We start from the raw sequence: 1,153,433 nt of genomic DNA, 5'->3' as shown, positions 1-1,153,433 counted from the left end.
CAGCTGGGTGTCGTCGGCGTAGGAGATGATGTTCAGGTTGTGTTGGCGTGCGATGGCCGCGAGGGGGCTCATGTAGACGTTGAAGAGGGTTGGGCTCAGCGAGGATCCTTGGGGTACGCCGCAGATGACTTTGGTGGCCTCTGACTTGTACGGTGGTAGGCGGACTCTTTGTGTTCTTCCGTCGAGGAAGGAGGTGATCCATTCCAGTGCCTTCTCCTGGATTCCGATGTTGCTGAGGCGCTGTACTAGGGTGCGGTGGCAGACAGTGTCGAAAGCCGCGGAGAGGTCCAGGAGGATGAGGGCCGCTGTTTCTCCGTTGTCCATCAGAGTTCGAAGGTCGTCGGTGGCGGCGATGAGGGCGGTCTCGGTGCTGTGGTTTGCTCGGAAGCCGGACTGTGAGGGGTCGAGGGATCCATTCATCTCGAGGAAGGCGGCCAGCTGTTTGTTGACGGTCTTCTCGATGACTTTGGCCGGGAACGGGAGGAGCGAGATGGGACGGTAGTTCTTGAGGTCGGTGGGGTCTGCTGTGGGTTTCTTGAGGAGAGCGCTGAGTTCGGCGTGCTTCCAGCTCTCAGGGAAGGTGGCGGAGTCGAAGGAGGTGTTGATGATGTCCCGCAGGTGGGGTGCGAGGACAGCGTCGGCCTTGTTGAAGACGTGGTGAGGGCAGGGGTCAGTCGGAGATCCGGAATGGATGGAGTTCATGGTGCGGATGGTGTCTTCGGTGCTGATCGGGGTCCAGGTGCGGAGGGTGGTGGATGGTGGCGTCGTTGCGGTTGTGGCTTGCGTTGGTTGGTTGTTGAAGCTGTTGTGTATGTCCGTGATCTTGTTGTGGAAGTAGGACGCAAGGGAGTTGCAGAGGTCTTGCGACGGTGTGATGTCGTTGTTTCCGGCGTTGGGGTTGGAGAGCTCTTTCACGATGTTGAAGAGTTCCTTGCAGTTGTGTGCGTTGTTGTCCAGCCGGTCCTTGTATGCATTTTTCTTGGTGGCGCGGATCAGTTGGTGGTGTTTCCGGGTGGCGAGCTTGAGGGTGGTCATGTTGTCCGTCGTTGGTTCCCTTCTCCAGGCTTTCTCGAGGGCTCGACAGTTCTTCTTGGAGCACTTGAGTTCGTCGGTGAACCATGGTGTTTTTCTGCTGCAGGATCTGCTGGGCGGGGTCCTTAGAGGGGCGAGTTCGTCCGCGCAGTTGCTGATCCACTTCGTGAGGTTGTCGGCGGCCTGGCTGGGGTTCGCTGAGTTGGCGGGAGGGTGCTGGCTCAGGGAGGCGGTGAGCTGGTCGGCTGTGATCTTGTTCCAGCTTCTTCGAGCAACCTGTTGCTGGAGGTGGTGGATCGTCGTTCTTCTGAAGGTGAAGTGGACGCAGCTGTGGTCCGTCCAGTGGAGTCCTGTTGCGTGGCTGAAGGTGACGTCTTTGCTGGATGAGAAGACGGCGTCGAGTGTGTGTCCGGCGAGGTGGGTGGGGGTGGTCACCAGTTGCTTGAGTCCGAGGTTGTCGAGGTTGTCGAGCAGGGTGATGGTGTTGCGGTCGTTGTTGTTCTCCAGGTGGAAGTTGAGGTCCCCCAGGAGGATGTAGTCGGCGGAGGGGAGAGCGTGCGGGCTGACGAAGTCGGCGATGTCCTCGCTGAATCGTGTGCGCGGTCCCGGGGGTCGGTAGATTGAGCCCAGATGTTTCACCTGACACCATCACAACCTTTGTTGGGCAGATTGATCCAGATGAAGCTTTTCTTCTTCTGGTAATTTTTATGGAGTACAATCTTGAAAGAGGTTGCAGGCAACTCTAAAGGCTTGGTGCTACAGCAAGATAGGATCCACATTCATTGGTTGCTTCTTCCTCCATGTTGATCAACCCTGTTGCCCAGGATGGACTCTTCCTTCTGTTTGGATGATGTGCTTAAAAACAAGGAAGATACACAAAAGAAGGTCAACCTGTCCCCAATGGGAGGGAATGGAGTTTGGTCCCCTCTTACCTGTGCCCGTGCGGCCCCACATTCTTCAACCCAGAGGTGCACACCTTTACACAGTAAAAGAGGCTGTAAATATTGGAAGAGCCTGCCAGACCAGGACAAAGGTAGTTCAGCCTCTAGGCATACAAACATGAGCAATATAACCTCTGTACCGCAACCAGCAGAATCAGGTTCACCCACCTGAGGACAACTTAAAGGTATATGGAGCATGACTGAAAAAATTGCAGGGGATGGAACAGAGATTCAGACATTATGCTCTATCACTACCCAGTCCATACATCTTGGAGGGTTGAATGTAAGCCAGCAGTGATTTTAGAAAAATCAAACCCACCGATCAACCTGGGCAGTTTGTTCTCTTTTGTACTAACTGTACCCTTACCTAGTGGGAACAGTCTAAGCCAGTACCAGTTGGTTCTCCAATACAGTGACTATGCCACCTGTATAAATGTGTGCATTGTTGCGGCCCTCTAATATTTATGGGCAGTATTGAGTTGTGTGTTGCAATCAATTAACTTTTTCTTTAAAATAAAAAAACACTGGTTGTTAATGTAGTTAATTACCTTGCAATGACAAAAAGTACTTATAGTCACCGTCTAGTCTGGAATACATGTTTTGCACTTGATTGCATTTGTCGAGTTTGTTTTGTGCTTTATCAAATATGAGGATGGAACGCTTTGTAAATCTCTCAAATAGACTGTTTGTCTGAGGATGCAAATCACTGGGGAACTTCTCAGCAAGTCAGCACTCACCAAGCATGAACTTCATGCTGACAGACATAGCTGAATCAGTTGTCAGGTGTCACGTTTTTGCGGATCCCCATTGGTGCAAATATATCTCCCAGGCATCGAAATATAACCAAACCTACCCACTGGAGAACCAGTCAAACTCAATCAGCGGTATATAGTTGGCTTCTACAGCCAGTCTCCCTTTGGGAGTACATCAAACCACTTTCCTGGCTCCACGCCAGCAAGGTATAATAGAAGCCATTTAAAGTCATCCACCAGATTAGTTTGCAAAACAGTTGCACAAATACATTGCAGCGAGAAAGACAGCCAAGACTTGTCAGTTATAGAACTACCTTCATTAACTCACACTTCTGGAACTCCTCCAATTAAATGCTTTCCAATCAACACAGTGTGCACTGTATCACCCTAGCAGTTTCACTCTGGACGAGACAGATGCCCAACATCTAGATGGTTTGGTGCTAATCATTGTCTTCCATCTCAAGATTCACCTAACGACTGGTCCAATCCTAACACTAACACCTACTGTTCAATTAACGCCTCCCTTTACAGCCATCAATGCCTTAAATGTGCAATCTCATATACTTGACCTGTAAAGCGATGCATTACAATCCCGCGATTCCTGAGAGGGACGGAGTGACATGTTCTAGGATGTCTAATCATTAGTAGCTTCGCTGTAGTATGGAGAACAAATGAGACACTATAGCTAGTCGGATTGGGGTTCTGGGCACTGGGGTGTGTGGTTGGTACACCACTATACATCGAGGTCCTGGTTTCCTGCGCATAGTTCTGTATATGTGCAGAATCCCTGCAACATGGTGCACCTAATGTTTGGTCTGGTTCTTATTTGCGAGACACTTGAGTAGTGCTTGTGCTTGTCCACAATTCCCTCGCTTCTGTTTCCGGAAACAGCTGTGATGGTGTAACCTACCCATATTGATGTTTTATAGGTTGTTTTCAAGCTTGATATTCTTGAAAGTTTTTTTTCTTGTACTGTTAACCCCTTATTGCACTGCCATGCATTTAGGTTGTTATTATTTCTTTCTCTGCATGGCTGATGTTGATATTGCGGCACATAGCCGCCCTTCGCTCTGTCATCATTTGATGGAATATGGAGTGCTTGATGCGGGTCTCAACCTTATCTTTGTGGTTGAAACTGATCCAGCTTACCGGTTTGAGGTGTTTTATTCTTGGGTCACTTTTCCGGGCTTTGGATGGAACAGACAATTTGTTCCATGTCTACACTCCTACGGCCCTTCCTAACGTATATCGGCCTCATAGGACTCTTGAAGTTCCGCTAACAGCATGGCAACACCACATTTGGTTTAATGGTGCCCTCCCCCATCCAGTGACTCCGGTCAGTTTGGGCCCTTTATCTATTGATGGAGCCACTTGGCCAGTTTTGGCCGGATACACACCACATCCACGTTATCTAGCAGTTCCAATTGTGGAGCACCACGTATTGCACACCTCCTTAGTTCGGGTGTATAGAGCTGTTGTACAATATGTCTCACACAACCTTCAGATGGGACCACCTGGAGTTGCTGCGCAACCAGCTGGACCTGGCGGAGTGACTATTAGTCCCTTCATGGATAATTTGGTTATGGGCAAGCACCCACAGAATAAGGAAGATTTACCTTATTGGCTTGCTGAGAAATTTGACCATTTGGAGGCGGTATTTACGAATACAACACCTGTGGAAAAACACAGGATTTTGACTATAAGTTTGCAGAAAAACTTAATTCCAGAGATAACCGATTGTAACAATTGGAGTAGGGTGTTCGCAGCGGTGTATGTGGAAATGTTTCGGCACTCCCTCAATGACCGTACTCCTCTCCGTGATTAAGGTGTGTCCAGGATGAGCACGGCCCTGAAGCGGCAGTTGAATTGGGGATGAGGATGGTGGGAGTGTTCGACGTAGTTGCTGATCTCAGATTAGTAAACGTGAAGGGAGATGCAGTGAAATTTCAAGTAGCTAATGCTTTGGCTCTCGTTCCAGAGCATGAGAAGCCACACAAATTGCCAAAAATTATTGCACAGGCTTATAAAACCATTGGCAACAATAGTTTTGGTGTTAAGCCTTTTGCTTAAATACCACCACAAACGCAAACACAACAGAAGTCTCGGTTCCTTTAAAAAAAGAATTGGAAAAATAGGAAACCGGGAAGGCAGCAACAGAAACAGGAGTCACGTGCTGCGTCACCAGCACCCGACTCTTCTCAGCGCACTTATGATTTATACGACCGCGTGAGAATTAGGTCTCCTGACAGGTTTCAGGTTCCTCATCAGCATTCTCCTCGTTCATTACAGGAAACATCAGGCTCACAAGCCGGTGGAGGTGAACGCCAGGATCGCAGCAGAGGTCGGGTGCACCACTAGAACGCGATCAGCCTCGGCAGTCTGACGGCAAGGGAAAACAAGACAACTTTCCTCGTCAGCGCCCACAGTCTCAGAAAAAGAAAGTTGAATCTTTAACAGCGAGATATGCCACAGACGGTGAGAACCCGGCTCCAGAATGTAACATGGGCGGTGGACAGCGCGGCGGAGGTTACCATAGTTCGGCAAGCACTGCGTCCATTTCTGGATGCAGTAGCAACGGACACTTTCATTACAGTTGGAACTGCTGACACTCGAGTGGCTCCCCCTGACAGACTATATAACATAGTTCTTTTACTTGAAGGTGACGTACAGCGTGCCATTAACAGGATTTTTAAAACAAATCTAACTTCTGCATATGACATTTTATTAGCGGAGACTGATCGGCCCCACCTTTTGTGCTTGCAGCTCCTAAAGGGGAGGAGGTGATACTTCCGAGTTTTTCTAAGAACATCTCCAAGGAGCATACAGAGGCTTTTGCAGGAGAGTGGGCTTTGGTGCGTGCACCAGCACTGTACCGTACTCATGTGGGCTAGGATAAAAGATTCTCCACCGCATGAGATACCATTGCGGTCTATGCCACAGCCTCAACCCCAATATCCCCTCGGGCGGGAGGCGAAAGGTCCCGTTTTGGAGATTCTCACTCAATTAGAGTATCAAGGACCAATTGAGACATGCGTGTCACCAATGAATAACCCTCTTTTTACCAACCCGATGGGTCGTACCCCATATTTTTGGATTACACACATTTGAACTCTCATTGTCGCACTTTTGCAGTACAAAATACCCACAGTTCTGCTCTTGTAGACAGTCTTATTCGTAAAAAATATAAAACTACCCTTGACATACCAAATGGCTTTTTTAGTCACAAATTATCTCGGGCATGCAGTCAATGGACAGCATTCACAGTCTGTGGTAAATAAAAACAATTTAGGTGACTAGCTATAGGCTACAAGAACAGCCCTGGCGTTTTCGCCGCCGTGTTGTCTTTTTGTTAGACAGCATAGACCCAGATGCGTACTCGTACGTTGATGATATTTATCTCATGGACGACGAATTTTGCCGCATCTGTGCTGAGTTGACCGCATCATTATTTTGTTTGCGGACTACTGTTACAAATTCAATTAGCAAAATCACACATTGCAGAGTACACAGTGTTGTTTTTGGGCTATGAGCTCAATAATGAAGATAGAGGCTTGGCACCTCACTTCCTGGAGAAATGCCCATGTTTACGCCCTCCAACAACCCTGAAAAAACTTCAATCATTGCTGGGGTTTTTAAATTTTGGTCGTACTTATATTCCCAAATATGCCAAGCGTATCAAGCCTCTTCATGCTTTGATACAACCAACATTTTCAAAAGCCTGCTGGCTTCCGGAACATTCAGCTATTCTGCAATCGTTGCAGTCTGATCTTCTTGAATCTAAATACTTGTTAACACGTGGTAACCACACAAACCTGGTGTTAAGAATTGTACCAGGCACGGTGGGTTTTACTTACTTGACCTTTAATTAAGGTGACACAGTACCTATTGCTTATAAGTCACATTTGTACACTTCTGCAGAGTTGCAGTTTTCCACAGTTGAAAAAGTTTGACAGATGTGCAGATGGCGATCCTGAAGGAACACGCCCTGGAACAGGGGAAACGAATTTTGGTGATGACACCATACCCTGCACTTGAAGCAGTGACAAGGGCAAGTGTACCAAACTCAAAAGCTTTGCATCCCAGGTGGAATAAATGGGCTACTTTTTTGACGTCTCCAAATGTCACGGATAACTTTGACTCGTCTCCTCAGACACAGGAGTTTTTGCAGCATGAATTTGTTCGTCCTCCTCCACGGTCTTTACGCCTGCTTGAGGAGTACCTTTGTATTATTTACAGCGATGGCTCAGCGCAACCGGCCACCGGGTCTAAGCATTCTTATTCCGCGGCCTGTGCTATTGTGGTGGGTTCTATAGTGAACGGTGAGTTCAAGTCCTCTGTTATTCATACGCAGGCACTGGGTGACTGCACCGCCCAATTGGCCGAGCTGCGCGCTTTAGTGCTAGCCCTCGAGTTTGCAGATCCTAATGTAACTACTCTAATTGTAAGTGATTCCTATTACTGTGTTCAGCCTTTCAATGACATCTTAATCTTTTGGTCTCGGAATGACTATTGTGATTCCAAAGGCAGCGCAATTGAGCATAAGATGCTTTGGGTTTGAGTGGCAGATCTTAAAGAATGTCTGCCTCTCACACAGGTGATTCACACTCTTGTGCACCAGCGCGTGGGAGCACACGCTGTCGGTAATGGTTTGACTGATGAAGCAGCTAAATCAGCAGTCGCCACATGTTCAGTTGCAGGCGTTACAAGATCTATGACTCAGATTGATAATGACATTTTGGCAGCTATTGCTGCTTCTGAGAAGGGTGGTAAGTACCCGCAAGGGTTCCCTTCGAAGTACTCTTATCATTTAAGTCCAGATAGAATACCTTATGTAAGAAAATATAACGTTGGTCACAGGTTAATTCCCAATGCGGACCGCAGACTTTCTTCAATCACAGCCGCACACGAAGGCATGGCTTCAGCCCATGATGGCATGTCTTCAACAGTTTCTATCTTGCAGCAACGTTACTGGTGGTGTGGTTTATATAAACAAACCCGTAATTATGTACTTTCTTGTGACATTTGTCAGCAGATCAAACCATCTACGGTTGCACGTCCACCACAAACTCCGCTCTGCATCTCTAATAAGCCTTTTGGTTGTGTATATATTGACCACTGCAGTACTTTTTCTTCAGATAGTGCTTATAAATACATCTTAGTTGCAGTTGATTCTTGCACATGCTTTGTGTGGGTTTAGCCACAACGCAGTGCTGACGCTCGAAATGTCATCAGGGATTAGCGTGTCTTTGTGGGAATTTTTGCAAGTGGCACCTTCCATTCTGACCAAGGTCCGTCGTTCGCCTCTAAGGCGTACAAGGATGCGATGCGGTCTTTGGGGGTGCCAGTGAAATTTTTGTCTCGATACAGGCCTGAGGGAAATTCAGTTGTGGAGCGAATGAACTATGACTTAAAGCAATCCTTGACAGCTAGAGTCTTAGGCACTGGCAGGGACTGGCTATCCCACTTGTATGGCGTTCATCGTGCACTAAATAATCTCCCTAGAAGATCTCTTGGTAGGCGGACCCCATACGAAATGCTCTTTGGCATGAAAATGTTTGTGCCAGACCTTGATGGTCTAGACAATCATTCTACTATGTTACAGGACTTACAAGAGACCCGTGAGCCTTGCAAAAGAACATTTACTCTCTGCCACTGATGCTGCACTGCAGATTCAGGTAGTCGGAGACCTGGTCCGAGAGCAGGTGGAGAACAAAACATATTTTGACCCCTCTTATTGTGCACCGGTTCCAGTGCTTGGCATGACGAGTGCTCGTACAGTCATTTTACCACCACTAACTGGTTGCGAAGATAACGGATACATCTTGGTGGACAATGTCAAGCTACAACATCTGGCCGATTCTGAATAGTATAATACCAGCTGCTTCATGTCCAGAAAAATCCAGGAATCCTGTGTTTGGCGCACCTGACACCACGCAATGTGACACTGCCATTGAGATGGAATCCGTTACTAATGCTTTGATTATCCCACCAGCTTCCACTTGTAATGATGAAACTGAATATTCTTATCCCACAAGCGAGTCATTGCCTGGTTTGCAACCAACTACACTTAACCAGTCACGTTTCTCCTTTACCTCGACCTGCACATCAGAAATTGGCCCTACTAAATTCAATATTTTTGTTTCCTGGTTTAAACAGACATATTTGGTCCCTCCTTGGACATATATCTGGATGCTGCTGATCATAATTTTCCTGTTCACGTCCATTGGATTTGTGACAGTTTTTTTCCTTCTCATCAATGGTCACTACCTCTCAAACACTCTGCTGTTAAATTGGTTGATGGAACTTTGGCTCTGCACTCATCTTCTCAGATCATGAAGAGAGACCTGACCTTTGTTAACATCTCCACCTGTCCAGTCGCTGATGGCATAGTTTAGGATGCTGTGGATTTCCAAATTCATGGTCCTACAGAGATTATTAATGTACCAGAAGGACTTATTGTTTCTATGGGTGATGTAGTGAAACATAACATTCATTCAGATGATTCGGATGTGCAGGCCATACAATCTTTATTTTCAGATCTTTATTATTATGCTGCATTTGATGCTGAAGATTTATATTTAAATACTGCAAATTATGCTGATTTGTATTGTTACCAGCATTATGGACACCATTTTCTACTTAGAGCTAATACATTTAGAAATATTTTAGTTATACACAGTGGGGACATTGCCTTCCTCCAATAGCACCTAAAAAAACCCTGTTAAATAAATTTACATATTTTACAGATTTTGATAGGTCCAACCCAGAATCATACTATTTTAAATTGAACATTTCATCTGCTCCCAAGGTAATGTTAACCCACTCTAAATTATTATACTCCCATTCCTTTATCAATAAATTGTCGGTTGGTGGCTATGAGCAGTGGAAGGCCACAATTGATTTAAAGTCAGTTCTAGACACTGGCAGGTACAGTGCACAGAAGCTGTACATCGCTTGTGCCTTATCCCTTCACAAATTCAACTTTTTTTGGCTTGGCTACTGCAAAACAGATGGATGTCCCTACCATTCCTGCTCTGGCAACATATCCTGACTGGAGCATGAATGCCAATTATTCCATTGATGAATTGCAAGCATTGTTTGAAAATATTACGTTTAATATCTCTAGTTTAGAACCACTACGATGGTTGCTCTGGCAGACAAGTTCGTATGCCTGCCAATTACGTTTTCATAACACAGCCCCTGGCTACACACAGGATAGACCTGATCCGCGTTTTTCTAACACACATTCGGTTACCAACTATTCTGTTGGAAAGTTATGTCAAAATTGGTTACAGAACTCATCTCTATCGTCTGTTAAACAACATTTGTCTTTGTTATCCAGTAACAGTGATTTAACCGACTTTATAAAAGGACCTACAGGTCCTAGATCGGAAAGATTTATTTACGCAGCTTACAATGAAATATGGAAGAATTCTCAAATTGAAGCTGCTTCTCGTTTAAGGGAAATAGATCAAGCAAATCTAGAAAAAGTACTTGCTGTTGTTGACAATAGTATAAACACTCTGTCTTCCCACATTTACACATTAGATAATATTGTTTCTTCTGTTGTTGATATTGTACAAGATGAAGTATCTGTGTTGTATCATGGTCAAAATCAATTGTGTTCAGTAATGCAGTTTGCATGGACTGTGCAGACTTTGAAAATGGGTAGAGTGCCATGGGATTATTTAAACACATCTGCATTGTTTTTTCCTTTTAATTTGACAAACAGTAGTTTATGTCCATGAAAGATGCAACATACACTCTTTTACATACCCTTTACCATTCTCCGTGGCCGAAACGGACTCTGCTGTTTGACTCATCCACGGGGTAATCACTTTACCGCTCTCTTTGTTTAAATTTAGCTCCTGCATGAAACATTATCCACTAGTCTGCCATGAACCCTTAGGCAGCGCTTTCCTGCATGAAGTTTGGTCTTTGCCTTTCACATACAGATGCTTGAGGGATGACAAAGAGGTGTACCTTACTGGGGAGTCCTGTGATTCGTCAATAGGTTGTTCACTTGTTTGTAAGAACATACAGTTACATGGGGCTTGCAACCCTACAGCTCCAAATCTTGCATGTATTTTAAAAGGTATTCCAGTGCCAGCTATAACACCTACTTTTACTCTGCTGGCAAACAGTAGCTATCTACCTCAATCCGGCCTTCCAGTCCAACCTTGAAGGTAGACTTCAATAGGTTGAGCAGAATAAGAGCCCTATTGTCACAAAAAGAGGTTTCACTCACTTCTGTGTGTGAGACTTTCGTGCTCCAGGTGGCAAACACCTGGACGGAGGTACAAGCCCTTCTTAATACTGACCTCCCACTACATTTCGGTGAATTAAGTCATACCATTTTTAATGCTTCTCATACTGAAGGCCTGGAATATTTTTTGTTTGTTTTGGGGTCTGGCCTTGTGACCTCCTTTCAAACTATATTTGGTGTTACACTAGCTTTTATTCATTCTATGTTTTCCAGTATCTTCTGTGGTTTACCACTTATACTTGCGACTGGAATCCTGCTGCTGCTTTGCCTGTTTCCTAATGGCTGCTCCTCTTGTGGTCCTGCACGAGCCGGGCCGCCTGCAAATGCTCCCTGACCGTACGATTCAATGCTATGGTACACTGCCACTGGCAACACTCAGCGTGGCTTATGGATTATCTTTTCGCTTTGCGTACTACACTTGTGTGCAACCAGTTTTCACTTGCTTGAAATGTTCCTTTCAATGGGCATTTGATCTCTGCCTCTCCAATACGTCATCTCCTGACCCGGATTTCAACCTGTTGATGAGTCCCTTAGTGGCTCATGAGCAAGAATGTTCCAGTGTTGGTTTCATGGCTTGTGCGGTGGCACTTGGAGTGTTGGCACAATGGGATACCTGGGCAGCTGCATCTAGTATCACGCAAGTTGTCCCACGATGGTGCTAGAGGCACCCATTTGTGAGGAACAGGCATTTTCGTTCTGTTTACTAAATTGGATGGCATCGCTTTTTTCTACCGATGACAATGATTTTCTATTGGAGGCTGTTGCCGTTTATTGCTTGTACACTCTGTTGGATTAACTTGGCTGGTGCCCATCTCTGCCGGATTTCTTTTTTTTTACTATTATGCTTTGACGCACTATTTTTTTCCTGGCTCTTGCATTCTGCCCCATCTTCCTGAACTCTGCGTCTGATGGACTTACCAGGTGAGGGTGTAGTGAGGATATGTGTTTAACTGCGGACATTGCTAAATTAGCATAAGTTAGTATGAGCTTATAGGCCATGCTGCCGCTTTTGCACACGTTACTATATGGCTTTGTTTTTTAGAATACTCTGCTTGTGCGTTTTCACATGAGAACTGTCTGCCTTTCACTTTTTTTTTCTACTCTGTGGTCTTCGTCTGCACATAATGTTCAAGGTAGAAAAACAACGTCCCTTATTAATTTGCTTTGGTCAGCCCCACGCACATAGACACAATACGAGAGCACAGCTGCACTAATGAAAATCGAGGGCTTTTAATATTGCATTGGATGCATGTTAGGGCACTTGGGAAACACCTTTCCAGAAGAGAAGAGCTGCGCTTGTCGGGAGATGTAAACCTTTACATCTAGACTCTGAGGTATGGGGTCCCCCATGACAAAGCCCATAGGTCTTCTATCATTATAATCAACTAGCTCCTAGCACGGGGAGGGTGGTAAGGCGCTTTAGTCCTTCTTCCACTATTTTTATAACATGATATTCCCGTTTGTATTCTATGGAATTGTAACAATGCTCACTATATTGTGTTTATGCTTATTGCTGCTAGTATTGGCTTGTATACTGCATTATAGAGCACGTTAGTTAAAATAAACATTTTAAACTATACTTTGTCTCTGATTACTCATGTTGTGGACAAGTATGAGAGACTATGCGAAAGAGTGTTCTTGTTCCCTCGAGTCCAGATAGGTACGGAGGGACATGTTCTAGGATGTCTAATCATTGGTAGCTTCGCTGTAATACGGGAAACGAATGAGACACTATAGCTAGTCAGATTGGGGTTCCGGGCACTGAGGTGGGTTGTTGGTACACCACAATACACCGAGGTCCTCGTTTCCTGCGCATAGTTCTGTATATGTGAAAAATTCCTGCAACAAAGCATTCAATGCAAGGGCCAGTTATGCCAGCTCCAACTATAACATTGTCAGCAACTGAAATTGCAATAGAAACTAGAACCAACGTTTTAGTTATTGAAGTAGGCCCGCAAACAAAAATACAATTTATGGCACAATAACTAATTCATCTAGATACAATATGTCTAGAGAATTAGTTAAGCCAACAGGGAATTCTTACTCCAGCTTCACCCTGTCTTTGAATAACTCCAATCAAACTGGGAGCTCTAGCAACATTATATCTCACTCAGCATCCCAGGACAGGAATACAAGTTCCTTTCAGGCTGAGGAATGGCTAACCTCTGAAGACGGGCATAAAAATGTTTACAACCTGAGCCCTCAGTGGACAAATTGCCAGATTCAAGCATAGACAACTTCATGTCAAGTAGCTCAACCTTATTTTTCACCCAGAATACCCTTTGAGGGGGAACCATGATATACTAAGTAGAAGCACTATCTTGCGACTAACAGTCCATATCTGTGCTTTAGGGGCATTAACCTCTGATGACATCATCAGCATTCATTTTATTCGGTGCCAAAGCTCTACTGGGTCAGAGGCAATGTAGGTAATATGAAAGTCACCGAAAATAGTTGAGTCAGAGTAGAAGGCAAACACAGACTTTGAGAATTGAGGAATGTGAGTCAACATAAAAGAAACTAAAAACTTAAAACTGTCCAGACATTTCATTCAAAATCAGCAGTCCCCCTCGAGGTCTGCCTAGGCACCCCCAACAATCAATTCTAAAAGGCTGCCTGGGCCCTTTAACTCTGCTATCAATCGTCAATGGAGCAGTGTTGATCATGCTCCTGAAAGACAAGGATCGGGAGTGCAAGAACTCCCATTTCATTAACCAAGAATATTCAGTCGACTGCAGCTGGCTACCAGAAAATGTGGACTCTAGACCCAGCAGGCAATCGTAACCAGTTTATATAGCACAGCAAGCCACTTTGTCAGATTCATGTCTAATCTGCTCACAATCATCTCCTGCATGGATACTCACAAACATTTTCCTGGGGGCTGCAAAGTTTGGTCTGAGGGCCGCACTAATTGTAGCTGGGGTTGTAAAGTAGGTATAGGGGAAGCAAAGCATGCATATCTAGTGGCTGTCTTTAAAAATGAAGGTGTTCCTAAATCAAAGGGCCTGGTTACTTCCTTTTTAACTGCAATTAATCTTTAAAGAGTAATTGCCCTATATTTTACATTTTTTTCCATGTTAGTGCTGAGTCGAGGAAACAGCAGCCCAATGCTGCTGCTGTCCAGGGGGCCACATGTAAAGGTCAAGAGGGCCGTACTTTGAGTATCACTGATCTACTGGAACCTCGCTTGTTTGCATAAGCTCCTCCAAATCCAGGCAGTGGCAAATTCTTAACCCATTTATACATATTTGCCTCTGAGAAACCTGTTCCACGTTACCAGCTCACCTTAACTACTTCCAAGAATTTGTCAAGCCTGAGATTGAGGCCAAGACATTTATGTTCCTACCGCCATTAAGGCCAGGATAGCACAGCTGAACACTGCATGTAATTTGTTTTTAATCAATAATCATCCATAACTTAAGCTTCATGAAAATTAAAACTGATATGCTTTTAATAAATATTTATTTAAAAATCCAGAACAAAGACTGATAGGTGTCAGTCAAAGAATTAATCTCTGAGCTTGAGCTGATAATTTTCTCACTCCTTGGCAAGGAGCTTATCAATCATCATAGGAGATTCCAATTTGAGCCTGCTAGAGGATGATGATTCTTATGCGTATTCAGTCAGCAGCAAGCAGTCAGCAATATCACATTTACAAATGCTGAAACAAGATCCACTGGGTAAATCAATCAATTTCTTATTCCTTAACCTCCAACTAGCCTTCTATTTGTAGCAAGTTCAGATCAGCCAGAAACATTACCCATAATTCGCATGGCAGATGCATCATTTTGGACTATACTTATATTTCTCATCTTATCTTTTCAATGTGTGTCCGGACTACTCGATCATTAATAAATGTGATAGCGATCACTACCAAGCAAATATTACTAGGTGTCTCCCTTAATTACATGCACTGAGAAACTGCCCCTGAAAGGGGTTTGCACTCCTCTGTCAACATTTAAGAGACTCATCTAGAAGGCTCCAGAAATTGGAAGGTTTAAGCAGTATCAAAGCTGTCCAGAGTCCCCGAATCTACAAGCCGTTTTTTTATTGGAAAGGGTCCTGGCCTTTTATTAGTGTGGACAATGGTAATACAGTCCCTGCAGAATATTATGAGCTCTGGTAATAGTAACTCAAAAATGTTCAAACAGAGCACAGCAATTCATAGAACACCCCAGAGCTAAAACACTCAAAAAGGGAAATCAACAAATAAAACACTTCATGTCTAAAAAGACAATGGATCCTTTCCCTTTTTTGCAATACCAAATAAAGCAGAAGATTTGGAAAGAAAAAAAAATACTCTGAAACCCAGTGGCGAATTTCGTACAAGATATCCAAGTCCAAAGACCACAGCAAATTTTGGAATTTCATTAATAGACGAGATTAATGTCTGGGTCTGGCAGTAGAAAGTAAAGTCAGCCCCGAGGCCTGGGAGCTTGGTAGAGTGCAATTATATTCAGAAGAGAATCGAAGAGTCTTTGCACCGAGTATCATACAAGACCAAAATTTAAACCACGCGGGGGTATTCATTAATACTCAGAGCATTAGTTTTGGTATGATCAAGTTGTGATCCAGCGGCATACAAAATGCTGTGTTTAAGGCCAACCTTGACTTTTGGGCAACCTGGTTAACCCCTTTATATAAGGTCTCATTTCAATTGCCCTTAGTCACTGATTCCTGGCTAGGTTCTATTCTCAGTCCATTATTCAAAAAGGGTGATTGTAGTGACACAACGTGTTTCCATCTTATTGTCTGTTAAGATGTAGAGGGGAAGGCATATCTACGAATTCTATTAAAAGAATTAGAAAGATGGCTTGAGGAAAGGCAAATCATTCCTTTTTACCAGTCGGGCTTTAGGAGCGGGTGTAGGACTGTAGATAATATAGTGACAGTGTTGTTCCTGCTCAGTAGGCCATTGTTAAGATGACCTCTTCCCTCTTTGCCAGCTTCATCAACTATTTAGCGACCTTCAACACAGTCAATTGACACATCCTTTGAAAAAAACTACAGGCATGGGGAAATGGAGTATTACAACTGATCTATTACGGGCTCCAATATCCCTATACTCAGATTGCTGGGTGGGGATAAAAATTGTGGAGGGCATGGAGTATCAATGAAAATACCCACTTACAGAGGTTTAAAATAAGTGTATGTTCCGGACTCTGTTCTTTTTAATCTTTATTCACCGACAACTGTAGCATTTAGGGTACGGCTAGATAATTTCCTCCAAAAATGTATAACCACTGAATTCAACAACTGCAGTGCTCTGATGACATTATACTATTGGAACAAACTTAAATTTGCCCTTCAAAGAGTACTTGATAAGCTATTTTAATTTAACCTGGAAAATAAGCTGTCCCTCAACAAATCAAATTCTAAGGTAATATCTAAAATCTAACGCAGTAGTCCCTAATTAGAGGATTGGCTAAAAGATGTGACCTACTTCCAGGGGAGGCTAGAGGACCATTTGGACTTGATGCCTGCCTGATCCTGCCCTAAGGACATTTGGAGTCCCTTGGGGGCCTACTTAGCCCTCCAGGCTGATTAAGAGACATCCTCACTGACTCTGGACTGGCCAACAACAATATCTTAAAGACTGTCATAACCATAGGCTTTACAACTGGCCGAGAGGACTAGCACAATTGAATTATATTCAAAGTGAAATGCTCTATGTAACCGTGGGAACATCATGGGGTATCTTTGTTTTGTTTTTACACTTGTTATAAAGTTCTGATTTTTTTACAAAAAAGGTAATGGTCTTTGAAAAATGTGTAAATAAAGTTTTTTTTAAATGGCACACTGGCCCCACCATTTTGAGCTACACAGCCATATATAATTAGCTTAGCATATGGTTAACTGAGAAATAGAAGCCTAGACTTCATTTGGAAAACATGAGGAGTGGAGGGGGTAATCTCACCTATGGGTTATTTAGACTACAAGCTAATTCCACAGTCCATCAGCCTCTCCAATTTTAACGGTAACCAGAGCCAAACTACTGCCAGCTTTGATTTATGGCCATCAAGGTCTTCCAGGTTGGGTAGCTTTTACTATCGACCAGGTTCAATATAAAACATACAGGAAATTATTCCAGTAACCAAGTAGCTATTCTAGGGCTTAGCTGTGACTAAAGTCAGGCCTACTGAAGCAAGATCTCACCTATAAGGCTGATTTTTTTTGTAAATACTGCCAATGGGTCTCCAGTGCAAAACAAGGCAGTTTGAAGTCCATGGGCCAGATTCACAAAGGGAAAGTTAGACCAAAAGTCTAACTTTACTACTTTTCGATTTTCACAAAAGTAAGTTACTACTAGTAAATGTACTGCTAGAAAAGTTACAACTAGTAAAGAAACTACGAGTAAAAATACTAGTAGTAAAGTTACTAGAAGTAACTTACCTTTGTGAATACTGAGAAGTAGTAAAGTTAGACTTTTGGTCTAGGTTAGACTTTTGGTCTTACTTTACCTTTGTGAATCAGCCCCTATAACTGGCTTATTTTTTAAAAGGAGAGAAAATTGCAATTCATCGTCTAATTATTTAAGGGATGCACTTCAGAAATAGAAGATATGAACGATGACAAATTAACAAGACTGTCCCTTAGATCGGTACTGAAATTCAAGTACTGCTAATAAATCAAACAGAAGACATAACATGTGTATCTGTAAAGCGCATGTCCACCCAAGGGTATCTTGGCGATGACTAACAGATGTTTATTGTTACCCAACTCAAGGGTACTCATTTTTGACCTTATAGGGATGAAAGGCTGAGTGGATACACCAGGATTTGAACCTGTGACCATGAGATCCAACACAGGCCCCTACAGTGGACATATTAGTCCACTAAGCCACCAGACACAGCAGAAGACATGGCAGAGTAGTCAAGAATACATTTTCATCATTAATCCTAGAATCTTACAATTAACTTTATTGGGAAATACTATTTACATGCAGATATTTGTAAATCCACACAGCAGAAAATAGTGTGAATCAGATTCATTTTGGTTCCTTTATAAGAGCATCTTGCATCGTGGTCTTAGGAAATCTATCGTACTCTAAGTTACAGAGTGTACTCCTACAAACATTTGTCATTCCTCCATGACCTGAATTGCTGTCAGGTGATGCGTACAGAGAACATTTATAAAAAAACAGATTCTGCTATTGAACAATCCAAAAATTGTAAGGAAGCAGCAAGACACTTTCTGAACACAAAGGATATAACTGAAATCTGCCGAAATGCAAACTTTCTACACATTGTTTTAAAGAAGCTCCTTGATTTCACCCTGTTTGTCTATCATGGCTAGCAGCAAGGCATTGTCTGAACACACAGGCTATAACTGAATTCTGTCCATATGTAAACAGTCTACGAATTGTTTTGAAAAAGCTTTTGGGTTCCACTGTATGTTTGTCCATTCCACCTTTCTTATTCTTTTAAGTTCTGGATGAATTTTCATGTGTTAGTTTTATTGCTGGTGTTTGTAATTGTTTTAATTGATCAACGTAAAGTCATTTACATATCCCTCAGGGATTTTGCTACTCTAGTTTCAATGGTGTTCTGAGAGAGCCATGATCTTTGTATCTTCTGTTAAAGTCCACGGCACTAGGATACAACTGTTACCAGCTTTAATTAGTGAGTACAGGTAATGTACTGTGAAAAGGGGCACTGTCCACTGACAATGGTATCAGTAGATGGTTGGAACTTTTTTATTTTCTACTAGCTTAAAAGATGTAGCAACACTGTTTCACCTTGTTCAAGATCTGGTGCCAAAGAAAGGATTAAAGCAGCCTCTGCTTTGTCTTCTTGGACTGCAGGTGCCATCTTCAGTAAGACTTACCTTTGGTGTTTGGAACCAAGAAGATGCTAGTTATGTTATGTTATGTTATGTTATGTTATGTTAACAAAAGCTTGTAAAGCGCACTGTCACCAAAAGTTTCCTGGCGCTGGATATGTATGATGATGAAGCGGTGGAACATGTTAGCAGGCTTGTGTGAATAGCCACGTTTTTAAGGCCTTTCTAAAGCTCAGTAGGTTGTCGCAGGTCTTGATGGAGAGGGGGAGAGCGTTCCAGAACCTCCCAACTCTTTCAACTTAATGGTAGGAGTGGAGAGTAAGTGGAGGTGGGCTGAGCGAAGATTACGGGCCGGGACGTGCTTTACGATCAGACTGTTCAGAAATTTGGGGCTGTTGCAGTGAAGTGCTTTGAAGATTAAGCAACCTGTCTTGAAGGCAGCTCTTTGTGCTATGAGCAACCAGTGAAGTTTTTGCAGCGAGGGCTTAGCCGATTGGCTTCTTGGTGTTTTATGGATTAGCCTTGCCGCCTGATTCTGGATAATTTGGAGGCGGTTGAGCAAGGTCCGGGGTAATCCTATGTAAAGGGAGTTGGAGAAGTCGAGGCGTGAGAGCACAAGAGCAATCACTACCTGTACAAGGGCTGCCTGAGATAGCAGATGGGAAAGCTTCCTGATTTTCCGCAGTTGGAAAAGGCTGGCAGAAATCATGGCCCCCACGTGTCCCTTGAGTGAGAGGTCAGAGTCGATAACCACCCCTAAGCTTTTCACAGAAAGGGACAGAGAGGGGGGAGGACCGAGTTCGCTCGGCCAGAAGTGTGGTCCCCAATGCACAGCGCTGTTCCCAGGCAGTACCAGTTCCGTCTTTCCTGGGTTCAGTTTTAGCTGGTTGAGATTCATCCAATGCTGGATATGAAGCATCACAGATTGGAATTCAGCCGCGGCATTTGGGGAATCCAAGGGAAAAATGATCTGAAGGTCGTCGGCGTAGTTAAAAACCGTTATCCTCCTGGTTTTAAGTGAGTGGATTAGTGGACGGATATAAAGATTGAACAACAGTGGGGACCAGTTGGACCAAGGCTCAGGGTTGGTTGGCTTACTGTATTATAGGCCACCCATTAGTGATTCTTCAGCAGTTCTGAGGACTCACAACTTCCTGAAATACTTTGGCTGTTCATGCGTATATACCTTTTGTGGGCAAACAAGGAAGAAATATGTTTTGTGTGTTCCTCTGATCCTCTGATCCTCTTTTTTTAATGTCTTACATGACTTAAAAAGCATGGCACAGAATATTTTCTCACTGCTTGTGGACTTATTTGATACTCCCATTAGAGCTCCCCAAGAAACCTGCACGTCCTTCTCTAATTCTGACTCACAGGGCAATGCATGATGGAAAATATCCAAGCTACGAGAACTGATCTTGGCAAATGCTTTGTTTGCCCATATCTTGGCGGTGCTGCAGCGGCATTCAGCATATTAAAGATCTCGGACTGCTGGAAGAACGCCAGGGATTGAGATTCTATGGCAGTAGCAGCGGTCCTATGGCGGTCCGACAGCCAAACTAGTAATACGACAGTCAGACCACCAGTGCGGTGGTAGCCACACCACCACCGCAGGTTTGGCGGTCTGTCAGACCATGACACTCATAATGACCTACATACTATTGAATGTTTCTACAAAATTTCTGCTTACCACCTAGAAGTATCGATAGGGTGTTAGGATGATAGTTAGGAATGTTCATATTGTTTTCACTGGTCATGTCATGCATTACTGTATTTATTTTTGCATTCTGTGTGATTACCGTACATATTTTATGCACTGGACTTGGGTTTTGAAATTAACATTTATAAAGTTTTGCCCCATGTTTGTTTGTGCTATTTTGAGAGTAGTATTCTTTGAGTAAATAGGATTTGAAGTTCCATGTCCATGAACTCATTTTGTGACAACTAATCGTGACCAGAAATACGACATGCAAAGTATTGCTTAGAGGGTTGTGTATGGCTTACAGTCTGACTGCATTTTTAATTCGTGTTAGTGCATTGAACTAAGTCCTTAGACCAGGGGTGAAGAAATGTTACCCCTTTGGCTTTGGGTGGGGGGGCAGATCATGACAGTGCAGTCCATTCAACTGTTTTCAGCTCATTTATGCCACTGCAAAAGAAGACACATACATACAAATCACCCTTGGTCCTGCTCTAAAGGAAATGTTTAAACCATATATTCTGGCCAATTTTCTTGTAATGAGAACGCAAAAGTTCTAGATGCATTTCATCTCTATTTGTTGCCTTTGTTATTTTTCAGTGGGGTCATCTAGGTGTGATGGTATGCCCATGCATTAGAATTGATGCTGACTTTATGAATAAAACATAAGATGCACCTCACTGAGGCAGCCCAACAAGGCCGAATCATGCCTTTGGTTGTTTGTTATCCCAGACAGAGCATGTCTTTAAGGGAAAGGACAAAGAGTGTTTTTTTATATGGTTGATCAATATTTTTGTTAACACAGTAAGCAAAATGATGAATTGAAATATTGCCCAGAAGTTGCATACCATTAATACATAACATTGTGACTAACAATTCATAGAGAAACTCCCCTTTTACTATCCTTCCATTTATGAGTTGGAATGGATATCAAAAGTCATTTTGTGTATCTGCAAGACTTTTTCAATTCACAACATTCCTTTTTGCATTTTATGACCAGTCATTTTGCGCTCTCAAATCTTGGGGTTTTTATGTATCATCTGGTTTGACACCGCAAAATCACTTAGTAAAAGAAGCCCCAAATCGTAATCCAAACTCGTTGCTAAAGATGTGAAAGCTGTCTGCTAAACCTTCTTTATCAGTAAGGGTGGCCTGATCATTCACACATATGTGTCGTGTAAATATACGTGTGCGATTCTAAGAAGAACCTCCTTGCATATTTCGCGCAAAATGATGTAACTCGTTTGCTTTCGAAGAGTCAGTGCCCTGGGTACCATTTTATAACTTTCAGATTTTAGCAACTCGGTGACATCTCGCTCAATCTTTGATCTCAGAGGCGTTGCGTTTTGACCTGGACTTCAAAGTTTTACAATCCGAATGAGAAACTAAAACCCCAGAGACCTCTGCAAATATTTGCAGTTATTGGTATTCATTTACATGCTTCGTGTAGCACAGAAGAACTACTAGAATGCACTTTGAAGTATAAGTCAAGTTTGCGAACTCCCACATTCCTGAAAAACCTAAGAGGCAGGCAATGCTTTGCAGTTAACTGTTTCAGACACCACCAGAGTTTGCAGCAAAATATGACATCTTTTGTGAAACAGAGTATTAATATCATTCTCACTTTGAACATGGTTCACAAACTATTTTCCTCACTTAACTTTAAAGACGATGTGTGAAATAAGTGAGTAAATTCACACTTGGTATCTTTTTAGGTGGGCAAATTGCATCCGCAAATGGGGAATTTATGATAGTTAATGAGTCATGCACTGGTAACATCTAGGGTGTTGTTGTGTGGCTTTACCCACTACCCATCAATTTGACTATTTACATACCTCTAGCAGATATTTACCCACGCAGGAAACACACACATTTACTCTTGTCAAGTGTGTGGGAATGAGTTAAAAATAATTCCATATTTAATGTGGGCGCAATGGAAGGGGTCTCTCTACGGTGGGAGGGGGCCTGTCAAAATGTGTTGGCAAGTATAGTTAAGGCCAAAATTTACAAAGAAATGACGCAAAGCAGCACAGCAAGTAAAGTTTCTAGGCTGCATTGGGTGAATGGAGGGAGAGCGGAATAGTGCAATTTCTGAGATGTGGTGCTATTCTGCTCTCTCCCTGCGCTGGCACACTTTAGGATGCAATACGCCAATGCAGATACCCTTCAACCACAGTGCAAGGGTGTACCATAGTGCAAGGGAGGCTGAAGTGCGGTAATCATAGTTTATGTGCAGGAATGGGCCCCTACTGCACCAAAACTATGCTTTGATGGATTTTCCTCTTTGTATGTGTGCTGTAGAAGGCAGCACATGTGCAAAGAGGGAGAAATGAGAATATTTTGCTTAGTTACACATGCCTGAGGGAGACGCAGGATTTTAGTGCAAATCCCTGTCCACGATTATTTGTAAATAGGGATTTGGATCAATCCTATGGGTGGATGAATAGGAATGCCTGCGCACCACCCATTGAACGCCCCTTTTAAGCAAAGTAATGCAAGATAGTGCATTGAGATGCTTTGCGTTACCTTTGGTTACAATCCAACTCAACACTTTGGATTGAATTTAATGTAAAAATTCACTCGATGCAAAGTCTTTGTAAAACTGGATCTGCATGTCGAAATGAAAATTTGTAGTAGAGCATTTCTGATTTTTGGTTGAACTTTTTCTTATGATTTTCTAGAAAGCAGGAACACATAAATGCAACAAAAAATACTTTCCTGGTGTTGACAATGACAGGAACAGCAAATTTACATTTTGTCATTGTTAGACCTGGCACCATTGGGGTGGGTCTCCCTTCCATTTTTGTTGTTGCCGCATGTATTTTTGCTGGTGTTATATGCTTTGGGCACTGTGCCACTGCTATTCAGTGCCACAGTGCAAGTGCTCTCCACTGTAAATTGATGTACTAATCAATGGTTCCATGTTTGGCTATTTGGTTTAATTGTCAGACCCTAGTCTAATGAGTGCACTGAATGTGCCCAGGGCGTGTAAATTCAAATGCTGCTGGTGGGCCTGCATCATTGGTTGTGCCACCCACAGAAGCAGCCTTGTAAAATGTGTCTAAGGTCTGCCATTCCAGATCCTGCGTGCAGTCTGGTACTGTCATGCTTACTGAGCAAGTGCACCCACTTGCCAGTCCCTAAACCGTCCCTTTTCTTCATATCAGTCCCCCCCTATGGTAGGCCCAAGGGCAGGGTACATTGTAAGTATAAGGTAGGACAAGCCCTGGTGTGTGTGGCATGTCCTAATAGTAAATTACAGCCATTTTCGTTTTTCACTATTGCAAGGCTACCTGTTCTCCATAGGCCAGAATTGGCTGTTAGAGTTATTACATTTTAAAATCCTAACAGACTCAGAGAACATGGTAGAAATTCGAGTTTAGTATGCCTGAACTCAGAATAATAAAATACATCTTTTAGTGAAGTTTATTTTAATATTCTGTGTTTGCAAATAAATACCACTTTTAGAAAGTAGGTATTTGCTTGTCTAACCATTCAAACCTGTCTCTGCTAGGTTGTGTATTCCTATGTCTGGTTTTGTGAGTGACAGGGCTGGGGAATTCCAGGAGACAGGCTGAATCACCAAGTGGTGAATAGAGAGATCTGCATCTAGATGGGAGGGAGGAGTTGCACCTGAACCTTGAATAGGGCTGTGTCTGCCTTCCACAATGCTGGCTCCACCCCCTGGGGAGCGGCTGATGTCTCTGCCCTGCACCCTGAAAGAAGAGAAGGAGTCCTGTAACCAAAGTGCTCCAGGACTGTACTTGCCTTCCACAATGCTGGCTCCACCTCCTGTGGGGCGTCTGATGTGCCTGCCCTGCACTGTGAAAGGAAAAGAGAAGTCTGGTAAACAGAGTGCTTCATAACTGGTTTGGACTGGGCAGAGGCCCCTCTCCCCTCAGAGAACAAATGATTTTGGGGTATAAATATTGGGACCCTGATCCCATGAAATTAGATCACTTTGGACTACAAGAAGAAACCTTTACTGAGGAGAGGAACCTGAAGAAACTGAGGAGAGACTATTCCCAAGCCGAAGTGCTGCCTAGGGAATTGGCCTGCAGTGGTTGCCTTACTGCCAAAGGAAGGAGAAAGGAACTTTGTGTACTTTACTTTCAACTTGTGAAGGATCTCCAAGGGCTTGAAAAAGAGCTTGCCTCCTGCTGAAGTCTCAGGGACAACATACTTCACCCCCAGCTCCCCAGAGTTCTTGTGGAAGTGCCTGCTGCTGTTTTGAGCATTCTGAGGAACTGCGTGTCGCAAGGATCTGGAAGCGCGACTCAACGAGAAGAAGCGTGTTGCCATCGCTGTGCCTGCCGTTGCAACTCCGAAGGAGGGTGTCGCCGCTGGAACTGTTGCACTGCACCGCATTGGAGAGAAGCATGCCGCAACGAAGAGGAAGCGTGTCACAGTCGCTGCTGCTGCCGTCACAACTCCGAAGGAGGGTGTCGCCGCTGTAGTTGTCACACTGCCCCGCATCAGGAGAAGAATCTCGCAAAGAGGTCGGAGCGTGTCGCCGTCGCTGTGCCAGCCGTCGCAAACCCAAAGGAGGGTGTCGCTGCTGGAACTGTTGCATTGCGCTGCATCAACCCAGAGCACCTCGCATCCCAAGAAGCGCGCCGCTGTCGGAGCTTCTGCCGTCGCATCTTTGATGTCGCCGCTGTAGTTGAAGCTTCACGCATCGTGGGAGAAGAGCGTCGCCACTAGAGCTGTTGCAGTCGCATCGTAAGGGTGTCGCCGCTACAGTTCACGCATCGAACCGAGAACTTCTCGCATCCTGAGAAGCGTGCCGCATCTGGAAGATCTTCACGTCTTTATTTCTTTGTATCTGAACTTTGCCGCATTTCCCATCGCTGCGACATTGCTTGTCGTGGAAGCACAACGTAACTTAAGGTACATTGACACAGAGTGTCGCATCTAAGAACTTAACTGAATTAAGCTTAAATCTACCATCTCTTAAAGTAATCATAGTGTGTATTTTTGTCATTCATGGTCTTGTGGTAACTCTATATAGAGTCTACTTATTTTTTATATAAAACCTGTGTGGTGTCCATTTGTAGTGTTGTCACTGGGTTACTGTATGTGGTCACAACTGCTCAACTTACAACGCCTCTGAAGTAAAGCCCTTCTGCTCGTGCCAAGCTACCAAGGGGGTGAGCAGGGGTTATATTAGGAGTGTAATCCCCTTATCCTGACTAGAGGCGAGGGTCCCTACTTGTCACAAGTACCTACCTGTGCCAACTAGTGACCCCCAAATCTAACAACCATATGCTGTGAAGGAGCATGCGGAGATCGAAAAGCACAAGTTATCTTTGCTGCAGACGATTCCAAGGCCCACATATTTTTTAATACTACTGCTTTTATAGGCAGGCCTTTTAGCAGCCAGACAAATCCACATTGCTACACTTGTTGCTTGTGGAGATTGCTACAAACATGCAAATAAATGTATGGGAGCAAATTTCCAACATCTAATCCAAGCTGTTCATGATTTCATGGCCATATGTACAAAGGGTTTTTGCTGTCACAAATGCACCAATTTGGAACAATATGGAGTTAAATACTGCAGAAACCCTTTTACATATATACTAAACCCACTTTGCAATTGAGAAACATTTTTGCAAATCTCAAAATGGTTTTAAAAATCATTACAGATTGGCAATGTGGAAGGTGCTAGTTAGGGATGTTACAACATTGCAAATTGCAATTTGGTAACTTATGTATCAATGGTTTGCAACCAGAATTCTTGCCACAAAGCATCAATTAGTTATTGATTCCCAAGTTGGGGTGGTAACTAATTCGCGCAGACGAAGAATTCCTCTTTGGGCACCTTTTCCTTTAATTGGGCTGACAGCTTCAGGTACAGGCACTCACAGTCTGTGGTTGCCGGTGGGGCACACCATGCTAATGTTTGAGGACAGGCACTCTTTTTTACCTCATCAGATATTGACCGCAAGTAAGAGTGTCAAAGATACAAATGGGAAAGACAAAGTCAGATAAAGATGGAAAAACAGGCACAAAGAGAGAAATCAGGGGCTGGCAAGAGTGAGATAAAGGGGCAGCAGTGCCTCGTAGTAGATTAAAGAGGCCTGAGGTGAATTCAAGACTACGCAGCCTTGGTATTCTGCATGATGTTTTTTTAAAGCACCACAGGACCAGAGATTTGTGCACCATCACTCATTCTTTTACAAATGAAGCACTGGGCACTCATGCACACTGTAAGGAAGCAGATTGTTTAACTGTGAGTGAGAAAGAGTAAGAGGGTCCCTATCGCTAATGTGAGCAGTGACTGAGCTTCCACAAGGCCCAAACTATCTGAACTACAAAGATAAATTAGTTTATTTCAGGAAAATCTGGCTCATGCCTAGCAGGTTCATTCAATCAGCAAGACCTAAATCAGGGAACTTAAATGTTCTATAGGTGCAAAACTAACCAGTCATTTGAAAAAACTAAAGTTGTATTACATACGCTATATATATATGTGTATGTAAGCAAGAGCAATTTGACGGTTAAAATGCATCACGATGTGTGGATTTATGATGGAATAAATCCTTTTTTGATACCGCTATCCTTGTGGACTGAGTCCTTGAGAGCGCACTATGGGCCAGATGTAGGTAATCTCGATTTACCTACTCTTAAATACCGAATAATACCGATTCGGTATTTAAGAGTAGGTAAATGGGTTGTAGGTAATTTCTCTTTTTAAATTACCGAATCGGTAAGATTCGGTAATTACCGAATCAGTATTTACTGATTTGGTAATTGCCATTCATTCCTATGGGCCTGGAGGCCCATAGGAATGAATGTCAATTACCGAATCGGTAAATACCGATTCGGTAATTGGGGTAAACATTGAAGGGTGGCAGGGTGTCACTTTGACACCCTGTTGCACCACTCAATCGTGTATGGGTGCACATGTTGCAGACATACATGCCCTAAGGGCATGTATGTCTGCAACATGGCAGCGTTTGAAAAGCAAAAAAATGCTTTATCAGGTCTTTTCATTATTTACCACCAACTTCTAGTTGGTGGTAAATAACGAATTCTTAAAGCCCTGTAGCACTGATTACAGTGCTACCTACATCTCATAATACAGATTCGGTAATTTTACAGAATCGGTAATTTTACTGAATCTGTAAATTTACCGAATCTGTATTTTAGGTGGCCCTACATCTCAGTATCCAAATACCGGTCGGTAACGGTCAGAAATCGGTATTTTCGGCCGTTACCGACCAGTATTTGGATACCTACATCTGGCCCTAAGTATGCAATTTTCTCTTTGGATTTTATTACCGGTGGCCTCGCCGAGCGTGCCCCCTCCCACGGGTTTCCTGGTGCCGGGAAGGAGCGATTGCCTGCTGTGGATATTTATATATATCGTGGAGTCCATACAGGACTTGATTGTGTGCTTTCCGCACTACACTTCCCAGAAGTCTCATTGGAGCCTCCCATTGGCGGGTGAGTTATATGTAATTGGAGAAGTGTAACAGGTGCGCACACCGCTTCCGTTAAAGCCCCTGAAGAGAAGCAGATGGAGCTTCGAAACGCGTCGGGCAGATCCATTACGGAGCGGCGTCTACGAGCGGATCCCCGTCCTCACCTACACATAAATAAAGCTGCTGCTCGCGTGCTACTCATAAGGTGGACAACCTTGGAGCGTGAATCTATATGCGGCAGTCCAGCCGCAGAGTATGCACCACCCCGTTAACGTGGGGGTCACGGCAGTGAAGTAGCAGCCGTACATGGGATCGAGGACGGGCCCACTCGTGGAGTCCATACAGGACTTGATTGTGTGCTTTCCGCACTACACTTCCCAGAAGTCTCATTGGAGCCTCCCATTGGCGGGTGAGTTATATGTAATTGGAGAAGTGTAACGGGTGCGCACACCGCTTCCGTTAAAGCCCCTGAAGAGAAGCAGATGGAGCTTCGAAACGCGTCGGGCAGATCCATTACGGAGCGGCTTCTACGAGCGGATCCCCGTCCTCACCTACACATAAATAAAGCTGCTGCTCGCGTGCTACTCATAAGGTGGACAACCTTGGAGCGTGAATATATATATATATATATATATATATATATATATATATACATCATGTTACTAGATCTTGCCACAGTTCCTGCACTCGTAGGAGGTACTGAAATGAACGAGGGCAAAAACAAGCTAAACATTGCAGCTACAAGGTATAGGAAATATCAGCACTCGCGGGAGCAGTTCACCCAGATTTTATTGGGTACACACAGGCACGTTTCGGCAACCGCCTTTCTCAATGACAGCCGGTAGCCCGAGACGACTTCATTAAATACAAAATGTATTGGTGCAGTATAATTCATCAACATCAAAAACGGTTATGGTTTCGGCCATTTTAAAACATACATTGTTACATATTCAATTCATGTAATCCCACTGTTATATACTAAAAAGAAGCCCAATATTAAGCTGTGTATGGGCAAATGACACTAGATGATTGTGGTGCCACCCGTATTGCATGTGCTAGTTAATTTCATAATTCTGCCCTGTATGGGCATAACACGTAGATGTACCTTTGCTTCAAAAATAGGTCATAGACAATATGTACACAATGAAATATTATGCCTCCCCATTCCAACTTATTAACAGTCCCCATAGTTTTTCAATTGTAATGTGCATGTTAGAGTTCTTAATCTTCTCAAATTATAGATGTATTGCCATTTCCTCCCCACTATTTAGTCCCAAAGATATCTTTGTCTGAGTGTCTATAATGTATCTTGATTCTACTCTGCGGAGCATAAGTTATCTACCGCCTCGAATATCCTCAGGTACATGGTCCATACAAAAAAATTTCAACAGGTCCCTGTAGCTTCCATGATGACTTTCAAAGTGCCTCACTACTGGATATGTAACATCCTTGGTGGCGATGGTCCTAACATTTTCCAAAATCTGCATCGAATGTGTGGTGCTGCCTATGTACCTTAGTCCACACGGACATACTAAACAATATACTGTGTGACTGGTATTGCAATTCATGAACTTACCAAGTTCCTAAATCCTAAATTGTCAGGTTATGCCCAGACGTGGGTCCCTTGCTCACTTTGCCAGTGGATTCAAGCTAGACGGCTGAAGAGGGTTGTTAGCCTGAAATTGGTCCCAGGATGCTTGTTTCTGGTCCAGGGAAGACATGGCTTGGCAGTTCAGGCTGGACTGTTCCCATGAGGTACAGGGTCAAGACTGATTTGCATATAGCTGCGTCTAAACTGGGGTGGCGAAGTGAGCTAAAGAAAGATGATGGATTCAACCAAGATCTGTGTCTGGGGGTCAGTGTCTGAAAAGTTTCAGCGCTCCATCCATCATCTCCTTGTGTTTGCTTTGTTCACCCTAAGTTGGCAGGGTATGCCCAGACGTGGGTCCCTTGCTCACTTTGCCACTGGATTCAAGCTAGCCTGGCTGATAAGGTCTGTTAGCCCAAAACCGGTTCCAGGATGCTTGTTTCCGGTCCCGGGAAGACATGGCTTGGCAGTTTGGGCTGGACTTTACCCATGAGGCACAGGGTCAAGCAGGGCTTTTAGTGGGAAAAAACTGTGGGTGCTCTAAACAATATTTTCGAATTCTGGGGAACCAGTGGTGCTCAATGTTTGCCTTGATTTCCCTTCGGCGGGCTGTTCAATCTTTTCATTGGCAGTGAGAGCATTTTGAAAAAGATGAATGGCGCTTTGCGGCGGAATGAGAAAGCTGCGGGGAAGGGGAATAAAAAACGGGCATTAAAATACTCACGTTGCGGACTTGCAGGCTGGGAGGGCAAGTCTTGTGTGGCTTCAGAAGGATCCTGTCTGAGGCAGCTCTGATGCGGAGGCAGGGTCCTGACGGTGCTGGTAGGGCTGGGGAGGCGTCACAAAGGTAAGTTTCCTTTTCCTTTTCACTGCTGCTGGATTCTGTTCTAGTCCCTCGTCCCTCTCTTGCTTTAAGGCAGAGCGAGGTCACACTGGTTGCTGGAGAAATCTTGCTGCAGGCCGTGAAAGCAGGGTCGTGCCGGTTCTAACCAGCTGTTGTTGTGCCGAAGGCTAGCACAATGACGTAGGTGGCGCTGCATGTTCAAAGAGAAGGGAAATCCCGAGAGAAAGAGTCTCTCTTCAAAGGATTTCCCTTCCTGCTACAACGACGTCACACCTTTCGAGGCCCCCCAAAAACAACGGGGGGTGCTCTGACCCCCACAGACCCCCCCAACTTAAAGCCCTGGGGTCAAGACTGATTTGAATATAGCTGTGTCTGAACTGGGGTGGCGAAGTGAGCTAAAAAACGATGATGGATTCAACCCAGATCTGTGACTGGGGGTGAGTGTCTGAAAAGTTTCAGCACTCTGTCCATCATCTCCTTGTGTTTGCAAATGGTTAAAAGTGCCTTTAGTGTGTTGACCCTGTCCTGCCAGATAAAGCGCATTTGCAGAATCAGGGATGGTGTTAGACCTCAAGCCAGTATGGGTGCCCCTAAACAGCACCCAAATACAAGTTCAATAAATAGCATTTCAAGGGAATGCGTTTTCAAGAGCCAGAATTAAAATGCAAACCATTAAGGTTTAATAATTTAATTCAGTGTGTAATACAGAAGACAGAAAGTAGAAATGAATCAAAATGCATAATGTTATTATGGGGAATTAGGATAAGGATCAATCAAATGCAACTGTAAATGACATTAAGTGTAAATTACATGAATTCAAAACAAAATAGCATAAAATGAACCGACAAGGGTTCAGGCTCTAAAGTCAGGGAGTCGGCAGACTGACTCACCTTCGGATATTACCCTTTAGAAAAGAAAATTCACTATAGAAGCCTATAGAAATTGCAGTCAGCGTAAAGTTAAACAAATCACATTTCAGAATGATAAAATGTCATCTTTCGCCACCTGTTAGAACTGGCACTTTCTGGTTGGCTGAGGCGATGCCCTAGTCAGGCATAACCTGCCACACCCATCAGGGGAAGGTGATTACACACACTTTATAACCTGCGCTCAGCCTTGGGCAACTTGACACCGAGCAGTTTGGCCTATCACAGAGGCAATATGTAAAGCATTAGCACAGCACTCAATCACGATAAATAAATTGAGCATCACAAAAGAGACTTCAGACAGAATGCATGTAAATAACCTTTGTATTCAACACACAGAATAATCAACACAACATGAACAACATGTATTTCTGGGCATAAATCACATTTGGAATTATAACTAGTAGTACTAGGATCAACAATGTAAGACAACATCAGAAATATGAGCAAGATCCGACTCTACAACCCCCATGCACCGTTATGCTGTGCAACACTTTGTCTATCCTCTGCCCACCCTAGATTTCTTATAAATTGATACAACACAGTTTTAGGGTGCAGCCCTGGGCACAACGATATCAGAAATATGTACATACAAGAAATTAAAACACATACTTGCAGGACTGCAGGCTGAGGCTATACGGGTAAAAAACGCATTGCTATTCTAGCAAGGAATCAGTGTGTAAGGTAACACTGCCAACGAGTGTCATGAATCACAGACGGTCCACAGACTGTCACTCCCACTTACTCCGCAGTGATACACGGTGCAATGGGTAACAGGCCGGTTCGTATGGAAAGCGCTTGCATAGATACTCACTCAGCACCCTAATGCGGTGCACTGATACCCAGAAGGTCAATTGATAATACTCTGCAGACCCTGTGGCCTCAAGCACCCCTTCACCCTCCAACTCACCCCAACTAACCTACACGCACAGATTGAAGATAACCCGTCCTCAGCCCCCCGTACACTAGGCCAAAGTGATGGTACGGCCAAAGTTATACGCAGTCAGGGTCCCAGGAAAGCAGATGTTGGTAGGCAGCAGGACTAATTAGGAGGCAGCCAACAAATGGAGATTGGCTACCACTCAGGAAGTTCACCCAAAGGATGCGGATCAGACCCAGGCTGAGGGCGATAGATGGTCACATCACAGGGTTCCACAAGGGCCTTCGGGCACCAACCCTAGTTCTGCCAAGCACGGTGGGGTCACGCAGTCTCTTGACCCACTTTTGATCATTTTCAGAAGCACTCTTCCTGCCCAGTCGCTTACTCTCACCACCCAGGCCCTAGTTGGGCAATACTACCTGACAACATGAGGTCTTGGGGGGGCTGGGTGAGGAGAGGGCAGTTGGTCTGCTGAACTGAGGGCCAAAAAGGGATCAATCATTGAATGGAGAATGAAGCAGAGGCAGACTCTTGGAAGAATGAGGCACCCCGTCAAATACACATCGTTCAGAGTCGCAGCCAGGCAATCCAGGCACATTGTCTGGTGCACGCTGATTTGGGTCACACCAGACCATTCTGTTTACACACAACAGAGTTGCAAATTCCATACCTCCCTGTAAATGAGGCACAATGCCTGGTGCCCGTTGCTACTGGTTGCAGCAGGCAATTCTGGTCACACACAGGCGCAAGTTCAGCAATGCTTCATGAGGTAGAATGAGGCACTACTACGGTCACACCCCCACCCCAGAGGGCTGCATCCTGGGAGCATGCAGTCGGTGTGTCGCAAGAGAGATATGCGGTGCGATCGACAAAGCGGGCCATGCTGGATACCGCAACTGGTGAATCCGCACCCCCACAAACAAGATGCTTATGTGTGCCGAGGTCGCCACAATGCATGGGCCACACACCTTAGATGCAGGCACGCTTTGTGGGGCTCCACGCAAGGTACGCTGGTCACAAGGCACAATTCTTAGTTCTGCGCTCACTCCGAATACCAACTTGAATCCAGCAGACGACGTGGGCACTTAAGAGGTGTCACAAGTAGACGGTGTGGATCCCTCATAGGAGATCTTGATGTCCCTCAGACCTCTGAAAGAAAAGGGAGCAAGCCAACAAGCCCTTTGAGAGCACACTTCAGGGTGCTACACAGCAGCAGGTAGTCAGCCCAGGCTAGCCACTATTCAGGGAGGGCACTCAGTCCCTTTCAATGGCAGTAATCCTCCTTGTGCACAACAGATTCCTGTGGCAGTGTGCACCACGCAGTTCCAGGTTCACCTGTCCCAAGTTCCCACAAGTGTATCCCTGCCCTGCTGAAGTACGGCACCAGTAGTTTTACTGTAGTGTGCCTTTGAAGTTGGGGGTGATTAGACCATGGACGACTTGTTAATAAAGCAACATGGCATAATTCTACTGCTTGTTCCTGTAAGCTCTCGATTGCTATCTATTAAGCCTAATTTTTCTATCATAAACAATCATGGCATGAACTGCCATTGTTCTTCCGTTGTTTTTCATCTAGGGTTTTAGGATTACTTTTTCTTCCGGAAATATGAAAGATGGTTTTTCTCCACCCGTTCGCCATAACCATGGCGAGATAAGGCATTCACTTTATCGTACCTGGATCCTGGTTGATATTATTTGACAAAGTTAATTAAAGAATTGCGACAAACACAACTGTATTGAAAAAATGCCCATTCTGACGTCAAGATTTGTACATTCCTCTGTTCTAGCAATATTTTTGCAATATGGCAAGCACCCAGTAGATGATGTCTGTACTGTTCATATATCCTCTGTGTGGCACGGGGTGTCTGTGTCACAAAAGGAGATGCACAGCTGTATGCACATGTGTTGAAAAAATTCACGCGTACTCCATAGTTTTATCGAGTCAAGTTTATCCAAATTTATTCCAATGTTTCAATATTTAATCAATTCTTCACCATCACGTCAGAGACATAAAGTTTCCATATTTTATGCGTTTTGAATACTCTGAGGATGCCCATACAGGCTTATCCACAGGCAATTACTTGAAACTTCATGGTTCCCAAACATTTGAATCTACCCAATGCATTTCGGTCCCAAACGACCTTCTTCGGGGGTATCTATGGTATTAAAAAACATGTTTCAATGAACGTGTACACTAAGCATTTCTTACCTGCATTAACTTTACAAAAGCCATTAAACCAAAAATCCCCTTTGTGACCTACAAAAATATAACTAAATCATGTGTGTAACTCTTAAACGCAATGTTCACTTCCCCATCCTGCAATTTAAACGCTCCCCGCTGAAACTGCCCCAGTTCACATAGCACATAACTAGATGTGCCCTCCTTGTTAGCGTCGCGCTTAAGCCCCTTTCAAAAATAATAAGTGAAATCACACTGCTGCAACCCCTGCTCCCCAATGAGTAATTAAATGAAAAGGGTGTTCTTCAGGACTATTTCAATTCATGTACTGTTCATATGCCATCTTTATGGCCAATAGTTCTCGATCAGCCATTAAACAGTTACATTCAGCAGGTAACAATTTACAAGACAAATATGCCATTGAGTGCAATTCTTCTGTAGTAGGATTAAAGAGGTTTGTCCTTGTGTGGACCTCAGGCATCAATGACGGTCTTGCAAGGTTGTTTCAAGGGGAAACAACCATCACAACGCAAATTTCACAACGCTCTACCATTATAACAAAACTTTTACAAAGCAAGATCCATTACAGCGCATGCTATTACAACGCATGCCATTGCAACGCAAATGCTATTACAATGCATGCCATTACAACGTAAGTTTGGGTAAGTATTTAATTTAAATAATATTCATTAAATTTTAATTTTATTTTCTTAAATTAATGTATTTATTTTAATTATTTTTAATTTATATTTAATTTCATTTCATTTTAAATATAAATTAATTAACTACAATTAATGTTAACCCCTACACTATCCAACACTTACCCTACTATTACACCCCCTGGAGTTAGAATAGTAATTTTAACCCCTACACTATCCAACACTTACCCGACTATTACACCCCCCTGGAGATAGAATAGTAAATTAAAATATATTAAATAAAATTAAAAATGAATTAAAAAAAATAATACACATTTTTAAAATTAAGTTAAAATTAAATTAATATTAATAAAATGATATACTTACCTATACTTACGTTGTAATGGCATGCGTTGTAATAGCATCTGCGTTGTAATGGCATGCGTTGTAATGGTATGCGGTGTAATGGATCTTGCGTTGTAAAAGTTGTGTTGTGATGGTATGCGTTGTGAATGTATGCGTTGTAACGTCATACATTTGTTTCAAGCATTTTAATGATGATGGGGGCATGACAGTTTCTGACAGCTTCAGTTTGAAGTCCCCAACAAAATGTCCTGTTCAAACTGGTGCACTGGCATTGTTGACAGCGAGCAGAAGCTTCCTCTGTTCTCTGGACCTTCTACGCACTTCAGCCAGAGGAAGGAATTTCCACTTGTGCAAGCAGTTATCACTGGCTTGATGTGGATCCACTTAGCCCAGGGGTCACCATGCACTTTGTTCAAGGGCCCTCATAGAAAAATGAAGGTCTAGAAGTTTAAGATAGAGCTGAGACACATTTTCCCAGACATAAGCATAGAAGCCTTCTCTTCTCTTCAATACAAGATAGACTTTCACTTTGGAGTTGATCAGAAAAGGTATTTTAAAGCGCAAACCAGCAGTGATTGATGATAAGTATTGGCCAAACCTAATACGTTTAGCAGGCATCTCACTTGATTTTTTTCAGTGCGATACGTTACCTTTTCGTGGAACATGCTTGCTGAAATGCTCCAAAACTAAGGAGGTGGACCTGTAACTCAGCAGTGTGGCGCTGTTGTCTGTCCACCAACTCAACTCTGTTTAGCCCTCTATACCTCAAAGTAAATCCACACCTGTGAGCCACCATTTGCTGTAGGTTTCCAGTACTGCTTGGCTCCAGTAAAGCAGGAAGATCCCTTTTTTGAAAAGACAATGTGTTGCAGAGATTTTATATAAACCTAAATCTCCACTCAAAAGTGCAACATTCTCCACTTGGCAGCTCACTGAAACTTAACCTCTCCAGAGCCAAAGTTGATCTACAGCATGGAGAGAAGGTGAAGTATATTTAAAAAAGTAGTGATATGCGTAAAGTATGGCAACTCCAATGAAACGTAATCAAGAGAGAGAGGTAGGACCAGAAAGCTAGTCCATGTCCCCGGTTAATATATGATTAAATCAAAAAGAGACTAGCTCAAGTTACTTTTAGGGGAGGGGGAAGACTCTGATATGTTTTGTCACGGAGTGTGAACACCCAGCAGGTGTGTTCAAAAAGCCCTCACCCACCAACCTGGTTGGTGGCATGCTTCATCATCGGGCCCACCTAGTGGCACCTAGCGTGCCCCGGGTGTGCTTCAACGCCTGACTACAGCGGAGCTGGTATTTTACTGAGTGTGCGGTGAAGATAGTTAAGGAAGTGATGTTAAAACGGCTGAACGGTGGTCCCAGTACCCGAAGGTAAAATTAGACTTTAATACCTGGGCCTCCGTCAGCGGTTAAAAATAAGGCAAGGGGATGTAAGAGGCGAGTTACGACCTCTCACATCCAATGGGTCAACATGTTTCAGACCTTCATACCGGTATGCGAAGGAGGCACTACAGGTCCAGAGCAGGCTCAACCCAGAAGTACTGGTCAAGCCTTTTGCCACCTCCCAACCTTGAGGTCAGACTGAGCAAATAACTTGCGTGGTCTTGAGAAGGGAATCCCCCTCTCACACGTAGATACACTTTAGGGCGTGTAGACACATAGTCTCCCCTACACCCCCACTAGGTAATTTGCACTCACTTATTTTAGGTCCTGAAGAAAGCCAGTCTAGTCATAAGGCACTGGCTGAAACATGTTGACCCATTGGATGTGAGAGGTCGTAACTCGCCTCTTACATCCCCTTGCCTTATTTTTAACCGCTGACGGAGGCCCAGGTATTAAAGTCTAATTTTACCTTCGGGTACTGGGACCACCGTTCAGCCGTTTTAACATCACTTCCTTAACTATCTTCACCGCACACTCAGTAAAATACCAGCTCCGCTGTAGTCAGGCGTTGAAGCACACCCGGGGCACGCTAGGTGCCACTAGGTGGGCCCGATGATGAAGCATGCCACCAACCAGGTTGGTGGGTGAGGGCTTTTTGAACACACCTGCTGGGTGTTCACACTCCGTGACAAAACATATCAGAGTCTTCCCCCTCCCCTAAAAGTAACTTGAGCTAGTCTCTTTTTGATTTAATCAACTCCAATGAAACCCCACAGAGCAGCGCAGAATGATGCACCTCTGATTAACACCAGGTAATACTCCTAAGGAGGGCACAGAGTAAGTTGTGTCCTGGAGGTTATTAGTTGGGGTGGGTGGTGGTCCACCACAAGTAATGATGTCAGTATTCTCCTTAGGTCCAGTAAAGGTTTCAGTACTTTAAACCTTAGCTCTACCCATGGTAGCTAAGTCACGGAGTAGACAGGCTTAGATTAAGAAAATATGTAAAACATTTAGACATACCAATGCAGTTAAAAAAAAAACACAAAAAAATCCTACACTTATAGAGAATAATTTAATGAACAAAATGACAATAAAAGCTTAATAAGGGAACCAGAGATATGAATTTGTAAATGTTTAAATAAAAATAGAGCCAAAAAGCCAAAATAACCAACTGCGGGCAACTGGTCATGCTAGACCTGGACAAGGGTAAGATTCCGGGCTGGCGTGAAGAAGCGCAGGTCATCTACAAGGACCAGGTTCCTCCCAGTGGAAATATTATCTTCGTAGAAAGCATCCAGTGGGCTGGCACTGAGAGAGGGAGTTTTGTTGTGAACGAAATCTGGCATTGAGATAGAGCTAATACGAAACCGTTGATTTAGTTGAGAAAAGCTCTGATGGGATACTTTCAAGTTTTCGTGCCTCGGAGATCTTTAGCTCGATCAGGTCTTCTTCAAATGTGGCATAGGGAGAGCTGCAAGATGGAGTTGAAATGGCCTTGGTGTTGATGTACTTCAATATTGAGCCAAAAAGTAGCTGGAGCTACGGAGGAATCTAGCCTACCAGCGATGCACACTCAGCCAATCGGCAGGCCATTTGGTTACAGTTCTTCGACAGTTCTCCAGGCAAAAAGTTTGTAGGAAGTTTCTAAGTCCCAACATTTAGGGTTATGCAAGAGAGGTACACTCTGGCACCAACCAAGGGTTCCATGACCTCAGGAACAGCACTTTGTGCTAAACTCACTCAGCAAACAAATGATGGACGGAATGCTGACAATGCAAACATTCTCTCCCATTCAAAAGATCTGGGTTAAAACCATTGTTCTTTTGAACACTACGCCACCCCAGTTTGGACCCAGCCATATGCAATCAGTCCTGACCCTATGCCCCATGGGAACATTCCAGACCAAACTGCCAGGCCATGGCCTCCCTGGACCAGAAACAGGCATCCTGAAACCAGTTTCAGGGTATGTCACCCTTCTTCAGCCAGGCTAGCTAGAATCCAGTGGCAAAGTGAGCAAGGGACCCACGTCTGGGCATACCCATCCCACTTAGGGCGAAAAGTGTTACGGTAAACAAATCATGGACGGAATGCTGACAATGCAAACATTCTCCCCCAGTCAAAAGATCTGGGTTAAATCCATAGTTCCTTTGCCCACTACACCACCCCAGTTTGGACCCAGCCATATGCAAATCAGTCTTGACCCTGTGCCCCATGGGAACAGGCCAGACCGATCTGACAGGGTCAGGGCTGATTTGCATATGGCTGGGTCCAAACTGGAATGGCATGTTGAGCAAAAAAACTGTGGATTTAGGCCCAGATCTCTGTACTGGGGTGAATGTATGACATTGTACTACATTCTGTCCATCAATTGTTCTTTTTGCACTAAACTCACTCTAGCACAAGCCACCATCAGGGTCCAGGGCAGGTCCAATTGAAATCGGTCAGTGGGATATTCCAGGAAAGCAAATATCTTGCAGCGTTTGTATCCCTGTAGCTTAACTGGAGGTCAGCCAACTGACCCTTGAAGTCCACTTCTTTGTATTGGGTACATGTGGGAACAGGACCAGCGCTTTGGGGTCTCCTCACAAGTCTCGATAGCTCATGCAGTCCTTCTTCTCTCTATTCTACAGGCCCAATAGTGTTCAGAAGAGGGTACCCAGAGTTGCCACATTTATGAATGGCACTAGCCCATGTGTGGGGTGATTCCTGGCCCCTCCATCACCAACAGGGAAAAAATCTCACGGTAACCCAAACCAGCAGTTCCTGTGTACCCTCCTGCAAACAATCCCACAGTGCACCTCTCTACCCAAAACCAAGATGGCAGAACTGATTTTCCCCCGTGCAGAGCTCCTGTGCCTGCCATAGAGGTGTGGCCAGGAAAGTGAGCAACCCCGCCTCTGTGGTTACTCAAAACCAGTTTTGGGGGCAGTTCCTCTCCCACTGAGCCTGGTGCCTGACTAGCTAGTAGAAAGAAAGATGGGACAGGTCCAGTTGTTAGTTACATCTGCATGTGATAGGGTATGCCTTTTTGAAGTTGATTAAGTTCCTGTGCACTGCTCTGATAGCCCACCTGTAGGAGGAAAAGAACACTTCCCCACAACCAATGCCTTTGTCTCGGCTCTAGGAGCAAGTTCACCCCACATCAAGGAAATATTCACCTCCTGGGTGGCAGTTGGCAGATTGGAGGTGACTTTTTTTAAAAGTATCATTTGTAAAATATTTAGTACAAATCCGACATTACCAATGAATTTGGTTTGTAATAAATATTTTAAAAAGTCTAAGAATCAACAATTTAACTGGTTCCTAACTTTAACTTTAATTATGTATCCCATGGCTTTCCTTTGAAACAGCTAACCCATCTATAGTAAAAATAGCTTTTAGGGCCTTACACTGGAATAACATGTTTAACATTAAACGTTTACATGTACTATTTCTAAGTACCATGCATCCTGCCTTATTGTCATTAAAGATCTAATTAAGAGTGACTTATGTATATTTAAAGGGAGGATTTAGGCTTCATCAAAAGAGGATATTTTGGTGGTCAGATACGCAGTCTAAATCTGCACAGCCAGGTTACTGGTGACAGGCCTGCAGTCATGTTTTGCTCTGTCACTCTTGTGGGGGCACAATGCATTCTGCAGTCCACTAGTGAGATTTAACTTACAGGCCCTGGGTACACTTTGTACCATATACTAGGGACTTATAGGTAACTTAAAAGGTGCCAATTAGGAGTGTAGCCAATTTTTTTTTTTTAAACAATTTTTATTGCAGACATTCAATACAGCAGTTGTCCCAGAGGACCAAAACCCCCTAGCTCCCTCCGTCTTTCATTTTCATCAGTTTCTACACACAGCCTTAAGGCCCACAACCCGGGGGTCGGGCGGCGATAAAATTTATAAAGTCTCAAGATTCGGCAAGTTGCAGCAGGTGCAGGTCATCCCCGGAAAACAGCTTAAAAGTAAAGAATAAAAGAAAATTTTCCGTCTGCTTTTCTTCCACACCCTCCAATAGGAACTTCCAACATTAATTAACTGTTCCCAACGTCTCCCCCCTCCCCTCCTCCCAAATGTCCACCACCCGCTCAGAAGTACTCAACATTATTTCTTCTATGTGTTCAATCAGGAGTTGGTGTCTAGTGTCTACCTAGGCTTGCGATGTCCCCGGAGTGCCGCAAGGGCCGTTCTCGCCTTCATCCAAATCGGCCTCATCCTCCTGTATTGTGCTATCTCTCAGGGATTGTACCAGTGCCTCCCACGCTTCCGCCGTTTTCAGCGCTCTATCATTTGGTTTACGGCGCACCATCTGGTATCGGTGAGCACTGTCACAAGCGGCCCACTTCAAGAACTCACCAACCCATCTCCTATGTGTGGGGCCTACTCTCGCCTTCCAGTGTCGTGTGATTTCTCTTTTAGCTACGACCAGGCCCATGTCTATGAATTTGCTTGTGATTTTATTTTTGGGCGTGTGCGGAAACCAATGTAATAAGCAGACCGCTATATCGTATTGCACTGTCCTATCCATCACTTCCGTCAGAGTATCCCCTATCGCCTGCCAATATTCCCGGAGGTCCGGGCAGGACCACAGCATATGGTCCAGCTCCGCTCCTTCTAGAGCGCATATCGGGCATGTCGCAGTGGCCGCCCCGAAATATTTCTTAATTTTCCCCGGGGTCAAATAAGCTCTATGCAGCACATAGAAGTGGATCTGTTGAAAGCGCGTATTTCTCGTGCTGTTTCTAGCTCTCCTTACTATTTGGGCCCAGGTCGTCTCGGGGATCTCCCTATTAAGGTCTGCTTCCCTTTTGGCCTTTAGCACCGACAGCGGCGGTAGGTTCTCCCGGAGCATTCTAGGGTATAAGCATGTCACTGCTTTATAGGTTCCGGCTGCCATCATAGTGTACTGGCAGGCCATGGTCGTCGTTGGCTCCGCAAGTCCCCCCTTCCAGTGTGTCTGGATGGCTCTAGTGATCGCAGCATGCAATAAGTATCCCCCTCTAGGTAGTCCAAATTTCTCCTGTAGCTCCTGATATGGAATCAGCACCCCGTTCTCGTAAAGGTCGCCCATCATTTGTATACCCGCGTCCTCCCACTCCAGCAATTGCGACCAATCCCCTCCATGAGGGAGCGCTGTTAGCATACCCAAGGGTATCTCAGGGGCATAGGGGTGTTGCTCCCCCGCCCGACGTTGGGATCGGTTCCAGCAAAGTCTGAACGTCCGTTCCTCAAGTGTCAGATCTCTAGAAGCTATTCTCTGTTGTAGAGCTATATAGGCTAGCACATGGCACGGGGTGCCCCCGTCTCTCTTGCTCTCTGGACCTCGATATACCCTCGCTATCTCCTGCGTAAAAATCTGTAGTTGAGCAGCCAAGTAGTACAGTTCGAAATCGGGGGCTGCCATTCCGCCCTCATCTTTCGGGCGGATGAGCGTCGCCATTGCTACTCTACATCTGCCCGACCCCCATATGAAGGAGGTCATCTGAGATTTCAGTTGGGAGAACAGGGATCTGGGTATCCAGACAGGGAGGGTGCGAAAGTAATATAAGAGGCGCGGCAGGGCGATCATTTCTTTCAATAAAGAAATGCGCCCAGTGACTGTCAGCGGAAGCGTGGCCCAAAAGGCCATGCAGCCCTTCAGCGCTCGCATGCAGCGGCTTACATTACCCTCTAGCATGTCTACCGCCGTGTGGTAAATATATACCCCTAAGTACTTCAAGCAAGTGGGCTCCCAGCTAATCTCCGGACGATGGTCAGGCCGCGCTATATCACGTCTCAGGGGAAACAAGCAGGTTTTAGACCACTTAACCTTCAGCCCTGATAAATCTCCAAATCGCCCTAGCAATTCCTCCACACCTTTCAGTGCTTTTGATCCATTTTCTATAAATAATAACAGGTCATCCGCGTATAAGGAGATGAATTGCTGGCCACCTCTACTATCTATGCCCCGAAAATATGTACCCGTTCGGGCCGCGGCAGCGAGGGGTTCAATCGCCAGGGCGAACAGAAGGGGGGACAGGGAACAGCCCTGCCTGGTGCCCCGCTCCACCGGGTACTGGTGTGATACAAGGGGTCCCACCCGCACTCTAGCCACCGCCTCTGTGTACAGTACTCTCGTCCACTTGACATATCCTTCTCCCAGTCCAACGTGCTCCATGACCCTGTATAAGTAGTCCCACTCCAAACTATCGAACGCTTTCTCTATGTCTATTGATAGGACCAGAGGCGTCTGGGTCTTCATATGTGGACTTTCCACCAATCGCAAAAGTCTCCTTATATTTATTGTCGTGTTCCGAGCAGGGATAAAACCTGACTGGTCTGCATGAACCAGGGCGGGCATGTGCTGTAGGAGCCTCTCAGCTAGTATGGCACTTAATATTTTGTAGTCCGTGGTCAGCATGGACAACGGCCTGTAGGAGGACGGGCGTTCGCTCTCCCTCCCCGGCTTGAGCAGCGGGATCACCAAGGCCTCGCGCATAGATTGGGGTAGACGGCCGAGCTTCCTGGCCTCGTTGTAAATCGTCTGTAGTCTCGGCGCTAGTAAGTCCACATACCTGCTGTAGAATTCGATGGGCAGCCCATCCAGGCCCGGTGTTTTGTTGCGAGCCATCCGTTGAATCACCCCTTTAATCTCCCCCAATTCTATGTCCCGGCCCAAATCGTTCGCTTGTTCCAGCTCCAAGTGCGGCAGGTGAAGGTCCGCAAGAAAAGCTTGGATGTTGTCTCCCTGCTCCGCCAGCTCACTCCTATACAGATTCGTATAGTATCTCTGAAAGCTATTGAGTATCTCCATCTGGGAGTACTGTATTCGACCCTCCTCTCCCTCAATTGCTAATATCGGGGAGCATCGTTTAGAAGGATTGTCCAGCCACGCTAACAGTGTTCCAGCTTTGTCCCCCTCAACGTGGGTTCGTAGCAGATACGCTTTGTGATCAAAACTGCGGAGACGTTCCACCTCCACTGCCACCGCCTCCCTAGCCAAGTTAACCTCCTCCTGTAGCTCGGGGTGCCCCGGTCGCGTCCTCTCAACTTCTCTCAGCTTAGAGTCCGCTCTTTGTAGGTCGTCTAATAATACCTTCCGCACCCCTACGCGCTTTCCTATGCACTGCCCTCTAACCACCACCTTAAAAGCGTTCCATTCCATAGCCCTGGAAGTCGCTGACCCCTCATTTCCCGTAAAGTACTGGGTTAGACCCTCCTCCAGCTCCGATTGAAACAGCGGGTCCTCCAATGTCTCAGGCCATAATCGCCATGTCGGGACCCGCGACAGCTCCCTGACCCAGTTCAGAGCCATCAGCAGTGGATTGTGGTCTGAAATGGTCCTGGCCAGGTATTCAATCCGTGTTACAGCCTGCATTACAGTCTTCGAGCACAAGATTGTATCAATTCGGACATGGAGGTCATGGAGACTCGAAAAAAACGAGTAGTCGCGCTCAGCTGGATGATGTGCACGCCACGCGTCCGTCAATGCCCACCTCTCTTGCCATTCCAGTCTCCCCTTCGTGAGGCGGTGTACAGGGGAATCTCCCAGTGGTGGATGGGATCTATCTAATGACGTGTCCGCTACTGAGTTAAAATCACCCCCAATTAGCACCGGGCCCGCCAGGAAGTGTGCTAGTGACCCCGAAAGTCCTGTAAAGAAGGTCAGCTGGTCTATCTTAGGTGTGTATACGCTACACAGCACTATATCCCTGCCTCGCAACCTGCCCTCCACTGCCACATATCTGCCTTCAGGATCTACTATGTGTCTGGTTGCCTGGAATGGAGTGCCCGCCCTTATCCATATTAGAGCCCCCCTAGCAAACGCTGAGTAAGTGGTGTGGAATATCTGGCCTCTCCACCTCTTTTGCAGCGCTACTCCCTCAGGTTTCGTAAGATGTGTCTCTTGCAGCAGTGCTATGTGCACCCCCCTGCGAACCAGGTAGGCATGTATTTTGTGTCTCCTAGCCATTGAATGTAGCCACCGCACATTCCAGGTTATACATCGCAACGTATCGACACTAGCCATTGTCCCATAGTGTACACTGCAGTTTCTTCTTCAATTTGCTGGCATCATGAGTGGTGGTGGCACCCCAACTAATTAACAACCCTCCCGATTTCACAGGACCCATGTTTCCAGGAACTATCCAATGCCAAAGAAACTAAACAACCCCAACAATACCCTCTACCGCCCCCCCCCCCCCCCCCAGAATAGGCCCCAATACCAAGCTACTAGTACCCATCCAAACTCAGTCAATCCCCTTAACTCTCCAACTAGTTCACGGTCGTTACCGTGAGTGCCTTAAGGGCAATCGGGTTGTGGCCTAGATCCGAAGGTGGCTGCTTTCTCCCTCCCCGCACCCACCAGCAGCAGCAGTCCAGCATCCTGGTCGATGACTCCCCGCCGCAATACCTCACAGTTCTTAAATCAGTTCCTCCGACGGGATGACCTTCGATCGTCATCTTCATATCAGAGATTTAGGATCTCGTCCGATGTTTGAGGTGTCACCAGCGGGCCCTCGGTGCCGTGTGTGTCTGAGTGTCTTTGTCCTCCGAATTCGAACCCCGCTGTGTCGGGGGGACGCCTGATCGTGACAAGGATTCCACCGCCTGCAGTGCGGCCTGTCGCTCCTTCTCCGTCTGGGACTCCGACGGTTTCCTCGATCCCTGCCGTCGCCAGTGCAGCCTTTGTGACTTACGTGTCTGTGATTTTGCGCGCTCCCTCTCTTCCTGGGCTCTAGCGCCGTCCGTGCCCGCCTTGTACGTCTCCCACCACTCCCAGGCATCCGCCGATGTAGGGAAGAAGTGTGTTTTGTCATCCAGCACCACTCTCAGTTTCGCCGGGAAGAGCAGGGAGTACCGAATACCCTCATTCCGCAACTCACGTTTTATGGATAAAAAGGAGGCTCGTAATTTCTGCGTTTCAAAGGTGTAATCAGGGAATAGGGTCACTTTACTGTTCGCGACATGGAAGGGTCCCGCATCCCGGGCTCTCTGCAGCAGAAGGTCCCTATCTTTGTAGTGCAGCAGTTTGGCCACCACTGGTCTCGGGGGCAGGCCTGGTTTGGGGGGCCGAGCCGGGACACGATGAGCTCGTACCAGAGTGAAGAATGGCGACAGGCCTTCTGGCGCCACCGTGGTTTTAAGCCAATTGTCCAGATACTCTATCATATCTCCTCCTTCCGTTTTCTCCGGCAGACCTACTATTCGAACATTACTGCGTCTGCTTCTATTTTCGGCATCCTCGGCTCTCCTCTCTAGCGTGTGTATCCTGCCCAGTGCGTCCGTGAGCCGCTCCTCCATGTTTTTGTGGGCAGGGGCCAGCTCACCCAAAGTGTCCTCGGCCTCCTTGACTCTGTCCTTGAGTTTGTCATGATCAGCTCTCAGGAGACCTAACCCCGACACTACCTGCGCAATATCATGTTGCAGTGCATCTCTTGTTGCCGCAATTGCTTCCAATATGCGGTCTTGTAGCTGTTGCAGATCCGAAGGCCTCGCAGGACCCCCTCCGACGTCTCAGGGGTCACAGCCTCTCCGGTCTTCCCTTTGTTTTTCACCATGGTGGAAACTCGCTATTCGCTCCAATGTCCGTATCTCTCTGCGCAGCAGCTGGGCAGGTCCAGTAGTCTCCGCCAGGTCGCGAGGTCGCGGCCTCTATCCACTCCAGGTGTCCCGCTCAGCAGCCGGCCGGCCTCCAGGGGAGTCGGATTCAGTTTCGTCACCAGACGGGGGATCCACAGCCTCCCTCCGCCATTAGGCTATCTCCACCGCTTGTCGTCGGCCACTTCAGTCGATGAGCATCCTCTTCGGTCCCCTATCTCGTCGCGTAGCTGTCCTGGGCGTTAATGTCTTGTCTACGTGGGGCCGGCAGCCTCGCCCGCCAACCAATAGGGGAGGCTCTCGAGGTACAGGTCTAGCTCTGACTACGGCTAGGAGCTTGTCCCCTGGAGGGGGTCCTCTCAGCAGGTGGGCCCACTTCCCAGCCACCGGCCGCATTGTTCTAGGGTCAGTTTATAAGTCCAAGGGTGTGCCGGTGTCGTCCTCAGACCAGGATGCCTTCTCAAGGACACAATCCCGCCTAGGTTTCCAGGTCCGCCCCCATCGGGGAGAGTAATCTTCCGGCACGGCTCCTCTGGTCCGTCGGGCCCCTCTGTGCCCCCAAATGTGGGCGAGGATCAGCTAGTCGACGTTGGCGGGAAGAGCGGAGTGTAGCCAATTATGATAGGTTTTAGGGGTCAGAGTACATGCACTGGGGCCTGGTTAGCAGAGTCCCAGTGCAGAGTCAAAAAACAGGAGCATCAGTCTAACAAATGAGTTGATCAGGCAAAAATAAGCATGTTACTACAGGGGTACTGATTGTTTCTAAAGGAGTACTAGGTGATGTGCCCTATGAAAGCATGTGGTGCTTTGCATCCTGGAAGAACTGGGAATTGTGCATTAAGGTAGCACTGAGTAATGTGATAACAGGCACTGGTCCAATAGCATCACTGGTGTTTAGGATGATGAATAGCAGGGGGGAACAGAGTCACGAGATGGACAGTATAGGCACAAATCAGTCTGCAGTAGTTGGGTGCAAGGCAAGATGTCTTCGAGCTGTCCAATGTCAGATATAATAAAAACATATACAGTCTGTCTCTTTCTTTTCATTCTTGTAGCACTCCCCCATTACATTTCACAATGCAATGTAATGGTAGTGGAAACTGATAAGCAGGACATGCTGGATATTTTGGAAGACAAAAAGGGCTTCTTTTTTAATCCATTTGAGCTCTTGGAAGCCCTGGAACGAATCAATTGGGCCCAATAGGAAAGGGAGTCAAAAAGTGTTTATATAAAGTTTTATTTATTTATGTGAGGAAAATGAGTACTTTGTTCATCCATCTGAGTGGAATACATCCTGTAACATTGTATTGCAATGTCCCATATTTATTCTTAGTAGATGCACATGGCACTTCAATTATTCTTGATATTGGTGCACATGGCACTGGCTGTACCTGTACGTGTTCATGCGCAAACCTGGGCCTTGTGTTCCTTCAATAATGCGGTCTAAGGAATCTGTCTGCCTTAGAATTGAGAAAGGAAAAGCCAGCAGTGTAGATGTTTGAAATAGCCAGACTGTCTGGCTATTAAGTCTTTTACATGAAGAACAAGTTGATCTTGGAAAGCCAGGATACACTTTTCTTAAAATGTGCCAAGGGGATTTCCAGTAAAAAGCCCTCTTAAAACACAGGTCTGTCTGGGAGCTAAGGCATCCATCACCAGAGAAAGAGGAGGCTTCCTGAATTGGTGAAGCAGTCAGTGTCTACAGACAACCGCTTACACGAACTTGTTAATTGAACTTCTTCAGGAAGAAGTGCAGAGGGAGAAGTGGGAAGGTTGTGACTGCCTATGTCCTGGAAAGCTGTTGCTTAAGTCATCGCAACAGGCATTGGCAAAGCAAGTATGACTGTGTGATATCTTGTGTGAGATTGAGTCAATGGTTGGATGGAAGAGTAAGTGGATGGATGGATGAGTTAATGCTGGAGGGCTGGGATAATTAACCAGTGAGTGTTTTTATACAGCAATATGATGTGTGACTGGATCAATCTTACAAATTATCTAGAGATTACATTACAAATATGAAACAGACAATTAGCGAACAAATGCACAGTAAGTAAACACAGGTTTTTCGTAGGAGATATAGTTGAAAACCGAAGTGAGAGAGTTCTATAAGTAATGCTGTAGACTGTAGTGCTGTACTTTTGTAATCTAGCAGCGGCCCGGTGCTACCTAGTGGCAGCCTGATGAAGTACACCCTCGTCATTTAGAAATGGTGGCAGGCACCCAACCACCACCTAACCATAGATTCTGGTACTGCATCCCTCTTCATCCATCAATGGCTCTATGATTGGTTATGGTTTTACTAGGCAGAAGTGGAAGAAGCAGTGGTGGAACTTTCAAGTGGTCATCAAGGAAACGGATATATTAAAGAATACATCGTAGAACAGATTATCCTGCAGAACTCCACAAAGTTGGGGTGTTTATTGAAAAGGAAAGAGGTTTACAAATGAACAGTTTGTTGGAGAGTCAGGGAAATCAAGGGTGCAACAGTTCTTTGCACTACAGCAGAATCAAAGCAAGTGAAGAGGATGGTTTGGTCCATTGTGACATGTTGGTAACAGGTAAAGGAAGATGAGTGTACCATCTCCACAGTCATCAGCTGGATCTCAGAGGAGTAATGCATCCACTCCAGGCATTTGTGTGTGACCTCAGTTTGAATCCTGCTGGTTCGACTCAGCCTTTTATCCTTCTGAGGATGATAACATGAGTTAAATTAAGTCATGTAACACTAAACATGTGTTAATCAGTGCCAAAATGCTCCAAGCTGTAAACATGGACCTTACTTGTACATATGTTATCAATAGCATAGAACTAAGATAGTAACCATTTAATTGCCTATCTCTGAGCATAAATCCGGCGACAATTGGTGGATTATGATACGTTCCAGAAGTTTTTTTTATTAAAAAGAAGGTTAGACATTCAATACAAATTTCTGGGAAATCTTCTAAAGTGGTGAGATTGTCTCCTGGATGTAGGGCTCAGGGTTGGTACAGTGCCAAAAGCAAAGTAGCAGGTCATTTGGTGTTTCAGGTGGTTAAAGAACATTTTGGCCAGCTGTTTGAAGAGAAAGAGAGGCCGAGGTCGTGGAGGGGTGTACCATAATAGAAGCTGTGCTGAATTGGCTGTTTTGAGATACTGACCCTGTTGGAAATGAAAATAAGTTGTGCAACTCTTCAAAATCATCAATCATAGAGTGGAGTGGAGTAGAGCAGGATAGAATAGAGTGGAGTAAAGTTTTGCAGAGTGAAGTAAAGTGTTGTAGAATGGAGTACATTGGAGTTGCGTAGTGTAGAGTGGAGTAAAGTGTTATATAGTGAAGTGGCATTGCGTGGAGTGGCAGAAAGTGGAGTAAAGTGGCATAGACTCACGTGGCATAGAGTGGGATCATGTCATAGAGTGGAGTGCCATAGAGTGGTGTGGCTCAGAGTGAAGTGGTGTTGGGTAGAGTGGACTGGCATAAAGTGGCATTGAGTCGAGTGGCGTGGAGTAGAGTGGAGTGCTGTTGAGCGAAGTGGAGCAGAGTTGAGAGGAGTGGCATGACGTAGAGTGGAGAGATGAGTAGAGTGGAGTAAAGTGGCAGAGAGTAGATAGGTGTAGAGTGGAGTGTTGTGTCTTGGAGTGACATAGATACAGTACGTAGAGTGAAGTGGCATAGAGTAGAGTCGCATTGTATGGAGAGAAGTTGGGTAGAATGACATTGCATGGCACCAAATGAAATGGGGTAGCATAGAGTGGAGTGGTGTAGAGTGGAGTGGCATAGACTGCACTAGCATAGAGTTGTGAAGAATGGAGTGGCATAAAATGAAGTTGCATAGAGTAGCCTATAGTGGAGTAGAGTAGTGTAGAGTAGAGTGAACTGGTATAGGGTGCAGTGGCATAGAGTAGATTGATGTAGAGAAGAGTGGCGTAGAGTACAGTGGCGAAGAGTAGAGTGGCATAGAGCGCAGTGGCGTAAAGTGCAGTGGCGTAGAATGTAGAGCAGTAGATTGCAAAAGTGTTGAATAGAGTGGTGCAGAGTAGAGTAGAGTAGAGTAGATTGAATGACTAGATTGTGTTGGAGTAGAGTGGTGCAGAGTAGAGTAGATGGGAAAAGAGTTGAGTAGAGTGGAGCAGAGTAGAGTAGAGGTGTGCAGTGTAAAGTGCAGTGGCATAGAGTGCAGTTGCATAGAGAGTGCAGTGGTGTAGACTAGAGTGGCATAGGGTTCATTGGGGTAGAGAGCAGGCGGAGAGTAGACTGCTGCGGAGTAGAGGAGAGTGGCATAGAGTGTAGTGGGGTATATTGCAGTGGCGTAGAGTGGAGTGGTGCAGAATAGAGTAGAATGGCATAGAGTGCAGTAGCATAGAGTAGAGTGGCATAGAGTAGAGTGATGGAGAGGAGAGTGGGTGGAGTGGAGTGGTGCAGAGTTGAACGTTGTAGAGTGTAATGGGAGAGAGGGCAGTGGCATAGAATAGAGTGAAGTGGCATAGAGTGCATTGCTGCAGAGTGCAGTGGCTGAGTGGGCAGTGGTGCAGAGTAGAGTGGCATAGAGTGCACCAGCAAAGAGTAGAGTGGTGTAGAGTGTTATAGAGTAGAGTGGCGTAGAGTGGAGTGGTGCAGGGTAGGGTGGCGTACAGTGGAGTGTGTTTCAGTTGAGTGGTATTGATGCCTTGGTATAGGATACAGTGGTGTAGATTGAAGTAGCACAGAGTGAAGTGGTGCAGAGTAGAGTGGAGTGGAGTGGCCTAGAGTGGAGTATTATAGAGTGCAGTGGGATAGAGTGCAGTGGTGCAGAGTGGAGGAGAGTGGCATAGAGTGCTTTGCATAGAGAAGGTTGGTGCAGAGTAGAGTAGAGAGATGTAGAGTGGAGTAGTGTACAGTGAAGTAGTGTAGAGTGCACTGGTGCATAGTAGAGTGTAGTGGTGTAGAGTGCATTGGAATAGATTGTTGTGACATAGAGTGCAGTGCCATAGAGTAGAGCAGGGTGGGGTGGAGTGCCGTAGAGAAGATTGGCATTATGTGTAGTGGAGTGTGGTAGAGTGGCTTAGAGTGGCGCTGTGTGGAGCGGCGTAGAGTGGAATGGCATAGAGTGTCATGTTGTGGAGTGGCATAGAATGGAGTGCATAGAGTGGCATACAGTGGAGTGGAGTGACGTATGTAGAGTGCCTTAGCACAGCATGTTGTAGAGCAGAGTGTATAGAGAGTGTGGGCATAGCGCAGGGTGGAACACAGTGCAGCATTGTAGAGTGCAGCAGGATAGAGTGCAACAAGATAGATTTCATCATCATACAATGCAGCATCTTGCAATGGAGTGGTGTAGAACGTAGTGGCATAGATTAGAGTGCTGCAGAGTGGAACAGAGTGGCCTAGAGTTCAGTGGCATAGAGTGCAGTGGGGTAGAGAGCAGTGGTGCAGAGTGCAGTGGTGCAGAGTGCAGTGGTGCACAGTGGAGTGGAGTGGTGCAGAGTAGAGCAGACTGGCATAGAGTGCAGTGTCATAGAGTACAATGGTGTATAGTGCAGTGGCGTAGAGTGGCACAGAGTAGAGTGGAGCGGCATAGAGTGCAGTGGCATAGAACAGAGTGGTGAGAGTACAGTAGAGTGAGTGGCATAGAGTTGAGTGCTGCAGAGTAGAGTCCCATAGAGTGCAGTGGCATAAAGAGCAGTGGCATATAGTGGAGTGATGCACAGTAGTGGTGCAGAGTGGAGTGGTGCAGAGTGAAGTAGAGTAGCATAAAGTGTAGTGGCGTTGAGTACATTGGGGTATAGTGCAGTAGAGTGGCATAGAGAGTAGTTCAGAGAAGAGTACAGTTGTATAGTCTGCAGTGGCATAGAGAGCAGTGGTGCAGAGTAAAGTGGTGTAGAGTGCAGTGGCGTAGAGTCCATTGGTTTTGAGTAAAGTGCTGTAGGGTGCATTAGCTAAGAGTGAAGTGGCATAGATTGCATTGTTTTAGAGTAGAGTGGTAGAGAGTGCAGTAGTGTAGAGTGGTGTAGAGTAGAGTGATGTAGAGAACAATGGCAAAGAGTGGATTTGTGCAGAGTTGAATAAAGTGTTGTAGATTGCAGTGGTACTGAGTAGATTATTTCAGAGTACAGTGAAGTGGCTTAGAGTGAAGTGGTGTAGGATAGAGTGGAGTGGTGCAGTGTAGAGTACAGTGGCATAGAGTGCAGTCGTGCATAGTAGATTTGAGTGGTGTAGAGTGGACCAGCATGCAGTGCAGTGGTGTGGAGTGCTAAATAGTAGAGTGCATTGGCATAGATTGTATTGGCGCAGAGTGCAGTATTGCAGAGTAGAGTGGCGAAGAGTGGAGTGGCCTAGACTGTAGTGGTGTAGAGTGCAGTGGCAAAGAGTGCAGTGGTGCAGATTAGAGTAGTGTGGTGTAGAATGCATACAGTATAGTTGTATTGAGTTGAGAGGCATAGAGTGAAGTTGTGTAGAGTGCAGTGGCATAGAGTGGAGTGGTGCAGAGTAGAGTGGAGTAGGTAGCGTAGAGAGCTGTAGCATTGAGTACAATGATGAAGAGTAGAGTGGAGTTGAGTGCAGTGACATAGAGTAGAGTGTTGCAAAGAAGAGTATGGCGGTATGAAGTACAGTGGTGCAGAGAAGATTGGTGTAGAGTGAATTGGTTTTGAGTAGAGTGCTGTAGAGTGCATTAGCGTAGAGTGAAGTGGCATAGATTGCATTGTTTTAGAGTAGAGTGGGAGAGAGTGTTGTGATTTAGGGTGGTGTAGGGTACAGTGGCGTAGAGTACAGTGGCATAGAGTGGAATGGCGCAGAGTGGAATAAAGCGTCTTAGAGTGCAGTGGCATAGAGTAGATTGTTTCAGAGTATAGTGAAGTGACCTAGAGTGAAGTGGTGCAGGATAGAGTGGAGTGGTTCAGGGTAGAGTGCAGTGGCATAGAGTGCAGTGGTGCAAAGTAGATTTGAGTGGTGTAGAGTGTATCAGCATACAGTGCAGTGGTGTGGTGTGGTAAGGAGTAGAGTACATTGGCATAGATTGTATTGGCGTAGAGTGCAGTGACGTAGGGTGCAGTTTTGAAGAGTAGAATGGCGAAAAGTGGAGTGGTGCAGAGTGGAGTGGCCTAGCCTGTTGTGGTGTAGAGTGCAGTGGCGAAGAGTGCAGTGGGGCAGATTAGAGTAGAGTGGTGCAGAACGCTTACAGTATAGTTGTGTAGAGTTGAGAGGCATAGAGTGAAATCGTGTAGAGTGCAGTGGTGTAGAGTGGATCAGCATACAGTGCAGTGGTGTGAAGTGGTAAAGACTAGAGTACATTGGCATAGATTGTACTGGCGTAGAGAGTGGTGACATAGAGTGCAGTATTGCAGAGTAGAGTGGCAAAGAATGGAGTGGTGCAGAGTGGAGTGGCCTAGACTGTAGTGATGTTGTGTGCAGTGGCAAAGAGTGTAGTGGTGCAGATTAGAGTAGAGTGGTGCAGAATGCATACAGTATAGTTGTGTAGAGTTGAGAGGCATAGAGTGAAATTGTGTAGAGTGCAGTGGCGTAGAGTGGAGTGGTGAAGAGTAGAGCAGAGTGGTGCAGAATGCCTTGACACAGAGTGGAGTGGCGTAGAATGGAGTTGTTCAGAGTAAAGTGCAGTGATGTGGAATAGAATGGTGCAGAGTCAACTGGAGTAGCATAAAGTGGAGTATGCATGGTGTAGTAGCACAATGCCATTGAAGACAGCACATCTTCAATTACATTTACACAGACATACTGTTTACTGATAAAAGTATACAGCACACAAATGATAATGTGTGAAAATGTCATCACTTTGTGCTTTGAATTGTTTTGATTGTATTGAAATATGTGTTTATACAAACCTTCATAATTACAAAAAAAGTGCTTCATTTGTGCTTTCTTAATTCTGATATATTCTGAAAACCTGCACAGTTCATTTACAGCCATTTAAATTCTGTTGTGTGCTAGAAAAAAGTAATTCCTTTCGCAGCAAGATTGTCACATAATTCCTCTTACTTTGAAGTCAGAGAAATAAAAGTAAACACCTCCTGACATTTGACCTCTATCTTTGAATGCACAGCAAATGTGACAAGATAAGAACACAATTTAAAGGCCTGTTTACAGAAAGTGAGTTCTCGTGGGAGAATACGGTAAACAGGGTATGTTTTACAAAGCGACAAACTCAAGCTGGACAGCCTAAAACAAAGAAAGCCAGCAAATAGAAAGCAAGCAAATGTATATTACAAACCACAAAGCCAATGGTAAGCAATAGGCAGAATGCATTCCCAGGTAAGCTTTCCGAATGTCGACTGTCGTTTAGGCTTCAAGCTAATAATACAAGAGAAATGTTCTCTGCCCTATTTAAAAGATATTAATAAACTGGTCCCATTCCGTTCTTGGATTACAAATCAGTCAAAATGCCTAGCAATGTTCACATTCAAAACACTTATGGATATCTGACAGAAGATCTGAACAATGAATATGTTGTTACCCAAATATTGAGTAAAAAGTTTTGATGGCAAAAATTTCGTCTACCTACACTTATATCTGTAAGTACAAAAATATCAGAACAAAAATATCTTTTACACTAATATTTTAAAAAATAGTACAAAATATTAATTTTCAATATATATAAATATATATATATATTCACTGAAAAAACACAGGTTTCAGGGACGTTATAGTTAGCTGGACTTTTCACTCTTACATAATCATAGAAATTCCACTGTTATAGTTAGTTCGGCTAACTATAACTCGTGCGTCGCAAGGCACTGGTCATGACGTCACATATTACATTATTCATGGCATGGTCAGTGACATCACTGATGACATCACTGACCAGCACTTCTTTTCTACTGACATCACTGACCAGCACTTCTTTTCTACTTTATCTAAAAGTAACTGATGCGCTCTTATATTAAGAAGAATATGGGGCAACACTTTTACAAACTATAGGCGATAAAAAAAGGAGGGTGTGGCCACGCTTAAGGGATATTTTATGAATTGCGTTTTTATTTGTCACCCCTCTGATATATACAGCTACACTTTCCTAAGAAAGTATATTTGTGACTGCTTAATAAAAACTGTTTCAAACCTAGACTTAATTTTTTGCAGCACAACCACACCTACTATTTTGTTGCAAGGAAATAGCACTACCCGCAACAGAAGTAAGCACCGTACTATAACTATACATTATAAGTAAACATTGCTCCCAAGAAGTAGGTTACTCAGAATCTTATTTAAATGAAGACCGCAACAGCGCGCTTTCTTTTTCAACCCCCTCCTCCATATTATAATATTAGCTCCAAAGATGTAGCACCCCCATCAGAAAAGTAACCACCACATTATAAGTAAATACTGGTCCTGTGAAGTATCCCACCCTCTGACTTAATAAAAAGAAGACCGCAACACACTGTTATTTTCCTGACATGATTCGTAGGCCCCACGCAAATTATATAAATGGCCCTTAAAATATATAAAAAACATTTCCCTTCACAGTCCCTGTCCACCACCTTGTGACCACTGTACAGTGTTAACAGTGTTCCTACACTCCCCTCTACTACTTCGTTTCCCGTACTCCTTTGATGTGCGTCACAAAATGGCTGACAACAATGAACCGTTCCCACCCAATAAGGAGCAAACATGTACTCTGAACACTTTAGTCAATAACATGTCCATGATGTTCCGCAGAAGGGGATGGAATGGCTGTCAACACTTCGACTTTTAATGCTTCACAACCAAAGAACATTAAGCTTGGGAAGGTCCCGCTTGGAACACGTTACCCAATGAGATGTTCCTAATACTCCGTGGACGGGGAAGGAATCGCTGACAACACTTCTACTTTCAATGGTTTACAGCCAATGAACATTACACTTGGGAAAGTCCTCCTTGGAACACGTCAGCCAATCAGAGTTCCCTCCTACTCCGGGGAGGGGAAGTGAATGGCTGGCAACACTTCTAGTTTCAATAGTTCGCAACCAATCAACATTAAGCTCTGGATGCTCCTCCTTAGAACACGTCAGCCAATCAGATATCCCTCCTACTCCGCGGAGGAGAAAGGAATAGCTAGCAACACTTCTACTTTCAAGGGTTCGAAACCAATGAACATTAAGCTCTAGAAGGTCCTCCTTAGAACATGTGAGCCAATCAGATGTCCTTGCTACTCTGCGGAGGGGAAGTGAATGGCTGGAAACACTTCTACTTTTAATGGTTCGCAGCCAATGAACATGAAGCTTGTGGTTGGAACACCTCAGCTAATTAAACGTTAATTTTATTCCGTGCACAGATACAGACCACGCCTTCCCTCATATTATTAAATTTCCTGTAACAAAGTGACACTATCCATGATAAAAGTGAACACTGCATTATAAGTAAACATTATTCTGCATTATATTAAAGGAAGGCTGCAATATGGCGCATTGTTGTTTTCCCAATATAATTTCTACAGCCTACGGAATCCCCCTCCCAACATGAGTAAAGCCTCGGGGCTGCAGGGGCCCTAGCGGACCCCGCTATAGTTTTTTAAGAAATGCCCCCGGGACCTAGCCCACCCAAGGGACTCATTAAAATAAAACGCGGGAACTCATGACCGTAGCGTGAATTGCTCCAAAATGTTTATTTAAAAAAATGCTTTTTTTGGCCCTGGGGGTCCTTCTGGGACCCCCTGAGCAGGATTAGGTGGTCAGGGTGTTTCTACCCTACCCCCTTCTCTTGTTTTATATCTTTGTTTCTCTGCTTTTTGGTAACTCGCTTCTACCGAGTCACAAGATGGCAGCCAATACTTCCTCGTTTGGAGTGTTCGCAGCCAATCACAGTGAAGCTCGTGCTCGGGGCTTAGGTTCCGCCAAGATAGCAAAACTTTTATTTTTCTAATTTCTCAGCAACTACTGAACGGATTTACACCATTTAATAAAAAGTTAGCGTTGTAATCTAAGCACTACCTTTTTGCCAAATTTGGGGTCATTCCGTTCAGTAGTTTTGACTGTAGCCTTGCACAAAGTTTCCTATGGGAAATTGATTTTTTTTTTTTTTTATTTCTCAAAAACTACTGAACGGATTTACACCATTTGACAGCGAGTTTACCCGTGAGCAAGACGAGCTTATCGTCGAAACGCGTTGGGTGTTTTTGTTACTCGATACATCATGCTGAAACTTTACTAGAATAAACCTTCATTTCTGCAATACCAACTTGATGCGGCAAACCTTTTATTGGAGTGGAGTGCATCGGCACATTTGTTTTGTGCTTTGGGAAATTAACGATTGAAGGACAGGGCGACCTCCGACCCTGGGGTGCACCGCTGTTATGGAGTCCTGGCAACCTCGGAGGAGGTGTGGATTGTATATATATATATATATATATATATAATTAAAATAATGTAAAAGAAATAATTTTTAATATTTTTATATATATATAAATATATACTTCGCACAAACAGAAATCCAAGAGACAGGAAATCAGGCAAGCCCACACGATAGATACAGCAGGTAAGTTTATTCCTGGCAGGAAAGACGACGCGTTTCGACGCGTTTCGAACACGTCCGTGGTCTTGGTCACATGACCCACGTCTCCACAATGCAGTCATTTTAAAGATACACTCACAGAGTGTTCATAGACATAGAAGAAAACTAAACGTTTCTTTAAAGCATGTTAATGTCACATTTTAACAATAAAAGTGTAAGTGCAAACATTATACAGGTTGTGGCTGATGTCTCAAATGTTACTAGTACATTAAAATATATACTTATATAAAAACGCACACACATATGTATATAGACATGTTTATGTATACATATATATTAAATGTAACACTATTAGTATATTTTAATTTATATAAAAAAGTATTATTGTTTTCTAATTTACTACTACGAAACGCAAAAATATATATACAGTATATATATTTAATGAAACATGAAAAATATTATAACACACAACATTTAACTTACTTACCAAATTACTTAAATATAAAAAAACTATAGAATGAAAAAAAGTTTATTAAAAATAATTAACAATTTTATAAAAATATCTATATATCAATATATATATAAACACATAATATACAATTATACAAACAAACATATAATAATCATTTATATATTTCAACAATTTAAAAAAATATGCATTTTCAATTAGAAAATAAAAGATACACTATTCACTCTCCGTGTGTGCAACAGTAGGGAAAGCACTGGACTTCAGAGGGGTAAAATGCACTATTCCCAGTCCATCTGTGCAACAGTAGAGAAAACCTTGGACTTCGTAGGGGTTACATTTACAATTCCCACTCCAGTCTGTGCAGCAGTAGGGAAAGCGTTGGACTTTGGAGGAGTAAAACTTACTATTCTGAGTCCAGTCTGTGCAACAGTAAGGAAAGCGTTCAACTTTGTAGGGGTTAAATTTACTATTCCCATCCCAGTCTGTGCAACAGTAGGGAAAGCGTTGGACCTCAGTGTGGTTCGATTGCCTATATTTCCACTCTAGTCTGTGCAACAGTAGGGAAAGTGTTGGACTCCAGAGGGGTAAAGTTTACTATTTCCACTCCAGCCTGTGCAGCAGTAGGGAAAATACTTTACTTCAAGCACATAGCATAATTTAATAATCCTGTCAGCTGACCAGAATTGTAAAACTCTTAATATAAAAATGATATATATAAAATTAAAAAACTATTAACTATTAACACTACCTTGACCCCCTTCTTCCTGACACCGACTTCTCTCCCCCTACCCAAATACTCACGTTCTCTACCGTCCTTTCCCCTCAATCCCCTAACACAACTCCTCACCCCCCATCCTCTTACCCGTCCTGAACACTCTCTTCTCCTCCCCATCCCCCACTATCCTGCCCTTTCAGGCCCTCCTAACTCCGCCTCCCAATCCTTTATCCCAACCCCGATAAATACACAACCCCTCCACCCCAATATATCCGCTCTCCACTCGCTCTATGCCCTTTTATCCCCTCTGACCACTTCTCCTGAAGTTCTTAACCTCCTGTTTAACCTAGCCCAAACCCTCACACCTAACAGCCTGACACCCCTCACTCCACACCCACTACCCTATCTCCCCCTCACACATCAGTCCACCCTCTGCAACTAGCCCAGACCATTCCCTACCCCAGATCATTCCCTTCCCCCGTCCACGCCCCTTCAGTACCTTTCTTTACCCTAATTGCCCCAAGCCTACACAACATTGAACTTGACCTATCTAATTCGATTACTGAACCCCTCTCACCTAACAGCCCTGTCACCCCTCCTTCCACCTACACTACCCTATCTCCCCCCCACACATCAGTCCACCCTCCGCAACTAACCCAGTCCACACCCCCTCGGTACCTCCCTTCACCTTAATTGACCAGACCCTGCACAACATTGAACTTGACCTATCTAATTTGATTACTAAACTTTCTCAATTCAGGAAAGATTTTATCTTCTTCAGCTCCAGAACCCTCCCTCACCATAAAATCCCCCCACCCCTCCAATAATCCCTAACACCAAACACAATCATTGGAGATCGACTCATCTCCGCTGCGGTATACATAGACCTCGCCGCACCTCGAAATCATCTCTCCCCGTCCGACCTCTCCGACCTATGCAACTCTTACCTAACCCTGGGCGTAGTGGGCGTAGTGGGGCTCCGCGGAGCTACGCGGAGTGGGCGAGAAGCTACGCCCACTCCCGCACTCCGCGTAGCCCCACTACGCACCTCCCTCCCGCTCTCCTCTACATATATTATTTAAGGAAAATACCCTTAATAAAACAATTTTAAAGCACTTACCGTGTCCGGGGCACGTCCGGGGCTCCCTCTTGGAATTGCGTCGCCATAGATACCAATGCGCATGCGCGGGCGGCCGCGCATGCGCATTTCTCCCGAGAAATGCGCATGCGCGGCCGCCCGCGCATGCGCATTGGTATCTATGATGGGACGCTATTCCAAGAGGGAGCCCCGGACGAGCCCCGGACAAGGTAAGTGCTTTAAAATTGTTTTATTAAGGGTATTTTCCTTAAATAATGTATGTAGGGGAGGGCGGGAGGGAGGCGGGTGGCGGGCGACTCGGCTACGCACACGGAGTGGGCGTAGTGTTGCCGGCTACGCTGTCTACGCAAAATGCGTAGGAGGCAACACTACGCCTACTCCCTGGGCGTAGCCGATTCGGACGCCCAGGGTTACTCTTATCTTCCTAGTTTACCAACCACCAATCCTCCACTATCCTACTCCAACATCCTTGTCATCCTAGGGGCTAATAGAATCCCCTCCTCCCCCAGACCACCGCCCCAACTCACGTCGATCCACTCTTGCTCTCCCACCTTATGCAACCCCACACCACTTACATGTATGCTTGTCAATTGTCGCTCCCCAGTCCAACATGCCACGGAAATTTCGGAAACTATCCTGAGTGAATCCATTGACATTGCATTCCTCACAGAAACCTTGCTCAATGACCACTCAATGAGCATACTTGATCTAATCTCCGCCAGGAATACTCTATTCTTAGAAAAGATAGACCTGACAGAGTTGGGGGTGGTCGAGCCATTATCTTTAAAAATTAACTTCAGCTATCCCTTGTCAATAATTCTGGCTCCTCCTCCTGCGACTACCTGAAAGCTGAAGTGACAACTCAAAATTCCCACCCAATTCTTCTACACAACATCTATTGTCCTCCGGGACCCCCCCAGCCCTTCATCGAGGACTTATCTGAGCTCCTGACACAATCCTCATCATCCAACTCAGAAAATCTCTTTCTTAAGGATCTTAACCTCCATTGGAACAATACCAATGATCCGACTATCTCCCTCCTCACTAATCTACTTGAGATCAAAGAACTCAAACAACTATGCCTGTCCCCGACCCACCCCACTCCACTGGCTGTGTCCCCACCTCCCTTCAACTTGGACAAATCTCTCCCAAAATCAAAAACCCCAATGTTGACACCAATGACCTAAATAATCTCCCCCATCACTAACCTCCCCCTTTTCTCAAAGGTCCTTGAAAAATGTGTCCTACTACAACTAGACAAACACATCGAAAACTTCAACCTACTCGACACCTTTCAATCAGGCTTCAGGAAAGGCTGCAGCACCGAAATGGCATTGCTCAATGTCGTCGATGACATCCACCACTCATGTTCGATACAGTCAACCATTCAGCCCTACTAAATGTGCTTAGGACCCGTTTCGGCCTTATTGGTACTGCCTACAAATGGGTTGTCTCCTACCTACAACACCAAACTCAGCAAATCAAAATTCAAAACTGTCTTTCTAACCCACTCCTGTCTCCCTTGAAGACCCCAAGGATATATTCTCTCCCTCCCTCTTTAACCACTATGGAACCCCTCACCCTCATTCTTAAACAAGCAGGCATCAACTACCACCTCTAGGCCGATGACACCCAAATCTATTACAAGATTAAAACTCATGCTGACATCTTACACCTGAACAACACCCTCACCAAGATTCAAACCTGAGTCCCTTCCAATCATCTCAAACTTAACCCTAATAAAACCAAAATCATTCACTTCTCCCCTAAAAATAACACTCTCCCCGTTCAATCCTGGATGTCTGGCCTTAACGCACTAAACTACTCACTCACCCTGTCCAACTCCGTCAAATCTCTTGGTATTTCTATCGACAACACCCTAACCCTTAACGTCCACATCAAAAACTCTGCTAAAGGAGCCCTCTTCACTTTCCGTTACCTCAAGAAAATCAAACTCTTTATACCTACCGATGACTTTAAACTTGTAGTTCAGTCACTTGTTCTTTCACGCATTGATTATGGTAACGGCAACCTCAACGGAATCCCCAAGGTCCACCTTTCTCCAATCAAAGCTGTGCTCAATCTTGCAGCCAGGCTCATCACAGACTGCAAACGCTTTCATCATATATCCCCAGCTCTCAAATCTCTTAAATGGCTCCCTATTGAAGGCAGATCTGCCTACAAAATTGCCTGCATTACTCATAAAGTCCTCCACCAAAACACTCCGCAGTACCTCTCAAAGAAACTCCTCATTGCAGGCACCACCCGACCTGTGAGAAGCACCAACACCCTCCTCCTAATGCCACCACTGCATAAAAAGAAATCCACACAATCACGCTCCTTCTCTGGTAATGCTCCCATCATTTGGAATGCCCTCCCAATAAACCTGCACTGTAACCCCTCATATTTCAGCTTCAAAAAAGACCTACAAATCCATCTCCTCAATTATTATTGGGGATCCTAACCTGTGGCCTGCACTTGATCTCCAATGCATCATGTTATATTAGTCCAGTAATATTTGTCCATTTCCTGAACACCATCTACCTAATTACTTGATATATATAACTTTTGCCCTTGTTTATCTATTTGATTTGTAAATTTCGCTTGTTGTTTTTATTATCTCTTACCTACTTGTATGCCATGTTTGGCCCAATTATTATTGGGGTTGCTAACCTGTAACCTGCACCTGATCTCCAATCACCATGTTCTATTTGTCCAGTAATATTTGTCCATTTCCTGAACATCAATTACTTGAAGTGTATAGCTCTTCCACCTGTATATCTATTTTGATTTGCATATTTCACATGTTGCTTCATTATCTTTTTATCTACTTGTATGCCATGTCTGCTTTATATTATCTTCTCATGTAAAGCGCTCTGATACTTCTGGGTCTAGCCAGCGCTATATACAACTTTAAAACAAAAAAAAAAACAATTGAAATGAATAGTTAAAAATTTAATAATTAATTTTGAATTAAAAAAGTTATTAAAGTATTATTTAATTAAATTCCCATACTATACTCCCACAAACCTAGCATCCCACACTTCAAATATAACTAAAAAAATAAATATAACCCAATTAACATATTTAATAATAAATTAAATAAGTATAACTAAAGGAATAATTAATTTTTAATTGATTATTACTTAAATACATTCCCACCCTATGCTCCTACAAGCACAGCAGCTTGCACCTAATATATAACTAAAAGAATATAATTATTAAACAATTTACATAATTAATAATCAAATAAATAGTTAATAATAAATTAATATTGGTATATTAATCAAGTATTACTTAATTAACTTAACTCCCTATGCCCCTACAGACCCAACAACCCATACCAAAAATATTTGTTTTAAATATATAACAATTACTCAGTTTGCATAATTATTAATCACTAAAATAATTAATACAAAATGTAAAGTTCTTTGTTAATTAATTATACTTAATTAACTTCCCACCATGTACTCCTATAAACCTCACAGCCTGCTATGACACTATAAATACTACTTACAATTAAATTAAAAAATATGAATCACTTAAAATTACAAACTATAGATAAAAATATTGTCAACAATTATACAAACAATATCTAACATATAAAATTAATATATGAACTAAAACACATAAGATAATTAAAAAACTATATTTTTACAACTATAATATTGAAAACAATATTAACAACACAGATATTCTTGAAAGCTATATTACTTACCGAAAAAGTCAATATTCTTGTCAACGATATTTCTACATCAAAATATGTTTGTATTACGATTTTTAAAACTTGATATTTCAGTATCTTGATATTTCTAAATTAATATTTTGTCCAAACACCACGCTTATAGATATATTGTTACTGGACAAGCCTGTGCCAATCCCATAGCCACCTTGCATTAAACTAACATTTAATAAGTTAGCTTTTCCTACAGTTTTTCTGCTCCTGCAATCATGACTACTCAAGACTCAAGGCAAAGTGTAGGTAAATAACAAGATTCTTGATTTCCAATCAGCTAGAGGGAATTGTTGAAAGTTCTGAAATCTTCAGACCAGGGCTAGGGAAGAGAGGGTAAACGTCTGTGAACCACAAAGGAATCAGAACCGTATTATAGGTTTGAAACCCTGCCTCACCGGCACTCAATTTTATAATTGGGACTATGGGATAGGAAAACAGTGGCAAAAAGAAAGCTAGAGTGAGATAAAGAGAAACAAAGTGTAGGGTGATGAAAGAAAGAAGCAAGAGGTGGAATCAACATAAGGCAGCCTTGGTATGCTGCAATTCTGGAATTCTGTAGCGCCCCCAGCAGACTCATAACATTTTGGACCACTGCAATTTGTTTGCACGCAAACTGAGCAATTGAAGAAACTCTTATCACAGAAACACAAACCATGTTCAGTTTTTGATTTCTTGCATTTTTGCCATGTTTCCCTCTTTAGTGGGGGCAGGACCCTTACTTGTCAAAAACTCCCTGCAAACATACATGCACTTCGTGTGTTCTTGTAAATTCAGCCAAGTATCAAGAAGTATGGTTTAGCACCAGTCCTGAAAATTAAAGGCTAGAGACAATGCAGACAATCTTAAGCATACCTAGTAAAGTTGCAGAATTATTTGGTTTTTGGGGGTAGGGGATACTTTTGAAGGCCACAGTCCAACTACGAATAATACGAGTTGAGTGGACAAGTTACTATGACATATGCACCTGATATTTTTAATGGGATGTAAAAGGAAATATTGCTATTAGTTGCAACATACAGACTATGAATGTGTAGGTATTGTGGTATTGTCGAAACAGAATAAATTTAAATTGAATATGAACGTCGTTAGTTAAAAGTCAACTAAATATTATTTGCATACAGCATATGTGAAGTGAGCACTATAGTTTCCAACTTGCAAAGTGTGGTAGCATTCAGCTAAGAGAAAACCTGTTCCTGCTTTCTTGTTTGTCCCTGTTGAATCTGTTTTTTTTAACAGATTATATAACGCATGTCATTTGTAGTACTACCCTTAGGAATAGTCAGTTACGGATTTTTCATGGCCACATCCCTGTGCTGCTCAGTGAAACACGGATTGCAAGTGTTAAATATGCATTAACAACCAGACACCTGGCATGTAACATCTGTTTGCAGCCATTACTTACATGTCGGCTTTCTCTGTTGGCAGTTGGATGTCTTCAAGCAACGTTTTTGTGGTTCTGTCACTCTGAAGACATATTTACAAGCTTCCAAGAAAAGCTAAAAATAAATGCCAAAAACGCGGCCTTGCACTAAATTTAACTTCACTACTAGTTTGTCTGCCGTGAGTTCTGTCAACAGAACTACACAGGGATTCGACAAAAACACTTTATACGTTTGATGGGAAATTTCACGAAAATTCCGAGAACTCCTGAGTCTACAATGGAAACATGCTTCCAACTTACTTCTCAAGATTGCATTAATGCACAGCTATTGCATTAATTCCCATTAACTTAATATACGTTTTCCATATTGGCTAATTTAATTACGTTTTTTCTGGGGCGATAAACTTGCCACCTTGCAGTCACTTCTCAGCTTTTTGCAGTACAAGGCATTGTTTGCGGTTCTTTAATTTAGAAACTCCTTGGTTCAATATATTGAGGGCCACTAAAACTATGAGTCCGTGGAAGACAAAATTATGTGGCTGGGTTGTGTAAAGGATGCAGCAAAAAGAATCAGATTATGAGGTATTTACCCAGCATCGTTTTTCATTAAATAACAACTCGGTGGTATAGTACATTTCATACATGTTATGCACGTCTCATTAAGGGGTAGTTTAGGATTCAATACATGGAGAATGAAGAGATTTCACATATCTATGATTCTATTAAGCAGTGATTTCCCTGCTGAAATAACTGCACCTGTGAGACCATGTTTTATGTGAACAAGAAATTGATGTACAAGTGGAAAACATTGTGACAAAGACGGAGTCCTATTTTCATTGCATTGAAGTATCTACGTTTTTTTCCCCCTGCTGCAGAATGAAAACTGGTCCATCCAATAGGCTCGTTTACAGTGTATGAGCAACCTTGTTACCTCCGTGATTGCCTAGTTACAGCATGCAACTTCTGAAGATGGGGAGTCTGGCGCTACATAGCACCTTGTGTGAAATAATTCTAATCATTTTTGATCCTCAGGTGAAGAATTTCTTTTTTTGCTCAAATCTGCAAATCAGGCTTCCAGTAATGGATTAAGTGGCAAATTATGTGGCTAATATGGTTAGATTTGTTGTTTCAACACTGTTCATCCCCTTTTGTTCTCTTACCTGGAGGTTTGCGGCATGACAAGCACCACAACTGTGTTACATTCTTGATACCTAAAGCTTGCAAAATGCTGGCCAGCCTGAGAGGAAGGGGGACACCAGCCACAGGTTTTCTTTCTTTAAGACACTCTCAGTAGATGCTGATCACGTGAGGGGTGTGGGTTGTGGGTGGTGCTATGTCTAAGCACCTAAACCATATGTAGGCTCAGATTGCTCTTAGCACTCTTTCCAGGTCACCGTTTTATTTTAGAGGAGTTTTAATGTTAGCCCATCAACAGTCAGATGCTCACATCTGCAATTGAAAGGCGATCGTGGCCATTTCCCCCAGTGGACCGTTTAAGCATTGATTTCCTCCCAGAAAATCATGACCTGAATGAAACCAAGTGGTTTGACGTGATATCATCAGCCATATCTGGTTTTCAGTCAACAGCTTGTAGCACTCTGAAGTTTTTTAGTTTTCTTTTTTGTTTTTGTTTTGTTTTTTTTAACACTATCATTATGGGCTTCAACAAATTTACATACAAGGTGACAGTCACTAAAAAGACAGGATAGGCTAGAGATGCCACATATAACATGAAGTCATATACATAGATATATGCAAATTAAATAAGGACCCCTGGGTTGTTTGAAGTTTTAGACGGAGAGCAACTCTTATATATGTAGTAATCTACAATACTATCAGCTATATACATCTGCTCACCTCCAATGTCTATTTTTGGTTTCCTACCATGTTGGATAAGCACAGTGCCATCCACATTGAACTAAAGAAGCTACAAAACATGTTGCCATCTTTGAAGCAAAGTCTTTAAGCATAGTATTAGCTAGTGCTTTCCACAGTGAGTGGAAAATGCAGAAGTATTTTAACATTCCAGGCACAGTATAACAGCTTTAGAATGGTAACACATTACCCAAGCCAACCTGGCATGAATAAAGGCAGCTCCTGATGTGTTTTATCTAGAGTCGTCAGAGACACATAGGCTTGTTCAGACACAGAGGAGCAGCCATTATAAGTCCAAACAATGAACTTTCAGATTTAAAGTGCCACACAAATTATACAAAACGAAACTGGAAAAATAGGGTAATTTCTAAATTTTAGACGGAGACCAACTCCTTTATATGGAGCACTCTACAAAACCACCACCACTCTAAATCTGGTCACCTCAAACGTAGCATTTTCTAGTAGAGTTTTAAAGCATTGGATTAGTACAATTACATCCACACCAAGCTAGAAAAGTGACAAAGCCTTTTGACATTTTTGCTGCAAAGTCATTCAGCATAGGATGAGCTAGTGATAGTTTAATTGAAGAAAAAGGGGTGGATACGCATGAAGTTTTGGTTCCTTTTCAGTAAGGATAGAAATATTATTACATGTACATTTAAATACTGGACTCTGGTTAAGAAATAATCAATGTCCCTGTGCTGTTGTAGAGAAGTCCGCTCTGTCATGCTCCCTTTTTCTGCACTGCTGTGTTGCAGAAGGGGTCTGTGTGGGTCTATTTGGTACCATTGATGCATACAATAACTCAAAATATCTCTGAGTCAGTGTATGTTTTGCTACCAAGTGCCAACATACTTCAGAAACAGGGTAATTATTGCCTTGTTTGTGTTTCGGACTCTGCTGTGAGCAGTAAACAAACTATCACTGAGATATTGAGTTATTGTTATCACAAAAAATGAAAAAAAAGAAGTGCATAGACCCATTAAGCTCCGGTGCATCACACAAAAAAGGATATTGGTGTGTTCTCTGGAGTTTATTTTGCCAGACAATTCACTATAGTCTCTATGTGGTGTCAGCACCTGATGTTGATGTTCGGATTTGGTCTATACATCAGTGGCACACGTCTGAAGCCTAATGATATCTGAAGGCTCAAGAAATCAGGCATGCATTTGATGCTGAGATTTACAGAGAACGTGTGCTCGTCTCCAGTGAATTGTAGGTTTATGTTGATATAGCCAAGGGATTGCAAGATATGCTCAAAACTGAGGAACTCCAGACTGTCCCATTGACTGTAGAACCTCTTCATGAACATGGTTTAGGTGTCTAAGCGGAACGGCCCTTAGGCTAGTTCCACCTGTCAAGCATATGGAGTGGCTAAGATTGGAGTCTTTTAAATCAAGGTTATATTTAGGACTTTGGTAAAGGGGATATTAAAGAAGCTGCAGTTGCACAATAATTTGACAGGATTCAAATCTGACTCTGTTGCAATGGAGTGGTCTCCATGATGACTAGCATAGTGAACTTGTCATCAGAGATAGGTACTCACCAACTGGTGTGAGACTCTTGATAGAGTGGTTCCCTCTGCTGCTGTGTGCACATGTTTTCTGGAACCTTCAATGTTTGTTGCATTTACTAACACTACATTCGAGGTTTTGGAATTAGCAGTGCACTTCTTAACAATGAGCCTAGGCTTCTGACAATGCAGGAATTGATGCAGCATTCACATATTTTTTCTTCTTTTGTTGTGGTCCTTGCCTGCTCGCCTTTTCCATAGACATGGACCATCTAGTACCCTTGGTGGGTTGGTCCACCTTTTTTTCTTGTTGTACCACTCTCACATTGGAATCTAACCTATGTCGCTTGACCCTTTTGGTCTTTGACGTATTGATCCAGATTGGTAGCATAGGGCTAGATGTACGAAAGATTTGCGACTTCCAAATCGGTCACTAACTGGTTTGCCAATGTAAAAAGGGCCGCACACCACGTTAAAAAGTAATTCGCAAACCAATATTAGCGATGCGATTCACAAATTTTAGAGAATGGAAATAGCGAGTCGGTAATAGGGAATCGTTAATACTGACTTGCAAGCATAATGTGTGAGTGAGTCCCGATTATAGTGTGCACATGCAATTTACCACCAATTCAGACCATGTGGTAAATGGATGCAAACTATAAAAGCACTCCCCGAATGCACCATGGGTGTCCACAATGCCTGCCCTGTACATGATAGAAAGTAGGATGAGCATACTGGCTGCTCAGCAGAGGAAGGGGCCTTCCAAGAGAGGATTTTCCGGGTCAGACTGACCATTTTTGACCTAACAGAGGAAGAGATATATGGCAAATACATAGGCTAAGTAGCACTGTCATTTTGGATTGAATTGCCCTCTTAAAGCCACACCTAGAAAGCAATACTCTGCGTAGGAATTCCATCCCAACCCATGTCCAGGGTTTGAGCTTGTTACATCTATTAGCCACTGGTAGTTATCAGGATGTGATAGCTGTTGCAGGTGAAGATTTGCAAAGTGCACATTCACGTGTCTTCCACTCTTTCATGAATGCCATTCTTCTCATATACACCACCACGTATACATGCCCAGAAATGAGGAGAAAATATGGATTAGCAAATCTCAATTTTACTGCATTGCTAAATTTCTCCGGGTCATATTGTGTATAGATGGAACACATGTCCCCATATGTCTCTCACCCCATCTTAAATACCTCTTTAGGAGCCGGAAAAACATGTATTCCTTTAATATACAAGTGGTTTGCAATGCCCACAACATAATCACTGACATTGTATCACAATATCCAGGTAGGACCCATGACTTGTACGTGTTCAGGCACAGCAGAATATACAGACAACTGGAAAGTGTGGAGTTGGATGACATATATTTATTAGGTACTGACAAATAATGTAAATGCTGATATGTAAGTGCCCAATCCAAACAAAATGTATGTTGACTCAAATTTATGTATGTGTTTCAAGTGACAGTGCAGATGTCCTACGTCCCTGGATCCTCATAACCTACTTTTCTGCCACCACCCAAAGTGAAAGGTGATACAACACTGCACATCACGCACCACGCCGTGGTGGCTCCTGCAAAAGTTTGTTTGGGGGAGGAGGGACGGGAAGAGGAAAATAATTATAATAACATTTTTAAGTACCTGTTCTAATGCACCCAGCTGCCTCGCTGCTCCTCTTCTTCCGGATGGTGTCCTGGCAGTTCCTGGGACACCAGGACAGGCTCCCCACCCAATACTGGTTTTGCTCAGACAGTGCCTGGGAGTATGTGCTGTTTCTCCAACCCAGCTGTGAAACCTAAGTGTGCATGACAGTTTGGTCGGCATAAGACCGCCGACCAAACCGTCCATCATACGCACATAGGTTGTGCACTACTCTCCTCCCCTATTTACTATCATATTATTTTCCAATTTCCCTCAGCAGGGGAAGGGTTGACGCTCCTCCGTCATAGCGGAGGAGCTGCTGCTGGCACAAGGACTGTGATCGAGCGGACATTTGGACATCTGAAACCTCATTTTAACTGCCTCTATAAGAGTGGGGGGTCTTGCAATACAGATTAGAAGCCGCTTGAAAGATAGTAGCAATGTGTGCCATTCTACACAATATTGCCCGCAGGAGAGGCCTACACATTGTGGTGTCTGAATCAGTGGAGAAGGATTTTGGTCCACCTGTTCATCAGCCACCAGAGCAGAACAGAGCAGTGGAGGGGAGAAAGCACAGGGACCACATTGCTACACTTTACTTCACAAGGTAAGACATTTTCAAATCCATAATACTGTCAAATACTGCTACCACACTTGATTGAATCCTCAATGTAAAGCTACCTTTAATGGCAGGTGTCACCAAACCTTTGACAGACACGCTGTCATTCTCCATAATTCTGATACTACGAGGTCAACATGTAGGTCTGTTACAACACCAACAACATATGGATAACAAATATTTCCACTCCCTGAGTGACACACTTCAGTTATTTTCTGGGAGTGTGTTCAGTTTATGAAGTTCCACCATGTTGAGGTGCAGGATTGCGACTGGTACTGCATCGCATCACACATGCCTACGTAGCAGAGATGCTGCTGCCACTGGACACCTCACAGTCAGGAGCCTTCTGCATCCCCACTGAAATGGCACATCTCCACCTGTACCACCACAGTACTCTTGGATAGTGTGGTGGTGGCTGAGAAAGTCAACAAATGGCCATGGTCTTTGCATCCATTCACACAGCACTGCTCCTCTCCCTGATTCAGTCAGTGCTCCTATCCTCTGAAATCTCAGTGCAGATTTTCTCTATTGCACCTGTTGGTTGGTCCATTTTTGTGTCCCTGCAAGCCTGATGGTTTGCCAACTGATTGGCCTCTGTACTGAACCGCACTGTTATGGATTGTTGCATTACCTGCAATTTGCGGTTAACCATTCTACTTTAATTGTGCTGCAGGTGCTGAACCTGCGGCATCGATGCCTCAAGCCCACCAAACACTGCCTTTTGTTTGGCAGTCGGCTGAGACCCAGAAGTCAGCAATATGTGACGGTGCCTACAGCTATGCAGAGTTGAGCGCTGCAGTAGGGACCTGAGGACTGGCTGCAGGGTTGGAGTGGGTGGCTGTGTGACTGTGGCATCCTCACCCGCTACTGATGGTGGCTGTGGGGAGAAGGACACACTGCTGGAGGGGTCATGAGATGTAGTGGCACACTATCAAGCACTGCAGTTTCTTCTTCCTACATCTGTGACTGTTCTTCACCCTCATCTGTTGGGTCTTCGCCAGGTGCATCCAATTGGATAATAGAGATACGATAAAGGTTTTACATGTGAAACACATTCTCATTAGTCATACAAAACTTAATCTACAAATTGCTGACACTGACTACACTGTTTCTGTCTAAGAAACCATAATGCACCATGTTGGATATTTTGGTCATGGAATAATCCCATCTCAGGGGGGAGGATGTGTGGCCTGAAGGCTATGGCGGTCGATCTTGAAGCTGGGGATCCGGGCTCAAGTCTCAACAGGGACATTCAGCATCTTTTTATTCCGGGCAAATCACTTAGGGGCCGATTACGATGTTGTTCAGAAAGGCTCTGAATGGTATTCGGAATCTCAGAATCAGAATCAGATTCGAAACCTATGTTTCTGACCGAGTCAAACGCATTTCCAACCGACCGATTACAATGCATGGAACTGTTCGGGCTGCCCAATTCGGTTCTGAAAGGCATTCGGACAGCGCAAGTCTTTCGGAGCCAAATTGCACAGTTATATGGACAAGGTTTCTGAGTGTGCGATTACGATCACTGATTCAGACAGCCATTCAGATTCGGTCTACCCCACTTGAAGCGGCTGTCAGAATCTGACTTTGGGGACCTGTAGCAGGCCCCCCATTACCATGAGGTCTCCGGTTAGGGCCCATGGGGGTACCCAAGGGACACATTGTGCATGTTAAAACATGCACAGTGTGGCAGGCACCATGGTGTACCCGTCACAGGGTACATGGTTATCCTGAACCACCCCTTTTTTCAATAGGAGCCTGTGTTCTCGTTCGGAACACAGGCTCTCATTGATGTTAATGTGAGTCCAACCAAACAATGTGCTAATTCTAATTGGTAGGTTGGACTCGCAGAAACCGATTCAGTCAGAAACAATTCAGAAACCCATTCGGACTGAAGAGTTTCCGAACAACATCGTAATCGGCCCTTTAATCTCTGCATGCCTAATGAAATAATTTTGTGTCCCTCTGTAACCCAGCTGGTGCTCATGTAAAGTGCTCTGATTCCTTTCAGGACTAATTTGCTCTATATAAAACTCCCAAACAATAACAAAAGATATTTTTGTTTAAGTTTGTCCTACATTCATGTGGACACCAGGTTCAAGCCCAGAAATCTTGCTAAAATTAAAGCTTTGCACTTACTTTGCGAGGGTACAGGCAAAGGCATGTCCAGGTTGGAAATTCTTACGACAGCATCTGGCTCCAGGGTGGCTTCCACCATTGCCTCCAGTGTCGTGGGTGGGGGTGTAGTGGAGGGTCTGCCTCCTGTGACGTGGGACTCGCTCAGGCACATTGCGACCTTTTCCTTTGTGTGGGATGGAGATAGTACCACCTTTTGCACATCTCTTTGACAGATCAAAAGTATGCTAAATAAAAATGTGGAATGTGCTGTCTAATAAATGAAATGAGTACATGGTTTCATTCCCTCCAGATACTACTGGTCAAAAGCCACTTTATATTGCTTATTGGGAAAGAAGCCCAATTAGGACAGAAATGTATCTGGCATTGGTTTATGGTCTCCACAAAAACGCTTAAATAGATCAAGTGGAATTGAAAGCGTAAAAACAGTTAACGCTGCGGGTCTGATCTGGTCTTTCCTTCAAGCCATTTAAAAGCAACCTAAAGTCAATATGTTTTTGCTAGAAATAACTTTTTTTTTTAGCTTTACAATAATGGGAAACTGTGTACAGTCTCACAAAACAAGTGTCAAAAGAAGGCAGTTAGTCTGTCTTTCATTAATCCAGATTGGTTCAACCATCTATGTTACTTAATGATTACTGCCATCAGTACTAGGCAAAAACAGTGGTTAACTCCCTCAGCAGAGGTCATCAACCACTGTCAAATGTTGGGTAAGCACTCATGGGGCCATTGCAAAGGCGAGGTTGCAAAATGAGGGGAATTATATTCTGGTAACATATTCTCAACAAAGAAAATTCAATGTTGACTGATATTTTTGTTTATTAAATAATGACACTAAATTTCGAGTGTGTAATTTGTCACATGAGGTTAGATGTACCTGGTTTTATGACTTGGTGAGTCTAGATGAAGAGCTGAAAGGTGCCAACATGTAAAACATATTCTTTATTTTGACCGATCGTTTATCTAATTTTTATTGATATGCACAATGTCATGTATCTGTAAAGGTTTTTAATAATCATGCATAAGAAATGTATCATTATTATTATTCTTTATATGGTATGCTTTCTCTTTTTATATCAATGTATGGGCGTAATTTTCTCACAGGTTCTTTAAAATGTTATGCCAGTTCAACTGTTGTAATGTTTCCAGTTGTGTACTAACGCTAAAACTTTAAAGCACCCCTCTGAGCACAAAACAACCACTCACTGGCACAAATAAGCAACAACCTGCTCATGAAATGCATTTATATGAGTTCTCCTTATCTGAAATGTCACAGTCATTGGCTGGGCAAGAAGACTTGCATGGTCTTCTATTTGGTAGTCTACTAGTGAGAATTAAACAAAGAGTGTATGAATATATTTATATGTAATTACATATGTTTTGAACATAGTGTGAACATAGTATTCAAATGATTTCCATTAAATGATATCACAAAATTGAGTGGCAAAATCTCCTGCTGGCATAATAATGAGTGCAGAATATCACTAATTCATCACAATTAATATATATTTATTAGCAAAGTGTGAAAATCTTTGAATGGAATCTGTTGCAACTGTTGTTATTTGCTAGATTTCTATAGGTTATGAGCATGTGAGCCATGTACTACTGTAGTAAATGTATGAAGCTTTTATCTAACTCTTTATAAAAGGGTGTGATTTCTCCATGCTAGGAAACCCCTTCCCCATCCTTGAATGCTGGATTTTGCTTAGAACTCTACTGAGTTTTCCTTTATTTACTATTGAATTGAGTGCTTATGGATTTAACCTTGATGACCCAGCATTTTTGTTTCTGTACTCTAATTGAATGAGTAAATCTTTAAACTGTCGTTCTTTACCCGAAATGCTCTATTCTTGCCTTCAGCACACTCCTTACCGACCTTACTGATCGAGACGGGCCCAGCAGGGAGCACCAAAGTTTAGCAGGGACCACACCACTCCCGGTTTGGTCACAGTGCCCTCAGGGGCAAAAATAATGTTTGGTTTGCACTGACATTATATATTAGACCATGTAAAATATCCCCTATCATACATCAATAAAGATTCCGAGTCACTCCATAATTCTGTGGTATTGCAATTGAAATAGACATAAATCTCAATCCTTCACCTAATGACAGAACACCAGAGTGACTTTCAATATTATCCTAATGTACGCCATGGGGCACCTAATCGAACACATGACCATCACTTTCTTGTCATCCCACATGAGATTTTTCAAGGCAAGTGCTACTGGAAATCTTAAGAGGAATTTGGTTTGTCAAGGGCTGTAAGATGGCTTGCCTAGATTATATGTACATGATTTACAGTCTACTCTGGAAGGCTGCTGTCACATATAAGGTTAGTGCAGCAATCACTAGTATTATTGGTATCAGATTGAAGCGAAAGTATTTGAAGATAAGGGATGTGGATCCATTTTGGTAAGTATTGAGTCTTAATTGGAAATACGGACAGGTAGTAAGCAAAACAAATGTATTGGATAGCTTTTGCCAATTAAAGCATATATCAATCAATCAATCAATCAATCATAACATTTGTATAGCGCGCTACTCACCCGGAGGGGTCTCAAGGCGCTGGGGGAGAGGGGTCCGTTACTGCTCGAAAAGCCAGGTCTTGAGTTGCTTCCTGAAGGAGAGATGGTCCTGGGTTAGCTGGAGGTGGATGGGGAGGGAGTTCCATGTCTTGGCTGCCAGGTAGGAGAAGGATCTTCCTCCGGTGGTGGCTCTGTGGATGCGTGGAACGGCGGCGAGGGTGAGGCTGGTTGATCGTAGCTGGCGGGTGGGAGTGTAGAAGGTCAGGCGGTTAATGAGGTACTTGGGGCCCAGGTCGTGGAAAGCCTTTTGTGCATGGGTGAGGAGTCTGAGCGTGATCCTCTTGCTGACGGGGAGCCAGTGCAGGTCTCTCAGGTGGCCCAAGATGTGGCTGTGTCGGGGGATGTCCAGGACGAGTCGTGCGGAGGCGTTCTGGATGCGTTGGAGTCTTTTCTGAAGTTTGGCTGTGGTTCCGGCGTAGAGGGTGTTTCCGTAGTCCAGTTGGCTGGTGACGAGTGCCTGGGTGACCGTCTTCCTGGTTTTGGTGGGGATACACTGGAGATCTTACGGAGCATGAGCAGGGTGTTGAAGCACGATGATGAGACGGCGTTGACTTGTCTGGTCATCGAGAGGGAGGAGTCCAGGATGAAGCCCAGGTTACGTGCGTGGTCCGTTAGCTTGGTAGCGGTGCCCAGGGCAGGGGGCCACCAGGAGTCGTCCCAGGCGGAGGGCGATGATCCCAGGATGAGGACTTCCGTCTTGTCTGAGTTCAGTTTCAGGCGGCTGTTCTTCATCCACTCGGCGACGTATTTCATCACTTCGTGTAGGCTGGTTCTGGCGGTGGCGGGGTCGTTAGTGAGGGAGAGGATCAGCTGGGTGTCGTCGGCGTAGGAGATGATGTTGAGGTTGTGTTGGCGTGCGATGGCTGTGAGGGGGCTCATGTAGACGTTGAAGAGGGTGGGGCTGAGTGATGATCCTTGTGGTACACCGCAGATGACTTCGGTGGCCTCGGATCTGAATGGAGGGAGGCGGACTCACTGGGTTCTTCCGGTGAGGAACGAGATGATCCACTCCACTGCCTTGTCTTGAATTCCGATGTTGCTGAGGCGCTGCACTAGGGTGCGGTGGCAGACAATGTCGAATGCTGCCGAGAGGTCCAGGAGGATGAGGGCCGCTGTTTCCCCGTTGTCGAGCAGGGATCTGATGTCGTCAGTGGCTGCGATGAGGGCGGTCTCGGTGCTGTGGTTGGCTCGGAAACCGGACTGCGAGTGGTCGAGGGATCCGTTCGTCTCGAGGAAGGCGGCAAGCTGTCTGTTGACGGTCTTCTCGATGACTTTGGCGGGAAAAGGGAGGAGCGAGATGGGGCGGAAGTTCTTGAGGTCGGTGGGGTCCGCTGTTGGTTTCTTCAGGAGGGCGCTGAGCTTGGCGTGCTTCCAGCTCTCTGGGAAGGTGGGGGTGTTGAAGGAGGTGTTGATGATGTCCCAGAGTTGGGGTGCGATGATGGAGTCGGCCTTGTTGAAGACGTGGTGGGGGCAGGGGTCGGTTGGTGATCCGGAGTGGATGGTGTTCATCGTGCGGGTGGTGTCTTCGGTGCTGACCGGGGTCCAGGCACAGAGGGTGGTGGTGGGGGGCGTTGGTTCTGCGGTTGGGTGCGTGGTCTGTGCGCCGAAGCTGTTGTGTATGTCGGCGATCTTGCTGTGAAAGAACGTGGCGAGTGAGTCGCAGAGGTCTTGCGTGGGAGTGATGTCGTTGTTTCCGGCGCTGGGGTTGGAGAGCTCTTTGACGATGCTGAAGAGTTCCTTGCTGTTGTGGGCACTGTTGTTCAATCATTCTATGAATGCTGTGTTCTTGGTGGTGCGGATCAGCTGGTGGTGCTTGCGGGTGGCGTGCTTGAGGGCCGTCATGTTGTCCGTGGTCTGGTCGTTGCACCAGGCTTTCTCGAGGGTGCGGCAGTTCTTCTTGGAGTTCTTAAGTTCATCGGTGAACCAAGAGGCTATCTTGCTGCCGGGTCTGCTGGGAGGGGTCTTCAGTGGTGCGAGGTCGTCTGCGCAGTTGGTGATCCACTGTGTGAGGTTGCTGGCTCCTTCATTGGGGTCCGTTGTGCTGGCGGGAGGGTTCTGGCTGAGGGAGGTTGTGAGCTGGTCGGCGGTGATCTTGTTCCGGCTCCTGCGAGGAACCTGTTGCGGCTGGTGGTGGGTCGTGGTTCTTCTGAAGCTGAAGTGGACGCAGCTGTGGTCAGTCCAATGAAGTCCGGTGGAGTGGCTGAAGGAGATGTGTTTGCTGGAGGAGAAGACTGGGTCAAGCTTGTGGCCAGCGTAGTGGGTGGGGGTGTTCACCAGTTGCTTGAGTTCGAGGTTGGCGAGGTTGTCCAGCAGGGTGGTGGTGTTGCTGTCCTTGTTGTTTTACAGGTGGAAGTTGAGGTCCCCTAGGAGGATGTTGTCAGTGGAGGGGAGGGCATGCGGGCTGATGAAGTCGGCGATGTCTTCGCTGAATTGTGTGCGTGGTCCCGGGAGTCTGTAGATGAGGGTGCCTCTGAGGATGGTCTTGGGGTCGGTGTGTATCTGGAAGTGGAGGTGTTCGGCGGCGGTGAAGATGTCGTCGGAGTTGGTCGTGATGCGGATGGTGTTCTTGTGTACGATGGCGATGCCTCCTCCAGTCTGGTTGACGCGGTCCCTCCGGGTGATCTTGTATCCATCCGGGATGGCGATGGCGATGTCGGGCGCTGAGGAGGTGTTCATCCAGGTTTCCGTGAGGAAGGCGACGTCTGGTGATGTTGTGTTGAGCAGGTTCCAGAGTTCGACGGCGTGTCTGTGGACGGAGCGGGTGTTGAGCAGGATGCACTTGAGGTGGTTGCTGCTGGTGATCGGCTTGGCGGGTGCGGTGCAGGTCCGGAGGCAGGTGAATCGGCAGGCTAGGCCGGTGAAGGGTCCGTGGGTGCGTTTCGGGGTGGCTCGGTAGCAGGCAGGGTTCCGGCCGGCGTTGATTGCGTTGAGGGAGGCGGCGTCGTAGGTCCGTCGTGTGGTCTGGCGTCGGCGGGGGTCAGGGGTACTTGCGCTGGGCGTGGTCCAGACGCGGACGGGCGCAGACGGGCTTGCCTTTGGCGCGCCTTCGGCACACAATCGGCGCGCCCGGTGCGCGTGACCGCTGCACGTCCACGCGGTCTCCATTTAAGGCGAAGTGGGAGGGAGGAGCAGCTGGGAGGCGGGAGCGGGGAAGCCACAGAAGAAAAGGGGGCAGGGCCGCGATGTCACAGCGGGGTGAAGCGGGGAGCGGAGGGGGGGTCACCCCAGGGTAGCTAACGTACCAAAAGGAAAACCGAGAAACAGTGCGAAAACAAAGTAACACTCAGAGGCACAGGAGGGCAAAAGACGGTACAACGGGCGGCAGCCAGGGGCCACAGACAAGTAGCAATCAGAGGCACAGGAGGGTAGAGAACGGCACAACGAGCAGCAGCAAGGGGGCACAGACAAGTAGCAATCAGAGGCACAGGAGGGCAGAAAACGGCACAACGAGCAGCAGCGAGGGGGCACAGACACACCTGCAACTGGGGGCCGTGCGGCGTGGGGGTGTCCTGAGGTCAGGTCACTCCGAAGTAGTATAACTCCGAAGATAAAATAGGAGTCATTATAAATGCCACTGTATGGACCCAGTACCCTTTCTTCTAGAGTTACTGGTTCCGAGGATATTGGTAACTCGAGGACTATGAGGAATACTGTGTGGGTACCCTCAGAAATGAGGTGTCATAAAAGAACTGGTAAATCTGCACATATTCCACTGTAATTCCTCATTTTTCCACATAATTTCACCTAGAGAGTTTGCGGATTACACAAGTGAAGTCCCAGAGTGAGAAAAACAGGATATACAAGAACTCTGTGAATCTGTTATGAGGAGCACTCATAATTAGGCTACATATTGGCTGTGATCTTTTAATATTGTTCAGGAAAGTGGGACATAGTCACATTTCTCAGATTTCACAATGCAAATTTACTATGGGCTGACCTTGAGAGTATGGCAGATGGTCTAATAGCAGCTGGGGAGGCGAAGGACGGTTGGAGTTACAGAGTTAATACAGATCAGCACTTCCAGGGCAAGGTGGTAAGTGCCTAAATATTCAGGAAGAGGCAGAACATTCTGGAATAGCCAGAACATTATGGAAGGAGCTAGAGGGTTACAACTCTTCCTGGTCAATAAGAACTAGAAAGAGTTAAGCATCAGTCACAGTACTCCTCTTTGTCTGCAAACAGCGGTTGACAGGTTCTCCAGTTGCATAGTTTTCATTTCATGCTTTCCCTGCACCCTTTTTGTTTTGCTCCCCTTCAGTCCCTCGGATGGTAAGGGCAGCTGAGGTTAACCTTTCCTTCAAGAGATGCTGAGCTCTGATTGCTTCCATTCTAGACTTCCTGCTCCTATTTGAATCACTCACAATCATACTGGCATCTTCACTATTGAAGTCTAACTTTTTTGTTTGTTTTCCAACCTGTATCATAGTCATGGTTTCTCCACTTCTGTCCCCAGGAAAACCATTTAACTGATACTCACAAGACATTGTATCCTGTTGTACAAAAGTATATTTAGATTAATTGAACCTTGTCTTATAGAATAACAGGGGTTACCAGTTAGTTTTTTGCACACCAATGAACCTTGCTACACACTTCCCACCAGCTCCGGGTTCCCGAGTTCAGTGGACTGAAATGCTTATGGACTGTTTATTCTTTCTCTACCTCCCTTTCCCTTTTACCTCCTGTACAGGCACTTCAGATTCTCCAAAGTCATTACAGATCTTATATGACTGGCCACACACTCCGTTTTTCTATTTAAGGACAAAGATCACAATATTTCCAGGGGCATAACTCAAGCCCCAAGGGCCAATATTGTCAATCATTGGCTCAAGTTACTCCTTGTGGTGAGGTTTTTAAAGGGGGCACTCTGCGGGTAGCTGGTTTTCCTGGCTCCTGCATCAGCCTTCCCATCTCCTAATTCCTTATCTTCCCCCAACATATCCTCAAGGTGTGTAAGGAGGCCATCGCCATTGGCCCTAGACAGACCCAGTTGGTCCTGGGGTCAGCTGCAGTCAAAGGCAAAGTCCTTAGTCCATCATTGTAGGGCATCAAGTGGCTTCTCCTTCCAGCTGTCCATGGTTTTTGTGCCATCTGCATCCAGGTCCAGGGTCTTGTTCTCTGTCTTTCCTTTATGCAGGGGTTAATAGATGTGGGTGGAAAGTTCTGTAAGCAAGGAGCCCCCTAACCAATTCCAGATGCCACATCATAACCCCACCCCTGTCCCAACCCTTCTGCAGACCATTTCTGGACAAGCCAATGTAGCTCAGTCAGGTTTTTGCAGTGCAGACGTCCTCTGAGAGTCTCAGCTCCACTCCTAGCTGCCATCACTGCCAGCTACTTTCCCACCAAAACCTCAAATGGGAATCTCTCCTGTGCTGGCTCCAAATGTCTGGTAGATAAAGAACAGATTTCTCCTGGGAAAATGATTTCACAGCACTAGAATCAATAATACTAATTGATTTTGACCATCCATACTAATTCACTCAGCTTCATATAGCCACGACAACTCTAATGCCACAGATCGTAAACAAAAAGAATCAACCAGGGCCCCAACAGTCAATTATGTAGAACAATACTCAAAAACAGTTGATATGCAAAAGTAAACACATTTTAATACAATATATAGAGTTCACACAAAGGTTAAAAATACTTTCATAAACAAATTCATATAATGCATAAAGGTTAAAAACACCAGTATATTGACAATACAGAAAAATAAAAATTTGAGAGAACAACAAACACCAATGTCTAATCATAAAAACATAAAAAATGTGTTACTCCACATGGAATTCATTGTCATAATGTTTCATGGGTGTCCATAAATCATTTCATCTATTTAGCACCCAATTTGATCATTGGATGTAACTTGAAATTTGTTCTTTATCTACCTGTGGTACCCCTTCTCTAGGGTGTGGGGTCGCTCCCATTCTCTCTTTTTTAAACCTCCAAATGTCTGGGCCTCCTTTTTTCATTGGGCCTGGGTTGTCCCAACCCATGTGCAGTGTGACAGTTATTTACAAAATGTAGATTTTTCTCTCCACCCCTTTCTTCTCTGTAACTGAGCCAAGCACTGATAATTGCTCCCTTTGTGTGGAGACCACTGTTTCCTCTGATGGGGTGCATAGTAATTAACTTGGCCCAGCAGAGGGACAAAGGCATATTTGACAATTTTGTGTGACCCGTAAGATGTACAGCTATTTTACTGGGACCTGCATATTCAAACTCTGTGTGCATTTTTCTACCCCACTGTACTGAGTAGGCCTAAGTGGAGTAAAACTGACCTTTAAGCCAGATTTCTCCTATGTGTACAATACAGTGACACTACAGATAATCCAGTAAACCCTCTGACCTATCTATGAATGTCCACTAATATTATAAGGCTTACCTTAGGTCAGCACATACACTGACAGGATTACTTCTGCACCAGGCTACCTCTGAGTAATTACTGGGCTGCACTCAATGGTAGTCTCACATGTAAAGTCCCAAACGTATGCACGTATGTGTGCACATATAACCAGCCTAGTGCCCCTTACCCTAGCTATGTCACAGTAGCCTTACCTTAAAAAGCAAGCACTGGGGGTAAACATGCTTAGTATAATTAAAAACCCCTTTGACGCTCATGACGAGCTGAGCTCGTCATGGAAATGACATTCATTTCAATGGAAATTACATGGCAAGGATGGAAAAGGCCTTAGCATCCAAGTGGTTAAGAGGGAATTACTGTGAGTGAAACTCAAGTAGTGAGACTCACCCACAGTAAATGTCTATAAACGGGGGATGAAAAGGAAAACATCTGGATTAACTGAGCGGAACCCTTTTTTCTACAGGGACCTGCACTTATTTTCAAACAAAAGAGAGAAAGAGAGAGAGGAGGGAGAGAGAGAGAGAGAGAGAGAGAGAGAGGGAGAGAGGGAGAGAGAGAGAGAGAGAGAGAGAGAGAGAGATTCACAAGGGCTAAAGAAGGAGGAAGAGAAAGATGGAAAACAGTGTTGAATGGAGAAAGCAGGGATGAAAATGAACCAGTAAGACTATGATAAAATGGCTGGGCTGTGTGGTGGTGAATGAAAGAGACATATGGCCTTATTATGAGTTTGGCTGTACCCGACTGCGGCACCTCCAAACCTGTGGTTGTACTGCCTGCCAGAACAGGAGTTTTGAGTACAGCTGCGGTCTGACAGAGGCAGTCTGTCAGGCTCATTAAAGAGCCTAACAGGTAGACCTTGCTCTCACAGCGTCACCTACACCTTCCTGCATGGTGTGGCACACATGCTACACTGTGCAGGAACAGGCCGTGCAGATTTACAGGGGGGCACTATGTGTGCCCCCTGCATGGACCCCTAGCTAAAGAGGCAGACCCTTTGTTGCCTCACCGCCACCCTTTTCATGGTGAGGCTGCGCCATGAAAAGGGTGGTGGTGAGGCAACTCAAAATATGCTTGGTAGTCCCGCTGCAGCACTGCCAGCATATTTTGGCCTCGACTTCTGGAGACTGCCACAGGATCCTTGATCCGTGGCGCGAGCAGCGGCTCAGTGGTGGTTGGACCACCACACTTCTAATACTGCGGACAGTACCTCAGTGTGGCGTGGTCAGACCACCACCATGATTACAGCAGTCCCATGGACCGCTGTAGTCGTTAAGAAGGCCCATAGAATGGAATCAAGAATATGAAGTCTTGGTGTCCACCAGCCCCAGCATTCAGTGGCACAGGCCGGGGGCTTCTGATAAGAACTTTGACCACTTTCACTTATTCTTTTATGAATTAAGAACTGGTGTAACATATCTGATGGCTGCTGATATTTTTTATAATAAAAAGGTTGATGACATGCAGTTTTAGTTCTTGTGTTCATCACATGCTGAAATCACTGCTTTCTGGCACGTAATCTCCCAACCAATGTAAAGTCCAAGATCTGATCTACTTTTGTGACCTTGCCAGAAGTAATTTCCTGCAGTTCCCATTGTTTGCCAAAGCACACTACATCTGTAGGGGAGAATGGACTGAAAGGCAAAAAGCACTGACATCAAACACGATTCATCTGTTCAGGAAAGAGAACGTGACTAAGAATAGAAAAGCGTGGGAGCAGAGAGAGAAAGGATGACAAAAAAGACTGGAAAGAAAGAAGGAAGCAAAGCTATATAGAACGGAAAAGAAAGAGAGAAAGAAAGAAGAAAACTACCTTTGATCATTGGTCTATTCCTGAAAGGAACACATATTCAAGAATAAATTGTATATTATGTCATATTGGAATGAAAGATATACACATTGTATTCCGCTACAACTTGGTGGCTTACACAAAGAACTCTGCAAACGTCTGACCATCGTAAAGATTGCAAAGTGTAACAAAAAACTATTGAAAAAAAATGTGGAGTTGTTTTGTGCAAGACAAAACCCTAGCAAACACAACTTGTTCTGAAATTGTTCCTTTATTAGTTTTTTGAAGTATAATTGTTCGAAAACTTTAATCTCCAGGCAGAGTTATGGAAAGCGCCCAAATATATAAGTGAAAGTAATCACACATTACACTATGAAAACTCTATTGTAAGCAGAAGCCTGTATTAATCGTATACAATGTTGCCACAATAAACACAGCATTTTGTTAGACCCGTCAATGCAAAGATTTTAGTTGCCCTAGACAAAGTGAAATTCTTCTATAATACAGGGACAATACTAAGGGCCCCGTTAGGATGGCGGGCGGATCGCCCCTGCCAGGCCGGCGGTAGCCACAGCCGGCCAGGCGGGGACGATCCGCCCGCCATCCTTGCTGCAAAACCCCCCCCGCCATATTACCAAAGACGGAAAGACTGTCTGCCGCTTTTCCGCCCGGTCGACTGGGCGGAAAAGGGATCAATATGGTGGTGGTGTCTGTTAGACACCGGCAGCCACATTAAGATGTGGGCGGGAACATGCCTTCCCGTGGCGGAAACAAATTTCTTGTGGGGCATGTTGCGGGCCCCCAGGTACTCTGGGGGGCGGGGGGTGCACATGGGGGGTACCTATGGTACCCCCTTGAATTTCAATGTACAACGTGGCAGGCACCACTAATTCCCTTTAGGTATTTGAGGTTTTTGTTTCCTGTGGCAGGCAAAAGCCTTCCCGCCAGACCTCAAACGGGGATGTTCACACTTGAGGACTTCATTGTCACTCTTTGAACGCCTGACTACTCATTAAACAGTTGAAGGTAACCAGTTAACTTTGGTAAAATGTCTAGCTTCTACCACTGAAACAACTTAGCCAGCAATAATATCTGCAGGATGCGGCAGCATGGCTCAGGTAGGCCTTGGCTAAAGGACCCTAATCACCGCTGTTCATGCTACTTTTTTCTTTCTGACAAAAACCTGATGGAGACTACAAAGAAAAAAACTGAAAAAGCTGGACTAGACATCATGTATTGTGTACAGAGCTTTGATGTGTATGGGACCACTATCTTTGAGTGCAATGAGCCAGCACTATTTAATATGATTAATTGGCACATTTATAGGAAGCAATTCTACCGTTAGTAAGGCCTTTTCGTAGTACTTTTTGGTACTCAGGGTAGGACTTTCCAAAAATCTCCTATCCAGACTTAAGTCTAATTTTTGGTGGGGGGTTTGTGAGTGGGACTGGTCAGGTATCCCAATTAGCTTATGTGTTTCTTTTGTTACTCAAACATGAAAAACCACAAAAACAAGAGACAATTTGTTTAATTAAACAGTGTGACTGAGAGCACAGGCATAGGGTCTGAGGACTGATTTACAATCGGTCTAACATAGACTTCTATACAGTTCTTTGAATGTAATAAAATGTTTCTGGTGATCCCTTTTTGGTAAGGAATGTGTACCTCCCGTCTTTGAACCATAAATTAAGGTATTGATAGAAATCCAGGTGGGCATCGACCATGTGTGGATACAATGCAGCCAGTGGGTAACGTGTCTAGATGTCCGGCATGGGGAGCACGTGATAACTGCTTGTATTGTGTGTGCTGTGTCTTCATTGGCTAAGTGTTCTTAACTTAATGTGGCATCTGACTTTATGGTGTTTTGGGAACACGTGCTCTCCTCTGGCCGTGTATGCTTTATTAGAGCCAATCTCCCTGGATCATTGTGGTGTCGCTGCGCCTATCTGTGGGATAGATTAGGGGTTTCCTGTTCCAGTGTTTGTCTTCTGGCTACTTGCTCCCCCACCTGTAAGCTGTCAGTCAGTGACCTCAGGCCTAGGACCCAAGGGTTGCCTAACTACGAATTTCTGATGTGGGTTTGATGTCTAGTTCACAACGGGCGAATTTGTCAATAAAGATAAGATTTAGTTTTTATACATGAATGTATCATTTTTATAATTTTTCATATTGAAATTGACTTTTTCAATATTAACACTTTGGTTGATACCAGTAGTGATGTCCGTAAACTGTACATGAGTGGTAAGTAGTTAATAGTAGCAAGTAAAGAACACCTTGTATTCTGAGGTCTTTCTATGGTGGTAGTACTTCAGTTGTGGCAGGTGGCAAAGAAAGCAGAGCCCTTTCGGTTTGCTGGTGCCCCATTTTTAATTCTCACAAAGCACACCCATCTGATGTTTTATAAGGACCCTGATTATGTGATAGTTTCAAGAAATAATTTATATATTTATAAATTATGTTGTTTTTATAGACACTCTTAGGTCAGCAGTGCCACGTTAAGCTATGTTAATCTAAACTGAGCTTTACAGTGGAATTCTGCGCCCATCATGATGAAAGCATATTTATCATAAAATGTCCTGGGGCACACAAAACAAGTTACTTAACTGTAGACTGCAATTCTCCAGTATTGGTATCTTTGAAAGATTTACTTGCTTGAATCATCCCCCTCTTCGATGTCGGAGTCTCATGTTATAATAATAAATAAGCAATATGAAAGCTAAGCTTTAATAGCTCGGAAAGGTCACTTTGTTAGCCTATCCTCATCATTTGAAAATAACCAAATTCAGCCATTCATATTCAATGAGGCTCAGCACAATTCCCCTCAAGGGCCATCTTCCCTTTAATTCTTTCTACATAGGACTGTGATTTAGGTTGTGACTGATGTGAGCCTGTACCGAGGACGACGGTGAATCCATGAAAGACAACAATGCTGGTCAAAAATAGTCTTTTTTTTTTTTTTTTATTCAAGAAGTTTTTTTAAACATTTTACCCCCCCCCTGCCCCCGGCACAGGACATATTGACACAAATGTAAGTATTCGACATAATTATACATACATTTGTTGTTTACTGCAAAAACGTCTGTAGAAAAATAATAATAAAAAAACAACCAATAAAACCTGGATATCTAACATATAGAGGTCGGAAAAGACCCGGCCCTCTTCTTCCATTCTATAATCGGGCTCCATATGCGTAAACCTAACTCTTTTCCCTTTTTCCCCTTTCTAGCATATATTGCTTTTTCCAGATTATGATTATGCAACATCTTAGCCATCCATTGCTGCATGGTGGGTGGGGATCTGTCTCGCCATGCTGAAGCAATACATAACCGCATCACTGCCATAGCCACAAACAGAAAATATTCGTATGCGGGTGGGGAAATGCACTGCCCTACGCCCAATAGAATCACATCTGCTGTTAGTTTTATTTTAAAGTTCAAGGATCTTTCAAAAAAACCTCCCATAGCTCCTATCAGGGGGTGTAGGTTAGGGCAATCAGCAAACATGTGTACTATATCCCCTACTGTACTATCGCATCATGGACACGTTATCCACTGTGTACCTCCCCATTGTGCAATTCTAGCCGGTGTATAGTACAGCCTATAAAGAGTTTTAAAATGTTGGGCCTGTAAAGCTGCCGAGCAAAGAATCTGCTGGCCTACCTGTAATGACTTTCCAACCACCCCCTGTGCTACTCCTATTTTATTCATCCATTTTAGTTCAACCTTACCTAGATCATCCTCTCTATTCGATATGAGTTCCGCATACAGTCTTTTAATAGAACTCCCTTGTTCCCCCTCAACAATCGTTAATATTGCGTTATTCTCAAATCCGTGAGATCCTCCTCTCTTGCTTGCTAAAAAGTTTCTAGCCTGCAGATACTTGAAAAAGCTCCTTGAGTTAATACAGAATTCCTGTTGTATTGCCGTAAATTGCAGCACTCCTGACAATCCTCTCAAATCTCCCATTTTTTTAACTCCAACTCGATTCTATTCCCTAAATGTTGTGTCCGCAAAGATCTCTTGCGGTAATGTAGGATTATTACATAATCTAGTGTATGCGTTAAATCTTCCCAAACCTGCACTTTTTGTAAACGCCTTCCATATACGGTATGCTGCATCTACTGTTTTCAATCTTACTTTCTTAAAATAGCTCGGTTCCGTATATTTCAAAAAAATATTCTCTGCATCCTTCCCTAAAACCAGTCCATATATAGCTATTGAGCTCGCATGTGACTCTCCTTCCAATTCTGCTCCCCAATAAGACCTGACATTTGCTGTAATGCTACTGCCCAATAATATAGTCTCAGATCTGGTAGAGCCCATCCCCCCGTCCCTTGGTAATGACATGTATCTCAATGCTCTCCTTGTTTTCCTCTGTGACCAGACAAAGCGGTTGATCATATTTTCTATTGTATTAAACCATATGGAGTTTAAAAAAAAAGAGGAATCGTGCTGAATAAATATAAAAATGTAGGCAATAAATTCATTTTAACAAAGTTTACCCTACCTACTATTGAGATATGCAGATTATGCACAGTATCCAGATCTTTCTTTGCTTTCTTGACTATTGGATTTATGTTTATTTCGACCAATCTGTCCAGATCTGCTGTGATAGTTACTCCTAAATAAACCCCAGCCGAAACCACACGTGCATCTGTACAAACCGCCTATGCATTTTTTATAATTTGAGTTTTCGTCTTATTCTGTGCATAACCTGACACCCGGCCAAAGTGCTCAGCTTCCTGTTCTATTGCCCTATTAGCCTCTGTCGGTGAAGGTGTGATAACCGCGACGTCGTCGGCATAAGCAAGAACTTTGCTGGGACCCAGTTTGGTGATCAGTGGTTGGATCATATTGTTTTCTTCTAGTTTATAAATCAATGGGTCTATGTACATTGCAAACAGTAGAGGGGAACACGGGCACCCTTGCCGTGTACCACGGGTGATTGCAAAGGGAGCTGTACGGCCCGCATTCACCCTAATACATGCAGTGGGAGCCTTATACAGCGTCTGAACCGATTTCAAAAAGCCTTCCCAACAACCCGCTCTCCTTAAAACTGCCCAGAGGAACTCCCATGATACACGGTCAAATGCCTTCTCGGCGTCCAGTAACATCGCTGCCATTGGTTTCCCCGCTACCCCTTGTAAATCAAATAAGGTGATCACCTTCCTAGTATGCTGTGTGGTTCCCCTATGTGGAATGAACCCATGTTGATTTATACTGACCAAGTTTTCTATAACCCTAGAGAGTCTTGCGGCTAGTGCTTTTGAGAAGATTTTAACATCAGAGTTTATTAGGTTTATTGGACGATATGAGCCTGGGTCCGTTGGGGGTGTTAATGCGGGATTTCTAGTCTATAGTTATAGATCTAGATCCCAACTCAGGTCGACTGAACCGTTGGTACCTGTCATTGAGTAAAAGGCAATCCACTACTAGGTTACTCAGTTAAAGACTTACTCCACTCTAAAGAAACCACTGAAACTTAGAAGTTTTAAAAGTTTATTATAAAGCCAAACTTAACTGGAGATACAAACATCTCAAAATGAGATTCAAAAGATATACGGGTATCAATACAAACATGAATTTTCTGAATGCTCTCAGTCGGCAAAAGAATATCACCAAAACCAATTCTAGAATTAGTAAAGTTACAAGGATGAACACAAGCTGTAGCTTATGAGTCATTTACAGAAAAGAAGAAAACAGATTAGTCTGTCCCTACTCTAGACTAAGTGACATCCCTACTTAGCAAGATCTTAACCTAAAAAGGTGTCAGCAGTGGTGACTTCCAAAGAAGATCACACACTTCCCTTAGTCTTTGTTTCAAAGTCGATGTCTCGCAGCTCCCTATCTGCCTACCCATCCGCTCTCTTAGGTTCCTCAGATCATCTGCCTTGCCTCCACCCAGGGGTGCTGTCCCTAATACCAAATCACATTTACATTAGAAACGCCCCTAGAGACGCCCCTCACGTGGTGTTGGTTCTGGCGGCAACTTCCATGCTGGTACTCCTTCTAGGCCCATCGTTAGCGTTGACCTTGCTTCCCAGGCTTCTCTCCGACAAGAGGGTACCCCCAGGAAATTCCTGAAGACTCCTCCAGGCCTGTGCCAGGCTCTCTTGAACAAAAGTCTATTCATCACTTTCCTGATAAAACCCCCTCGCACCTGCAAAAGACACTTTCTCTGTGGCCCCAAATTCCGGCCTCCACCAAGTCGTAAACCATTTGAACAGGCTCTACAGTTTGTGCCTAACACGACTTTTCTATAACGAGCACATGCAGATCAAAAGGAATGACTTTGTCCTTTTAGGCTTATTAGGATTACATGAAACAAGCCTATGCACTCTGTAAAACACTTAATTTCTTTGTTAAACAGTATCCTAAATTACTACACACACGAATTATATGGAAACACTTCTATAAAATATATTTCAGTTCCATGATCAATAATACTTGAACCACAATAACATTAAAATCCAGATTATGTGGAAATGCATCAGCTTCATGTACTCTTTGTGAACTGCCATGTGGCCTACACATTTCTACGCTTAGCAGAATTACATTTCCCTTTCCACAGCCACATAACGTAGGATTCCAACCTCATCTTATTATTTCTACACAATTCTACATTCGTTCTCACACAGATATATGCATTCTACATTTAGTTAAACACTCTTATGTATTTTCACTCTCTTAAATTGACACTCATATAACATGTTTACTAGACTAATATGACGTGCTTGTAAATATGGTACACTTCTACAGTTTTTCTTAACTTGCGCTCTCTCAATCCCCCCTTTGATGACTTTCAGTAGTCATCACCCTCAAAACACCATCCCTAAGGTATGGACTGAGTCAGACTGAGGTCGTTTCGGTTCCCCCTCGTTTCATCGTCTCTAGAGCCTTTAGACTCCGGTACTGATTATCCTGCATTGCAGTCAATCTCCTCTCTTGCCTTCTCATGGTTCTTTGCAACCTGTTTGATCTATACCATTGATACAGCCGCACCAATCCCCACAAAGTGATTATACAAATCACTATTATGATAATAGGTTTCAGTATGTACCAAATGATATTCTTTCCTAGGTTGGCAAACCAACCTCCAACTTTACCCATTCCTTGACCTACCTTTTCCCACACTGTTACCTTTGTCAAATCCTCTATTTCATGGTGTATTTCAGTAATGTTTCGAATGTACTTCTCTAACGGTTTTGAATTGTCTGGAATGTAAGTGCAACATTCCTGGACCTTCAAAGCCTTACAGACTCCTCCCTCTTTAGCCAACAGAACATCTAGAGCAAGTCGGTTCTGAAGAACCATTGCCCTTATCGATTGCATTTCTCCTTCCACCAGCATTAGTGATCTAGCAGTACTGGCGGACAACCTATCTACAACTGTTGCCAATCTTCTAATCTTGACATCATTTAGTGCTATTCCTAAGATAGGAAACATAGCACCAAATACGTCTCCAACTACCTCCTCAGCGCTTACATCCCTTCTTCCTCTAGCTGGTGTTCCTCCCTCTATGATTTTCAAATCCTCAGCATGGTATATTTTGGGAAAAACAATTGCCAAATAACATGATCCATACCAGTTATCTGGTAGTTTCACGTATGCATTTCTCCCACAGACAAAATATACATTTGGGATCACCTGCATTTCTTTCAAGAAGTCCTTAGAATAGTACTCTAATTGGAAAGCATGTTCACAACTTACTTTTCCTACAAACACATTCTCGTAATAAGTTTCACTTCTGTGTATGCACAGTTTCCCCTTCTTTTCTCTATCCAGAGCTATTGGACCATTGCTACCCTTTCTTTGATGTGCCCTTTCTTCTTCGGTCCAATCCGTTTTCCATTGACCTGAAGATTTTAAAATCTTTTGTCTCCTGTATCGATCATCCACCTGCCCTACAAACTTTTTCTCAATTTCTGACACTTACAAGTCAAATTATTTCTTCGGGCATGTGAAGTATCTAATGTTTTCCAAGGAAGGAAAAATTTCTGTAATCTGTCCTCACTCTTATAATAATCCCATTTATTTAAATGTTTGTAATTTGGAACTTCTGGTAACACTGAGTCAAAGTTCGAAAAATAGTATTCGAACCCATCTCGTTCATAAAATATGCTCAGCAACAAACTACATGTGATTCCATAAGTCAATGGAAGATGATGGTATCTGATACCTTCGTCTACAGAGGCTGGTAGCCTCATACAGACGTAACAATTTTTAGCCTCCATAGCATCAACATATTTGTATAATAATTTAGCATATGCATTCGATTTAAAGTTCCCCTGTGACTCATCTATATGTAACCTACGAGTCTCTGCTGCTAGTAAGGCCTTATCTTTCTCTGCATTGTCCCCCTTTTTACTAGCAATAGTAGGTTTCTGTGTCGATATAATTTTTGTCTTTGTTGTTGCTTTCTCTTCATTTTCATGTCCCACTACATATGATATAGTAACTACTAAAGCTATAAGAAAAATCACTCCCACTAAAAGTGTGCCTATTATACATTTGGCCCTGCGGTTCGGGTTGCCAGCCTCCATGATCTCAAACAGTGCAGTTCCAGTTTTCTTTCACAGCACAATGTCTCTTGTCGAACCACACCTGGAAGCTGGAAATCTTCTCCGCAAGATCAGTCTTTGTTTTCTATAGCAACAGACAACCCTAGCCCTTCTCCGTCCACTAAATGGAAGCCCCTAGTTTCTTCTTCCACTCGGCGCTAGGTTATATCTTCATTAGTTTATTTACAAAGTCTTTTATAGATCCTTTAGCAAACTGGAATTATACGTGTTCCAACGACTCTCATCACTCCTTCTAATATTTCTAAACGAAGAAGGAGCTCCTCGAGTATTGGACTCCTTGAACAACAAATCGGAAATTCTACTGTGTTTAAAACCAAGTCTCTTATTCCACTCAGGAGAGGAGGATAGACAATATTGAGAGTCAGCAAGCCTTCGACCTCCAATCCTGGTATCAGCAACTCTATCTCCACTGTTATGATGGGGTCAGTTCTGGTCAGGGTCACTTGCCTCACCCTCCCAGTTCTGCGTGCTTCGGACATCTGTAGCGAGGTAGGTCCACTCAGGAGTAGAGTATCTTCTGCAAGGCACTCGCACCCTCCTTGATCTCCTTGGACCTTCCTGTTCCTGTCCTTGTACACCTTCGTCCAGATCTGAATCTTCAGATATAGGAGAAAGAGTTTCTTCTCGAGCTGGCTTCAAGCTTGACCTTTTTTTTCTTTCAGGCCAAGTAGCTGCTCCACGCCTTGTCCTCCTATTTCTTGTCCATTCACTCTGTTTTTGATCACTCTGGACTTGTTCTGTGTCTGAGTTGTTTTCACAGCAGCTTTCTCCTTCTGTGGCAACTTCAGTTTCATTGCCGTTCTGTCCTTCTTCTTCTGGTTCTGTAGCGCTCCCAACTTCTTCAGACACCCCCACAGCTTGACTGATCCTCTCTAGTGGCTCACCGTCCACAGCTGAATCTTCATCTGCGAGAGGAGCTGTTTCTTGTAGGGGTGCTGGAACTCTTTGAGTATGGGAAGCATGGATCCAATTTGGCAGCCCTCCGCACTTCACAGCGGTATTCGTGGTAAGGATGACCTGGTAGGGCCCCTTCCAGCGCACGTCTAGGCAGTTCTTCCGGACATGCTTCTTCACCAGCACCCAATCTCCTGGGCACAGATCATGACACAGGTCACTGGAAGATGGAACCTCAGCAGCCTGCACCTGGAGGGACACAGAATGAATGGCGTCAGACAGTCCCTTGCAGTAATCCAGGATTAGGTCATCTGTAATGTTCAACAAAGCAGTGGTTTGGACAGTTGGAAGTCTCATTGCCCTCCCCGTCAGGATCTCATGCGGAGAGAGGCCTGTCCTCCTGTCTGGTGTGCTACGCATACTCATAAGTACCAAAGGCAGAGCATCAGGCCAACTTAAGGAAGTCGATGAACATACTTTGGCTATTCGGGACTTCAGCGTGCTGTTAATCTGCTCCACGATACCTGAAGCCTCTGGTCGATAGCTACAGTGCAACTTCTGATCAATGTTCAATGCAGAGCAAAGCATCTTCACAACTTCACTGTTAAAATGAGTTCCTCGATCTGATTCCAGGGAGTTTGGCACTCCGTAGCGCGGGATCAACTCTCTAAGCAACAACTTTGCTACTGTGAGTGTGTCGCACCTGCGTGTAGGGTATGCTTCGACCCATCTGGAAAATATGCATACAACCACCAGAACATACCTGAGGTGGTTGCTTTTTGACATTTCAATAAAATCTAATTGCATTCTGTTGAAAGGCCCCCCAGACCTCCCAATGTGACTCAAGTCAAAAGTCAAAAATTTATTTGTGTTGGTACTCGACAGAGGACCACAAAAGAAATCTACATTTTACAAAAAGTGCAATAGTATTAATACAAAGATAAAAATTGTTTTAAAAACCTGTACAAGTTGAAACAGATGAATTCATTCAAAGGTAAACCACACATATCTAAAAGTTCACTCCCCTTAGTAATTCTGCAGCAGCGGAATATAGGATTAAGGTATCTTGTACGAGCTATGGTTACTTTTTGATTGGGACACACAAGTAATAAATGTTCAATAGTTTGGTCACCCCCGGTGCACAAAGTACACAGAGGAGATCCTCCTGGAAGCCATCTGGAAGTAAATGCTAATAGTGGTAAGATACCCAACCGATACATAGTGATCGCTCTTCTTACACCATGTGTCAGGGTAAACCCAATATAAGGTCGAGTTTGCTTGAATTCAAGTTTCTCCACAAATGGCTTATAGATGGTTAATTTATTGCAGTGTAAACAATCCAATTCGTAGCTCAATTTAGGGGTAAAAGTTTTTAAGAACAATTTTAAATGCGCTGGAGACCAGGTACTCAACATTTCAATTTTAATGTTTGCCAACCGAAGTGCAACAGCCAAGTTTTCCAGAAAGATTTGCTTATTAGGCACTGCCCCAAAAGACTCCTTTTTCAACACTGACCTTAGAGTGTTCTCCTTTGCGTGTATCAGGTTGTAGGCCCACCTTATTACATTAGCAATAGCTATAGCATAAGAGCTTATGATAGATAGTTCTAATCTCAGTGCCTGTACAGGTACAGCATCGGAAACTTTCATGATCCTTCTTAATATTTTCCCTTCTTTTTGATCCATGAAAACCCATTGTTTTAAAGGGATGTATTCCGTCGCATATGATAATACAGGTGGTATTTTTACTCTGTATGTGCCTAACAGTGCAGAGAAATGTCTATTCCCAGTTGCACTGTAAAGTTTCAGGAGAGCAGAGGCATGTATATCGGCTTTCCTTTGTAGGTTTAATACCTGTGTTGAATTTGTTAAATTTTTGGAGAGAATTCTTCCGAGATAAGGATAGTTGTCTACCTCTTCTAGTTTTTCTTCACCAATCTTCCAGGTATATTTGGCACTTTGTTTTCTTCCTGAAAAAGCAACCACTTTAGTTTTCTTTATATTTGGTATTAAGTAATTTTCCTTCGAATATCTATACAAAATGTCCAGTGATGCTTGTAGTCCGAAAGGGGTTAGATCTAATAATACAATATCGTCAGCGTAGAGTAATGAGATTATGTTTTGCTGGGCGATCTTCGGCGGTAGATTAGAACCAAGTTGCAATTGGTGAGGCAAGTCACTTAGATAGAGGGAAAAGAGGAGCGGGGCTAAAAGGCACCCTTGTTTCAGTCCATTCTCTGTTTGGATTCTTTTTGTAAGTCCTTTTTCTCCCCCCATCTGGACTTGGCACCAGGTGTTGGAGTGGAGGCTTATGATTGCTTGCAGCAATTGTTCTTGGATTCCAAGCCTCCTAAGTTTTTTCCATAGGGTAGATCGATCAACCCGATCAAACGCCGTTGAATAATCAATGAATGCGGCATAAACTACCTGGGCTTTTAGAGTAATGTACTTGTCAAAGATAACCTGAATGACTGCTATGTTGTCTGTGACCGAGTGTTTAGGCCTAAAGCCTGCTTGACACATGGGTATCAGACCTGACGAAAAGGCCCATTCTTTCAGGCGATCTAATACCTCTGCCGCAAACACTTTGCCTGCTGCATCCATGAGTGCGATCTGACGGTAATTTCCAGCTTGGGTTTTACTTCCCTTCTTATGAATAGGGATGATTATGCTTCCCTGCCAAGATTTTGGAACATGTCCACTCTCAAAGATGTAATTAAAGAGAGGGCATAATAGCTTACTCCATTCTTTCGGTGCTACTTGTAATGCCTTAATCGGGATTTGATCTGGTCCAGAGGCACCTGTGGTTCTTGCTTTGCGTATATTGAGTTCAACCGAGATGACTGTGGTTTGTATTAAAGAACTCTCGTCTTTATCATGATTCATATCTTTACTATTTACTTTAGGTTTTATTGAATTTACTTTGTAAAGATCAGAGAGGTATAGTTCCCAGTCATTCGGGGGAACCGGGATGGCTTGTAAATTTTTCTTTGTACCAGTTAATTTCGCAATTAAGGACCAATATTTACGTTGATTGTAATTACTTGCAGCAATCTGAATATCGACCCAATTTCGATCTTCTATGGCTCTTTTTTCCTTTTGGTTCTCCCGCCTCAATTGATTCTTCAGTCTGTTTATTTCCTTCTTTACACTTGCTGAAAAGTTCATGTATTGAGCACGTAAGAGTTTATTTAATTGTTTCTTTACTTCAGAATGCTTGTGTGAACATACATTTTTACCTTCCTTCTTTTTAGTGTTTCCTCTTGCACCAGATGATATCATACTTAGGATAAGTCTTTTAAAATCCTTAATGATGAATTCAAAGTTTTCTGTAGGATTATTGGAGAAACTCTGCTCCAGGAACTTTGAGTGATCAATCTTCGTCATAATTTTATCAAGGGTCGAGGAATTCCAGTAGATACATCTCCGTTCACTTTCTATTTGAACAGTACTTTCAATGTAAATAATATGACTAGGTTGGGAGGTTTTAGGTATCCAATCTGCTGTTAATTGCATAATCGCATGATCGCTCTCCAGACAAAATTGATTAGATAAAAGCAAAGCAGTATCAAGCAAATCCATACTACTTATGATATAATCTATGATGGATGAAGACCCATTGCCTCGCCTGGTATACTTTGCTGGAATGTCTCCTTCAACAGCTCCATTCAATGTTAGTCCATTAAGGTGCGTTATTGCTGATAATAACAATCCGCCTCTTTTATTGGTTAGAATACCCTCGGGGAATTGTGGAATTATAATTTCCTGACCTTCTTCTGCATATGTATTTGCCCACCTATTAATTTCAGAATTGGAAATTTTACTATTAAAATCCCCCGCGATTAAAAAAGATGAATGAGTATGGATCTCAGTAATTTGCGTAATCTTTTCAATTATGTCCAAAAATGTACTGTCGTTTTCTTTCCCAGGGGGAGCGTAGACATTGAAAAGTAAGATTGCCTGTGGTGAAGCAGTGCTATGTTTTTTTGCGAATATTTTAATGCACTGTAAGTTGTTAGATTTTGTATCTATTATTTCCTGTTCCCATAGGTAATCTTCCCTTAGCATTATGGCTAACCCTCCTTTAGCATGACCTCGATTGGTGGCTAGTGCTAGTTTTTCATATATGAAGTACCCTTTAAGATTGAAAGATGCGGTATCCCATGTTTCTTGTAGAAGCAATATGTCGGGGAGATTTCTCATAACCATGGACAGTTTGTTTTTAGTTCTGCCAGTGATATTCCAAGATGTAATCCTTAGTCCCGTGCTAAACAGAATTTTGTCTGAAGTTAGAGATTTTGTTGCAATTCAGAGTCTCGGAGACCCAAGCCCAGGACTCGATAGTATTATGCTCTTCAGGTTCCATGTCAGCTTTGTACCAAACTGCCCTATGACCTTTATTCACCAGAATTTTTAGGTTTGTAATGTCACGATCTTCAGTTATACCATTTTTTCGCTGGTATTTATTGACTTGAGAATTGGTAATTGCCTGTATTTGAGCATTATACCCATTGGGAGTATTATAGTCCTTTGGATCTTCTGTTTCCATTACATCATATCCGTGCTTGTATAGTGTCTCTTTCTCCTTTAATATTATGCCTGGAAGAACTGTTGACCAAAAGGTTACTATTGTCACTTTATTGTTCTCTTTTTTGGGAAAGGATACAAGATCAATTTCGTTACTAGTCATAGTATCTAAAGGCCTTATATGTCGTAATAAATTGATAATCCTTCCTCTATTGAGTGGTGCCGAATCAGTAGGAAAAAGTTCCTCAATTTGAAGAGTTTTGGAAGAAGGCCCTTCCACCTTTTCATAGTGGCTACTGTTTCCTTCTATAAAGATGTTTTTATTTTGATCCAATTGCTTAGGGTATTTCGTGGGGATATACTCTTTTACTGTCGGGTCAAGTTTAGGAACCATATTTTCATAGTTATTACTGGAAGTACCTTTTTCAACATTTTGAGACTCTATTTTAGTGTCACATTGTTTTTCTTCAGATTTATGAGAGATTACAGATTTTTGGAATTTTAGTTTACGATTTTTCCGTTTTTGGATCCTTCTCTCTGGCTTTCTTCTCCTTTTTTTCCCAATTGCGATGTTCTTTTCCTGGTTCTTATTAGTAAGCGTGTCTTTGTTACCTTCACTCGGTGCATTACTGATGTTAATTCTTGATTCCTGTATTTCAGGAACGTTAGCATTGGTAGACTTATTCTTTTCATGAGTTTTTAAAAATACTGGAAAGTGTTTTATTTTCTGTTGATGTTTTTCTTTAAATAAGTTTTTCAAAGAATATGTCACTGGGTCGTTCAAGTTTTCAATTTTATGTTTTTCTTGTATCTGAATGTCTACAGTTTGAGTACCAAAGTCACGCGTTTTTTCCTCCTGAATTTTTTTGTGATCTTTTGGTATGAGTTGTTGATCAGAATTGGTTTTATATAACATTTTGATTTTATCTACTTCATGGAAATCCTTTTTCTTCTTTTCTTCTACCAAATACTTTAAAATGCCTATTTGAACGTCCAATGTTTGATCGGAATTTTCGAGTATATTTCCAAGGAATGAAAGAACAGATTCCAATATCTCTTGTAGAGAGAATAGAGCTTTAGATATTGGAGGAGCATTATCAGCAGTGTTATTATTATTTTTAAGGTCGAAGAAGTCCATTGAGGGATCACACAAAGCAATAGGTGAAGAGGTTTTTAACTGGATACTGTTAGTTGTTCCTAGATCCTTTTTCTCTGTTGCAATAATTTGATTACTATTATTTATATCGTCGAATAAGGTTACGCTCCCACTGCTTTTTATAGGTGTTACCGTTTTCAGATGGATCGTTTCATGATATGACAGAAGAAAGTCTTTCGGAGTGCTAGATAATTTATTGCTTAGGTCTAATTCCAAACATTCCTCCTTAAGTTGTAAGCTAAGTTTCGTTGGGGTAGATTTTGATGGAGGGATATTAGTCTCCCCAGCAGAGTCTATTACGTTGAGATTAACATCCTTACTTAGCGATAGTGTTTCTTGACTTTGTTTGGGCGGAGTAATAAGTGCGGAGAAATAAGCAGTGATGGCTGGTGTAAGAGTTAAACGACCTTGTTTTATAGCTTTATCGCTGGTATTTCGCACTGCATTTTCCGTTCCCATTCTTTTCATATAGACTGTCCGAGATCTCAATTTCTTAAAACCCATTTGTGCTCCAATTATCGTCAGGGATAAAGAATCTCTTATAACGTCACTGGTATCGTTGGAGATTTTGGTGTTTTAAGGAAATCTTAGTTAACCCCAATATATTCACAATGGGCAGAGAAGAATATTTACCACTGTTAGTAGCGTTTCAGTGACGGCTGAGTAGATATCAGGAACCTGAAATGATGACTGTCAGTGGGGTGGCCCGTTCCGTCCTCAGTCGACCACGGACGGCCACAGACGGCCCGCCCTTTGCCCGGGCTTAGCCCGGCGTCCCGCACGCGTCCCGCTGTGCGTCAGTTGGATGTATTTATAGGAGGAGCAAGGGGCGGGAAGAGACTCCAGGTGCGCTCTGTTGGTCCTGCGCTGCAGCCTGGGTCTCGCAGTCCCTGCCCTTGCTATCGAGCAGCCTCACAAGCGCTGACAATCTCCTTTGGTTGGCAAACAAGCAGGAAAGCAGTGGATTCACGAGAGTCACTCAGCAAGGTTGAGCTCCGAGCGGCACCCGCGAAGCGGGGGCCGCGAGCAGTTGAGGATAGCAGCAGCCAATCACAGGCCGCTTGCAAACACACAGCCAATCAGTGAGGAGCAGGGGCGGGAAGAGACTCCAGGTGCGCTCTGTTGGTCCTGCGCTGCAGCCTGGGTCTCGCAGTCCCTGCCCTTGCTATCGAGCAGCCTCACAAGCGCTGACAATCTCCTTTGGTTGGCAAACAAGCAGGAAAGCAGTGGATTCACGAGAGTCACTCAGCAAGGTTGAGCTCCGAGCGGCACCCGCGAAGCGGGGGCCGCGAGCAGTTGAGGATAGCAGCAGCCAATCACAGGCCGCTTGCAAACACACAGCCAATCAGTGAGGAGCAGGGGCGGGAAGAGACTCCAGGTGCGCTCTGTTGGTCCTGCGCTGCAGCCTGGGTCTCGCAGTCCCTGCCCTTGCTATCGAGCAGCCTCACAAGCGCTGACAATCTCCTTTGGTTGGCAAACAAGCAGGAAAGCAGTGGATTCACGAGAGTCACTCAGCAAGGTTGAGCTCCGAGCGGCACCCGCGAAGCGGGGGCCGCGAGCAGTTGAGGATAGCAGCAGCCAATCACAGGCCGCTTGCAAACACACAGCCAATCAGTGAGGAGCAGGGGCGGGAAGAGACTCCAGGTGCGCTCTGTTGGTCCTGCGCTGCAGCCTGGGTCTCGCAGTCCCTGCCCTTGCTATCGAGCAGCCTCACAAGCGCTGACAATCTCCTTTGGTTGGCAAACAAGCAGGAAAGCAGTGGATTCACGAGAGTCACTCAGCAAGGTTGAGCTCCGAGCGGCACCCGCGAAGCGGGGGCCGCGAGCAGTTGAGGATAGCAGCAGCCAATCACAGGCCGCTTGCAAACACACAGCCAATCAGTGAGGAGCAGGGGCGGGAAGAGACTCCAGGTGCGCTCTGTTGGTCCTGCGCTGCAGCCTGGGTCTCGCAGTCCCTGCCCTTGCTATCGAGCAGCCTCACAAGCGCTGACAATCTCCTTTGGTTGGCAAACAAGCAGGAAAGCAGTGGATTCACGAGAGTCACTCAGCAAGGTTGAGCTCCGAGCGGCACCCGCGAAGCGGGGGCCGCGAGCAGTTGAGGATAGCAGCAGCCAATCACAGGCCGCTTGCAAACACACAGCCAATCAGTGAGGAGCAGGGGCGGGAAGAGACTCCAGGTGCGCTCTGTTGGTCCTGCGCTGCAGCCTGGGTCTCGCAGTCCCTGCCCTTGCTATCGAGCAGCCTCACAAGCGCTGACAATCTCCTTTGGTTGGCAAACAAGCAGGAAAGCAGTGGATTCACGAGAGTCACTCAGCAAGGTTGAGCTCCGAGCGGCACCCGCGAAGCGGGGGCCGCGAGCAGTTGAGGATAGCAGCAGCCAATCACAGGCCGCTTGCAAACACACAGCCAATCAGTGAGGAGCAGGGGCGGGAAGAGACTCCAGGTGCGCTCTGTTGGTCCTGCGCTGCAGCCTGGGTCTCGCAGTCCCTGCCCTTGCTATCGGGCAGCCTCACAAGCGCTGACAATCTCCTTTGGTTGGCAAACAAGCAGGAAAGCAGTGGATTCACGAGAGTCACTCAGCAAGGTTGAGCTCCGAGCGGCACCCGCGAAGCGGGGGCCGCGAGCAGTTGAGGATAGCAGCAGCCAATCACAGGCCGCTTGCAAACACACAGCCAATCAGTGAGGAGCAGGGGCGGGAAGAGACTCCAGGTGCGCTCTGTTGGTCCTGCGCTGCAGCCTGGGTCTCGCAGTCCCTGCCCTTGCTATCGAGCAGCCTCACAAGCGCTGACAATCTCCTTTGGATGGCAAAGCAGGAAAGCAGTGGATTCACGAGAGTCACTCAGCAAGGTTGAGCTCCGAGCGGCACCAGTCCCAATGTGACTCATTGTAACTGGTGTTCTTTTCCCTACGTTCAGTTGCTGACATGTGACACATCTCCTACACACTGCTTCTGCTGCAATCCTAAACTTAGGGCAATACCAAGTCTGCCTAAATACCCTCAGCATGGCATCTCTTCCTAGGTGTACTGGACCATGTATCTGTCGTGCCATTGGACTCACTAATTCCTCAGGTAACACTGCTCTTCCATCTGCTGAAACCCAGAAATCCATTTCACTTTTCACACAACCTGCTGTTTCCCATGCCTTTTTCTCAGAATCAGGTGCGTTTTCTTGCATGTTTTTCAAATCCTCCCAAGTATCCACTGTTTCTAGCATCATATTTAATTCGGTCTTTTCCTGAACCCCACCTACTTCCACCTCCGTGAAAGAATATCCTTGCTCCGCACAATAGCGGGCAACTTCATCTGCATATCTATTACCTTGTGACACAAAATCAGTATTCTTAGTGTGGGCTACACATTTAACTATTGCGATTTCAGCCGGACCTTGTAATGCTTCTAACAGTAAGCGCACAAATTCTCCATTTCGAATAGGCGAACCAGAGGAGGTCATGTAACCTCTCTGAGACCACAACTGCCCAAAATCATGAACTACACCGAAACCATATTGGCTATCCGTATAGATGGTGACTCTAATTTTGTTTCCTGCTATACAGGCACGTGTCAATGCAATGATTTCTGCTACCTGAGCGGAGTGTACTCCTTCCAGGCAAGCGGCTTCCACAACTCCAGTAATGGTGCAAACAGCATAAGCTGCTCTCAACCGACCAGTATCGTCTCTTAAACATGAGCCATCAACAAAGAAAATTTCGTCGGGGTCAATCAATGGCTCATCCACGATATCCGGTCTTGGTTTTGTGCATAGTTCAGTCACATTAAGGCAATCGTGATCTTCACATTCCTCGCCTTCTATATCGTTAGGAAGTGGCATCAGAGTAGCAGGATTCAAAACAGAGCACCTCTTAAGGGTCACGTTCTCCGCAGCAAGAATCACCTGCTCGTAGCGCGTGAGCCTACTGTTGGTCATGTGCTGTGTCTTGGTCCTGGTCATTAACAATTCTACAGAATGCGGTACATACACCACTAACTGGTGTCCCATTACGATATTTTCACACTGTTCAATGCTGACACCTGTTGCAGCAACGGATTTGAGACATCCGGGCAACGCTGCGGCTACTGGATCTAAGGTAGCCGAAAAGTAAGCAACTGGTCTACGGGCATTTCCATGAATTTGCACTAAAACTGATAAAGCACAACCCTCCCTTTCACAACAGAAGAGTGCAAATGGTTTCTCATAATCTGGCATTCCCAAAGCTGGAGCACGACACAAGTCTTCTCTCAGCTGGAGGAAGGCCATGAAACAATCAGTGTCCCATGGTACCGGATCACTCACCTCCTTGTGCGTCAGTTTTTGTAAGGGTTTTGCTTTCAGTGAAAAGTTAGCTATCCACTGTCGGCAGTAACCAACCATTCCTAGAAACATCCTGACTTCTCTCTGCGTCGTAGGCGCATTCATTTTCATTATCGCCTCTATCCTATCTGGTGACACCTTACGCTTTCCTTTTTCTATCCGGTGCCCCAAGTACTGTACTTCTGTCAGACAGTACTGCAATTTGCTCGGAGATACCTTGTGTCCATTTTCAGCTAAATGATTCAGCAAGGCAATGGTATCTGTCTTACAAGCCTCTTCTGTTTCTGACGCAACAAGTAGGTTGTCTATGTACTGGACCAGAACCGAGTTCTGGGGCAGTACCAGACTTTCAAGATTTTTCTTCGACAACTGGTTGAAAATTGATGGGCTATCTGTAAACCCTTGGGGGATTCGACACCATGTTAAAACGCGATTTTCCATTTTAAAAGCGAAAAGGTACTGGCTCTCTTCATCCAATGGGATTGAAAAGAAAGCCTGACAAAGATCTATCACTGTGAACCACTCAGCTTGGAATGGTATCTGAAACAATATCACTGATGGATTCGGTACCACTGGACAACACGAAACAACTATGTTGTTAATTTTTCGAAGATCCTGCACTATTCTGAATTTCCCACTAGGTTTCTGCAAACCCATAATCGGAGAGTTACATGGACTTCCCACGATTTCTTTCAGTATTCCCTGTTGGATCATAGAGTCGATTACAGGTTTTATCCCTGCAATCGTCTCCGGGGTCAGTTTGTATTGGGGAGTTTTTGGAAATTCAACATTTGGTTTAACCATAATCTTCACTGGCTCTACTCCTTTGATCAATCCTATCTCTTCTCCAGTGAAATCCCATACCTCTGATGACACTGCCTCTCGTAAATCCCATGGGAGCTCCTCCACTGTCAGTGTAGGATACAGTTCTATGCATGTTCTCGAATTTACAACCTTGAAGGTAGCGTCATCATCTGTCGTCTCTACCTCTACTCCCTGAGGTGTGCAGTATATGGTGCAATTCAGTTTGCACAATAAGTCCCTTCCTAACAAACACACAGGACTAGAATCACATACTACAAATTGATGTTCATCCGAGTAGTTTCCTATTTTCACTGACACTGGTTCCGTCAAAGGGCTATTCATTCTCTTATTTGCAACTCCTACCACTTGGATCGTTTCCCCGGACATTGGTAGACCTGGAACCACTGCCGATCTCAAAGTTGATCGAGTAGCTCCAGTATCCACCAAGAATGTTGTAGGACACCCTGCCACTTCTGCCTCAACAAACGGTCCTCTTTGATCCACTTCTAGAACTGCCCCGAGGGTACAGTCCTCCTCTCTACTTACACGCCGTCCCGTCAATGGATCAACGTAGTAACACTCTTCTTTACCTGTGAACAAAGGCATTTGTCTATAGACCTTCCCTCCTGTGGCAAGCTTTGGTGGCTGAGGGAACTGAGCTCTTGGAGCCGAAGTCCCCCCTTTGGCCACATTACTTCTTGACACCGTCACCCTTTGAACTGGAACTTCCTGAACTTCCTCCTCTACTTCTATTTCTCCATTTTCAGGGTTATAGGGACACTCGCGTCTCCAATGTCCCACCTGGTGACACTGATGACACTTTGTTGTTTTCTTCAACGTAGCAAGGTCTATTCTAGGTCTCGGGTTTTCCTCGCTGTCTCTATTCTGTCCGTTTGGTTTTCGTCCCATTGTCCCTGTTCCCTGTTGGCGCTGTCCACCCTTTCCAACTGACTGCATCTGCACTACCATCAATTTTTCCTTTAATTTCTTTGCTTTGGACTCTATCTCATCACTACAGTATCTTGCGTATCTCAAAATCTCATCCAAGGGTTTGTTTTGCCAACAAATTAGATGCTGCTGAATCATCAGACAAATATCAGGTCTCAACCCCAAAACAAACTTTGATACAAACTGTCCTATATCCTTGGGGTCCATTACATCTAGTCCACTGTATTGTTTGAATGCTTTCAGCAATCGCTCATAATACTCATGAACTGTCTCCTTTGGTTCCTGTCTTGTTCGATCTATTTTTACCCAATCTATGTCTTGTGGTGGCACCTTTTCCTTCAGCCATGTCATTACCCTATCGTATTTCAACATTACTGTTTCTGACGGTCCATTAGTAAGGGGATTCCTTTCTGGTTCTGCATTTGGCCACTCGACACTAACCTTGCATGTCATCCACAAGTCCCCTGGGACCACAATATCAAACAAGGTGTTCAAATCAATCCACAATACTTTCGAGATCTTCACAAACCTCTCTACCTGCTTGTACCACTCGACCGGGTTCTCCCTTAATTTCGGAAATGAGTTGGTAAATGCAGCCAAATCTCCCCTACTCCAGGGCACATGTACATAATTCCCATTCGATATTTCCCGCAATGGGAATGCCTCCATCTGCATTAGCCTTCCCTCCGGGGACATCCCATTCGCGCACCGCCTAACAGTTCCCTTCTTGGACCACCTCTCTTCCCATTTGTCCAGATCTCTCCATGCTCTTATTCCTGTGATCAATTCCCTTATGTGTGTTTTTAATCCAGTTGTACTCCTCTCCTCTAAGTCCTGATCTGAATACTGCAATCTGTGGTTACCCTGTAATGGCTTGGTTCTGGACAAATCTACCATATACTTGTCTGCCAGTTCAGACAGTTTCTCATGAGTTGCTCTAGCCTTTCAGGTGATGTCCTTTGCTATAAACAACAACTCATCTTGCTCGTACATCTCAATCCTTTCTAAAGCCAATGTGCCATCTATTATATCTTCCAGATCAGATCTTAAACTGGACACGTCAAGTCTTTTGGCTTTTATCACAGCTTTTAGTACGCCATCTCTAGAGAGTTTATTTACATCTCTCCCATCACAGCTCTGAGTCCTACGTCTAGGCTCAGGCGAGTTGTGGGGAGTCCTCCCATGTTCCCATCTCTCCAGGTCCCATGCAGTTCCATCCTCTCTGGGTGTATGGTGAAACACTTTCCCATTTCTCATAGTCCCACAAGTCCCATCCTGCATGGTTTCCCTAGATGCATGGTAAGACATTCCGTTATTCCCCATTTCTTCAGGATTTGCCGGTGGACTCTGATCTCTCGACCCATGGCAAGATCCTTCACTGTTCCCTATGCTCCCACGACTCCAATGCTGTACGTTATCATTAGGTGCATGGTGAGTACACCTAAACCTATCTCTGTATTCTTGTGTCCTTCGGTCTCCCTCACTTTGAATGATGCGAGACATCTTTCCACATCCTGTACTTCTCTCACTTCTCTCCTGCCCATTTCCACCGTCAATATGACGTATAACTCCTCTACTCTCCTGACTTTTACCGTCCCACTCCTGACTGCTTGCGCTAGCCCCGCAGTGAGACAATGTTCCATTGCCTCGACTTCCCCATTCTGCTTCTGCTCTTGGCCTATTGTTCTGTGCTTCTGTCGACGCATCCCATTCTCGTAAGTCAGAACTCAGCTCTTTGTAAGATTTCGGCCGTGGTCCCCTCAGGTCCATCGGTCCTCTCTGACCCCCCTGTTCTACTACGGGACCCACTGCTGAATCCAATGGGGTGCTCCAAGTTACTGGTCCTGGCAATTGCCTCCAGGCATTGGTCGTGTTATTCCTTCCTTCCATCTCAATTCTGTCTCCGTCTATCTGTACCTGTTTTTCCTCCCTCGCTTTCTCTGGGTTATAAATCGACCGTATAGGACCTATGGTAACAGGTACTTGAAGAGCATCTGGCAATCCATGAGACTCAACCCTTTCTGTTTCTGGCACCTTCTGCACCACAAACCTTCCGACCACTCTCTGTACAGGACCCTGTTGAGGTGTCTCCTCACCTTTGGTAGGTACCCAATCCGCTATAGGGAGTGGCCTATACCCCTCTATGTCAGCCCTGTCTTCCTTCGGGAGCCCCGTACCTTCTGTCTCCCTATTGTCTGGAGGTGGTCTATCTATCAACAACCTATTTATGAGTCCGTCCTCCGACTCACTCTCATCATCCTCTTCCATGGGTTTCTTTTCACCTGTAACCTCTCTCATGGGGTACAACTTGTCTACTTCAATCGTCCGTACCCTCCATTTCTTGGCTTCCTCATCCCATTTAGCATCTTGGACTGCCCTTACTGATCGCCTTACCCTTTCTTGGTGTCTGTTCTGACTCCTATCGTGCACCGCCCTAATCCACGCATTAAGGGCCTCAAACTGTGTTGGTCTAGGCAAAGGTCTCAGTGAGGACATGACTGCTTTCAACTGATGCAACACCTCTAGTCTAAACGTTCCGTATTTCGGAAAGGTCAATTCCTCTTTCCCTTCTGTAATCTTACTCCAAGTCCCAAGCCACACTATAGTATGCAACCCAACATTCGTTGCCATATAATGAGCTGGTGTACCCTCCGGCGGCGCCTCTTCCCCGCAATAGGATTCTCTTCTCTTTCTCTTAAAAATCCCTCTCAAACATTTAAAACACTTCATGTTCCAAATCTACGAATTTCTATTTTCCCCGCGTTCGTTTACTTCCTGATGACGATCCACCAATCTCCGTGCGGTTTTCGCTAACTGGCCTATCACAGTGCGGCTCTTCGCTGACGTCACACCAACCGCCCTATCACTGCGCGGCTCTAGCCGTCGTCACGCCAACCGCCCTATCACTGCGCGGCTCTCGCTGACGTCACTCGTCCCAGCGCAGCTTCACACTGACCGACCTATCTCAGCGCGGCTCTCGCTGACGTCACTCGTCCCCCTTTGCAGCAGTTCCCCTCCTTTCTCCGCTCGTCTCCCGGTCATGCATGCGTCCCATTCATACTCTGGAAAAAATTATTACTTCCGACCAAGCGATCACCTTTCTCTGACTGTACGTCCACAGTCTAACTGTAATTGTCACCTTACCCGACGAAATGTCTTTTCTTGTACGTCCAGACAATCGCCTTCTCTGATAGGTTACTTACACACGGTAACTTACGACCTGCGTCCGTTACCCACACACGCACTCTTGCATTCCCCCTATCTCGGTCCTGCGGCGGTCAATGGTACCTCATGACCTCCTTGCTCTGGTCGACAATTACTCTGGATGTTCGATACACCCGAACCACTTAAGCTCTACCCCGAACTTAAGATTTTACCAGGTTGCGCGCGCTCACAACCTTCTCACAATCCCACTACAGGCATTCAACTCCGCATGACATTACAATACAAATACAACACAAAACACCGCAATCTGTTCACACATGACCCTTGTTATACTCACTCTCGTCCGATACTGCTGCTTTTCTCTCGCGCCGTCAGTGCCTTCTTCGGCAGGCCACCTCTCGAGCTCTAGGGACCTTGGGGTAAACTAACCTAGTCTAGATCACCTTCCTCAAGAAGGTAACCATCCTCTGCTACCAACTGTTAACGCGGGATTTCTAGTCTATAGTTATAGATCTAGATCCCAACTCAGGTCGACTGAACCGTTGGTACCTGTCATTGAGTAAAAGGCAATCCACTACTAGGTTACTCAGTTAAAGACTTACTCCACTCTAAAGAAACCACTGAAACTTAGAAGTTTTAAAAGTTTATTATAAAGCCAAACTTAACTGGAGATACAAACATCTCAAAATGAGATTCAAAAGATATACGGGTATCAATACAAACATGAATTTTCTGAATGCTCTCAGTCGGCAAAAGAATATCACCAAAACCAATTCTAGAATTAGTAAAGTTACAAGGATGAACACAAGCTGTAGCTTATGAGTCATTTACAGAAAAGAAGAAAACAGATTAGTCTGTCCCTACTCTAGACTAAGTGACATCCCTACTTAGCAAGATCTTAACCTAAAAAGGTGTCAGCAGTGGTGACTTCCAAAGAAGATCACACACTTCCCTTAGTCTTTGTTTCTAAGTCGATGTCTCGCAGTTCCCTATCTGCCTACCCATCCGCTCTCTTAGGTTCCTCAGATCATCTGCCTTGCCTCCACCCAGGGGTGCTGTCCCTAATACCAAATAACATTTACATTAGAAACGCCCCTAGAGACGCCCCTCACGTGGTGTTGGTTCTGGCGGCAACTTCCATGCTGGTACTCCTTCTAGGCCCATCATTAGCGTTGACCTTGCTTCCTAGGCTTCTCTCCGACAAGACGGTACCCCCAGGAAATTCCTGAAGACTCCTCCAGGCCTGTGCCAGGCTCTCTTGAACAAAAGTCTATTCATCACTTTCCTGATAAAACCCCCTCGCACCTGCAAAAGACACTTTCTCTGTGGGCCCCAAATTCCGGCCTCCACCATATCTTGAAGTCGTAAACCATTTGAACAGGCTCTACAGTTTGTGCCTAACACGACTTTTCTATAACGAGCACATGCAGATCAAAAGGAATGACTTTGTCCTTTTAGGCTTATTAGGATTACATGAAACAAGCCTATGCACTCTGTAAAACATTTAATTTCTTTGTTAAACAGTATCCTAAATTACTACACACACGAATTATATGGAAACACTTCTATAAAATATATTTCAGTTCCATGATCAATAATACTTGAACCACAATAACATTAAAATCCAGATTATGTGGAAATGCATCAGCTTCATGTACTCTTTGTGAACTGCCATGTGGCCCACACATTTCTACGCTTAGCAGAATTACATTTCCCTTTCCACAGCCACATAACGTAGGATTCCAACCTCATCTTATTATTTCTACACAATTCTACATTAGTTCTCACACAGATATATGCATTCTACATTTAGTTAAACACTCTTATGTATTTTCACTCTCTTAAATTGACACTCATATAACATGTTTACTAGACTAATATGACGTGCTTGTAAATATGGTACACTTCTACAGTTTTTCTTAACTTGCGCTCTCTCAGGGGTTACCCTTTTTTAAGAATTATTATAATGTCTGCCCCTGCCCAGCTGACTGGGGTGGATGTCCCTAACTGTGCCTCAATGAACGCTGTCATCAAGTCCGACTTGATTGACTTAAAAAATACTTTATAGAATTCCCCCGCGATCATATCCGGCCCCGCTGCTTTGCCTGATGGTAAGCTTAGCATAGCCTCCCTAATCTCGTCTTCCTCTAAAAGGGCACTCAACATTTCCCTGTCTTCCTCCGGCACAACCTTACTAGGTATATCCTGTAAATATCTCTGGATTTCTTCTGGGTCTCTGCCCTGCTCTTCCTTGTACAACTTACAGTAAAACTCCATGAAAACTTCCATAATTCCCCCGGTTTCCATGATAAGATTTCCCCTACTATCTTTTATTTCTTTAATTTCCCCTCTAGCTGCCAGTTGTCTTGTTCGCATTGCCAACGTGCGCCCCACCCTTTCACTATATTCATAACATTTTCCCTCTGCAGAGAAATTTGTAGCCGCCTTGATCGCTATAGTCTCTTCAGCCGCTGCTTTGACCAACATAAGCTCCAACAGTCGCTGCTCCACCTCATGCCCACTTATAGTGGCAAGAGCCAACCTCTGCTCTGCTTCCAGTAAATCAAGGCTTAATTGTTCTGTCTTAGCCTTCTCCTTTCTTTGTTTAGAAAATCTAAAACTAAGTGTCTCGCCACGGATCCCTGCCTTAAAAGTGTCCCACAAGTTCCCTATGCTAGTGCTCCCCCTGTTAATATCCCAAAACCCCTTTATCCAAGTGTGCATGTACGTGACATATTCCTCGTCCGACAATAGATCCCTTTCAAACGTCCAGGTCCTTGTCTGCCTCTTGAGCCCGCAGCCCATAATTGTCAAAATTAAAGGATTATGGTTGGAAACAATGCGTGGCAGCCTTTCCAACTGTAGATTAGCAAGCAGTGATCCAGAAGCAAAAAAATAGCCCAGTCTAACGCATTTTTTATGTGGGGCTGAGTAGTAAGTGAAGCCGGCCTCATCTGGTTTCAATTTCTCCCAGACATCCACCAATGCATTGTTACTGGCCATGCTCAGAATTGCTCTACATACTCTCTTCTTCCTTCCTTGATATTGTCCCTTAGAATCCATACCTAATCCAGAAGCACCATTAATAATAAAATCCCCTGCTAAAATAATCCTCGGTGCCCATGTGGCCAGCTCTATATCTACTCTCTGGGTCGTCCTCCGTTGAACCATAAATCGACCCCAATGTAACCCATTATTCCCCGATCTTACATTCAATCAGGGCCCATCTCCCCCCATTGGTTTTTCCTTGTGGAGATATTGTACAATTTAGTGAGAATGGCAACACCCCTAGTTTTAGCCCCCTGTCTTGAATGAGCTAGCAGGCGGAACCCTAGTTGATCCAGCAAGAAAGATTTATTACCCTCTATATGAGTCTCCTGGAGACAGATAAAATCTGCGTGTGAATTTTTCAACAATAATGCACCCCTTTGCCTTTTTAGCCTGTCATTAATCCCGCATACATTCAATGTAAGAATCTTAATATTCGTAGTCATAGTTTCTTATTTTCAGAAAGCAACAACCTCTTTAGAGCAGCCCTACCATACCTATCCACCGTTCGTTTCATAACAAACCCGGCCCATTCCTTTTGTCTAGCCATCTTTGGCGGCGTTTCCCCCCACAGCTCCGCTTTCATCCAACCCTCCTGTATTGCCTCTCTGACCTGTTGTGCCATAAGCAGTGTTCTTAGTCCTGTGCCCCCATTCCATCCAACACCCCCCTCAGAGTCCCACCCCCGACCCCCTACACAGCAGGCAAATAGGTCAATCCTGACCTATGTGCGGCTGCTTCCTAGCCCCTGGGTGTCGCGGCCCTCCCCCTCCCCGACATATATATATCTATACAAATAAGTCCTAGACTGTGCATTTTCAACCTAATTAGTGCATAAAGCAGAACCCCCCTCTTACAGTGTACCTAATACATGTCAAAACCTAAAGCTATACATCTTTAACCTTTAGAATTATCTTGACCCTTGTCCAGCTAGCAGGGGATCTCCTCGGCCCCTTCTCTTCGACAGGTCAGTCAGAAAAGCATGGGCCTTCACCTCTGAAAAAAACATCCGAGTCTGACCGTCCAATAGAACTTTCAACCTAGCAGGAAACAGCAGATATGCTACACAACCTAGTTTCTGGAATGGGTCAATCATCTGCCGTAGCCTCCACCTCCTCTCCAATGTGACATGACAGAAGTCCGGACGAGCGAAAAAAGATATTCCATTAAATGTACGACGGGCCTGGGGTTTAGCTCTGTCCATAATCTCGTGCCTGGCCAGAAAGTTCCCCACAAACACCAACATAGCTCTAGGCCTGTCTTTCTGAGATGCTACGTATGTCTTTTTTTGTGTCAGGGAAAACCTGTGTGCATCCCAGTTCCAATTTACAACCTCAGGAAATGCGCCTTTTAGAAGCGCGATCACAAAGGACCTAGCGTCCTGCTCCTCTGCTCCCTCCGGAATACCAAGGAGCCTGATGTTATTGCGCCTCTGCCTATTCTCGAAGTCCTCAAGCTTCCATTGCATATCCTCTGTTGCTTTCTCCTGGGCATCCTTGAACTCCTGACAGCGTGTCACCTCGTCTTCCAGTTTTCTCATTCTTTCTTCCACTTCTGTTACACTTCCTGCCATCTCAGCATATAGCTTATTCATTTTGCTTAGTGATCCTTGAATTTTCTTGTTAACTTGTTTAGCCCTTTTGCTCTCTGTTCTGGCTTCCCCCTGCATCTGTCTTAGAGTGGCGTATAGCAGGCCCATTGTGGGAGCTTGATCACGTGCATTATGTGGGTTCCCATGCTGGTCTCTTATATCATCCTGCTCATGATATAGATTGGATGTGGCAGAGTAGTCCCACACCAGTTTTTTGGCAGTTTCTGTTTGTAGTGGATTGCCGGGGGTTTTATGCCTGTGTCGCAGTTGGCTCCTCTGCCGCTCTTTTCTTTGCTTTGAGTGGGCCCGTTGGACTATACCCTCCGAAACCGACTGGCCTGAGTGAGAATCTGTAGCAGAGCTATCCACAATACTTTGTTCTGAGTCCCCAGTTCCTGATGAGGACCCTGTCTCATCGTTAACAGAAAAAAAAGCACTCGTCATTTGGAGAACCTGGCGCCAAGAGCCCTATTTCTGAAATGGCCTGAGGTCCCTGGACTTCCCAACCCAATTTTAAATTCCCCAGGACTGGGTCAGTCTCCTCATCCGTTAGCTCTATTGCCTCTACATCATCAATCATTGGGTCCGCCATCCCTGCCTCTGCCAACTCATGAGGTGCCCCTGTCCGTCTTGTGTCACCTTCCAGTGGGTTTTGATGATCTAGAGATATGCTTGGCCCTGTGGTACCACCGCCATTATTACCTGCTGGGATAGCTAGCGCACCTTCCCCTTGCTCCGTGGCATTTCCTGTAATATGCTTAGCAGATTCGCTTCTGGCTTTATCAATGTCATTAATGCCCGCGCGGCTTACCTTATTGCACGCATCATTGTCCTTCTTTGGGTCTGTTATGTGCTGTCCATCATGCCATTCTGCCGTGAGTCCTGCTCCATCTGATGAGCTAATCTGTTCTGGCAGCAGCACATCCGTATTCGCCCTGCTCGGCGTTCCCTGCATACGCTCCGCTTCGGATGAGTCATCGCAGTGCCTGTCAGGATTGCTGAGGCTGCCGCCATGAACCACGCGATCCACTGATTTACCGGGTGCCCCTGAGAATGCCTCTAACAAGGTAGTTTGTCTTAGAACGTTGCCCCGTGTTGTCTTAAGCAGAGCATCTTTCGGTGTAACTTTTGTGTTTCTCCTCACAGCCGCAGCCGCAGCCTTTTGTTCAGCCTTCTGCTTGGCATCCCTTTCTTTGGCTGTTTTACTTTTAGTAGTCGAGTCAGTGACTGCGCCTGTGTTTCTCTCCGCTGCCTGTTTCCTCGTTACAGTGTGGGCATCGGACGATTTCCTTAGGTCTGCCGATGAGTTGATGTCCTTTGTCGTGTCCTTGGTTTCCTTCGCCTCTTTAATTTCCTTTGGTTTGGCCCTGCGTGGAGGCATAGCGGCACTCGCAGCACTGCCGTGGAAAGTTTTTAAAGTTTTTCTAGAGGCCGGCCACGAGCACTGAAGTAGCTTCTGCGAAAGCTTATGATGTAATAGTGTCAGGAGGTTAGATAAAGTAAGTCTTAGCCAGCCAGGTTTCTTCTGCATTATTCCAAAAAACTACAGTCATCTTCCTCCGTCGGGAGAGAGAGGGGAATGCGACTTACTCCCACGACTGGTCCGCGGCCATCTTGCCATCACTGGTCAACAATAGTCATAGGTAAACAACTTGTTTCTTCTTCATTGTCCATTTCTGGATCAACAGGCTTGAATCAGAGTAGCAATCAGTATGTCCAAAATATATATATGTAAATATTATAAAGGACAAAAACATTGGCTTTACATAACAAATTCCTTAGAGTAAATGTATCGAAGTTCTTCCATGTAGTATGTCACCAAATATCCAACAGAGGGACTCCTGCAAATAATGCATTATATATTGCCATAGACCATGTGGAATGAGTACTTATGGTTCCTTGTAAGGGACATCCTGCTTTCAGATGGCAGAAGATTATGCTTGAAGAAACCCATCTTGCCCTGTACCCTTTTATCCAGGGACCAAATGAAAACAGGAGTTGGTCAGACTTTCTAACATTCTGTGTTCTGTCAATATAGAATTTGAGGCAGTGACATGCATTCATAGTACGGAGTGTTATTTCTGTGGATCTTTGAATAAAGTCTTAAGCACCACTGGTTCATTGAGGTGGAAATCTAAAAGAACCTTAGGAATAAAACGAGGATTTGTCCTTAGGATAGCCCTGTCATCTCCAAACGGTTCTTTGAAGGTAAAGGCTTGTATCTCACTGGCACATCTTGCTGAGGTGAGAGCAAGTAGAATGGATTTTTTCCAGGATAGATATTTCATGTCCACTTTATGAATAGGCTCAAAAGGATGTTGCCATAGCTGCGCTAAAACAGCATTCAGTTGCCATAGTATTGAAAATGTTCTGATTGAAGCAAAAGCGCTAAAATATCTTTAAAAACATTTCTTTATAATCTTTTGTGACCATAAAGAAGATTTTATATTGCTCTTCTGAATTGAGGAATTACTGCCAAGTGGACTTTGATGGAGAAAAGTGATATACTTAAACGTGGCTAGATGAAGCAAATATGGAAGAATGTGTTCAGAAGGTGAGGAGATAGGATGAATATTCTGGGTAGAGCACCAAGTACAGAGGTTTTTGTTGGCGGAATCTGCTCTGACTTTTGCAAATATATATCTGAAGTCTTCAGAGATGTCTAGGAGATGGTATTCATTTGTGTTCAGGAACTAGGCTGATTAATACAGCGACTTTGGATTTAAATGCAACACATGGCCATTTTGCGTTGCCAATAGCGTTATTATAGGTCTGTGAGGAATTTCTGAGAAGAGCTGAATTGTCTGGGCAATTGTGGGGCTATCAGAATGAGACAGCATGGCTTTCGTTTCATTTTGTTTATTACCAATGACAACTTAGAGAAAACATAGTCAAGAATACCCAATCATGCTATGTGAAATGTCTTTCCTCATGATCCAGTTTGTGGAAATCTTGTCGCATAGAAACAGCATTTGTTGTTCTTGTTGCTAGCAAACAAATCCAGATTAGGAGTTCCCAATCTTTGAAGGATATTTTTCATTAGATGATCATCCAGCTCCCATTTGGAAACCCCTTTGAAGTTCAACTCAGGGTGTAGGCCCATTGGTTGCTGATCCCTGGAACATGTTCCACTCTCAATGTGATATTGTGGTTGATTGTCCATTTCCAAAATTCTGAGCTTTCTTGGATAATAATCATTACCTTGTTCCTCCCTGTTTGCATATGCAGAACACAGCAATTGTTTTGTCCGTATGGATCAGTATTGCTGATCCTCAAATACTCAGGAGGAAAATCTTTAAACCCTAGGCTACCGATCGCAGCTCCAAAAGATTGACATGCATCTGGGACTTTTAGAAAGACCCTTTTCCGATTACTTCTAACTCCTTAATTTGGGCTCCTCAACTTTCTAATTAAGCATCTGTGGTCATTACAAATTTGGGGGTGAACAAAGGAAAGTTAAACCAAGTTAACATATTGTCTCGTTTTATGCACCTGGGTATTGCTTCCTTTATTTTATTTTTTAGTTTCATAATGTCCTCAAAAGATCATTTGTCTTGTGACCATTGGTTGAGCAGTTTCTCCAGAAACAATCTCTTTCATAACCTGAAATTTGGTATTAAGGGCATGTAGGATGGCAGAATTCCGAGCAAGATTTGATTTTGTACATGCATTCTGAATTGAGCATTTTCTTAGAAGATAGTGTAGATATTTTTTTTTACTTTCTCCATTGTAAGAAAGGCTTTGCCCCTTTTTGTGTTGAGGATTGCTCCCAAACAGGTAATTGCCTTTTCTGGTGCCATAGAAGATTTGGCTCTGTTCAAGGTTAAATGTAAGCTACTGAAAAATGTAAGTCAAACTGTAGTACATGTTTTTGCATCTTCAAAATATTTGCCTTTGACCAGCCAATCAAACAGATAAGGGATGATATGATGGTTCAATCTTCTGAGGTATGCTGCCACTGGTGCCATGAATTTGGTGAAAATTTTGTGGCTGATTTGAGGCTGAAAGGTAAACTCTGAATTAGTATTGGCGACCCGTCACTTTGAATCGCAAGTACTTTCTATGGGCTGGAAATATGGGGACGTGAAAATAAGCATCTTTGGAATCCAGTGATGTCATGTAACCTCCCTTGTTCAACAGCTGGAGTATTTCCTGAAGAGTTACAATTTGAAACGATAGTTTCTTTAAGAATTTCTTAAGCTGCCTTAGATATAGGTCTTATTTCGCCTGATTTCCTTCTTATGAAAAAAAATTCAAGTAGAAACCTACGTTTCTCAGGGAGTAGGGCACATTTTTTATTGCATCTTTCTGAAGTACTTGTTTAATTTCCAACTGTAATTGTGGGTATTTAGACAAAATATTGAAAAAGAGATATTGTCATACCAAAATATTGTGTCTAAAATTTCGTGATGTAGAAATAGTCTGCAAGAATATATATTTTAAGGTAAGTTATATTGATTTTGAAAATATCGAAATCATTATTGTTTGCAAAAATATAGTTGTTTATAATATCATTTTTTAATTATTGTTATGTTTTTCAGTATATATTTTAAATGTATGTTATAAATGTTTTGTATAATCATTGTTTATGTTTTATAATATAATTGTTAATGTTTTTTGTAGCTATTAAATTTAGTTTAATAAATGTTTGTGATTTGTAGTACCGTAGCGTGTTGTGGGGTTCATAGGGGTACAGGGTGGGAAGTAAATTAATTATAATTGGTTAATAATTAATTCTTAATTAATAATAATTACTTAATTGATAAATATTTATGTCAATTAGATACTTAATTTTTTTTAAAGTTATGTTTCAGGTGCGGGTTGTGGGTTTTGTAAAGGTACAGGGCGGGAAGTAAATTATTTTAAATAACATTTAGTTTTAAATTAATACCAATTATGTTATTGATAATTAATTATGCTAACTGTGTAATTTTTTTTTTTAATGTTACGTTTTAGGTGTGGGATGCGGGTTTTGTAGCGGTATAGGGTGGGAAGTAAATTAATTATAATGAATTCATAATTAATGTTTTAATAATACAAATATGTTTATTGGTAATTAAATATGTACAATGTGTGATATATACAATGTATTTGTTTCTTCAACAAGTGTGTTATTGTTTTTGCATGGCTAAAGGATGAGTAGGTAAATAATTATATTAATTAAAAATATAATTTACATTTTTAATAAATATATGATAAATATTTATGCTAAATGTGTCATTGAGATATTGTTTAAGTTATAAATTAGGTCTGAGTTGTTGCATGTGTAGGGCTAAAGGATGGAAAGTTAATGAAATATAATACATGTATTATTAGTTAATTATTACAAATATTTTTAATTGATGAAAAAATATGAAAAATATGCAATTGCCTCCGCCCAACATCCCTGCGCTTTGGGAACCAACCGATCTCGGGTCGGAAGTCCAAAATCACAGTTACGATGAGCAGACTCCCAATTCGCTATAGGACCTTGTGTGGCGGTCAGATACCAGCCACAGCACAAGATCCCATAGAGAAATGGGAGTCACTGTAAATCCCTGCACTGTGTGGCAGGCACCGTTAAAACCCTGCATCGTGTGGCAGGCAGCTTATGGTGCCAGCTACACGGTGCAGGGATTTACTGGGGGCTCCTATGGTGCCCCCGGTCCCCTACCGGAGGACATGGAAGCAGGGTGGCCCGGCTAGGGGCCCCCAAAGTTGCTTTTCGACAGACTTTCCATGTCAGAAAGCCCGACATGGGAAGTCTGTCGGAAACCAACATAATAATCCCGATGGCAGAAACGCCGTCCATAAGAGATTATGTTACGGTTCCAACTGGTTCATGGGCTCCTTGAGCCCATCAGAAGCCAGCCAGATTGACCAACCAGTTTCAACTACGACCGCCATAATTGTAATACTGCGGTCGCAATTCAAACTAAGGATGTCAGTCGGAAAGCCTCCGGCCTGTGGCCTGGTTGGAAATTAACTTTGGGGGCCTTTAGCAGGGCCCCCTTTTACCCCTGGCCCTCCGGTATGGGGCCTGGGGGCTGCTGTGGTGCCCCCCTAAACATCCCTGCACCAAGTGGTGTCTGCCACATAGTGCATGGATATTTAAAAACATCCATTTTACAATTATAGCTTGTGCTGCGGGCCTTTTCCACCCGTCGGACAAGCTACAATTGTAAAATGGATGTTTTGAACCACCCATGGGGAGATTGCATCAAAATTCAGCGGGTGGAACCGCCGACCTATGGTCGGGCGGTTCCAGTTCGCAGCTGTGCCGGTTGGACACAAGTCTAACCAACATTGTAATAAGGCCTTTTGTCATTTAGGGCACTGATTATCCTTTGCTTTATGCAGAGCTCCTTATTTTAGCACTTATGCAAATACAATGTGTGGTATTAATGCTGAGGATATTTTTAACTTACTATATGATCATTTTCTTATCGTTTTAACTCATGGTTTTAAACGAGCCCACGCTGTATTTTAAACATGTTTGCTTATTGTCTGGGTTTATGTACTGTACTTTTGAACTTTGACTTTATGGTCAAAGACCAAAATAAAGTCTAAATTGATTGAACAAATGAGGCTGCACTGTCAAGGAATGACCCAGCAAAACTGAGTCTACCAAGGATGAAATACCAACCTTTACTGAGAATATGATTAAGACTGGTGGTTAGCCCCATCACCCACAGGGTGGCCTCAGCAGGGGTAACCCCTTATTAGTTCCTCCCTCTGCAGGGAAATTGTGTTTTTCCAGTTGCCATTTCGCATCTCAGGTAAGCCACAACCAGTACAAGATCTTTTTACCTGTACACCGTGGTGACATCATATCTGTGCTAGGAATGAATATCTAGGAAGTCTCATCCTCCTGCTCACACTCTTTTCATCAGCAGCAGGTGGAAGTAACGCCCTACCCACTCAGCACAGAATGCAAAGAGTAAAGAATAATCTATCTGATGGTGACTTAGTTATTGCATAAAGGACAAAGTTGGTATCTGGACAACTGGGGCTTGGCCTTAGTTCGCTCCGTGTTGGCCTGGGTGCAGAAACTTGAGGGGAATGAAGCCGCAGTCACAATGCAAAATGGCGCAATCTCAGAGGTCCAGGGCAACCTCAGAGGTCTGGGAGGAAGATGGCGTCTGAATAGCTCACCCGCTCCACGTCTCTCCTTACCTCCACGGCTGTATGGCGGATTACAAGTAGGGAGGCATGTAGCCCCCACCAGTAGTTTGGTCAAATGCTGGAGAAGTGGTGGAGCTTTGATCACCCTCGACGAAGTTTTGACCGCCATTACAGAGGGAGCACCAGGCATAGTGAAGCCAAGAAGCACAGACTGATTCTGATTGTCGTAGCGCTCCCGATCTCGTTCAGGGTGTTCAGGTGGATTTTCAGCACAGCTTGTCAAGTGGAGCTATCCGGTCCGATGGCGGGAGAGGCGCAAGGGGACCAAAATCAAAGTCATTAGCAGCGGCAACAGTGGGCTCACTCCCAGCTGGCAACTCCAGGGTGGCCACGCACATAGAGCATTCCTGAGAGAGCAATACAGAGGGGAGGGGCAGGAAGAGAGTAAAGGACCCAACCGGGATAGAAGTGAAACCTGCTCAGCATTCTGTTCGTGGGAACAATACCATTTCACTCATTGAGTGATAACCGGTAATCTCTGATTTATTTGCACTCTCCCATATGAAAGGCATGAAAAATCAGGATGATAGTACAGCTGCTCCATTGCCAATTACTGTAGCTGCGCCCGTTTAGGCGACTGCTGCCTTGGTTGAGGAATTGCATTCCACTCAATATCAAAGAGTAAGTGGGGACCAAAGAGCAAGTGGGGACAAGGAGCTTGTAATTGGTTCAAATTTGGCCGCAGTGGTTGAACCACATTCAGAGCAACTGGTGACTAAGCCCTCAACCAGTGAGAAGCCCGAACTCGGGGTGAGGGAGGACCACTCTGGCATAGGTAAAGTGAGCTCTACCCCGTTAGGTCAAAGATCCCTGGTGGCTGTGAATCCAATACCTTCCCCTGAACCCATAGGGGGTGACGAGAAATGTTTCTTGTTAACTGATGATTCTGACTCCTCAATGCGAGAATTAGAATCCTCATCTCCCACACTGTCAACCAGTAGTAGTTCCCTGGATGAATCCGTTCTTCACACCAGACGAAAGAGTCAGTCTGCTGGAGTAAAGGCAAAGAGGAAAGCTATGAGCCTGATAAAGAAACAGACTACAAGCAGCAAGAACTTAAACCTATGACAAGAATGCTCATATCCTAAAGATACCCCCATGCTGAGATGGGACTATTCATAAATACAACTATTAGATCAGAAAGGGGTGAGAGTGGAAGGGCTAACTACAGGGGAGCTTCCATGACCAACTGAAGATTTAGTAGGACCAGCATACAGCGGTGCGAGTGAACCCTCACCTTCCGTTATCCTGGCCACTATCAAGCAGATGCAAGAGGAGGTCAGGAACGACAATCATTGGGCTCGCCAAGTTTAAAAAAACAAACTACTGGGCGCTGTCGGAAAGATAAGCAAAACCAGCTCTAATACTTCGGAGAGAATGACTATGGTGGAGGCATGTGCCGAAACTCTTGAACCTGAGGTTGCGCGAATATCCCCGGATCCTAAGCTCTAAAACCTGGTATGGAAACTTGAGGAGCAAGAGAACAGGCAGAAGAGAAATAACCTGAGATTATTGAGAATCCCCAAAGGCATCAAAGGAGGGGATCCCAGAGGCTACATAGCCAAACTATTGAAGGGTGCCTTTCCAGAACTTATACTCTGGAAGTGGGGGAAAAGAAATCCAGGGGGCACACCGATTTCCCCTAACCCTCAAGAAACAACCGGGCAATACTGCATACCCTCAGGCAGTGTTGCGATTCCCAATGGGGTCGCAAATTGCGAGGCTCATTATTGCTAATGAGCCTCTTGCAATTTGCAAGCCCAATGGGAATGCCTGCCCTTCCAGGGATGGTGGCCCGCTGGGCTCAGCAGACCACCATGTCTGGGACTGCTTTTCAATAAAGCAGTTTTTTTATTTTAATGCAGCCTGTTTTCCTTAAAGCAAATGGGATGCATTAAAAAACGTTTTTCTTCCATTTTTTAAGGGCAGGCAGTGGTCCCTAGGACCACTGCCTGCCCCCTCTAATCCAGTTGATGATGTGGATACAGACTCTGATGACACAGGTGGGGGTGCACACGACCAGGCAGGGACCAATAGTCCGCCTCAGTCACCTAATCCTTGGGATGATTATAACACCCCTGATGTACCTTACATCCCACAAGATGATGTATACCCTTCCAGACCTTCCCCACCAGAGGACACTATAGGTTTTAACCTACTAGTCCAAAGAGCTGCCCAATACCATGGGGTTGACATACACACTGATGCTGTGGAGAAAGATTTCCTTTTAGACACTTTTGATAACACACAAAGGTCTACTGCCATTTTGCCAATGCTTAAAGGCGTCATTAAGCACGCAACAGAGGTTTTAAAAGATCCTGTCAGGGCTCTGGTCCTCAACCCTCGCATTGAAAAGAAATATAAAGCTGCCCCTACAGACCCTGTTTACATCAAAGGTCCAGCACCACTAGATTCTTTAGTAGTGTCTAATGCACGTAAACATGCTAATTCACAAATATCAGGTGAGGCCTCACCACCAGATAAATAATCTAAGCTCCTTGACGCCTCTGGTAAACGAACAGCATCACAGGCAGCTAACATTTGGCGCATTGCCAATACCCAAGCGTTGTTGGCAAGATATGACAGGGCACTTTATGATGAGCTTGAGTCCATAATGCAGCATCTCTCAGACAAATATAAAAATAGGGCCAATTAACTCATACAGGAAGGTAAAAATATTACTAATACTTCCATTCGTTGTGCCCTAGATGCTGCTGATAATGCCTCAAGGTCAATCAATAACAGTACCCTTTTGCGGAGACATGCCTGGCTACGTATTTCAGGTTTTAAACCTGAGGTACAAAATTCCATCCTCAATCAGCCATTTGATGAGACACATTTATTTGGCCCTAATGTCGATGTGTCTTTAGAAAAAATGAAAAAAGACACCAACACAGCAAAACCTATGGGAGCCTTGCAGCTGCAAGCTTCCAGGCGTTATTTTTGTCGCTCATCATACATAGGCAACACAAGAGGCTACTCCTCCGAAAGCCCCTCCACTTCCTACAAAATCCCTAGTCAATCCACATACACTAAGGGCTACCAGAGAGGGGGTTACATGGGTAACAGCAACAAAGGCAGAGGCAAAACCAACAACTCCCGCTCTGCCTCCACCCCTACCCAATGACTTTCCTCCCCTTCCCCCACAACATTCCACTCCTGTGGGGGGAAGACTGCAGCAATTCCTTCCTGCCTGGATCAACATCACATCAGACAGGTGGGTGTGACAAATTATTAGTCAGGTTACTGTCTAGAACTAACATATACCCCCCAAAACATACCACCCAAACAGCGTCCAATGTCACAAGTCATCTGTCACTGTTAAAGCAAGAAGTAATGTCTCTGCCAGAAAAAAGTGCAAAAGACCCAGTTCCTCCGCACCAACAAAATAAGGTGGTTTATTCCCTATATTTTCTTATTCCAAAAAAGGACGGCTCTCTAAGGCCTATTCTGGACCTCAGACCGCTAAACATATACATACAGTCAGACCATTTTCACATGGTCACACTCCAACAAGTCCTTCCTCTCCTGTTACAAAACGACCTCCTTGCTACTCTAGATCTTAAGGACACATACTTCCACATTCCCATTCACAAAGCTCACAGGAAGTATCTCAGATGTGTAATATACGGGCAGCACTATCAATTCAAAGTACTCCCATTCGGAGTCACAACGGCACCAAGAGTATTCACCAAGTGCCTAGCAGTAGTGGCAGCACATTTACAAAGACAGCACATCCATGTCTTCCCGTACCTCGACGACTAGCTCATAAAAGCCAGCTCATACAACCAGTGTGTGGAACACACTCACGCCACCATCCAACTGCTCCACAACTTGGGGTTCAGAATAAACTACACCAAGTCTCATTTGCAACCATCCAAAGTACAACAGCACCTCGGTGCTACAATAAACACCTCAACAGCGCTAGCTTATCCCACTCCAGTAAGGATACCCAGCATGCAAACTCTTCTCACAAAGTTTCAGCCACAACACTCCCGTTCATAGTGCCCCATGCAAGACTTCAGATGCGTCCTCTACAAGTGTGCCTATCACGTCAATGGAACCAGGCTCAAGGTCAATTAACAGACCTAGTGTTGGTAGACAGTCGGACTCATCGCTCCCTGCTGTGGTCGAACACCAAAAACCTTTCCACGGGGCGACCGTTCCTAGAGCCAGTTCCCCAAATAGTCTTGACAGCGGACGTATCGCTCTCCGGCTGGGGAGCCCACCTGCTGCAACAGACCATGCAAGGCAGGGGGACACCACAACAAAAGTTACTTCATATCAATCACCTGGAGTTACTAGCTATATTCCTAGCGCTAAAAGCTTTCTAAAAACAAGTATCAAACAAAGCTGTGTTAGTCCGCATGGACAACATGACAGCCATGTACTACACTCAGAAACAGGGCGGAGCACACTCCTGCAACTTTCTCGACTAGCTCAGGAAATATGGTGCTATACCTCAAAACATATTCCTTCTGAACGGAATCCCAGGCGACTTACTAAGGACTAACACACAAGAATGGAGTCGCCTTATTGCCGCACTTCTGAATGCTGCTATGGAGGGTGGAGCACTCCCGGACTCATGGAAGGGAGCGGAGGTCGTCCCCATTTTCAAAAAAGGGTCTCGGGACGACCCCGCAAACTATCGTCCAATTAGCTTGCTTGACTCCACGCAAAAGATAGCTGGTAAAGTAGTCCTAGGAAGGATCCAGCAGTGGATGGAGGACAATAATATCCTCTCGGACTACCAGGCGGGGTTTAGATCAGGCACTGGTACCATTGAGCAAACATTTCGGCTCTTAATGATCCTTTGGAAAGTGGTTGTCCAGGGTAAAAGCAGCTTGTACCTTGCGTTTATTGACCTACGCACTGCATTCGACTTAGTCCCACGAGACCAACTGTGGCGTGTACTGGACACAATGGGCATCCCTCAGTACTTACTACATATGCTCATCCAATTACATGAAGCTAACTTTGCTCAGATCAGGTGGGGAGACCAGGGCCAAAAAACACCTCGCATTCCTGTGAATAGGGGAGTCCGCCAGGGCTGCGTCCTTGCCCCCACTCTATTCTCGTTATATGTCAATGGAGTGGTGGAGCACCTTCTTAAACATCCAGCCGACGCACCTTCCCTGGCTGGTAGGAAAATTCCTACTCTCCTCTTCGCAGACGACACCCTCCTGATCTCAAAAACACCAGCAGGTTTGCAACGCCTCCTTACCAGCTTTAAGGACTTCTGTGACACAAGGGGCCTATCTATAAATGTTACCAAAACTAAGTTCCTGGTAATGAACGCCCGGAAGAAACCTGTCACTCCACCATCTTTGGATTCTGTTCCACTCGAAAGGGTAAAGGAATTTGATTATTTGGGCATTCGGCTAAGTGACTCAATGAGCTGGCAACCTCACCAACAAAAGGCATCACTGGCCCACAAGAAGGTGGTAGGGGCACTCATGAAAGAACAACGAGCATCAGTTCTCAAACCCATTGGTCCTGTTTTGGACAGTTACAGGGCAAGGGGAGTGAGTGCCGCACTTTACGGATCCGAATTATGGGGCTTTCAAAAAGCAGACCTTTTGACCAGAGTGGAAAACAAATTCCACAGAGACCTCATGGGATTGCCGCACAGCACCCCTGCTCTTCCAATCCTTCTAGACGCAGGTACTCGTCCAATAGGAGACCAGGCGAGGTTGCGCCCTCTTCTCCTTTGGGCACGCATCTGGAGGGTACCTGAATTGTCTAGTTATGCTGATGGTCTAAAGGAACTGCTCTCAACCCCAGGTTGGTCCAAAATTCGCTGGCTTAAGGAAGTTAAGCATCTTCTTACAGAATTGGGCCTTGAGGATGCGTGGGCAAATAGATCTGCCCCACCTAAGCAGACACTCAAGACGCTGTATTGGACATGGGTGACGAACACCAGGAATTGCAATCCCACCCTTTGTAGAACCTCTGTTGAATTCCTTTTGTTCAAAGATGTCCCTTCCTATGAACCATACCTGGATCAAATTAGCAAATCTTGGGATAGGGCACTTTACATCAAATTCAGGTTGGGTTTATTGCCAGTGGGTAGACTGATTGCCAGCTGGAGGTCATCATCGCATTTATCCTTAAACTGCCCTTTTTGCACCAGCCGGCCAGAGTCTGTGCCCCACCTTCTGTTTGAGTGCCCAGCATATATTGCCCCGCGCAGCACCTGGCTAAAGCCTTTGTGTAGGAGTCTCGGAACCCGATCTCACCTTGAGGCACTACGCATTTTAAGATCTGACCCTCGCCCCTTGTTTGCTTTTTGTCTAGCTAAATTTCTGGCTTGGGCCTGGCGAATCAGATCTCTAAAGTTAATAGCAGAACACCATTAGCAAATTGCATACCCTGTTTTATTGCCCATATTGGTTGCATGTAGATTTTGAAATGAAATGTTTTTATACTGTATCTTTTTAAAAAAACATATATCTGTGTTTGTAATGCTTTTTAAGATATGTATAAATATCGAAATAAAGCTTGTTTCTACTTCTTTCTACTTATATTCCTTCTAGCCCAACATGCTCCAGGAGTACAAAACACCATAGCAGATCTGTTAAGTCGTCAGACACAACAAAGCCACGAGTGGGAACTTCATATGCAAGTTCTTCAACCATTCTTTCAGATGTGGGGACAACCTCAGATAGACGTCTTTGCCGCTCACGAAAACGCCAAATGCCCAAGCTTCGCTGCCAGATATACACACCCACTGTCCAAAGGCAATGCAATATGGATGAACTGGTCAAACAGATTTGCGGACGCTTTTCCACCTCTACCACTCATGCCACTAGTAGTACGCAAACTACAGCATCATTCTCTAACCCTCATCCTAGTTGCTCCAACGTGGGCCAGACAGCCGTGGTACACAACACTGCTACAACTGTCTGTGGTACCGCACCAAAAATTATACCTGTCTCCACACCTTTTAACACAGAACCATGGAGAGATCAGGCACCCGGACCCAGCTCAGCTCAGCTCAACCTAGCGATCTCGCTCCTGAGGTCTTAGAATTTGGATATCTGAACCTTCCTCCAGACTGCATGAATGTCATAAAAGAAGCTAGACGCCCAACCACTAGAGCATGTTATGCAGCCAAGTGGAAACGCTTTGTAATATATTGTCACAACAATAATATTAATCCTCTAGACATGTCTATTCAACACATCATAGGATACTTACTGCACCTCCAAAAATGTAACTTAGCCTACACGTCTATTAGACTGCATCTTGCTGCAATAGCAGCATATCTACAAAACAGACAGCATCTATCTCTGTTCAGAGTACCTGCTATTAAAGCCTTTATGGAAGGTCTTATGAGAATAATTCCTCCCAGAGTGCAACCTTCACCTGTGTGGAATTTAAACATTGTTCTCACACGGCTAATGGGACCTCCCTTCAAACCATTACATAATTGTGAACTACAATTTTTAACATGGAAGGTTGCATTCCTAGTAGCTATTACTTCTCTGCAAAGAGTTAGTGAACTACAAGCACTAACCATTCAAGAACCCCCTTTGCAAATGCATCATAATAAGGTTGTTGTACGTACTAATCCAAAATTCCTGCCCAAAGTCATTTGCCACTTCCACTTCAATCAATCTATGGTACTGCCCGTTTTCTTCTCGCAGCCACAGACAGTAGCAGAAAGAGCTCTTCATACCCTGGATGTCAAAAGAGCATTGCTATACTACATCGAGAGAACACAACCCTTTCGTAAGACAAAGCAAGTGTTTGTGTTTTTCTCACCACCGCACAAGGGTAATCCCATTTCAAAATCTGGGATAGCTAGATGGATTGTCAAATGCATACAGATTTACCACAAAGCTAAACGTACGTTATCTGTTCCTCCTAAAGCCCATTCGACAAGAAAAATAGGGTCTTCAATGGCATTTTAGGGAACATTCCCCTAGATGATATCTGCAGAGCAGCTACATGGTCTACACCGCACACATTCACAAGACACTATTGTGTAGATGTGCAAACCAAACAACAAACTAATGTAGGCCAGGCTGTTCTCAAAACATTATTTCAAACTACTGCAACAGATAGGGGTGGTCGCCGCTAAGAGTGGGTACTGCTATACAATCTATGCACAGTGTGTAATCTGCAGCTCATATGAATCAAACGGAAAATGCTACTTACCAGTGTGCATCTGTTCTTGGCATGTAGAGCTGCAGAGTTACACACGCCCACCCGCCTACCCTTGTCTGTTCCACTATTATCTTAATTAGATACTGATTACATGGGCATCCTTCCATTTCTTGCAAAGCTCCATCATTTCCCTAATGGCGAAAAAACAATCTGAGGATGGAGCCGATGCCCATGCGCAATGTGGTCCAAAGGAGGAGTCACCTATCTCGTGACTTCCAAAGAACTTTTCAGGACAACAACAAACTGCAAACATCCGGGCCCAACACTAGGTGGCGATCTACGCACAGTGTGTAACTCTGCAGCTCTACATGCCAAGAACAGATGCATACTGGTAAGTAGCATTTTCTTTTTTGGTAGGCACATAGAGATTAAATGATTCATCCAGAATCACAGGATGTTGAGCCAACACCAAGACTCAAACTTGGTTTCCCAGCTCCAAAGTCATCAGCTCTGGCCATTGGGCCACATCCTCTTCTTACTTGTAGGGTTTGTTGGTGCTGTGTTAGGCAGCGCTAATAGGAGAAATGGGATGGTCAAAGCTGCCTCCCGACGAGAGCCCTGGCACTTCTTTTTTTTTTTTTTTTACAAATTAACCACTGGTGCTTCCATCGGGGCTCTGCCCCCACCATCGCCCATTTTCCAGAGCATGATGCATGTCTGTCAGACTGAGCAAAGATCAGCCTGCACTGCTGGACAAATACATAATTAGTCCAACAGTCTTGTGTGGACCCTCCTCCCCGACGACGACGAGGATCAGTGAAACCTCGCAATAAAGTTTCCTTAATGGTAACAGAGTGGCAGGCCCGGACTGGCCGTTGCAGGCACCGGGCAATCCCCCGGTCGGCCGCATGGGTGGGGGCCGGTTTTGGGCCCCAGGGGGCCGTTTCTGTTACAGGGCCGTTTTTTGCAGCATAGCTGCAAAAATGGCCCTGTAACAAAATCGGCCGAAAACCGGCCCTGGCAAAGAGTGCGGTCGCACCCCCAGGGTAGAGGGGGGCCGGCTGAGCACTTTGCCAGGGCCGATTTCGGTTCCCAGTCCGGCCCTGCAGAGTGGGGTAGGATCATTAAGCCTCACTAACTCCGAACCACTCTATAACAAGTTAGAGGAGAGCCCCCTCTCACTGGCTGACCATTGAGATGGTTAGCCAATGAGAGGAGATGGCAGGATCCTCTGGTTCTCACTTCCCTGCTGAAGCCTTCAGCTCTTTTCAGAGTCACCATGCTTCTCCCTCCCTGCCACCCGCTTGTCCTGCTTTCTACCACTGTGGCCCAAAAGTTAAGTACTTCATTCAATATTTAGTGCATGCACGAATGTGTGTGTATTTGCATGCGTGTGCTTCTGAACGGGTGTGTGTAAGTATGTCCGTGTGTGTGAGTGCATGTGCTTGTGAAAGGGTGAATATGAGTACCTAAAATATCATCCTCATCCCGCATTCATCCCACAGCATCCATTCAAGGAAGTATCAACAATGAGCATTGCGTCGAGGGGGCGCTAGGTGGCGCCAGACCAAGATGGCCGCACTGGAGTGAGGCTCCCGCCCGACCTGGCACTTATCTTGATCCTGCAACATCCTGATCGATAAAATTGGACTGAGACCCTCCCCACCGGCTCCATTGCGGTGTCCTGCACGCAACGGTGTGAAAATCGCTCATTTTGCTCATCAGACTGCCTTGGTAGGCGCCGTCGCTTCTAGAGCGGGAGAAGGTGACGGAGCGAGAGCTGCTGCTAATCGGACCTGCAGACTAGGAAAGACCGGGGATCTGCGGCCTATCAGAAATTGCTGACGGACGTTGGCTCGAGGGCTTGGCCCTCGCCCCCCCCTCTCCTTCCCCCCGGTGACCGGCCTGAGGAAACACTGCAGCGACACCCCCGGCGCGGTGCTTTGGCGGCGAGCACTGCCGGCGGTCGGTTACCAGTTCTGCCGAGGGCGGCGCTGTACATCGCTCGCACCCGGGAAGATTCTGGCGGCACTGCGGAGCATGTAGAAGGTGAGGGGTAGGAGCGACTGCACTCCGTGCTGCCGTTGTTCCATTGGACTGGCCAGGTAGGGGGGATTCGTGGCTGCACCCTGCTAGCCTACCGCATCACGCACATCAGAGCTGCGGGGCCTGCACCGGCTTGGTAGGCCGCACTGGCCTGTGCCGCAGATGGGACTTGCCTGCCAACCTACTCGCTTGGGGCTGATGCGCTGGGGAGGCGAGATCCTCGATCCTATGCTGCCCCGCGTTGCCGTACACGCGCTCTAGCGCGGAGACTGTCTGTGGCCTTCTAACTGCGGCCAGCGTGCCTCGGGCCTGGTGCTACTCTGCAGGGCCACGGAGGTGCGTGAATTTCTGGCCTAACCGGAACTGACGCGAGGCATCGAGAGGCCGACTCCTAGGAGCAGTCATTGAGTCCCTAAGAGGACGTGAGCTTACATACAACGCTGCACGAGATCCTAGACCGGGTAGCGACGGACCCTTTCTCCAAAGAGATCCGGCAGACACAGATCACGCACTCCCTGCATGGTGGAGGATTCTGTCGCGCCAGCTATCCCTGAGTTTGGCGATTACCACTGGAGGACAAGAATAGTGGGAAGTGGGACTCCACAGCGCGACCGGCACCCCTACACCCAGCTCCGGCGACACGGTAAAACAGAAGTACACATCCTGCACAGAGTGTCTGCTCGCGCCCACCATAATCAAATCTCCTCTAACTGAGATACTGGCGGCCTCTTCCCTGGGGGCGGCCCGGACCCCGAGGCGCGACATGGGACGCAACGATGCCAGACAGTCCAAAATACCATTTGAGTCCACAAAACCAGCCAAAGGGACGCCGGATGCGGAGGAGAACCCCGCCGCACAGACCCCCCAGGACGACGATTGGAAAACGCTCCTGCTCGGCATGAAGCAAAGCCTATCGACCATTGATGCCAAGATTGACACCATTAACACACGCATGGATAGTGTTGTGACGAGACTGGAGCAACATGACACTCGCATCAAAGAAACCGAGGACAGGATCTCTGTGCTGGAGGATGGGGCATCGAAGACCACCAGGCAGGTCACACAAATGGATAAACTGCTCAAAGTAATTGCTGATAAAAATGAAGACTTAGAAGCGAGGTCCAGGCGCAATAACATCCGCGTCCTGGGCCTTGCGGAGACCACAAACACTGGAAAAATGGAGATCTTCATGGAAAAACTGGTGGTGGAACTGTTCGGGATTGAATCTTTCTCTCCTCATCTAATAGTGGAAAGAGCGCATAGATCTCTTGCTGCACCTCCTCCTCCTGGGCTGCCCCCGCGTCCCATCATCGCCCGCTTTCTGAACTACAGGGACAGGGATGCAGTTCTTCGTCGCGCAAGAGAGCTGGGCACAGTAACGTACGGCAACACGACACTTTCCTTCTTTCCTGATTTTACCCCCTCAGTACAGGACGCGAGACGCAAATTCGCCGTGGTAAAAAAGAAACTACAAACCCACGAAATCCCATATGCCATGCTTTACCCTGCGAAGTTAAAGGTCACTCATCGTGGCACACAACACTTATTTCACAACCCTCAACAGGTGGAAGATTTTCTAAAGCAGCAACGGAAGGAACGGCTCCGAGATGAGAGGGAGGAACGTCGGTCCAGATCACACTCTCCTTTATCCCAACAAAACTGAAAAAGAGTCCTGTATTCATCATGGTACCGCCACCGGTAGCGGCCCTCCTCTGGACTTGAAGCAACACTTTCTGGTGAGGTAACACTCCTGATTTTTTTCTAACCGATCTACAACATTGACAAGTGCCGGATCACCCACCTCCATCCCACGGCCGCAGTCTGGGCTGTGTCCCAGATGCTCGTGGGTGCAAGTAGGGAGGTGGAGGGCAGGTCTGGCGCCCTTAGGTTACGCCTCCAATGGGCGATCCCCACAACACCTCTCCCCCTTCTGGGGTTAGGGTGAATGTAGTTCTTGCATTGCTTTTGTTTCTTTTTGGGCTGAGGGAGGGGGGTGGGTACTGAGTGCCCGGCAAGTTGGGGATGCCGGTGTGGGTGGATGGAACATATGCACTGCCTCAGCGATCATTAGTAGGCTTGATACAATGGTAAGGGGTGGGCATTTAAGAGTTGCGGGGTGGGTGTTGATCCGGCTAGTTGGGGATGCCGGAGGGAGGGTGGGAAAGGGAAGTTGGCTAGTTACTTATACTGTTCTCTACTTGTCGGCGGTGCGTCCAGGGGGGCAGAGGTCCTATGGAGGGGGGCTGGGAAATGTCCTAATCTGTAATTATGCTGTTGCTGGTCTGATGTTAACTGCTACACCTACATGTCAAGTTTATTTGCCAATACGGGGATGGGTGACGTAACGAACTCACCGCCAGTGCTCCAAGTCCAGGTGTTGTCATGGAATGTGCGAGGACTTAATAACCCTAGAAAGAAGCGACAAGTATTGGGATACCTGGACAGACATGGAGTGTCTATAGCTCTTCTACAGGAGACTCATTTGGCGCCGGCTGGGTCCCCTCTTTTCGCTTCCAAATGGGCCTCGTGCAAGGTCTTTTCATCTTACTCCAGCTATGCCAGAGGGGTCACGGTCCTCGTGCGTAGAGAGGTGGGTTTTACCCTAGCAGGCACGGACATTGATAGTGGGGGAAGATATTGCATGGTCTGGGGGAAATTGTACTCGCACACAGTGCTTATTGCATGCTACTACGGCCCAAACACAGATGACCCATCTGCACTTCTCACGATGTGGGGCAAAATACAGACGCTGGGTATCGCTCATGTAATACTTGGGGGGGACTTCAATACAGCTGTACAACGTGTTCTTGACAGATCGCACCCACAATCAACACCCAGCGCTCCCTACTCGGCATTATGGAGGACCGCCATTTGACTGATGCCTGGAGACACTCACACCCCTCCTTGCGTCAAGGTACTCACTACTCAGCAGTTCATTCCACCTGGGCTCGCATAGACTACATATTCCTTACTGCAGGCCTTACACCCTGGGTAGTTAACACTATGCATCTTGCTCGAACTTTTTCGGACCACTCACCTGTCCTCCTCTCCCTGCGCGTCCCTCATGAAGTCTCCCCTTATTTAAGCTGGCGCCTCAATCCTGCGCATCTTGCAGATTCTGCCTTCAAGTCGGAACTGGAACAGGACATACAAGACTTCTTTGATCGCAATATTAACTCAGTGGACAGCCTTACTACCGTATGGGAGGCCTTCAAAGTCACCGTTAGAGGCTGGTGTATCTCCAAGGGTGGAGGGGTACTCAAATCCCTTCGGGGGGAGCTACGTAAGTTAGAATCCGAAATACGCATGCTTGAGAGAGATATTGCGCGTGGCACAAGGGAATACGGGGCACGTGCTCAGCTCAGGGAAAAGATCAATGAGTATTCTGAAGCGGCGGAAAAAGAGGGTCAATTCCTAGGGAAGCCCTTCATGGCGCGAATATATGGTGAGGGAGACAGGCCGGGTAGAGCTCTGGCCTCGGCTGTAAGGCCCCCTAGACATTGCAATTACGTTACCTCTCTGTGTGATGACCAGCAGGTGCCACAGAGAGACCTACCTGGCCAGCTCCGGGTGCTCACGAACCACTACAAGACGCTGTACACCTCACAAAGGCAGATGCCTCTGGACCTTAATGCATACCTTGATGACACGGCAATTGCATGGCTTGGCCCGACGCAACAGAAGTTCTTACACCTCGAGCTTGAGTTGGATGAAATAAAGGACGCCATTATGTCCATGAAATCTGGCAAATCTCCAGGGTCGGACGGTTTGCCGATAGATTTCTATAAAACGTACATTCATCTACTCACCCCCATCCTGAAGCAGGTGTACTACTCAGCTCTCGAGGAAGGAACATTGCCTACTAGTATGAGAGAGGCACTGATAGCGTCACTGCTTAAGCCAGGTAAGCCTCCTGAGCTCTGTGACTACTACCGACCCCTGTCACTATTAAATACTGACGTTAAAATACTGGCAAAAGTACTAGCGACTCGTCTGAATCTTTTGATGGAGAGGCTGGTCCTCCCAGATCAGGCGGGGTTTGTCCCGAATCGTGCGACTTCGCACAACCTACGTACCTTGCAGGCGGTCATGCAAGATATTGATCCCAAATGTGAAGCGGCTGCGGTATTCCTCGATGCTACCAAAGCATTCGACTCCCTGGAATGGGACTACCTTTTGACGTTACTGGAACGGATGGGAACTCCATTTAGCTTCTTAGATTGGATCAAACTTCTGTACACCAAACCACGCACCTCGGTACTCCTAAATGGGTCCCGCTCGGCACCCTTCGAGATACATAGAGGAACCCGACAGGGTTGCCCATTATCCCCAGTATTATTTGCCATAGCTATCGAACCCCTTGCAGCCAAGCTTCGCCAGCATCATAACCACAGGTCCCTGATTTACCCGGAACGTCAGCTGCTTATTTCATTATATGCTGACGATATGACTTTATATGTCCATAAACCGCAGGAAAATCTCAATCCCCTACTGCGCGAGATTACCAAATTTGGAGCGATAGCGGGGGTACAGATCAATTGGTCCAAATCAGCTTTGTTCCCCCTCACTGACAACACTCCCCAGTTCCCCCTTGACTACCCGCTAGTATGGGAACATGACGAGATAAAGTACTTAGGAGTCAACGTGACCAGGAACCGAGAAGCTCTGATCAGGGCAAACTACGGTACGGTCCTAGACAAATTGACGGACAGTATAACGAAATGGATTCATCTTCCGTTGTCCATGGCAGGGCGCATATCCATGATTAAAATGGTCATTCTCCCTAAGCTGCTGTACCTTTTCACCAATATTCCTTATAGTCCAGGACCGCATTTCTTTAAGGCATTGGAGTCCCAGCTCTCCCGCCTTATATGGGGGGGGAAACAAGCTCGGCTAAAACTTGCGACGCTTATGTTACCCTACCATCAAGGCGGATTTGATGTCCCGAACTTCCGGCTGTACTACGACTGCGCACAGGGCCACTTTGCTGCCTACTGGCTTCACCCTCTGCCCTTTATGGCGCACCTTGCTGTGGAGGATGGGTATATGCGACCAGAAAAACCGTCGGGGTACCTTTACAAGGAGGTCAGTGTAACGGATCGGGACCCATCTACGGTAGATTGTACCGTAAGGGCCTGGCGTAGAATTGCGGAGCGTATGGGGGTGACCCTTATGTATTCCCCGCACATGACCCTTGCGAATGACCCTAGAGTGAGTATGGCACGAGAGGAAATAGGCCGTAAACTACTCTCCAAACTAGCCCTTTATACATGGGGAGATTTATACGTACATGGTCAGTTTCGTACAAAGGATCAACTTTTCGGGGAACACACACCTTCTATTATGGACACATTCCTCTACACGCGGCTCCGACAGAATATCAAATCTGTAACACCAGAGTTTCCGGATGAACCGGAAATCTTTACGCCCTTACATGTACTGCTTCAGCAGGACAGCCCGAAACACGTGGTCTCAATGCTCTACAAACACGCGTATGTGTCCTCTGCATCCCCGGAGCTGCGAGCTAGACGGGACTGGGACGCGGACCTAGATCCTCCCCTTTCAGACGAACAATGGGAGGACAGCTGCTCCCATACAGTCACTGTGACGAGAAATGCTCGCCTTAGGCTGATCCACTATAAGTTCATACACCGCCTCTATTACACTCCCGCCAAGTTGTGCCGCTTTGGTCTTCGCGATGATGACCGTTGCACCAGATGCAAACAAGTAGGAGCGGACTTTATGCACTTGGCGTGGTCATGCCCAACAGTTGCGCTATACTGGGCGCAGGTGCATGAGGCCATATCCACAATGATAGGGATGGAAATAGAAATCTGTCCCAAGATTGCATTATTAGGGCTCCCTACCGCAGCGAATAACAAATACCGGAAATTCACTGCGCTGGGCTTCCTGCTTGCGAAACGCCATGTGGCGTGCAGATGGGGCCGGGGCCGCGCCCCCAAGTTCAAAATATGGCTGGCGACAATGTCAACCTGGCAAGACCAACTACATAATTATGCCGAATTGCTACCACATAAATCGCGACCCAAAGATCTATGGGGCCCGCTATCTGCCTATTTGCTCCGGACCCAATCTAATGCTGAAGCTGGTACTGACGAACGGGAGGATGCTAGGCTAGCTGGGCAACCCTGTGAACTGCACAACGCCTCCTATCGATCGCCGTGTAACGCCACGGCACGTCTACCGCGCACCCGCTAGAGGAACCCTAGCAGGGAAGTATTGCCTTTAATGCCCCTTCAGGCGTGATCCTTGGAGCCAATATATGAATATAGATGGATACCCTCAGACCATTCCCGGACCGAGCAGGCGACGGAGTTCTGAACCACGGACGTCGGAGTTTGACCCAGCTATCCTCCTCCCCCCTCCCCTCCCCCCCCTTCCCTCCCCCCCCTACTTTCCCTGGCGCATTGCGCATGTCTTAGCACATCGTGGTGGGCTATCGCCCCCATTCCCGGAGACAGGCACAGAACATACACATAGCCCCCCCCCACGCCCCTCCCCCAGTGAGATGTACATGACTGGCCCTTACATCTAAGGCAGGCAATCACTCGCTCACGCAGGCCACTGCTTAGAGACGTGCCACGCCGGACTTGGCGATAGGAGACCCTGCCCACCGCATCCCCCCCCGACCGGGGATTCCACATGGGAATTGGACTGACCGCCACAGTTCTGTATTGAGTTGTTGTTAGTGTTTGAAGTGCAACAAAACGAAAATAATGAGACCTTAAGGGTGTAAGATTTGATATTGACTGATAAGTTGCCTGCGGTATAACGCCTCCTTTTACAGCTTTAAATAACAGACATCGCGGCCGGCCCATGTGGGTTGTAGGCGACATGCTGTGTACGCTTCTTGCTCCCTGACCATGGTTGTGGAGCATGCTTGTTCTATACACTATCGCTGCCGGCCTGATCCGTTAGGTTGTAGGCACAAGAGCTGTGTTTTACCTCTGTAACATCAATAAAGGTCTTCAAAAATAAAAAAATAAAAAAAATAAAATAAAAAAACAATGAGCATTGCGTCGCTTATCATTTACTGTTAAATGTGGCATTTGCTCTGACAGTTCAGTGAAATTCAGAAATGTTAATCAGAAAGTGTAGCCACACAAGTACAATCTGAGATGTCCAAATTCCGATGTTCTAGCATCAGTAAGAAATTGTACAATTTGACAGTCACAGGTATTTTTTGCCACCCGACATATTTACTTTAAATTTAGTCATCTGGGATGCAGTGGCCAAGTTGAATGAGTTCCCCAGAATTTCTGTTTGCCAGGTGCTTTTTATGTCAAAAGGAATGGCTTCACAGCTAAAAATACAGCTGTGCTGTCATTTGATTAAGTGATCATCGATCTTTTTCAAATAAATTGTGGGTTGAGCTGGAATGGTTCCCAGAAGTCTGACGTGAGAGGTCCATGAATACAACTTTATATTTCACGTACCCGTTGAAACTGGAATTCCAGAGCGAACTGCGAAATAAAATACACAGACCTAGGCCCATCAGATATATAAATTGGAATTGTTAATTTTGCTAAACAAAAAACTCACATACAGTCATCATAGCTCTATGCAAATATCTCAACAAGTCTCCTATCACCTCTACCCACATATCTTCCCTGAGACCATTTTGGACTTAGCTTGACAACTTGTTTTGCTAGATCTCATCAGCACTACATACAGCCTATGACGTACCACCCAAAAGAAAGGGTTTCGATGAGCTGGTGTTAGTGGGCACTTGGTGATAAAAAAATGAGTAGTGTACCAGTGTGTTGCTATAAATGAGTGCACATGGACGGCAAAAAAGCCATGAGCATTAGTGTAAGTTTGGAGCTAACTGAAAATCCACCAATTTCTGAAGGAAACTATAAATATGGAGGATATTACATTGACCAAATATTCTCCTCAAAACTCCTCTAATTATGGTGCATACTACATGTCGGCCATCTTGGAACGGATATAGGCAGTAGACTACAAAATGCTTTCAAGTTACCTAAAAAGACTAGTGGAGAGAATAAAGATCACCTAACACTTTCAGTTTAAGAGTAGCCCAATTAATGGTGATCCAAACACTAGCGGCTGCTACTGGATGGGGGTGAGGTTGGGTGAGGGGTTAAGAAAAAAAAAGAAAAAAAGCCCTTACCTTCATCTTCCTTCTTCCTATTTCCAGTCCCGGAAGCAAGAAGCACCCAGGCTCTCATAAGCCAATTGGTCTGAGTGCCGTGGTTTGGTGTTCATACGGGGACAAGGAGCCTGTGCATGTTCCCTGCAAGGCTGTATATTACAGCCTGGTGAGGAACATACAAACTGTCATGCGCACTTAGGGAGTACATACCACTGCTCTGGCCTTCCCCGACCCACATGAAACAGAGCCACTGACTGCAATAGGAAAAATAAAATTACAATAATGATACGGTATTGTCATTTTCTTTTTTCTTTTGAGCAGTGGGGGGACACTCCTCCGCCTTAGTGAAAGAGCCGCCACTGGATCCATACCTAATTACTGGCAGGGAATGCATTTGAAAGCCATTTTAAGTTAAACAGAAGGTATGGTATGTTGTGTTAACAGATTGTACCTAAGCTATTTCCACAGTGAATACTTAAATTACTCACTGGTGTCTTTGTGCAATTTCACAAACCATAATTTATTTTGCTCATTTGGGTAGCGTAATAATCTTAAATCTAGGAACTTGTACCTGAATTATGCGTAAGGGCCCACATTAAACATAACAATATTGATATATAACAAAGAAAAGAGGGAAAAACAATTGCCTAACTTGTGAATACATCAAAACTGAGGCACAATAAATGTGACAGCTAGAATCTGGCTTCAGTCTTCCAGTTGGTTCGCGTGATGTGGATGTACTCCTTATTTGTTGTACAGTCCACATGGGAGGTAGTCCTTTGGGTGGTCTCACATGGAGGACAATCCTGATCTCATTTTTTAGATGTGTGTCCAAAGCATTGCTTAATGTGTTTAATGACTCCCCCATAAGGTGGTGTTGATTCGTTTTGGCCCTTGTAACTTTGGGCCTCATCAGAACATTGGAAGAAAGGAATTACCTTTTAAAATGATATATATACAATTTCACCATATGTACATGTGCTTAACATTTTTACTGTGCACCAGGAGTTTAAAAAACCAGGTACAGGTCCCTGAAGCCATAGAACATGCAGAACAAGTGGTGACAAGTAAAATGTTTATGTGGGTTGTGATGCGCAAAATGCGATGCAGGCCGCGCTACGAAATTCGTTTTATTTATTTAATTGTTTACTTACCCCCAATCATCCATATTCCGATGTTTACTACCCCCCACCCTGCCCCTCCCCCGCCCCACCTTTCCGCCCCACGGAACTCCCTCCACGGGCTGCAACTGCGCATGATCCAATCCATCCAGTTGCACTGAGATACACACACAGCATTTACCTTTTACTTCTAGCACGCTCCACCTAAAGAAGACAGCGCATAGTAGACAGATCCCACTAGCTTCTTCTTTCCTGGCCAGCTCAACCCCCAGCGCCCAGCGCCCAGCTGTCAAAGTAGGTCACCTACCGCTCCGGCCCATCTCCTGTCAACCCCTGGTGCACCAGACACAACAGAAGACACTGTCCTACTCACATAAGAGGTATTGACACCCCCATCACTGACAATCCATGTTTCCTCCCTTGCTCCCCAGAAGCCAATGGCTTCCGCCACATACTGAGTGCACCCATTACCCCTGCGGCAGTGCACCCCGCACTCCATGACTCCAAGCAACCCACACTAATGGACGTAGGCCTCCACCACTAAGTACCCAGAAGCTGACCAGAGTTGAGATGGCGATTTAAGTTTCCTCAAGACACTCCATGCGCTTCCTCGCCGGAGAAACCTTGCTTTTAACCCCAGCTCACGCTCTCTCCCCCAGACTCATGCTCCCAAGCAGTCAAAGTCTTTCAATGCTACCTGGGTGTGACCACCTCTCCCCAACTGGCATACTCGGCATTTTCCTGTTGCCCTAGAAAACTGCAAGGCACACTCCAGTGGACTACAGCATTCGTAGCATCAACACACACCTGTGTTGCCAACTTAGCAAGTTTATGGACAATGAAACCCTATTCACAGTTTGTGCACCTCTGCATGCAGCCATTCAATGCCATTATGGCAATAACCTTGGACATCTGCAAAATTACTGAGACATAGATGCAGGGCATGATCTCAGAGTTTCAAAAGACTATGGATGGTAATAACAGATACACCCAACCATGTGTCTATGATGCATGTTGCTTTTCATTTTTTATGTGCATGCATGGCCCAGTCAAGTGGTGAACATGCAACACATTTGCTAGACCTCATAGTCACTGTTAATGGCACCCTTCACCCAGCTGGATCTTTCACCAGAGCTGGGACTGCATGACAGGCAGCTTGGCCCTCAGGGTAAAAACGGTTTCAGAATCATTGACAAATGTAATATCCCACAAACACATTTTTGCATAACCAAAGTACCAGTACCTAGAGTGAAGATTATTACGCTACCCAAAGAGAAAAATAAGTTATGGTTTATGAAATTGCACCAGTGAGTAACTTAAGTAGTCACTGTGGAAATAACTTATGTTCAATCTGTTATCACAACATGCTCTAGCTTCTCCTTAACTTGTTTTCATGCCCAGGTAGTGTGGGGTCAATGTGACAAATGTTGACACATGAAAGCCATGCTAAAGCTATACTTAACCTGCCCTACAGCTGCTGCCCTTGCCGGTATGGAAGATCGTAGCCTGCTCAATGAGTTCAGAGACACAGATAGAGCATGTTCAAGCAATTTTTACCTCTAATCAGGATTAGCAGAGGGATGCACTAAGAAACCTGCCGCTTAAGGTGCTGGTGATGCCTGGTAAGCAGACTGTTTTCTGGACCACCTTTTTTATTCTCTGTCATTGAACCTGTTGGGCATGGTGGTCCAGCACCATATTTGCTCATCAGATAGTTAGACCTAAAGAGACCCTAAAATGTATTTTGGGATTGTACCCATCTGCTTCGGGCCAGAGAATCTCTCTCCCTTTTTTGCATTCTTGCTGGTACTCTTCACCAGTAAAGAAGCTACTGACCCTGAGCAACTTGGGTCTCCAGATAGTGATCTGTACCTTTGCCCCAGGCTTCCGACCGCCCACTAATTCTTAAAAATGAATAATTTAGTCTTCTCTGGTTCTAGTAGACTAGCACTTACACTCCGAGTCACTGCCTCCTTCCAATCCAGGACATCAAATAGATTGTGAATTTCCATTGCTTTCACTTGTTTCTGAGATGTTTCAAATATTCTCATACTTCTTTGGACACAAAACGTAGTTATCACTAACTTGCTAAAAAAAGTAACTACTATAGTATTCTGATCGTTTATAGCTATTTTTGCAAACATTGCCTGCTTAAAAACTCTGTCATACTGTATTCATTTTGGAATTCAGCCTCCTGGTCTAGTTTGCATTGGAGCTCACAAACATTTGATCTCTGTGACCATCAGAGCTTTATATATTGGGCTTGATTATCTTGGAAATATATTTCTGGATATATTAAGATATTATTAATGTAATGTGTTAACACATTATCTGGTTGGCCGCTTACACTGTTATTAGAACTGTAATGACTGTGTTGTACTTTACCTAGACCTGGCCAAAACTAGCTCCTTTGATATATTCCTTGACTGCTCGTGCATGTGTAGCCAGAAACTCAAGGAAGCTTCAGAGGCAAATGTTCTTATGTTGATTCAGGACCCATCACCAGGACAGATTTACTATTTGAACTCCAGTTCTAGCCAATTTGGGTGCTAGAGTCATGTAGTGGTAATGGCCAGTGTTTGGTATTCAGACTTTCTCTTTAAATTAAACGTTTTCAAAATAGTTTTTTTTAACTAAAGATTTCAAATGCTTTTGAAACTAAAGATCTTCAGCTACTTGCCTACCTCTATCATCATCATCACCTTCCATAATTTTAAAAGAAATGTATTTCTTTCAAAGAGCTACACTAAAAACGGAAACCTGATTCATATTTTTACTGTTCTGTTTAAATGTTCTCCTCACTCGCATTGCTTTTAGATGTGGCTGACTCATCTACTTGAATTGACAGGGAACAGCAATTTCATGGATGTTTGGAAAATCATACGTTTGTCATTAGAATGTGTATAAACACGCCTGCCCTTAGTATGACCTTGCAGTAATATGGTCAGTATGGGCTGTGTAGAATGTGTTCCCAAATGGTTTTGGATTTCTTTGCGAACAGGAGTGTGGGTTGTCATATGAGGAGGTGTTTTGATTTTTTTTTTGTTCTGTTTCGCTCCTAAGACTGTTGTTCAAAATCCGTGAAGGAAAGTTTGTGCATTGGGTTGCAGTGCAGGAGGTCATTAAGTGGCCATATTAGTTTGGTGTCTCCTGTTGATTGAACTATGTGTGCATAATTTGAGTGTGGTTGGAATGCTTTACCATTTGTTTATGACTATCTTCCATCAGAAGTATACACATTGCCTGGGTTAGGTATATTGTGTGTGCTTGTGCTGGTTATGTGGTGTGTCTGAGCATTTGTGGGTGTGTCGGTGATGCTCTGTCTAATGCGTTCTTTTGTGTTAGTGATGTGTAGGTCTACTTAGCTATTAATGAAGCTATGAGTTAATGATTTATGTTGTTGAGAGTTATGTGTTCACTCGCATCTGGCAAATCTGTGACATCTTGACTTTGTGTGATACACATTCCAAAGTGACCTTGTGCATTGAGTGAATGAATACTTCAGTATGTTTCTTGTCATTCTGGTTAGTGTATCTTGGAGGCTAGTGCTGTTTGGGATAGTGGACAGTTTGATGTTCCTGTACTGTTCTAATTGCATAACAGATTTTATGCTTAATGGGTTATGTTGCTTTTCTGCGTGGCCTCTCTTTGCGCTTGGATTGTTGGGAACAATGTATGGTTGACGTATTTGGCAGTCCTGTGCTGATGTGGAGGTATGTCGGATTTGAAAGTTTATAATAAGGGTACTCCCAAATTTGCTTTGTAGGTCTAGAGGGGGAGAAATAAACAACAAATACATATGCAAAACCTCTAATCTGACCTGTTAATCATTCAAAGTGGAATTAATTCCACTTTGAATGATTAACAGGTCAGATTAGAGGTTTTGCATATGGTATGTCGGATTTGTACATATTTGTAGTTAGTGCTGTTAGAAGCCAAAGGATTGATAACTACATACCTGTATTTGCTGCACCGGGTGTTTGTGTCTAATATGTTCTGTCTAAGAGAAACTCGTGCCCGATTGAATTGCTAAATGCGGGGCCCACCTCAGAGCCAAATTCGTGCTCTCCAATAAATGAAATGTAATTGCAGAGCACATCTCATGGTTGAGAAAAGGTGGTTCCAGGAATAAGCAACTTTTTTGCCTGGGAAATGTGTATTTGTTTTAACTGATGCATAGTAAATGTAGTTGCACATTTTTTTGTAATATACTGTGACTACATGATAAAAGTGGTGAAATGCAATCTACCCCCGTAAGTAAACTGTACAGACTGAGGTTAGTGTTCAATATAGCAGCTTATTTTTGGTGCAGTCTATGATACTAATAAAAGGGTTCGCCTTATTATTTGCACTATCAGTTACATTTAGGTATGATTAAAAAGTCTGCACTTTACTTTTAAACACCGGGCACGTTTACAAGAGAACCCCTCACTTTATACAAATTATGGATATTCATATAGTGAGCATTGTGCAATTTTTCTTAGAAATGATACACACCTTTACTGTTTCTAGTGTGAATATTTCTTTATAATATGGTACATATCAACAGTATTATGGGGGGCAGCCTTTCTCTCACACATCAGAGAGGTGGAATAAAATGGCAAAAGTTTAACAGCCTCTACCATTAGGAAGAAATATAAACGTTGCTGTTTTAAGTCTCCCGTCTCCTTTCTGGTTTCATCAGCGCTTGGAGACCATATTTTGTGCCATTGGCGCTTTAAGAATCCATGAGGAATGAAATGGAATGTAGGGCACAAAGCACTATAGTCTATTTAAGATAACCAAGTCCAGTGATGATAGCTATTTTTAGCTACAATTCTGTTCGGGCACTGGCCATGATAGAGGTAAAAGGTCAACAGAACAATGAACAGACGGGCGCCATTGTTATGGGTTAGTATATGGCATGAACCTGCGTACGTTTTCATTCTTTCCTTGTTAGTGGAATGTTAAGTTCGAATAAGTTGCTGACGTTTCTCAAACCTTTTATGCTGACTGTCAGAACAAAAGGCCACGTTAAGACAACCGAAAGGGCCCATTTTGTTCATTCATTCAGCACTAAAGAAATCCTTTTCGATTGTCTCATTGGCTCATTAGGGAGGGCATGGAAACACAACCTATGACGTCACCGCCATTGTCCTGGGCTTGTTCCATTCACTGCTAATGACTGAAGAGCGGAACTGAAATCTGATGTCTTGTCTGGTCTTTCATCAATTTTGTCTGAGCAATTGTTGTCAAAATATATTAAACCACGCATTTTCACAGTACAGCACTAGAACAAAAAATAATCGTCTTGTAAGCGTGCTTAATTGTACAACGACTTTATATTTGTTTTGTTTTTCCACAAGTGCCAACATTTCATCTTTTATCCACTTCCAAGCGCATCTGTTCGTATTGGGTGCGATTTTTGAGTGGATACATCTAAGTGTGACATGGTGTGAAGTGAAGAATTAGTGTGATTAACTAGATTACTTCTATACTTCCAAATTGTCTCCTTAAGTATAATAGTAACTTTTTTATGCTTGCTACTAGAGTTTTTCTCCTTCATAGCACTTTAAATAACTTATGATGCTTTTATCTAGCGACTCAAGATCCTACATTTATCAACTCGCCAGTATAAACGGGCTGCCAGACTTCAAACTTCTATGCGCATTTTAGTAGAGAGTGATTAACTGCCACAAACATTTTGCTGGTAGTTTATGGGAAGAACGTGAAAAGAAAGACATTAGCAGAGGGGTGTGCAGAGCAAGGTCCTGGAAGTTAGGATCTAAGAAGTTAGAAGTTATTTGTTTACTGGGTCCAGTGCATAATTTGTAAAAAAAAAAAAAAAATGTATATGTATACACACAAGTGCTTGGCCCAAAGATTTTCTTGGCCAATGCTGGTGTTGCAGAATAACAAGGCTGCTGGGTTTTAAATCCATCTCATGCCTATTTCTTCCACCACCCTACACCCCTGTCTCTCAATCTTACTCTTTCAGTTTCCTTTTCACCCCTGTGTGACTCATGGACGTCATTTAGAGGTTGCCAGGGTTCACCCTGCCACCGCCATTGTGACCACTTACCTCAAAGGTGGCAAAATTAGTGCCAGGAACATAGTGGCGGTTCCATGTTCCCTATTTTCATCCACATTTTTATCATACTGAGAGTGAAAAGCATTTTATTATTCTCTATTAGTGTAAGAAAAAATGGAGCACACTTAGGGGGAATGAGACCTTTGTTGGCAGTTCTGGTAAGTAAAAAATGTGTAAAGAGTATGTGTTGTGTGTGCTTGTTTGTGCTTGTGGGTCAGAGTGTGTTTATATGACAGAGAATGTGTATATGTGAGACTGTGTGTCCTTATGTGTAAGCATGTTTTATATGACAGAGAATGTGTATATGTGAGACTGTGTGTCCGTATGTGTAAGCATGTGTGTGTTAGTGAATGAGTTAGAGACAGTGACAGGTGGAGAGTGACACATTTACTATTCTTTGGCAACTCTGCACCTGCTTGATGTGCTGTCGTGGTTCAAAGTGAGAGAGAACAATGTGTCATATGTCAGCCATGTGCCAACAAACACACACCCCTGCACCATAGTGTAGGGTGTGTGCGTTATCTGAAGCACAGGTTGTGTACTGTACAAAACTATGCTTCAAACCTTTTCCCACTTTATTTATTTATTTATTTTATTTGCGGGTTTATAGAGCGCTTGAATCTACTCCCAGTGGAGTATCTCTGCGCTTAGGAGCCAAGAACAAAGAGAGCAGAATGACAACCGCAGAATCTAGATCTGATTACTGAACAGCAGGGTTTTGAGCTGCTTTCTAAATTTTAGATGCTCTGAGCACTGTCTGAGGGACAAAGGGAGTTTGTTCCACAGTGAGGGTCCCGTTATAGATAAAGCTTTACCGCCATGCCTGGCCTTTCTAGCACGGGGTACCACCAAAAGAAGGTGGTCGCTGGATCTGAGAGAACGGGTCGGAATATATGGGGTAAATTTCTTTTGCAGGTAGGCAGGCCCTTGTCCGTTAAGACTTTTATGTATTAAACAGCATATTTTAAACTTTGTATGTGTACTATACAGTAAAGGTTAATTTGGAAAAACAAGGTGAAATTAAACCATTTCTCCTTGTTAGGCCTGCCTCAATGAGGCATATGATTTTGCACAAATTCCTCACTACCAATGTTTGTGGATAGGGATTTGCGTTAAAACCCATGAGTGGTTGCATGTGACTGCCTGAAGGCTGAAGTGCATAAAAACATTAATGGAAACTGTGGTTCTGCATGCGGGGGGGGGGGTTCAGGGTAAGTGAGAGTGGGGACAGGGTCAAAGGTATGTCTAAAACACAAAATATTCTGTACATTTTTCAATTTTTCACCTTTAGGTAACTACATATGAAATAATGCACAACTTAAATGAAAAGTAAATGCAAGTTAAGTTAGTCAGTGGGAAACTATGAAACCTCTATTAGTTAATACACTGTAGAGGTTTGTGTGTATAACCAGAGAACCACAGAATTGAAACCTGGTTAGTGCAATGGAGAATAGTGACTTGTGTATGTTCAGTGCTACGAGGTCCCAGTCTGTAACAGAAAGCATGTGCAAATGCAAGTCATTATTTTAAACTTGCATTAGACACAGTATAAAATAGGCTGCTATAAAATGTGATAAAAGATTTCAGATAAACAAGTGAGCGAGGATGTGGTCTAAGGGGTAGGGCGGTCGGTCCCAAATCTGGGGAACCGGGGTCGAGTCTCGGCAATGACGCTCAACATTCTGTGATTCTGGGCAAATCACTTAATCTCCTGGTGCTCATGTAAAGCGCTCTGATACCTTTGGGTCAAGTTTGTGCTATGTAAAATCAGAAAAAGAAGTGCTTCTAAAAATATGGATTTTAGAAAGGCCCAGACTGTACGTATTGCAAATGTTTGTCTAACTGGCTTTTAAAATCACACACTTCACAACTCAGCTGGAAACTCCCTTGCAATACCACTCAAATAGAATTCATATGTGTCAGCAGAAAGCTTTAAGTGATTCCATCATTTAAAGCGAATACTGGCTTCCAAGCACCTTTCACTTTTGCAGATTGACCAGTTTGACACTTTTACATTTCTTTCAGGCTTGCACCCTGAAAGAAGGCTTGTTTAGTTGTCTGCCCGTCCCTTCATTTAACAGCATAGGAGACTTGCTGCTCTACACTTCAGCTAAAGCCTTTCAGCTGTTAGAACTAATCCAGGACAGTTGTCTTTTCAAAAAAAGTAGAGGACCTGTTTTTCTTAAATTAAAAAGGAAAGGGCGTATTGTGCCCCTCAGATGCCACCCACTTAAACCACTGGGATTGCCCACGCACCACTCATGGAATTCCCCCCTTGATGCAAAGTAATGCAAAGCACGGTATAACACAACATTGCATTATTTTGGGATACTATCCAATGTTTGTGTTGGATAGTAAATTCTACCTTAACGCATTGCGGTAGTATTACATCCAAAAAGTGATGCAAACCTGGTGCAAAGATTTAGTAAACTTGGGCCTGAGTTTCAAAGTGAGATAGTGGATTATTAATTAGGCTGGTTGTGAACCCTCACCAAGTGAAAATGTCAATATTCTATTTCAAGTCTAGTTATGTGTTTTTTTAATCAAAACTTGCTTTTCGCTTGTAATGCTTGTCTATGAGCCTTTTATGCCAACTGAGATGGAGTGTGGGTTGGATGCAGAGGCCGAATTGGTCCCCTTTTAAATTTTACCTTTGCATATAGAAATATTTCAGGTTTTTTTCTGGTTGACTGGCTAGTTGGGGGTCTTTAGCAGCTTAAATCCGAAGTTGGGATCAACGTCATGGGAACAGATGTCTTCCAACAGTCCAGTGGGAAACTTTGTTCTCGATGGGAGTTTAAGGTTACCTGCATACCAGTAAAGCTACTCTAGTATATGAGATTCTGATTCTGTGTCAAAAATGTTTATCTTTTATATTTAGGTTCACCATTGCAGTTCTGTTGGAAGAATGAGTGCACCAGGCGCGGCCCATGTAGGTAAGAGCAATAGGGTAGGGGGGCGGGGTGGGGGGAGTTGACATATGACGATGCAGGAAAATTAAATAAAAAAAAGAGGGAAACCACTTACCTTTGATGCGGCAAGTGCAAGGTAAGTGGTTTCCTTTTTTTTTATTTAAGTTTCCCTCGTCATCATATATGTCCAATTAACCCTCAAACCCACCCACCACCGTTCTTAACTGCACGAGCTGCACCTGGAGTACACTCTAGCACCAATCAAGGGTACAGTAACTGGGGGCGCCTCTTGGGTGCTAGAACCTGAATTCACAGGCTGCACCAGCAGAGTCCAGGGCAAGTTCAGTGGTAACTGGTCAGCTGGGCACTTGCAGGTGCAGGACTTCTTCACCTTTTGTGCCTCAAGAGGCTAGTCCACTCACTTGTCATTGGCTGAAGTGAGAGCAGGTCCAGCCCTGGGGAGTCTCTTTCTCCATGAAGTTAACAGCAGGAACACCTCATTTCTTTCTAGAATCCTGTCTTGGTTCAGCAAAGTGCACCTTCCTTTCTAAGGTCCACAGGTTCACCATGTGCTGTCCTACTTGTGCTCTTCGGAGTCAGTAGTGTTCTGAGGCTGGTAGCTAGGGGTGCCACTTTTAGGCCAATTTCGAGTTTGTGGGTGGGGATGACTCCATTGAAAATGAGGTAAAAAAAATTCCATGGCCAACCCTAGCCATTTTTACATCTCTTCCTGGGAGATGGCAATTGACAATCCCACAGTGCATCTCTCTGCCCAAATCCAAGGAACCTTTCTTTAGTTGATCATAGTACGGGCACACCCAAGAGATGTGTCCAGTTAATGGGCAATGCCTCCTATAATTCCAGTTCAGAAACAGGTTTTCCCATCTGGAATAAATGCCATTCTGTCTACCTACACAAAGAAGAGGGAAAGCTAAGGTGCGCCTTGCATTTGCCTGTGACAGGCAGCTAGCCCACTGAAGCTTGACCATTTGTGGCCCAGCTCTCTAGCATCTTATCAGGAGGGGGACCACACCTCCACCCACCAATAGCCCTTTTGATCCCCTTTCCTGTGAGCCTTTGATACCTTCTACCAGGAGTGCACCAGGATGTATTGGTTGACAACTGCTGCTGTGAATCAGCAACAGCTATTAGAACTTTGGGGCAAGAAAGTAGTGACTTTCTAAAGTCACCTTAGTATTACAAGTTACCTTAACACTGACTTCAGCAGTATGATGAGTTTAATGTAACATATATTTAATACCTTACAGTAATATATTTAATGGTCGCAAATGGAGTTAGCACTTAGCTGTTGGGCTAGTGTAACCCCATGTTGGCCAATGGGAAAACAGCCTTGCTAAAGTGATTACGACAATGGCAAGTTTATACAGTCAGGCCATGTAAAACAGAAAATAAACATATCAATATTTAGCACCGTGCCTTATGGGCTACTAAGGGGGTGACTTATAATTATTAAAAATGAATGTTTGGACTTGGCAAAGGATTTATTTTGCCATGTTGGGTTGACAATTTAAGAGCTGCCCGACTAGTCTGCAGTGGAAGACCTAGAGACATGTTTTTACCTTGCTACTGCACTGAGGGCACAATTGAATGCTGCTGTCCGCTAGTGACATTCAACTTACCTGCCCTGGGTACAGTTTGGACAATATAATCGGGATTTGTAGGTAAGTTAAATATGCCAATAAGGGATTAGCCAATTGAGCAAACACTTTGAGGGATACAGGCACATGCACTGGGACCTGGGCAGCAGAGTCGAAAAACCAGCAGCATCAGTCCAGAAATGTTGGGGAAGGGGTGATCACACAAAAAGAGGCCTTTCCTTACAGCCAGTAAATATGTATGAGTGAGCATTCATGAGAATAAAAGTGAATGCACGTGACTGAGTAAGAATGAATGAGTATAAGGGGGTGTAAGAACTGGGTATTGAGTTTACAGTGGGGGGTGTACTAGAATATCCATCTAGGGTTTCCAGGAGTCATGATTTAAACTATAGCAGTTACTCTTTGTGCTTGATGCTCAAGAGACAAGGCCTTATTTACATTTTAGCAAATAGGAGTTGTCCACTGTGTCATGCATTTGAAGCTGACAACCCCCACAGGGTGTGGAATTGCCCGAAATAATGTTTTATTGGAGCACAGTGTTCGCAGTGCTGAAGCGTATTCTAACCAGAACATCCATGCTAGATCTGAAATATTGTAAATTGGGAACATTTTCCATGGAGAAGAAGCTGGGGAATAAGTTCTTAAGCCTAGCATTGTTCTTAGCAGAACAAAGTATAGAAATGTCATGGAAGACACCACGGGCCTGATAGTGCAGAAATGGCCAGGGCAGTGACATATTGGGCAGAATTAGAGTTAGCATAAAAGATGACTGTGACAAAAAAAATGGCACTGACACACTGGGGCTAATTCTCGGCATAAATTGTGAAATACTGGCACAAGCATACTAGAAGTAATTCATGTCATATTGTGCATGAATGAAAAAATACTGGAATTCTTGGTATTTGGACGCCAGTGGCAAAATGCTGCCACTAGCACAACGTAGGTAAATTACTGGCATAAAAGTAGAAAACCGGCCCAGGGGAAGGTGGCAACCATGCCCAAATGCTGACCTGACATAATGAGGACATTTTTGACATATGGATCACCTATTGTATATGGATGTCATAAATTGCAATATTCTGACAGTGGGACATTTTATCTCATTTTTTTTAAATAAGGGGAACGCATCAAGTATGGGGGCACCCATGATAAAATTCTGGCCCTAATTAAATGGAGGTAATTTTTTTATATGGGTGCAACCATGCCACTTTTTTTTTTTTAAACTGGTCAACTCCTGGTGAACGTCAGGTTTCAATGGCTTGGTACACCATAAAAGGATTTGAATAGTTAATGAGTGCCAATTCAGAGCCAATAGAATTTTAGCAAATGTGTGTGAAAATTGTGTTGTAAATTGTTATTTTAAAGGCACTATTTCACTCAATTCTTTTTTAAAACATTTCAGGGGAGAAACCTCCTAAAAGAGGTCTGGTTTCCTCTCTTTTCATGCCCAGAAATGTCAAAGATCAAGTTGCCATCATAATATTTGTTATGCTACTAATCATGCAGATATTATGTTACTTCAGTTAGTCAATTGTAATATCAGGGTCATGTGACGCGCTATTGGGAAAATCAGGGTTGAGGGTCAAATTATGGCACTTCTTGTGATGTTATTTTGGTCAAAGAGCATGTGATGTCACTTCCACTACCCCTGGCATTATGGTGAATCATTGCTTATGTTCTATCTGCCTTCTTCCTTTGTTTTCCCTTTAGAGCCTACCTCTCTACTGCTCTTGGTCAAAGTCTGAGGGTGTTAAATCAGGGAAGGGGCATTTGACAACCATTGTAGCCATAGGACGGCATCTGTAACACTATATCGCTTCATTGTTCTTGTCTATTTATAAACACAGCACAAACCCCTGTAGGTATCCTAGCGCAAGGGATCAAGTGCCCAAGAAATAAAGCTGGAAAAATACTTTACAACTTTAACTATCACAAAAGAAAAAATGTGGCTAATACTGAAAACCAAGGATATTTCATAAAAGAAACTTGCCATTACACTCATCCCTCATCTGTGCAGCCATTGGTCTAGAAGTCTTAGTGAAAGTTTAATCAAAAGCATATTTTACTTTTTTCTCAAATGTAATAAATAAATAGAGATAGAATAACAGATTTTGTCTATCTGTATTTATAGGGAGAAATCAGTAAAAATGAAAGCTGCAAGTAATCAGTACTGGGGCTTAGATCTTAGACCAATCCGCTCAAAGGAGAATTTAATCCAGGCTGTCTACTATGGAACTCCAGGTTCCTTACTCCCTTCCTCAGCCTGGATTATATAAAATTATCTGAGTACTTCTGAATTTCTAACTGGTATTTGAATAGTTAAGACTGCAGGCAACACTGATGGCGCTAATGAGGTAATTACTCGAAACAGTAGACAATCAGTGGTCGTGGTAAGGAGGTCGTTTCTTGGGGCAACAGTGGTGGTTGTAGCCTGGATGGATGGAGTACATGACAAGGAATCCTTTGCCCATATGACTTAAGTGACCCTACCCTGGTTAGCTCACTGTGGTTAAATAAGGGAAACTTTTCAGTTCCTGAGACTTACGTCTCTTCGCCTTATCGTAGATGTCACTGACAAATGGGCAATCAGATTCCATTTCATTGTTTAATCAAAAGGGGGTGGTATTGTATAGTGACTTCCAAAGAATTTAGTTCTGAGCCACAAAAAGAGGTCCATAATAAGAAGTCCAAAAAACAAAAGTTTAGGGCCATTCACTGTTTGAATCAGAAAGTAGAGATGATTGCGTGCATAGGTGAATGGGTAAGTACGCTATGTGGCACCATATAGCCTTCAGGCCCTCTTTCAAGTTGGGCTGGAAATTCTGATGATGACAAAAAAACAACAGCATTCTCAGTGTCAAGCATCAGGTATTAATGGATTTTAGCGGCAGAACAGAGTTGAGGACGTGGTTTATGCACCTGCAGTACATAAAGTGAATTAATTTTGACTGTTTTTTTCTGAATTTGTGTTTAATTTTAAGCTCAGAAACAACCAGAAAGGTTTGTCTGTCTCTGCAATGCGCTTCTTGAAAATAAAGCACTCCGATAACTATCAAGTTAAATTAATTCACTTTACACACTACAGGCGCCTAAAATAGGCGCTGAGGGCTAGATAAGACCATAGTCATGCAGACAATAGTAATTTTTTGCATACAGAAATGTACTCACCTCTCCTTTTTGTGACCAGTCACTTCGACATTTATCTATCCATATTTACCCACTCACCTAACCACCGCATTGCGTGGCTCGCCCATCTCTCCAGCCCCCAAACAAACACATTCTTGTCTAACTTTCATCTCTCTCCTCTGCGCCTCGCGCACCGCTCGCAACAAGCGCGGAAACCTTGGGCGCCCGCGCGTGTCAACAGAGACGAGCAGTAAATCACCAATGAGGAGACGCTCCCAGCGGCAGCGCGCGCCGGGGGGACGAGCCAAGGATGCACGTTTTGCGTCAGATGTTCCTGACAGAAGTGCTCGAAAGAGGCTCGGCTCGACCTCTCTGCCACATGTGTCCGACCAGGCTGCAGGCGAAGGTCGTCCCAGTCTCCATCCCGCGCAGCCCAGCGGCTCTTGGCTTCTGCAGCGAGGTACGTACAGCCGGGACATCTGTTCCCTATTCTTCATAACTTTAAACGCACAACTGCCAGATTTCTATTAGGGCTTCTTCATGCATGCGAGAAGTTGAAAACTCGTAGTATTTCTATTCTATTTCATCTTGTAGTTTTTCTGGTAATGCACGTTTCCTCTGAAACCTTAATTTATAGGTCCTTTAAAGTTTGAGAGTTTAATTATCAATGGGAGATTCTGTCTGACTGCATTTATGTTCCTGTATTATAATAAAAAAATGAGCACCTATATAATGATGGCAGTTATTAAAAAAAACTATATACCATCTTGATTTGCAGTGGTATGTATTAATGTACACATGCAAGTTCATTCAGGTTCCATTTTTTCCACAGGAAATCCTTTTAACATATTTGTTTCACTGAAACGTGTTTTACCAATATTTAATAGATGTTTTATAAGTTTATAGAATGCAGCTACATCAAAGTATTTCAGAAATATAAAATGTGTCTTTTTTTATCATTCGTTAGCAGCACTAGAGTGGAGCAAAGAAGATCTGCAGCACTGCGAAGACAAAAACAAAAAAAAGATTAAAAAATGACTTTGCTGCACATCCATCTGTACTTGACTGGCTTGGGACTCTGGGTCATACAGAAGTCCAGTTCGCTGGTGCTCACCAATGCGAGTGAACTGCTCTATCCAACCAACAGAACTGAAGCAGACCTTACATATGGCAGTGGGTTTCCACGAATCAGACGAAGGCGCTACATTTCTCCGCGGGACATGAGCGCTCTCTTGGACTACCATAACAATGTGAGATCACAAGTCTTTCCCCCGGCAGCAAACATGGAGTACATGGTGAGTAAAGAGTTAAAAATGATAGTAATAGCAATGATAATCTATTTTTCTGTAACACTCATCAAACTGAATTTTTTTCAAAAGTTTTCCAAATTTGCTAAGAGCAAAGTTGATGGATAATCAATAAAAAAATTCAAGCTGAAAAGATGGTGTTGTGCTAGGGCGGGAACTTTCCCATTGCCTTACAAGACTCTTTCCCCTAAATCTGGTCCCAGGGAGAGAAGGTGATACATCTGAGCAGCTTGAACTGTCGTTTTCCGCTGTCACCCGAGTGGCTCCAGGGAAAAATCAGGATTCCTTAACAACAGAAGGATGAAAGGACTTGAATTTATAAAAAGTGACCTGCAGGTTTCTGTGTAGTTGATGAAGCTTCCTCACCAACAAATCACTGAGACAATGTGCATGGTTTGAAATGGCCAGAAAGGATGGATTCATACCAGAATGTCTAGATTTCCAAACGAAATTCAATCTGAATGGAAATCTTTTACATGCTCAGATCTCTCTAAACTGCAGGCAATGAGTGATTATTTGTCCTACAACTGACTTTTCAAGACCGGATGTCTATTTAGGTTTAATCATATTCTCTAAAATACAGATCTCTTTGTAAAACTGATAAAAAGTTAATTTGAAATATTTTGGGAGTGGGATACATGTATAGTTTTACGGTATTTCAATGCTCCAGGGTACTTTGCTTGAAATTCGGTCTCTCTTACGAAGACCTGTAGATTTTTAATGGCGATTACTCTGTCTTTGCTTTACCGTGGATGCTTTTTAACTACCTATGTGTTAACCCACACTGCCTTAATCATACGTTTGTATGTGAGTAGGGGAAAGATACTGTCACTTGTCAGAGGTCTCGAAATGCATCATAACTCATCAAAATCTGATTTACTAATTGTACAAGCCTGGGACTCCACCCTGCTTTTATGTTCTTTGACTAATCGTCTATAGTGTAGACACAGTCAGCCTGAGTGCTATCTAGTGGCGGTGCCTTAAGGCTGCTACCGACATTCTAGTATGGAGGCGCTGGTTCTTTGCATCAGTGTGTGTTGTGTTGTGTGTGTTTGTGTGTCCAGGTGTGATAGTGCAATAGCATCAGGTGCTGCTGCATGTTTGCGCTGATATACATATGGGCAGCTATCTGTTTACCTACCTACTGGAACAGCAATGGGTTTTAGTAGTATAAATGAGGTGCTTGGACAGAGCTCTGGCAGAGGTATACAATCTACAAGACACAGACAGATGTGGCCCTCATAACCAATGAATATATTTACCCTCACCATTACCACAGAGCAAAGAAAATGCTTCTTGTATTTTAAAAACCATTTAAAACCGGATGAGTGTGCGATTCATGCAGATGTGCACTTTTGTACAATGCTCTGCAATGGAAGTACTCATTAGTAGAGGCGGAAAATATGAAGTTTAATGTCACTTTATGTTCTAGGATCCACTCTTGCGTCAAAGTGTGTGTCAAAATCACCAAGCATTGCCAAAGCCAACAGGTCTGCCTTTTTATTTAGTGAAACGTGATTGGTATCTGATAGGCAGACTGTCTTGTGTTTGTTTAGGTATTTATGGGTGAACCAATCACGGAAACAGGTGTTATCTGAGTTAATATATAGGGATGGATGAATGCTAGGTGACTGTGTGCATGGATGGATGAATTAATGAGAATATACTGCTAAGGCACATTCATCCACCCAACGATCCACTGATCAATTTATTCATGCACCCTATCACGCAGTTTCACATTCCCCACTGAAATATCCACACAGATACACACACAAATCCCTCATCAATGCGGCAGTACATTATTTTTTTTTAACAGATCAATTGATTTTACCTGTGCTTTTTTACTGCTTTGCCTTCTCTTCCCTTTTTCGCTCCTGCTGCTCTGCAATTACTTGCTTTGTAGTCAATGTCTCCTCAAATTGCCTTTGCCTCTTGCCCACTGGTCTTCTCATCACCACCGCTTCACGTCTGCTGTCTGTGTGTCTGTCAGTGTGTCCTTCAACAACCGACTCAAGAAATAAGTAAAAACAACTCAGTAAAGCAGCTGATCTTTAACTTCTGGGAGAGTTGATCTACGATGCATTTGCCCATGTTCACTTCATATAGACACAGCAAATATCCCCTGTGTTAAAAGTGTACGATAAACAGCTGCAAACTTCAAGATGTATTTCAGAGTTTCCAAACTATGGGTCTCCTGTAGAGTTCGGCGGACGTGTTACTCGCCACAAACGTGACGGATGTCCCGTCAGCCTTATGAAGAGGGCCATTGAATATCACGCACTTGTAATGCGGCGTATGCATTGCACCTGTTTTGATACTAAGAGTAGCACCCTGCAGAGAAAACACCCTCTTAACACCTAAATAACATACATTAATATTTGTTTTAAATCAACGCAGCAGGCTCAGAAAATAGTTATAATCGTAAAAATAGTTTTGACATTAAAAAACAGTGTTTAGAGATTTAGGTAGGTGGGGTGTCTTTATACTTTTTTGTGACATGGAACTAACCCACGTCTCTGAAGTGCTAGTTACGACCCCCACTTCTCCGAAATGCAACATAAATAATACTAAATAACGTGTTTTAAAGTAGAACAGACACGTGTGAAGAGATTTGTTGGTACACATAATCGCATTCTGGACGTGCTGGCTCTGCACCTGAATTTTTTTCAGGATTCCTTTTTATAACAACCTGATGTGTCTGCTTCTGCATCTAATTTCCAATGAGGCTTCTATGTATTTTTGCCTTGGATTTCGTTTACACTGGTATAAGTATTTTTGTGTTTGAGCTGTTGTGGTTTGGTGTCTCACCTGGAAGCTTTTGCTCATAGAAATCATAAAATAATTGCTTATTGGGGGAACAGATGTTGAAATGTCAGTGACGATATCTTACACATTTTTACTATTTGCCTACAAAATATGAAGTTTCCTTTTTTTTAAACAATAGTCAATGGAGGTGATAACATTTTCTAGTGATCCGATAAAAAACTGTGGCTAAAAATCAAACATGTAATCCTTTGATGAACAAAGAAGTATTGTAAAGAAGGAAGCACTCTGAACATACTAATAGTTTGTTTTGAAATATCTTTCACACCCTAAGCGTGGTAAATAACAGGTGTTCTATAAAATTACCTAATTGAATAGGTCTCAATGTACCTACACACAAGATGGAAGGCAGAGTAGGCCGTGCTAAGATTCAGACTTGATATGTGCAGGTCACACAGAGGCGCAACTAGAGACAAATTTCGGGGGGGAGGGGAGGGGGGCTGCAAATAATTTCGAGGGGGGTCTGATTCTTCCAGCAATATGAAGAGTAGAGATGCAGGGGCTCTAAGAATGGATGAAAACACAACAAAGCCTTGTTAGTAGGTAAATGCTCTTCTAAAGACCTGTGAAGTACTTGGGTGTGACTGTGTGTGTGCCCGGTAAGCTGTCTCTGCCGGGCTGACACACACAACGGGGGGGGGGGGGCTGAAGCCCGTTTAGACCCAATGGGCATTGCGCGCCTGAGGCCATAACAGATGTCAGTGTGTTTAGTCACTGAATCCCCTTCCTGATATACTAGAACACAAACAAAGTCAGTGTTGGCTTTGGCAGTGCTTCCAGACAGCCATGGTCCGTGCAGGTAACAGCGGGTGGGGCCGGGTAAGGGGGGATTTCGAGGGACGATGCAGAGGGAAAATTATTTATTTATGCAATTTTCCCTCAGCATCGTCCCTCGAAATCCCCCCTCACCCGGCCTCACCGCCTCACCACTGCTACCTGCACCGATCACAGCTGCTTCCAGAATTCCAAAGCAAGCATCCCAAAGCCAATAGCAGTTTGAGCCTATCTTAAAAAAATATTTTGTTTACTACCAGGATTCCAATCACATGCGTCATATCGGTCCCTATTCACAAACTGCTTTTTGTAGTACATTTAGCAGTGCTAAAATACAGTGGCGGCTCCTCGAGGGAGTGCTGTGAGGCGGGGGAGGCGCAGGGTGGGGGGTAGCAAACTCCGGCGTACAGCAGAACGGAGTTAAGTAAATAAATAAATAAAACAAATTACATTGCGCACACTGCATTGGCATTTGGCGTTGCAGCGCGCACAATGTTATTTGTTTTATTTATTTGTGTATTTACTTAACTTCATTCGGACGTATGCCTGAGTTTACTACGCCCTGCCCCACCGCCCCGCAGCACTCCCTCGAGGAGCCACCACTGCTAAAATAGTACAACTCACGTAAGGGTTGTAGGGAGTGTTAAGGAGGGGGCTTAGGGGCATATAAACACCCCAACAAAAGAGTTAGTCCATTTCGATTCACAAACTGCGCTTCTAACATTAATACAGCTGAAAATGTCCCAAAACAGTCTTAAGTGTACTGCAGTTTAGACCAGGAATAAGTCTAGCCACTAAAACTGAAACACACTTCTATAGAAAATAATGGAGGCAGGGACTTAAAATAGGAAATAATGTAAAAATAAATTAACTTATTTCAACTCAAAAAAATATATGTAAATTTTATTTATTACTAAAAAATACATCATATTAAAAATGAATATTATTTTACTATAACTTTAAATTTGCCGCGGCACGTGGAAGGAGTTAGGGTGGGGCAGGCAGGCGGGGCAGGGGAGGGGCAGGGTTGGGGAATGCTAAAAACCGGATTATGGATAATTGGAGGTAAGTAAACAATTTAATTAATAAAACAAATTTGGTAACGCGCCCTGCATTGCAAAATGCGATACAGTGCACGCTACGAAATTCGTTTTATTTATTAAATTGTTTACTTACCTCCAATTATCCATATTCTGGTTTTTAGCATCTCCCACCCTGCCACTCCCCGGCCCCGCCGTCCTGCCCCACCGTAACTCCTTCCACGGGCCGCGGCTGCTTAAAATGTAAAAATAAATTGAACTTTTATTTTTTGAGGGCATTTTTTTTAGTTCAACTTATTTTATACCTAAGGTTTAATATTTTTTAATACATATTAAGCAAGAAATAATCATTTTACTGTAGGTGGATAGTTTTTAAGTAAAACTTTAAATACATTATTATACATTAACCAAATATATTTAAATGAATTATTTTTAACATACTTTTAAGATAATAGTCCTGTAACATTTTTGCCTATTTGTTCTAGGTTTAAAACAATATTAAATGATTTTACCCATGTTTGTCAATGAAATATTTTATTAATTATTTTAAAGCTTAGTAAATATTTGTACTTTTCCCTATAATTTACCATAGGGAGCTGTCCAACCTGGTTGTGGAGACCTCCACCTATCTGTGGAAAGTTATTAATAGTCATCGTACACTGATAAACATTGCTCTACCTCTGGTTTCAGGGCGTGGGAACATGAAAGTCAAAGTTACTACTAAGAGTAAGAATCAGTTCACACATGGGTGTATCTACGCAAGCAAATGTACCTTTGTGAATAAGGTCTATTCATGGACATCATTTAGGGGTCACCAGTGGTCGCTGCTACTACCCCGGGCTTGCCTCTTGCCACCCCTGGCACTGCGTTTGCGACCCCTGGCCTCAGAAATGGCAAAATTAGTGTCTAGAACACAGGGGCAGCTCTTTCTAAAGGATGATGGTTGGAGCTACACTTGCCTGGTTTCTGTCAATGTTTTATCATGCAAATAGTGAATAATTAATATTATTCACTATTAGTGTAATAAAACATGGAGTACAATCACTGGAATATGACCATATCTGGGAGCTAAGGTATGTAAATGCATGTTGTATGCATGCTTGCGGCTGAGAGTGTGTTTATGTGAGTGAGTGTGTGTGAACGCGTTAGTAGGTGTAAGCATGTGTGCGTGATTCAAAATAAAGGTCGAATGGCCTGAGATGTCGCTTCCGCTGCATGAGGCATTTTGGTGAATTGACGTCAATGGGCCTTTTGTGTTTAAATGCGATGTGACGGCCATCTTAGAAATTATAACAAAATAACATTGTTATCTAGTTAAAAGATGGCCTTCTATTTCCTTCTTTAAAACAGTGTAGCTTCAACAGACTCTACTTGTAGAAAAGCAGCTATGGTACAAGACTTGTTTGTGGTTATTTATTATTTGGTACAGCTGAAGACAAAACCCAAACAAAATAAGTTATGATATACTATGCAAAAATCCAGAATAAAAATATCTACTGTCATAACTTCCTTATTATAAATAAGTTAATTATGGTCAGAAAATTGTAAGGGTACATTAGTATTCCATGTAGTTTGAACAACGTTTTTGGCGCTGCAAGGATAACATTTTTTTCCATTACATATATCCCACCCACTAATAAGGCAGTTTTATTGTATTAAGTGCAACCTGGTAGTGCCACCATGAGGCTTTTGGCTTATATTACCTTATTAAAGTGCTGGCCTTAATTATAATTTTGTTATGGCAGTGAAAGTGGGAAGTGAGTCGTGCCATAGCAACGATTTTTCAAATAGATTTAGTTTGCAGCAAGGCGATTTACCTGACACCAGAAATACTTAACAAAAATCTTCAATTATAGCTTATAGAAGTATGGCTGGGTACTTCTGAATTCCAAGAGTAAGCCAGGAATTAGACAGGCTTACGCATGAATCTCGTGAGTAAATCGCAAGCACTATAAAGCACACTAAGGACCGGATTACGATCTTAGCGGATGGGATACTGTGTCACAAATATGATGGATATTCCGTCTTCCGTCTTACAAGTTACATCATATGCTATGGAACTTGTAATACGGCGGACAGGATATGTGATATGTTTGTGACGAAGTATCCCATCTGCCAAGATTGTAGTTAGGCCTTTTGTCATATATCAGTTTTTGTGAATTGGAACTAACAACTCTTGTTGCACGCAAGGGTGGGGCGTGCCTAGGGGTTGCACGCGACAACTTCAAGCCTTTGAGCTTTACAAATACATTTGGTAGATTAGATGTGCATCCTACCATTTTTGCAGTTATACTAACAACTCTTATACCTGCTTAAGTGCCACTGGCTAACATTCTTTTGCATCAGGCCCGGTGGTCCCTGCCAATATGAGTAGCAGCTCTCCAAAATGGAGCAGTAGCAGAAGCACTTTGGTCACTGATGACATCAAAGAGTGTTCCTTTGACCCAGTCTTAGCCACTCAACAGCCCACTGACATAAAGGAAAATGAGGGGGCTCCCCTGCAAGGTACGTGGATGGGGACCCTTCAGGAATCAATTTGGAGCTCTCGACCAGAGTACTGTGCTGAAGGGGGACCCTGGAGGCTGGGGGTCCCCCCGCATCGCGGGTGTTTCGGGAGCCTGTGTTACGCCATCGCATCTGCCGTATATTTGCTGCTTAGAGACTACTGAAATGGCAAGGAGTGCAAAGCAAAGACATTGAACGCTGTTCTTATAGCCCTGTTTGATTTCTATGGCTTCTGTTGCCTCCATGTGCTCTGATACCAATGGCATCAAGAGCAGAGGCATTTATTTGTACGAGAAGGCAAGCCAGGGATGACCCCAAATTCACCCCCTTGTCCATCATGCTCTACTTGCTAAACTGTTGAAAGATTTTTGGCCCTGATGGGTTGCGAGTTCATATGCTTTGACTGCCCTGTGGTGAAACCTTTAAGATGGAGTCTTGACACTTATATCTAGTATCTTCTAGCTATGCCATACCATTGTTGACTATTTTAGCTCTTTTACGTCAATAAATCCTGTTGTATTTGCTCTATTTGACCTCTCCCTGACATTCAACAAGGTTTTGATTTCTCTTCCTTGCCAACATAATGTACTCAATTCACATCAGAACTTTGTTAAACTAGATTCATTCTTGTAGCCTCCGGCCAGCCAGCTGCTTCCTTCGCATAGTTCATGTAATACCAAGAACACATAACAGAAAGAAAACATAAAAATTCCGAACACACTCACTAAAATGTGTCACTACAGAATGTCAGCAAAGGACACACATGTAGTAGAGGAAGTTTGGTTTCTTTTATTGTAGGTCTACATTGTAAAATACTCTTCATTTAGAAATCAGAACTGACATAGAAAACAAAGTCAGTACATCCGTCTTGTTAAATGTTTTACAACAAAACTTTTCACTTGATGTGGACCTTACAGTCCATTCATGTGACATGGAAATCATGGGTTATGCATAGCGGGTTTTAACTCGGGATTTAAGGTGAAGACCCTCTGACTCAGTATCTTATAATATACTCTCATAATATTTAATGTCTTTAAAAAAAAATTTATGACACATGAATTGCCAATACAGTGCAGTAAATATAAACATTTGCCTTCTATGGATGTCCTTACAAAAGCAAGAATACGATAAGTGAATTGAATGAATTTCACCCACTTATAATTACTTGGGCTGATTTCCAGTCAATTGTTGTCTTGACCACCATGTCACTCTAAACAGGAACCATGTGTATGCAAATCAAACTTGGTCGTGCTCCAGTAGGAACAGTCCCACCAAACTGCCAGGCCATGCCTCCTCCAGATGGGACCTCAAGTTTGGTTTCTTTTATTGTAGATCTACATTGTAAAATAGTCTTCATTTTGAATTTAGAACTGACATAGAAAACATAGTCGCTACATCTACCTTGTTGAATGTTTTACAACAAAACATTTCATTTGGTGTGGATCTTACAGTCACATTCAGGTCACATGGAAATTAGTGGTTATACATAGCGGGCTTTAACTCGGGATTTAAGGCGAAGACCCTCTGACTCAGTATCTTACAATATACTCTCATATCAATTTATGTATTAAAAAAAATGTTTATGATACATGAATTGTCAAAACAGTTCAGTAAATATAAACATTTGCCTTCTGTGGTTGTCCTTATAAAAGCAAGAAAGCGATAAGTGGAATTATCGAATGAATTTCAGCCACTTATAATTTCTTGGGCTGCTTCCCAGTCCATTGTTTTCTTGGCCACCATGTCACTCTAAACAGGAACCATGTGTATGCAAATCAAACTTGGTCCTGCTCCAGTAGGAACAGTACCAAGAAACTGCCGGGCCATGCCTCCTTCAGATGGGACCTCAAGTAACTCGTATTTATCCCATTTTAGTCATATTTAACCTCATCGGTAAGGTACAGCTTGAGTCCAATGGCACTCAGAGCACAACTAGTATGACCCAGATCTGGGTCCAGTGATGGAAGCTGGAGGATGCCAAGTCAAGTCAAAATGTATGTTTATTATGACCGTAGTCTTTAAACAAAGCAGTGAGCATTACACAATAAGGGGTGTATACAATAAATACCTATACTTATTTTTAAAATGTTATTCTTTAAAAGACAGTTCTATAATTCATTTTCAAGTACAAATTCCACTTTATAAAACACTAAGCGCCGGTTAAAAGGTTCAATACCTAAAAGCATATTATAAAAAGTTTAAAACCTATTCAAGTTCCTAACGTTGTGCAAATTTTAAAGAAAACAAAAAAGGAAAAAAGAGAAGTTCATACAGTACTACATGTTTCCTTGGGCCACCATGCACTCTGGGCCACCTTTAAGAATTTCCCTAGGGCAATCACAATATCAATGAAGGGTATTTCTGTTAGGAGGCTGGCTGCCTGCCTCCTCGTTTTTATTTCATATTTTAAGAAGACCGGGCGCAGCCATAGTTTCCTCTGCTCCAGGAGGAACAGGCAGTCCAATAGAATATGCGGCCAGTCTCCCTTGGTTCTCAACTTACACTTACAACAGCCTTCATGGTCTAGCATTTTGGCTTTTAGCGCTTTATTTATTATCCACGGGTTAATCCCAGTTCGACACCTCAGGATCTCTTGCCTGAACCCTCGGTTAGGGAGTCTATCGAGGTAGGGGAACCAATTTTCATTGGACCAGGCTTTCAACATGTGCGTCACTGATTTTTTATAAGTTAGATAGCCTATATCAGTTGCTTTAGAGACTTCCTTCCCCCTTTGCTTCAGCTCCCCTTTAGTACTAAGGATCCGAAGCGATTCTTGGTCCCAATCAATCTCCAAAGCTTTGCAAATTCCTTTCAGTTTGTCCCTACAACCTTTTGCCCATTTTAGCTCGCTTCTCAGTATTTCATTGCGACACCAACATGCTACTTTTTGGTTTTCAGGGTCTTCCATTCTCTTCCAAAATCTAATCACAGCCATCTGGGTTTGAATTTTCCAGGATTTTGTTGCTATTTCTAACCTGATGGCTTGTATCATTGAGGATTTAGGAAGGGATAAGAGTCTTTTTAAGCAATTCCCCTCTAACACGTCCCAGGATCCCTTACCGCTCAAATAAAGGATCTCAGCGCCATATAACATTTGCGAAGGTATCATTGCTTCAAAAGCTCTCAGCATAGGACGGTGTGACATCTCTCCATATACCCCATTAAATCTTTTTAAGCCACATATGGAAGAGAGTGCCTTAGCTTTTTGGGTATCCAGGTGGGAGTTCCAATTTAAAACTCTATCGAACCACAAACCCAGATATCGATATTCATTGACATTTTCCAGTTTGAGATCACCTATATACCATGTAAATTTGCTTATCTTTTTCCCGAAGCATAGGGTTTTGGTTTTATCTAAATTAATTGTTAATGATTTACTGGTACAATATGTATGGAAAGCGTTAAGCTTCCTTTGTAGGCCCCTCTCGGTCTGGTCTATTATCACCAGGTCGTCTGCGTACAACAGGCAGGGTATTTTATTGCCATCCATTTTAGGGCTGGCACTGCCCTCCACCTCAAGCTGTGCCGGAAGGTCAGACAGGAAGATCGAAAAGAGTTGTGGGGCCAGCACACAGCCTTGTCTTAGTCCATTTGCTATGGGTATTTTTAAAGTTAGAGAACCCACCTTATCCTTGATTACTTGGCCCCAGTTTTCCCTGTGGAGTTCTTTTATTATAGTGAGTAGATCCTTAGGGATCTTCAGTCTCTCTAGTACTTCCCATAAACAGGCCCTATCCACCGAATCAAAGGCTGCTCTGAAGTCGACGAAACAGCAGCATAACTTGCCGTTCTGTTCCGTCGACTTCATCGCCATCGCCCATAGAGCAAATCCGTGGTCTATCGTAGAGTGGCCTGCTCTAAAACCACCCTGTTCTGTGGGTATTATTTGAAACTCGTCTACCCATGCATTCAGCTGTTTCAGCACTATTTTAGAGAACACCTTCTCACCTATATCTAGTAAGTTGATTAGCCGGTAATTTTGTGGCTCCTCTTTGCTCCCTTTCTTGTGAATTGGCCTAATTACGGCCCCCTTCCAAGTTGGTGGCATTACCCCTTCTTTTAGGACTACCTGGAACATCTTGGCTAGAAATCTTGCCCACCATTTAACATCAGATTTCAATATTATCGCAGGGAGATTATCCGGCCCTGCTGCCCGAGTTAGGTTGAGTTCTCTTATTGTGAGCTCAACATTATCTTCCTTGAATTGGTGCAGTAGGACATCCGAGATTTCTTGCCTTAGATTAGACTCCACCTCCTTTCTAGGGGTTCTTACCCCGTATAACTCCCTTATATACCCTTCCCATGCAGCCTCACTCACCACACAGTTCATATCACCATCTGATGTACCCGCTACAGACTTTACTAGTCTTCAGAATTGCCTTAGGTTTTTATTCTCTATGGCCTCTAATAATTCTGACCAGCATTTTTCTTTATATTCCCTTTTTGCATTGGTTACCATTTTCTTAAATTCTTTGTTCAGCTTGACTAACAGGTCCTGTCTCTCTAAAATAAAATTCTTTTTTTGTTTTCTTTGTATTGCACGTATCTCCTTTTTCTTATTTTGGCACACCACAGAGAACCCTTTACATCTAATTGTAGGTTTAGCCATTGTAGGATGGTTCCATTTTAGTTTTATCTTTAAACATTGAACCACCTCTTCTAATTTCCCTATAAACCATTCCAATTTTTTATTCTCACAGTTTTCCGGTGCTATTTTTAATTGCATAGACTTCAATTTTTCCATGTATTCCTCGGTGAGGCGTGTCGTCACCCGTTTGGGATACTCGACCTCCTGTGTGATCACCCTTTCTCTCTGTTGATCTTTTCCCCCTACTATAGTTATATACAGGAGTTTGTGATCACTCACTTCTTTTTGAACCAACCTAAAGTCCCTGATCAGACCGAAGCTCCAAGCCTGCAGGAATATATAATCGATTGGACAATTCTGTTGCCCTTGAATAAATGTCTTTCCAGCTGGGCAGTCTGTCTCTACTCTCCCATTTACGCAGTGAAAACCCCTACCTCCTAAGGTATGTGCTAAACCAAGATCTTGTTTCGAGATTTCCCCGCTTGGGAACTTGGCCGGATTTATCCCATACACCTCTAACTGTTCCCTATTCCATAAGTCAACTTTCTTTGGGTTCAGTTTGTGGTTAAAATCACCCATTATTAATATTGTCTCTAGGGGAAATTTTTCTAGAGTACTATCTACATCCTCCTTAAAATACTTCATTTCCCTTTCATACTCCTCCCTATTATCCCACTGCATATATACATTCATTAAAATCAACGTTTTATGTTTCTGTTCCACCTTCGTGAGATCAATTCTACATGCTTGTACCCATTTGCATTTTGTAATCAACCTTTCAAAATCTCTCATAACTTTTGTTGATATCAGAGTCAGTAGCCCCCCCGAGGGCCGTCCATACTTTTTCTTTATGGCTGGCTGCTGTATCTGAGCGTATCCATCAAATGTAGGGGTGTTGTCGCATGACCAGGTCTCTTGCAGGCAGGCAATGTCCACTTTATTTATAGTTTCTTTTATGTACTCACATTTTTGCCCATTGCCTAACCCGTTAATATTCCAAGTTAAGAGACCTATATCTTGCGACCCCCCTCCATCCTATTCAACGTCACTCAGAACCCCTACTTCCTCCATATCCAATGAGTTACTTAAGATGTCTTCTCCCATTGTATTATTATGTAACGACCAGTTACCCCATGAGGAGTCATTCCTTGTGTTGTCTATTATGATGTTCAGGTGGCTTAAATCCTTTTCCGTTTCTCTACAGAGTATCACTTGTCTCTTCTGAAGGCCGGCATGGTGATTTAAAAACTTCTTATCTGTGAATGATTTTATTTCACTCTCTGGGACAATCCTTATTCCCTGTTTAGTTATCTCAGTTGATGCTTTCAGGATTGCCCTTTTCACCAGATCTGAGTGAAGGGTAACTTTTGTTACCTCCTTTCCATACCTATTTTCTACAAATCCAACTTGCTGTAGGTCTTTAGTACCAATCCCTATCAGGCTGCCGCATTTTTCAAACGCGTTTAGAATCAGTGCCCTATTGAGGGGTCTTGGATTTCCTGTCGACTTCACTTTCCTCCCGGCTGGTACTAGATCTAGAAATAACCAACTGTTCTTGTCTCTCTCAGAAGGATTCGTGTTTGTTAGCAGCGCCTGATGATAAGTGATTGATCTCGCTGTTTGCCGCCCGTTCTTTCTCATATTGGGGTCTTCATAAATCTGGGATATTGCTGTCCTTTGTTCCGTACCTCGATCGTCCATTTGCCTTACTTTCTGTTTGGTCCTACTAATGGGAGGGGGGTTCTCGATTGCCTCCTTGCCTCTCTGCTTTTTTCTTAGTACTCTCGGGGTCCTTCGGGTCTTTTGGTCTTTTACCTCTACATGCACGGGTCTTCTTGTTTTGAAGGTCGCAGCTGATGCGTTCAAGATTGACTGTATCACCCCCGTCTCTGTTTCCTTCCCTTTACTCTTCACTTCTTGTTTTGGATGCCTGTTTTTTCCAATCCTGGACGTGGCTCCTCGTGTGACATACCCCCCACGCCTCTTTATCAGCATTGGTCTTCTTGATATATATACATTGTCTGCAGGCTCTTCTGCCTTCTTTGCTGATTGTTTTACTGGTTCGTGTTCACTTTCCAAAGATACTCTGCTTTCTTCTTCTAGTATTACCATGTCACTTTTCTCCTTTGACGGGGTTGGGACTATTGTCGTTACCTTGTTTGGCATTTTGCTCTTTATTTCTCCTAGTTCTTCTTCTATTCTCTTTAGATGTTGTTTCTGAGCTTTCATCAACCCATTATTTGAGAGGCTCACTTCCAGGATCCCTTGAAGAGCCTTCTGGAGTAACAAGATTATCTCTATTAGCGATGATGTTGGCGTTTCCGAGATCGCCGAATCCTGAATTGTATTTCTGACCGGATTTAATGGGTTGCTAGACCTTATGCTCTCTTGATGCATTGGTATTTTTTGCAATTGATAAAGCTGCTGGAATTGATCTGGTGCCCCTCCCCAGATAACGCTTTGGTTCCGATCTTCATTTCCCCTTTGATCATCGTTTCCTGGGGACAGCTGTGAGAACAATTTGGGAGATGATGATAATCTAGGCGCCGAGATTTGGTGATTTTGGCTTTGGAGAGTCAGATTTATCGTATTACGGTTCTCTCCCTCCTCTTTGCTGCCCGGGCTGACTTCTTCATGGATTCCTCCCTTTTCTAACCGACTTAGACTTTTGTCCGCCTTTTCTGGGTTTTCATCCATTTCTCCGCCAATTTCCACTATTTCTTCATCTATTTCCGATGTTATCGCTGGATTCAATGATTTATAGTGTTTACCCACAAACTCCTTTATGGACTTTGTAGCTCCCATGTTCTCTTTCTGTTTGCTAGTCGTTTGATTGCCCCCTCTTTTTGCCTTCTGTACATTCTTCGCTGCTTTTTTAACTTTCCTTTTCTTTCTTTTACCCTTACTATTATCCAAGGATGACACATGACTTTCTTGGCTCTCTTCCGGCGATTTTGAGCCCTCCATTAATTTACTCCTCCCTTGATCGTCCCCTGTATGTAGATTTGTCCCTTTCTTGGGAACCATTTTCAGGGTGCAAGCACTGTTGTCCTAATGTAGGTGTAACAACAATGTTTTACTTAATACAATTACAATTACAATTGACCACTTACCTCTGTTCTGCCTTGATGCCTTAATGCCTTCCGCCTGCTTTCCTTCCGTTTTGAATGCCACAATTGCCCTTTCAACCGTGTTTTAGGTGGGTCGCCTGCTTCACAGTAGATTCACAGTAGATCACAGTAAATCCTAGCCTCCTTTGGGCTTGTATTTTATTTTACTAAGCCCTTCCTTGGTGCCTTTAAGTGCCTCTCTTGCAAATTGGGGGCAACTATTTCCCTATTTCCCCTGCAGACTCTGCTGGTTGCTATTCCAACTATATGTCCAAGTCTGTCATGGGGTTAATTGGGTCTGAGTTATGCTGGTTCGGGGTGAATGCTGCATTAAGTGTTTGCTGGCGATGAATATTCGAATGTTTGCAGAAGGGGTGGGGCTCGCGGCCGTTGACCTCCGCTGCCGCTTTTACACAGGTGCCCCTTTCATGTGAGCCTTTCGTGACTCTTGGCGGCTCTCCGGCTTGTGCCTCCTCCTCCCCTGCGGGCCCCGCTGTGATCCCAGGCGGGGCGGGGGGGTGGGGGACGGGGTTTGCGGCAGTCCGCAGTCGGCAGTCCGCTTCTTTGCCTTTCCTTGCTTCCCGTTACCCGCTTACCGCAAATATAAACAGCGGTCTTCCAGTCCTCCGGCGATAGTCCTGCCCTGGTTTATATCTTTAACGCGCCACTTTCTCCGTGCCTCTCCGCTTGTCTCAGCACAACTCGGCACGGCTCCTGCTTCCTATCGATCTGCTCGGACTTCGCACTCAATCTGGCGTGGGCGTGGCGTGGCTCAGGCAAGGCAAGGCTAGGCGAACAGAGAGCTGGAGGATGCAATTGTTGTCTTCTATGAGCCACATCCATCTTTTACACACCATGCTTTCAAACAAGTAAGTGTTCATGATCAGTTAAAGGTAATGATAACATGTGGGCAGGTATTAATTTCAGTGGATTTTCTGTAGGCACATGTTCAATATTCATGCTCACTAATGGCAAAAATATGAAATGACAATTTTTGGAAATTTGAAAAGTTGACAACCATTTAACACATAGGGGCCACCATCTACCCCAAGTTAATGGACTTAATTACACATTGAAACCACTGCATTCAAAATGCTCTAATAAAAATACAGTTCCCTGGATTCCCAGGCGACTTAATCCCTCCCTTGGCTTCTAGCATTTCCAGCTTCCTTTATTTATATTGCTCTTTCTAGTAACTGAACGAGCCACAGCATCGGCCACTCTGATCCTTGTGTGTGGCGCTTACATTGTCCTGCTTTAACTTTAATTGAGCTACCAATGAGAGAGTCTGGAGCATACAGAGCTAAGCCAATACTTTGACGAAGGACAGCTAGCACTAGCCTGCCAATCTTCTGTGCACATCTTCTCTAGATAATGGGGAGACACGGACGGAGTAGGGGGTTGCTTGTGCTCCCATCTGGAGAGGACCTGGCTAGCAGTTCCGAGGAAAACCTAGGCTGATTTGCAATTGGCGGGTCTCTCTCCAGAGCGCTATAATGGATGATACACAATGGAATGGAACGTGACCATGAGTGATCATCAGTGGCTGAGAATAATTTAAACATTACACCCATCACCTTGTTGCTTGCTGCAGTTTTCCATATAGAAGCCTCAAAATATTCCTCTGAAATTGTGCGTACCAATCACAATCATGCTGTCCCTTCTTTCCATTTGCCTTTACAAATATAGAGCGCCTACTTTATCATGCACCTCGTTGATTACGTTACTATATCTTCTCTTTTGTAAATTGGGACTATTACATTGTTCGCTTTACCAAAGAGTCTATAGATGCTTGTATAATCGATAGTAGGCTCAGAAATCTATTAGCATACTTCCAATATCTTGATGAATGCAGAGTAGTATTTAGACCTTACTCTTTTATCAGTTTTGGCCCAGCAGTGGCGGGTGATGTTATAGGTGGGGTAGGATGCGGTGTATTTATGGACATGGAAGGTCATGTTCAGGCCAGATCTTCCTGTTCTCCAATCATGTCAACATTTTCAAGTTGGGGATGTTTAGTAGTAGTCATAAGACTTATGCGATGCACTGATTTGTCATCCTAGTCCTGAGACATTCAGGGGTCTCCCACTATCCACACCATTCTCTCACAGTGCAATGCCATTCTGCCTTGCAGTATCAGCCCAGGACTGAGGCATTTACTGGGTTTACACATTAGACCTCCACAATGACCTCCTCCATGCACTAATAATCCAGTGCTGAGAGGGTAGAACAAGGTGGCAATTGATGAGTGAAGCGAACACATATTGCAGAGAACTTTGCCTCCTTCAGGCTGCAAGGTAACTCTTAATAAAACAGATAAAGGGACTGAACATTTGCCAAAGATATTTGTATGTGTATATGCTGGGCATAGACTACAACTTGAATAAGGAAGCTTTAGGGTCAATACACCAGCTGCAGAGATTTGTTTGTGTGTGAGTGCTGCGCATGTGTGTATGCCCATGTACATCATGCAGGTTATAGGGTGCAATCTATGTACAAGAACATGTCAGGTTAATTTATCAGCTGTCGATGTTTGCATTTACTGATTAGATAGCATTTTTCAAAGCTAGTGATACGGTGAAGATGGTATGTGTGCTTCACTACCAATAAGATGGCTTAGATCGGACGTGCTTAACCTGAGATCCACAACTGTTTAGAAAAATAAATAGTAATATATAGTGTCATGCATATTGCTTCGTCTTTTAGAAATAAAACTAAAATTTCTTACCTTCCCACTAAATTGAAATTCGATGTTTGTATATTTGTGTTGGTGAAATAAATACAGTATTCCATAATTTGTGCATTTGTTTGATGTAAACTGGGTATTTTTGTGTATTGTCATGACGTTCAAATTGTAGAAATTGCTTATGCGGAGTCCTCAGCTTCCAGTAATGATTCAGTGGGGGTTCATAGAAATCTAAATGTTAATTACCGATGACTTGGATGTTAACCTCTTCGATGCGGGGGTAATTACCCTGCGGTGCGCGGGGGGGAGGGGGCCGTAGGCGCCGCTGCGGTGCTCATGACAAGCTCAGCTCGTCATGCAGCACGGTGGTGCTGAGCTCGTCATGACCACACCCATTTTCATGGAATGTTCAGCACAGCAGGCGAATTATCCCAGCGTGTGAGCACCACGACGGTCATGACGAACTCAGCTCGTCATGAGCACAGCGCAACCGTGCCTCATGACGAGCTGAGCTCGTCATGAGCATGGGAGGGGTTAAATTTCCCAAGGAAAGGTGTGTGTCTTATTTTGGGGTGGTCACATACTCTCTTACCAATAACACAGTTCCTGTTTTTCATTTGTCTGTTGCGGTGTCTGCTTTATCCTGCAGGTGTCAGTTTTTTTTTGCAGAGTTTTATATAGCGCGAACTTGACCCGAATCCGAATCGGGTATCAGAGCGCTTTACATAGCACCAGTTATGTTACATGAGGACACACATTAATTTTTGTTAGGCACAGGGAGATTAAGTGATTTGCCCAGAATCACAGGATGTTTAGCGTAATTACCGAGACTCGAACCCAGTTGCCCAGGTCAGAGGTCGAGCACCTTAGCTGTTAGGCCAACTAGGTTGTAATGTATTCAGTAGTGACCTGTCCCCTGCCAAAGTGGCGAGGTGAGAGGTCGAGGAACAAACTAAAAAATCAAAGAAATAAACGTGCCTGATCGCCACCGTCTCTAACCGCATCGCGCTCTTCTGGGAACAGGCTCCCAGAATGCCCTGCGGTCAATCCTGACGCTGCATGAAAGTAGTGTCAGGACTGGCTTGAGTGCCAGCAACTTGCCCCCCAGGAAGACTGGGAGCCTGTGCCTGCTCTCTCCAAACCCAACGATGCAGCCGGAGAGAGCGTCACTGTGTATGAGAGTTTGGCCCGCCCGGGCAACCTGGCCAAACACCTCTAACACAATGATGGAAGTGCCCACCACTCCCCCACCTGCAGTGTCACCCCCTGGACCCTTCCACAAGACTCGTCAGAGTCCTGGGTGCAGGTCCAGGGGATTAAAATAAAACAATAATAAAACGGGTTTAAAACCCGTTTTATTAACGCCTTATTTGGTGCTGGTGGCGGGGCGGTGCTCCTCCGCTCTAATGGAGCAGCAGCCACTGAGTATATATCAAAGCTTAGAGCAGTGTGCTGGAGATGGTGGTGCCTGATGCAGAGGTCTGCATTAAATCTGAAGATCATCAATTTCAATATCCGTTTGCTCATCTTTTGAGAGTTGTGTGTGCATAGTAGGTCGACCGTACTAAGCCTTTCAGAAGCAACTCACCTCTTTACAGCTTCTAGGTGGAGAAACTGAGGACATTTTCATGTGATGCTAATACATATATGTTTATAACATAGGTCTCACAAAACGTTTGTGTCTTTAGTCTGCTCTAGGTACGTGAATGTGAAACACAAATACACATTCCCTGTTTCAACCTTTTTAAAACAAAAAAATTATGGGCCATATTTGCCCTAAGAGCAGAAAACATGCTGAATTTAAAGAGAAATATTAACTCATTGCTCATCTCTCCCATTACAGCAAAGCTGTTTTGGCAATTTACTAAGAAACAGATGATAAAACAAAACCTGATAATGCCACTTTTGTTCTGTGAAGTGCAAACATTTTTGCCAGTCTTCATTAATACACAAAGCTGGCACAGCATGGATAGAAATAGTGCAAGCTATTTTAGCAAAACATCAGGTACAAATCTAGTAACCGCAGCAGCAGGACTGCAAAACTCTATTACACCCACACACACAAACACACACACACCTGCGCAATGACTTCCCTAGTGGTCTTAGCATTACATGCATGTTCAAAGAGAAAGGTACATGTCTAACGTGGTATCAGTGCAAGTTTCCCACACATGCATATAGAAGTAACGCAATAGACACCCATAATGCATGCATCTTAATACACAGAATGTGCACAACACGATAGAAGCATTAAGATGCTGTTGCATACCCAAGGTGGTTTATAGTACAAGCAGGCGAGGTTCATGGTTCCTCACATACATGCACACATGGGAGAAGTACATCACAGCGAGTATCATTATACATTTTACACTCACACATAAAGAAATACACACAAGCAAATCAGGTACCACATGGCATCAGCAGTGGAAGATTGTTTTTACAACAACATGGCACAATTGCAGCCCAGTCAGGACCAGCACATCCTTCTCACACATACAAAATAGGTGTAGCACAAGCAGCAACAGCAGAAGTGCCAAACACATACATACATGTTGAACAGGTACTACTTTGGCATGAGCAGTGCACGCTTACCTCGCACAAGCTGGGCAAGTTCATCACAACCGGCCATGCAACTGTTCCACACTAACAAAGGACACCTGTCTCGTAGGAAGCACAAATGCAAGCTTATACTCCCAGTCAGATGTAGAAAAGGTACCAGTGGTTGTAAAGTTGGGGTAACTGCGCAGAGTGGTGCTCAGTTGAGTGTCCCTCACTCTCAAAGGTCACTCACCATAAAGACAACAGTCTCTGCTTTGGTCCATAAGATCAAAAAAAAAGGCCATTCAGCCACAGCCCGCGGCACCGCTTTGCAGCATAGGAAGGACCCTATGATGTGCAGACATGATCTATTGAAGTCACAGTGCCCATGCATGGCAACACTGCAGTGATTGCAAACATAAGGGTGTAGGCCTAAGTATGGAGTTATGGCAGAGAAGGGAAGAGAGGAGTATGTAGTATACTGCATTTATATTGTAAGGTGTTTTACCACCCCAGCTAAGCCAGTGCCTGTTCGCTGACTCATTAGAATGTTGGAGTCTGATGATGCCTCGGAATGTTTGGGCTGAGAGAGGTGAAGTGACAGTTGGTCATGGGCTGAACAGCTGACAGACAGCTCCTGGTGGGGCTCTGATCTACTACCTTAACTACTTGATGTTCTCAACTTCATTACTTGCTAACTATGTGAATAAAACATTCCCAAAATATGTAGTGATGAAGGTCCACACATTGTGTGTGCTACAGCACTACGGTGACACGCACACCCTGAGCTTTCTACAGTAAGCAAATTAAATGTTACAGTGATTTGTATTTTAAGCCTAATCCATTGTGCTTTGCACGTGTGGGTTTGTATCCCATCCTCATCGACAAAATATGTAGTGATGAAGGTCCACACAGGAAGTTTGTAATCCAAGATGTTTTATTCATGAAGATAACAGGTAGTAAAGTAAAGGGAAGTTGCAGCAGACCAGAAAGCCTGGATTATGGTGTTTAAGAGTAAAACATACTCAATGCCGGACCAACTGTATGTCATGCAAAAAGGCAATAACGTTTGTTTTAAAAAAAAAAGAGTAAAACATCCTCCTCTGGATATTCTTTCTGCGAGTGGTACAACCGCTTATTTACAACAACTCGAGCCTTAGTTGTTACAGTGTTCAGTATGCAAATTGATAACAGGAATTCAGAATTAGTGCAGGATGACCCGTTGCAGATCAATCACACATTTCTAAACCGGTTTCCCACACTAATGTCTTCTTTTATAAGTGTTGCATGGTAACGTGCAAAGCTTGAATCCTGAACCTATTTAAACAGAGCAGAACAGCTGCTTCTTCCACTAGATTTTTTCTCGTAAACGTTGCTCTTGTTCCTGGGCAGGTTCAGCTGACAGTTAAACGCTTTACAAGAGGATAAACTACAAGAATATGTGTGATCTAGTTGAACGCTAGTGATATATCAAAATGCATTAATAACAGCTGCAAAGGCCTCAGTCAGTGTAATGTGTGCGATAGAGCTGCATATCTGAAGTGTTTGTGATGCCAAGAATAAAATGATCTATCCTGTAATGCATCTTAATATATTCCAGTGTTTTTAAAGCGCTTGGCTACCCCAAGGTTTTTTGGCACTAATTAAATGCTTTTAATTGTGACTGGGAACTGATCCATGCTCAGGTTTTGCAGACTAGTTGAGGATCTTAACTACCCATAACTTCCCATCTGTATTATACTCAAATCGAGGGTGCAAATAATTGCCTGGAATTATGATAATACTATCTAAAACAAAAATGAATGTGAACATAAATGAGAGGCCTAACATTTTAGGAGTTTAGCAAAGGTCTGCATTATAACCACTACCGTTTTTTGGGAAAGTATCCCCAAACCCTTCTTAAAGCACTAGCTGGGAAAAGGACAGTATCGACAAAGTAAGTTACAGGTGCTACAATGATGCCAATTCAGTGGTTCTCATTATACCTACTACCAAAGGATGAAAGCACGAAGGACTTTTGAGATTGCTTCCTTGTTACACACAACCTTCAGGAGCAGGCCACGTCATTCTATGACATTGATAGGAGAGGCAGTGGTGCAACCACATGCTATTTGCCTGCCATAAAGATCTGAGACTTTAAATCTCATGAATGGCACCAGAATTATTTGCAAGCGCCCATGACTGAGTGCAGAATTAGCCCCTTTAATTGCTAAGAAACTAGTTTGTCTTCATAAGAAGCCTACGGACCTAAGAGCTGACAACCAAAGCAAAATAATGTAGCATTTATTCTCCCTTCTGTCTGTTGGAGACTTTGGGCTAGATGTATGAAGCAAATGAAAACCTATTCGTAAATTGGGATTTTTACCAAATATACATATCGGTATTTGGTATGTACGAATGTGTTGGACTGGCCATTACCGATTCGGTATGAGTCACATTTGTAATTTAAGGAATCGCAATTAGCGATTCAGTAAATCGCGAATCGAGACGCAAATAGCTAATTTTTACCTGGCATTGAGTGATGAGCTCACAAACAGGAAGTAGAGCAGCAGCAGGCTTTAAGAACACAGGAGAGCATTGAGACTGCTGATTGCCATATCAATCCAATTGGGATCAGCACCAATCTCAGCCACCCATCTTTGGAAAGCAGTAAAATACCCCAGCAGAATCCTGAGAAGTGTGTATCCCACCATGATGCCTTGTTTGTCAAAACATCCCTCTCTATACCTGAATCACAGCTGAAAAAAATATGGCTCAACATCCTGGAGCGCATTAACCTTTTGGGGGTCTTACAGAGATCAATAGATGAGATCCGTAAAAGGCAGTATGATCTCTAAGCCAGAACCAAAGAGAAGTTGGCAAGCCGCAAAAATGAGGTCCATGCAACAGGACGAAGACCTCCAACTCAGCCACCGCCAACACTTCTTGAGGAATTGATCAACTCCACCCTGGAGCCACAATCTGTGTCTGGCCTCAGCAATATTGACACTTTGGATGCTCCTGCTAGAGTCATACATACACTTACAGTGCTACAGTAACATGTTTGCAGCAGTGTGTGAGGTAATCTTGTAACATTGTTTGGCTGGGAAGTGTTTACCTGCAACATAATACATTAAAACACCATTAGAAGCGCTAGGCCTACTCTAGTTGCAAAGTTGCAGTCCTGAATATAGCATTCCTAAACTGCCTACTGATGAACTGGATTATGCAGGGAGTCCAACTGTCTCAAAAAGACCTGCAGTGAGGTGCAGACATCTGCACAGGAGTAATCGTGTCCAACAACGCAGTAGTGTTAGGAAACCTAATCCTAGATCAAGGTCCACAGAAGATATAGGCATACCACACAGTTGTTTGGAGGTCTTGAAGCCTCTATGTTGAGGGTACAGCACCTACAACACAAGCAAATGAGAATAATGAGCAAAAGAATATCTGGACTAAAGGGAATCATCAAAAGTGGTTTCCAACATCTAGCAACAACCATTAAAGAATCCCACAAATCCCTGGAGGCCAAAGTGGACTCTGTGACAGAGGCTATGAACAATTTATGTGGCCAGTAACACACTAACAATGTAACACACAAACATATTCACCATCATTTACTCTCACTTATGTTAAGTGAGATCAAGTGGAAGAGCAAGCCTCCTATAATTATCCAGGTATGAAACTGGGGTGCGTCAATTCATACAAGGACCACAAACATGATCTAAATGCTAAAGCCCAATAATTAATTTTTGCTTTTCGACTGCTGAATAAAAAAATGAGTTGTCCGCTTATACCCACCTCCTAAATGTGATGGCAGCACAAATTTTACCTACCTTGTCTTATGGTTTAGAAACATGGTATGGCAAGCAGGTAGAGTTATTGAACGAGCTCCAGACCAAGATATATAAAGCCGTTTTTAATCTTCCTAAGTCAGCATCTCCCGAACAGGTACGGCTAGAATTTGGCCTTCAAAATCAGAAGTTCCGGAGCATGAATTATTTTGCGAAGCTCTGCCACAAATTGCGATCATCAGAGCCTGGCACACTGAACAACCTATGCTGGGACGAGATAAAATCACAAATGGTGCAAGAAGTGCCTACATCTTGGGGAGCGTATTTGAGGAAATCATTGGTGGAACTATAGACCCAAGAAGCATGGAAGAGCATGGCAGACAAGTCAACATTAAACAAAGTTAGTAATCGGTCCGCCAAGAAGAAATCGTTCCTGGAAGAGAAAAACATCTTGTCCAAACTACGCCATGCATGGACAGTAATACATTCCTAGTCTCATACAAAACCCCAAGCCTACCTAGCAGCCCATTTTAGCTCAGAGATTAAAAAGAGCTTTATTTACTATAGGTTGGGAAATCATGACTCGAAGGACTTAATGCCATCCTGGAAACGTAACCATCAAGTTGAGAACTGTCGCCTATGTGGTTATTCGGTTGAAACACTAATACATTTGTTGTGTGTGTGCCCAGCAGTAAAGGAATTAAGGAAATCCTTTTTAAAACTGATTTTTAACGAGCTAAATATTCGCACATGCAGACAAGTGTGATTAGATGGATGGAGGGCTCATCAATCATTCTATCTTGTCAAGGTGTAAAATATTTTGCCCAAATCAGGAAACTACTCGGACAAGCAGATCAAGCAAATGCACTGGTTGAAAGAAATGATGTTAGTGAAATACAAAAAGACATTTTTTGACTGTAGTCAAAGCACCCTGTATTTAAAATTGTATTATGTACCGATGAGGCTTTTTATGTGATACCACGGTTTTATTATGAAACTTGTTTTATGCAATTTTGTAACGATTTTAAATAATCACGCAATGAACTATTACTTACTTATGGATATGTTGAAAGGGTCAATTAATCGCCTTGCACAGGCTACTTCGACACTGTCAGGTCATCCTATAGGGCTGCAGGTGGAATTAGGACACTATAGTGGTGATGTGGCACAGGGCCTTGTGCAAGTAACCACAGCAGTAGAACGTGTATAGACCACTCAAATTGCACGAGTTGCAGCAGTTGGGCCAGCCAAAAGTGAGGAGCTAGCCAGTATTAGCAGTGTCTATGTGAATGAGGCAATGAGTGTGCGTCGCAGTAGACCATGAAGTAGTGTTGTTGGTACTGAAGGCTCCTCTACACCCATGTGACAAAGTTCAGTTAGTAGTAGGCACAAACAGTAATAAGTCTTACATTTGCACTACATATTGTTTTTTTATCATTGTTGCTATTTCAGTAGCGTGTGTGCACTGATGTTTTTATTTCCATTTGAACATTCTGAAGAGTGAAAATGATGTTACGAATCCATTTACAACTTGAAAAATAAAGGTTATATTGTATAGCACAGAACTTCTTGTGTTTAGCCTTGTGCAAAATGTAGAAAACATCATCATTTGCTTACCTTAAAAATATGGTTTGTGATGGCCGTACATCTGGCTCTTCCTTCTTCTACCAAGGAACCATCCCGTATTGCCTGTTCTGGTGGGATTTTGGGTTCATCATTATCAGTTTCTGAATCAGACATAATTTCTAGCAATCCTTTCCGCGTTGCTACATTATGAAGTATTACACAAGTAGCAATGATCTTGCAACTTGTTTCTGGAGAATACTGTAGGGCACCCCCACTTTTATGGAGCCGGAGAAATCTACTTTTCATTAATCCAAATGTCCTCTCAATGACAGGCCAGGCTTGTTTGTGTGCTGCATTGTAGCGTACCTCAATATGGTTGCAAGGATGAAGATATTGTGTCAAAATCCATGATCTCAGAGCATATGCACGGTCACTTACAATACATTTGGGAAATGTGGTTACCATAGCTACAATTGAGAAATGTAGGCCATTTATGTCATATTCATAGCCCTTATTTAGCAAGTTGAAAGTCACCTTCAAGCTCTCTGAGAAAACGTGAATATATGCCGCTATGACTTAACCATTTTGCATCATACACTATTTGACTAGAGTGCTAATTATTGTTGTTCCTGTTTCTAAATATGTACTCATTGTAAGATAGAGGACATATGGGAACATGAGTTCCATCAATACATCCTATTGCATGAGGAAATAGGGCAATGGGATAAAAGTTCAATTTGGCTAACTGCAATTCCTGAGCTGTGCTAAGGAAGGTATATGATTATGAGTTTTTTTGTACAATCACATCCAGGAAAGCCTTTAAAAACCTAGAAAGGTTATTATGTGCTATCCGACTTACAGCAGCAATGACACCTTGGTGACTCCCAGAGGCTAAAATAGATTATGAGCAGTGGCGTAACACAGACCCCGCAGCCCCCATTTCACGGGGGGGGCAAAGCTCCAGGGGTCCCCCGAAGCATAGTACTCTGGACGGTGTGTTCTCAATTGAGTCCAAAGGGGGCCCCTCTATGTACCTTGCAGGGAGACACCCTCAAGTTTTGTTACATCAGTGGTTGTGAGCATAGGACCTGCACATGGGTCATTATGGCCTTTCTTCTGAGAGTGTTTCTCTCAAGGTGTGGCCTTATTTCTGCAATTAGATCTAAAATAACAACACTACTCTGCCTGTATTTTATTGTATATTTTCTCTTCTGTTTGTTGGAAAAGTGTAACCCTCACTCTGAATATCAGTTCCTGTCTCCTCTTCCTTCTTTGAAGTCCTTTGAGAATCCACATCATACTCGCAATTACGTACAGCAATGCCATTGTGGAACACGCTGATGCATTTTGGGCCTTTTTATATCCGTTGCACCTGGCTAACACCTGATCAGAGCTGGTGGTAATTTGCATGTGCAAAATCCACATTTTTCAATTTGTCGGTCTTTGCGAAAGGTTGATACATACAATTTATGAATCAGTATTAAGAAATTGGTAAAAGCGACTCGCAAACTCTGGTCCCTAAGATTCCAAAGCGGTAACTTGTTGGTTAGGTAAAATAGCATAACAAGTGCTATTAGTACATTTGAAAATGACACTTTTGCTATCGGTAACCATTTTGCCACTGGTTACCGATTCGCTAATGCTTTGTAGATCTAGCCCTGAGTTTACTCCAAGTGGGGACCACATCGAAGTGATGCACTATACACCCATCTCTGAAACATGTAATCTGATTCAGCATCTATTTGCAATTCACAGAACCGTAAAGTTAGTCACAAATGGAATCCTAAATTGACCACCTATTTATTGACATTCTTTACATGACTACTAGAATCCTAACAAGGGTTCAAGTTAACAATACATACATCAAACCTAAATCTAAACAGTAAAAATCACAGAAATACCAGTTGAAAGAATCAGTGACGAGAACAAAAGAGAGAGGGGAAGGAGAAACCCATGTACAAATAAATACAAATAATGAAAAATGTATTAACAAAATTCTTTAAATACTAAAACATGTAAGACCATGGCGCTCAAGACAGTACACAAACAGCAAAGAGAAACAGTACAATGTGTAACCAAACAAGTGGCTGAGGGAAGGGATTATACATAAATAGGAAGTTCAGGACAAAACTGAAACAACACAAAACATAACAATGCGTCCTTCTTCAATTGCGGCCACATATGTGTGTCGATGATGTTTGGACCATTGTAGAAATACACGGTCATCATCAGGACAGAGCAATAGTTACCTGAACGTCCAAGATAATTGAATAAAACATATATTCATGAAAAAGAATCCAACTAAAAATTCCACAATTGTGTTGGATCCACCAAGGATTAGGATCAAGAATAAGATAATTCAAAAACGGAATGTGGAATGTATCATTGTGTCCTTTAGATTATTAGCTCAATAGTCCCACACAGAAGATTAAAATGACCAACTAATCAGTCAGAGAAGTTGACAAAGGCAATTTTATTGGCAAAAAAAGTATCCAAATCTTGCAGCATGTGATCGCCTTAAATATAGATCATGTACTCATTACTGAATAACGTAATTAATTATTAGGCACACCCATGGAAATGAATATAGGCAGTGCTCAAAAAGTCCATTCATGCCCGCAGGGCTCTCAGTCACCCGTTGGCCTCACATTAGGTCACATTATGTTAAAAAGATTTCTAGAGCACAGGGTGCCCTCAGAATGAATCTTCCCGGCACTAGTTGCAGGTAGGATGACAGGAGTAGCAGAAAAGCATGTTAGGCTTAGGAGAAGAACAACTATGTGTTTAGTTGTTTCCGAAAACTTCATGGTGTTGAGTTTCTCTTAGAAAAGGCGGCATAATGTTTCATAAAGCTGGGGATAGGACTCAGAAGGAGTGGCCATTCTGGCTCATCTGTGGTGAGGTATAGAGGCCAGACTCAGGTCTGCTACACATAAGGCTGTCATAGGGGCACAAAATTGCATCAAAGAAGCAGGACTTGGCACTCCTTTTTATAGAGAAACTTACGGTAAATGCATAGTGCTTTAAAGCCTTGTGCGCTTCTCAACAGGAAAGGAGCTTGGTTAGGAGCTAAGAGGCCAAACAGAATTTGGGGAGGGAGACTAGAAGCCTAGCAGCAACATTCTGGATGACCATCCCGTATTGCCTGTTCTGGTGGGATTTTGGGTTCATCATTATCAGTTTCTGAATCAGACATAATTTCTAGCAATCCTTTCCACGTTGCTACATTATGAAGTATTACACAAGTAGCAATGATCTTGCAACTTGTTTCTGGAGAATACTGTAGGGCACCCCCACTTTTATGGAGCCGGAGAAATCTACTTTTCATTAATCCAAATGTCCTCTCAATGACAGGCCAGGCTTGTTTGTGTGCTGCATTGTAGCGTACCTCAATATGGTTGGAAGGATGAAGATATTGTGTCAAAATCCATGATCTCAGAGCATATGCACGGTCACTTACAATACATTTGGGAAATGTGGTTACCATAGCTACAATTGAGAAATGTAGGCCATTTATGTCATATTCATAGCCCTTATTTAGCAAGTTGAAAGACACCTTCAAGCTCTCTGAGAAAACGTGAATATATGCCGCTATGGCTTAACCATTTTGCATCATACACTATTTGACTAGAGAGCTAATTATTGTTGTTCCTGTTTCTAAATATGTACTCATTGGAAGATAGAGGACATATGGGAACATGAGTTCCATCAATACATCCTATTGCATGAGGAAATAGGGCAATGGGGTAAAAGTTCAATTTGGCTAACTGCAATTCCTGAGCTGTGCTAAGGAAGGTATATGATTATGAGTTTTTTTGTACAATCACATCCAGGAAAGCCTTTAAAAACCTAGAAAGGTTATTATGTGCTATCCGACTTACAGCAGCAATGACACCTTGGTGACTCCCAGAGGCTAAAATAGATTATGAGCAGTGGCGTAACACAGACCCCGCAGCCCCCATTTCACGGGGGGGGCCCAAAGCTCCAGGGGTCCCCCGAAGCATAGTACTCTGGACGGTGTGTTCTCAATTGAGTCCAAAGGGGGCCCCTCTATGTACCTTGCAGGGAGACACCCTCAAGTTTTGTTACATCAGTGGTTGTGAGCATAGGACCTGCACATGGGTGATTATGGCCTTTCTTCTGAGAGTGTTTCTCTCAAGGTGTGGCCTTATTTCTGCAATTAGATCTAAAATAACAACACTACTCTGCCTGTATTTTATTGTATATTTTCTCTTCTGTTTGTTGGAAAAGTGTAACCCTCACTCTGAATATCAGTTCCTGTCTCCTCTTCCTTCTTTGAAGTCCTTTGAGAATCCACATCATACTCGCAATTACGTACAGCAATGCCATTGTGGAACACGCTGATGCATTTTGGGCCTTTTTATATCCGTTGCACCTGGCTAACACCTGATCAGAGCTGGTGGTAATTTGCATGTGCAAAATCCACATTTTTCAATTTGTCGGTCTTTGCGAAAGGTTGATACATACAATTTATGAATCAGTATTAAGAAATTGGTAAAAGCGACTCGCAAACTCTGGTCCCTAAGATTCCAAAGCGGTAACTTGTTGGTTAGGTAAAATAGCATAACAAGTGCTATTAGTACATTTGAAAATGACACTTTTGCTATCGGTAACCAGTTTGCCACTGGTTACCGATTCGCTAATGCTTTGTAGATCTAGCCCTGAGTTTACTCCAAGTGGGGACCACATCGAAGTGATGCACTATACACCCATCTCTGAAACATGTAATCTGATTCAGCATCTATTTGCAATTCACAGAACCGTAAAGTTAGTCACAAATGGAATCCTAAATTGACCACCTATTTATTGACATTCTTTACATGACTACTAGAATCCTAACAAGGGTTCAAGTTAACAATACATACATCAAACCTAAATCTAAACAGTAAAAATCACAGAAATACCAGTTGAAATAATCAGTGAAGAGAACAAAAGAGAGAGGGGAAGAAGAAACCCATGTACAAATAAATACAAATAATGAAAAATGTATTAACAAAATTCTTTAAATACTAAAACATGTAAGACCATGGCGCTCAAGACAGTACACAAACAGCAAAGAGAAACAGTACAATGTTTAACCAAACAAGTGGCTGAGGGAAGGGATTATACATAAATAGGAAGTTCAGGGCAAAACTGAAACAACACAAAACATAACAATGCGTCCTTCTTCAATTGCGGCCACATATGTGTGTCGATGATGTTTGGACCATTGTAGAAATACACGGTCATCATCAGGACAGAGCAATAGTTACCTGAACGTCCAAGATAATTGAATAAAACATATATTCATGAAAAAGAATCCAACCAAAAATTCCACAATTGTGTTGGATCCACCAAGGATTAGGATCAAGAATAAGATAATTCAAAAACGGAATGTGGAATGTATCATTGTGTCCTTTAGATTATTAGATCAATAGTCCCACACAGAAGATTAAAATGACCAACTAATCAGTCAGAGAAGTTGACAAAGGCAATTTTATTGGCAAAAAAAGTATCCAAATCTTGCAGCATGTGATCGCCTTAAATATAGATCATGTACTCATTACTGAATAACGTAATTAATTATTAGGCACACCCATGGAAATGAATATAGGCAGTGCTCAAAAAGTCCATTCATGCCCGCAGGGCTCTCAGTCACCCGTTGGCCTCACATTAGGTCACATTATGTTAAAAAGATTTCTAGAGCACAGGGTGCCCTCAGAATGAATCTTCCCGGCACTAGTTGCAGGTAGGATGACAGGAGTAGCAGAAAAGCATGTTAGGCTTAGGAGAAGAACAACTATGTGTTTAGTTGTTTCCGAAAACTTCATGGTGTTGAGTTTCTCTTAGAAAAGGCGGCATAATGTTTCATAAAGCTGGGGATAGGACTCAGAAGGAGTGGCCATTCTGGCTCATCTGTGGTGAGGTATAGAGGCCAGACTCAGGTCTGCTACACATAAGGCTGTCATAGGGGCACAAAATTGCATCAAAGAAGCAGGACTTGGCACTCCTTTTGATAGAGAAACTTACGGTAAATGCATAGTGCTTTAAAGCCTTGTGCGCTTCTCAACAGGAAAGGAGCTTGGTTAGGAGCTAAGAGGCCAAACAGAATTTGGGGAGGGAGACTAGAAGCCTAGCAGCAACATTCTGGATGACCTGCAGTCTGTTCAAGACTGACCTTTTAGCGCTCAGGTAGAGGCTATTGCAATGGTCTAGGCGTGAGATGACACAGGATTGAACAATCAATTGGCAAACTTGTAAAGTACAGAATCCTTTGATGGATTTCAGGCTTCTCAAGATGCCAAAGCAGTGACAGTTTTTTTAAAGTTCACTTTCACCGGCGGACTCAGAGGACAAAGCAATAATTAACTGAGTATCATTGGCATAGGACACTGCTGGCATGGAAATAACTTTCATTTAAATAATTTCAACCTGTGACTTACAAAGGTGGTTGCCAACTCCACACCTTGTTTTTCTTCAGGTGAACTGGATCTTTGCCACCATTTTAGAATGGAGCATGAGTCAACATTATCTAAATGAACAATACTTATTATGTCCAGTCTATAATGAAAGATTTAAAGTAGTTCAAAAACCTTTATTTGTCAATAATAGTTTAGTATTTTAGTATCTTCAATCAGATTAGCAATGAAATAAATCAGTTTACAGAAATATCAAGAGAGGTTTGGTTAGAAAATTACAACGTGTTCCATAAAGGAAATATTAGCTATCTATACTCTACTCTAGCAGATCTTCACCTACCAGAACTCACGGAGAGTCCTTTCAGGAAAGAGCAAGATTTCAAGGAGCATTGAAATAGAATCAGATTGTAGTTGAACTCCAATTGAAATAGAATCAGACTGTAGTTGAACTCCTCATGAAGAGTAGTTATGGAAACTTGTCCGAGTCTCCTCTTCCGAATGGTATCAGCAAACAGTCATAGTAACAATTGTTCAAAGGTAATCTAGTAAAACAGTCAATCACCGCCTGCAGTAGCTCACAGTAAATAGGGCCAAAGCCTAAAGGAAAGGATGATCACAGAGCAAATAGCCTGGACCAGACTGGGCAGCATAAAGCTCTCAGAGCGTGCTCAAAGGAAGAAGTGTTGAGAGTGCGTACAAGTCTAACTAGTAACACGTATATTAAACACAAAAATGCAGCTATCCATACAAACCGGCGTTAGGACATCTCAAACCAATGGAAGAGGATCTTTCGATGGTCCGCTGCTATTTTCTTCATTCCCATGGTCAACATATGAAGTCTGCAAGGTATATTCTACAAAATGTCTACTTAGTTGCTGACATTCATGTGTGTTAGATCCACTGCGACTTACTACAAAACCCTACAGTCTAAACTATTAGCTATTCAGAATTCCACTGCGTGATATTGAAATATTCTAAAGCAGAAACATTCTAGTTACAACTTCACTGAATTAAGTCATGGAAACCATATTTTCTTACAAAAATCATTATTATAATATTCTGTTTAGTATTGTTGATATGTGGCAGCTAAAATCTAGCCAAATACAATGAAACATGTAGCTTAGGAAGGAAAGAAATACATTCTTAAAGTCAGCACATTCTACTAATATAACATGTTTAAAGACGTCTAACGTGAATTGTTTATTTAATACAGCATAGTTCAGCATTTACTAAAAGCATTTATTTATTTAAGAAGAAAGTTATAGAAAAGAAAGATAGGGTATGGAAAAAGTAAAGGAGGCCTAGCCTGTCTTGACAATGTAATTACAATAGAAATGAGTGCTTACTACACAACGGTCACGCTACACGTTAATTTGCACGTTTAAAGAAAGACACATTTTCTTTTATTTCAACCTTTAGGCATTTTCATGTTAATATATTGCACAATTTAAGACACTTATTTTAAGTAAAATGTTCCTGCTCTATCAAAACCAATGAAATTCCAAAGGATTTTACTACATCAGCCAAAGGTCTGACGCATATTTTGAAAACAGCGGGGCTGAGCGCAGAGCCCTAGGGGACACCGGTAAACAACCTTTACACCGCAACTTGTGAAAGGTCTCTGTTACTGACAGGAAAGCAGTTTTTGTGCTGTGTTCTGGCCGAAACCCATTCTGTGAATGATCTAATTTGGTTTTGTTCTAAAAAGATGATTGTTCATGTGCTTCTCCACAAACTTCAATAGGAAAGGTAATAGAGAGATGGAGCAGTAGTTTTCTGGCTGGGCAACTTCTAGCAAGGGTTTTTTAGAAGAGTAATAACTTTTGCATGTTTCCATTCCCTTGGCACCACTGCAGTACTTAGAGAAAGATTTGCCAGTTCCAGGAAAACCGGTGTGATGCTCTTCTGACATTTTAAAATATATTCTGGCTTCAGTGTATTCTGGCTTCAGTGGATCTTCTGGGGATCCTGATTTAACATGGTGCTTTATGGCAGATATAAAATCTGTCTCTACTAGTGCTAGTTGGTCCAGGGTGGTCCCTTGTGCCAAATTAGTCATCCTAATAGGAGAGTAGGGCCCCTCTGTAACTTCCTTTATTTTGAAATGGGAGTCTAGATTTCATTCACCTTATTAACAAAATTATCTGCACGTTTATTGCAGTGGCTGTTGGAAGCTTCAGCCAGCCCAGAAGTCACCTCAGGCTTGATTAATTTGTTGAAGATAGAAGACAAAATTTCCTTAGAAGCATTGCAACTATTTTTGTTTTTATCAGCAAAGAAGTTGGCACGTACCTTCTTAACAATTTTGTGATAGCCTTTGTTCACGTCCATCAATATTTTTTTTGCTGTGGCATCATAGATTTTACTCCAAGTGCTCTAAATTTTTTGGCATCGCTTTTTTCCTGTGATTAATGGTTCATTGAACCAGGCATCTGAAGGCTGCTTCCTAGCTCTGGATGGCCTAATGGGGATAAAATGATCCAGAGCTGAGTTAATGATACTCTGCACGATCAATGTTGGAGTCTAATTGGGGAGTGCTCTCCTCGAAAAACAAGAAAAAGTCGAGGTCAAAGTGTACAATATTTTTCTACTCATTTTGTTACCCATCCCAAGGGTCTCCTCAAAGGTCCATCCTAATCAGAGATGCATGTGCAGAAGGACACCAAGCTTGTACAAGGGTCTGAATTGCAGAGGTGAAAATAAGGCCAATGTTTGCCATTTGTGCTTACTTTGCACAAGGCTGGCAGACTGAGGGCAGGATTGGCACTGCATTGTACCATCAGAGAACAAGTTCACTTCAGGACAGGCTTCACAAAAGGCTGGAGGAGATAAAGAATGCAGTTAGGCTGGCAGCCAGCAGCCAATTCAGACATTGTGCGACTTTCGGAGTGTGCAGTACAAACGTAATTTAAGGCTTTCTTCAATGCTGCCAGTACAAATAGCTGGGCGAAAGCGTGTAGTGATGGTAGTTCACCAGACAGGAAAAGTGCAAGGCTGCCCCCGGTGCTGGCAGTGCAGAGAGTGATAGGGACAGACATGGCAGTGTGCAAGCCTGTATTCAACCATGGCACTTTTAAAATGCAATGCCACCTTTAAGATTGGCATTGAGAAGATATCACAAGCAATGTGCAAGCAGTGTGCAGGCCTGGCAAACGGTGTGGAACTGTCTTCAGAACTGACAGGTTGAAAGGCTGGCATAGCACACTGATGCAGATTGAAGGGCTGGCAGAGTACACAGGAGTGGTGGCTGATGACATTTGAAAGTGGGGCCGTGTAAATGTTTGGGATTAGTGACCTGTGGCGAGCGAGCGTAGCTGTGCGTCATCAGGTGGGTTCGGGAGGGTTCTACCTCTGAGAAAAGTTTTTAAAAAGAGTGGGCAAAAGGTGCATTTTAAAGTAAATTTCATAAAACTAGAAGATTAATAAGGCAATTGTGAAAGTGTAGGTATGACATCAATAAAGAGATTTCATAGGATAATAATGTAGGTAGCTGCTTATTCAGTATAACCACAGAACTTCATAACAGACTTTGAGATAAGAATGCTGAGTACCGCCACACATGCAAAAAGAACAATTGATGTACGGAATGCTGAACAAAGTCAAACATTCACTCCAGTACAGAGATCCAGGCATAAATCCATTGTTTTTTTGCTCAAAATGCCATTCCAGTTTGAACCCAGCCATATGCAAAACAGTCATGACCCTGCTCCCAATGGACACAGTCCAGGCCAGGGCCTCCCTGGACCGGAAACAAACATCCTGGGACTGGTTTCAGGGTATCACCCCTCATCAGCCAGGCTAGGTTGACTCCAGTGGTATGGAGAGCACAAGACACACGTCTGGGCAAACCCATCCCACTTAGTGCGACACGTGCAAAAAGAACAATTGATGGACGGAATGCTGAGCAATGTCAAATATTCACCCCACTACAAAGATCTAGGCCTTAATCCATAGTGTTTTTGCTCACCATGCCATTCCAGTTTGGACACAGCCATATACCAATCACTACCTCACAAGGGTACATCATTACTCACAAAGTGCACTTAGTCAATGTTGCTATAAAACATTGCACACTAATCATAGCTATATTATTGCATTTTATTTATTTGAGGTTTACTAAAGTGCAGGGAACACTCCGTAAAGTAACAAAGTGCTTTACGTGGTGGTTTGGATCAGAAAAGGTATAAAACATGTAAAAGGTATAAATAACGGTATACAGCTGGTATATACTAGAAATAATAAGTTGATAGCGTGCATAATCATATTTATCAATTGGTGGGAGACGACAGCGTTAAAGTATAGTTCTGACTGAGTAACAAGAGACTCGAGGAAGAGAATGTTGGCTGGTAAACATGGATTTTAGGGTTCTTCATATATTTAATGTTCCTTAAAAGTGAAGCCAAAAGAGTTAGATCTTGAGTTATCTCTAAAAAGAGCTGCAAGGAGATTGGAGCAGCTTTGGCACAACCAAGATAACCAGTTTCTGACTGAGCTCTGTGACCCTGCGATGAAGGCCTGAGGATGGGCACGGTTGGAAATAGGCCAAGACAACTCAACGGGGCACCGGCGCTGGATGGCTCGATGGGTTTCTCAACCCGCCCGGAGGGAGAGCAGAGTAAGGGGCAGCCAGGACGCATTAAGTGGCACCGATTACACCTCGGGCCCGAGGCCCAAAGCAGCTAAGCAGAGATGGCAAAATCACAGACGCTTATTCTTCCAGGTCAGGGGTGAGTGAGAGGCCTTTTGGAGTTGTAGGGCCCTGGGTGAGGTACAGGCAGGATTCCTGCTGTCCTATCAGACTCGGCGCTAATGAGACTCAGTGCGAAGCAGGCCCTTGTGAAGGTCGAGAGGAGGGCTTTTTTAGGCCCGGTATGCCATGGCAGTGGGGGAGATCCTTGGGCTGGCCACACCACTGATGGGTGCAATGAGGACGCCATACCTATTTACTGCTTCGCATGTGATCAAGAGCCACCATGAAACCTCTGGAAATGCTCCTGCTCCTCTAGTCTGAATTATACTTAATCTCATTTGTAAGCACCACAATTTAATACAGGAGGCAGACTGACCCATAATATAATTAAATCATGAGAATTCTGGAAAGCTTCTGCCTGACATGTGTCTCTATTTGAAATCTGGATGATTATAGGTGGCAAGTGGCTGACTCTTACTTAGCTATGCGTCAGAAGCACCAATCCCTACTCAATAATCAATTGCACATACATGTTCGTGTAGGAGAGTTCATGCGCAGCAGCATGGAAAAGGAATCCGACCTATAGGGCCGCTTGACCAGCTTCTCTAATCAATGTTGTACCCCCAGGCGTGGCGTGCCTCAAACTTGTGAGTGATCCGTCCACCAGCTAGGCCCTCATCCACACCCCCCGCAACTACTGAGCTAATCTAGATGCTGCTCCCTTCTGTTTATGTTAGGAAACATCATGAGAGCAGCATGAGCATTGGCTTGGCCAGCCTGTGCCAACGCTCCAAAGAAGACTTGGGGGCTGTGGCAGCAATCCCCTGGGCTCCCTGCATTGTGCATATAGGTGAGGGTTCAAGTGCGCATGTTGGGCTGGGCAGAAAAAACACCCGTCCAATCCAACATGCGCACTTCACCCCGGGAAGGCTCAGCAGCTGACCTGTCACTCAAGCTCCCAGTCCCCCCCCCCCCACAGGTCTGCCCACCTCACTCTCCTGTTTAAGGAAAACTTGCTGCGGCCGTGCACTACAGCTAAAACAAAATGTGAACAGTCTCAGCAAACATCATTGAATATGGGGCAAACAGACTGGTGTGACGCCCCCATACCCAAATAAAGAAAGCGCCTCTTGTACATAGTTCTCTTCAGAGCCAGCATTTGATTAGGGCTGTCGGTCAATGGCTGGCATACACCACAAAGCTGTCTTTAAGGGTTACAGTAAGAATACTTGGTCAACAGTTTGCAAGGTAGCTAGCAGTATGAAAGTATGGCACTGTTCAAGTTTCCGTGAGCACAGGTGCAGAAGTTCTCATTTTGGGCAGACAGGCGGGTATGACTGTATAAAACATGTCAGACAAGGCAGACGTCTGCATTCAGGATTGGCACACCATGTTGGCAAGTGATGTGCAATGCTGGCAGGTACAGCGCTGCTAGACACCCCGCACAATATTGGCAGTGAATGCAGCTTTAGTCTCTGCCCAGAACATGCCCATGTATCCAATCTTTGACCCACATCAATACGATAATCTATCTATCCAACATATTCATACATTCATCTAGCCACCCAAACCCATGCATTCCTCTATTCAGTTACACACATCCATCCATGCTTATATACACCTATATACCCATCCTATTCACTGCATACTGCCCCTGGGTGGCTGGACAGTGACTGGTATCCCCCAGAAGAGAATATCCACCTGCCACTCGTTATTCTTACTGTATTTTCTCCCCATAACTGTGCTCTTCAGTTAATTAGATTAAACCTCACTCCTCTCACCTCATCCCTGTATTCTCAACTCTGCCTTCCCTTCAGTCCTACTGTCCTTTGTGTTGCCCCAGTTATCCGGTATAAACTTCACTCCTGTACAGCACCATGTTGCTTTTTAGATAGGTTTGAGCTGTGAAATTCACATTGGTATAAGTCCGCATATTTATCTCTGTATCTATATGTCCCGCCAATTCATGCATATATTTATCCGTCAACCCATGCAACCATGTATCCGCTGTCCACTGTGTGCACATGTGTCTATTTGTATGTGTTGTATGTCAGTAATTATGAACTTGTGTTTATTGAAATGGGTGAGATAATAGGTGTGTTCCGTGTGTGGCTATTGGTGCCAACCATGTGTAGTCTATGTGTTCATGGGCATGTGTGCATGTGTCTGTGTCTGTGTGCATGTGTACCTGTATACCTGCTGTTCTGTGTGCATGAAGGACTGTATACATGTTGATCTTTATTAAAAGGTGCACACATTTGCGTTAGTGTGCGTATGTGTGCATGTATACCTGTAGGTACACTGTTCTGTGTTTGTATTGTACTGTATTGTAATTGCATTTATATAGCGCTTACTACCACTGACGAGGCGCCGAAGCACTTTTTCGGCGAGTAGCACGCTACTTCAGGACCCATAGAGGATTAGTGTTGAATTAGTATAGTGAAACATGCAAGTACATTTTAAGTGGTGGATAGGTTAGTCAGATATTTGGATTCGAAATGATAGCAGAAGGTAAGAGGAGGAAAAAAGGTTTGTATTTATATAGCGCTTGTTACCCCTGATGGGGTGTTGAAGCACGCTACTCCGGAAGCCCATAAAGGATTAGTGGTGAATTAGTATGGGGAATATGAAAGTGATCTCAGTGGTGGATATTAGTCAGTTATTTGGAGTGAGAAGGATAGCGGAGGGATAAAAGGGGAAGAATGGTTTGCATTCATATAGCACTTGTCACCCCTGATGGAGTGTTGAAGCACACCACTCTGGAACCCATAAAGGATTAGTGGTGAATTAGTATAGTTGAATATGGAATTTGAGAAGTGAACATGTTAGTCTGTTAATTTTGATTGAAAAGGATAGTGGATGTGTTGTGTGTGTGAGAGAGAGAGAGAGATGTGTGTGGGTGGATGTTAATCTGGGCCTATATGTCTGCTGGTCTATACACACGAATGTATGTATTTTGGTCTATGTAAATGAGTGCAGAGATCTGTGTTGGCATGTGATACCCGTAGGCACATCAGTCCATGTCTGTGTGTGGGTGTCTTTCGAATATCTATCACTAGGTATGTATTGCTTTCATGTGTCTGTTATCTTTTTCCGTTTAGATGTGGGATGAACGACTCGCAAGGTCTGCTGAATCCTGGGCATCAAAGTGTATATGGGACCATGGTCCTTCCCATATTATGAGGTTCTTCGGCCAGAACCTGTCCGTCCAATCTGGAAGGTAACAGCAGCATTTTCTTAGAGATCACATTTAAGAATGCCTCTGATTTGTCTATGACAGGAGGACACAACAAAGATTGCTAAGGAGCTCTTAACCAGATCAGCGTGATGTCAAGGATGTAATACAAAGTTCAGTATAACACCTAAACATGTGGTGTAGACAGGGCCAATGGAATTATGTAGCAGGATAGGACCAAATTATGCGACAGGGCTGACTAAATTATGTGGCAAGAAAAGGCAAATTTCGCAGCATAATGCAGCACATGTTATGTTAAAATTTCCTTATTTTGGAATTTAATTCTTACACACTTTAACGCTATATGGACAAAGGTTTCACTTGATTAGTACCACATTGACGTCCAAAATCAGAAATAAGCTACAGCAAGGTGACCAGTAAATCTTTGCGAAGGGCCTTCCACTGCGCAGCAACACCTGTTGCAGTCCCTTTAGCAACTTTTGATCTTTGAATTTTTTTTGTGTTAAAACGGGATTATTCACTCTTAACTCAAAAGAATATTTTTTTTGACATAGCTTCAGGTGGCAGATCTTGTAATAGGCCTAGAGGCGCAGTAGTGTGAATAACACTGACAAACCAAAACATGCCTATAACTAGGGCCACTGTATTATGCAATTTGTGATTGCTGCATTTTCTGAATAATTATTGATTTTCCGAATTTGCCACATAATCCATTATATGCTGCATTATATGTGGATTATGAAATATACATGTTAGCCTCTACATTTATCTAGCAGCAGAACATAAAGGTGATCACATTTATATAAATGGATACATTTTGGGTGAATAGTATCAACAAGTCAAAAATGAATTCCACAAACTATGCAATATATTTGAGCATGATGAACATTTTACACAGATCTTAACATAACCAGAATAAAAAGAGGTAGTGAGAACAAATGATCTTCACACTTAAAGACTTTCGCTTAGTAAAATTCTCTCAAGTCAGAATGGGGCAAACAGTGAGGGCCTGATTTAGATCTCGGCGGACGGGTTACTCCATCACAATGGTGAAGGGTATACTGTTCACCAAAATATAAATCCCATTATATCCTATGGGATTTATATTTCAGCGGACTTGGTATCTGTCACTGTTGTGACAGACTAACCCGTCCACCTAGGTCTAAATCGGGCCCTAAGTTTGGAAAAAAAATAAAGACCTTGGACTGATATGGAAAGTGGTCCGAATTTGGAAGCTTGAGTGTTTCGAAAAGTTTGGACCAAGAGCTGTTGCAGGCAATGTCCAGAGATGTATTTGACAGACTGGTATCAGATCAGCTGCCACTCTCAGTTCATTTAAGAGCACAACAAGTCCTCTGAATGGCATGTGCAGTGAGTTTCCCTCCATTTAAGTTTTGCCCAGGTTGGGGCCTAAAGGTGCTTAATAAACACATTCTTATCAAAACAGTTTTTTCATAAAGATTTATTCCAAATTTCTTCTAAATACTATGGTTTGTATGGCACAGTTGGCACTTGTTTTTCTCTCAAAATCACTTGAAGCTTTCACAAGATACTGTGATAATCACACTTCCTTTACCCAACTCAGCAGACACAAATCTCATATAGCTATCATTTATTCACAGTACTAAATATTCCAGAAAACAGTTGATCCTAAGCAACTATAAACATTGGTTCCAATTTGTGCAACATTGTTTCTAGTTTAGCCTTTTGAACTGCAGAGCACAAGACATCAAGAGGCCTTTCTGAAATGTTTTCTAGCAATGCTCCACAAGGAGGCAAGGACCATATGGATATCCTGTTAAGTAGAAGGATTTGGGCTTCAAGAGATGTCTTTCACTTATTTCACATAGACCACGCCCCCATACAAATTAGGGGGACACAGATACCGCAAGAGTTGTCCTACCATAATGTTTATTACAGAAGGGGCTAGACAAGTGCCTAAGGATCATATTTAGTGTTCAGTGAGAAGGTTACTCAGTCCGCCGAACTCGAAATCAGGCCCAAGGATCACTTCCAGAGTATTCAGTAATGTGACTCCAAGAGCCGGCCCATACCATGGTTTGATAACATTTGTTTTGTACATTTCATGTGTTTAATAATAGTCACGTGATATTATCAACTGTGCAATTGATTCTTGTTTTATCATTTTCAGGTATCGATCGATTATAGATTTGGTTAAAGCTTGGTATGAAGAGAGGCAACAATACTCCTTTCCTTATCCACGGGAATGTAATCCCAGCTGTCCGAGCAAATGCAGTGGTTCTGTTTGTACCCACTACACCCAGGTATTGTAACTGGAAATACTTCTTAATTATCTGCCTCATAACCAATTTTATATAATCTCACAGAAGCAGAAAAAGGCAGGAGTCGCGCTTGTAGCTGCATCCACCGGCAATGCCGAAATGCAGTGCTTAATTTGTGTAGTTGATTGCAGGCGGTTAGCGCCAGCACTCAGTTATTAGATATCAGGAATTACTTTTCATCATCAGACTTTGGCCCTGTACATGAGAGTGAAAAGCATGTATCACGTTCACAGTACTGTCACCTTTTAGGAGCACCTTGTACAAGTATTACATTATACTGTTGATATTGATTTACATATTCTTAAATGAGATATGTATAAATACATGCACTAAACAAATAACTGAAACTTACTCATTTATTTCTGGTATAACACTATTGTCGTGGAAGTCCAGGGCTACACTTCCCCCACAGGGACCACTTTATTGTTGCATACTGAGAGAAAATACACTGGTATCCTCAACAGTTTCTAACCTAAAGTCCAAACTGGGAGACACATTCAATGATATATGCTCCACCAGTGCAGATATTGGGAACTGACAGGCCGAACTTGAGAAGCCGGGGAAAAGCAGTGGCTAGTTTAGAATCCATGCTACACAGCGCTCACAACTTGGGACAAGAAGTGTGGCATCTTATCAAATTGTCACAGACTTAGAAGACAGGGCACAAAGAGACATCTGCTTCCATTGCATTTTTGTAGGCTTGGAATGGAACATCATGGAGGGCTTCCTGATCAAATCTTTACCTTGGTGGCCTAAAGGACTTCGCCTAGGAGTGCTTAGCAGCCTTCCCACGTGACCTATCAGTCCCTGCTTCTTGGACCTAACTTCCTTTATCTGTGCCTAATGGCCTTTGCTTACTTCTGATCTGACTGAAAGGTCTGTCTTACAAACTTGTCTTTGTAACTTGTCTACTTACCTGGAGGTTTTGTTGGTAAATTCAACAAATATTTCCCAGCTGCACCCAAGCAAATAAAGCCAAACAATTAATTATGGCTCAACATCACGTCAGTAATGCCAAACACCTTTGCATTGGCTACAAGAAAAAACTTAATATTTCTTTTAAAATTCGGTTTAGCTCACAATACCTTCACAGCTCAGGTTCTTCTTTTTGGGCATAAGATAGAGAAGGTCTTTTTTGGGCAAAAGATTAAGAAGGTACATTTCTGGTGGTGCTTTTCAGTTATCAAATACATTTTTGTTTGGTTATCCCCCTCAATCGAAGAACAAGAATAGGGGTTCCAGCTTTTCCTTTGTTAACTCCGACCGTGTGATATTCTCTTCCTACAGATGTACTAAGTATTTCCCATTTTTCAGAAAAACAATAATAATCCCCTAGTTCAAACAAATTAAGGGTTTCGGTTTTGATCCGGAAGCACCAAGAGACCTTTCTGTGACAGTGTATTTAGCAAAATCCCATAAAGATTCCATGCCAAAACATTGTTATCCCAGATCGTCTACTGACAATCCAGCAAAATATCCCCCTGTTGTATTATTTTTGCATTACTAGCCACACAGTATTCAAGCCGATTCTGATACTCACTCCTGGGAAATTTAAAAGATGATATAATTAGAGAGAGTGTTGGTAACCACCACCCCCTTACATGACTTCCTTTTCTCCATGTTCACTAGTTTCTTAGGTGTCTCTGTTGTTGTTAGGTTTATCCTCCCTCACCAAACATTCTCATTCCCGCCATAATATCCTAAAGTACAGAGGTCCATCTTCATTCTCTTTATTAATTCGAACCCTCTGCCTAAAATTAGCACGCGCTGCTCCATGTGAATATCTACTACACCTGGGTGAGTCCTGCACTCTTCTAATTTAATCAATATGGGCATTAGCTTGTCCCACTCATACTGTCTCTGCCTTCCAAATGGACTGACATTTCCTAGGAAGTATTCTTCTGTCTATGTACCATACCCAGGAATCCTTGGTTCCAACAGCACTGCCCCATTCCATTCTAGTCTTGATTCCATCTCTGTGCTTTCCTCTCAATTGTTCTGTCCAAGGAATCTGTTAAAACCTTTAAGTGAGGCCATGGCCATTTCATTGGCCCCAAATGAGACACTAGCTAGTCTCAACTCTTAACACCTCTTCTCATCGAGTCGATTCATATTTCGTTTTTACTTAACTTTTGTGTCTTCTACATACTAATTTCTTGCATGCACTTCAGCCAATGTTTCAAAGAAATGGGCTTACATACAAATACTATTTAGTTCCAGCATCACTGCACCTCTTAGCCTCAAAAACTAGAAGAAAAACAAATACATCCGGCCCACCGCTCTTACCTGCACGAGCCACGCCTGGGGGTAAGGTTCCTGAGTCACACAGCATATTAAAGCAATCCTCACTGATTGGTCATAAAGTGCTGGAAGCCTCTTACGGAATGTTTGGGTAAAACAATGGCTCCATCCTCTTGTGGTCCTCCCTCTGCCTCTTCGCTAGGAGCAGACAGACCTTCAGGCTCCTCCCTTGCATGTGTTGAAGGGAAGTCTGATCAGCCAAAGAAAATAGGAACAGGTTTGTTTACATTTTTCTATTTTTCTTTGGCTTATTGGGCTTCCGTCTTATGAAGAGCAAGGAGAGGATCCCAGGCAGCTCTGTGTGGACCGGCAGGGTAGAGTTTTCCCGCTAAGCTGTTACAAATGGTTGGAAGGTGCAAGATTGTGTCAGCTTGGGGAATTCTCTATGGTTAACCCAGGCTTAACTAGCTTCATGGACTGCCCTTGCCTTCACTTTATGTACACACACACACGCATGTGCACACACACACACTGATGCACCCGCACACACACATAGATACATAGAAGTAAAATACTTCGGACACAAGTGCTACAGAAATGTACAATGGTTTATTGTTATTATGATAATAATAACAACAATAACAAAAACAATAATAATAATAATTATTATTATTATTATTATTATTAGTCTATATCATTGGTATTACTAATTTAATTTTTTTCCGTTATTATTAATATTAGTAGTAGTAATAGTAATATCATAGATGATAATCATAATAATCATAATAATAGCAATATTAATGACGTTGCTAATAATACAAATAATAATAGGGAGAAGAAGCCATTGGAGACATATACTAGTAGTAATAGTACTCTAACAAGTTTAATTTTGTGGCTGTTACTGATTCACTTGATATTCATATTATAATAACGCTGTTCTTACTGCTATCATGATTATGAGTTTGGAAGCATAATATAAGAGAGAATAAACATAAAAAAAGAAGAAACCGGCAAAGCGCATGTAATTTGTCCGGTTGCATGAGAGGAAAAAATCAAGTGAAGACTGGGAGCTCCTCATTGTCAACGCAATAACAACAAACGCTCAGACTGTTCCTGGCTTCTAGATAGTAATAGCAGAAACATCTGTTTTTAATAGGTGCTCCTGGGTTTCCCGTAAGTGTTGTTTTGGGACAAATTCCACCCGAGGTCACCATAATAACAGCAAGCGGTGATGCCTTCGACGAGGGAAAAGGCATGATACTCATGGCACCAGGACTAGTGCATACATACCCTCAATTTCAGTGGCCTAGTTCTTCCTCTTTGTCTGTTTAAGATACATTGTCCATGTGATTTGCTCACATTTCTATGATACCTGATCCAATCATCTCACCACACCAAAAGAAGTTGGTTCAATACCTGCTGCCTTTACATCTTGAGCTTCTCTCTCTCTCTTCTGCATGTGATTGGTCTCAGAGCACCTATTCAACAATCTGCTCCACCAATGAGGATCCGATAATGTTTAAAGCCGCGGTTGTGCAATATAGCAAACAAAAAACATTAATTCAACCACCTTTCCAATAATCTGCTTATATAGTTGATTGTTGCCGCCTTTGGCGTGGGTACATGATTGGTCACCATTTCTAGGAGGGAACAAATCAGCTACAAGATCCCTCTGTGCAGAGCTTAAACGGGATGAAAAAACTGGATGGTCTCTTGAAGGGGCGTGGCCAATGTAATTAAGAGCGTGGCTCAAAAACATGAAAAATAAAAATCTGTGCCTAGCTTAGAGTGCCACCAACTGGTATTTGGCTGCTTCTGTCATTTCTTCCACATATATAACACAACAAATAACATTACACCTAGAACAAGCCAAGACTATTGGCTTTGTCAATGGTTGTTAGTTGCATAAGATAAATAACCAACAACTATGGCATAGCCCCACTGAAAAAACCAACCCTCAAAGACTCCAGCAAGAGAGCCAACGGGTTCACCCCGGAACTCCTAGCGTCAAAGCGCACCTGTCGGAAATTGGAGAACATATGGCTCAGCGAGAAGTCGCCGCACAGCCCACAAAGACGCCATCCTTAACCACCACCACCTCATCAGGACCGCCAAGAAAACCTCTTTCAAAGATTGCCTTGACAACAAAGCACACAACTGGAAGGAGCTCTTAAATGTCGTGAAGGAACTCTCCAACCCCAGCTCCAACGACATCCCACCGTTGCAAGCCCTGTGGGACTCCCTCGCCTCCTTCTTCTACCGCAAGATCACCGACATCCACGTAAGCTTCAACCCCCGGATGTCCCTAACAGGCCCCAACGCGCCGGAACAACCTCACCCCACCGACGACGACCCCCTGGCAACCCGGGCCAACATGAGCATCGAAGACACAATCAAGCCCATGGGCACAATCCACTCCGGCTCGCCGTCTGACCCTTTCCCACACCACATCTTCAACAAAGCCGGCAGCTCCATCGCACCCCACCTACGCAACATCATCAACCTCTCCTTCAAAACCGCAACCTTCCCTGAAAGCTGGAAACACGCCGAGATCATCGCCCTTCTGAAGAAACCCAAGGCGGACCCGAGCGAACTGAATAACTTCTTGCCCATCTCCCTGCTTCCGTTCCCAGCTAAGGTCATCGAGAAGATAGGCTACATCAAACTCACCCGCTACCTCGAAGACAACAGCATCCTGGACACCTCCCAATCAGGGTTCCGCAGCAACCACAGCACCGAGACCAACATCAGGATACTACTGGACAACGGCGAGACGGCGGCCCTCATCCTCCTGGACCTCTCCGCCGCCTTCGATACCGTCTGCCATCGCACACGACTCCATGACGCAGGGATCCGAGACAAGGCCCTGGACTGGACCTCCTCCTTCCTCTCAGGCAGAACCCAGAGAGTCCGCCTTGCCCCCGTTCCAATCTGAAGCCTTCGAGATCATCTGCGGTGTCCCGCAGGGATCCTCCCTCAGCCGGACGCTGTTCAACGTCTATGTGGAGCCTCTCGCACTCATCGCCCGACATCACAACCTCAACATAATCTCCCATGCCGACGACACGCAACTGACCCTCTCCCTCATCAAGGACCCCCTCACTGCCAAAGCCAACACAGACAAGACGGAGATCCTCATTGTTGGAAACGGGATCTCTGGCTGGCCAAGGCTTGCGCCAACGTCAGTCAGAGACCATCCCTTCCACGTCAGGGCAAGGGAGTCACACACCAAGATAACCCCTGCTCACCCTCTAGGTAACGTGACGCGAGCAGCCAGGCTAAACTTGGAGGCTATGTAGGTTAAGTGTTTGCGCGAGCACCCAGCAACAACTCCCAAAGCCCACCACAAAGGAACTCCACACAAGGTTATATAAAAATAGCCTTTGTATTATAATAAACATACATTAGATAAAACACACATATTGTTACACTGTGCCAACAGGCACGGGCAGAATTTACAAGGGATATGTACAAGACAGGGCCACTTGGACCACTGTCAGGAATCATCACTTTTTAGGAATAGTAATTTAGCACATAGAACACTTTTTAGAATAAATTAGAAAATGTATGTTTATTATAATACAAAGGCTATTTTTATATAACCTCGGCCAGCCAGAGATCCCGTTTCCAACATTGGTGGCAGGCGGTGAGGATCCGGATTTGTGTTTGCGTTGTACCGCAGTGTCAACGGGCCACACTACAAAGCTCTGCATTTTAGATAATTACATGTTGGGGATTATTGTCCTTTGAAGTTCTAGTATTGCTTCTCCTGAAGAGTGTCATTTGATAATTGTGTTCAGTACATTTTTCCCCTGCCCTGCTCCCAGAGTTTGGTACCTGTGTCACTTTTGGTCAGGTTGAGAAGTCAGGGGTGGTAGAAACTGCCTTACCGATCCGAGGGGAGGGTGTGTGTGGATGAATGGTGTGTTTTCCTGGACGCATGAGTGAGTTCTCTTTGATAAGGAGAGTGTTGAAGTTTTGGAATTGTGTACTCCTACTTCGGATTGCAAGGTCCCTTGTGTTGCACGTGTCTGTGAGCATCCTGTCAAGATGGAATCTCCTTTTAACCTCTGTGGCCTGTTTAGGTACAGTGTGCCTGAGTTGGTACGGTTTTGTGAGGAGAGAGACATCCCAGTGAGTGAGTCAGACACCCAGTCCAAGCTTAGGGATAACATGATCCTGTGGCAGAAGAGTGACTGGGAGCGTGAGCACAGTGAGAGAGAGAGGGCCCGGGCCGCACACCAGGAGGGTGGTGGGTCTGAGGGGAGCCCTGAAGAGTCTGATGTGGAGAGTGAGTTTGACAGTAGATGGGCGCCAGCAGAGAGCGAGTACCCCCTAGATAGGGAGTCCCTTGCTGGGTCCAGTGTCAGATGTAGCACCCCATCCCTTTCCCTGTCCCCAGATGAGTGGTTGGATAGGAGAGAAGAGAGGGAGCACCAGCTGGCTATGGAGAAGCTCCGGTTAGAGTATGCCAGAGAGATGGCGCAGCTGGGTGTGAATGAGCGGATTGCAGAGGCTGAGAGAGCCTGGGCCAGGGAGAAGATAGCCCTAGAGGGTAGGGTATCCCCTGACCACAGTCCTAGTTTTCTGGATTCCCCAGGGAGGGTTGGATCCAGTGGTGGCAGCAATAGAGAGTTTGGTGCGGGAAGTGCCATGCCCCGTTTCCAAAGAGTGGTACCTTGTTCCCGAGAGGACAGGTACAGATTGAAGTTCAGGGGCAGTAGGAGACTGCCTCACCAGGATTGGACGGACTATGTGGATGATTGTCATGATGCCCTGCTTGATTGGCTAGAGGTTCATGGGGAACCTGATTTTGAGGGTCTGCTCAACCTGGTTATCAGAGAGCAGCTGTTCCATTGTTTTGTGCCAGAGTTGCGCAAACACCTGTCAAGAGGTGACTATGTTAGTCCTTGGAAGCTTGCAGAGGAAGCAGACCGCTGGGAAGGTGCTGGAGGTTCTGACACGTCATGGGTGAGTGAACCCGAGAGTAGTGGGTCAGGTATCTTCCAGACCAGTGTGGTGGAAGAGGCTCAGAGTAGCCCAGCTAGGTCCCAGAGTAGCGAGAGGGGTGTAGGGGCTCACGTCTTGTCTCAGTGGAGTAAGAGTGAGTGGGGGACTGAGTGTTCCCAGGTGCCCGAAACCCAGTCTCAGAACTTGGATGGTTTCTTGAGGGAACACCAGGTTGGGGGCCTAGGCTGTCCTGTTAGGCCCCTTGAGGGGGATCTCCTAGTGTCTAGAGAACCTGGAGTATCTTTAAATAGTGTTCCAGTGGTTCTGGTGTCCGGCAGTGCCGCTCCCGTTGGGGAGGCACAGAAGTCCAAAGTGACGAGTGAATGGGGGATGTGTTCCCCGGTGGGAGAACCAGTGGGTCAGGGACTACCCAGTTGGGCGAAGTTCCCGGTTAGTGACCATGGTGACACCACTTCTGTTCTGGGGGATCTTCCCGCACTGTCAGGTGGACAGGGGACGGGAGATCTGCGCCAGACAGACAGTCACACAGCACATGAGTCATGTGTTAGCCTCAGGGGGATGGTGAGTGAGTCCCCAGAAGTCCTGGAGTGCCAGGCAATTATCCCACCTATCAGTTTAGACCGAAGGTTGGGAGGCCAGGTTCAGGATCGGCCTGACCTGAAGGGTGGGACGTCTGTAACCAGAGTCTTAGCCAGTGCTTCTTCCAGGGGTACCTCTCCAGTTGGGAGGGTGCAGAACTCTGGAAGGGGGTGCAGAGGGTGGGAGAGCCCGCCTCTGACCCCGGTGCAACCTAAGGGGTTAAACCCTGGGTTGGAATGGCGTTCTAGGTGTCCCCCTCGCACGGGGAGGAGGAACCCTAAAAAAAGAGGTAAGGGGAGGAGAGCCTTCCCTGAGACTCCTAGTCCGCCTGAGGGTGTAGACCCTAGGTTGGAGAACCAGTGGCAGTCTAGCCCTGTCTTGCAAACAGGAAGAGTGGAGAGTGGCTACTATGTGCCAGGGGTTACTACCCCCCACTCTGTGAATAGGCAAGGACCGGTGGCAACTGGGTGGCCCAGGGCCTGGTCCTGGCCACGGACAGCTAGGGAGTACCAGGGGGGTAGCCCAGTTGTTCCAGATGGTGGTTTGAGAAGGAATCCCAGGGGTTCACAGTGGCGTGGAACAGGACGGTGTCCCGGTAGTGGCGGGCCCGTGTCCGTGTTCTTTCGCCCAAAGCAGGGAAGCCCATCACGGTGGTGATCGGTCTACCCTGCGTTTTGGCTGGAAGGGGGTTGTGTTGGACCCGGGCCTTGTGGCTGGTTCACCCCTGAACTTTTTGCTTTTGATGGCGTTCATGATTTCTGGCTTGGTGCACTTTTTCCCTGGGTCCCAGAGTAAAGTGCGTGCGTGTAGTATGGCTGGCCTGCCCTCCCATAGGAATGCATGGGGAATGTGTGTGTCCCTGGTACTTCCTGATGCGTGGGGAGTGCAGGCTCGAGTTTAGTATGTGTGAACTCGTGAGAGTGAGTGCTGCGCAATGGTATGTGTGGCTTGTATGTGTCTAGAAGGGAAGCGCCATTTCTAGACATGGCTGTACGTGTGCAGTGAGGGTGCTGGAGTGTGATTGGCTGGAGCTGGCTGGCATGCCAGGCTCCAGGAAGTCTGGATGGGTCTGCCCGGTGGTGAGTGTGAGATTAGCATGAGTGATGTGTGGGAGGAGTATACCTGTGTCCTGGATGGGCTGGGTTTTCCCCACACAATGCTGACTCCGCCCCCCTGTGGTGTGTCTAATGACCCAAGCCCTGCCAGTGAATAGAGGGGGTGGTTGAGGTAAACAGACTACTCAAGAACCAGCTGCGACTGGTTCCGCCCCCACCCTGCACCTTCAGACAAAGGGAAATACTGTATAAAAATGGGGCTGTGTCCCCACTGAAGTTGTTCTCTTCTAGGATCCTGAGGGGGCTGTTGCTGCTGCTGGGCCAGAGGACCGCCACTTGGGGTGTCTCCCTGCCTGGAGACCCAGTGTGCTGGCTCTGGGCCCAGCCTTGCCCCCCTGCCTGCCCAAGGACTTGGTTGCTGGGGCTCTGTCCTTGCCCCTGGGAGCGCTTTATCCTGTTTGTAGCGCTAGGAGCGCGCTTTCTGCCCTCTAGCGCTTGGAAGCGTTTTGTTTTTGATTATAGCGCTGGGAGCGCTGTGATTGTCTGTCTAGCGCTTGAGAGCGCTTATTTCGTCCTAGCGCTGCAGTTTGTGCCCACAAAGCGCTTGGGAGCGCTTTTGTAAGGCAGGTGCCCACCCTGCATTTTGCTGCTCTAGCGGCTGCCCACGCCGCATATTTGCGTGATTTATTGAAATTATCGGGAGCTCACCCCGTGTGGAAATCACCGCCGCAGCCCAGGAACCCTGCCGGGCCGCCGCGCTGCCTACGGCGACCCGGAAGTCCCGCCTCCACACCATCGGACCCGCGCTGCCATTGGCGGCCCCGAACCGGAAGTCAGGCGGAACAGGTGGGACAACCGGAAGTCGACAGGAGCCTACCCTGCGCTCCGGTCCCAGGAAGTGCGGCGAGAGGAACAGGGCGGCTGCAGAGGCAGGCGGGGCTCCGGTGCCGGAAGGAGAGCCCCGCGCTGCACACAGAGGAGTGCAGGAGAGAGAGGAGAGCTGCAGCGCCAGAACCCGGTGAGTGCTGGTGCTTTGGAAAGGAGAGGGGGGCGTCGGGACACATTGCCGGTGTCCGCCCCGCCCCCTCTCATTAGCACGACCTCCGGGGGCATTGCAGGGTCGCTTGAGCCCCGAGAGGCTCCACTCGGGCTGCATTCTTGTTTCCGAGCCCAGAGAGGCTCAGTGGTTACTCCGAGCCACGAGGGCTCCAAAGGGGGCATTGGCATTTCGAGCCCACAAGAGGCTTAGGCGGCCTCTGTTGTTGAGGAGCCCAGAGAGGCTCAGGGGGCATCTTGCTTATGCAGAGCCAGGAGAGGCTCCAGGTGCCCCACTTGTGCTTCGAGTCCCCAGGAGGGGGACTCCAACGGCGGCCAGTGTTGCTTTAGAGCCCGGAGGGGCTTAGGGGGCACAAGTGATTTCTGCAGAGCCTGCGAGGCTCCAACATTGGCCCCATCATTGTGCTACCCAGTTGCCCAGCACTTTGTGGGCAACTGCCACGTTTAGGACCCTGACACTTTGGACACAGGGCGTCCTAGCCCCAACAAGGCCAGAGGGCCTAGGGACAGTCACAGGTGGTGACTTACGTGAGTTTGGCGCAATTGTACTTTCTATGCACCTCTGAATGTATTGTTGATGCATCATGTGTTTTCCTCTTTACACCTCTGAATGAATGTTATGCATTGCATCATGTGTTCTGTTCTTACACCCCTACAGGTATTGTGATACATAGGTGGTTGTTTTCTCCCTAGTACAGGTGGTGCTAGTGAGGTCCTGTTACCAGTGATTACTGGTTGTGTGCTCTATTTTTATATTTTTGTGCTACAGTGATTTACATTCTAAGTGCTATTTTCTGAAAGTGTTACTTCTGATTCCTGACAGTGGTCCAGGTGGCCCTGTCTTGTACATATCCCCTGTAAATTCTGCCCGTGCCTCTGGCACATTGTAAAGTGTGTGTTTTATCTAATGTGTTTTGGTGTAATACAAAGGCTATTTTTATATAACCTTGTGTGGAGTTTCCTTTGTGGTGGGTCCTGGGTGTTGTTGCTGGGGTGCGTGCGCAAATACTTAACTTACATCGCCTCCAAGTTTAGCCTTGCTGCTCGCGCCACGTTACCTAGAGGGTGAGCAGGGGTTATCTTGGCGTGTAACTCCCTTGCCCTGACTTGGGAGAGGTGGTCTCTGACTGACTTTGGCGAAAGCCCTGGCCAGCCAGGGATCCCATTTCCAACATTCATCCTCGGGTCCAATTCCTCAGCCTGGGACGTTTCCTGGGGGCCCACATCTCTGGGGATCCCCACCCACCAACCACGCACACAACCTGGGATTCATCCTCGACTCGAAACTCACCATGACCAAACAAGTCAACGCTGTCTCCTCCTCCTGCTTCAACACCCTCCGTATGCTCCGCAAAATCTACAGATGGATCCCGACAGACACAAGGAAAACAGTCACCCAGGCCCTAGTCAGCAGCAGACTCGACTACGGAAACGCCCTCTATGCCGGAGCCCGGCCAAGCTCATCAACAGACTGCAAAGAATCCAGAATGCCTCTGCACGCCTGATCCTCGACGTCCCACGCCGCGACCACATCACCCCCACCTGAAGAACCTGCACTGGTTCCCTGTCGACAGAAGAATCTCCTTCAAGCTTGTGATCCAGGCACACAAGGCACTCCACAAGACCGGCCCAGCCTATCTCAACAGTCGCCTCTCCTACGTACTCAACAGGAATCTCCGCTCCCCAGACCTCTCCCTGGCTACCATCCCACGCATCCTCAGAACCACAGCCGGAGGCAAATCCTTCTCCCACCGCGCCGCCAAGACCTGGAACACCCTCCCCCTCATCCTACGACAAACCGAAGACCCTCTAACCTTCAGGAGACAACTCAAGACCTGGCTGTTCGACCAGTAGCAACAGCACCCCCTTCCTCCCTACCCCTCAGCGCCTTGAAACCCTTGCGGGTATGTAGTGCGCTTTATAAATTATATGATTGATTGATTGATTGATGGCTTTGTTGTATAAAATATGGAAATCCTTCAGTTCTGAAACGACAATTCTGCAAAACTAACTTTAACAAGTCTCTTTGAAGTTACCTCAAAGGCAGTGAAGGGTGGTACCGCTGCAAAGAGAAGATTATTTTCCACCCTGGTGGTGAGGGTAAAAATGGAGAGCTCGATAGGGACCTGTCTCAGCACCTGCTTTTTAGAACTGAAGGAGCTCAGCACCGGCAGGACCCGCCCACTTAAAGCCCTGCCTCTGTGACAAACATCCTTATGTGAATAGCAAATGTGTGCTATCTGCTTCAGAAGGCTGCAGTTAGCTGCAGCTCTAGAGCACTTTTTGCTATTGTGCCACAAGGAACAGAAGAAGCAAAGCACACAATGCTTCTTCAATAATACTTAGTGCACATCCTATACAATTTTGCAATGACATTCATTAAATTAACCATGTCAGGAGCGGCCAGTGTAGGTAAGAGTGGTAGGGCGGGGCGGCGGGATAGTCGACATATGACAACCAGGGAAACTTAGATAAAAAAAGAAAATCATGGTTTTCTTTTTTTTAAAGTTTCCTTTGTCTTCGTATGTCAACTCTCCGCACCCCCACCCCACCGCGACTGCACACGATATGTTCATGAAAGTGGTACCAACCAGCACTTTTGTAACCAGTATAGAATATTACAAACCAACCTATGCATTAATAGTTCAGTTTCTATAATTTCGATTTAGAGTGGATAGTAATCAGACCTACCTCATGAATATTAATAAGGTAGGTCACAAATTGCGACTCACTCTGATTTATTGCCCATCACACAGATGGTGTCAAACTAAGATTAGAAGACCATCATGTCTGTGATTGCCTGTAAATAAAGTAAACCTTTTTTTTAATGCACCATGTGTTCCTTAAAGGAAATAGTGCTGCGATTACAAAAGAAAGTTGACTTTTTCATAGTTTGTTTGAGAGTTGGCAGTGGTCCATTGGCCCACTGTCTACATTCGAACAAACTTTTTTGCATTCACAAAGGGAAGGGGCTCCCTTCCTTTTTGCAAATTGGTTACCATGCCAGCTCAGGAGTCAGGAACGTTTCATTACGGTAGCTAAAGATTGGCACATCAAATACAAATTGCCATTTAGAAGGAACCCCCCACAAGGCCCCGCTTCACAATACTGAATGGGAATGGGGTCGCAATACATTTTAATAGTCTGTAAAAGTATAAACGCTTCAAAAGGGGATTGGTAGAAAAAGCATTTTTGCATTCACAAGCTCGAAATCGGAGTGTTTATAACTGTAAAAATGTTTTGCACATCTGGCCCTTAATTTCTTCCTTACTATGGTTCCTTAAAATATATTACTTTCCTTTGTCTCACATAATGAAATGCGACCATTGGCTGTGCCTAGAAACTGCAAACAACATTAAGGGCGATATGTATCAACATTCCGTTTTGCGATTCCTAAATAGCGAATTTTAAGGAATCGCTATTTAGAAATCGCAAAATGGTATGTATGTACAAAATCGCTTCTTTTTAGCGATTCCTTAATATTCCTTAATTGCGATTAGCAAATTGCTAATCGCAATTAAGGAATAATTTCCCATTCATTTCTATGGGCCAGGAGGCCCATAGGAATGAAGGGGAAATTTGCGATTCGCAATTTGCTAATCGCAAATTGTGAATATTTTCAAGGTGCAGGGGTGTCCAAAGGACACCCTGTTGCACCCCTAAAATCTGCATGGGTGCACATGTGGCGCACATACATGCCCTAAGGGCATGTCTGTGCGTCACATGGCACTTAGAAAAATTAAAAAAATAATTATTTTGGAAGGAATTCGCAACTTACCACCAACTAGAAGTTGGTGGTAATTTGCGATTCCTTAAGGCCAATTTGCTATTTTTTTTTGCTTCTTACATTGCATTTAAGGAATCGCAAAATTTGCGATTTCTTTAATACAATCGCAAAATAAGGAATCGCAGATTTTGCGATTCCTTATTCTGAACCACGTTTTGTTTAATACATTCCATTTAGCAAATTCGCATTCGCAAAGGCCGAATTTCGGCCTTTGCGAATGCAAATTTGCTTGATACATATCGCCCTTAGTATAAATCTCTTCAGCGACAAACAGTGGCTTTCCATACGCCAGAGCTATCTATAAGAAACATTTTTGTGGAAGAAAGTGTTGGCAGATTCTTAACATAAAGAGAGGGACCTGCTTTCAAAAATAAAAGTTGACTTCAGGGAGTGGCTATTGGAAGCATGCAGCAGTGGGAATTCAGTCCAGAATTGCGGGAATGTTAGTGCAAAGAAAATGCTACTGTGCATGACTGTGAAATGTGTATTCTGCTCAGAGGCGCAGGTGGTATCTGTTAAACAGCTATTGCTGCACTGAAGGATGGAGGCCTTTTTCATCAAAATGTCTGGTTTGAGTTAGGACGAGCTAGACACAAATGCAAGGTTTGCATTCCTGGTAGTAATACGGTTTGCTTACTGCTGAATTCATTGGCAGTGTACTGCTTCCTCAGGCAGACTTATCCAGCATTAGTCGCCATATGATGGAGCATTTTACTGGCACACTGTCTGAAAGAAAAGTAAAATGACTGTTCCAAATGTTCATATTTCTTCCACGTGACTGTTTTTTATTGCCTCTATGAACTTTGGCTTGGTTTCAGAAGAAGTTTACCTTCTGGTGCGCAGATGCACAGTATTTAGATTGAACAGCACCACCTTTGCTTCAGTTTTCCCATAGTGTGTATGTTTCTATAAGGTTTTTTATTGGCCATAACAATTTGGCCCTGCATCACTGAAGACAATCCGGCTGTGACAAAACTGTCAGATCAGGTGTGCAGTTTGCAAATGTTTCTGTTTGGAAGTCTGTGTGGATCCTTGCCTTCTCTCTGCTAAAAATCAGTTAACAAACAATATATTATCATCAGCGTTCTCTGCAAAGCAAAGGGAAATTAAATGTCAAAAGGGATCAATTACAAAAACTGCTTATTTACCCCCCAAAAATATGATCGGTGGGTCCTGCATGAAAAAACATACAATTGATCTCTACCTCTAACAAGCCATGGAGAGAACGAAAAAAAGAATGAAGAAGGGGTCCTTTGGAGAAACTTCACATACATGGACCTCAGTTTCAAAAGAAACACGTTGTGCTGCCTTACCTTCAAGGGTGGAGACTTGATTTGGAAATGAATAGATACAGATAATGTGTGAAATTTTGTGAGTCGCCATTGTGGGCAGCTCTGCCTTAGAGCATACGATTCCCATGAACCAAGGAAAAGCAGTCATCTGAGTCAGTTGGAGTCACTGCTATTTTCAGGTTTCTAAGGAATAAGGGACAAGTAATAATAGTCTGTCTAATGGCCCAAATTATGCATCCAAAGTGAAGTCCCTCAAAGTCCCTTTAGTCTAGCAAAAGCCCAATTGCCTCTGGACTACTGCTTTCCGGGCACAGTGAAACAGTGGTTCTCTTTGGTGAAGGCTAGTGTATGCCTTAGGCAACAAAACTGCACTCTGGTGACTCTCCCAGGTACAGTAGACTCATGTGAAACATTTTGAGTGTCGAGACTTTGTCTCCCTGACTGCGTGTCAGTGGTCAGTGGTGATTAAGCGATTGTGGCTACTGACTTGCCAGAATGGGCTTCTTCAGTTTTTGAGGCACTGGGATTCTAAAAGGAAATCAGTCAGCTCACTCTTGCAGACCACCTCTTCTGTCTGGAGCTTGTGAGCTACATGTCCTCAATCCAGGCACCAGAAACACAGTCTTCTATTTGCTAGTCCAAGGATCAGCAAGTGCAGTCAAGCGGTTGGTGCAGCCTCTCTTGCCAGGTCCCAGGAACAGCTTTGCAGTCCTTCTTCAGTTCTCTCTCCAGTCCAGATGTGATCTGAGGTCCAGGTGCCAAGGGTGCCCTCTTTATACCTGGAAGGTGCCCTTGGGGGATGTGGCAATTATTAGCCAATTGGCTACCAGGTCATTTCCTGTCTGATTAGGACTTCCTCCAAAGTATGGTATCTAGCTATCCTACAGTGAACTATTCTGCCCACTCCCTAGATGGGTGCATCCATCTCTCGGTGTGTGTGGGGCTTGGCTGCCCACCCTAGAGGTGTGGCTACCTGAGGACTACCGAAAAAGCAGTTTGGCAACTGGTCTCACCTCTCTGTCTCTGATGCCAAACTGTCAACCTCAACAAAAGAGCATCCCCCCTTCCCATCTGCCCTTCAAACGTGGCTTCCCCTTTGAAGCTCACGTTTTGGGCTCACACCCTGTGTGGCTTCCTGTCAGTGAGAGGTAACAATTCTTCCAACGGCAGGCCTCTTGTTCACACTTCTCTTAAGGAGAGCAGAAACCTATATTGTGGCCTGCATCTGCAAATGGCCACTGGGAAACCTGGCTAACTGTGGCAACTTTTTATAAATTGCTTATGTCACATTAACTTTGACTTGTCATCAAATTGGGTTTAATGCAGAGATTCATTTGATACCTTGAAATGCCAACTTTAGTAGTCCTATTCAGATGTTAGCACAGCTGATATGTCAGTGTGTAACCCTGTACTTGATAAAAAGCTACTAGCCACTCTAGAGGAAAAATGACAATGATGTTTTTTTACTGGTAGGACATATGAAAATACTTGCCCTACTTTTTAATATAGATTACCCTACTTTAGGACTAAATAGGCAGGCTTTAGGGGTGGCTTGGAAGTTTCAAAAAGTGAAGTTTGGACTTTGTCATCACATTAATGGCAAAATCGAGTTCAGCAGTTTAAACTACTCTGCTAGTCTGCAGTGTAGTGGCAAGCTGGGAGTCATGTTTTCATGTTGTCATATCCAGGGTGGCACAATAAGGTCTGCAGCCCTGGTGGGACACTTTAACTTACAGGCCCTGGGGACCCCTTGTGCCATGTACTAGGGTCTTATAAGTAAGCAAAGGTATGCCAATTGGGTGTAAGCCAATCACACATATACTTTTAGGAATCAGAGCACTGAGACTGAGGTCTGGTTAGCTGGCCTCAGTGCACTATCAGAGTCGAAAAATCAGCGCATCCATCCAAAGTTTTTGAGGGTGATCATACAAAAAGAGGCATTTACTTATATAGGTGATAATGCCAAATCTGTGGCTTTTATAGCTGATGAGCTAAATGAGTCATTGTGATTACCACCGATGTAGTTATCATGAGGGGTTTCAACTGATGTTCCTGCAACCTTGAAAATGAAGAGCTTTGTTCAAGCTCACTTTTTGAGGAAACTGTAGTGGGCCTTCCTTTGGGACATGTCCCACTAAAACTTTACCCTTTGTTTATTAAGAGGAAAAGGGGGGCTGGTGGAGCTATTGAGGAATCAGAGAAAATCGAGGTAAATGTTGGGCAAAAAGGCGGGGGAGGGATAGAGGGGTAGGCCCTAACTACATCTGCCCCACAGGTCCAACTTTCAAACTCTTTGTCGAACGCAGGAATTAAAGTAGGGAAGAGGGGAGAGCCTGCAAAAAAAAGCAAAGGGGAAAATAGGAAGAAGAACCAAAAAAGGAAAAGATGATTCCCTAAACGAAAAATTTCAAAGTTACATTTTCAACAGATCCCAGATAGCCATAATGCTGCGCAGACTGTAATGGAGGAGGGTGGTTCCAAACTGTTAATTAGGGAAGGTGTCCCTAGGATCCCCGTCACAGTACTTACGTCCCCAAAAGGGAGAGCAGGGGTCACCGGAGCAGTAGTGGCGCCATCAAGTCCTCCGTTGCAGTCCCCTATAATGCCCCATCCTCTTCAGTCCAGTGAGGGGAATGATCTCTTGGGGAGGAGAAAAAGACAGGGAGGTGGAGACCATGTACCTCTAACATGGTCTATAGAACGGGGGGATAGACCAGACGACAACCTAAAGGTAGGGTCTCACATGCCGATCGAGTTCAAGGCGAAAGTACAGACGGTTAACTATGGAGATAGGGTGCCTCTATGGATTCCCCAAAGAGATGCTGTAAAGAAAGATAATTTGGTGCAGACTGCTTTATCGCCCATAGTGGACTTCATCTGGCTATTCGAGACTGAGTCTGATCCGATAAACAGAGGACTCATTCTCAAATTTTTCTCTGAAATAGAGGCATTGAAGTTGATAGAAAGTAGGGATATCCTAAATGTGAATATCATTGAGCATGAGAATGTTTCCTTTTCTAGAGTCACCTTCTGCTCTTTGCTTGTGGCCAATTGGGCCATACAGAATTGTGAGCACTATTTTAAAAGAGGGCTGGACATAACTTATGTATTAAACTCTGAGGATTATTCTACCAGGCGCAGTCCAATCCTACGCCCACAAGATCAGAGGCAGGGCACTTCTGTGGTGTGGGACGCTATGGGCCCTGACCTAGAGTTCCCTATGGGCAATGCTAAAAATGTTACAGTCTCATTAAATAAAAAGGGCTGATCAATAAATTTGGTGTCTGACCCTGCAGTCGCACATCATTCTCCTAATAAAGAAGATGTCTTAGCCCAGTGGAGTTGGGTAGCAAAAACCCTGAACACCAACTGTACAGAGGTAGAAAGAAGCGCTCCTCTAAGGTAGCCAGGGGGGGCTTCTTCTGTCCTGGAATATGGCGGGTCTGGGGCATGATGAGGAGAAATTTAATTATTTAAAATCTTTAGACCCTCTGATTATATGCTTACAAGAGACCTGGGCGTGTAAAGATTGTAATGGGGTTTTTACCTTCTCTTGCTATGCTAAGCATTCTGAAAGGGGTCATGCTAGTGGCCGGGTCTCCATTTTGCTTAAGAACAGTATTAATTGGAATCAAAAAGTCTTTTATCACCCGTCTAATCTTTGCATCTGCATGAAGTTGGCATGTCTAGGAGAGTTTGGTAGGTCTTCCTCCTTCCTGGTGGCAAATCTCTATGTTCCCCCAGGTAAAAACTTTGATTCTCTGTTGCGGTTACTTTTTTTTATATATTAAGGAAATAGCCACCATGGAAAAATGCCCTTTAGTGGTATTAGTGGGAGATTTAAATGCAAAAATGTCCAATTCATCGCAGGCAATATATGCTAACCCAGACAAAGAGGAAATTTGGCATATTCCTGAATCCTTTTTACCGGATAAAATAAAAACGGATAAACGGGACTTCCTTCTGCTTGATAGTATTAGAAGTACAGATTTGGTTATCCTAAATGGGAGGATGCCAATTGATAAACCAGCTCAATTTACTTTTCTTTCTTCTCGTACACAAAGTTTACTGGATTACGTAGCCATTTCGTATCAAATGTTTGGGGCCTGTGAAAATCTAGAGGTTATCCCGTCAGTATGGAGTGATCATAGTGTAATAGGCTTGACTTTGGCCTTTAACTTACCTGCACTGAATCAAGGGCACTTGTGCCAGGACTCAACTGATTTTAATAAGTCTAATGGCCGTTCATTTTGGACACAAAAAAATACAGTCGAGGTAGGTGCGATAGTGAAAAAAACTTTCCAAGAACAGCACGGAAACGCTTACGCTAATATCATGCAATTTTTTGAGGCACAAATGAGGAAGATAAAAAACTTACGCTCAGTATCCTCTGGCCGATGCAGAGTAAATCAGGTTTCCCCTATCCTGAAGGCCTTAAACCTTGAAATCAACAATTTAGTGCGGAAGCAATACAAACATTTTTCCACAGCCATGGAACAGGAAATTAATCGCCTAAAGCGAATTAGAGGCTGCTTTAAATTAAGAATAAGGAGAGATGACATGGATAATAAATGTATCGGGTTGAGAGAAGCAGCAAAAGCCAAAGATTAAAAAAAGTATTGGCACCTGATCGCAGAGTGTTGTGACTCCAGACAGAGGGCACTCCCGATCCTGATCCCAGAAAGTGAGTGGGTGGACTATATTTCTTTATTATATAAACTGAATAGCTCAGTCCCATTTAAGATGCCTGTAATAGAGGAGGCTGGTTGTGGCGATTACGGTCCCCCATCAAGGGCTGAAGTGATGGGTTACATAAAGAATGCTAGAACCTCCGGTGCTCAAGGCCCTGATGGTATACCGATCATGCTAATTAAACGGGATCCAGTCGCATGGGGAGCTTTCCTGGTGCCACTGTTTAACTTTTGTTTTCAATCGATTAGCATTCCCTCATCTTGGAAGGGGAGTATCATAGTCCCGCTGTATAAAAAGGGCTCAAAAAGGTCACCTACTAGCTTCAGACAGATCACACTGCTGGACGCTGCGGGCAAATTATTTGCAAAAAGTATACCTCAGCATTTGCAGCAGTGGGCCCAAGACCAGAACATCTTACCGGCAGAACAGGCAGGCTTCAGAAAGAACCACGGAACACTGGAGAACATCGCGGTCGTTCAGACTATTGTGGAGAAATATGTTTTTTCAAAAGGCATGTTGGTCTACACAGCTTTTATTGATTTCTCCACGGCGTTTGACAAAGTGGATCGTCAGACGCTGTGGAGAAAGCTCTCTCATCTTGGTATGCCACACCATCTCCTGGGCCTCATAATAGAATTACACACAGACACTTGGTGTCAAGTGATGATGGGTGGCTCGCAGGGGCTTTCCCGCAGGATTAATACACATAATGCAGGGTTGCCTGTTGGCCCCTCTTTTGTTCTCTTTTTATATCTATGACCTCCCCAAGAAAGTAAACTCAGCGAAGGGGGATGCCCCTAGAATTGGTACAATGTCTATTGGCACTCTACTATATGCAGATGACGTCGCAATTTTTGATCTAACCCCCATTGGTTTGCAGCGTCATCTGGATGCCTTGACTAATTATGCGGAGGAGCATTGTTTGAAAATCAACATTGCCAAAAGTAAAATTTTAGTCTTTCGCAAGAAAGGTCTTAGAATAAAGAAAGGGTATAAATGGCTGTTGGGGCAGGAAGAACTTGAATTGGTCAATGCGTACCTGTATTTGGGGAAGGTTTTTTCAAAAAACGGGCGTGACTCAGAGCACATCAACCGGTGTGTTGGTAAGGCCGCCTCCCAGGCTGGAGCTCTAAATAGATTTTATAAGACCTTTGGGAGACGACATTTTAATCATGTTCTGTCAGTGTTTAAAGTTGAAATTCCCCCGACTTTAACCTATGCTGCAGAAGTTTTGGATAGGAATTACTGGCTCTCTTTCGATAAGGCTGAAGGCCGGTTTTTCCGTCAAATTTGTAATTTAAATTCCATGGCAGCCCCACATGTTCTTCGTTTGGAATTCCATTTAGTTTCTTCTTACACTTCTTCCCTGGCAGCGGTTCTGAGGTGGGGGAACTCTCTCTGCTGGGGTGTTGAGGGCACTTTAAGGGCCGCTCTGAAGCTGGAAATTTTTGTAAAATTAAATGAGAAATCTGCTTTTTTTAGATCTTTTGCCCATGCAAATCATCTATTTGGGCTCAATTTAAATAGTGACTCACCCATGCCAAAGTCTGTACTGAAGTTGTTTTTAAAGAGGTCTGTAAGCACGATTAGTACAACAAGAGATATAGCTTTAAGTCATCCTAAAGTTCGTAACGAGGTGATCCGTGGGAGTGCGACGGGGAGCAGACCCCAGCCCTATCTCTCATGGAATGTTCCACATGGTATCAGAAGATTAATGCTTCTTTTAAGAATTAATCTATTGCCCTTGAGAGACGTAACGGGCATCTGGGAAAAAACTCCTAGAGATGAGAGAATCTGTGAATTATGCCGCTCCCAAATACAGGATCTCAATCATGTGCTATTTGTGTGTCCAGAACTTTTAAGGGCAAGGCGTATGTTTTTGAGACCCTCTTTTATTAAATTTAATATTCGTTCCGCTGAGGAGGACCGATCTTTTGTGTTGTCACCTCCTAATGAAATGATCTGCCATAGAATATTTCAATTTTTTAAAACATTTCTGGATATTTATTAGAATTTCTGAATTGTAGTTTAGTTGGTATGTGCAATGTTTTGCTGATTGCTTAAGGTAGATTTTTGTATTTGTTATAAAGCATGCTTTCTTTTTTTTATTGTATTGGTGTATTTTTGTGGACCTCCGTTGGAGTTCCGTAACAAATAAACTAATTGAATTGAACTGATGTTGTCATGTATCTTATAGTTATAATACTGCATTTCCAAAAGACCTCACGTTTTTGTCCATTTACATGTTTGTCACAACATTAAGCATGGTATTTGGTGCTCTAGCGGTACCTTACATATTTAGATGTGGGTATACTGCTATGATTATAACAGAAAGGCCTTAACCGGCTTTCCCATTGGAAATGTATGACCCAGAGGCCCACATTGGGCAGCCTGCCTCAGTCACGGCAGCCATGCCAATATATATTTTTCCTGACTGGGATTTCTAGGTAAGGCTTGCTTAATCGAGCCAAGTGGTGGCGGAAAGCACATATGGCAATCGATTTTTTTGTTTTTTTAATTTTTCAAATTAAGCCTTAACCTTCAGGGGTTGTGTTCGAGATTGATAAAATATAACAACTGACTGCCAAGCCATGTCACTATATTTGGATTTTCAATATGACTAAAGTAGTTCTCACCGGAAGGTAGCAGAGTTTTAGCCATAATGATTCTCGCCAACATAATGGGAATATCTAAGTAGAGCAGGTGGATATCTTTGAGGTGTTGTGAGCCAAGGGACCCATCTGCACCACCATCTGGAGGGCAGCCTGCCAATACCTAAATGAACATCGACAATCCAAAGTTCTTTTACTTGGCTTCTTGCTTCTCACTGCATATTTTGGATGCTCATTCTCAAATCTCTTGCAGTTTATTTAGCCCTTTCAGTGAATAGTAGGGCAATCCATTTCTCTGAATGTCTTAATACTTCCAGCATATCCTTCTGTACTTTGCCAGGGGATCCTCTAATAACACTTACTCGGCAATTCCCTCACCTTGGTCATATTCTACCCCTTCTCATTTCTCTTGTACGTACGCAACCACTATTATCATCTTATGTGCACAATATCTTACATCACCTTTTCTTATTTCCCTCCCTCCAGTTACTAGCCAAGTGAGTTTTGTTCACTTTCCGTTAGAGAGGTGACCTCCAGTAATGGCTTGCTCCCTCAGTTGATCTCAGTTTTACTCTTACTTTTTATCCCCGGCACTCAAAATTCTGCATTTTCTTCTCCCTTTCTGCCTGTTTCGAGGCCTTGGGTTTGACTATTTCATGTGATTGTTTTACAACGTGTCTTTCTACCTTTTTCCACTCTTTGTACAGATCATATGTTCTCTACTGTCTTTTATAAGGCCTGTTATCTGAAAATTGAACTCAAGCCCACAGACCATTCCTTGGGGTATCTGTTGTGTAATTGTGATTCCTACTGTCTGCCTCTTTTACAAACTCATCAGAAAATATTTCCTAAATGCAAAAATATAATCTCTTCAAGACATTGAATTTCAAAGCCAGAAAGGTGATCCTAATCTGATGGAAACGAAGGAATCTAAGAGGAAAACCAGAACTATTTAAAAATTAGTTATTGATACTAGATAACTAAGAAGATCAGATTCATAACTTTTAAAATGTATGAATGCATGTCTTCTGTAGCTGCAATGAAAAATCGTTGTCTTACTGAAGTCACCAATGTAAACAATCTATTATGCAAAGAACCCAAAATTTTGATTTTTTTCAGAATTGAGACAACAGATAATTTTATCCTGAATGCTGTCATGAAGCTGCAATCCAGATCGAATGCCTAACATAACAAAATAAGTCTTAACTAGATTATAGGGTTGGTAGTATGGGGTAAAGGCAATATACTTTGACCAGGAGGGAAAACAGTAGCACCTACCTGCACAAAGAGCATTAAGATGCAAACCAGAAACACGAGGCTGTTTGATGATATTCATAAATTCATACATGGGAAGGCAAGATGGGTTCCCCACCTTTGGCCAAAGTGACTTTTGACCTTATTGAATCTAAAACAGTAACTGAATTTCTCATTGCTTATTTTGTAACAAAAATGAGTGCAGGTTGTACTGGGCCCCAGTATGATGTCAGACAGTTGGCAGGGCCCGGTACTGATCATGAAATAATGCACACTGGGGTCTCAGTATGGGTGGAACACCATGTGTGGTCCCAGCCCTTTTATTTGTAGCCTCTGGCTACGCCTGGCCAGAGGGTGACGTGTGGGTACATCCGGGACACAGGTCAGCCCCGATAGTGGCCAGGTGGCTCACTTCATTCTCAGCTTTGGGTGGGGTTAAAGATCATTTATGTTTATTTTGGGAGCTGCTTGAACCTCCTTCTTGTGACTCCATCAGGGGCCCCTCAGACATGCCCTGTTTACAAGACAAGTGACCTCTCTGTTGTTCTGGGGTTCCCTCTGTCACGGTGAGGACTCCTGTCTCCCAGACTCCTACCTCCTCACCTTCCTCGTGGCCTGAGATTTTAACCTTCTTAACCCAAGAGATGTTTTGAGTTGCTGTCTCTTCCCCTTTTGGAGCAGTCACCATCGTGCTTGTGCCTGTGACAACTTTCTATATGCCTGATTCAAATGGGGTTCTGAACATCTAGCCAGGCCTGCAAAACTTCAGTAGCACCTGACCTCCCAGTGTGAGTCGGCAGTGAGCTGCTCTCCTCCTGGCACTGGCTCTCATGTTGTTTTGCACCCGCCTATTTTGAGAGACCTCAGAATCATACTCAGATTGAACCCATTCCGTGTGCACTGGAACTATGTCCCACAAGTAGTAACCCTTCAGCATAAGTGTCCACGGCGGGCACTGAGTGGTAAAAATGTGGCGTGCCTTGGTACTCCTGCAGGAACGTTTAGTGTCCGCATTAATTGATCAGTCTACCCATTAGATTGCGGCCACAGCAGTGTAATTTGGCAGTATTATATCCCCAGTTGGCTTAGCAGGCCTTGGAACTCGCTCCCCTGAAACCGTGGCCCACTATCCATCTTGATTTCTTCTGGAAGGCCGAACAGGGCCAGTATCTTCTCCAGCGCTGGGGCTACATTTGTGAACGCCATCGACTCGATGAGTTCCACAATGGGGTACTTCGAGTGGTTATCCACAAGGATCATTGTCATCCATCCATCCATCCAAAAAACAGCCAAAGTCCATGCTAACTTTTTTTTTTTTGTTTGTAAAAACAATTTTTATTGGCAGTTAAATCCAAAATGAAAAAGATACAGGTAGCAGGATGACGAGTCAGATACTGGCAATCGAGGATAATAATGCAGTTCGTAATGTATGCCATTTACAAAACAAACCCACAAACTTCCACACCCTCCACCCTCCCCACCCCTGTCAGTGCGCCTTCCGTCCCTCCCAAGTTAGCATATCGTCAGTGGATAGTCACCCTCCAGTTGCCACTGGATAAAAATAATCATGACAGGGAAACCGACTTATGGGGATGGGGTGTCGCATGGCTCCCCTATTATGATGGGTGCAGGCGCCTCGGGCTGCTAGTGACTTGACATGCTGCAAATTGCCATACAAGGTCATCCACCATCGCCACCTACCCTGAGAATACCACCTTCCATTGCAGGTGAGATTTCATTTTTGCTGACCCTTGGTGTCAACCATAGGCCCGTACAGCAATCTGCCTTGTCAGGCTCTCTGGAATGACTACTCTGTGGCCCTGCAGAATGAAACCCTCTTGCATGGCACAAAGTGTGTGTTGGACCCTCCCAAACTGCTTGAGCCACTGTTTGTCTGGACCACTCCAATTGTTCACATCTTGTAGAAATGAGTTCCTTGACACATGTTGCAGTGCCTCCAGAATCTAAACCAAAAGCACAGGTGCACCACACAACAAACTTAGGTCAATAAGAACAATTATGAAGTCCATATCCAAAAAAAGAGAAGGTTCCTCAATTTATTCTCTTTATTCCATTTTCATTTTACGTAGAAAAAACAGAAACCTGGATCCCTGTCTGTTTACCATTTTGAATTGGTAGTGCTGCAGCTGTGTTTCCCAGCGTTCAATCCACAGCGATGGATGGGTTATAGTTCCTTGGACAGCAGCACTAGTGGTTGATGATCGGTGACAATACTTAATGAACGCCCACATAGATATTAGTGAAAATGTCCACAGGCCCACTTTATGGGAAGGGCCTCCCTCTCTATCTGTGCATATCTTGCTTTTGCTTCCAGGCTTAATTTCTTGCATGAGCAATGCCAAGAGTCCTACCGGGCTTGCTTTAACCACCAGCTCTGGCCTTTTCTTGGGATCAAAGTAGGACTTGGTCAACTTGCTCAAAAATGCAGATTTCACTTTCTAAAATTCCTCCACTACCTTGGGGCCCCAAACCCATTGGGGTGCTTTTGTCAGCACCCTCATGGGCTCTGCAATGGTTGCCAGACTGGGGATAAACTGTCTACAATAGGTGGTAATCCCTGAGAAACTTCATACCTCTGAGGCATTGCATGGCACTGCGGCTTATTTGATGGCATGTGACTTCCTTGGGTTGACTTGCACTCCTTCCTGTGTGAACACATACCCAGAGAACTCAATGTTCATCTGGAAAAAAGAACATTTCTCCCAGTGAAGAGTGATTCCATACTCACAGGGGTGTTTCAGGGTGGCCCTCAGGGACTGATGATGTTCCTCCACAGTTGCGGAGCATATCAAGATGTCATTGCTGACATTCACTATGCCTTGTAAGCATGATAGCACTTCCCTTATTGCGTTTTGAAATACTTCCACGTCAGACGATATCCCAAAACTTAGGCATTTGTAGTGTCACAAGCCCAAGTGCGTAGAGATAGTGGTGATTTACTTGCGCCCTTCATCCAGCTGGAACTGGTGGTATCCAGCAATGAGATCCAATTTGGAGAACCATCTGGCCCTATTAAGAACCGCTATAATATCATCAATTGTGGTCGTGATGTGCCTCTCCCTCTTATTGGCCTTGTTCAGGAGGCGCATGCCGATTCATAGGCATAACTTGCCAGGTTGTTGTGGCTCCTCGATGATCATCATTGGTCCCACTCATGGTGTTGGGCCAGATACTTTTTCAATCACCCACAGTATCTCCAGTTTGTCCTGCTCTTGTTCTACCAGCGGCTGCAGGTGGAAAGGCATACGGGATGATGTAGTGCCACTGGTTTGACTTTTTTGTTGATGTGCAGGCTAATTGGCAGTGCTCACAGACAGTCTAATCCCTTGAGCAGTCTAGGGAATTGGTCCAGCAGCTCATCCAATTGGCATGCTTGCACGTTCTAGGTGAATGACACTAAGCCCAAGTCTTCGGCTGTGTGACATCCCAGCAGGGCGTCTGCTTCCTTGTTAGCAACATGAAAAGCTGCAGTGATATCCTGGTTGTTTGATCGAACACACACCTTCTTGAGTTGCTTGAGCGGCAGCAGTGTTTCCCTACTTTAAGTGTAGATCTTCATGTTTGACGGTGACAGGGCAGGCCTCAGATGGAGGCTTCAGTACTGTTGCACCCCCATTACGTTCACGGAGGCCCTTGCGTCAATGAAGGCCTTGACAGATGATCCGGCTATTTCGATCACGCAGGGGGTTGTGGCCTCCAGTGCCATTTGAGATGCTTCGTGACTGAGATGAGGAAGACCTCCTTCTCTTCTTCCGAGGGTGATTCATTCTGCTGGCCACTCTCCTACACGTGGTGGCACTTTGCCACTCCCTGTTGTAATGGGCCATTCAGTGAGAGCTGACAGATGGCTTTTATTGCTGTTTACCACCAACGGACTCCTCAGCGACTTGAGCCTCCCCTGCACACCATGGAAAACTGGTTAGGCTTACCACAGCTCGTACCTGTCCTCCTCTGGGACAGGCAATTTTCCAGGGGGTGTTCCTCTCAGCCGCAGTTCGTGCATTACACCCCTGATGGTGCTGACACACCCACCTTGGGCCTGGCTGTTTTCATTCTTGCTGAGAAGGCATCCACATGCTCTACTTTAACACTGTACGTCTTGCTGAGTAGTTGTGGCATGTCGATGTCCATCCTAGTGGTCCTCACGACTGAGAGATCATGTGACCTCGCCATGATGAGGATGTCATCCAAGGTGATGTTGGGCTGTCATAATACTAGGCATCTCAGGGTCTTGTTTCTGCATCCCTAGATGATCTGCACCCTGATCTCCTTGGGCTGATTGTCCACTGCATGCATGCTGTCCAGCTTGCAAAGGTGGGCATAGAAAGTGTTAATTGATTCTCCTTTACGCTGGTGTGTCTGGAGGAGCTTAAAGCATTCAAATTTGGGATTTAGGTGTGGGGCAACATAAGTGTTGAGGCATTCACTGCCGCTTTGTAGTCATCCGCTGCTCCTCTGTTAGGGAGACCTCAAACAGTTTGTAGATCTCCTCTCCCGCATAGAGGAGTAGCAGGGAACACTTGACTGCACCATCATTATTGCTGGTGGACATGAAATATTTGTTCAGCCTCCAACCCACATCTTCCACCTGGGCGCTGCCGTTGCTGGATCAATCAGTTCACGGAATGGCTGCAGAAAACCCTCCAGGGTGTGTTGTTGAGGTGCAGGTCACAGAGGCAGGACTTGAGCACACTCAGCTTGTCATCATCTGCCATGGCACTGATGAAGTGAATGCAGATCAGCACACCAAATGGTTCTTGACCAGGCAGTACCCATTGGCACTGTAAATGCCAATAACGTATTGCCTCCCCCCCCCAACCCCCCCAAGTAGGCCATGTGCCAGGAGCTCCTGCCGTCCTGAACAGATCAAGACCCTCCACAGCTTTGGCTTAGCCTTTCCAGTCACTGGTGCCCTTAGAAATGGCCCTGGGTGAACTAGGACCTGTAACAAGCTCACCTCCCTCCAGACACAGCCTTTACTGGTCAGGGTGTGGTTGCAGGGGGCCACCAGGGCCTTGATGCCTCTGGATAGTGACCCCTTCTTTAGTTGTACAGGTGGGCCACGTCAGCACTCTTCAGCAGGCCTGACGCTGTCACAAGATTCGCGGGCCTCGATAAACACACCTCCACGCCGAAAAGGAACCACACGGTGGGCCCGCAGGTTCCAAGCAACTGACACTGTCGCAGGAGTCTGGCTGCTCTGCATGTGTAAAGCCCTCATCGGCAAGTGTTCCGGGCTCCCAAATGATGTCAGGCAGCTGTCAGGGCCTGGTACTGATCATGTGAAATAACGCGCACACACACTGGTGTCTCAGTGCGGGAAGAAGACCACATGTGGTCCCCGTCCCTTTTACTTATAGCCTCTGGCCGCACCCGGCCAGAGGGTGATGCACAAGTATCCGGGGCAAAGGTTAGCCCCGATAGTGGTCAGGTAGCTCACCACAGAGCTGTCTAAAGTTTTTCTTAGGAGCCCTTAGCCGACACAACTAAATGCCTGGGCTGCTGAATCCCGGGGTTTCAGAATACCAAGACTTCAGTCCTCTGAATGCTATCTTCTCCACCAATCTACCCCTCCTGATACTTTATCTTGCTTTGTAGATTTTTTATATTTGTGCTTTCTCCCTTTGTCAATGGTTTCCTATTGTTCCTTGCTCTTTTTTTCCCCTTTGCTGCCTTTCTCTCTCTCTTGTTCTGGGTCAAAGTAAGATGATGAAAAATCCGGCGACCCCAAAACTACGTGTTGGTGGCCACCGCATACAAATAACCACCACAAATTAAGCACTTGTTCTACTAAGTTTAAGAACCACACTATTTATTTTCTTTTGTGGGAGCAGACATTCTTAAACATAAAAAATAGAGCCTACAGCAAGTATTTATTTTATAGTAATCCCCAAGTAAGTGGAAATTTATTTCTAGAAAAGAAAACACTCATGTTGCTCAGAGCAATAAGATAAATGCTGCACTAAAACCAAGTATGATGACTTTTAGCTACCTGGAATCTCCAAAGGTTCTAAATGATAGATAAAAACTACAGATGAGTTCTTGTATCCTTTCAAATAGCACGGATTTCGAGGTATTAAGATAACATTTCCCCATTATATGTCATACAAGGTTGGGGATCGGAGCATAGATACCTGCACCAGTCATGACGTCCCTATGAGTTATGTCAAATAGAAACAAGGTGCAAAGAGCTTGGGACACAATCCCTTAAGTCCAAATATAGAGAAACCAGAAGGAACCTACCTGGTCTCTCTAGTACCATAAAACGAAGTAGCCCAGCACACTTTTGAGTAACAAATGTGTTAAATACACAATAAATGGATTTTTTAGAGCCAGATGACCGCATGGAGACGGGTGTAATATTCACCGACACACTTTTATCAGCGAGCCCTTGAACTGATACAATATAATTGTTTGGACATGCGTAGTTTCAAATCAATTGGTTTAACACACTGGCAACAGCTTTACGAATGAGCATAGCATATATTTTGAGCCCTGATGAAGTCCGATTGAGGACGAAATGCGTTGGCGGTTGCAAATTTTAAAAAGAACATGAATAAAGAATGAACTTCAATATCAAAAGATCACATTTACTTTTTTCTTGGGAAAACAAGTGTTTGTTGTAAATCCATTTCACTGTGTATTTAACACGTTTGATACTCAAAAGTGTGCTGGGCTATTTTGTTTTATAACATTTCCACATTACTGACTTGAGTATTACTGAACTATTTTAGCACATTATATGATACCATGCACCATGGCACCTGACCGTGGGTGCACAGATCTGAAACTATACAAAATGCTTAGCTATTTCAGATGAACGTTTATAGATATGTTAGAAATAATTTAAAGATATTGGAGACGTGGGCTCCTGTCTGTGCTGCACATTGCAGGGGCGGCTCGTCCATTTGAGCGGAGGAGCATTGCTCCACTAACCAAAATGCACCAAAAGAGCCCCAGAGATTAAAAATAAAATATTAATAAAGTTAATATATTACCACTTTATTTTTCATCCTCCCTGTTCCGAACCGAGTATAAGGTCGGGTGGGACTTGTTACGTAGTACCAGCAGGGAGGAGGGTGGGCTGCCTGTGTGTAGCATCCTGCTACCAATAACCACAGACACCATTGCTTAGGATCACTGGAGCTTTATTCTATTGCATCTAGCCTGTACCCTGTCCCTACTCTAACTGCCCTCATCCTGTATTGACCCCTCCTCTTCCCCTCAGCCCACCTAGCTCCGCCCACCCCAGCTACTAGACTGTCAACTATATTACATCTCCCCCTTTCTTAACAAAATGAGCTTAATGTCTTCAGTATTCGCAATTCTTCAATCCACCACACTGGTCGGCGGACGGTCGGTTCTTCAAACCTCAGTAGTGTCGAATCAGTGGTGGGCTTGGCTTTGGTCAGTCTTTCTGTTGTCTGGATCAGGGTATTCCTGACCACGTTGCGTTTGAACTGTTTACTCTCACACTCCGCAGTCATCATGTTTCCTTCCTGCGGTGTAACGGTTGGTTCAGATGCTCGATCGTTTTCATGAGTGGATAATGTTCGGGTCCTCTTCTGAGCACCAGCATCTACTTTTACTTCCTTTCGTCTTGTCCAGTCGAGGGCAACACTGCTCTCCAATCCAGGGTCATACATACCAGACAGTACGGTGTGGCTCGATAACTTGTTCACGGCCTCGGGTTGTCTGGCGAGCTCGTGGGCTATCTGTGCATGGGCATGTTTCTCTCTTATCTGATGATCTCTCTCTGCCGACATGTCCAGTTTTCTTTGCGGAGTGGATGGCTGGTCCTGTGTCTCTGTTTTCTTTTTGTAGGTCCTTTGGGTCAGCTTCGCGGACCCCTTCAAGGGTGACGGTGTCTGATCTATGTCCAGATGTACTTGTGACTGACATGACAGATTGTCTTGTGACATGATAGAGTATTCAGAGTCCTTAGTGTGTGACGTGTTGCTCTTGACGTGAAGGATGTCCTTTGGTTCCATGGTGCGTTTGGGTGGTTGACGCCATGACTGTTGTCGGGACCATGACTCGGTCAACTCACGGGATTGAACAGGCGAACCCTCTGGGTCAGAGAAGTCTCTTGTCGACTTCCAGGATCGGACAGACGTGCTCTCTGAACCAGAGGAGTTCCTGGCCATAAGCGTGTTTTCTAGGTCAGAGAAGTCTTTTGTCGACTTCCAGGATCGAACGGACGCGCTCTCTGAATCAGAGGAGTTCCTGGCCATACTCCTTTTGAAGCGTTCCTTTGAGGGTGTATCGGGTGCTGGATGTCTGAAATAAGTGGGCCGTGACGCGTTGTTCGGTGACTCAGGGTTGTCTTTAAAACGATTCTCCGGGCGCCTTCGTCGACTTGTCTTTGGCATTGTTTCATCCGAGAAGTTGTTCAGCAACCACGTGCTTGTTCTTTGTGTTTGCTCTTGAGATTTTCCATCTTTGCCTTTCTCACATGTCAACGACGTCTTCTCAGTTTCTTCGTTGTCCCCGGTGTCATTGATGCGTTGGTCTTTTCCTGTTCGTTGTTGGGGAGGGTCGGTTTGTCTTATGCGACCTATTTCGTCTTCACACTTACTTGGTGCTCGGATACCCATGATGTGGGTGTGATGTGTTCTCCTACTGGATGATGTTCCTTCAGACTCCTCTTCACAACTTGACGAAGAGTGTTCCTGCGCCGACTTCCAGTTTTGACCATTCGGAGCTCTCCTTCTATAGTTCGTCTTCCTTACTCTCTTGTTGTGTAGGTTGCCATTTTGTCCAGGGGTGCTATCTGTCCCACTGGACGCTCCCCCCTCGTCAGACTTTGAATGACATCCTGAGGGTGAAGAACTCCTTGAGGTTGTCCTTTGACTGATTGACTTGGAGTATTTCTTGTCACTGTGTCTCTCCCGTTGGCCAGACTTTGGATGATACCCTGAGAGTGAAGAACTCCTTGAGGTTGTCCTTTGACTGGACTCAGAGTACTCCTTGTCATTGTGTCTTTCCCATTGTCTTTTCATTGGTCTGCCTTCCCTCTCTCTATTTTTTGTTTTGTCTGTTTTCCGAGTTTCATCTGTCCGGGCGACTTGATAATTTGCCTTCAGATTCGGGTCCCTTGATTTGTCTCTTGCCTTGACGTGCATTCCAATTTCGGCCTTCCTGATTATTTCTTCTAGCGACCACTTTCCTCGCAAGATCTTGAGCTTTGTGTCGGGGTTTGCGCAGCCTTCAATTATCCGGAGTCGAACTGCGTCCTCGTTCGTAAAGGTGTTGAAGTGGCAGCCTTGCACCAGGTTTTGCAACCGAGCGATGAAAGGTGGCAATGGTTCACCTGGTTCCTGCCGAGCTGTGTTGAAAGCGATGCGCTCTTGATCCACTTCCGCTTGTGCGGAGAGACGGGCACATAGCTTTTCTTGGAATCTTTTATAGATTTCTGTGTCTTCTTTGGAAAATGTTTCGATTGGGCATCGGCCCTCTGGACCCACCAAATGGAGGAGCAACATTAGACATTTCCTCTCTCTTTGTTCACCATTGGCGTCCAGGAAGTCACCCAATGTCGCCAGCCATCGGTTCTGTTCAAGACACAGACTCCAGGTATCATACTGCATTCCTGGGGGTGGTGCTCTGATGCAAGGGTTGCGTCGTTGTGCTACTTCTTCCTTCGCCATGAGAAGAGGGTTCTGATTGATTGTATTCAGGCGGGTTGCTCACTCGGCTTCTCGTAGTTTTTTTTTTTTTTGTTAATCCTCTTTGGTCAAGGCCTTGGGTCTGGTCATCTGCTGGGGCGTTACTAATCCTTGCAACCACCACCGTATGCGCCAGTGACTAGAACTTGGATTTCCTGCGTTCCGAGATGTCCACTACCCAGCCGCACTGTGCCAGTCGCAGGGCTCCTTCTCCGCGGTGAGGCTAGTGCAAGTCCTTTAGTCACCTCCGTGTATGTTGTGCTTCTTTCCGGGACCGTCCTTCGCAGTCTTGCCTTCCTCTGAACCTCGTGCGGTTCTGTCCAGCAGCTCCTCCCCTTTACGCTCTTCGGTATGTGTTCACCATCACCTTTGGAGGTGCTCGTGCCGGTTCGCTGTTTCTCGCTAATGTGTGTTTATTTGCTTTTCCAGTGCTTGTTGGTTTCTACTCGCCACTGCTTGTTTGTTGGTTCTTGACAGTGCTTGTTTCCTTCTGTTGGCCAATGTTTGTTTTATTTCTGTCGCCAATGCTTGTTTTATTTCTATCGCCAATGCTTGTTTGTTATCAATGCTTGTTTCCTTCTGCTGCCAGTGCTTGTTCACTTTGCTTAATGCCTGACTTCAAAATGGCCGCCTATAGTTTGCACAGGGAGGATGTCCCAGAAGTCGCCTGACTCAAAGATGGCCGCCGTGGATGTCTGCAGGCACTACTTTCTCTCTCAGCATTCAGCTCCTCTCTTCACTCGGGACTCACCGGCCATCGTCTCTGGGAGCAGTATCTTCCTAATTCGGCTCCCCCAGGTCGCCACTGCAGTCAGGTGAGGTTGGGGTGGGCTCCCGCCGTCCCTTGCAGGGTCCTCGGCGGCGACAGGCCAATGCTCACGCATCCAGCGTGAGATTCTCCGACATCGGAGTCCAGGCTCCAATTATTGCGCACTCAGCAGCGCGCGACAGCAGGCCTTCGTGGGGCGATCTACCCCAGGGTTTACTCGTCTCTTGGCCACCACAGTCACCAGATCGGGTTGGGGTGAGCTCCCAACTCGATTCCTGAATTCCCGCTCTCTTATTCCGACAGCATGCCAAACCTCACGCATCGGGCGTGAGGTTTTCCGACGGCACCCAGGCTCCGGTTCCAGCGCGTTCAGCCGCGCTTGGCAGAAGGCTCTCGGGGACAGCGTCCTCTTCGCCAGGGCACCTCTTCTGCACTTTGGGGGCACTGGACAGGTCGGAGTGGGCTCCCGACTCCTGTTTCCTTTGGGATGCTAGGCACCACGTATCCGGCGGGACTCGCGCTTTCGGCGCGAAATGCTTTCATGCACCGAGCGTTTCTGCGCTCACGGTCGTGACTCTCTCGGGGCTCCCCAGCGTCTATGGGGTCGGGGTCACTCGCTGCCGACTTCCTCTTCTCGGCGCCAATTTCATTCAGCAGCGGAGCTCGTTTCTCGACGCTGCGGGGACAGGGTGGTTTCTCGAGGTGCTGTGGCTTGTGGGTTTTACTCTATCCCACCCTCGTCGCCAGTTGTAGCATCCTGCTACCAATAACCACAGACACCATTGCTTAGGATCACTGGAGCTTTATTCTATTGCATCTAGCCTGTACCCTGTCCCTACTCTAACTGCCCTCATCCTGTATTGACCCCTCCTCTTCCCCTCAGCCCACCTAGCTCCGCCCACCCCAGCTACTAGACTGTCAACTATATTACACTGTGCACTTTTCAAAGTGTGCATGTCCCTTTGGCCGGCTGTCTTGCGACGGCCACCCCGACATGCACACTTTGAAAGCTCTAACCTAGCTGTCTTAAAACAGTTGGGTCAGAGCAAGTGCAGGGATCCAGTGTCCTCGGGAGGCTGCTCCCTCCAATCCTGGTGCTGCTCTCATGCAGCATGAGAGCAGCACCAGGATTGGTTAGGGGAGTTGTTGAGGGTCCTGCGCTGGAGGAGAAGACAAGAAGATGAAAACCGGAGTGCGGAGGACGTTTGTACAGTTAAGTATGTTTTTTTCTTTATTTAATGTGTCCCTCACCCATTTGCCCGCCCAACCACTCTCTAGTGGTGCCAGCCATGACTGACAGTGATGTGAGAGGACACGCATAAAAATTGAACATTTGTGGCTTGCGAAACTGACTGTAGTTTTCTTTCAGAAAGCCCTATCTCAACTATCTGATGGGAGCTTGAGGTTCATAGCTCAGTCTGTATTATCTGCAGTGTGATCCCGAGAGAGAAAAGCCCCGGAATTGCATTGTCCGTACTTAATTCACAAAATAAATAATTGCAGGGCCCCAAACATTTTCTTATGAGCTCACTACCAGTGCTGATTAAGCACTGCGTCTCCAAATACAAAGGCTGCCTCGCCTTGATTTCATCTAATACCTACTTCTTCCACTATTCTGCACTTCAAACAAAATTTATCAACAAGCAAGCACTAATACGCCAAAGGGGACACAAAGTAACGTTAAGTGTTGATTCGCGAATTACTTTCCAGTGCAAAACGTTTTGGGAAGATGGAAAATTACGTATAGTAATGCACAGTAGTACGTTGCGCTGCTTTGCACTACTTTGCATCAAGGTGCAAATAATAATCACAACTGTACACAATTTGTTAAAGTTCAGGGGTTTTATGCACCTCTAGGATTTTTTGTGTGTAGGTGAAACCTGGGCTTTAAGTAGGCCGGGTCTCACCGGTGCTAAGCAGATGCAGGTTTTTTTAAAGTGGATCCCGAAACTGCTCTATATCGGGCGCTGTTTTGTGCCCTGGCACAGGCGGTTCGTTTTTTTCTGGACTGCAGTTACATCAGGCACATCGATGTGCGCGTGCTCACACTGCTCACTTCTCACTTCTCACTAGTGGAGAAGTTACGGCATGACGTCCTGCCAGGTGAGCGTTGGAGGGGGAAGGGAAATCCTTTTAAGAGAGTGATTTTCTCTCTGGATTTCCCTTCTCTGTTTGAAACTCAGGAGCAGCAACATTGTCGTGGTGTCACCATAGCTTTAAGTGGAAGCTTTTTCAATAGTATATACAAGCCATAGTTGCTGCCTATTTATCTTATGCAACTAACAACCATTGACAAAGCCAATAGTCCTGACTTGTTGTAGGTACACTCTGCTAAGCACAGATCTTTAGCTTATGTGTTTTAAGCCACGCCCTTAATTACATTGCCACGCCCCTTTGAGAGACCCTCCCGTTTTTTCATCCCACTTAAAGCCCTGGGTGGAACTGTTTTTGCAAGGAAATAATAAATTCTCTTTTGAACACCTATGATATGAAAATATACATCTTGGTTTTTTTCAATTTTTAAAATAATTGTAGATAGAATTTTGTAGACAGAATGAACCATGTAGTTTTTAAATTGCATCTGCTGTTTCTAAATAAAATAAAAATACAATAAATCATGAATGTGTTTTTTTTGCAGATGGTTTGGGCCTCAACCAACCGGATGGGCTGCGCGGTTCACACCTGCGCTAACATGAACGTCTGGGGAAGCACGTGGCGCCGAGCAGTTTATTTAGTTTGCAACTATGCCATCAAGTAAGTTCACATTCAAATAAAATATGGTATGGCAGTGTATACTACTTTAATACCCCGGCCGACGCCTCCAAGTCCCTGCATGCTCTTTTGGATGTCTGTTGTTAAAAGGGTGGTGGACAGAGTAAGGCCAATGAAGGAGCTGTTGGCTGAGGTGCGTGAGGTTCAAAGACATGCTTCAAAGATGTATAACTTCTCCTTGTCTAGATCTTCCCATTTCCTCAGGTAATCTGTGTCTTCACAGATATCCTTAAAAATGACGATTATATGCAAAATCTAATGGAGAAACAGGTGACTATCAGATATGCATACATTCTGTGTATTTTTGTTTAAAATGTTTCATTTACAACTGGTCCTAGACAAATGATGTCTTTCATTTAAGCTTAAAAGCTTGCAATATATTAACAAATGTTCTGTAGAAATAATGGGGCTGATTCAGAAAGAGGCTCCACATTGGTGGCAGCGGCCTCACCTTGAGGATTCTCATTGTGTAGATTCCGCCCCATGTGCGGACGCTCCCCTGCGACTGCAGGCCCACCGCCACCAGCGTGGAGGTCCTTTGTACATCAGGCCCAATGTATTTATCTCATTTACCTTTGTATAGTTCAAAAAAGGACATCTATCACTACATGTAAGCACCTCAAAAGCACCGTATATCGTGTCAACTGTTGCAAATACAGCCGTGTGCTTAGATGGTTTCCATGACCTGTCTGCCCATGCTTGGAGATTTATTTAGAACACGACACCTTCAGCTCAAAAAGCGGTAAAAGTAAAATGGATGACCACCAGTGGTCAGCACAACACTGCACTAACTTTTTCAACAACGTATGTACTGGCCCACTGGGGCACACGGTCATTTTTGTGTTGGCCACTTGGTTCAAAAGTTGTTTTTTGTTTTCTTTTAGCTGGTGTCCTTGCAACCCAACTCCTAAACCAATGCAATTTAGTTAAATTGGAACTGCTGGTGAAACATTGCACCACTACCTGGGCAATAATCCTTCCTAAAATCAAAACAGTCATCATTAATGAATGACTCCAAAATGCATTCAGGAAAACTAGCTAAGATTCGGAGTGCTTCAAGAATTAATCCTAGGAGTGTCATTAAATAACTAGCTAAGATTCGGAGTGCTTAAAGAATGAATCCTAGGAGTGGTATAATAGAACTAGATAAGATTCAGATGCTTCAATAATTAATCCTAGGAGTGTTATTATAGAACTAGGTAAGATTTGGAGTGCTTAAAGAATGAATCCTAGGAGTGTTATTAAAGAACTAGCTAAGATTCAGAGCACTTTTAGAATGAATCCTAGGAGTGTTATTAAAGAACTAGCTAAAATTCTGAGTCCTTAAAAAATGAGCCCTCGTGTTATCAAAGAACTAGCTAGGATTCTGTGGGCTCTAAGAATTGGCCAAGGGGCGCTATTAAAATGAACCTGTTTCTTAGCAGTCTAACCGCTTAAAAGTATGTTAGGTTCCCATAACATTAAAGTGCTGCTAATACAAAACTTCACAGTTGGCAAATTTGGTTTATGTTTACTGTGTGCAATGTATGCAATATTAGCAGAGTACAGAAGAAGCAAGAAGACCCTCCTGTAGTTGCAAATGTACCAGGCTAATTGGCATGAGAGCCTTTCATTCTCGTACAGAAGCTTGATACTTCTGCAACCTATTCTTGAAATTGCGATTCCCAGTGGTCAAGTGGGTACCCTGGACCCTCATTGTCACTTCTGTACAGAGATAATCCAGCTCTTAATTGTAGTAGTACATTTCTTTTTTAAGGTTTAAAAGTTTTATTAAAAATAAAATAAAATACAGAGAATATGCCATACAAGTTATAACCAGTTGTATTTACAAGAATAAATAGGCAAATATTTAACAAGTAAAAAGCATTTTACATTTTGAGATTTTGAGCGGGGGGGGAGAGAGAGGAACATAAAATCTACAACTAAAAGGAGCGTGTAACATTACAAAATAATAGTAATGACTAAATGTTAATATAACTAGAAAAACAGCCTAACATTGTGAAACAATCTAAGATAGATAAGCAGAGAAAGAAGCAATTTACGGCGGTTTAAAAATTTCAGAACAATTAAACCAAGCCTTATTTCAAGCAGCATTATTCAGATAAGTAGTTAATGGTAACCAGTATGAGTCTCTATTACCAAGTGGATTGTAAAAGGAGGCAAAAGCAATATCCAATCTATTATAATAACAAACATTGTTCCACCAGGATTTAAGGGAAAGATTGGTGGAGCATTTCCAATTAAGTGCAATTTGTTGAAAGGCTAAAGTCAACATAAGATCGAACAAGCCTTGTTCATGGAATGGTAAAGGCAGGGACTCCATCAGACTACCTACAAAGAGAATGTCATTAGAAAAAGGAGTGTTTATTTTAACATTTTTGGATATAGTGGACCATTATTTTTAACCAGAAAGAGGTCACATTAGGACAAGAAAATAAAAGATTAAATAAATCCGCCATAGGAGATTTACAGGACCAACAGGAATCATTAGCATCATGTGAGAATTTAGCAATTGATAGAGGAGTAAGATACAATCAATGATAAATAAAAAACAAGGATTGGGTAGTAGAAGCGGATCTAGAAATTTTTATAAGACGCTCACAAATTTTATTCCAGAAATGAATGCTCCACACACAACCCAAATCTCTCTTCCAAGCCGATTCCAATTTAGTTTCAGAGCAGATCGGGTCTGGGGTAGAAAGGAATTCATAGATCAGGGAAGCCCTTGGAACCAAATATAGAATTTTTAACAATGGATCATCTGAAGAAGCAGAATAGTCAGAAGCAAAATTAACTCCATCAGGGTTGAGAATTTGAGCCAGAATGAGCGTGCACAATTATAAAGACCCTGAAAATGTGTGACATCACCATATTTCGAAGAATATGGTGCAGCCCTGCATTTCCCCCTGCACTGGTACTATGTTTAGCAGCTTAGCACCAACGCAGGCACCCTTGCACCAAAGTGCAAGAGTGTCTGCGTGCAGGGGAAGAATGTTTATGTATAGGAAAGTCCCCCTTCCTTCACATAAACAACCTTGAAAGGTGGTTTTGCAACCTCTATGTGTACTACTTAATGCAGCACACACAGAAGTTGCAAAACAACATTTGAAAAAATTATTGTTTATGTGCAGGAAGCGGGACCTTCCTGTACATAAACAATCATTGGCCTTTTGCTGTTGTCAAGTGTGCTGCACAACACAGCACACATGAAAACAGGAAAAACAAGGAGAAATTAAACATTTCTCCTCGCTTTGCCATGTTAAGACCAGGTTTTCCCTGGTCTCAATTCTTGCGCTGCTTCCTATTTATGCCTCTTTTGTAAATAAATAGGAGGCAGCGTCAGAATCAATGGGTGTTGTGGAAGAACGCCCACGACAACACCCATTGCCCTCCCCTTTCACGCTAAGCATATCGTGAGAGGGGGCCTTATTTACAAGGCAGAGTTAAGCCACGTTAAGTGGCTTAACACTGCCTTGTAAATAGGTGAAGCCCCCATCGCCACAGGAACGTCCTAAAAAGTGATGTTCCCGTGGCAATAGGGGCTTGTACATATACCCCCTGGATTTAAAGACACCCAAAAATCCTTAACTTAGAAGCAGGGTAGTTTAAGAGATTTTCTCTAGATGGGAAAATAGTTTTCAAGTAAAAAAGCAGAAGAAAATACGTCTAGAAATCCATATCAAGGAGAGTGGCTATTGCCTATAATAAATATAGTTCCACGCAATATCAATATAGCCAACAGGTGGGCAGGATATTAGCTTATACAATAGCTGATAATAAGGCTAAGAGCTTAATTACTGCAATTGAAAGGGTGGGTTATGTTTTTTATACAGAAACTCATACAATTCTTACACAATTTGCTTCTTTTTATGAAGATCTCTATGCCCCGTCAGATCCAAAAATGGTAGAGGAGGTCTCTAGTTATCTAGCTAGGGCAAAACTCCCCTCATTATTAGCTGAGGATGTTACCCAGCTCAATTCAGAGATATTGTCAGAAGATGTACAGACGGCTCTGTCTTCACTTCCTTCGGGTAAAACCTCGGGTGAAAATCAGATACAGGTTGAATTTGACAAAATCTTCAAGAGCATTATAATCCCACTTTTCATTAAGGTCATCATAGAAATAGGTGAATCGGGTATTGTGCCACCACCATGGGATATTACTAATAAAGGGGCCGATTAGGATCGCGGACGGACCTGCGCCCGCCCGCGACCCTGGAGGTGGAGGGAACATCCGCAGGGGCTGCGGCGTTCCCTCCAGTGCAATTAGGATGTGACCCTCAATATTTAACATTGCGGCGGGTGCTGCTTGAAGCAGCACCTGCTGCAAGGTTAAATATGCATGCTTCGCATTTGTATGCACAAAGAGGAAGGCAACGCGCGGTGCATGCCGCTTCGTGCATGCAAATGCAGGGGGGTACCATAGGTACCCCCCATGTGCAACCAACACCCCCCTTCACCCCTGGGGGCCCGCAACGGGCCCCCAAACAAAAGTCTGTATGCCTTTCCACGGCGGAAATGCCGCCGTGGCAAGGCATAGACATGTAGACATCCTAATATGCCTGCCGGTGTCTGATAGACACCGCCAGACATGTTTGAGCTTTTCCGCCGCGGTCAGAAGGCGACCGCGGCGGAAAAGCAGCGGACGGTCTTCCTGACCCCCCAGCCATCATAATCTCGCGGGGGGTCTTTGAAGGCTCCGCAGCGGTTTTTCCGCATCCTCCGGGCCGGCGGACACTTCCGCCGGCCCGGAGGATGCGGAAAAGCCGCAATCCTAATCGGCCCCATAGTTCGTTTTCTTCCTGAAAAAGGGAAAGCCATCTGAAGACTGTGGATTAGCCTTCTCCAGCGCTTGGATTTCCCCAAGTCCTTGCAATGCAGTGGAATGGTGGGCTATTGTTATGGACGTCTTTCAGAGGGAGAAGGCTTTGGCTAAAGTTAGAGGCTTAAAGTTGATGCAGAGATTTAATGGGGTTTGGCATGGAATGAGTCAAGATTGACTGTTAAATTCTGTGGCACTTTAGTATGCAATCAATTTTCCCTTTTTTCTTTCTTTTTTCCCTGTTGTGCTCTACTCCCCTGGTGATAAGACTGAATGTGTATTAAAAAAATATAATATGCTGATGTATCTGCTTTTGTTTTGCATCCATTGCAAAAAAATAAACAAGTATAAAGAAATTAAAATAAAAAAGATTAAAAACTCTCCTCTAAGCATTATTATTTAGCAGCAACACTAACTATGTACCCATTTCTGTATTTTTCAGAGGCAATTGGATAGGAGAAGCCCCTTACAAGATGGGAAGACCTTGTTCAGCCTGCCCTCCGAGTTATGGTGGTGTTTGCAGCAACAACCTTTGCTTCTCAGGAGCGAAATCCAACAAAGTCAACTGGTTTTAGTAGCTTAATTATGTTTTTGACTTATGAAGAATTAACATGTATTCAATTGTAGCACAATTTTTTAAGTATTGTGAATTTTCATGAATTTATATGAAATAGCATTCTATAAATTCCAACTCATGCACATTTCAAATTAACAGTTAATTTAAAGACACTGGTGATCCCAAAAGAACCATACACACACCAGTTTCTTCATTTTGTTTTGGGTCAATCAATGTATTTGTATTGTTCCATGATCTAGTTTCTCTTTGAGAGAATTTAAATGCTACCCTATATATAGATATCAGTATTACACTGATTTTGAGTTATGCACGAAGAAGTAATTACAGTATTTACCATGTATAATACCTGTAAAAGCTAGGAAATATTTATATAAGATGATTCATCTATTTTTCATTTGTGTTAAAAAAGAAATATGCTTTAATGTCAAAATGTGGAGTCAGTTCGTAGAAGTTGTAAAAAGACTGACTTGCACTGAGTTCTTATGTTTTTTTGTAGTTTTAGTATCACATAGAGGTAGGCATACATAGGGTTCCATTTGAGATAGTATCACAGAGTGGTGGATATAAAAACAGTGCTTTGGAAAGGGTATTATTTTTGTATCTAATTTATATTATTAAGAATAATTTCAATTCTAGAATTATGAAGGGGCAAACATAAAATGCTGCATGATGACTATACACCATTGTCAATGCATGTCCCACCTCACTGTGAAGAAGGTAGAACACCCATTTGATATCAAAACTATGGCAGTAATGCAGTAAATCTGCTGCCATAATCACAGGTTTTCTCACTGGCTGTCAATCGACAAGTAAACTATTGACAATGCTCAAAATTCAAGGCCGGGCACCTGAAATGTACTTCCTATGACCAGCTACATTGTGAGTACCCACATGTCTCATCCCATGAACACACAGACCTGTCTCATCATGCCTACATTTGAATACAATTTTCACAAACATTTCAATGAAGCGCTTTTCATAACACAATTCTTTTTATATCACAAACAGTGTTCGCCTCAGTGTATGTCAGATTTACCTTATCCATTTTAACAGCTTTCCATCTGCTCACATTAGAAGAATTGGGGGTTGTAGAAGAGCCACCACAGTAATGTTTATTCTGACCAGGTAAATTCATAATTGGTAGATTTGCCATTTCTGGGAAATTCATTGCATCTGCCACTTTGTATGTATTTTCCATTATTGCTCGGCTCTGAATCAGTCTGCCCGACAGGGAGGCTCATTTCTTGTGGTGGACTATCCAAACATTGTCGGGCTGGTGCATTATGCACTCCAACTTACTGGGTAACATTCACTATATGACATCACATTTAAGACTCATTCCAACTCCTTGCAAATCCCAATTTGGGTACAATGTCACTTTAATGATGAAATCAAGTTTCTAAACAATGTACTCAATGTATTGCTTATTTCAGATAAAATCCTTAAACCACAGCAAAATGAATAACATGAAAAAATAAAACACAGACATTTCATTTGCCAATAAAACTATAAAAGCAAATTCATCAAAGCTCATCAAGATCAAGGGCAGGCCAATACTTAATAATAGTGCAAACATAGAACCAATGGAGCCATGTAAGAAAATGTAGTAAAGAAGAAGACCTAAGTTATCAACTGCTTCTGCAAACATTCTTCCACATTATCCACACCACACAGTGGTGGAAAATGTGGCCATGCTGTGGACTATAACGTCATCTGTGCATGTTCTAAGAATTTTAAGTGCCTTTAAGTGCTGCCTGACTCCTTGCTGATGGCAAAATTGGTAAGATCCATGATTTTCTACGCAGAGTATTATAGACTTTGCGGAAGAAAAACAGACGCAGCACCATTTCGGAAGCTTTCCCAGATGTCGGGGGCTGCAATCACTCCTGGTATTTGCTCTGCCCCAATTCAAGCAAAACACCATTGATAACAACATTCCATGCCTAAATTTGACATTAAGCTGTTCAGACACAAAAGAGGATATATTACCTAGAAAAGGCTCAAAAGAAGGGGAACACTTGTGGTTCAGATATGTGTCTGTTGTTGAACCATGTTTGCGTTTGTTCAGTTCATCTTCCCATAGAAAGCAATAAAATCTTTATTTGGGAACAAATGTTGATCAAGTCAAAGCCTTTTAAAGCTCTACCAGCCCTACTTGATGCAGAGAATCTTTAATGTGCACAAGCCAAGGAATGGTCTGGTGGTTGCTGAGATAATTGAGATCCTCCAATGTTGTTTTAATGTTGCTAGTTCAGGTATGTGATGTAATCTGCACCAATATAGCATGGATCTCAATTTTAAGACGTGTGCAAGAGGGCGATGACCCAGATCAATAAAAAACAGTATAAGATGTGCACTCTGAGGGAGATTCAAAAGACACTATGGAAATGTATTTTCCATTACTGACAGCCTATTGGCCTTCTCATTCTCCCACACTTCTAAACGTAAAGAGTGGACTACAGTGGTTTTGACTTCTGAATTACCAGAGCCAGGTTCACAGTTAAATTTTTAGTTTTTCTTAAAGATTTTTGCGATAGCTGCCGATTCATGCTCTAGTAAACCTGAGTAGTGAACTCTGCTCCGTTTGAGAAGTTTTCTAAGTTTTCAGCACACGGAGCTTGCGAAGTGCAAAAAACTCTGCTCCGCATAGTGGAGGTGAGTGTTTCCCCCGCTCAAGATCACCAACGGTAAGTTGGTAAGCGAGATCTGCCACTCAGGTAGAATTTCTACCCGAGATGCAGGAAGATCAGCTGCCCAACTCACGATCGCCAACGGTAAGTTGGCGAGCGCGAGCTGCCACTTGGGTAGAATTTCTACCCGAGCAGCAAGAAGATCACCTCTTACTGAGCTCAGCAGAGTTTTTTGTCACTTTGCGGAGTTCCGCATAGCGAACCATATTGAAAGGGATATGAAGTGACTGATTTTAATGTGCAAAACTCCTTGCAGAAAACTTCCTAACGCACATGTAGTAATCGAAGTATTTCAGAGAATTACGTTCAAGAGAAAAGCTTCAAACATCCCTAAAGTAGCAATATTGATAGGTAACAGATATATTTATTTATGCCATGGCCCAAAACTCCTGTTATTTAGAGCAACTGTACCAATACAAACACATTCACACATTTATTTCCACAGTGCAGAGATCGAATTACAGTTTAGTACCACAGCAGCCTAAAATACCGATGATAAAAATCATTGTTCATTGCCCCAAAGATTGTGTGTTACAAATGGTTTACATTAAGAATTACTCTTCTCATAGCAATAATGTGGTTTTTCCCTACTGCACAATTGTAACCTCCTGCATCTTGGTTTTGTTGAAATCCATTTTGTTTAAACAAGTAAACATGAAAAAATGCCATGGCATAAACAATATATGCAGGTACGCGGAGTATAAGAAGCTATTACCATTGTTTAGATAGTGGAGGGGCATTGTGACCAACATGAGGCTTCACCCCTGGTGGCTAATGGCCACTTCCCTTACCTTTCATTATATATATATATATATATATATATATATATATATACCTTTCATATATATATATATACCTTTCATTATATATATATATATATATATATATATATATATATATATTCCTAAACAAAGCCTCCGCGCTTTAAAGATGCACTCCATAGGGGCTTGGTTCACAGAACTTTTAATTGCAAGAAACGGTTGTGACGGCCCAATTAATAACAATCCCGGACGCGTTTCAATAAACCATGTTATGAAGAGTAGAATTTATTGTCACAGTGGAGAAGGCTTTTGCCATGTTATACCTAAAGTATGGCCTGAGTAACTTCAAAACTCACTGAAGTCCACTGCTCTAAACACCTTATATCAAAGCCATCATTCAAAGCTAAACATTCATTAGCTAACTGCCAATTGGTCATGAATCTTTCCAGAGGACTGCCAGTGCCTCGTCTTGCAAAGTTTGTAGCTTTCAGAACTACTAATAGTGACAGAAAGCAAAAGGAATTCATTTGAGGGGGAAATACAAGAGTTGCTTGATTTATTTTACTTATATACCAGATTTATGGGCCAATATAAGGAAAGAATTTAGATCATAGAGCCAAAAGAAGACCTCTTTTCATTTAATGGATGCCCTTTCAGAATATTACAGTACTCTGTAAGTAAAACTAAAGTTGATCAAGTCCTTAATAAAATCATAAATACAATTTCATAAGCAAACATGGATGTTCCAAATATTCACATTTCTCTGGAAGAGAGGCCCAGTGTATTAAAGGAGCTCTATAAACGACTCCCAAAACTATTAAATTACTATCCCGGACTGTTCTTTCTTCATTCCTCAGTAAAGACGTGCAGGGGCATATTTCCAAGGAATTAACTCCACCAGTACGTCACTTTTTCCGATGTTCTTGTGGCAATAAGTCCTTTGCCTTATTAACATGGCTTTACGCCGCCTTGTAAATAATGCCCCTATTCACTCAGCACTTAGCATGAAAGGGACATGCAATGGGTGTTGCCGTGGGTGTTCTGCCCAACACCCATTGCTTTTTGACACTGCCCCATATTTAAGGTATGGAGCAGCACCAGAAATGTTGCCAGGGAATACCTGGTCTTAAGCAGGAGATAGGAGGAGAAATGTTTCATTTCTCCTAGTATTTTGCTCTTTCCATGTGTGCTGCATTCTGCAGCACACATAGAAACAGGAACTCACCTGTAAAGATTGTTTAAGTGAAGGAAGGTGTTCCCTTGCAGCATAGGCTCCCTTGCAACATGGCACAAGGGTGCCTGCACTGGCACTAGGCAGCTTCTTTAGTTCCAGAGATAGGGGAATTCCAGGGGTGTGCAACATTCTTGTAAATACGGCGCATACCAGCGTATTGATAATGACGAAGCACAGTGTTACCAATTTTGCCATAAAACCTTGCTCCACCTGTTTCTAGAAAATATGCTCTGCAGTTTCTTACTAACTTCTTAGAGTGAAGTACTTTTCTCAGAGTTGAGCAAGTCTTCCAAATAAACCAATGTCTTTTAGCCTATAGATCTGCAATTTCTGATTATGGTAAATATTGTTTCGGTACCTCCTGTACATGTAAGCAAACAATATGGCATAAACCATACCTGTAGATGCACAGAGAGTTTTCATTGTTGAGGGCGGGAATTGGCATCATGATTCACTTGAGGCTTCGCCTCTCGTAAGTCATCGCCCATCCCAACCCTGATAGATTTGATATCTATCTGTCCATCTATCTATCTATCTATCTATCTATCTATCTATCTATCTATCTATCTATCTATCTATCTATCTATCTATCTATCTATCTATCTATCTATCTATCTCTATCTCTCTATCTATCTTGCTAGCTAGCTATCACATATACAGTTTCTCACTTTATATTAGCTTATTGGTCAGAAAATGGTATGCTTCGAATACAATGGTACTATAAAATGTTGATGTCCTCAATAGGTGTATAGTTGAACAGATGTCATCCACTGTATATTTTAGTGATTTTTATTGTCACCATAAACTCAGTGACATGTACTGAATGTAATGGAAAAATTCAGCAATGATGGTGTTCACTGAATTTAGTGTTAATTTTAAGGTTAATATGAAAATAAGCTCAGTGACTAAAAACACTGGATGGAATACGACTGTGAGAGGATACCTTGCACTCCGCTGCATATTTTGATGTGTGTAATAATCTGTGTTATGTATTTGTTAAATAAACAATAAATCTAAAAAAATTATTTGAGTTATTGCCTGGGCTCTGATGATTGCTATTACCGCATGTTGAGCAATATGTAGTGAAGCACATCCAATAAATGAAAACTCTCTGATCAAAGCAGGGTGGCAACTTACTGCTGCTGAAGGTTAAGTCTTTAGGTCTGAGACACAGAAATGCAATATGGGAGAAAGCAGTTCTACAATGTGCTTGTTAATGCAGCCTATATGTTAACAGTAAACACTGTCTCTGATTTCCACCACCAGAAACTACAGGAGTGGCCAAGCTAATAAGTCTGCCTTTTTTTAAAAAATGTGGAAGTTCTTCTTAATGATAAGTGAGCGTGTTTATGTATGCTTGTGTGTGTGTCTGCAAAGATGTGTGTGTGGCAACATGCTATAAGGGCAGTGAGATGGGCAACACAAGTCTGTGGGGCATTTGGGAATGGGCTGTCTGGCCACCAATCTGTTAGGGAGGGGCAGTGTATAGTGGATGGGGCAGCGTATGGGGTACAGAGAGCAAAGGGGGCAGCTGAGGCTTGCACTGCAAGCCTGGTACATCACAGCTCTCTCCCCAGGGGTAACGAGCATGCCATGGAAAGGTGCCTTTGCATCCATCACCACGATATCCTATCTATTATACACTACTCTAGTGTAGACAAAATGACAAGCAATTTTGGTGATGATTATTAAAGAATTAGCAGAGGTCAGTAATAAAACAGAGAATGAGGCGAATATCCCAACAGTCGATAAGTGAAAAGTGAAAAATAAGACAAGATTCAGTTAGACTGTTTAGTCTAACTGAATGAATCTTGTCTTATTTTTCACTTTTGTGGGGAAATGTTACCAGCCTTACATAATTGTTCCTGTGTGCCTGCTGTGAGCTTAGCTCTCACCCTTGTTCAAAGTTCAAGTCATGAACAAGGAGAATAAGTGTTTGTCATTTCGAGTGTATCCCAAGATAGCAATTTTAATTGCACAAATCTCATCTTTCTACCAGCTACATTTTTAAGCTTATTATACTGTGCCACACTGAATAGAAAACATGTGAAAAGGTAATAGCTGTGCCCCACCATAAACTTGACAGCTATCCCATCCGTATTATTAGTAGCGCCATAGAATAAATACAGTGCACCGGCTCTTCTTCATCAACACCAGTGCTTTTAATGAGCACCAGTTAAGGACACATTAACTTACGGAGCAATAAGTGATTTGCTCAGAATCACATAATGTTGAGCTGATAGGGAGATTGAACCTGGTTCCCCAGCTCCAAAATCTGCAGCTCTGGCCATATTACGCCACATTCTCTCCCCACTTTCATGGTCAGCAGTTGGTTCTGTTTTAGGCTGTGCTAACAGGAGAAATGGGCTGGTAAAAATTGCCGCCTGACAAGAGCCCCAGCACTTTTTTTTACAAATTAACCACTGGATATAGGGAACTTGTAATAAGGCATACAGGATATCCTTCACGATTTTGAATGGAGGAACTCATCCGTCGAACTCTTATCAGGCCTGATTTAGAGTTCGGCAGAGGGGCTTATACATCACAAACTTGAAAGATATCCGGTCCACATTATTACAAGTCCCATAGGATGTAATGCATTTGTAATAAGGCTGAGGAGATATCAGTCATGTTTGTAATGGAGTAACTTGTCTGCTACACTGAAAATCATCACTAACTAAAGCTCTGTCACCTCATGGGCCCAATGAGTTAGGCCATTGGCAACCAGAGGAAGGGTGAAGCTATTTTGAGAGAGGCAGAAAGGTGGATCTTCTGAAACTTACTCTTTTTTTAGTGAAGCAATAACCTGCCAAAAATGAGCAGTGTGACCCAAAACGTAATACAGTTACCAATGTTTCAGCTACATCTAAGGGCCCGATTCCGATCTCGTGAGGAAAGCATCCCAACCGATTCGGATCTGGGATGCTTTCCATACAATTCAGTGGGCAGGTGTCCGACCGAGCGAGTACCTTGCATCCTTATGCTTACGGACTCGGTTTGCTTTTACTTCTATTAAACTCTATGGGAGCCTGTATACTGGACGCGTACACAGGCTCCCATAGCAAAAAGGGGTTATTGGGGAAAAGCGTAGACCCTGTGGCGGGCACCCCATGGTGCCCGCCACACTGTGCATGCTTGGATCGGGGGGGGACCCAGGGGCACCCCCACAGGCACCCCCACGGGTCTGATTCGGCGGGCTCCAGGTGAAGGGGGGCCTGCTACGGACCCCCGATTCCGGCAGCCTCTTCAATCCGGACATACCGTATCATGAGGGCTGTCCGAATCGTTCATCGTACTTGCTCGCTCATAAACAGAGTCGATAGAGCTGTAAGAATCGTCCCCGCACGAGTCGTACAGACTGGGTCGGGTTTGTAAACGATTCGGTCAACGCGGACGCAATATTCACATTGTACTTGGTCGTGCGGAATGGAGGACGATTTGGTCAGGAACAAGGACGCCGTAACGGTTTAGGCAATTCTGTACACTATTCGGACTCCTTCCTTACGAGATCGGAATCGGTCCCTAAGTATGGAATGCAAATCCACGTAAGACAACCCCAGGTATGCTGGGGTCTTAATAGAAACATACTGGAATTAAATTTTAATCAAGGCAACACAAACGTTTCATGCACTAGATTAGAGTTAAAACCTCCATCCACAATGGTAATATTCCTGTCCTACCCAGCCAGGCAAATGACAGCTCTAACTGGTCAGCATTGGTACACTAAGCTGGAAACTAACTGTAACCATTATGTGCTATTCTCTTGAGAGCCTCTTTACAAGCAGCATGTTAAAAATGCTGTATCTGCAGTAACTTCTGTTACATCACATATTGGAATCAAATGTTTTCTCGTTAAACTTGCTGAAGTTTACCTAAGGAAAAATACTCAGTAATTACTGGAACACGTGGATTTTGCTGCACTAACCAGCAAACCCTGCATGTTCAATATCTTACTCAAATAACTTTTTCAAATAAGTATAAACACAAACGTTCTCATTAGGCCAAAAATGTACTCACCTCACACACCTGAGAAGTAAATTAGACTTTACACGCTTGCTTTTAAAACTCAACTTTATTTTCTTAAGTCAAAAATATTTAAACTCTATACACATCTTGTACTGGACCCCAGCGAGGAGAGGTGCAGGACAGAGTCTGGATAAAAGTAATGAGTTTGAGCATGGGGGAGGTGCAGATTGAGTGGAGAACACTGTCAAAAAGAAAGTGTGTGTGGGGGGGGAGAAAGCAGGTAGTGGGAACAGTAGGAACACCATGGCTAAATATCTGGTGTTAAGATCACGGTAAACAGGGAGGTGTGGGAGAGAAATGAGCTAAAAAGGAAAGGCGGGAACAGCAAGAGCAACAGGGAGGAGGATTTAGGATAGAGGGCATGGGAAAGAGAGGAAGGTGGAAGAGAGCAGGGAAAGGAGGGGGAAAGCACTTGGGATGACAAGGCGGGTTAGGATGAGCGGGGTAGCAGGGCTGATATAATGGTACACAACAGTACGCAGGCAAACTAATGGATGGAGCGTAGGACATACATTCCCATTGAGTACTAAAAAATTCTGTAGAAACATCCAAATGAAAAAGAGTTTTCTGACATTAGCAATGGAAGGGTACAAATCTTCCAACCAAGACAGCGGTAAACCGAAAAAACTCCCAACGAGCCTCTCAAATTCGGGAATAGGGAGTAAAGCCATATACTCAGAAGGAGGAATCTAAAACAGACAAAAAAGGAAATGAAGTATGAGCAAGGGCCAAGGGGCAGACTTAAAGGTAACTCTCAAAATATGTGAAAGTATTGGTTATAATATGATTTATACGACAGAAATCGGAGACTGACAAACATGTATATACACACACACTCATGATCAAGCAGGGACCAAGAAAAAGGGGATACCAAAAATGTAATTTCTCCTGTTAATTGCCAGAGGACACACTGCTCATGGATACAGAAAAAATGGTTGAACAGAAATGACCACATTTGGCAAAAGTTAGAACTGTGCCCAGAAAGTGTGCTTTTTGTGATTTGGTGTATATATGTTCAGCCGTTCTAAAGAAATTGGGATTTAAAGAGGGCCTCACATTGGTATTTAAAGAGTTATAACGTTAGGTATATCAGCACTCTTGGAGGCCAGATATGCTCTGGCTGGCCAGGTTAAGGGGGCTAGTCAATCCTGAATGGCTGGCCATAACAGACCCAATTAGGTGGGGCTGACTGCATTTAAATGGATGCCAGGTTTTGAGGAATACAAAGAGGACATATAAAGGGTGACAACAGATTTGTTTCACAATATAAATCACTGAAGTTATACTTAATTCAGGAATTCCATTGCGTACTCAAGGTATTATACCCTGTGAAAAATTCTGAACCCTGTGGTGGGATTTGATGAACCATGTTTTAGAGAAATCTGTTTTCTCTCATGATCTCATAGAGGTTATGGAAATTGATGTAGAAGCTAAAATGAGAGCATGTTTTCTACAAGTTCACACTAACTTACACAGCCATGTGAGAACAAATTTTGATATACGGATAAAAGCATGTACTTCCTCAGCAGCAGAAGACTGTCTGTTGACTCCCTGGTGTTTTATTGCAACTTCACCACAGTTTTCTAATGAACAAGTATTGTGCTAACATTCTCCAATTATGACAAAGGTTTGACACACCTGAACGCCATCTTGAAAATTGTAACCCTTAAAGCATTTCCTTCAAAAATGAACAAATTGAGGGGCAGATTTACAAGTCCCTTGCGTTGTACCAGTGGCGCATTTTACTGCTCCATATTTACAAGGCCAGGAAAAGCCACCCTGCGTGACTTTTCCTGTCCTTGTTAATATGGCCCCTTTGCACGCAGCACTTTGTGTGAAAGGGGCGTTCCATGGGTGTTGCTGTGGATGTTCCCACGCAACACCCATGGAATCAGACACATTTCCTGATTTACGAGGAATTGTAAATCTGTCAATGCGTGTGAATGATACGCTGAGGCGTAGGGAGGCTCAACGAGAGAAATGTATGCATTTCTCCTCGTTTTCTTTTTTCCTTTCTGGTAAACAACCTTTACAACGAAACTTTTACAACGCACTACCATTACAATGCGGTCATTACAACGCAAACCATTACAACGCATTGCGCTGGGGGGCGCTCTAGGATAGGGAATAGGTTAATTTACTATCCAATAACCTTCCCTAGTGTCCATGGGGACTGGAGTTGGAATAGTAAATTAAACTATTCACTATCCAACACCCAAAAGCACTATGCGTTGTAATGGATTGCGATGTAAAAACCACGTTGTAAAGGCAGGCGTTGTAATAGCCTGCGTTGTAACGTCATACATCCTCTTTTTCTATGCGTGCTGCATTCTGCAGCACACATGAAAAGAGGAAATCACCTCTAATGATTGTTTATGTGCAGGAAGGGTTTCCTTCCTGCACATAAACAATCATTGAAACAATGACATTTTTTTCAACTTCTATGTGTACTAATGCAGCACACATAGAAGTTGAAAATCTGCATTTCAGATTGTTTTTGTGCAAGAAGTGAACCCTTCCTGAACAAAAACAATATACCCACGACGCAGGAATCCTTGCACCATGGTGCAAGGGTGCCTGCGCCCGCGCATGGCAGCAGTGTCTGGAAAAGGAGAAAAACCTGCATGCAATGGTTCATAAACACGGATTCCCGTCGTAAATCCTCATCCCTGATGAAACATTTTGAAATATGGCAGAGTTACAGAACCCAGGAATTACCGTCCCATCTTGTATTCATAAAAGCAGATGCAGAATTACCATTGGAGGTTCCTTCTTAACTTTTAATGAGCACCCCAGGATTATAAATTCAATGCAGCAGGAAATGTTGAAGGATCCAACGGGTAGTCACAAAGTTTGAACAAATTAGAGTCATGATGGATAAGTTTCCAAAACGGAGGATTGGTGCTTAGGTTTGAAATATTTAAGTATATGAAACTAGAGGCTTGAAGCTTCGATAACTAATATCATCATAAATGCTTAATTATAAAGATGTTTCATATTCACATTTAGTTTAAATTCACAACGATTCTTTAATGTAGTTTTTCACTGTTACCTTGGTGCAATTTAAAGTTATAAATAATTCGTGGGCATTACGTTTATTGGGGAAATCTGCCATCTAGTGGACATTTTGACAATTTTCATCTTGGCCAAATTTAAGTCTATACTTTGAAAATCATTTTGTGAAAAACTGTTTATGGCTTTAGTAAGAGGTAATGATTTACAAGCAATATTACACAAACTTTACGCTTGAGCAAACCGTCAAATTCATTTCCCGCTACTGAATAACACGGTAAAGTTCAAACATATATACCATATTGCATACTTTTTTTTTGTGCTGGGGTTAAAATTTAAAAATGCATATTGTTTAATTTACAAAAAATAAATTTTGCTTGATGATAGCTTATTAACACATAAAGATCTGATCTATGAACAAAGTTTATTAAGAATATAAATCAACTCGATGTTATAATGATTATGCTGCTTTTTGTGATAGGAAATTGGACAAACTGATGTTGCCCACATTTAGTTCCATCCATCACATTTTAAGTGGAAAAATATATATTCGTTCTAGTCTAACTGATGAAAACACAGTAAAAATATAGCAACATCAATTTGTTCAATTTTTTGGCGTGGTGCAAAATCTTTAGGCGATATAGACTAGAGCTTCGCTCTCTATTACATAAGAAAATGCAAAGAACATTTGCTCCATTTTTGCTTTAGTCCGTAGTGGATAGAATAGTTTATAACAATTATCAACAATTCATTTCAATTAATTTGTATTCAATTTCAAAGAAACTATAAAATAAAGCAGTAGAATACATACTTAAAATGCAAAAGATAAAAATTCCTTAAATATATATAAAAATACAACTGACAGTACATTAGAAACTTTACACTTTTAGCAACACATTGATTCACTAGCTGATGAGAATAATTAAGGTTAGTCTGCTATGAACGTTTTGAAACAGTGATAATACTATGAGAGAGGTCTAACCCTAGCATGTGTTGGACAGGAGCAGCTGTAAGTTCCTTGCAGGTGGAGCATATTTTTTTAAGGCATTTCTTAAAAATGCTTACATGTAACAATCAAATACCTTATTGTCCCAAGAGAACACCGGCGAGATTTACTATTATTTAGGCACCTCACTTCCACAACGCATCTGGTAAAAAGGTGGAAGAGGGAAGTCTGTCTTCGTCCAGCTTTTAACGGCAAATTCTCTACCTGTTGCCTATTTGGAGACATAGTTAGGAGGGAAGGGATTGTGCCATTTCTCGTGTACAAAGCATGGAAACGACAACAGAAAACACCGGGATGCTGGTTGCTCACTGGGGGGCATATTTATGAGGGCCGTGCATCATGCTTGCACCACGCAATGTGGTACTTGCCCAACGCAAACCTCTCTACGCAGAATGGCTTCACAAATATGGAGTAATGCAATGCCTTAATCTGAGCAAGGATGGCATTCCATGGGCATTGCAATGGGTGTTCCCACACAACTCCCATGGTTTTTGATGCATTCCTAGATTTACAAGGACTGTAAGCCTGGGAATGTGTCAAAATGTTACGTCTCGGTAGGTGAGGCACAACGAGGAGAAATATCTTTACTTCTCCTCGTTCTTTCCTCTTTCTGCATGCGATGCATTCCTCTGCACATGTAGGAAGAGGAAAACAACTTTATGGATTGTTTTTGTGAAGGAAGGTGCCACTTCTGACACAAAAATATTGGTGCAAGGGGGCCGGCATTGGCGTTAATCTGCCAAAATGGTGCTAGCACAGGGGGAAAGGACAGGAATGCCCAGTGTTGGATGAATAAGGTGAATTCTTCCCTTTTCCTGATACGCAGGGTAGCACAGCAAGGTACCACAATTCCAGCAGATATGAGTAAGTAGAGCTGCATTTCCTTATGGTGGGTAGAAATCCACAGTAATCCTTGATGCATCCCTTTCAACAATTGCCTATGGTAGGAATTATTCTCTTTAATAAAGGTGGGCAATGTAGCATAATATTAGGGAGTGCAAAGTCGGTGGTCATGCTTGGTTCTAAGAGTCAAAGCACAAGCTGAGTCAGCGTTATCTTCATGTAATGATGCAACAGAGGGCAAAACAGACACTGCAAGAGTTTCACAGTTCTTAGATTTTCTCACTCCATCTGTTCCCTTCTATATTGTTCCATATTCTTTTTTACCTTTATAATTTCGTCTTTTGACGTTACTCTTTGTACATTAACCCCTTCTATGCTGGTGACGGAACCACTCCATCACCAGCCTCAGACTCGCTGTGCTGGTGACAGAGTGGTTTCGTCACGGCCCACCCGGCACGCCTGCGCGGCAGCGATTTCGCGTCTGCGCTGAGCATTCCATTGAGCGGGCGGGGCTGTGACGGACCCACTCCGTCACAAGCAAAGCGCCCGAGGCTCGTGATGGAACGGTTCCATCACGAGCATGGGAGTGCCGCGTGCCCCCCCTCCCCCCTAGCGCTGCGGCGGAATTACCGCCCCAGCCAAGGGGTTAAAGTTTTTTTCATTGTATTTAACTTCCTTTTGTACCAACTTGGAATATACAGTGCCCTGAAGTCCTTAAATAGTGCTTGTGTACTGCACACTGCTCCAAGCAAAGCAGTCCCTCATCCTAACGCCAGTACTCTACTACTGTATGGAGCAGCTGTCTGCGGATACTTAAACCAGGGAGCACTCAGAAGTGGTGGCAGGTATAGAAACAACTACAGGAACTGAAGAGAACAGCGTGATAGAGGGATGAGGGTAAGGTACCCAGGCAGGGGCATCGTCAACCCCCAGCTTTAGCAGCTATAGCGGGGGTAGTGTGCTTGACATGCCTCTTCTTTCTGGAACTCATCAAACAAAGGCTCATAAATGAAATTAAAGGGTGAGGGAGTTAGTTAAAGGGTGGATGGAGAGATGGATGAGTTAAAGGATGGATGGATGGATGGCTGGTTGGATGGATTGGTTTCTAGAAGGTTGCCTAGGTTTGGTATGGATGTGCGGATCGTGAAATATTGAAAGAATAAATGATAGAATGAATGAATGACAGGTTTTAAAGGTGAAAATGTGGATATCGGCAGGTGGATGGAAGCATGAATGGATGAATGGATAGATGCCCGGATGGAAGAGACAAGCAAGTTCTTCTGGGGCGGGTCATTATAATGACTTGCTTCATTTGCTTAGTGCCATGAGAGAGTTGGTTCGAATTGGGGAGTAATTTAATTGCCTTACTACTTATTCCCTTGTACCCAGGGCTGCTTTGTTCAGGGCCCTCCTAGCGGTAAGGAGTAAGAGAGGATGAATCTACTTGCACACTCTCGATACTGAAGGCTAAACAGCTCCTGTTCCTGATGGCAGTCTAACCACCGCCTCCTAAATGTATCTTTTTCTTCATTTTTAAGCACCTTTTAGGACACTAGTATTTTGTTTTGGAGACTAGTGAAAGGGGTCGCTTTACTTAGGGGCAAGTCGTTAAACTGTGCAAACACGGCTGAACATGAAGCATTGCATGCACGGCGAGTGTGCGCTGCTGCATGTGATGGGCCGTGTGCATGCACCCACGCCTGGTCCACTGGCGTAACGAAAACTGAGGGGGCCTCCCTGCACGGTACGTAGAGGGGCCCCCTCCGGGCTCAATCAAGAGCTCTCTGGCCAGAGTGCTGTGCCGAAGGGGCCCCTTGGAGCTTGAGGCCCCCCCCCCCCCGCACCGCGTGGGTTGCGGGGGCCTGTGTTACGCCCCTGACCTGTTCACAAGCTGGAGCAGTTGAGGCCATCATTCAGTAGTAGCCCGTCCACTGCCAATGTGGCGGGGTGGGCCGGAGGAGGGAGCTGGGGACGGGGGGGAGGTCTTACAGTCAGGGGACAAAATAATAATTTTGGATTGGCCTGTGCACTGGGAGCCTGTGCCTTCTCTCTCCAGCCCCAGCAACGCAGCTGGGGCTGAAGGGAACTTCACTGCACATAACGGTTGTGCAGGCCTGAGACGGCCAGCCAAACCCTCATGTGCAGTGAAGGGGAGTACACTACCAGTCCCCCACCACAGGGTCATCGCCAGAGTCCTGGGTTCTGGTCAAGGGGGATTAAAATAAAACGATAATAAAAACAGGTTTAAAACCAGTTTTATTTGAGGGTAGTGACTGGGGGTGGCGCTCCTCTGCTCTAATGGAGCTGCCATCATTAATTGGAATACTAAATTTGCGCGCAGACACACACTGACTGTATTCAAAGAAGAAGGGCACCGACTTTTTTATTATATAGATTTCTTTGGCAAGATGTGACCTGAAAGTATGAGTAATTTTTACATACAGACCTTGGGGGAAGATTTATTACTCTTTCATGCAGTGCAACGCAGCAAGCCACCTCGCTGTGTTGTGCTGCATGAAAGGCACAGAGCAGAAATGTGCTGCAATTACCATTATATGGTGCGTTCCTGTCCTTTCCTAGCACTGGTGAACTTTTGGATGCCTAGCACCAATGCAGGCACCCTTGCATGATGGTGCAAGGGTGCCTGATTTGTAAGCAGGATTGTTTTTGTGCAGGAAGGGACACCTTCCACAACAAAAGCAATCCTGAGAGACATTATCCTCTTTGTGTGTGTGCTGCAGAATCCAGCCCAGGTCGAAAGAGGAAAAAGTGAGAGAAATAAAGATATTTCTCCTCATTATGCCCCACCTGGGGAGGCGTAGCATTTTGATGCATTTCCAGCTCTAACACTAATGCTAAATCTGGGAATGCGCCACAATCTATGGATGAATTGGAACACCCATGCTCCACCCATGGATCGCCTCCATGCTGCAGAGTAATGCAAGCAAAAGACACACTATTGATGGACAGAATGCAGAACAAATCAAAACATTCACATCCAGTCAACAGATCTGGGCTAAATCCATCATTCTTTTGCTCACCATGCCACCCCAGTTTAGACCTGGCCATATGCAAATCTGTCTTGACCCTGTGCCTCATGCGAACATGCAAGGCAGCGATTTGCGTGGCTTGATAAATCTCACTTTGGCTTTGCGTCGCCCTTGCCCCCTAACATGGTGCAAGGCTGATGCAAAACATTGATAAATATGAGCCTTATTGTGTGCAGTGGTCATACCACGGGAGACACATGTTTATATAGGTTAAGTGGGTATAACTTGAGGGCAAGCTAGGTGTACAGCATTGTCATTAAGGAGGTCTTTTTGACAGTTCATAAAATGGATTTACAGGTGTTGAAATAACACCCTCAGGGTGACTGCAGAGGCAGCGGATCGTTACACGGAGCAGTGCCCGTCTTTGGATATTATACGAAGTGATCAGCCATGCCGGCACTTGAAACGTTGTGTCTGTTTGGACCGCTGTAGGAGTGAAAGCACATCCCTGAGACATTTTTTGGATCATCGCCAGCTATTCATTAGCTGTCATTTCGACTTTGATCACATGATTTTTAACAAACCAGACTGCATCAACAATTCTATAATTTCCAATATAGTCCTCTTAGGGTCAATCAACCTCGACTGTAACGTTGAAAATTACACCTATTTTCTCTGTGAATTGTTTCACTAAAGGATTTGTTTTCTGCATAATCAGTCACAATTTCTGTTTGTACATATTGTTTGGGATAGGTGTCCACATCAGTGTATAATGAGATGCCTACAATAACAAATACTTTTTGAATCTCAGTCACAATGTGTTGATGTATGTTCATATATGTAACAATTTTCTTTGCTCTCCAATATATTTTCAACTTAAATTTGTGTTTCAAAAAGCATACACCCGTTTGAAATTTTTTGGGCCGATTTGTTCATTTTGAAATAAGTAAATTAAGCTTCTGAAATAACTTGATGTAAGATACTGTATCGAGCTTACGGCCGATGTTTGCTTGATAACATTAGATTAAGTAAAGAAAAGAATCCCTTGTAGGCACATTTACCTGTTGAAGTTAGGTGTACAGCATTGTCATTAAGGAGTTATTTTTGACAGTTCATAAGATGGATTTACAGGTGTTGAAATGACACTCTCAGGAGGTGGCTATCAGTTTATGAGTCAGTCATTCCTCATTGAAGGGTGTGAAAGCTCCTGTAAGGTGAGTTATTGGTCTCAAGCCAGAGGCCTGACAGTAGCTTTTCATTCCACAGTAAATCTGAACTTTTTATAGAATCCTGCAGACAGCAGAACTGGTTTGGGGTGGCTTCCTTTTCCAAGAACCTCTCTAAGCAACTCAGCAGACACATTCTTTGTGTGGAGTGATGCTCCTCACAGTAGGCTCAGTGAACTTCCGACTGGAGTCTTGGGCTCGTCATTACACTACGGTAGGGTGACCAAACTTCACAAGCCCAAAATAAAATGTGACATTGCACAAAAATTGGAGTAGGACTACAATTTCACATCACAGAGGGGCACAGAATGCCAGGAAGATGGCGCTCACTAATGGAGCAAAAATTGACCCCTAGGTGCTTCAGGACATTGACTGCCTATTGGTGCAAAAAAGGCTAGTTTGGTGTGGGCTCCAAAAAACCACACAAAATCTACTGGGACAGATGACCAAAAAAGAAAAACAGGGACTGTTCAGGCAAATCTAAGATGTCTGGTCACCCTACACCAAGGCCTCTAGGCTTATTGACTCCTGCATGTGGAGAGGGGCCCTGTGGCGTTTTAAGGTCTTAGCATCCTAGGTGCAAGAAGAACATTGGTTCCTGTGACTGAAGATGACTTCATTCATAAATGAAAAGGTGGCCTCCTTTGCATCGGAGGCCTTTGGAGCATTTTGGGGGCACCATAAAGGAAATGTCAAGCTTGGGCATGCGGCCTGAGGAAATGAGAACATGTTGGTCTAGTGATTGGCATACATTCCATTAGCCTTTGACTATAGGACCTGGGAACCGGGTTTATTTTTTTCTCTGCCACCCCCTCCATGGGGGATTAGCAGCAGAGTGGGGACTGGTTTCTGTAAACGATTTAGACAACCTTATTACTCTGTTCTTCCACTGACTCATCATAAATGCCCGACCTAATGTGGACACCTCATGACGCAGCCCAATCAATTAATCAATGAATCAGGGTTTGTGAAGCGTGGCTACTCACCCGTGAGGGTCTCAAGGCACTGAAAGGGGGGCCTCTGACCCGTCTCCGCTAAGCTGTCCAGTCGAAGAGCCAGGTCTTGAGGTCCTTCCTGAATTGGGTCAGCAACAAAGATTGTCTGAAGTGGGTTGGAAGAATGTTCCAGGTCTTGGTGGGAGGTTGTAGAAGGATCTTCCTCCGGTTCTTGTCTTGTGGATCCAGGGGACAGTGGCAAGGGCCATCTCAGCAGAGCAGAGGTCTCTGGTGGGGACGTGGAATGAGAATCAGTGGTTCAGGTATGCTGGTCCTGCATCATGGAGGACTTTGCAGGCGTGCGTGAGGAGCTTGAAGGTTATCCTTTTGTTGACTGGAAGGTAGTGAAGTTCTTGGAGATGTTCAGAGATGTGGCTGCTGTGAGGGATGTCGAGGACCAGTCTGGCTGCAGTGTTTTGAACATTCTGAAGGTTTCTGAGGAGTTTTTGGGTGATACCGGCATAGAGTGCATTGGCGTAGTCAAATCTGCTGCTGAAGAATGTGTGGGTGACTATTTTTCTAGATTCGGTGAGGATCTATCTATGTCATTCAAAGCAGGCAGAGTGTGTGGAAGCAAGATGAGGTGACAGCATTGATCTGATGGTTCATTGTAAGTGAGGAGTACAATATGATGCAGAGGTTCTGTGCATGGTCTGTGGGGGTAGGCGGGGTTCCCAGAGTGGCAGTACACCAGGAGTCGTTCCATGCTAAGGGTGATGGTCCTAGGATGAGGACTTCCTTCTTGTCCGAATTCAGTCTGTGGCAGTTACTCTTCATCCAGGCAGCAACGGCCTCCATTCTTCTGTGAAGTTGATTCTGGCGGTTCTTGGTTTGTTGGTGAGGGAGAGGGTCAGTTGGGTGTTGTCGGCATAGGAGACGATGTTGAGTCCAAAGTTCCTGACAATGGTTGCGAGAGGGGCCATGAAGACTTTAAAGAGGGTGGGGCTCAGGGAGGAAACCTGGGGAACTCCGCAGCTTGTCTTTGTGGGCTCGGAGAGAGACGGAGGTAGTCTGATTCGCTGTGTTTGTCCGGTGAGGAAGGATTGGATCCAGCCCAGGGCCTTGTTGCGGATGCCAGCGTTGTGGAGTCTCTTGATTAGGGTAGGCTAGGAGATGCTGTCAAAGGCGGCCAAGAGGTCCAGGAGGAACAGGGCTGCGGTTTTGCCTCGGTCGAGGAGGGAGGGGATGTCTTCTGTGGCAGTAAGGAGTGCAGTCTTGGTGTTGTGGTTGCTCCTGAAGCCAGATTGGGAGATGTCCAGGATGTGGTTAGCTTCAATGAAATCAGACAGTTGGTTGGGTATAGATGGCCTTCTGACCTTGGCTGGGAAGCGGAGCACTGAGATGGGTCTGAAGTTCTTGATTTCTGTCTGGATGGTAGATGGTTTCTTTAGTAGAGGCAGTGCTTAATTTGAGCCGGTGCTTTCCGATGCTCGGCACGAGCACTTAATTGTCAACACCAGGGCTTAAAACAGTCTTCCACATGGTGGCGCTGTCTGTCTAGTTTAAAGATGAGCACAGGAATAGTTGTTTATTAATTCAATATATATTACAAATATATATTGACTGTCGCCCAAACCATTCTTATAGCTTTGAGGGCATGGATTAGGCTGCACTGTCATACTTGTAGGAGTGTGATCTTTAGTAATTGTGTTGGTACTGCAATTAGCAGCGCTGGGAGGAGCAATGTGTGGTGCAAGCAGTAGTAGCCTCTTGACCAGGGCCCTATACTTATTTCTTTACAAATTAAGCACTGAGTAGAGGGTTGATCTTGGCATATTTCCAGTCATCGGGGAAGGTGGTGGTCTCGAGGGAGCAGTTGATAGTACGACAGAGCTCGGGGGTGATGGCGGTGGCTGCTCTGTGGAAGATGTGGTGCTGGCATGGGTCCGAGAGAGCTCCAAAGTGAATACCTTTCATGTCTTGGGAGTATCGTCCATGGTGAGCGGAGTACAGTTGTGCAGGATCTGTTGGGGCGCAGCGTGGTTGGTGCAGTAGTGTCGGGCTTGGTGGGAGGGTCTTGGGTGTTGAAGCTCTCATAGATAAGCCTGATCTTGTGTTGGAAGAAGGTGACAAATTTGTCACAGAGGTCTTGGGAGGGTGGTACATTCGTGGTCTCGCTGTTGAGCATGGTGAACTCCTTGATAATGGCAAAGTGTTCTTTACTGTTGTGTATGTTGGTGTTTATTCTGTCCTTCAGGGTCGTCTTCTTAGTGGTTTTGAGGAGGAGGTGGTGTGTGGAGACCGCGGCTTTGAAGGCTGTGTGGGTTTCTCTAGTCATCTGCAGGTGCGTCTGGACTCGTAGATGGTGGGGTGAACCAGCTGAATTTGTGGAGGGCTACCCACAGAAGCCCTGAATTCATGGAAGTGAGTAAAAACGTTTTGAGCCTCCAATGCTATTTGTAGCCCTTTCTCTTCTGAAACAGGGGCAAGGGAGATGCTGTTTATCTTTACTATTGAAGGTGAACTAAAAGGGTTAGGTCATTGGTAATATTATTATTTCCTGTCTTTATTTACTATTTTACTGTGTATCTTGGCTCTGTGATTGCGTGAAGGTACAACCTTCCCACACTGTCATCCCCCCCTGCTGGGGTGGTGGACCTAGTCCCTTGTGCGCTCGTTCCCTGTCTGTGGCTGCTGCTGCCAAGTGCTTCCCCAGTAGCTGGATCCCTGCTGCCATTGTGTATCAACCGACAGGCTTCCCTGCGACTGTGCACATGGTACGTTCTGAGATTACCCTGTGCTTGGTACTCAGGAGGGCACCCATAGGGGGTTGTGGTGGCTTGCCATGGTTCATTAACTTCTGCTGCATTGGCTTCTCGCAATATGCCTTTATCCAGCACCTCACTACTAGGTGACCCCACCTTTGGCAATTGTAGCATTCTCTAGGGCCTGGCTGCGGCCAGCCTTCCTAGTCTTCACTACCATAATCTAGTTGTGCTCCTAGACGGCCTGTTTGGAACCCTATAAAGTTTTGCAGTGGATCCCCCGTTGTGACTGGTGCCATCTACATGGTTGTGGCCATTGCTGCCCCCTCAAGGGCAGTCTTTTTTAACTTGTGTTGAACTAGTTTTGCTGTGTCTCTTTGGGCCTAACCCTGCTTCTCTCTATCTTTCTCTTGCTTTTTCTTAAGGTAGTGGAGCATATGAGCTTGTAGCTTCTGCCAGAGTTTGGTATCTAAACCAACTACGATGTCCAGCCCGCTCTGTATCTCAGTGGGTAACCCTTTCTTGAGAATATTGTAGAAAAATGTGAGCCCATATTGGTCCACTGCTGTCCGGTTTCATTTCCCCTTCTTTCCCTCATTCTATTTCAGAAATCGTTTATGCTTTCCTCTGGCTTCACGGTCTCTACCATTAACCCTCTTACATCTGGGCAGTCAGGGAGTATTTCTCCCAGTACTTCCAGATCCAGTGTATATGCATATTAAATGAAGCCTGTCATTCTGGGTATCTGTTAGCATGATGTATAGAATGTGAACTTGGGCAAACACTGTGTTGGTCTGCTCCACAATATGACTGTTTAGTAAACTATTAATGTATCCTATTGCTAGATTGATACCTGCGGTGTTTTTCTTGAAATATGTAATTCATTTCCCTGCCCTATCCAGCAATGACCGTAACTTTGTCCTCAACCCCTCTTTATCCATTTGGGACCATGGCACGTACATAATCCCTGCACACCTGTAGTAAAGGGCACACTCTCATGCTAGGTGACACTATGGGTTTTCCTTCAACATAGCGCTCCCATCTTGTGAGGCATCGCTGCATGTAGAGGAAGTACCACTAAGAGTTTCCTCCTTCAAACATGATGCAGTCGTCTGCTACTGCTATGTCCTCTGGCTCAAATGATCTCCATTGGCCAAGACCTGTCATATTGGTCCTTCTCCTCAGTACAATCTGCTAGTTGGTCGCAAAAAGGGAACACGAAGGTCTTGCCTTCACTTTTAGCTATTATCTCCCTCTGGGTTTGTCTATCTTTGTCATGCACCCATGAGGAGCAACGTGTACACTCGTCGCTGCTTCCCTCCTGAACACGCACTGGTGCCATTTTGATCTTCCTGCATCACAGGTGGGTACTTACCTGGTGGACTTGCTCCTTTATCTCATGGTCAGCCTATGTGGACCGAACAATGTGGCTCTGAGCTCAACTAGTAACCTTTCATTGACCTCCGATTCTTCCCAGGACGGCACCCTGTACCTGACTTCACTTTCTTCATGAGGAGTGTGTGCTGTCCTATACTCTCGTTCTAACTCCCGGGTGCGCGCTCTCCCTCTCTCAAGCCTCTTTTCATGGGTTCTTCCTTGCACCGCCTGGCCTGTCCCTTTTGCTCAGATCTACGCGCTGCTTTAGTTAGCCTGGTTTCACCCTCAAATTTGCTCTCTCCTCGGCCACATGGGCAAATCCTATAGCCTCACCCTTATCATTGGTTCCCAGGGACTGGAGCTCCCTTCATCTCCAGAGGTCACTGTGTCGTTAGCAAGAACTGTCACAAACTTCCCGGAAACTCGTTTGCGCTTGCCTGACCCAGTGGGAATGTATATTTTACCCACCTTTGAGGTGTCACATGTTGAGTTTGGTGGACGGGGAATCGAGCTGATGGGGACCGTCCCTCGGAACGTGGGCTACACTAATGGCAATGCTAGCTTGCTATTAGATTTCTTGGGCTTAGACCTGACTGACCTTTTTTTAGTGGGGGCCTCATTGTGTCTATTATTATTGGTTTCTAATATCCTAATGTAAGGGGAGCTGGTGTGAGTACATCCATCCCATATGGTGGGGAGGTGCCAATGCCTCGCTCACTATTGGCATCATGCGGTTATCAGATTGAACTTCTTCAAAGATATCCCACAATTTTAACACCAAATCCCTTTTGTCTCTCTTCTGTCCTGTATATCTAGTTTTTATATGTGTTTTTGTGTGCTCAATTATATTTGTGTCAAATGTTCCAGGGAAATGTGTGTGCCTTTGTGTCGTAAATTTTACTTTATGCAATACTTACTACATTTTGTATCTGTTTGGGGAAACTACAGTGCTACAGTGAGGAATCCATGGCAATATTTAGTAATTTGGATGATACAGTTTAAATAACATTTTCCTAGTTTTGTTTGTCGAATCATAGGTCAGTAGTGCCAGGACAGTAGTGCCAACCAGCCAGTTCCATCATGGCTACTCAGAGCTTAAACTCCATGGAAGCCTGGCGCTCAACTATCTAGCGGGGTTCTTCAACCCTCACAAAACCAGCAGTAAGGGCTAACTCCCGACATCTGAAGATTGGGAACGTCTGCCGCAGTGGCCGCTGTTCCACCTGGCTGTTGCATTGCAGTGATATCAGCTTTATTCTCACCAGGCGATCGCTCCTCAAGATGGCGCCTGGGATTGAGCGGACTCGCGCTTGGTAATACTAGAGCGGGGGCCGCAACATCGGGAGCGGGCCCCTGGGAAACTACTCTTGACCGTGTGGCAATCAACCTTTGCTGCCGCAATGAAAATCCAACATCCGGACTCCTGGACCCGGACCCTTACATCGCTGTTCCCGCTACTGCCGCACTCTGAACACCCAAATCCCTGACGCCGAGTCCGTGCTTGGGCCCTCAGGGTGGGTGACCCCGTTTAAATTGGGTTCTTTGTGGTTAGGTAAAATCTATCTAAAATGTACCTCTGATAAGGTAAAATCACCTTTGCGGCAGTTTGAATGATGCTTGAATTTGCGAGGGAATTTATCGATGCAGCCTGACCCCAAGATGGCAGCCGCTCGATGGGATACGGCAAACACCTCAACCTTCAACTAGGTGAGCGACGGTGACTTGGGCACGCTGCGGGGAGCAGCATCACAGTCCCTGGCGAGAAGTGGCAAGGAGGGGTGACATCAGCCTAGAAAACAGGGCACCTCTACCTCAACGTGTCCCACAGAAAGAAAACTCACTGGAGCGGGCAGCCTGATTCCTACATGGCGCCCATTTTGGTCAATAATAACTGACAACTCCAGCTACAGAGCAGGACACCCAATATCCTGCTGCCTGAGGTTTTGAACGGACAGCATCCAGGGTTAAGGAGTCATTTTGAGGAGGCATGTGTAGGAGTGGACCGCCGTGAGGACCTAGGCGCTGTTGAGGAGGAGGGCCCATGCCTGACCCCGAAATGGAACTGGCCTGACTCGAGGGAGGGTATCTACAGTTATTTCACTTCCAAAGAGACCCAAGTAAGCCCTTTTTTGGCTTTCTTACTTTGCCTAATGCTATCAAGCCCTTTCACCTCACCAACCTCCGTCCTGCCTCACGTGCCCGACCTTAATATGGCTGACCTACCTGCAATCGACCACCACCAAATTGGCCTCCACCCACCCCCTTCTCGCTACACAGGTCGGCAGCAAAGAGAGAAGACCCTCCAACCACACCGGACTACATGTACTGGCTCTCCGAGCTTACACCAGCTAGGCTAGGGATGCTCGCTCACCTTCCTCCCCCACTCAGATCACTTATCATAACACTGAATATGTGATTCATCTATTTTCTTTAAATGTTTTACTAGTAACTGATGTAACTTATTACCTGATGTTAAATTTGTAACTTTTCGGAACCTCATGTACAGCGCTCTGATACCTTTGGGTCTAGCCAGCACTATCTCATAACCCTAACACCCACCTACCTTTCACCCAGCAGCTCCTCAAGACTTGTCATAATTTTTGTTGTGGATAATTTATTATTAATTGAAGAGTATGAGGGATATACTGGGGGCAGATTTTTCCCTTCGTCTTTCTGTCGTATCTTCCCCCTACCCTGTTATCCCACCCCTTACCCCTCTACATTTCCTCTGACCTTGTCGTCAAAGATCTCTATATGTTCTCCCTTCAACCGAGGTAACTTGTAACTGATGTAATTTTGAAACAAAAAGGATGTCATGTAAAGCACTTTGATACCTTAGGGTCTAAGCTATTTTAATCCTGAATTCTGAGACCTGAGCAACATGACTGATGCCCGGTGGAGCTGCTGAACAGCTAATGAGGAGATTGGCCCTGGTTTCCCCCTCGACCTTCACCTACCCAGCCGGACATTGAACACAGTTCTTTCTAGTCTCCCTGCTATGGCTCCTTCCTCCCCTGCTTTTACTTCGAATTCTTTCAATGTTTGTTTACTGCACCTTACTATGTAACTACGCTATGGTAACTGCTTGTAATGCAAAGTCCCTCTGGTAAAGCGCTCTGATACCTCCGGGTCTAGCCAGCACTATATAAACTTTTCAAATCAAATTAACTCAAAACTGGTTCCCCGGTTTCGCTGAGACCTGAGCAACATGGCTGATATCCGGTGGAGCTGCTAGACAGCTACTGAGGAGATGGGCCCTGGTTTCCCCCTGACCGTCACCTACCCAGCCGGACATTGGGCACAGTTCCTCCTCGTCTGCCTGCTACTGACTCCTTCCTTCCCTCCCTCCTACGAATTCTTGCAACATTATTTTTGTGTACTGTACCTTTCTATGTTCTTGTAACTGATGTAACTTTTAACGTAACAATCCTAAATGCAAAGCGCTCTGATACCCTTCTTGGGTCAAGTTCGAGCTATATCAAACTTTAGAAAATAAAAAAAAAATAGGGCAATTTATACATGGCACACTCTTACAAATTAGGTATTGTGAGCTCAGCACTTACAATTTGTATATCAAACAAGAGAAGACTAGCATTGAACAAGTTCCTAAGTGAACTGGATAGTCTGCCACTACCCGCTTCCAGACAAAAGTGGTAATCATAGAAACCATTTGGTACCAACTCTGAAATCACTGACCCCTCTTGGCCACACACGTTACTCTCAGTTTCCTGGTTCCAAGTTTTCCCTATACGGATTCCGCCTTGTAATTCCCTGAGTCAAGCTAGATGCACCTCCCACATTCCTGCCCAGATTAAAAAAACCTATGAGTCTGAAGTGTCAACACCGCCCAATCAGGATAGCTAGGTCACAAAAAACAGCATTTTGGAAGTTTATCAAGGCCTATACACATTATTAAACTATGTTCACTCAGCTTTCAAACAAATGTGACTTCAATGGGAATGCCTCAGAGGCCGCCTTATGACTGATACAATAAGGACATATAAATAGGTAATAAGACAGACCGTGTCAGTGGAAGGGTGCACCGACTATCTTTTTATGCTTCTCCCTAGTTTACCACACGACAAATGCTTTAGACTATGTTTTAGGTTTGGATATAGTCTCTTACCCTCTATGACTGCTGCTTCAGGATGGACCTCCGCAACGGGTATTTAGCAGAACTTCCAATCATTTGCGGTGTATGCGCCCATTTATCTTTGCATAACGTAATATTGCTGAACCTATCTGTGGGATTGATCAAGAGTTTTCTGCCCTTGTGTTTGCCTGCCAACTATGCACCCTCTCACCTATGACCTATCAATCAGCTATTGCCGGGCCTAGGTCAAAGGGCCTGCCTAACTGAATATTTGCAAGTCTAGGTTGATGTAGATGGAGAGTTCACAATTGGCAAATCTGTTAATAAAGATATTTCATTTACATCAATGTTTGATTTGTTTTCCTTATTAACAGCAGAACTGCCTGAATCATTGCAAACCAGGGAAAAGCAAAAGCTAGACTTTCCAACCAGTTCTTTTGGAATGGATCCACTGATGCTGCATCTGGATTTTAAATCCAACTGTAATTTTTTTCTATATGAAAAGTTAACCTGCTCACAAAGATATCCACTTCCAGAGGACCCCTCTCTATGTCTATCCTCTAAAAACAATCTGATCTAGCTTCCAATCACTGAAATCTCTCAAATAGTTTGAATTCCCATCTGTGATAACATTCTCCTGTCCTAGAAAGTACTCTCCTTTCAGATTTTCCTTGTACTCTAAACAAAATACCCAAAGATTATTTGCCAAATCCGATAAACAACAGAAACTACCCCACCCTAATTGATTTATATGTGCAACTGCAGACATGTCAATTTTCATCAACACTGCACTTTCCTTCTTGCATTCTTGAAACTTTTCAATACATAAAATCCTGCTGTAAAAACACAGTAAGGTGCACCAAGTAGCATCTGTAATCAAAATCAAAAGTCCCAAAGGAACAGATTTCGAAGTAGTGTACCAATCTTCTAAAGAACTGTGCTTGTGAGACACCATCAGCCCACATGGGTTTTACTTTGTACTTCCAGTCCCAGAATGCTTGCTGATTTACTCACCTGAGTTTGATCTTGCTGAAAGAAATAAAAGGAAGTGGGAAGTACTGGATTTCATTTGGTGGTGTTTCTTGTACAGTATGCCTTTGATAAAGGGCGTGGCCCGAAACGCGTCAGGCGGCGCAGCAACTGTGAGCTCTTCCATAGTCGGAAATGGACCTCCTGTGAGTGCCTCTCAATCGTTGGGTAAACTTTTCTTTCCATATACATATATATATATATACGCACTCAACTTCTTCATTGCAAGGTGCGACGTAAGCAATGTCACAGCTAGTGGTATCTATCTGTATATCAGTCTACAGTTCAAAATAGCTTGCGGATCTCAAGCTTCACTTCGAATGTGTCCTACAAACAATTTGCTCGCAAAATAATACAGTGTACAGAGTTTACAGTACTCATATATCAACCAATAGCCTAATGCAGAGAGTTCCAAAATAATAAACAAGGGGGGAGCAGACCCCAAACGCAGCACCGGAATTAGTACCCAGAGCAACAACGTAGCGGTCGGGTATCACCCAAACACTAGCATTCTGTGGCCGATACTCAACTACTATATTGTTGTCACGGACTGATTCCAGTGCTGCATTTGGGGTCTGATTCCCTCGTGTTTATTATTTTAAACAATCAAAGGCAATTTGCTGTTTCTATGTGTGCTGCACAATGCAGCACACATGGAAACAGCTAAAATGAGGAGAAATAAAGCATTTCTCCTCGTTTTGCCTGTTTAAGATCAGGTTTTACCTGGTCTTACTTTTGTCGCTGCCTTCTATTTACGCCACCCTTGTAAATAGGGGATAGCGTCAAAATCAATGGGTGTTGCGGTTGAACACCCACCGCAACACCCTTTGCCCTCCCCTTTCAGGCTAAGTATAGCGTGAAAGGGTGCCTTATTTACCGGAGCGTTAAGCCACGTTGTAAATAAGGCAAAGCCCCTATCGCCACCATAATGTCACTAAAGGTGATGTTGTGGTGGCGATAGGCAGGCCCGGACTGGCCGTTGTGGGCACCGGGCAATCCCCCGGTCGGCCGCAAGGGTGGGGGCCGGTTTTGGGCCCTGGGGGCCGTTTTTGTTGCAGAGCCGTTTTTGCAGCATAGCTGCAAAATCGGCCCTGTAACAAAATCGGCTGAAAAGCGGCCCTGGCAAAGCGCTCGCCCCCCTTCCGCCCGGGGGGCGGTGGGGCCGGCCGAGCACTTTGCCAGGGCCGGTTTTGGTTCCCAGTCCGGCCCTGGTGATAGGGACTTGCAAACATGCTCCTTAGTGCCATTTTCTGTCTTGAACCACGGTTTCCATCCGCTAGAACTCCCTCTCCAGTGTGGTCTGAAATTTGCTGCCAGGGAGGATATCCTTGAGGAACACTACTTTTTGTTGACCCGTTTTTCAAACGCACACTACACCTTCTCTAGAATTGAGCATCTTTTGATTAGTAAACAACTCCTCTCTATGTACACAAATGCAAAAATGGAACTCCTTCTGATCTCACATCATTCTTGTGTGTCATTGGAGCTTATGATGGGAGACTCTGCACCCCCACCTAAACAATGGTGATTTAATGATGATCTCCTTGAATACACTAACTTCAAATATAAAACAGTCAAAGTGATTATCCAGTTCCTACACAATAACGCAGCAACTGATATAACTTCCGTGACTAGATTGGATGCTCTTAAGGCTACGATCAGAGGATAATTGATCAACTTGTTGATTATCAAAAATAAAGCTGTATCTGAACGACTGACAGTGCTAGAAAAGGAAATTAATAATGTAAATAAGAAACTGATACACAAGAAAGGTTCTGCAGTATTGTCAGATCTACGTAGTTTATATTATAAAAACAGCAAGATAGTAAGAGAACTTAAAAATGGGTGAATACCTCTTAAGTGGATAAAATATGTGCTAGAAACAGGGCTTGGAAGTCATTAGTGACTTATTTGAAACACATTAAAAACAAGTCCATTATACACGCCATCAGAAATGTTTTGAGGTAATTAGTAACTTCCACGCAGGATATTCTTTATTCTTTTGAGCCTTCTTCTCTAATCTCTAAAACTCCAAAATGCCTATCTCCTCAAAAGAGTGTGCGGAATACTTGGATTCTATAGCAATTCTACATATAGATCACGCAGATTAGTTATGCCTTAATGCCCTGGGGAAATATAGAAATTGCTCCAAAGTTTTAAGAGGGGGAAGATCCTAGGTCCTGATGACTATTCTGGCAAATGTTATAAAGCATTTCAAGACTTCATTGTGGACCCATTAAAAGAGGTCTTTCATCACTTTGCAGATACAGGGGCAGCTTCATGTACTGCCACCAGTCACTATATCCTGAAAGAAGGGAAAGATAACTTGGATGTTTAGAATTTTAAACCCATATTTCTGACAAATCTTGACTGTAAACTATATGCAAACAAGGTGGCTTTTAGACTCAAGACAGTCATATCTAAAGTCATCCCGTCTTCTCAAATCAGATTTCTCAAAGGTAGACTGCCCGGCGATAATATCACGTTATTTGCGATATAATTGATAAGACTGTGCCCAGGATCAAATTATCAAGAATGGGAGGCCACTCCTTTTCTTTTCTCGGGCCAACGTTGTGGAATTCTCTACCTGACGCAATGCGGAAGGAGAAGCTTTATTCCAATTTCCGCAAGCAATTTAAAACTTGGCTGTTCACTCAACAATTCTAACTTCAGAGTCTTTTTCTGGCCTGCGCTGCGAAACCCTTGGTTGGGTAGCTGTGCGCATTAGAAAATTAAATCAACATAACATAACATAAATCACTCCTCAACAGCTGCATTGGCACTCAATGCAGAAAAAGACTTTGATAAACTCTCTTGAACTTTTCTACAATACACCTTACAGAAGTATGACTTTGAAGGTGACTTTATACGTATGTTTTTGGCTCCTTAGTTGAACCTGATGGTAAAGGTCAATGGCCATTTATCCCAATAATTTTTTTTGTCACAGGGCACACGTCAGGGCTTCCCTCTATCCCCACTCCTTTTTCTGTTAGTCATTGAACTATTGTTCTTGGCCACAAAATAACCAAAATAAAAAAAAGGATCTTGTTTCATTTGGAAGACAATTAGTCATTGGTCTCCTTTGTGTTTTGCTCGAGCAGCCTCCTCGTCCAAGGCTGCTGGCCTCCAACAGTGGCTGGTGGGGATGTTGTCACGGGTGGGGTGCTTTAGAAGAAGGTCCACAGGGGGACACTCTCATGCTGTGGGGAGTTTTCTAGTTCTTCATCAGCAATCTTTCTAGGCATGCTTCTATGTCTTCATCTTGATCAACCCTGATTCATAGTGCTTTATTAAGGATCTGTAGAAATTTCTCAACATCCACATTTTCCTGGGGCCATTTGTGGTATGATTTTTCTGTGTCACACTCCCAGGTTTTTGAGGTAGTCCCTAAAGTCTTGGCCTTAAAATGGGGGGTCGTTGCCCATTTTGACCTCTTCAAATCTGGATCAGATGTTCTTTTCTTGTAAACAGATCCAACCATTTTGGTTTAAAATGCAATGGAAGATACATAAAGTTGTGTAAGTATCTTTTAGTATCAACTTCCTGACAATTGCGCTGGGAATATCTGCAAACTCAATTTCATCATATCTACCCACTAAAAATTCATTATTCCCTGATCTATTTCTAACCCTTGGTACTGAAGTCACCCTGATTGAATGGGAATCAACATCCAAGATCTCTTTTAAAAAATGGTGATCTATGCTTTGCGACACTAGAAGTGTGGACAACATAATGTATTCAAAACTACACTTACCTCATAGCGCAAGACAACTATGGGACCGTCTTGATGAATACCTACAGAAGTGCAAGCCCCCATAGTCATATCCTTCGTTAGAAACCCCAAACTTAAGGTTGCTGATATATGATAGCTATTATCAGACCAGACTCACTGACATTACATTAGTTAGCTCATAAGAATTTGTAAGCTTTGTTTAAAAGATAGTTCCTAGGTGGACTGATTACCAGAGCATAACACACTTTCTCCATCTCCCCTACTTTTATTCTTGTCTGACTTTCTTTCACTTTATATATTTTTGGTGTACTTCTAGTGAATGCTAAGATCGTCTAGCTATCGGTGGAATTTGCTTCCTATACTGAATCCCTATTGTATATTGTACAGTTCTTCCATATCTGAATAACTGCTTTGTGGTACTCCACTTATATTTGTTATTTTGTAGCAGAATGTGATACAAGCTCTAACCTAACCCCAAAATGCACACACTGATGTATGCTGGTCTATTTTAAGTGTATCCTGCATTTTGGATATAAAACTTAATAAAAATTGTAGAACATAGACTATTTCAATCCAAAATCCTTCCAAGATCGCACATTTCCAAATTCTCATGTTTGCAGATCCTCTTCTCGACAGCATACCTTGTGCACAGAAACAGTAGTAGCTGATAATTCTTCTCACAGTTCTCTCAAAATGTGATATTAAAATTAATATTTTGTCTGTGTCCAAATTAAACGAATTTATGCCAATGTAATTGTGACGATCGTGTGAAATTGAACCAAATTCCTATAAAACACGAATCTTGAATTCAACTTGATGATTGGCTGAAAAGTCACTCCAGGTCCACGTTATGCTGATTTTGATGGTACTGAGATGAAACACAGAATGCATCACTTAGTCAAGCGTTTCCAAACAAAAATTAGTAGTAATTTATTTTGCATCAATGTTAGCTCTAATATATTTGACATTGAAACTATGTGCCCCCTAGTTTAGTCTTGGGAGTTGCAAGTGACAGAGAAAACGTGAATGATAAGTCACACTTGTGTAAAGTTTTGCAGAAACATTGTATACAGTCTGTGTTGGCCTTTGGCTAACCCTTTTACTCCTAACCTCTGGCAGGTGTTCCACTTTAACTGTTTATGACACAGCAACACAGACTTAGATTACAGATAAGGCCTTCCAGGCAACCACACCTAGGCTAACTTTTGCTTCTCTGGTATTGACATGGCTTAGGATCTACTCCTATGTGGTATTGCTCACATCTTTATATCCCAGGCTGTTCTGAGTGTTACTCCAGAGCCATACACACTCCTGTCTCACAATTTGCAAGATGCATGGGTAATTTGAGTGTGATTCACTAAACCTTTGCATACCGATGTTCAACTTACGTGAGCTAAAAGTACCCTCCGAGGGCACAAATGGTAGAACCTGATTTATGGAATGAAGATATGTAGATAGTTATGCCTGAAAATTGAACCTACCATCTTAGGAAACTCACCAGTATTGAGGAACATCAGCAGTCAGGCTTCGGGTTGGGAGTTAGAGGGCTTGTCACAATACCCAGGGAAGGAGCAGGCAGTGGCCGTTGTCAATGAGCGTAACATTTAAAAAGTCATATTTTTGTGGTCAGTCATCAATATTCCCAGTGATTTTCATACCCAATGTGCTCACTTAACTTTAGGGACAGTAAAAGAGAGTTGCAAAATTGAGAAACATCCACACAGACCCAAATTTACTGGGGGTGGGGAAAAAAGGAATTTCACCACCTGGAAAAATAGTTTATATGTGGAAAAGATAGAACAACCTTAAGGCACCTTTGCACTTAAATTCTCATCGGAAAGCACTCAGGTTTGCCAGGTCCACGTGTTAATAGCTCATCCAATGCAGGCTTTGTCTTTGCCTTTTGATACTTGTAGTTTTGAATTTCCAGTTAGGATTTCGTGGCTACAAACATCCGATTGCAAATAAAAAAAACTGCAAATCAGCTGTTACTCACGCACCGGCCTGGGAAACGTGGGGGCTCAGTCACGTGAAGATGATTAAAACGGTAAAAATTGAATTACATATATTTAGATGTGCCTGTCCTCCTAAAGTTGCTCCTTTTTTGAGAACGTAATTTTTCGGTTCTGATGTAATCCAACATTTCAGCAGATGTGTGCGAAGTTTTTGCACGGACTCCCAAAAAAAAGTCTTGTGCGGGCCCCACAGTACACGATCACCTGTTTCTAAGTTTAAAAATATCCTCCAAGAAGGAGAAAACATAGACGCTCTAGCATTTTCCGCCATCTAGTGGTAGAGCCATATTATCTGACTCATTATTATTAACTAGAGCAGACTTGGTTACAATACTCTAAATATATTTTGCAGCGCAAGCAGGGGCCCTATAAACGCACAGTACCTTTGGACTAAAACCCCAAATGCCCCTTTGCCCCCACTTCTGACGTCCCTGCAAGTCACCTGGACTTGAAGGAGGCTGCAGCACCCGAGCCCTGTTCTGACTGCTCAACCAGAGCACCTGTTTAGGGAAGCATGAATCCAGTTAGGGCCTGTTAGCTGGACCATAAAATTACCTGACACGCAAGGCGAACGACAACCTCAATCGGCAGCGAGAGAGAGGCAAGCAGACATGGGAACTGTCATAAGAACTTCCTTAATTGCAGTGTGATTGCAGGGCAGCCATGCAATTCACACAGGAAAGGAGAAGTAGGGTTACTTTGTTAGTAAGCTCCAGTGAGCTTATAAATAATACCACCTGAAAGCAGAAAGTATTCTAAAGATGAAAAGACAGATAGAGAAGCTGTCATGTCTGGTCTCCTTGCTCCTACTGGCATTCATTTGTTGAAACAAGGTGTGAATTAAACCTGAAACACTGCAGTAAAAAGTCATGTTTGAGTTTCTAGCCTGGCAGTTACTATAGCTACGGCTACCTTGCAGGCTGGTTTCCATAAGAGATTGGTTACTATTTAACATCTCCACCCACATTAGTCCTGATTAGGAGAATCAATAAGATAACAGGCGGCTCACGCTTCCCTCCCTTTTTTTATAATACCTGGCCTCTTTTCCGCAGAACTTTTTTTGTTATGCTTTCTCAGTTTTCGTCAAACATTTTGGTGGATTGGCAGTTGAGACATGGTCAACGTTAACGCGCAAGTCAATTCGAATATGGATGTTCCATATGGTGAGTACGATTCCTCCTTCGCGATTGCTCTTTTTTGTACTGGATCTTTTCAGCTGTTGTGGTTGGTGTACGTGTTAGAATTCAGAATGAGAAAGGCTTAGAAGGGACTTGGATGTAAAATATCTTTAAATCCCATTTTAAGGAAGAGTTTGTAGCAATTGATATTCAAGTACAATATAAATGTTCAAATTCTCTATGTGGATCTGGAATCACACCAAACTGACATATTGTTCAAACAACAACGCTTAATGATGTTTGTGTTTTGTTGCTAAAGGTGTAAGCGCGGCTTCCTACAGGCAGCGTGGTCAGTCAATGTCTAACTTAGACTTTGGTCGGTTGTCATACTGTGGGACTGTTCCAGGTTGCTATCAGACACACGCGTAGAAAGCGAAATATTAGTTGTGGCACTTGTAGTTCAACAACTTGTGTGGGCACCTCATATGTCACTTACATTTTGCCTTGATAACACGTGTTGTTAGCTGAGCTACTGATATGAGAAACCAGGTGGTAGTAAGCACTACATAAAAGATTTAAAATAATTACCACTGCCCGAAAGGTGAAAGCACATTAACACTACCTCTCGAGTTTTTAAGTTTTTTCAAAATCTTTACATGTTTCTTAAACTAACATAGGTAGCCATTGTGATCCAAAGTTTACAGTGTTATACATGTGCTGCAGGCCTCCGAAATTAATTGAAAAATCTAATAGATTGAGTTATCTTTCATGTTCCACGAATTCATTATTTGTTAGATTGCAAGTAACCACCCCTTCTTAGGCTTCTTTATTTTCCCAATGTATAGTATTCATAACTGTGTGGTAAGCAGAAAGATGTCTAATGCAAAAGACAAGCACTGTTGAACCCTCCCGACTTCCGAAGGCTTTTTTTCAGGAAGTTGAGATTGTGTTTTGTATTAGTGAGAGATAGAGTTTTCCATGCCAGAAATGTAACTTTAGGACACTTTTATTTTAGTGCTAAATATTGCATGTATTATTTATGTTTCTTCTGTCAGCTAATTTGTTATTTGTTTAATGCCCATTAGATTAGACAAATCGAAGGTCTACATTAATCAGAAAATATTTGAAAATCGTTGTCATAGTTTGGAAATGGCTTAGTTGTTGTCTGTATTTGTTTCATTATGTAGAGGCTGTTTTTTAGTTTATGTCATGTTCTGTACTATAAGGCTCCTAGATGCTAGGTTAAGGTGTGGCATTTTGTTTACACCAGATAGATAGCTGTAGAGACAATATGAAAGTGTGTACCTAATTATCACATATTAGAACAGTGCCTTGTACCCCAGTTTTATGGAGCGGTGGGAATAATATAACAATGTCAGAGGCCAGCACACACACGATGCAAAGCACACATTTTGTGATACAGATAAACATAATCTGGAAAACAAGTTAAGGAGGGAAACAGTAATTCGAAGAATAATTGCTGACAAACGAGGGAACGCCACTGAAGGCCACGGTGCTCTCTGTTTCTGTAAAAGCAGAGGTTTTGGTTTGCTATATCATTGCAATATTAAGTGTAACTACTGGGAAAAGTTGAATTTGTGCTTGGAATTTCTAAATCCGAATTCACGAAATTGGCATTTGTGGATTGTCCTGACTTTAGTTTCCACTCTAGTGTAAAAATGTATCAGTATGCTGGATTTTCTGTAATGTTATGTTCTATTGTTAGGGGTGAAAGCAGCAATGTTCCCACATCAGGAGCAAAGGGAATTACCTGAGAATGTTATGCAAGTAGAACAACAGGAATGAGCTCGATTTTATGATTAGTTAAATGCAAGATCTGGAAAAGAAACGTGGGTCTCCATCACATACATTTAGAACAGTGCCAGAGAGTTTTGCCCTGGCCGACCTGTTCAAAACATAGCTTTTCAGCCCATAAGTGCATTTATTTGTTGGTCTTGCCCTCATCCCTGCAAATGTCAGGGCCACATTGTCTGGCACTGGTGCAGATTTCTGTTCTGTGACTCTGGGTTTTTGTAATTCATTAAATAATAAGCAGAAAATGGGCTGAAGTTAATAACCAGTTTCCCTACCTATCCCACGGATTTTCCAAAAATGTATTTGTGAGTAGTTTGCGCAGTCTTATTCAGTACCAGATCTACTGTAATAGCTGGACCCAAAATGTCCAATGCTTATTAGAGTTAGCTCATACATCAATATTGCATTGAGTTATCAGAAAATATTTCACCGTCTTGGGGAAGCAACTATCTTTAAAGTACATTTAACAGTCCCAAACTCAAAAACCATGAGTTAAATCTAGTGTCTGGAAAATTCACTTGTTTGTCTGAGTTCTAAGGTTTCCAAATGTAACGGCACAATAATCTCAAAAATGGTAATAGTTTCTATTACATTCTTTCTAATACTCAATAGAACTTTTACCACAACTTTTACTGGAAGTGAGTGAATGGCTGCCTCTCTTTCACTGCCTCCTTTATATAGAGAAAACCAGAGAAGACATTTTTTCAATTTAACTTTTGAAGCTATTTAATACAGTGCATTCTCATTTACAAACTTTTTTATATGTTGAGAATATTTCTATTTGTGGTCCTTTGTTTAAAATACATTTCTTTCTGGGTGGACATATGTTATAGTGAGGCAATGGGTTAGTGTTTGAAATCTGAAAAAACATCAAAATGCACAGTGTAAATATTATCACAGTTTGCAATAATTTACTGATTAATGTATTTGGTGGGAGGATGCTAATGGATCATCAGTACCAATCACCCATCACCCGCCCCCCCCACATCAAGTGAGATTGGTAATGATGCCCAGAAACTCCTACTACCACCCATGTGTACAGGCCCTAAATAGAGGGTCTGTAGGCAATAGATGACATGGAGATGAAATACTGCCGTACTAATTCATAAACGTAAGAAATCCAAAAGGAATACTGAGGTGGGAAAAGGATTTATGACTGAAATTATAGGCTGTGAACATTAGAAAATATGAGGAATAGGTTAAAAAGTAAAATTCATGCATCACCAATGAAAGCAATTGACACCAGCCACTAAAAGGGAAGTCTTTGAAGGTCTTCTACCACAATATTACATTTGAAATATTGTCTGGCCAAAATCTGTTCAGAATATCAACTACCACAATTTTGTGAAATTAAGTATGGAAACAGATGTATAGATTCAATATTCTTAACTCCACAAGTATGTACTGTGAGGATATAGATATATCATTGTTTTATATAGACTTGGACTTAAGTATAAAAAACTTACCATCTCCTCTGTATACTTTCCTTCACAATATTTATGCAGTAGATATACTGGATAATATTATTGTAGAACAGTAGTTTGTAACTTAACATTGTAACAGCCATCCATCACTGGACCTATTTTAGTGTACGGGAAAGGTAAATGTAAATGTCAGAATTTGTAAAGCGCACAGCTACCTCCACCAGAGGTGTCCCGGCGCTGTCCGTATACCGCTTAGGAACCCTTCCTGGCTTTCCTGGGAACCCCACAGGTGCAGCCAGGCATCCCAGCACTTTTGGGGCCGTTGTGGAGAATAAGCAAGCTATTGCCCAGAGTTGCAGTGTGGGACCCATGATCAGAACAGGCACGGAGGCGAGAATATCCAGTCAGGGGAATTAATGAGCCGGAGCCCCGCTGAGGCAGGAATCGAACCCTGGTCCCTGGCCAGAGTTCTGCATCAAGGTCTGCCTGCTCTAACCATTGAGCCACACTTCTCCACATTGAGCCGCACTTCTCCACGAACATGTGAACAACAGATGCCTAATATTGTGCTGATGATGTATGAAAATTCTCCAATCTATGGTGTAGACTCTGCCAGAGGAGGTTTGCCGGAATGCCTTTTGGATTGAGACACCATGCTGTCTTGTGCTCCTCTTCTATCACTCGACAATAATGCTCATAGAGATAACAGTGCCAAGTCCTATTTCTGTCACTTGTACCATGTCCAATTTGGGAAGATGATGCGGTTGTGTTGCAGTAATAAAAAGTTCACTTGGAATCTAGTACTGCTTCTCTCTTTCTGCTGCCACTAACAATTCTTAAGTTTGTCAATGAGTACACAGTACCGGGCTTGGGCCAAATTTAAATGATAGTATTTTGCATAATTTCAGGAATTTCCCATTACACTTGTTACACGAAATTTCCAACTCTACACTACTAAATCTTTACAGCAAATACACAGAAAGAACAGAACGTGAGCAGCTGTTGTCCCTGGTGATTGTGTTATTTGGCACTATTTATCAGCTCAAAATGGGTTATAAAAAATTGACATGAGGATATATTTAAATAATAATATAAAGCACTGAATGGCAGACTCACATTTTACCTAATTATGTGTAGTTTTGCTGACATTTTGAATAATTACAGAAAAGGAAATTAAGTGAATTTTGCACACCCCTACTCAGAACCAAGGGAGGGGGTGAGAAAAACGCAGAGGGGCTTATTTATAAGCCCCTTGCGCCGGTCGTCAACTTTTTGTGACGCTCCGATGGCTCATGAGCCTGCTCCATATTTTCCAGGTATCACTAAGCCACTTTTTTGGGCATAATGCTGCCTTGCTCGTTCCCTTTAATGCTGTTTTCTGCATCAAAGAGGTGTGCAATGGGTGTTGCTGGGGGCATTCCCAGCAACATCCAGGGCTTTTTGACACTGCCCCAGATTTACTAGGAGTCGTAACTCTGACGCAGAGCTAAAAACTTATGTCTCCCTAGGGGAGGCGTAAGGGAGGCACAACAAGAAGAAATATCTTTAATTCTCCTTGTTTATCCTTTTTCTATGTGTACTGAAGAGGAAAAAGCGTCTTGTGATTGGTTTTGTGCAAGAAGGTTTTTGAATGTGCCGTATCTGGTAGATACAGCGCATTCCTGCCCTTTTCTTTTGCTCTAGGGCGGCACTGCCCTTCAGCAGAAACTCATAAATGAGGCCCAGAGTTCCAAGCAAACCCCTGACCCATTAAAGCGGATGCATGACGTTACAACGCATGCTATTACAACGCATGCCTTTACGACGCAAGTTTTACAACGCAAGTTGTTACAACGAGTTGCGTTGGGGGGCGCTGGATAGTGAATAGTTTAATTTACTATTCCAACTCCAGTCCCCGTGGATAGTAGGGAAAGTGTTGGAAACTATTCCCTATCCTAGAGCGCCCCCAGCGCAAGTCGTTGTAAAAGTTGCATTGTAATGGTTGCGTCGTAAAGGTACTTCATTGTAAAAGTTGCGTTGTAAAGGATGTTCCCCCATTAAAGCACGTATCTCCTGTTGTGTGATGCAGCTAGGGGCATGTGAATCGTCCTTGAGGGCCTGGCCGCTGCTGGTAAAGCATGCTTTTTTGGGGGTAGTATGTAGCACTCTGGAAGGTTATTTGCAGAGGAGGGTTTACATTCAGGATAGGGCTGACATGCCCCACCAATTAAAGGAAAAGGCTCCTGTCACTGACGAAAAACAGATGTGCATTTAAAACCAGGAAGAGCCACCCACCCAATGAAACGAGCGCTGACTGGGATGAGCTGCAACATCAAAATTAGAGGCACATCACAGAAACACACTTACTAAAAGGACAAAGGGAGACCTATTTAAAGATTAAAGACATATGATGCACCTTATGACAAAATGAAACTGTTAGGATATTGTTTAAGGAAAAAGTGTGGAAAACTGGGAATAATTTTAGATACTTAATTGAGATTGTGATGTATTCCTATAGGTTCTGTATCGATCCCCCTGTTCCTGACCCTGTTCTGGTTAACAAGTTAACTAGCAGCCATCCCATGATGCAGAAACCGTTATCTGATTAAGCCACACCACGGCACAGGAACGCGTTATCTGATTAGGTCATAACGCTTGCCATCTAATTAGGCAAGCAATATTCCTCCAGCCCCTGATAAGGCATACGGAGTTCTCAAAACAAATCAAACCTATGACAACCTGGGAAAAACCCTGCGGCCATTGTTTTGATTTCACCGAGAACTTCAGCAAAAGAATGTGCTAACGACCAGTTCGTTTGACATCCTTATTGACGTATCTATGTCCATCCTTACGTCAATCTCGGCACCTTACAGGTATAAATATTACCGATATTGCCTTAAGCAAACACACGCGGTGGTGACGAGATCGGAGCAGCCAGACTTGCCGAAGCCCAGCACAGAGCGGACCCCGCTGGCGCAGCCCCGCCTTCCTGACGCGCTGAGAAGCACACGCTGCCTTTCTCCTGCCGAGAAATCCAGCTCCGGCGCTTCCAAGCAGCCCTTGCAGGCAGCCTGGAATATCGAGACCAAAGACGAGAGATACCATCCCTCAACCATCCTAGATTCCAGGTACAGAACTGAATAAGCCCTTGCAGAGAATTCTTGAGTCAGTCACTTGGCAAAAACAAACTTAACTTAAACTGCTACTTTCTATTCCCGCCCACGTATTAGGCTTAGGTCAGGTACACCGGGGTAGGCGTGGTTAGAAGCACCAGTTGAGTACGATTAGTCAAATGTATATCTGTATGTATCTATTTTATCCATTTTAAACCACCATATGGCTTAGAAACCATATAAATGTTTTTACAGTATTATTTTATACTTCTGCTTTTATTGTATGCACTTTACTTAACCATAAGTATTGCGATAATATCGATCCATTTCTCTTGTACGAGAAAAGAGACTGATCAATAAATAACATCTTTTATTGAACACACCCGTCTCTTCCTTTTCTCTACAATCTGGTGAAACTAAGAATGCACATACTGACTGAGTAAAATAAGTTGTCTTTTGTTTTCACACGACTCTAGAGATACACTCTTGATTAGGGGAGAGCAAAGTTGTCATGTTCTATGGTTGTCAATCAATCAATCAATCAATCAAGACATTTATATAGCGCACTACTCACCCGTAGGGTCTCAAGGCGCTAGGAGGGGGGGTGCCGTTACTGCTCGAACAGCCAGGTCTTGAGCTTCTTCCTGAAGGCGAGGTGGTCTTGGGTCAGGCGCAGGTCGGTCGGGAGGGAGTTCCAGGTCTTGGCGGCTAGGTAGGAGAAGGACCTTCCTCCTGTTGTCGCTCTTCGGATGCGTGAGACTTCGGCGAGGGCGTGGCTGGTTGATCTGAGGTGGCGTTTGGGAGCGTAGAAGTTGATTCGGTTGTTGAGGTAGCTCGGGCCTTGGTCGTGTAGGGCTTTGTGTGCGTGGGTGAGGAGACGGAAGGTGATTCTTTTCTTGATGGGGAGCCAGTGCAGGTCTCTCAGATGTCCGGAGATGTGGCTGTTTCGTGGGAGGTCGAGGATGAGTCTGGCTGAGGCGTTCTGTATCCGCTGGAGTCTCTTCTGGAGCTTGGCGGTGGTTCCGGCGTAGAGGGCGTTGCCGTAGTCCAGTCGGCTGGTGACGAGGGCCTGGGTGACGGTCTTCCTGGTCTCGGTGGGGATCCACCAGAAGATCTTCCGTAACATGCGTAGGATGTTGAAGCATGATGAGGAGACGGCGTTGACTTGTCTGGTCATGGAGAGGGAGGAGTCCAGGATGAAGCCCAGGTTGCGTGCGTGGTCCGTTGGTTTGGGTGCGGTGCCCAGGGCGGGGGGCCACCAGGAGTCGTCCCAGGCGGAGGGCGAGGAGCCCAGGATGAGGACCTCCGTCTTGTCTGAGTTCAGTTTCAGGCGGCTGGTAGTCATCCACTCGGCTACATCTCTCATCCCTTCGTGCAGGTTGGTTCTGGCGGCGGCGGGGTCGTTGGTCAGGGAGAGGATCAGCTGGGTGTCGTCGGCGTAGGAGATTATGTTGAGGTTGTGTTTGCGTGCGATGGCCGCGAGGGGGCTCATGTAGACGTTGAAGAGGGTGGGGCTCAGCGAGGATCCTTGGGGGACGCCGCAGATGACTTCGGTGGCCTCTGACTTGTACGGTGGTAGGCGGACTCTCTGTGTTCTTCCGTCGAGGAAGGAGGTGATCCATTCCAGTGCCTTCTCCTGGATTCCGATGTTGCCGAGGCGCTGTACTAGGGTGCGGTGGCCGAAACTAAATCCCTTCTTGTCTATCCAGGGAGGTTCAACTCCTCCTTGCCTATTCGAGAAAGTTTCTAGTGAACTCTGAGCTAGCTGGCAAACCCAAAACTTTAAGTCTAATATCGACAGTAGAAGACCTAGTTAACGTCTGGTCTAGGCCTATACTATTGAAGGTATTATTCCAATGCGCAGAGCCTATTGGGATAATAGGAACTACACTACATGGCGCCCAAACGTTTGGAAAGGCGATAAAACTAACGCAAGACATTAGAGTAACTCAGTCGTGCTTTTTCACTCAGACCCCTTTTTTCCCCATAATACTCCAAAGATGTCTGGAGTGGGTGAAAGGTCATATCCGCCAAACCTCGCAGGAGGAAACTCCTATGTATGGTTCTTGGTTCAATCAACGTTGAAGGATACACTGTTCCAAAATATTGTGCATCTAATCTTTGTTTCCATAAGAAACCTGTTCTGCAAACAAACGGAATAACCTTCTGGACAGTACAATGTCAGACAGTGAAGGAGAAAGAGAGACAGCTAGAATAGCAGCTGAACTAGAAGCAGCTGATAATACTATGCAAGAAGCAGACCCGGATATAATACTCATCCCGGTCAACATAAGAAAATCTATAACTTTAAAACTTATAGAAAATGGACTGACACCTAGAGGTGGCACAGTCATATTCGTAATAGAGGCACACGAATATCGGCAGACAGAGGTATTCTATTCATGGATACACTTTCCAGCAGCAAACGCTGTAACAAAGCACTTCCACTATTACAAAACAGAGGAACCTCCTAATGAGTACACTCCTTTCGAGGAGGTGGAAGTACCACTTAAATTTCAAGAGCACCTGCTCTTGTTTAATGGTGCCCTAAAACACAATAATCACATCACCAGGCTCGGTCCATTAGGTAGACCAGGAGCAACGTGGCCGGTCCTAGCCGGATACACACCACATCCAGACATCGAAAGAATGTCTGCAGCAGATCTTTTAATACAACTAAAACAATTAATAAAAGTACATAGACAATTAGTCCAATATGTAATGCGGACTTCAACAATCCAACCAGCAATTAAAATTCCACAGCTGACCCCTCATCAGGGGAACACAAATAAAATTACACCACAGAACATACAGTCCTGCCTAGGTAAAGTACCAGCTAAACGGGAACAAATACCATTCTGGTTAGCACAAAAAATCACCCAAATAGAGGCGGTGTTTCCAGACACCACCCCGTTAGAGAAACACAGGATTCTGACTATCTGTCTTCCAATGGGAATCGCACCACACGTGGAGGACTGTGACACTTGGGGTACAGTCTTTGCTTCCATTTACACAAAAACGCATGGTGTTCCATCCATCTCAGTAATACCAGATGTGCTAAAACAAATTCAAGATGAATACGGTCCAGAACCCGCTTTAACTCTTGGTATGAAATTACTAAAAGACTTCAAGCAGGTCTCGGCAATACTATTAGCCAACATAAAGGGAGAAGCAGCAAACGTGGCGATCCGCCAAAGGTTAAAAGAGACAGATATAGCAGACCAACCAGCTGAAATTGCCCGAATTATAGAAAAATCCTATGAGGAACTAGGTAGGGATAGTTTAGGTGGAATACCTGTAAAACCCAACTGATTGAAAGTCCTGAAAAAGTATTTTTTTAAAATAATTTAACAACACAAAAAAAGAGCTGGGATGGAAACAAACAATCCAATCCTAAAGAAAAGAAATTCCAGTCCAGAGGAAGGTCTCCTCGGCGGAGAGAAAGATCTCCTGACCAAGGACGCAAGTCTCCCCAAAGTGAGCCCTCTGGGAAAAAATACAACCTTAGAAATAGGGATAATATAAAGAAGCCTGATAGATATCAAGAAATTGATACACGTCCCTCTCAATCTTTTCAGACTTCCTCGCAGAAATCGGAAAGAAGAGGACGATCAGAACACAGGGAAGAGCACGTCAAGTCCAAAGACAAGGAACCTGCTCATCTAAAAAAGAAATTACAATTTCCAAAAAGAAGGTAGCCAGTATTAAAGTAATTAACAATGCCGAGGATACTGAGGACACAACTGAAAAACGGAGAATGGGCTCAGACAATGCTAGACAGCGCAGCAGAAGTGAGCATAGCTCGCAAAGTCCTTATGAATCATCTGGAGACAGTGGACACGAATGAATACCTTCAAGTGGAAACTGCAGACACCAGAGTTAGCAAACCTCACAAAATATATGAAATAACGTTACGTATAGAAGGGGATAAGACTAGAAAAATAAGGGGCCTATTTTGGGATAATCTCTCCAAGGGCTATGACATCCTTCTAGCTGAAAAAGACTGGCCACCAGAGTTTGTCAGGGAGTGCCCTCATGGCGAAGAAATAATTATGCCTGCCTTCTCAAATCATATTCCAATTCATAAAAAATACACACTTGCTAGGAAGTGGGCAGTAGCTCAAGCTCCTGCTTTATATAAAAATCATGTAGGATGGGATGAGGACTCCCCTCCTCACAAAATCCAGTTAAAATCACAACCTACTGCACAAAGACAGTATCCAATCAAGCAAGAAGCTAAAAAACAGGTAAAAGAAATCCTAGATCAACTAGAATACCAGGGGGTGATTGAAACTTGCACCTCACAAATGAACAACCCTTTGTTTCCTGTCTCCAAACCAGACAATTCATATCGTCTAGTTTTGGATTACAGACACCTTAACTCATGTTGCAAAACTTTTGCAGTGCAAAACTCGCATAGTGCTGCACTAATGAATAACATAGTGCGCAAAAAATACAAAACAACATTAGACATCTCTAATGGATTCTTTTGTCAAAATATAGCACCAGAGAGCAGATACTTGTCCGCGTTCTCAATAAATGACGCTCAAAAACAATTCTGTCGGTTACCCCAGGGGTAGAAAAACAGCCCAGGATTATTCTCAGCGAGAGTAACAGAGTTACTACAAACATATGATGACGAAGCATTATCTTATGTCGACGACATATACCTAACAGATGATGACTTGGATACTCACTTGAAGAGAGTGAACACCATAATACTTGGGTTCGCAGCAGAGGGTTACAAATTCAACTTTAAAAAATCTAGAATTGCCCATCTAACAGTCCTGTTCTTAGGATATGAATTATCAAGTGAAGGCAAAAGCCTGGCTGACAATTTCCTAGAGAAATGTGCCGTACTCCAAGCACCTAGAACACTAAAAAACCTACAGTCAATTCTAGGCTTCCTAAATTTCGGAAGAACATACATTGTAAATTACGCAGAAAGGGTCAAACCCCTTTATGATCTAATAAAACCAGATTTTAAAAGAACCAATTGAACTCAAATACACACAGAAATTCTGAGATTCTTACAAACAGACATGTTAATTAAAACAAAATTAGAAACACGTGATAACACACGCAATCTTGTGATTCGAGTCATCCCAGGAAGATGCGGATTCACATACCTGACCTCTAATGAGGGAGAAAAGGTACCGATTGCATTCAAATCACACTTATACACTAAAGCTGAAATGAAATTTAGCCCAACGGAAAAAATTCTTACTGCAACACAGACAGCTATAGCAAAAGAACGAGCCCTGGCACAAGGTAAACGAATAATAATCGTGACACCGATACCAGCCCTAGAGGCGGTAACAAAGGCAAGCATTCCGAATGCGAAAGCACTACATCCAAGGTGGATACAGTGGGCTAATTCTCTTGCCGCAACAGACGTGGTATATGAATTTGATCCCAACTTAAAAACACAAGAATTTCTCCAATACGAATTCGAATGTCCTCCGCCGACCGAATTTCTGCCTCTAGAACATTACGGCTGTATAATATATATACAGACGGATCAGCACAACCCGCAGTGGGGGGTAAACAAGCTTACAGTGCTGCGTGCGCGATTGTTAAAGGTCGCTGGCACGAAGGGAAATTTAAATCAGCGATCACTAAAACACAATCTCTAGGAGATTGTACAGCTCAGCGAGCAGAACTACTGGCATTCAAGATGGCGCTTGAAAATACCGATCGAGAATTCCCCACACTCATAGTGTGCGATTCGTATTATTGCGTTCAGTCTTACGATGAATACTTGCAGATCTGGCTTCAGAATGGTTTTAAGGATGCAAAAGGAGGCACAATAAAGCATAAAATGCTCTGGGAACAAGTAGTTCTTTTACAGAAAGAACTACCAAAGACTCACGTGATACATACACTGAGTCATCAACGTGATGGCGTTCACGTTGCAGGGAATTCATTGGCTGATGAGGCCGCGAAGGCAGCTGTGCAAACGGCTTCCGTAGCTGCCATCACACGGTCAAAAACAAAAATAGACAGCGATATATTACAAACTGTCAGCGCTACAGAAAAAGATTCGATAGAAACACTCCCGAAAGGCTTTCCAGTGAAGTACTCATACATAACTGATGCAAACAATGTTCCGTTTGCTCGAATCCCTGGAGTGGGGGATAGGGCAATTCCAAACATGGAACATAGGTTAGGACTAATCATAGCGGCACACGAAGGGCTTGCTTCTGTACATGCTGGCGTCTCAGCCACAGTATCGTTATTAAAACAGAGATACTGGTGGCCACAAATGAGAAGACAAACACGGAACTATGTTCTAGAATGTGAAATATGTCAAAAAATGAAAGTATCAACAGTGAGACGACCAGCGCAGACGCCCCTTCTAATCTCGGATAAACCATTAGCCTGTGTTTACCTGGACCACTGTGGTCCCTTACAAAGGGATGGTAACTATAAATATATCTTGGTTGCAGTGGATTCATGCACGAGATTCATATGGATGTGGCCCCAGCGATCGGCTGACGCCAGAACTGTTATAAAAGATTTGCGAGTCTTTATCGGCACATACGCAATTGGCATGCTGCATTCTGACCAGGGTCCTGCTTTTAGCTCTAGAGCTTATAAGGAGGCCATGACCAGCATGGGCATTGCATTGCGGTATTCTTGTCCATTTCATCCTGAGGGTAACGGAATTGTAGAAAGAAAAAACCGTGACATAAAGCAATCTATAACAGCGAAGGTATTAGGTTCGGGAGCTGGGTGGGTCAAACATCTAATAAGTGTCCAACGTAGTCTAACCAACCTGCCAAGAAATTCTCTGAAGGGATTCAGTCCGTACGAATTGTTGTTTGGGACTAGGATGATGGTCTTAGATCTTGACAGTCAGACTTCAGTGGTGAAGGAAAAAAGCTTTGATATCAAAGATCGTTTGGCTATTTTGCAGGACTTAAACGAAACAAGAAAAGACCTGAGCAACATAAAGTTGAAACAGCAGCCAACAACCACTGAAGAACCACCACCTGTCCCAGCAAGACCTGTCTGGATTCCAAAAGTCGGGGATCTAGTCAGAGAAAAGATCGCGGTAAAGAAGGAATTTGGGCCTTCTTACAGAAAAGCAGTTCCTGTCTTGTCTATCAACGGGACAAGATCAGTTGTACTACCGCCGCTTGCTGGTAAAAAGGAGAACCGAGTTGTATCCATCGACCTGGTAAAACCACAATCATGTGGCCGATAACAAACAGTAGGCCAAGTGGACTCCCGATAAGTAGTAGAACACCAAGGTTTGCTACAAATACAGAGGTCCTAACTAAGAGGCTAATCACATTCGAAACGCCTTCAGAACAACAACAAGGACTATGCAACAATGCATTGGAACTCACACCTCTAAAAACCCAAATAAAAACACTTAGTAGAGACACACCAACCTACAATGAAGTAACAGACGAATATGCAAGAAACAGAAATCCTGAAGCAATTGGAACAATTGACAGAACGGCATCCGGCTACTTCATAAACTTCAATGATTCCTCTGAAGACCTCAGTGAATCAAAAACACAGCCATCAACAAAAACCTTTAAAGATAAAGCTAAGGAACTTTTGAAACAACTGAAAGAAACCTATCTGATTTCTCCATGGATTGAATTTTGGGTGGCCTTTGGTGCATTTATCCTCATACTTTGGCTCATCATGGTACTATGCTTGGGACGCTTCATTGAGGGAAAATATGCTAAAATGGACACAGCAAGCCAGAAAATCAACTTGATCCTCAAGCCACACACGTCTTCACACGTCGAGAAAAGAGAACTTTCTTCAGTCAACTTCACAGCCAATCCTATACCGGGTGGCGTAGCATGGGACAACACTGACTATGAAATTTATGGTCCGGTTGAAATCCTGAAATATCCACACCAAATCAAGATCTCGTTGAGTGACTTTGTAAAACCAAGCTCATTTGCTGATGATTGGGACTTTGAAAGTATAAATGATATGATGTCTGACCTAGTGATGTCTGCTAAATTTACCAAACATGATTATTTGCAGGGTTCGTCTAATTATGATAGTATGTACTGTTACAACCACTATGGTAACCATTTTCTACATAAATCTGCACAACCTAGAAATGTTTTAAATTATAATCAATGGGAACATTGTGCAACCCCTCCAAAAGGAAGCTCAAGAACCTTTTATGACAAATATTCATATTTTTCAGGGTTCAACACAAGTAATGCTGAAACATTTTATTTCAAATTGTCAAATAAGACAGGAACAAAAACCATGCTTACAAACACGAAATTGATATATTCGGACTCATTTTTTGAACAAATGAATACATTTGGTTTTGATTATTGGGACAAAAATGTTGAAGTAAAAAGTGTTTGGGGTACAAAAGAATGGCAAGTACAAGGTATAGAATCATTGTTTAGAGCCTGCATGATCCCAGAACAAATTATATTTTTGAATGACACTGTTCAACAAACTACCTGTCTTGGCCTAGCCAAAATCAAAGACTTAAATAAACCGTCTATTCCAAAGCCAACAATGAACAGCAATAGCTCTACAGATGAAGAGATAGACGTAAACTATGTATTAAACCAAAACAGAACACATCCTGATTGGAAACAATGGTTAATCTGGCCCACAGATACTAATAACTGTCAAGACAGATTCCTGAACAAAACACAGGGGTTCACATTGACCAGGCCAGACCCTAGATATTCCCAAAGACAACACCCAGGGATCATTACCACCTACAGTGTGGGCAAACTCTGCCTTCAATGGCTACAAACTTCCACACTGACAGAAATTAAGCAACACCTAACTTTACTTACTGATGGTGCTGACTTGCGTGATTTCATTATGGGACCGCGCAAACAGCGTCAAAAACGCTTCATAGCAGCCTCTATATATGCAGCTTACAACGAGGCCTGGAAGGTAACTCAAATTGAGACAGCAGAAAGTATAGGGGAAATTGACCGTATTAATTTGGAAAAATCACTTTCTGTAGTGGACAATGGGTTAATGACTCTGTCCTCCAGAATCTTTTCATTGGACAGCATTGTGTCTTCAGCAATCGACATAATATCGCAAGACTTACTGTTGTTACAACACGGTCAGTCTCAATTGCGTTCTATTGTACAGCTTGGCTGGACGTTACAAAATCTGCGTTCAGGCTATGTGCCTTGGCGTTTAATCAACACAACATCACTATTCAATATCTTTAACCTTACTGATAAACAAATCAGTATGGCACAGAAGGGTGATGATTATACAATCCTGAGCATTGAGAAACTCGAGAGATTACCAGTGACAATGTCAGAACGACCTGTCAGTGAATGGATAATACATGGGATAATTAATATTCCAATATCTACCTTCAGGGTTCAATACTGCCAAAAATATATACAGGCTGGCATGTACGAAAAATTGGGAAAAGGGTACATTAAGTCAACTTGGAACTTGCCCTATTCACATGCATGTGTCAGTAATAAAGGACAGAAAGTGTTTCTTAGTGGCAATAATTGTGCGATGTCACTAAGCGGTACACTTCTGTGTAATGGAATTAGTTTGCATGGAGCCTGTGAAGGGAACTCAAATAACCTTTCATGTCACCAGCTAGGCACACCTGCAACTCAGATAGAACCATTCTTTAAAAGACTCTATAACGGGAGTTACATTCTAATTGTGGATCGCAGATGTTGTAGTTTACTGCCCGGGGTTCCTTATCTCATAAGTACGACTGCGAAGGTCATGTGCTGTGGACGCTTATTGTTCCCCAGCTCCTTTCCAGACAGGGAGGCAAGGACATGGCCTAACTTAAAAATTACTTCTATTCGAATTGATACTTTAAGCAGAATGAAAACAGTGCTTCTTCAGACGCCGACTAGGCTCACGTCATCAAAAGAAACGTATGATCTCCTAGTCGCAAGGACGACTGCAGAGATTCACTCATTGTTATCAACTAATTCCCCCATACATTTCGCAGAAATCCTGAATGAAATCTTAAATATTTCTGATACCAGTGGAGTCTCAAATGTATTTAAGACAGTATTTTCGATGGCATTAACACCATTCAAAGCCATACTGGGTATTTTTCCAGACTTCGTCCATTCGATTTTTGGCGGACTTCCCCTCATTTTGGGACTAATTGCAGGAATCCTATTCTTGGTCCTTATATTTCGTTATGGCAAACCATGTCACAGACAAAACACCTGCGACAAGGGAAGAAACAATCCGAGCCATTGGATACCGGGATCGGATATCAAAAATCCTGGGACTTTCCCGGCTTAGAGACCTAAACATGACTTGGTTTCTTTCATTTCGACCAATGTGGCATCGATGTGTTTTACCTGTATTAAGGTGCATGCTGTGCGGAGAAGAATGCGTGTTAGACACCTGTCTGACGCTACAATCGGATGCGCCAATGGATGCAGAAACATTGTTGGGTCCGGTAACGGCTCATGCATTGTGCTGCCCTCAACGGCTGCCAATCCTGATGACGGTATTCGTGGAAACTTCACCACTACGATTGAGGGGTAGTGAAGTTCAAGATGAAAGCAGCATCGATCAGGTACGACCTTCTGTCAGCAATACTAATCAAAACGTCAATGGAGACAATCATGCACATGAATGCATGGTTACATCTTTTTCCGAGTTAGTGGAACTTTCGCAGGAAGCTGTTGACAGCTTTTTCGACAGTCTCAATGATATGATGTTCTCACCAGAGCAGAAATAACGACTTTTGAGCAAGCTAGCACACGGCGTTCCCAACACCCTGAATTTGGCCTTCAACTTTAATAATAAAGTAGCATGAACAATTTTCCCTCCAGTTCACGGACAGCAATTTTTTCAGCAGCCCCAAAATATTTTTACGATTTTTCGGGACACTTATCTTCTGCTTAAACTAAGAACTATTCTTAGAGAACTAAATTTCTATTTTTAGAAACTTTATAGACATTAGCTGCCCGCTGGTATGTTCATAATTATTTGTATTCTGTGATGAAGTGGTCTCGAACCTTTTTCTTCTGTATTAAGAGCCATTTCATGTGTAATTCTCATATTCGATTAATACTAATGTATACATATGCGTGATTAATTTAGCATTGTTCTACAGCTTGAGTGCATATGGTACATGTGACTATTTTTTTTCGTATATTACATAATTTCGAAATGCATTATATGTATTTTGGGGTGGTAAGGTATACACGATACTCTACAGTATGTTTTACTATGCCTAGATTCGTAAATATGGCCATAGTTAGCGTGGAGTGGGTGTGATGTATTCCTATAGGTTCTGTATCGATCCCCCTGTTCCTGACCCTGTTCTGGTTAACAAGTTAACTAGCAGCCATCCCATGATGCAGAAACCGTTATCTGATTAAGCCACACCACGGCACAGGAACGCGTTATCTGATTAGGTCATAACGCTTGCCATCTAATTAGGCAAGCAATATTCCTCCAGCCCCTGATAAGGCATACGGAGTTCTCAAAACAAATCAAACCTATGACAACCTGGGAAAAACCCTGCGGCCATTGTTTTGATTTCACCGAGAACTTCAGCAAAAGAATGTGCTAACGACCAGTTCGTATGACATCCTTATTGACGTATCTATGTCCATCCTTACGTCAATCTCGGCACCTTACAGGTATAAATATTACCGATATTGCCTTAAGCAAACACACGCGGTGGTGACGAGATCGGAGCAGCCAGACTTGCCGAAGCCCAGCACAGAGCGGACCCCGCTGGCGCAGCCCCGCCTTCCTGACGCGCTGAGAAGCACACGCTGCCTTTCTCCTGCCGAGAAATCCAGCTCCGGCGCTTCCAAGCAGCCCTTGCAGGCAGCCTGGAATATCGAGACCAAAGACGAGAGATACCATCCCTCAACCATCCTAGATTCCAGGTACAGAACTGAATAACCCCTTGCAGAGAATTCTTGAGTCAGTCACTTGGCAAAAACAAACTTAACTTAAACTGCTACTTTCTATTCCCGCCCACGTATTAGGCTTAGGTCAGGTACACCGGGGTAGGCGTGGTTAGAAGCACCAGTTGAGTACGATTAGTCAAATGTATATCTGTATGTATCTATTTTATCCATTTTAAACCACCATATGGCTTAGAATCCATATAAATGTTTTTACAGTATTATTTTATACTTCTGCTTTTATTGTATGCACTTTACTTAACCATAAGTATTGCGATAATATCGATCCATTTCTCTTGTACGAGAAAAGAGACTGATCAATAAATAACATCTTTTATTGAACACGCCCGTCTCTTCCTTTTCTCTACAATCTGGTGAAACTAAGAATGCACGTACTGACTGAGTAAAATAAGTTGTCTTTTGTTTTCACACGACTCTAGAGATACACTCTTGATTAGGGGAGAGCAAAGTTGTCATGTTCTATGGTTGTCAGAAACTAAATCCCTTCTTGTCTATCCAGGGAGGTTCAACTCCTCCTTGCCTATTCGAGAAAGTTTCTAGTGAACTCTGAGCTAGCTGGCAAACCAGGCGCGGTGCGTCCATTGGGGCGTAGGGGCGAAGCCCCACTAAGCCCCATGGACCCACCACGTCGTCACTAGAAGCCAAACACAATTATTTAAAAAAATCGCGCTATCTGCCGGCCGGGAAACCGGGAGACGCCCGACCTTCCCGGAGTGCGCAAGGGGGGGGGGGGGGGGGGGGGGGGAGGATCGGGCTGCTGCAGCTGCGCAAGTGTATTTTTGGGCACAAACATGCCCGCGCATGCGCAGATCGTTTTCTTGTGAATTCCCCCTTAGAGAGAGGACCAGGGGGCGGGCCGCAGCCCCCGGGGTTACACAGGGCCCCTGGGCGAGGAGTCATGGTGCCCCCCCCAGCCAATCCTGGCGCAGGATTGGCTGGTCAATACATAGCCGGGTTACATAACCCCTGACGGATAGCACGGCCGACTTTGGTGCTGGGAAACCAGGTTCGAGCCTCTTATCGAACCATAAAAATGTATACATGACTTACTTTGGTGTTAAATAAATAGATATTTTAAAAAAACAAATAAAAATGATGTTCCGACTAAGGTGTGAAATTGGTGTCGAATAAATACATGTTTTTAAAAACAATTAATATTATTCATGTATCATTGGTGCTGGAGTACAAGGTTCGAGACTGGTATTAAACACTGACAAGCTGTGTGCAAGTTATATGGTCATAAAAATACATGAATGATGGATGCAGGATGGGTGGATGGATGAATGGATGCAGGATGAATGATGGGTGGATGAATGGATGGGTGGATGCATGAATGAATGATGGATGCAGGATGAATGCAGGATGGGTGGATGGGTAGATGAATGAATTATGGATGCAGGATGGATGCAGGGTGGATGGATGGGTGCATGAATGAATGATGGATGCAGGATGGGTGGATGGATGGATGGATGATGGATGAATGTTGGGTGGATGAATGGATGGGTGGATGCATGAATGAATGATGGATGCAGGATGGATGCAGGATGGGTGGATGAATGAATGATGGATGCAGGATGAATGCAGGGTGGATGGATGGGTGCATGAATGAATGATGGATGGATGGATGGGTGGATGCAGGAATGGATGCAGGATGGATGGGTGGATGGATGGGTGGATGGATGGATGCATGAATGAATGAATGATGGATGCTGGATGGGTGGATGGATGGGTGGATGCATGAATGAATGCAGGAATGGATGATGGATGGGTGAATGGATGGATGGGTGGATGAATGAATGATGGATGGATGGGTGGATGGATGGATGGCTGGGTGCATGAATGAATGATGGATGCAGGATGGGTGGATGGATGGGTGGACACATGAATGGATACAGGAATGGATGCAGGATGGATGATGGGTGGATGGGTGGATGGATGGGTGGATGGATGGATGCATGAATGAATGATGGATGGATGGATGCAGGATGGATGGGTGGATGGATGGATGGGTGGATGCATGAATGAATGATGGCTGCAGGATGGATGGGTGGATGCATGAATGAATGATGGATGCAGGATGGATGGATGGGTGAATGCATGAATGAATGATGGATGCTGGATGGATGGGTGGATGCATGAATGAATGATGGATGCAGGATGGATGCAGAATTGGTGGATGGATGGGTGGGTGGATGGATGGATGGGTGGATGCATGAATGATGTATGGATGGATGCAAGGTGGTTCGGGCTCGCTCGCTGCGCTCGCTCGCTGCGCTCGCTGCGGTGCAATATGCAAATTAGTTTACGCCTCACCACTTTCAAATGTCACCAGCCGCCCCTGTGGCAAACCCAAAACTTTAAGTCTAATATCGACAGTAGAAGACCTAGTTAACGTCTGGTCTAGGCCTATACTATTGAAGGTATTATTCCAATGCGCAGAGCCTATTGGGATAATAGGAACTACACTACAAGATAAGTCCTCCAGTCATACAAAACTGTGCTCTAAACATTAACCGAAATTGCATTAATGTCAGACATTCACATAGTAAATAAAGTAGGGTGGAAACAGTGATTGAGTGGGAGCAAAACCATACCCCAAAATTTGGACACCCCAAAATCTATCTCATTTGATTCTCTCACAGTTTATTTGGCTGGAGACAATGTTAAACCTCGGTTTGAGGCAATGTGTCCCGGCGTTATGGCACCTCCTCAAACATACATTAGCAGAGAAAAATAGTTCATTAAGTACTATGGTCCACTTAATAATTGAGTTCTAGACCAACGAGCAGTTACAGGGCTTTATTACAAAAGTTCAAAGTGGCAAGCTTAAGCAGTACAGAGTAAATGCTATAAAGGCTCTCAGATAGAGATGGAAAGCAGTCATTAACCTACATTAATGTTTAGGTCTAGCTTGACAGTGCAACTGTCACCTGACCTTTTAACCAACATCAATGTTATTCTACAGTTCATTGCTTCCACACACATACCTGTTCATTCCCATGCTATTTACTTGTAATGCTTCACATTATGATACGACATTCCTTTAAAGCCTAACCGATTGGCATTGCCTATGCATGTTAATTATTAGTGGGTCTAACCTTTCTACACTTTTTAAGCTACATTGCATTTAAAGACATATTTATTGCAGCATAGATATTGTCATTACTATTACTCAAAAGGAGGAAAATAGAGTTAGAATGAGTGTGCCATTTCCACCTAGACATGGCTTTTTTTAAAATTTAGACTGTAAATAGGGCTGACCTTTTATCGAGCAAACAATATGAATACTATCAAAATCATTACCCTATCACTTTTTTGTTCGGAGGTATGTGCCCTTAGAGAAAATGAATAATAGCGGTATTTCTGCTCTATTGTAAAAAAAACTTGGTGAAAGTTGGTGCTACAGTATATGTGATATATAGGTATCTTCTAAACGCTTTGATATTGTGCATTGGAGTAGGGCAGAATTGATTTCCATGTTCTAAAATAAAATGTCAGTATGCATAAAAAATATTGGAATTGGAATGTTACATTTTTTTCTATATTAGTTAATTCTTGAAGTACTTGTTTATACATGTTTTTAGTGAGGTTCTGATAAAACAGCCAGTGAGCTAAAGATGTGTACTCCCTGAAGTGAGTATATTATATTATGAAACATATGTTAGCATGAGGAATATATGAGGCTGAGGAACTTGGGGGCATATTAGCAAGAACTTTGTTAAAATTATCGCCGTTTTAGCAGCAGGAAACTGCCTCTAAAACAGCGATAATGGGTTTGCTAATATGCGTTATAGAATTCCAATAGAAGCCCAAGTTAGATGTGCAGGACATCTAACCTGGGCTTCTATTGGAATTCTATAACGCATATTAGCAAGCCCATTATCACCATTTTAGCGGCAGTCTCCTGCCACTAAAACGGCGATAATTTTAACAAGGTTTTGCTAATATGCCCCTTGGACTTTTAAAATTATTATTCTCCGGAGACGCATTCATTTAACTTTACGAAAAAGAATATACAACATGCTAGTTGAATTAATTCATCAGTAGACCCTCTTAGTACGTGTACCCTTCAATCTCTCTAATTGGTTGTTTGTCTCCTGGATTTTTGAGGTGTGTGCTACCTTTGATTGCAAATGTAGGAGCATTTCTTGACCTTTCTAAAGCAACAACCTAATAACATATCACAGAGCAAAATAATAAAACAAAAACATAACAGAGCAAAGTCAACACCACAGTGTAAATGCACAATCACAAGACGGCACAATAAAACCACACTACATCACCACAAGACAAAAATACAACCTAACACAACACAATTGTAAAAGTGTGCTGTTTTGTTTTGGTATGCCCCTACGATGTGCAGTTGTGTTGGTGGTTATGCTGTGATTGAAATGCTTTATTGTATAGGTGTTTAATGGTTTTTTGTTGCCATTGTGTTGTCTGTGTGTTGTTTTGTTGCATTTCATTGGTGTATTGGTGCTATTTATTTATTATTTGGGTTTGTTGTGTTATAGTCCTATAATGAGGGTTCACAGACTTCTCCTCGTTAGCAGCTAAAACGCGGATCTCTCTATCCTCCTCTACATGTTCGATTGATAAACACCTATCCTACAGAAAAGAAGTAAAAATAAGTTTCTTCTCCCAATGCACTATATAGGACTTAATACCATAAATTCATCCTTCTGCTTTTTTCCCTTTTACAGCATGTTTTGCTACGGTTTGCCATCACAGAATCTTCCTGTGCCTATATACCCATTTGGGTGCCAGTTTTGCACATTACAAATTATTATTATTATTGTTGTTGCTTTTGTTGTTATTGTTGTTATTATTATTATTAGTAGTAGTAATAATAATAATAGTATTGTTGTGGTTTTTCTTGTTGTTGCTGTTGTTTTTATTTTAGGTTTAAATGGGGGCCTCGGAACACTGTAGATGTAGGAGCACACTGAAGGAATGGCAAACTATTATAAGTTGGTGCAAGAGTTGGTAGTGTGGGCCAATCAGGCATTCACATGGGATGAACAATGTAAAACAACAGTCTCAACAATAGTTTCAAAGACAGCAAAGCCTTCAGCGTACAAGAGTCTAGACTCCAGTTAGAAAGCACTAGCTGGTTTAAGTATCTGAGTGATAAAACTGGGATAACGACGAGGTAGTCTGTTGCTACAACACTATCCAAACGCCATCAGTGAAAATTGAATCTTTAAGGATTTGCCAGATTGGACATGGTCCTTTTCAATTCTCAGGTGAATGGGTTTCAAAAGGGAGAGCCATAAATTTGGAGGGTCACCGTATCTTTTGTACCTTATTTATCAGGGTGAGAACAGCCTCTATTAGCTGACCTGAAACTCCTGGTCAGTTGGTAAGGAACAATGTAGTTCAGAGTTCAGACATGTAGCAATATTTGGAAAGAGACCTTCTTTACTGCGTCTTATTGTATTTATGCCTTATTTAGTGTTTGGCCAACAGGATACCCAGTAAATTTGAGGCAGATGTCCGGTTCACCATATTGTAAGTGCTATAGGCTATAATGCACGTGTAATACTGTGGATGCGACATCTGCCACATTTGTGATGAATTATCCCATCCGCCAAACTCTAAACAAGGCCCAGAGTGTTTTATATGACATTTTTTATTTTACAGGGAGCTGCATAATTTTGTACTCGAAGGTTTAATGAAGGTTGAGTGGGGAGAGGCTGGTGTAAAGATCATCACAATAACTGATGCACAACATGACCACAATGAAGAACATTTATAGTTGCAAACTGCATTTATCTGAAGGGAAAATAACTGGTGAATATGACAGGCAATGCAATTGGTTGCAAAGATTTAGTGGGTCATCATCAAGCTTCAAAGGAGCTGGACAAGGTCCACATACATCTGATATTCAATCTTATTGGAATCCAGGCTGACTGCCAATGGTCCGTACAGGCCTTGAATAGGATGGGAGGCAATGAGGAGCCTTGTTGAATGCCACGGTGGATACCAGCTGTTTTTTAGTCGGTCGGGTCCGGTTTTACTTCATACATATGGTTATGCAAGAAGTAGGTGAACTGTATCACTGCAGTGCTGCTGATCCAAGCTGATAATCAGTAGTCTATTGTGGTGTGTTAATGTAATGTTGTGATGTTGTGGTAATGTTATTTCTAATCTGCAGCCTCTCTGCTTAAATATGCACAAATACTCTTGTCACACATTACCATTGCAAGACATTTTATTAACTAATAACCACTTAAGCCTTGCCCTATTTAAAACCATATATAGGCAATTGTGCAGCCAAAAATGTTTTGTAATTTGTATTCAGTGCCTCATTCAGAGGATTCCTGTGTTCTGACACATCAAACTAGGAACACAATCAGTTTCAGAAAGGAAGAGTATGGTGCACCACCTATTGAGTGTCCATTCGAAGGGAGGTATTGTTTTCCACTCAATTTTCCAACGTCTTATGAGGGAAGTGTCTGTCAAATCAATCATGCTACTTTTCAAACCCTATGTGAAGCAATTTAACCGCATGATAACTAAAACATTCATGGATAACGCTCCAAGTTGCTTGAATTTAAAGTTATTAGTCAAGAGCTACCATCATTGACACATCCTAAAAAACATCTTCAATGTAATACAATTTCAGCTTTTAAATGGTCCTATGAATCTTTGGCAACTACGATTAGCGTCGATTTAATACATATCTTTGTTGATTTGAAAATCTCAAAAGCAATTTGTGTTAAGCCTGCAACATCTGAAATAAACCTTACTTGTTAGTTTAACTCTATTTCTCGTAACATCAGTTTGAGTTTTTTACACCTACGTCCTTCAAATAATTTTTATTTGTGGAAAATGTCTTGTGGCTGTTGTAAAACTACATGTACAATGGTGGAACCACTGCGCATTGTGTACACTAGGGTATATTGTGCATACCATTTTCATGCCGACGACTCTCATGCCTTGCATAATACCCAGACTACATGTTATTCTCGCAAGAATTTACAGCATTATGTGATAAAAGAATTTTCAATTTTGCCCACCCTATTTCAGAGTGCACTTGCTTTTCTCCGATCCTAAGTTAACGCCTTTTTCTGTCTTACCTCACATGAACGTCAATTCACCAAAATGCCAAGGGTACCGGAAGTAATATCACTCACACACTGACCTCAATGGCATCACAGGAAATGTCATCATATGACCACTGAGCCTGATTTTTTCCAGGAATGTATGCCACAAAACACTGTGCCTGATGATATCACCATAATTGCACATCTGTAAAGTTCCATAATACCTGTGTGATTAATATAGCAGCACAACACGGATACATGTCTATTTTAGATGCCACCTATAGTTTAATTGGGGTGCAGACATGATATTGCAAGGGAGAATTGCTGATTTCTTGTTTTCTTACATGAAAATGTACCTAAATTAGTTGTACCACAAACTGTCCTTATTTACTTGTTTCACTAGTGTAGTCCTCAATGAGAAATGTACTGATAATACATAGTGAAAAGGCACAGAAAGAGATTTAAAAAATCAATAGTAGTTATATTTCCATGAATTGGTTGATATTGACCATGGTCTTTTCACAAAGGTAAACTCATTTGTAAACTTAAGTTTGCAAGTGAATTGGCCTCACTTACACCCACAAGGAACTCACAATGCGATTCCTGACAGACGTTTACAGATGTGGAGAAGTCTGCTGTGAGTGCAGAGGTTTCCGCAGCTAAACTCCCAACCATGGGATGAGATGGAGGGTGATCCTGTATGTTTCAAGGCATGGTTTGTTTTGGAGGTTTGTGTACGCCCACAAACTAGAACTTTCATTTGCATTCACAAATTTCTACTATTCTCCTTTCCAGTCTGAAAAGAGTAATAATTTTACTCCAGCCAACTGCTGATGAATATCCATTTCCCAGAATGGAAGGGGAAATCAAAAAAGTGCATTTCGAAAAGGGGACTTCATGAACCCTCCACGGGGTTCTCTGGCAAGGCACCTCCACAAAGAGAGAATGGATTCCAAAGTTTAAAATCATGTGATTTCCCATGGAATCTTCATAGAACACAGTGACAAGCGTAGTTTTCTTGCTGATCTCAATCATCACTCGGGAGTTCCAAAAACTAGTAAAACTGCACTCGGACTTAGGTTTAAAATAGGAGTGCAGTTTTACTAATTTTTTGTGAATCAGCTCCATATTTGAATATAGATATGCTATTAGCTCAGATTTGTCCCTATCGTTAGTACATTTTGATTTATGATCACTTGCAACCCAATATCAATCAAAAAGCATTGTCTCAAATTCTCAAAACTGTCAAACAATGGAGCACAGCAACCAAAGTTGCTGAGCTGCAATGCATGCGAGGGAGAGAGCAGGAAAGAGCCTTATCTAGAAAGATTTGGTACTCTCCTGCTCTCTTCCTACAGCTGGCACACAATTAGTCTGTTGAGTGCCATGCACCCACCTTGGTGTCACAGTGCAAAGTTGTGTGTGTGAGTCTAGCATAAGTTTTGCACGGGAGAGATATCCTTCCGGAACAAAATAATATGTCTAGACTAACTTTAAAGCTTTTAACACGTTAGATGTATGCTGTACATTGCAGCACACATTTAACTATTTTTATTAAGCAATTGTTCACAGTTATAACAATACAATTCGACAGGAAATACAAGCATGTTAGGCCCCTCGCAGGGGGCCTGTACATTTCTTATCTAGATTCTAACCCACAATCGCCCAACCCAGTTCACAGTGTGTTTTATATGACAACCTCCACTGCATATATTCGGGCCTGCTCTTTCCCTACCTTAGGTTCCCCTGTACTGTATCCAGGATCACCAAATCAAATTAAATTTACGGTGGCATCCTCAAGCTCAGTATACCTCGCGTTCTGCCAGTTGACACCAGTCAAGACCGTCTTCCCATTCCAATATCATCGGGGTCTGCTCACTCCCCAAAGTCGCAGCTGCTGTGGTGAGCCACTGAGTAGAGTATTTGGGCCATTTCTCCTCCCCGGTGATACCCAGCATCAGCCATTTGGCCTCCAGTGGAAGTGGCATTATTTTGGTGCATACCTTGTATACTACTGTTAGTAGACAGGGTAATGTGTCAAAAATCATGATTGGTTGCACAGGAATGTCGTGTACCACCCATGGAACGGTCCCTTGACATTACTTTGAGGCAACTTTCCAGGGCAAAATAAATAGAGTAAATTTAAAAAAACATTTTGCACAGGTTTCCACCACTTTTGTGACACAAACATAGTGCAAAATGTTTGTAAATCTGCTCCTATGCTTTCATTTGTTTGATTTTTTACATATAAGGGTGTGCTTTACAATACTGAAGTTATATATTTTGCAGGAAAGAAATGATATTGCCTGGGCTTCAAGGAGCTGCTGCTGAAAGTAAACAATGCTAATTGGAACACTGTTCACATCCGTTCTTGGCACTGCCTTTGCCACCTCTGAGGCCAGGGGTCGCATGAGCAACCTCTAAATGACCTCCAAGTCTCCTCAATGATGTGTTGCATCATTTAATTCCAATCGCATTTGCTGCTGTCCTTCCTTCTCTACCTTATGAAAAATGCCCTTTTCCCACCATCTTAATGGTGCACTCCCTTCACAATTTAATTTTATTTTTAAAGGGAGGAATTTTTTTTTCCTCACTGTTGATGTTCACAAAGTACTTTACTTTGAGTTTGGTGGTTTCCCGTAGTTTTGCCGAAATTTCAAATTATTACGTGAAAGAAAATACACGAATTCTACACACCCCTAATTCCAACTCTTAAACTTGCCATTAAGCATGTGTAAGACATTTAGTACGGTGTCTTCAAGGTCTGCATGCCCAAAACTCAATATATCGAATAATAATCAAATAGAGGTTCTGCCCCTGGTATTATACTGTTGTTTTATATTATATTCACCTTGTTTCGGGGTCCGTCTGGGATTGGGGCACCTGGTGAAAACACTGAACTAAAATCAGTCAATAAAGGCGTTGGGAAGGAAATGTTATGCAAACTGGCCGGAGTGATTGGAAAAGCATTGTTCAATGTTATAATGACAGCAGGACAGAAAGCCAACATTTGCATAGTGCCCTGGGTGACAAATGACTGCAGAAATATGTACTCAATTGTTCGACTAGAGAGTGGCCATTGTTTAATGGAATGTGACGCGCCACGACTGCGGATCTCGGAAACCACTGTCTCCTGATATCGCCCGCGCCTATGTGTCTATGTGGTGCTCCGGGTTGTGTGTCAGAATATCAAGGCAAAAAATAATGTGTTATAAAAATATTGTAGCAAAAATATTGACTACTATAATATTGTGAAGCTATTTAAGTAAAGATCAAGGGGCAGATGTATCAAACTATTTTTTTCTCGCAAACGCTGCGAATCGCTAAAAAGCAGCGTTTGCGACAAAAAAATAGGAAAATGGAATGTATCAAGAAAAAAGCCTCGCAATATTAAGGAATCTGAAATTTTGCGATTCCTTAATATTGCGTAAGCATTTAAGGAATCGCAAATTGCAAATCCTTAAATGCTATGTATGAAGCATTTAAGTTTTGCGAATTTAGGCTAAGAAATCGCAAATTACCACCAACTTGTAGATGGTGGTAATTTGCGAATTCTTTTAAAAATGCACTTTTTGAAAAGTCTAAAGGTGCCATGTGACGCTCATACATGCCCTTAGGGCATGTATGTGCGCCATATGCGCACACATGTCAAATTCAGGGGTGCAGCAGGGTGTCCTTAAGACACCCTTGCACCCTTGAAATTATTCTCAATTTGCGATTAGCAAATTGTGAATCGCAAATTGAGAATAATTTCACATTCATTCCTATGGGCCTATCTGGCCCATAGAAATGAATGGGAAATTATTCCCTAATTGCGATTAGCAATTTGCTAATCGCAATTAAGGAATTTTAAGAAATCGCAAAAAAATTGCGAATTTCTACATACATCCCAATTTGCAATTTCCAAATAGCGATTCCTTAAAAATCGCTATTTGGGAATCGCAAATGATGGGGATGATACATTTGCCCCCAACTATTCTTAACTATAAGTACCTGAAGATATGTATGTCGTGAAGGTACATATTTTTTAGAATTAAATATATTTAATCTACACTTACTGATATATATTCATCTTCATGATATTGTGGTGGTTGAGATCTTAGCTGTGATATTTTTGGAGCACAATATTCAAAAGCTAAAGCTGTGCAGTGTGGTTCCACCTGGTGCAATTCAGCATGCATGCTTAGCGGATAACCAGACCCCTTACCACAGCTATTGGTCCACTATTCTGGAATGATTGGAATGCAGAGCTTAACAGAGCAGATCCATGAAGGGAAATTTCAGATCAGGCCATATATCAGTGCAGGCAATATTGTTGTGCTGTGATTTACATAGAACAGAATGGTTGTGTTGTGAATGTTCTATAATGCTGCAATAACTAATTGCTTGAACTATGCACAGATCTGTCTCTATAACAAATGTTTCGTTCCTCATACGCTTTCAAACACTGAGGGGCATATTCACAAGAAAATGTTAAATTTGGCAGCGCCGTGCTCCATTTTCAAAATGCAGGGATGTGCCATATTCACAAGAATAAGGCGCACCCAGTGTTTCTGCTAGCGTGGGTGCAAAAAAGGCTGCTAGCGCCAGCGCAGGCACCCTTCTGTTATGCTGCAAGGGTGCCTGCGCTGCGGGACAATGCTTTATGTCAATCAATAATGGCGATTTTCAACTTCTATGAATCCTGCAGAATGCAACACATATGGAAAGAGCAAAAAACGAGGAGAAATGAATAATTTCTCCTTGTTGCGCCATTCTAACGTCTGGTATTCCATGACAGTAGTTTTTGGCACTGCCTCAGTCTTGTAAATCAGGGGCAGCATCAAAAAGCAATGGGTGTTGCGGTGGAACGCCTACAGCAACACCCATTGCACGCCCCTTTCCCGCAGAGGTGCGGCGGAAATGGGCATGTTTACAAGGTGGCGTTAAGCCACGCAAAGAGGCTTAGCGCCACCTTGTAAATATGAAAAAATGGGGCTGCATCATCAGTGCGCTGAGGGCTTCTAAATAGCCCATGCTATGTCTTACTCCATAGACTTAAGTTCATAGTTACAGGATACTACATAGAACGCTGCCAATCCAGAACCCCATTGGTCTCTCAAAGCTTTAAAGCAAGTGCACACGCTCATCTTGGTGCCAGCCCCTACAGATATACAAGAGATTACATCACAATCATCACACACTTCCACCCAACACCTCTATTCTCTTATCCACAACAAAATAAAATATTCATGCAACAGAAGCTTTTCCCGAAATGGCAGATCATTCAACACCATTCACAGATTAAGAAGGCATCTTGTAGCAGAAAACAAGACTTCAAGGGGTTAAACCTACAGACAGAATGCAGTATCTAGAGTTAAAGGCATGGGCAATCAAACAATATAACGGACCAGGGGCCGTATTATACATGCAGTGCATTTTCCTTCATTGCGCTGGGTGCATCTTTTAAAAATAAAATTGCAAATAAAATTCATAAAAATTCCAGAAACCTATGCACAGCCTGTTCTCCCTCCCCACAATGTACCCATCCTTTCCAACTGTGTATTGGTTTTGTTTGCCACTGTACGCTTCTACCTATAAAAGTTTAATAAAATACTTTGAACTAAAAAGAAATCCAGAAAAGGAAAAATAACTTAATTACAAAAGCCTCAAGGTCATCAGACAGCCATTGGCAACAATATGTATGATCCTTACACATGAGAAAACCAAGAACAGGGTTTCAGATCTGTAAGTGTGACTTACTCCTAGAAATTTGGGAGTATTACAACAGCTCCGAAGTATACCACACTTAGTCACTGAGAAAACCTAGTGACTCAGGAAAGGAACATACTGGACAAATGAGGAAATATGAACTTGTGCAAATGTGCATAAATATGCATGCTTTTTATTTTATTTTGCAAGCATTTGTGACACTGGGTACTAGAGGGTTGTTAAACAGCCATCAGTGGACATGCTCTGGCCCCTAAACGTGGTCAAATAATTGTCTAATCCCTATTGGCATAGATAAGGCCATGGGTGCGAGAATGGCACGAGTGGCTTAAAAGTTAAGTGACTCTAAAAGTATGTCATCAGATCTGCATTTACTCTTTGAACTACTGTGACACAGGGTACAAACTCACAATTCCACTGCATGGGCTGTTGTAGCTTTGCCTATTGTGAAATGGGGATTTTTCAAACTTCAGCAAAGAGGAAATCTAAGATTTTATTATAGACATTGAGTCAGTATAACATGCACATTTCATGTAATACTGTCCCTGAAACAGCAATACAGAGTTTCTGAGAAAGGCAACACCTATAATATAACTACTGGTATATAAAGAGTAGTCAAATCAGAACCCTCCTCCCATGTTGCCACCAGGTGAAAGAGATGGAAAAACTAAACATCAAGAACAGCAACAGGTTTAACGTGGAGAGCAAAACATGGAGGAGGTCATCTGAGTGAGACTGAAGAAGAAGCCCACCATATGAAGAAGGACAGGAATATGTACTTAAATATTCAGCAACACACCTCAAAGTGCAATAGTTGGTACAAGGGCAGCCAGGAATGAGATTAGCCCCTAGTTGCATAATTCCTGCAACAAAAGGTGATAGATTAGAATATGTCACAATTTCTCAAGGGACACAACCTCAGAGAGAAAGCAGTGCATAAGATTTAATTGAATAAGACAAATCTACACCCAGTGGAAAAGTGGGAGTGGATATTATACCCGCCTACTGTCCTTAATAACATGTTAGATTTCCTCTAGACTGAAGCTATGAGCATCCCCATTCCATAACAAGACATTGAGGTAGTACAATATCCATCTTCAAAGCCCAGTAATGTCTAAGTCGGCACCGTGTTTGGCTGGCTTCAGGAAAATTATCCTGGAGCTTGCTGCACAAGACTAACCTGCAACTCTAATACCTTGCAAACTCAAGCTAATGAAAAAGGTTTAAGAGACAATGGCCGCACAAGGGGACAGAGCGCCAAAGGAGGAAACGTCAATCCCGACAGTTGGCGAAGAAAGAGAACGGAGGGTTGAGGTACTAGAAATGTACTCTTGGAGAAAAGTGATCACACAGAGAGGAAGAAAGAGGAAACTGTTTATAAAAGAAGGACCTCAGACACCACCTCTTCAATGCACTTTTGGACCTGTGGATACTCTGGCAGGAAGAAGGACTGCTGTCCTGTTACAAGGACTGCCACTCTACTGGACTGCTGCACCAAAGAAACCGCTGCCCTGCTTACCTGCTGCCCTCTTGCCTGGGGAAGAAGAACTGGACCTGCTACTCATCTTGTAGAGAGGCTACTGGGGCAGCAAGAGGTGGAAGACCCACTGGTATAATATTTAATGCTTGCTTGGAGGAGCATTCCATAATGCCTCAGGTGAAGCGCATATGCCTGTTTGCTTCTTGTGGTGGTCCCAAGAGTACAGGGCCACCACCAATGCACCATAAGAAGTGTTAAGCGGGCTGTAAGAGTTACAGCAGCCCCCCAGAAGTAATTTTTAAAGGTATTGACCCCGTGGTTGCGGAGTCAAGAAAACCTTGACAGACTGGGATATTTCACATAATTTTTAAAGCACTCCCAAAGCTGGGGCATCTGCTCTACAGCTGGGAGTGCAGTGCCCTCCAGGGGCTTGTTCTATGGCTGCATTTAATGTGGCATGAAGTTGTATAAGGAAGGTACGTGTTGTGCAGCATCCTCTAGGGGCTTAATCTATGGTTGCATTTGAGATCAGAAAGTGAAGTCTCTAGGGGGTGTTTTTATGATTGCATTTTATGTAACTTGAAAGAATACAAAAAGCACAGACAAGCTTTGTTAATTTTAAAATGCCTTATTGAAATAATAATGCTGACAGTGATTATTGATCAAGGTGAATATACTTGATTAACATTAATAAGTGCATTGGCGCATGGTTATGATTGATAATCCCACTTACATACAGGATGATGGTGTTTATAACATGTGGTTTGTTGATCTTGATCCTTTGACCAAGCCAATAGACTTACCTTATATGTTTGTATGACCAATGTCATCTATGGTATTTTCAATTCAATTAATGCCTAGTAATTGGTAAAAAAAGTGTGCAATAAATGTACTTTTCCTTTTTCTAAAGAACAAATACGCATTGACTAGACAATCATTTATTGAGTGTTATTATTGTGTGCCAGCAAATGGTGATTACTAGCCCACACCAGTAGACCATGGAGTACTCTGCTTCTCTACTTTGAGAGTCAAGCACTACAATGGGGTGTTTGGTTCCCAGTAAGGAGAAATTGTGGACCTATCACTGAACAGGCGGCACATCCTGCACAATGAATAACACCAGAGCCTCTCTGAACCACGTCTGTTTGACGCCTAAAAACTAAGTAGGTTACTCATAAATTTCTGTTTGTGAAAAAATGTTGTTCAGTTCTGCAACTTCATTTCTTGAAACATCCATTTCTTGAAAGGATTTTTTTTCGACATAATTTGGGGTGCAGATGGATTAAGAAGTCTCAAGAGTGAATGTATTGTGTGATATTTGCATTTTATTTTTAGTAACTCTAAAGAAGGCATGTAAAGCTAGAATTGTATACTACATCACCACAACATGGCAGTTTTAGAACCTTTTTTTAATTAATAAATTGTACTGCAATAAATTGTTTCAACCACCGAAACAAAACTAAATGCTGCAGAATAATTAGAGATCACTCGAACACTATTGTGCAAAAAATGTAAAAGGTACATAAAAGGGCCATTAATAATGAATCAAAAAATAAATTAAAATGTGTTTAGGAAAGCGTGAGAAATACTAAACTCAGAAACATTACGCTCGGCTAAATTAAACATACCTTGGAGAAGCCAGCTTCAAATTGAGGTTTTAGAAATCTGCAGAAAGGTTTGGTTGCGGCAAACATTCTGTTTTTAGAAACAATTCTAGAAAATAAGCTACAAGTGATACACTGTGAAACACATATCCCCAGTGTCTCTTACAGTGCTCTGTACAAAGGAGTTCATGAAAAGCACCGCAGCCAAGATAGTAAGGACAAGGTTTAATTGAGTACAGATGCGAAGCTGCTTTCCAAGCAAAGCAAAGTCACGTGATCTGCTCAGCATTTCCTGTTTCTGTTTTTCGTATTTGCCATGTTGCGCATACACCTGCTTGTAAAGTGTCTTGCTCCCGTTTACTAGAAGCAAAAAGTTATCTCGAGTGAAACCCAAATGAAAACGAAAGAGTGCATTTACCTCTAGAGAGCTAATATTTAAGGAGGGGCTAAATGACCTGGTCTTGCCTGGATGGCATAGTTATTTCTCCTTACATTTTACAAATATATGTTACAAGCCTGAGATTGGTATTTGAAATAATTGTGTGAGAGACACTGAACAGTTTCAATCGTCCCCACCTCCAGCAAGGCAAGCAGTGCCAGGGATGGGAGAACAATACTTTACAAGTCCAATCTTATTTCTTTCTACTCTTTAGCCTTCTTTCATCATCCCTGTGTGTTTAACCCCTTGGCCGCGGCGGTAATTCCGCCGCGGCGCTGGGGGGCGGGGGGCGCGCGGCGCCGCCATGCTCATGACGGAACCACTCCGTCATGAGCCACGGGCGCGCTGTGCTAGTGATGGAGTGGTTCCGTCACGGCCACGCCCACTCAATAGAACGCGCGGCGCAGCCGCGGAATCGCTGCAGCGTGGGCGGGGTGGGCACGCCATGACGGAACCACTCCGTCACCAGCACAGCGCGCCCGTGGCTCGTGACGGAGTGGTTCCGTCACGAGCGCTCAAGGGGTTTAACTATGTCTTAGGGTTAGAGTAATTCAAAGTCAATATTACCTCTTCATTGCCCCAATAAGAATAATATTTTCATGTGATTTGTATTTCATTACCTCTTTTAAGTCCATGTGCCTGCTAAAAAGGATCTGTGCTGTTGTATTAAAATTGGACAGTATAGGTTTTTTATATTTAAAATTGTTAACGCAAGAATATGGTACCTAGTTTAGGAGGCATGTTTTTGTCTTTTCATATTTGTGGTATATATTGCAATAATAAAAATAAAATCATCTGCTTGCCAAGGCCAAACATATAGGCTTTGCCAATGCTTGTTTTTCCTTTGTTTTTATGTATTCAAAATAATGAAGCATGGCAACACATTTAAAAGCAAATGCATATTGTTTTCATTCCTTTCATTTTATACTATCTTTTAAAAAGTGCTGCACAGATGAATGCACCTACTTTACCAAACAGAGGGGCCGATTCACAGAACTAATCGGAGATAAAATCCTTAACTTACTACTTTTGGTATTCACAGAAGGCATTTAGTAGTAGTAAAGTTAGGACTACTAACTTTACTACTACTAAACGAAGACAATATCCTAACTTCACGACTTTCGATATTCACAAAAGGCATTTAGTAGTAGTAAAGTTAGGAGTCCTAATTTTACTACTACTAAATGCCTTCTGTGAATACCAAAAGTGGTAAGTTTAGGATTTTATCTCTGATTAGTTCTGTGAATTGGCCTCAGAAAGTGTAATGGGACCTCCAGAGAGCATACTCGGCTCATCAGGGCACATTTATCTTTTGGTATTTACACTGCTTTTGTCACATGCCATGGGTCATGAAGCCACAGTTAGTGAGGGTGTCAACATAAGGATTTTGGGGGCCTGGCAAAAAATTCTGGGGGCCTGATGTTAGGAATAATTTAGATTTTTATTACCCGCTTCCTGTAAATCCTGTAGGATTCCAAACAGAAAGTCACAAAAAAACAGTACAAATATGTCTTGCCCGGGACCTCAAAAATCCTTAAGATAACACTGCACAGACAGATGGAGTCAGAGGTAGAGGTAGGCAGAGCAGGTGAGAGGTTTAGATAGAACAACAGAAAAGACAGAGGTCACATAGAGATAAGGTTCACTTTCCAAGGATGGCCCCTTGGAACGTGTGGACCCTGGGAAAACAGGGTCTGCTCTAGGGCGGTGCGATCGGTGCCACCGCGCCGGGCGCTGACTTGTGGTGGGGGCGCCATGTTTATTGTTTTAAAAGCACCAGATGCCTGGTTCCTTGTCCCAGAATTTTTCAAGCATCAATAATAACGTCTCCATAACTCCGGTGATTAATGTAACTCTGGTGATTAATGTTCTTCCTCTAGAGAGACCGAGCTATGACGGGTAGAGGAAGTTGTGACTCATCACAGCCCAGAAGGTTACTATGCCTGCTGCAAAGAACGTGTCCCATTCAGATCACAAAGTGCATAGGCTATAAATAGGTCAATGGGTCATCCTTTAGTAAGAGAGATCCTTTTGTTACTTGCAGTTTAAACATTAAAATCCTAATATAGAGTAGTGAGCTATTAACTGTGATCAAAGAACTGCATGCAAACTGCAAGTAATATATTACAGCTGCATGTCTTTTGCCAGTCTTTCCTTTTCCTAATATTGCAAAAAGGATTCATTTGGGTAGAAATCAATTCTTATTATTAACTAAAACCCCTAACAATGGTGTTACATTTGAGATTCAGAATGTGTGCTTTTCCAGACCAAGGACTCTTGCACTATACTGCCTACCAATATGGATGACATGTGACTCCTACACCTTGTTGGCCTCTATCTTATATAACATTTCCTATACACTGAGTTACACATGTATGATTGTCTCCGTGAAATGTATGCGTGATGTACAGTGTTCTGACTCCGTAAACTGGTATGAGTGTCGATATTAAAATAAATAAATCTAAGACAGTGATTATGGAGACTTGGGGGGCATTGTCAAATGGTGGTAGTGAGGGGATCCGTGGCTAGGTAGTCATTCGGGAAGGGGGCGCCAACAAACCTTTTCACACAGGGCTCCACTTGCACTAAAACCGGCCCTGTGGGTAAATGCCCACTTTACCTATGCCTTAAAACTTTTGTGGTAAGAAAGGGGGTGGTGATGGACGGAGCATCTGAACCAATCAAACACTCACACCCAGTCAAAAGATCTGGGTTTAATCCATCACCGTTCTTTAGCCCACTCTGCCACCCCAGTTCAGACATGGCTATATGCAAATCAGTCTGACCCTGTGCCTCATGGGAACAGTCCAGCCCGAACTGCCAAGCCATGCCTTCCCTGGACCGGAAACAAGCTTCCGAGGACCGGTTTCTGGCATTACAGCCGTCTTCAGCCCGGCTTGCTTGAATCCAGTGGCAAAGTGAACTGGGGTGGCAGAGTGGGCTAAAAAACGGTGATGGATTAAACCCAGATCTTTTGACTGGGTGTGAGTGTTTGATTGGTTCAGATGCTCCGTCCATCACCACCCCCTTTTGTACCGCTTTTGGCCGCCATAAGTGTGGCAGGGTATGCTCAGACGTGAGTCCCTTGCTCACTTTGCCACTGGATTCAAGCAAGCCGGGCTGAAGACGGCTGTAATGCAATCACAAGGAGCACAGTTGATTAATTAGACTTGGAGCCACTAAGAAGGAGTGCGCCTATTAATTAGGCTGTTGGGTCGACCCCCGGTTGGTTACAAGGACTCCAAATTGCATGGATTCTTCAAGCACTATTCAAATCTGACAACCAGTCCTGATGATGATCCGAAATCGCCCGGATCGAAACGCCGTCGACCCAACAGCCTAATTAATAGGCGCACTCCTTCTTAGTGGCTCCAGGTCTAATTAATCAACTGTGCTCCTTGTGATATCACTATGTCACACGTGCCGCTTTTAGCCACTCACTGTATATAACTTGCACTTTATCCACAGTGCGCCGACCACGCTGTTCTCTGTTCTCCTTCACTTGCGTCGCCACTTGCACTATTTATCACGTTTGTTGCACCAAGTCTCATGCGGTTGTCCTTACATTCTATGCAGTGCTGTTTTTAACTGTATACTTCCAACCATGAAATGAATGTTATAACATAAAGATGAATAACTATTTTTCCATTAAAAAAAAAATTGAGTAATCTCCTTCCTGTCTGCCTAAGTAATGCTATGTGCATGCTATTTATAACTGCCTACTAACTTTTACCTTTCAGGACACTGTGTGATAATTGTATCTTAACTACCCAGTCTTGGCTTGGTCTATGGGTTATACTCCTGTCTTCTTTACAAAAACTTCATTTAATGAAGCAGCATGAACAGCGGAGCCTAAACACTGGATATAATGAAGTTGGAAAATATGAACTTTATGATACACAGCAACATTGTCCATAGTCCAAAGAAAGCCTACAAACAAAGGGCTCTTTAAACCAGGGTTCCCCAAAGTCGGTCCTAGAGCGCCGGATCCATACCAGTTTGTAAAATGACAACATATTCTATCTAAATAGGGATATCCTAAAAATCTGCCATGGATTCGGCATTGCAAGACCGACTTTGGAGAACCCTGCTTTAAACCATGAACTGCAGCAGTAAGGGATATCATGGTATGCGCACCCAAATCTATTGTTTTTGGACGGATCCAAAACATGCTCAAATCTCCTGTGAGACTGACTTTGCTCTAAATAACATCTGTGCAGCAACATTCCCCACATTGTTCTTAGATCTTCAGTGGTCAACCCAAACAGAAAACCTCCCAAGAAGCTGCTTGACTGTCTACATTTAGAACACTGTAACTCAAATCTGAAGATATTTCTGTCTTCATGGCAAATGCCTTACTGTGAGCCATTCCCATCTGTAATTTGACACTTAAAAACATTAGGCTCTAGGATTTCAACGTGCTTAAATCCTTTAGAGAAACTAGAAACAGCATAATATGTGCTATATGAGATGATTTACAGATTACATAATATCTGAAGAATTGAGAACAATTCCAAATGATCAATTTAGGCATAAATATTTATTTCACAGACAAAAAATAAATGCCTAAACCAATAATAATATTATTCTTTTTTACTGAGTGCAAATCTTGCCTAAAACACATTTTGACATGGAGACGTTGTATAAGTCTACCCCGAAATAACTTGACATTTGTACCTTAATGCTCAAAGTCTTTGAATTTGAGTTGGCCCTTAGAGCTTGTCCATGCCCCTTTTTGGAGTCCATGGCGTTTTTCAGGTGGACAAAGGAAAAGCGTTAGTTTGACAGCCTTCGGCCCGCGCAGTATCCTTTGACATGGGGCAGCGTTCTTCACCAGTGGGTTAATACAAAATGATGGGCCACCCTTGCAGAATGTGATGTAGGACCCCAGTGTCTCTCATGTTCATTGGTCTTAGGCTCAATGCCCCCCCCCCCTGAACGCAGTGGCAGCTCCTCTGCTAAGACGAAGAAGCGTCGCCCCACTGCTGTGTAGCAGTGAAATAATAGAAAAATAAAATGAAAATAATTCTAGGTTATTATAATTTTATTTTGTCCTGCTGTGGCAGCTTTGCAAGGTGGGCGGGGCTGCTCTGACAGCAGGAGCAGGGGGGGGCAGTGCGCACACTTTGTAAGGGCACATGAATGTTTGGCCAGCCGTCTGGGGCCGGCCAAACATTCATGCACACTTTGCGTGTTCTCCATCCATGCTGCATTACAGCCTGGATGGAAAAAATGCCCAAAATCCCATTCCCTGGCTGAGCGCCAAATTACGGTACTCAGACCAATCACAAAACTGCATTGCAGCATTGTGATTGGCTTAGGGGAGCCTGGATGTGCTTCCTGGTCCAGCAGTACAGAGAGACGAGAAGGAGAGATGCGGCGGTAAGTTGTGCTTTTTTGTCCTACTTTAGGTTCCCTTACCCCCCATCCTCCAGCCGCGGGCCGTGGAGGGAGTTACGGTGGGGCAGGGAGGCGGGGAGGGGGAGGGGCGGGGTGGAGGGTGCGAAAAACAGGCATATGGATCATTGCAGGTAAGTATCCAATTTAATTAATAAAACGAAATTCGTAGCGAGCACAGCATTGCTTTTTGCCATGCAGTGCGCGCTACGAATTTCGTTTTATTAATTAAATTGTGTACTTACCTGCAATGATCCATATGCCTGTTTTTCGCACCCTCCACCCCGCCCCTCCCCCCCCCCCCCGCCTCCCTGCCCCACCGTACCTCCCTCCACGGCCCGCGGCTGCCATCCTCCCACACCGCCACCCCCCGAACTGTGCCGGCTGCCACTGCCTGAATGGCTGGGCCCCCCCTAAGCTGTAGGGGCCTGTTCGGGAAAGCAGATTATTCGAAGCCATTGCATGCATTCTACAAGGTATGTAATGGCATGACTTAGGGAGTGAGAGGGGACCTCTTCAATAAAGGGAGACTTGGGGGGGGGGATCCGGATCGGAGGGGCTTCAGGGGCCATCGTTACGCCCCTTCTCCCTACCTAGTGCTAAAATTAGCTTGTGCAGCACCCCTCCATGTGGCCATGAATTTGGTGATTCCAGGACGGCTCAGGCAGTGCAAGCGCTCCTCCTAAGAGTATCCATAGTTATGACGCCTGTTTGCACGTGCTGCATTTCCGCTTCTTCAGTTCATGTTCAACAGATGCTGAGTCTTGTCTTATGTCTCTGAAGAGTTACAACAGAACATTTGGGAATATTGGCAAGTACCAATAAGTTCTAAATCTGCACCCACATTTAGACGTAAGTCTAGGGGGGCACATTTACTACTTTTTTCGTGCATGTGGTTCTTTATATTTTACTTTTTTCTTACATTTTAATTCTTACCTTCCTTATAATAACACCTGACTCACAAGGTGTGGTAAATGCGTCGGTGTACTCCACTAAGGCCTAAAAGTAGCCTTGGCAAAGTCAGTTCTTCACGGCTGCCAAACTAACTTGAGCATGTTGTTTTATCATTAAAAACGAAGGTCAAAGGTACATTTTACAGGCCACAGCACGTTTTCAAGCACGTGTGACTAAAAAGAGGTGGCAGGTGGTTGTAGAGGTGGTTCCGCAGTACTTCAAAGGGTATGCTACCACTATTACATCCCAGTTTGTTTTACTTCATGGGATTTTGCATCACAAGTAAGTACATCCCGGTCTTTACGTCCACAGGTAGGGTTTTCAGTACTCAACTCCACAGGTACATATTTTTTAATAGTTAAAAGTCATATATATATTTTATATATATCTCCACTAGCAATATCCTCGTGCATGCACGCACAAACAGGACACCAATATAAGAATAGGTGAATTCAATATTTTAAAATTAATACTTTCTAATTAGTCGGTTGATTAATGTGCCCTTAATTTGAATATTTTAATTGACAGATAAATGGATTTAATTAAAATTAATATATTAATAAAAATGTATGTGAGTTACTTACCTATAAATTGCTGAATAAAAATGTAATATTAGGTCAAAATAAGTATGAAGTAATGTTGTATTTATAAATATTTATATTAAAATATAGGTATACCTTACTAAAAATTAAATATATACTTTAAAATTAAATTCAAAATGTGGGTTTTAATGGTGGTAAGGAAATGTTTGGGTACATGGATATGTAGTCATTCAGGGTGTTTTGCGTTTTTAGGGAAGTTTCTTTTTCGGAGTGGGAAGACATTTTTAAGGTCCAGGAATGTGTAGTGTACAGGTTAGTGATGATTTTTACAGTTCAGGTAAGGGAGTAAGGAGTTTTTTTGGGCTCAGAGATGGTTAGTACATACTGTTAGTAAAGAGTTTTTAGGTCTCAGGGGTGGGTAGTGCAAAGGGGTATTAAGGAATTTTTAGGGATCAGGAAATGGTAGTGCATATTCATAGTAGAGTGTTTTCAAGGTTCAGGAATGTTTATTGTTTGGGGTAAAAATTCATTTTTTTAGCTCAGGTATGAGCAGAGAAGTTTTTTAGGAAGAAGCGTTAGGTAGTTTAAAGTATCAAAATAAAAGTGATTTTAAAATAATAATTAAATATTAATGCTACTATTTATAATTAAATTACTTAAAATAATTAGAATACATTTCGAAACTAATAACCTGCGAAGTAAAGGTACTCCTAACATAATGGCCCAAATGTAATGACTCTCAATGTAAAGATCGCGAAGTAAGGACTTCGACTCATGTTAAAGTCTACCACAGTAGTGACACTTTCTTCAAATAAGTAAATCATGAAAGTGCCGGCGATAAAAGTTTGCTCCCATTGCCAGATACTGTGCGCACAACAGCAAATACATTTGTGGCACAACAGAAGCAGTGCTTATATGATACAATGTGTGTCAAGAGTGAAAGAATAAGCCATTAAATTGTTTTTGGGAGATGAGGACTCACAATATAGAAAAAGAAAAAATGCCTTGTATTATTACCATTAACAAAGTTTTACTTCATTTTTAAAGTTAGTACCTAGATATAAACAGGTAGAAATCAATAGAACAAGCAACCGAAATTGTAGTGATCCCTGACAAGGGCTGTTAAGCACTGTTTGCTTCTACATTCTCCACGGTGATGTTTTGACAATCTGCTGTAATGAATGTTATCTGAAGGTGTTTATCCTCTGCTCTGAGTGTTTTAGGTGCCAAGTGAAGCACTGGCTTCGGACATGGGGCCGCAGGGGCGGCTCTTCAGCTATGGCGGAGGAGCGTCGCCCCACTGCTTTTAAGCAGTATGAACAAGAGAAAACACAAAGTGATAATAACTTTAACCCCTTCCATGCTCATGACGAGCTGAGCTCGTCATGAGTTGCGCCGCTCGCATGCTCATGAGCGGCACAGCGTGAGAAGAGCCGCCGCACGCATGCGGTTAAGTTATTATCATTTTATGCTTCCTGACGTGTCCTGCTGCTTTTCAGCGGGCTGGTGGGCAGGGCTCCTCTGCTCTCCGAGCATGATAGGGTAGGAGTGGTTTGCCCACTCCAAAGTGCACAATGACTGTTTGGTCGGACCTCTCGGGCCACCCTAACCAGCCATTCGCACTTCCCTGTTCTCTATGCAGGTTGCATTACAGCCTGCATGGAGAACATGCCCACCCCTCCATCCTCTAGCTGAGCGCTGTGTCACGGTGCTCAGACCAATCACAATGGTGCATTACAGCATTGTGATTGTCTCAGTGGAGGTAGCCTGGATGCCTGCTCCAGGTTCCTGTTGGAGGCAGGAAAGCAAGAGAGCCGGAGCTCGAGATAAGTTCAGAACTTTTTTTATTATTTCAGCCCCTGCAGCGCAATACCACCCATGAGCCCCCCTCGCAAACCCTGCACCACCTCCCCCCACCCGCGGCCATACCGGCCGCCGCTGCATGGGGCCTCAGTTATATACTTAGACTGAGATTCTGTGACTCTTCTGGGGATAGCCGAGGCCCTGCTGAGAGGGCTTCATCACATTTAGAAAAAGCACAATCTGATGATCGGGGTCCATGCCTCCATTTTAATTCATAGATGGCAGTATGGACTTCAGTACGCTGTTTGATGTGTGATGTTAGCTGTTTTACACATGGCAGGACTCTAGTTGCTCGGAGGAGTCAGAAACACATTATTTGTGTGTCCTTTGCTGGTGGGACCTTGTCTTGGTGCAGTTGGGCCGTGGCACAGGAGAACAGTGCAGACATGCTGCTTATGAGCCCCCTGGGCCTCTGCTCTTCATTCAGTTCTGACCTGCCCATCTTGGCATGCCAATGCCTGTGTAAGGGTCAAGTTAGCTGCTTCATTCCTTCCCGGTGGTCCCAGAGTGAACACGGCAGCGCTGCAAATTTGTACATATTTTAAAACATCACAGCTATCTCAGGAAAGGCAGTGTGTTCATCGTGTCCATACCCTGAGGAGAACCAAACATGGATTCATGCACAATGATACCCCACATACCCCCAAGCAGCAGCTGTCCACCCTTAAGGGCGAAGGATCCCTGCCCTGCACCTTTTGGACATAAAGAGTGTACTGTCTATCAAGCTGAGCAAAGGTCAGCCAGACAGACACTTTATTTTCAGTTCAGGCAGCCAGGAGCTAGACATGAGCTAAATGCGCAGGCTCTTGGCTGTCTGAGCTGAACTTTGCTGGGCTGAGGAAGTCACAGCTCCAGTGGGCGTGACCTCCTCAGCTCAGCAAAAGTCCTCGAGGCCCTCCCTCTCCTGACGAGGGAGAGTGTCAGTGATACCCTCGCACCTGGGCACTTCAGTTTTAAGCCCTGAAGTGCCCAGGGCTGAGTGTCTATCACTGATATGACGTCACAGAGTGGGTGCTGTCAGCGGTCTCTCTGACCCCATCCTACTTTGTGACAAGGTAGGGACTGCTGCCTCCAATGAGGGGAGGCAGCAGTCAAAACCTTCCTCGCTCCTCAGTGGGTTTTTCTCCCCTATAGCTGCAGCAGGCAAGTGTTGTTTTTAGTGTCTATTTGGTACGTGTGTGTGTATGAATGAATGTGTATTTGTGAGTAGGTGTTATGAATCGGTGTGTGTGCGCCTTTGCATGTGAATGCATGGGTGTAAGTGAGCGTGCATGTGTGTGTGCCCCCGCCCTCCTCTCAGTTGTACTTACTGGCCACCACTGCCCCCCACACATGATCTATCTACCCTCGTGTGAAGGAGGCACAGGTGCAAAGTGCACATGCCACATTATTGAGACAACTCCTTGGCAGTTAGGCACTGACTGCAGGCCAGGTGGGGATAGTCCAGCCCTTTTCATATGCTGCCTCTGAACACAGTGAAGGTGCTGGATTTCAGAGCTACCTGCCCTTGCAATAAAGTGCATTTTCGTGTACAAGCCTCCACCTTCCATGTTGCTGATTGTGCCACAGTCACTTGTGCGTAAATGTGTCTAGCTACACCACTGCTCTCATTACAGAGCTGTGAGCTTACTTGCCCTGTCACTCTCTCCTTCAGTCACCATGTGCCACGGCCCATAAGCTAACAGACAAAGACATTCACATTACTATTACTAGACTTAAATCACATGACAGAACTATGCAAAAGAAAAACGACTGTCAAGAAAACAACATGCTGTAAAAATGCAGCAAAAACATAAATGCTCTCTTCAAAATTTACATTGTGGTGCCACAAAATGTCCTAATCCATATCTCAATATCCTGTGCGGGGGTGGCTGCTCCTGTTGATCAGACTCTCAATTCTGATGGGGCGATATTACCAGCCCCATTGGAATTATGAGACACCGCCTATCTCTTAACTTTCAACTGGAGTTTTTGATGGCAACATGCAGACAAAATCTCTAGGTGAATGTCTGGCCCAAAATCCACAAGGTTCATTACGATTCATGATGGGCATTACGAATCTCAGTACAAGCATTGGTTATCTGTGGAGCACAATAGAATGAGGTGGCCCCAATGGCTGTTCTTCTCGCATCACAATGCACAAGGGAGTGCATAACTGCTTTGCAACAGTTTGTGAGTTGCAAAACATGGAGTTTCTGAATAGGACAGGTGCTAATCAATGGCAACAGCCTGAAGGGAACTGCAAAAGGCAAAATGTTCGCAAAGGGCCCAAATCACTTTTTGGCCATCCATGCCCCTTTCAGGGGCAGGAAGACTGGCAATCTCGAAAATGGTAATGCTCCCGCGCCTACTCTATTTCTTCACGAACCTGCCAGTGGTGTTCCCTAAAATCATATTTAAAACATTGAACACGTTGCTGATTAGTTTAATATGGGGCACAGGCCGCTCACATTTAAGCTCAACGAAACTACAACTCCCATCAGATGCCGGTGGGATGGGGGCCCGGACTTTTATGCACATTGTTTATCAACACAACTGGTTTTAACATTTTGTTATGATTTTTAGTAATCAAACAATAAAAAATTGAAATTTGAAAAATTAGAAATGTATCAACACAACTGCAGTGGCTTTCATGTTGGTTAGCAGGCCGCAAGCTACAGGAAATAGCTTACACAAAGCAGATGATTGCACAGGATATTTTACTTAGACTACTTTCCTCCGGTGGCACAATTCCGCCTTCGTCCGGAACGCTACTTAAAACTGCAATTACATACTGGAAGCAATCATTGAAGTACACTGTCACCACCCCAGCATATGCCCCCAACATTCCGTTAGTGGGTATCCCCACTAATATGGGATCTCTCACATACCGTAAGTTAGCTCCCTGGACGCAGGCCGGCGTTAACACAGTGAGACCACTTTGGAGAGAGGATGCTATTACCACATACAGATTTCACGAACGAACATGGGAGCATATTAGCAAGAACCTCGGTAAAATTATCGCCGTTTTAGCGGCACGAAACTGCAGCTAAAACGGCGATAATGGGCTTGCTAATATGCGTTATAGAATTCCAATAGAAGCCCAGGTTAGCCCAGGTTAGATGTCCTGCACATCTAACCTGGGCTTCTATTGGAATTCTATAACGCATATTAGCAAGCCCATTTTCGCCGTTTTAGCGGCAGTTTCCTGCCGCTAAAATGGTGATAATTTTAACGAGGTTCTTGCTAATATGCCCCATGGTGCCACGTAAGTACTGTTTTTTGACACACGCAAGCTTGCTGCATTATGTAAACAAACACTGGGAACCCCAAGGATCCGAACCCGACACAAATGAGTTAGTTCATCTAATGTATCTTATGGGGACAGGTAGCCACCTCACCCGTTGGTTCTATCGTGGGATACATGCTCCCCAACCATTCCGATGACTTTAATATGCACCGAATGGGAACAGGATATCAACAGACCCCTACTAGATAAGGAGTGGAAGACGATACTGGAGTATACAAAAGGAGTATCCCTGAATACACGATTTAAATTTATACAATATATGGTAACTCAGAGGGAATATTTAACACCGCACAAACTGCACGCCATCTTCCCTAGTGTTATGGTATCTTGCCCCAGATTTACTGAACAAGATGCAGATCTCATACATATGATATGGTCTTGTGTCTGGCCGAGGGGATACTGGGGAGGAATAACTAATGTTTTGGAGGAAGTTGTGGGAGACATGGGTTGGCAAACAGCAGAAACATGTGTATTGGGACTATATCGACAACGAAAAGAGTACAAAGTTCAGGCCATATTTATGGATTTGGCTGTTATACTTGCAAAATGAGGTGTCCCGAGGAGGTGGAAATCACCTTTAGCCACCATGATACCATGTTGGAAAGAAGAAGTTGAAAAATGGGAACTGGCGGAAAATGTAGCTATTCGGAGAGAAGAAAGAAGAGGACTAAGAAAGGAGCCTATTGCAATGAGCTGGGACCTCCTGTTAGAATCTTTTAAATCCACTGACATATTAAATCCTTGAAGATTCTATAAGCTCACAGCATATTTATACCCCTTCTCATGCCGCGGCACTTACTCTTCATGGTAAGAGCTGGTGAAAGACACAGCCATGACCCCCAAGGTTTCCATTCCCTCGAATCCTAGTAGCCAAACTAAGGCGTAATATCAACACGCAGTATATGTACAACCCTCAATTCCAGTGCTCACAAAATTAACCAGGCACATAATATCTAGCTTTCCCAATCCAGTCCCTTGCCTTAATATTTAGGTTTTTCTTTTCTTATCTAAGGGCCCGTCAGCAGGGGTGGGGGGAGGGGAGTTTAAAATGTGAATATTTGTTTTATTCTCACCCGGTAAGGTAGTACTATTTATGTATTAGCAGCGAGGATAGGTATTGTACACTTGTACATGGTTATAATAGCCATGTCCCAAACACTATACGCCTGTAAATACTGTGAAAGGACGAAACATTATGTAAAAGCTCCAATTTGTATCGCTTTTATGTGCATATTCTTGGTCCTGCTATGCAGAAGTAATTATTATTCTGTGTTGTAATTAGAGGAAAATAAATAAAATTAGTTTAAAAAAAGGACATCTAATAAGGTATGGAATTGTAGCAAATGTTTTTCAGAAATGAAATGAATTCCCTGTTGAAATTTGAACTATTGACACCTACACACTACCAAATTGCATTTCTTTTTTTCCATAATTAGGATTTACCTAATTTGCAGATAATCCTAGAAATATGTCAATTCAAATCATGTAGTGGTGGTGTGTAAACAAGTTCTGTCATCGTATCACATCAACACCCAAGTGTTTTACATATGTGTCTGTGAAATAAATTATTCATTAAGAAAAAAAAAATCAATGGCAACAGGCAAGTTGTTAAAATTTGCCAGCCTGCACAACACTGGTGCAGGCTGGAGCCATTAAGGGAAGCAGACAGAAGTCACAGGGAGCCCTGAACGCACACACATGTGCTTAATTTGAGCTGGTGGTTTGCAGTGCTCAGCACCCTCACTGAATTGTCAACACCAGCACTTGTACAGCCTGCCACATGGTGGTGCTGTTTGTGTAATTTGAGGATGAGAACAACACCAGTAGTTTATTAGTTCAATACATAAAAATTACTAAATACATGCCGCCCAAGCCCTTCTTTTAGCTTTGGGAACTGGAATAGGCTGAATTGACACACCAGTAGTAGTGTGACGGTTAATAGTTGTGTTGTTATAGGCACTGGCAGCACTGACTGGGACAGTGGGTGGTGCAAGCTGCAGTGGCTCCTGATGAAGGCCCTGGCACTTTTTATTTTCTTCTTTTTTGCAAACTAAGCACTGCCAAGGTCATATTCACAACTGGCTACAGTTTGTAGCATTGTGCTGTTTGTTCCTTTAATGAATAGGTTCACAAGTCAAGTTCATTTAAAAATTCAGATGGTGTAATGGAGGTCTGCTGTCTCATGCAGGCTTTGATGATACCTTACACTCCAAAGGAAGAGTATGGTCACAATGCAATGCAAAACTTGCACTTTGACCAGCTTTTACTGAGTATCAGGTGCCATATTCTTGCCTGCTATTGGAGCAACAGCAGAGAACCATATGCATATCAAGGTGCCTCAATTAAAGGGATCGATACAATATTACATCACTGCAGACCCATTCAATTAAGAACCAAAAGAAGCTTGTATGACTGCAAATACAGGATGGATATTTAAGAGAACATTACAACTTGCCCAATCCTGCCATTCTACAGCGGTGTACCACTGACTATGAGATCGTGTTGCATCAAATGTAAGTCATGCGTAGACATCGATCTCCATAGTTGCAGTGTTTCCAACTTTACCCTAATCTAGTAGGCGCGTAAAGAACCAACTTGCAGAAACACCTACGTGATTTAAATATTCAAGAATTCATATCTATGACCCAACAATGAGTCCATTTGAGTCAAATATATAAAGGCTTGTACCTCCAGACGGTCATTGTAAACATAACTCGGCTGCCTCATGTTACCATGGTCGGACTGGCCAATAAGGCAATCACGCAGTTCCTGATTGTCTGGTCTGAAAGGTTATGTTATGTTAGTTTAACTTATAACGCGCACAAATCACCCCAGTAAGGGTATCTCGGCACAGCTCAGATAGCAGGCAAATAAACAAAACTATTGGATCAAAAAGAGCTCAGTCTTCAGAATTATTCCAAATTTAAAGTGATCAGTGCATTTGCGCACTTGTAAGGGTAGCTCATTCCAGTACAAGGGGGCAAGATAAGAGAAATATCTACCTCCAGAGTGAGATTTTCTGATCTGTGGGACTGTAAGCAGAGCTTTATCAGTTGATCTCAGGAGTTTACCTGGCTGGTAAGGTATAAGCTTCGAAGAACGATAACTAGGGCCTTTGCCATTCACGATTTGTGTGTCGAACAACAGATTTTAAATATAATTATTTTTCAGACAGGATGCCAGTGAAGCGCAGAAGAGCAGAGTAGGCAGTCCCGGAAAGGAAGATTCTGAATTAGATGAACAGTAGTATTTTGGACAACTTGAAGTTCAGTTAGTAGTGTCTCATTACTCGAAGCCAGTATGACATTACAGTAAGCGAGGCGGATAATGTCCAAGGCTTGGACCAGAGTTTTCCTCACGGAAAATGGGAGTAGAGAAAAAACTCTTCGCAGCAGTCGCAACACATAAAAACAGGTGCCCGTGGTAGCCAATACCTGTTCTTGCGTGGTAAGCCACTAATGTAGGTGAACGCTCAAGTTTTTGATAGTCAGTCAGTCAAGGTAAATGTGTGGTTCCGACCAACACTAATACTCTGCGAGTCGCTTGGAACCAATTCGGAATGACCAACCGGTTTACGTTCCGACTACGAACATCGTAATAGGGTGGTTGGAACGTAAACCAACCAGGTTGGCCAGAAGGGCTCTGATGCAGTCGAGGAGATTCCGGCAGTCGGGAGGAGGCTTCCGCTCGGCATCGTAATCGGCCCCTTTGTGTTTATTTTTTCCAAGATACTCCTCTTGAGTTTATAAGTTGAGATATGGCATAATAAACCACATTATAACCACATGTAAATTGATACCTGTTCTGTTTAGTATATTTCTTTCAAATTTAAGTAAAATGCATGCAAAAACATCATGTAATATAAAAAAACACATAATAGGGATTATGTGTAATGTGGCCCTGTATTACCTTGTCAGAGTTCTACTAACATCTACAAACCAGTCAGCATGATATATGTGTTCATTTTGTCTGCCAGTGGTGTCATCTATACTTTAAAAGGTACACGCAAGCTAGGTGATGCTAGAACGATTCCATATAAGAAGTGTTTGAATGATGAGCCAGGGGCGAAGTGGAATGTTTTTACATTTTTGTTCAAGAACATTTAACCAAGTCAAGCACTTCCCCTCAGTGTCCCTTGTCTTTACGCCATCTGACAGAGTACCTTTGGCAATGATATTGCAGGCATCAACAGGTCGAAAATAATGAAAGAGCTTGAATCTCATCAGTTACTCTCTAAATAACATACAGGATGAGACCAGCTTCATGATAGGGGATTACTCTTAAGGCATTTGACAATTTTGGTGTCTCAACAAAGAATAAATGCTGAATGACTATGGTTTGCTCTGATAACTTTGCTGGAAATGGTGATGTGAAAGTAGCATGTAGCTGGCCAGGAAGACCTCTTTAGCAAAAAAAAGCACCAAGACTGCATTAGTGGAATTAAAACAAGAGTTTAAGAATATTGTTGTTGCTCACTTATATATCCACATAGGGTACAAATTGCCATACAAATATCCAGAGAGTCACGTTACTTAGAGGAAGGGTGTTCACACCACACCCTAAATCCACCCAACGGTGTATAAACAACAACAACAGTCCTCGAGCAAACGTTATTGCTCAAAGTACTAATGAAAATCAAAATCCTTAGTTCCGGTAATGTCAGGTATCAACTGTTTATTGCTTTGCGGTCCCCTGCCAATACATGTTTCGTCATTTGGGCGTCTTGCCCACCACTTTCTCAGGGCTTAAAACTCTGACTATCTTGCTCGTTTCAATACTATTGTTGCGTATCCGATCCAACGGTAAGTCAAGACTGACCTGGTGCTGTCAGCACGTATTGTAGTCATATCAGCAAACACCAGAACTTCTCTCAGGAACAATGCTTAGAAGCTGAAGTCGTTTAAATGAGGTGCACTCGCTACATGAGGCTAGTGTATATCAACACAGCGTATACGTGGTGTTCCCAAAAGAAGTTCAGAGTTTGAAACCCTAAGGAAGTCGTGAAGCAAGACGCCCGAATGACGAAACACGTGTTGGCAGCGGGCGGCAAAGCAATAGAGAGTGGATATGTGACATTACTGTAACTAAGAATTATGATATTCCTTTGGACTTTAAACAATAATTTGTGCTCGAGGGCTGTTAAAGCCTGTCTAAGTGCTTTACCAACAATGACTTTCTCAAAACAAATTTCAAGATTTCTTGCAATTTTTCAAATAGTGGCTTCTTAAACATTTTCATCAGGCTTGAACAAGGAACAGCTACACCTGTTAAGTTTTAGTTGCTTTTTCACTTGTACCCCTCACTCATTAACACATTAATAGCCCTTCTTATACAAATTCGAGAAAGAAATGTAGGTTTTAGCCTATCAGGGGCCATATTATTATCCCATTCTGTTTGCAGCACAAACGCAAAGTACGTTCATGTGCTTGTTTTTGCTAATATTGCTAAGTCTACAGCACACACGTTGACCCTAAAAATCTTCCAGTTAAAGCATGATCTGCAGACAGCACAACTCTGAAATATGAGCTGTGCTGCCTGCTGCTCATGCATTAACTTGGATGGAGCTGATAATCTTAGGACTGCCCTAAGCCAGGAAAGTCAGCCATAACAATATTTTAAAAAGACAAATCCTTCGCAAAGTGGGTCAATATGTCCTGGCTTAGGATCTTCTGAAGCCAGGAATGAGGGGATAACTTCAGCTTAGACACCACTGTCCAGATTTTCTGTCTAACTAAGCAAAGAAAACAACTTTGAAGCTGCTGCACTGGCTCACCTGAAGCAAAGAGGGGAAAGATGAAAACAGAGGCTGGTCAAGCACCCTTTTTATGGGGTTGGGCGGCAGAGGACAGGAAACACCCAGGTGCCCTGATATAGTCAGTGGTGTAACGAAAGTTGAGGGGGCCCCCCTGCAAAGTACATGGAGGGGGCCCCCTCCCCGGGCCACCACCTACCACTTTTGCAGAGGAGGAACCCTGGAGCTTGAGGGCCCACCCTGCACCGAGGGGGCTGCGGGGGCTTACCTTATGCCACTGTGAAGATGCCAGAAATGCCTCTTATTTCAGTTATGGAGCTATCTCATTAGAACAACAACAGACCTACCACTTCGCGCCATAAGTCCACTTTAACACCAGGTAAAAACAGAACACATTCATTTTGCACTGACATAGCAACAATAATTAGCCCATAGTAAGCTTATTCTATTTTGGCCAGAGCACAAAAATAGAAAACCGTTTTCATGTGCCCCGTCGGTGAGGTCTGTGGGACTTGCAGGTTTTTGTGCCCAGGGAGGTCTGTGAGACTGGCAGGTTTCTGTGCCCGGGGAGGTCTGTGGGACTGACCGGTTTCTCTGTCTGAGGAGGTCTGTGGGTCTGGCAGGTTTTTCTGCCTGCGGAGGTCTGTGGGACTGGCAGGTTTCTATGCCTGGGGAGGTCTGTGGGGCCGGGAGTATTCTGTGCTTAGGAAGGTCTGTGGCGTTGGCAGGTTTCTCTTCTTGGAGAGGTCTGTGGGGAAGGCAGATTCTGTGCCTGTGTAGCCCTGTGGGACTGGCAGGTTTCTGTGCCCAGGGAGGTCTGTGGGACTGGCAGGTTTCTGTACCCTGGGAGGTTTGTGGGGCTAACAGGTTTTTGTGCCTGGGGAGGTCTGTGGGTCTGGCAGGTTTCTGTGCTTGGGGAGGTCTGTGGGACTGGCAGGTTTCTGTGTCCGGGGAGGTCTGTGGGACTGGCAGGTTTCTGTGCCTGAGGAGGTCTGTGGGACTGGCAGGTTTCTGTACCCTGGGAGGTCTGTGGGGCTAACCGGTTTCTGTGCCTGGGCTGGTCTGAGGGGCTGTCAGGTTTCTCTGCCTTGGGAGGTCTGTGGGACTGGGAAGTGTCTCTGCCTGGGGAGGACTGTGGGGCTAGCAGGTTTCTGTGCTTGGTGAGGTCTGTGGGGCTAGCAGGTTTCTGTGACCAGGGAGGTCTATGGGACTGGCAGGTTTCTGTGCCCTGGGACGTCTGTGGGGCTAACAGGTTTCTGTGCCTGTGGAGGTCTGTGGGACTAGCAGGTTTCTCTGCCTGGGTAGGTCTGTGGGGCTGGCAAGATTCTGTGCTTGGGGAGGTCTGTGGGGCTGGCAGGTTTCTCTGCTTGAAGAGGTCTGTGGAGATGGCAGATTCTGTGCATGTGGAGGTATGTGGGACTGGCAGGTTTCTGTGCTTGGGGAGGTCTGTGGGGCTGGCAAATTTCTGTGCTTGGGGAGGTGTGTGGGACTGGCATGTTTCTGTGCCCGGGGAGGTCTGTGGGACTGGCTGGTTTCTGTGCCTGGGAGGTCTGTGGGGCTGGCAGGTTTCTGTGATTGATTGGGGAGGTCTGTGTGGCTGGCAGGTTTCTCTGCCTGAAGAAGTCTGTGGGGATGGCAGATTATGTGCCTGTGGAGATTTGTGGGACTGGCAGGTTTCTGTACCCTGTGAGGTCTGTGGGACTGGCAGGTTTCTGTGTTTGGGGAGGTCTGTGGGGCTGGCAGGTTTCTATGCCCGGGGAGGTCTGTGGGACTGGCAGGTTTCTGTGTCCGGGGAGCTCTGTGGGGCCAGCAAGTTTCTGTGCCTGGCGAGATCTGTGGGACTGCCTGAATTCTCTGCCTGAGGAGGTCTGTGGGACTGGCAGGTTTCTGTCCCCGGAGAGGTCTGTGGGGGTGGCAGGTTTCTCTGCCTGTTGTGGTCTGTGGGACTGGCAGGATTCTCTGGCTGGGGGAGGTCTGTGGGACTGGCAGGTTTCTGTGCTTGAGGAGGTCTGTGGGGCTGGCAGGTTTCTGTGCCCGGAGAGGTCTGTGGGGCTGGTAGGTTTCTGTGCCCGGAGAGGTCTGTGGGGCTGGCAAGTGTCTGTGCCCGGAGATGTCTGTGGGGCTAGCAGGTTTCTGTGCCTGGGGAGGTCTGTGGGGCTGGCAGGTTTCTCTGACTGGGGTGGTCTGTGAGGCTGGCAGGTATCTGTGCTCAGAGAGATCTGTAGGACTGGCAGGTTTCTCTGCCTGGAGTGGTCTGTGGGGCTAGCAGGTTTCTGGGGCAGGATGCTGGGTGATCTTGTCACACCCACAGGGTCAGGGATTTGGAGACATTTATGGACCAGAAAAATTGATCCTTTTACTGCTACTGAGCATAGTACAACGGCTTCAGGGCGGAAGAGTGCATGGAGCGCCCCACAGTTCAAAGGTCGCAAGTGAGGTAGATTGTGCTGGTGTTAAAAAAAAAAAAGTCCAGAAAGAGAAGAGAGTTACACACGCTGGTGCCTGTTTCCACGGAAATCACGAACAACCTCTGGTAGAAAATGTTTGTGACGTAGAAAGGCTGTAAATGATATTTTTTTCCTTTCATATCAATGGGGTAGGATTGGTGGCTCTTTGCGACAGCAGTAAACAGAGAGGAAGTACATGGTATGCAGTGCCATGGGATTTATGCTGCAGGTACTCAATTATGCAGCAGGAAAAGGCAAATTATGCGGTCTAATGCCGCACATTTTGTGATACTTATACTTAATTTTTTGTAATTTTGACACCTTTTAAGACTGTTCTGGCAAACGTTTCACCTCAGTCTCAGTTTAACAACCAAACAGCAGAGAGTAACTGAAAGGTGGCCTGTCAATATTAGCGAAGGGCATTCAACTGTGCAGCAATGCATGTTCCTGTACTTTTAGTAACTTTTATCTGTCTCAGCTAGAAACCATTTTTTCTGCAAGCTGCAATTTATGTAGCACCACTGCCACCACAGCCCCAATCCTCACCCTCTCTGCCCCAACCCTCCCCCCACTCCACCGACACAGACCCTGATGTCCAATTCAGCTGGACCCGCCCCCTCAGAACTGACATCACTCTGCAACTAGAAATCAGCGACAAAAGACATAGGGTCCGTTTTTTAGGGGGAAGTGGGTACCACTTTGCCTTGATAAAGTCGGACGAAACCGGGAAACTTCTCCCAAAGTCACAGACAAAGATGTAAATTCATAGGTGAAGGGTACATTCTCTTGCGCCCACAAACTTCAATGACGATTTTTGTGTTTTCTGTAAAATCTGCAAACCAACATAAATCGCACGTGAAACTGATGACACACACTTTTAATCTTTAATGTGTAACATAACCCCCCCTCGTTTCCAAACAACCTTCATGCACCAAAGGCGCCTTTCTTTTACTAAATGACTTCACTCCAAACTGTAGACCTTACGCACACAATTGGTCGTCACAATGAATTTTGGGTAGGGTGCATTTGTCTGCGGGGGTAGCATAGACTGGGGGAACAGACAGACTCATCTGCGCGGGCCGCAGAAGACAGGGCAAACAAGGCTAGCCAGAGAAATCGCACGTTACCTCTCAATTGTCTCCACTCTGGGATGCCTCCTCGCTTCACCAGTCAGCAACGCGCAATGCAATTTGTTACCAGCCCCACCCTAAGGATGAAGAGTAAGACCACGCAGACGCGGCGGTGGAGACGTATGCACGCTGCGCAGTGTGCACCATTACCATTTTTTTTTACATTTTACCATTTAATTTGTGAAGAAAAGTCTAGAGCGAGCGTAAATTGCATAACCTACCTATAATAATTAATTACCTATCCCAGACGGTCACTGATGTGTAGTACTTGCTGGCACCACTGAAGGGGCCCCTGATCCGCAGGGGTCCCCTGCCATATGGGGGCTGCGGGGGCCTGTGTTACACCCCTGGGGCCTGTGTTACGCCCCTGCTTATAATTCCTCACAATTCAACTATAAATAATTTAACCCTGCAACATTCCATAACATGTAACTATAATCCTAAAAATACACATATTTCCACCTCACTCCATACCACATAATTCCACATCACAGAATAACATTCCACACAACTTAATACCACTCCCAACCACATAAGTACACTCCACACAACTCAACTACACATAGTTCAACTTCAACCTATATATTTACACTTCATACAACATATTTACACTCAACTCTAAAACACATAATTACCCTCCACAAAATACAACTCTGCAACATGTTGCATAATTCCACTCCGCATAATTATACACCACGCCACATAATTCCACACATCACACAATTCAACATTTCATCCCATGCCATTTATCACACAGCATAATAACACTCCACATATACCACACAGCTCCACATAATTAACCTCCACATAAATTATACTCTACTCCATACTGCATACATACACTCCACATAAATCCAGCCTATGCCACGTAGCAACACTCCACATAGCTATACTGCACACCATGCCTCATAATACCACTCAACATAATTTCACTCAACACCACAACTTCTTCGTCACACAATTCAACTCTACACATTTCCATTCCACACCACATAATTCACAACAAACTACATAATTCAGACTAACACCTCAAATGCACAACACACCACATACATCCAATCTACACCACAAAATTCCACATCATGCTACAATATTTAACAGCACACCACATAAGTAAACTCTACTGCATACCATTCCACAACACAAAATACCATTCCAGATAATACCACTCCAAGACACACAATCCCACTCCACTCAATACCACATAATTACACTGCACACCATGCCACATTATTTCACTACTCAGATCCAATCAACGCACCACAATTCCACAACCAACAATTTCAATCCAAAACCTATATGTCCACTTGACACCACACACATTCCCTCCACTCTAAACAGAAAACGCATAGGTAAAATGCATTGTCCTTTACAACATCAATAGCTCTAACTCTCACCTTCAAATGAGTCCCAGCAGATCCTGTTTCTGGAGCTGCAAACTTTCTGGCCGAAGTCAGCTCTGTGCTGCCTTAGAGGAGCAGAGCCCTGTGGAGAATGCTGTCTCTGGGGCCCCCACCCCATCCTTTCTCCTGTGAGCTCTCCTCTGTGCTACCTCCTGTGCTGTCTCTGGGGCTCCTACCCCCACCCCCATCCATTCTCCTGTCAGCTCTCCTCTGCGCTGCCTCCTGTGCTGTCTCTGGGGCCTCCACCCCCATCCTTTCTCCTGTGAGCTCTCCTCTGTGCTGCCTCCTGTGCTGTCTCTGGGGCCCCCGCCCCATCCTTTCTCCGGTCAGCTCTTCTTTGTGCTGCCTCCTGTCAGCTCTCCTCTGCGCTGCCTCCTGCACTGTCTCTGGGGCCCCCGTCCCCATCCTTTCTCCTGTCAGCTCTCCTCTGCGCTGCCTCCTGCGCTATCACTGGAGCCCCCACCCACATCCTTTCCCCTGTCAGCTCTCCCCTGTGCTGCCTCCTGCGCTGTCTCTGGGGCCCCCACCCCCATCCTTTCTCCTGTCAGCTCTCCTCTGCGCTGCCTCCTTGGCTTGTTGTCTGGGGCCCCACCCCAAATCCTTTCCCCTGTCAGCTCTCCTCTGTGCTGTCTCCTGCTCTCTCTGGGGCCCCCACCCCATCCATTCTCCTGTCAGCTCTCCTCTGCGCTGCCTCCTGCGCTGTCTCTGGGGCCCCCAACCCCATCCATTTCCTCTCCCGTCTGGGGCTCCCACCCCCATCCTTGTCCTCTCCCATCTCAGAGGCTGTGCCCTGTGGGGAATGCTGTCTCTGAGGGCCCCCACTCCCACCCTTGTCAGGATCCTGACTGAGCAGTGCTCTGTTCTGCCTCCTGCTCTCTGAGTGCCCTCACCCCCATCCTCTTTCTGGCTTGTGGTACTGATTGAAGAGAAACAATGTAAGTTGTTGCATTGTTTCTCTTCAGTCCTGGGTCAGAGCGAGGGGCTCAGAGCAGGCTGCAGACGCTGCAGCTGCTGCTTCGGTGCCTCACAGATCTCGACGAATAGCCCCCAGTCTTGGTAGGTGAAGGGGGCCCCCCACACCGCAAGGGCTGCGGGGGTGTTTGTTACGCCCCTGGATATAGTTGCATTCAAGACAGTAAGCACCTGATTCACAAACGGCCTCCGCACTCGTGGCGGTGGCCCAAAAGTAGTAGGGGAGTCTCCGCATTAGGGGCCGGAATCACATTTTGGAGAGTTCCGCCCCAAGTGCGGAGTCTCCCCAAAGACTGCGTGGCCTCCACCTCGAGTATGGAGGCCATTTGCGAATCAGGTCCAAGGAATGTAGCCTTTGTTAACAAAGCAGTCATCGTGGCTTATCTAGTGTTTGGGGCATGAGATGGTTCCCGCAATGTCCCCACCCAATGTCTGCAGGCACAAGTTCTTGCTAACCAGTAATTAGACTGGGCACTGGTGTTTTTTTGGTCTTTGTGAATAGTATTACATTTGTGGTTATTTTAGAATGGGACATTGAACAACCTCTATTGCACAAGTCTACTCTGCAACGTGTAACGATATTTACCTAGTTTTAACAATATTTGTTTAAAAGAATTAAAGCTTGAAACAAAACAGTTTCTAGCCTTGAGTTTTCCAAAGAAAAGCTACATCCTCAAGTGTGAGAGGTGTAACTGGTAGACTATTTGTTGCTAAAGCTAAGGTGAACATCCATAGTAGATTCCTGAAAGAGATGTGTTGTATGTTGGGCTTGCAGTTCCACCAAATAGAAAAGTCAAATCTGGTTTACGAAATATGCACAATGACTTTGAATAATGTAAATTTTTGTATAATATTTTTCACAGAGGATTATGTAGCTGCCCCTTTGGCTGTCAGTTATGTCACTCCCTACAGCACTAGCAAAGCAGCCAAGTCACACAGAATGCAACTGAATTTATTAGACTCTTTCACATAAACTCAACAGAGAATTCATAAGCCATTTATCTGGTCAACACATTGCTTGTAACAGGACTGCCTTTTACATACCGATATCCCACAAAGAAACAACAGAGCCCATCGACACAGAATAACTCAGTCTTACCCAATTGAACAGAGCTATTCCATATTGCCAGTTAGTGTTTGAAAATGCTTAATTTGCACCGTGGCATCTTGTGAAAGGTTTAAGCTTTTCCCAAGTTCGCAGATGATCCATAGCAAAATGTTTGTAGATTTATTTTCCAGCTAAAACAATTTTTGCAAGTCACCTTCTCTGCTAAAAATCTACTTTTGGCAGAAGTTTTTCCAGCTAAACATATTTTTTCCCACACAACTTCACACCGTTTGCACAACCTCATGAACAATACAAACTTTAGGAAAAATTCACAACGTCCGTGGAGGGAACCTATTATAACATGCGGAGAGGGTCTGACGGCTAGAATGCCGACTTTGGAGCTGGGAAACCCAGGTTCGAGCTCAGGGCCGCGTCCACATCCTGTGATTCTGGGCAAATCACTTAATCTCCCCGTGCTTACCAAAAAAAATGAATGTGTCCTTGTGTAATGTCACCGGTGCTTATGTAAAGCGCTCCAAAACCTTTGGGTCGAGTTTGCGCTATATAAATCTGCAACAAACAAAAAACATTGCACTCGTCTAATTGTCATAAGTCTTGTCATGCTCAACAGCAGTAGCCACCAAATATTTTAACCAGAAACATATATTACATATTAATTAATGTGTTCACACACTCCATCAGATAGAAGGATTTCCTTGTGGAAAGATAAGTGGAGTTTCCAGAAGTGAGGCTGACCCGAGTCAAATTGGGATCTGGCAGGGTGGTATCTGAAACATTGATATCACTCTGCTGATACATAAGTAGCCCCATAGCCAGCAAAACTTTGAACTGACTAACCATTATTGATCAGTGGGCATCTCACTAATTCAGGAGAATAGTAATCAAAAGGTAAAGCCTTTCGGCACTCCACTGTCACATCCTGCACTGTGCGGTTACTGCTCAATTATCGATCATGACTACTTATGATCCTCCCACAAATAAACCCTATGATCACCCTTCACAACAGGCAATGCACCTACATGGGCTTAAGGTAATGCATTGATTCTTCAGCCGCAAAGCAGGGACTGCATTGGAGTGGGTGCCACGGACGTCGGTGACATGGTGCTCAAGACTCAGGCTGCAAGGGTTTTTCAGCCGCACTGCAGGTGATGCGTCGATTCTTTAGCCGCACCACAGCAATGCATCGATATTTCAGCTGCACAGCAGTTTTGCATCAAGGAAATGGGCACTAAGAGTCGATGCATGGAATTTCTTCTTCAGATCACTAGATTGTACTGGATTTGGCACCATTTGGCAAGTCAGGACTCTCAGCAAAAGAGCCCAGGCACTGATATTTGAAGTCTTTGATAACCCTGAGACTTCTTAACAGGAGGCAAGCATGCCCAATGCCTTGGAGAACCTTGAAAGCAGGATGAGGAAAGCAAAATCCAGTTCTTTCACTCCCAGGACAGAGACACAATACGAGACACAAAGCACCAAAAAACGATTCCCATTTTGGTGGGAGGGGAATCAGAGGAGCTGTGTGGCAATGCATGCCAAATACCCCACCTTGCTATTAAGCTAAGCTAAAGGCAAAAGTGCAAATACTGATAAGATATCCGCATCTGCATTTTTGCTGGTGATTCAGATACCATGTCTGGATTTCATATTCGGTGGCTTGACACACCTGGCCCTTAAGAGAGCTTAATCCAACAGAACAGATCATAAGACTATAGTGAGTTTGAGAAGTGCTTATGTATAGCAAGCAAATGTGATACCTTGAGTCAGTGTGCACTTAATCTAAATTATTATACTGGGCAATAAAAATGAATGCTTTAAGAGGAGCAACACCCTCCACGCCAATAGTTATTTGATACAAAAAAACGGAAAATTGGGACACGTTTAAAATTTTCTGGAATAAATAACTGCTTTTCAGAGGGATGCTGTACATAAAAATTCTCCATAGATTGAAACATTAAAATCCAGCTATAAATTAAATAGAGAGCATTAACAAAACAAATTCATTGTTGTCATAAGATACATAAATATAATGGTACGTAGTTAGTTTCACATAATATTGAAACGAAGTTACACCTCTCTGTGTGTTTAGATAAAGTGGAAGGCTTTGTTATAGAAGGATGAAGGAGCTTATTTAGAGGTTGGTGGATGGGATACTCTATCACAAATGTGGTGGATGCCCCACCTGCGATACTTCAAGTGTATTAGAGCATATAGCACTTGTAATACAGCAGGTGGCCTATACCCTGTGTTTGCAGGGAGTATCTCATAGTCAAACTTTAAATAACACCCTACGTTGACCGTGCGGTCTTAACCTTTCTAGTATGGCAATACGTGACCTCCTTGCTTCAAATGTTGACACTGTTTCAGTCGATTGCATTGGTAGATCTTTGAAATTATAGAGAACAGATTATCCCACAATCAAGCCTGCACAGTGGTCACAGCATCACTCAGAAACTGGAGCTGAAGAGTTCCCTGATGCCTTCACATAAATGTCATTCTGGTAGCACCTCCATATGTCCCGGCTAGTGTAGGGATAAAAGTCACCCACCCTCTATGCAGCTGTCACCTCCCTGCTTTTTTGTTTGTGAAGGATCCTGATCTTGAGGGGCCCCTTAATATACATATCTGCTTCTCAATTGTGGTTCTCTTGGTGTGCCCTGAAACAGGACTCCTTAACTTGTACTCTGAATGGGTTTGGCCGCCCACCGACTTAAAAACATTTTTACAAGTCACGTCTGATGGCAGCATTGCGGGTACAATTCACAGGGATAAAAAGGTTCCTTAAAGGGTTTCCTGAGTTCACCTGGAGAAACCAGGACGCCGGAATAACAGATATCTGGAATAATTAGAATGAGATTTCATTTGTAATAGCACAAAAACCCGACAATGCACTCAAAGAACAAGAACTTAAATATCTAAACCAAGTTCAATGAAAAACACAATGCTTTACTAAGCGTGACAATTCCAATTCAAATTCAAAAACCAATTCTGTTTATTTCATCAGAAGTTGCCACCTACCACAGGAAGGCTTCACACAAGCATAAAGTCTACAAAGTAGTTACTTTGCTTTGATGCGCATCTGTCCACTGATGGGGGCATTTTAGAAAAGGTCCAGAAAGATTTCACAGTTGAGATTGAGAGCACGCAGGTGCGTGATTTACAATCTCTCTCATCTGACTGATCACTTTAAGTTGACTGAGAAGCATAGGGAGTTAGCAATAATAAAAAAATTCAATCTTTGTGAAGCCCATTTGGTCACACAATAAGGACCATGAATCAGTAATTGAAGTTAAGTAGTTCATTTGCAATTAATAGTTGATCCAATATATATGCATGTCAGGGTAATATTAAAAAGATACAAGATTAAACCTGGCAAGCTGAAATATCTCAATCAGTTGAGTTTCAATAAGATACGATACAAATCAATCACAGTAACAACAATGCAGAAACTAAGAACCAGAAATAGGTGTTCCTTAAAGAAACTCTGATTCTCTCTCCTAAACATGAAAAAGACCTAAAGTCATCTAATCAAGTTTCTAAGTTTAGGATAAGGATGGTTCTTAGAGTAGAGCCTCAAAGAAATTCAGAAGTGCAAGAAGGTGTCAGCATAGTAAAGACTCCAGTAGCAGTTTTCCAGAACTGGAATAAGTGTTTGGCATGAATCACACTTGTCAGAATAAAAGAAGCAGAGAGGTCTGTACCCCTCAAAGTCTTATGGAAACTGCTCTCTTCCAACAGTGTGAACACTAATTAAAACAAACAGAAACTTTAGCAACAGTCGTATCTCTTCCCACACCACCAGGGACAAATCTTTTCTCTCCTTGTGTTGTGCATTTGCAACATTACCAGGCTTTTCCATCCCACAGAACTTGGATAGTCACTGTAACCTTGAACATCCCTCAGTTCCTAATATGCTATGAATTGGAGGCTTCATCTGCTCATTAGGTCTTCCTGTTTCTAACCTAGATTTCCCCTCTCAGACCTTACTATCAAGAAACTGGTACAGACAACAATACTCAATTTCTCTAGCTAATGAAACCTTGAGAACGCACCTGCAAAAGAAAGAACAAGCTAACCAAGCAAAGTACATTTCAAATCACAAGGCCTTTAGTCAGGCTAACTTTAACTAAACAATTATAAAAGTATAACATGGTTATACTTGCGCACATATAACTCATTAACAGATGCAAACATGAGTAAAAGCATACATGATTACTCTTCAAATATGACTTTCAGAATATATGGAACGATGACTTAAAGTATAATGCAAACATGAGTGCAGAACAATTGTCTTCATGTTAAATCTGAACTTTAGCGCACACATTTATAAAACTCTTGTTTCTACAGTAAATACATACCATTAATGCATTTAAATGTTCACGCTTTAACTTTATTAAGGCATGCAGTAGATATATTGGCAAAATATCAATGCAAATTGCGCATGGATGAAGTGTAAGGGATGGAGACTAAATTGTACTACTTCACAGTCATCTTCACTTAATGATGGGTCTCACAGAGAATTGCCAATTTGCCTAAGTTGTTTGGGGGCAACCCCATAACCATCAAGTCCCCTCTGGCCTACCTAGCACCTCACAGGCGTGCATGGGCTTATTCCAGCACAACAGGGCTTCACTTAGACCTTCATGACCTAACTATTCAGCATCACAGGCCTTCTTTTCGATTGTTTTATTACTGATTCACTTGGGGTGGGTTCCTGTGGTGAGTACTTCCCTCTGCATCGTACAACCTTTGCATCTCCCACCACACATCTCCTTGAAGCAGGCTACTTCCAGCAGACATTTATTTCAGCAAAAATAGGTTCTGAAACAAGCCCTGGGCACAGAGGTTCAATGCTTCAGTAGGAGCAGAAACTCCCCAATGTTCTTCCAGGGAACAGCTGAACATTGTCTTGCAGCAAGAAGTGTGTTCCTTCTATTTTTCAGAGTTGCAAGCAAGTTCTGAAATGGCAGTGATCAGAGAAAGGGTTTGTTGAATGAACATTAGCATACCATTAGTCAGTGGGATTAAAATGACCTATTAAGTCCTCCAAAGCATCCCACCCCCTTTTTTATTTCAGAGTGATGGCGTTTACTTGCCTAGTGATAACACGATTCTTTTGTCTGCTTGGGATAAGGCTTGTGCTGATGAGCTCCTCCAGCCGTGGCCCGTGGAGGGTGTTTCGGTGGGACAGAGAGGTGGGGCGGGGGAGGGGCAGGGTGGGGGGTGCTAAAAACCGGAATATGGATAATTGAAGGTAATTAAACAATTTAATTAATAAAACGAATTTCGTTTTATTTTTACCCTGCCCCTCCCCTGCCCCGCCTCTCTGCCCCACCAAAACTCCCTCCACGGGCCGTGGCTGAGCTCCTCTATTCCCAGAACTTCATTCCCTCCCTGAACGTCAAACAGATTCCAGCAGCATTTACCAATGCTTTTTCATGAAGACTTGCTGGAAAGGGAACTGCTGGGTGTGATACATCTCGCCTGATGAAAAATTCTAAATGGGACTTGCTCTGCGTGGTGATAGAAGAGAACATAGTCACTATGAAAGAGCTAACTATTCATGCAACAGAGGAAATTCAGAGTTGTTCCACTAAGGAGGAAGTTGTGTCTAATGTCAATCTTATCCACTCCAAACTTTTTAGACAATTGAGTTGCTGCTTTTTAATGAAGATTCCAAACAAACAGAAAAGGCCTGTTAGAAAAGAAGAACAGTGGTATGGGAAGTCCTGTAGGGCCGCATATAAAGGTCTAGCGGAAGCTGTTAAATCAAAAGATAGAGATAAAATTAAGAGCGCTAGAGTATTATATAAGAAAACACAATATGATGCCAAACAATTATGGGACGAGGACTACTGGGGTGAGCTGCTGGGAGCTAGTAAAGAACGCTCCATGTGTACCTTTTGGGATATGGTTAGGTGGGGTAGGGGGCCCAAACGGGCTGAACCTACTAACCATGTTCCCCCGAATTTATGAGTTTCTCATTATGCCACCCAGTTTGCTCCTACTGAGCTGCTGGGCGTTAGTAAGGCTCCCATTACCATCGAGCAAGATACCATCCCCCTATGCTTCACTAGAGTTGAAGTTAGAAAGGTGCTGGATACCATCCCTAAAGGCAGGGCACCTGGTTTGGACTCAATCCCTGCAGACCTATTTATGCAAGATAAGGAGGTGTGGGCATCATATATATTAGCGCTAATAAACAGTATCGCAAAGGGTTCACCCATACCCGAAACCTGGAAGGGCGCAGTGATAATTCCTATATATAAGAAAGGGGAACGCTCAGATCCGGGAAACTTCAGGCCTGTAAGTTTAATTGATTGTATCCAAAAAGCAGTAGCTAGGCTTGTCCTTCTGAGGATACAAGCATGGATTGAGAAGGAATAGGTAATCTCTCCACTCCAAGCTGGGTTTCGTAGTCACACTAGTACGATCGATCAAATATTTAGATTTGTTTTAATTTACTGGCGGGTTGTGGTACTGGGGGGGTACACTGTACACTGCTTTTATCGATTTAAAATCAGCGTTCAATTTGGTGCCTCGTCACAAAATGTGGACTGTCTTTGCAGAACAGGGTATGCCCTTGAATATTCTTTCTTTCTTAATTAAGTTACATGAGGGTAACTATGCCCAAGTCCGCTGGAACCAACAAGGGAGCGTTACAGAAAAATTCCCAATCTCCAGGGGTGTGCGCCAAGGGTGTGTATTGGCACCGACTCTCTTTTCATTATACATCAACAGGGTGATCAGCTATTTCGAACACCACCCAACTGATGCCCCCAAGTTGGATGGGAAGCTGATCCCCCTGTTGATATTTGCTGACGACACCCTTTTAATTTCGAAAACCCAGCAAGGTTTACAGAAGGCCATAGATGCTTTTGAGTTATTTTGCAAAGACTATGGACTTGCTATAAGCGTTAATAAAACCAAGTTTATGGTCTTACATAAATCTAAGCAAGTTAGAGGCAGGGTGGTCGTGAGTTGGGTACAGCTCAAGCAGACAGAGGTTTTTTCATACTTAGGTATTACCCTGGCTTCCAAAATGGATTGGAAACATCATACTAACCAGTTGGCCATGAAACATGCACAATTGGCAGGGGCCTTAACGAAGGAATTTTATCTCTCCCACACTAGGCCGGTTAGTCCAGTTCTTAAGATTTATGACGCGAAAATTGGCTCAGCTGTTCTTTACGGGCCAGAATTATGGGGGTTTAGCAACCTCAGTTGTTTAACGATAGCACAAAATAAATTCCTACGGGGAATTACAGGCCTCCCGGCGTCAACTCCCTTGACACCTCTTTTTTACGACCTAGGCTGCCTGCACTTGAAGGACATGGCTCGCTACAGAACGATAGCCTACTGGAGAAGATTGTGGGTTACCCCAGAACTTTCCCAGTATGCTCGGGCACTTTTGGATGTATGAAATGCAGACAGGGCCTATAAGATCTCATGGATGAGGGAGGCTGGAGTTACATTTAAAGCAATGGGGTTGCTAACTCTTTGGCAAGATCCTGAGGCCAATATCTTCCCACCAAGGAATCGACTTAGAGAACTTTATTGGAGTCTGGTAGCCCAAAAAAGATTTGGTCGCTGTAGTGGCCCCTCCCTGACCGCTGCTTTTCTGGACATCAAGCATACAGCAGCCTTTGAGGGCTATTGGGACTATATAACTGTTCCTGGAGACAGGAAAAGATACCATCAGTTTAGGATTGGTACTCTACCCATCAACAGCTATACTGGTAAATGGCGCAGTGATTCTGGTGCCACTTGTCCCTTTTGTCCCTCTGAAAGGGAAAGTATTGGCCACATATTTTTTATCTGCCCCGAATATAAAGTCCCAAGAAGGACATGGTTGAGACCTATTTGCCTCCAGCTAGGTATACAAACAGGTTGTGAGGCACTGAGGATTTTAAAAACAAATAACTCACAGCCTGTGGTTGTAGCTGTCGCAAAATTTCTCCACTGGATGTGGATCAGACGAGTTCGAGGTCTTTGCATATACTGATACGTTGTGTGATTTATCTAACCACATAAACTTGCACCTGTCACTTTACTGTTTTATAGAAATACAGAGTTGGAATCATTCTTGTGTTTTTAAATAATTTGATTTATGATATTTTTTTAATCAAAAAGCTGTATTCAATTCAAATTGGTATAAAATCCACCACTATTTTATTAATTAACTATTTATATTTTAATGATGGAGACTGACCTTATGTAACATTTTACTATTTGTTGATGCTATATTTGCTACTGGATTTGTCTGAAATAGCAATAAATGTAAACTTTCCTGTTATTGTGTCTTTTATGATTTTTATCGAAATAAAGACTTTTGAATTTGAATTTGACTTGCTCTAGTCAGTCACAAATGACCAAGCAGTGCTGGAAAGCTATTTCCCATTCCCTCTTCCTGGCTATTTAGAACACTTCCCTTAAAGTCCGAGCAAAGTTTCCCAGGAAGATTGTCAAAAAGTATGAGATGAATGTGGTTATCCAAAGAGAGGTGTGAATAATATGTAGCTAATAAGGCCACCGTAGTTTGATTAGGTGCTCTACAACCCATATTTCAAAAGTCACATGTAAGTAATTGGGTTACTGATTGAGAGGGGTGAAACCCTACTGAAGCAGCAACCACAATCCATGTCAGGGTAAAGTCACAGCATATACCAAATTAACCTGTGCTCAACCCTCTGGAGCTTGGCACAGAGCAGTCAGGCTTAACTTAGAGGCAACGTGTGAAGTATTTGCGCAGCACTTCAAACAGTAACGAAGTGAAAGCACATCACAAGGAAACTCCCAGATCCAACTTAGAAAAATAAAGTACATTTTAATAAATAAATCAAGATAAAAATGACAAAATTACAATCAGTAGAAGTTGAAATGTGCAAGTTTTGAAGATTTAAGTGAAAATAGCTCCATAATGCGCCAACCGCCAGCTGTGGGTATCTGCTTGCTCTGAACAGGGCAAAGTCACAAGTTCAAGCCGAACGCGATGGAGCATGGGCCGTCTACAGGGACCAACTGAGGTCTGTTGACCTACCTTCATCCTGGTTGCAAAGAGATGTGAAGTCCCGTGTTGAGGATGTGTCGCATAGTAGAGGCGATGTGAGGTACGGGCGAGGAGATGCGTTGTGCAGTGGTGGTCTCGTACATCTGTGAAGAATGAAGCTATGTCCTGGCATGGAGATCTGTTGGGCAGTGGCAGGGCTGATGGGCTGTGTTGAGTGAGGCAATGTCCTTGTGTTGAGATGCGTTGTGCAACGAAGGTTCCAATGGACTATAAAGTGCAATGCGATGTCTTGCGTGAAAAGACGTTGCACAGCGGCCGTTCCAAAGGGCTACGTTGGACGAGGCAATGTCCTTGCATGGAGATGTCCGCTCAGCAGAGGCGATGCCTTGAGACAGTTCTGCGGGAGATGTGCCATGCCACAGACTTGGTGTATCATTCCTACTGAATCCACAGATGGGCTGGCAGTTCACCATTGGGCCCACTTCCAAGGCTCCAGGACTCAGCGGCACCACTCAGGAAGGCAGGTCTCACACATGGCAGAGTCCAGGTGCTGGGTTCAAGTTTGTTGGAAGCCTGTTCTGTCCCTGAGGCTTCTGATCAGGAGGTCAGCCAACAAGCCCTTGGAGTCACTCTGGGGTCCTTGGTTTAGAGATGCAGGTCTAGTCCTTGTCACCCAGGCAAGAGGGCAGAACAACAGTAGGTCCTTCTTCCTGGCAGAGTCCACAGGTCCAAAAGAATACTGAAGAGTTGGGTCTTCAAGTATAATATTTATTCTTGTTGCCCTATTTGAAGTAGAAAAAGCTTCTAGAGATTTTCCAGTCCCTGAGGTGTCAGGCATCCCCTTCATCCCAGCCCTAGCCCCAGCGTGTCTGGGGTCACAAAAGACCAGTGTCATACCCTTTGGAGAGTGCTCAGGCAGTGCCTTTGTGATGTGCATGTATGGTAGTTGTGGTATGTGACAGCACTCTTCCTCATCAGAGTGGCTCCTCATGCTAAAACCTATCTTCCCTTTGTCTACTTGTCTGGGCACGATACACAAAGACCAACTGCCTTCTACACCTAGTCAAGTGACCCAAGAACAGGCTGCAGCCTCCAAATGGTTAGGACAAGAAAATGGCAACTTTCATTTCAGAATTGCAACAACATTTTTTACTTTACAATTAAGAAGGCCTTTTAATTACACCCGCTCCAACTTGAAGGTTATCACTTATTAAATGTAATAAGTTAACCTAATATTATTCTAGGCCTCACAGTAGCAAAAACTAAGTGAAGAGTTGTTTACTACTCGGACATGTAAAGCTAAGTACATGTCCAACTCTTTTAAAACACTGCACTCTGCCCTCTGGACTGGGTAGGGCCTACGCTAGGGGTGACATATATGTATTAAAAAGGGATTTTTTGGCCTGGCAAAAGGTTTATCCTGAGGTCAAAATGGCATAAAACTACACACACAAGCTGTAATGGCTGACCTTAGTCATGTTTAAAGGGCTACTTAAGAGGGTGGCACAATCAGTGCTGCATGGCCACCCGTAGCATTTTGTTTACAGGCCCTAGGTACATGCAGTGCCCCTTTTCTAGAGACTTACAAGTATATTAAATAGGCCGATTGGACGTAAGGCAATTCTACCAGGTTTTGAGGAGAGAGCAAAAGCACTTTAGCGCTGGTTAGCAGTGGTAAAGTGCGCACAGTCTAAAAGCCAACAAAAACGGTTTCAGAAAACAGGAGGGTGAAGGTAAAAAGTGTGAGGGTGACCCTGCAGAAAGGGGCAAGTCCAACATCACAAAACTAATATGTAGGTCAATTCTACATACATATGTGAATGTTTCAGGCCAAATTCCATTTGGTTACATTTGTAGGTTGATTGCATTTTCCAAAGCTGAGGTCCAAATTAATAATGAAGTATTTTGTATAGTTCAGTAGAAACATGGAGCAGAGGCAAAACACTGTCAGAGCTTTGATTTGGAAGATGACTGACAAAAATTAACATACCATCTGAATTCCCTAATTTTTATAACTGGCCCTTTCACAGAAGGGTTACATAGTCCGACTAACTACAGAAATAGGACTATGTGATCACCAACTCAGGATCGACAACAGGTGCTAGTGTGCACACTTACTCATGAGTGTCAACTCTAGACTGTGTGCTCAATGCTGGTGCTCACTGCTGGTGGTGTAATGCAGCACAGATGATGCTCTCTTTGGGCTCTCTGCACTGCTGTCAATTGACCCACACCTTCCCGTCTCTGGTTGCAGAGCTTAATCCATGTCGCCTCCGGCACTGCAATCCATTGTGTACAGCAGGCTAGATTGGTTAGGTTAGCCGCAAGTTGTTTTTTTCTCTGCAAGCACCCACCTTTTAAAGACAGGCGCTCGCCTGGGACACAAGTCTGTGTGCTCCCACACCCTAACACACATGAAGGGCAGAGGGGAATATTTTTTTTCTTTCTGGCTATGGCTCCCAAGCGCTGGCAGCAATCTGCCTGTGAGGGCGGGGGTGGGGGCAGGGGGTTCTCAGCTGGGTGGAGCTTGCTGCTACAGAACTTTCAGTTCTGCCTCAGTTCATCATGTCTGTGTTCTCCATTCCCAAGTGGAGAGCAGGTAAATATTTTCTGGGCAGCCGGATGACTTTAATCTGCCTCGGAGATGCTGATGAGGTGGGATGCTAAGGACCTGGCAGGACATTCCAAGTAGTCCCTGGGGCACAATAATTGCGTGATTAATGCTTTTTATTGTGGTGATGTGAACACCGGCACTAAAAAGCTTAGTCTCACCCCTGATGCATGGTACTTGGCAGGGCTGGGTACTTTATCTTAACTATATGAAGTAAGTGCGTCTTTGTTTGGTGGAGATGTCCTCGTATTCCTCTGCATCAAGAAAGCATGACCACAATCGTCTGGAAATGCGCTTAGGGGCCTTTTGGTAAGCTGTCCATCAACGTAGGAAAAGGCAAGAAGACCATTGCATACTACTAAGGAAAATGGGGTGGGGACAAATGGGCAGAGGTTGGAGATGATTTGGGGCATTTGGATGCTCAGAGTAATTAAAAGGCAGCATCATTGACTCTGCTGTCACCAGAAGAGGACAAGAAAGAAACCACTTGTCACAGATACTACTGATCAGATTGTGCAACGATAGATCAAGCATACATTCACCTCTATTTAGGATTTCAATGGAGGAGGGACCCGCTCCCGAGACTATTTCAGCTCCAGGAACCCCATCCCCTAGGGCCCAGCTTCTTGATGCTGGGTGCCCTGGAGCCCACCCAGGGCCCCCAGTGTGCAGCGCTGGGGACCCCTGGGGGAACCTCAATGCTCCTGCAGTCCCTGCTAGCTACCAGCCTCCAGGGGGAGCCAGCATTGCTCCTGTTCACAGGGGGCAGCCAAAAATGTTGCTCCCTGCATGTGGAAGCAATTTAACCATCTGTTTTCCTTCCCGCTTTACAGTGGGCAGGAAAACAGATGAAGATTCTGGTCCCAGACAGCGGAAGCAGTTTTACTGCTCCTGCCTGCTGGGAGGGGATTTACTGTTTGCTCGTGTTTGCCGGGAGCTGTAAAGGCTTCCGCAAGCAAAAGGAAACTACTATTACCCAAAAGTGGGTACTTCAGGAGATAGCGAGCTGGCCCTGGGGAGTTGCAGTCCCCAGGACAATTAATGGTTCTAGGAGGAGGGGCTGCATGCCCCTCACCTTTTTAAATGCATGGCTTTGCCCCAGGGAGGTGAAAGTCCTCTAGGCTTTTAACAATCACAGGAGGGGGGTCACTCAATTTTTCGATTTAGCACCGGGGACGTGGTGGTCCCCGGGGTACAGGAAAAAGTATATATTGATGCGTATTATATAAAAATGCATACTGAAACACAACAATATATTTTAGAACATTGTTACATCAAATGATGTAAACACACACTACTGACCCCTTGTGAAAAGTCTTTTGTTTATGTTAATTGATATTAATGACTTTAAAATGCTTGGGTCATGTGAGATAAGACCCATTGTGGGCGAAACACGGCATCCATTTGTTTTCTGGCTTTAAAAAGAGCAAACAATTAGATTCGGCTGGTTTTGAGTGGCTCTTTTTTGGCCAATACTTGTGCTGAAAATATTTCATCTGGAATACATTTGCAGCAGTGTCCTCACTTGAGCCCCAACCTGTGAGTCTGGGCATTCCGTTGCTGCCAACCCATGCAGAATAAATATATATATATATATATATAAATATAAATATATATATATATATATATATATATATATATATATATATATATATATATATATATATATATATGTATCACAAAACGCCCTTGCGCTCAGGCGGGCACTCCCAGTGCCCCCGCATTTTTTTCCTCGAGGCGACACGCATTCTCACAGCCTGCAATGATTGCCATGTCCGACGCGTTTCGAGGACCCCGCCTCTTAATCATGGACTGCCTGCAGCAACAAGGAAAGGCCCACCTGTGATTGTAGTTCGTTTTTATCAACAACCGATTCCCACAATGGGCGTGGCTAGCATTGTTTGGCCACATGTGCATGCTGGTACATTCAGGTAAGTATCAGTGTTCCACCTGTAGTAGGCTTCCATGTTACTGTGTATTAAAAGCAATTTTATAACCTTTCGTAGGTAGGCTGCTCGTTCTGTGTGTCAAGACGAACTCCGCTCCAAAGGAACGATGTCCCATGGCTAATGATGACACACAGAACGAGCAGCCTACCTACGAAAGGTTATAAAATTGCTTTTTAATAAAAACGAACTACAATCACAGGTGAGCCTTTCCTTGTTGCTGCAAGCAGTCCATGATTAAGAGGTGGGGTCCTCGAAACGCGTCGGACATGGCAATCATTGCAGGCTGCGAGAATGCGTGTCGCCTCGAGGAAAACAATGCAGGGGCACTGGGAGTGCCCACCTGAGCGCAAGGGCGTTTTGTGATACATATATATATATATATATATATATTTTTTTTTCTCCTGTTCATCTGCGTGAAAGCGGCATACAACTCGATCGCCGGGGGTGCACGCAAAACACCCGTAACCGGGCTTATTGACCCCACAACTCTTCCGTTTTTCTGTAAGATTAGAACAACACTGCTCGTTGTCTTCATTCAAAGTTTATTTACACAGCGGATTATCAAAAGAAGCATCAGACACTTTTCGGCTAACATATCCTTTTTCATGACACATGCGCACACGAGGCACATGGCATTATATTTCCTTGTGTAGACACTGGAGAAGGACAATCTGTGTGGTTCTATTATGGCTGTCATATTTAAATATGGTCATACATATGATTAATATAAAAAAAACAAAGTGTGCAACATAGATGTTAACTCCGAATTCAGCCCCATTTGGCACATGCATTAACTTTTATGCAAAATGAGTTTCTGTATTCATAAAATCTTGTTATTAAACATAATCATGTTGGTTTTCAAAGCTGCAACAAATAATGCCTGTACACTTGCTTGATGAAAACATAAGGCCAGACCTGAAGTGTTGTGTAATTTGACTACTTAGCCAGAATACACACAGCCAGAAGCGTTAAGATAATTGATTTTCATATTATAATTATCAAAACCAATTGGTTACAAATAGAACTTAATTTCCTTTAAATTTCTGGCACAAAATCACAATATATATATATATATATATATATATATATATATATATATATATATCAATTCAAGAAAGGGTTGCCCCATTGGAATCGGCCACGAGGTAAGTTAAAAATAGTTCCATACTTTATTCAAGGCAGCCACATAGTATGGAACTATTTTTAACTTACCTCGTGGCCGATTCCAATGGGGCAACCCTTTCTTGAATTGATATTTGCGGCCTTGCCCGGTCGCGGAAGAAGCCCGCCGCGCAAGCGGACCTGTAATGGCATGACACTGGTGCCGTTACTCATGGGAGGTTCGTTTTCCACAAGGCAGCTGAGAATAGACGTTGGGCGTTTCAGCAGGATACAGAATCTAACCCACTTGGGATTTATTGTTCAACTACTGTCTGTGTGCCGAGACTGACTCACTGCAAAAAAGATATCCAGGCACTACAAGGTCCAGGAGGCCGTGAGTACGGCCACGCCCACTGAGGCAGACTTTGTTTGAAATGAATAGTGCAAGATGAAAAAACCGCCATTTGACACACAGAACGCCATTGAGAAAGGGTAAACACCCGAAACCGGTCTGGCTGAGTGAATTTGAAGATTTGTTTTCCTGCGTTTGCCTAGATGTGGCTGCCTTGAATAAAGTATGGAACTATTTTTAACTTACCTCGTGGCCGATTCCAATGGGGCAACCCTTTCTTGAATTGATATTTGCGGCCTTGCCCGGTCGCGGAAGAAGCCCGCCGCGCAAGCGGACCTGTAATGGCATGACACTGGTGCCGTTACTCATGGGAGGTTCATTTTCCACAAGGCAGCTGAGAATAGACGTTGGGCGTTTCAGCAGGATACAGAATCTAACCCACTTGGGATTTATTGTTCAACTACTGTCTGTGTGCCGAGACTGACTCACTGCAAATAAGATATCCAGGCACTACAAGGTCCAGGAGGCCGTGAGTACGGCCACGCCCACTGAGGCAGACTTTGTTTGAAATGAACAGTGCAAGATGAAAAAACCGCCATTTGACACACAGAACGCCATTGAGAAAGGGTAAACACCCGAAACCGGTCTGGCTGAGTGAATTTGAAGATTTGTTTTCCTGCGTTTGCCTAGATGTGGCTGCCTTGAATAAAGTATGGAACTATTTTTAACTTACCTCGTGGCCGATTCCAATGGGGCAACCCTTTCTTGAATTGATATTTGCGGCCTTGCCCGGTCGCGGAAGAAGCCCGCCGTGCAAGCGGACCTGTAATGGCATGACACTGGTGCCGTTACTCATGGGAGGTTCGTTTTCCACAAGGCAGCTGAGAATAGACGTTGGGCGTTTCAGCAGGATACAGAATCTAACCCACTTGGGATTTATTGTTCAACTACTGTCTGTGTGCCGAGACTGACTCACTGCAAAAAAGATATCCAGGCACTACAAGGTCCAGGAGGCCGTGAGTACGGCCACGCCCACTGAGGCAGACTTTGTTTGAAATGAACAGTGCAAGATGAAAAAACCGCCATTTGACACACAGAACGCCATTGAGAAAGGGTAAACACCCGAAACCGGTCTGGCTGAGTGAATTTGAAGATTTGTTTTCCTGCGTTTGCCTAGATGTGGCTGCCTTGAATAAAGTATGGAACTATTTTTAACTTACCTCGTGGCCGATTCCAATGGGGCAACCCTTTCTTGAATTGATATTTGCGGCCTTGCCCGGTCGCGGAAGAAGCCCGCCGCGCAAGCGGACCTGTAATGGCATGACACTGGTGCCGTTACTCATGGGAGGTTCGTTTTCCACAAGGCAGCTGAGAATAGACGTTGGGCGTTTCAGCAGGATACAGAATCTAACCCACTTGGGATTTATTGTTCAACTACTGTCTGTGTGCCGAGACTGACTCACTGCAAAAAAGATATCCAGGCACTACAAGGTCCAGGAGGCCGTGAGTACGGCCACGCCCACTGAGGCAGACTTTGTTTGAAATGAACAGTGCAAGATGAAAAAAACGCCATTTGACACACAGAACGCCATTGAGAAAGGGTAAACACCCGAAACCGGTCTGGCTGAGTGAATTTGAAGATTTGTTTTCCTGCGTTTGCCTAGATGTGGCTGCCTTGAATAAAGTATGGAACTATTTTTAACTTACCTCGTGGCCGATTCCAATGGGGCAACCCTTTCTTGAATTGATATATATATATATATATATATATATATTTATATATATATATATATATATATATATTCACTGAAAAAACCATAGGTTTCACACTCGTTATAGTTAGGAATTAGCATTTAAAAAACCTTTCAAATTCACTGAAAAAACCATAAGTTTCACACCAGTTATAGTTAGCTGAACATTTTACTCATGCAAAACCATTGAAATTCCCACGTTATGGTTAGTTGGACTCACTATAACTCGCGCGCCCGCAATCCACTGCTGATGATGTCACATATTACATCATTCATGACATGGTCAGTGACGTCACTGATGACATCACGGATGACATCACTGATGACATCATCCAGTGAATGTGTGTTCCTGTAAAGTTAAAATGTGTTTAACATATTGAATAATGAGTGTATGTATGAGTGTCTGGATGAAGGATTTAGTAGGTGCGTGACTGACTGTATGAGTGAATGATTAAATGTGTCTTACTGAATGCATTGGTTAGTGACTAAACTGTCTGAATGTGTGCATCAGTATGTCTGTTGTTGTGTAAGCTGCTGCATGTGTTGATCAGTAGCTATATGAGTGGCTACATGGGTTTTGATCGGTTGCCCAAGTATTTGTATGTGAGGGTGAGTGTGTGTGTGGGTGGCTGGGAGGTGTGTGACTTTGTGAATATATGTGTGAGCAGTTGATTCACTTGGTATATGGGTTCAAGAGTGCATGTAGAAAGAGCTGTATGGGTGGTTGACTGTCTGCATGGGTGTGTTGGGGAGTGAACGGCTATCTCAGTGCTCCATGTCCAAGTAAATACATATGTAAAACACAGTGCATGTGAGAGTTGGCATATATAAATGACTAAACATCAGAGCCTGTGTTTGCGTAAGTGACTGTATGGATCAATGTGTACTTGTATCAGTTAATGTAAAAGAGAGTAAGTATGTGTTAGTATAAGTTTGAATAAGTAAGGTTTAGTGTGTATAACTTTGTAGTTGAGGAAATGGGAGTGTGAATGATTCTTTGCATAACTGACTAGGTGTTTGAGTAACTTTGTGGATGAGTGTCAGCATGTAAGTGTCTGTATAGGTGTATGAGTGGATATGATAGTGTTCTATTGATGAGTGACTGTATGTATGAGTGATTGTATGGGTGAATGAGTGGATGTGTGTGCAGACCTAGGAATCAGTGAGTGCGTATGTAGTTACGGGTATTGGTGTGTCAATAATTTCAAAAATGGTAGTTTGTATTTAACACTGGGTGTATCAAAAGTTAGATTAGAGTGTGAGGAGGTGCATCATATTTTCACATGGATGATATCATCAGTGATGTCATCAGTGATGTCATCAGTGATGTCACTGACCATGTCATGAATGATGTAATATGTGACATCATCAGCAGTGGATTGCGGGCGCGCGAGTTATAGTGAGTCCAACTAACTATAACGTGGGAATTTCAATGGTTTTGTATAAGTAAAATGTTCAGCTAACTTTAACTGGTGTGAAACCTATGGTTTTTTCAGTGAATTTGAAAGGTTTTTTAAATGCTAATTCCTAACTATAACGAGTGTGAAACCTATGGTTTTTTTCAGTGAATTTCAAAGGTTTTTTAAATGCTAATTCCTAACTATAACGATTGTGAAACCTATGGTTTTTTTAGTGAATTTCAAAGGTTTTTTAAAAGCTAATTCCTAACTATAACGTTTGTGAAACCTATGGTTTTTTCAGTGAATTTCTTAGTTTTTTTAAAAGCTAATTCATTTGTATATCGACTTTGTAACCTACGATTATTTTTTTGTTAGCTGTTTTTTACAACAATTAATTATAATTTTTTTTTATTCATTTGTTAAATGTATATATTTTTTTTTTACATTTTTTTCCTGGTGCGCTCAGGGTGCGCGCACCGGTAAGCTCTCCCGAGAGCGCACCAAGAGCGCTATTTCTGCGTTCGTAAAAAAAAAATGTATGAAAAGTAAATAATATTGGAAGACATTTAGTACCATACTTATAAAAGCAGTATTTTTGATTTACGAAATGAAAATGATTTTGCATTTCCGTAAAGCTATCAAAACGTCACTCAGGCGCGCCGCGTAAGCGCCCCCGGAAGCGCCTACGTTCGCGCCGCGTAAGCGCCCCCGGAAGCGCTCCGGTGCGCGCAGCGTAAGCGCGTCAAGTCATGTGACCTTAAAATAACTCTTTTCATTGGTTGCTAACAGTTTTTCTCACAAAGAATGAAATCCCCACCCATTTCCTTCACTTCTTCTTTCACTTTTGTGACTGCAAGACCTGTCTTTTTGCTCTCGGGTCTTTGTTGGATTACTATCTTGGATTACCATGGCTGCCAGAGCATCCAGCAGTTAAGATGACACAGAGGGATTTCTTGATGAAGAGGTTCCTCAGCCGAAGATAAAAGAACACTTCATATGGAAGTTTTTTTCCATTCCAAATGATCAGAAAAAAGAAAATGCTCCAAAGGTGGAGTGCAGGATTTCTCACACTGTCCTGTCACGGGGTGACCCCACCAAGAAATATTCATTTGGAAACTCCACTATGATTCCACATGTTGAGAGGAGGCACCCCCAGAACTTTGCCCGGGAGAGTGTCAGGGCTCTGGCACGAGAGGCTCCCAGTGATGGGGCCTCTACTTCAACCAGAGGAGAAACTACATCAGGGAGGAGGCGATCACAAGAGCTGATTCCTAACATTCAGCCTGCTTTTAATAAAGGCGTTATTAAATGCAGATATTGTGATCAGCTACTTTGCTATGGGGAACAAAGTGTTCTGCTCATGGTTCGAGCATTAGACAACCACCGCTGCCGTCCCCAGCCCTAATTTTTTTTTTTTGTTGCTCCTGTTGAGCAGTTTCCCATTCCCTGTTTTTGTTTTTGTTCACAAAAAAAAGAAAAAGAAGAAAAAAAGTTCTTTTCAGAACTACCTCCAATTCTCATCAAAGAGCTGTATTTTTGAAAAAATAAAAAAAAGAGTAAGTGAAGTGGAGTGCAGTGAGAGAGGAGAGGAAAATGAGTGAGAAAGCAAAGAAAGGGACAAGAGGGGAAGGGAAGTGAAGTAGGGGGACTGAAAGAAGGTGAGAGTGCGGAAGGAGAGTGAGGAGCAGGAGAGTGAACATGGGGAATGTGGATAAGTGAAGAAAATGTAGTAAAGGAACGGGGGTGTGGAAGGGTAAGAAAAGAGCAGTGATGTTTAGGAAAGAGTGGAGATACAGACTGGATAAAGGCAAGTGAGTGTGAGACAAGGTGAGTAAGGGAGTAAAAAGACAGAGAAAGTGAAAGAAAAAGTGAGAGTAGAAGACTGAGGGCCTCATTTATGAAGCCATGCGTCACTTTTACGCCGCCGGTGCGTCACTTTTTGTGACGCACCATGCTGTAAAAAATGCACCTTGTTCAGTCATATTTACAAAGTGACGCATCTAGGTAGATGCGTCAATTTGTAAACCCCTGCGCCACATTATACCTGCGTCAGGTGTAATGTATGCAAAGGGGGCGTATTGACACAAGAAAGGATTGTAGAGGTAACGCAGTGAAATCTATGAGATTTCACTGCGTCACTTTTAGGACACCATTGCGTCAAAATCTTGCGCCTGCCTCAGAGCAGGCGTAAGACTGACGCAGGCCCTTTCACATGGGGCTGGCCCCATGTGAAAGGATGCATTGCTGGAGTTGCGTTACTTTTGTGACACACTCTAGCAATGCATAATTTTTGCGCTTACAGATACGTCAGATATACTGACGTATCTGTAACTCCTTGCGACATAATGTGTCATACATTAAATATGACGCATGAGTAGAAGACTGAAGGTCTCATTTATGACGCCATGCATCACTTTTACGCCACCGGTGCGTCACTTTTTGTGACGCACCAGTGCTGTAAAAAATGCACCTTGTTGAGTCATATTTATAAAGTGACGCATCTAGGTAGATGCGTCACTTTGTTAACCCCTGCGCCACATTATACCTGCGTCAGGTGTAATGTATGCAAAGGGGGCGTATTGACACAAGAAAGGATTGTAGAGGTGACGCAGTGAAATCTATGAGATTTCACTGCGTCACTTTTAGGACACCATTGCGTCAAAATCTTGCGCCTGCCTCACAGCAGGCGTAAGACTAATGCAGTCCCTTTCACATGGGGCTGGCCCCATGTGAAAGGATGCATTGCTGGAGTTGCGTCACTTTTGTGACACACTCTAGCAATGCATCATTTTTGCGCTTACAGATACGTCAGAAATACTGACGTATCTGTAACTCCTTGCGACATAATGTGTCATACATTATATATGACGCATGAGTAGAAGACTGAAGGTCTCATTTATGACGCCATGCGTCACTTTTACGCCACCGGTGCGTCACTTTTTGTGACGCACCAGTGCTGTAAAAAATGCACCTTGTTGAGTCATATTTACAAAGTGACGCATCTAGGTAGATGCATCACTTTGTAAACCCCTGCGCCACATTATACCTGCGTCAGGTGTAATGTATGTAAAGGGGGCGTATTGACACAAGAAAGGATTGTAGAGGTGACGCAGTGAAATCTATGAGATTTCACTGCGTCACTTTTAGGACACCATTGCGTCAAAATCTTGCGCCTGCCTCACAGCAGGCGTAAGACTGACGCAGGCCCTTTCACCTGGGGCTGGCCCCATGTGAAAGGATGCATTGCTGGAGTTACGTCACATTTGTGACACACTCTAGCAATGCATCATTTTTGCGCTTAGAGATACGTCAGAAATACTGACGTATCTGTAACTCCTTGCGACATAATGTGTCATACATTAAATATGATGCATGAGTAGAACACTGAAGGTCTCATTTATGACGCCATGCGTCACTTTTACGCCACCGGTGCGTCACTTTTTGTGACGCACCAGTGCTGTAAAAAAATACACCTTGTTGAGTCATATTTACAACCTGATGCATCTTGGTAGATGCGTCCCTTTGTAAACCCCTGCGCCACATTATACCTGTGATAGCTGTAATGTATGCAAAGGGGGCGTATTGACCTAAGGAAGGGTCGTAGAAGTGACGCAGTGATATCTATGAGATTTCACTGCGTCACTTTTACGACGCTGTTGCGTCCAAATCTTGCGCCTGCTTCACAGCAGGCGTAAGACTGACGCAGGCCCTTTCACATGGGGCTGGCCCCATGTGAAAGGATGCATTGCTGGAGTTGCGTCACTTTTGTGACACACTCCAGCAATGCGTCACTTTTGCGCTTACAGATACGTCAGAAATAGTGACGTATCTGTAACTCCTTGCGACATAATGCGTCATACATTAAATATGACGCATGAGTAGAAGACTGAAGGCTACAGGTTGCAGAAGGCGTTTCAAAAAAAGAGCATATTCACAAGTCCAATGAAACCATAACACAATTTCTAAACCAGCATCGAATCCAAGCATAAAAAAACAATTTATAAAAAAGACTACCTTATAAAAAAAAAGCTATGTCAAAGATTGCGCACGCAGCTTGTAAATATGCTTGTCTTTTTTTTGTATATTCTATCTCAATTTATGCCATTAAAAGAACTCTTTAAACATCTCTCACGGCATTTCATATTCTTGTCTGGGTGCCAATTGTATTATTCTGCATGCATTTTCTGCTTGCAAACATGTGAAACTTTGCGCAAAAGTCTTGTAAATAGGCTCCTCTTTATCTTATATTCCATCTCAATTGATACCATTACTTAAATACTTTATGCATCTCCCACACCATTTCATTTGGTTTTCTATCTGCTATTCCTATCCCTCTCCATACATTCACTGCTTCCACCCATGCTACAGGTTGCAGAAGGCGCTTCAAAAAAAGAGCATATTCACAAGTCCAATTAAACCATAACACAATTTCTAAACCAGCATCAAATCCAAGCATAAAAAACAATTTATAAAGAAGACTACCTTATAAAAAAAAGCTATGTCAAAGATTGCACACGCAGCTTGTAAATATGCTTGTCTTTTTTTTGTATATTCTATCTCAATTTATGCCATTAAAAGAAACCTTTAAACATCTCTCACGGCATTTCATATTCTTGTCTGGGTGCCAATTGTATTATTCTGCATGCATTTTCTGCTTGCAAACATGTGAAACTTTGCGCAAAAGTCTTGTAAATAGGCTCCTCTTTATCTTATATTCCGTCTCAATTGATACCATTACTGAAATACTTTATGCATCTCCCACACCATTTCATTTGGTTTTCTATCTGCTATTCCTATCCCTCTCCATACATTCACTGCTTCCACCCATGCTACAGGTTGCAGAAGGCGCTTCAAAAAAAGAGCATATTCACAAGTCCAATGAAACCATAACACAATTTCTAAACCAGCATCGAATCCAAGCATAAAAAACTATTTATAAAGAAGTCTACCTTATAAACACACAGGTTGTTGCAGGGTTTCTGTACTCACACAGAACTGTGCACAGAGGAGTGGAACCTCGGCAAATTAGGATGTCCCAAAACTTACCTTAGCAACCAACTCACCCCTTACCGAGCTAGCTACAGTGTCTCATTGGACATATCAAACACCCAATGTTTAGACAAACCAGAACATGAACTTACAGTACCTCAGGGTACGTGGGACTCATGAACACTCTTTCGTTATATTATCATTACAAACCAGAACATGGAGTAAAGAAGACACATGTGCATTTGAAATGTTTATTTACTAATGCCGTCTTCTCAGGCGCAGTATCTTTGATAATACAAGTATACTTATTATCAGTAGCAAAATTATCAGCATAGTTACTAAGACATAAAAAGCGAATGGTGACAGCATGTTAACATGCTGTAATGAATAAGAGTTAACAACACTTATATCTCACCCTCCCTAACACATATATTATATTATTATCTAAGAAGGTCTCTTTGGGTTGTTTTAGGGCGGGCCCATACCTTAGTGTCCTAGCATGAAGGAATCACATCAGCATACACCAGCTCTCTCTGCATGTGCACCGCATCAAGTGTGTTAGCAATTCTCGTGCAAAGCAATATCAATCCCGCCTCAAGCCCAAGTTGGCAAAGGCTGCACTTGTGTTATGACTATGAAGGCGTGGAGATCAGACCTCATAACAATTCCATATCGTGTTGCTCCTGAAACTTCAGCACTCTCCGTGCAGACATGGTTTATTAAACAAAACTGATATCAGAGCAATAACATATTATTCTCACATACACCACGGCAAACCACTAGGTTGAAAGCTAAGTCAACAATTAAGGGTCGTGTGCAGAAGTTGCAAGAAAGGAAAAATGGCGTTTAAATCTCAAATGTACCTATGCTAACTTAACACGATATAAGGATATATAGGAGCTATACAACACCCCCCCATGATCCGAGAACGGACTAAATAAGATAACAGAAGTGCCATCACATGAGAGCAGAATCCATTTATAAAAGAGCATGAATAAAAATTCAATTATAAAAACTAATGCTAAAAAATAGCCCACAAGTATAATGTGGCTCAAGCCAATAGGCAAGCAAAAAATAAAATGTCTTGACCAAAAGTCAATAAAATCAAGGAAATGCTATCAATCAGCATGTCAATTTGAGGCAGTGTCTATGATAAGACTGTATATGAAAAGTAAGCTGCAACAGCCTCCAGGAGGAAGTCACTGTCCTCATCCGAAAACAGTTCAGCCATCCAATTTAAAAGATGAAAGGAACATACGTGATCTTCCAGCACCGCATCCTCTATAACCATCAGAGGACAGCTCGGTGGGGTTTCAAGAAAACTTCGTTCCAAGAAACTTTGCGCTGCCGACAACACATCCCAGGGACCCATTAGTCCATGTGCCACCGCCAAGGCCATAATCCCTTCGTCAGAACAAACCAACTCGTGAGCAATGATAGGACTCATCAGTTGATCAAAATCGACGTCAGCAGATATTGGTCCGCAGAGACACAAATCAATGGCCCAAAGGAAATCACAGGTCAGGCAGCGAAATACAGGCTGGACACAGGTGAAATAGGAGAACCGAAAAGATAATCCAAAAGCCGTGCTTAGAGTCGCCAACGGCAGTGTGCCATAATAATCAAGCATGCGGTTGCGAAACCGCGTCAGTAGTAGCTGTGCGTGGACTTGCACAGGAAGGGCATCCATATTTAAAAAGGCAGAAAACCACCAAAGCGCCAGCCGCTAAAGCAAGTAAAAACGGGAACCCTCCAAATAAGGATGAAAAAATAGAATGGAAGAAAGCAGGGATGACTCCAAAAATCTTCTCAAAGGAAGTCACGAGACCACCGCTAACAACTTTAAAAAAATGTGCTAGGCCCGTTGTGGAGGATGCGTTAAAGATAGAACGGACCATGGCTCCGAAATGCAAGGGCAAATCAGTGTTTAAAAGAGCCTGAACCTCCGTGCGGGTGTTAGCAATGTGAAGCACGAAAGTTTCACGGGCCGAGCTCAAGGCCACCTCTTTCTGGGACAATAGAGCTCTTATTCTAGCCATGCCGCTGAATTCTGCTCCCAAGGTCGGTATCTGTGGCCAAATGGAAGACTCCCTATGTTCACGTGTGGGAGGATAAAGAACATTTCTGCAGCAAATAACCCGCTCACTAACTGTTACTATGAAAGCTATACCTCTAATTAAACCACAACAGTTTTCATTATTGAGCATTAAATAACTACCATTCTCTAACAATTTAAACGTGGGGATGATAGCAGGAACTGGCGTGCCCTGTAAAACGCAAGCCATATTCGGGCGGTCCTTGTTACATGAACCGTGTAACTGTATGTGTCTGCACATTAAAGAATGATCTGGCGTCTCAGTACACTCATCCCCTGTTAGATAAACCTCTTGGTCATCCTTGAAACATCTGTATGTGTATGGGAGTGACCAGACCTCATGAAGAAAACCGCTACCTAAGGGTTCAAAACGACCTATTGGCACATATTTCACACAATTTGAAAACTTATATAAGGCAAAAGGCAGTGTTATTAAACCGTGGATAAGCCACGTAGCAGCGGTGGATTCTGCCACAGAAAAAGGTAAAGATTCTAACCTTTCAATATGTAGCATAGAAAAGGAAGCATCACGCATTGAAAGCAAGCGTTGTTTGTCTGTCAAATTAAACGGTGCAAATAAAGAAGAAACGTTCATGTATCCCCAGGGAACTTTACCCATTTTCAGAGTCTGAAGTGTCCATGCAAACTGCATGATTGAGCGTAATTGATTTTGACCATGGTATAATACAGATACTTCATCATGTACAATATCAACAACAGACGACACAATATTATCTAATGTGTAAATTCTAGAGGAAAGCACGTTAATGCTATTGTCAACCACTGCAAGCACTTTCTCAAGATTTGCCTGATCAATAGCCCTAAGGCGTGAAGCAGCCTCAATCTGTGAGAGTTTCCAAATTTCATTGTAAACACCATATAACCACCTTTTCGACCTGCCACTAGCTGGGCCCTTAATGAAATCATTCAAATCCACGTCTGCATTCAGTTTGGAAAGGTGATACTTAACCGCAGGTAAAGTTGAATGTTTCAGCCAAGCTTGACACAACTTGCCAACAGAGTAAGAGGTGACAGTATGACTCAAATCAAAACGGGGATCAGATCTAACAGTCTTAAACCCGTCAGTTATATTTAAAAATCTTTTTTGGCAAGAATCAGCACTACGGTGCCAAAGCAGCCAACCCTTGGGAGTCATACTGGAAATGTCAAAGGAGGAATTCAGAAGCAGAGCCTGTACATCTCTAATGGACAATTTAGTAAAATTACTCCAATTCTCATATTCCTCCAACTCCGGGAAAGACGGGGTGTTTAACCTTTTAGATGTAGCCAATCCAAAGCATGTGGTCTGGGAAATGGTTTCATTTAAAAACCACATATGATTTGGGATGAGACATGCACGGTGCAAAGCCTCAGTGCCTTGTACCTGCCAGGCCCTTGAGCCCCAAACTGATTTAAGGTCTATGGTATCCTTCCATAACTCATACCCTCCAGTAACTAATTGATCCAGGAAGGCCTTTGAATATAACAATTTTGTATTTGTAAGTCGAACCTTGGACAGTGGCTGATTGTGAAATTTAAAATAAAAGGACTCGGGATTGGACTGATTAAAGTCAGTGAAATAAGTATACTTTTTAAGAAACGTTTCTGAACTCCCTTGTGTTGGTGCTGGGCAATGTTCCCACTGAGTAAAATTAACCGCATCCCTTCGGGAAGATGTCTTGTGTAAGAAGTGATTGCCATAATGTTGGTAACAGAACAATTCACCATAATTAGCAGATTCTAAATATAAATCCTCAGCATCAAAAGCAGCATAATATTTCAAATCAGAAAACAAACATTCCACAGCATTAACATCCCAATCATCAGAACGAATGTTTTGTTTCACCACATCCCCCATATTAACTCTTAGTACATTAGGGACATTAACGACTTCCGTTGGACCATGAATCTGAAAACGAACTGCATCCCACGCGATTCCATCCAGAACAGGCCACGCTGTGATGTTAACCAAAGTCAAGTCTCTTTTTAATCTGTGTGTAGAATGTGAAGAGGAAAGTGGGGCCAAAGTTCCATTCAAATGAGTAATGCAAGTTCTCTCCTCGACATAGTGTCCATTCATAATCCGAAAAAAATAAAACACAAAACCAATTGACATAAAAAGGTAAACTGAAAAAAGGACCAGCCAAATGTATATCCAAGGAGGTATCAAAAAATGTTTTTTAAACAGGCTAGCATATAACGCAATTTTAGAGGGTTTTTTCGAGGCAAGGGAAGCAGAGTCAAATGAAAATCTGGATTCCGTGGCTAAACGAGCTTGCAGGTCAGGCATGGACAAATCAGTGGGGTATGTATAGTCTGTCTCATCAAGGTTAGTTCCTGGTAAATTATTCAATAATGGAGTGGAAACAGCAGGTAATTCGATGGCCACCTCAGGTTCATTATTAGAAGCAGTGGGCATAATTGAATTTCTCACAATGGAAGGACAGGAAACAGCCGGTGTCATGCTAAGAAGAATCGGCCACTCTGTGTATCTTGACATTGTCAATAGAAATAAACCTGTTTTCCTTACGACCTGGAAGTGGTGGTAAAATGACTGTTCTTGTGCCCTTCACTCCAAGCACTGGGACCGGAGCTCGATAGGAGGGACCAAACTCTTTCTTGTTGTCGATCTTCTCTCGAACCAGTTCTCCAACTTGGGGTAGCCAGCCAACTACCGGGATCTGCAACGCATCATCCGATGTGGAGGGCAAATGTTCCTTTGCAAGAGTGTCTCTCGTCTTTTGTAGATTCTGTAAAACATTGCAATGTTCATCTGCGTCAAAGCAAGTGGCGCGAACCACCGAGTCTAGACCGTCAAGGTCAGGGACGAACATCTTGATGCCAAAGAGCATTTCGTATGGGGTCCGCCCACCCAGAGACCTTCTAGGGAGATTATTAAGAGCACGCTGCACGCCATAGAGGTGGGCCAGCCAGTTTCTGCCAGTGCCTATAACTCGGGCTGTCAAAGATTGCTTTAAATCACGGTTCATTCGTTCAACTACACTATTACCCTCGGGTCTGTAGGGTGACGAAAACTTGACTTGGACCCCCATCGAAGTCATGGCATCCTTATACGCCTTAGAGGCGAAAGCTGGACCCTGATCCGAATGGAAGGTACCACAGGCAAAAATCCCTATAAAGATACGCAAATCTCTGATGACAGTCCGGGAATCAGCGCTGCGATGTGGCCATAACCACACAAAGCGTGTGCATGAGTCAACTGCTACTAAGATGTATTTATACGCAGTATCAGATGAAAATGGACCGCAGTGATCTAAATAAACACAGCCTAGTGGTTTATTAGAAATGTACAACTGAGTCTGAGGCGGACGCGTAGCAGTTGAAGGTTTAATCTGCTGGCATATGTCACAAAGAAGGACATAATCACGCGTCTGTTTGTACAGTCCCCGCCACCAGAAACGTTGTTGTAGTTGTGTTACAGTGGCTGAGACGCCCGCATGCGCAGACGCCACACCTTCATGAGCCGCTGTAATCAAGTCTGTTCTGCGATCAGAGTTGGGAATCAGCCGTTCCCCAACATCAGGAATTGTCACAAAAGGAACCTTTTCGGGACTTAAGTGGTATTTATACTTCGAAGGGAATCCCGAAGGATGTTTACTTCCCTTCTCAGAGGCAGCAATCGCTGCCAAGATGTCGCTATCAATCTTGGTTTTCGACCTAGTAACTGCTGCAACTAAGTATGTAGATACTGCTGATTTCGCTGCCTCATCAGCAAGCGAGTTGCCAACAGCGTGAACTCCCACGCGCTGATGACCGAGAGTATGAATCACATAAACGAGTGGCAACATAGCCTTAAGCTCTGCCACTCGAACCCAGATCATTTTATGTTTTATTGTGCTACCCTTGGAATCATGAAAATCATTTTGAATCCAAAAGAACAAGTTTTCATTGTAAGACTGGACACAGTAGTAAGAATCACTTACAATTAGAGTAGTAACACTTGGATCTGCGTACTCCAAAGCAAGTAAGAGAGCACGAAGCTCTGCCAATTGTGCGGTGCAATCGCCCAGGGGCAACGTGTGTACCTCCCTGGAAAGGAACTCATCATTCAACATAGCACCGACCACAATGGCGCAAGCGGAAACGTAGGCATGTTTAGAGCCATGCGCAACCTGCGCCGACCCATCAGTGTAAATGATGCAATGGAAGTCCTCCAAAGGTCGCATCGCCAGAGGAGCAGGGTGAACGAATTCATACTGCAAGAACTCCTGCGACCGTAAGGAAGCGTCAAAAATAAACATGACATCCGAGGATGACAATGACGCAGCCCACTGAATCCACCGAGGGTGCAAAGCTTTTGAATTTGGTACACTGGCTTTCGTGACTGCCTCCAAATGAGGACAGGGTGTTACCACTAGCATGCGTTTCCCCTGTGACAGAGCTCGTTCCTTTAGAATAGCCATCTGTACAGCAGTTAAAACCTTTTCTATGGTGGGAAACCGCATCTCAGCCGAGGTGTACAAGTGTGACTTGTAAGCAATAGGTACTGTGTCACCTTCATTAAAAGTGAGGTAAGTGAAACCCACCGTCCCAGGAATTATTCTTATGACCAGGTTGGTGTGGTTATCACGAGTCAGTAAATATTTAGAAGCGAGCAGATCAGCCTGCAAGGATTGCAAAATGGCTGAATGCTCAGGCAGCCAGCATGATTTTGAGAAAGTTGGTTGTATCAAAGCATACAAAGGCTTGATACGCTGGGCATATTCCGGAATGTAAGTTCTGCCGAAATTCAAAAAGCCCAGTAAGGATTGTAATTTTTTCAGAGTTGTTGGTGCGCGCAATTGTGCGCACTTCTCCAAGAAGTGAGGAGCCAAACCTCTACCTTCATTGTTGAGCTCATAGCCCAAAAACAACACTGTGTGTTCAGCAATGTGCGATTTTGCAAAGTTGAATTTGTAACCCATGTCTGCGAAGTTGCAAACAAGAGAATTTACACGACACAGATGCTCCCAAATATCGTCGTCTGTGAGATATATGTCATCCACATACGAAAAAGCATCAGGGTCGAGTGCCTCCAGAATAGAGACAATTCGAGCGGTAAATACACCAGGACTATTCTTGTAGCCCATTGGAAGACGCCGGAATTGCTTTTGGACTCCAGCGCTTGTAAAACTGGTCCATTGGGAGCTAAAGCTGTCCAATCTGTGGGCATAAAAACCATTGGATATGTCAAGCGTTGTCTTGAAACGCTTACGCACGAGACTATCCACTAGGGCAGAGCCGTGGGTATTCTGTACTGCACAGTTACGGCAATGCGAGTTTAAATGCCGGTAATCCAAAACCAAACGATATGATCCGTCAGGTTTATTCACAGTAAAAAGGGGATTATTCATCGGTGACACACACGTTTCAATAACTCCCTGATATTCCAATTGTTCAAGGATTTCCGCGACGGAAGATTTTGCTTCACGCCGAATGGGATATTGAGGTTGAGGCTGCGGCTGAGACCGCAACGGAATTTCGTGGCAAGGCGACAATTTATCCCAACCACATTGGTTACGGTACAGAGCCGGCGCGAGAGCCCGAGCCCACTCTTCTGCAAAATGCTGCGCATGCTCTTTCGAGACAGTGTTCGCGAAACTGGGTAGGATTACCTCCTCCCCTCGCGGCGCCGCGAGCACAAAAGGTGGGGGCCAGTCAGCCTCCGAAAGTAAAATATCATATGTAGAAGACAGATTCTCCCAAAATACACCTTTAACGGTACGCTGTATGTCACCTTCAATTAACAGGACAATTTCATATAGTCTTTCAGGGGGAGCAAGTCTCGTATCCGCTGTTTCTATCACAACGTAGACATCAGTCGCTGTCACCCTCAGTAGTGGACGCAGCGCCTCTCTGACTATGGTTATCTCCGCCGCGCTGTCCAGCAAGGTCAGAGCCCACGTCAGATTCCGAAGCCGCGTTCTCACTATCTGTGGCATATCGATGCGCTGTTAAGGCTGCGACTTTCTTTTTCGCAAACTGCGGACGCCTAGGCGTAGAATCCTCCTGCTTCACTGCGCCGTCCGTCTGGCGGGACTGACCACGTCCTTGTTGGCCACCACGTCCACGTCCACCCCCTCCTCCTCCACCGGTCTTGGGAGCCGATGTGTCCTGAAAGGAACGAGGAGAGCGTTGATCAGAACCCTGAAAACGATCAGGCGATTTAATCATCGCGCGGTCGCGCAAATCATAAACTTTTTCGGGTGGCGCAGGAGCTTGTATTGCAGGAAAATTACCCTGAGTCTGCGTTGTCTGCTTCCCCTGTGTCTGTTTTTTAGGCCAATTTTGTTTCTTGGACTTGGGCTGGGCATCTGTCACTGCAGATTGTCCCTGTGGTTGTTTTTTCTCCTTTACTGGAAAATATTTTAGACCTCTACTTGTGCGGCCAATTGTTTTATAAGCGGCCACCACAATCTTTGCTAACTGGCGGGGTTTGTCGGCATCGGGCAGAGCAGCCAAAGCATTCGACACCTGAAAGTTAACTGCATCTCCTTTAACATTGGAGAGAATGAGATCACTTACAATCTCAAAAGAACCACACAGGCGCATACCCAATTCAACCGCTGCCTCTGGACCGTGATCATTCTGAACACGTCTAACGATTTCAGGCAGGGCAGTCATAGACGGGGTGCCGAAACACCTTGTATAAACTGCCGCAAATGTTTTTCCCCAGCTGTCACAGTCAGCAAGTTCAGGAGTAATATCCTTCGGTAGAGTAATCGTTAACATTCTATGTTTATCAGCAGGAGTAGAATTCGGAAAAACCGCCTCCAGTTGATCAAACTTCTCTGCTAGCCAGAATGGGAAGTCATCGTTGTCAACAGGACGCGCACCAAAAACCGAATTTACCATCACTGGATTGAGACGCATACCGCCTCGTTCCATGGGAGCGGCCGCACCCCCCTGGGGACCACCAGGAAGATGTCGACCGATGTATTGCACTAAAGCACGAATCACGGAAATGGAAACTACATGCAGCCTGCGAATTTCAGCCAGGGTGCAAGCCCCGTGATTCGGGTGCGGGGTAAAGCCACCCAACGCAGGCCAATTAGTACCTGGAATTGAGAGTGGACCTAACCTCGCAGGGGACATAGAGTGGGGGAGGGCGCCATCAAACCAAACTCGATGCTGCCAATGATCAATAGGTATTTCCAATGCCCTGTATGGCGTATATTCAGCCGGGACATCCGAGGCGGTGTAGGAGTGGAACAAACCAGAATTAGCGTCCACAGCCGGAAACGTAACCCAAGAGTAAAACAACTCGTAAGGAAACGCCGGATCTGCACATACCACGAAAATCACAGCCATCCCATCTACTGGGACTTGGTACGTCTGAAGATGGTTGCGTACCGCTACGCGACTATGCTGCGCAATAGCCACCGCTGCCGCCATTACAGTATTGGAAATAAAAAAACACAAAGAATACTTTGTAGCACAACTGGGTAGTAATTCAAAGAAACCGTTTAAGAAAGAATCAAGCTTGAATAAAGACCTACTTCAAAAAATAGGTAGGTTTCACCGACACCCCGTTTTCCGGAAACGGACGTGAAGGGGTTAAGGCATGAACGATAAACTACTCGAGTGTCATGATATAAGACCACCGAAACCGTTGGGCGCCATGTTGCAGGGTTTCTGTACTCACACAGAACTGTGCACAGAGGAGTGGAACCTCGGCAAATTAGGATGTCCCAAAACTTACCTTAGCAACCAACTCACCCCTTACCGAGCTAGCTACAGTGTCTCATTGGACATATCAAACACCCAATGTTTAGACAAACCAGAACATGAACTTACAGTACCTCAGGGTACGTGGGACTCATGAACACTCTTTCGTTATATTATCATTACAAACCAGAACATGGAGTAAAGAAGACACATGTGCATTTGAAATGTTTATTTACTAATGCCGTCTTCTCAGGCGCAGTATCTTTGATAATACAAGTATACTTATTATCAGTAGCAAAATTATCAGCATAGTTACTAAGACATAAAAAGCGAATGGTGACAGCATGTTAACATGCTGTAATGAATAAGAGTTAACAACACTTATATCTCACCCTCCCTAACACATATATTATATTATTATCTAAGAAGGTCTCTTTGGGTTGTTTTAGGGCGGGCCCATACCTTAGTGTCCTAGCATGAAGGAATCACATCAGCATACACCAGCTCTCTCTGCATGTGCACCGCATCAAGTGTGTTAGCAATTCTCGTGCAAAGCAATATCAATCCCGCCTCAAGCCCAAGTTGGCAAAGGCTGCACTTGTGTTATGACTATGAAGGCGTGGAGATCAGACCTCATAACAATTCCATATCGTGTTGCTCCTGAAACTTCAGCACTCTCCGTGCAGACATGGTTTATTAAACAAAACTGATATCAGAGCAATAACATATTATTCTCACATACACCACGGCAAACCACTAGGTTGAAAGCTAAGTCAACAATTAAGGGTCGTGTGCAGAAGTTGCAAGAAAGGAAAAATGGCGTTTAAATCTCAAATGTACCTATGCTAACTTAACACGATATAAGGATATATAGGAGCTATACAACAAGGTAACATTATGGAAAAAGGTAAAAATATAATTCCTTAATTCACACAGACACTCACTATGATACTTGTCAAAAATCTTTAAGCTCTCTATCTTTTTTAAAACAATCATTACTCACCTTTAAAAATGCTTTGGAAGATGTCAAACAGTGTCAGTCACACTCAACAGATTTTCTTAAGCAGAATCTCTGAACAATGCTACCTTCACTGGAGCCTTTCAATAATGGCACAGATTCTTTCTCATTTCAAACCCATATTCTTGTACATAGCCAATAAAAATTGTTCCCACATAAATTCAAAACCAAACTGCACATTTTAATTGGTTGTACATTTCAAGCCTTTGAAACTCACATAACATTCACCCATCCACCCAGTGCTCATTTACCCTGTAACCATGGTAACTCCCTCTTAAACCAGCACACAGTTCACAAGTTCATCATAATATGTTGCAAAACAATCCTTCAAGGCACTTTGACCTCTCAATCTACTAGCTAATGAAATGCAATGTTTCTTTAAATGTCAAGTCAAGTCAAAATACTTTATTCGGTTCATAACAAAAACCACAAAAGTATACATGGGTCAAAAAAAGGGGAAGAACATTCAAACGCAATATGGTTAACTAACAATGACAGCACATCGAGTGAGGAAAGAAATATAACACAAACAATTCAATATAAATAACCATTTCATGAATGAGTTTAAAAACCTACACATTTCATCTCAATTTAAAAATTCAGAAATTGACACTATAAAAAGAATGGGGCATATTATCAAGGAGGTTTATCTCCGCTTTTTTGGCTTTAAAAGCCAAGAAAGCGGAGATAAAATTATCTCCCTATTACCAAGCTGTCGCTAACACCAGTTAGCGACAGCTAATAGGAGATAGTGACCATCTTGGGCCCCGCTTTGCATGTCAGTGATATTTATCACTAATGACATGCAAAGTGGGCGTGCCAAGATGTTAGCGACTGGAAACAGTCGCTAACATCGCTATCTCCTATTACCAACTTTTGGAGATATTCGCGCTAAGCGCGAATATCTCCAAAAGCTAACACCTGCCCTGAGCAGTTCTTAGCCATGTTAACCAATGGGAGGTGGATAACATGGCTAAGAGCATTTGCTCGATAATGCATGAATATCGCTGACTTTTCAGCGATATTCATGCATTGCGGCCGTTTTTTATCGCATTTGCGATAAACCTTGCTAATAGCAAGGTTTATCTGCGATAAAAATCGCCGATGTGCGGCGATAATTTTTGTCTCTAAACAAGTTAGAGACAAAAATTATCTCTATTGGTTGGTAATATGCCCCAATAATATGTAAGACTAACTATGTTTTTCCTCAGTCTCATTGCTATATTTAGAAAAGTAGCAACATTAAAAATTTCCCACGTATTGGTCAACAGTTGGAGACATAATAATGCGGGTTTCACTTGTTTGAAGCCTTTATCCTTCAAAAGGGGTATAATAAATTTTTTCTGTATATCCTTAAGAAAACCACAAAAGAACATAAAGTGAACAGTGTCCATTACGGAAAAACCATCGCAAGTGCATATTTTCAGATCTGTGGCCTTAGTCCAACATGGGCGGCCTGAAATAAGTAGATGAATTTTATTTACTCTGAACTTGTATCTGTGGTTTGCATTATTAACAATCTTCAGATATAACTCTAGGTCATTGTCTGATGTTACAGTCAGCTGGTGGGCTCTCACAGTGGGCTTACTCAGTTCAAGGCACTCTCTGTCCATCTCTCTGTGCCGTTTAAAGGCTGACTTGACCCATTTTATGTCTCCTTTGACCAGTTTAGATGGTTCCTTTAATATTTCTGGCCGCCCCAGTAGGACTGCAACCTTTCTAACATTGCTTAACCACGGAATGGACTGCCAATGTTCTAATTTAAGACAATCCGCCAGAATCTCATGATTCACATCCACTTCTGAATTAAGCCAGACCGTAATCCACTTTAGCAGAGGCGCGATGGCAATCCGATCTTCTAAATATCCCACCCCACATTCTTGATGAACTATAAAACCTGGAGTTGATTGCGGTACAGACAAAATGGACTTTAAAAATTTGTCCTCAGCGACCTGTAACTGCTTAACATTTTAAAAACCCCATAGATCTGCGCCATACATAGCTATGGACACACATTTTGCGTCATAGACCTTTAACACTGCTTGTAATGGCTTCACCCCCAATTTGCGGGAAAAACCCAGAACAGCAGAGATGGACCGTACAAACGCATTTCTTTTCTCGGACAGTTGAGGAAGCCAGGTGGAACTTTCATCAAAAATAACCCCAAGGTATGGGAATTTGGTTACCCTAGTTAACTTATTCCCATTACAATGGAGTGACATAAGCTTCCTATGCCCGCCCTTTCTGCCCACAGCCATGATGTGTGATTTAGTATAGTTAACGCTAAGATCCAGGGAAGACATAAACTCATAAAAAGCATTTAACAGACTTTGTAACCCAACAGGTGTACACGCTATAAGTGCGGCATCATCCGTGTATAATAACGCGGGAAGACAGAACTTACCCGCCTTTGGGATATCTTTACAGGCTGCACCCAAAACACTAACTAGCCCATTAATGTATAGTGTAAATAATAAAGGGGCTAGAATGCAGCCTTGTCTGACCCCATTAGATTTACCAATCTTCCCCGTGCAATTCCCCTTACGGTCATATCTTACTGTGGCTGTGAGGTCCCTATGAAGATCGGCTAAAAAATATACTATGTTTTCATCAAGGCCCATCTTTAAAAGTTGACCCCATAGCTTGGACCTGTTTACCCAGTCAAAGGCCGAGGACAGGTCCATAAACGCTATGTACAAACAGCCTTGCTTCACTAGGGTGTACTTCCCAATCAATAATTGGAGATTAAGGCACTGATCAGTGGTACTGCGCCCCTTTCGGAACCCGTACTGTAATGCTGACAGAGTGTTAGTGTCCTCGAGCCAATCAGATAATTTACTCAAAACCACTCTGCCCAGGACCTTCACTGCGGAATCTATAAGGGATATTGGCCGATAATTACTTGGCTCACCCCTATTCCCTTTTTTGAAGATTGGTACTATTACCGACTGTGACCAGGTCGTTGGGATACCAAATTTAGAAATTCTATTAAAAACATTGGATAAAACTTTAGACCATATTGCTATATTAGACTTAAAAAGATCGGCTGGTATGCCATCAGGGCCAGGGGCCTTGTTACTTGTCATTTTACAGATGGCTTCAGTTACCTCACCCTCGGTTACTACTAAGGTATATTGATGAGTAACCCCTAAGGTTAGATCGTCAACCCCTACGGACACATGTTCGTAAACTGACTTAAAATGGGAGAACCACTTATCCTCCTGTATACCACAGTCTAAAACATTATTACTAATATCTACAAAGTAGGCTTGATTTATCACAGCCCAAACTTTGGCGCTGTTTTTTATAACATCAATGGAGGTCAGTTCTGCCCAAGCATCTTCCCTAATCTCCCGCCTCCTCTGTTCAACTGCTACTTTGTAAGCTTTCCTTAAAAGCGCCACATATTTTCTATCAACAGGCTTGCGTTTCAAGGCCTCCTTCAGTTTGCGGTTGGCTGCTGAGCAGTTGTGATTAAACCAGCCAACTGGCCCTGTTTCTTTAGATTTTCCTTGATGCGTTAAATCAGACAACATCTGCTGGCAGACCTTTTGGAATGCCTCCATTACCTCACTATCCCCCGCTTCCTTGTCCATACATGTATGCAACTCCACCCCCCTACTATTTAAAAGATTGCCTTGAAAATCCTCAGGGATGATTTTATACCATTTAATTCTCCGTGCCTGATCTGTGGCCCTAATATCTTGTTTGTCAACCCCGTTCAGTTGTGTCCCGGATCTACTGAAAATACCTCCAACACGCAAAAAAACGGGATTATGGTCACTAAAATGAGACCAGACAGGGAAATAATCTACCAAGTTGTTCCCTAATGTTAGGCTTGTGAAAATGAAATCAATGGTTGACCCACCACCATTTCCCTTAAAAGTTGGTATGTTCACCTCATCCCGCATAGGTAACATTAAGCCATTTTCAGCTAAGATATATTCCAATAAAATCCCCTGCTCCGTATGCTCAAAATGTGAGTCAGCCTGTTCAATGGGAGCAAAGGGATCATTGGGCGGGCATTTATCTGGGCATCTATGGATATTAAAATCCCCCAATAGTATTATGTAACATTCATTCTCAGACAGCTCCCTATAGTCTACTAAAAAGGAATGTAAAGCTGTAAAGTTACTTGTAGTGGTAGCTCTGTCAAATGAGTTATAAAAGTTGACAATCAGAACATCATAAGCCCCTTTACAGGTGATTTTAACTACCAGACAATGGGGGGAGCCAGAATCAATTACCGTATGTTTTCCTAAAATATTAGCTGCCACTAGAGTTACCAACCCTCCCTTCGCTCTCCCTCTAGTAGTGGGGACCGCGGGGAGAGAATAGGTGGTATATCCATCCATGGTAAATGAGTTATTTGTGTCCCACGTCTCCTGCAAGGCGATGATATCTGCTGTTCCCAAAAATTCCCTCCAGATCGGGTCATCTGCTTAATTTCTTAGCCCTGCAATATTCCAGGTTCCTATCTTAGTATATCTAATGTCTTTAGGGACATCCCTACCTACTGAGCTAATTTCTAAATCTTTACTATTCCCGAGCTCACAGGCGACATTAGGCAGTACCCTAATATCCACACCTAAGTTTGCGGGGGAGACGGGATTGGTCTTATTTCCTTCAACGGTTCCCAGTACTATTCCTGCCTCTTGTCAATCAACCCAGCTCAGATTGGACAGGCAATCATACTGGTTTGACATTGGGATGTTGAAAAGATTATCTGAGGGATAGGGGATTTGGGGATGGTTGTAAGAACAGCCGACATTCGTCCCACTGTCCCTAAACCTGTCTCCATGATGACTAATGTCTCGACTATGTCTACCTCCTCGTCTCTGGGCCAAGATCCACCTCTCCTCGCCACCCCTGTCCCAGTTATAGGTGTACCTTTCCCTAGGTGTCCTTTGGCTAAAATCTCCTCTACGGTGGTTCAAATCTTTAAGCCAACTCCATCTACAATCCTGCTGTTCATTGGGCATATAAAAATAAGAAAGGGGCTTGGCCGTAACCGTAGTGCCTTTATTATCATTACGAGGATTGCCCCGGCAGATATAGTCCGCCAAATGAGGATCCTCAAAGGTCACTACAATACAGTCTCCCTGAATTTTCTTATTATTATGTCCTACCCAAGGCGTTCTCTCCGCCATTATGATATTGCCACGAAGGTTTGGTGGTAAAGGGTGATTATTCGTTAACCAGTGGCATACCTTATTTTTGAGCGCCTGATAAGTTTCTTTATTAGGGGGTACCAGTTCTGTGACCCCCGTCAGGATAATCACATAAGAAGAGGCATCTGGCGGTAGATGAATATTTCTCCGTATCAGGTTCTTTTGGGTTGGTACAGGACCAATTTTGGGAGTGGCGATGGCAGGGTTGTTCGGGTCAACTTGATCACTGGACTTGTTATCTATTGGGGTTTGGGTGCTAACTTTATTAATCGGGTGATTGGGGGGGTTTAATGTCAGATTCTTTAACGTCTTATTTTTTGCGCCGGCTATAGACTTAGCCGCGGGTCGATATTTACTGGCTGGAGCGATGTTAGTAGTAACCCTGTTAGGGAGGCTACTGTCATGATACCTTATGTCCTCATGTATGTCATGGAGAACTGTTTCGATGCCATGTAGCCTAGCCTCTAGAGGAGCAAGTAAAGTTTTAATAATTTCTGTTATAGTGCAGCCTATGGGCTCCTCCTCCCCATTAGCCGTCCCAATTGCACCCTCCCTTAACGTGTCAGCAATGATGCCATCCTCGAGGATGTCCACCATAGAATCATCCAGGATCGTATCATCGATAATAGCAAGGGGTGGGTTAGCAGCCTCCAAGTGAGCCACTACTGCCCCTGTTTTCTCCCTGATGGGTTCAATATCCAAGACTCTCGTCTCTGCAGAACCTCACTTCCCATTTAGTTCATTACTGTTTTTCCTTAGAGAGTCAACACAAGCTTTCTTAGCTCCAGTAATGTTAGTATTAGTTTGCTTTCGTTTGGGGATAGCCCCCTCCCTCTTCCCTCTCCTTTGCTCATCGGTAGACACTACCAAAAGATCAACCTGGGAATTAAGCTGATTGTGCTCCAGGCTAGTCTCTATTGGATCGTGAATATCAACCTGAGGGTCGCGGGGTAGTGGGTCTAATATACTTGGTTGACTACGGTCTATCTCATGGATATCAGCGAGAACCTGTACTGGATTAAATATAAGTAATGAAGTATCAGGCGTGCGGGCGGAACCAATAGGACCTAAAGACGATCTTCTAGCTATAGCTAATTCCTGGGAAACCCTCCTTTCCATAAGTACAATACCTTGATTAATTAAGGAGTTAGTACGCACAATGAAGTCATCTAAGGTTCCAGTCAATTGTTTTCTGCCTGCCGCAACCATACTTCTGGTTTCACGGCACTCCATGAGTCTCAGCAGAGCAAGAAGTAACACAACAAAATAGACAACCTTTTTCTACAGCGGACGACCAAGAGCCTTGGCCCAGTCCAGTCTCTTCCGGCCTCTGACGGCCACAGACGGTCCCGCCCTTGTCCCGGGCTTCTCCCGGGACGCTCCCGCGCAGCGGGATTAGTAAGTTGTGAATATAGGGACGTAAGTTAGTGGGGCGGGGCAAGCAGGGAGAGCAGCCCAGGTGCTGGTAATTCGGGCTGGCGGGCGCTCCTGGGAGTTGAAGTCCCGGACCTGCTGCTCGCAGCCCTGCCTGCCGCTCGTACACCCACAGCCGATGTCCACCTCAAACACCGTCCTCACTGCCGGCAAAAGGCTCCCACGAAGAGGGACCCGCGAAGCCGGTTCCGCGAGAAGTAGCGCTAAGAGGCAAGCGCAAAGGGACTAGAAGCACAGGGTCCCAGCAAGTAAGCAAGTCTGCAACAAAGCATCCCAAGTACAATCCAGGGGCAGGGGTTTTTGAACTCGTTGGTGGGGCGGGGCAAGCAGGGAGAGCAGCCCAGGTGCTGGTAATTCGGTCTGGCGGGCGCTCCTGGGAGTTGAAGTCCCGGACCCGCTGCTCGCAGCCCTGCCTGCCGCTCGTACACCCACAGCCAATGTCCACCTCAAACACCGTCCTCACCGCCGGCAAAAGGCTCCCACGAAGCGGGACCCGCGAAGCGGGTTCTGCGAGAAGTTGCGCTAAGAGGCAAGCGCAAAGGGACTAGAAGCACAGGGTCCCAGCAAGTAAGCAAGTCTGCAACAAAGCTTCTTGAAAATGAGTTTTTCTCAACTATTGAAATGACTTCTTACAAAAAAAAAGGCATGCACCCTAATTTTCAGTGGAGATTTTTAACAAAGCTCCAATCATTTATGGTTATTCAACTGCACTGATTCACAACCACTTTTTTTCATAATCAAACTGCCATTTCATTTCCACAACTCATCTGGCTTGAAGCACATCTACCTTCACAATGACAAAAGTCTGGTTTGTGGGTCATAGCTATGTCCACTGGAGTCAAAAATACGCAGTTAACAGAGGTATTTTCAATCTTGATTTACCAAATGTGGACATTGTATGGATTGGACAGAGAGGATTGAGGAATCACCAATTGATACCATTGGTAAAATCCTTTATGCATTTACCACACCCTGACCTTTTAATAGTGCACTGCGGTGGAAATGACTTAGCCACTTTGACTGGTGTAGGTCTGGAAATGCTTTTAAAGGACATCTTTGGGCAATTTATGTCACTTTTTCCAAAAACTGCCTTGGTATTTTCTAATATATGCCAAAGGCAAAAATGGAACTGGTCTAACCAATTTTGTCCACAGATTGAGAAAGCAAGGAAACATGTAAATAAATCTGTTTCTGCTTACCTCAGAGACTATGGTAGGGGTTCCATTTACCACAACAACTTGCGTTACAACATGCAAGACATCTATAGGAGAGATGGTGTGCATTTTACAGATGAGGGGAATAGAGTTTTCCTCTTGAATATAAGACTCTGCATTGGTACCTACATGTAGGTACAAAAAACACCCACTTAACACAACAGCTCTTTTCAGAGCTAACTTACCTGTAAACACTCTACATTATTTTTTTACTCTATTTTTTTACACTGTTTTTCCCCGTGGTGCGCTCAGGGTGCGCGTACCGCAGAGCGCACCTGGGAGCGGACCCAGCGCTTACCCCGTGAAAATTTCAACAACAAAAAAAAGGTTTTTTGCCCTTAAGAATCCTTCTAGGCCCCCCTCTGAAAACCTAGGGGGTCAGGGGGTGTCTATTCTGCCCCCTTTTAATTATTTCTTCCTTTCTTTTTCACCTCTTGTGTCTCGATTCTACCGAGACACAAGATGGCGGACTCTCCGGACTGTTTAGAATGTTGACAAACACCCAAAAACCAATCAGCTTTCCGCTCGCGCACTCCCGTAGCACGCCGGGTGCGCTCCCCGGTACGCGTACCGGTGAGCGCTCGGAGCGCGCCTATAGATATATATAGATATATATGTGTTTTTTAAGTTAATTTTCATAAAAAACACTGGAGCAATTTTCAGCAAACATAGCAAAGGCACATCTGCGTACCAGTCCCTACAATTTTGCCAAGTTTGGCGTAATTCCATTCAGCGGTTCGGGCTGTAGACTCGTCAGACCGTCCTATGGAAATTAACATGGGGAAAACACGTTTGGGACCCCCCTTTTTTCTCAGCCCCCACTCCACGAATCCCCTTCAAACTTCCGGGGAAGGAGCGGAGCGGAACTGGCCAAAATTGTGGAAAATTACACGCAAATTCCTCAACCGGCGCCAAGGTTATTCCCAATAGAATGTTGCGGATTTCCTATGGTAGCCAATCCTAACTATAGCTACCTACTGGCGACCGCCAGTAGGTAATATATATATATATATATATATATATATATATATATATGTATATATATATATATATATATATATATATATATATATATATATATATATATATATATATGTGTGTATATATATATATATATATATATGTATATATATACACAAACCACTTCCCTTAAAAAGAGAAGCGCGGAGGCCAGAGGGGGGTCATGTGGAAGCCCTTTATTTCTCGGTGGTATCAGTTGGCAGCAGCAAATGCATTTCGGCTTAACACAAGCCTTCCTCAGTGCTTACGCCCCAACACAAAGTCACGCATATCTCCATCAAGGCTGTTTTGCGAGTGCTGCAGTCGACATTGTACTCCTCCCCTTAAGCGTTGGCTCACCTGTTGGAAGTCACGTGGGTATATAGAGACTTCAACTCCCAGCATGCAACATGGTCTTGCAGCTGGGCCGGTGGTGTGGGTGCAGACAGTCTATCTCCAATGTCCTTTACAGCCTCGTATGGTGGGACTTATAAATGAAACCTCCGTGTCCCAAAGTTCCTCCTCAAGTCCCCTCGGACTGCTGGACCAAATCACAGAGAGATTCTGGCTATGCGAGGACAGCAGTGTAAGCACACAGCGTCCCGGGGTAAGTACATTATATATTTTTTTTTTTTTTTTACTTTTGTTTCTTCTTCCCACGATTCCCGCAGATGAAGACACGGCACAGCAACAGGTTAGTTTTCACAGATTTAATTACACACCTTGTGCAAAATAAAGTGCATCATAAACGGACGGTCTACGCTTTTCGGCACCTTACCTTCAACTGGACCACCACTGGTTATTCCCAATAGAATGTTGCGGATTTCCTATGGTAGCCAATCCTAACTATAACCGCCAGTAGGTAATATATATATATATATATATATATATATAAATATATATATATATATATATATATATTCCAAGCAACACGATGGGTCCTTCCGGGATCCTTCCTCCCTAGTCAGGTGGCGCATAGATTCGGCGGACCTTCCAATAATCCACAGTTTGCTTCAAAGCATGATGCGCACTCAGGAAGTTACAGCAAAAATGATTTATTCTTAGTTACACGCTACACGTTTCGACACTCCTTGTGCCTTGATCACACGTTAACCAATCTGTCTCGGAAGGCATGTTATATACAAGAGTAAACATAAATGAGGTAGTGGGTGAAGTCATGTGACTTTGCATGTAAACAATACCGCCATCATTGAACGTGGTAAGTATTACAAACATTTGATAGTTTTCAACATTTTTCATTTCAAGCATTAAACTTATCAATGCCAAACACTATCCCGATTGCTGTGTTATGCACTCCTAGGAAAACGACTGCCACAATTTTACAAATGACACCTTCGTTGTACAGTTGGTGTCTGTTGTAAGTAAACCAAAAATGAAACCGAGGTAGAAAGTGAAGTCATGTGACTTCGCATGTACACGGTTCCACCATCTTTAAACGGAATCATTATTGCCAACGAGTGGTAGTTATAACTTATTCTAATCACCCCTAATGAGTCATAAGTTGCTGGGAATCTGGCCGTAACATTTGTTAGTTATCATTCTGCATATAATGTCTTAGTAAGAGGTCTAGTGCCCGTTATATGTCAGAACTATTTTAGTCCTCATGGCCTCCGTGAGTGTATACCTGTAATTGCCCAGACAACTCTCTGGGTATAATTCATCTTCGGTCTAGTGCCCAATAGTACCCAGGATAGGACAATTTCTCCTTTCCCACTTATTCTGAATAGACCCCGTTTTCTACAGACAGGATTTCCACAGTTTGGCATGGTAGTATTTAAACCCAGGTACCTCAAAAGACAAAAATACTAAAGCAATCGACATGCCCCCCATGATCAGATACAAGTGCAAAATTACCAAGTGAAGATATACTTTTCATGCAAGTGAAAGTGTCTTTCATCCAAGTGACAAGGATTTGATAGGGAAACCATGAAGTAACCGTGACAGAAGTGACTTCTCCCTTCCATTTCTCCTACAAAAAACATATAAACATACATTTAAAAATCATTTCAATTAGATTTGTGAAATTAAAAAGGCTTAAAACACTTTTTTTTGGGAGGGTTTGATACACGAATTGCACAGTACATAAGTATCGACCACATAATCTACATAGGACGTATTTCTAAACAGGGGTACCTTAGTTTTCATGTAAATGTGTTGCGAGTTCCTCATCTAAATTGTGCCCCCAGGGAACTTCGTTTCGAGCTCCATTATCCACCTTGATTCTCTTTTTCTGAGGGCCAATTCTCGATTTCCACCTCTTCTCCCTATGTTAACTTGTTCTACTGCAAAGTATTTAAGGAGGGAATTGTTGAATTGGTGATGCTTGTGAAAATGTCTCGCAATCGGTTATCGGCTATCCACATGTGTAATTGCTCTCAGGTGTTCTTGTATATGTTTTTTAACCATACATGTGGTACTGCCTACGTACCTCTGTTTACAGGGACATTCTAACACGTAGATGACATAATTGGTGTTACATGTCAGAAACTGTTTGATGGTTTTGCGTTCTTCTTTTCCAGGGATTTCTACTTCCTTCACCATAACACTAGCTTTGCAGGCCTTGCAATGGCCACAGGGGTAAAAGCCTTTAAGGCCTTGTATGTGTTGTTTTTTGTTTTCCGTGATGTCTCCCAGAATATCTCTTAAATTTCTACCCCTTCTGTAGGTGATTTGAGGTCTTTCTTTTAATAGCGGGCCAACTATATTATCAGCTTTGAGAATTTTCCAATTGTTGGCTAGGATCTTCTGAACCTCCCTTGATTTTTGGCTGAAGGCAGTGATGATATGTGTCACATTATTGTCACACGGAGTTGTGGATCTGGGTGTAATGGTGTCTGTTCATTTTACAGCTGCAACCTTGTTTACTGCTTTCATGAGAACCCCTTCCGGGTACCCCCTTTACCTAAATCTACAAAGCATGGTCTCCTGTTCAACAGCAAATCCTTCATCACTGCTGCAGTTTCTCCTTGCCCTCAGTAGCTCTCTATATGGAATACTCCACATGAGTGGGTCGGGATGAGCACTGAGGGCATGGAGTAAACTGTTGCCAGCCATATCCTTCCTGTGTAGTTTTGAGACAAGCTTACCATTGACTACTTCAATTTCTGTATCTAGAAATTCTACACGATTGGTACTGATGTTATAAATTAAGTGTATATTGTAATCATTAGCATTCAGTTTCTCAATGAATCTTATCGCTTCCTCTTCAGTACCATGCCATACTAGGAAAAGATCATCTATATATCTCATCAAAGCTGTGACCTTATTAAGATCTTCTGTGAGATTGGCATCATTCCTGATCTTTTCTTCCCACTCCCCTAGAAACAGGTTAGCAAAGCTTGGAGCAAATGCTGAACCCATAGCCGGTCCACGCACCTGTTTATACATGGCGCCATCGAACATAAAGATATTGTTCCTCAAGCATATCTTCATCATTTCAATGATCATACATGTGTGGTCCTGAAAGCAAATATCCCTACTTCTAAGGAAATGATAGCTCGCTTCCATGCCCTGGACATGATCAATGATCGTGTACAGGGCACTAACGTCCATTGTAATGAGCAGAGAGCCCTCTGCCCATTGTATGTTAGTCAATTTATTAAAAAAATCTGTAGTATCTCTTATATATGTTGGTAATCTACAGACAAACTCCCTCAGGAAATGGTCGATGTATTGGGATACATTTTCATTAACGCTACCTATGGATGAAATAATGGGCCTACCCGCAGGCTCACTAGCCTTTTTGTGCACCTTTGGCAAGAGGTAAAAAATAGGTATTTTGGGGTAATCTTTGTTAAGAAAACAAAATTCCTGCCAGGATAATAGTCCCTCAGTGCGCCATTCATTAATCTTGTCCCATGTTTCCATGATACTGTCATTGTATTTTTCCATATTACATTTCTCATAGAAATAGCTTATATCTAGTTGTCGCAGGGCTTCTCTTATGTACATCTCCCTCCCCCACAGAACAATATTCCCCCCTTTGTCTGATGGTCTGAGGATAATATTGCTGTCATCTGCAAGTGCGAGGATAAACTCTCTCTGGTCCCTAGTGAGATTTAAATCTTTGTTCGAGAATTTCTCTTTAGTGTGTTTAAGTTTCGTGAGTTCTTTTGTGACAACCTCGTGGAATGTATCTATGGAGTCATGGGGCATAATGGGACAGAACACTGATTTAGGTTTAAACGAAGAGAATGCTGCTCTATCAGTTCTAACTTCGCTCGGGCTACCTGTTTGAATATTATCCTGACTCTCCAACAAGATATCAACAAGCGAATAACTTTCATGATTATCACCTAGAGCTTCAGACAAGTCGTCACCCCCACTATGTATCATTGATGTTCTCCTCTGTCTAAAAGAATGCCATTTATTCAATATGAGTTTTCTTACAAATTTAAAAATGTCCACCCTAGTGTCTGCATAGTTGAACAGTTCAGTGGGACAGAAGCTCAAGCCTAGACACAAAGTTTGTTTTTCTTTCTGGGTCAAAGTTCTTGAGGATAGGTTTATTATAGTTTTGTTTACCGTATGTTCATCCATGGTTATTTCTTTTTCTTGTATCCACCTCTTACGGTTCCCACTGTTTTTTTGATCTTTTCTTCTCCTCTGCTGGAGCTTGAGTCGTCTCTTTTGCGATCTCCCCTGCCTTTTGCTCTTCCCCTTGGCTATCCTCGTGTTGTATTTTTCTGAAATACTTGATTTGGTTCCAGTATTTTCTTGCGTCTTGTCCTGAGTACGCGGAATTCGTCTAAAAAATTAGCCTGTCTTGTAATTATTTCTGGTTCAGAGGAGGTGCTCGATGTTTGTCTGGATGCATCTGTATCCAAGTCCGTTGTTTCATTTGGAATCACTGACTCTCCCCTTATTGAGGTATCTATTGGTATTTGCTTTTGTATACCGGTTTGATTGTATAAATAATCATATTTGGGGCTATAGGTCCGTATTCGGCCGCTTTCATAATCGCCACAGTCCCTGTGTAGCTTCCGTTGTTTGCGATATTTGATGTCATCTTCATGTTTTTTCAAACGGCCCTTCAGTTCATCTTTGAATTTGTGTATCGCATCTTGTTCTGAGCTGCTATTAAATTCGTCATCCAGTTCTTTCAATTGTTTGATAATATCTTCGCGCTCCTCCCAGGCATATTTAATGAGAATGCAAAGCATAGGGGGAAGAGGTGTGGCGCCGCGGCTAGGGCGACTGACTCCGGAATCTGGGGATCACGGTTCTATCCCTGGCACCGGCGGCAGATTAGCCCAGCACCATGTGACTCTGGGCAATAGCTTGCTTAATCTTCCCGACGGCCCCCATCGCCTAGAGACCCTTACGGGTGATTGTGCGCTTTACAAATGTGGATTATTATTATTATGTTTGCTGCTTGCTGCCGAATTCTCTGACCAATCCTCTAACATCTGAGGGTTCGGTGATTCATGAGACGGAGTTACATAGATCCTTAATCCGCGTGGCACCATTTTTTTATCCACGTAATCCTGTAGGGAGGTAGCCTCCCACCATCGTGAGCTTTCTTGTTTCCTTAGTTTTTCGTATTTTTTCAATAGAACACTGAGTGAGTTGTTTTCCGGTTTCTCAATTACTTTTATATTCACATTGCCTTTTCCTGGTGCTCTTGCAAAGAGGGCGGCTGCCTCTCGCTTTCTTTCCCCCTCTTCATCCATCTTGGGGAGAATAAATTATCTTCTAATGTACTGCACGGTCTGTGTAGCACCCACTCATACACAAGTGTATGGGCACACTTCTGAAAACAGTCGTATAACACTTTGAATATTTGCTGCTAACGAACTATTGAAGTATTGAACAACGTCTGACACTAGAAGTGCTTAATGAACTCAGGGGCGTTAGGGCACTACGCACTAGGTTATGTTGCTCTTGCAGGACACCGGATCATAGCGTAGCGCACTGCATTGATTGTTTACTGCACTGTACGGAATTGCACTGTGACGCATTACCTTATTCCTCCCTTGCACAGGGCATGCTGGTGGTGATACGCATTGCATTGTTTTCCTATCGCACTGTACGTAATTGCAGCTTGACGCATTGCTGTATTCCTTCCTTGAAAAGGGCATGCTGGTAGCGACCCGAGTTGCATTATCTTGTGTGAACTCAGTACAGGATCTTGACGCTACGCATTGCCTTGTTTCACTGTGGCACTGTACCAGTAATCCTTGTATTTTGCAGCGTGTGTGAATCTAGTGATACGACGTACCTAACCTGTGGAGAACGGTTAAAAGTCAGTGTATCCGGCGATTAGAAGCGGTGGTTGGGAGTTAGAACCGCTCACCCACCGGAAACAATATTACTCATTGTACATTTGTGGAAGTTGTATCGTGTGGTCATTTCGTATATCTTTTTATATAAAGTATACTAGTTTTATACAAACTAGTGTGGAGTCCTTTTGTGGTGACATCATTGGGGTTGCTGTGGGCGTGGTTGCACATACTGAACACTCATGCCTTGGAGATAAGCCTGGCTGCTTGTGTCAAGCTACTAAGGGGGTGAGCAGGGTAGTCTCGGACGGTGTCCTATCTTGGCCTAACGTGGGAGCAGGGGAGGTCCGGGTCGCGCACTTGACAACAACAGCGCGTGCGGGAACTTCGGCTTCTAACAATACCCTAATGTGTAACTATTCCCTGAAAGGAAAACAGAGATCTGGGATCTAGAGCCGGGAATTTCTCCAAATTTCCTCTGTTGTTGATGTTACATATATATAATTTTAATAGTAAAATCAAAAGGTCTTTCTAAAGCCAGGCCTAAAAATATTTTTTTTTAAAGTGACTAATATTTCATTCTGAATTGAGTTGTCAGTATAAATGTTAGAAACATCACCACACCTTTAGTAATCCTTCAGGACATCTCAGTCGGGAGTCTAAAACGTATAAAACCATAGTTGAGTGAAATTAGTTCCGAGTGGGGAGACTTTCCAGCCCAGGGGCACAGAGATACTCTCCCAGTCAATTTTCAGAGCTCACATCTCGCGGTCTTGAAGCCATTCAGGAATGACCTTTTTCTGAAAGGTTTTGGTTCCATTTTTCAGAGCACATTGTGTCTGCCGGAAAGGGCTGGGTCCCTGATGTCTGAGTCAATGACCTCAGCAGGGAGATAACATTATGTTGTCAGAGGCCTTACCTGACATTGTACACACTAACCAGTGTCAACACCGAGCCGGCCACAGAAAGCGAAGCCAGATATGTCAGCATTAGTTAGAGTGAGCTATAAAAACTGCACACAGCTTAGCAAGAGAGACGTGCAAAGCTGAGCTCAGCAAGGTTGTTTGCTCAAGCCTAAATGGCGGATCCAAGCTCTGAATTTCTGGACATTTATGGCTCAAATCCTGGCGCGCTTTATGTGGTAATCGCCGTCGTCTCTTATGCATTTGTGCATTAGTGTTCATGTTTATGATCCCTTTAAAATTATCGATAAACGAGAAGCCAACTGTTTTTATGACCTTAAAAGCTTTTAAGCAGGTGCTCCGCATTTTTAATGCACAACATTGAACAAATCTACTTGGTGTGAGATGTCGTTAAAATCTAATTGCATGCATTGCACAGTCTGTTTAAAAGCATCCTGCTTAATTTGAAAAAAAAAAATACTTGATGTATTTTTTTGTTAAGTTCTACAATGAAATAATTTTTATGAGCATACTTTAAATATATTCTACAAAATATTGGGCCTCATTTATGAGACTCCTTGCACCTCCAGATTGTCACTTTTTAAGATGTTCTATGGCGCAGAAGCCTGCGTGATATTTATCAGGCAGCACTAAGCCATTTTTTTGGGCTTAATTCTGCCTGATAAATATCAGTCCTTTTAACGCAGTGTTCTGCGTTAAAGGGGCGTGCAATTGGTGTTGTTGGGGGCGGTCCCAGCAACATCCATGGCCTTTTGACACTGCCCCACATATACTAGAAATCGTAAATCTGAGGCAGCGCCAAAAGCTTACGCCTCGCCAGGGTAGGCATGAGGGAGGCACAACGAGATATTTCTCCTTGTTTTTCCTCTTTCTAGGTGTGTTGCATTCTGCAGCGCACATAGAAAGAGGAAACAAACTTTTGTGATTATTTTTGTACAGAATGGTTTCCCTTCCTGTACAAAAATAATCATCCCCGCAATGCAGGCACCCTTGCACCATTGTGCAAAGGTGCCTGCGCTGGTGCACTGCAGCACATTGTACGCAGGCGCAGGGGAAAAGGACAAGAATGCGCCGTATCTTATAGATACAGTGCCTTCCTGCCCTTTTCTTTTGACGTAGGGAAGTGTGCTGCCCTACAGCAAAACCTATTAAATGAGGCCCATTGTAATTTGGAAATCCAGGTGTCCTGCCATTGCCACCTTCTTCCCTTTCTGAGAGACTAAGGGGCGTATTTATCAAAACATCACGCAGCGCATGAAGTTACCATTCAGTGCTGCATGATAGGGGAAGGGCAGAAATGCGCCGTATCGAACATAATACAGTTCATTCCTGTCTTCTTCCACCACTGGTGCACAATGTGCAGCCCAGCGCCAACCCAGGCACACTTGCACCATGGTGCAACGGTGCCTGCTTTGTAAGCAGGACTGTTTTTGTGCAGGAAGGGACACCTTCCTGCAAAAACAATCTCCTGCAACCGTTTCCTCTTTCTATGTGTGCTGCAGAATCCAGCACACATAGAAAGAGGAAATAAGGAGGAAAAATAGTGCCCTGTTACACCACCTCTGGGGAGGTGCTGCATTTTGACACAGTCCCACTAATGATAAATCCGGGAATGCGCCAATGGGGTAGCTAGACCTTTGGCCACAAATTGCTGCCCCGGCGTTTGCCGCTCGCTGCATGTAAGAGTGGGGGGGGCTGGTGGATTGCCTCGATAACGGCCACAAAGTAATAGAGCATGAGAGGGGTGATTCCCACGCATCTGCTGCCCCACGACACCCTCGGGGAGCGGGGGGAGGATGCCACTCCCAAAACTTGTGATGCCCACACTGCCCCCCCTTGCTACGCCACTGGAATGCATCAAACTCCATGGGTGGATGCATGGGAACACCCAGGCTCGACCCATGGAACACCTCCCTGAGGCAGAATAACAGAACGCTTGGATTTGTGCAGCATTGCGTTACTCTAGATTTATCAAGCCCTGCAAGGCCACGCAAGGTAGCGTTGCGTGGCTTGATAAATCACACTTAGGAGTTGTGTTGCTTTTGTCCCTGTTGCGAGGCTCAAAAGTGACGCAGCCCTATGATAAATATGCCCCAATGTGTTAATTTAGGCTGTATCAGAATAGCGACCCAGCCGTGAAACTGTGCTGTTCCTGCCTCACCGAACTTGCAGTTCCCACACCTCCCTTAGACATGGGGTAACCACTAGGCTCCAGATGGCAGACACTCAGCTTGCTCCACTGTCATCAACCTTTGACCAATCTGAAAGGAGATGAAGTCAGATCCCGCACCCTGTTTCGGGCTGGCCTTCCAATTTGCCTCCCACAAACATATCCATATCAGACATGGAATACCAGGGCAGATAAAACATCTTCATGGCCCCCATGTGAAGGAAATACTGCCTAATCATCAGAGCATTTGATCTTTCTAGTTTAGCAACACCCCCCGACACACACCCCACTTTAGAGCTATGTAACGTTTACAACAACATTTTTACAACGCACTACCATTACAACGCAGGTATTACCACGCATACCATTACAACGCATTGCGCTGGGGGGCGCTCTAGGATAGGGAATAAGTTTAATTTTCTATCCAACACCTTCCCTAGTGTCCACGGGGACTGGAGTTGGAATAGAAAATTATACTTACCACTATCCAGCACCTCTAAGCGCTATGCGTTGTAATGGTATGCGTGGTAAAAACCGCGTTGTAAAGGTATGCTTGGTAAAAGTATGCGTTGTAACGTCATACATCCCACTTTAGAGTATTGCTTATGAAATGGAAACAAAATACAAGGTGGTCGGTATTTCCGTACGTGGTCTTACCAAATTGATGCGTGCGCCTTAACCAAAATACTCACAGGTGTCTTGGTAGGAATCTCAACAAATGGCATGAGGTCCTCTACAAGGACTGTGATACACTGACTGGCTGTCTACATAGGTTTGAATAATCTAGTATCATATAGGTGACATTGCGCTAAATTACAAGACCAACCCACGGCTTGTCCACCCCACTGCACCATTGCAAGAAGATCTATTTAAAACAAAGAAAATGTCCATAAAAGGTACTCTCACCTTTTCATCATTTTACATTTTTGTATTACTTACTGCACTGCAGAGTGGTTTTTTTTCTCCAAATTTGAGTATGTAAAAAGAGCATGGATGCAGCTTCAACTACTTAATATTACAGCTCCAAATACAACTATTGTATCCCTTTCGTGAATATTGTTCTCGGGAAGTTTCCACAATAGTCAGATCTGTTTTCTCTTGTTGTCTAGTGATGTGTTGCTGTGAGAAGTTGGCCTGATATATGATGTTTCCAATTCTGGAACCACCTTGTATCAGTCCAAACAACCCTTATGGTGTCTGGTTGTAAGTCAACCTTATTAGACAAGCTATCCTAGGGGTAGCATGGACTAAGCAGCCTAAAGGCTTAACTTAAGAGGTCGTGTTAAGCGAGCTGTTTTACCAAGTACAATCCTGTAATATCAAATGAAAGGACACCACACAAGTATATATTATAAAAATATATGTATTTATTACTAAAAACAATCCCCAGTATTCTTTATGAACAAAGGGGCACAAGCGTTAAATCAAAAGCACAGTATAACATACAAAGTTGCACAATTTTGGATGAGGCCTAGGGGCCACTCAAACCATATACTAAAAAAATGGTATAAGAGATACCAATCGATCAGTGGTTAGGCCTAGGACCTAGGGAATCGCTGGGAGCAGTCGGGACAAGCAATGCTGAAGTCGGGAAAAGCCCGCGGGATTCGGGTGCAGTGCTGAAAGCACAAGCATGTACCAATGTTAACCAATGGTGCGTAAAAGTTACATGAATAGAGTTTAAGGACACTTCCGCTGAACCTAGAAAGACAAAACTTTAGACACAGACCCTAGAAGTGTGTACCAGTGTGGGAACACCGGCGTTGCAATGTTACCTCACCCACAGGAAGCGGGTGCACAGGGTCGAAGTTGAGTCGGGTTTCGTCACGCAGGTTCTTGGTGCTTGGAGTTGAAAGGGCTGCAGGCGAGGTGAAGGAGAAGTGTCCGGTGGAGTCCAAGGGTGGACTCAAGTCGAAAAGTACCTGAAAGCAGAGGGGACAGAGTCTGGGTCACTCAGCAGTGACCAGGGTGGAACCAGGACGGAACCAGGCAATGTCGGGCGCAATCAGGTGGTTGTCAAGGAGCTTCTCTCCGCTGTCACGTGGGCTCTGGGGCATCTACGACGTCCAGGAGCGGGTCACAATCTGTCTCACGCAGGCTCTCGCCGGTGGCACTGTCGGCTTCAATATCGGAGTGAACAACACTTGGCAAAAGCAATCCACGCGAAACTGGGAGATTGCTTCTCACTCGAACCAGGAGGGTCAGAGTGGGGGCTCCTTTTCAGGGGAGCTGGTGCAAATCTGGAGCAACCAGAATCGCAAGTCGTTTTTCAAGTTTCTTCGGCACAGGGGCCACAAGCCAGCTGGCAAGTGACTGGGCCAACGCGTTGAGCCAAAAGAAGCAGAAGGGCCCCACGCAGCACTCGTCGAGTGTGGAGGGCTGAACTTCGGTGCAAGAGTGGCTCAGGACTGGAGCTTCTCAAACCCCGGTGTACAGCTTCGAGGGTCACTCGTGGGCTGCACGGTTAGCGTCTCGTGGTCTTTTCAAGATGGCGTGCCCCATGCTTCCGGTCACCTCCACGGATCTCAGCTCTGCAGGGACTGTGGATTGGGCTGTTGGAAGGCAGGCAAGCTTGATCTCGTTGATCTCTGTCACTCGAGTTCTGGCGGGAACTGCAACAAAGCAGACGTCGATGGCTGGATGGTGCCTGTTTGCACAGGGTGGTCACTCCTTGACCACAAGGGAGATTCTTCAGTCTTCTACGTCGAGTAGGATGTCTATGGGTCCAGAGTTTCATTTCTTATGTTTCATCAGGATAATCTGAAGTGCATTGGCACTGCTCCCACTCTTATACCAATCTGGGGGGCTGGATTACCTGCTAGGTCCCCTCCTATGGGTGGGACCCAGGAAGTGGGTGGATACACCCCCTTCCTTTGATCCAGGCCGCGCTGGCACGAGGGCTGGAGTGCCCCAGAACCGGTTTGGCCGGATTATGCAAGGGGCAGCCTTGTGCGCCCCAAGCAGTGTCTGGTTTCTTTCAAACCTCCCTGCTACAATCCACTATCTCCTGTCTGGGGGGGTGTAACACCGCCCTGCGACAGGAAACCCTTTGTCCAGGCCCCCTTGGCTGAGTTTCGGTCAGCTGCAGGGGGTCAGACCTGTGTCTGTGGCAGAAGCATCCATTTTGTGGATCTGAGGCTCTTTTAAAATTAACCGCATTTCAGTAAAGTAACATGTCTTCTCCCTCTAGAGGGGTGGAATGCTATCCCCGTCGCCAGAACTGGCGAGGGGATAGTATTCCAAATCGTATGACACCTTACACGACATGTTTTGATAAAGCTAAATCAAAGTTGCTATATAACCGCGAGGATTATGATGCACTTAATAGTATATGGTATGGCATTATCCTGGAACAGCTTAGGGATTTGTTCCCGACAGGCTCAGCTCATGCTAGAGCTCCATCTCACATTAAACCATGCACTCTGCCTCCAGGATTGATGAGGCCTTCCATAGGAGTGGCTCACAGGTTAATATGTGTCCAGATATAGGTGTAGGTATAGGTATACTATACATAAGCAAGAGGTGATTACACCTCCTTGCCCCAGCTGAGTGATCAGCCAGTTGTGTCAATTTAAGAACCAGCCAGGGGTGGCAAAAGATATGCTGCAGCCCCTGGTAGGCCTTGGTGGCACCTATGCCCTGAGCACCTATAGTGCATGGTACAGGGGCTGACAAGGAGTCCATTTCCAATTGTAGTATGTACCTATAGCACATGTATTAATAATTTAGAGAGAGAACAGCAGGCTAGGGGTCTGATTAGCAGGCCCACAGCCTCAGTAGTCGAAAACCAGTGAAGCAAAAAGCAAAAATTTGGGGTGACCATAGGATAGCAGACCCTACTCTCCTACAGTTGGCCACTTTGGGAGCTGCTGTGAACTATGATCTATGTGGCCTGTTCCACTCTAGCATCTAAACGATAAGGAGACACAATATTTACATTGACTGGTGGATACCTCCTCTGTTTGGTTCAACAATTAGCTTCTTTTTAATCCGGGAATGAGTGATACGTTTTTTACATAGTTAATAACATTCATAAACTGGCTACGCTTTCCCACCTCTCTAGGTGTGGGACAGAGGTCTTAAGAATGTTTTCTATTTGCATTTGTAATTCTCAATCGATAAATTGTTATTGCTAAACGTTAATGTGTTTATGTTTTTTAAGTAGCTCTTCATATTTTTATAGATTTTATTTAGATTTGATGTTTTTTGCTCTTTATTCAAATATTCATCTTTCTGAAATTGTTCTTTCTGCATAGTCCCCTGGGTGAACTATGATGTGCAGTCTGTCATCTAAAGGAAGTCAAATCAAGTAAACTTTAAACTGGAGCTGAAATAGGCCATTGTCCAAAATCTAGTATGACAAACCTGGGTGCCGAGGAATTATTTTAAAGTGGTCAACTTGAGTTATTCCAGTGCAATAATAGAGCATTTTAAGTTACTGCTGAGGGCTATGACATTTGTTCAAGTCCCTCTCCATGTTTTATAGGAGTAGCCCGTAGTGGAAGATCCACAACATGGGAGGGGTCTTTTACATCTGATATAACCAGAGGCAGACTTTCCATCATGCTATTAGAACATTCTATCATGCGACTTATCATGGATCTTCCTGAACTGACCACCCATGATTGATTCACTTCACAGACGTCGCCTGCTACTTCACAGGGCATACATTTGTGGCCATGAACGGAACAGGAGTATTAATAATTTAGAGAGAGAACAGCAGACTGGGGGTCTGATTAGCAGGCCCACAGCCTCAGTAGTCGAAAACCAGTGAAGCAAAAAGCAAGAATTTGGGGTGACCATAGGATAGAAGACCCTACTCTCTTACACAACCCCCCCCCCAAACGCAGGGACATTAAACTAACCTTGACCAGATAAGTCTTCATGTTCTAAGTGGAAGTACCTGGAGAGACCATCTGCATTACCATGGTCAGTCCCTGGGCGGTGCTCCACTGTAAAGTCCATCCCCTGTAGGGAAATGGACCACCTGAGCAGTTTGGGATTTTCACCCTTCATCTGATTTAGCCACAAGAGGGGCTTATGGTCTGTCTGAACTAGGAAGTGAGTACCAAACAAGTATGGCCTCAACTTCTTCAGGGCCCAAACCACAGCAAAGGCCTCCCTCTCAATAGCTGACCAACGTTTCTCCCTGGGGGTCAGCCTCCTGCTAATGAAAGCAATGGGCTGGTCTTGACCATCTTGATTAAGTTGTGAAAGCACAGCTCCCACCCCCAACTCAGAAGCATCTGTCTGTACAATGAACTGTTTGGAGTAGTCAGGACTCTTCAGGATAGGTGCAGAGCACATGGCCTTCTTCAGGTCATCAAATGCCTTCTGACAGCTAACTGTCCACTGAACCTTTTTTGGCATCTTCTTGGATGTCAAGTCATTTAATGGTGTCACAATGGACCCATAATTCTTCACAAACTTTCTGTAATACCCAGTCAGGCCCAAGAAGGCTCTGACTTGTGTCTGGGTAGTTGGAGGAGCCCAGTCCTGTATGGTCTGGATCTTGCTCTCCAGTAGCTGAACCTGACCCCCACCTACTAGGTGGCCCAGGTATACAACCTTGCACTGCGCTATCTGGCACTTGGTAGCCTTGATAGTCAGGCCTGCCTTTTGCAGGGCCTCCAGAACTTTCTTCAGGTGGATCAGGTGATCCTCCCAGGTGGAGCTAAAGACAGCAATATCATCTAGATATGCTGCACAAAAGTCATCCAACCCAGCAAGGACTTGGTTCACCAACCTTTGGAAAGTGGCAGGTGCATTCTTCAAACCAAAGGGCATTACCACAAGCTGATAATGTCCACTAGGGGTAGATAATGCTGTCTTGGCTTTTGACTCTTCAGCTAGTCTGATCTGCCAGTAGCCAGCTGTCAAATCAAATGTGCTCAGAAACTTGGCAGAAGCCAATTTATCAATGAGCTCATCTGGTCTTGGAATGGGGTGTGCATCTGTCCTAGTGACAGCATTGAGACCTCTGTAGTCCATACAAAATCTCATTTCTCTCTTTCCATCTTGGGTATGAGGTTTTGACACAAGGACCACTGGGCTTGCCCATGGGCTCTCTGATGGCTCAATCACTCCAAGCTCCAACATCTTTTGCACCTCAGCCTTTATACAATCCCTGACATGGTCATGTTGCCTGTAGATCTTATTCTTCACAGGCAGACTGTCACCGGTATCCACCTCATGGGTGCACCAGTTAGTTTGACTGGGTGTGAGTGAAAACAAGTGTCTGTGGGCTTGCAGAACCTGTCTGCAGTCCATCTGCTGCTGGTCAGTGAGGCTGCCTGCCAAGGCTACTCCATCAACTGAACCATCATCAGGGTTCTGGGAAAGTAGGTCTGGGAGAGGGTCACTCTCTTCCTCCTGTTCCCCATCTGTGGCCATGAGCAAGCACATGTCCTCCCTGTCCACAAATGCTTTCAAACGATTTACATGGAGCACCCTGTGGGGGCTCCTAGGGGTTCCAAAGTCAACCAAGTAGGCGACTTCTCCCTTTTTCTCAATGATAGGGTAGGGTCCAGTCCATTTGTCCTGGAGTGCTGCTGGGGCCACTGGCTCCAACACCCACACCTTCTGCCCTGGCTGGTACTCAACCAGAACAGCCTTTTGGTCATGCCAAGCTTTCTGTAATTCTTGGCTTGCCTCCAGGTTTTTGGATGCTCTCTCCATATACTCAGCCATCCGGGAGCGGAGACCAAGTACATAGTCCACAATATCTAGCTTTTTTTTTTTTTAAAGACTTTTATTCAGCACTAAATAGAATGCACAGCAGGTTACAACAAACCAGAACAATATATGCGTATCATTGGGCGATGCCATACATGTCAAATGAAGAAGGGTAATGCAGGAGCGGGAAAGTTCAGGCCTGTTCGATCAGGAATACAAAGTGCCATTTTCCAATATAGGAGCATTAGAAAGACAAAAAAATGAACAAAGTGCAATAAAAACAACAAATACATAATACAGCAAAGGAAAGGAAATCAACAAGCATGCGAGAATCAAGAGGCAGGTCGGGCAGCACAGTTACAGGTAAGTAGTGAGAACGCCGTGGTGGCCTAGGACATAGCCCACGCATCTCGCCACAGGTCCGCTATCGCAGGTCTCTCCCCAGTAAGGAGCGAAACTCCACAGGTGACAAGCATCATATATTGGAACACATCAGTTCTCATGCCCACACCCCACCCTCCCATCCAAGGCAAACCACAGTGCCGAGCCAAAAGTGGTGAGTGTGACATCCGATGGCATCGGGCGAGCGGAGGGGCCGCTCACAGCCTAACCCACCCCCTCCGGGACAATGGAATGAAGGGATTGGGACTGCGCCTTCTGGGTCAATTTTTCGACATAGTTTCGGTATGGCCCCCATATGTCCGTCGGACGGGAAGCTGAGGGGAGCAAGGCTGAAAACTCCACGCTGTTAACATTGCAGTGGGCCACACTCCTTAGCCATGCGGCAACCTTCGGAGCGCGGCGCGCGCCCCAGAGCAGCGCAACCTCCCTCTTGGCCAGGAGGAAGCACAGGGATGCAAGTCTACAGAGAGGTTGTGGGAAGTTAGCTACATAGCCCAATAATGCAATTTCTGGGGTGGGATGTAGTGTCAAGCCCAGTATCTCACCCAAGTCCCGGTGTACCTCTAGCCAATAGGCGTGTATCTTCGGGCACGTCCAAGACAGGTGGGAAAAGTCAGCATGAGGAGAGGCGCACCTAGGGCAACTGTGTGGTCTGTTAGCGTCTATTTTATGGGCAAGCGCGGGGGTGTGGTACATCCTTCGTAGAAACTTAAAATGGAGAAGCTTATGCCTACTATTCATGGACACCGTTTTGGTAACAGAGCAGCATGCCTCCCACTGGTCATCAGTAATCTGGTTGCCCAGGTCCCTCTCCCACGCAGCGCGCACCGCGGTGTCAAAGGAGGGAAGAGATGTCATACACAGCTTGTATAGTCGCGACACTACGTGAGCGCTCGTTTGGGACTGTATGATGAACGTGAGTGCCGGGTCCTCGGGCGGTGTCAATGGGAACGTAGGGAATTCAGCGCGCAGCATGGATCGGAGCCTGGCCAGGGTGAACGCATCCATAAACGAGCGGTCTTCGAAGCGGGGGTCCTCCGTCAACGAAAAAGCATGTCCCTCAGGGAACAGATCGCCAATAGTGTGTAGTTGGAACTTGGACAGTGTGCGGTCAACTATCGCCTCACCCGTGATGGGGAGCCAGTGAGGGTTGGGGAGAGGGAGCGAGGGAGAGTACAACTTGTCCATGCGGAGTAGTCTCCGTAACTTATCCCAGGCCCAGCTAGTCGTGGAGACCGGCTGAATGTCCTGTGGATCGCGGGGAAGTCCCTTGGGAAGTATGGAACAAAGCGTCACCGGAAGAGCCGTCTCGGCCTCAGGTCGCAAGAAGGGAATCCTGGCATCCGGGTGGAACCAGGAGTGCGCGTACGAGCATTGCGCCACCAGGTAGTAAAGGTGAAAGTCCGGCACCCCGAATCCTCCTCGTTCATAAGGTAAGGTTAAAGTGCGCCAAGCCACACAAGGGTTTTTGCCGCCCCATATCAGGCGCAGCAGGGCAGAGCGAAGCTGTGCAAAGAAAACCTTAGTCAGAGGGATCGGGATATTAGTGAACAAGTATAAAAAGCGAGGGAGGACAACCATCTTGACAATGGCAATCCTTCCAGCCATGGACAGCGGAAGACGGAGCCAACGCTCCGTATTCTCCTCCAAAAAATCCAGGGCGCGCCCATAATTCAGTCTCACAATGGATACCGCATCCAGGTGGATGTGTATTCCAAGGTATTTGACGGAATCGGTGCACCACTCTAAAGGGAAGGGGCAATCCCATCGCGCCGTGGAGGGTGTCAAGGGAAAAATGAGCGACTTGTGCCAATTAATCTTCAGGCCAGAGTATGAGCCGAATCGTGCGATCTCGTGGATCAAGGGCTCCAAGTTTGTACTAGGGGTGCAGACATACAGGACCGTGTCGTCCGCATATAAAGAGACAAGTAGAGGACCCGTGCGGAATTGTAGACCTCTGTGGAGGTGCTTCTCCTGAAAATGACGGACTAAAGGGTCCATTGCCAGAATATACAGGAGTGGGGACAGTGGACAGCCCTGCCTGGTACCTCGGGAGAGCGCAAAGTTTTTAGTTATGGTGCCGTTTAAACGGATATGTGCCGTAGGAGCAGTGTATAGCAATTCTACCGTGGCCACATACATCGCAGGCATTCCCATTCTGCGCATGATGGATAAAAAAAAGGGCCATTCCAGTGTATCGAACGCTTTCTCAGCGTCTAGGAAGACCGCAGCAGCCGGGACAGAGGGGTCAATTTTATGTAGAACCGAGAACAGCGTACGGAGGTTGAGAGAGGTGGACCTGTGGGTGACAAAGCCGGATTGAGCCGGCGCGACCAGGGAATCTACAAGAAGCACCAAGCGGATAGCCAGGGCCTTCGCTAGGATTTTATAGTCAAGGTTGAGGAGGGACAGGGGGCGGTAAGAGCTACAGTGGGAGGGATCACGGCCCGACTTGGGAAGCAGAACTATGACTGCCTCACGGAGGGTGGGGGGGGAGCACGCCTGTCTCCAATGCCTCCGCATAGACCTCCATCAAGCGTGGCACCAGTTCGTCTTTGTACTCCTTATAAAAATCGGCAGTAAACCCATCCAGGCCAGGCGCAGAGGAGCTCCTCATCGAGTCTATAGCCTCAATTATGTAGTCTGGGGTGATGGGATCCGCCAGAAAGTCTTGCATATGTTTCTCGAGGTAGACCATGGCTATTTCGTTAAGGTATGGCCCTGGGTCGCAGTTGGCATCATTTAGCGATGAAGTGTAGAGACGGGTGTAGTAGGCTAGAAAGGCATCGCAAACATCGGGAGTGGAGTAGTGTTTAGTGCCCTGAGCGTCGTAGATGTCAGTTATGTACGCCGCTTGGTGTGGCGGGCGGAGCATCTGCGCTAGCAACTTGCCCGGTCTTTCCCCCTCCCCATACTGCCGCGCTGTGTAGTGCTTACCCAGGAATCGAAGCTCCCTATCCGCAGCGTCCCTAAAGTCTAGCAGGAGTTCCAGGCGCCTGGCCTCCCGGTCTGGGGAGGGATCCCCAAGTATCTCCCTATCCAGTGCAGAGAGGTCGGCCTCTATGCGGGTTAGAGTGGTGCGAGTGTCACGAAGGGCCCCAACATGTTTGGCGATGCAGACCCCTCTGATGGTAGCCTTAAAACCCTCCCACAGTGTTGCCCAGAAGGCCACCGAGCCCGTGTTGGTGTCAAAGTAGTCATCAATGGCTGTGCGGACCTCCTCCGTAAAAGTCGGGTCAAGCAAGGCCTTGCTTGGGAAACGCCACTGCCTCTCATACCCTCCCAGTCTCGGGACCGCTAGTGTCAGCACCACCGGTGAGTGATCGGACAGAGTGCGCGGGGGCGTGGAAAGGGAATGCATCCAACCGGCCACTCCTGGAGAGAGTAGCCAGTAGTCTATTCTGGTGCTGGTGTTATGGTAGCCTGAGTGGTGTGTGTACGCAGGGGATTGCGGGTGCGCCCTGGCCTCCACGTCGATTAGGGAAAAGTGGGAGCAGATGTCCGCCATCACTGAGCGGGAAAGAGGTTTGCAATCCGGGGAGAGGGAGGTGCTGTCCCTGCCGGGGGTCATCAAGAGGTTAAAGTCACCCCCCATCGCCAGTAAGTCAATGTCAGAGCGAAGCAGCAGAAGCTGTATGTGTTGAAAAAAGGCCGGGGAGTCGACATTAGGGCCGTACACACACGCCATGGCTATTTTATACCCATGCAGCATTCCAGAGACAAGCACAAACCTACCCTCTTCGTCAGTCTTGCTATCGAGCAACACAAAGGGAACACGATTATGTACCAGAATCGCCACCCCTCTTGCGTATCTACTATAACATGAAAACACCCTATGCGCACCCCATCCCTTAGCCAGAGACTGAGTGTCCGAAGGCATCAAATGGGTTTCCTGCAGGAACAGCACGCCTACCCTGTGGCGCACAGCATAGTTCAGAACCTGTCTGCGCTTCCGTGTGGTGTACAGACCACGGACATTCCAAGTCATCATCGTTAGCATGGAGGGGCCAGCCCTAAGACCTATCCCGGCCATGGCACCACATCATGAATAATCAAAGAAAGCTCCGTATCCGGCAAGCCCGGCCAATGAGTCTCGCAATAAGATGCAACCAAAAAAAACCACAAATACAACACATAACCCATCCCCCACCCGCCACCCAGCCTCCCGACATCCCCAGAGAGGCAGTCCCCCATCAAAAGGAAAAACATAGCAAAAGTTGACATGTATGAAAACCACAATTGCAGTAAATACAGATTCGAAAAAAAAAACATCAAACCCTTAAAGAAGGTTAACAAGCAGGCGTACACCTTGGGGGGTAGCAACGCCTCGCCACGCGGGCCATCCGGCAGAGCGAACACTATAGCAATGGTCGTGCAACAAACCAGAAAGAAAGAACCATTAATTCCATATCAGATAGCATACAAAGAGGAGAAGAGTCAGGAGAATCAGCCTCTGTCCGCATCCGCAAAAAGGTCGGCGCTGGACTGCGTATCAGTGCGTGGTGGAGAATGCACTCCAGAGCCAGAGGGGGACGAGGAGCGTCGCCGCTTACAGTCGGCACAAAAGACCTGCGCCTCAGCCGGTGAGTCAAAAATGCGGAATCTTCCATCCGCCTCCACCTTCAATCTCGCAGGATAGAGCATGGCGTATTTCAGGCCAAGGTTACGGAGAGCGGATTTGACGCTAGTGTACTTGCGACGTGCCTCCTGCACCATGAGCGTGTGATCCGGGAAAAAAGACAACTTGCTGCCCTGCCACTGCACGTCTCCCGCCTCACGTGCAGCGCGGAGTGCGGCGTCACGATCGCGAAAGTTCATGATGCGAGCTATTATAGGCCTGGGTGGAAGACCCGTGCGGGGCCTGGGCCCCAGTGATCTGTGGGCGCGCTCGACAACAAAGCCAGCAGTGAAGGTGTCTTTTCCAAAGAGCTCTATGAGTAGGTGTTCCACAAATGTGTCAAACCGGCCAGTAGCAGTCGTCTCCGCAACGCCCAAAATGCGAATGTTATTGCGCCGGCTACGCGCTTCTAAGTCTTCATTTTTGATGGCCACGTTTTTAAGGATGGTTTCGACCCTCTCCAGCCGCTTCAGGGACTTCGCAGCCCCATCCTCAATGTCAGAAATTCTGGACTCTGCCAAATCAAGCCTACGGTCATGGGCCTGCACTGCAGTGGTCATGTCTGAGAGTCGCTGGTCCAGTGCATCAAACCGAGTGTCCAGCGCCTTGAAGCCTGCGTGCATCTCCCCCATCATGGCGGCCATCATCGCTGTGGCGTCCCCCGCCTCCGTTGTGCCAGCGGCCCCAGTGGCCGGTCCCGGCGGGGGGTCTGTGTCGGGGAGAGGGGTCTTGTCAAAAGTGAGCGTCCGTTGGTTTGGGTCCTTCTTGACCATCTTCAAGGCCGAGAGGGAGTGGCGGATGTAGCAGAAATCGACTGCAGCGCCAACACACCGGGCAGGCGGTAACAGGAGGGTGGCAGGTTCGAGCCTCGGCGATCCCCAGAGGAGAGAGTACCGGTGGAAAGCGGCAAGTGAGGGCTGCAGAGGAGCTGTCCTCAAAGATGGCGCCCTGGAGCCTGGCAGCAGTCAACAGCAGCGTGCAGGGAGCAGGAGGAATGCAGCGAGGGTCAGGAATTGGCAGCGTCGCAGGTCCAAACTCAGCGGCCTGCAAGGCAGGGAGCGACCCTCTCCTGAAGTGAGGTCAGGAGGAGGGGGGGGAACAGCCGTTCCGCCAGGCGCGAGTGGGGCAGGGTCGCCGGAAGCCACCGGCGGGCGCCGCCGGTAATCGCGGCCGCCCTGAGCCCCGAGTCCCACCGCCCCCAGTCAAGCGCTCCCGCCGGCCGCCCAAAGAACCCTCGCACCAGGCCACCAATCGAGGCCCCGGTCACAGCGCGCTCACAGGCCCAGGGCCCCGGAGCGCGACAGGAAGCAGGCGCCCCAACCGGGGAGAGGGCACGGAGGTAGGGGAGCACGGCAGGAGGCCCCGTAGGTGCAGCAGAGAACCCGAGGCCCGGCCCCGAGGGGAAGATGGCGCCGAGGTCCGGAGGCCTCGTTTCCCCTACGCCCCACTCACCGCCGAGGCCGCTCCCGACGATGGATTCAGGCTCCGAAGGCACCAGGCTGCATCAGGAGGCTCCGCAGGTAAGTTGCTGCAGGATAGGCGGGCGGATCATGCCGTGTTCGTCTCCGCCGGGAGCCCGCCTGGAGGAGCTTCACCAAAGTGCGGCCATTCCGCTCACCGCCGTGGCCACGCCCCCCCACAATATCTAGCTTAGGCTTTTTGAGAGGTAACTCCCATCCTTCCTTCACCAAACATAGTGGACCCCTCACAGGGTGGCCAAACAAAAGTTCAAAAGGGCTGTAGCCAACCCCCTTCTGTGGGACCTCTCTGTAAGCAAAGAGCAAGCAGGGTAAAAGAATGTCCCATTTCCGCCTAAGCTTCTCTGGTAATCATTTTATCATTCCCTTGAGGGTCTTGTTGAATCTCTCCACAAGCCCATTGCACTGTGGGTGATAGGGTGTGGTAAACTTGTAGTTTACTCCACATTCCTTCCACATTGCTTTTAAGTAGCCAGACATGAAGTTAGTGCCTCTATCTGACAACACCTCCTTTGGAAAGTCCACTCTTGAGAAAACTGCAATGAGGGCTTTTGCCACCACAGGTGCTGTGGTGGTCCTTATGGGAATTGCTTCTGGGTACCTGGTGGCATGATCTACTACCACCAGTATAAATCTGTGCCCAGATGCTGTTTGAGGATCCATGGGACCCACAATGTCTATTCCAACACGTTCAAAGGGTACCCCCACCACAGGTAGTGGTATGAGGGGGGCCTTTGTTGTGCCACCTGACTTACCACTGGCTTGGCAAGTGACACAGGAGCGACAAAACTCCTTGACATTTTCTGACATATGAGGCCAGTGAAAGTGTGGGACAAGTCTTTCCCAAGTCTTGTTCTGGCCTAAGTGTCCTGCAAGGGGAATATCATCGGCCAAGGTGAGAAGGAAACCCCTAAACTACAAAGGTATGACCAACCTCCTGGTTGTACCAGGCTTGGGGTCTCTAGCCTCTGAGTAAAGGAGTCCATCTTCCCAATACACACTATGGGCACCTTGGGCATTCCCTGCAGCCTCAGCAGCAGCTTGCTGTCTGAGGGGTTCAAGTGAAGGGCAATCTAGTTGGGCCTGCCCCAGGTCTGCCCTTGAGGGTCCCCCTGTCCCCAGAAACACAACCTGATCAGGCTCCAGTTCCTCTGAGACAGTCTCCTCTTGGACTGCAGAATCAGTCTCCTGTGAGATCTGATCCTCAACCTGGGGCAAGGGGGAAGACATAGCCTTAACCCTCTTGCTCCTTCTCTTGGGTTGTGGTTCATCTATTGTTCCAAGATCCACCACTGGTTCAGGAAGGCACTTCTTAGCCTAAGTCCTTGTCACTGCAAGGACATGTGCTGAAATCCCTAGCATTTCTGCATGAGTCCTGTACTCCACTTCTGACCAAACTGAGCTTTCAAGATCATTGCCTAACAGACAGTCTACTGGGAGGTCTGCACTCACAACAACTTTCTTTAGGCCATCTACCCCTCCCCAGGAGAAGTTCACAACAGCCACACTATGGGAAGTAGAGGAGTTGCTTGCATTGGTCACTAGGTAACTTTCACCTAGTACAATCTGTCCAGGGTCCACAAAGTCAGGTGTCACCATTGTGACACTGGCACATGTGTCCCTGTAGGCCTGAGCCAGTTTCTCATTTATCAAAGGCGTCTGCCTATATTTGCCCAGGTTACTGGGACTCACTGTAGTGGACAAAGCTAAGTCCACATCATATAGGAGAGCTGCCTGAGTAGGGACTCTGACTAGGCCAGGTCCCACCTCAGTACCCAGGGTTAACCCTACTACACCCTTTGGCTGTGTACCACCACTGCTTACTGAACTAGGGGGTGCAGGTGCTTTAGGAGCTGCAGTGGTAGGGACTGTATTTTTCTTGGTGCATTCACTGCCCCAGTGTGAAACTGATTTGCAGGTATTACACCAAGGTTTCTTTGGGCCATCATTCTTCTTTTTCTTGTTGCCGTTTTGGGAACCACCCTCCTTATTACTAATTTGGGGGCCTGAAGACTTCTGGTCCTTTTCTTTATCTTTCTGATTCCCACCCTTCTGGTCTGTTTTCTTCTGGTCACCACCTTGGTTCTGGGGTTTCTGCTTAATCCTTGTTCTGACCCATTTGTCTGCCTTCTTTCCCAATTCTTGGGGAGAGGTCAGATCAGAGTCAATAAGGTATTGATACAACAGCTGGTTTGTACAGTTATTAAGGATCTGTTCTCTCATGATAAGATTGTACAATCCTGTATAGTCTGAAACTTTACTTCCCTGCAACCAACCCTCCAGAGCCTTAGTGGCACAATCAACAAAATCAGTCCAGTCCTGAGTCTGTGCTTTTTGGGTGTCTCTGAACAACAACCTGTATTGCTCAGTGGTTAGGCCAAACCCTTCAATAAGAGCACTATTCAGGACAGAGTAGTTTTTGGCATCCTCAGGTCTAACTGTGAGGAGCCTGTCCCTCCCTTTCTCAGAAAAGGAGTACCATAAAATTGCAGCCCAATGTTCCTGAGGAACCTGCTGTACCATGCAGGCTCTCTCAAGAGCAGTCGTCCATTTGTGGATGTCATCCCCTTCCTTGTAGGGGGCCACAATTTTTGTCAGGTTTCTATTGTCATAGCTCCTGTCTTTTTCTCTTGGAAAATTGCTGCCACCAGTGGCATCTAAGCCACACAATTTCTGCTCTCTTGCCAAGGCAAGTCTAGCTTGAGCCAGGGCTACCTCCTCCCTCTCTATTTGGAGTTTGACAGCCCTCATCCTGGCTCTGTGTTCTATCTTCTGAGAGGAAGTCATCCCTCTCTGAGATTCTCTTGAGGCACTAGAAATATGAGAGTCCCCTGATGGAGATCTCACTCTTCTGTTGCCTGGGAGAATGTGGTTTTGGGGTCTGGGGAGGTCCTGGCCCTCTCCATTCCCAAGTAGGTCTAAGTTGGCCTGGTTAAGCCTGGCAACTATGACCTGGTTACCCCTCTGATCCTGATCTTCAAGGTCCTCTCTATCTGAGTCCTCTTCCTCCTCCTCTTCTACCTCCTCATCTTCCTCATCTGGAGTGGTATCAGTTACAGGGGGGTTCACTCCATCTCCTGAATCTAAGGGAACTGCATTCACCTTTTCTAAGTCATCCTGTTCTAGAATGGCTATCAGGGAAGGACTGGTGGGACTTCTGCCCCTTTTTAACCCTCTTGAGATGCACAAGGCAACCAAGTCTTTGTGGGTTAGCTTGTCATAGCTGGAAGTTGCCTTGGTAAGGTCAACTGTCACAGGAACAGACCCTGAGGCTTTTCCTGTGTCAGACATGACTCTAGTGTGGTGTAAGTGATGCACCTACCTACACTAAGTGTTTCCCTACTGTACCTTGCTAGTGAGTTGTAGTCAGGGTGTGCTAATCCCTTTAATCTACAACTACTAAGTTCAGTAGAACTTAAGTATGCTAAGCTTTTGATTTATATGTACCTAGGGGTACTTGATGTGATCTTTCAATTTGATAAAAAGATTGTAATGGTAAAACAAACAGCAAGCTCAAATCCGCACCGCTGCTCACCAATGTGAGAAGTTGGCCTGATATATGATGTTTCCAATTCTGGAACCACCTTGTATCAGTCCAAACAACCCGTATGGTGTCTGGTTGTAAGTCAACCTTATTAGACAAGCTATCCTAGGGGTAGCATGGACTAAGCAGCCTAAAGGCTTAACTTAAGAGGTCGTGTTAAGCGAGCTGTTTTACCAAGTACAATCCTGTAATATCAAATGAAAGGACACCACACAAGTATATATTATAAAAATATATGTATTTATTACTAAAAACAATCACCAGTATTCTTTATGAACAAAGGGGCACAAGCGTTAAATCAAAAGCACAGTATAACATACAAAGTTGCACAATTTTGGATGAGGCCTAGGAGCCACTCAAACTATATACTAAAAAAATGGTATAAGAGATGCCAATCGATCAGTGGTTAGGCCTAGGGCCTAGGGAATCGCTGGGAGCAGTCGGGACAAGCAATGCTGAAGTCGGAAAAAGCCCGCGGGATTCGGGTGCAGTGCTGAAAGCACAAGCATGTACCAATGTTAACCAATGGTGCGTAAAAGTTACATGAATAGAGTTTAAGGACACTTCCGCTGAACCTAGAAAGACAAAACTTTAGACACAGACCCTAGAGGTGTGTACCAGTGTGGGAACACCGGCGTTGCAATGTTACCTCACCCACAGGAAGCGGGTGCACAGGGTCGAAGTTGAGTCGGGTTTCGTCACGCAGGTTCTTGGTGCTTGGAGCTGAAAGGGCTGCAGGCGAGGTGAAGGAGAAGTGTCCGGTGGAGTCCAAGGGTGGACTCAAGTCGAAAAGTACCTGAAAGCAGAGGGGACAGAGTCTGGGTCACTCAGCAGTGACCAGGGTGGAACCAGGACGGAACCAGGCAATGTCGGGCGCAATCAGGTGGTTGTCGAGGAGCTTCTCTCCGCTGTCACGTGGGCTCTGGGGCATCTATGATGTCCAGGAGTGGGTCACGATCTGTCCCACGCAGGGTCTTGCCGTCAGCGCTGTCGGCGCTGTCGGCTTCAAGATCGGAGCAAACAACACTTGGCAAAAGCAATCCACGCAAAATCGGGAGATTGCTTCTCACTCAAACCAGGAGGGTCAGAGTGGGGGCTCCTTTTCAGGGGAGCTGGTGCAAATCTGGAGCAACCAGAATCGCAAGTCGTTTTTCAAGTTTCGTCGGCACAGGGGCCACAAGCCAGCTGGCAAGTGACTGGGCCAACGCGTTGAGCCAAAAGAAGCAGAAGGGCCCCACGCAGCACTCTTCAAGTGTGGAGGGCTGAACTTCGGTGCAAGAGTGGCTCAGGGCTGGGGCTTCTCAAACCCCGGTGTACAGCTTCGAGGGTCACTCGTGGGCTGCACGGTCAGCGTCTTGTGGTCTTTTCAAGATGGTGTGCCCCACGCTTCCGGTCGCCTCCACGGGTCTCAGCTCTGCAGGGACTGTGGATCGGGCTGTTGGAAGACAGGCAAGCTTGATCTCGTCGATCTTTGTCGCTCGAGTTCTGGCGGGAACTGCAACAAAGCAGACATTGATGGCTGGATGGTGCCTGTTTGCACAGGGTGGTCACTCCTTGACCACAAGGGAGATTCTTCAGTCTTCTACGTCGAGTAGGATGTCGAAGGGTCCAGAGTTTTGTTTCTTATGTTTCATCAGGATAATCTGAAGTGCATTGGCACTGCTCCCACTCTTATACCAATCTGGAGGGCTGGATTACCTGCTAGGTCCCCTCCTATGGGTGGGACCCAGGAAGTGGGTGGATACACCCCCTTCCTTTGATCCAGGCCGCGCTGGCACGAGGGCTGGAGTGCCCCAGAACCGGTTTGGCCGGATTATGCAAGGGGCAGCCTTGTGCGCCCCAAGCAGTGTCTGGTTTCTTTCAAACCTCCCTGCTACAATCCACTATCTCCTGTCTGGGGGGGTGTAACACCGCCCTGCGACAGGAAACCCTTTGTCCAGGCCCCCTTGGCTGAGTTTCGGTCAGCTGCAGGGGGTCAGACCTGTGTCTGTGGCAGAAGCATCCATTTTGTGGATCTGAGGCTCTTTTAAAATTAACCGCATTTCAGTAAAGTAACATGTCTTCTCCCTCTAGAGGGGTGGAATGCTATCCCCGTCGCCAGAACTGGCGAGGGGATAGTATTTCAAATCGTATGACAACTTACACGACATGTTTTGATAAAGCCAAACCAAAGTCGCTATATAACCTCGAGGATTATAATGCACTTAATAGTATATGGTATGGCATTATCCTGGAACAGCTTAGGGATTTGTTCCCGACGGCTGCAGACAGGCTCAGCTCATGCTAGAGCTCCATCTCACATTAAACCACGCACTCCAGGATTGATGAGGCCTTCCATAGGAGTGGCTCACAGGTTTATATGTGTCCAGATATAGGTTTAGGTATAGGTATACTATACCTAAGCAAGAGGTGATTACACCACCTTGCCCCAGCTGAGTGATCAGCCAGTTGTGTCAATTTAAGAACCAGCCAGGGGTGGCAAAAGATATGCTGCAGCCCCTGGTAGGCCTTGGTGGCACCTATGCCCTGAGCACCTATAGTGCATGGTACAGGGGCTGACAAGGAGTCCATTTCCAATTGTGGTATGTACCTATAGCACATGTATTAATAATTTAGAGAGAGAACAGCAGGCTAGGGGTCTGATTAGCAGGCCCACAGCCTCAGTAGTCGAAAACCAGTGAAGCAAAAAGCAAAAATTTGGGGTGACCATAGGATAGCAGACCCTACTCTCCTACAGTTGCCCACTTTGGGAGCTGCTGTGAACTATGATCTATGTGGCCTGTTCCACTCTAGCATCTAAACGATAAGGAGACACAATATTTACATTGACTGGTGGATACCTCCTCTGTTTGGTTCAACAATTAGCTTCTTTTTAATCCGGGAATGAGTGATACGTTTTTTACATAGTTAATAACATTCATAAACTGGCTACGCTTTCCCACCTCTCTAGGTGTGGGACAGAGGTCTTAAGAATGTTTTTTATTTGCATTTGTAATTCTCAATCGATAAATTGTTATTGCTAAAAGTTAATGTGTTTATGTTTTTTAAGTAGCTCTTCATATTTTTATAGATTTTATTTTATTTAGATTTGATGTTTTTTGCTCTTTATTCAAATATTCATCTCTCTGAAATTGTTCTTTCTGCATAGTCCCCTGGGTGAACTATGATGTGCAGTCTGTCATCTAAAGGAAGTCAAATCAAGTAAACTTTAAACTGGAGCTGAAATAGGCCATTGTCCAAAATCTAGTATGACAAACCTGGGTGCCGAGGAATTATTTTAAAGTGGTCAACTTGAGTTATTCCAGTGCAATAATAGAGCATTTTAAGTTACTGCTGAGGGCTATGACATTTGTTCAAGTCCCTCTCCATGTTTTATAGGAGTAGCCCGTAGTGGAAGATCCACAACATGGGAGGGGTCTTTTACATCTGATATAACCAGAGGCAGACTTTCCATCATGCTATTAGAACATTCTATCATGCGACTTATCATGGATCTTCCTGAACTGACCACCCATGATTGATTCACTTCACAGACGTCGCCTGCTACTTCACAGGGCATACATTTGTGGCCATGAACGGAACAGGAGGCTATGTAGCCATAATAGAAGGAAGAGTATTTTGGACAAATTTACGGTCTCCAGAAGCACTATATACATAAAATCCACTGCATCATGATTATTCCTCAATGATATTCCCTTTACATTTCTTCAGTTACTTATGAAAATATGACTGTAAATCTAGCCTTGAAGAAGTCATTGCGTGACGAAACCCGTGTCGGCTGTTTTTCCTGGTTCTAATACACGCTACGATCCACAACCATCTGACTTCTGTCTTTAATTTTTAATGAATAATCATGTGTATATGAAATTTTGAAACTACTCTCTTTCACTATTGTTGTGAGTGCTCCGGTACTGCGTACATATATGTTTGCACAGAGGTACGTGTACTAATGTGTTTTATGCAGCAATGGTAGTAGGATGTGAATGTACCAACATACCACCAAATAGACACTTCTCGATATTTTCTTACAATTGTTGCACATAACAAAAGATGTGAGGTCAACAAAACCACTGCTACCTGTTCTATTTATCTGGCTCTGAATTGTCTTCAATTGAGCTCTCAACATTCCCATGTTCTAATGCTTTTTAGTAAGGCCATATAGACTTGCTGGAGCATTTTCAGTAAATGTAGGAGTGTACAGTAATGCAACAGAACTTGTTTTTCATTCGTCCGAGTTAAATTTAGTAAGTCGTTTATTCGGGGACAAACTTAATCAGCCTGACAATCCTCACCATGTTTATATATCTCTTCGCACATATGTGTCATGAAAGAATGGTTTAGACCACACTAGAATAATGCCCTTGGGTTAAATCTAGCTCCTGTTGTACTATTATTAGAATATGCTGGAAATTTTCCAACTAGGCAATAGAAAAGCCTTCAAATGGATGATCAAACCTTAGACATGGAAATGATCCAAAGTACATAGCTAAATACAGAACTCTCCCATACACAGCATGAGCATTTCCAAAACGCTGTTCATGTCCTTTTTAAATGTATAAATAGATGCGCTGTATTTACGATCAACTCTGTGTATCTGAAGCCAGGCCAACCCTAACAGAAAAATATCAAATTTGTCAAATCTTTGTTTGAAATGTAGTTATCTGTAACATCCATCTCTTGAGGTTGTGTCATCTCGCTCAGCGTTTGCCCAAACTGTGGGTGTGGGTAGCGAGCCGATTTTTGATGGGTCACAAAAGCACAGACAATAAATAAAGATCCCTTCAAAGTCTATGTTTATCTTGACAGGTTTGCTGCTCTTCATGCAGCAAATGTGACCAGAGGTCAAATATCAAGTTATGTTTTCTGACAAACTGCTGCTTATGTTTTATTTAAATGGGTATTGGTGTTTACAACCTCCTCTTACTCTGCAGTCAGAGAAAGAAAATAAAGTGAATTATGTGACAATCTATGGGGAGTGTGAAATGGAAGGCTGTAGGATGTAATTTTTTGTAAAAAACAACAAAGTTTAAAAGCCTGTAAATTAACTGTACACATTCAGCAGTTAGGAAAGCAAAAATGAAGCACTTTTTTGTAATTCTGAAGTGTGATGGAAACAAGCATTTCAATAGGATCAAAATAAGTTCTGAAGAAGCACGTATGCAATAATACAATACTTTGATGGTATGCTTAGCAAGATAGGTGCTCCAAAGAGCTGTTGGAAGTTCAATAATCCCAAGAAAGGGTGAGGATATGGTGGCAAAAGTATGTTTTTGGAGGTCTACCATCCGAAATGGCCTTGTTTTAAACATACACAACACTCTGGAAAGCAGTCTTAGCCAACGTTCCCACTTGATTTAGAGTGTCAGTGGGACTGTCACCCACAAACCTCCTACGACTTAATTGAGGATGGTACATATAGGGTAACCACAATCGTATGAGACAGCAGGCTTATTTTTAGAAGTGAGATCCCAAACCTCGGTTCCCAATGTATGAACACACACAAGGAATCCACATTATGGGACCAACCGACTTCCGGTCGGCAGTTCTGCCCGACAGATTACGATGCGACCGAACACTGTTCGGTCAGATTCCCATTGTTTCCTACGGGAGCTTGTGTTCTGCCCAACAACCGGTGTACCACAGTCTCCTATGGGAAATGGCGTGTGTGCAGAAAACCCTGCACACTGTCGCAGGCACCTCATGGTGCCTGTCACACAGGGCATGGTTTATAGAGTGGTTCCTTAGGTGTCCCCTCAGCCACCAACTAGAGCCCTCAGGATGAAGGGGGCCCTACCAGGGTTCCCCGAAGTCACTTTCCGACATCCTTTTCATGTTGGACAGGCAGACTTGGAAAGGCTGTTGGAAATCGACATTGCTTTTGACATTGAAATCTCACATGCCTTTGAAAAAGGAGAAAGGTTCTCTGAAACGCGTCAGGCAAGAGACTGGAAAAAACCTCGGACTAAAATTCTTGCTTCACTCAGAAATAAATGTTGGTGTTCCAACTTGCCTGTGTGGAGTGCGGGCTCATTTGCAGGGCAAATTTTGGATGATTTATTATACACGGCAGGTCCAGCCGTAGAGTCGACGCACCACCCTGAGAGCAAAGAGAAAGGGATCGTGGCTTGGAATTATGCCAGGAAATAAACGACAAGCAGGTATTTCAAAAGCAAATTTTGGATGATATATATATATATATATATATATATATATATATATATATACCCCACGCAAGATGCGGATGCAGGCGCGCTGCCCAACCGTCAGGGATGCTTCCTCCTTCCGCTCACACGCTATAATATGATTCCGCTAGTTTCTGTATTGGGACACAAAAAGGACACTCACATTGAAGTTTTTTTCCAAGGAATAATGTATTTACAGAATGAGCAAATGAACATGTTTCGGTAGCCCACAGCTCCCTTGATCATGATTAAACACTCCATTTTGTTTACTAAACATAAATAAAGTAAAAACAATCCAATAGTTCAGTGTGATGTAAAAATCATTGTTACAGTTAAAACTCAAAAGGTTTATCTCTTCTATGAATCATTCATGACAATAATATGAGAAGCACTATGTTTCAATTAATATAATTTTCATAGCAAGTTGCCCAATTTTTAGCACTTGTTCAAAAACACAAATTCTACGTTTAACTTTTCAAATCAACCTGATATAACAGTTATATCTCGGGATGTTGTCCCCATACAATCCCCAATTCATATTTCCATCCTAATTTATTATGTATATCGTATTGGAATACAACGACTAAAAAAAATCTCAATATTCAAATTGGTGATGCCCTGTTGGCCCTACCCAAATTATACGTATATAGCATCCATCCTGCTCCATTGAGCCTAGTACTTTTGTATCTCCCAATATCATAACTCATCAAATATGACTATAAAAGCAAACTGAGATATGTGTTTGGGGGGACAAAATTAATTCCTTGTATCATACTAATTCTAAGCGAGAATCTAGATTCTCGCGAATAATGCTACTCAACGATTCGAATTAAATCAAATGCATGATTAGTCCCCATACTACTAAATCCATAGTAAACCTTTCTCTGGTTGCGCAATAAACGTAACAAAGTCATGACCCCAACCATAAAGTGAATTTCCTTATAGTGTAGTCTGTAGAGATTTTTTCTACCTTCTAATATTATCACAAAAAATGACGTGGAGTGCAAGATGGTAGAACGAGCAATATCTACGTTTATCTTATGCAGCTATGCAATTCCTCATCCATGTTTAAGCCGCAAGGATCCATACTGTCCATGCCTAATATGTTTTGGGTCTCAGTTGCCTGAGTTTCGGTTCGCGATTCCCTCCTCTCTAGTTGTTTGGTAGCTGTGCAATGCTACCTGTATCTTATTAGGGTTGCATTGCTATCATGATACCTTTCGAATTAGCAATTTTAAAAGTCATAACATAGTACTTATGTACAGTCTGGTATGCAAGTTTGGAGATGGGGTATGTGTAGAATTAAAAGCTTTTAGTCTTAAATTAAACGTATACTGATAAGTTGTGACAGTATGACTTCATAAGTAGTGTCTCGAATAAAAAATGACTCCTATAAACACCTTTCTAATAGGTAATTTCCTATACAATCTAACATACCATATCCGTGCAAAGAAAATTTACACGAGATATTATACTACCAGAATCTTAGAGTGCGAATGCATAATATGAAAGCTTGGGGAACAGTATCCAAAGTCTCATAGATTTCTGAGACTGATATCAATATTGGATTTACAAATTATAAGTCATGATACTGGATATATTGATATTTGTTCTCATTTCTTCTATCTCATATCCAAAAGTGAATGAGCAATACCAAAATTAGCTGCCAGTATGGAAAGTTACGTAAAGTGCATGATGAGTCAGATCTTAAAGTGAAAGTGCTAAAATGCAAAATAATATAAAGCTATACCATAAAAACCTATATTAATGTCTATGTATTAAAGTGCTTATAGGTACATATGTGAATGTTCATCACACAGAAATTACTAGATCCACAAAGCAGACTGTCAGTGCAAATGTTTAGTTAAAGTGCACAGAGTACCTCATAGTAAAGTGCAACTGCAAGGGTTTTGAGAGTATATAGAGCTTTATTCAAGTTAGAAACTAGTACTCCAAGTATATATGGGAAGCTCATATACCTCATCTTATTTTCTTAGAGATTCCCCCTTGTCACTCACCCTCGAGTGTGTAAAAAGTGTACTCTATATGAGGGAACATGAGGGTCAGTGGTGTAACGAAATTTGAGGGGGCCCCCCTGCAGGGTGCAAGGAAGGGCCCCCTCTGGATGCAATCTGGAACTCTACTGCAGAATGCGGTGCTGAGAGGGCCCCCTGGAGGTTGCCCCCCCCCGCACCGTGGGGGCTGCGGAGGCCTGTGTTACGCCCCTGATGAGGGTACATAAAGGTAACAGAGTATGAAATTCTGTAAAGAAAAAAGAAAGACTAATTGCCTGTTGATATGAGAGCAATATCTAATCGATGTCTCGTGTTCTCAAGACTCCTCAATGACCTTAATTTTGGGATTGAACATGTTATTTAGCCACACAGCTCTTATCCCTATATATACGAATTGAAATGATGGAAGATTGCTAATTTGATTGAAAAATGTGTCCATTTCTTTCAAGATTTTAAAAGTGGACATATAATTCTGCGTCCATGGTCCATCCATTGAGGACCTTAGTTCCCAGAAGTAGGATCTTTTTAGATTCTTCTTAGCGTAACTATAGTTCTAGATGCCCCATTGGCTTGCCTTGAACATGTTGAATGCCATAATATCTTACATTTTCCATTTTCCATCATGTGTTTCCCAAACATGTTTAGCCAGAGCATGCTGATTGTCCTTATTAGTGAGTGTCTTCAGATGTTGTAATATCCAAAGTTTCAGTTTATTGATTGTACTTCCGACATATTTCATCTTGCATTGGCATTTAAGAACATAAAACACCGATTCGGTTTCAGAGGTGAATTATTTTTCTTTTATCATGTTCGTTTTCCCTCAGATAGTCAAATATTCTGTATTGTTGGTTCCATATATGCATGCCTTACACTACATACATTTTTTTTAAAACACCTTATTTGAAATAGGGAGCCATTTAGTTGCTTTTTTCTGTACGCCCGTGGGGGTCATATAGGATTTGTTAAAAGATCACGAAGGGAGGGAACTTTACAGTACGCAATATTTGATGTTGCAGGAAGTATTTTCCTAAGATCTTTGTCCAACAATAAGATTTTCCAGTTTTCTTTCAAGATCTCTCTCACCTTCTTGCTGGATGTATTATATTCAGTTATAAATCTTATTTCCTGCTTTTTGTTTCTATCTTCCTAACTCCTTATGTATTTTGTAAGTAGTAATACTTCATGTTTCTTCATACTCACTCTCGTGAGGTTTTACGGGAAACTGATTCTGGATAACCACTTTTTTGGAATCTCATGTACATTTCTTTTGCTTGTTTTTAAATTCCAATTCTGTCAAGCAACAGCATCTTGTTCGTAAAAACTCTCCATATGGGACACTCCATTTAAGGGATAATGGGTGTCCACTGTTGGCATGAAGTATACTGTTGGTGCTAGTAGGTTTTCCATACATTTTAGTGCACAACCTCTCATTCTCAATATAAACCGTGATGTCCAGAAAATTGATCTCGTTGTCTTGGATATCAAAGGTAAACTGAAAATTTAGATTGTTCTGAATCAAGGATTTTTAGAAAGCATTCCAAGTCAGATTTCTTCCCTTCCCAGATTAGGAAGAGGTCATCGATATAATGTTCCCATAAAATCATTTGTTCGATCTTTGCTTTGTTCTTTTCGCTCCATGCCACTTCTGCTGCCTAGTGGCCCATAAATAAATTAGCATAGGTCGGGGTGAATGATGTACCCATAGCAGTTCCCTGCACCTGCAAATCATATTTCATATTGTGACAATTTATGGTTGTGACAAAAATCTATCATACCGACGAGCTTGTCACAATGCTCAAGTAGAGAAATTAAATGGGTTTGCAGATAGTACTTGCATGCCGCAATGCCATCTTGATGTTGAATTGATGTGTACAGTGAAACCATATCTACACTTGCCATGTGGTAGTTGGATTTCCACGGGAGTTCATTTATCCTGTTAAAAAATGTTTGGGAATCTCTTAAATATGACAGCATAATGAAAAATAAATATTTCAATGAATCTGAAGGTGTTTTCTAGCAAAGCACCCATGGATTTCACAAGTGGTCTACCCGGCGGGTCATTCAAATCCTTGTGCACTTTTGGAAAATAGTAGATAGTTGATGTGATTGGATGTGTTGTTTTTAAACATCTATACTCTTCTTCATCCAAAAAGCCCCTCTCTTGCCATTCTGTCAAATTTTCAAAATAGTGAATCATATGTTCTTCAATGGGATTCTCCTGAAGTCTTACATAGTGGCTTTTGTTATTAAGCTGTCTGCTAAGTATTTCTGTATGCTCATAATAAAGATGTTTCCTCCCTTATCACTAGGTTTGATAATTATACTTTTGTCATTTTGTAGGTTTCTTAGGGCTTCCCATTCTTTGCTGCTTAAGTTCATTTTTGTGTTCCTGTTAACTCTGGTTTGTTTGTCAGTCTCGTCTCATCTGTTACGATTTCATAAAATCAATCCATTTTGTTCCAACAGGTAGTTGTGGACAAAATTCCATTTAGGTTTGCATCCACTACTCGATGTCATCTCTGTTGGAATTTCTAGAAATTCACAAAGATCCTTTCTCTTCTGTGTATAGTATTTTTTTACTTCACTTTCCTTGTGAATTTGTAGAAATCTTGTTCCGACAAAATAAGAACCTAGTGTTGGGACAGAAGCTCAGCCCTTTGTTTAAGAGAGTCCTATGATTTTTCAGTGATGACTTTCTGTGAGAGGTTAATAATTAGATTGTTATCTTGTGATTTTTCTATGATTAACACTTTTTATTTACCGTTCCTCTTCCTCTTTTGGCTCCTCCCCTTAGATCTTCTTGTTTTGCAGGATTTTCTTGGGGTGGGTTCACTTTTCCTCTTTCCTTCTGAGTTGTTTTTTGTCTGGTCGTCATCAGATAGAGTCTCATTTCACCTGAAAAATGCAGACGGGGGAGTGATGTTGTTGGTTCCTCGTCGCCCGAACTGGCTACTGAGTTTTCAATACTCGAGGCAACTGATGTTGAGCTTGCTCCATTGATTGTTTCTGTTTCTTTTACATAAAAGTAGTCAAACCTCTTAGCAAATGTATATATTTGGCCTGCAGCATTGTCTTTCTTATCTCTGTTAAATTTGTTCGCTTTTTTTTGCTCGACTTCCTCTTCATGTTGCTCCTATTACTTCTCCATTTTCAGCAATGCATTTTTGACGTCTTCTCTATCCTCTATGGCTTCTAGGACCTATTCTAATTCTTTAATCCTGTCGATAGCTTTCGTCAGTTTTCTCTCAGATTGTATAATTAGAGTACAAAAGTGGACAGAATACAGAACAATGCCATACATTCACCTCAGTACAGAGATCTGGGCCTAAATCCATCATTGTTTTGCTCACCATGACATTCCAGTTTGGTCCCAGCCATATGCAAATCAGTCTTGACCCTGCATCCAATGGGAACAGTCCAGCCCGAACTGCCAGGCCAGGACCTCACTGGACTGGAAACAGACATTCTAGGACCGGTTACGGGTTATCACCATAATTAGAGTGTGCATCAGTTTTGTTAGAACACTCTGTAGTATTGTCCTGCCATTGCTTGGATAGGTCGGGATCTAAATCACTCAGGGTGGGGAGCAGAAAAATGTGAAATCCTCTTGGAATCCAACCACAAAATAATTGTTTAGCGTTGTCATTTCCCACCATTTGTTTATTTCTGTTATTCTCATTTGCTCCAATTCTTTCACTGATTGTAGAGGTGATGTGTCTACGGTTTTAAGGTCTCCTCCTTTATCTACTTGACTAGCAGCCCGTCTCGACGTTGTCCGGGTATGAAATAGAATGTGTGTAATGTGTGTATTTGGCAAGGGCAATTTATTTTAAAATCTCGCGGTAGACAACATTTTTTGTTTCATTAGAATAGGGACGGAAAAGGCCCAGCTGCACCTGGTTGATGTTAGCAGGCGCGTGTAATTGGTGTAGTGATCCGCCGCCTGAGCCCAGCTACAGCCCTGGTTGATGTTAGCAGGTGCGTGTAATGTCGTTGAATGAGAGAGTTATCAGCCGCGGGTAAATCCGTTTAATGAGAGATTTGAGTGACAGCTAGTAGGAGAGGCTGCAGTAATTGTCCCCGCAGACCCGTTCATTTGCGTGTTCACCCGCTTGAGGCCCAGATGCAGGCCTGTTTGATGTTAGCAGTCGTGTGTTCCCCCGGTTGAGGCCCAGCTGCAGCCCTGGTTGATGTTATCAGGTGCGTGTAATTAGTGTACTGATCCTCCGCCTGAGCCCAGCTAGAGCCCTGGTTGATGGAAGCAGGCGCGTGTAATTTCGTTAAATGAGAGAGTTCAGTAACAGCGCGCAGGAGAGGCTGCAGTAACGTTACTTACCAGGCCTCCAGGTGAACGCGTTTGTCACGCCCCCAGCACGCGGCCAGAGCAGACGTCCTACTTTGATTTTGCTGCACATTTGTATGAGGGGCTCGTGAACAAGGACTACTCGTCTGAAACGCGTTGAGCGAGCATATCAGAGATGGGAGAGCTGTGTGATGTGGGTGTCGTGTCCTCACGTTCAGGATTCAACCTTCCGGGTGGGCGCCTCCACAATGGTAAAACTTTGTTGTGTGAATATATATATATATATATATATATATATATATATTACCTACTGGCGGTCGCCAGTAGGTATATATAGTTAGGATTTTTTCTCTATGGGATTTTTGAAAATTCTATGTCTAATAACTTTGGCGTTTGTGGACGGAATTGGCTGAAATTTTCTGGAAAATGGAACATTTTGTTTCTGAGCAGCCCCTGGAAATTTGGGGGGGGTTCGTCAAGGGGGGGCCGAGAAAAAAGGGGGGTCCCAAAACGTGTTTTTAACATTGAGTTTTCCATAGGGCGGTTGGCCTCACTTTTAGCCCGAACGGCTGAATGGATTTCCACAAAACTTGGCAAAATTGTAGGGACTGGTAGCCCGATGTGCCTTTGCTAGGTCTCAATATATGTGCTTCAGTGGATTTTGAGAAATTAACGTTCAAAAAAAGATATATATCTGTAACAGCGGACCGGGCAGCGCTCCGGTTCGCGGACTTTTCGCGGTACGGAGCTTTGTGAAGCGAAGCTGATTGGTTCTCCGGCGTCTGTGAACATTCCAAACAGTCCGTAGCGGCCGCCATCTTGTCTCTCGGTAGGATCGAGAGACAAGAGGAGGCCAAAGCGAAGAGGCAAATGACCATAAGGGGGCATAGTAGATCCTCCCTGACCCCCTAGGTTTGATGTGGAGGTTTTAAAAGGGCCCCGCGGGGCAAAAAAAAATAATAATAATAATAATCGAACGGCTGAATGGATTTGCACGAAACTTGGCAAAATATTAGGGACTGGTAGCCCGATGTGCCTTTGCTAGGTCTCAATATATGTGCTCCAGTGGAATTTGAGAAATTAACGTTCAAAAAAAGATATATATCTGTAACAGCGCTCCGCTTCGCGTACTTTTCGCGTTACGGAGCTTTGCGAAGCTGATTGGTTCTCCGGCGTCTGTAAACATTCCAAACAGTCCGTAGCGGCCGCCATCTTGTCTCTCGGTAGGATCGAGAGACAAGAGGAGGCCAAAGCGAAGGGGCAAATGACCACAAGGGGGCATAGTAGATCCTCCCTGACCTCTTAGGTTTGATGTACCATTTTGCCAAGTTTGGTGTAATTCCGTTCAGCCATTCAGGCTGTAGACGTATCTAAATGTCCTATGGAAAATTGCATGGGGAAAACACATTTGAAAGTGTTGAAATTTAGAACCAATTAAAATGTTACTTTGGTTTTGTATTTGTGTGTGATGAAAGTTAATTGGTTATGTATATATCTCAAATGAGAGGAAACCACAGCCATTTTGTGATACTACTGTCTGAGGTACATTTGTGAGGAATTTTTGGTGGTCAATTTCTGGTGTTTGATTTACACAGTACTAACACTTCTCCTACTTTTAAAAAGGTGAGTTGTTAATTTGTAAGGGGAACTATGTTGTACACTTGAAGATAATTTGAAAAATGTTTTCTGTTATTTATTTGCAGTCCTTCTGTTATACTAAATACTTGATAAAGTTAGTTTTATATTATGTATTACTAAAAACGATAAATGAAAGTGATTATTTTTTTCTGCAATTTACAGCAAGCAATTTCAAAATAAAATGGCTCACAATGAAGAGACCGTGGCAATTTCTTTTGAATTATCCACTACATTGATTGAAATTGACAGCACCAATAATGAAATATTGTCACAAGGAGGAGATGACTTGAATGATTTTTTTGATCAATCTCTTGATGGCGAATTTATCGAATATTTGGAGGCCATAGAGTTACAAGAATCATCATTGCAGACTTTTCATGAGGAAATTCCTGATGAGGACATGTTACTAGTTCTTTCAAATTATGAAAATCCAGAAGATGTTGCCTGGGTGCCGCACTGATTTGGGTATCCGGCGTGGGGCGTCCCGGGGGGTGGATTGTCAGTAGCGGTCTGTTGTGCGAATAGTTCCAAGGCAGCAGAAAGCGCTGAAATCTGGATGTCATGAAGGTGATGTCTAGTAAGTTGCCGCCCAGCAAATAATGGCGTGGGGTGCCGCGGGGGTGAGTGAGTCCAGTAGGCACCACAGCTATACTTACCGACATTGCAGAATTACTGCTGGGGACAATGCCTGTGCTGTAGCAGGGTCACAGCAGAAACAAAAAGGATTCTGTTGAAGATGTTGTTGGTTTTCAATTTGAAAACAGTTCTGGTGTCAACTGCTATGCTAATGTAGTGGTTAATGTTTTGTTTTCTCTAGAAAATGTAAAAGAGGGGGAGGCAGTCCAAAGTTCTGGTAAAAGGGCAAAGGAAAGGATCGGTGGTTTGAACTATCAGTCAAAAAGGGGAGGGGGTGCAACAATTTTTCCTACCGGGTCACAGTGTGCTTTCACCGGAACTGAGGTCTGCAGGATTCTAGTCATTCAAAGTGAGGCTGGCGCCAGCATGGGAGCGCCGACGTCCCGCGGATACAGTTTCGTCACTCCACGGGCGATCATGGCAGTCATTCCCCATCGGGGGTGTCTGCGGGGGTCGGAGACTCCCGCGGCTCCTCTAGAATCTTCAAGGTCGTGGAGGACTACGGTGGTGGAGTCAACCAGTGACCGGGCCATTTCTTTATGCTGGGCCCGCTCTTGCCAGGTCGACCGCCATTTTGAGAGTTCGGTAGCTCCTGGCGATCGCGGGGTCAAATGAGCGGACGGGCTCCACCCTGCCGGGCAAGACGTTGCAGCATCGCCACAGTGGAAGAACCCTTTTCCGGGCGCCTGGAGCGCTGAGGGTGCAGGTGGGAAGCCTCCACTGGGGAGGCGGGAGAGGCCTGTTCGCACCGTCTCTCCCTCCCAGTGCACCCCACGGCGTCTCGCTTGAGATTTGTTATGGCCGGACCAGGCGATGAGGACGAGGGGGGGGGGGTCGGAGGCATGTGCAAGACATCCCCCCCAGTGTTGTCAAAGCCATTATTGAAGAAAGAAGAAATGTCCCGTCCGTCTTTGGGCCGGGCTTCCGGTGGATGTCGGCCGGACGCCCCTTGCTCTGGCCCCATGAACGGGTTCCTTGGTTTATCGGCTGCAGCCGGATCCCATCGGCCCCGGCCGTTGGTGGCCGGACCGGTAGAGAATGTGGCGGGACTACCTGCAACTGTCAAGGGCCACCGCGGCCGGACTGGGAGAGAGAGGGGAGGGTCGAGGACACGGACAATCCCCCCCCTGCAACTCTCCAGCGTTGTCAATCCCCCTGGCCGGGTCCCGCTGGCCTCGGCCTCTCCTCCGGCTACACCCTACGTGATGATCTCCTGGCCGAGGCGTGGCAGCAGGACCCGTCTTATATGTGTTGCTTCCGGCTGGGCGTAGCCGAAAACCTGTTGCCCTTTGGAAGTTTCTAGAATGGGGCGGATGTCTGCTGACTTCTATCTTTCCCAGTTTGCCGTTATTTGGCCGTGGCAGGCGGTGGGACAGACAGGTTTTGGGGCAGTGAGGGGCGATGTTTTCAGGTTTCTTATTACAGGCTTACTTCTAACGTTTCTTGTTTCTAGGACAATAATAAGTTTTATCATTACGTATTGTTATCGTTTCTTTGTTTGTTATTTAATAAAAAGTTCATCAGTGGCCTACTGATTTTCTTTTTCCTATTCTTTTCTTTCCAGGTTGTTTCATGCTAAAGTTTCTGTTAACAGGATACAGTGATCACTTCGTTATTATTGCATATGTCCTTTTCACTAGGGGTGCTCTCTGGTCGGGCCAGATGACGTATCTCTAGTAAATGGTCCGGGTGAAACAGGTGCATCAATCAGTGGGGAGTAGATAGGCATGACAGATTACAACGGGGGAGAAAGGTCCACATTACCTACCCTTTCACTACTTGCAAAGATTTTCCTACGTATATTTGCAAACAGGGAATACCTCCAAAAAGAACCAATTCCCAAACAGTCAATGTTTGGGCAAACAATCAATCAATGAGGAACGAAATAGGCACGACGTGTTAAAGGTTTGCGTTACCTACCCTTCACTATCTGCAAAGGGAGAGAGAATATTCCTATTCATCCTCGTTTGCAGGCAGAGAAGATCCTTAAGAGAACCAACTTCGAACAATTCAATGCTCGATTCAAACAATCAACAAGGGGTACTGTGAACACAAATGGACGCCGCTTATGTACATACACATTGCTATTTTCAACAGGTTGTTCTTAATGTTTCTATTTTAGCGAGGTCAAAAAGAGATCCCATTAGTGGCCTACTGATTTTGCTCGATTCCTTTTGTTTTTTTACACGATTTTTCGCTATCTGCAAAGACTAAACAGAGTATTGCGACTCTGTGCTTGTTTGTAAATAGAGAATGAACCAAAGAGAACAATCAATCAAATGGAGAGAGAAGCAGGCACGACGGATTACAACGTGGGCAAAGGCCTGCGTTAACTACCCTTCACTATCTGCAAAGAGAGAGTACTCCTAATAGAAATGAGGGGTGGGGGGCAGCATTCAAAGCAGATCAGTGTGCATAAACACGAAAATGTTTTTACTTACCACGTACTTGACATTCGACAGCTTATGATATTTGCTATTAAAAAACCATTGAAATTCACTGAAAAAACCATAGGTTATAGACCATATATAGTTAGGAATTAGCATTTACAAAACCTTGAAAATTCACTGAAAAAACCATAGGTTATAGACCATATATCGTTAGGAATTAGCATTTACAAAACCTTATTTTACTCACACAAAACCATTGAAATTCCATATATAGTTAGTTGCACTAACTATATATCGCGCACCCGCAATCCACTGCTGATGATGTCACATATTACATCATTCATGACATGGTCAGTGACATCACTGATGACATCACTGATGACATCTCAAATGACATCACTGATGACATCACTGATGATATCTCATTTGACATCAATGGTCACATCAATGATGATATCATTAATGTGACAATACAATGCATCTCCTCACACTTTGATATAACCTCTGTTACACCCAGTGTTAAATACAGAGTATAATTTTTGAAACCATTGACACACCAATACTAGTTACTACATACACACTCACTGATTCCTACGTCTACACACACATTCACTCATTCACCCATACAATCATTCATACATACAATCACTCATCTTTACAACACTATCATATGCACTCATACACCTATACAGACACTCACACTCTGCCACTCATCCATGGAGTTACTCACACACCTAGTCAGTCCTGTAAAGAATCAATCACACTTCCATTTTCTAATCTATACAGTTAAACATAGAGTACCTTACATTTTCAAACATATACTAACACATACTTACTCTCTTATACAATCATTGATACAAGTACACATTGATCTGCACAGAGTCACACATCTCCCAGCCAGCCACACATACACTCAGTCTCCCATACAAATACTTGGACAATCAATTAATAACCCATATAGTTACTCATATAGCTACTGATCAACACATGCAGCAGTTTACAGAACAACAGACATAATAATGCACAAAATAAGACAGTTTAGTCACTAACCCATGCACTCAGTGAGACACATTTAATCACTCACTCATACAGTCAGTCACCCACCTACTAAATGCTTCATCCAGACACTTATACATCTACTCATTCTTCAATATGTAAAACATATTTAAACTTTACAGAAACACACAGTCACTGGATGATGTCATCAGTGATGTCATCAGTGATGTCATTTGAGATGTCATCAGTGATGTCATCAGTGATGTCACTGACCATGTTATGAATGATGTAATATGTGACATCATCAGCAGTGGATTGCGGGTGCGCGATATATAGTTAGTGCAACTAACTATATATGGAATTTCAATGGTTTTGTGTGAGTAAAATAAGGTTTTGTAAATGCTAATTCCTAACGATATATGGTCTATAACCTATGGTTTTTTCAGTGAATTTTCAAGGTTTTGTAAATGCTAATTCCTAACTATATATGGTCTATAACCTATGGTTTTTTCAGTGAATATATATATATATATATATATTGAAGCTCCAAGTACACCGATATCGTGGGTCACTCCTAGTGTCGGGTGCCGTGAAACGCGGCGGTGTGCCGAGTTTTAAAATTACGGCTCCAGTCTTCTTTACCCATACCCAGCCGGGCCGGGAACAAAGACACAGCACTTCCGGGCTCAAGTGATACAGCAAAAAGTTTTTAATCAAGCAAACGCGTTTCGGGACAGCGTCCCTTCATCAGTGGTTCAACAGTGAGGAACGCGGCTCCATTTTTTAAAATACCAAAGTTGGTCACAAACATAGAAGACGGACTGTTCACGGCCATAGTAAAGTAGCGCCATCTTGGAGTGTCTAAAAACGGCTTAAATGCCTACATTCAAATGTACAGTTTGAGCACAATTTCTTCCAGTGTTCAAATTTACAAGACATTTCACCGTGTATCGGCAAGCGCGACTAAAATTGTAGTCGCTAGACAACTCCCTCATATGTTATGTGTTTTGAGGTGTGTTCTCTTGATTGGGCTCAGAAGTGTGAACTAAATATATCATTGTCATAGTGACAGTCACGATCTACAGACCATGCCATAAGTTATGTTTAAACCTAATTGAGGTTCTATCTTGCCGTGGATCGGCAATCACAGCCTGACGGCTGCATATATTCACACATACTTCATCCCTCTCAGAGAACACCCTCTATGCCAATTATTTAAATCAAGCCGCTGCATGGTTGAAACCTCACACACATAAATACCCACCACCCACCACAACTTTTCAACATTTTTTACATTTTTCTATACTATTGATAATTTCATTTTACATCGTTTCAAAAGTTATCTCATTCCAAAAATCATCATCAATTTCATAAATGTCTCAGTTTTAACAGAAAGAGAATTTATCATCCCAAATGGGTTGCCATCTCCTCCCCCATATTGAGACCCCCCGGTGCCTTCGTTTCGAGATCAATAATGTAACGAGATTCAAGTCTCCTAAGAGTCAAGAGTCTATTCCCTCCCCTTGGGCCTTCCGGGACACAATCTAAACAGAAGAACCTCAGAAGGTCTCTGTTGCTGTTATGCTTAATCGCAAAATGTCGAGCGACAGGGTAGGTGAAATCCTTATTCATAATCGCTCTCATGTGCTCTAAAACCCTTAATTTGACAGGATTGATTGTGCTGCCGATGTATTTTAATTGGCAGGGACATATCAGGCAATAAACCGCATGGTCTGTCTGGCAGGACATGAACTTGCTGATCCTCCTTTCACCTTGACACCCTCTCACTTGGTAAGTTATTGTGCGTTTACTGAAGGCACAGGCTTTACACCTCCCACACGGGAAGAAGCCCTTTGCCTCCTTTAGCGTGCCTTTTATGTTACGTATAGGTTCCAGATGGCTATGGACCATGTGATCTTTCAAGGATCTTGCCTTCCTAAAGGTAATTTGTGGGGTTGTAGGTATATCTGACCCCACAATGTGGTCTGTTCTCAGAATGTGCCAATGTTTAGTCATGATTGCTCTAAGTTTCGAGGAGTTCGCCGAATAGGTGGTTACCATACGAAACTTCCCTTCTACAGTAGGTCTTTCTTTCTTTTCGAACAATACATTGCGTGGCAGTTTTTTCACACGGCTCAAAGTATCAAATAAGAGGTTTGGTTTGTACCCCCTCTCTATAAATCTGTCCATACTTTCGCTGACTCCTAGATCAAAGTCTTCCTCATGGGTACAGTTTCGTTTCAGTCTAAGAAACTCCCCATAAGGGATACTATTAATCAGTTTACGTGGGTGACTACTTGTAGCAAACAGAACACTATTCCCAGCTGTTGGCTTACGGTAAAGGGAAGTTGAAATTTTCCCTTCCTTTATTGTTACCTGTAAGTCCAAGTAGTTGACTTGCGATTTACTTACATCCCCCGTGAACCTTAAGTTGCAATCATTGTGGTTTAACACCTCGACATATTCTTGTACCTCCTTGATAGACCCATCCCATACCAGGAACAGGTCATCAATGTACCTGTACCAGGTCACCACTTTGCTGGTCCATGTGGCGTTTGCAGGGCCCCAGGCTTCCTGCTACTCCCACCAGCCCACGAATAAATTCGCGTAGCTGGGGGCGAAGCAGGAACCCATCGCTGTGCCCGACGTTTGTCTGTACAGGACCTCCTGAAAAAGAAAGATGTTATTATTCAAACAAAAATTAACTAATTCAAGTATCATTTTGTTGTGTCTTGTAAATTTGAACACTGGAAGAAATTGTGCTCAAACTGTACATTTGAATGTAGGCATTGAAGCCGTTTTTAGACACTCCAAGATGGCGCTATGTAAAGAAGTAACACTTCTTGTAAATAGTTAAAAGTATGATTTATTCTTATAAAAGGATCCCATCCATTAGGTTACAAATCTCAATACAGCCAGTCAGCTCCAACTCCAAACTCTTTCTAATCATAACATTCTAATTAGGCTGCTGGCACTGATGTAAGAACATTCTAATCTAAAAGGTGTAGCATCAAGATGCCACACATCTCCCTTCCTACAATAAAGTGATATATACAGTAGAACTACTTAACAAAGTCTTTCAGATGTGCTGGTTCACGAGTGATCCTTGACGACTTGCGAAGACACAGAGATAGTCCATCATGACGAGATGAATCTAAAGATGAATCAGGATTTAAATCAGAAGGGTTACTACCGGAGATCAAATCCTTTCTGATGACCACCACTCTCTTGAGATTCCAAATACGATGATCAGCCGTCTTAATTGCATTTTGGAAAACCTTGATGACTTGAATAGGTTTCATGAACATAGCAGACAACATCTTATTCTTATTAGATGGATTTTTTATGAGAACCCAATCTCCCACTTTAACACAAGTTTTCTTAACACCCTTCCTCACATCAAAAAGTCTTTTCCTATTTTGTATTCTTTGAGCTTCACATAATTTCCAGTCAACATGATCATTGGTAGAATTCAACCTGGGTTGTAAATCATTAACCCATGCTGGTGTTACCAATGTGTTGGCTCTTCTAGATCTAAAAAGCTCAAAGGGAGACTTATTGGTTGTGGCATGTGGAGATAATCTATACACTTTAACCTTTTTAAAGATATCACACCTCCAGTCAGTACCTGAAGATTTAGCCATCCTAATAGTCTCCTTACGTACTCTGGTGAACCTCTCAACTATGCCATTGGTTTCTGGGTGGTATAAAGATGACTTCTTGTGTCTAATGCCATGTTTGGAAAGAAATACCTCCATCTCTTTTGAGACAAATTGACAACCATTGTCTGTAAGTATAATGTCAGGAATACCTTCCCTGTCAAATAATTTTTCAAGGAAGTTAATAACATGTTTTGTTTCAATTCCATGCGTGATAGCTATCTCAGGCCACCTTGAGTAAAAATCAACTAAGACTAAAACATACCAATCAGATCCTGATGATGAAATAGGCCCTAGAATATCTAAACCTTCTTCTTTCCAAGGTGAATCTGGACGATCTCTAATGATCATGGGTTGTGTTTTTGGCTTGGCTACTCTGTCACTTAAAGAACATTGAACACAATCCCTAACTGTCCTTTCTACTTCTAAATCCATCCCTGGCCACCAGTAGGAAGATCTTAACGTTTCTTTAGTCTTAGAAATGCCCATGTGACCAATGTGAGCTAAAGAAATTAGTTCATTCCTTATGGACTGGGGTGCAACTAACCTTGTCCCCCTCATTAATAAACCATCATGTTCCGCCAACTGATCTTTGACATGCCAGAACTTTTCTAACATTTCATCTCCTTTGTTCCTACACCTCCAACCTATATTAATACGTTTCAAGACTTCCACAAGAACTGCATCAACTTCTAAGGCTTTGTCCCATTTTTCTCTGTCAATAATACTATCTTGTATGGAACACACCAACTCATCCTCTTCATCAAAGTCATCCTTCTCGCTAGACTCTCCAGATGGAACAAGGCGAGACAAAGCGTCAGCAACCTTATTTTCTACTCCAGGAAGATACTTAAGTTCAAAATCATAATCTTGTAACCCTACAACCCACTTAGTGATTCTACTAGATATAGCATCTATACCTTTCTTCATTAGAATTTCACATAAAGGTTTATGATCTGTCCTTATTTCAAAAGAAGTTCCCCACAATAAATTTTTTAATTTTTTGACAGACCAATACACTGCTAATGCCTCCCTCTCAACAACAGAGTATCTACATTCTGCACCTCTTAGACCCCTTGACAAGAATAAAATAACTACTTCTCCTCTTTCACTCTTTTGGACCAAAACAGCACCCAGACCTTTTAAACTGGCATCAGTGATCAAAACAGACCTCCGAGCAGGATCAAAACTATTGAGTTTTGGGGCACAGCTCAATTTTTCTTTCAATAACAGAAATTCTTTCTCACACTTGTCACTCCAAACAAAATTACACCCTTTCTTGAGCAAAAGTCTCATATTAACACAAAGAGAAGCAAAACCCTTGATAACTTGTTATAGTACTCTGCCATTCCCAAAAAACTCATTAACTCTTCCTTGCTAGTTGGCGAAGACATTTTGGAAATGGTGGAAACTAAACTCTCTTTTGGCAGAATACCTCCCTCTAAGATAGTGTGACCTAAATATTCAATGGAGTATTTCCTAAATTGACACTTCTCAATTTTTACAGTAAGTCCAGCAACACATAATGCTTTCAACACTTCCATAAGTCTCAGATCATGTTCCTCATTGTCTGAGCCAAAAATTTGTATATCATCTTGATATATCTTGACACCATTCAAGCCTTTAAGTACATTCTCCAATGCTCTCTGAAAAACGGAGGCAGCAGAAACTAGCCCAAATGGCAGCCTCACAAAACGGAACGTACCAAAGGGTGTGATAAATGCTGTTAAATCTTTTGACTTCTCATCCAGACTAATCTGGTGGTAGGCAGATCTCAAATCTACAGTGCTAAAAACTTTAGCACCTTCCAAAAAGACCAACATATCAGAGATCTTAGGCAAAGGGTAATGATCACTAACTACACTCTTATTTAATTCTCTCAAATCTACACAGAGGCGTAAAGAACCATCCGATTGTGACAATGGGGGCGTCCCATTCAGTCCCCTCAACAACTTCTATTATGCCTTCCCTAACAAGGTTCTCTAATTCTGCTTTCACCTGATCCCTGACAGCAATGGGTACATTACGCACCTTACAACACACCGGAACAGCATTATCTCTCAACCTAATATGATGTGTATAGTTTCTTAGACATCCTAATTTTTGTGAAAAGACACTAGGGATTTTTTTCTCCAGACCACGACTAAATTCCAGATCATCAACCGTAACAGCTTTGAGATCTTGATTAAAAGGTCCTTTCAAAATGATAGGAGGTGATGAATTCGGGTCTAACATAACTCCAAGATCTCTTTGTGCAAACCAACTTATAATGCTGTCACCCTCTTGAGACACATAGACTTTAGTTGTGGTCAATCTTTCTTTGTAATTAATGTGTCCCATAAAATAGCCAAGTAGTTTGATGGGCTTATTACCATATGCTAAAGGTCTGATATCAGGGCGAGACAAACTTGTCTTGTCTTTTAAATTCTTTAAATAAAAATTTCTTGCAACTATAGTTATTTTGGCTCCAGAATCAAACAAGACATTGGTTTGATGCCCATCAACAAAAATGTCATCAGATGGACAATTTTTGCTATCTTGACTGCTTATAACTTGTACCAAAATCTGACCACAGTCAACTTCCTCAATATCTTCTGCTAATTCATCAAAGTCATAATAGATTTCATTCACTTTACCTTTATAATCTTTCCCTTTACACATATGAGATACATGCCCCTTTTTTTTACACTTACCACAGGTCATTTTCCAACCTGTCGTTGGCGAAATGTCCCATTTTGCCGCATCTAAAGCATTTAATTTGAGAAAAATTGAATTCACCCTGAGATTTTCTAGAAGGCATACTACTTGACACATTTTCTTCTCTATTTACCTTCGGAGCAGTATTGACTTTGTGATTTAACTTAACAGTTTGAATGACATTTTTACTTTTTGTCTCGCCATTTTTTTTTAATTACTTCTACACATTTAATGGAATGTTCAATCCTTTTCGCTATTGTGATGAGATCATCTAAACACGGCTCATCTTTTTGCCACAGCTCATCCCTAACCTTTTCACTAATACAACCTAACATAAACTGATCTCTTATACGTTCATCAACTAATGCTCCAAATTTACAACTAGAAGCAAGTTTCCTGAGAGCTGTAATATAATTTTCAATACTCTCTTCCTCTTGTTGAGCCCTGCGACCAAAGTGATACCTTTCTAGAATGGTACTGACTTTCGGCAAATAATGTTTATCTAGTTTAGCCATGCAAATTGCATACTCATTTAGAGAACTGTCATCATGTTCTGGAAGATGGTCAAATACGTCTTGTCCTTCAGAACCAAGACAGTGTAATAATAGAGCTGTTTTCCTTTCAGCACGAAGACTGGAACCACAAACCCTCGCATATCGCTCAAAAACTTTGCGACATTTTTGCCATCTAATGGGAGGGTCTCCAGGAGAAGATAGAAAAAATGGCGGTGATGTGACATTCTGCATATTGATAAGGGATTTTTTTTTTTAACTAAATAAATAAATAATTAATATATGCTCAAAGTTATTATTAAATATGCACTAGCCTTGAAGACTACATTAAAGAAAAACAGTAATATGTTTGAGACCAAATTCAAAGAAGGGTGAAAAGATATCAAGGCATACAATCTACTTGTTAAAATCACCTTCACTAAATGAGAAAACACTTTGAGCTATATATAAAATTACAAATTTCCATATTATAGTTGACAATATAAATTTTGATATTATAAATAAAGAATACGCTTGAAACAATGAGAATTCCCAACGTGCTTAAACCAAAAGTCACTCAATTGCCAAAAAGAACATTCAAATATATGTGAATTGCGAAGAGTATTTGATAATAGTGTGCGTGTCACTGAAATAATAGTAACACGCAAAGAGGTCCAGCATGCTGCAAAATTTTGAAGTAAGTGAGCGGGTCACTGAAATCTTGGAAGTTGTGATGCAGGAATGATAAATTTGACAATAGTGTGCGTGTCACTGAAACGGCACGCCAAACTGGTGTGAAATCGAAGATTTTGAGCAAAGTGTGCGTGTCACTAAAACGGCACTTTTCAATCTTCAAAGCGTTGCAGCTTGCACATCAGCGCTTGTTTATTTAAAAGATGCACTGGCTTCTCCTCTTAGGCGAGTAACACATGGAAGTCAAAACTCGCGTTATGGCTTGTTTGTTTACTGGCCTCTCCGCCTAAGCGAGTAATAAGAAGTCAAAATCGTTCGTGAAAGCGCACAGAACCACTCCAACCAAATTGTGACCAATGCAACATAAGCGCATCAAGGTCTAAATAAAGTAGACAGTGTCAAAAGTTGACAGAGTTAAATCTCAGTCACAGTGATGGCTATTATTCAAACGCTGGAGAAGTTCAAAAGGTATAAGAAGAATAAAATAAAAGCGCTTAATTTAAGTAAAGTTGTAAAGTTTAAATGCAAGAGAAGAAGAGGTTTTAAACTTTTGAAATTTAAGACAGTACCTTGAGGCGTTTTGAAGTTCAGAAGCCTTGTTGGGGTCTTGTAAAGTAGCAGGTTATTGGAAACACAAACTTGATAACTTGAACTCTTCTCCTTCTTTTAAAAAAAAAAAAATCTTTGTAGATGTTGAGATCCTTTCTTCTTCTTTATCCCGTCCTCGTCGCCAAGTGTAAAGAAGTAACACTTCTTGTAAATAGTTAAAAGTATGATTTATTCTTATAAAAGGATCCCATCCATTAGGTTACAAATCTCAATACAGCCAGTCAGCTCCAACTCCAAACTCTTTCTAATCATAACATTCTAATTAGGCTGCTGGCACTGATGTAAGAACATTCTAATCTAAAAGGTGTAGCATCAAGATGCCACACGCTACTTTACTATGGCCGTGAATAGTCCGTCTTCTATGTTTGTGACCAACTTTGGTATTTTAAAAAATGGAGCCGCGTTCCTCACTGTTGAACCACTGATGAAGGGACGCTGTCCCGAAACGCGTTTGCTTGATTAAAAACTTTTTGCTGTATCACTTGAGCCCGGGAGTGCTGTGTCTTTGTTCCCGGTCCGGCTGGGTATGGGTAAAGAAGACTGGAGCCGTAAATATATATATATATATATATATATATATATATATATATATATATATATATATATAAATTGTGAAGGGCAGCTCTAAACATAAGCTCTGTCACCACCTCATCAAAGATGCAAAGATGCAGCTGCAGGCTTTTTAGGGCTTGGGGTACAGTCCCTTTTCCTGATAAGAAGTTTAAAAAAATCTATGGTGTCAGGATATGGATTTCCTGTCCCCTTAAACCTTGTGGGGGGAAGGGTTCCCGGAGTTACACCCATGGGGCTCCAAATTGTATTTTGTTTTCATCAGTACTTCTGATCTGTGGCTGATCCGTGGTCCTGTTCAAATAAGAAAACATGGACACCTGCCCTTTTTGGTTATACTCCCCCACGGTTGAGCCTGGGGGATTATTTAATTATTATTTATGGGGACTGGGGCTTCCCCTCCCTGAGCCATTATTAGGTACCCAGGCACCCTATGCCAGAACGGCATTACTTTTTTTTAAAAAATGGCATGGGTACCACGCTGGGCACCGTGGACACCCACTGCAAATTCAGCCCCTGAGGCTGTACTGGAACCTCACTGCCCCGCAGCCCCTACTGGCTCCCCTACCCGCACCCATCCCGGGTGCTTTGGAAGTCGGGTACATGTGCTTGCTCTTGCCGATCAAAAGAAGCTTTTTTCTGCTCACGCCACTCAGGAAGAAACCTGTGTTTCCTGCCTGCAAGAGTTCAGACAGGAAGTTGAAGATTTCCCTGCCCACGCTTTTACAGGCAAGAAATTGTAGTTTCCAAGGGAATGGTGTTCCTGATGCTTCTGGATGGTTAGGGTAGTGGGGCCCCACTCACCCCATATCACAAACACTAAATCGGCCCAGTGTTGGGGTCCCTTAGGCCCTCTCAAGGCTCAGGGAGGTTGGGCCCACATCCACAAAAATATATGCACCTTCAGAGGTTTGGGTATGGGGCATGTATACCACCTCAATTAAAATAGTAATTGGTCCTGGGGCATTGGGTCGCACACCCCCTCTCCATTAAAAAAAGGGAACACCCCAGGAGATGGGGTGTATAAATGGGTCAGAGAAGGGGGCTACAATTCCATCCCCCAAATAAAAATAAATATAAAAAAACTGTGAGTGCGAAATGAGCGGAGTAGTTGTTCATTTCACCTTCACTGCTCCAGATGTGCAGTGCCCTATAATGTCCTGCAAGGGATTTTTATAATATTTTATATGCTGGCGATACCCCTAAAAGAGGCAGAGGTGCCACTAAGCTTTTGTTTTTAAATGTTGTGAAGTGCGAACGGCAATATAACAGCCCCCCCACCCACCCAGCAACATTAAAAAAAATGCACACAGTAAGTCTCCTGGGTCAGGGAACCCTTGACCCAGTAGAGCTTAAAATATATTTTAAACCACTCCGAGCTGGAGCTATATGCTCTTGCCCTGCACAGCCCTTCCCCTTTTGTACACATCTCAGCCCCAAGGGTAGACTGCCTGGGGCCTATATTGACTTGGGGGTGTAACCTCATCCACTTATGAAATGTCCCCATTGGTGGCTTCCTAGGGCCTATAATGGCTCGGGAGAATGGCTGCACACCCCGCCCCTTAATTTACCAATGCCAACCTGGGCAACCATTTTTTATGTTTTTTTTTTTTAGGATTAAATATTTTTTATTGAGCATGTCAACACAGAATAGGTACAGGACCGCTGAAAGAGGTTGCCAAACGAGACAATGCAAGTGCACGACCAGTCTTCACAGCCGGATCTAGCATGCTGGTGGACTTAGAATGCGTAATTGTGTCGCGCAGCCTGCCGTCTGCTCCACCGCCGACTTGCACTTCCCCCTCATCAAAGTGGTGCGGAGTCCGCCAGAAGCGTGACACACCTCCGTCGTTTGACACACCTGATAGACAAAATACCCACCCCCAGCCCAACCATCCCAACCCAACTTGAAGCCCAACAAACCAACTCCCTCCTCCCCTCAGCCCCCCCTACCCTCTCAACTCCCCACCCTCCGCTCGGTTCCCTCCCCGTGTGGTCCATGGTCACCCCCTCTCTCACTTCCCAATAGCTTCCACCAACCTAACGGGTGGGTCCCTCCCCTTTCCTTCGCACATCAGTGTCAGTCAGTCTCAACAACCTAAGATACCTCAGGCATGTTACTTCTACAAATTCAGACGACAGGAGGTCTAGATATGGCTTCCAGAGATCAGTGTATTTGGCCCCTTCTCCTGCTTTGTATAGGGAGAGCCTTTCCATTCCCAGGACCATCCATAAGCGATGGAGCCAACCTTGGCGCGTAGGAGGTTGCGCAGAGCGCCAGTGCGCGAGGATATTCTGTATTGCTGACCCCAGCGCAATGGCTATCAAGCGACCCCTCCTTGACCTTAATGGGTAAGTCAGTGCATTAGGCAACCCTAAAATGACATACGAGGGGAAGTGTGGGATTTCTGTGTCAAAGTGGGCGTCAACCTCATCCAGGACCTGTTGCCAGTATTCTTGTAGGAGCCTGCATTCCCAAAGTATGTGAGTTAATGTGCCCAATTGTCCACAACCCCTCCAGCATAATGGGTCCCTGCTACTATCCATTTCATACAGGCGCTCCGGAGTGTAGTACCAATAGGTCGTAACCTTCGTAAGGGTGTCTGTAAGCCCCATGTGATAGGCCGAGTGGCGCGCTCTATAGTATATTCCCTCCCATTCCTTATGTGTGAGAGTTCTCCCCAGCTCCCGCTCCCAGCGCACCCTGCTCGCGCTGTAGGTGTATCTGTGCTTGTGCATTAGTGTTTTGTAGAGGTCTGACATTAGCTGCTTGTCCGTCGTGCGGGAGATCAGCCTGCGTTCAAAGTCGGTCAGGCGCCTATCCGCTTCAGACCTAATCCCGGGATTAAGAGCCCAGTGTCTGACTTGAAAGTACCGGAGTCTCTCGGATTCAGGGAGACCATAGTCATGCCGGAACTGTGGGAAGGGTATCACTCCCTCAGGTCCATATACATGGCAAAGAGCGCGACAGCCAGCCGGTTTCCAACCTCCGAAGGCTGTCTTATCCATCCCTGGCTGAAAGTCGGGGTTGTCGAGGATGGGAGTGAGCGGTGACGGTATGGTGGTAAGGCCGTGCGAAACCCCCACCCGCTCCCAGATCTCCAACGGGACTCACGTGATGAACGACGCGCAGAGGTTGGGTGGTCTATGTGCCCGGTGCATGAAAGGGATCTCCTGCAAGGTCCTCCCAGCAATTGCCTGGTCTTGAAACAACCAATGCTTCCCAGATTCCCAGCGGACCCATTCTGCCAGATAGCGTAATTGCGTCGCTTGAAAGTATGTAGCTAGATTCGGGATCCCGATTCCTCCGTGTTCCGGATCAAGCATCGCTATCTGCGACTTCAGGCGAGGCTTTCTCCCATTCCAAATAAATTGTCAGAGTTCTGACTGCATCAGTTTAATCCAGCCTTCGGACGGATTGAGGGATATAGTGCGAAAGATGTAGAGTATCTGGGGAAGAATCGTCATTTTGACCGCAGCGACCTTGCCGCGCCATGACAGCGGGTAGTGTTTCCACTGCCCCAATTCCTGTCTGATTTTCCGTCTCAGTTGGGAGTAGTTAATATCAACTGTGGTCCGAAGAGAAAGGGCAAGTTGTATCCCGAGGTACGGGACCGCCTCCGTGGCCCACTGCAAGGGAAACGCGTCCTGCAATGTGGCGCGTGTGGCTGGTGCTAGGGACAGGTCCAGGGCCACCGACTTTGTCATGTTGACTTTGAAGCCCGATACTCGGCCAAACCTGGCCAGATCGTCGAGGCAAGCCGGGAGAGAACTCCGGGGCTCGGCGAGGGACAACAAAACGTCGTCGGCATATAGACTTATGGTATGCACATCGCCCCCAAACTTGATCCCTTTGACCTCCGGGTCCGTGCGAATCAGCTGCGCCAACGGCTCCTTGTAGAGAGCGAATAGTAGGGGAGATAATGGGCATCCTTGTCTGGTGCCCGTTCGATCTTGACTCGGGGTGAAGAGTAACCATTCACCCGGACCGTTGCAGAAGGACATTTATAGCAGTTCATTACTCTGGTGCGAAACTTGGGTCCCATACCCGCCTTTATCAACACCTTCTCTAAATAGGGCCAGTGCACTCTATCGAATGCCTTCTCGGCATCGATAGCCAGCATCATGTATTCGCCCTGCGTTCGGGAAGCTTTCTCTAGGAGATGGAGGGCCCTTTTGGTATTGTCGGAGGTCTGCCGTTCTGGAATAAATCCAGACTTGTCCGGGTTAATTATTCCTTCCATACATGGACCCAATCTGGCGGCGAGTATCCCCGTATAGAGTTTGAGATCAACGTTCAAGAGGGAGATGGGCCTATATGCTCCACACTCCGTATTATCCTTGCCAGGCTTAGGTATAACCGCAATGGAGGCCTCAAGGAGATCTCCAGGGATCGCTCCGTCCTCCGCAAACGAGGTGAAGAGTCGGGAGAGCAGCGGAGCCAGCTGAGCAGAGAAGATTTTATAAAAGCTCGCTGGGAAGTTTGTCCGGGCCAGGTGCTTTGCCCGTTTTGAGTCGGGAGATAGCTGTAATAACCTCCTCTGGGCGTATGTCCTTCTCCAGGCAGTCGATTTGGTCTTGCGTCAGGACCGGTAGAGGGACCGACGCTAAAAAATCTAGCTCCACCTCCGGGTCCGTTGTGGCAGCCCCGTTAGCTCGGTGTAGTAATCACCGAAGGCCCCCGCTATTGCCCGATCCCCAGTGACCGGCAAACCATCTCTCCCCTTTAGTTCCTGGACATCTGGTTTCTGGGTGATTGTACTAACCTGTGCGCCAGGAGGCATCCACATCTATCTCACCCAGTGTAGTATGTGTGTCTGAGCCGTAGGGCCGCGTATTCCGCCCTGTCTAAATCTAATGCCACCAGTTTCTGACGTGCCGCATTCAACTGGCGCCATATTCTTGGTGACTGAGCTCGTCTCTCTTGGCTTGACGTTCTACGTTCTCCGCCGCCGTGATCGAAATGAACTCTCCCCTTAAGATCGCTTTCAGCGCCGCCCACTGAGTGGCCAGTGTGGTGTCGTCATTACCATTGTGGGACAGGTAGTCTTTTATCGCCCCTTGGATTTTGGCAACTGCCTCCCCCTTATGTAGCAAGGATTCCCGTAGCCGCCACACCCTACTGGAGCGCAGTACCACCGGCCCGGAAAGGGTGATAGTGACCTGCGCATGGTCGGAGAGAGAGGCCATACCGATTTCAACACTGGTGATAAGTGACTGCGTAGGTGTTGAGACAAGCAGATAATCTAGGCGCGCATATGTTTTGTGTGCAGCTGAATAGTAAGTGTAATCCCTCTCCTCGGGGTGGAGCTCGCGCCAAGAATCTACCAACCCTAGCTCCCGCAGTCGGATCAAGCCTGCCGTTGACAGCACCCCCACCTGACTAGTTCGCTGGCATGACCTATCTAGCAGATTATCAAAGACTAAGTTCAGGTCTCCTCTCAACAAGAGATGGCGATCCATTGTGTCAGTGGCTTCCGCGAGCGCTTTATGCAAAAACTTTTCCTGACCCTCATTTGGCCCATAGATGGAGCCAATCGTGTAGTTCAGATCACCTATTGCAAACCTATAAACCAGCATTCGGCCTTTGATTTCAGCAATTCTACCCAAAACCTTGCCCCTGAACTTGCGCGCCACCAGAATTGCCACTCCTGCCCGTTTGTCAGGACAAGAGGAGAAGAATCGAAGGGGGAACTTACTAGACTTAAGCCGATGGCAATCCTTAGCTAGTAAGAGTGTTTCCTGCAAGAGACAAATGTCTGCCTGGGACTGTTCTAGAAGCAGCAGGACTTCTTTGCGCTTTACTGGGTTGTTTAGGCCCCTCACGTTCAGAGTGAGAACCACCACGTCATTCAGCCCCATTTATGGGAGTGATACCACCAAAGTGCCATGAAGTCGGGCCTGCGTCGTCCCTTCCGTGGATCCCTGAGCCACCCCTCAGAACCAACAACCAACCCGACAGGGAAGTGAACATTCCTAACTACTCTATGACCATGGACCCACAACCCGCCCCCGCCTCCCATCCCCACCCCCCCAACTCCTGCATACCAACCCGCCCGCCCCCCCAAAACTGTAGAAAGTTGAAAATGAACCTGACAATTGTCCACACTTGACAGTTCAGCGTGGGAAAAAAGTGGGGAAATGTGTCCGGATCCATTGTGACCCCCCCGCGCCGCCACCCGCTGTCTCCACTCCTCATCCGCATCTAGGGAATCTGCAGGGCGTCGAGTTTGATTTTCATCCATTGCCTGTTGCCGCCAAAGCCGTCGCCGCCGTCTCCACCGCCGATCGCTGACCTTCCTCGATCACGTCTGGCGAGGGGCGTTTCGGCCTACGCCTCCTCCGTTGCTGCCGCCATTGACCTTCTGCCTCGGATCTTGGGACCCCCTCGGCACGTGGGCCTTCATCCTCCTTTGGCTCGTCGATGCCCAAGAGACGGCATGCGTCCCTGAGTGACCTAAGCTGGTACATTTTGTTGTCCCACTTGAACACCAGGCGGAAAGGATGGCCCCAGCTATGCAAGATGTTGCGTCGTCTCAGCTCCGTGGTGACCGGTTTGAAGGACCTACGCTTTTCCAAGGTGAGTGCCGCCAGGTCCTGATACAAAGCCGGGGAGTGTTCGCCGAAGGAGATGGCCCCCATTTTTCATGCTTTACTGAGAATCTCTTCTTTGGTGCGGAAGTCTTGAATGCAGACCAGTATGTCTGCTGGCAATGCCGTGGAAGCTCTTGGGGGGCCCGTGCGATGGGCCCTATCAATGTGCAGGGCTGAGTCCGCTGGCCTGCCTAGAATGTGATTGAATAGGCCCTGTGTGAAGTGGAAAAGGTCCGCCGTGTCAGGGGAGTGCTTCACTCCACGGATTCTGATGTTATGCCGTCGAGAGCGGTTCTCCAAATCCTCCACATGGGATTGCAAGTCCACTTGCTGATCATGTATGCGTATGATCTCCTGTTGTAGTGCTTCAATCTCCACGTCCCGGCTATCGCCTTTAGTCTCCAATTCTGCCACTCTCTCACCTATGGCGTCAGTGTCCCGACGAAGCTCTCTGATCTCCGCTTTCAGCTCCCTTTTAAGGGCTCGAATGTCCTCTCGCAGGCCGCTGAAGAGGGACTCCAGAAAAGTTTTAGTAATTGGCTCATCCGTGATCGGTGTCCCTGGGGCCAGGGAGACGACCGCCATTTTGCTGGTGCCCGCCTTCTGTCCGGGCGAGTTGGGATCTGCCCGCTTCCCCGCTGCGGCAGTAGTGAGGAGATCTTTTATGGATCTGTCTTTACGCACCCTTGCCGTGGACAGGACCCTGTGGCCCCGTGACGTGCACCGGACAGCCCCGTTCGTCCCAGCTGCTCTAATCCCCGACGTCGCGTGGGGTTCCGAATCGCCCACCTGACGTGGCTCTGCCAGCTCGAGAAGCCCCTTCATGGAGCTCACCAATGTTGTCTCCCTCTCCCTGGGATCGCTGAGTGCGGCTACAGGCACCCTAGCCGGTCGCTGCTCCGCTGTCCACTCCCTCAACTCCAGCGCCCGGGCGTAGCCTCGACCAACGGGCCTTCACTCGCCTCCCAAGAAGCAAGAGTGGAGCGCCGCTGGGCCGCCGTGCAGGACCCTTACTCCGCCATGCCAGCTCGTCCTCACCCCAGCAGCAGGCCCGTTGAGCAGATTCAAAATGGCGGACCCCTAACTGTCGCGCGGGGTTCGACCGGCCTCCTCCTGAATCCCGCGGGAGACTAGGTTTCTTCCCTGATCATGCAGCCACGTTGCTCGTGCCTCTGGGACCCAGATGCTGGGGCAATGTCTCGTCGCCGTGCCTCCCAAAGCTACCGGGTGCTCTGCTGTGCAGCGCTCGGCGGGGAACCCTCCGCTCCTCACCTCTGTCCCCCGTCGGCTGGGCTCCGCTCTCGGGCGCCGGGCAAGCGGACCTCCGCTCGCGTAGCCTCACTCTGATCTGCCCGGTCTTCCTTCCCAGTCTTCAGGGTCGGCGGCGGCAGGACCGCAGTAGCCCCGGGGTAGAGTGTCCCGGGAGCCTCGCGCGGAGCAGCGCGGGTCAGGCCCGCCAGCAAGCTCCAAGCACCGACCTCACTTAGCAGCGAGCCGGCCGCCGCGCACCAGAGTCGGATGTGCTCCGCCGCTCACCTCGGGCTCGCTCTGCCTCCGCCGGGCCCCCTTAGGCCTCACCATGCCGCACCAGTCTGGGTCGGTCACAGCGTGTCCCGGCTTCTGTTGCGGTCCGCCCGGGTCCCCACCAGCACCAGGTGCGTCAGGGCAACAATCAGTTCTTAAATGAGCCCAAACGCGGACGAGGAGATGCTGTGTAGGATGCTATGATAGCGGCCGGCGGCGGGAGCTCCCAGAAGCACGTCCGTTCACACCGCCATCTTGGCCACGCCCCCTATGTTTGTTTTTTTATGATCCTACAGGAGTTAAGCATAATTGCAGCAAAAAGTGACAGTTTTTTTCAATTTTGCCCCAGGAGGGTCCCTCTGGATCCCCCTCATGGGGCCTAGCGGGGCAGGATTTCCCTACCCTGCACCTTTATATCTTTTTAAAAAAACTTTAGGACAGGGGACTGAGTCCAAAGTCCTATAATGCCTTCTATCAAAAAAATTCTGATGTTGCTGGCAGTCAGTCATAGCACTTGCGCCCGCTAGAGTCTGACTCCCAAATTGGTCCAAGGGAAATAAAGATCCCTGGGCCCAGCAGAATACTCTATTTTTTTAACCATCCAGATATACAAATATTTGGGGCCACACCGACCCCCTCCCTTTTTGATAAATATATACGGCCCTGGGGTGTTAAGATTCCCAGGGCAATATTAGGCATGGGGAGAAGAGCCACGTGGCCCCCCTCGGTGAAAATAAAAAAGGCCCTGGGGGTTGGGTCTCACAGATCTTTTTAGGGCTCAGGGAGGTAGGCTGTGTGGCCCCCCTCCTCTTAACAAATTGGGGCATGGGGTCCCAGGACTGAAAGAGCTTGGGGAGGAGGGTTACGCACCCCCTAACCATAAATAATATGCCTGGTGCCAGAGTATCGGTTCCCCAGGGCCATAATAGGCTCAGGGAGGGGGGCATGTGGCCCCGCTTCCCCTTTAATTATAAATAGCCCTGGTGCATGGTATCCCCAGGGCCTGATGAGGCTCGGGGAGGTGGTCCACACAGCCTCTCCCTTGAAAATAAAATACGGCCCTTGAAGATGGGGTTCCCAGGGCCTAATGAGGATCCACACAGCTTTCCTCCCCTTTCAAAGACATACAGCCTTGAACTTTAAAATATATGCTTTGGGCGATGGGGCTACAGGTTTAATGAGGCTTGGGGAGGGCTTTGACAGGGGTGGGTTTGGTATCATGCAGCAGGTTGAGGTGATCACAGTTGGCTTTTTGTTCATTCTTATTCTTCTAGCTAGAAGGGAGATCTCAAGATGTTGGTTAGATCCAGTGCTTCCATCGCATGTGGACTGGTTAAAAGTAGTGTGCTGGATAGTGCAGATCGACGTGGCGTTCACCCTGCCAACAGGACAGGGTTATGGCCTGACTTCTCCAGGTGGAGGGGCATAACGGCTTCAGAAATGTGAATGGTCCCATTCTTACACCTATGAATGGGCATAGATGCCGGCTGGGGGTCGGTTATTGAGTGTATGGTAGCCTGAGTTTGCCAAACCATGGTGATATCAGGACAAAAAAAATCTATAACTCCGGGACATGTATGCTATTCCATTCGTTTTGGTGTCTAATTAAGATATAAATACACTCTATTTTTATAAATTGGTGTCGGATTTCTTTAGAGTCATGTCAATTACTTATCGTCAATGTTGGTACTCTTTGCCACTCTACCTGGACTGAGCTAAGGATTTATTAGTGTGAATCCAAGGACGGCATTTGGGGTATTGTGATAATATTACATGCTAAGGCTACCCAGCCATAGCACATAATATTCCACTTTCCCACACATAAAAACAAGATACCCCCCGTCCCCCACATAGTATGCATTGATTCCATTTTGGAACCCCTCTCCTTGTTTGCTGACGTGTTTCTGGGACCAATTTACAACGACCAACAACTTAACTTAAGGGCACACGTGATCTCTTATCACTTCTGAGGATGTACACTTTGTCCCAACTTGCAACTTATTGGTCGGACTGGACGTTGAGAGTTTATTTACGAGTCTGCCTCAGGATGGTACTCTAGAAACCATAGAGGATATCCTCTTACAAGAGGAATGGCAGTGCAATACACCTCGCCATTTTATATTAGAATGCTGTAGGCTAGCATTGATCAAGAACGTTTTCGAATTCTCGGGACACTGATGGGCAGTACCTTTGCTCCCGGCTTGATAGGTCTGTATGTAAACAATTTTTAAGAGAAGTAAACACTGACCAATCAAAATCCATACAGGTAGTGGATACTTCTTTGCAAACGTTTAACCCGTTTCCTGCTGCCATCGGCCAACGGTCTTCGCAAGCACTACCTCCGTAGTGCTGCACACCTCCGTTGGCCGACGCGGCCCCACCAGCGCAAGAAATCACCCGCACCCTCGGCGGAATTTACACCGCGGTTAACGGGTTAATATAGACAACATCCTCATAGTATGGCAAGGAGATGAAGGGATGGTCTGGGAATTGCACAGATGGCTAAACACTTGCAACAACTACCTGAACTTTACGTACACCAGGAGTAACACTTCGCTCCCCTTTTTTTTGCTATTTTAATTTAGCCCTGGCAAAATGGGTTGAAAACAAAGACATACTACAGGCCTACTGATAAGAACAGCTTGCTGAAATTTAGCAGTTTCCACACACACTCATTATGAGAAAATCTCCCATGCAGTCAATTCTTGTGAATCTGCATGAATTGCAGAAACATCCAGAATTATAAACATCAAGCAAATAATCTTGCAGAGAAACGGAGGGACAGAGACAATCCTGAACACATTGTACAGAAGTGTTACAAGCGAGCAAGGTGCCAGAATAGAGAAAGACTTCTGGATCCATCTGAACATGCCCCCAAGACTGAAAGCTCACTTGTGTGACCACATGTAACATTGCCTCTAATTATATCAAAAGTATTATCAACAAGATCTGGGGCATAATCAATTTGGGATCAATTAATCTGGAGAGAAAGTGATTTGCCCATAAGAGAATACGGAATATACAGGACTACATTGTACACACATGACCAACACACCACCTGCAAAAATGAATACAGTACCAAGATTATGGGGTTTACAACCAGTAGTAGGTCACTACCCATGTGGATCTTGTAATGTCTGCCATTTAACAAACCATACAAAGCTCATAGATCTAGGTGAGAACATATGATGGGTTCACAATAGGCCCACTATCTGCAATACCACCCACGTGGTCTATATGATCACCTGTCCATGCCGTTTAAGATATATCAAATGCCTAGTAGAAAGATCAGGACTTGAATAGGGGCACACAGGAGTAACATTAGGTGCAAAAAGGTCCCCACTAAAATGAACAACCATTATCTGTCAGCCAACCATACAGCGAATGACCTCCATTGGGTAGTGTTAGAGACGTCAGACCATGTCAATTAAACTGTAGACAAAATCCTTACAAAAAAAAGAACAGCATTAGATTTATCACCTGCATACCTTTAGGGATGGCCATAATGACCATAGTCCCTGACTGGTCTTCTTATCTTAGGGAGCATGGGCATGATAAAGCTACAGTGGTAACTGAATGTCACCACTGCGGGATCACCTATCCCAAGCTAACACGTAGGCATTTGTCTCATGTTTCACGCTTCCATTTTGAGGAATCAGCCCATATGCCTTGGGACTGTTCAGTCAAGTACATTTGGCTTTTTAGTTGTTTCTAATCACAGCCCAGTACTATGGCAGTTTAACCATAGTGTTGCGGTTTGAAAAAAGAAGGGGTGCATGGCGTTTGCTGCGCGTGCAGTCTTACCTGCATGAAACAGCGCAGCGTTCTTTTGAAAACCTCTGTTTCGATGCGTCCTTCCACCATGTCCGAACTTCCTGAGTAGCGACATTTGACACACGCTTGCGCCGGGAACCATTCGATGCACGTAACTCAGGCGTACCGTCATCTTGGATTTACTGGGAATATTCAAGATCGGAAAACAAAAACAGGGAACTGGAAACAGCTGAACAGGAGCCAAAAAATAAATAAAAATTAGGCCTGGGGATGGCAGCGGTGGTTCTCGAGAGCTCGAACCATGAGTGTGACACTTTGCTCCCCATAGCAAAGAAGATGGTCACATTTTCGGCATTTTAATATAGCCTGATTAAAAGCAGGCTGAATATTTGGTATCATCTCCTGCTCACGTCGACGCACAGAAGGTGTTGCTCCACCGGTAGAAGTAGAGCCACCATCCCTGGGAGCCTCTCGTGCCAGAGCCCTGACACTCTCCCGTGCATAGTTCTGGGGATGTTTCCTTGACACGTGGCGTATCAACGTCCAGTTCCCGAAGCTGTATTTTTTTCTGGGATTTCCTCTCGATAAGATGGTGTGGCATATTTTACACTCCACCTTTGGAGCATTTACCTTCTTCTCCCCCTCTGGAATTTTGAAAAATTTCCAAATGAAATGTTCCTTCACAGTTCGTTCAGAAACCTCCTCATCAATGAAATCCTCTGTCTCATCACTGCTGCTGGATGCTCTTGCAGCCATGATAATAGAAGTAAATATGACACAGGTGCCAAAAGCAGGTCTTGCACTCACAAAAGTGAAACAAGAAGTGAAGGAAATGGGTGGGGATTTCAGTCTTTGTAAAAAAAAAAAAGTTAGGAACCAATGAAAAGTGTTATTTTCAAGTCACAAGATCCGGGCTTTCATCATTTGGAAACCAAAACTGATCTGCACCAATGAAAAATGTTATTTTCAGATCACATGACCCGACGCGCTTACGCTACGCCCATAGTCGCGCCCCGGGGCGCGCAGCGTAAGCGCGTCAGGACGTTGCGCGATCGTATGCGCTCGCGTTCTTCCGGGTGCGCTTACGCAGTGCGTCATATGACGCATCACGCGGCTACGCAAAATGTCACGATGTTGTTTTCGTTCGCGGGAATAGCGCTAACGGGACGCTCCCCGGTACGCGCCCCGGGTCGCGCCGTAACATTGCGCTTACCCGTGCGTTCACCGGTACGCGCCCCGGGAGCGCCCCAGGGCAAAAAAAAAAAATTACATAATTATACAATATAAAATTCGTTATAAAAATATTACTTTTCATACCTATAGAGATTTGCTATTAAAAAACCATTGAAATTCACTGAAAAAACCATAGGTTTCACACCAGTTATAGTTAGGAATTAGCATTTAAAAAACCTATTAAATTCACTGAAAAAACCATAGGTTTCACACCAGTTATAGTTAGCTGGAAATTTTACTGGCATAAAACCAATGAAATTCCCACGTTATAGTTAGTTGGACTCACTATAACTTGCGCGTGCAATGCACTGCTGATGACGTCACATATTACATCACTCATGACATGGTCAGTGACATCACTCATGACATCACTGATGACACCATCCAGTGAATGTGTGTGTTTCTGAAAAATAAATATTAGTGAGTAATGTTTAAATATTTAAATATATGTATTAGTGTTTCACTTTGTGTATAAGTGGCTGCATGGGTTGGTGAGTAGGTACATGTGTATGTATATTGGTTATTAGATGTTTTTCTTAGTATCAGTATGAGTGTTTGTATGGTTTGGTGGAGGTATTACTTAGCACATAGATGCATGAATGACTGACTCTCTTTGTATGTGTTTTGAAGACAGCATATGTGCAGGACTGTATGGGTGGATGACTGTGTATATGTGTGTGTTACTGAGTGAATGAGTGTCTCACTAGTTTCTTTATCAGTAACTACATGTGTTTTAATCTAGTGTATGTGAATATTGATGTATATAAGTGAGTATATCTGAGAGTAAGAGATTGTAAGAGTTCCTATTTAAATTAGTATGTGTTTCTATAAGTGATTGTTTAAAAGAGTAAGTATGTGTAAGTTTCCTTAGAAGTAAAGTGCTAGTGTGTGTATAGCTGTATATGCAAATAAATGGATGTTCAATAGTTTATTTGCATGTGTGAGTATGTGTGTGAGTAACTTTTGGATGACTGTCGGTGTGTAACAGGATGTATAGGTGTATCACTACATATGATGAGTGAGTATATGTATGAGTGACTATATAGAACTGTTGGTGAATGAGTGGATGTGTATATAGATGGTAGAATTATTGTACTGGTTGTTGTAACTGGTATGGGTATCTCCATTTTTTTGAAAATTTTAGTTTCAATTTTTGAATATGTGTTTCAAGGGTTACATTACAATGAAAGGAGGTCTGTCACTCTGTCACAAGGATGGTGTCATCAGTGATGTCATGAGTGATGTCACTGACCATGTCATGAGTGATGTAATATGTGACGTCATCAGCAGTGCATTGCACGCGCAAGTTATATATATATATAAATTGCCATTTGCCATTTGTCTATGCATCTCCTCTACATTGTTTATGCTTTCTTTCCTTTTCTCATGTACTTCGTTCTTAACCTGTTATTTCATTTTCTTTTTCTCTTGTACTTACTCCTGCATATCTCCGGTGTTATTTTCTTCCTTGCTCATGCTTAATTTTCTTGGTATCTTTGCTATGAATCCTTCAAGTTTGGGTTCACCTTCTTCTTGCTTTTTCTCCTCTTTTCCATTTCTTGGGGTTCTCCTTGTTTGAGCCTTTTTCTTCTTGGTGGTTTCTATTTTTGTTTTGTGGAAGGTATGTTGTAACCTGTATTGTATTTATCTGGTTACTTTCTTCCTAGCTGCTCAGCCAGTGTGAATGTGATACACGGAATGTCGGTGTGAGAGTCTTGAATGGAACGTTTGGGTGCCTGGATGCTTGAGTGCATCAGTTGGAGTATGGGCTGAGCAGCTGGCAGACTGCTCCTGGTGGGGCTGCATCTCTACAACTCAACTACCTGTAACTGAACTCAATAAATCTACTTAAAACTACATTCTGGCTGTGGACGTCATCACTACAGTCACCTTACTCTGCACCACTCTACACCACTGCAATCTACACCAATGCACTCTACGCCACTGCACTGTACATAACTCTAGTCTGCAACTCTGCACTCTCCACCACTGAACTCTACTCTGCACTACTCTGCACCACTCTACTCTGCCACACTGCTCTCCATGCCACTGCGCTCCACTCTTCACCACTCTACCCAACTCTATGTCAATGCACTCAATGCCAGTACACACTACACCACTACACTCTATGGTACTCTAATCTACAGTGCACCATTGCACTCTGACACTGCACTCTATGCCACTTCACTCTACACTTCTCCACTCTGCACCAGTCTGCTCTACGCCAGTGATCTCTACTTCAATCTACACCACTCTACTCAATGTCACTCTTCTCTGCAACACTGCACTCTATGCCACTGCACTCTACATTAATGCACTCCACTCTACGCCAGTGCACTTTATGCCAATCCACTTGCAGCACTCTAATCTACTCTGCACTCTAGGCCACTATACTCTACCATGTGCTACTCCATTTTACTCTGAAATAAATCTACTCCACGCCAATCCATTCTGCACCACTCCACTCTGTGCCCCTCCGCTCTATGCAACTGCACTCTACTCTGCGCCACTATACTGTACCCTGCATCAGTGCACCCTACACCAATGCATTATACACCAATTTACTCAAACCCATTGCACTCTACTCCACTGCACTCTATGTCAATCTACTCTGCATCATTGCACTCAATGCCACTATACTCCACTCTGCTGTACTCTATGCCATTGTACTCTACTCTGCACCACTCTACTCCACCCCAAAGGCCTCTACTCCATTAAACTCTACAGCAATACTTTACGCCACTTTACTCTGCAGTACTACACTGTATGCCACTCCACTCTGCCCTGCACCACTCCACTCTACTCTACATCTCTCCACTCTATGCCACTCTTCTCTGCATCACTGCACTCTCCTCTGTACCACTATATTCTACATGACTTTACTGCATTCTAAGCCAATGCACTGTACGCCACTACACTCCAGGCAACTCTATTCTGCATTTCTCCACTACATGCCACTGCACTCTATGCCAATTTACTCTAAGCCACTATATATAGTCTATTCTGCACTACTGCCCTCTTCGACACTACACACTACTTGGAAACCACCTACTCTATGCCACTGCTCTCTGTGCCACTTTCTACCACTCTGTGCCATTCCACTCTACTCCACTCCACGTCACTGTTCAAACTGTGGTTACTAGGGACTTGGCACTTCGTCTTTTGGCCAGGAGAGGGAGTAACGGTTTTTTCAAACAGTATTGTTGGATTTCTTAGTTAGTGAGGCCTTTACCTGCAGACGTCCAAAATGTGGATTGAGCCTGTCTGTCTTGGAGATTCTGAACAGGAAAAGAAGCTTCCAACTCCCTGGCCAGCAAACCTTGTCTGAGGTCGCTGGGACCTTATATGGTCTGTTATTGTTTGGTACATGTGTACACTGATTGGTGGTTGCATCTGATGTTTCTATTGGATTAGGGTTAGTGTCCTCATTTTTTGGGTATTTGAGTGTTCTGATTGGTTTCTGGGTCTGTGATTCAATCACTGTAGGGTTAGGACTAGGGCTAGCATTAGGATTTCTATTGGAAGTAGGGATTAGGGTTTCCTGTGTTATTGTTTGTTGGGACTAGGGTGGGACTAGGGCTAGGGTTCGACTTTTAATTGGAAGTAGCGATTAGGGCTTCTGGTTTGATTGGTTGCTGGACTGGTTGTGGGACTAGGAGTAGGGTTAAGCTTTCTATTGGAAGTAGGGACAAGGGCTTCCTGTGCCATTGGTTGCTTGGACTTGGGGTGTGACTACTGGTTGGGCTAGTGCCTCTATTGTACGTAGATATTAGGGTTTTTGAACTGTTTGGCTGCTTGGGCCAGGGCTAAGATTGGCTGTAAGGTCCTTGTCTCCTATTGGTTGTAGATTTTTAGGGCTAGTGTTTTGATTGGATAGAGTTAGGGCTATGGTTCCCGTTGGCTGACGGGGCCGCCTGATTACTAGGGCTATAAAAAGCCGGGCTTAGGGCTTCTCAGCCCGGGCGTCGAGGCTAAGGGCGGAGAGGAGAAGGGCAGTTGCCTGTTTGAGCCTGTTAAGGGCGGAGCAGACAAGGGTGAGTGACTTTTTGAGCCTGTGAAGGATAGAGAAGACAAGGGTGAGTGCCTGTTAAACCCTGTTCGAGACTGGTCAGGGCCAGGAATGCTGCCCAATATACATACCTCCATTATGCATCTATATACTTTCAATGTACTTATGGATCTATATATTTATCACTTTCTTCTAATTTAGCATTTCCAATGCACTTCCCTATTTCTCAGCCCATACTTTGCTCAATATATCCTCTACATCCACTCTCTCATTTAACCCGAAACCCCATACCACTGCTATGATCCCCAAAATAACCCTTTCTAGACTCTCTCCTACTCTACCCCTCCTTGCATCAGTGTACACCATTTTTAGTATACTGATCCCACAAAACAAACCTTTCTAAACTCTTCCCTCTTTTCTACCCCTCCACCAACCCTTCTCAATCCAAATAACTGACTAACATATCCACTACTAAAATTACTTTCATGTTTCATCATACTAATTCAACACTAATCCTGATGGGTTCCAAAGTAGCATGCTACTTGCGCTTTAAAACCCCATCAGGGGTAGCAAGCGCTATATAAATACAAACCTCTTTCCCTTCACTATTCCGCCACCTACCCTTCTCTACCCAAATAACTGAATAACATATCTACTACTCAAATTACTTTATATTTTACTATAGTAATTTTCAACACTAATCGTTTATGAGTTCTGGAGTGGCGTGCTACTCGCCAGAAAAGCGCTTCAACATCTATCAGGGGTAACAAGTGCTATATGAATGCAAACCTTTCTTCCCCTTTTATCTCTCCACTATCTTTCTCACTCAAAATAACTGACTAATATCCACCACTGAAATTACTTTCATATTTCACCATATTAATTCACCACTAATCCTTTATGGGCTTCATGAATAGCATGTTTCAACACCCCATCAGGGGTAACAAGTGCTATATAAATACAAACCTTTTTTTCCTCCTCTATCGTTCTGCTATCATTGCAAATCCAAATAACTGACTAACCTATCCACCACTTAAAATGTACTTGCATGTTTCACTATACTAATTCAACACTAATCCTCTATGGGTAACGGAGTAGTGTGCTACCCGCCGAAAAAACGATTCGACGCCTCGTCAGGGGTAGTAAGCGCTATATAAATGCAATTACAATACAATACAATACTGCATTCTACCCATCTCCACTCCACATCACTCTATTCTATGTCACTGCACTCTACGCCTCTGCACTGAACACCAATGCACTCTACACCACTTTACTCAAAACCAATACACTCTATACCACAGCACTCTATGCCACTGCACTCAATGCCAATGCACTCTATGCAACTGCACTCTACGCCACTCTACTCTACACCTTTGACCTCTACATCACTTCACTCTGCACTACTCCATGCCATTGCACTCTACATCAATGTGCTCTAAACCACTCTACTCTACACCACTGCACTCTATGCCACTGCACTCTACTCTGCACCACTCTAGTCTATGCCACTCTACTGCACTTTACACCAATGCAGTCTATGCCCCTACACTCGACAGCACTCTTATCTACTGTGCACCTCTACACTCGAAGACATTGCATTCTATGCCACTTCACTCTATGCCTCTCTACTCTACTCTGCACCACTCTACTCTACATCAGCGCGCTCTAGCCCACTCTACTATGCACCACTGCTCTTTACACCACTCAAGTCTATGCCACTCCACTGTACTCAGTACCACTCCACTCAATGCCACTCCACTCTCTGCCACTCTACTCTATGTCACTGCTCTATGCCACTACTCTCTACCCTGCGCCACATCTACTCCACACCACTATGTGCCACTCCACTCTGCAAACCTGTACTCTATGCCACTGCACTCTGTACTACTCTACTCTATGCCACGGTGCTCTACACAACTACTCTATGCCTCTGTTCTCTACCCTTCACTGCTACACTCTACCCTGCACAACTCCACAGTACGCAACTTAACTCTACTCTGAACTAATCTACTCTATGCCACTGCACTATATGCCATTGTACTTTATGCCACAATGCACCATTCTAATCTACTCCTCTCTACTCTACAACACTCGCTCTACGCCACTCTACTCTAAACCATTGCATTTTATGCCAATGCACTCAACACCACTTTACTCAAAACCAATGCACACTATGCAACTACTCTTCACCATTACACTCTACACTACTATACTCTACTCTGCTACACTCTATGCCACTGCACACTATGCCACACTATTGTACTCTGCACCACTTCTCCCTGCATCACTGCACTTTGTGTCACTGCTCTCTGCACCACTGCACTCTGCACCACTGCACTCTGCATCACTCTATTCTGCAAGACTGCACTTTCCCCGATCTAAACTCAATGCCACTCTACTCAGCACCACTGCAAGCTAAGCCACAACACACTACACCAGGCTACACCATTGCGCTCTATGTCACTATACTTTACGCCACTCTGGTCTATTCTGCACCACTGAACTCTATGCCACTCTGCTCTGCACCACTCTACTCGGCGCCACTCTACTCTGCACAGCTCTACCCTGCATCATTACCCTCTAGTCCATGATCCTCTGCACCACTGCACTCTGATCCACTGCACTGTACACCTCTGCACTCTACCCTGCAACACTGCACTCTACTCCAAAATAAACTATTCAACACGACTGCACTCTACCCTGCATGACTTTTTTTCTATGCCACTGCACTCTACATCACTGCACTCTTTGCCAATCTACTCTGCACAACTGTGGCTATGCCACTTCAGTCTAAGTCACTCCACTTACTCTGCTCACTCTACGATACTGCTATCTGATGCCCTACTCCCTCAACTCCACTCTGTGACACTCTATGCCACTTCACTCTACAATGCTCTACATCACTTTACTCTACTTTATACCTCTCTAAAACACTACTCCACTCTATGACACTGTATACAACTCCCTCCACACCACTTTACTCAACTCTATTTCATGACACACTGCTCAATCTACTTCACTACTTCACTCTAAACCAGTACACTCTGAAACACGACTCTACAAAACTTTACTCCACTACATGCCACTCCACTCTTCTCCACTCCATACTATGACACTCTACTCCCCTCAACTCTATTCCACTCTATGCCCTTTCACTCTACTGCCTCCATGACACTCCACAACATTACACTTCCCTCTGCTCCACGTGACTCAACTATACCATACACAACTCTACGCTACTCCACAACACTCCACCCTACTTCACTTTATGACACTCCACTCCATGCCTCTCTCCTTTACCCCACTTACTGTTAGACATGCTGAACAGCAGCCACGCTGGTGTACAACATGGCTAAAACATATTGGCATAGCTAATAGCTCTTGCATAGGGGAGACCTATTGGCTTTGCCAATGCTTGTCTTCTTGCACAGTTTTCTATTTTATTTTCAGTAACACTCAAAGGTGACTCTCCAGCAGCATTGGTTGTACACAAATAAATTGGCACACATGTTAATCAATAGATATGAACAAACTATCATTCATTTTGGCAATTTATTAAGTATATTAAGGGGCTAATTTACGAAAAAGTCACAAAGTGCAGCACAGCAAGTCACCTTGCTGCACTGCGTGACAGGGAAAGGGCAATAATGTGCTGTATTTAAGGCAATACAGCACATTCATGCCCTTTCCCCTGCACTGGCATCCTTTTGGCAGCCTAGCGCCAAAGCAGGCACCCTTGCACCATGGTGCCAGGATGCCTGTGTTGTATGCAATCAATCAATCAATCAATCAAGCAAATTTGTAAAGCGTGCCACTCACCCGCTAGGGTCTCAAGACGCTGGGGGGGTTCGCTACTGCTCGAACAGCCTGGTCTTGAGCTGTTTCCTGAAGGAGAGATAGTCTTGGGCCCTCCGAAGTTGGCAGGGGAGGGAGTTCCATGTCTTGGCCGCCAGGTAGGAGAAGGATCTTCCTCCGGCGGTGGATTTGCTAATTCGTGGGACGGCGGCAAGGCCGAGGCTGGCGGAACGGAGCTGGCAGGTGGGTGTGTAGAACGTGAGGCAGCTGTTGAGGTATCTCGGGCCCATGTCGTGGAAAGCCTTGTGTGCGTGGGTGAGGAGTCTGAACGTGTGTGCAGTATTCTTTTTGTGCAGGAAGGCTCACCTTCCTTCATAAAATAATCCTGGGAGGTATATTTCTCTTTTTATGTGTGCTGCAGAAGGCAGCACACATAGCAAGAGGAATAAAAGGGCAGAAATTAAGACATTTCTCCTCATTACGTCTCAGCTGGGAAGGCGTACGATTTTGGCGCATTCCCAGGTTTGAAAGTTCTTGTAAATCTGGCAATGCATCAAAATCAATTGGGGGTGTTGTAGGAACTCAACAAGATAAACGTCAAAACTTTGCGAGACTGAGTCTACGCACAACATCAGGACCTGTCGGCCCAAGTCATAGCTAGCTCACAGTGCACCCTCGGTGCCACTACCCTAGCAAGGTAATAGGGGGTATGTACAAGTTCAGAAAATGACAACCTAACTCCCCAGGGAAATTGTGGAAACAGATCTAAAGCCCTTTCATTAGATAGCAGAAGAAAAACTCAAATTGATATTTCAAATATTTATTGAAGTGATAAGATTCTTCCGTAAAATATGAGTGCTGCAATAATCAATAGAAGGAAACAAAGCAGAGTGATCTGCATCATAAGAATGGTAGAGAAAATGAACAGTTCAACCATTGTGCTGTTACGTAGAATATATGCTTTAATATGAGTATGGTTATAGTTATGCTCCTACCTAGGGCTCCCTATTCTAGTGTGCCTAGGGTGGGTGACTCTGCAAGATTCCCTTAGGATGATCTAACTCTCCAGCAGCCTGTGGGTATGTTTCATCTGGGAGCCCGTCTTGCTATAAAGTTGAGCACCATCCTTCTCAGGAGGAAAACAGGATTCAGTTGCATTAGAATTCCAGCAAGGAGTGACCTCAACAGTGTCAGCAAAATGCTCCTCTAACTAAACAAAGGAGTGATGTCGCTTATATAATAAACGTCACCCATGCTGCAATCCCAAAGCCAGGGTTAGCCTGCCATTATTGGTTACATCCTGACAGAGCTGTCGCCGAATGAACAATAACAAACAACAACATTATGCGCATTGAACTTCACTTTTTACAGAAAGTTAAAGGCTCTGATAATATGTCTAGAAAAATTTAAATTTAAGCAAAAGTCACGTCAGAGAATATTATCCTATACAGGCATGCAAGCAAACTTGTGTCAAGTGTCAACGTTCAAGAAAAGATGTCAACTTTAAATATGAGCATATATATAAAATGGTGGTGTTCTCGCCAGGGCCAAATGTGAACACATTTCCCTGGGAAGGCATAAGATTTTGGCACCTTCCCAGGTTTACAAGTTCTTGTAAATCTGGGAATGCATCATAATCAATGGGAGTTGTGTGGGAATATCCTCGCAACGCTGATGGAATACCTTCCAAGGACAGAGTAACGCAACGCAGTGATTTGCACTGCCATATGTTACTCCAGATGTATGAAACCACGCAAAGTGTCTTTGCTTAGCTTCAACAATTTAACATCAAGGTTTGCGTCATGCATGTAGCATGTTGCATGGTGCAAATGCGATGCAAGCCTCTTATAAATGAGACCCTAAGTGCTCAATAACCTGTGGTTAACTATAATGTGTGGTCCAGATTTCCAAGGTGACCTTTGTTCCTTATGCCTTTTGTTGTATCCACAATGAATGAATTACGTTATTTGCATAGCGTGAACAGCTACTCAAATTAAGGGTCCTGGGGCTGCCAGAAGAGTAACGTAGGGAGGAGGAACGAGGTCATTATTGGCTGAAAAGATAGGTTTTAGGGATCTGTGGAAGGCAGATTCAGTTTCTATGCTTCTAAGCTGAATTCACAAGCGGTTCCATATTTTAGCTGTCTGTACTAGAAAAGATGTCCCACCAGATTTTATGTTTTTTTTAAGCGGGGTGATATGAGGTGAGCCTTACTGGACTGTAGATTTCTGCTTGGTTGGTACTCTTAGATTCTTTTATTCAGACAATGAGGCCAGCGTTGTGCATGGCTCGGTGTCCTAAAGTAAGTGCTTTAAAGGTGATGCTTTGGCAGACTGGGAGCAAGTGCAATTTGGTGAGGAAAGGTGTGGTTGGGGTATCTTTTTTGAGGTTGAAAACAAGGTGCACTGCCGTGTTTTGGACTACCCAAAGACGGTCGATTAGGTATGCAGGTAGTCCCAGATACAAGAAGTTCACGTAGTCTAGCCTGAGAGAATCATGGCTTAAACTACCGTTTTGTGGGCATTGCACGGAAGTAGGGGTATGAATTTTCTCAGTGCCCTTAGGATCCATATACATTTTCTGGCAACTGACTGGTTCTGGGTCTTGTAGGATAAGTCATTCTCAAAGATCACTCCCAGATTTCTCGCTGCCTGAATTGCTTTGGGGCGGGGGGGGGGGGGGGGAGGTCCTTCCTTGGACCAAGCACTGGACCAGCCCGGATTGGTGTTTAACCCTAACAATAGGATTTCAGGTTTTTCTGAGTTGCATTGTAATTGACTTTCCTTGAGCCAGCTTAAGACTGATCTCATGCAGTTAGAAAACAATTCCTTGTTTGTGTCTGAGTTGCCCTCACAGGAAAAAACAACTGAGTGTTGTCGACATATGAAACTATAGTGATGCTGATAGACTCTACCAGGGTGGCAAGTGGAGACAATAAAACATTAAAAAATGTTGGACTTAGTGAGGAGCTTTGTGGTACCCCGCATTTGAGTGGTTTGGCCTTGAAGAAGGGTAGTTTTGTCCAAACTGATTTTTCTCACTCCTTTAGGTAAGAGGTCAACCCCTCTAAGATCATTGCCCTGATTCCACACTTAAACAGGGATTGTAGAAGAATATAATGGGGGCTGTGTCAAAAGCCATTAACCGGTCTAACTGAATGAGTGTATCATTGTGTCCGTCAGTGAGGGACATTTTTATGCTACTTCAGTACTAATAATAAAAATAATAGCTCCATATCTATCCCTCGCTTCTTCAATTGTGGTATTGTAGCTATTATCGATGGCACCAGTTGCTTGGATGACAGTTATCATCATTGATATGGATGGTGTTGTTCCTAAATTACCATTAAATAATACAGCGGCGTATTAAACAGTTTGCCTTTTCCTAAGTTCTCATTTGAAGCTAGGGCCAAGGTTTTGAATCCAAGTGGAATCTGACAGGAGTAAATCTTTGACAATTTCCAGTGTAGTAATGGGTGGTAGAACTGTTTGGGAATAGCGACAAACTCCATGGACTTCAATTAGGAGCAGCCAGCGGTAACAGTTTCCAAACTCTGGCGTCTGAACTTAACATACTTGTCACTCTCCCTGATATCTTTTCCCTCAGAAGTCAAGTGGTGGATGTCATGAATACAAAGAAAATGTGTCTCACAGATCCATTTGCTTTCTATAAGTGGCTGTTGAAGGACTTAGTGCATGGCAGGGGGTCAACCCTGTGATGTCATTGGAGTTCATAGTGTGCAGGAACACACCTTTGCTACCCTTGGCATTTTGGACAAGGGATATAGTTGCGAAATGTGTGAGTTTGAGGGGAAGCACACTTCCCTAGGAATGCCCACCACGAAATGCTCACTCCCTTCCCTGGATGAAGAGTTACTCATACACAATACTAAAACATACTGGGTCATGTAAAGCATGAGTACATCTGTTTATGATTGCAAGCTTACAGTCAATTTAAAAAGTGAAATGTGCACTCATAATTCAAGTCATTAGTGTGTACAACTAACAAGCACATGAGTGCATAGTCTGAGCCCATGTGTTTGTGCCAGGCCAAAATTGAGTGAGATTATTATACTACTGAGCAAATAATGTTCCAAGATGACAGAACATTATTATATAGACTTCAATGACATTGGAAGTGAAACTACATATAACATGATGACTATCTTGGAACTATAGAATATACCATTCCAAGATGGCTGGCTGCTCTCTGTGCCACTCTCTACCACTCTCTGCCATTCCACTCTACTCCACTCCACGTCACTGTTCAAACTGTGGTTACTAGGGACTTGGCACTTCGTCTTTTGGCCAGGAGAGGGAGTAACGGTTTTTTCAAACAGTATTGTTGGATTTCTTAGTTAGTGAGGCCTTTACCTGCAGACGTCCAAAATGTGGATTGAGCCTGTCTGTCTTGGAGATTCTGAACAGGAAAAGAAGCTTCCAACTCCCTGGCCAGCAAACCTTGTCTGAGGTCGCTGGGACCTTATATGGTCTGTTATTGTTTGGTACATGTGTACACTGATTGGTGGTTGCATCTGATGTTTCTATTGGATTAGGGTTAGTGTCCTCATTTTTTGGGTATTTGAGTGTTCTGATTGGTTTCTGGGTCTGTGATTCAATCACTGTAGGGTTAGGACTAGGGCTAGCATTAGGATTTCTATTGGAAGTAGGGATTAGGGTTTCCTGTGTTATTGTTTGTTGGGACTAGGGTGGGACTAGGGCTAGGGTTCGACTTTTAATTGGAAGTAGCGATTAGGGCTTCTGGTTTGATTGGTTGCTGGATTGGTTGTGGGACTAGGAGTAGGGTTAAGCTTTCTATTGGAAGTAGGGACAAGAGCTTCCTGTGCCATTGGTTGCTTGGACTTGGGGTGTGACTACTGGTTGGGCTAGGGCCTCTATTGTACGTAGATATTAGGGTTTTTGAACTGTTTGGCTGCTTGGGCCAGGGCTAAGATTGGCTGTAAGGTCCTTGTCTCCTATTGGTTGTAGATTTTTAGGGCTAGTGTTTTGATTGGATAGAATTAGGGCTATGGTTCCCGTTGGCTGACGGGGCCGCCTGATTACTAGGGCTATAAAAAGCCGGGCTTAGGGCTTCTCAGCCCGGGCGTCGAGGCTAAGGGCGGAGAGGAGAAGGGCAGTTGCCTGTTTGAGCCTGTTAAGGGCGGAGCAGACAAGGGTGAGTGACTTTTTGAGCCTGTGAAGGATAGAGAAGACAAGGGTGAGTGCCTGTTAAACCCTGTTCGAGACTGGTCAGGGCCAGGAATGCTGCCCAATATACATACCTCCATTATGCATCTATATACTTTCAATGTACTTATGGATCTATATATTTATCACTTTCTTCTAATTTAGCATTTCCAATGCACTTCCCTATTTCTCAGCCCATACTTTGCTCAATATATCCTCTACATCCACTCTCTCATTTAACCCGAAACCCCATACCACTGCTATGATCCCCAAAATAACCCTTTCTAGACTCTCTCCTACTCTACCCCTCCTTGCATCAGTGTACACCATTTTTAGTATACTGATCCCACAAAACAAACCTTTCTAAACTCTTCCCTCTTTTCTACCCCTCCACCAACCCTTCTCAATCCAAATAACTGACTAACATATCCACTACTAAAATTACTTTCATGTTTCATCATACTAATTCAACACTAATCCTGATGGGTTCCAAAGTAGCATGCTACTTGCGCTTTAAAACCCCATCAGGGGTAGCAAGCGCTATATAAATACAAACCTCTTTCCCTTCACTATTCCGCCACCTACCCTTCTCTACCCAAATAACTGAATAACATATCTACTACTCAAATTACTTTATATTTTACTATAGTAATTTTCAACACTAATCGTTTATGAGTTCTGGAGTGGCGTGCTACTCGCCAGAAAAGCGCTTCAACATCTATCAGGGGTAACAAGTGCTATATGAATGCAAACCTTTCTTCCCCTTTTATCTCTCCACTATCTTTCTCACTCAAAATAACTGACTAATATCCACCACTGAAATTACTTTCATATTTCACCATATTAATTCACCACTAATCCTTTATGGGCTTCATGAATAGCATGTTTCAACACCCCATCAGGGGTAACAAGTGCTATATAAATACAAACCTTTTTTTCCTCCTCTATCGTTCTGCTATCATTGCAAATCCAAATAACTGACTAACCTATCCACCACTTAAAATGTACTTGCATGTTTCACTATACTAATTCAACACTAATCCTCTATGGGTAACGGAGTAGTGTGCTACCCGCCGAAAAAACGATTCGACGCCTCGTCAGGGGTAGTAAGCGCTATATAAATGCAATTACAATACAATACAATACTGCATTCTACCCATCTCCACTCCACATCACTCTATTCTATGTCACTGCACTCTACGCCTCTGCACTGAACACCAATGCACTCTACACCACTTTACTCAAAACCAATACACTCTATACCACAGCACTCTATGCCACTGCACTCAATGCCAATGCACTCTATGCAACTGCACTCTACGCCACTCTACTCTACACCTTTGACCTCTACATCACTTCACTCTGCACTACTCCATGCCATTGCACTCTACATCAATGTGCTCTAAACCACTCTACTCTACACCACTGCACTCTATGCCACTGCACTCTACTCTGCACCACTCTAGTCTATGCCACTCTACTGCACTTTACACCAATGCAGTCTATACCCCTACACTCGACAGCACTCTTATCTACTGTGCACCTCTACACTCGAAGACATTGCATTCTATGCCACTTCACTCTATGCCTCTCTACTCTACTCTGCACCACTCTACTCTACATCAGCGCGCTCTAGCCCACTCTACTATGCACCACTGCTCTTTACACCACTCAAGTCTATGCCACTCCACTGTACTCAGTACCACTCCACTCAATGCCACTCCACTCTCTGCCACTCTACTCTATGTCACTGCTCTATGCCACTACTCTCTACCCTGCGCCACATCCACTCCACACCACTATGTGCCACTCCACTCTGCAAACCTGTACTCTATGCCACTGCACTCTGTACTACTCTACTCTATGCCACGGTGCTCTACACAACTACTCTATGCCTCTGTTCTCTACCCTTCACTGCTACACTCTACCCTGCACAACTCCACAGTACGCAACTTAACTCTACTCTGAACTAATCTACTCTATGCCACTGCACTATATGCCATTGTACTTTATGCCACAATGCACCATTCTAATCTACTCCTCTCTACTCTACAACACTCGCTCTACGCCACTCTACTCTAAACCATTGCATTTTATGCCAATGCACTCAACACCACTTTACTCAAAACCAATGCACACTATGCAACTACTCTTCACCATTACACTCTACACTACTATACTCTACTCTGCTACACTCTATGCCACTGCACACTATGCCACACTATTGTACTCTGCACCACTTCTCCCTGCATCACTGCACTTTGTGTCACTGCTCTCTGCACCACTGCACTCTGCACCACTGCACTCTGCATCACTCTATTCTGCAAGACTGCACTTTCCCCGATCTAAACTCAATGCCACTCTACTCAGCACCACTGCAAGCTAAGCCACAACACACTACACCAGGCTACACCATTGCGCTCTATGTCACTATACTTTACGCCACTCTGGTCTATTCTGCACCACTGAACTCTATGCCACTCTGCTCTGCACCACTCTACTCGGCGCCACTCTACTCTGCACAGCTCTACCCTGCATCATTACCCTCTAGTCCATGATCCTCTGCACCACTGCACTCTGATCCACTGCACTGTACACCTCTGCACTCTACCCTGCAACACTGCACTCTACTCCAAAATAAACTATTCAACACGACTGCACTCTACCCTGCATGACTTTTCTCTATGCCACTGCACTCTACATCACTGCACTCTTTGCCAATCTACTCTGCACAACTGTGGCTATGCCACTTCAGTCTAAGCCACTCCACTTACTCTGCTCACTCTACGATACTGCTATCTGATGCCCTACTCCCTCAACTCCACTCTGTGACACTCTATGCCACTTCACTCTACAATGCTCTACATCACTTTACTCTACTTTATACCTCTCTAAAACACTACTCCACTCTATGACACTGTATACAACTCCCTATACACCACTTTACTCCACTCTATTTCATGACACACTGCTCACTCTACTTCACTACTTCACTCTAAACCAGTAAACTCTGAAACATGACTTTACAAAACTTTACTCCACTACATGCCACTCCACTCTTCTCCACTCCATACTATGACACTCTACTCCCCTCAACTCTATTCCACTCTATGCCCTTCCACTCTACAACACTCTACTTCCTCCATGACACTCCACAACATTACACTTCCCTCTACTCCACGTGACTCAACTATACCATACACAACTCTACGCTACTCCACAACACTCCACCCTACTTCACTTTATGACACTCCACTCCATGCCTCTCTCCTTTACCCCACTTACTGTTAGACATGCCGAACAGCAGCCACGCTGGTGTGCAACATGGCTAAAAACATATTGGCATAGCTAATAGCTCTAGCATAGGAGAGACCTATTGGCTTTGCCAATGCTTGTCTTCTTGCACAGTTTTCTATTTTATTTTCAGTAACACTCAAAGGTGACTCTCCAGCAGCATTGGTTGTACACAAATATATTTGGCACACATGTTAATCAATAGATATGAACAAACTATCATTCATTTTGGCAATTTATTAAGTATATTAAGGGGCTAATTTACGAAAAAGTCACAAAGTGCAGCACAGCAAGTCACCTTGCTGCGCTGCACTGCGTGACAGGGAAAGAGCAATAATGCGCTGTATTTAAGGCAATACAGCACATTCCTGCCCTTTCCCCTGCACTGGCACCCTTTTGGCAGCCTAGCGCCAAAGCAGGCACCCTTGCACCATGGTGCAAGGATGCCTGTGTTGTATGCAGGATTCTTTTTGTGCAGGAAGGCGCACCTTCCTGTATAAAATAATCCTGGGAGGTATATTTCTCTTTTTATGTGTGCTGCAGAAGGCAGCACACATAGAAAGAGGAATGAAAGGGCAGAAATGAAGATATTTCTCCTCATTACGTCTCAGTTGGGAAGGCGTATGATTTTGGCGCATTCCCAGGTTTGAAAGTTCTTGTAAATCTGACAATGCATCAAAATCCATTGGGGGTGTTGTAGGAACTCAACAACATAAACATCAAAACTTTGCGAGACTGAGTCTACGCACAACATCAGGATCTGTCGGCCCAAGTCATAGCTAGCTCACAGTGCACCCTCGATGCCGCTTCCTTAGCAAGGTAATAGGGGTATGTACAAGTTCAGAACATGACAACCCTAACTCCCCAGGGAAATTGTGGAAACAGATCTAAAGCCCTTTCATTAGATAGCAGAAGAAAAACTCTAATTGATATTTCAAATATTTATTGAAGTAATAAGATTCTTCCGTAAAATATGTGTGCTGCAATAATCAATAGAAGGAAACAAAGCAGAGTTTTCTGCATCATAAGAATGGTAGAGAAAATGAACAGTTCAACCATTGTGCTGTTACGTAGAATATATGCTTTAATATGAGTATAGTTATAGTTATGCTCCTACCTAGGGCTCCCTATTCTAGTGTGCCTAGGGTGAGTGACTCTGCAAGATTCCCTTAGGATGATCTAACTCTCCAGCAGCCTGTGGGTATGCTTCATCTGGGAGCCCGTCTTGCTATAAAGTTGAGCACCATCCTTCTCAGGAGGAAAACAGGATTCAGTTGCATTAGAATTCCAGCAAGGAGTGACCTCAACAGTGTCAGCAAAATGCTCCTCTAACTAAACAAAGGAGTGATGTCGCTTATATAATAAACTTCACCCATGCTGCAATCCCAAAGCCAGGATTAGGCTGCCATTATTGATTACATCCTGACAGAGCTGTCGCCGAATGAACAATAACAAACAACAACATTGCGCGCATTGATCCTTCGCTTTCAACAGAAAGTTAAAGACTCTGATAATATGTCTAGAAGAAATGTAAATTTAAGCAAAAGTCACGTCAGAGAATATTATCCTATACAGGCATGCAAGCAGACGTGTGTCAAGTGTCAACGTTCAAGAAAAGATGTCAACTTTAAATATGAGCATATATATAAAATGGTGGTGTTCTCACCAGGGCCAAATGTGACCACATTTCCCTGGGAAGGCATAAGATTTTGGCACCTTCCCAAGTTTACAAGTTCTTGTAAATTTGGGAATGCATCATAATCAATGGGAGTTGTGTGGGAACATCCTCCCAACACTGATGGAATACCTTCCAAGGACAGAGTAACGCAACGCAGTGATTTGCACTGCCATATGTTACTCCAGATGTATGAAACCACGCAAAGTGTCTTTGCTTAGCTTCAACAATTTAACATCAAGGTTTGCGTCATGCATGTAGCATGTTGCATGGTGCAAATGCGATGCAAGCCTCTTATAAATGAGGCCCTAAGTGCTCAATAACCTGTGGTTAACTATAATGTGTGGCCCAGATTTCCAAGGTGACCTTTGTTCCTTATGCCTTTTGTTGTATCCACAATGAATGAATGACGTTATTTGCATAGCACGAACCGCTACTCAAATTAAGGGTCCTGGGGCTGCCACAAGAGTAATGTAGGGAGGAGGAACGAGGTCATTATTGGCTGAAAAGATAGGTTTTTAGGGATCTGTGGAAGGCAGATTCAGTTTCTATGCTTCTAAGCTGAATTCACAAGCGGTTCCATATTTTAGCTGTCTGTACTAGAAAAGATGTCCCACCACGTTTTGTGTTTTTTTTAGGCGGGTGATATGAGGTGAGCCTTACTGGACTGTAGATTTCTGCTTGGTTGGTGCTCTTAGATTCTTTTATTCAGACAATGAGGCCAGCGTTGTGCATGGCTCGGTGTCCTAGAGTAAGTGCTTGAAAGGTGATGCTTTGGCAGACTGGGAGCCAGTGCAATTTGGTGAGGAAAGGTGTGGTTGGGGTATCTTTTTTGAGGTTGAAAACAAGGTGCACTGCCGTGTTTTGGACTACCTAAAGACGGTGGATTAGGTATGCAGGTAGTCCCAGATACAAGAAGTTCACGTAGTCTAGCCTGAGAGAATCATGGCTTAAAGTACCGTTTTTTGGGCCTTGCACGGAAGAAGGGGTATGAATTTTCTCAGTGCCCTTAGGATCCATATACAGTTTCTGGCAACTGACTGGTTCTGGGTCTTGTAGGATAAGTCATTCTCAAAGATCACTCCCAGATTTCTCGCTGCCTGAATTGCTTTGGGGCGGGGGGGGGGGGGAGGTCCTTCCTTGGACCAAGCACTGGACCAGCCCGGATTGGTGTTTAACCCTAACAATAGGATTTCAGGTTTTTCTGAGTTGCATTGTAATTGACTTTCCTTGAGCCAGCTTAAGACTGATCTCATGCAGTTAGAAAACAATTCCTTGTTTGTGTCTGAGTTGCCCTCACAGGAAAAAACAACTGAGTGTTGTCGACATATGAAACTATAGTGATGCTGATAGACTCTACCAGGGTGGCAAGTGGAGACAATAAAACATTAAAAAATGTTGGGCTTAGTGAGGAGCTTTGTGGTACCCCGCATTTGAGTGGTTTGGCCTTGAAGAAGGGTAGTTTTGTCCAAACTGATTTTTCTCACTCCTTTAGGTAAGAGGTCAACCCCTCTAAGATCATTGCCCTGATTCCACACTTAAACAGGGATTGTAGAAGAATATAATGGGGGCTGTGTCAAAAGCCATTAACCGGTCTAACTGAATGAGTGTATCATTGTGTCCGTCAGTGAGGGACATTTTTATGCTACTTCAGTACTAATAATAAAAATAATAGCTCCATATCTATCCCTCGCTTCTTCAATTGTGGTATTGTAGCTATTATCGATGGCACCAGTTGCTTGGATGACAGTTATCATCATTGATATGGATGGTGTTGTTCCTAAATTACCATTAAATAATACAGCGGCGTATTAAACAGTTTGCCTTTTCCTAAGTTCTCATTTGAAGCTAGTGCCAAGGTTTTGAATCCAAGTGGAATCTGACAGGAGTAAATCTTTGACAATTTCCAGTGTAGTAATAGGTGGTAGAACTGTTTGGGAATAGCGACAAACTCCATGGACTTCAATTAGGAGCAGCCAGCGGTAACAGTTTCCAAACTCTGGCGTCTGAACTTAACATACTTGTCACTCTCCCTGATATCTTTTCCCTCAGAAGTCAAGTGGTGGATGTCATGAATACAAAGAAAATGTGTCTCACAGATCCATTTGCTTTCTATAAGTGGCTGTTGAAGGACTTAGTGCATGGCAGGGGGTCAACCCTGTGATGTCATTGGAGTTCATAGTGTGCAGGAACACACCTTTGCTACCCTTGGCATTTTGGACAAGGGATATAGTTGCGAAATGTGTGAGTTTGAGGGGAAGCACACTTCCCTAGGAATGCCCACCACGAAATGCTCACTCCCTTCCCTGGATGAAGAGTTACTCATACACAATACTAAAACATACTGGGTCATGTAAAGCATGAGTACATCTGTTTGTGATTGCAAGCTTACAGTCAATTTAAAAAGTGAAATTTGCACTCATAATTCAAGTCATTAGTGTGTACAACTAACAAGCACATGAGTGCATAGTCTGAGCCCATGTGTTGGTGCCAGGCCACAATTGAGTGACATTATTATACTACTGAGCAAATAATGTTCTAAGATGACTGAACATTATTGTATAGACTTCAATGACATTGGAAGTGAAACTACATATAACATGATGACTATCTTGGAACTATAGAATATACCATTCCAAGATGGCTGGCTACCACTGTTGTCTTTGCCAATACTGGCACAATTTAACAAACCTGCAGTAGACACGCATGACAAAGAGAGACTAATATGCCAATCATTGTTTGCTCTGGCGCCAACACTGCTTTGTTACACTTCTATTATATAACATGCAAACAACATTTTGCTCCGTCATTTAAAACAGTTGAAATCGTTATATAATGTGCCTCATTAATTCACCTCAGAATTATCACATAAGAAGCAGGTCAGTGTATTTCAGTAAGGAATGGTTTGCTAATCACACTGGGTTGGGCCGACTTAGTTCTAGTCAATGTTTTTTTTTGTTTCCTACACCACACACCAGGCTGCTGTTTTTTGTGAGAAAAACGATATTTATGCAATACACTTTTGTTTCAGGACACTTCCCAGCCATACCCACATCTCGAAGTGTTCCCGTTATAATCTCTGATGAGAAATCAAAGACGACAGGTAGTGTAACCTTAAATAAGTACAGAAATGAAGATAATGGTGTATGTTCAAATTGTGACTTTGTTTTCAACAATCCTAGGGTTAGTGGAGGAATGTAAGCCCTTAGACCTAGTGGTATCACAAAGAGGGCCATCCTTTCCCTTGAAAACTAGCATCTAGGGTGGACCATGTGAAAAAATTAGATTGATAACAAGAACTCATTTCAAGTAGCAAAATAATCAAAAGCTAAGGGCTTGCTCTCATTAAAATACCATTTCCCAGAGTGGTTAAGTCACAAACCAAATGCGTTTTTTAACTACTCTTTTCCTGGCTTTTGTTGCTTATTTGTTCTGCATAAATTGCACATATTAAAATTCACTAAAAGCGGTCTGGGAAATCCAGAGCATCCTGCTGGCTGGACACCACTGAAAGACATACATTGATAATATTCTTTTAACTAGCAATAGGTACTACTGGCTTTCTTTTATAAGTGGAACATTTGTATCATTACTCCTTCAATCCATTGAAATTTCAATAAATTGGAATCAATATATGAATATTACAGTTTTTGGTAGTTGCTTAACTGAAGATCAAGACCACTTACTTACTTTTTGCACAATTTCATAGTATCATCAATTAGTGATACCCACACTGCATGCCAATTATAGGCCTTCTTTAGGAGGATATAATGCAACTGTATATTTAAATTGAGAGATGTGTGTCCATATGATCCTTCTTTGTTATGTTGATATGTGTATCTACAAATATGCAATTTTACATGTAAAGCAGCTTTGAGTACCATGTGCTTTCTAGAAGAGGTTGATTTACATGTGAAAGAGACTATCTAATTTTTTTTATTCTGAGTACTTGTGGACACCCAAGGTCCACTTTAGGCACTGTTCAGCATTTATGATTTGTAACCAAGAAGGACAATGTTTTTCTTTTGAACCAGCATGTATTACGGCTGTCTCGTGATTTACAGTACATGTGTTGTTTGTAGAGAAAGAATAGAAATACAATATTACAGAATTGTTTTTAATAGGTCTGTTGTTATTTTACAAGTTAAGGATCCTCCAAAAGTAGCAGTGTTGAAACAATATTTCAAAACAAACATGTGGTGAAAATAATCACAAAGAGCACATGTCTCCATCAGAAGAGGATGATGGAGATGTTCTCTTTTGCACCAACTGATGTTTAAATCATTCTTGTGCACCCCTCTCCACTTCAAGTATTGCATAGAGGACAAAAGTACACTGTGTTTCACCCTGTGAAGATGATGTTCCTGAATCAGCTTTGGAGGTATTCAATGGATACCAGAGGAGTGATTGCCAAGATCACTCTTGTGGCAGTGCAACATTTAGCATAATTTACACCAACATTTAGAGTAATCTACTGCTGCAAAATGTAATTTGTACACATCAGGTGATATCAATATTGGTGCAAAAATCCACCAGTGCAGACTACGTAATCCAGAAATGTTGCCGGAAAATTGCACCACAGCCAAAGTTGTCTATATAATCTGACCTTTGATCAACGCTGAATTTGCAGCCCATAGTTAGTCCAACATATTCCTTTCGCCCTACATATATAGTCAATGATCCCAATGATGCTACTTTTCAGGAGTCTCAGGCATTGGATCAAGTGCGATCCACTGCTTTTGTAAGGTTTCAATCATTGTTGGCTTTTACACCACGGTTTCCATGGACTTTCTTTTTCTTCGAAAGATAAATGTTCTTGGAGGTGGTAGGATTGAGGCAGTCAATGGGTTCCAACATTTATGTAAGATGTCCATGTCCAAGAGGGATACTTAATAAGGGCATCGTAAATGTAGTGATATTGGTGAACCACAAAGAAGCCATCACCTTCATAATTCCAGGCCCTGTTTCTCAGTCTTGGGGTGTTATTTTTCTCCATTAAGGTCCATGATCTTGACCTCCCTCTACATCAGAGACACTACTTCTATTACTACTACTTCAATATGTCTTTTCAATGTAAATTGATGTGACAGTGACCATTTAGGGCACTTTCTACTCACATCCTGTCATTTTAGGAATTTTTAATATTTATTTAGAAAATTAGATTACATCTTCTCTGCTCAGATACTTAATAGATCCATTTTTGAGCCTTGTGAGCAACTCTGAGTCCGGCCAACATTCTGGACTTCAGGTATCATTTATAGTTGTTGAGGTTGGCATGCCATCCATCTTGGGGAGACATCACAACCTCCACCACTTTGAGGATTGGGAACTGTCATATTCATAGATCTCTGCCTATGTGGTAAAGATCTCCATGCCTTCATAGGAGCTGCACCCATGACGGCTCCTCTGAAGGTAATGAAAGTTTACTGAGCAGCCACCATGTTTCATATGGCTATGGACACTCTGCAATCTCTTTGTTTTACAATAACAAATTCTACAAAATGTGAGTTTTGTTTTTGAAAAGCACAAAACGAATGACCCTGACACAGTGGAGTTATCTCTCAAGGTGTGGAGATCTTTTTATTTCTGTTGAGGACCACCAGCTTTGCCTGGTCATCTGAAACATGTAAAAAGTATCTCAGAACCTACAACTGAGATACTTACACCAATGGTTGTAAGAGTGTCAAGCCCTCAGTGTTAATTTTCCGCTGATAGATATTGAAGGGACAGTGCCAGCGGAAACTTGACAGTCAGACTGACTTTGGGCAGGACGTCTGTTGGACAAACATGGACAGTGAGGATGTGGAAGGACAGAAACCTGGTATGTCCCTGAAAGGAATTCCCTTAGCAGAGCGGTTTAAATTAATAAAAATTACACTTCTATCCCATGCACACTACCCCACGGAACAACACGGGAGGATGGGCAGGGAAGCTTCCTCTACATATACCTGCAGTGTAACGCAGAGTGCAGAGACTTTCTGCACTCAGGATTAGGGTGCAGAGTTTGCAAAGGTACTGGCATAAGATTGAGGGTGATCTATCAGTAGTTACATAAGTTAACTCACTCTTCCCCCATGATGGGGGATACATAGCATCACAGATGAACTACAAGCTGATATATATACGCCTATTTTTTGAGACTTGGCCTGGTGATTGATAAAAGGGGCATGCACTTGACAGACATGGAGAACTTTAAACACACCTTGGGGCAGATCTTCTAAGATCTTATGCTGTGTTTGCATCAAAAAAGTGACTGAAATTGGTGCAAAATCTTTTTGTCTGATATTCTTTTCAGCACTCAACTCAGCTTTGCATTATTTAGCTCCAAGGGGGCGTACTATGGGCGGTGCATGGGCATTCCCATGCTGACGCTAAACCCAATTTACTAAATAAAGTAGACAGGGTTTAGTGTCAGAAAATAGTACACCATTCAACCAGGAACTATAAAGGAGAAATGCTTTTTTTCTCCTTTATTTTCTGACTTCGATGTGTGTTGCACTGTACAGCACACATAAAAAGTGGGAATTTTTTTAAAATTAGTCTAAGCATAGTATTTTGTACTGGAAGGGTATCCTACCAGTACAAAATCTACACTTGACTCACAGAGACACCCTTACATTATGGCGCAAATGTATCTCCGTGGCGCATGGCAGCTAACTTCAGCACTGGGGAGAGGTGAGGAGAGTGCTATATTTCACTAGATTTAGCTCTCTCCTGCTTGCTCGTTCTCACGCAGTGCAGTGCAGCATTTGTAGCGGCTGCATGAGAAATTGGTAAATCTGGCTCCTAGCCCCACTAAGTGGGTGACTAGCCTTAATCGATGCAGATTATTTGAGTTACAAGTATATGAGTATTGTGGCGGAACAGAGAAGAATGAACAGATCTGGGTGAACTGGCAAGACTATTATGAGGACAGAAGTGAAAATTTATCCTTTGCACCAAGTACTCGATGGCCTATGTTCTGACCATATTTACATTCTGCAGTCATTTCACATTCATGTTGAGGAACCATGCTTTCTAGCAGATAATTATTGTAACTGCTCTGTTTTATAGACATATTGCCCCAGAATATTTTAGAAGAAAATAAAATTAAAATAAAATTAAAAACTTTGAGGGAAAGAAAAGTTAATGGGCCCTATTCACAAAGGTAAATGTACACTTCTGTGTTAGACTACTTCTTTTAGGTATTCACAAAGGTAAACTTAGACCAAAAGTCTAGGTTTATGACTTTCCATATTCACAAAAGGCATTTACAAGTAGTATTTTTACGTCCGCACTCGGGCGGAATCTACACACTCTGTACAGAATCTCCGCCCGAGTGCAGAGATTCCACTCTGGGTTTGGAGAGTTCACGCCTCACCCAGAGTGTACTCTTTGCACCTGGAGTGGAATCTCCGCACTTGAAGCAGAGATTCCACCCCGAGTGCAGACATAAAGATACTACTAGTAAATGCCTTTTGTGAATACCAAAAATTGTAGGACTTTTGGTCTAAGTTTACCTTTCTGAATACCTAAAATCAGCAAACTTACACAAAAGTGTACGTTTACCTTTGTGAATAGGGCCAATGTTTGTCTGAGGGGCACAGGTGACCACATCCTGGTGCTGTTTGGAGATGACCAAACATTGAAAGGTTGGCATATAAAATGACCACAATAGAGTCCAACTTTTAGTTGCTAGGGATGCTCGATACTCGACCTGCCTAAATATCTTTGTTTTTGTGGTATTTGTACTGCCTCGGGAATTACATGTATAATTGCTTTATCTTTGTTTCACCTAGCTATATGATAACATGAGCACTCAAAAAAATCTGGCAGGTATGCTGTATATATTTACAAATTAAGCAATGCGGAGAAATCTACTGTAGTAAATAAACTTAAAGGGTGGTAAGGGGGCGTTCCAATATAAGGATTGCCTTGAAAGTTTGGGAACTCATACGATCATGAGCATTGGTGAACCTTCCCATACTCCTCCCTGACCCCTTTGCACCCTGGAAATGAATGGTTGGGTATTTACTTGAACCAATATCTGAAGTAAATACCCTTCAGAAATGGGAGGGAGAATGGGTCACCTCCAAATGTGTTCCATGCAGAAAAAGAAATGTCAATTTGATCAAAGGGTTCTATTCACCCTGCATAGATTTCTATGATATGTATGACTCTGCACAGCAGGAAAAGGATCCCAGTGGAATTGTCACATGAAATTTCCAGTAGTACACCTATGGTCATATTTAGAAGTGCCCCAGGGGTGCAACTGCAGTTTGCGCCCACTTTGCCTACCCCCAGGACACTTTGCTATTACAGAAGCGCCTGCAGATGCTTATGCAGTCCCTTCTGCAATACTGAAAGTGCTGGTGTACAATGCCGCACACATGAAAACAGCAAAAATGAGGAGAAATGGCATTTCTCCTCATTGCGCCCTGCTAAGACCAAATTTTCCCTGGACTTAATTTTAGCGCAGCCCCATATTTACGCAACCCCTTGTAAATATTGGGCAGCATCAAAATAAATGGGTGTTGCGGTGGAATGCTCACTGCAACACCCACTGCCCACCCCTTTCATGCTAAGCATAGCTTGAAAGGGGTCCTTATTTACAAGGCAGATTTAAGCCAAGTTAACTGGCTTAAAGCTGCCTTGTAAATAAGGTGAAGCCCATATCGCCACCACAATGTCCAAACAAATGATGATTGGGGCGTGTAAATATGCCCCTTGCTTTCTTATAGCTATTTAATTGAATTAATACTGCCTTGCTGTCAACTGTAATTAAAGTGAATTTTAATTTTGCATTTCATTAACCTTATTGTTTGATTTAGTGGCTTAGTTGTTTACCTTTCATCCAGGCTTTGCCTCTTGACCAAAACAAATGTTCTCTGTAAAGAACACATTGAAGTTATGTCAGTGCTACATCAAATACCTATTTAAAAATACAAGTACAAAAATGAATCAAGTCAAGGAAGTACCTGGTTTGAGACAGAGTAAAGAGAACAGAAAGTGTGCCACATGCCAGGAAAAGTCTGGAATCTTAAATGGGTAATGAAAGTGTGCTCCATGACTACTAAAGACAAAGAAAGAAAAAAGAAAACTGGGTCTATGGATAGGTGATTAAGACATTTAGGGCTTGATTTGTAGTTCAGAGAATGGTCAATACTTTGTCAGGGCGATAGTACTCTATTTTCCTGATGAAACAACAGTTCTCTGAATTTACAGATGTCCACAGGCCCAGCAGACATGTCTCACCATTGGCAGGAACTGCCATCACAGAGGTTCCTGTCAATGCATTAAAACTTTGACAGCAGCTCCATCAAATAACTGTTCCATCTGTCAAACTTTTAACATGTTTTTGTTTTTTCAAAAAAATTATTCAGCTTTGGGCCTTGTTTCTCATGGTGTGGGGGTCATTTTGCAGTTTGAACTGCCCTTTAACACCAGGTGTTATCGGGGATGACAGTGAAAACTGGTCATTCGACCACTCTCTCTAAATTGCGCAGGCCATTGTGTCCATCCCTCTGACAGTCCTCACTCTGATGGATCGCTGGAGGAGTATGTCAATTAAAGAAATGGAGTAGTCTCAGTCATTGACATACTTGAGGTCTGTAAATCAGGTGGAAGGAACGTAAGTCACTGTTGCAACTGAGTACCCTCTCCTCCAAACTCTAAATCATTCCCAAACTATTAAAAATGTACCATTAACATCAATCACACTGCAGTTATCATGCAATACCGAGAAAGGCAAACTCTGGATAATGTATTTCAGGCAAAGTGATAGTGTAATTGTCTAGTTACCATTGAATAAATGAGTAGCAATACATTGATATCAAAGCCTATGCTTGGTGAGATAACTTTCCTTTAAGTCTCTTGCTAAAAACAGAGGAAACAACTTTAACACTTAAGGGTTTTACAGTAATTAAAAGATCAGGGGCAAGATTTATGAATGCTTTGAACCAAAGGTAACATGAGGCAGATCAGCAAAAATCACAGTGGCAAATCGTCCTTGCACCACTTTGCACCATGGGGTGTTCCTTTGGGTGGATCATAGCAAATGCCTATAGATTTTGACAAAAAGTCCAAATCTACTACGGTTACCTGAGCGGCCTTTGCATAAAAAATTAATTTCTTGAGGAAGTATGCACTAACAAGGATGGAATTCATTGATTTCCCCCAGAAACCAACACATTGCATGTTTGTTACAGCCCTTCTACAATTGACCTGCAATGGAATTTGTAATGGAAATCTGTGCTTCAAGTAGAGATCATATGTTGGACAAGTGCACAATTACCTCTGGACCGTGATGCGAGACTGTGGGCAAACTGGCAGAGCGCAGTGTTATGCCAAAATTGGCAACGCCGCGCTCCGTCAGTTTCAAAACGTAGGGATGCCCGTATTTTCCAAAACAGGGCACACTTCTGCGTTTCCCCTAGTGAGGGAGCTAAAGATGCTGCTTAGATCCAGCGCAGGCACCCTTGCGCCATGTTGCAAGGGTTCCTGTGCTGCAGGGATGATTGTTTATGTGCAGGAAGGAAAACCTTCCTGCACATTAACAATCTTTACAGTCGATTTGCTGTTACTATGTGTGCTGCAGAATGCAGCACACATGGAAAGAGCAAAATACAAGGACAAATGAAACATTTCTACTTGTATCGCCTGCTTAACAACAGGTATTCCCTGGCAATATTTTTGGTTCTGCCCTATACCTTGTTAATATGGGGCAGCGTAAAAAAGCAACGAGTTTTGCAGCGGAACGCCCACTGAAACACCCATTGCATGCCCCTTTCATGCTAAGTGCTATGTGAATAGAGGCATTATTTACAAGGCAGCGTTAAGCCACGTTAAGTGGCTTAACACCGCCTTGTAAATAAGGCGAAATACTTAACGTCACCAGAACGTCGGCAAAAGTGACATTCTGATGGTGTTACCTCTTTCTAAATATCCCCCTTTGTGTGGTGGAAGGCAGGCTGTCCACTGGCACGACGGTGACAGCAGCATCATGTCAATCTCAGTAGATATGGTTCTGAACTGGGCTTTTCGCTTTTGGCATTTGTATTTTGATGCTGTGCTGCGTTGCAGAAAAGTAAATCTGGGCCCAGATGTGAAACAATGTCTTTTCAAATAATCAGTGTCAAGGATGTTCAGAAACAAAAGGCTATAAGACTGTCCATTTAGCCCATCTACTCAGTGTAGATTTGAAAGACTGGCTCACACCATCTCAGAGGGTTATAAACCGAAGTAAAATATGTCATTACCCATAGCACACCCACCTTTGACAGAAGGGCTGATTACATTGAGGGTCTTAAAATTAGAGGTCTGAGAAATGTAAACTTAGCAAAGACAATTTCACTCATTTTGACTTGCTGGAGAAATTTCTCAGACAAAAAAATGTCATGGTCTCTTTTTTTTTATGTATGTTTCTCCCTCAAAACAACATTTGCAGGAGGTTTCATCACCATAAAAAAAAGTTTCATACATTCCTCAAGTCCTTGCTGAGTTCCTAATTATTGGCTTTTCCATATTTTGAAGTTTCCTAATTTTCTTACATGCTTATCTACTTCCATGAGTGACTCACACTAAACTTGCATGCAAAATACTCATAGAAGTGACAATTTCACGCAAAAGCCCTTTCTCATGTCCATATTTTCTTAGTTTTTTTGGTGAATAAGCAAACTTCACAACTTCACAATAATGGTCAGCATTGTCTCACTTCTATTCAGGCTTTTTCACATAGGAACAATGGTATGATGCGAGCCAAGAATGCCGAGGGGTGGTAGTGGGTCATCTTGAAGTATGGAGCACACCTTCAATGGCAAAAATAATGTTTAAAAAGACCACTAATCCGGTATCCCTTTTACTCAGTAGGGCATTTTTGGCTTCTCCGATGATGCACGCTGGCCAAGGGAGTGGGTGTAGGGCATTGGAGTAACATTCAACCACAGACTATGCCAACGTTCTTTGCTTTAAAAAAGAGCAAATGAAATACTTCCCAGGTATCTTGAATATCATAATATTGTATTTTCATTTTCAAGTAAATATTACTGTAAGGAAATGCCTCTTTTTGCATGTTTATTTCCACATTTTTGGACTGCCGCTGCTGGTTTCTCGTCTCTGAGAATGCGCTGAGGCCTGCTAACCAGTCGTCAGTGCCTTTGTTCTAACCCTTTGCAAGATGTATATTGAATTGGCTACCTCAAATGGCAGAGACTGACTTACTTTATAAGTCCCTAGTATATGGTACCCAGGGCATGTGAGGCAGAGTGTCCACACAAGGCTGCAGCATTGATTGTGCTACCCTGTGTGTGACGAAGTATAAAATGGTTCCCAGCCTGCCACTGCAGACTGGAAGGGCAGTGGTAACACCTGTAGTCCGACTTTGCCATTCAAATCAGTGGCAAAGCCCCCACTTCCCTTGTCAATATATGTACGCGTCACCTAATTAAGGCCTACCAAGCCCTAAAGCAAGGGGCTGTATATTATTAAGTAGGACATGTATTTTGCATATATGTCCTGATAGCAACACTTCGAAATTGATGTTTTGCTGTGGAAGAGTTGGTGGCCATATTGGCTAATACAGGATTACTGGCTAATCACTCAGCCTGGCTAACTTCTGAATGGGACTACTGAGACGGAAACTGTAAGGTATCAAAATAATTATGGCACTAAACGACGTGATGCCCAAGTCAAATTTATTGTCACTATTAAAGAAATGCAACTTTAAGAAACATGCCTCTCCGTGACTAAGTTTGTCATTGGCCTCACATGGTCATTGGCCACCAGACAGCTTTGTTAATGATTCTCAGGCTTAGGAAAAATTGCAGCCTGTTACAGGGTGAGGTGTTACCTCCCTTCACAAGAAGCCATTCAGGGTGTTAGCCCAAAAGGAGAAATTCACAGGCAAAGCCACCTTTGGTGGGCATATAGAGATCACAATCTTGAGGGGCTGCCCTTTGTACAGGTAAACAGGCTGGCGGTGAGAACGGAGACTGAAGACCAGTGTCCCAACCAGTTTTGCCATGGGCATGTAGCCCACAGGTAACCACACCTCTAGGGTGGGCTACCACGCTCCTAATATCCGAGGAAGGGTCCCAACACTTAAGAGTAGGCAGAATAGTGCACTCTGGGATTGCTAGATGCCACACACCACAAGAAAGACGTCAACAAGAGAGAGGGAACAAGGTAGTCCATTAACTGGTAACCACATCACCCCCCAAGCACACTTTCTAGGGATAAATATGGCACGCCTAGCACCCTCAACCTCAGATCATGCTGGAACAAGAACCGTAGAAGGACTGCCCTGCTAACCCCTAGACTGGATAAAGAGAGGCTGCTCTATCTGCTAGACTGCACCTGCCACACCTTGGGCTAGCAAAGAAAGAACTGTGTCTGTGGATCCTGGCCTGGGGAAAAGTCATTACCAAGCCCCAAAGAAGTGACTTTAACAGTCAGTCAAGTGACTCCCTGGAACCAGCAGCAGGGCCATCAAAGCTAAAGTAGCCCAACTCGGCAAGTCAATAGCTACTGTGGAAGAATCACCACTGACTGCCACTGGGCACCCCAAGAGACTGATCTTGCTGGCCAAATGTACCTGAGTCAGCCGGCACTGAAAGTGTTGTCTAAGTCCACATTGCTCACCCAAGAGAGACACCAGCCACCCCCAAAGGAGATCACTGGGACCGCTGTGTACGGTGACCGGTAGCCCAGCTGCAGCTGGCCTTCTGCTGTCTTAAAAAGGACTTCAAGGGACTCCAACCTCTGTGGACAAAGTTCCCCACCTGACTTGTAGTCAAGTATTAACTGCAAAGGCACCCCTGTGACCACATAGCACCCACAGCATGCTTGAGCATCTTCCGTCTCCTGCCTCCACAGCATCAGAACCACTCCATGAAGTGTATGGCGGTCAAGCTGTAAAGTTTAGAACTGCACAGGAAAAGGATTTGGCAGTCAGGTAACTGTCCAAATACTCATTATTGGCCCTGCAGGCCTTATCCCTGTGGGATATGGTCACCCAACCCGGGCCAGAGTAATCAAACTCAACTCTTACAAACTTTTCAAATATTCACAAACTGTAGCCAATACTTGTTTGCAGTAAAATTGACATTTAAGTTTCCTTTAAAAATCTGTAACCCCGGAACACTCTAGTGGATTTTTCTCATTTCAAACTCTACAAATTCATAAAAATATAATCTATTTTATAAATTGGTGTCATACTTCTTTTGTGTTGAATAGCTTTCTTATTTTGTTGTGTGGTACTGTTAAATGCTTTACACTAGTTCCTTTGTTTAAGCCTTGCTGCTCGAAGTCACAGTTACCCAGGGTTGAGCTTAAAGTTTTACAAATGAGCCTGACTAAACCCAAGACAGTTTTTGCAAGTGTATTACATGGTAAGGAGACACACAGCCATACCATATAATAAACTCAAATCCTCACAATTATCATATTATACAACACAGAATGTGATTGTGACATATTTTGTTGATAAAGATAACAGAAGCCTAAAATAGATAAAACTACAAAACGTTCATAAATGCATTTATATAACGAAAACTGTGACTAGATTCAGATAGTAGCTCATTCCAAGAATCACAGTACAAAAACCGGCAGCTATTCCAGTGAATTTTGCACTGATATCTGCACAAATCTGCTAGCTAAAAAAATGACAGTAGCACAGTCTGACCGCTGTGCAAAGGCAATTTTTGACCTAGGCATGTGGTGAAAATGCCGTATGTGCTCCAGTGGATTAGCAGTAATGTATTTTTTATGCTGGTCAGTCAAGAAAAAATCGCCCGCACCTGGAAAATCCCATACAATTTAATCTCATTAACTAGCCAGGGGTGTAACGCTTGCCCGCAAGCCCCGGCGGCATAGGGGACCGTCTCCAAACGTTAAAGGGGCTACCACTCAGCTCATGGCAAATGAATGTCTGTGATATATGGTAGACTCAGGTGGCCCTCACCACATTTTGCAGAGGGGCCCATCATTTTGCGTTATGCCACTGTGTCGTATAGGGGCAATTTGTTTATTGGGATTGGACGAGCAGGGCCTGAACCCCATTGCTTGAGTGGAATATTTGGCTAGAAAGGATTTTCATTGAGCATGTTCCCAACACTGACTAAGAGCAACGAGAAACCAATCACCAGCGAAGAGAACGCCTCATAACCACAGCTTAATCAATAACTTCCATCATAGTTCTTCATTAAAATGATGGGTTAGGTTTAAAGACATGGCATACTTGTCCTGCTCCGCTGTATGAGAGCTCTCACTGACTCTAACTCAGGGACAGATGCTTCCGTGACACGCCAGCTAGGGCCGTCATCAGTTTCCATGTCACCTAATTGACTGGAAACTGCAGCAGCTGCTTGCCAATGGTAATAATAACATACAGATAAACTTTGATATTACCACCTCGTTCCATGATGTATTTGCATCATTCCAATTGACCTTTAATGAACACATCAAAGTGTTAATAGCACCATTTATCTGCTTTAACAGTTCATTTATGTGCCTAAAAAACACTGTGGGGCAAATTTGGCAAAGCGTCATGCAGCGCAGCAAGTCACCTTGCTGCGCTGTGCTCCGTGACAGGAAAAGGGCAGGAATGCACCCAGTATGGGTGCCTTCCTATCATTGTCCCTGTGCTGGAGCTGTTCAGGCTGACTAGCGCAAATGTAGCCACCTTTGCACTATGATGCAAGGGTGCCTATGTTGCACCTTCCTGCACAAAAACAATCCTGAGACTGTGTAAAGATATTTCTCCTTGTTACGCCTCTCCTGGGAAGTCTCATCATTTTGCCGCTTTCCCAGGTGTACTAGTTCTGGTAAATCTGGGAATGCGTTGAAAACTATGGCCCACGCAACCCCCATGGAATGCCTCCCTAGCACGGAGTAAGGCAAAGCAGCACTTTGTGCTGGGTAGCTTTACTCAAGATTTATGAAGTCACTCAGGGACATGCAGGTGGCCTGAAATGGCTTCATGAATCTCATTTTTGGGTTGTGTCACTTTTGCACCACATTGTGTGGGCCTCTTAAATAGGACCCTGTGTGGTTTTTCTGGGCCTGGCTGGCACTTGGTACCTTTACCCTATCCATCTCTGAAAACTTATGAAGAATTTTTTCGTAGTCTTTAATTTGTAAAACATAAACAAAAAAACAAATATAAAGGCATATGGCGTTTTAAGATCCGGCTGTGGAGCTACCAAATCCTGGGTTTGCCAACTACTGTCCTTGACTCCACCTGGATTTGCTGACTAACAGCCTTGATTCCACCTCCTACTTCGTTCCTCCATCACCCTACACTTCCTGACCCTTTGGTTCACGCTTGCAGGGTTTTTTCATCCATGCAATGTTCCTTTGTCACTGTTATCCTATTTTTCTCTTCTTTCTTCATGTTTTGCCTTTTCTCTCTAGTGATCTGGGTAAAAGCGTGATGATTAAAACGTTCTGGTCCCCAAAATGAGTGCCACTGTCCACCACCACCAGCCAGAGGCACAAATGAAACACTGGATTTTCACGTGCCTCTTTCAGCCGGTGCAGCTCTGTCCTCTTTCTATTTCAATTGCCGAAAGGCATGGTGGTCACTCTGGCGCTAGAACCTCTCTGTAGGCAACATATCATTCAAACTGTTATATTTATACAACACTGAAGGTAAAAAAGGGACATTAATAAAAGGCAAAGAATTACTATTTCCTATGTGGCTGTTATTCACAGCCAAAATAGGCTGCTGTTGATCACGTTTTTTAGGAGGGACAAGAGAGATGATAGAGAATGAACAATTGCTACTACAGCTCTGCTATGAAATTAGGAAAGTTGCATGTTCTCCTGATTGCCATATTTTGAGTGACACGCTGCAGGAGTGGGTGGATCCTTACCTGGATAGACTCAAGGTGCCTTACCTGCTCCATTGTTTGTTAGACTTCTCTTTCAGGTCGCATCTTGCTATGCAGACCTGCCCTACCATCGGGGATTGTGAGGGTGAGACCGGGACCACAAATAGGACCAGGTACCCCAAATATTTGCATCCCACATTCACAGAATGCAGTGGCGTAGCTAGACCTTTTGCTGCCTGTGGCGCCCCTGCATTTTCTGCCCCACAGTGGGCGCATGTAGGAGCTGGGGGTGGTGGTGCTGGCGGATTCCTGCGTGGCCGCCCCATGACGGTCGCAGGTAAGAGTGGGGGTGCACCACCCTGAAACCTCATGCCACCCTGGGAGGACCGCCCCCACATCCCTCCTACACCACTGAGGGAATGCAACCTTTTGCCAAAATTGTCAGTATCAACAGGTTGATTTTGGAGGAAGGATATTATACCAATACAGCTTATCAGAAGGTCTTTACATATCCTTCTCATCCTCTGATCCCTGATTCCAGTGCTGATCTTTTAGTACATTAGCCTCTGCTCACCCTAGCAGCCCTGAATGTCCACCATCAGGCCTTAAAACGTATGCTCATCATTGGAGAGTCTGACTTTTCATTGGCCAACAGTACCCAGAGGATCATGGTCCCCTCATGTCCGGAGACATCTGCTCATTGCCAGGGACCCCGCCAAACCTCTCACCCCCAAGTTCCACAGTTTCCTACACATTCTCAGGTTCCTAGTTAGGGACCTGCTTATTTGATGTCCCTGAGGGTCTGGCTTACAGCTTGCCCTTAACGGCTCATGCTAGCCCTCCGTACCCGAGTCTCCTGCTTACCCTCAGTTGTTTGTGGTTCCTGCCCACCCTCTGTTCCCTTAGACTCTTGGTGATCCTGTTCATCATCAGTTCACTGTGGCCCCTACTGACCCTCAGTTCTATGAGGAATGTTCACTTTTTTGTTCATTGAGGCTCGTTTACCCTCAGTTCTCTGAGGCTTCTACTAACCCTGTGCGTAGAGGCTCTAACTCACCCACAATTCCATGAGCCTACTGCTCACCCTCAGTTCCCTGAGGTTTCTGCTCTAAATCTGTTATTTGAGGCTCCAGCTGCACAAATGCAGACACACTTGAATAGCACTGGCAGAGCCGTGTCTGCACACCCTTTTGGGCAGGTCTTGAGGGCACCGGGAGAGCTGTATATGCACAGGGTGTGTGCATTCAAGATAGAGATGTAGTGGTAGAGCTGTTTGTGCTCTGGGTACGTGTAGGTCAGAGTTGAGGTTCACAGCCAGTGGTATATGTAATAAGGGTATGTGCAAAATCTGGTTGATGTATGCTGGCAGAGTTGTGCATGCACCTGATCAGGTCAGCTGTGTGATAGAGCTGTGTGACAGGGTATGTGCATGTCATGGCTGAGGTACACTGATCCAGATAATTGTATAAGAGGTACAGATCAAAGTTGAGGTGCACTGGCAGAGTTTCATATACAGAGCATGAGTGCCTGTCAAATTTGTCGAATATAGCATGTTACAACGCATGCCATCACATCACGTTCTATTACAATGCGGTTGTTACAATGACTGCGTTGTTAGAACGCACTACCTTTACATCGCAAGTCATTAGATCAACTTGCTGTAGGGGGCACGCTGGACTAAGGAATGGTATAATTTACTATTCTAACTCCAGCCTGCGCAACAGCAGGGAAGGTGTTAGAATAGTAAATTATATTATTCCTTATGTAAGAGCGCCCCCTACAGCAAGTTGATCTAATGACTTGCGATGTAAAGGTAGTGCGTTCTAACAACGCAGTCATTGTAACAACCGCGTTGTAATAGAACGTGATGTGATGGCATGCGTTGTAACATGCTATATTCGACAAATTTGACAGGCACTCATGCTCTGTATATGAAACTCTGCCAGTGCACCTCAACTTGCGATGTAAAGGTATTGCGTTCTAACAACACGGTCGTTATAAAGACCGCGTTGTAACAGTTACGCAATGTGAAGACAGCATTGTAAATGCTGTTTCCCAATTTGTCTTGATATCGAGACGGATAGAATCCCAGATCGGGGAGCTCCTCAATTTTTGTGACTCCCAGAGATCCAAAGTTTTTGTATAATCCTTGCTTTAATAGGAAGTAATTTTAGATCAATTAAATTGAGAGATGTATGGTCATATTTCCTAGATACAATTACATCATCTAGGGCTACCTTGATCATGCCGTGGGCTGCCTAGATCATGTAGGGTTGCCTTGTGAGATCCTAGGTGCAATCTTGGAATTACTACGAGTTGGAAGTTACTACAGTCTTGTCTTCAAACACTGGGGCTAGATCGTGGTTAGTTTCGGATAATGGAGAGACATCCAGAACTGACTCTCGTTGAGAACTTGACACAGTAAAATGATGAGTTTAGAAGTCCCCCTGCCTCCATCAGTACTAATACACTGATCATCGAGGTACGTTCAAGTAGTCAATATTATTCCGCCAGTTTACTACAATTATACTTTGGACACATACTGCTAGGCCCTGCACCCATTGAAAAGGTAAGAGCACTTTTCTGGTCACTCACACACGGTACCAAAACACCTTTCACATAGGATCACTACAAATACGACACTCTCCATTTTATTTTATTTTTCTTATCACTTTTTATTTTCGTTAACAAGTTCAAACAGTTACAGTTCAAGGTTCAGGTGTACAATGTTGTACAATGGTAATTGCAATGCCAGGTATACAATATGCTCCCTCAGAACAGGCATCATCTTGTCTACATTTCCACTTTATATTCGATAGCAGAGATGAATGCAGAAGCAGTGGCATGCAGGGGAAGGTGTGTTGGATTCACCATGGCCGATAGTGTGTAACCAAATACAACACTCTCCATATCGCACTCTCCCCCACACTGAAGTGTGCCTCCTGGTCTAATATGCACTTTGGCATTCCACAGTGGCATAAGAAGTGCTATATAAATAATGATATATGCATTCTAAAATACAATACAATGAATATCAGAATTGGCGTGCACATACAGAGCTGTGTGTGCACAGCGGCATGTTAAAGATTGAGACACAAGAGCGGAGCTCTGAGTGCACATAACACATGCAGGCACGGACAGTATGCTTTGTAAAATCCATTCAGGTCACTGACTGAATATTGGCCTGCCTTGTGAGTTATATTGTTGGTGTTACATTTAAATGAAACCAAACTTCCCACTACTTCCTTTGTGTAGGAAGGTGGAGTATTGTTTGGTGATGCTGGTAAGGCTTCACCATGTAATACTCTCACAATACCGCAAAGATGGTCCTTGCATTCACAATATTAAATCCTTAGCTCAGTCCTAGTAGAGTGGCAAAGAGCAGTAAGGCTTTACTAGAGTAACATGTGTCAGGGCATTTCAGAGTACCTACATGGACAATAATTAATTGGCACATATTGATAGAAATCCGGTACCAATTTATAAAAATGAAGCAGATTTTTATCTTGCTTTGAACACCAAAATAAACAAGATCAGATACACATAACCAGAATTATGGAATTTAGAAGAAAACATATAAATCACAGCAATTCATTACTGCAGAACTTTTGGATTGTGGTCAATAGGAAAAAGTAGTGGTGACAATCGGTCCTTTGCAGGTCAAGTTACTTGGAACCCAAGGAGGGTAAAGGTGCTGCGGGCCCATGACCAAGCCATGAGAGTCAGTTTAGTTTTACAGAGCTCAAGAAGCCTGTGTTCATAGTTGTCAGGGTGTCCTTGGTGCTGATGTGGGAGCCACAAGAGAGATGGTTTTGCCGCTTACACAATGCTGGTTGGGAACAGGGTGCAAAAAGTCGACAATGAAGCCACTGCTGATGTTGGATGAAGGTTTTGTGAATTTTCCTCGAGGTGCAGCATTGAGTAAAGAGGGTGGTTGCCAAACTGGCGACCAACAAGCCTTGGCAGAAGTATGCACAGTAGAAAGTTAACTCAATGTCCGGAGGTCCTTGTGAACATGGTAGCTACAGTAAACTTTGTGGTGGTCAGGACTACATTTCCGTCAATGCACTGGACCATCAACTTTTGGGTAATCCCTTAGTGAACCCCATGGCCAGAGATTCTTTGGTTTCAGTGACTTGTTTTTACCAAAGGGACTAGTGCCACTAGCCCAGGGGTATCTGGTGATGCCTTTGACTCTAAAAGGGCTCCCTCTGTCTGGGGAAACCTAGCTTTGGTCCAGGACAAGCTGCGCTCGTGCAGTTTCAGGAAGGTTGTCACAGAAGCAGGGTATCACGCCTTTGGTTTCTGCAGCTCCTATCGTCGCAGACACAGGTCTCTTCTTTTGTCCTTGTGACAAGTTAGATAAGAACTGAAGTTCTGGTGTCTGGGGTAGCCTTTAAATCCTAGATTTAGGGGTTGTAGGGGGTGGTGCAAGTGGCAATAGGCTACTAACCCTAGCAGCTAATCGCTCCTGAGGAGACCAGATCCGGGAGTATAGGTCACCTTTTCTACCTAGAACCTACTATTTAACTACTTTTAAAAATGCCAGAAGTCTTCCTTAACTGTACCGACCAGGATGGCAGCCAGAGGACAGGACATAATGGGGAACCAGGTGGGCTACCTCTAAGTTAGTCTCCTGGGTGCATCCCACATCATCCTCGACACGTGATTCATGTCAGGGGTGATGAGGCATGCTGTTTGACACCAAACACAACATAATTAGACAGTACTACAATGGAGCTGCCAACTTCGGGTTTGCTCGGGTACCAGTCCATGTTATCCTATGGACCGTCTATCACTTATAGTGTCCTTTAATGGTAAAGGCGACTGGAAGGACACATAAGCTTGCACTTACATGTCCACACCTTTAATATAATGCACCCTGCCTACTGGCCTTAGGAGGCCTTCCTTTAGGAGTGACTGTCATATATTAAAACTAGTGCATTGGCTTTGCCGCACATGGTGAGGGCAAAGTCGACTTCGAACAATTTGCATTGCTCCTACAGCCCGCAATGGCAGGCCTGATGTCGGGAGTTTACTTGGGTCACTCAGAGTGGCACAAACAGTACTTCAGTCCGTAGTGACCCCTTTAACACCAATGCCCTGGGTACCACTGGTACCATATACTAGGGACTTATAATGGAATTAAAGTATTTTGCCAATTTGGTTTACCAATTCACACATATCAGTTTTAAGGAAAGGGCACTCGCACGGGGGCCTGGTTAGCAGGCCTCAGTGCACTGTCAGAATCGAAAGCCATCATCTAGTAGTCCAAATGGGGAGCAAAAGTGGGGGCATTTGCAAAAAGTCTGTTTTCATACACTATGAGTATGCTAACATCCTGGTGGAGAAAGGTGACAAGCTGTCACGTTTAAGAAATAAGAATAAAGACAACCTCTAAAACAAAAATGGTATAAAAAGTACTCTTATGGGGGAAAAAACGATGAAATATGAGATACCACTGGAAATGGCTGCAGCAGCCACTTTAGGTCCAGCCAGAGACCAGGACTCTGCTGGGAAAATATATATTGCTGGCCCCTCGGTGATCTCAGAAACCTGATACTACTAAAGAGAAAAATACAGGGAGACTTCGGGTGGGGTCGATCCCTATCTGGGTTAATCAGCTGAATCCAGGAGTTCACATCCTTTATGTTTTTTTGTTGGTATTGAGACATCACTCTAGGAAAGTGTTGGACTACTCTGTGATACAATGGAGGGTTCTGCCTGTGACATGAAAGGGCACTCAGTGGGAGTTAACAGTCATTTTTGAGGCGTAAGGGACAATTATGTGAAGCAAGAAGCCATTCAATTGGAAGTGAGTTCCTCCTTTACTGGGAAAACAAAGACCACACAGCAGGTACTTGGGGGCATATTAGCAAGAACCTCGTTAAAATTATCACCGTTTTAGTGGCAGGAAACTGACACTAAAACCGCAATAATGGGCTTGCTAATATGTGTTATAGAATTGCAATAGAAGCCCAGGTTAGATGTCCTGCACATCTAACCTGGGCTTCTATTGGAATTTTATAACGCATATTAGCAAGCCTATTATCGTCGTTTTAGCAGCAGTTTCTTGCAGCTAAAACGGCGCTAATTTTATCGAGGTTCTTGCTAATATGCCCCTGAGTGAGTTCTCTTATGAGGAATGAGCGGTGTGAAAAGTATGAAGCCACTAAGAGGACTGAGTTGCGAAGAGGGACAGACATGTTCAGTAGCAAAGCATATTTCCCAAGAGGCCCCTTGACATGTTTGACACCTGCAGCAAGTCTACGGCTTACAGATGACACTACCTTGCATGACAGGATTTTTAGAGATATGCGTACAATGTTAAAAATGTAACTAAGGACCTCATTTATAATGATTTGGCATAGGGCTGTGCTGCAGATGTTTTATGCTGCACTGCCCCATGCCAAATAGAAAGAGCAGGAATGCATCGTATTTACGAGTTACAGGGCATTCCTGTCCTTTCAGTCAGTGCCAGCTCGCAATATGGTGCCTTGGCGCCAATGCAGGCACCCTTGCACCAAGGTGCAAGGGTGTCTCGGTTATTAGCAGGAGTGTTTTTGTGAAGGAAGGGATACCTTTCTGGACAAAAACAATCTACGGAGGCGTTTCCCTCTTTCTATGTGTGCAGCAGAATGCAATACACATAGGAAGAGGAAAACCCAAGAAGAAATAAACATAATTCTCCCTGCTACACCTGCCCTAGGGAGGTGTACAGTTTTGACACATTCCCAAGTTTACAGATCCTTGGGAATGTGTCAAAATGGGAACATCAACCGCAACACCCATGGAATGCCTCCCAGATACAGTGTAAGGCAACGCAGAGACTTGAGCTGTGTTGCCTTACACCATATATACGATGCCATGAAAGGCCTCCCAAAGTGGCTTTGCGTGGCCTCATAGATATGTGTCTGCACTCTGCGCCACAAGGGCATAAAAAAAGTGATGCACTGACGGCACAAGGGGCTTGTAAATAAGCCCCTAAGAGTCCCAGTGGGGAGGAGATGTGGCCTAATGGACAGAGCTATCAACCTTGGAAATGGGAAACCAGGTTTGATCCTGATGTTGGCTCAACACCCTGTGGTTCTGGGCAAATCACTTAATCTCTGAGTGCCTTAAAGAATAATAAAATGAATTTGACCTACTGTAACATAATCTGGTGCTTCTGTTAAATGCTCCAATGTCTTCCGGATGGGCTTGAGCTATATAAAACTGCAAAACAGCAACAACAAAAATAGTGCTGTTGGTTAAAAAGCCAGAACTGGCTGAAGGTGTTACATGTGACATGGGGATTGGGATGGGAAACTGTGTCGGAGAGAGACCTTCCTACAGGGAGTATGAGAGGAGTATGAGACTCCTCCACAGGAAATGAGAGGCTGTTCTAAGAAGAGTGGGAGACTAAGCTTTATACCCACTCAGGCTCTGCAAGATGAGTGATCCCTCACCTATAATACTGCTCCAAAGCTGCAGGCCTCCGAGTGGCCGGCGGCATTTGATGGAGGAGGGCAAAAGAAACAGTAGAAGTTTCTCACTGACCATGATTTCTGCACATCGTAGCTCTCCCATCCTGCACCACAAGCTGCACTGCTTGAAATATCAAGCTGCAGCATTTTTTCAGTGCTTAATTTGTACTGGTGTTTACCGGTGCTAGGCACCAGCATTTATTTATAAACCTTGACACTTGTTTATGAGAGTACAACACATGGTGGGGCTCTCAGCTTACTTTTTTTTAGCACAGCATGCATATGTACCAGTTCAGTATATTAAAAAATGATAAAGTTCGCACTTCCAGGCCTCTTCCTACAGCTTTCGGTGACATGCAATAGTACAAAATGTCGCACGTCTTTAAGTGTGATGGTTAATAGATAATGCTGGCACTGCCATTCAGCAGCAGTGGCAGGAGCAGTGGGTAGCGCCAGCAGCAGTGCAATACCTTGAGCCCTACCACTTCTATTTTGTCCAAATTAAGCACTGATTTCAGGTTGTGAACCAGTGGCTGTGCCAGCTCAGGCAGGAGGTTGTGACTTAAACCTATAGGAACAAACCAGCCCACAGGCTGGCCTAAGCCCCAGTGTTAGCATAACACAGGCCCCTGCAGCTCCTGCAGTGCGTGGGAGTACCCAACTCTTCATGGGGCCCCCAATCTTTCAGGGGGCCCCCCCTCAAAACTCATCAAATTTTGCAGGGGCGCCCCATCATTTTGCGTTACGCCCTTGTGCCACAAGCCTGTCCGCAAATATTCAATAGCTCACCTTACCTATCCGACCCGGAGATTGTTAGCACAACAGGTTCCAGCGTGACTTACTTCCGTCTATGTTTCTGCATCCTAAATGTAAATGCTGCGCGATTTATTTGAACAACACCGGAAGTGTAACAACAGCAACTAATCAGATTATACTGAAAGGAGTGAAAGAGGAAAGACCTGATTAATCCTATTAACGAACACAAATACCTATAGATGTCGAAATGAGCAGTAACACGCTCGAGATCCCTTCCCGTAACAGCCTCAAAGTGGGTCAGAGTCAATTGCCCTGGCTCCAAAGTCATGTTGCCAGGACTCCATCTTTTTTGCTTAAATACAGTTTTTGCCACAATGTATTAATGCGATTCCTTATGCTTTGCAAATTGTTATTATATTTTACTAGACAGACAGAGGCATTTGCAACATTAATGTTTCACAAGTTTTCCTAAGATTGAAACAGAATGTTCAAAATGCAATATTTTCATCAAATAATTTTCTATATCTTTTTGGATGTAATTTTCATGAAGGGAGCATCAGTCTCAAAATTCAGTAAAGCTGTTGCTTTTTCCGATTCTTCTGAATTACCCCTTGAGGCAATATGGTGGGCTAATACACAAAACAACCCTCTGCCATTGCAGGCCAATATTTTGCCACTCTAGAACAGCGTCTTGTGTCAAAGCCATATTACCGAAAGCAGTTCTACTCTTACAGCAGCACACTGAGCAGAGCTTAATTTCAGCCAGTGGTCTCAGGTGGTCCCACCGGCACTCATTTATGGGGATTTTTCTGCATCAGGCATTTACCAAGAGCAAGTGAGGAAAAACAAATACAGCAGGAAGAAGGACGAGGAGAAAAATGAAAAAAAAAACAAAAGGAGAAAGCAGGAATCTGCAAGAGTAAGAAAATGGGGCACGATTGGTCTTAAAGTGGATTAAAGAGGCACGAGATGGATTCAAGCCTACGCATTTGGAGCAGCGGCATTTAATATCACAGCCCGTTGACAATTGAGCAGAGCATAAGGCGCCAGCACTCAATATTTTACAAATTAAGCAACGACATTTAGTCTATGAAGTGTGGCCCAGATGTACTGGTCATGTCAAGTGTGGACACCATAGTAAGAAACAAGTTGTGAACCTGTGCCATAAACTGTACCAGAGACTAGAACACTACAGCGCTCTCAATAAAGATGCAACACTATGTGGTTATCTATTAACTATAAATCAGAGACACAAAACTTGAAATTATGTTAGTCTCATTGTATGATTGTGTCTCTGGATGTAAATACTAAATATATTCCCGGAGGGAGCCGAAACGCGTCAGGCTGCCGAGCACAAAATAAAATAGAAATATGGCACGAGATTGTGGTCCGGACCTGTTTGTTTGGTGTGATTCCATCGTCGCAGGTGTAACGGGATATATATATATATCCACGAAACTCCTTCCCAAGAAAAGAGACAGAGACCCAGGAGGAAACGGTAGGAAGCCTTCTTTTATTTACACAATGGCGAATGCATATTCACTTACAAAACAAAGGTTAAAGTCGTGTAATAGTTAGGTTAAAATGTCTGTTTAAATATACCATTTCAAATTAACAAAACCACTGAAATTCACAAGTTATAGTTACCTCGAGTAACTATAACTTGTGCCTTAAAGTAACTATAACTCACGTCTCTGCCACGCTGAGTGATGTCATTTCAGATGTTATAATCATATTATCAATAATGTCATAGAATATTACCATGAGCAATGTAATATAGGAGTTGATTAGCAGTGCCTGGCAAGGGCGTGAGTTCTAGTTACTTTAGAGCATGTCCAGGCACGCACCCAACCCTTGCGGGTGTGCACAGTTGACTGTGTGATGTAACAATATAAAAGGGGTAATTTTAAGTAAGGCATTGGTTTTGTCAAAGGGTTAGTTGGCCTGTTTGATGGGGAAACAACCTTTACAACGCAACTTTTACAACGCACTACAATTACAAAGAAACTTTTACAATGCAACATCCATTACATCGCATGCCATTACAACGCAACCATTACAATGCATGACACTACAACGCATACCACTACAACGCATGTCATTACAACACATACCATTACAATGCATAACATTACAACGCATAGTACCCTTACACTATCCAACACTTACCCTACTGTTGCACGCCCTGGAGTTAGAGTAGTAATTTTTACCCCTACACTATCCAACACTTACCCTACTGTTGCACCCCCCTGGAGTTAGAATAGTAATTTTTACCCCTACACTATCCAACACTTACCATACTTTTGCACCACCCTGGAGTTAGAATAGTAATTTTTACCCCTACACTATCCAATACTTACCATACATGCAATGTAATGTTATGCGTTGTAATGGTATGCGTTGTAAAGATAGTATGCTTTGTAATGGAATGCGTTGTAAAGGTAGTTTATAAAAATGTGTTGTAATGGCATGCGTTGTAATGGAATGCGTTGTAATGGATGTTGCATTGTAAAAAATGCATTGTAAAGGTATGCCTTGTAAAAGAATGCATTGTAACGTAATACATCCGTTTGATGTATTATGGCGTCGACACATCAACATATATAAAGCAGACAAATGTTATTTGTCAAAAAGTCACCAATAAGTATAATCAAATGTATATTTTATAAATTCATACATTGCAATGTTTAACAAAAGTGATTTTAAAAAAATGATATTAAAACTTTATTAAGAAAAATACTTCCACATGTCTTTGAGACTGTTGTTATCAAATTTTTGAGGCCACAAAGTGCAAAATTAGTACCCACCACAAGGGGGATGTGCACTCCATTTGAAGACCATAAAGCTCCAGATAGAAGTGCTTCCAAAAAATATGTCTTCTAGGGTCATGGATTCAATGAACCAAGGGACTTACTGGTTTTTTTTTATGTTGCTGTGGGACTGCTGCACTCCCTTGAGCTGTCAACATTAAAAAAATATTTGTATATGACCCTGCCCCTTCTAGGACCTCCACCAGAAAGAAAATGTATACTTTGTAAATGCCTTAGGCCATTATGAGGTGCTTCTTGCTGGAGCAGCGACTATAAAGGAGCAGCTCTCCTACTGAAACTTTGGAACTACTCATAATTCCCTACTTCCTTTTTTTGCATAAATATGCGGCACTCTAAGCCTGAAAGGGTATTGCTCTGACTTATATTGGGTGCTCTCAGGAATCTGCATAAAGCTATGTCTCCCTGATGAGCTCTTATAAAAGTCAAACGTGTCAGCAACTGCATTTATTGATTCTAGGTTGGGATAATGCTAATCCTATGGTTAGAAACACTGCTAGAAAAGCAGACATTTTACATGAGAAGTCTTAGAGTGCAGGTTGTGTTGTAGAGTGTTCCATACAAAGGAGCAGCTCTACTCCTACTTGGGAACTACCCTGATTTCCACTGCCTCCTTTTTTTGTATACTTTGAGCTAGAAAGGGTATTGTATATATATATATATATATATCCAAGCTCCAAGGTTGCCCTCATGTAGGAATCACTCTAAACGACGCCCTGCCGCCGGGAATGCACCACCCCATTTGAGAAGTGGGAGCCAGGGGAGCCGTCATCCTGCGGGCTCTCTTTTGGATACGTCGCGGTGGATTGAGAGAGGAGGGCAAGCATGGAGGCCAATCCGGGGGCTTAAAATGGCAGCAGTCTTATGGCGGACATTGTTGTGGACTACAAGACCCAGCATCACTCGCTCTGTGGGAGCGGCCCATCCAGGGCGGGTCGCTTGTGTATTAATTAGAGCCCACAGCATGCACACTTTCACAGCGTCTTAGCCTCTGAGGAAGAAGGTTTATGACTTCGAAACACGTCAGGCACTATAGATGCTCTGAACTGCTAAATGCATTCTGTACCTGCCTTCCACTCGTACCATTAAAGGTGGATACCTATGAACGGCGTTTAGAGTGATTCCTATATGAGGGTAACCTTGGAGCTTGGATATATATATATATATATATATATATATATATATATATATATATTCCAACACAAACAGCTTGTTTCGCTGAAACACGGAAAGCATGCAAGTATCCTTTTACAAGATGTTTATTTGCAGACCCCTTCACCACCCGACAGACGCGTTTCGCCTTCTGGCTTCGTCAGTGTCGATTTGTTTGTGACCACAACCACCATTTCTACTTTCCAAACGGTATTAAACACAAAAGAAGGATTCTAGCAAGCGTTACGAATGCAGCAGCCATCTTATAGTATGTAATTCATACACAATCAATTTGGAAAATGCATAGAGTTGGTTATTAAAACATATATAGTGCGTAGTGCAATTAACGAAATAAACTTGTGTGTGTAACAAACATTATTGTACAGAATTAATGGGGGGAACATTTGCCATTTTCTGAGACAATATATACCAAACTCTCTACAATCTTTCATTATCCTCCAATTAATCAAAATATATGCAATAAAACATTATATTTGTTTAAAAATGCACATAGCATAAAAAATTCATAAATGCATATTTTGTGTATAATATACTAATTATATATACAAATAGTAATTTTTAAAGATTTTAAGTTCATGTCTTGTTTGGTCTATGTCTCTACAAGAGTTTCCTTCCACGTTATGCAGCCCTGTATGGGCAGTTTCAATCTTGATGTAATAAAGATCGCCGTATCGGAGGGTACAGTGTTCTAGTTGCATAACCTAACTGTATATACAATGTTCTTTTATACTTTTTCTTCTAAGACTGTCATGTACCTCAGAGGTGTAAGAGAGCGCGGTTTTACCAGGTTGATTACTGCTCTAGTGCATGGTCCCATGCCCTAAAGGTGCACCCACAATTCTTTGTCATTGTTTAACCCCCATGGGGCTCTGGTCTGGAAGTCTATAATATACTTGGATTCCAAGATCCGGAGGGCCTTCACTCTGTCTCCTCCCCTTTCTTTACGTTCCACCTGATCTATGCAATAGAAACTTAATAACTCCTTGTTGCTCTGATGGAATACTGCAAAGTGGCGAGCAAAAGGGTAGGTCTTATCTTTATTAGCTATTGCACGCATGTGCTCTAATACGCGTTTTTTCGCAGTGTGGATCGTGCTGCCTATGTACCGTTTCGCACATGGACATTGTAGGCAGTATATCGTATATTCAGAATTACAATTCAGAAGTTTCTTTATTTCCCTGGTGGGTTTGGTGTCATCTTGTCTCCCTGGGTAATTTAATACATTTTTGCTGCTTTTGCAAGCTTTACAACGGAGACATGGGAAGAACCCCTTGGTGTTTCCTATTCTCTAGGGTTGCTGTGGGAGAGAGCAGTGGCTATGGACCAAATGGTCTCTAAGTGACTGGCATTGTCTGTATAAGATCGGGGGCCTCTCTGGGAGGTGTTTCCTGAGAATACTATCAGTTTGCAGAATGTGCCAGTTTTTCTTAAAAATGTGCACCACCTCTCCTGAACTGACATTAAAGTCAGTAATCATTCTGGTAGGTTCTTCTTTTTTGTTTATTGGTTTCACTACCAGAAGGTCCCTCCGTTTGACTATGGCTGCCTTTTCTGCTGCACCCTTTCAGAGATTTTTTGAGTACACCCTGTCTTCGAACCTGATGTTGGCTTCTTCTCTGGCGTTTTGATAATCCTCCTCCGCAGAGCAGTTAAGTTTTAAGCGTAGGAGTTCGCCAAAGGGAATGTTTCTTATTAGGCTCTTGGGGTGATAACTTGCTGCATGCAGCACGGCGTTTCCCGCTGTTGGTTTTCTGTAGAGTTTCGTTTTTAAAATATTGTCCTCTACAAAAACCTCCAAATCTAAATAGCATACAGATGTTGTACTCATAGTGCTAGTAAATCTCAGATTCCAGTCGTTATCATTTAGAGCGGTCACATACTCCTCAGCCGAGGAGCCGTCACCGTGCCAGATGATTAAAAGATTGTCTATATAACGGGTCCATAGTAGCACCCTGCTGGTCCAGTGGTCATGGGCGTCGCCCCAGGCCACGTGCTTCTCCCACCAGCCAACGAACAAGTTTGCATAGCTGAGGGCGAAGCACGTGCCCATGGCTGTCCCCCTTATCTGTTTGTAGATTTTACCTGCAAAAAGAAAGATGTTATTGTAAAGACAGTATCTTATCATGCTGAGTAGCATCTGATTATGTTTGAAATATTTTGATGCTTTTTTGTCTAAAAACCATTTGGTAGCTGCAATCCCATGTTCGTGTGCAATGCAGGTATACAAATTGGTGACATCAAGCGTGATAAGCAACATGTCTGATTCCCATGTTATACTGTCCATTTGTCGGAGAAAGTCTTGCGTATCTCTCACATTCGACGCTAAGTCTTTTACGATTGGAGCCAGGAAGGAATCAATAAATCTAGAAGTGTTCTCTAGTAGGCTGCCAATGGAGGATACAATTGGCTTTCCTGGAGGTCTTTTGGCGTTCTTGTGAATCTTGGGAAGATGGTAGAAGGTTGGTATTGTAGGTGCTTCGCATTGTAGGAATTGAAACTCTTCCATGCTCAGCATACCCTCATTTTTCCAACCTTCCAATAATATTTGGTAATCAACTGTATATTAAAAAAAATATATATATATATTCACTGAAAAAACCATAGGTTATAGACCATATATAGTTAGGAATTAGCATTTACAAAACCTTGAAAATTCACTGAAAAAACCATAGGTTATAGACCATATATAGTTAGGAATTAGCATTTAAAAAACCTTATTTTACTCACACAAAACCATTGAAATTCCATATATAGTTATTTGCACTAACTATATATCGCGCACCCGCAATCCACTGCTGATCATGTCACATATTACATCATTCATGACATGGTCAGTGACATCACTGATGACATCACTGATGACATCTCAAATGACATCACTGATGACATCTCAAATGACATCACTGATGACATCATCTAGTGTCTGTGTGTTTTTGTAAAGTTTAAATATGTTTTACATATTGAAGAATGAGTGGATGTATAAGTGTCTGGATGAAGGATTTAGTAGGTGCGTGACTGACTGTATGAGTGAGTGATTAAATGTGTCTCACTGAATGCATGGGTTAGTGACTAAACTGTCTTAATTTGTGCATCATTATGTCTGTTGTTCTGTAAACTGCTGCATGTGTTGATCATTAGCTATACGAGAGGCTATATGTGTTATTAATTGGTTGCCCAAGTATTTCTATGGGAGATTGAGTTTGTGTAGGGGTGGCTGGAAGGTGTGTGACTCTATGCATAGATGTGTGAGCAGTTTATTCACTAGGTGTATGAGTTCAAGAGTGCATGTGGAAACAGCTACATGGGCAGTTGACTGTGTGCATGAGTGTATTGATGAGTGAATGGATATCTCAATGCTACATGTCATAGTAAGTACATATGTAAAACACAGTACATGTGAGAGTTGGCATATATAAATAACTGTGCATGAGAGCCACTGAATGAGTGAGTAGTTGTATCGATCATTGTGAACTTGTATCAGGGATTGTATAAGAGAGTAAATATGTGTTAGTATATGTTTCAATAAGTAAGGTGTGTTTAACTGTATAGTTGAAGAAATGGAGGTGAGATTGTTTCTTTGCATGACTGACTGGGTGTGTGAGTAACTCCATGGATGAGTGGCAGTGTGTGAGTGTCTGTATACACTGAGTGTATCTAAGGTTATATTAGAGTCTGAAGAGGTTTATCGTATTAGCACAAGAATGATGTCAAATGAGATGTCATCAGTGATGTCATCAGTGATGTCATTTGAGATGTCATCAGTGATGTCATCAGTGATGTCACTGACCATGTCATGAATGATGTAATATGTGACATGATCAGCAGTGGATTGCGGGTGCGCGATATATAGTTAGTGCAACTAACTATATATGGAATTTCAATGGTTTTGTGTGAGTAAAATAAGGTTTTTTAAATGCTAATTCCTAACTATATATGGTCTATAACCTATGGTTTTTTCAGTGAATTTTCAAGGTTTTGTAAATGCTAATTCCTAACTATATATGGTCTATAACCTATGGTTTTTTCAGTGAATTTCAATGGTTTTTTAATAGCAAATATCATAAGCTGTCGAATGTCAAGTACGTGGTAAGTGAAAACATTTTCGTGTTTATGCACACTGATCTGCTTTGAATGGTGCCCCCCCCCCTCATTTCTATTAGGAGTACTCTCTCTTTGCAGATAGTGAAAGGTAGTTAACGCAGGCCTTTGCCCCCATTGTAATCCGTCGTGCCTGCTTCTCTCTCCATTTGATTGATTGTTATCCAAGTATTTACTGTTTTAGAATTAGTTCTCTTTGGTTCATTCTCTATTTACAAACAAACACAGAGTCGCAATACTCTGTTTAGTCTTTGCAGATAACGAAAAATCGTGTAAAAAAAAAGAAAAGGAATCGAGCAAAATCAGTAGGCCACTAATGGGATCTCTTTTTGACCTTGCTAAAATAGAAACATTAGGAACAACCCCTCATGACAAATACAAAACTAGTGAGATGAACTGAACTCCACACAATGATGGCTGCAAAACAGCTCGGCTCCGCCACCCACCCCGCCCAAAATAACGATAAAGAACGGCTGCCATGATTGGTTGCGGAATGACCACGACGGAGCTACGAAATGGTGCTGCTCTCATGCTAACCCCAGCTTCAGTCTGAAACATCCAGAAACACTGTAGACTACCAATTCGATCAGTTCCGGTAGCGCCCCAATGTAACCCGGTAGAGAAGAACTAGCCCTCCCCTCTTTGACTGATGGTTCTTGTTGCCTGTCCCTTCTGTTGTCATTTAACAGAACTATTTAGCCTGCTGAAAGGGGTTGTGTTCCGACCGCTGGTTGGTGGAGACATTTTGACTATATTCTGTACCTGCGTTGTCGCGTAATGCGTCATATGACGCGCCGCGTTAGCGCATCCGGAAGTCATCCGGGGCGCGCAGCGCGTAACGTAAGCATAACAAGTCATGCGACTTGTTAATAAAACTTTTCATTGGTTCATTTTACTTTTCTTATTGTAATGATGAAAGGCTTGGTCATATGACCTAAAAATTACGCTTTTCATTACTTCCGAACATTATTTTTTCTTAAATATATGTTATAATGTTCCAGGCTAATGTACTTTCCCGGAAATTTTACAACTGTCCTGCAAGTAAAATATATTCTTTTTTCGAGAAAAAGAGCGTTTCTTCGTCCCATGACGGAGCCGTTGAGCAAAAGAGGGTCGACCTGCTGTCTTAGTCGCCGATACGCCTGAATATGAGATTCTTATCGATCACTTTATGTTGCAGGAATAGAAAACACAACAGCCCTTGACCATTTATCTTTACTGCGTTCCTTCGTATTATACCTTTTACCCTTCATGTAATTGGTCTGCTTTATTTCACTTGCCTTTTAATGATTCTAAAACAGTCACTATTATTAAAAACTTTACCAATGTATATACTACTACCATGTTTTCTTTTAAAAACCTTTATTGTGAAAATTTCATTATACAAATACGAGCCTATAACCACGTGAGCCTGCCACAGAGCAAACTGTAATCGTATATGATGAATAGACATTTACACTGTAGAGGAACGTAACAGGCGGGCCATTAGGTTGCAAGAACTAAGGTGTCTAACAGTTACGGAATCGGTGGACGTACATTTTATAATTAAAATACGACAGGGCCAGTTACAATAAAATTATCTAGATATACATTTGCGGGCAAGTACCATGGGTGACGTTAATTCGAACTTTCAACAGTACAGTAATCAATAACACATCAGAACTTAATATCAATAGGGATGTCGAAATATTCAATCAATTCTCGTCCCCGCCCGCCATGTGCTTCAAAACTGCATACGTATCTCGTGATTTCAAGGTTCTGCAACCAGTACACAACAAGGAGTTACGAGTCCCATTTATTCCGGCGCCATTTTGGGCGAGGACGGGCAGGTCCAGGATATAGTCAAAATGTCTCTACCAACCATCGACTATGATGATGTTCATATGCTGTATTTATTAGAGTAACACTCATCTGTCCACATGAAATTAATTTGCCACAATCTAAACATGTCATTTTAATCTTTCCAAAGTTCTTCTAAATATTTGGGACCGTTTCCCTTGCCTCTGAAGCTCTCAGTGCCACTTCTTTGATGAATGTACTAGCAGGTCAGGGGTTCTCCTCCAAATCTCTCTTTTATGCAGCACTATAATTAATTGGTGCCACCTCTCCATATGACGATGCATGGTATAGTTACCACAACTATATTTTTTTTCGGTTCCTCTGGAGAGTTCATCGTGGCAGATGAAGCGTGTAACGTACCGGGCATTTACCTTTTTTTGCATGTACAGGAAAGGAAAAAAAAATCGAGCGTCCGAGTTCTAAGGTGTCCCAGGGCCATTTTAGTGGACCAGGCCCAAATCCAAAGAACAGGCCGCCATTTTGAGAGTCCTCTTGCAGCCGCCTGTCGCTGTAGCATCAAGAGCAGCCGAAACTCAGCTGAATGGCAACTGAAACGGTAAAGGGGCGCCCCACTACAGCAGACGAGCCTCCACCTAGGAAGGCCCATTCACGCCGGCTCCCCCCCCCTTCGGGCACCCCACGCCGTTATTCGGAGCAGTATTGTAGGATGGCCACACCAGTGCGGCAACTTGCTAGACATCACCTCGGTGGTAACCGAATCTCAACGCCTTGTGGTGTCTCCTATTCAGAAAACATTGTTATGCTGCCTTCGACCTATTCGCCGCAAGTGCGCACACAACTCAACTGCATAGCTTGCTAGACACCACCTCGGTGCCATCCGGATCTTGGAATGTCAGCACCTTTTGGTGTCTTCTCTTCAGAAAATATTGTTGCGCTGCCTTTGGCCCCATTCGCACATCGGTCCGCTACTGACGCCATCTCACAGGCTAATGGGGCGCCCCACGCCGAGTTTCAGCATTGTAGAATAACCACACCAGTACAGCAACTTGCTAGACATCACCTCGGTGCCATCCGGATCTCGGCGCCCCACTGCAGATGAAGTGCCTCTCAACTATGAAACCACCACGGTGACATCCGGATCTTGGCGCGTTGTGCTGCCTTCGGCCTATTCGCACATCGGTCCGCTACTGACGCCATCTCACAGGCTAATGGGGCGACCCACGCCGAGTTTCAGCATTGTAGGATGACCACACCAGTACAGCAACTTGCTAGACATCACCTCGGTGCCATCCGGATCTCGGCGCCCCACTGCAGATGAAGTGCCTCTCAACTATGAAACCACCACGGTGACATCCGGATCTTGGCGCGTTGTGCTGCCTTCGGCCTATTCGCACATCGGTCCGCTACTGACGCCATCTCACAGGCTAATGGGGCGACCCACGCCGAGTTTCAGCATTGTAGGATGACCACACCAGTACAGCAACTTGCTAGACATCACCTCAGTGCCATCCGAATCTTGGCATCTCAACGCCTAGTGGTATCTTCCATACAAAAAATATTGTTACGCTGCCTTTGGCCCCATTCGCACATCAGTCCGCAACTTAGACATCACCTCGGTGCCATCCGGATCTTGGCATCTCAGCGCCTTGTGGTGTCAGTCAGAAAATATTGTTGCGCTGCCTTTGGCCCCATTCGCACATCGGTCCGCTACTGACGCCATCTCACAGGCCAACGGGGCGCCCCACGCCGACTTTCAACATTGTAGGATGGCCACAGAAGTGCGACAACTTACTAGACACCACCTCGGTGCCATCCGGATCTTGGCGCGTTGTGCTGCCTTCGGCCTATTCGCACATCGGTCCGCTACTGACGCAAACTCACAGGCCAACGGGGCGCCCCACGCCGACTTTCAGCATTGTAGGATGGCCACACCAGTGCTGCAACTTGCTGGACACCACCTCGGTGCCATCCGGATCTTGGCGCGTTGTATTGCCTTCGGCCTATTCGCACATCGGTCCGCTACTGACGCCGCCTCACGTGCCAACGTATTTTCTCCGCATTTTATACCCTATGCCGCATAACAGGTCATGTGACTTGTTTATAAAACTTTTCATTGGTTCATTTTACTTTTGGTTTCCTAATGATGGAAGGCTTGATCATATGACCTAAAAACAACACTTTTCATTGGATGAAAACTTTTTTTTCCCCCAAACGATGAAAGCCCCACCTTGTTTCTGGATGTTTCAGACTAAACTGGCGTCAGCATGAGAGCACCACCATCTCGTAGCTCCGTCGTGGTCATTCCGCGAGCAATCATGGCAGCCGCTCCCCGCCAGAAGCCTGCAGGAGTCGGGGCCCCCAAAACTTTTGATGAATTCTCAAGGCGGAGGGGACGCTTTCGAGAATGGGGTCCAAGACCTAGCAGACAAGCGTCCGATTTCCAAGGTGTCCCAGGGCCATTTCAGTGGACCACGCCCAAAAAGGAAAGAGCCTGCCGCCATTTTGAGAGTCCTGTGGCAGCCGCCTATCGCTGCACCGCAAGAGTGGGCGCAACTCAGCTGAATGGCGGATTTTGACACAGTGAACCAAAAGCGGACGGAATGGCAACTGAAACGGTAAAGGGGCGCCCCACTAAAACAGATGAGACTCCACCTGGAGAGGCCCGTTCACGCCGCCTCCCCCGGGGCGCCCCACGCCGTTATTCGGAGCAGCATTGTAGGATACCAAAACCAGTGCGGCAACTTACTGGACATCACCTTGGTGCCATCGTTCTGCTGCCTTGGAACTATTCGCACAACAGTTTGCTACTGATGACCCACCCCCCGCGACGCCCCACGCCGTTATTTGCTGGGTGGCAACTTACTAGACATCACTTTCGTGTCATCTAGATTTCGGCGCGTTCTGCTGCCTTGGAACTATTCGCACAACAGTTTGCTACTGATGACCCACCCCCCGCGACGCCCCACGCCGGAAATCTGGACGTTGTGCTGCGTTGGGACTATTCGCACAGCCGACCGCTACTTCATTGTTTTTCCCTAAAAATGTTTATATGTTATTACTATTTTTGTTTTCTTGTATATATTTATAAATTATTAAAGTTTTATAATCTTACTACTTTGTCGGAGTGCTATATATTTTTAATGTGACACATAATTGTAAAAACTTTGATGTACAAAGAGTCATCCCTGGAATCTTCCGCTTCACGCTCGGTCCCCTCCCCAATCACAATACAGGATGGTTTTCAGATAATAGCAACGCTTCTGCTGTGACGGATCTCATCGAGTGTGGGCCTTGATCTACTATAACTCCTTTGAAGAGGGGTGATTCTTTACAGCTGTGGCCATAAACTACATCTGCAGGGCTAGCTGATAGCATAGGACCGGCCTGGACAATCGGACACAGAGGAAAAGGAGTGTCAGAGGGTGCGGTAGTGAATAGGGCGAAAGGGAGGTGTCGGGCGGGCACAGGGTGTTATTCTCAGGGAAGAGCAGCGCAGATGGGGGGAGGTTTATTACCCATGCATAAGACAGAGAGCGGGGGTGACCACTGCCTGGGTGAGATGCTTGCGAGGGTGGGGAGCCATGCTAAGGATCGACAGCGTGCACAGAGTGGGTCTGGTCAAGGCATCTAAAATGGCTGCCGTGCACGACAAAAGTGTGGCATTTGAAAAAAGACAAGATGGCGCACACAATGTTTTTCAACAATTCCTGATTTCCTTCGAATCGAACGTTAACAGACGTTGGGGCATATTACCAAAGTTAAGCGATATTTATCCCTAACGATGCATTGCAAAGATTTTTTTACCGTCAGAAATTATCGCAGATAAACCTTGCTATTATCAAGGTTTATCGCAAATACGATAAAAAACGACCGCAATGCATTAATATCGCTGAAAACTCAGCGATATTCATGCATTACCGAGCTAATGCTCTTAGCCATGTTATCCACCTCCCATTGGATAACATGGCTAAGAACTGCTCAGGGCAGCTGTTACTTTTTGGAGATATTCGCGCTTATCTCGAATATTTCCAAAAGTTGATAATAGGAGATAGCGATGTTAGCAACTGTTTCCAGTCGCTAACATCTTGGCATGCCCACTTTGCATGTCATTAGTGATAAATATCACTCACATGCAAAGTGGGACCCAAGATGGTCGCTATCTCCTACTAGCCGTCGCTAACTGGTGTTAGCAACAGCTAGGTAATACAGATATAATTTTATCTCCGCGAAGCGGAGCGCTGTTACAGATATATATCTTGTTTTTGAACGTTAATTTCTCAAAATGCACTGAAGCACATATATTGAGACATAGCAAAGGCACATCGGGCTACCAGTCCCTAGGAGATAGCGATGTTAGCGACTGTTTCCAGTCGCTAACATCTTGGCATGCCCACTTTGCATGTCATTAGTGATAAATATCACTCACATGCAAAGTGGGACCCAAGATGGTCGCTATCTCCTACTAGCCGTCGCTAACTGGTGTTAGCAACAGCTAGGTAATACAGATATAATTTTATCTCCGCGAAGCGGAGCGCTGTTACAGATATATATCTTGTTTTTGAACGTTAATTTCTCAAAATGCACTGAAGCACATATATTGAGACATAGCAAAGGCACATCGGGCTACCAGTCCCTAATATTTTACCAAGTTTCGTGCAAATCCATTCAGCCGTTCGATTATTATTATTATTTTTTTTTTTTGCCCCGCGGGGCCCTTTTAAAACCTCCACATCAAACCTAGGGGGTCAGCGAGGATCTACTATGCCCCCTTATGGTCATTTGCCCCTTCGCTTTGGCCTCCTCTTGTCTCTCGATCCTACCGAGAGACAAGATGGCGGCCGCTACGTACTGTTTGGAATGTTTACAGACACCGGAGAGCCAATCAGCTTCGCTTCGCAAAGCTCCGTAACGCGAAAAGTACGCGAAGCGGTGCGCTGTTACAGATATATATCTTTTTTTGAACGTTAATTTCTCAAAATCCACTGAAGCACATATATTGAGACCTAGCAAAGGCACATCGGGCTACCAGTCCCTACAATTTTGCCAAGTTTCGTGCAAATCCATTCAGCCGTTCGATTATTATTATTATTTATTTTTTTTGCCCCGCGGGGCCCTTTTAAAACCTCCACATCAAACCTAGGGGGTCAGCGAGGATCTACTATTCCCCCTTATGGTCATTTGCCCCTTCGCTTTGGCCTCCTCTTGTCTCTCGATCCTACCGAGAGACAAGATGGCGGCCGCTACGGACTGTTTGGAATGTTGACAGACGCCAGAGAACCAATCAGCTTCGCTTCACAAAGCTCTGTTGCGCGAAAAGTACGCGTCCTGGGCCGCTGCCCGGTCCGCTGTTACAGATATATATCTTTTTTTAAACGTTAATTTCTCAAAATCCACTGGAGCACATATATTGAGACCTACAAAAGGCACATCGGGCTACCAGTCCCTACAATTTTGCCAAGTTTCGTGCAAATCCATTCAGCCGTTCGGGCTAAAAGTGAGGCCAACCGCCCTATGGAAAACTCAATGTTAAAAACACGTTTTGGGACCCCCCTTTTTTCTCGGCCCCCACTGGACGAACCCCCCCCAAATTTTCAAGGGCTGCTCAGAAACAAAATGTGCCATTTTCCTGAAAATTTCAGCCAATTCCGTCCACAAACGCCAAAGTTATTAGACATAGAATTTTCAAAAAACCCATAGAGAAAAAATCCTAACTATATATACCTACTGGCGACCGCCAGTAGGTAATATTCACTGAAAAAACCATAGGTTTCAGGCCTTATATAGTTAGGAATTAGCATTTAAAAAACCTTTAAAATTCACTCAAAAAACTATAAGTTTTAGGGGTGTTATAGTTAGCTGGACATTTCACTCATACAAAACCATTGAAATTGCTCCTATATAGTTAGTTGTATTAACTATATTTCGCGCACCCGCAATCCACTGCTGATGATGACACATATTACATCATTCATGACATGGTCAGTGACATCACTGATGGCATCTCAAATGACATCACTGATGACATCATCCAGTGAATGTGGTTTGCTTCGTTATTTAAATATGCATTATACATATAGCAATTTGCATTGAAGAATGAGTGAATATATAAAAATAAATATTTGGATGGAGGATTTAGTATCAGTGTAATTGACTGTTTACTTGACCAATTTATAGTGTCTCACTAAATATAGTGGATAGTGACTAAACTGTTTGAATATCTGTATCACTTTGTCAGTTGTTGTGTAAGCTGGTTCTCCAGTTGGTTACTAGCTATGTGTAAGTCTATATTAGTTATTGATTAGGTAACTGAGTATTTGTATGGGAGAGTGAATGTGTGTGTGGTTCAGTGGGGGGTGTGTGACTGCCCAAAGATGTGTGAATAGTTGATTCACTAGATATATGAAGTTAAAACTACATGTTCTAACAGTTGTTTGGGTGAGTGAATATATTTATGGGTGTGGTGATGAGCAAGTATATTTCTCAATGGTACATGTCCAATAAACTAGAAAATAAAAGGCAGTGTAAGTGTCAGTTGTATATAAATAAGTATACATAAGACTCAATGATTGTGTGAGTGACTGTATGGATAACTTTATACTTGTAATAATGATTTTATAATTCACTAAGTATGACTTACTATCTAAATGAATAGATGAAGTTGTGTTTGTATAAGTGTGTAGCTCAGTAAATATGTAAGTATGATCCATTGTTTGCATAAGTGAGTAGGATGACTTCATATGTGAATAGGATGTGTGCTGGTGTGTAATGTTGATTTAGGTGTATAAGTATTTTTGATAGTGTTCTATTGTTCATTGACAGCATGTATGAGTGAATCTACAGGTAAGTGATTAGATGTGTGTATACATCTATGAATCACTGAGTGGGTTTTTAGATACTTGTATTGCTGTAACAATGGATTCAAATATGAAACTCTGTATTTTACAAAGAGTGATGAAAGATTTTACTAGTGTATGAAAAGGTGTATGTGATTGTCACGTGGATGATGTCATCAGTGATGTCATCAGTGATGTCATTTTAAATGTCATCAGTGATGTCACTGGCCATGAATGATGTAATATGTGACATCATCAGCAGTGGATTGCGGGTGCGCGAAATATAGTTAGTACAACTAACTATATAGGAGCAATTTCAATGGTTTTGTATGAGTGAAATGTCCAGCTAACTATAACACCCCTAAAACTTATAGTTTTTGAGTGAATTTTAAAGGTTTTTTAAATGCTAATTTCTAACTATATAAGGCCTGAAACCTATGGTTTTTTCAGTGACTTTCAAAGGTTTTTTAAATGCTAATTCCTAACTATATAAGGCCTGAAACCTATGGTTTTTTCAGTGAATTTGCAAGGTTTTTTAAATGCTAATTCCTAACTATATAAGGCCTGAAACCTATGTTTTTTTCAGTGAATTTCAAAGGTTTTTTTAATGCTAATTCCTAACTATATAAGACCTGAAAGCCCACCAGGAATCTCCAGTATGCGCCAGGGGACTGCATTGCAGAGAGGTGTAATGAAGCCACGCCCCTTTTTACACCTCTCTGCAACGCAGCCCCCATGCATGTTTGAAGAGGGGGAACTAATTCCCCTTGCATACTGGGGGCCCCTGGGGGCCAACTAGCCCACCTGGAACCTCCAGTATGCGCCAGCGGGCTGCATTGCAGAGGTGTAATGAGGCTATGCCCCTTGTTACACCTCTTTGCAACGCAGCCCCCTGCCGCGTTTGCAGAGGGGGAACTAATTCCCTTTGCATACAGGGGGTCCCTGGGGGCCAACTAGCCCACCAGGAGCCTCCAGTATGCGCCAGGGGGCTGCATTGCAGAGAGGTGCAATGAGGCCACACCCTTTTTTACACCTCTGTGCAACGCAGCCCCCGTGCATGTTTGAAGAGGGGGAACTAATTCCCCTTGCATACTAGGGGTCACAGGGGGCCAACTAGCCCACCTGGAACCTCCAGTGTGTGCCAGGGGGCTGCATTGCATAGAGGTGTAATGAGGCTATGCCCCTTTTTACACCTCTTTGGAACGCAGGGCACTAGTGCGTTTGCAGAGGGGGGACTAATTCCCCTTGCATACTGGGGGTCCCTGGGTCATATCTGCCCAAACGCCGATATTCCCAACGATTGAAAATGACTTTTCTTGAGAAACATTTGGATTTGGATTATCATGTCCTGTTCTTTGGAAGTTTTGAAAGACTGACTTTGAGGATGCTATAAATTACTCAAGTCTGCCCGAATTGTGTGGGTAAAATTGATACCTAGTCACTTTGAATAAGAATGTACTTACGTCTCGTCTAACATTTGGAAGAAATATCTAGTTATATGACAACAGGATACCGACATAACTTGAAGGAAATAAGAACGCCCTGAAGAACTTATGTTGTACAGAACGAAACGTGTCGGCTGGCTGTGGTACATAAACTTAAGGAAAATAAAAGCATTTGAATATACACCAAGATTCAGTGCTTGAATAAGGACTCTAAGTGATATGATTTGATTGGACTTATTGTGCAAGTGGTGCTGTGCCAAACTTTGGAATATTCTCCACTATTCTCTACTACTTACTCTCTACTACTCCACTACTCTCTAATACTCACTCTCTACTACTCATTCTCTACTACTCTACTACTCTCTACTACTCTCTCTCTACTACTCACTCCCTACTACTCACTATCTACTACTCTCTACTACTCACTCTCTACTACTCCCTACTCTCTACTACTCACTCTCTACTACTCACTCTCTACTACTCTCTCTCTACTACTCACTCTTTGCTACCCACTCTTTACTACTCACTCTCTACTACTCTCTACTACTCACTCTCTACTTCTCACTCTCTACTACTCTACTACTCACTCTCTACTACTCTCTCTCTACTACTCTCTACTACTCACTCTCTACTACTCCCTCTACTACTCACTCTCTACTACTCTCTACTACTCACTCTCTACTACTCTCTCTCTACTACTCTCTACTACTCACTATACTACTCACTCTCTACTACTCTCTACTATTCTCTCTCTCTGCTACTCATTCTCTACTACTCTCTACTACTCACTCTCTACTACTCTCTACTACTCACTCTTTACTACTCTCTACTACTCACTCTCTACTGCTCTCTACTACTCACTGTACTACTTACTCTCTACTACTCACTCTCTGCTACTCTCTCTACTACTCTCTACTACTCACTCTCTACTCTCTATTACTCACTCTCTACTCTCTACCTCTCTACCTCTCTCTACTTCTCTCTCTACTAGTCTCTACCTCTCTACCTCTACCTCTCTACCTCTACCTCTCTACCTCTACACCTCTACCTCTCTACCTCTCTCTACACGCACACATATACACATATATATATATGCATATATATGCATATGCATATATATATATGTATGTGTATATATATATATGCATATGTATATAAACATATATAATCTACATATCCATATAAATGCATGCATACATATACATATATGCATACATATGCATGTTATTTACATGAAAGTTTTAAAAACACTAATAAAAGCAAAGCTAAAAAGCCACCTCATTACAAACAGAATGGCTTTAACTTAAACGAGGGCGAGATATATTGCATTTACAATGCTTGTTTACTTTGGTTCCATCAAGAAGGCATTCAGATGTGTCACACATTTGCCATAAATTCTGAATGTTAGCACTCTAGTTGATCATTAGATCACTGTAGTAAAGCTACTGCTCACCAGGGAAGTCTGCTGCTGGTATTCAAAGTGCATGTTTCAGTCTGCATGTCAGAATTTCTTTAATGAAATAGAAGAGGATTTGAGAAGTCACTCAAAATGTGCCCTAATTTTTCTTTTTGAAGCACTAATCATACTTTCTATGGCAAAATGAACCCCCTCATTTTGTTCCTTTTTAAATTAAATGTTTTCAGACTTACCACTTCATTCCAATCAAGATGGCTTCTGGTGTGCCATACTTTTGTCATAAATAAGACTGTTAGCGCTCTAGTTGTTCTTTAGAACACTCTGGAACATTCTGTCATTGGGCTATACTTGGGCTACATCTGGATGAAATTTGGGCTACATTTGGGCTCTTTTGTCTCTGGTGGCCATCTTGGGAGACTGCATGTCAGAATGTTTTAATGAAATTGAAGAGGATTTGAGAAGTCACTCAAAATGTGCCCTAATGTTTCTTTCTGCAGCACTAATCATACTTTCTATGGCAAAATATACCCCCTCATTTTGTTCCTTTTTAAATTAAATGTTTTAAGAGTTACCACTTTATTCCAATCAAGATGGCTTCAGGTGTGCCATACCTTTGTAATAAGTAGAACTGCTAGCGCTCTAGTTGTTCTTTCGAACACTCTGGGACATTCTGTCATTGGGCTATCCTTGGGCTACATTTGGGTGATATTTGTGCTACATTTGAGCTCTTTTGTCTCTGGTGGCCATCTTGGGAGACTGCGTGTCAGAATTTGTTAATGAAATAGAAGAGGATTTGAGAAGTCACTCAAAATTTGCCCTAATTTTTCTTTCTGCAACACTAATCATACTTTCTATGGCAAAATATACCCCCTCATTTTGTTTCTTTTTAAATTAAATGTTTTAAGAGTTACCACTTTATTCCAATCAAGATGGCTTCAGGTGTGCCATACCTTTGTAATAAGTAGGACTGTTAGCACTCTAGTTGTTCTTTAGAACACTCTGGGACATTCTGTCATTCGGCTATACTTGGGCTACATCTGGTGATATTTGGGCTACATTTGGGCTCTTTTGTCTCTGGTGGCCATCTTGGGAGACTGCATGTCAGAATTTTTTTATGAAATTGAAGAGGATTTGAGAAGTCACTCAAAATGTGCCCTAATTTTTCTTTCTGCAGCACTAATCATACTTTCTATGGCAAAATATACCCCCTCATGTTGTTCCTTTTTAAATTAAATGTTTTAAGAGTTACCCCTTTATTCAAATCAAGATGGCTTCAGGTGTGCCATACCTTTGTAATAAGTAGGACTGTTAGCGCTCTAGTTGTTCTTTAGAATACTCTAGAAGGCTGCAGTAGAACACAAAGGAATCAACTGACAGTCTCTGTCCTTGTTGGATGTACATGTTTTACTGAGAATGTCAGACTTCATTCTCACATGACTGAGAAAGATAATGTGAATTTACAGAAAATATGCTTTCAGTTTAGCTTATAGATCCCCTTCCAAACCACTGTGGGAAAAGCATGAGATAATAGTTTTCTTTCAAACATGATTCATGATATCCCAGCAGAATGCTTTTTCACATGGTAAAATCACCTTAGAACACACCACAATTCCTAAAATGAGTATGGTACCATCAACAAATGATTTATAATGTAACTAAAGTCCTAAAACCCTCTATTAACTACAATGTTTTTTAATGAGGTGCTATCATGTATATTGGTCCCAAGATGGCTGCCAACACTTCTTGGATGAAGTGCTGACAGCCAATCAGATTTCACGATGAGATGTGTGGTTAGGCTCCGCCCAGATATATATGTGTTTTTGAAGTTAATTTTCATAAAAACCACTGGAGCAATTTTCACCAAATATAGCAACGTCACTTCTGCGTACCAGTCCCTACAATTTTGCCAAGTTTGGTGTAATTCCGTTCAGCGGTTCGGGCTGTAGACTTGTCAGAACGTCCTATAGAAATTAACATGGGGAAAACACGTTTTGGGACCCCCCTTTTTTCTCAGCCCCCACTTCACGAATCCCTCTGAAACTTTCAGGGAAGGAGCGCAGCGGAGCTGACCATAATTTTGGAAAATTACACGCACATTCCTCAACCGGCGCCAAAGTTATTCCCAATAGAATGTTGCGGATTTCCTATGGTAGCCAATCCTAACTATATATACCTACTGGCTATCGCCAGTAGGTAATATATATATATATATATATATATATATATATATATATATATATGTCTCGCGCTGCAAGCAACGCAAGAAAAGGTCGTACTCAGGATTCTTTTTAATTCAGGAAAAAGTATTTATTTAGATATATATATATATATATGTATATAAATATATATGTATTCTCTCTGTGCTCGTGATTGAGGGTGTCCTGCATTAGGAAATAAATGCCGAATCCAAAGCTACTTTGTGTCCGTACCTGCTTTCCATGGAGTTCCTATCGTAGTTGGATGTTTTTGCTCATATATATATAATATATATATATATATATATATATATATATATATATATATATATATACATATATAAAATGTAAAAAACAGCAATGTAGTCAGGTTGGTTGCAGTGCACACTTGTTGCCAATGCTCGCGGGGGGAAGCAATCCAATTCCCCGTATTGTTGCAATCCAAAGAGAAAAATTACTGCTGCACTCCAAGTTTCTGCAAGAGCTTCATTATATTTAAAGTCCACAGGAAACACCAATGCGTTTTGACTCACAAGAGTCTTGCTCACAGGTAGTGAGTAGTTTTTTTATTTCACATTTATAGCAGCCCCATCCTCCCGGCAATGAGGCATTCTGGGACATGTCGTTGCAAACAGTAAAAGAAATACTGGCACCAAAATACAAAGTGTTTGAGGCATTCTTGACAGACATGATTGAATTGCGACATACTTGGACATTTTTAACATTAAACTGATGTTGTAATCAAGCAGAAAATCATATAGTCACGAGTAGAGCGTAAATGCTGTATGTGTGGTGATGGTCCATTCAGAAGATTGTATGTTTTATTTTCAAACTTATATAGTGGCTACGTGCCAGACATGCGCAAACAATGCTAGCTAAGTGCCATTCTAAGGTCCTGCCCATATATGTTGGGCCGAAACATATATATTTTACTGCGGATCCACAATAAAGTTTAAACAATTGGTTTTCTGCCCAAGTGGGAGTTCCTGTAGCAACCCCCCCCACCCACCCACCTGTCAGGAATACGCTCCACAGGATCCGGTTGTTGCTATTTGGGGTCCACCTCCAAATGTTACCAACTCCCTGATCTTAAAATACAGGGAATTCGAATCATCAGGCGAGGGAAAAAAGGGAAGGGGAAGGAACTGCTGGGACAAAGGCTCTGAAAGACACAAGAACAAAATACAATGTTATACAAGGCATATAGGTCAACAGCTACTCTCATGAATTCTCGCTATGAGGAACATGTCTGAAGAACCATAGACACACCTTAAACACTGAGCCAGCAAGCAAGGCAGCAGTTCAAGAAATGAAACAGAAAACGTAGCAGCCCAGTTCTCAACTCCTGAACCAAGAAACTTCTGTTCTTTCTTTTTTACTAATAGTTGAGACTTTCTGGCATTCATAAAATCATAAGTAATTCAGCAAGAGCAAAGACTCCCTATACTCTTTTGACTGTATCAGGGTTCCTAGTTCCTGGAATATTGTATAATCATATTCCGTCTAGTTCAAAGGACACATAGTTCATTCCAATGAAGTCTGCGATACACACGGCAGAACGTAGTAGCCACCACTGTTTTCCGCAGTACAAATGAAGAAAAGAATCATCCAAAGATACACGGCAGTAAGTGGTCACCAAACACACCTTACTCCGCTACAAACGTAGAATGATTAATCATACACGGCAACGCTTGGCAGGATACACACTGCGTTCCGCAATCAATAAAGAAGAATCTGATGTCACGGCAACATGTAGTAATACCACTATGTTCCGCAACGTAGCCAAAAGGTAACAGTGTTCTAAGCGGTAACACGTGGTCCGCCGACACACAGCGTTCCGTTATGCCCCCCCCAAGCGCAGCAGCAATGGAAAACAATGTAATGCAGGAAGCAACAAGAGAACCTAAGGTGTAATCGGTAACGCGTGGTCGGCCGACACACAGTGTTCCGTTACTGTGAGAAGAGCACAGCCGCTCGGTGTTCACTCACCAACCTCGGAGTGAAATGGAGCTAAAGGACAGGAAACTAGGACTCTTTCCTCGAAGCCAGCGAGCAACGAGAAAATGAGAGACCTGCTCACACGGACATCAACACCAGAATCAGGAAACAAAACAGAATACCGCGCATTCGCTTCAGCGCGTGATGACATTAAGTACCTCCCACAGTGAAGGCTCATGGGAGTTGTAGTTTTCAGCATTAGGTAGGCGCGAAGGAACCCCGATCCTGACACCACCAGCCCTAGGACTTTGCAGTTTCCCTACCTTGCCTCAATATATTTTTTTAATGATTTTTTCAATAGACCAGGACTAGATTCGAGAGTCCTAAAATGGTTACTGCAATATCTTTGTTGATGATGAGGCAGCAATCAGAAATTAGCCTTTGTTCTGTCGCGTCCCCTGATCTTCCAAGCTATGAAATATACATACATTTTAAATCTTAATTTCTCAAAAGCTACTGAATGGATTTATACCAAATTGCAAAGAGCATGTTGTCTGGATCAAGGTCTAGCTTTCTGCCAAATTTGGTGTAATTCCATTCAACTGTTTGAATGTGGCTGTGTCTAATTTTCCTATTAAAAATTGCATGGGGAAAATGTGTTTGGGGAATCCCCTTATTTTTCCTGTCTTATCCACTGCTTGACTAATCGCCCTGAAACTTTCCAGGAAGAAGCTGAGGTGAATGAGACCTTTTAGACAGTTATGTGAAGATTCGTCAAACCGCCCCAAAGTTAATAGAAAATAATGCAATTAATTCCCTATGGAAATGTGGTCCTAACTATAACTATCTAATGGTTATATATATATATATATATATATATATATATATATATATATATATATATATATATATATATATATATATATATTCAACCAAGATTGCCCTGCAAAAGAGACGCACTCCTCCAGCCGGTAGGATAACAATTATTATTTGCAAGGAAACAGGAACTCAGGTTCGTTTTAAATGTCCTTTAACCTAACGCGTTTCAGAGCATTCATGCTCTTTCATCACAGGCCAATTGAAAAAGCACAACTCCTTTTGGCATGTACCTCCGTTCCCTGCGTGCTTCATTAATTACGTCACTGGCCTCCGGTGTGCCATTCTGATAAAGTCAATTACAATGCACGCTGGAACTTGTGGTTTCTAATTAGTGCTTATTATACACCTCCAGTGGTTGTGTGCCTTTTCAATAGTTTTTGGACCAATACAAGCCCTCCAGTGGGCCCCAGACCTGAATGCTTGCTCCACATTTCATGCACCAGCTACGCCGTCCTTGTCCCGATAGGTTCGAGTCTGACGATTCCTTCGCTGTTTTCAAAGGCGGTGCGACCTCCAACGGCTGGACCTGTATAAGTATTCAACTAAGATTGCCCTGAAAAAGAGATGCACTCCTCCAGCCGGTAAGATAACAATCTTTTATTTGCAAGGAAACAGGATCCCAGCTCCGTTTTAAATGTCCTTTAGCCTAACGCATTTCAGAGCATTCATGCTCTTTCATCAGACGTGCTGCCTTGATCATAAGATTTTCTTATCTGAGGGAAGTGGTTCTACATATATATATATATATATATATATATATATATATATTGAAAAAGGCAGTCGCCGAAACACGTCTTGTGTGCATTTTGACCCCAATAAATCTAGGTTACAAGCACCTGTGAGTGCTATACTTTGTACTTTGCAGCTGTAATATATATATACACATTTACATATATATATATTACTTACTAGCGGTTGCCAGTCGGTAGCTATAGTTAGGCCCTAGTTTCCATAGAAAAAGCATTTTTTCTTGGCTATAACTTTGGCGTAATTTGACCAATCTTCATGAAATTTTCCCCAAAAAGTGTCAAGTTGGGGTCTATTGTTATGGAAATTTGGGGGTGATCCAGGCATGGAGGACCGAGAATTCGGTTCGCGAAATAAGGTTGCGTTTGTAATGCTAATTCCCATAGAAACCTTTAGCCACAATCTACAGCCTGACCCGCTGAACAGACTTACACCAAATTTGGCAGGGAGGTAGATGTTGGTTCAAGGAAATGCCTTTTTCTTATTTGGTTTAAATCTGTTCAATAGTTGTTGAGAAATGTAAGTTTAAAATATATAGTGACATTTTTGGCTGTGGATATTTTGCGGTGATTTCGCGATGAATTGTGAATGCACGCACTGAGGGAATGCTCTGATTGGCTGGACGCAACTCAACAGAAAGTTGCGGCCACCATTTTATCTGTCTGGAACAGTTCCAGGGGCTGAAAAAGCTAACGTAAGATGTCAGAGTAGAGGTGCAATGGCCCCATGTTTGAGCAATGGGGGTGTTAGTGACAGAAGTTATGTGTTCAAAAGGGACGTTATAGTTAGGCTGACATTTCACTTGTACAAAACATGAGAAATTTAGCAGTTATAGTTAGCTGAACTAACTATAACTCACGCCCCTGCAATGCACTTCTTATGACCTCACATATTACATCACTCATGACATGGTCAGTGACATCACTGATGACATCTCAAATGACATCACTAATGACATCATCCACAGAATCTCTGACGCACCCACTCACAACCTCATGTAACCTTTCATACACCCAGTCCACCTTTCACACTACCATTCTCGAAACAATTGACACACCCATACCAGTGCTTACATAACCACTAACTGATTCATAGTTCTATACACACATCCACTCAGTCACCCATACAGCCACTCATACACCAACTCACTCACTAATAAAGCCACTGATATATCTACTCATACAGCCACACAGCCACTCACACACTCTCAGTCACCCATAGAGCTACTCACCCACCTATTCACTCACTCATAGAATGAATCACACAGCCACTTAGTCGCCTATACAGTTATACACACACCAACTCCCTTATTCATACAGATACTAACACATACTTACCTATACAGTCACTTACACAAGCACACACTCACCCATACATCCACTCTCACAATTATTCACTCACACATGCATTCACTTATATACTCCAACACTCACCTATACTGCCTTTCACATATGAGGTTACTCACCCATATACCACTGACACATCCATTCACTCAGCAACACAGTCATACACGCACTCACTCACCCATACAGCCCCTCTCAGATTCACTCATGAACCCATACAGTCACTGAGTCACCCACTCATTCATCCATGTAGGGAGTCAAACACACCCTCACCCACCCATGTAGACACTCATACAACCAATAGGTACTCAGACAATCAATAAATAACCCATACAGCGAGTCATGTACCTATTCACCAACCCATGCAGCCACTTATACACCAGCTGACAGACTGATACAGACATTCACATCAATTTGTCACTCATGCATACATTCACTGAGACACATATTAGCACTCACTTATACAGTCAGTCATGCACCCACTAAATCCTCCATGCAGGCAATCATACACCCACTGATTCATTAATACAGCCTGGTGTATATATATTTAACACTCTTTTAGAAACACTCACAGTCACTGGATGATGTCATCAGTGATGTCATGAGTGATGTCACAGACCATGTCATGAGTGATGTGATATGTGAGGTCATAAGCCATGCATTGCGGGGGCACGAGTTACAGTTAGCTCAGCTAACTATATGTGCTGAATTAAATTCTATTTCCTAACTATAACGCCCCTGTAACCTTTTGTTTTATCAGTGAATATATATATATATATATATATATATATATATATAGTTAATTTAGAGCATGTTTTTTTGGCAAATTTCTAAGGTTTCTTTAATTCAAAATAAGATATTATCACCAAACGTAGGTCCTTATTCCCAGTTTGGCGGTCCAATGGACTGCCGATCCCATAGTGGCGGTCCGTGGTCTGCCCGCCTCATTAGGACTGTGGCGCTTGGACTGATACATGACCGCTGCTGCCGCCAGGGATTCATGATCCCTGGTGGTGGCGCAGCGGTCTGAGGCCCCTAATATGCTGGTGGTGTCGCTGCGGCACCAGCAAGAATGTTAGGAGTTTTCTCACTGCCATACTATTCATGGCAGTGCGACCGCTATGAAAAGTGTGGCCGTCAGGACACAAAGGGGGTCCTACAGGCCACCCTATTGCCTCTGCGACATGCGGTGCCTGCAGGGGGGCACATTTTGTACCTGACTGTGTGCATGCACCTCCAGTTCCCATACGGCATGGACTTGACAGTCTATGACCGGCAGGAACAGCATCATTACAAAACTTGAGGGGGGCCCCTGCAAAGGAAATGGAGGGGGCCCCCTCTGACCACACTCAGGAGCTCTCACACCAGGGCACTATGCTCATAGGCCCCCTGGAACTTGGGGGGCCCCCTGCCCCACGGGGCCGCGGGGACTTTTGTGGCGCCACTGTGCAGGAACTGTCCGTGATCTTTCCATTTCGGTGCCTTTTTCAATGGTACCATGGTGGGACCACTAAAAAACTGCCCGTCAGAGTAAAAATAACTCGTACTCTGGCAGGCGGTCTTAAATGGCTTTGGGGGTCTCGGAGCGGGGCGTCAGCGTGATGGCACCACTCCGAGACAGCCAAAGTCATAATAAGTCCCTTAGCTATAATGTCACTTTAACCTTTGTGTTTTTCAGTGAATATCTATCTCTCTCTCTCTCTATATATATATATATATATAGAGAGAGAGAGAGAGATAGATATATATATACTCACTGGGGGGGGGAAAGGTTGGGATGCTGGAGGGTAATGCACGGTGTCATTGCCATTATAAGGAGTTTGCAAATCAGTAAAGCTACAAGGAAGAAACCAATGGTTCGGCAATGGTGCCATTGAAACTAACATAAGCGAGGAAAGTTGTGCATATACCGCGTGCTTAAGGAATAAAAGACAACATTAAATGGGGTGTATTAGGTTCTCACATCCTTGGGCCCTTGTCAGTTCAACGTCTACCCTAATGATGGCACTGTCTTCCCTTTATTTTACGCACAACAAACATTTGCACTGGAATTTCTTTTCAATTTGAATTCATACATTGCAACTTCTTCTTACAAAGAGCCACATACAACCTGCGCGGATACGACTGCCCACTTCTTATCAAATCTCAGTGTGACAAGCATTAAGGGATTATTCGCCGAGCCCATAGCCTGCCCCGTCCAGCTATTCGCGACAAGGGACGCGGGCCCCTTACTGGCAGCTCCAACATCTTTTGACTGGGACCAAGCGAGCTTTCCTCATGAGACCTCTAGTGTTTCCAACCCGGGTGCCAGCAGCCCACCAGAAAAGACATCCCGGAAGCTACACTTTTTTCACTCATCCACCAGGTACAAAAATCTGCACATTTATCATTTCTATATTCAGAGAAAGCATTTTATTTAGTCAGTCGTTTCATTGATCTCGTGGCAATAGCCGTTTTAATTGGTATTTGTATGCATTGCCCTAGGTGGCATGGCCAATGAAGTGAAGGCTTGAAAAAGACCAACTTTTTAATTACCTTTATAATATGAATAAACAGTGCTTTCGTAAGGAACAAAGTAGGTTGTTAAATACAGTAGGTTGTTCAATACATTTTTGCACAGGTTCTCTTGCGCCTTTAAGCAATGCAAAGTATTGCGTCGATATAATCCTCACTACAAAGGCATTCAGGCACAGGGCAAAATTACGCCATGCCAGCTGCTTAATTTGAGCCGGTCCCACCGGCAATTATTTTTGCAGACTGGCACTTATTTTTCTTCATCAGACTTTCAGCCAGAGTAAGAAAGACAAAAAACATTCAAAGGGGAAAAGAGAGAGGAACAGAAAACTCTTACAGAGGGAGAAAGACAAAGGTTGAAAGGGAATATGAAAGAGTGAAATAAAGAGGCGGGGAGTGCCTGGTGTTAGATTAAGGCAATATGAGGTGGAATCAAGCGTAGGCAGCTTTGGTATTTAGCACCCTCGAAATTCGTAACACCGGTTGTGTGCTTCTAAGCATAACCTAGGACCTCAATACTTATTAAGCACTGGACGCACCGCACAACCACTGGCGGAACACTTGAGAAATAAACCCTCCCCTCCATTGTCAACAAATAAAAATTTCACAATAAACCGTGTTTAATCCCCTCAATTCATCAAATGTGCTCAAAGTTTGTGTTACCTAAACGCAGCATTTTGTAATTGCCACACTTTCTATAGTTGTGGAATATACCGTGAATGATTTTCATTCGTAAATCCTTTCTAGCATATGCAATATTTTAAAGTTGTTTTTATAAGAAATTGTGTATTTGTTATTCTCAGATCATATAACATAATTGGTTGTGGAAAAAAACACCCACTCTCAAACGATCAGAATTTTGTTTTATGCTACTGACAAGTAAAAACTTTTATACAGAAACCCGAAAGGCGAGAAACCAAACAATAAAATTAGAAGAATAAAATCTGGAAGTCAATTTCGAGTTTCAATCATAATCATTGCAACATAGTCATCGATTTTAATTTTCTGAATATTAATGAAGATATGTTTTCTTGGTTGATCAAAGCGGATTCTGCCTCGACTGGATAAATGCGTGGCAATATACTAAATGCACAAAGAGCAATTGCCATATTTGTTCACAATCCAAATATTTCTCTTGAAAAACAGAGTTTTTACCAACTTCAGCAAAGACAATTAGCCAAAGCTAATACATGGAAAAATATCAAACTGTGTCTGATTCGAGGTAGCTTCTTTTTTTATACTGCAGTTGACCACGTCGCCACTTTTCTATTCTAGATGCTGTCTTTTGTGAAACACCTATTTTGTTTTCTAAATTGTAAAAAGGCATGCATGTTTATGTTCCCAGGACTTTTGAATGTGTCCATTGCACAGAGGTTTTCTAGAACAAACAATACCCTTCATTATGCATAGTGGTAAACCAGTAGTGCAAAAGAAATTCACAGGTGACTGTGATAATGCGGCTCATATTAACTATGTAAAAAATATATGGGATAAAGTACCCCCTGCTGGACATTAAATGGATATTTCAAGGCACTGAGGAGTTCTATGTCCATATAGAGGAACAAGGCTGAAGACTGAGTTCCTTTATAAGGTTATGGAACTCCGAGGTGACTTACTATGTCCTTTTTTATTATGTATGGCAGGGAATAATGTATTCCTTATAGTACATGGCTCCACCATTACCTTTCCAACTTCAATCAATCAATCATGCCATTTGTATAGCGCACTACTCACCCGGGAGGGTCTCAAGGCGCTTGGGGGGAGGGGTATGCTACTGCTCGAACAGCCACGTCTTGAGTTGTTTCCTGACGGCGAGATGGTCCTGGGTCAGCCGAAGGTGGATGGGGAGGGAGTTCCAAGTCTTGGCAGCCAGGTAAGAGAAGGATCTTCCTCTGGCGGTGGCTCTTCGGATGCGTGGTACGGCTGCGAGGGCGAGGCTGGTGGACCGTAGCTGGCGGGTGGGCGTGTAGAAGGTCAGGCGGTACTTGAGGTACTTGGGGCCCAGGTCGTGGAGAGACTTGTGTGCGTGGGTGAGGAGCCGGAACATGATCCTCTTGTCGACGGGGAGCCAGTGCAGGTTCCTCAGGTGGCTGGAGATGTGGCTGCGTCGGGGGACATCCAGGACGAGTCGGGCGGAGGCATTCTGGATGCGCTGGAGTCTTTTCTGTAGCTTGGCAGTGGTTCCAGCATAGAGGGCGTTTCCGTAGTCCAGTCGGCTGGTGACGAGTGCCTGGGTGACAGTCTTCCTGGTCTCGGTCGGGATCCAGCGGAAGATCTTGCGAAGCATACGCAGGGTGTTGAAGCACGATGAGGAGACGGCATTGACTTGTCTGGTCATCGAGAGGGAGGGGTCCAGGATGAAGCCCAGGTTGCGTGCGTGGTCGGTTGGCTTGGGTGCGGTGCCCAGGGCTGGGGGCCACCAGGAGTCGTCCCAGGCGGAGGGCGAAGATCCCAGGATGAGGACTTCCGTCTTGTCCGAGTTCAGTTTCAGGCGGCTGTCCTTCATCCACTCGGCGACGTCTTTCATCCCTTTGTGTAGGCAGGTTCTGGCGGTGTCGGGGTCTCTGGTGAGGGAGAGGATCAGCTGGGTGTCGTCGGCGTAAGAGATGATGTTGAGGTTGTGCTGGCGTGCGATGGCTGCAAGAGGTTTAATGTAGATGTTGAAGAGGGTGGGGCTGAGTGAAGATCCTTGCGGGACGCCGCAGATGACTTCGGTGGCCTCGGAGCGAAACGGGGGGAGGCGGACTCTTTGTGTTCTTCCGGCGAGGAACGAGATGATCCACTCCAGTGCCTTCTCTTGGATACCGATGTTGCTGAGGCGCTGGACTAGGGTGCGGTGGCAGACCGTGTCGAACGCAGCGGAGAGGTCCAGGAGGATGAGGGCCACTGTTTCCTCCTTGTCGAGCAGGGTCCGGATGTCGTCGGTGGCTGCGATGAGGGCGGTCTCGGTGCTGTGGTTGGCTCTGAAGCCGGACTGCGAGGGGTCGAGGGATCCGTTCGTCTCGAGGAAGGCGGTCAGCTGTCTGTTGACGAGCTTCTCGATGACTTTAGCAGGAAAAGGGAGGAGCGAGATGGGGCGGAAGTTTTTGAGATCGATGGGGTCCGCTGTAGGTTTCTTCAGGAGGGCGCTGATCTCGGCGTGCTTCCAGCTCTCCGGGAAGGTGGCGGTGTTGAAGGAGGCGTTGATGATGTTCCGGAGTTGGGGTGCGATGGTGGAGTCGGCCTTGTTGAAGACGTGGTGTGGGCAGGGGTCGGTCGGTGATCCGGAGTGGATGGTGTTCATCGTGCGGGCTGTGTCTTCGGTGGTCACCGTGGTCCAGGTGCGAAGGGTGGCGGTGGGGGGCGTTGGTTCGACGGTTCGGTGCGTGGGTGGGGCGCCGAAGCTGTTGTGGATGTCGGCGATCTTGCGGTGGAAGAACGAGGAGAGGAAGTCGCAGAGGTCTTGTGACGGAGTGATGTCGTTGGTGCCGGTGCTGGGGTTGGAGAACTCCTTGACGATAGTGAAGAGCTCTTTGCTGTCGTGGGCGTTGTTGTCCAGTCGTTCCTTCAGGGATTTCTTCTTCGTGGTGCGGATGAGCTGGTGGTGCTTGCGGGTAGCGTGTTTGAGGGCAGTCATGTTGTCGGTGGTCCGGTCGAGGAGCCAGGCTTTCTCGAGGGTGCGGCAGGTCTTCTTGGAGTCCTTGAGGTCGTCGGTGAACCAGGATGCCTTCTTGCTTCTGGGTCTGCTGGGAGGGTTCTTTAGTGGCGCGAGGTCGTCGGCGCAGGCGGTCAGCCACTGTGTGAAGTTGCGGGCTGCTTCGTTGGGGTCCGTTGTGTTGGCAGGTGGGCTCTGGCTGAGGGAGGTGGTGAGCTGGTCTGCGGTGATCTTGCTCCAATTCCTGTGAGGTACCTGTTGCGGGTGGTGGTGGTGGGTCGTGGATCTTTTGAAGCTGAAGTGGACGCAGCTGTGGTCGGTCCAGTGGAGTCCGGTGGCGTGGCTGAAGGTGATGTACTTGCTGGAAGAGAAGACAGGATCAAGCGTGTGGCCGGCGTAGTGGGTGGGGGTGTTGACCAGTTGCTTGAGTCCGAGGTTGGCAAGGTTTTCCAGCAGGGCGGTGGTGTTGCGGTCCTTGTTGTTCTCCAGGTGGAAGTTGAGGTCCCCGAGGAGGATGTAGTCAGTGGAGGGGAGGGCGTGCGGGCTGATGAAGTCTGTGATGTCTTCGCTGAATTGTGTGCGTGGTCCCGGGGGTCTGTAGACGAGGGTGCCTCTGAGGGTCGTCTTAGGGTCGGTGTGAATCTGGAAGTGGAGATGTTCGGCTGCGGCGAAGGAGTCGTTGGCGTCGGTCGTGATGCGGATGGTGTTCCTGTGGACGATGGCGATGCCACCCCCGGTCTGGTTGATGCGGTCCCTCCTGATGATCTTGTACCCGTCCGGGATGGCGATGGCGATGTCGGGTGCAGAGGAGGCGTTCATCCAGGTTTCCGTGAGGAAGGCGACGTCCGGTGATGTAGCATCGAGGAGGTTCCAGAGTTCCATGGCGTGTCTGTGGACGGAGCGGGTGTTGATCAGGATGCACTTGAGGTGGTTGCTGCTGGTGTTTGTCTTGGCGGGTGCGGGGCAGGTTCGGAGGCAGGAGAACTTGCAGGTGCAGCAGGTGAAGGGTCCGAGGGTGCGTCTCGGGGTGGCTCGGCAGCAGGCGTGGGTCCGCCCGGCATTGAGTGCGTTGAGAGTGGCGGCGTCGTAGGTCAGTCGGGTCGTCTTGCCTCGGCGGGGAAGGCCAGGGGTCCTGGCGCTGGGCGCGGGCCAGGCGCGGACGCCTGGCCCGCGCCTGGGCGTGGCTCATTCCTATGAAAGAGAGTTTTGCAAACATGAAGAATAAAAATTAAACACATCAAAAATGCTGTTAGTTATTCGTTCCAAAAACATGTTAGTTCAATACAGGTCATTAGAAAAAAATCACAGTAGTTCAGAACGTGTAGAAACATTTAGAAAGAGCTTAGCTTTTTTATAATTATCTATGGAATGCAAAAAAATATACAAGTTGCTGTAAATATCTCCTTTCTGTCTTAGAAGGACTAGAGAAAGACAGCAGAAGAAAGCATATTTTGTTTTCCTTCTTTAAGTAGTTGCTTTCATATTGTTCCGTGACCTGACTTGACCTGGCCTGCCCTGCCTTTCTGTTCCACTGCTGATTCTGGCAGCAGGCATTGGGATTTCAGAACTCAACTGTAATAAGTTATTAAAGTGTTTCCTCATAACACATGGGATACTGTAATCCCAGTACAAAAACCTGTCTCTAACTTCTGTATAGTAGAGGGATTGTAATGCACCCAGTCATCTATTATAAAGAATGACATAGCCACTCAATGGTAAGAACTTATTCCAGTTGAGGTCTTACGTCACAATGCCTGCTGCCAGAGCCAGCAGCCAAAGGGAAAGGCAGGTCAGGACACGGAGCATAATTAAAGCAGCTGATTGAAGGAGAAAATGTAAACATTGCTTTTCTTTCTTCTGCTCTGTTTTTCTAGCTGTTCAGTGACAAACAGAAAAGAGATATTTATGACGACATGTTTATTTATTGCACTCTTTAGGTAAGAAAGGTAGAATCTTCATGCATGTTTCTACATATTCAGAGCTACTGTGTCTTTCCTAAAAAACAGACATATCAAACTGATTCTAATATCTTCTTGCTACCAATATCTATAAGTTTTTTATGTGTTTAATTTTGCACTAGAGATTCTTTATTTATTCTTTGTGTTTGCAACCATGTTGTCTCTTTCATTTGAAAGAACTATGAACCAAGGATTTAAGAGGTTTGTTGGAAAGGCGATGGTTTGGCCATGTATTATAAGAAATAAAATACCCCCTGCCGCACATAATGAGGATATTACAAATCACTTCGGTGTTCCATAATCTAATAAAGGAACTTGGCCATCAACCTCTATATGATCATGGAACTCATCAGTCACTTGCAATATCCTTTTAATGTTCAGCAGGGAATATGTATCTCCTATATAATAAGTAACAGGGTATGTTACAAGTCACCTACTATAACAAAATTAGAGACAGATTTTTATACAAGGAATGCTGAATACCATGATTTATAATATTAATAATGTGCATTTTTCAATGGCTTCAAATAATTTGCTATTAGTGCATTGATGATACTCAGTCAAGGGCCTCGGAAGAATGAGTCAGTTTGTCAGGACTCCAGCTTGTAACCTGCAAATGTCTGGTATACTCAGTCAGCAAGCATTTAGCTTTCCAAACCATCCCCTGGCTTTTGAGTTAACAATGACCAGATTATAAGGTACAGAGAAGTTCAGACACGTCGCTAGTAGGGCATTGTTTTACTCTACGACAATAATGAACGTTTTAGGAGGTCCTCACATTGTTGTGTGGCGCCCCTAATGCCATAAACAGATACATTGTTTTGCAATCAATCTAGACTTTAACAAGCATAGTAAATTAGTAAGGTAAATGGCTAGGGAGTGTAGGGAGATATACATCAAGACATTTGAAACATTGCAAGCGACCCATGCCTCTGGTCATGATTGTGAATGGAGGACAATGGCAAACTCTGGGGTGACTTGCTGACAATGATGGGAGTGGAAGTGTATAGCTGAAGGTCAGAGAGCCTAACCCTGAGGCATCTCCTGTGAATCATTAAGATGGATGGGCAGTAGCCAGAGTACTGAGGGCCCCTCTGACTACACTCACAAAGGAGGGTGGTGTGGAAGAGATCTGCCACTGGTCAGGTGGTTGTGTGGGAATGAGTGAGTTGCCCAAGGGCCACCTGGTCCCAGAACAGGAGGGTTGTACCAACGCTTCCTATTTCATCATGGCTGGCACTTAGTGGCTGACATCTCTGAAGGACTCCTGCCCAAATTTCTTGAATGTAGTTGGTGGGTGGTATGGCTTAAGGCACCCGACACATGGTTCCACTTGGGTCCATGATGTGTGTAGGGTACATACCCACATCAGTGGCTCCCCCATACCAGTTCTGTAAGTGCGGGTTAAAGTAATAGGTGAATAGCCATGGGGCTCTTATTCCGAACTTCACATGGGTGGATATTGGAAGTGAGAGCATGGCTTAGGACCTTTCGGCTCATGACTATTTTCTAGAACAGATGGGTTGATCAATGATCTTTGCCCTCAACACCCAATAGAGCAGACACAGGAAGGAGATGTAGGCCATTTTCTGTCCTACCTCTACCCTAGTGTCATTCTTCACAGTTTAAATAAAAAATAAATTAAAAAAATTACCTCCTTGCCGCCGCTAAATCATCTCTTCTGCTCTTCCCTCTTCACCGTCGGTGTGCTCAGGCCAGAAGCAGGAAGCACCCAGGCTCCCCTGAGCTAATCACAATGCTGCAGTGCAGTGTTCCGATTGGTATGAGTGCCGTGCCTCAGTGCTTAGCCAGGGACTGAGAGCCTAGGCATGTTCTCCACACAAACTGTAACACAGCCTGCGTGGAGAACATGCAAAGTGCACATGGCGGTTTGGCCAGCCTGAGTCTACCGGCCAAACAATCATGCGCACTTTAGGTGCGGTCACCACTCCTTGTGGTTGCCTGTTATCCCCCTGGCCCCGTCCCCAAGCCTATGAGAGGCAAAATAAAATGATATTAAGCCATGGTTTATTATCGTTTTATATTCCTTTTCGTGCTGCTGTAAGGGGGGCCGACTTTCCTCCACCATAGCGGAGGAGCTGCCGCTGGACCTGAAGAGAGGTGGTCACCCAACATAACAGTGTTGACACCTGCTTGCAAACTGCATTGGAAAGTGGCACTGAAAAGGCACTTTTGATTCAGGTTATCAGATTACAAGCAGGAGCTCCTAAGCAAATGAAATATTTCCACTTGTGGCTAAATTTGCACTTTTGTTGGAACTAAATCTGGGTCACAATCTGAACAAAATTGTGTGGTCTTGGGAAGATCTCTTTATCTCTCCATGATTTACTTCCTTTACCCTCCAGAGTTAGGAGCTCTCATCAACAGGCTGAAAATCAATATTATTCACATATTAACAAAAAACTTACAGTGCAATACAGCTTAAAATTTGAAAGTTATACACTAAGAATTAAAAATAGCGCGCCACTGTGTTCGCACAGCGTTGCAGGCTGATGTCATTACCATTGCATATGCAAATAACTCTGTGCTCGTGTGATGCTAAAGTTCTGTGATTTTGGCTTTGCACAATGGTGCACAGGCAGAATGGGTGATACTCACGACTAGTTTACGTGAGATGTGAATGTGGCAACCTTTGGTACTAATATCTTCAATCAGACAATTTCTCAAGTCAAATAACAAAATTTGTGAAACATACAACACTATTTCACACATGGAAAATTCTTGTGAGGTGCATTTGTATATTTGCACCTAGTTTCATTTGGCACCAGTAATTAGGGCAAAATTACATTTTTGCATGACTTTAGTCGTATTAATTTGCTTCAAATGCTATGGGTGTTTACACTGTTCTCGTTAGTCACACAACGAATTATGAATTATCAGGGATTTTACACTATGCAATGCAAATCCACTTGGCTCTGCACTCAACGTTTGGCTCAATAATCATTATTTTTGCTGTAAAAAAGTAGGGCTTACTTTGAGCCGGCGTTTGCCAGTGGGGCTTCCCACAGGCACTCATTTTTGTGGACTGGAACTTACTTTCCATAGTCTGCCATTGACTCAGAGCAAGAGAGAGCAAAACAAGCACAGGGAGAAGAAGGAGGAAGAGAACATGGGAAAACGTCACAAAAGGAAGAAGCAGGCAGTGGCGGCTGCCACAATAAAGACGTGGTGGGCGGGGGACGGGGGACGGGGTGTGGTGGAGCTTGGAGGGGGAACAAACAGGGGGATAATAATTAAAAAAAAAACACTTACCTGGAGCTACCGCCCACCTCCCACGTCGCGCTTGGCCTCGTCCTTCCTGGTCCCAGCAAGCACTGGGGCCGCGTCATGGACTCCCTGCAATCCCTGCAGTGCTCTCATGTGAAAGCAGCACAGGGATTGGTCTGAGCGGGATGGAAAGATGCTCTGCTCAGGCCTGGGAGTCTGTGGGGGTTTCTCCAGTCCGGCTGTTAAATGCTGCCAGGCTGGAGAAACCTAAGTGCGCATGTGTGTTCTGGTCGGCTAAAGACGGCCGGCCAAACACATATGCCCACTTAGGGACTGGTGTGAACATAGCACTCCTCCTCCCCATGCCCCGCCCCTCCCTTTGCAAGCTGGCTTACATCCGGCAAACAAAACTACATTGTTTTATTTTCCATTTGCTGACTCTGAACCAGGCAGTGGAGCGACACTCCTCCGCCATTGTGGAGGAGCCGCCACTGGAAGCAGGAACCTGCAGAAGAGAGACACAGGTGCTGGGTGAGCGTGGTAGTGATTAAAGGAACCTCCTGTGGCGACTTCAAGACTGCGCATTAGAGGCACGGATTTTTTATCACCGGTCTGCGGACCATTGAGCAGAGCTTTGGGCACCGGCACTCATTCTTTTACAAATTAAGCACTGTAAGAGGTGAACTTTTATAATATGCGTGGGCATAGCCTTGCATGAGCCCCAGCGCCTGTGCAAAATCTTTAGTAAACCTGGGCATACGTGCTCTTTGTAAAACCTAGACCCTTCAGGGCAAGGCGGTCGTGCTGTACACAAGGCACTGAGATTAGATTTAAAGTGTTACATTGGGGCACAATACCATCCCTAAAATCTGCTTTCATTTCCCTGCGAATATAAGGTTGTCCATAAAAGTGACATGCGCTTTCATTTTTCTTTCAGAGTTTTTTTTTTAACATTCTTTTAAAAGCTTTTTTGTGGCAGTTGCACAAAGGATTTACGGGGTTTATCGACTCAAGTGCAGCTTTTAGACGGCCAGAGCATGAGGTCAAGACCTCTCACGAAAGCTGTTTAATTGAGTGTGAAATGGTCTTTATGCCACAGCGCTGTCGATCTCGGTGGGGCCTCCGCATGTGATTGGATGGCTGCTTGTGACAGGCAGCGACGCGTGTAATGCTGTTCTCGTGGCCTAGAGTGAATTACAAGAAATAATCGAGTTAACAGACACTTACCATCTCAAGGATGAAATCAGGGTGTTTGATTTGTTTTCTTACAAGTGCACAGTGTTTGTGGGGCGCACCCCATGGGGCTCAACTGCGCCAAATAGCTCAGTGCGTTGCGCACTTACTGCAGACGTATGTGAGTTACATACTTGAAATCTGGCGGGGCTGTCTCTGCTCTTCGTCTTTCTGAGGAAGATAACAAGGGCGTCATTACGGAGTACAATGATTGACATTTTAGCGTGCTTACAGGGCCATTCCCTCTTTATTTCTCAATTGATTTCCATAGTACATGTATTTAATTTCATTCAGAATGAATATCAGAAAGTCTGTTTTAGGATGTAAAATCTTAGGCATAGGGTAGACTTGCACAGGGGAGACCTTGGAAGGAAGTCTGTGCATCTTTATGCAGTGTACTATTGTGGAATTTTAGTTCGTGTACTGAACATCATCTGCGCCATCTTGCAGACTCACGTATGAACATACACGACAGCCATTCTAGGTACCATGGTCTCCCTGTTCACGATCGATCGTCGGCGCACTTCCCTGACCCTGCAAGCATCCCCCATGCACCCTGGCTGCCCCCGCTCTCACATGCACAAGTCATGAACCCTCCCCTCCCGCATGACTCTGTCTCTGGGAATCACACCCCGCGCCTGACCAACACCTCCTTTTCTTTCATGAATACCCCTCCTTTGATGACCCCTTCCTCTGAGCCTGATTGTCTGCACGGACCGCTGGTCATCCCTCAGCCTGAGGATACAGTTTATTGCCCACTACTGTATGCCCTCGCCCCTCTTCAAAGGAGCTACTATTGATCATGACCGCCCCACCCCCTGAGATTCGATCAGGCGCACACATTCCAAAGGGATCTGCAGAACACTCAGCTGCGTGATAGACCCCTCCTATTGTATGAGGGGTAAGGGCCTCTACTGTAGCCATGTGTCGGAATGGACCGGAACTGGGGGGGGGGGGGGGGGGGGGGGTACCGGGGATGTCATCTTCATACTTCACAATGTCATTATTGTAATAACGAGCGTTCACATGTCTTAAGCCAGTGTATAAAAGACCAGGTCTCAGAGAGGCTAGGGAGAGCACCTCGAGACGATACCTTGTTGTCTGATCTGATGTGTTCTACTCCGTCGGAATAAAACTTGTTTCCTGTCTTCCTGTCTCCAGCGCCTGCCTCTTTATTTGATAAACTTCGTATGGTATTAGAGGCGTTTAACGCCGGGCAAAATTACTTAAGAAACATCGACTAAATCGCCTGACCATTTTGTATTGATCTTCGTCAATTGGCGTCCCAAACGTGGGGCCCATCAGCGACAGGTGGATCCAGTGGGAGAGGTCCCGACGACAGAGTGAACGACTGCAACGATCGGGAGAGCTCCTGTCCGATAGACCCTCGTCTGACAGCCGATCATCTGAACTTCACTGATTCCGAGCAGACCTCTCCCGAGTGATCTACGGTCCTGACTGGGAACCATCAGGAGTGCCGCGGTAGCAACAGAGAGTAGAGGACGATCGGGCGCTGGAAGCGGAAGACGAGAAACTGTCCATGCGGTCCGGGTAAGGTCGTGACACACGACGAATTACGAATTGATTAATTGTTTGATTGATTGAAATACTAGTATTTGCATTGTCGCTCTTTGAGATATTCGCTGCCTGCAAACGGGGAGGAATAGGAATATTCTATCTCCCTTTGCGGATAGTGAAGGGTAGGTAACGCAGACTTTTGTCCCCCATTGTAATCTGCCGGACCTATTTTTCTCCCCACTGATTGATTGTTTGATCGAGCATTGAATTGTTCGAAGTTGGCTCTCTTAAGGATCTTCTCTGCCTACAAACGGGGAAGAATAGGAATATTCTCTCTCCCTTTGCAGATAGTGAAGGGTAGGTAACGCAGGCTTTTGCCGCCGTTGTAACCCGTCGTGCCTATTTCATTCCTCATTGATTGATTGTTTGTCCGAACATTGACTGTTTGGAATTGGTTCTTTTTGGAGGTATTCTCTGTTTGCAAATAACGTAGAATAAAAATATTCTGTCTAGTCTTTGCAATTAGTGAAAAGATAGGTAGTGCAGACCTTTGTCTCCCGTTGTAAACCGTCATGCCTATCTTCTCCCCATTGGTTAGTAGTTGGGTCAACCCGGACCGCTTATTAGAGATGAACAATCCAGCTCCATTGGAAGGCACCCCTAATAAGGACATGTTCACTAAACAAGGACTAGTCGCTATAGCTTATAGTAAGTTATGGCATAAATATACCAAAAAGGACCCCGAAAGTCAGTGGCCACTGAGAGGTTCTTTTGATGAAAATAAAATAAAAACATTAGAAGCAGATGTTAAAACAAATAAAGCAACACCCACTATGCTCGATAGTATCGGCATGTGGCGCAAGGAAGCAGAACAACGAAAGAAAAGAGAAGAAACAAGAATAGGGAAAGAGTTACGAAAAGCAGCCCACCTGGCCGCTAAAGAACTAGATGAAGAAATAAGAAGGAGAGAGGAAGTTAGGCAAACGCAAGAATCAGGGTCGGCAGGCCAATGCCCTGTTAGGACCCCCTCTGCGCTCTACCCAGAGGTGCCCTCCAAACAACGGGCAAATGACGAATTACTGCTAGGCCCTCCGATTATCTACATGCCCCCTCCTTATGCCCCCTGCCAGCCTCTAGCACAACACTTACCAGTTCTAAGTGCGGGCGAGGGTGACCCTAGCGCTAGTGCCCCGGCTCTCGCGGCCTTCGCACCGGCCACATTGGTAACAGCATCAGGTAAACTCGAGACTAGCGAACAGCCAACAGCCAGACCGAATAGGTTGAGCAAAGACGAGCGGGATGGGATTGATAAGATAGCAAAGACACTGGTAGAGCGGAAGGAGAGCGAAGAATATACGATGGATATGCACAATTCACATGCCGGTAGCCACAGACGGCATTTCATTTTGCGGTTCTGCTACCACACCCTGAACGCATATGAGGATAGGTATCAAAATAAGGGTCCTGCTAAACTGACGGCTCTATATAGAAAGGTCGATGTCGGAGATGGGACTGAAAACGATGTGACGGACCTCTTCATGCAAGCGCTTGAAGTCTTCCGCCACCTCACGGAACAGAAACCAGAGGTTAAGATCACAGTCCCTGAAACGGCTGAGTCCCCATTAGAGGTAGCCAACACTATGATGCCTATCAGAGAAGCCGCCCCCTACTGGGTTCCCCCAAGATGTCAGGGAACAAACGACGACATCAACCACGCAGACGCAAAAGGAAGGGTTGTGTACAATTGGGTTTACCAACCATGGGATCGGCAAGATATTTTAACTTTTAGGCAAACCCTGCCCGATTTGAGATAGAACCCGACAGCATTTTATACCGAACTAGGTACAGCCTTGGGCTCAACCATAATGACTCTAGCGGACATTGATTTGTTTTTCGGGTTATGTCTGCCGGCCGATGTGTGGAAGCAAATCCGGAAAGCCGAACACACAGATCTGTTCGGACATACCTGGAATCAACTCAGGGAACTAGATAGGCAGCGAGAGCCCGGAAAGAAACCTGTAAAAGACATACTGGAACTCCCGGACAAAATAGTGCAGAAGCTAAAGACATTGATCCCAGAGAAGAAGGTAGACTGGTCGGTAGTCACGGCTTGCCGCCAGAAAGCCCAGGAAGACGTATCAGAATACTTCTCTCGATTTGAGACGGTGTTCTCCGACTACAGTGGCCAAGACATGACCACCGCAACCGGACAACACCTATTCGTGCAAAACTACGTAAAGGGGCTATCGCAAGAGGTCTCCCAAAAGTTACAGACGAGTGAGAGTAGTTGGGGGGCCTCCAAACCTGCAGCTATCCTTCAGATGGCTCAGTATTACGAACACCAAAAGAACGAGAATGAGAGGGCGACTGAGAGAAAGAAAAAGGACTTAAAGGAACGAGTGATGATTGCTCAATTGCAGGGAGTGACTACAGGAAGGGAACGGTATAGGGGAAACTACCAGTCGAATGCCCCTAGAAATCCACTCTCTAGAGACCGTACACCCACACCCGGCGCTCCACGAACAGACCTCGATGAGAACCAGTGTGCGTTTTGTAAAGAATTTGGTCATTGGAAGTCTCAATGCCCAGCCCTCCGGGAAATGATTAAAAATAAAGAGACAAGGGACATGGCAAATGGCCCCAGGACTAGAGGGCAGGGACGAGGGCACACCCACGACACCAGCAATGACAGGCCTGGCAGACCGAACACATTTGACCGCCCCCGACAGAATGAGTGCCAACAGTCTGATTGCAACAATGCCCACGACTCTGCATAGGACTGCCAGGGGCAAGGGAGGGATCCAGTCGAGCTCTGTGTTGACCAGCAAGGTCCTTACGTCACCGCTAAGGTCCTGGGTACAAATTCTCCATTCTTGGTAGACACTGGAGCGACACGTAGTGTATTATCAAAGCGACTGATTCCAAGGGCACCCTTGTCTAGCTCACACATTACCTCGATAGGTTTCGATGGAATTTCCTCCACTAATCCCCTGTCTGTACCTATCTCCTTTGACCTAGGAAACAACCCCACTGACGCAACATTTCTGCTCTCCTCCAACTCCCCTGACGCCATTATGGGTATTGATTTACTAAAACATTTCCGAGCTACTATTAGATGTTCCCCAGATGGAGTCCGAGTCATCCTGTACGACAACCCGAGCATGCCCAGATCCCGCCCAGCACGACATATGTACCCTATAACAGATGCTGACCTATCCTTGCTCGACACCCTACCCCTGTACCTATGGGCCGGAAACGACTCGGATGTAGGACGAATGATGATCGACCCTGTACACATAACTGTTCGACCAGATGCAATACTCCCGAAACTCCCACAGTACCGGATATCGCCCGAAGGCGAGAAGGCATTGGTAGCGATTATTCAGTCCCTGGTAGATGCAGGAGTGGTAGAGGAAGTGGTTAGTAATGTCTGCAACAGCCCTATCCTACCCATTGTTAAGAAGCAAGGTGAGGGAGATGAGAAAGCGTACCGCTTCATCATCGACCTGCGAGAAGTCAACAAAGTGGTGGTGCCACAGTACCCCGTAGTCTCAGACATCACCACCATTCTGACCCTCATCCCGTCCACTGCCACCACCTTCACCGTTATTGATCTCAAGAATGCATTTTTCTCTATCCCCATCCATCCAGACAGCCGTTATCTCTTCGGCTTCACCTTAAAAAACCGTTCGTACCGATTTTGTAGAGCTCCCCAGGGCTACACTGAAAGTCCCAGCATTTACAGCCAGGCCCTCAAAAGACAGCTGGACGCCGTCCAGCTACCAGATGGAGTGGTGTTGATCCAATATGTCGATGATATCCTTTTGGCGGCCGACACCACTCCACTTGCAATCACGGCCACTATCCAACTCTTGCACTTTCTTGCGGAGAATGGCCACAAAGTCTCCAAAAAGAAACTGCAGTTCTGCCAGCCTCAAGTGACATACCTAGGCCATCTCCTGTCCAAAGAAGGGAGGAAACTTACGCCCGACCGAATCCAAACCATCCTAGACACCCCCATCCCAAAAACACAGAAGCAAGTCCGTTCATTGGTGGGCCTTACCTCTTTTTGCCGACAATGGTTACCAAATTTCAGTCTCATTATAAAACCCCTACTTTCCCTGCTGGCCAAAGATGTTCCCTTCCCACTCCCTTGGACCCCCGAATGCCAAGCGTCATTTAAGGAGTTGCGGGATGCCCTTTGCTCGGCACCCGTCCTAGGAACACCAGATTACTCCAAACCCTTCTCCCTCTTCACTCACGAAAGGGAGGGATGTGCATTGTCTGTTTTAACTCAGCCCATCGGCTCCAAACAACGCCCTTGTGCCTACTTCTCTGCCACTCTTGACCCCGTCGGCAGAGCTTTACCTGCCTGCCTTCGAGCAGTAGCCGCCGCTGCTGTCTCTATCCGTCAGAGTGAGGGAATTGTACTTTCGAACTCTCTCACGGTGTTAGTACCCCACGCAGTTGACACCCTTTTGAACCAGACCAAGACTCAACACCTGACTAGTGCACGACTGACAGGGTACGAATTGACTCTACTTGCACCCCATATCACTCTGAAGAGATGCACGACATTGAATCCTGCTACACTGTTACCCTTGCCTGAAAATGACCCCGATGTGCCCCCTATACACGACTGTGTGACCCTCACGGACGAACAGACCAGGAGTAGAATTGACCTCCGAGACGTTGCTTTTACAGACCCTGATGGAGAACTATGGGTAGATGGCTCTTGTATCAAACTCCCAGACGGCACCACTTCAGCTGCCTATGCGGTGACGACAGCCCGAACAGTAGTTGAAACAGCCCGCATCACGCAACGATCCGCACAGGCAGCAGAGCTAATTGCCCTCACACGAGCATGTATCATAGCAGCAGGAACCACGGCAAACATTTACACGGACAGCCAGTATGCCTTCGGGGTGGTTCATCATTTTGGGCTCTTGTGGAGGGAAAGGGGATTCCTGACGTCCCACGGCACGCCCATCCTTCACGGAGATCTAGTCTCTGCCCTGATTGAAGCAGTTCTCCTCCCCAAACGATTAGCAGTAATCAAATGCCAGGCACACAAGAAGGTGACGGACTTAGTTGGACAGGGAAACGCACTGGCCGACATCACTGCCCGAACCACAGCTGAGAATAGGACAACGACACGCATGTATGTGACCAGGTCACAAGCAGAAAAATGGACTGATGCTAGGGAAACGATTAAGGACATCCAGTCGGCCAGCACACCTCACGAACTGACTGAGTGGGCACGGGTGGGTCTAAGGGACGATGAAGGCTGCTGGCGGACAAAAGACACAAACAAATGGTTGCTGCCTGATGCATACTTGATCCCCATACTGACAATGGCACACTCCCCTGCACACATAGGTTCTGCCCCCATGATTGAACTCATTTCCAAAGTCTGGCACAACAGCAAGATCCCCGACTCAGCCAAACGCCTGGTCCAGCAGTGCCTTATCTGCCTACAACACAACCCCGGGAAAGGAACTGTGGTACCCCGGGGAGGGTTTGGGGTCCCTGACCACCCCTTTGAGGTCCTCCAGATGGATTACATCCAACTGGAAAGATGCCAAAGCTTAAAGTACGTATTGGTCATTGTATGTGCCTTCAGCAAATGGGTGGAAGCCTATCCAACCCGTGATAACACTGCCATGACTACTGCCAAAGTACTACTGAAAGAATTTTTCCCTCGCTACGGCCTTTGTCGAATTTTATGGAGCGACAATGGCCCCCACTTCATAGCTGAGGTTATCCAACTTATATTGAAGGGGCTGGGGGTAAAGCAGAGGTTTCATGCGGTCTTCCACCCCCAATCTGCTGGCCTGGTTGAGCGACACAATGCTACACTGAAACTAAAATTGTCAAAAATAGTAGCCACTACAGGACTTAAGTGGCCAGATGCCCTCCCATTGGCACTACTATTGATGCGCTCCACTCCCACTAAGCACCACTTGACCCCCTACGAGGTTGTGTTTGGGCGACCAATGAACCTCTGGACTGCCCCCAATCCGACCTCCATTCACGACGTCCCCGACGTCTTGTTGTCAGATTATTTATACAAGTTAACTAAAACGTTGTCTGTCATTCATCAACAGGTGCAGCAGGCCATCCCCGATGCTTCCAGGGGTCCCGGTCACGATATCCAACCGGGAGATTATGTTTTAATCCGGAATTTCCAACGGGCAAAGAGTCTGGAACCCCGGTGGACGGGCCCCTGGCAAGTACTGATCACCACTCGGACGGCTCTTCGAGTAGAGGGGAAGAGGCACTGGCTGCACGCACACCACTGCAAGAAGGTCTCCTCGACCCTGGCCACGACAGAAAACGTCGACACCCAAGAAGAGCTCCTGAACAAAGATCGGCCATCACTGAACTGCTATCCTGATACCAAGGCACTTGAACTTGCAAAATTCTCTGATCCCACTGTGCCATCCCGGGAAGGGTATTTCCTGCGTCAAAAAGGAGGGCGCTTCGGCTAAGTAGACCACGGACTAAGTTAAAATCTCAGAACGGTTACCTCAAACAACCAAGGGTCACCTGGAGAGAAGTTAAACAAAGTCTGTGGTTCTGCCCACTACCGAGCACCTTGAAGATGAAGATGATGGAAGCGCCAGATAAGAAGATGATGGAAGCGCCAGATGAGAAGATGACGGAAACAACCGGAAATACCCACTACAGGAACCCAAAGACTGATAATTTGCACAAATCAAAGACAATCGCTTTCTTCATTGTCTTCCTCCTTTGCCTCCTCCTCATGACTTCCTTCTGGATCTTGGAGGAAAGCACACCCGCTCATCAGATATTGCTGACCACTGCACAGCCAATCACCATGAAAGAGCACCACTTGATATCCCTTTCGGCTCAGCTCCGAGAAAGGCGTAAGGAGTTCTGGAACAATTCCTTCGTCCAACTATTGCACCAGCACAACCTTGCTGCAAATGCCACGAACTGCTGGATCTGCGGGTTGCTCCCGCATGCCACTGGACACTCCATCCCCTTCATCCCTTCTCCCTTCTCAGTTCACGGCTCCTGCCTCGCCTGGTTGATCCTCTTGCAGGAAAGCCACAAGGACAACACCGCTTCTGGTCAAACAGTGTCACACTTCTACTATGGGTTCTGGCTGAACAAAACAGGAAGGACGTCTGCCCCCCTTTGTCCTGTGATTTCAGGTTCAGCCTTCCATATGAACATCCCTGCCAAAGAACGAGTTGAAATGCAAGTGCTCCACAATCCAGCTAGACCCACCTTCTCCTACCTGCGGAAGCGAACGGCTGCCACTCTGACTGTGGCCCTGTCTGTCATCAATGTCACAGGTCTCGTATGCCTCGAAGGCCAGGGAACACAGCTGGTGGGTCACAGTTCCTGCCGCATCACCAGAACATTGGTCTCAGCTGATCCCCCCTCCTTTGTTGCTTCTCTGAATATGTACTTTGTTTGTGGCATCAAAGCTTACACTTGGCTCCCGAAAGGCTGGAGGGGTACATGCTACATCGCCTTCATTCTTCCTCCCACGTATGTGGCTCCAGCCTACCATCACCGGCAAAAGCGCGCCGGAGACATTGGACAAGCCGACTCCACCGGAGCACAGTTTCTGGATGCGGCAAAGGGACTTGTTCCTCTGTGGGGCCCAATGGCAAATAGCCGCGCTATCCGACACCTGACTCAGGCAGTAGAAACAACCATTAACATCACCGCTGGCATCCTCGCCAACAACACGGCTGAGCTTCAGGCAGTCCGCCTGGTGGCTCTTCAAAACCGTCTTGTTCTAGATGTGGTTCTGGCCGACCGTGGAGGAGCATGCCGCATCATCGGCTCCAGCTGTTGCACCTACGTGCCAGATAACTCACCTTCAGTCTACAAAGCAATCGAACACCTCCACAGACTATCCTCAGAGGTTCACCAAAAGCAGGAAGGATGGTCGCTTGGAAGCTGGTTCTGGGACACTTTAAAGGACTGGGGATGGAGATTGTTTACATTTATACTGATACCAATCATGATACTATGTGGGTGTTGCTTGGGTATTCAATGTTTGCCACCTTTGTGTTCACTCATTCCTAACTGCATGTGCCCTAAGACTTTGGACTTTAAAACTGAGCACATGAGTCCCCTCTATGAGATAGAAATACGTGGCCTTATGGGAATAGATCCGAATTGACAAGCTGGCGAGACATGTTAAAAGGGAGGACTGTGGAATTTTAGTTCGTGTACTGAACATCATCTGCGCCATCTTGCAGACTCACGTATGAACATACACGACAGCCATTCTAGGTACCATGGTCTCCCTGTTCACGATCGATCGTCGGCGCACTTCCCTGACCCTGCAAGCATCCCCCATGCACCCTGGCTGCCCCCGCTCTCACATGCACAAGTCATGAACCCTCCCCTCCCGCATGACTCTGTCTCTGGGAATCACACCCCGCGACTGACCAACACCTCCTTTTCTTTCATGAATACCCCTCCTTTGATGACCCCTTCCTCTGAGCCTGATTGTCTGCATGGACCGCTGGTCATCCCTCAGCCTGAGGATACAGTTTATTGCCCACTACTGTATGCACTCGCCCCTCTTCAAAGGAGCTACTATTGATCATGACCTCCCCACCCCCTGAGATTCGATCAGGCGCACACATTCCAAAGGGATCTGCAGAACACTCAGCTGCGTGATAGACCCCTCCTATTGTATGAGGGGTAAGGGCCTCTACTGTAGCCATGTGTCGGAATGGACCGGAACTGGGGGGGGGGGGGTACCGGGGATGTCATCTTCATACTTCACAATGTCATTATTGTAATAAAGAGCGTTCACATGTCTTAAGCCAGTGTATAAAAGACCAGGTCTCAGAGAGGCTAGGGAGAGCACCTCGAGACGATACCTTGTTGTCTGATCTGATGTGTTCTACTCCGTCGGAATAAAACTTGTTTCCTGTCTTCCTGTCTCCAGCGCCTGCCTCTTTATTTGATAAACTTCGTATGGTATTAGAGGCGTTTAACGCCGGGCAAAATTACTTAAGAAACATCGACTAAATCGCCAGACCATTCTGTATTGATCTTCGTCACTATGCGCCAACCACAGAACTTTGAACTGGGATTTGTTTCTTCCATTCCAAGCATAAGGCTTTCAGGCCAAAGGGTATGTGGCTGAAATAGCGAAAAATGTGGGCAACATAGCAATGCGCGCTGTGAAGTTTTCAATCGTATTGCCCAAGAGTCCAGTGTAAATGGAAGTGGTGGAGTCAAGGAGTGATGTTGCAGTTAAAGAGACCAGGGGCAGTTTACAGAAAGTGCCTTAAGGGCGCAACAGGCATGTGCGCCCACTTTGTGCACCCACAGGGCACTTTAGTATTACAGAAGAGGCAGCAGACACTTATTCAACCCCTTCTGTAATACAGAGAGTGCTGGCACACATATAATGCGAACGCTATCTCAGGAATGCATTCCCTCAGGGAATCTCTTTGCCTCTGAGTCCACTCCATATTATGGACATGGGCGCAAAGGCAAAGAAGCTGTCAGGAAGCTCACTGAAAGTGTGCCACAAAAAAGTGGCATACTGTTAGTGCGCCCCCAGGTGGCAGCCCTTTGGAAGGGGACAGGAGGCCCTATGAACCGCCCAGACATCCCCATGCAGGCGGCTGCAATTACTCACTGCACCCTCCTGCAAGGGGACCTCTCACCCCTCTTTAAAGTGCAGGTGGCATGCTGCCTGCACTGTGAAACACTGAGCGGCTTTAAAGCAGCCACTCTATATTTCTCTTGAATGCCCCCTGGGCAGCATGAGTTTGCGGTTGCCCCCAGGGCAACGCATTCTCTGTAATATGGTGCACTTTCCCTGTTTGCTCCCGGTACACCCATTTAAAGGTACGTTGTGGCGCAAAAAGGGAAAGTGCGGCTTATATGTAATATGGCCCCAGGGCTATCCTGTGGGTTACAGTTAGAAGGAAGTTAATGGAATCAGTTTGTCATAATGATTAACCCAATTTTGAGAACGCTTTGTGAAGCATCCCCAAAATGTCGATCACTCTATTAGTATAAGTGCAAAGAGAGAGCATTCATCTATTTTTGTACTAATTATGAAATGAGTATTTCCTAAGTAGTTCCATTTTATTACCATTTCATGTTTCTTGCTGCTTATATACAAAGGCATGTAAGAGTAGGCAAAGTAGAATTGCAGAAGTACCGCTTTCCTCCAAATGTCTTTGTGAATAGGCCCCCAAGTGCATAAGTACTTTTGTGAACCAGGTCCAGGGTAAGGAGTGATATGCGAAGTGCAGTGTAAGCAAAAATGCAGAATAGGAAGAAGAATTAGAGCAAGAAAATTGTTGGAAATTTGAGGAATTCAGTGTGCTCTGTTCTGATTCACGATTCAAAAAGGGGGGTGGTGGTGATGGACAGAGTATCTGAATTAAGCAGAACACTCCTACCCAGTCAAAAGATCAGGGCTTGATCCATCACCGTTTTTTAGCTCACTGCACCATCCCAGTTCAGAACCTGGCTACATGCAAATTACTCTGTCCCTGGCCCAGTGCATCATGGGAACAGGGCAGACCAAACTACCAAGCCAATTCTTTACTGGAAAGGAAACAAGCTTCCGGGGACCGGTTTCTGGCATTACAGCCGTCTTCGGCCCGGCTTGCTTGAATCCTGATGGTGCAGTGAGCAAGGGACTCACATCTGAGCATACCCTTCCACACTTGTGGTGGCCAAAACGATTCAAAAAGGGGGGTGGTGATGTCCCTCACCACCCCTTGTTGTACATATTTTTGTCCACCCTAAGCGTGGAAGGGTATACTCAGACATGAGTCCCTTGCTCATTGCACCATCAGGATTCAAGCAAGCCGGGCCGAAGACGGCTGTAATGCCTGAAACCGGTCCCCGGAAGCTTGTTTCCTTCCCAGTGTAAGAATTGGCTTTTGTAGTCTGGTCTGCCCTGTTCCCATGATGCACTGGGCCAGGGACAGACTAATTTGCATACAGCCAGGTTCTGAAACTGGGATGGTGCAATGAGCTAAAAAACGGTGTTGGATCTAGCCCTGATCTCTTGACTGGGTGAGAGTATTCTGCTTAATTCAGAGACTCTGTCCCTCACCACCCCTTGTTGTAAATATTTTTGTCCACCCTAAGCGTGGAAGGGTATACTCAGACATGAGTCCCTTGCTCATTGCACCATCAGGATTCAAGCAAGCCGGGCCGAAGACGGCTGTAATGCCAGAAACCGGTCCCCGGAAGCTTGTTTCCTTCCCAGTGTAAGAATTGGCTTTTGTAGTCTGGTCTGCCCTGTTCCCATGATGCACTGGGCCAGGGACAGACTAATTTGCATACAGCCAGGTTCTGAAACTGGGATGGTGCAATGAGCTAAAAAACGGTGTTGGATCTAGCCCTGATCTCTTGACTGGGTGAGAGTATTCTGCTTAATTCAGAGACTCTGTCCCTCACCACCCCTTGTTGTAAATATTTTTGTCCACCCTAAGCGTGGAAGGGTATACTCAGACATGAGTCCCTTGCTCATTGCACCATCAGGATTCAAGCAAGCCGGGCCGAAGACGGCTGTAATGCCAGAAACCGGTCCCCGGAAGCTTGTTTCCTTCCCAGTGTAAGAATTGGCTTTTGTAGTCTGGTCTGCCCTGTTCCCATGATGCACTGGGCCAGGGACAGACTAATTTGCATACAGCCAGGTTCTGAAACTGGGATGGTGCAATGAGCTAAAAAACGGTGTTGGATCTAGCCCTGATCTCTTGACTGGGTGAGAGTATTCTGCTTAATTCAGAGACTCTGTCCCTCACCACCCCTTGTTGTAAATATTTTTGTCCACCCTAAGCGTGGAAGGGTATACTCAGACATGAGTCCCTTGCTCATTGCACCATCAGGATTCAAGCAAGCCGGGCCGAAGACGGCTGTAATGCCAGAAACCGGTCCCCGGAAGCTTGTTTCCTTCCCAGTGTAAGAATTGGCTTTTGTAGTCTGGTCTGCCCTGTTCCCATGATGCACTGGGCCAGGGACAGACTAATTTGCATACAGCCAGGTTCTGAAACGGGGATGGTGCAATGAGCTAAAAAACGGTGTTGGATCTAGCCCTGATCTCTTGACTGGGTGAGAGTATTCTGCTTAATTCAGAGACTCTGTCCCTCACCACCCCTTGTTGTAAATATTTTTGTCCACCCTAAGCGTGGAAGGGTATACTCAGACATGAGTCCCTTGCTCATTGCACCATCAGGATTCAAGCAAGCCGGGCAGAAGACGGCTGTAATGCCAGAAACCGGTCCCCGGAAGCTTGTTTCCTTCCCAGTGTAAGAATTGGCTTTTGTAGTCTGGTCTGCCCTGTTCCCATGATGCACTGGGCCGGGGACAGACTAATTTGCATACAGCCAGGTTCTGAAACTGGGATGGTGCAATGAGCTAAAAAACGGTGTTGGATCTAGCCCTGATCTCTTGACTGGGTGAGAGTATTCTGCTTAATTCAGAGACTCTGTCCCTCACCACCCCTTGTTGTAAATATTTTTGTCCACCCTAAGCGTGGAAGGGTATACTCAGACATGAGTCCCTTGCTCATTGCACCATCAGGATTCAAGCAAGCCGGGCCGAAGACGGCTGTAATGCTAGAAACCGGTCCCCGGAAGCTTGTTTCCTTCCCAGTGTAAGAATTGGCTTTTGTAGTCTGGTCTGCCCTGTTCCCATGATGCACTGGGCCAGGGACAGACTAATTTGCATACAGCCAGGTTCTGAAACTGGGATGGTGCAATGAGCTAAAAAACGGTGTTGGATCTAGCCCTGATCTCTTGACTGGGTGAGAGTATTCTGCTTAATTCAGAGACTCTGTCCCTCACCACCCCTTGTTGTAAATATTTTTGTCCACCCTAAGCGTGGAAGGGTATACTCAGACATGAGTCCCTTGCTCATTGCACCATCAGGATTCAAGCAAGCCGGACCGAAGACGGCTGTAATGCCAGAAACCGGTCCCCGGAAGCTTGTTTCCTTCCCAGTGTAAGAATTGGCTTTTGTAGTCTGGTCTGCCCTGTTCCCATGATGCACTGGCCAGGGACAGACTAATTTGCATACAGCCAGGTTCTGAAACTGGGATGGTGCAATGAGCTAAAAAACGGTGTTGGATCTAGCCCTGATCTCTTGACTGGGTGAGAGTATTCTGCTTAATTCAGAGACTCTGTCCCTCACCACCCCTTGTTGTAAATATTTTTGTCCACCCTAAGCGTGGAAGGGTATACTCAGACATGAGTCCCTTGCTCATTGCACCATCAGGATTCAAGCAAGCCGGGCCGAAGACGGCTGTAATGCTAGAAACCGGTCCCCGGAAGCTTGTTTCCTTCCCAGTGTAAGAATTGGCTTTTGTAGTCTGGTCTGCCCTGTTCCCATGATGCACTGGGCCAGGGACAGACTAATTTGCATACAGCCAGGTTCTGAAACTGGGATGGTGCAATGAGCTAAAAAACGGTGTTGGATCTAGCCCTGATCTCTTGACTGGGTGAGAGTATTCTGCTTAATTCAGAGACTCTGTCCCTCACCACCCCTTGTTGTAAATATTTTTGTCCACCCTAAGCGTGGAAGGGTATACTCAGACATGAGTCCCTTGCTCATTGCACCATCAGGATTCAAGCAAGCCGGACCGAAGACGGCTGTAATGCCAGAAACCGGTCCCCGGAAGCTTGTTTCCTTCCCAGTGTAAGAATTGGCTTTTGTAGTCTGGTCTGCCCTGTTCCCATGATGCACTGGGCCAGGGACAGACTAATTTGCATACAGCCAGGTTCTGAAACTGGGATGGTGCAATGAGCTAAAAAACGGTGTTGGATCTAGCCCTGATCTCTTGACTGGGTGAGAGTATTCTGCTTAATTCAGAGACTCTTTCCCTCACCACCCCTTGTTGTAAATATTTTTGTCCACCCTAAGCGTGGAAGGGTATACTCAGACATGAGTCCCTTGCTCATTGCACCATCAGGATTCAAGCAAGCCGGGCCGAAGACGGCTGTAATGCCAGAAACCGGTCCCCGGAAGCTTGTTTCCTTCCCAGTGTAAGAATTGGCTTTTGTAGTCTGGTCTGCCCTGTTCCCATGATGCACTGGGCCAGGGACAGACTAATTTGCATACAGCCAGGTTCTGAAACTGGGATGGTGCAATGAGCTAAAAAACGGTGTTGGATCTAGCCCTGATCTCTTGACTGGGTGAGAGTATTCTGCTTAATTCAGAGACTCTGTCCCTCATCACCCCTTGTTGTAAATATTTTTGTCCACCCTAAGCGTGGAAGGGTATACTCAGACATGAGTCCCTTGCTCATTGCACCATCAGGATTCAAGCAAGCCGGGCCGAAGACGGCTGTAATGCCAGAAACCGGTCCCCGGAAGCTTGTTTCCTTCCCAGTGTAAGAATTGGCTTTTGTAGTCTGGTCTGCCCTGTTCCCATGATGCACTGGGCCAGGGACAGACTAATTTGCATACAGCCAGGTTCTGAAACTGGGATGGTGCAATGAGCTAAAAAACGGTGTTGGATCTAGCCCTGATCTCTTGACTGGGTGAGAGTATTCTGCTTAATTCAGAGACTCTGTCCCTCACCACCCCTTGTTGTAAATACTGTTCTGATTCACGGCAGTATATTTTCGGGTATTAGGATGCCCTGGAAAATATCTGAAATTATTGGGATTCTCATGGTCCTCCACTTGAAAGTGTCTTAAAACATGAAACCAAACAGCAATATTGTAAATCCTGAACCTAAATACTACAACCATTTTGTTGTAGAGCTTGTCTTTTTAAACAGCACCAAAAAAAATATGTTGTATCAGCATTCAACAGTTCCTTTACAGTCATGTACGCTGGCTTAGGGGTGACACCATATATCCTAATAGATCAATGCCTGTCATTGCTATAACACATCCTCCATGTGAACCTTTTTCACCCTGTAGAGCAAGATTAAAATAGGGGCTGTGCACTCCTATGTCATTGATGTGGGGCTATCTCAATTCTACAAACCTTTACATGTAATACAGTACACTACAATGGCATTTGTAGAGCGCACAGCTAAACCTAAGTAAGCATCCCGGCGCTAACAGCAGGACTGCCCTAAAACATAAAATTAGGAAACACTAGCGCATTAAAAAGGTGGGTCTTTAAGCCTAATCTGAAGATCCTTTGCGAGTGGGCAAATCGCAGGCTGGACGGAAGCTCATTCCAAAGCTTCGTAGTCAAGCAGTTGATGAATTTACCACCACGTCTTGCCCTATGGAGCCTCATCTCAACTCTATGGATGCTTCACCTACATTGGCTGTGAGACCTTAGTGGTGTGTGAAAAATGGGACACCTCCCAACCCGAGGCAACCCCTTAGTATTAGAACTGAGAATTTAGGGCTTGAATTTAAGTGTGGAGATGAGTTACTCTGTCACAAATACGATGGATATTCCATCTGCCTTATTACAAGTGCCATAGGATATGATAGACTAGTAATACGATGGACCAGATATCCGTCACTTGTGTGATGGAGTATCGATATGACAAATTCTAAATTAGGTCCTTTATCATGCTAGGAGCAGGCGTAGATTGAGGTGTTAGTGTAAGCACAGAGGACGGGGATGATATTTCCTAAGCTGTGATAACAGTAGAGATACAGCCCAAACCCAGGAAAAACTATTTCTCATGAGCAATGAATTGAAAAGGTGTGAAAAATTACAACAGCTAAAAGTTTCCTCTTCCTGGAGGCATAGCTGATACGAGCAGTTTCACAGGAATTACGTATCATATGTGAATATTTCACACAAAACTTTCCTTGCCCATTTATTACATCTGATTTCATTGGGCAGCAAGATTCTTCATGCGATTGTTTCCCCGCCTGTGTGGGCGAATTAATCAGTGGGCGGAGTTGTGACGAGCACAGCTCGTCATGAGCACAGCTCCACTGTGACTCTTGACTAGCTGGGCTCATCACGAGCACCGCGGCGCCGTGCTCACCTCCCCCCCGCCCCCCTGCAGCGAAGGGGTTAATAGATCTTGGTTTGTTTGGAATCCTAGGGGTGTTTGCACAGTTCCTGCTACATTACACCCCCTTTGCACAGAACATGCTACACAACACAATGCTGGTTCATCATTCGGCTTGTGTGGCAATTTGCACAGCTTTGTTTACAGACTCCCCATTTGCATAACAAAAAATGCAATATGTGCTCTGTGCTGAGGGGGTGAAATTCTGTTGGTCTAGAACACAGCAGCTTCTATTTCTGGATGTTTGCTTTTCATATCTACTTCTGCATTTCATTTCTCTTCCTGGGCATGGCAGAATAAATTCAGGAGCACTTCCAAGTTACAACTCAGACCTCCCACCTGATGAAGAAAAGCAATGAGAGAAGAGCTAGTTTATAGGATTGGAGTTAGAGAAACAAACATTGGCACACCCAACTTATTTGCCTTTTTTAAGAAGCAGATTATAGTGGGCAATGTAAAAAAGTATTCTGTAAGTATGTTATATTAAATTGTGTGAAATAATTATAGTGTAGCGTAGTGCTTAAGCAGGACAGCAGGATTGCAATCCTGGGTTCTCCATTGAAAAAAAACCATTGGATTTTTGGTAAATTACTGTACCCGCATGTGCCTCAGAGCAGTGCCCAGGTGCATGGAAAAATCTAACTCTGCATTACCTTAAAAAAAGTTACATTGAATCATATTTATCATATACAGGAAGCGATAACCTTGGAACTCTCCTCATCTATCCCTATTGGATATGATATCACTGGTTTCCCACCAAACCCGTCTTTAAAAGAAGATACCAGACAGCAGATCTTATTCCTCCAGATCCATGTAAACAGGATGTGATATCACTGCAGTTTCCAGCGTCCATCTCTTGAGGAGGGGACAACACTGTATCCCAGCGTAAATCACTGTTTTCGTACCAAAACCATCTCTCATAGAGCCAGAAAACCTACCTCATTCCCCAGCAACCATTGCCACTGATAATGGCATCACTTCTTACCTCCTCTCTACTTCAAACAACTCCACCTATAATCTATCACATGGGCATTCCCACCAAAGGGTGAAAAAAAGTCAAGGGGTGTTATCTGCTAGTTCCTGTTTTGGTTTGTGAGGGCCTTGCATCACAACCCCTTGTCACTCTAACCTACAAGGTAAGATCTCACCAGGTATCTCCTCCAGCACCCCACACTTCCCACACCAAGACCACACAAACACACAGCATTTTCAGAACACATAGACCCAACCACACACACATGCTGCTAACCACTAAAAATTCTCAACCTACTAAACACAAGCTTAATCTCAAGCTCATCAATACATGCTCTGCAGTACTTCACTCTTCAGGCATCACAGACCTGATTACCTATCACAACTTTGATACACTCTTCATCACAAAAACATGGATCACCAACCTCGTTGCAAGGCCTAAGCGGGAACATCCTTTTCATCGCAACTTTTACAACCAAGTACCTTTACGACGCAACCATTACAACGCAACTTTTACAACGACTTGCGCTGGGGGGCGCTCTAGGATAGGGAATAGTTTTAATTTACTATCCAACACCTTCCCTACTATCCACGGGGACTGGAGTTGTAATAGTAAATTAAACTATTCACTATCCAGCGCCCCCCAACGCAAGTCGTTGTAACAACTTGCGTTGTAAAACTTGCATTGTAAAGGCATGCGTTGTAAAAGCATGCGTTGAAACGTCATACATCTGTCCTAAGCATCCTTGTTCCCACTGTTAATGGCACCCAGTTTGCATACCATGCTGATAAGAACGGAGGAGGTCTTACCATCATCCACAGTCCTCCTGGTATTATTATCTGATTCTGAGGCCACCGCATATTCCTCAATTTTCTGCATTTACCACATAATTTATCATCCGCTGCGTAACACCCAGATTTCACCAAAACAATTGTTTGTAGCTCAAACTGTTGGCTCAAAACATGCTAAAAAGTGACAAAATGTGGTTCTTTGTAATGGCATACCCTTTGCACAGGTCAACTAATGATCATTCAGTTGCTGATTGCTGTATTCAAGTGTTAAAGGCATTAATACGGTGCAATCATGTTGCCCAGATAGAATTATAAGAGCCTAATAGCCCACTGTGAGGGCTGTACCAGTTGTTAAAGGCCCCGAACTCTAGTTTTCAGGCCCATGCTGCAGGTGAGGGCCTATAACAAGAAATAGGGCCTTTAATAACCAGTATAGCCATTGGCAGAAGGGCGTTAAGGCTATTAGAACATTCCACATACTAAGGGTACAATGTTCTGAATTAAAAACGGGGAGACATAAAGATGAACATTGGAATGTTGGAGTGGAAGGCTTATACCAGCCACTATAAATACAGATCTACTCCATTGTCTTCAGTTGAGCTCTTAACATTTCAATGTTTTAATATGTGTTGACATAAAAAAGTAACAACATATTACTGTTATAGATTGTTCCAATTTATGCTTCATAATTTGCCTTTTCTTACTACAAGCCTCCAGACTGGACTAGTGTCATAATAAAGGGTAATAATAACACCTGTTATTTACAGCACTTATAAGCATTTATAAACAGTAGCAGTGCAAGAAAAAGCCCTATCACAAAGGGATGCCTTCCTATTTGCGACTTCATTACCAACCGCTTGTAGAGGGCAGTAATTTTCTAATGTTTTGCGACCGCAATTGTGGTCGCAAAACATTCATACATGGCTCTGCGGTCGCTATTAGGAAGGGAACGCCCTTTCCTAATAGCGAGTCGAAAAACCTTTTCAGTGAGTTGCCAATAATTTGTGAGTCACTAAATAGGCTTTGTACATGGCCCATGAGGTTTTTGCATGTACAAACGGGTCGCAAACCCGTTTGCGCATGCAAAAACGGGTCGTACATCTGTCCCTTAATATCTTACTCAGAGATATAAGATTGTATCTCTTTCAAGGACTTATGGCTTGATTTAGAGTTTGGCTGACAAGGTGCTCCATCACAAGCATAGCAGAGTGTCCTGTCCACCAATCTAATGGCCTGTTGGATCTGGTTAGAGCAGGGCAGACTGTCATATTTCCACCGACGGTGCCCCCACTGGCTTCAATTGCGGAAACCTTACCGAGATGGCGCAATGAATGAGGGGCATTTAGTGTTAGCAAATCAGACAGTATGCCCTATTTAGTGCTGACACTCTAGTGTACTTTTTCCCTTCAGCACTGCTAGGGAAAGCCAGGTGGTTCCAAAGAGAAAAAAAGAAAAGTCACCACTTCCACACAGAGGGAGGAAACTTAAAGAGTTTCAGAGTCATTTTTACTGTTTTACAAAAACAAACTCCTGCCTTGTGGCTTTGTTTTTTAAAACAAAATTGTTTGCTAAGTCGCCGCATATAACATGGCTTCAAAGCTGTGTTTGTGTGCACTCTTCAGCCAGAATGTACATTCACTGATGTTTTGTGGAGATTTGTGATACCATTTCCTAGTGCTGTATTCTACAACAATATAAAAGACCAACGTGGCCACCTATTGACAACTTCTTGTCTTAGATCATTGATTAATGTCTATTGAGTTTTGTTCAATCCAATTTCATGATTTAGCAAACAATTTTCTTTTCGAGATCTCAGGAAGTGTTTGACCTATAATAAAATTGACCTGAGTAAGAATTTTATACATATATGAATATTTAAGCTATTGTTTAAGAGTTTGTTAAAACCACACATTTCCCAAAGTATCTATAGTGCTGTACCACAGAGAGGGCCCGTCGTTTAATGAAGGTTTCAAAACATTCATATTTTGTCCTGAGCTTTGTCTGATCTCAGGTTCTTATTACATTTTATGGCTGGAATTACTCATGAACTTGTAATTTTACTAAAGTTGTATCAGTATATAACATGTAGGTGTGGGGGACAGACTTCAGCCAGCCCTCTGAACCTATTGTTCTATTATTGTATCATTCAATATTTTCCCTCTGCCCACTACAGCATATATCAGGGGGCAATGGGTCAGTTTCCTGCAACCATTGGCTAACATTACGGTGAGTTGTGACATTCTGCCCTTTTACAATGAGCACATCTGCACACAAAGTAGTCCCGTATAGTACCAGGGACTACTATGGCAATGTGTTCTTTTTGGGACAAAAAAAAAATGTTTGCTTTTAGCCAGTTTTTGGGGGGAGGGGGGTGGGGACTGACAAGGTTCTGGCAGCTTTTTGAGCAATAAAGGTTTGCAAAAACCAAGACACAAAAACAAACAAGCATTTACAATGTAAAAGGATGTCACCCAATGTCAGGTCTTTTGGCTTTGCCATTGGTTGTTAAATATTTGGGGGCAGATTTACAAGAAACGGACGCATCTCTGAATTAGAGCAGAGATGCATCAGTTTGTCTGCACCTGCATGCAAAACCCTTGCGCCACCATGGATGTGTTGTATTTACAATACGGCGCACCATGGCGCAAGGATGGACAGATGCATCAGAAATTCTGACGCATCTGTTGGCACAAAAGTCACGCATTGCTAGAGTTGTGTCGCAAGCACAAAGCAACTCCAGCAATGCATGGGAAGGCCTATACTAATTGTTCTGCGTCACTAAGTGGCCTCCCAGAAGTGGCGTAGTAAAATCTTGTAGATTTCACTGCGTCAGTTCTACGAGGCTTTCCTGCATGAGAACGCCCACCCTGCATACATTATACATGATGCAGGTATAATGTGACGCAGGGCTTTACAATGTGACGGATCTCCCTAGATGCATCACGTTGTAAATAGACCGCAATGTGGAGCATTATTTACCCCGCTGCTGTGTCACAAAAAGTGACGCAATGGCAGTGCAAAAGTGACAGAAGGGGATTGTAAATCTGCCCCCTGGAGCTGAAAAACATGGCATCATCTCTGTCAGCTATCCTCCTCCATCAGGGCTTCTCTTGCACAGAACTGGCTCAGATTTTTATTTTGGAATAAGGTTCTTATCTTTGCTCGTGACTGTGTTCTCTGATTTACATCTCCCCTGTTTTCAGTTCTTGCACCTTTTATTTGATCATTTTACTTTCCGCACCAAACCAGATATTTCCGCTTTTTTGTTTAGCTTTTTTCCCCTCAGATAATAAGGGTGTGTTCACTGGTTACCCATGTAGGAGAGTAGGGTCTGCTTCGTATGGTCACCCCCACTTTTTGCTATGATTCTCTGGTTTTTCGACTTTAATGTGGCTGTGGGCCTGCTAATCAGACCCACAGCCCAGCTGTTCTCTCTCTAAATTGATACAATGCACTTTAGGTACATACCAGATTGGTTACTGGGTCACTTTGTGAGCCCTTGTATAGTGTACCATAGGTACCCAGGGCATAGGTGCACCTTATGCCTACCAGGGGCTGCAGCATGTATTGTGCCACCCCTGGTTTGCCTTCCAAACTGACACCACAGGTCTGTACACACAGCCTGGGTAAGGTGTTGTAATCACTCCTTACTTAGATATAGTATACCTAAATCTACCTTTACATATAGACACATATACATCTATAGGCCACTCCTATGGTAGGCATCAACAATCCTGGAGGCAGAGTGCTTGGTTTTTATGTCAGAGGGTGCCCTAGCATGAGCTGAGCCCCTATGCAGCTTTCGGAACCATCTCCTTATAGCTGTTCTATGATATAGCCATACCATATACTCTTAAGTGCATTATAATCCTTGCAGTTAATGCTAACTTTGTTTTGGCTTTATCAAAACATGTCGTGTATGCTGTCAAACACTTTGGAATACTACCCCTCACCCCCGCCAATTCTGGCAGCGGGGGTAGCATTCCACCCTTCTAGAGGGAGAAGACATGTAGTTACTGCTTTGCCCGGTTACAGTTAAACAGAGCCTCAGCATCACAATATGGATGCTGCTGCCACAGACACGAGTCTGACCTCCTGCTGCTGGACGAAACTCCGGCAGGGGTGGCCTGGACAATAGGTTTCCTGTCCAGGGAGATGCTGGCACCTCCCCAGACAGGGGTTTTGTGTATTGGGACAGGGAGGACTGCATTCAGTGAATGCTTCTAGACACTGCCAGGGGCACACAAGGTACTCCATGCATAGCCCGGTTCAAACCAGTTTCTAGGGCACTCCAGCTCCAGTCTGGCACGAAACTGCACAAAGGGAAAGGGGTGTAACCACCCCCTTCTCAGGTCCACCCATAGAAGGGACCTAGTCAGGTGATCCAGCCCCCATTCTTAGTATAAGTATAGGAACTGTGTCCCTGGGACTTTAGATTATCCTGTATGAATCTTTGAAAGACATATCTTGGACTTTTAACATTCCATTCTGACTGGAAGATGGAAGGCATCTCCCTTGTGGTCAAGGAGTGACCACCCTGTGCAAACAGGCACCAACAGCAACTTTGCTGGTCTGCAGTTTCAATGCTCCCATCGGAACCCAAAGACTCTGCGACACAAGAACTAGACTTTTAGACTTCCCTGATCCGACCCATATCCACAGCAAAGCTGAGACCCGTGGCAGACACGAGAGACGTGGGACCGGACATCTTGGACATCCTGCATTTTGCTACCTGTACTCCTTTCCTGAAGCCTCAGTAGGTTGCGCATTGGGGTACAAGAAGCCCTAGCCCCGAGAACTATTTGCCCCAAAGCCCAGGCCCCCACACTCCACGAGTGTCCCGTGGGCCCCGCCTTTGCATTTGAGCTTGACGCGTATTCCTGGTTCCTTGCCTGTTAGCTTGTGAGCCCCCTGAAGACCTTCCTTTAAATGTAACTCACTTTGCTGGTTGCTCCAGGCTTGTTCCAGCTTTCCTGAAAAAGAAAAGTGCCGCAGACCTTGCTGGTCTGCAACAGAGCAAATCTTGACATCCTGTGTGGGTTGCGGTTGCTAAGGCTTGTTGGGTCCAATCCGGATACCAACACTGTAGTCATCTAGATCAATTGTGAGACAGCTCAAATCCTGTGTTTGGTCATCGTCGATGCCTCCTGGACCTCGTGGCTGAAGAGACAAACTCACCTTCTTCACCTTCAAGCACCCAACATCGCCTGATTCCTTTCTGGTACCTTCCTGGTCACTGACTAGTGATCCAGACTCTGTCCCCTCTGCTTTCAGGTTCTTCACATCTCTGATCCACCCTTGGATCCACCTGGACACTTTTCCTCTGGTCGCCTGCAGCACTTCTTTGCAGCTCTCCATAGAAAACGACGACAAAACCCGACACAAAATGACACCTATGCACCCGGCTTCCCTGGGTGAGGTAACCCGAGTACTCCGGTGCTCCCGTGGATCTTGACTCTCGAAGTGTCCTAGTTTAAAAGGGTTCCATCCTAGTCCATCCGGAAGTGTCCTTAAATTGTGTATTTGTAACTTCTTCGTTTCCCATAGAAAGTCAATGGTAACCCACGTCTGTGTTTAGACACTGAACGCATCACTCGTGGGCATCCTACTTCCTAACCTTTGGTTGTTTAGAGTAGCCCCAGCGATTCCACAGGCCCCAGGCCAGCTTTCTAACTCTCATGTGGTACTTATACCACTTTCTTAGTATATGGTTTGTGAGGCCCCTAGGACATAACGTATACCGTGCAACTTATTGTATATTAACTGTGTGACTTGTATTGTATTTTTACCTCTGACCTCATAAAGAGTGCAGAGGGGTTGTGTTTAGATTAAATACATATATATTTGATATATACCTTGTGTGGTGTCCTTTCATTTGGTATTCAAGGGATTATATATGGTAAAACAACTTGCTTAACTCGCCTACTGAAGTCTTAGCCTGAAGACTGCTGGTTCATTCTACCACTAGGATAGCTTTCTATAAGGTTGACTTTACAACCACCATCAATAAGGGTCGATTAGACTGGTGCAAGGTGCCCACTAGAACTAGTGAACATCATATGCCAGGCTAACTTCTCACAACCCATAATTCAAACCTTAACTTCAGTACTTTATTGATTAATGCACCTGATTTGTCGCAGCCACGTCGCCCTACTATTCGCTAATGCTTTCCTGAAATCGTCAGGTTTGTTTTATTTTTCAAAAGGGCGAGCCTCCCTTTTCAACATTTTCACCATACATTTTATTTCATGGATCACTTGAAAGATGTTAAAGCTGAATCCTAGGCACACATAAAAGTAGTCAAACATTATGTAAGTTGTTACGAAACACGTGTCGGCTGGTTTCCCCCTTTTCGTTGGCTCCATGAAAAAAAAGAATTAAAAGACTGAGCAATATCCGACTCATCAGAAGATTTTTTCATTGTTTCTACTGTGTTTGAGCTCTTGCAACGACTTACCTACTGTTTGACTACTTTTATGTGTGCCTACGATTCAGCTTTAATTTTTAATTGTGAGGGATTTCCCACACAAAACTGAGGGGTTATAGGGCTTATCCCCTCACCTAGCTGCACCCTACTTATACTTTTCTTAACACACACGTGCGTCAACTAACAGAGCGCCTATCTCTCCCTGGCCACAAAAAAACCCTTCATTAGAGAGCTCCCACACTTGAAAGATGTAACTTTTGTTTCAGCGTTTTCCGCTCGTTGTCGGCAATCTTTATTTACAGCTGGGATTTTGGTGGTTTTATGTAGGTCTGCACAAATTTGCATTTTTTGCAGCCTTTGCAAAGTTTGTTGCAAAGTTCAATGAGTTCGTGAAGGTTTAGCTTCATGACATTGGCACAAACATCGTGGCACTGACAAAATATCCTTTTTGGGGCTAAAACTGTTCTGAAGCCACATACTTTGCAGATTCTAGTTGGGGTTCTTTTCAACTTAAACGCAATTGTGCGATGTAAATGTGCACATAAAGAAAACCTGCAGAGAAAAAATATATACATTCGTTTTCTAAAATGAAATTATATTTAAAACCTGCAAGGAGTGTGAATTGTACTCAGCTGTCCTGTTTTTCGGGTTGGCTGTGTTTATTAGCGTGGAAGTAATCTCCCTAAAGAAGAAAGGCATGTTTGTGAAGACAGTGTAAACAGGAAACTTTATAACATTTGAAAAGAAGAAACATCTTCGTGAAAACTTTGCAGGCAATACAAAACTTTGGAACGTCCATAATTTCAAAGCCCTGCTTCATGATGGGGGATGGTGTCTCTTGAAAGAAAATGTAAAACAGCGCTTTAGATCTGCCTCTACGTCCTTCTTCTTATTCATGGTATTGTAGGCGTTTTTTGCCAATGGTTGTTAAACGTATCTTGTTTTTGTCTGCAAAGCTATTTAGGGTTAAACCCTTAGTTTCTGCTTTAGACGAATGACGTTTTATTAATGGTGCCGCTGACCTGATTAATGGAACAAACAACGATTCCCGTGTGACTTACCTTGTGCTGTGAAACACCGCCTCCTCGTGGCTATCTGGGATATTACACGTATGCATAATATATGAATAGGAAAAGAAAGTCGAAGGCAAACCGGAAACCTTTTTTGCTGCCACCTTCATTGGGGAGCAGCAATATAATAAATAAAATTTTTAGGTCTCGCCTATTCCATTTCGCAAGGAATGAATATGCGAGTCTAATGCAGCTAAACCACTACTTAAACCAAAGGCTCACCAAAGGCTCTTCCAAGGCTCTCAAAAGACTCTCAAGCGGATTTTCAACAGTTCACGCGAATCACGTGACCACAAGCTGCATCAGACCCGACACTTTAAAGGAATGCGCCCCTCAATGCCGAGAGCATCAACCTCGTGCACGAGCTTGCCCCCTGCCTTGAAGGCAATCTGCTTCTCCGCCCCCTCCCTCTCCATATGGTCGCTCGATGCTTCGGCGTCATTGTCCCTTTACTGGAACATGCTAAAAGCTAATCCTCAATTTTTTTAGTAAACAGGTTTGAAAATGTGAAAACTTTCAATAAGCATCTCTACTCATTCTCTCTAAGTGGATTAAAACTATATATAACAGTCCTGCCGAGCTTCTATTAGTAGCAGTGAATATTTCTACAGTCGGCTATTTTTGTGAAGTGGAATCCGTGAGTTGCAGGTTGAGCTGCATTATACACTAGTGCGCTTGTAAAGTGATCCTGACACTCCCCAGCGCTGCCTCGTCGTCGTTGCGCTTACTCTTTCAGTGCAGCCTTGTTCTTCTTAATCGCGCCATCATCCCACATCAGCTCCCTGATCAGCCTTATGCCTGTTTCACAAGCGCGCATCCATTCCCTTAATCGCGGCATCGTCCCTTTACTTTAACATGCTGAAAGCTAATCCTCCAGTGCCGCGATTGATGCAAAACAAAAGAATTCGGAAAAAAAACTATTTGTTTACTTTACAGCTGGCATCTGCCAGGCCGAGCAATGTCTTAAATTATTTTCAGCTGTCCTTTCCCTTAATCGCGTCATTGTCCCTTTACTTGAACATGCTGAAAGCTAATCCTCAATTTTTTTATTAAACGTGTTTGAAAATGTGAAAGCTTTCAATAAGCACCTCTACTCGCGCTCTCTAAGTGCATTAAAACTATATATAACAGTCCTGCCGAGCTTCTGTTAGTAGCAGTGAATATTTCTACCGTCGGCTATTTTTGTGAAGTGGAATCCGTGAGTTGCAGGTTGAGCTGCATTATACACTAGTGCGCGTGTAAAGTGCTCCAATGCCTTTGAGTCGAGTTTGCGATATATAAATGGACTTCTGTTTTTAAATAAATAAAGGAACTCAAAGGAGATTAGTTGCTATTCAAATTGCTTGAAAATGTGAAATTTTTTATAAGCACCTCTACTCGCGCTCTCTTTGTGCCTTGAAACTAAATATAACAGTCCTGCCGTGCTTTAACTCCCTCCCCCTCCCTCACCACAGAGCGTGTATTTTTATTATTCATTTTTAGCCCATGCTACTCTTACATGAAAAAAATGCCAACACCCTGCCATCTTAGTCAAACATTACCGCTTGTTGTTTTTAAATATACATAGCGCGTGCATTTTGTACGGTCCAATGTAAATTGCTAAATGCACGCACTCTATATATTTAGAAACAACACGCATGGAAGGTTTAAGTAAGAACTAAACTATGTGTAAGCTGGAGAAAAGGCTAACTTTTGTGAACAATTAATCTTCCTCCACAAGCGCGGGAATCTTGCTTCTACAGCTCCTTCCTCTGCTGGGAATAGACAACAGGCACCACAAGGCAGGCAGAGACATCCTCCTTAATGAATGCTTTTGAAATTCCACATGTGAACACTAAACAGACCCGAGGCGCCAGGAGAGCAGAAGGCACACAGAGACATCCTCCGTAATTGCTGTTTCCCCTCTGAAGCCAATTAGTTGACGCTTAACTCCAACCTTTTGCTTAATCAAAAGCCTTTTTTAAAAAAAAAAGATACTGTCTTAAACAGTATTGTTTGCGTGCTCGATTTATATTAAAACTTTGTTCGCCCAATGTCATCATTTCACACACTCACAATTGTTCCGGAAGGCTTCATAAAATTACAAAAAAGAGAAGTTGTATTTATAAAATCACCTTGTGCACGGATATTTGCAACAGTTGATTGATTCTAAACTTGCATTTATTTATGACGTCAAACCCTACAACTATATTACTATCATTGAATATTTCTACAGTCGGCTATTTATTGTTAGTGGAATACGTGATTTGCAGGTTGAGATGCATTATAAAGTGGTGCGCGTGTAAAGCGCTCCAATGCCTTCGGGTCAATTTTCTTGCTGTGTAAATGTACTTCTGTTTTGTTAAAAATAAAGGGACTCAAAGGAGCTTATTTATGTATTCAACTTGCTATAAAGTGTGAAAACTTTTATAGGCACTTCTACTTCCGCTCTCTTTGTGCTTTAAAACTAAATATAAGACTCCTGACTTGCTTCTCTCGTCCCTCGCCCCTCTCGCCCCTAACCCCTCCCACCCCTAACCCCTCTCACCCCTCGCCCCTCTCACCCCTCGCCCCTCTCACCTCACCCCTCTCCCTTCACCCCTCTCCCCTCACCCGTCTCAACTCTCTCCCCTCTCACCACTCTCCCCTCTCTCCCCTCTCACCACTCTCCTCTCTCACCACTCTCCCCTCTCACCACTCTCCCCTCTCACCACTCTCCCCACTCTCCCCACTCTCACCACTCTCCCCTCTGCACTATCACCACTCTCCCCTCTCACCACTCTCCCCTCTCACCACTCTGCCCTATCACCACTCTGCCCTATCACCACTCTGCCCTATCACCACTCTGCCCTATCACCACTCTCCCCTCTCACCACTCTCCCCTCTCACCACTCTCCCCTCTAACCACTCTCCCCTCTCACCACTCTCCCCTCTCACCACACTCCCCTCTCACCTTTCTCCCCTCTCACCACTCTCCCCTCTCACCACTCTCCCCTCTCACCACTCTCCCCTCTCAACACTCTCCTCTCTCACCACTCTCCTCTCTTACCACTTCCCCTCTCTTCTCCTCTCCTTCCTCTCCCCTCCCCTCACTCTCCCCTCTCCTCTCTACCCTCTCTTATCTTCTCGCCCCGCTCTCCTCTCTCCCCTCCCCTCTCTTCCCTCTCTTCTCACTCTCCCTTCTCTCCCCTCCCCTCTCCTATCTCTCTACCCTCTCCTCTCCAATCTCTCCTCAAGTACACACAGTCAATGAGCAATTACACTGCACTCTATGCAACCTACACTCCAAATACCACTCAGTGCCACATAATTACACGTCACATAATTACACTGCCCTAAATCCAACATACACTCCAAATACCACTCAGTGCCCCATATTTACACGCCACATAATCACACTGCAGTCAATGCAACATACACTCCAAATACCACTCAGTGCCACATAATTACACGCCACATAATTACACTATACTGAATACAACATACACTCCAGACAATACCACTCAGTGCCACTTAATTATATGCTACATTATTACACTGCGCTCAACACAACATACACTCCAAATACCACTCAGTGCCACATAATTACACACTCCATAATTACACTGCACTCAATGCAACATACTCTCCAAATACCACTCATTGCCACATAATTACACGCAACATAATTACACTGCACTCAAAGCAACAGACTCTCCAAATACCACTCAGTGCCACATAATTACATGTCACATAATTACACTCTACTGAATGCAACACAAACTCCACACAATAACACTCAATGCCACATAATTATATGCTACATAATTACACTGCACTCAATGCAACATACACTCCAAACAATACCACTCAGTGCCACATAATTACACACCACATTATTACACTCTACTGAATGCAACACAAACTCCACACAATACCACTCAGTGCCACATAATTATATGCTACATAATTACAATGCAACATACACTCCAAATACCACTCAGTGCCACATAAGTACATGCAACATAATTACTCTGCTCTCAACGCAACATACACTCCAAATACCACTCAGTGCCACATAATTACACGCCACATAATTACACTGCACTCAATGCAACATACACCCCAAATACCATTCAGTGCCAATTAATTACACGCCACATAATTACACTGCACTCCATGCAACATTCACTCCAAATACCACTCAGTGCCACATAGTTACACGCCACATAATTACAGTGCACTCAATGCAACATACACTCAAAATACCACTCAGTGCCACATAGTTACATGCCACATAATAACACTGCACTCAATGCAACATACACTAAAAATACCACTCAGTGCCACATAGTTACATGCCACATAATTACACTGCCCTCAATGCAACATACACTCCAAATACCACTCAGTGCCTCATAGTTACACGCCACATAATTACACTGCACTCAATGCAATATACACTCCAAAAACAACTCAGTGCCACATAATTACACACCACTTAATTACACTCTACTAAATGCAACACACACTCCACACAATTTCACTCAGTGCCACATAATTATATACTACATAATTACAATGCACTCAATGCAACATACACTCCAAACAATACCACTCAGTGCCACATAGTTACACGCCACATAATTACACTCTATCTATCTATCTATAGCATCACTCAGCACCACCACAGCATCACTCAGGGGCACCACAACATCACTATGCGCTACCACAGCATCACTGAACGCCACAGCATCACTCGTCGCAACCACATCACTCAGCGCCACCACAGCATCAATCTGTGCAACCATTCAACAACTGGTTCAAATATGTTCTCTCAATGTTTCAAGCTTTATTACAAATGTCTCAAAAAGATGTTAATATTTCACTTCTGTTCTTGGATTTTCGTCACAATAAAATACACTGAACATAATCTTCACAAAAGTTATTTACAAAAGTTTAAGTTATTGCCATTATAAATTACAATAACTTATATTTAAGTATTAATTATTTAAAAAAAATAAAAGCAATTGCTATTTGTAATATCAATACATCTAAGTCAAGTAAATGCAACACATATTGCATTACAAATGCTATAGGTGTCACATTTGCAAATGTTAAAAGTATTGGCATTGTAAATGACAAAGCTATTAATTTCGCGATTTTCAAAACCAACACATAAATAAAAAATGTGTCATTTACAATACCAATAGCTCAAACTTTCCTAATGCGAGACCTATTGCATTGCAAATGCTTGTTCTAAAAATGGTATGATCAAATATCGTATATTCAAATATGGATTTTTCAGGAAACACTATATTTAACTCCATATGATCAGTCTTGCACCTGCTTCACTGTTCGATCACCTGTTTGTTATGCCTATCAAGGGATACACGTGTGGTTCTGTTCTGTGCTTTGCTACAACAGCTGCAGACAGTGTTTACTTAGGTCCTCCACGGACTGTTTTCTAAAATGTCCTCGCTTCAACTACGTCACCAAAGGAGGACGAGCCTTCTCTAGCTACATACCCACTCTCTGGAACAAACTGCCGAGCCACCTCCGTGCGGAAAGCCGCCTTCTTCCCTTCAGAAAACAACTAAAAACCATCCTGTTCACAGAGGCTTGGACACAATTGCCCTGCTAATCTACCTGGTACCAGGGCCTATCTTCTTACAGAACTTAGAGACCTTTTGGTATTAAGCGCTTAACAAATCCAAATTAACATAACATACTGGTAATTCCATTACTCTCAGTCCAGTGTCCGTCACTCTAGGCGGATCCACTAAGTAGATACATTCTATGAAGCTGCAAATAATCGTCAATCCAATAACACCACTTCGCCTGCTTCCCGCAGAGAGCTCCGCTACTAGGACCACCTACCCTCATCCTAAGCTGATATAATTTAGCTCAAATGTGAAAATCTTCCCTCAAGAACCACGATCGGTCTGGCTAACTAGTATGTGGTTCAGAGGTCGGGAATAGCAAATACACTGAGAAGAATCAAACCAGAGTAATGAATATTGGTAAGTAAAAACATACTTCTATGCCGCAGTGGACTTGGTTGCGTATAGGCTGAGGCGACATGCCTCCTACCTCGTTTCAGGCGGGCAGAGTGTCTGTCAGACTGAGCAAGGTCAGCCTGGCAGCCAGTCTTCTTGTTCAGGTCAGGCAGCCAGGAGCCAGACATGCGCTAAATGTGCAGACTCCTGGCTGCCTGAGCTGGACTTTGCCAGGCTGAGGATTTCACAGCCCTGTGGGTGTGAACTCCTCAGTCTGGAAAAAGTGCCTCAAGGCCCTCCCCCTCCTGATGAGGAGCATTACAATTTCAATTTAATTCTTTGCTGTTTGATTCATTAAAATCTTCCAATATAGTAACAATAATTCCTACTGAAAAAGTCTGGTTTAAAAATTTATGAAAACATAAATAAATAAACAGTGAACCTTATTGTTAAATATAGCATACTTAATAGTTTTGACTTCATATAACAATTTACGTATTATATACATCTTATATTACATTTTATTTTAATCTTGCTGGTCTAACTCCGTTCTTATTAATAATAAAAACTTTACAAAAACTGAGTTCAGTGTTATGTCATCTGAAAGCAGACATCTTATCAGTGCTTGTCTACAGACAGGGGGAGGAGCGTCACAGATTGTCTCGGACTTGGGTGCATCAGTGTTATGCCCTGAAGTGCCAGGGTTGAGTGTCAATCAGTTACACCTTGTCACAGAGTGGGGTTGGGTCAGCAGGCTCACTGACCCCATCTCACTCTGTGACGAAGTTGGGACTGCTGCCTTCCCTCATTGGGTGACCTTAGGCAAGGCTGTAGTCCAAACCCTCCTGGGACCTCTGAGGCTTCCCTTTCAGAGAGCTGCAGTTAAGGTAAGTTTAATGTTTTTTTTAATGCCTAGTTCATGCATGAGTGTATGTATGAATGTATGTGTATTTGGTCATGAGTGTTGTGAATGGGAGTCCCTTGCTCACTTTGCCACTGGATTCAAGCAAGCCTGGCTGAAGATGGCTGAAATGCCAGAAACCGGTCCTAGGAAGCTTGTTTCCGGTCCAGGGAAGGCATGGCTTGGCAGTTCGGGCTGGACTGTTCCCATGAGGCACAGGGTCAGACTGATTTGCAGAGTGGGCTAAAGAACGGTGATGGATTAAATCCAGATCTTTTGACTGGGTGTGAGTGTTTGATTGGTTCAGATGCTCCGTCCATCACCACCCCCTTTTGTATCCCTTTCAGGGAGCTGCAGTTAAGGTAAGTTTATTGTTTTTTTTAATGCCTAGTTCATGCATGAGTGTATGTATGAATGTATGTGTATTTGGTAGTGAGTGTTGTGAATGGGTGTTCATGCGTGTGTGAATGCATTAATGTGAGTGAGGTGTATGTGTGTGTGTGTGTTTGTGCACCCCTGTCCTACCCCCTGGTAAAATTACTAGCTGCCACTGCTTTTTTGTCCACTTTCTTGCTCTAGTCATTACTCTATGTGATATAATAAAGCTAAAGAAGCCATGCAGATTTGAAACAAAATAACCATACACAGAAAGCTGCAAAACCATACTTAAATATGACAAAGAGCTCTCCAAGATATTGCATCATAACAGAGAGGACTTTTGCATCAAATACATCTTCAGGCTGACCAATTTGCGGAAGCTTGTAAACACTGAAGGACAGGCCACGTGGCCGCTCTACAGATCTCAACCTATGATCCACCCTGCAATTCTGACCTGAATGCAGCCTTACTTCTAATGGATCTTACCAGAACACTTAAAGGAAAAGTAACTCCTTGAATCTGGTAAACTATACAAATCAGAAAAAGAGCAAATTCTAGGAGCCCCAGCAGGATTGGTTCCAGCTTATTCCAATTGGAAGAATGTCTCCACTTCAGAGGAGACCGCAATCCCTGGAGAATCTGATTCCAGACCACTCATCCTAGCCCACCAGTGTCTGTCATCACTATTTATATCACTGGGGTAGAAAGGGAAACTCCTTTACAGAGTTCGGAAGAATTTAGCCAACACTGCAGCTCTCTCCTTATCAGACAATCTATTGTTATTGTTCAATCCTTGTTCTCAGGCTCCCATTTCCAAGTGGACAGTTTGGTATTCATTACTAAGGGCCTGACTACAACTTTGGCAGTGCAGCGCTGGAACTTCCCCGCCAGATTAGATGTTTCCTCCAGTCTGGCGGGCTCTTTTTGGCATTCCCATGGTGGTGTCTCTAAAAATGGGAACCGCAATTGGAATGCCAGGAACAGTTCCTGCATTCCATGCCATGCAGGAACAGGAAGGCATATGTTGTGCCCCCCTGCATGCACCCCAGGGCACAGAGCCACAAGGGGGCTCTGTAGGACCCCCTTTGTTTCCTCTCTGCCAGGGTTTTCATGGAGAAGGAACTGCCATGAAAACCATGGTGGAGAGGAAATGCCTAATATGCTTGGTGGGACCGTGGCGGTCCCGCTAAACCTATTGAAGCCTCCTGCCCGCCACAACACCACCAGGGAATGGTCGTTCCCTGGCGGCTGCGGTGGGTCAATGGTGGTCCCACCACCCTAATCGTAATTGGTCGGTCGAGAGACCGCTGCCCCTGTGACCCCAAGGTCTGTGGACCGCCAGACTCGTAATTGAGCCCAAAATGAAGATGAGATCAAGTCCAAGAAACTACCAACAAAGTTGCTGTATTATGTCACTGAATCTTTAGTCAAGATGTCAATGCTTGGGCAGTATGTGCTAAAGGGGAACTCAGAAATTGTTCTATCTTCTGAATCCTGTGTTCTGGAAGCCATGTTTCTACAAGACCCAGCTCCTGTAAATTCTACATCTTACTCTGGTTCCAGTTGGATTTCTCCCAATTTATCAGGACGCCATGGTCCACCTGAATCCTAAATACCCAATCTCTTTCTTTGATTCCCTGAGATTTGGAAGGGGGGTGAATCCACTAAGCATCAAGGTATGGACTCAGAAATATACCTCTCTATGAAGAATGCCAACCAGGGGAGGCACTGCCTTGTTGAACACTCTGGGAGTAGCTTTGAAGCTTCGATCTTCTATAGGAAATCAAAACACTTTCGATGCTTTTGGAATACATTGAAAGGAAATCCTCCAGATCTTGAGTGATCAGAAACACTCCTCGAAGAACCACTGGAATCACCTTTTTAAGCAGTCCATTTTGAAATGAATTGTCTTGACCCAAGAATTGATCATTTTTAAATCCAGAACTGGTCTGTAGCCTCGAGACATCAAGAAAAAGAATGTATTAGGGTCCTTGACCTTACTTTAACAGAGGAGATGGAATCGACACTCTTATAACTTCAAAAATACTTTACAAAAGTGTGCTTCCTTTGAGTCTGCTTCTAGGGACGGGAGTACGAATGAGACCTGGCTCCGGAGGCATGGACGTGAATTCTATCCCATTTATTGTCAGATGATATTCCCCACCCACTGATTCATAACATCCTCCACCCAGGCTGATTGGAATCCTTCGATACACACTCCTACTCTTTGCAAGTCATGTCCTTCTCCTCAACAGTCAGGGTTACTTTCTGCTCTTTTTGACCTGGCACCTGAGAGACAGATTCTGGTTTCTTCTTTAATTGTCTTGGATGGAAATGTTTATGCAGTGATCTTGCTGAAAGGTAGCATTTCTAAGATCCTCTAGTAAAGTGGATTTTTGGGGTGAAAGACCTGCCTTTGAAAGGGCAGTGTGTTTTCTGTGTATGATCATTTTAGCTACTGTATGATCCAACTGTTCATCGAATAGCGTCTTGCAACGAAAAATAATTTTCAATAATGCAAATTTGTCAGTGGTGTTTGTTTTCCTGTCTATGATCCACTTAGAGAGTCACCTGTGGCTAGCACTGATGATCTGATTGCATCACATAAAATGTTCGATAGAAAGCGGGCTTGCTGGTCCGTCTTAGAAGATCAGAACAGTCTACACCCTTCAGCCAAACAATTCAAAGTCTGTCACCAGTGATGGTGCTTCATAGGCAGTGTCCATGCCAGCTCTGAGTGCTAAGTTATTGTCAGCAATGATTTCTTCATCTCACTTTCAATCTTCTTATCCACAGGATCCACAGGAGAGCAAAATCTTGGCTATACATAAGATCATTCAAGGTGGAAAGGACAAAATCAATCTAAATGATGTGAGAAAGAACCTAGACTGCATTTTCCAGCAAGTACATTTCTTGCATACAACAAGTAATGTTGATGTGATCTAGGTCTCGCTTTCCATCAGAGTCTCAAATTTGGCATATAAAGCAAATTACATACTGGAGGACCTGTCACATTGCTAGAAAAATGTCCTTGATCATCTTGCATGGATGTAATTCCAGTACAGTACACATTTTCTGTGAGATGCTCTAATACCTGTCTCACCTCTTACAGACTGACATGCTTTCCAGAACAAGAAGTACTTTGCTAGACCAGAAAAGAGCGAGAGGAAAAATCCACCCAATCAGTGCAGTATCATTTAGAACGTTCCTTCTCTCTTTATCAGAGACTAGTGCCTTGGCAACAGCTTCCTCAATCCATTTTTTAATTTCAGACACGTTGGCAGAATGTCCTGAAAAAGAAGAAGGAAAGTACCTATAAATATTTCTGCAGTACCTGTCTTCTTCATCCAAGGAAAGCACAGAAGAAATGTACTTCCTTTTGGAAGATTATTTCCTCTCCCTGATGGAACAAAATGAGGAGAGGAAAAAAAAGACGAAGGCTTAAAAAGATGGAAGAAGCTTTGAAAACTTGCTAATTGGAAGGTAGAAAATAGCAACCAATCCAACATAGGGTCCGCTTTCTTTTTTGTCATCAACAAAGTACATATGCAATCCTCTGCGAAATCTATTAGTTTTTTTAATGTATATTAAGACAGGCTACTCAGCAGCACGAGCTGCTGTGCAACATGGCTTTAAGTTGAAAAACAAAAAGTGCTACGACGCGGTCAGGGTTGACTGCATAGCACTTTTTTATCTTTATATGTAAAACAGCACATAGTTTAAGTTTAAGTTTAAAATATTTATTGAGCGCAACATACACCTGGGCGGTTTCTTGGCGCTAAAGTAGAAGGCAATCAACTGAGCGGGAACAGTAACTAAGACGGCAGCTGGAAGAATAGTCAGATTACTAGGGATGAGCTTGAGGAAATAAAAAAGTCTTCAGGGCTTTGCGGAAGGCGGAGTAATCAGTGAGGGACCTAAGATAAAAAGGGAGAGAGTTCCAGAACATGGGGGCAAGAGTGGAAAATTTTGTGCCACCCAGTTTCTTTTTCCGGTAACGGGGCACAGCTAAAAGAAGTTGTGCCGAAGAACGGAGGTCTCTGCCAGGGACATAGGCCTTGATGGCCGAAGATATGAATAGAGGGGCCAGGCCAGTCCTGGCCTGGAACGCCATGCAGCCTAGTTTAAATAGGGCACGTTCCCGCACCGGGAGCCAGTGAAGGGTCTTCAGGAGGGGAGAGGTGTGGTGGAATTTAGGAAGACCAAAGGCAAGGCGAGCAGCCTGGTTTTGCACTAATTGCAATTTCCGGAGGCTGTACTGAGGGATGCCATTGTACAGAATGTTCCCGTAGTCCAGGCGGGACAGGACCAGTGCGGACAGAATGAGCTTAAGTGCAGGGAAAGAAAAGAAGCGGGAGATAGAACGAATAATGCGAAGAGTAAGAAAGCAAGAAGAAACCACAGAGCCAATCTGGGAGTGCATAGTAAGTTGATTGTTTAACTTAATACCAAGAGTCTTAACAGAGGAAACAGGGATGGGAGGAGAGCCAAAAGAAGGGGGCCAGAAAAGAGAGTTCCAGGGACTGGAGCAACCACCCGTCACCACAAGCTCCGTTTTATCGGGATTGAGTTTCAGGTGGTTGAAGTTCATCCAGTCCCTGATGAAAGATAGAGTGGATTGGAAATTTGAGATAGAGTCAGGAGTAGGAGAAAGATTAAAGATGAGCTGGAGGTCATCGGCATAGTTGTATACCGAGACCTCCAGTTGCTGTAGAGCAAAGATGAGCGGAGCGATATAAAGATTAAAGAGTAAAGGAGAGAGAGAAGAACCCTGGGGAACACCGCACTGGACCTGGCAGGGGGTAGATGAGAACTCCCCAAGATGGACCGCCTGGGTCCGGTCCCTCAGAAAGGACGAGAGCCAGATGAAGGCTGATCCTCCTATGCCCGCCGCCCTGACACGGGAAAGCAAGATGGAGTGATCCACCGTGTCGAAAGCGGCGGACAAATCAAGAAGGACCAGCGCCTGAGATCTACCGGCATCCATACCCTCTCTGAGGGTGTCTGATACTGACACCACCACTGACTCTGTCGAGTGCCTAGGCCGAAATCCCGCCTGACGTGGAGCCAACCTACCATTCTCCTCGGCAAAGGAGCTGAGTGCAGATGTAACGTGCCGCTCCAGCACCTTCGCCAGAAAAGGGAGAAGGGAAATGGGGCGATAGTTAGCCATCACGGAGGGGTCGGCTCCCGGCTTCTTCAGTATAGGGACGATAGAAGCGGCTTTTAGCAGTGGTGTGACAACCCCTCGTGCCAGTGAATCATTAAGGAAGCCCAGAGGGGGCGCCGGGCAGGCAGTATAAATCTGCCGCAAGATGTGAGCCGGGCATATATCGAATGGGGAGCCGGACTTAATTTTAGGGAGGAGGGACAAAAAGAGTTCTTCAGAAAGAAGAGGAAGAGAATTAAAAGTAGCTAGGGGCAAGTGAGGGGGGGTATCGACAAAAGAAGGAGAAGAGGGGGGAATGTTAGATTTAATTGTCGTGATTTTATCAACAAAATAGAGATTCAATGAATCGCAGAGTTTCTGGGAGGGAGGGGGCTTGAGTGTGGTCCGGTCGGAGAACGCCAAATCCTGGGTAATGGCGAAGATCTCCTTAGGTTGATTCACGGCAGCTAGAATTTTCGCCGAGAAGTAAGCTTTCTTGGCCTCCGTAATTTTTTGTTTATAGGTCCCCAGGAGGTGAACGTAGCGGGCCCTGGTATTCGGGGAATAATCCAGTCTCCATTTGCGTTCAGCCCTTCGCAGCATAAGCTTCTGTTCCTTCAGCTCGGAGTTGAACCACCGATTGGCGTCTTTAGGGCGCCTAATCGAGGTACGCCGAAGAGGAGCTAAACGATCGCTTCCTTCCGTAAGCCATAAGTCAATGGCTTTTGCTTGGGCTGCGGAATCTAGTCCCGATAGAGGGGGAAGAGAGGCCCGGAGTGCGGTCGAGAGATCGGACAGATTGACCTTACCCCAGTTGCGGGCCCAAGAGTTTTTAGTGTGACTGGGGGTCTTAATCAATGAAAGACTAAGGGAAAACGAAATTATAAAGTGGTCAGACCAAGTGCAGGGGGCGACAACCAACGTGGAGAGGGAGCAGTTAAGAGACCAGACCTGGTCAAGGATGTGCCCGTGAATGTGAGTAGGGGAGTGGACAAAGGAAATAAAATTAAGGGAGAGAAGGGTTTCTGAAAATTCCTTAGATGACACACACTCCTTAGGGTCCGAAGGCCAATAATTAAAGTCCCCGAGGACTAAAACCGAGGCATAATTGACCGCCAGGGTGCCAAGTAAATCTTGGAAGGCAGGGAGAAAGGAAGGAGTAGATTGAGGAGGACGGTAAACTAGCACTATGGCTATATGAGAGGAGAGGGAGGAAGAGCGGACCACCAGATAGTCGATTCCGCCCAGGGAGGGAGAAGGGAGGACTTGAAACTGGAGGTCAGAGCGGGCGATAAGAGCAACGCCTCCACCCGCTTTCCCGCCAGGGCGGTCTACGCGGATGGCATAATAAGTCGAAGGAAGGGTAGCAAGTAGGGAAGGGAGGGAAGCTTCGGTAAACCACGTTTCCGTCAACAATAGAAGGTCGGGTTTGTCAGTATCTAGAAGAGTGGAGAGTTCATGGTAATGTTTGACGGCAGATCTCGTGTTGAGTAGTATGATAGATAAAGGGGGAAGATACGAGTTGCAGGTGGTAGGTAGGGCGGGGGACGACAGTGACAGGAGAGGGGGAGGGCAACCAGATGGGCAGGCATGACAAGGGGAGTTACAGCCCAGCAGTGCAATCCGGTGGGCAGAACGGGGATCGAGGGGCCAATGGCCCCGCAATCGGAGCAAAGCCGCGGAAGAATATTGGATGCAGGAGCCAGGGGTAGTGGCCCCTTGCCCCGGACTGCCGCAGACGGGCGCAGACGGGCTTAACTCTGGCGCAACTCCGGCGCGCCTACGTCGCGCCCGCTGCGCTCGTCCGCTGCGCTGACGCATGAAGAGCGTCTATATAGGCCGTGACGCGTAGGGGAGGAGTCAGGGGGCGGGGTGGGGTAAAGTTAAAATCAAGAATGCCGGTCGCCGCTCTGAATCAGCGGGACGGTGATGGGTTCCAGGCGAGCTGCTAGCAATCAGCAGAGAGATATTAATTAAAACAGGAGTCAAAGTGTCAGACCAGCGCTCAGCGCGATGCCTTCCGCCCTCTGCCACAGGGCTTGGACAACGCGCGAGGCGAAGGGGCGGAGCCTATATAGGCCGTGACGCGTAGGGGAGGAGTCAGGGGGCGGGGTGGGGTAAAGTTAAAATCAAGAATGCCGGTCGCCGCTCTGAATCAGCGGGACGGTGATGGGTTCCAGGCGAGCTGCTAGCAATCAGCAGAGAGATATTAATTAAAACAGGAGTCAAAGTGTCAGACCAGCGCTCAGCGCGATGCCTTCCGCCCTCTGCCACAGGGCTTGGAGGGGGTGGTTAAGCAACATGAGGCAGGGCAAACAACAGGACGGGAGATGGGTGGGAGGAATGGAGAGGGGAGGGGTAGAGAAGGCCTGCACACACATGCACTCTTAAGGAGTGCTGCGTTCAAAATAAAAACAAGTACCTCTGCAGGCACCTGCCAGTGGAAAGACACTGGCAGCAGAGACAGGAAATGTTGCTTGGTCCAAGCTCCATTGACGACCAGACGACAGGAAGAATTGAAGAGAAATTGAAAGCAGCTGGAGTCCATGACCAATGAGAAGCAAGTAAATGAGAGCGACATGGGAGCCAACCAATGGTAAATAATATTAAGTATGGGGCGGGCTCTAAGTCTGTTTTTTTAGCTTTCAAATAATTTTTTACAATAGCTTTTGCTGACAGTGCATGTGCACCGTAGGCAACACCTATAAATGACAGACTCAGGTCCTCACTGTATAAACTGCATTGGTGCCTCTGATCTTAGAGACACTACATAAAACCTGACAGGCGTAAAGTGCTCTTTCTCATCTGCGCACTGGCAGGAAATAATTGCGCATGAGTTGCAGCAGAACTCCTCATCAAATTCGCATACAATCCTGACGGGTGTGCATACATGTCACCATTTTGACACTAGAAGATTTTGGACTTTAGGGGTAATTCATTTTCCCCTTTGACGTTCATTGAGGCAAAGGCAAATTTAGGCAGGAGACCGAAAAATAAAGCTCATTTTTTTCTCCAGAAATTGGGTCTCCACACTGAGGTCTCTTGGCATGTATGGATGTGCAGCGTTCCTTCTCTGTTGTGTCCCACCACAGGAACCGAACTGTGTCCAGGCAAGTGGATGCCCTCCACCACGACCACAGGCTGCATTGCAGGAATGCCAAGGACGGAAACGGGCTGAAGGCCCTAGATACCACACTATGGGGCATATTATCAAGAACGGCGTTAAAATTATCGCCGCTTTAGCGGCAGGAAACTGCCACTAAAGCGGCAATAATGGGCTTGATAATATGCCCTTGTGAATTCCCCATAGAAGCCCAGGTTTGAGGTCCTTCACACCAGAACCTGGACTTCTATGGGAATTCTCAAGGGCATATTATCAAGCCCATTATCGCCTCTTTAGAAGCAGTTTCCTGCCGCTAAAGCGGCGTTAATTTTAACCCTGTTCTTGATAATATGCCCCTGAGTCTCCCAATCCTATGACACAATACACGGTGCCTCAATCTCGTCCCAAACGCTGCCAGAGCTAAAGGAGAAAACCAGGCAGAGCCAGTGCTGTTTTAAAGCATGGGCACGCTGGGCAGTTGCCCGGGGGCCCCAGGAGCATAGGGGCCCCATGCAGACCAGAATTTAACACTCATTTTCCATGAAACTTTTTTACTCTTGTGAGTGGTTGTGTAGGCAGGGCCCAGTGCACCGTTTTGCCCGGGAGCCTATCATGCTGTTAAGATGGCCCTGGTCAGTGCCCCGCACTCAGCAAGATAATTAAATAAATTACAGTTTCAAAAGGAGGGCGAGGAATGGTCCGAAGAGGTAATGCAAGAGGCTATTGCGTGCATACCTGAACAGAGTGTGCATACTAAGTTGTAGAGGGACACTTTAATGAAGGCCTTTCACACAATTTTTATCAGGTAAAATTGATGTGACCTCAGTGCACCATGAGAGCTGCAGATCCCAGTTTATTTCTTACATCTTCATTTGTCGTTTGTTTGCACTGATTAAAGTCACTGTCCGCTTGAGAAGTCTTTTAATGACAGCTTTCACAGTTTTTCATCAGAAAGGCTTATTTCTTTACCTTTTCTCAACATACTGATTGTGAAGTTGCTCAAGCAATCGAAATGGCATAACAACATATGCATCGTGATGCTTACGCACTTGCCTCTGAAAGCAAATTGATGCAGGTGGTTTGACAGCACTTTTACATTTGACACCATATTCTATGAAATGTATGAAGTGTCGTTCACTTATGTAGCCCCAGTGCATTATGATATTTGTAGTTCAAATGTATTTCCCCCACATCCTATGTTTCTGCTGTCCTGAAATACATATATTTATTCTTTCTTATTCATTTAAAGAAATCGAAATTTTGGAGTCACAGGGCCTTTTTCAGTGACAAAAACATGTAAAATGGGAATATTCAAAGAAAATGCATACACAAATGGTACTCTTAGAAAAAAGTGTGTTTGCTCTTTTACTAATTGAGAGGTGAACATTAAAGAGCCAAATCACAAAGGTATTTATGTGTATGTGAAGCAGTACTCTTGTTGTACTATTTCACATACCCATAAATGCCTTTGTGAATTGGCCCCTTGCTGTAATTGAATACCCATGACTAGTACTAAGTAGTGACTGCATAGCGTATCTTTCTCGCTTCCACTATCACAAAAGATTTTTTGTTGTCTCACTACAGACAGAATTTCTCTGTCACAGAAAGCATTGCATACAGTACTACATTGGATATGACTGCATATCCTGCTCCTTCCTCTGCTATGTGTGCATTTAAAGCACCATGTCATGTTGCGTCAGACAAAGCGGTGGCCATCTTGAAAGGACTAAACATTATTTTCTAGACTGTTAAGATAGTCGTCTCAGCTATTGGCCTTGCCAATGATGGTGCATTTTAAAAGTATCCTGCTTTGGCAAAGCCAGTAGCTGTGACCACAAAGCATTGACAAACCAAGACCAATTGGCTTTTGAGAAAGGCTTTTTTATTAATTTATTTATTAAATGAGCAACTTCTTTAGCAATATCAATATCAATATTTCTTTATGTGGAACTCTTTTCCTAGTGAACTACTTTTTATAGTAATCTAAATATAATGAGGAGCAAATTTTTAGCCAAATCATGTAGCATTGCTGCTGAGCCAGTGGCTGTAGTGGGCCACTGCTTTAGTTTGAGTTTCTTTCACTTTCGGATGTGGTCAAAATGTCCACAAGTAGCGGCTTGGACTGACCCCCATGTCCTCTGTCCACTCTCATCTACTGGCGTGCTACATCTATGCAGCCGTGGCCCGTGCAGGTGAAGGTGTGGGGCGGTGGGTCCAGGTTGGGGGGGATTCGACAGACGACCACAAAGGAAAACAAAATAAATAATAAATTTTCCCTCGTCGTTGTCTGTTGAAATCCCCACCCCCACTCGCCCCCACTGCCCCTCCGCTCTTACGTGCATGGGCCGCGGCTGCATCTACACCATGAGCTCATCAAAGCTAGTCAGTATCAAGAAGAAGATGGTGCATGTACCACGCCAAGAAGTAGGGTGATGTAGGATGCCATACTCACTGTGTCGCTTGATGGCCTCATGGCCTCAGTCCTATTAGCATTTCAGCAGTCAAGGTAACAATCAGTGCTGTCAGGAGAGGTTGGTGTCTTGCCATTTACTCCTTCATTAATCTTCATCTTCAATCAAGAGCTTTGGCATTATGAAGGAGGATTTTGCCCTGTGTGGCTTTTTCCTCCTAACCGAGTCCCCGCCCAAAGGAAACAGTTGACACCTTTCAGATTAAATGTTCTATGTAGGGTGGCATTGTGGCTGTTGGGAGAGTTGCCTCTTCCTCAGGGCATCATGAATGAAACTTAACAGACCTTATTCACGTCCAATCAGTGACATAGAGACATCCCATGCGGTGTTAATTAATTTAATTTAATTTATTTGTGGGTTTCTAACGTGCTAGAATCGACTCCCGAAGGAGTATCTCTGCGCTATAGACCGCTGGGGAACCCGTCCTGGTTTTCCTTGTGAGATGGTCCCTACTGGGTATCTCCAAGGTGAAACCAGGCATCCCCGGCGTATGTGTGGGGCCGTTGTGGAGATGAGGCAAGCTAATGCCCAGAGTTGCGAGTGTGATCCCTAGTTAGAGTAGGCACCGAGGCGAGAATTATCGAGTCCGCTGACCCTGGTCCAAGACCCTGTCGCGTCGGGAATTGAACCCTGGTCCCGGGCCGTCCTCTGCTCTCGGGTCTGCCGCCTCTAACCAGTGAGCCACACCACTAATGGTACCACGTTTAAAAAAGACTCCCTTGGACTTATCTGATCAAGCATACTTTGAACCAATGTTCTTGTTTGTTTAATAAAGCTGTTAGAGATGGTAGACACATTAAAAGCATGAAGAGTTTGTTGAGGGATATAGGATTCTAGACCAGTTCAGGGCTGGCTTTAGACCAGGCTGTGAACAAAGGGTGTGTTGTACTGCCACTGCCAGATGACTTGAGGGTGGGCGAGTTGAAATAGATAATGGTGTTAAAATGGCTGATTTTGTCAGATCATTTTGCAGTCTTCAATGCTATTGGCAATTCTCTCGCATTTTAATGCTATATGGAAGTTGGGATACATAGACTCAGGGCCTGCTTTAGCACTGGTGGTGCCCGGTGCAACTATCTTTTTGGGCATTGCCCCTTATGATCTGCTTCTCCATTAATTCCCTCCCTACCCCTCTCCAACAGTGCACCTCATCTCTTCATCGCCCCCTAACATACATTTCATTTTTAATAGCGCTACTCATAATTCACTCAGTCAGTTCTGTGATCTGCATGGTACTCATTGTATAAGGCACATGCCCTTTCGGCTTTACTTTATGATGAGTCAAAACTGCCACTAGACAAAATACCAATCTCTCACCAGTAGGAACATTAATCATCAGAGTTATCTTGACATTTTTATTGTTGCCTGAAACTGCTGGACGCTCAAGGAAGTTCTCGTGCTTTTAAACCCATACGTTATTTTTAAGCCCATCGCCCCCTATCAATGTCAGCACCAGGTGCAGCTGCACTGCTTGCATCGCCATGAAGCCGACCCGGTATAGACTGACAGTAGTCTAATTCCCATTAGAATATTTTTTCTAACCAGGTAACTAGAGTGTTCGGTGGCACTCAATGTTTTTTTACTCCTTCTATTTATCTAGGCAGTTCTCATCATATGCAAGTGGTGACGTTTTCCTGTAAACGGATACCGCTGTACTTATTTTGATTTTAAAGAATGGAGATTCTGACTTTAGGTCCAACATTTCCTTGTTCCTCGTTTGTTTCCTCTCACCTTGTGCTGAGCTTGGACCGGTCAGACATTCTGAGATGACATGAACAGCAAGAAAGATAAGTTTAAAAAGCACAGCAAGTGAGACTAAGGAACAAGGACATTCCCAGCAGAAGTGAGCATCCCAACAAAAACGAAGGCAGAACTCTAAAATCACCTGTAAGGAAATTAAAAGGACAATTAGTAAATGGAATACAATGGGCATTCCTTTTTCAGACACTATACACAAAACCACAAAATGCAGGCACTTATTTGGGTGACATATACCTAATCCAGATACCCATAATGGAAAGGTCTTCATATTCAGGTGAACAGTTCGCAAGATACCATTGGAAAACAACCAGTGCGCCATCACTAGTACATGAAACAAGTCATCTCTGCAATAAGGGACAGATGATCAGCAGTGTGGTTGAAGTTTAATTAAACTCACTATTTGTCAGGTATAAACCCTCTACTGTTTCCTTTTGTATTTAAGCACTACTGTAATAACATATGGCCAACCTTTCTTCTTGGATGTGGTTTTCACTTCCATCTTAGAATGGCCCCCTTCCAACAACATCTTTGACTAGCAATGACACCCTATATTGTTTTTAGTTATTTGGAAAGCTATAATGACTAAATGTCAGATGTATATCTCCTTGGAAGGACCCCTTGAACCACACCCCTTTAAGAATCTTCTGGGCCAATCTCATAATGGCCTGAAGTAGTCAACATATATTTTACTGTTTAACAGCATCAGGTACTAGTATTTAGGTCGTCACACAGCAAGGGGAGAATGAGACATTTTTTCTAAGTGATTAACTCTTTTAGGATGTTTTGGTATGTTCCTAACATTGCACCACACTCCAAGCCCATTCTGGTGATGAGGGTTACAGGACAAGAAGCTCTTTTAAAGTGCAGGGCATGAATATTACTGGTAGACTCCAAAGGATGATCCTCCGGCCCTTACACCTTCCAAGCTATTAAATATAAGTTGACAGTTCCATGCAACCAAGAATTCCCTTGCTACACATTCATAATGAATTTCCACGTAGACAAAAGATCAATGCATGAACAATAATTATGGGCCACATGTATAGACATTAGGAATAGGGGTACCTAATTGCGATTTTCTGCAAATCGCAATTAGGTAATCGCTATTCCTAATGTATGGAACTCCAAGTGGGGGGGTCGCAAAAAGCGACCTACCTCATTAATATTAATGAGGTTGGTGTCTATTTGCGACTCCTAGGAATTGGTAAAATCCCGGGGATGGTAGCCTGCTGGGGTCAGCAGACCACCATGTCCGTGACTGCTTTCAATAAAGCAATCATTTTTTTAAATGCAGCCCGTTTTCCTTAAATCCCTTGGGGATCCAATCCCATTTGCGAATGGGTTACCACCAACTTGAAGTTGGTGGTAAAATGCGAATGTTTTGCGACCTCATTCATGATCACAAAACATTCATACATACCGCTGCCATTCAGGATTTGGAAGGGACGTCCTAAACACTCCACTTCCAAATAATGAATCGCAAACCCATTTTATGATTCAGTAACAGGTTACTGAATCGCAAAATAGGGTCGATACATAGGAAAAGCCATTTTTGCATTCGCAACGGGCCGATTCTGCAAATTGCCCTGTTTGCGAACGTAAAATAGGTTTATACATGCAACCCTATACTTTCTAAATACATTAACATTTGTAACAGATTAGGAATTTGGATGTATTGCCAAATGTATACTCAAGCTATGTTTAACAGCTGCAGTACTAGTTATGTTAACCAATAGGCATGTGTTTCAATGTGATGTACGTCTTCAAGGCGCTTTGTAATCCAATGTTATTTGTGCTAACACTCTGGGAATACACTGATGCAGGTTGTAGACCTGCAAATATTGTCATATCTCCAGGTAGTGAGAGGAGGACCTGAGGGGAAGGGGAAGGGTGTTCCAAAAGGCGGGGGCAAGAGTGGAGAATTTCACGCCTCCCGACTTCTTCTTCCTGAAGCGAGGGACAGACAGGAGAGATTGCGAGGAGGAGCGCAGCTCTCTACTGCGGAGGTAGGCCTTAATGTCAGAAGTGATGAAGGCAGGGGCCGTCCCTGCCCGTGCCTGGAAGGTGATGCAGCCCATCTTGAAGAGGGTGCGCTCCCGGATGGGCAGCCAATGCAATGCTTTAAGCAGGGGGGTGAAGTGGTGAGACCTGGAAAGGTTGTAAACAAGTCGGGCGGCCTGGTTTTGAACCAGCCGAAGTCGCCGAAGGTTAGATGCGGGGACGCCGGTGTACAGAGCATTGCCGTAGTCGAGGCGAGAGATGACCATGGCTGAAAGAATAAGTTTAAGGGCGGAAAAGGAAAAAAAATGGGAAATCTTTCGGATGGTGCGGAGAGTGAGGAAACAGGATGAAACAACTGAACTGATCTGGGAGTGCACGGTGAGGTGAGCATTCAATTTTATCCCTAAAGTCTTGACAGAAGAGGAGGGGGAAGGGGGAAGGCCCAGAGAAGAAGGCCAAAACAAAGAATTCCAGGGACTGGAGCAGCCACCTGTTAAAACCAGCTCGGTTTTATCAGGGTTTAACTTCAAATGGTTGTGGTTCATCCAGTCCCTGATAAAAATCATAACAGATTGAAAGTTGTGAGTGGACTCTGGGGAAGAGGATAAATTAAAAATAAGCTGGAGGTCATCGGCGTAGTTGTAGATCGTGACCTCCATCTGCTGTAGTGCAAAAATAAGAGGGAAAATGTTCAAATTAAACAGAAGGGGGGACAGAGAAGACCCTTGTGGAACCCCACATTGAACCTTACGGGATGGTGCAGAGAATCGGCCAGGTGGACGGCCTGAGTGCGATCCCTCAGGAAGGAAGAGAGCCAGACCAGAGCGGTTCCCCTGATGCCAGCCGCCCGACACAGGAAAGGAGGATGGAATGGTCAACCGTGTCAAAGGCGGCGGATAAATCAAGAAGGACCAGAGCTTGGGGTTGGTTGGTGTCCATTCCCTCTCTGAGATTGTCCATAACGGAGAGAACTACGGACTCCGTGGACTGCGCAGGGCCGAAACCAGCCTGGCGGGGGGCTAAGCAGCCATTCTCCTCAGCGAAGGCGCTGAGCACTTTGGTGACGTGGCGTTCCAATATTTTTCCTAGGAAAGGTAGGAGGGAAATGGGGCGATAGTTTACAAGTGAAGAGGGGTCTGCACCGGGCTTCTTTAAGATGGGGATTATTGTCGCGGATTTATGAAGTTGTGGAACAATGCCTTGAGCCAGGGAGTTATTGAGGAAAGTGGGGGGGGGGGGCGAAGGACAAGCCAGATAGATTTGTCTTAAGATATGTGCAGGGCAGATTTCAGATGGGGAGCCTGATTTTACCCTTAAGAGGAGGGAGAGGAACGTCTCTCTGGTCAAAGGGGGAATGTGATCAAGGTACGACCGGGCAGGCGAGGGCTGAGGATCCACAAAAGAGGGGGAGGGAGGAGGGATGTTTGACTTGATAGTAATGATTTTCTCCATGAAATAGTTGTTGAGAGAGTCGCAGAGGGCCTGGGAGGGGGAGGGTTTGAGGGTGACTCTGTCCGAAAAGGCCAGGTCCTGCACAATTGTAAAGATTTCTCTCGATTGGTTTTCCGCGGACAGGATTTTTGAGGAGAAATAGTCTGTCTTGGCCGAGAGGATGGACTTCTTGTATTGATTAAGAAGTGTAGTGTATTGTAGCTTGAGAGTAGGACAGTAGGCGCGTCTCCAGGCGCGCTCTGCCTGCCGTACTGCCAGCTTTTTCTCCTTGAGTTTGGCGTTAAACCACCTATTTGCGTCGTTGGTGCGCCTGGCAGTGACTCGTCTTAGGGGAGCCACTTGATCGCAGCCTGTAGCGAGCCATTTGTTTATGGTGTCCGCTTGGGAAGAGGAGGAAAGATCTTGAAGGTTGGGGCTGGAGGCTGAGAGAGAGGAACAGAGGGATGTCATGTCAACGTGGTTCCAATTGCGTGCCCAGGTATTCCTAGGGAGAGGAGGTTTCTTAGCAAGACTGGGGTGCAAGAAAAAAGAAATTAACAAGTGATCAGACCAGGCGCATGGGGAGACAACAGGGGAAGAAACGGGACAATTGAACTTAAATGACAAACTAAAAGAGTGAAGGCTTCTGTCTATCTAGGTAGTCAAGTGCATGGTGTTCTTATAAGGAACTTCATGTAGCGCCAAAATTCAATTTCTGCTAGGGACAACAACATCACATTTACTGCTCAATACTTTGGTTCACTCGAAGCATCACTTAGAGGATGGTAACGATTCGAAAAAAGCCACTTATATTTAACTGAGCATGTATAATTTTCAAATAATTAGATTATAAATGTGAACCAGTGCCATGAGTTGATGAAACAGCTTATGGTTATCAATGTATACAAAATACACCAGTCACAAAAGACATAGATATGTGAATTACTCTATAAACAGAATGCAATAAAAGTAGATACACCGCCTTCATTAATACATCTGTTTTCTTTCAAATCACAGTCGATCATTGCGAGAGAGAAAGAGTCTGTTTCAGGTCAAATTTCAGTTGAACGTAATGAACCTAACTTGTCTTGTAAGTAACAGTAATACTGCAGTCGTGTAATGATTATCTTTGCTCAGACTTCATTCGGCTCCACAGGAACATCTTTGAATACATTCTAGAGTTTTTACCAAGGCTGGATGCTGACATCTGAATTTGCTCCTGTGCCATGTCAGGAAACCACAGTATAGCTGAAACAAATAAAACAAAGGTGCTTTTCATTCTTTATCCAACTGTGAATCTTTACAGAAGGTCCCACTAATGTGAACATAATAATAGACCCTCATATTATCCAAACAGATTTTAAAGTTAGTTCTAGTAAGTTTCCATCAATTGTTTTAGTTGGGTAATGCTTCTGGATCACTTTAGTAAAACATGTTGGCTATGGGTTGATATTGTAATAATAAACTGATGAGCGCCCTTTAATATACCATTCCAAAGTAATAAATGCCTCCGGGATAGCAAAATCTGTCCTTGAGGGACTATTTCCAATAGTCAAACATCAATTCTGCAATCATAACACCTGTGGTGTAGTAATTTATCAATTTTACATAACACGAAAACATTTGCAAGGTTCTGATATCCTTTTGACAGCACCAGATATATAACTGTAAGTATCATTTTAACTCTGAAAAACAGTGTAAGGCAGCAATGTATGAAGGCAGAAGGCAGAAATGTTGGATCTGGATGCTAAAAAGGCTTGAGAATGGAGCCATATTGTTTTGTTTTTACAACCACAACATGCATATTGCATCTAAGCTATACAACTCAAATAACTATTTAAATATTGTGAAATGCAATAATATCAAATTATATAGTGTTTTGAGGAAGACCATCGTAGTTTATCTGCAGTCTGGTGATTAATAAGTCTGACATCTAGATCAGTCCACAAAACAGATTTAATAGATGCTCCTTAATCTATTTTGAGCCCAGTAGCTTATTTAGGAGACACATTTACATTTGTCAATAATTCCACGATCTAAAAGAAGACTTACATCTAAAAAGTATCCTAATTCAATTGAGCTCAACCTAACACATATGTATATGGCAAATATGGTGTAGGTTGGTTACTGATAACTTTGCAGGAAGGTGAAAAAAATAAATTGGTTTTTCAGATGGTCTCCTATAACTTGTGTCGCTTTCTGATAACATGACTTCTATCCTTAATACCAAAACATACATTTAGGGGGTCATTAGGATGGCGGATTTCCCGCATACTCCGGGCCGGCGGAAGCCACCGCCGGCCCGGAGTATGCGGGAAATCCGCCGAGGAGGCCTGAAAGACCCACCGCCAAATCACAATAAGAAAGTGGTTTTTAGTGTTTTAAAAGAGGTTCTATCATTGAATCGTAAACCCAACAGTCCAATCAAGTGCAATTAATACCTGCCTTTATTCCATAGGTTGTATTCAGCAGGTCAATAAAGATGTCAGTTTTTGGCCCTTGAGCAGTTGAGGGGTGCAGTAAAACAATAGTGATTTACAACCGCTTCAACTGTGCAGTCAGGTCTGTGCAGGTAACAGTGGTGAAGCGGTGGAGCCGCATGGGGGGATTTCGAGGGACGATGCCTAGGGAAAATCAATTGTTTATTTAATTTTCCCTCTGCATCTTCCCTGGAAACCACCCCCCCCCCACCGCTGTTACCTGCACAGACCGGTGCTGCAACTGTGTGCATACTGCGTGTTGAGACAGGTGTGTGAACTACCCACCCTTTGATTGTCTCTACCCCCTTTTGTAAATATGAGAAGGTTTTTCTCCTCACTTTTACAATTGATAAATTACGCATGTTGATAATTTGTGTGATCGACTATAATAATATAGACAGAGAGTGCAATTTATTTAGCATTTCAGAGTAACCACATTTGGAAATTTGGAAATCAATTAGTCTCTGAAGTATTGTCTAGGTTTACAATTCCAGGTGATTTATCTATTTTTACATTAGGTGAGACCACATTTAGAAGCAAACATTTGCTATTTGGTGATTGATGCTTCCGGGTAGTAGTCTGCCAATTCCTGCCTGCATGCCTGCATGCCTGCTGTAGCACATAAGGTTAGACACATGGAGGTCATTAGGGCCAACCATGGATATAATAATATTATCTCATGCTTAACAAGTAGTGTCGAATATTGATTTCAGTAGAGAAGCCACAAGAGTTGGCATCAGTCAAAAAGGGAGATAAAAAATTGTTCATGATGCTCATCTGATTAAAAAAATCTGCAGAACCTGTTAGTTTAATAGGATAAAAAGTCAACTAGAGTGGGAGAATTTCCCTTGTGGAAACAATATAATATTCCAATAATGGATGAGAGTGCATTTTGTTTCAGGAATATGTTCTAGATAAGGTCCCAACAGTTTGTGTGTCTTTGGTGGACACTATGTTCAAACTCCTGCAGTTTCATGGAGTCTCCTGAACTGAATAGAGGCAGCACTCTGCACCACCACCATAATCTACCATGACCCTGCTCTTAGATGTTTTACATCAAGTGGCTGAGTAAGCAAACTGTACTGCTGTTCTTGTACTGTACTGTCCCAACAAACCCATTTCTAAACAACAGCGTGCATATTACCAGTGCAAACACACTGGGCCTAATTCACAAACTGCACTTTGTAGTACGTTTTGTAGTACTATGGCAGTTCTGCAAAACTTACAAAAGTGCTGTTCACCAACTGCACTTTTGTATTACCTTACCCTTTTGAGTATTTTTACTACTTTTTGGTGATCACAAACTGCCTTTTTGTGGTAACTTACACTTTTGTACTAACTTGTACTTTTGTAGTAAGTCCCTATCTCCATTATTTACTATGGGAGTGTGTTGCACTACTAGTGGTTGGCCATGTGTAGTGCAAGACTTACTACAAAAGTGTAAGTCACTACAAAAGGTAATTTACTACAAAAGTGCAGTTTGCAAATACCGAAATGTAGTAAACTTTCAAAAAAGTGTAAATGTACTCAAAAGAATAAGTTACCTTTTTGAATCAGGCCAATTATATCTATGAAATGGTACCAGCACTTCAGCCCATTCAGTCAGATAGCATAAAGGGCAATTCCCTTACCACACTATGCGGATGTATGATGTTACAACGCATACTTTTACAACGCCTACCTTTACAACGCATTTTTTACAACGCAACATCCTTTACAACGCATTCCTTTACAACGCATGCATTTACAACGAACTTTTAAAAACTACCTTTACAACGCATTCCCTTACATCGCATACTACCTTTACAACGCATACCATTACAACGCATAACATTACTTTGCATGTAAGGTAAGTATTGGATAGTGTAGGGGTAATAATTACTATTCTAACTCCAGGGGGTGCAACAGTAGGGTAAGTGTTGGATAGTGTAGGGGTACTATGTGTTGTAATGCTATGCGTTGTAATGGTATGCGTTGTAAAGACTGCGTTGTAATGACATGCGTTGTAGTGGTGTGCGTTGTAGTGTCATGCGTTGTAATTGTTGCGTTGTAAATGCATGCGTTGTAATGGATGTTGGGTTGTAAAAGTTTTGTTGTAATGGTAGTGTGTTGTAAAAGTTGTGTTGTAAAGGTTGTTTCCCCACTATGCATATGGAATACACAACACTGGCACACAAGTGTGCTGCTGCTGTGGCTTGTGGAATTCTTGGAGATACTAGCACCCAATCAACTATATAAAGTAACGTAATATGACCTGTGACCCTACATTTCCCAGGAAGGCAGTTCACATGACACTAGCATCAAACTCACACTCTCTTACACGTGCTTACACTCATTCAGTCATACTTACTGTCTTGCATTCAGTCCTAAACTCATTCATACATGCGGGCACTTAGGTCCAAGTTTACTAACGTTTGGCATTTCGGTAAAGTAAACCTGGCAGCGAGTGTTGGGATAGGATTTACTATCCAATGCAAATCCTGATTTGCCATTCATAGTATCCCAAAATTACACACAATCGCATTATGTACTGGTTGACATTATTGTGCGTGAACTGCACCTTCTATGGATGGAGTATGGGCATTCCCATGCATTCACCCATGGGATTTGACACAAATTACAATCTACTAACATTGAAAGAGAGGATTGTGTCAAAATCTTATGTCTCCTTGAGACAGGCATAACGAGGAAAAATGTTTTAATTTCTCTGACTTATATTGCATTGTACAGCACACATACAAAGTGGTGAAAAGCTTTAAAGCATAGTTGTTGTACGTGAAGGGACCATAGGTAATCCTCAGGCCTTTGATCCTCCCTCGGTGGGCAGGCCCTCGTAAGAAGCACAAGTAGTGAAGGAAACAGCTATGAGATATACCTATGGCTAGCAGGATGTTTCAATCAATCAATAGATTTGTAGAGCACTTCTTGTAACCCGTGACTGATATTTGTATGCATTAATGCCCAATCAGAATGTCAATTTCTGAAAGCACTGCTCCCCAGCCCCTTTTCACTCAAGTACTGAGACCAAGAATGCTGTAGATTGTTTAAGTGGGAAGTACCTCTTTTCGGGCAATTGCCGGGACACAGAAACCGAAAAAGAGACAATTAGTGGGGACAAGCAGGAGTCGTGCAAAACACAAGTGCAGTTATTGAAGGGAAAATGTCACAGTCTGCTTCTGCATCTAAATGGGATACTCATGGGCACTACTGCCAATCAAAATACAGACTTTTGGAAAAACTGCATCTCTGCCCTTCTCCACTCAAGCAACAGAACCAACCAACTAGTACGTTGAATGTGGAGACAGAGGAAATGAACAAGAAAGGTTCAGCACCATCTGGCAATACTTGTGTGAAGTTCAGGTGCAGATATTAAGAGAAACAGGTCCTGCCACCAAGAGGCTAAAACTACCAAGGAGGGTCGAAGGTCATGTGATAGCCCTTTCACTGATGTCATTTGTGATTTAAAATTCCTGAGATGTCGCTTCATCTGCCCCTGCAATTTAAGTAATTTAAAGGTACTACAGTCAGCTACACAACAATTACGATTCCCAATATTGTTGCTCCAACAAGTTCTGAAATTGTTTATGCAAGAAGTGATTCATGTGGTGTTTTAGATGGTGCTTATCAAGCTATCTTTTGGCCTCCTCAAAGCTATTTCATTTACTAAGTATTGTTACTAGAGGGTGCGGCTAACCACAGTCAGATACTTCTCTGTTGTGCTGTAAGCTGGACCCCAGCTCTGTTACAAATTTAAATGAAGCAATGTATCTGTTTCTCCTGTTACATATAAACTTGAACACACAAGTAACACATGTAAAAGGTGCCATGGCCTCACACTTTATATGCCATCACAGTAAAAAAGATGCGGCGAGTACTAATCTCAATAACAGCCTTATCCATGACAATCAGCTCTTTTTACAACACTAGCTGCTAGAAGGTGCCAATGTAAAAATGTGCTGCATACTTCCAATAACCTTAAACGTCTTCTGTACATGATTTATGTGAGTAATTGGGTTGTTGTTTGATTGGGGTGTGAGCCCTGATCAAGGAACAGCCAGAATCCCTTGCAGGGTGATCATCAAAAAGTCACGAGATTAACCTGTGATTAGCCCTGGGTAGCTTGGCAAAAAAATACAGTCAGGCATAATGTATGCATTTATGCAGCACACAAACAATAATAAAGTGACAATACAACACAAGAAAAAAACAATTTAGAAAAATAGAATACATTTTAATAACTTATTTGACACCAAAACAGCAAAGATTTAATCAGTTGAACCAGAGTTATGAATGTTTAATGTTGAAGGTTCGAAATAGCACCTAAAAGACCAAAGCACCAACCACGGACATCAAGTTGCATAAGACCGGTCAAAGTCGAAAGTTAAGGCCGACCGCGATGGAACACACTTTGGATACAAGAATGGATTGGGCCTGGTCCGCGCTAACTTTCTGACTTAGAAAAATGTCTGAAGAAAAATTACTGAGAAGGTAAAGTTCAGCAGGGCAAGGCGGCAGGAAGTGTCCGGGGAGGAAGCGTCATCGTGGGATGGCCTTAGGTTGAAATTGCTGTGAAGTTTTCTATTTTCTGGCTTAATCACTGAAATAGAAGTTGAAAAACTCAGGCGGACAAGGCAGAATGCTGTAGCCGAAGACTGGTGAAGGAATGTTGAAATATATTTGCTGCTGCAGAAAAGAACGTAGCTGGAGAGGCCAGGACGTCAATCCAATCGGTGATGCACCTCAGGCGTATAGGCGAGCAGGTTGGCCTGGTCTCCTTCTGGTTCTCAGAGCACTTTTGGGTCAAATGTTGTCTAAGTCGTTAGTTTCAGAAAAGTGTTGTCTGCAGTGCTTAATTTGTGCCGGTGCTTTCCAGTGCTCAGCACCGGCACATATTTCACGGGGCCTGTGTAGTGGACCTGATAATTATTTAAAAAATAAATGCACCTGTCCTTCAGGTGGTGTGGCTCCTGATGCGTTTTCACAAATTGGCACACCAAGGTACAGGCACGATCATCACACTGCATCATCACGTTAGTGATGTTAGCACGCCACGGCATCCTGTCATGAAGCCTTGAACTACAGTGTGGCATGCTGGGACAACACAGGTGCGGCAAATGAAGAGCAAGCTGAAAGCATGTATGACAATTTTGCCCGCCTCACTGGCTGTAATTCCCCTTTGTTGGTGATTTATAAAGACGAACAAAGGCACCGGGTTACGTGCATGGGTACATGAAACAATCTATGTGTTAGCACTATAGAGAAACAATTCATCAATCAAACTTATGAAAAGATATTTTTATTGTCAAACTTTTTTTCTATTTTTCTTTTCCTATCACAAAATATATATTGTGTGAATAATTATTTATTGGATACATATATTTAATAAACACATTCTTGCATCTAATGGTTTACTTACTAAAATATGATACATAATCTGTATATTTCAACAAACGGTACATAATCCACAGAGAGCGAATTGATCACAATAATAGATAACAATATACAAATTAATCAGGAAACAAAAATCATACGATCACTGGTAATGGTGTGCAAAGTAAATCACCAAATTGATCACAAAAGTTGATGACAATATATAAATTAATCAAGAAACAAAAGTCACAAGATCACTGGTAATGATGTTCGTAGCAAATCACCAACGCGTGTCGGCAAATGCCTTCCTCAAGATCGCTCATCGTGTCCCACCAAGGTACAGGCACGATCATCACACTGCATCGTCACGTTAGTGATGTTAGCACGCCACGGCATCCTGTCATGAAGACATGAACTACGGTGTGGCATGCTGGGACAACACAGGTGCGGCAAATGAAGAGCAAGCTGAAAGCATGTATGACAATTTTGCCCGCCTCACTGGCTGTAATTCCCCTTTGTTGGTGTTCATGTTGCCCACTAGCGACTCCCGTGGTCCCACTATGTATTTGTCTGCTGTACAGGCGGTACAGGCTGCACAGTACTATACGCAACTGCCAGCACCTGAATTTCTAGTGCTATGTTACTACTGCACGAGTTTAGCAAGCACAACATTACGGGGTCAGGTCAGCTGAGCAAAACGCACAAGGCACCGGCACCGCACACCGGTCTGGTCTGCACAAGTACATAAATTGACCACTCCGGGAGCAGGTAAGTGGAGGAAAGCATTGGCAGCGCTGGGCCTTTTCTGCTTTTTTGCCATGTCCCCCCCCCTTCCTATTGTTCCCTCTCTTTCCGTCTTTCATTAAGGTGCTTCCCTGTGAAATGGATCCAAAAAAGATACACTCCTGCGGAAAATGCCCTTTTTCTGAAATTTTTCTATTCCAAAGTGCAGCCTCGGGATGGAGAGTAATACAAGGTTTTAATATGAAAAATAAATGTATAACTAAATAAAGCAAGACAGTGTGGTTGCAAAGTGGCCATATTGGATTTATTCACATCCAAACACAGCAGCCTCACTTTACACACTTTGCAGTAATAATAATAAGAAGAAGCACATTTATAAAGCGCAAGGTTACACTAAGCCAGTGTGTCCCCACGCTACGGTGTAAACAGCCCCCGCCACCTGCCCCTATCCTAACCCGGAATGTCTATCCAGAAGGGAAAAGATGAGTTTTCAAGTATTTCCGAAAGGTGAGCTCTGAACCCTCTAGCTGTAGGCTCAGGGGGAGTTTGTTCCATTGCTGCGCGGCCACAAAGCGGAAGGAACGGCCATCCATCCTTGCTCTTTTGATGGCCGGAGCACACACCTGACCCGCCCCACTCGATCTGAGTTGGCGGCTTGGAGAATAGAGAGTAAGTAAATCAAACAGATCTGATGGACCCTTCCTTTGAATGATTCGGTGGCAAACGCACAGTGCCTTGAACAAGACTCTCTCCTTTATCGGCAACCAGTGAAGGGAAACCAGAGGAGGCACTCTTCGGGAGCATGAGAACCAGAACCAGACCAGCTGCTGTGTTCTGGATGCCTTGGAGTCTTTGCATAGATTTAGCAGTAGCACCCAGGTAAAGTATATTACCATAATCCAGGCGCGATGTCACCAGGGCATGCACCACGGTCTTCCTGGCTACAGTAGGCAACATATCCAAGGTTTCCTGAAGGCCCCGCAGGACCCCAAAACAGGCGCCTGCTACCCGCCTGGTGTGATGCTCAAATGAAAGCTTAGTGTCGAGCCATATCCCCAGGTTCTTAGCTTGAGTGCAGGGCATAGGGTTGGGCCCCAGAGTCTGGGGCCACCATGCCGATGACCACACTGATGGAGCTTTCCCTATCACAAGCACCTCAGCCTTATTGCCATTCCGTTTCAGGCAGTTATTAGCCATCCACAGTGCAAGATCTTGCATGCATGCCATGAAATTGGAAGCTGCCATATCCTGTGTCTGTGTAAGGGAAACCACCAGTTGGGTATCATCGGCATAGGACACAGCCATAATCCCGAATTTTCTGCAATCTCAGCTAAAGGAGTAACATAGAGATTGAACGGGGTCGTGCTCAGGGTCGAACCCTGAGGCACCCCCTGTTTGAGTTTGATGACTTTGGAATAGTGGGAGCCCTGCTTCACCTGAAAACTGCGCTCAGCCAGGAAAGATTCCATCCAGCTCAGGGCACAGCCCAACACACCTCCTTTCCTCAGATACTTTACCAAAGTATGGTGGCCAACAGTGTCGAAGGCGGAACTTAAATCGAGCAGAATTAAGGCCGCCGTCTGTCCCGCATCCACAAATTTCCTAATGGTTTCAGTGGCAAGTAACAGGGCCGATTCCGTTGAGTGGGACTGAGTGGGATAGAGGAGATTATATTTCTCAATATGCCCTGTGGGTTGCATATTTACCACCTTCTCCGCAACTTTTGCAAAGTACGTGAGTAAGGAGATAGTTCGGAGATTATCGAGTTGGTCTGGGTTAATGTGCAGTTTCTTAGATAGTGGGAGGATCACCGCTTCCTTCCATCTTGCTGGCACCGTACCTGCCATAAAAGATAACTCCAAGAGGTGTCTAATACACGGCTCAAGAGTTTCAATACTCCCTTTAAGCACTTTAGGGGCGGCAGGGTCTCTAGGAGAACCCGACTTGACACTAATACAGATTTTTATTAAGAGCTCTGGAGGAGGAACAATACATGTATCAATACCTTCTATCTCTAGAATGTACCCTGCTTCCCCCGAGGTCCCGTGGTCTACTCGGGCAGAGTCTGGGAAGGTGGAGTAAGTCTTCTCCACCTTATCTGCAAAGAAATCAGCCACCCGGTTGCATGCCTCCTCTGAGCCAGCTACTGGTGCTGCCGTTGTCGCTAGGGAAGATATTTCTTTATAAACCCATAACAATTCCTTTGCAGAGTTTCCCGCCGCCCTGATTCTTTCCTGATAGTAAGATGCTTTAGTCCTTCAATGAGTACATGATAGCTCTTCAGAGTTACTTTATATTCCCTCTTCACCTGGGCTGAGAAGTCTTTCCTCTACCGCCTTTCCTGGTGTTTACAGTCTGCTTTAGCAATTCTCAAGGCGGCGTTATACCAGGGAGCAGATTTTTGTACTCTTCCCAGCATTTTTAGTGTCCAGGGAGAGGTGCTAACCAGTGCCTCGGTAATACGCCTATCCAATTTTTTACATATGCTTTCAGCATCTAAGCCCCCCGGCAGCCCCCCTGGGCTAGGGCAGTATTAAACTTTTCCTGTGAAAAGCCAGCCCACTTCCAGTATGCTAATTCCACCTTAGATTTCTCCTGTACCTTTAACCCGGGAAGCATCGCTGCAAAAGGAACCAGGAAATGGTCTGACCATGATACAGCCAGCAGTGGATTTACCGCTATGGCATCCCAGTTAGCAAAAATAGGATTGAGCAAATGGCCCTGTTGATGAGTGGGAGAATCAGATTTTAGAATAAGTTGAAGAGTAGCCATTTCCTGACATAGCTCACGAGCCCCCACATTCGTAGCATCATCAAAATTCAAATTAAGATCGCCTAGCACTAAGAGTTTTTTATAATGCAGTGCTGGTTGGGTAAGATATTCTATCAAGCTAGGGGAGAAGTGGGTGGGAGGTCCCGGGGGTCTTTAGACCAGGAGCCCTTTGAGGATGTAATTAGTTGCCACCCTGATCATAAAAAGACCAGCCTCACTATCTTCAATAGTGACCGGCTCGAGAGAGCAGTGGATGGTGTGTTTAAATATGATCGCCACCGCTCCTCCTCTGCCGGAACGCCTTTCAACCCTAGTAATCGCATAGCCGCTGGGTAGTGCCTCGAGGATTTCAGGCGCAGAATCCTCATCCAACCATGTCTCAGAAAGGAACATCACATCTACCTGACCGTCTAAAAGTTAGTCGTAGATCTCCAACCTATGCTTCCTAAGTGATCTACAACTCAGTAGGCAGCAGTTCAAAAGCGAACTCGCCTCCTTTGCCTCCCTCCCCGCGCTGGGCCTAAACGAACAGTGCCTGCAGTCCCAACTCTTGCTTCCTCCCTCAATGTTCTGCCTACACAAGTCCACCATACCGGGGCCGAGAGCATGGAGTTCTTGGGAGCTGTACTGTAGCCCTGCTCCAAAACCACCAGGGGTTCTGGCCCCGTACCCCGGTCGCCCGCAGACGGGCACAGACGGGCTTGCCTTTGGCACGCCGGCGGTGCGTCCGCTGCATGGCCGCGGAGGCATGCAGCTTGTATGGGTGCGAGCTCCCTACAACTAGACTGCTAACCTTTCAAAGCGGAAGTGCCTGGCTTTCCCTTCCCCTCCCTCCGCGCAACGGTACTGGGTACCGCGTCGGACCGAGGCGGAAAGGAGTGAAGCCTGAGCCCAGGCTTCCAAGGTGGTAAGGAACACAAATGCCCTCAGCACTCCCCTCAAATGAAACTGTGTGCAGTGTTTTTTGTTTTTTTTTAAACTAATGCCAGCAGAGTTTAAACATTAAAAGGAGTAAAACAAATTGCCAACACACTATGCAGCGCCAAGCGGTTTGAAGACACTGCCACTGCCACTGCCCCACTAACTGCACCACAGCCATGATCCCTGCGCCCTTTATGGGTGCGAGCTCCCTGCAACTAGACCGCTAACCGGTCAAAGCGGAAGTGCCTGGCTCTCCCTTCACCGCCCTCCGCGCAACGGTACTGGTTACCGCGTCAGACCGAGGCGGGAAGGAGTGAAGACTGAGCCCAAGCTTTCACAGAGGTAAGGAACACAAATGCCCCCAGCACTCCCCCTCAAAGGAAACTGTGTGCAGCGTTTTTTAAACAACTAATGCCAGCAGAGTTTAAACATTAAAAGGAATAAAACAAATTGCCCACACACTATGCAGCGCCAAGCGGTTTTAGGACACTGCCACTGCCCCACTCACAGCGCTACTTTTGTTTTCTCATGTTCTTTGAACAATATTGTTGTCCCCAGGTGGGAAAGTGCCTCATTCCTGGATGTATTGCAATACCTGGTTGATGGGTGGATTGGAAAACAAAATGAGTACCATGGCTCTGTGTTTATGGATGTGGTCTGTTTAAACCATACTGCTGTTTACGTTTATTAAGGATATAAGCAATGGACATTAAAACGGTTCCCTTCAGGGCCCTGTTGTCATGTCCTTAACTTTTCAGGTAAAACCACTTGCTGATTTCTGAATAGTAAGTGAGAGATCGTTAAGGTAACATGTTGTTTCTGCTTACATTTCACATGCTTTACTTAATCTTGCATTCCTTATCAGTGTTTGCTTTTACTTTTTTTTTATTTAGGCATCATATTACTCTAATTAAGTGAATAATTTGAACTGAGCCACATCCAAGTGTTTATAGCGGGCACAATTAGGTTGTAGCTGAAGGCAGTGCGAGTTTCTCTCAGTGGGGCAGTATGGTGTTCAGTTGGGGAGAGGATGTGACACTGGCCAGAGCTGTCGAATTTGGAACTGGGGAGCCGGGTTCAGCCTTCATGACCAGTCCACCAGACCAATCTACTGAGGGAGCATATTCCCATGCTAGACCTTAGAAGGTCTGATGTCTTTGCACAAGCAGGTTTTGTTAACCTTAAAGGCCTGTCCACCACAATCCATACTGAAGTTCATCTTCAGTCTTGCGGGCAGGACTACGAAGCAGCACACCCTAGAGCAACAGTGATCCAGTCATGAGGTCACATGAACCTTGATCAGGTTAGGGCAGTGCGAACGGTGTGACCACACTGGGTACCTATTTTGGGTGGGCGTAGTGTTTGCAAGAATATTATGGTTTAAAAAAAACTTGCTGCCTCCTTCCTGGCCTCCAGCAATTTTCAACAACAAAAAAAATGTAATGATAACTAAAGTGATTAATTGGAGTTTTGTATAGAGGAAGGGTTGACTCCTGGAAAGGTAGCACAGACGGTTAGTGTGCCTGCTGCAAAGAACATGTACCATGCAGTTCACAAAGTTCACATAATGTTACCAGGTTACTGCTTTTGTCAGAGAGATCCTTTTGTTACTTGGAGTTTATAAGTTAAATTCCTAACATAGAACACTGAGCTTTTAAACTATACTGCCAACTAGTATTGTTGTCATGTGGCTTCAATACCTTGTAGTCCTTTGTCTTATGTAACATTTCCTATACAGTGATTTACACACATATAAATGATTGTATTGGTGTAGTGTCCGAGGCGTTGGTGATCATTGGGGGCACCAACATTGTTGCACAGGGCGCCACCAGCACTAAAGCCGGCCCTGCCATAGAGGCCAGTCTGCCTCGCCCATTGATACCTCCATTGGCCTTGTTTCAGCAGTAGTAGCTGCAACTCACCAAGGATTGGCAATGCAGGATTTGCCCGCACACCAAACTAAGTTTGCAAACTTCACAGTCTCTCTGCTTCATGCGCAACCACTTTTAACATGTACTACCTGCTCTGGAGCCACTGGAATTATGCAGCAATGGGGGACAAAATGATGCTGCAGTGTTGTCTAATTTATGCAACAATAAAAAAGGCTGCAGCATAATGCTATATATTTTCTTATACTTTATTATTTAGACATTTACAAATGTTAAGTCTCTACAAAGATTCTGCCTAATTAGTATCAGTATAACATACAAATGCAGCAGTGACAAAGGTGATCAGTCAACCTTTGCAAAGGGCCGACCACTTTGGAGCAACTCAAGTCATTTTTTTAGTAACTTTTTATCAGTTTGAGCTACAAAAATGATTAGTTAAAACTGTAGGATTATGCAGTGGATGATGTATTATGTGGCAAATATGGCAGAGTCATAATTATATAGAAAACATTTGCAAACTAGGATATTTTGCCATTCATGTTTGAACTGCTCTTGTGGAACAAGGGAGGAGAAGTGCTAATGAGAGAAACTGCATGGCTTGAAGACAAATGGCTTGTGATTCCACTTTTAAGCGTAATTTGGGACATTGTGTGATTGGAAATATATCCCACTTTGTGAATGTATTTAAATGCCAATAACTTCTATCCAACCTTAAATAATCAAGTGTATCCATTGGTTGAATTCAATAACACAATAATCTGTAACTGGTCGGTGAAATGCCAAGCAAATACTAAAAATGGGGATGTTTGGCATATTCCTGCCACACCTCTCACTCCACCCACTGATCCAATCCTTGGGTTATCACCGCCCTCGGAGTCTCCGTCCACAGTTCCCCTACTTTTTTTCCCCCACTTCGACCACTGTGTCTAAGTATTCATCTGGGTCTGTATCTGAGACTAAGATTGTAATTGAATTCAAATCTGAACCATAACATTTTATTAGTTAATTAAATCGAGGTTGCAAAAGAGTAGCCCATGTCTATGGGGGTGTTCGCGGTGGGTTAGGTGGTCGTCAAACTTTCTTCCCTTCCGTTAATGGATTAATTACTCTAATTACTTAAACTGGTATCTATTAATTCCTGCATCAGGGGCAATTTTCTGTGATCTCTTCTTCATGCTTTATTATGTAAAGTGTGAGCGTTTAAGTCCCATATAGAGTGCTTACTTTTAAAATGGAGATAAAGTAATTCGAACTTGAAGACCTTTATAAAATGATTCCTGAAATGAGATGATTTCCCCCCTGATGTTAGATAATTTTGCGCACTGGATCCGAAATTGTTATGATATGCCATAGTCTGTGTAGCATATTTAGGTCAGTATTCTCATTTAAATCACATTTCTGCTCCGACTCCAGTGTCTCCTTATATGGCCCTTTTGTTCTGCTGCTGCTAATGTATAGAATGATCAATAGTAGCGCGCCACCTGGGTAAGAGCTGAGGTCTGCGTGAATTACTATACGCAAGAAACCTCTACTGGCACAAAATATTTTTTTAAAGAGGTCATCAGGCCATCAATTCAAGATTTCCAACATGGCACCCCTGAAACACTTTGAAATGTCAAATCTCATCCCCCACGAATTAAGGACATAGCACCAACCCTTGAAGTCAGAAAGGTATGCCCATCTAATCATTACGACTGAATTGCACAGTGCAAAAAAAGGGAATTGTCTGGGGGAATGAATCTCAGCTTTCCTGCTAAACCAAATTTTGTGCTCTTAGGCAAACATAGAAACCATTGTCGGTGCTTGCCCCTTGCTGCTTATTGTTGTGTGTGTGTGTGAGTGTGTAGTTGTGATGGAGGTGAGTGAGCTGCTGAAAGTCTGAGGAGCTTGCACGGGAGGCAAGGGAGAGACATAGGGAAGCAGGTTCAAATCCCTGGGCTCAGCAGGACCCTTTGAATTCCTGCAAATCTGGATGTGCCTGAAAAAAGAGTGTAACATAGTTTGTGTCTGTCTTGTGCTCGCTCCTCTGTCTGTCCATGTCAGGGTTTGCACCATGTAAAACAGCAACAACAAAAAATGTGGATTCTGCTCCTCACCCTAGCACTAATCTTATGCCCCATGGATTAAGGACAAAGTTTTAAACTTTGATGCCTGAAAGAATTACACATCTAAATATGATTATAATTGGTGAATTGCAGAGTGTGAAAGTGGAGAATCTGGGGTCAATCCTGGCTTTCCTGCTTGATCAAATGGTGTGATTATTGGCAAATACTTTATTCAACTGAGTGAATAGCCTTTTTGTTCATTTTCACTTTTAGCGCGCCTTTAAAAAATATGAGTTCAGGATGTACGTTGCACAAAAATCTGTCTTGCCTTCGACTTATTCGCCTTTATAGCCTAAGTTGCTCCATCAGTCATTATGTAGACCACATCATGGGGTACATATCATTGGAGCAAATAGTGGAAGTGGGTGGAGCCAATGGAGGATGGGAGTGGAGGAAGGAAAGTGGGTGATGGCCTCCTACGAAAAATTTCAGCACCTGCACTTCTTATTTTACAAATTGAGCACTGGTTGTCTGGGAACATTTAGTACCGTAGCCAAGGGTCAGGACTGTTGGGACACCTCTAGGCGAGTTCAGGACTCACTCAGGCTGGGTCCAGGTGCGGGTTCAAGATGGTGGGAGCCTTTATGTCCCTGTGGTTCTGAACATAAGGCCGGCAAATTAGCCCTTGGAGTCACTTCTGGTAGTCCTGGGTGCAGGTGGAGATGCAGGGCTCAACAGCTGGGCTGGTCTCTGATGGTTCAAGGCAGGCCTAAGGAAGCAAAGCAGTCCGTCCAGGTTTAGCAGCAGTATGGCAGAGTGCACAGCATGTCATGGCAGCTGGCAGCCCTCTGTGAGTCCTTCCACAGGTCCAGTAGTAAACTGAAGTGGTGGTGTCTGAGGTCCTTCTTTTATACCCTGGTGCCCTGTTCTGGAAGGTGAGAGAGAGGCTTTAAAGTGAATGGAATTTCCTGCCTTCCTTGCCCTGATTACAAACCAGTATAAGTGACAATGCAGGGTATTTAGGCCCTTTGTATGAAGACAGAGCACAGGCTATTCGAGTGTAAGTGGGGCTATGCTCAGCTGAGCCCTTCCCCATCCTGCCAGCAAATGGCCAACTCAGGCAAATTCAATCCATTCATTGTGTGACTGTCTGGGAGGATTTCACAAAGTCTAACTGTCAGTTATACCCAGTCATGTGACCCGCTCCAGGCTATAGGCACAAATGGGTTTAGGGCAGAAAAATATGACCTTTCTAAAAATTGCATTTTTTAAATTGTGATAAAAAACCCGACTTCACCACTAAAGAGGAATTTTCACCCCAAATACAAAGATATCAATCATGAACTGGTTATCTATTCCCATTTGGAATTTACACTTATGAAATGTAATAAAGTAACTCCAATATTATTCTATGGGAGAGATAGTGTAGCAGTAGTGAGAAACGAATTGAAGAGATTTTTACTACCAGGGCATGTACAACTTACAAGTACATGTTCTAACTTTTAAATACACTGTACCCTGCCCTCTGGGCTGTCCAGGGCCTATCCTAGGGGTGACTTATATGTGTAAAAACAAAGGTTTGGGGCTGGCAAAAGTTTTATTTTTCCAGGTCAACATGGCAATTTAAACTGCACACGCACAGGCTCTGCAATGGCAGGTCTGAGAAATGTTTAAATGCTACTTAACTGGGTGGCATATTCAGTGCTACAGGCCTTCGAGTAGTATTTCATTTACAGGCCCTGCGTACATGTAGTGCGCTTTACTAGGGATTTATAAGTAAATTAAATATGGCAATTGGGTATAAATAAGCTAATGATATCATGTTTTAAGCAGAGAGCATTCTGGCACTAATTAGCAGTGGTAAATTACACAAAGTCCTTATGCCAACAAAAACGAATTCAGCAAAAATAGTAGGAGGAAGGCAAAACGTTTGCAGAGAGAGCCAGGTCCAACAATTTAGAATAAATAATGACTTTCATAAACTGAAAGGACTCAAATCAAAATGTGTAACTACTTTTAACAATGCTAAAGCTGGGCGTTTTCGGCGAATTTTTCGAATGCACTTCAAAAGCTCACATGAAACCTAGGGCAAAATGATCACGAAAAATCGCTCACCTTGCTGTGAACAACCATTGCAGTTCATTAGCTAAACGTGTTGAATCACCTTTTGTAACCACTGGGTGGTGCTACATGCACGAAAAGTGTGTAAGAAACTAATGGAGCTATTTCAATCTACCCGGAGATAAGAAACAAGCGTGAGACCTTTTCTGGTTGCTTAGATATTTATTATACCAATCCTACTTTTCGGAGCACAACAAAGCCATAAACCTATGCGATAAGGGTCAGGTTGGATAAGCAAGCAGGTTAGCCATCATAGCGTTCTTGATGATTTAACAGCAGAAAAATAAGACTGTTAGTTTGGAAGGTTTATTTTAATAGCTGTTTTCATTCAGGTTACATACACAATTTGAGTCCCATCTGACACAAAACAGAGCTTTCACTCTCGAAGGGTGTTTAAATGTGCTACGAATTGTGCAGTGAAGATCGGTAACAGTTGGAACATCTGCAGAGCTCCACGGTATGAAGAGCACAAATGTGGTGGCATCGGCCAAACTCGCATAAAAGTTTTATAATTGAGCTTGATGCCTTATAGAGGAGTCTTATGAAATGTGTAATCGAAGTATACCTTCCAGTAAAATGTGTTAGGGAATGACAACCGCCCATGGGTAAACTGTGAAATTTGTAATTATCAACAGGGATGTGGTGCTATGTGACATAAAGTAATTCGTCACGGAGCTCACATCTACTTTTCCAAAAATATAATTTGCATAGGAAGGTACAATAGTGCAAGGGTGCCTCCTTTGCATCCAGGATTGTTTTGTGCAGGAATGTGCACCTTCCTGCACAAAAACAAGTCAGAGAGGCATTTTCCTCTTTCTATGGGTGCTGCAGAATGCCGCACACATGGACAGAGGAAGAAACTAGCAGAAATAAAAAATATTTTCCTATTGTTGTGCCTGTTCTGAGGAACCATAAGGTTTTAGCGATGTCCCAGGTTTACATGATTTAATAAATCTGGGGTAGTGTTAAAATCCATGGGTTTTGCGTGGGATAACGCACTGCAACACCTGTGAAAGTCATACTTGAGCTGAGTAAGGCAAGGCAGTGACGCTGCTTTATTTTACTCCATATCTATGAGCACATGCAAAGCCACACAGAGTGGCTTTGCGTCGCCACAAAGATATGATTGAGAGGCTTGCTTCGTTGGAGCATTAAAAAAGTGACGCTCCAGCTGCGCAAGTCTCTCATTATTAAGCCCCCCAGTCTTTCTATTTTTTTCATTCATATTATGGATCCACAGAACCTTCGCAAATCCATAGACAAATAAGGGGTTTGCCAGTTATATTGCACACATTCAATACTAAAACAACTATATAACTATATATTTAATACAAACGTACGCAATTGTAATTTCTACGAGTGTATCACTGCCTGTATGTAGTTGTGTGAGTGGCTGTATGAGTGACTTTGTGGGTGTGTAAATGGCTATAAGGGTATGTGAATGGGTGTGTGAGTGGCTCTGTGTGTGTGTAAGTGGGTGTGGGATTGACTGGGTGTGTGAGTAGGTGTGTGAGCGGTTATGTGGGTCAGTGAATGAGTGTCCGAGTGGCTGTATGGGAGTGTGAGTGGATATGTAAGTTGTTGTGTGGGTGCATAAGTGGGTGTGTGAGTGGCTGTTTGGATCCGAGTGGATGTGTAAGTGGTTTTGTGGGTCAGTGAGTGGGTGTGTGAGTGGCTGCAATAGTGTGTGAGTGTTACTGTGGGTGTGTAAGTGGTTATGTGTGTGAGTGAGAAAGTGAGTGGGTGTGTGAGTGATTGTGTGGGTCTGTGATGGTCTGTGAGTGGGTGTATGTGTTTTTCTTTATTTGGGATCTGGATCTGCGAAACCTCCCGAATCCGCCTGAATCTGTGAGAATCCAGGCAGATCAGCGGATCCTCGCACGCTAAAAAAATCATCATTTTTGGACAATTTCTTGCCAATGAGGGGTCCCTCACAGATCTCTTCTTCAGTCCCATGAGGTCCGGTACCACTACCCTGATCCCTTCTATCATATTTAAATTTTATTTTCCCCTCAGGGAACCATGTCCCAATGCAAAAAATGTCAGTTGCAACTTCCCTCTCAGGTTGTGGCCAGCTAATCACGGCATTGGTGCTGGTGGGTGGATCCGTGAATCCGCCGGGATCGGCTGAGGATCTGCAGTGGATCTGCCTCTCTAAATATACATAAATTGTTTTACTTTATTAACTCCAGAGCTACTGAAAATATTTACACCAAATTAGAAAAATAACTCGTTCTGTACCAAGATCTAGCTATCTACAAATTTGGTGTAATTCCATTAAGTGGTTCGGGCTGTATTTGTGTCTAAAATCGCTATGCAAAATTGCATGGGGAAAATGCGTTTGGGACACCCCCCCCCCTTCTTCTTGGCCTCTGCATGATGAATCACCCTGAAACTTTCTAGACAGCAGCTGAAGTAACCTCCAAAAAGGTTTTGAAACTGTAAATATGATTTGTAAAGTTATTAGCAAAATAAAAAATGCTTCTCCTAAACCTATATTGGTGATCACCAGTAGGAAATATATATACTAGAGAGTGAGAGAGACACTATGGAGAATTGCTCCTGAGGTGGGGTTTCTGGTAAGCTTCTGACTCAGGGTCCCTTGTATGACAATTGTATTTTATTCATGAATCCTATCCATTGATTCTTATTGAAGAGTGTTAAGAAGGAAGTTAAGCTATTATCAATGTCAGAAAACTTGTCAATTACTATTTGTGGATTGCATATTTATTTCACTCAGGAAAACTCCTCATTAAGAAGCAATCCATAGACCCCTTGCTTGTCGCAACCACATGTACTTCTTTGCTTCTACAGAATCTGCAAAAGACATTGATGATGCAGCTGCAGGCATTAAGGGAGTCATATGTAGTTGTGAGTGATAGTTAATTGGATTTTATGTTCAACAAAGGTCAGGGACTGCTCTTATCGATGTTCAAAGTTCCAAATTGCTTTATGTTTTCTTTAGGACCCGGTTTTCTTCAGTGCTGTACAATTTTGGGAGTGTCAAACAATAATGATGTTCCATTGTGAATCCAGAACATACCCCTTTTGTCCACTAGCCTACACTTCTTATTAAGTCAATCTTGCAAGTTTGGTTTCAAACCTGCTTTCTCTCTTTGTCACTGTTTTTCTACCTTCCTCTTCTTCCTTCTTACTACATTTTTCCTATTTTCTCTCACACTCTGGGACAAAGTCTATTGCTAAAAAATAATTCCTTGGAGCACACTTGGAGCACACTTGGACTTCTCAGCAAAGTCAGAGAGCGGCATGAAGCAAGACAGCAACCAGAAAAGCAGGCCTTCCAGATCAGCAGCCCAGATGAGTCCTTTAAGCAGCACAGCAGTTCCTCTGGCAGAGCTTCAGTTACAAGTCCAGTAGGGTCTGATTTTAGGGGGTCAGAGACCCAGGACTTATACCCAAAAGTGCTATTGATGTTGGGTGTCTTCAAAGAGTGGTCTTTGAAGTGTACAATTATCCTTTCAATCTAGCCCTCTCTGCCAGGCTATCTATCTATGGGGAGATAAATCTGTGTGTGGAGACACAACACTAACTAATCAGGGAAGTGTTAGTCTCTCCCTTCCATCCTGCCCATTCAGGGCCATCAGAAATAATGCAGATGTATGTAGAAGGGTACTCATACACACCTAGACTTCCTGTGTTTGTGGCTGTCTAGGGGAATGCACAAAGTGTCGCTGTCACCCACCCCAGATGTGTATTGGAGAAAGTCTGCAAGGCACACAGAACAGTAAGTGCAGAGAAGTGTCCACTTTCTAAAAGTGGCATTTCTAAAACAGTAAAGTTAAATCAAACTTCACCAGTAAGGAGGACTTGTCATTATCATTCCAAAGATATAAAACATGAACTGGCTACTCATCTTTGATCAGGAATTACAGCTTAATTGTGTATTAAGGAATTTCCAATGTTAACCTATAAGATGGGGTTGGCCTCACTGTAGTGAAAAACGAAGTTAGCTGTTTGTCAAGCTGTTTGTCACTACCAGGACATGCAAAAGATAAACGTACATGTCCTTCCTTTTACTTACACAGCACCCTGCCCTTAGGGCTACCTAGGGCCTACCTTAGGGGTGGATTTTGTGTAGGAAAATGGGAGTTTAAAACTTGGCAAGTAGTTTTACGTGCCAAGTCAAAGTGGCAGTAAACTTTACATACAGGCCCTGCTATGGGAGGCATGACCCTGGTTTCAAAAGATAGTATATTTGGGTGGCGCAATCATTGCTGCAAGACCAGTAGTAATATTTAATGTACAGGCCCTGGGTATATGGTATACCACTTTACAAGGGACTTACAGGTAAATTAAACATGGCAATCAGGTATACAACAATTACAATCATGGTTAGGAAAGCAGTGCATGCACTTCAACACTGGTCAACAGGGCTAAAGTGCTTAGAGTACTATGGCCAACAAAAAGATTCAGCAAAATGTGGAGGCAAAAGGCAAATGTTTGGTCGTAGACCATCCTAAAGATGACAGGTCTAACACAGGTCTAAAATGTATCAAGTCTTTTTTTGCAGAGACAGAGAGGTAGATGAGTACACATTATCTCAACCTATATAGTATGAAAACCGAATTTCTTATATAGCTCTGCTCACAATCGTCCCAAGCTCAAGGGCTGCTACCAATAGATTTACATGTATGGGAACTATACATATCTTTTTTTTTAAAAGTCCAGGTGCAATGTTTTTTTCCACATAAGCCTTATAAGCTCTGTTGTTTTTCCCATTCGCCTGTTCCAGACAATTAAGCAAGTTTATAATTTACCATATTTACTGTAATGTGTAAGAGGCATACTTTTCCAAATGGGGCTACCAATTGTAAATTGTGATCTCAAAGCCTTGGCTAGAAGATCTTTTTAGTTGGGCACCTGAGGTTCTATGCCCCCCTCGTACCCCTGAAGCTGCTCAAATCGCATCTGCTATGGAGAGGTGCATCCAGGACTACAGCTTTACATGTAGGGAGCCTCCTAACATGGGGATCAAACTTCACCAGTAAGGAGGACTTGTCATTATCATTCCAAAGATATAAAACATGAACTGGCTACTCATCTTTGATCAGGAATTACAGCTTAATTGTGTATTAAGGAATTTCCAATGTTAACCTATAAGATGGGGTTGGCCTCACTGTAGTGAAAAACGAAGTTAGCTGTTTGTCAAGCTGTTTGTCACTACCAGGACATGCAAAAGATAAACGTACATGTCCTTCCTTTTACTTACACAGCACCCTGCCCTTAGGGCTACCTAGGGCCTACCTTAGGGGTGGATTTTGTGTAGGAAAATGGGAGTTTAAAACTTGGCAAGTAGTTTTACGTGCCAAGTCAAAGTGGCAGTAAACTTTACATACAGGCCCTGCTATGGGAGGCATGACCCTGGTTTCAAAAGATAGTATATTTGGGTGGCGCAATCATTGCTGCAAGACCAGTAGTAATATTTAATGTACAGGCCCTGGGTATATGGTATACCACTTTACAAGGGACTTACAGGTAAATTAAACATGGCAATCAGGTATACAACAATTACAATCATGGTTAGGAAAGCAGTGCATGCACTTCAACACTGGTCAACAGGGCTAAAGTGCTTAGAGTACTATGGCCAACAAAAAGATTCAGCAAAATGTGGAGGCAAAAGGCAAATGTTTGGTCGTAGACCATCCTAAAGATGACAGGTCTAACACAGGTCTAAAATGTATCAAGTCTTTTTTTGCAGAGACAGAGAGGTAGATGAGTACACATTATCTCAACCTATATAGTATGAAAACCGAATTTCTTATATAGCTCTGCTCACAATCGTCCCAAGCTCAAGGGCTGCTACCAATAGATTTACATGTATGGGAACTATACATATCTTTTTTTTTAAAAGTCCAGGTGCAATGTTTTTTTCCACATAAGCCTTATAAGCTCTGTTGTTTTTCCCATTCGCCTGTTCCAGACAATTAAGCAAGTTTATAATTTACCATATTTACTGTAATGTGTAAGAGGCATACTTTTCCAAATGGGGCTACCAATTGTAAATTGTGATCTCAAAGCCTTGGCTAGAAGATCTTTTTAGTTGGGCACCTGAGGTTCTATGCCCCCCTCGTACCCCTGAAGCTGCTCAAATCGCATCTGCTATGGAGAGGTGCATCCAGGACTACAGCTTTACATGTAGGGAGCCTCCTAACATGGGGATCAGACCCAACCGGAATGGAAAAACTCTCCAATTCTTTCCAGCACACACATCCCTCATCAAGGGGATTCCAGCTAGGGGATCGCAACACGACCATGATCTGTGAGCAGGAATTTTCCAAAGAAAAGCAAAATTCCCCAGAGTAGGTGGAAGGGAACCAGGCCCATGGTGAAAGGCTTCGAGATTAAACATTAAACAACATTAGCAAACATTTCAGGATCCAGTTCCCAATTATTTGTTTTCGAGTAATGATGACATTGCAGGATCCAGTTTCCAATTACAAATTTTCGGATAACCGTGCAGAGATGGGATGATCACATTTATGTTATTGTTTTAAAAATGAATTAAGTAAATACAAAGGAGCAAAACTATGCTTTAAAACTAATAAAAGAACTGAGTTAGAATGATGAACGAAGAGTCATTAATTTTATATAAGAAAATTGACTTTGTGAACACTAGGAATTTCAAATGGGAGGATCTAGCAAGTAAATGGGCTAATGTGTCCTCTCCAGGCATCTGTGTTTTACCTAATGGTCAGTGCTGCGAATACTGGTGGGTCCACTTAAACCTTTGTCCTTCTGATGTCAAGAAAATGATTACCATTGAGTTGAGTAACAATAAACAATAAACTCTGTCAGTTGTGCTAAGAAACCTCCTCTTGCAGGGTCAACATGCGCTCTACAAATATGTGTGGTTTAGGATTAATGCTAAATAAATAATGCAAATACTGCGAGGCAACAACATTCAAAATACAAGATGCTAAGGGAAAACTTAGGGTAGAGGTTGTCTTTTGAGACTGACTACACAAATTGGTGACACTCACAAATGAATTATGTTCAGAGCATATTTATGTATGTACATATATAGACGATATTAACCCCTCCCATGCTCGTGACGAAACCGCTCGGTCACGAGCCTCGGGTAGGCTGTGCTGGTGACGGAGCGGTTCCGTCACGACCCGGCCGCCGCGCCTTCGCGGCGCATTCTATTGAGCGGACGGGGCCGTGACGGAACTGCTCCGTCACAAGCACAGCTCACCCGAGGCTCGTGACGGAGCGGTTCCGTCACGAGCATGGGAGTGCCGCGCGGCCCCGCTCCACCCTAGCGCTGCGGCAGAATTGCCGCCGCAGCAAAGGGGTTACGAAGCAAGGCCGGTGTTTACTAGTATTTATTGCTGAGCAGTAAAGCAGTGACCCAAACAATTGTGCAGCCTTGCCTGGAGAGGAAAGAGAAAACATTCCCTACATCTACTATGATATTCACATTTTTTCTCAACATTTGCACAGGCGCACTTTTGTCTACCATGCACCAACACACGCACCCTTGAGCCATAGTGCAAGTGTGTGAATATTGTCAAAAGTATAGCTTTTGTACTAGGAGATCCTTCCAGTACAAAAACTATCCCTTAATATTTTCTCCATTTTGTAGATGTGTTGTACAATGCAGCACACATGCAAGGTTCGAAAAAATAGAGAGAAATGAAAATATTTCTCCTTGGTACGCCTGCCTCGCGGAGGCATAATGTTTTGGTCCCTGTCTGCGAATGTTAGTACCCTTGGGTGGTTGCATGAGAGTGCCAATGTAGCACAAAGTTGTGCATGATGCTGCTTTGCGTTACTTTGGTGAACTTTCCAATGCAAATCCTGGTTTAGGTTGGCTATTAAATCCCAACCCAAAACTTTGTATGGAATTGTGTCACTTTTGTGATGCAAACCTGGTGCAAAGCATGAGTAAATTTGGGCCCAATTTGCCTTCTTCACTATTTATCTGTTTATGTTTCCACCTCCTTAAACACATAAGTCCTCCTCATTTTACTCACTCGGCCACATCGGGATACCAGGGAAGTGAATGAAAAAGAGAACATTGACATAACCGCTTATAATTAAAAGAAGGTCGATAAACACCACACAGTTGCACAATAACAAGTACCCATTCCATATTGGCAGCAGCTCACATTGACGTCAACAAAATCATTTACCTGCAGACATTCCCTCTTCAGACGAACTCTATCAATACACCATTCGTGGCAATAAAATTTGCCACCCATGCACAGCAGATACTATCAGGCTATGGCCTTTGGAGACCCATCATCTGCCCCCCACAATGATGACCTATCATTGCAAAGGCCTTGGCTGAAATTTGGCTTGATCAGTTTGTTTTTTTTACTTGCTGGACAATTGCTAACGTGGTCGAAAAACAAGAAGTCAGTGAAAAAAGGAACGAAAGAAAGGAGAAGAAGAAAAGGAAAAAGAAAGAAAGAAAGAAAGAAAGAAAGAAAGAAAGAAAGAAAGAAAGAAAGAAAGAAAGAAAGAAAGAAAGAAACCAAGATGGCTGCCTAATTAGATTAGAGGCACAAGGTGGTCTTCAGAAAAGGTGTCCTAAAATACACTTTGAGAACCAGAACTTCAGCTATCCTTTCCGGTAAAAGATTTCATGCCATTCCATGCCTAAAATGTTGAAAGTGATTCCACATTTTCGGACAAAAAAAATCACACAGCCGAACCAACCACTTAGTTCGGTCCCTGGTCACTCTAGCATATATCTCAAAAGTGCAAGCCTTTTATTTAAAAAAGAGTCCGCACATCACTGCTAAACGCGAAAATCAACAAGTAGACTACTCAAGGCTGAGTTCATTTTAAACTTGCCATAAAATATTTCCAAATTAACCATTGTATGTACCGTGAACAGTGAAAAGGGATCTCGAACATCCTGATACCAATAATCAACCATATTCATTTTAAATTGTGTGAGCCCCTACGTATAGAACACGACAGTAAACTGCTCACAAGACATTCTGTGGTATAGAAATTAAACAGAAACTACACTGAACCTGTGCACTAACCGAAGTCAGTCAATTATGACCCATGTTAACACAACACAGTTCTTCTAAGTGGCCGGAAGGCACCCTAATGGTGTGGAAAGAAAGAAGAAAAAGAAAGAGAGAAAGAAAGAAAGAAAGAAAGAAAGAAAGAAAGAAAAATAAATAAAGAAATGTCAACATATATAGATAATTAAATCGGGTAGAGGTGAACCATAAAGACAGAGCCTGACTCGGTTATCTGTTAACTACTTTAAGGGCCTTCTTCCAAGATTGTTCCCCCCTACCCTCCCCCCATCACATCGTCTCACGCTAGCTTTAATTCAGTGCCTAGCCGAAAAGTGCTAGTGCAAGCGTTATTAGACAAACTGCAGCGATTATCTTATCATAACGCACAAACATATTGCCGCTGTAAACGCCTACCTTTTCAGCCTTGACTCTCCTCTCCTCTTCTATTTTTTTTTTTTTTTTGTGGTGCAGTTTATCGAAAATATTTCCTCTTCGATTTTCGACAGCGGCAACCCCCATATTTCCACAAATATCCGCTGCGCGTGCCATGCGTCCCCAGCAGCTCCAGCCAGTGAACTAAGGAAAGAGCGCGTTTCAGACATATAAATGGTTACTTGCGATGGAGTTTGCCCAGTGGTCGGAGATCCATATTGTGAGGCGAGCAGGACTTTGTCCGCAAACTGGAGTTTGAGATTTCAAAGGGGCAACGCTGTTGTTTGACGACTGCTGGCCCGACTTCCAATGTCATTTGTTCATTGACTGCTAGGTCCAAGTAGATGCACTTTCGAAGAACTTGGCATCGGGAGAGGAAATTAGTTTATGTGAATTTGCGTTCTGATGTTTAGTGTATCTTGCTTAGTTGAAAGACTAAAAGGTAGGGACGTGGAAGGCAAAGCATCGCGCAACTGCAATATTGTAAAACTAACAAAAAAATAGCATGTAAACTACCAATACAACTCGAAAATAATTTAAAAAAAAGAGTACAGCAAAAAATAGACAGTGATCAAAAATTGGCAGGCGTCCCATGCAGCCTAGTTTCAGTTGTGTCGCCTCAGAGTGCAGCAGAACATGGTTTTCCAAGTGGGGGGAATGTTGTTGTCTCTTGTGTCAGGAAAACCCCAGCAGCGGTCCCATTTTTGTAGGAAATGGCATTGAAAGGGTTCTTGCTTTAGACCTGTGCCTCCAATGTGATTCCCACCAGCGTCCAACCTGACCAGGACCATCATGTGGGACTCATCCTGGTGGACCTAGACCAAAAAAGTCCACTAATGTCCAAGGGGCACAGGGAGAACACTCCCAGTGTGTAATTTTGAGGACAGACCCCCCCCCCATTCTTGGAAGGGACATAAGTGAAGCTGGTCCGCCAAGCCATGGCTACCTGGCACATCTGCGATCCCTTGGAAGGACTCATGTCCTGCATGTATGGGCTGATATGTAGCAAAATGTCAGCCAGCCAGGTGGAAAACCAAAATTCACTTTCCCGGGGGCCATATATTGTAGCTAAGGGGACAATCTAAGACCCAAGGATGAATATGTATCAAAGAGATAATGATTTTACAAAGAAGAATTTGGGAGAAGAGTTGGCCAGTCTAAGGCGGTCAACCTCAAATCTGGGGAATTGGGTCCGAGTCTCGGCAAGGACGTACAACATCCTGTGATTCTGGGCAAATCACTTAATCTCCCTGTGCCTAACAAGAAGAATGAATGCGTGCTCATGTAACTCAACTGGTGCTTGTGTAAAGCGCTCTGATACCTGTTACCTTCGGGTCAAGTTCGCGCTATATGAATGAATGTTGGATTTGTAAAGCGCGTGGTTACCCTGGAGCGTCCCAGCACTGTACCACTGGGGAACCCGTCCTGGCTTTCCCTGTGAGATGGTCCCTTTACTGGGCAACCCCAAGTTGAAGCCAGGCATCCCCGGCGGTGATGGGGCCGGAGTGGAGATTAAGAAAGCTATTGCCCAGTGTTGCAGTGTGGGACCCCATGGTTAGAGTGGCACCGAGGCGAGATTTATCGGGCCCGCTGACATTGGTCCTGCACCCGGCCGCGTCGGGAATTGAAACCTGGTCCCGGGCCGACCTCAGCCTCCGGGTTTGCCGCCTCTAACCGTTGAGCCACACTTCTCCACTTATATAAAACTATGTTAAAATTTTTTTTTAAAGAATGCACAGTAATATTTAAAAAGTTGAAATTGACTGTGTAGAGAGCTACTCAACTCTTCTGGCTGCCCGTTGAGTCACATGCATGCCAAGGTCTGAGCCTGGCGGATGGGATAAATAAAGAAGGCATAGGTGGCTCGAGGTCTCATCTCATGTATTTATGCATGTGGTTTGTTCAGGTCAGCTCAGTGGCCACACAGGAGTAGGCTTCTTCGAGCACCGCCAGAGACCCCTCACTCATTGCCATACTAGAAATCAAAAGCAACCTGATAAAAATGCTGAAATCAGCCCCACTCTCTTCCTTTCATCATTTAGTTCTCTCTTCCCATCCATCAACTGTCTCATTTTTCTCTCTCCTCTCACTTTTCTCCCTCTCTGATTACTCTTTCTCAGTATCTTTCTCTCTGTCTCAAACAGCTCCCTGAGCTTGCTGCAATCAGCACTCATTTGTTCATCACGCAAGTTGTAAAAATGACTTTCTTTTAGGGGGGCACATAGGTGGAATGGTGTTGGATTTTATGTCCAACACTTTCCCTACTGTTGCGCAGACTGGAGTTGGAATAGTAAATTAAACTAATCCAACATCCAGCACTCCCCCAAGCCAAGCCGTTAAAATGACTTGCACGCTGAACAAATGCTTCCTAAAGAAGCGTCCGTACAAAAGACGGCGTTCGGAACACATGCGTCCATAATGCATGCGGAATACTATCATACATTCACCTGAAAGGTGTGCCATGTAGAGCCAGGTCTATTGCTAGAGCTGGGGGAGGGGGGTGAGGGGGGTTGATTTAAGTGTCAGAATTAATTATTTCAGCCTCATGTTCCGCATCTTTAACTGAGGCCTCAAACTCTGTGCTCTTTCTCCCTGGTAAACATTTGCCCTGCTTAAAGGCTTGCAGATTGCAATGCATTTCCAAACATGCCAAGCAAGCAAAAGGTGGGTCATTTCTTGTGATCACATTTGGCCCTGGACAATTTGTTAAACATTACCTTATGTTTCTGTGGTGTTTTTAGCCTTTTCCTTAGTGGAAACATTCTTCAGCACAGAGCTTAGTAAACAAGAAACACAGAAAGAAACTACTAGACATCGGAGTTAAAATAAGAAATTCCCCCCAAAACATAAGATGAGAAACTGTTCATTTTGGCCCTCAACCACCTGTTAAACCAACAAAAAAATGGAGCTAAAATGAGTCATGGATACTGATTGTACAGACATGAAGCGTTCTAGCGCTCAGGGACACTGGGACATGCCTATTTAAAGCTCCGCTCGCAACGCGCAGCGGTGACGCGCAGCGGAAGCGCCCTCTCTGCGCCTGAGTCGCGCCAGAGTCCTGCCCGTCTGCGCTCGTCCGCTTCGCGGAAGCCGGCGAGGTAGGCGTGTTATTTTTCAACAGCTTGTAGTCGCCGTTTGATGGTTAAGACGTCTCAGTAGTTTGATGTTTACCTACTCTTCTACTGAGCTTCTAGCGCTACGTGGATCCTTCTCGTCATGTCATCATGTTTTTCCAGGTGGTCGCTTGCTTAGGAAGGGTTGCACTGAGTGTGGCTGGGCTATGCCGAGACGGCAAGGTGTTTTGCCCGCATTCCCGTCACCTCATGTTTTTTGTCATCTGCTTAATACCAGATCTCCTAGTAAGCATGCCACCGACATCTGGAATCTGATATTGGATTCAAAAACCTCCTGTCTGTTCTTGACAGAGACCTGGCTTAATGAATGCTCTGGCCCAGACATTGCCACTGCAGTCCCTCCTAACTATACCATCTATAGGAAGGACAGAGTGGTGGGTCATGGTGGTGGGGTGGCATTAATCGTCAACAAGAGTTTGTCCTGTTCAACTTTCCCTGTGGATAACATCAAGGGCAGTGAAGCCTTGGGCTTCACTCTCAAACTATCCTCCCGTCAAACTTGCACAGGGATTATTATTTACAGAGCACCTGGCCCTCTGGGCTCGTTTTTTGAGGACCAACAGGCGGCACTCTCTGTAATGTGTTTGAGATCAGAGCACTGTCTCCTATTGGGAGACTTCAATCTCCATATGGACAACACCGCTGACCCTGACACCATTAAGCTCCTGGATATAGTTAGTCCGCTTGGCCTGTCCCCTTTCATTTTTAGCCCGACTCATACTAAAGGCCACACGATCGACCAGATCTTTTCTACCTGGTCTTTAGAGGCCTCCCCACCGCTTCCTGTTCTCTGGTCAGACCATTTTTTGGTAGATTTTTGTTTCTCAATCATGGCCAGGCCCAATGTTAGAGGAGCGAAGGACACCAAGAGGCTGTCGCGGCCTTTTTATCGAGTTACGGCAGAAATGTTTTCGGCTGCTCTCTGTCAACACCCCTGCCCCTTATTAGGGGATTTGGAGCAGGATATAGAATCGGTCCAGAAATGGCTTGAAATTAGGTTTGAGGAATTAGCTCCTGGTAAGACAGGTAAACCGGGGAGCAAACACATCTCGGCCCCCTGGTTCACTGCTCTTCTGGGCAAGCTGCGTCAGGACTGTAAGAGGGCGGAAAGAGTTTGGAGGCGCCTGTATGATCCAGAAGATAAAATCAAATACAGGGGACTAATTCGTCTCTACCACAAGCAAATCTTGGATGCAAAAAAAATCTATCTTGAACATAGAATTGACGTAGCAGATAGCAGGAGTAAAGAAATTTTTAGAATTGTACAGGAATTTATTTCTCCTGCCGCAAGCTCTCCTAATCATTCTCACACGGAAGCTTGGATCTGCCAACTCAGTGAATTCTTTTCCTAGTATGGGCCTTAGCGCAGGAGCTTGTCATCTGAGTCCTATGCCTTCACTTTTAAAGGAAACGGGACCTCTGCTTCTGGACTTTCCGGCCTTATCTCAGTCCTCTTCCCTTGAACCTTTAACCCGACTAAAGTCAGGCTCGCCGCTGGACCCTTGTCCTGCTACTTGCCTCGGAAGGGTTGCCCCGGCAATTAACACCTTGCTTAACCCATTGCTCAATGCCTCCCTTTCATCTGGCATGGTACCCTCGGCCTGGAAGCACGCCCTAATTCTGCCGCTGTTAAAAAAACCAACATCAGATCCCCTTGTTCACGCGAATTATAGACCAATCTCCCTTCTTCCATCCATGACTAAGGTGATTGAGAAACACGTGCACCTCTCTATTGGCAGCTTCATAGAGAACAACAACGTGTTACATGACTCTCAATCAGGTTTCCGTGCGAATTACAGCACGGAGACAGCCCTGTTAGAGATAACTGATGCCATTCGAGAGACTCTGGATGGAGGAGGGAAAGCCATCTTGGTCATGTTGGACTTGTCGGCGGCGTTCGACACCGTCCCCCATGTCGGTCTCCTTTCAAGACTATGGGAGATCGGTTTGCGGGGGACGGTGTGGAAATGGTTTAAGTCATTTCTTACCAACCGCCGACAAGTGGTCTGGGCACCCCCGTTTTCCGCTGAAATGCCTCCGCTGGAGGTAGGGGTTCCGCAAGGGTCCATTCTGAGCCCCACCCTTTTTAATATCTATATGGCTCCTCTGGCGGAGGTAGCGGAATCTTTTGGTGCCCAGATCATATCCTATGCTGATGACACCCAGCTACTTTTCATGTGTAACAAGGGTGAAGATCTTGACAGCAATCAGATTAGGGAGTGTCTGGAAGCCGTGTTTGAGTGGTTTCAGAGACATAGTCTGAAATGTAACTCTGATAAGTCGGAGCTGCTCTTCTTTGGAAGTTCCCCTAATCCCGAGTGGAAGTCCTGGTGGCCACGGGATATGGCACCGCCTGGGGACACCTTGCAAAAAGCCAAAAATCTGGGCATCTTATGCGATGTAGATCTTTCTTTTAGACCCCAGGTTATAGGGCTGACTGGAAAGTGCTTTGGCATTTTGAAGATGCTGCGGAAATTCCTCCCACTAATATCCTTCCAACACAAAAAAATCATAGTTCAGGCCTTGATAGGCTCGCGGCTTGATTACGCAAATGCCCTCTACCTAGGCCTCCCCAAATACCTTTTAGCTCGTTTGCAGGTCGTGCAAAACTCGGCCGCTAGAGCTATCTTTGGACTGCCGCGAAGGGCTCGCGCGTCAGAGTTGCTAGAGAAACTCCACTGGCTTCCAATTGCCAAGAGAGTCACTTTTAAGATCTTGACTCTGGCCTACAAAGCTCTCCATCACACCGGCCCTAAGTACCTCCGGAAACGGATGGCTTTCTATGTTCCAAAGAGGGCCTTGAGGTCCGCACGACTAGCCAAAGCTATTGTTCCCATAATTAAGCGTGCTCGTACTGGAGGCCGCTCTTTTCGGTATCTGGCCCCTTGTTGGTGGAATGAGCTCCCTATTGCCCTGAGAACTATGTCTAACCTGCTTGCCTTTCGAAAGGACCTGAAGACGTGGCTGTTCGCCCAGTAAATTCTTTGCTGCCCGTGGTGAGCACTGTGTTATGTACTTTTTTTTAACTTTTCTCTTTGCCAAAGCGCCGGGACACTCTCTGGAGTAGCTGTGCGCTATAGAAGAGCTTTCATAACATTCATAACATGAAGAGGAGGACTTAATACACTGATGTGTCACCTAACCAAAGGAAAGCTGTGGTACTACATGAAAATACGGAAGTAGTTGGTACACACTGTCTACTACACAACATACGATGAGCTTGTGTTCTTGCCTTGTCCAGTTGTATGTCGCACTTTTACTTGTTAGTTTTCTGTACTAATTGGCTCTTAGGCTCAATATGGGCTGTAAAGAGCACAATTCGTGTGTGGAAAACCGCTCCACATAATTATAAGCGAGTCGGCATTCCCGCACCAGGACATTCTGGCTGCAGGAACAGAACTCAATTTTTCCAGCATGAAATCCAGCCAGTGAACCTGCTTTACAACAGGGATGCATTGCATCTGGCTGTTGACACCCGCCTATCCTCTGTCAAGGCACAGGGGCATGTATTGTCCCCCCATGCCAGGCATCCTTCTCCTCAGGGCTTTAGGTGGGATGAAAAAACTGGGGGGGGGGGGCTCTCAAAGGGACGTGGCCAATATAATTAAGGGCGTGGCTTTAAACAGGTAAGCTAAAAATCTGTGCGTAGCATAGTGTGCGGCCCGACTTGTATTTTGTTGTTTCTGTCATTGCATCCAGATATATGATACAACAAGTAACATCATATCTTCAACAAGTCACGACAATTGGCTTTGTCAATGGTTGTTAGTTGCATAAGATAAATAAGCAGCAACAATGGCTTATATATGAGCTTCGACTTAAAGCCCTGGTGACACCACAACAATGCTGCTGCTCCTGAGTTTCAAAAAGAGAAGGGAAATCTGGAGCAAAAAATGACTCTTTAAAGGATTTCCCTTCCCCTAGGACGCTCAACTGGCATGACGCCATGCCGTAACTTCTCCACTAGTAAGAAGTGAGCAGTGTGAGCACGCTCACAGGGATGTGCCTGCTGTCACTGCAGTTGTGAAAAAAATGGACAGCCTGTGCCAGGACACAAAACAGAGCCCGATAGAGACCCGTTTTGAGGCCCCCTTTAAAAACTCACTTTTGGGATCATTCTAGAGCATTAGCATACAAGCTCTTTATTTGCAGAATATCTGCAGTAGGGAACTGATAACAAACTGCTGCTATGTAGATTATATATTTCACTCACCATGGAAAACATGTTTAGGAATTGTTGGGTAAACAAAAGTGTAAATTTGCAGCACAGGTACTCTTGTGTCAGCTGTCTCAACCACCATCCCTGATTTCCGTGAAAAAAGTGAAAATAATGCATTTCCTCTCAGAGAGGGTGAATCAAATCCCAAAATAGGTTCAATATTTTTGACTTAGTGAAAATTCCTAAAATGTTATGTCTGCCCTGAATATGGAAAATGGAATATAGAGACATGCATAGATCGAGGACAAATGATCAAATCCCAATATATCAAAAGGTAAGTGTACATTTTCCATGCTTAACTCCAGATCAATGTACCCTGGTGATATATATGTTTTCAAGATACGTGGATGTGGAGTTAGGAATAGTAAATCTAAAACTCACAAATTGCACTTATCATTCAATATTTTGCCCCTTAATACTCTGCCCTGCATATTCTTGCATGACGATATTCTCGTGCTCGATATGTAGTAGTCCAACCCTAAAACTCACTAGAATTATTTCAAGTGCAGCAGCAGCAACACATAGTTTAAATTGTGGCTGAAGGCATCATCGCCCCTTTTATACCAGCTCCTTTGTTACCACGCCAAAGTAGGCACTATTCACATGTGCCAATGACATACAGCTATCCCTTACACATCCCTCTACATATTATTGCCAGAGTTCATTTGAAAACATTAAGGATGGCTACAAAGAAAGCTGAAGCATCAGTCCCTAACCATGACAAACTCTACCAGATGTTTTGCAAAATGATTCAACCTGTGATACCACATTAAGAGCCAGATGTATCAAGTGTTTTTTTCTGTTTGCAAATGGACCAATTTGCAGAATCGGCCCGTTTTCGAACAGGAAAAAGCCTTTTGGGATGTATCATCCCAAAAGGCATTCACAAAATAGGGAATCATAAAAATTGCGATTCCCTATTTTGTGAATGATTTTAAGGAATCGCAATTTGCGATTCCTTAAATGAAATGCAGGAAGCAAAACAAATGTGCGACCTGCTTTTAAGGAATCGCTAATTATCACCAACTTCAAGTTGGTGGTAATATGCATATTCCATGAAAAATTCACTTTTTTACATTTTTCAAGGTGCCATGTGGCAGACATTCATGCCCTTAGGGCATGTATGTGCACCACATGTGCACACATGCATATTCCAGGAGTGCAACAGGGTGTCCATTTGGGACCCTTGCACCCTTAAAATTGCATGTGCAATTTGGAGTACCTATTGGGAACTCGCAAATTGGGCATGCAATTCCCATTCATTCCTATGGTCCTCTAGGCCCATAGGAATGAATGGGAAGCCATTCCTTTTTTGCGACACACAATTTGCGAGTCGCAAATAAGGAATATGTAGGAATCACAAATATTATTGAAAAATAATATGGCACAGGCTACTTGCTGTAAAGATGGACTTCCACAGTTTCGCAGTCCCTATGGTATGCTGCCAAAGATCCGAGTAATAAGCAAAACCTACATCCATTGCATTTTGCAATTCCATAATAGCGAATCGGTAAAATTCGCTATTATGGAATCGCAAAATCCAATATTGATACATCTGGCCCCAAATGCTGTAGATGGGAGGAGTGGTTTAGCATCGGTCTACAATGGCTACATATGCTATTGCTGTTGGTGAAAAGGTCCTTGTTTCACTAGGGACTTGAACAAAGAGAGCTATGATTCATTTTGAATCAACAGTCCTATATAGGGCTATAACATTGTCTGCTACCGAAAGCGTACACATTTGGATCTCTGTGGAAGGTGGGTATTAACAATCAATCAATTATGTTGTATTTGTATAGTGTCGGCTAATTTACCCAGGAGGTATCCAGGTGCTGTGCCGCAGGTCTCAGTCTAAAAGCCAGGTCTTGAGTCCCTTCCTGAAGTGGTTCAATGAGGGTGCAGTGCAGAGGTGGGGGGTTTTCCAAGCTTTAGCGGTGAGGTGGGAGATGGAGAGTCCTCTGCAGTGGCTGTGGCTGATACGTGAACTTAAATGCACTATGATAATTAACTTAGAATTAGAATTGTTTGTGCAACAGAACTGTGTTCCTTTTACTTACATACTTACTGTAAGTGCTTTTATGAGCAAGGTGCTCTCAAAACTGGATCTAATAAGGCAGCCTTAAGGCACTACCTACAGGCAAACAAACTTTTTCAGTATGCTAGGAGAGATCCTGGAGGCAAAATTCTATTTTGTCTGAGGTGCTGAAAATCCGTGTATTGCTCCTGTCCATTAGGTCAAGAGTCTGGTCTGGTGATATTTTGTGCATGTCTCACAGCTCCAACAGTCATTCAACAATTTATGTACATTTATTTTTTATGTCAAATTTCTTGAATGTTAAGGCTGTCATATTGTAAGATATTATATTAATGGCTCCCAGTATCTACATTGATAGTAAGTACATATGGAGTAATAACTGTGCATCCAGCACATCGGGAGTCAGGAGTACCATTACACACACCATAACCTGTGCAATCCATCATGCTGTTCTCTTTATTGCACTTTTGTTTGCTCCTGTACCTTTGTCGAATTGGGGTTTTAGGCATGGAGGGTGGCACACGTTATGGATTTTGATGTGTCCATTGTTAACGACAAATGGAGAATTTCTGTGGTTTTACGATTTGAGCCAGAGCCATAACTCTTTTTTTTAGCCGCGTTTTTTACAGTGGATTTCTTTGGAACAGGAGAGGCCCTGTGTCCAACCCGGCCAACTCTCAGTACGCACAGCCCTGTGGCTATCAACCCCTGCAGCATATCTTGCTATCTATACTCCTGCCCCCATTGCTCCACTGTGCCAGACATGGCTCTGCACATCATCTGCCCTGCCAATAGAGTCCAAAACCTCACCCCCTTGCTGCATCTAAAACAAAATTGCACATCCTGTCTGCATCCTCCCTTCATGCCAAAGGAATGCCATTGAAAGCATTCAGGAAAAACACCACTGTCTCAGATCCTACTTGACTTCCTGCAGAACGTCCTACCTGCCCATACCACCCTGCACACAAAATGGAGGTGACCCAACAGCAACTGATTCTCCCTCACTTTCACCTTATCCATTTCCAGCATGCACTTTAGCAGTGTCTGCATGTACTCATTTTTCTCCTGCTGTAGTTTGGCCTCCATCCGATTGGAATCAATCTCAATGCCCAAGAACTATAACTGTATGAGGACCCCCTGTCTTTTCCGGTGCCATTGGTATCCCTAGTACATACATGAGCTATTAGAACCTTGCCAGGAGAGCCTGACAGTCTGCCAAACCGGGTCCCCCTGGATGAAGAAATCATCTAAATAGTGGGTTACCAGCTGATGGCCCATATGCTATGTAAACAGCTGTTGCAAAAAGGAACTGAAACATTCAAACAGAGTGCATGACATGGAACAACCTATTAGTAGTGCTTTGTCTATGTACTATTTTCCTTAAAAATTACTAAACCAACAGTTGGAAGACCTCAGGATGTACTGAAGCAACCAAAAGCTGATGTCACATTGCATTTGGCCATTAAAGCTCCAGGGCCCACCGTCACCACCAGTGACAAGGCCACATCACCCACCCATCCTCATGCCAGGAAAAGTGATGTATCAAAACAATTGGCCCATCTATTCCTTTGGCACCACTACAACTGGTGACACAATCTGATCTGCCATCAGATCTGCCATTGACCATTCATAAAATGGTCCGCCATCCTTTCCTCTGAGACATCAGTCTGCAATTTCTCCTGCACCGCCTGTCTGTGCTCCTTTGCTGAACGCAAATTGTCCACCCACCTCCGCTTCTGAGAACCCCCATACCCTAAGAGAAAACCCCAGCAAAACCCCACCCACAACAACTTAGCCTCCTCTGCTCGCCCTTAACACCCTAACCAATACTCCAACTTCTCGAGATTAACAGGAGTGCAAGCCTTTTGCACCAGGTCCCTGGGTCCCTGACCGCATCAGGGACCTGAGAATTGATGCTGATGCCCTCCTTGGCTACTCCCAGACTGGTGCCACTGTCTCGCACCCTGACCACGGTATCCACTCCCTGTCCCCTCACAGTTGTCAGGGGGTGTCGTCCTGCATATTTGGAGCATTTGTGGTGTAATTTGCAATACTCTTGAGTGCACGTTCCTTTATTAAAATTCCAGCATGTGCCCCCTGTCCCTCGATGTGCCCTTGGTGCTCCCCCCACCCCTCTTCGGTGGGACATCCCTGTAAAGGGTGATACACTATAGACAGGCTACTTGCTGTAAAGATGGACTTCCCCAGTTTCACAGTCCCTATGGTATGCTGCCAAAGATCCGAGTCCAGTTCTTCCCCCCCATTTTGCTTCTGGATCCCAACCCTGACATTGTCTAAATTCCTTGTTGTATTGCACCCACACATATTCCATCCATGGTTTGCGCTTTCCATACCACATCCAGGTATTTAAATATGGCTACGCATCTCTGCAGGAATTTCTTGCCGTATACTCTGGCATAAATCAGAAATGTCACTAAGGAGAATCACTGTTCCTGAGAGCAGAATTGGAAAGGAGTCATTTTAGAGAAGTGAAAATGAGTCCGAGAGACTTCTACTTGATGCTCTCACACACCCCGTAAGATGTCTTGCTTTATCATTGGGCAGTGCTCCTTGAAAGGCCGGAACTGCAGTGCCCTACAGGTCCCCCGGAGGGTCACTTGATTGGAGATCTTTTTGTTATCTAGCCGTATGGTGTGTGAGGGTCAGTGTGCAGTGTTATGTGAGAGGTGACAATTAAAAATGACTAAAGGGTATCTAAGGTAAACTGATTTAATGAGGGAATCCCACTGTTATGGTTAAAAAAAAACGGTTGAGTGCTGCTCGAGGGTAATTATGACCCTCAGTAGCTGGACAAGTGCAGTGCTTGTTTTGAAAGGTCGGGTAGGTGCAAGAACCTGAGCCTCCTGATAAAACTATGTGACAGACAGCACTCTCGCGTTTGACTTATGATGCACTCTACCTATACTGAATTGATAGGACCACTACTTGGGTCCTCCGAGTGGCACAACTTGATTCAATAAGGCCACTGTCTAACCTATATCCAGCTCCTTGTCCCCCTCCCCCTTTTCAGTTATAAATCCGAAATGCCCAAGTCCAATTCTCTATTGTGAGGGTTACTTCGGCTGCTTCGCCAACTCATACTTCTCCTCCTTTGAACCCTCTATCGAGTTTAAGCATTTCCATGTACTACCCCTTCTAAATGCGCTCTTTCGTGGCTAACATTAAATGAGCTCCTAGTGGTTTAGTCGTGCCCATATAGGGTAACTTTTTAATCTTAAGCTCCTTGGTTTCGGCCCCACCTTTGCCTCTTCCGACCCCCGCTAACTACCTGGAGCCCTCCTCTTTGCTTGTGACACTGCACTGACTCAAGGCACGGTCCCTCTCCTCAGAACCCCCTTCCACATCCGTTACATATTTGCCTTTTTGTAGCCTTTCTCCTCCCCTCCCCTCCCCTCCCAACAAGCTGCTAGCATCCACATCTGTGGATACCCATATTTGGTGTATCTACCACTTCCTTGACCTTACCTGGCAGCAAGGTCAGTGCCCGTGCCATTGCAGTTCGCCTCTCCAGGGGTCTCTCCTCCTCCAAACTTATATTCGGCTGTTCCCTGCAACACACTGGGCAACTGATTAGTGGGCCCCTCCTAAAGTCTGGATCCTCATCCCACATTTCCCCTTCCTCCAGGCTAACCTTGTCATAGTCCAATACTGTAACCCCTAGTAGGTCTCCGCCCCAGCTCCCCATCTCCCGTGTATAAGCTGATTCAAAAGTCACATTCGCAGGGCAATGTGCAGTGCCCAGGAGGCTAAATTAACCCGTCCCTGCCGATCCGCTGATGCTACTCACCTGCCTGCTGTTGCACATGTGGAAGAGGCCATTCGAGACCTACCAGTCACCCAGGCTAATAAGGTCGTCCTGAACCTTCATACGTTGGCAGCACTGTTATCCCCACCAATGTAAGGTAAACCGTGCTGGGCCCAACCCTCTCTTCTCCCTGGGGTTGACGAGCCGCACCCAGCTCTACCTAGTCCAGAACCTCGCTCTGACCCTGTACCTGAAAGAAAGATGACAGGACTGGTATGATGGCATTCTAAGCCTGACCTACCACGTCCGTAGTACCCCAACAATTCTCCAACCATTCCTGTTGTCCCTTCCCTTGTCCTGGGACTTCCACGCTCCTCCCAACCCCCCGCCCACCCAATGGAGGAGCTGCCCATAGGACTTCTAAATCCTCCTCCTCCAATTTTCCTACTCTAAGGCATCCTCATCCCCGCTCCACTCCAGCATTGCTGCCACTAAAGCAGAGGTGGGGGCTCGCACTCACCCAGCTGCCCACCTCCTCAGGGAAAACCTCCCCCACTGCCCTTCCACCCCCCCCCCCTCATTAGAGCAAACCACCCCAACCCATGTAGGCTTCTCCCTGTGCCACTTTGTCCAACCCCCTCATTTGCAGCCTCCTCCCAATTCTGAAATATGACTAAAACCCCACAGTCTGCCCTGCCCCCCACTGTGCTATGGGTCCATTCCTCTTCGCTCAGCTCCCAGCCCCTCCCCCCTAACTCCAAGTATCCTGCTGGCTGTTGGCTGAGCTGCAAACTCTGAGCCTGCACTTTGGAATCCCCCTGGTACCCCAAGCGGCTTCAGAGAGGCTGCTCGTTTATGTCTTCCCCTCCCTCCTTGTGACCCATGAAGCGCGGGCGACTCTACTGATGCCGCCCACTTCCTCGTTTCATTTTTTTTAGTTGCGGCTCGTAGATGCTCATACCACATGGCGGGCCGCTCTGCCCCTGATGCCTTTCACCACTGCCCCCACAGTCAAGGTCTCTGCTGCACAGGCATCCCCAGTGCGTCCCCTCGCCACACCTCCGCCCCTGCCACCTGCGGCATTGGCTCTCGCTCAGGCCGTGGCCCGACCCACACCAGAGGGCCTGCCCACTTTCTCCCAGCCGCCCGAGGAGCTGCTCCTCTGTTCACGGCACAGTCCCTCACACTCAGCTCATTGTTGATGACCCCCCAGCCCGCCATTTTCTCAGCAGGGAGCTTACAACCACCGCCATAGCAACACCCCAGAAGCTGCATTGCCTCTGCCACGTGAGCACCGGTAGGCATACTTCATAACTAAGGCACTTGCAACTAAATATACTCTATACTATATTGGGAAAAATCACTAAGCCAAACTACCTCGCTAGAAATTAAACAACACTATGCTCCCTGCTACCAGCCACAAGGCCACTGGAACCTAATATGGTGGCAGGGAGCCCAATTTGATCCCCTAAATACAGATTGGAATATGTTTGGGCTACATATGTAGCCCAATAAAAATGTCAGTCACTGGATTGCAAAAAAGCTGGTGACTGATTCGCTTCAACAATCCCAAGGTGCACTGTGGATGAATCAACCATTGGGAAGTTTTACATCTTGGAATTGCCACATTGCGTATAGAATATTTGAATATCAACATCTTAACTTGTTTAAGTTGGATACAAATGGACAAGAATGATACAGAATGGTAAAAAAATGGTTAAAATTTGCTTACATGATCGCACATTGGATCACATGGGCCCATAGGTCCGCTTTAGAGGCAGTGCACCTTGGGACTTTTGAACAGAATCGGTAATCAGCTCTGTTGATGTTATCCACGGGCAGAGTATGTATCAGGGGTCGCACGCCGCAAATTCTTGCCTTAGAGCATTGGTGAAAAAAAAATAATTTGGGATAAAATCAGGTGTGCATTCTGTTCACTATATTTTCAGTCACTGGACTACACCACCATCCCAATCTGCCAAGGGGGCTTATTTCCCGCTGGTCAGTTGCTACTCAAATCCCCCTAGTGCAGCGCTCACAATGCCTTTGTTTCACTCGTCAAACATTATAGGCAAATTAAATATGCCTTTTCAAAGGAAAGTGCGGCTGAACCATAACAACACTTCAGCATTTCCACATGTGCATTCTTCACAACTACAGGTTGTGAAGAAGGTTCAAGCCGAAACGCGTAGCCCTTATAGTTCCTGCCAATAAAACCTGTGATTCACAGTTGGCGAATGCCATCTGGCATTCTTTTTGGATTTGATGTGATTTGAATGAAGGGCTAAACCATTGGTGTAGCAAGAGTGGGCAGGGGGAGGGCACAGCTTTTTGGAACAGCTGCCTCCCCCCCATTCTTATCTGCGGTTGTTGTCGGGCACTCTTGCAAGAATCGCTAGCAACCCCCACCCCTACATACGGCTGCCATGGGGTAGTAGGGGCCGCCTAGCAAAAGGTCTAGCTACACCACTGGGCTGACTGCCCCTTTATTTATTTTATTTGAAAAGTTTTATATAACGCTGGCTAGACCCAAAGGTATCAGAGCGCTTTACATGATTAGAATAGTATAACGCAAACATGGTATAAAAGCATATAAAAGGTAATGAAACAACAATGTGAAATATACAGAGTAAAAACAACATGAGCATTATACAAATCAAGGTAGATAAACAGGAGCTGGAGCTATACATTTCAAGTAATTAGGTAGAATGGGGTACAGGAAGAAGGACATATATTACTGAACAAATATAGTATGGTGATAAGAGATCAGGAGTAGGGCACAGGTTAGGATACCCAATAGTAATTGAGGAGGTGGGTTTTGAGGTCTTTTTTAAAACTGGAATAGGAGGGATTACAGCGCAGGTTTTTTGGGAGGGCGTTCCAGATAGTAGGGGCATTGCCTGAGAAGGGGCTGGATTGTGTGGCTTTCTTTTTATGCAGAGGTGGGATTAGGAGGAGGGTGTTGGTGCTTCTCAAAGGTCAAGTGATGCCAGCAATGAGGAGTTTCTTGGAGAGGTACTGTGGAGTGTTTTGGTGGAGGGCTTTATGAGTAATGCAGGCAGTTTTGTAAGCAGATCTGTCTTTGATAGGGAGCCATTTGAGAGATTTGAGAGCTGGGGAGATATGATTGAAGCGTTTGCAGTCTGTGATGAGTCCCTGAAGCCACCATTGATGCCATAAGGTAAATACCACTTGTATGGATTGTTTAGCCTTCAATATATACACATATATCTAGGCCATGAATCAGGAGATGTGAAGCCTCAAGTGTGACATGATGCCCCTCCACTTCCTCAAAATTGGTAATAAATAAAATGTCATGCTCAGCGCATCTGCATAAATGGTTTATGCGATGGCATTTTCTAATTGGTATTTGTTTTACCAACAAGTATTTAACCAAAACCACAATCCAAGTGGATAAATGTGAGCAAGGTAAAATCACACTGTAGAGATATTAGACTATTAGGAGAGTTGTCTCCCTGTGCAAAAACAAGTTACATGCAATTCGTGGATCAGTAAAAAGTGTTTTCACTTATGTCACATTTGTTGTACTGTTGCAATAAACTGGAATTTGACCTTTTCACTCTTGTAATAAATATGTGAATATATGTGTACTAATAGGTTCACTTTAAATAAAGTGTTATTAGTCTACAAGTATTTCCACCGCTATACCATAAATCAGCAGCGGTCCGTGCAGGTAAGGGGGTGGGGCCTGGTGGGGGTTTGAGGGGGTTCGATAGACAACAATGAGGGACTAATAATTATTTATTTAATTTTCCCACGTGGTCGTCTGTCGAATCCTCCCCAACTTGACCTCACCGCTCTTACATGCACGGGCCACAGCTGCCATAAATACATATGTTTTGTCAATGCATTTGTTAAAAAGGCCTTGCTTCAGTTTTCCTTTAAATAAACATATTTATCTCATTATCATGCTAAAATTATGGGGCATATTACCAAGCAATAGCGATAATTATCGCTATTGCTTGGTTAGAGACAAAAATTTACCGCTGAGATGCGGCGATTTTTATCGCAGATAAACCTTGGTATTACCAAGGTTTATCGCAAATGCGATAGAAATCGGCCGCAATGCATGAATATCGCTGAAAAGTCAGCGATATTCATGCATTACCGAGATAATGCTCTTAGCCATGTTATCCACCTCCCATTGGATAACATGGCTAACAACTGCTCAGGGCAGGTGTTAGCTTTTGGAGATATTCGCGCTTAGCGCGAATATCTCCAAAAGTTGGTAATAGGAGATAGCGATGTTAGCGACTGTTTCCAGTCACTAACATCTTGGCACGCCCACTTTGCATGTCATTAGTGATAAATATCACTGACATGCAAAGTGGGGCCCAAGATGGTCGCTATCTCCTACTAGCTGTCGCTAACTGGTGTTAGCGACAGCTAGGTAATAGGGAGATAATTTTATCTCCGCTTTCTTGGCTTTTAAAGCCAAAAAAGCGGAGATAAATCCCCTTGATAATATGCCCCTATATGTATTAGCATATAATGGTTTATTTCACCTGGTTCCTTTCGGGTATCTATCACCTGACATGTGCATGTACAATCCGCATGCTTAAGTATTTGTGTTCATGTCATCATGTTTAAATGAAATCAGCACTGCCAATCACAGTATTTAAGTACTTTACTCAGGCTTTGATGGATGTATGATTTATAGTCATAAGCAAGTCCTTGGTAACCCAGACGTGTACTAAACAAAATATTGCACAATGGTTTTATACTACAGCAACCAGTAGATATAGTGTGCCAACGTGGGCTTCTGCTGAAAAAATACCTGGACATAAAATAATCATGTGCAAACATAAAAATCTTGTTTGCATTCTAATAAAATGGCTAGTATTCCTTTGTAGGTAGATTATGAGATTTATGATTATATCAGTAATGATGTTGAAGAACAAGAAGCCTGTAAAAAGGTAATCACTGCTCTTAGCGTCGCATGAAAGACAAAGAAACAAAGGAGCTCTGTTACTTAAAAGAAAAATTCACCCAAAGAAAGATATAATTCCCATAATGCCACATGCACTTCCACCAACACCACCACTCAGCTTTCTGTCTTGATCAGGTTTATTTTTATAACATCTTTCAATGTATTTAATTGTTTTGGATAAAACTAAGTAGGCTCTAAGTGCTGACCTCCGAGATCTGTGTGTGCTTTGCTGATCAGATATTAAACTCCTACTCTGGATGGGCCAGCCCCTTGTGTTTGCAAGGTTGATACAAGAAAATAGATTAAGTTTGCTGATATTAAGGCTTCTTGTTAAAAGAGCTATAAATGACCGAACCTGCACTACTAAGCACCTTACAGAAAAAAACTTAATTTTGAGGGAGTCATGAATACCTTAAGATTATTGACTTATCCATACCATGGTTTTAGAACTTCCACTGAGTGACTTATGTCTGTATTTTCTGCCTAAGACCTAATGTGACTCTGTTGTACTGGACCAGCCAATCATTCACACTTGTCTAGTAAGTGGTGCCTGGTACTTGGAAGACTTGCTGGTCCATAGCTGTGGGACATTAAGGGCCGACTACGATGCGGTTAGGAAAGCATTTCCACCTAGGGCCTGATTATGATTCGGTTAGGAAGGCTTCCTTCTGAATCAGATCGGGAACGTGTCTTCGCGAGCGAGGGCCAGATTATGATACGGTTAGGAACAAAGGCTCCCGTAGAAGTCAATCGGAGGCCAACCAAATCGTATCTGGAAGCATCCGGATGCATCATACTTGGTTGGTCGGACTCTCCTGATCCGAGTCACTCAGAAACCATTTCCAAACCGATTAGATCAAGAAGATTTCCTAACTGCATCGTAATCGGGCCCATAGTTGTTAACAGAGCACCCCTCAATAGCTAAATGCTGACAGCCTTTTGCATTTACAGTGATTGTGTTCAAGATTTGTAATTAGGTTACAAGATGTTAGTTGAGAAGATTGTCAGAGTTGAGGCTGTATTTTCTTCAACAAAAGAACAATATTTGTGTCTGAAAAGATGTATTGGGTGAGAATCAGTGACGGTTTTGAATAGTGTCCCGAGCATCTAGACCATGATAGATATCACTATGTCAGTACACTTTCAGGGAGTGTTCAAGAGGTGGGCACAGAGAGGAGTTAACACAATGTTTCATGGTCTTGAAGAAACATCTTCTCAATTGGTAGCAGATTAGATTCTGTTGGTGTAGGTGAATGCCGTGACTTTCTTGACAAACTTACTGAGCGTTGAGCCAAGACATTACAAGGCCTGATAGTCTTCCTGAAAGTGTGATTGTTGTCTATTCTTTGCCTGCCTGCAGGTGGAGTATTTACTAATTGGAGTAATAGTTGAGGGGGTGAGAACCCATCTAAAAATAATTCTACAAAATCCTTATCCGGGTGAATCACAAAAATCACCAAATACACCCCTGATATAGCATACAGCATTTAGGCATAACTTAGAAGCAATGTGTGAAGTATTTATGTAATCCTCAAACAGTGATAAAGTTATGCTATGTTATTTTAAAATTACTTGTAAAGCGCTTGTAAACACAGAGGTGTTTGTGCGCTGCTTCAAATTGCAGAGATCTGACAGCTGTTAGGATTAGGTTGAAAATTCCCTAGTTGTGAAATAGCCATGTTCTCAGTGGTTTCCTGAAAGGCATGAGGTCCGAAATGGATCTGATATGTGGATGGAGGGTATTCCACAACCTAGAGCTATTTAATACAAAGCTTCTTCCGCCCCAAGGAGCACGTCTGAAGTTGGGGGTGACAACATTTTGGGCACTAAATGAGCTCTTCTGCAGGTATTCTAGGTCGGTGTTATAAAGTGCCTTATGGTTGATACACAAGGCCCTGAAGGTATTTCTCTGGCTGACAGTGGATCTTGCGTAATGTTGACAGATTGGTATTTAGGAATACCTAGCAGCATACGTGCTGCTGTATTCTGGAGGACCTGGAGTTTGCTGAGAAATTGCTTTGTATATTCAGGTAAAGACCATTACAGTAGTCTAGTTTGGACAAGACTAAGGCGATCATAATCATTTTCCGGAAAGTCGCTAGTATGTAGGAGAGGATTTTCTTCACTATTTGATTGTGTAGAATGCAGAGGAAATCATGGCATTTACCTGCTAGTTATGTAAGATTACTGTCTACGTGAATTCCAGGATTCTTTATTTTCTTTGCCGGTGTTGGAAGATTTCCTAGTTTTTTTAGGCCACCAACCAGAGGACCAAAAGAAGGTGTCTTTGCCAAAGAGAATAACTTCAGTTTCTCATGAGTTTAATTTAAGGCAGTTCAAACTCATCCATTATCTGATGCCAACATACAGTAACTGAATATGATGTTGGTGTATCATTATTGCTGGCTAAAGAGGCAACAATCTGGGTGTCATCCGCAGACGATGTGAGGGAAAAGCAAAGGATTTGACCAGAGAGGTCAAAGATGTAACAACTACGTTGAATGACGTAGGGATCAGTAAAGATCCCTGAGGGACTCCACAAGGAAGTGAGGAATGGTCTGATTCAAAATCCCTAGATGGCACTATTTGATCTCTATCACTAAGAAAGGAGCCTAGGAGGGCTAATGCCTTCCATTTGATTCCAATCTTAGAGATGCGGTCAATCAGCAAGATGTGGTTGGCCATGTTGAATGCCACTGAAAGATTTATCAGGATGAGTGCTGCTTCCCTCCTTTATCGAGGGTGGCTCTAATTTCCTCGTTAGCCAACATCAGAGCGGTTTCTGTTCTGTGACCGCTTCGAAACCCAAATTGTGTGGGATCTAGGGGTTAATGGTTGTGCATAAAAGTGGACAGGTTTGGTTCATGGATTTTCCCTCTATTTTAGCAGGGAGAGGTAGCCTTGAGATAGGGCGGTAGCTTTTTGGGACCTTCTGGTTCAAGTTGGATTTTTTTATTAAAGGATAGATTGATACTGTTTTCCATTGTTTTGGGAAGTGGCCAGCAGTGAGCATAGTGTTGAAAATGGCTGTCAGTTGTACTGCAATGATATCTGTGGCTATTTTGACAACTCACGGGGCACAGTGGTATTTCGGGGAGCCATATTTAGAAGAGTGAATTAGCTCTGATACCTGTTCCTTTTGAGAGGGGTGAATTCAGTAAATGTCGCACTCTCTAATTGAGGGGAAGCCAAGATACTGCCTTTTAACTCAGACTTAGTTTAGGAGAACTTATTAAAAATCACTTCAACTTTATTAAGAAAAAAGTTGCCTAATGTGTTACAGAAGAACTGGCTGTTTTCTGTCGAATTACTATTGGGTATATTAGAAAGTTTATTAACTGTCAAGAACAGTTCTTTTGTTGAATTTTTAGCTGACTCGATTCATTTGTAAAAACGATTAAAAAATGAAGTAATATTATTTAAAAACGTGCCGCATTATGCCGCATTATGATTTTTTTCTCGCTGCATAATTTTCTCAACCCTTGCCGCATAATTTGTCCCTCTCCCGCTGCATAATTCCAGTGACCCTGCTTGTATTCAGCGAGATACTGTTTATATATTTCTTTCTCTGTATTACTATAATTAATTCTACATTTGCTTGCTTGTCTCCTACAATTCTGCTTCTCAATTCTAAGTCTGTCTGAGAGTTATGAATGTTTAAAGTTCCTATTTAATATAGGAGCAAAAAGCACTAAGTGCCAACCATGGGCAAGTGGTTGTACTGAACTGGGACACTGCTAAGATTTACGGTTGACGGCAGTGAAATATAATTTAGATACAAGGGCCAGGTTTGTCACTGTCGCAAAGTTTAATTCTGACTTAGAATCAATGACAGTTGTTGGCATCAATAAACTGTGCTGAGTCCGGTGACGTTTTCAGTAAGGCATGGAGTAGTAGAAGCTGACCACAGCCAAACGTCCAGGACCTTGGGGACAGTACTTGGAGGTCAGGAGGCATGCAGAGGGGACCAGGTCAGATCTAGTTGGGATGGATCACCAAATGGTCCACTGGGAAGCAGGAGATGTCCTCTGGAATCTTGTTGAAGCCTTGAAGTTCAAACAGGAGAGGTCAGCCAACAGACACTTGCAGCCACATTCACTAATTCTCATGCAACGCAGCAGCCAAAAATGTTGCACTGCACTGCCTGAGAAAGAACGAGCAGGAGAGTGCCATACCTACAGAGATTTGGCTCTCTCCTCACCTCTCCCCAGTGCTGGAGCAGAATTTTGGAGCTAAGCGTCACGCGCATACGTTGGCACTATGGTGTAAGGGTGTGTGTGAGTCCAGCATAGGCTTTCTACTAGAAGATTTCCCTTCCGGTACAAAATTCTATACCTAGACAACTTTTAAAACGTTTCCTACTTTGTATGTGTGTTGCACAGCGCAGCACACATACAAAGTCAGAAAAGAAAGGAGAAATTAAAAGTTTCTCCTTTTAACGCCTGCTTTTGAGTGGCAATAATTTTTTACGCAAAACCCTGTCTGGAAATTTTGGAACAAGCCACATCTCACCAAAGGGTAGCCATCAGCAGTCAGTTCAGGCCCCCAGAAGTTTAGAAAGGGAAAGGTAACTTTTCTAAATGTACCCCTTCCAACATAATTAGTCAAAATTTGATTTCACCATTAAATTGGATCTTGAATAACTCTTAAAATGAGTCCTTGAATACTATTTTAGCTGATTCCAATCCCAAATTATCATTATAAGGTGTTATCATTTAATATAGTGTTTTCCTATGGGGCAGCTAACTGTGTCACAGTGAAAAGGGATTTTGAGGCCTATGCATTTTCAGGAATTGTTTAACATTAATTTCTACATTTTAAATGCCATGCACCCTGCCTTATAGAGCAAAACGACCTACCTTAAGGGTGACTTGTAAATATTTAAAAGGAAGGTTTACTTCTGTCAAAAGGATGATTTTCACAGATCGATCTGGCAGTTTAAAAAAATGCACAGCCAGGATGCATTGGCAGGCCTAGAAACATGCTTTACTGTAGTTCTGCAGTGGGTAGCACAATGAGTGCTGCTGTTCACTAGTGGTATTTAATTTACAGGCCCTAGGTACAAGTAGAACAATATACTAGGGAGTTGGAAATACATTGAATATGTCAATGGGGTGAATGTCAATCAGGTTCTCATTGGCTTTGTTGATGATGTTTTCGACAGAGTTACTGCTTGACTTGATTTAACTGCATCACTAGATTTTCAAGCACAGAAGTACTAAGAGGTTGCCAATGTGGTTGGTTGGTCTAGTAAATGTATAAATGGAGGAGGAGGTATATTTTGGCAATAACAATGAGATGGTATCTAAATCCTTGATGTGATTGTGTGAAAAAATTGGTTTGCTTGTTGAGGTGGAGGGGTGTGACCACTTTTCAAGTAATAAACACATTCATTGTCAGGGTGAACCGCAAAAGTCAGTAAATTAACCTGTACTTACCTCTCTGGTAGATTGGCACAAAAGCAGTCAGGCATAACTTACAGGCAGTGTGCAAAGCATTAATGCAGCAGACAAACAGTAATAAAGAGAACATACAACACAAGAAAAATACAACACCAATTTAGAAAAATATAATAACATGTAATAAATTATTTGGCATTAAAATGACAAAAATCCAGTCAGTAGAACTGGAGGTATGCAATTTCAAAGTTTTAAGGTAAGTACAGTACCTAAAAATACAACGCACCAGCTGCGGTTATCTGGTCATCCCAGACTGAGACAAAGTCACAAGTTCATGCCGACCGCAATGGAGTGAGGACTGATACAGGGATCAGGTTAAGCCCACTGAGGATTGTACCTCATGTACTTGAAGTGCAGCATTGTGCCGCGCTGCTTCAGTTCTGATGAGGAGCTGATAGGGCCGAGATGCAATGTCCTGCATTGTGTTGTGATGAGCTACGTCACTTCCGATGAGGTGCTGCAAAGGTTGCAATGTGAAGTCCTGCTTCTAGTTGCATCACACCGCTGCATCGGTTGTGATGAAGCCATTGATCAGAGTCTGCGAAGTGCTATGATGTGAGGTCCTACTTCGGAAAGTGGGGCCATGCTACGTCGGTTCTGAGGAAACACACAGTTGGCCCAGAAGGAGTACACTCTGATGCCAGCCAAGGGGTCAAGACTTGCTGGGCACCTTTTGGGGAACAGGACTCAATCCAGCAGAGAATAGCAGCAGGGCATAGGCAAGTCCAGTTGAGTCTGGGCTGATGCCGGACAGATTTCTGCAGCTTGTTATGTCCCTGCAGCTCAGTACAGGAGGCCTAGTCCTTGGAGTCACTCTGGTGATTTTGGGTTCAAGGAGCAGGTCTAGTCTCCCTTCTTCAGGTAGCAGGGCGGTCCTTCTTGGGGCAGAGCAGCAGGCCAGTCCATCCAGCAGCAGGGCAGCAGAGTAGTTCTATTTCTGAGTTTTCTGCAATTCTAGAAGAGATCTGAACCGTGGGTCTGAGGCAGCACTCAAAGCTAGCTTTGAAATGGAAGAAGCTTCTGGAGTTTCCCACAAAAGATGTTTTTGGAATTTCCTACCTCCCACCCCTGGTACTAGTTTGTCTGCAGTCACAGTAGACTAGTGTGAATTTCTTTTTGTGTGAACTGAGGCAGTGTTTCTGTACAAGTGTGACAGGTGACAGCTCTGCCTCCCTCATCAAGTCTGGATGGCCCATCTTCTCAACACCCGGGCCCTCTATTGTGATGCAGTCTGGGAGGAACACACAAAAGCCAAATGCCAATTACACCAAGTCATGTGACCCAGGAAACAGGCTGCAGGCACCAAATGGTTACGACAAGAAAATGCCAACTTTATCAAAGTATCATTTTTAGAATTGTGACTTAACCCTTAATTGCGACCTTACCATTGAGTGTTTTAAATTACAATTTCTCAGGCACCAAACATAATGTACATACCTGCAACCACACAAATGTTATCACTTATTGAACGTAATAAGGTAACCCAACCTTATCCTATGGAAAAGGTATGCCTTGCAATAGTGGCAAATACATTTGAGCATTTTTCACTACCAGTACATATAAAACTGAAAAATACATGTCTAACTTTTTGTTCACTTGGCCACTGGATTCAAGATAGCCTGGCTGATGAGGATTATAAATCCGAAACCGGTCCCAGGATGCTTGTTTCCGGTCCAGGGAAGACATGGCTTGGCATTTCGGGCTGAACTGTTCCCAGGAGGCACAGGGTCAGACTGATTTGCATATAGCCATGTCTGAACTGGGGTGGCTGAGTGAACTAAAGAATGGTGATGGATTAAACCCAGATCAGTTGACTGGGGGTGAGTGTTTGATTTGTACAAACGCTCCGTCCATCATCCCCTTTTGTATCGCTTTGTTCGCCCTAAGTGTGGCAGGGTATGCTCAGACGTGAGTCCCTTGTTCACTTGGCCACTGGATTCAAGATAGCCTGGCTGATGAGGATTATAAATCCGAAACCGGTCCCAGGATGCTTGTTTCCGGTCCAGGGAAGACATGGCTTGGCAGTTCGGGCTGGACTGTTCCCAGGAGGCACAGGGTCAGACTGATATGCATATAGCCATGTCTGAACTGGGGTGGCTGAGTGAACTAAAGAATGGTGATGGATTAAACCCAGATCAGTTGACTGGGGGGTGAGTGTTTGATTTGTACAAACGCTCCCTCCATCATCCCCTTTTGTATCGCTTTGTTCGCCCTAAGTGTGGCAGGGTATGCTCAGACGTGAGTCCCTTGTTCACTTGGCCACTGGATTCAAGATAGCCTGGCTGATGAGGATTATAAATCCGAAACCGGTCCCAGGATGCTTGTTTCCGGTCCAGGGAAGACATGGCTTGGCAGTTCGGGCTGGACTGTTCCCAGGAGGCACAGGGTCAGACTGATTTGCATATAGCCATGTCTGAACTGGGGTGGCTGAGTGAACTAAAGAATGGTGATGGATTAAACCCAGATCAGTTAACTGGGGGTGAGTGTTTGATTTGTACAAACGCTCCGTCCATCATCCCCTTTTGTATCGCTTTGTTCGCCCTAAGTGTGGCAGGGTATGCTCAGACGTGAGTCCCTTGTTCACTTGGCCACTGGATTCAAGATAGCCTGGCTGATGAGGATTATAAATCCGAAACCGGTCCCAGGATGCTTGTTTCCGGTCCAGGGAAGACATGGCTTGGCAGTTCGGGCTGGACTGTTCCCAGGAGGCACAGGGTCAGACTGATTTGCATATAGCCATGTCTGAACTGGGGTGGCTGAGTGAACTAAAGAATGGTGATGGATTAAACCCAGATCAGTTGACTGGGGGTGAGTGTTTGATTTGTACAAACGCTCCGTCCATCATCCCCTTTTGTATCGCTTTGTTCGCCCTAAGTGTGGCAGGGTATGCTCAGACGTGAGTCCCTTGTTCACTTGGCCACTGGATTCAAGATAGCCTGGCTGATGAGGATTATAAATCCGAAACCGGTCCCAGGATGCTTGTTTCCGGTCCAGGGAAGACATGGCTTGGCAGTTCGGGCTGGACTGTTCCCAGGAGGCACAGGGTCAGACTGATTTGCATATAGCCATGTCTGAACTGGGGTGGCTGAGTGAACTAAAGAATGGTGATGGATTAAACCCAGATCAGTTGACTGGGGTGAGTGTTTGATTTGTACAAACGCTCCCTCCATCATCCCCTTTTGTATCGCTTTGTTCGCCCTAAGTGTGGCAGGGTATGCTCAGACGTGAGTCCCTTGTTCACTTGGCCACTGGATTCAAGATAGCCTGGCTGATGAGGATTATAAATCCGAAACCGGTCCCAGGATGCTTGTTTCCGGTCCAGGGAAGACATGGCTTGGCAGTTCGGGCTGGACTGTTCCCAGGAGGCACAGGGTCAGACTGATTTGCATATAGCCATGTCTGAACTGGGGTGGCTGAGTGAACTAAAGAATGGTGATGGATTAAACCCAGATCAGTTAACTGGGGGTGAGTGTTTGATTTGTACAAACGCTCCGTCCATCATCCCCTTTTGTATCGCTTTGTTCGCCCTAAGTGTGGCAGGGTATGCTCAGACGTGAGTCCCTTGTTCACTTGGCCACTGGATTCAAGATAGCCTGGCTGATGAGGATTATAAATCCGAAACCGGTCCCAGGATGCTTGTTTCCGGTCCAGGGAAGACATGGCTTGGCAGTTCGGGCTGGACTGTTCCCAGGAGGCACAGGGTCAGACTGATTTGCATATAGCCATGTCTGAACTGGGGTGGCTGAGTGAACTAAAGAATGGTGATGGATTAAACCCAGATCAGTTGACTGGGGGTGAGTGTTTGATTTGTACAAACGCTCCGTCCATCATCCCCTTTTGTATCGCTTTGTTCGCCCTAAGTGTGGCAGGGTATGCTCAGACGTGAGTCCCTTGTTCACTTGGCCACTGGATTCAAGATAGCCTGGCTGATGAGGATTATAAATCCGAAACCGGTCCCAGGATGCTTGTTTCCGGTCCAGGGAAGACATGGCTTGGCAGTTCGGGCTGGACTGTTCCCAGGAGGCACAGGGTCAGACTGATTTGCATATAGCCATGTCTGAACTGGGGTGGCTGAGTGAACTAAAGAATGGTGATGGATTAAACCCAGATCAGTTGACTGGGGGTGAGTGTTTGATTTGTACAAACACTCCGTCCATCATCCCCTTTTGTATCGCTTTGTTCGCCTTAAGTGTGGCAGGGTATGCTCAGACGTGAGTCCCTTGTTCACTTGGCCACTGGATTCAAGATAGCCTGGCTGATGAGGATTATAAATCCGAAACCGGTCCCAGGATGCTTGTTTCCGGTCCAGGGAAGACATGGCTTGGCAGTTCAGGCTGGACTGTTCCCAGGAGGCACAGGGTCAGACTGATTTGCATATAGCCATGTCTGAACTGGGGTGGCTGAGTGAACTAAAGAATGGTGATGGATTAAACCCAGATCAGTTGACTGGGGGTGAGTGTTTGATTTGTACAAACGCTCCGTCCATCATCCCCTTTTGTATCGCTTTGTTCGCCCTAAGTGTGGCAGGGTATGCTCAGACGTGAGTCCCTTGTTCACTTGGCCACTGGATTCAAGATAGCCTGGCTAATGAGGATTATAAATCCGAAACCGGTCCCAGGATGCTTGTTTCCGGTCCAGGGAAGACATGGCTTGGCAGTTCGGGCTGGACTGTTCCCAGGAGGCACAGGGTCAGACTGATTTGCATATAGCCATGTCTGAACTGGGGTGGCTGAGTGAACTAAAGAATGGTGATGGATTAAACCCAGATCAGTTGACTGGGGTGAGTGTTTGATTTGTACAAACGCTCCCTCCATCATCCCCTTTTGTATCGCTTTGTTCGCCCTAAGTGTGGCAGGGTATGCTCAGACGTGAGTCCCTTGTTCACTTGGCCACTGGATTCAAGATAGCCTGGCTGATGAGGATTATAAATCCGAAACCGGTCCCAGGATGCTTGTTTCCGGTCCAGGGAAGACATGGCTTGGCAGTTCGGGCTGGACTGTTCCCAGGAGGCACAGGGTCAGACTGATTTGCATATAGCCATGTCTGAACTGGGGTGGCTGAGTGAACTAAAGAATGGTGATGGATTAAACCCAGATCAGTTGACTGGGGGTGAGTGTTTGATTTGTACAAACGCTCTGTCCATCATCCCCTTTTGTATCGCTTTGTTCGCCCTAAGTGTGGCAGGGTATGCTCAGACGTGAGTCCCTTGTTCACTTGGCCACTGGATTCAAGATAGCCTGGCTAATGAGGATTATAAATCCGAAACCGGCCCCAGGATGCTTGTTTCCGGTCCAGGGAAGACATGGCTTGGCAGTTCGGGCTGGACTGTTCCCAGGAGGCACAGGGTCAGACTGATTTGCATATAGCCATGTCTGAACTGGGGTGGCTGAGTGAACTAAAGAATGGTGATGGATTAAACCCAGATCAGTTGACTGGGGTGAGTGTTTGATTTGTACAAACGCTCCCTCCATCATCCCCTTTTGTATCGCTTTGTTCGCCCTAAGTGTGGCAGGGTATGCTCAGACGTGAGTCCCTTGTTCACTTGGCCACTGGATTCAAGATAGCCTGGCTGATGAGGATTATAAATCCGAAACCGGTCCCAGGATGCTTGTTTCCGGTCCAGGGAAGACATGGCTTGGCAGTTCGGGCTGGACTGTTCCCAGGAGGCACAGGGTCAGACTGATTTGCATATAGCCATGTCTGAACTGGGGTGGCTGAGTGAACTAAAGAATGGTGATGGATTAAACCCAGATCAGTTGACTGGGGGTGAGTGTTTGATTTGTACAAACGCTCCGTCCATCATCCCCTTTTGTATCGCTTTGCTCGCCCTAAGTGTGGCAGGGTATGCTCAGACGTGAGTCCCTTGTTCACTTGGCCACTGGATTCAAGATAGCCTGGCTGATGAGGATTATAAATCCGAAACCGGTCCCAGGATGCTTGTTTCCGGTCCAGGGAAGACATGGCTTGGCAGTTCGGGCTGGACTGTTCCCAGGAGGCACAGGGTCAGACTGATTTGCATATAGCCATGTCTGAACTGGGGTGGCTGAGTGAACTAAAGAATGGTGATGGATTAAACCCAGATCAGTTGACTGGGGGTGAGTGTTTGATTTGTACAAACGCTCCGTCCATCATCCCCTTTTGTATCGCTAACTTTTTTATACAACACACTCTGCCCAAAGGGTTGTTTGGGGCCTACTCTGGAGTGACTTATCCTTATTAAAGAGGAAGGTTTAGGCCTGGCAAAACATTTATTTTGCCAGGTCAAATTGACAGCTTAAAACTGCACGCAGCCTGAGACATGTTTTAAAAGGGCTACTTAAGTGGGTAGCACATAAGTGCTGCAGGCCCACGAGTAAGCATTTAATGAGCAGACCCTGTGTACATGTTGTACCACTTTACAAGAGTCTTACAAGTAAACTAAATGTGCCAGGCAAGAAGCCAGTTTTACCATGTTTAAAGGAGAGAGCACAAACCCTTTAGCACTGGTTAGCAGTGATAAAGTGCACATAGTTCTACAAGCCAACAAAAACAAATTAAGCAAAACAGGAGGTGTGAAGTCAAAACATTTGGGGTGATCCTGCAGAGGGCCAGGGCCAACAATTGGATTAGATGATAAGTTGTCTGATGGTGGGTTCCAGATTTTGTGTTGCTGCAGCTCTGGGTAAGTTGTAAATGCCAAGGAAGATATTGTTGGAGTGGCTGTTTGATGGAGCAGTAATGAGGTATACAATTTTGGGAGTGAAACTGTATCTCATTCTAGGAGGCTTGTAGATGAGGGAGCATCTGATAGAGAGATGTGTCAAAGGATGAAACCGAAGGACTAGAATGACAGCTACTATTTGAGAATTCAAGACACTCTCGTGTGTAGTGATATTTTGCATACCATAGTCTGGTGAAACCAAGTTTCTGAGTAAATGTAATGATGGAAATGGCCCTCTCCAAAGCACGTACAAGTCACACATCTTGTGAAGCCAGTGAAGAAAGAACTACAGAGTGGGAGAGTTTAGGTTGTGGCCATTTGCCTTTCCAGGACCATGAAGGCTGCCCTTGCCTTCGCTCACCCTTGTCTAATGACAGCCAGATAATCCATTCATCAGCCTAAAAGAAAAATATCCTTTCTTTTGAGGGCTGGCTACTGACAGCTTCAGCTGTCTCAGAGAATTATGTCATACATTGTATATAAAGTACAATAAGATGAAATATCATGTGACAGTGAGCTTTGGGTCAGCATCATTTAGCCATTGCCTTTGATATATTTTTCATAGGGGCCTGCTGCATGGATGAGCTGTCCAGCTGAACAGCTACATTGTCCTATCATTTTGGTTCCCATTAGGTTTTGGTGAAAGGGCATCAAGTAGTCCTTTTGTTACAGAGCAAATGGAACATGACATGACACTTGTAATACAAATAGAAAACTAAAACGAGAGGTTTCCAGGATTATACTTCGAACTTCCAGGAGGTGAAAGTCAATGATGCTGGAAGTATTGCAGCTGGCTATCTCTAGCCCTGGGAGAAGAAAATAGGCTACTAGATAATGCCTATCGTAATTATACACGCTGAGTAGGTGTATGAAGCGACTGGTCTTTAGAGGGCCCCAGAATTGGTGTGGAGGCAGAACAAACGGTCTGTGATGCTCTTTACTGTAAAACATTAGCAAAAATGGGGTGACCCTGTGTCCCTCAGAACCTGGGTATGTATGATATATAATGAAGTGGTTCTGTCTGGAAAGTGTAAATTTCTTTGTTCAATGAAATCAATGTATCCACAACATCACTTTTTTGAGAAGAGCATTTCATGATTTTAAATGGAAAAAAGGTTTGTCGTCACTTTTAAAGAACCAAACAGGAATACTTGGAACACACCACAATGGCAAAATATCTTTAGTCAGAAATGACACTTTGTATTATATGAATATTATGCACACAAATTAATGAATATGGCAGTCCATAAAGAAATACAATGCAGGGCAATAAAGTGATTGGAGTGTCCTTGTCCTTGTGGTGTGTTCCAAGTATTCCTGTTTGGTTCTTTAAAAGTGACATTGAACATTTCTTCCATTTAAATTCGTAAATGTTCTTTCAAAAATTGATTGTTGTGGATACATTGATTTCATTGCTCTTTACTGTAAGGCAAGGGCTTCGTACAAAACACCATGAAGTAAAGCAGGGATTATTCCCCACCTTGTTTGCAGTCACAGATTGCTGATACTCCACTAGTTATTTGCCAGTTTTCTGAGAAAGTTTTAACTGGCAGGATGCCCAATCTAAGGGGGCTATATAAAAGAAAATGTTGCCGAGTTGTGTAATGCCAAATTTGGCAACGGGGTGCTCTGATATTTTCAAAATGCAGGAATGTGCTGTATTTACAAAAATACGATGCACCCCGGTGTTTCCCCTACCACTGGTGCTAAAAAAGCTGCCTAGCACCAACACAGGCACATTTGCACCATGTTGCAAGGGTGGCTGCACTGCAGGGGCAATTGTTTATGTGCAGAAGGGTCGCCTTCCTGCACATAAACAATCTTTAAAGACGATCGGCTGCTAAAAATTTGTGCTGCAGAATGCAGTACACATAGAAAGAGTAAAATACAAGGAGAAATTTCCGTCATCCTAAGAGCAGGTTTTAACTTGCCTCCATTTTTGGCGCCACTCCATCCTTGTAAATGTGGGGCAGCCTCAAAAACGGATGGGTGTTGTGGTTGAACGGGAGACAGCGTTTACAACGCTGGCAATCCCATGCAGGTACATAACAACGTGGTTGTTACAACAACCGTATTGTTACCACGCATGCCTTTACAACGCATGACGTTTCAACGACTTGCGCTAGGTGGCGTGCAACACCAGGTATGGGTTGGATTTTAAATCCAAAACCTTCCCTGCTGTTGCGCTAACTGGAGTAGGAATAGTAATGTATACTATTCCTAAATTCAGCGTGCCACCTAGCGCAAGTCATTGAAACGACTTGCGATGTAACCGCACACATGGTAACAACCCGGTCGTTGTAACAACCACGTTGTTACCTACCGCGTGGTAAAAGCAACGCATTGTAACATGCTACAGTCGGTTGAAAGTCCACTAAAACATCAATTGCCCGGCCCTTTGCCACAGCGGAATGCTACGTAAAGGGGCATATTTACAAAGTGGCGTTAAGCCCCGTTAAGTGGCTTAATGCCACCCTGTAAATATGGGGTATGGAGCAATGCCACCGGAGCATCAGAAATAGTGACGGTCCGGTGGTGTGAGTGGCTTGTAAATATGCCGCTAAATTTGATAAGCAGTGACCTTTTCCCAGCCGGGAAGAGACTATCCATATAGGGTTCGAAGAATGTAAAAATATTCACTAATCACTTTTCTATATTCAATTATGTTAATTTTGCGGTAAATAAACATGTGTGTGCACATAAGCTTTCATAAAGATGCAATAAAAATACTGGTACTTTGTCTAAAGTACCTGCTTTGCAATATTCTTATTTGTATGCCTTTTAAGTTCACTAATTACAACAGAACCTTCTATTCCTGATGCATTTTCATAATTCTTTTTTTGAGGATATAACTTTAGTTATGGACTGCTCTAGCTGCCAGACAAGACCTTACAACAATACCACACACAACATGCACCGTGTAATTTCAGAAAGAGGATTTGGACCTATCCAACCATATATATCCTACCATATGTACTCCACCTTACCCAACCCCACAACACCACACCGAATCTGCTGAATCGACTTCACCTAAAATACACTATAAAACCAACACTACCTAGCCTATCTTATACCTACATACCTACCTACATACACTCCCTGACCTCCATACCCTTCCTACCTAGCAAACTCTACATAAGCTAACAACATAAAATACCTTATCTTATCTACCTACCCAATCCATACATAACATATTATTCCTAACCAACGATATGTAACCTACTGTTTCTAATATACCTACAAACATACCTAACATATCTAAATTACCATAACTGCCATACATAACCTACCTTTGCCTCTGCAGTGTATATTGTATGCCTGCCCAAAAGTGGCAGCTTTGTAAAAGAGGGGCAGGTTCTGCGTGTGTTGATTTATAACAATTTTGAAGAAGTCATTTACTATATTATAATTTATTGTATTTGATTTTAGCCGTATTTGTTTTTAGGTCATTGGACTAAGTATTCTGCAAAAACATATAATTGCCTCTGAAGGCCAACTGATATACAATCCAAGAAAAGTGTATTTTAGTCATAAAAATTACTGAGATTACCTTGTTGCCTAATTTTGGTGGTAAGGATCGAGCCTGTTTTAATCGTACCATGGCATCTGCAATATATATAGAGAACAGGAGTGGGGCCATCATACACCTCTGCCTCAATCCATTAGGGGTGGCAATTTTTCTAGACAGTGCCCCATTACCACCGAGTTCGACCCTGGTCCATGAGCCTTCGTTTAGTTGGTTAATTAGCTTTAATAAATCTGGAGGGCACTCCCAAATCCTCATCTTCTCCAAGAGTAAAGGCCTATATAAAGTGTCATACACAGTTGACAAATTGATGTATGACAAATACAGAGGTTGTTTCTTTCTAAGGGCATATTTTTCAGATAAAAAGATTTAATATTAGACAGCCATCAATTAATGAATAGTCTTTACAAAAGCCTATTTGGACCTTAGGTAGGATTCTAGCGTCACTGACCCATTCTTATAACAACCCCAGGAGATGTTTTGCATTTACCTTACTGGTGATTTCCAGCAGTGTGATCATACAGTACCTCAGCGGCAGGCCTCGCTTCCCCTTTTTGTACTGCAGGGCCCTAATACTACTATTCCAGGTTCTCAGTATCGCCAGACTGCTGATTACTGCTCCAAATACCAGTACCAAGGATTGAACCCACAAACCTGGATTATGTTTGATTATATCAGAGGAAAGGCCATCAGGACCCTTGGCCATAGAGGTTTGTAGGCCTTTTATAATGGATTCAATACTCCCTACTGCCGGGGCCAAGTGGCTCACCCACGCCCTCCTAACTGAGGCCCCAACCTGCATGCACCCCACTCCTCCATCATTTATTTACCTCTTTAAGTGTGTACAGCTCTGATATGTAACTCATCCATGTTTCCTCCGAGACTGGCACAGAAACAATATTTTTGGTTGCCCCCAGCACTCTATTTACTATCTTCCAAAAGCCCTTAGTAGTTCCTGATCTCAGGGAGACAATTTATTTGGTCTATATACTTTACATGTCTTGCAAAGCTATTCTAAGCTCTTTCTTAAAGCTATTCCTATGACATTTAATTAAATATTCCTTACTAGACCCACCTCTTTTATAGACCGCCCGCGTGCTCTTATTTAATGCCACCTTGGCCTGTGTTTTAGCAAACCAGGTGAGACCTTCCTGCCCTGACCACATTGTAAGCCAGCCATTGAAACAGCTCCAGCCATGGAGACGACAGTCACGTGTGAATAAAAAATACTGACATGTTCATAATGTCTAAATGCAGCAGGACGGTTATGTCAGGGCCATTAAAGATGGTGCATCCACGTGGCCCTTCAAGAGCTAAATGATGCTCTCTGTAGAAGCCAATGCTAGAACATCCCCTGAAGCTGGATGTTGTAGCTATATGTCATTGTTTAAATCATAAATGAAGTTCCAGTGGCCTGTACTGTAGGACACTTTACACTAAATCCGGCAAATCACAGTGTGGTATGCCTATTTACGCCCATTGGCGGAACTCTGCAGAATCTTGCAGAGTTTTTTTGTATTTGTAACTCCGCCAACTTCCGCCGAGTCGTATTCTGCGAGTTCTGTTCACCCCTTAAGATAACTAGTATTAATCTGGAAAATTGGAAGTGCAAGTCTACCAAAATCAGCAGAATTTTACTTTCCTAATGTGAACATTTCAGCAAACTTTATAAGTCTAGGACATAGTTTCAATTCATCTAAAAACGTACTTAAAGTGCCAAAGTCAACTTTCTAACAGAGTGTCAAAGAGAACTTTCTAACTCATGCAGGCACAGGTTAGTAAGGTCCCAAATGTGAATTTTGTTAGTATAAACTTTGAGGAAAAAAATGCAACTCATCCTTGTGGGTCTCACGCCTTTCCTGATCAGGCCCTTCATGAAACTTCAGGCTACTGAATGCAAAATACTATGCTTATGCCTGAATTAAATATTACTGGTCAGTGGCACTGAACCCTCGGGTATGGTTGTCAATGGTCCATTAGCTGCATGCTCTCATTTGACCATGTATCTTATAGTAGGAATAGTTGTACAGTGGGCCTAGCTTGAAGCGTAACTATTTTGCTAAACTAGCTAATTCATTAAGGACCACACAGTAATGTGTTAACCAGCGGATGTGCTAATATGTAGCACGCCCCATATGTGTTCCCTTCTTCTACTATATATGATATGTTGTTTCTGTACTTTGAATTAAAACAGAAATCTGCCAAACCTTTGCCTTTCCATAGTTTCTAGGAGAAACAAGTCATTTACCCCTAGATTTATCAAAGTCCCGTTTTGCGAGTCTGTAATAGCGGTTCATAAGGAATCGCTATTAAGGACTTGCAAAACGGGATTCATGTAGGAAATGCAAAAAATATTGCGATTCCTACATCTTCCTTATTTGCGATTAGAAATTTGCTAATCGCAAATAAGGATGCGATTTCAAGGGTGCAGGGGTGTCCAAAGGACACCCTGTAGCAACCCTGAAAAGCAAATGTACACATGTGTTGCGCACACACATATCCAAAGGACATGTGTGTGTGTGTGTAACATGCAACTTAGAAAAATGCACTGAAGTGCATTTTTCTAAGTTTTCGCTATTTACCACGAAGTTACAATTCGTGGTAAATAGCGGCCAAAAATTGCGAATTCGCAAATTAAAAATGGTTAATGAATTGCATTTAAGGAATCTCAAATACAGATTCCTTAAATACAATTCCTCGCAAATATGCGATTTCGCAATTAGCGATTTTTGCATTTGGGATGATGAATCCCAAATGCAAAAATTGCACTCTCAAAGGGCCGGATTCTCAGAATCTGGCCCTTTGCAAGCCGATTTTTCGTTCATGAATCTACCTGTTAGCATGCTATTTAGTTCCAATTTAGGCTTATTCGGTGCCACACATGAACTTATATTTAGAAACTGTTCTCAAAGGTATTTGGAAAGAAAGCCTTCAGGTTGAGACTGGGGCACTATTATTGATAATGTTATGAATTTTATGGACATATCAGTCAAAATGTGTTCCTAGACTGGAGTGAAAATCACAAAGGGTATGTCTGTGCTTCTTATTTATTTGCGGACGACTCAATCATGTTGGGTCAGAAAACCCAGCTCGCCTTCCTACTGTGTTCAGCTTGTGCCAGTGGTTAGGGGTTGGCTGGCAAGGCACTGATTTTTGGCTTCTCGTCATCAGACTTTAGGAAAGTGACAAACAGGGATAAAGGCAGAATGTATGGATTACAACCTGCAACAGTCAGCTCGAAAGGCAGGAAGTGTGGGGTGATGGAAGAAAAAAATGCATGAGTGGGCATGGAGACTAGAAAGTTTTGCCATTCAGCAACACAGGCATTTGGTACTTTAAGACACTGTATTTTATATTTTACATTTTATGCACTGGTAAGTGGGCAAAATATCACAGAACGTTTAACATCACTGGCAGTATATTTTTTCATGACGAACTTTGAACCCAGGCTCTTATGCTTTATCACACCAGAAGATTTATCATTGATAGGCAGTGCAGAACAACAGTTCTAATTTTGATTTCCTGCGTAAATAACGTTAACTATTAACAGAGAAAAAGTAATAAGATGCCAACAAGACATCTTATTGATTTACTCTGAGGAAACACCCCGCAGCAGTGCTCTGCAGATTAATTTACAAATCATGCAGGCTTTATGCCTATATTGTTTTACAAATGACACACAGATGAGGGACGGAATGCAGAGCAAATCAAACATTCACCCCCAGTCAACAGATCTGGGTTGAATCCATTGTTCTTTTACTCACCATGCCACCACAGTTTGGACACAGTATTATGCAAATCATGACTCTGTGCCTCATGGGAACAGTCCAGACCGAACTGCCAAGCCAGATCCTCCCTGGACCGGAAACAAGCATCCTGGGACCGGTTTTGGGGCATCTCCCCTCATCAGCCAGGCTAGCTTGAATCCAGTGACACAGTGAGCCCGCGACTTATGTCTGGGAATACCTGGCGCACTTAGAGCGAGCAAGAAAAAGACACACAGATGATGGACGGAATGCAGAGCAAATCAAACATTCACCCCCAGTCAATAGTTATGGGTTGAATCCATTGTTCTTTTGGTCACCAAGCCACCCCAGTTTAGACCCAGCCATATGTGAATCCGTCATGACCCTGTGCCTCATGGGAACTGGAATGGCATGGGGAGAAAACAAAATGATGGATTTAGGCCCAGATCTATGTACTGGGTGAATGTATGACATTATTCTGCATTCTGGACTGATGAGAATGCTGCGCACAATCATTCCCCTCCTCCCATTCCAGGCAAGAAGAATTATGGTTCAGGCCCTTATACTCTCTCGCCTGGACTATGGGAATGCCTTATATCTTGGAGCCCCCCAATCTACGATCAATAAACTGCAAGTAACACAGAATTGTGCAGTGCTTTTTCAGACTCCGCGATGGCAGTCTGCAAGACCAGCACTGAGGAAACTTTATTGGCTCCCCATTTCAGCCAGGATACAGTTTAAGGCTATGTGTTTGGCTCATAAAGCCATCTGGAAGACTGGTCCGGCGATGATGCACTCTCTGGTCACCTCCTATCTTCCTCACAGAACCCTGCGCCCCAGTTCTTTGTGCCTGGCCACCACCAAGAAGATACGAAGAGCAAGATGGGGCGGACGCTCCTTCTCATTTAATGCCGCAAAAATTTGGAATTCTCTCCCCCTTGTCCTTCGAGAGAACAACAATCTTCTGGCCTTCCAGAAGCTCTTGAAAACCAATCTGTTCGGGACGCCTCCATAGCACTGTGGCTTGCTCTTCTCTGCCCTTCTATTAATCAGTGCTGGGAGGCCTCAGGGTAGCCATGTGCTATACAAATAGAACTTCATTCATTCATTCTGTCCATCAATTGTTCTTTTTGCATTTGTCACCCCGAGTGGGACGGGTATGCCCAGGCGTGGGTTCCCTGCTCCCCATGCCACTGGAGTCAAGCTATCCTGGCTAATGAGGGGTGAAACCCCAAAACTGGTCCTAGGATGCTTGTTTCCAGTCCACGGAGGACCTGGCCTGGCAGTTGGAGCTGGACTAGTCCCATTGGGCGCAGGGTCAAGCCTGATTTGCTTGTGGCTGGGTTCAAACTGGAATGGCATGGGGACCAACAAAAACTATGGACATAGGCCCAGATCTCTGTAATGGAGTGAATGTATGACATTGTTCTACATTCTGTCCATGAATTGTTTTTTATATTGTTTTACATGCAGACCTAGCAAGACAGTAGCTTATAGGGGTTACGTTGCGAGACCAGGAAAATCTGTCAGTGATCAAAGTCTTTCTTTGGGTGTTCTTTACCTCTGTGTATTCTAATTTCAACTGTTAAATTACCAACCTGCACAAATATTGACTCCAGAATATCAACTATCTCACTATCATTGACGTAATGTGTATATATAGAGAGAAATTCACTGAAAGGTTACAGGGACATTATAGTTAGGTTGTCATTTTGCTCGTACAAAACCAGAGAAATTCAGCAGCTGTAGCTAACTATAGCTCGCTCACCCGCAATGCACTGCTTATGACCTAACATATTACATCACTCATGATATGATCAGTGACATCACTGATGACCTCTCAAATGACATCACTGATGAATGACATCATCCAGTAACTGAGAGTGTTTTTAAAAAGTTTATGAATGTTAAATATATATACCAAGGTGTTTTGATGAAACAGTGGGTGTATGAGTGCTTGTATGGATGATTCAGTGGGTGCGTGTCTGACTGTATAACTCAGGGATTAGGTGTCTCAGTGAATGTACAGGTAAGTGACTAGGTTATGTGAATGTCTGTATCAGTCTGTCAGTTGGTGTCTAAGTGGATGTATGGGTTGGTGAGTGGGCACATGAGTGGGTGATTGATTGGTTGTCTGAGTACCTGAATGAGTGTCTGTGTGGATGGGTGAGCGGGTGTGTGACTGCATGCATGGATGAGTGGGTGAGTCAGGGGCTCTATGGGTTAGTGAGTGCGTTTATGAGCGGCTGCATGGGTGACTGAGTATGTGTTTGGCTGTGTCGGTAAGTGAATGGATGTGTCACTGGATATGCAAAGGCAGTATATGTGAGTTTTGGGAGTATATGAGTGACTGTATGTGTGACTGAGTGATTTTGAGAGTGGCGTATGGGTGAGTGTGTGCTTGTTTCAGTGACTGTGTAGGTGAGTGAGTATGTGTTAGTATCTGTATGAATAAGTGAGTAGGGGTGTGTATAACTGTATAGGTGAGTAGGTGGCTGTGTATTTGATTCTATGGGTGAGTGACTTGGTGTGTGAGTAGCTCTCTGGGTGACTGCCAGTGTGTGAGTGGCTATATGGGTATATGAGTGGATATAACACTGGCTGTATTGGTCAGTGACTTGTTATGAGTGGCTGCATAGGTGAATGTGTGTGTTTGTCAGTGACTGAGTATGTATTAGTATCTGTATGAATAAGTGAGTGGGTTTGTGTATACCTGTATAGGTGAGTATGTGGCTGTGTGATTGACGTTATGGGTGAGTGAGTAGGTGTGTGAGAAGCTCTATGGGTGACTAATAGTGTGTTAGTGTCTGCATGGGTCTATACGTGGATATATCAGTGGCTATATTAGTGAGTGGGTTGGTGTGTGTGTGACTATATGGGTGACTGAATGGATGTGTGTGTAGTCTTATGAATTAGTGACTGGGTGTTTAAATACAGGTATGGATGTGTCAATGGTTTTGAGAATGCTAGTGTGCAAGTTAGAGCGGGTGTATGAAAGGTTATATTGGGGTGTGAGTGGGTATGTCAGAGATTCTGTGGAGGATGTCATCAGTAATGTCATTTGAGATGTCATCAGTGATGTCACTGACCATGTCATGAGTGATGTAATATGTGAGGTCATAAGCAGTGCATTGTGGGGGATCGAGCTATAGTTAGCTCAGCTAACTGTAACTGCTAAATTTCTCTGGCTTTGTATGAGTGAATTCTCAGCCTAACTATAACGTCCCTGTGACCTTTGTTTTTTTCAGTGAATTTCTAATTTTTTTTTAATTTCCATTTCTTAATTGTAACATCCATTTTTTAAGTGACCTATAACATTTTTGTAGTTCCTTTCAATAATTGTATATTATATTTATATTATATATCACCCGTTTTTGATTTAGTATGTGTTTATCAAAAAGTACATTGATAACTGGTTTTATTTTTAAGAATTATTTGAGTAGGTGCAATCTTGTTGCATTTACTGTGGAGAATCTTTGATCAACAAATGTAGTTCACATACTAAAAAATACACTTGAAGACTGTGATAGCAATGACCTAGGCAAATTGACTGGGGTAGGTCTGGAAATTCTAATTAAGAATACCTTTGCAGAACTGATCTCGCTTTTCCCTCACACTGTCTTGGTGTACTCTAATTTATGCCACAGAGATGAAAGAGGTCAAATCAATTCTGTCCACATATTGACAAAGCCAGGAAATCTGTTAGTACAACTGATTTTGCATTCCTCAGAGACCATCGCATGGGCTGTACCTATAACAACAATCTGCATTTTGACATGCATAAAATTTATAGAAATGATGGAGTGCCATTTACAGATAAAGGCAACAGCGTGTTGCTATGTAACCTATAACTCTACATCCAGTCTTATGTATAGCAGCCATATACACGCAAGCAACATAACAGCTCTTGTCAGAGCCACCCTAGTACCCAAAATATTGTGATTTTTTTCAAAAAGTTTTTTTTCTTTAGTTTTTGACAATGTCGTGATCCCCGCGGACACGTCGCGAAAACGGGAAACAAAAGCAGACATTCAATGATAATATGTAAGAAAATCTATTCTGCACATTGCACTACACATATTACTATATACATACTTCTTGTAAAGCAGGTTTAAACTCATATTTTTGTACTAAGCTTCATTAAAAACCATCTTTCAGAACTATTTTGCATTTTCGCTGTTATTCGGGGCGTTGCAACAACATTGTTAACCGCGACTATCACACCTTTTCCGTAAAGTCTAAAACACATATATCCACACATACTACAGTATTTCACATACTAGGAGCTTCTTGCATAAGTCTCTAAAGTCATGTTTTTCTAGAGAGTTTCTATAAAAATTATCTCTAAACCCTATGTTTTGTTTTTGAGGTAACTCCAGAGATCGCGATGACATCGGTAATTTGCGATTCCCCAGGGCACATCATGAAAACGGAAAACAAAATCAGACATTCAATGACCACCAACACATTCAACAATTATAACTATATATTTTAATTCTAACCATCACAGCAAATAACTCGCTACATAAAAAACTCTATAAAAACATTTATCAGAATCTCAATATCTCTATAAATATGAGTATTAATGATTCACGGACATATTTTTTTATATTCCCACCAATATTCATGGTGGCATCAGTAGCCACGACATCCCTGCAATGGTAAATTGGTGGCTGCGCTGGCGGTCATGACGTCATCGCGAAAATTGAGTGTGATTAACCCGTTAACCGCAGCGGTAATTCTGCCGCAGTGGCATCGGCCAATGGACGTGCGCAGCACTACGAAGGTAGTTCTTGCGATGGCCATTGGCCGACGGCAGCAGGGAAAGGGTTCAAAAAAATCAATTTAGGACACATAATTTGTGTCACTAACACCCCCATTTCTGAAAAATGGGGTCAGTGTACCTCTACTCTGACCCCTAATGTTAGCTTTTTCGGCCCGGTAAATAGGGAATTTGCGATTTCCTAATAACAATTTCAAATCCGTAGGAATCCCTATTAGTACATCACAAATTGCATTCACTCTGTTTTGCGATTCCCTAATAGCAATTTCTACGATTTTGCTATTTGGGAGTCGCAAAATTGGAATTTCATTGCCTATGAAATTATCTATATTACAACGTTTCGCTAGTTCTAACATATGGGTACGATGTTTGGTTCCTTTGTTGTAACACCAATTTTGACTTATTAATTTGTTAAGCATGAACAACTCCTAAATCCTTTGAAGCATTCGCCTTAAGTTTTCCTTAAATCAACAAAGGTCCTGGCTTTTTGCAATGCCTTGTGCCTCAGTCTGAACCAGGGACACTGTTGTCCTTTATAAAGGAGGAGCAACAGATGCACATTAGGTGTTCTTTTGAAGGTAATTTCTGTGAGCTCAATATCATTTTAGACATTTTGGCATTGGAAATGTTTTTATAACTGTAAGCTATCTTTGATACTACTTAAAACACTGTTGAGCTTTTTGTTTAGTAAGTAGTTTTAGGTCTTCAGATTTAAATGTTATTTATTTATGTATTTATTCAGTTGATTAATTAGTCATTCATTCATTCAGACGTTTTGTAAAAACTCCAGCTTGTGACAGGCGCTATCTTGTGGCACTGTTGGAGCATCTTGCGCGATCCTGTACCACTCTTCAGCAGAGGAAGAACAAAGACTGAGGAGGGCCCCTGTTAGCAGTGGCGGCCGCCACTAACAAAGGGTGGTGCGGTGGGGTGAGGAGTGCATGAAGGGCATGTTAGTAAGAATGAAAAAAATAACTTACCTGAAGCTGCCTTCCGCATCACGTCGCTCCTGCTGTCCTCTTCCTGGTCCGAGCAACCCATGGGACAGAGCAGCGTGGTGAGTGGCTTGAGTGGTCTGGAAAGAGGCTCCGCTCAGGAAATCTGTGAGGGTTCTCCAGCCCGGCTGCTGAATGCAGCCGGGCTGGAGAAACCTAAGTGTGCATGTGTATTTTAGTTGGCCTGAGATGGCTGGCCAAACACATATACATACTTAGGGAGTGCACAAGCACTCCTCCACCCCTCCGATGTCCCTGCACAAGCTGGCTCAGAGCGGGTAAACAAAAAATAAAATGATGCTAGAACATTGTTTTATTTTTCAATTGCTGGCTCTGCACCAGGCAGTGAGGCTATGCTCCTCCACCATTGAGGAGGAGCCGCCGCTGACTGTTGGTTACCCAGCTGTGGATGTACCCTGCGAGAAAATATCCTATTTATGACTCACAGATTGTAATACAAGCCTATCCAGGAATACCTTCTGATGGGTCTTTCCTCTGCAGCTAGATGCCAAGGTGGACGCTATAACACTAAGTTGCACTCTTACTGGGGTGAATGCTCGCGCTTTATCAGAGGCCACGTGGGAGTGAAGAGAGCATGTTTGGGCAATGACCTGTGATATGTTTTCGAGACTTCTCACAACCTTCAATGAGAAACTGATTCATGTTATGAATTATTATTTTCAAATAAAGAAATTCTTTGCTTGTTTATCAATATCTTCATGATATCTCACTTCTGGGTCTTCTCACTTCTGGTTGGGGCGTAGACAGGAGGTCAGTGCGCTAGTTGGGGCAGTACATAGGCAGCACACTAGACCCGCAGGGCAGCGGATGCGTGCAAGCAGGAGGACACACTTGTAAGCGCACCTGCTATTTCTTTTTAATTGCTCACTGTTCACTTTCGCCGCATTTTAATCTACTTTTAATTTACTTTCCTCTGCTGATACACTCACCTGCATTTCCTGGCAGCGCCTTAGCGTTCCCGCCGCACCCCGGTCCACCGCAGGTTTTACCTGATTGTTGCGGAGGGTGTAGGCGGTCTCCTCACTTCCTGGTGGGGGCAGAGACAGGAGGTCAGCGTGCTAGTTGGGGCAGTACATAGGTAGCACACCAGACCCGCAGGGCAGCAGACGCGTGAAAGCAGGAGGACACGCTTGTAAGCGCACCTGCTATTTCTTTTTACTTGCTCCCTGTTCACTTTCACCGCATTTTAATCTACTTTTAATTTACTTTCCTCTGCTGCTACATTCACCTGCATTTCTTGGCAGCGCCTTAGTGTTCCCGCCGCACCCCGGTCCACCGCAGGTTTTACCTGATTGTTGTGGAAGATGTAGGCGGTCTCCTCACTTCCGGTTGGGGGCAGAGAAAGAAGGTCAGCGTGCTAGTTGGGGCAGTACATAGGCAGCACACCAGACCCGCAGAGCAGCCGACGCGTGCAAGCAGGAGGACACGCTCGTAAGCGCACCTGCTATTTCTTTTTACTTGCTCACTGTTCACTTTCGCCGCATTTTAATCTACTTTTAATTTACTTTCCTCTGCTGCTACACTCACCTGCATTTCCTGGCAGCGCCTTAGCATTCCCACCGTACCCCGGTCCACCGCAGGTTTTACCTGATTGTTACGGAGGGTGTAGGCGGTCTCCTCACTTCCGGGTGGGGGCGGAGACAGGAAGTTAGCGTGCTAGTTGGGGCAGTACATAGGTAGCACACCAGACCCGCGGGGCAGCAGACGCGTGAAAGCAGGAGGACACGCTTGTAAGCGCACCTGCTATTTCTTTTTACTTGCTCACTGTTCACTTTCGCCGCATTTTAATCTACTTTTAATTTACTTTCCTCTGCTGCTACACTCACCTGCATTTCCTGGCAGCGCCTTAGCGTTCCCGCCGCACCCCGGTTCACCGCAGGTTTTACCTGATTGTTGCGGAGGGTGTAGGCGGTCTCCTCACTTCCTGGTGGGGGCAGAGACAGGAGGTCAGCGTGCTAGTTGGGGCAGTACATAGGTAGCACACCAGACCCGCAGGGCAACAGACGCGTGAAAGCAGGAGGACACGCTTGTAAGCGCACCTGCTATTTCTTTTTACTTGCTCCCTGTTCACTTTCACCGCATTTTAATCTACTTTTAATTTACTTTCCTCTGCTGCTGCACTCACCTGCATTTCTTGGCAGCGCCTTAGTGTTCCCGCCGCACCCCGGTCCACCGCAGGTTTTACCTGATTGTTGTGGAAGATGTAGGCGGTCTCCTCACTTCCGGTTGGGGACGGAGACAGGAGGTCAGCATGCTAGTTGGGGCAGTACATAGGCAGCACACCAAACCTGCAGGGCAGCCGACGCGTGCAAGCAGGAGGACACGCTCGTAAGCGCACCTGCTATTTCTTTTTACTTGCTCAATGTTCACTTTCGCCGCATTTTAATCTACTTTTAATTTACTTTCCTCTGCTGCTACACTCACCTGCATTTCCTGGCAGCGCCTTAGCATTCCCGCCGTACCCCGGTCCACCGCAGGTTTTACCTGATTGTTGCGGAAAGTGTAGGCGGTCTCCTCACTTCCGGGTGGGGGCGAAGACAGGAAGTCAGTGTGCTAGTTGGGGCAGTACATAGGTAGCACACCAGACCCGCGGGGCAGCAGACGCGTGAAAGCAGGAGGACACGCTTGTAAGCGCACCTGCTATTTCTTTTTACTTGCTCACTGTTCACTTTCACCGCATTTTAATCTACTTTTAATTTACTTTCCTCTGCTGCTACACTCACCTGCATTTCCTGGCAGCGCCTTAGTGTTCCCGCCGCACCCCGGTCCACCGCAGGTTTTACCTGATTGTTGTGGAAGATGTAGGCGGTCTCCTCACTTCCGGTTGGGGACGGAGACAGGAGGTCAGCGTGCTAGTTGGGGCAGTACATAGGCAGCACACCAAACCCGCAGGGCAGCCGACGCGTGCAAGCAGGAGGACACGCTCGTAAGCGCACCTGCTATTTCTTTTTACTTGCTCACTGTTCACTTTCGCCGCATTTTAATCTACTTTTAATTTACTTTCCTCTGCTGCTACACTCACCTGCATTTCCTGGCAGCGCCTTAGCATTCCCGCCGCACCCCGGTCAACTGCAGGTTTTACCTGAATGTTCCAGAGGGTGTAGGCGGTCTCCTCACTTCCGGTTGGGGGCAGAGAAAGGAGGTCAGCGTGCTAGTTGGGGCAGTACATAGGCAGCACACCAGACCCGCAGGGCAGCGGATGCATGCAAGCAGGAGGAGACGCTTGTAGGCGCACCTGCTATTTCTTTTTTACCTGCTCACTGTTCACTTTCCCCGCATTTTATTCTACTTTTAATTTACTTTCCTCTGCTGCTAAACTCACCTGCATTTCCTGGCAGCGCCTTAGGGTTCCCGCCGCACCCTCGTCTACCGCCGGTTTTACCTGATTGTTGTGGAGGGTGTAGGTGGTCTCCTCACTTCCGGTTGGGGGCGGAGACAGGAGGTCAGCTTGCTAGTTGGGGCAGTACATAGGCAGCATGCCAGACCCTACGCACAGTGGGCACGCCGCCGGCGTGCCAAAAGCAAGCCCGTCTGCACCCGTCCGCGCCCGTCTGGGACCACGGGCCATGACCGCTGGCAGTTTCCCAAAAAATTATCTCAACTATAGTACTCAGACATTGCATGACATGAGAGGGGTTACTGGTATCAACTGCCTACACTCTCTAAACATCATTAACAGTTCCTCCTGTTGTTCCCACTGTAATTTTAAGTTTCAACCCCACAGTAAGGATGCACCTCCTCTTGGCCCACCCCTAAAACTCTTCCTACTAAACCGTAGCTCTCTTCCTAAACACTCAGTTGAACTTGCACTCCTAATAGAAGATCTCAAACCAGATGCTGTATTCTTGACTGAGACTTGGTTACAGGATAAAGTTGACCCAGTTATCACTCAAACCTTGCCACCTGGGTATTTAATACACAGAGTGGACTACAAGACTGGAAGAGGTGGGGGTCTAGCTATCATTTTTAAAGACAAATTCTGTTGCCTGTCCTCTACTGACGGGTTACCAGACTGCCAAAGCATGAATTTTACCCTAGAATTCTCACCTACCTGCACCTTCTCTGGTTTACTGCTCTACCGTCCCCCAGGACCCATAGGACAATTTCTTAGCACACTCCCCACTCTTGTTGCTAATTTAGCATTAACTCCAGCTGTCTTCACAATACTGATAGATCTAAATATCCACTTTGATGACCCCTCCAACCATCTGGCCAATGAGTTATTGACAAGCTCTCTGCACTTCAAATCAAGCAGAAAGGCTTCGCCCCCACACATGTCAAGGGCCATCTTCTTGATCCTGTGCTTAGTAATGAGCAGAATCTTTCAGTAGGCACTCCCATCCCCCTCTCATGGACTGACCACTCACTAATTCCATTGGTCTGGGAGACCTTGGCTGCCATTCCTCTTCAGAGCGCTACTCTAACGTTAGAAAGGAAATGGTTGAACATCTCCATCAGCCAATGGTCCACAGTTTTGGGTGCCACTAGACCTTATTGTGATCCTAATCCCGGGATGGCAAATAATAACTTCAATTTTTGGATCCAAAGCTCACTGGACACATTACTTCCCAAAAAACTTCCTACAAGAGAGCCAAACAAAAGTCGGCACCATGGTATTCCCCCAAATTAAGGGAGCTTAAGCAAATTAGCAGAACATTTGAAAAGAGATGGAGACAGAATTTAGCAGAAGAGAGGAAAAATTATTATTGAGAAGCAATCAGGAGCTATAAGGCAGAAATTAAAATCGCCCAAACCTCCTTCTATGAGAAGAGGATTAATGCAGCTGCCAATTCATCTAAAGAGATATTTCGTATTGCTAAATCTCTTTCCACCATGCTGCATAAACCTCCCAACATAGAGGATGCACCAGTTTGTTGCATCAACTTGGCTGAATACTTTTATCAAAAATGTGTCTAATATGTCAATCTTTCCCTCCCCGTCAGTCTGAGTCTACAGCTCCAGTACTAGAAGTTTGCCCCATGAATTGCAGTGCTCCTTAGCAGAGTTCCCTCTACTAGATGCTGTTTCCCTGGATACACTTATTACCAAGGTAACCTCAGGCTCCTCTGTGGACCTCACTCCTCCGCAGCACCTCTCCCTAGTTACGAATGCCATCCGCCCAGTAATTTTGGACACTCTAAATTCCTCCATTTCCTCTGGTATGGTACCCCTAGCCTGGAAATGTGCGCAAGTTAGAGCCCTTCTAAAAAAAACAATCTAGATCACTCCAAAATGGCCAACTATCAACCTATCTGTCTCCTTCCCTGGCTGAGCAAGCTGACTGAGAGACATATACACTCAACGCTAGTCCAGTGTTTGGAGTCCAACAACTTGCTCCATGTCTCCCAAACTGGATTTCGTCCTCGGCTCGGGACAGAGCTGGCCCTTCTGGCAGTAACAGAGGAGGCAAGGAGACTTCTGGACCAGGGCGGCTAAGCAGCTATCATTCTTTTAGATCTCAGGGCCGCCTTAGACACTGTTGATCATAACATCCTGCTTGAGCGATTACAAAATCTTGGAGTGACAAATCTGGTACTTACCTGGCTCCAGTCCTTTTTAAAGGACCGGTTCCTTCAAGTCTTTGAGGGTACTGCCACATCAAACTGGTGGCCCCGTAGCTGTGGGGTTCCCCATGGTTCTTCCCTGAGCCCCGCGCTTTTTAACACCTATATGGCTTCACTGCTAGATAGTCATTCCATTGAGCATAAAGATCATCACCTCGCAGATGATACTCAATTGGTTGTGGCATTAAATCACCCTGAGGGATCATCTTGCTCTTTAGGTACCTGCCTAGAGGTGGTAGCAGAATGGATGGAACTATCTCACCTTAAGCTAAATGGGGACAAAACCGAATTGATGTTTTTGGGCAAACCTCCATCACTCTCGTCGGCACTCATATGGCCAACCTGTCTTGGTCCTATTCCAGCCCCAAAGCAGCAGATTAAGAGCGTGAGCATGTGGCTTGACAGCGCCCTCTGTTTCAATCATCAAGCCACCAAGCTCTCCGCCACATGTTTTGGCCTTATGAGAATATTAAGAAAAATCCTTCCCCCACTTCCTTTCCAGGCGAGAAGGATTATGGTGCAAGCCCTCATACTGTCCCGCTTGGATTATGGGAATGCTCCCTATCTAGGCGCCCCTCAGTCCACTATCCTGAAACTACAAGTGATCCAGAATTGTGTGGCCCGCCAACTTCTCCAGATTCCTCTGAGACAATCAGCAAAACCTGCACTGAGGAATCTTCATTGGCTCATAATTCAGACCATGATACAATTTAAGGCCATGTGCCTGGCTCTGAAAGTACAAGTGATCCAGAATTGTGTGGCCCACCAACTTCTCCAGATTCCTCTGAGACAATCAGCAAAACCTGCACTGAGGAATCTTCATTGGCTCATAATTCAGACCATGATACAATTTAAGGCCATGTGCCTGGCTCAGAGAGCCATTTGGAAGTCGGGCTCAGCCATCATCCACTCCCTGGTCACCCCATACATACCTTCTAGAATTCTTCGTTCTAGCTCCGCCTTCCTCGCCCCCACAAGGAAAGTACGAAGATCTGGATGGGGTGGACGTTCCTTCTCCCTGAATGCTTCAAACTTCTAAAAGTCTCTCCCCCCTACTCTTCGAGGGGAACCAAACATACTGGCCTTCCGTAAACCTCTTAAAACCCATCTTTTTAGCACTACACTCTAACATGTTGTGCCTTCTGTTTGTTCGGTCCATAAGCGCTACGAGGCCTCAGGGTAGTTATGCGCTATAGAAATGTAATTTCATTTCATTTCATCTGTTATTTGCTCTAGTAGTGATATGATTCTGATAGCTACCATTTACTTAACGACTAACAACTATAGCTCAGATCTGCAATGCACTGTGGGAAATCTCATAATTTCAAACAGGTGTTAGTGTCTGGTTAACGGATTGCAAAGGACCAAGTTTGGTACACAGGGCCGGACTGGCCGTAGCAGGCACCAGGCGTTTCACCGGTGGGCTGCCAGGGTGGAGTCGGTTTGGACCCCTCGGGGGCCATTTTAGTTACTGACCCCCTGTAACAACAGCGGCTGCAGTGTTTTTCAGGTGCAGCCCCCGACTCAATTGCTAGGGCCGGTTTCCGTTCCCAGTCCGGCCCTGTTTGTACAGCAAGGCACAATCAAAAACATTAAGAAATCAACTAATAGTTTGCCATCTTTCGCTTTGTGAATGGTCACTCTGATATCTCAAAGTGACAGTGAGGAGACGCTGATGGAGATGTATTCTGATTGGACCTCGGAGGAGGAGGCAAGGAGAGTCGTGGAAGAACTGAAATTGAAGGAAAATAGCCTCTTGGTGAGTTAATTATTGTCTTTGCTCTGAAGAGACCTAGATTTCAATCTAAGAATAACTACAAATGACCTTTTCCAAAGATAATCATTAAAGACGCCAAGTTAAATACTCTGTCCCTGTCATGCATCTCTCTGACTCGCAGCAGAAACTCACCAGTCAGCAGCACTCTCTAAGTCGCTGCGTTTATACTTTTAGGGCCTTAGTTCTCATAATTACTGAACAATTGGAGGGCATTCTGCTTGTTTGAAAACAAAGTTTCAACATATTTTAATTCCAAACGATACTGACATATCGCAAGAGGAAACAAGCATGGGGGTAATACAGCACCCTTCATAACCCTCTTAATCACCTACAGTCGACGCCTCCTGCATCAATACTAAGTAGTTAGGGCCTTGCATGGAGTTTTCTGGAGGGAAGCACCCCCGAAAATCAGCAGTCACCCCGCTCTGTCAAGCTTGCTGTTCCTCCCTCTGCATAGTCCCTGTGCTGCACAGGAGGGCGTCTACCGCCATCGCCCTCACTGGAAAGGTTCTCAGCAGGGACATCTTAAGGATTTTGGGGGCCCTGGGACAAAGGTATTTTTGGGGCCCCTCTTCAGAACAGATTTGCCTTTATGAACCATTTTCAGCTCTTTCATGCCCGCTTTGGCCAGGTCAAATATTCAGGGATAGTGATGGGTGTTTTCAATATTGTCATACAGCAGAAGCTAACTAATACTTTTGCAAATAATCTATGTGACTCCATCCCTTTTTTCATATGTGAGGTCCTGTTTCCATCTAAAAGAAACTTTTGTTTAGGCATGTTGCATGAAACATAAACACAACATTTCACATGCAAACTATCTGTAATGCACTCACACATCACCCACATTAAAAATAAAGGAAAACGGTATTTAAAACAATCTGTTTAAGAAATATTCAAGGTCAATGGGACAAGACTCTCTTCAGAACCAAGATGGCTCTAAGGGGACCCCTGAAAGGCTGGGGCCCTGGGCCAGAGCCCACTTTGCTCATGCCTCAAAACGTTTCTGGTTCTAAACACAGACATGTCTGGCTCTTTGCAGTGTGCTGGATAGTCTCATTTGCTATGTTTCCTGGATGTTGTCTGGTTGCAGTGATTCCTGTGGCAATAATACACCACTTCCGTTCTTTCAGGGCACAGAGCCCAGAAGGATTTAAGTAACCCGAATGCAAGGCTTGCATAAGAGTGAACTTTGCAGGGTTATATTACACAGACATCCTCACCAATGCAGCTCCGTCACACACATGGTGCTTCACTTTCATGGCTTAACTCCTCCAGTGTTGAGTTCTCCCTCAAAGCCTTCTCAGTTGTACAGGGCCCTATCTACCTCTATGCAGCTCCTTCCGTTAATTGTACATACCTGGGACATATGTTAACCTATGTAAATGTACATATCTTTCCCATGCAGTTCTCTTTCTTCATTGCACATATCCAACTCTACACATTCCCTTTATTAACTATGCATGTCACAGACTGTTGAGCCCCCTCCATTGGTTTAACATATTCGGATCTAGCTATATAGGGGCATATTTACACGGGGATATTGTCACCAGAATGTCACTTTTGGCGACGTTCTGGTGGTGATATCCCCTTCTCCTCATTTACAAAGCAGTGTGGCGTAATGCCGCCTTGTAAATAAGGCCCCTTTCCACGCTTCACTTACCGTGAAAGGTGTGTGCAATGTATGTTGCAGTGGGCGTTCCGCCATAACACCCATTGCTTTTTGACACCGCCCCATATTGACACGGCTGGGGCAGGGCCTTTCAAGATTGTTTATGTGCAGGAAGGTGTCCTCCACATAGACAATCACCCCTGCAGCACAGGCACCCTTGCAACATGTCACAAGGCTGTCTGCTCTGACACTAGGCAGCTTTGTTAGCGTCAGTGCTAGGGGACACACAGGGGTGCGCCGTATTTTTGTAAATGCAGCACATCCCTGCATTTTAAAAATGTTGGAGGGCGGCGTTACCAATTTTAACGTAACACTGCGCTTCGACATTTTCTTGTAAATATCCCCCTCAGTTTTGTATTAAGTGGGACTATCTGATGATATACATGTTCCTCTAATCTTTCTGCTTATCTGACACTTTGAAGTTCCCCATCGTACCGATACATCTTTGAAAACATAGATCACTCATACAGAAAGACACCACACGTCCTGCTCCATGGTCCATTTCCCATTATCATGTGAGGGAAGTGGACTAGCTCCCAATGTCTATGATATAATAGAGTCCTCAAGTTTTAAGTAACTTCCCTGTACTTTCTTAAAGTTAAATGAACGTGTCTCTCACGTGTTGCCAGACAGACAATCAAATGTGCACAATGATGCACACAATGAAATTAAATAGGCAGAATTAGACTATCTTCTGATCTTCAATGTTGTAAATATCAGTCATTGCCTCTAGTACATTCATTAATAAGGGGTTCCCCATCCCAAATGGGTGGATAATGAACCTTCCACCATATATTTTAGGAAAAGAGGCCCTTCCATATTTACCCTCCAGAGTACGGATTTGTGAACAGATTGCTGGGTGCACCCCACCTGAAAATAGGAAGCAACATTAGCTTCACACAGTCAGTGCACATTACAAGAAGATGTGACCTGAGGGCCTTAGCTGCCGAGGGGTACATCACAGAAGGGAGACGACCTTTACTACGCGGGTAGGTTTACAACGCGGGCTTTACAACGCAAGTCATTTCAACGACTTGTGCTGGAGGGCGCTGTAAGCTAAGGAATAGTACGATTTACTATCCAACACCTTCCCTACTGTACCGAGACTGGTGTTGGAATAGTAAATCGTACTATCCCTAAGCCCAGCGCCCTCCAGCGCAAGTCGTTGAAACGACTTGCGTTGTAAAGCCCGCGTTGTAAGATACAGCGATCAACATGATCGCGTAGTATCGTCATACATTCATCACAGGAGAGATCACAACCACTGAGGAGTATTCCAGGTGTATAAGGGCAATACAGTTGTTATTTTAAATAATCTCAAATGCAAACATGCAAACACAATCAGTGTAAGAGGTTTATATAAAGTCTGGTAGACGAGTCTACAAACAGCTGGGGCACCACCTGCCACTCAAGCCAAGGTTGACCCCCCAATTTAGAGAGTGCCACCCAGCTGGCAGAAACATTTCCTTAAAATGACTCCTGCCCCCATAGTGGAAGCTGCTCCTTGGGTAGAGAAAACTGTGATAGCTGCTCTGACATCACAAGGTGGCACTTTGGACCTGTCATCACTTATGCCACTTCTGTAAAGACAGACCTTAACAGGGGGTCTGTCTTCGGAAATTACGTAACTAATCTTCCCCCATGTGCTGACAACTTTCTCCTAGGGTGTCTGGACTTTTTCGGTCTAGAGTCTAGACCCCCATCATTTCCTGCATAGGAAAGATGAAGCCAGAGATGGCCTCGTAGAAATGCTTAAAAAGGAAAGCCTTGGGCGTGGCTAGTGGCCCAGCATGATGGCCGCAGCCTGAGCGAGCTCTCGTCGACCCGTGGCTGCCGACTGGGACACAGCCGATATATCGGAGCCGGCCCTAGAAAGAACGACGGAGCGGGAGCCCAGGAACATGCAGAGGGCTCCGAGGTAAGGATCGTGGGGCCAGGACCCTTGGAACGCGCCAGGAGTGTGTGTGCCCGGCCCGGGTGCCGCGATGAGCAAAATGGCGATGTGGGCATGAGAGTCGAGCTGTGACGCGCCCGGCTTCAGGAGGGACGTCCCGTGGTCCCGGGTGGCTGGTCTGAGCAGATCTAGCTCACCGAACGGGGGAGCGCGGCGTTTACGACGCCTGAAATAAATAACACAGCCCTCCTACGTGGATCCGGAGGTGTGGCGCGGGGACTTGGTCGGCCCGGGAGGCAGCCGCAATTGAGGCTTTGGGGCCTGGTCCTGGTCGGCGCGGGGGGAGGTGACCGGCCGGGCTGGTGTGAACCCTCTCTCCTGCCCCCCCCACCCCCCCCGCCCCCCTCCGCCTCTGATTTCCTGACATGCTGGACTTGACCTCTGGGTGCGGGGGCACTACATCGAGGAGCTGAGACGGCGGGCTCCTCCTGGGGGGCCTTTCTACGGCGCTGGACTATTTCGAGAGCACCGACTGGGGTGTGACGCCACTTGAGGCCCCGGCTAAGACGCCTGGTGCAACTTAATGCTGGTAAGCGGCAGCACGCATATAAAGGGGACACCCTTTTTGGAGGGGAGCGGCTTGCATTGAGTACTGAGCCAGCAGCGCTGTGGAGGCTGTCCCCGGGCCCCCCCCCCTCCACCCCCCTCCCTCCCCCTCACGTGTTGGACATAACGCTGCAGAGGACTTGCTGCTCCCAGGGGATTTTGCAGGGGAGCTTACGATTGCTGTAATACACGGTGCCCCCCCCCCTTGGACGCTGGGCTTGGAGCTGGATGACCCTGTGATGGTCCGCGACAGGTGTGGCGCGGCTCCCGGACCCCCCTGGGCCGCGTCGTGGTGATCAGGTGTCAGGGTTTTGCGGTTAGCCTCTACTTATGCTCCAAAGTTAGTGAATAAGGCAAGGACAATAGCAAAACCCAGTCGGGTAAACGTTTGGTATCCGTGCCCTTAAATTAGGTTCCTTTTTACAGTGTATATAGTTTCCCTCAGTAATAAACGTAGTGTCCTTCCTAAGATGGCCGCCGCTGTGGCTATTCAGGAAATAAACCCCAAGTTAGCAGACGGTCTAGTTAATGTGTGCCGCGCGCTGTTTTCTAACCGCGCACTTCAACTGCTTTGGTTCCCGAGGAAGCAGCTTGAGTACGCCGCTCCGTGTCTATTTTCCTGACAGGAGTTGGCAGAGTTTTGGTCGAGTACCGAGTCGGCTATTATCTGCGTAAATGCAGTAACAGCCTTTGTAGATCCCAGTGAGTAGTTTTTTGTTAGATTCTGCGGGAATTTAGAATTATTCTCGTCATAATTATTCAGTTCGTCATAAGCTTCCAGAGTACTTGAGTCAGCAAAGGAACTTGCCAGCTTCAAGTATCGCCGAGTCTACTGCAGCAGGAGAGAGGTTCGTCTGCCAGCAATTCCTCGAACAGCCGCAACGGAAGGCTGCCTCAACTCAAAGACAGAAATTGCTGTGGACTAGGAGAGTGACAGTAAGCGAAGCGGCTTTTCCCCTTTAGCTGCGAACTTGAAATAAACTGTGCTTTCCCTTCTTGCGCTTTTCCTTGCTTTTCCTTCCCCTCTTGCCTACCTTGTACCTTTTTGTGCGCTGAAGGAATTCACAGTATGGTACTCTACAGAGTCAAGAATAACTTCCAGTACCTTCACAAAGAATCCAGTTAAAGGCGTCTTTTGGAAGCTTTCAGGTATTTACCGTTGGTCCTTAGGGAAGGGGGGGTTAACAAGCAAGTTAGGAACCCACAGTAAAGATAGTTTGTACTTTTTTCCAGACATGAAGCTTTCCCTACTTCAAACAAATTACCAAGCAACATGAAGAGTAGCAATATCTTGAGGACAACTGGTAGGATAAGCTTTGTTTACTAAATAGGGAGAATAGCTAAGAGGTGGGTTGTTGTTTATTCTTTTCCCCCCCTTCTGTGTATTAGGCACCCCGCTGGAGCAGACAGCAGAAGCCTACCCAGCTCCGCAGTCGTTGAGGGTGACAGCAGTTCTCAAGGTGTCTCTTCTCTCTTCCACTTCCCCTTTTCCCTTTCTCTGGTGGATTTGCTCTTGTGGCAAAGACACTGGAGTGGGGGCGATTGGGACTAGCGTCTATACTGCCTCTGCGAAGAGTTGGAGCCTTCCTGACAGATTGAAGTGCCCACGTTTTTTCACTTCGCCCGGGCAGTATGGCTGAGGGAATGGATCTAAAAGACCTGGGAGAGGTTTTAGTGAGAATTCAGAGAGAGATAGGAGCTGTTAGGGAGGGAAACAAAAATCTAAAATTGGAGTTAGTGGCCTCTCGTCAAGAAACTAGAGTATTAGCACAGAAGGTAGATGGGTTAGCTATGGGAAATCCAATTCTAAGCTCCCCTACATCTAGCACCAGCACCCCAAGTCCTGGTCCTAAGTCCGTAGCACAGGTGATACATTCAGTTTCTCCGTTAATCCCTTTAGCAGCTCCAGAAAGGTTTTCAGGGGATCCCCAAAAAGCACACATTTTTTTAACACAATGCTCACTACATTTCATGTGCCGTCCAACACTTTTTCCCGATGCTCAATCCAGAGTTGCATTTATTTTGTCTTATCTAAGTGGGGATGCTGCCAATTGGGATATGCCTTTGGTTAGTGAAGATGATCCTCTACTCTGTGATTTTGCTAAATTCAAAACTGAATTTCTCAGAATTTTTGACAGGAGAAGGATTTCCCAGGCCACCGATAATGAGTTGCTGGAGTTACGGCAAGGATCCACTGATTTAATTACTTATCTCACGCAATTCAACAAATTAATTGTGGAAACAAACTGGCCAGAGGAGAAGCGAGCAGCCTTATTCTACCGAGGATTAAGAGACGAGATCAAGGACACTTTGGCACAAGTTCCTAATCGTCCCACAGAGTTACCTGCATTGGTGGATTTGGTGTTGGAATTGGATTTCCGCAACTCCGAACGTAAGGGAGAGAAGAGGAAAGATTGGAGGGTTAATTATCCTCGTTTCGATCGAATTCGGACCGAGAAAGGATCTGGTGGTGAAGGATGAAAAGACGGCTCCAGGATCTCATTCAGTTCTTAACACTCTACAGTCGAGTATTCCCCATGTAATTCTGCACATGACCCTGAGGTTTCGCGAACATCAGATTTTGGGAGTGGCCATTATGTTAGACTCCGGGGCCACTGGAAATTTTTGTGACATTAAATATGCCGATCGCATGGGAATTCGAGCCATCAGGAAAGAAAGGTCAGAACCGGTGAGAGGAGTCGATGGAACAAATTTGTCTTCCGGACCAATTACTAGTCATCCTGAAGAATTGGAATTGACTCTATCTGATGGGCATAGAGAGATCTTGCAATTCAACTTAATAGATGCACCCCAATTCCAATTGATCCTTGGGTTACCTTGGCTGACTACACACAATCCGACTATCGATTGGGAGAATCAGACGGTCAGTATGCAGTCAAGCTTCTGTCTGGAACATTGCTATGGTCAGAGGGAGGCTTTGGTAGAACCAACTCAAGCATCACTACTTTCCTTTGGAGGTCAGTCTATTTGTGTTATTAACTCTGGAGAAATTCCCCCCGAATATCAGGATTTCAAAGATGTCTTCTGTGAACAAGAGGCGGAGGTGTTGCCACCACACCGAACTTATGATTGTTCCATCGATTTGGTGCCTGCCTGAGGCGGCTCTTCCTTGCAGTCGGATTTATGCCTTGACCGAAGCAGAGAATGATCACCTTAAGGAGTATTTGGATCGTTATCTGGCTAAAGGGTTCATTAGACCCTCACAATCGCCGGTCTCCTTGCCGCTCTTTTTCATCCCTAAGAAGCAGGAGAGAAGTTCGAGGACTTGTATCGATTACCGTGCATTGAATCTAGTCACTATTAAGAATCGATACCCGCTGCCTTTAATTTCAGTCTTATTGGATCAAATTAAAGAAGCTCAGATTTTCACCAAGCTTGATTTGCGGGGGGCTTATCACCTTGTTCGGATGAAAGAAGGGCATGAATGGAAGACTGCTTTTCGTACCAAGTTCGGCCTCTTCGAATATTGTGTGATGCCCTATGGGTTGTGTAATGCGCCAGCTGTGTTTCAACACTTCATCAATGACATCATGGGTGATTTGATTGATAAGGTGGCCATTATTTATTTGGATGACATATTGATCTACTCTAGGAATACGCAAGATCATCCCAACCATGTAAGAATGGTTTTGGAGCGGTTAAAGATGCATCATCTATTTGTAAAATTGGAAAAATTTGTTTTTCATGCGACCACTGTGGAGTTTTTAGGATTCGTATTATCTCCACAAGGAATCACTATGGATCCAGGAAAAGTGCAAGCAGTGAAGAGTTGGCCAGAACCCCATAAAATCAAGGAGATTCAGCGATTTTTGGGGTTTGCCAACTTCTACAGGCGTTTCATCCAAGACTTTTCAAAACTGATCGCACCCATTACCCGTCTTTTAAAGAAAGGGGTAAAGTTTGAGTGGACAAAAGAGGCTGAACAAGCATTTTTCAACATTAAAAACAAGTTTGTGTCTGCACCCATCTTGCTGCATGCTGACCCGGCAGAACCTTTCTTTGTGGAAGCAGATGCGTCGGATCAAGCAATTGGTGGGGGGTTTTCGCAACGACATCTGAAAACCGGACAGCTTCATCCTGTGGAGTATCATTCTAGAAAATTAAATCCGGCGAAGCTTAATTACACTATAGCCGAGAAGGAACTGTTGGCTGTTAAGGATGCCTTTGAGGCTTGGAGGCATTATCTGCTGGGGGCCAAGCATACAGTTACTTTATTCACCGACCACAAGGACCTACAATTTCTAAAGTCTGCTAGGACGTTAACTCCACGGCAGCTGCGTTGGTCTTTGTATTTCGCAGACTTTGATTTTGTGATTACGTATCGCCCAGGCACTAAGAACGGGAAAGCTGATGCTCTGTCCCGTTTGGATACTGAAGAATGTTAACATCCAGTGGAACCTCAACCTATCATTCCAGAAACTAAGATTATCTGTACTCTTTCTTTGGATAATTTTCAAGAAGAAGTCCGGAAAAGTTTATCTAAGGAAGAGATGCAGGAGTGGGTTCAATTGGGAGAAGAAAGACAGTTGAATCAGCAATTACCTTACTATAAAGAGGCTTTATATCTTCCTACAACCACACTCCAGCAAAAGGCGTTACAAAGTTGTCATGACCATCCTTTGGCAGGTCATAAGGGAATTTCTAAGACTTTGGATTTGGTGCAACGTTATTTCTGGTGGCCTGGGTTGTCCTCTCATGTCAAACAATATGTACAGTCTTGCGAATTGTGTGCCCGGAGTAAACCTAGTAGGAAAGCACCTCAAGGGCTGTTACAGCCACTTCATACTCCGACTCATCCGTGGCATACTATTTCTATGGATCTGATTGTAGATTTGCCTGTCAGTGAAGGTTTTGATACTATTTTAGTGATAGTGGATACCTTCACTAAGATGAGTCATTTCATTGCCATGTCTGGCACCCCCACTGGTCCTGAGCTGGCACAAGCATTTAGTGAGAATATTGTGAAATTGCATGGAGTTCCCAAGATAGTGGTATCAGATAGAGGCCCTCAATTTATTTCCCATTTTTGGCAGGCTTATCTAAAAGGGTTGGGAATTGAGAGTAGGTTGTCCACCAGTTATCACCCCGAATCGGACGGACAGACGGAGAGGATCAATCAGGAATTGGAACAGTATCTCCGTCTGTTCCTCATTGATCGGGGGAAACTGGTCAGACCTATTATGGATGGCAGAGTTCGCTTGTAACAACGCCAAGAGTGCTTCTACTGGCTACTCTCCATTTTATTTGAATTCTGGGCGTCACCCTAATCCCTTTGTCACTCAGGAAGATTTAGAAGTTCCGGCAGTTAAAACCTTGCTGACAGATATTGCTTCCTTACATAAATCTGCAGAGGAAAATTTGATTAAAGCAAAGCAATCCTATAAAAAATGTTCAGATAGGCATAGACAACCTGCTCCGCAATATCAGGTAGGAGATCAGGTGTGGCTATCCACTAAAAATCTTCACTTGAAGGGGAATAGGAAATTCCAACCGAGATTTGTGGGTCCTTATGCAGTTGAAAAGGTCCTGGGGCCAGTAACAGTGAGACTGAAGTTACCCGCTAAAATAGATATTCATCCTGTCTTTCATGTATCCTTATTGAAAAAGACTAAACCACATATGAGATTGGGGAAACCACCAGAACCTCTTGATATTTCTGGACATACTGAGTACAAAGTACAAGACATTTTGGACTCTAAAATCAAGAAAGGAAAACTATTTTACTTGGTGGACTGGAAGGGGTACGGTCCTGAGGAAAGGTCTTGGGAGCCCGTATCTCATATTCATGCCCCACAACTGATTAAGAGATTCCATATACGGAAACCTCTCAAGCCAGGACCGATGAATCGGTCTTTGAGAGGGGGTACTGTCAGGGTTTTGCGGTTAGCCTCTACTTATGCTCCAAAGTTAGTGAATAAGGCAAGGACAATAGCAAAACCCAGTCGGGTAAACGTTTGGTATCCGTGCCCTTAAATTAGCTTTCCTTGTTACAGTGTATATAGTTTCCCTCAGTAATAAATGTAGTGTCCTTTCTAAGATGGCCGCCGCTGTGGCTATTCAGGATATAAACCCCGAGTTAGCAGACGGTCTAGTTAATGTGTGCCGCGCGCTGTTTTCTAACTGCGCACTTCAACTGCTTTGGTTCCCGAGGAAGCAGCTTGAGTCCGCCGCTCCGTGTCTATTTTCCTGACAGGAGTTGGCACAGTTTTGGTCGAGTACCGAGTCGGCTATTATCTGCGTAAATGCAGTAACAGCCTTTGTAGATCCCAGTGAGTAGTTTTTTGTTAGATTCTGCTGGAATTTAGAATTATTCTCGTCACAATTTTTCAGTTTGTCATAAGCTTCCAGAGTACTTGAGTCAGCAAAGGAACTTGCCAGCTTCAAGTATCGCCGAGTCTACTGCAGCAGGAGAGAGGTTCGTCTGCCAGCAATTCCTCGAACAGCCGCAACGGAAGGCTGCCTCAACTCAAAGACAGAAATTGCTGTGGACTAGGAGAGTGACAGTAAGCGAAGCGGCTTTTCCCCTTTGGCTGCGAACTTGAAATAAACTGTGCTTTCCCTTCTTGCGTTTTTCCTTGCTTTTCCTTCCCCTCTTGCCTACCTTGTACCTTTTTGCGCGCTGAAGGAATTCACAGTATGGTACTCTACAGAGTCAAGAATAACTTGCAGTACCTTCAAAAAGAATCCAGTTAAAGGCGTCTATTGGAAGCTTTCAGGTATTTACCGTTGGTCCTTAGGGAAGGGGGGTTAACAAGCAAGTTAGGAACCCACAGTAAAGATAGTTTGTACTTTTTTCCAGACATGAAGCTTTCCCTACTTCAAACAAATTACCAAGCAACATGAAGAGTAGCAATATCTTGAGGACAACTGGTAGGATAAGCTTTGTTTACTAAATAGAGAGAATAGCTAAGAGGTGGGTTCTTGTTTATTCTTTTGCCCCCTTCTGTGTATTAGGCACCCCGCTGGAGCAGACAGCAGAAGCCTACCCAGCTCCGCAGTCGTTGAGGGTGACAGCAGTTCTCAAGGTGTCTCTTCTCTCTTCCACTTCCCCTTTTCCCTTTCTCTGGTGGATTTGCTCTTGTGGCAAAGACACTGGAGTGGGGGCGATTGGGACTAGCATCTATACTGCCTCTGCGAAGAGTTGGAGCCTTCCTGACATCAGGGGGGGCAATTGGTGCCTCTGCTTCCTCCCCCCCCCCCCCCCCCCCACTGTTGTAGAAATTTCGAGGAGGGGGGCATCTGACCCTTCAATTGCTGTTGACACCTTCGGGGGCCATGATGGTTTTAAGGCCTGGACCGGCCTTGAGGGACTAGCCGGCGACGCCCATTCCCGACGGGTGTATGTGATCATTGCCGTGTGGTCCTAGAGTGCCCCAACAGATGATCGTTGTAGTGGGGTGAGGCCTGGGGTTGGGGTGCTGCCAGATATGCATCCTTTCCGTCGTCGGACTGCTTGGGGGTTTACTCCACCTACCTCGGACTGTGTGGGACCGGTGGACACTGCTGATAGATTGGACCTGCTACTTTTGCGCGCCACCTAGTTTGCCCCATATGCCGACGAAGAGGATGGCGACGGGGGCCAGAGGTTCGAGGAGCAACCCGCAGGCGCAGTTGTCCAAGTTCGCCTGGACCAAAGGGACGGACAAGGGAGACTCGCCTAGAGCGGATAAGATAGGAGCAGGGACGCCACCACCCCCGACAAAGGAACCGACACTCCATGATGTTCTGGCGGCCATTGGGGACATGCGCACATCCATGGACTCTGTCACTAATGAAGTCTCCCTTCTTCGTGCAGACTTTAAGCAAACGAACGAAAAAGTGAAGGAGCTTAAAGTTGTAACGGCAGCGCTACAAGAGGATACCTCGGAGTTACAACGGCAAGTGCTGAACCTGGAAAAGAAACAAACCCGCATGGTGCAGCAGCTGGATGACTACGAAGGGAGGGCCCGCCGGAACAATGTACGAATCCTTGGGGTTCCGGAAAAAACAGAAGGGCCTACTGTGGACCTTTTCGTAGAGGAGTTAGTCGTGAAACATCTGAAGCCTAAGGCCCTCTCCGCCTTTTTCTCTGTCGAGCGCGCTCATAGAGTGCCAGGCGGGCGACCCAAGCCTGGGGCCCCGCCGAGACCCATAATTGCGAGAGTTTTTAATTTCAGGGACAGGGACAATATCCTGCAGGCCTCTAGAACTGGCCCGCCGTTGAGGATAGACAACTACCATGTGGTGACATTAACAAGTAGTGGGTGGGGGTGTGTGTCCCTGGGGGGGGGGTAATGGCCTGGCCGGGGGGGGGGTTAGCGGGGTGTGTTTTAGTTTGATGTAGTGAATGTGTAACAGGCCAAAACTGCGTTCTTTATAGACATGTTATGATGTCATTCTGAAGGTTGTGTCCTTAGAAGATAAGCACTGAGTTTTTGTGTTTACAGTCTTAAGCCATGGGTTGGAGAGGTCCGCTTCTCCTCTGCGTATTTAGCATGGTTTGGGGGAGTACAGGCACTCTGCCTTGTTGGGGGGTGGGCAGTTTGAGGTCCACAGGCAGGGGAGCAGGGAGAGGGGCGGGGGGGAGTTGGAGGGGGGATGGTGGGGAAATTGACGATATTGATTGCAGAAACACTGAACAGCTTGCATTGACAGAAGAGGGGTGGGGATCGTTCTGTTCCTTTTTCTGTTTTAGTTTTAGGTTGCATTTTAGCTTTGCTTATGGCAGGGTGCATGTGACAATGATGGGATTTCAAGGCGATGTTGATTATGATGGCAGACGAGAAAATGGGTGACACGGAGATTGAAGTTACTGCCCCGGTCCAGACCCCGGTGCCTCCCATGACCCTCCTTACTTGGAACGTGCGCGGGTTGGGGGTCAAGATTAAGCGAGGATTAGTACTGCAAAATATCCGCCGTGCTGCCCCAGCGCTTGTATTGCTCCAAGAGACACTATTGGTAGGGTCGACTTGTAAGGCCCTGGATCGCTCGGGGTACACGATGGTGGTGCATTCCGAATTCTCCACTGGGTCCAGAGGAGTGGGCATATTGCTGGGCAAGCACTTTCCTTTGATTGTACAGCAGGTATGGACAGATACGCAGGGTCGCTTTGCGGCTGTTTCTTGTTTGTGGGAAGGGAGAACATTTTATGTGGTGACAGTATACATTCCACCGGCCCTTCATGCTGTTGCATTCCCCGCCCTTAGTGCTTTTCTGTTGACACTGCCGGAAGGGGAGCTAACAATAGGGGGAGATTTCAATGCGGTTTTAGATGAAGGGCTAGATCGCCATCCCTGTAGACAGCAGGAAGCGGGAAGGTTGAGATTGGCTGGTTTCACAGAAGCCCTAGGCCTCACGGATGGCTGGAGGTTTAAACACCCTAGGGAGTGCTGCTACACCTTCTACTCGGGAGTACACAATAGTTTTTCACGTATAGATTGCTTCTTCCTCTCTGCTGATAGTCTGCCCCATTTGACGGAGGCAGTGGTAGGCCCCAGAGGTATTTCCGATCATTCGCCGGTTTTCATGACATACTCCACCTATTTGACAGCGCGTAGACTTATTTTCCCGATCTCCCCGGGTTCTTTGCAGGTTCCCCAAATTCGGAAAGAGTTGGTCACGGTTACGAAAAATTACTTCCAGGAGAATGCGGACTCGGTCCGCTCACCAGGGATCCTCTGGGAGGCGTACAAAACAGTGCTGAGGGGCCAGGAGATGGCCACCATAACGGGTCACAAACTGGCTTTACGTGCTGACCTTCAGGTGATCGAGGGTGACCTGGCACTGATACAGTCTAGGCATGAGGAAAATCCTACAGAGGAGCTTAAGCAGCAGTTACGCCTTAAACAGGCGGAATACACCGAATATCAATGGGCTCAGGTCCAATACCGGCTTTTACGATCGCAACATACTGTCTATGAGATTGGGGATAAAGAGGGGAAGGCTCTTGGCCTGGCTGGACAGAAAGGAGTGGGCACAGAGGACAATAGTGCAACTCCGCACCCCGTCCGGCGCGGTTGTTACTACACCTGCGGATATCGCTGATACCCTAGCCGACTACTATGAAAAGGTTTATACCCCCACCGCCCATATGACAACAGAGGAAGCACAGACATATATCGAAGATATAAGAATGCCCTCATTAACAGACGCTGACGCATTGCTCCTGGACTCGGACTTTACGAAGGACAAGGTCCTGCTTGCAATACACTCCTTGCAGTCGGGTAAGGCTATGGGACCGAACAGTATTCCTGTAGAGCTTTATAAGCGCGTCTCAAATCTCGCGGCTTTGCCTCTTTTGAGGATGTTTGTCGATAGCCTGAAGGCGGAGGAATTGCCGCAAGATCAGCGGACAGCCACGATCATTGCTATACCGAAACCTGGCAAGCCTCCAGACGAGTGTACGTCTTATCGTCCGATATCGCTGCTAAACGCGGAAGCAAAGATATTGGCAAAAATGATAGCTAGTCGCCTTACCCTGCACTTGACAATGCTCATCCACCCGGATCAATCTGGGTTTATGCCAAACAAAAACACTGCGCTGAATTTGAGACGCGTCCATGCGGTAATGGCACAGATACCTAATCTACCAGTACCGGCGGTGATTTTGTCATTGGATGCCCGAATGGCCTTCGACATGGTCGAATGGCCGTATCTTTTTGCGGTTCTTCGGCATCTGGGCTTCGGCCTCAAATTCTGTGCTTGGGTAAGACTATTGCATACCAAGCCTCTTGCGCATGTGATGGCTAACGGCCACATTTCCAGAGAATTTCAGCTTGGCCGTGGCACGCGTCAAGGATGTCCTTTGTTGCCTTTAAGGGCCTTAGCTGGACGGAGACGTTGGAGAATCGTATATCCCTCTACGCTGACGATATCCTTCTTTATTTGACCATGCCCAGACGGTCAATAATGGTACTTCTTAATATTTGTGAAATTTTCGGCAGGGCTTCGGGATATACCATCAACTGGTCTAAATCGGTCTTGTATGTTCTTAAGGGTCCCCCACCATTACTTCCGGCTGATTGTCCCTTGGTGATCACTGACGGGCCCTTCAAGTATTTGGGGGTCTCGGTGACGCCTAGCCTGGACACCTTTTTCCAACATAACCTATTACCCCCGCTTGACCGTTTCCGTACGGATGTGAAGCACTGGCACACCCTACCGCTGACCCTTTTGGGGAAAGCGGCATTATTCAAAATGATGACTTCACCGCGGCTACTATATATTCTTGAAAACACTCCGTATCTTGTGCCTTTGAAATATTTTGCATCGATAAATACACTGGTGTCGGGTCTCCTTTGGGGGGATAAACCGGCGCGCATTTCCAGGCAAAAGTTAGTTAGGGGCTGGTATGATGGGGGCATTGCGCTTCCGGATATTCAACTGTATTACTGGGCGGCTCAGTTAAAGATCATAAATCACTGGCTTCATGCTCAGCAGACTGAACCGGCGTACAAGGCGGATAGGTACGATCTGGGTGTCGGAGGGGTTCTGGCAGCGCTCTATGATGTTAAGAATGCGGCGGCCTTGGTGGGACCTACGGCCCATACGGGGCTGTGGTACTTGGCATCGGCTCGCCTTAAATGTAAAGGTAAGATCACGCAGATGACACCACTTTGGTCATCGCGCCGGCTCGGCCAGCTCCGCAATAGTAAGGGATTCGAGGCCTGGGATCTTATCGGTATCTCAACGGTGGGGGATCTTTGGCGACGGGGCGCGACCCTTACGTTTGATCAACTGGTGGAACAATATGATTTGGCGCCTACGGAGCGCTTTAGATACTTGCAGATTAGCCATGCCCTCCAGTTGGTGATTCCTATTGGTGAAGAGTTGCCTGAATCCATGCCGCTAGAGGACCGACAACTTACGGAGCATATGCCCAAAAAAGTGACCTCGTTAGTGTACCGTAAGCTGGTCAATAATTTGCCTGACCTCACTACGAAACTGAAGGAAGCATGGGTGGTGGAGATAGGTGAAATGGATGAGTCCGACTGGCAGACCGCGCTGTCCTCTGCCAAAGAGGTGGCTGTGGCTCCGATTGGTGCAGGTAAAAATATTGCACTGAGTGTATTATACAAGGGTCACTCTTCACAAGATAGGGAGAATTGCACATCAGTATTGCTTGCGGGGATGCGAGGAGGAGGGGACTTTCTTCCATACCATTTGGGACTGCACATTAATCGCTGTATATTGGGCCAAGGTCATGCATACCATATCGAAAGTGGCAAAGGTCACACTGGTTCCAGAGCCGTGTTGTTGGCTGCTTAACATTTGGGAGCCAACGACTTGAGTCCATGCACGATTGGGCCACGCTAGGTAATATGTATGCCAAACGAAACGTGGCTAGGGTCTGGGGATCCCCCCAGGTACCAACGCTCAGGGCCTGGTGTGCGGATCTGGACTATGCAATGGTAGCAGAGAAAGCGGTGTACTTGAATTGAAAATGCCCACGGAAGTGGGCCAGGATTTGGGGGGCTTGGAACGAGTATAGAGGATTCATTTGTGACCCTCCACAGCTGGATAGTGACACTGACTCTGATTAGAGGGGAGGGGGGGCGGGGAGGTTCCGAGAAAGGGGGAAAGGGGATGATGTACTGCCTTTTGTTCGTCATTTGTTTTGCCCTCACGACTGTAAGCCCAATATGGTCTATTTAAATGCACTCATTGTTTTTATGTTTATGAAAAAAAAAAAAAAAAAAAAGGAAAGCCTCTCCACAGTCGTAGATCATGATGACTGCATATTGGCACAGGTTCACATGGCCAACTGTGTTGATTGCTTTGGGCCTCATTTATAATAGAATGGCACAACGCTGTGCCACAAGCAATTTTGCAGCTCTACGCACCAACGCAGGTACCCTTACGCCATATTGAAAGGGTGCCTGCGTAATGGGGGTGATTGATTTTGGGCAGGAAGGGACACCTTTCTGCACAAAAGCAATCAATGGAGAATGCAGCACACATAGAAAGAGGAAAGAAACGCGGAGAAATTAGGATATTTCTCCTCGTTGCACCCCCCTAACGCCACCCCTAGGGTGGCATTAGAATCTGACACATTCCCAGGTTTACAATTCCTCGTAAATCTGGGAATGCTTCAGATTCCATGGGACTTGTGTGGGAACACCCACAGCAACATCAATGGAACGCCCCTTTCACACAGTATCCTGCATGAAAGGGGCACATATTTACAAGGGCATGAAAAGCCACATAAAGTGGCTTTGTGTGGTCTTGTAAATATGCTGCAGCAAATTGCGCCACCCGAGAGTCTTTAAGTGATGCTCGGCGGTGCAAAAGTGCTGCCAGGGCCTCGTAAATGAGGACCTATGTGATAAAGAGTGAATAGAGGCAAGTGATGGGGGAGGATGCTAATATGAATCATGCAGTCAAATTTTTAAAGGTTGGTAAACAGAACAATGAGTTGGTATACGACTGTAAAGTTTCTGGAAGATCATAGAAGAATTATCCTTTGAATATGCATTGTTATGTTTGGACAATAGGTTAATATGACCAGAAAACATATGGCATGTACTGATTTTGATGGCAGTCAAAGGCCATTTAGGACTGACCACCATGAAAAAAAACTAAGGATCAATTTTTGATGGTCAGGCATGGATTCTGAAATAAAGGTATTGGTTAGAACTTGCTCAATTTGTTACATGGCAGAGTAGAATTTGTGTCCATTGATATCTGGTAAGACGTCTGAGGGACAATGTGAGAAGGTTAGCATCCATGCCATGGGTTCCGTCCATAGTTTATCATCTAGTACTATTCAGGGGGCCACAAGTTGTCAAAAGTGGGTGTCCCAGACGGATGAAGTAATGGACTGAACAAATCGATAAGAGAAAGTATATGTCGGTTGATGCAGTGCTAACAGGTAAAAGTATTGGGAAAAGCCAGATTAAGCATAAAAATTAGAATTGAGTTATGTGGATCAACTTCAATCTTCACTAAATTGAGGATCGCTAAATTTGGTCGACTGTACTCTGCAACGGCTGCAGAGCACATCTATATGCTGAGCCGGTGGTATGGAGTACAGCCTGCCATACTCTAAATAAGGCCATATGTCACTTTGCATTTTACAGTGGGGAATCCACATTACTGTTGTAGCTGGAGCTTCACATCTCCTTCACCTGCTGCTGTTAGTTCTCAAAAAATCTCTGAGCAATTTGGCTGAAAGCATGGTTGCATCATGTATAGCAATATGTAATTACAAAGCTGTTATCACCATGACTCAAGGGACAATAAAGCACCCTAAGGGCTGGATCTGCATTATCTGCCATATTGTCCAATTCCAACAAGACAGGCTAAACCCGGCTATCATTTGGGATGCTCAAGACGCTATCATCTAAAACCAGCTCCAAAGCTGCATCACCTGCTGTCAGTTACCGCGATCTGCTCGTTTTACGACGAAATCTATCATTATTTTGACTACTGGTATCTCTATCACTGATCTCTCTATTTGTACTACTACAAATTAGACAAAGGCATAGCCACATAATAATAGTAATACCACCACTGCTAATACAAGTAATAAAAACATCTACTTATGGAATGATACTGCCACTACCAGGATCCAATACTATTGCTTCCACTACCAATCCTCTTACTACTACTAACAGAAATCCACAACTAACTACCTGAAGCTACTGATGAAAAATTATCTCAACTTCTTTCTGCCCACGATTTCACAAAGTCTATGAAAAGGTAGCTTATTTCAAAGCAACTCAATGAAAAGGTTATTCTATGAATCTGACCTCGTGTAAAGTGTGGTCGGTGAGTGTGAACCTGATGAGCTGCTCCAACACTATCAGATGCTCCTTTCTCATTCTAGTCATTCGTGTCTCACAGGCTGCTCACAATCTGCCTTAGTCACACTTATTCACATCTGCTAAGTGCTACCCCTGTCCGAAATAACTTCTACTGCTTTCTGATCACCTACCCATTTTACTAGTGAGAATTGTGCATACACACCAGAGTTGTAGAGGGAGTTGGAGGGAAGTGTGGGGGACTGAAGGATGAAGGGAGGAACAAGAGGCTTCTGTTAACGTGGGATTTCTGGTCTATGGTTATAAATCCAGATCCCAAATCAAGTCGAATGAATCGTTGGTACCTGTCATTGAGTAAAAGGCAATCCACTATTAGGTTAATCAATTTAGAACTTACACCACTCTAAAGAACCACTGACTACAATTAAGTTTAAAGATTTATTATAAAGCCAAAAGTATCTGAAGATACAAACATCTGAGAATAAGATTCAAAAGATATACAGGTATCAATATAAAAAGAAATTCTCTGAATGCTCTCAATCGGCAAAAGGAAATGATCAAAAATATCTCAAATACCATGAGTGTTGCAAGTATCGCTATAAGTTGCAATTTGAGAGTCATTTACCGAAAGGAAAAGTTCAGATTAGTCTGTCCCTACACTAGACTAAGTGACATCCCTACTTAACAAGATCTTTACCTAAAAAGGTGTCAGCCGTGGTGACTTCCAAAGAAGATCACGCACTTCTCTTAGTCTTCTTGGTGAATCGCTCTCTTGTGTTCAATCTATCTGCCTACCCATCCACTCTCTTAGGCTTCTCAGTCCCTCTGCTCTGTCTCCTCCCCGGGGTGCTGTCCCTAATACAAAATCACATTTCCAATAGGAACGCCCCTGGAGACGCCCCTCACGTGGTATCGGTTCTGGCGGTAAATTCCATGCTGGTGCTCCTCTGGACCCTTCGTTAAAGTTGACCTTGCTTCCCAGGCTTCTTCTCCGCTGGTCGGTACCCCCCAGGAAATTCCTGAAGCCTCCTCCAGGCCTGTGCCAGGCGTCTCTGAACAAAGCCCATTCATCACCAAACTGATTAGGGCTCCTCGCACCTGCAAATAGACAGTTCTACTGTAGGCCCCAAATTCCGGCCTCCACCATATCTTTAAGTCGTAAACTATGTCTTCGTTTGTGCTCTGTGCGACCTCTCCTTAACGAGCACATGCAGATCAAAGAAGCGACTTTATCTATTCAGGCCTACTAAAATTACATGAAACAGGCCTCTGCACTCTGCACATTTAATTTCTTTGTTTAAACAGCATTCTAACTAACACACATTACTATAATGTAGCACATCTATATAAAACATATTTCAATTCTGTGATTAATAATACTTTGCAGTAAAAACGACATTAGTATCCGAGTTACTTAAAAGTGTAGCAGCATCTTTCGTTTCTTGTGAAATGCCATGTGGCCTACACATTTCCATGGTTTGCAGAGTTACATTTCTTTATCACACAATCACATAACGTGCGATTCCAACATCATTCTAACATTTCTACAAACGTCTACATTAGTTTTCACACAGATATATGTATCCCTATTCTAGTTAAACACTCTCATATATTTTCACTCTATGAGTATAACACTCTGGTGCAACCTATATTTAAACTAATACTACGTGCTTGTAAATATGGTGCACTTCTACATTTTTCAGATTTGTGCTCTCTCAATCCCCCCTTTGATGACTTCCAGTAGTCATCATCATCGCAACACTCTCTCTTAGGTATAGATTGTCAAACTGAAGTCGTTGCAACATTCCCTCGTTTCATCTCCTCTAGAGCCCTCAGACTCCTGTACTGATTCTCCTGCATCGCAGCTAATCTTCTCCCCTGTTCTCGCATGGATTTCTGCAACCTGTTTGCTCTATACCATTTGTACAGTCGCACCAATCCCCACAAAGTGATTACACAAATCACTATTATGATGATAGGTTTCAGTATGTACCAAACGAAACCCTTTCCCAGGTTGGCAAACCAACCTCCAACCTTTCCCATTCCTTGTCCTACTTTTTCCCACACATTTACCTGCGCCAAATCTTCTATCTCATGATGAATTGCAGTAATGTTCCGTATGTACTTCTCTAGAGGTTTTGAATTGTATGGAATGTAAGTGCAACATTCCTGGACCTTCAAAGCCTTACAGACTCCGCCCTCTTTGGCTAACAGAACGTCTAGAGCAAGTCGATTCTGAAGAACCATTGCCCTTATCGATTGCATCTCTCCCTCCACCAGCATTAAAGATCTAGCAGTACTGGCAGATAATCTATCTACGACTGTTTCCAATCTTCTAATCTTGATGTCATTCAGTATGATTCCCAATAGAGGAAATGCAGCTCCAAATACGTCTCCAATTACTTCAGAGCTTGCATCTCTCCTCCCTCTTGCTTGAGCTCCTCCCTTTTTAGACTCTAATTCTTCAGCATGATATATTTTCGGGAAGACAATTGCCAAATAACATGATCCATACCAATTATCTGGTAGTTTCACATATGCATTTCTTCCACAAACAAAATATACATTGGGGATCACCTGCATCTCCTTCAAGAAGTCTTTGGAGTAATACTCCAACTGGAAAGCATGTTCACAACTGACTTCTCCTACAAACACATTCTCGTAATAGGTTTGACCCCTATGTATACATAGTTTTCCTTTCTTTTCTCGATCTAATGCTATTGGACCACTGCTACCCTTGCTTTTGTGTGCTCTTTCTTCTTCAGTCCAATCTGTTTCCCATTGACCTGAAGTCTTTAGAATCTTTTGTCTCCTGTATCGAGTATCCACCTGCCCTATAAACTTTTTCTCAACTTCTGACACGGTACAAGTCAAATTATTTCTTCGGGCATGTGAAGTATCTAATGTTCTCCATGGTAGGAAAAATTTCTGTAATCTGTCTTCACTCTTGTAATAATCCCACTTATTGAGATGTTTATAATTTGGCACCTCTGGCAACACAGAATCGAAGTTCGAGAAGTAATACTCGAACCCATCCCGTTCATAAAATATGCTCAGCAACAAACTACATGTGATTCCATAAGTCAATGGAAGATGATGGTACCTAATACCCTCGTCTACAGATGCTGGCAATTTCATACAGACGTAGCAATTCTTCGCCTCCATGACATCAATGTATTCATAAAGCAATTTGGCATAAGCATTTGACTTAAAGTTCCCCTGGGATTCATCAGTGTGTAATCTCTTAACCTCAGCATCTAACAAAGCCTTCTCCTTCTCTGTGTTAACTCTACTTTGTACAGCAGTAGTAGGCCTCTGTGTCGATACTCTTTTAGCTTCTTCTCTTGCTTTTGCTTCGTTTTCATGTCCCACTACATATGATATAGTAACTACTAAAACTATAAGAAAAATCACTACCACTAAAAGTGTGCCTACTATGCATTTTGCCCTGCGGTTCGAGTTGCCAGCCTCCATGATCTCAAAACAGTGTAGCTCTAGTTTTCGTTCTGAGCCAAAGTCTCTTACTTGACTCCAATGTCTCGTTTCTTTGCACAATGTCTCTCTTTGAGTCCACACCTGGAAGCTGATAATTCCCTCCGCAAGAACAGTCTCTGAGTTCTGTAGCAATAGACAGCCCTAACCCTTCTCCATCCACTAAAATGGAAGTCCCTAATTTCTTTCTTCTTCCACTCGGTGCTAGGTTATCTTTCAATCGGTATTTACAAAGTTCTTTACAAAGTCTTTAATAAATAGTCCGAGATTATGCGTGTTCCAAGGATTTCCACCACTCGCTCGAATATTTCCATACAAAGAAGGATTCCTTCAAGTATTGGACACCTTGAACAGCAACACGGAAATTCAACTGTGTTTAGGATCAAGTCTCTTATTCCGCTCAGGAGAGGAGGATAGACGATGTTGAGTGTCAGCAGTCTTTCGACCTCCACTCCTGGTACCAGGAACTTTACTTCCACTGCGATGATTGGGTCAGTTCTGGTCAGGGTCACTTCCCTCACCCTCCCAGTTCTGCGTCCCTCGGATATCTGCAGCGAGGTAGGTCCACTCAGGAGTAGCGTATCTTCTGCAAGGCACTCGCACCCTCCTTGATCTTCTCGGACCTTCCTGTTCCTGCTCTTGTGCACTTTCTTCTGGATCTGAGTCTTCGGATATAGGAGCAAGAGTTCTTTCTGAAGTCAACTTTAAGTTCGGCCTTTGTTTTCCTTCGGGCCACCTAACTTCTCCACGTCTTGTTCTCCTACTTCTTGTCCTCACACTCTGTTCTTGATCACTCTGGTACTGGTCTGTGTCTGAGTCGTAGTCACAACAACTTTCTCCTTCAGTGGCAACTTCAGTTTCACTGCCGTCCTGCCTTTCTTCTTCTAGATCTGTTGCACTCCCAACTTCTTCAGACACCCCCACAGCTTGACTGATCCCCTCTTGTGATTCTTCTTCCACAATTGGATTTTCGTCTGTGAGAGGAGCTGTTTCTTCCAGGGGTGCTGGAACTTTTCGAGTATGGGATGCGTGGATCCAATTAGGCAGCCCTCCACACTTCACAGCAGTGTTCGTTACTAAGATTACTTGATAGGGTCCCTTCCAGCGCACGTCTAAACAATTCTTCCGGACGTGCTTCTTCACCAGGACCCAATCTCCTGGGCACAGGTCGTGGCATAAGTTTCTTGAAGACGGAACTTCTGCAGCCTGTACCTGAAGAGACACAGAATGAATGGCGTCAGACAACCCTTTGCAATAATCCAGGATCAGGTCATCTGTAATGTTCAACAATGCCGCAGTTGGGACAGAAGGAAGTCTCATTGCCCTCCCCATCAGCACCTCGTGTGGAGAGAGACCTGTCCTCCTGTCGGGTGTGCTACGCATACTCATAAGGACTAAAGGAAGAGCATCAGGCCAACTAAAGGAAGTTGATGAACACACTTTAGCTATTCGGCATTTTAGTGTCCCATTTATCTGTTCCACGATACCCGAAGCCTCTGGTCGATAGCTACAATGCAATTTCTGATCAATGTTCAATGCAGAGCAAAGCATCTTCACAATTTCGCTGTTAAAATGAGTTCCTCTGTCCGATTCCAGAGAGGCAGGCACCCCGAAGCGCGGTATCAACTCTCTAAGCAACAACTTTGCTACTGTGAGTGTATCGCACCTGCGTGTAGGGTATGCTTCAACCCATCTGGAAAATATGCATACAACCACCAGGACATACCTAAGGCGGTTGACCTTTGGCATCTCAATAAAATCCAATTGCATTCTGTTGAAAGGCCCCCCAGACCTCCCAATGTGACTCAGTGTAACTGGTGTTCTTTTCCCTATGTTCAATTGCTGACAAGTAACGCATCGTTTACACACTGCTTCTGCTGCAATCCTAAACTTAGGGCAATACCAAGTTTGCCTGAATACCCTCAGCATGGCATCCCTTCCCAAATGTACTGGACCATGTATCTGTCGTGCCATTGGACTCGCCAACTCCTCAGGTAGCACTACCCTTCCATCTGCTGAAACCCAAAAATCCATTTCGCTTCTCACACAACCTGCTGTTTCCCATGCCCGTTTCTCTGATTCTGGTGCATTCTCTTGCATTACTCTTAAATCCTCCCAAGTGTCTACAGTTTCTAACATCATATTCAGTTCTGTCTTCTCCTGAGCCCCATCTATTTCCACTTTCGTGAAAGAATATCCATGCTCAGCACAGTAACGGGCAACTTCATCTGCATATCTATTTCCTTGTGACACAAAATCTGTGTTTTTTGTATGTGCAGCACACTTTACAATGGCAATTTCGGCTGGACCCTGTAATGCTTCCAACAGACAGGTCATGTAATGCTTCCAACAACAGCCGCACAAATTCTCCATTTCGAATTGGCGAACCAGAGGAGGTCATGTAACCTCTCTGAGACCACAATTGCCCGAAATCATGAACAACACCGAAACCATATTGGCTATCAGTATATATGGTGACTCTGTTTTTATTACCCGCTATACAGGCACGGGTTAATGCAATGATTTCTGCTACCTGTGCGGAGTGTACTCCTTCCAGGCAAGCGGCTTCCACAACTCCTGTAATGGTGCAAACAGCATAAGCTGCTCTCAACCGACCAGTATTGTCTCTTAAGCATGAGCCATCAACAAAGTAAATTTCATCGGGGTCAGTCAATGGCTCATCCACAATATCTGGTCTGGGCTTCATGCATAGTTCAGTCACATCAAGGCAATCGTGATCTTCACATTCTTCGCCTTCTATATCATTGGGAAGTGGCATCAACGTAGCAGGATTCAAAACAGAGCACCTCCTGAGGGTCACGTTCTCCGCAGCAAGAATAACCTGCTCGTAGCGCGTGAGCCTACTATTGGTCAAGTGCTGTGTCTTGGTCCTGGTCATTAACAATTCCACAGAATGAGGTACATACACCACTAACTGGTGTCCCATCACTATGCTTTCACAACGCTCAATGCTGACACCTGTTGCAGCAACGGATTTGAGACATCCGGGCAACGCTGCGGCTACCGGATCTAATGTAGCCGAAAAATATGCGACTGGTCTACGGCCATTTCCATGAACTTGGACAAGAACTGACAAAGCACATCCCTCTCTCTCACAGCAGTAAAGTGAAAATGATTTTTCGTAGTCTGGCATCCCTAGAGCCGGAGCACGACATAAGTCATCTCTCAACTGTAGGAACGCCATCAAGCACTCATTGTCCCATGGTACCGGATCACTCACCTCCTTGTGCGTCAGTTTCTGTAAGGGTTTTGCATTCAGTGAAAAGTTAGCTATCCACTGTCGACAATAACCAACCATTCCTAGAAACATCCTGACTTCTCTCTGCGTCGTAGGCGCACTCATTTTCATTATCGCCTCTATTCTGTCTGGTGACACCTTGCGCTTTCCTTTTTCCAACCTGTGACCCAAGTACTGTACTTCTGTCAGACAGTACTGCAATTTGCTCGGAGATACCTTATGTCCATTTTCAGCTAAATGATTCAGTAGGGCGATGGAATCTGTCTTACACGCTTCCTCTGTTTCTGACGCAACAAGTAGGTCGTCTATGTACTTGACCAGAACCGAGTTCTGTGGCAGTACTAGACTTTCAAGATTCTTCTTCAACAGCTGGTTGAAGATTGAAGGACTATCTGTGAACCCCTGTGAGATTCTACACCATGTTAAGACGCGATCTTCCATTTTAAAGGCTAAAAGGTACTGGCTTTCTTCATCTAATGGGATTGAAAAGAAGGCCTGACAAAGATCTATCACTGTGAACCACTCAGCTTGGAATGGTATCTGAAACAGTATCACTGATGGATTCGGTACCACTGGACAACATGAAACAACTATCTCATTGATTTTTCGAAGATCTTGAACTATTCTGAACTTCCCACTAGGTTTCTGCAAACCCATAATCGGGGAGTTGCATGGACTACCCACGATTTCCTTCAGAATTCCCTGTTGAATCATAGAATCGATTACAGGTTTTATTCCTGCAATTGTCTCTTGGGACAGTTTGTATTGAGGCGTTCTTGGGTAATCGACATTTGGTTTCACCATGATCTTCACTGGCTCTACCCCTTTGACCAATCCTATCTCTTCTCCTGTAAAATCCCATACTTCTGATGATACTGCCTAGCGTAAATCCCAAGGAAGTTCCTCCACAGTCAGAGTGGGATACAGTTCTATGCATGTTCTTGAATTAACAACTTTAAAAGTCGCATCATCGTCTGTAGTCTGTACCTCCACTCCCTGAGGCGTGCAGTATATGGTGCAATTCAATTTGCACAATAAGTCCCTTCCTAACAGACACACAGGACTTGAATCACAGACTACAAACTGATGTTCATTCATGTAGTTTCCGATTCTCACTGACACTGGTTCTGTCAAAGGGCTAGTCATTCTTTTGTTTGCGACTCCAACCACCTGAATTGTTTCCCCCGACATTGGTAGATCAGGAACCACTGCAGATCTCAGAGTTGATCGAGTAGCTCCAGTATCCACCAAGAATGTTGTGGGACACCCTGCTACCTCTGCCTCAACAAATGGCCCTCTCTGGTCCACTTCTAGAACTGCCCCGAGGGTACAGTCCTCTTCTTTGCTTACACGTTGTCCCGTCAAAGGGTCAATGTAGTAAAAATTTTCTTCATCTATGAAAAGAGGCATTTGTCTAAAGACCTTTCCCCCTGTCGCAATCTTTGGTGGCTGCGGAAACTGAGCTCGTGGAGCCGAAATCCCCCCTTTGGCCACCTTGTTCCTTGGCACTGTCACCCCGTGAACTGGAACCTCTTGAACTTCCTCTTCTACCTCTAATTCTCCGTTTTCAGGGTTATAGGGACACTCGCGTCTCCAATGTCCCACCTGCTGACACTGGTGGCACTTTGTCGTTTTCTTCAACGTAGCAATTTCAATTCTAGGTCTCGAGTTTTCCTCACTGTCCTTATTCTCATTACTCGATCTCCGTCCCATTGTCCCCGTTCCCTGCTGCTGCTGTCCGCTCTTTCCAGCCGACTGCATCTGCACTACCATTAGTTTTTCCTTTAGCTTCTTTGACTTAGAATCTATTTCATCACTACAGTACCTCGCATACCTCAAAATCTCATCCAGTGGTCTGTTCTGCCAGCAAATTAAATGTTGCCGAATCATTAAACAAATATCAGGTCTCAACCCCAAAACGAACTTTGATACAAACTGTCCTATATCCTTGGGGTCCATTACATCGAGTCCACTGTATTGTTTGAATGTTTTCAGCAATCTCTCATAAAACTCATGAACTGTCTCCTTGGGTTCCTGTCTTGTTCGGTCTATTTTTACCCAATCTATGTCTTGTGGTGGGACCTTATCCTTCAGCCAAGTTATTACCCTTTCATACTTTTGCATTACAATTTCAGACGGTCCATTTGTAGCAGCATTCCTTTCTGGTTCTACAGTTGGCCACTCGACACTAGTCTTACATGCTGTCCACAAATCTCCTGGGACCACAATGTCAAACAAGGTGTTCAAATCAATCCACAATACCTTTTAGATTTTCACAAACCTTTCTACCTGCTTGTACCACTCAACAGGATTGTCCCTTAACTTTGGAAATGAGTTGGTAAATGCAGCTAAATCTCCTCTACTCCAGGGCACATGTACGTAATTCCCATTCGATATTTCTCTCAAAGGAAATGCCTCCATCTGCATTACCCTTCCTTCCGGAGACATCACACTCGTGCTCCGTCTCACAGTACCCCTTTTGGACCACCTCTCTTCCCATTTGTCCAGATCTCTCCACGCTCTTATTCCTGTTATCAGTTCCCTTATGTGTGTTTTTAATCCGGTAGTTCTCTTCTCGTCTAAGTCTTGGTCTGAATACTGCAACCTATGGTTACTCTGTAATGTTTTTGTTCTGGACAAATCTACCATATACTTCTCTGCCAGTTCAGACAGTTTCTCATGAGTTGCTCTCGCCTTTCGGGTAATATCTTTTGCTATAAACAGCAACTCATCTTGTTCGTACAAGTCAATCCTTTCTAAGGCCAACGTCCCATCTATTATCTCGTCCAAATCAGATTTTAAACTAGTGACATCGAGTCTTTTGGCCTTCACTGCAGCTTTCAATATGCTAGCTCTAGGGGGTCCATTCACATCTCTCCCATCCCAGCTCCGAGTCCTACGTCTGGGCTCAGGCGAGTTACGGGGAGTCCTCCCATGCTCCCACCCCTCCAGGTCCCATGCAGTTCCGTCCTCTCTGGGTGGATGATGAAACACTCCATTGGGCCTCATGGTCCTACATTCCCCATCCTGCCTGGTTTCTCTGGGTGCATGGCTAGACATTCCATTACTCCCCCTTTCCCCACAGTTTGCCTGTGATCTCAGACTACTCGATGCATGACGAGATCTTTCACTGTTCCCTCTATTCCAGTGCTGTACATCCTCTCCAAGTGCGTGATGAGCGCACCTAAACCTATCTCTGTATGCTAGTACCATTTGGTCTCCACCCTTTTCAAAGAGACGAGACATCTCTTCACACTCCGTGCTTTTACAGTTTCGCTCCTGCTGGTCCCTATCATCTATAGGACGTATAACTCCTCTGTTCTCCTGACTTTGACCCTCACGCTCCTGACTGCTTTCGCTAGCCCCGCAGTGAGATACCGTCCCGTTGCCTCGACTTCCCCATTCAGCTTCTGCTCTTGACCTGTTGCTCGGTGCTTCTGTAGACCCATCCCATTCTCTCAAGTCAGCTCTTAACTCTTTAAAGGATTTCGGCCGTGGTCCCCTTAGGTCCATCGGTCCTCTTTGACCCTCCTGTCCTGTTGTGGGACCCACTGCTGAATCGAATGGGGTGTTCCACGTTACTGGTCCTGGCAATTGCCTCCAGGCATTTGTCGTGTTATTTCTCCTTTCCATTTCAACTCTCTCTCTGTCTAACCGTATCTGTTCTTCCTCTCTGTCTCTCTCGGGGTTGTAAATCGATACTATAGGGCCTATGGTGACGGGTACTTGTAGAGCGTCTGGCAACCCATAAGACTCAACCTTCTCAGTGGTTGGTGTCTTCTGTACCACAAACCTTCCGACTACACTCTGTGCTGTACTATGTTGAGGTGTCTCCTCGCCTTTGGTAGGTGTCCATTCCGATATAGGAAGTGGTACATACCCCTCTATGGCAGCCCCCTCTTCCCTTGCGAGTCCTCTACTTTCAATCCCCCCAACTCTCGGAGGCGTTCTATCTATCAGCAATCTATTTATCAAATTGTCCTCCGACTCGCTCTCCTCATCCTCATCCATGAGCCTCTGTTCTCCTGCCACCTCTCTCACTGGGTACAACTTATCCCCCTCAATAGCCTGTACCCTCCATCTCTTGGCGTCCGCATCCCATTGGGCATCTCGCACTGCCCTTCCTGATCGCTTCAACCTTTCTTGGCGCCTGTTCAGATTTCTGTCGTGTGCCGCCCTAATCCATGCGTTAAGGGCCTCAAACTGTGTTAGTCTAGGCGAAGGATTCAATGAGGACATAATCGCTTTCAGCCGATGTAACACCTCTAACCTAAACGTTCCATACTTCGGAAACGTCAGTTCCTCATTTCCTTCCGAAATCTTGCTCCATTCACTAATCCACAGTATGGTATGCAAGCCAACATTCGTTGCCATATAGTAAGCTGGTGTACCCTCTGGCGGTGCCTCTTCCCCGTAATAAGAGTCACTTCTTTTTCTTTTAAAAATCCCTCTCAAACATTTAAAGCACTTCATGTTCAAAGCCTACAAAACTTCTATTTTTCTCCGCGTTTGTTTGCTTCCTGATGACAATCCACCAATCTCAGCGCGGTTCTCGCTAACTGGCCTATCAGAGCGTGACTTTTTGCTGACGTCACACCAACCGCCCTATCACAGCGCGGCTCTAGTCAACGTCACACTAACCGCCCTATCACAGCGCGGTTCTAGCCAACGTCACTCGTCCCCCTTTTTGCAGCAGTTCCCCACCTTTCTCAGCTCGTCTCCGTGGTCATGCATGCGTCCCATTCATACTCTGAAAAATTATTACTTCCGTCCAAGCGATCACTTTTCTTGACTGTAAGCCCACAGTCTACCTGTAGTTGTCACCTTAACCGACGAAATGTCTTTCCATTTACGTCCAGACAATCGCCTTCTCTGATAGGTTACTTACACACAGTAACTTTCGACCAGCGTCCGTTACTCACACACTCACTCTTACACTCCCCCTATCTCGGTCCTGCGGCGGTCAATGGTACCTCATGACCTCCTTACTCTGGTCAACAACTACTCTGGATGTTCGATACACCCAAAACCACTTAAGCTCTACCCTGAACGTAAGATTTTTTTTTTTTCACCCGTTTACCAGGTTTACCAGTACCAGGTTGCGCGCGCTCACAACCCTCTCTCAATCACACTACAGACATTCAACTCCGCAAGACATTACAATACAGATACAACACAAAACACCGCAATCTGTTCACGCATGACCCTTGTTATACACACTCTCTTCCGACCCTGCTGCTTCTCTCGCACCGTCAGCACCTTCTTCGGCACTCGATTCTTCCGCTGCTCATCTCTCGATCTCTAGGGGCCTTGGGATAATCTAACCTAGTCTAGATTACCTTCCTCAAGAAGATAACCATCCTCACTCTGCTACCAACTGTTAACGCGGGATTTCTGGTCTATGGTTATAAATCCAGATCCCAAATCAAGTCGAATGTATCGTTGGTACCTGTCATTGAGTAAAAGGCAATCCACTATTAGGTTAATCAATTTAGAACTTACACCACTCTAAAGAACCACTGACTACAATTAAGTTTAAAGATTTATTATAAAGCCAAAAGTATCTGAAGATACAAACATCTCAGAATAAGATTCAAAAGATATACAGGTATCAATATAAAAAGAAATTCTCTGAATGCTCTCAATCGGCAAAAGGAAATGATCAAAAATATCTCAAATACCATGAGTGTTGCAAGTATCGCTATAAGTTGCAATTTGAGAGTCATTTACCGAAAGGAAAAGTTCAGATTAGTCTGTCCCTACACTAGACTAAGTGACATCCCTACTTAACAAGATCTTTACCTAAAAAGGTGTCAGCCAGGGTGACTTCCAAAGAAGATCATGCACTTCTCTTAGTCTTCTTGGTGAATCGCTCTCTTGTGTTCAATCTATCTGCCTACCCATCCACTCTCTTAGGCTTCTCAGTCCCTCTGCTCTGTCTCCTCCCCGGGGTGCTGTCCCTAATACAAAATCACATTTCCAATAGGAACGCCCCTGGAGACGCCCCTCACGTGGTATCGGTTCTGGCGGTAAATTCCATGCTGGTGCTCCTCTGGACCCTTCGTAAAAGTTGACCTTGCTTCCCAGGCTTCTTCTCCGCTGGTCGGTACCCCCAGGAAATTCCTGAAGCCTCCTCCAGGCCTGTGCCAGGCGTCTCTGAACAAAGCCCATTCATCACCAAACTGATTAGGGCTCCTCGCACCTGCAAATAGACAGTTCTACTGTAGGCCCCAAATTCCGGCCTCCACCATATCTTTAAGTCGTAAACTATGTCTTCGTTTGTGCTCTGTGCGACCTCTCCTTAACGAGCACATGCAGATCAAAGAAGCGACTTTATCTATTCAGGCCTACTAAAATTACATGAAACAGGCCTCTGCACTCTGCACATTTAATTTCTTTGTTTAAACAGCATTCTAACTAACACACATTACTATAATGTAGCACATCTATATAAAACATATTTCAATTCTGTGATTAATAATACTTTGCAGTAAAAACGACATTAGTATCCGAGTTACTTAAAAGTGTAGCAGCATCTTTCGTTTCTTGTGAAATGCCATGTGGCCTACACATTTCCATGGTTTGCAGAGTTACATTTCTTTATCACACAATCACATAACGTGCGATTCCAACATCATTCTAACATTTCTACAAACTTCTACATTAGTTTTCACACAGATATATGTATCCCTATTCTAGTTAAACACTCTCATATATTTTCACTCTATGAGTATAACACTCTGGTGCAACCTATATTTAAACTAATACTAGGTGCTTGTAAATATGGTGCACTTCTACATTTTTCAGATTTGTGCTCTCTCACTTCCATATGCAAGCTTCAACCCACCCTGATTTTACCTCTGCCCATGAGGCTCTTAGCATACAGAGACATTTTACTAAGCAGTCATTGCCGGTGCAAGTAAACGCGGGGGCAGTAGGGGGGTTGACAGACGACGGAATAGGTTTTATTTATTTATTTAATTTTACCTATTCCGTGTCTGTCGACTCGCCCCATCCACCCGGCCACACCACACCGCTCAACCACGCTTACCTGTGGCGGCCACCGCTGGTGCTAAGTGGCAGGCCAGACCCTCTCAGGGTGTGTGGTGCTTGTGCCTAGAGTCAGATTTTAGGCCTGACCAGAAGTAGCCTGATAAGTTGTTCCAAGGAAGTCCCATAGTGTTTGTCATTCCCATAATGTTGCATCTCGATACAAATAAATTATCAGTTAAAATGGCTTTGAACCTTGGCAGTCACTTAGTACCTAGTGGTATGTTTCAAGTTATTAAAGGTATTCCACAATGAAGACCACACTTTACACTTGATCCACCTCGCCCCCATATGATGTCTAGCTTTTCTGTTGCTCTCATTGTATGGTTTGATCATTATTTGGTTCCTTTTAGCGTGCTTTGGCATTAACTTATTTGCACCAAGAACTAAGCACTGTATTTTTTTAAGGTCTAGTGTAAAATGATGTTCTTCTATAACATTGAGATTCTGTGGCAGTCGACCATCAATAGTCTTGAGTGAGGTGGATAAGTATCCTATATATAACTTTAGAATTAAATTCTCTTCCTCAAAGAGATCTAATACCATACATAGTAAAACTGTTCTGTGGTTTACTAAGCATTGGCAAAGCTTAAAACCTTCGTTAAAAATGGCAAACTTAAATGGCAGAGCCAAACAAAATTATAAAGCGTGCTTAAAATATACAAAAGGGAAAAGTGGTAAAAGTGTCCTGTGTAAAGATTGTTTATTCCCCTAAAATAGCAGTGGCCAAAACGTCTCTTTGAGGAATTTAAAGTCACCAGAGAATTAGCTGATCCGGTAACAGTTAAACTGGGTATTACACTCTTGTGGGAGCTTTGTAAACACCTGACCTCCTTTTTCCAGTTAATGAATATTATCCTAGCAATTGTCAATTAAAGTTTCTGAAACTTAGGACTTGATTTAGAGTTCGGCGGATGGTTACTCTGTCCAATGCCACTTGTAATACGGCAGATGGAGTACCCATCAAATTTGTGACTGAGTAACCCGTCTAACAAACTCTAAATCGGACCCTTATGTTCTCTCTACCATCACTTCATCAGTTCTTCTCTCATTCCTTCCTCCCATGGAAGAAGAGAAATTGTCTTAGCAGTTGCGGCCATCATAACTCGCGGGTGGGGGGGCAAGCACGGGCTCACCATTTGTGGCGAGGGTAGCATAGGGAGGGGGGAGAGTCAATAAAGAAAAATTAAAAATTAAAACCTATCCTTTTTGCCGGCCCGGGTCCTGCATCTTCAATGCTCCTGCTCACCTGCCTCAGAAAGGAACAGGAAGCAGGCAGCCACCCTCCCCTCCCCTAAGCCAATCACAATGCTCCAGTGGAGCGTTGTGATTGGTCGGGACACCACCCAGCCAGGGGTAGCAGGAGTTGCATGTGCTCCAAGTAGGCTACAATGCAGCCTGCATGGAGAAGTGTAGAGTGTGCATGACTGGTTTGGGTGGCCCACTAGGGCCGACCAAGCAGTCTTTGCTCACGCCACTCCTACCCTGCCCGGGCAGCTCCACCCAACCGCCCACCCGCAATGTGGAAAGAAACATAACATTAAATAGTCAAAAGTTATTACCATTTTATGTTTTGGCTTTCTCTCACTGTGAGAAAGCAGTGGGGCGACGCTCCTCTGCACTAGTGGTGGAGCCACCCCAGTGTAATCCAGATGATCTTGTCTAGATCACATATTGCAATCTATTTAAGAAACAGACCATATTAAAAAAAAGATCCATGTCATACAATGAAAAGCCTCTGGGTTGCCAATCTATACTTCAGATTAAGCCACGCTTCCCCTGTCCATGGGTCCTTGTAATGGCGTACTATTCCTGAAAGGATGTAGTTTAAGATCCTATGAATTGTGCATAGGCCCCTCTATGATCCATAGGTTCTCTATGTTCAGGACTCTTACCTTTGCATATGTATCTCCTTTGATACCGGCCCAGCACACTTCTGTGCTGAACATCAGCAAGCAAGCTGTAGGTGCCCATATTTAAGAAGCCTATGCCGAAGGGAGGGTGCCCCCCTTTTCAATTCTGGCACCATCTCTTTAGAATTCCCTCTCTGCTGAATTGAAGTCTATTCCCTGTTGACACTATTTCACAAGACGTTGAAGAATGTTCTTTAAACAATTCCAGGGTTAACTTGGTCTGAAGACTGTTATCTGCTTATTTGTTTCCCAGCACCAACAGACCATACAGTTGCTTTGCTCACTCGAGAGAAAACACATTAACATAAAAACAGAGGATGCAGGGTATAGAGCTCTGCCAGCTTCCCACGAAATATGAACTGATGAAGCGAGAAACACCAATATGTGCAAGCTAAGCACAGCTAAGAAATATAGGGGGGTATTTACAACAAAATGTCGGAGTGTGGTGTTACTCCAGAATCGGTAACGCTTTGCGCTGAGATTTTTTTAACTCAGGGAAGCGCCATATTTATAAAAACAGGGCACTCCAATGTGCTTCCCCTAGTGCTGGTGCTAAAAAAGCTGTCTAGCGCCCGTGCATGCACCCATGTGCCATGTTTCAAGAGTGCCTGCACTGCAGGGGCGATTGTTTATGTGCGGGAAGGGACACCTTCGTGCACATAAACAATCTTTAAAGGAGATTTGCTGTTTCTATGTGTGCTGCAGCAGCACACATAGAAAGACCAAATACGAAGAGAAATTAATAATTTCTCCTCGTATCGCCATCCTAAGACCAGGTTTTTACCTGGCCTTAGTTTTTGCACTGCCCCTGCTTTGTAAATATGGGGCACCATCAAAAAGCAATGGGTGTTGAGGCGGAACACCCATTTCACGTCCCTTGCACGCTAAGTGCAGGGTGAAATGGGGCCTTATTTACAAGGCAGCGTTAAGCCACATTAAGTTGCTTAACATCGCTTTGTACATAAGGAGAAGGGGATATTGCCACCAGAACGTCACTTTTAGCGGCGATGTCACCTTGTAAATATGCCCCACAGTTATTGAATCTGGACCTTAACCCCTCCGACGCTCATGCTCGTCATGAGCCACGGTTCTCGTGTGCTCATGACGAGCTGAGCTCGTCATGATCGTTAGAACGCTCAGGTGCGGGGCTAATTCCCCTGCTGTGCTGGGCGTTCTAAGGAACGGGCGTGGTCATGACGAGCTCAGCTCGTCATGAGCACACTAGAAACGTGGCTCATGACGAGCTGTGCTCGTCATGAGCACCGGGGCGCTGTGCGCCCCCCCCCCCCAGCACAGCGGGGGAATCGGCCCCGCAGCCAAGGGGTTAATACTGGATACAAAACACGCATGCGTACACACACACACACATATACAAAAAACGCAGTCCTAGTCGTGTGGTTGGAGACTCAATCCTCCTCTTACATGTGCCCATTTGGTGCTAAGGCAATTGCTAATTACCAGAGGCTGTCCTCAGCCTTGATTCAATGAGCCTGTGTCTTAATTCCCGGAGGCGGGATGCTTTTCGAGAAACAAGGAATAGGATACTGAAAAGGCAAGGGAAAGGGAATTGGAAAGAATTAGTGCACGGATGACATTGTCATGATAAATTAGTAGCCTGGTTAGAACGGGCATGAGTGGAGTTGCCAACAGGGATCTAAAAGACAAGATGCAAAAAAAAACTCAAAGGTCCCTTGGTTTCCTGATTTAGAGTCATTGCTTTGTTTTGGGAGGACAGAGGGCACCGTTTTATCCATGGTATATATAAGATGGGATTCCAGCTCTCTGCTGTGGGGTTAAGCAGTCTGCAGTGGATGTTGTATCAGTAGAGATGATGTTAGGCATCCCACTGCAGCATCACAGTAACACTGGATTCTGAGTGGTAAATCCTATGATGTATACAATGTAGGAGTTGAAGTAATAATGGTGCTTAAAGGAGAAGAGACTAATGGAAGATATCAATGCTCAGGAAGAAGTGGAAAGAGTAGCTTCAAAGTTCTGTCAGACCTTCCCCCCTGCAGTCAGTGGTCACAGATATGACGTTTTGGGGGAAAAAGCAAAAATGCCGAAGGAAGAAGGAGTGGGAGGAAAGTTGGGAGAGTGAAGAACTATGGGAGAGGGGAGGGTTTCAAGGTGCTGATAAGGATTGCAGAAGTCAAAAGTAAAATATTTGGATCCCAAAAGAAGAAATGGATGTAGGACTGGTAATGGCTGTGCTCTTTCCAACCCAAGATAGGTATCAACTTTCATTTGCCTCAAATTTTATCAATATTATTTACTGATTAGCACCATAAACATGAAAAATAATATCCTTACAATTTCTATAATAACACAATTATACACAAATGAAACAACTCAAAATTTCTTCAAAAACTAACCCCCAGATGCATCAAGAACCCATTTTGCGATTCCTTAATAGCGAAAAATACCGATTCGCTATTAAGGAATAGCAAAATGGAATGCATCAAGAAATCACTAAAAAAATAGCGATTTCTTAGAATTCCTTAATTGCGACTCGTAAATTGCGAGTCGCAATTAAGGAATAACTCCCCATTAATTCCTATGGGCCTAGAGGCCCATAGGAATGAATGGGAAGACAATCTAAATGTGCGAATCGCAATTAGCGAATCGCAAATTGAGATTGCGATTTCAAGGGTGCAGGGGTGTCCAAAGGACACCCTGTTGCACCCCTGCAATTGATCTGTGCACATATGTTGCGCACACACATGCCCTTAGGGCATGTGTGTGCGCAACATGAAACTTTGAAAAATGCACTTTAGTGCATTTTTCAAAGTTTTTGCAAATTGCCATGAAGTTGTACTTCATGGTAATTTGCGTGCCCTATTAGCGAATTTGCTATTTTTAAAACTTTCATGCATTGCATTTAAGGAATCTCAATTTGAGATTCCTTAAATGCAAATAATCGCAATTTAGCGAATTCTCAAGTTGCGATTTTTGCATTTGGGATGATGCAACCCAAATGCAAAAATACCGGTTGCAAAGGGGCAGATTCTGAGAATCTGCCCCTTTGCGAGCGGATTTTTGTTTGATGCATCTGGGCCTATGATCGGTGATCAATAATTACCCTAACAAGCACATTGGGTAAGCATTTATAAAAAAAATACTTTCAATTTTTGACACTGCTGCCTAAAGTCATTCTCATTTCTTCGTATCTTTAAGCACTTCTCAGTGAGGATCACATAAATTATTTGGCATTCGCAATTCAGTTCTAATGGTACTTCATCTGAGTTTGTTCCCCAAAAACAGAACATTTTCTCCCTAATAAACTGTCTTCATTCTGATGTAATCCCTCAGCTTTGTGAGGTCCCATGATCCTTTGTCGCTGAATTTTTAACCACTTGCTTGTAGCAGGATCTTGAAAGCAAGAACAGACATCTTTCCTTTTAGTGGAATCTTACATGGACAAGTTAAAAGCCTCCACCTGTCTGGGCTCATCAACTTTTCAAATCTACTTACTGCAGAGGGCCGGCCCTGGTCATATACTTAATTGTTAATCTCATGGTACCTTATCAAAATACAGTTTGCACCTTTCCTTTGGTTACTCAAGCACACAGACTTCTACTGTTTTGTTTCGTAACAATGCAGGTGTCTGTGAACTGGTTGGCAGTGATAATGGAGCTAAAATTATGATAAAGGAGCAAAAGTGATCTACCAGCCTGCTCTTAAAAAATATCATATGTCTATTCGGTTGGCCAAAAAATCATTCATTGACATGTCCATTTCAGAAGCTGTGAACCGTTCCCGTGAATTGTTCAAAGTAGTCCACTCTTTTCTTTCCCCTGGGGCTACCAAAGCCATCCTTACCCCTTCTTTGGAACTTTGCGAGATCCTCTCTGACTTCTTTTAGGAAAATTCAAGCCATTTACGAACAATATCCGGGACAGATTATCGCTACGCAAGCATCACATTAAACTTTTTCCAGACTGCTATTGTCTAGCTTTACTCCTATTTCACTTGAGGAATCTGCAATTGACTGTAAAGTGCAAGTCAGGCTCCCCTCTTGTCCCCTGACCCCCTGCCAGCCTCAATCTTGCCTCATCGGTGGTGAATCCGTGGTTGAATAGACTGCTTAATGAATCTTCAGACCAGGCGCTGGTTCCCTCCAGCTCGAAACAAGCTCTTCTCTCCTTACTGAAGAAGCCTTCTGCGCCGCCAAGGTATTTGGCAACTTTAGACCTATTTCTCTCCTGCCGGTTTCTTCTAAATTTCTTGAGATGAATATAAACAGGCAGCTCAAACTTTCTGGAATCAAACCACTTGCTGCATGACTCGCAATCAGGGTTCCGTGCTGGATATAACACCTCAACGGGCCTACTTACTAAACTCCTGACTCTGCTTGTGGCACCACACCAGAAAGGTATCATTTTTATCAGGATACAAAGGGGAATGCTGGGTGGTAAAAAATGTGTGCCAGCACGCTGACCCCACACAGAGATGTGAGGAAAATCTGATTTGATTCTGGGTAAGAAAACTTTGGGGGATCCACACGAGCCACACCTCCTTGGACTCCCCCGGGTGGCTAGTTTTCACAAATGTCTTAATTTGGTAGGTTTCACTTAGCTGACCATGAAATCCATGAGCAAAAACCCAGGGATACCCCCTATCTATCACAAAACAACCTGTTTTTGCAATGGGGGCTCCTGAATTTTGTTCCCAGACTAGGCGGCCATCTAGAGTAATATACCAAACCCAGACATTTCCGAAAACTAGATGCCCAGGGGAGTCCAGGGAGGTGTGGCTTGCATGGATCTCCTAATATTTTCTTACCCAGAATCTCCTGCAAACCTCATATTTTGCTACAAAAATCAATGTTTTCCTATTTAAAGTTAAACACCTTCACTACTGTTGCGCAGACTGGAGTTGGAATAGTAAATTAAACTATTCCAAAATCTAGTGCCCCCCTAAGCAAGTCATAATAATGACTTGAGTGCTCAACAAATTTGTGCTAAAGAAGCGTTTGTTCTAATGACGACGCTCCGAAGGCATGCGTGCTAAATGCACGTTGACTACCATTATACATTCATTGTGGATACATCAAAATTATCTATCACAAAACAACCTGGTTTGGCAAAGGGGGGCAGCTGCATTTTTGGCCAGCAGAGGTAAATAGCTCAGAATCCTAATCCACAAAAAAGAATCAGCAAAAACAGGAGGTAACAGCAAAAAAGTCAGCGGAAAGACTACCCTAAAGATGACTGGTTTAACAATTGCCTAAAAGTACAAAGTACCAACTGTAGTTATCTAGTTGCGCTGGACAAGAGCAAAGTCACAAGTTCAGGCTGACCATGATGGAGCACGGGCTGGATACAGGTACTAAGTTAGGCTGCCTGAACAAAGCACCTTAGATCCTAGTTGCGGAGCATTGTGAGGATGTTGAGGATTACGTTGCACAGCGGCAGGTCTGATAAGCTGCAGGCTGCGATGTGAGGTCCTGTGTTGAGGATGCGTCACAGAGCAGCAACTCTGGGGAGCTGTGGGGCCACGATGGGAGGTCCTGCTTTGAGGATGCGGCGCACAGAGCAGCAACTCTGGGGAGCGGTGGGGCTGTGATGGGCAGTCCTGCGTCAAGAATACATTGCGCAGTGAGAGTTCTAAGAAGTTGCAGCCTACAATATGAAGTCCTGCATCAAAGATGCATTCACACAGTGGTGTTTCCGAAGAGCTGCAGAGCTGCAGGGTTCTGTGTCATGGATGAGTCATGTAGCAGCAGTTTTGATGCAGAGCTGAGGAGATGTGTTACACTGCATCAGTTCTGCATTAAGACGACAGCTCAGCTAGTAGAGCACCTTCAGGCTCACTTCCAAGGGTCCAGGACTGGGGTGGCACCACCTGGGGGTAGAACTCACAGCTAACAGAGGACGGGTGCAGGATATAAGAGTGGAGAAGTGTGGCTCAATGGTTAGAGCGGCAGACCCTGATGCAGAGATCTGACCCAGGACCAGGGTTCGATTCCCGCCTCGGCGGGTCTTGGGCTCAATTTCCTCGGACCGGATAATTCTCGCCTCGGTGCTCATTCTAATTATGGGTCCCACTCTGCAACTCTGGGCAATAGCTAGCTTAATCTCCACAACGGCCCCAACAGTGCTGGGATGCCTGGCATTTCATTATAAGGTGGTTAAAGCATTTTCTGTTCCTGAGTCCCAGCCAACTTGCTATTGGAGTCACTCGGGTGGTCCTGGGTTCAAGATGTAGATCCAGCCCTTGATACACAGCCAGTAGGGCGTCAGAGAAGCAAAGCAGCAGAATAGCAACATTTCTTACAGCACTGCAGTACTTATTCTGAGTGTTTGTCATCCAGATGTGTAACAAGGAGTTGGATTGAGAGTCCCCTATTTATCCTTGGTGCCAGTTAGGAGAAGTTTTCAGAGGGTTCCACCCGCGACGTGTTTCGAATTTATTTGCCTCCCTTCCCTTGCCCCCAATTGTCTAGGGGATCAAAAGACTAATGTGAAACCCATTGTGACTGTGCTGAGTCTTTGTGATGTGCAATTGTGGTAGGTGACAGCTCAACCCCCCTTTCAAGTCAGAGATGGCCCATCCTGCCATCACCTATTCTTGCTATCTGGGAGCAATACACCAAGACCAACTGCCAGCTACACCTAGTCGTGTTATCCAGGATGCAGGCTGTAGGCATCAAATGGTTGGGACAAGAAAATACCAATTTTATAAAAGTGGCATTTTCAGAATTATGTCTTAAAAACCAACTTTATCATTAACCTGTTGGATGCTCATGACGAGCTCAGCTTGTCCTGAGGCACGGTTGAGCTGCACTCATGACGAGCTGAGCTCGTCGCGGCCGTGGAACGTTCACACGCGGGGATAATTTCCCCGCTGTGCTAAACGTTCCAAAACGGGTGTGGTCGTGACGAACTCAGCTCGTCATGAGTGCAGCTCCACTGTGCCTCATGCACAGCGGCGTCGCGCGTGGCCCCCCTCCCCCCGCACAGTGGGGGGGAACACCCCTCAGCGAAGGGGTTAAAGAGGAATTTAGATTACATTTCTTCAGAGACCAGACTCAATATTCCTACCCAACTGAAAGTTATCACTTATTAAATGTAATAAAGTAACCCAATGCCATTCCATGGGAGAGGTAGGCCTTGCATTAGTAAAAGACAAATTGGAAAGTTTTTCACTTCCAGGTCATGTAAAAGTTAAATGTACATGTCCAACTTTTTAGATACACTGCTCCTGTCCTATGGGCTATTTAGAGCCTACTCCAAGGGAGACTTTTGTCCTTGAAAAAAATAAGGCTTAGGCCTGGAAAGGGGTTTATTTTGCCAGGTCGCAAAGGAACACACAAGCTGAAGTGGCAGGCCTGAGTCTGTATTACAGCCTACTTAAGTGAGTGGCACCATTAGTGCTGCGGGAACACTAGTAACATTTAATTTACAGACCCTGGATACATGTAGTACTACTTTTCTAGGGATTTACAAGTAAATTAAAGGAGTTGATTGGGTGTAAGCCAATTTCACCATGTTTAAAGGACAAAGCACAAGCATTTTAGCATCGGTTAGCTGTGGTAAAGTTTGCAGAGTCCTAAAAGCCAACTAAAATGGAGTTAGAAAACAGGAGGATGAAAGCAAAATGTTTGGTGGAGGACTCTGCTGAGAGGGTGTAGTCCAACAGTAGGTACTCAACAATGATACCAAGGATCATCACAAAATGTAAAAAATGGGTCCCTTTATCAGAGGACACTATTATCGAAGGGACTAGTCCCAAACATTCCTTCAAAATGATACGGTTTAGCAACAATATGCCAGGAATGTGTATCACCCTGCCAAGAATGCCCACAATATGTCAAAAATTACTATTATTCGTGTCAGCATTATGGAAGTCATGGGCATCCAGACATCATATAAACAAAAAGGGAGTTTCCCCAGGACAAATGTCCCAGTGAATAACACGGAGGAACAGCAGAAATTTAGAAAGAAAACTTTTCTTTCTTTAGAAACCCCTCACTCACCACCAACTGTCATGAAAAAACCCAGCTCCCCTGCAGTTGCAGGCGTCAAAGCACACCCGAGTGGCACTCGGCCGCTTGGGTGGACCCCGATGATGAAGCATGTCACCACCCAGGGTGGTGAGTGAGGGGTTTCTAAAGAAAGAAAATTTTTCTTTCTAAATTTCTGCTGTTCCTCCGTGTTATTCACTGGGACATTTGTCCTGGGGAAACTCCCTTTTTAGGTCTCGGCTAAGCGCGCGGAAGCGCGTTCTCACCGAGAACCTTTTGTTGCCGTGTCTGCTTTCCAGGAGACAATCCTGGCCGCGCACAGGCGATTCGAAACTAGCACGCGCACAAGTACGAGCGCTGCGCGAAGCTCCCACACAACACACGCATGGGCATACACAGAAACACACACACAAGCGCAGACGCACATACATCCATACAGAACCCCCCCACGCATACACACACGTGCACGCGCACACACGAGTGCACAGCCCCCCCCCTCCTTTTCAACTTACTGTGGCAATCTGGGGGACCCCGCTCTCAGCACGGCCGGGCAGGCAGCGGGCATGTGCCTCGTGCTCCCTCCGCAGAGTTGACGCTGCTGCTCCTTTCCCGGGGCTCCCTCTTGGTCAAGGGAGCCCCGCAACACGTGCGCAACATCCTGTTGTCGGCCCCGGGGCTCTCCACTGCTCACAGGAGCCCCGGGCCGCTCGACGCATTTCCTCCGCCGGCCTCCTCTTCCGGTCCGGACGCGGCCCGCCCCCGTCACAGGCGACCTTGCCTGACTTCCGGTGGGGCCGCGGCGGAATTCCGGGGGCAGTAAGAGTTATTTGTTTTTCAATGCTGCTTTATTGCCGTCGCACGTATTTATATATTTATTAACGTGCCGGTTCTTAGTAAAGTACATGTCAAAGGCTAAGAAAAGTAGGTTATTGCAGTGAACTATTTCAATAATGGCAAACCCTTGTTTTTCAATGCTGCTTTCTTGCCGTTGCACGTATTTATATATTTATTAACATGCCGGTTCTTAGTAAAGTACATGTCAAAGGCTAAGAAAAGTAGGTTATTGCAGTGAACTATTTCAATAATGGCAAACCCTTGTTTTTCAATGCTGCTGTGAGTGTGCAGTGAGTGCAAAGTAGTGAGTAGTGAGTGCAGAGTAGTGAGTGCAGAGTGAGTGTTCAGAGTGCAGAGTAGTGAGTGCAGAGTGAGTGTGCAGAGTAGTGAGTGCAGAGTGAGTGTGCAGAGTAGTGAGTAGTGAGTGCAGAGTAGTGAGTAGTGAGTGCAGAGTAGTGAGTGCAGAGTAGTGAGTAGTGAGTGCAGAGTAGTGAGTAGTGAGTGCAGATTGAGTGTGCAGAGTAGTGAGTAGTGAGTGCTGAGTATTGAGTGCATAGTAGTGAGTGCAGAGTAGTGAGTGCAGAGTAGTGAGTAGTGAGTGCAGAGTAGTGAGTGCAGAGTAGTGAGCGCAGAGTAGTGAGTGCAGAGTAGTGAGTGCAGAGTAGTGAGTGCAGAGTAGTGAGTGCAGAGTAGTGAGTGCAGAGTGCAGAGTAGTGAGTGCAGAGTGAGTGTGCAGAGTAGTGAGTAGTGAGTGCAGAGTGAGTGTGCAGAGTAGTGAGTAGTTAGTGCAGAGTGAGTGTGCAGGGTAGTGAGTAGTGAGTGCAGAGTAGTGAGTGCAGAGTAGTGAGTGCAGAGTAGTGAGTAGTGTGTGCAGAGTAGTGAGTGCAGAGTAGTGAGTAGTGAATGCAGAGTAGTGAGTAGTGAGTGCAGAGTAGTGAGTGCAGAGTAGTGAGTGCAGAGTAGTGGGTGCAGAGTAGTGAGTAGTGAGTGCAGAGTAGTGAGTAGTGAGTGCAGAGTAGTGAGTGCAGAGTAGTGAGTGCAGAGTAGTGAGTGCAGAGTAGTGGGTGCAGAGTAGTGGGTGCAGAGTAGTGGGTGCAGAGTAGTGGGTGCAGAGTAGTGAGTGCAGAGTAGTGAGTGCAGAGTAGTGGGTGCAGAGTAGTGGGTGCAGAGTAGTGAGTGCAGAGTAGTGAGTGCAGAGTAGTGAGTGCAGAGTAGTGAGTAGTGAGTGCAGAGTAGTGAGTGCAGAGTAGTGAGTGCAGAGTAGTGAGTAGTGAGTGCAGAGTAGTGAGTAGTGAGTGCAGAGTAGTGAGTGCAGAGTAGTGAGTAGTGAGTGCAGAGTAGTGAGTGCAGAGTAGTGAGTAGTGAGTGCAGAGTAGTGAGTAGTGAGTGCAGAGTAATGAGTAGTGAGTGCAGAGTGAGTGTGCAGAGTAGTGAGTGCAGAGTGAGTGTGCAGAGTAGTGAGTAGTGAGTGCAGAGCATTGAGTAGTGAGTGCAGAGTAGTGAGTGCAGAGTAGTGAGTGCAGAGTAGTGAGTGGCTGGCCCTGTTTCTAGCTCAAGCGGCACCGGCACCTGTAGTCTAAAGATAATACCTCTGCCTCAAGTGAAGTACTCTGGTACCCAAGGATGACTAGCAAACAATATTATTAATTTAAAATTTAATTTAATTGTGGGTTTATATAGCGCTAGGAATCGACTCCCGGAGGAGTATCTCCACGCTTCGACCGCTGGGGAACCCGTCCTGGCTCACCCTGAGAGATGGTCCCTGATGGGTATCTCTAAGGTGCGACCAAGCATCCCCGGCGGTCTGGGGGGCCGTTGTGAAAATGAGGCAAGCTGTTGCTTACTATTCAGCAACATTTGACAGTTTGCAAATCATCTTTATACAACAATTCAGAGTTTGATAACAAATTAATGCAACACATTGTAATACACAATGCCAATAGCTCAAACTTTAATGCTGCGAGACCTATTGCATTGTAAATGCTTGTTGTTTATAAGTAACCGACCCAGGGGACTGGGGGTGCTCTCCCCTTACTTCCCTTACTCTCTCTTGTGTTTAGAAATCATCCAGACATCATGCCATTATGCTGAGGCACAATATGCCTTGAATTCGGACCATCATGCCAATGATCCCTACAGTGTGCAAGGAATTACTATTAATTTTCCAGAGGTTTGCCTCATCATGCTAGTGATGGCACCATAGGCAATGGCAAATGATTTCAGGGGTGGACTAGGATGCCAGGGGCCAGGAGTCCAGTAAGGAGGGGCACTCTCAGCCTGACAGTCATCACATATGCCAAGCATACTTCCACATTTACAAACACACACAAGCAGACCCACAGAAATATACACCCACGCGCACATACACATGTGTATACACACACAGATAAGTGCACACCCCATGAATGAAGGTTGATTTTACTTATTTGTCTAATCTGACTCTACAGGACTCCAGTTCTGGCTCCTGAACCTGGTCCATTCCATATAGATTTGCTACTGCTCCACTATAGCAGATCCCATGTGCAAAAACACTCTGTGGTTGTCAGCTAAGGCCTGATATGACTGATATGACTGTTCATATTTCTTGATGGTATTGCAGATTCTGGGCTGACAATCATTGTGTGAGTGTGATGACCTGCCATTGATTGTCTGACCTTTGGGACATGAAGGGACAGTATTCTGCTAGAGAGCTGAATGCAGTGATGTCTGCTCTTGGGCTTTAATAGACCTCTTGTTCACCCAGCCCTCCAAAACAGAAACTGTGGATGTGTGATAGGTCACAGGTCCATCGCTCTTGGGCAAGTTGATTTGCATCCCTGGAAATCTGAAGATTTGGAGCTGAAGGACTTCACCATTCAATTTAAGACCCTGAGAATTACAGCTAGTATTTATTCTGGGTATACACCCCAAAGTCCTGATCACTAACCCACAGATTAGCAGCAGCACCTAAAACATGAGGTGCTCTACATTAAGCATAATGTGAGTGGCATTGAGTTTGCATTAGATTGCACAAAATAGAATGAGATAGGAAGAGCACTGTTAACAACTGTTTGGGGCAAAATAGTTTTTTTTGCAGCTCTGGACAGTCCAGCGATTTATCCAGAATCATGATGTTTGGGATTGTCACTAAACCATTTGAATTGCACTTGCCCCACTCTCAGGGTATTTGGAATACGCTTGACATTTTTATTCCTGACCCTTCAAACAAAAGAGAAATCCCACAATCACACACCGACCACTAATTCTTATTCTTACTCTTCATATCATATCTCAATCTTGGATCCCGCCCACGCACAGTATCTCATGATTCCCCCTCTCCTTCCTGTCCTCCTATCCCCTCCTTTTCTTACTTTCTTATTTATTATCATACCGGGGCATTTACAAAAGGTGTACATCTGACACTTCCACTTGCTTCACTTCATCCAGTCCTATTGGATGCACAGAGTCAGGAGTTGAATGCTTCTGTCCCTTCTTATGTACTGGACTTATGTCTGTTGTATTCTCCTGTCTTTATTATCAGTATCTGTATGCACCACATTATTGTACACATTATGCAACTGTCGGATGTTGGATGTTGAATCTTTTTATTCTCTCTTCTCATTTCCTCTGTATTGCTTTTCATTATAAAAAACAATAAAATTGATTAAACGAAAAAATAAAATTTCAATTGTTCTATTGACCGGGAGTCACACAGAAACAGAAATGAAGGGAGGTCTGTGAATCTGGGTGATGGTCATTGTGTTGATGGACTAGAACAGAGTGACTCCATATATGGTTCTTACAAAATGCCATTGAGGTGCTAGTTTCCAAAGGAAGGTTGTGTTATCCCCCCCTAAAAAACTTATGAAGACCGCACTGAACTTTCAATTTGACTCTTTGCTTCCCCAGTAGCCAGAGAAGAGCCTTTGGGGAGGGAGGGGTTGCATGAACCTACTTCCTTCTTCAGAATGAAGCACAGTTTATCAATCAATCAATCAATCAAAGCATTTGTATAGCGCGCTACTCACCCGGAGGGTCTCAAGGTGCTTGGGGAGGGAGGGTCCGCTACTGCTCAAACAGCCAGGTCTTGAGCTGCTTCCTGAAGGCGAGGTGGTCCTGGGTCAGGCGGAGGTGGGTCGGGAGGGAGTTCCAGGTCTTGGCGGCGAGGTAGGAGAAGGACCTTCCCCCTGTGGTGACTCTTCGGATGCGGGGGACGGCGGCGAGAGCGTGGCCGGTTGATCGGAGCTGGCGTTTGGGAGCGTAGAAATTGAGGCGGCTGTTGAGGTATCCTGGTCCTTGGTTGTGCAGAGCATTGTGTGCGTGGGTGAGGAGACGGAAGGTGATTCTCTTGTTGACCGGGAGCCAGTGCAGGTCTCGCAGGTGTCCGGAGATGTGGTTGCGACGGGGATGTCCAGGATGAGCCTTGCTGAGGCGTTCTGGATCCGCTGGAGTCTCTTCTGGAGTTTGGCGGTGGTTCCGGCGTAGAGGGCGTTGCTGTAGTCCAGTCGGCTGGTGACGAGGGCCTGGGTGACCGCCTTCCTGGTCTCGGTGGGGATCCACCGGAAGATCTTGCGTAGCATGCGTAGGATGTTGAAGCACGACGAGGAGACGGCGTTGACTTGTCTGGTCATGGAGAGGGATGAGTCCAGGATGAAGCCCAGGTTGCGTGCGTGGTCTGTTGGTTTGGGTGCGCTGCCCAGGGCGGGGGGCCACCAGGAGTCGTCCCAGGCGGAGGGTGAGGATCCCAGGATGAGGACTTCCGTCTTTCCGAGTTCAGTTTCAGGCGGCTGTTCTTCATCCATTCGGCTACCTCCTTCATCCCTTTGTGTAGGTTGGCTCTGGCGGTGGCGGGGTCGTTGGTGAGGGAGAGGATCAGCTGGGTGTCGTCGGCGTAGGAGATGATGTTGAGGTTGTGCTGTCGTGCGATGTCTGCGAGGGGACTCATGTAGACGTTGAAGAGGGTTGGGCTGAGCGAGGAGCCTTGAGGAACGCCGCAGATGACTTCGGTGGCTTCTGATCTGAACGGTGGGAGGCGGACTCTCTGTGTCCTTCCGGCGAGGAAGGAGATGGTCCACTGCAGCGCCTTCTCCCGGATTCCGACGTTGCTGAGGCGCTGTACTAGGGTACGGTGGCAGACGGTGTCGAAGGCCGCGGAGAGGTCTAGGAGGATGAGGGCCGCTGTTTCTCCGTTGTCGAGCAGGGCTCGGATATCCGCCTTGATCTGTGACAACAGTAACTTCTGAAGATGTATCACTAGGGTGACAAGAATTTTAAAGCCAAAAACCGGTACATTTCACAAAAATAGAAGAAGGACTACAGTTTTATTTCAAGCGAGCGCACAGAATGACAGTGCTCATTAGCAGGGAGTTACAGAACAGAACAGGCAGCTAGAACATAAATACAAAGCAATTTGTATACCCAGAAGCTTGCCTGTAAATTAGATTGCTTTCTTGAAACAACTGCTAACTATACCGGGACAGGAGCTATATTTCCTGAAATATGCGCGGACAGCAGGTGAAATAAAGGGACCGTCCAAGCAAATCTGGGACGCCTGGTCACCTTTCTTTCTGGTGCTTCATTTGGAGTAAAGAGAGGAGTCCCTCCAACACTGGATTAAAATAAAGGGAGAAGAAGAGAAATGGGGTAGGAGACCTTTTCCTGTTTTTTTAGGTCTCGCAAGGGAGACAGACCAGGGCACGCGCGGAACCTGGTCTGTGAACGCGCTTCCCAGAAACTGTGAACAGCAAGTCAGCCTCTTAATCGTGTGCGCGCACACACACAGCCACACTCACGCATGCACACACACACACACACACACACACACACACACACACACGCACACACACGCAGGCACACACACACGCAGGCACACACACGCAGGAACAAACACACGCAGGCACACGCAGGCACACACACGCAGGCAGGCACACACACAGGCAGGTGCGCGCGCGCACACACACACGCAGGCAAGCACACTCCCTCCCTTACAACTAAGCCCCACCCAACACACTCACCGGGCTACAGGCTCCGGGCTCCGTCATGCGGGGCTTCCCTCACTGGCATCGACGGCCTCTGCTCCTCGTATGTGCCTACAGTGTTTCTCAGCCTCCCCTGGGGCGGGACTTCCGCCTTCTGCCCTTCTCGTCCAGTCACTTTGTGGGCACGGGCTTCCCGCAGAAGGCGGAAGTCCCGCCCCAGGGGAGGCTGAGAAACGCTGTAGAAGGAGTGCTGGAGTCTCTTGTTATAGATTTGGAAATGATGAGAGTTTTTGACGAACGGAGAGCCATCTATTTAAGTTTCACGACTACCTCCATGGAAATGGGTAGTAGTAGCTAGTAGCCTATTTTGCCGAGGTGGCGGGCAAGGAATCGAGCTCTGCGCTTCCCAGGCAAGTTGACCGTTGACATATGAACAGGACGATGAAGGTTCTTGACAGCGATGGGGTGCGAGCCTTTCCATTCGGCTACTCCTCCTGCCGAGGGTAAGTGTCGTGCCAATACCGAGTTGTTTGTTATGCCTATTTTGGAAAAAAACACCAATTTATCATTTAGCAATGAGCAGTTCACCATCCAAAATCAGAACAAAAAATCAAATGACAACTCCTTTAGCACACCCACCTTTTTCACTTGCAACACAACAAAGGTCTTCCTAGATCGACATAATTTTACTTTCGCACAAACTTACTCAAACCATTCCGTACACTGTTCATGCGCTCTGCTAATCGCACACAACCCCAACAACACATGCACTACACTATCAAACAATGGTTTTGGATTGCCGGTCTTCTCGACCCACACGCAAAGATGCCCAGAGAGCCTCAACAGAGGTGGTCAGTGCTAGAGATATTCCAATACCACAATAGCTGGCTCGCGATATGAGGGGTATTTTTGACTGTGTAATGTAACAGAGAGGTGGTGGCTAAACGTGCTGTATGGTAAGTGGCAAGTGCTGCTCACCACACCTTTCTCACTAAACTAAATGATCTGAAATAACATTGGCACATGAACAACATAATCTTTCTGCACTGTGCTTGGTGATTTCATTTCCTCCCTGACTTAAAGATAAGCTTGGGAGAGTCCGTGATGTCAAGTGGTGTCTTAGCCGCAGACTGTGACCTCAAGTACGTTTTTATACGTCCTTGTTAAGTATAAGTAGATAAGTAATTATGTATGCCCTTTTCCCTTCTGCATCTTTCGGAAGTCTCTCAAACTGCAGGTCTCATACTTCCTGTCCTTTTCATCACTATTTTGACTTGTTCCTTCTGCTTACTCTTACTTTCACTTCCTCCACTTCACCCCTGCCACAAATACAGCACTGCATTTTCTTTTCCTTTGCGTTCTCAATATTTTGGCAGCTGTGCATTTCCTTCACACAGTTTCCATAGAATCAGAACTACAACTGGGACATATGATATGTGGCCATCACTGCGTGCGCTCCGCGGAGAGGCCGAAGAAGGGATGGGCGTTTAGTCTGAACAGTTTTATGCCCCAGTGAAAAGCACTGTCAGAAACTCCTGCTGCCAAGATCAACCCCAGAGCTCGGGATCAAGGTTCTTCATGAACACTGCGGCACATCCTGAATGCTCCTAGACCTCTAAAGGCGACTCCTTTCACAGTGTTTAGGATACAAGACTCCTATAGTGTATTTAAAATGAAACTACAGAAACATAACATCTAAGAAACTGAAATACTCCTAGAGAATACGTTCAAATAATCACCATTGCACTGCAACATGGAAGGAAATGGGTGAAAGATAAACAGGACAATGCATCTCTGACTTTGATTACCTTAAGGGTTCTTATACTTCTCATCAAGAAGAGGTCAGCGTTTTTACTTGTGAAGTTAAGGACACGACAATAGGGCCCAGTAGGGAAAGATGTCAATGCCACCCTTTAGATTTTGCTTACAGACAGATTTAGCTGTTTGTTTGCAAAAACCTGATGTGTACAATGCTGATACTATAAAGTGGGGTTTGGATCAGCCTATTGCTTATCGTTGGTTTGCTTTCCTGTCAATCTCCTTTGCTTACTTCTCTTTTGATTGCTTTCCTTCCACCTATTGTGTCTGTCCCATTTTAGGTCTCGGCTATTCCATCCCGTAGGGATGGTAGGCGAGACTTATAGTAAGGTTACCGAAAAGTCTACCCAACTGCGGATCTCGTACAGCTCATGTGAGCCAGGCGCGTGCACAGGAATTCGCTCCCCCTACCCCTCCCACAAAGCAAGACAAGACAAGAACATCAAAGCGACCGCGGCCGCTCTGGTTCCATTTGCCACCAGCCACTTCACACACTCCGCAGGTCATAAACAGGACCATCTGCTCGTGAATCGGAATGCTGGCATGGTTGCCCAGCCCCCCTCCCAGCGCTGCCTTTCCTCTGCCATTCTATGGTTTCCAATACATCTTACTAAAACCTAGTTATCTATGCTGAAGGATTTTTTTTTAGGGGACTTGTTTGCATGTTTTGACGTGGCTGAGTGGGAAACAAATCGTTTCTCTTTTATTGCAGAAGCAACCTTTCAAATATGTGTTCCTGCTATCCACGTGAGTTGGAAATTACGTAAAACATGCTATTTCTGTGAGAAGGGCGGTGGTTAGGCTTGGACTCTAGATTTCTTCTCCATGGTTTCTTACAACATTTAACAGTTTAACAGTAGCACACTACCGCCCTCACTCTACCGCCCTCACTCTACCACTCTACCGCCCTCACTCTACCACTCTACCGCCCTCACTCTACCACTCTACCGCCCTCACTCTACCACTCTACCGCCCTTACTCTACCACTCTACCGCCCTCAATCTACCACTCTACCGCCTTCACTCTACCGCCCTCACTCTTAACGCCCTCGCTTTACCACCCTCACTCTACCGCTCTACTGCCCTCACTCTACAGCCCTCACTCTACCGCTCTACTGCCCTCACTCTACCGCCCTCACTCTACCGCTCTACCGCCCCCACTCTACCGCCCTCACTCTACCACTCTACCGCCCTCACTCTACCGCCCTCACTCTACTGACCTCACTCTACCACTCTACCGCCCTCACTCTACCGCCCTCACCGACCTCACTCTACCGACCTCACTCTACCACTCTACCGCCCTCACACCCTCACTCTACTGCCCTCACTCTACCACTCTCACTCTACCACCCTCACTCTACCACCCTCACTCCACTGACCTCACTCTACCACCCTCACTCTAACGCCCTCACTCTACCGCTCTCACTCTACCACTCTACCGCCCTCACTCTACCACTCTACCGCCCTCACTCTACCGCGCTCACCGCCCTCACTCTTCCGCCCTCACCAACCTCACTCTACCGCCCTCACTCTACCACTCTACCGCCCTCACACCCTCACTCTACCGCCCTCACTCTACCGCCCTCACTCTACCGACCTCACTCTACCACCCTCACTCTACCGCCCTCACTCTACCGCCCTCACTCTACCACTCTACCGCCCTCACTCTACCACTCTACCGCCCTCACTGCCCTCACTCTACCGCCCTCACTCTACCGCCCTCACTCTACCACTCTACCACCCTCACACTCTCACTCTACCACTCTACCGCCCTCACTCTACCACTCTACCGCCCTCACGCTTCCGCCCCCACTCTACCGCCCTCACTCTACCACTCTACCGCCTCACTCTACCGCCCTTACTTCACTGCTCTACAGCCCTCACTCTACCACTCTACTGCCCTCACTCTACCGCTCTACCGCCCTAACTCTACCGCCCTCACTCTGCCACTACCGCCCTCACTCTACCGCCCTCACTCTACCACTCTACCGCCCTTACTCTACCACCCTTACTCTACCACTCTACCGCCCTCACTCTACCGCTCTACCGCCCTCACTCTACAGCTCTACCGCCCTCACTCTACCGCTCTACCGCCCTCACTCTACCACCCTCACTCTACCGCCCTTACTCTACCACCCTTACTCTACCACTCTACCACCCTCACTCTACCGCCCTCACTCTACCGCCCTCACTCTACCGCTCTACCACCCTCACTCTACCGCCCTCACTCTACCACTCTACTCTACCGCCCTCACTCTACCACTCTACCGCCCTCACTCTACCGCCTTCACTCTACTGCCCTCACTCTACCGCCCTCACTCTACCACTCTACCGCCCTCACTCTACCGCCCTCACTCTACCACTCTACCGCCCTCTCGACTGCCCTCACTCTACCACTCTACCGCCCTCACTCTACCACTCTACCGCCCTCACTCTACTACCCTCACTCTACCATGTTACCGCCCTCACTCTACCGCCCTCACTCTACCGCCCTCACACTACCACTCTACCGCCATCCCTCTACAACTCTACCGCCCTCACTCTACCACCCTCACTCTACCACTCTACCGCCCTCACTCTACCGCCCTCACTCTACCACTCTACCGCCCTCACTCTACCACTCTACCGCCCTCACTCTACCGCCCTCACTCTACCGCCCTCACTCTACCGCCCTTACTCTACCACCCTTACTGTACCACTCTACCGCCCTCACTCTACCGCCCTCACTCTACCACCCTCACTCTACCACTCTACCACCCTCACTCTACCACCCTCACTCTACCACTCTACTGTACCGCCCTCACTCTACCGCCCTCACTCTACCACTCTACCGCCCTCACTCTACCGCCCTCACTCTACCGCCCTCACTTTACTGCCCTCACTCTACCGCCCTCACTCTACCACTCTACCGCCCTCACTCTACCACTCTACCGCCCTCACTCTACCGCCCTTACTTCACTGCTCTACAGCCCTCACTCTACCACTCTACTGCCCTCACTCTACCGCTCTACCGCCCTAACTCTACCGCCCTCACTCTGCCACTACCGCCCTCACTCTACCGCCCTCACTCTACCACTCTACCGCCCTTACTCTACCACCCTTACTCTACCACTCTACCGCCCTCACTCTACCGCTCTACCGCCCTCACTCTACAGCTCTACCGCCCTCACTCTACCGCTCTACCGCCCTCACTCTACCACCCTCACTCTACCGCCCTTACTCTACCACCCTTACTCTACCACTCTACCACCCTCACTCTACCGCCCTTACTCTACCACTCTACTCTACCGCCCTCACTCTACCACTCTCCCGCCCTCACTCTACCGCCCTCACTCTACTGCCCTCACTCTACCGCCCTCACTCTACCACTCTACCGCCCTCACTCTACCGCCCTCACTCTACCACTCTACCGCCCTCTCGACTGCCCTCACTCTACCACTCTACCGCCCTCACTCTACCACTCTACCGCCCTCACTCTACTACCCTCACTCTACCATGTTACCGCCCTCACTCTACCGCCCTCACTCTACCGCCCTCACACTACCACTCTACCGCCATCACTCTACAACTCTACCGCCCTCACTCTACCACCCTCACTCTACCACTCTACCGCCCTCACTCTACTGCCCTCACTCTACCACTCTACCGCCCTCACTCTACCACTCAACCGCCCTCACTCTACCGCCCTCACTCTACTGCCCTCACTCTACCGCCCTAACTCTACCACCCTTACTCTACCACTCTACCGCCCTCACTCTACCGCCCTCACTCTACCACTCTACCACCCTCACTCTACCACCCTCACTCTACCACTCTACTGTACCGCCCTCACTCTACCGCCCTCACTCTACCACTCTACCGCCCTCACTCTACCGCCCTCACTCTACCGCCCTCACTCTACTGCCCTCACTCTACCGCCCTCACTCTACCACTCTACCGCCCTCACTCTACCACTCTACCGCCCTCACTCTACTACCCTCACTCTACCATGTTACCGCCCTCACTCTACCGCCCTCACTCTACCGCCCTCACACTACCACTCTGCCGCCATTACTCTACAACTCTACCGCCCTCACTCTACCACCCTCACTCTACCACTCTACCGCCCTCACTCTACCGCCCTCACTCTACCACTCTACCGCCCTCACTCTACCACTCAACTGCCCTCACTCTACCGCCCTCACTCTACCGCCCTCACTCTACCACCCTCACTCTGCCACTCTACCGCCATCACACCCTCACTCTACTGCCCTCACTCTACCACTCTCACTCTACCACTCTACCGCCCTCACTCTACCACTCTCACTCTACCACTCTACCGCCCTCACACCCTCACTCTACCACCCTCACTCTACCACTTTACCACCCTCACGCCCTCACTCTACCACCCTCACTCTACCACTCTATCGCCCTCACTCTACCACCTTCACTCTACCACTCTACCGCCCTCACTCTACCGCCCTCACGCCCTCACTCTACCACCCTCACTCTACTGCCCTCCCTCTACCGCCCTGATTCCCTCACTCTACCGCCCTCACTCTACCGCCCTCACACTACCACTCTACCACCATCACTCTACCGCCCTCACTCTACCACTCTACCACCCTCACTCTACCACTCTACCGCCCTCACGCCCTCACTCTACCACCCTCACTCTACCACTCTACCGCCCTCACTCTACCACCCTCACTCTACCACTCTACCGCTCTCACTCTACCGCCCTCAGTCTACCACTCTACCGCCCTCACTCTACCGCCCTCACTCTACCACTCTACTGCCCTCACACCCTCACTCTACCGCCCTCACTCTACCACTCTCACTCTACCACTACCACCCTCACTCTACCACCCTCACTCTACCACTCTACCGCCCTCACTCTACCGCCCTCACTCTACCACTCTACCGCCCTCATGCTACGGCCCTCACTCTACCGCCCTCATTCTACCACTCTACTGCCCTCACTCTACCACCCTCACTCTACCACTCTACCGCCCTCACTCTACCACTCTACCGCCCTCACTCTACTGCCCTCACTTTACCACTCTACCGCCCTCACTCTACCACTCTACCGCCCTCACTCTACCGCCTTCATGCCCTCTCTACCGCCCTCACTCTACAACTCTACCGCCCTTACTCTACCACTCTACCGCCCTCACTCTACCGCCCTCACTCTACCACTCTACCGCCTTCACTCTACCACTCTACTGCCCTGACTCTACCACCCTCACTCTACCACTCTACCGCCCTCACTCTACCACTCTACCGCCCTCACTCTACCACCCTCACTCTACCACTCTACCACCCTCATTCTACCGCCCTCACTCTACCACTCTACCGCCCTCACTCTACCGCCCTCACTCTACCACCCTCACTCTACTGCCATCACGCCCTCACTCTACTGCCCTCACTCTACCACTCTACCGCCCTCACTCTACCGCCCTCACTCTACTGCCCTCACTCTACCGCCCTCACTCTACCACTCTACCGCCCTCACTCTACCACTCTACCGCCCTCACTCTACTACCCTCACTCTACCATGTTACCGCCCTCACTCTACCGCCCTCACTCTACCGCCCTCACACTACCACTCTGCCGCCATCACTCTACAACTCTACCGCCCTCACTCTACCACCCTCACTCTACCACTCTACCGCCCTCACTCTACCGCCCTCACTCTACCACTCTACCGCCCTCACTCTATCACTCAACTGCCCTCACTCTACCGCCCTCACTCTACCGCCCTCACTCTACCACCCTCACTCTGCCACTCTACCGCCATCACACCCTCACTCTACTGCCCTCACTCTACCACTCTCACTCTACCACTCTACCGCCCTCACTCTACCACTCTCACTCTACCACTCTACCGCCCTCACACCCTCACTCTACCACCCTCACTCTACCACTTTACCACCCTCACGCCCTCACTCTACCACCCTCACTCTACCACTCTATCGCCCTCACTCTACCACCTTCACTCTACCACTCTACCGCCCTCACTCTACCGCCCTCACGCCCTCACTCTACCACCCTCACTCTACTGCCCTCACTCTACCGCCCTGATGCCCTCACTCTACCGCCCTCACTCTACCGCCCTCACACTACCACTCTACCACCATCACTCTACCGCCCTCACTCTACCACTCTACCACCCTCACTCTACCACTCTACCGCCCTCACGCCCTCACTCTACCACCCTCACTCTACCACTCTACCGCCCTCACTCCACCACCCTCACTCTACCACTCTACCGCTCTCACTCTACCGCCCTCAGTCTACCACTCTACCGCCCTCACTCTACCGCCCTCACTCTACCACTCTACTGCCCTCACACCCTCACTCTACCGCCCTCACTCTACCACTCTCACTCTACCACTCTACCACCCTCACTCTACCACCCTCACTCTACCACTCTACCGCCCTCACTCTACCGCCCTCACTCTACCACTCTACCGCCCTCATGCTACGGCCCTCACTCTACCGCCCTCATTCTACCACTCTACTGCCCTCACTCTACCACCCTCACTCTACCACTCTACCGCCCTCACTCTACCACTCTACCGCCCTCACTCTACTGCCCTCACTCTACCACTCTACCGCCCTCACTCTACCACTCTACCGCCCTCACTCTACCGCCTTCATGCCCTCTCTACCGCCCTCACTCTACAACTCTACCGCCCTTACTCTACCACTCTACCGCCCTCACTCTACCGCCCTCACTCTACCACTCTACCGCCTTCACTCTACCACTCTACTGCCCTGACTCTACCACCCTCACTCTACCACTCTACCGCCCTCACTCTACCACTCTACCGCCCTCACTCTACCACCCTCACTCTACCACCCTCACTCTACCGCCCTCATTCTACCGCCCTCACTCTGCCGCCCTCCCTCACTCTATCTATCGCCCTCCCTCCCTCTATCTATCTATCACCCTCCCTCTATCTATCTATCACCCTCCCTCTATCTATCTATCGCCTTCCCTCTATCTATCTATCGCATCACCACAGCATCACTCAGCACCACCACAGCATCACTCAGGGGCACAGCAACATCACTATGCGCTACCACAGCATCACTGAACGCCACAGCATCACTCGTCGCCACCACAACATAACTCAGTGCCACTACAGCATCAATCTGTGCAACCATTCAACAACAACTGGTTTAAATATGTTCTCTCAATGTTTCAAGCTTTATTACAAATGTCACAAAAAGATGTTAATATTTCACTTCTGTTCTTGGATTTTCATCACAATAAAATACACTGAACATAATCTTCACAAAAGTTATTTCCAAAAGTTTAAGCTATTGCCATTATAAATTACAATAACTTTTATTTAAGTATTAATTATTTAAAAAAATAAAAGCCATTGTTATTTGTAATATCAATACATCTAAGTCACGTAAATACAACACATATTGCATTACAAATGCTATAGGTGTCACATTTGCGAAAATTAAAACTATTGGAATTGTAAATGACAAAGCTATTAATTTAGCTATTTTCAAAACCAACACATAAATACAAAATTTGTCATTTACAATATCAATAGCTCAAACTTTACTAATGCGAGACCTATTGCATTGCAAATGCTTGTTGCTTGTAGTGATTGGATCAGATATCAATATTACAATATAATATATATATTTAAGGAAACGCAGGAGGTTAATTAAATTAGCAAAAAAACTGCAGGAAAAACACTGGTCCTAAAAAAATAAATGATAGCCACAAAAGGAAAAAAAATGTATTCGGATTTAGATGTGGTAGACAATAAACACCAACCTGCAAGGTGGCCAGCTGTAGCCAGGGCGAAATAGCTTTATTTCAGCAGGTGCTACAGTACTTAATTTGAATATTAATAATAATAACTGCAGGAGCTCAAAGTTGTTCTTTGCAGCCTGCACCGGTGCTGTGGAATGCCAGAGATGGAGAGTACCAAGTCTGCCTGGTCTTGTTTCCACCTCGTGCTTCTTTCTTACAACACCCTGCACCTTTTGCCTCTTTATCTCATTCTTGCAGGCTGTTTGCCAGCCTTATTTTGTCTGTTTGCCATTGTTTTCCCATCTTTTTCTTCTTCCTTTTTCCCACCTTTGTCTGCCTTTCTTTCTTTTGCTTTAGACCTAAGTTTGACTATGAAAAGTCCCGGTTCCCAGAACACTATAGCCTGTGCCTCGTACCGGCAAACACCGGTACAAATTAAGTGACACTTGGGCCTGTGTTGTGGAAGGCCTCTTGACCCCATTTATATATCTCTTTTGCCACCAAACATGGGGGCGTCAGGCCCATTTTCCCTTGGTTGTAGTGAGGCTCACAGCACGCTTGCTACAGCACCGGCAGTAGTGCTAAAAATGCTAATTAGCTCCAGATAACATCAGGCTCAGAGACTGCAATGATTGTTTACCTTGCACTCCTGTGGCATCACTTTCCATTGTGATGATGGTGGAAGATTGTCTCGCCGGTGCTGCCTTGAAGATCGCCTTTGCTGACAGCGAACAATAAAGCCCGGGGTTAAAGCCCCAGAGCTCCCTTTAAATTATATATTTTTTTTAACATAACTGAGCCAGGAGGGCACTGACCTACCCAGTAGCGGAAACTGGCAAAGTGTGTGCAATTATGTAATAAACAGTCAACAAAATCAGTGCAGCTCTACCTTAAAAGAGTATTTGCCATGTACATCAACCAGGAGGGGTGATTAAACATTAACTCGCCCAGGCCTCCACCCCTGAGCCGAGAGAGTATAGGCCTTGAAGCTAAACTAATCCTGCCAGAGGAATCTCTCAAATTAAGGACAGCAGAGAGGGGACGGGCCAGCGCGGAGGCAGCCGAGGTTTTGAGGGCCAATAACCTCAAACAAGGGACTGTCTGGGGCCTGGGCGCTGTTTGCTGATGATAATGCGGCTTTCGAAAGCCCTGCTAGACATGGAGATGGCAGACTACAGCGAGGCCTTAGACCCAGCCTACACCACCCTGGAGTTCGAAAACATGCAAGTACTGGCCATGGGCAACGGTAAGTCTGGGCACTTCAGTAAAACCTTACTTGATATTATATTACATTTTTAGAAGTTTGGAAAGCGCTGTGTGTCCCATTTTGATTACTTCAGGCCACTACTTGCTACGCTGTAAATTTCGCCTTTATTTTTAAATCTGCTCAATTACATGTTCTTATATTAGTTACTGTCATTGCTTAATAGTTTTAAGCTATAAAATATTATTATATGATATTATGTTCAATATAATTCAGAAAGTCCAGCCTGCGGAAAGTGTTTCTTGTGGATCAAATATAGATACAATGTCAATTGTATAGAGTGTGTGTTACAGGAATGGATTGCCATGTTATGTGAACAGCCAATTTCTCTTTTTTTAATATTTATTTTGCTCTTTTTTAAATTATGCTATAAACATGAATATATCGGTAGTGTTCACTGAGGTAAAGAAGTGTAACATCTTAGAGGTCATAGAAGTAACAGTTAACTTTAACACCTTAAAAGATAGGCCACATTTTATCCAAGGTATTCTGAAAACCAGAAGAATTGTATACTATAGGACTGTGCTAAGGTTTAAAGCTTTTCATACCGGTGAAACGGTGCGTTGCCATTTCCACACGTAACTCTACACCCTGTGTTATTCCTGAATTTTAATTTAAAGAAGTATCATCAAAGTGCTAATGTCGGGTATATTTTTGTTGGGTATGAACAACCTCAACTTTCTGATGCTGCAATTCAGTTTTTGCTCTGCATATAAATAACATTTCGATAAACGTACATGTTGAAATTAAAAACAGTACTATGTACTTCCTTTTGGGCAAAATACTTTAAGTGTGAGAGACCTTCTTTTATACTGATGCAACAGTTCACAATCGCGATCCAAAATGTTCACTAGTGTAATTTTGCCCCGACATTTCCAGATGACATAGATCGTTCTAGTCAGGTTTAACTTTTTTACACGTGCAAAACCATGACATTTTACACTGGTTAGCCTTCCAAATATCGTGGAAATGATGGTGCACAATTGCACTGGCATCAATATACAATCCATGTAAAACCGAATCTTAACGCAAAAAATGCACTGACACCAGCGAAGGAATCTAGGCCTGTATTGGAAACTGTGGGGCTTATTTGCAAGCCACTTGCACCACTTTTGCGTCACTTTCCCCATGTTAAAATTGACGCAAAAGTGGCGAAAGAGGCTTGTAACTCTGCCCCTGTGTATTTGACACTGTTGTGAGTAATCAAGCTATGTGCTTACAGAGTCAATAGTCTTAGTACCAGGTGTGTGGAATGTGTGTATGACTATTTGTGAACTGATGATTTTTCTGATGTTGTAAAAGTGATTCTAGGAATGTCAGCAGGTTCTTTCAAGCCTATACACACATTAGGTGGGTAATTTCTCTGTTGTGACCAGCTTTTTAGCAAATGACTGGTTCAAATCTTGACAGGTCCTATCAAGCCTGTCCTGTCATTCTTCTCAGGTAGATAAGGGAAACATCATTTACTCCGAAGGCATCACCACGCATAACGTTTACCACGCTACATTTACCACGTAAACGTTTTTTCAATGCGGGTGCCTTCCACGACCGTTTTTACCACACAAGTACGTTCTGCGTGGGTTGGGGGGAGACGTGATATTCATTCCAGTCATTCTGCGTGGGCTTGGGGGGGCTGGGGGGCTCGGGGGGTCTCCCCCCCCAAAAATAACAAAAAATATGGAGCGTTTTACTTAAATAAAAAATAAACGCTGTTTATTTTTTTTGAAGTAAAAGGAAAGAGCCTCCCCCAAAGACGTGCCGTGTACGTAAAAATAGTAGTCCTTTTTTAATTTTGGTAGACGTGTTTTGACGCTTGTTTCAATGGTGGATGGATGTAAGGGCTGCTGGTGAAAGACGTGCAGTTGTCAGGTAAGACGTTTTTACGCGTGGTATAATCCTTTGTTGTAAATTACAGCGTGGTAAAGCCACTTGCGATGTAAAATTTGCGTGGTAAAGCCATGCGTGGTAATTGAAAGAGTGGTATGATCATATATTCGTAGATAAAATAAGTAAAACTGAGTTGGAAAATAGTAATAGTTGCTCTGAACATCTTTTAACCTGAAGAAAGGGTAACTGGATCCTGAAAAGCAATGAATGTTGAAATAATGTTTAGTTCATAAGAATTAAACATGTATGTGGTTTTCAACATTAAATATAATTAGAAGAAATTAACTGTATATTTGAGGAACAGATTAAAAATATACGCTGAAGAAATCGAATACACTGATAATGGCAATAGATATTGTTAAGCACTATTAAAAAAGTGTGGCCTGCTTATTCGGTAGAACATACAGACAGTAAATGATAAAAATGGCACCTGTTCTAAGTATTTCTAGTAAAGTATGTCAGCCAGACAGGTATTCAAGAGTATGATTATTTGGAATTAAAACTGTCTTCCATTCATTCAATAGGATTTCAATTGCGCATTGAAAAAAGATTAATAAAAAGCTCCCTAAAAGCAAAGGTGTGAATAATACGTTTAACGTGTATGGCACAAACAGTGAGACCAATACATGTATCCTGTATTCACCAGATAAACTAGAGAAAAGGTCTGTTATTTTAAATCTTGGTGGCTACGGCTTTTTTTTACATTTCTCACAATAAATAGTGTTTGGTGTCCCAGTGTGAGTGTAGATGTCACTTCGGCTGTTTACTTTACAGATAACTCAGTGATGCGAAGCATCCAGTTGTAACATCTGCGAATCTTAAGTTAAGTTAGAATAGGTGAGCCATTTGTGAAGTTAACACAGCAGTTAAATCACAAGTGTTTCCCAACACTAGAGAGGAGTTTCATTTTCACCCAAATTACTATTAGCGCCCTGCCCCTCCTAGCAGCTCAGCTAGCTGTAAAGTAGCTTTATGAACTAGAATCGTCAAATGGGCGTATTTGTTGTAAAAACGTATATTGTGCCTCGGCGAACCCGTAGGGCCTGATTCACAAACGCCTTTACTTTCCTGACGGAGTTTCCGCTCAGAGAACTCACAGTGCGGAGATTCCGCCTTGAGAGCGGAGACTCCCCCAAGATGGCGGTGACTCCGCCACCAGAGCGAGGTTTTATGTGAACCAGGCCTTTACTGCTTGCACCATCAGCTTTCTGTTAAAAGTTTAATAGGCATTTCCATCGACACTTTTTCCTTCGAATCGAGCCCTCAAACGTATTATCACAAAGCAAAGTAGTCTTACGCTTACAGTAAACTACCTTCTTACTTTTCGACACCATGAATGAAAATGTGTCAAAATAGGTAAACGGTCGGCACAAGTGTGTACGTGAATTTTTGCGTGCGTGTGTCTTTCGTGTGCATATTAATATTTAAATTTGATTCATTTATAGTATATTTAGATTACATTGGGGGAAAAAGAAGAGTGTGCCATTTCATTTGCTTATTTATATCTTTGGAGATTCTGGACGAATTTTCCCCAAAATGCCTAGTCTGGTTTGGTAGATGATATTGTTGGTTTTGTGAAATGTGGTGTGTATTGGTTCAGGATTCGGGCTCTTTGAGCGGAGTGGAAGAAACTCGAAATCTGAATTTACACAGAGCTCTCTCTACTGGAAAGACTTCCCTGAAGTGACTGAAACAATTCTCACCAGACTGGTGCTCAGGTGTTCCCGTGAGAGACGGTCATTTATTCATTTGTGAGACAGTGGTGGCGAATGGTGTTCTTAAGTTCTGCTTGTAGCATGACAACTTGTCATGGGGCACCGTTTCCAGAACTTGCCTTTATTGTAAGAATGTAATGCATACTGGGAGTTGTAGTGTGAGTTAACTCCAGTTGGCGACCACATAACACTGGTATGCAAAAAAAGAGCTTAATGCTGAAACATTCTAGTTGGGGTGGGGAACGCTTACGTGATACCTGAATCCACGTATAAAGGCCCTTATACCCACCAGAAGACTAACATTACCGTATTGAAAGAGACAAACAGTCACAGAAGACAGTCGAACACGGAAACGAAAGCAGAGCCCTGGCGACATTCACAGAGACTGGACTTTAGAGAAGGTGTTCCACAGGCAGACACCCAGAGAGTCTAAGAGACAGGCAGAAAATGACAGACACGCAGAAACACTCATAGATAGTCATAAACCTCAGGGGCGGCTCTAGGCTTATGGCGGCCCTGGGCAGGGAGCGTAGGTGGGGGGCCCCGAAGAGGGGGTCCAGGTGGGGCGGAGCCCCCCGGAGCTCAGGCAGGTGTTTTAATCAACATCCAGAAAAGGCGTTAGATTACCAGCCAATCAGGAACCAGAAGGAACGCATGCGGGGAGGCCAGTGAAGAGGGTGGGGGGTCAGGGTGTTTGGAAGTGGAACAGAGCCGGAGGTCGCCAAATCCCTGCCAGGGGCCGCCACGCAAATATGTATTCATCCTCAGAGGATTATTATATTAAGGATATAAATTGGCGTGGCAGTCCCTGGGGTTGGGCTGCTCTGTGCAGGTGCACAACTTGCACATGCCTAAGGCCCCCCTGTAAACCTGTACTCATTGAGAGGCACTCCAGAGAGTCGAAGAGACAGGCAGACACTCACAGACATGCAGAAACAACCACAGATAATCATAAACCTGCAGTCATTGAGAGGCACTCCGGAGAGACTAAGAGACAGGCAGAAACTCACAGACACGTAGAAACAACCACAGATAATCATAAACCTGCAGTCATTGAGAGGAATTTCGGAGAGACTAAGAGACAGGCAGAAAATCACAGACACAGAGAAACACTCATAGATAGTCATAAACCTGCACTCATTGAGCAGCACTCCCTCACTGACTGTCTGTCAGGCACTCATATATACTCACAGTCAAATACATCAGGCTGTCCTAGAATCTACAAGCATTCATCGAGAGGCACTCCCGAGAGTCTAAGAGACAGGCAGAAACTCACAGACACTCAGATAATCATAAACCTGCAGTCATTGAGAGGCACTCCATAGAGTCTAAGAGACAGGCATAAACTCACAGACAGGTAGATAATCATAAACCTGCAGTCATTGAGAGGCACTCAAGAGAGTCTAAGAGACAGACAGAAACTCAAAGACATGCAGAAACACTCATAGATAGTTATAAACCTGTCCTTATTGAGAGCCACTCAAAAGAGGTTCAGAGACAGGCAGAAACCAACAGGCACACAGAAACACTCATAGATAGTCATACGCCTGCTCTCATTGAGAGGCACCTCAGAGAGGCTAAGAGACAGTCACACAGAAACACTCATAAATAGTCATACACCTGCTCTCATTGAGAGGGACTCCAGAGCAGCCAAGCGACAGGCCGAAACTCACAGATACAGAGAAACACTCATAGATAATCCTAAAACTGCAGTCACTTCAGAGGTACTCCAGAGAGGCTTAGAGACAGGCAGAAACTCACAGACACTCAGAAACACTCTTAGATAGTCATAAACCTGCAGTCATTGAGAGGCACTCTAGACACTCTAAGAAACAGGTAGAAACTCACAGACACACAGAAACATTTATAGATAATCATAAACCTGTACTCAATGAGAGGCACACCAGAGAGTCTAAGAGACAGGCAGACACTCACAGACACGCAGAAACAATCACAGATAATCATAAACCTGCAGTCATTGAGAGGCACTCCAGAGAGTCTAAGAGACAGGCAGAACACTCACAGACATGCAGAAACAATCACAGATAATCATAAACTTGCACTCATTGAGCGGCACTCTGTCACTGACTGTCAGGCACTCATATACACTCACAGTCAAATACATCTGGCTACCCTAGAATCTACAGGCATTGGCTGTCTCTTGCAGAGACAGACAGAATGACACCAACAGCAACATAAAAATACGTTCACTGCCGAATGGAGCCAGTATCAGACAGACAAAGACACTGCCAGCTTGAACCTGACATGACAGGCAGGGGCAGGTGCTAGCCAACAGCTATGCACAGCTACCGACACAGTCAGTGACAGACGGTGACTCTGTATCACACGGACACTGGTAGACAATAGAAAAAAGACACTGACATGTCTATGCTCGCAGACACTGGTAAGAGAAACTGGCAAACACCAGCAGTGAAACTCACAGACAGGTGCGGTCTGACAGAGAAAATCAATCAATTATTCGATCAATCAATCAATCAGGATTTATATAGCATGTCTAATCCACCGATAGGGTATCCAGGCGCTCTGATCCAGACAAAGTCTGATACTATAATACACTGACACACAGCAGTGCAAACATATTCACAGTCCTATACAGACAAAAATTGACAATGATAGACACTGACAGACAAACACTGACAGATATTCTCAAAGACAAAAAGTCAAAGAGAGGAGTGGTGTGTCAATGTCACTGAACGGCAGTGTAACACCGACACTTAGACAGACCAATAGACTGGCCCAGGCAGACACAGACATGCATTGAAAGCAGTGACATTGACAGACACTGAGAAACACTGTTGCTCAAATTCAGATACACTTAGGGATTATCCGTGAGTCCAACTGAGAGACAGGGGCAGTCACAGATACCCATGCAGACACTCATAAACAGGCACTGACAGTAAAAACGTGAACAGGTATTGACATTGACAGATACATACAGGCACTCTCAGTCAGACACTGTAAAATATGCATAGAGCAGGCTTCTGCAACGAGCAGCTCGTGAGCTATTGGCAGCTCTCCAGCTACCTATAAGTACCTCTCCTGTGTGCAGGCCAATGTACTATATTAGAAGCTTTTGCTTGACCGAATTACTGTGTGCATTTTCAGAACTCATGAGCAGATGTTCGGGGAGACTTATAGCCAATATGAACTTAGAGACAGGGCCATTACAGCTGTGGCTGCTATGTATCACCCTCTTACAGGCATTTCACATTGACAAAGTATTTTTACATTACTTTTGACAAAGCATTTTTACATTACTTCTGGGAACCATGCCTGATGCCCCGAGGTGATCACTGACTGTAATCTTGCATATGGTGGCCACTAATGTAATCTTGTCAGGTGCTGTCAATATTTAAACTCTAATAATGTTAGTAGCTCAGGATGGTTTCCATTGAACACAGTTCTGGATTACCAAATAGGCAAAGTAGGCACCGACCTATGGGCCCCACTCCTTTTAGGGGACCTGCGACAACAAATCAAAATAATATTGATTTTATCTTGAAAGAAAATTAAAATCAAGCTTTCTTAAATATTGTTGCCAAAAGATAGAAAAAAATTAATCAACTCAAAGAATCGAAAACTTTACATTAAAGACTTTATTGGAGAGAATACTGTATTAATGTAATGTACCCATTAACAATTTAAAGTATATAAAGCAGAGATATCAGATTCACACAACAGTTTGTCTCTTAAAAACTCATCTTCTGACAGCTGTCAGTTTGTAAAAAAAATATCCGTGCATTGGGTATTTGGAGATAATTTGCAAGGAGGGGGCCCAGAAATTTCGACTGCCTAGGGACCTCCACAGGGTTCAATCCGGCACTGATTGAACATAAATCGTTCTTACTACAGAAAAGTTTGGAAGCCCCTTGGTTAGAGAGACACTGTGGAGCCCTCACAGACAGTCATCAAGCTACACTGGCCAACAGAACCTAATAACCTGTTGAAATAACTCATGTGCATACATTGACACTGACAATCAGTGACTGGCCATTCCGTGCAAATGGACAAGGTTATCCCGACAACATTTCCATCATGCTACATGGGCATAAAAAACAAAGTAAATAGTTCAGAATTAACATTGACAATATGGCATAATAAAGCCTCTGGTAAGTAACAATACACTCTTGAGAACAATGCTTTATGAACCACAGTAGGTTTAGTACGAGTCATTTTGTACCCGAGTACCAGAATTATGTGTCAGGTACTGGAATTATGTGTCAGGGGAGGGCCAAATTATGCAGTAGTGTTGAGTAAATTATGCAGCATGCAAGGGTAAATAATACAACGTAATGTGGCACATTTTCTGATAGTATTACTTCATTATTTGGTACTCTTTACACTGTCTGGGCATTGGTTGCACCTCATTACTACCAGTTTAACACCCAGTTTTAGCACTAACAGCCTGATTCATCAAGCCGAAATCCGCTCGCAAAGGGCCAGATTCTGAGAATCTGGCCCTTTGCGAGCGCTATTTTTGCATTTGGGATTCATCATCCCAAATGCAAAAATCGGTAATAGCGATTTCGCTATTTTGCGAGGAATTACATTTAAGGAATCTCTATTTGAGATTCCTTAAATGCAATTCATCATCCATTTAAAAATTGCGAATTCGCAATTTCGGCCCGCTATTTACCGCGAGGTCAAACCTCGTGGTAAATAGCGAAAACTTAGAAAAAAGCTTTTAAAAGCATTTTTCTAAGTTGCATGTTGCACACACACATGTCCTTTGGACATGTGTGTGCGCAACACCTGTTTCAATTTGCATTTAAGGGGTGCTACAGGGTGTCCTTTGGACACCCCTGGCACCCTTTAAATCGCTATCTTATTTGCGATTAGCAAATTGCTAATCGCAAATAAGGAATACTCCCCATTCATTGGCCCATAGGAATGAATGGGGAGTTATTCCTTATTTGCGATTAGCAATTTGCTAATCGCAAATAAGGAATGTGTAGGAATCGCAATTCTTTTTGAGATTCCTACATGAATCCCGTTTTGCGAGTCTGTAATAGCGATTCCTTATGAATCGCTATTATAGACTCGCAAAACGGGTCTTTGATGAATCAGGCTGCATGCAACAGAAAGGTGACCAGTTAACCTTTGAAAAAGGCCTTCTACTAGGCGGCAACACCTGTCATTGCAATTTTTAGTAATTTTTGACCAGTTTGAGCTAGAAACAAAATGTTTGTTTTTATTAAAATCTGGAAATTAAGCAGCAGATGATGGATTATGTGTCAAATGTCGCAAATCTATAATTATACAAAAATCGCCACGCAATCGTGTAATTCCAGTGACCCTGGTCATGTCCCACGTATTATTGTGCTTTATGTTTAATTGCAACTTTTTATGATAATCTTAAGAATGCTCTGGAACACCATCATAGTCTGGGCTACTAACACTATGCTACTGCGAAGCACACCAAATTGTACGTGGCCAGCACCAGGGGTCTCAGGCTGTGAAAGGGGCAACGGGAATATTCAAGGATGCTCCTTGTACTATGGGTGCCAGGCGCACAAATTACACCTAGGAAGGCGGGTCCGACACTCTATTCGGTGCCTATTACCCAATCACAGAGTATTCTCATAGGACTGGGGAATCTCATACTTTGGAGGACAGGGCCAATAATACCTCGTAAAGAAACTAATGAGAGCACATGTTGGTAATTACTTCGGTTATGAGGCCATTTTAGGGTGCACTAGTGGCGATTTCATGCCTAAATTATACGTAAAGGAACTACTGTGTAATGATTTGTTAATTTTGAAAATGACAGACTTGAAAAAGACCCGGCGAGCCTGCCGTTGAAGGGTTGAAACATGTGTTGGCTGATTCTGTTCAAATGAAGATGTTATATTAACCCCCCTTCAAATGGAGTTGCCATATTAATCCAATACAATTATTTATAAACATCAACAACTATTGATGGAAAATGTTATACAAAAGTGGAGTCAAAATCACATTGAAGATGACCAATATTTGTGATTACATTGTTCTAAAAAAGAACCAAAAAAGTAGAACGTTTTAGAGGAACATCATACGCAACACTTTTTTACACAGGCACACAAATTACCACTCACAAAGTGAGGCTCTTGTGCATCACAGTGAGGGGATTACTTTGTGTTTCTACACACCTATGTCAAATGTAAGACTAACAAAACGCTGTGGGCTGATCCAAAACGTGATGCAAAGCCAATGGAACCAATGCCAACAGGTAGATCCCCCAAACAAGCCAGTGGCTGAAGGGGGCTGACAAAACCCACTTTTTATTGTATGTGTATGCTATATGTGGTCTGCTGTGGTGTTTAGTATTGTGTTCGGTAGTGACATGGGGTCTTTTCAGAGAGTTAAAGGTTTTTTAAAACAGGGTTTCAATGAGAGTATGGCTACAGTGGAAATAATTAAAATAGAGCACACAGAAAAATTAATTGGGTTTTTTCTCAGTGAAATAAAAAAAAAGGAAACAATAAAAATGCCTTTATCATGGTTCAAGCTTCCCTTATAACTTTGAATAGAAGATAATTTTAATTTCAAGAACACTGTAGCGAGAAAGGGTCCAGTCCTAAAGAGAAGTGTTTTGCAAGGGGTTATTGTTAGCCCAGATCTGGCACAGGTAATGGCGATCCTACTGATGCTGTCATTCAGTTTATTGATGCTGGTGGTGCAATACACCAGGGTCGGACTGGAAACTAAACGCTGCCCTTCAAAAATGCTCAAACCAGACCGTCGGCCTCGCCCTTCCTTCCCTCACTCTTTTTCTTTCCACACATCTATTTACTCTTGCTTTTCCCACCCTTCTCACTTTTTGCTTTCTCTCTGTCTCTCTCTCTCCCCCCATCTTTCTTTCTCTCTCATCTTTTGAAGCCCCCCTTTGCCTGCTATAAAATGGGGAAAGTGACAGTGGTGCCAGCATGCTGGGCTTTCAAGAGCGGACTCCAATGGCTCCTGCCCACGGGGGAAATGCCCGGTGGAATAAAATAATATATAACGCAGTGATTCTGTCGGAATTATATAATGTCAAATACCCATTCATTGAGAGGCTTAAGAAAGTCCCTCCTCATCTCAGTTAATTAATGGCAAGCACACACCAACATCAAGTTTTTCACATGGAGTGAAAATTCTATTGACTCAAGCAGCACACATAATGTACATACTTGCATAGTGGGTGTTCCATATATGGATTTTATGAGGGCGGCAGTGCAGTGCTTGTGAAGGTGAAAACGTTGTGTTAAAATAAAATAAACAAACAGTCTGGTTCTGCTTAATTCAATCTAGAGATGCAATCAGTAATCATTCAATTCAAAGTTTCGTAAATTCATAGATTAAACAGTATAATGATATGTGCGTCAATGTTCGACACGTGGTGGTTTGAATTATTGAATTGGATATTCATCCGGGCAAAGAGAAATGGACACACCATCCAGGGCTCATTATACTGAGATCAACAAGAAGTAACTAGCTGCCAACAAAAGACTCTATGCAGGGCTAAACAGGGACCTAACACTTCACAATGGCTGCCTTTTAGGTGCCCTAGAGGAAAAATATTAGAATCAGAATCAAAGACCTCCAAGATTCTCTTGCCCTCGCGCATATCAAATGAAGAGCTCCTGCCCCTTGGGAAAGTGCCCGATGAAAAAAATGGCCAGTCCAGTTTTGTTTGTTGATGAGAAGAACCCAAAACCATTTTAGATGGTGGATGCCATGGGTTTAAGGTCAGAATATCATATGCAGAAATATCCTCCAACATCAAGATCATGTGCTAAATGTCGTTTGCAAATCTATTCACACATTAGGTGTAGCTTTTCGATTACTCACTCAAATGGAGTGATATATGTTTGTAGATGATATTTAGCGCATGATGCTCCCTTCGATGGTATTCTGATAATGATATTCTGGCACCACAGATTGGAATATCTACCACCTGATTCAAATTCAGGCTAGCAGGAGGAGTATTAAAAGTATCATTTATTAAGAAGACAGCATCACAAAAATATGCTATAAGAGTCTACTGAGTACTCTTTTTATGACTTAAATATGCGTCAATAGGAAAATGAGCCCTAATAAGCTCCAAATTAAGCAAGCATTGCCAAAGCAAATATGTATGACTTTATTGTGACATTGCATGCAAACATGGGAATGCGGAAATTCATTTCCATGTGATACCACTTTCAAGGCAGACCTATTGCCTTTGTCTGTGCTTGGTAGTAGTGGGGGACTAGTTAAAGGTCTAATGGTGATGATTGTTGTGTTAGTGCTTGTGGCATAGTTGGCAGCAGTGTTGGTGTTAGAGATATTTTTGGTGGTAAAATTGGCAGTAGTGTGATAATGGTGGTGGTGTTATTGGTAGCATTGTTTTTTATGGTGATATTTGTGCTTCTTGTCCTATTGCTAGTGAAGGTGGTAGTGTGGTATTGGTGATATTTATGGTGGCATTGGTTGTGGTATTGGTAGCAGGGGTGACATTGTTAGTGGTATTACTGGTATTGATGGAAGTATTGGCTGGCTGCCGTTAGTTTTGGTAGTAGTATTTGTGGTTGTGTATCGGAAATGGAATTAATGGTGGTTGTGTGGTGGTGGTGGTGGTTATGGTGGTGTGATATTGGTAGTATTGGTGGTGGCCCATGCAGTATGGGTGCTGATGCTATTGATTTTGTGGAGAAGTGTGGCTCAATGGTTAGAGCGGCAGACCCTGATGCAGAGGTCTAGCCCGGGACCAGGGTTCAATTCCCCGCCTCGGCGGGTCTTGGGCTCAAACAAATTCCACGGACCTGATAATTCTCGCCTTGGTGCCTATTCCAAACATGGAGTCCCACTCTGCAACTCTGGGCAATGGCTTGCTTAATCTCCACAACGGCCCCCACAACACTAAGGATGCCTGGCCTCCACCTTGGGGGTGCCCAGGAGTGGACACCTCACAGGGAAAGCCAGGATGGGTTCCACAGCAGTATTCGTACAAGCGCCTTGAGACCCTTGCGGGTGAGTAGTGCGCTATACAAGTATCAATTTACATCTTGGTATTTTTGGTGGTAGTACTGGCGATGGTATTCCTATTGATGGTGATACTGCTGGTAGTATTGGTGGCGTTGTTTCAGGTGCGGTGTTGGTGGTGGAATTTTGCTGCAGGTATTGGTGGTGCTATTAGTATTGATGGGAGTGCCTGTGGTGGGGGTTTTGATGGCAATAGGGGTGTGCTATTGGCTGTGGTGTAGTATTGGTGGTGTCATCGGTTGTGGTATTGTTGGTGGTAATTGTGGTCTATTGGTGGGGTAATGGTATTGTGGTGTTGTTGGTATTGGTGTTGTAGTCATGGTGGATGTATCAGTGGTGGTGTTATGAGTGTGGTGCTGGTGCTGCCTTTGACATTGGTGTTGGGATTATTGGTATTGGTGTTACAAGTATTTGTAACATTGGCAGTGGTATATGTTTTGCATGCATGTGATAAAGAATGGAATATGATAACAAGTGCGTGTACTCTTTGTATGTGAAATAATTCCTCACGCCTTTCATTGTAAGGACTCCACAGGAGGTGGAATTATACAACAAATAGCGAAAAACGAGGTAACAGATAAATACTCCTCTGAGCAGTGCCAAATCCCAAACTGTGTACAGTTTAAAGAATTTGTAAAAAAAACATAACAGGCAGGCATCTAAAGCTCTCTGTGGCCGGACATAAAACGTTATGCATACAAATATTCCAGTGGTGGTTGTTATTTAATGGCTGTGGGGAGGCAGGTCATGGGGGGGGGGGAAGTGAAAATAAAAATGAACTTACCTGTCTGTTGTCGCCACTGCCGCCACCTCCTCCTCTCAGTCCTCTTCCTTTCCCACTTCCAGGGCAGGAAGCACCCAGCTATCAGCCTCCTGTTAGCCAATCACAATGCTGCAATCCAGCGCTGTGATTGGTCTGAGTGCCGCGGATCGGCACTCAGCCAGAGAATAAGAGGCTGCGCATGTTCTCCATGCAGGCTGTAATGCAGCCTGAATGGAGAACATACAAAGTGCGCATGACGGTTTGGCGAGCCCGTGATGGCTGGCTAAAGCGTCATGAGCACTTGGAGTGGGCAAACCACTCCTCCCCTGCCCGGTTCTGTGAGCAGAGCAGTCCCGCCATGCCCCAGCTGAGCAAGGGCTTAAAAATAAAATGATAATAATAATGATTTATTATCATTTTATTTTTACCTTTTTGAACTTCTCAGTAGGGCGATGCTCCTTCCGCCTTAGGGGAGGAGCCGCCACTGATTTTCCCTTTTTAGCTCTCTTTTCTGTAAAAGAGACATTGAGTGGCACCATCTGTCTTCAAAAAGACTTACATTTGCACACAATCAGTTGCCATAGGGAAAGCCAAAACCTGATATCCTAACCAGGGGCGGCTCCTCCATGTGGGTGTAGGAGCGTTGCCCCACTGCTTTCAAGCAGTGCAAGGAGCAGAAAAATAAAATTTTATAAATACCATTTTATGTTTCTGCTTCTCGCACTGCGAGGAAGCAGTAGAAGAGTTTGGTTGCGGGTGGGTGGGTCTGCTGGAGTCCAGGGGAGGAGTGGCTAGCCCAATGTTGTGGGGGCTGGCTGTTTGGTTGTCCCCAGGGCCGACCAAACCAGTCATGCACACTCTCCCTTTTCTCCATGCAGGCTGCTTGCTGCCTACATGGAGAAAACGGCCTCCCCATAGACGCCTGTGCAGTTGGCGTCCCAGCCAATGACAACACTGCCATTGCAGTGTTGTGATTGGCTTAGGGGAGGGGTGGGAGGCTGCCTGCGGCTGCTTCCCTGCGAGGAAGACGCGATGCAAACCTGACCGCCGAAGGTAAGTTTTTATTTATTTTTTATTTAAAATTAAACACCCCCCCCCCCCCCCCTGCGCGCCCCACCGCTCCTCTCCACCCACCAGTCATGCCGGCTGATTCTAACTACTTTAGCTTAACTTACTTAAAAGTGGAGGATAAGAGAGCTCAGTGGATACTAAGGAGAGGATGGCAGAGGCCATGCAGAGGGCAGAAGTGACCACGAAAGAGCAGGAAAGGCTCTGAGGAGAACTGTATGTGATATTAATTTACCAGCTTCAATGCAGAGAGCATGGACTGGCCCACTCAATGTGATAATTAAATTACTTTGCCTCAGAACGCGTGACTATTAAGTGCATTTGCACAGTGTTCCCTTGCTATATGTCTATAGGAGGGGCATTAATTAAACAATAGGTTAACAACAACAAAGGCCATTGGGTGCATTGATGTTCTGCCACTCTATTCTCAACACTGCAAAGAACATTGGAAATGTCCAGAGTGTAAGGATAAAAACCTCCTAGGAGATTGTATATTATTTTGATTTATTTTATTGTAATGGTTTTATATACGGCACCAACTGCAACATGTGAGCGCGGTGGACCTTACAGAGAGCAACAAGAGCATCACAGAAATCATATAAACATAACCGTATTTTAGTACAATAGCATAAATGACAGGGGAGAAGAAAGAGAAAATATGAATGGATTGCTAATTTAAAAGAAATAAATAAATGTTAGTGTAATATTAATGTGAAAAGTATTTCGCAAATGTCACACTGTCACTGAAAAAACAAAATGATGAACCAGCAAACCTACCACACCTTAAATACTCATTATATTCCCATTAAATCGCATACGCTAACCCATCATTAATCGCGTCACGGGCGCCATCTTGCTTGACCTCCTTCAGGCATTTTGGTAGCTGTAGCATTAGACAGGAACCTCTTTGCATAACTAAAGCACCCTGCGAAGTGAGACAGAACAAGAAGGATCCAGTGGAGGTTTTCATCACATCTATGTGTCACATGCTGGATGTTACAGGAAAGGAAACACGGTTCCTTTCTCTGTAATGGATCCTCCTCTGCATTTGTTACTTCTTACGTGAAGGGGAGATGTTACTGCATATTCTCGCATCACAGGAGAATGAGAACTGTGATAAAGACACTAAACGGTGCTTTCCCCTACTTTTTAATTTATTTAACGTCAGAGAAGCAAGATTGCACCGTCCCAATTTCCACAATGCCCTCTAGGACCACCTTACTCTTTCTGATTGTTCAACACTTATTATCGGTTCCCATAATTCCACAGTTTACTTTGCCTATTTTGCATATTTCCATTCTATCATTTTCCTCCGTTTTTATCAGATTTTATGATTGCTCCTTTTGCCACTTATCCCCCCAGTATATTTGATTTTCTTTTTCCACTCCTCACTGCTCCCAAGCCCAGACAGGGTCCCACTGGGTTGTATGTTACCTCCTCCACTCCAACTCAGCAGATGTTTGCCTCTGGCAGGACTTGGCTGCTCTAAGATTGTTCACCCTGGTGACTGCTAGTCCTCTCACTGACCCTCTCTGCTCAGATAACACAGAATATCACTAGGTGTCACTTGCCTTTCCCCTTCTATTAAAAACTTTTTTTTCATTCTAAGGAATTCTGCACGTGTATTCTTAAGGTTTCACTTAATTCCCTGCCCGATGATAGGGTGGTGGTGCAATGTCCCACTTAACCTTGGTTCAACTCATAGTTCACATGCTCTATTTATTTGACATGCTTTTCCTCCTGTTGCGTTCTGGTGCACTTTCTTACAAAGTGTGGCATGATTGTTGAGTTTAATGATGTGTAGCAGAACCTGTTCTATCACCCCCCAAAAACCTTTTGTCCTGCCAGTGGTTTGTGCTCAATGTTGCTTCCATTGTCTTTGTATAATCATCGCCATTAAAAGTTCACTCTCAACATTAACTTAATAAATGACCCGGAAAATCCAGACTAACCTTCTTCCAAGATTCCACTGACATATCCACCTGCATAACTAGCTGACTCTGCATCTGTAATCATGTATTACAATTCTTGCAAACCACAGAATCACCTTCAATTTCCACATCTGACCGATGCAGGACTGGGCCAGTGGCATAACAAAACTTGAGGGGTGACTCTTGCAAAGTACATGAAGGGGGCACCCCAAGCTCCAAACCCATTCAGGAGCTCTCTTACCCGCCCATGCACACTGCCAGAGTGGGCCCTCTGGAGCTCAGCCCCCCCCCCCCCCCCCTCCACCACAGGGGCTGCAGTGGCTATCTTTACACAACTGGACTGGGCACTGAAACTGCTCCATAAAGCTATCATTTTCATCCCAAGATGTCGCAAATCATTCAAAAGAATGTTCTGCTTACGGCCTTTAGTTGTAGTTACAGGATAATTTTGCTCTACCCTGGCACAGTTACTCTTACCCGTGACAAATAAAGGTTGAAGTTTATCCAGTATAAAATGCACTTTAAATCTATTAAAAAGTGAATCCTCCATTTCTTCCTCACCCATACCTCCTCCTTTATCATATCACTCGCTGCCATTGCCACACCACCCGCACACCACAGACGGTGCCACCTGCTCTTCCACACTGACCAATAGTGATCAAGACCAAGCCTGCACTGGTACTTTTGTCATCCCTGGAGATGCTCCTCCACAAAGTGATGTTCAAACCTTTAGTGGCCATGTTGTTCCTCCACTTTCCAAAAGTTGCACATTGGAGGAGCATGTAATGGTTATGGGGAGCACATATATTTGGGCTCTGCCCTCCTGGCTTGATTACCATTGATTGTAGATTTCAGTGTTACGAGCAGGCATTTGAAAATGTTTTGTTTTTAAAGCTGCTTCAGAGAAAGCAAGTCAATATTTCAGTTTTGCAGTCCTTACAGTGATGATGTTTGAGTAATCCCATTTGCATCCAAACTTTAGACAATTACATTTTCCCAAACAGTACTGTTGACTGCTTCTGAGCGGGAAGACCGTGATCTGATAATTAAGGAACTCAGAACCAACCAACTAATGCTTTGACCTTCACATCAATGCACTGCAACCTAAAGTGTTTTAGGCTGCTGAGAGGACAAGGGGTTTCCCATGTTCATCCAAAGACAAGACAAGACAAGCACCAGGGTGGATTCAGTGTTCTTTCTTTCTTTCTTTCTTTCTTTCTTTCAAGCGGTGGTGTACATAGCAACATAATCACAGTACAACATGTCATATGCATTTGTGGTGCCAAGACAGGTAGAGATGCTTTAGTTCTACGTGCCCTTAAAGCCATCTTGTTACCCCGATTCCAGGATTATACTGGGGCAGGGTAGCTTGGATATTGGCTGGTAATTGGCCAAGAGCTACTGGTTTACATATGGATTCTACTAAAAGTCATGATAAACATGTTTGAAGGGGTCAGGATTGCTGATTTTAGAATTGAGGTATTTATCTTTATTGTGATATATGCTTTGAGTGATAGGAGGAGTTGCTTCATGCAGAAGTCGCAGAATGGCTTAAAAGTCTGCCTGTTTTAGGCACCTCTTTGTCAGGCCAATCTCATTGCCTCCTCTGTCAGTGAGTTAAATGTGGTCAATTCACAGTGCGGTGAGAGAGGGAGTAGCAAGGTGAGTGATATGTGCTGTTGGAGATGGAGCCACACATTTAGTACCTGAAGAGTTCCAGGAGCTTCTATGAAGTTTTGTGGTTATACAAGGAATGAGTTACATAGATCCCAATAAAGGTTGTTATGTTCTTTCAGTTGGGGGATTGCTTAATCTCTATATGATGGCACCTCCAATACGTAATGCAGCAAATGAAGTCTTGCACACCATAGACTCCCACCATTGGTGTTCCAGATTTTGGCTGATCATTTCCGTTTGGCACGCTTACCAATGTACTGTTAATCTTAGGTTTTGATACCCAGCTTTAGCTTTATTTTCCTATATGTGTGTTCTGTGCATTGGGTATTTTGTGGTGGAGGTTTAACAGCAAGGCTTCATTCATGGTGAGCGGTAGAGAGCGAGGGCATTTATGTTGTGGAAGAACATGTTATAGCAGAGCATGCTCCATGACATTTTAGACAGAGCATGTCAGGGTGACTCTCTAATCAAAAAAATATATATATAGTTGGTATCTGAATATTAAGCATTTTTTTGAAATACTGTACTCCTCAATTGCTTTGCCACAGTGAGGTAGAACATTGAGACTTAAAAGGTTGTGCGTGGCATTGCAATGACAGAGGGTTTCAGATACCTGTATAGTGATCCACCTGAACCTATATATTCTTACTAAGGCCTTCATTAGGAGTGGACCAATAAAGTCCAATATTATGAGTAACTCCAAAACCACACAAATCAGAATTATGAGTTTTGAGGTTTTTATAGCATCAGGTAAATAATGAGTGCGGTAAAATCCACATCGCTAAGATACATTTCAGTGGGCCAAACCTGATGAAATTTGTTGGGGGAAAAATGTTGGTAAATTCCAGGACATACATATGTTTGTGTGGTAAGCACTAAAATCTCTATGTTAAGTACCACTTTAGGGGAATAGCTCATAATATGTGCTATTTATCACTCCCCATATGTAATACATCCATATTGTTATTAATCAGGTACATTAATGACACACAGAAATCCAAGCCATACCTAAAGAGGGCCTTAATCTATTGTGGCTTTCATGGCACAATACCTTGTTATTTGATATGAAATTAGAAGTGAATTGGCAGGTGATCTGAAATTACTGGGAGACTTGGTTCCGCATAAGAATTGGACCTACCATTTTGATGACCAATGTAAATAAAGGATATGATCATCCTCCTAATGCGCATATCCATTGAATACCTGGTTGTTCAAGCCATGCACTGGGTAGCATGTGCCTGGAAAATATGCATGTGTTGTTAGTCCTTACAGAATGTGTGCACAGTTCTAGAAAACTATAAAGGTGCAACAATACAAATCGGTGGTGGGGAAATTTTGATGTATCTTCTGCCGATGTAGGTCTTATTGGACTTGCATGCTTCAGAAGAGAGCAGTCTCCTACCCAAGTGTGTAAGCATCCTATTATTTTCTATAATTTATAGATACTTCACCATCTGAAGCAGCACATATCAACAACTCAAACAACATCGGTATCAGCTCTCTATGCGCAATATGCGGAGACCGGGCCACGGGCAAACATTACGGCGCTGCGAGCTGCGATGGTTGCAAAGGTTTCTTCAGAAGAAGTGTAAGGAAAAATCACATGTATTCCTGCAGGTAAGATGACATGCTAAAATGTGTTATTAATTATTCTGATATTACTTAAGGGCACACAAAGGGTACCATACCACAAACAAATGGTCCAGGGAGAACTAGGGTGACCACCTCCATCACTGTCATTGCAGTCACTAGCTCCAGTCCTGGACTTTTGAGTGTTCACCTAATGCTTTCTATATGTTTTAACCTTGTTTGGCTTCCAATGAACTAATTAAATGAATACACCTGCAAACAATGATTGGTATGTGAAAAGCATTGAAGAGTGCCCCTTACGGCCTCGAGCAGCGACACTCAAAGTACTGCCTGGGGGCCGCATGCGGCCCTCCTGACCTGTACATGCGGTGCCCTGTTCAAGAGCAGCACTGGGCTAATGTTACGTGACTCAGCACTAACATAAAAAATATGTTAAATAATCCAGCAAGCATTTATTTAAAGGTTAATTGAAATTAAAGAAAGGAAGTAACTAGGGTGTCTTAAACCACTTTACTTTAGTAACACCATCATTTATTTATTAAAACATCTTGCAGTAAAAGTATGATAAAGTCTGTTAATAATTTGTTAACATGCAGAACCGTTTTACCATAGTACATCAGATTATCAGTGCATTGAGAAGTATTGTTTTTTAAAGTGATAGTTTTCTAACGTGAATTGAGAAACATTCATTCTTCCCTACACCCTGATAATGGCAACAGTGTACAAAGAGGCAAGTCAGTTGTCATGTGCACCTTTTGGGGGCTGGTGTTTCTATTATAAATGAACAACATATTTATTAAATCAAACTCTGGAGAAGGCTTTGTATAGACCACATCCTGTTGTCATGTATGTCGAGGTCCTTATCTGCTAATGAAGAAAAAGGAGAGAAAGTGAAATAAAATAATTACCTGAGACCACACAGATTGGTTAAGAGGAGAAGCCAGGATTAATCCCACGTTTTTGGTTTCACGTTGTGCAATTCAGACACGAGATGTATACTCCTAGCTTCCCGTACACCCACCTTACCACAAACCCCTCCCCAAACCCACAACGCCACCTTGCTGGTATCAATGCAACCCTCGGTCACATCACAGACCAAATTTGTGGTCCCTGGGAAAATGTTTGTGAGTGCCCATGGCCTAGAGTAAACTATACAGCTGACACATCAGATGAAAAAGTTGCAAGACGTTTTTGAACTTAAAGGATGTTAGTTGGACTTGTATGTGGAATCTATGTAGAGGTCAAACAGTCAATGATGTAACACCATCAGAATCATTATGGAGCATGGTGAGTGGCAGTCAGATTTGCCGCCATTTTTAGTTGTACTCATGCTTCCACCATTTCCTTGCCACACATTACTTATTGAACAATAATTTATTTGTTCCCATATACGTCATGAAATGGGTGGGGTCAAATAATGACAGAGTAGTATGTAAATACTCTACAGAGTACTGAGGAAATAATAATGCAGGAAGGACCACCTTGCAGAGTGGAAATAGCAGTGGGTCATCAGATGCAGATCTGGTTTACTGTCAATGAGCGTAACCATGCCAGCTTTTCCTGCATTCATAAGGAGAAGTACTTTCACGTTGGTAAAGGGCACATCTGTAGAGGTGTAGGCACTACATACGTTCATGCCATGAAATAAACCACAGTGACAATGAATATGCATTTAGAAGACTTATTCTACTTATTGTGCAGATACATGAAAATAAATTGTCACAGATCATTAGATGATATGCTTGGAATAAACCAATTTACAGTCATTTGTGTTTTTTAACTGGCGTTTCCACACATAAAATCAAGAAAATTCTAAATTAGCACATATTCTTCATGCCTTTAAAAAAATCCAGAAAATTTATTTGTAAACATACTTCATAATAGGCTGATCCATAAATGCATGCTTCTTCATACTATTGCAAAATCCTACACAGCATAGCCGGAATAATATGCTGAAATTTGAAATCACTTGAGTTCTGTTAAGTGTATGATGTCTTACCTTAACAGGAAGTGTGGGCTTTGATGTGCACCTCGTAGCTTGATTGCCAATTTCTACACTTGGTTGTATTGCAGTGGCGGCTCTTCCACTAAGGTGGAGGAGCGTTGCCTCATTGCTATTTAAGCTGTGCACAAAAGAAAAAGAAAATTATACTAACAGGTCGTTATTATCATTTTATTTTTCTATGCTGCACTCGGAGTCAGGTGGGGGCAGGGATGGGCTCAGTAACGCCAAGTAGAGTGAGGAGTGGTTTGCACTCCTCTAAGTGCACATGACAGTTTGGCCGGCTCTCTAGGGCTGGCCAAATCGTCATGCGCACTTTGCATGTTCTCCATTGGGCTGTGTTGCACAGCTCTGTGAAGAACATGCCCAGCCACCCCAGGCACTGCCTGAGCGTCCAAACAGGTTGCTCAGACCAATCAGGATGCTGCTTCTGCAGCATCCTGATTGGCTGGGGGAGCCTGGAAGCCTGAGTGCTTCCGGTGCTGTAGCAGACCGAAGAGGATGGAGGAGAAGCGGCGTGGTGGCGTAGGAAAAGGTATGGGGTTCTTTTGTAATCCATATCCAACCCCAACCACCCCAGCCTGCCCCACCACCCCCATTCCGAGGCAGCTGCCACTGTTGTATCGTCCTTTGGCCAAATCCTTAAAAAAGAAAAAACCTAAATTGTAAATGACAATCATAGTAAGGGACCTGAGTGTAATTTGTTCTACTTCTTGAACAACGCAACATATACATTTCAGGTACAGCCTGCATTTGAAAGGGGGTTAGAGGACCCCTCTGCGGGAGGGTGCAGCGTGTAACTGCACCTGCCTGCAGGGGGATGCATAGTGGTCAATTGAACTCATTTTCCCTACCAAAGGGTGCACTCGGTGGTTGGTGAGCAAACCTCTATGGGGTACATAGCTAATGTGCCTATGATGGACTCTTTGCCTCTGAACTCGCATCTTAAATACAGCACAGGGCCAGCTCCATGGAAATAAGGGAAATTCCCCCTTTGAGATCATAGCAGTGAAATGTGCACAGGCACTAGTTGTATTACAGCAGGGGCCGCACAAGCATTTACAGTAACATATGTAATATCAAAGTGTCCCAGGGGTGCAAAAAGTAGGGTGCACATGTTTGTCGCAGTTTTGACACACTTTTGATAAAACAAGCTCTGAAGTCCATTTTCACATAGAACATTTAAATATTCTTTGTAGTACAATACAAAACAATGCAAAGGCATACAAAGTTATTTTAACCCCACTTTCTCACGAAGATTCGGAATAACTCATCAGTTAACTCTTCACACTAATTCCTCTACTCGGAATAGAATTATATTAACCCTTTTACTGCGGCCGTTATTTTGGCGCAGTGCGGTCGTTCTAGAGAGTGGGTGGGGCCGCGTCGGCCGTTGAACGTTCGCAGCACCAGCCAGGTAGTGCTCCGAACGTTCAACGGCCGACGGCAGCACTCATAGGGTTAAACCTAACCCTGTAACTTAGACAGTTGACTATTGGACTATTATAATTCTATGTAGTGCAAAATCTCTCAGAAACATTTTCAAAGCTTGTGTGAGTTCCAAATTCTGCTGCTTGGCTAATCTCTAACACTTGAAGACATAAACATACATCACACACATGACTAAAGTTTAGGATTCTCACCATTGTCTATTATTCACTTGTTTTGAAACACTGTGCTATACTTTCAAAATGTAGAAAAACAATTTGCCTTCCAGATCTTTCTCATGAACTGCAAAGAGATCAAAAAGTAATGGTCCGAAGCGAGAAATGCTTAGCTGCTTGTCACCACAGCACCAAAAGGCCTTGAGTGTCTTCATACTCCTTCCTACAAGAAATACAATTTTGTATATAGATATAAACGTCTTCTATGTACATGAGATAAAGTACCCTCTGCCATAAATTATAAGGCTATTACAAGTCACAGTGGAATTCCATGACTATAGAGAGGAATTAGATTCAATGCCGAGTTAGTTCCATAATGAGGGCATGGACCTCTGAGGTTTCTTGCATTATCCTTTTGAGGTACGACAGAGGGTATTTTATTTCTTATAAGACATGGCCATAATATTGCCCTTCCTACAAACCCATTAAATCCTTAATGTCTTGCCCCTTCACATGAAAGCAATACCATGGTTCAAAACAAAAATGATAAGAACAGAATCTGCAGTGCAAAAAAGAACACACCAAAAAACAGCAATCAGTTGTAAAAAGATATTACAATCAGCTTAATGTAAGTTAGATTGAAAAATGGTGTCGCTCAAAATATGTAGAAACAAGATGAGAGATTCTGTTGTTCCTGCAGCGTCCTTTAGTGCAAAATATAAACAATTGCCATACATATCTCCTTTCTGCTGATCTCTGTTCACTTTAGAAAAACAAGTCAGAGAAATGCAAAGCAAGTTCTCGTTTTTGTTGCGTAAACTTCAGCTGCAAATATGCTCCACGACCTGCATTCACTTTGGGTGCTGGCTCTGGCAGAAGGCACAATAGCATCACAACTCAACTTTCATACATTATTATGGAGGAGCAGCTATGTCACTGTGATGTCACAACTTGACTGTAACAAGTATATCGGATACTTCTTTTTTATACAGGGTTTGCAGGCTCCCGTGCATTATAAAAAAATATTAATCTGAATTTGACCTTCTAGGGAATGATATTTAGCACTGGAGATTAATTTGCTTGTAAATGCAAATCATTTATAAATCACATGCTAGAGCTTAGAGCTCTAGTTAAAATATGTATATTTAATAAAAAATAAATAAAAAAGTGTGCATCTCAAGGTCAGATTTTTTATGGCCCATTCTTGACTTTCTCTTCATCAGTCACCAGTAGACAATACTTGAAAAAATGAATCTGAATTTAGATGCTACTGGATCACTGTTTGGTTTTATATATGAGCATTTACATTTTGCTAAGAACATTCTAAAGTCCCCGTTACCTGAAAATCTCATGCAAAAGCTACATTCATACCGGATCTCAAGTATAGTTTTCAAATATGGATATAACTAGCTTGCTTGCACTGTGGTAATATATGTAGTTGTATTTTGGCAGCCTTCTTAGTTGAAATGGAAATAATTTCTAACATGTATATAATTTTTTTTTTTTTAAATCATTGATGTACTCATGTACTTCCACCTCAGTGCTCAAAGACCCGATACTAAAAGAGGTACTTCCTCGTGGCAGCCAAAGAAAAACATAGGCACCCAGAGACTTACTATTGTTAAATGTATTGCCAATAAATTTGCCCAAAAGCATTAATTCCTGAGACCAGGAGACCTTTTAAATGAAAAAATTGAAAGAAGGGTCTCTGTCATTGGAAAACCCGGTTCCTTCCAAGAAAGAATCAACATAGAAGAGGAAATGCCTGACGGCACCCAAAAGGCCTTGCGTGTCTTCATTCTGTGAGGAGAGTAAAAGATAGGAAAGATGGTCCAGAACTCAAACAAAGAAACAGCGTTTTCCATGTTTGGCCCATCCATCCAACTCTTCCATCAAATTGTTCTTTGGAGAACTGATAGCTATCTTTTAAACCTTGCTTTCTGCTGACAGTTGGAATGATACCTTTGTTTGGGTGCTAGTTTGCCCATTGAAAATGGCCGGCACTTTGCTAAGTGAAAGTTGGTGAAGATTCTTGTTTCTGGTCCAGGTAGGACCTGGCTTGGCAGTTCGGGCTGGACTGTTCCCAAGAGGAGCAGGGTCGAGACTGATTTGCATATGACTGAGTCTAAACTGGAATAGCATGGTAAGAAAAAAAAACCTGATGGTTTTAGGCACAGGTCTCTGTACCGGGGGTGAATGCATGGCATTGGTCAGCATTCTGTCCATCATTTGGTTTTTTTTGCAATTTTTCCATATACGATCCCATTACGTCAGTCACATCTCTACTTTTATGTCCTGGTACATGTGTACACTTGTGTCATTGTCTAGAGGGGGATGAGGATAAGGGAGAGTAAGGGAAAGAGATAGGATAAGTGGTAGGAGTAAGAGAGTGGGGTGAGGTGAGGAGGGGAGCCTTCATCAAAATGGTGAGATGATACAGAGAAGTCAAGACAGACGTTGACAGAGGGGGCCTGGTGGTCATACGATGGAAGGACGAAGCGAGATGGCTGAAAAGGATAGGGATGGCAGAGGAGCTGGCACAGCAGTGGAAGATGGCACAGGTGAGAGACAGGGAATCACAAGAGAAAATGTGATGGAGGATAGCATAATAGATGAGTGGAAGTGAGAGAAGTGGAATAGAATGAGAGGTTTTGCAAAGGTGGCATTTGTTATTTGGATGTGAGATTGATAAATTCAATCTCTCAAAGCCTTGAGGTTTGGCAGCTTGGTGCATGCATTCATGGTATTGCACCTTCTTCAAATAAGAAAGTAAATTTGATTGCAGTGAAGCATTGGGTTTAAGCAGCTGGAGAATAAAATGAATTACCTTAAGTTCAAAAGATGCCTACCAATTGATCACGATGAATCATTAAACCATAGTCAGCTGGTGCATTGCGGTCCTTACATTAACTATTACACAAGAGCAATATCACCTAAGCTTTTACCAAGAGGAGTTTTAAACCCATTTCAGGATGATATGTAAAGTGCTGAATCAACACAAGGGTCCAATGTCGTGATAAATTCAACTGTCGCACGTACAAATGGAGGATGGCGATGTTTATACCGATGAGTTTTAATAAAATGTCTGCAGAGTTATCAAGGACTACTCGACCCTGGAATGGATAATTTGTGATGACAATCAACAACCAGCAGTGAATTAATCTTTAATATGGCCAAGAGTGAAACAGTTGACTGTCCTGCCAACTTCATCAAATTGCAGAGCGCGTCTGAGGAAGGCGCTTGCCCATGTGAATTTCTGCATGCTTGACTGACTAGGGTGAGAGATTAACCATCCAGCAAGGTGAAGTGGGAGCAGCCATCCTTTGAATATCTTGTTGAACTGCGAAAGGAATGGGGTTGATTGGGCTCCCTGTCCATGAGTTTGTGGGCCAGAGACACCTCTTCACATTTCCTTGCAAGTACAGAATAATGGTTTGAATCGAGATGGGTTTAGAGCACCTATGGAACTTACAAATTACAGTTGTACTCTTTGACACATAACAAAAAGGAATTTTGTTGGTGGGCACTGAAATCAGAAAGTTAATCACAGAAAGACTCCAAATATCTGTTGTGAGAAATACTTTAACCTTTACCTATTTTCCGTGTGGCACAGGTCCTATTGACCTATTTTCTTTCTGCTGTATAGTTTCACAAGAAGTATGGTAAATTTAAATACAATATAAATAGATTGGTGTAAAATTTCTATAGTTTTCTCTGAAATGTATTATATACACACACATATTATATACATACAATGGACAACCCTTTATTGTCTAGGCTGGCTTTGACCACCTCCCAAATAGTTAAATCAAATCAGGCTTTCAACAACTAAACACTGAATATGCATGAAGAAAAAATCTGTCCAGAGAATTTTAGTGGATATTGTGAGTTCAATTATTAGGTTTTCTGAAAACCTAAGTGGATATACTAATTATTGGGTTGATGAACCAAGCCCTAAACGACTGGCATATTGGGTACTTTTTGCTCATGCTTAGCCACGCTCTAGATACAGACCTGTTTGGACGGAGGATTAGATTTAGTTTTTTTGCAAATTGACCTTTCCATGAGATATTTGCTATCTCCTGGTACTTTCAGACGACTCGAAGCAGTTTATTTTCGGGGTCATATCTGCAGTGAGAAGTCCATGGGCGGCTCCTCCGCTATGGTGGACCGTCTCCCCACTGGTTTTAAGCAGTGTGAAGAAGAGAAACATAAAATGATAATAACTTTAAGTTTCCTGATGGGTCGTGCTGCTTTGCTGATGGGCGGGGTTGCTCTGCTCACAGAACAGGGCAGGGAAGGAGTGGTTGACCACTCCTAAGTGCGCAATGACTGTTTATTAGGCCCAGTCATACGCCCTTCCCTGTTCTCCATGCAGGCTGCATTACAGTCTGCATGGAGAACATGCCCCCCCTCCAGCCCCGGGCTGAGCGCTGTGTCACGGTGCTCCGACTAATCACAACGCTGCATGGCAGCATTGTCATTGGCTTAGGGGCGGGAGCCTGGCTGCCTGCTTTCTATTCCTGTAGCCCGGAGACAGGAAAGCAGGAGCAGCGACCTGGGACCGACTTCAAGGTAAGTGTTTGTTTTCAAAAGGAAAGCGGGGCCTACGGAAACAATGCCTGTCGTGTGCGCACCGAGTGCCATGCACAACATGGTGCATGCAAACAGTGTGCCCGACATGCAAGTGGCGCTGCACGGCGGCGACATTTGCTTTAGGCTCTCTCTATGAGCTGAGGCATGCCTCCGCCGCGGAACTGCTGCAGTCACACCGCCAGCCCAGCACTCAAGTCGTAATGCGGCAATCGGGATGCCGCTGGCTTGGCGCATTCCCACTACCGTGGCGCTGCGGCCTGGCGGTCTGACCACCATACTCGTAATAATGCCTAGAGTGAGCACTGTATACAACTGTGAAATAATTAAACTAATATGATAGTTGCACCGAAAACGTTCATATCTGAAAGACTGTTGGAAAGAAAGCAGTTTTCACGACTTTCTTTCTCGTTTAATAGGTTCAACAGACAATGCGTTGTAGATAAAGACAAGAGGAACCAGTGTCGATACTGCAGGCTAAAGAAATGCTTTCGAGCTGGCATGAAGAAAGAAGGTGAGGCTATTATCTGTACAAAAATCTTTACTTCGTTTTAGTTTATCTATTTTACAAGTCAGGATGTGATCTCAGTTCGTAGTTTAACAACCTTTTTAAAAGAATGGGTGTAGATGAATACTAGCTGTGAACTCCTGATTACAGACTGTAATTGTTATTTGTGCAACACCGATAATGTACCTACTCAGGATTGCAGGTAAATTGCACAAAGGGTCAAGTTCAGCAGAAAACTGTAATTGTACAAAGTAGCTGACAGTCACACATGAAACAAATGTTTGTAACTAATAGGAATCGTGTGGGATTTGACTTTGGGTATTGTCACCGAAAAGTAGGCGGAATCAGCAGACGAACAAAGAACAACCCTTTGATGCATGGTTGGACATTGTTAGTTGTTCTATCAATAACATTATCTCGCTGCTCCTCTCTAAGTAGTCAGCTGCAATTTAATGGGACACAACCTTTACAACGCAAATTTTACAACGCACTACCATTACAACGTACTTTTACAACGCAAAATCCATTACATCACATGCCATTACAACGCAACCATTACAACACATGACACTACAGCGCATACCATTACAACGCATGTCATTACAACGCAGTCATTACAACGCATACCATTACAACGCATACCATTACCATCCAACACTTACCCTACTGTTGCACCCCCTGGAGTTAGAATAGTAATTTTTACCTCTACACTATCCAACACTTACCCTACTTTTGCCCCCCTTGGAGTTAGAATAGTAATTTTTACCCCTACACTATCCAATACTTACCATACATGCAATGTAATGTTATGCGTTGTAATGATATGCGTTGTAAAGGTAGTATGCATTGTAATGGAATGCGTTGTTAAGGTAGTTTTTAAAAATTCGTTGTAATGGCATGCGTTGTAAAGGTATGCTTTGTAAAAGTAAGCATTGTAACGTCATACAACCCAATTTAATGGTTTTGCATTACTTCCATTCATGAGCTGACTGTTTCTCATGCCCATTTTTGTATGTGACCCAGTTGTAAGACCCCACGAGTTAGAATTTTGGACTGCCAGTTGCAGCAATTGAAGGTGCAAAATATTCATACACCCTGGTGGAATCAATGTTGTGCGATCCCGGTGGCCTGAAAGCCGAATGGTGCACTAGATGGTTTGCAGGGACAATGGCGTAAGATGGGGATGAGGGGGATCACTTTTTGCAATCCATATTAATACAAAGGCAAAAACTAATTTGGCCACACAAAACCAATTTTGCAATGCTTGGCCACCTAAATGACCAAAATCACTCTGATCAGTAATCACCTGAAACTGACCAGTAATGTTTCCTAAAGGTCACCAATATAGTGCCTTTCTGTATACAGAACTGGTCTCTTTCAGGCGACCATAGTCAGGTGAAAGCCTCATTGCTCTATCCTGAATAAACCTAATGACCTGCAAGTTCATTGAAAAAATGGCACTGGCAACATATTTCATTAATGATCTATAGACTGCCGCTTGCAGCAATGCTGCCTGTTGGACGAGCAATCAGATTATTCAGAGCAATTTTCATATTTATTATTATATTTAGAGTGGGCGAGAAGAGTGTGGCATATTCGGTGGCTGAGCTAGGGTGAAGTCCATAGCAGATTGGCAACAGCCAACTCCTTGTAAAGTTAGGTAGAAGTGGGACCGAAGAATAAGGTGATACTGTGGTTTTTCAATTCACAGTGAAATCTTAACTAGTTGCCATCAACTCTCAGGAGGATCCAGGAGAAGAAAGTTGTGTAGGAAGACGGTTTTAGAAAGGGCTAAGGAGGGCGCAAGAGAGTGCTAAGGAGAGGTTTTTGGTGGGACACCCACACTCGCCCACAAAGAGTAAGCCCATTTCTATTCACAAACTGCACTCCTATGGTAATGAAAGGCTAAAGGTTCCAAAACACAAGTAAATATACTCCAGTTCAACCCTGGAGTAAGTCCTGCAACAGAGAAAATAATGGCCGCGGGGACTTAAAATAAAACTTACCTTGGGAAATAATGTTATAATGAGTTACATTTTTTTGAGTTTTAGTAAAGATATAAACATTTTATTAAGTGATTCAAACATAATAATAAATAAAAAATACATAATTCTTTATTATACATGCTTATTAAACTTTGTCAAATTTATAAATGAATTTGGCTTTTGATATTTTGTGAAATAAATGCAAATGATGTCAAATTAATTCTATAAATAACCTTTAGTATTTTTTTATACAGACTAAATTAAAAGACGTTTTACTGTAGATTGGATTTTTTTAAATAAAATAAATCTTTAAATAAATCTCTTATACATTAATTAAATATATTTAAATCAATTAATTGCCTATATTTTTAAAATAATAGTCCTTTAACATTTGTTTTATTTGTTCTCGGTTACAAAACAAATCGAAGTATTTTAGCTTACTATTTCACATTAACCTATTTTATATTAAAATATTTTAAAGTTTATTAAAGTTTTGTACTTTTTTCTATCTTTTACTACAAGGAGTGCTCCACTTCAGTGGTGGAGACCTCCATCTACATATGAAAAATTACTAGTAGTAACTTTACATCCATAAGTTTGGCTCCATCTCCTGGTTTCCAGTGGTGGGGACATGTAAGTCTCCACTTTGTGGTAGATTTAAACTCGGAATTGGACCGACACGCAGACTACTTGGAGTGCGCACCCACCAAGAGGCTCTAAATATCCTCATTTCAGATTCCCGCCCAGTTCTAGTTATTCCCATCTCTAAGTTGCTTGGCGCAATGTGGGTGATTCATAGTAAAGCCTTCCACCGCCATGTCACTTGATCTCATTACACTGCACTATTATCTTGCACTCTTCCACCTTTCTTACTAATTGCCTGACACAGTGGTATTTCCTTTTATAAATAACGAGGCATATTTTTATATCTTTTAGATAAGCTGTGAGTTTAAATATGAATTATTGATTACTTTGTAAACAATGCTTGCACAATTGCATATAGTTTAGCTTTGTAATTGCTTTCTTGATGATGTTATAAGAATGTATTATTAATTGTATGTTTTTAATGCTCCCACTTGTATGGCCCTGGTGGCCAAAATAAAGTAATTTGATGAAGATGGAGAATAGCCAAAAATAGTAAAGTCATTACAAAGCATAAGAGTAAATGTACACATTTACATGAGTAAATCTACACATGTAAATTTACCATTGTTAATAGGGACCTCTAATTCCAGTCAATGGCCATTATGCAATTAAAACGAATACTGTGGGAAGGCAGGCTTGATAAACAGGCAAGGAGGCTGTATATATTTTCCAAAAGAACGTTGTTTATTGTCAACAAGTGAGTTATCAACTGGTGCAGAGTGTATCTCCTCTTGGTCTTCTCCTGATTCACTTGGTGGGGAGCTGGACGGGGTTGCCGTAGAAGATGTTCCGGGCTCCTCTTTGGTCTTGGTGAGGTCTCCCCGGAGGATCATAGAAGAGGAACTAGAAATGGAGCCGTCAGTTACGCTGTTTTAAGTGAAGGTTTACCACTCTACCAGTCACCACACCTGGGAGTGAGGGGAAGATCGTTTGAGAGGGTGTCCACAGGGTTAAATCCAATATTAAATGGGAGAGGGGGGGACAAGTGGTAATGGAGAACTAGGGTCGAAACTTAAAAAGGTGGCGTTTGTCGCCGAAAGTGTAACCATAGAAAGGGGGGGGGGTGAAATTAGTGCTGTTGTTGTTGGTGCCCGTGTAAATGAAACCAATGTGTCTAGCGACTTCAATACTATCACAAGAGACTTCAATACTATCACGTGCGACTTCGGTATCACCCAAGCTATGTACCCCTACCCTCCCCGTGACACCCCTCCCGCCTCCCGCTCTCAGTTTCCTGGTCCCCTGAGACAGTATAACTCACCGGCTCCGCCGCAACTCTCAAGAGTTGTGGCCGCTCTCCAGCCTCCTCCAGTGGGCACCACCAATACTCGGTCCACCGCTCGTCAACTTCCCGCGTCGTCCTCAACAGGTTCTCTCCAGTCTCCGTAGTCTTCCGTCTTTACTCGTTCGTCTTCTTCTCCATTGGTCACAGACAACTCCTTCCTGTTTCCTCCGCTTTTCATTGGAGTGTGGTATCTACTTCCTAGTTCATCTCCGCCCACTTCCGGGATGTTCACAGGACCTCGCTGTGGAGAGACAGTACACAGGGATGGTGATTGGTATAAACGCGATTCGTCCTCCAAGTCCCAGGGTGCACTAGCCTGACTCCGAACAACGGAATGTCCATTCCAGGGTGACCCAAAGGTAAGTTTGGTGTCCTCTTCATCACAAATACATAATAGGTAACATGTAATATGGACCAGTGCTGCTATCTTGGACTTCTTGTACAAACAACTCGTCCTACGTCACAGTGGTTTACGATGTCACCAGAACCCCTCAATGACAATATTGGTCAGGGGTACACAGTAACCTGTTATGTATTTTCTATATTATACTGTAAGATATTTTAGTATGGTATAGTGTGCATTGCATAGCATCATGTATAATAGTACAGCACCTAAAAGTACAGTATTGTATAGTATGACGTAATATAGTATACTATAGTATAGTATAGTATAGTATAGTATAGTAAAGTGTAGTGTAGTATAGTATAGTATAGTATAGGGCAGCATAGTATAGTATGTAAAAAACAAATTCAAAACCAAGATGTTTATTTTTGTGACATCAAATAGTTCTGTTTTTGTAACTGTCATTTCATAAATAGGATATTCCTACCAAATGTTCTGTAGTCCAACATTTGTGTTCTTGATGTATTGCAACTCTAGGATTAGAATGGGGGGGGGGGATAATTCTATTCATTTTTTTGGAACGTGATCCCATAAAAGTCAATGATAGTAAATTGTGCTGTTTAAGGATGATGGCAAGTCTGATATAAATAAATATTCACCAAAAGAGTGGATGAGCAGTTGCCCATGCTACATGTTGCTTAATATCAGATGTATAGTTTTCCATCTCACATTAAATTATATGTAGAGATCGCTTGCCTACCTAGTGGATTTCTGTGGTGGTTGTTTCACCAGAGGTTTTCTACCTGCTACCGCCCTTTGCGTATGTAAAAGGTTTCCATGAGCTTCAGTACTTCGGGTGATCATGCTGGGGTGGATTCATCATGCTGCCTACTGGCCCTTTGTGTGTCTTTTTTCTGGTGGCTTCATTGAAATCTCACAATCTAATTCACATAGCCCTACTCCTTAACATTCACAAGTAAGTCAGCAGTAAGTCACTTCAGATCTACCAATGAAACAATGTAAGTCAGCTATGCACTTTCAGGGAGCTGGAGAATGTGCTACCTTTCTATTGCCCTTGGCTGATGTGGGAAGCGTACGATGGTTGGGTAGCATCCAGCTGGGAACACCAAAGGAAATGAGGGATCTTTGCGTGGTTGCCTCAGTGTTTGCCCACCCATCTTATCCATAGTGCTGAGCCTTGCAGCGCATGGCTTCTGACAACTGAGACACCAGAAGGATTGTTCAACCCATTCGTTCTATACATACTGTTGACATGCATGCTCCAGCAGTGCTGGGGAAGATGTAAGTACATAAATGTGGAAGGGCAAGTTCAGACATGATTTAGCCTGTGGTTATGTGCTGGACCTCCTAGTTTCAATGTGTGCCATTTAGCAAAAAACACATAAATGTGTCCCCTGCGAAACTTCATTAAGGACACAATTCCCAATATGGACTGAGACTGACTGATTGGAAGTAGCCTCCTGATGCAGTTTTCAGAGTACTTAGGCCTTTTCTACAGATCTTGTAGCACTGACTGATCTATTTTATTTTATTTATTTTATTTTAGTGTTTTATAGAGCGCGAACTTGACCCGTTAGGGTATCAGAGCGCTTTACAGAATCAGAGAATTATACAATAGGGAGGATATCACACAAATACTGTACATCAGAGCGCTTTACAAAGTCAGGGAGTCATACAATAGGCAGGATATCACAAGAGTACTGTACATTAGGGGGGAGCGGGTGCTGGGTACCAGAAGGATGGAGTAATACAAGGATAACATTACAATTACTATTACTGAAGACAGACCCCCGGTTTCTTGATGGGGCGCGGTCGCAGGATGAGGGCAATAGTCTCTGAGGTGGTTGTGAAACGGCTTTAGCCAAGGAATTTACCCATGAGGAAGGATTTATCCTCCTTTTTGAAGCGTGCCAGAGAAGGGATTCTTCTGATGGCGGGTGGAAAGGAGTTCCATATTCTTGGTACAGCCCGAGCGAACGCCCGATTATATTTTTTTTTTTCCGAAAGCATACAGGCTGGAGTAGGAGGGCACTGGCCGATCGTCAATTTCTGCTTCCTCTGGATTTCACAAGTTTCTGTGCAAGATACGCAGGGGAGTTTGAGTGTAGGGCCTTGTGCGTGATGCATGCCAGTTTGAGATGAACCCTAGCCTCGAGAGGAAGCCAGTTCAACGCTTTCAGATGAGGAGTGATGTGATCAAATTTCCTCGTGCCGGTAAGTAGTCTGGTGGCTGCATTGAGGCAGGCTTTTAAGGGTGCTAGGGAGATCTTGGGTAAACCAGAGAGGGTGGAGCAACCATATTCCAGCCTAGAAATAACTAATGATTGTACTGCAAGTTTTAGGTCGGGAGCGTCAAGAAAGGGTTTCAGTTTCCATAGGTAACTCAGGTGGAATCTGGCAGATTTGGCCATGGAGTTGATGTGGTCTCGCATGTTTAGGTTATAATCCAAGGTAATTCCCAGAGATTTGGCCGAGTCCACAATGGTCGGGGGACAGTTTAAGGCTGTGATAGCTTTAATCCATGTCTGGATCTCAGAGTTGCTTTTGGGCTGGGAGATTAGGAGGAACTCAGTTTTCTTAGCATTGAGTTTGAGTTGGTTGGAGGAGAGCCATTGGACGGTCAGCTTCAGGGCCTCATTCAAGGTGAGGATCTCCTCAAGAGATGAGGTTTTTATGTAGATCTGAGTGTCGTCGGCGTACATATAGTAGGAGATATTTGCAGTGCGAAGGACTTCGGTAAGGGGTTCTAAGTAGAGGTTGAAGAGGGTGGGGGACAACGTTGATCCATGAGGGACTCCCACCGTGACCAAGGAGGGAGCAGACAGGTTGCTGTTGATTAGGAATCTCTGAGATCGGTTTTGGAGGTAGGAACTAAACCAGTCGAGGACTGTGCCATCTAATCCCATCCTAAGTGGGGTCTCAGGTTTTTCCTGCTGTCCTTGATAGACATATGACATTTTTCACATCCTCATCACTCTTCTTCCATAAACTTTAACTGAAGTCCCTTATCTGTAGCCCATATTCTTGATCCCACTTTTGCCCAATCACGGGCCTTTTCATCTTCTTTTCAAGTCCGGACACCTGGTTTCCATTAGCTTCTCTTTTTTAGATAAGACTAATGAAATAGAGGTGACAGTCCAGAACAGCTACATAGATACTTGTAGACTATGAATGGTCAACCCCTCTACCCTTGAGATTAGAATGGAGGAAGGCACCTTGTTGTCTCTAAGGCAAAAGTCACCATGATTATCATCCAAACCTCCACTCCTTGGTCATTAGCTTCAGTGAGGGCCAGTTGTTCTAGAGGACGTCCATTGAGGCAGTTTCCTGGGTGGTCAAGGTCCAAAATTATGGAATGCTCTAAGCCATTCCAAGCCAATCATATGAGCCCCAAGAAACTCCTGAAAACTGAACAATGCAAACTTGTAATCTAAATGGGACATCCCGACTCTCTGGTGCCATACCCGTGGAAGCACAACTACAGACTCCACTTTACCTGTTCAGATGCTTATTCCACCTGTGAATGGTTGCACTGAATTAAGCCAAAAGAATTCTTAAACTCCTAAATAAATAAACATTATGCTCTTGCAGTGTCAAGAATCATCATGTTACAATTGCAGATACATACTAAATCCTTACACTACACACATAGGCATTCTCTAGAACATAGAGTTGTAGAGGCCAAATGAAAGGGCAGCACACATAGGTACAAAAGAATCAGGGCTCACAACCTTCAAAACCTAAACATGGAATCATAAATGTGTTTATACTGTGTGTGTGAAATGCATATTTGCAAAAGGAAAGTAGCTGTTGTGGTTTATTTTCTCATATTTTCCCAATGATATCTGAACAACGGTCAGCAAAAATTCATGGCTTGTTATTATAAAATATGAAAAATAAAAGGAATACAAAAAAGAAATCAAAGTTTGTTAAGGAAAGAAAAACATTTACATTTTTCTGGATTGAAATGAGGCTGCTTCTTAACCACAAAGATTTTGAGACAGAATGATAAAAAGTTGTAGATAATGTATCAATGATAAGGAAAAAGAGAAATAGTACATGTCACAGGGGGAATGTTGTGCTAGACCATAGATGGGAGGTATAGATTGGACACGCTCAATGGTTTGAAGTCACTTGTCCAATGAGGCTCCATTTTAGCTGGAGCATCCCTATCTTTTTAAGAAAGCATGACATTTGGATAAACATTTTTCAAGTGCACAACTGTCTTACAAAGTAGTGCTTCTATATACAAGGTCTGTTGTACTTCACTCTTCCTCTAGCTGGGAAACCATGCTCAGCATGCTGTAGAAATAACTCAATAAGCTGGTTGCTTGTTTCTTGAAGAAAGTGCTGATTGCCAGGTGAAGAGTTCGAAGCCTGGTATGGCCTACTCAGCCTTCTGGCCTCCTGAAGGTTGTTATTTACAGCACATGTAACTCTGTAAGAAAGATACGCTATTATAATGTTTACACCTAAGAGCAAGGTGGCTAACAAAGATGTGCGGGTGCCAAGTGTTGAGTATACATCGTGGAGGGAACAGGAAAGGACTTAGAGGAGAGAAAATACTGGCACAAATTGATGATAGTTCCCCAAACTCTATGGGTCCTATTCACAAAGGTAAATGTGGTAATAAACATACCTTCACAACTAACTGGCTGCCAGGAATTCACAGATTCCTGGAAAGTAAACCCATTTACATGTGCAAAGATCTCCACAACAATCGTGGGCACCCACACCTGTAAATCCTACTCAAGGTGTATGACAATGAGCAGATGTGGTTAGCGTTGAAGTTTGTGAATACTCACAATCATGTACATTTATGAGTATTCACGACTTCTCTCAATCTGCTTTCCACTGTATGAACTGTGGACATTTATCCTTTCCTAGGGTGGGAAGGGAAATTATCACTCTCAGATATGGTGAGTATATGAGGAAAAGGGTTTCTTCAGAGGCGAAAATAATTTTCCATTGAATGAAAAAAATGTGCATTTGCCCAGGTGATCTGCATGTGCTTGGATCTGTAGGTCCTGTTCACTGGTGGCCGTACCGAGTGCCAGCAACTCGTTGGCCAGTGTAGGCATATAGAGCAGCCCGCGCATCCTTCTTCCTGCGGTGCTTTTATTTTCTGTCTTGTGGTGGGGCTGAGTCGCCCTACTGCTCCAACCTGCTGCTCGGATCACCCCCGAATAGATACATGGGGAGATTTACTAGGTTTTTAAGCTGTGTTTGCGTCACAAAAGTGATGCAAATCAGATTGAAATCTTTTATTTTCCAATGTACTTTCCAGCGCTAAACTTGTTTAGCACTAGAAATAACGTGAAAGTAACACAAAGCAGCTTTGCATTGCTTAGCGCCAAGGGGGTGGACCATGGGTGATACTTGGGTGTTCACATGCAACCACCCAAGGTTTCTGATGCTAAACATTATTGACTAAATAAAGTAGACAAGAATTAGCATCAGAAAACTGTGCCCTTTTGAAGTAGGCGCAAGGAAAGAGAAATGCTTTAATTTCTTCTTCCTTTTCAAACTTTGCTTGTGTGCTGCACTTTACAGCACACATACAAAGAGGGAAAAGGGTTAAAGTTAGTCTAAGCATGGTATTTTGTACTGAAAGGCCATCCTTCCAGTACAAAACCTTTTCTACACTCACAGAGACACCCATGCAAAGGTGTCTCCATGGCGCAAGGCAGCAGATTTCAGTGCTGGCACCAGGCAAAGGAGAGGAGAGAGCCATATTTCCGTAAATATGGCGCTCTCCTCCTCTCTTCTTTAAACGCAGCGCAGGATTTGCGGCTGCTGCACTGCGCTGTGTGAATAAGTGTTAAATCTGGCCCAGGTGTGCAGGGGCATGCACTTGCGTTGTATTACTGGTTTATAGGTCGGTACACCTTGCAATAAATGGAACTACCATTGAACCCTGACCTGCCAACACCTCAATAAATAACTTAGATTATGAATTAGCATATGTATTTCAAAAAAGGAAACTGCGGATTTTCAAGGGGGAAAGTTGGTAGTTTTTCGCGTTGGTCATTTAACACTGATTTTTATCTTAATAGACTATTTTTTTCGTTGAATAAAAGTGTTATTATGCTTGTAGAGCACATTGTTAAAATGATGTTTCATTTAACACAACTAATTACCTGAAACAAGACGTATCGGTAAAGAGACCCTGCTTGACTGACAGGCCCGAGGACTCCTCTTTAGACATGCCTGTGCTCTGTCAGACAGGCCCTGATGTCTGTTAATATTCAATAGAAGCTACGTTAGGGCTATGACCAGGTAATACTGAGCAAACATTTAAAAAAACACCATTCCGTGACTAAACTCGGCTCCCCCTGTCCCGCCCCCACCCCACTGATAACAAACAGCATAACCTTGGGGCCTCCTTTTACAGCAGCTGAATGCAAGCTTTTAATTTCACCAGAGCTCAGTCACTCCACTAATCAAGCAGAAGGAACATTTTATCAATAGACGTATAAACTGAGTCTTTACTACATGCAAGGCGTGGTTTGAAGCTAAGCACGCGCTAATACACCCAAGTATCTGCAAATCTTCTGGCAAACACCTTCAACCTGGTTCGTAGCCCAAGCAACGATTATCGATGGTCCCGTTGACATTTTAGAATGCACCAGGGACAGCAACGTGTTGATATTTAGGAAAAAGTGGAGGACGGCCAAGCGGCCATAGCTTGTGGAGAATGGCCTAAGTGGCCATAGCTTGTGTAGAATGGTCCAATTGGCCCTAACTTGTGGAGAATGGTCCAAGCGGCCACAGCTTATGGAGAATGGTCCAATTGGCCATAACTTGTAGAGAATGGTCTAAGCGGCCTTAACTTGTGGAGAATGGTCCAAGTGGTCATAGCTTGTGGAGAATGGTCCAATTGGCCATAACTTATAGAGAATGGTCTAAGCGGCCATAACTTGTGGAGAATGGCCCAAGTGGCCATAGCTTGTGTAGAATGGTCCAATTGGCCATAACTTGTGGAGAATGGTCCAAGCGGCCACAGCTTGTGGAGAATGGTGCAATTGGCCATAACTTGTAGAGAATGGTCTAAGCGGCCATAACTTGTGGAGAATGGATCAAGTGGCCATAGCTTGTGTAGAATGGTCCAATAGGCCATAACTTGTGGAGAATGGTCCAAGCGGCCACAGCTTATGGAGAATGGTCCAATTGGCCATTACTTGTAGAGAATGTCTAAGCGGCCTTAACTTGTGGAGAATGGTCCAAGTGGTCATAGCTTGTGGAGAATGGTCCAATTGGCCATAACTTATAGAGAATGGTCTAAGCGGCCATAACTTGTGGAGAATGGCCCAAGTGGCCATAGCTTGTGTAGAATGGTCCAATTGGCCATAACTTGTGGAGAATGGTCCAAGCGGCCACAGCTTGTGGAGAATGGTCCAATTGGCCATAACTTGTAGAGAATGGTCTAAGCGGCCATAACTTGTGGAGAATGGATCAAGTGGCCATAGCTTGTGTAGAATGGTCCAATAGGCCATAACTTGTGGAGAATGGTCCAAGCGGCCACAGCTTATGGAGAATGGTCCAATTGGCCATTACTTGTAGAGAATGTCTAAGCGGCCTTAACTTGTGGAGAATGGTACAAGTGGTCATAGCTTGTGGAGAATGGTCCAATTGGCCATAACTTGTGGAGAATGGTCCATGTCGCCATAACTTTGAAATAAAGGTGGGATGTGGAGAAGCCACAAATATGATAATGACCTGTTCTTTATATAGGACACCGTTCCATAGTTTTTGTTGTCTCTAACAATTGTAAATAACATTTTACTAAAGCCTCAGCTTTATTGTGCTCAGGCAAAGTCTCCATATCCAAGCAATAGTCAAATGCTACTTTCAATGAAAGCAATGAACAGTCTACCTGGCCAACATAAATGTCAAGATGACCAAGATGTCAGCACAATTGATATTGAGAAGCGGTGCCTTCTTTTTGTCTTACTCCTCCATTCTATATTTCTGACTTCTCCTCCTCGACCATGCTTTCAGATGCACCCACCTGTCCATCATTCTCTACATGACTTTTCTGCTACTTGTCAGGGGTGCATAGCGTTGCACTGGTTGGCACATCTGGTGTATTTGAGTAGTTTTGGGGTTCTGCATTGTGTAATCAATCAATCAATCAGCGGTGCCTTCTTTTTGTCTTACTCCTCCATTCTATATTTCTGACTTCTCCTCCTCGACCATGCTTTCAGATGCACCCACCTGTCCATCATTCTCTACATGACTTTTCTGCTACTTGTCAGGGGTGCATAGCGTTGCACTGGTTGGCACATCTGGTGTATTTGAGTAGTTTTGGGGTTCTGCATTGTGTAATCAATCAATCAATCAGTATTTCTAAAGCAAGGCTAGTCACCTGCAAGGGTATCCAGGTGCTGAGATCCAAACTGTTCAGGATGAATCAATAGAACAACCAGGCCTTTAGACTCTTTCTGAATTCTAGAAGGGAGGATGAGGTCCAGAGATAGAGGGGGAGGCTGTTCTAGGACTTCTCATAGAGGTAGGAGAAGGAGCATCTTCCCTTGTTGCTTTGGCAGTTGCTGATTGTGTGAGCGACGGAGAGGGTGGCAGAGCGCACGTGTCTGGAGGGTAGGTGGAAGCTCAAGTGGCATTTGACTGCTGCTGGTCCTTGATGGTGTAGGGCTTTCTATGCATGGGTCAGCATCTTGAATAGACATCTCTTGTGGACGGGGAGCCAGTGGAGTTCCTCGAGGTGTGGGGTGATGTGGGTCCATCTGAGGAGGTTGAGGATGAGTCTGGCCGCTGAGTTCTTAATGGTCTGCAGTCTTTTCAAGTGGTGTGTAGTAATTCCTGAGGAGTATGTATTGCCATAGTCCTGGCAGTTAGTGACAAGTGCTCAAGTGACGGTGCATCTGGAGCTGATTGGGAGGCATGTGAAAATCTTCCAGAGCATGAGAAGAGTGAAGAAGCAGGCTGAGGATACTGCATTGATTTGGTGTTTTATGGTGAGCTTGCTGTCCAGAATGATGCCGAGGTTCCGGGCATGCTCAACTGATGTTTTTGGGGGGAGTTAATATGCTTTTTGTAAACCAAAAAAAGTTGTTTACATCCTGAGGAAAGAAAGCTAGCTTTCCGTTTAACAAAGTTTTTGTCCCTAAATTGTTTGAGATTTTCAATAATGCACTTTGGCTCATGTAAAAATAAGTGCCTACCGAGGCAGCCATAGGCTTGTAGTGTGGGATTTGATTACAAGGTGTAGGTTCTGGCCATGCAATGCCCTCGTGCCCCAGAGCTTGTTGTGTGACGGCTTCAGACAAAATGTAGCCACAAACAAGAGGTCACTTGGGAGTGAGTGTTTTTTGTGTTTGTTTGTCTTCTTTATGTTGTTGGGGTGTGTAAATTTGAGAAAGAGTTCAAGAACTACCTTACTCATTCAAGGAACTAGCATGCTGATTTAATCTTACTTTTCCACAGAATAGAGAGCTTGTTTAACTCTTCAGGACTGTTCCCTGGCAACCTGGCATTGAAGTGACCCCCACTAGTTCCAATTTTTCTATGGTACAGATTTAAGAATGGTTTGATGATCACTTGCACTATGTAATAGCGACTGTAGCTAAATTTTCAATTGATTTAAATTGGTATCTATATTTGTATTAAGAAGTGCTACAGCAAAAACTGCTGAATGGAATTACACCAAATTTGTCAGGAAGCTAGATCTTGGTCCGCAGAGTGTGCTTTTTGTAACACCATTTAGTGTTTTTTAAGAATTTATGGGTAACAAATATTTGTATACGTAGGTGGTTGGATCTGGAAGAAGCTCGAGAGACTCTAGCAGGAATGCCAGTCGAAAAATAAAGCGTTCTGATTCGCCCAGTGAGCCTTATTTCCCTTGGGCTAATTTGGTCCCCTGGGACTCAGACACCTGTGGAAGTGAGTGCTCTGACTGGCTGCAATCAACATGAGAAACATGTTGCTGGTAGTCATTACAACACTCAGGGATTTAGTCCCCTGCCCTGAAATTAAAAAAAGAATTATATAAAGGGGCCCAATAGGGATACCCTGCCTCCCTAGTCCCCATCGGGACCAGAAGGTCCAAGAAGTGCAAAATAAAAAGAAAATCTGCAATTTTTGCCACTATCCTGTGGGACTCCCATGTGATCAAAAAGAAACCAACAGAATGGTTAATTATAATCCGCTGGAGCCCAACCCTGGGGCTGCATTGTTTATTTAAGGGGAGGAGCGTGCTGCCCTCCTTTTTGAGCCATTATGGACCCCAGGGTGCACGGCCCCGTTTCCAGAGTTTCCAAGGGCCCCGGAAACCCCATACCCTTGGGCCGACTTCATTCATTATGGGAAGGGGAGCCACGCAGCCCCCTCCCTGAGCCTTCTTTGGCACAGGAACCACATTCACTGGAGCAGGCTCACTTGATGTATCCCAGGAAGGCCACCCACGAGACACAGACGTTTTCCTGCCTGCACTGGGTGCACTGCAGGGAAAGTTGTGTTTGATCCCACCTGTCGAGAGCATTTTTAAATCTGGTTTGGGGTCCCCAGGGACTAATAAGGATCAAGGAAGGGGGCAATGACCTACTTAAAAAAAATGAAGGTCAGGGGATGGGGACCCCAGTGCTTAATGAGCCTTGGGGAGGGGGGCCATGCGGGCCCCCTCACATTTAAATAAAACAAGGGCGTGGAGATAAGGTCCTGAGAGCATAATGAGCCTCAGGGAGGGGGGCATGTGGCACCCCTCCCTTTTAAAATAGTTAAAGACCTGGGGGATGGGGTCCCCAGGGTATTTTAAAGGCTCGGGAAGTGAGTCCGTTCAGCCCCCTCCCCCTTTGAAAAGAAAGTCCTAGGGGAAGGGGTTCCCAGGGCTTAGTGAAGCTCAAGGAGAGTGGCCATGATGCCAAAGCCTGTACACACCTTGGGTTTGGCTGCCTGCGGAGAGTTGAAACTGGACCTGGCGGCAACACAGCCATGTGGCTAACTCCATGCCATGCATGAGAAAAGGCCGTGTGCTCTGTGTGGCTGCCTCCGGGTGGCTGCCTGGTGGGGAGTTGGATGCAGGTCCTGGCTGCAAACCAGGCCCTACATCTAAACCCTATGCCATGTGCAATGAAAGGCTGTGCACAGTGTCAGGTTGGTGGCCTGCAGGGGGTCGGCTGCCTCTCGGTGGGTTGGCCACAGACCCTGGCCTGCGGCCAGGCACTGTTGCCAACTCTCTGTTGTGCATGGCCGAAGGTTGGGGTTGGCTGCCTGTCTGTGGTTTGCAGCATGGCCTGGCAACAGGCCAGACCATTCAGCGATGCACTGGTTGGCTTTATGTATGGCAACAAAATATTACTTTACATTGCAAAACCCTAGAATTTCACAGGAAAAAAGGTCAAAGTAACATTATAGTTAGGTGTGATCAAAAGATTTGTTTTTGTTTTAAAAAATACTTAGAAATTCACTGAACAAAACAAACTTTAAAGTATTGTTATAATTAAGTTAGTATGTCAGTGACAACATTAACATTATAAACTAATGATAACACAGAAATTCATGAGTTATGGGTAACAGAGGTAACTCTAACTTGCGCCCCCGCCATGCACTGTTTATGACCTCACATTTTACGTCACTTGTGACATGTACTACAACATAATTTATGACATCACTGATGAGATTTCAAATGACCTCATTAATTACATCACTGATGACATCACTGATATGCAGGCCTCACACTGGCAGTCATCGCAGACGGTCACTGTCAGCGCAAAGAGAGGTTTAAATAGATCTTTGCATTGGCAATCATCATGGGAGGTCGATTCTTGCTGTGAAGACGTCACTTCATGTTCCCACGGAGCTCCAAACATCTGTATCTTCACCTTTTCCTCGGTGGGAGTACACTCTGATGCTGGCCAAGGGTCCAGGACGTGTGGGCACATCTTGGGGATCAGTAGCAGGGCTCAGACATGTCCAAGCAGATCCAGTTGCAATTGCGGTCGCAAAACACTCGCAGTTTACTTCCTACTTCAAGTAAGTGGTAAGCCACTTGCAAACAGGAAGGTGTCCCCGGTGGACCCCTTCCCCTTGGTCACTGGCGATGAGAATATTTTTTAAAAGCAGGCAGTGGTCCCACGGACCACTGCCTGTTCATAAAAAATGAAACAGAAACGCTTCATTTTTTTAATGCATTCCGTTTTCCTTTAAGGAAAACGGACTGCGTTTAAAAAAAACTGCTTTATTTAAAAAAAGTTGTCACAGACATGGTGGTGTGCTGACCCCAGCAGGCCACCGTCCCTGGGAGTGCTAGCCATTCCCAATGGGGTCGCAAATTGGACCTGCCTCATGAATATTAATGAGGCAGACAATTTGGGACCCTATTAGGAATCACAAACAGTGTCTGTGACTGTTGTACATTACATTTTGCGAGCCGCAAATTGCAAGTCTCAAAACTATGCAATTTGCGACTTGCAAATTGTAAGGGCCATACATCTGGTCCTTGTCTCTAATCTGGAAAGAATACACAAAACACTACAGGAGCGCCATTCACAGTCACGTGCCTCTGGACACTGGCACAAAGACACATTTGGTTTAGGCAGAAAAATGACACATTTCTTAAGGCAGAATTTTCAGTATAGTAAAGTAAAGTCCAACTTTACCATTATGAGGATTTTGAATTACAAGTCATTTGAGTGCAATCAGCATTTCTCTAGATGGTCCCAATCGGACGGTAGCAGTTATCCAAGGTACTAAGGTAACGCAGTGTTAGTCTATGGGAAAGTTAGCCTGACAGCAATGAAATACCACTTTAGTAGTTTTCCATTGCCAGGACAGGTAAAACTTTGAGACACAAGTCCTACCTTATAAATACCATGCACCATGCCCTATCAGCCTTTAGGGCTTACCTTAGGGGTGACTTATATGTTTAAAAATGAAAGTTTAAGCTTTAAAGAAGGCTTATTTTCCCAGATCGAAATGGTAGTTTACAATTGCAGTACAGACTGCACTAAAACTTGCAATCTCTGATTTGTCAGTGTGTATTTTAAGCACATAAGCTGGACGGAGCAGGGGTCAAAATGTATTCACTTATTTTTGGTACTTCATTTCCTAAACTAGAGACACCACATAGAGAATTTTCCCATCTACTGCTTTGGTTGGTTGTAGAGCCTACTTCCTATGCTGATGATGGAAAGGATGCACAGCAACCTTTGTGCTGATTTACATTTACCTCACATTGCACCAAAGATATCAGCACGCTGTACTAAGGCCAAACTGAAGACAAAAATCAGCCCTGGTGAAAATGTTCAAACCAGCCCCACACAGCAGGAGGCCACAACTGGCATTGGGTCAATGGGGGAGGGTCTGGTTCATGTCAGCGCACGCTGCTCTTAAATCTACCACCCCCACCCATAATGCAGTGCATTGAAGAAATGCTTGAGTAGCAGAATGGATAGACCAGTCCTGGGCATTACAATCACACAACCGTAAGACAACCAGCACCACTTACAAAGAACAGAAAAAGACACTACTAACAACAGATGCTTTAAAAAGAGTAAGATCAGGCAGAGGAAGGTGATCAAGTGAGGGGAGGAGATCAAATAGAAGGAGGGGTTTAAAGAAAATAATCCAATTCTGCAGGACATTAAGAGAGGGAGGTCACAAAATGAACATCTGAGGTGATGGAACAGATATATCAAAGGACAGGAGGATAGAAGTCTGTTTCCCGTATGAGGAAACAAAGGGCTGAGGTGTCTTATGAGTCTGTATAACTGTTATTCAGACTCAAGGTTGTCTTCTAAGATCTTTGAATAGACAGTTCCGCTCCTCATCAATGCTACATTTGCACTGCTGTAGAGAGCAGAGGGTGTACAATGCTCAATTTCTCCGAAAGCTTTTTATGAGAATCAGCAGGAAGAGGCCACTCAGTGTACTGACTGGCCAGTTTATAAATTCTTTGACTAGACAAGGCCAAAATAAGTGACACCTACCAAAGGTGGCTGCTTTAAAGAACTAACATTCAGTTTTTCATGAACTACTGTACCCATTGTGGCAAGCTTCATCCATGGTGCCATAATGTTTAATGACCTTACCCATAGAACAATTTCTGAATTTGGGGCAGAATCCTACATCAAGAAATTTTGCCATTCTTCAAAATGCAGCTACAAGACTAAACTGAAAAGTGGGGTTAATATGTTGTTGTATATGTTGGTGAATTATATGCATGTCATGCGATAAGTATCTGAAAAATTCATGTTTATAAATTAATGGGATTCATTTTATTGAACTAAAGTACTTCTTGCAGCCGTACAGAATGAGCGAGACAGAATAAGCACAAGAAGGTCCAGTTATGAAGATAGCAGTCTGCCTTCAATCAATGCACTAATCCAAGCAGAAGTCCTTTCACAGCAGGTATATTTTATGGCACTAATACTATTACTAACACAGCGTGCTAATGTATGTTCCAGACTGGTCATAATACTAGCTATTGGTCCTACTTATGACAAGCTTGAAAGATACAAGCTGCATTGAATCATTAACTATCTAAGATATGTTTTGACCCAGAAATGAGTTTCAGTCCACATTAAACTGGCACAAAATGTATGAGAGTGCCATTGAGTGATGGCATATGAATGAATGTGAATGAAATCCTCACGTTCCCTTTCTATTGAGCCATGATAACAAACTATTCAAACAGAATTTTAAATGTACCTCAAGATCCGACTTTAAATGGGTTATTAACCATCTAGTAAACCTCATGGTTCAATATGGAAAAAGATCTCTCATCACCTCTTGAGGCCTAATTCACAAACAATGGAGTTTCACCACTGTCTATCCGCCTACAATATCCACTTGCAGAACTGTATGTCCGTTCTTGCAGCAGTCACTATTGTCCCAATTTAAATTCCCAAATCTATCTGCAAAGAAACATAAAATATTTAATCTAAATATAATTTGTGTCCCATATTGCAGGCCGGAGTTCTAGCTGATTTGGACTATGGTACTGCTCCCCTGAGAGAGATTCAGCAAGAAATAATGGCACTGATGAAAGTTGTTAAACACACAGATTCTGTCTGATCTTAGGTAGTATTGTAACAGACTATTAAGGGCCTGATTCATAAACTACATTTTGTAGTATGTAAAGTAGTACTGGAGTAGTACTACCTATGTCATAATGTAATTCAAAAGATAGGTGGCAATCTCCACCTCTGTCTCACTTTTATTTTCTGTAGGGAGATGCTCACACGTATACATTTACTGCTTAGTAAATGTAAGAGAAACCATGGGAGTAGCTGGAAAAAGGGGAATATCTCATTCTAAATGAGAAGGAGTTGGGGATGAAAAATAAGGGATTTAGGGAAGGACAATCACCCACCCAGAAAAGGGTATACCCATTGTTATTCACAAACTGGATTTCTCAAGTTACTACAGCCACAAAGTACCCAAAACAGTAGTAAATATACTCCAGCTCATACTTGGAGTAATGTTAGCACCACACACCAACTACTTCTGTTGCAACACTCTCCAATAGAAAGAAATGGAGGCAGAGACTTAAAATAGAACCTCATAGGAAATAATGTTAAAATAAATTATCATTTTATACTTTAAAAAAAAAAAAATATATATATACACACACATATATCTGTATTTGATGTTAAGAAATTAAATTACATATAAATAACACATAGAAATTATTTTATAACATATTTTATTAATCGTTTTTAATTTAAAAATAATGTTAATTAAATAAATTCTTAAAATAATGTATAATATGTATATGTATAATGTTTGTCATTATTAGTACTTGATGGATTTTTATAATAAATTAAGAAAGAAAGTAGAAACAGAGACCACAATCTTTAGGGAAGCATTGAATCATTAATTCTTTTTGTGAACTAAAACCCTCCCATGGTTCCCTCGCTATGTTCTCTAGAAGGGACTGGACCCAATAGACATGGCAGCCAGGCAGATTCAACCCTACATGTTCCTCCATACATACACAGGGTTTAAGTTGTTTATTTGCACGGAACAGCACACACCCAATGTTTGAGCATTGATACATCATTTCACAATGAATTAGACATGTTGATCACACCCACGTCATTGAAGTGTCACATATAATGCTTTTACAGATAGAAACATACCCATGAGTACATTGGGTAGTATTAGTACTTTTTTAAATAAAATCTGTGAACTAATAAAATATTTTTAACTGCATATGACAAGATCATGATTATAAGTTCTTCTTTTAGCAAACCATGAAAGCTAATACAACCATAGCACAAATACTTTAGATTCATGACAAAAACATAACAATACATTTACTCATTAAAGACTTTGTATGAATTTGAGTGAGCTCAAATTCCACAGCATTAACCTCATCGATGTGGCGCGAATTCCGCCGCAGTGCTGAACATTCCAATCGTGGGCGTGGTCATGACGGCTCCCGGCCGTCATCAGCACACGCCCAGCGTGACTCATGACGGCCGGGACCGTCATGAGCATGGAAGAGGTTAAAAAGAAGAAAAGAAGAAAGAGTGAGCAACCCAAGGGAAAGGTTGAAAAAGAACACCACAGTTGTCAGTTTAAGAGATAACACAAACCTAGGGGGGGATTTTGGCCAAACAGTTTTAGTATTCAGGTCATGGAAAAATAAAAATTTCGATGCTTGTAATACATTGCTAGAGACCTGATACAAAACTTGTTTAGGCACAAAACATTCATATAAAGTCTTTAAATGAGTATATATATTGTTATGTTTTTGTCATGAATGTAAAGTATTTGTGCTCATGAAAGAAATAACATGAACTAGAGAGTCCTTTTGTTAAATAATGAACTTTATTTAAAAATAAAGTAAAAATATTTATTAACTTTTTCAATCATTTTGAGTGTCACAGGTGACTGGTTTTGAATGAGATGGTAAATAAGTTATCAGTACTGGCAATGCGTTTGTTGTATCGCTTATAGTTTGGTCCAGCCTTACTGATTAAGGGCCAGAACTCTTTATTGATTGGTATTGGATCATCCAGGCATGCTGATGAAACATCACTAAAAACAAAAAGAAACAGAATCAGACATGTTATGGTGTAAGCTGCCTGGTCGCACATAATTACCAGACATTCTCAAGAAGCATGGTGACTACACAGTAGTAATTCAGTAATGTGTGCCCTTGTCCTAGGATAGAAACCATTTTTAGCACACACCATATACAATGTTCCCTAGGGGTAGATGCTTTCCTCAGGAAAATCTTTGAATCTCAGGTGAAATGGATGCTTGTTCTAAAAGTTGTTGTTTTCAACATGTTCATGATTGTGTTTAATTTGTCCCTTTTGCAGATAACGTCGTCGATGTCTGTAATAAATGGAGACATAAGAGCAAAAAAGATTGCAAACATTACAGATGTCTGTGAGTCTATGAAACAACAGCTGCTGGTCCTAGTGGAGTGGGCTAAATATATCCCAGCATTCTGTGAACTGCCCCTGGACGACCAGGTTGGTAACTTCTCATTTGCATAAATACTGATCTGTCACGTGAAAACAATTGAAGGAAATAAAAATTGCACATTTTATAGAGAGAATTCTACTAAGCATACAGGTATTTAGCTCACTCAAAATATATTTCTACCAAACTTTTCCTGATTGTGATCCTTCTTTTATTCACCGACAATGTATTTTCCAAAAAGCATTTCTACCAAAAGATATAATGTCACCTGATTCTGTATGACAGTTAGAGCACACTGTCCCTGTTTCCACCGGGCACAAACAAGGCAGTGTCCCTATTACTGACAATACGCTGCCACCATGGGCACAGTAACCTGTGGACAATGCATTAGCGGCAGACAGGCTGTCATATTGAAGCAGCCAGTCTGCCTTCCACAGTACAGGCGACACCCAGAATGCACTTTCAAGGGAACAGATATCTCCCTGCAGGTGGGTGCATCCGCTTACAAGGCAATTTGTTGGGGGTCCATAGGACCCTCTTTTTCCCTTCCAGAAAGGCGTGCTGTGGGCGGGCAAGCTTTGTAGAGCCCAGTCAGTGAACCTCCTCACTTCCTCTTTGCATTTGCTCCTGTGTATGTAATACGGTGCAAGCGCAGAAGCAAACTGTTTCTCTCCTTTGCATGGGGCTACGCCCACATGCAAATGTGGGACTACCCGTTTATGGTAGCATTGGGGCAACGTGTGTAGCATCCTTGTTTAAAGAAAGGCCATCACCTGTGCCTGTGGTCCATTATGTCATACAAAAGTGCCCCAGGGATGCAGAGAGTCGGATGACAGAGCCCATTGCCCCCCAGAGCACTTTACATAAGACTGGCACTTATCTGTGTGTACCTCACAGACTCCATACATGCTTCTACTTCTTTGTAGATGTCAAGATTCCATCAAATGACACCAACCTCTGATGAATTTGTGGCTTTGGATGGCATTTTTTAATGGTTTGTGGGATAATAAGCAGACCTGTGCAGATGGTTAGAACTTTTGTTAACCCTTATAATGTCCTCCGTCATCTCTTGATTATTCTATTCTGCAGTGTTGTTGTGTATCATATTTTTCCTGCAATTTACACTGAGCTATATTTTTCCAGTTTTGTTAGCCTGTTGCTGTTTCTTTTCAATGCGCAATTATTCTTCACATTAAAACATGTTAGTTTCCTATTATTTGTGCCTTAACAACAACCAGTTCCTCTTTGCTTTTGGCCACTGTCCATTGCTGACCCATATTTTAACAATATGGAGTCAGTTGATCATTTTTATCTCACTATTTACTCATTTTGGTCCTCATCTAGGAAGTAAACCCACAGGCTAAGACAGATTTTATAGTTTTCTCACCAATATCTTGAAAGGGCTGCTTTTATCCACTTCATGAAGTCAATTCATTTTTGACTAAGAGGATATGTTATGTCAGAGGGTCTTACCTTGAGTTTGAAGGCAACTGAAAGGCCTGTAATTTCTGGACAAAGCTTTAACAATCCAGTGGTAGATTGAACTGCATGTTTAGAGTTTCTACTAGAAAGTGCAGGATTTTCAGTTCCCCCAAACTCTAAATGAAGCCTTCAATATTTTAATACTCTCTATGTTATATTCAAAAAGCTTTTCCCCAGGGAAACAAAATATTAATAAATGCCAAATCTGACATTATTTTAATTCAAATTTGAATGGCAGTACATTTCTGTACCAAAACCATCTACCAAATCAAACAAGGTCATACATAGCTTCATTTGTTCATTAACCTTGGTCAAGTACTCTGGAATAAAGTATATTGTGATGATGATCAGTTCTAACTTTTGATTAATGTTAAAACCTCCTTTCATTATTTTGGAGCCTTTCAAGGCGTTCTTGCAATACCCAATGATATGATGGTAGGTTATATATTCTTGCTATTAAGGCCTTTTTCATCTGCTATTTATTTTGACTTATGTTCCACTCTTGCTTGAGCCAGCTTTCCACTTTATTGTTTTAATAAAAAATCTTCTAAAAAGTACTTCTCCTTGAACTTCCTAGCTGTGAGTAGGTGTACACTTTTGTCCTAGCTGTGCCTAACTTTGAAATCTGCTACATTGTTTTGATTGTAATATAAAGACACTATACAATAATTTTAGCCAGGTTGCCTTTCATTTACGAGTGGCCTATCAACCAGTCATATTCCAAGTTTTAATTTTCAATTCGGTCTGGGTAAATCTTCCTTTTTCTTAATTATACTTAAGTGACTGAGAATTATAGCTCTATTATATAACCATTTCTTTCTCGATTTGTAAACTTGTGTTAAGAACTTTTGTGTCCTTTACATCCTCTGATGCAAGTTTTTAATCATTCCTAGATTTGTCACTTTCTAACCTTGTCTAAAGGATTTTTGAACTCGTTATGGTCCTAGCTTATAAAACATTTTTGCCTCATTAATTACACCTTCTTCAATGGTGTACTGTGACATTTGTATTTTCTGATCAAGGAGCAACACTTAAAAGCACTATATATCACTTGGTTTCCTTTTCTGTTTTGTCTTTTTTCTTCTTGATGTGTTTTCACTTTTAGCCTGACTTTTCTTAATCCTATTTAGCAAATTTTCAACATTTTAGGGGAATTGCCACTTTGGTATCTTTTTCCAGCATCACTGTCAATTTGTCCAGGAAGTGAAAAATTACTGTAAAATCGAAAAACTAGTGATTCTGTTATTTCCTGGATGTCTTAACAATGTCTTAACAAAGTCTTGACTTTGTTAATTCATTGTGATAATTAATGTTTCTATGATTTAAGATTCAAGAAACATAAATACTAAATTAGATTGCTTTCCTATCAATTATGAGCATTAAATATCAGGAAATAATATTGGGCCATAATATTGGTCCAATTAAAGTTATTTTAGGATAACTAATCTAAGGACAGTGGAGTATGTGTGACTGGTACAGGGGAAATTGAAACCAACAGGAATATTTTTTTTAAAATAGTTCCACATTTGTTTCAGTCTTTGCAAACGAAAATACATTTATTCCTAATATTTATTACGTAATAAATGTAATGTTTATTTTCAGGTAGTTGCTGGAAATTCAGGGCTGGGCATTTAGACCTGGATGTCTAGCATCGTGCTGATGGTCAGTCCCACCAAGACACAATTCCAGTTATTTGACAAGAACAACAAACATGAGCACAACAACCACTATGCGTCTTGTGGTTCTATATGGACATTGAATTGCACAAGGTGGAGTGGGGGACTAGCTAGGATCCATTGAACCACACCGTGAAAGAATCACACAATAGGGAGGATCCCAGAAAATCTACAACCAGATGATTATAATGCATGTAGCCAGGTGTTATCATATTTTCAGATTTTTGGGGTGTTGGCTCAGAGCATACAGAGAGGGAACTGGCATTTCAACTCTGCGTCAGACACCTAAAAGGCTCTTATGCCAAATTTCTTATACCTGTGATTTCAGGACAGCAAAACGGGCATGGGACTGGGACTGCAATACTCATGGTGACAGGGAGATTATTTTGTGAACAAGGGCCAAATATTATTATTGATCTAATGGACCATACTTGTTGATTTGAATTGTACATGATAATGGACTGTTAAGCAGTGTTACTCTTTGAAAATTGTAAAGTGCAATCAATTTTGGGCATGTTAAAAACTAATTTGACTATGGTGTTCTGAATCTTTTGAAAAGTGGCAATATTTTTCTTAGGCTACCACGTTTAAGACCCATTACACTAGTCTAGTCTGGTCTGCGCTAACCCATTTGCCACTGTGGTTTTTGAGGGAAGGTTAGAAAATGTGTTTACGTGTATGGAGAGTAAAGTGACAAGCTTTTGTGACAGCTACAATTCTCCTGAAAGTCACAAATTACCAGCAATTAGAGTTTGTCTCATATTAGTTACTTTCTGCATGTCCTCTGCACACATGTGGACAATGACCTGAAATTCATGTAGGAAGGATGCTATAGTTCAGATAAAGATTGAATAAGATGTGAGACAGAGAGGAGCTATAGAGCTGCACGTTACAAATAACATACAATAATACAGACATACATATATAAATGAAATGTGTATCTGAAATAAACATGAAGCAAGGTTCTTCTAAGCTTTTGCGAGTTACACATTCTTCAGGGAAATCCTTATTTACACATGTCATCTCCAATTCCAGGCAATACTGTCTACTTGTAAATCTATATTTTGCTGAAAAGAATCAGTCAGAAAGAGTGTCATATCTATTCATTCTTCTGGCTTTCTGGGACCAAGTAATGTGAAAACTAATTTCAAGATTGGTTTTCCATTGTCTTGCAGTGTTTCTGCAAGTATTTTACTTGTGGGTGGACTCATGTCCGCCCGCCACCCTAAAGGGGATGGGGACAGCCCAACATAGTGTTGGGGGGTCTCACAGGCCAAATTACAATGCGATCGCCACCGTAGCAGTCGCATTGCCCACCTTTTCCATTGCGGCGGGTGCTGCTGGCTGCAGCACCCACCGCAATGGAAAAAAGTGACGTGTAACAAATCCCCCAAGGTGCCAGTCACTTGGTACAGAGATCTGTTGGGGGCACCATTGGTGCCCCCCACAACCAAAGAAAAGGGCACTAGGTGAAGGGGGGCCCACTACGGGCCCCCTAAGCCCATCCCTGCCAGCTTTTGCGTGGCAGGTGAACCGCAATGGAAAGGCTGGTGGGGATGGACTATCCTAATCCCCACAGCTGTGCCTGGTAGGCACCGCCACCATTTTAGGGATAGGAAGGCTTCCGTAGCACCGGTGGGTTCAAGGAGCTCGTCCGATGCGTGAACTCCGACTGCCACAGTACTGCCTGCCATCATTATATGGCGGGTGGAAAATGGCCTTACGATGGCGGTGAGACTGCCACCGACAGCCTGTGATCGTAATCACCCCCTTAGTTCTTTTAGGCGGCATTTTTCAGGTGCACTGGTCCAAACGTACTTCTCAGCTTCCATGTTATCACTTCTAGGTTCTCATTAGTTAATTGACTTTTTCTTACCTGGCCATCTTGCGGTAGCTTTGAGGGAGGTGGAGGACACCAGGTCATATTTTGACTGGTAGCGGTCGGGTGGGGGACTCAATAGACTGTAATGCATTTGGTGCTATATAAACGTAGTTAGTAGTGGTAGTAGTAGGGAAGGGTTAGGCCTGGGATTGGGACCCATAATTTTTAATTCCAATTACAACTTGTTCATGTTTCACAGCTAGAAATAGGCCACAGATCAAGTTTCGCTCTTGTTGCCTACAACTTCAATCACAACTCCTCATGAAAAACATCCCCATTATTGATAGCTACCAACCACTAAACGTATGTGTTGGAATAAGGTACTTCACGTTCCTCTGTATCTTCAAAGTAGCAATTTAAACTTTGATCTCTGAACTGTCTTCTCCTCGTTTCTTAAGGGATCACATGCAATTCTTTTTTACCCATTTGGCATTTTCTTGTTCCCCCCAAATGCATAACTACAGATAGATAATATTCTGGTTTCAATTATGTTAAAATACAATCCATGCCAAATTATTTTTTTGTTTTGAAAAAATAAATTATTCGACTTACAGCAGTCTTCTGTGTGATATTCTTGAATAAAATGTGCCCCATGATTATGAGGTATTTTAAACTCCTTGTTTTGCACTCACACAAAGCTTGCACCACCTTCCTATATTCTCTCACGATTTCGGAGGGGCATTTTCTTGAAAGTCAATGCTCAATTACAAAAAACTGGTTTCAGAACACACATTAATTACCAATGGTTAAGGAGCTTTAGCTCAAGAATGTCCAACCACCACAATTTTTGTTCGTGCATATTTAATTTGCGTTTTTCTTAAACTTGCCATTTACACAAAGCAGTGCTAATGGTTAGTCAGGGGTTTATACAGCTAAGAGCTTCCCTGGTGATTACTAAGTGACATGGCTGTTGTCAAACTATTAACCCGTGTTTCTGTAAAAACTTGGGATTTTTAACAGAGGTAGCAATGATTCTTAAGGTGTTCAGGGATTGTTGGTTACTTTTCAAATGACGTCTGCAATCATTAACCCTGGAAGTGTTGTTTGTCTTGTTGGAACAAATGTATTTGCTCTTTTTACGGCACAGACGTATGTTCAAGTTTCTAAAAACACATTGCAGGTCTGCACCACTGCATAAACTGCACGTGCTCAGAATCCAGAACCTATCTCTGCTCTCAAAAGCTAAGTGGCCCTGTTGGCATAATTTGAAATTAATTGGTGTGATCAACACTTCGATAATGCCAGAAAGAAACTGCCAACAGTTTACCTTCGAATCGGAATTAGCAGATCGATAGCAGGTAAAATGCAACCGAAAACTGATTAATCATTGCGAAATTGTGCAACGCAGGATGGTGGCACGCGAGCAGATAACACTGCACGACGACAAACAGGAAATGCAGTGAAACCACTTGTGCCAAGGAATACCTACCGGGAAACAAACTGTGCAAAGGCAGATTGTTCTCACTGGACACAAACACCTAAAGCACGAGAAGATCTCCGGAGTTAAAAAGAAACAATGGGCGGAAATGATTAGCGTGCTGACATGAAAAACAAGCACTGGTAAAACCAAAACATCTGAACTATTTTGCTGCAAAAGTGGACGTTAGATGGAAGGAAGTTTGCAGTTATTAGTCGTTGTATCACTATGCTGAAGGTCTGCGGGGTGCTGCTTTGAGCAGTACCATCCACTATGCACTGAAGAAGGCCATTCTCCTTAAAAGAGTTTAAATAATAATATGAGAAAATCAGAAATGTTGAGACTTATTCAAAAAAATTACCTGTAGTTACCTCTCATCCCCCAGGGGTATGACCCCTGGCAATGGTCTTCAAACATTTTCAATGCAGAGCACACTTCCTTGTAAAAAAAAAAAAAATTCTTGACCCTCGAGAATGGCAAACATAATTTCTTATAATTATTCTATAAAATTGGCAGATTTGAACATATTTACCAATTCATGTATTGCAGATATGTTCAGTAATATCTTTTACGATTGTGCAGCCTTGGTAACAAGTAGTGCACACACGTTTCTCCATTGAGACAAGGATAAACTTTGACAGGTTATCGGTCCTTCAGTCTCAGTATGAGTAGATACTCATACTGAGACTGAAGAAACGATAGACTTCTCCACGTCGCTTAGCGCCAATGCCCACTACCGCCTGGCATGAGCTTCACTATTCTTTCTGATGTTCTCTGTCCAAGCATAAGCAGAGAGCAACCAGCACTCAGCCAAATTGGGTATCCACTGTGAATATATAAAGTCTTCACATTCTGTCATGCACTCATTCCTGCCAAAGTCCTGACCTTTCTACTCCATTGCTACACATCTTCCTCACAACAGCACACATAAACTAACAAGCAAATAATGCACACTCATGGTCGATAAAAGAATATTATTGAACCATGTCTAATCTTCATTAAATAAAGTCTCCCAAAACATGCAGAGAAGAGTGACTCAATGTCCTGATGATGACATCATGAAAGATGTGTTCAGCTAATTGAAGTCGAAACACGTCAATGAGTATTTTGCTGAGCAAACTATTAGACAATATAAAAATAGCAATTGGCACACAAACAGCAAAAAAGGAAAAATAGAATGTGCAATCAGGTTCCTTTAGCTGGATAAAATTATTGAGAAAACTTATTAAAATGTTCTTGACTCACTTTCAATCCATTATTGCTCTCAAGGTTGTACATAATGAATATATATATTAGAAAAGGATGTGACACTTTTCTGTGACTATTCACGACAATTCAGAGGTATTCTACCATCCATAAAAGTATCACATAAGGCAAACACATAAAAGTGTACAGTTCATAGCAGCATGAATAGATATACAAAGTACCAATAAGCATGGTTAAAAACAACAACAGCAATCAGTTTAACATAGCATGGAACTGCGTTCTACACCCTGGGCTATGCACATAATATTGAAGCCAAGCCCTGCCCTTGTGATGATGTATCTGTTCTGTGACTAGTTTTAGTAAGAAAAATTGGGTGATGAGAAAACACTTTTGTTGAATTTTTGAAGATTAACACTTTCATTACATCTAAAACATCTAATGAAAGTTTAAGAGAAAATGTCTAAAAGGTTATATGAGAATAAAAGAATCCTACTGCCATGGAGACACAGTTGTTAAATTTGAGTATACCATGTAAACTAGTTAACAATTCTACTGAGAACACAAAAAAAAATGTTGGACCTAGATTACCCAAGCCTACATATGGTAGCTTGGCACAGTAGTGGTCTACAGCTAACTCCAGGCGTTGGCTAAGTACTTACACAGCTTACCCACAGTAACACATTGATGAACCACTAAAATAAAGACACAACACCTTTGTTTGCAAAAATACCGTTACCTTTTATAAAAAATAATATGGCTCTTTGGATTTGAAAGCATACAGGTTATCACATCAATTGCTTTTAGGAATAAACATTGCACTTTTACTAGAGAAAATAGTTTTCACTCCTCCAGCTGTGGAAAAAGCAGTAAATCATATACTTTTATCAGAATTCAGCAGTACATTCAAAGAACTTCTTGGATAATTAATTGAAGCTCCTAGACTTCACACTCTACAGGGGTATTTTGCATTAATACACAATGACATCAATAACTCTTTACTACAGCCTACCAATTCATTGGTTATGTTAACACATCTAGGGTTACGTTGCCTAACCCCTTCTCTCCTTTGTCACAGAATGAATCTCCAGGGAAGTAGAAAGGTCAAGGCCCTTTTCTCTGCTTATGGACCTGTTTAAAATAGCTGTCAACCTTTTATCCCTTTTTACCCAACACTTCCCTCTTCACACTCCCACTCTCCTTACTGTCTGGGTGGCAGATATGCCACAGTCCATAGGCCTTCAGCTGGTACCCGCCTCTCAAGCTCCCCCGATCAGCTGCTTCCCTGCACTGACGTGGGAAGAGCCTTGCCGGCCTCCTCAGCCCAAGCGCGCGTTCTCCTGTCAGCGCTGGCTAGGGGGCCTCGTTTCAGGCTTAACGCGGGGATTTCCTGCGTCTGCGGATCACCAGGGGTTAGATGGGCGGTCGGTTGCCCAAGCGCTAGTTCCTCCAGCAAGCGCTCACAAGTAGGGGGTTCCGCTGTCAACGCGGCGCTCCGGAAAGTCGTCTGGCGCCACCTCAGGCAACCCGATGGACGCGCTGATCTCTGGGGCATGCGCGTTCCTCGCAATGGCTCCACCTCTCAGGTCGCGCTGCTCGTCGGCGCCTGCGTGTTCCTCCCCGGACCTCGTCACGCAGGGAACACTGCACCCCTGGGCCTGCTCGACCCTAGGCCCCTCCTGCTGAAAGAAGCGGTCGCGCTACTGGCTTGCGCGGAAGCGTTTCCTCGCTTCTCCTGACGCGCCTGGTGCCCCCGGGGTCCCGCAGACGGACCACACTGCGCCGCTCCTCACACGCTGCTGCTGTCCTCCCCCGGCTCCAGAAGAAGTACCTCACAGATCGGGCACTCGCTCCTCCAGGTGCTCCAGGCTCCACAGTTCCCCAACCACCTCAAGGCGCTCCAAGGGGACCACAAATGACTCGCTACCCTGGTAGGTGCAGCGCTGGGCAGGGCATATAAGACTGAGTTTCAGAAAGCAGATCCTGTCAGTTTCTACAGGAATGCTGATCCAGAAGGGTTTTTCTTCTCACGAAGCTTGTTTTCTTGGTCAATAACTGTTGTCTTGAGAGAGGGATCGGTCAAGGGCTAAAGGGGGAACAATCCTCTGAAGTAACTGTCAGCCTCAAATGACAACTAGCTGCTCTCAGTGTGTCCACCTCCTCTCACCACTGCCTCACTCCTCTACTCTGGGGTCAGCACCAAATGGCTGCTGGTCACTGGCCTTATATAGGGTGGCCTGAGACCTGCAGAATTCTCTAGGGTATTCTAGAAAGTTCCCTAATGTTAACCTATGGACCTGTCCTCCAGTGGTGTCCGTTATGGCAGTTGGTGGACACCATCTTAGGTTTCTTGAGATCCCTAGATTTTCAAGGGGGCTGACTAGGCCTCACAGGTTATGAGGGAAAAATGGCGTCATCGCCAAGGAGCACCTAGCCTCCTGACAGCATTAAAAAATTCCTGATGGACATATGTAAAAATAAAAATAGAAAGTCTGGGAGGCTAAGGGGGACAAAAATAAATCATGGTGGTTAGAGTCTTCCCAGAAGCAGACAGGTCTAACAGCTGGCAAATCGTTAACTGTCCTTATCATTTAAAAAAAAATGTTTTTCTCATCACACTGGAACACTCTTGTATCACACCGCTCTTAAAGCTATTTGAAGGGCGATGCTCAGGGGCCAGTGGTGGTGCCTACACCAGTTGATTCTCACATCGTTTCTGTGCAGACGTAGATGCAAAAAGACAAAATGCTGTCAATCAACATGACTGCCACTCTGATTACTGGATGGCTGGCCCCTGGACTGATCTAAAACGTGAAGGACAATTCCACCAAAACTGGCTGACATGGGCTGAAAATTTCACACTTTATGTTTGCTGTCCTCTGGGCGTAGCCAAAATGTCAAATTGCTGAACAGGGTTTACCCAATTTTCCTCTCTATTTTATATTGTTATGTATGGCTCTCAAAGAGATGCTCTATCGTTCATTTTAATGTTTAAATGTCATAACCCACTGCTATGACGTAGCACAGTTTATAAGAAAACTCATTACCCATTTTTGCTATGTCATAAAGGACTTCCAAACCAGGCTAACAGAGTATCACTGCTTGTCTGCTTTGAATAAAAGCAGAAGGCACAGCTGCAGGAGGGGGAAGGAATGCAAGGAAGGTGATGGGTGTTGGTTATGTATTGCAGGTAAGTTTAAAAAAAAATGGGCCAGAGAGGAGAGGCTGTGTTATGTATGGGTCCCACATTACTCCTTGGTATAGCAGTTGAAAGCAGGGGAAGATGAGTTTGGGGGCCATACATAACATCAAATTATAGCTGGGTAAATTACAGGAATGGTGTTCACACCGAGGTTCTGATTGACATCATAGATAACTCGAGTTTAGCTCAGTTGTCTGTATGATGTCACTCAGAACCCCTGGTTGAAAACATCCCTATAATTAACTGTTACCCATCTTTCATTAGATATATTGTATATAATATAAAGTCTTTGCAGGGATAGCAAAAGCTGTCTCTAGATCTAAAAATTAACATGGCTAAAACATTTTATAATCCACAATAAACAACCCAGAACATCCAAATAAAGTCAAGAAGTGGTCAAGTTGGCCAGTGAGAAGGCAAGTGATATAATACATCATAAAGAGCCCTGCAAGGAAATTAAACTGGGCAAAAAGCCAAAGGCAATGCAAAAGAAGAAAAATAAGATAACATGAACAGGCAGTTAAGCAATCAGCGCATAAAAAAGGCTAGATAACCAAGTTACCCACACCCACACTAATAGCAGTTGTGAGAATTACACAATGTAGAGATGCCAGCTGAAAAGATAATGCCTATTAACATGCTTCATCTTAGAAGGTCTCTCACATTATGTCCGAGGAAGGAACATTGGGACATACCCAGTAATGCATTTAAAGATAAAATTCCATCCTAGGACACTTTGACGAGAAGGGAAATCTTTTGAAAAGTATTAATGATTTTTAAAAAGTTATTAAGTTACAATCTCTGCAAAGGATCAAGGCTGATTGTATGGGTTCTGGGCAAGTATTTATACTACAGATGGCAAGCAGCCCACGATGATCACTCTTAGGATACATGCTCCCATACTTCATCATACAATCTCTACTGAGACTTGTGGGAAAAGAAAATAATAAATGGGGGCCTAAGAGAAATTTCACATGGTCTACAAGGAACACTCCTAGTGTGATGAGGAAATTTAGTGAAGAGGTATGGGTTTTTCAATATTTTAGAATCCTGTTGTATGTTGACCATGTGCATTCCCTCGCAGTCAGACTCAAGTGCTTCTGTCTGTCTATAACTTAATCTTTTCATGGTCACAAAGATATCTTGTAGATTCAAAACAAACTCATGAGACAAACATGTGGCATCTATTCGATTTTCTTCTTTCAAAACGAATTTAGGTAAATCGGTTCTTCACAAAAAAAATGTTTTATTCATTTCTCAAACTTTTTCTAATTATTTTCAATTACTTCTTCTGAAGCACAGCTGAAACATTTACAGATATGTAATCCTAATACATTTCATACATAGGTTGTGCTTCTTCAGAGAAAAACAACTCTGTGAAGAAAGGTAAATCCATCAAGCAAACTCTACAGGCTCTTTTGCTTTAAACCAACATAACTATCATGTATGTCTGCCATACTATTTCATCTGACATTCTTTAAATAATATTTTAATATTTAATAACCCTGCTGTTGAACAAAGGTAACATTCATATACCACTCAAATCTAAGGAACCACAAATTCTAACCATGCATTGAGTTTCTGTCCTTTAAAGTGCTGTGATCAACCAACAAATAAATATCATCACACAATACTTCATACTTAATCCAGGAGTCTCAACTTTTCATTAGACCATGTCAGTGGCCCTCCGATTCTCAATCCATCAAATTTGCAGTGTTAGTACACTCTGATTACCCTGTTCATATCATTAAATTAATTCATCGTATGTTACAAACATTGTTACAATTCATTACTTACTTCCCATCAGGTTAACCAATGATTTTAAATCTCTTTAAGAATAATCTATAATAATCTATCACTAACTGTTCGCAGTGCTTGCTTTCTCTTGCGAATTACAACTCTTATCTCACACCTCGTATGCATTTTCTTAAAAGCTGATGTACTTCCTGCATCCACACTTTGTATTAGTCATAACATGTAGCTCTCAGACAATACTCAAGATAAGAAGAAAACAGCCAGATCACAACCCAGAAGAAGCAGCAACATGTATTAAATTGGATGTCTGCAGCAGCTCATAACGGTTGTATGCCAGAATATTGTATGCAGAAATCAACCTAAATATATTGTTTTGAATATACATTTAAAAAATATGGTGCCTTTGGGTGTAGATTTTCTAAAATTAACGCTAACAGGGTGATGGGTTTGAAAAGAATATTTAGGGCACAATATTAATGCTAGACAATATTCTGAGGTCTAATATATTCCCCGCTGCTTAATGATAGACGTGGTCATCACACACATAATGCAGAGACACAGATAAAACTCCAAGTCTATGGGGGAACCAGGAACTCCTAGGCAAGGCCACACAGTGGTTATTGTGGCTGAAACATACATCCCACAAACATTCTCCATCATTTGACAAACCCATGAACTACATGCCCTAGCCCATTTTTAATGGTGACTGTGGTTATGCACTAAATCCACAAATTGATTACCCCTTTCCTCAGCCTGAGCATCAGAACTCGGCAGGCAAACCACCGCATACAAAAATTCCCTTATGCATGAGTGAAGGTAGCTTAACATCACAAAGCTGAGTCTGCTATCCCTGCATGCTGAAACCCTTCATGATCAGATACATCCACAGATATCAGGTGATGTTGTGCAGTGGAACATGACCTTGTAGAACATGGTGATGGTACATCACCACCCCCTGCATTGGGATTAGCCAGAAGGAAACTGACATTACAAAAGACAGATGTGCATGGTATGAGAACACCCACAGCGCCCTGTGAGAGAAAGACCAGGCAACATCACACATGCTTAGAAAAAAAGACCTAGAGGCAAGTGCTGTCGAACACTTGTGATCAAGCGCATCACTAATGCCTACACTCACATGACTCTAGGCTGTAGAGGTAGACGTTTATGGCATTTCTAATATAACACAAGCCTATGAACATAGTTTCTCATTAAATGATCATGCTTACACAATTCTCAGGCAATGCAGGGGAAAAACAGATCAATACAATAACCACAGAGAAAAACATTACTGTTAACTGTGTATCTGGGGTGATTTGCCATCAATAATATTCAGTTAGATTGATCATTGCATGGATCATTACAAAAATTGTCTTCCCCTGTACAATTGGGTTGTTACAATACAAATAATCATACATTTTGTGCCTGTCTTCCATCATGGTTGTGACTCCAAGAGCTAGTTGACAGGGCTCCAGACTCGGGACTGAAGGCTCCAACAACCTTGAACCCAGCACCTAGACTCTGGCATCTGTGAGTCCTACCCTGCTATGTTGTGCCACTCCATTACTGGAGCCTTGGAGGTGGACCTGAAGGTGCCCTGCCAGCCATCTGTGGATCCAGTAGAACCAACGCACCTCTTCTGCTGCGCAGTGCAAACCCGAGCACAGCCAACGCATCACCGCTGTTTCAATTATTCTCCCAGAATCGTCCTCACATCCCGCATTGGACCCACCGCTGTGTGAAGCTTCATTGTCTTAGACCTTCACATCGCATATCTTTCATCAATGGCAGCCTCGACTATGCAGGACCCCGAATCTCAGTTCTGCAGCTCCTCGGAACCGGCGCATCACCTAGGTCTGCGATGCGCCCTCAACGCAGAATCTCGCAATGCTTCACAACCCCAATTTAAGGCACTCTCATTCAACGAGCCTAACTGGGTCCCTGTTGCAGGCCTGCGCTCCATTGCGGTTGGCCTAAGATTGTATTGTTGTCTCATTCCGGCGAAACCAGCTATCCAGATGCTTTTTTGTCACTATTTTCACTGACATCTTTAAATCTACACATATCCGGTTCTACTGATTGGATTATTGTCGTTTTGGTCTTGTTTTATTTAGTAAAACCTACTATTTTATTCTAATCTGCCAAAAAGAAAGAAATCAGTAGGGAAACAAAGCAGGAGGAAGAGGAAGAAAGCAGGAAGAAAATTGTTTTCAGGCATTGCATGTTCCTCATTCAACTCACACAGACACCCATAGACAAATTGAACAATTTCTCGCTTTTAATAGATTCTTAACACTCTATGTCTTTGAATAATTTTCTGGTACCTTCGAATTTCCACATCTGCTTGCTTCCTTCTGGACTTTGGTGCAATACAAAAATAGAAATGGTATGATATGGAATTGCCTGACAAGAGCTGATAACACAAGAAAGAAGACTCGAGATAACCTGAGTGAGTTTTGGTGGTTGCGGTTTCCAAGTAGTCAAACCACTCAACAAACGCCTCAAAGTTTAAGATCTGATGGGACATGGGCAGAATGTGTTCTGCCATTAAGGTCCCTCCATTTCATGCATACACTGGAAAGTGTGCTAGAATAAGACCCCTATGGGTTCATTTAGACCCTGGCAGGTGACCCACCCGCCCATAAGGTTGGCAGTGGCTTTCACCTTCTCGCCTTTGCAGAAAACCACCCGCAATATTTAGAAATCCGTGCCTGCCTAGCAGGGATCTAAGGCCCAGATGCATCAAGCTAGAATCCGCTTGCAAAGGGGCAGATTCTGAGAATCTGCCCCTTTGTGACCGGTATTTTTGCATTTGGGATGCATCATCCCAAATGCAAAAATCGCAAATTAAGAAATCGCTAAATTGCGATTACTTGCATTTAAGGAATCTCAAATTGAGATTCCTTAAATGCAATGCATCAAAGTTAAAAAAATTGTGATTTCGCAAATAGGAGTGGGAAATTACCATGAAGTTGAACTTCATGGTAATTTACAAAAACTTAGAAAAATGCTCTTTTGTGCATTTTTCAAAGTTTCATGTTGTGCATACACATGCCCTAAGGGCATGTGTGTGCGCAACACATGTGCACAGATCAATTTCAGGGGTGCAACAGGGTGTCCTTTGGACACCCCTGCACCCTTGAAATCGCATTCTCAATTTGCGATTCACGAATTGCGATTCGCAAATTGAGAATGTCTTCCCAATCATTCCGATGGGCCTCTAGGCCCATAGGAATGAAGGGAGAGGTATTCCTTAATTGCGACTCGCAATTTGCGAGTCGCAAGTAAGGAATTTTAAGAATTCGCTATTTTTTGAGCGAGTTCTTCTTGCATAGCATTTTGCTATTCCTTATTAGCGATTCCTTATTTTTCGCTAATAAGGAATCGCAAAATGGATGCTTGATGCATCTGGGGGTTAATGCCTACAATGCAACGATCAGAGAGGTGGCTGTAATGTGGGAACAAGTAAATGACTGACAGCCTTCCATGTTGGTTCAGCCCCCAAGTCATTTGGTTGTTTTCCACAAACTCATAAAGCAGAATTGTGTTGGTGTAAAACAAAAAAAACAATGGTCCTTTCACACAAGAAGCTTTCCCGCTGCTTATGTGGGCCATTCTTTGTTTCCTTTGCAAGAGCTTGCAGGAACTTTACATTTACTTCTAAAATTTGCCTCTTATTTCAAATTGCACTTAAGAATTTGTTAACAAAATATATGGGCTGCATATACACAACATATGTTAAATTGTGATTACTCATAAACATTGTAGTATATCCAAACAATGATTCTGTTTTATTCCAACAAAAATCGTAAGTTGCAGAATTTCATGAGTAGACACTTTATTGCATTCAAAAACAAGCATTGGCAAAGTCCTATGTTCTGAGTTTAATGTGCCAACCCATGTAAATATAGGCATTCACAAATACTGTTTTCATGTTATGCATATAGAAATGCTATTTACCATATTAAAGTCTGCACTTTTGTTTTTGCCACTACCGGGGACAATAACAATAAACAATAACAATAAAGGATCACGTTTTATCCAGCATACATATAGGAGATAAAGAAGTGAATGGGGGTAACTGCGTGATCTTTGAGTGTATGTATCAGACGTAAAATAGTCCTCGCGTGTTTCACTGAAGACACTTCCAGGTAGGTGAAGTGATATTCCAAATAACAAAATAATAGTGATAGAGCAATACTCCACTAAGCAGAGCCAAAGCCCACTCTGTATATTTTAAAGAATTGTTACCAGTACATCATCGAGATAGCTTCTTCTAAATCAATGATTTTTGTTTTTTTCTAGGTTGCTTTGCTAAGAGCACATGCAGGAGAACACCTGTTATTAGGAGCTGCCAAGCGGTCAATGGTTTACAAAGATATTTTACTTTTAGGTAAACATTTTTGGGAATGTTGTCAATGCAATGAAATATGATTTTGTGCTATACTGTATTTGCATGGGTGAGTGGATTGGAGCAGGTGTGTGTGGGTGCGTGTGTGTGTGTGTACCTCTGGTTTTTTCTGTCTGCCTGTCGAATTCCTCTGCCACAAAGTAGGGACACCTCTTGCTAGAAGCATGAGAAAAAACAATTTATTTTCAATAAAAAATATTAATGTTATGCACCAATCAAAATGGCCAATGCATTTCGGCTTGCAGCTCCCTCCTACTATTTTACTGTTGGTCCCGCTATTGAAGTGCCATAATAAAACTTGAAGGTGCCCCCCTGAAAAGTACATGGAGACCCGGAGCCATTCAGGAGCTCTCAGCCCAGGGGCTCGCTGCCAATGCCCAGTTCCGCAGGGGACCCCCTGGAGCTCGAGCGCCCCCCCCCCCACCCCCACTGCGGTATAGAAGAGGTAACACATATACTCTAGTGGGGTACCAGTACCATGCAACCAGACTTCGAAGGGCACTTACTATTTCCTTGGTGACTGCGCTGAAGAACAGATATGTGATTATTACTATGAATCTAAGTGGTGGCTGATGAGGATGGATGCAAACAATTAATGTTACTCCTCCCATAAATTCAGTGGGTGCATACCACCCCCAATTACAACATGATTATGTGCATAGAAACGCCTCTTGTAAAATATATATTAAATACTAAAATATTGCTTTAGAGTGATAAAAAAACCTTAGAATTAAAAAAAAATTAGAAAATATGTATGTATACTTATTTTTTAAATTCAATGATGTATAGGTATTGAAGATTCATGGTAGCTAATTCTGGTGGTGTGTCATAGTTGAACCAAAGGCAAAAATATGACTGTTTAGACACCATGGAGCTTTTTATCATGTTCATGTCAGGTATCGACTAGAGAAGGAATCCACCCTAATTTTGGGTTTTCTTCACAATCCAAAATGCACTCCCTTGTTGAAAACACAACCGGAAGCTTTCTCCTGATCCTATCTACTACCTATTCACTTTTCTGACATCCCTGGCCTTTCCTTGCATGTAAATATTCCAGATTTGAGCTTGAATTTTTTTGTAATTAAAAAAAAAAAAGTATTTAAAAACCATGTCTAAAACATCACACAATAGTTTTCCAGCGCATACTGTTAAAACTAATGAGGCCATACCAATACAAAAAACAGTTTCTTATGGAAAGGGTAAGGGAAGAGCAGATTCAACCAGTTTTGTATACAAAAACAGATTTTATGATAACCACTGCTCTGGATGTGAAGCGCAGAACTGTATACGTACACCCATTCCAGGCATCAGTGGAGTAAATGTGTGACAAGGAAAGAATGTATGTAAGTCAGTCAAAGATGGAGTGGGAGGTGAGAATGAACACATATAATATGGCTCTGAGTAAATTAGCAGGAGATATTCAGCAATAGAAAACAGAAGTCACAAGGAGGGATGGAGAGTCTCCATGGCTTAGTTAACAACAGTCAAGAAGGTGCACTGGCCCAGGGCCGAGAGGCATGAATGATGCTCAGGACTCATATAATGGCTGTTTTTTACTATCAAACTGTGGTGGTTAAACAAAATATTGGAGAACAAAAAAAATGCTGTGTGGACAAAATGTAATTCCAAGAATATCAAGGACAAAAATATTGTGATGGTAAGGTTTTATAGGTAAGCAAAGTTTTACAATATCTGACTCCATATATATGTACCTTGATGATATATAACTCAAGCACCGTAGATGTGGAGTTAAGAATAGTAAATCTGTACTTACTGAATGCACTTGCCTTCACAATGTATTGGTCCTTGATATTTTTGACATGATATTCTGTCCACAAGATATTTCTGTTTCCGACATTCTGTCAGTGATCTCCAAACTATGAATGGGGGGACTGCATAAAGGCACTGGCCATCCTTGCTATATTAATGGACATTTATGGATTTCCCATGTAAGGGGGAAAGTTGTCTTTGAAACAAAATCCTATGCTCCTAAGCTCCTACAGGTGGGACATAGCATCACTCTAGGGCTTAGCTTAGAACCCAGTAGGGCCCACTTACTTCTTACCCGCTGACCAAAACTTTCCATTGGTCTTTTTCAATGTTGGGTTGCCTGCAGGCAGAGGGGCAGTTCTAATATAAGTACCTAAGAATCATTTTTCAGTAACATGGCAATTTCTCTTCCAGGAAATGACCACATAATTCCACGAAACTGTCCAGAACTTGAAGTGGGCCGTGTCGCTGTCAGAATTTTGGATGAACTGGTTCTACCATTCCAAGATCTCCAGATCGATGACAATGAATATTCCTGCCTAAAAGCAATTATATTTTTTGACCCTGGTATGTATATGTACTTTAAGATACTATGTTATTTACACCCAAAAATAACAATTTCTACCCTGGGAAACAGGATAAAGGAGTAAGGGTGGTACATTAGCTTCAGTGTGGATGTTGTGCAAGCATGTGCGATCTCCGAGTAGCTAAGATGCTCAAACAAACGGAGCATCAAATGCACACTTGACTCTTAGGAGAAGCTCTTACAGTTAAACCAGGGTCTGAATACAAACCCAAAGTAAGCCTGAAGCTGGGTTAAAGCACATGACCTACTCACAACGAAACACCTCGATTTTTGGAGAAACCTATCGACAGGCTTTGAAACTTCCACCATTGTAAGGGACGGATGAAATTAGGGGGCTAAGCTTCATTTAAATGCATTGTAACATAATGTGATAGGAATTTTCGAGATTCTGGGTGATCACTGTTAAAAAGTGCCTCCGGCTTGCTGATCAAAAACATCCTCACTGAGAGGATAGGTGTCCTGGTGTGTGGCGCAAAGGGCAAAACATATGGATCCTCTGAAGGAGTTTGTACAGGTGGCCTGGGATCTACAGCCCGGTTTTGAATGTGCCACGGCAACAGTGAATTTATCACAAAGTAGATTAGGAAAGGCCAGTGGGGGATCAGGAGTTAGGAGATGCTGAACAAGCAAACAGTTGGCGCTATACACTCCAGTGGGACCAAAAATACACAACTCGCCAATAAGCCATGAACTGTGTTCAGAAATGTAAAATATAAGCGACAGCAGACTGTGTAACCATTTACGCCATAAACCTCACCTTCCCCCAAAACACCTGGTTTTATACCAAAGAGTGGCCTTTCTTCAACACTGTCCGAGATGATCGCCCACATTGGAGATGGGAGAAGCTCGAGGAAAATGGTGGATCCAAAAAAGATGGTAACAATGAGGTTTAGTGGTAAAAAAAATACATAGAGAATTGAATGAAACAAAAGGAACAACCATTCCAGATAAACTCAGCTGAAGACGAGCAACTGGCGATACTCTTCTCTGTGATCATGGAAATACTTAATAGCCAGTAGTAACTGCCCAAGAATTATCAACAATAACCCGCTGGCCTTAGGCTCCTTAAGTGTCCAGAGGTGACTCATTCCTCAATCAAGCACAGCAAAAGCCAATTCAGAATGCCTCCTGGTAGCATTACCTGGTATGCAAAGGTAAGTGCGGCAGGATATGTCTAGATGCAGTGATGCAGAGAAGAGGCTACCATCAGTACAAGTGCAGGGGATTGGTGTGAGGGCAAGGCCTGCAGGGAAGAAACTCAACATGCTCCGCTTTCTAGCACTGAAAAGTGTGAGTGTCTAAAAAAGCTCTACAGCTCCTGAGGTCCTGTTCTCTTGAGACAAACTTAAGTATGTCTCTTCAGCGATCCATTGTGAGCAGGCATGGAACTATTGGTATTCGTCACTTAGAACATCTTTTTTGTTTTCCATTGTGCATCAACAACATAGAGCTTGGACTCCTCACCAAATGTTCTTCTTATGTCGTCCTCTTCCCAGAATGACAATCAGACATGCCTGCAAATCCCAGAAAAGGGAATTTCCTGTGAAAACTTCAAATCTGGGGATAATTATAAGTTACCTGATGCAATATTTTGAGCAGATTTCTAGAAATCGTAGTTTTTTTCTTGCAAGACAAGGCAATTAGGTAATTTGCTATTCAAGTTCATGTGATTATTTGTGTTTTAAAACACACAAGATGATGGACGGAATGTTGCACAATGGCACAACATTCACCCCCAGTCACAGATCTGGGTTTAATCCATCATTATTTTGCTCACCAAGCCACCCCAGTTCAGACATGGTCATATGCAAATCAGTCTTGATCCTTTGCCTCATGGGAATAGTCCAGACCGAACTGCGAAGCCATGTCTTCCCTGGACCGAATCAAGCATCCTAGGACCGGTTTCTGGCTATCAGCCTTCATCAGCCAGGATAGCTTGACTCCAGTGGCTTAGTGAGCACGGGACCAACGTCTGGGCATACCCTTCCCACATAGGATGAACAGCAAAACACACAAGATGATGAACGGAATGTTGCACAATGGCAAAACATTTACCCCCAGTCACAGATCTGGGGGAGTGTTTGATTTGCTCAAACGCTTCGTCCATCATTATTTGTGTTTTGAAATATCACAAAATCAGGGCAAACTCTAAGAATTGATAACGTGCAATCATTGTTGTGATCAGCAGACAAGAAGCAACTCACACATAAGTTAATCTAATTTAAACAAACAGATCACCAAACGTGTTTCTCCTCTGTATAGTCCTACTAAAATATTGCTGAGCGTTAGTTAATAAAACAAGTAAAAACAACAAAACAATGTGTAACTTTGTAAACCAGGAACACGTGGAAAACTGAACTAAGAAATTCAATTTGGTAACTGTGTAACTATGTAAATTAAGCTTTCGAAATATCAGTTAGACACAAACTCTAAGTACTCATTTACTTAGAAAGACTGGATACCTCGTTGTTTTCTAACCACAAGGACACAAGCGAAGATCCTAAAATAATATATTTATTCTCTGTGTTTTTTTTAGATGCTAAGGGGTTGAGTGATCCTACCAAAATCAAACGTATGCGCTACCAAGTGCAGGTCAGTCTGGAGGACTACATCAACGACAGGCAGTACGACTCCCGGGGTCGCTTCGGCGAACTGCTGCTTCTGCTCCCTACACTCCAGAGCATAACCTGGCAAATGATAGAGCAGATTCAATTTGTCAAACTCTTTGGAATGGCCAAGATTGACAATCTGCTCCAAGAGATGCTTCTAGGAGGTTAGTATGAACAGTGCACAAACTATTAAATCTGAAATACATTTGTCAAGAATACAAGACCGAAACGTGTACAGAAGATGAGAGAAGGCTGAAAACAGCTGTTCAAAATGTTTACCAATAAGTTTCAGCCACACTCTTAATCTGCTTTTTCAGACAGGATGTTTTATTTGAGCTTTATGTGATACTGCCATAATTAAACAGTTTAAAGGCAGATGTTAGTTTTGCAGACACAATTGGAACAACATTGCATTCCAGCTTCCCATTTGTAAGACCTGGTTTTATATTGCTGGGGCTTTTCATCAGGCATCAAGGCCTTCCAGGCAATCAGTAGTTTGGATTTCCTTAAATATATGTCTCACTTCACTACAGGTACAACTATTCGCAAAGCCAAGAGTAAGGGCCTGATTAAATTCTTGGTGGTAAGGATACTCCGTCGCAACAGCGTTGGGGTTTCCTTACAGCCAAGAATGTGGTCTGCCTGCCGAATTTAATGCGGGCAGACCTTAGGGTTAATCACGGCTGACACTACTCTGTCTCAACTGTGAAAAATCACCTCCGATGGCCCTATGGAGTAATTGCTGTCGGAGGCTGACCTGTCATTCTGCCCACCTAATTTTGATTGGCGAAATTGCAGTTTTTATGGCCTGTCACCACCAGGAATATACTGGTGATAAGAGGTAGTGCAAACTGCTAAAAGGCCCCCTCGCCATGGGAGAGGACTCCCATGTTGAGGGACCTATTGCAATTTAAATTTTCAAAAATAAAATCAGTTTTTTTAAATAAATAAAATAATCTGTTTGGTATAGGGCTCCTTCCTGCTGATGCAGTCCTGTCCAAACAGAAAATGCATTGCCAATGCCTTATAAATGACTGCCAGCTTGGTGGTAATTTACTCCGTCCCCCTGGTGAAACAGCAGGCCATCTGACGCTAATTAAATCAAGACCTAGGTCTCCCAGGCATGCTTTTGACTTTCATTTTAGGTAGCGAATTCAATATGTAATCTCAACTGTGGTGATGCAGTGATCATCATGCCTAAAGAAATATGATCATGAAATTAAAAAACTAAGTTCAGACAAAGATAAACATAGTTTTTACGAAAAGTATTGCCTGAATAACAAAAGAAGGATGGGAAGAATAGAGGCTATCTGGATTAATTCAACTACTGATCGAAAAAGTTACAAAAAATATTTTTCGGTCTCAAAAACCACATTTTGCTGCAATATTTCATGGCATTTAAGGACACTTTTTTGTATGTGAATGTGCTCCTTTTGAAAGAGCAAAATGTCGTCCCTCACAATGAATTAAAGTAATGGCTGAAGTGGACTGACCCCATGCCCTATACAATATGCTGTAGTGGGCGGAAGAAAATGTGAATGACACAATAACAGACCAATGGATTAAGAGAGCCAGCTGAGAGCCCGTTTAAGAAGGTATATTATACATATAATTTTAGTAAAATCAAAAGCCCCTGCCTAATGCCAAGCCTAATAAACAGCTTTACAAAGTGATATGTTCAGGTGCATTTATTGAAGACATTGTTGTCTATGGGGTAGCCTCTACTGCCATTTCATGACTATACAATGTACATTCCTCAAGGACCTGATTTGGTAGGCTGCATAATATTGAGTAATATGTCAACTTTTTTCCGAATGTGATCTATAATTCTGACAAACATGCAAGATTATTATCCATCGTCTCCCTCTGCTTAATTAATGTGTTCTTCACCTCAAATATTTGTGTTGGTGTACTTTTACAACAAGACCTACATCTGCTGTAGTTCAGCCTCTTTCTTAATGTATGGACATTTCTCTTATGGTCTTTTAACACTCTCTGAATGAATTTGTCTAGGATCTACAAACGAGACACCACACGCGCACCATCCACTGCATCCTCACCTTGTCCAAGAGCATCTAGCAACAAACGTTATTGTTGCCAATACACTAGTCGCGCATGGACAAATGAGTAGGTATTTCTTTTTTATAAGATTTGAAATGTATATTTAAACACTGTTTCCTGAACTTCAACAAACACTATATTGCCAACCGAGTAAAATCTGCATCAGTTTCAAAATAGCTGGTTCATAAAAATTTCCACCAGAAAGTTCTGATGGTTAAATAATTTACAATCTCAGTCAACTCTAGGGCTAAATCAGGTCTCATCTTTCTATGCTGACTGCTTTTTGCTATCATGGAGAATACAAATCCTGCAACTAAAAGGCATTTCCTAATTCCAATAAAACGTTGTGTTAGTGGGTCAATTATTGTCCTAATCTAAACCAAATGAACTAATGTAAAACCTTGGATTGAGCTGATTGTTAGAAGTTCCTTCTGCCCTTTATGGCAATGTTTCTGTGTCATTGACGATTTTAAGTGGCATTACACAAGCAGTTGTATTATCAATTTTAAAATGTGCACAAACAGTAAAATGTGCAGAAATTGAAGATGCATCAGTGTTCAAAAGACATATAACATGGGAAGATTGAAAGGAAAGAGTACTTTAATAAAACCATTACCCGTCCACCACTGTAGCAGGACACAGAAAAACACTAGCATACCGCTCGCAGTTACATGCTATAACCCTATGCTCCACTTTCCCCATCATTGCCACAGGTGCTAACGTCAGTGTCTCACGGTGGAATCCTTTCAACAACTTTAAAACTCCCACCAACTTCAATTGCAGTAGGCAAAAGTCACAAAAAGAGTATACCAGCCAATCAGGTAAACATGACTTTGTACATGTGAGGGGGTATTTGAGGTGTGAGACGAGCCACAAGGCTAAAATAGAAGCTGTATCCATCACAGATCCCCCATCAGCCCACCATTCCACCCACCATCCACCTGAACCATACCTGCAACCAGCAAGGGGAGTCTCATTTCTGCCAATTTCTACCAGAAACTGGTCTGCAAAGTTCTTTCCCTCAAGGTGCTTCCTTTCAGTTTTCTTTATACATCCTTAGACGATTGTAAGTGACTACTAATATGAAAGTCTTTTAAACACTCTCTTAAAGATAAAATGTGTCAATCAAGTCCAAAATGGGAATGACTACTGTAGAAGAATGTTCTAAAACAACTTCAGTTTAGAAAATAGTTCTCTATATTGATTTGTTGTTCTCCTCATTATTTTTGCAGCTACTCCTGAAACACCACAGCCTTCACCACCATCGGTGTCCGGGCCTGAGCATTATAAAGTGATCCCGGGTGCAATTACTGCTATATCTAAACAACCATCGTCAATTCCTCAAGCAACCATCACAAAACAGGAAGCAATGTAGCTCGTCCTTGTACTAAGGAAAAGAAAAAAAATAACTATCAGGAACTCTGAAAAGACTCAGTTTTGAGAAACAGTTGAGACTCACATCATCAAGGCGAACAGAAAACAACTGATTGGACATTGTTGTGCCAAGACCAGCGGATTGTTAAAAGATGCGTTCTAAAAAAAGGCACAATTAAACTACACAAAAAGTCTCATCTATTTTTATGAACAGCAACCATCAGACCTGTGATCTGTGAATAATAGGGAAACATAAAGATGTATCTATATTTTTTTAGCTGTTTATGGCCTTCTTTTAGTTTAGGAAAATAATTTATATATATGAAATCCTAACTCTCCTGGCCTGTAAAATAGCATGTTGCACTAACCAGTAATGACATCTAATGAGGAACTAAGATTAATTTAATTTTATATGACATACCTATGATAAGTTAGGTACATCTATCCTACAAAACTGTCTAACAATATCTTGAAGACCATTTGGGTATACTCTAGAGTCTAAAACTTCATGCACAATAACATTTAAAGAGGACTAACTTTGGCTGATATTACCAAGATGTCTTCTTTGAGCTTTCTGGGTAGGTTTAGTGTTTGATTGTTGTTTATTAGTATAGAACCTAGAACATTTGAGGTGCTTCTCCTCATTACCCAACAGATCAAGAAATTGTGTCCCTGATTTACTTCTGTAGCCCACAAGCGTGGATCAACTGCTATTAAATTAGATCAGTTCATTTTTGCTTTTAAGACTCACCATTACCTTTTCCATCTTTTATACAAAAACCTCATTGTGATGATAGGCATTGTAGAGGTGCATCTATTGTATTCACCTTACAAAGAGAGCCTCAAATTATTTAATTATTAGATTGCCCCAACCTGGTCTCCCTTGGTCTCACAGAAAAGGAAAAACTTACCTTAACATAGTTGACTATGATTTGCTTGTGGTCATCTTCATGGCGACTGTCCTGCACGACCCTCATTTTTGGAGCTTCAACTCATAGCATAACACCATTCAGCTGTCTGCCATTACGACAAGTCAGTAATGGCACCCTGAGAACAAACGGGTACTATGGGGTCACCATGGGGGCAACAATCGCAAGTAGATCAATGCCCACTTTCAAGCTGTGCTGCCTCTTCCCAAAACGAAACATATTTATTAATACACATCCCTGGGCGGTCAGATGGCACCGGGCACTCTCTCAGTACAAATATCATGAGACTGTCCACTTAAAGTACTAGGGCCATGGATGTACAGCAGTAACCGAAAACAATATTATTTGATCGGTGGTAGCATTTCCAGGAATAACTCTTTTTAGATTCAGTGTTCCTGGCTAGTCTTACCTGAATGGTTAAAAAATGCCTAGACATGACTTTTTATTTCACATTGCAGTGAATAATAAATGCAATTATTTATTCTTACATTAATTGGTGATTAAATGCTGTTAATTGCATCAGATAACAATTTTTTTGAGTAACAGAAGCCTGAATCTTACACAGAGATGGCAAAGATGTCATTACTGTCATTGGATAAGCGACTGCTAGCTTCATATCTTATACAGTCAAAAATCAAACAGATGAGATAACTCTTTGAAGATGTGGCCTTTATGTGTCACCCAGTCAAACAGAGAGAGCTGTTCCGCTAACAAAGATGCAATGTGCCTGATAGGACGCTTTGTCTTTGAAACTACAAAAGTCCTCCCATACAATCAAACTTAAGCTGCCATTGGGTTTTACCACTAATTCAAAATGGCCGACGATGACTCTACTGGACACTGACTCCACCACCAGGAAAGAAACTTAGGATGCCAAAGCAAAGTTGGCATATGACAAATGCTGCAACTACCACTGCCATTGATTTACAAGAAAGTACTGTTTGGTGGAACGGGTGAAAGACTTTGTGTGTTTTTGCCAAAACTGTCTCCGGTGTGCCCTTGATTTGATCAAAAATAAACTTCTATGTTTGCAATTAAGGAATTTCAGCAAGGAAGCCAGAGGTCGTGAACTGTCTCGTTTGTTGCAGGAATAGTGAACTGTTTCATTTGTTGCGTGAATAAAAGAAACGCGACTTTCAAAAGTGAAGACTGTGAAGCACAACATTCTGTAGGTGATCTTTTACTACATGCATTGAGCACTTGTAGGAAACCCAACATCCATCTATACCTTGTCTATGTCTTTTGAAACTTAAACAAACTTTTTGGGGGATGTTGCTGTAATGTCTCCCATGAGGAGTGGCCAATGACCAATTATACCTATGTCATCCATCTTTAGGAATCCCTAGGTTCTCAATATTATTGTGTCAAGTGGCTGGAGATTTCTCATTAGGTCTCACAGCTTCCTGCAGTATATAAAAGAAAAAACACTAGAAAGCATTCTTGATCTGTGAAGAGTTTTGGGAAATGATTTTCGAATTGCTTCTGAGATCAGAAAGGCTGGTGGACACATCTGGTGGTTCATCATTTCAGATTATAGCACAATTCAATGTAAAAACGTTCTTTTTACATGGTATTTTATACATGGTATTATCAATGCGACTCTTTTTAGTGGTGGCCAACAGTTGTTTTAGAACCTTAAGGTTGTGATTAGCTTTAGCTAGTGTTAAGGTTTATGTTTCTCATTAGTAGCCATATTTATGCACAAAAAAGATAGTCCTTACATTTTGCCATGTGGTGTGCATATCCTGACTTGTAGATTTTCATCACCTTTTTTACTGGTAGCATTGGGTCCAGATTCACAAAGTTATTTGTGCAACAAACTGATGCCTATTTGTGTTAATCAGAGCATTTACAGGTGCAAATTCCACACAGTCACAAAACATGAAAAAACGTAGAAAATCATGGCGCTTTTTTGTGATGTTACATATGGTTACATCCACTTTTTGGGGTAGGTGTTTAGCATTCCATGGTGGGGACAACTACAAAGATTAATTAACAAAAGTTGGTGAGAATTCACAAAATCTTTGCTTATAGTGTTCCACCCTGAAAACAATCTGCTGTTCTCTCATGTTAAGGGTAGGAGTTACACAGTGGGAAAGAAGGAACACCGACAGAATTGGTCGGGTGTATGGAAAGGCTTTCTCCATGGGTAAAATATTTTCTCTGCAGAGAAGAAACATTAGCAAGTGCACATGCACCTATCATTGCAGTATCCAATTTTTGAAATGTACAACTGTTGCATTCCAAATGCATAAATGTTTACACATGCGTGTTTGTAGACTCCAAGAAAGTATGACTTTTGTTCCAAGTCTAGGACTAACCCCACAGGAGCATATATCTGACTTTAGGAAATCAGTTAATTGTTATTTAATGCTTAATTCTATGAAACCTCTACAGGCTAAAATTATCTACTCAGCTCACCCAAATACCAGAACACTAGCATTATGCCACTGTAAAATAATGTAATGTGAAGAAGAAAAGAAATGCAAATCTAGGGGAACAAAGATGAAGACAACTTGTTTAAGATTTTTTTTTAAAAAGGTCATGCTTATGACAAAATGCAAACAATCCTTGTTTAATTTGCAGGTAGCTAGAGAAAGCATCTCCTTAGGTTTGCGTTTGTGGATGATACAGAGATGCTAGAGGCAAAGTGTACATAGAAAAAAGAAAGTCAAATACAATTGGATTTCAGTATTGTCATGTAATCAAAATTATCTGAATAGTGGAACTGACAGTAAACAAACTTTGACACCATAGTGTCATCATACACTATTTGGTTCTGATTCCAAGGTGTTGGATAATTTCCGACCTCTGTGGAAGCCCCTGTTTCTGCAGGAGTCAGAACTTTGAGTTGGGTGGGATTTAACGCTCCCAGTAATTACCAAGTGTATTAAATATCTCACGCTTCATTACGTTGCAACATGTCAAACCTGCCAACATTTAACTGGGCAAAAGTGTATGGAATTTATCGTGGCATACGTTTAAGCACCCAAATCTGCATGTTAGTCCCCAAAACTAAGAATATGCAATAAGTCACAAACGTGTGGTAATGGGGATCCCCAGTGAAATAGTTCCATGTGGTACAAAGCATGGCAATGGTGGTCACCAGTGAAAAAGTTTGCTTTTTAGAGAGCACAGGTCATTTTTTTCTAACGTCTGAAGTCTGCCAGAAGTTTGTTCTGTATTATTAAGATATACAGATGAAGCCACAACTGCCAGTAATTCTTACCTTGAGGCCAAAATGTGCCTTAGAGTGGGACTGAAAATAGAGTACTTAGAACATGAATTTTGAAATAAGTTATTGTAATTCTGAAGTACATTGCTTTTTAAATGATGTTGTAAACCATATATTGTAAATATGAGATTTAAACAGAACTGCTGCTCTCTGTGCACCCTTTCCTTACTCACTACAACTGTTTCTGGATGTTGAGTTGCATTTTTGACAATATTGCAAATTTCATTGTTAGTACTTCTTCCTGTTAACATATTCTTGGATTACTGCCTTCTGATGAGAAACAAAAACATCCCATAACTTCAGTCTGTGTAAATAGTAATGCAAAGTAAATATTCTACAACCTAATTCAGTTACTGTATTGTATATGCTGTTATGCAGTAAAAATATGGGTTTTCCACTGTCTAGTTACAGATGCATATTGCAGACATTGGTACAGAAAACATTGACAACTCTAATAAGTGAAAGTGCTTCTGGTTAGTTGCTGAGTTTGTCCATGCGGTTTTGTGGATGGGTGAGTGGATGAATTTTAGAATGAACCCATGTATGGATGAATTCAGGAGCATATCACTAGGCGAATGGATGGATGTAAGGGTGAGTTCATGAGTACCTGGATAGATGCAATGGTGAGTGAGTAACTGGACGAAAGTATGAATTGGTCAGTGAATGTATAAATAGATGACTGGGTGAAATCATGCAAGGATGCATGAGTGGAGGAGTGCATGGATGGATGAGTGATATATGAGTAAGTGCATGGATGCATCAGTCACCCTGTAGATGGAAGTCGTTGAACGGGTGGATGAGTGAGTTTGTATGCCAATGAAATGTTAGGATTATTTCAACCTCTTCCACATTTGGGGACTGTCCAACAAGCTGGCCACATTTTACATTTAGCGTCAAGAGCCCAGCTCTTTCTGATTCAAGTGAACGTCACGACAGATGTGCTGTTTGAAGTGTACAATTGTACTCCATGACATCCCTCAAAATCGTTTTTGAAAGGGAGCATATCAAATCAAAGTGGCACTCATGTGCTTTATGCAATCCATCTAGAAAACACCACCTTTGCATTCTGAGGTTTTCCAAGAAGATAATCACCCCAAACTGGTTTGCACCTGCTCACAATGTCAAATTTAGAGCATGAGCTCATGAGTGGATCCTAGCAGGTGTAAGGAGAGGAACCACTCAGGGTAAGGGGTAAGGATGGTGACTAATCAACCAAAGGTAGCCCAGCCCCAAAACCAAGAAAGCAGACACCACAGCATTTAATGGGTTGGCAAACAAAAACATCATTCACAGACACCCCATGGGCTTGAAGGACATAGAATGGCATCAACAGGAGATCCACTGGACTAGTGAGGAGCAGGGCATCCAGAACTTGGTGGGTGATTGTAAATTGATCTCCGTCAAACATCGTACAGTATACACACTGAATACTAGAGGGGCAAGGACATAGTGATGTGTGGCTTCATATTAACCATTATCATTCTCCATCCATAGCACCCCACCACCTATCCATACAGCATCCTAATTATATTGATATATTCTCTGCATCCCTTCTAAAAAGTCCAAAGGCAGTCTCATATCACATCATTTTTTCTACCGCAGGATGCAAACAATTGGATTAAATACTGTTTCCAAATCAGTGTAATAGCAATGCAGCAGTTACTTTTTCCTTCAAGCCATTCATGCCAAGCTGGTCATAACAAATATATTATGTACTTTGAAAATACCCTTTGCCAAATCAGGTCTGGTCTTTCAGGTGCTTTCTGAGTATCATTTGCCTATGTAAGATGTTGAGATATACAATGTCAGCTAAAAGTTTGCTGGTGAACAGATCATCTCTTGGTGCCAATAATTAACTTTTCTTAAACACTGATCAGATTTAAGCTTCCCCATGCTGAAAGAATTCTAGGCGCGACCATGGCTAATCACATGACAGGTTTAAATAATTGCATACACATTATAAAGCTTCCAAACAATGACAGAAATGCAATCTTGGTCAATGGCCCAGGAGTTCTTCAGTTATTGAATCCTTGAATATACATCCTTTGAGAGCAGTTCACCAGCCCCTGCATCTTCAGCCATCAGCTCATTTGTGGGCTTGATTTCTGAACACTAATTGGAAGACCTTTATTATAAAACATAGAAACATATGCCACCCTCTTCAGTAGCTCAATCCCTTCTAAATCCTCACTGGATTTTAATTCTCTCTATCCGAGAGACTACTTTCCAGATTTAATTTCTTTCTCACACCTAATTTTAAACATATGTTGCCTATTAGCTTAAAATCGTTTTCTAGTAGATGTCCAAATCTTTCATTATTCATTTCTTTTAAGTGCAAATCAATGTTTTCTTATGAACAGTCAAAAATTGGCTACTCTTAGTTTTTTTCACATCACTCATGTGCATCCTCCTCTAAATTTCCATATTGGCATTGGACCAAGGGAGGTTTCCTCTCTTACTTAAGACAGTACATTTAGGGCCAGATTGCAATCGCGATCGGAAGGGCTTGGAATTGGATTCGAAATTGCCTAAACCGATCCGGAGCCCTTGTTTCCCACCAAATTATTCACAGTTCAGAACGACCAAGTACAAAGCCTGGAAACCATAAGCACCAACTAAATCGATTCCGGAAGTCATTTGGACAGGATGAGCCTTCCAGAACCAAATTGCGCATCTCTATGGACTTGGTTTTCCGAATGAGCGAGTATGATTAGTGATTCGGACAGTTTTTCCTTTTAGGTTTGACCAGAACAATTCGGCTGCCAGAATCGGTCTTTGGGGGCCTGTGGCAGTTCCCCATTCACCCAGGGCCCTCTGAATTGGGCCCGTGGGGTACCCTTGGGTCCCCTCTTCCTAACTATGCACAGTATGGCAGGCACCAAGGGGTGCCCGCCACAGGGTGCACGATTATCCCCAACCACCCATTTTGTCAATGCGAGCCCGTGTACATGTTCGGTCCACAGGCTCCCATTTAAGTCAAACCGAATCGTATCCGGATGCATTCAAGTGCATTATACTCGTTCGGTCAGACTCCCCCGATCCGAGTAGTATAGAAAGCATTTCGGATCGGGTTGTTCAGTACGCTTTCCGATCGAGATCGGAATTGGGCCCTTAGTTTGTGCTCTGAATCAAAAATGTTTCCCAATAAAACCACAAAACCTGGATGTATTTCCTCATCATGTCCTCCTTGGTCAACATAGGATCTATTAATACAGCTGGTCTTCCACGTTGATGATCCCTCACAATTTATTATCAGTAAAGTCAGACCACATATTGTTAAAATATGATGCATCTGGCAATTCTTAGTATAGGCACTTGTAGACCTACAACCAACTGACAATTGTCGTACTTAGCATTTATCAGGATTTGGTAAAGACTGAAAATCAAACTGCATTACATTGCTGCACTTTTATGAATAATTATCGGGAATTACAGCTCTTTAGGACTCCTAAACATCAGGGGGTTTCCCTTTCTATATGATCAATTCTGAGGTAAAAAATTGTGGGACAAGGATCCACTATGTTTCTTCATGAATGATAGCTTGGATATTGTAAACCAACAGGGCTGGAAAATTAACTTTAAAATTGCTAGAAACAACAATTAAAGACATCTAAACACTTCTCAACCTCTATAAAATACTGTCTTTGTTCCTGCCTGGAGATGAACATTCACACAATTAATTTCAACCTGAACCCTTCTCAGACACAATACAATGGGTCAGCACATAGACTGCAAGGATTTCAATTGAGCTATCCAATTGTTTACTGGTTCACCCTAAGTAAGTCCAACCTTCTGTGAATACCAAAATGATTAAGTGCACTTACTCATTTTGGTATTCTTAGAAGGCACTTACTCATCAATGAGTAAGTGCCTTTTGTTAATACCAAAATGAGAAAGTGCCTTCTGTGAATACCAACATGAGTAAATGGTAGTAAGTTTAGGATTTTGTCTTAAGTTAGTTCTGTGAATCCAGCCCATGGAGTTTCTAAACTAAAAGCATTTTGATCTAGCACACATTTGTAAGATTTACCCTTCAAAGAGTTTATGCTTTTGTCTAGGCCCTATGCCTATAAACATATTCTCTAATGGTAAATAAGGTAATTTTTGCATACAGCCAGGCCTGTCCTGTATGTAACATGTATCATTAGCATACCAAAGTCCTGCAATACATGAAAAATTCAAGTTCAAATGATAGTATAAGTAGAAAATCAAAACTACAGGTTAATAGCTTAAACATGCTATGAACCTAGTTACACTTTATTCAATATGTTTGTATATGTAAAGGCATATCGCTAATATTTTAAATCAATTAATCAGAAACTCCCCAGACCTGCTTGGACAGCTGAGGACAACATGGGAGAGAGACCTTGTAAATGTAGACGATGATGACTGTGTAGAAGCAATACTGGGCCCAAGGGAGGTAGCGATAAGATCCAGGTTCAGATTGCTTCAACTAAAAGTCTTACATCAGGCCTATCATGCTAGAACATTACTGCACTGAATGGGCCATGCAAAGACAAGGCAGTGCCAGAGGCGATGTGCCAAGTGGGGACCTTCTACCATCTGTTATGGGATTGTCCGATCATACAAGATTATTGGACCCAGATGGTTTTTGCTACAAATCTCAGGGTAGGAGGCAGTGGTGGCAAAACAAAACATCGCAAAATGTTGGGGTGTGGCCGCCCCTTCACAAGTAGCAGAATGGAAGTCTGAACTAGATTTGTGTAGATTAGCAGAGAAAACCATATACTTGAGTAGGGGCTGCCTGCGGAAATGGGAAAAAATCTGGGGAAGCTGGCAAACCTACCGAGGGATTTAGAGTGCAGGGAACCACTTGTACTAAACAGGTATCTACACCACACTTACACTGTACCTATTCTAAATGAAAGGCCACATAATGGGTAAATCTAATGCCCACACGGTAGGCAGATTCTCAGGACCCCGGGGCGAGGGGGTGTTTGGAATGGAAATGGTACTCTGTTGATTTTCTATGATACTTGACTTTAATGCTGATTTGTTCCAACTAAAAATATGTGGCCGGAATCTCCGTGGCTCATTACTTTTCAAATGTATTGTACACTGAGCACACATTAATAAAAAGAGTTTTAAAAAAATGAACTTCAAGCTGACAAAATAAAGTTAGAAATTACAGTAGTTCCAATACAAATGAATTTTCAAAAGCTAGTCCTCCCATGTTTCTTGAGCATGCAGTGACCAGATCCAATGTACAATGTAGATACCAAAAGTTGATTGTGGATTTGATATCATTTTAGACCAGCTAAAATGTCATCATATATTTATTGGTAAATGTATATATTTACTTATTGAACAGTTTTGTATTCCACACCTGCACTACAGAAAGTACTTTAGTGCTTTACCTAGAGCGTTTTAAAAATTCATTGAAAAGATAGGAGCACTATTGAACAAACAAAGTTGCTGTGCTGGAGCAGCAATACACCAGGAGCAAAACAGAAAGCCATAACAGTAACATGAAAAAGCATTTGAGTGTATAGATGGGGGGAGCTTAATCTTAGTCAGGAAAAAGTGGTAGATGTGCCCTTTTAGTTGCTTCTCAAAGAAGAGACGTGGTTTTAGTTCTACTATTATGGGAATGAGAGTTCCAAGCAGATGTCACAACACCAGAGAAGGAATGTTTCTGAAGATGAATAGTTTTGATGCAAGAACTTCCATTTACATCAAGTCATATCCATTCAATTTCAATGTTCCAAACTTTATTCGCTCCATGTCAAATAAACCATGAAAGCATTGCATCAATATATAATAACATTCTTTAAAATCGTCCTTTACACAGTATAACACTGATTGCTAAAATGTCATTAAAAAAATTAAAAATGCTAAAATATATCTAATAAAACACCCTTTTCACTTAAAACTTTACAGATTATAATACATTATGGGCAGCAAACTCCAAATCGCTTGGTAAAATCATAGAGCACTTAGGCTAATCCATTATGTTTCCTCGGTCATATATTCTGAGCTTCCTTGCGTAGGCTGAAATGGTGAGAAGCTTTATTATATAAGTAGATTTGTTCCTGTTTAAGAGGGAAAGCAACACAGTTTGAAATGGAGTCTAGCTGCAATCAGCAGCCAATAGAGTATATATAGAATTGGCATGATGTGGTCAAATTTTTCGATTGAGTAACAAATCTGGCCGCGGAATGTAAAACTTCCATGAGCGAGGCAAGCAATGCTTGTGGGGTGCCAACTAAAATAGCATTTCGAATGTATAGGCTGCTGATGTCCTGGGCGTGCACACTCGTTTTCAAAGAGTCTGAGGAGGTTCAAAGTTTGGTTGTTTTGAGAGAGTGGGTGCAGATGACTGCAGATGTTGCAGATTGTTTGAAAAAAGGGATGAAGAAGAGGATGAAGTCAGCAATGTTAGTCTTCAACTGACACAACAATCAAGGTGACAACTGTATTTTTGTATTTGGCTGAAATGAAGAACAACTCCATTTTTTGTATCTTGAGAATAAAGAAAGTTTCTGACATTCAAGTGAGAAGTTTTTCTGGATATGATTGGGGCATGATGATTTCACCTGGAATAGATGTTCTAACTAAACCTGCATATCATCCACAAATTGTAGTCTAGAGACCTCTGTTTCTACGAAGTTCAATCTTAGTGTCTCCATATATAAGTTGAACAGATCAGGGGCTAGTATTGATCCTTGGGGAGCACCACTGGTCACAGCAAATCTTCATGGGATGAAACCCCCAATCTCACTATCTAATGTTGGTAGGTTAGAAAGGAGGAAAAGTAGCTCATAGTCATTCTGAAAAGCCTAGTTGGTTTTCCTGGGTATAAAAAAGCCTGTCTCAATCAAACAAGTTGAACGTTCCCGACAGATCAAGAAAAATGAATAAATAAGACACTGCTTCAGGTAATATGTGAGGGACATAGTCAAGGTTTTTCAGTTGATGCTTCAAAGGTACTTCATAGGCATTAATCAGATTGTTACTTTGTAAGCATTTTTCGTGTTTCCACGACTATGATTATGTTAAGGTGCATTGCATGCATCTTTCCATAATGTTTCCTGGCCAGGGAACTACTTTCTGATGGTACTACTTCCTGTTTTAGGAGATAATGAAATTAGCATCAGTGATAATTGTCCCAGTGCGGGTAATCCAGGGGGCTGGGTTTCACCAGTGGGTGCCAATTTCTACTAGAATAGGCAGTAGCTTGATCATTGCAGTGTTTCCCATTTACCACATCCTTCCAAAGTAGAGATCCATGGATTCATATGAAATGGATAAGTCCAAACCATTGTTATTCCTTAAAGTGGGGAAAATTGGGGGGCGTGGCTTAGCAAGCCACGATGGCGGCTGTGTTTCACTGAGGCTCCGCGATCGGGCTGGCATCTCGCCCTGTTCCAGCGATCGTCGGGAGCCTCCGCTTCCACACCTGGCACCTGGGGTACCCCAGCACCCGGCGACACCCCCTCGGTGAGGTGCGACTCGCACTGCCGTGCGGTGACCCCTGTGGAGACTCTGGCCGGAGCCGCGCGCAGGACAGTAAAATGGCGGTCGCGGCTCCGATCTGCTGAAGCCGGTGCCGCTACACGCCTGCACTGCCGGTCAGAACGCCTACCCGGAGCGGCCGACGGACTACTGCGGAGGTCCGAGCGGAGGGGCGCGGCCAGTCCCGAGCGACGGAGGCAAGTTCGGGGCCCCCAGATGGGGGATCCACGTTTGGACGCAAAATGGCAGGCGCAAGTTGGAGACCCCACGTTACCTGCGCCTCCCTCCGGACGGAGATCTAGCCCAGCTGCCGCACCGACCCAGCCTGTCTCCCTGGCCTGACTGACTCTGCCGGCGGCGGTTCCAGTGGACAGCCACGTCTTATCGAGGCGGTGAGTGCCGGCCCCCTCCCCCTGCCCGAAGGCTCTGGCTCCGGTGTCCCGGCGGCCCCCTGCTCATCTCAGAGTTCGCCGGGTATCGCCTGGCCCTCCATCCCCCAGGCGGACGGCCTGGCTCAATCCGGGACCCGGAGGCGACTCCCCGGCCAGGTCGGCCAGATCTGCCTGACCCTAACATGGCGCCCGAGGGAACACTGGCACCGAGCGCAATGCAAGCCGCCATGTCCCCACCGTGAAGGCAGCGGCGCCCCCAGGACAGCGGCGGACGCCCGCCACTCAGAGATAGCCCTCCATCACATCGAAACCCCCTGGACCCTCCAACGTGTCCCCTGGCCCGCCATCAACTCATTGCTCACCCTGTGGAGGGGTCGGGCCCCTGCCTTGACCGGGACTTGACGTGAGGGTACGCCTTCCGGCTCTTCTGTCGGATATACACTTGACTCCTAGCCACCCCCTCGGAGCTACCAGAAGCCACAGGCCGCCGACCTACTCCGGCTCCGGGCCCTCCTGATCTTCATCTCCCAGGTGTTGTTACACTGTTGTACCCGCGGGGCCACCTGACCACACCGGAGCGCCAGCAGTCTCCGCTTCTGACACTCTTCTGCTGCTCACCACGCCAAGGGGGACGTGATCACAGCGCTGGAGGAGGCCCTACCTCACCCCCGCACCAACACAGGCGGTATAACTAGCCCCTACAGACCTACTATCTCCCCAGAGACCTGTTATCCAGCGCCGGCTGTCCCCTCTAGCTACACGACAGTGCAGGGCCCATTCCGTCGTTCCCATGGGGAAACCGAGAGGCCAGCAGGCGACCGCCGTCCCTGAAACGGCCCCTGAGAACATGCCGCAAACAAGGGCCTGGACACAGATCAACACCCCACACACCGACCCCACGCTGTCAGCGAAACTAGATCAGGTGTTGGCAGCCATTGAACTGTCCCGACTCTCGATGGAGGAACGATTGGGAGTCCTGACGACCGACATAAGCCTGATCCGCGATGACCATCGTAAATTGGCAGACAGGGTGAAAGCGGGGGAGCAGGTCGTGGCCGAGCTGCAGCCCAAGGTGAAGACTCAGGCGACGGACATGCAGGACATCTTGCGCCGTGTGGCGTCCCTCGAGGAACGTACAGTTGATTTGGAGGGGCGCTCGAGGAGATGCAACATTCGCGTCCTGGGGCTACCGGAGGGAATCGAGAACTCAGATCCTCTGACCTATATGGAATCTTGGACCAGTTCTTTCACCCCCGAGTCGGAGCGCTCGGCGTTCTTCTCCATTGAAAGGGCACATAGGGTCCCCGCCCGGGCACCTAAACCAGGTCTCCCTCCACACCCCATGCTGGCCAAGTTCCTACACTTCCGAGACCGAGATGCGGTGCTCCGAGCGGCCCGGGCGGCGGGCCCCTTGCAGGTGGAAGACCAGCGGGTCATGGTGTTCCCGGACTATGCCCGAGAGGTCCAACAACAAAGATCTACCTTTCTGGATGTTAAAAGACGCCTCCAAGCGAACGATATCCAATACTCCCTGCTGTTCCCGGCTCGCCTCAAGGTGCTACACAAAGGAAAGGCCCTTTTCTTCACCAACGCGGATGAGGCACAGGACTGGGCTGATTTTCACTGCCCGCTGATTCCCAGAGCCAGGCCCCAACGAGAACACACTAGTGATCTGCGTCGACCCAGGAAACGTGGTACGAAGCGCACCCAGACGGGCTCATCCAAAAGCCAGGCCTCCTCGCCCTCAGGCTCACCCGACCTCACGCAAATCATGCAGGAGAGACGAGACGCTCTGAAGGCGGTGACAGATCTACACCTCTCCCCCCTTGCACCGGACCTTGAACGCCAACCGCACCTATTCACCCCAGAGAAGGACCGAGACAGCGATGGAACGATGTCGGGATTTGGCCCGATCTCTTCCCCTCTCCTTGTTGCGCACGAGGTGGACGCTACCCTGATTGGACAACCTGGCGCCTCTTCCTGAAAAGTGAACTACCTACTGCTGTATCCTCTTTCATTGATCGCTCTTTGTGTTGTTTGTGAGCCAATGTTTACATGATTGATTGAATGTGTGAGCGCACGTGCGATCGATACTTCTCCTACAGAAGCCCGATTAGCGCACAGCCCAGCGATAACACATGCCGCCGCCCCCGCAGAATTTTGCTATATTTCTCCCCTAGTGGGACTCTTGGTTTGGATATGCCACCCCCGGTGATATATCCCTTGTATTGGGACTGTTCCCCACCGTTGGTTTTACCTGTTTTTATTCCCGACAGTTCCCCCACCGTACCTATGGAAGCAAGGCGTGAAGGAGCACACACGAGACACACAACCAAACTGCCCTCGGGGATTACAAGGGGGCCAGATTCACACGCACAATCCCTTAGTCATGACGACCCCACGACCGGATGTTAGCATCCTCACACTCAATGTACGAGGTTTCACACGCCCAGCAAACGTCACTCTGTCTACTCCTACATAAAACGCATGTCAACTAATATTGCTCTCTTACAAGAGACTCATATTAATGCTACTGAATTGCGCCGGTTACAGAACAAATGGCGGGGGACCCTTTGTGCCACGACATATTCAGCGTTTGCGCATGGCGCCTTGATATGGGTTATGCCAGGAACCCCTTTCCGAGAACTCAGACGGGTGGTAGACAAAGAAGGCAGATATGCACTACTGGAGGGTCTCTTGGACGGTCAGGGGATCCTTCTGGGGAGCATTTACGCCCCCAATACAGAGCAGGATAAGTTTTGGGATCACCTCACGGGAGTATTAGCCCACTTCACTGACGTCCCATGGGTTTTGGGGGGGGACTACAACTGCACATTGGACCCTTCGTTGGACCGCTCACACCTCCCCCCTGCACATTCCCCGGTCCCCCGGCAAGCGGAACTGTTCAGAGCGTGGACGGCACACTGGGCGCTCACTGACGCTTGGCGACACTTATATCCCCATGCTCGCATATACTCCTTCCACTCGATACCCCACAACCTCAGAGTCCGGCTGGACAGATTCTTATGCTCTGCACCGATCCTCCCTAAACTGATCTTTTCGGACTACCTGGGTCGGGTTGTCTCAGACCATGACGCCCACGTACTACGCCTGTCCTGGCGCCCCCCGCACCCGCCCGTTCCTACTTGGAGACTCCCTAAGGACTGTCTGACAGATCAGGTGTTCAGGGACTCACACCAACACAGCATACAAGAATACTTTTTACACAATGCAAACACGGCGACGTCAGCACTGGTGGAATGGGATGCGTTCAAGGTGGTGGCACGGGGAGACTGCATCAAACAGATCGCAGGGGTTCGCCGCACGTTGGAACAGACACTCACATCCACGGAACAGCGCCTAGCTACACTCACTAAACAAACTGATGATTCGGTAGAACACGCCGCGCACATAGCTGAGGCGATGTCCACGTACCAGGAGGCCTGTGCCGATCTTAGGAAATACAATTTTAGGGCCTATGCCGCCAGGGTCCACAAGGACAGAGACAAAACGGGTGCGTTGTTGGCCTGGATGGCGAGGCAAGACACCGAGAACAAACCAATCACGGACATCGTCAACCCGGAAGGGGTACTAGTACAGTCCCAAGCTGATATCCTCCTGGCGTTCCAATGCTATTACGCACGGGTGTACGGCGCCCCGACACGATCCTCTCTGTCATTTGTGGACCACTTCCTTGACCCGCTGTCGTTGCCCACGATCTCGGATGCTGACAGGCGCACGCTCGACGCTAAAATAGCACCCTCAGATATCACACAGGCACTACGAGCCCTGTCTCGCAATAAGGCGCCGGGCCTGGACGGCTTCCCACTAGAATACTACCAGACATTTTCCCCCCCTAGTGGTCCCTCGCCTGGCCCAGGTGTTTGCAGCGGCACTTGATGCAGGAGTACTTCCCTGTTCACTGCGAGAGTCGGTGATAGTCACCTTCCCAAAGCCTCACAGAGACCCACATCACATGGGTTCGTATCGCCCCATCACGCTTCTATCAGCGGATTGCAAGATCCTTGGGAAGATCCTGGCTGACAGGTACGCCCAGATCATATGCCCACTAGTCCACCCCGACCAATGTGGCTTCGTCCCAGGGAGAAATACCTCACAGAACATCCGCCGGGTCTTTCATGTCCAGGACCAGGTGCGAGACAGGTTCCCTCGCGCCGCCTGCCTCATCTTAGATCTAGAAAAGGCGTTCGACACCCTCACCTGGCTGTACCTTTTCTCGGTCATACACCGACTCAACATAGGCCCGACGCTTACAGCGTATACACGCCTTCTGTACACCGATCTGACGTCGCGTGTCAAAATTGGGAAACACATTTCACCTGCATTCGAGGTCCGCCGGGGCACCAGACAGGGGTGCCCCCTGTCGCCTCTTCTCTTCGCCCTGGCCGTCGAACCGCTGGCGATCAGATTACGTCAGGAGGGAGTATTCTGGGGCATCCCGCTCGCGGATGTCACGCACTGCGTTTCAATGTACGCGGATGACCTCCTCATTTATGTCCGAGACATCGAGATTGATCTTGCCCCCATAGCGGTGGCGCTTACTGAATTTGCAGATGCCTCGGGACTCCGAGTGAATTGGGACAAATCCACGATCTACCCCTTTCACCCCGAATTACCGCCCGAGATGTTCAACTGGGGTCTCATAGGCTCGCATGGTCCGCAGAGGCCCCCCGATACCTCGGTGTCCGTCTGTATCACTCCCCGGCCGACATCTTTGACGGTAATCACAGTAGGATGCTAGCTAGCCTTCGCCCGACCGTTGCCTTCTGGACCAAGCTCCCGCTCACCCCGATAGGACGGATAGCACTAGCCAAAATGGTAATGCTTCCCCGGCTCCTCTACCATTTCACCAACCTACCGGTGTTGCCACCGAGGTCCTTCTTCCGAGACCTTAACTCCCTCTTGGGCACTCTTGTTTGGGGCTCGGGCCGACACAGAGTGGCCCTGAAAACCATCCAACTCCCCATGACGCAAGGAGGGCTAGGGGCTCCCTCCTTCGAGTCGTATTTCTTAGCGACGCAGCTCCAATGGTTGTCATATTGGACGGCGGACCGGCACACCCAGGAAGCTTGTACCCCGACTGGCAGAATTACAAACCCGGAGCTTCTCCGTCTTCTCCTTCCGGGCACCAAACCACGATGTACATATCCCCTTCAGGTCGCGATAGCGCGTCAATGCATAATGCGGGTCCATCGGATCTCCCCCAGAAGGGTTCCGTACTCCCCGTCGCTACCGCTGGTTGGCTGCCCCAGACGGGAACTCTATTTCTCGGCTCCTATGCTAGCTGAGTGGACTCGCTGCGGCATCACGGACATGGAGTCGCTCTTTGAGGAAGGTCAGCTGAAGTCGTTCGACCGGCTGGTCGCCAAGTTCGCACTCCCCCCAGGTCAATTCCTCAAACACCGACAGCTCCTTGAGGGTTTTCGTCCTTTCCATAATCTCCAGTCCGGCGAACCAGACACGCATCCAGTCATACACACTATCCTACGCATGGGTGTGGGGCGCCACTTAGTCACCTGGCTCTATAAATCAATCCAAGAACTCTTGCAAGCCCCGCTGACGACCCTACGGGCCAAATGGGAGGAATATATCGGACGTGCATTACACGACTCGGAGTGGACCAAGGCGCTCGAGGTCCCAAAACGAGTCTCTAGAAACGCCTGTTTCAAAAACATCCAATATTACATACTACACAGGGCATATCTCACGCCGGCGCGACTGCAACAGTTCTACCCCACAACAACATTCCTGTGCCCTAGATGTCATTCCCCCACTGCAGACTTTCGACACATGTTTTGGAGCTGCCCCAACCTCCACTCCCTGTGGCAGACGGTACATGACACACTGACGGAACTCACAGGCCTCACAACCCTGGCCTCCTGGGAGGCTAGTGCACTGGGCATCTTTCACATCACTAAACGGGCCCCAGCACACAGACGCTTTGTGTCCTTAGCACTGCTATTGACGAAACGGTGCATAGCTATGCATTGGCGATACCCGGAAGGTCCCCCCATAGCGGCATGGTCAGGGGCAGTTTGTAAGTGGGCGGCAGCCGGGGAAGATGCCCTCCGGGAGGAAGAAGCTAAGGGTGCGCGTAAGCATCCCATTTCGATGGAATGGGCCATGCTCCTCCACAGCTTCCGGCAATCTCTGCGCGCTGAAGCCCCACCCACGCCTACCCCCCATTCCCCCCCTCTTCTGCCCGTCCGGACGCACCCATGACTCCTAGCTGACTCCCTTACTGCCAGTGCCGGATCCCGACGCCACGTGCCCCCTTAGTGACAACGGCCCCCCTCTCCCCCCCTGCCGATCGCCCTGCTGCCCCACGCATGGGACGGCCTCATCTACTGACAGCACTACCTCAATGTGAATGGATGTTGTGAAACCCCCTTGCTGCCTATCGCCCGACACCCGTCCCCTCAAGCTATGCCCCTGCCATCGCCTATATGCTCCCCCCCACAGTTTTGTCCCCCCAGTTGCATGACGCCACCACTATGCGAATTGTACAGGCCCTGACCCAACGACCCCCACAGCAGGGACTTCTACAACTACTGTTCCTCTTTTTCCTCGCATGTGGGGATTACTGCCTGCATCCCTGCTTACTTACCAGTTTAAGAAGCCTGTATTGTTCAGTGGATGAAATGCCAAATTGCCTAGATTTATATGCAGAAAAGTTGCGCGATTGGCTGACCGCGGCTGAATGTTGACGCCGCGCCAGCAGATGATTCATCCTGTTTTATGCTTGAAGATGCAACAATAAAAACAAGTTTAAAAAAAAAAAAAGTGAGGTAAATTGGAAATGTTCAAAATGTCATGACATCAAAAAGAGTGAACAAGATGTTGAATGATATAGACATACAGCTACATAACGGTGACGCACGACTTGATGTAGAGTAGGTTATTAACAGAAAATCTACCAATAAATGGTAGAGAAACCATCTGTAGCACAAACTGCTTAATTGCCCCATTTGAAGGGAGGTAGGTGGCCTGTTGATAAAATATTCTGCCTCCCACCCTGCCAATGTAGAGAGAACTCCATCAAATATGACTGTGGCTCAGCCACCCAATCTAGGGTGGCTGATTCAACACCATGTCTGGCAGAGTTGCTATTGTCAAAACTAGGCCTCAACAAAATTATAATTATATTGGAGTAATCAGAGGAGTTTCTGTAGTACTTTTGCAATGCAAAATTACTGAAAATTACACAATTACACTCGTTCACATAGTAATCGTGGGCAATAAAACCTACACAAGAGCATAGGAACAGAACGTGAGCAGCTGCTGCGTGCTGCTGCTGTTCCTGTTCTGATTGCATGTAGCACTATTTCTTTTGCATATTTGGATGCGAGGATACATTGTGCACTAAGAAAATAGAACAAAATACAGTGGTATTCTCACATAATTCTGCATAATGTCACGTCATTTTACTGTAATTTTGTGTAATTATGCTGTGGCAAATTTAGCAAGTTATGACAACATCTATTCAAAATCTCCTGCACAAAAGGTGTCAAACTGTCACTGACAGATAAATACAGTGACACTAACCTGCTGGGCTAAACGCCCAGCAAGTTAGTGCATCTACACGTGTGGATCCTGGCAGCATATCTTCACTTTGGGGGTATGTTTGTAGTGTCCACATTTGCTGAAGTAATTTCCAAATATTAGTTGTAGATTCCGCCACATTCTTCTACAGTGGCTTCTCTTTTGACAAAATACAGAGCATTTGTCAGAAAAACTTCCACCACATTGGTGAAGAAGTCAATATGTGATAGATGTTCCTACACTACATTGGTGTGAAGAGAACTGTGCTGCAATAGTGGATGCTCATTTCCCCCACCTACAATCTAAATCATGCCATTGACACTAACCAGAGGGCAGAAGAGCTCTTGCTCGTGCAATGGTAATTTATAAAACCAACAGGATAGAGTCTGATATATGGGGTGAAAACGAATATTAACAGATGATTAGAACAAGAAAACTCACCCTATGGTGAAGTTAACATGGGAATGGACTAAAACCAACAAACAGGAATTAAACGTGGCACTGTGTGCAATAAGAGTGGAAAATGGGCTATATTGTGGTTGTGCCCCCCTTTGCATAGAGGAATCTATGATTGTAACCCCAGAAAGAATTAGTGTTTGCAAAAACTGTCAGCTGAATAAAGAGACCCCAAGTGACCTGAGTTTGAGGTTCAGTCATGTGTCCAGGAGAACCAGGGGGGTATCACAGTGAAACACCTTTTCCATGTTTAATATAATGTAGATCCTCTAAAAAGTGTAGTACACACACACATTTATGATGTGCCCTTGTGTTAATTGCAAGTACAAATAAATTGAGTCAAAAGCTACTTGGGGGCAGATTTACAAGCCCCTTGCGACACATTTACGCCGCTATTGCGTCACTTCTGTGACGCAGCGATGGCGTAAATCAAGCGCCTTGTTGCGCCGTATTTCCAACGTGATGCATCTAGGGAGATGTGTCACGTTGTAAACCCCTGCGCCACATGAAACCTGCCTCAGGTTTCATGTGGGTGTTCCAGCGCATGGTGGGCGTTCCCTCGCAGGGACGCCTCATAGAAGTGCGCAGTGAAATCTACAAGATTAACGACTATGCTGTGTCAAAACCCTGCGCCTGCTTGAAGCAAGCGCAAGGATTGATGCAGCATGTTAGGCATAGGGCACCCCAGAGCCTTGCTGAAGCCGCGTGGCGCTTACAACACGACACCAGCAATGCGCCTCATTTCCGCCGGAGGATGCGACACGCATCTGCCCATCCATGTGCCACAGCATGCTGCATTGTAAATGCGGCGCATCACTGGTGGCGCAAGGGTGGGCAGATGCGTCGCAACTCTTCTGGTGCATCCCTGCTGATTAGCAGAGATGCGCCAGAAGTTGTAAATCTGCCCCTTAGCTTTTAAGGAGAGGGATCCATTAAAGGGTCTTGAAATGTACCTATGACCTTGTGAAATTATCAAGAGCTATACCCCACCTAGCTCCATATTGTCTCAACGTGCCAGAGGCACTAGTGAGACAGTGTGACTCCTTAAGGGATGTGGCATTGTGATAATGGTTTGTTCATCACTGATTGATTGCAGAAAGTAATTTCGCTATTTAGCAAATTTCTATGATTTCTGAAGCTAAGGAGAGATTCACCAGCACAGATGTCATCAGGCAAATATTAAGCATGCTGGCAATTAACATAGTTATCTTTTAAAAATAATTGTCTCGAAATTATTTCAATATAAGTGATAGACCAGAACTGAAAAACAGGCATGTGCATGATCTCGGGTGGCAGCGGATGGATTTAGCAAGGCTGGTCCACACACCACCAATCATTAACCATTATCATACATTTTCTTAAGCAATAGATTTTACAGCCTTCTTGGAAACTGTTTGCTTCAAAATATAAGCAATCAAGTTTATCTTAAATCAATATAGTTCCTGCTTTTGTTCCTGGGTGCTTCTAATCTATGTTGTAAAAAAAAACCTCTGCACACTTCAGCAACCAGAAAATGATAAACACCCAAGGTAAGAAGAAGACATGAAAACCCTTGACTTACATCCAATCAGTTCAGCAATGTCACTGAAGAAGATACTGCGGAAAGGTCCTTGTGGGGTTGTTTGTCTCCAAACTTGATGTGAACTCTCTTCACCAGAAAAAAAGAGTATTTTATGTCACTCAGTCAATCACTATCCCAGGTTTTTAAACTTTAGATTTTACCTCAATCGTCTCACAAGGAAAGCCAAACATGCAGAAAAGTAAATGCAAAGTAAGAATAAAGAGCAATCGGTGATATTAAAAAAAATCAAACTGCACCCAACATGGATTTTCAGATGGTGGCCGTGGGAAGGTGCAAACCAACACCGGTGCAGGTGTTTAGTTGTTATTTAGGCACGATTTACCCCGAGGTATAAAATGTAGCGAAATATGAAGGAAAACAAAGAGGATGACATGTACACACTGCATCTGGTGGCTCAGTGTACTAATGTGTGCACTTCAGGACAAAGGATTAGTCAGAAAATCTAAATACTCTCCACTGTGTAACAAAGCACTGATGGCTCCAAGCACCTCAAGCAAGGGAACCTGACCCTCTGCTGAAGGCCTCCCTTGCCTCTTCAATCCAATAATCTATTCATTCAGCCTTGCACCCTTCCATCCACTGCTTGTATGCACTATTTTACTTTACATTCTGCCATCCATTCATTCGTTCATCCATCATTCAATCTTTCCCCATTCCTTCTATCTTTTCATACATCCTTCATCAATGCATGAATCCATCTACCCAACCATACATCCATCCTTTAACTTGCCCATCAGTCGATAAAGCCTTTTATCCATATAGCCATTAATACTCTGATTTTACTTTACTCTGCTATCCCTTCGCCTGTCTATCCAACTAGCCATTCACTCATCTATCTACCCACTCATTCATCCACTCATTCATCCATCATTCATACCTTTCTTTCACCCTACCTTCCTTTCACCATTCTTTCCATTCAATATTCCTTCCTTCTTTTCCTTTCCTATGTATCTTTCGTCCTTGCTCCAACTTGCTTTCCTATTGTGGCTGGTATTCTTTTATAGCCTAGGTACTCACAAATATTTTTCCAAGGTCCACAAAGTATGGTAACCAGTGTGCCCAAAGGCTGCATTTATGCCAGCAGGGTGGGAGTGGGGATTTACTGGAGGGGTATGGGTGGGGGAGGCAAGGTTGGCGCTGAAGAAGCGAGGCAAGTACATGGTGTAGTCAGTGAGACATGGAGCTATTTTGAGGTTTTCATTCTATATTGCCCTCTAGATTAAGTCCAGAGTCTCGAGAAGAGTCATAGATCTGATGATATTTTGTTATGCTATATCTGGCTCACTATCCCTCCTTAGGGTAGACCTTATCTACTTGGTATCACTACAATGGGAGATTCTCTTTGCCTCCTTTTCCCTTATTATAACATATAAGAGCACCTTGAAATAGATGTGTTCAGGATCTGTACTATACAAAAATGTCTCTTCAGTGGCGTTACACAGGCCCCCGCAACTTACGCGGTGCGGGGGCCTCCAAACTCCAGGGGGCCCCTCAGCACAATACTCTGGTAGGTGAGCTCCTGAATGCGTCTGAAGAGGACCCCTCCAAGTACCTTGCAGGGGGGCCCCCTCAAGTCCTGTTACGCCAGTGCGTCTCTTGTGTTTGAGCTAAGAAACTAAAATGCTGTCCATATATATTAACAACCCAGGCCATCCAAAGGGTTCGTTGTGACAAATGACTTGCCTCTAAGTTCATTATTGGCATTGTTGTAGGGTGGGAGAAGGGATGTACGTTTCATAGTTCATTTTTGAAAACCATCACTTGTAAATAAATACTTCTCAATGCACTTATTTAATCTAATAAAATACACTTTTTTGCATTTTGAAAATCATTTGTCATATTTTTAAAACATTTGTTGCAAGATGTCAAAAAATCCATTTGTTTCTAAAGTTATGTGCTGCAGTATGTTACTGTCAGAAATTCGAGCTGGTTCCCCTCTGGACCCATGTTCAGCTTCTGTACCTAAACAGGTTCCAGACATTAAAGGGGCAGCCCTTACCCCACTGTTTAACACCATTTTTAATTCGGGCTACTTCGCCAAACCCTGCAAAATTGCATTGATCCTTCCTTTACTAAAAAAAATCTAACTTGGAACCAAAAGACCCGAACAATTATAGACCTATTTCTCGTCTCCCTTTTCCAGGAAAAATGATCGAGAAAGCCATGAACTGCCAACTCAGTACGTTTTTTCTAACCAACTCTCCGTTGGACTCTACACAGTTTGGCTTCCATGCGGAACATAGCACTGAGCTGGCTCTGATTAAATCCACGGAGGAGTTCAGAGAGGCCTTGGACCAGGGAGGCGCCACGATCTTGATCATGTTGGATCTCTCAGCCGCCTTCAATACGGTCCATTATGAAGTTCTGATGGACCGTCTATCTGAAAGTGGGGTCCAGGGCAAGGCCTGGGATCTCCTGAGATCTTTTCTTACCAATAGGACACAAACTGCGGACTTGGGCAGGGATAGATCAAGGCCTTTCTCTCTCCCCTCTGGAGTGCCGCAGGGGTCTTCGCTCAGTCCCACATTATTTAATGTGTATTGTCACCACTGGCAGCCCTGATTAGATCTTTTGGGTTCCAGCTGACCTGGTATGCGGGCGACACGCAAATTGTGTTGTCTTTTCAGAAGGTTAAAGAACTGGAGACAGGATCAAGATGCCATGACTGTATGCAGGCAATCGCGGGTTGGATGGCATCAAACTGCTTGAAATTCAATGCAGGTAAAACAGAGGTGATCATATTTGGGAACATCACTAACCTCTGGACGTCGGACTGGTGGCCAACTGCAATGGGCACGCATCTGGCCCCTGATGAGAAGGCTAAGAACCTGGGGGTGATCGTTGGTTCTAAACTCTCCTTTGGTGACCAAATTAGCAGGGTTGTCTCAACCAACTTCTACATTCTCAGAATCCTGAGGAAAATCAAATTCCTCCTTCCTGAAGATAGCCTGAAGATAGCAGTCACAGCGCTCATTCTGTCATGACTGGATTACTGCAACAGTCTCTACTTGAACATCCAAAAGAGACATCTGAACAGACTCCAGATTGTACAGAATGCGGCAGCCAGGCTGCTAACAGGAACACCCAGGTATGCCTCTGTGAGGACAGGACTCAAAGATCTTCTCTGGCTCCCTGTGAAACTACGTGCACAATGTAAGGCTCGTTGCACGTTTTTTAAGGCCCTTATGGGTATTGGTCCTGCTTTCCTGAAACAGGTATACAATGGTATGTTCCTGGTAGAGCGTTGCGCGCCTCGGAATCAAAACAAGTGATTGTTTCTCTATGTGGGGTCGGGTATCCGCCCCCTCCTCCCATTGGCTAGCTCCATAAATGGAGGCTAGCCATTGGGAGCCGGATCTGTCCGTCAAAGGCCGGACCAGATTCGGGGGCGTTCCCGAGAATTTTTCCCTTTCTGCTCACGTCATGTAGACGTGTTCACTCAGTGGGCGGGGCGTTTTTTCGGGCTCCTCGAGGTTTGTTTAGGCCGGCCGAGGAAGTCCAGGTGAGTCTTCCCTTTCCTGTCCCACCTCCCGCTGTTGGTTCGTTTCCCGCCCCCCGTCAGTGTGTGGCCATTCCCGCCCCCCTCCCGCTCTCCCGTCAGTGTGTGGCCGTTCCCGCCCCCCTCCCGCTCTCCCGTCAGTGTTTGGCCGTTCCCGCCCCCTCCCGCTCTCCCGTCAGTGTTTGGCCGTTCCCGCCCCCCTCCCGCTCTCCCGTCAGTGTGTGGCCGTTCCCGCTCTCCCGTGGCCGTTCCCGCCCCCCTCCCGCTCTCCCGTCAGTGTGTGGCCGTTCCCGCTCTCCCGTGGCCGTTCCCCCCGCTCTCCCGTCAGTGTGTGGCCGTTCCCGCTCTCCCGTGGCCGTTCCCGCCCCCCTCCCGCTCTCCCGTCAGTGTGTGGCCGTTCCCGCCCCCCTACCGCTGCCTCGGCCCCGTTCCCGCCCCCCTACCGCTGCCTCGGCTCCCGTTCCCGCCCCCCTACCGCTGCCTCGGCTGCCGGAGTTGCAGGAGAGCCCCACTGGCTGAAAGAAGATGCTAGGTTTAGCTTTTTTTCTCGTGTCTTTACTTTTATTGAGCCATGGGGAGGGGTAGGGGGTAGGTGGAGAGGGTAAAGGAATAAGCCCTTTCAGTGCAATGCAGTTCTCTCGCGCCGGACCGGAAGTTGCTGTGTTTGTTGTTTTTTTCGGGGAGGGGGGCAGGAGGAGGAGGAAGTTGTCCGTGTTTCCCCAGGACTTTGCAGGGCCGAAAAAAGGGAAGGCCCGACCCGGAGAGCCGAGCAGGTTGAAATCCGGTCAATCAGAGCCGGAGAGACTGACAAGGAGCACTGAGGTAGGAGGCTGGAGGAATCCGCGAAGGGGCTGGTGTAGGAGGATAGACAACAGATGAACACAGCTGTACCTGACAGGGAGGAGGGTGCCTCGAATACCTGTCAGGAGCGCGTCAGCACGGGTATTTATAGGTGGCAACGGTGGGGCGAGCGGGCCAAGCTATCTTCTGACAGGTGGGGGTCTGGCATCTGAGCGGGTGGAATGTGGCTTGTTGCCGGACAGACGCTGTTGTTACCAGCATGTAATGGGGAAGCACTATTGTGTCTGACAGAATAGGGAGTCCAGCACTGAAGGGAAATTCCTGCCACCACCGAGAGACATATGGCACCTGTCCAGACAGGAAAGGGTTGTGGATGGTTGCAAACGGCGCGGTGGAGAAGGAAAAATTTTCCTGGTGGAAAGTGTACTGTAACGCAATTGGTCTACCACACGTTTCTAGCCACAGACTTCATGTGATTGGTGTAAGTAATTCAATTATTATTTGCTATGGGTGAAATAATCAAAGCCCTTAGCACAGTGAACCTGCAGATCAGAAAATGATCTGAGAATATTCTCCCCTCACACAGCACATGACTAAAAAAGAAATGATCATGCTTACTGTCAGAGCCATGGGGAGGGGTAGGGGGTAGGTGGAGAGGGTAAAGGAATAAGCCCTTTCAGTGCAATGCAGTTCTCTCCAGTCATCCATCATATCTACGCTATCCATCAAGTCAGCCAACTACATTCGAAAATATGTGCTCTGTCCCTGTTCATTGAGGATATCCATTTTACCCGTCATTACACAGTTACCATTGCTTGTCCGTTTCATAGGGCTCTTGCTTATGAAACCTCTATCAGAAGTAATCTTCCTGGTCCATGTTTATCACTTCTAGAACAAATAGACAGCCACCCCTCTGTTGACGGTAGAAGACACATAATAATATCACTGTCCACCCCATTTCTCTGCTAGCTTGGAATACTCCATGTGCATTTTAATGTGTTTCCTGCAGGAACTCGATTCCTACCCTGTTCTGTTTAAGGAAAGCAAAACAAGTGATGGGTCGACATCATGAAATAATGTCAGCCACCAGTAATCGTGTGCCCCTGTTGCCTGCGTGTGCCCCTGTTGCCTGCTTGTACCTCCGTGTGCCCCTGTTGCCTGCTTGTGCCTCCGTGTGCCCCTGTTGCCTGCTTGTGCCTCTGTGTGCCCCTGTTGCCTGCTTGTGCCTCTGTGTGCCCCTGTTGCCTGCTTGTGCCTCCGTGTGCCCCTGTTGCCTGCTTGTGCCTCCGTTTTCGTGCCCCTGTTGCCTGCTTGTGCCTCCGTGTGCCCCTGTTGCCTGCTTGTGCCTCCGTGTGCCCCTGTTGCCTGCTTGTGCCTCCGTGTGCCCCTGTTGCCTGCTTGTGCCTCCGTGTGCCCCTGTTGCCTGCTTGTGCCTCCGTGTGCCCCCGTTGCCTGCTTGTGCCTCTGTGTGCCCCTGTTGCCTGCTTGTGCCTCCGTGTGCCCCTGTTGCCTGCTTGTGCCTCCGTGTGCCCCTGTTGCCTGCTTGTGCCTCCGTGTGCCCCTGTTGCCTGCTTGTGCCTCCGTGTGCCCCTGTTGCCTGCTTGTGCCTCCGTGTGCCCCTGTTGCCTGCTTGTGCTGTGTGGGTGTGTGTGGAGGGCTTTGTGTGGCTGTGTGTGTGGGAAGCTTTGTGTGGCTGTGTGTGTGGAAAGCTTTGTGTGGCTGTGTGTGTAGGAAGCCTTGTGTGGCTGTGTGTGTGGGGGGCTTTGTGTGGCTGTGTGTGTGCGGGGCTCTGTGTGTCTGTGTGGGTGTGTGTGTGGGGGGGGCTCTGTGTGTGTTTGTGTGTGTCATTTGCGAGAGATAAAGCTAGTGGCATTGTAAATGACAATGCCATTTATTTATGTTAAAAAAAACATAAATAAAAATAATGTCAAGAGCAATGCCAATAGCTCTAACTTTAACAAAGGCAAAACCATTGCATTGTAAATGCTTGTTATAACATATAAGAGCACCTTGAAATAGATGTGTTCAGGATCTGTACTGTACAAAAATGTCACTTCAGTGGCGTAACACAGGCCCCCGCAGCCCACGCGGTGCGGGTGCCTTCAAACTCCAGGGGGGCCCCTCTGCACAATACTCAGGTAGGCGAGCTCCTGAATGTGTCTTGAGAGGACCCCTCCAAGTACCTTGCGGGGGGGGGGCCTCAAGTCCTGTTACGCCAGTGCGTCTCTTGTGTTTGAGTTAAGAAACTAAAATGCTGTCCATATATATAACAACCCAGGCCATCCAAAGGGTTCGTTGTGACAAATGACTTGCCTCTAAGTTCATTATTGGCATTGTTGTAGGGTGGGAGAAGGGATGTACGTTTCATAGTTCATTTTTGAAAATCATCACTTGTAAATAAATACTTCTCAATGCACTTATTTAATCTAATAAAATACACTTTTTTGCATTTTGAAAATCATTTGTCATATTTTTAAAACATTTGTTGCAAGATGTCAAAAAATCCATTTGTTTCTAAAGTTATGTGCTGCAGTATGTTACTGTCAGAAATTCGAGCTGGTTCCCCTCTGGACCCATGTTCAGCTTCTGTACCTAAACAGGTTCCAGACATTAAAGGGGCAGCCCTTACCCCACTGTTTAACACCATTTTTAATTCGGGCTACTTCGCCAAACCCTGCAAAATTGCATTGATCCTTCCTTTACTAAAAAAAATCTAACTTGGAACCAAAAGACCCGAACAATTATAGACCTATTTCTCGTCTCCCTTTTCCAGGAAAAATGATCGAGAAAGCCATGAACTGCCAACTCAGTACGTTTTTTCTAACCAACTCTCCGTTGGACTCTACACAGTTTGGCTTCCATGCGGAACATAGCACTGAGCTGGCTCTGATTAAATCCACGGAGGAGTTCAGAGAGGCCTTGGACCAGGGAGGCGCCACGATCTTGATCATGTTGGATCTCTCAGCCGCCTTCAATACGGTCCATTATGAAGTTCTGATGGACCGTCTATCTGAAAGTGGGGTCCAGGGCAAGGCCTGGGATCTCCTGAGATCTTTTCTTACCAATAGGACACAAACTGCGGACTTGGGCAGGGATAGATCAAGGCCTTTCTCTCTCCCCTCTGGAGTGCCGCAGGGGTCTTCGCTCAGTCCCACATTATTTAATGTGTATTGTCACCACTGGCAGCCCTGATTAGATCTTTTGGGTTCCAGCTGACCTGGTATGCGGGCGACACGCAAATTGTGTTGTCTTTTCAGAAGGTTAAAGAACTGGAGACAGGATCAAGATGCCATGACTGTATGCAGGCAATCGCGGGTTGGATGGCATCAAACTGCTTGAAATTCAATGCAGGTAAAACAGAGGTGATCATATTTGGGAACATCACTAACCTCTGGACGCCGGACTGGTGGCCAACTGCAATGGGCACGCATCTGGCCCCTGATGAGAAGGCTAAGAACCTGGGGGTGATCGTTGATTCTAAACTCTCCTTTGGTGACCAAATTAGCAGGGTTGTCTCAACCAACTTCTACATTCTCAGAATCCTGAGGAAAATCAAATTCCTCCTTCCTGAAGATAGCCTGAAGATAGCAGTCACAGCGCTCATTCTGTCATGACTGGATTACTGCAACAGTCTCTACTTGAACATCCAAAAGAGACATCTGAACAGACTCCAGATTGTACAGAATGCGGCAGCCAGGCTGCTAACAGGAACACCCAGGTATGCCTCTGTGAGGACAGGACTCAAAGATCTTCTCTGGCTCCCTGTGAAACTACGTGCACAATGTAAGGCTCGTTGCACGTTTTTTAAGGCCCTTATGGGTATTGGTCCTGCTTTCCTGAAACAGGTATACAATGGTATGTTCCTGATAGAGAGTTGCGCGCCTCGGAATCAAAACAAGTGATTGTTCCCCCTTCAAAAAAGCCAGTTGGGTGGCAGGAGCTTTCTTAATTGTGCTACAAAGGCCTGGGACAGCTTGCCGCTGCACCTTAGAAACTCAACTGAGCTCCTCTCCTTCAGGAAGGGATTGAAAGCATGGCTTCTGACATGAACAGCTTTATCTTTCTATATCCAGGTAGGCAGTGCTCAGGGCAAGGACACCCTATGGTAACAGAGTGCTTTAGAAGTCTTAGTAACATTAACATTAACATGTCTTATTTGCTTCTTTTCTTCCAATTAAGTTACCTTGAAAATAAACGCTTCCCTGGTTATTTAATATATTGCTTAAAGTTAGTTCTCTCTCAAGTAAAATACAATCCAGAGAGGTCGTTCAGCAGGTGGCCGCATGTGACGGTTAGGAGGGCCAAAAGGCTGGCCTTGGACTGTACTTTGAGTGTCACTGCTTTATACTGTTAGTTATGAGCTGTTGTCTCCCAAGTTGCAGACAGAAGAACCCCACCCCTGCTACTAAAGTGGAGGGTTCATGATGCCTCTGCCTCAGGAATCTGTGTTAAACTTAATGGTCACGGTTCGAATCCCGTAGGGTTCACTCAATTTTCATAATTCCAAGTGCAACAAAATGAGTAGGATTGGAAAATAATAAACTTGCTATTCAGCATCACAAGGTACCAAGGTATAAACTTGTTTTTTACAAACACTTATGTAAGCGGTGTTTGTGCCTGAATTTACTGTTTTTGTCCCTAGCAATAAGACTTGCCAAGGCATTGACCACAAGGAGGTACTTGCTGGACCAAGCATAGAAATGAGTGTCCCAATGTACCTTTTTCCTTTCGTGAATGGTCATTTTTTAGGAGTAGGCAGTACTACTTTTCCCCCCACAAAAAATGTAAATGTTAATTCTTTTTTTAATGCAGCACGTTTACCTTCAAAGAAAACAAGATGAGTTTAATAAAAGTAGCTTCATTTGAAAGCATACACAGACAAGGTGGTCTGCTGACCTCAACAGCCAGCATTCCTGTGATGGCAAAGAAACATAGATGATCACAACTTTTGGCCTATCTCATTAATATGCATGAGGTAGGTCCGATTCCGACCCACTACCCATTTGGATTTTTGAAAACCAACCTATTAGTACATAGGTTGCTCCTTAACAATCTTTACGGGTCTCAAATATAATGGTTGCAAATTGCTACCAGTATTTTGCTACCAGTAAATAGCCCATATGGTCCAAGGTTCTAGCAATCACATGGATGCAATAGGTACATTGAAAACGTTACTAGATCTGTAGTTATTAATGTATGTGTAGCTTCACATAAGACTTCACTTGCACATAATATATCGCACAAAGTGGAAATATAAGCAAATATTGCAGCATAGAAAGGACATTGTCGGTTTCCTCTATTTCGGGGGACTGCCTTTCGGATTAGTTGGCTTCATAACGGTATGTTGCAGATGCAGCAGGATAGATGTCTGGTTTTTGCATTGTGTGTCCTAGACCTAATCACAGACTGTGTGAATCTGGCACTTAAGTATTTTCTTTTTTCAAAAGAAGAAAGAAAACAGTTTTCCTTACAGCTCTGTCATGTTTTATGGAGCAGTGCATCAAACTTCAAACAGTATGGACAGGAACTGCTGTGATGGCGGTTCCTGGCAACGCTTTAAGAAATGACTGCCGGCTTGCTGGTCATTTAATAATTTGTCAGGCGGCGGTGCAGTCAAGGCGACATCGTAAATTACTCTGTAACCCTGCCTGCCAAACCTCCATCCTCCAAAATATAAATTGTCTCCTTATTCTTTTATGTGCATGTCTTCAGTTGGTGTCTGATCCTAACAAAGGTTCAAGCAACAACAATTCAAAACATTCACAAAAAAGTTGCTAAATCAATATTCAGCTAGCAATGAAAAGTGCAAAAAGGAAAGGAAAATATAGAGGGACCCATATACAGTAATTTTTGGGGTAAAATTAGACAAATGTATACTTTTTTATAAATATTAAAATAGATGGAACAATGACGCTCAATACAGTGTGTTGGTACAAAGACAATATGTAAAACAGACCAAACAGGGGGCAGACAAAAAGTACATGTCACATAGAGGGAACAACATAGAACAAAATAATGTGTCCTTCATTAGTTTTTTGGCTACAATTCGTTGACGGCGTTTCGACCTCTTTAGAATTACACAGTCATCATCAGGACTACAATTCAATTGAGCATCCAAGGATTCTATTCGGATTAACAATGCGACCCGCTGTTTTACTTGCATAGGTCAGCATACAAATCATAAATTTCCTTAAAACATAGATTGGGCAGGCATGAGAATTTAGCCGTCCCAAGACGTTAGGAAATTACCAGAGGGCTGCATCTGTCCATATAACTTAGCAAATCATGCCCAGTCAAGGGTGACTCAATCACCAAAACACTTCAGTGCCGCCTTTGGGCGGAAATCGTTTGTGACAGCCCAAGTCTTCAGTTGTCAGCAGAAAAGAACCACGTCCGGAATGTATATATTAGGGAGAACTATCCAAATACTTTAACAACATCAGTTATGCAGTGTGTAAAAATATAGCATATATAGTAAATATAGTAGAGATCCTTAGTAGGTAACAACAAGTCAGTTCACAAGCAGCGCAGGCTGGTTGAACAATGGATGCTTATGTGATTATTAAAAAGGTATCACTTTAAAGATGAAGAAAAATCTGGTGTCAAACAAAAATCAAAGGTACAGGCAGCACAGTGGTCAGTGCCACAGTGATTGAAGTGGTAATGGAGAAAAATAAAATAAACCATAAACTTATTTTTACAATGAGACAAGTAGTTATAAGATACATAGCTAAAAAAAAGTATTTAAACAATCTTATGTTTCTATCTCAACATCCCCCATCGCAGCCACATTACTCAACACCTCCGCTATCTTCACTGGCTCCCAGTCAACAGCAGAATAACCTTCAAACTCCTCACCCACGCATACAAGCCCCTTCACAACGCCGGACCTGCATACCCGAATCCCCGCCCCACATTCTACATACCCAACAGACACCTCCACTCCGCCCAGCTTTCCCCAGCTTCCGACCCACGAATTACAAGGACAGAAATGGAGGAATGTACTTCTCCTACCTCGCCTCCAAGACATGGAAGACCCTGCCCATTCACCTCAGCTAATCATCCTTGCTGTCGCAATTCAGGGAGGACCTCAAGCCCTTGCTCTTCAGATGAACGCAGCACTTAGTCTGATCTGCTGATCCCCACACTCAGCCCCGTCCCTCAACAGCACCTTGAGACCCTCACTGGTGAGTAGCCGTGCTTTACAAACCCTGATTGATTTGTTTGACATATGTAAACATTTCAAAGCCTTAGCTACAGCAAACAGGTAAACTTAGGTTTGGCTGCCACCATTCAGGAGGGGGATAATGCAGAATAATATCATAGGAAAAATCAGCATGAAGCTCGGCCTTGCTCATCATGGAAAAGAAACTTGGGTGAGGCAGCAACCGCAGCACCTACAAATAAGAATGCTTGGAGTCAAGATGATGGAGGATTCCTGTTTGGCTTGCTGATACTTCTGGTCCAAACACTGCCCAGATGCTGGTTGGAATTACTGGCTGATCTGTCCTCCAACTTGCGTGTTCCTATGTGATATGAAGACTACCACTTAAGGAGAGACAAGGAAGGAGTTTAGAAAAGATTGGAGTTTCTTACTGTTTACTTTGTTCTACATGACTTCTCTTCAACTATTTCTTGATGTCTTAATTTGCAAAAACGTCTTGCAATTCCCTTAAATTACCCCCAAACGTTTTGGGTGGGCAACTGTAGACTGCATGCAACACTGCAACCATTTTCTGCACTTTTTATATTCCTCTGAATGTCCAAAACCCTTGTTGGTGCTTAGCAAGACGTATTGCTCTTTAATATTGTTCATTCGGGTAGGGGTTTAGAATGTATAAGTCCACCTCAGTAAGGTGACCATTGCAGAACCTAAGTGGGTTGACAACAGAGAAGTGTAGAGACAGGAATGGTTGTTTCCACATGTGCTTACCCCCATAAGCACCACAATATGGCTATCCCTGAGAACAGAAGGAAAGTGTGAGGCAAGTTATCCTTCAAGTGGTAAGGATAAAGCTTAGAAAACTGCTGAAAGCAACACACAAGGCATACACAATACTTCTTCTATCAGTCTAACCATCCATTTACTTATCAGACTGCCACCTGTGGCACAGTCACATTTCTGAGAATTCTGGAAATGGCTATACATTCATGCTGTGGCTTAAATGTACCATTTCTAAAACATTCCAAGTCTTTCCAAAGCTGTTTATAACAAGACATTCGTTTAAGACTAAACGACTTCAAGTGTAAAGGATTAGCCTGTTTTTGAATTCCCCAAGTCTTATTTTGCCCCTCTACCCACAGAAGCCAAACTCTTGCCAGTATATTTCTCTAAGATGTCAAATTCTGGAACTGTATACCCTCCCTTTCTCAAAAAATTGAGCTATGTGAGATGCTCATGGGCACACATACGTTTCTAGCCATGAAGGCGTAAAAATGGACAAGAAGCATCTATCATATGGAAACACACAAAGTGATAGCTGAGGGAGTTAAAATCTGTTGGAGAATTTGGATTGAACAACTTCCTTCTCTCCTTTTCGGAGTTAAGATATCTGATGTCTCCGGCAAGGTAAGTCACAAACGAGAGAGGGAGAAACAGATGAAGAAGCTCGATCAGGACCGTAAGAAATTAGAAGCAGAACATGTACAGCACCCTACAATGTGAGCTGCTTGCACCCAGTTGCAAATTAAAACAATGCAAAGCTACCCTACTTAGAGATATAAACCAAACTATCTCGCCAAACAAAAAAGCCTTATGAAACGGGGGACAAAACAGGGAAACATCTAGCATGATTGGCCAGCCGCAAATGGGAACAAAGACATCTTAGACAGATTCATGTACCCAAGGTGGGGAAGGTATTGGGGGCTCCAGAAAGAGCAGAACATTTTCTGATTGCTTCCAAATCAGTCATGACTCACACTGCTGCTGTTGGAACTCGACAACTTTGTTGAAGATTGTCCCACAAAGTGCTTCGCGAGAACACAGTGGGGACTCAATGAGGGGGAGATAGCAAAGGAAATCACACAAAAGGAGATTGGGAAAATGCCTGGACCCAATGGCCTTCCCATGGAATTTTGTAAATAAATTGGCAAATAAGTTGGTTAAGCCACTACACGCTATGTACAGGCAGGCGCTCCATTTCAGACATTGTCAATGGATCTACGAACTGCAACAATAATGCTAATACACAATGCCAGGAAACCCCTTGATTCTCACGAGTCTTATTAACCGATATACCTACTTAATTCAGAAGTCATGAGCCTTGCAAAGACACTAGCCAGGCTGCAGGCCCTGGTGACAGTAGTACATGAACCAATAACAGTGGTATCTCTAGGTGCAAAGAAGGCATTTGACTCAATAGAGAAGCCATTCCTCTTTGCCATTCTGAAAAAATGGGGTTGGGAGTGAAATAACTTGAATGGGTATGACTCCTGTCCTGCACTGTACCTATTCATATCTAAAACAAATGGTTGGCTTACATCTTTTTGCTCTGAATTGGAGGGGAAGAGAATCATGTAAGTGATGTAGAGATCGATGTGTTTTAAAAAAAAAAATCTCTTAAAAAAAAATCTGATGTGCCCTCCTGTTCCTTCATGCCAGAAGTAGACACATGGATTCCAGATTGTTATTAAATGTTTCCATACTTCTTCCAGTGCATTGGTCCATTGCTATATTTCTATGTTTTTACATGTTGCTGGAAAGACATAAGTTGATGAATGCAACCAAAACTTTGAAACACTGGCTTATGAGTTCAGCTCAGTCCACCTTGAAAGAAATCCAGCAAGGCATGACATCACTATCCCAGGAAACCATGATAGGTATCGAAGACTTTAAGTCAGGGCCACTGAAATTCTGCGGCAGAGGAGGGCCAAATTATGTGTCAGGGTTGAATAAATTATGGATAAAAGAAATAGCAAATTACAGGGCATAATGTGGCACATTCTGTGATGTATTACTTCATAATTTTTATCATTTTTACACCTTAAGACTATCTGGACAGCAGAGTAAAGTAGAACAGTGGAAAGTGGACTGAGTGTCACAACAGTTGAATTTTCATCTGCCATTGCTAAGATCACAAACCAGGGCATCTTGACTTCCATGAATCACTTTCAACTAAAACAAATTGGAAAAAAGAGGCATGCATATCTGAAGACAAAGCTGTGAGATGAAATAATAATACTGCAAACAAAATGAAAAGAGACATGCAGGTTCTCACCTGACACCACTACTCTTTCAGCTATATGGGGCTAGATTCAAGCTTAAAAGTGCTGACCTTGGGGTGGCAGGAGATGGAGTGTTGGGAAGTTCTATCCAACAATGCAGCTCCGAGAGTAGCTCAGATCTAACATAGGCAGGATAGGGACCAGAAATCTCCTGCCTGTCCCGTTAGTTAAACCATGTCTCAAAAACAAGTTACTTTTCATATGTCGGTAAGATAATGGTCTTCAATTTATTTTTTTCAAGTTATGACTAGTGAGGTAATAGGCCCCCTCACGGCGGGATGCCTGGCTTTCACCTTGGGGATGCCCAGTAGGGATTATCTCACAGGGAAAAACCAGGACGGGTTCCCAAAGCAAGCGCCTTGAGACCTTGCGCTATATAAAAACCTTTGACATTGACATTTGACATTGACATTAAGGAGTGGATGTACCATGCCTATTTGAGAGCCTCTAGCGTAACCCTCTCTGAGACATTGGCCATCGATCACCTGGCAATAGACTGTGGAGAGATAGAGATGGCTGTGTTTCTGACTGTCCATCTGGATCATCCTCTGCCTGTGGATGAAATCCCTGAGGCTCTACTCCAGATGCACAGTGAGGAGTACTGAGGTTTAGGAAGAGAATACTGTCCTTGCAGGGTGATCGCAATGGCAGCTCTATGCAGTTCACGTTGCCACATACCCCAGACACAATATGTTGGCGACCCTAGAAAAGAGAATGCAAACTACTCCCCTTCTGCGATCAAAAAGAGAAATATGCTGTGAGATTTGGCAGCAACGGGAGGCATATGCAAGTGAGGAGCTTCTGCTACTGATTTGAAGATACAACTGAGATGGCTGCTTCTGTATGCGCACAGTGATGTATAGTCCTGATGGGGCTTCATTTGGGAGGAGCGGCAGTCAGGGCTTAGGGCACATTTTTGGCAGCAGTACTGGACTGTGAACAGGCCACATTCTTCCTGGCTGACAGTACTAGCTTTGCTGATATTGGTCTCCCCCACATCGCCCGTGCTTGGAGAACCCCAGAACTTCCCCTTGACACAACAAGGGTACATGCGGTTGGACATGAGGCAATGGTTTTTCACACTTAAATAATAGAAAAAAATGAGGGAAAGAAAAGAAGATCAGGCTGCTCAGTAGTAACACATTGCATTGCAGCAATATGCATGCCACTGGGGATGAGCAACAATGCCAATGGCATCTCTCTTCTGCTGATTAACAAAGCATAGGTAAGGTTTGGTACCTGTTCCCTATCCAATAAGTACTTCCTCACAACGAATAAGTAAGTGGTGTAACACGCCCACCCAATGGTAAAATCAAAAGCAAAACAAACTGGATAAATATGGCTTTTTGCCACAGCCACTCAGGGTTGAGGTCCACCGCCTCCGCACCGCAACAAGAGTGGATTACCTCGGATTACCTTGAAGCCTCTATCTCTCTGATATTCTGGTAGCAGTTACAGGACACCACGAGTGCATAAAGTTGACATGATTGCAAATGAGGGAGATCTGCTGAATGCTGACTTTGAAAATGTTACAGAGAGGGTAGAAGGTAGGGAATTACAAGCTCCACAAAGTTCAGATGATGTCCAGGTGCTCAAGGAGACAGTATCACTTCTACAGAATGAATCTTACCTGACCATCCATGGGGAGGACACAGATAACCACTCTAGGAAAACCAATTCCTGGGTGGTTGGGATGCCTAGAAATGTGGAGGGTTAATTTACAGAACTGTTTATAGAAGATCTGATCACTAACCATATTAAACCACCAGACCACTTTTTATAGAAGCCAGCAGAAAGTCGTTGTTCCTCCTCCTGGCCCTAGAGCTCCAAACAGAACATCAAAGGAGAACATCCATAATTTTAGAGAGAGTGTGCGAGGAAGAGAGAGATGTTATAATTTCAGCCAGCCATCATTTTCTGATTTCATATGACATTGCTCTAATACTTCTATTTCCAGACTTTGCACTCCAGGTTTAGAGGTCAAGGACAGCATTCAGAGTTAAAAAGGTGGAAATGGGAAACAACATTTAGAGAGATGAACATGGGACTTAACAGTAATTCAACTTTTTTCTGGAGCACAATGATCCTGATCCTTCTCAAGGTTCCACCATATTTTTAAGCTGTGGACTACCATGCATAGGTTTACAAATTTAAATAACCAGGCAAGAGATCATTCCAACCGCTCCCCTTTCCTACATTTACGGAAATCCAAAAGATTAGGACTGTGGTTTTTAACCTTTTGACTTCTATGGACCCACACTGAATCATTGATGGAATCCAGGGACCCCCATTGATCTAATATTGGAAGCTGGGGATCGCTCGACTAAGCATATTCTATGATTTGAACTTCAAAACAATACACAAAAATGCAAAAACACGTATACACCAAACAAATACTCAAATATCACATTCAATTATATTAAAGGTTTTCCATTTTGCTCTTTGCCACCACAGTAGGCCATGTGGAGTCCCAGGGGTCCTCGGACCACAGGTTAAGAACCAGTGGATATGGGGATATGATGGTTTGAGGTTGGATGCTTTGGAGATGAGAGTGGAGTGAGCTAAGATGTGCCCACCAGGTACTTAACCCTTGCCTGGTATCAGGTCTTGAGGGACCTTCTCTTCACATTAACAGCAACTGTTTGTGATGACCAGTTCATGCCAACAGGGACCAACTGCGACAATCAACCAATGCGAAGTTCCAGCGACGACCGTTTCTTCGCGCTACAGAAATGACTGTCACGAAGATCGACCTGATCCTTGTGCAACAGCATCCTGCACCAACTCATGGACTTTGAGAAGGTAACTCTTCAGCTGGACTAACCTGCTCCCTGCATCCGACCCGCACTACATGGCTGTAGGCCCGAATGTGTGACTTTACCCAATCTAGCGCGACCAGCAAATGTCGCATTGTGCTTCTTGACTCCATTTTCACCTTAAACTCCAAAAACTCACATCTCTGTTTCTACTGGCCTTTTCCGCCCGCCTCACAAGCTACAATGGATGTTTCTGATCACCCACAGGGCGGTCTCATCCCAATTCTGTAGGTGGAAACACCGAACTATGGTTGCGTCCAACCAACATCATAATAAGGCCCTAAGTCTCTGAAGCAAACATGTCATTTTAATTTTTCCAGTGCTTAATTTGAGCAAGTGGTTTCCGAAGCTCGATACTGGCACTTAAATCAGAACACCAGTAAGTATGACTGTCTGCCACATGGTGATAATTTTTGCATATTTAGAGATGAGCACAACAACAGTTCTTTATTAATTACTAATTCCTAATGCCCAAGCTATTCTTCCAGCGCTGGGCGCCTGGAACAATCTCAGTTATCACACTTGTAGGAGGGTGATGGTTAGTACTTGTATTGTTATTGTAATTGGCAGCGCTGGCAAAGGCAAAGGGTGGGGTAAGTTGCAGTGGCCTCCTGACGAGGGTCCTGGCACTTATTTTTTTTACAAATTAAGCAGTGGGTACAACACAGCTTTACCAACAAGATTTAGGTATTAGCAGCCAGACAGAATATAATCAAGATTAGAATTGTCCGCTTGGGATTAATTCAAATGATTTATAAACACTTAAAATTTCACTTGGCCACGGACACCAGCCTTGCACATTCACAGAAAATTACATAAATATGTGTTTAACATATCAAATTCTAAATATCCAATGGGGGTCTAGTACTTGATTTTTTAACACATACTACCTTTGAATGACTTCATATTTTAAAGTAAGTGGCTTGATAAATCTCGCTCAATGGTCACTATGTTTTGGATGATTCCAGAGGTAGTGAGGTAGCGCCATTTTCATGCATAACCCAAAATCACACCTTAGAACTTTCCTCCAGCATCTGTTATCCTCCCTAGGATTCACACAGCTCGATGTGGTCTTGATGCACACCTAGAGGGTGTAACCTCACCTGGGCTACAACTTCGTTCAACAATAAGTTGAAATGCAAATTTCTCCACAAATGTATTCTACAGCGACCAATAGTTATTCCTCTATTTGTCTTATGTAAATATGGAATAACAGATTTTTGCATGCTCTTATTATCATAGTTTTTAGACAGCTTTGCCAAAAACCGCCTATCAAAAATAACAGATCATATTTAGACTTTAGCTTCGCTATGGATTTTAAGGCGATTCTTTCAGTTTCTATCGGCTAGTTCCTTGCACGGTGGTGGCCATCTTGAAGAATTCGCTCTTTAGGTCGTTCAGTTTTTTTCAGAATAAAGTGATATGACAGGATTACGTCTTATACGCCACTTCCCTTCCCTTCATTGACTGCACTGTGGAGAAGGGAGGACACTTTTGCTTTATATACTCCTAATATAGGCTGTAGAAAAGATGTCCCCGCTAGAGGTTAAAACAGCTCAGCCCTTGAAGGCACAAGGAAGCTCTGTTGATTTTGGTCAAATGATTTGCACAAGTACCTTTGGTTTGTATGATCATGTCTAAATAAATGCATTTCATCACTTCCCTCAGTTTAGTAGAAACAATTGTCCTAGTGGAAACAAATTGTATTGCAGCAATGCCAACTGACTTACTATTCTATTAAGTCAATGTATGGGTATTCGCATACATTTTCCCAGGGGCCAAAAGGTTTAGTCCGCGATGTGACTGAGGGCCTCATTGATACCAAGAGGCCTGGGGTCAGGGCTTTGGGGCGGGGGTGGTCAGTTGGTGGCTGAATTGCACAATGTGAAACCAGACAACCTGGAATGAATATACTTCTTTTTCTTCATTATCTACAGTGTGGAGAGTGTGTAGAGTGGTGAGCGAGCCACTGGTTGTTGCTGCAGGTTGAGGCTGTGTGGAGAACCAGGCCTGTCAGCAGCTGTCAGGTAGTGGCTAAGCTGGGGGGCAGCTGCCTGGTCGGCTGTTGGCAAGCCAGCAAGTGAGTGTCTTGCTCCGATTTTTCCGGCTAGTGATGGTCTTGGTGACATGCCCCTACACCTCCCCGGCCATCCTGCCCATCCTCTCACAAAACTCATGCTTAGACCCACCCGCCCGCTTAGCCCAAGTTTGACTCGTGATGGAGCGAGATAGAAAACAGAAATCTGTTTGAACTCGTGAAGTCACACTTCCATAACAGAAATAATAATATTAATGATTTGTGATATGTTTTTGCTAACACAACCTAGATTAAACTCATTACATGGGGATGGTAACATGTGTGCTCATAAACGTGCATAAACGTTGCATCTTTTGTTCGTGCAAAATAATAAAATAATTTGTCGTTTTCGTTTTTGTCATTACTAACTGCAGCAAATATAAAAGTGGCATGTGCTTATTTTGCTTTCCTTGTCTATGTGATGTCATTACTACTATTCTAGGTGCACATAAGGTTTCATGGATTCGTGAAGACTGGTAGATATAAAATGCTGCTTATATGTTGCTTGGTGCTAGGTAACATTAGACTAATTGGGTGGGTTAATCAATTAGTAAACAAAGGGTGGATACAGAATAAATTATATTTCTTACATTAATACTTTTCTTGTGTTTGTTTTACACTAGAAAAATAAGTTGCCTGCTTTTGGGCCTAGTTTGCTCGAGTTTGCTAAAAGATGAATTTTACTTCTGCACGGATCACGAGATGTCCATTTTGAAAAAAGTGTTCGTCAAAGTTGCATTCACTGAACAAAGTTAACGTGCTGTCATCATTCTGTCGGACGTGGCCAAGGTCAGAAACCGGTAGAAAAGAATAACTTTTATTAACTTGGCATCCGCGGAAGTGCAATGGAGTCAGTGAGAACTTTTCGCTAAAAATGTTGCAACCTAAGGAAGTCTTGGAACACGTACAAGAGAGACAATGGTCCTAAAGAATATGACCTAATGGAACTTTTGAAATGTGGGTGACATGTCACTTGTCACTCTCTGACCAATCGGACATCGTGGTTTGCAGAAAATTTTCCTTTACTTAGATTAGCTAGCATAGAAAGGTATAAAAAGTCCATGCCCCTAGGGATGGGCTGGCTGCTGCTTTCTGACTTTCTGATGAGGGTGTCGTGCTGATGGACTTTGCGTGGAGCACGTAAGAAACCCCAAAGAACTTTACTTTATTTCCATTTATTTAGCTCAGTTAGGGATTTAGGATTTAGAAATGCTAAACTTTTATTTTCTTGCTTAAACTACATTTTCTCATGATACTTTTCATTCATGCTTGCTCTAATGCTAATAAAATTACATTTATGAAACTATATTTTGAAATATCTACAATTAGTTAATAAAATCTTACTTTTGAACACAAGCGGGTCTTGGTTATTCAGAAGCTCAGGTTACTATTAGCTAGATGTCATCGCCATGGTGGTCATTTAAATAGTCGGGTTTTGTTCATATGTTGTTTTCATCTACCGCGGATGTATATAGATGTATATAATTTGTAAATAAGTATATATAGATTTAATTTGACCACCTGATTCAGTAGGCCAAAATATGTCATATTTGGTTATTGGGTCCATGAGTTAGAGTGATATATTATGAAGTAGGTTAAAGAGTTAGGTAGCGTTGTTTATGATATATTTCCTATAGGCCGCTGGATCAATTCTTCTGGTAGCAGAAATTGATGGTTGCTAAGGGTAACCAAGGTGATATGGTGGTTGCTAAGGTGTTATGGTATAGAAATAGGATCGATGTTTAACATATGTTGAGTTCGTTTTTGTGCTATGTGTGTACTGGTACAAAACTGTGTGATGAGAAGGTAGTCATGCAGAATATCTGATCTGTTTCTGTGATATCGCCGAGTATCACAAGTGGTATCGCCGTGTACCACAGGTGTTGTCGCCATGCAACACAGTGTTGTGGCCGTGCAACACAGTTTTAGGGCTAGGTGTGAATCTTGTATAGTGAGGATTTTATAAGAAATTAGAGCAGCATGAGAATAGGGACAAAGCGCCTGTTGTAAAACTCACTGTGATAAGAGTATTAGTTATATTCGAGCTTGAGTGAAGGGTAAGGTAACGTCGGTGCATGATTATCTATAAACAGGTGAGAGTCCTGTAGGGGTACATGTTTTATATCTATAAACAGGTGAGAGTCCTGTACGGATAACGTCGTTATTTTGCTAACGGTGCATGATTTCTATAAACAGGTGAGAGTCCTGTACGGATTTCATGTGTGATTGAAGTTAGGGATTTTTTCCGTGTGAAAGTGCGAGTTTGTTTTGTAAGGTATGTTCAAGTGGAACTTTCGAACAGTCACTTAGTTGTGCGTTCAGAGGAAAATGAGTTCATATTTTACTTGTTAGAAGGGTAGAGTAAGAGTTGCTCTACTGGCGATTGAAAAATATTCTTAATGAGAATAGCGCCGACTATTCCGAAGCGTGAATACTTGAATGTGTGTAAACTATCCTAATTAGAGAAACAGTCAGATGAGTCCTTATTGTCATTGTTAAAAATTAATTTTAACAAGAGAAAACGTTCTTAAAATGGCGCTGTTAAAAGATTTTGTGAAGGAGGGGTAAGCGCAAGGAGTGAGAAGCGAGAAACCGCAGCTTCTGTGTACGTCACAGAGCCGCGCTGGGATTGGGTGACATACGTCACAAGCTGTGCTCTGATTGGTTCTTGAGCCTCTGTCGAACTGAAAGCTGATTGGTTCTTCAGAAATTCTCCATTTTTATTGGTTGAGTAAGAAAAGTGATGTAGCTCAACCCTCATTGGCTTGTTGGTGTGTTTCGCGCACGGATTGGTTGCTTTTGCGGAACATCCCGGAAATATTTTTCGAACGAATTTGTTAATTGAATTTAACTTTTAAAAATGAGTTATCATTTTAAACACGTTGAGAAAAAGCCAACGTTGTTTAAGAAACTTAAAATTTTTATTTCGCCTGACAAGAAAATTGAAACGCGAGGTGGTAAATTACTTCATAAGTACAAAACCCCTGCAGCGTATATGGAAGGTGAATATGGTTATCATACTGTTCTGTGGTTTGATAGCTGGAAACACTACACAAGGGACGACGGTGTTTTGACTTGGCCTGATGATGGTTCATTTAATGTAAAGATTTTGAGAAATTTGCGAGAGAAAATGAATGCTCTTAAACCCAAGCCGAGACCAACTCAATTCGAGGCTTTAGTTGAGTGGGAAGATGAAATGGACCAATTACAAAGGGAAGCAAGTGGAATTAAAAGAACTTCTAAACCTCCAAGTTGGAAGAGAGAGACACATGAGGACAGGATGCGAATGTGGAGACAGGGAAACATGAGTGAGGGACTTTTTGTAATTAGAGAAATGGTTTTAGGTTCTCCTGGTGGAAAAAGAACTGAAAAGAGAAATAGTGCTCCATTAGAAAGTGAAAACGAAGATGCAGTCTTAGAGGAAATATACACTACATGTAAAAAGAATCAGCCTTTGAGACCTCCTAGGTCATGGTCTACTCCGGTGGTTTCTACAGAAACCTCACCAAGTGCACCTCCAATTCATGAAGCTCCTAAACTTTATCCTAATAATTGTGAAATTGTTGAAACTCCAAGAAGACCAGAATTTGAGAATGTTCGTAATGAGGGTAGACATTTTTCAGCTACTCCAAGAGCAAGGGAAGCTCCACAAAATTATGTGAGAGAAACAAGAAACGTTGAGGCTGCTGTTGATTCTTCTGAGTATTTACGATCAAAGGAAGAATTAATTCGACAAATAACAAAAAGCATGGAAGCTGTGACAGTTCCAGTAACTATTGGTCCTGTTCAGCCTGTTTTTGAGCAAAGGGAAGCTAATAAGACAGGGTTAACTGTTCCTTTAAATGCAGAAATCCAGAAGGTTGCTGAAAAATTTTACTCAGATATATCTGAAATAAACTCTTCAAGATCGAGAATGTCTGATTTAACTTTTAATGAGGATTTATCTCCAAAAACACCGATGGGTGCAGAATCTGATGCAGAGAGTCCTGAAGTCAGGGTAACTAAACCTAAACTTGATGTTGCAAAATTAAAAGCAAATATTGAGGAATTAATAATTGGTACGATTGGTCCTGACAGTTTAAATTATTATCGAGATGATGAACTACTGTTCATTTGCAAGAGTATGCAATGGAAAACAAAAAATAAATATGATCAGTTGGAAGAACTGGCAGCTGAACTTGAAATCGATGTGAGCAAGCAAAAGAATTTTGCAAAACATTACAGATTAGATTTTTCAGAAAATGACATTGAAAGCTTGAACTCCATGGGAAGAATAATGCACATAAAAGACTTGATTGTTTACATTAAAAAATTGGGAGAACCAAATAAGTGGAGAGTGAAATGGACGAAAAAGAAGGAAGATGAGAAATTGGAAAAATTGTCAAAACAATTTCCAATGAGAGAGATTGCAGGTGGAGGATATGTTCATGTCCCATGGTCAAGACAGGACATACTGTTGTTCACAAATGATTTTCCAAAACTGAGGGAAAAGCCAGTGGAGTGGTATAGGCAGGTGGATAGGTTCATCAAAGTCTCAAAGGTTCTGTGGATTGATCTGGATGGATTTTTTGACATAGTTGTCCCATCAGATCTTTGGACAGAATGTAAAATAACTATAAGTTGGCCAAAAACGGAACTTGATAGGGTTAAAGAAACAGGTGCTCCAAATCCTCTTGTAATGGATTACTATGAAAAGGTGATTATTTGGTTGAAAAACAAAATTCCACCAAAAGAAGTTGATTGGGTTAAAATTGAGAGAACAAACCAGGAAACAAAAGAAGTTCATTCATTTTACGAAAGGTTGCTATTGATTTTTAAACAATACAGTGGCTATGAAAAACTAGATGAGAAAGATATGAGTCATTTCGTCTACAGATTTGTTTATGGTTTAAAACCAGAAATTGCAGATATGATCAGGAATAGCATTGTCGGATGGCAAGCACTTTCTGTTGATGACATTTTGCGAAAGGCAAAATATTGCAGTGATGAGCTAGAAGTGAGACAAAAGAAACTCAAAGAGAAAGCCATGTGGGCTCAGGTAAAAGTGGCTGAGCATCAGATTGCAAGCCTTGGTAATAAAAACACAAATTTTATTCAAACTGCAAATTCAAATCAAGGGCAAGGGAAGTTTAAAGGTAATAATTTTGTTAGGAAAATTAACCCAAAGGTTGAAGAGTTGAAACAAAGATTACCTTGTTTTAATTGTGGCGAGATTGGACACTGGAGAGACGAGTGTAAGAAACCGCCTAGGAATTTAAAAAGTCCATTGTTAAATCCACAGATGCAGAATGATGTTGACCTGCAGCAACAGCTACAGATGCAGCAGAGTTTTAACGAATTAAATCTTCAGCGACAGCCGCAGCAACAGGTGAATCAGGTGAATAATAATCGGCAGAATCAATTGCCACAAGCACCGTTTCCAAATTGTGGGGGAACTCAGAAATATAAATCAGGTGTAGGATTTCAAGGAGATGAGCAGGTGATAAAACCGCAAAGGCAAAGAGTGCAAATGCAAAATGCAGCACAACAATTTTTGTTAACAGAGGGGCAGGAGAGTGATTCTGATGATTATTACTGACGGTGCCCGAGAGAGGAGGAAGAGTGTGTTGTTGGAGCCACTCTTGAGGTTGATCAGTCTGGTCCATTTGTAAATGGGAAAGTTAATGATGTAGACATCACTTTTCTAGTGGACACTGGTGCTACCCGTTCTACTGTTAGATCAGTGGAAATTGAAAACCTACCTCTCTCTGGGGATACCATCCAAGTTGTTGGAGTAAGCAATCAACAAATCAGGACTGATTTGACTGATCCAGTACCAGTTGAAATTGGAAATTTCAAAGACAAACACAGATTTGTGGTTTGTAACAGTAGTCCAGTGAATCTATTGGGTAGAGACATATTGTGCAAGATGAATTGCAGAATATATTGTTCTCCAGATGGAGTTGAATTACAAACAATGGAAGAAGATGGTTTGTACAGAATGACAATGATGTTAATGGAAATGGAGGAAACAAAAATGTTTCCTGCGTTTGAAAAAGAAAATCTGCCTGAAGAGCTAAAAGATACAGTGAAAACTGAAATTTGGGATTTGTCTGGGAATGAGATGGGTCTAATGAAACACGTTGATCCAGTAAAAATCACACTGAAGCAGGGAATAGAATTTCCTAATATTCCTCAATACAAAATGAAAGTAGAGACAATTGAGGGAGTCATACCTGTGATTGAGAAGTTCATTAAACAAGGTGTTTTAAAAGAAATTGAGAGTAGCCCTTGTAACTCACCGATTATGGGAATTAAAAAGCCGAATGGAACGTACAGGATAGTTCAAGATTTGAGAAAAGTTAATCAGATTGTTGTTCCGTGTTGCCCTGTGGTTCCAAATCCAGCAGTTATTTTGTATCAGATTCCACATGATGCGGAATGGTACACTGTCATTGATCTTTGCAATGCATTCTTTACTGTTCCTTTACATCCAGAGAGTCAGGAAATCTTTGCTTTCAGATTCCAGAGTAGGACCCTCGCATGGTGTAGAATCCCTCAGGGGTATACAGAGAGTCCTTCTATCTTTAATGAGCTGTTGAAAAGATCTTTGGAGAATTTAGACTTACCTGGTAGGTCTACGTTGGTGCAGTATATCGATGATTTATTGATAGCTGCTAAAACGAGAGAAAACTGTGTGTCAGACACAATTACGTTATTGAATCATCTTGCAGATGAGGGACATAAAGTGTCCCCAGCAAAATTACAGTTTTGTGAACAAGAAGTGAAATATCTTGGTCACAGAATTGCAAAGGGAAAAAGACAGGTAACAGTTGAGAGAATAAAAATGATTCAAGCAATGCAACCTCCAAGAACACAGAGACAGGTTAGAATGTTTCTGGGAATGGTTGGTTACTGTCGTCAATGGATAAGTGGATTTTCGGTAATTGCGAAACCACTACAGAAACTGACAAGGTCTGATGTAAGAGATCCAATTGTTCTCAATGAAGCTGAGATGGAATCTTTTGAGAACCTGAAAAAGAGCTTATGTCAAGCTCCTGCTTTGGGTATGCCGAATTATGAGAAAGATTTTGAACTGTATTGCAGTGAGAGAGAAGGATGTGCATTGTCTGTGTTGATTCAGAGACATGGGAATCTAAAGGAACCTATTGCATACTTCTCTGCAGTTCTTGATCCCATTGCAAAAGCGTTACCAGGATGTTTAAAAGCAGTTGCAGCTACAAGTGTCAGTCTTGAGCAGAGTGAAGGAATCATTATGGGATTTCCTGTGAAGGTTTTTGTACCTCATTCGGTTGAAATATTACTGACAAGAGGTAAAACTCAGCATTTAACAAGCAGCAGGTTAACCAAGTATGAGAAAATCATACTAGGGGCAGATAATGTTTCCATTTCAAGATGTTTGAATCTGAATCCTTCTACATTGCTGCCTGATTCAGAAATTATTGATGAAAATGAGGTGGAACATGAGTGTTTGGATGTTATGGAGTTTTGCACCAAACCAAGGCAGGACATTAAAGATGTACCTTTGCCTGAATCAGATGTTGTCTACTTTGTGGATGGCTCCTGTCTGAGGACAGAGGGAGGTGTTCTAAAAGCATCATATTCAGTTTGTACAGTTGCAGATGTGAAAGAAGCATCATGTCTTGAAGGAATTCGTTCAGCTCAGGTAGCTGAATTGATTGCTTTGATTCGTGCCTGTGAAGTGTCAAAGGACATAAGAGTTACCATCATTACTGATAGTCAGTATGGGTACGGAGTTGTACATGATTATGGACAGCTCTGGTCGCAGAGAGGTTATTTGACCTCAGCAGGTTCACCAATTAAAAATGCAATTTTCATCAAAAGATTAATTGAAGCAATACAATTGCCGAAAGAAATCGCGATTGTAAAGTGTGTAGCACACACAAAAGGGGTGGATTACATCTCAAAAGGCAATGCCTATGCAGATGAGACAGCAAAGTACTGCGCAAGAAAGGGTTGTGCATACAATCGGGAAAAAAGTAAAGAAACTGATTCAAATTCATTAATGCTAACAACAGTTGTAGAAACATGGCATGAAATTAGGGATTTACAAAATGAAGCAGATGATGAGGAAAAAGATCTGTGGTTAAGATCAGACTGTAGACCACGTGAAGAAGATGGAGTGTGGGTCTATAAGGATGGCAGAGTAGTTTTACCAAATTGCTTGATTGCTGATATGGCCAGATTATATCATGGCCCAGCTCACCTTGGAAGAGATTCCATGATTAGACTTTTCCGAGAGACCTGGTTCAATACAAAATTTAGAACGATTGCAGAGGCTTTTTGTCAAAGGTGTTTGTCATGCCAACAAATGAACCCAAACAGAAAATCAGTTGTGGGTACAGGGATAATTGGTCGAGAGGGTGGTCCCTTTACGAGGTTGCAGATGGATTTCATTGAAATGCCCTTACACAATTGTTTGAAATATGTTCTTGTGATTGTTTGTTTGTTTTCAAGATGGGTGGAAGCATTTCCTACACGACATTGTGATTCAATCACAATGGCGAAACTGCTGCTCAGAGAAATCATCCCAAGGTACGGTTTTCCAGTCACTATTGAGAGTGATGGAGGAAGCCATTTTGATAATAAACTGATGAAGCTAATATGTGAGGCTTTGAGCATTGAGCAGAAGATACACTGTGCATACAGACCAGAGGCAGCTGGGGTGGTTGAACAAATTAATGGGACAATTAAAAACAGAATTGGAAAAATGTGTTTGGAAACAGGTGTAAAGTGGACGGATGCTCTTCCACTTGTGTTGATGTCATTAAGAAGTACACCTGATAAGAAGACAGGTTTGAGCCCTCATGAAATTCTAATGGGAAGAGTCATGAGGCAAGCTTTTGTACCTTTAGGCAAATTATTGAGCATAAATGACAGTGCTATTTTGGATTACTGTAAAAGGTTATCTGACATAGTGACTTCTGTGTCTAATCAGGTGGGAACTGAAGCACAATCAAATGAGAAAGTTCTAACACATGATTTGAGACCTGGTGATTGGGTCAGAACAAAAGTACATCGGAGAAGAAATTGTCTGGCTCCTAGGTGGCAGAAACCTAGACAAATAATTCTGGTTACTACAAATGCTGTGAAATGCAGAGGATTGAAAAGGTGGATACATCCTAGTCATACTATTCCAGTACCAACTCCAGAAAGTTCTGATGCTGAGAGTGATACTACAGATGATTCTGATTCTGAAGTAGAAGGTGAAACAAATCCAGATTCTAAAGATCGACAAGGGGGTCGACATCTGGAACTTGTGCCTGCGAATGAACAACAAACAAGGAGAGACCTTGAGATAATTGAAATAGATTCAGGAGAAGAAGAGAATCTATCAAGAGGAAAATCGACTGAGGACTCAGTCAAGAAGATTAATGGAGTAAGTTCCATTGAAGATAGAGAGGCTGAATCAAAAGAAATTTCTGACCAGGAGAGTATCGAAAAGCAGAAGTTAAGCTCTGAAGTAGGGAACAGAAGTCCAGAATCTGGGAAGTTGGAGGTAATTGAAGAAGAAGAGGACGACGAATTACCGAGTACCAGTGATGGAAGACAAAGCATAGTTCCTGAAGGAGTGAAACTGCCGAATAGAGAAGTTCCTGGGTCAATAATTGAAGTTTCAGACTGTGAAACTGAAGAAAGTGATGTGGATGCTGAAAGTGGGAGTGCCAAGAAAAGATCTTGGAAGTCGGAGACAAATGCTTCAGAACCAAAGAGAAAATTCGTAAGGAAAGCGGATTACTGGCCTGGTGGAAGATTGAGAGTCAGGTTGATCAAAAAACAGAAGGACCAGGTGGAAGAAATCAGTAGTCAAAAGGATTCTGGAAAAGAAGTTGGAGTTGGAAGAAAAATTGAAGTAGTGACAAGAAAAGGAAAGAGGATTATAAGGCCGAATCAGAAATACAAATCTCCTGAGTGGACTTATCTAGTAATTCCACCTGTTATTGACATTTATGATAGTAGTCAAGAAGAAGGAGAAATCGAAGAAATCAGTGACAATGATTAAAGTACAGAATTTTTAATTGGATTTTTGAGTTTTTAATTTTTGGCATAAGGCTGAAAAAATCTTGTTAGGTGACAAAAGGTCGAAGAAAAGTTGTTTAGTTGAGGAAAACTTGCTTGTGACATAAGGTCGAAGAAATACTGTTAGGGTTTTAAAAAATATATATATATTTTAAAAAGGGGGGTGTAAATAAAAAATTATTTCAGTTTTAAAATAGTTTTTTTTGTTTTAAGGCAATACTAATCAAAGATGCCTTATGTTATGGAGCAGAATACTTCGAGATGTTCCATTTTTAAGAGATGCTGTAAGATGACTCTGGTGTGTTTGCTCATTTTAATTCTGCTCTGGGTAGTTTTAGCTGTTATTATTCCATTTGAGTTTCACAAAGATTTTCCCAAAGTTAACATGACAAGCAAAGCTTCAGTTAGTCAAAACAAACATAGTGCAACTGGCAAAGTTATTGATCATCAACCTAACATTCATCAGGACAAATCTATTAGTGATTTTTCAAGCAATACATTCACAAAGCTTTTGAGTGAATATGTCAAGGTAATGGATGCAAAAGACTGCTATGTCTGCGTCAAGTTACCTGCTTCTGTTTCTGAGGGAGTAACATACAATATGCTTCCTCTTACATATGGTGTGACTTGTAGTGTGTTAGCTAGCTTGTTCTATCAAACTGGACGCTTAGAATACTATTACTCGGATTTTGATGAGATTTTCGCTAATTTAAAAATTGAGGGTGCTTTAAATAAGCATAGGAGGGCTAAACAGATGAGGGAATTTTTCCTTGTTACTAATGAACTCACCTATGAGTATGCTTATAAGAACAATTTAACTTGCAAACTTAGTGCTGAAGGAAAGAAGTTTTTGAATCTGGTTGAAGAAAGGAGAGCAATTTCCAAGAGAAATGAAATAGTCAAGCAGACTAAGTCCAGATTCTGGCAGAAAGAAGATGAGAAGCTTAATAGCAAAATGCTTGAAAATGTTGCAATACACATAGATAAACCAGTTAGTGGTAAGCTTTGCATTAGAAGAGACAATACACTTTTTGATAACTATTTTGTGGGTGCAAGCAATTGTGAAGATACTTATCAGATCTTGGGAGGTTGGGGATTCAAAGGTGGAAAAGATCCAATCTTTCCTGGAATTTATTTTGTTTGTGGTGATAAGGCTTACTACAACCTTCCTGACCATTGGTATGGAACTTGTTATGTTGGGATTGTTTTTCCCAAGGTGTTCCATGTTGACAGAGATTCGGAAGGATTGTTCAAAATTCACAATTATGTAAATAGGGCTAAAAGAGAAACTTTCACAGAAGTTTTGGGAGATATTTTCCAAGCAGTGATACCTTTTGTAGGTATAACCTTAAATGCAGGGAGAATCAGAAAATTGTCCACAATTGTTGACAGATTGTCAACAGATACAGCTGATGGTTTCCAATTAGTGAACGTTGAGGTCATTGCAATCAGATCTATGGTGATTCAAGATCGCCTTGCTTTAGACATAATCCTAGCAAAAGAGGGAGGAGTCTGTGGCATTTTGCATGTGCAACATTGTTGCACATATATACCTGATGAGAGCAAGAACATTGAGATGTACATTAAGAACATTACAGAGATGCATTCAGAGATAATTCCATTAGAAGAAGAAGATTTTACAGAAAGACTTTCAAAAAGATTCCAAGTGATTAAAAACTGGTTCCATAATATTGGAAGTTCAGTTCTTGGCAAGATTTTGGCACCTTTGATTGTGATAATATTTATTTTCATTTTGACAAAAATTGGTTGTTTACTGCACAAAAGAAAGAAACAAATGAAAGAAAAGAGAAGGATTTACAAACTCAAAAAGGAAGAGGAGAGAGAGATTGAGTTACAGGAATTACACAGAGCTCGTTATGATAATTGTAAAGATTTTGCAGAAACAGGGTTTTAGAAATACTGACACAGATGAATTTGAATCATTTTCTAAGGAGACTAAAATTTCCAAATTTTGGGTGGTGGTGTGGTGATTTGTTAATCACCAGATGAGGGAGTTGATGGAGCGAGATAGAAAACAGAAATCTGTTTGAACTCGTGAAGTCACACTTCCATAACAGAAATAATAATATTAATGATTTGTGATATGTTTTTGCTAACACAACCTAGATTAAACTCATTACATGGGGATGGTAACATGTGTGCTCATAAACGTGCATAAACGTTGCATCTTTTGTTCGTGCAAAATAATAAAATAATTTGTTGTTTTCGTTTTTGTCATTACTAACTGCAGCAAATATAAAAGTGGCATGTGCTTATTTTGCTTTCCTTGTCTATGTGATGTCATTTCTACTATTCTAGGTGCACATAAGGTTTCATGGATTCGTGAAGACTGGTAGATATAAAATGCTGCTTATATGTTGCTTGGTGCTAGGTAACATTAGACTAATTGGGTGGGTTAATCAATTAGTAAACAAAGGGTGGATACAGAATAAATGATATTTCTTACATTAATACTTTTCTTGTGTTTGTTTTATACTAGAAAAATAAGTTGCCTGCTTTTGGGCCTAGTTTGCTCGAGTTTGCTAAAAGATGAATTTTACTTCTGCACGGATCACGAGATGTCCATTTTGAAAAAAATTGTTCGTAAAAGTTGCATTCACTGAACAAAGTTAACGTGCTGTCATCATTCTGTCAGACGTGGCCAAGGTCAGAAACCGGTAGAAAAGAATAACTTTTATTAACTTGGCATCCGCAGAAGTGCAATGGAGTCAGTGAGAACTTTTCGCTAAAAATGTTGCAACCTAAGGAAGTCTTGGAACACGTACAAGAGAGACAATGGTCCTAAAGAATATGACCTAATGGAACTTTTGAAATGTGGGTGACATGTCACTTGTCACTCTCTGACCAATCGGACATCGTGGTTTGCAGAAAATTTTCCTTTACTTAGATTAGCTAGCATAGAAAGGTATAAAAAGTCCATGCCCCTAGGGATGGGCTGGCTGCTGCTTTCTGACTTTCTGATGAGGGTGTCGTGCTGATGGACTTTGCGTGGAGCACGTAAGAAACCCCAAAGAACTTTACTTTATTTCCATTTATTTAGCTCAGTTAGGGATTTAGGATTTAGAAATGCTAAACTTTTATTTTCTTGCTTAAACTACATTTTCTCATGATACTTTTCATTCATGCTTGCTCTAATGCTAATAAAATTACATTTATGAAACTATATTTTGAAATATCTACAATTAGTTAATAAAATCTTACTTTTGAACACAAGCGGGTCTTGGTTATTCAGAAGCTCAGGTTACTATTAGCTAGATGTCATCGCCATGGTGGTCATTTAAATAGTCGGGTTTTGTTCATATGTCGTTTTCATCTACCGCGGATGTATATAGATGTATATAATTTGTAAATAAGTATATATAGATTTAATTTGACCACCTGATTCAGTAGGCCAAAATATGTCATATTTGGTTATTGGGTCCATGAGTTAGAGTGATATATTATGAAGTAGGTTAAAGAGTTAGGTAGCGTTGTTTATGATATATTTCCTATAGGCCGCTGGATCACTCGCCGCCACCTGCTACCCGCCACCTACCCGTTCACTGCAAAGAGGTCCAATAGGTGGTGAGTAACTGATGATAGGAACTGAACTGGCGAACTGTTGGGACAGAGCGTGGGCAGGCAATAGGCCAACAAGCTTCCCAGAGCAGAAGCAACCTGCTCTCCGCAGAGGGGCTGAGACGCCCAAGCTCACTCTGACTTTTCATACCATTGTGACCCGAGCACACTGAAATAAATCGCACATAAGTGAACATAACCTCAGTACATCACTGTAGAGGGTATAACCTCACTAAGCAGGTGAAGTGGTCGCAATCCAATGATCCAGCGAACCCCATTTAGGCTCCTCAACAACAACATTTTTACCTGGCTTGCACTGCTCGTGGCCAAGCTCCAGAACACATTTTTGGTAAACAAAAAACAGAACAATTGTCACCGCCAAAAATTAGGATGTATTACACTGCAAACTTGTTTTTGAGAATTTTAAAATTAATTTAATTCAAAAGAAAACACGCTATTAGGCATTGTCAGACCTTAGACAGTGTTTGTGTGCCCAAGATTTTAACGATCACATTTCAGAATTTTAGTTGGGTACTTTCCAACAAGTAAATGTAATTCGATTTATATAGCGCACAAATCACCCAGGGGTCTCAAGGCGCTTGCTTAGAGAACCTGAGATACCCCGGCAGGGTATTCACAAGGTGAAAGCCAGTAAATGTATTTCGATTTATATAGCGCACAAATCACCCAGGGGTCTCAAGGCGCTTGCTTAGAGAACCCATCCTGGTATTCCCCTGTGAGATACCCCGGCAGGGTATTCACAAGGTGAAAGCCAGGCATCCCGCCGCAAGGGGCCATAGTGGAGATTAAGCAAGCTATTGCCCAGAGTCGCAGAGTGTGACCCCGTGAGTCGAGTAGGGACCGGAGCGAGAATTGTCGAGTCCGTGGAATTTTTTGAGCCCGAGACCCTCCGAGGCGGGGAATCGAACCCTGGTCCACGGCTGGCTTCCGGGTCTGCCGCCTCTAACCACTGAGCCACGCTTCTCCACAAGTATTACTTTTACCCAAATACTTTTCTGTTTGATTCTTTTGTTTGGGCAAATTGTTTTGAATTAATTGCTTTTCTCTTCGAATTGTTTCACAACACATAAGTATTCATTTTTTAAAGAGTTTTAGTGTAGAATGAATTAAAATATTTTTTAGTATTTTGAATGCGGTTTGTATTTTTTTTGTAATCAGGATGTCGATCTATATGTAGATAAATGAATGAAATAACAAAACTGTTTCCTTAATCCAGTAAATTGTAGAAACTGTACAGTATGGTGAATGGAATGACTGTGTCAGCACTGCCACGTCTTTTTCGGCTTTGGGAAGTGGCCCTGTTTTATGAGTTTTTGTAATGTAGGCAACTGTTTTACAGCTGCAATAGTTTTTCTTATCAGCGATTACACGTAGGCAATAAAGATAATTTTTACTTCGTTTGCAATGAAATGTTGAACAAAATAATATTGAAAGTGATTCCTCTCCTTTTCATTTCTTACCAGTATCAGATGTTGTACTTGAGATTTCCATAGCTTTTGGCGGCCATTAGTGGGGCCTTTTAGTGTTGCTCATTTGATGTCAGAATAATGTGCACCTACATATTGTCTTACAAGAATCGTTTACAAAAAATATTCCATTTAGTGTACATTTGCTGTCTATAATTCCAATTGTGTCATTTTTTTTTAATGATATCCTAAAACACTCCTTTGCAAATGGTTGTGTGTTGTGTGAGAGAGTCAGAAACATTATTTGATTGTGTTGCTGTGAAGTTGACACAAGAGGTGCGGGAGATAGCCAGCTGCGGCCGGTAGTGGGAGTACCTGCCGGGCGGTGATGTGGGGAGGGGGAGGGGAAGGGTGGGGGTTAGTAATGTATGGATTACAGACCTTAACAGGTAAGTAAGCATATAAAAAATAAAACGAATTTCGTTGTTAGCACTGCATCACCAAATGCGATGCATTACTACCCCCCATCCTGCCCCTTCCCCTCCCCACGTCATCGCCCGGCAGGTACTCCCACTACCGGCCTCGGCTGGAGATAGCGCCTTATTATGATGGTGGTCAGTCAGAAAACCGCCCGACAAACAGTTGGTGGTCGCAGAGTGCTCCTTTACACGGTGGCTTGTCGTGCGGTTCAGGAAAAGGCCATGTAAAGGAGCACTTCATGCACCTCCATGCATCGTGTTCCATGCACCATGGCTTTGGATCGGAGGCAGCGAGCAGAGGGACCGACCAATGCTTCCGAGCCCCTCCAACCGTCACTCGGAATGTAATTCCCTACAATAGGGCGGTGCCTGCTCAGACACTGTTGTAGGAATTACGATGTTCCTTTCCTACAGTCTTTGAATGGCGGTCCAACCCCCATTGAAAGGCTGTCATGAACAGACTTTGGGGGCCTCCAACAGGAGCCCGTTCCCTCAGCAGCCTCCGCTATGAGGCCTGGGGGCACCTGTGGTTCCCTCCCAAACATCCATACCCTGTGTTCAGGCACCACATGGTGCCTAGCACACAGTGCATGGATATTTGCAAACATTCATATTTCCAATGCAGCTTTTGCTGCGGCTCTTTTCCGGCCCCAGCACAATCGGCAATTGAAAAATTGATGTTTCCAACCAGCTCATGGGCGGTTGCATCCTAATTGGTCGGATGGAATCAGTTTCCATTCTGAAACGATGTTGGTCGATCGGACGCGCGTCAGACCAGCATTGTAATTGGGGCCAAAGTATAGATCTACTCACCTGAGGCATTCTTTTTTAGAAAAGGTCAGATTACTGCCAAGAAACAACATCTAAAGTGAAACAGGTGCCTTTACCTTCCAACTGAACTGCCACAATGCCTTCCAGATCTAGTTGCTCAGAAACGAACATAAATATGCATAGGTAAAGCATGAGTAGGTTTCAAAATGTACAACTTGAAACCAAAATAAAACAATTGAGAGGATCCATGAATCATTACCTCTTGGTAAAAAAAAGACAGTGACATAGGCCCGCCCTTTTAATTGGGATCAAAGGAACAATAATCCAAAAGTAAGTATAGGTGTTATTTTTAGATTTCTCAGTATCAAATATGCACAAACTGTCTAGAGATTTTCTTGCATCTGCTGTAGGTTAGAAAACTAAGGGCCAGATGCATCAATGGGTTTTGCCCATTCTGTGTCTATGGGAAAATGTGTTCATGCATATGGCCCTAAGTATACATTCTTGTCAGGTATGTGTAATTATGTAATATCAGTAAAGATCCGCCCTGTGGTTTATGTGTTGCAAGAACAGGCAATGTGAGGGTTACTGAACAGAGGAAATGAGTGTCAGAACAGGTAGATAGTTGAGGCATGGTAGGGAGGGGCCTGGGAAACATCATTTACCACGAAGGCATTACCACTACTAACGTTTACCACGTGACACTTACCACGCAGGGTGCCTTCCACGCAGGGTGCCTTCCACGACGTCTTTACCACGGGCTGGGGGGGAGACGTGGTATTCCTTCAAGTCGTTCTGCGTGGGCTTGGGGGGCAGAGGGGGGGGGGCTCGGAGGGGGGCTGGAGGGGGTCTCCCCCCCCCAAAAATAACAAGCAGGTTACTTTAAAAAAAAAACGAACATAAATTTAAAAGAAAAAGGAAAGAGCCTCCCCCAAAGACGTGCCGTGTACGTCAAAAAAGCAGTCCTTTTTTTATTTTGGTATACGTGTTTTGACGCTTGTTTCAATGGAGGATGGAAGTAAGGGCTCGTAGAGAAAGACGTGCAGGTAAGACGTTTCTAGGCGTAGTAAAATCCTACGTTGTAAATACCAGCGTGGTAAAGCCACTTGCGATGTAAAATTCGCGTGGTAAAGCCATGCGTGGTAATTGAAATCGTGGTATAATCATATATTCGAGGGGCCTTATGTCTTTAGGAAAACACTCTTGCTTGGAAAATAGGCAATGGCTTGGTTGGAGACTGTGGAAGCAGGGCACCTGGAGACAGAGTCTGAGAAGGAGGGACTTTGGTGTCGTACTGGGAAAAGATGTATTATAGGCAACATGCATCACAGGTCTCCAGGCTAAAGGAGTGTTCCCTTCATGAGGAAGCTAAATAATGGAAGCAGGAAATTATGCCTCGCAGCTTCTTTAGTTATAGGGTTCCCACTGGAGTTGCACAGTGTGCACGTCAATGTACCTCTGTTGTTGTTCCCCAGTCCTGTTTTAATATTTTTTCATATCGTGTTTTGTATTTCTTGAGAAATGTTACTCCTATGCCACTTCTTATGCGGCACAAAAGGGCTATTTTTCTGAATTCCAAACGTCTGCTGGTGTTCATGGATCTGGCGGGGGTATCCAGATACTTCTCAGGTCCAGTCACAGTCTGTTTGGACACTGCAGCAAGACAATACATGACATGTTATTACTACTCACTGTCCATCATTATTGAAGTTTACTTTATGTTAGACTTATGCTGTCATGACTCGGATGTCACCAGTGTTGGTACCTCCGCTAAGGCGGAGGAGCATCGCCACACTGCTCTTTGAGCAGTGCAAAAAAAGAAAGTGATAATAACAAGATGGTATTATCATTTTATTTTTCTGTGCGGTACTTGGAGCCAGGTCGGGCAGGGTGGTGCTGAGCTCACCAGAGCAGGGTGAGAAGTGGTTTGCACTCCCTAATTGCCCATGAAGGTTTGTCCGGCCATCTTGGGCCGGCCAAACCGTCAATGGCACTTAGCATGTTCTCATGACCCGAACCTAAGCTGAGCCTTGTGAGCTTCATGTAATCTCATCAGGATATCCAGTAAATTTATTGGGATCCCTATCTCTGCCGGACCTTCTAAAGGGTGTCCTGTGTCACCAGATCAAGAGCTGTATGCAGGTCCACGAAAGCCACAAACAGGTTGCCCCCTTTATTAAAACTTCTTTCCAATAAATACAGATGAAGTGAAAGACTTGGCCTATGGTACTGATACTGGCACGAAACCCAGCTTGGAAATGGGACAGAATATACCCTTCCGAAATTCATTCCTGAAGACAGACTAAAATCTGTTTAAAGAATATTTTCTGCAAAGAGTCTATTAAACAAATAGGTCTGTACCTACCCTTATTTTCCCTATCCCCCCTCTTGTAAATCGGTATAATCTCTGCCGACTTCCAAGCGGTGGAGATTTCCATGCCAGAGAGTATGGCATTAAATAGCAAATTGATATGGGAACCCCACACTGTTGTATCTTCCCTGCATAAATCATTCGGAATTTTGTTCAGACCAGGGGATCTAGCTGGAATATAAGAGCCAATCGCTGCTTGAGTTTCCTTAGGGAAAATTACAAGAATTTCAAGCATGCTGCATAAGAACTTGTCCAAAAAGCTACTGTCTTCCTCAATGATTCCACAAGCATACAAACCTCCAAATTGGGACACCCACTCGACCGGCTTGACAGAAAATTTCAAGACAGTCCTGGGACCATTCAGACATAGTGCAGCTTTCTTCCAAAACAACTTATTATCCTTGGCTACCAAGGCTCTATGCAGGAAGGACCATAGCGAGCATTCCCATTACCTCTTGGCGTGATCCAGTGTATGTCTATACTTGACTCTACACTCCGCCAAATCCCAATGTGACTTGGATTTTGCTGCATGAACGAGATCACCTTTTGCCTTCCTACAATCCTGGATAAACCATGCTGCTGGATTAGGCCAATTTCTTACCACGTTTTTTCGGCTGCACCAGGGTTTCCCTAATCTGGTGTAAAGTGCCTCATGCAAGGATTTCATTTTCTCTAGTCTATCTTCATAAGAAAGGTTATACAGCTCAGCCACCTCATTGGATACTTTACTCTTGACAAATTCAAGAGCCAAAGGATTTTTCTCCACCCAATCCCATATTATTGTTCTTAGATTATTAGCTAGGGAGAGCATGCCCATCTCTCTAGGGCCCGTATGGACAGCTTCTATTGCTCTAGAATTAGAAAAAATTAGGCTCAGGGCATTGTGGTCACTATCAAATCTTTTAACCACTTCCATATCAAGCACAACAGGCCAAAGTCTATAATCCACCAGATAGTAATCGATCCTACCTAAATCGCGAGGTCATTTGAAGGTCCTTCCACCCTTGCGGTTGTAATACGTCCTACCATTAATAGCCCTCAAGTCATGTTGAACTGATAGGGCCAACACCTAGGCTCCTTTTCTTGTCCATCTGAGAGTAAGTAACTCTCATGGTGGAATTTTCCAAGTTCTATCCCATTCTGCTGTCAAATCTAATCCTTACTAGGTCCCATTCAATTGTACACATTAAAAGCCCTGATGTTCAAACCAGAGGGAAGGGCAAGGTAAATTGCTAAAATATCCAGGGAATCAACTGGAACAGTTTTAATTTTACAATGAAGTACAAATTTCACCCAGATTACTAGGCCACTTGTCTCCCTTTTCTTTTCTTAACCACATTCTAGCAGTAGGAATTATACCCACCTCTATATAAGAGAGACAAACTCGTGGTTTCTTGCATCAGACACACATCATGAGAATCTATAAAATTGCCCCATTCTAGTTCTAAGAGCATCCGGGCAACCCCAGAAACATTCCACACCAAACCTTTAGCTGCACTAGGGGTACTAGGAAGGAGCTGTATATCAAACACTGGTTCATAGATACTTCCCTACCAACCTCCTGTATAATATCAGCCCGGTTAGCACTAACCTCCTGCCTCAAGCCTCCACAACCATTTTCTTGAATGGCTAGTGGAGCAAGCAACTTCATATTTAGAGCCTAAACAACCTGTTGTTTGACAGGAGAGGAAACTGGGGGCTTAGATGATAGATCACTGAAAACCGTCCCAGCTGTCAGCACATTCTCCTCCACATTGCCCACAACCTCTTCCTGAAGTCAATCTCAGGTGTTAACAGTCCCACTGGCCATATCTTCTCCTATATCACAAAAAATTGACCCGCACCAAGGTTTGTACACAAGTACTTCATTATCAGATTTCTATATTTCACAAGTGTTGTCGATGTTCAGAAGAAAACTTCCCACAAATAAGAATCTCAAAAGAAGTTGATTGAAGATTTTCACATTTTCTTTATTCAATGTCTCAATTAAAATAACAAAATAGCTTGTTGTCAACGCGTTTCATCATATCCGTGACTTCTTCAGGGCTCAATTAGTAATTTTCTGAAAAAGAATAGCGACAGCCACCATATGGTTTCTATGTTTTCACAATCTGATATGCTCAAAGTGATATGTTCGGCGTGACCCCCTCTAACCACTCAGTACAGTACAGGGAAAGTACCTCCTGTTCTTTTGTAGAGCTTTAGTCAATTACTTTCTCGTGGCCAACGCTCATCTGTGTAAAGATGATTCCCAAAGCGTCCCGGTCTGTGTATAGGTCGACCTATCAGATTGTGAAAATATAGAAACCATATGGTGGCTGTCGCTATTCTTTCAACACTTGTGAAATATAGAAATCTGATAATTAAGTACTTGTGTACAAACCTTGGTGCGGGTCAATTTTTTGTGATATATCTTTTAGTGACTGTTTAGTCACTATCAGAGGATGTATATGGGTCACATCCTCGACCTTGTCGCACGAGGAACCATTTGCTAGATAGGCATCACTAATAGTGAAAATCTGTGCCGGTCATTATAGCTCTGACCCTTGAGCGTTTTTGTGTTATTAGGCCATATCTTCTCCTCCCTTACAAGCAGAACTACTAATCAGGGGGCTCTTGTCCAAACTTTCACACTACTTTCACACTACTTAATTGTACATGATGTGTTGCCAAGCGAGATTGTGTGAAATCTATGGCCATTAGGCCATCTACTATGGTTTTATGAACAATGCGTACTTTCACTATATCAAGCGTCTCCCCTGGAGTAGTTATCCGTTCAACCTAATCAATGTCATACCTTATGAGTGAATAGCAATGGTCAATCTCCCTAAACCAGTGAATTACCTTATTTTTGAGTGAGTCCTGATCTTCCCATTTGCCAATAGAAAGTTTGGGGACCTGCATAATGGAGAATACATCATCCTTCCTCTGGGCAAGATTCTTGGTATAAAAACCATTTTCAACCACCCCACTGCATGAAATTGGGCAGACCTCTTGTCATGGGAATTTCCCTCATATAACATCACCTAACCTCTATCAAGCATCCTCCCAATCATCTGCACTGGTTTGTACAATAGATCTATTGCATGGCCAAATAAAACCACCTGCATGATTGGGCAAAAATTGACGCGGGCAGAACGGGAACAGGGGGAGTCCAGTAGCTTTTGTCAGTCACCGGCCACGTTCTAGCGGCATAGGAGGGTAAAGGGGGGGCTCCCACTGGACATTGACATTCAGGAACCCGTCACATTCCTACTAGTACATTTGACTGGGATGCTGGTCTCGGAACCTGATCTTTGATCACCCTCCCATCCAGATCTTCTATGACCTTTTCAAGGGTCGCTACCTCCTCCTTGAGGCCCTAATTGTGTCCCTTAGGCTACGGAACAAGGACAGAGCTTTCTTATTTATAACATCTAACACAGGCATATTTTTTCCCCTCTACACTGTTCTCTGCTACAGAAAGAACAGAATACCTATTGCTGTACTCAATCTTATCTACCACCTGAGCATCTGGGGACTGCTCTAGGATGCAGGGGTGTGGCTCTGCACTGCCTCCTCTACTGCTAGTGCCTACACCAGGTGAGATTTACTAAACATTTGTGAGATAAGTTTAGTGGTGTTCTTAGCAGCGGAGGGAGTGGGTGTAGCCTCAGTTGGCTCTGGAATTGAAACATAGGTATACAGGAAAAAGGGGTATGAGCAATGGCTTGCCATTCGGATAGCAAAATATCAAATCTGTCCATAACATCATCACTAGTTGCTCCTAAGGACTGTTTTTCAGTGAGTGAATTACCATGGGCCCAATCCTGGGCTTTCCTTTTGCCCTTTGTAGTACCAAAACAACACCAACAAAACAAACAGAAAAAGGCAAAAAAAGGTGAAAGAGGGGCTTAATGGGCTCACAAAGTACTTTTAGAATTTAGAGTCATTAAGTCGCAAAAGACCCCAAAGGAGAGGCCAACACAAGGTGTACTTTTCTTCCAACTCCAAGTATATTAACAGCAAAAGAGGTAGTCAGCTTGCGGTAGAGGACTCAACTGGACTGCTGATAAGTAAGGCCTGATTTTCTGTTGTTGTTCTGCTGTCTGCTGCTCTCCGACTCTGCCTTCACTCCAAGTGATCTCCAAGGGCTTGTTGGCTTGCCTCCTAATGCTTGAGACTCAAGGATATCAAAGTATCTACCCCTGCTCCTGTGCCTGGCTCACTGGAAGTGGCTCAGATACTTTCAACATGGATTTTGATGCATATAGCATAACCACTACATCGACCCGATTGCACGAGTAAAAACGCTGCATGGCATCGGAACCAATGCTTTGCCTCAAGGAATCAATGCATCAGACAACGTATCGCCGGTGCTGCAGCTTGGTAAGATCAATGTATATCCTCGACTGCATGGAAGAATACGGTGCATCGCTCAATGCCTCTCGATTCCGTCACCCATCTTCGGAACTGATGCACTGCCTTCACTGCGTTGAGAAGATCGATGCATCTCGTTGCTTATGACCAAGAAAGGTACTTTATTTACGGGGCCTGATTGGTCCTATAGCTGGCATGTGCTTCCACGAGATCAGCCCAAACTTTGACTTTGCCCCGGTCCAGCGACCTAAAGTAACACTTTAGCGCTACCTGCTTCGAAGCGCTTTATGCATTTATTCCTTTAAAATTCAACATCTCATTTCCATACATTAAATGTTTGCCACATTGGTCTTGTTTTGTTAAGAAAATAATCATTTATTTGTATTAACTGTGTGGAGTCTTTTTGTGGTGTATTCAGTGTGTGTGTGTGTGAGAGAGAGAGTGTATGTGTGTGTGTGTTGCACTAATCCTTTACACATTGCCTCTTTAGATAATATGGAGTACTCCTTGCTACACTATCAGAGGGAGAGCAGAGGTTAACTTTTAGTGATCATCTAGTTCATCCTGACAAGGATTGTGGCTTCTGCTTGGACAGAGTGCATAACTTTGCCAACCAAAAATCTAATTTCTAAAAAAAACATGATTTCCAAAAATATATATACAATGAAAGAAATATAGGAGCTTGAGTGGTTCACAACTAGGTTGATTACATTTAATTATACATTTCTAGTAGATTCATGATCCATTGCTCTTGTGGAAATCATAGAAAAATGTTATCAGCCAAAAGAAAGTGATTATTTTCATGATTAAGCCCATTGTGTTACCGCAGACCTTTATCACCTTAGTCTTTCTGCAAAATGACAACTTAATTTTTTTTGCACACATAATTTTATTAAGTTCTAACAGAAAGTATAACACACCACTCCCACATGTTATATCTGATATGATATAAAAACTCCATCTTATTTAGCAGCAACTCCACCTGCTTCCCCAGCCACAGAGGAAGAGAACACATTTTTATACCAATTTGGTCAAATCTGTTACCACTTTTTTCAGTTATTCCACTTTGAAAATAATTCCATACCAGTTAATTGCCCTGTATCTTTCTACCATCTACAGTTACTAGTGTATCCAGTGTGAAGATTTTGATTAAAAAATGTAGACAGTATGGCACTGAACCTTTATGAAAGTATTTTTCATAATATGCAGTATAGCAGGCAGGCATGCCTAGATGCACCCAGATATGTGAGTAAGGGACCTGCGTAGAGTTTGCTGCCGACTGTCATATAGATCAGATATGGTCTCCATCCAAATTAGGTCCTTCCAGAATGCTAAGGGCACTTACCCCTTTGACATTTGTGTCCAATTTGAAAGCACAATCTTTCTCAGTAAAGTCTGTTCTCGCTCTTTTACCCTTTCAAGTAGCTCATACCGTCAGTGCTCGGCCCCCTCCATTTTTAGGTTTTACCTAGACAGCCCATGCGCTGTCTCTGCAATACTTTAGTTTACACACAGTGGGCTTACAGCCCACCCATAGCTTACTAATCGTTAGCTTCAACATTGCTCTCATTTCCTTTATCCCCGCTTGTCACGGCATGCAAGATAGTGTCCTCTTCTTGTGTTTGTTCCTCCCCTGGAGCATGGACCAAGTACGTATTTATCCACTACTCCCATTTTTGGGGCTACTTTTTTCTTTGTGTTCAAGCACTCCATATAAGTGCTTGTGTTTTCTGCACGTCTCCCATATCCTCGCCCACATAGCTTTTATTCCCTCTCACCCTTCCCCGTTCCATGTTGCTTTTTATCCCTACCACTTTCCAACCCTGTACTCTACACCACTGCACTCTACACTATGCCATTGCACTCAACTTGGCACTGCTCTATCTGTGCAACTGCACTCAAAGCCACTGCACTCTACTCTACACCACTCTACTCTGTGCCACTGCACTCTACGCCACTCCACTCTACGCCAGTCCACTCTGTGGCACTCTACTCTGCGCCACTGCACTCTACGTCACTGCACGCTACTCAGCAGCACTGCACTCTACAAAACTGAACTCTACCTCAATAGATTCTACACCACTCTGCTCTACAGCACTCTAAGCCATTGTAAGCCATTGCACCCTACTCTACTCTGTTTCCAGTGCACTCTACCCCATTGAAGCCGCTCTACCGAACTACACTCTACGCCACCCTACTATACGACAATCTACACTGCTCTATGACATGCCACTCCACTCTATACCAATATAGTCTACCCCACTCCACTTTACTCTACTCAACTCTACTCTCTGCCAATCCATTCTATGCCACTGTACTCTACGCCACTCTATTCTATGCCACTCCACTCGGCTGTATGCCACTCCACTTGACACCAGTCTACTCAATGCCACTCCACTCTACACTACTTAACTCTTCTCTGCAATACATCAAGCCACTCTACTCCACTTCACTGTACACCACTCCTGTCTATTCAACTCCACACCACTCTACACCATTCCATGCCACTTCACTCCACTCTACTCCACTCCATGCTGCTGTACAACATGGCTTAAAACACATTGGTAAACCCAATGGCTCTTGCATAGGGGAGACCTATTGTTTTGCCCAATGCTTGTTCTACTCTGCATGTTAAAATCCCATACTCCACAGTTTCCAACCCTACACTGCCACTCTTTTCACCTTCAGCTATACAAATCTAGTACCTTATAGTTCCATCCTACACTCCCACTGTTTATTTGTGATCTAATTATTCTCCTACATACCTGCCATGTTATTTTCCTATTTCTTCCTGTTCTTGTCTTTTTACATTTCCATCCTTTAGCTCCCAGTACATGCCCTCAATGCACTCAAGTCACAAATCAATATACCCACTTGTAAATTAGGTGGTACACGGCTTAGAGCACCTGACCCTGAACACTACTATGTGGAGATGTTTAGCGGGTTACGGTTTTAAAGCGCTACCAAATCCCCATGTAAGTGCTAGCCACCGACTTTGGAGCTGTCACACTAAACAGGAGACAGGTGTCTCATTTATTCACTGCTTTAAGGATCAGTGACCCGACTTTTTCACTCAAATATGAAGTTCAGTACTACTGAATATCAGGGGACTCACCATTTGAGTTGTGTGCAAGGCCTTCCATTAGGCTCATCCTGGTGACCTGTTTCAAGTATGTAGATGTAGATTATATCTTCTAGTGCCACCACTGTGGCACAATTCTTACTGAAAAGTAAGGTAGGAGGCATTCCTCACCCTAATTACCAATCACTGACGTTCAATACCAAGTTATGTCCACACATTAGGTTTTAAAGAGCGCATACAGCACTCTAATTGTAGGGGTACATCATATTCATGGTTTAAACGCACCTACATATGTTTTAGTATCACTATGTATTATGTTTTACATGCATTTATTCTACACATTAACCAAGAAATGTAATGTGCACGTTATATAGAATTCACATGTAATAGAAGACATCAGTATGTCTATATGCACCTGTATAGGGAGACATTATATTCATAGTAATGTAATTGTGTGTGGTAAAGTTGCCTGCAGTCTAGGCCCGAGCTGCAGGGTGTTTACAGTTTCGTTTCCTCAGCGACTGTAGAATTAATTAAAAGTATTGAAGAAGCCATGGAAAACTACTGGTGTAATTAAGAAGTGAATGATTTGTTACGTGATACATTTATGAGGGGGCTGAATTTATCCTTTTGTATTGTGTGCAGGGCAGAAGCTGGAGACTTCTGGATTTCGGAGAAGAGAGAGCACTTTAAGAACGAGCTCCCTAGCCTTAAGCTATTTGACCCATTTAACGTGAGTACTTCTAAGGAAGTCTACACATGTTGACACCTTCGAAAGCTGACGTAGGGGAGCCAACTAGAATCATCATTTATTAGAGTAGTGTAGGGAAAGATATTTCATGCTGAAAAGGGATTTGGACTTGCCCTCCATCTTGGGTTGCGTATTAATCTTGGAGTTTATAGTTTTGTGTCTCTTTTGCTGAACCAATTATATGCACAGATTTGGCTCTGTATTGATTTTCCTGTATCTATATTCACTGAATTTGCGGTACGTCTATATCCAATTGTTTTTGGCCTAATAATAAAAATCCATAAATGGGATTCGGAGTTTATTGTCTTTACAGCATGACTACATTGCAAGTATAATTTTAATGTGTTTTTTCCCCTTGACAACTTTTAGGAGGCAAATAAAAGACCATCGTAGATAAACTTGAGTAGTAAGGCAAGGCCCAAGTTTGGCTTAATCAGGTTGTATGTACACTATTCACATATTTTTTAGTTTGTTTGATTTATGTTGAAATACATGAGGGCGTCAGTGCAACACCTTGTTCAAAGCAGCCCTTTCTTTAAATCGATCCTTTCCAAGCCACATTTCTTTACAGTAAACTTCAAACGAGATGTTGATTTATCTACTATCTTATCCTTTGTAAGATGCTTTACATTCTGTTAGCTCAGTAAAAAAAACGTGCGTCTTTAGTGTGGTTTGAAGTCTAATTTCCTTTTCCTCCCACAGGCTTTGTGAAGGCACTACATTCTCTCCAGTGGATTCAAACTTACAGTCATTGGTTATTTCTCTTCATATTTGGCCCCCAAGATCACTTCCGAATGTGTGGTTTGAATTGGGAGAGGCACTCCAATATCGGTATATGCAATAAACCACACTTGCCAGTTTCTCTTCCTTAGCCTGATGGCTGGTGGACATAAGAGCATCATCACTGAGGTAGGAGGGGATGGGGAAGCAGAGCAACACTCCACAATTCAATGCAAGGAATTGATCCCTAACAATGGTGTAAATAATAAGAGGGACGGGCCAGAATTAGAAAAATTGGACCACAGTATAGAAAATGAAATCTCTTTGACAGGGGCAGTCAAAGGCGCAGGGGTTGGACAAGAGCAGGGCGCTATTCCACGGGAGGAAGTACACCAGACTGTAGAGTGGAATGTAGCCCCACCCAAGGCTGTCGACCATCTACCCTCAAGTACGATCGAGCTGGAGATAAAGACTTTGATAAAACTGGTCGCAAGCCACCAGTCCTTTGAGGAGTCCCTGCATCCAGGGGACAAGTTTTTTTCCTTGACTGATGGGTCAGACACAAGTGCGGCAAGCATGGTTGTTTCTGATGGTAGAGTGTCTCTATATCCTCTAGCTCGGATCCTGGTAGTCAGACGGATGGGCCTGATGCAGTAGTTTGTAGGAAAAGAAACTCCAGGTGAAGTAAGGAGCGGGCGTCCCATTGACAAGGCAGGGAAGGCCCGAAGAAGCAAGGAAGCATTGCTTTAAAATGGGAATATTCTGCCACGCAAAAGGAAAATGAAGAACCCTATTCGACAGGCAGAAAAGGACATAGCAGTCTGGATTCTGAGGAGACGACCCGAGATTGATCTATGAATCGATTAAAAAGAACCACAGTGAGATCATCTGGCAACAATGAAGCTACAAGGGGCGGTCAGGAAGGTCGCAAAAGCCTGCTCCGTAATGGGTGAAAGGATTATAGCTATGGAAGAACATACCGTCGGATTAGAGAATGAGGCCGCAAAAAGACAAGATCAAACTGAAGCCCAGGGTGCACAGATAACGAACATCCAATGGAAATTATAAGATTATGAAAACCGGAAGAGACACAACAATCTAAGAATCCTCGGCATAGAAGAAGGTATAGAGGGAAGCGACATAAGAGCCTAAGTCCTAAAACTACAGAAGACGGCCTTTCCTGAGCTCCAACAGTGGAACTGGGACACGTAAGTCCAACGAGTACACCACTATCCTCTAATGCTCAAAAATTCCAGGCAGACACACATGGGGGGGGGCGCAACAACCAAGAGCCATCATGGTGTATTTTGGGAACTTTCTATTGTGAGAGGCTGTATTCCACAAAGCTCGCCCGGACTCTAAACGTTCGATCGACTTTTGTCATGTGACTGCTGAAAAGCGCTAGCGCTTAAGACAGATGATCCAACCATGTCAAGCGCAGGGGGGAGAGGCATATCTTTTATCTCTAGCATGTTTGAAAACAATATACAATAACAAAGTCAGAATCTTTGCATCTGAAATTAAGACTAAAGAGTATTTGGATGATATACGGAAGTAGAGACTATATGAGAGTAACAGAACAAATGTATAATTGAGATGATGAAAGGGAAAGGAATATAATGAAGTAGTGAAGAGAGGCTTTGTTTAGAATAATGAGGGCATAGAGTGGGGGGGACACAGGCGCCATCACTTAAGACCTCACAAGGTCTCTTTGTCTCACTAATTGGGCAGGGGGAGGGAGGGGCTCAGGGAAGGGAAAGGGGGAGTCTCTGGGGAGAGGGGAGGGGAAGGGAGGAAGCGGTGGGCAGGGGAGGTAATGGGGCACAACAAACACTAGGGAGATTTCAGATAAAAGTTGAAACCAGATTCTGGGAAAAGAAGAATAAGAAGGCTGTAATTAATGGAGGGAGGTGTATTCTCCAAGACATAGAACAAATAAAATAATTATCATGGCAAACTTAAGAATAACCTTGGTTAATATCTGTGGTTTAAATGACCCTAGAAAACGACGCAGGGTGGCGGAAGATTTGAAAATGCTGTGGTCTGATATTGTTTGTCTCCAGGAGACGCACATTATGGGAACGGAAAAAAAGTTTTAGATCAACTAGGGTGTAAACTTATAGTACACACTTCACAGGGCACTAGAACTAGGGGTGTCGCCATCCTAACCCAGGGAAAAGAGATTGTTTGCAAGAAACAATTGGGTGATAAATGTGGGCGGTGGGTCATGGCAGAGTTACATACATCTACTTTTTCATTTTCCCTGTGTTCAAAATACAGGCCAACGGGGGACGACCCTGAGGTTTTTGACTTTTTGAATTTAGAATTAGCAGGATGGCTGACCCCCATTATAATGTGTGGGGATTTAAATATCAACGGGATTGGGGTGTGATGGGGTGGCCGAAAGCCCAGGGTTTATAGGGCTCTTTCCCACTTAGTTGAAGGGAATGGATTATTAGACACATGGCAAGAGTTAAAAACTGCAGAATCTGACTCTGGAAGTACCTATTTTTTGGGCCTAATTTCGAAATGCTGCATCGAAAAATTTCCACGAATAATGTCAGATCATAGTCCTCAAGTCTTGGAGATATTACTGATTAGGGGTGGGAGGGCACAACAGAACTGTACTTTTGAAAGAGGACTGTTAGTGTATGAGGGGTGTAGTATCCATATGAAAAAATGGATAGAAGAATTCCTGGGATACAATAGAGGAAGTCGCTTGAACTGGCAGCGTGTGGGATGCAGGTATCCATGGAGAGACACTAAGTTTTAGCTTACGCCGCTCTAGAAATCAACGCCAACATTTAATTTAATTATACCAAGGATTGAGAGTAGTGGAAGAGGATTTAGTCAGGGCAATAGAGTCTAGAGACAGTATTGAGGGTATACTGAATAAGCTTGCCTTAGCTAAAGCATCAATAGGGCATGTGGTACCACCTAAGGTCACTGAGAAATATTTGACACGAAAGGAGGAATGTTATGAGTGTAGCAAGCGATCACGTCAAATATTAGCAATTCGAACTAGACAGAAGAATGTACAGAACGAGATAATATCAATAAGGGAGTTTGGTGGCAGCAGCTCAGGGAATCCAAGAGGAATTCTTCTTGTCTTATATGAAACTATACGATTCTGAGGAAACTAGGGAGGATATTGCCGTTTTTATAATTAAGGAGTATCTAGATGCCAGTAGTCTGGAGGAATTCTCCTCGGAAGACCAAGAATCTCCAGCCGCTGCTTTTTCATGTGATGAAATATTTAAAGCACTCAGTGAGCTTGCAGCAGGGAAGGCGGCAGGTCCGTACCGAATTCCACTCGAGTTTTATAAAATGTTCTAGTCCGTTTTGTGTAAGATTTCTCAAATATGCTCTGTCGAGTACAAGTGGGGGAGCCACCCCTGAATCTTGGGCACAAGCCAGTATAGTGGTATTCTTGAAGAAGAAGAAGCCAGCCATGGATCCAGGTTCTTATCGGCCGATCATGCTGATGAACACAGACACCAAAATATACTCAAAGGTCCTGGCAAATCGCTTGAGCCCTGTCTTCGGTCAAGTTATCTCGCCTAGACAGCACGGATTCATACCTGGGAGGTGCACTACAGATCACGTTAGAAGAGTCATCACGCTCTTTGATGCGGCATCAGTCGTAGGAGATCCTATGGCACTTATTCTTTTGGATGCAGAGAAAGCATTTGATAGGGCCTCCTGGGACTTTCTGTGGGCGGTCCTCGAACAGCTGGGGGTTGGAATGGCATTAAATAAAAGCTTTACAAGTATTATATACTGCTCCCATAGCCAAACTGGTGTTGGTGGGAGGACAAACTGAGGAATTTAAGGAAACAAGGGGGACTAGGCAGGGCTGCCCCTGCTCTCCGTTATTATTTGCATGCTATATTGACCCCTTGATTCGCAGAATTGATGCAAACCCCAGGAAAAAGCCTATAAACATTTGTGGGATGGATACCAAGATCTTAGGCTATGCAGACGACTAAACGGTTACTACATCAATACCAGAATCAGATCTGGCTGAAATTGCGAAAGAAACACTGGCCTTTGGGAAAATATCAGGGTATTCTCTTAATCAGCATAAAACTCAAATCGTAATTAATGAATATCTCAGGCTGAATGACCCCAGGGTCGTGCAGTCGGCAATGTATTCAGGAGTGAATATTTCATCCAATAAAATTGTTGAGCTGAATCTTGCCCCGGTCATTCTGTGGTATATAAATAAATAATACCGGATCTATTTTTGAATGAATGAATGAATAACAGATAGCTCAATAAAATAAGAGTCAAGATTCGAGGTAGTGGGAGTTTTTGCAGGTTTATTACAGCATAAAGGACAGGGACAGGATAACCTGCATAGGAACAGAATGGCAAGGACTAGCATGGCCCGGCAGCTGCCGGGGACAGGATCTGGAATGGCTAGCTCTAACATTTAATAACATTACATGAGCATATATACATAACGCAAACACATAGCATTACATTGCAATGGGCGTAGCAGTGGGTGGAGCAGTAGGTGTGACGCGTAGCAGTCGCGAAAGATAAGGGTGAGAAGAAGGTGTAACAGGGCGTATACATAGACATGTGATGCAAACGTAACAGAATATGTCATGAATGGGCGGAAATCATGGAGGGGGCTACCTAAGGAGCCGGGACCTCTAACCTAATGGTGCGCGCAAACTGGCAATGACGTGTTACTAGGAGAAGCTGGGGGCTATGAACTCTGTGCTAGGAGCAGAGACTAAAGTCTGGAGGGTCGGAGCGACATGTACCTAAACCCTATCTAGTATCTGATGTTTAGGGAACATGTTGATATAAACTAGAAGTCAGAAGGGGAAAGGCTAACAGACTCTAAAACTGAAGCATGCATTATTCTTCATGTAGTGCGTGATGAAGAATATTAAATGACCATTAAATACAGTATTTCTCTTAACATGGAGCCCTAAAGGCTAGACAATGACGGAAACTATTGATGCGATCCAGTAGCTTAGGAATGCAGGGAAGGAGGGCTGAACTGATAACTGGAATCATAACATAGTCTTGGCAGACTTAGAGGCAGAGCCAAGCTGCACCGGGCACTGCGAGGCAGGAAGTAAGTGAAGGGTCGAGGATACAGGTGGGGGGTGTATCCCTCCTCAGCGAGGCTTCAGGAGACAGGAGCTGAATCTGATGTCCGGGCCCTGTTGAGGCCTAGAAACGGGGACTTTATAATGAAATAACGTGCACACTGAGAAACGTGGCAACATAACTTTACATAGGCCTGATACTCATATTACTCATGAGGACTAGGAAATGGCATATCAGAGGTGGACACAACTATAATTGCGTCTTTAATCGGACATGGGGAATAACATATGCATATTGGTCATGCACACATAACATATGATGGATGACACGTAGGGACACAGAACATGGCAAAATTTACTTTTCCACATTCCCTCCTTGTCACTACGTTTCCATCAGGAAACATCAATATTCATGATACCATCTATCATTTCATACAGTATCATTTGCTCATCTCGAATAGTCCTGGAACGAGATTTAGAACGGGACTTGGGACTAGGAATACAAGAGGTAGCACAAATGCCGCAAATCGCAGGGCCACATTGTATACAGAGGCAGCAGCTGAATATGATCGCTACTGCAATACCTAGAAAGGACAAGACTTTCCATCCCCAGGCGGAAATTATATTCCAGAACCAACCGGACCATGTCCAGGTGCCTGGATCTTGGTGTAACAGATGGGCAATTTTATGAAGTCTGGTTATAGCTGAATAAACAGACGGCGCGTTATTTGGAATGAAAATGCAGCAACTGGATCCGATGACTCTACAGGCCCCGCCCCTATCGGCCAGTACGACGTCAAGGACGAGACGATTTTGGAGCACGACAATTCTCATAAAAGATTGCTCTTCAGTTAAGTTACCTAGAGCGGAGGCAGTCTCATCTACTACAGCTTCAAGGGTTCTTGTTAACCTACGGATTAGCTTACTATTTACAACTGTACCTAAATAAGGGAAGACACCTTTATTGATATCTATGTATTGCTCTAGAGCAGTTTCAGTATAATCGACAATCGGGAGGTTTCTCTTATGTCTAGTATGTACTAGGTAGGAATTCCTATGATAGTCAGGTGGGGCTAGGAAAACAGGTGGCAGTAGGAAGGCAATGTAACAGGTTCCCTCCCAATCGAGGGGCAGACGAACATATGCAGTTTGACCACAAACAAAATAAGAATGACGTGAAGCTTTGAAAATAGATTTCCCACTGTCACTATACTTGATAATAGTAGTACAATCACTATGTCCTACATGTACGGAACCATTATTTCGGACACATAGTTCGCCTTTGACTGGTAGTACTGAAATAGCGGGTAAGTCTGGAGTAGTATCAGACTGAACATTCAGGACCATAAAATTCGAAGAATAATTACCTAAATTGTACACTTCATTTTCTAGATCTAAACCTGTTCTGTGGGGGAGACCTTGCTTGTCTGGGAAACATGTACTGTTAAGAAAAGACATATCTGTTGAGGATGACGTTAACGTGGACCATGCCCCACACGAACCATTATGTGAAAAGGGATAAGGAAAAAGTGGCAGAACTCCCTTCGGTGTCTGAAAAGGGGGGAGTCGACCACACACCCAACAATTAGTGGCATTGCTGGTCTGGTGTGAGTAATGTAACATGCGGATAAAAGTATTGTTACGCATCGCGAGGCGGTATGAATATTCATGAGGAGGCAGATCACTAAACGTGTGCTCTACTGTAACATTAGAATGCTTATTTACATGAGGAACTGGAAAACACAGGTAAAATGCGTAACTGGTGCAGGAAGTCAAAAGGCTGAGAAATAATATGAAACTTAGAAAAGCGATACATCGGTTTGAGTTTTGACTAACTCTCTCACTATGGGGGTCTATTTTATACATGTCAGAAACAGTCTAACCGTTTCACCTAGGGGAGGACTTATACAATCAAACTGGCTGACTTAATTTACTAGACCGTAGTTTTTGCTTGTACTCCTGCTGCGGAGTTTTCTCTAACAAGGGAGGGGTTGTGTCAATGTCATTTGCGGGACAGTCCTTAGGAACAATGTTTTGACAAGTTTTTAACTCCTGGGAAATGTTCTTGGAGACCGGCTTTAATCCATAGAATTTCTTGACGTGCGAAAGGTGCACCCAGCCGCGGCGTCCTTCCAACTTCACGGCTGTACGGGTGGTGAGGAGGACCTGACGGGGCTCCTTCCAACGTGGCTCCAGCGGACTTGATCTGTCAAAGTTTCGGACGAGGACCATCGAACCTGGAACGATTTCATGCGGTGCCACCTCGGTATTATCTGGAAATGCAGCGGCAACCTGTGAACGACATGAGTTGAGGGCAGACATCAAGGAAGCTAGGTAATCCGTCAGCATATTACATGAAACATCGGTAATACTTCGGGGCCTAGGTGTACCCCACATGTTAGGGGGGCGGCCGAAGACGACCTCATACGGGGACAGACCTGATCTGGAATGTGCGACCATGCGCATATAAAACAAAGCGACTGGCAGAGCTACTAGCCAGTCCACACCTTTTTCTTGACAGACTTTGGCGATGCGGATTTTCAGGGTTTGATTATGTCTCTCAACGAGACCGGCTGCTTCAGGATGGCGTACACAATGGAACTTCCACTGGTACCCTAACAACAGGGAAACGTGCTTCATGAGTTCAGATGAGAATGGCTGACCATTGTCAGAATATACGACTCTAGGGAGTCCATAACGAGGGAAAAATTCACGAACCAACTGCTTGGCAGTGGTCGCGGCTGTGTAATCTGGGACTGGATATGCTTCTGTCCACCTGGACAAAGCGCATACAACTACAAGAACATACTTGAAACCTCGACATCGCTCCATCTGAATATAATCCATCTGGAGGACCTCAAAAGGGTGGTCAGGAGGCTGGAAACCACCTTGTTCCACCGGGACACTTTTACCTGGATTAAACTGACAACATATCATACAGGTACGGACTTTCTGCTTGGCTGCAGCTCGTAAATGCTTGTTGAACCAAATGTTCTGGATACTGTCTAACATTGCTTTTTCTCCTAAGTGTGCTGGACTATGTGCGGTATTAATAATGACTTGAACCATAGAGTCGGGGAGAAACCATGCGGTTCTTCCCTTCGTCACCCATCCTTGATCTGTCTGGACCCCTCCTTGTTCGGACCGTTTCTTGATTTCTTCAGGAGTAGCATGTAACTGGATGTCTATGACATCTTGTGTAGGGTCCTTAACTGTCATACATGTAGTCGGATCTGGAGTGTGTGTCATGTTAACTGGAATGTCTGGAGTCTGAGCTGTAAGCTTGGCTGTGCGATCGGCTAGATCGTTACCTTGGGAAATAATGTCAGTAACTTTCGTATGTGCTTTGCATTTCATAATAGCAATGGAGGTCGGTAAATGTATGGCATCTAACAGAGCTTGAATAAGGAGACCATGCTGAATCTTGGTTCCATGAGAAGTCATGAAACCTCTCTCCTGCCAGAGCACTCCAAAGTCGTGGACAACTCCAAATGCGTAGCGTGAATCTGTGTAAATATTAACTTTCAGGTTCTTGGCATGTATACAGGCTTGTGTCAGAGCAACTAGCTCTGCTGCTTGAGCGGACAGAGTGTCAATACGGTGTGTCTCAATAACTTCAGTGTCAGTAGTCACTGCATATGCAGCGACTAGATCTCCTGTACTAGTTCTCATACATGACCCATCCACATAAAGTGTCAGGTCGGGATCTGGTAACGGAATGTCTGTCAGGTCTTGTCTTGGTTTTGTCATAATGTTGACTACTTCCACACAGTCGTGTGTGGCAGAATTTGAATTAACGGATGGTAACAGTGTAGCAGGGTTCAGGACGTTGCAGCGTCTGATTTCTATGTGTGGCTGGAATAGTGTCAGTTCATAACCTGTTAAACGTGCAATTGTCAAGTGCTGTGTTTGTGTTTTATTTAAAAGAACTTCCACGGAGTGTGGAACGTGTACTGTCAGGGAGTGTCCTAAAACTATGGAATCACTTTGTCTGATAGCTAGTGCTGTGGCTGCAACTGACTTGAGGCACGCAGGCAAAGCCTGGGCGACCGGATCTAGTGTGCTAGAAAAGTAAGCACACGGCTTGTATTGTCCTGCTTGATCTTGTGTAAGAACAGATAATGCTGTACCTTCGCGTTCAGTGACGAAAAGTGTAAAAGGCTTACTGTAGTTCGGTGTAGCTAGGACTGGAGCTTGACATAAAGCTTTCTTTAACTCGTTGAAACTAAGTGTATGTTCAGATGTCCAAGGGAGGACAGTCGATACGGCTGCCTCCTGTGTCGTTAACTGTATCAGTGGCTTGGCTAGAAATGCATACTGAGGAATCCATTGTCTACAATAAGAAGTAAGGCCGATAAAAGCACGTACCTCCTTCTGGGTCTTGGGCTGTGGAAGACTCGCTATCAACTGGATACGGTCTGGTGTCAACTGCCTACCCCTCTTGGACAGTAAGTGTCCTAAGTATACCACTTGCTGGACACAGAATTGAAGCTTAGAAGGGGACACCTTGTGCCCCATCTCGGCTAGGAAATACAGGACTGTAAGTGACGCACGCTCGCAGTCACGTTCAGAACGGGCTGTGATCAGTAGATCATCGACATACTGGAGCAGGGCAGTGTCAGTTGGCATGTGAACGTTGTCTAGTTGTCTCTTAAGTGCTTGACTGTAAATGCTAGGACTTTCTGTGAAACCTTGAGGAGCTCGTGTAAACATATAGCTCCTTCCATTTAGACAAAATCCGAAAAGAAACTGGCTGTCTGGATGAATGGGAACACTAAAAAATGCATTCTTAAGATCAATTACAGTAAATAATGTGGCTTCGGAATCAATGGCTGTCAATAGGGAAGAGATATCTGGGACAACTGGGTACTGAGGAATAATACATTTGTTAAGTTCTCGTAAATCAATCACTAATCGATATACTGGGGGTGCATTTGGATCAGTACGTTTCATGACTGGAATGATCGGAGAGTTACATACATTGGAGTCAGTTTCTACAACTACTCCTTGAGCCATGAGCTCGTCTATAATTTTGGATAAGGCTGCTACAGCCTCAGGTGGCAATCTATATTGTCTGATTCGTGGTAACACTATACCTGGCTTGAGAGTCACACGATGGGGTGTGATTTGCATGTAACCTACATCAGTTGGACCTTGCGCCCATAAATGCTGCGGAACTTTAGACAGTCTGGGATCAAAATCTCGTAATACATAGTGACCCTTAAAGTCACGTAGGAACAATCGTATTCCCTCTGGGGAACAGCAAATAACTGCACCTAACTCTTTCAGTGTTTTAATGCCCAATAGGTTTTCTGGACATGACTTAGTAAGTAACAGATCAGTAGTACGGGACAATGGACCTACTTCTAGAGTGACTGGTTTGGAGATCTCGTTTATGATAGGTTTTCCTGAAAATCCAAGGGAAACATTTCTAGAGCCTGAGAGCGGAGCCCCTGGAACTTCGGCGTGACTAATTGTGGTCCTACTTGCCCCTGTATCAATCAAAAACTTTCTGTCTTTCCCTAATACTTGACTGTGAACATAGGGACCTTCTTGATCTACAGGTATCTCGATGAGAGGCAAGCCTACCTCCCTCTCTAGGCTGTTTCATGAATACTGCTGATACTCTGGATACTCAGACTGTGCATACTGGTACATCTGCGATGTGACATGCTGGGTTGCAGCAATAGGCTGCGGTGCTGTAACTGTCTGTGGTGCATTCTGTGGCTGAGGAGTCTGTGAAACTTGTTCTTGTCTAGGCGGACGTGGTCTTTCTTTTGTCTTACCGGTAGCTATGTTGTGTTTCAGAACTGCACACTCGTTTATAAAATGACCTGGCTGTTTACAATAATTGCAATTCCCTTTAACGGGAGCTGCAGGATGACTGGCTTGATTCGGACCCCTCTTCTGACTGTCTTGAGGAACGGATTGTGCAACTAGTACTTTCATTTTCGTGTCTTTCATACGTTTTCTCTCGTGTTCTTGCTCTTCCCTGATTCTATTCTGGTGGTACTGGAGCATCTGGAGCATTTGGGACGGGGTATTAGCTTGCCAGGTACTTTCGACTTTCAAAACTCGATTTTTAACTTGTGGGCTTGAATTCTCGACTAATTTAGTAACAAAAAGGTGAGGGTATGACTCGCTACTTGTCTTGAGGCCACTGTTGATACTAAAACACTTTTCAAACCTAGAATAAAAATCACTAATATCTTCATCTTGTTTCTGTTTACAGGCTGAGATTGCATCCCAGTCTTCCTTTTTCGTTGTTAATAATCTGGGTAAAACTTGAATCAATAATTCTGGTAATTCTTTACATTTCTCTCCTAGACCGGTACCTGGTACACGTGACTTGTCTTCAGCTTCTAGAACTGCCCAATCGATCTTTTTCTCTCCCACCTCCCATTCTTTTTCCTTTAACTTTTCATACACCCCTGCGGGCAACAGGACCTTTAACATTTTAATTATATCCGGGTACGTGTATTCTCCCATACGGAGCATGTCTTTTAATTCTCTATGGAACCCTGCTGGATCTTTGTCATGACAGGGAATTAATTTCTTCATTTCGAGGAGTTCCATCTTTGTAATCGGGGTGTAAACAAACACTCGTTGCATTTCACCGTCCTCTGTCTTAACTGGATGTACTTCTCGTAACGGGTTCTGTCTTTCTATGTAAAATGGTTTACTTTCTGGGGGTGAGACATGAACAAAATGCGGGTTCAGAAACGTTCTATATTTGTGGCGCTGTTCTAGAATGACACTAATTAAATCGGTACCTAGACCCCTCCATTTATACTGGAGCAACTCGTTCAGGATATCATGTAACGGACCTGGATCAGAGTGCTGACCCTCATACAAAGTAATGAGGTGCTGGATCATATACATACCCACCAGTCGTTGCTCGGCTGGGGGCAATTTCAGAAACATTTGTGCCACTATTTCGTCTGGAAAAGTGGTAGAATCAGTAATCCATCGGACTGCTGATCGGACTAGTTCTTGTTCATGCATGGTACTTAATTCACTGTAACCGATTCGTGATTTCAGAATGTGATCGGTAGCTTGGAACACTTGTTCTAGAGAACCTTGTTCTGGTACTGAATGATGGAAAATTGACTTGTGTTCTAGGCGTAAATGGCGATCTGGAAATCTAGGTTTTCCTACATACGCTATTCTGGCGGGATTCTCGTCCTCTTCCTCTTCAGGATCAGAGATACTTTCTTTCTCGCTTACTTGTGCTGCTTTACGTTGTTCGTGTATCTTTATTATTTCTCTACGGATTTTCCTGTACATACTTTCCATGGCACTAATGGTATTGTGCTTACCCTCGGCTATATTATCACTCCACTTTGTCAGGGTTTTCATTTCGGCCGGATCTTTAGACGGGTAATCTTGTTCTCTTATTAGACAGTTAATTAAAAACTTTAATATCATACGCTGGATCTCAGCTTTCCTTTGAGACATGGCATCACTAATACTTTCCGGATCATCCCCTGTACGGATGAAACGATATATTCTGTCTAGATCTTCTTTCATATTGGGTAGGGTGACTAGATACTCGGTCACCCTCCTTACGCGTACTGAATATAAAACCATATTAAACTCGCCTGGAACTGGGTCATAGGCACATTCGCCAAGGGTTTGCCTGATTTCTGCAACAGATTTATTACTCTTGGGAGTACGCTGTGATGCTTGAGCATGTAATTCGAGTGCTGATAAACGCTTGTGTGGCGGCGGGGTTTGAGGAGGACCTCCTCCTGCGGCCCCTAGACTAGAATCGTCGACTGATATTCTTCGTGGCGGAGCGGGAAGTTGGAATGCTGGCTGGACCGGGGGTACCGTAGCAGGTACTGCATGGGGTGCCCCGGTGTCTGGGGGAGCAGGATGTGCCTGATTTACAGGGACTGGCGGAGCGCGAACAGGATTCGCATATTCAGGGACTGTGTCGTCTAGATAGGACGAAATAAAAATATCAGCTGCGGTCGGTTTGTGACGTAACTTGGTCGGAACTAGTGGTGGCGGAAAATTACTGGATGCCTCCGGGGTCGCTTTTGGCAAGCCCTCGGCAAGAAGAGGATACATACCCTTAATGAGGGCATTCCTCTGTCTGTCTGATTGTTCAGCTTTGACTCGTTCACCTATCTCGATTAATTCTCTTTCTTGGGCTCGTTCTTGGGATTCTCTACTTAGTTCCGACTTTCTGATTTCTTTTTCGGTTCTTTTATGAGCTTCTTTGCGCCATAGCTCGATGGCGTCTTTCTGTGATTGTCTGGCTTTCTTTTTCCATAATGCCTCCTCTACTCTCATGATGCACTCGGCATCCCACGTACCTGATACGGGCCATCTATACTTTTCTTCTAACTGTTTGGTATACTCTACCCATAAATCTAGATATAATATGGCGCTTATGCCATGTTTCTGATACATGAAGTGACCTGGACTGTCCCTTGGCGGGACGGGAACTGCTGCTTCCAGCAGACCCTTTCTAGTCTTTAACTGACGTAATTTTGAGAAGAGCGGCATGACTGAACTGAAATCTTAGACACAATACAATACACAATGAACACGATACTTATTCCCCATTCATGCCACGACATTAAAATACATGAAAAACATTTAAAATAACAGTTCGAACAGAATACTACCTGGAAATACGGAACACAGAATACATGAATTTTCTCGAGAACAGAACTGACTAGAACAGGAACTAGATGCACTGCTGAAACAGTACGAAACTTACCGGTCTCTTAAAGAGACACGTCAGGACCCGTATCCACCGAAGTGAACACTTCGTTTGTGGGACTGTGTACCACCAACCCACAGACCAGAGTCAATTAGATTGACCCTGTCTAGATACCACCCCAGTAACGGTACTCACCGGGCAGCAAGAATGGAAGGCCTCGGACTGGACTGGACTGCTACGACGACGGACGACGAACTTCGGACTTCGGACTTCAGTTACGGGTGGACCTCCGGATACCTCGGACCTTGGACTCTTGGCTTGGGCTCTGGTCGGGACTCGCCGCGTTCCTCCACCGTCTCGTCTGGATGCTGGACCGCCTCCTCCGTCTCCTCCGTGGGCCTGAGGGATACTTGAGCAGAAATATCTGCCACTGCGCAGAAGAGTTCCGTCACGACTGCAGAGGGTCGGCGTGGCTTCACCGACGCGTGGGGAAAGGGCAAGTCCCTATTCGGGCGCCATTATGTGGTATATAAATAAATAATACCGGATCTATTTTTGAATGAATGAATGAATAACAGATAGCTCAATAAAATAAGAGTCAAGATTCGAGGTAGTGGGAGTTTTTGCAGGTTTATTACAGCATAAAGGACAGGGACAGGATAACCTGCATAGGAACAGAATGGCAAGGACTAGCATGGCCCGGCAGCTGCCGGGGACAGGATCTGGAATGGCTAGCTCTAACATTTAATAACATTACATGAGCATATATACATAACGCAAACACATAGCATTACATTGCAATGGGCGTAGCAGTGGGTGGAGCAGTAGGTGTGACGCGTAGCAGTCGCGAAAGATAAGGGTGAGAAGAAGGTGTAACAGGGCGTATACATAGACATGTGATGCAAACGTAACAGAATATGTCATGAATGGGCGGAAATCATGGAGGGGGCTACCTAAGGAGCCGGGACCTCTAACCTAATGGTGCGCGCAAACTGGCAATGACGTGTTACTAGGAGAAGCTGGGGGCTATGAACTCTGTGCTAGGAGCAGAGACTAAAGTCTGGAGGGTCGGAGCGACATGTACCTAAACCCTATCTAGTATCTGATGTTTAGGGAACATGTTGATATAAACTAGAAGTCAGAAGGGGAAAGGCTAACAGACTCTAAGACTGAAGCATGCATTATTCTTCATGTAGTGCGTGATGAAGAATATTAAATGACCATTAAATACAGTATTTCTCTTAACATGGAGCCCTAAAGGCTAGACAATGACGGAAACTATTGATGCGATCCAGTAGCTTAGGAATGCAGGGAAGGAGGGCTGAACTGATAACTGGAATCATAACATAGTCTTGGCAGACTTAGAGGCAGAGCCAAGCTGCACCGGGCGCTGCGAGGCAGGAAGTAAGTGAAGGGTCGAGGATACAGGTGGGGGGTGTATCCCTCCTCAGCGAGGCTTCAGGAGACAGGAGCTGAATCTGATGTCCGGGCCCTGTTGAGGCCTAGAAACGGGGACTTTATAATGAAATAACGTGCACACTGAGAAACGTGGCAACATAACTTTACATAGGCCTGATACTCATATTACTCATGAGGACTAGGAAATGGCATATCAGAGGTGGACACAACTATAATTGCGTCTTTAATCGGACATGGGGAATAACATATGCATATTGGTCATGCACACATAACATATGATGGATGACACGTAGGGACACAGAACATGGCAAAATTTACTTTTCCACAATTCAGAAGGGATCACAGGATTTTGCCGAGCTGAAAAATCATCACCTATCAGTGATAGGTCGTTGTAATGTGGTGAAAATGATTGTTTTACCTAAAGTTTTTTTTTAGTTTTTTTTTTTAGATCAATACCATTGATATTTGTGACAGTATGGTTAAAAAAGTTGGATGGATTGGTAAATAGATTTATATGGACATATGGTAAAACGGGCCATGAAGTGTATGTCTCTCCCTCAGGAGAATGCAGGATTATCTGTCCCAGATTTTAGATTATATTACTTAACATCAGCATTACAATACATGTGTTTGTTAATGGGGGGGAAATCCCTTCGATCCCTGGAACCAGGGGAGGGTACCAGACATTTATGAGCTATTGGTGGGGAACAATGCTAAAATTGTTTTTAAGATTCACTAAACCTAGTTACTATAAGAAGGTAAGATTCAAGACCTTATTGGCAGCAGGGCAGGTGTGGAAGACGATAAAAATAAAGACCGGGATAGGCAGAATAAATTACTATACCCCTTATATAAGAACTCAGCATTATCAACAGTTTTTCTTGATTATATAATAAAACAATGGAAAGATTTAGGGGTCGGCGTAGTGGGGGACTTAGTTAATGCAACTGGACTCGAGCCATTTTCAGAGCTACAGGATAGATATGGGGTAGATAGGAAAGATTGTTTTAAATACCTGCAGGTATGTAGTTATCTGGGGAAGAAAACATGGGGTCCAACTGGGTTGGGTAAGAATACCACGATTGATAGTCTGAGGAATGAAGCTGGATGTACTATTAGCAGAATTTATAGGGAGTTGATCGCCATGCAGCCAGACGATTTAGAGAGACAGGCAGAAAAATGGGATCAAAGGCTCGGGATAAAAGGATCCGGCTTTCTTGATTCCTTAGACAAAGGTTCATCAAAGTTACAGGCGCAACACTTCAAAACGATATTAGGCTTGTATTATATACCTGATAAAATTGCAAAATGGGGTGGGTCTGTAGGTGTCTGTTGTCCACGCTGTAAAACTGCTTGTGCAGATGTGGTACACATGTTTTCAACTTGTCCGCAGCTCGACGCTTTTAGAAAAAGTATTGAACAGTTTTTAGAGCTAACCCTGAAGGTTAAGGTGGCCTTAACTCAGGAAGTGATGTTACTGGGGGTCAGTAGCAGAGGATCTGACTATGCTCAACCATATTTTATTTTTTTGGCAATGGCAGTGGCTAAGATCTGTATTGCTACAGCCTGGTTAGACCTGGTTGCCCCATCTTTTTCACAATGGCTTGCTCGGCTTCTATCCACTTTCAATTCGGAGAAAGGAATTTATGAAAGAAAAGGTTGAAAGGCCAAAAAGCTGGGCAAAACAATATGGGCTCCAATTTATCGGTGGAAGTAGGAGGGTGGGGACTCCTGAAATAATAGCGAACTTAAATTTTGTATAAGAAAATAATGCTGCTATAGCGGGCAAGGGTATTCTCCTTTTTTTTCTTTGTTTTCTGTGCCCTCTTTTTTGTTTTCTATCTTCCAATGTAATAATTACTTCTCAAAAAGAGTAATAACGAATTGAAAAAATATCTTGTATACATGAGAGTAATGATGGCACAAAATGTATACATTCTTATTCTATTGTATAGTTTTCCACAGAATCTCTTGGAACGATTGTTTGAATATGAATTTATTTTATGTGCCCCAACTAAAAATAAAAATACATTTGAAATACGAAATCTTGATTCTCTTTGCATTTCATTTGGAGAATCGCAATTTCATTTCAAGACCGGAGGCTGCCATTATGCATGTTGGAAGTCCTTCGACACCACATTTGATACTTGTTATTGGTCTGAAATAATGTCTATCAAAAGTACCAGCATTTGACCAATCTGCCGCCTTTAAGTACTTCTCCAACTGTCCTCCGTTACTTGCCATCACACCTCTCAAAGAATGTGCGTCATACTGATTAATATCTATTCTTACTTCCTTCATAACATCCTTTACCCACCTTGCAATGGTTGCCGAACTTACCGCTTTATGCGGTCCTACATATGAAATCAATAACTATTTTTCACCATGCGGTCTATAGTCCCTCATTTTTCTTTTATATTCCATCAAACATTCAACCACACACAATTTCGGATTACCTGTAAACCTAGGATAAAAAATGGACTCAGGTGATGGAGCAAGGATTCGCACGTAAATCGCCTTGCTTGTATTCAAGAACCTCAAATAACCCTAATTAATTAATCAATCTGTTTGTCATATTAATTTACCCCTTATTCTGACATTTTAGGTGTCCGAGAGACGCTTGCTTATGTGTTTACTAATCCTAATACCCTTGCTACCTAAGATGGCTGCTGCTACGCGGAAATTTCTACTGCCCATGCGTCGGTTATACCCATGTGACGTGACGTACTCGCAGTTCTGGAGGGAACTTGTTTGCACTTGCGCATTAGAGCTAAAATGGCTGCTTTGTTTTCTCACATGCCTGAAGCTTGCATTGCTGCTTTTGCTACGCTGTTCGTACTGCTTAATCATTAAGGCTATAGTTATTATGAAATAATGGGAGTAGTATAGAGATTCATGGTATACAGTGCATTAATTTTTTCTGTGTTCTAAAACTGTTTCTATTTACTTTTCATGTATCGTAATCCTTGGGCATGAGGGACGGGAATACTCCATTTTGAAAATCCTTCTGCGCATGACAGTCCACAGCCAGAGGATGAACTCTGTGTCATTGAACGCCAGCCAGACAGAAGCACCAGCCAAGATGTGCCTGGGAACTCATGTCTGACCCCACTAAGAAGAAGTCAAAAGACTACAATGTATTTGTCAATAGACTGTCCATTGTTTTACGAACTGAAGTCATCATGTGAACCTGAAATTCGGTGAGCGGGCATGAAAAATTCTAATGAGGGGCTTGAGAAAGTCAAATCATTGGAGGTGTGATGACCTGTCCTTTCTATTGACCAATCGAAAATGGGGATCCTTACACTTGCAACATTTGGGGGGTGTAACACTGACCTGAAAAACAGTATAACTAGCCTAGTTTAGCAAGAGAATTTGTCCGACTTGTCCGAATAGCTGACCTGTCACTGACCCAACGCACTCAATAGCTGATCGAAACAGAGGTGCTGCGGAGCACTCTGTCAGACAGATTCACAGACCCAATCGAGGTTTTGGGAACCTTAAAGTGCTGGTGAAGCACTTTGCTGGGGAATTCGAGAACCCAATCAGGGTTTTGACTGTTAGCTGCAGAGAAGGTGTAGCGTAGGCGTTGCAACTGAACTGCGGGTGCTGGTCTCAACTTTGGTGTTCCTTTCCTGATCCTAATCTGGTTTTCCTGTCCTGGGTTTCTATTCTGCACCTGCTGGCCTACTAGCGACTGCATTCCTTGGGGTTCCTACTGTCCTTAACTGACCCGTCGCCAGGGTGTGTCTCCACACCATTCTAGGTAAATATAAATATTTGAGGGAAACACATTTGCGTCCTTTCCTTGCCTTTCTTGAAATAGCTAAAGTCTTAATTTCACATTGTTCCTTTCTCTTACATTCCCTGTTCTGACAAAATAAAGTCATACATCTAAACTGTTCTTTTAGCATGTTCCAGTTTTACCCATCCTTTAAGCAAATTGTGAAATACTGTTCATGAAATATAGATGTTCCCCTTCTTTACCCTTCCTTTAGCCAAATTAAAGTGGTTGCTCTGAATTATTAGCGTGTTCCATTTTTCTTACCTTCCCTATAGCTACATGGTTATTGCAAAATTTCGTCATTTCAAGTTCCTTCTCCTTATTCACCTTTTCTAGGGGTACTCAAACTGTGACATTCTAGCATATTCCTTATTTTTTCCCATCCTTTAGACACACCACACCAAGTCTAATTTCTGAAATTTCTGAACTAGCATGTTCCCTGTTCTTACCTTCCCTTTAGAGTTCTAAATGGTTGGCATAATCTATTTTCTGCATGGTTTTACGATTTTCATGATTTTGATAATTGATAGCTTGCTTGCTGTGAACTTCATGCTTTCTAAAATTGATGAAGACTAGATAAAGGTTTTCAAAACTTCCTGAGTCTGTGGTTATTATAAAGAGTGCAAATGTTATAAATGGTTATTTTAGACTGCTTATCTTTGCAGCTAGCTCCCTGATCCGTTGTGGTCATAGGTGCCAAAGAACAAGGATTGGTAAATCCAGGTATAGGAATTAGTTAGTATTCTGGATTACTGGTAGTAGAGTGTAGGTTACCCTATTAATAAATATGGAAAATTGAATTTATGGGCCCAAGTGTGCATATGGTAAAAATCATAGTCAGGTGACCTGCTCGCTCTATCACAGGCATGGTCAAAATGAACTCCCTCTGGACCATACAATCTATTACTTACCTCCAATGCTTTTAACATCTGAACATCTCCTGCATGAAACCAAACATAAAAGAGCTGCCAGTTTCTCTGTGATCTTTTCACTATCCAAACACCTATTTGCTTGCCACTGTACAAATATCCTCAATATTATATTAACATCCCACTGCACATCATATTGTGAGAGGTCTTCTGTAAGAACTGGGACCACCAGTTCTCCGGGCTGTAGCATGGCTCGAGCAGGAAGGCAGCCAGGGGCTTACGTGTAAAGCAGCCACTTAACACACACATCCAATGAGACACAAAGTGAGACGCAATAATGGAGACCACACCAGTGGTTGTGTTTGGAAATTAAGATCTTTTATATAGGCTTTAGGTCAGAGCAGATAAAACATTAGCGAATCATTGGCATTGCATTAAAGCATCTCATTAAGACATTTCATGAATCACATTCAGAATGCATTTCCTGTAAAAGGGTAAGCATTTCAGTAGGCAATTGCATTAAGACTTATCATTAAAATAATAACCAGCTCATCTGAGCAGTGAAACCTTCCATAACACAGCCTGTCGCATCGTACTCTTCGACAGGCAAAGAGGGTACTTTCTTAAACCTGGAGGATCCTACAAGAAGCGACCATAACATTACATTATAGTAACACATTAAACCTCTCATGGACGACTTCTAAATTGCACTTCATAGAAAGTGATAAAACCTTTCAGCAAGTACTTTCAGTACAACAGAGAACTTTAAGGAACGCAGCCTGTAGTAACCTTCTACAAGCTTCTCTTCTTGTGAATACAGATCGTTTTGCGACCCAGATCAGATCATCAGAATACTATAGAAGTCCACCCCTGCAAGAAAATTCAGTACAGTGAAGTGAATCTCCATTCCATTGATAGGCTTGTAAATAGGGTGCACTATGAACATCTCCGGCTTGAGACATGCATGCAAAACGATATAAAGGGGAAAGTGTCTATCCCCAGACCTCCAAACTCTCAAGGCACATTAACAGGGGGGCCAACAGGGCCCAGTCTCAGTTCACCCTGGGGGAGGGGCGACCTCGGGCCTCTCCCGGCTTACCGCCCTCCTCCCCGGGGGTTACCTTATATTTTCGGCCCTGCGGGGCCCTTGTGCAGTTACCAGGTGAGAAGAGGGTTTTCCACTCTCCCAGAGCCTCACTTGCCCCAGCGCGGTGCAGGTACTGCTTTAGGGCACCAGCGCCGGGGGCGAGGCAGGTTGAGCATTCGGGGCTTGAGGCCCACAGATGGTCATGCGCGGCTCGCGGGGCACAGCAGAGGGGGCTCCTCAGGTCCTCCGCCCCCTCCGCGGTGAGCTGGCGCTTCTCCGGGTGCCGGGCCTCGGGAGAAGGGGCTGGTTCTGGGCAGCCAATGGCTGCGCGGCTTCTGCGGGGGCGCGGCCGTTGACGCGGTGGCGCTCCCGCTCACGTGACAGGGCCCAGGCAGGCTTCGGGCCCAGTGCGGCCTGACGAACTGGATGCGGCAGCCCTCTCCTGGCACCGGGGGCCGCCGAGGGGGTCAAAGACGGCGCTGAACACAGCGCGGAGGGTGACTTTCGGCCCAGCGCGGCCTACCGAGGATTCCGGCGGCCCTCTCCTGGCATACGGGGGCCGCCGAGGGGGGATACACGCTCCCTCTGAGGAGATTCCTCGACGCCTCAGGAGGGTGCGGACGGCTCCGGGCCGTGGCGGTGAGTTGGCCTGGTAATTAGCGCTTCAGGGCACAGCGGGCAGCGCCAGGCTATCACGGCGCTCGGGGACAGCAGATGAGCGCTTGGGGGCAAATGAAGCGCCTCGCAGGCAGGATGATTCCTGAGGGGAAAAGCGCCTTGGGATTCCAGTGCCTCGCAGGGGACTTCAGCGCTAGAGTCACGAGGGCACCGTTAGCTCAGGGCAGGCAGTCTCTGACACAGCGCTGGGCAGGGGAACAGATTACAGCGCTCTTCAAGTTAGTCAGCAAGTACTGCAGGCAGGATGGGAGCAAATTATAGCGCTTGTTCAGTCAGGGGGAGACAGGTAGGCCAAGTTGAAGGCAGGGGATGTGCAGGGCAGCACAGTCCAGTACCTGGTCGCTCCCCCAGCAGTCTCTGGTCACAGGAAAGCAGTTTTCTTGGCGCTTGGATGGTTCTGCGCCCTTAGTTGCTTGTTTCTTGAAGTGGAAGAGGGGGGGGTTGAGTTGAAGGCTTGAAGAGTTTCTCCTCAGTCACTGCAGATGGACCCTGGGGTTCCCTACCACTGGGCCAGATCAGGGGGCTAGCTTAGGACACCTCACCCAGCTTAAGAGGCAGCACCTAAATCCTGTCACTCCCAGTAGCATAGGTTCCTAACTAGGCCCTCCCGCCTAAAACTCCTGCGTGGGTTCCCCAGGCCAGTGATGCCACAACTGACTAAAAAAAGTTCCCTCCCTTGCTTATATATGCCCAGGTCAGGTGACCACTCTCTAAGGCGGCAAAAACCAGGTCAGCGCTCCTTCTGGAAGGTTCCAGGAGCTTCCCCACTCTACCTATGGACAGGGGATGGGTGGCTGGCATTGCAACATTGTATGGGGATCCAGCCTGCTCCTGGCAACTAGGGTGCTACACTAAAAAGACCACGCTGCAGTAGCAGGGGCCAGTGGCAGACATGTTTGAAGTAGAGAGCACCTGCACCCTAACACAGATTAGCTATGAAAAGGTGCCCGAAGACCTAAGGGCCAACAAAAAGAAGGTGGGAAAAATGAGGCAAGGGCAAAAAAAATCACAGGGAAAGACCACCCTAGGGCTGACAGGTCTAACATGCATCCCCCCAGCTGAAAGTGGGGACAGCTACCCAACCTCTAGGGAGTTCTCGTCACTAAGGATGAAAAACCAGGAGAGCCCGTCAGCATTGGCGTGGTCAGCTCTGGGCCGATGTTCCACCCTAAAGTCCATCCCCTGTAGGGACCACCTTAGCAACTTGGGATTTTCGCCTCTCATTTGCATGAGCCAGCGAAGGGGTCAGTGGTCGGTTTGAACCAGGAAGTGAGAGCCAAAAAGGTATGGCCTCAACTTCTTCAAAGCCCAGACCACAGCGAAGGCTTCTCGCTCGATGGTACTCCATCGCCGTTCTCGAGGGAGGAGTCTTCAGGAGATGAAGGCCACAGGTTGGTCTTGGCCATCATCGTTGAGTTGCGACAGCACGGCGCCTACGCCATGCTCTGAGGCATCTGTCTGCACGATGAATTCTTTTTGGAAGTCCGGAGTGGCCAGCACCGGAGTGGTGCACATCACGCGCTTCAGTGTTTCAAATGCCTCCTGGCAAGCAGCCGTCCAGATGACCTGACGTGGCTGCTTTTTGGACGTCAACTCGGTCAAGGGGGCCACGATGGTACCATACCCCTTGACGAATCTGCGGTAATAGCCAGTGAGGCCGAGGAAAGCTCGGACCTCAGTCTGAGTTTTGGGGGACTCCCAGGCCATGATGGTCTCAATTGTGGCCTGGAGGGGTTGCACCTTACCTCCGCCCACCAAGTGTCCCAGGTACACGACAGAGCCCTGTCCAATCTGGCACTTGCTAGCTTTGATGGTGAGGCCAGCGCGTTGCAACGCCCGCAGCACCTCCTGGAGATGCTGCAGATGGTCCTCTCAGGTGCTACTGAAGACAGCTATGTCATCCAGGTAAGCTGCTGAGAAGGACTCCAGGCCAGATAATACCTGGTTCACCAACCGCTGGAAGGTGGCCGGAGCATTCTTGAGCCCGAAGGGCATCACTTGAAATTGGAAGTGGCCCTCGGGGGTGGAGAACGCTGTTTTCTCCTTCGCTCCATCGGCCATGGCAATCTGCCAGTACCCCGATGTCAAGTCGATGGTGCTGAGGTACTTGGCGGCTCCCAGCCGGTCAATCAGCTCGTCTGCCCGTGGGATCGGGTGAGCATCTGTCTTGGTGACAGAATTCAACCCACGATAGTCCACACAGAACCGAAGTTCTGGTGTGGCGCCCGGTGGAGCCGCTTTCGGCACCAGGACGACCGGACTAGCCCACGGGCTGCTGGAGGGTTCGATTACTCCCAGCTCCAGCATCTTGGTCACCTCACCCTGGATGCTGTTCTTTACTTTATCGGACAGCCGGTAAGACTTGGTTTTCACTGGCGGACTGTCCCCTGTGTCCACATCATGGGTACACAGATGTGTGATTCCAGGCGTGAGGGAGAACAACGAGGCGTGCTGCGCCAAAACCTGGCGGCAGTCCCTCTGTTGTTCTGGGGTCAAGGATGGGGAGAGGACAACTCCCTCCACTGAACCATCCTTCTCCTGAATCGCTAGAAGGTCAGGAAGAGGCTCACTTTCCTCCTCCTCGCTCCCATCCGTCACCATGAGGAGGGCAAGCTCCGATCGCTCATGATGAGGCTTCAGGCGGTTGACGTGGAGCACCCGGTGGGGCTGTCGGGGTCTTCAAGTCCACGACATAGGTGGTCTGGCCACTACGCTCCACAATCTCGTACGGACCAGTCCACCGGTCCTGGAGGGCACTAAGATCCCCAGGCTCCATGACCCACACCTTCTGTCCAGCGTCCAACTCCACCGTCCTAGCGTTGTGGTCATACCACTCCTTCATGACGGCTTGGCTAGCCTCCAGATTGTCTGAGGCTTCCTTCCACAGCTTGGCCATCTGACTGCGGAATGCCAGCATGTAGCTGACAACATCACGGGAAAGCTTCTTTGAAGTCTTCTCCCAACCCTCCTTGACCAGACTGAGGGGTCACCTAACGGGATGGCCATAGAGCAATTCGAAGGGGCTGAACCCGACTCCCTTCTGGGGTACCTCGCGGTACGAGAACAGCAAGCAAGGGAGGAGGATGTCCCATTTCCGCCTCAGGTCTTCTGGCAAACTCCGGATCATCCCCTTCAAGGTCTTGTTGAAGCGCTCTACGAGCCCGTTAGTCTGGGGGTGGTAAGGAGTGGAGAACCGATAGGTCACTTCGCACTCCTTCCACATGGCCTGCATGTAGGCCGACATGACATTCGTGCCCCTGTCCGACATCACGACCTTGGGGAATCCCACTCGGGTGAATATCCCCATCAGGGCCCGCGCCACCACAGGTGCAGTAACGGTCCTCAGAGGAATGGCCTCCGGGTACCGAGTGGCGTGGTCCACCAACACCAGAATGAACCGATGTCCCGCAGAGGTTGGAGGGTCCAACGGCCCAACGATGTCAATACCGACCCGCTCGAAAGGGGTCCCGACCACCGGGAGTGGTTCCAATGGGGCCTTCAATTTGGTCCCCGTCTTGCCACTGGCCTGGCAAGTCTTGCAGGTCTTGCAATAGGTGTCAGAGGCAACTCTCATCCTAGGCCAATAAAAATGTGGGACTAGCCTCGCAAAGGTCTTGTCCTGGCCCAGGTGTCCGGCTAAGGGTATCTCATGCGCCAGTTCCATCAAAAAGGCCCGGTAGCACTGGGGGACCACTAAGGCCCTCGAAGATCCATGCACCGGAACCCATGGCTCACTGTACAGGAGGCCATCCTCCCAATACACGTGATAACTGCCAGTCTCTTGGTGAGCCGCTTGGGCTTCGGCCTGTCGCCGCATGCCTTCAAGCGTAGGGCACTCCTTCTGCGCCCGACAGAATTCCTCCCGGGTAGGACCTCCTTCCACATGCCATTCGGCAAGGGTCGGCAAGTCCCCCACGGGAACGACATCCACCTCCACGGACTCCGGGGTTGCCTCCGCAGGCTCCCCATCCATCACACGGGGTGTGTCCTCCACAACACTCTCCTCTGGACCGACAGTGGGTTGGGCCGTTTTTTCAGGCTCCAACCCGGGTTGAGCTTCTTGCCGGGCAGCCATGGACCGCGTGACTACGCAAGTCCACCCTGGTAATCCCAGCATCTCAGTGTGGGCCTTAAACTCCACTTCCTTCCAGGCGGTATGTTCGAGGTCATTACCGAGCAGACAGTCCACAGGCAAGGCAGGGCTGATCGCAACTCTCAACGGGCCTGACACACCTCCCCAATCAAAGGGAACTTGAGCCACGGGATAGTAGCTCATTCTGGCATCAGCCAACACGGCCGGATGGTACACATCAGGAACAGCCTGCTCAGGGGACACCAGCCGCCTCACTACAGTGGTCATGCTGGCTTCTGTGTCCCTCAGAGCGTCCACCTCCTCCCCATTGACCTTCACCCTCTGCTGGTACTTAGCAGTATTCAATGGTAAGGGCGTCACTGGGACCATCTCTTTATCCCCGAGTGAAACCAGGGTCAGGCCTGTCCACTCCCCTTCCCTATCTAGGGGCTGCTCCAACCCAAGCGCTGCGCTAGCCACCAGTGGGGGCTGGGGGTCGTTTGCGACACTGGGGATCCCCCTTGTAGTGTCCGACCTCTCCGCACTCATAGCACCGGACCACTTTTGGCTGCTGACTCTTGTCAGGGTAAGTGGGTTTTGGGGAACTCCTCTGAGGTGGGGTAGCTACTCCTTTCCCAAACTGTCTAGTTTGTGGGCCTCGTGAGAACTCTGTTCTTTTATCACCACCCTCTTTCTTCTGAGGGGCGCCCTGTCCGCCTTTCGGGCCATCTCCCCCGGGGCCCTTGTGTGACACCCGGGTGCTGACCCAAATATCCACCTCCTCCGCAAGCTCACGGGGATCAGTAAGCTTGCAGTCCACCAAACGTTGGCGCAACTCCGGAAAACACTTATCCAGGAGGTGCTCTCTCAAAAAAAGGTTATACAGACCCTCAAAATCATGCACCTCACTGCCACGCACCCAACCATCCAGAGCCTTTCGGGCATACTCAAAAAAATCCACCCAATTCTGTGTGGACAGCTTATGGCTGTCACGAAACCTCTAGCGATACCTCTCAGGGTTGAGGCCAAAATGTTTGATAAGCGCCTCCTTCATGGGGGGATACCTAAACTGGTCTGCCTTCTCCAAATACAGGAGGGAGTCCCTGACGTCAGGAGGGATATACCGGTACAAACCACCTCCCCAGTGTTTCTCAGGGCAGTCAAGGCCACTTCATACGCCTCCAATCACCTGGCAATGTCATCCCCCTTGGTGTAGCTCGCTATCACCTCCTTAGGTAACCAGAATCTGGGCTCCTGATGAGCTCCTGGTACGCTGCCACCATTAGGACTTCCTGGCGCACTCAACTGCAATGCTTGCAGCTCCATTTCCTTGAGCTGCAGCTCGTGCGCCCACTTCCTTTCCTCCAATGCTAATTTTTCTCTCTCCAAAGCAAACTGCTTATCTTCCCTTTCTCTCTCTAAAGCCAGATTCTTATCTTCCCTTTCTCTCTCCCTTTCGCGCTCTAACTTGGTAAGCTCCCACTTCAATCGCCTCTCCTCCCTCCTGTCCTCGTACTCCTGCGGTGACACACTCTCCCTAGATGCACTGCTCCCTGCCCCGGAACGTCTTCCTGGCAATACATTGTCTGACATGTCAATGTTGAGCAGGCCTGGGTCTTCGTGAGTGTCCGCCTCCCCGTGTGTGACCTGTTCCCCATCCTCTTCTTCCTCTGGGTGGGCCCTTACCCATGCCCTTAAGGCGGTACGGAGCTCTTCTTTTACAGCTCTCGTCCCCACAGGCCCCCCCATCCCCTGACAAAACTCCCTTAACTGCACTGCCGTGTATCTATCAAGGTCAGCCAGCTGGAACTCCATTCTGTCAGGTGGGGACCTAGATAACCTGGAAGAAAGATTCTAGGACGTGGGCAACAATGCTGGTTCAACACACTTTGCTGCAGGCTAGACAGAGGTGGGCAATTCGGTTTGCTTGTAGCACAATAGGTGTCCAATTAATTGCAGCACACTCTGTCCCACTGGAAGGTGTTAGGTAGCTATAGGTCCTGGATCCCACCGCTCGCCAACAATGTAAGAACTGGGACCACCAGTTCTCCGGGGGGTAGCTTGGCTCGAGCAGGAAGGCAGCCAGGGGCTTACGTGTAAAGCAGCCACTTAACACACACATCCAATGAAACACAAAGTGAGACGCAATAATGGAGACCACACCAGTGGTTGTGTTTGGAAATCAAGATCTTTTATATAGGCTTTAGGTCAGAGCAGATAAAACATTAGCGAATCATTGGCATTGCATTAAAGCATCTCATTAAGACATTTCATGAATCACATTCAGAATGCATTTCCTGTAAAAGGGTAAGCATTTCAGTAGGCAGTTGCATTAAGACTTATTAAAATAATAACCAGCTCATCTGAGCAGTGAAACCTTCCATAACACAGCCTGTCGCATCATACTCTTCGGCAGGCAAAGAGGGTACTTTCTTAAACGTGGAGGATCCTACAAGAAGCGACCATAACATTACATTATAGTAACACATTAAACCTCCCATGGACGCCTTCTAAATTGCACTTCATAGAAAGTGATAAAACCTTTCAGCAAGTACTTTCAGTACAACAGAGAACTTTAAGGAACGCAGCCTGTAGTAACCTTCCACAAGCATCCCTTCTTGTGAATACAGATCGTTTTGCGACCCAGATCAGATCATCAGAATACTATAGAAGTCCACCCCTGCAAGAAAATTCAGTACAGTGAAGTGAATCTCCATTCCATTAATAGGCTTGTAAATAGGGTGCACTATGAACATTTCAGGCTGGAGACATGCAAAACAATATAAAGGGGAAACATTAACAGGGGGGCCAACAGGGCCCAGTCTCAGTTCACCCATCTGTGGGCTTGAGGCCCACAGATGGTCATGCGCAGCTCGCGGGGCACAGCAGAGGGGGCTCCTCAGGTCCTCCGCCCCTCCGCGGGGAGCTGGCGCTTCTCCGGGTGCCGGGCATCGGGAGAAGGGGCTGGTTCTGGGCAGCCAATGGCTGCGCGGCTTGGGCGGGGGCGCGGCCTATGACGCGGCGGCGCTCCCGCTCACGTGACAGGGCCCAGGCAGGCTTCGAGCCCAGTGCGGCCTGACGAACTGGATGCGGCGGCCCTCTCCTGGCACCGGGGACCGCCGAGGGGGTCAAAGACGGCGCTGAACACCGCGCGGAGGGTGACTTTCGGCCCAGCGCGGCCTACCGAGGATTCCGGCGGCCCTCTCCTGGCATACGGGGGGCCGCTGAGGGGGGATACACGCTCCCTCTGAGGAGATTCCTCGACGCCTCAGGAGGGCGCGGACGGCTCCGGGCCGTGGCGGTGAGTTGGCCTGGTAATTAGCGCTTCAGGGCACAGCGCGGTGACGGCGGGCAGCGCCAGGCTATCACAGCGCTCGGGGACAGCAGATTAGCGCTTGGGGGCAAATGCAGCGCCTCGCAGGCAGGATGATTCCTGAGGGGAAAAGCGCCTTGGGATTCCAGTGACTCAAGGGGGCTTCAGCGCTAGAGTCACGAGGGCACCGTTAGCTCAGGGCAGGCAGTCTCTGACACAGCGCTGGTCAGGGGAACAGATTACAGCGCTCTTCAAGTTAGTCAGCAAGTACTGCAGGCAGGATGGGAGCAAATTATAGCGCTTGTCACACAGTTCAGTCAGGAGGAGACAGGTAGGCCCAGTTGAAGGCAGGGGATGCGCAGGGCAGCACAGTCCAGTACCTGGTCGCTCCCCTAGCAGTCTCTGGTCACAGGAAAGCAGTTTTCTTGGCGCTTGGATGGTTCTGCGCCCTTAGTTGCTTGTTTCTTGAAGTGGAAGAGGGGGGGGGTTGAGTTGAAGGCTTGAAGAGTTTCTCCTCAGTCACTGCAGATGGACCCTGGCGTTCCCTACCACTGGGCCAGATCAGGGGGCTAGCTTAGGACACCTCACCCAGCTTAAGAGGCAGCACCTAAATCCTGTCACTCCCAGTAGCATAGGTTCCTAACTAGGCCCTCCCGCCTAAAACTCCTGCGTGGGTTCCCCAGGTCAGTGATGCCCCAACTGACTAGAAAAAGCTCCCTCCCTTGCTTATATATGCCCAGGTCAGGTGACCACTCTCTAAGGCGGCAAAAACCAGGTCCGCCTTCCTTCTGGAAGGTTCCAGGAGCTTCCCCACTCTACCTATGGACAGGGGATGGGTGGGTGGCTGGCATTGCAACATTGTATGGGGATCCAGCCTGCTCCTGGTAACTAGGGTGCTACACTAAAAAGACCACGCTGCAGTAGCAGGGGCCAGTGGCAGCCATGTTTGAAATAGAGAGCACCTGCACCCTAACACAGATTAGCTATGAAAAGGTGCCCGAAGACCTAAGGGCCAACAAAAAGAAGGTGGGAAAAATGAGGCAAGGGCAAAAAAAATCACAGGGAAGACCACCCTAGGGCTGACAGGTCTAACATCTTCGAAATCTCATACTTTTCATAATCCCACAAACCAATACATTTCTTCCTATTGATCTCCCATCTAGCTGTGCATGACCTGCCGACACTGCAGACCTATAACAATTTAGAGTCCTGTAACTCTACCCTTCCTCAAACTTTCCCCCTAAACAATTTACAACCTCTACCACAGGAGCTTCCACAGAATCCAAACTCCTTTCCATGCACCAACTATTCCAAATTCTCCATATTCCTATATATCTACTCTTTTTCCCTGGAGCCCAAGATTCCTCCAGTAGCTCTGAAGCCCTGCTCGAAACTCACTGCATACTTCTGTGTCTACTGATACCTTCCAAACAAGAAGGTTCAGCACCCCACTGTGCACCAAAGGATGCTCTTCTCCATCCCCATTCCTTGCAATTCCTTCCTCTGCTTGAATCAAATAAGGTACCACACATGCCAGTTCCAGCACTGCTGGAAATGAAACCTGGGAAACCCAAAAAGGAGTCACAAACACTATCTGGCACCTCTCCTCACTCACTTTCAACAGTGCTCTCCGCAACATTGCAAAAGGAGGAAACTCCCTTTCCAAATTTGCAGGGATGCATCCACAGCACTTACCCCTGGATCCGGTAACCAACTGTAGTAAGTCGCTAGCTGATTTGTCAATCTGCTTGCAAACAAAATCCACCTCAAATGGACCCCAAACCTTGTTTATTCTCCCAAATGTCTTTTGATCTAGCTTCCAGTTGCTGTAATCCCTTAAATGCCTTGAATTCCAGTCTGCTGAAACATTCATCTCTCCTGGCAAATACTCTGCCCTAACAGTAATCTTTTGCTCCAAACAAAAATACCAAAAATCCTTTGCCAACTCCGCCAATCCACAAGACCTGCTCCCTCCTAGACTGTTGATGTATTTCAGGGCAGACACATTGTCCATCTTCATCAATAATGTCTATCCTTGTAATTCTCTTTTGAAACTCTTTAACGCATACAATCCATCTGATAATTCCAGACAATTTATATGCTTCACTCTTTCTTCCTGTGTCCACGTGCCCCCTGTTTCTGAAGCTCCCAAACGAGCTCCCCAACCTCTTTGACTCGCATCCGACTCCAAAACAAAATTTGGGGCACAGCCAAAAATTGCTCTTCCATTCCAAGCCTCCATATTGCGCAACCACCATAACAACTCCTCTTTTGCCTTTGAATTCATTATTAATTTGTCCCCATACCACAGACCTTTCCTCAGAGCTTCTCCTTTCATTCTTTGCAAAGCACAATAATGTAAAGGACCTGGGAAAATTGCCTGGATAGAGGAAGACAATAGTCTAATCACACAAGCCAAATGTATCAACGTTAAAGACTCTTTCTTCAAAACTATACTTAATCCCTTCCTTATCATCTTCACATTCTTTTCCGGAAGCGGAAACATTTATTTCTCCGTTTCTACTAGAAAACCCAAGAATTCCAGTTCTCTGCTTGGTTCCAAAATTGATTTTTCTCTGTTTATTATAAAACCTAACAACACTAACATTCCAATCACATTCTTTAATTCCTGCTTCAATTCTACCACACTCTGAGACATAATCAGAATGTCGTCCAAATATACAATCATCTGTACTCCCCTTTCTTGAAAATAAGCCATCACTACCCTCATAACCTTGGTAAAGCATGAAGAGAGCCCAAAATGAAGGCACTGAAATTGATACAATTGGCCCTTCCAATAGAATTGTAAATACCTCAAACTCTCCGTGTACATAGGAATTGTAAAGTGCGCACCTTTTAGGTCTAACTTTACCATCCAATTGTTCTTCATCAACAAATCCCTCAGACAATGAATACCCTCCATGTTGAAATGCCTGTACACAAAATATTTGATCAAATCTCTGAGGTTGATCACTGGTCTCCAACCATTCTCTTTTTTATTTTTTACCAAAATATTATGCTTACGAAACACCTTTCTCTTTCTACTTGACGCCTCACTGCCCCTTTCTATAACTTAGAAACTATCTCTCCGTCCACTATTTCCTTTAATTTCTCGCTCACTGTCAGCTCTCTTGGTTCCTTCCCTTGAACTGGAGCTTCCATGAACTCTATTACATAACTCTCTACGGTCTGTAACACCCACAGATCCTGAGTTATCTTTCTTCATACTTCCAAGAACTCCCTTAAGCGACCACCTAGTCTTCCTTGGGAAAAAACAGAAATGTCTCCATGCTCACCTTGTCTTCCTGAAGTCTAACCTCGTCCTCTGAACGATCTTCCTCTACCAGACATTCCTGACCGTCCTCTACTCGGATAGAAGTTACTTGAACTTCTGTTCTGAGTGTAATATTGGGACCTCGCCATGCCCCGGCTAGCAGCGAGTCCTCTCCTACTAGCCCCTCCAAAACAACTATTTCCAAACACCTTTCTCATATTTAATTGAGCGTTGCCCAAGGCCGTGAAAGTGAAGACGTACTTCCCTACACTCTTTACAAGCCCATCACCAAAGAGTAAACCATTTAAATCTTCACTTGGCTCTTTATGAGACATGTCCCCAAGCTTAGGACTTATCTTCATCAGAATTGCTTTCCTTCTCTCCGATAGCAAACCTGCGTTTGCATTTCCTAATAAAACTGCTGCTCTCTGGCTCCAACCCCTGAGTAGTTATCTAGAGGAGCCTCATTAACATGTGACTCCTCCACCATATCTATAATCCTTGCTAAAGGTCCCAAGACATCTAAAAATGAATCTTGGTAAATCTTTAGCAATTTTTCTTGCCCATTTCTAGGATCTCTACCCAACCGGAATAAAAAGCTTATCAACTCTGGATCCAAGTTTGGTGTCATGCATACCTTCTCCTAAATCACTGGTCTTGAACACTCTACCTTTATCACACATTTCACATCTCTGTCTAATCGTTTCCTAATCCACTCTTTAATGAACTTGCCCACATGCTCCATGGGCCACCAATCCCCACTTCTGGGGTCACTTATGTTAAAAGGTGAGAACATTTCAATACGTAAAGGATCCCTCAAAACCTCTTCTGAAGCCACCTCATCGAAACTCACAAGATCATTGTCCATCTCATCACACTGCAGATCCAAAATATATTCATCCCAGTCCTTCACAACGACTGGTATTGGGCTCCCCAAAGCCTTACTGATTTCATCCTTCTTTGTGCTGCTAGGGACACACTTCCTTTGCGTGCCGCTAAGGGCACCCACTCTCTGTGTCGTCGAAGACACCTCTTCTTTCGATAGATCTCAGATCTTCTCTCCTTTTTTGTAGCTACAAATATAGCCTCAACGTGCTTCATCTACCTTAGCCTTTGACCTCCTGCCCCAACTACATTTTCATCCTCCTCTGATAATGAGGAAAATTCCTCAGCAGATTCTAAAGATTCTAAACCTTGCCTGCCTCTCTTCCCTAATATACTAGTTACTGATTCTTCAATCTTATTTTTCATTTCCAGCTGAATGAATGAATTGACACTTGTAAAACGCATGGCTACCAAAGGCCTCCCAGCGCTTAGTAACAGAGCCTTCACCACAGACATTTAAACACTGGGGAGCAGAAAGGTTTTTAGCTGACTACTGAAGGACAGATAATCCTCTTCAAGGCGGATATGATTGGGAAGTTGGGTCCAACATTTGTATGCATTGTAGGAGAACAGTCGTCCCCTGCTCCTAGCCCTATAAATCCTAGGGACCGCTGGCAGGTGTTTCTTCCCAGAGCGTGATCTACTAGGACAGTAAGAAGAAATGATGGATCACAGAATTGGTGGGTCCTTTGAGGATAGGGTCTTATGTATGACGCATAGAGCCTTAAACTGAACTCGCTCAGCGACCAGAAGCCAGTGGAGGGAAGCTATTGATGATCGTGTGGATTCCCTATTGGGGGTCTGTAGACGAAGACGAGCTGCACAGTTCTGAACAGTCTGTAGCTTCCTCATCGTAGAGCACGGGGAGCCTAAATAGAGGGTATTTGCCTAATCAAGGCATGACAGAATCGAAGCTTGAACTAACAATCCCCTTGCATTGAAGGGCAACAGGGGGAGGATTTTCATAATCATCTTCATGATTCCAAAACAGGTCCCTGCTACCTTCTGCGATTGCTCCTTCATGTCCACATTGTGGTCCAGTCAGACACCAAGGCTTTTGATTAGCTCTTTCGGAAGAGGCATGATATCCAAACACTTGGGCCATAAAGAGCTGGAGTCCAAGGGGGAGAGTTTGCACAAGAACATCAGGTCAGTTTTAGCTCCATTTAGTTTTAAATATGAGCCTTCTATCCATACGGACACTTTTTCCAGACATGCAGCCAGATTAGTTGTCCCATTCTCCGATTGGTTTAATGACACAATCAATTGGGTGTCATCCGCATAGGTAACAATCTGTACTCCAAAAGGCTTGACGACCTCGGCCAGGGTGCTCATATAAACATTAAAAAGCATGGGGCTCAGGGCCGAACCCTGAGGAACCCCGCAACTCAGCAGCATGCTTTTGGAGATGGAGATATCCTCAAAGACTTGAAATGATTGTTCATCTAAAAAGGACTCCAGCCACTTGTATGCCATTCCAGACACTCCTACCTCTCTGAGTCTGGCAAGCAGAAATTGATGATTGACAGTGTCAAATGCTGCGCTTAAGTCGAGGAGGACGATTGCTGCAAAGCCACCGATATCTAAAATTTTCCGAGCTTCCTCAACAACTACCAGCAGGGCAGTCTCTGTGCCCTGCTGGGGTTTAAAACCAGTTTGTGAGGGATGAAAGCAGTAATTTTTCTCCAAAAAGGTGTCAAGAGTGGAATTAACATGCTTTTCCGCAATTTTGGCGATCCCAGGTAAAAGCGAGATCGGACGATAATTTGCAAATATTTCTGGGTCCAGGCCCGGTTTTTAAGAGGTGCTCTGACCATGGCCCGTTTTCATAGAGAGAGTAGGAGCCCATAGGTGAATGAGAGATTATTGAGGTCCAGAATGGTAGGAGAGATTGTCTCAAAGGCCTGGTTCAGGGCATGGGGGCAGGCCACATCTCTGGGGGATACTGATTTTAGTTTGTTGAGGTAGATTTTTAAAAATATCATGTCCAGGGGGGGAGAATGATTCAGAAAAGGGGGTGGTGATGAACAGAATCGTTTTTGGCCACTATAGGTGTGGCAGGGTATACTCAGACATGAGTCCCTTTCTCACTGCTCCATCAGGATTCAAGCAAGCCGGGCCGAAGAGGCTGAAATGCCAGAAACCGGTCCCCGGTAGCTTGTCTCCTTTCTGGTGAAGAATTGGCTTGGTAGTTTGGTCTGCCCTGTTCCCATGATGCACTGGGCCAGGGACAGACTAATTTGCATATAGCCAGGTTCTGAGCTGGGATGGGGCAGTGAGATAAATAACGGTGATGGATCAAGCCCTGATCTTTGGACTGGGTAAGAGTGGTCTGCTTAATTCAGACACTCTGTTCATCACCACCCCCTTTTCTGAATCGTTTTTGGCCACTATAGGTGTGGCAGGGTATACTCAGACATGAGTCCCTTTCTCACTGCTCCATCAGGATTCAAGCAAGCCGGGCCGAAGAGGCTGAAATGCCAGAAACCGGTCCCCGGTAGCTTGTCTCCTTTCTGGTGAAGAATTGGCTTGGTAGTTTGGTCTGCCCTGTTCCCATGATGCACTGGGCCAGGGACAGACTAATTTGCATATAGCCAGGTTCTGAGCTGGGATGGGGCAGTGAGATAAATAACGGTGATGGATCAAGCCCTGATCTTTGGACTGGGTAAGAGTGGTCTGCTTAATTCAGACACTCTGTTCATCACCACCCCCTTTTCTGAATCGTTTTTGGCCACTATAGGTGTGGCAGGGTATACTCAGACATGAGTCCCTTTCTCACTGCTCCATCAGGATTCAAGCAAGCCGGGCCGAAGAGGCTGAAATGCCAGAAACCGGTCCCCGGTAGCTTGTCTCCTTTCTGGTGAAGAATTGGCTTGGTAGTTTGGTCTGCCCTGTTCCCATGATGCACTGGGCCAGGGACAGACTAATTTGCATATAGCCAGGTTCTGAGCTGGGATGGGGCAGTGAGATAAATAACGGTGATGGATCAAGCCCTGATCTTTGGACTGGGTAAGAGTGGTCTGCTTAATTCAGACACTCTGTTCATCACCACCCCCTTTTCTGAATCGTTTTTGGCCACTATAGGTGTGGCAGGGTATACTCAGACATGAGTCCCTTTCTCACTGCTCCATCAGGATTCAAGCAAGCCGTGCCGAAGAGGCTGAAATGCCAGAAACCGGTCCCCGGTAGCTTGTCTCCTTTCTGGTGAAGAATTGGCTTGGTAGTTTGGTCTGCCCTGTTCCCATGATGCACTGGGCCAGGGACAGACTAATTTGCATATAGCCAGGTTCTGAGCTGGGATGGGGCAGTGAGATAAATAACGGTGATGGATCAAGCCCTGATCTTTGGACTGGGTAAGAGTGGTCTGCTTAATTCAGACACTCTGTTCATCACCACCCCCTTTTCTGAATCGTTTTTGGCCACTATAGGTGTGGCAGGGTATACTCAGACATGAGTCCCTTTCTCACTGCTCCATCAGGATTCAAGCAAGCCGGGCCGAAGAGGCTGAAATGCCAGAAACCGGTCCCCGGTAGCTTGTCTCCTTTCTGGTGAAGAATTGGCTTGGTAGTTTGGTCTGCCCTGTTCCCATGATGCACTGGGCCAGGGACAGACTAATTTGCATATAGCCAGGTTCTGAGCTGGGATGGGGCAGTGAGATAAATAACGGTGATGGATCAAGCCCTGATCTTTGGACTGGGTAAGAGTGGTCTGCTTAATTCAGACACTCTGTTCATCACCACCCCCTTTTCTGAATCGTTTTTGGCCACTATAGGTGTGGCAGGGTATACTCAGACATGAGTCCCTTTCTCACTGCTCCATCAGGATTCAAGCAAGCCGGGCCGAAGAGGCTGAAATGCCAGCAACCGGTCCCCGGTAGCTTGTCTCCTTTCTGGTGAAGAATTGGCTTGGTAGTTTGGTCTGCCCTGTTCCCATGATGCACTGGGCCAGGGACAGACTAATTTGCATATAGCCAGGTTCTGAGCTGGGATGGGGCAGTGAGATAAATAACGGTGATGGATCAAGCCCTGATCTTTGGACTGGGTAAGAGTGGTCTGCTTAATTCAGACACTCTGTTCATCACCACCCCCTTTTCTGAATCGTTTTTGGCCACTATAGGTGTGGCAGGGTATACTCAGACATGAGTCCCTTTCTCACTGCTCCATCAGGATTCAAGCAAGCCGGGCCGAAGAGGCTGAAATGCCAGAAACCGGTCCCCGGTAGCTTGTCTCCTTTCTGGTGAAGAATTGGCTTGGTAGTTTGGTCTGCCCTGTTCCCATGATGCACTGGGCCAGGGACAGACTAATTTGCATATAGCCAGGTTCTGAGCTGGGATGGGGCAGTGAGATAAATAACGGTGATGGATCAAGCCCTGATCTTTGGACTGGGTAAGAGTGGTCTGCTTAATTCAGACACTCTGTTCATCACCACCCCCTTTTCTGAATCGTTTTTGGCCACTATAGGTGTGGCAGGGTATACTCAGACATGAGTCCCTTTCTCACTGCTCCATCAGGATTCAAGCAAGCCGGGCCGAAGAGGCTGAAATGCCAGAAACCGGTCCCCGGTAGCTTGTCTCCTTTCTGGTGAAGAATTGGCTTGGTAGTTTGGTCTGCCCTGTTCCCATGATGCACTGGGCCAGGGACAGACTAATTTGCATATAGCCAGGTTCTGAGCTGGGATGGGGCAGTGAGATAAATAACGGTGATGGATCAAGCCCTGATCTTTGGACTGGGTAAGAGTGGTCTGCTTAATTCAGACACTCTGTTCATCACCACCCCCTTTTCTGAATCGTTTTTGGCCACTATAGGTGTGGCAGGGTATACTCAGACATGAGTCCCTTTCTCACTGCTCCATCAGGATTCAAGCAAGCCGGGCCGAAGAGGCTGAAATGCCAGAAACCGGTCCCCGGTAGCTTGTCTCCTTTCTGGTGAAGAATTGGCTTGGTAGTTTGGTCTGCCCTGTTCCCATGATGCACTGGGCCAGGGACAGACTAATTTGCATATAGCCAGGTTCTGAGCTGGGATGGGGCAGTGAGATAAATAACGGTGATGGATCAAGCCCTGATCTTTGGACTGGGTAAGAGTGGTCTGCTTAATTCAGACACTCTGTTCATCACCACCCCCTTTTCTGAATCAGGGGGGGAGAATAGCCGCCAAAGAACTGTCAAGTAATTTTGACCGGTTTTCCACCAATGGGGCGTTAAGGGGGGCAGGGGCTGGGGAAAAAGGCAAACAGATATCTTGAATTTTTGTGAAAAAGAATTCTGCCAGCTTATTGCAGTGCCTTAAAGTATCATCAGAGGGCAGAGATGGGGAAGGAGGGCTGAGAAGGGATTTGACGATTTAAAAAATTTCACTGGGGAATTTGAGGCTGAGATAATCCTAGTTGCAAAGTATGAGGATTGGGCCTTTCTGATTTCTGACTTATAGGTTTTCGTTGCTTCTCTGTATTCAGTCTTCTTGACGTTGGAGAAATCTTTCCTTCAACACCTCTCCAGTCGTTTACATTGTTGCTTCAACTCTCTGAGCTTAGGCGTATACAATGCTATCCTCTTAGAACCCTGCTTATTGGTTATCCATTTTTTAGGAGCTACCAAGTCTAAGGAGGATTCAAGCCATTGATTAAACTTGTTGTTGGCAGATTCTGGGTCGTTCTCCAACGCCAGTCTGGAATTACTAAGGGTGATCGCCCAAGACTCAGTAGGAAGTTTGGCCCAATTACGACTCAACTTTTTTACCGGTTTCGATAGCAGATCACTAACCGAGGGGGTCCATGAAAAGGGTATCATATAGCAATCTGACCAAGGCATCGGAATAGGCTTTTCCACAACAAGATTGTTAATGTTGGAGAAAATGGGGTAGATTAAATGGCTTTTTGATGCATGGGTGCGGTCACTTTCAAGTTAAGTTGGAGAGCACCTAAGCTATCAGTTATTTCCTCCACAGTGGGTGAAGAGATATCATCGAAATGGATATTCAAGTCTCCTAGTATGGAGAAGTTCGAAAGGGAGCTGACTGATTTGGCTATTATCTCTGGTAGGTCTCTATTGAAGTGGGCAATGGCTCCTTGAGGGCGATAGATTAGGTGTGGGAGAAACCTATTGCGAAAGAAAGACTTTCACAGTCAGGAATCAGGCCTGTTGTGGTTCGACTGTTGAATACATCTTTATAAATAACGGCCAAGCCACCTCCGCTATTTACTTCCCGATCTTGCCTCTGGATCACATAGGCTGGAGGAAGTGCCTGGACCGCTGCCGGGTCTAGTAAATTAGTACACCATGTTTCCTGAGAACAAGGCATCCGGGTCTTCATGTTCCAGAATTGACTGAATTTCAATAGCATGCTTGGGCATAGAGCGGCAGTTTAGCATGCACATTTTAAAAGCAGTTTGGTGGGAAGGAATATTTACTACTGAGACCTGGGGATCTAGTTCAAATGAACAATGGGGACATTTACTACTTACACAGGCTGGCGCAATAGTGTGATAGCATTTCAGTGCCAAGGTCCCTCTAAGGTCATACAGCTGATCTGCCAAATAAAGGCTTGTTTTTTTCGTCGGAGAACTAAGGGTTCTGGCCCCTGGGCCTGGTCGGGCGCAGACGGGCTGCGCGGTCGCGTCATCCGCCCCTTTTCAATCAAGGGCGAGCGCGAGGACCGTCACAGCTAGAGCACTAACCCCTAATGCAGATGCCCCTAAATGTCAGTCCCCTCCCGGAGCATTCAACAGAGCTCCTTCCGGAACTAACAAGTGCAAATGGCAAGTAGATTCAACAAATATTAAAACACAATTTGAAAACTCCTGTACAAATTGATTCAAATTCAGGTTGGACTAAAAGAATAGCCCCTCAAGATTGTAAGCTATAGCCGAGAATGGGACTGTTAGCGTTCTATGTTAGGCTCTGAATGAGTCTCCTGAACAGGTCTTCAGCCATATTCCCAATATTTTTACTTGTACTGCAACCCTGTTCTGCTTCCAACTCCAAATACACACACTTCCCTTAAAAACATTCCTTAAAAGTATCTGTCCTCCAATTCCAAAGCTCTCAAACTCCTGCTTTCTTTTCTCTTAAAATTATCAACTGTTGCATTAAAACCAGCAGTACACTGCCACTCCTTCAGTTCTTTTAAATTAACTGAGGCCCAATCCAAGATGGCCTCCAAATCTCATGAGACTTCTTGCGTAACATCACACGCCGGAGCTTAGAAACAAGCTCTATGGTGTATGACGAGGTTCGTATAAAAGCGCAAAGCTTAGTGTGGGCTCTACAACCGTTCTTCGTCTACACAGTAAGTGCAAAGTACTTGCTCGCACTTAACGCGCAACGACATCAACTAATTCTCTTTTTCCAAACTAATGCCTACAGACTCTAAGAGTTCAATTCATTAACCTATAATGCTTCTGTAAATTAGAAGCGTTCCTTCAACTAAAATCTTTTAAAACATGCACACAGGCTCACAAAAAGATCTTCGACTCCCACATTATATTAAATCGTTATTTCCCTTTCATATTAACCTCACACGAACACTTCCACAACATATTCAACTCAGACAAACAGAGTAATATAAAGGTACTTATCTCAGTAAGAGCAGCATTTAAAAGAGGAAGAGTGTTCTATGCAAGGCTTATTTATGAACTCTGCAGTTCTAAGCCTAGATTGTTAGGTTGTGTGTTCTTTAAAGGTGCTGAAGTGGAGTGGCATTAAAAGTTATAGGGCCAGATGTAGGTAATTCTATTTTACCGACTCATAAATACCGAATTTTACCAATTCAGTATTTATGAATCGGTAAAATAGAAGGAGGGAGATTTAGGTAAATTCGGTAATTGAATTACCGAATCTGTAAAAATCGGTATTTACCGAATCGGTAAATACCAATTCGGTAATGCCCATTGATTCCTATGGGCCTTGAAGCCCATAGGAATCAATGGGCAATACTGAATCGGTATTTACCGATTCGGTAAATACCGAATCCTGCAAGGGTGCAGGGGGTGTCACTTTGACACCCTCTAGCAACCCAAATACAGGCATGTGTGCCATGTGGCACACAGACATGCCCTAAGGGCATGTCTGTCTGTCACATGGCATAGGTGTGCATGCACACATGTGCATGCACACCTGGATTCGGTATTTTACCACCCAATTGGATTGGGTGGTAAAATACCGAATCTGAAAGGCCTTTGGGACTCAGAAGAGTCCCACCTACATCTGGCAGTTACCGAATCGGTAAAAATACCGATTCTGTATTTTACCGATTCGGTAAATTTACCGATTCGGTAAATTTACCGAATCGGTAAAATTGGCCCCCTACATCCCAAATTCCCATTTACCGGTCGGTAACGGCCGAAATCGGCCATTACCGGTCGGTAAATGGCCACCTACATCTGGCCCATAATGCATAATGGTAGCCTCCAGTCTTGAAATTAAATCTGCAGCACATCAGCAATGAGTGTAACGTCCTGAATGATCTGCATCTAGAACTCTGTTTGTACAGTTGTGCAGGCTTATGTGCATTGAAGCAGCACTATTTACATGGTCTGATATACACATGTATGTTGTCAGGTATACAAAGTTTTTTTTTCTGATTTGTTTTATTTTTTTAAACAAGTAACTGAAATGGACTTATACATACATGTTTACAAAATGACACTTAGTAACATTGTAGTAGCAGACATAAACCCCTCTATATATTCATCCATAGGTACATAAAAGCAGCAATATTTACATGCTCTGATATACACACGTATCTTGTGGTGTAATATACTACATTTTGTGCCCTCATATTAATGTTTTCTGTTAATAACAGATAGCACTGTTCAATGTACAAGGACAAATGTATAAGTACATCCTCATCTCCATCCATCTGAGAAGCATAGTTTGACATATGTCTAAGTATACATGCACTGTCACTCTCACTCTCTCTTTGTGTGTTTGTGTGTGTGTATATGTATATGCATATATGGATGGCATTAAGCAAGGTTTCAGAAAATGCTCAAACTGCAAAGCTTGTCAGTACGGGTGCAACAAAACCCAGTACATGAGCCCTTTTAAAACTGAACCTATCCTGATTACCAAGAGATTAACCTGTAAAACTGACCATGCAGTTTACATATTGGAGTGTCCGTGTGGGTTGAGGTATGTAGGCAGTACCAGACTACCCGCCCACAAACAGATACTCCAACACATTAGAGCCATCACAGAAAAAAACCAGGCCTACCCAGTCGTCAGACACTTTAAGCTGAAACATGACAGGGACCCTAAATATCTTCAATACTTTATCATTGATTCAGTGCCACCACTCAAACGGGGAGGCGATAGAGAAGCCAAGTTACGCCTCCTGGAAACTTGCTACATATTAGAACTTGACAGCATGAACCCTGTTGGGTTAAACGCCAGTGAGGACATGTTTACCTGCCTGTAGTTTTGAGTTTCATGAGTGTAGCTGGACACATAATTGAAGTATATGAATATAGGCAGCCGCAGTGGTGTGTATTTGAGTGATGTCTCTATAACAATGAATAACAACTTTGAAAAGGACATACCTCTATTTCCCGATTTTTACATGTGCACATATGACACTTTATATGTATTAGAAAATGCACTTATTTTTATATTTTAAGCACAATTTTTCACGTAGTGAGGAGTGTTGGAATGATTTTTTTATTCAGGATTAAATACAGTGGCATTTTGTGTGAACTGGCCCACTTGGGCATAATTTTGTTGGATACTTGATTTACTTTCATTAAAAAAAAAATATGAATTAAACGACCATTTGCCTCAGGTTTAGAAAGATTTTTAAGGTCAGATTTGATACAATATATTTATTTATATATTCATATATTTATTCAGAGGATGGTGTATATATATAAAACATTTTAAAGTTTTAAACCATTGGAATTATTATATATTATTTGGCTATAGACACTATCCCCCAGAGGCATCAAAGTTATGTTTTGCGAGTCCTTAATAGCGAATTTTAAGGATTCGCTAATAAAGACTCGCAAAACGGGATGCATGTAGAAATCGCAATGTTATTTGCGATTCCTACTGATTCCTTATTGCGATTCGCAATTAGCGAATCGCAAATAAGGAATCAGTAGGCTTTCCAATTCATTCCTATGGGCCTAGAGGCCCATAGGAATGAATGGGGAGTCATTCCTTATTTGCAATTAGCAATTAGCGAATCGCAAATGTGCTGCAATTTCAAGGGTGCCAGGGTGCCCAAAGGACACCTGTTGCACCCCTTAAATGGTAATGTTCACTGGTGTTGCGCACACACATGTCCCAAGGACATGTGTGTGTGTAATATACAACTTAGAAAAATGCACTAAAGTGCATATTTCTAAGTTTTTGCAATTTACCACGTAGTTTGACTTCGCGGTAAATAGCGACCCCAGATTGCGAATTTGCAATCTTGGAAGGGTTCGTGCATTGCATTTAAGGAATCGCAAATTGCGATTCCTTAAATGCAATCACAATTTGAGAACTCGCAATTATTTGCGAATTCTTAAATTGCGAGTGCATGAACCCTTGATGCACCTCAAATGCCATTTTTGCGGGCGCAAACGGACGAATTTTGCGATTCACACCGTTTGTGCTCGCAAAAATGCTTGATGCATCTACTTGTATGTCTTGTATTATGCTGTGAGGAAACATTCTACAGAATTTTGTCAGTGTTCATGCAATTTTGCACATTGTACAGCCACTTCCTGTGATTATCACTTTAAAAACCCTCGACCATGTCGACAACATGTCATGTGATCAAGCTTCGTGGCCGAAGAGAAACGCGTCATGGCGGATTTTGCTGGGCGAAAAGCACAATAAAGCACTTTTAATTTGGCTCCAGATACAAGGGTCTGCTCATCGTCATTTACCTGGACAAAGGCTGTTTTTGTGGCGAAACTCTTTTATATATATATATATATATATACACACACACACACACAGAGAGCAACATGAAGTATTTTACATCTAAATATTTTTCATACTTTCTTATAATCAGATTGACATATTGTGATATGTGTTTTCACAGAAAAGAGGCATAAAGACATATAGGTGCGCTCCTCAAATTATGTTATGTAAATAAGATGTATTTGTTCTGTACTATGTAAACACAAAATGGGGCTGCCCCTAGTCGGGATTTCTACAGGTCTCTAGAGATGCGTGTAAGGTGGGGACATCTCACAAAAAGAGTCGGACTGGCCTCACACACCACCTAGTCTTTATGATAACTGTAATGGTTTTTAAATCACTTTCACTACTCACGGGCCCCCACTTAGTTTAGAAGTGCATCCCAGTCGTCAGGTGTATGTCTGCCCTCTATCAAACTGAGTTTTCAGGGGGCGAGGACGGCCTATGATGAAGCATGACACCAGGTGGTGTGTGAGGCCAGTCCTACACTTTTTGTGAGATGCCCCCAGCTTACACGCATCTCTAGAGACCTCTAAAAATCCCGACTAGGGGCAGCCCCATTTTGTGTTTACATTCCGTGTTGGAGGCTGGCTAGCCCCTTGTCCCTGTGCCTCTAGTTCCCATCCCTGATTACATACCAGGGCTAGTGTGTTCGATTTCTTTTGTACTAGGACATACCTATATCCACAAAACTCCTACTCTGTACTGTAAGGAAGTTTGGCACTCAGTAAACGTGTTAATCCAATTTTAATTCTTGGCTTCAGCAAAAATTCCCATGGACGCGTTTCGGCAATAGATTGCCTTTGTCAACATACATATATATGTAATGCAGCATATATACATTAATTTGGATATACAGACGTTTTCTCTATTTTACTATAACTAAAACAAAAAAATACATATTTCTATCTTTATAGACATACCCACACATCTATATCTAATTACTAAGTGCATAATAATACACACCATGTACACAAATAAGCATTATAATCATTAATATTGATGTACAAGAAATAACTCCCTATATATCTGCATCCAATTCATATATACATGCTTGTAATAATAGTTACTTGTTCAGACATAACAATGTATGTTGTGCGCATACAGACTTGTTTTTAGAAATATACATAGACATAGAAGATACATACATAAATAACATAAATACATAGTATGCACGTGTTGACATACATACAAATAGTAGTGCCATACCTGTATGAAGTATAGACCCACATATCTTCATATATGCACATACACATAAGGACGTGAGTACCCTCCCACTGGCTAATCATTGGTAAGTCAAGACAATCACCAGCAAGTCATAAAGGTCAAGCACTCTTGGTCTCAATAATGAAAGCCACTGTGAGGAGGACTGCATTGGAACTACCAGTTGCAGGCTTCAAGAGATTCCACAGTCTTAATGCGAGCTGTAGCAGAGATCTAATACTGCCCACATGGAGGATTTCACAAAATAAACAAGCTCAATAAGAAAAGTTTTGACTCATTACTGCGGCTTGTTCTGGGCAATACAGCAGTAAATGTATGTGGTGCTGCGTATAACCGATCAACAACCAATACATGTAAAAAGTTTTTTTTACAGTAATGTGTCCCACAAGCATAAGTAAAACGAGTGCATGTTAATGAGGAAAAATAATAATATTAATGAACACAAAATGCATAACAAGCATTTGCAATGCAATAGGTCTCGCATTTGCTCGATTTTGAGCTATTGGCATTGTAAATGACAATGCCATTTATTTATGTGTAAAAACCTGCAATAATAAAAGGCATTTCAGTTTACAATACCAACAGCTCAAAATCCCGCAAATGTAAGTCCTATTGCATTGCAAATGCTTGTATCAGTTACGTTATGAGACAGGTTCACAGAACAACAAGTCCTCCCTGCTTCAGTTGGTAAATTGGCATATCTTTATTACCTGGAGGCCAAGGGAAACCTATAGTGTGCAACCAATATTTATTGACAACACAGCAACCAAACTACCTGGAATAGGTCAAGCAAGAAAAAAAACGTTTTCAAATGTAACTAAATTAGAGTTCATACAAGAGTCTGGACGCAAAGCTCATCATCTGAATCGGCTAAGAGCAGAGTTATAAAAGGTAAATTTCATATAAATTGAAGCATGTTACATTATCCCTGCATGTAACTGAAAACGACTGCAACTGCTCAAGGGCCACAGCATGAAGTCGCACTGCCATCTGCTGGATTACGAGGAAAAACTTTGAGGTTTCAAATTCAAAATATAACATTTAAATCAATACAAAAACGCACGCTACCATCAACTATATTAAATAAGTGTCTACCTGGCATTAGCATGCCAGGCTGCAAGAAGGAATGGAAAGTAGCTGCGTTATATCACAAGCATTTGCAATGCAATCGGTCTCACAATTGTGAAAGTTGGAACTATTGACGTTGTAAATGATATTATTTTTTAACTTATATTTGTTTTGTTTGTAGTGGAATTAAGTGGTTTGAATTGCAATTGTTAGACGGTGTGGAATTGTGTGGGGTGGGATTGAGTGATGTATATTGAGTGTTATGTAGTAGAATTATGTGGTATGATGAATAGATAGGGGTGAGAGCTGTATATAATAGATAGAAAGTAAGACTGAGAGGTATAAGTAGTTTGTGTCTGACGTGGTGAATGAACTGTAGATAGAGTAGGTCGGCAAGCAGGCAGTTCCAGGTGACCAACCGCTCTGGCTTTTCCGCTAGAAACGAATAGCATCAATCCATTCTTCCAAAATAACTGTAGTCTGCACTTCAGTGCATAATTTATTGTGCAAAATAAACCTTAAAACGAACCGTAACTAATATTGCTAAATCCTGGGAGTAGTCTGTTCAACTAAATTGTATGTCTGGAATTTGCACGCTCCATGCGTGACCCCCTGACCACTAGTTTTCAAAAGTAAAGACAGTTTTATAAGCAGTAGACAAACCAGCCCAGGGGCTACAACGAAGAAACGAACAAGTGTAAAAGCTTTAGAATACCCACTATGTTACCACATAAAAACACGGAACACTCTTTAACTTTCACAAGTCCCGCCTTTTATTGATTATAATGAGGTCAGCCCGACCTCACCACTATGTTAACATCACAGGCAACATCGTGGCACACCCCTCTTCGCATGGGCATATCTTTTCCCCAAGACAACACATCACAACACAGTTTCGAACATAAACCCAGTTCTCAAGAAAAATTTCCCTGTTTTAAATTGGGGTGTGAACAGGACAATCTCTGCTTTTGATTAATGCTGCATACGCGTTACATTAAGGCCGCAGCCACACTGTAGGAGAGGGAGGGAGAAATGAAATGAACTCTTTCCCCAAGAGCAGTGTTACAAAAGAGAGCCCTAGGCACCGAAACAACAAAACAAGAAGTCAGTTAAGTGCAAACAAGTTCTTTTCAGTGCAGTGTTGTAATGGAAGAATTAATATCAAAGTTTCCACGTGAAATAAATTCACGATTTGACTTCAAGCTGTGTGATGCTTGTTGCATGTTTCCCTGGCAAACATGTTCAGGGCTCGACTCGTGCACGGGCCCTAAGAGCCAGGGCTCGTCCTGATAATCTGTTAGATCGCCTACTTCTACCCCCTAGGCATCTCACTGACCCTGCCGTGCACATACACTGCACATGCAACCCCTCTGCATAGCCGGGCCACGCCCTGTGCGCAGGCACTCAAGTTCTCGAACCTTCCAGCTCTTCATAGCACCCCTTACCCCCCCTCCCCGCCCTTAAATTGCGCACAGACTGGACATTCAGCTCCGTGCAAACCGAGAGGTAAGGGAACCTTCAGGTAGAGCATAACCAGGTGTGTGCGGAGGGCAGGGGTGATACTAGCTGGGGAGAGGTGATATAAATCGGGGAGAGCGGGGGGGGGGGAGATTGGCGGGGGTCACACAAGTAGTTTCCTGACAATGGAGCACATCAAAGAACCGAAACTGCAACAACCTAAAGGACTTATGTAAAGCGCTCTGACACCTTCGGGTAAAGTTCGCGCTATATAAAATCGCATTAAAAGACTGACGCCAGAGCCAAATGAATTAATTAACTGACACTGGAACAAAGTAAACACGACGAGAAAACTGACACTAAAATGAAAATTAATGAAACCATACTGAAAGGCAAATTAACGCCCCGATACTGGAAAGAAAATCAATCGACAAATTCTGCGACGATTCGAAGCACCGATTATGTAAAAAACGAAGTTTCAAATGTGGAAGCAAAACAACAGGTGCATGCAGTGCAACCGAGAGCAAACTGGCCCAATTAATGGTCGACTAATATACGATGTAAATGTATACATCAGGCAAGGTTTACACAAAGAGCTGACACTGCGGGCGCAACTGCCGGAACTGTCACTAAAGGAGTAAAGTAAAAAGCCTGTGCTTTAGGCAATAAATAAATTACTACCGCGGTTCAAAGACGGTGACTGAGAATTCAAAAATAATACAGGCAATCGACACTCTATATTAAGACCATGTAAAGACGACACCTGATACTAATACCGGAAAAGAACCAGCACCGCCTCTCTTCTACCTCCTCCACCGCCGAGGACTGGGCAGTAATGACGGCAAAAACGCAAAGAAAAAATCAACAAGCGTCTTCAAATAGTTAGTGACTCCAATGAATGTCCGCTGATTCGCCTTCTAAAATGTTCAGTGCTGCACGTTTAAATAGAGCATGCCGCCCTAATTATGCAGCCTTTATGACTAATGAAGGTGTGGTGGTGGCGCTAGTAATATGCCTGCTCAATTATCACATCATGCCGAGAGGCGCCCCACACTGCTGGAGCACTCAACTGTGCATTAATTATAGTTGAGTGCTCCAGCAGCCTGAGGCGCCTGTTGACATGCTGGGATAAGTGGGTCTCATGCTGTGATAATTGTTGCTGGCGCCTGAGGAAGTGGAGACTCATGCTGGGATAATTGGTCTTGCGGCGCCTGAGGAAGTGAAGTCTCATGCTGGGATAATTGGTCTGGCGGCGCTTGGGACGCCTGAAGTGCAACAAACGTGCACAAGCTGCTCCACTTTCAAGCTCGTTCACAGACCTGGGTCGGCTCGTGCCCAGGCCTGTATCTGCTCGCTCACTGCTCTGACTCCCTTGGCAGGGAGCAAGGCAGCTATAAGTCTCGTTGGCGGCAAGGCTTCGCCCTGCAACGCCAGCGAGACCTAAAAAAAACAGGTCACTGGTTAAAAAGGAATAAAAATGCATCTTTTATTCAAAAGCAAAAATCGAAAAGGGTCTAGTATGAAACGTGTCCACTAGAGGGAAGCAATGCACCAACAATATTCACAAGGAAACCACCTCAAGCTAGATGTGGTCAGACAGAGCAACCAGCTGGGGGAAGTCAATTAACTGATTGCTGTAGGTTATCTTTATGCTAATGTTGCAGACTCTCACATGCATATGATGTCACTGAAGCAGGAGCAGAAGCATCTACAACCTCAGGATAATTCCAGAGACAAAGTGCCTTTTGTTGGAGATTCAAGCCCGATCCCATTGGCATTGTAAATCACATCTTCACAACTCATGTTGGTCTCCGCTGTCCTCCTTGCAGTACAGCGGTTCACAGGTGTAAAGTAGTGGGCTGTGGGCTCTAGGTCCACATACTTGTGAATAAAAGAGACGGACAACACTTAGTATGGTACTGGAAAATTGGCCCAGGGCACGTGCCCGGCCTCTTTTATTAGCAGAGTCCCTGACCGGTAAGACCTGTGCTGGGTGTATAGTGTAATGCAACACACTCTTGAACACTAGAACATGTCCTGCAGGAAAACAACATCACTCTGAAACTTTAATGGAAAAGAACCAAACAAAAGTCCAACCTATGGAAAAAACAAACAACAAAAACACAGCACCGCTGAGTCTCTTCAGGTCATTTGGCGGTCAGTGCTTGATCTCTGGCCTGCATGGCCAGGGGATTTTAGTCCACACCGGCAATGTTGTACAGACCGGCCTGGTCTCACGGTGCTGGAGACTATTTACACAGTTCAACACGGGTACATCAGGAGCGGTGGTGGAGTCCACTTCGGAGATCTTCTTGAAAGTGCACAGGCTCTGGTGAAAGTAAACCTGCAAAGATTGAGGATGACCTTGGTGGATGAGGGCCTTCCTTGAAGGTGATGATGCTTCCCAGTGCCCCGGGTAGAGCAGCATCAGACATGCCTCTCCTGGCGGGACTCCCCTCTCACAGGAGTCTCCTTGAGGCCCTTTCTGCCAGGCTGCCCAGGGACCGTGTGGACAGTGCGGTGCTTCTCGTAGGCTGTGCAAAGGCGTCGCTGAGGAACTGCCAACAGGACCCCAACCAAGTCGCTCATGCAACTGCAAAGGGTGGTGTCTCGGAGTGTGTGTGCTCTGGATGTCAGAGAGGTGCTTGATCGCTATTGGTGAGGGAAAAGCCAGGTTTTAACCTGGCTCCTAAACTGGGACCTGGGTGATGAAAGCCTAATATTGAGTGGAAGTTCATTCCAGAGCTTAGATGCCATAAAAGAGAGAGATCTGCCTCCCCATCTGGTCTTGTAAAATCTAGGGACGTAGGCCAGAGCTTTATTGGCAGATCTTAACATCAGGCGTGGGCATGCCATTGGAATAATTTGTGGTAGTTGTTCGGCCCCCTACATAGGGCTTTAAGAACCAGGCATAGTGCCTTAAACTCAGTTCGCTGCTTAAATGGAAGCCAATGTAGATTTCTAATGACACCAGAAATATGACTATATTGCCACACTCTTCTATACTTCTGACAAGGATTCTCACTCTGATGTGGAGTCACGCCTCAGGTCTCATGTTTACGCCACATGGACATCTCGCTGATCGTGTCCATTTCTTAGGACTGTGTTTTGCTGTAGACCTATATGTAAGATATGCTTCTCCTCGTGGGCCTCTTGCAGACCCCATCCCCTCCTCAGGGGTCTCTGCAGTACTCCTCTGCCTGGATGGGGGGTTACCTTTCTTCCCTCTCCTTTGCTCTAGGGCGTAGCGTTTGCGTCTCGATTCTGCGCCATTGTGGTGTTTGCTCTTGCCTCTGTTCAGGCATGCTTGACAGGGTCGCGCACTTCCTGTGACATGCTCAATGCTGGGCCAATTCAGTGCTGGAGTGGCTGACTTGTGCAACCTCTTCTGTTCAGCATGTATTCTTTTTTCATAGAGGTCTCTCTCTCCCGGGCTCCTGCCCATGCTGTCAAGTTTCTGGGTGCTGGCTTCAGCGCCCCTCAGAATTTGTGCAATTGGTTCTTCTACATGGGTGCCCCCTTCTTGCATTTGGCGTGCCCATTTTCTAGTTTGCGGTGGTGTTGGTTCACCACTGGGATGGGTGGCGTCAGACAGTCACTGCGCCTTTCGTGGACTTACTGCCTTGGGTTTTGCTGCTTGGCTGCTCTAGGTATCACTGGACTTTAGGCAGCTTTTGCTGGGCAGCTTTGAGCTTTTTGGGGCTCTCTCACTGGGGTTCACAGTCTCTCCCATTCAGCCCACTAGTCAGTCCACAAGGGGCGTGCTCTACTCTCTTCTGCAAGTTTTTTTCGTTGTGTCTGCTTGGGGCTTGCAGTCTATTGGGGCTGTGCTAAGTCTTTCCCACTAGACTTCCCATGGCTGCATGTGGCTTTACAGCCAAGGTTTTTGCTGTATAACTGGCAGCTCTCTTGGCAGGAGCTCTTTGCTGGGATGGCAACGAAATATGCTTTGCAGGGTCCTAGAAAGATGCAAGGTGGCATGTATCTTGTGCAAATATCTGCTTCATTTGGGGCACTTTCTATGCTCAGTTGCTAACTTTGCTTAAGTGCAGTACCTCAAATGGCCAATAAGTTGCACTGCAGTTACTCGTTTCATGGCTGTAGCAGCCCTCCTAGTACTGGCGGCTGGGCTGCTGAGATGGGTGCAGAATAGGGTGCAGGCGCGGCCTTCTTTCCTGCAAGTGCGGTGATCACAACGCTGCCTGCGAGGCCACCACACCCTCCTCATGCACTACGCTGTGCTCGGGTAACTGGTGGTATTACAGGCTCTTAACTGGCATTACCTGGTATTTGGTTCTTTTTGACTGTTCCCACCACCGGCCGCAGTGCCAGTTTTCACCATATGGCGTTTGGTGAGCAGCTCCTGTTCACTATGCCACTATTCTCTTCTGCTGAGCGCAGTCGGGTCAGAGCAGTCTCTCCATGCACCGCGGGCTGGCCTTTCATTCTCCGATTCTGCAGGCAGTTCTTTCAGGCACATGGGTACGTGTCATGATTTCAATGTGAGCCACTGTGTAGGGTAGAGGTCACTGGGGCACTAGCGGCTAATTTTATCAAAATATGTCAGCGCCATCCAGCAACTTAGCAACTGTTACCTCCTTGGGTGCGGTTCAGTGGGCCAGATGCTACTTCACTCAGGCCGCTGCAAGTTTCCTTTATCCTGTGGGCCTTCTACCTTAGGCGAGTGCTGATTTTGCAAAATTAGAGGTGTGGAGAATGCATAATTCTGGTGCGGCAGTGCAGCCTCATATCTTCAAAGGCGTTTTTACTCGCCGTAGGGCCACCCTCTTTTGCCGTCACTTTCGGGGCCCTAGATCGATTTATTAATCTATAGCTAAGCGGCTCCTCTCCTACGGCGGCACAGGCTACGACTGCGGACCCTTGACAGTTACTAGGGACGCCAGTACAGGGCTTCCCTCACTGCCGGTGCGGGGCTCAGTCTTGTCTGACTAGCTGGCAGGGTGTCACGATTGGCTACTGAGTCACCTCTCATTCCTGCTGGCTTTAGCTGAATTTTACTTATGAGGGAGGCCCAGGGCTTTAAGTGGGGGGGGGGGGGTCTGTGGGGGGCTGAGCCCCCCAGTTTTTTTGGGGGGGCCTCGAAAGGGGGCTCTAGGGGGCTCTATTTTCGGGCCTCAAAGGTCAAAGGTAGGGTGAGCAGATGTCCCAGTTTTTGTTTGGTGTTACTAGTGTGGGTAACATGTCTTGACAGTGAAATACTGGCAATTTCGTTTTTCACTATTGAAATGCTATCTTGCCCATAGGATAACATTGGGAATGCTGTGTGACATGTTTACCTGCATATCTTCCCATAACGGCAAGATAGACATATGGAATCTGGTACCCCTGAACTCAGAATTTAAAAACACATCCTTTAGTGAAGATGGTTTTTAAATTCTAAGTTTGGAAATAGCACTTTTAGAAAGTGGCTATTTTCCTGTTCAACCTTTCTGTGTGCCTCTGCCTGGTTGTGTATTGACTGTCTGGTTTGTGAGTGACAGGGTCTGGGGGCAGCTCCATGAGGCTGGCTGAGTCAGCACAAGGCTGAATAGACCCATCTGCATGTAGAGTGGTGGGAGGAGTAGCACCTAGGGCTGTGCCTGCCTGCCACAATGCTGGCTCCATCTCCTGCGGTGCGTCTGATGGCCCTGGCCCACACTCACAAAGGAAGAAGAGGTGCACTGGCACGGTACACTCAGAACTGGTTTAGCTGGGGTCCAGGACCCCTCACACAAGAAGAACAGAGACTTTGGGGGTATAAAAGTAGGACTGGAGCCCCAGTAAAAATAGATTAGGAAACTTTGTGATCAAGAAGGAATCCGTGCTGAGTGTCTGGGAGCTGACCTACAGTTGCTGTGATTGCTGAGGAAGGGATTGTCTGCTATGTGCTGAGCCCCCCTAACTTGAAGAGGAGCTGTGCTGTGTGCTTTGCCCCCCTGAAGCCTGCCTGTCTCCAAGGGCCTAAGAAGAGCTGGGAACTCAGGGATACAAACGTTGTCCAGCACCCACCCTTTCAGCTGCTGTGTAGGTCTCTGCGCTGTGCCTTCGTGAAGCTGCCCCCCTGTGAACTCTGTCTCGGTATGCTCATCGGCACACAGCTGGGGCGTAAGGTCATGAGGCCTGCTCTGCCTCCAACGTGATCTGCCCCAGGATCGAGTCTCTTGCACTCTCTGTGTGCAGATTAACGCACTGCTGAGGAACTTTGGAGCGCCTGCTTTGCCCCCGAGCGCTGTGTGTGCATTGACTCCACTGCCGCCCCTCGAGCTGTGTTGCTGAGAAAGAGCCTTGAAAACACCCTGCCAGTATTCACCACCACCGGCCCGGGATGGTCATTTCCGAGCCGGGCTCGGATTGGTCACAGCAACGAGGATTTTCCCCAGCAACACGAAGGTTCATTAGGTGGAGCTATGTTGCGTCTGGAGAGGCGCAAGGCGTCCCCTAGCAACAGGGGTTCCCTGCCGATCGTCATCGAGGAAAGGAGCTGCCTGAACCTGAGGCAGAGGCACGTCCCACCGGCTAAATCGGCTTCACCGGAGATCAGCGCGGACCAGAGCCCCCTCCACATCCTAAGGTAACCGATAACTGGAGTTTGCACAGGGGGGAGATTATGATCACACGCGCTACCGGCAGGCCTGCCTTCTCTTTACAGGTCGCCCTGTTGCTACTTATGTGTCAGTGGCGTAACAAAACTTGAGGGGGCTTCCCTGCAAAGTTCCTGGAGGGGGCCCCCCTCTGACCACAGTCAAGAGCTTGGGGAGCCCCGCATTGTGGGGGCTGCGGGGGGCCTTTGTTACACCACTGGGGGAGATCCATATTCAAGACTTCTTCTGGACTTTAACCCAATAGCTGCCCTCGCTTTCCAGTTTATAATTCAGTTCACATCTGGTTGGCAGCCCTCTCAGTTGCTCATTGTTGCCCTCTCTATTTCTTGGGTCACCGCTACCACCTCTCCTGCCATGCCCCTTTGTAGTGCTGCTTCTTGCCTACTTACAGGTGTGTTTGCAGCAGTGCGCCGGGTCCTTCAGTCAGATTCCTGGCACGCCCCAAGGTCACTGTTGAACCACTCACTGCTGAAACCAGTACGGCTTGTTTCATAAGGAATCTATTCCTTGTTATGTGCCCAGTATTATCTGTGCAGCACATGCCCTCAATCCTACAGTCAGTCACCTTTCCTCCCCTTGTAACACCAAGACAGGGGATGCTGTCTCTTGAAACACAGCTGTGCAAAGGAGGTGCGCTCCAGTTCGCCATTGCTCTTCTGCTCCCATTCCCTGGTTCTCTAAAGACAGAGGGATTCTCTTTCTCACCTGATTGCTGAGCCTGTTGGCACTTTCCATCCCATGCACCTGTTGGCACTTTCCATCCTGTGCATTAGTGCAGAGATTGAGGAATGGCATGGCCTTTCAGTGGATTCATGAGTCCGAAACTTGACAGCAATTCATGTTAGAATTATTCCCATCACCTTGTTGGTTGTTGTGGCTGACTCCCTAAATGCAGCAGCTACGCTCAGTTGCGGGTACCACGCTCAATTGTCATAGGAACTAAGCCATACCTCTCTGATGAGACCTAAGTACGTTTTGCTGGCCCCATCTCTAGTTACACATTAGTTGTCCCAACTAATAAAATAAAATGTAAATGTCGGAATTTGTAAAGCGCACAGCTACCTCCACCGGAGGTGTCCCGGCGCTGTCCGTATACCGCTTAGGAACCCTTCCTGGCTTTCCTGGGAAATGTCCACTCCTGGGCACCCCCCAGGTGCAGCCAGGCATCCCAGCGCTTTTGGGGCCATAGTAGAGACTAAGCAAGCTATTGCCCAGAGTTGCAGCGTGGGACCCATGATCAGAACAGGCACTGAGGCGAGAATATCCAGTCAGGGGAATTAATGAGCCGGAGACCCGCCGAGGCGGGAATCGAACCCTGGTCCCTGGCCAGAGCTCTGCATCAAGGTCTGCCTGCTCTAACCATTGAGCCACACTTCTCCACTACTAATCTATTGTAGTGTAATAAGAAGGTGTTTTACAGTTGTGATATATGGGAAAACGCTACTTTGGGTGATTCTGTGACTCCACGAGTGCAGCTGGGGCATTTTTGAAAAACATCTCAGTCACATTAGTTTTGAAATAACGTTCCACAAGCTAGGAGCAGAAGGGATCAGTCAATTTCATGCTTATGGGTAAAACTCAATGGTCCTCCATTTGAAACATTTGATGCAAAGCTGTATGTAAAGAGTTGGCTTGCAAAAGGTAGAAGGTCTGCTGAAGAAAATTGTTGTGAGAGACCACAGCAAAATAGACACAGTGAATATCTTCAAGGGTTTTGGGAAATCCTGCAATAGATTTCTAAGTAATGTAAATAATTTTTACATGTTTTTTTAAAGTGTTTGGTATTTTATGGCTTATACTTTATAAATGTTTTGCCTATTTTATTATCCTCTGCTGGATGCGACTTCATGATTTTCTTAAGCACACAATGCTAGTTATCTTGATTTAGACCACGGCCCTACTCGGATAGGCCACACCCCTTTAAGAAAGTTGTCACGCCCCTTTTAGAGCACCCCCAGTTTTTTTCCCACTTAAAGCCCTGGGGAGGTCCCTGCTGTGGGTTGCAGCAGCATTACAGTGGCCCGACTGGCGCTAGGGATGCCGATGCGTGGGCTTTGAATGAAGGAGCGCCCTCGGCCCCTAGCTCTTTACCTCTTGTTGTAGAGGCAGGCTCAAGTCTCTACTCACAAAAAGCTGCAAATAAGATGCTCGATGTTGGTACTTCACACATGGGCCACTGCAGCCGTGGGCCCTGTACACCTCTCTGCCAAAGGTGGGGGGGGGGGGGGGGGGGTTGGGACGCTCACTGGATAGAGTGGGGGCTGATCCACTAATTTTCCACCTGCAGGAACCTCGGCAGCTTCGCTCTCTGTAGTCTCTTCACCCTCAGCCTTCTCACGCAGGTGATACTGCTCTGGCCTCTTTCCTAACCTGCTCACACCTTGCCTTATTGCGTGGCTGTTGTCTTCAAACCTCGGGTGGGCATAATGAGGACTCTTCCACTCCTTAGTGGCTGGCAGTGTTCAGTCACCTCATGCACGGGAAGTGCTGTATTCACTGTTCACAGCCTTGCTGGTGGCCCACTCTCACCTTGGGGGGGGGAGGCAGGTTGTGGTGCTGCCTACTCTTTTACGTAGTTGAGGTGTGAGGCAGCTGCAGGTGGACCCTATCAGTCCCCTGTGCCTTGGTCATTCTCGTGCTGGCAGCAAGTGTGCAGGCTACACTTTCCCCATGGCCACCTAGAAGACTGCTGCCATCCTACACGCAGGGAGCAATCTAATAGTCACCCTTGTAAAGTAATGGGCTCTAGGCCCACATACTTGTGAATAAAGAATACGGACACCACCTAGTATGGTACTGGAAAACGGGCCTCTTTTATTAGCAGGGTCATCTGACTGGTGACGCCTGTGCTGGGTGGGTGTATAATGTAATACATCACACTCTTGAACACTAGAATGTGTCCTGCATGACAATGCAACAGGGATTTTATACACTGGTCAATCAAACATGTCCCCTTAATTCATCCAAAGATAAAAAGATGTGCTCATGAAGAACGCATATATGCAAGTATATCTATCTATCAATCTATCTCTGGTGGAGAAATTAGCTAGCTCAAAAAGAATGAGAGGGGCTCCGTTACCACCAAAGGAGTAGGGCACCAAATAGGCCTCAGTCAAAAGGAAATCCCCTTTGGGCAACATAATTCACCAAAACACATACATTCATACACATAATCATATCACCTGAACATATCACCACTACAATCAAAAGGCCAAAACTAAGAAAATACAAGTATTTTATTTCAGTAGTAATAAAACACATAGAAACACTGTTTAGCAAAGGTTGCAAACAGGAACCACACAAATGAATACATTACTGGGAGAACATGCAAGAACAATTGTTTCTAATCATCAAAACAGGCCGATACATCAGACAAAATTCATTATAATGAAATTTGATTTTCGTATAAATGAATTTAAAAATAATAACAAATGTCTTTCACAGTCTACAGTATGCCTGTTAACAGTAAGCGTTGACGCGTTTCGGTGGGTATTACTGCCTAAACACCACCTTCTTCAGGACAAAGGATGATATCTCCTAGAGCATAATAAGAATCTGTACATAAGCACACAAACAAAGACATAAAAAACAGTTCACCGTAGATAGGCAAAATGGTAAAACAGTGTTTATATCCTGATGATACACCAAACAATCCTTTTACTCAACCTCATACACAGAATCCTAAATTTAAAAGTTTAAAAAGTAGAGGACACATCCCTCCTATCCCTTGAACTGTGCATACCAATCTCATCCTATTTGCTCATAGTTTACAGTGACTTATCAAACCTATGTTGGGATGCGATTAAGTGCCCTTTATTTTATAGCCAAAATAGTCTAAGATGGCCGCCGCGCTTGTGTGGCAATTCTTGTTAAAATTAGCAATGCATTTGGTTATGAAAATATAAACTCTGAGAATTAGAGTAAATTAGGAAGTAGTAGTGGGCGCTAGGTGGCGCACTTGTGAATGGAAGCCTTCTCGTGAGGCTCTCACATCCTGGCGACATTAATCCTTTAATTAATCCTCTTCTCAGTGATTGATCTGGCTGAAACTGCTCCCATCTGTTGAAGGGGCTGTGCAGCGACTTCGGTATAATTTTGGTGCTGATCGTTCGTTGCCTGAGGTTGGTGGAGGTTCCCCCGTTTCCAGCGACCCAGACTGCTGGAAGACTCAGCACGGTCGGACGGCTTGCCGGTGGACGCGAGGCCGAGGCTCTGGTGATGACAGCTGGGCCCTGAATGGCGCGAACTTCTCGGCGAGCCACGGAGCGGCTACGGCGGAAGACGACATCCGGGGTCCTTTCCTTGCAGCGGCGATCCGAGTCCTGAAATGGTGCAGCCCTGACCCGATTGTCCACTAAGGTACTCACAGCGTTTTGTTTGCTCTTCGGACAGTCTGATCTCTGCCGATCGCAGCCATTGCCATGCTGAGACCCATCGGGAGTGGCGGCCATTTCGGGAGCGGGGTTTCCACTACCTGCGGAGCCTCCAGGGGACCCTACTAAACCTGCCCTCAGTGCGTAGAGGAAATCGCCGAGTGCGCTTGACTGAGCGCTGATACTGTATACAATTGGGGGCTGCTGAGGAACTTGCTGCCGGCTGGAGAGCCCGCCATTTGCTTATTCAATATTCTTTCTGTCCTCGCCTACGAGGTACGAGGAGCGGGAAGCGCTGGAAGGAGTAACGTAATACTCCTCTCTTGATGCTACACGGGGCATTCCCCTCTCCCCCACTCACTCCTGGCACTGTTCATACCCTGAGATGAGGACCTACAGCGGCGGGTATAGCGAATGCATACACTTGGTGTACCGGACGCTTGGGGGAGGCTGTATTTCGCCATCCTTGGAGGCATAACTGCTACGTTACACTAGGCAAATACAACAGGGGTGTGATCTGGCGAACTACCGTGCTGTGGTGATTATTGATCGCATCCTACGTCCCGGAGACCTCACAACTACCTATATAACACCCGACTGGGAGGACTGCTTGATACTGCCGACTGATCTGCACTCCTGAATAGCGAGCAATAGCCCAGGGAAAGCTGCAGCCTCATTGTCCTGCTCATAGTTGGTGCACAATGGGACGGGTGCGTCGTGGAGCCACTGGAGTATTCCCAGATCTGAATCAGAAGGGCAATCTGTGACCAGGGGAGGCGACAGACACCTGCCTTCACCAAACACCCGCACCCCACGCAGGTGCAGATCCCTGCTGGTGATCATCTGGGCGGTGGGGACACTACGGCGGTTTTGACCAACGAGCTTGCATATACGCGGTGGACCTGCTGCCCGATACATCGCGTTCTGTGTCACTTGGACTTGCTCGGTGGCGAAGATGGGTCGGCCTGATGCGCGACAGCCGAAGCTCACGTTCGATGCCACAAAGAAGTCGACCCGCACCAGCCCGGAACAACAGAAGCAGATAGAGACTAGCAGTCCTACCGATAGCCAGGCGACCACCTCTACGGATGTCCAGGAAATCCTTCGTGAAATGCGCCAGGGATTCGCGACCATTGCGGACAAGGTGGACAGAATGTCGTCCCGGATGGATGCTGTAGTCCACAAGCTGGATGTTCACGAGTGGAGATTGAAGGAGGTGGAACAGCGGGTTTCGGATGTCGAGGATACCTCGGGACAGCATACGACGCGACTTACTCGGATGGATGACCTACTGCGCACTATAGCGGCAAAGAACGAGGATTTGGAGGCGAGAAGCCGGCGTAATAACATACGCATAGTAGGAATTCCGGAATCCACCAACGTGGGTAAAATGGAGGAATATGTGGAAAAACTTCTGTTGGCTGCAGTAGGCTCGGAAGCGTTCTCCCCCCAGTTTATAGTAGAGAGGGCGCATAGGTCCCTGGGACCGGTACCCAAGCCGGGCATGAAACCGAGACCTATCATAGCCCGTCTGCTAAACTATAGGGACAGAGACACTGCATTGCGGGCGGCTCGAACCTCCAACACGCTTGCCTATGATGGTAACAATTTTACGATGTATCCTGATTTTACGCCCATGGTCCAGGAGGAGCGGCGCAAGTTCTTGGATGTTAAAGCAAAACTTCGTACTCTTCAAGTGGACTACGCATTGCTCTATCCGGCTAGACTGCGGATCACTTATCAGGGGCGCCAAAAGTTTTTTACGAAACCACAGCAAGTTGAGGATTTCATCAAACATTTTAAACGTACGGCGCACCAGAATAGAGATGGGATGGCGGAGCCTGATCGCAGACACGACCATAAGGAAGACGAGGAACAGTGAACTCCCGGTTCTTGAAACTTTTGATATCAATCTGGTTCCTGTATGTGAGTACTGGCTTGTGGACTGATTCATGGCGATGGCTGTGATCGTTGTCCTCTATTTCTCCTTAAATTTAAGCTGGGTGGGGGCTATGGCCCGAGAAAAGCTGATTTCGATCCTCGTCGCCAGGTACCCCCCTCTCTCCCTCTAGTTGGGTGAGCTCCGCCATTGGGATTTGGAGGAGAAGAGGGGGTGATGTGTCGCCACCTGGAATGCTACCTAGCGGGTATTACCCATGCGGTTACTGTTGTTGTAGGGTATGTTTTCACCCTCGGTTGTTGAGAGAATCGGGGTGGGGGAGGGTGGATGACGAAACTGGCGAGTTGGGGATGCTTCTGTGGGAGGTGGGTGGGGAATGGGGAATGCATGGGAGTTACGTGAGTTGGTTGAGTGTGAAATACACAAGCAAACAGACACAGCGGTATACTGGTGTGATGTGGGAGGGACTGATGATCGCGATACACTGATGATGTGGGTGATGCATTATACTTTCTTAAAGCAGGATAAAACTGACAACGGGTGCAGGGATTGTTAACCAATGTAATTTCATATCATGGAATGTGCGTGGACTAAAGGATGCATGAAAACGTAGACAACTGTTGGCGTATTGGGATAGACATAATGTGCAGGTGATTATGCTACAAGAAACTCACAACCCCCCGTCAGCTGATTCTGCATTTGGCACGAGATGGGCAGGCGTGAGGGTTTTCTCAAACTACTCCTCGTACGCCAGGGGTACTGCCATTCTTATACACCGGGCTCTCCCGTTCACACTGCAGGGTCAGCATACTGATAAGGAGGGGAGATATGTGATTGTGTGGGGGAGGTTGGGTGGGGAAACGATTACCATTGCCAATTGTTATGCCCCTAATGTCGATGATCCCCATTTTTTTACGCTGCTCTGGGGAGTTATAATGGATGTGGGTTCCAGGTATCTGATATGGGGTGGAGACTTTAATATTGCTCTGAACCCGAGATTGGATAGAGCAGACGGTTGCTCAACATACCATACCAAGGCGAGAGATTCCCTTCGAGGGATAGTTGAAGATGGGGGGTTGATCGATAGTTGGAGACACCTCCATCCTGATCTGCTGGATGGCACACACTACACATCATACACTGGAACATGGGCCAGAATCGATTATATCTTTGTGTCCATGAATCTAGCACCAAATGTTTTGCATTCTCAACATTTGCCCAGAACACATTCTGACCATTGCCCTGTTCTAATGACTTTAGATATGCCCGGATTTAATAAACCACGACCGCCTTGGCGATTGCACCCTAGCATTCTGGTAGATACTGTCTTCCGAGAAGAACTTAGGACCGACATAGAAGAGTTTTTTCCCCGGAACAAAGATACTGTGGATAGTGGAGAAACAATTTGGGAGGCTTTCAAGGTTACGGTGAGGGGATGGTGCATTGCTAAGAGCTCTGGGGTACTGAGAGACATACAGCGCACGCTCCACAGGTTGGAGGAGGACCTGAAGGCACTAGAGGACTGCATGGTACAGGGGGCTGCTGGAGAGGTACAGCTTGAGTTCAGGGCTAAGTTGTCAGAGTATGAGGCAGAGGCGCAGAGGGAGGTGCGGTTCAAGGGGAAGTACTGGCGGGCCCGCGCTTACAATGAGGGAGGGAGACCGGGTAGAGCGCTTTCCATGACGGTACGGGTGGCACGAGGCTCGAATGCTATCTTAGAACTGACCACAGCGGATGGGGAGGTACACAGGGATTCTGCTGGAATTCTGAGCACGCTTCAAACACACTATGAACAACTTTATACATCACGGGCGACTGGGTACTTTGTCCTGGATAGCTATCTGGGGGATATCGCACTCTGCTAGATAAGCGATACCCACAGACAATTTCTGGGGGCACCACTCGAGTTGGATGAGGTGCGGGATGCCATTATGTCCTTGGGCAACGGGAAGGCGCCGGGTCATGATGGTCTTCCCGCAGAATTTTATAAATGTTATATAGATGTCATGGCACCAGTGTTGCGGGAGGTGTTTGAAGATGCCTTAGAGGTGGGTGTACTTCCGAGGTCCATGCGAGAGGTCATCATCACGTCTTTACTTAAGCCCGGAAAAAATGCTACACACTGTGACTCGTATCGCCCACTGTCGCTATTGAACTGCGACGCCAAAATTCTGGCTAAGGTGCTCGCAACGAGACTCTCCTTACTCATGACCACACTCATCTTGCCTGATCAGTCCAGATTTGTCCCTACGAGATCTACCTCACACAACCTCCGTACTGTTTTCTCCTTGATTCAAACGGTTCACCCTGAGATCCCCCTTGCCGCAGTTTTTTTTTAGATGCGTCGAAAGCTTTCGATTCTGTGGAGTGGGGGTTCCTATTCACGGTTTTGCAGAGGATGTGGTTTCCCCCGATCTTTGTAAATTGGGTGCGGTTGCTATACACGGCTCCAACGGCGAGAGTGCTTGCGAACGGCCGACTAACTGACACTTTTGCAATAACAAGGGGTACCCGTCAGGGGTGTCCCCTCTCCCCTCTACTCTTCGCTGTGGCGATAGAGCCGCTGGCCTGTCGAATCCGACAACTTCACAAAGCCAGCGCCTTTAATTACCTTCAACGCCAACTTTCCGTCTCACTATATGCCGACGATGTCACTCTGTATGTTAAAGACCCCCGTTCTAACTTAAATGCACTACTGCGGGAGTTTGTTGCCTTTGGAGGCCTCTGCGGCGTCTCTATTAACTGGGGTAAATCCCAACTCCTCCCTCTAACGCCAGCTGTATCGGAATTCCCGCTGGAGTACCCTCTTGAGTGGTGCACCTCTGAACTGCGCTACCTGGGGATACAAATATCAAGAGACAAGGGGGATACGTTGCGAATGAACTACGGAGTGGCTATCACTAAGCTGGCGGACTCAGTGACTCGATGGATTAAACTGCCCTTGTCGATGGCGGCGAGAATTTCCCTCATAAAAATGGTGGTCTTGCCGCGTTTCCTATATCTGTTCCTCAATATTCCTTATCATCCAGGCGCATTCTTCTTCAAAACCTTGCGCTCTGAACTTATACGACTAGTATGGGGGGGCAGACAAGCACGACTCCGCTGGGTGGTCATGACACAACCTTATCGGATGGGAGGTTTCGACGTGCCTGACTTCGAGGTATACTATTTGAGCGCTCAGGCGCACTACCTATATTATTGGATGAAACCGACTGCCTTCATGCCGCAGGTAGCGGCGGAAGACTGGATAGCTCACCCACTGCCGCTGGTTGGTGTGGTTCATGCCCCCGCATCGGAACTGGATATGCACTCTAATACAGTGACCTGTACGATGGAGGCATGGCATAGAATAGGGAGACGGTTGCAGACCCCGTTACTGTATACAGCTCGAATGCCACTATCTTATCATCCACAGGTGGCGCTCCTTCAAGAGGTAGGATTCCAACGAATGTGTCGTCGGTTGAAAATTCGGACGTGGGGTGATCTATTCCGCGATGGGATATTCCGGTCTCGAGAAGATTTTTTTGGGGAATGCGCACATAACCCCTTGGAATTATTCTATTACCTACGGCTACGAGAAGGCCTAAGAGCCTTATTACCCGAGTATCCTCGTGAACCCCCCAGTGTAGCCCCACTTACAGTTGTGCTGAATAGCACTGATGGAGCACACCTAGTGTCCAATATATATAAGTGCCTGCGAGAAGAACTACCTGTTGTGGAGAGTTCGGCTAGGGCGCATTGGTCATCGGATTTTGGTAGGGAAATCACAGAGGAACAATGGGAGTATTGTTGTGACTTGTTGGGAGCGGTGATGTCCAGCTGTCGCTTCAAAATTATACACTACAAGTTCCTCCCTAGGTTGTACTACACGCCTGTTAGGAAGGTTAGATTCCCGCTGGCTGACTCGGATAGGTGCGAGAGATGTGGACAGGAAGGGGCGGATTTCTTCCATTTAGCGTGGAGTTGTCCACGAGTACAGGAGTATTGGTCGCAGGTTTGTGAGGGTGTCTCCCTTATGATAGATGTTGCTTTGGACTTAGATCCACAGTTGTTCCTACTGGGATATACCGCGCAGATAACGCGGACGGTTAGGAAGTATACTAATGTGGCACTGTTGCTGGCAAGGAGACACCTGGCATGTAGATGGGGTCGGGCCGGGCTCCTAAATTCAAAGCTTGGTTGCATGACATGTTATACTGTCAGGAGCAGTACGAAATATTCTCGGAACTGTTACCTCTTAACTCCAGGCCGGCCGACATCTGGGGTCCTCTGCAGACTTACCTTCTCGCCACTGCGACGCAGGGGGAGGGGGATATTGACACTGGCGATGTACCCCTAATAGCAGTACTGGTTTAGATTTATATGCCATATTTTGAACTGGGATGGAAGGGGAGGAATGCTGTATGTCTATGCTGTTATTGGCGTGTTAGATGCGAGGATTAATACCTGACCAGTGTTTCATTTATGTGACTATACGCATATGCAGATGTGACGGATACGTGGGTCCGTGCCTACTGGGTCCTGTCCACTGTAACGGTATCTTGCCCCGATTTTTAGTTACTCTGCTGTAAACTGTGATTTTAATTTCTCCTCATTCGTGAGACCTTAGTGGATCATATGTTGGATTAAGACTGTACTCCCTTGCCTACTGCTATGTTGACCTGGTTTCTATTTGCACTATCCCACGAACTGGCCAGCCATTGACCATCACCCAAACACAGATTCTCTAGCGCTTAGACCTGTTACAATTGGACTACTGCTTCATTGTATTCCTGTTGGTTACCCCTAACTATCCTCTCTCTGCTCATAACTGATGAAGCTCCCAATGTGTCAATGTATGTGTATCGCTGCCGGCCGTATATGGTTGTAGGCACACTGCTGTGTATCTGCGCTTGAATGACAATAAAAGTTTATAATCAAAAAAAAAAAAATTAGGAAGTAGTATAATACTCTTTCTAAATTCGTTTTCATCTATATATTATATATTTGGTCGGTTTTTAAATAAAAAAATATATAAATACATAGTGAGTAGTCTTTTTAAATAAATGTCCATATAGCTCATCTGACTATTAAAAGTGTTGGAAAATTGATTGTTCAGGAATACCTTTACAAATAAGAGCCTTTCGGATTTATAGCCGAATATTATTAAAGAACATATGGTAGGCTGAAATGGCCGACACTCCTAGAAGGAATAAGATTGCGTCTCCCGGGGGAGGAGCCTAGCCTGCAGCCGAGATGGCCGCCTAGTCTCTCGGCTCCGCCAGCCCTCGTGCCTTTCTTTACTATCCTGCCGCATATCCTGTGCCTTCACGCAACAAGTTACCTTGGGAAGTGCTCCAGATCCCGTTGTTTTGCTTCCCGGCGCAGTCTGGGCGCTCCCGGTGGTGCGGCGTCCCTGCTCTCTTTCCGGCCCTTTGGGGGATCGCAGCCGGGCCATAGCCTGTGGGTGAGGCAGGATACGGACACAACAACAGCGGCCGCCGTGGTGGAGGAGGAGCCGGTCAGCGGGGGTAACATTGCTGCACTGGGCCCGTCACAGCAGCGCTTCCCCTTGCTCGGCGCTCCTATGCTCCTGGAAACATTGTACCGGCGCTCTCACTTTGTATCCTTCCCCAGCTTGGCGGCGACGGATCTGCTTCTTTGTTGCTCTTCCCCCATAGCGGACGCCATTTTCTGAATCGGGCACCCAGCGCCTACCAGCGGAGTCCTCTGTTCATATCGAGGGCTGCTTGTTCGCCGGCGTTGCAACAGTTGAAGCGGTTTCAGGATCGGCTGTCCTCATGTCTGTGTCCCAGCGGTGCCTCGCAGATCCTTTGCAGCAGTGTTGTACGTCGCGGATTGCGAATGGCGGCTTTCTTTCAGACCTGCTCTGCTGCCGTTCGCCCTGGGCGGGGGACGAAGCTGTCTCCTCCGTTCCGGTCGCACCGCTGGGACCTCGTGATGTTTTAAATGCTTTGGAGGATCTTGTGGTTACCTTTCATCACACTGCTCGAGAGTTGGGGTGCCTGCTTGATGCGATTTCACCGGCTGGCCGTCATTGCCTTTCTATGCTGCACGCTACGCCACATCCTCACTCTGTTTCTGGTGGTTCGTCTACCCTGGAGCCCGTGGGGGTGATAGCTGCTCAGGCCTCAGTTTCTGCTGCTGTCCTCTCCGGAGTTGGTTTGAAGTGGTCTGGCGATACTGACCTTTCTCGATGGCTGGCGCGTCTGCCTAGTACGCCATGTTTTTCACTTCCTTTGTTCTTCGATGGCGTGCCTCTTCGCTTCATCCTGGATTCGGTGCCTTTGCCTCGGCCTGCCGCGGCAGTTGGACTTTGGATTTGCTTTGCTTCCCACTGTACTATCCTCGGACAAGCAGCAATGGCTTCTATTGATTTTTGTGACCGACTTCCCAGCCGGTGTGGCCCAATTCGAGTGCCTCGACTTCTGCAGTGGATTTTACAGTCGCCTTTTCCACCTACGCTAACTGTTTCAGACTTGGACTTCGCTGTCATGCTGGATCGAAGGGGGCAGGGCTGAGACTGCTCCTCCTTTTTGTTGAGACCTGCTGTGTATTGCTGGGGCTATGATGGACAATTGCTGGAGGTAAAGATTGGTTAGGTACTGGGGTGGGGTCCGGGGTTGGGTGGCCGTGGGTAAAAGTGCTGATTGTTTTGAATTTTCTCTGGCCCTCCTCCGGTCTTTTGTGATTCTTTTTCTTTCTTTTCTTTCTTCTGTATTTCGGGTACTCTTTTGGGGCGACAGACGCACTGCTAGGGGGGGGGTAGGCCGTAGCCTCTGCATGTGTGTTGGGTGGGGGGTGTGAGAGGGGGTTTTTCTTTGTTCGTTTCAGTTCATATGGGCCTTCATTTTTCTTCCTTTTTTTCTTTTTATTCTTTTCTTTCCCTGTTTCTTGGAGTCCTGGGGTGGTTTGGGGGATGTGGGTAGTGGCTGGGGTGTATTGTACTGTGTGTTCGTTATATATCCTGACCTATCTGACCCCAGCCTGATGTCTTGTGGATAATGTTTGATGATTTTTCTGATGATCGTAGCCCACCTTTGTCCTGGATGTATCGTTTGGACTCTGATCCTTCTTCCTTTTTGTTGTTTTGGACATGTTTTAAAACCTTTAAAATTAAACCTTCATTTATCCTCCTTCCCGGCAACGCAAGTGTTTACAGTGTACCTCGGATTAATCGCGCTTGTCTTACTAAGTTGCTGAGTCGCCTGACTGCTTGCTTCTGTGCTTTCAATGTTGTTGTGGCCGGCCCCTGGGTTGTAGGCCCGTATTTGTTTGCTTATAATTTTCAATAAAGGTTTTCAAAAAAAAAAAACAAAAAAAAAAAAAGATTGCGTCTCCCTTATGATAGATGTTGCTTTGGACTTAGATCCACAGTTGTTCCTACTGGGATATACCGCGCAGATAACGCGGACGGTTAGGAAGTATACTAATGTGTCACTGTTGCTGGCAAGGAGACACCTGGCATGTAGATGGGGTCAGGGCCGGGCTCCTAAATTCAAAGCTTGGTTGCATGACATGTTATACTGTCAGGAGCAGTACAAAATATTCTCGGAACTGTTACCTCTTAACTCCAGGCCGGCCGACATCTGGGGTCCTCTGCAGACTTACCTTCTCGCCACTGCGACGCAGGGGGAGGGGGATATTGACACTGGCGATGTACCCCTAATAGCAGTACTGGTTTAGATTTATATGCCATATTTTGAACTGGGATGGAAGGGGAGGAATGCTGTATGTCTATGCTGTTATTGGCGTGTTAGATGCGAGGATTAATACCTGACCACTGTGTTTCATTTATGTGACTATACGCATATGCAGATGTTATGTTATGTTATGTTATGTTATGTTAAAAGAATTTATTGAGCGCGACTAACACCATTAGGTTTCTTGGCGCTTATGCTGAGGGAGCAGTGGAGAGAGCATGAAACAGAACTAAATATAGAACTCAGTGAAGAGGAGGGTTTTAAGGAGGGATCTAAATCGAGAGTATGAAGAAGACAACCTAAAAGAAAGGGGGAGGGAATTCCAAAAGGTTGGAGCCAGAAATGAAAACCTAAGGCCACCATGTTTCTTCCTCCTGAATCTGGGAACTGATAGCAGTGCCATCTGAGACGACCGGAGATTGCGAGGAGGATCATACGGGTAGAGGAGAGAAGAAATGAAGAGAGGACCTTGGCCTGCAAGAGATTTGGAAATAATGCAGCCAAGCTTGAACTTACAGCGAGCAGATACCGGGAGCCAATGGAGACTTTTTAGGAGAGGGCGAATGTCCTAAAATCTTTTTAGCAGATGTGACGGATACGTGGGTCCGTGCCTACTGGGTCCTGTCCACTGTAACGGTATCTTGCCCCGATTTTTAGTTACTCTGCTGTAAACTGTGATTTTAATTTCTCCTCATTCGTGAGACCTTAGTGGATCATATGTTGGATTAAGACTGTACTCCCTTGCCTACTGCTATGTTGACCTGGTTTCTATTTGCACTATCCCACGAACTGGCCAGCCATTGACCATCACCCAAACGCAGATTCTCTAGCGCTTAGACCTGTTACAATTGGACTACTGCTTCATTGTATTCCTGTTGGTTACCCCTAACTATTCTCTCTCTGCTCATAACTGATGAAGCTCCCAATGTGTCAATGTATGTGTATCGCTGCCGGCCGTATATGGTTGTAGGCACACTGCTGTGTATCTGCGCTTGAATGACAATAAAAGTTTATAATAAAAAAAAATAATAATAATTAGGAAGTAGTATAATACTCTTTCTAAATTCGTTTTCATCTATATATTATATATTTGGTCGGTTTTTAAATAAAAAAAAATATATAAATACATAGTGAGTAGTCTTTTTAAATAAATGTCCATATAGCTCATCTGACTATTAAAAATGTTGGAAAATTGATTGTTCAGGAATACCTTTACAAATAAGAGCCTTTCGGATTTATAGCCGAATATTATTAAAGAACATATGGTAGGCTGAAATGGCCGACACTCCTAGAAGGAATAAGATTGCGTAGATTGATCACAACTGGCAGAGCGGAGGTGACGTAATGGATCACATGCACGAATGTGGGATATTTAAATCTACCGCAAAGCTGGTTGAAAAATAGATTCCCGTTTACGGTGGCGCCTTCTACCCTGTATCTTGATTTCCGAGTGTCAGTAAGGGAAGAGGAAGGGCTCGAACTGTTTATAGTTCTTGAAGCAACTCCTAGATTCAAATAGACCGGGTTATGTTAAGTCTAGAAGTTGCAAAGGATTTTAGACTGTCATTGTTTTGTAACGATACTGGTATTTAATCATGATTTCGTGGGCTAGGAACCTTGTTTTGACAATGAGATTGAGTCATAAGATAATTTTGATTAGTATGCGGGGTTCCCTATTCCTCACGTTGCACATGGTAATAAATGATTGACAGATAAGACTTTCATTGACAAATTCACTAAAATATGTATAGAGGACACCTTAGTCGAGTTAGTGTGGGCAAAACTATAGTAATATTATTGCAATACCACAGACAATATATTTGTTAAACATTCATGAAATGAGTAGAGCGAATGCTTTAGTGAGAGTAGTACAGACAGAACCTTAGCAATAACATCTTAGATTTACAGTCTAGTTTCCAGGGCATGTATATCAGTTTTTTTTCTTAATTACTAGAGAGATTGCTTGAGGCATAGTAATATAGGCGGAACCTTAGCGTTAACAGCTCCATGTTACATTTTACGTTCCAGATCTATTGCAAATTGCTAAGACGATAGATTAATATCGGAGGGAACTAGATAATAATCTAAAACTCCACAAGAAGGAAGAGAGGAAGGGGACTGATAACTGAGTCAGTGATTTTAAATGAAAGGTAAATAGAATATGTTATTATTAATAATAGTCTATTTACACAAGAAAGAAGCACTAAAACATTTTTTTATATATTTTACAACAGAGGCATATATCGGCCCCATCTCCTTCTATCATTTGGTGTGAGAAATACGAGTTTTGGAGGTAATATCTGTTTAAGTGTTCTTGAAATTGATAGTACCTCGGTGGGGATTAACTATTGAGTATTGATATAAGAAGGTCATTTTGGTTTTCCCTACAGAATATCCCACCAATTAAACAGGGGTGACTGATTGAGAGAGAGGTCTAACAACCCCTCTATATCTGACTGCAAAAGGATACTTACAGCTGATACTGTATAGATACCTTGGATTGAGAACAAGTACCTATGTATTACCTTTGGATGCCTGATTGATAAGGGCAGGGTTGCTCTAATATGCATGGGATGCGATTAGTATGCACAATTCGAGGGATAGGAGAGATGTGGCCCCTACTTTTTAAACTTATAAATTTAGGATTCTGTCTATGAGGTTGAGAGAAAGGATTGTTTGGTTTATCACCAGGATATTAACACTGTGTTACCATTTTGCCTATCAACGGTTAACTGTTTTTAAAAAAAAATTGTTTTATTCTTCTTTATGTCTTTGTGTGCTTAAGTACAGATTCTGATTATGCTCTGGGAGATATCGTCCTTTGTCCTGAAGAAGGTGGTGTTTAGGCAGTAATACCCACCGAAACGCGTCAACGCTTACTGTTAACAGGCATACTGTAGACTGTGAAAGACATTTGTTATTATTGTTAAATTCATTTATACGAAAATCAAATGTCATTATACTGAATTTTGTCAGATGTATGGGCCTGTTTTGATAATTAGAAACTATTTTTCTTGCAGGTTCTCCCAGTAATGTATTAATTTGTGTGGTTTCTGTTTGCAACATTTGCTAAACAGTTTTTTTTTTTTCTATATGTTTTATTAATATTGAAAAAAAGACTTGTATTTTCTTAGTTTTGGCCTTTTGATGGTGGTGGTATTATGTTCTGGTGATATGATTATGGGTATGAATGTATGTGTTTTGGTGAATTAGGTTGCCCACAGGGGGAATTCCTTTTGACTGAGGAGATATTAGTTAGATAAGACTTTCAAAAAGGTATTTTTTGTTTCCTTAATAACTTTGTCTCTGTTCAACGAATCTGGATTAAACTTTCCAAAAACGTTCATCCACTTTGGCTCCTCCATTGAACTTTTTGCGCTGAACAAGGGTCAAGAAATCCCAAAACATTTATTTCCCATTTTATTTCTCAAAAGGAAGTTTGGTCTATGATAGAGAAAAAAGGCTAAACTGAATTTTCTTTAGAATTAACAAAATAAGGCAGTTAATTTTGACATAGAAATTATGTTTAGTGCTCTAGAAAGCTAACAACATTTATACACATTCTCAAACATCTTCCTCCTACATGTAACAATGAGTCACCTTATTGCTTTAATCATGACAACATATACCTCTCTATTTTCAATTACTGACATTTTGTATATCGTAATAGAAAAGTATCATGCATAAAGTAGCATACATTTATACTTAATTTACCATCTTCCCGTTAATTAAAAAAGAGAGAAGGGTTTGGTGGTATGCTGTTTTAAATATGAAACCAAGGTATACCGACCAATTACGTCATAACACCCCCATTTTGGTAGAATAATTATTATGTACCCAAGACAAATGAAAATTATCCAGCCTAATGATGTCTGAAGGCTGAGTACTGTGTTCACTTGCACCCTGAGGCAAATCATGGTCTCCTAGAAAACCACAAATATTCACAGGAATAAATTAAGGACAGTAATGGGAAAGAGGAAGAAGGTGGTAGAGATATCTATGCAAGCAGTGTGTTACAGTTTTCTCTTTTATTTTTGCAACATTAATTTATTAAGATCTAGGATTGTCATGCAAGAAAAAACTTGTATTTGTAAATTACAACATAAGTTGGGTTCCCGGATTTATGGTATTTATCTTTTTAACATTTCTATCTATATTAATCGATATTCATTTTTTGCTATCTTATTTTTATTTATCCATGTTTGTTTTGAGAATAAATGGAGACTTAAAATTGAATATTTCCATGTTTATTTAACTGGCAAGTATGCACTCATATTTTGGTGCTTGTCGCGTTTAAGCAAATGAAGTAGCCAAATAACAAGGCACTACACCAACAGAAAAATATTAGGAGATACATATAAGCTCCTTCGGTGCCAATGACATAATGGTACATCCTCGACAGCTGTGTTGCTGGTCTGAGTAAGTAACAATTACGTCCTGGCACTGGCCCACGGGGGAAGCCTACGTGCTTCCACAGTGGAGCGCCCACCCACATGACTCCCCTGGGGATGGCAGCAGAAGCACTTCCGCTGCCACCCCAACCCCCCCATAAAAGGCTTAAGAAGGAAAGGTGAAGTTTAGTATGCCTGAACTCACCCTGCAATAACACATCTTTTTATAAAGATGGTTTTTGCATTATGTGTTTGTAAGCCACTCTTTCAGAAGTGGCTGGGTTTTTGTGCTTTAAACATTTCCGTGTGTCTCTGCCTGGTTGTAGATTGACTGGCTGGATTTGAAAGCGATAGGATCTGGAGAATGTCTTGACCCAGGGGAGGAGGTCAGACAGCACAGGCTTTCCTGCATCTGGAGCGTGCAGGGGGAGGAGTAGGCCTAGAGGTGAAGAGGCCTGGGCTGGTGCTATAAAACAATTGTCCCATCTCCTGCTGAGTGATTGAGATCCAGATCCCCATTATCAAAGGAAGAAGGTGTCACTGGTAGGGAGGCACCCAGAACTGGTTTGAGCAGGGGTCAGTGCCCCCTGTAACACAAAGACTTCAAAGCCATTGAGGGGTATAACTATGCGAGCTGAAGCCCCTGAACTTTGGATAATGTCTTGATCAAGTGTGAACAAGATTGGAGCTACTTCGTGGATCAAGAGTAACCTTTGCCAAGGAAGAAGCAACTGAAGAGACTGCTGGATAGGACTGCTCTTGCTGTGTGATCTGGGGCTGGCCAGCAGTTTGCTGTTTCAACTAAGGAAAGGCTGTAGGGACTTTGCTGTGTCCCCCTGCTTGAAGGACTTTGCTATGTGCTGTGTCCTGAAGTATCTATCCCCAAGGGCCCGAGGTGAGCTGGCTCCTTGTTTGGAAACACAAAAGTTTCCAGAGAAGACTCTCAGATACGCTGTGGGTGCGTGTGCTCTGTCTAGCCTGAGACCTTCGCAAGTCGTGCCCTGTGATCTTGGGCACCTGGAGTTCCAAACGAGACTCAGAGACGCGGTGTGCTTGTGCTCTGTCTAGCCTGAGCCCTTCGAGAGGATCGTTCTGTGAACGTGTGTACCAGGGAGCCAAGTAAGTCTCAGCGACACAGTGTGTGTGAGCTTGGGGGGCAGCCTGAGACTTTTGTGTGGATTGGCCCGTGATTGTGTACTTCAGAAGAGCAAGTGTGTTTCAGCGATGCTGTGTGCGTGTGCTGTTTGCAGCCTGAGACCCTCACTGGCGTTGCCCGGTGATCGGGGGCACCGGAAGATAAAGTATGTCTCAGTGATGCTGGGTGCGGGTGCTGTTTGCAGCCTGAGACCTGCGCAAGTGGTGCCCTGTGATCGTGGGCACCAGAAGATCAAGTGTGTCTCAGCGACGCTGCATGTGTGTGCCGTGCGCAGCCTGAGACCCTCGTGAGGAGGTGTCTGGTTATTGTGCACCCAAAGTTCCTGTGAGTCTCACTGACTCTGAGTGCGGGTGTAGTGTGCAGCCTGGGATCTTCCCATTGCCTGGAAATTCTGAGAAATTGCATCAGAGGTCCAAGTCGCTGGATGAGGAGAGTGGGTTCGCGCCCCCAGGTAATGTGTGTCGACTCCTGGGGCGCGGGCTCGGAGGAAGACGCTCTCGGCCGCTCTCTCTGTCCTGCAGCACAAGCCTCTGCTTCGGCTCGGATTGAGGCCCATGTGCCATGGGAGTGGCAGCACCGGGGCCCGAGTGCGAAGCTGCATTTACTGCGTTCTATCTTACCCGTATGATGGGGCAACTGTGGCCGGAGACTAACCGCAAGCCAGCACGAGTGGCGGAGAGACCACCGGAGGCACCGTGAACGGTGCCAGAGTAACTTACGTATTGCATTACTCCTGCATGCCGGAGTATCTGATGATTGTATAACGCATTGCTTTATTCCTGCACAACGGACTGCCTGTTTTGTTGTATTGCTCATTGCATTAGTTTGCCTAACGAACTGCCTGATAGGAGTGTTACGCATTGCACTAGGTTTGCATAACAAACTGCCTGATAGATGGGTTACGCCTTGTCTTAGTCCTGCATCACAATCTGCCGGATTGTCGTATTACACGTTGCATTAGTGTTGCATACCGAACTGCCGGATATATGTGTTCTGCATTGCATTCGTTTCACATAACGAACTGCCGATAACTGTATTACACGTTGCATTGCTTTTTCCTGACAGAGTACCTGAAAGGGGACCGCACGCATTGCATTACGGGGGCATAGCAGTTTACCACATTGTTGCTTTACGTATTTTATTACAGTGACAGTACAAATCGCCAGATAGCCGTATTACGACCTGCATTATTCTTATGTTGTGAAGTACCTGATCCTTGCATAACGAACTGCATATTACGACATTAGGATTATGTAGGATTGTTTAGTTTAGCTCAATAATAATAGGCCAGGGGGAGTAGTACCCCAATGGATATGCAGGTTTAGTATTGTGTGGTCGCATCGTATCTCTTTTTTTAAACATACACTTGTTTTTCTATGAAACTCGCGTGGAGTCTATTTGTGGTGTCATCGTTGGATTGCTGTGAGCGTAATTGCAAATACTTTGCACATTGGCCTTGAAGATAAGCCTGGCTGCTCGTGCCAAGCTACTAAGGGGGTGGAGCAGGAACTATCTCTAGAGGCGACCTGTCTTTTCCCTAACGCCTACAGTACCTACCTCAGCCAACCAGGGATCCTGGGAATTCCAACAGGGATTATCCTTGGTTCATGTTTAGGGAAGGAACAGAAGGAAGAGTAAGGGTGAACAAATCAATTAATTATGAATAATATATGACAAACATATAATAAATATCTATAAATAAACAGATGTTCAAGTACTCATCCGATCATCTTCTACCGGCGATCATCAACGGGGTAAACTCCCATCTGTTGGTTAATGTAGAGAAATCGATCAAACAATCATAGTACAAGATACACCCTCCTCAAATAAAGGGCATTTAAGAGGAGAGCGTGATTTAGCCCTATCTCTTTCCTGTGTAAGGGTGAAATGTGATAGGCTCCTTTTGAGTTGATCATGACTTTTTTGGTTCCACTTTCTAAGTTTGATTGCCCAAGTATACGTTCTTTTCATGGAGATATATTTATCTCTGTGTCCCCTCATTAAGAACTGTACATTTGGGTAGCCTAAGCGAATTCTTAACTGAGATATAGGTGCCTGCAGTTACCACTATGCCCCATACAACTTCTAGCTAACATAACTTCATCTTCTTCTTGATTAGACATGAGAATTCTTTCTTAATATGCTTGACCTTTGAGTATAATTACTCAAGGTCACTGGTTGATAGAGCGCTTTTATATACAAATAGTTTGAAGCAGGGTGAAACTGAACTTGCCAATGCCTTTTCCATGCATGACTCTTAATCATATACAATTAACAAATGTGAAAAAGAATGCATTTACCAATGCTTGTTTTAAAAGTTGCTACCAGTTTTATTAATATTGTTACTTTGCGTCACTTAGAAGACTAAAAGTCTCTTTTATACGTTGAAGACATAGAAGTGATTTAATTGGAGAAAAAAAATCCAAATGGAGATAGATGGAAGCAGTTCGTATTTCAACATACCTATCGACCATATGTTGAAGGCAGCAACTTAATTAAAGTGAACGGAGAAAAAAAATATATATATATCATTTTGGAGGAGGATGTATGTTTGCAAGTAGGGCGCCTAACTGAATTCTATCTCAGGACTGGAGGCTTCGATTATGCTTCTCATTTTCTTTGCTTTATTACAGCAGCCAATAGAAAACCAATCTTTTTTATTCAACACATTTTCATAAACTACAAATCCCATGAACACACTGTACTCTCTAACCATAGAGACTGTGCCTATATAATGTCCATCTGAGGCACATACGTCCTCTTTCTTTGCTGCTGCTGCAGCCAGTCAAGTGCCTTCTGCCTTACTACTTTTCTGTGATTAGTGGCGTATGGTTTGGGGGCACTGCTTTATGTGTCAAAAATTGTGTGAATAATTCATGTGTTTTAGCAATGTTTTGGTCTTAGTGTTCGCTTGCTGCGGCTGGTTTTGACGGGCACTCTGGTGGGCTCGCTGCTGGCGCGTACTTGAGGCAGTGGCGCTCGCAGCTCGGAGCCTGCCCGCCCGACTGTTTAATCCTTGATTGTCGGCAGCGCGAAGGGAGCGCGTCAGCCTCCCTGGCCAGGCGCAGGGCACCCAAGTCGATTTCTAGTGGAGTGGGAGTTAGGGTGCTTGAGTAACGCGCGGTTGGATCGCGCTAGGTCCTCTTTCTGTTTTTCACAGGCGGCCGTTATCGCGCAAGCGCGGTGACCATTTTCAGGGTCACTTTCATTAGTCAGTTTCACCCCGATCGCTACGGAGCCGATCGGAGTGGGAAACCTGTCAAATTTCAAAGTGAAGCCTGTGTCTCTTTTCCCCCCGCTGATGCCCAACACTTTGATTGTGCTGCGGGCTGTATAATCGATGCAAAGGCACTGCCTAGAGAGGTTTTGTGTAGGCAGGCCCTCCCTCCACTCCTGAATTTTACTTGGCTGTCTAGCCTGGCTTGCCTGGGGGTTGTGCCTCTCCCCCCCTTACTCCTCTATTGTTCTCTTACGTGATTGGTAGCGTTCACCCATACCATGGCAGAATACGAATATGACGATGACTATTATGGGGCAGAGTCATCTGGCTCCCTAGAACAGGACCTTGGATGCTGGGGTGCAGCATTCAGTAACTTCTGCCCTGGTGCGGGCTATTGCACCCCTTAAGCGCCATCTGAGCAAATACGCTATGCAGCAGGGTTGGATCCCAGCTCCCTCCGGTCGGTCAAAAGCTAAGGGCACACAACATTCCAATCCTCATGCTGAGGACTTTGCCCATCTATCCAAGGCCCTAGCCAACGATCACGCATATGTCGCAAGATCGGATCCGTCAGAGTCTACCCAGGGCGCCCAGGGTGATACCTCCTCCACCTCCAATACTGACACAGAGTCAGACGAAGAGGTGAATCCTCAACTGGCAAAAAAGCTCAGGAAGGAACACCACACCAAGCCTACTACCCCCAAGGTCTTAAACTTTGACCCAGTGGACATTGTCCACCCGAACTCCACGGCATGGCTTCCGCCACAAGAAGTGGCAGACTACGTGCAGTCCCATTTCCGTCGAACATTTGACAAGGATGTCAAGGCCCGACTGCGGTCGGAATGTCCCAGACCTGACTTGGCGGCGCGGGTCGCGGAGACGCCAGAAGTAGAGCCGACAATGCTTACATACTTAAGGAAGTATGCCAAGGACCCCAAAAAAGGCATAGACCACGCCTGGCAGTCATGCTAGGATAAGTTGCTGGATCTGACGGGGCCCCTGACTAAAATCTTAGAAATGGGATATCACGCTAAAGAGTCTGGAACACCCATAAGTCCTGATGCCCTCATTGGTTGGGCGCAACGGGCAGTGTGCCAACTAGGCAATGCCAATTGTGCCATGTCCAGCGAGAGGAGGAGGTCCATCCTCCTCAAGCTGGACCCAAAGCTAGCCGAGTTATCCTCATCAGAGGCAGGACCTGTGGCTCAAGGCCTCCTCTTCGGCCAACTTTTTTTGAAAGAGCTCACGAAATTCGTGGCCAATTTTAGTGGCCTGGACAAGGCGCAGGAGTCACTTTGTCCGGGCCTTCAAGCCGGTATTCACCAGGGTCGGACGAAGCAGAGGACGGACGTTCGGCCAGGGAAACAGTAAAAAGGGCTCAACGTGGCCAACAACACCACAGAGGTGGATATCATGACAATTCCTCAGGCAACCCAAACTTCTACCCTTCACGGAGAGCGAGGAACCGTTTCCGCAGAGGACGGTTCGGGGACAACCACCGACACCACCAGGACACCGGATCTACAGGTGAGGTTAATCCCATATTCAGAAGTGGTTTTGGGGGGACGTGTTCAACCAATTCTGCATCAATGGCGCTCCCTCTCGCAAGATCCTTGGATCTTGGAGACCGTGCAAAGGTACAAACTGGAGAAGTACGAGACTCCTTTCCAAACTCTCCGACCTTTTCCCCTAAATTTTTCCCAACAAGATCAGACCTTTATCTCGGAAGAGATAGACTCCCTCCTGCAGAAAGGGGCGATTGTGGTTACTCAAAGTCATTCCCAGGGTTTCCTCAGCAATGTATTCCAGGTCGAGAAGAAATGGGGAGGGTCCAGGTTGGTCCTGAATCTCAAAGAGTTCAATGGGTGGATTGTCTATCGCCACTTCAAAATGGAGGGCGTCCACCTGATACGCAATCTTCTGCAAGAAGGGGATTTGATGGTCCGGTTGGACCTGAAGGACGCGTATCTGTCCGTCCCCATTTACGCCCCGCATCGTCGTTTCCTTCAGTTTTTCTGGCATGGCGTCTATTACGAATACACCATCCTTCCCTTCTGACTTTCGTCGGCACCCTGGTGCTTCACGAAACTCCTCCGTCCTGTGGTAGAGTCCCTGCGCGCGCGAGGGGTGCGCCTGATCGTCTATCTAGACGACATCATTATCATGGCGCAGTCCCCTCAGCTGGCAGTTACTCATCTGGATTAGTCCATTCAGCTACTTCAGAGCCTCAGATTCGTAGTGAACTCACAGAAATCAGTCCTGATCCCTACGCAATCCATAGAGTTCCTGGGCTTTCAAGTGGATTCCCGCTGCTGTCAGCTGCTCCTACCCTCTTACATGATCAGAGCGATCAAGAGAGAATTGAAGTTCATTGTGAGCAGGCAGATTGTGTTCTTGAGGTCCATTGCCCAAGTAGTGGGGTTACTGGCCTCGTCGATCCAAGCAATCTTCCCGGGGCCCCTTCATTATCGAGCACTCCAACACCTGAAGATCCAGCATCTCTGCAAAGGCCTCGGTTATGCCAAACAGATTCCTCTTTCAGAGGACGCGAGGTGGGAGATGTTGTGGTGGTTAGAGCACATGGAGTCATGGAATGAGAGAGCCATCTTCGGCTCGAAACCCGAGATAGTGATAGAATCGGACGCCAGCTGCTGGGCCTGGGGTGCCCGCTGCGGTCCGATCTCAACGGGGGGCCGATGGTCTCCGGAGGAGCTCTCTCTCCATATCAACTGCCTGGAGTTACTGGCAGGTTCATTCGCCATCCGCAGTCTTTCCCCACAGAAAACAGACTGCTGCATCCTGTTGCGGATGGACAACGTATCGGCGTTGCGGTACGTGAACAAGCTTAGAGGTACGAGGTCCCGTATTCTGGCGGAGATTGCCGAGGATTTTTGGCATTATTTTCTACAGCACACACTGTCGGTAGTGGCGGAATAAACAACAACAATTAATTTAGTAGGGTCAAAGGGGATTTTAAAGACCAAACTCTAGTACGCCCCATGTATACAATGAACGACAAAAAATATCAGAGGGTCTAAAGAAGCTAAGAAGTGAACGCCAAACATGAACTAACAAGAAACTATATCACCATCCCTCGTGTATGGTCTAACTCAGGTCACCCCTACACCGAACCCACATAGTGGTCAGGTAAGGATGCCCATCAGTCACCACACGGAACCACCCTTCATCATTTAGGTTTCCTTTAAGACCACCATAGAGGGTGCCACTCGTCTTTCACGGGGAGGGTCCAGATCACACAAAAGCCCTCAATCGATCAGACAGATCATCCGTGGTCTTACTACTCAATTAAGAGGATGTTAGAGTAACAAGGACTGATGTCGCAGTGCAAAAAATAGTGTGTAAAATTAAGAGAAAATGTGTGCTAAAATTGGATGAGGGGGTACTGGAAGTAAATTTTATTCTGGTGCTACCCACTCTACCAACATTAAAAAGAAGTCAGTGACAATCACAATATTTCTGGATTGTCTAGATGTACTTTAAGGTCGACATGTTTCAGCAATTGACGACACATTATGTCATTGCTTTCTTCAGGACCAAATCTACTGATAGCTACTGCAACCAAGTGATAATGAGCCAAAAAACTGTGCTCGAAACCATACAGAATAAAAACTGATACAGAGATCACCTGAATCCACTAGGTGTCCGCATCGTTTTCTCCACCTTTCCAAATCAATGGGAATTTCTAGAAATAGTGAAAACATAGGATTTAGAATAGATATTTTGCCGGTAAACACCGCGTTCACAGACTTATGATTGTATACCAGATGCGAACGTATCCATCCTGGTAATAAGGGTAAGAAAACAGGTACACCTATAGCACCGTGCTATTCAGTGCTGGTATCTCAACAGTGAATTGATATTTCAAAATGCCAAAGGAGAAAAACATCTTACCCGATTTGGAAGATGCACAGACCTCACCCCACCTGGCCACAGCTCAGGGAAGAGTGGGACGCACCGCTCTACAAAAGAAGGAGGCAAAGACATAGCATGCTGAAAATGCCGAGCCTTCACTATTGTTTAAACACACATAAATCAGCGCCACCTCTTAAGACATACTGCTTTGCCAACGTTAAAACGTGACTGAAAATTGTGTAAAGAATTAAGTGTTCGGACTCTCAACCACTCGAGTCAAAAACGCCCGCCAAACCCAGGGCGCAGACCCAAGCACAGAAATATGCACAGTGGGAGACAAACGCGGCCTTAATCTTACCGTCCAGTTGTTTGGAACAATCTCAAAACAACCGCGCTCTCATAGAAAACACCCTACCTGTCCGTAGGTACTTCAAGAATCGGCGTCCGAGCCGATCGGGGAGGTGCCAGGACAGGCATCGGCTGCGGTATATGACACGACGCGTCATTTGTCGATTGCCGGTCACATGGTCCCTGGGTTCTCTAACCACAGTATCTGATAGGCCGAAGGGGCAGCCAATCAGAACACTCGAAAAGCGATACTGCCTAAAGGATTGGGTCCTCGTTAGAAGTACAGACAGTGCTCTTCGTGGGATATTCGAAGGAAGGTGTTTAAAAAAAAAATTCAAGTTAAATAAAGAAAACTTTAGCACATGATCTCAGAAGAACAACGGGCTTACTCCATTAGTTCTTACTGGTGGGAGAAGCATATTGTGAAACACAGAACAACCCGTGCACATGAGGGAAGGATGATCTTAAAATCAAACAATACATGTTCAAACGGTCTATTGTTTCTTTTACTGTATAAATAGAAGGGAATCAGAGATTAACATTCAGATGTTTATCACACATTACAGAGAAGTGTACATTTGTTAATGTCTCACACAAAAAGGCCAAATCATATACAATGAGCGTGACAGACCCTCACCATTCTCAAATGTTACTATCTAAGTGGAGCTCCACTACAGTAGTAGCAAGAGTACAGTGATCCAAAATGGAATTTATAGAGTAGCCCAGGGTATATCATCATTAAGGCCCACACGATTTGTACCCATTTTGAAAACCCACTTTAGTTCTCTAAGTAGGAGATATTTGGACACATCAGTGATATGTGCGGGAATGTGTGGCTGTTCAATCACTGTCCATTGAAACGCTGTGGATGGATGGCGTGCCTCCAAAAAGTGATTAGTTAATTTCGTGGCTTGTCTCTTGCACCTAATGGTGCTCTTATGTTCCGATATCCTGACCCTGATCTTACGGGTGGTCATCCCTATCTATTTAAGCCCACAGGGACATGTAATGAGATAGACAAGGTTGCTGCTGTTGCAGTTTGTGAATTTAGTCTGAATCCATGGTCTTGTGGTGCCTATGTCTATTTCAGTTGATTTCTTGGTCTGTGGACAGGAATGACACGACCCACAGGGATGATGACCTGTGACTGGGGGAAGGTCCCAAAGGGAACCCAGAGCCCTGGGTTCTTCTGTACGTGGTCTAGTATGGACTAAACAATCTCTAAGATTTGGTCCCCTTTTGAAGGAAAAGAGAGGGGTCTGTATTGCAACTTGATCAGAGTTCAGGATGGACCAATGTCGTTTGATCACTTTCTGTATTTTATTAGCTAGCGTACCAAACGTAGTGACAAAAGTCAGCCTCTCCAAAGGGGGTTTGGGAGCAGATGGTTCCAAGAGGGCCAACCGGTTATTATTTCTGGCCCGTTTAGGGGAACGTTGTACCAGTTTTGCTGGATATTTCCTTGAAATCAATTGTTCTTTGAGAGCCATAGAATGGGTTTTAAAGGCCCCAGCATTTGAGCAATTCCTCTGTACTCTGAGGAACTGCCCAAATGGCAAGTTTTCCCTCAGAGATTTGGGATGATGACTATCGAAGCATAGGAGGGAGTTTTTCGCCAAAGGTTTCCTATAGAGTTCAGATTGTAGACCCTCCGGAGTTGATGTAATGAGTAAGTCCAGGAAGGCTAATTTGTCTCTTCCTATTTCGATCGTGAAACGAAGGAAATCGTTCCTGCTGTTCAACCAATTCAAAAACTCGTGACAACTCTCACTTGTCCCTCGCCATATCACTAGGACATCATAGATGTACCTTCTCCACGTTCTAATACAGTCAAGGAAGGGATTAGTGGTTTCCAATACGTGCTCCTGTTCATAAGAGTGGACATACAAATTTGCCAGACTGGGATTGTAAACGCCCCCCATGCTGGTACCCGATACCTGGAGGTATATAGTGTTCTCAAACTTGAAGAAATTGTGCTTCATGTGGCACAGGCCATAATAAAATGAACTGGGGTAATGCTGTCCAGTGTTCTAGATTGCAATAGGAGCTGAATGACTTCAAGGGTTTCATCCTGTGGTATTGATGTATAGAGGGCCTCCACATCAAATGTAGCAAGAATATCAGTAGTAGGATCAAAATCTATTTCAGGTAGGAGGCGTAGCACGTCAGTTGTGTCCTTAAGATAAGTTGGCATCTCTTGTACCATGGAGCGCAAGAAAAAGTCAACAAAAGTTGACAATGGTTCGAGGACCGAGCCAATGCCCGATATTATGGGGCGGCCAGGAGGTGGTCTTTGTTTTTTGTGCACCTTTGGAAGGGCATAAAAATATGGGATCACAGGATGTGTATTGCACAAGAAAGTGGCTTCTTGTGGTGTGATCCACCCCTCAGACAATGCTTCCTCTGTCACGATGGAAATCGTCGTCTTGAGTTCCTCAGTTGGATCAACATCCAGGGGGCAATAAGATCTCACATCGCTCAATTGGCGAAGACATTCTGCACGGTAGGTGCTAGTGTCCAAAAGGACAATAGAACTAAAAGAAAACGGGTGATTGAGGATAGTTTGCGCTGGGAAGAAATGGTTATTATTTCAGATACAATATATGGTCAGCTCAAAAGGATCAGACTCTGGTCACCCCACCAGAATCAAAGCATAGTCCTACTTTTATTTTTACTCCTCACGTAAGGTGGTGATAAGGAGACAGATAAGATGGCGCTTATGCTGCACGCCGCAATACGCTAAGGAACTTTTCTCCTTCCTGACTCTGTACTCGGAGGATATTATCTGAATCGTGAAATTTAAAGCGATTCAATTCATGGATTTTGTGGACGCTAATTAACTTTTGGAAGGACTGGACGTTTTTCGAATTGGATATGTATTTTGAGCGGGACGCTCTTTGGATCTAATATTGTTGCAGGCTTGGGACTAGAACATTACTTCTATTTGCATCCATATGACTGTTTCATGAGACATACTTGCCCTGACGAAGTCTTTTGGTCTTGACGACCTAGACGAAACACGTGTTGGCAGCAGTTGTTTCTTTCTTTTACGTGTGAAGATTGGATTCTATCAAAGAACGAAATATAAATGAAGAATAAAACGAAGAGTACTTGAAACTTTGGGACTTGACATTTGCAAATGATTTATTCTTTTTTAGCTCAGGATCTAATGTGTATGTTACAAAAGGACAATAGCCCCACCTTTGTCCGCCGGTTTGATTGTCAGTTTCTTATCTGCAGACAATGTTTTTAAAGCCAGTTGTTCATCTTTGGGGAAGTTATGGAACACACCCTCTTGTTGTGTGAACAGATCTTCGATGCTCTTCCCTATGGCTTGTTCAAAAGCAAGTACTCTGGGGGGCATAGAGTGGGAAGGGGGATTAAAGGTAGATTTATTTTTCAGCCCTTTATTAGTTTCACTAGTCTCTTCCATTTCAGATCCTTGTTTATTAGCGAAGAAGAAGTGCAACCTGACTTTGCGCAAAGATTTAGATAGTTCCAGACGGGTTTCAAAATTATCATTTCTATGTATAGGGACGGAATACCTTCCGGGACGCAGGAACGAGGTTGCCGACTGACACTCCCATTACCTACGGGATTACAGCGATTGGCGGTTACACCCTCGAGTTGTCCGGATGCTGAACATTTTATGGGGTCCTTGTCAGGTGGATCTATTTGCGTCACATCTGAACAAACTGCTCCCGGAGTTTTACAGATGGCGTCCAGACCCGGAGGCTCTGACCTCGGATGAGTTTCTTCAGACGTGGCCCAAAGCCCTTTGTTATGCCTTCCCGCCTTTCGTCATGATCACCAGGGTCCTGGCCCAGACCAGGCGGCAACGGGCGGAATTAGTGTTAGTAACCCCTCTGTGGAGAGCACAGGCATGGTTCCCGATGGTGTTGGGCATGTCTTGTGCTGTACCAGTACTCCTCCTCCAGAGATGGAATCTGTTGCTGGACCCTCACAAGACCCCTCACCCTCTAATAGACGCGGGTCAGTTGCCACTCGTGGCATGGCGAGTTTCAGGGACAGATGGCACGTCCCAGGCCTTTCGGCGGACGCTTCTGAGTTCATCAACCAGGCATGGTCAGATAATACCCAGAAGCGGTATTCATCAGCATGGAACAAGTGGCGTCGCTGGTGTGTTTGACAGGACGTCGATCCCGCTACAGCTGATGTCTCCATGGTCATGAATTTCCTAGCTTCCTTAGCTTCCTCAGGTTCGGCCTATAGGACAGTAAACAATTTTCGGTCCGCGATTTCGGCGGGACATTCTCAACTTGATGGCAAACCAGTTGGGGAGCACCCCTTGGTTTGTAAACTGCTGAGAGGCATTAGGATGGTCAGGCCACCATGCCCCAAATATTATTTCCTGTGGGATGTGTCAGTGGGTCTCCGGTACTTAGAAGCTTGGATGGCGAACAAGTATTTATCACAGAAACAGCTTTCCGCCAAGCTAGCTATGCTCTTATGTTTAGTTTCTTGCAGACGAGTTTCCGACATCAGAACTTTAGATCTGGCTGGTCGTCGGTTTTCCTCAGAGGGAGTCACTTTTATTATTTCTAGACGCACCAAGTGCAATTCTACTTCGATGTCTTATCCGATGTTTCCAGATAATCCCAAGTTATGAGTGGTACAATGTTTAAAGGGTATGAGGTAAGTACCTCTGAGTTTCGTTCTGATATGCAAGGTCAATTGTTTATTGCGTTGCAGAAACCTTTCAGACCAGTGACTCCAGCTATCTTGGCAAGATGGGTACGCTGGCTCATGAGTGAAGCAGGCATTGATATATCTAAATTTGGCGCACATTCTGTTCGAGGCGCAATGGCGTCTAAATCCTTTTCATTGGGAGTAAGCCTCGCTGACATCATGAATACGGCCGATTGGTCCACGGAATCTACATTTAAATCTTTCTATTACAAACCTATTGGGAATGTTGCATCGGTGGTGGTGGCTCAGCTTTGAACAAGCATAATCGGTGCCTCCGGTCCTGACATAGAATAAAAAATTTGCGAACATTCGTGACAAGAATTTTCAATTCTATTAAGGACAACGGAGGCGAGGATTATCCCACCCGGCAGTTATGTCTTTATATAAGGATAAATGAAAGAAAGAAAGTATGGTTTCTGTCTGTATGACACTCTCATGGCATTATTTTGCATAGTTCCTGTCCCCCCCACCCTTGTTGTAGGATTTGCTGTTGGCACATAGTTATGGGACGATTGTTATTATGCAATTCTCTCTTTTGGTTCCAGATTCAAATGGCAAGAGAGAATCACATTTGTTGGATTCCTGTTTCTGCTGAAAATGATCTCCCTCTACGAAGTTGGTGTTTCTTCACCTGGTTTAGCAAGCACAGGTTAGTCCTGCAAACCTGAAGTTTTCCTGTTGGTTCTTCGGGTTATCTGGTTCTTCTGAAAGTTTCGCACCACGGACGGCGTGCAAGAAAGTATTAAGTTGAAGATATTGGACTTATCTGTGACAGTTTCGCAAAGAAAGAGGACGTATGTGCCTCGGATGGACATTATATAGGCACAATCTCTATGGTTAGAGAGTACAGTGTGTTCATGGGATTTGTAGTTTATGATGTGTTTAATAAAAAAGATTGTTTTTTATTGGCTGCTGTAATAAAGCAAAGAAAATAAGAAGCATAATCCTCGCCTCCGTTGTCCTTAATAGAATTGAAAATTCTTGTCACGAATGTTCGCACATTTTTAATTTTATGGAGCAACGAATATCTTTAGGTAGACATATATCAGGCGTGCAACACCCATTGGGCTCACGGGGCTTCAGCCTCCTCCCCCCCCCCCTGTGTGTCAGCCCGCACCCGAGTACTTAACATTTCTTTAAAAGACCATTTACTTGTAAATTAGGCTTTTGTTGTGTTTCCACCCCTTCTTACAGCCACTCTGTCTATAATAATAATCCACATTTGTATAGCGCACAATCACCCGTTAGGGTCTCTAGGCGCTGGGGGGCCGTCGGGAAGATTAAGCGAGCTATTGCCCAGAGTCACATGGTGCTGGGCTAACCTGCCGCCAGAGCCGGGGATCGAACCGTGATCCCCAGATTCCAGCGTCAGTCGCCCTGGCCGCGGCGCCACACACCTCTATGGTTGGAAGAATTAGCCCCCCCCCCCCCCCCCCCCCGAAATTTGGCTCTAGTTGCCCGCCGGTCATATATGGAAAAAGTGACACTCGCCAAATGAAGATAGGTTGAAGAAGGTATGTTAAAATAACCACCGGTATGTTATAATCACCGCGATACATCAGACAAGGAAACTTGTGAAGCAGAAGGATATTGCTTGCTTGATAATGCCCAAGCAACTGCACCTGACTCGTGGGGCTTTCTGTCACACGCTTTGTTTTCCTTCTAGCGAAAGTCAATGTTTAACAGGGCAACTGCGCCACCGATCACCGGTGACAATGTGACACACACTAGTGCACCATAAAAACAACAGCGTGGAACGACGGTGACGGCTACGCGCTGGACAATCACTTCCGGGAAGGGAAAGGTATGTTTTCCCCTACGCAGCAGCGGCGCTTTCTTCCGCATGTTGAGAGGAGGCGGGCCATTATATTCTAGCCAATCGCCGAATTAACAGGGCAATACAGCCACCCGATTGCCTTAAATTCCCTTCAATCATTGTGTCGAAGCAAAACAGGCAATCGGAATTTAAGGTCCTCTGGAGGGTGGCGGGAGGTAAGACCCTGGCGCGGTATCCTCTAGCGTCATTTGGGAGTGTTAGCGTGGATGTGGCGGGTTTACTGCTTGCATGCTGATGACTTGTTCTCCAAACCTGTAACTTACATGACGCTAGGACGAGGGTCGGCTATCGTTGCGGGATGTTCAGATAAATGGTAGAAGCAGCAGGGTATGTGCACGACTTCCGCAGTCACTCCTGCATAAGGCCAGGTTATCACTGCTTTGTGGATGGACATGCGATACAGAGGGTCAGAATAGAAGAGGTACTTGAGTAGGACGAGGTAATATCGCGTATTATTTAACCCCACCACGTTCGGATGGCACTATTTATTCAAATAATTTCTGTTAGCCAGTGTGCATGTGTGCGTTTAGGTGGTTCATTAAACGACACACCGACTACAAGTTCTAGAATACACCGTACTCGAAAAGGAAAGCACAACATTGTAGCCAAGGAGACTAGATATGGAGCGAGAAGACGACATGAATCGTACCTTTCATCCTGTTGTCTGCAATGACTGATGTCAGACGTTTAACGGGGTAATCTCGTTAAAGTGGCTTGACAAAGAACACCTTTTGAAGGGTGACCGGTTTCAAAAGATTGTCGGAAGACCTTTTGTTTGTCGGAGGTGAATACAAGTGCAAGAGCGACACCAGTCGAATGAGGGTAAATTGAAGGTTATGCTGGGGGTATGGAAGGGATTGATATAAGGTTAAAAAGACTGGGAAAAGTTGTCACTGCAGCATGCACATAGAAATAGCAAAATGCGACTGGTGGCCTATTCGATTTACTTACAGGGCACACGTCTTAAACAAGCATTGGCATAGCCAAAAGGTCTCGCCTTTGGGGCCTTATAAGTGTTTAGCCATGCAACACTTGATGTTGTTGCACCAAGGATATTGTGCAGGATACCTAAACACTTATAAGGTCCCAAAGGCGAGACCTATTGGGTATGCCAATCCTTGTTATTTTTACACCACACTCAGCTACTCCATTGTTCTCTTCCCCCCCACTGGTCAGGTGGCTCATTACTGCTTACTTAACCCGTCCACCTGTGCTCGCTTCATTGTGGACTCCCTTTGTTTTTGTCATTGCAGTAACCATTTCCTCTCTTTTTTATTTTTGTTCTTTTTGCTGATGTAAACAGCATCAGGAAAAAAGTATTGGCAAACCAAACAGGGCTGCCTTGGCACTCTGTAGATGTGTGATGAAGCCTCGTGTGGGGATTAGTAGGAAAATCAGCTATTTTGCAGCTGACCAGATCATACGCCCTTAGAAATATAGTAATTTCCGAAGTGTGACATAATGAACATGTGTATATGAGCTGCTACGCAATAAAACATAAATAGATTCAAGAAACCATGAACTATTAACTATGATCGTTTATATTTCAAGCTCCTCCGGTTGATATTATTGAAAACCTTTGAAGCCAAAAGCAATTATTTGTGATCCGGTTATGAGTTTATTATGTTCGCGCTCTGAAGAGGTCTCTGGGATGCATGATTGCTATAATAACCAAATATACATGTAAAAGGCTTCTATTCTGTTTTGTCTTTTTTTTAAGAACTAAAGTTAGGCGTATGTTTTTCACATGGGAATGTCTGACTGGCATCAAGTACAAACATTTAAACAAACATAGTAATTAGTACTTACTTTTAAAACCTTCCATTTTAAACATGGTGTGTATATTTTTTTGTTTTCTAGGTAATGATTTACTGTTACTGTGTTTATTTCTGGTTCGTATTTTTTTCACCACAAGGCAAAAATCACCATCATCCTCTCTGAGATATTTGCACCCCATTAAACAATGATAGCGTAAATGTTGGGCAGTCCCCTCTAAAGTTAAGAGCTGCAAAATGACCCCTTTCTGAACCGTTATCAGAGTTAAAGGTTTGCAGCCATGAGGTTACAGAACAACCCGCAAGAAGGCCATATTGCACATCTATGTAAAGCTGCAGAAGCATGCATTGATAGCACGTGTGAAGAACCTTTGTGGTGGGTCATAGGGTGACCCAAGGATCAACAAACGGGGACCGATCCACTATAACAAGCATTTACAAAATCAATAGATCTTGGTTTAATTTGCCAACGCATTTGAAGGCAGGCTTGCTTAACGAGAAACCGCTCTTTGTGCAGGATCTCTGTGCAAACTACCTCCACTTGGATTTCGAGGTCGGTGCTCTATGTTTTATTCTTCATGCTGGAGGTGCCAGGCAGCAGATTACACTATGATGCAGGATGCAGCACTATTCAGAGGTGTGTGCACAGGAAAAGAGAGAAAGCAGTTGGGGTGGCAGAAGGAAAGGGGGAGATAGCCGATACTGGAATGACTGAAGGAAAGAGGGGTATCGGAACAGAAGGGTGTCACAGACCCGGAGGCAGGTGCAGCTGAATGAGAGGGTAAAGTTGCAGATAGAGAGGCTATAGGGGGGCAGCTGACAGAAACCAGAAGTGGGGCGGCTGACAAGCAAGGCAGGGAAGCGGCAGACAGAAGTGAGGCGGTGAGCCAGCCGTCTAGCACCATCGATGCTGGTGACGGAACAACTCCGTCACCAGCCACGGACGCGCTGTGCTGGTGACGGAGAGATTCCGTCACAGCCCTGCCGCCACGACTGCACGGCGCGTTCTATTGAGCGGGCGGGGCCGTGACGGAACCACTCCGTCACAAGCACAGCGCGCCTGAGGCTCGTGACAGAGTGGTTCCGTCACGAGCATGGCGGCGCCGTGCGGCCCCCCTAGCGCTGCGGCGGAATTACCGCCGCAGCCAAGGGGCTAGTGAAGTAGGGGGCAGCGCACTGAAGTGAGGGAGGACGGCTCACAGAAGCGAGGTAGATTGATGGCACATATTCATGCAAACAGATCAACAGACACAATCACACAATAGGGCGGTGAAAAGGGCACGTGGATGAGCCAGGAGGAGGTTGAGAGATGGGAGAGAAGGGGAGACAAGACAGGGAGAGTGAAGGAGGGAGGCAGGGAGTGACTCGGAGAGGGGCTATGAATCAGAGATGAATTAGAGAAAGTATAACGCAAAGGATAAGGAAGAGCTGTTTTCCAATAAAAACCGTCGCATGCGCCAAGTTCCTTTCTGTTGTTCTCAGAAAAGCATCTCAAGGTCATCTGGAACTGACTAAAATATGCCTTGGCAGAGGGAACACATTCGTAGGCTTAGACCTTTGTCAGACTACTCAGGCATGGTGTCTCAGTAATCTAAATCAATCAATCAATCAATCAATCCAGGTATTTGTAAAGCATGCTACTTACCCGTGAGGGTCTCAAGGCGCTGAGGGGTGGGGGTGCTGCTACTGTTCGAAAAGCCAGGTCTTGAGGAGTCTTCTGAAGGCGAGTAGGTCTTGGGTCTGCCGTAAGTGGGTGGGGATGGTGTTCCAAGTCTTGGCGGCGAGGTAGGAGAAGGATCTGCCGCCATATGTCACACGTTGGATGCGGGAGACAGAGGCGAGAGCAAGGCTGGCGGAGCGGAGCTGGCGGGTGGGGGTGTGGAAGCTGAGTTTGCTGTTCAGGTAGGCTGGTCCGGCGTTGTGGAGTGCTTTGTGTGCGTGGGTGAGGAGCTTGAAGGTGATTCTCTTGTCGACGGGGAGCCAGTGTAGGTCTCTCAGGTGGGGGGGTGATGTGGTGGGGGACGTTGACGATCAGTCGGGCGGAGGCGCTTTGGATGCGTTGTAGTCGTTGTAGATGTTTGGCTGGGATTCCTGCGTAGAGTGCGTTGCCATAGTCCAATCTGCTGCTGACGAGGGCCTGTGTCACCGTTCTTCTTGTTTCGGTTGGGATCCACTTGTAGATCCTACAGAGCATGCGGAGGGTGTTGTAGCAGGAGGAGGAGACGGTGTTGACCTGCTCGGACATGGAGAGGGAGGAGTCAAGGATGAATCCTAGGTTGCGAGCATGGTCGGTGGGTGTTGGAGCTATTCCCAGTGTGGTCGGCCACCAGGAGTCGGCCCAGGCTGAGGGGGTGGGTCCGAGGATGAGGACCTCCGTGTTGGCAGAGTTCAGCTTCAGACGGTTGCTCCTCATCCAGTCAGCGATGGCCTTCATTCCCTCGTGGAGGTTGGTTTTGGTGGTGTGTGGGTCCTTGGTGAGGGAGAGGATGAGCCGGATGTCGTCGGCGTAGGAGATGATGTTGAGGTTGTGGTGGCGGGCCACTTGTGCGAGGGGGGCCATGTAGATGTTGAACAGGGTCGGGCTGAGGGATGAGCCCTGGGGGATGCCGCAGATGATGTCGGTGGCTTCGGATCGGAAGGGTGGGAGGCGGACGTTCTGGGTTCTGCCGGAGAGGAAGGACGTGGTCTAGTTGAGGGCCTTCTCTTGGATTCCGACTTCTAGGAGGCATGTCTTTAGATTGCGATGGCAGACCGTGTCGAAGGCGGCCGCCAGGTCCAGGAGGATGAGGGCTGATGTTTCGCCATTGTCTAGTTGGCGCCTGATGTCGTCTGTGGCGGCGATGACCAGCATTGGCTCCTAATTGCTATTAAGTTTGATTTCGCAACCCTCCCACTTTCCACTCGGCATCATAGAGTAAGCTGCCTACCAAAGGCCAGTATCTGCCCCTATGATGACCTTCAGGGGTCTGTGATCAGGAAACCTGGGGATTAGGGAGACATGCCTTGGTTCTGTCACAAGGGCTTCCACACAGTGCTACCACCACAACTAGAGAGGGCTCTCATGCTGATTTTCCTTTGCTCTGCAGCGCACCCCGATGGCAGGAAGCGCTATAAATGTTACCTAGACAAGGAAAGTCCTATTTCGTTGCACCTCATTTCCAATCAAACTAATTACAGACTCCGGCCTGTTCATCTTCGCACTGGACTCCCAGGCTTGTGATTGCATGGCTACAACAGTAATTGCATCCCACAAGAAACCAGAAACACTAGTGGCTAGTATTGGAGTGTTATGGGGTGAAATTCTCGAAGGGGCCAGGCCATCCTTCAAACCTTCTGGGAGCGATTAAATAAGTACTGTTGACATTACAAAATGACCAGCTCTTACAGTCCTGAGATGGCCACTTGCACGTGTTACTGTTTCCACACGAGATGTGTCCAGTCGATAAATGAAGCGCAGGTAGGAAAAGAAAATGTTCGTTGATGAACGGAAAAAGAGAAGCGCTACATGGTCACAGAATGATTTGGCAACAAAAAGTGTCTATAGTCCAGTGTCTGTATGTACAGCTGGGGGTAGTATTGCCAACTTTTAAGGGCACGAGGGTCTGTAACCATCCTTTAAAATCACGCCACTGCTTTTATTTACTAGGCAAGTTTGGACATCATATGTCAACCGTTGTATGAAAATGGCTAATGAATTGTTACAGTGAAAAAAAACATCACCACAGAACAGATCACTTTTCATCTATTTTATAAAGAAAGGAAAAACACTCTAGAAACGCAAACATGAACGCCATGATAATGCAACTTTTTAAAGCCACTTTTTCAGCACAATCAAGCTAAAGCCCAATAAATTAGTTTTAAGTTCTAACGTAAACACACAATTTTATTAATTCTAATTTTGCGCTCTTACTTTTGACTGTGAAAAACAATGTCAGAACATGTGAACAGGCAGGAGCTATGAAGAATTAGTCCACTTAAAGAACACAAGTGCCTTACTTTTGTAACGCAAACCTAACTCATACTTCATTGCTAGGATTTACTGTTTAACTCAAATAGTCTATAATGATTCAGGCCATAATCGCACTTACCTATGTCCCACCAATTCACTGTCTTTAGACAGAAACAAACCCAGAAATAATCACAGTCCACAAAATAAACATATTTTTTATTATATTTTTATTGTTTTTCTTGACAGCGTACAAATAAAACACATAACATTCAAAGCAATTAGAGCAATTCGCTGTTTCGTTTGATATACATAAATTACGTAAAAGGCGTTTTGAACATGGTTATTGGGTGGCTGATTGAGATGTCCCAATGGGCTAGCCATCCTTATGGCTTGGTTGCAAAGGACCCCTTAATTTCCGTCCTGTGTCTAATTTTAAACATATAACACATACATATAACATATATTTGTTTGGCGGCTGGTTGAGGATCGACCCTCAAGCACTGTGGATGGATACCGCTATCTAGCTGTCTAGGGTGGTTTGTATGGGTCTAGGAAGTTATCTAGTGATGACCACATCTCTCTGTTAGGCTTTCTCCATGGTGTGTGCCTTAGTGCAGTGCTGTCAGCACCTCTTAAGTACGTTACCCAGTTTAGCCACCCCTTGAAAATTGCCTTGGTGGTATCTTTCCACTTTGCTAGCACTGTCTTTGTTGCACTAGTTAGGAGGAAGTCGAGAAGGTTTCTGTCTTGTTTTGAGGTAATGTCTGTGTTGCAGTGGTTAAAGTGCCGAACTCTTGTTTGAGGGTGCAGCCTAGAGCCTTGTTAATAAAGTCGAACACCTTCTCCCAAAATTTCTTGACCTTGCTGCAATAGAAGATTAGGTGGGCTAGGTCCCCTATTTCTTTCTTGCAGTTCCAGCATTGAGACTACCTCAGCGAAAGATCTCACAACAAACCTACCTCACAAAGAAGAAAGCACAGTGCTACCTCATATAGAGACTACCCTTCGAAAAATTCTAAAACAAATCTACCTCCGAGATATCCACTGTTCTACAGAACGATATATCCTTTATATGCTAGTCCAAGAAGTAGGTGTGTTTCTTTATCCCGGGGTCAAGATGGGGCGGGAGGGATCTTGCTGTCGCACGCCCACAGTACGAAGCAGCAGTGAGAGGGGGAAGGGAGGGAGAGGGAGGGATGGAAGGGGGAAAAAGTAGAGGGGAGGGGGGACGTTCGTCCTGTTAATTACGTATGTCTTGTCCGTCATGTATGCTTTGTCCGAGTCTTCGTCGTAGCCAACACAAACACACTAGATAGATCGTCCTTAACATTGAAAGCACCAAATCCTAAGGATACAGCTAGCTCACAGCACAGCAGTGCCAGAGAAAGGGTACCCATGGCCATACCAGGCCTAGCCTACTGTTGTACTAAAAATGACACAGTCTAATAACAAGACATTGTCGACAGACCTTAAGATCATCTCCCTCAACGTTAAAGGTCTCAATCACCCTATCAAGAGGAAAAAGACACTAGACTACTTAGCCAAGACCAAAGGAGACATTATCTTGCTGCAAGAAACCAAACTCTCCGCAGATGAAGCAGACAAACTCAGAGCCAGGTGGATAGGTCAGGTTGCCTGCTCACCAGCAGTGGGCAAAAAAAGAGGGGTCATTACTCTGACCAGTAGCAAATCTAACATAACCATCTAGAATGTGCAACAGGATAACGATGGCAGATTATTGATCACGCAGATGAAAAGAGGAGAGGAGACAATACTCTTGACAAACATCTATGCACCCAACACCGACGACACCCCATTCTGGGAGGGAGTAACTAAAGAACTAGAATCCTGCAGTTCAAACAACATGACGGTTGTAGCGGGCGACTTCAATATGGCGCTAGACCAAACCCTACAGAGGCAATCAAAAACCAGAGCATGTACCCCGACTTCACACAAGACGCTAACAAACCTATGCAACAGATTCAACCTAGTAGACCCGTGGCATCTTCAGCACCCCAACACCAGAGACTACACCTTCTACTCGTACCCACATAACTCATACAGCAGAATAGACTACATTCTCATCTCAGGAACCCACTCACACCTAATTTAACACACAGGCATCGCTGCCAGAACAATATCGGACCACGCCTGCCTCAGCATTCACCTCACAGGGAGGACATAACCCGTAGATGGCGACTCAACCTCACAACCTTAGCCAAACAAGAAGACAAAGATACAATCCAAAAAGCCATAGCTGACTACATCAAAGACAATGACACACCTGACATGAACCCCAAAACCCTGTGGGAGGCCCTCAAAGCAACTATCAGAGGCGTACTAATAGAAATCAAAGCCAGAAGGGATAGAGAGGCGAAAGCTCAACTATCACCGCTGGAAAAAGATATCAAAAGGCTAGAAACACAACACATCAGAGACACAACAAATCAACATATACTGACAGAACTCACAAAGAGAAAATATGAATTCAACAGAATCCTTAGCGAACGTGCAGGGTTATGGATAAAAAAATACAAAGAAATCAACCTATGCGAAGCAAACAAGGCAGGGAAGACCCTAGCGTCATACCTCAAGCACAACACATCACATCAATCACAGACACTAACAGCAAAACACAAAATATTTTTTGATTGAAATTTTTTTATAGTTATACTTTCGGAGGATGTGCCCCTCACCCGTGTCTTTTTAAAAGACACAACTTGATTTTTTTTCCAACAGGAAGCCCCAAAAGCCCCGAACATAGCACCAAACATAACAAACCACTACAGATGGGCCGGTTCTACAGCTGCAGACTTCAACTTTGTAGCATTTATTTCGAACATTAGAGCAAGTAGTGAAGCTAAAAAGAGAGTGGGCACACTTCACAAAGCCTCTGGCGCCGCAGCAAGCTCCGCTCGAACTTAGCATTTTCGGCTGTGCCCAAAACTCATGCAGATGTGCTTGCAAAACATTTAATCAGCAGGCACAGCCCCGGAGCCCGTCTCAGATTTGTCTCTGTAATCTCTGCCTAGGCGCCAATTAGATATCCTTCGATGTTCCTGGGTAATTACAGTGTTAATTGTTCAAACTGTCTTACATTGTGCATCTGCTTTGGGGTGAGAATTCGGGTGCAATCAATACCAGAGCGGTTCCTTTTGTTTACTTCAATTGGGTTGAAATGCGCGTCTAAAAATAGTGCACGGTCCCCTTTCAACTCGACTGTTTTTGTGTGTGTGTGTGTTTTGTGAGGGAAACATTTTAAGCGTTTGTGTGTGTTTGTTTTGCGAGGGAAATATTGTAAGCAGTTAGCACAGGGGCAATGACACGGTAAAGTGAAAGCGAAGTGAAAGTAATGGCGAGCGATGCGGGGGAAGAGATAAAAGAGGCAGATGGCGGCTGCGCGCGTGCAGGCGAGCTTCAGGCCAGGAAAAGCTTGTGGGTAGCACTTTGAAAAACCCCCCTTACTAAAAGTCGAGCAAGCAGCACATGCGCGGCTCTAGGCTCGACCTAAAAAGAAGCGGGGGTCTAACCATGTTAAACAGTGTGCAAGGGTCATCACGCTTGTGACATCGCATGTGGTATCACATGCTGTGACATCAGATCTTAAGACATCACACATAAGTTTAGTAGGTCCATAATGAGTACATTTAAGGACATATCCAGATTTAACAAATTAGATTTTGTGTCTGGGTTGTGTATTCCTATGCTTCAATGGTGTATTGAGCCAGATTCTCCCGAGCTTTGTTTCTGTGAATTGCCGTACTCTGAGAAAGTTTGATTAAATGATGGGAAATAGTCTATTTTTAAATGCAATTTTAATACTTTTCCAAAAGTCATACATTTTGCACCGGCATTTCAAATATTCTTGGCATGCATATGGTCTCCTCCTATTTTCTAAGATATAGAATAGTATCACCCTTAGCTCTGCACCCTTCACCTCCATATACTTTCTTTCATTTCCCTACTGTGCCCCTTTCCCAATAGATTCTCAACAGGACGGAAAACCTACTTAATGGGGGCTAAATGGAAAATTTTAAATGCAAATTTTACAATCTCGGTTTGTACATATTAGAGCTGTCAGTTCATTGTTTATTGCATCTGGTTTAAAACTCCAGTTAAATTCAGATATGTATTGAAGCTCCGATGGACGAGAGTGCTCCTGCGATGTCAGACACTGCCCTTATAATCCCATTTCATCCCTGCAGGGAATGCAGAGTTGACCCCTTCCACTGCCTGGGGGCCACCTTCCTGTGGTGTATCCGATCCGCACAGCCTCTCGCTGTGACTGCGACCTTGACGGGAGCTACGGCAGCGCAGGGCAGACAGGGTGCTGGAGTCTGCCTCCTTTGCCTGCCTGCCTGTGTCGGAGGGGCGTTCGTTACAAATCTGGTATACCGGGAGCTCCTTTACCCCACTATTTTTTCCTCCTTAAAAGGTACCAAGATCCTGGCCCTATTGCTGCTGTCCGGCAGCTCTGAGCCGGGTGCCGAACACTGGATTGACTGGGACTGTGGGGGAAGACTCCATCTAGGTGACCTAAGGAGCGGACAGTGGCACCTGCTGGCCTGGGAGCACTGTGGAGATTGAACTAGTGTCACGCACCTCTCCTGCACCTCATGACCTCCTCCCAGTCTCATTGGCCTATACCTAGCCCTGACAAGGTCTTCTAAGTTTGCTGAATAACTGGTGCGCCTGACCTACTCCTGCCTTTTAATTGGACACTAACTGTACAGTATTGGGTTCGCCCTTCTACCCAGCATCCACTTCAGGGTGACCGGATTGGTTATAGTTATGATGGGTAAGGGCAATCCACAACAGGAAAGGCTTCTCTTTGATTCTAAGACTCCTCTCTACAGGGACTCCTCCACCATTATCTCTGAACCCCTACCAGGCTACAGGGACGATATACCCCCTGATTCCAATTCCACGGCAGCTGTTTTTCATGAACTTTGCTCCGGTTAGCAATCCATTGATGCCAAGATCTTTTCCATGCCACTTGCCTTATGGTGCACATGGACAGGCAAACTGTACTGATTGACAGTGCAGAACCGCAGAAATTGGACCTCAAGTATGACCACACTGACTACAACGAGAGTAGCCAAGCCAAAACAGGTTTTGTCCATTGATGGGAAAATTGAGGACCTAGAAGCACACTCTTAGCGCAACAATATCTACATTATGGGTATTGTGGAATCCACCAACACTGGTCGTATGGCACCCTATGTTGATCCCTTGCGTGTATAAATTTTGAAATTCCAGAACTTTTCGTGTGCATTCTTGGTGAAGAGGGTGCCCATGTTGCTTGGAATTCGCCCCTCTCCTGGGGTTCTCCCTAGACCCATTATTGCAAGTCTCCTACATTTTTTAGGACTGTGACACTGTTCTCCGACTGGCCCAAGGTATAGTCTCACTCATCCCAGACTTCACAGAAGCTGTTCAGGCGGCCTGACACAAATTTACTGAGGCATATTGGTTTTGTGACCTCGTCATAAAATATACAATGTTGTTCACTGCAAGACTGAATTTGAAATTCGATGGCAAGCTCCATTTCTTTCAGCAAGCTCCCGGGCCCTGACATTCTACAAATCACTTCCTGCCACCGTGTCTGTACCATCGTCTCCAGCGAGCCTGCCCGGGAGGAATCGCTCCAGTCCGATGCGATCTGACACTCCTGTTGGCTGATCAGATAGCCCCTCTGCCCTCTTCCCCTCCTCATTACCAATTAGTTTTTATTGTATCTCTGCACATGGCCATGTGGCTGGGATGGGACTATGATGATGCTATTTCTCCCCGACTCACTTCTCTGGTCAGAGCTACTGGTACTGAATTAGGATGCATGTGGGTGTGGCAGTATCTTATGCACACACACCTGTTATATTATGATTTCCTTTCTTATCTCTCCTACAAACTATGTCACACTTCATGGTGTGTATCACCCCTTGTTTACATTTGACTTCCCTATGGGAACTTTCGTTTGGAGATCCAGCTCTGGATGTCAGAAAGTTGGATCTAACGTCTACTGAACCGAAAGAAATACACAAATTATGTGATACAGCCTGAACAGTAAGCCACATAGGAAATGTAGCAGCAGTGCCTGAGGGGTTAATCTTCTTAGGTTTAATAAGTACCCATTGGTGGTACATTAAATGACATTCAATTAGTTCCTTATTGAACGATTGAAGACAGTACATGAATATATTTATTAAGATGTAAGTTCTCTCAACAAGTGTTCAGTTTATGAACCACTGAGTTTACTATCAAACATCTTTAGCAGGTTGCTGGCACTGAGAACTTTGCGAATTAGGTTTAATAAGTACCCATTGGTGGTACATTAAATGATATTCAATTAGTTCCTTATTGAGCGATTGAAGACAGTACATGAATATATTTATTAAGATGTAAGTTCTCTCAACAAGTGTTCAGTTTATGAACCACTGAGTTTACTATCAAACATCTTTAGCAGGTTGCTGGCACTGAGAACTTTGCGAATTATGCTACCTTTGGCATCCGTAATAGAGAACTGGATTTCACACCCAAGTAGCTATAGTTATAGTGCAGCTTTCTATTCAGATTAGACCAGCTGTACTCATTAAAGGACCAATGGGACACTTTTTTGTTGCTGCACGATAAAGTTAAATGCAAATTTACAAAGTGATTCTTTCGGGGAACCAATGTGTGTTTCTGAACTCTGGAACAAGGAATCCACTTCACGAGTTAAGCATTGATCACCTACAACACTCTATGTAAGAGAACAATATGTATTAACTCAAAAAAGGAGCTAATGGAATATTCTGAATGCAGTCAATATGAAGAGAGTAACCTCCTTATTTTGCCAGTAGGCAGTCCATATACATCAAGCTCCTAGAAATCCAATGTTGATGTTTCGACCTGTATGAGTATCAATTTATGGAACCCGATTTGCCATCCATACGAAGGCCCCACAAGTACTTCCACCCTCTATTTAGTGGTGTCGAGAGAGTATCCCTTTCTCTTGTCAGGATGAAGACCCGACATCCAAAAATGTCTTTCTATGAGTTAAAACATGTAGTTTATTTGTTGTATTTGTGACATCACTTTCACAAGCACTGCACCGTTTTTCAAATTGTGGAACACCCTTATGTGATGCATTGTTTGCTTTACATTGGCTAATACAGTTTGATTCTCTTACATAGAGTGTTGTGGGTGGCCAATGCATAACTCGTGAAGGCGATTACTTGTGTTCCCCTTTTTTCCAAGTTAAAAAACACAAATTGGTTCCCCCCAACAGAATCACTTTGTAAATTTATATGTAGTGATCCAGGTTCTGAGGGTTACCGAGCTTACCCACTGTAATTTAATTTTTTGCATGATGAACAGTTAGCACTCTGCTTTTTATGAGCAGTTGTATTACTGTTGATTTGAAAGTCAGGGCAGTCACTACTGAAGCATGTTCTGGCCATTGACTCAGGGTGTTTCTGAGAGGTAGCTATTATTTAACAAACTTATAAAGCGCAGCTGTCAACATTGCAGGCATCCTGGCGCTGATAAGGTCTGATGAGGCGGAAAGAGGAACACAAGGAGTGCGAGCTTCAGGCAGTTACCTTGGGGAATAACTAGGTTTTAATCATTTTTCTAAAAGGAAGGAGTTCAGTGATGTGTCCAATCTAAACCGGGAGAGTATTCCAAAGTATGGCGGCTGCCACTTCAAAGGATCTACCTCCAGCTCGGACCTTCCTGAATCTGGGGACCACTACCAGCTTAGCATCTGAAGATCGAAGTCGTCTGGTTGGAGAATACCAGGCAAAGTTTGATTGCAAAGGGGCTGGGCCAGATCCATGGAGAGCCCTGAAAACTATGCAGAGGGCCTTGAATTGTATCCTCTGTCTGATCGGCAGCCAGTGAAGTTTGCCCAGGGCAGACGGTCCATGAGATCTTCTCGGAAGCCCTAAGGCCAACTTGGCCGCCGCAGATTGGACCCTCGGGAGCCTGTCCAGCAAGAACCCAGGAGAGCCAAGCAGAAGGACATTACAATAGTCCAACCTGCTGAGGATGGTACACCTAACCACTTGGGCACGGGCATGGATAGGTAGGAGAGGCAAGACTTTCCTCAAGGAACGAAGAATGGCAAAGCAGCAGGCGGACGTCTTTTGCACGTGCGTCTCCATACTGAGCCTTTGATCCATCATGACCCCAAGATTGCGGACTGATTTCACCGGTCGTACTATGGACCCACTTTCCGGGGGCCAAAAGTTGTCTGGAAATGGCCGGGAGATCTTAGTTCCGGCGCTAAAGAGCACCTCCGTCTTCCCTGCATTAAATTGGAGGGAGTTGTCCTTTAGCCACCGAGACGTGACACGCAGGCAGTTATGGAACATCTCCAGAGATGTAGATTCCTCCCCTTCTAAGGAGAGGATCAGCTGCGTGTCGTCAGCATAGTTGACAATCCTGATATTAAAACTTTTAATCAGAGAGATCAACGGTCTGAGATACAGATTAAAAAGAATCGGGCTAATTGCCGAGCCCTGAGGTACCCCATGTGATATTAATGAAAAGGCTGACTGAAAAGGGGGCAAGGATACTGCCTGCTGCCTATCCTGCAGGAATGATTGGAACCACTGCAGCGCTGGTCCTCTCACTCCTGCCTCGGACAGCCGCCTAAGCAGGATCTTATGGTTCACCGTATCAAAGGCGGCAGACATATCAAGCAGGATCAAAAACGCTGCCTACCTTCTGTCTGCCCGCCTTTGAAGCTCGTCCATAGCGGTGATTAAAGCTGTTTCGGTACCGTGAGCAGGCCGGAAGCCGAATTGATCCTTGTCCAGTAGTTGTTGACATTCCAGGTGTTTAGACAGGGTGTTACTAACCAAACGCTCGACGATCTTAGCCGGGAAGGGTAACAGGGAAATGGGCCTAAAACTTTTCGAGCAGTCTGGGTCAAGGGAGGGCTTTTTTAGCAAAGGAGAGACTAATGCCCGTTTCCATTGAGCTGGGACAATACCAGTTGCCAGAGACTGGTTACATATAAGATGGAGTGATGGGAATAATTCTTCCTCGAATTCCTTCCAAATTTTAGGAGGTACAGGATCCAAAGGAGACCCAGAGGAAATCCCTCTGGCAAGCTTTGTAAAGGCCTCATATGTCAGGGGCGGGAACTCACATAAGAGATCTATTGTGGTCATGACAGGCCCAGTCGCCCAAGCCATGAGAGGCCCTGATCCTGTGTCAAAGGACGGAGTATGATCAGGAGTATTCAAGTCCTTAAGGATAAGGTCAATTTTATCCCTAAAGAATCCCGCAAGATTGTCACATAAATCTTGGGAAGGGACGATAGCATTTCTAGAGCACTCAGGATTAGTAACACTGTTAAGTATGTTAAAGATGCTCCTAGAGTTGTTGGTGGAATTGCAGATCACAGAAGCGTAGTGCTCTGCCTTAGATTTATTAATCTGACTCTTATAGATCAAGACCTTATTTTTCCACATCTCTTTAGAAGTTTCATTATAGTCCCGTCTCCATCTTCTCTCCGCTTGTTTACATTCCAGTTTTAGGTTTCTTAGATAATCATTAAACCAGGGAGCGGAGACTTTACCTTTGCAGCTACGTGTTTTTAGCGGAGCATGTGCATCAAGGATAGTTGTGATGCCACTGCAGAGAGAGGCGTAGTTGTCTTCGATTTGCTTATCCCCATTGAAAAACTGGTCAGTGTGGAAAACCCTGCCAGAGGAAAGCAGGCGTGCAAGAGCCCTCCAATCTCTGCACTTAAAATCCTTGGTCGTTGCAAGGCCCTTGTAGCGACCGCCGTTCATATGTATAAAAAATGTAACCAGTGAGTGGTCTGTCCACTCCATAGGTAAGGTTTCACCCATCATCACCAAGTCAGGGGCGGCAAACAGCAAATTTAAGAGGTGTCCAGCTTTATGAGTAGCCCCGATCACCAGCTGGTGAAAGCCGAAACTTTCGCAAGTTTGGAATAAGTTGCCAAGACCTGAGTCAAGGGCGCCGTTGCGCCAGAGATTAAAGTCCCCAAGGATGATCAACTTATGGTGGGAGGAGGCAATGTCGGTGAGGATAGTCAGCAAATCTTGTTGCTGTTGAAGGCTAAACGCCCCAGGCGGGCGATAGCAAACTACCCCCGTAACCGCCGTGCCCGAGTGGGCAAGAATGGATACGCCAAGAAGCTCAGTGCCCGCAATAGGGTCTAAAACCACAACCTTAATGCTACAGGCCGCACTGAAGATGACGCCTACCCCCCCACCTCTTCCACTCGATCTAGGAGAGTGAAGAAATTTAAACCCAGGAGGACAGGCAAATTCAGGGTCCACCGCACAATCAAGACGAGCCCAAGTCTCCGTCATGAAAAGAATGTCTAGTTCATGTGTTTCAATCAGGAGCTGGATCTCGGTGCTGTGCCTAGGTAAAGACCTCACATTCAAAAGGCCACATTTTAAAAGACCATTACTCAGAAAGTCGACTCGTGGAAGTGCCGTGTGTGACAAAGCAACTGTACCTTTGTCCGCAAAGTGCTCCCCAATAAGAAGAAGCGCCTCTCTTGAGTAAGGGGGGGCCAGGAGGCAGCTGTACAGGGTCGGGTAGACCGAAACAGGCAGCATAGCTGGCGCATGGCGCTACCTTGGCGCCGACGGTCTTGCCTTAGGCGCTCCCGCTGCGCTCGTCCGCTGCGCTTCCGAAAGGAGCACATGATTTATAGTTGCGGGATGACAAAAGGTAGGAGGGCGTGGCCTCAAGAAGGGGGCGTGGTCTCAAGTAGGGGGCGTGGTCTCAATGAACGCCGGAATGGCGGCAGCGCTGAACTCCGCTGCGCAGCCTGACCGAGATGAGACTAGTGCCCAGAACCAAACTGCCAGGAGGGGGGAGTGAGGTAGGTAGTACAACAGGCAATACGTGACTCTCAAATATTTAAAAGTAATAAAAAATGCATCAACCGGCGCTTGTACTCAGCGTCTTATGTATGCTCGGCGATGGGCGTGGCCTCAAGAAGGGGGGGTGGCCTCAATGAACGCCGGAATGGCGGCAGTGCTGAACTCCGCTGCGCAGCCTGACCGAGATGAGACTAGTGCCCAGAACCAAAGTGCCAGGAGGGGGAGTGTGGTAGGTAGTACAACAGGCAATACGTGACTCTCAAATATTTAAAAGTAATAAAACACACTCCCGGCTTCCGCCTCAGGAGAACTAAAAGGCATCCTAGAAGAAGGGACTAGGGCTTGAAGTCTATACAGCATGGATTTTACTGTTTTACAATACCCCATTCATCCAAATGTCCCAAATGGGTAACCTGAATTGTATAAGAAAGTAAGAGTTTAGGGGCATTGTCTGAGCGGCTAAGATGGCAGGCGCTCTTTATAGCTCTCTTGGACCTCCTCGTTCATCTTGAGGAATCCTCTTGCTGGATCGTTTAAAACGGAGTCTCTTCCAACCTGCACATCTATTTAGGTCTCTAAAGGTATCGGATGAGCAAATCCAGGTTGAAAGATGTTGCAGAACCTCTAAGTACAGGCCTGTATAGCGTGACCCAGTCAAAATGCTGACAGTGGCCCTGTTAGAATTGGGGGTCTCTGGTTGGCAGAGATAGGTACTCGTGACAAGCAGGGACCCTCTCCTCTAGTCAGGGCAAGGGTATTACTCTCTCAAAATAACCCCTGCTCACCCTCTAGGCGGCGTGGCGCGAGCAGTCAAGACTTATTTCAGAGGCGATGTAAGTTAAGCAGTTGTGACCACATACAGTAACCCAGTGACAACACTACAAATGGACACCACACAGGTTTTATATAAAAAATAAGTATACTTTATATAGAGTTATCACAAGACCAATAAACGACAAAAAGAATCCACAGTACTATTAAGTTTCAAGAGTTCAGGTTAAAAAGGCTGAATTCAAGGTTCTGTGAGAGTCGGTAGCCTTGTCCGGCTACAGCGTTTCTAAAAAAAGAACACAGAGTTTAACAAATCCAGCGGACCGCGGCGATCCGGGCCCACTCAAATGTCTATAGACTCAGTCACAGTACCTTTTTCTTGAGGCTGCCGGCACAGATGTGCGAGCCGGTTCCGGGGTTCGTCGCGGTGTAGAAAAAGAAAGCATTGCAGGTCACGGTGTCCTTCCAGTCGCGGTGCAGGCTACGGCTCGTTGACGTCATCGAGACTGAGTCGGTGAGCTCAGAGCTTGTGTTGTTCGAGGCGGACGTTGCTCGTTGCGGTGCTTCCAGCTTTACGGTGCGACGACAGAGCCGGAGTTTGGGAGCTGGTGTCGGTCAGTCCGGATAGCGGTGCGAGTCGGCCGGTGCGTCGCGAAGCGTGCGAGGCGGTGCCCAACTCTGGTGCAATCACAGGACTCAAAGTCAGCAGCAGTGACCGCGTCGTTCAGTTCGGTTCGGTGTAGCGAGGCATTGCACGTCGCAGTGTCCTTCCAGTCACGGTGCAGGCTACGGCTCGTTGACGGCGTCAGAACGGAGTCGGTGAGCGCAGAGCTTGCGTTGTTTGAGGTGGACGTTGCTTGGTGCGGTACCTACAGGACACCGGGCCGGTCGTGAGAGTCGGTCACAGCTCCCTGCCTCTGTAGCCACTTGTGTCTAGCAGCAATTCACAAAGGCTGTTGAAGTCCACTGGTCCTGGGACTTCGGTCAGGGGGCAAACTCTGTTCCAAGCCCTTGGAGATATCTGCACAAGTTGAAAGAAAAGTACAAAGTTTTTTCTCCTCTCTTTGGCAGTCAGGCAACCACTGCAGGCCCATCCCCAAGCAGCACTTCTGCTTGGGAATAGTCTCTCCTTAGTTTCTTCAGGTTCCTTCTCCTCAGCAGAGGTTTCGTCTTGTAAGTCCAGAAGTGATCTAATTTCATGGGATCAGGGTCCCAATACTTATACCCCTAAATCCTTTGTTCTCTGAGGGGAGAGGGGCCTGTGCCCAGTTCAAGCCAGTTCTGAAGTACTCTGTTTACCAGACCTCTCCTTTCCTTTCACCACGCAGGGCAGGCACATCAGATGCCCCACAGGAGGTGGAGCTAGCATTGTGGAAGGCAAGTACAGTCCAGGAGCACTTTGTTGACAGTTTTCCTTCTCTTCTTTCAGTGTGCAGGGCAGAGACATCAGACACACCACAGTGGGTGGAGCCAGCATTGTAGAGGGAAGGCCCAGCCCTATTCCGGTCCCAGGTGCAACTCCTCCCTGCCATCTAGATGTAGATCTCCCTATTCACCACCGGGCTGCCCCAGCCTGTCTCCTGGAATTCCCCAGCCCTGTCACACACAAACCCAGACAAGGAATACACAATCTCGCAGAGGCAGGCTCAAATGGTTAGGCAAGCAAATACCTACTTTCTAAAAGTGGTATTTGCAAACACATGTCCAGGCATACTAAACTCGAATTTCTACCATGTTCTCTGACTCTGCTAGGATTATAAACATGTAACAATCAAGCAGCCCATTCTGGCCTATGGAGAACAGGTAGCCTTGCAATAGTGAAAAATGAAAATAGCTGTAATTCACTATTAGGACATGCCACACACATCAGGGCTTGTCCTACCTTATACTTACAATGCACCCTGCCCTTGGGCCTACCCTAGGGGTGACTAATATGAAGAAAAGGGAAGGGTTAGGGACTAGCAAGTGGGTGCACTTGCCCAGTCAGCAAGACAGTACCAGACTGCACGCAGGCTCTGCAATGGCAGACCTTAGACACATTTTTACAAAGCTGCTTCTGTGGGTGGCAGAACCAGTGCTGCAAGCCCACTAGCAGCATTTGGTGAGATAGAGCAGGATGTCATCGGCATATAATGAGATCTTATCCACTCACTCCAACGTCCATCGCAATCCCCGGATCGACCGGTCCCACCTAACCCACGCCGCCAGCGGCTCCAATGCTAAGACAAACAGGAGTGGAGACCGGGGACACCCCTGCCTCGTGCCTCTGCCAAGGGGAAAGTCATCAGACTTATGATTATTTACCACTACTCTGGCGAGGGGGTCGGCATACAGGAGGCGCACCCAACCAATGAACTCCTGTCCAAAACCCATCTTTCCCAAGACTGCAAACAGGTAAGGCCACTCAACCCTATCAAAGGCCATAGTGGCATCGAGGGACACAAGCTCCGCTGGTTCTTGAATCGATGGGGACCTGCCCAACACTCCGTGTAGCCTACGTAAGTTAAGAGCGGTGTTTCGGTGTGGCATAAAGCCGGACTGGTCCGAATGTACAAGGGTGGTGATGATACATTTAAAAAAATATATTTTTTATTGAAAAATTCAAGACAGACCATACAACCATTTCTTATATTATACATTTGCAAGTTACATTTAGCATCGTGCTTAGGATCGCGGTCAAGATAACTGACATCTTAGACAATGTTTTCCCCATCCCTTTGCCATCGCAATTCCGATTCTACCACAGGCGATACACAAATCTCCCCACTATACGAAATCCACCGGGACCATTTCCTGTCCCACTTCTTCGGGCACCCCCTAGCTACATACACTTCCTTCTCAGCTACCATGCATTTGTCAAGCTCTTTCTGCCAGACCGCCACTACAGGTGGCTTCACTTCACCCCAGCCCCTCGCTATGTCTCTCTTGAGAATGTGAAGCCTAGCGTCACAAACTGCTGCTCCGTCTCATGAAGGTCTGTACCTTACCATATATTGAGCAAGCGTGGCGTCAAAGTGAGCGGTTTCCCTAGTGCAGATTGCATATGGGCCGTGGTTCTATCCCATTGTCTTCGCACCAGCGGGCAGTCCCATATCATATGAAAAAAGGTGGCCGACTGCCGGCAGCCCTTTAGACACAAGTCATCTGGTCGAGACCCGATTTTCGCTAGTGTTATCCCCGTCAGATATGAGCGATGTAAAATACGAAGTTGAATTAGTCGAAATCTAAGTGTGATCGCAACCCCTCTAGATGACATCAGCGTCTGTCTCCAATCCTCCTCATCAATCGGCCCAAGGTCCCCTTCCCAGCGTTCCTTTAGCTTCCCGAAGGAATCAGGCATATTATTATTGAGTTTCCTATAAGTCAAGGAGATCGCCTTGGAGTGCAACTGCCCATCCAGCAGTCGATCTTCAATCGGGGACGATTCAGGTATGTCTTCACAACTGGGTAGCACCGTCTGCAGCGCATGACGGATTTGAAGATATCTAAAGACCTCACCCGGTGCCAGCTGATCAGTCCCCTGCAGCTCCTCAAACCGGAGGATCTTACCCTTTTTGATCAAGTCATGAACTGTTGAAATACCAGTCATATCCCATCTATCGAATCCCGGGTGATGGCAAAGCATACCGAGCTTCTGTGAGTACCACAATGGCGTCGCTTTAGTAAGTACGCCTGTCCAGCCCAAACGGGAATTAACTAGCCTCCAGATCTGTATTGTATGCTGAGTGGGTCCTATATAATATTGTTTCCTTGTTTGAGAATATAGAGCCCCAAGATAAGTGGATCGATCCATATGGTATCTATCCAGAGCACACGCAGGGTCATCCGGCGGGGCATACCTCCATCTATTTACAGTCACCAATTGCAAAACCCAATAGTACAGCTGTATATCAGGTAGCGCGATGTCCCCATCATACCATCCTTTCATTAGTTTCTGAAGCGCAACTCTCGGGGCCTTACCATCCCAGAGTAATGTACGTAACTCTCCTTCCACTGCGACAAAGTAAGTATCTGGAACCCTATGCGGGCAGTTTTGGAGAACATACAGGAATCGTGGAAGGGCCAGCATCTTAAAAAAGAGCAGCTCGGCCCACCCGCGACAGTGGCAGTGACCTCCAATGCTTAACGTCAGCCCGTAGCCTTGCTAGCGGGAGTGCCAAATTGCGGCTGAAAAAGAGAGCCGGATCTGGCATGACGAAGATTCCCAAGTATTTAAAACTGTCTTCCGAGACCACCAGTGCACAATCTCTTGGGAGGCAGGGAATCTGTCCGTGGAGCACATATAGCACTGATTTACCCCAATTAATACCGTATCCTGAATACTTTCCGAAGTTCGTAAAAATATGAAGGACCGTATGTATGGATCTATATGGGTTTGTAAGATATAGCAATATACCGTCCGCATAAAGCGATGTTTTATCTTCGCACTCATGCATCCAACGCATACCCTTTGATAGTGCATCACGCCATACCCATGCTGCCAAGGGCTCTAGCATGAGAGAGAACAGCAGCGGCGACAGAGGGCAGCCTTGTCTGGTGCCTCTCCGTAAGGTGAACGGCCTGGACGTATAGTTGTTTACTCTGACCTGCCCCAGGATATCGGTGTATTGCAGCTGCACCCACCTGATAAATTTAGGGCCCAGCCCTGCTCTCGCCAGAACCTCAAAGGGTGGTGATGACTTTAACAAGTCGGGTCACCAGCAATTTCACCAGAACTTTAGGCTCCACGTTTAGTAACAAGATTGGCCTATAGGATTAACAGAGTGTTTTAGGTTTACCCGCCTTGTGGATGACTACAATATTGGCCACCCGCTGGTCATATGGGAGATGACCCTTCTTCTTACTCTCCTCAAACATTGACCGGACAAAGAGGGTCAATTTGTTAGCAGTTAATTTGTAAAGTTCCATAGGGATACCATTGGGGCCCGTAGCTTTTCTGGAGCGAACTCCTCTGATGGCCTGCGCCACTTTGTCGTCTGTGAATGGGGAGTCTAGGTATTCCCAATTGTCATCCGACAATACGGGTATCTGAATGTCCCTAATCATCTCTGAATTGTCTGTCTCTGAGTATATCCCTGAGGCAGTATATACTTTCCCAAAATATACCGAGAATTCTTCTGCCACGGCCTGTGGGTCCCTTATCATACTGGAGCTTGCCCCTTGCAACACTGGCACAAGCCGCGACGCCATCTCCCACCTCTCAAGCCAGGCTATTAGCTTGCCGGCGTGTTCATAGATCCTACTCTGTATCTCCTCATTTCGGCCCCTGGCCCTGTTTCCAGCGAGGCCTCTATAATCATCCTGACATAACTTTAATAGGTGGATATCTTCTGGGGCCGCTGTTAGCGACACTTCCGCCTCCAACCTCATCCCCTCCGCTTCTATTCTATCTAGGTCTGCGTCTCGCTGTTTCTTCCCAGCGATCATGGCCACTACCTCCCCACAAATTACTGTTTTAAACGCCTCCCACAGGGTCTGCGCCAAATCCACCGTACCAGTATTCTCCTGGAAGTATCGTCCCGTAATCTTGGAGACCTCTTTCTTAGTGGACGGATCCTTCAGATGTCACGCATTAATTGGGGCTACTCTCCCTACATACACAAGGCTGGTCTCCATCCGGAGCCAAATTGGGGAGTGGTCGGAGATTCCTCTTCCCAGGTGGCGCACCTCACGTATCATGTTGGCCTGTGCTGCCGGCAACAGTATATAGTCTAATCTAGAGAGGCTATGGTGCGCCGCGGGCACATGGGTGTAGTGCACTCCACTCGGGTTAATTATCCTCCACCCGTCCACAAGCCCCGTAGTCTCCAGGAAGTTGGAGAGCCATCTATGCGCCAGCCTCAACATACGGGCGCGGGTGTCTATCACGCTCCCCCTCCACCACTGCGTTGAAGTCTCCCCCTATCACAAGTAGACACAGCGGCAAGGTGAGAAAGATCGTGCCCAGGTCATGGAAAGTGTCTGTCTGAAGACCAGGTGGAACATAAACAGAAATGAGGTGATTACTGCTCCTTCCCACTGACCTGATATCCCTATATAGCGGCCTCGTATAGTCCACGTGGCCTGAACATTAAGGGGGAAGGACTTCCTAACCAAGATGCCAACTCCCCTGGATCCCGTAGTGAACCCAGCATGTGCAACCAGTTTATAACCCTCCCATGTAGGGCCATACAGCGGCTACCGATAAGATGAGTCTCCTGAAGTAGTACAACATCTGGGGAGTGACGTCTAATCATCTGGTTCACCATTCCTCTTTTAAGTTTGTCGCCCAAGCCGTTCACATTCCAACTGAGCACAGAAATACCCAATCCCTTTCTAACACAAGGCATTGATGCGGCATGGATGCACTACAATCATAGCTCTGCTCCTGATGTAAAAGAAAAGAAAAAAAGAAAATAACTATCAATCAACTTTCCCAACCCCCCTCCCCCCACCCTGCACCCCTGCTCATGGCTTCCGCCTAACCCCAACTTGCAGTGTGCCTGGCGCCCCATGTTCTAACTAACCAACTATCTAAAAGTAGAACTGAGGAGGATGTCAGGACCCCGTTTTCCCACCCTCCACCCCCAGATATCCCATCCTGCGCCTCACTCTCTAAAGGATCGGAGCGGAAGGAAGCACATGAGTTAAGCCCGCTACCTGACAGTACCCAACGTCCCGGACAAGTGTAGCGTACTTCATTCCTGTTCTTGCGAGACTTTTCCACCATCTCTACCATGTCCCTCAGGCCCCACAGGGGGAATTCTCTCTAACCAGTCCAATGCCACATCTGGATTATCGAAAAACCAGGCCTTCCCCCTCAACTTCGATCTTCAACCGGGCCGGAAACATCATGGCGTATTTCAGACCTCTGTCTCTGAGTCTCTTCTTAACTCCAAGGACACCCTTGCGCTGTCTCTGGACCGCCTGGGTGAAATCCGGAAAGAATGTAAGAGTGGTATTTGCGTATTTTAGGGGGCCCCCGATCTGGAGGCCTGCAGGATAGCGTCCCTGTCCCTGAAGTTGAGCACCCTGGCGATCATCGGACGAGGGGGGGCTCCAGGTTTCGGTCTTCCCCCCCCGGGACCCTATGCGCCCGCTCCATCGTGAATAGGAAACTCAGCCCCTTGGGCTTAAGATGGTTAAGGACTATGTCTTCCACAAATAGATCCAGGGCCGGGCCTTCGGCCTTCTCCGGGACACCAATGATGCGAACGTTGTTCCTCCTAGCCCTCCCTTCGTAGTCGTCCAGTTTACGGTTCGTGAGGTCACTAGAGCCTCTAAGATCTCGCACCTCTTGTTGAAGCAGCGATACATCATCTGTCAAGCTAGCGGTTTTAATGTCTAACGACTTTACTTTTTCACTGGTTTTGGTAAGATCGGCTCGAATAAGGTTGACCTCGATGGTTACCGTATCAAGCTTGTGGTCAAGCGACTCCATCTTTTGTCCAAGGGATGTTTTGACACCATAGATGGCTGCCATCACGTCCAGCAATGTGGGCTCCGACGGAGGCCCGGCAGAATCTCTACCAGTTTCTTGTGGTCTCCTCAATTCGGGCGGAGACCCTCTAGGTAACATGTAGCTGTCAAGTTTGTTGGCCTGGACGTAGCGAGACCCCTTGGTAGACCTGGAATGCTGCTTCTCACTCTCGGATTTGGTTGCCATCTGTGAATCTCCTCTCGGGCCCCCCGAGTCTCTCCGCTGCACCGGGCGTGACGATTGCACACTAAGCACCTCCGAGCAACACTGGGTGACCCGGTCGCTCTCACATCTAGTCAGAGTCCCAGCACATGGGCCCGCCAGCGAGCATCACCAGGATAAATGTCTAGCTGAAACAAAGTCCACCGGCTGGCAGCCTAGCCGGGACAGGAGGGGTTCAAATCGAGGAGACCCCAAGCAGCCATCCGCCAGGCACTCGCCCAAAGGAAGGGGGCGGAGACGTAAGTTAAAGTAGCTCCCAAATCACTTATTGGAGACCATAAAGAGCTACCCCCCTTGCAGGTCAATGCGCAGATCCAGACCGCAGACCAGGACCCTTTTCAGCAGCTTTCATCTGTACCACTGCATCCTGGGTGCAAGACTCCCACCGGAGGTGCGCCCCCACCCTCGTGAGCCCCCGGAAACAGTAGACTGGGCAAACGGCTCACCTCCGAGGGGCTCCACCTCAGCCCGCAGGTATCTTCACCACCGTCGTCACTGGGGCACCCGGTAGAGCATCGGGCCCGAGATCTATGCCCCCATGAAGGCCGGGAGTCCAAGCCCCCACCAGGCCATGGCATCAGGATTTGGCCCTGTGGCAATCTATCTTGGCACCTCGCCCCTTACACACACTTAATGTCCAGGTAGAGAGCCTTGTAGCAGGTTGGGGGGGGCGTCAGACGGCTGTTATGTGACCCTAGTCCTGTCCGTCCGCTCCTCAAATGCTGACGGCAACCCCCCGGGGCCCCGTATTTGCTGTCATCCACCGTAGCGGTCCGCTCGCACGCCGCAAGTCTCTGCACACCAGCGCGGCCAAGATTATGATGACACCCGGTCCCGACCAGCGACTTCCGGTCCCGGCCCCGGGTGTTGACCAATTGGCAGCCGGCCACACTGAGTAATCGAGCCCCCGGCTCCGCCGGACAAACAGGCCCGAACCGGCACAGCGTTCAGCTCTGGTCCCTGACCTCGCAGCGGGGCCGGAGTTATATCAACAGGCACCGCCAACCTTCCGCTACCCAACAGCTGGGTCAGTGCAGCAGGATACAGGTCAGGATATCGGGATGGGGGCCGGGTCCGACGGAGCTGCGCACCTACGCGACCATCTTGGACGCGAGCTCGGCTCCTCCCCCGTTAAATATTTTAAGGTTCCTTGCAGGAACATGTCTGGAAACCTAATCATTGATAAGAACAGGCACAGGGCCATACATTATTTTTAATAAATATGCATAATGTCTAGAAGACAATTCTATTATTGATGGGCAGCCAATGCAGCCGCATCAGTGGGTGGCTTACGGAAACATGCAGAGACAGGTTAATCCTACATCTTACGGCCATGGTTAACTTCCCTCAAGCTGCATTTCCTGACATTCAAAAAGTGAAATATTTTAAAAATGTTATGCATATGTCATGAAATACTTTTTCACCATTAGAAAGTTTTACTCTCTATGAGTGGTTGTAACCCAGGAAGTGTATGATCTTCAATGCCAGTGTATATGTCCTGGATGTTTGCAAACCACATTACATTAGTTACTTTTCGATTTTGGTTTTTTGGGTTCGAATTTTTTAATTGAAGGTTGTATTCATATATTGTATTCATTTCATTTTCATTCTTTATTTCGATCAATTAGATCATAAAAGATTACATCCAGAATTGAAAAGCGCAATTAATCATTACAAATCCATCGAGCATGAATTAAAAGAGGACAATGCAGTTTTCATCCTAATATACAGATTCAGGCTGTTACTATTGTTTACCTATCACAAATTAAAAGTCAGATTTAAAAGATCATAAATTGATTGCACTGTATTTCAATTAAAAGTCAACAAAACATAAAAATTGTTGTAAAACTTATACCGAGTCTGTATCAAGATTCATGCAACGGGTACGTATATGCCACATCGCAGTTAAAAATTTGGCTACCGCAAACACAGTCGGGGGTGATACGTCCGTCTTTAATATTCTGTAAGCAGGCAAGTAATGCCTGAACCCTAAGCTTTTAAGAAGGGGAACAAGCCAATACTTTCTGGGTTTCTGGTAAGCATTACAGAAGAATATGACATGCAAATCATTTTCCTGTTGGTATGAGCATGCTGGACATTGCTCTGGGGTAGGGGGCTGAGACCAGGTACTGCTAAGTGCTCTAAGAGGGAGTGTGCCGTACCTCCACTGTAAAAATAATTTTTTTGTCAGGACAGGGCTAATTATATCAAGGACGAGTTCCCGGTGATATGAGTCTTTAGATTGAATAAATAAATGAGTTAAAGACCCCAGGCGTAGATTCAGTTGTAAAGATGTTATTTTAGAGTCATAATAGTCCTTTGATAGAGATTTGCGTGAAACCTTACTACAAGCATTTGCTGGGTCTGACCACAGTTCCGGCCTTCCTAGACTCTCACATGTCTTTTTTATATACTTTAGCCAGGGAATGTTCGTTATGTTTGGTAAGGATAAAATCTCTTGCAACTCCATCCTGTAGCTCATGAGCTCTGGGGTACTCCAGATTCGTCGCCAGAAAGTTAGTGGTTTTAATCCCAGTTCTTCCTCAATATTTCTTAGGCCCAGATCTAGTCTGAGCGGGAAGAGTGGGGTGCTTAGTGGTAAGGCTACCATCTGCCTGATAAATTTATTCTCAGTGGTTATCAGGTTTTGGGCGGGTATGTGCCCCCACAACTCCCCCCCCGTGTGTGACTGCCACCGCGCCTGCATTTTATAAATTTGGAGCACTGGGCTGAGGGGTTTGTAAGTTGATCTGTTTGCCATCCTGGGGATACCACCTGTTAGCTGCGCTAATTTGATATTAGCCTTTGTCCGATGTGTATCCCAGGTCAGATTTTGATTGATGGTCACCCCTAGGTACTCGAATGTGTGGACCCTCTCTAGTCTCAGTGTGCCTATGGTGGGATTAGGGCGTGTAAAAAGGTGGAGGACTAAGAATCATATATTTGGTTTTCAGGGCATTGATCTCCAGTCCCCGCTCAACACAAAAGGTTTCAAACCCATCCAAGACCCGTTGTATTCCCATCGGGGATTTTGACAACAGCAGGGTGTCGTCCGCAAACATAATAGCGGGCACCCTGCTACCGTTGAGCTTTGGGGCATCAATGTCGGCTATCCTAGTCAGGTGGTCGATTACCCCATTAACAAAGAGGCAGAACAGGGTGGGTGCGAGCACACAACCCTGCCTCACCCCCCTGTCAACGGGGAATCTTCCTGAGAGTATCCCAATTCTACCACACCTAACCCGTTATTAGAACGCAGTAGCACAATACAAAATGGCTAATCCCGCCCCCACCCCCTCTCAAATAAATGTTACGAGGAGCCTCTGAGACTTCAGACGCAGACGGTCTGAATGCCAGCACTTGGCACTCAATTAGGTCACTTAACATATCGGTTTATTTATGTAGTCAATTTATTTGTGTAGGACAGATCTTGCCACAAGGACAACAAAGAGCTTCATATGTAAAACGGAAATATCACGAACTATAGTCAGAACTGGCTGATTAACAGGAGAGTTAAGGTGTGGTAGAAATAAGGTCTGGTTTAAACTTTGACAACTTGTTCACTGGCAGAATGGACCCATGCTTAATTAGGTCACCCCTCTTCCCGTTGCGCTGACTCAAGGGGTGCAGAGGTCCTCTAATTCTCCTGGTTTTGGAAAAAAGTTGAAAATTGGCACTAAACCAAGCAACCTGCCTCACTGTAAATCAATGCAGCTTATGAATTGACCTTCACTGGACATTATGCTTGACCATAAAATAAATGGTACTTCTGAGAAAATGCTTATAAAACTAATTTATACATGACAAAATACCATGTATTTTTTTCCCTAAAGATCTCTTGAGCATATTTGATTTTAGACCTTTTGCAGGTGATCTTGACATTTGTTCTTCAGGTAGTAAGTACCCTTTACATTTTTATTAGTTAATTAAAATCTTTTCTACTTTTTTAAAATGTTAGTTTTTTACATGAAGGCGACTCTATACTTCTAAGAGAATCTTTGTAAATGATATATTTCATTTATATACCAGTTACACATCTTTTAACCTAGTGTGCAAGGCACTTGGGGAACAGTTCTTGTTTACATTCAAAACTTTGCTTTATATTTGTATTACCAGTAATAAGAACATTATCAGTGTTGTATGATTTGGATCAGTGAATTTTTTTTTTTTTGCTTTAGTGTTCCACTCTCTGATGGCTGAAGGAAATGGTGTGCTGGGAAGTGAGACCTTAGAAGGAACAGAGTCAGAAAGTGAAGGGGTACCAAAACACCAAACGTATGTGTGCTCGTTGACTCCAGAACTTGTTGCAAAGGCACGCGAAGAACTGCAAGAAAAACCAGAATGGAGGTTACGTGATGCCCAGGCCCTCAGGGACATGATCCGAAAAGATTATCCAAATCTCCCAACTCGCGTGGATGATGCATTTCTTTTGAGATTTCTTCGAGCCAGGAAGTTTGACTATGATAAGGCCCTGCAGCTTCTAGTAAACTATTATGAGTGTCGAAGAACCTGGCCTGAAGTTTTCAACAATTTGAAACCATCTGCAATCCAAGCTGTTCTAGACTCTGGATTTGTAACTGTTCTGCCTCAATCGGACACCAAGGGACAGCAGGTTGTCTGCATCCGTCCAGGTAAACATAGCCCTTTGAAAAGGAGTAGGGGTGGATTACGAAATGCATTTGTTGAGTCCTACATTAATGTTTGTTCCTACTTGCCAGTTCCATATTTTACAAGAAAACGTGGAGCTCACAGCCCTCGGATATAGGCTACATATAAACTGTTTTAGTGGTGTAATGACTTCAATGTCCCATGAAGTCCTGCTTACTACCTCAAAAATCCACAAAGCTAATGAGATATGGAAGCTGTCCGCTAAATTTGAATCTGATCTTCCTCCTTGCACCTTTTAAAGCATGGGCCAGTTCATCCATTAAAATATTCTCTTGTCTCTAAAATGTTTTGTTGAATCATTTGCCACTCTTGGTAGACCAGTAGTCAGTGGCTCATCATGTGTCCCACGTTGATGGCAATGTTTACCACTTAATGTTAGGCAATGCATTTGTTATCTGTGCTCTACTCTGTAAAAGTACCTCCATTACTCACTAGTGTTATGCTCCCTAGTGTCTCATTAATGCTATAATAACACAGAGCCAATGTTTCTTTTAAGTATGTAACGGTCTCATGAATGTTATTATACATTGCACAGTTGTCAAATAAATCACCTTTACTGGTAAAATTCTACTGCTTAAACAAAAGATTATTAATGTTTTCCCCCCTTGAATTATTCATTTTAGCCAACAAAGCTCATAGACGCACTTTATATTTGTTTGACTTAATCTAGGATCATCCAACAACTCTGTAGAAGCCTTGAAGTCTTCTTGCTGAGAGGAAATCCTGGGGTTTGTCCTTTTTAGGTCTGCATCCTTTTTATGGGAATTGTATTTGCTTTAAACAATTGCAGCTGTTCTGTGGACAGTCTTTTACACCAAAAATAATCATACAGGGTTATCTTGTAGACTAAGCAATTCACCATTTCTGTTTTTTCAACAATTTTTTATTGTGAAAAGGAAGACGAAAAAAAGAGTATAGGTTGTACAGCAGGTGTCGTGGGTATGGTTTTAAATAGCATATTTAGTAGAATGTAGCCATAGAACAGCAATTTTGAGATATCAAACACTATGTCAAATCAAGCTGTCCTGTCCAAGAAATAACACTGTTATTAACAATGTCACTGACGTCTAATTGATTTCTCGTAGCGCAGTAGCAATCGTTGCTCCAGGTTTTAATATGATTACTTCTAGCATATCTCAAATATGTTTTTACTTATTTATGTGCATCTCTAGCAGTGCAGGTTGGAGCTAAATGTGAATAATAATGATGTGCTTGATTTTCAGTAGCCGGTGATTCTTTGGCATCACGCTTTACAGAGTCTTTTTTTCATTAGTTCCACCAACACTATCCACAAATCCCTGTTAACATTTATCTATATGTATTGGATGCCCAGAGTATCACCGATTAGATTGTAAATAGTCCATCAATTAGACAGGTCCATAATTGTAAGACAGACAAAAGATCGACGATTCCATTAGTTTTTATTCCATTTCTTTATACAATTCAGTTTGAACAACAGCCGGCACATGTTTTGTCATATTCGACTTTTTCAAGGGTGTAAAATTAAATAAAACATGGATTTTCTTAGATTGTACATTTCACCAAATAAGATGACAGAATGCTAGTACAAAGAAGAGTATAGTCAGAACAATTCAGAGAAAATTATGGTTTAAAAAACATAGTAATCTTTAGATCAATAGTTCCAAAAGAACATCAAGTATCACAGGGCAAGCCATGAATTAAACACAACAGATAAAAAGCTCACAGACCATATCCCAAGCTTGAAAATATAATTCAAAAACACCTAAAAATTCCAATAAAAAACGAATGAGTATGTGAACAAGGTGAAGATAAAGCAAGAATATGTAGAGAGAAACTTGTGGACAAACTTGAAAGAAAAGTTAATCTGAAAAGTGATGTAGACCCCAACCAAAACAAGAAGAAAAGGTACAAAAAGCCCTCTGTGATTACACAATCCTTAGCCCAAAAACAGGGTGAAAAGAGCTAGGAAGAAAATGTTCTTGATAACGCTACCTCCAACAAGTAGTCAACACAGATGGCTAAATCCGTGGAAATGAGAAATTAAAATCCTAGTCCTCGGAGCCGAAGAACCACAAGTAAGAATAATCTGAGAATATATTACTTCCCACAAGAAACTTCACAGTTAATATACAGGCAGTGGTATGCAATGAGAATCATGTAGCTGAACGGAAAAGAAAGAGAATGAGAAAGAGAGACGGTCAGGTCCAAAAATAAGGTGAGATGGTATCACCATGACCTGGAAAAACAATCCTCAATAATTGCAGTCTACAGTTTATTGAAAAGGCACCTACAGCAGCTAAAAGCGTATATACAGTTGTCGATAAAAGGTTTACATCCAAATCCAGAGCATAAACCCACAGAACCAGTCAATGAATTAGTAAACAGCCTAAGTGTAAGGCAAGTTGAAACAGGAACCATATGACACGTGAAATTTACACCCTCATTTCCAATTTGTACGTGGCATGAAGAAACAGACAGTCTAAAGTCAAGTTACGAAAGTGAAAATTCATATTAGGTAATGGAACACCACACCAGAAGCCGTTAGGGGTTTAAACGGAGAGGCGGTGAAACAAGGCCATGATCGGATACAGTTAACTTATCTCACAAATCCCACCATGTTTAACATAGCAATAACCGTACCTTGTCACACAGAGAGAAGTCAATAACAAAAATATATATGTGCGTCCATTCCAAAAAGAGCCCTAATAAGCTCTTGTCTTCGTATTGTTGGAAATCTAAACAAACAAGCATTGGCATAGCCAATAGGTCTCGCCTTTGGGACCTTATAAGTGTTTAGCTATGCAACAGTTAATGTTGTTGCACCAAGGATATTGTGCTGGATAGCTAAACACTTATAAGGTCCCAAAGGCGAGACCTATTGGCTATGCCAATGCTTGTTTATTTTGAGAGGGAGAGTACCTGCACTTCTCAAAAAAAACGTAATACTTTTAGTTGGAGCGTACCGGCACTTCTCAGAAACAAGCAGGTACCCTGGTACAGAATACCTGCACTTCTCAAGAAAAACATAATACTTTTAATTGGAGAGTACCAGCACTTCTCAGAAACAAGCAGGTACCCTGGTACAGAGTACCTGCACTTCTGTTTTTCTATTTCAAGCACTGACCGGCCACGACTTGCTGCATAAGCGAGTAAGTACAGTGTGGGCGCCATCAGCAAATGGGTGTAATAATCGGACCGCCACCTCTGCCACAAGTCCCCCAAAGTACAGCCAGCTACTCAGTGGGAGCTCACCCCCTGAACCAACAGGCGCTAAGGCTTGCACTGGAGACTCACAGAGTCATCACAGGTCAGCGAGCCACTGTAATTTCATTGGGTCCGAAAGTAGGAGTTACTGGCTCCAGTGCGATTACAAGATTTAGTGTAAATCCATGGGTCCTGTGTGTGTCACCACCAGACTCTTTGGCAGTTGAAAGCACCCAAAATGTCCGGGTCAAACTCTGAGAAATCCCAGCTTCTGGGGAAATTTCAAGCATAGTACTCTTGCACAGAACTCACTGGCACATGGGGACACAGCACGGCTGCCTCAGGCCTTTATGCACGCAAGCAAAAATGACACAACTACCACTCGAATGGCCAGTAAAAGACAGTCAGTAATGGGGTGCAGTGTACCCTCACACCCCAGTACCCCAGCCAGCGCCACTTCTCCCGCCACACTAAGGATTGCTACACCCCCCTCCCCAGGCCACCTGCACTGCGATTGCTGAGGTGTACAAGAGCAAAGAAATGGTACTACCACGAGCTGAGATCTGTCAAAATGAAACTGACAGCAGCAACATTACCATGTGACCCCCGAGCCAGTTGTACAGTAGGCTGCTTTGTTTATATCATTGTCGAGATGACAGACATGTTGGATCAATAGGTCTATCACTCCCAGCTTCAGCCACTGACTGGAAGCGCCAACAGGCAGCAGCACCGGCACAAGCTCCACCTTTACACGGTAATCCTTCACTGACTCACACACGACGAACGCACGAGCATATAAGACAAGAAGTGAACGGGATACATTTGTGTTCGAATTCTGTATGGCCACTAGTGTTTAGTAACTTGCTTAGTTGATTAACAATGAACGAGTTCTCTTCCAAGAACTAGAGAATTAATTAGCCAAGGTTACCAATAATATTGTGGATGCTGTTGACGGAAAGTGGGGAAAGGCAACTACAAAGCCGCGCGTTATCGCGATCGCGGTGAAAACGAAAGTGATTGCGATGACGTGCTAAGCACACGAGGGATGCGCGCGCAACAATGATGAGGCGGAGCGAGGCACGCGTGCTTGTGCACATAAACACAAGCTGGTGGCCGGCGGGTAGCACTTTGAAAAGCCCCTTAATAAAGTCGGGCAAGCAGTGCATGCGCTGCTCTAAGCTTGACCTAAAAAAGGGGTATCGTAAATGTGCAGAAAAACAAAAGGACATGACAAGAGTTTTGTCGTCGTGTCTCAAAGAGAGCCATGTTGGTTCCAAAAAAGCAAGAACTCCCCAAAGCAGAGCGAACTCGCCGTCCGTATCTAAGTCCGCGTATACGTGTTCTAGGGGCCACTCAGTGTGGCTCCTAATAAGCAAAGCTTAAAGTTATGCACGGGGCCATGAACATAGAAAAGGATGTCACATGATCAAAAGGGCTCCGTCGGCAAAGAAAAGACGAGTGCCATGTTAAAGTGGAGTCTAAGTTCGTATACCCAATATTATCTGATCTCTTATTCACAATATTACGCACAGTAAGTTTAACCACAATAAATAAGTTTATGAATGATGACAAATTAATTTAAAAATAAGTGTAAGAATGAATTCTGTACCAGTACATGTAGCAAGATAGCATAGCTATAATATCACACAAACGCAAGACAGTCCTAGAAAAAATCTTTTTCTCTAGTGGGCATCCGATCTCTGTTGCCAGGAACTCACAAGCAATGCCTAGTCACCAAGAATATAGCAGATGACTAAAGCCAGTGAAGTAAAGAAAATTAGAAAGGAAAAATGAATTCAGTATAAAAGTGACCAGTGTGTATACTTGTAGCTACTATAGGTGCCGTTTCAATAAACTGTAGACTGCATTTATTGAGGATCATTTTTCCTTCTCATGCTGATACCATCTCACCTTATTTTTGGACCTGACCTTCTCTCTTTCTCATTCTCTTTCTTTTCCTCGCAGGTACATGATTCTCATTGCATATCATTGCGTGAATACTAATGGTGAAGTTTCGTGTGGGAAGTAATATATTCACAGATTGTTCTTACTTGTGGTCCTCGGGGCTCTGAGGACTAGGATTTGAATTTCTAATTTCCACGGATTTAACCATCTGTGTTGACTACTTGTTGGAGGTAGCTTTATCAAGAACATTTTCCCGTAGCTCTTTTCACTCAGTTTTTGGGCTAAGGATTGTGTTGTCACAGAGGTCTTTTTGTGCCTTTTCTTTTCGTTTTGGTTGGGGTCTACATCACTTTTCGGTTGAACTTTTCTTTCAACTCTGTCCACAAGTTTTTCTTCACATATTTTTTCTTTATATTCACCTTGTTCACGTACTCATTTATCTTTTATTGGAATTTTGTAGGTGTTTTTTAATAATATTTTCAAGCTTGAGATAAGTCTATGCACTTTTTATCTGTTGTATTTAATTAATGTGTCAGGCTTGCCCTGTGAAATGTGATGTTCTTTTGAACGATTCATCTAAAAATTACTATGTGTTTTAAACAATCGTTTTCTCTGAATTGTTCTGAGTATACTCTTCTTTGTACTAGCATTCTATCATCTTATTTGGTGAAATGTACAATCTAAGAAAATCCATGTTTTGTTTAATTCTACAGCCTTGAAAAAAGTCGTAGAATACGACAAAACACGCGTCAGCTGTTGTTCAAACTGAATTGTATAAAGAAATGGAATAAAAACTAATGGAATCATCTTTTTTTTTGGTCTGTCTTGCAATTATGGACCTGTCTAATTGACAGCATATTTACAATCTAATCGGTGGTGCTCTGGACATCCAATACATATTTTTTGTATATCAGGCAATGATTTATTTTACTCAGGGGGGCATAGTGTTTTTTTGTTCCATTGAGCACACTTTACTGTGGATGTGTTAAGATTTTTTTCCTGAAAATTATGTATGTGCTAGCAACTTTACAGGCCACGGTTACCCTAATGTTTGTTTAGTAACCTTTATGTTTACATTTATTTACTACCAGTAAGTTCTTACACCCACCCTAAGTATTGCAGTTCCACTGATTTTGTCTGCAAGCATCAATGTTCTACAAACTCGTATAGTCCTGATGATGACCTTCTAAATAGTGCTACCCGGTAAAAACACCATCCACACCCATACGCTGAGATCTGGGGATGTTAACATAATATTATTTACTGTACTGATCATTCAGAAATTTTAGTGGCATGTTTTTGCTGCTGGTCCATGATTGATTGTGTTTGTTGTATATAAACACTTTTTCAAATTTTCAGTGTGTGATTGCTTACCATCTCTTTCTTAGTCAGTGACACATAAGATGTACAAAAATGTATTACTGTTAATAATAAAATGATGTCAGCTACACACTAGGGGCAACTTGCCAGGTTGTTTTACAATGAGGTGATATTTTGGTAATCGTTTTCCCTCCCAATGAAGAAACATACTAATAGGAATCTGTGAGTCCAGATTGAACCTTTTTCGTTTATACACATGGTGTCTATCGCAGCAGCAATATAACTCAAGGCCATTAGTCACCAGAAGTCTGCAGAAAAGTACAGTAAAAGTCTTAATTTTAGTTCAAAGTGAAAACAATTCATTATATTCATTTAAGCACTTCTCCACTGGACCACTGCGTTTGAGTGGTTGTGGAATTTTTCTAAGTCAACTAATTGTGTATTTTTGGAAATATAATAGCTTTTAGATTGGCGTAGGAATGTTCTCCTTCTAGTTTCTTGTGTTCTTTTTCCAACAAACGATATTTAGTTGAGAGGGACATTTTAAACAGTGTATTATGTTTTTAGATTTACAGTTAGTATGTTGGCATAATATCCATTCTCTGATGGTTTTGAATCTTTTCACATTTACCATATTTGTGCACTTCATGCTTGAAGTGACTTCAAAGCTTATAAACCTCAATTAAAGTCTCAGTATAATGTACTTAATATAGTTGCTTTATAATCTACCTTGTGGAAATGCACGAAACGTGTGTGGGCATCTTTAGCTTTCTTGACTGCACCTGGAGGTTTCTCTATTGGGTAAAACTGCTGAGTGGCTTTGCGGATGCCAATTTGATTCTTTATTTGGTTGCTCAATGTGTCCGAGGTGCTGACACAAACTAACTTGAGGTCTGACTTTTTGGTTGTCAGATAGCCTCTTTAAGGATCATAGCAAGCATATCTGCTTCCCAGAAGTAATCATTCTTGTTAGTACAATTTTTCTTCAATCTGAGGAATTACGCAAAAAGTAAATAATCCCTCAGATTGTGGGATGGTGGCTGAAGCACTGCAAGACAATATTGTTCCCCCGGGCTTTTGGTTCACAAAAGTGTACACAGTGTTTTCATTGTAGATTATTTGTAGACCCAAGAAACGAATAGTTTTTGTATTATCATAAATATGATGTGTCAGCCTTTTTGTTTGATCCATTTAAAACACCCATCCAAATATTGTCCTCTGGCCCTTTAAAAATTGCCTACCTGGTTGCTCCAGTTTCACTGTTTTCTAACTGACCAGCCCGTACTTTCCCGCACCTGCAGCTGCCAAGACAGGATTCTGACCTCCTGTCAGACAGTGTGATCACTCCCAGGAGTCGGGAACAAAGGGTTTAGCAGGAAGGAGGTCACACCTCCTCCCCCTCTGGCAGGCTAGTGAAATGGCACATCAGACCTGTGAGCTTAAAAGGTTGCACTGCCACGTATATGCATTCGGGCTGTCCTCTGAGGAGGGGAGAGAGCCCTCCCCTTGCGCCAGGTGTGCTTGCACCTGGGTAAGGTGGGAAAGCTAGGTATGCAGGAGGTGTACATCTCTCAGAAGGCTGGCCACACCTCTAGGGTAAGCAGCCTGATCTGTACTCCTAAAATAGAATTCTGTCATCTTTAGGAGGGCAGAAACAGTGGGTTCTGGGTAGAAAAGGTGACCTTTCTCTTCCGTGCTAAAGTGGCAGAATCAACAATACATTCAAATGGCACTTTGTGGTTCCGGTGTCCTGTTTAATACGACTGTTTTCACTTCTGTATCCCGCCTTGGAGGATACTGTTCTAGTGGCTCTCTGTATCAACTGTCATCAGAATATTTGTGACTGGACTCCAAGACGATTTTCAGTAATAGTTGTAAAACCATACTGTCTCTGATGTAATCTTTGGCATAAATAATTAAATGAATGCATCCGCATATTGGGGAAATGGTTCAACAAATGATTATCACACGAATGCAATCAGAGGTGCAGGCAGGTTACAGGTATTTGTATGAATTTTTGGTAATATGTATATAACTCAGATTCTCAACTCTGGCTGTTCTGTGAGCAAATTCGGTTTAGGGAGTGGCTCCTTTTTTCCAGTGTGTTAATTTACAGATTATTAGAAGAGTATTACATCATGACGTGGGAGAGCAGGATCTCACTGTAAAATGTTTTTAATTTTGTAGAAAACCTTATTTAATGATTTTGTGGAAATGGTTTATTTAACCTTAAGCCTTTGTATTTTAAAATCCAGGTAAATGGGTACCAAGTACCTATCCATTAACAGAGAATATCCGTGCCATATACCTGACTCTGGAGAAACTCGTTCAATCTGAAGAGACACAAGTGAATGGAATTGTCATCCTTGCTGATTACAGCGGAGTTGGTTTATCCCACGCATCTCATTTTGGCCCTTTCCTCGCCAAAAAAACGATTGGAATTCTTCAGGTAAGGAATAAAGGCAAGGAAAATGTTTCTGCAGCTTCCTGTGTAGCACAGTCCATTGTTTCTATTCGAGAGAACGAGTGAGGCAATACAGATTGACAGACAGCACATATGCATTTTTTCTTTAAACAATAATTTCCATATATCCAGTTATACCCTAGCAAGAAAAGAGGCTATCTGCAAATCCAGTGTGGTCCTGTTAGAGATAAAACGACGTTCTAAGTCGAAGAAGCTCTCTGTGATGAGCACTGTATCCGTCTTTTGATGACGTAGTTGAATAAAGCCATGTGATAAACAGCTTGAAATAGTTTTCTGCCTCTGTATGCTCGCCACCACTTTTTGGAAGGTGAGGATACCTCCATACAGTCTATAGAATATAGAATAGATATATGCTTCAATTCAAGAAAGTTAACCGATTGACATCTTTGCGTAGCTCCTTTTCTTGTGATCCTCTAGCTTCCTACCAACAATTCCATAGGACACAAATAACACAGAGTAGTTTAAAAACAGAGACTCCGTGTTTTTCCCAATGCATTATGGGTTACTAGTCTAGTCACTCATATTATGCCTTAAGTCGTAACAAAGACTTAGACCATCCCTAGCAGCTTCCTCTAGGCCAGTGCTGAAATCTAATTCAACATTTCTGGGGGATTAAGCAACTCAATAGGTCTGCCTTCTAACTGGCAACCTATTGGAATAGCAAATGCTTGTGGACATTGGGGTAGTTTGCTCTCCTATGAATGTAGTGATGCTGCCATGATGCTAAACACATGCTAATGTTGGGGTGCTTCTTTGTGCGTGGCTAGTCTCAGGGCAATCTTTTGTGGTCCTGGCTTCTATTCTTGAGGATGCCGACTCTGGGTATGTGTCTATGAATAATTTCCCACGTGCCATACAAATAGTTTTACATCTACCATTCATGCAGCTCTTTATTATCTTCACAAATATATGCTGCTTTCTTGTGCCTGATGTTGCTTCATTGAATTTGCGTCGCCTGCTGTGACCCCTTTTGACACACCCACCTAACTGGTATTTACATCAATTTACATACATGTCCAAAACATCAGTTTTAATAGTTGCACCAATCTTCAGTGACATCATGCGTGGTGATGAAGTCAAATTAGGCAGACACTTTCCTCCAGGTACCAAAATAATATTTATTTTACCATTCTATCCACAATCTGTTACAGGCAGTAGTCTCTGGCGTTGGAAACGGTGCAAAAACAGTGTGTGCATTTCAGAAAGGTGCACAGAATATTTATTTAAATTACTTACAAACGAATCTGCACTACCTGGCTTTGAGAAATTAAAAATCTTAAAGCCCACACTGGCTTCGTTCTGTATTATCTCGCTCTGTACAAAATGAGAAATAAAGTGGTTTAATTTTCAGGGAGTGGAAATGAAAGGGTGGGCCTAGCTCCCAAACTAAACATTTACAAACATGATGAACAAATAGCCCCAGAAAATTGCTGATTTTGAGAATGGTTGTTTGTTCTTTTGCAATAGGATGGATTTCCCATTAGAATCAAAGCTGTCAACATCGTAAATGAACCTATAATATTTAAAGGAATTTTTGCAATCCTCAAGCCATTTCTAAAAGAGAAGATTGCAAATCGGGTAAGTCATTTATGTAAATATAGTTCTTTAAACCATTTATTGCTGCTTAAAAGCGATGCCATTACAGTACTCCATTCAGCTCTACAACTGTTAAACTATCTATATTGCTTGTAGTGTTTGTCCAGCTATTGTGTATATTTCCGATTGGTATCACCCCATGCTTCAAGTCCTAGTTCCAGTAGATAGCATGGCTCATGTTCATATTGTGATTAAAAGTGAGGGTATCTTTTTTTAGTGTACTATTGTCTATGGTACACTTAGATCTCGGCTTCAATTGTGTCTGAGCGCTTCAATGGACTTGACATTGGTCGGCTTTGTTGTATAATTTTGGATGGTTTTAGGTTTGTGAGGCATGCATGTGAGTTGGCCACGATGTCAATCAGCTTGAGGCAGTCTGTAGGGGTCTTGGTATTTAGCTAGCGTAGGGCAGGTTTTTTTTTATGGACAGCATGAGTTGCACTGGATCTTCTCTTTAAAGTGTTATTGGAACCACCCCCTGCAGACTCATCAAAGATTGCATCCATTGGTCTGGATCAATTTTGACACACTCTATATAACTTTTTTCCAAAGTTCTTAGATTTATGGTAATTCTCAAGCCACATGGCAGAAGCCACTAAACGGTGAGGAGCTGGAGTATCAGTATTTCACTTTTGATCAGTTAGTGCTTAGTTTCTTGTGGGTTAGGTAGGTGTGGTGAATGAACATAAAGTTACTTACCTTAGGTATCGATCTCTCTGGTGGATACTCTATCGAACTGTGGATTCCTTATCTTTTGAATGTTCGACCAAAGCTCGGACTGCATCCAGAAACTTTAGAACAGTACTCCTGCGTGCCAGTAGGTGGCATTGTGGGGCTCCACGCTGACGTTTCGAGAAAGAGAGTTACTGGAGGTAAGTAACTTGTTCTTCTGATGGATAATTTTAACCTCATATTCCTTGCCTTGTGAATAGATACAATACAATAGCAGTACCTCTCCAGGTGGTGAGGTCTTTGAGCTGGGTCAGACCAAAAAGTCCTACAGGACCGAGCCGACAAAATGCCACTCTCGACAGACATGACTGTCAAGGCAGTAAGGCTTTGTGAATGTATGTGCTCTAGCCCACATAGCCACCTGACAAATAACTAGGACAGGCACTCTACATGCCAGCAAGGTGGGAGGTGCTTAGGCTCTTGTTGAGGTTGCTTATCACAAGTGCCGATAACATTCCATTGGGAGATAACTGGCTTTTGCACTGCCTTGTTCTTTTTTTGCCCTGAAGAAACCCAAAAAACTGATCATCCACACAAAGTTCTTTGGTGCAATCAATGTAAAAGCTTAGTCCCCTCTTGAGGTCCAAAGGATGAAACCTCTCTTCCTTTGTAGAGGCATGAGGTTGGGCAAAGAATGACAGTAGGTTTTTAGCCTGCCTGGCATGAAAAGGTTTGACCACTTTCAGCATACTGGAAGCTCTGATCCAGCTTAACAGGGATGAATATTGTATAAAGTGGGTTGACAGAAAAAAGCATGCAGCTCACTCAGACGCCTGGCACTTATAATGCCAACGTCAGACTTCTTAATGGGCAACTGTGAATCAGCTCAAAAGGGGTGCATATCAAAAAAGTGAGAACCTAGTTCCACAATGGCATCACTAAAGGTTCTGGCAGAAATAAATGTAGAAACGTTGTAAAAAAAAAAAAAAGCAGAAAGAGCAGACAAATAGCCTTTAACAATGCTCAAAGCAAGTCCTTGCTGGGCCAGGGACAAAACAACATTTCAGAAAGCTTGGCTTATAGTGGCCAATGTGACAGGTGCCGCACAAAGCCACAAATTTGTCTCAACGACTGGCATACACCAATTGTTGTGGAGGGATGCCTCAAAACCTAGATGACATGAATGATCTCCGGGGGAGGGTGTTGTGAATGTGGTGAACTGTTGCCGCTCAATCTCGAAGCACAAAGATTCATATTGTGCAGGCCTAGGTGCAGTACCTTTACTTGATGCTGCGAAAGAAGGCCCTCCCGAAGTGGCAGTCTGATTGGAGGACAGATGCTCATACCCAGGATGTCTGGGTGCCACACTATCCTGGCCCAGTCGTGCACCCCTGGGATGACTTAGACCCAGTCATTTGTTCTGTTCTTCAGAACTCTGGGCAGAAGAGGCAGCAAAAGGAGCATATATTCTGGAGCCTCAAGCTAAACGTAGGACTGAACGTGCCTCAGAGAGAGAGAGAAGGCTAGGAACCGCTGATATAGCTCGTTCTTGGCAATAAAGAAAAGACGGAGCCAGGGTTCTCCCCATTGCTGCCCCCATCTGCGGGCACAACTCCCATTGGTGACCCACTTAGCATTGGCAGCTGAGCACATCTTCCCTTGCATTTAAAGATCCAGCCAGGTGGTTCACCACCATAGAAATTACCTGGCGGTCCAACCATTACCAGAGGCCTAGAGCCTCCTATGAAAAGAGAAATGATCCCACCTCACCCCATGGCGTTTGTGTTGTCCAAGTACACTAGCCTTCCTTTGATGGTGGGCAAGAAGGCTTTTAATGCCAAGGGGATCCCCCTCTACTGCAACAAATTGATGTGGAGTTGAGTACCACAGGAGACCAAAGACCTCTGAACTGCACCTCTCCCAGATGGCCACACCAACCCAGAATGGATGCATCCGGAAGGGAGATGGGTTTGCCACTGACCAAATCATGGTCCAGGGCCACTACTGCAGAACCTTTGCTGTCTCCTTTGAAAAATTGGATACAATCGGCCATATTCCTTGGTGATATTTCACTGGGACTTGAAGTCCCACTGCAGAGTCCATACCTGGTATGTTTAGTCAGCAGGAAGCCAACAATCCTAGTAGCCTCACTCATCCATACTTAGCTCCAGGACAGAAGGCTGAAATATTGGTATCATAGCTCAAATAATCTGGATTCTCAAGTCCAGCTGAAAGGCATGAAACAGCACCTTATACAAAATAGCTCCTGTAAATTGGAGCGTCTGCAAACCAGTCATGTGTGACTTCGCCATGTTGATGGTGAATCCCAGAGATGTTAGGAAGTTCACCGTCATCTGAAGGTGGTTGATAATTGTTGGGGCCGAGCCTTGCCTTCGGCTGCTAGTCATCTAGGTAGAGGAAGACTGATATCCTTAACCTCCAATGGTGTGTTGCAACCACTGCCGTCACTTTCGGTAACACCCAGGGGGCACTGGTTAGGCCAAAAGGATGCACTGAAAACCGATAATGCTCCTATTCCATGATGAACGGCAGGTAGTGCTTGTGGACCTGCATAATGGGAATATGGAAATAAATGTCCTGCAGGTCCAACACCACCATCCTGTCACCTGGCTGTATGGCAGACCTGATCTAGCGTGAGCATCTTGAATTTATCCTCTTTAAGAAAGGTGTTGAAAGTGTGAAGTTCTAAAGTAGGGGAAAGTCCTTCATGCTTCTACAGCAGAAAGAAATAGCAGGAGTGACACCCAGTTCCTCCTTTAAAGGCTGGACTCTGTCTACGGTCCCTTTGGTCAAAAGAGCCTGCATTTCATGCTGCAAGCATGATAGGTTTGACTCAGTCAGTTGCACTGATGGTGGTGGAAGGTGCAGCGGGCTAAAAAGAAATTAGAGGTTGTAACCCCAATGTACAAAGGACCCACTTGTCTGAAGGGATGATCTAGCCATCCTTGGAGAAAATATCACGTCCTACCTCCACAGGGTGGCTGTGTGCCAGTTTTGCGGCTGCCGATAGAGGAAGGCTGGACTGAGCTACACTTTCTCCCTGCTATCATGGGCGTTGTCTTTCAGATTTATGGTCTCGGCCATGAAAGGGATGAAAGAAGAGCTGGGCTGGTGGAGGATGTGGCGTTGGCAAAACTAAAAACCTGTCCATAGCCATGGAGAGGGTGCAATTGTTGGTGGAATCATCTGGTGGTAGTAGAAGACCCAAGGTACGTGCCGTGGTCCTGCTTTCCTTAATCCGCTCTAAGGCTGAATTGGCTTTGCCGCCAAAAAGGATGGAGCTGTCAATTGGCATGTCCATCAAGGATGCTTGCATATCCCCTTAGAAGCCCATAGATCTCATCCAGATGTAGTGCCAATTTCCCACCCTTGTACCAATTGCTCAACCTAAGCAGTCGGTCATGTCCAAGCCAGAACGTATTATGAATTTGTCTACATCGCTACTTTGCGTAATAGCTTGATTGAGAGATGCTCAAAGGTCACCAGGAACCGCTGGTGAAACATGTGCCACCATGTCTCAAAGGAGTAGCAGCTTAGGAGACACCTAGCGTTGACTGACCCCATAGCAAGACTTGTAGCTGAGAAAATCTGCTTTCAAAAAGTCTCTGTTCATTTTGACATACAATTAGGAAGTGGTGGGGAAGGAATTGGAGTTGCGGGCCAGCACCACCAAACTCAGTGAGTCGGATGTTGTGTAAGAAAGACTGGGCCACCTTGTGCAGGATGATGGTAACCTGCGTATTAACAGTTTGATCAGAACATGGTTTCACCCAACTGCCAAAAGAGTATCCTTGAGGGCATCATTAAATAGCTTTAGAGGATGTGTAGAGAACTGATCAAGCTGAAGTACCTCAGTCAAAACATTAACCTTCACCTCCATTGTAGGAAGCTGTAGGTATAAGACTTCTGCTGCCTTTTGCGAAGCAGGTGCTTTCCTCAGTAGCAGGAAATGGCAAGACACAAGGGCAGTATCTGGAGAAGTTTTAAGACCACTTGCACCTTGGAGTTCTTCATACCAGTTTTCCTCATTGTACTGGGGATATAATTAGCCTATTCATCATTGTCATTGTATGAGTCCCTGCCAAAAAGATTGTGCTGTGCCACGTGTTAAGGGCAAAGTTTCAGAATCTGAAGGATTGCCTGTTGGCTGCTTACTGGTCAGAGCCAAGCTTAATCGAGCTTGCGGTGGATTCTGCTCAGAGTCAGATAGCACAATGGGCTGCAAATCTTCCCTCGGCGTTGGGGACATCTGTGCCATTGGCATCAGCGTTGATGCAATGCGAACCAGCACAGGAAGTGGCACCAGAACTGAATTCAGCACCAGAGTCACTGCTGCACCCTATGGTTTCAGGGGCACAGATGGTGCTGATGGTCACCAATGGAGGTTCGACTGGAGGCCGCTTAGGATCCTTGCAGCCCAAACACGTGCCAGAAGAAACCTGTAAATGTGAAAAATACGCCGCACAGCCTCTCTGAAGGCCTCAACTCACTGCATCGTCGCTACTGGACTTGGGATTTTGGAGTGCATCGCAGCTAAGCTCAGAATTGGCTTTGATGGAGATCGGGAGCAAGATCAGGAGGCAAGTTACTGCCCTCACACCCTTTTTTTTGTTTGGGAGTCTGAGAGTGGTGGGAAGAGGCAGATTTCTGCTTTGACTTCTTATGCTTCTTCTTTGACTTGTCTTGAAGACTTCATCTGCGACAATTATCTGCTTTGGGGATGACTTGCATGAACAGGACCTTCCTTTCAACCAATTTTGGTATCAATTCTTCTTATGTTTGGAGACTAAATATTTGGCCTTGCGATCTCATATGGTCTTCGGATTCATGTGAGGGACAGTCACCTCGGGTACTGGTCTCGTGCTCCACCACCAGGCACCAAAGACGCACTACGTTGGAGACTGTTATGGATATCTGTTTGCAACACTACGTACATGGCTCGAACTCCTTTATCTTGGGAGTGGCATTTTCCCTCCCTCGCCCACTACTACATTAATTGAGGAAAACTGGGTCTTGTTCAAGGAGAAGCTCAGAATCGGAAGCGGAAAGCAAGGAACGGACCTCAGCATTCATGGGTGGTGTTTGAATGCAGCTCCACTCATCCTGTTTTAGAACGATATTGGTGTGAAGTTGCAGGATGTCACCTACCGGTACACAGGAGTACCGCTTCAAAGTTTCCAGATTCATTCTGATAACCGAGGGAATAATCACAAGGTGAGAATCTGCAATTAGAAGTATCCAACAGGAGGAATGTAGTAGCATTTTCGGACTGGATATGGGAATAATGCCCCAGTTTGCCTGCAGATTCTCTGCCCTATTGTCCTCTGTTACCTCAATTCCAGATCATTTGTCCACTCGTTTCCAAACACAGTGGATATGCTTGTGCTTTTAGGAAGCTGTACGCTTTAATTAGATCATTAGAGACTATCTTTAGCTTGAGTGCCACACCTTTTGCCATTATTTGTGGATGGGAGATTGTGTAGACGATGTTCACTATCTGGTAGAGGTTGAACACGCCGGTTGGTGGTTGCTGCATTTCTGCTGTCCCTGCTCAAATATTGCAAACATTTTTGCATCATACAGATCTCAGTTATGTTGCAGGACACACCCTCATTCTTAAAATGCTGAGTGAGTAGACATGCCAGGGAGAACTGTGTTTGCCTATAGGTATTGCATAGTGCATTGGTCTTGGAGTGTACATACCTTTGAGTGTCTCTTATCATCCAACTAGGGCTATGTGTATCCGCTTTTTTGTATTGTATTGTTTGGCATGTATTCACCTGTAGCAGTGTATACTGAGGGTATGTATGAAGTGAATCATTCACATTGGTTGTATAAATAGGTGTGTGGGAAGAAGTTCCTATAAAAGCATTAAAAACAGTTGTCTTCCATTACTACGGGTGAAATTCTGCCCATTAAAGCCACCTTTAGTGTAGCTTAGAGTAAGACTGCTTCCTCATGGGAAAGGGTTACAATGCTTTTGACATCTTTATTAGTGGACAGCAAGTCCATTTAAATGCACTTAGTATTTTTTTTTAGTTGTATTCAGAAAGCTCAAGGATATTGAGGATAAGCACTCTGCAGGGGATTAAGAGGTACCATTTACACTGGTAGTGCCATTCCATCTTCAACTTTTCTAAGTCTCTGCTCTTCAAATAATGCTCAGGCAAGGCCCTTCAAGACATTTGGGGCCTATTGCAGTGGGGTAATCACCACATGTATCCAAGGCTGGCCTTCGGCATGTGCAAGTGGTGCACCTGCACAGGGCCACCAAACCCCAGGGGCCGCTACGCCAATATATATCCTTAATATAATAATCCTCTGAGGATGGATACATATTTGCGTGGCGGCCCCAGGGGCAGAGATTTGGTGGCCTCCGGCTCTGTTCCACTTCCAAACACTTTCTCACTTCCTGAGCTCCAGGGGGCTCCTCCCCGCCCGGACCCCCTTTTCCGGGGCCCTCTACCTACGCTCCCTGCCCAGGGCCGCCATGAGCCTAGAGCCTCCCCTGATGTATCTGACTACTCCCGAGAGTATTCAAGATGTTTATCTTTTGGCCAGATGTACAACAGTTTTCTAAGTGCAGTAAGTTGAAAAGTGTTCTACTTTCCATTGTTGAAATACAATCTAATATTATCCGCATACAATGAGAAACGTTTCAGTCTTCCCTCTAAATCTGTATTGGCAGCCTGACCTAGCTGCAACCTGAATGTTGAGTGATCTACGGTGTACATTTTATGATATTACACATAAACCTGGTAGCCCGCATAAAAAATACTTTTTGAAAATGCATCTATGCATTTGGGGAATTTTTGACATGGTTATTCTTTATCGCATGATCTTCGTTGACAGTCATAGACAGAATATTCCAAGCTCTTTGCAGAGATCCTGAAACACTTTCATTTTAAATAATAACATATCTGTTTAGATGAGGTCAAAGTCTAAAAATGTTTAAATGTAAACATAGCCTACTCAGGCCATTTTTTTCAAAGTATCCCCTTTTTTCTTAAAAAACATTTCTGCATCACACCTTGGCCCATATGGAGTAAAATATGAAAGAAACGTTGGTGGATAAGCAGCATGTAAAGGAATGCTTACCATATATTGATCCCTTAGGGAGCCAGTGGTGTCCATATCCCATCATTCTCTGCACTGGTGGTTGCCTCAAAGACTCAGTTGTTTTGGCTTTTGTGAGTAGAATCTCTGTACACTTCCATGGATTTCTCACCTTTTTAGTGATGCTTTTCTCCTCACTGTTCCCTGCCTCACTCTGTTTATATGTTTAAATTATTTCCAGTCTTCAGAAGGAGAGTTCTCTGGATTCTTAACATGCCGTCATTATTTCTATATTAACACTCCTTAAGGGGACTAGGACAGGCTCTGATCCACATAATTTCTGTGCGGTCTGTGTACAACCTTTACATACCATCAAAGGTTGGTAATTCTGTTTAAAAGAAAAATCCAAGAGCGCACTGAAGAAGATATTCACCTCAGAAATGTTTTTAAATACTCTGAGTTTAGGAGTTAACAGTAACACAGCATAGCCAGGGAAGATGTCTCTTCAACTACAACAGTATCATCCCCTCCAAAAGACACTTGCAAAGCGACATCTAAGGAAGAAGTGGCCTCACCATCACTGCCGCTTTGGTCACTGCCATCATTCCTGAGATTATCTGCCAATGTCATACTTTACGACATTGAAGACAGGTATCATTCCAACTTGCTTGCCATTAATGATGTCTTAACCGCAGGGTTAGCATTAAAGCACAATAGGTACTTATGGTTAAAGTTAGGCATCGCTTTCTTAAAATCATGCCATTGGACGTCAACACCCTCAATGCTGAGGGCCTCGACTTCCATTAGTCAGTGTTACTGCAACCGACATATTCGAATTCTTCATACATTCCAACAAAACTCATAGTCCTGTCTTCCTCATCATTTTTAGATCCAGTGGTACTAAAGCCCCTGCCAGTGGCTACCCCACCAGATCACCTGGCCCATGTCCAACTATAGCTTCCAAATCCATCTGTATATATTGCCTATTCCACTAGTTTTATACCCCTCAACCCCCACCCAGAAGTCTGCCTCCCATGAAGGCTCTTGGTCTTCTGCAGTTTCAACAGCAGAAGAACCCTTGGATCTGCATTCGCATAAACACAAGAGGTAGAGGACTCCTCCAATAAGACATGATACTTTGATTTCAAAATCCAGTAGTTTGCCAGTTTATGCACCATCAAGAACATCACATATAGATGACATCACCATGTTTCATGATCTCTTGCTGCAAGAAACAGTTACAGTAAATCTTTAAGCAGAAGTTCAACTTAACTCTGTTACACATTCACAAGGTCCGCCTCATGCCTTTTGTTACCTGATTTGCAGAAGTGACACATCCTGCCACATCTGCGGTCGCCACATTGACGCACGTCGAGAAGTACAAACTACCAGAGCAAGATGACTTGGTGATTGTGTCTGCAGTCAGAAAAAAATCACACTTCTACGCCTGAGATTTCTGTCGATCCTGACAAAGAAAGTAAAAGTATGGCTGCAGGACACAAGAAAGTGCGTGGTATAGCAGCAACCGCTTTCAAGATAAACATGCAGTATCCCTCTTAGGGAGGTTGTATAAGCCACAGTAGGAAAGTCTGCAGAACTTTTCAGACTATCATTCTAAAGAACATAGACATAATTTCATGACAATTTTACTGGAAGGTTTGCTTGTATCAACTCCACTCATTGGTGTCTTTATAGATTCGGCATAGTTATTCATTTCGGAGTTCTCTTTGGGTTTTTCTTTAAGAAGATTCTAATGGTTGCATTTAACATATCTGAAGTCTGCTGCTCACTTTAAAATAACAAATCCCTACTTACATTCAGTTCTTTTAGTCCCCAACTGATTATGCAATGCAATGTATTTAAGAATGAAGGTGAAGCAACAGAAGAATAAACTCCTACAATCCCAATTTAATGTCCATGACTTTTGTTATCAATCCAGGTTGAGGTTCCAATCTTTTAGAGCTAATCCCAATTTAATGTCCATGACTTCTGTTATCAATCCAGGTTGAGGTTCCAGTCTTTTAGAGCTAGACCACAACAGCACTGTTATTGGTAAAAAAAAGACCCGGTCAAATAGAATTTCATCTTCAGTGGATGTTCCTCTGAAATATCCACTCAAACACCACCTACAATTGCTGAGAAAATAATCTGCTTTCCTACTGCAGAGGTGGATCATAGAGCCTATTCCCACCTCTGAAAGCGGAAAGCATTTATTCAAGATATTTCTTGACCTGCAAAAAATGGCCTCAAAAGACAGTTCAGATCAGTCATGGACCTCAAACCAGCCAACAAAGGATCACGGAGAAACAATTTATTTCATGGCTGTCCATCTAAGCACCTCAAGAAAGATGCATACTTCCTCATTCCAGTGGTGAGAAAACACCAGATATTTCCGAGGTTCATAGTAGGGAGTTCATACCATCAATACACTGTTATGCAAACGGATGTCGCACCTCAGACATCTTTCTTTTGCTTGTCAGTAGTTGCAGCTTTTCAGATCAGAAAGAAATTCTTCATTTACCTACATCTCAATGGTTAGTTGATCTCTCTCAGGAAAAAACCCAACAAAACTTCAACACAACAATCGCTCTGCTGCATCTTTTGGGTCTTCGGGTCCATTTTCTCAAAGTCAACATAGTTTCCAGAACAGACTCATATCTAGACTCCATCTTTAAGGGAAAAAAGGACAAGTGGCTTCTTCAGAGTAGAAACTACCTTCCATCTTTCAGAAGTTTCCAATTCTGGCAATAAGTGTTCCAGCAGTTGACATTGTCCATCGTTCTCATTGTTCCAAATGCAAGGCCTCATATAGCAGTTTTACAACAGTCTTGGAAGACATGTGGTTTCTATGGGAAGACAGATTGTACCTTTCTCTCCATGGTAATGCAAGAGCATCAGTCTTGCCAATGGTGCCTACTTTCATCAGAACCTTCCTTTGCTGACCTTTTTAACAGATGCGTCCGTATTAGGATGTGGATCTCCACCACAGAATCTGACATTACAAGAAATGTGGTCGGGCAAGGAGCATCTGCATTGCAGCATTATCCTAAAACAGAGAGCAATCCTTCTAGCCCTTGAGGCCTTCCTGTCTTCTCTGACAACGATCAGAATTTCAATTAAATTGTATCCAAATCATGGTGGCACCAGATCCAGGAAACTTTCTTGAACTTGAAACAATCATGTAAAGGATCTTGATGAGGAATCAGTCCTTCACCTGAGTATTTAGCACCCCCAGGACGCTCTCAGCAGATTCTGTGTGAAAACCACAATACTATGAGACATTTCAAAGATTGAGGGTTTCCTTGGATCATCTTGTTTATAAAAACACAGATACAAAATGTCGAAACTTAGCTTGGAGCTTATGGAAACTGGGATTGTTGTGCAGTGTCACTTTCATTGATTCGTTGGAGAAGGTCCTTTCTGCTTTTCCTTCAATTCCCCTTACTGCATCCTTTTTAGTGAAGCTGAAATACTCCCGTGACCAGATGAATCTTGTTCTTTCTAAGTAGGCAAGACAGCATGATTTCCAGATCATCTTCACCAATGCCAAAGGCTATTCAAGATACCTCCATGCAAACTGAGTCTGCTATCCAGGATGCAAGGCCAGATGTCCTTGAGTTTGAAAGCATGGCTCTTGAGGTTGTGCAGTACTGCTATTTCCTCAGGCCTCTGGCTTTTAAGTGGAAATGGTTTTATTTGTGGTGCAAGCATTAAAACTATGATCCAGTATTCTGTCAAAAGAATGTCTTCATTCTACATCTTCTCAGCCAAATTCATAATTTGCTTTCATCTAGTTGCATTTAACAGCCATTACAGCTTGCAGGAAAAGTCCTTCTCAAAGACCTTTCATAATGATACCGGTCTTCAGACATTTTAGAAGGGATACTGAAAACATGCTCTCATGGATGCAACCTTTTCCTCCATCGTGGCTCAATCTGGATTTGTTTAAATTGCGGGCTCTCTTAATTTTTGACCTTCTACATATGACATCATTAAAGCATCTCTCAAGGAAGGCACGTTTTGCTAGCTATTACATAGTCCCGGACGATGAGGAAGCTTCAGCAGGTACCTCTAGTTGACGATTCTCCTAGTGTTAGATATTTGTAAAGCAGCTTCGTGAAAATCCATTCATTCATTCATTCACAAGAATTATTGCCTAAACACAGACTCTAGAGCTGGTAAGATAATTGCTTAGGCTCCTCTAAAAACAAAATCTGTTCAGGTTAACATTATTTCCTATCACAGATGTTTACAGTTTGTTTACAGATTGCAGACCTTCTGAGGCAAGCTAACTTTTCTGTTCTACGTTTATGGATCTTAATAAAGATTCTATTAAGTTGAACAAAATATTAGTTATCATAATTCTACATTCTGGGGGTTTTCAATAAAGTCATGAAAAAACGGTCCTATCTTCCCTATCTCTCCTTTTGAACAGCAAGCACATCTATAATCGTTAAATCTATTTGAGCCCCTCAAAAAGACGTAACCCTGTGAGGCAACTGCCAGTACAAGGCATGCTGGTAAATAAAAGCAGCTAGCTTCCTGAAGGACAGACCTTCTTCTCCTCTAATTAGATGTTACCATTTGAATTGAAGTGATCCAGGTTACTTATATACACTAAGCAATATTTAACCTTCATGAGGGTGTGTATATATATATATCCTCTGAAGAGAAGGCGGGAGCCTTCGAAACGCGTCAGGAATTCCACGGCGAAATGGGATTGAATCACTTTCTCTTGAGCTCCTCAGCTATTCAAGCACGCTGTGGCAAGAAAGGTGAGTTCAAGTTTCTCCCCGCGAGTGTGGCTGTGTCTTTACACGCGAGCGCACATATGTGGATGGAACCATCACCATCCTTTTACCGCACCCGCCAGAAGAGTGCAGCAGCGCCATGATGGAAACGAGCGAGCAGTGCCCCTGCATACACGCTGAGCACCGCCAAGCAGCCTCAGGGTAGGAGCCGACCAGGGCAAGCATCCAGCTTGCTAGTTTGACGGGCATATATCCGTCTGCTACTCCGCTATCGTGAGGTCGCCTGGTTGGCGAGGGGAGACCACTCGTCCGCCTTGATCCACACATGGGGCGCCAAGACTAAACAGGACTACCAGTCCCATCAGGCACTGGGACATTTGGACTGCCCATCAGGGGCGTGCCATGATCATTATCAGGGCTGGTACCTGCATTCCCATCATCAGTTCGCCAAATCCTCTGAAGAGAAGGCGGGAGCCTTCGAAACGCGTCAGGAATTCCACGGCGAAATGGGATTGAATCACTTTCTCTTGAGCTCCTCAGCTATTCAAGCACGCTGTGGCAAGAAAGGTGAGTTCAAGTTTCTCCCCGCGAGTGTGGCTGTGTCTTTACACGCGAGCGCACATATATATATATATATATATATATATATATATATATATATATATAGAGAGAGATAGATATAGATATATATACACATACAAATATAAATATTTTTTATTTTAATGATATAAGCTTCTATCATTAAAGTCAAAATGAAAACATTTACATGGAAAACATTTGCAGTCGTTTTTGGCTTTCGCCTAGACGGTGCATGCACTGTCTCTGGCAGGCTTTTAAAAAAAAAAATATAGTGGGCTGACAGCCCATCCATAGCTTACCATTTTTTAGCTTAGCGTTGCTCTCACTTGCTTCACTCCAGTTTGTCACTCCACGGTGGCATCATGTCCTTTTCTTGTGTTTTGCCCTCTCCTGGAGCATGGACCAAGTCCCTTCTGTCCATCCACTGCTCCTGTTTTTGGAGCTACTTTTTTATGTGTTTAAGCACTCCATGTGAGTGCTTGTGTTTTCAGTCCATCTCCAATATCCCAGCAATGTAGGTTTTATTGCCTACCTTCTGCCCCCCATTCCATGTTGCTTTGATCCTCTCCCAACCCCTTATTTATGCCACTGCACTTTACTCTGCACCCTATGCAACACTCTACTGCACTCTATGCCACTGTACTCTGCACTATTCCATTCCACTGCACTTTTTGCTACTCTACTGTATACCTCTGCACCCTACTCGGTACCACTCTAGGCCGCTGCACTCTACTCAGTAACACTCTAGGCCACTGCACCCTACTCTGTATCACTCTACACCACTTTACTCTTCTCTGCACCACTCTATGCTACTGCAGTCTAAGACACTCTACTCCAGGACACCTGCATTCTACACCACTGCAGTCTATGCAACTGCACTCTACGTCACTGCATTCTGTCACTCTACTCTGTGCTATTCTATGCCACTGCTATCTACAGCACTCTAATCTACTCTGTGCCACTGCATTCTTCACCACTCTACGCTGTACCACTGCACTGTATGCCACTCTATTCTGCACCATTCTACTCTACGCCACAGTGCTCTACTCTGCACCACTCTATTCTATTCTTCTGCACTCTACACCACTCTGCTCTGCACTTTGTGCCACACTGCACTTAATGCCACTGCACTCATCACAAGGCGGGAGCCTTCGAAACGCGTCAGGAATTCCACGGCGAAATGGGATTGAATCACTTTCTCTTGAGCTCCTCAGCTATTCAAGCACGCTGTGGCAAGAAAGGTGAGTTCAAGTTTCTCCCCGCGAGTGTGGCTGTGTCTTTACACGCGAGCGCACATATGTGGATGGAACCATCACCATCCTTTTACCGCACCCGCCAGAAGAGTGCAGCAGCGCCATGATGGAAACGAGCGAGCAGTGCCCCTGCATACACGCTGAGCACCGCCAAGCAGCCTCAGGGTAGGAGCCGACCAGGGCAAGCATTCAGCTTGCTAGTTTGACAGGCATATATCCGTCTGCTACTCCGCTATCGTGAGGTCGCCTGGTTGGCGAGGGGAGACCACTCGTCCGCCTTGATCCACACATGGGGCGCCAAGACTAAACAGGACTACCAGTCCCATCAGGCACTGGGACATTTGGACTGCCCATCAGGGGCGTGCCATGATCATTATCAGGGCTGGTACCTGCATTCCCATCATCAGTTCGCCAAATCCTCTGAAGAGAAGGCGGGAGCCTTCGAAACGCGTCAGGAATTCCACGGCGAAATGGGATTGAATCACTTTCTCTTGAGCTCCTCAGCTATTCAAGCACGCTGTGGCAAGAAAGGTGAGTTCAAGTTTCTCCCCGCGAGTGTGGCTGTGTCTTTACACGCGAGCGCACATATATATATATATATATATATATATATATATATATATATAGAGAGAGAGATAGATATAGATATAGATATATATACACATACAAATATAAATATTTTTATTTTAATGATATAAACTTCTATCATTAAAGTCAAAATGAAAACATTTACATGGAAAACATTTGCAGTCGTTTTTGGCTTTCGCCTAGACGGTGCATGCACTGTCTCTGGCAGGCTTTTAAAAAAAAAAATATAGTGGGCTGACAGCCCATCCATAGCTTACCATTTTTTAGCTTAGCGTTGCTCTCACTTGCTTCACTCCGTTTGTCACTCCACGGTGGCATCATGTCCTTTTCTTGTGTTTTGCCCTCTCCTGGAGCATGGACCAAGTCCCTTCTGTCCATCCACTGCTCCTGTTTTTGGAGCTACTTTTTTTATGTGTTTAAGCACTCCATGTGAGTGCTTGTGTTTTCAGTCCATCTCCAATATCCCAGCAATGTAGGTTTTATTGCCTACCTTCTGCCCCCCATTCCATGTTGCTTTGATCCTCTCCCAACCCCTTATTTATGCCACTGCACTTTACTCTGCACCCCATGCAACACTCTACTGCACTCTATGCCACTGTACTCTGCACTATTCCATTCCACTGCACTTTTTGCTACTCTACTGTATACCTCTGCACCCTACTCGGTACCACTCTAGGCCGCTGCACTCTACTCAGTAACACTCTAGGCCACTGCACCCTACTCTGTATCACTCTACACCACTTTACTCTTCTCTGCACCACTCTATGCTACTGCAGTCTAAGACACTCTACTCCAGGACACCTGCATTCTACACCACTGCAGTCTATGCAACTGCACTCTACGTCACTGCATTCTGTCACTCTACTCTGTGCTATTCTATGCCACTGCTATCTACAGCACTCTAATCTACTCTGTGCCACTGCATTCTTCACCACTCTACGCTGTACCACTGCACTGTATGCCACTCTATTCTGCACCATTCTACTCTACGCCACAGTGCTCTACTCTGCACCACTCTATTCTATTCTTCTGCACTCTACACCACTCTGCTCTGCACTTTGTGCCACACTGCACTTAATGCCACTGCACTCATCACCAGTCCCCTCTACCCCACCCTACTGTTACTTCACTGTACCACACAACCCCGTGCCATTGTGAAACTCTACCCCACCCCACACAGTGCCACTGTACTCTAATTAATTCTCTTCTACACCATTTCACTCTACGCTACTCCATACCACTCTTTGCTCCACTCCATACCTGTCTACGCCACTCTAGTCTACCCGCTCTATGCCACTACAATCTACTCCACTTTACTCTGTGCCACTCCACTCTGCCACTGCACTCTACGCCAGTCGACTCCACACCACTAGAATGTAAGCCACTCTGCGGTACTGTACAACATGGCTACAGTATATTGGCAAAGCTAATAGCTCTCGCTTAAGTGAAACCTGTTGGCTTTGCCAGTGGTTGTTCACGTTGACTTTTCTAATTCAGTCTGCAAAATACAACACAATAAAACAGGATTTCAAAAGTGGAAAAATTAAGAAGAAAATATAGCTCCTAGGCGGAGTGAAAACTGACTCGATTTAAAACAAAGTAATCTGTACACAAACCTGGGAACTGTAAAGATACTTTAAATAACAAAAAACATGTTTAATCTTTACCTTTTAATTAAAATATGAGGCATTTGCGTTGCTTGTAATTAAAAGATCCGATGTATGCGGTGGTGTTTGTACTTTAGTTGCTCAATACTTCTATTAGTTACTCCCTTGTTTCATTAAAAGTTATGAATATCTTTTTCCAGTTTTGTATATTTCTCCCTTGATCAAGAAAGTATTGCTTTAATACTTTTTTGTGCCTTTCTACCTAGTTTTTCCTTCATGGTTCGGACCTGAACTCCATGCACAGAAACATTCCCCGGGACATCCTTCCTTCCCTGTACGGAGGCACTGCTGGGATTCTGGACATAAGCACCTGGAACGAGACCCTGCTGTCCTCGGAAAATGAATTTATTGAACAGTTCTGCCAACCAAGCCCCCTGGGTGACGCCTCTGTGTGTGGGATGTTAAGCAACAGCGAGATATCCGAAGCTCAGTGTGAAGACACTCTTCGAGGAGTGAAATCCCAGCTGTATTACTGTTATTAATTGGATGTGGCATTAAACTAGCAAGAACAAACTTAGGGTATACCTGGTTCAACAATAGATTGAATCTTTAAAACCTTGCATTCCGAGTAATATATTGCTCAGACCACTGTATTGAGAAGCACAAACAAGCAAACCAGTGAAGTATTGTAAGCTGCATAAATGTGAGAAGTGTAGTAAACAAGGCCGCTCGACTCAAGTGTCACTTGCTTAACTCTGATTTCCACTTCTAGTTCTGAGCAAATGAAACAAGAGAACTCGTTTTAACATTGATACCAAGGAATTACCTGTGTCTTCAAGTAAAACACCTACAAACAGAGATTTTCTTTTTTTCTGGAATTAGAATTGTGCATTCCTGTCTGTTTTCAAAAGTGACCGCAAAACAGCTTCCTCACAACTGTAACCACACTTTAGAAAGAGGCGGCAATGCGTGACAGAAGCAGAAGACCTGTATATGTCAGTAGGAAACTAAGTATTGCGAGATAGGGCAACCTGCAAGTTTGTGAACAAATGAAGAAGCACTTCATATGGTCAAACAAAAAAAATCCCAGTGCAGTAATAAACCTCATGTTGTTTACTGTTTAAAAGAGTATTATTATTAAAAGGGTTTCAATGTTTGTATATTTTACTATTTGAGAATTAAAATGTGAATTTGTATCAAAGTGTTCGAAAGCAGAATGTAAGGTTGCAGCTACTATTTGAATGTGCCCAAAGAGTATTCAAGCACATCGACAGTAAAATGTCAGTTTCACATGGGTACAACTATAAATCCACTCCTATTTGCCAATTTTCATGATTGCACAATAACCTATTCAGAGCGAGAGTCTAGTCTGTACCGATTACCTCAGATAAAATTACAGGGTTAGAGTGTGGGACGGCTTTGATTTCAGGTTTTTTTGTAATGTTTTTATTTAATTTTTTTATATGAAGCACCGCTAATCTTTTCTAGAACAATTACTGGTTTTTTTCCACTGTGGGATAATCTATTTATTTGCTCAGCTATTGAAAAAAAATTCTATTTTTTTGTATTTTCATTGTCCAGCTTTGTGAATGTATGCTATATTAATTTCTTGTTGGTGATGAGTTTAAATAATTGTATTAGACTTTATTTTTTATTTAAACAGTGCACCCTTATCCTTAATACCTTGTGGAAGTATTACAACGCAATATTGAAGGTGATTTTAATCTACAGTGGGCCATACTAAGAAAAATTGCATAATTTCTTTATTTTTGCTGTGGTCGATAAAAAATACATAATAGTTTTAGTTTTCAAAATAAAGCAGTAAAAATACATGTTGCCAATTTAAGCTCATAAGAGTCTGGCATGCATTACCTGCTGCACGCCAGGACTTTGAAAGGTTTAAAGGCACACCATGCAGCAGTAACAACTGTATTAAGTAGTGTTTTCCTCAGAATTCACTTGGCCGAGGTCTGTGAAAGGGATGCATCTGTAGTCCAGCCTTAGTGGTTACATTAGTGTGTGTCTGCTTAGTGTCAAGTAAAGGAGGGCTGTTTCAATAAGGTCTTGAGCTATATTAACCTGTTCACGAGTGCAGTGCCTTGAGTCTGAGGATGTTTCCCAGAGCCTAGAATAAGTGACATGAATAAAATAGTAAAGTTGATATTTTAGCGTAATTTGGGATTTGCTTGTAATATACATACATAAGGCAAACCAATACATTGGTTTGATGTTATCCCATCAGACTTTAGCAAAAGCAACAAAGGCGGATGGAATGCATCCTCAGAAGTCCATATGAAATGACATTTGGACAGGTTTCACCTGTTCTGGTAACTAAGTCTGAATTGAGGATTTAAAATCTTTAATAAAACTCAGTTCCCTGGATGTAAATGTAAGATTATGGCTGTCTCCGTTCATTGAGACGATTTCTCGTTCTTTTGTGAAAGATATTTCCTTTCTGGCCTTCAGCCTCACTCCATCAGACCTAAAGCAGATTTGATTACATTCCAGAAGCATGGCCTAAATAAGACAGCTGAAGAGCAACTCATGTCTGTGAGCACTGCACCGGGCTTTCTTGATACTGTTCAGTTTAGGCAGATGCCACTGGTAATTGGCGTCTTCTGGTGTGGCCCTCTTGCAGTCACATGCTCAGTTTGTGCTGGAGTAATTTATTCACACAAGCTGAGAGGGAGTAGAAGGGGAGCTGTGGCAAATAATGTTTCGTACTACTCAACTCCAGGTCGCTGGACGCATGGACTTTCTATCCCTTTGGGGTCCAGCCTGTAGCACCCTTATAAGTTACAAGACAGTAATCCATTTTCACAACTACTCAACTCAGTCAGAGGTTGTTTTGCGGGTTTTGGCTTCAGTAATTCCCCTTGCCGCCACAAGGTGGCAAAAGATTACCACATATTGGTAACACAAGCGACCAGCAGCACCAAGATTTCTATAGCCGTGAGGATATAATTATGATTTGAAAAACTGAGCTGTTTTCGGGCTCTGAAACGTAAACTAAGGGGGAAAAAAATGCATGCCTGCGTTTGAGAAAGGGAGCAAGGGCGCTTATTGGTTTCGTAATAATCAATGCTTTTCAGAGTAAATCGTAATTGATGAAAACTGAAACAGTTTAACCTATTATTAATAAATATTTTATATACTAAGTTAAAGGGATTATGTGCAAAATGTTGTCTATCTGTGATTTATATTTCTGTGGGCACTTTACCTTGTTGCACCAACATCTGATAACTCGTGGAAATGCAGCGCTGAGGTATGTCCTCTAGATTTTAGTTTTGAAGGTCTCTGGTGTTTACACAGCAAATATATAATGTGTTTATTTGGGTAAGAAAATACGGTTCAAATTCTATTTGGGAAATTAATAAAACGATCAAAGAGTACTTGCTTAAAACGGAGTCGGTCTTATTCAAAGTTTCAGTGTGTATTAGTTTTGAAATGTTATATCGTGTTTATGGATATATTTGTCTCCTTTGTTTGTAGGGCCTGCTGAGCTATGTGCATGTGTGATAAACGAAGATCAGGACAGGTAGTGTTGCGCTGAGCAGTTTATTGTGTATACCGTTCATTTTAGTGTCTGCCCGAATTACCCCCAACACGTATCATACAATGGAAGTTTGAGTCCATCTTTGTTTGACTTCTCAAATCGTAGTCCTCCCTGGTCATTCGGCATCCCTCCCTTTCACACATTCGTGCCATGGCTGTGGTTAGTAACCAACCACCAGCACTCATTTTTTGTGGACCCGGACTTTTTCTTTTATCACAAGACTTTCACGCAGGGAAAAGGATTTATTTATTTATTTAAAGAGTTTTATATAGCGCGAACTTTACCCGAAGGTATACATAGTTGGCAGAATAGAGATTACACGATGATAAGATAGGAAACAGTGACATAGAGAGGAAGCAGGGGGGAGGAAGGATCTGTAACACCGGAGAGACAAGAAATGCGGGGTCAAAGAAGGCATTTAGTACAAACAAATCTTCTTAGCAGACTGCAATACCTTAGGGTACTTGTGGTCCCTGGAAGCAGGGCAGTCAGTTTCTGACAATTTCTAAAATCCGAATGGTGATGTGGAAAATGGAAAGTAATTTTCTGATGGCAGTAGTAAAAGGATACAACCCATCCGATCAAAACCCGACCCCTAGGGTCAGACACACCTTCTTTGTAGCAAGTCACATTACCTTAGTAATGCAGGTAATTACTAGAGGTCCCTAGAGTCAGGTAAACATTCTTTCTGTAGAAAGCGGCAGTATTTTTGGTAGTTTCTTCCCGACCCGTTCTCATAAATGTGTTTTTTTAGGTCCCCCCGGAGCCAGCGCATGCGCTGCTCTGGTGAGACATTTAGTGAGCGGGCTTCGCGCCAATGCTCCTCCCCCTCCCCCACCACAGAGCGCGTCTTGCAGCTTGTTTTTCCTTCACCGCGAGGCGCGCGCCTTTCTCGTCAACCTGACCCCACCGCCCTTCGAGGCGCCTGCTTCCTTCCCCTCTCTCACCTTCATCTCCACCTTGGTGCTAACTGTCCCTTTTCTTTCTATCAATGCTTGTTTAACTTGCAGCACTCATACACACACGCACCTCGATCACTTTCGCTGCTGCGTCGTTTTCCCGGCTGTGCGGCCAATACTGTTGTTGGTACTGACATTCTGTAGGTGTCTGATGGTATCTATCGCTTTTACATTGTATCGACTGTTTTTAAATCTTTTAATTTGCTGCTCTGTGTTTTATGGGTTATTGAATCCGAAATAAACATTTTTGATGACGAAGTTGTAAGATGTGCCTTTGATTTGGAGTTCTTACACTTTAGGTGATACTCTTTAACGTATTCTTTTCAACGAGTTCAAAAGTGTCCTCTAAATGTTAACTACTTTATAGAAGAAGCAGCACCTGGAATCCTCACTGTGCCTCAAAATAATAATAATAAAATAACAGCTTCATTCCTAAGTTGGAACGTTGGCAGCTAGCGTGCTGTGATTTTTCAATAGAACAACTGTCAGGCCACTCACTGATCCAATTTCCAAACTCCGGGCCTCTGTTACTATTGTTGAATTTCAAGATATCAGAATGCTTGCAGGGCGAGAGGTGGCCCCCTGGTGTCTGTCACCTAATAACCACGGAAAGCGCCACGGAGAAGCCAATACAAACAGCGCAGTTCTCCATCCTATGTGGTGCTTCTCAGGGATGAAATCTGGATTTTTGGGGGGAGTTTAAAGGGGTGGGTAGAACTGAATAGAAAAATATTTTTGTTGAATTCTACAATGGCAGACAAGTCTGACAACAGCTCTGGGCGACGTCACTCCTGCTGTCTGGATGTCGGCCGCGTGCTCACCCACTTAGGACTTGGCACTTGCTTCATTAGAAATAACACAGACCCCTGAGCTGTCTGCGCAGCGTTGTCGTGCCGCTCACATTCATTACAAATGAGGTATTTCGCTTGTGCGCCATTATTGCAGACTTATCCGTGCAGAATACATAAACGCCTTTCAGCGGCGACATAATCTGCGGCGGGCCGCATGTCTGCCCTCCGCTTAAAGGCATTATTTCGTATGACGTGGCCCTGGAGTATGCCAGCACCACATAATATATTCTTTAGTGCTCACTTTTCAGAAGTGCGCAATATCAGGTCACAAGCTCATTCACTATGCTCTGCTGCGAGCATGACCTTCACGAGCATAGCACAACGTGTGTTTGTTTATAAGTGCGTCTTGCAGTGAGTCCTTCACCAGCAGCCCCACTTTGTCTCCACTTACAAGCAGAGCACAAATCCTAAACCAGCATTGGCATAGCCAATAGGTCTCGCCTTTGGGACCTTATAAGTGTTTAGTCATGCAACAGTTAATGTTGTTGCACCAAGGATATTGTGCTGCATAACTAAGGGGCATATTATCAAGAACGGCGATAAAATTATCGCCTCTTTAGCGGCAGGAAACAGCCGCTAAAGCGGTGATAATAGGCTTGATAATATGTCCTTGTGAATTCCCATAGCAGCCCAGGTTCTGGTGTTAACCTGGGCTTCTATTGGAATTCACAAGGGCATATTATCACCGTTCTTGATAATATGCCCCCAAATACTTATAAGGTCCCAAAAGAGAGACCTATTGGCTATGCCAATGCTTGTCCTTAGTAGGTACAGTACCTTCGGCGTTACAAGATGTCACAGGAGTCAGACACAATCTTTTCCTTAGCAGGCGCAGTACCTTAGACGCTCACTAGAGGTCAGTGATGTCACACAGGTGGTCACCGCCGCTCCTTCGATCTCAGGACTCCAGCAAATTGTAGAAACGAGCTTGTTGGGAGTGGAGAGTTAGTGTGGGAGCAGTACACTTGAAGTGATGAGGACAACCATAATAAGCACTGCCGTCTGATAAAAATCAAATGATATATCAGTGTGCACAAAGATCAACAATTGCTTGATGTTGGCAGAAGAAGGATTTCACGTAGGAAATCAAAACACTTCTTATAGAGTCAGGAACAAATTACAGTACACTTGCTCATTACTAGGTGTCCCTGATGTCAGAAATAACAACATACTCTACCGTATGCTAAAAGTAAATTTATATAGCAATGTGCAAAACGAAAAATAAATTTCTCAGCAGATGAAGGATGCAACTAGGATTACCAACTGCTACCTTACCCTTTTCCCTCCTGAGGCGGAAGCCGGGAGGTCTTCTCTCCATTCTTGGGCTTTTTAAAACGAGTGTGTTTTTTTCGTGTTTGCAAACTGTATTTTAATTACTGTGCAGCCTAAGATCGCGCTTGTGTTATAAGCGCTCAGCTGCCTGCCTTTGACTTCCCAGCGCTTGTAAGCGCTTCGCCTGCTCCCTCACCCTTGTTTGGGGTTTTAGACCGCCCTCGGCTGAGTGTTGACGCCGAGGGCAGGGATCGCATTTCGGCCGCCATCTTGGGGGTAGGACTCTCCGCCCTCGCGCTCTAGCAGCGCTATAAAAGGGAATATTGCTATTCTGCTGGTGATTACCAACTGCTACCTTACCCTTTTCCCTCCTGAGGCGGAAGCCGGGAGGTCTTCTCTCCATTCTTGGGCTTTTTAAAACGAGTGTGTTTTTTTCGTGTTTGCAAACTGTATTTTAATTACTGTGCAGCCTAAGATCGCGCTTGTGTTATAAGCGCTCAGCTGCCTGCCTTTGACTTCCCAGCGCTTGTAAGCGCTTCGCCTGCTCCCTCACCCTTGTTTGGGGTTTTAGACCGCCCTCGGCTGAGTGTTGACGCCGAGGGCAGGGATCGCATTTCGGCCGCCATCTTGGGGGTAGGACTCTCCGCCCTCGCGCTCTAGCAGCGCTATATAAAGCTCCCCTTTTCCTCCGCGCAGCGGACGCGGTCAGCGGACGCGCCGGACCTGCGCCTGAGTCGCGCCAGAGTCCTGCCCGTCTGCGCCCGTCAGCGTCCCGGAGGCGTTGGGCGTGGCAGGTACCTCTGGCCACTATGCTTTCATACTCCGCTCAAGAGCTCTATTCGTTGTGCAACTGGAATACGTCGTGTCACTTAGTTTATCCTGGCCGATATAGGGGTAAACATAAGTGCCCTGCCTGCTATTGGCACCCTGTTCGCTCCCTCCCTTCCCCTATCCCTGTTAAGGAGTGTAGCATAAAACACCTTTGTTTACTCCTTAATACGAGGTCGTTGCACCGACACACTCAAGAGATTTTTGATCTCCTCTCGACGACCAGTCCCACCTGTTTGATGCTCACTGAGACATGGCTTAATGATTCCTCCCACCCGGATATTGTGGCAGCCATTCCCACTGACTATACCATCCATCGACAGGACAGGGACAAGGGCAGGGGAGGAGGAGTTGCCTTGGTTGTGAAAAAATCTCTTCCGTGCACGGTCACGCATACTCACAACATTGCAGGGGCTGACTCTCTAGCCTTTACCATCTCCCTAACGCCGCAACAAGCGCTGAAGGGTATGATTGTTTATAGACCTCCGGGTCCAGTGGGATCCTTTCTTGATGATCTCCAGCAGGCCATGTCGGTCCTTGTCCTTAGATCGGAACGGTGCCTACTGGCGGGAGACTTCAATTTCCATATGGACGACCACAATGACCAGGACGCCATAAAATTGCTGGATATCGCCTCTACCCTAGGTCTCTCCCCCTATCTCTCTGGTCCGACTCACGACAAAGGTCACACACTTGATCAGGTTTTTTCCACCACACCGATCATGGCTGTAACACTTCTGCCAGTCGTTTGGTCTGATCATTATCTTGCCCATTTTGAAATACCATCCACCGAGGCTTCTCCGGCCAGGGCCACGAGGCAGCAGGGCAGCAGCTATAGGGCACTCCACCGGGTGACCCCAGATATGCTAATGCATGCTTGGGTTGATCACCCTGTGCCCTGTATGGGCGACCTGGAGAAAGATCTGGAGAGCCTGCAATCCTGGCTTCTTGCCAGACTAAATGAGCTCGCTCCCTTACAGCCACCCAGGTCCGCTGCCCTACGGGTCTCTGCCCCCTGGTTTACGGAGGAATTAGCCCACGCCCGTAGGCAATGCAAAGTTGCTGAGCGGGCTTGGAGAGCCCAGTATGAGCCTGAGGCTAAACAACGTTATAGAATCATGATGAAGTCATACCATGATCTAGTTCTTCAGGGCAAGAAATGTTATTACGCCAAGAGGATTGAAGGCGCAGCTAGCTCCTGTAAGGAGATTTTTTCAATCGTGCGTGAATTCACCAGCCCCCGGTCAATCTCTATTCAGGATGCTCCGGTGGAGACCTGGGCTTACACTATTGCCAACTTCTTCACCACTAAAATCAAGCAAATTCAGGACTCTTTCCCGTCGAGATCTCCAGATGACTTGTCTGCGGTGCCGACTGAGACAGTCTCTTTATCTCCCCCAAGCCCAGCTTTGCTAGACTTCCCTCCCCTTCCGGCTGCCACTTCCTTAGCCTTGATGAGGAACCTTAAATCGGGCTCACCGTTAGATCCGTGCCCAGCAAAATTCCTAGCGAAAATGGCAGACGTCATCAACCCCATAGCTAATCCTATTCTTAATCTATCCCTGAGTCAGGGTTGCCTGCCCCAGGCCTGGAAGCAAGCCATGGTCATCCCCCTGATCAAGAAGCCCAATCTTGACCCAGAGGCGCCTTCCAATTATAGGCCAATCTCGCTCCTTCCAGCACTGACTAAGATCCTGGAGAAGCACGTGCACTGCGTGCTTTCCAACTTCCTGGAGTCTAATGAATTACTTCATGAATCCCAATCGGGCTTTCGCTCCAACCTAAGCACCGAGACGGCGCTCCTGGAAGTCTCGGAGATCGTTAAGGAGGTGCTGGACACGGGAGGCAGGGTGATGTTAGTCATGTTAGACCTGTCGGCGGCGTTTGACACCGTCCCCCATGAGGATCTCCTCACTAGACTTCATGACATCGGCCTAGGGGGGACGGTGCTCAACTGGTTCTGTTCCTTTCTGGCCAACCGCCGGCAGACGGTCTGGGTCCCACCTGGGTCCGCCGAGATGCCGCCATTGGGAGTCGGAGTGCCTCAGGGCTCTGTATTGAGCCCTACTCTATTTAACATCTTTATGACCCCTCTGGCGACATTGGCGGAGTCCTACGGGGCCCGGATCGTCTCTTATGCTGACGACACCCAGCTCCTTTTCACCTGTTGTAAGAGCGAAGAGTTCGATGGAGAAAGGATCCGTGAGTGCCTTGGGGCTGTTTTTAGCTGGTTTTCACATAACAGCCTTAAGTGCAACTCGGACAAATCCGAAATACTATTCTTCGGATGCCCATCGGAACCAGATTGGCAGGGATGGTGGCCTGTTGACATGTTCCCTCCCGCTCAGTCCTCTAAGTGGGCTAAGAACCTGGGAGTTAAAATTGACAACGAGCTCTCGCTCAAATCCCAGGTTTCTACTCTTACGGGAACTTGCTTTGGGATCCTTAAAATGCTACGCAAGTTCTTTCCCCTTCTCTCGGTGGAACATCGGAGGATCACTGTTCAGGCACTCATAGGGTCCAGATTGGACTATGCAAATGTCCTATATCTGGGTCTGCCTGAATACCTCCTCCAGCGCTTGCAGGTCACCCAGAACGCTGCTGCGCGTGCAATTTTTGGCCTACACCGTCGCACCAGTGCCTCCAATCTCCTTGTATCCCTTCACTGGCTTCCGGTGCGGAAGAGGATACTGTTCAAGGCCATGACTCTCGCCCATAAGGCCTTGCATGGCAATGGTGCCAAATATCTTCAGAGGAGGCTGGACTTCTATCGACCTGCACGATCCCTCAGGTCAGAAGCCTTGGCTCTTGCTCGGGTGCCACGCGTCAAAAGGGCTCGGCTAGGCGGCCGGTCCTTTAGATTCCTTGCCCCTCAGCTATGGAATTCTCTACCGGTGTCCTTGCGAAACACCGCAAACCTGCTTGCCTTCAGGAAAGACTTAAAAACTTGGCTATTCGCCGGATAATCTGTCCCATCTTCTAGGCCCCTGCTCTTTCACTTTTACTGTTATGTTTTTTCAGCTCTTTTTCTTTGGTCAGGAGCTCAAAGCGCCGGGACCCTCCTTTGGAGTAGCCGTTGCGCTATAAAAGTTCCATTTTAACATAACATAACATAACTAATACAATCAAAACTCTTTCCCATGATTCAGACACACATCTTTTTCCAGAGCAGCCTGTAGTACCTTAGTACATTCATTTGAAGTCGTAGTTGTCAGAGATGAATCTTGTCCATAGCAGGCTTAAGTTGTAACTAGAGAGTTGTTTTCTGAAGCAGGGTGAAGTACTTTAGGCTTACTGGAAGACTCTGTAGTCAGACATATGTCCCTCCTGTAATCAGGGTGCAGTACCTTATTGCAACTTCTTGAGTTCTCTCTGTTGTCCACCACCGTCCATTCAGACCCTGATTCCAGAGAATGATGAGCAGAGCAGATGCCTGTGAGTCTTTGGTTGATATAAACTAAACGTTTGACTCTGCTTTTGTTTTCAGCTGGCCAGATCAGAGACGATGTAGCCTCAACATACATTTGCCTAGTCACTTTCGTAACTATCAATTTTTGCTCATGTCCTCCATAAGTATGCTAAGTTGTGATAATAGTACTTATTATGGCTCTAAACACATTCCTATATGTGGTGGAAGAAGTCACCCTAATATTCGCTAATTCCAGTCACTTGTGAGTACAAAGAGCATGTTGGGAATAGAGAGAATGTGAGAGATCAGAACACCGAGTGATGAGGAACAATTACACTCCTCACAGTTTGCTAAAAAAAAATGAAACAATGCAGTAATGGGTAAAAAAAAATGAGTTATTTGATCTCCGCAGTGAAAGGATGCAACTCATCAAAACACTTTCCATGGAATCACAAAAAAAATTTCACAGCAGGCTACTGCCCCCCCCCCCTTTGTTAATAGAAGTACCTGGAGTCAGAGAATTTTTTTTCCTCAACAGGGTGCAGAACTTTAGGCTGTTACTAGAGCTCTCTGGAGTCACCGATCAGTCTTTCCTGAAGTCTGGCTGCACGAACCTATGCATGTGTGCACTACTGCCCCTTCAATCTGAGAATTCCACATACTTATGAATGTTTATTTTTTTGCAGAGTTTTATATAGCGCAAACTTGACCCGAATCGGGTATCAGAGCACTTTACATAGCACTAGTTACCTTACATGAGGACACACATTCATTTTTGTTAGGCACGGGGAGATTAAGTGATTTGCCCAGAATCACAGGATGTTTACCATCGTTACCGAGACTCGAACCCAGAGGCACATTACCAACAAGTAGCGATATTTATCGCTAAATAGTCTTAGCTTTGATTTTTTTTATCGCTGGATATGTTGGGGGAGAAAACATGCTATTAGCAACGTTTTTCTCCATTGTGCTAAAATAGCCAGCGATAACGGCAAAATGCGTGAATATCGCTGAGAATACAGCGATATTCACGCATTAGCGACGAAATGCTCTTAGCCATGTTATCCACCTCCCATTGGATAACATGGCTAAGAACTGGTCTGAGCAGCGTTGGTTTTTGGCGATATCGGGAATATTTCCATCGCTACGCCTGCCTTGCTAATAGGCGATAGCGACGTTAGCGACAGCTCTCAGTCGCTAACAAGTTGGGTACGCCCACTTTGCATGTCATTAGCGATAAATATCGCTGACATGCAAAGCGGACCCCAAACCGCTCGCTATCGCCTAAAAGCTGTCGCTAACATCAGTTAGCGACAGCTTGCTAATAGAGAGAAAGAATTATCGCCGCTAAACCGGCGATAATTGCCTATCGCCACCCTTGGTAATATGCCCTCAGGTCAGAGGTCGAGCGCCCTAGCGGTTAGGCCAAGAGCAGGTGCCCTTGGTTGAAAGTGGAAACAAACAATGGCAGAATGTTGAATGTGTTATTGTTTGCAGCAGGCCAGATCACAGCTGGGGTGTGGCTTTAAAAATACATTTGCAAATTATCTTTTGCAAATCGTATTGATCGTGCTCTAAATTCCCACCAATAACTCTTTTTTTAAGGTAGGTTTCCATTGAAGGAAGCTCGCTCGCATAAGGGCATGCCAGTTGACAACCTGAAAGTAAACGCAACCCCTAGACCCAGCGACTTGGATCTCATATATTCCACACCGAAGTGTGCAAACTCCCAATCTGTTTTTTATCCAGAGTTAAAGCAAGTAGAAAAGGTGCAGAACTTCCAGCTCCTCCATACCAGAACCTGCTCGAGTTGGATAGTCAAAAACGATTCAAACAAAATATGAAACCCTATGGAGTTCCTTTTGAAACCTTTCTCTCTCATCTGGCTACACTGCACTGAGTGTACTCTTCAACGGACCTCCCATTTATCTTGCTCACCCGATAGCTTTCCCTCTGAATGCAGATAAAATGGGTATTGCTCCCCCTGGCCCTATATTCAGTACAGATACAAGCTACAACTTCAGACAGTGTACAACTTTCACAACTTATGTGGTACCACTAAAAAAAAATATTAAATTCCAAATTTAGTAGGTCAAAATAGGGTGCAGGAGGTAGTAATTCTAGTGTGATTCATCTCTTTTAAATGTGTATGCTTGTTTTACAAATAGGGCGTAATTAACAAAGGGTTTTTCCCTGGCAAAAAGTAAGACTCTTAAGAATGTCTTTCTTGGCTTAAAGCATCTGTAAAACGGATGGACCTGATTTAATAAAACTGGCTTAAATTAGGGCAATGGTTCTGTAAATAAGGTGTGTTCACAATAATCTGTCTTAAGTCTGCAAAACGTCTTTGTAAACCTGATAGACTTGTAGCCGCAAAGTCCATACCTTAGAATTATCATGAGGTGTCAGACTGGATCCGGAAAGTTTTTGTGAGCAGTACCCCCGTACGCTGGTAGGTGGCTTGGTTTGTCTCCACGTGCTGCCGTCCGTGCCGGAAGTGATGTGCACAGTGCCTAAATAGGCGATATCCCAGCTCACTGACGTCAGTTGTTTTCTTTCCGTGCCAGTCAACGCGGATCCAGAGAGAGCTACCTCCAGTCATTTTTTGACTGACCCTTTTATGACTTTTGACATACTTTTTTGAGAATCTTTTCTCCTGGTGTGACAGGGATGTCTACTAGGAAAACCAGCTCAAGCCCTACGGCGCCTGTCACCGACAGATGTTGGTGAAGGACCCACATCTTGTTTGGCTCTGATGCTTCGAGCACGACCATGACGTGAAAACCGCATCAGCGCCTGGCTGCTCCTTTGGGAGTAGTATTGCGCTAAACAAGTCAATTCAATTCTGCGCTGCGCCAGGCACCCCAAGACCTTGAGGGAGCGATCCCTCAAGCTCCTTGCCGCTCAAGGTGAGATGCTTTGAAGGTCTCGATCACAGTCAAGGGAAAGGTCCCTGGAACAGTCGCGGAGTCCTAGATTTCGTCACACTCAAAGTTGTCTTCCAATAAGTCCCACATAAAGAAAAAAAAGGAGGAAGTCTAAGAGGTCATCAACTTGGCCCCGTCCATCGAAGTCATCCAACAATACAAGGGAGTGTCATCATTCGAGGTCTGGCTCCACGGTAGAGCCTGTGTCTGACTCAGCTCCTCGCCTCCCCGAGTTTCCAGGAGTCAGAGTAACCCCCATCCAAATCTACAAATTTTATGAGACCATGCACCTCATATTTTATTTATTTAAAGAGTTTTATATATTTGGGCGCCCGTCCACGATGGCGAACCATTAGGCCCTGCGGGTTTGGGAGGGGCACTAATGCAGATGCAGAGTCATCCCCATTCTCACCCCCTATTCTGACACGGAGCGGATGGGTCATTGTCAGACGCCAAATGGAGCCATGCCCTCCACACCAGAGCCTGAACCCTATTTTTGTGGGCTAGGACTTGGGGAAGATTTGGAGGGGGCCCCTAGACCCCAACATGGACTCGTGTGAGGAATTGGTGGACTGGACACTTCCCCAAATACTGGCATGGTCTCTCCTCCTACTAGGACTATGTGGGAGGGAGCTTACCCTCAGTGGCAGTCAAGACTAACCTCTTCAAAGAGGTGCTCAGCCAAGAGTGACCATCTCAGAAACTCTTCTCCCATTTAACGAAGCACATGAGCTCTTGTTACCAGGTCAATTGCCCACTGCCATTGCCCTGCCCCTGGGGACCCCAATTACTCATGCGACAACCTGCCTGGGAGAGCTTGGTGGTCCAGGCCTCCAGGCCAGTGTAAATTCTGGTGCATTCTCTACCACCCGACTGGATAGAGAATTCAAGAGGCCGACACCTTAGGCAAGAAAATATTTTCTACCACCAGCCTGGCACTGCGGTCTGTGAACACTGCGTCCCTTTTGGGCCGTTACTCCCATGCACTATGGGATTTGGTTGTGCAGGTGTTGCTCATTAGTTCCAGAGGAGGCCTGGATTGTACTCTCACAAGCTATGGCAGGCAGTAGCGATGCAGCTATATTCATAATCCTATATGGGAAGTACATGACCAACTCTCTAGGCAGTGTCCTTACGGAGCCACGTCTGGCTCAGGATGACTGGCTTTTCAGGGGATGTCCAAGCTTTGCTTACGGGCATGCCCTATGATGGCTACTGTCTCTTGCAAAGCAATGCGGACTCAAGGATAGCAGAGCCACACACAGGCCCTTGAGCATCAGTCTTCCCCTATCTCAGTGACTGGCTGTTTAAGGCAGGATTGGCCCAGGCAGTCGTCTCCCACCACCAAACTACGGCAGACCTCCTGCTGGGGCTTACTATCAACAAGCCAAAGTCACATCTCACTCCCTCTCAGATGCACCCTTTCTTCAGAGCTGTTCTGGACATAGTGCAGTTTTGAGCTTTTCCTCCTGAATGGTGAGTCTAGGATATTCAGGCTACAATACCGATGTTTCAGCCTTTATCCTGGTTTTTGGTGAGACCGACTATGAGGCTGCTGGGCCTCATGCATCCTGCTTGTGACGCATGGACGCAGGCATATGCGGGCTCTGCAGGGAGACCTGATATTCCAATGGTTGCAGCCCATACCACTCCTGCCCAGAGTTCTCAATAAGATCCGGAACAACCAGGCCAAAGTAATGCTTGTGGTTCCAGACTGGACTCGGAGAGTTTGGTATCCCGAACTGCTCAGAATGGCCATCGGTCCTAATCAGGCTGCCTCTTCTGGAAGATCTTCTGTTGCAGCAGCAGGGGAAGAGTTCTCCACCTGAACCTGCCAATGCTCCACCTTTACGCATGGAAATTGAGCAGCAACAGTTGACACCTTTTGACCTTCTGCCCTAAGTCTGCAATGTTATCTTGGCAACCAGGCATCCCTTCACCAAAATGGTATATGCCTGCCGTTGAGGCATGTTTGTAGCATGGTGTGCAGAAAGACTGGTTCACTTCATTCTGACACTCCTTTCACAGATGTTTCTGTTTATTCATTCTCTTACCCAGCAGTGCTCTGCCCTGGGCACGTTAAAGGTCTATCTTTCAGCTATCTCAGCCATTCTGAGGTTGCAAGATCAGTTGTGAATAGGTTTTTAAAAGGCTTGCAACATGTTTCCACCTTCACCCATCGTCCTGCCTCGGTAATAACTTAATCTTGTACTCACTTTTCTGACTTGTGCTCCCTTTGAGCCACTTGACAATTGTCCTCTCAGGATCCTTACCATCAGGATGGCCTTCCTAGTGGCAATAATATCTGCCCAGAGGGTGAGAGCTTCAGGCTTTGTCATCTAAGCCTCCATACCTGAACATCTTCGCAGACAAGCTGGTTTTTCACACTAAAGCCTCCTTCCTACCAAAAGTCTTCACTCCCATTAATGTAGAGCAGTCAGTCACCCTGCCTACCTTTTACGCTCCACCACATCCCTCTAGAAAGAGGACCCAAAAAAAGCGATGGTCGACCTTGACAGCACAAATTTGTTCTGGGTGGACCACCAACTCTTCGTGGGGTATGTCCAAGGAAAGGCTGTGCCTTGGATAAGAAGCAACCCTCGAGGGCTTGAGTGCTCATCCTACCAGAGCCAAGAATGCGACAACAGTGTTAGCATGCAGAGTTCCAGTCCTTGATATCTGCAAGGCAGCAGCATGGGCGTCTCTGCACACGTTCACCAAGCACTACTGTTTGTGCAGTCAGGTCTGTCGGGATGGGCACTTTGCCTGTTCGGTCCTGCAGGACATTTTGGTGTGAAATGTTTTGCAGATCCTCCTACAGGGAGGTATTGTTTGGGTATTTATATTAAGGTAAGGAATATGTGGTGAAAAGTCTATCAGATGAACAAGTTACTTACCTTTGGTAATGCTTTATCTGGTAGACAGACTGTCTAGCCGTAGATTCCTTACAAACCCACCCATCCTCCCTCCCTCCTTGCTTGCTCTGCAAATGGATTTCTAGGGACAGGGCTGTTCCCCTTCCAGGGCCCTAGTTTCACACACAAGTAGTTAGTGGTCTCTGTGGCCAGTGTTCTTCATTGCTCAGTGTGCTGCCACGCAAGTCTCTTCTGGCGTGGATGACTCCGGAGACGCCAGGCAAACTACACCACCTGCCGGCGGTCAGGGTTACTTCTCATGAATAAGTTCTGGATCCCGTCTGATGCCTGGGGATATTCTAAGGTAAGGAATCTGCAGATATATGGGGACAGATTTATGTTAACTGGCGCATCCCCAGGGATGCGCCAGTTGACATTCGCCACAGTGCGCCACTGCTCCGCCACCCATGGTGCGCCGCATTTATGATGCGGCTCACCATGGTGCAAGGCAGTGAAGATGCGTGACGCATCTCTCAGCGCACGGGCGGTGCATTGCAGGAGTCATGTCGCAAGTGCGTAGGGAATTGACGTAGAAAGTGACTGAGTGAAATCTCATAGATTTCACTCAGCCACTTTTAGGAGGCGTTCCTGCGCAGGAACGCCCCCCCTGCGCAGGAACGCCTCCTTATGGCGCAGGGGTTTCCAACGTGACGCATCTCCTAGATGCGTCACGTTGTAAATAGGGCGCATTGTTTGCGCCGCCGTTGCGTCACATTACGTGACGCAATTGCGGCGCAAGGAGGCGCAAGAGCCTCATAATTCTGCCCCATAGTCTATACTAGATAAGGCGTTAACAAAGTTTTCATCAGGACTCTAATGCTAGCCTGCCACAATAAGCTTGGATTTGCAGAATTTCAAACTACACCCCACCTATGGAAAATTAATCCAAATGCTTTTGGCAGTTTATTCAAGCTGGCTTCAGTGGACGCCAAAATCATCCCTTCGTCTGGAAAATGTATGAGTTTTAGGTCTCGACATACAAACAACATCAGTTGACAACTTATGAAGATTTGCACTAGTGTAAATAAGAAGTGTGAGAGGATACTCCTCAAATCAGAGGGAAACTGTTAGAAAGGTAAATATCTAATGGATATTTTTAAACACAGATTCCTCATGTTTTGAATAGCCACAGGTGCTAGACTCAATCCGGAGAGGTTCACTAGCAGATCTCCCATGTCCCAGAACGTGTTGTCATACAGCTTCGAACTGCCTCGAAAATGACTGGGTGGTGCGGCATATAAGCATCGCACTTGGGCCCTAATGACAATTCCTTTCTTTCTGTGCCTTTCAAAATGGATCTGGAGCTCCGTTCCCAACTTTTGTCAACCTAAGATTATTTTCATAATGATTAGTGTGCTAGGGAACCAATGTCCTCTCTACAAAACTGCTGGCTTCAAAATGTGTAGATCCTCCAAGAAGCAAATGCCAGTCACAGATCTCCATAAGGTATGACTTTGGTTCCTGGGATCCGGTCATGACTCATGCAAGAAGTTTGCCGTCAGGCAGCCAAACGTAATTGGTCCCAGACAGAAGGCCATTCCCAAGACTGGTCCACATTCTCATCGAAGTCTTCAGGGAAAGTCAAAGTTGACGACCAAGTGCAAACACAAGAAGACAAACCAGGACTTACCTTACCAAGTGCCGGCTTTAGTGTGGTGCTACCAGTGCCACCACACTGGGTGCTGAAGTTGAGGGGGCTCTGTCTGGATAACAGACTAAACCGTAATAAGAGCAGCCTGCCTAGCTCTTTCTGTACGGGGCATTTTTTAGGGAATCATTACAACAGCATGGTAACTATAGTGGTTAATGCACTTAAGGCCTAGATCTGTGATATGTTTAGTTTAAGTTTTGACCCATGACATAGCGTGTAGAGGGTTACTGTTCCTACTGCAAAGCACAATGTGTTACATGTAGATCAATAATTTAATGAATATGGCTCAATGAGTTATTGCTTTTGTCACATAAATCCTTTTATTACTTAACGTTCTTGAGAAGCAATACTTCTAATATAGCACATTGAGCAATGTACTGGCATAAAAGTGCTGCAAGCACATTGAGGCCTATGTTTAGAACCTCATTATGTTTTCCCCTCAGTCTTTCTTTATTCCAAGGTTGCTGGCAAAATGGTTCCTTTGCGTAGCAATATAATTTTATTAGTATGGCATCTCAACCATTGTTACATTTATGGATTTTGACACTTATGGATTTTGACACTAATCCCTATCTTAAATTTAGTAGAAAGGGACTGACATAAAAAGATTACGTCTCAGAGGCAGGTGTACAGTTGGAGAAAAGATTTAACCTTTCCAACTTTACACATGTGCTGCACTGTACGGCACACAAAGTGTCAGTGTTTAACTTTGTGAAAGTGTAGAATTTTGTTCTGGAATTATAAAACCTAAACTTAACATCACACAAACACCCTTCCACTATGGTGAAAAGGTGTGTGCACTGGCACCAGGCAGCCTATGGTCTGTCAGCACTAGAGGAGAGAACATATCTTAGTAGATAAGGTGCTGTTGTGCTCTCTCTTCTTTTCATGCAAAGCAGCACAGCAACTTTGGTTACTGCGCATCATAAAAACTACTCTTCCCCTTTGTTTCTCCAGACCAGTCTTAATATATAATGTCTACCAGGACCAGATCTGTTCTCCTACACCTTGAAGTTCTCATTGTCTTAAGTAACATTTCCTATACATTGCTATACACACACCTGTATTACCCATTGTCACTGTATAATATATTTGTGATGTAAAGCGTTCAAACTGTCTACATTGGGATGAGTAGCACTATACAATAAATACATCTGAGAGGTGCTAAGGAAAAAGGAGGGGCATCATCAGAGAGCAGAGGGAATCCGTGAAAAGGGTAGTCGGGCGGGAGTGGTGGGGGGGAGGGGGGAAATCGCAAATGTGGTGCACCAACACAGATTCTTGTAGCAGCGCCACTAATGCTAATGTCAGCTCTGACTTTACCACAGGTGCAAGGTTGTCAAGAAAAAACATCTCAACACTTGGATATCCCAAGTTCCAGAGCAGAATCCTCAGCATGTCCCAGCATACTCAGAGTTCCTCGGGGTGTCATTGACCTCTGCAGCCCGCAGCCCATAGCAGTCAGTCAAGGAGGCCATGCTGCAAATCTCTGGTGATAATCAGACTCACTCCATTGCGCCTTTGGGTCCCACAGAGCTAAAGGGGCCTCCAATCTGATTACCACAGTCACACCCTCCACCAACGTGTCAGTCCACCCATTTCTGAGTAAAACAACAAACACAAAGTTCTTGCCCGGGGAATTGACATTCCTTATAGGCATATTTAAGGTACTGGTAAAAAGGCATGTTGTGCATCATTGTTCCAATTATTCGGCTTGTTTTTAGCAAGTTTCTCATTAAAAACGCTACACCCCTCCATAGAAGGAGCATTGGCAAAGTCTGGGTCAATGCTTTTTTAAATATAAATAAATATATATATATATATATATATATATAATTACTTTTATTGTAAGCATAAAACCACCTCGTTTAGGCTGCACCATTTTGTCTTTTTAAACTTTTAATTTATCTGATATAGGGTTTCAAAGAAAAGCATAAACAATGAATAAGTAAAACCATCGCACCAGAATTGTTTTTGACAAATACGGCCAGACCAATTGGCTTTGCTAATGCTGGTTACATATGTTTTACCTTCGTTTTTTTGCTCCTGCCCGAATAATAGATTTGACGTACAAGTGCCTGTTTAAGTGGCCTATGCAAAACCTATTAGTTTGAGGTTAAGAGCCATGAAGAATGAGTTCAGCATTTGACAATTCTTTTTTTTTTTTTTTATTCGCCCGTAAACGAGAAGTTGGCCCTTCCATGCCATGCATTGCTACCTGTATTTGGAACAGGGCACTGGGAGGAGTCAAAGTCAACTCAGAATTCCTCTGCCACCATGCTACCCATTCTCTAACGTTTTTCGGTTAATTGCATCGCAAGACAATCATGCCAATGCCCAATTGGGTGAACCAACCTGTCAATCAAGCAGAAGAAGTCTTATCGCTGCAGGGAGGAAAAGAACCAAACTGCATTCTTCTTCCTCGTCACTGCCCTTGCCTATCACTAGTGAATATTACACACTTCTTCTCTCACCCCACCCACCTCAAAAGGCCACTCAATCAGCTCTCTCATCGCCACACCTGCCTGTTCCATATTTACTTCCTCGTTATCTTCTTTACCAGCCCAATATCGAATGGGTCAGGCTGTGTCTAACAAAAATATCGTACATTCTGGTGAGTGCGTGCTCTTTGAACAGAACTTTTATGCCCTGTAGCACACAAAGCAGTGTTGAGGCTCAATGTGAGCTTCATCACACCCATTTATGGATTTTCACTCATCTAGGCAAACTGAGCAAAACAATACCTACTATTACTGCGGTATCAGCGTATGTAATGCTGGTGTTGATCACTCTCCAGTCCTTTATAGATCAAAAATTTGCATGAGAGAGACCATTTAGGACACATCAAATCACAGGGTGTTGTGCAGTGCGGAAGCAATATACCCAGTGCGTCAAAACTTCCATATAGAACCCAATGACAGTCACGTATTTGCATAGGGACGATCAAAGAACACTTTTGTCATTATTTTACAGAGACTTCAACAGTGTCTCTGCAAATTATTCAAATACATGTGACCCCCCCACCCTTACAGGTGTTGCAAAATGAAAAACACGAGGCACAATTATGCTAAAATCTCTTTATGAAATCTTTACAGTGTAAACCAGATAAGTGCTTGATGCACACGACAGAAACACAATGTCGCAACATCTTCATTAGGGATACATCATATGGAAATTACTTCATTGGTAAATAAGTACAGTAGACTTTAAACAACATTTATATGCTTGCCTAGTCAAGGCAGCTGTGCAACTTACGAAAACAGGCCTACAGCTCAAAATCTTCAAGCAGCAAAAAAATTAGGTAGTGATAAAAGAAAAATGGCTGCATTCTCAATGGCTAGGTGAAAGTCCTAATTGTAGCATTTCTTTAGCAACTGTTAAGGTTTCTTGTCTTGGGGAGCAAACTTCAACCAGCAGGGTGGTGTGCACCACTTTGAAATAGGGTTTACATTCGTGACTGGAATGGCTGAGGGCTCGCTGAAAAATTTGCACAATTTGAAAATATATTGTGTGCTGTTCTAGTGAGACAAAAAAATAAGTACAAGTAATACAACTTGGTGGAAATTGGATGTAATAAGCCACAAAAATTATGTTTTTCATTTTACATTTCACCAGAGAACTCGAGACCACAAAACAAGGAAAAACTCACCAATCCTAATCAGCTGTTTATGGATATGTGCATTTGAGGTTCATTGAGCAAATTAAAAGTTTCCTGACAGTTTAAATATTTAAAGTTTAGTTTCAAAGCATTTAAACATATTCCTTTCATAGCACTATATAGAGAAATAACAGTATTTTGCAAAGAAAACATTCACAAAGCTGTAGGATTTGTCCAAGATGTTGAATGCAAATGCAAATTTGTAAAGTAAATTAAAATTTTGTCACAAACAAATTAAGGCTTTTTGCAGCTCCAAGGCAGCTAAAATGGACTCCAGCACTTACTTTGTTTTAAATAAGGCTTATCAACCTTTGTTCAGTAAGGACCGAAACAAAATCTAAGTAACCACAATTCTGCATGAATCAGACAAAAGCCAGTTGGTTTAAGTCCACTATCTTTAAGCTGTTAAATTCACACAAATTTGGAATCTGCGATGCGTAATATTCAGCAGATCTCTAAATCAATGGGGACAGTTGGTTCTCAAGAATGTAAGCCAACTTAAAAATGGTCCCTGTAAGTTAACCTCTTTTAATCAATAGTTTGCAATGTCAATGTTAGATTTCTAGGAGAAGTTTCGTGCACCTAGTCAATTAATCTTATTTCACAAATGGTAATTATTTTTCAAACATATATTTTCTGGAAAAAACAGCAATGTAATGCCACCAAGGGTTTCTGGTGACCTAATAATCCAAACAAAAATACAGAGATGGCATAATTACACAATCATGCACTCACCATATACTTATTTTTTAATTACATGCTTTATCACAAGAAAAGTATTTATTTTTCAAGCAGATAAATGTATAAGAAAAGGAGTAAGTTGAACACTGGAGTATACTATTGGTTGGCTTTAGTAAAATAAACAGCACAAATGATCAAGGGAGAGCTATTTGTGAGGTTATATCTACTTTTATTACTTCTCGTGGGTGTAGTGCTCACTGAATAATGTGGCTTAATTAACCTACATAGCTTGTATTGATTAGTCAAAGTGATTGTCATGCTTAGCAACTTTTTAATCAGATAGAAGAAATGATTTTCAAGACTTCCATTTTGGATGAAATTTGGAATTCATGAGAATGCTGTTTCCGTGAATTGTGCGTCTCCAAATCACTCCTGTTTGTGAAATGACAAGTGCAAGAACGAAATATATATACATATATATAATATATTAATTTATTGTAGTTGAAATGATATATTTATTGGGGCATCAAACTGCCTCCTATATATACATGCAGACAGTTTAATAGAACAGTGTATTATCAAGAAATACTACTTTCTCTATGTCGCAAGTAAACCTGCTTGCATACGTGCTTATACAAATTGTTTAGGTTTAAAACAGAATGTGTAATGCAGAAAGTTATTTATATATTGTGTGCTAATAAGAGAAACGTTTAATTGAAAAAGACAATCGCTATAGAAAGGGATAAGTCCCTGCTTTGAAATAACTTTTGCTGCATGCAAAAATAAAAGTATGTGTATTGGCCAAGGTCAAAAGGCCTTGCTTTGTGCCAATGTATGTAAACAAAGGCGTTCACATGTATTACATACCAATGCGGTTTATCACAGTAAGGCCTACCCTCTTGGTTTTAACAAAGCTGGGAGAAAATGTAGCCAGAAGGATTGCTTTCTGTATAGACTCTAGTGCAAACGTTTCTTGGAAGGTGCAATGATACACTAATCAACCGATAGCATGGAGGTGGAATAGTAATACTGCCCTGAATGGAGCCAAAGCCTCGGTATGTCATTTTTAGAGTATTGGTAATAAATGGTCTTGCAGACAGTTGCAATGTTAGGCCAATCCTAATAAAAGTCGGTCTAATTCTAGACACAGGGACATATATGAAGTGTTACAGTGATTGTGCAGCACATTTTGGCAAAATCTGTGAATCTAAAAGAGAATCCAAACTTGTTTAAGCTACCATACTCACTTTTCTTCAAAAATGGTAAAATAAAGGTAAAATAAAATATAATGTATCTGTTTACATTGAGCAACATTTAAAACATAAGTTAATGAACCATGGTAATTTTCTTTCTAAGCAAATCACAGTGCTACTATGGCGGATGAAAAACAAAACTGTATATAGATAGATATATATATATAGAAAGATCATATAGTCTTACAAAGTGCAACACAACTTAACATGGCTTTACAACATTAAGCATTATTTGGTCTAGCACTCATAGAACATTACAATCTGCACGTTGCACAATGCTCGGAGGAATCCACACAACTTTCTCCATTTTTAACCAACTTAAGTAATGTGTGAAGATTTCACTCATCAATTGAAGAAAGGGAATGTGATCTGATGAACGAGGAATGCTTAACTGAACTCGCGATTGGTCAGAATGGCTGGCGCTGCCAGGGTCCAGACATACAGCAGAAGGCATACCCAAGTCGAGGTGATTTTGACCCAAACTGCTGGCCACTTGCTTGTCATAGTCTTAAAGTCTGCATCAGGGCTATAAAATGAAAATAACATTAAGAAGTGAGGAGGGAGAAAAGAAATCAAATGCAACTAAAACTAGCAACAATGACACGTTTACAGTCCTGCTAACCCTATACAGCTCCACTTTACTTCACATTTTTGAATGGCCGCGAAATGTGGTAGGAAATGGTTGCAACAGTGTTGGATTTATTCAAAAGCAACAAATCAAAATGTTGGCGTCAGCTCATTGAAAGCCTTTCTGTTAATCTCATTCTGCTACGAGGAGAGAGAAAAGGCCCAAGTTGGAAAGGTTAGGTGTAGAACATATCATATTATATCCCCACAGAACACTTTCTGATGGATACTTAGTATTCCCCAAGGCGCCACACTGGATCCGAAAACTCAAACCAGTGCTCCTGTGAGCCAGTACGTGAAGCTGTCCGAATCTGTGCAGGCTTAGTTCCACTACAGAAATAACAAAAGCAGCTGCATATAAATGTCACCTATGCACGTTGACGTCAGTTCCTTTCTTTCCATACCTTCAGATGCGGATCAGGAGATCTGCTCTTTTTCTTCATTTCTTGTACAGATGTTTTCTCTGGAAATTCTATTACATTTTTCCAGTGTGCAAGGGAACATAGCACACTCTTAAAACTACAAGGTTCAAACCTTGTAAGCACGGTCACAAACAGATGTCTGTGACAGATACCCACAAGGTCTGCCTCTGGTTTGGGTTTGGCGCACAACTCCAAGGCCTGCAATGACTGAACCCAGATAAATCCAAAAGCCATTTGAAGCATAAAGTAAAATTTTACATGCCAAAGCATTGTTGGACTCCATGCAGGTCCCATCTGGTGGGGTCTCAAGGCAGTTCCAAAGACTTATGAGCTTCTTTGGCCCAAACACGTCAGGATAACCAAGTTTGTTATTCGATCAGGCCTATATACCACATACATGCTAATGAAAAGTGTGTTGCTTCCGCGGAACGCCTGGATGAGATACACAGGCTTCTACATGGGCGTCTTGGCATCCCTAATGGACATGTCCTTTGACGTGTCCCTTCTGTGCACCGGGAGACCAGCAGACAAGACAAAAATATTACCAATGGTAACCACGAATAGTTTGCCTGCTTCCTGCACCCTAGACATGCCAGACCATAAGACAATACCCATCTTGAACCTCTGCCATTATCGACTATCTAAACAGGAAATATCTTAATTAAGTAAGGGCCTCTCCTTTGTTCCCACCGTTAATCCTAATTTTTGGATCTGCAAGCTGAACTATTGTGTTTTTTTTTAGCAAGATTCACCTACAGGTCTTTTTTCCAAGATAAACGTATAACAACCAATACCGCCTTTACTCCATTCCGACCCCCGTCTACATTCTCACCCCCCTCACAGCAGCATTCCTGCTGAAGTCCATACCTTTGATAAACTTATCCAAAGGAGGTATTGGGACTGGAACAGAAACACAAGTTTATTACATACAACCTACCTCTGCAGGAGAAGAATGCCCTCATGGGATTGAAACTGGTTGACATTGTGATTATTACGCCAGCAGATAAGGGCAGAAGTATTGTCCTCCAAGACACTGACACATATAGGAAAGAGACCTTCAGGCAACTGCCCAATACAGACCATTACAAGAGACTAGGATCTGACCCCACCGGTGAGATTCAAGAACTCATTCTCAATATCACAGAGGCAGGCAAGTCAGAGGGTTTCCTTAGCCAAAACTAATTCCTTTATCTCAATCCGAAATCCCCAAGGACACCCGTGATTTACCCGCTTCCCAAAATACACAAAAACACAGATGCCCCGCCAGGACGTCCTATAGTGTCCGGGTGTGGCTTTATTTTGGAACCACATGGACATTATGTAGACAGCTTTATCAAAGGCTTTGTTCCTAACACGCAATGCTATATTAAGGATATGATGGACATGGGTAACCTATTTGAAGATGTAGCATTTGATCCTGACAATTGCATATTGTGCACCTTGGATGTCAAATCTCTGTATACGAATATCCCTTAAGGAATCAATGTCAATCAAGATATTCTTGACTCTAGGACTCACCCACACTTGGTCCCTACACCATGTATCCTTCATCTGCTCAAGATTTGTGTAACTCACAGCTTTTTTACATTTGATGTGATTTTTTTCCAACAAAACATAGGAACATCTATGGGATCCGTTTTTTGCTCCCAATTTAGCGTTATTGTATATGGACTGGCTTGAAACCAATAAAATCTTATCTAAAACCAACCCCTTCTTGTCGAAAATCAAAATGTGGAAGAGATATATCAACTATATTTTCATGATTTGGCAGGGCTTTGAAACTACATTGATCATGCTCCATGACTGGTTAAATGCCCACTGTAATGGTTTACCATAACGAACAGTAAATTCAAGATAGCTTTTCTGGACCCAATTATCAAACCCCACGAAGGAAAATGATACACTACATTATTTCGGAAACCCAATGAGAGAAACACCTTACTCTCTTACAACAACCACCACGCACGTGCATTAAGAGACAATTCTCACAATTGCTACACATAAGAAGAATTGTTCTTTCAACCCGGACTACTTTCCTGAAGCCAACAATTTGTCCCACAAACTCATGATCAGGGGTTATCCTCACAAACTTGTCAGAAGGTCATTGAAAAGAGCTTGGTATTGTCCACGTGAAGCACTCTTGACACCCAAGTCTAAAACAGAAAATGACCGCTTAGTATGCGTGACTACCTTCTCTCCTGTCGCTAACCAGATCAAGAAATACATTTTAAAACACTGGCCAATTCTCAATGCTGGCAACATGATATTAGAACGCCCTCTATTTGCCTTCCGCAAAAACAAAAACATTAGAGACCACTTGGTTAAAGCGGCCCTTTCCACCAACAAAAAAAGCTCAAACCCTTACGGATATGTGGGGCTTTTCAAATGTGGAGGTTGCAGTGTTTGCCATCTGACAATCGAAACCAAAAAATTTACTTCCAGAAACATCCACATAACGTTGAGCCAATTCTCGAATTGTAACACCACCAATGTTATGTATGCTATCTTGTGTCCCTGTAACCTAATTTATATAGGCCAAACTACTGAAAAGATCAGAATCCAGATCTGTCAACATCGGAGCCGACTCAGATGTAAGACACCACACGGAGGACGACTTAAAATGGTAAGTCAACAATGTGATCAAACCACTACCATGCAGTACAGACATCAGTACTATCGACAACAAAGAGGAACTGAGATGGATATTACTGACTAATAGTCTACACACTGGACTCAACAGAAATGAGGATTGGACTAACTTGATTTAATCTGGGAATCCCACTTCTAAGGCCTTCTCTTTATTTCTTCCAGGCTTTTTTTGGCACCAGCAGAGATCAGACTCTCACCAACACAGCTTCCTTTTTGGATGATACTGCTACCTAACTTGATGTTCCCGAGACAGTACAAACTAATTCACATTTATTCCATATGGTTAATTTATCCGATTTTTTATAATGTGATTTCCCCTTAAAGGTCATAAGCTGGGGGCGTGGCTTGGCCACTGAGCGGAAAGGCTGCTTGATCCTGCAGCTCCGCCGGCCGAGCTGAATATCCGACATAAATCCGTACCTCACACGCTGCAACTCAGCCCCACTAGAGAGTAAAGGCTAGGTGGGCACCCGGCAACCGTCTGATGTAAAATCGGGACCGCACTAGATGAACCGGAGGTGTGGCGGCTGACATGGCCTTGGTCCGGAGGAAGGGCCTGTGCGGGCGACTGACGCCGGGGCCTCGAGTGGCAGATCCGGATGTGAAAGAGGAGCCGTGACATTGGCATTATCGGCGCAGCGCCGTGAGAACTGAACCGGCGGGCGAACGCCCACAGGGGGCACCAGGCGGCGTGTTGCAGGGCCCTGGCTCCACTCTAACCTGGCGACAAGGCAGTTCGGAAAACAGAGGGAGATTTGGACACTGGGTGGCGGAGCAGAGACACGGTGAGGCAAAGGCTGACTGTGACTGAGGTGCCGCATGTCTGCAAATAGTACTATCGGTCTTGGGGGGGGCCTTTGAGTGGCGAAGTGGCGAGTGAGCGAGATCCAGCAGCGCAAGGCGGCTTGCTCAGGAGAGCGGTGATGAGAGACACTGTGGCGTGAGAACCGTGCAAGCAACAGCAGCCGACTGGGCAAAGCGCGGCCGCCATTTTGGGTCCTCCCGCAACACTGATCGTTTGAGGCCCGGCGAGGTGGCATGGTAGAGAATTGAAGGCGAAAGTGACAACTGCGGACCTCCCAGCTGTGATAGGAGGTGACTCCACGCCCCTGGGAACTATACAAGATCTGTCTGGCTCATAGTTTGCTTTGGAGCCACATTGCACGCGCTCCACAACGCAGTTACACCGCGGGGAACACACAGCGCTCGAAAATGAGCATTAGCGCTAGCTACACGTATGGACCGCGAGAGGAGCTGTGATATGTGCTGGATCCCCACGGACGCTCAGTGTAGAGACCTGATTTAAGGCAGTGCTGCGCGAGGTGACATTGACCCCCCCATGCGAATCGGCTAGGGGCCCCCGGATGAATTACGCCCGGCATTTATCGCTATCCATGACATGAGTGGTGGGGACTACTGTCTACGACTTCCATCAGTGGCGCCATGTTGGAGAAGTGTACAGTGAGTGCGCGCCGAGTGGTGGACGTCGCATTGTGCATGGGAGGTGTGCTGTCAGGGTCGCTTCTGCTCTTACTGCACAGGACAAACTAGACGTGCTGGGGAGACTAAAAAACACCACTATTGTGATTAAAGGCCGCCCGATTTTGACCCACATTCCCTACAACCTACATAAGTGGACCAGGGCATCTATCGAGACGCAGTGTGCCGTGCAGTTGGGTCTGCTGGGGGCTCCACCAAGAAACAGAGGGGCTCCTTCCGGGAGAGACCATTATATCCTGCTGAGTGGTCATACTGTGGTGTTGGGTGCTCTAACGCTCGTATAATATGGGGAAACCAGAAACTAGACAGCCCAAAATTACGTTCGAAAAGAAAACGAATAAGCAGCAGGATGCGGGAGCAGTGGAGCGTGAACAGGCGGAAGACGGAGCGCAGGATCAGATGCCGGCTGAAGAAGTGAAAACCATGTTTCAGGAACTAAAGGCGGGGCTGCAGGTCATAGATTCCAAAATGGACACTCTGGCCGACCACATGGACAGGATCACTCAATGGATGGACAAGCATGAGGGGAGAGTCAGTGTCCTGGAAACAAGAGTGACAGAAACTGAAGAAGCCCAAACGGATATTGAAAAGAAGGTAAAAGGGATGGACAAAGTACTGGCCCTGATTCAACAGAAGAATGAGGATTTGGAGGCAAGATCGAGGCGCAACAATATACGCATAACAGGAATTGCGGAGTCGTCAGACATTCAAAACATGGCGCAATATGTGGAGACTATGTTTAAGGACTTGTTTGGGACTGATTTATCCACCATGTTTCTCATAGAAAGGGCTCACAGATCACTGGGTCCTAGGCCCAAACCAGGGGCTCCGGCACGACCCATATTGGCACGTGTGCTCAACTATAGGGACCGCGACACCATCTTGCGCCTCGCAAGGGAGAAGGGGGCAATACAATACAACGGAAATAACGTAGCGCTTTACCCAGACTTTACCCTGCAGGTGCAAGCGGCTCGCAGGGAATTCATCCCGGCGAAAAAGATCTTCCAACAGATAGGCACGAAGTACGCCCTGATATACCCGGCCAAACTGAGGGTCCAGGGCCCTGGCAGACCTACCTTCTTTGTGGACCCTGGCGCTGCGCTCACATATGCTAAGCAACAAGCGAAAGAACAACGCAGTCAGAAAAATTCAGCAGACGCCACATCAGAAAATAGATTGAGTGACATTGAATGATATGATACGATATGAACAATACAGCAAGACGCCAGTCCTTTGACAATTTACGGTCAGCGGATGGGCCAAGTTAAGCCCAAGAGTGTGACAATCTAAATGTGATGGAGAGAGGAGTGCCCACTTCAGGCTATCATTCGGAAGCTCCACCGAGTCTTACTTGGTGGCTACATTTAAAGGTGGGGCCTTGAGGTGCATATGTGGCACGAGTAGCTCGGCCACCCTGTCAAGAGTACAGGGAAGGTAGGAGGTCACTCTGCACGCCCCAAGGGATGTTTCCCGAGTTCCGGTACATGTTCCTATGGAATGTATTGTTTGGGGTATTGGGGGGGGGGGTCAACACAACCTGATTGGGGGGTTGGTGTGGGAGGGATGTTAGGGCACGAATTCACAAGGAAATGATGCTTTGGGTGGGTCATGCTCAACCGGTTTGGGGGGTCAGAGCGGGGAGGGGGGGACACAAGTTGTTTGATTATGTTTGTTGCCTGCGGTGCCTCACAATTGCACTGATTCAAAGCTCTAAACTAAGCGAAATATCCCACACATTGGCCTTCCAGGGCCTGTCCGTATTTACTTTGAGAAGGTAAATGTTCTGGCTCGTCGCTGCACACGAGAATGGCTGGCTGAGATGGAGGGACTGATTGTAGTGGGATTTAATACGTGATGGGTGCCCCCAATAAGACGGTGAATTGTCTATCCTGGAATATTCGAGGATTGAACGACAGAAGGAAGGCGAGATTAATTCACTCGTATCTGATGCGCCATGAGGTAGACATCTGCCTATTGCAGGAAACTCACTTGACCTCAGCCAACACTAACATGCTCAAGCACCATAGATGGGGGGAGATTGTAGAAGCGCCTTTTTCCAACTACGCCAGGGGGGTAGCTATCCTCATACGCAGAGGCTTACAATGGAAAACTCACACGTCCATAATAGATAAGGATGGTAGATATATTATACTGCTAGGAACACTATGTGCTACCCCTGTGCTGATTGTCAATGTGTATGGTCCAAATGTAGATAGCCCGAGTTTCTTTAGTAATATGTGGCATAAAATCCAGACATGTGGACAGACGCCGATATTATGGGGAGGGGACGTTAATGTGGTGTTATCCCCCGCAGCTGACAGGCAGGGAGTGGCCCGGGAACATCACCCTAAAACTGCGGGATTTCTGAGAGACTTGATGATTGAGGAATGCCTGGGGCACACCTGGAGGGCTCTACACCCGGATGGACGAGAGGGCACGTGTGTGACTGTACACAGGAATGCATGGTCCATGGTTTAATTACTGGTTGCTGTCCAGGGATATACATGCATAAGTGACAATGGCAGATCACTTGCCGAAGTCATTTTCTGATCATGCGCCTGTGCATATGCGCTTGGCGATTCCACCTCAATATGTACGACCTTTTAGTGGGAGATTCCCCTTGAGAGCATTGATAGACCAAGTGTTTAGGGAAGAGCTGAGGGAGAAATTGTCAGAGTACTTTGAGCTCAATGACGGTACGGTGGACTCGCCGGGTGTCCTATGGGAAGCGTTTAAGGTGGTGACCCGTGAGAATTGTTTGGCGCTGAAAACAGGGGTGCTTAGGTCTATAAGGAACACATTGAGTAGCCTTGAGAAGGACATTGCAAATCTAGAGAGAAATAACAGGAAAAGCCCATCCCCGTCCATTCAAGCAGAACTTAGAACTAAACTAACAGCCTTCCAGGAAGGGAACAGCGTACCTCAATAAATATGCACAAGCCAGGAGGTATGGAGAAGGGGACAGAGCAGGGAAGACATTAGCTTCATTACTGCGAGCACCACGCGGGGCGGAATAAATCACGGAATTACGAGGGTTGGACGGAGAGACGGTGAGAGAACCACAGGCCATACTACATACCATGACGGAATACTACAGGTCGTTATACACTACACGCACAAAGCCTAGTGAAACTGATATAGCAGATTATTTGGACACAATTGCATTGGCTTGGTTCAATGATGGGGCCAGACAATACATGAACCAGCCTATTACAATAGAGGATGTGAGAGAAGTGATTGCCGGAATTCCGGCTGACAAAGCCCCGAGCCCGGATGGGCTAACAGCTGCATTCTATAAAGAATATGTAGATATAGTTGCTCCTAGATTGCATCACGTTTATATGGAGGCCATGGAAACTGGTATGCTACCACCCACACTCAGGGAAGCCGTGGTGGTTACCCTCCTCAAGCCAGATAAAGACCCGCTGTCCCCAGAGTCCTACCGCCCCCTTTCCTTAATAAATCTAGATGCGAAAATATACACTAAATTATTGGCAGAAAGACTGAAGCCCATGCTTCCACAGATAGCGCTCTCTGACCAGTCGGGGTTTGTCCCTGGTCGCGCCACATCCCACAATTTGAGAGTCCTCTTCGGCCTACTTCACTATTTGGATCCAAGTGTGCAGGCGGCCGCTACTCTGTTGGATGCCACTAAGGCATTTGACTCCCTGGAGTGGAAGTTTTTATTTGTATTATTTACCCGCATGAGTTTTAGTCCATTATTTATTCAACAAATCAAGCTCCTGTACACGTCTCCTACAGCACGGCTGACAGTCAATGGTCAGATCTCGGAACCGCTTGCCATAACAAGGGGCACAAGACAGGGCTGCCCTCTGTCGCCGCTGCTCTTTGCCATAGCCACAGAACCCCTTGCGGCGCGACTGCGACAACACCACACTCATCGTAGCATTAGTTTTACCTCCAGAGGTCTGCTCGTCTCAAGGTACGCAGAAGACAAGACAATCTATATGACCAAGCCTGCAGAAAACTTGGTGGCCAGCAGCATGGCCGGTTAGGAGGTGAAACTGCGGAGCTCCTGGGCGACAGCCGCATGATCCGTCTTTACAACAGACCGCAACTGCCCTGATACGTCCTGACCGGTGGCTGAAGGGGCCCTACACCCGGTGCGAGGAGCGGAAAGCAGAACGGTGGTGTTTGCGCCGGGAAACTTGCACCGGAGTCCCGGGTTCGTGCGCTGCCTACACCAAGATGGCGGCCAGTGACTGAAGACACCGAACGCTGTGGGGTCCGTTACCCGACTCGTGCAGTTGCCCTGTGTGTGCCCCAGCCGGGGTGGAGGCGCTGCACGCCGGAGGTAAATCCGCGGGCACTACCCTGTGGGTGCTCGGTCTCCCGCCGGCAGCTGAAGACCTGAGCGGCGAGGAAATTGCCTGCACCAAGATGGCGCCCGAAGGTCCGGAGAAGTCCCCGCGGTCCTGAGCGGAGGGCGGAGAGTCGCGTGCGGGCCGGCAGGCCCAGGGCACGGATTGCGGGCGAGAGGAGCAGCGGGAGACGTGAGTGGTTGCCCCCTTGCCGCTGCCTGGAGTGAGGGGATCTGGCCCTACGTGGAGGCGAGCCCGCCAGCCCTGCCGCCTGGTTGTGGTGATCCTGCGGAGACGAGCGAGCGCAGGGGCGCGGGAGGTGAGTGCAGACGTCTGGCCCCCACTGCAGGGACGTTCAGCAGTGCCAGACCGGTCTGCGCCCAGAGTCTCACGCACTGAGGGGAGATCGCACTTACACGGCCATGCAGCAGTACCAGACCCGTCCACACCCGTGGAGTACCACGCATTGAGAGTAGATCTCGCCTGAGGGGACGAACAGGAAGGGACACCCGGCGACATTTGGGGGGCACTGGAACATACACCACACCACCCCCCCCCCCCCCCCCCGCGCAATATTGGCTAGTCAAGACCTCTATCACAGGTCTGGCTGGGGACACTACGCTGAAGACCCGTCGGCCACGTGCTACGGAGGGATGCTAGCCCTGTGAGACCAAGGGTAATAGAAGGGGCTGAGGAGGTGGGCAACGCCGTCTGGAAAGCAGGGGACGGCCTGCCGGCGCCACCTGCCACCCGCGGGGGGAGGCCTCTCTGGCCCCCGGACTGTGGGGCTAGCGGACGCTCGAGGAAATCATGGGGAGGGGAAATGTCCCGCCGAAAGGAGCAAAACAGGGCCCGATGGACAACTACGCGGCCCCGCGCCGGGGGGCGGATGGCCTCCCAACGGTCCCCAACATAGACTCTGACACGGAGCGGCTCTTGGCAGCAATCCAGGCGTCGCGCACGGACATACAAAGTCCAGAGCTGCATTAGAGGTCAAAATTGGTGGGGTGGGGTCGGAGGTGACGCTCCTACGACAGGATTTTCGCAACCTCTCGGATAGGGTCACGGCGGTGGAATCACGAGTGGGAGAAGCGGAAGACACCATCACAACATTACGAAAGGATGTGGCAGAGCTCCGGGCGACGCAGCGCCAACTCGCGTGGAAAGTGGATGACGCCGAAAATAGGGCACGGCGCAACAACCTACGCTTTGTGGGATTTAGAGAAGGAATTGAGAAGAACGACATGGTGTCCTTCCTGCAAACATGGTTACGAGACACTTTCCCACTGGCGCCGTTCTCGCAGTGCTTCATAATAGAGAGGGCGCACAGGGCGCTCCTTGCGAAACCGCCGGAGGGGGCCCGGCCACGACCGGTGATTGCAAGATTTTTGAACTTTGCTGACAGGGACCTGATACTGAGGGAGGCGAGAAAACTAGGCGAGATTCGGATTGAAAACTCCCACATCATGATCTTTCCTGATTACAGCCAAGAAGTGCAAAAGCAGAGGCGATCCTTTGACTCAGTGAAGGCAAAGCTCAGAGACATGAAACTTCCGTACATGCTACTGTTCCCTGCGAAACTTAAAGTACTGTTTAACAACCAAACACTCTTCTTCACCCACCCGGAGGACGCGTGGCAATGGCTGGAGGAACGTCCAATCCTGAACAGTAGGGAGGCTGCGACACGGGAGGAGCTAGACAGGGCAATGAAAAACAGATCGCAATGGGAACTTCCAAAACCGCGGCGGATGCAATCTAGACGAGGCAGGAGACAAACGCCACTGACGCCATACCATAGCCGCGACATGGGACAGGCGAGGAAGGGGCGGTCGGCCTCTCCAGGAGGAGCAGCAGCCTCGGCTTCGAGATACGAAGTGCTACGTACCACGGCGAGATCCGAGGGTGAAGAGGAGGACGCGCGCGACGGTCACACTTCTGGTGGAGGTGAAGAAGACGCAGATGACGTACAATCAGATCATCCATTGGTGCAAGTGATTAGGGTAATGGAGCGAGACGGATCAGAACCTCACAGTGCACCGGAATCTGACTCGCAAGACTCGAAATCCTGACGAGTAGCGACATATGGCGAACATGGCATCGGCAATCCAGGGACATTCCGGTGATAGACTACAGACTCATACGAAGGCAGGCGGAAAAATGTGGAGTGGCAGTCAGCTGAAGGGACACACGCAAGTTGACACTCCTCCCCCCTTTTTTGTGTTGTGTTTGACACGATTGTAAGGTTGTTGAGGTTTTGTTAGCGGGGGGATTGGGTGGGCGACAGGCCTACTCCTCCGGAAAGAGATGCCCGTGCTTAGGGCACACCTGGATGGGGAGGGAGGTGGGGTGGGGAGGGGAGAAGTTCATGTTTGTTGGGGTACAAGAGAAGCGGCACTGCGTTCACACACTTCGACACACCTGTGCTTACGTCAGAGGCGGACAACACTGGCAGAAGAGCAACAAACTTCGCAATGGCAGATACACTGGATTCACCACATCGGGGAGACAGGGGAGTTTCCATCCTCACTTGGAACGTGAATGGCTTGGGCTCTAAAATTAAACGTGGGTTGGTATCGGCCTATCTCAAGAGACTGGCGCCAGACATAATTCTATTGCAAGAAACACACCTGCGAGGGAATAACTGTGCGTTCATAGCGAGAGGGAGGTATGAGGTCCTGGCACATGCAGGGTACACGACAGATTCCAGGGGGGTGGCGATACTTCTCAAAAAGTCTACACCGTTTTGTATCACTCGTACCTGGAGTGACTCCCAGGGCACCTATGTAGGAGTGCAGGGAACGTGGAGGCGGCTTAGATACACCATACTCTCGATATATGCACCACCGAAGCTCCAAAAGCGTACACTCACCGCAATTGCGTCCATTCTTCTGGATACAGCTGACACAATCCAAATAGTGGGAGGGGATTTTAACGATGTTATGTCTGAAGAACACGACAGAACTGGCCACAGCCGGAAAGTAACCACCCGGACAGCACTGTTCCAGCAGATGGACGCAATTGGCCTCACTGACTTATGGCGCTGGCGCCACCCTGCTGAGACCGCATATTCCTTTTACTCAGGGGCACATAAGGTCTTCTCTAGGCTTGACTATATATTTATAGCGCGACAATACCTCACAGCAGATGATGTAGCGGAATACAAAGCGCGAGGGATCTCCGACCACTCGCCCCTGTTTGCAAAGGTGGGTGGGGTGCGGAGGGGGAGGGGGGCGGAATGGAGACTGGCGGCCTGGGAGCTCCAAAAACCACAGATTGCACGCGGCATCAGGGCAGACATTAAGGTGTATGTGGCTGAGAATGAGGGGTCGGTGGCCTCAGGGGTCACATTCTGGGAGGCGATGAAACCGGTCATGCGTGATAATGTACGGAGGAGGCTGGGGGAGGAGCATCGGAAACAGCAAGTGGTGGTGGCAGACTTGGAAGCGGCGATCTTAAGTTTAGAAGAGAAATATTTACAGCATAAAGAGGAGGGGACGCTGAGACGCTTGCTTGACACACAGAATGAATATAGGGAGGTGGTATCCAATGAGGCGAGGACACAATCCCTGGCAACTCTCCATCGTTTATACGATGTCGGAGATAAATCAGGGAGGCTGCTGGCATGGCTGGGTAGACGGGAAAGACTGGCTAGGTGGGTGGAATGCATCCGGCCGACAGAGGGACCCATAGTGCGCAATGACGGTGGGATAGCGGAAGCTTTCGCGTCCCACTACGAACGCTTCTACGCGGCCAGGGACCTAGGGGACGAGGCGGCGGCGCTGCGATATATGGAATTGACGGAGGTGCCGGTGCTGTCCTTGGAGGAGTGCACGGTGTTAGACGCGGATATCACGGCGGATGAGATCTCGGACGCTATAACTAAACTGAAAACGGGGAAAACGCCGGGACCGAATGGATTCCCTGCGGAATTCTTTAAACGAGCGCCTGATCTTTTGACGCGACACCTTAAAGTCCTATTCACCGAATCCTACCAAGAGGGGACCCTTCCACCGGACCTCCAGCTAGCCACCATAGTGCCGATCCATGAGGAGGGCAAACCGAAGGAGGAGTGCGCCTCATACCGTCCCATTTCACTCCTTAATATGGAGGTGAAAATCATAGCGACCATACTGGCACAGCGCCTACGAATAGTGATCCCGACCCTGATCCACATGGACCAGTCTGGTTTCCTGCCAGACAGAGCAACTAAACTAAACCTCAGGCGGACCCACAACTGGCTTCAGGAGGTGAGGGGGAGAAGTGAACCACATTGGTTCCTCTCCCTCGATGCAGAAAAGGCATTCGACGCGGTACACTGGCCCTTCCTTATGGCGGCGCTCCAGAAATTTGGCTTGGGCCCCAAGTTCCAGGGATGGATACGCCTGCTATACTCGGCCCCGAGAGCGCGAGTAAGGGCACACGGGAGACTGTCTCGTGAGTTCAAGATTGGAAGGGGTACGCGCCAGGGGTGCCCGCTCTCGCCGCTCCTATTTACGCTGACGATCGAAATCCTGGCCGCAAGGATTCGGCAGAACCCAGCGATTCATGGCTTCCTTAGGGGAACCGCAGATGTCGAACAGGAAAAAATTTCCCTGTATGCAGACGACGTGCTGCTATACATCACCCAACCTGACACTACTATACAGGCGCTCTTTGCGGAACTGGACGGTTATGGGGCAAGAGCGGGGCATAGGATCAACTGGCATAAGTCGGTGCTGTATGATCCGCGTGGAACGGGGGATTGGGGGACCTTGCCCGAGGCATTGGTAACTACCACTGTAGGATTTCAGTACTTGGGCATTTACATCACCCTAGATGAGGCGGTATCATTCAACAGGAACGTAGCACGGATCATGGGGGAGGCGGTGGCGGATATGACCAGATGGAAACAGCTGCCGCTTACTCTGTTGGGCCGGGCTGCCATGTACAAAATGATCGTGCTCCCAAAATTCCTCTATGTGCTCCAAAATGAATATTACCCACTCCAGAAGGCCACTATACCAAAGATACATGCCGATCTGCGCTCCTTCCTGTGGTTGGGAAAGCAGCCACGGATAGCATTGCAGACACTCCAGCGCCACCAATATAGCGGAGGGATCTCGTTACCCAACATAGAAGCATATTACTGGGCGGAGCACTTAACCCCTATAAATGACTGGTTACATGCCCCGGCAGACCACCCGACTTATGCACTCGAAAGACACAAATTGTCACCCAAGTCTATACTGTACTACCTATACGGCGGGGGGTTATGTAAGTCGCTACTGCCGGCTACGAAACTTACACTGAGGGCCTGGTCCAAAGCCACAAAACGCATGGGCTGGGAGGGCAAAACCACTAGACAGACACCGCTGTGGCAATGCCAATGGTTGACCGAACTTTGTAAGTTGAGGGGTTTCCAGAGATGGGATGACATCGGTATTTCTACCATAGGTGATGTGGTCTCACGGGGAGAGCTGAAAACGTTTCAGGTACTACAGACAGAATTTGGTTTACACCACACACAGTTGTTTAAATACACGCAGCTCAAACACGCATGGAGGGCCCAGAACATCGAGCTTACAGAAATGCCAGAATATGCGCCTCTGGAAGGCAGACTCCTCCAGGAGCGGATATGTAGTCAGGCGGTATCCCTCACATATAAAACCCTCACTAACAACATGCTAGGTGACCTGACCAAATTAAGGGGCATATGGGAGGCGGAGCTGGGGGCGATGGAAGAACTGGATTGGGAGTTGGTCCTCATGCACCCCCGGGAAGTAGCAATAAAATCGAGGCTCCGCCTCATACAGCTGAATGTGCTTCATAGGACCTACTATGATAGAGAACGACTTCTTAAAATGGGGAAGATAGATGACCCGACATGCCTGCGTTGCCGCCAGCAACGGGGGGACTTCTTCCACACTATGTGGGCTTGTGCACACATACACCTATATTGGCAACACATTCTTACTGAACTGGGGGCGGTGTTGGGAACGGATCTGCCACTAGACCCTAAGTTAGCCCTCCTGGGCATGACGAATGACATTGATCTACCACGACCACAACTCATTTTCCTGGTGTTAGCGTTGGTGGTAGCTAAGAGAGACATTGCTAAACACTGGGGAGCCGCAGAGACACCTGACATCGAGGAATGGAGAAGGGGGATGGACCTCTACATGGCGGCCGAGAGGGTGACCTATAAAGCTAGGGGCTGCCCCAAAAAGTTCCGCAGAGTGTGGGCCAAATGGAGGCAATACCACGGGCTAGAGGGTGGAGCGCAAGAGGAGACCCCGAATGGAGCAGGGAGGGGTGAAACTGCAAGTTTGATTTGACTAATGTACGGCTGATGACACGGAGCCATGAACGTGGATACTGGGGGTTGTTGGGGCGTAGAGTTGGGGGATCGGGTATTGTGCTATACTGTCATGTGCTGGGGGTGGGGGGCTGGGGAAGTTCCGTACTGTCTTGCTAAAGTATTCGGACTGCCTTCTGAAATTGAAGATAGAAATGTGTGACAGGCCCGCTTCTATAGCACAGGCACAGGTGTGTGTTGTTAGTGTACAGTTGGGGGGGAGGGAGAGTTGGGGAGTGAAAAGTCAGAAACCAAAGCGGGTTAACAAGTGTACGGAAACTGGGAAACAAGCAGACAATTTCGTGTGTCGTGCCGATATACCTGATTTATTGTGAGAGTGACTTCTGATGAGACTTGCGAATTGCCGCCCGACCCCTGGGTTGCGGGCTGAAGGGCCGTGTGATAAATGTAACTTCGGAAAATGTTTTCCTGCAGGGGGAGTCCCTGGGCTCCACAATGTGCTGTACCGTTTTGTGTTTCTGCAATAAAATAAAAAAAAATATTTCAAAAAAAAAAAAAAAAGCCTGCAGAAAACTTTAACCCACTCATGCGGGAATTTGTACGATATGGAGGCCTCACAGGCATACAGGTCAATTGGACCAAATCTGTGATGATGCCCTTAACTGATGGTACAACTAGATGCGATACAGAATTCCCCATAGCCTGGACGGACGACAGCGTTAAGTATTTAGGTATCTGGTTCAGTAGATCAGTACAAGAAATATGGTTAGCAAATTACGGAAGAATGGTGGACTGGATGGAGGGTAAGGTGCAGAGATGGCAAAGTTTGCCTCTCTCCCTGACGGGGCGCATAGCTATATGTAAAATGGTAATCCTACCCAAATTGCTATATCTATTCGTGAATATCCCTATACCCCTTAATGTCCAATTTTTTAAACGGCTACGAACTGTGTTTTTGGAGCTAGTCTGGGCGGGACGTCAACCCAGAGTTTCATGGAAACTATTGACACTTCCCTTTAGCCAAGGCGGCCTTGCTGCCCCAGACTTCGAACTATATGCGTTCAGTGCTCAGGCGCAATATTTGTACTTTTGGCAGCATCCCATCTCATACCAACCGCATGTAGCAATTGATCTGGATATAGCTTCCCCAACTCCACTGAACACGACAGTTTACCACCCATACAAGAGATCCCCATCGGATATAAATACAGTTGAAGTGACGAGATGGGCCAGGTCGAAAATAACGCAAAGGGCGGGCATTGCAGAGCTCTGTGCACCGTCGATGCCACTGGGAGGTAATCCCCGGTTGGGTCCACTAACGGACAAAGCAGTGACAGAGCGAGCGCGCAACCATGGCTTAAAAATAGCAAGGGATTTATACCCTTCCGACGAATTTCTGACGCTGCAACAGATGTGCGCAGCGGAGGAGCCTACGGCCTCAGAAATGTTGCTCTACTATCAGTTGAGAGCCGCATGCAAAGCTCGATACACAGAGTTCCCGAAGGCACCTTCCCCATTGCCGGCTCTGGAAGACATATTATCCAACAGCTCTCCTCGTAAACCGATCACCCGTATTTATAGTAACACGCAGGAACATTCACCAATACTTATGAGTACGTCCAGGACTGAGTGGGAAAGGGAATCAGGCACGATAATTAGTGAAAAGCAGTGGGCCTTTTGCTGCTCGCAGCTTGAGAACTTATCTCCTAATTACAGGCTGAGGCTCATACACTTCAACTATTTGCACAGAACATACCGCACGCCTAAACAGCTTTACAGAATGGGCCTTCAGGCTGATGTGAATTGTTGGAGATGTGGAGACGCCGAGGCAAACTTCTTCCATCTGACTTGGGAGTGTAGGCATGTGGCGCTCTACTGGGAGGAAATCTTAGGACACATAGGACGGATTATTACTGGACTTGAGCCCGAACCCATTATTGGCACTGTTGGGTTTTGTGCTGGAGGTCCCACGTGGGTCGCGTAAATTAACCGCCTTACTGCTGCTGCTGGCTAAACGCCAGATAGCATTACAATGGAAAAAGACTGCTCCTCCTACAGTGGCGGGGTGGCTACAGTCGGTAACATATTGCAGAGACCAACTGACTAATTATTGGGAACTTATGCCAAGCGGATCACGGCCTTTAGATATTTGGGAGCCATTTGCATCGCGGTTGGGGTGGGGCGGCGCGGAACTGTGAGCATGCTCGATTGTATAGGGATGCTTGGTGGTGAGGTGGGGTGTGTACTGTGTGCAATAGAGTTACGAATCTGGTGTGAATGATCGGGATGGGTGTCTGATAGCAGGGTAAGGATTATTGGGCGTTTCGGGCAGGTGGGATCGGTTGCAGCGAGAGCTAGGTGCCTTGCCTCGACATTGAAGTGCTTCCAACTGGGTGAATTGCAGGCAGGTTTAGGTGTGAGATTGACTATCATGAATAGTGACCGTTCATAGCTTAGCCTAATCAATATTGATACACGTTTTCACATAAATAGTAGATACTGTATGGTATAACTTCAGATCTGCCACCGGACCGTGTAAATGGCTGTGTTAACGCAACTAATATGCTTTGAACTTTCATGCTGCCGGCCTTTGGGTTGTAGGCTTCAAAAGCTGTGTAAATTGTGATTATGGCAATAAAGGTTTTTAAAAATTTTAAAAAAATAAAAAAATCATAAGCTGCATTATATTTTTGGATATGTGAAGTGGGGGTTTACATCCTATAACTTGCCTCATACGAGTACTTCATTCTGTCTCTTTTTCAATTTGTATTTTTTTTATTTTTGTTGTAGATATCAGCAGATCCTGCATTATCTAATTGATAGAGTAAATTATGGTAATGAAGATAATTTCACTGTACGCTACATATCATTATGCATTTGAAATCCATGTATCGATCCTATTGGTTGCCCAATGTTTATTTTCCCTGATCTTTGTTTAATGTATACTTTAATTTTTAACAATGATTTTATGCCTCACTTCTAGTGATTTGTTCCTCATAGGTCCCCTTATTTTTCTTCACGCTGTATTCTTTGTGCTACTTTCCTTTCATCTGTAAATTTGTGGCTATGCACTACACCCTACCCTTCCTTACTCGTTTCCTTCATTGTGGTTGTCCATCATGGTGCTAATCCCCAACCTTCATTTGCTTTCCTGATACGCCTATTAGCTCTTCCTTGTGTATTAGCTAGACGCCGGGTTGGTTCAATATCGTGCACGTAGAGTAATTGCACCTCCTCTGCGCTTCTGAGTTTCCGAAGGGCTCCTCCACATCATGCTACTGCGCGTTTTGCATTGTAAGCCAGTTCTGCTTTCACCTGTAACGTCCGTAGCACCATTTATCCGCTTGAATTCCCTTTTCCTTATGTCGCCTTCAGACCCATCATTGGCTTTTTCCGCATCGGGGCTCCGATACAGGGATCCTTGATTGTAGGCGGCTGGTTATTCCTTCTCCCGCGATTTTCATAATTTGCAGTAAGTCGATTTGCACCCCCACCCTGTTGGCGACATTGGCCACATTTTAGTCACATCACACTTGTGACCCTTTTCAGTCTTCCTTAGGTTGCTACTTTATTCTGAGCGGTATCAGGCTCATGCCTATGGAGCTTCGGCCTCAATATTCATACTTACTCAGTATTCTTCAAGGGAAGTTACCCTGGAAGGCTCCACAGGTCAGTTTTCCTGCATTAACTATTCGATTCACTTGTCGCTCACTGCCTCTTAAGTTTCTATGTGTGCAATTAAAATCACACTCTGCTGGTCCTTATCTCGAGGGGCATATTGGCACCCAGATTTCTGACGCCTCACGCACATCTTGAATGTATATGCACTTCACACTGGTGCCTTGTTCCATCGGCCCTATTCGGTACTAATTTAACCTTTCTAATTTTTCCCTTTTTTCTTCTCTCCTTTTTCCCGAATTTGTTTTTACTTTTGGGTTTTTTTCCAGCCCCTTCTTCCATTTTTCTCCCCTCTACCCCACTTCCTCCCTTTTTCCTACTTGTGCAGGCTTCCTCTCAGGCAACACTTCTGTGTCCTATTGATGATCCCCCAATTTTAGTTAGGATCGAAACGTCGTCGACTTGTACATCTTGACTCTAAACTGGCTCGTTTGAATTTATGTGGAGCAAAAGATGTCTTTTTTACTGTGACTGTTTCCAATATGTATATTGTTGAAGTCACTATGTGCATAAATGCCTGAGGTGTGGAAATCTGTTGACTTCCAACCTTTTACCCACATCATTTTGTATTTGCTTTGTGTTTTTTGATGATTTTGTAAATAATAAATGCACTGTCTCTCCATTAGGAGAATATCAACACAGGTCTTAATGCAGTTCTGTGTACCATTATCCTTACGTTTTTTTTTGTAGGGACTTATGTCTCTTATAATGTGATGTCACTTCTGTACATTAAAAAATCTGACTTAGCCTTGGAACTTTTTAAAGATATCTGAGCCATGGCAAGCTCTTTGGGCCTTACAGCATCAGTTTGCTAGTCGCTCAGCCACATTCAATCTTTTCAGGGATATGACTGGAGCTTGGATCATTAGCAGCCCCACGGCCCACGGTCCTTACCACAGGCCTTCCAGCCCTTTCAAGGTTGGGCTATGGCCCCAACAGACAACTATCAGTGCATCAAGGGCAGAGTTCCTCCCAATCCCCAGCCCTTCCGGCAACAACTTCAAAACTTCTTTTTGGCACACATTACCCGGTAGAATACAGTGTCCATTAAATCCTTCATGTGAGGCAGAGCAGCACATCGGACAGGTGGGTCCTACAAATTGTACAATGGGGATACATCCTGCCTGGATAGTGGTGTTGGACCTGCATAATGCCTCATTTCATATTCCTGAACAGGCCACAGGTGCTAGCTGTGGTTGAAGATGGGCCATGAGTACTTTCATGCTCGCTTTCGGCCTCACCAGTGCCCCTCAGATCATCACAAAAGGGATTGTGGTGGTTGCTACCCATCGTTTAAGGTACCAGTCTTCTACCTCTATGATAGGCTGTTGCAGGTGGGACCCACCAGGCAGTCGCAGACCACCTCCAGATGACAGGAAATCTCCTAATATCATTGAGGTTCTCACATCTGACTTTTCTGCAGTAGCTTCCCTTACGTGCCTTACCTCCAGATGAATAAGTCCAGGACATTCGAGATAAAGGCTTTGAGGCTTCTTGATCTACTGCCCTCCTGCATCCTGTTCACTGACCATGCCAGGTGGCACATGCAAGCTCTACAATGGGATCTCAAGTCTCAGTAGGCCCAGCACCAGGGGAACCTGTTAAGATTCCATCCAGCTTTCAGAGGAGACTACAGACATCTGCAGGGGTGGCTGCTCAACCGCAATTGGCCCGGAGGCAAATATCTATCCCTAGCCCACCCAGAACTACCGGTGGAGACGGGCATGTCAGTTTGGGAAATGGGCAGGCCATCTGAGGTAGGTGGAGTTCAAACAACTCTAGTCTCCAGTGAAGACCCGCCTCCACATCAATTTGCTGGAGTTGAGGGCAATTCTCCTGTCGTTGATGGCCTTTCTGCTAACCATCAAAGAGAGGCTGGTGCAAGTTCTCATGGGCAATACCCGTCTATGGGATACTGAAACAAGGAGGGTGAGGTGTTTAGACATGTTAAGCTAGTAGCTCTAGACACAAAAGCTGGCTCTTTTTTTGAGATGCCATTGCATATTTTTTGTCCCAATCTGGCCTCGCTTTTACCCATAGCTTGATGCTAGTATTCAGAGGGGAAAAAAAAATCACCGAAGCACTTATAGACTTTTCTACATATGCAAATGAGAGAGAAATGTGCATGAGCACATTCAACTTTTTTTTCTCTCCAAGCAAAGTATACCTTTGCCTGCACTTTTGCCATATATGAGGGGTGTTCTTTCACGATCTCACTTGCAAAAACACTTCTGCATGTGACAGGAGCTATTCAGCATGTATTTCTAGGGTGTCAAACCACCTCTAAGAGTTATATTGATACCCGCAAATGTAAGAGTTGAAGGGTGTTCACTACTTTTTCAGCTAGGACCACCCAGTAATGCTATCAAACCTGTCCAATACAATAATACTGGCAGAATTTCCACATCTGCACATCCGAATTGTTAGGGTAAAATTCTGCCAGTCCCGAATATGTGAATCAGTGCGGAGAATGCCCTCATTTTTTTGTGCACATAAGTTGTGCTTGGGTACACACAAAGGTTTTGAGATTTTTGCCCAGTATGCCAAGTTGAACAACATGAGGAAGACACAGTGGAGAGATCTTTTCTGCAAAGGTGTTGAAAATCAGTGCTGAGCGAACCTACGCAAAGGTGGCATTTTGTCGATTCAAACACGTATGACTCCAGCTATCCCAGGAAGCTGCAATATGTTTAAAATGGGTTCCATGGCTGACAAAAGTGCACACTAGTGTACAAGCAATTTAGTACCTGAAACGTGTGGAATATATGACAGGACAGAAAGCAGCATTGAAGGTACGAAAACATACCACATATCCCTGTGAGAGAATTGTGGGTACAATTTAGGATTAATGTACATTTTAGTCAGTGCCTGTAGTCTCGCCCTGTGAATATCTTTTAAACTTTTCATGATGAAGAGAAGCTCGGAAATGTCTAACAAGATCAGATTCAGGATCACATTTTGTCTTCTGGGATTTCCTGCAGACCTAATTAAAAACACACACTATCATACTTTTAGCAAGGTTGTGTGACCATTCAAACTAGTCCAAGTGAGCCACTATATTACAAAAAATAAAGGAAGAAAATGAATTAACATTTCTGACTCCAATCTTCAGACATGTGTTTAGCGATGTACTTGTGATAAATATGGCAACTTATAGCTCTTTTTAAAAATGATGATTGAGCAGTTTTGAACTCACCTGTACCAATTGGTAAGGGTCATCATGATATATAGTGATGCGAGAAACAGCATAAAGTGGAAGAAAGAATAACTGTACTGGACAGCATCTTTTTCATTGTCCACCGCACGGCGCACACCTCCATCTTCCCCATCTCCACTGGCGCCTCCAGCACCATCATCCAGTATGACAGCGTCACTGGCAGATAAAGTTAACTTATTCACCTGACTGTTATTTGAAGAGCGGATACTACATTGGGAAAATAATAGAATATTAACATTTTAGTTGCAATGCTAAAATCAAAATATAAAATATAAAAGTAAGATTTGGAAACAATTGTGAATACAGGCTAAAAATGTCAGTATTCGTTTTGTAAATGTATATTCCTACTAAATCAGATCTACTGCCTTTGCAGCAGTGCCCGTCGACACAGACCTTGCAACGTTCATACATGTACTTCACTTATCCTACATGGTCAGAGAAGTGAGATTTAGCCTTAATGAATCAAACATAATCATCCCATCATATCCACTGGACACCTCCTCTAAATCCACCTCCCTAACTATAACTGCTCATTTTCAAAGGGCACTTTCAGACATTCTATTGCAAACAGGCCACATTGGTGTATTCTATGATAATCTATAATCCACCCTGGATCTGCTTCCCCCCAATACTCTACTCATATTAGTGGAGCTAAACCTTAACCTAAAACACAACCAGCAATACATAAACATTGCCCAACTTCTCTCCACTCAGTCACTTATCAAAACTCCTTTGATCTAATGTGGATCTTTAATATGATATTCATGCCCCTCCATCCTCTGAACAGGCTACAGTACACATTTGCCAATGTTCCCAATAAACTAGACCTGCAACAAATACGGCTATCACCATACATATGATAAACCCCATTTCAGATGACCTTAACCAGGTCCATCACAACCTAGTCTCACAACTCAATTTTACTTCCTAACCTAACCTCACACCTTAATTTAACTTCCTTTGACACTTCTAATAACATGGCATCAAGTATTAGACTGCACTTACCCTCACGTTCATGCCAAGAGACCTCCTTTATATATTCGTAATCTTAAGACAAAACCTTGCATTCACCTCTACAATTGAAGAAATACCCAAATACCAAAACACTTAAATAACAAGATAGCCATCTCCAAATTCACATTGGCTTTTGTCTACACTGAACAAACTTGCCATTTTTTTCATCAAGTGATCACATTTCAAATGCTTGTCACACCCTGCTTTCACACTTCATCGAACGCTCCCTTTAAAAGCCATCACTTTGTTGTTTTTCATACCTATTAATATTGCCTACTTTAGATTGAAAATCACGATCGTGAGAAACCCTCTTCACACAGCTCTCGGCCTACCTCTACCACACAACTCTTAGACTTCTTACTCATCCTGTGCAACTCCCTGTTTTAAACTACTGCAGAATTGTTCACTTTAGTTACTGACCACCACTCCATCTTTTACAATTACAGACTCTAATAATCCCCAAATAAATAAACTACCTCACCTCTGGAATTCTCTATTGCCTGGCTTTTCTATTTCATTAGTCCATTACCCTTAGCCTTTATCCATGAAACTTCTATTCCACTGTAGCTTCTAATAAAGGAACTCTCTGCCGAGCCCCTCTAACCTCTTTTATTAGTGTCCAGGACCTAAATTTCATTTTGTCTTTAAAATCTTTTGACTAACCAACCCTTTCTATTCCACCTTCTGGGCATTTATTCTATTGAGACAGCACTTTGCCAAGTGTGCAACATTATTACTTGGGTCTATCCTTTATTTTCCTACTACCAGGCCTCTTAGCAGCATCTGCAGCGGTTGACCACCTAACTGCACTGCCGACAGGACACTGAAATAGTTTTCCTCCTACCTAGCAATTATTGCTTTTCAATGTCCTGGTTCTCTTCTCATTCTCCTCGAACTTCCATTCCTGTTAATACCACCCACTGCTCAGTTCTCATTATCATTTTTTCACTCCCTGTACTCTTTGTCTAATCATTCCTTATTCAGCTTCTCCTATCACCTCCATGCTGACGTCACCCAGATGGTCTTACTAGACTCATTCGGCATTTGTACATTATACCCTGTTGTAGAAATAGTGGCGTGCTTTTCACACTCACCAATAATCTGGAAAAGGTCATTTCTGCCACACCTGCCATATAAGAGTGGATGAATAGCTGCAGAATCCAACCCCTCTCTCAACATTCTCTCAGGCAATGCAAGGTTCTAGTACCCAGCAAATCGATTATTGTAAAAGTCTTCTTGTTGGCCTCCCCTGATATGCAATTGCACCCAGAGACAATGTTACCTACTTTATCTTGTGCTCCACTGTCAATCCAATCAACACAAAAACCTTCATCCATATTTCAACAACAGCATGGATGGCATTCTCTGCCACATGCAGAGCAATCTATAAATTGCTAGCAGAATTCTTCAAGTGCTTGTAAGGAATAGGTCCTCCAGACCTCACACACATGATCTCTTGGTACAGTTAACTTTCAATCTGCAGATCAAAATCTACTATCACCACCATAACCACTCTAACCCTCACTCAATTGGCAATGGAAATGGCTTCCTGGCCAATGCTGAAGAATTACATGTCCTTCTTCTCCTCTTCCCAGTGAAAACCTTCCAATTGGAACATCTTAAGAGGACAAGCTACAAGGCCGAACAGCCATCATCTGGTCCTGGACCATTACAAATTAAACATCAGTGGTGATAACATGTAACTTTTTCAAAATATGTAACAAATTGCGCTTTTGTAATTTGTGTGTGTTTTTTCAGTGGTATTTCAACCATACCTAGCCTTGCGCAAAGTCTGCATAATCCAAATAACATTCCTCAATTTAGTAGCTGACTGCAGCGCGAGCGCTTAGCGCGCTGTGTGAAAGATTGTTTTTAAACCTTACTTTTGCTTTATTCTGGTCATCTTGACCCTGGTTTTAAAGCGCCCCTCACTTGCACTTTAATCTGTTCCCCCCACCGCCGTTTGGGCGGGTCTGGGCCTGGGGTGGGTGCCTTCATTGATCCTGGTCGCCATCTTGGAGTGGGGTCATTGGGTTGAGGCATTGCGATCTGCCTGCGCTTTACTGCGCATGCGCGGACTTGGAACACCTTCTTAAGGCGAGTCCCTGCTAACCGCGCCCCCTGACAAGGTAGCTGACTGCAGCGCGAGCGCTTAGCGCGCTGTGTGAAAGATTGTTTTTAAACCTTACTTTTGCTTTATTCTGGTCATCTTGACCCTGGTTTTAAAGCGCCCCTCACTTGCACTTTAATCTGTTCCCCCCACCGCCGTTTGGGCGGGTCTGGGCCTGGGGTGGGCGCCTTCATTGATCCTGGTCGCCATCTTGGAGTGGGGTCATTGGGTTGAGGCATTGCGATCTGCCTGCGCTTTACTGCGCATGCGCGGACTTGGAACACCTTCTTAAGGCGAGTCCCTGCTAAACGCGCCCCCTGACAAGGTAGCTGACTGCAGCGCGAGCGCTTAGCGCGCTGTGTGAAAGATTGTTTTTAAACCTTACTTTTGCTTTATTCTGGTCATCTTGACCCTGGTTTTAAAGCGCCCCTCACTTGCACTTTAATCTGTTCCCCCCACCGCCGTTTGGGCGGGTCTGGGCCTGGGGTGGGTGCCTTCATTGATCCTGGTCGCCATCTTGGAGTGGGGTCATTGGGTTGAGGCATTGCGATCTGCCTGCGCTTTACTGCGCATGCGCGGACTTGGAACACCTTCTTAAGGCGAGTCCCTGCTAACCGCGCCCCCTGACAAGGTAGCTGACTGCAGCGCGAGCGCTTAGCGCGCTGTGTGAAAGATTGTTTTTAAACCTTACTTTTGCTTTATTCTGGTCATCTTGACCCTGGTTTTAAAGCGCCCCTCACTTGCACTTTAATCTGTTCCCCCCACCGCCGTTTGGGCGGGTCTGGGCCTGGGGTGGGTGCCTTCATTGATCCTGGTCGCCATCTTGGAGTGGGGTCATTGGGTTGAGGCATTGCGATCTGCCTGCGCTTTACTGCGCATGCGCGGACTTGGAACACCTTCTTAAAGCTCCTCCCCTAGCGCAGCGGGATCGCGCAGCGGGCGTGTCCTCGCGTGGCCAGAGTCGTGCCAGAGTCCTGCCCGTCTGCGCCCGTCCGCGCTAAGGACGCGCTGGACGTCGCGGTACTCTGGTTAAGGACTATCATTCCTTCCTGGGTCCACCATGCTGACGTACTCGCGTGATTGCCTGTTTTCCATCGGTCAGGTAAGCCGCTGTTGTAACCTTCCACTGGTACACCCATTGCGTGGCCCTTATCATTGCCCTTGTAATGGGTGGGCTCTTGACTCTCCGTGTCCTCTCCCAAGGACTATTTCCTCGGAGACCCGCCGTACTATAGACATTCCCACTACTCTGAAGATCTTGAATTTAAACGTCAGGTCCGCGCTGAAACACTATCAGCACATCTATGACCTTATCGAGGAGGAAGCTCCAGACGTATTTGCCATTACGGAGACATGGCTACAGGACGCTGATACCGCTATTACCAATCTAGCTTGCCCACCCGGCTATTCTATGTACACCTTGAATAGGTTGTCTAGGGGTGGGGGTATCGCGCTAGTGGTAAAATCTATCTACCCTTGCGTCTGGAGTGCCCTAAACATCTCCGGATGTGAAAGTGCCATGTTCAAGGTCTCTGTCAGCCCTGAGTTCACCCTGTCCGGGATGGTCGTTTATCGCCCACCCGGCAGCGAAGTGGCGTTCAGAAAGGCTTTCCCTGATATTGTCGGCCCTTTGGTCGCCGACTGTGCCAACTTTTCTATCATGGGTGATTTAAATCTGCATTTCGACACCCTCTCTGGCTTGACAGTGCGTTCCATCTTTTCTGACCTGGAGGCCTTTCAACTTCCCCAGATGGTTTCCCAGCCTACCCATCGGGGTGGGCATATTTTGGATCCCCTGTTTACCAATCTGTTGGGGATTCAAGTTACCTCTGTTTCTCCGGTGGAATGGACAGACCACTTCTTGGTGTCCATCCTCTGCCCTGTTTCGGCCACTCCTTCCATCTCTACGGCTAGACGGGTTCAGAAGAGGGCTTGGAAAAAGCTTAGGTTAGAGGACTTTCATCGTCTTCTACTAGAGGAGCCGCTGGGCCCTTTGACGGATGTGGAAAGGGGGTATGACCTCTTCTGTTCATGGATAACTAGGGCCTTGGACTCTCTGATACCCATCGTTTCTACTAAAATCAATCCCAGAGAGTCGAGTCCCTGGTACGATGGCACTCTCCGGGCCCTAAAGGGTGCCTGTAGACGAGCAGAGAGGGCTTGGAGGAAAACCTATGGGGCTGATCTAAAAGCTGCATATGCCAAGTCCGTTAAGCTCTACCATCGAGCTATCTGCCGAGCTCGTGCGGCTTTTTATGCCACCGAATTCCGGAACAGTCCGAATCCGTCAAAAGCTATCTTCAAGGCCGTAAAAGATCTCACGGCGAAGCGGACTACCACTACGACCGTAAGCTCTCTTTCCCACTGTGAATCCCTTGCATCTTACTTTTTGGGGAAGGTCCAAGCTATATATAGGACATTCCCTAGCATAGGGTCCACTGCGGAAAGTATTAATGGGGTTCACCATCAGACTACACTGCTTGTTTCCCCCCCCCTCACCTTGGATGGTTTTGACAAACTTGCGCTGCAGGTCAAATCTGGGTCTCCATCCGATCCAGTAAGGCCTGCTCTCTTCCGAGACCAAGCTTTTATGGGGCGTACAGCCGTATGCTCCCTTGTCAACCTTTCCTTGGAAACGGGAACTGTACCATCTAAGTGGAAACAAGCTGTGGTGTCCCCGATTATTAAAAAGCCCACCCTGGACCCCTCTAAGCCTGAAAGCTATCGCCCCATCTCGTTGTTACCCTGGCCAGCCAAGATCACTGAGGCCCACGTCAACTTGGCCCTGTCTGAACATCTGACTCGGACCGATGCCCTCGACCCCACACAAAACGGTTTCCGTGCTGGGCACAGTACGGAAACTGCGTTACTTGTGATGGTGGAACATCTCCGGGCAAGGTTGGATGCTGGTCAAACGGCGGCGCTTATTTTGTTAGACCTTAGCGCCGCCTTTGATACGGTAGATCACAGCATCCTCCTGCGTCGACTCGAGGAGACTGGTATTGGCGGTCAGGTGTTGCAATGGTTCCGCTCCTTTTTAGATGACCGCTCCTTCTGTGTTGCCATCCCTCCCTTCAAGTCCAACTACCAACCACTGGCCATGGGGGTTCCGCAAGGGTCCTCGCTGAGTCCCACGTTGTTCAATCTATACGTGAGACCGCTGGCTGATGTCGCTAGGCAGTGGGGCCTTACTTTGGTCTCATATGCCGACGACACTCAGCTGGCGGTTACTCTCAGCGGGGATGCGGAAATTGAGGCCCCCAGGTTTCAGTCCGGACTGAAGGCGGTGGCTAGTTGGCTGACAGGTAACTGCCTTCAGCTAAACGCCACTAAAACAGAGGTGATGGTCGTCGGGAAGGGAGTGGAGCCGTGGGGTGACCACTGGTGGCCCTCAGAGTTGGGACCTACTCCGATCCCGGTATCGGAAGTGAAAAATCTGGGGGTATGGCTGGATGCGGGCCTCTCCTTTATAGGCCATACTAAAAGAACCGCGGCCTGTTGCTTTGGTCTCCTGAGGGGCTTGAGACCTGTTCTCAAGTTCTTTGACGCCCCGACCAGGGAGCTGGTGATCCAGGCTACTATCATCTCCCGCCTGGATTACGCCAGCTCTCTCCTGGCTGGGGCTAACCAGGCTGAACTAACCCGTTTACAACGGGTTCAGAATGCTGCGGCGAGGGCGATTGTTGGTTTGCCCAGATTCTGCTCAGTGACAGGTGTCCTTCGCTCCCTACACTGGCTTCCGGTAAGGAAGCGCATCCTCTTCAAGGTCTTGTGCCTTGCTTTTAAAATCTTGAGAGGTACAGGCCCGGAAATCCTGTCGAGTTGTTTGTCTTTTTATGTCCCTGCCCGTAGCCTCCGCTCTCAAGGTCTGGCCCTTGCGGTGGTTCCCAGATTCAGGCTCAGCCGCATGGGAGGCCGCTCGTTTAGGGTAATGGCTGCGTCAGCATGGAACTCCCTGCCTGTTGAGATCCGCTTGCTGGAGGACCTTCTGACCTTTCGGAGGGCTATAAAAACCTTCTTGTTTTAGTTGTCTTTTAGTCTCTGTTTTTAGCCTCTCGTTGTGTTACGCGCTACCTTGTCTCTGCGCCAGGACGCTCCTTGGCTGGAGTATCTGTGCGCAAAATAAATAGTCGTAACATAACATAACATATTTCCCTGCCTTCCCAATGAAGTCAATGGATCCAAACACCTGCCTTTGACACTTTGCACAGCATCCCCAAGATATATGCTTTAAAATTGTTGGTACAAACAATAAGGTGAACACATAAACTTATGTCCTTAAAGGAAATACAATATGAGGTGCAGTAAAAGGAAACTGACAGATTGACAAGAAACAGCTGAGATCCTGAAATCCTGCAGCATACTATTGTTTTGTTAACAGAAGTTAAAGAAACATTATTGTACGAAGGCATACCAAAGCAGTCTGTGTGGTAGCACCGTGTACAAATGCTGTACATTATTTAGCCCAAGTGAAAGTGATGGTACACTGGAGAAGTAAAGCAAGATTGGGTTACAAGGGTATTAAAGAAAACGATTGGAAGGAAAACAGATTCCCTTTGTTGGGAGACCCCGCAGAAGAAGACGCACTACCTTCAAAACTTTAACTGCAGAAAAAACATTCCCCAATCATTGAGATCGGCTACTACATTGATTTAAGATTACTGTAAAGTGGGCTAGCAACATACAATAAGGCTGTATAAATCAACAATCATGTTATATCTGTAAGAAGAACACAGTGTGTTCTATATTTACAGGAAATAAACTACCCTGGCATCTGCTTCATGATCTCCAACCAACTACGTTCTTACCTTGAGTACAAAATACAGAGGACAAAAATGATAAGCCCAACAATATTTTGAGCATCCCACCACTGCATGGATTTGGGGGGGAAAACAGTAGGCTCTATGTCACTTCCATTAGCTTTTGGCACAGTTGTTTGCGTAATCAGGGTCAACAGGCTTGGGTTACAGCTCCGTTCTAAAAAGAGAACATATAAAATATGAGAACATCCTAATACACACACTACATTTTAAAATATGACCTGTAGTCAAAGCATTCTATTTCTTTAGAGTAAAACAGCATAATACCTTTGGAAGGTCTGATAGCAAACAAAGAGTTTGAGGAGCCTCTCTGGTGAATGACGTCACACAGATCTCAAAACCTAGTCATACGCCATCAAACAAAGCAACATTCTAGAATGCCTATTGGTGGTGCCTTAGTGACACAGAACTGGGTAAAGGGAACTCCTTTTTAGGTCTCGGCTAGCGTAGGCTGAGCACATGCGCAGTCTCGATGGCGAGATTTTATGTTTCTTAGTAGCGAGGGTAAACCCCGCCCCTCTTCTCCATTGGCTGGCTTCCTAAACAGTGGCCAGCCATTGGAGAAGAGGTTTTAGTGATGTCATTTTTTAGGTCTAAGCCCAGTCTTTTTCGGATTGAGGGGTGTGTTCTTTCGCTTCTTTCTTTCCTCTTCCCATTGGCTGGAATGTAAACAACAATAAGTCAAAACACGCCCGTTGTTTACATTCCAGCCAATGGGAGGAGGAGAGAAAGAAAAACACGCCCCCCCAGTCTGAAAAGGACTGAGCTTAGTTCCTTCCACAGATATCGTCCTTAACACACATCACTCAAACGCGCACACTACTTCACTGCAGAAAGTGTATATCGGTATGTGAAAGGTGCCTTTATTTTTTAGCTGTATTTGTATTGTTGTGGTGAGTGGCCACGCGTGAATTCACGTAAGGCAACATCCGGGGATATATCACCACGTGCACACTACTTCACTGCAGAAATTGTATATCGGGATGTGAAAGGTGCCTTAATTTTTTAGCTGTATTTGTATTTTTGTGGTGTGTGGCCACGCGTGAATTCACGTAAGGCAACATCCGGGGATTTGTCGCCATTACTGGTGCTGGAAAACAAAAAGGTGGGGGAGTACCAAAGATGGCGCCCTGCGCTGGAAGGTGCGAAAAAAATAGATGCCTTCGCTAAAGCAAATTGGCGTTACTGTCGCTTCTGATCAAGAACCAACAGAAACATTCAAACAATTCCCCGGTAACAGCGACCGCCATATTTGTTTGTATTCTACAGAGAGGAACGACGGCTGCAAAAGGAACATGGCGGCTTCCTGACCGGTGTGCGCGCGCTGACCGAAGAGGCGAAGGCCCCCAGTTTTGCCTTCCTGCACTTGGAATACAGCACGGCAGAGCTGGAAAGAATGCAATATCCGATGCACAGCACATGACCAACGCTGATACAAGTGGAGAAAAATAAAGTGATATTAACTCGTAGCCGCCATTTTCTTGGAGGAAGATGACAAGATGGCTGCTCCCTGACAGGCGTGAAAACAACAGGCGTAACCAGAGAAGAAGTCACAGCGATTTTTCTTGAAAGGAAACACAGAGCCCGATGCATTTAGAAGGGCTGTTTTGATAGAATATATTTATATGCACTTAGAAAATATGTTATTTTTTGGTATGGTAATTTGAAAAAACTTCCTTTAACGGTCACAAGATGGCATCTCCCTGCGAGATCTGAGGAGATCCCGCTCTGTACGGCAGCGTGCGCTGGGAAGAGACAAAGAACCCCCCCCCCCCTTGGGCCGAGCTGTCATATGATTGTCAGAGCGTTTGTTTTCTTTACTTTGGAGACGCCACGGTTCTTTGTTTTGGTCGCCTGCCGTCCCTCCCAGTGTCCCCGCCTCCTTTTTTATAGTTTGAAGGGTGGGTGGAGTTTGCCGTAACAAATGCACAAGATGGCGGCTCCCACAGGCTCCATGTCCGGCCTGTAAACCAGCCCCCTCCGGTGCTCCCGTGAAACCCCCAATAACGAAGAGTACCCCCAGTCTAAACCCAGTTCTGTGTACTTTTTTTTGTCGCATTTGCGGTTTATTTTTCTCGGACGCAATGGCTGCCGCTACCCCCCCTGTGGCCCCTGCCTCCCAGCCCCCCTTCAATGCCTTGCAGCCCCGCCGGAAGTGGGTGGTGGGCTGGTCGGGCCCGGTGCCGAGGCCCCGGCACGGACATCGCGCAGTGGCCATCAAGGAGCTCATCGTGGTGTTCGGAGGCGGCAACGAAGGGATAGTGGACGAGCTGCACATTTACAACATCGGTGAGTCTGTGGTGCAGGCCTGCGAAACCTGGGGGTGGCGGGGTAAAACTATATTGCCCAAGATGCAGTTTGCAGGTACCTGGCAGTAATACCAAACGGAGTTGGACTGCTGAAAAGGGCTTCAAGTGGGCCGGGTCCTGCCGAGCATCGGTAGTTCTTAAAAGCAGGTGCTGAGACGGGTCCCTAGTGGGCTCTATATTTTTGCCCTCACCCGGAGGGTGAAAAAACTAAACTCTGCAGCAGCACCACTGCTCAAAGCCTTTGATATAGCTTTACAGATACTCCTCTTAGTTCTTTTAGAGAGCCAGAGAATGTAACCAGTGATGCTCCCTACCGAGGGGGTGTAACCTTAGAGGTCTGTCCTCACAGGAGACAGTGCCAAGAGGCCTGTCTGTGAAGGGAATGTAACTAGCGCCTGCCTACAATGGGAATGTAAGCCTAGATGGCTGCCTGCCAAAGCATTGCTTCTGTAGACGCCTGGATGCCCTGAAAGTACCGTCCCATATGTCTTAATACAGGGGAATGACTGTGGAATGTAACCATACATGTGAACACACTGGAATTACTAGATGATGTAACCTCCACAGCCAGGAAACGTAGGTGTGTAAATGTCCCTGTAGTATGTAGCTGTATATATCCAGTTACAGTTGCAGTGTGACTACCAATGGCAAAGGTTACGAGAAAGCCTAACCGCACAATTCTCGATTCTTTACGACTGTGGAAATGTCATTAAAGACTGTTACACACCCAGGGAATGAAATTGCAGATGCCTCCTAAGCAGCTATTGTACATTTCTGGCGACCCATGGGATGTTGGCGCAGCTGTTTAGGAATGTGTAGTGTGTGTGTGGCTCTGTGTGGCTCTGTGTGTGTGTGTGGCTGTGTGTGTCTCTGTGTGTGTGTGTGTCTCTGTGTGTGTGTGGCTCTGTCTGTGTGGCTCTGTGTGTGGCTCTGTCTGTGTGTCGCTCTGTCTGTGTGTGTGTGGGGCTCTGTGTGTGTGTGGGGCTCTGTGTGTGTGTGGGGCTCGGTGTGTGTGTGGGGCTCGGTGTGTGTCTGGCTCTATCTGTGTGTGTGTGGCTGTCTGTGTGTGTGGCTCTGTGTGTGTGTGTGTGGCTGTGTGTGTGTGTGTGTGGCTGTGTGTGTGGCTGTGTGTGTGGCTCTGTGTGTGTGTGTGTGTGTGTGTGTGTGTGGGTGTGGTCTGTGCGTGGCTGTGTGTGTGTGGGTGCATGTGGATCTGTGTGTGGCTCTGTGTGTGGGTGCAAATGCAATAGGTCTCACATTTGCGAGAGATTAAGCTATTGGCATTGTAAATGACAAAGCCATTTACTTATATGATTTAAAAACAAAAATAATGTCATGAGCAATGCCAATAGCTCTACCTTTAACAAAGATGAGACCATTGCATTGTAAATGCTTATTTTCTCTGCAATGGATGACCCATTTAATATCCCACACATTGGGGTGGAAAATGGATTATGACTGTTTGTCAACCCTGGCCTATATTACAGAAAAAAAATACGAAATATACACATTTGGTAATGAAGTGAGCCTTACTGGCAACTTGCTTCAATTGAATGAAGCAGGTCCTAGCAGACAGTGTGGCAAGGGCTCCACCCTCAATGTCAGCCGCTTCCAGAAATGGCTTGAACGTTGCCGCTTTCCTGAAACTACCACTATTGTTCGATTCTACCAAATAGCTAAATATTACCGATAGATAGACTGCTTGAATAGAGACATTTGTTGATTTTCTTGATGCACTTGCAGAGACTAATAACAAAAAGATTATTAAGTATCTAAAAAAATGTTGCTGGTAATGGTGTAAAAGAAGTCATAAAGAAAATGTTGCAAACTTCAATGCCAAATGTTGATTATAAACAATATATCTTCAACCAAAAACATCAGAAAGTTGGTGAAATCATTGATGAATTTGTGGAGAGACTCGCCAAACACAGACATTGTAAGTTCAATTCATTTAATGATGAAGAAGCTATGCGTCTGAGAGTTACTGACGGATGCTTATCAGATTCCTTCAGAAGACGAATGCTGAGAGAAACACTTAGTCTGGAGCAAGTGTTCATGGCTGCCGGAGCTGAAGAGAGTACTGAGAGACAAGCAGCTGACATGGAGAACGGAGGTGCCCAGAATAAATCCGTCATGCATGTGAAAAGTAAGCCAAAACAATAGACTGAAGGACACAAAGTGATGTCTACACATAAAGAAAAGTTGTGTTTTAGATGTGGATTTTCATTTCCACACGAAGGTAAATTTCCTGCTCTATGACAGATATGTAAAGGCTGAGGGAAGGGGGGCCATGTTGTGACCGTTTGCAAAGCAACAGAAAAAGATAGTGAGTCAAAGCGCAAAGACAAAGTGGCTGACAGAACGTTCCCTATGCAATGTTCAATGCTCACCCACAAGGCCAAGCGGCGACATCAGTTAAGACACATCGACAATGTACAAACTTGATCGGCATCAAAATCATTGTCAAACAGTTCTTCTGTATCAGTAGCAAGTGAAAGTGAAGAAAATGATTGTGCCATGTCTATGTTTACCTCAGCAAAGCGTGTGCATGTTGGGCTGGCTGCTTGTTAACAAAGACGTCAGTCAAAGAAAGAGCGACACGCCAAAGTACCAAAGTCAATCAAACACTGTCTGAAGATTACACTGAAAGTTAATGGTTGTTCGATACCTTTCATTATAGACAGAAGTGCCTCAATAAACGTTATGCCGAAGGAGAAAAATATTGAATTATCTCCATTGCCGCAACTTACGCCATCGAAAACCAAAGTGTATACATGGGTTACATCGACACCCTTAAAAAGTCAACGTTCTTTGGTAGCGAAAATGAAACACAAGAAAACTAAGGTGCAAGCACCCATCCGTGTGATTTAAGGCACAACGTCTAGTGCCTGTCTACTCCGTTTCAGCACAACCACTGATATGGGACTGATATATGTGAATTACAACATGAATGCTCACCACAAAATAGTAAGTCAGTTCCCTTTATTTTTTCATGGTTTGGGAAAGCTTAAGACTATGAAAGTAAAGTTGCATATTAATGAAGACCTTCGTCTTGTTGCTCAAAGACAGACAAATTGCTTTTCATGTGCAAGAAGCTGTTGAGAAAGAAGTTGAATCACTACTTTAGCATAGCAGTATTAAGTGCTCTACTGGTCCTAAACCATGGGTTTCTCCCATAGTAGTAGTGCCTAAAAAGGACAGTGAAGGAATTGTAAGCATATGCTCTGACATGCGTCAGGCAAACAAGGCAATTGAATAAGAACAACATCCAGGTCCTCACACTGCTGACATGATAACGCAACTAAATGGTGCAAAGGTCTTTTCTTGCCTTGATTTAAATAAAGGTTATCATCAGTTGGAACCTGAAGAAGATTGTAGGTACATTACAACCCTTTCTACACATGTTGGTCTGATTCGGTACAGAAGACTACGTTCTGGTGTGTCATCGCTGCAGAACTGTTTCAAGACTTCATTCAACGTATCATACAGCCTCTCATGAATGCATTTAATTACAGCGATTTTCATAATAGTTTTCGGAGCTACACAAAAAGACCCAGCTCTGATGTAATGCAATCAAATGTACTGTCACATTGTGCCTAATTTTTGTACCAAATACAATAAAAACAGGTTTAAAAAAATAGTTGTTTCATTATTTTTATAACTAGTCCCATTCCTGAGATACAGTATTAGGAATCTGCATTCTGGTTTTCTACATAGGACAGCTAGGCCTGTCAGTGAAAAATAGATTTTAGGTGCTAGTCACTGTAAGGATGTTAACATTAAATTTCTACATGCCCTATGTTTAAATACCATGCACCCTGACTAGTTTGCTAAAAGGCCTACATATGGTTGCCATATTAATATTTAACCCCTTCGGGGCTGATGACGAGCTCAGCTCGTCATGAGCGTAACCTGCCGTGAGCTCATGACGAGCTGAGCTAGTCATGTAATGCGGTAATTTCAAAATTACTGCGTACAGCGGGAAAAGCCGCCGCATTGATGCGGTTAAAAGGGAGGTTTTTACCTGTCAAAAGGGTTTATTTTGGCAGGTCGATTTGCAGTGTGTGTCTTCCACAGTCAAGCTCCAATGGAAGGCCTGAAGCCAGGTTTTACACTGTCACTTGAGTGGATGGTACAATAAGGAACATTTTGAACCACATACTAGAGACTTATGATTAAGTTGAATATACCAATTAGGAATATGCCAATTCAACTGTGTTTAAAGGTGTAGATAAGAGGAGGGGGTCCCAGTAGCAATGGAACATAAAACCACACAGTTGAAAAATAATCAAGGAAACATAAATTGAGTCCACATTGTTTACTTCACAATGGGAATGCGTATTGAATATGCAGAATGGATACACACAATAATAAATCACTAGTTTGCATGGTGCCCCAGAGAGGGAAGCGGGATGGGGTGGTGTAGTGATGGTGGGGAAATAGTGAGGTAGAGAGTGACAATTCGTAAGTGACAGTAAAATCAACAGTTGTCAGTCGTTTGACAGAGTTACACACTATGTACAGAAAAAATGAGACACACAATGTTCATAAGATTGTTCGGAAACAGTCATACTCCAAATAGTCCAATAAATGTAGACAGTGGGGAGTGGGGTTGACGAACGAAAATGGATGCCGATGTTTCGACCCTCAAGGATGCAGATATCAGTGGTTATCTTGCAGGGGGGTCTTCATCAGGACTGGAGGGACACAACCACTGATGTGGTATCAGCGGGACCGAATCAATTATGTAGAAAATTCCACGGGTTGATCGTAGTATGCACCGAACGTTGTAAAATGGTGGCGGGTAGAGCATGGGGTCCATGAATCCATCTAAGATCGCGGGTTGGCGTCTCAAAGTCTCTTATCTACCTAATTACCCAGGTCCCCGTAACTTTTACTGGGTCAACCCCCCTACTATTAATCTGTGTTTAAAGGTGTAGCACAGACACTACTGGTTAGGGGAGGTAAAGTACAGAGAGTTCTAATTGTAGCATAATATATAATCGAGCAAAATCTGGAAAATACAAGGTAACCACATAGAAAAGATGGCTTTCCTACTCCTTATCTAATTCACTTAACTCTTTTGCCATGCTAAAAGCTTGAAAACCCGCTCAAAGATTTCCTCAACACATTGTTCACCAAGGAGCTATCTTCTCTCTGCTCAGTCTACTGTGAGTACTTATGGCGGAAGGGTAAATCTGCTTTTATCTTGTTTCTTTGCCGCCCATGGCAAGTATGCTTTTTGGCTTGACAAGCAATCAATTTTAAAGGCCTTATTCATTATCAGTCTCATGATAATTGACAGATATTTCAGACACTTAATCATTTACTCTCTTCTGTTGCTCCTGAACCTTCTCTTGTACATATTTTGCAGATTACTTCACTATCTATGTTACCTTAAACAATTATAATATTCAGCCATTATTCACTTCTGCTCAAACCTAGTACCTGCTTATGTAGTTCTTCATGACAGATCAATGACCCATGCTAATCCGGTCTTCTACTGCTTCGGACGCCCTTGGTCTTGGACCTTCTTCATGTTGCCAAGCCCACTGTTTCACCTTCAGATTCTCTACAATTCATACTGGTAAAACTGCTGTTTACACTTGTTATCCCAGCTGATCTGGCTCTCTCTTTCTTCTGTAATCTTCCCTTCTTCCTTTAACCCCTTGCGTGCACATGACAGAACCACGCCGCCATGAGCCACGGGAGGCGTGTGCTCAAGACAGCGTGGTTCAGTCATGCGGCTGATACTCCACCAACGCGGCATTAATTCCCCGCCTGTGCGGGCGAATTAATGAGCGTGCAGGGCCGTGACGGAACGGAAGCGCCACGCTCAACCATATATTCCAATTCGTTTAGACCCTGCTGCTGCCTTTGATACAGTGGACAATTTATTTTCTGGCTTCTCTTTTTTCTTCGTGTATTAGGGACACTGTTCTTAGCTGGTTTTTGTCCCATCTTTCTGGGGGCTCCTTATCCATCTCTTGGAACGAGTTGTTGGATGTACATCACCTCGTCCAATATGTGATCCTAAAGCATTCAATCTAGGGTTCCATTCATTTTTCTCCAAATATACTAATTTGTTGTTTTACACTCTTTCTGCACATTAATTCTCATGTTATGCTGCTCTCCATTTCTTTCTTCTCTAGATCTATCCAGGAAAGTATCTCAGGGTTCCAGAGGATATGAAAATATGGATTGCCTCACCTTTCCTTAAACTAGATCCCAATAAAACAGAGATATGTTCCTTTCCTGCTCACTCTTACTATTCAGATCCACTGACAATCCTTTATTCCTCCACTGATATTCCTTATTCTTCCACTGATATTCCTTATTCTTCTTCTGTTTGCACACTTGGGCATTGTATTTAACTCTTCTTTTGGACTCTGCACTGCAATTTGTAACAGTAATTTAAACCTGACAATTCGTACTTTAGAGGATGATCTCTCTGTTGAATTTAATTATCACTCATCTTTATATGTGGGCTTGTCCAAATACGTAATCAATCCTCTTCAACTACTTCACAATGCTGGTCTTTAACTTTTATTTTGTCTTCCAAGTCACACTTCAACATCTATAACAATTGAGCTCGTTAGCGGTTTCCACTTACAGTGACTTTTACTTTTTGTGCATCGTGTTTGAATGTTACCACATTTTGGCATTACCTATGATCTTTGCAATCTTGTTCAAAGTATTTTCTAACCTTCCTTCAGCCGCCATATAATTTATTTCTAAGTTTTGTGTTGTGTGTGTGTTTCTTTTTTTTACAATTCTTTCTTTTACATTTTCAAATAACATGATATGAAAAGACAGAATTTAGAATATCTTGGGTGAGAGTATAAATTGTAATGATAACACAAAGCCAGCCACTAAAAGAGTAAGGCGTTTAGGAGAGACATCAGTAAATACCCAACATCATGTTACTATGTAGAGTAAAAGTAAACAAAAGACATAGACCCATACAATCTGAGTACATACACGGAACCGCCATTGAGCACATGGGGAGTGGCTGTGTGTGGGGAGGGGGGTTCATAAAATTGTGCATCTCACAGGGAAAGGCTCAAAGAGAACTAGGATTACTAGCAGGGTGTTGGCCCCCTCCCATTGCCTCAGACAGAGGCCAGAGAAATGACCTTTCAGAGTCATACTATTTTAAATTATTGATGGGGAGAACCATCACTCCATATCAGGTCTAAAACTTCAAGCAGATACTTGATTTAAAGATCACCTGTAATTATGGTGCAACATATGACAGTTCAGTCGTCTGTTTGCTTTTCTCTGATTGGACTGCTGCCGCCAGTGACAGAGACTGCAGAGTTTGGACCAGACGTTGCTAATCATCTGCTCTTGTGGTTGTGGTAAGAGTGGCAAGTCAATTGGCTGGAGATTCAGGTAAGCAGTGTCAGGTACTGGGCCTTCACAGGCTGAAAAGATTAAAATCCAGATGTTGAGCCAGTAGTGGGCCAGTGCCACAGTATATGTATCAGGTCACAGTTAGACCAGCCACAACACCAAGAGAGGGGGAAGCAGGCCCACTTTATGTAACTTCCTGATGGACCAATACCACTTATGTAAGATCTTGTAAAACAGAAATTGTAACCTGAAGTACTTGGTGCGGGTTTCTGTAAATAGAGACCAGTCATCAGCAGAATATGTGTTCAACATGGAATGCTTGAACTTTCTATTTTCATGTAAGGTCTTGTTTGAAAAAAATTGATCTATGAGCGCATAGTATATATCAGACAGCACACCCGGATGGATGCCCAGGTTATGAGGTATTTCTGGACAGGGGTGTCTGATAGTGCTGTAATCTGGTGGCTTGAATTTCTACGCAGTCAGTTGCCAATTTTGCAAACAAAACAACTCGTTTAAGTTGAATTCAACCTTATGGAAGTCAAAGGATTTGTGGGTCCACTGAGTGAACACTTGATCTATAGGACATCCTCTGTTTTGCACTGCGCCTAGGGGATTGGCTTACTGCAGAGTTGGAAACCCACATTACGCCATATATGAGTGCTATGGTGTGTATATAGGGGTCAATTCCCATCTTTTTGTGAGCATGTTTCCAGTTCGACGGCTGGCATTAATAGTGGTGTTGTTAAAGGATGTCAGAGTAGGACAGGAGGTGTAGGCAGCAGCCTGTGTCATACGTCCTATGGTTAGCTAGAAGAGGGACAGGGGCGATACCAGGCCTAGGAAGCAGGGTTATGGGCCACATATTAAGAGAGCAAATCAGGAGCTTTCCGTCACCCATAGTGGTATTTGCATAGCATTTCCTAAGGATCAATCTAGATAAGTACCATCCCACAATAAAGATCTGATGGGTGAATCAATCTCCAGCAATTTGGATCTACGAATCAATAAGGGTGGCATGCTGAATACGTAGTTACATCTGTGTGCGATGACAATTTTGAATACCCTGATCCTACTTCACAGAGGTAGAATAAGGTGTTTCCATTGTGTGCTAAAATTCTGGGTCCTCAGAAAGAGGGTATTATGGTTATGATTTACAACATTGCCAACCAACTACTTCAGGAACTTCAATGTCCACTTCACCAGGTGTTTACTTAGACTGGATTAGGGCATCAGATTTGCCCCAGTTAATTTTTAAGTCAGAAAAAGCTGAAAACTGCATGTTCATTCGATATTAGAGAAGTGAGAGATGCCTCAGGGTTGAGTAGAGTTAGCAGGACATCGTCTGCATACTGGAAACAATTCATCACACCAATGTGTGCTAGGGATGAGGTTCCAATGTAAGGAGAAAAATCAAGGCGAAAGCAAGGAACTCTAGCAGGTTCCCTGTCCAATCACGACAGGTAGCAACCCACCCAACGTTCACTAGGGCCAATAAGTTCTGATACAATCACCTGATTTTTGAAAATACGTTTGTGTGCCAGGTCCCGGTTTCTCAATAGTCCTAAACAGATAGCCCCATTCAACAACAACGGCCTTCTTGGCGTCCAGTCAGATGGCCAATGCCTCATCAAAATGAGAACAACAAAAAAGAGCTGCACACTAAAGTTAATCATCTGGAAGAAAGGGCTTGAACGAAGAGAGCAAAGGTTTGATGACTTGTACAAATTGTAATTTCTTGATGTGTGATTACAGCAATTGTTTTTTTTACTATAAGAAAAAACAAGAAAACACCACCCTGCCAGAGCTAAACAAATACTGGCACAGGCTAGGTTAATTTGGGAAAAGGCAGCCTCAGCACCAAAATTGAAACTGAGTTTTTGATGTTGAGAAATTTACTATTTCACCATGTTTTCAGACTTCGTAGCCAGTTACCATATTTCATAGCATTTATTTATATAATGGCTAAAAGCTACAGAAAAAAATATTTGACTGTTGAGAAACGAAGGCTGAAATCTTTCTTCCCCTGTAACAAGGCACTGGATTGGTAAACTGCTGGATTACTCTGTATAATATAACGTGTAGCTTTAGCCTCAGCAAACAGGCTTCTGCTTGCATTACAAGTTTCTTCTACAAAGGTAGCACTGCGTCACTAATATTTTCCCATTTTGTTTACCAAGAATTTTTAGCAACTGATATTTAATGAATACGAGGGACAGTGCAGATCTGAAACCAACTGAGCCCTCAGAGGCACTGCTTCCCCATCCAGTGATGCAACTCTAAATAGGGGTTAAGGTGGTTTATTTCCATGTTATCTGTACACATGGCATTAGCTGAACTTTTAATGGATCCCTCTCTCCTACTTCTGATGGCTCATGACCAAATCAATAGACTCTTGAAGTATATGGCCCGTGCTTATTTAGGAATATATTTAAGTTGGCAACAGATGGGATCTAACCAATGGCTGTTTCTATGGCGCCAAATCAATGAATGGATTATGCAGCTTAGGTCATTGTGTACCATAAAGAGACTATGAGCATGTGTTTACTAACAGACAGATAACAAGAAAATCTCAAATTATTTTGTTATACGTGTAGCCAAAGAATACGTCTTACCAGGTTCATTGGACATCGCAGACCAGGTGAGATACATAGTGTATAGAGTGATGACGGAGGACTGAAGAAGACCAGACCGAGGCTGGTGTTCCTAAGAAAACAGAGGGAATGCAAGAAGGTAATAAATGGAACAATACAACTATGCCATAATATTTCAATATTTACAAGTGTTATTAGTATTCTTTAGTAAAATTGCAAAACAGAAGTAACATGTTCATCACATACACATTCCTCTAGAAACCTGTTTTTTTGAATTTGCAGCAGCCGACTTTTTCCTGTATACGTTTTAAAGGCTAAAAAGAATCGCTGTTCACTCTTTTGTAATATCCAATACCCCTCCAAAGGTATTTAGTTACTAATTTGACAATTTCTTAGTAAATCTGTCATCCTCTAAACAAGACCTGAATATGAGTAAATACATTGGTACATAATCAAACATGAGTAAGCAGTATTAACTTAATACCAAGTGCATTATCTCTCCCCATCTAGATTTTTGGGAAATCAATTTCTACAGTTAACAAGATTGTTTCTGATTTCAGGGAACACTGATAATTGAATAGCATCACTGTCGTGATCAATATGTCTCCTTTTGATAGTCCTTTACAATTCATCGTAATGGCTTTCATTCCCCACTGTACAGCACAATCCGGAGAGTAGGTTTTTCAGGGCACATTGTTTATGGTCATCTATATTCATTGTAGGTTAGTGCTGTGCATACAAAATCCAGACCAGTTTTAGAACATCAATGACCAAGATTAATGATTACACCTGGGAGAAATCGTTCACTGCTGCTGGTTAGTTCCCATTTTCTCCATGACAAATTTCAATATTTTATTGTGGCAGCATTTGTAGAGTGGTTCTTACCAATTATGAGACCACAAAATCCTTCTGGGTAGACAAGCAAGAAGCTACTCCGTTTATTGAGGTTGGATGGTAAAGTGTGAGTTCATAATATGGGAGGGGTTTTGGTAACGCTGTACCCTTGTAATGTGCCTATGATTGACATGAGGTGAAGAAGAGTGAGATACAGTCAAACATTTGTGTACACTTACCATTTCTATATGTGCGTTAAACCCTACTTTATGAGAACAGGCAGCCGATTATTTAGAGTTGCTCTTGGAAATGGATCATCTGTTCTCAAATTATTGAATTCCAAGTGATTCTGAATGTTTCTTACTTTTACCAGCAGAGATATCTAGAGCACGGCCGTCGGATCATAGAAAAAGAACCACCAACGCACTGAAGAAAGATGATCAAACCTTGCGGACGACCAGATGTTGTGTACAAAGTGCTTTCAAGAATATGAAGATCTTTCACTCTTCATCCTCTCAATTGAAGATCGGTGGCAGGTACAGTAATAAACGAGTAGAGACTTAATTGCTTTCAACTGGTCTACAAACAAGTTCAAGGCATACTTCATTCCTCTGAAAACTGTGGTGATGCGAGAACAGGCTATTTTATTCCAAATGTTTACAGAGCAATGGGCTATCGAGGTTTTGTTTCTTCATGATCAATATGATGTGGCAAGTGGGAAGGCAGTTAAGAAAGCAGCCTTGGTTAGTGATTCATTAGCAGGAGTTCTGGTTGGGTCAGACACAGCTTTGGACAGAAAATCTCCTAGAACATCTGAAATGAACAAGTGTCTGCAAGCGAGCAAGCAGGTCACTGTCCTTGAGCAATACTTTGAAATTAATGGGCGAGAGTTACTTGAAAGTGTCCAAGATTTTTGTTCGCACAACTGGAACATTTTGGGGAGGGAGCTACCTGAAGGAGAAGTCTGTTGGAGGACTTGCTCTACAGAAGTGTTCCAGGGGCTTTCAGGAAGAGGTGGTCTCCAAAACCACTGCAGAGGAACTGACTGTGAGGGATTCAGGTCCTGAAACATTCTGGGTTACAGATTTCTGAGAGGATTTTCTGAAGTTCTCTGTTTTGGCATGTGAACTGGCATTTAGATTCACAAATCCAAATGGAGCAGAGCCGTTTTCTTGAGGGAACTTTTATACTTTCACAAGGGTCGTTAAAAGCAAAGCTAATTGTTGCAGGTCATTTGTTTTTCCCACCAGAAGAGTTCAGAGCAGGCACAGCTAGTTAAGAGCGGGGGAGGGGTCGCGGGGGTTAGAGTCGACAGATGACGAATAGGTCAAATAAAAAAAATAAAGCTACTTACCTTGCTCTGGCCATATCGCCGACTCGGCGATGCGGTGAGCGCAAGGTAAGTGGTTTTATATATTTATTTATTTTAGAAACCTATTCCTGTGTCTGTTGACTCTGCCCTGTCCTTGGCCCACTGCTCTTTCCGGAACCGGATGCGCCTGGTTCGGAAGTTATATTTCATGTCTTACGTGTGTTGTAAACATTTCACAAATTTTGGTTAGAGATATTGGAGTTCAATTATTATGTTCTTACGTTAGCACCTACACGTTACTCTGGACCAGAGCTTTCATTACTGCATTCGCTCTGAAAAACCTCTTGCCTGAAGTTATGTCTGCCAGCATTATTGAATATCGGCCGTTCAATTTGCCTGGTGTGCTACTTGATGAGCTTTTTTTCTCAATTTATTTTTGCAAAGAATGCCAGGTCTGACCCTGTCCTGTAGATGGACAGGTTTTATAAAGGTTTATGTGCAGCCAGAGCATTTTATGTGAGTGTAGTAGCCTATAACTGTTTGAGTTTTATGCTATTTGGTTCAATAACTTAGCTCTGTGGGTTAATCTATCCACTGAAATGCAGCATGTGTGCACACTTACTTGTAAATAAGGGTGCGAGACAAAGTGTGTGAGAGAGAAGAGAGATTAAACAAATGTGAAAACAATAAAAAGACTTTTATAAACACAGTACCTGTATTTTTGGTAAGATGGAGACAATAGACACTGCTATGCACAAAATCATATTAAAACTGATGAAGAACTTGTTCTCAATGCATCCCTCAGGCTTTGTGTAGAAGACATAGAAAAGCACAACAGCGATTCCAGATAAAATGTAGTTCAAAGCGGTTGCAGACAGAAGTGCTGAAACAAAACAAAGTATGACAATTAACGCAGTGTCACAAATTATGGGTTCACCGCGTTTTCTTTCATCCTTTAATGTTCTTAAGTGCTACTCCAATCACCTATTCGTTTTCAACAAAAAAAACTTGAACAGACCACCACACGAACCTACACATCTATCTAAATAAGGCAAACCTAAAGAGAAGTAGATCACATACCATATGCAAGTTAGACTTAGAAGGAATACATGGACCAATAAGATAGAGGAATCCATGGCCCACACTCCCTAATATGCCTTTAGAAACAGCCCGGGAAGGCTGAAAAAAGACAAAAATGGAGAATGGGAAGGAAAGATAAAGTGCCCAGCGGGACAGGGTAGGCTACTACACGTTGTACCTGGCAACTTTTGCAAGTAATGGTGCACGGAGATATTTTGACAGGGCCATTGTGTGAGCAAAGTTACAAGTGATGAATAGCACAAAAACATGGATGGGCCAGTTTTTGGAGGAAATTGGTGGTCATGCCCTTGGCCACAAAACAATGCTCTGAAATCACACACTTCCACTGCACGATATAAGTGCCTACATATTCAACGATGTGGTCTATGATGACATACTCCATGTTTACATTCTGTTTCTGTTCCACAGCAACATTCAGCAATGCACTGTTTAAGAATACAAATAAGAAACGAGGGAGATGCACAAGTTACTACTTGTGTAATGATATATCTGTAAGAGACATTAGTTAGTGATAGTTTCCTTACCTTAGAATATCCCCAGGCGTCAGACTGGATCCGGAAACTTTTGCGTAGCAATACCCCTGCGCGTCGGTAGGTGTCGTCTGCGGCTCCGCGTCCGTCGTCGGCGTCGTTAGCGCCGGAATGACGTCGCCGGAGTACTTAGACGCAGCCATCGCGCACTGACGTCAGTTCTGATACACAGCTTTTCCACGCCAGATACGCAAAGCCATGATAGAACCAACACTGGTGCCATGAAACTAAGGCCCTGAAAGGGGATGACCTTAACCCTAGATATCGGTTCGCAGAACGGGGAGGATGGGTAGGTCGGTAAGGAATCTATCACTAACTAATGTCTCTTACAGATGTATCGTTACACAAGTAGTAACTTGTGCACCTGAAAGAGACACGTTAGTGATAGATTCCTTACCTTAGAATAGATACCCCAGCAATACCAACCCCGGTGGTGGGTCTGCAAACCAATAATCACACCAGAAAGTCCTGGAGGACGGAACGGCCAAAGAAGCCATCCCTCCGGACTTGACTGTCCAGGCAGTAGCGTCTCGCGAACGTGTGCAGCGAGGCCCACGTAGCTGCCTGACAAATGTCCTGCAAGGGGACTCCTCGGCCCAGGGCAGTAGTAGTCGCCGTGGCCCGAGTGGAGTGGGCCCTCAGCCCAACAGGAGGTTCCTTTTTAGCCAAGGAGTAACACGCCGGATGCACAATACGATCCACCGAGAGATGGTCCGCTTGTGCACCGCCCGTCCTTTCTTAGCGCCCACGTAACCAACAAAGAGTTGGTCATCCACCCGGAACTGGCGTGTGCGATCCAGATAGTAAGAGAGCGCACGTTTTGGGTCCAGACGGTGGAGCCTCTCTTCCTCTTTCAAGGGATGCGGAGGCGGAAAGAAGGTGGGCAAGGTGATGGACTGCCCGATGTGGAAGGCTGTGACTACCTTGGGCAGGAAAGAGGGCCTTGTCCGCAACACAACCTTGTCCGGATGGACAGAAAGGAAAGGAGGTTTGGAAGAAAGAGCCCAGAGCTCACTCACTCTCCTGGCAGAGGTGATGGCACCCAGGAAAGCAGTCTTCAGAGTAAGAAGGCGGAGAGGACAGTTATGAAGTGGCTCAAAGGGAGCGCACATCAGATAAGTAAGTACAAGGTTCAAGTCCCACTGAGGCATCACGAAAGGAACAGGAGGGAACATGTGTGTGATGCCCTTCAAAAACCTATTTACAATAGGGGACTTGAACAAAGATGGCTGATCAGGTAGCCTTAAGAAGGTGGAAAGGGCAGAAAGGTAGCCCTTAATAGTGCCCAGAGCAGAGCCCTGCTGGGCCAGAGAAAGGAAGAGGAGAACCTCAGAAAGGGGGGCAGAGAGTGGATCCACAGCCTTTGCTGTGCACCATGCCACAAATCTGTTCCACCTGCAGGCGTATACCGACTTTGTGGAGGGACGCCTGGCTGCCAGAATGACATTACAGACTTCAGGAGGCAAGTAAAATGGCCTCAACTATCGCCGCTCAATCTCCAAGCTTGGAGGTGGAGACTGGACAGGTTCGGGTGGAGGACCGTCCCCTGCTGCTGCGACAGAAGGTCCTCCTGAAGAGGCAGACGAATCGGGGGATCGACAGACATGCTGAGTAGCTCTGGATACCAAAATCTTCGTGCCCAGTCCGGAGCCACAAGGATAACCTGGGCCCGGTCGCGCCTGATCTTCTTCAGCACTCTGGGCAGAAGTGGTATAGGCGGAAAGGCGTACAATAGATCGCAACTCCACTCACGACGAAAAGCGTCTCCGAGCGAGTGCCGCCTTGGAAATTCCAACGCGCAGAACTGATAACATTGCGCGTTCTCTTCTGTGGCAAATAGATCTAACCAAGGATCTCCCCACTGCTGAAAGAGGCCTTGCGCCACGTCCGAGTTCAGACGCCATTCGTGATCCATCATGCACCAACAGCTGAGTTTGTGCGCCCTGGCGTTCAGAGAACCTGCCAGGTGTTGAACCACCAGGGTCACGCCCTGATGTTCCAGCCACTGCCAGAGGCGCAGAGCCTCCTGGCAGAGGGTCCACGACCCCACCCCGCCCTGTTTGTTGCAGTACCACATGGTGGTGGTGTTGTCCGTGAACACCTGCACTACACTCCCCCGGACAGAGGGGAGGAATGCCTTCAGTGCAAGTCGGATCGCCCGCAGCTCCAGAAGGTTGATGTGGAGTTGGGACTCCGCTGGAGACCAGAGGCCTCTGATCTCCGCCTCTCCCATGTGGCCCCCCCAGCCCTGGAGGGACGCGTCCATCACAACTACGTGCTCCGGTTGGGGTAGGGAGAGGGATCTGCCGCTGACCCAATCGCGGTCCGTGAGCCACCACTGCAACTGTCTTGCAGTGCCCTCCGAGATCAAGACATGGTCGGACAAGTTGCCCTGATGCTGGGCCCACTGAAACTTCAGGTCCCACTGCAGAGCCCGCATCCGCCACCGGGCGTGATGCACCAGAAGGATGCAGGAGGCCATCAGCCCCAGAAGCCGCAGCGTCAACCTGACCGAGACTCGGGATAAAGGCTGAAAGATTGGAAGCAGAGCCTGAATATCCTGAACCCGCTGTTCGGGAGGATAAACCCGAAACTGCGCCGAGTCTAGAACCGCTCCGATGAAGAGGAGCTTCTGAGAGGGACACAGGTGTGACTTCGGCACATTGATGGAGAACCCCAGCAGGTGCAGGAGGTCGGCCGTAGTCTGGAGGTGGCTGACGACTGTCTGGGGCGAGCCCGCCTTCAACAACCAGTCATCGAGGTAGGGGAAGACTGAAACCCCTAACCTGCGCAGATGAGCTGCAACCACCGCCATCACTTTCGTGAACACCCGTGGGGCGCTTGTAAGGCCGAAGGGGAGCACGGTAAACTGAAAGTGCTCGTGGCCTACCGTGAACCGCAGGTAACGCCGGTGGGCCGGCAGGACGGGGATGTGGAAATAGGCGTCCTGCAAGTCCAACGCTACCATCCAGTCTCCTAGGTCTAGGGCAGCTAAGACCTGAGCCAAAGTCAGCATCTTGAACTTCTCCTTCCGGAGGAAGCCGTTGACGTTCCGTAGGTCCAAGATAGGGCGTAGGCCCCCTTTGCCCTTCTTAGGTACTAGAAAGTAGTGGGAGTAACAACCATACCCTACTTCTGGCCCAGGAACGTGCTCGATGGCCCCCTTCGCCAAGAGAGCCATAACTTCCTCTTGCAGAAGTTGCAAGTGATCCCCCGACACGCGGTGGTATTGCGGTGGCATGGCTGGAGGGGTCGCCTCGAAGGGGAGGGAGTAGCCCCTTCGGACGATTTGCAGCACCCACATGTCCGACGTGACAGTGCGCCAGTGGAAGAGGTGATGACGAACCCTGCCCCCACTGGTGTCACATGGGCCTGAAAGCACAGACTACGAAGGTTTTGAGGCGGGTGCTGCAGGGGAAGGTGTGGACTGGCCTCGCCGTTGTCCCCGACAGCCGCCACGGCGGTTTCCACGGCCGCCACCGCGCTGTGTAGTAGCCTGCCGTGCGTGGCTGGCAGCACCTGTGGGAGCGCCCCTTCCTTGACCACGAAAGGAGCGAAAGTCACCCGTTTGCTGGCGTGGGGCCGAGAGGCCCAAGGAATTGGCGGTAGCCCTGGAGTCCTTAAAACGCTCAAGCGCATGGTCTGCCTTGTCGTCAAAGAGGTGACGGCCATCAAACGGCATGTCCAGAAGGGTGGCCTGGACATCAGCCGAAAAGTTGGCGGTCCTCAACCAGGCGTGGTGTCGAACCGCCACAGTCGTTGCCATCGCTCTGCCCAGTGAGTCCGTGGTATCCAGCCCACACCGGATGGAATAGCGTGCTGCATCTCGTCCCTTCACAAGGGCTTGGGCGAGTTTAGTCCGGGCCTCCTCTGGACATTGTGGCAGCATGTCCGCGACCGTGTCCCACAGAGTGTGGAAGTAGCGGCCCAAGAGGCATGCGGTATTGACTGACCGCAGTCCCAAACTCAGGGACCAGAACACCTTCTTACCGAATTGCTCGTACCTCTTGGATTCCCGATCAGGCGGAGCCGTTGGGAAAGCGGTCTGGGAAGTAGAGGCCTGGATGACCAGGCTCTCGGGGGTGAGGTGGGTCGACAAGAAGCAAGGGTCGCCCGGAGCCGGGCGGTAGCGTCTGGCCATGTTCCTATCCACAGGCTGACCTGTAGCGGGCTTGGACCAAGTGCCCAAAAGAACGTCACACGAGGCCTCATTAAATGGCAGCAGAGGCTCAGCCGAGCTTGCCTGCGGTTTAAGGACCTCAGTGAGGAGGTTAGTCCTCACGGCCGCGACGGGGAGCTCTAGGCCCAATGCCTTGGCTGCCCGCGTCAAGACTACACTGTATGCAGCCCCCTCCTCCGTAGCCACGGTTGGAGGGGAGACAAAACCAGTGTCTGTTGAAGTGTCCAGTCCACTGGCATCCCCAAGCTCCTGTTGAGACTGGCACTCCTGTGCCAGAGGGTCCACAGACCCCTCCCAATCTCCCTCGTTACCCATCACCTGAAATTCAGGTTCAACGGATGGGGCCGGTTCGTGGAAGTAAAAGTCTCCATACGACGTCGAGAGCGGTGCCGCTCCGGCGCCGGACCGAATCAAGGGCAGATCGGGGACGGTGTCGCCTGTAGGCGGCGCCGGGGGTGACACCCTAGGGGCCGGCATTAGTAAGGTCGACCGGCGACGACCCGGATCCGGAACCGGATCCAGTGAGGGCCTGCGGCGCCGGTCCCGAAGTCGGCGGCGGCGCCGGGGCCGAAGCACCCGACGGCGTCGGAGCCGAAGCACCCGACCCGCTAGGCCCTCCAGCCGGGACAGCTGGGCCCGAAGGCGCCACGGAGCCCGGCGGAGGAGGGAGAGACCTCATGGCCATGAGGTACCGCTCGATCTCCTCTGGCGTCGCATCGTGCCCAGGGACCGGAAGGTATGGGGCAGGTTGCGACGCCCGCGACTCCGTCAGAGCCGTGTGGGTGGTGTCACCCGAACCCCCGGCCGCGTCGTGCGAGCGTCGGGGTGGGTCGGAAGAACAATGACGCCTTTTCGACCTCTCATGCCTCTTACCTGAGGACCTGGATCCTGAAGACCGATGCAGACTCTCGGAGCTAAGAGGGCTCCGACCCCGCAACTGGTCCCTCGACCTCCTGTGGGACCGGGACCTTGAACGGCACGGGGCCGACTGCCGGAGCTCAAGCCGCTTGCGGGACCGTTCCAGTCTAGCCTTAGACGTCAGGGCCCGGCAGTCGGAGCAGGTTCGGTCGTCGTGGTCGAGGCCTAGACACTGAAGACACCGGCGATGGGGGTCGGTACCGATATCAGTCGGCTGCACTTGGAGCAGGGTTTGAACCCGGGCATCCCTACTGGCACCGTAGGAGTCGAGCGACTCGAGATAAACAGATCAAAAGATCAAAAAAGTTTAGTCAAAAAGTGACTAAGGGGTAGAGCTTCTCCGGATCTGCGCTAGCTGGCGCGGAAGAAAGAAGAACTGACGTCAGCGCACGAAGGCGGCGTCTAAGTACTCCGGCGACGTCATTCCGGCGCTAACTACGCCGACGACGGACGCGGAGCCGCGGACGATGCCTACCGACGTGCAGGGGTATTGCTACGCAAAAGTTTCCAGATCCAGTCTGACGCCTGGGGATATTCTAGGGTAAGGAATCTATCACTAACGTGTCTCTTTCAGATTATGTATATCACATAATGCTGACTTGGAAGATTCCCATTCTTCTTTGTGTATGCATAGTTTAAATGAAGATTATGCTTCCGTGCAGTTCTGACCCTCTTGTTGAGTTGCTGCCTAGACAAGCAATACTGCAAAGTGATTTTATTTATTAGTGTTTGAGACACACTTATACCACTGCTAGGCCAATCGGGTGCTAGCCTGTGCAAGTTCAGTATGATCAGGTACTTGAATTGAAGGGGGGGCTGTCTGTAGAGCATTTGAGTCGCTGTAGGCTGAACAACGTAGAAAAGACAGCGTTCAAAATGTAAAAAGTGTGATGCTGTTTAGAGCTACTGGAGAAGACAATTTTGTAAGACAAAACGCTGTGTATGTATAAATCTACTTCCGAAAATCTATTAAGTGTTGTGTACTATTAGGGATTCTGAAACTGAGCCGTTCCTTTATCACGTAACCATCATGATGTTTGCATATGCTGGGATCTTATTAGGCATATCACTAACTCCAACGATAGAAGGGAATTTGGAGCGGATTCTACAGGAAGGTTAGGTATTCACCAGATGGGTCATCATCAAAGGTAAAGAACGTTTTCTTCTGCTGCATAAATATTCATGCAGATTCATCCCCCTATAAATGAGTCCCAAAGTAAAACCTCTCTGGGACGTGTAAGTAATCAGTGCGAGTTAACTAAGAAAGCCATGTATGACATCTCAGGCAAAGTACTCTTCACTGCATGTATGAGACATAAGGTAGGAGTGATATGCAAATTATGCAAAGCTGGCTAAGAAGTTGCCTGGCAATGTGAGCAACCAGGTCTTTCTTGGCCAGGAGATAGCAGATCCCAAATACAGAGAATGAATCAGTGTGATATGCAGCCCTTGGCCACTCCCTTGCTCTTAGTTCTGGCATTCACATGAAGAGCTATCATCATTTCAGGGTCCACCCTATGATGTGGCTCCTCGTCCATCCTTGGTTGGATGTGGAGGAGGAAAGAAGATGGAAGAGTCATAGACTGAGCCCTATAAAAAGGCAAACACATATAGTCAGACAGAGCGGTCGGAGAGATAACTATGCACTGTTGCCACTGCTAGACCCTGCTATGCAAGGGATAGCTCAAAGATCTCCCCCCCCCCCCCGTTAACTGTGCCTAGCGCTGCACCTACATCTGCGAGGTCAAAGAACAAAGTTGGCATGTTGGGTGGGGGGGATTAGTAGGGGCTCGGCCACTTCTTCTCCTTCCTCTGCATACTGTTTTCAGAACTGTGCAATCCATGACTCTGGTACTACATTGTGTTGTGGCGGCAAAGCTTACCCTCCGCTTCCTCACATTATCAAGTGCCAAAAATTGTGAAGATTTTTCCCAGAGCTAGCCATTCGCAGATCCTGCCATCTTTGCTCGTCCCAGTCCTTGTTTGCTCTACACTGAGAGGATTTATACAATTTCCTTGCCTCTTTGCTGCTGGTCTTATTTTTTTATGTTTTTGCAGCTGCAAGCAATTTATAGGCTTGCCTGCAATACTTATTGTATCAGTTTTCCTGCACTCCTATGGGTTTGTAATACTGACTAGGTAGCTTTAGAAAATAGGTCTTTATTTTATCAAAAAGGATGTTTTGGGCCCTAATTATGATTTTATTTAATTCTTCGTGGTTTTGCACTGCCTGTAACTCTTTTAAACTCATAGTAGCAACTAACATTATTGCTGATACTACTTCTGGCTTTTCACTAACCTTGACCCATCTCATATTGTTAGAGAGCAGAACATCTCTAGTCGTGCACTGTCACCCTCCCTAAGCTTTTTTCAGACCCGAGTAACCAAACCCTCAGGTCCAAGCCGCGCCAAAATATGGGCGAGAGCACCTCGTGGAGCCATAAATGGCCCTTGGACCCCATACCGAGGGCCGGCTCCTGCTATGTCCCTGGGTGCCCACCCTCAGGGCATAGGGGTTTCTCTTCCCTGATTGGCGCAAGATGGGAAACCGTTGTTTGCTCTAGCTTGGATAGAGCAATTTCAAAGCTCTGGCCAAGCGAAAGCAAACACTAAGTGCGCTCCCAGCAGGCATGAGCATGATAAATGGTCCGGGGAGGAGGGCTGCATGCCCCCCTCTCACTTTATAGAATAGCCGGACTTTGGGTGGTGGGGAACCCGAGGCCAAAATCGGCCTGCGGTGTGGGGCCACGCAGCCCCCTTCTCAAATATTAATAAAATAGGCCCTGGGGATGGGTTCCTGGGGCCGAAATTGGCCCAGGGAGGGGGCTACGTGCCCACTCCCCCTTTTAAATATGACCGGGCCTTGGGAGATGAAGACCCCAGGGCTAGAAATCAGCTCTGGAAGGGGGCTACGTGCCCCCTCCTAAATATGGCCCTGGGAGAGGGGGTTTCAGGGGACAGAAATCAGCCAGGAGAGGGGGGCTGCATGCCCCCTTCCCATCTACAATAAGGCTGGGCCCAGGTGACAGGGCCACGTATTCCCCCCCCCCCCAAGCAAATGTGGCAGGCCCATTAACCTGGTTTTGTAAGACAGACTGGGTCACGGGGGATGGGGTCCCGAGTTATAGTTAACAAGTTCTAGTTACTTAAGGTATTTTCAGTGAATATATATATATATATATATATATATATATATATATTCCAAATTCCCACCTCAAACGCCAAAGTGCATTCTGGAACGGGTGCGTGTCCGTTACCGCGGTGGTGGAAAACCGCGGAACAATTACTGCTCAGTTTCCCTTGCGTCGGCAAAAGGATGGACCGCACTCACGTAGCTCAAGCAGGTACACAGTTTATTTTCTTGTAATCAGCAAAACAGGATGTGTTTCGGCATCGCGCCTTCTTAGTTTTCACATTTTTTTGGTTGAAATTACGTCATTTCCCTTAATTCATTTAAACAAACGATGCACTTCAATACATATACTAGTAGTGAGGCCTTCTTAGAATGTGTTTTGTTCACATACATTTAGCCTAAGAAGTATGGCCTCAAAACTAAAACAAAAATTATTACTGAGAGACACATCCTGTTACACCAAAATCAGTAAAGATGAATATAAACAGCAGTATAATCAAATATCATGAAATGCTTGAGAAATGGGTATCACATGGGATGCTTGACACTAATGAATTCAAATTCTTGACATGCCAACAACCAGTCATACCGACCTTTTACCATCTGCCCAAAATTCATAAAAACGCTACTGTACCACCGGGCAGACCCATTATCTCATCGAAGGGAAGTCTGACTGAAACAATGTCACAATATTTGGACTTCTTTCTGATTGATCATGTAAAAGCTTTACCATCTTATATTCTTGATACTACTGATTTTATTAGAACAATCTCAGATATCGTATGGGAGCCTGATATGCTGATGATGGTTTTGGATGTTACAGGATTACATACCTGAGATGTTAATTGAGTTTTTGTCTTTCTGCCTTCATAATAACATCTTCTTGTTCCAGAAACAATATTTCAGACAGTGTAGGGGTACGGCGATGGGAACCTGCTTCGCCCCCAGCTACACAAACTTGTTTGTCGGCTGGTGGGAGAAGCAGGTCGCCTGGGCCGAGGAAAATCAACACTGGGTCTCATCAATCATTGGGTGGCACCGATCTATTGATGATCTTTTCATCTTTTGGAAAGGTCCTAAAACTGAAGCTGAATCTTACATTAGACACCTGAATACCAACAGAGTCAACTTACATTTCAGTGGCAATATAGGTGATACAGAAGTAGACTTTCTAGATCTAAAAGTATTCATCAAGGAAGGAAAAATTTGTACCTCATTATTCCGTAAAGTTACAGCAGGGAATTCAATTTTGGAAGCCAATATCTGTCATCCAAAATCTTTATAGAATAGTATTCCGTACGGGGAATTACTACGTCTTAAGAGAAATTGCACATTAGCAAAAGATTTTGAATTAGCAGCCAAGGAGTCAATGTTAAGATTTAAAGTTAGAGGTTACTCGGACCAGATTTTACAACAGGCCTAGGAGAAGGTTCAGAAGATTCCGAGAACCAACCTACTTAAGGAGAAGACTAGATTAGTTAATGCAGTTGATAATACGCCTCGCTTTATTACAACTTTTTCAAGTGACTCCAGAAAAATCCATCAAACTATAGTACATAATTGGCATATTCTAAAATCAGACAGCATTATTGGGGACGAAATAGCTAGTTACCCTAAAATGACCTACAAAAGGAATCAATCATTGAGAGACCTTCTAGTGCACAGCCATTTTGATTCAGTTCCCAGGACAGCAAGATTAGGCAATTTGACTGGATTTTTCCCTTGCCAACACTGTAAAGCGTGCAGGGCGAGTACTAAGATAACAACATATGAAATCCCAGGCACTTCGGTGATCAGGAAAATTAATAAATTCCTGACATGCACTACTCTGTTCTGTGTCTACTGCTTAGATTGTCCCTATAAATTGCACTATATCGGGAGTGCCATCCACCCAGTGAAAAGAAGAATACTTGAACATGCAAGGGCTATTCAACAAAATGACCTAAATTACCCCGTGGCGAGACACTTCGCCAAAGAACACAAGAGTGATCGCAATCTCCTGCGTTTTTTCTGTCTAGACCAAATCCCTATAAATGAAAGGGGAGGAGACAGGGAAATCCAGCTGCGGAGGCTGGAATTGAGATTTATTAACGATCTCCAAACAAGAACCCCATTAGGTCTCAACACAGAAGAGGAATTAGCCATACATCTAGGTAAATAGGTTCTCCTTTCTTCCCTAATGATTTAAGACATTACCTACCTGTAACTCCCAGCCCATTAAGTATTCATATATTTTTCTCTTTCACATTCTAACATTTGTTTTTTTCTAAAAATGTGAAGAATTGCATATTCGAATATGAATTTCATGAACAGGGAGATGTTCAAAATCTGATTGAGTTATTTAAACGGATTGTAGGGATCATTTATTGATTGCATGTGTATACACAATGGATTCTTTGGCAAAATGATATGCCCATCCAGGGCTTAATAATTTTTGTTTTAGTTTTGAGGCCATACTTCTTAGGCTAAATGTATGTGAACAAAACACATTCTAAGATGGCCGCACTACTAGTATATGTATTGAAGTGCATTGTTTGTTTCAATGAATTAAGGGAAATGACGTAATTTAAAAAAAAAATGTGAAAACTATTTAAAATATCAGACAATCTACTAAGCATTAACAGTTGGAAGAAGGCGGGATGCCGAAACTCGTCCTGTTTTGCTGATTACACGAAAATAAACTGTGTACCTGCTTGAGCTAAGTGACTGCAGTCCATCTCTTTGCCGACGCAAGGGAAACTGAGTAGTAATATATATACACACACATATATATATATATATATATATATATATATATATATATATATATATATATATATATATATATCTTACAACTGTTTTATCCCTTTGCTTGGAGATGCACTCAATTAGACAAGCAGGGCCCCATCAGTGATAACTGAGTCCTTTAATGAAGCAAAACCAGCTTTTCCTTTCCAAACTTTTCCAAAAGCCCTACGCGATTCAGTGCTCCTGCACCTTGGTCACGGGCTAGCACATTAGTATTAGGCAGTTTCACAAGGGTGTCAATTCACCTAATTTTATATTTCAATCACCTGCCCTCTGGTGGGCTGGCTCCGGTGTAATAGATGGAACAGCATGCTGGGACTTGAAGTGTTCCCTTGTGTGCTCTTGCCCTTCAGTGGGTTCTGCCAGTAACAAATCATTAGTGCACATTTTGAATCCCTACAGGGGGTTTTTAGAAAGGATTCTGGTTTTCAATAGCGCTGAAACTTGCCATTCCGCTATGTTGAGATTCCAGTATCTCGCAGCAGCCCCTCAAATTTCGAAGGCGGTGCGAACTCCCCGTCCAAGGACTGGCCAGTTTAATGTCTTATTCAGCGCTATTGAAAACCGGATTCCTTTCTAAAATCCCACTGGAGGGATTAAAAATTGATCGCACCGGAGCCAGCCCAACAGGGGGCAGTTGATTAAAATATAAAATCAGGTGACTTGACACCCACGTGACACTGCCTAATACTAATGTACTAGCTCGTGACCAAGGTGCAGGAGCACTGAAACGCGTAGGTCTTTTGGAAAATTTGGAAAGGAAACGCTGGTTTGCTTCATTAAAGGACTCGGTTACCTGATGGGGCCCTGCTTGTCTAATTGAGTGCGTCTCCAAGCAAAGAGATAAACAGTTTAAGATATATAGATATTATATATCCTACTGGCGGTCGCCAGTAGGTAGTTATAGTTAGGACCTACTTTCCATAGGAAATCCACAACATTCTATTTGGAATAACTTTGGCGCTGGTGGATGAATCTTCGCGAATTTCTCCAAGAAAATGGCCTGCTCCGCTCCTTCCCTAAAAGTTTGGGGGTGATTCGTCAAGTGGGGGCCGAGAAATAAGGGGGGTCGCAAAACGTGACTTCCCCATGCTATTTTCCATAGGGACCTTTAGCTAGGGCTACAGCCCGAACGGCTGAACGGAATGACACCAAATTTGGTAGAGAGGTAGAGTTCGGTTCGCAGATTGTGCTTTTTGTTAAATGGTGTAAATCCGTTCAGTAGTTCCTGAGAAAATCAAAAGTAAAATCATAGCGATAACTAGAGACGAAGTACGGCACGCGTACCGAAATCCGTACAATTACGAGCACGAGCTGCATGCTGATTGGTTGTCAATTGTCTGTCAACAATCCAAACCAGGAAGTGTTGGCAGCCATCTTGTGCCTCGGTAGCACCAAGTCACAAGAAAACAGTAAAACAACGTTGAAAAATAAGGAAAGGGGGCAGGGTAGAAACATATTGACCCCTCTAGGCCTGCTCAGGGGGTCCCACATGGATCTTTAGGCGCAAAAATGTATTATTATTTTTTTTAAATAAAAAAAAATGCGGGGTACGCGTATTGTACTCGTAAATGGTGGAAAAGGAAAGGAAAAAAACTAGAAGTCCATTTTATTCTTAATTAGCTCCCGGGGGCATTTTTTTTCTATAATGGGAGGCTTGGAAGTGTCCAACAGGAACAAAAGAATGGAAAAAAAACTAATGTCGAGGACAGCGATGCTCCTGCTTCCTGGGTTTTATCAGGTCAATAGACTGTTTCCCATAACACAAAAGTTTATTCCAATAAATGCATAGAATTTTAACTTTAGCAAAATCAGGATCAATTTGTGGGTGTGGACTGCTTGCTGACAATGCTGCTGCAGCAGTTGATGTGCTTGGCGCAGTAGCAGGTGGGTTGTCCTTCAACCTCTGTGTTGCAGCTCAAGCAAAGTTGTTGGGGTGTAAGTTCTTCACGCATCGCTCCATATTAACTGTGCCAAAGGAGTATTTTTGAGATGGATCTCCCCTTGAAAGAGTTTGGAAAATTTTACAGGTTACTTTTGGAGCATTAACCTTTTTTTGCCTTTCTGGAAAAGTAAAAAACTGCAAAATTAGAGCTTCTTTCCTCTTCTTTGGAGGTTCTTCAGGAATTAAATATTCCTCTGAAGAATGGCTGGAAGATGAGTCCATTGCTGTTATTATGGTAAACTTAGTTCTATTTGACAAGATTCTCAGAAGAGATGTTTCTTCTTAGAAAGTCAAAGTAGAATTATTAAAATGGGACGGAAGTTTCAACAGTTGTAATAGGAAGTGTTATGAACCAATCAAATCTCTTCTTCTAAAGTCACATGGCTTTGCGTACGCTTACGCTGTGCTAACGGTGCTCTTACGATGCGAGTACGCATGACATTCCACCATGATTTGTGTAATTGCTATTAAAAGTAATATAGGATTTTGGAACTTAAATTTTTTTTTTCAGAATTATCCTAGATAATGTCTTCTGTTCCTATGTTCATTAAATACATAAATATATGTTTTTAAACAATTAAAAACATTTGCGTCTTTGCGTACGGGGCGCCGTACATGACGTCACACGGAAGCTTTGATGCGACGTGTAACGTGAAAGCGTATTCTTAGCGAATGCTGAGAATGCTTAGCAGTACAAACTATGGTGCGATCACTCTCTCACTCTCAAAGTAGAGCACAGGGCGCGCTATGAGAATGGTTAGAAGTGGTCACTCATTGGAGATCCGATTCAGCTGTGTGGCTTATCCACGGTATCATAACGTTACTTTTTAGCCTGTTTACGTTTGAGGTTTGCATGAAATACTATGCCATAGGCAGATATGGATCTTTAGGCAGCGCTTATCTCCATGAAGCTTGGTTATTATCATTTACATATAGGTGCCTGAGGGAGGGAAAATAAGTCTATCTGAATGGCGAGGATTGCAGAATAGCACCAGATCACTCCTTAATTTGAAGACACATACAATTGCATGGTTCTTGTCAGCCTCGGGTTGGTAACGGAGCACTCGGGCAATGGCCGAGGGGCCGGTATCCGAATTCCAGCCGTGGGCTGCTTTTTTGGGCAGCCTGGGGGGCCGATTTGGGCAATGTCTGTGTTGTTCATGCCGAAAGAGGCCCAGTGGGTGCCTGAGTGGCCTTTCTGGAGGTAGATGCTTCAATTACCTCTCTTTTATCAACAGGCAGTGAGTGGTGTCACTCCCTTTCTCTCGCTGGGCCGGCCCGTTAATATATGCATTTTGAGTGGGGGCAGGGGGCCTAGGCAAAAGTGGCCACACTTGTTTTCATGTGTATTTCACTAGTGTAAACTGATCCGTGCATTTTTTTTTAACCCCCACCCCCTTTTTTAATACAATTTCGCCAAAACAGTGTTTTGCGGAAAGGCGATATGCAAATGTGGGCAACATTTTATTTAGCGTGCCCGGGCCGATTATTAATCTCAATCCAACCCTGGATCTTGTAAACAAGATGCGCCTAATTTGGCCTGAGTTTTGAAAGGCACTCCGACACCTGCTATCATACCAACGTTCAGTTTACTGGAAACGTGAGTTATTTAATTTGAAATAATGCAGATTTTTTTGCAATGTTAGCAGGCATCGCTTACATGATTACGGTAACTGAGCGTGTGGTTTGCTATAAAAAAGTTGTGTTTACTCCTCTGCATGAGAAGCTGGATGTGTCCATCTGGCCGTCGATTCCGAACTTGAAAGAAGAGTCAACCAAATGAGCCGTATAAGAGCACTATTGTCTCAAAAAGAGGTCGCTCTTACATCTGCTAGAGAAACATTTGTCCTTCATGTAGCAAACACCCGCACAGAAGTGCATGATTTATTGAATACAGACGTGCCCCTGCATTTTGGGGAGTTAATTCAGAGTATCCTTAATGCGTCCTTGACTACGGGGTTACCTTACTTTTTTTAAGTTAGAAGCAGTGGCCTTGTGACTTCTTTTCAAACTATATTTGGTGTCTTCTCTGCATTTTTTCATTCATTCTAAACTAAAATAGATAGCCTGCTTTGTAAATAGGTGGCTATTGGCAACAAATGCCTATGAATTGAAGTAAAGGCTAGTCCTGCATTCTTACAGGAAAACATAAGGGGAACCACAGTGCATTGTTCCCCAAAGCATTTCCATGTTGTCACATAGCACAACTGTGTTGTATTGAGTCAGGCTTCCACAAGAATACTCGTACGCACCAATGTCAAGGTAAGTGAGCCCAAAATTATTTTATCTAGACCTTTCTAATGCATGGCGCCATTTTACGCCCACCCATGATCACAACTTTTATGCACTGTCTGCACTTGAAATGTTGACCAGCGAAGAGCTTTCTTCGTCTCAAACCCAAAGCAGAAATAGATTATGTGCCTTATATCAATCAGTGCGTTGTGGCAACCTTGTATGACATTGAGGGCAAACTTTAAGTGGTGATTTTCCTATTCGACAGCCAGAAAGGAGTCATTCTCGTACGAGCTGGAAGTTGAGTATGCAGCAATCAAGCTTTTTGGCACCATCTCTTTTCTCTTGCGGCAATCAAAATCCAGTTTTTTCTGGTTGTAGTGTGGTTTTGCAGACAGAGCACCCAACTTTTGATCCGAACTCAATTGGGGAAAAAAACACTGAGTCTGTATACATGGGTTTCGGATATGTGATCACAAACCATTCTTGAAACTGAAGCTTAACCTCTTGAAGTAAACAACTTGTAATACTCTATACCCAATACTAGAAGGCAGGGCAGTGGACACAGCTTGTGAGCTACAACAGCTAGTTGATGCCTTGGTTCCAAACAGGCATGTCTTTCTTACTGTAGGAAATTTACTTAGGGGGTTAAGTGTTTTCTCTTGCAGCTTAAAACTTGCTTAAATAACTTCTGAAATGAACTTACCAGCATACCAACACTTTGAGTTGCCGTCTTCCATTCGATCAACCCAAGATTCATTCCACGAATGTGCAAAGTCCACCAACAGGACCAACTGGATGAGAATGAAGCAGAAGGCTCCACAAGTTCCAATGGCAAACCATGCTAGGAAAAGAATAGAAGTTTTATGATTGCACCATTTCACAAGCATCTTTGAATCACATAGTTAAGATTCTTTGTTAATAAAGTACTGTATAAATACGAACTCTGTTAATTAAACAGAACACTTATCTTTTAATTCTTATTCAAATTACAAGGGAAGAAGAAAGATATGGAAATGGCAGGCATTACATTTCACCAAGTACCTAATAATGTTTCATATTGAACTTATTATATAAAGGCTATAGGTCATGCATAATGTTCCATCAGGATACTATCTATATACATGAGGTTCTTGTCCACAAGTTTTTACGTATTTCCTGAATATTACGGACTAATGAATGCTTTTTTGTCATGTTAGTTATGTACACACAAGTATGACATTTGTGTTCTAATCTCTATTCTACGACTGAATTGCTGAAACCTCCATTGAAGGTAGAGGCTCAGTATGGCTGCTATGGACATTTGAATGCAGCATTGTAATGCTTTCTGTTTCTACTTATTTAGTTTAGAACCATATGTGGCATGTTCTAAAAGCTTCAGAGGTTTTTATACTGGTCTTTAAAGGGCTTGTCACTGGTTATGGGCCCTTGCCTGCAGCTCTGGTCTGTAACTCATGTAAAACCTGACAGCTTTCCTGAAGAAGTGTTGGGTCCGAGAATGCCATAATAGTTAGAAAGCATGTGAATAGTTAGGCAAGTGATCAGATAATTCTGAGAGAGTGCACTATGATACCATGTCCCCTTTCAAACACCTAATGCTGCCAAAAGCTTTAATGGATATGCGGCTATACCAGTTCTCATACAATAATAAACCACATATTAAATTGGAATTACTTTCTAGGTAAATTCTTCCAAATGAAATTTTACGCTGTAAACATTCTGAGAGAGAAAATGAAACGTAACCCTTAATGTGTTTTAAACTCTTCTGCGGTAACACAAATGGCATTACACATGTATCACTTGTAAATCCTGCAGAGTGACACACAAATACCCTTAAAAACCCGCTTCGAATGAAATTGCAAAAGAATATTTTTTTAAAAAAGAGTCTTTAAATATCCTCGTTGGATCACACTTACTGCTTTCACAATATATTATGTAGCAGTATAGAGATAAGCAGTCAGTCAATCAGCCTTGAACACTTACAGTATTACCAATGGAACAAAATACCTCTTGTGAAAGGTCCTTCTGGAATGTAGAAAGCTCCCACCATGACTCCAATTATGATAGCTATTTTGAAGAACCAAAACCTATTAAAAATGAATCGGAAAAAAACAGACGTCAAACATTCTACATGATCATAGTCTTCTTTGTATCAAATGTGTATAGGAACTTGGCCTCATTTGATGTATGTAAAAGTTTCATCAAGTGAAGGCTCTACACAATTTAAGGAATCATTTTTAGAGGATCAGACTTAAAGATAAGATTTACCATTAAAAAATAACATAAGGCTGGTTACACTGATCAGCAATATCTGTGGTATTAATAGCAATTGCTAACATAAAAAGACAATAACATTTCTGCTGAGTTTGGCATGAACAGTAGCATTTCTTTCCCTCTACAGTATTACAGCCCACCACAAACATCTATCCTCAAATGATCAAACTGTTCCTTTCTATAGAAATGACTACTTCGCGTCTAAGATAGTGGACCGTTGCTTCTGCAGGTCACGGTGATCCTGAAGACTTATGCCCGCTACTCTACCAGAGGATGTCAGTGATAGTCCCATTTGGGGTATTCTTCTCTCCTAAAAAACACACTGATCTGCCTTTGGCTTTTTCTAGTCAGAGACAGATAAATCACATTTTCTTTGCCTTTCCTCACTACACATATCCAACAGCAAATAACAAACTTGTATTCACGCAATTCAGTACAGAATAGCTCAACAACGCATTAACCTCAACTGACAAATCAAAAATTGTGTACATTCTTTTACTTATAGCCCCCAACAACAATCACTCTCCAATATTCTCAGTGTTAATGAACAAGTTACTTACCCTCGGTAACGCCTTCTCTGGTAGAGACATGATCTAGCCACAGATTCCTTACTTGAACTTCCCAGGCATCAGACGGGATCTGGAAGTTTCTTGTTCGAGCAGTACCCCTGCACGCCAGTAAGTGGCGTCGTTTGGATATCGTCGGCGTGGTCTACTCCATAAGGGACGTCCGTGTAATCTACATAGGCGACACCCTAGCGCGCCAACTTCAGTTACTTTTCACCACTTTCCACGCCAGAAGCAGGAAGCCATAAAGAGTACTGACATTTGTGTGTTAAAAACTAGGGTCCTGAAAGGGAACAATCTTGACATTAGAAACTTGTCCCCTTTGAGGGGAGGATGGATGGGTCGGTCAGTAAAGAATCTGCATCTAGATCATGTCTCTACCAGATAAGGCGTTACTGAAGGTAAGTAATTTGGCCATCGCATAGAGACATCTAGCCACAGAATCCTTACCTTTGAATAGATAACCAAGCAATACCATCCCCAATGGAGGGATGCAGACAAATTTGAAACTAAGAAGTCCTGCAGGACTGAACGGGCTAAGTGCCCGTCCCTAAAGACCTGACTGTCCAGGCAGTTGTGTTTGGTGAAAGTCTGTGGGGATACCCACGTTGCTGCCTGGCAGATGTTCAGGACTAGGACTCCACATGCTAACGATATGGTTGCCGCTTTAGCTCAGGTAGATTGAGCTTTTAAGCATTCAGGAGGCTGTTTTTTCGCCAAGTGTAGCAGATCTTGATGCAGAGAACGACCCAATGGGAGATGGTCCTTTGCTGCACTGCGCAACCTTTCTTCACAGCAACATACCCCATGAAGAGTTGGTCGTCCACCCGGAACTCTTGTGTGCAGTCAAGGTAGAACAACAACGCTCTTTCTGGGTCCAGAGCATGGAGTCGCTCCTCTTCCTTAGCGCGATGTGGAGGAGCGTAGAAAGTAGGCAAGGAGACATATTGTCCCACATGAAAAGGTGTTATCACATTCGGGAGGAAGCTCTAGTTCAAAGCACAAGTTTGTCTGGGAATAGTGTCAAAAGGGAGGCTTTGACGATGGGGCCTGCAGCTCACTCACTATCCTATCCTGGCTGTGGTGAATGCCACCAAAAAGGCTGTTTTTTAAAGTGAGCCGCTGGAGGGGGCAATTATGGAGGGACTCAAAAGGAGCACACATGAGGAAGGTGAGAACCAAATTATGATCCTACTGAGGCATAATGAAGGGGGAAGGTGGAAACATATGTACAAGGCCTTTGAGGAATCTATGTAATGGGTGACTTAACTTCCACCGCTCAATCTCCACACAAGTATGCGAAGAGTTGACAGGTTCGTGTGAAGGACACTTCCCTGCTGCTGCAACAGAAGATCCCCCGAAGTGGCAACCTGATAGGAGGATCGATGCTCATTTGCAGGCGTTTGGGGTGCCAGACTCTCCATGCCCAATCCAGAGCCGCAAGGATGACTTGTGCCCATTTGTTCCGGATCTTGGGCGGAAAGGCGTACAGGAGGCCTGAGTTCCACTCTAGACGAAAAGCGTCTCTGAGCCAGAGCAACGACACCTTGGCACCGCCGCAATGAGACCCTGGTCTCAGAAATGCCTGGTGACACCGCCACCGAGCCGCTGCTCACACCACGACCTGTGGGCACCGCACTCCGCACCGCTTCACGACTATGCCTTGGCACAGAGGAGGGCACCACCGCAACGCGACCCTGGTCTCACTGACGCCACCTGCTGACGCCGCCACCGAGCCGCTCCTCGCACCGTGACCTGTGGGCACCCGCACTCCGCACCGCCTCACTTCACCATGACGCCTTGGCCTTCCTGACTACGCCGCTCCATGCCGAAATCGACACTGCTGCTTGCACCATGGCTCGAGGGCACAGCTCGTAAAGTTACATGACGTACCGCCCTCATCCCGCACCGTAGCCTTGGCCTACCGACGCCGGCACCATCGACTCCAGTTCATCAGCCAACGATAGCACTTCAGCAACAACAATGACGCTGCTTGCACCGTGACGCGCCAGCACCGTAGCGAGCGCCGCCTTCATCTCGCACCGTGACCCTGGTCTCACCGCCGCCGCCATCTGACTCTACCGATCCGCTGCTCGCACCGCAACCTGAGGGCACCACACGCCGCACTTCGCACAGCAGCACACAGCGCCTGTCGACGCCAGCGCTCCTGACTCCAAGAGCGAGGAGATAGACCTGCAACGCGTTTGACTTCGCGGCCCCAACGACTCCTGCACCAACCTCTGGAACCGACGCCTGCGGACGCCGTGTTTTCGGAAGCTCAACGAGAGGTCGCCCACGCCCTGCTTTTCTAAAAGGTACTGTTTGCGGGTCTTCCCGACACTGTAGCTGGCCTGCGACGCCGCGGTCAGCCAAAACTGTTCGGATGTGTTTGCTCATGACGCCGTTATAGCCCCGGACAGAGCTATCGACATCAAGGAACTGTTTTTAAAGCGTATTTTGATAATTGTGGATTTTTATCGTTTTTGGTTGTGTCTTAAGTATAGAAAAATATTGGATATTTTTCTAAACTGGTGTGGTGTCCTTTTGTGGTGTTTACACTGTATTACTGTTGGATATGTGCAAATGCTTTACACACTGCCTCTAAGATAAGCCTGACTGCTTGTGCCAAGCTACCAAGGGGGGGAGCAGGGGCTATTTTAGGAGTGTACTCCCTTATCCTGACTAGAGTGGTGGTTTCTGCCTGGCTTTGGCACATGCCCTAGCCTGCCAAAAATCAATTTTTTAACACTTATACTTCATCCAAATCAACATATATATATATATATTAGAGATATTTTATCCTGTGCAAAACATTTTATCTCCTTCTACCTCAGTTTATTGAGGAGTTATCTGTAGCGTGAAACGTATTACCTTGCCACCATTGCAAGTGATTTAATTCACGAAGGATACATGGGGTGGCACTAGGAGAATCCACGTATGGGCAGTGACTTGTTTTGTTCAATTTGAATTTGTATTCTTTACACTCAACTGTTGGTAGCACAATTTGTAGAATCATTACTTATTGAGTAAAGATATTTAGTCCTTATTGTGAACACACTGACAGGTACTGGGGTATCTCTCTCTCTTTATCAGACTCTACAAGGTGGTAGGGCTGTTACCCAGTTGTAGGTAGGGTTACTTACTGATTATATGATTTTACTTGTTTTCTAGCCCAGAAGTAGTCAAGGAGAAATTGTGCATCACAAAACACACATTGGCTAAAGTAATCCAGAATGGTCTGGTGGAAGACCCTACACTTTAAGAATGAAATATATGAAATCACATTGACAAATTATCTAAGTGACTAAACTGTCATATTTCGGTGTGCTTACAAGAACTTTCTCATACCTTTCAGAACCATTTATATGTTTGGTCCTGCAAAGAACTGTTTTGCCCACACATTTTTATTGTCTGAATTTTTGTTGCTGGATAGTATAATTTGGTTGATCTCAAGGTCCTGGCTTGTGACCAAGTGACAGCCATTTTCTGCAGGCGGCCTTAGGCCCCGTTTCCAAATGCCCAGTGAACAGTGTAGCTGGCATCACATCTCAAAGCCAATCCTGGATGATTTCAAAAGACACTACACAAACACCCATCACATGCTGTTTTCTATTCTTTGAAGCACAAAATGCTAAATGCGGTTTTGCTCTTGGCTTACACCAGGGCACTGTTCTGTGTATGTACTGAAATCCAGTACTGCTGATATTGAGTTTCAAAGAGGAAATTAAAGGAATATATACATTGTTCATACTTTGAAGTTCTATGACTCTGAAATCTTAAAAAATAGCTCAGCAATAACAGGACGCTGGATTAACGTAATCGGAACTCTACTCATTGGCCACCGTTGCGACAATCATCAGAAACTAATGTGCAATTTTTAAAATGATAGTTAGCCCATCGACTGGACAGGTGAAGTGTATGCCTGGGCATCAAGAAGGCGCCTGTCTGCATGTTAGCAGACTGATAGGGGTTGATACATTCAGGATGCGGAACTTCCTTTCTTAGTTGAGACAAAAATGTTGTCACACTTTTATCACGATTCAACTCTTTTCAGTGATGTGAATGCTAAGCAACAGAATATAAAGATACTGAAAGATATATCAGCTGATAAATATAGGATTTAAAAACAAAACATCATAGGAGGTGGAATTAACGGATACATGAGTATTTCTTGATTTTACAATCATAGATGAACTTGGGGAGCCAATGCTATTTGACGATTTAGGATACCTCCAGCAGGGCAGGGATTCCATTGCCCTCACCAGCATTAAATGTGTCCAAACTGCAAGGGGCAGGGCAGCAGTGGACACCACAAGATTTAGATGCAAGCAGCAAACAACTACATTTTGTAAACAGAAGTGCTGGGTGGAAAATACAACTGAAATTAGACCTTCCCTCACCTCCAAGCCCCAACAGTGATGTCAGGGAGTATCTCTACGGAATCATATATATATTGGGTTTTTTTTTTAAATGTTGTGCAATTATTCGTGTGTAAAGAACCAGCCATAACTGTATGCATTCCAATGAAACAACAATGTCCGATGTCCAATATACATACCCATTGTGCACTGGAGCGCGTGGGTCCTTGCTGCTTTTGACGTTTAGCATCAGTATAGCGAAAAGAAAGAAGAATATTGCCATTGCAAAGCTGACTCGATACACAGCTTTGTATCCAACCAGCACATCGCAGTTTACATATCCGTCCACATGTGGTAAACTGGTGCCAAATCCATTTTCACAAAAGCCAGGTATCTGCAACAAACACTTCATATTAGTACCTCTGTGGTGACTGACTCAAAAATATTTTAGGATTGCTGTAAATAAAGAAAAATTGCTTAAGTAGAATAGCAGTGTCTGCAACGACAGACAGGCAGATAAGCCTGCAGAATGAACGCTGTGTGTGTTTCCCCTTCAGCAAGAGGATGGTGATACAACTCTGTATGGCCTTGAACCCAGGTCTCTGGTACGAAGTCCCTCTCTATCTCTCACACTGGGTTCTTAGCTTTTATAACGTATCTGATCGTTGTTGAATTCTTTGAAATAAACAATTAGCAGAAAAAGAACCTTTCAATTTCTCACTTTCTTACATTCTGTGAAACATTTGTATGGCTTAATAATAACAAACAAGAAGTTGAATCACCAGCTTCCATGGAATCGTGTTCATAATTTCAAAACAAGTAACGGAACAGAGAACTCCATTCATATGGAATAACATGCTTACATTCAGGCACTTGATTATCACGTTGCGATTAACAGGGACATGAATAAATGTGCATTTCATATTCATCAATTATATTTGAATGACTGATGTATAATTTAAAAAAGGGGGATACTTGAGAGGATAAAAATGACAATTATAACACACTGATGGGCTGATGGGGACTGCAAACTGCAGATGGGGCAGGCTGAACAGGCAGGGGACCAAAGTTCCTGAGGGGCGAGGTGTTATCCTACCGTGTGACAAGGTGATCAATTGTCTCTAGAAATGTGTTTAAAAAAAAACAAAAAACAGTTAGGTGGTCTCTCCCTTAGATGGGCTAATGGCAATGCCATAAGGCCCAGTGATGGGCAGCAACTGTGCCTTGGGGCATGATCGGTATTCACACTTGCTCCCAAACTATAAACAACAAAACTTTATCATTAATGCCGCCAAGGCATTAAACCCCAGTTTGTTCACATGCTCATTAGCATGTTTCAATCTTTGACCTCACCTTTAAGGGGAATAATTTTTTTTAGATCCCTCAGTAGACAATGTCCTTTAGCTGTATGAGGTAAGCACAGTTATGTCAAAATTTCATAATACTCTCCAGGCACTATGGTCCCACTTCCAAGGGAAAGCCTGTCATTTGTTTGAAGCTAACTATCTATTCACTCCGAACCACCTGCAAGAGTCACCTCTTCCTTAGGGTGCAACCTTCAGTAGAAGAAGAGATGCTTCAGCTGGAAGCACCAGATAATTTCCACAGCTTAACAGACACCAAGGAGTCCCAGTGACTTAACCAGTTAACTACCACACTCATCCGGTTGAACTCCGGGGTGTGAGGGCTTTCTCCATGAACCCAAGACAATGTATTTAATGATGCACGAGTTTCCTCAACGGAGAAAAAAAGAGTATGTTTTACAGCTTCCATGCTCACACCCATCCTGTCCACCTGTACTCCAACAGCATCCTAACTACTTCTGCAGGCAGGAGGTCCTTTTCCTTTTTCCTTCTCCATTGTCCTTTTAGGAGACCTAGAGGACATGGACACTACTGTCACTATCTCATTAAATGGAAAAAAGGTATCTTTCATTCTCTTACAATCTAAATAAATTCCTGCCTATTCTTAAGTTCAAGAAGCTAATTTGACTCCGATATTGGAAATCTGTCCTGAATGATGACTGTCTATGAATTTGTAGGATGCTTACTTTCACACTTCAGTGCTGCAGTAACACAGAAGGTACCTGTGTTGTAGGTTGGGAAAAGTACACCACTAGTATTATACATTGCCAATTGGTCTGAGAGATGCCCCACAGTTCTGCATACAAAATACTGCCACTAGGGGCAGAAGAAGACCCACACTCTACTTCAATGAATCTGTATTCCAAGCATCATCATTAGAGCAGCCAGAGTTCGGTAAGTCCTGACTCTCATGAAACGATAAAAACAAACATATGCTCCTTGATACTCCCACCAAAAGGGTCTAATTAACCAAGACAACCCTAAACTCCACCCTGGTTCAGCCATTAACCTCTACAGAGTGGATGAAACCATATACCTGCTGGTGAATCATGTTATTAGCAATGGGACCATGTCTGTCTGGGGATTTCAGAGGCCTCAGTGACTTGAAGATACCCCCATGCCGAGGGCTGTGTGTGTTTGCTAAAAACCCCATCTGATGGGGCAAGTTTCTGGACAACCATTTCTGGCTCATCACTGACCCCTATCCCACTAACTCTTGTTATGTTCTATTGATTTGAGTGTATATCACACTATTCACCCAAGTGGGTATCCAGGTGCTTGGGCAAGATGTGAAGGAATGTGGTCCCAAGGAGTTTATATGAAGAGACAACTTCTTGTGGAACTCAAGAAGTGAGAAGGAGGCTCTGATGTGTTCAGGGAATTATTTTGTGCAATGCAGGATAATGGGCAACCTCAAGTTTTGCTTTCATGGATGTGGGGCATGTGTATGAGTTAGAGTGAGGCAGAGTGTCAAACCTTACCAAGAAGAACTTACTGGAGGCATCGGGAAGTAACAATATATTATCAGAGTAGAGCCACAATATAAGGAGAGTGGATACATGGGAGAAGCTGGACAGTTGGCTCTGGTTACTTTAATAAAATACTAATTTGAAAGGCGAAGAACAAGAGATTGAGAGAGAAAATGCAGTGGTAATTGTAATATGTATTTATATAGCACTTATTAATCCTTTTCCCGACGTGCCATGAACGTGCTTTATGGCAAGTAGAATGCTGCTCTGGAATCACAGTTGAGAGGTAAATGAGGCAGTATAGGTTTCCTTTTCTTTTTAGGATTCTTGTGCTCTTGAGATGTCATGCATTTATTCTAGAATTTTGAATAGAAATTAACTACTTGAAGTGGATTATTAAAGGGAAGATGTGAGTTGTTATTGAGAGTGGTGGACACATGTGCCTGTTAGTTAGAGGAATTGGATAGAAAGCCAAAGGGATCTGAAAAGCATGTTCGGGGGTCAACTGGAGTCTGAACGGTTTGGGATGAGTCAGGGAGAGGCAGACTTGTTGCATCCGGCAGGTGTGGCACAACAGTAATAGATGAATGTTTCTTTAAAAGCATAACAGCGCACAGTTCTAATCCAACCTCGATTCCAACAAAGAAAGCAAAGAACAGTGCTGGAAGAGGGTCAACTGCAGATTTTCTTTGTGAATTCCTGCACATGGCTGCCCGCCAGCGGAACAGAGACAAGACTGCAAGGAAAAACTCCTACAGTAATCTATTTCAGGACATCCCAGGAGTATGCTGAGGTACTGACGTTTTTTGCTCAGAAATGAACACCAGGTCAAATTCATCATCTTCATTGGATTTCTGCAAACTTGGACCGCTTGGCCTCTTTTCTACTCAAGCAGGTACATTGCCTAAAAGGTAAAACTACTGCATATATTTCATAACATCATTTTCTGAGGATGCTAGCATCAGTCCATCTGTTCTTCAAGCCTTCCACCATGATGATTGTACTTATTTTTAACAAATTGGAAACAATGTTACAGAGGTGATGTTCGGACATGCAGTGCCATCTGAACAAAATTGAGTATAAACGTAAAATTCAAATCTTTAATAATCATTGCCATTATTGTAATTCTTTTATTGACAACGCTATAAACCCCGGGATTGTTAGTCACAAAAACTGCACGACCGCCGCCTTCATCAAAGCCACCCAGCCATTATTAGGCGATTTCCAAAAAACGAGTTTCCAACCTGTCAATAAATTGAACGATTGTGTTATATCCAACCCTCTTCCTAGCAAGCTAAATGGGGCGCACAAGTGACACTGAAAACAATGTACACGTCCATTTACAACAAGCCTGTACCCCCATGTATTGATTTAAAGAAATGAGCCTTATTTGGCAGTGGAGAAGAATTTTACATGTCCCTGATTTAAAGTCAACGGCAGTTTTTGGCTGAGGAAAAGTTCTGGTTGGTCTGATGATTTGTATAACGAAGTCCTCCTAGATAGGAAAGTTAAAAGGGTAAAACATGACTCAGAAAGTCTGAATGGTGATTGTGTAATGGTAAACTTCAGAAAGCCTAGGAAGGTTCAACTTCTGCTGAATCGACTCAGTCACCTCCACTGGGGTTCTTTTATAAGCCATATATGCTGGGTCATCCAAATATTGTCCATGAGCCACCTGCGGGAACGTTACTTCCAAGAGGTTTGAACATTGAAAAAATAGATAGTTTTGTGGCCCTTAATCCTGTAGATGGTCTGGTTTGACAGAAGCCTGCATGGGAAATTGGGAAGAGCTGTGGTTAACAATGTCAAACGTTACATGTTGCTTTGCTGTATCCTTACATCTAAATGACGTCATCGGCAACACAATTCCCTAGGGGGGTCCCGCTTGGGGACGGGCGTTTATTTAAGTTCTTGGAACAGCTGCTTGCGTAATAATCCAGATTGGCTAACTTCTGTAAATAAATATGAGTAATATGCCTTTAAGAAACTTGGATGAGTGATCACTGTGCAGTTGATGGGTTTCATACTTACTGTAATCCAGCAATTCTCTCTACAGCTGGGCAGGTGAGAGCGGGGTTGGCAGTAATCGTGTCAGTATATTTGTCATCTATGAAGGTTAAAGAAATACGTTGTTCCACTTGGTCTCAAAGTTTACTTTTAACCTTATCGGATTCTTTGAATGTGATTTTGATTTACTTTTAGACCAATGTTTTTTTAACACAGGGGTACTGAGGTTGTTGATTAGCTTGATGAGTTTATTTTGACTTTCGTCTCAAAGATACAATGTACGGTATCAATTTTGTGGGCAGGAGATTTTATTATTAGCGCCGGCAAATTTAGCGGACAGTCTGTCTATGGTCTGATGGATAGGAATGGAGAATGGAGAACACATTTCCCATTTCAGTCATTGCCCTTATGGGGAAACCCTAAATGGGATTATCAATAAAAATCATATTTTCGTTTGTAATGGATCTGGCTCCTAAGTCTAGATTGCTACTTTCTACATAGCTTGGTAATGGTAAAGGTAACACCATTGATTTTATGGCAATTTCTGAAGATTCCTCAGACTTTATTCTTGATTTTTTAATTAATCCTGACTGTGCAAGTAACCATAACTCACTTTTCTTAGTACTCAATTTGAAACTAGGTAAGAGCAACAAATTACTCAGCCAATAAAGACTTATGGCTAAATAGGAGCAAACTTAATCCTGAACCTTTTACTCAAGAGCTAATTCAGACTGATGAGGCTGCCCTTCAGTTATGATTATCCACCAAAGCGGATTCATTATTGGTTATTAACGGATAGGTCTTTTTTGCTCCACGGTGTCTCAAAGGTGTTAGTTAGAAAATTTAAGAAGCGCTCTCCAACATGTATGTGGTTTGATACTGCATACTCTGCTGCTCATCAAAATCCTAAAGAGGCACTGAAAGTTATCCCTAGAGATAAGGAACAAGTGAAATCTGCTAGAAGGGTCTATAAATGAGTCCTCATTGTTAGGAAGGAAAAAATTAGGCGAGAGACTTGGGGCGATTTGGAAGCTGTTGCGAGGTTAAATTACCAGAGCAGGTTCTGGGAAGTTGTGAATCGCCCTTTCTTCACTAACTACAATACCCCTAAGGTATGAAGCTTAATTTTGGCTGATTCTTGGGTAACCCATTTCTATAATGTGTTGGATTCAGACAATGTCTCTAAAAAAAGAGGCAAGTCAAAAGGTTTCTACAGACTATGCAGCAGCTGTAGCCTTGAATCTTTCAATAGAGGTTAAAGAAGTGTCTACCGCAATAAAAAACAGTCCTGTGGGCAATGCTCTTGGTCCTGATGGTGTACAGGTGGGTCTCTATAGATCTGTGGGCGCCTTTAATCACCAATGTCCTCCTAACATCAATCAATGGCTCCATCTTGGAAGGAGGCTGTTATCATGCCCATTTACAAGAAAGGGGAGGGAACCAAACGTAGTTGTTATAGACCAATCTTGTTACTGGATTCAACTTCTAAGATTTTGGTGACGGTCCTTCTTTCTCGACTAGAAGCTTGGGCAGACACTAATAAAGTTATTTCCTTAGTCCAATTTGGTTTCCAGGCCGTAATACACACAGTCGAGCAATGCCTTAATTGATCGCTCATAACTGGAAAATGTGTTATAGATAGGAGAGGTGCGCTACATTTGGCATTAATGGACCTCTCCTGCACATTGGATAAAACAAATAATTCCAAATTATGGAGTATGATAGAGGCTGTAAAAGTGGCCCTTGTTATCTTACTTAGATGCTTGCAATGTCATATGTGATGTGATACTACTGTTAAAACACACTACACTCAGAATGGGGAATGTATCACACAAATTATTTCTAACAGAGGGGTATGTCAGAGCTGCATCTTGGCACCTTTATTTTTAATCTACATAAATGGTTTGAACACCTACCTAATCAACAAAGGGAAGGATATGCCGCAGATTGGTAGTCTACATGTCGCATGCCATCCTTAATTCGGACAATGCCGTTCTAACTGCAAAAACAGCTAATGGGTTACAGTTAGTCTTGGAGTCTTTTACTTTCTTTATGCACGATTTAGATTTAAGAGTTCACTACTCTAAATCGTTTTCAATGGTCATTGGGTCAAGTACACAAAAGCCAGGAGCCACTTGATCAGAGGAGTCCAAGTGGATAGAGTCCCGTTTTTAACGACTTGGGGATACCTTTCGACAGTTGCTCAAACTGGGCCCATTTACTCAAAATTAGATCACAACATATACAGGAGTCACGGAAGCAGTCTTTCACTTTTCGTCTAGGTTAGGCGCCAAGCCAATGAAGGAGTTTACTCAAATATATAAAAGTAAATGTATTCCTGTGGGACTTTATGGCACTTGTGTTTGGGGATATGCAAATATAGATCACTTCAGAATATAGAAAATAGATTTGCCAGCCACCTTCTATCAATCGCCGTTCTGTATCTACTTTTATAGGCCATGCAGAATTGGGTTTGAACTATCTAGCCGACACGGTCCATCTTGCCCCCTTAATGTTATGGCTCAGGATTTGAAGCACCCCAAAAGCAGATTTCTCGAGGCAGGTATTGAATGATTGCTTAGCACTGAAGATGTGAGCAAACCCCTGGCAGAACCATATTATGTAGACTTTTGAACCAGTAAGTGTTATGGAATTTTTTACTAACCTAGTTTTGATTTCTGCTATGTCTAAAGAACGAGTGAATACCCTGTATTATGACCACTGCTGTAATGTTTGTGCAAAGAAGGCAAAAAAAGTACAACCTGTTATTACTCATTTTATTCTAAAGCAATTACGAGCACACGGTTGGAGCCATATCTTGCACGAATACGTATCCCACAATATACATTTTATCTTACAAGGTTGTGACTGAGCACTGTACACTTTTGTTTGCATGTCCTGCACGGGGCACCTGATTTAGGTCTCTACTTAAATGCCCTTGCGATAATTCATCTAACCAAAGCACAGTCCACTTAATGCTATTTTGCACAACCTTATAAATCCTGGTGCTTTAGCTTTTTACTCCCAATTTTATGGGCTGGGAATATTAAACATTATCAACCTGCCTTTGCTTACTTACAACAGATCGGTTTACCCGTAATATGTTATGGAGTGTTGAATTATATTAGCAGTCCTCTGGTAGTAAGGCATAGGTATGAAAGTTTAATTTTGTCTCGCGGAAGGGTGGTATGCACTACACAGACAATGTGGGCTCCCTTCTGTGAAGACTGGAGGGAGACATAAAACACTGGAGGGCCACCCGCTCTGAATTTTGTGGTAAGATGATTACGTTACCGAAGTTCACCTACATAATGCAGAAAAGCCCATTTGGCATTCCAGATACCTTTTCCAAGCTAAGGACGCTTTGTTGTGGTCCCTCCACTGGTTAGACGGCCCATCACATATAGAAATGTCTACATTGTGGAGATCGGTCTTTGAGAGGGGTATTGGGCTCCCAAATGTACAAAAGTATTATGAGACTGCACAAGTACAGATTGTCAACAAATGGGCATACTCGCCGCTGGCAGACCCCACGTTCCGGATTGACAAGGAGGTGCTGAGACAGATGGGCTATATGCATATGTTATTTGGGGGCAGATACCACAAAGCGCTCCCCAGGTACCGCCACAGTCATATCAGTCTGGCGTAAACTCACATGGGAGATGGGATAGGAAAGGTGTTCATGCTGTGATCCATCTAAACTCCTACAGAGTTGTTAGGATCCAGTCAGGCCATTAAATATATTCAAGAAGGTAACTGAGTCAACCTCTGCAGAACACCAAGAAGGTGGACTAGGTCATGGGCCTGGTAGGAATGCTATTGAGAACGCTCAACTGTAAGAAATGTAAAATATGTTTTGGCAAAGGCACCAACTGCATGTCTAAGGTAGGGCATCTATAAAATACAAAAATGTTTTGAGGGGTAAAGTTCGCATAAGATATTATTCAATACTTCGGGAGGCTGAAATTAGTAGCTAAATGGTAAGAACGTCTTCTCTCTAAAACATCAAAAAAACTTTTACTAAGCAATAAACTTACAAAGTAAAAGGAAATTATCTTGTTTACAATAAACAGGAGTGTGGGGGGCGCTAGAGGGCGCACGAGTGGAATGGCTGCTTGAACGAGTAGCTCCCACGCCCTGGCACATAATCCTTTAATTATCCTGCACTACAAGGTGACGAATCGCCGACAAAACTACACTGCTGTATGCAGGCATGCTTTCTACACACTCGTAAGTTTGGAGCCGCTGCGAGCTGCGGGACCGGAGATATCACGGACTACACTTCTGCCGGGGCTTGCTCTGGAACCGGAGGAAGGAGCGCGCTGGAGAGACGACCTACGTGAGTCCGAGGTCGCCCACGAGGGGCTAGGCCGCACCTCTGGACGGCTGCTCAACATCGCAGAGACAGGCTGCATTGGGGAATGTGGTCGGGACTGTGTTGCTATCGCCCCGCTGCCTGAATTTGGTCCCTGCTGGAACGGACTGCCGAGGTGACGGCTGGGGAAGTGTCATCCTGCAGCGCCCAGCGGGAGGAACATAGCTGCGGCGCTCGTGAACTGCCCGGAGCGGCGGCCGCCATTTCCATCTACATGCTGGGGTAAGGGACGCTGTGCGTGCTCCGATCCGCCGGAGGGACCTACCACCTGACCGACCTGAGCAACGAGGATCCCAAGTGCAGCGCAGCATAGAGAGACTGACTGCTACCCCCCTCCTGAGTTGAATTCTATCTGAAAAGGGCAGGCTCCATCGTCCTCACTGCCATAATCTGTCTGCCACTAACGTGGGGTGTGTGCTTCCTCTGTGCTCTGCCTAATGGTGGCGGCTGCGGCCTACATACTGCCCTCCCTTCGTTGAATCTTGGCGCTCAATTCACTGGTGACAGGGCTGCTGAGACACGCACCACTGGGGCTGCGAAACAACATAAACTTGCTCATTGCTTTCTCCTTCCACGTCGTTGGCGTGCTCAGGACCGCGGGGGCACCCACAGGCCTGTACCCCCCTACTTATCACACTGCCCCATACTTACCAGCGACTACCGCACTAAGGGCTGCTGATACTACCTGGGACCCCACACTGCCTGACAGCCCCGCCCGTAGCCTACACACGCACATAGTGCCCGCCGAGCGCGGGGTGTCTGCGACCTGCTCCCTACTGCAGCCATGGGACGCCTCGATGGTCGTCAGGCGAAGCTGAGCTTCGATGGCGCAAAAAAAGGCGCGAAATCGGTGCCTGGTGGTCCTGGACCCAGCGGGACGCCCCCTACGGCCACTGCACCCCCAGCAACGGACCTTTATCTTCCTGCCCTGTTCCAGGAAATGAGGCAGGGGTTTGCGACGGTGGTTGAAAAAGTAGACGGGGTTACTGCCCGACTAGACGCCCTGGTCCACAAGGTGGATCGCCACGAGGAGAGGCTGACGGCTGCGGAACAACGAGTCTCTGCCACCGAAGATACTGCCGCAACTCATACGACGCAGTTAGCTCGGATGGACAATTTGCTCCGCATCATAGCGGCGAAAAATGAGGATTTGGAGGCCCGCAGTCGCCGCAACAACATACGCGTCACGAATGTGCCGGAATCCACAGACATGGGCAGAATGGAACTATATATTGAGAGACTGCTTAAGGGATCGATTGGAGATGACGCTTTTTCTCCCCAATTTATCGTCGAGCGAGCGCACCGCTCCCTTGCACCAGTGCCCAAACCTGGATTACCACATCGGCCTATTATTGCCAAGCTGTTGAATTATCGAGATCGTGATACGGCACTGAGGGCAGCCCGTACCCAACGCAACTTACAGTACAACGGCATCACCTTTTCCATATATCCGGATTTCACGCCGATGGTGCAGGAGGAGCGCCGTAAATTCCTACCCGTGAAAAAGAAGCTTCGGGAAGCCCAGGTGGATTATGCTCTTTTATATCCGGCGAAGCTGCGGATCACTCATCAGGGACAGCAACGGTTCTTTACAAACCCGCAGAAGGTAGAAGCCTTCCTTAAATCGCTCCGGAGGACACGGCGGGAGGGACAAGATGCTGCAGCAAATTTGGAGCGTGACGACTTGCCGCCGGGATCGGGCGAATGACACTGGCCTCCACGGATTGCGCTAGCTCACTCTCCAGTTTTGTTTGAACTTTGGTCATCGCATAGACTGTGGCACCTGCACTGAACACGAACGTCGATCTTGCATGGCGTTGACGCACCTGTGGTAATGTACACCAGGGCCCACTCTCTCAGCCCTAGGCTCCGCCGAGGGTAGAACAGACTGGAGCTATGGGCCGAGGGGTGGCTGTGCGTACTCTATGTCTTACCCCCACAGGGTGCTCCCCCTAAGGTTGTTATTGACTGTTTTGTTATTGCGGGGGTGGAGGGAGGTGGGGCGGGGGGGGAATGTTGGGTGGGGATCAATGGCTACTGGCATGATTGGGATGCTGGGGTGGGAGGGGGGTTGGGCTGTTTCATGATGAGGCTATACTTACTTGGAATGTGTAGGCAAATTCTGGGATGGTGTGCGTGGCCTCGGTGGTGGGACGTAACGGACCTGGGCTCATTATATTGGCTGATAATACTGTTTCTGCTGTGGACCGACCTATGACTGCGCAAACTGCTAGTGGGCATTTGACTTGCTTATCCTGGAATGTTCGGGGGCTGAATGATGCTCGAAAATGTCGCAATGTTATTGCTTACCTTAATAGACACCGGGCTCAGGTGGTTATGCTGCAAGAAACTCACTTACCGACACGTGATAGAGTTACATTTGCAAGTAGATGGGCCGGGGACCGCATTTTTTCTTCTTATTCCACATATGCGAAGGGGGTGGCTATTCTTGTGGCCCGACTGTACCATTCCACAGATATGGTGACCTAGCTGATAGGGAAGGGCGATATGCACTAATGTGGGGCAGACTGGGCCGAGACACTTATACATTTGTTGTGGTTTATGCGCCTAATGTGGATACACCTACCTTTTTCACTACCCTATGGGGCAAGATATTGGCTGTGGGCTCCCGACACATCATCTGGGGGGGCGATTTCAATCTAGCACTGGTACCTCGATTGGATAGAGCTGATGGGGAGTGCGCCTATAAGCCTCGGGCCCGTGAGGCACTGGAGGGAGTGATAACAGAGGGGGAACTTCTGGATGCTTGGAGACACCTGCACCCGTTGAGGAGAGAGGGCACTCACTTCACCTCGCACACAGGAACATGGGCACGCTTGGACTATTTCTTAATTACCAGAGGGATTGCCGCAGAACTGGTGGGAGTGTCTCATTTACCTAGAACGCACTCTGATCATAGCCCAGTCGCACTCCACATTCGCATTCCTGGGTGGGACAATATACGACCTCATTGGAGACTTCGCCCAGACATCCTTCTAGACACCTTGTTCCGAACTGAATTGGGGGAGGAAATAGCTGCTTTTTCCATATTTCCCCGGCGCCTTCTTCTTTAAGACGCTAAAGACCGAGCTGCGCAGGCTGTTTTGGGGAGGCAAGAACTCGCGGCTTCAATGGTCCACACTTACCTTACCCTATGACAAAGGAGGATTCGATGTGCCAGACCTCGAGCAGTACTACCAGTGTGCTCAGGCACACTTTGCCTACCACTGGATGGCACCTACACCTTACATGCCGCATATTGCGGTCGAGGACTGGATAGTGCACCCCGTCCCACTCTCAGGTTTGCTTCACTGCCCGGAATCGTCCATAACCACGCCGAACACATCCGTTTCATGCACGATGGACGCGTGGCGTCGTATGGCCAAAAGCCTGTTGTGCCGGCTACCTTACTCACCGAAGCTGCCACTTACCTATCACTCAGAACTCACCTTATTGCTGGAGCACGGGTTCCGCTCCCTATGTGCTACCCTACGAATTTACTGCTGGGGAGACTTGTTTGTTAATGGTCAGTTTAAAACTGCGGACCTTGTTTTTCAGGCACGCGATCGTACCCCTTTAGAACTTTTTTATTACGTACGTCTACGTGCGGGGATGCGGGTCATACTCCCCAACTTCCCTGATGAACCTGAGGTTTTGCCTCCACTCCACTTCCTATTGGGCTCCCGAGATGGGACACATTTGATATCTGGCCTCTATCGTCAGCTCAGGGGCGCTGTGCCGATACTGGAATCCAATGCTCGGGCGCGATGGACCGCTGAGTTGGCCACTGACGACCAATGTCTATACTGCTGTGCGCTCACCTCCCGTTTATCTGCCAGTAGCAGATTCAAAATCATACATTATAAATTCCTGCAACGGCTATATTATACACCTGTGCGCAAACTCAGATTTGGCTTGGCGGAGGATGATCGCTGCGCGCGCTGCCATGCCGGCCAAGCGGATATTCTGCATCTGTCGTGGGAATGCCCACAGGTGGCCCTTTATTGGCAGCAAGTGACGGACGCCCTTACAAGTATGACGGGCACTACAGTGCCTATGGACCCATTGGTAACGATTCTTGGGTATACCCAGCAAGTCCCTAGCTCTAGCCGGAAGTTTATTGATACTGCACTGCTTCTGGCCAAGCGACGTGTGGCCTGTCGATGGGGCCGTGGCAGGGCACCCAAATTTAAGAATTGGCTGACGGACTTGACCTACTGTCAAGACCAATATATCACATTCGCGGATTTAGTGCCCACATCCTGCAAACCTAGGGACATATGGGGCCCTCTGCTGTACTACCTGCTCCAGCGGTCGGTGGGGGGAGATACGCCTGGGGAGAGCGTTGCCCCTCTTTGATGCTACACGGTACGGCCCTGGAAGAGGCCTACACTCTGGCTGTAATATCCGTATATCAAGGTGTTCAGCATGGGACGTGCACTGCCGCCTGCGGTTAGGCTTCAGTGGTCAGCTTTTTTCGTGCCAATCCCCCCCTGTTCACCGTTGGGGATTTCCCCTCCCACCGGTAGTTAGTGTTTCCCCCCTTCCCCCCCCTCCCTACCTTGGCCCATTGCCCCCTCCACCATACTTTACACATTCCCGAACTCACCTTCCTCCTTACAGCGGAACATGCCCTTCACAGCACATGTCATTGCTTTCGGACCTGCTAGTGCACTGTTCGGGACGTGGTCCTACGACTGCGGAGTGCTACGCTATACCACCTACCTAGATTACCTTACTGATTTGTCATGATTTCTCTTTTCAAGGAAGAACGAAATGCCTCTTAGTTTCCTTCAAGTTGGGAAGTTTTTTTATCACTGTTCTGACACTGAAAGTTCAAACGAATAACACTGTTCTGCTGCTGCTCATCCTTCAGGGGCCCTACAACGCCTACTGTATTATTACCATCGCTCATGCATGTACTATGCCGCCGGGCCTCAGGGATGCCGGCTACGAGGCTGTGTATTACTAATTGTACCACGCTGCTAGCCTCCGGGTTGTGGGCACGAGAAGCTGTGTACTTTGCCTTGTATTATGCAATAAAGCAGTGTTGAACTAAAAAAAAAAAAACAATAAACAGGAGTGTGTGATGTGGAGTAAAGGTCTAAGAAGATTTATATTATCAAACTTAAATTATGGCATCTTAACACACCAGCTGAAAACCTCAACAAGATGGTTTACAAATTTCCAGCAACAAAAAAAAACTCTTTCAGAAGCCAGGTCCTACCTTGCTGTCCAAATATAATATATAAATATTGCAGTAAGGAGGTAGCTATAATAACAGACAGCATACAACCTGAACACATAAAACATTTTTATGAAGTACAATTGAAGGAACGATACAAGACGGAAGATATACATGTTACAGTGCAACATCAAAGAAGATACCATCAATCCCACAGGAAGTGGAAGAGGTATGTATGGTACTAAAATATCAGAGGATCCTAAAGGATTGATCTGGTCGCATGGGAGTAATATGATATTCAATGTTTGTTGCTCAGCAATTCATAGCCTACCAGTGTTTCTATCATATGTATAATAATTATAAAGAACAGTGGTCCCTATAATGAAGATACTGTGAGTAATAATCATACACTTAATAAGTTGTATGTCTTCTGTCCGTCCGGACAGGAATTTATTTTTTAATCAGAAGAGTAATTTTTCGGTTTGTTAAAAATGTCAAGCGGGCACAGCCGTGACCTTCAACATATACAAGACAACAACAAAAAAAATGGAAAAAAGCACGAAATTTGTCTGTGCACTTAAGTTTCAGTGAGACAGACGTGGAGTGTTAAACCACACCATTGCAATTATCAATATTACATACACAGTTTGCATATGGGGTTATGTGTCGACGTTTCGATGCCTTTCTTAGAATATGGGCATCATCATCAGGACATTGGATGACATTATTGTTGTCAGAACCATCGTAAATACAATTGTCGGCATAGTTTCCACGGCGGGAAAACCTCGAGATCTTGAAAAATTAATAAGCGGTCGTGTTCCCAGACAATTCTGCAACCGCGGCGTTCGGTTAGAAATCCGGCACGAGGTATTTAAAGCATTTGCGCATACATAGATGCCTCGAAAAACACATTGGTTATTTCGGGAGTTGAAGACACTTGCCACGAGTCTGGCGATCTGGTCAGATCGCCAGACTCGTGGCAAGTGTCTTCGACTCCCGAAATAACCAATGTGTTTTTCGAGGCATCTATGTATGCGCAAATGCTTTAAATACCTCGTGCCGGATTTCTAACCGAACGCCGCGGTTGCAGAATTGTCTGGGAACACGACCGCTTATTAATTTTTCAAGATCTCGAGGTTTTCCCGCCGTGGAAACTATGCCGACAATTGTATTTACGATGGTTCTGACAACAATAATGTCATCCAATGTCCTGATGATGATGCCCATATTCTAAGAAAGGCATCGAAACGTCGACACATAACCCCATATGCAAACTGTGTATGTAATATTGATAATTGCAATGGTGTGGTTTAACACTCCACGTCTGTCTCACTGAAACTTAAGTGCACAGACAAATTTCGTGCTTTTTTCCATTTTTTTTGTTGTTGTCTTGTATATGTTGAAGGTCACGGCTGTGCCCGCTTGACATTTTTAACAAACCGAAAAATTACTCTTCTGATTAAAAAATAAATTCCTGTCCGGACGGACAGAAGACATACAACTTATTAAGTGTATGATTATTACTCACAGTATCTTCATTATAGGGACCACTGTTCTTTATAATAGTTAATGCCCAAGGTCCCTATGCTATACCTTAAGGGTTCCCTTGTCTTGTTGAAATATATCTATCATATGTATGGCAGGGCCTGCTGGAAGTGAGCTGTATGTAGCCAGGCATATTTGATTTGGAGGTTTTTCCTCTATTTCTACAGAGTTTGACATGCATGTCCAAGTTCTGCATAACTCTACAGCTGGTACTTCTGCTAATTGTTACAAAAAAATTCAAATAGGATTGGTAGAACAGCAAGGCAGATGATGGATAGGAAAGCATTTTTAACAAGCATGCAGTTAAAACGGTGCATTAACTGTGAATCTGCAATTAGAGGTTTGTTGTCTTTCACGGGACGTAAGAAAAATACTGCAACCAGTCTCACTCATCCACACACGTGTTCCATTTCTAGCCACTATGCAGGATGCAGATGATCTATGCCAGCTAATTCTGCAGAAAACAGGATGAATCAGCCCAGCTATGAGGAAAGGAATGTCTAATACGTTTGTTCCCACTTGGCCTCCTTGGTGAGGTCTGATACTTCTGTTTGTTTCTGTACCAGTCTTCCCAAACCTGAGGAATGCCCCATTGTTAACATCCGGGAGCTGGACTCCACACCATGACGCATTACAATCTCTTAATAAGCAGAGAATAAGCTTTGAACGTAGAGCAGAACCTGACTGAAGATCAACTGTTCCTCCGATGGAACGAGGAAGAGATCCTCCTGCGTGGATGCTGGAGGAGAGCGAGTACTACTGGTTGTTCCTGCTCGATGACCTTGGTCTGCTTTGCTCTGCTAAGCTTCTCTTGTAATTAAACAAATGTTATCACGATTGCTGCTCACCTAGCACAGTAAATAGACATATATCAAAGGCTTCAGAATTTTTACCGGATTGCAGCACCGAACATGGTCGGTAAACTAAAGAATATAGACATAAAAGTGGACTAGGCTCAGGTATGTGGATTTTAATGGTGTTTGACTAACAGCTTAAGGGGTTTGGCATGTGTATTGTCCTGCATCTGGGTTTCTATGTTGCAGGTATCATTTTAGTAAATAAATAAAGGAGTTTCTATCAGAATAGTTATAGTTTTCCCAGAACACTTCACTCTGCGAAGTAAACCCACAAAAACAAGTTATTGGAGGCCCACGATGCACACTCACACACGAATTTCAGTCACTTGTAGTGACCTGAGCGGTCATTAAGTAGTGTGTATCCCTTTTGGACAGCTAGGAGCCAGCTCCAGTCCACCTAGCTTGAACTCCCTGTTAACGAACTCTAGTTAATCCATTCATGTTGCAGAAACAGGGAATCTGCAATCATCTTTCAGTTTTATTGTCTTACGTTTTTGCATCTTTTCCTTCTGTTTTCATATTTCTTATTTTAAACTGTTTAGCAGTAGGTACTTGCTGATTGCTACACCGGATCATGATGAATCACAGTAAGGGTCATTTTTCAACCTTTTACCTAAGCCAGTCTCCCCCACACCAACTGGGTTTGGTAATAAACCTATTCTAGCTGGGAGACTGGCAGAATTAACAAAAATACACAAATGGCCAAGAAGACCAAGAACCCGAAATACTCTCACAGCACCATCAACAGGATCCATTCCTGCTCTCCGAAATAGGCAAGCCTTCCATGTCCATATCTGCTCTAAGCAAAGGAACATAAGTGACTGCACACTTCGACAAAAACGTATCTTCATTGACAAGGTTTTACCTTTCCGGTAAATACCAATTGGCCAGATTCTCTCATACACTCTTCTCCACTATAAGCTGCACTGTTTTCTCTCTTTCCTTATTTTATTCTGTATCATACACATCTTTATCAATGTCGTCTTCTCTCATTCATGAAGAGCTCTCTGGATTCAGAGGTCCATACTCGAGTAGCTCATTCAGTGCAGGTTTATTCTTTACATTTTTAGACTTGTAGTTCTAATGTTATATTGGGATAAATAGAGACACAAAAAACCAGAATGGAAAGAAAACACCATAAGCAAAGCCAATAGGTTGTGGCTATTAAATGCCAAATTATTTCTAAACAAAACCCAAAGAACGGTGCTATGCAATGCAGGCTAATTGTTGAATGTGCAATTGATGCATACATCATAAGGCCCAAGTGCATTAGTGTCAAGAAACATGATGGCCATTTTTAATTTACTGTTATAACATTGCAGGCGACTAGGTTAGAACAGTAAGTTAAAAAATATAAACCAACATTAGGCAGTAAATGGGAATCATAAAGAAAGGATGCTGGCAGCAAGGCAGCATTGTGCAGCGGCTAGGTCCTCATTTAAAAATCAAATAACAGTGGGAGGGTCAAGGGGTGGGGAGTGGCTTATCTATAAATAGGGAGGAGACATGCAATTGAGTGGATGGGGTGAAGAGAAAAACTAGAGAGCAAGGAAAAACAAAAGAATTAACTAGCAGGGAGCAGGCTGTAGAGCACTGGTACTCATAATACGGCCCGCGGGCCGCCAGCTGCCCGGCACGCCTTCACTGGCAGCCAGCGGATCTTGCCTTGCAGTTTCCACAGCCGGCAGTAAACACAAAAGATGACCACAAGAGCATACGTAATGAATACGTATTAAATAGGTATTCTCTACGTATGCTCCTGCGGACATCTTCTGTGTTTACTGACTGCCTCTGTGACATAAGTGCACCTTCAGAAAGCTTCCCAAAAGGCCCTTTAAAATACAGCTGTAAGCGCTTTCCCAGCTGACTTTTAAAAGGGTGTTTTGGGAAGTTTCCTGTTTGGACAGAGACTGATAGAGATACAGAGGCAGATAGAGGTAACAGATAGAGGCAGAGACACAGAGACAGATAGAGACACAAATACAGATAGAGACAAAGAGACAGATAGAGACAAACAGACAGAGGCAGACAGAGACAGGAACAGAAAGAGATAGAGACGGGACAGGCAGGGACAGATAGAGACAGGGACAGAGAGAGACAGGGACAGACAGAGACAGATAGAGAGAGAGACACACAGAGACAGATAGAGGCAGAGACAGGTGGAGACAGAGATAGATTGAGACAGACAGACAGGTAGAGTCAGGGACAGATAAAGACAGGGACAGACAGAGACAGATGGAGACAGGGACAGATGGAGGCAGAGACAGATGGAGACAGACAGAGACAGGTAGAGGCAGAGACCGATAAAGACAGGGACAGACAGAGACAGATAGAGGAAGAGACAGCTCGAGGCAGAGACAGATTGAGACGAGCAGAAACAAAGATAGATAGAGGCAGAGACAGACTGAGAAAGAGAGTGATGGAGACAGAGATGGAGACAGAGATGGAGGCAGAGATAGAGGCAGAGATAGAGGCAGAGATAGAGGCAGAGATAGAGGCAGAGATAGAGGCAGAGATAGAGGCAGAGATAGAGGCAGAGATAGAGGCAGAGATAGAGGCAGAGATAGAGGCAGGGACAGATAGAGACAGGGACAGACAGGCAGAGACAGAGACAGACAGGGAGATGGAGACAGAGGGAGGTAGACAGACAGAGGGAGGGAGTCAGAGGGAGACGGACGCAGGGAGATGGCGGGAGACAGGAAGGGAGACGGAGGGAGACAGACAGACGCAGGGCGATGGAGGAGACAGAATATAGAGGCCATCCAATAATGAGCAAGAGGCTCACCCAAAGCACAGTTTATATACTTAAATAAATGGAAACAACAGGCCTGGTCAACAAACACCAAAAGCTGTAACCAAGAACTAAATATCTGGCAGGGAGTATGAACGCATACGTGGCACTGGGAAACCCGAGGATGCCGTTCACTTACGTTACAAAACACCGCTGCCCTAGTGCCCTGACCCGCTAATAAGCTCGAAAAGAAAGAATCCCGCTCTGCACACATTCCCACCACACCTTATCAATTTACGACTTGGTTTCTTTACTGTAAAAAAAGAAACCTTTGATTTATAAGTCCAAATTTCTTTTCCTTTTACATGTAAACTGCCGATCAATTGTAGGGTGTACTTTCCAAATCCTTCAAATTCACAATGGAATCCCGATTGCTTGAGGCAGCCGAAATAAACCCGAATCCACGTTGGCCTGAAACTGCTCTTGTGCCAGCTGGTGAGTCATACATGGGAAATTCCCTGCTCACTGCACAACAAGCTCAAGGAAGCTGCGACAATGGTGTGAGAACTCTGCAGTCCACATTCAGTCTCATGTCATATTTTAGATTTTCCAGCAGATGTGTCTCGTGAACGTCTAATAATTAGAAGTATGTGTGTACTCAACTGTCTGGCTTTCTTTTTTAAGCAGCCTTATTTTATTTGGCTTCGTATGCGGTTGAATGGATGTGGCACACTATGCTAATTCCTTCCAATATGACAGTCAATGCACTTACTGATGTCAGGACAAAAACAGACCAGTGCATTCATTCTATTTGATCCCTTACCCAAGCTCCCTCGCCCCATACACTTAGTGGGGGCAGCAAAAAGAAAGGTACCTACTTATAAATCACCGGAATGTTCATTTGTTTTATAAACAGACAATACAATACCTCTGCTAAGGTGTGAGATCTCACAATACTTGACTTGACAAGAAAAACTTTCCTCGTTTCTAAGGTAAATTTTAGTTTTTTTTTTTTTTTAAAGACAGCCATCCAAATTTCTCCAAAAGAATAATTTAGAGAAAGTAGCCCCAGAAGCATTTTTAATCCCCCCTTTCTATAAGAAAAATAGGACAGAAGATGAGCATGTAAGCAGCATAGCTTCGCACACAGACTGGCCAATCTCAGACAGCGCTACATTAATTGAGAGACAGTTCAATAGGAAGCTTGGAACATGCAGTACCATCTCAAAAGTGACCATCTTTCCCTCTCTGTTATCCCAGACTCTCTGGTCAGCAATCCATGAAGTACCTGTCTCCTCTTCGCCATGGACTCTTCAGGGTAACACATGAACAATGACTAGAACAGGCAGTCATGGCCATCATAACAAAGTTGGAAACGAGAACAATAAACTGGAAAAGGGTGTTAAGAGAAGGATTTACAGCCAGTTAAGCAAACCGAATTAAAAGAAAAGCCCTGCACCAAGAGGGGACATTTTCTTGACTCCCTATACAGCAGTAGTGCATTGAAAAGGTATGAGCTGAACGCCTGGTAAATACAATACACATTTCTACAACCAGACCTGTCCAAGCAAGAACATAGCTATGATTCTCCCAGTAGAATAGGTACTAGGCTTCCAGAAAGGGATTTAAGCTTTTGATAAAAGACTACTATGAAACATGCAATCCAGCAAACTATGGACTGCTAGGATGTTGCTAATCCTGTACAAATTATGCCATAAAAAACAATGTTTAGTATTTTCTAATTTTCTTGTCTAGATAACAGACAGGAGAAAACCAAGAAGTGAAGGATGGAATGTTGGAATAATAGCCAAGAACAAAAATGCCCCTTTGAATCAAGGGTACAGAGAGATATTTATTTATCATTTGGTGAAAATGAATGTTGCAAAAACATTGTAAGCAATATTCTTTGATTTATTGGGAAACCAAACATCAGTTTAATGGTAAATAGTGGATGGATTCTCAACCTTAGTTATAGTGCACGCAGTGTAAGGTTTACTGGAACACAGGGCTTGTTTCGCAGTAACCCTGCATGCTGAAGTGATGGTAACTAGGAATGCTGCTTTCCAGGAAAGATGGGAAAAAAAAAACTTGACAAATACATGGACCTGAAAAGTGGACTTCTAGATTTTGAGCTCCGGATCTCTAAATCCAAAAGGGGAACAGACTAGAAAAGAGAACTATGTTGGGGTTTGAGAAATAGGGGGTTTGGGAATGATCTTTCTCTCATGATATCTGGAACTCGCTTCCTTTTGAATTGCGTGCCGAGACTTGCACTTTGTGATTCCGCAAATGTCTTAAAACTCACTTGTTTCCTGCTTGACTGCACTAATCTTGCCATTTTTATTATCTGATGGTGTCTGGAAAAGCGCTGGGATGCCCAAGGGTAACTGCGCGCTATATAAAATTTTAAATAAATAAAAATAAAATAGATATCTGTCATCAACAACATGTTTATGCGACACAGTGTCTCCTTTTAGAACCACAGCTCCGGTACCAGAAGTTGGTCAACATGAGTTATAAATCCCAGCAGAGGGGCATCTGTCACCATGGATTTGGTGTGGAAACAAAATGGCTTCCATCTGGGTTTTGTCCACCACCAGAATAAATACAAAGCGATCACTGATTGCCAATTGTGGTGCCAAGGTTCTCCCCCATTTTCTTGAATCCTTGGGAGAGGAAGGAATGCTGTTAAAAGTGGACTCCAAAAGCGGATGTGGGGACAGCAGCTGTCCTAAGACTTTAGTAGCACACTCTAAATTAGCTCTCCTGGAATGCTCCTGATCACCGAGCCATATTCTTTTCATGTCTGCCAATATCTTGCTGGAAATGTTTTTGCAAATAGGAAATTCCCCAACATTTGGACTGACAGAAAGACACAGACTGAAGATGGCTTTTAAATATTTCCCAAACGAAGGGTCCTTCACAAACAGTAAAATAATGATATTTCTATGGAAAATGGTGTCGCTTAAGGTCACTTACTTATTTCATTTTTATTTATGCATTGTAAGCAAATATTTAAATGTATTTATTTAAAAAGTTACCTATGGGAAATGTCAAAGTATTTAAACCTATTTCCTTAAATTGGAAAGAGTTCCACAAAGACACAATTGTACCATTACAAAACAATATGCCTCCCATATAATTCTTCACTCTGTCCTTCCACTATTCTACTTGTCTTTTAAATATTATACAAACTCTTCTTCACAAAAATGATCACTTGTTTTACATTACAAGAATAAAAATATACAGTATGTACCACTAATGAAATAAATATAGTGAATTGTGTGCTGCTTCTGAAGATCGAAGTCTCAGTGGTCATATGCCTCTGGATTACACTTTCATGATAGCTGCTACGGTCATTTGCAAAGCACGGGGAATAAATAGTGTTCCATGGCAGTCACAATGTGAGTGTCTAATTTTTAATTTAAAAAAATGGGAGTAAAAAACATTCTCTAGATTTACTCTGTAGAGTGCTTCATTTGCAAAGAAGCACACGTTGCAAACAGTGTTAGCTTGTAGAAGGAGCAGTGTATCTGGAAGTTGTTATAGTAGAATTCCTACAAGGAGACTTATGCAATCATTTGCCAAATAAGTTCACTACACAAAGGCCTGGGAACTTCATACATTCAACTAATTCTAATAGCACAAAATGATATGGAAAACTGTTAGGTGGATTGTGTTGTACCACTACCACTTAGAAATAACCTTTGACAACATTCTTACTTGTAAATATTCGGTAGCAGACAGCATTTGGGATATTCATACTAATATGTACCTTTTAAGTACCCTTTGCACAGGCAAAGTGGATGATCATTTCAGATATCTGAGAGAATTTCAACTACATAGACTAGGCCCAAAATAAATATTTAAACAACAAGGCCCTGTGAGGACTTAAAAACGTCCGTATGAGTAGGTTATGATTGAATTAGAAGGAGTCTGTAAATTGAAAAATGAACTGTTTTCAGAAACAAAGTCAGTAGATAATACTGTTAACTTCCACTTTAGAAAACATACCCCTGTGTGGCATCTTAACAAAAATATTGTCAAATAAAGAAGCTGACGAGGAAGTAATGTGTGTCACTAACTTTTTTTTAACCTTTTGGATGTGCTTTGAATAACTTAATTATACATAGCTATGTGAGCTGAATTAATGCAACCATATAAAGAAAGTATTAGATCTTACACAAGCAATCTTTGTCCATTATATCATAAAATAGTACAGTGAATAAGTAAGCTATTAAGTTATATAATTCAGTAGGTTAACACATAGTTCAGCAGGTTATTACAACTTTGACAATGTTCAGTGTCTAATCTAAAGGGTACTAGTTCTGAATCCTTCCTCAAGAATTTCTCCTTGCCAAGGTTTATTCAATAAGTGTCACACCTGTTGGGTAATAGTTCTTTTAAAAGCTTTACATAGAGTTTAGGCCATGTGGTATAACTAAGGCAGATTCATGCTACACACACAGCATATCACATGGGATATGTTTACATACAGTTAAAGTACATGGGAATTATTCATGCAGTCGTGAGTTATCCTAAAAATCTGCAGAGGCTTCAATTGTCTTGGGCCAACATTGGACGTTCCTTGCCTTGTAACTCTCCATGTATTACTGTGTGTTACCTAGGTACACATATTTTGATTACTGTCTATTAACATAATGACAGCACAATAGTGAAGCACATGTGTGTTTCAAAGTAGCTGTGTAATATGTTTGCATACATAAAACAAACTCAGAAATTATAGCGACAGATATATCTAAAATAGGCAACTGTTGCTATTCTAGGATCTTCTTTTGCAAGAAACATGGGCAGTTAGCACCACTAACAGAAGCAAAGGAAAACATAACGTGAATTAAAAACATTTTTTGGTGGCTTATAAGATGCACATTGTTTCAAAGTTGTAAAAACAAATTATGGTAGTACCGTTCCCAATTACCTTTTTCAGTTGTTCTCCTATTCCTGGTGCCAACATTATACAAGAGACAAGTGTGCCAAGGAGAAGAAGAAAGGCATAGACCAATCGAGTTACAGTGGAATTGTTGGTGTTGGGACAACATCTGCACAGTAAGCATGCTGCACCACTGCATAGACATGGCACCTGGAAAAACACACATTTAAATGTTGATCGAATCTTTCTCAAATCTTCGCAAAAGAGCATTTGTTACTGAGTAGTATTCATTAAGCATTCCTTTTAATAAAAAAAAAACAGAAATAGATTTACTTTGTTACAATTCAGAATATGGCATCACAACTAGTCTTTAAAGAACAACACTGCAACTAGACTTTACTTTTCTACAGTTCAACGGTTAACATTGGACAAGGCAGTGCCATTCATTAGCTGCAAAAACAAATTCATCAGACCACCACAGTTTGGTAAACATATATTTCGGACCATACAAGGTTCGGTATTATATGGGCAAATGTATGTCAATACTTATAGGTTTAAAGTTGTAACCTGGCAGGCGGCAGCAAGTCTCAAGGTGCGGGGGCGCGACGCTGGTGTACCGCACCCTCCTGCACCGTCGAAACTCGTAATCGCCCCCTTAGTGTATCCAAAATTCCTAAACACTCAGTTACCAAACTAGCAATTGAGAAAAAATGTCAACGTTTACCTTAATGTGGAAGTATAAGGTAAAAGTAATTCCTCGTGCATTAGACAGACGCCGGTAGATCATACAAATCAACCCAATAAATGCCTTAATTAGGTACTAAGCATGTGGACTGTGCCGGCATAAGATGCTAACCACTTTGATCGAGTAGTTATTGTTGTGAAATAAAATACTTTTTATTAACATATAATACTCATTTGGCTTAACCTGGACAGGACTGTACTAGTCAGCTGAAAGTGGTTAGTTCTGAGAAGAAAAGATATTTCACAACAGCCCAGTGTCTCTGAAAGAAATACCGATCTTAAAAGATGCCTCGACTTACCTGTAATACTCCCATTTCTCCTTAGTCCAATCTTCCTTGGTTAGCCAGATTTGTTTTACTATGCAATGAAAACGTATATTCATGGTTATTAAAGTTAGACCTGCTTTTGCACAATGAAAATGTTTTATATTGATTGTTTTCCTATAATCCACTATCATCACCTATGTGGCCTCTTGTTGTTACTGTACTGCAGTACTGACATACATATTTTAATCCTGCATCAGTGACATGGGTCTTCACCTCTAACTTTGCTTTGCATCTCAGCTTGAGGCACATCCTAGAGTCTCTCCACTTCCATTTTGGAATCAAACTCTATAAAGAAGTCTTCCGACTCTGCCCATCTGGATTCATCAGTTTGCTGCTGCTGACTTTGGGTCTAGCAGCCATCACATAGACATCTTAGGGTTGGATCTAGAGCCCTACAGAACCCTTCCATCTACAAAACATCCTAGGTCTTTCTTCAGGCACATTATCTATTCGATCTTATATGTATTCCAATAAGCCTGACTACAATTTATCCATTAGGACGTGGAAGAACGAGTCTACCAACACTAGAAGAAGGAAGGTGGTAGGGCACCACCACCTGTTTGCCTACAAATTATCTGTCAGACTTGGTGGCCTCACTGGCCTCTATATTAGCTTCCAAGCTTTGAGCTCTTTCTCTGGCTGATGGAATATCACATTTCTCTCCTAAACTCACACCACCCACACCAGGGCTTTGCTTTAGATCCATGTCTTCAGATAACAACGCTGGTAGCATGCACATTACATGCACCAACATAACATCCACTCCCCCACCTATCACCCCAGCCTTCTAATCATTGCTCCTAACTACTTCCTTTTCCCTTCTCTTCGTATATGGGTTTCAAAAACCCTTCCTTGTCTCCGTAATCCAGGGTGTTCCATTGTAACCCTCAACCTCTCCCCTTATCTCTTGTTCACTCCAAGTTGTTGCATGTGCCAGTGCTGTGTCTAGAAGATGACCCTTCCTCTGTGCTCTCCACCATTAATTCCATCCCCTTCTCATATCCTTCCCTCCTGTAGGTTCGGGTTCGACAGAACTCCAAAAAGCCCACAAGCTTACATAGCGTTTATTTATTACACAACATATTTTAAAAAAATTTAATAAAATCACCAGGTACATAACCTGTGTTTTTTCTCTGGCACTACATTGCAATAGACTGTCATAGCTGACCTGCATGGTATGGTATTCGGATACCAAATTGGGTGACTTTGCGTCTTTTAGAAATTTAATTTAGATTCTTAGTAACTTCCATCAAAAATATACATTTAATACAAGTGGAAAAGTCATGAACAACTAATGAACTAAAGTGATTAAAGATTTCAACTTCATGAAGCGATTCATCCACTTGGGTTTTATTCTGATTCCTAACAAAATCTGCTCAAGAAGTAGCAAAAAAAAAATCTTTGGAAACTGCTAAAAACATGAAATGCTTAATTATCAAGGGAAAAAACAGATTCACAAACCTGTCACAAGTTAATGTAATCTGCGACCTTGTTTTGAAGTAATTCGCTTTTCTTTTAGAAACCCGGGCCCTTTTTCAAATCAAAGAAGTCCACAGCTCACATCCCAGTCAAACGGCAGGGAGGCGATGGAAGGGAATTCCTATGAAGTCTAAAATGCACAACAGGCCTATTGTAGAGGTACATGAAAATCAGCTGAATGGTGCCAATTTTCTTTTATTTCAGCATGTATGGCTAATTTGCCTCGAGCACACAAGAAGACAATAGTCTTGCCCCGTTAGGAAAATATGATATATCCCACTTTAAATGTCATTTCGTCAGTTCCCCTGAATGCTGATATTTTTTTCGATCTAACCGTCTTGAGTTTTTTATCTTTTGTCCTCGTTCCTTGCCTATTTTCTTTACAGCATCTATTTCAATGGATGCTTTGCTGATTTATCCAGATACTTTATATGCCTTATATTCCTTAAACTTTCTTATTGCGACAAGTACGCCGTCTTGGAGCCATTTTAATGAGGTATTTGGTCACACTGCACACCAGCCTTCCCTACTTACTCCAATTAACTTTCCAGATATCCCAATCACTTCTCTTCTGGCTCAAGTCTCAGCTTTTGCCATCATTCACTTATCCCTCAATTCTACGTTCTCTTCCCAAATGGCCTTTTTTAGGTCTCGCCTAATCCAGCGCATGCGCTACTCTGGCCAAGACATTTAGCAGGTGAGTTTTCAAAGTGCTACTGGTTGGCTACTCACTTGCGTTCACGCAAGCGTGCACACGCGCAGCCGCCATCTGTCTCCTCCGCCACGGGTCATTAAGTTGCTTGTTTTTATTTCCCGTACTTTCCCCTCTGCCTCCGTCTGATCACTTTCACTTTCGTTTGAATCCAAATGTAAATTACAATGGTGTGCAAACTTTTTCGAGTTGCATCAAAATAGTCTTATTATTATTAGTTTTATGAATAAATGTATTGGTCTCAAACTTTGTAGTCTCTTCCGTGCACGACCACGTATTTACCCTGCTCGTCAATGCCTACCAACTATACAAATTGGTATCGGACCTAATTTAATTGCTCCCAACAAGCAATTTGCATGAATTACAGTACGCACACACACACACAACCACACACACAAACATACCCACAACCACACACACAACCACACACAACCACACCCGCAACCAAACAACCATACACACAACCACACTCATCCACAGACACAATCACAACCACACACACACACACCACAAGCCCACACACACAACCACACACCACACCACACAACCACACACACACCACACAACCACACACACAAACACACACACACACCACACACACAAACACACACCACACACACAACCACACACCCAAACACCACACACAACCACACAGACCACACACAACCACACACACATACAAACAACCACACACAACCACAACCACACACACACACACCACCACACACAACCACAACCACACAGACACTACCACCCAGACACAACCCACACAACCACACACACATACAACCACACACGCATCCACACACACAACCAAAACACACGCATCCACACACACAACCACACACACGCAACCACGCACACACAACCACACACACACAACCGGACACACACACAACCACACACATACACACAACCACACATACACACACACAACCACACAACACACACACACAAACACAACCCCAACCTTACACACAACCACACACACAACCACACACAATCACAACGACATACACAACCACGCACAATCACAACCACACACAACCACACCCAACCACACCCACAACCAAACACAAACACATAACCACACACACAACTTCAACAAAGTTTTATGAAAAATTGACTTTTAAAAATTCTGATTCCATCAAAATCCGAGTCGTCCACAACACCCTGTTTTTTTGGCTGTCGGCTGTGAAAAGGAGACCAATATTGCCCCCATTTGTATTATTCTGTATACTCGGTTCAATTCTGGGGTGCTTTTTTAATTTGTCTCTAGTTCATTTTGAATCTTACCGTTACTAATTCAAATTGTGTGAGCTTTGGATTATTTGCACTGCAAACCTTATCTCAAAAAGTTGCTGTAACAGGCTGCAAGTCCGCTACGGAAGCCCATTCATTTGCTAATTATTTTGCACATAAGGTTGCAAGACCATAAAGTGAAGTATTCAGGATTTTGAATAGTTTCTTGTTTGAAGATGTTACTCTCGCCTGCGCACCCCACTCCTGTACTAACGTTATGAGTGACCTGGCACCTGCCTTTCAGAGGTTCTTGCATCCACCCAAGTCTGGCCTGGCACTGGTGCGTCCCAGCCTGGCACACACCGGGTGATGATCTCCGCACCTCCTTTTAGACCCAGGTCACTACTGTTTGCAGTCTGTCACTCACCCCTCACCTCCCTGGCACTCACCCTTCACCCCTCAGGCCTGGCAGTCACTCCTCACACCTGGCACTCACCTTTCTCCCTCTTTGGCACTCAGCATTGACTCTCCGTGACACTCAACTGTCACCTCCCTGACACTCACCCATGTCCCTCCTGGCATTCACTACTCGTCCCCTTGGCACTCACACTTCACCTCCATGGCACGAGCCCTTCATCCCCCTGGCCTGGCAGCTACCCTTCACCTCTTGCACTCACCCTTCCCCGCCCTGGCACTCACCCTTGACTTTCCGGACTCTTACGTCTCACCTCCATGGCACTCAACCTTCATCTCCCTGGCACTCAACCTTCACCTCCGTGGCACTAGCCCTTCACCTCCTGGCCTAGCAGCTACCCCTCACCCCTGGCACTCATACTTCCCCCTTCTTGGCACTCACCCTTCTCCTCCCTGGCACTCACCCTTGACCCTCCTGACTGTTATGTCTCATCTCCGTGGCACTCACTCCTCACCTATCTGGCACTCACCCTTCACCCCCATGGCCTGACAGTCACCCGTGTCCCTCCCAGCATTCACTCCTCACCTCCCTGCCACTAACCCTTGTCCCTTCTGGCACTAGCCCGGTTTCCCCCAAGAACAAAAAAATAACAAGCATTGGCATAGACAATAGGTCTCGGCTTTGGGATCTTATAAGTGTTTAGCCACGCAACAGTTGGTGTCGTTGAACCAAGGATATTGTGCTGCATAACTTAATACTTAGAAGGTCCCAAAAGCGAGACCTATTGGGTATGCCAATGCTTGTTCCTTTGGTGTCTCTGCTGATACCCATCCCATCAGGAGAAACCATCTACAAGCTTCCAGAGCACAACAAAAATAGTTACCCTTATTCCCTGCCTATTATTGATATTGCTAAATATTCTATTTCTGCAGTGTGGCACCTTGAAGTCAAATAATCTAAGCAGTGCCAAGCACAAAAATTACAATGACTCAGTGTTGGAATGGGAATGTCCCCTGCAAAGCTGGCTAGCATGTAAGTGTATTGCCTGCATACCTGTGGTTGGAGGGTGCAGATCCAGACAATGAAGTAAGAAGGGAGGGAGGGAAGTTTTTGTTAGCAAAGTGCTGCCGATTAGTTCTTCCAGAGCATGGCCATTTGATTGAAGAAAGGCATAAAGGATGCGACTGCAGTTAGTAGTTCAAGGTGAGGACGTTTCTGGGTCATGCCTGCGCTTTTGCCTCTCCCCGATTACAGCTTTAGAAAAGCCATTGGTAGACTGGGGCAGAAAACTCACACTTCATTATGTCAATGTTGTGGGTGCTCTTGCTTGAAGACCTCCCCAGTGCGGACTCCTGTGAAAAGCATCACTTTATACAGAGGCTGTGACTGGAGAGCAGCCTAAGAAGGACACTTGAAAAGAGAACAAACCGAAACCGATCGAGGTTGAGACACTGGATCAACATCACAGGTACGGAACATGTGTATAAAAATGAAACCCAAACTACCCTTCTAGGTAGTTCCAATTCCAAGACCTTCATGAACAAGTAAAGGAATGCTCTGCAGAGTACTTGAAGGACTGCTGTGTGACAAGGGTTGTGGTCCACCTACCAGCCAGCCTACCAGAGGTGAGAGGACAACACCTGTAGTCTGCATTTTCTGCTGACAGACCTCATGCTCTCTGTTACTGCCTGCCTGCCTGACCGCCCACCTATCCGCCCACCCGCCCTCCTGCCGGGCAAGAGAGGAAATAAATCTGCCTGGCTGTGTAGGAGAAGAGACTGGGTTTAAGAATAAGCAAAATGAATGAGCATCCAAACCTGTGTGGAATGTAATCTGCACCTGTGCCCAATTCAAGCCTCTGCCAAAGGCTCTTAGGGACTGTAGCTGGGTGAGAAAAAATACTGGGAGTGTTGTGGTGTAGCACCATAAAGATCTATATCAGGGGTAGCACCCTGTATTCACAAATTACATTTGTTCAGCATTTAGTTCTTCTGTTTGTGATTAAAAGTTCTTAATTTTTCAGATATAATATCATAGGAGTGCTGCTGAAGACCCTGTAGGTACCCGCAGTCCTATAGAGAGGCTTCCTTCTACCTCGGAACATTTGATGACAGCGCTTTCACTGAAATATCTGTTTGCAAGGAAAATGTCATTACACAGTGGAAACTATGTACTATTGGCATTCTAATGTTTACCTTTGACACACTCGTTGTGTATTATTACCTTTGTGTAACGCTGTTCCAAAGAGAAAACTCAATTAAGAAAGTTTGACCAAAAAAAGTACTTTCTATTACAAACTGACAAGCACTGAGTTGGACATTAAGGGGCAGATTTACAAGCCTCTTGCGCCTCTTTTACGACTCCTTTGCGTCACTTTTGTGACGCAGCGGCGGCGCAAAAGAGGCTCCACGGTGCGGGGTATTTACAACATGACGCATCAAGAAGAGATGCCTACAACAAGAACTACCTGCCCCGACTAATGAAACAAGGCCCCAAAGAGGGGTCCTTAGATAAACACACTGTCACCGGAGAAATTTAAGTGCAGGGAAGGTCAGTAACTCCAAGTAGTACAAAAATATAGGCCCACATGCATCATTGTTACATTTTGCACTTCCTAATTTGCGAAAAATAAGGAATCGCAAATTAAGAAGTGCAAAATGCTTTGCATCATTATTTTCGGTATTCATTTGGGATTCGGTAAAAATCGCAATTTTTACCGAATCCCAAATGAATACCGAATTCTTAAGTAAATTTTCGCAATTCCCATTGATTCCTATGGGCCAAAAGGCCCATAGGAGTCAATGGGAAGGCATCAGCAAATTGCGAGTGGCACTTAGAAAATTTCATGGGTGCAGGGGGAGGGTCCAAAGGACCCCCCCATGCACCCCTGAAATTTATTTTTCGCATCATGTTTCACACACACATGTCCTAAGGACATGTGTGTGTGAAACATGAATGTTGAAAAAAAAAAATTTCACCATTTTAAACACTTTTTCCAAAAGTACCGAGTGGTTCAACCACTCGGTAAATTTGGCACCCTAATTGCGAATTTCCACTTGTAAAAGTAATGATGCATTGCTTTTAAGAAATCGCACATATGCGACTTCTTAAAAGCACCCGCAATTTTAGAACTCGCAACAATGTTACGAATTCTAAAATTGCTTCATGCATCCCAAAAAGCACTTTTGCATTCGCAAACGGCCGATTTTAAGGAATCGCACCGTTTGCGACTACAAAAATGCTTGATGCATGTGGGAAATAAAGTTTTATTAACTTTTAACAATTATTTCAAAAGGATAAGGTACTTAACATAATATAGGTCAGTGCATCAAGAGCAGGGTATTTCAAAATATCCAACCCCACACTCCTCTTTCATACTACACATTCAGTCCTTCACATATTACCAACACTCAACACACAACTCCATATCTCAATCACACAATTCACCACATTCACAAAGGCAGAGAATAGAGAAACGCCACAAGATGGTCCTGAGACAGAATAGTACAGCTCATCATGGCAAGGGGGATAGGGGTATGTATCATCCAGCTTCCCATTCACGAAAATCGCCAACGCGCGTTTCAGTGTGTTTTGCCCCAGCCGGGGCTACACCATCAGGGCGAAAAAGGAACAAGGAATAGAGGGAGGGGACAAGAATCCAACGGGCCAAAAGGCTATGATCCGCCAGACGCCGGCAACAAGGTAAGAGGCACTGGAAAAGGAAACTCAACAGGTATCGAGGAAAGGCGCTCTGCTCTGGAGAGCTAACAAGTAAGTTCCAGAAGGTTCCTAAGTTGGGCACGATCCTGGAGTTCGGTTTCTTTCAAGGCCAGTAGCACACAAACATCTGTTCTGGAGCCGGGACTTCCATTGGTTGAAGTTTTTTACCCCCCGATCCGCAGATTCGGGAGTTCTCTGCAGTAGAGGATTAGCGACGTGGCGCAAATGGTCGAGCTCCTCGCTTGCGTTTCGATGATAGCGGCGCATATCACATCTGAGAAATGCATCACATTGTAAAGCCCTGCGCCAGAAGTAGGCGTTCCGGCGCGGGGGGGGGGGGGGTTCCGGCGCAAGAACGCCTCCTAAAAGTGGCTGAGTGAAATCTACAAGATTTCACTCAGTCACTTTTAAGCCCATGCTGCGTCAAAACCCTGCGTTGAATGGAGTTCACATACTGAAATTGCAACATTTGGGCCCTTTTTCCGTCCTCACTAGACAAGAGACGCCAGAACTAGACAGTTACAGTCAGAGAGCAAAAAAACATTTTTGTGGTTGTAGGAGGTGGTGGGTAGAGACATTCACACTGTCACTGCTTGGAGTGGAGAACACTGGACCAGCATATACCCAAAATATGTTCCTACGTCCTCTGAGGTTGATAACATGGGTGTGTTCATAAACAGTCTTTCAACAGGAAGTAAAAGTATGGCATTTCCTTATATGAAGTTTTCACCAAGCTTCCTACCTGTTATGTCATCAGTGTAGGCCTGTGACCCTGAAAAAATTTGATGTCCTAGACACTGAACAACACAGCTCGAGGTTAGAAGTCGACAAAGAGACATTTCTAGTTAGAACAGGACAGGAATAGCATGTTCAGAGGCAAGCTCTCCAGATGTAGTGTGCTCCTAGTTGCCTATATGAGACCTAGAGTACTGCATCAGTTTCATCTACTGGCCAGGAGTTAGCTGGAGAGAAGTTATGTTATTTTTTTATTTTACTCGCTGCCTCATACTGTGCATACATCTTTTGCAGCATCATTTGAAATTCTGGCCTGTGATCTGTCTTTTGTTCCCCTAACACTGATATCCACAAGACTGAAACCTTTGGGTACCATTAGGATGTTTGAAGATCTCACACTTACAGTAAATATCTACAAAAGCACAAGGATTCTGTTGGAAAGGCACTTGAGTAAACCTTCTGTCATCATTCTGGACTTCCATAAACTGTGCAGCATGCAGATCAAGCTCAGAACGTTGCCTCCCTTCATCCCTTCACCTCCATTTATATCCCTGGACCATCATTAGGAAGACAAACTGATCTCTTTTGGCCTATTTGGAGGGGGAGGTGGTGCTTTGGATGGGTGTTAGGATTTTCTGTGTGACAGCACAGAAACCCTACAAACATCACCATTCTTTAAAGTAGTGCCACCCACTTCGTCAAGCACAGGGATATAGTTGTGCTGCCTTCGAAGAATAGCAATCGGAACATGTGGAAAGTTACTTTTATTTAATGACACCAGGGCTTCTTCGTGCAGCGTTGGCTGCTGGGTCACCTATGCAGTATGCAGCTAGAGTTCCATACAATGGAGAGAACACACTGAACAGCGACAGTCCCATCATGCTGATGGTCTTCGTGCACCACGAAGCAGCAAGTAAACTGTGTATCACACCGACAGAGCACTGTAAACTGTGATTGTGAATAATGACCAAAGGTTAAGGCCCCATTTTAACTGTGAACCACAGAGCCTATTGCTTAAGTACCATTAAAACATTGAATTCAGATCCTTGGGATGGAAAGAGCTCAGGAGCTCTGGTTTTCAGTCCTCATCTCAATTTTAGGTGTAAAACTTAGTTGTGTGTGGTGCTTTTGTTTTTACAGAAGCAAAGTACTGACTGGACATTCATTTATAATAATATATTTAGCCATTTTACTATGTTCCGAGAGACTATTCAACACCAGCTCCTTGAGAAGCCTTGGGCTGCTCCACTCCACTACCCTGAGAGAGTCAAGTGCCAGGGAGGAGTACCTTGTAATCCAGTTACATAGTAAGGAGGCCCCAGGTTGTTTATCCCACTCGCGGGGCCGATTGCTGTGCTTCAAGATAAGTTCGGAAAGGGCCCCATATATCTCTGGGCCTAGATGTGGGAGGAGTTGTGCTTGCATAGATTTCGCTTCTTCTGGAGCAGGACGCCAAGCTGGTAAGCCATCCCTTTACCGTGGGGGCTGATCTGCCGCCCCAGTGAATGGCGACTTCTCTTTTGGCTAATAGCAAGCCAATGGCTACAAACCTACGCAGTTTCAGGGCCAGCTGGACTACGTAACCAAGGAGGGCAATCTCAGGCAGGGGATTTATCGTAAGCTGAACCATTTTGCTGAGGATCCTATGCACTTCTACCCAGTATGTGTGTATACGAAGGCATGTCCAAGCAAGGTGGGCAAAATCAGCGTAAGGGGTCGCACATCAAGGGCAAACATGGGGTTTGGAGGGATCCATTCTATGGGGTCTAGCCGGAGTAGCGTACGTTCTGCGAAGAAATGTCAAATGGATTAATTTGTGGCAAATATTAATAGAAACATTCTGCGTCATTGCACAGCATGCAAACCATTGGTCATCTGTAATTTGGTTCCCCAAGTCTGCTTCCCAGTCTCCACGGATCTTTGCGTCATTAAGAGGGATAATGTCAGCGCAGGTCTTGTTAAGTTTGGATATGAGATGTATACCCTTATCACTGTCTATCACCATAATGAGTGGAAGGAAAGAAGGAGGTTCGAGAGGGAAATCCGGGGAGATAGTATGTAATGCTGACCGCATATGCAATAAAATGAACTTGTCCATAAATGTTGCGTCAGGGAATTGGGTCTCGTTGTTGGACTTGAACACATGCCCCTCTGGAAATAGGTCGCCCAACTTAGTAAACTGAAATTTAGTGCATGTACGTTGAATCATTTTTTTGCCTGTAATTGGCAACCATATATCGTTTGGGAGAGGAAGCGAGGAAGAGTAGAGGGTGGGTGTATTAGTTATTCGCCTCAATTTCTCCCATGCCCAGCTGGTGGTAGACACAGTTTGGATATCTTTAGGGTCCCTGGGTAGGCCTGTAGGAAAGATGGTAGCCAGAGTTTCAGGGAGGACTAGATCGGATTCCGGTCTGAGATATGGGATCCTTGCATCTGGATGGTACCATGTCTGAGCATAGCTGCACTGGGCAACCAAATATTATAACTGAAGATCTGGTACCCCATAACCCCAACCGGTACAAGTTAGTAGTTTAGGACCAAATCAATAAAGTGATCATGTGCAGTGCAGGCTCCTTATTTCTGACACAATCTGACAAACAGAAACTAAGTACTTTCAGACACATCAGAAGCAGGCAGCTGCTTTTGCTGTCCCAGGGACTTCTGCTAATTGCAGTTCTACTGAATTCATTCACTGCTGCCATCCTTGATTCCAGTGAAACTAGTTGGCTTTGCCTTTATGCTTGAAGAGAACAGAAGGAGGGTCTCTGGAGTTTTGGATAACATGCCTGTGCCATCAGGAAGTTGTGAATCCGTGTGGTGTCATCTCACACAGATTACTTAGAAAACAATCTGCCCGTGTAATATCGAAGTGGAAGGTCTACTTAATTACTGATTGCATGTGTTTGTTCTGTGATCCAAGACCACGGGACGAACTGTAGCTGTGTTAAAGTGTTCAGTCAAACTGATGTTGTGATTCACTCAGTGGTTAGGAGCATGGCTTTTGACTGCATGAGGAACATAGGAGACAATCAGAATCAGACAATCAGAATCAGACACAGAAGTCTGCAATTGCACCATCAGGCCTGCCAAGTATCACGCATCAGGTGTGACGCTAATGCATTTCAGTGTGGTGTTCCCGCATCACCGCACTGAAATGCATTATCACGCATTTTGCCACTGACCACATGGCTGCCCACTTGACGCCAGGTGCTAGCGCGCGCCGGCGCTGACAGCGTGTTTTCCGGGCCACAGCAGACTTCATTCAATGCCGGCAGCAGCAGCTCAACAGTTAAAGATCTGCTCTGCCTCTCTCCGACTAAGTGCTTGCTACAATGTTACTGACAATCTGCCTGGCTGCTGCCTGAAATCCGGCCTCACGTCCTCCTGGAACAGGAAGTGTGGCAGTATGAGTGAGGTCGGTGACCAGAAGCGGCGGGGCTGGACCAGGGACTCGACTGGAGGAGTTGCAGCTGTGTCGTCCGGTCCGCGTGGCGTCCCTTAGAAAGTCATACTTCTGAGACTGTCTGAGTCAAGTGCGCTGCTGCTAGGCCTGCGCAAGAGGGGCAATAATTTGTATTAAAATCCAGCCCGGCCGTGTTGTTGGATTGGCGGGACGCCGGCACAGCATGATCGACCACCTGCTGGCAGTCACTCAGGGTCAATCAGCCAGCTGCCGCATGATGATCGGGCACTGCGGGGGAGACTGCACGCAGTGCTGCACAGCCGTGCGGCTCAGTCACGGTCCGCCGTGGCCGCGGGAACCCCTGTGGGCACAATAGCTGAGCAAGTGGTCACTCGCACCACCACCACAGCGGTATTGATCTCATAGACCCGGCGGAACCCACTGGCGCCAGCAGTCAGGCTGCTGAATATGAACTACGCCAGCCCGGGTCGTCAGAGTGGTTCAGCAGCAGAGTCCTGTCGTCTGAGTCCTGTGAAGCAGATTGTGTGCCAGAAACATGCTGTGTTGGTTGCCACGGCAGTCTCCTCCAGTCCTAGCAACTGCCACCACGGGGCCCAACTGCAGAGAAGTAAGTACCTGAACAGACAGTAATCATCTCTTAGTTGCACTGATTTGCTATGCTTAAAATGTACTCTTTCGGCTGGCGCACGGTCATGAGATCATCAGATCTTGTATCCTCCAGGGCCCTCTCACTTGGACACTGCATTGTTCTGCGGTCCATCTGACTCCTGCGGCTGCCCTCTAGTGATGCTCCTGTTAGGTGACCACAGAATATGGGCAGATCTCCTCTCTGTCCACCTGTGGCCTGCCCAAAATGTCATCTGCTGTACCAAGTTCTGGAATACTCCAGGGCTAATTTTCCCAGCTACAGAAAAACAGTGGGCAGTGCTTCACAAATCTGCATATGTGGTATTCATTCAAGCTTTACCCCTCAGTTGTGATGTTTGTGGCACACAGCACTGTGGGGATGCTGATTCTGGGAGTCAGGAGTGGAGTGCTAAAACACATGTCCACTTCATTTGACCACAGGCCACCAAATTTGCATCTTTAAATCTAAGAGTTATACTCTTATCACAAAGGTATTCCTTTCATGAAAATGTAAAAAATACACAGATCATAAATGGAGTCATTTTTGATGCAACGTAAAGAGGAAAAGGAAGTCCACCCTTGCCTGTAAGCTTTCAACCAGTCTGCAGTTTTATTTGAGAGTACAAGACATATGTGTAGTGAAAATAAATATGGTGTTATTTAGAGCACGTTTATTAACTAAGCTGCCTGCCTGCCCTTAAACTACAATCACGCAGTCTGTGTCCTCACTGTAGTTTCAGCTAGTGCGTTACCGCACTACTCTAACTCATTTTGGGTGTGGGTGAGGTAGACTTGGAGCCACTGTCATCATTGGTGCATTGCAACTGGTGTTACTAAAGTACTGCCTGTGAAAGACTTGTTTAATGTTTAATATCATGATTACACATTTGTTTAACAGTACAATCAGGTTAAAAGGGCACTAGGTTAGTGCCCTTCAATTTCAGGTGCTTTGCAGCAGTTTTAAGATGATATTCTTAGAGTTTTTCATTGTTCAAATTAGTGTAATTTCTGTTATTTATATGTTTATATGTTTTCCTCGTCTTCATTGCTTGACTTTGCTCGCAAGAGAGTATCACTCATAGTTTTTGAAATGTCACTCATAATTACACTGAAATTATGAAAATGTCACACATAGCAATCTGAAACTTTGGCAGCTATGCACCATACCCAAGCATTTTTGGAAGGTACTTGACCCAAGACCGCAGATCTTGTATAGACATTTTAAGTTGAGAATGATCACTTGTCATAAATAAACCAGAGAATTCACAAAAAGATACACACTGTGTAGCCATGTGAACACACTGCTGCCATGTCCAGATCTAGACAAGTGACAACACCAAAACAATCTCCTGTTGGAGACAGAGGAGAACCGATCTAGTCTTCATACACCATGAAGGACACCACCATGTTTTTAGGATGATGCAGTGATGCATTCCAGAACCCAACACCAAAACTACAGATGGCAGAAGGCAATGATTCTAGTCTGAGAACAAGCATACCACTAATGCCTGATGTGGTATCTAAAGTAGAAAGCAAGAGAGTATAATTCACGCGTAGCGAAGATGGTTTTCTTTTTTTTTGCCAAAGCAACATCATCTTCATTCTCTGAATCATGGACAGAATATCCAAAATATATTGAAAATAGAATATCTCTTGGCCAATCCTGAATCAAAATGTACTTGTATTTTCTGACTCTCAAAAAATCCTTGTCCATTCTAGAATATAGTAGTGTATCCGGGGTGACAAGGGCCCTGCAAACAGGGAAAATGGCTCCACCTGTAGCCCAGTACGAAGGTTAGAAAAAAACATAATTTGGCTGCAGTTGGTCCATCACACTTCTGGGCCCGGTGACGCAGCCATGCTGCACCAGTGATAGCTATGCAACTTCCACAATGACGGCAAGTGATCAACCATCCAGCTTGAGCGAGTGCTCCAGTCAATTCCGCCCTTGCTCTCTCTCCTGGGCCCTGCCTTCTCTAAGCCCCAAATCCATCAGCTTCCCCACAGGCTGACACCCTGGAAACTATTCCAAGGGTAGCAAGTCTGGTATTCTTCCTTAGTGAGCCCAACCAGAAAACCAGGTCACTTCTCTCATTGTCTCTTTTCAATTACAGCTATCTGTCACCGACTGCGCTCTGTCACACCTCCATTCTCTCTTTCAACATCATCCTTTTAGAGCCTCTAGCGGAGGCTGCACTTAGAGTTGATTCAGTTCTTAGAGCAAGCATTAAAAGCAATTAAAAACGCTTATGAATGGTAAGTGGTTATTATTTTCCTATTGCCTAAGAGAAGGAAGATCTTTACAAAACAGATGGGATGTATTATCTTCCAAAATGTAAATCGCCAGAAAGAGGTAGTATAATATTGTGTTCATATAATTTTGAGAGTTTCAAATCACAACACCTCTATAACCCAACAAAGCTAACTCCACGGATTGTGTGTAACCTGAAAGTCACTAATTCATATTAAAGCAGTTATTTCAGCATTTAATCCCCATGTGCGATCTTTATGTGTGTGTTACATTCTTGCTACTACATATTGATTTATTTACATGTACTGTTGAATTATAAACTGCTAGTCAGAAACCTTTTCAGAAGGTCATGAGGCAAGCAGGGGTCACTGAGATCATCTGTGAAGATTGTGGCATTTGGCTCCTGCTTTCCCAAGGCTTGGCTTACTATGGGGCCCTTCAGCCCACAAAACTCGGTAGTGGCGTGGTTCAAGCAGTCCAAGGCTCCTCAGTGGGAGGTAAGTGTAGGTATGCTTATGCTCATAACTCAGAATACCCACAGTGCCCCCAATAAAATCACTGTCAAGTCCAATACTTTATTTTGGTAAGAAAAACAGTATTTCTTCTGCATGCAATCAGAGCACATTTAATAAGTCACACAGAATGTCTCTATAAGCTAAAGCCCTAGCACTGATCTGGGTCGTGTTTTCCCTGTGGGTCCACTCCTTCTCTTCTTCTCCAAGCTTACCAACATGTCTCTGGCAGACCGTAGGAGGAGACTCCACAGGTACTGGCCGCACTAGAGAGGAGCATCAAAGTATGGCTTTGGCCTGGAAAGTTTCAGCTCTACAGGCGTTAATCCAAGCCTGCAGCCCTGCTCCAGACTCACCCAATCACAGCCTTAAAACTCCGGGGCATGTCTTTCCACGTTCCAGCGACATGGAGCTTACACCGAATCCTCCTTCGTGCTAAGTGTACTGAGGCACGTGGCGGGAACTTCGCGGTTGCAGCCAGTAAATTGTTGGAGATGGGGTATGTAGGAAGGTGGATATCTGAAAATGGTTACCCCCAACTTTTTGCCTAGTGTTTAGCTGGTTTTCAACTTAGTTGGCCTGGGATCCTGCTAATCAGGGCCACAGGCCATCTGCTCTCACTGTAAAATGGACTCCGTGTACTTTAGGTACATACCGAATTGGATGTTGGGTCACCTTGTGAGCCCCTGTATAGTGTACCATAGGTACCCAGGGCATAGGTGCACCCAAGGCCTACCAGGGGCTGTAGCATATATTATGCCACCCCTGGCTGGCCATCCAAATTGACACAACTGGCTGATCACTCAGCTGGGGCAAGGTTGTGTAATCACCCCTTGCTTAGAAATAGTATTGCTATATCTAACTTTATGTATAGACACATATGCACCTATAAGTCACTCCTATGGCAGGCCTTAACAATCCTGGAGGCAGGGGAGGAGCCTAGCTCGCGACCGAGATGGCCGCGTTTTAGCTCGGCTCCGTTCACCCGCCTGTTTTCTTCGTTTATCCTGTACTTATCCTGCCCCGGGAAGCCCTCCTTGCTGTGTTTCTATATTGAGGACACTTTGCAGACACTTACCCGTTGCTCCGGTGATCCTGGGTGCGGTGGATCCTGTGCGGCGATCCCGCTCGCTTCGGAGCCTCCGGGCGGGCCGGCCTGGACCTCCTTGTGACGCCGGGACGGACGGAACACGATGATCGGCCCTTGATGGCGCGGTGGACGTGGTTGTGGAGGCCGATGTGCGGGTAGGCCTGCTGTGCCCGCTGGCAGACCCGGTGGACTTGGGCCTTGGGGTGAAGGCGCTGCCTCTCGTTGAAGAGCCAACTCGTCTATCCGGCCTGGACCCCCCTTTGTTCTCCGGCCCGGCCATCTTGAATTTTCCGCCCGGACTCGGAGAACGGGGCCGGCGGCACGGGGGGACCGGCGAATCCCCTTCTTCTGGTGGGTCTCCTTCCTGCCTCGGGGTGCCCTGTCGCCGGTCGGCTGGCCTCCTTTTGCCTTGGTGTTGCCCCGGCCGGGGCTGCCGACGGCCGAGGACTTGCTGGGCTCCTAAGATGGCGGCCGACCCTGGATGTCTCTGCCGGGCCTGGGCGAGCACTGGGGGCCCGCCACATGGCCCGGATGCCGGATCTTGTAAAGGGTTTCCTGCACTTCAAGTTGTCCTGGATGCACTAACCTCCTGGCGGACTTCCATGGCTGCGCCTGTCTCCTCTGTGGAGGCGGACCCTCCTTTCGAGCTCTTCGGGCCCCCGGCGTCGGATTTGGCCTCCTCGTTGCAGGGTGCGGCTGGCGTGCTCCTGGGATCTGTGCCCTCGGCGGCGACCACATCCATGGGTCGGCGAATCTCCGACGCCCTTCATCGTCCTGCTTTGTTGCCTCGGCCGCTGGTCCGCGGTCCGCTTGTATCCTGGCCTGGCCTCGATGATCCTTCCTGTTCATTATCGCATCGGCTCCCCGGCCGTGGCGCCGGTGCCGACCCGGCTTGGCTTGCCTCGTTGGACCTGTCCTTGGAACTGTGCCTGCGGTGTGTACGTCGTACCATGACTTTCCTGGACCTTCCGTATTTTCTTTCACGTTTTTTCTCAGGACTGCCGCTGGATCTTCCCCTGTGCCCTTGGTTCCTCGCAGTTTGGTCTTTGTTTGTTCGGACGGTTACAACTTTGGACAAACGAGGACAGGGCTGAAACGACTTTTTATATGCGGTAGTCTTGTATTGGTTTGATAATCGACATGTGCTGGTATGATGATGTGTCACTTTATGGGACTCCTGAAACTTATCCTGATATTATTAACTTCCCGTGGGCTCAACCCCCCCCTTTTTCACAGGTGGTGGGATGGATGCAGATAATACTGTTTTTGGCCCTCTCCCGTGTGTGATACTTTTCCTTTCCCTTTCCCTCTCCCCTTTTTGTCTTTGTTTCTACCTTGCTCTTATTCTTCTATATTTCGGGTTCTATTTAGGGCGACAGGCACGCTGCTGGGGGGTAGGCCGTAGCCTTCTGCAGGGGTGCAGGGTGGGCTTGTGGGTGGGTGGGGGGGTCTGTTGTTTTTTGGGGGGTCTTTTTCCTCCACTTTTTCTCCCTTTTGGTTCTATGGCCCTTGAGTATCCCTTTTTCGGGGCTCTGTCTCGTCATGTGTCCCCCTGGTGTCTTTCTGGGGTATTTCTTTTCCGGTATTACGATGATTGTGATTTGCTATGTGTGTTTTCTTGAAAATATTATTGTTTATTTTGTATCGGATTTTTGTTTTCCTGTTTTGTCGCCCGGGGGCGAGTGTTTGGGTTGGAGTCCCTTCCTTTTCCTTTTCCTTCTTTCTCCCTCCCCTCCCCCCCCTTTTGTGGGGTTTCCTTCCTTTATTGGGGGTGCGTTTCGTATTGTTTTTGTGATTGGGTCCTCTTCTTTGATGTTTGGTAGGATGGGTGGCAGCTGCGGTGGGTGGGCATTGGACAGCGCGCGTAATTGCCTTTCCCTATGTCCATTGTTTTGACCGGTGCTTATTGGTATATTTTTCTCTTATTTGTTTCTCCTGTATTTCTACGATCGCTGGGTTGCTGCCCGCCGCGGCCCCGCCCCTGTGGTTTACCTCACGGCCCGTCATGATCCTATACTCCCCGCCCCGTCTTTTAAAAGAAAACTACCTTTCTAATGCTTGTTCCTGAAACTGCTCTACGATGCTTGTTGTTTCTCCTGTTTCATTGCCTTCGTATCCTGTGGCAATCTGTGCATTGCTCTTGATGTTTTTGCTGTGTGGTGGCCAGCCCGGTGGGTTGTAGGCCCGTGTTTGTGAGCACTATATGTACAATAAAGGTTTTCAAAAAAAAAAAAACAATCCTGGAGGCAGAGTGCTTGGTTTTATGTGAGATGGTGCTCTAGCATGAGCTGAGCCTGTCTGCAGCTTTTGGAACCATGTCCTTATAGCTGTTCTATGATATAGCCATACCATATACTCTTAAGTGCATTATAATCCTCGCGGTTGAATGCTAACTTTGGTTTGGCTTTATCAAAACATGTTGTGTAAGGTGTCATACGCTTTGGAATTCTACCCCCTCGCCAGTTCTGGCGACGGGGGTAGCATTCAACCCTTCTAGAGGGAGAAGACATGTTGTTCCTGTTAATCCCGATTAAAGTTAACCAGAGCCTCAGCATCACAAAATGGATGCTGCTGCCACAGACACAAGTCTGACCTCCTGCTACTGGGAGTCCTTCCAGCGAGGGAGGCTTGGACAATAGGTTTCCTGTCTTGGGAGGTGCTAGCACCACCCCAGACAGACCATAGTGTATTGGGGCAGGGAGGGCTGAATGAAATGAGACACTGCCTGGGGCACACAAGGTGTCCCATGCATAGCCCGGTTCGAACCAGTTGCTGGGGCACTCCAGCCCCAGCTCTGGCGCGAAACTGGACAAAGGGAAAGGGGTGTAACCACCCCTTCCCTGGTCCCATCCATAGGAGGGACCTAGCAGGTAATCCAGCCCCTCAGATTGGTATATAGGTAGGAGCTGAGTTAAGAGACTTTAGCTTTATCCTGAACTGAAACTTGAAACGAAACTCTGGACCTTCGACATTCTATTGCAACTAGAAGACTGAAGAATCTCCCTTGTGGTCAAGGAGTGACCACCCTGTGCAAATAGGCACCATCCAGTGATCTGCGGTTTACTTTGTCGACGCTCCCGCCGGAGCCCGAGCACAGAGTCCGACAAGAGCCAGACTTCCAGACTTCTTTGACCCCGATCCACAGCCACAGCAAAGCTGAGACCCGTGGAGGCGACGAGAGAAGTGGGACCGGCCATCTTGAATAACCTGCTCTTTGCTACTTGTGCAGCTTCTGAGGCATCCTCGGAGTTGTGCATTGGGGATTGAGAAGCCCTAACCACGAGCACCTTCTGCACCGACGCACAGCCCTCCACACTCCACGAGTGCCGCGTGGGGCCTGCTAGTGTTTTTGTGCTCGACGCGTCTGTCCGGTTACTTGCCCGTTGGCTAGTGGCCTCTGTGACGACGAACCTTTGAATTTGAACCGCCTGCCTGGTTGCTCCAGGTGGGCCCCTGCTTCCCTGCAAAGGAGAAGCCCCCTGGACCTTGCTGGACCTTGCCAAGGCCTGTTGACTCCAATCCGGAAGCCGACGCCGCCAACAGCGAGATCCATACAATCCAAGAAGAGCAAGGATGAGTTAAGTACACAGCCAAGGAACTTTACTTGAGTAGGCTGTTGGGCACCACTCCATTGGCATGGGTAAAAAGGACTGTTCACATTACCGGTTCCTAGGAAACACAAAATAGTATGTTGCAATCACAGTACACTTGACACAACTCCAGGTGAGGGCAGTAGCCATCTACCACTCCCAGGATGGAGCATGGTGCACCCCCCTGGACTAACAAGACCACTTCACTGTGAGACAGGTCTAGGTCATGGCACACATACATGGTACATGTTTGCCAATTACTAAAAATCAGAACTAGGGAACCAGATATTCATGCAGCTGGGGCACTTAGGGTAGAAGTGCATGTCCATTACTATGCCTGGGACTTTTCCATATCAACACAGCTGTTAGCCTTAACTTGTTTAAGGTAAAAAACTGCTTTCTATTTGAACGATAATGTAATTGATAAATGAACAAATAATGAATATGGGGTTTATAATGAGTTCCATCTGGTCTCGTGATAATATCAACTAAAATGAGAAACAAGTCTGTTTGGTTTGTACTATAGAAATAGTCAATTGAATTGTAAGCTCCTTAAGTCACAACATTTTAAACATGGCTATGTATTTCACAAACATGACACATAATCAAACAACCATTGCATAAATGTCAGATTACAACAAACACATCGCAGCTAAAACGAAAGCAAAAAAAATGCATGACAAGTCGTGCTGGGCACTAGCATGTTCTCTTCAAAGTTTAATCTGTCACGGTATAGTAGCTGATTGCTGAATTGAAGTACTAAACAGGTACTGCGATTACTCTGTAGCCCTGCCAGTATTGTGTGTGCTTGATTTATTCAACACTGTCATATAATTATTATGAGAAGAGGAGTAATGTGAATAAAAACAACCAATACTATAATATAACCCTAAACTACACTGCAATGAGAAATTCAGGCGGAAGTAGTCTTTGTTTGTTTGAAACGATTCCACAATCATGGGCGAAATTATTTTTAAAGCAGATGACCCAACCAGATGCACAAAGAGAATATTAAAATGAATAATGTTATTAATTTTACTGAGTCGTTTTGATTATTATGATAGATTATGAGCTTTTGTACAGGCAACGTTCGCCAAACGGGTGATGTTGAGCTTGAGATAATGGAATGCTTTCAGATACATTAGATCTCACAAGATGATAAGGAAAGACCCAAAAAGTATATGTTTCCATTTCCCAAATGTGAGAAGGTGTCTACTTAGCAACAAAGGTGGCAAACTGTTAATTAATGGTAGGTGCACGCCCTTGTGCTCTTCGAGTTCTGTGAAATCTATGGAGGAGTAAAGAGAGGGAGGAGGCACAGAGCCCTTGTTATGCAAACTACGTAGAAAGAGGTATTTCCTAAACCACAGCTGTGAAGGTTAAGAAGACCCTGCCGTTCACTGGTTTCTAATGGGCGGTTTGACCGTCCTATAGGTCTGGGATGGTACAGTACATGAGAGAGAAAAAAACAGCAAGAAAAACCTTGAGTGGACAGCCCGTCCCAACCTCGCTACGTGAGTGCCCATCCCAGGGAAGCTGCTCTGGGGTCATGTCCGGTACTCTCTCACGAAAAGAAAAAGCTGGGATCCGGTGCTGCTGCCCTGCTTATAGTTACCGCTATTGGAAAGCTGGTTTGTGACATTTACAGAGAAATTGTACATTGCATAGTCCGAGATCGTACTGAAAACAAGGTTCCCACGCAAGATATAATGATTTCCCTGTAGTGTTAACACCTGTAGCCCTTCTGGGGAAGGAGGTCTACATTTGGCACACTCTCACTTCTCTCTCATTTAGCAGAACGTATCTTACCCAGCTGGCAACGGAGCAGATACCCAGTATGGCCCCCATGGCTGCCCCGGATCAGACGGGAAGGCTCTTTGTTTACTCTGTACGAGTAGCTGCGGCGACGCCTGTCACTAGCCCCAGCTGACTCCGTCCCAATGTCGACAAACCCTTCCGTGCTGTGTAGACACCGAAGAAGGACAATGCCCTTTCTAGGAACGTGTCATACGGAACGCCCTTTTCCTGTTTATCTGAACGCCATCTTGAAATTACATATTAGATCTCGACAAACATACGGTAATTAAGAAGGAAAAGCGAGTTCTTTACTGTGTGATGAATCTTAATTTCTAAATGTATGTGGTAATCAAGGAAATGTAATGTTAGATTTGGTTTTATATTTTAAAGTACAAACATAAATATTTTGATTACATTTTCGAAAATATTTGCTACACGTAAGTCCTCTGTAGCTTGCGTCTTATTGATGGTCATCTATAAAAGTTAACAACATTCGCTATATATATTCTTTCACAATAAGCTCAGTTAAAGTACTACAATAATAGGACGTCATTCGGCTTGGTGTTAACAGGGAGATACCATTTTGGATTGGGGAATTTAGTTCTGCTTTGTTGCGAAATAAACACAAAACATAAAAGTTCTAAAGAAACTTGGACTTCAGAAGTGCTAAAGGTTGATAGTCCCAATTTACCAATACGTACGAATTCATTATGAACAAAGTCTTAAAATGTTAAGTGCAGTATGATTGCATTTGGCCATACTGAGCTTATTTTGTGTGATGATTCTAGCAGGTGTACAGAGCTGCCAATGGTTCAAATTGCTATGTGTGACATTTTCATAATTTCAGTGTAATTATGAGTGACATTTCAGCGACAATGAGTGTCACTTCTTCATGAGCAAAATCTAGCAATGAAGACGAGGTAAACATATAAATAACATGGGACCTGGCCCAAATGGATGTGTGAGGCCCCAACGAGGCACAAAAACACCACAGACCTGCCTGGACATCTGTGTTGCTGGGCAGTACAGCTGGGACTGGCCCCCCTGGCTCCTACCTCGTAATTAAAGAGGCTGCTGAGAGCGTCAGCTCCCAACAACACACTCCTCTGGTACCTACTGTTGCCAGGCGGGCAGGCCCGCAGAAAAACAAAACTCAGATTGCCAGCCTTTGCCCAGGTCTAACAGGATTACTTTAGAGGCCATCTCAGAGTCATTGGATGATCATCCAACTACCTTAGAAGTCGTTTTCACATCATCAGATATCATCAAGCTCTTGAAGCCATCAGCAGAGTTTAGAAACTTGAGCCTGATGATTCGAGGATGACATGAAAATGAGTATCTGATGACTTCACAAGATGGAATTGTTTCGGATGATCTGAGAATGACTTGTAAATGAGTATCTGATGACTTTACAAGATGTAATTGATCCTGATGATCTCAGGATGAGTATTTGATTACTTGACAAAAGGACATTGTTCCTGATGATCTGAGGATTAATAGAAATTGGGTTTCTGATTATTACGAAGGCACTAGCCATATGGAATAATAGCTTGTGATTCAAGAATGATATGCTGAAGACTTGACAAGCCTATTCGCCATTTTCACTCCATTTTTTGTTTAACATGTTGACTAGTTGGATGATTTTGCAATTATTTGCTGATTGCTGCACAATGAACTCCATTTAGATACTACATGATTTTTTTTTAATTATCTGAAAATATGCATAAAGTCTGCTTAAGAATACTGTGTGGAGTCAGTCACTGCTTAATAAGGACTGGGGGAAATTTACATTTTGCCAGCATGATTCTCGTAATGCTGGGAATATTCCCAAAAGGATGCTATTTTGCCAGTGCGTCGCTATTCATGGTAAAAGTAACAGCGAACCGTGCCATTTGCAGTTAACATTTACTGCCAACGCGCAGTACTAACAATAATGTGAGCACCTGTTGTTCAATGTGCTTTTGTTTAATTGTGTCCTTGCACTTGCAACAGAATACATATAAACAACTCGACCTTGCACGCACACAAATTCTACTGTCTACATTCGACTAAGAAAAAGAGCCTTTCAAAGGAAAATACATTTCGGGCCTGATAGAGCGCGCGAGGTCACCCAGCCAATAATTGCGCCGTTTCCGGCTTCGGGCCCATATACTTTCAATTCACACTATTCATTGACAGGGCGACTTCACGGGCTGCTACCAATTTGTGTGTATTCCCTAATATTATTACTCAGTGTACCCGACTTACCATCCACCGACACGGGTACCTATGACCACAACGGATCAGGGAGCTAGCTGTAAAAGGAAAGGCAGCAAAATACCAATTCAAATGACATTCAATACTGTTGTATAATGACCACGGACAACTGGAAGTTTTAAAAGCTTTATCTAAAGTTCGTTTTCATTGAGCATTAGGTTTACAAGAATAAGACAATCAATAATCAAGATAATGAAAAGGACATAACTATAGAGAAATAATGTCAGGGTAATCATAGAATATGCTAATATGTTATGCAACAGGAAATACTATGCATTTAGGGCAAAAGTTCTTGGGACAGTTTAAGTAAGGCCGTTCTAGACCATATCAGAAAATGACAACTGCAATGCAAAATATGATTTCTAACAGGGAGGGGAACATAGGAACAAGTTATGAAAATATGCAATTGACTTTATGTTTCAATAGTTGCGGCAAAAGCATGGAAAAATCACCATATGCAAAGGTGTATCTTTATTAAAGCAAAAGACAGAAAAATAGAAAGGTGCAAGTTTAAAGAATTTAGAGCAGTATTTACATAGACTGGTGTGGAAACCAAACCCTGGCCACGGGTCAGTTAAAGACAGGAAACCCTCAAGTAAGGATACCCCTCAAAGGACAGCAGGTGCAGAATGGACACCCAGGACAGGACAGGATACCCTCAGATTAGGAATCGGGATAGGACCCTCAGGACAGGACAGCAAACCCTCAGGACAGGACCGCTCAGGACAGGACCGCACCCGCAGTTTGGAAGCAACTCCTGCGCTCCACCCTCTCTGCAGCTATCGATCAAGACCCCGATTGGATCAGCGAACTCCCAGCAAAGTGCTTCGCCAGCACTTTAAGGTTCAGTAGAACCTTAGTCTATGGTCAAATTCGGACAGAGTGCTCCGCAGCTCTCTGTATCTTCAGTCACCTATTGAGTGCGATGGGTCAGTGACAGGTCAGCTAAACCAGACAAGTCGGACAATTTCCCTAGGCGAACCCAGGGTAGTTATACTGTTTTGGGGCCGTGTACCACCCCCCAATGTTGCAAAGTGTCAGAATCCCTCAATTTGGATTGGTCCTAAGGTAGGATTTGGGTAACACACCAATCAAAACACACTATTTGGATGCCTAATTTACATCTCTGGGTACCGCCTAGCAAGATTGGGGTTCCCATGAGAAACTGCACAGCAAACAGTAGCGCAACACACAATGTATCATATGAGGAGCAACATTCTCCGCTCTCGTAGCGCAGAGGTGGCTTTCCCAGGCGCATCTTGACTGTGGCTGCCAGCTGGCTGAGTTCCACTGTCCAAAGTTGCCACCTTTCAGTGCTCCATGATCATGCGCAGACGAGACCGTCAATATGGCTCCCAACCAGTTCGGGCCCCCATTCCCCGCGGTACATGAAAAGTAAGCGAGAACAAATTAATACATTGAAATAACATTATGAAAACACATCACAGGGTTTGTACTTTCAACTTATTACTAAGAAATATACTTATGCAGTCTAAATGTTAGCTACATATAAACAGATACAAGAGCAGTGGCACGAGCAGTACCACGTTATTGGCAAAGCTATGTATTACGCATGCGCATAAATTTCCCTCCAACTCTGCAGACACGCCAGGACACGTGAGTGTGGCTGACGCATGCGCAGTAACTAAATACAAGCAGCGGCCATTTTAATTTACTCCGATAAGTCGGTTTAGTAAAACACATTTGCAAGCTTCGGGAAACCTTGTTTAAACATAGAATAATCATTAGTAAGACATACAAATTATTACCTTGTTACACATAAACGAGGTTCATGAATTCAGCAAGTCGCAAAATATGCGAAGCTTTGCTTCATCAATCCCCTCTTTGATGATATTTACTATCATCACAAATTAAATGGAACCAGATGCCAACTTATTACACCTTATACATCTCTATCTCTTCCAGCAAACAATTCAATTTCTCCTTTTCATCTTTGGTAGGGTGAGAATTCTTCACCCTTTTGTATATCTGATTATTCATTTCTTCCAATTCGAGCTCATCCACACTTCGTTTCACTCCTCTTGCATTCACTTGATGCTTTCCGGTGTGTTTACGACACTTGCAACAGACAAATATGAAAAATAGGATAAGACCTATGATTCCAATTGGCATCAGGACCTTGAACAATAAGCTTTTACCTAAGCTAGCAAACCAATGACCTACATTTGAGAGACCATCTACCAGTCTCTTCCAGGCACTATCAACCTCGAGTGGTTTGAGTTCCTTTGTCAAATTAGTAATGTTTTTCACGTATCTTTTAAGCTGTACACTTTTGTCCGGAATATAAGTGCAACAATGTTGCGCCTTCAACATCCGGCAGACTCCGCCCTCTTTCGCTAATAAGGTATCAAGAGCAAGTCTGTTCTGCAAAACCATTGATCTGATCGCAACCATTTCGGTATTGACCAGCAGAAATCCATGAGCTGTGTCAGTAGACAACACATCCACTATAGTAGACAATTTGCAAATTCTGTGAGTGTTCAGAACCACTCCCACTCCAGGTATCAGTGCACTGAAAATACTACCCATTATTTCACCTATACTTTCTCTTTTACTACGCACTAAGCCATTAGTATTTTCACTGCTTCCAGCATCTCCATTCACATGGTATATTTTCTGGAAGACAATGCCAAAATAGCAGCTTCCATACCAGTGATCCGGCAATTTGAAATAAGCCTTGTCCCCACAAATATAATAAATTCCAGGAAACACAGGCTCTGACCCATTTTTGAAACCCCAACCTCCAATTACCTTGTAATTATGTTCGCATTCACTGGAACCAATGAAAATGTTATTATAATAGCTAGTCTTCTCGCGGTGAAGACATAGCTTGCCTTTCTTTTCAAAATCCAGCAACAGAGCAGGACCCGCTCCACTATTTGAGGTGCCTTCCATGTTCTCTGCCCACCTTGGCCTTTTCTGACTTTCGTCATTTGCCTTCTTTTGTATTTTAATTCTCCTTTTCTCTGCCATGTTCAGGAACATCTTTTCCTGCTCACGCAAAGAACAAGTCAAGTTATCTCTGTGTGCGTCAGCTATGTCGATATTACCTATAGTCAGAAAGTAGTCTCCCATATATCTTATTACGTCACTTTTGGTATGTACAGGATTCAAGTTCCCACGTATAGGAAGTTCAGAAAAGATCACGTCATTGTTAGAGTAATAGTACTGTAACGGTCCTCTTTTGTAAAATAAACTAGCTAAAATGCTACAGGAGATTCCATATGTCAGCGGCAAGTGATGGTATGTCACGCCTTCAGCTACAGAGGTAGGTAGCTTCATGCAGACATAGCAATCTTCGATTTCCATAGTCTCTACATAATGTATTAACAAGTTTGCGAAAACATTTAAATGAGTCCTGTTCTTTATTCCATGATAATGTAGTCCTCCCTCATCTGATGCTTCTAAGTTTTGTTTTGTTTGTCTAAGTGCTCTTTCATGTCTTGCTACACTCTGTGTTGTCAGCTCCTCACTGTCAGTATTTACAATTTCAGTAGGGACAATATTAGTATTTTTGCTCACAGCAAAGGGAATGAAAACTGTTAGTCCTATCCAGAGTACTATCAGTACAACTATACTACAGACACATACCTTGCAGCATGTTTTGCAACGACTACAACTAGATCTACCATTCACGTTTGAATCAGACATTTCGGCTTCAGAAGAAGTTTCTCAACCCCTCTTTGTTACTTTACACGAGTAGCTTACTTTGTGCAAATTCACGGTGGCTCTTCTTCCTCTTCGTCAGAGTACTCAGGGACGGGCTCTCCGTCGCTTACGTCAGTTATATCAAGATCTTCAAGTTCTTCCAACACAAGTGTCCATTCAGGTGACTTGTACTTCTTGTTTTGTCTTTTTATTCGATCACTCCTTCTTTTGGAAGTGTCTTCTGGTTGTTCTGCTATGCGAGCACTTCTCCTTTCTTCTGCACGTTTTTCTTCTACTGTTTTTATTCTCAGTCTCAATTTCTTTATGTATCCAGGCTCAATGTGCTTTCTTTTCTTAAGTCTTTTAGTTGGCACTTGGACTTCGTTTTCTTCTCTTGCCCTCTTGTTTTCGCTAGTTTGTGGCAATTCCTTTTCAGTTTCTTCCTCTTCTATCTGACTAATTCCAGGGCTCGCATCTATTTCTTCTGCCTGGTTACTAATCTGGCCTTGTTCAGGATTGTTTTGCGTTTGCTTTTCAAATGTCTCTGTTTCTGTTTCCTGAACACGTTCTCCTAATTCTATCTGATCCTGTTCAAGCACTTCGATCTCTTGATTTTCTTCTGCTCGAACTATTACACTATGTCTAGTCTGTCCCTTCTCGATATCAGGAGTCAGTGGAGGAGTATCAATTACTTGCTCTGTATCCTTCACTTGTTCTGTATCAATCACTTGTTCAGTATCGAGTACTTGCTCTGTCCCTGTCTGACCTTCTCCTTCCTCAGTTTTGATGTGAATCTCAAGACCCTGAGGTTCTTCGCCTTTGCCTTGCTTTTCCTCTCTAGTCCACTCTCTACCTTCCCAAAGTCTCTCACTGGTTCGAATGGGGTCTTCAGTGAGATCAATCAATGGAATCCACTCTTCTGGCCATATGCTCGGCAGCTCGTCTTCAGCTACTTCTGGCTCAGCTTCTTGGACCCCTTCAGCAGGTTGGGCTCTTGGTAGTTCGTTGTCAACTATTCTTGGGCCAACGTCTGCTGATTCTGCAGCTCGACTGGTACTGGGCTGTACGTTGTCTTTAGGCTCTTCGTCTGGTAATACCTTCTGGGTGTGGCTGGCGTGTATCCACCGTGGAACCCCTGCACACTTGACTGCTGTGGTAGTTACCAGGATCACCTGACGTTTCTCTCCCCACCTTGGCTCCAGGCAGCTCTTCCGAGTATGCTTCTTTATTTTTACCCAGTCCCCCGGGACCAGCTTGTGGAGAGGAGTCGTTGGATTGAGGATGGCGTCTTCTCCGATCTGGCGAGAGATAGAACGCACTTGGTCACCCAATCTCTTGCAGTATTCAAGCACCAAATCATCAGTAATACTCAACAGTTTGCTTCCTGGCACCCATGCTTGTCTCATCACTCTTCCCATAATGATTTCATGGGGACTTAGGCCTGTCTTGCGGTCAGGAACACTTCTGAGTCCCATCAGGACCAGGGGCAGGGCCTTCACCCAGGTCATGCCAGATGCATCACACAGTTTTGCTAGTCTGTTTTTGATAGTCCCATTTATTTGTTCCACTATTCCAGAAGCCTCTGGGCGGTAGGCACAGTGAAGCTTTTGTGATATTCCAAAGGCCTTACAGAGTTCGGCGATCACTTCATTCTGAAAATGTGAGCCTTGATCTGATTCAAGAGTGACTGGAACCCCGAACCTAGGTATCAGTTCTTTCAATAAACACTTAGCTACTGTTTTTGCGTCATTTTGGGGAGTAGGGAAAGCTTCCACCCACTTTGAAAATAAACAGACCATGACAAGGACATATCGCTTCCCTTCACAACGGGGCATGGTGATGAAATCAACCTGTATTCTCACAAAGGGACCCCCTGATCTCCCAATTTTCCCCAGTTCCACCACAGTTTTCTTCCCTGGGTTCATCTTTTGACATGACAGGCACCTCTGGCAGAGGGATTCTGCTACTTTCCTGAACTTTTTACTGTACCAAGTCTGTTGGAATACTAGAATCATGGCGTCCCTACCAAGGTGTGATCCTTCATGTATCAACCTCGCCATGTGCTAAGTAAGTGTCTCGGTAACACAGGCATACCAGTTGGGCCCAAGATGACACCATCCACACGTCTTGGTCGACACCCATCTTCCTTCCACTTCTCTCTTTCTTGCCAAGGTGCCGCCTGCTGCCACTCTTTCACTTCATCCCATGTAGGCACTTCTTCAATCACATGATGTTGGCAGCTGGTTCCTGGCCCCCCTCGTTTTGGATTTATGATATACCGATCTCTGGCGCACCATTGGGCCACTCGATCAGCAAAATCATTTCCCAGTGATACAGTGTCAATGCCCTTCTGATGAGCAACACATTTTACCAATGCCAGTTCCTTTGGTAACTGGATTGCCTCTAAAAGGTCTTGAACCACTTTTCCATTTCGAATAGGGGTACCTGATGAAGTCAGGAACTCCCTCTGTAGCCACAACTGGCCAAAGTCATGCACAACCCCATAACAGTACTGACTGTCAGTATACACTGTTATGCGTAGGTTTTTCCCAATTTGGCAAGCTTTTATCATCGCGATCAATTCGGCTACTTGTGCAGACTTTATTTGATATAGATAACCTGCTTCTTCAATTTTGTCTAAGGAGACTACCGCATAGGCAGCACTCAAGCCTCCTTGTTCATGTCTTAGGCATGAACCATCCACAAATAATTCCTTGTCATGCTCAGGCAATGGTGTTTCTTTAATGTCTGGACGTGGCTTGGTATTGAATTCTGTTAAATCAATGCAATCATGCTCATCATCCACCCCACCTTCCATATCCACTGGGTCGGGAAGTAAAGTGGCTGGGTTCAGAATACTGCACCTAACAATGTTTACATTTGCAGCACCCACAAGAATCCTTTCGTATTTAGTCAGCCGACTAGGGGTGAGATACTGAGTCTTTGTTCTGGTCAGTAAAATTACCACTCCATGTGGGACATACACAGTTACAGGATGTCCCATGACAATGGACTCACTCTGCTCTAAACTTGCGCAGGTAGCAGCTACTGCTTTCAGACATCCTGGTAATCCAGCAGCCACTGGATCCAGGGTGGCAGAGAAATATGCTACAGGCCTTCTCGTTGTGCCATGATTTTGTGTCAGGACTGACAACGCGCAATTATCGCGAGTGTCACAGAATAGGGCAAATTCCTTGGAATAGTCTGGCATTCCTAATGCAGGGGCTGTACACAGACAATCTCGCAGTTTGGTGAAGGCTGTTAAGCCTTCATCATCCCATTCTACAATATCTGGAGTTCCTCTCTTGGTCATTTTTATCAAGGGCCTAGCCAGGACTGCAAATCCCAGAATCCACTGCCTGCAGTATCCTATCACTCCCAGGAACATTCTGATCTCTTTCTGAGTACGAGGTAACTGCATCTTTTGAATTATTCTCACTCTTTCGGATGTCACTTTCCGGACACCTTTCTCTATCTGGTGCCCCAGATATTTCACCGACTTTGTACAGAACTGTAATTTTTCAGGGGCCACTTTATGTCCCTTATCACTCAGGTGATTCAGTAGGGCAATGGTGTCAATCACGCAATCCCTATGACTTTTAGACGCCACCAAGAGGTCGTCTATGTATTGCACTAGGACAGAGTTCCCAGGTAAGACCAAAGTTTCCAAACATTTTTTCAAGATCTGATTAAAGATAGAGGGGCTCTCTGTATACCCTTGAGGGACCCTGTTCCAGACATACACGTGACCATTGAAGGCAAATGAAAAAAGAAATTTGCTATCTGGATGCAAGGGAATGGAAAAGAATGCATGACACAGGTCTATCACAGTGAACCACTCAGCATCCCAGGGAATCTGATACAGAATCACTGCTGGGTTCGGGACAATAGGGCAGCAGGGGACCACTATTTTGTTGACTTTTCGTAGGTCCTGCACTACTCTGTACTTGCCACTAGGCTTCTTGATGCCCATAATCGGGGAGTTACATGGGCTACTCATTACCTCCTGTATGATGTTTCCTTCTAGCAATTTCTGTATTTCCAGGGTAACACCTGCTCTCACTTCTGCATTCATCCTGTAGGGTTTAGTATTGGGGTATACTGCATTGTCCTTTATTGCTATCTGTATTGGGTCCACATTTTTCATTAACCCTACATCTTTCCCAGTAAAGTCCCATACCTCTGGCTTCACTGCTTCTTGAAGTTCTTTGGGCAAATCCTGCATAGTCATTCGTTTAATTTCTGAGTCGGGTCTGATTAGCATTAATTTATAAATGCCATCTTCATCTGGGGTCTGAATTTCAACACCCTTTGGTGTGCAAAAGATGGTACAGTTCATTTTGCACAGCAAATCACGTCCCAGTAAGTTCACTGGACTGGTGTCACAAACGACAAATCTATGCATTTCTTTAAAGTTTCCGATTGAAATCTCCATGGGCTTGGTAACAGGAGTACTAATCAATTGATTAGATACACCCACTACTTGGATGGCTTCTCCCGAGAGGGGTAGGTTTGGAACGTCCACTGTTCTCACAGTAGAACGGGTAGCGCCAGTGTCCAACAGAAAGGTGACATCATTTCCGTCAACCTTTCCTTCTATGTATGGTCCGGACTGGTCTACCGGCAAGGAGGCGCCAAGTACGCACTCCTCGTCCTCCCCTCTCAGGCCCCGTCAGTACTGGTCATCACAAAGGAAGGTATCGTTTAACAGATACTGCGAAGTTGCTGCATTTCTATTCTCATTGCTTTCCCAGACTTCTATTTCATCACCCTCTGTGCCTTTTCCCCTATGTACTTGCTTAGGAGCTCGGGGCACCTGAACCGTTTTTACCTGTGGTTGGGTCTTTCTTGGTCTTTCTTTCTGCGTCTGTGGAGTTAAATCAGGTGTTTTGGGGTTATCGTCAGGCAAATAAGGACACTCGTTAGGCCAGTGTCCAATTTCTCCGCACTGGTGACAGGGAAATTTCTTCATAGCCTCTTCCCTGCTCATTTTGGGCCGGGGCTTGCCTCCTCCCCCACCCCCGGGACCTTGGTTCTGAGTGTTTTTGCTCATATTACTCAACTGTTTTTCCTGCTGTTCTGCTAGCTTCACCTGAGCCCACATGACCTTTTCCTTGAGAGCCTTTTTCTTTTCTGCCATCTCGTCCTCGCAGTACTTTGCGTACCGCAGGACCTCGTCTATCTTTTTGGAGTGCCAACAAATTTTGTTATCTTTTATCCACTGACAAATTTCAGGCCTTAAACCGTTTACAAACCTGTAAATGAAATGTGTCATATCCTTCATCTCGATGTTATCTATACCACTGTATGTTTTAAACACCTGCAACAGCCTTTCATAATAGGAGTGCACTGTCTCGTCTCTTTCCTGCGTGGTTCTATCTATCTTGGTCCAATCAGTTTCCTTTGCTGGCACTTTTAGTTTCAAATGCTGAATTACTTGTTCATATTTTCTCATCACTTCAATCGACGGCTCCCCTGTGTTGGAGTCCCTCGGGTACTCCTCACTAGGCCAGCCTATGGCAATCTTACACTCGGTCCATAGATCTACCGGGACCACAATATCGAAAAATCCATCCAGGTCTTTCCACAGGCATTTTTGCACCTTTACGAACCTTTCCACATGTCTGTACCAGTCAACTGGCTTCTCGCGCAGTTTCGGGACATCGTTAGTAAAGGACACAATATCCTGCCTGGACCACGGAACGTGCACATACCTCCCACCTGGTACTTCCCGCATGGGGCATAACGTTTCGGGCTTGTCTACTTCTCTCAGAGGGAACTCAGGGGTCGCTTGCCTGGATCGAGCCTCATCTTTCTTTCGGGCCCACCTTGTTTTCCACCGTTCTACGTCTCCCCATTTTTGCAAAATCGCAAGCAACTCTTTAATCTGCAACTTTTTCCCTGACACATTCAAGTTCTCTATATCCTTGTCTGAGAATTCAGCTCGGTATGGTTTCTGCAAGGGCTTTGATCTGGAAATATCTATCCCCATACTAGCTGCAGTGTCTGTCAGCTTTTCATGGAGCACTCTTGTACTTCTGGTAAGGCTTTTACACATAAACAGCAACTCTTCTTCCGAGTAGGTATTTAATCTGTCTAATCCCACATTTCCTGCCATTAATTCCTCTATTTCTACTCTCAGTTTGTAGAGATCTAAAGGTTTCGTTTGCGGAATCTGCTTTTCTAATTCACGACTCCAGTTTTCAATTTCTTCCGGAGTTACCAGAGAGACACTCCTAGTACCTGAGGCTGATTCTAATTTAATTTCTTTCGCATTAAAAGGATTATGCCTCTTCTGCACTCCCTTCCCGGTCTGTTTGTTGGGCAGGTCCAAGAACACAACTTCAGACTCACACTCACTGGACTGATCGTCTATCAG

At 44.5% G+C, this 1,153,433-nt stretch overlaps 4 protein-coding genes and 1 long non-coding RNA gene across 9 annotated transcripts; 3 read left to right on the top strand and 2 right to left on the bottom strand.

Moving 5' to 3' along the window:
• Window positions 1–153,277: 153,277 nt before the first annotated feature.
• Window positions 153,278–241,901, top strand: R3HDML (R3H domain containing like). The gene is made up of 6 exons (XM_078651945.1): window positions 153,278–153,399; window positions 153,907–154,234; window positions 193,860–193,978; window positions 196,107–196,239; window positions 232,893–233,008; window positions 238,291–241,901. The coding sequence occupies exons 2-6, from the start codon at window positions 153,974–153,976 to the stop codon at window positions 238,421–238,423; spliced, it is 762 nt and encodes a 253-aa protein (XP_078508071.1). The 5' UTR covers window positions 153,278–153,399; window positions 153,907–153,973; the 3' UTR covers window positions 238,424–241,901.
• Window positions 241,902–273,237: 31,336 nt separating this feature from the next.
• Window positions 273,238–792,262, top strand: HNF4A (hepatocyte nuclear factor 4 alpha). Of its 5 annotated transcripts, none has more exons than XM_078651943.1 (11): window positions 273,238–273,323; window positions 462,435–462,506; window positions 731,795–731,969; window positions 740,561–740,655; window positions 759,189–759,295; window positions 762,220–762,375; window positions 779,248–779,335; window positions 781,538–781,690; window positions 784,246–784,482; window positions 786,332–786,445; window positions 787,612–792,262. In XM_078651943.1, the coding sequence occupies exons 1-11, from the start codon at window positions 273,275–273,277 to the stop codon at window positions 787,752–787,754; spliced, it is 1,389 nt and encodes a 462-aa protein (XP_078508069.1). In that variant the 5' UTR covers window positions 273,238–273,274; the 3' UTR covers window positions 787,755–792,262. The 5 variants fall into 5 exon arrangements, with proteins under 5 accessions (XP_078508069.1, XP_078508066.1, XP_078508067.1 ...); XM_078651940.1 differs by having other exon boundaries at window positions 273,241–273,323; window positions 759,177–759,295; XM_078651941.1 differs by lacking the exons at window positions 273,238–273,323; window positions 462,435–462,506 and adding an exon at window positions 711,697–712,290 and having other exon boundaries at window positions 759,177–759,295.
• On the bottom strand, window positions 750,525–755,246 carry LOC144766701 (uncharacterized). Its single transcript, XR_013597886.1, has 3 exons — window positions 753,146–755,246; window positions 752,572–752,939; window positions 750,525–752,194 (listed from the first exon to the last, which is right to left on the bottom strand). It is a non-coding gene; the product is annotated as an uncharacterized LOC144766701 (long non-coding RNA).
• Window positions 792,263–944,333: 152,071 nt separating the features above from the next.
• On the top strand, window positions 944,334–1,004,401 carry TTPAL (alpha tocopherol transfer protein like). Its single transcript, XM_078651939.1, has 5 exons — window positions 944,334–944,431; window positions 973,490–973,942; window positions 982,646–982,839; window positions 984,343–984,453; window positions 1,001,265–1,004,401. The coding sequence occupies exons 2-5, from the start codon at window positions 973,504–973,506 to the stop codon at window positions 1,001,538–1,001,540; spliced, it is 1,020 nt and encodes a 339-aa protein (XP_078508065.1). The 5' UTR covers window positions 944,334–944,431; window positions 973,490–973,503; the 3' UTR covers window positions 1,001,541–1,004,401.
• Window positions 1,004,402–1,022,428: 18,027 nt separating this feature from the next.
• On the bottom strand, window positions 1,022,429–1,141,297 carry SERINC3 (serine incorporator 3). The gene is made up of 10 exons (XM_078651938.1): window positions 1,141,142–1,141,297; window positions 1,118,514–1,118,675; window positions 1,094,242–1,094,435; window positions 1,088,851–1,088,930; window positions 1,087,550–1,087,687; window positions 1,070,731–1,070,900; window positions 1,067,893–1,067,983; window positions 1,055,601–1,055,769; window positions 1,047,648–1,047,875; window positions 1,022,429–1,025,484 (listed from the first exon to the last, which is right to left on the bottom strand). The coding sequence occupies exons 1-10, from the start codon at window positions 1,141,178–1,141,180 to the stop codon at window positions 1,025,346–1,025,348; spliced, it is 1,410 nt and encodes a 469-aa protein (XP_078508064.1). The 5' UTR covers window positions 1,141,181–1,141,297; the 3' UTR covers window positions 1,022,429–1,025,345.
• Between the last annotated feature and the right edge of the window lie 12,136 nt (window positions 1,141,298–1,153,433).

Source organism: Lissotriton helveticus, chromosome 7 (assembly GCF_964261635.1).
Source record: "Lissotriton helveticus chromosome 7, aLisHel1.1, whole genome shotgun sequence".
NCBI lineage: Eukaryota > Metazoa > Chordata > Amphibia > Caudata > Salamandridae > Lissotriton > Lissotriton helveticus.
The sequence above is the reverse complement of the archived record's forward strand: the minus strand, read 5'-3'. Positions and strand labels throughout refer to the sequence as shown.

Coding starts and splice junctions, on each gene's coding strand:
- R3HDML (XM_078651945.1), top strand. CDS start 153,974: ATGACTTTGCTGCACATCCATCTGTACTTGACTGGCTTGGGACTCTGG. Junction 193,979..196,106: donor CTGTCCGTCCAATCTGGAAG/GTAACAGCAGCA, acceptor TATCATTTTCAG/GTATCGATCGATTATAGATT. Junction 233,009..238,290: donor GTTTGCAACTATGCCATCAA/GTAAGTTCACAT, acceptor TGTATTTTTCAG/AGGCAATTGGATAGGAGAAG.
- SERINC3 (XM_078651938.1), bottom strand. CDS start 1,141,180: ATGGGGGCCATACTGGGTATCTGCTCCGTTGCCAGCTGG. Junction 1,088,931..1,094,241: donor CGCGCTCCAGTGCACAATGG/GTATGTATATTG, acceptor CATTTTTAATAG/GTTTTGGTTCTTCAAAATAG. Junction 1,087,688..1,088,850: donor AGAAGGACCTTTCACAAGAG/GTATTTTGTTCC, acceptor TTCTTTTCCTAG/CATGGTTTGCCATTGGAACT.
- TTPAL (XM_078651939.1), top strand. CDS start 973,504: ATGGCTGAAGGAAATGGTGTGCTGGGAAGTGAGACCTTAGAAGGAACA. Junction 973,943..982,645: donor GGTTGTCTGCATCCGTCCAG/GTAAACATAGCC, acceptor TTTAAAATCCAG/GTAAATGGGTACCAAGTACC. Junction 982,840..984,342: donor AAACGATTGGAATTCTTCAG/GTAAGGAATAAA, acceptor CTTTTGCAATAG/GATGGATTTCCCATTAGAAT.
- HNF4A (XM_078651940.1), top strand. CDS start 273,275: ATGGTCAACGTTAACGCGCAAGTCAATTCGAATATGGATGTTCCATAT. Junction 273,324..462,434: donor GAATATGGATGTTCCATATG/GTGAGTACGATT, acceptor CTTTTGTTTCAG/GACACTTCCCAGCCATACCC. Junction 784,483..786,331: donor CCAAGAGATGCTTCTAGGAG/GTTAGTATGAAC, acceptor GAATTTGTCTAG/GATCTACAAACGAGACACCA.